This window comes from Chlorocebus sabaeus, chromosome 17, assembly GCF_047675955.1.
Source record: "Chlorocebus sabaeus isolate Y175 chromosome 17, mChlSab1.0.hap1, whole genome shotgun sequence".
NCBI classification, from domain to species: Eukaryota; Metazoa; Chordata; class Mammalia; order Primates; family Cercopithecidae; genus Chlorocebus; species Chlorocebus sabaeus.
In genome coordinates, this window is record NC_132920.1 from 12469235 (window position 1) to 13534934 (window position 1065700).

Sequence of the window (1065700 nt, forward strand, 5' to 3'; positions counted from 1 at the left end):
TCCTGACCTCGTGATTCACCTGCCTTGAACTCCCAAAGTGCTGGGATTACAGGCATGAGCCACCGCACCCGGCCAATGCAAAAGTTCTTTTATGGTGAAGGTTTTCAGCTTTTTAATCATAACAATGGATTATTGGCTTCCTTGTTTGCTGAGAGATTATTGATGTCATTCCTCGTTGACATGACTCAGAGAAAAGAATTTTTAATATTTGATTATGTCAACAATTGTGAAACATTACTGAGAGCATCCAAGTAGAAGAGGGTAAGATGAGTACCTTTGTTGAATGTCTTATTGCTACAACCAGTAAATAACTGTAAAGATGCAAGAATAACATATCTCCACACCCAGATTCAGTCACTGCTAACACTTTGCTATATTTTGTTATGTATTTTATTTTTGCTTGTTCTAGACCACATTTATCCACAATTTTGCATCTTGCTTTTATTACACTTAACTTTAATACCATCAGCAGGTTACCAGGTTATTAAAATCATATGTAAAGATCACTTTCATAAAGAGTGATCTTTATACAATTGACACATATAGGTCGTTGGCAGTTTTTGTTTTGTTTTGTTTTGTTTTGTTTTGTTTGAGACAGAGTTTTGCTCTTGTTGCCTAGGCTGGAGTGTAATGGCACGATCTTGGCTCACTGCAACCTCCGCCTCCCGGGTTCAAGCGATTCTCCTGCCTCAGCCTCCAGAGTAGCTGACATTACAGGTGCCTGCCACCACACCCAGCTAATTTTTGTATTTTTAGTAGAGACAGGGTTTCATCATGTTGGTCAGGCTGGTCTTGAACTCCTGACCTCAGATGATCCACCCGCCTCGGCCTCCCCAGTGTTTCTTATTATAAATAATTTTGTGTGAAACGTCTTTGCAAACAAACCTCTTTCCTTGTTACTTATGATTTCATTGAGATTCTTAGGAGTGAAATCATTAGGTCAAAGGTGTAACTTTTTGGAGCTATTCATACTTATTGCCAAATTGCTAAATAGAAAGGTTGTACCAGTTTATGTCCCAACAGAAGTTGATGAAGGTACAAAAAGAGAATATCCTTAGGTTTCATTAATTTAGTCATAGTCCTGTGAGAATTTATGCTTATGGTAAACAGAGCATTGGATAAAGATAAACAATCGAAATATTTGTGTTTAAGATAAAATGAAGGCAGAAGATATCCTTAAAATGCGAAGAAATGCTGAGAATTTAAAAAGATCTGCTAGGAGTGTGCCAGTCTTCCCGATGTCTCTGTCCCTCAGTGGAGGATGTTCCTCCTGCATAGATGCAGCTGGGAGGAACATCTCTCTCCAAGAGACTAGACATCGGGAAGACTGGCACACTCCTAGCAGATCTTCAGAGGGAAGGCATTGAGAACAGGTGGAGGGAAGACGCAGAAGCTGGGCTGGAGAGGGAGGAAGCTGAGAACCCTGCACAGAGCTGCACTGCACTGGGACTGTTCCTAGCCTCCAACAACTCCTGTGGAGGGGGTGAGTTAACTGGTAAGGTGCAACCAGCTTTCAACACGGGCCTCTTGAATCCCTACTGGAGGAGACCCCTCAACCACCACAGACTCTTGAGTTGGCAGGGAAAACTGCTTAGAAAAGTCATAGGGGCAGAACTCCAGCCAGGGTGGAGCCTACAGTATTTGGTAGTGGAGGACATCCAGAGATGCCCACCCCACTAGGCTTGACTTGATCCCGTAGGAGACTTTAGCCCTAGGAAAACTGTCTGGTCTGTGTGTTGCAGGGCGATCTTGCCCATAAGAAGGAGTCAGTCTGATCTGAGCACCCTTCAGTCTGCTGGTGTCTCCTGGAGCCCCAGCCTGGCCATGCCTGCTTGCAATGCAGCCCCCAGATACCTCCTGGGGTCGCACATCATAGTTCCTGCACTGGTGGACTGTGTCCCTGACCAGCAGAGTGCTCCAGTAGAGTGGCCCCTGTGGACAGGCACCAGCCCACCTGCGCCCTGCCCCCCTGCAGCCTCCTCCTTGCCACCTTGCCTACAGACACTCACCCAAGGTCACCCACTACATTGCTTTGCCAGCACATGTGTGTGAGTGGGCCTAGCTTTCCCTTCCGTGCCAGCCTGTGGGTGCATGTGCACCCTGCCAAGCCACTACTACGAGTATGAATGCACCCTGCTCTCCTTCCTGCCACCATACCACCATTGTCATGGGCGCATTGGCAGGCATGTAGCCCTCCAACCACACCCCTGCCAGCACTTCACTCCGTGCTGGAGCTGCTAGTGGGAAATCAGGCATGGAGAACAGTGGACCTGCCCCCAGCCCAGAATGGCCACTACCATCCATGTGCATAAGTACAAACGATGCACACAGTCCTACACCCACCAGCACCCTGTCCCTGTGCTAACACCACCACTGCACTGATGTGAATGTGTGCACAGTTGCTGGTGGGGTCCCCACTCCCCCTGAGCCCTACTGCCACCACTACTGTTGGGAAGGCCCACACGGAGGCCAGCACCCTGGCACTGCGTAGCCCCCTGCTGCAGCCAACAAGCATGCACCCTGTGACACTGCCACTGCCGCTGCTGCTGGCACATGTGAACAAGAATGGATCCTGACAAAGTGCTTTAGCTGGCACCACCCATCAGAATGTTGTCACCAGCAGTCCTAGAGCACCTTAGCCCCTCCAGCACAAGAAGTTCCTAGCCTTGAGGAGGCAGAGATCAAATCCAGGGCCTAATACCAGGCTCCCAGAGTTATAGTATGCAGTACGGGAGTCCTGAGCTGAGCCTTGGTCCCCTAATATCTTCCAGTAAGGAAGCCAGTCAACTGAATCCACCTTACACCATAGTTAAACTCCAAGGTCATCAAATAAGATTGTAAAAAAACACAGAAAACTCATCCAAAGTTCAGCAACTTCAAAGACTGAAGAAATATCAGCCCAGAAAGATGAGAAAGAACCAGTGCTAGAACTCTGATAACTTAAAATGTCACCATATCTTCTTTCCTCCAAACAACTGCACTAGTTCTTCAGTAAGTGTTCTTAACTTCATTCCTGTCCATAATCTGAGTTCTGTTTCTGTCATTTCAGCCATCAGAAACAGAACTCAGATTATGGACAGAAATGAAGATCATTGAGATTCAGGAGAATGTTGAAATTCAATCCAAGGAAGTTAAAAGTCACAATAAGGGTTGGGCGTGGTGGCTCACATCTATAATCTTTGGGAGGCTGAAGTGGGTGGATCACCTGAGGTCAGGAATTCGGGACCAGCCTGGCCAATGTGGCGAAACCCCATCTCTACTAAAAATACAAAAATTAGTTGGACTTGGTGGTGCACACCTGTAATCCCAGCTACTCAGGAGACTGAGGAAGGAGAATCACTTGAACCTAGGAGGTGGAAGTTGCAGTGAGCCAAGATCACGCCACTGCACTCCAGCCTGCATGATGAGAGCGAGACTCCACCTCAAAAAAAAAAAAAAAAAAAAAAAAAGAATCACAATAAAACCATACAGAAGCTAATAGACAAAATGACCAGTATAGAAAAATATGTAACTGACCTTAAAGAGCTGAAAAACACTCTACAAGAATTTCATAATGCAATTGCAAATATTAATAGCAGAATAGACCAAGCTGAGGAAAGAATCTCAGAGCTTGAAGACTGGCTTTCTGGAATAAGACAGTCAGACAAGAATTTTCAAGAAAAGAATAAAAAGGAATGAACAAAGCCTTAGAGAATCTCAAGAATTATGGAATTATGTAAAGAGACTGAATCTATGCCTACTGATAAGAGATGGGGAGAATGGAAGCAACTTGAAAACATATTTCAGGATGTCATCCATTAGAACTTCCCCAACTTAGCTACAGAGGCCAAAATTCAAATTCAGGAAATGCAGACAACCCAAGCAAAATGCTTCATGAGAAGTTTACCCCCAAGACACAAAATTATAAGATTCTCCAAGGTCTAAATGAAAGGAACAAATGTTAAAAGCAGCTAGAGAGAAAAGACAGGTCACCTACAAAGGGAAGCTCATTAGACTAACAGCAGACCTCTCAAAAGAAACCCTGCAGGCCAAAAGGGATTAGGGGCCTATATCCAACATTCTTTAAAAACAGAAACTCCAACCAAGAATTTTATATCCAGCCCAACTAAGCTTATAAGCAAAAAAGAAATAAGATCCTTTTCAGACTAGCAAATGCTGAGGGAATTTTTTTTACCACCAGACTTGCCTGAAAAGAGCTCTTGAAAGAAGCACAAAATATGGAAAGGAAAGATTATTACTAGCCACTGTAAAAACACACTTAAGTACACAGACCAGTGACACCATAAAGCAACCACACAAACAACTCAGCATAATAAACAGCTAAAATCACAATGACAGGATCAAATTCACAGATCAATACTAACCTTGAATGCAAATAGGCTAAATGCCCCAATTAAAAGACACAGTGTAGCAAGCTGGATAAAGAATAAAAACCCAATGGTATACTGTCTTCAAGAGACCCATCTCACATGCAGTGAGGCCTATAGGCTCAAAATAAAGGTGTGGAGAAAAATCTACCAAGCAAGTGGAAAACTGAAAAAAGCAGGGGTTGAAATCCTAATGTCAGACAAAACAGAGTTAAACCAACAAAGAACAAGAAAGACAAAGAAGGGCATTACATAATGGTAAATAGTTCATTTCAACAAGAAAACCTAATTATCCTAAATATATATGCACCCAACACAGGAGCACCCGGCTTCGTAAAGCAAGTCCCTAGAGACTTTCAAAGAGACTTAGACTCCCACACAATAACAGTGTGAACCTTCAACACTCCACTGACTGTATTAGATAGATTACTGAGGCAGAAAATTAACAAAGATATTCAAAACCTGAACTCAACACTAGACCAAATGGATCTGATATCTGGAGAGATCTATAGAACTCTCCACCCCCAAACAACAGAGTATATATTATATCATCCACACTCTTGGACCACAGCACAGTAAAAATAGAACTCAATATGAAGAAAATTGTTAAAAACAATTTACATGGAAATTAAATATTCTGCTCATGGATGACTTTTGGGTAAAGAACATGCCAGAATCTCTGGAACACAGCTGAGGCACCGTTAGGAGGAAAATTTATGGCACTAGATGCCCATATTAAAAAGTTAGAAGGTATCAAATTAATAATCAAACATCACAACTAAAAACTAGAGAAACAAGAGCAAACCAACCCCGAAGGTAGATGAATACAAGAAATAACCAAAATAAGAGCTGAAATGAAGGAGATTGAGACATAAAAAAACACTCAAAAGATCAATGAAGCCAGGAGCTGGCTTTTTGAAAAAAATTAATTAGAAAAATAGGCTGCTACCTAGACTAACATAGAAGAAAAGAGAGATTAAAAAAAAAATTAGAATTACCACTGACCTCACAGAAATACAAATAACCAACAGAGACTATTATGAACACCTATATGCACACAAACTACAAAATCTTGAAGAAATGGATAAATTCCTGGACATATACACCCCGTCCCAAGACTGAACAAATAAGAAATCGAATGCCTGAACAGAACAGTGATGAGCTCTGAAATTAAATTCATAATAAATAGCCTACCAACCAAAAGAAGACCTGGACCAGACAGATTCACAGCCAAATTCTACCAGATGAACAAAGAAGAGCTGTCACCATTCCTACTGAAACTATTCCAATAATAATAATAATAATAATAATAATAATAGTAATAAGGAGGAGGGACTCTTCCCCAACTCATTCTGTCAGGCCAGCATCATTCTGATATCAAAACCCGGCAGGGACATAACAACAAAGAAAACTTCAGGCCAATATCCTTGATTAATATAGATGCAAAAATCCTCAAAAAAAAAAAAAAAAATACTAGCAAACTGAATGCAGCAGCACATTAAAAACTAATCCACCACAATCAAGTAGACCTTACCCCTGGGACGCAAGGTTGGTTCAACAAACGCAAATCAATAAATGTGATTCCTCACATATACCAAATTAAGGACAAAAGCCACATGACCACCTCACTAGATGCAAAATAGGCTTTTGGTAAAACTTAACATCCTTTCGTGTTAAAAACCATCAACAAACTAGGCATTGAAGGAACGTGGCACAAAATAGTAAGAGACGTCTATGGCAAACCCACAGCCAACATCATATTGAATGGCAAAAGCTGGAAGAATTCCCCTTGAAAACTGGCACAAGACGAGGTTGCCCTCTCTCACCACTCTTACTCAACATAGTATTGGAAGTCCTGACCAGAGCAATCAGACAAGAGAAAAAATAAAGGGCATCCAAGTAGGATGAAAGGAAGTCAAACTATTCCTGTTTGCAGATGACATGGTTCTATATCGAGAAAATCCTATCATCTCTGCTCAAAAGATCCTACATCTAATAACTTCAACAAAGTTTCAGGATACAAAATTCATGTATTAAACTTACTAGCATTTCTATACATCAACAACAGCCAAGCTGAGAGTTAAATCAGGAAGGCAATCCCATTCACAATAGCCACAAAAAGTATAAAATACTTAGGAATACAGCTAACCAGGGAGGTGAAAGATCTCTACAATGAGAATTATAAGTCACTGCTCAAAGAAATCAGATATGACACAAACAAATTGAAAAACATTCTGTGTTCATGAATGGGAAGAATCAATATTATTGAAATAGCTGTACTGCTCAGAGCAATTTAAAGATTCAGTGCTATTACTATCAAACTACCAATGACATTCCTCACAGAATTAGAAAAAACTATTCTAAAATTGATATGGAACCAAAAAAGAGCCTAAATAGTCAAAGGAATTCTAAGCAAAAACAACAAAGCAGGAGGCATCACTTGACTTCAAACAATACTACAAGGCTATAGTAACCAAAACAGCATGGTACTGATACAAAAAGAGAAACATAGATCAGTGGAACAGAATTTCCCAGAAATAAGTCCATTGATAAAAAAGAAATGAGGAAAGGACTCTGTTCAATAAATGGTGTGGGGATAACTGTCTAGCCAAATGAAGAAGATTGAAACTGAACCCCTTCCCTACACCATACAGAAAAATCAACTCAAGATGGATTAAAGACTTAAATGTAAAACCCCAAACTATTAAAAACCCTGGAAGACAACTTAGGCAATACAATTTTGGACATAGGAACTGGCAAAGATTTCATGATGAAGACACCAAAAGCAATTGCAACAAAAGCAAAAATTGACAAGTGGGATCAAATTAAACTAAACAACTTTGGCAGAGCAAGAGAAACTATCAACAGAGTAAACAGACAACCTACAGAATGGTTGAAAATATTTGCAAACTATTCATCTGACTAAGGTCTAATATCAAGCATCTCTGAGGAACTTAAATTTACAAAAAATAAACAACCCCATTAAAAAGTGGGCAAAGAATATGAACAGACATTTTTTAAAAAGGACATACCTGTGGCCAACAAGCATATGAAGAAAAGCTCAATATCACTAATCATTAGAGAAATGCAAATCAAAACCACAATGGGATACCATCTCACACGAGTCAGAACGGCTATTATTAAAAAGTCAAAAATAACAGATGCTGGCAAGGTTGCAGAGAAAAGGGAATGCGAATACATTGTTGGCAGGAGTGTAAATCAGTTCAAACATTGTGAAAAGTAGTGTGGTGATTCCTCAGGGAGCTAAAAACAGAGCTACCATTCGACCCAGTAATCTCATTACTGGGTATATACCCAAAGGAATACACATCATTCTGTCATAGAAACACATGTACACCTGTGTTCATTGCAGCACTATTCACAATAGCAAACACACGGAATCACCCTAAATGCCTATCAGTGGTAGACTGGATAAAGAAAATGTGCTGCATATACATCTTGGAATACCATGCAGCCATAAAAAAGAACAAGATCATTGTCCTTTGCAGAAACATGGATGGAGCTAGAGGCCATTATCCTTAGCAAACTAACGCAGGAATAGAAAACCAAATATTGCATGTTCTCACTTATAAATGGGAGCTAAATGATGAGAAAACATGAACACAAAGAGGGAAACAAGAAACACTGAGGTCCACTACCAGTGTAGAGGTGGGGAGGAGGGAGAGGATCAGAAAGGTAACTATTGGGTACTAAGCGTAATGCCTGAGTGATGAAATAATCTGTACAACAAACCCCCATGACACAAACTTACCTGTATAACAAACCTGCATATGTACTCCTGAACCTAAAAGTTAAAAATAAATAAAAATAAAAATAAAAAATATATGGTAACACACACACAAATATATATATTCATAATTTGTAGCTGGGGAAACTTTGCAAGCAATTTTTAAAAGTTCATTTCTTTAATAATGAAAATAATCTCTTATATTTGCAGCCTGCTTAAGAGTTTTCCAAATACTATTATAAATTATCTTTTATTAATTACCATGAACTTTAGCAAATTCTCGTGAAATAACTCAGGACCTACCAGAAACCTTCAAATGCAAGATCATTTTCAAAAATATATTACAAAATTGTCTTGTGTTGTACATTTGTTTTCTTCATAGGTTTTAAAATTTATATTCCCCAGGCGGGGCGTGGTGGCTCATGCCTGTAATCCCAGCACTTTGGGAGGCCGAGGCAGACGGATCACAGGGTCAGGAGATCGAGGCCACGGTGAAACCCCGTCTCTACTAAAAATACAAAAAATTAACCAGACACAGTGGCAGGCGCCTGTAGTCCTAGCTACTCAAGAGGCTGAGCGGGGAGAATGGCGTGAACCCGGGAGGCAGAGCTTGCAGTGAGCTGAGATGGTGCCACTGCACTCCAGCCTGGGCGACAGAGTGAGAGACTCCGTCTCAAAAAAAAAAAAAAAAAAAAAAAAATTATATTCCCATGAAAGATCTCTCCTCTGGGTAAAGGATAAACTCTATGGTATGATTCTTTCTCTTTCAAGCAGCATGGGAAAGTAGGCCTTGGGGATGGGCTGAATAGTGTGTTTATTCCCATCTGTCTTTGCATCTTCTTGATATCAAAAGTAGGACAAATATTCATGGATTGAAAGAATCAATATCATTAAAATGGTTATACTTCCCAAAGCAATTTACAGATTCAATGCTATTCCTATCAAACTACCAACATCTTTCTTCATGGAATTAGAAAAAAAAAAAAAAAAAACTCTCCTAAAATTCACATGGAACCAAAAATGACCCTAAATTAGCCAAAGCAATCTTAAGCAAAAAGAACAAGGCCAGAAGTATCACACTACTCAACTTTAAACTACACTGTAAGTCTACAGTAACCAAAACAGCATGGTTCTGGAACAAAAACAGACACATAGACCAATGGAACAGAAAAAACAAAAAACAAACAAACAAAAAAAACATCTCAGAAGTAAAGCCACACGCCTACAACCATCCTCCACAAGACCGACAAAAACAAACAATGGGTAAAGGACTCCCTATTCAATAAATGGTGCTAGGATAGCTGGCTAGCCATATGCGGAAGAATAAAACTAGATCTCTACTTTTCACCATATACAAAACTTTACTCAACATAGATTAAAGATTTAAATGCAAGACTTTAAACTATAAAAATCCTAGAAGAAAACTTAGAAAATACCCTTTTCAACATTGATCTTGGCAAAGAATTTTGACCAATTCCCCACAAGCAATTGCAACAAAAACAAAAATTGACATGTAGAACCTAATTAAAATAAAGAGCTTCTGCACAGCAAAAGAAACTATCAACAGAGTAAACAGACAACCTACAGAATCAGAGAAAAGTGTCACAAGCTATGCATTGACAAAAGTCTAATAACCAGAATCTATGAGGAACTTCAATAATGGAACAAGTGAAAAACAATCCCATTAAAAATGGGCAAAGAACATGAACAAACACTTCTTAAAAGAACATACAAGCAGCTAAGAAGCATAGGAATAAATACTCAGTATCACTAATCATCAGAGAAATGCAAATTAAAACTATGATGACATACCATCTCACACCAGTCAGAATACCTATTATTAAAAAGCCCCCAAACAACAGATGCTGGTAAGGCTTTGGAGAAAAGAGAATGTTTATACACTGCTGTGGGAATGTAAATTAATTCAGCCACAGTGGAAAGTGGTTTGGATATTTCACAAGGAACTTAAAACTGATTTACCATTCGACCTAGAAATCCCATGACTGGGTATACACTCAAGGGAAAATAGATTATTATATCAAAAAGACAGATGCACCTGTATGCTCATTGCCATATTATTCACAATATCAAAGACATGGAATTGATCTAGGTGCCCATTAAAGGTGGATTGGATAAAGAAAATGTGGTACATATACACCATGGAAACCTACGCGGCCATAAAAGAGAATGAGATTGTGTCCTTTGCAGAAACATGGATGAAGCTGGAGGCCAGAATACTAAGCAAATTAACATAGGAACATAGGAACCAAATATATCGTGTGTTCTCACTTGTAAGTGGGAGCTTAACATTGGGTACTAAGGGATGTAAAGATGGGAACAATAAATACTAGGGATGAATAGACGGGGAGCGAGAGAGGAGGGCATGGGTTGAAAAACTACCTATTGGGTACTATGCTCACTACCTGGGTGCAATATATCCATGTAACAAATCTGCACGTGTACTTACTGCATGTAAACTAAAAGTTGAATTTTAGAAGAAAAAAAAGTAGGAAAAAAGAGCATGTTGCAGGTCCCTGAAGACACCAGGCATATCCCTACCTTGGGATTTTTCCACTTGCTGTTTCTTTAGCCTGGAACATTCTACCCAAATGCCATCTTGGATCCATCCCTTGCTCTCTTCCTTCAAGTCTTTGCTCAGAGGGCACCATCTCAGCCAGGCCTTCCGGCATAACCCTATTTAGAAGTGCAGCCACCCACGTCTCCCCGTCACCAAAGTCACTCTCTTTCCTTTTTCCTCCTTTATTTTTCCGCATTGCACTTCTTACCATGACTTCTGTTTGTTTGTTTGTTTTACTTAGTGACTTGTTTTCATCTGCTTTCTCACAGGAGAATACGCACTCCATGAGAGCAAAGGTTTTCGTCTGCTTTATTCACTGTTGTATTTCAGTTACCTAGAACAGTGACTGGTACACAGTAAGGTCTTACTTACTATGTCTTTGTTAAAGAGAAGAAAGCCTAAATGAATGTGGGGCCTGGAATTGTCTAGCAATGTATCTGGATAAGCTATAAAGCAAGGTAGTATTCTTAAGGGGAACCTTTGTCTTTGATGCCCGTCCTGCTAATAGCTTACATTAGAATGTAACAGGTGTCCCAGTGATAGCTAAGGAAGAGAAGAGACTGAGAACAGCCTTTATTTTTATTTATTTATTCGTTTATTTTTGAGATGGAGTCTCGCTCTGTCACCCAGGCTGGGGTACATTGGCGCGATCTCAAATCACTGCAGCCTCCGCCTCTCAGGTTAAAGCAATTCTCCTGCCTCAGCCTCACAAGTAGCTGGGATTACAGGCACACACCACCATGCCCAGCTAATTTTTGTATTCTTTAAGTAGTGTTGGGGTAACACTACATTGAACAGGCTGGTCTCCAACTCCTCACCTCAGGTGATCCACCCGCCTCGGCCTTCCAAAGTGCTGGGATTACGGGGGTGAACCATGCATCCGCCCGGGAACAGCATTTATTAAAGTGTATCAGACAGACTCTGGGGAGTCAAAAGTCCCAAGTTTGACACTGTCTTGCCGTATGACCCCGGGCAGTTAGTCAACAGCTCTAAGGCTCAGTTTTCTTACCTGTAAGATAAGAATGAGGGTACCTGCCTCATGAGATTGCCATGATTATGCAATGAGATGACATGTGGCACACAGGAAATGCTCAGTAAATGTTGGTCTGCATTATTACGCAGCAGATATTGAGATAAGCATTTAATGTATATAATTATGCTTAATTATCACAACAATGTTAGGAAGCCCATAAGCTCTTCCCAACATGTATTCTGCGAGTCTCCCAATAAGTCTGGACAATGCTATGTAATTCATACCTCCATTGGAGGTTTATCTTATGCAGTAATGTATCAGGAACGTCTGCAATGAAAAACCCCATTTAACTTTAATTGGACTTAATCAAGTATTACCCACAAGATGCTTTTCTCTTTTTACATAGCACTTGTTATCATTATGTGAAGACAGTGATTTCAGTAACTGTCCCTTAATAGAGACAGAATACACATTTTTGTTTCCATTTAACAGAGGAGAATGCTGAGGCTCAGAGAAGTTCAGTGCTTTACACAAGGTCACAGAGACAACAGTTTAAGCGCCGATAAGCTAACCCTGGTCAATCTGATTCAGAAGATTAAGCTTATCACCACCTCACTCCACACAGCCCCCTAGTGTCTAGCTTGGTTATGACTGTTGCATAGAATGATGACCTACAACGCAGCTGCGCTTCTAGACTTTTGGAAAATTCAAGATCAGCTGGAAAATGAATTTAAGATGAGATTGTTTTCAGTGAACCATAAAACTCCCATGTTACATGAACTCTCTGGCTTGGCCATGATTTAAAGCTAATGATGATTTTCTTCTTTCTGATATTTATGTTGTAGGCAGGCAAACAAAAGTAAGGTCATTATCTAAAACGTATGAAAACAGCAGAATTAACTTACAAAGATGAAAACAGAGAGAATCAAATTAAAATCAATTAATTAGAAACACATTAGTACAAATATGAAATCTGAAGCTATTTTCCTCTTGTCAAAGAGAACATTTGAAAATTTAATACACTGAGTGAAGAAAGTTGATCTTCAAAATTGTTATACGTCTCAATTGTTAGTTACCCAGGGATGCTCTTCTTAGACAGAAATTCCAGCTAAATAGGCAGCCTTGGTTACAAAGAAACATGACTTCATGTTTGGAGACCGTGCTTACTTGGTTTCTGAATCGAATCAGCCCTAAATTCAAATTTTATAACTATTTAGTCCATTTTTAAAGTCTGAGGCCATGGGATTCACAGATAAACAGAGAGAAACTCAGAATTTTGATTGGAAGCAAAGGAAAGAAAAAGTGCATAATAAATAGGGAAATCTGTTTGAAGATGAAGAACCCTTTATTCTCAACTTCCAATAGAATTTCCAAGTATTTCCAAGTAGGGGTGGACAAGAGTGATGAGACAACCCTGATGAGACGAGATGCCACAGCGACATCCCCATTGCAAATTGTATTTGGCGCCAGGACAAATCATCTCAATTTAGATAAGTGGGAAGCAGTTTATCTGCCTTTTATCTAGCATACTATAGGAGAGAAATAGGCCTAGAAAGGGTGTCTTAAAAATTGGACCATGTATCGATGTAGCTCAGTTTGTTTTGCAATACTAAGTCAGTGTCCCTTAATAACTACCAAAAGGAGGATTGGTAGAAATACTCAAACTGTCATTGCCTTTTGTCTGAACTATCAGAAGCATACCCAGGTTCTTACCTCAGCCCCAGACTGATCCACATGCACTTGTCTCAAGACCTTTCATGTTTACTTGATTATTTGTTCTGCTTAAGACAGCAGACATGTCAGATCTAAGCAAGGCTTGCTGGGCATGCCTTTGTGCAGTGGTACAACGGCAAAATTACTATTCAGGTGATTATCAGTGGCAACACGAACACTGATTACTAGAAAGAACATAACATTTTGCTCTGTACTATCGGGTCAAATCCAGGGATGGAGGGAACGGGACAGAAGTGCTTGCAGAGTGATTTGTAACTGTCAATAACAGCAAATTCTCCTAGACTTCCCAACACTCAGATGAGTAGCCCTGGAGTACTGTCAGGAGAAAGGCCTTCTTTATATTCTTATGGTATTTTTAAGAGATAATCGCATGCGCATTTTTAACATGTTTCTCTTTTTAAGATAATTAAAGACTTTGATTTTGCCAGAAATGCATTTGAGGCAGGCCTTATGATATCAATCTTAGAGGTTTGGAGGAGTCTCAGTATCTATGTTTAGTGCAATTTGTACACATTTTGGACAAGGCAGAACTATTTATTTTGAGATCTCAATGTTTCCAAGCAACGATGCACTACGAAATATTTTAGAAAAGCCTTTTGGCAATGGCTAATAAGAATTTTCCATATGTGTGAATATGCATAGCAACAATGGGCATAAAAACCCATTTCAACTTCTGCCACTTCTTGGACCTGATCTTACCTTAGAAAGAAATAACAGAGATTGAGCTGCATGCAAAGGCTTGTTGCAGACATTAAGAGAGCCAACTATTTTTTTTCTTTTTTGACATGTGAAGTGATTACACATGATATAAACTGCAAAAACAATGCTGCAGTTTATCTCAAGGAGGTACGTTTCTACGTTCATTTTTGTCAAGCAGTTAACCTTCTGGGGAAAGTGCCCTGTAGGCTAAACATTTTCTGCTCTTTCTCTAAATTCTTTAAACAAATGAAAATGCCTATTTGAGATTATCTATCATCATCATAGGGATAGGTGGGGAAAGAGGGCATGAAATCAATGATTATTATTTATTAGTATATTTACTTGGTACTTGCAGGTGGCATTTCTAGAACTTGCCTATCTGGCTGACAGAAAAAATGAGTTGGACGATATTGTTTCTCCACTATGGGAGTCATGAAACTTGATACTCCGATGTTGGTTGTTAAGGCAACTTCCTGTCAACTAGCAGGACCTACCTTTTGGGGTTAACTTCTAGTTTGTCAGTACCTCGTAGAATTGGTTATATTAGAATGTTTTCCCCTATCTGATCATGAACATTTTGAAAACTTTTATTTGCGCAGGAATCATCTTTAAGTGGGATTCATGTGTTGGCAACATTTTATGTGTTATACTAACCAGAAAACAATTGCTTAGTTATCTATAATTCAAGTTTTACGCCTCAGTAAGTCTTCTAGGGAGCCTGATAAATAAATACAGTATATCATTAAAGGCTGAAATCCTTGCAAATTCAGACACTCCCTATTGAGAGCTTGATGTATTTTAACACTCTGTTCCTCTAACTCCTTGTATTCTGAGTCTAAACAGATTCTGATTGTCATTTGTCTCCTCCAGTAGGTCTGACTATAGGGAAGAAATTCACTAATGATGCCAGCATGAGTATTTTGATTTTATGACAGTTCTATTTCTCATTGCAGCATAGTACTTTGGATACATATGAATGATGTGCTACATTTGTTAGTGTCAGTCTGCCTGGTGATCTCTTTGCATTAACAAGATCTGGTTTCAGAGTCCACAAAGTTGAAAGCCTGATTCTGTTCCATGGTAGGTAATTTCTCCATGGCCTTTGTGGGTGGCCAGATCACCGGTCTTCTCCCCAGGGGAAATTCTCAGGCATCACCATTTGGAGACTATTCTAAATTCCTACAATGTTATTTGTATTTTTGTTGTAAGGAAGTTTAGAAGCTGTGTGAGCAAAAGAATTGTGAAATTGGAGGTGGATGTTGGGGAAATTGAGGGGATAATGGTGTAGGGAGAACACTGGCTTTGAAGTGTGGGAGCACTAAGTCAGGCAAGGAGAGGGGCTGCGTCCCTCTATACAGAGTCTACAACATTGCTGGCATACCAGTGTGAGGGGAGAAGGAAGGCTTCCACAGAAGGGAATGTTTATCCAATGAGAGCCAAATTTTGGAGGATGAGGAAAATGACAGTTCCCTATCTATATTAACTTGAATTTGTCTCTATGTGGTATCATTAATCACTGCTCCAAACAGAGTTAATGGGAATGTTATGGCTCAATTTCTGTGAACTAGGGAAGCTTATCAAGGAGGCTGACACTTCCTAGCTACTCATGGAATTTATCTGGGTTAAATGAGTCCACTCGGGGATGTCACACACATTAAAATTTCTGCCCCACCAGAATAATACAACGTTAGAAAATATTCACACAGATTTAAAAGGGAAAAAGAGAAAGCTTCTCAAATCCAATTTCTTCCTTCCATTCTGCCCTGAACTTCTAGCACAGAAGATTTAAATGGACACAAATTACACACAGTAATAAATATCAACAGAGCTTAGTTATATTTTAGACTCCAGTAGTTCACAACATAGTTTTCGAAATACAGGTTGTGATTATGCGGGGATGTTTCTTTTTAAGAAAGAGTAGCATGAAAGGTCATAAATGATAAATTGGAAATATCATGAAAAGCTGCTTCCTTGGGGGAAAAGCTGCCTAAATGGCTTGTAGCCTAAGGAAAATAGTCACATATAGTCATATAGATGCACAAAGTCATTTTATTATGTTTTTTAAATAGTAAATGATTGCTGCCTATGAACACTTGAGTGCTGTAACCAAGGAATAAGGCCATGTCAAGAACGCTGTAACTGAGTTATAAAAGACTGTAAAATCCAGAAAACTGGTTATAGAACTAATTATTCCAGTTAAGGATCATCCACTTCATTCATTGGACTACACTGTATTTTAATTAAGTTATGTTTTGAGTAAGAGAGGTGATATGGTTAGGCTTTGTGTCCCCACCCAAATCTTACCTTCAGTTGTAATCCCCATAATACCCACATGTCAAGGGAGAGATTAGGTGGAAGTCATTGAACCATGGGGGCAGTTTCCTCCATACTGTTCTCATGATACTGAGTGAATTCTCACAAGATCGGATGGTTTTATAAGGGTCTCTTCCCACTTTGCTCAACACTTCTCCTTCCTGCTACCATGCCAAGAAGGACACGTTTGCTTCCCCTTAGTCTTCCACCACGATTGTTAGTTTCCTGAGGCCTCCTCAGCCATGCTGAACTGCGAGTCAATTAAACCTCCTTCCTTTATAAATTATCCAGTCTTGGGCAGTTCTTCACAGTGTGAAAACAGACTGATATAAGGAGTGAAAGTCAAATGGTTTACAAATAGTAGCAGCATTAGTTAAAGGAATATCCAAGAATCCTGATACTTTTCTTTGCTAAGCTCTGTACTATTTACATTAAGATTTTTGGCATTGAGAGCCTAGATAGTTTTAGTCATTTTCCATTTTAACTGTAGGGGTGGAGTGGAAGGATTAGGCAAGAGGACATCTCAATAAAGAACAACACACACAGTCTTCCTTTAAAGCCTATAGAAGAATTCTACACTTTAAATCATCACTACGTGACTTTCAGATTTAGTTTTTCAAATATGCTAAGATAAGGCTTTCCAGAGGGGATGTGTGATATAAAGTAACTAAATTAATGGAGGTAGCCAAATCTTACAAATTTTTTAGGGGCTACAAATAGTGATTTAATCAATGTTTCTGGACAGATCTTCTTCCTTCCTCCTCCTCACCCCAAGCCTTCATTTCTAGAGTTTTCACAAAAAGTACATGGGTGTGTGTGTATGTGTGTGTGTGTGTGTATTAAAATCGACTTGATCAGAATTAGAAGTTTCCTTAAGAAATGTTCTCCTGATAACTAAGATGCTAAAATATTGTTTGGTATAAGACATATTGCTAACAATTTTACTAGGATGCTAAAAAAGATGACTTTTGTGTCTCATTTTCTTTTTTTTTTAGGTTTTATTTGAGGTTCAGAGGTACATGTGTAGGTTTGTAATATAGGTAAACTCATGTCATGGAGGTTTGTTGTACAGATTATTTAATTGCCCGGATATTAAGCCTAGTACACAAAAGTTATTTTTCCTCATTCTCTCCCTCCCCTCACCCTCCATCCTCACAGTGGGCCCCAGAGTGTGTTGTTCCCCTCTTTGTGTCCATGTGTTCTCATCATTTAGCTCCTACTTTTAAGTGAGAACATGCAGTATTTGGTTTTCTGTTCCTGTGTTAGTCTGCTAAGAAGAAGGGCCTCTGGTTCTATCCTTGTTGCTGTAAAGGACATGATCTTGTTCTTTTTTATGGCTGCATAGTATTCCATGATGTATATTTACCACATTTTCGTTCTCTAGTCTACCACTGATAAGCATTTAGGTTGATTCCATGTCTTTGTTACTGTGAATAGTGCTGCAATGAACATATATGTGTATGTATCTTTATGATAGAAAGATTTATATTCCTTTGGGTTCATACGCAGTGATGGGATTGCGGGGTTGAATGGTAGTCTGCTTTTAGCTCTTTGAAGAATCAAAGGAGTGTAAATTAGTGGAACCATTGTTCTCATTTTTAAGTTCTACAGACTTGGGACTGAATAAAAGCTCTTCTACTCATAGCTAGGTTACCTTGAAGATGGTATTTCCATTCTCTGAATTTTAGTTTCTTCATGTATGCATATGAGGTTGATTCCTAACAACCAGGGTTGTCATGAGAATTTAATTGGATAAACTATACAAATTCTTTGGTGCCTGGATTATAATAGGTGCTCAGTATTAGTTTTCCCTAAAATCCATTCAACCTCAACTATATATCAGTCTTCCCTGCTACTGTGTTAACAAAATTTATTCATTATTGGTGGATTTAATCAACAAAGGATGGTATGCAAATTGTCTATGATAGTGTTACAACCATTATCAAAGGAAGTAGGTGAAATATACTTTAATATTATTTTTCCAGCCAGAGAGTACTTAATTAGCCCTTCATCAAATCCTAATATGCATAAAACAACATGTCACTGGTATAAAAATAGAAATATCAACCAATGGAATAGAGTAGAGAGCTCATAAATGAACCCACACAGTATGGTCAACTGATTGTTGACAAAGATGCCAAGAATACACAATGTAAAAAGCAGTCTCTTCAATAAATGGTGTTGGTAAACCTGGATATCCATATGCAGAAGAATACAATTGGACACATCTCACAGCATAAGCAAAAATCAACCCAAAACGGAATAAAAAATTTAAATGTAAAACTTGAAACTGTAAAACTGCTGGAAGAAAACATAGGGCAAAGACTACTCAGCATTGCTCTGTACAATAATTTTTTTGAATTTGACCACAAAACCACATGCAACAAAAGCAAAAATAGATAAATAGGATTACATCAAACTAAAAAGCTGCACAGCAAAAGGAACAAATAACAGAACAAAAAGACAACCTACATATTAAGGAAAAAATATTTATAAGCGATATATTCAATTAGGGACTGATATCCAAAATATAAAAGGAACTCAAGAATTCAATAGCAAGAAACCAAAATGGGGCAAGGTACCTAAATAAGTTAATTTAAAATGGGGCAAGGTACCTAAATAGAGACATCAGAAAAAAAGACATATAAATGACTAACAGATTTGTGGAAAAACACTCAACATCACTAGTCACTTAGGGAAATGCAAATTAAAACCACAATGAGATATCAATTCACAATAGACAAAATGGCTATTTTCAAAACAAAAAACTAAAGATAGCAAATATTGGCAAGATGTAGAGAAAAGGGAACTTCTGGACCCTGCTGATGGAAATGTCAAATAGTATAGCTATTACAGAAAATTATATGGAAGTTCCTCAAAAAACTAAAAATAGAATTACCACATAATACAGCAATTTCACTTCTGGGTATTTACCCAAAAGACTTGAAATCAGTTTGTGGAAGAGGTGCCTACACTCCCAAGTTCATTGCAACATTATTCACAATAGCCATGTAATGGAATTAACCTAAGGGTTCACCAGATAAATGGATAAAGAAAATGTGGTATGTATACACACTGGAACATTATTCAGCCTTTAAAAAGAAGAAAATTCTGTCATTTGTGACAACACAGATGAAATTGGACAACATTGTGCTAAGTGAAATAAACCAGGCACAGAAAGACAAATGCCTCTTGTTCTCACTTACATGTGGAATCTGAAACAATCATTCATAGAAGCAGAGAGTAGAATGGTGGTTACAGAGGCTGGAGGTGAAGGAAATGCGAAGATGATGGTCAGTGGGTACGAAGTCTCAGTTAGACAGGGGAATACCTGTTTGTTTTAGATTTATTGCACAGCATGGTCAATATAGTTGAAAATGGCATATTGTACATTTCAAAATATCTAGGGGAGGCCAGGTGCAGTGGCTCACGCCTGTAATCCTAGCATTCTGGGAGGCCGAGGCAGGTGGATCACGAGGTCAGGAGTTGGTGACCATCCTGGCCAACATGATGAAACCCCGTCTCTACTAAAAATGCAAAAATTAGCTGCGCATAGTGGTGCATGCCTATAATCCCAGCTACTCGGGAGGCTGAGACAGGAGAATCGCTTGAACCAGGGAGTCGGAGGTTGCAGTAAGCCAAGATCGCGCCAGTGCACTCCAGCCTGGTGACAGAGCGAGACTCTGTCTCAAAAAATATATATATATGTATGTACTTATATATATATGTATTTTTATATATGTATTCTTAGAGAGATATAAAATACATCTCTAAGAGAATATATGTATACACACATCTAAGAGAATAAAGATATATAGATATCTTAGAGATATATTTCTCTAAAAGAATGTATATATATATACACACACACACATCTAAGAGAATAAAGTTCAAATGCTCTCACCACAAATAGGCAAGTATTTGAGGTGACGGATACAGTAAGTAGCTTGATTTAATGGCTCCACGTGTGTTTATAAATCCTAACATCACTTGGTATCCCATAAATATATACAATTCTAGTTTGCCAATTTACAGTGACATAAAAAATTCTAATATGCACATTAATTCCACTGGCAGGAAGATTTTATAACAGGACATGACACGTCAGGAGAATAATATATCATACCCATAGCTCATAGGGCTTCTTTACCTCTCAATCAGTGTGATTTTATTTTTCACACTTTACATGAGATGCAGGCACTTTTTCTCAACTTACCTGTTTCATGGTGGTGGCATCAGGTTGTAGCTTCTTGGAGTTTGAGAATTTGGTATCATTCCCCTTATTCAAACTTAAGTTCCACTATTCTAGCTGTTTATCTATTTCTTTCTTCCTCTGTCTCACACACAGGCACATAAATTCCTCCACACACACCTCTTTACTCTTGCTTATATGCTTTTTCTTCCCCAGAATCTTGCCCAAATCCTACCAATGGCTCAAGACTCAGATAAGTACTATTTCCTCTGACTGTTCGTCCCCTGTGGTCTTATTTAGCAAATAAAGGGACCACTAGATGCAGGGCACCATGCTATGGAGGCAAAGAAGACAACATGTGAATCCTTCCACAAGTCTAAATTCAAGAGCCAGGAATACAAAAACGTAGATGTAGTCAAATATCACAGAATCTAGACTAAAGGGATTAGGAAACCATAGACTGGACCAAATGGTTAATTCAGCTTGGTCAAGGTGATACGGTGCAGAAAACACTTCATGGATATGGGGTCATGAATCTGACTCTGTGTACACGAGTATCCCTTACACTCAAGCAGATGTCCATCAAGTAGAATGGATATAAATGATAGTGGAGAGGGATATTCCTCAAAGAGGGATGTCACGTGTGAAAACACAAGAACTTGAAGCATCCTTTCTTGTTTGGACCTGCAAGAAGTTTCATGAGATAGACACAGAGGGGTGAGACAAGAGATCATTTAGGGAAAGGTAAGAGATGCTAAATCCTGATAATTTTCTGTTTATTCAACAGAAGTTAGGCAATGTCCTCAAGAAACTAGGGAGCCCCTGAAGGTTTTTAAACAATGAGGGCAAATGAGAAGATGTATGTTTTAGAAAAATCTTTGGAAGAAGCATGGAGGATATAGGAAGGTGAGGTTGGAGGCAAAGTACAGGTTGAAGATTGTATCAGCTCTTGGGGTAGAATATAGCTCACATTTTCTACTTGAAAGTTCCATTGTGCTGATAGTCAGAACTTTATTTTTCCACTTAGGTGTTCTATTGTTATTACATTCATCAGATTTTCCTCTCTACAACTATACCAAAAAGTATTCCTGCCCTGACACACCTTACAGTGTTTTTTGGTACCTCCTCTGTTGACCTTCCGCAACAGCCTCATACACATACACTCACACACACACACACATTTCCTAGGAAAAAGATACAAATAAAGAAGATGGGCAGAAAATGCTTTTAATTGACAGATTCCTCAAGAGGGATTAGTAGCACACAGCAGTATGAGTGAGGTCAGCAGCAGTGAATGTCACATACACATATAAGCTCTTAAAAGATATTTGAAGGCTAAAGAAACACACTAGAGAGTTGGAATGTGTCTGCCTTGTGATTTTTCAATCCTTTGGCTATTGATTCTACATAACCTAAATTAATTTGAACGTTTGCGTATAAAAATGCCTGGCCACCATCAACTAATACTCTGACTTCACTAAGTTCGTGAGATGACTTTTGCCCTGAATACGTTACCTTCCATTTTTTCCAAGGGAGTATTTTTGGAACATAATCAAACAGAGAATTTGCATTCAAAGGTATCATTTTCTAACTTGCAAAGCTGACTTTTTAATCAGACTTCTTATCTGCAAGCACAAATTGGCATTTGCTGAATACATCATCTTAACTGAGAAAAGACTGTATTATAGGTGTATAAAAAAATACATGCTGTTAAGGTATAATGGAATTTTGTGGATAAGCGGGAGGTTAAAGTAAGTGAAAACTCCCTGTAAAGTGTACCATTCTTGATTTTAAAATTCACGAGTCTGGTCACAGTGGCTCACACCTGTAATCCTAGCACTTTGGGAGGCCAAAGCAGGTGGATCACTTGAGCCCAGGAGTTCGAGATCAGCCTGCATAATATGGCAAAACCCTGTCTCTACAAAATACAAAAATTAGCTGGGCATGGTGGTGTATGTCTGTGGTCCGAGCACCTTGGTATGCTGAGGTATGAGGATCACTTGAGCCTGGGTGGTCAAGGGTACAGTGAGCCGTGAGACTAAGACACTGTCTCAAAAAGTAGAATAAAATAAAATTCACATAACTAAATAACTATGTAGACTAAGACAAGGCGATGGGCTTCTGCTTTGAAATCACTTTTTCCCTAAAGCCAACAACCTTTTTTTCCATTGGCCTTCAAGATACATTGCAAACAACTTAGAAAAATTCCTGCATTGTGGTAGTAATAAGTGGAGATCTAAACACTTAAGGTTTTAAATTTATATGAATACATGTGTCTAGATGCTAGAAGCTTTAGATGATTCTGTAATAAACCAGACATTCTATAAGGCTACCTGAATTCTCTTGAAAAGGTACATGTCTGTTGTCATGAATCTTTCGACAGTTTGCCAAACTATAGTTAGAAGAGTGTATGAGTCAGTGTGGAAGAGAAAGGGACAAGGTGGAACAGGTGAAGAAGAAGAAAAGAAAGGAATGGAAGAAATGAGTTTCTAAAGTGGAAGAGGTGGACAGTAGCCCCAGTGCAGCAGAAAGGGAAATATCAGAGGCAGAGGTAGCCACAGAAAATGAAAACTGGAGCCTGCCCAGGAATCCACAACATAGCTGACTCCCTTCATATCTGTCCCCGCCCTCTTCTGCTGTGTCCTCTTGTACTGCAAAGTTAGAAAATGAAACTACATTTCCCAAACTCCCTTGCAGCTGGGGTTTATAGACGTAGTCTAGGTTCTATTGATCAGCATCACTCCTAAAAGATGTGAATTTAGAACCAACCAAGTGGAGAGCCATGGAAAGGCAGGTCATACATGCATTTTTCAGATGAAAATATCATAGGGAATATCTGGCTCTGGAGCCAGTCAGTCTAATGATGTCTCCCTCATTCCCAGATCGCAGCTCAGGCCATGTGATCCTAGAGGCAAACATAGCAGTGACAATCTGAGCCCTGGACTGTAGGAAAGTTTAGGACAATGACTTCCTGATTCCCATGGCTTTTGATTGTGATAGAGATCGGGCTTGCTTCTCTAGGATCTCATTCTCTGTTTTGAATCTCTTACTGCTTCTGTTATCCCTTACTTACACCTGATTGATACATGCCATTGTTACTTAGTGGCCCTAAAGGAGCCACGGGGGAAAAAAACCTGGGCAGTAACTACCTTACAAAATAAAACTTTACCTTGTGATTATCAGTGTACAGTAGGCATGCAGATTACACATGATACATCAGTATTGGCAAATACAGTCAACTCCACTACTCAAAGGTCAAGCTCTGTTTATCATCAACTTTCCTGGCTATAGCTCCTAATATGGAATTAAGAAAAAACAAAACTTTTGAACCAAGCACCTGATAATGCTCATAGGTCTTCATCTGGTGAACACTCAGGGTATCACTGACTGCTGGTTAATATTAAATTTGAGCAAATTTAGTTTTATATTTTCTTATTATATTGATCAGAAGCTAGATGTATGCAATTATTAAGTATAATCTAAAAATAATACAGACACAGGAAATGATTACACACAAACACAAAATATAAATATTGATATTATTTTGGAGTTCAAAGGCTTACAATGCAATGGATAAAAACACCTTATTCCACAAATAATGTGAGATAAATGAAGTGTAGTAATTTCCTCAAAATAGGTAAAGGAAACCTGTAAGAAACACAAACAACTCTATAGAAAAAAAAATCTAATAATTCAATCAAAAAATGGGCAAAAGATTTATAGACATTTCTCAAAAGAAGACATACAAACAGCAAACAGGCATATGAAGAGGTGGTCAACATCATTGATTATCAGAGAAATGCCAGTCGAAACTACAATGAGATACTATCTCACCCCAGTTAAAATGGCTTTTTGCTAGCAAGAATGTGGAGAAAAGGGAACCCTCACACACTGTTGGTGGGAATGTAAATGAGTACAACTACTGTGGAGAGCAGTTTGGAGGTTCCTCAAAAAGCTAAAAATTGAGCTACCGTATGATCCAGCATTCCTACTGCAGAGTATATACCCAAAATAAAGGAAGTCAGTATATCACAGAGATACCTGCACTCCTATGTTTGTTGCAGCATCGTTCACAGTAGCTAAGATTTGGAAGCAACCTGTGTCCCTCAACAGATGAATGGATAAAAAAAAATGTGGTACATATATACAATGGAGTACTATTCAGCCATAAATATGAATGAGATCTAGTCATTTGCAACAACATGGATAGAACTGGAGATCATTATATTAAGTGAAATAAGCCAGCTACAGAAAGACAAACATCACATGTGCTCACCTATTTGTGGGATCTAAAAACCAAAACAATTGAGCTCATGGACATAGAGAGTGGAAAGATCATTACCAGAGGCTGGGAGGGGTAGTGAGGGCCTGGGGTGTGGGGGAGGTGGGAATGGTTAATGGGTACAAAACATAGTTAGAAGAAATGAATAAGATTTATTTGGTAGCACAACAGGGTGACCGCAGTCAATACTAACTTAATTGTACATTTTAAAGAGTGTAATTGGATTGTTTATAACTCAACGAATAAATGCTTGAGAGAATAGATACCCCATTCTCCATGATGTGCTTATTTTACATTGCATGCCTGTATCAATACATCTCATGTACCCCATAAATATATACATCTACTATGTACCCACAAAAAACAAAATTTAAAAAAAATTAAAAATTAAACAAATGAACACTTTCAGAGAGAATCAAACGTGTATTCTCCCACCATGTGTAATTCATCAAGAGAAGTTGGACTAACACTAAAAAACCTTGAGCAATAATTCCCTAATTGAGTAAATAGGGAATAATGAAAATGTTCTTGGAGTTAGCTTAGAAGACTGTGTGGCATAGGCACGTATTTGTTGAGTGTACTTCTTTTTTGGTCATGTGACAAGAAATTATAAGCCACATTAAAATGTTCCCACCACTGTTTCACATAGGCTACTCAATATGGTTACTAAATCAAATTTGTGAGGTTTAACCACCCTGCCTTTCCTGGCTTTAAGGCAGGGCCCAAGAACACAGTCCTTGCATGAATCCATGACATCAATTATTGAATTGGTTGTTCTTGTTTTATGCCCTATTCTCTGAATTCAAAGGGAAGCATAAGCCAGTCACGGTGGCTCACACGTGTAATCCAAGCACTTTGGGAATCGGAGGCAGGGGAATCGCTTAAACCCAGGAGTTCAAGACCAGCCTGGGCAAGATGGCAAGACCTCCGTCTCTATAAAAAAATTTAAAAATTAGTCAGGTGTGGTGAATTGAACCTGTAGTCCCAGCCATTCAGGAGTCTGAGGCAGGAGGATTCCTTGGGCCCAGGAGTTCAAGGCTGCAGTGAACTATGATCACATCACTGCACTCCAGCCTGGGTAACAAAGCAAAACCTGTCTCTGAAAGACAGAGAGACAGACAGGGAGAGGAGAAGCATAAATAGATAGACGTATAGATAGAAAGACAGATAGATAGAAGAAAAAAGAAACAAAGAAAGAAAGATTTCTCCAAGGCATCTTATTAAATGAAAAGTCAGTTTGCAAAAATAATTCATAGGGTATAATCCCATGTGTTAAAATGCATCAAAAGTAGAGTGAAAGATTACAAGGATGCATAATAAATGTTTAAGAGCAATGCTCCTGGGAGGCAAATTTGGGATGGAGAGTGTATGGAATGAAGCGACGAAGGAGCACAGAGAGGAAATGCCAGAAGGCTGGAATCATTTTTGTCTCCCTGTTCACCCAGATCTAAATCAATCACCAAGTCCTTTCCATATTGTCTTCTTCATAACTTTTGAATTTGTCTATTTTGAGAAGTGGTCATCCTCACCTAACCTTCCCTAGTCTGGGCAATAAATGAGTGTTGACCTGCGGATTTGATAAAAAAGATAGAAACCTCCTACTTTACACCACAAACAATATACACATCTGTGACTTCAGCTTTGAGGTACTCTTCTAAATGGTCTCACTGCTTCTACTTTTGTTCACCTGCGCCATCTCAGTGCAGCCCCAAATCCATGCTAATGCCTGAGCCGTAATTATTTTTTAATTTTTAAATTCTACAATTATGTATTATACAATTATATATTATGCATAACCTGATTTTCAGTGTAGAACATTCAGAAGATACTGAATTATTCAACCATTTCCTTTATGGACCTCCCAGGTCACGTCCCCACACATTCTCCGTCCTAAATTACATTCCCCTCCCCAGGAGCCCTGTAAGTGTTTTATCATTCATCTCTCATCTCTTTCCTGTGCTTCTTAACATACTCACAATTGAGTGTCAGTTTTTGAAAAAAAATTAATAAGTTATACCCCATGTATGGTACGACTATACTGTATGTATTATTCTGCAGCTTGATTTTCTCTTTACTAATCTGACTCATGGAAGTTTTCATGTAAGGTCTGCCTTAATCTGTTTCATTCCTGCAAACTATTTCATGAATAAATATATTGTGATTTACTTATTGATAGCTATTCAGGCTGATTCTAATTCATTGCTATTAAAAAATAAATTAGAGCTGCGTGTGGTGGCTCACACCAGTAATCCCAGCACTTTGGGAGGCCGAGGCTGGAGGATCACTTGAGTCCCACAATTCAAGACTAGCCTGGGCAACATAGCAGGACCCCGTCTTTTAAAATTAATTAATTCATTAATTTAAAATACCACATTTGTGTGACAAACTCATTTTTTGTAGAACACACTTCCTAAAAGTAGGATGCAGGAAGGAGTATGCATTCTTTCATTTTTGATAGACACTGCACAGAATTACATTCTGAAATTTCTTTACTTATTAGCACTTTCAATGAAAGTGCCTGTTTTTGCATGTACTCCTACACAATTGATTTTGTTTATCTTTTAAATGTTTTCAATTCTAGTGATAAAATATAATATTTAATTTTGCTTTAATTATTAATTCCAAAGATATTGATTATTCATTCTAGAGATACCAACCATCTTTTATGTTTTTGACTGATATGCCTATTCCTTTGTTTTTACAAATACCTGCATTTTTGTCTATTTTCATAGATTTATTAGTTGATCTGTATGAATTCTGTCCATCCATCAATCTTTTGTCTGACATACAAAGCTTTTTGATTTTTTCTTATGCTGTAGACTGTCCCGGCCATAGATTTAAAAATTTTTCTATATTATCTCTCCATAATCCATTGGAAGTGCATGTTGTTTAGGATGTAAAGTAAGAGGGTCCTATCTTTTTTATCATTCATTGGCAATGATCAAAGCTCTTACATTGCATGTTTTTCATTTCCCCAATTACGTGAAGTGCTGCTGAATAATAAACTACAACCTCATATATACATAATCTGCTACTGGTCTCCCAGCCTTTTGCCCTAACATATTCTTATATTTTGTGTCATTACCACAGTGTTTTCATTTCTACAGCTTAACGACATGTTCTTATATCTAGTAATGCAAATAATTTTAAATAATTCACTTGGTTACTTTTATAAACTTTGATGAAATTGTGAGTCAGCTTGTCAAGTACCAGGGAAAATCCCATTGAGATTTCAATTAGGGATATATTGATTGCATGGAATAATTTGGAGAAGAACAATTATTTTACAAAAATGAATCTTCTCATCCAAGACACAGGTAATTACTTAAGTCTTTTAAAATATCTGTCACTACATTTTTATGGTTTTATTTTATTGGTTTAGTATATATTTCTAGGGTTTATTAAGAGGACTTCTATTTTTATTTCTACTATGGAAAATAGATTATTTTTATTCAAAATATGTTATAATTAGTTATTTCTGCTAAGAGGGAATCTTTTTTTTTTTTTTTTGAGACAGAGGCTCACTCTGTTGCCCAGGCTGGAGTGACCTCGGCTCACTGCAAGCTCCACCTGCCGGGTTCACCCCATTCTCCTGCCTCAGTCTCCCGAGTAGCTGGGACTACAGGCGCCCACCACCACACCCAGCTAATTTTTTGTATTTTTGGTAGAGTCGGGGTTTCACTGTGTTAGCCGGGATGGTCTCGATCTCCTGACCTCATGATCCACCTACCTTGGCCTCCCAAAGTGCTAGGATTACCGGTGTGAGCCACTGCACCCAGCCAGGAAATTTTTAAGTTTACATTTTAATCTTATATGTTTATTTATTTTATTTTACTTTATTTTGTGAGAGATATTCCTTTTTTCTTCTAACTTTTATCTTAGGTTTCAGAGGTACACGTATGAGTTCTTTACATGGATAAATTTCATGTTGCCAGGGTTTGCCGTATACAGATTATTTTGTCACCCAGGTAGTAAACATAGTACCCAATGGGTAGTTTTTCAATCCTCACCCTCCTCTCACCCTCCACTTTCAAGTAGGCCCCAGTTTCTATTGCTCCCTTCTTTGTATCCACGTGCACTCAATGTTTAGCTCCCACTTATAAATAAGAAGATACAGTATTTAGTTTTCTGTTACTGCATTAATTCATTCAGGATAACGGCCTCCAGCTCCATCCATGTTGCTGTAAAGGACATAATCTTGTTCTTTTTTTTATGACTGCACAGTATTCCACAGTATATAGCACATTTTCTTTATCCAGTCTACTGTTGATGGGCATCTAAGTTAAGCATCTAAGTTAATTCCATGTCTTTGCTATTGTGAATAGTACTGCAATGAACATACATGTGCGTATGTGTTTATGGTAGTACGATTTATATTCCTTTGGGTATACAGCTAGTAATGGGATTGCTGGGTCAAATGGTAGCTCTGTTTTAAGTTTTTGAAAAATCTCCAAAGTACTTCCCGTAGTGGCTGAACTAGTTTACATTTCCATCGGCAGTGTATAGTCATTCTCTTTTCTCTGCAACCTCATCAGCATGTTATTTTTTGACTTTTTGGTAATAGTCATTCTGACTGGTGTGAGAGGTTGTCTCATTGTGGTTTTGATTTGCATTTCTCTAATGATTAGTGATGTTGAGCACTTTTTCATATGCTTGTTGGCCATGCATGTCTTTTTTTGAAAAGTGTCTGTGCATATCCTTTGCTCCTTTTTTAATAGATTGCTTATTTTTTGCTTGTTAGCTTTTTTTTTTTTTTTTTTTTTTTTTTTTTTTTTTTTTTTTAAATTTATTTATTATTATTAAACTTCAAGTTGTAGGGTACATGTGCACAACGTGCAGGTTTGCTACATATGTATACTTGTGCCATGTTGGTGTGCTGCACCCATCAACTCGTCATTTACATCAGGTATAACTCCCAATGCAATCCCTCCCCCCTCCCCCTTCCCCATGATAGGCCCCGGTGTGTGATGTTCCCCTTCCCGAGTCCAAGTGATCTCATTGTTCAGTTCCCACCTACGAGTGAGAACATGCGGTGTTTGGTTTTCTGTTCTTGTGATAGTTTGCTAAGAATGATGGTTTCCAGCTGCATCCATGTCCCTACAAAGGACACAAACTCATCCTTTTTTATGGCTGCATAGTATTCCATGGTGTATATGTGCCACATTTTCTTAATCCAATCTGTCACTGATGGACATTTGGGTTGATTCCAAGTCTTTGCTATTGTGAATAGTGCTGCAATAAACATACGTGTGCATGTGTCCTTATAGCAGCATAATTTATAATCCTTTGGGTATATACCCAGTAATGGGATGGCTGGGTCATATGGTACATCTAGTTCTAGATCCTTGAGGAATCGCCATACTGTTTTCCATAATGGTTGAACTAGTTTACAATCCCACCAACAGTGTAAAAGTGTTCCTATTTCTCCACATCCTCTCCAGCACCTGTTGTTTCCTGACTTTTGAATGATCGCCATTCTAACTGGTGTGAGATGGTATCTCATTGTGGTTTTGATTTGCATTTCTCTGATGGCCAGTGATGATGAGCATTTTTTCATGTGTCTGTTGGCTGTATGAATGTCTTCTTTTGAGAAATGTCTGTTCATATCCTTTGCCCACTTTTTGATGGGGTTGTTTGTTTTTTTCTTGTAAATTTGTTTGAGTTCTTTGTAGGTTCTGGATATTAGCCCTTTGTCAGATGAGTAGATTGCAAAAATTTTCTCCCATTCTGTAGGTTGCCTGCTCACTCTGATGGTAGTTTCTTTTGCTGTGCAGAAGCTCTTTAGTTTGATGAGATCCCATTTGTCAATTTTGGCTTTTGTTGCCGTTGCTTTTGGTGTTTTAGACATGAAGTCTTTGCCCATGCCTATGTCCTGAATGGTACTACCTAGGTTTTCCTCTAGGATTTTCATGGTATTAGGTCTAACATTTAAGTCTCTAATCCATCTTGAATTAATTTTCGTATAAGGAGTAAGGAAAGGATCCAGTTTCAGCTTTCTACTTATGGCTAGCCAGTTTTCCCAGCACCATTTATTAAATAGGGAATCCTTTCCCCATTTCTTGTTTCTCTCAGGTTTGTCAAAGATCAGATGGCTGTAGATGTGTGGTATTATTTCTGAGGACTCTGTTCTGTTCCATTGGTCTATATCTCTGTTTTGGTACCAGTACCATGCTGTTTTGGTTACTGTAGCCTTGTAGTATAGTTTGAAGTCAGGTAGCGTGATGCCTCCAGCTTTGTTCTTTTGACTTAGGATTGTCTTGGAGATGTGGGCTCTTTTTTGGTTCCATATGAACTTTAAAGCAGTTTTTTCCAATTCTGTGAAGAAGCTCATTGGTAGCTTGATGGGGATGGCATTGAATCTATAAATTACCTTGGGCAGTATGGCCATTTTCACGATATTGATTCTTCCTATCCATGAGCATGGTATGTTCTTCCATTTGTTTGTGTCCTCTTTGATTTCACTGAGCAGTGGTTTGTAGTTCTCCTTGAAGAGGTCCTTTACATCCCTTGTAAGTTGGATTCCTAGGTATTTTATTCTCTTTGAAGCAATTGTGAATGGAAGTTCATTCCTGATTTGGCTCTCTGTTTGACTGTCACTGGTGTATAAGAATGCTTGTGATTTTTGCACATTAATTTTGTATCCTGAGACTTTGCTGAAGTTGCTGATCAGCTTAAGGAGATTTTGGGCTGAGACAATGGGGTTTTCTAAATATACAATCATGTCATCTGCAAACAGGGACAATTTGACTTCTTCTTTTCCTAACTGAATCCCCTTGATTTCTTTCTCTTGCCTGATTGCCCTAGCCAGAACTTCCAACACTATGTTGAATAGGAGTGGTGAGAGAGGGCATCCCTGTCTTGTGCCAGTTTTCAAAGGGAATTTTTCCAGTTTTTGCCCATTCAGTATGATATTGGCTGTGGGTCTGTCATAAATAGCTCTTATTATTTTGAGGTACGTTCCATCAATACCGAATTTATTGAGCGTTTTTAGCATGAAGGGCTGTTGAATTTTGTCAAAAGCCTTTTCTGCATCTATTGAGATAATGATGTGGTTCTTGTCTTTGGTTCTGTTTATATGCTGGATTATGTTTATTGATTTGCGAATGTTGAACCAGCCTTGCATCCCAGGGATGAAGCCCACTTGATCATGGTGGATAAGCTTTTTGATGTGCTGCTGAATCCGGTTTGCCAGTATTTTATTGAGGATTTTTGCATCGATGTTCATCAGGGATATTGGTCTAAAATTCTCTTTTTTTGTTGTGTCTCTGCCAGGCTTTGGTATCAGGGTGATGTTGGCCTCATAAAATGAGTTAGGGAGGATTCCCTCTTTTTCTATTGATTGGAATAGTTTCAGAAGGAATGGTACCAGCTCCTCCTTGTACCTCTGGTAGAATTCAGCTGTGAATCCATCTGGTCCTGGACTTTTTTTGGTTGGTAGGCTATTAATTATTGCCTCAATTTCAGAGCCTACTATTGGTCTATTCAGGGATTCAACTTCTTCCTGGTTTAGTCTTGGAAGAGTGTAAGTGTCCAGGAAATTATCCATTTCTTCTAGATTTTCCAGTTTATTTGCGTAGAGGTGTTTATAGTATTCTCTGATGGTAGTTTGTATTTCTCTGGGGTCGGTGGTGATATCCCCTTTATCATTTTTAATTGCGTCGATTTGATTCTTCTCTCTTTTCTTCTTTATTAGTCTTGCTAGTGGTCTGTCAATTTTGTTGATCTTTTCAAAAAACCAACTCCTGGATTCATTGATTTTTTGGAGGGTTTTTTGTGTCTCTATCTCCTTCAGTTCTGCTCTGATCTTAGTTATTTCTTGCCTTCTGCTAGCTTTCGAATGTGTTTGCTCTTGCTTCTCTAGTTCTTTTAATTGCGATGTTAGAGTGTCAATTTTAGATCTTTCCTGCTTTCTCTTGTGGGCATTTAGTGCTATAAATTTCCCTCTACACACTGCTTTAAATGTGTCCCAGAGATTCTGGTATGTTGTATCTTTGTTCTCATTGGTTTCAAAGAACATCTTTATTTCTGCCTTCATTTCGTTATGTACCCAGTAGTCATTCAGGAGCAGGTTGTTCAGTTTCCATGTAGTTGAGCGGTTTTGATTGAGTTTCTTAGTCCTGAGTTCTAATTTGATTGCACTGTGGTCTGAGAGACAGTTTGTTATAATTTCTGTTCTTGTACATTTGCTGAGGAGTGCTTTACTTCCAATTACGTGGTCAATTTTGGAGTAAGTACGATGTGGTGCTGAGAAGAATGTATATTCTGTTGATTTGGGGTGGAGAGTTCTATAGATGTCTATTAGGTCTGCTTGCTGCAGAGATGAGTTCAATTCCTGGATATCCTTGTTAACTTTCTGTCTCGTTGATCTGTCTAATGTTGACAGTGGAGTGTTGAAGTCTCCCATTATTATTGTATGGGAGTCTAAGTCTCTTTGTAAGTCTCTAAGGACTTGCTTTATGAATCTGGGTGCTCCTGTATTGGGTGCATATATATTTAGGATATTTAGCTCTTCCTGTTGAATTGATCCCTTTACCATTATGTAATGGCCTTCTTTGTCTCTTTTGATCTTTGATGGTTTAAAGTCTGTTTTATCAGAGACTAGTATTGCAACCCCCGCTTTTTTTTGTTCTCCATTTGCTTGGTAAATCTTCCTCCATCCCTTTATTTTGAGCCTATGTATGTCTCTGCGTGTGAGATGGGTCTCCTGAATACAGCAGACTGATGGGTCTTGACTCTTTATCCAGTTTGCCAGTCTGTGTCTTTTAATTGGAGCATTTAGTCCATTTACATTTAAGGTTAAGATTGTTATGTGTGAACTTGATCCTGCCATTATGATATTAACTGGTTATTTTGCTCGTTAGTTGATGCAGTTTCTTCCTAGCCTTGATGGTCTTTACATTTTGGCATGTTTTTGCAGTGGCTGGTACCGGTTGTTCCTTTCCATGTTTAGTGCTTCCTTCAGGGTCTCTTGTAAGGCAGGCCTAGTGGTGACAAAATCTCTAAGCATTTGCTTATCTGTAAAGGATTTTATTTCTCCTTCACTTATGAAACTTAGTTTGGCTGGATATAAAATTCTGGGTTTAAAATTCTTTTCTTTAAGAATGTTGAATATTGGCCCCCACTCTCTTCTGGCTTGAAGAGTTTCTGCCGAGAGATCTGCTGTTAGTCTGATGGGCTTCCCTTTGTGGGTAACCCGACCTTTCTCTCTGGCTGCCCTTAAGATTTTTTCCTTCATTTCAACTTTGGTGAATCTGGCAATTATGTGTCTTGGAGTTGCTCTTCTCGAGGAGTATCTTTGTGGCGTTCTCTGTATTTCCTGGATTTGAATGTTGGCCTGCCCTACTAGGTTGGGGAAGTTCTCCTGGATGATATCCTGAAGAGTGTTTTCCAACTTGGTTCCATTTTCCCCCTCACTTTCAGGCACCCCAATCAGACGTAGATTTGGTCTTTTTACATAATCCCATACTTCTTGCAGGCTTTGTTCATTTCTTTTTCTTCTTTTTTCTTTTGGTTTCTCTTCTCGCTTCATTTCATTCATTTGATCCTCCATCGCTGACATTCTTTCTTCCAGTTGATCGAGACGGTTACTGAAGCTTGTGCATTTGTCACGTATTTCTCGTGCCATGGTTTTCGTCTCTTTCATTTCATTTGTGAGCTTCTCTGCATTAATTACTCTAGCCATCAATTCTTCCACTTTTTTTTCAAGATTTTTAGTTTCTTTGCGCTGGGTACGTAATTCCTCCTTTAGCTCTGAGAAATTTGATGGACTGAAGCCTTCTTCTCTCATCTTGTCGAAGTCATTCTCCGTCCAGCTTTGATCCGTCGCTGGCGATGAGCTGCGCTCCTTTGCCGGGGGAGATGCGCTCTTATTTTTTGAATTTCCAGCTTTTCTGCCCTGCTTTTTCCCCATCTTTGTGGTTTTATCTGCCTCTGGTCTTTGATGATGGTGATGTACTGATGGGGTTTTGGTGTAGGTGTCCTTCCTGTTTGATAGCTTTCCTTCTAACAGTCAGGATCCTCAGCTGTAGGTTGTAGCTGTAGGAGATTGCTTGAGGTCCACTCCAGACCCTGTTTGCCTGGGTATCAGCAGCAGAGGCTGCAGAAGATAGAATATTTCTGAACAGCGAGTGTACCTGTCTGATTCTTGCTTTGGAATCTTCCTCTCAGGGGTGTACTCCACCCTGTGAGGTGTGGGGTGTCAGACTGCCCCTAGTGGGGGATGTCTCCCAGTTAGGCTACTCAGGGGTCAGGGACCCACTTGAGCAGGGAGTCTGTCCCTTCTCAGATCTCAACCTCCGTGTTGGGAGATCCACTGCTCTCTTCAAAGCTGTCAGACAGAGTCGTTTGCGTCTGCAGAGCTGCTGCGTTTGTTATTATTTACTGTGCCCTGTCCCCAGAGGTGGAGTCTACAGAGACAGGCAGGTTTCCTTGAGCTGCTGTGAGCTCCACCCAGTTCGAGCTTCCCAGCAGCTTTGTTTACCTACTTAAGCCTCAGCAATGGCGGGCGCCCCTCCCCCAGCCTCGCTGCTGCCTTGCCGGTAGATCACAGACTGCTGTGCTAGCAATGAGGGAGGCTCCGTGGGTGTGGGACACTCCCGGCCAGGTGTGGGATATGATCTCCTGGTGTGCCTGTCTGCTTAAAGCGCAGTATTGGGGTGGGAGTTACCCGATTTTCCAGGTGTTGTGTGTCTCAGTTCCCCTGGCTAGGAAAAGGGATTCCCTTCCCCCTTGTGCTTTCCAGGTGAGGCAATGCCTCGCCCTGCTTCAGCTCTCGCTGGTCGGGCTGCAGCAGCTGACCAGCACCGATCGTCTGGCACTCCCCAGTGAGATGAACCCAGTACCTCAGTTGAAAATGCAGAAATCGCCGGTCTTCTGTGTCGCTCGCGCTGGGATTTGGAGACTGGAGCTGTTCCTATTCGGCCATCTTGCTCCGCCCCTGCTTGTTAGCTTTTTTAAGTTTCTTATAGGTTCTGGCTATTAGCTCTTTGTCAAATACATAGTTTGTTAATGTTTTCTCCCATTCTGTAGGTTGCCTATTTACTCTGTTGATAGTTTCTTTTGCTATGCAGAGGCTTTTTAGTTTATTAGGTCCAATTTGTCCATTTTTCTTTTTATTGCTATTCCTTCTGACATCTTCATGAAACTTTTGCCAGGACCTATGTCCTGAGTGGTATTTCCTAGGTCTTCTTCTAGGGTTTTTATAGCTTTAGGTTTCATGTTTAAGTCTTTAATCTACCTTGAGTTGATTTTTGTATATGGTCAAAGGCGTCCAGTTTCAATCTTCTGTACATGGCTTGCTAGTTATCCCAGTACCATTTATTGAATAGGAAGTCCTTTTCCCATTGCTTGTTTTTGTCAGCTTTGCCAAAGATCGTATGGTTGTAGGTGTGTGGCTTTATTTCTGGGCTCACTAGTCTATTCCATTGGTCTATATATCTGTTTTTATACCAGTATCATGCTATTTTGGTTGCTGTGGCCTTGTAGTATAGTTTAAAGTTGGGTAACGCAGTGCCTCCAGCTTTATTCTTTTTGCTTAGGATTGCTTTGGCTATTCGAATTCTTTTTTTGGTTCCATATGAATTTTAGAATAGCTTTTTCCAATTCTGTAAAAAATGTTATCGGTAGTTTGATAGGAATAACATGGAATCTGTAAATTTCTTTTGGCAGTATGGTCGTTTTAGCAACATTGTTTTTTCTGTCCATGAGCATGGAATGTTTTTCCATTTGATTGTGTTTTCTCTGATTTCTTTCAGCTGTGTTTTGTAATCCTTGTTGTAAAGTTCTTTCACTTCCCTGGTTAGCTGTATGCCTTGGTATTTTATTTTATTCTTTTTAGTGGCTATTGTAAATGGGATTGTGTTCTTGATTTGGATCTCAGCTTGGATGTTGTTGGTATGTAGAAATGCCACTGATTTTTGTATGTTGATTTTGTATCCCAAAACTTTGCTGAAGTTGTTTATCAGTTTAAGGAGCTTTTGGGCAGAGACTATGGGGTTTTCTAGGTACAGAATTATACCATCAGCAAACAGAGATAGTCTGACTTCTCTCTTCCTATTTGGATGCCTTTTATTTCTTTTTCTTGCCTGATTGCTCTCGTTAGAACTCTCAGTACTATGTTGAATAGGAGTGATGAGAGAGGGCATGCTTGTTTTGTGCCAGTTTTCAAGGGGAAAGCTTCCAAATTTGCCTGTTCAGTATAACATTGGCTGTGGGTTTGTCACAGATGGCTCTTATTATTTTGAGCTATGTTCCTTAAATGCCTAGTTTGTGAGGGTTTTAACATGAGTGTATTTTGAATTTTACCAAAAGCCTTTTCTGCATCTATTGAAGTGATCATGTGTTTTGTTGTTGTTGTTGTTGTTGTTAATTGTTGTTTTTAGTTATGTTTATGTGATGAATCACATATACTGATTAGCATATGTTGAACCAACCTTGCATCCCAGGAATAAAGCCTACTTAATTGTGGTGGATTCACTTTTTGATGTGCTGCTGGATTTGGTGTACTAGTATTTTGTTGAGAATTTTAGTATCAATGTCGAGGATATTGGCCTGAAGTTTTCTGTTTTCATTGTGTCGGCCAGATTTTGATATCAGGATGATGCTGGCCTCATAGAATGAGTTAAGGAGGAGTCCCTTTACCTCACTTTTTGGGAATAGTTCCTGTAGGAATTGTACCAGCTCTTCTTTATATGCCTGGTAGAATTTGGCTGTGAACCCATCTGGTCCAGAGCTTTTTCTAGTTGGTAGGTTTTTTATTACTGATTCAATTTTAGAACCCATTATTGGTCTATTCAAGGTTTTAATTTCTTCCTGGTTCCATCTTGGGAGGTTGTATGTCTCCAGGAATTTATCCATTTCTTGTGGGTTTTTTAGTTTGTGTTCCTAAAGGTGTTCGTAATAGTCTCTGAAGGGTTTTTTGTATTTCTGTGGGGTTGGTAGTAATGTCTCCTTTATCATTTCTGATTGTGTGTATTTGGGTCCTCTCTGGTGGTAAAGTCATAGCCATTGCAGGAATGGGAAAGTAGGGAAATCCAATGGCATCCAAGCAGATGATGGGAGGCAGGACCACTTCTGAGCTGAGACTAAAAGTCCCTGGTTCACAGTCATCGTACCTTCAGACTTCTCTTACAATACACAAATTCAATGATAAAATAATTAAGAATTTTAAGAAGATACCACAGAGCTTTGATTCTAAGGACAAGGTTCTTCTGAGTCTTGAGCCCAGTGAGGCTGCCCTTGCCACTAGCCCACAAAGCTAGCCCTGACTCTGTGACCTAAGAAAAGTTCCCCTAACTTATCTGAGCCTTAATGTCTTCACCTGTAAAATGGGCATGATGAAACCTACCATGTCAAGCTATAGTGAGCCTTAAGACGTAATGTACCCAAATCTCAGAGCAAAGCATGCTGTTGTTTTACAAGAAGTTAAATATCTACTGCTTAAAAGAAAAGACCCAATACAACATTTCAGTGGACATTTTGGTAATGCTTAAAAATGTTTTCAAAGTTTACTCAATAATTTAACCCTAAGCCTTATTATAATATGCTTTGTGTTGGGTTGTAAAGTGGAAAAAATGGCCATGGGATAATTTTAGATTTTTAGCCTACACCTGAACCACACCACATGGAAAGTGGTTCTCAGTCACTGTTCATGATGGGCCTGAAAGGCTTAGATGACACCACATCCTGCACTCCACCCTCAGAGTATCTGGAGATAAGATGCAGAAATTTATGTTTTTTGTAAATCTCTCAGGTGATTCACACATACAAATTTTTCTCTCAACACTTCTTATGCTCTCCTCCTAGATTCTACTTTTCCCATTTTGCTGCACAGTTTGCCTTCTGTATCTGCAGGTTCTGCATCATAGATTCAACAAATGGAGGATCAAGAACATTTGGGAAAAAAATACATCAATAAAAATAATACAAATTATAAAACAGTGTAAGAACTATTTACATAGCATCACATTGTACTAGGTATTATAAGTAATCTAGAGATGATTTAAAGTATAGGGCAGCATGTGCATAGGTTATTTGCAAACACTTTATATTTAAAGGACTTGAACATCCCTGGATTTTGGTATCCTGGGGGTCACGGTACCAATTCCCTGTGGATAACAAGGGTCAAATGGTACTTGCTTTATCACATATCCGTCCATCCAAACCTCAGTCCGTATGTCAATCGATTGACTTTTTTTTCCAATTCATCTTAAAATGGATTGCAGACATCCATGTACTTCATCCCTAAATACTTTAGGGTGTATATTATAGGAGTTTAACATTTGAGCTGGGCGAGGTGGTTCACACCTGTAATCTCAGCACTTTGAGAGGCCGAGGAGGGCAGATCACCCAAGGTTGGGAGTTTGAGACCACACTGACCAACATAGAAAAACTCCGTCTCTATTAAAAATACAAAATTAGTCAGGCATGGTGGCACATGCCTATAACCCCAGCTACTCAGGAGGCTGAGGCAGAAGAATCACTTGAACCCGGGAGGCAGAGGTTGCGGTGAGCTAAGGTTGTGCCATTGCACTCTAACCTGGGCAACAAGAGGGAAACTCCGTCTTGAAAAAAAAAAAAAAAATAAGAGTTTATCATTTGTTTATAGGTTTTTTTTTTTTTTTCTGAGGTAAAATTACATGCAATGAAATGGACAGATTTTAGGTGCACATTTACTGAGCTCGACAGATGTATACATCTGTGCCATCTGAACCTCTGTCAAGATCCAAAATATTACCATCAGCCCCAGAAAGTTTTCTGACCCTGATGCTCGTTGCCAGTACATAGACAGGTCCAGTCTCTCAGACAAAGCCACCATTCAGATCTTTTCCAACGTAGATTTGTTTGCCTGTTTTAGAACTTCATGTGAAGGAATCATGAAGTGTGTACACTTTCTTGCAAGATTCTTTTCATTCATCAGAATTTTTGAGATCCATCCATGTTGCTGCATGTATCAGCAATTTGTCCCGTCTTATCTCCAAACAGTATCTTGCCATATCAATATACTACCATTTGTTTATACATTGTCCTACTGATAGGCATCTGTGATGTTTCTAACTTAAGGCTATTGTACATAAAGCTATGAACACTTTTGTACAAGCCTTTGTAGATTTAGGTTTTCATCTCCCTGGTGTAAACACTTACAAATGGAATTGATGGATCATAGAACAAGTGTATATTTACTTTTATAAAATAGAAGCTCTTTTTCCAACGTGGTTGTATTAGTTAATACTCTCACTAACCATCCTGATGGTTGCTCCTCATCCTCATCATTTAGTGAGTCTTTTAAATTTGATTTTAATCATTCAGGTAGATGTTCAGTGATAACTCTTTGTGGTTTTAACTTGAATTTCTCTGAAGACTATTGCTTTTGAACACTTTTTGCATGTCCATTGGACATTCAAATATCTTTTCTGTGAGGTGTCCATTTAAATCTTGAGCCATTTTTAATTGAATTGTCTTTTTATTTTTAAGTTATAAGAGTTTTTTTAAAAAATAAATTCAGAATTCTAGATATCCTTCACCAGATGCATTTTGCAAACAGTTTTGCTCAATCTAAGCTTTTCTTTTTTATTTATTTATTTATTTTTGTTTTGAGACAGAGTCTCTCTCTGTCGCCCAGGCTGAAGTGCAGTGTCGTTCTCTCTGCTCACTGAAACCTCTGCCACCCGGGTTCAAGCGATTCTCCTGCCTCAGCCTCAGGAGTAGCTGGGATTACAGGCGAGTGCCACCACATCCGGTTAAGTTTTCTACTTTTAGTAGCAACGGGGTTTCACCATGTTGGTCAGGCTGGTCTCGAACTCCTGACCTCAAGTGATCCTTCCGCCTCGGTCTCCCAAAGTGCTGGGATTACAGGTATGAACCACCATGACCGACTAGCTCTTCCTTTCTTAATAGTGTCTTTTGAAGAGCAGACTAAAAATTTTGATTCAGTTCAATTTAGCACTTTCTTCATGTCTGATTAACGCTCTCATACTAATTTTTGAGGATGTTGCTCTATATTCTCTCTTCCTCCCGAAGTTCCTAGCTGAACCGTACTGTGAACCAGCAAACCTCTCCCATTTCCTTTCCTCCTCATTCTGTGACATCATTTTTCTCCAAGTCTCTGAAAGATAACTTCCAAAAAAGTGAACTCAATAGGCACTTTGAAATTAAAAAGTCCCTCGTGCACTATGCCAGCGTTTGGTAATTATCGTGTTTAGAGAACAGCACAGGCTGTCTTTGTTTCCTGTTGTTCATGTTCTTCAGAGTCACACACTTCTCTCTACCTTAAAAAAATTCCCAACAGTGTCGAGCTCAAGGCCATGATTTAATGTCTTCATAATTATGAAATTCCTGTGAAGAGGGAAGGGAAAGATTGGGATAATCCTAGCGAACTCTTCAGATTCTCTCTCCCTCTTTTACCCCAGTGGTCTGCATTTAGAAACAGTCACCTACAGATCTTACAACATTTGTCAGGGAGGGAGTAAGGCCATTATCTTCCATGAGAAAAAGCAGACACAGGACTAAGGCACCTTGCCTAAGGCCACTGAGGAGAGCTTGGAACAGATGCCAGTCCCCTATCAGGAGATCCCAGTTGCCTCTGAAATTCCACGATCAGAACAGGCAGAACACAAAAGAGAAACCCACTGAGGAGAGGAAATGTTTTCCCACAAAAGCAATTTCCTCCAATTTGTATTTCAGCAACAAATTTGTTTCCAGTTTCAGATGCCACTATTCAAAAATGACCTGTTGCCTTTTGACTATAATAGAACCTCTCTCATTCTTCAATGATTTGCTTGTAAATATTTATCAATATGGCTTGGCCCTTCGCCCCCTTTCTCTGGCTTTATTGTGGTGAGCCCCCAACACCGCCAACATTTCTCAAACCTTTGTGACTGTTATGTCTTTCACGTGGGTCTGTGTGTTTTCTCCTTTGCTCTATGAGGTGCTATAAACATTTACAACTGAACTGTCAACATGTATAAATAAAGAACTGTAAATTTTTACAGTTCAGTGCCCTTTATTATGTTTTTATGCTATTGCATGGATCCAGAAGATTTGCTTTATCTCCAGAAACTGAAGCAATAGATTAGATTACTTTACACGTGTTACTTAGTCCCAGTTGCACTCACGTCCTGAAATTGCCCCATTCCTATAGTTAGATGTGTTTTCTCTTTAGTTAGAATCTGGTTTATTACTGACAGAAACAAAGTGTCTTGATTAAAATTTCAGTCATGCTCTCATTGCCAACTATACTTGTCTAAGGCGGTAGTTCCAAAACTTTTAGCAGGTCTCGGAATTTCCTGGAGAACTTGTTAAACAAAGATGACGGAGCCCCACCTCCACAGTTGCTGATTTCCCAAGTCTGTTGTGGAGCTGGAAATTTGCATTTCTATCAACATCCCTGGGATGTTGACGTTGCTTGGTCCAGGAACCTAAAGCATTGGTTTGGTTCTTCCCCTTGAAGAAACTAAGGATATTTCTTTTTAGTTTGTATTTCAGCAAGTGATCACCTTATTCCTGAATGCTAAGCTTTGCAGAATCTTGAGGTTTTGTCTTCACGGAATGCAGAGTTTGCCTCAGGCAAAATTGGAGAATAAGTAACCCTCACACATGGACAAAGGCACACCTAGAGGCAGCAGGGGGCCCAGCAGGCAGCCTGCTCAATCTCAGTGGCTCAGTGTAGTTCTGGGCCTCTGCTCTTTTAGGGAGGCCTCAGGAGAACATTCTCATCTATTCTTTGCTTCCTCCACATCACCACATATTCTTAGCCAGCTACTTTTGCAACTTCCTCTGCAGGTATATGTTAATCAGGAGGACTGATTTCTCACTCTAGTTCACCTTCACTCTAGCTCACTCACTCACAGCCCCACCTGTTAAACAGACCTCCAGATTTACCCACACCACAAGACTCAGCTCACATCTTGCCCTCTCTTCCCACTTACACCCTAGAACTTTCAGCTGTTCTCTATGGTCTGAGCACATTCTGATGGCATATCTCACTTAGCACATTGTCCTGTACTTTTCTGGTTAAAGGTTCATCTCTTTAAAGTTCAGGGCTCTTCTAAGCAGACCAGTGCCCTATTTATGTCTATCACTCCAGGAGGTTACTGTCAATTAATTAAGGAAAAAGGGCAAGACAGAAAGGAGGAGAAAGTGGAAAGAAAGTTCTGTTTTCAGAAAATGCTATACATTCTTTGAGGAGGGGGATAATATGGTCACTGGGTGATTGGGGAAGGTGGTGTGGGGGCTGCTGAGTACTGTGACAAACTAAAAGGTTGACCCTCACAGCAACAGCAATGCAGCCCTGGGAGCAATGTTGCCTTAGATCAAGGACATGGATCCAGCCCAACTAGAGAGGAAGATTAATAGCGTAAGAAGACAGAGGTGTCCTTGTGCTCCTTAGGGCTCTCTCTGGCACAGATGTTAAGCCATGACAGTGGCAAGGGACTCTTTGGGGGGCTTTTATTGGAAGTTGAAGGACTTTGAGACTTAGGAAGGACATGGGATAAGATAAAAACTAAGACAGGAATAATAGTGGCAAATAGAGAGTCATTCATCATCGGCTCATGCTCTGCCAGGGACTGTTCCAGGAGCTAGGCATGCAATGGTGTTGGTTGGTTAAATTGAGGGTTATATAAAAAAAAAATATGCATTTGTCTCTTCTTCATGTTTGAATACTATTAGGCTTTTCCTCGATATAAGCACAAAAATTGTAGATTTTATCTAATTTATCTTTAATAGCATGCAATACATAAATGTTGAATTCAAAAAAATGCAATATATGTTTTTTACTGCTTCCAAAAATATTTTAAAATATTTTTCTCAAACAACTACTTTGAAGACAGTTTGGCAGTTATTCTAAAGCTAAACATAGTCTTTCCATACAACCCAACAATCATACTCCTAAGTATTTACCAAAATGAGTTGAAAATATGTGTCCACATAAAAACCTGCACACAAATGTTCATGTAAGTTTTATTCGCATTTGCTAAATTGGTAAATGAACAAACTGTGGGACATCCATACAATGGAATGTTATTCAGTACTTTTAAAAAAATGAGCTATCAATCCACAAAAAGACACAGACGAATATTAAATGAATATTGGTAAGTGAAAGAAGCCAGCTTGAAATGGCTGTGTACTGTAATGATTCTAGTTATGTGACATACTGGAAGAGTCAGAACTATTGAGACAGTAAAAAGATTAGTGGTTGCCAGGGGTGCAAGGGGAGAGAGGAATGAATAGGTGTGGTGTAGAAGATTTTTAGAGGAGTGGAACTGTTCTGTATGATAATGTAATAGTGGACACCTGCCATTATGAAATTGTCAAACCCAATGGAATGTAAACACAAAGAGTGAACCCTAATGTAAATTGCAGACTTTAGTTAATAATAGTGTATCAATAGTGACTCGTTAACTGTAACAAACATACCATAATAATGCAAATGTTAATAATAGAGGAGGTGTATAGGAACTTTCTGTACTTTGTGTTCAATTTTTCTTTAAAACTAAAACTGCTCTAAAAAATAAAATATAAAATATGTAACAAGACAAAAAAAAATCCGTCATTTTGTGCCATTACATTGTCAAAACATCTAGAGATCCATATTTTTTCCCAGTTACCAATGCCTTGTTTTTTTTCAAAACTGCCTTTTTATTGTGTAACTCTGTATTGGCAGAATATATTTCATTTCCTTCCCCCCAAGCGAAAGGAGATACTATTTAATGCTGCTTCCATGAAGACCTATGAAGAAGTCAGTTCTATGAAATAAAACTCCTTCTGAATGAATTTATTACAGACTGAGAGGAGAATGGGTTGGAAATTCACACGTACATAATGCCATTCTTAGAGAATTTGGTCCATATAAATTCAGTCTTGACTGGTAGCCATTAGGGGCTTTTGAAATAACGTATCTCGAGAAATGTTGCAACTTCTTTGATGGGATAAAGATGGAAAAAAAACATAATATAATGAATTTTTCTTTAACAAATGTTCATGTAAAAGGGTTTAGAAAGTCTGGTTTCAAGATAATTGTGAAAATATACTTTTAAGACTGCTACTTAGCTGTTTGTTTTATAGTAAGCTTAGGTTTTACAAAATGTCAAATTGACGGTCAGTTATAAGGAAGCCTCTATTTATAATAGTATAGCCCATTTTTATAGCACTTTTAACTTGCAAAGGTGCTTTTCATATATAACCTAATTTTATATTCACAATCATCTCAGGAAAATTGTCAATTTTTCAATTTTTTATTTTTTGAGACAGAGTCTTGCTGGATCGCCCAGACCAGAGCCCAGTGGCATTATCTCAGCTCACTGTAACCGCTGCCTCCCAGGTTCAAGTGATCCTCCCACCTCAGCCTCCTGAGTGGCTGGGATTACAGGCATGCACCACCAAACCAGGCTAATTTTTTGGATTTTTAGTAGAGATGTTACCCAGACTGGTCTCGAACTACTAGCCTCAAGTGATCCATCCACCTCGGCCTCCCAGAGTGCTAGGATTACAGGCATAAACCACCATATCTGGCCAAGATTTTTTTTTTTTTTTTTTTTTTTTTGGAGTCAGGGACTTGCTCTGATGCCCAGGCTGACGTGATCCTCCCACCTCAGCCTCCTGAGGAGCCAGGACCACAGGTGTGCACCACAATGCCCAGTTAATTTTTTTTTAATGTTTTTGTAGAGACAGGGTCTCCCTGTGTTGGGCAGGCTGGACTCAAACTCCTGACCTCAGGGGATCCTCCCACCTCAGCCTCCCAAAGCATTGAGATTACAAGTGTGTGGCCCTGCACCCAGCCTCTTCTAACTTCTTTCTCATAATCGTGATTTTGGTAGATGGATCTGCTGTCCTCCAAAACCAAATTGAGGTAGATGGTCATGTCTTTTCCTAAAGCCACTAAAAGTGAACCCTCTGGTAACTCTCAGTCCAAGATCATGCTGAAGATTTCTTACAATAAATACATCCTATTTTTTTCCTTATTTTCTGTCTTTGGCAAAAATCAAATCTGCATATCAAATGCTTGAATAAAAAAAGAAAAAACTTTGTTTCTCATAGATCATAACCAGAGATGAACATAATGTTCAATGAAAGTAAAAATAATCAGAAACATGAATCTCTCAAAACAAAGCGTAAACTCTTTTGTCAGACATTGTTTCTCCCGTTGTGCTGTTTTATGTTTGGAAAGTGGATATAAATGTGTGTCCTCCTGTGTGTTGCCATGTGTGCATGTTCTCCACTTTAGGCATGTCTCTCCTTGAGTCAGTGGCTCAGGAAAAGATCCAAATGCAACATTGATCAAACTGATAGGATGTTGAAGAGCCTGTACAATGAGCTCATTTCTGGAAACTTTATTAGACAATATATTTTCTGTACTGGCTGTGACATGGAGTTATCGTCAAATTCTATGGACACAATTGATGCCTTTTAGAGGCCGGGAAGTCAAACCAATGAGATTCATTTTAGAGTGACAGCAAATCCTCTTATCCTTTCCAATTTGGTCATTCTCCAGGGCGCGAATTTCAACCTGCAGTTCTCAGACCAGTGTGCTTTAGTCTTTCAGTGTGAAACTTTCTGAGATTACAATTGTTTCTGTTTGGGGTTAGGCCTTAGACTACCCAGAAATGGAGTAGAATCACTCTGATTTCAATCTTGCAGATCTGTCTGAGCTTCCTCTCTTTCTGGTCTGTGTTAGGGAGGGTGCTTGTTCTTATAGTTTCTACATAGGTGTACATACACATTAGAAGTCCACATATTTTTTAAAACAAAAATATTTGCAATTAAAGATGTCATGTTATATAAATATCAATTTTACTTCTTTTTTTCCGCTGACTTATTTCATATGGAGGGAAAACAAAATGTTGACTCATTCCTGCCTCTTTCTAGGCATGTCACATTCCATATAATCATTCATGAGTAAAAATATTAAAATACCACTAGCCCATGACAGCTTAATTTTTTTGATAATAAAGCAAAATTATCTGTGGTGTACTAAAATCATGAAAATACTTGGTGTTACCCTGATCAGTTGCTTATTACTTCAATAAGCATCTCTTTAAACCCTCGAGGATGTTCTGTCCCTCCTCCCTTCCAGAAAGGCTGGAGTCTGTCAGGGCCATTCTGGGCCTACAGGGCTGGGTGAGTACATTCTCTCATTACCCTGGAGGTTCCTGGAATCCACCACCACTTCTCCTGGAGAAAGCTGTTGGTCTTTGAAAGAAAACTCTTCTAAGTTAGCTACTGAGCCTACATGTGAGGGAGGTTGGGAAATTGCTGGGGGATACAATCAAGCAGTCAACAGAGTTTCACTCTAAAGATACTGACAGGCCAGTGGAGGAGAAACATGCACTCCCCACTAACTCCAATACAAGACGGGAACCACCACTTCTACCAAAAATGATGTCAACATACACAGAAGAGGAGATGATTATTTTTGACCCAGGTGGGATGGAGTGGAGGTGACATTTTTGTCTTGCAAAATTTGCATCTTCCCTTCTTGGCAGGTGGGATTGATGCTAGATATAAATTTCTGTGGTCAGAAGGAAGCAAGAACATGTATCTCCACTTATAATTCCCTAATGACTAATACTGAGAAATCTTTTCTTCGACAAGGAAAAAAAAACACTCTACAACATAAAGAAAGAAAATCTCATGCCACATGGTTTTATAGATTGCAATCATTCCTTGTTTGATTATTTCTGCAGCAGCATTTACATCGACTGGAAAACTCTTCTTTCTCGAAGACTTCCTGAAGGTGATGGAAGCCTTGCATCTGTGTCTTGGTGCCATGGGGAGCCTCTGTCTGGAGCCTGGGAATTTCTAGAGACCCTTCTGACAGCTCTCCCTGTATCCTTCTCACAGGCCGTACCCAGGATTGAGTTGCCACTGTGGGAAATCAAAAGCATAAATTCTTGCTACTGCTGTTGCTCTTACATTTAGTCCTAACTGATACCATTACTGATTATTCTCTTGCATCACCTTGGTGTTGAATTGCAGTTTAGGAGTCTACCACTCTCTGAGGTTGTTCAGCCCAATTTCTGAAAGGACTGAGTAGGTCTCATGCCAGGGTGATTCCCCCCAAACTGCAAGAAGCAGCATGTAGACCTTTGGGAGATAGGGTGGTGTTTGTCTCTTTACATTATTATAAAACAAACAGTAATTTAGCCTGTCCCCATTGTCCCAATCTGAGGGACAGAAGTGGCTCCAATAACACTAGCTGTCATTTCTAAAAATTGAGGCAAGTATATATTTATGCCAACATCTTCTAGAATTAGCCCTGTCTAGTCTTTATTAGAAACTGCTATAAAAAATTATGATATAAATGGTAGGGAGAGAGTAGGATTCACAATTTCTGGTCTTTAAATTAAAAATCTTCACTGAAAGAGAGAGCACTTATTCTGTGCAACTCTCCAGACAGCTGAACTTCAATGCAAGGAAACCCCTCTAAAAATTAAAGCTGCTAAAAGTGGGAGGAGATTCCCTACCACTGGGGGCATCACGCTGCAAATTACACGTCTATCCAGAATGATGGATGGTAGAGGGCATGCGTACTTTAGTTAGGTAAGAATATTGGAGAAGACAGTATCTAAAGTTGCTTCCAATTTTGGTATCCTGTGATGCAATAGAAAAGTAACCACAGCGATAATAGACTAAATAGAATAAATTAAAAGCAAGATAATAAATTCCTCTCTAACCCCAAGACTAGGGGTTAGAGAAGGCAAGCAGAGCGTATTGAACAAGTATGATTTTAAGTAGTGGTCCTTACCCAATGAGGAGTGGATTGAGTAGGAAGGATTAAAGAGTGGTGTTTTATTGACATTTATTCCTTCTCTATAAATTGTATTACGTAGGTGAAAGTAAGTAAGAAACTGAATGGCTGCAGAATCTTCTCTCCCATCAGTTTTCCAGAGAGTATGACCCACATGTGAATGCCTGTGTGCATACATACATAGAAAGTGACTAATGGCAGGAGCCGCACTAATGGATTGGCCCATTTAATGGTTAATTTGTTTTTGGAAACTTCCGTAAGAATCATCTAAAAGACACTCTAGAAATAGTGGAACAACAACACTTGGGATAAAGGCCTTTAAACTGTGTAATTATTTGTTCCATGTCTAGAAAATATTATAAATCTCTTTCTCCCCCTGTTAGAGGGAAGCTGCAGGAAGATTTTGCAAGCATACCCGGATAAAAGCCCCTCTACAGTCACTTATGTGCACTTCTCTATAACATTGGAGGGAATTCAGTTTTATGTCTGCAGAGCTGCTGTTGCCAGGGAAACAGGGGTCCTTGTCAGAATGCAACTGAATTAAGTCCCAGTGTGCCAGTTACTGGGTCTTTTCATTTGCCTACAACATACATGAATCTCTTTATGTCTAAGAAAGGTATTTTCTTCATATGCATCCATTGCACACACAGCTTTGTCAGCAAGGTCCAGACCAAAGACTGTACCTGGTTACCCGATTAGGACTGTGGGTGACAGGAGAGAAAACAAAGAGAGTAGACCATACCACCATTCGCCAAGAGCAGATGGTGTGAACTGGCCCTTTCCACTGAGTGCCTTCTGATAAGGAGTTCTCCAGAAACCAAGGAGCTTTACTATCGTTCCTCATAGGTATGCATTTCATCTTCCAAGAGGGCATCACTCTTTCCTATGACTCAGGTAAATTCAACCTGGGCCACTTTGCAACTAGAATTGACACAGGCTGTGGTCACTCATCTGAATTCTCTGGCTCTCAGCTTTTATTGGAAGGTCACCTAGAAATAACCTAAATTCTTAATGTAATTTCAGGTTTGTTCCAACTCAAACAAGTTACCTGAGTGATTTCTAGAGAGTATGTGAGCTGATGCAGACTAGATTTGAGCTGTTAAGTTCTATCAAAGTCCTAGTGAGATAAACACCCCATTTGTATAATCCTGAGTTCATCGGTATCACTAACCTAGTAGACCAATATTTGTGTGTAGATTAGTGCCTTTCAAGGAGCCATCTGTATCCAATTTTTGTTTTATTGGTGGTAAGTCTACCTGACATTTTTAGTCACAATATACAGGATGATGCAGAAAATATGCTGATGTGGTCACCCAAGAAAAACCGGAAACATGGTAATTTCCAAAGTGTTTTCTTTAGGAAGACAGAAAAGAATGTAGTCAGTGTGTATTTATGAAGGCTCAGTGTATGCAGTATTTAGTTTTTGAGTAAAGATCTTAAAGCTTAACTCTCCAGAAAGCTTCATGCCTTTCTCTACTCTGTTATTGTATCTCTACTCTGCATGATATTATTATTTCCAGATATTTAACTCTCTGCTTAGCATTTATCTAAGGTGTATTTTCTGCCTTATATAGTACTGGTAAACTAGTCCCTTGAGGGTTCTTCTTTTCACTCATTATTGCCATGACCTTTTCATTGCATTTGCAAAAGATATTCCAGGACACATGTTAGGCATTTCCTTGCTAATGTCTTGCTTGAAAATAGCGTATTCTCAAATGAAACCTGTTTTCCTTCATGAAGTGTAGAGGACTCATTTACCTACTCTGATAGGCTAATTCAGGTTTGGTTGTGTTTGGCTCATGTGATCAAGGATTTATAGATACTGATTTACTCTGAATGTTTATCCCTTATTCTTACAGCTGAGGCTGTTTGGCCAGGTCATTTAGCAACACCAAAATGATTGTTTAAAGCAAGACAATGTGCTTATGTGGTGGTGTGTGCAATGTAAAGCCCTAACCTAGAAGACTGACACTTAAGACTTGACAGAAACATTCCTTTTGCAGCAAAATAAACAGTTTTTTCTTCTCCTAGATAAGGTAGAGCACTTTTTTTTTATTAATCCATATGGTTTGTTCTCTTGCATAGGAAACCACTAAAGACAACAATTTTCCAGATCTCTTCCTCTAAGTTTTCACTATCAATAAATGCTTGTGATATCAGCTGAGGTTTTTAGCCCACACATCCGGCTTGTATCTTAATTGCAATAACTTCTTGTCACAAACAGCCAATGTAGTGATGTATGGAAAAAGTGGATTTTTTCCTTGTCCCTCGAGTCTCCCCCTACCCCCACCTTCAGCCCCCTCTGCCTTTCCCCCATTCCCAACCTCACGGAGGCCGGAAAGTCTTTCAACATTCCTGGAAAGTTACATAAGACACCAGAAGTAGATAACATTGTATGTTTCCAGTTTAAAATGCAGAATGTTTATGCCTGTAAGGAGAGAAGAATGAAAGAATGTCCCTTTCGGAAATCATATCTGAAACGACTGGGGGCTGACAAGTGCTTCCCTTACAGTAAAAATAATGTTTAAGGACTTGAAGTGTTTTTTACTACCTGGTAAATAGCAAGTTCTTTGTTCCTTAAGTACAAATCCTAAACACCTAAAAGCCCATATTACAGTCAACTAGACTGAGCTTCCAAGTTCTTATTTGAGGCAAGGGCAGTAGAAGTGAAATTTTATTTTTTATTTTATGAATGTATGTATGCATTTATTTTGAGATGGGGTCTCACTCTGTTGCCCAGGGTGGCGTACAGTGGTGAGATCATAGCTCACTCTAACCTTGAACTCCTGGCCTCAATTGATCCTCCCACCTCAGCCTCCTGAGTAGCTGGGACTACAGGCACATGCCAAAAGACCTGGGTAATTTTGTTTTGTTTTGTTTTGTTTTGTTTTGTTTTGTTTTGTTTTTGAGAAGGAGTCCCGCTCTGTCACCTAAGCTGGAGTGCAATGGTATGATCTCGGCTCACTGCAACTGCCGCCTCCCGGGTTCAAGCAATTCTCCTGCTTCAGCCTCCCGAGTATCTGGGATTACTGGCATGGGCCACCATACCCGGCTCATTTTTGTATTTTTAATTGAGATGGAGTTTCACCATGTTGTCCAGGATGGTCTGCAACTCTTGACCTCAGGTGTCCCCCCGCCTCAGCCCCCTGAAGTGCTGGGATTGCAGGCATAAACCATCGCACCCAGCTTTTTTTTTTTTTTTTTTTTTTCTGTAGAGACAGGGTCTTACTCTTGCCCAGGCTGGTCTCAAACTCCTGGCGTCAAGTGACTTTCCTACTTTGGCCTCACAAATCACTGGGATTACAGGTGTGAGCCACTGCCCCCATTCCCAGTCTTCTTTTAAGGGTGTAGAGGGCAAAGGGTTGAGGACAAGAGTCTTGACATGGCATGAAAGAAAGGCAAGCCAGGTTCCACTGTTAGCTTCTGACTACCCCTCAAATGCCCAAATCACTGCTATGGAGAGTTTGGTCTCCCAAACCTAGAGTCTCTATCACATGGACCTCTCCTGTTTGGTGTGGGACAAACCTTCTGAGAACAGAAGCGACTGTGCTACAATTTGGAAGAGGAGAACATTTAGTTAAAAAATGGAAGCACCAAAAACAGACTTTTGATGTATAAACATATTTGCCCAAATCAACATACCACGAATTGGCTCTTCCGTGGCCTCCTGACCTTGCCCTTCCCTTCAGTGAGGTCAGCACAGAGACACGCAGCCCCGTGGCTGGTTCCAACACACCGCAACGGTGTCCAAGGCAACACTGGCTGAAGGTCATTTCAGTGCTGCCTAATTTCCAGGAAGCGGCTGTTCTCTGTGGTCTGGCATCAGGTTGGAAAGTTTAACCTGAGCACAAGGGGAAGCTGGTTGGTTTCTGCAGACTCTGCATTCTTTTCTCTGGTGGGTCGGATTTGTGAGCAAGGATTGGCTCCCACCTAGAAAGTAAATATTTTTGAAAGGTTTGTGGAGAGTAGACATGACCTTTGCCCAATGGACTTACCACCCATCTAGATAAGTAGCAACCAAAGGAAGATGCCGAGCATCTCTGCTCCATTCCTTAGAAGGGAAGTGACTTGAGAAATGGAATGAATTAAGAAGGAATGAAAAATACAAAAGGGTTTAGGGCAGTGTCTTCCCCCTGTCCCTATTGGCCCCTATTCTTATCATTTCTTTGTGAGGTTGCTGATTCCAGTTTACTTTTTGAAACAGAATTATGCTACAGGAGGGGTCCGGGTCTGCCGATACTAAAATAAATGCAGGGTTGAGCAATGACTCTCCTCACAACAATGACTCCTCTTTGTTTTAAATATTGTCTCAGCCAGTTCTTTCTTGCACAAGTCCTTTTACTTAATATCATTGATGATACTTATTCTCATGGGCATTCATCAAAAGTTGATGGAACCCCTACTAAGCACAAGGTACTGTGCTAAGCCCTGATACTAGAAAACAGGCAATTACACTACAATGTGTAAGTGCTACGGAGGTCAAGAGGAAGTAAAGTGACCCCATCTGAGGGACAGCCCAGTGTGATGGCCTTGAAGGGATGATCTTGAGCACCACGTAACCTGGAAGGATCCTTAACCTGGTACAATGCTTCATCTCTCTCTAATATTTTCTATCCAGGCATTTCATGAATTGTCTCCTGGCTAAAAGTGACTGCATAAGTCACTTTTAAGTGTTTTATGTCTAGACAAACCCGAGGGTAAAGAGGGCAAAAGGTAGCATTGCTTTACAAACAAGACCCTATATCCCATGGTTTCCATGCCTCAACACAATGGCTCACATGAAGAAAGACTACCACATGAGGACTTCAACTGTAGTTGTTTACCATCCTAATGAACCAAATAACTGAAGCTGATTAAACTCTTCTTAAGAAATAATCACTTGCTGTAAGAAACTTCCACAGGAAACCTGAACTTTTTTATTATACCTGGAAGATCAAGGTAGAAGGAAGAGATCAGGGGAGTTGGAAGCCAGTAGTAATGTCTCTCGTCCTAGTGATTTACAACAATCACCACATATGTGGCATCCAAATGACAAAAGCTAGAAAGACTCTCAGGAGAATATTTCACATTGACAGTGAAGAGCCCCAAATCCAGGGAAACCAGCTGATCTAAGTAAAATCAGCTCTCAATAAACAATAGCTCATAGCCCTCACAACCACTTTATGGATAGGTGTTATCCCATTTTACAGATGAGGAAATTAAGGTTTAAAGAGATAAAGCTACTTGAACAAGATCATCCCAAGTCACCTTTCAACTGGTTTCAAAGCCTGACAACAGACACAGCAATACTGTCTCATGTCCGGAGTTTATTTATGTCAGACACACAGCTTCCAAAATGGAATGACACCTAAGACTATCCGAGGCTCTGAAGCCTTAACTATAATGTAATATTATATAAATTTAAGGGATTTCTTGAAATAAATTATCCTCTATGGAAGGGGTTGGCAAACTACTGCTCACAGTCCAAATCCTGTCCTCTGCCTGTGTTTTCAAATGAAATGTCATTGAACATGCTCATTCATTTGTGTTTTATCTGTGGTTACTTTCAAGCCACAATGGCAAGGATAAATCGATGCAACAGAAACCATAGGTCTTGCAAAGCTGAAATTATCCACTACCTGGCCCTGTACAGAATAGTTTAAAAGTGTTACTATAAAATGAGTTTATCTGTCTATATATTATACTCACTCAATACTTTACAATACTTCAAATATTAACCCTGAAGCTACTTGCAACTTCCAAATGTATCTTCTAAATAATGAAAGACTCAAGTCTACTTCTTGCAGTTTTGGCCGTAAGTATATTTTATCTCATTCATATCTACTTTAGGTGAACTTAGTACAATTCTCTTAGCTAAAACATTGTATTCTCCAAGCATCATCAAAAGGCGTAAGGAAGGGGTCCAGTTTCAGTTTTCTGCATATGACTCAGTATTCTACTGAAAATGCCATCCATCCATGTTTGAGAAAGTTACAGATTTGGGGAGGTCACTGATTTGAAATCATGGCCTGACATTTTTCTTCTTTACTTAACATTGGATAGAAGTTGTAAGAAGACCTGGAGAATATATCAGTGATGGAGTTGCTGATAAATATAGCTATATTTGTAAAGTCCTCTAAGAAGAGAGTCAAGGATTAGAATGACATGTTAACTACAGTGGAATTCCTTTTGGCCAGATAAGATGTGGCATCTTTGTCAGATAATCCTTCTGAACCACTTCCCACTCCATTAAACAGAGAATATACTCATTGCTGGTACCCAATAATACTTTGGAATTGAATTTAGTTGAGTTGAATTGAGAACCAACAAAGAAACAAAAGACCTGGTACATTTCAACTGAGTTGCGTTTGATTTAAGAAGCAATTTTACTTGGTATAGCTTTCCCAAATCAAAACACTATCCATAGCAAGGAGAAATTAAGAATCTAGACTCACAAGGTTATTCAGGACAATCCTGGAGAAAACTGAAAGTGATTGATCTTACTCAGCATCTGCACGTTTTATGAGAAGAAAGGCACGTACCACGAGAGGCCTGTAAACATTGTGTGAGAACGAAGCTGGGAGTGTGATGTGCAGCGCTTCCTCTGAGTGCATGACATGCCATCAAGACAAATGGCATCTGAGCCACTCACTTGGCTCAAGTCTAAGATTATTAATGAATTTCCGTCCTGTTCTTTCTTTATAGGCTTTAATGACCCAGCGAGATTTCACTGTTTAATATTTAAACAAATGTTTTTATCCTGAGACAATGAGTCTCTGTTGAGACTGGATAGAACTGTTAATATTTTCCAGTATGGCTGACTGCCATTCCTGCTGGAGTAAATGGCATAAGCTGACTTCTAGAAATGCTTGAAAATAAAAGCTTGCCTTTTGGTGACACGTGAATGGAAAGCTTTAGTGGCACACACAGCAGAAGAGGTGTGTGTGGTCTGCTCCGCAGGGTGAGTTCCACTATTGTTCTGACCCTTCTAGCAGAACACAATGATTTGGTTGGCATAGTTGGTGTTGGCTAACCAGACTGGCTTGATTTCATGTGCTGCTGCTGCTTGGCGTTGACTCTTACCAATTTATCAAAAGTGACTTTTAACAAACCCCTTCTTAATTATCCATCGTCAAAGGCAGTTGGGTAATGGACTTATCATTTGAGATCCAATGTCACTCATTGGTAAAATGGGCTTTGGTGAACTCTGGAGGTAAACTTATTTAGAGTGAGAGCATGATTTCACATGAAATAGGACATTTCTCAAAGTATACTTTGACCTAGTTAAGCAGTAGTTACACATTCATTTCCCTCCAACATGGGTGTTCTGTTTAGATTAGATACTAATCAAGGCTAACTTTATGGAATATTCACAATTTTCTATGTACCTGAAAAATTTGTGATGAACTCCTTTGAAAAAGATCTTTGACTCCACCTCTAAGGAAATATTATACTACATGATATTGTGTGTGGATTGGCCCCACTAGCCAGGTGGATTCTTAAGCTCCCAAACCTGAAAAATATGGAGGTATTAAATTCTTCTTGTCTCCAATACGTTTTGATTAGTTTCTTTCCTGAGAGATAGTGTCCAGCATAAAGGTCAGCAATTGGAAAGGACAAGGTAAAACATCAAAAGTTGGACGACAGCAACAACGAAAGGACCAATATGAATTTTAAGGAAAACACCTTATTGATTTTTATTGTTTCAATTTGCTTTTTTTTTCTTTTTTTTTTGATGGAGTCTCACTCTGTCACCCAGGCTGGAGTACAGTGTTGCAGTCTCGGCTCACTGCAACCTTCGTCTCCCTGATTCAAGCAATTCTTCTGTCTCAGCCTCCTGAGTAGCTGGGATTACATACTTATCTTCTTTAAGAATCATTTATATGCATATGGAATGCAAAAAATAAAATTCTTTGTAAGATTATCATATATAAATTTTAAAGCTTTCAGAACATAATGTCCAATAAATAAAAAGAGTGATTCCTCCAACCCCAAAACTGTAGGATATGCATTAAAGAACGTACTTTCTGGGAAAGGTGTGAACTGGTATGGATTCATTCACATTCTCTTACCCAGCTCTCTGAGATTTAAGATCTCATTATGGCTGCCTCATGCCAGGAATCCAAGCTTCCTGGCCATGGGAGGAAATGTTTCCTCTTAAATCTGTCAGATCAGAAGGATTACTGTGGGCATCGGTGAAAAACAACTTCCTAGCATTCTCGCCTACCTACCTTCACCAATGAGATTGACTCATTAGATACAAGTTGGAACCCAGAAATATGGATTACTAATAAAATGATCCTATCAAGAAACAGTGTGAAATACTTCTGTGGGATACACAACTCTAAAATCATGACCTCATCAACTGAAGACATGCCAGTTTTATGGCTTAATGTATTTACAAGAAATGAACAAGCAAAACTAGAGAAAAGCTAAGATGTTAAAAGCACCTATAAAGAATAATATGTTGTAGAAGAAAAGATAAAGACAGTTAAGTAGGACAATATAATGTCAGCAATGTGGTGACTGGAAACTTAACATACGTGAAGAGAGATAGAGAGGAGAGAACCAGAAACATTTGCTTGCATTCTTGTATCTGCTTTGAATGTGTTTTGAGCTTATGCCCAAAATCAAGGTCTCCCATTCTCATTACAGTGCCCTGCTCGATAGCCCCTGTCTCTTTTGTGTACGTAGTATTAGATCTCTAGAAGCTAATTAGCAGTACTTGGGGTTTCGTTTTTATGTATTTATTTAAAAGTGGAAAGCATTAAGAAAAAATAAGTAGTAGGAGGAAATGCGGTGATGTAATAGCTACCATTTATTGAGCGTTCAGCTATGCGCCTCTCATTGTCCACATATTATTTCTTTATTGATGTTCACAACAACTCTCTGTGATAGGTTTTTTTATTACAGTTTTATTGATAAGAAAACAGAAACTCAGAGAAGTAGCTTATCTAAGGTCCAATTGCCTGCAGGTGACAGCTGCAATTTAACCCCAGCTGTGTCTCTTTCTAGTACACACTATGTAAGTGAGATGGCAAGCCATGGATCATGAAGCAAGAAGCTTAATTCATTTCCTCGGTTGTCTGATGACTCATTGTGTGGCATTAGACCAGTGTTTAGATTCCTTCATGCCTTTGTTGTCATATCTTCCAGTTTGCAGACAACCTGCCTGTTAACTGGTTTTGACCAGCCCCCAATATAATATGAGTTGAGGTAAATACAGGACTTCTATTTGAGTTCTAAATCTGGTGTGAAAATGAGAGGAACATTTCAGAAATCTTTTAGTTGCTGTCAAAATGGCAGCAGTCATTCACAGGTTAGGGAACCCATTAGAATAGTCAACAGCACCATCTGCCTAACTGGGAACTGTTTGATAAGTTACTATCACTTTTTGACTCTGTCTCATGCTTGTCAACTTGCTAAATGCTGATAAAAGCGGCAGAGTGGACCTACCATCTAAAACAAAGCATTCTGTTTCAACTGGCAAAATGTCTCCTAGACACTTGCCTAGAAGTAACCGGCTCTTTAACGAGTTACTATTTTTATTAAATATTTTGTGGAGTTGATTCATCCTCTTGGATTTAAGAGACACAAACATAACACAGTGTGCTTCTCCTATACAGAAGCTATTTGTATTCTATGTAATAAGTCCCCAGTGAATCTCAGCAAATCAGTGATATTTGTATAGACTTGAAGAGGTTTCAGAAATCTTTGAAAGAATTAAAAATAAGCACATTCAGGCATGCTCTCTGGTGTCAAGGAGTGTTCTTTGCAAGAGGGAGCTGGGGAATATGAAAAGGAACATGAAATTAATGTTGAGAAAACAGATGTCCATAGCCAAAGGGACTAGCAATGCAATTCCTGAGCAAGAAAGCTATGTGCAAAGGAGTCCAGGAAAGAAATGTGATAACATTGGGAAATGATATCTGCTGGGTAGGTCCTAGGTCTGTAGGGGTTTCATTTTTTCAGTAACAAGTCAGTGATGGCACCAAGAACAAATATGAGTTCATTATGTTAATGGATGACCCCAGGTTGACCCAGAGAAAATTAAAATTCAGAATGATTTTATTCAATATGGGGAGAAACTTAGTGAAGATTTTAAGGATGTGTTCCAGGCAACACATACATAAAATAACATGGCTGGAGAAAATCCTTTGGGATTTACAGCAAACTTCACGCTCCCCTAGGTCACTGATGCTCAGCTATGGTACTGTTTCTAAAGATCGTACATGTGTGATGTACAATGTTTAACTGGAGAGGAAGCATATGGTGGGCTCCCTTTACTTTAGTCGGTAAAACGAATAGAAGAAGATAGAAGGGAATTACAGAACTAGAGACTGGAGTCAATCAAGAGGATGAGATTGATGATAGTAAGAATTATTGAACATCAAAAATGTGTGGTTAGGAATGTAATGATCATTCCTGAAAGTCTTTGAAAATTTGAAATGTTTTGTCTTGGTAGATTTGCTTGGATGCCATTGTGGCATCCAAGATTTAGATGATTCTTAAGGACACATGTAGCTTAATGTTTCTGTGGGCTCTGGGAGAGGAGACTCTATGCCCTGTTTGAAAGCTCCTGGGGCCCTCTTCTCTCCTCTTGGACACAGATGGCAATCAGGATGACACAGGTTCAGGTTGTGCTGGCTTTTCATCTCTCTATGATAACTGACTCTGAAGTTGGGGCAGACCACTGTTTCTTCCTTTTCTATCCCCCAAAATGGAACTGAATGAGTTTATTTTTCTCCTTCTCTGAACTAATTCTGATTTGGCAGACTGAGAGGAAGACAGAAAGAAGGAGAAAAATAGAAGCGAAAGTAGGGGCAGTGCCAAGGAGGTGGCTGGGGACTTGAGCCTCGTTTTCATCTCCACTGCCACATCTTCTTAAGTGGTCCTCAAACTCAACTAAGCACTATCTGGGCTGTGGAAATGTAGGTTTAGGACAAATTTCCGAGACCACAAACCCATTTCAATCAATTTGCTACCCTAAAACTCTAGAAACTCTGGACCTGTCAGTTCTTTCACATCATCAAAAAAGTACTCATTCCCTGTTTACAGAATCAAAGGCACCCTGAGCTGGAAGAGACCTCAGAGTTAGCACATTCAGTCTAACAACTTCATTTTACAAAAGGGCAACTGAGGCCAGGCGCAGTGGCTCACACCTATAATCCCAGCACTTTAGTAGGCTGAGGTGAGCACAGTCAACATGGCAAAACTCCACCTCTACTAAAAATACAAAAATTAGCCAAGCATGATGGTGTGCACCTGTAGTCCCAGCTACTCAGGAGGCTATGGCAGGAGAATCGCTTGAACCCAGGAGACAGAGGTTACAGTGAGCCAAGATTGCGCCACTGCACTCCAGTCTGGGTGACAAAGTGAGACTCCATCTCAAAACAAAAGGGCAACTGAGGCCCAGAGCAGATCAATGACTAGACCAAAATTAGTCTGCCCCAGTGCAACAGAGCCAGGTTTACCATCAAGAATACTGACTCCAGGTGGGCAAGACATGTGCCCATTTTTTTCCTGCTGCTTCTCCAGGATTTAGCACAATGCCAGGCACATAGTAGGCACTCAGTAAATATTTGTTGAATAAACAAATAATCCATGATTTCTAACATCCTTTCCACTGCTCTTGCTGCTCCAGTACATGTTTTAACTCTCCAGAAACAACAACAATAATCGGAGGACCAATTTAGCTCATTTCACCCAACCTCAAGCCCTGAAATGACCTAATATTTTATCTTGGAATGTTCCACTGTGTTTCCAAAAATTCCTAGTATGCAATGGTGTGGTTTGACTTAATTCTGTTTTCACAAAATGAGCTTGGCTGCGTGAGTCCTTCACAAAAGCCCTATTGTGATCCCGTGACTCAACTTTTGCCAATGAAGAAGCATCATCTTGTATTTCTAATTTTGAGAGTTTTTATTCCTGGGCTTTCCCTCTAATCTTTCTTAACAATTTCCTCCATCACAGTAAGGGAACTCTTTTACCTTGGTTGATAGTAAAAGTAGGCTGAGAATACTGTGGGCCATGTGTAGGTAAATCTCACTGTGTATAAATTCTTATACAAGGGAATATGATTTCAAAACATAAATTGCAAGTGAGGTCAATTCCTTGCAATACTGAAGGATTCATCATAAGATTTCTTTAAGTGTTGGTCTTGGATATACATGTGGTTCAGTTTACATCTTCTTAGAAATGTAACTATTGTGCAATTGGGGTAACACTTCTGAGACAACCATGAAGTAAGCAAAAATCCAACTGGTAAGGCATGTTTTAGGAGTGACTCAGGGGTCCGGAGTCTGACTTCCAAAGCCTTCTCAAGCATGTAGACTCTTTCAAACCCTGCAGGCCAGGAAAAACCTAAAATTACCCCTGCTTACAATTAATTTACTTCATGTTTCACAGCCAGTTAAATCCAGAGATGGGGATGGATTGGGGATTCAAGAAGGAAGAATGGGGGGAAAAAAAAAACATTTTATTTCATACTGGAATGTCAAATGCCCTCATCCTAGATAGACTTGACAGACACATAACAAAACAGTAACATTTCGATACTAAGATATTCACATTCATTATATTTTTAATTGAATAACATAAGGATACACATAAAAAAAAGATTGATACATTGAAAGTATATGAGAAAACATATAGTGATATAAAACCAAAGAGAGAAGCTAATAGAACAATGTATACCATAATATATGCTGTTATGGGAGACATTGAGGTGACCCCTAGCTTTCTGGCAGTCAATGAGAAAAAGGAAAAATTGACCCATTATGCAATTCACTGTCTTACTCAGGCTTTTTAATTTGTTTACTTTTTTAATGCTCAAGTAAGTGTACCAGAAAGAAATGTGTCTTGTAAGTGCTCATAAAGAGGGTACTGGGTAAGTAATAAGTAACAACCCTAAGGACATCCTTACCACAGACCAGTGATTTAGTTTGAGTATATGCCCCTGCCAAATCTCATGTTGAATTATAACACCCAGTGTTGGAGGTGGGGTCTTGGTAGGAGGTGATTGGATCATGGGAGCCGATTTCTCAAGAATGGTATAACACCATCCCCTTGGTGCTGTCTTTGTGATTGTTAGTGAGTTTTCATGAGATCTAGTTGCTTAAAAGTGTGTAGCACCTCCCCGCATTCTTCTCTCTTGCTCCTCCATTCACCATATGACGTGCTTTCTCCCTCTTCACCTTTCACCATGATTGTAAGCTTCCTGAGGACTCCTTAGAAGCTGAACATATACCTGCATCATTATTCCTGTAAAGCCTGCAGAACTGTGAGCCAATTAAATCTGTTTGTTTTTTTTTTAATAAATTACCCAGTCTCAAGTTTTTCTTTCCAGCCATGCAAGAATGGCTTAATACAACCAGTATTTCTCAAACTTTAGCATGCGTTGGAATCAACTGGAGTCTTACTAAAGCACAGATTGTCAATGCCACCCCCAAAGTTTCTGGTGCAGTAAGTCTGGGGTGGGACCATTGCATTTGTATTTTTAACATACTCCCAGGCAATGCTGTTGCTGCTGCTTCACTCCAGGGACCACACTTCAACAACCATAGCTGTAGACGCAAGTCCCACTTTCTCAGGTCCTCTTCTCAAAGCATCCTTTCACATTGACTGATGACAATGTAGTAATTACAACCAAGCAGTTCCATGGAATTAGGTCCAGCCCACAGTAGGGGGTACTCATGTGAAGAGGTAATGGTCCCACCATTTCTCATTCAGTATATTCACTATATCGTTCCTAAATGCAGTCCATCCCCATTGGCTTATTCATTGTGTTTCCCAACACACTTACAGATTGCTTCCTCATGCATCAAATTCCTCTGCAGCCCAGTCGAGAAGGAATTCTACCTATTAAAACCCAGCCATCCCTCATCAGCAATCACAAAAACAACCTTTTCTTATTGATGACTGCCTTTTAAATGCCAACAGAGTTCTGCACCTATATTACTTGTTACTTAAATGTTCTCCTTTTATTATTTGCCTATTATTTATCTCCTTAAAAGTAGGATATCTTGTATTTCCAACCACAGTTCAAAGTCTACGAGCCATGTATAATATATCCCCATATGTCTAAAGCACACAATATAGTGCTTTGAATAAAATGAACACTGAATTATTCGAGAGCTAAACAAACACTTAAGAAAAAAGCTGTAAAAAATTAATGAAATGGCAACTAATACCAACGAAATAGATTACCTTATCACCATCATAAAATATCTGCTTTCCCATAAAGATGGACTGTTTTAAAATAACTGCTTTGCCATAAAGCTGGGCTGTTTTAGGTTAACTACATGTTATTGAGAAAAAAGGTGTATACAAAAAAATATGGTTTTACTAGCTATCTAACCAAATGTATTATACAGTTATTGTCTTTGAATTCAACTTTTTCCCATATTTTAAAGCTGAATTCATTCCCTGATTCAATGAATGTTTACCGAGAATTTGCTATATGTAAAGTAATTGGAAAGCAAAGAGTACATCCTTAAGGAGCTCACACCACAATAGAGAGGACAGACACATAAACCCATAAATGCAACACATGCAAGACTAAAGATACGTGTAAGCCATGCTGGGAAAACAGAAAAGAGTAGTCAGGTTAGAGATGACAGGAGAGGGACTTAGAAGCTTATCTATTCAAGGTGGCACAACACATATTGGGGGTGGCATTGTTTGAAAAACAGGTCTCATACTGTTAGGAATTGGTATGTCTTGTACTGTAACAGGTGACAACAAGCAAACTAATCCATTAATCCTCAGTCTACTGTGAGCAAGGGAAGCATGAAGAATCAGAGGACTGAACTGACACACACAGTGATATGTTTTGAAAAGGGCCAGAAAGGATTTCTAGCTGAAGATCCCACCACCAATTGCCATGGTCCCTGACATTTCACCATTAATAAGTCATTCCTAGACATCTTAAAGACTCTCTGGTATTCGAAGGACCTCAGGTAAAATGCCATTTCTCCTAAAACAGAGTCTCTTAACCTTGGTGGCATGACTGACATTTTGGGTTGGATAATTTTTTGTCGTGGGACCTCTTTCATGTGTTACAGGATTTAGCAGCATCCCTAGCCTCTATCCACTATATGCCAGTAGCAGCCCGCCCCTAAGTCACGACAACTAAAAATGTCTCCAGATATTTTCAAATGTCCTCTGGGAGGCAAAATTGCCCCCCACTGACAACCATTTTCCTAGGAGATATTACATCTTAGACTGGTGTCAGCTGTGGTTCTGTTGTGTGATCAAAGAATAGCTCAACTCTCTCTAGAGAGACAGTCCCTCCCTCACTCCATGCAGCTAAAGGAAGAGTGATATGGCACTGAAGAATCAGGATGACAACTGCCCAGCCAATCTTATCTGCTATACTAGGTCTGGCTCTCAATGAAGTGACATGTGTCATGGATAGGTGACCATCGCATCCAACTGAAATTTAGGAATCAAACTATCTGAACACAGGAAAGATTTGGGAGGGGGAGTGGAGGTGAAGAAGAGCATTTCAAATAAAAACTACCCAATTGTACACAAACTTGAGGAAGAGTGGTTGAATTAAATCTTTTTACTTTAGGTATATCACACAGCGAAAAGGGACTTGATTCCTTATTTACTGATTGACTAATCATCTGTAAAGCACATAGTTACTTTGACATGTTATTAATAATTATAAAATAGTAATATCTTTTATACATATATCATGTTTTGTAACTCTTAAAATCCTTTTCACAGAGTGCCCTTTTAAAAAATTGGCAATATATTACCATATTTCAAAAATCAAAACAATCCCAAAAGGAAAATAGTGAACGGTCTCATTCCCACCCTTGCTACAACCTTCCCCTCCCCATTACAGATAAATATTTTAGTTTCTTCAGTATCCTTTCAGAATTTCTTTGTGAAAATATAAGAATATACAAATACACATTCATGTTTTCCTATTTCTTACACAAAAGGTATTATGTTATCCTTGCATTGTTTCCAGTAATTTACTACTGCAGGCAAGGCTGCAGTAATTAGCATTGGCCATGTGTCATGTCAAATGTGTAATCACTACCTATCTACCTATTTATTTATTTACTTATTTGTTTATTTTTAGAAACAGGGTCGCACTTTGTCACCCAGGGTGGAGTGCAGTAGCACAGTCATGGCTCACAGTAGCAGGATCATGGTTCACTGCTGCAGCCTCAAATTCCTGGGCTCAAAGGATCCTCTTCCCTTAGCCTCATGAATAACTGAGATTACCGGCATGTGCCACCATCCCCAGCCTCACTGTCTTTATCTAATCCTCACATCACATCAATCCTATTAGATAAGCAGGAAAAAGGATCATTCCTGCCTTTACATTAATAATTACATTCCTACAAATGTAATTATTTTATTTGTGTGTGTCAAAAAAAGACACCTACAAAATATACCATGTTAATCATTTTTACGTGTACAGTTCAGTAGTGTTAAGTATACTTTCACTGGAGTGCTATCAGGGAAAATGGCAGATAGGAGGCAGCACTAACTTGCATCTCTCTCTCTCAGATGGACAGAACAGTGTGTGGGTGAACTTTTGCTCCAAGAAGTACTGCAGGAACATACCAGGGAAACCAAAAGAATTAACAGACCGTTTGAAAGAAGCAGCTTGCTACTGCAAACTCTTGAGACAGCCAAAAAATTGTGAGTGCCCAAAGTGTGAGGGGGGAAAATTCACCTCTGAACACACATCCTCACTGGGGAACCTGAAAACCCACATCATGGGAGAAGGATTTAAACTTACCTAGTGTTGAAATGGATTTAGAAAGTCGAGCAAACTATAAAAGTAGAAGAAGCAGTGGGAAGAGCCCTGTAGGCACTCCCAGTCCCCAAGTAAGCCCAGGGAAGACATTTCTGACTGTATCTCACAGGAGTCCTTGGAGAGACCAGCCAGTGGAATTGGGGAAGAGCTACAGGGAGAAGGAGATTTCCAGCTAAACTTCATAATAATTTTGACTGAGTGTGACTTTCCTGGAATCCTGGAGTGGCAAATGGGAAGTGCAGATACAACCCCAGAAACCATGGCAGGCAAAGAGGGGTGAGGCCTGAAAGCCCTGCTTACTTTCTCAGCAGGGAAGCTTGTAGCCTGAGGCAAGATCTCAGCCCTGCCCACTGTAGACCTGGATATAAGTTCGGCTCTGTCAGCTGTTGGGGAAGCATGGTGGAAGTGAGACTGGCCTTACTGGCTGCATGGGAACTGGATGAGGCCTGTCACTCTCAGCTTTCCCCTATGTCTGTGGTGACCTGTACAAAGCAGCAGAGGCAGCCATAATCCCCCTAGGAACATAACTCCATTGGTCTGAAAACCATTCCCCCATTCCCCATATTAACTGCAACAAGCCCTGCCCAAGGTAAATCTCAGCTCAGACATGCCCAAACCTGACCCTACCTGATGGTCTTTCTCTACCTGTTGTGGTAGCCAAAAACAAAAGAGATAAACTCATGGGAACTCTATGGCCCCACCCATCACCTGAGAAACCTGAATACTTATCCAAGTGACCTTAGGGCAAGCTTGTATCCCCCCTATACTACTGCAGCTGATGCTGTCTTGAAAGCACCACCTCCTGACTGGAGGGCAACCAACTCAAATCATTAGAGCAACTCATAACAGAACAACCCTGCTCCAACGAGGAAGAAGACAATAGCTAATTCCATTACCTGTAATATCCTAACTAACGAGAAGTCCTGAACCAGTCCACATGACAACTTCACTGCTAGCATAACTACCATTCAAGAAAACCAGTACACTAAACAAAACTACAACCAAGGACTCTCACAGAATCCATTTCATTCCCCTGCTACCTCTACCAGAGCAGGTGCTGGTATCCAGGGCTGGAAGACCTGAAGATGAATCATATCACAAGACTCTTTGCAGACACTACCCAGTACCAGCCCAAAGCCCAGTAGCTCCACTGGGTAGCTAGACCCAGAAGAGCAATAACAGTCACTGCAGTCCAGCTCTCAGGAAGCCCCATCCCTATGGTAAGTGAAGGAGTATCACATCAGGGAATCGCCCGATGGGACAAAAGAATCTGAACAACAGCTCTTGAGCCTCAGATCTTCCCTGGGACATAATCTACCCAAATGAGAAGGAACCAAAAAAACAATTCTGGTAATATGACAAAACAAGGTTCTATAACACCTCAAAAGATCACACTGGCTCACCAGCAATGGATGCAAACCAAGAAGAAATCTCTGAACTGCCAGAAAAAGAATTCAGAAGGTCTTTTATTAAGCTACTCAGAGAGGATCCTGAGAAAGATGAAAACCAACTTAAAGAAATTAATAAAATAACACAGGATATAGACCAAAAAAAACTCAGAAAAACAGGTAGCATAAGTAAAAAACAATCACAACTTCTGGAAATGAAAGACATATTTAGTGAAATGCAAAATACATTGGCAAGTTACAACAATAGAATTGAACAAGTGGAAAAAAACTTCAGAACTCAAACACAAGGCTTTTGAATTAACCCAATCTGACAAAGACAAAGAAAAAAGAATTTAAATAAATGATTGAAGACTTTAAGAAGTTTGGGATTATGTTACATGACCAAACCTAAGAATAATTGGTGTTTCTGAGAAAGAAGAGAAATCTAAAAGTTTGGAAAACATATTTGAGGGAATAATTGAGGAAAACTTCCCTGGCCTTGCTAGAGATCTAGACATCTTATATAAGAAGCTCAAATAACACCCAAGAAATTTGTCACAAAAAGATCATCACCTAAGCACATAGTTATCAGGTTATCTAAAGTCAAGACGAAGGAAAGAATCTTAAGAGCTGTGAGGTAAAAGCATCAGATAACCTATAAAGGGCAAACTATCAGATTAACAGCAGATTTTGCAGCAGAAACCTTTCAAGCTAGAAGGGAATGGGGTCCTATCCTTAGCCTCCTCAAACAAAATAATTATCAGCCAAGAATTTTGAATCCAGCAAAACTAAGCTTCATAAATGAAGGAAAGATGAAGTGTTTTTCAGACAAACAAATGCTGAGAGTATTCACCACTACCAATCCAGCACTACAAAAACTGCTAAATGGAGTTATAAATCTTGAAATAAAACCTCAAAATACAATCTCCTTAAAGTATAAATCTCATAAAACAATAACTCAAAGGCTGGGCATGCTGGTTCATGCCTGTAACCCCAGCACTTTGGGAGGCTGAGGTGGGTGGATTACAAGGTCAGGAGTTTGAGACCAGCCTGACAAACCTGGTGAAACCCCACTTCTACTAAAAATACAAAAAATTAGCCACGCGTGGTGGTGGGCACCTGTAATCCCAGCTACTCAGGAGGCTGAGGCAGGAGAATCTCTTGAACCTGGGAGATGGAGGTTGCAGTGAGCCAAGATCACACCACTGTACTCCAGCCTGGGCAACAGAGTGAGACTCCATGAAAAAAAAAAAAAAAAAAAAAAAAGAAACCCACAGTGGGAAAAAAAGCAAGATATTATTCAGGCAACAACTAGCATGATGAATAGAATAGTACCTAACATCTCAATACTAACATTGAATATAAATGACCTAAATTCTTCACTTAAAAGATACAAAATGGCAGAATGGATAAGAATCCACCAACCAAGTATCTGCTATCTTCAACAAACTCATATAAGGACTCACATAAATTTAATATAAAGGGTTGGAAAAAAATATTCCATGCAAATGGCTGACAAAAGCAAGCAGAAATAGCTATTCTTATATCAGACAAAACAGACTTTAAAGCAACAACAGTAAAAAAAAGTCGAAGGGGACATTATATAATGATGAAAGGACTAGTCCAACTGGAAAATATCACAGTCCTAAATATATATGCACCTAACACTGGAGCTCTCAAGTTTATAAAACAATTACTACTAGACCTAAGAAATTAGACAGACAGAACACAATAATAGTGGTGAACTTCATTAGTCCACTGACAGCATAAGACAGGTCATCAAGACAGAAAGTCAACAAAGAAACAATAGACTTAAACTAGAAACAATAGACTTAAACTAAATACCCTAGAAAAAATGGACTTAACAGATAAATATCTACCCAACAGAATATTCTACCCAATAAGTGCAGAATATACATTCTATTCATCAGTACCTGAAACATTCTTCAAGACAGACCATATCGTAGGCCACAAAACAAGTCTCAATAAACTTAAGAAAACTGAAATTATGTCAAGTACTCTCTCAGACCACAAAGGAATAAAATTGGAGCTCAATTTCAAAAGGAATGTGCAAAACCATGCAAATACATGGAAATTAAATAATGTACTTTTGACTGGTCATTATGTCAACAATAAAATCAAGATTGAAATTTAAAAATTCTTTGAACTGAACTCTAGTAGTAACACAACCTATCAAAACTTCTGAGATAGCAAAAGTGGTGCTAAGAGGAAAGTTCATAGCATTAAATGCCTACATCAGAAAGTCTGAAAAAGTGCAAATCGATAATATAAGGTCACACCTCAAGGAACTAAAGAAACAAGAAAAAAAAAACAAACCCAACTCTAGCAGAAGAAAGGAAATAACAAAGATCAGAGCAGAACTAAACAAAATTGAAAGAAAAAAATACAAAAGATAAATGAAACAAAAAGCTCGTTTTTTGGAAAAGAAAAACAAAATTGATAGATCATTAATGAGATTAACCAGGAAAAGAGAAGAGCCAAATAAGCTCAATTAGAAATGAAATGGGAGATATTACAACCAATACCACAGACACACTAAAAAGTATTCAAGCCTACAATGAATACCTTTATGCCCACAAAATAGAAAACATATAGGAAATGAATAAATTTCCAGAAATATACAACCCTTCTAGATTAAACCAGGAAGAAACAGAAACTCTGAACAGATCGATAACAAACAGCAAGATTGAAATGGTGATAAACAAATTACCAACAACAAAAAAGTCCAGGACCAGATGAACTCACAGTAGAATTCTATCAGACACTCAAAGAAGTATTGATATTAATCCTACTGAAACAATTCCAAAAGATAGAAAAAGAGGGAATCCTCCCCAAATCATTCTACGAAACCAGTATCACCCTAATACCAAAACCAGGAAAGAACATAACAGAAAAAGAAAACTACAGATCAATATCCCTGATGAACACATATGCAAAATTCCTCAACAAAATACTAGCTGAGTCCAGTAGCATATCGAAAAGATAATCTGCCATGATTAAGAGGGTTTCATACGAGGGATGCAGGGATGGTTTAACATACACAAGTCAATAAATGTGATACACCACATAAGCAGAATTAAAAACAAAAATCATATGATCATCACAATAGATGCTGAAAAAGCATTTGACAAAATCCAGCATCCCTTTATGAATACAATCCTCAGCAAAATTGGCATAGAAGGGTCATAGCTTAAGGTAATAAAAGCCATCTGTGACAAATCCACAGACAACACTATACTAAATGGGGAAAATTTGAAAGCATTCCCGCTGAGAACTGGAACAAGACGAGGATGCACACTTTCACCAATTCTATTCAACATGGTATTGAAAGTCCTAGACAGAGCAGTCAGGTAAGAGAAAGAAATAAAGGGCATCCAAATCAGCAAAGAGGAAGTCAACCGTCTTTTTTGGCCAATGATACAATCTTATATCTAGAAAACCTTGAAGACTCATCTGAAAAGCTTCTAGATCTGATCAATGAATTCAGCAAAGTTTCAGGATACAAAATCAATGTACACAAATCAGTAGCACTGCTATACACCAACAGCGACGAAACTAGGAATCAAATAAAAAACTCAATTCCTTTTACAATAGCTACAAACAAAACAAAACAAAACAAAAAAACTTAGGAATATCCCTAACCAAGGAGGTGAAAGACCTCCACAATGAAAACTACAAAACACTGCTGAAAGAAATCATAGATGATACAAACAAATGGAAACACACCCCATGCTCATGGATGGGTAGAATCAATACGATAAAAATGACCATACTGCCCAAAGTAATCTACAAATTCAATGCAATTTCCATCAAAATACCATCATCATTCTTCACAGAACTGGAAAAAACATCCTGAAACTCATATGGAACCAAAAAAGAGCCTGCATAGCCAAAGCAAGACTAAGCAAAAAGGACAAATCTGAAGGCATTACATTACCTGACTTCAAATTATACTACAAGGCTGTAGTCACCAAAACAGTATGGAACTGGTGTAAAAATAGGCACATAGACCAATGGAACAGAATAGAGAACCCAGAAATAAAGCCAAATACTTACAGCCAACTGATCTTTGACAAAGCAAACAAAAACATAAAGCGGGGGATAGGACACCCTTTTCAACAAATGGTGCTGAAATAATTGGCAAGCCATATACAGAAGAATGAAACTGGATTCTCATCTCTCATCTTATACAAAATTAAGTCAAGATGGATCAAAGACTTAAATCCAAGACCTGAAACCATAAACATTCTAGAAGATGACACTAGAAAAACTCTTCTAGATGTTGACTTAGGCAAAGAGTTCATGACCAAGAACCCAAAAGCAAATGCAACAGAAACAAAGATAAATAGATGGGACTTAATTAAACTAAAAAGTTTCTGCCCAGCAGAAGAAATGATCAGCAGAGTAAACAGACAACACAGAGAGAGGAAGAAAATTTTCACAAATTATGCAACTGACAAAAGACTAACATCCAGAATCTACAAGGAACTCAAATCAGCAAGAAAAAAAAAAGAACAATCCCATCAAAACGTGGGCTGAGGACATGAATAGAAAATTCTCAAAAGAAGATATACAAATGGCCAACAAACATATAAAAAAATGCTCAACATCACTAACTATCAGGGAAATGCAAATCAAAACCACAATGCAATACCACCTTACTTCTGCAAGAATGGCCATAATTTAAAAATCAAAAAATTATAGATGTTGGCATGGATGTAGTGAAAAGGGAACACTTTTACACTGTTAGTAGGAATGAAAAACAGTACAGATTCCTTAAAGAACTAAAAACACATCTACCATTTGATCCAGCAATCCCAATACTGAGTGTCTTCCCAGAGGAAGTCATTATATGAAAAAAGATACTTGCACATGAATGTTTATAGCAGCACAATTTGCAATTGAAAAAATATGGAACCAGCCCAAATGCCCATTAATCAACAAGTGGATTTTTAAAATGTGAGATACACACACACACACACACACAGCCACACACACACCATGAAATACTACTCAGCCATGAAAAATAAAATAATGGCATTTGCAGCAACCTGGATGGAGTTGGAGACCATTATTCTGAGTGAAGTAACTCAGAAATGGAAAAGCAAACATTGTATGTTCTCACTTATAAGTAGGAGCTAAACTGTGAAGATGCAAAGGCATAAGAATGATACAATGGACTTTGGGGACTCAGAGGGAAGAATGGGATGGTAGTGAGATATAAAAGACTACAGATTGGGTACAGCATACACTGCTTGGGTGATGGGTGAACCAAATTCTCAGGAACTTATCAATGTAAACAAACACCACCTGTTCCACTAAAACTACTGAAATTATTTAAAAAGTATATTTCCATCATTGTGAAACAGATTTTTGGAACTTTTTCCTCTTGCAGAACTGCAATTTTACACCAGTTAAACAGCAAATTCCCCTTTCTCCTTTTAGCAACCTCTGGAAACCACCTTTCTATTTTCTATTTCTATGAATTTCACTACTTTACCTCTTGTAAGAAGGATCATAGTGTAATTGTCTTTTTGTGTCTGACTTATTTCACCTAGCATTATGCCCTCAAGATTCATCTATGTTTTAGCATGTGACAGGATTTTCTTCTTTTTAAGGCTGCATAGTATTCCACTCTACATATGTACCATATTTTGTTTATTCATTCATTTGTCCACGAACACTTGGCTTGCTTCTGCCTCTTCCTGGCTATTGTTAATAATGCTGCTATGAACATAGAGGTGTAAATGTGTCTTTGTTGCTCTGCTTTCAATTATTTTGGTTACAGTTCACTCAGAAGTGGAATTGCTGGATCATACAGTAATTCTATCTTTAATTTTTTGAGGACCTGCCATACTATTTTCCATAGCGGTTGCACCTTTTTACCTTTGCATCCACATTGCACAAAGGGTCAAACTTGATTTTTAAATACCACAAAGTTGGCAATATTATATGTGCAGAAACCAAGACATATGCTGCAGCCTTACAGATAATACAGGGTGGAATTGAAACATGCCCCAGGTCTTAACACAATTTAGTGCCTTGAATTATTCTATTTACTGCAGCAAAATGTTCAGTGGTGTAAATGATACAAATGTTATTTTCTGTCATGACTAAGTGTGATTATCTCTGTCAGAGTCTCTGTGAGAATTCCAGTGAATGGCTTTGTCTACATTTTGAGAGTTTAAATCCTTCCCCTTCTTTCCTCATTCTGCTACTGTTCACTTCCAGCACCACCAGCCTGTCTTACATTCCAAAAACGTAGAAGATAGGTACACCAGCTCATGGATTGTTATCCATGCCAAGTTACAGTCCCTCTCCACTATTCATAAATTAGCTGAAGTCTTGAACTTGGAAACAAAATGATGCCCCATTGGCCTAGTGCTGGAGTAGGAGTCCTGAGTGGCTAACACCGTAACCTGGGCTACATGTGTTTGCTAACCCTACAAGCTGTTATCTCTGGGCCAGGCACATGAAGCCAGAGGGAGAACTAACTCTTGGCTGTATTGCTGGATTTTTCCACCAAAGAATTATTGCAGGAAGACAGGTCACAAAGTCAAGGCATATATTACCAAGCAGGGAATACCATCTGAGGCAAAAAACAAATACCAGCAGGAAAAAAGGAAAGCCTGACCCACTCTCCCTCACACGTTTCACCTCAAAGATGTTAGTAGCTGGAAGCTGTTTCAATAATGATAGTCAAACTTGATAACAATGCTCTCGAAAACCGTCCATGCAATCCTGTTATTTTACATCTCCTTGGTCAGGCAGCCAATGAAGAAAAGGAAGGTCAATGCCATGGGGAAGGATGTGACTGAATGTTGTCCTGCAGACCTAATACTTTCCTCATCTACACGTGGCTCAGATCAGCTTTCTAAGGTTTTTGTGCTCTAAATTGTCAAGGGGCTTGCTGTTAAATATAAAATAATGATCTCTGACACTGGTGTGCACATATCAACATTTAAACAAAGGATGCTTTTTAAACATGAATGAAATAGCTAATAATCTGCTAAAAAGCACTGGAAACTGACATATCAAGATGAACTAGAATTACACTCGCCTACAGAGGAAGACATTGAGGAAATTTGCCTGTCTTGAATTTGGCATTGGATAAAACGGAGAAAACATCTCCCTGAAGAATTTATAATTGCATTCCGTCACGTATGTGGGTTTGGTACCTAATTTTGCACTTCCACTTTGGTACGAAGAAAACTGAATTCAATCCATGGCCTTGGGAAATAAGTCTTGACCCCTCTAAGTCCTTCTTCTCTTCAATGATCAAAACCTAAATCTTATAATAAATTATCTGATTATTCACCTTAACATTGCACTTTCTTATAGATTGTAAATACCTCTGGAAATCAGTAATACATGAAGATATTACTAGGCCAGTGTCTACTGTGACTCCATCTATAACTATTAATATAGCTAAAGCAATGAATTCTTCTGAGTCTCAGAATTTATCAATTCCCAAAGACTGAACCATGTTAAGGAATGGAAGGTAATTGGAACTGACATTTTGAATCAAGTGTCTATTAAAGTGATTTCTTATTTAATTTAATAAAATTCCTAATGTGCATGTTAGCATTATTATTACCATTGCCAACTGAAGCATAGTAATGAAGTAAAAGTAACTCACTTAAAGTCAGAATAAGTAAAGCCAAACTACGTTTCTAGTACGCTATATACATTACCTCACTAAGCTCATTTCTACACATTCAATTGTTATGGCAGAATTTAAAAATCAGAACTTGTTTGCTGCCCTATAGTTAATAATACGTCCTCTATTATATATTATAATACATATTGTAGTAACTACATTTTACTGTATTTAATCTCCTCCCCAGTAAAAGGAAGTTTGATGTAATAATTTATCCTCATTTATAGATTAATGTCTCAACGTGACTAAAGCATCTGAAAGAGGCCAGGCACGGTGGCGTATGCCTGTAATCCCAGCACTTTGGGAGGTCGAGGCAGGCAGATCACATGAGGTCAAGAGTTTGAGACCAGCCTGGCCAACATGGTGAAATCCCGTCTCTACTAAAACTACAGAAATTAGCTGGGTGTGGTGTGCCTGTAATCCCAGCTACTCAGGAGGCTGAGGCAGAAGAATAACTTGAACTCTGGAGACGGAGGTTGCAGTGAGCCATGATTGAGCCATTGCACTCCAGCATGGGTGACAAAAGCCAAACTCTGTCTGAAAAAAAAAACAAAAAGCATCTGAAAGTAATTGTGACTGGCTCTTGAAGGAAAAGAGAGCAATTGTTCATCATTCCTGTATACCTTAGAGGGTCTACTGGGTTCTGCGGCCTACGCATGTATCAGTGAGCAAGGCAGTTGAGAAAATTGCCCTCAAGAAGCTTACATTTTAATGGGGAAAGACATAAACTAAACAAATAAAAAGATTAATAATAGCATTTAAGAAAATGGTAATGGCTACAAAAAAAAATAGAATGTGAGTACTCAAAAGAATGATTCAACATCAAAAACATATCATTACATGAGACACTGAAACAAATCAATGCTGAGGAGATAGAGCCGAAATCTTTACATCAGAAAATTTTTAAAGCTAAAATGTAAATAGCAACCAAGTTAGGAAGTTAAAAAAGAACAGCAAAGAAAAAAGGAGAAGAATGAAATGATAAAGCTGAATTTGAAATTACTAAAATAGAAGGCAAAAATGAATTAGAGAAATTATCAGAACCATTATTACTCAGTATAAATGCTAATAAAATTGACAGCATCATGGCAGAACTGATCAAGACAAAAAGATACATTTTTTTTAAAAAAAGCTATGTTATCAAAATTGACTCCAGAAAACTTTTAATAGAAAACTAGCCTTTTATGACAGTAAATCATTAATTTAAAATTATAAAAAGAAAGAAAAAACACTAGGCACATCAGTGTAGCTAATGTAAATCAGCCTAATTTACAAAGAAAAGGATTTGGTGTAGGGTATTCATCTTTATAAAATCTCTGCTAGGATTGAAGAGCAGATTCAAGGCTAGGAGTTGGCAAATATTTTCTATAAAGGAAAAAATCGTAAATTTTTCAGGCTTTATGGGTCCTATACAATCTCTGTCACATATTATTCTTCTTTTGTTTGTTTTTATTTTTGTTTTTGACTTTTAACAACCCCTTAAACATATAAAAACCATTTTTAACTCAAGGGTTATGTAAAAACATGCCATGAATCAGTGCTGCAAGCTACAGTTTGCCAAGTCCTGCTCTAGGCTGAACATTCTGGAAGGATTCCCAGAAATTAATTAAAGGAGCTTTCAAAGGAGTAAGTGCACCAGGAAATAGGAAGATGTGGGATCCAGGTAACAAGCAATCTAACACATGAGAGAAATGAAAGAAATTCCCTAATGGAAAAGAAGAAATGCTTGCTCCAAGAGGATATCATGTAGCAGACCTGAAGGGCAATCAACTCATGTGAGAGTAGGAGGGAAAGGTTCTGGAATAATTGACTTCAGGAAAAAGATGAAACTGATAGGTTTAACTGACATATTTAACTACATGAAAGGGAGTTTTACTGATTATTGGTGAGTTTGAGGATGAATTTGTGTTAGCTGCATAGAAAACCAAACGAACTCAAAAGTAGAGCAATAATTGACTCCAGGAAAAATGATCAGCTATACAAAAAGAGAAACAAAATCATAGTATCCTTCATGATTCAATTATTAATAATTAGGGTGGGAACGAAGAAGCATGTAAGAATGTTAAACACTCATTTTCTGAGCAAAATGTCAATAAATAATTAACAACTTTAAAATCGAGAAATGCTAGGTGTGGAGGCTTATGCCTGTAATTCCAGCACTTTGGGAGGCTAAGGTGGGAGAATCATTTAAGACCAGGAGTTAGAGACTAGGCTGGGTAACATAGTGAGACCTATCTCTACAAAAAAATAAACAAAATTAGCCTAGGGTGGTGGCATGTGCCTGTAATCCCAGCTACTCGAGTGACTGAGGTGGGAGGATCACTTGAGCCCAGGAGATCAAGATTGCAGTGAGCTGAGATTATACCACTGCACTCCAGTCTGGGTAACAGAGGGAGATCCTTATAATAAAACAAAATATAAAAAATAAAGTAAAAATAAATTAAAAATAAATAAAATTCAAGAAATTGTCATATAAGCACATAATTATTTAAAACACAGTACTAAATGTCGGAAGATAGCCAATGTTCTGATTGAAAGTTCCTACCTTCCAGTTCCATATCATCTGCCTCTTAATAATGGCAAAAAGAATCTGGTTTTTCAAGGAGGCAATAATTAATTCTGGGATTCTCAAAGATCTATTATTAATTTTCTGCCCATGATGTATAAAACCAATTTACATTATTGGATACATGCATTTTTAGCTTTATGTAAATGCTATTACTCTCTTAGTATTATGATATGCTTAGTGCTAAACTATCATCTGCCATTCCTGATAATGGATTCCCTTTCAAAACTCAATAACCTGGCATATACATGAAACATAATAGCAATAATAGCAACCCACATATTTTTGTCTCCTGTTCACTCAGGACCCAGCCCTGTCAGTATCTTCTGAAATGTCTTTCAATTTCAAAATAATAATATTATTGAAATCTGAGAAGAATGGAAGAGTGGTTTGTTATACACATTTACATGGGTTATTGCTAACTCTTTGCTTTACTTCTTGTTCTTTAAAATTAGAGCACTTTAAAATTAGAGCACTTTAAAATTAGAGCACAATTGATATGTTCAGGAAAAGCTAATTAGGGAAATAAAATGCCCTCAAAATTCTTATTGGCTTTCTGTGTTACTGTGTTCAACATGAACTAAAGCTAAACAATTAGTTCCTATTTTCCTATAGTTCTAATAATTTTAATATCCTTCTTTCCCCACAGACGTGTGTTTATTTTGTGTATTAATAAACATATTTACAATAGACTATAAAATCTATGTCCACACATCTATGTAGACATATATATTTCAACCACTGTATATTATCATTATATATTTTTATCCAATTATAAAAATATAAAATATTATTGATTTATGTCACTCTATTTTCCCATAGCTGTCCATTTCATTTGAGCTTTCCATGACTGCTGTTTGCTGATAATTGCATGCGTTTACTGATTTGCTTATCACTTCCTTATTGTACTACCTACAGTGTCATTTGTAGTGTTAACTACAAATAAGTTTCGAAAAGAATGAGGTACAAATAAATCTAATAAATAAAATATGAATCAAAAAACAGTGTAGAAAAGATATTTACAGCATATAGTTTGGAGGCTTTACTGTGTTCAAGAGATGATACAGACAACTGAAACCACAATTGATATTATTTTATTAAAATTAGATGCTTGGATTATGATCAGTGAACCATATGCTTACATACATCAAATGGCTTTTAGTTTAATCACTTTTGTCTAGACCAATCATGTCTTAAATATGTGTTGATGCCATGGTAGTTCTAGGATATCTATAATTTCTAGCCCAATGAGAAACAATGCCATTTTATAATTTTGTACATTTTTATAAATGTTAAAAATGTGGATAAAGAGCTATCAAAATGCAGTTGCTAGTCAAAGTCTATAGTCTTTCAATGCTCCGTAGCCCAACTCTTTAGTACACATTCTTACTGGCCCATTTCCAAAGGGTTGCAAGTTTGTGTTGAAAGCCTAGGGCACATCCCTGTGACTACAATGCTATGGCACAGTGGATAAAGTCCACAGAATTCTCCCTAAGGTAGAAAACACATTAAATGGCTTTCTTTCCTTGTGTTCTTAGCTGGAGACAGAACAAAGCAACCTGTTCATTGCCCTCTACAGAAATTTGAATCTAATCAAGGGCTAAAAATTAATCATGTTTTTACAGGAAGAATGACACCAGGAAGCTTTTCTAGCTGGGAGAAAAAATGAGGATGGAAATAAAGCAATGCACTTCACAAATTTGAGAGTTCTGAAAATGACTCATCAAGCAATCATGTCAGGAATGCCTGGCTGTTAGCAGATGGCTGATTGAAGTGTTAGACCAGCTTCTTGGGATCCAGGTTGAGGGTTAGTGTCTTTCCTTCAGACCAGACCTTGGTGTAAGCTTGCAGAGATCCAATCCAATCTGGGGATGGAGACTGTGGTCTTCCAAGGGGAGTTGGAAGGTGCTGTGCTCTCAGCTGTTGGTTGAATTTGGAAGGAGCAGATTTGCCTCAACACTCTTGTCTGTAACCTGAAACAATAGAATCAGCCCTACCTGGTGTCTTGGTGGGGCTCCAAGTCGATGCAGCACATTTTTGGAAGTTCATATTTTTGGAGTGTGGGTAGCAATTCAATTCATACAAATATATGCACTTAGATGTGACAAGTACCACCTTGTCTATTACCTTTTAATCTCAGTTAATCATGTGTCACAATTAATTATGATGATTCTTATTTACTTTATAATACAATGTAGCTTTTATATCATTTAATTTTTCATGTAATTCTCTTATCTACCTAAGCCAACTGTTAAGCTCATTAAGAGCAGGGATCGTGCTTTTTACTCTTTTGTGATCCCCCACAGCATCTTATTATCATCTTTTCAACCAAAACATTGTTATTAAGAGTCTCTAATGTCCATGAACCATTTTTTCAGAACTGATAGTTGTTATAAAATAAAAAACAGACTGTCATAACATAACACCAAAACTGGGTATCACTGTGTCTTGTGAATACGGTTTGTAGTATACTTATTTGGAAATAAGCCTTAAGATCGAGTTATTTAAGTGGGGTACCTACTAATTTAACTATTCACAAGACGCAAGAATTGTGACAGTAATAATCAGGGAGGCATTATTGAGTTTAACAATACCTTAGAGCAGTGTTTCCCAAACTGCCCTCTTTGGTACGACAGTTACAGCATAAATCAGTAAATCAGTAAATGTTCTATGCACACAATGTTTAAATGACTGAGTTTGGGAAATGGTGCCTATTATATCACTCATATGAAAAATTCTCAATGTGTGTAATTATAGTAATGATTCTGTCAAGTCCTTCTGTTAAGAAATTTGCTTAACTTTGTTTAACTCCGTGTATTCTTGCAGACTACCCCCCTTTAATTTTTAATGACTTACAAATTTTTCAAAGCGCACTCGTGTTCCAAGGAGCACAATTTGGAAAAGGTTCCCTAAGAGTTTATTATTTAAATCAGTTTGTTTTGATGACAACAAAGGGACTTGTTGAGGAAAACCACAGCTGCTCTCTGTAATGAGAGCTACATGCAGTTTACTCTGCTTGTGTCATTGGTACACTGTCTCTCCTTCCTGAGAAGCAGACACCAACCTGTAACCAGCAGGGTAAGGGAGTAGTTTCTAGGCTGTCTAATTTTTATCTTTTCCCCTTCTCCCCCGGCTTACCAGTCTCGCCTGTCCTTTCTTGTAGTGGAGTGCTCATTTCCAGATTCTCATCCCATATTACTAAATGTCAAAAAATTATTAATATGTCCTTTAATAACCACAGGAATGACTTGTTGCTTATTGATGAATCTGTTAATCTTTTCAACTTGTCTGTGTTCTCTCTGCAAGATCAATATTCTGTGATATTTGAGAGAGAATGAAAGAGACATAATACCTGCTCTCTTGACAGTTATTTTCCCTTTATCCCCTAGAATATTTTGTGATGATTAATAACTCATGTCTTCAATTTCTTCCCGCAACTACTTTCATTGCCTTACCCCATAAACATGTTCAAGTCTCTTTTGTGCTAAATCAAACTCTCTTGACTCTGCTTGGTTATAGTATTGTTCTTCTCATTCTATTTTTGGCCAAATTTCTAGGCAAAGTTTATTTTTACTATTTCTACTTACACCTCCAATTCATGCTTCAGTCCCCTACAATCTAATTTATACCACGTGCTTCTCCAACTGACTCTACTGGTATTGTTCTACGAACACCAATAGCCATATCTCTGTCATCATCCTGCTTGATTTTCCTGCTGCTCTAGATCCATTAGCCAGAATCTTCATGAATTCTACACTCTCATGGTTTTAGTTATACCACAGTTTCTTGGTTATTCTCATTCTCAGTCACTTCATGAGATTCTCTGTGTCCATCCAACCCTAACTTTGGTGTTTCCTGGTGTCTGTTCTTGTTCATACTCCTCACTCTACTTGTTCTTTCTGGAGTACTTATTCCATTCTCAAATATTTAGCCTCCTTTTGTTTCCTAATGACTGGCAATTGCCAGTCTTTAGCATGGACATCTCCCCTGTATCTCAGACTCATGGAATCAAATGTCTCCCCAACACCTTTATCTGGATACATCACAGGAACTCACACTCAACATATTCAAAATAGAATTCTTTATTCCTTCCTCCTATCTCACAAAGATTGACTCTTCCAAAGGGTAATCCTCCCCACGGTTGATGGCAACATCATAGTCTTTGTCATCCCCTACAGAAACCTATGTTCCACTTCTACTCTGTCAGCTTATTCTCTTTTCTTTCTGTCACCTTCAACATGAATGGATCACTTAACCCTTTCAGTTCTATCCCCTCACCATACAGAATAGCCTCTGAACAGTGGTCTCACTCATTCTAATTCATTGACCTGTTAGAATAATCTACTGAAAATGTAAATCTTGCTAGAAACTGGTGTGAGATTCTAGTAGGCTACTGTCTACAGCAGCAGTACTCTTTCAGGTAGGCTACAAATTCTTCACTTTTTCAACTACTTATCTCTGTGAGACTGGATTTTTTCAGACATTTCAACAAAATCAACATAACATAGCAGATTGAATGCAGAAACAGATTTGAGAACCCAGCTGTCTTCTGTTAAGCCAGACATTAAAGAGACTTGCAAAAATATAAAGTGATGCCACCCTTCTCACTAAATTTGTTTCTTGTTTTGGAAAATATAGCTTTTTATAAAAATATGTTACTTAGGTTAACATATAATAGAATTGCTTATTGTTATTTTAAAATGAATGAGTAAATAAATATTTTTAAATGCCTCAGTTGTAACGTCTAACACAGTAAATAGAGATTGATGGAACTCATGTATACCAAGTTAACTGGAACAGACAAGACCGAAATTTTGTTTTTAAAGCTGATGTGGTTATTCTCTTTATGGCAAAACGCCTACCAGCTTATATAAGTCAACATCACTTTATTAATTATGAGTGAGCCCCTTTCCACATTTAGACTTGAAGCTAAAACTGAAATGCTTAGGTCATTAATCTTTGTACTGCAGTGTTCATGTAAGAACTCATGCCTGTGGAATTCTCTAACTGAATTAGCAATTTCAAGAATTTTGAAGAGTATTCTACTAAATGTCCCACAGGCTTAATACCTTTCCAATCAGTACGTGCAACACATAAATAAAAAGAAATCAGCATGATTTGCTAACAAGGATTTAGTCCTAATCTGCTTTTACTACTAAATGGGAATGGAAGGCATGCGTGCTCAGAAAAACGTGTCTGGTTACACAGTTTATAGTTGACAGAGTTATCAGTTTCCAGTTATGATGCATGAGGATCTGAAAGTAATGATATATGTATAATTATCTGAAAGTAGTGATATTCATCTATTTTGATAAGAAGAACAATATCATGATTCTGGTTAATGTGCATATATGTACAGAGCTATGCATGTGTACAGGTATGGGAATGTGTATTTGTATGTGTATATGTATGGGTATGAGTGTGTATGTGTGTACGTCTATGGCTATGCATCTGTGTACGTGTACATGGATGGTTATCTGTGTATATGTATGGGTATGGACATGCATGTATGTATGTGTATGGCTGTGTGCATGTTTATTGGCATGTTTACGGCTATATGTCTATGTATGTGCATGGTTACAGGTATATGTATATGTCTGGGTATGGGGGTGTGTGTGTCTGTGTGTATGTGTATAGCTTTAGTTATGTGTATATGTACAGGTATGGCTATGCGTCTGTGTATGTGTATACCTACAGGTATGCAGTAATACCTGGGTAAACAAATCTTAGAAGGCTGGCATGGAAATAGGTTTCATTCCTGACAACAAAATGTTCTGTTATTCCTTAATCTCCTTCTGCTTATTACCCTATGTTCCTCCTTTCTCTTTTCCCTCCCTCCTTCCTTTCTATCTTATTCTTCCTCCATGCCCAGCAGCTCCCAGTCTTAGCTTTCAGAGGTTGTCTGCCCCAGGGCATGTGTGGCTTCTGGGGAAAGGAGCCTACTGACACTCCTCAAAGTCAGCAGACCTGCATTCCAGGCACCGCTGCTCAGAATGACGCAGGACCCTCGCATCGAAGGATGGCCTGCGGCTCTCAGGGATACGCTAGAACACTCAGATGCAATCTGACAGGCAGCTTCAGTGATTTGAAGGAATTCAAAGAACATTTTGCCCCTCCTAGGTGAGTTGAGTTCTCTGAAACTGTCATTCTCCTTTCCCTTCACTCCTTGCCCAAGGGCAGGTTGCAGACCCTAACCCACAATCTTTAGACAAAAATAGGGCTGTTTATTTGCCTGAGACACAAGGGCTTGAAGTGTCTTAAAATTGTCCCTCATCATATGCCATTCAGTTAACCTTCTCCCAAGTCTCACACTCCATCCCCAGAAAAAGGAAAGAGGAGGAGAAAGAGGAACAGGAGAAGAAGCAGATAGCACTGTAATCTCCTTAAGGTCACAAAATATTATCTATTTCATAGTGAAAAGAGGCACTGAATGACATCAACTGTTGAGGCTTCTTGCATGATCAGGGCTGATTTTTATTGCTTCTGTGAAGGAAATTGATCAGAGAAAAAATGAAATCCTACTCCTCTCTATTTCAGGGTAAAATGTGCCCAGAATTTTAGGTTGATAAACAACTGAGATGTATTATTTTTTCAAGGCAAACATCTCTTAGGCTTCCTCCTGCAGAACCCTTGTAAAGTGAATCATTCTCTGAGTTTACTTGCTTCCTATGAGTGATTTAATCCTAAGTTGCAGAAGAGTATTAAATTGACTTTTTGGAAGTAAATTTTGTGTTTTATGTGTTTCGTGTTAAGGACTGGCTGCTAAAAAAAAAAAAATCATTGATATTTGACTCATTAAAATTTCCAAAATGTGCATGTGCAAGATTTTGAAGGTATACAACAGGTCATTCAAGTGTAACTTAAGTCATATACCACAAACTTCTAAGAATTCCGTTGAACAAAGATGACAACATTATTACAAATAAATAAATGAAGTTGAGAAAATTTACATTAATTATCTTAACTATACTTTGGATCTTGAGCCCCATACTTTATCCTTAGGGCAATTTTCTCTCTCTCTCTCTCTCTCTCTCTCTCTCTCTCTCTCTCTCCTTTTTCTCTCTCTCTAACAAAGAGCCAGAAAATCACTTGTCAGCTTGAGAAAACCCACCCAGAAATATTCACCAACTTGCATTTCTCAACAATAGGAGAATTGGCATTGTTAAAGAATGTCAAGACCCCTCCTATTTTTAGGTGCATGTCTAGGCATTTTGAGGTTTGCTCATCCCCTGGGCAACCCAGAGCATAATATTGTATTGTGTTAGGTCCTTTAATGGCTTTGGGTTTGCACTACACCAGCATAGCGCACCCTAGCACTGCTGATTTTCAATGACTCAACAGGTTCAGACTCATAGACAAGAATTTCAGAGCCATCGCCCAGGCCTGAATCAGCCAGGACTAAATCCAATTCATCACTTTGCAAAGAGATTTGTTTATTCTTGTTCCAAATGTGATTCAAAGAAAAACAAAACCCAGGGAATCTGGGTACAATTTGTCAGCTTGCAAATAGCAATGATTTCAATGACACTATATAGAATAGACTTGACTGGTCACCCTGCCATTACTAGAATTCTTTTGACTGCTTTTACTTGAAATGACCAAAAGAGTCAGAGACAAGTCATCAATATTATTTATTGTTCTTAAAGAAAAAAATGAATAATATACAAAGCCTTTCAGAAGAAAAAGATGGTACATCGGAATATTCATAATCCTTCCACTGTCCCCAGTTTTAGTTATTTAATTCCTATTCTGTTTATGGGTGCTTTTTGGAGCCCCATTTGTGTTTATTGACAGGAATTTTCTCAGGGAACATCTGTTTCATACAAATTTCCATGGAATTTTTTGGACCTTGGTTGAAATGGCACTAATCATATTATTGATAAATTACCATATATCATATCATTCAACTGCAACCCTATTCTGGGAGCAGTAAATCCTGAAACTCTGAAAGTGGTCCCATTGACAGATTGGGTTTTGGGGTCCCACCAGTAACTCTTTTCAATTTTTTTTTTCTTTTTGAGACAGGGTCTTGCTGTGTCACCCAGGACAGTTGTGTAATTGGAGTGCAGTTGTGTAATCACTGCTCACTGCAGTCTCAACCTCTCAGGCTCAAGCGATCTTCCCACCTTAGCTTCCTGAGTAGCTAGGATCACAGGCGCCACCATGCTCGGCTAACTTGTTAAATTTTTTTGTTAATATGGGGGTCTCTTTATGTTGCCCAGGCTAGTCTTAAACTCCTGGCCTCAAGCGATCCACTCACCTCGGCCTCCCAAAGTGCTTGGATTATAGGCATGAGCCACAGGGCCTGGCTACTCTTTCTAAATTCTGACATCTCTAGTGAATGTCATTTTTCTCATTGACTTTGAAGATGATCCTTCCCACCACCGATGGAGTAAAATCCCTAAGAAGGGCAGATGGGTGTGGGGGATGGGGGGTGGTGAGGAGATAGACTCTTCCCCAACCATAACCAAAACTCTTATTGCCCCTGACTATTTCACAGTACAACAAGGACACCATAAACATACAGTTTTCAAAGGGTCCTCTACCTTTGCTTTAAAGACAAATTTGAAAAGAATCTTTCCAACCTCTTGGAAAGAATTAATGTTAGGCAGAAAAGTCTGTTAGAAAGCACCACAGCTTGGAAATCGTGGAAAGTTTCTGTTTTTGTGTGATTTGAGCTGGTCAGTGTTGTGGAGTAACCTGATAATTCTTCTTCCCTGCCTGTATTAGGAGAAATATCCCTTAGCTTCCTTCAAGAGGGCGAGGCCTGCCTCCGAGCTTAAATCAACTACCTCAGGACACTGGATGATGCTCTCACTGTTTATAGAGACAGTTAGAAACAAGTCTTGCAAGTTTTGGATAGAACTGACTGTTGTGGGTCAAGGCCACAGCTATACAAATTGTTATTTAAAAACTATGACATCAATGTATTTCTGAGTGTTAGAGTGAGATATTTTTTACTATGACCTTTTGTGGGGCAATGTATTTGCTAGCCATGAAAACTCTCACACAGCTTGTCCAAACACATGTTGCCTGTGACATGCAATCCATCTTCCTTCAACTGAGATAAATCATTTCTCAGAAGTCTATAAGAAGCTCCAAATGAGGCCAGGCACAGTGGCTCACACCTGCAATGCCAGCACTTTGGGGGGCCGAAGCGGGTGGATCACTTAAGGTCAGGAGTTGGAGACCAGCCTGGCCAACACGGTGAAAACCCCATCCCTACTAAAAATACAAAAATGCTGGTGCACGCCTGTAATCCCAGCTACTCGGGAGGCTGAGGCAGAAGAATCGCCTGAACCAGGAAGGTGGAGGTTGCAGTGAGCAGAGATTGCGCCACTGCACTTCAGCTTGAGCGACAGAGCAAGACTCCTCAAAAAAAAAAAAAAAAGCTCCAAATGCCAATCATAAATAAAGAGATAAGTCATACCAAACTGAAGTTTGGTTGTTTCCATGAGCAGGTAGGTTACTAAAGTGAGCATCTTGGAGATCCCATACAACACATGGATCAACAGAGCCGCTGATGAACACTCTGGTACCTGAGCATACAATATTCTGCTCTGCTTGTGATGGCAGGAGTTAACATTCGAGTCTACTGAAATTCAAATAGGGTTTCCCTTAGCAATTTATCCGCGTCTGTCTTTGGGGATTTATCTATCTCAGTTTATGTCCCAGTCACATATGGGTCCCTGCTCTAACTCTAACCAGACAATCTCTAACATGGATATGACTGGTTAGAGACATTAATACCCATGTTGGCTGGATACAGGTCTGAATTCCTTTTCCTTACTCAGTATTACTCTAGTAAGCAACAGTGCATACTCTTGGTAAATAAATTGTTAATGAGTATAAGTAGATACTGTCTGAAGAATATTGACTCTCTTCTAAACAGAAAGGCATACATTTATACGGAGAGACATATGTTGATGACTACATCCTTAGGAGTGATACACTTTTTGTTCCTGTTCCTGGGTAAATGATATTTAATTTATTTTGGAGAAAAATTTCTATTACTGGTTTTCCAAACTTTCAAAATGCAGGACAGGCACAAAGAGTGAGACAGACTGGTTGATTTTTGGAAGCAGTTTGATGTTTCTCTAATATTGGCCTTAACTTCCAATTGATGTTTAAGCTAATTTTCTTTTAAAAGAGAAGTTAGTTACTGCCTCTCTTAAAAAAGAAAAATAAAACTCCTAAGAAACCTATCAAAATATCAAAATACTTTATATAATTAATTACAAGTTAATAATTATAGTTAATAATTAAAATTGTAAATCTTAGATGTATTCAGTGATCCTCTGAGAAATGTAGGCTTGACTTTCACTTCTTTATTGGATTGCTCTCTATTCTACCAGGCTTAGTCTAACTATCAAAAGAAAAGTAATATAAACTATACTTGATTAAACATTATGGACAGAACGAAAACCCAAAATAATTTCTTTTTACCATGTAGCTCCTATGGAAAAATGCCTTCAAAATGCTGCAAGCACAATTTATTTAAATCATCCGACTTCCAGGTCTACTGCGTCCAATAGATGGACAGGACTTTTTGCCCTGTCCAGACAGACACCAAGTTTAAAAACATTTTTAAGAAGCCCAAGCACCTTTTTGATCTAACTTTAAAAAGCATTGTCAATGTCAAGAACACAGTGGCTGTGGGTTGTTTATTATGCTAGGAGGAGTCTTCTATGTTGAATTGTTTGTGTGGTATGAAGCCACATTGTATGGCTGCTGTCCCTCTGGGACCCTCATGAAAAGGAGGTATTTGTGTTCCTGCCTGTGCCCGTAAACGAATTGCCCCCTAAAGTAAATATAATATATAAAGCCAAGTCTGGCTCCAAAGTCATGCTATGTGCCTCCCTCTGCCTTTAGAGGAAGTTACTCATGCTTATCAGAAGGCCAAATTTGGTGTGGCATTATTAGGTTGCAGGCAATATGGTAATGGGACCGAGAGAAGTGGTTTTAACCAACAGAGATTGTCTCTGAGCCACCTGGCTGCCAGGAAAAGTGTATATTACCTTACCCTTGAGCTCAGAGAACTTACATAAATGTAAAGAGAAGTCAGATCCTTCGAGAATTGGCATCATATCACTAGGTCGTGCAGGGGAAGTGGTTAAATACATCAATGTGAAAATACATTTTCACTTCTATGGCATGGAAGTTGAAAAAACTGGAATTTATTTTAGTTTATTTTATTGCTCTAAATCAATCAGGAATTACTAAAATCCCATGAGGAAACCAAATATGCAGGAAGTCAGTCACGTGACATGATTGTGACCACATTACAAGCTAGACAATGAGATAGGACAATAGAGAAGGAAAGTCAGGTTGAAATTATATGGCTTCATGGCTGAACAATGCCATTTATTTCCTTTCCCTGATGTACAGCTTCTGCCCATGAGCCATCAGTTCTATCCAATTTTTTTCTATTTCTCCAGGTTCTTCAGAATATTTGTGTCTGATGTCAGTTGTTAGTTCAATTGCATTGTTAGAGTTAAATAACATTGCTTTGAAGCCATGAACGTCTGGATTAAAATGCAGACTCTGCTGCTTGCTGGCTGTGTGGCTTTATGCAGCCTTTCTGAGCCCAGCTTTTTTAATGAAAACATCATACAATCTATATTAAAAAGTTCGATGGGCCAGTCACGGTGGCTCACGCCTATAATCCCAGCACTTTGGGAGGCCAAGGCCAGCAGATCATAAGGTCAAGAGATCGAGACCAGTCTGGCCAACATAGTGAAACCTCGTCTCTACTAAAAAGACAAAAATGAACAGCGCATGGTGGTGGGCACCTGTAGTCCCAGCTACTCAGGATGCTGAGGCAGGAGAATCGCTTGAACGTGGGAGGCAGAGGCTGCAGTAAGCCGAGATTGCCCCACTGCACTCCAGCCTGGCGACAGAGCGAGACTCTGTCAAAAAAAAAAAAAAAAGTTAGATGACACCTGAAACACAGAGTAGTTTCATGGAAAGTGAAGATTTGAAAGCAGATCATCATTCTAAGATATGTCATGAGAAAACAACTCATCAAACATACTTTTGCTAATTATTTTAAGAGAAAGGATTAAACCGAGGTATATTTTGTTAATTACTATCCGAAAACTTTTCATGTTTACCATGTGTTGGCATAATAGAAGACATAATTTTTCCCAAAGGCGTCAAACTTGTCCTTGATACTCAAGTGAAGATACTGGTTGGATGTTACTGATTTTGATTTTAAATTCAGAAATAGAAATATGCGAGGCACTGTGGCTAATGCCTACAATCTCAGCACTTTAGGAGTCAAGGCGGGAAGATCACTTGAGCCTGGAAGATTGAGGCTGAAGTGAGCCATGATTGCACCACTACACTCCAGCCAAAGCTAGAAAGGGACCCCATCTCTAAAAAGAGAGAGAGAGAGAAAAGAAATAATTTAAAGTTTCAGAAAGACTTCTGAATCTTAAAAAATTAAACATAAGTCTCTATGAAAACATAAGCAATAGTCTCATACTATTGTATGAGTAGTCTCTTCTTTTCTTTCTCTGCCAAGGATATCCTTCTCAGCCTAAAACACTTTTGTTGACAGTTAGCCCAATATCCACCACATTTTACATCTGCTAAGAATATTAACTTACATTTTCAGTTCAACCAACATTTCAATAACATACAAGGCGGAAGAATCAGGATTGATTCAGCCAATTGAAACTTTGTATACTGAGGCATTTGCAGTAAATCTAGTAAAAATCTTTGGATTTTCCAGAAACTTAAAGCAGTCTATTTGTGTGTGTCTCCCTGTTTTGTTTGTTTGTTTGTTTTGTTGTTGGTTTTTAGGTGGGGTCTCAATCTGTTGCCCAGGCTGGAGGGCAGTGGCGCAATCAGAGCTCACAGCAGCCTCTGCCTCCCAGGCTCAGGTGATCCTCTCACCTCAGCCTCCTGAGTAGCTGGGACTACATGTTTCATTCACTGTATCATCTCAAAGCTTAAATAAGAGCCTGTGGAGCCCCAGATGAAGTTGGAGTAGGAAGAGTAGTGTCAAACTTTTGAAGAGTAAGTTTTAAACCGAGCATTCCAAGAAATAACTGGTGTTTCCTCTTCCTCTTGCCGACTGGAGAAACTGAAGGACGGAGCACTTAAAATTTCCCAACCCCATTCAGTGGAAAAGGAAATATACTGTGGAAAGAATTGCTAGCAATTGTAGTCAGTGTCCATCTCTATGGATTTGGTGTGGAAATTTACATTACAACAAGTGAAAAACAACTTACAGTACCCTCAATACAATGGGCATCAATTATTCTGCTTCCTTTGGTGATTTAAAAACAAATCTGGATCTGGATCTGGATATATGTGCTTTAGAAACTGCCATTTGTCAACTTGGTTGTTGCTATATGGCGTTTGTACAGCTTGACTTGGGCTTGTCTTTTAAAAAAAAAAAGCTTCTTAAAACTGTATGCCTTTATCAGAAGTCGCCCCTCGGCTATTTACAAGTGCCATGGTTACAGACCTGCTAGACTGATGATATTCACATGCAGGAAACAATGCAAGGAAAACAGGATTTGCACGGCTCCGACTGCACTGGCCCAAGAATTCCAGGAAGTGATTGTACTTTATGAAACCGTCTGTGCTCCGCTAGATTGTCTATAGCTTTTAAGGTCAAGTCCTATCACGGCGAGTTTGCAATGCCCTTTGTAACAAGGCAGAGTGTTTATGAAGCTGAGTACATGCTGTATTGTTTATCAGCCCAGGCAGTTGAAAGGTGCGATATTCCAATCTCGTGGTTCAGGATGGCACTGGGAATCGATCACAGGCTTTTCTGACATAGGCTTGGGATTAGTTCAAAGAGTCCCTGGCAACAGTGACCACGCAACAGTCCAGCACATGGAGAAAGTCACGAAGCCCACAGTTCGTGACAAGAGAGATGGGTTCATGTGGGAGATCAATGTGGGGAGCACTGTGAGTTTATGTTTTAAGATCCCTGTGCTTCCTGCTGTGGCTGAGCGTCTCCTTGAAGAGGGAAAGGTGCTGCAGTACAGTAACTGCTGATTCCGAGAGTACGGAAAGGAGAGTGAGACAACAATGGAATTTATTTCTTCGTAAGAGAATTGGGAGGCAGCCAGGCATTCCAGGGCCTTGCTCTCGAATTCTTTGATTTCTCTACAGTGCATAATGTCTAGAGACTCCTGTTGCCTCTGGACTTGGGGATACTGGAGCCGGACAGTGGACGCCCAAACTGCTCACGTTACTCCACAGCCTTGCCTAATCTCTTTGTAGGCGCCAGGCTGGACGTGACTGACCAGACCCCTGCTTGCTCCCTCTCTGTGAATGATGTTGGTCCCTGAAGCTAGGTTAAACAAGCAATAGTCTATAGCTATTGTTAAGGACGCTGTCGTGATGGAATCAGCTGGGTACTGGGCATCCTTTCCACTAGGAGTGATGGCTGCTAGCCAGGCATCTGTGAACTTTCTGGAGACATTTAGGTGTTGTGTACCAAAGTCATGGCACCTTAGGGGCAAGCATGATATCCCGTGTTTTCAGTTGGATGGACTGAATGAAACTCAGTGAGTGACTGCTGATGTCCAATCAATCAATATCGATTTAATGAAGTCTGTTTGTTTGTAAGTCAAGTGACTTGCCATTAGAGACTGTTTCTTCAAGGGAGACAAAATAAATGACAACAATGAAATACTTTTTAACCAGTTGCCACATTCTGTGTCCCATACTGGCTTTTGAATGTCTGGTTTTGCAATGTAGGGTTGTATTTTACTGACTGAATTTTATTTTATTTCTAAATTCTTAGGCATCTTGAGGTTCATCACTTAATAGGTACTCTGTGGACTAACATCACATAGCTATCATCAAGCCTTTTAATAAAAGTGTTATTTTTTTCCAGTAGACTCATAGACGACCATTGTTGGATGTCTTATGGGCATAACTACCTCAAAAAGGGTTGCGAATTACTGGCCAAAACACTTAAGTAAATAAAAATTAAAAGTGCCACTTATCAGGTAAGAAGAGTCCTGAAACCTCTGTTTTGGTCTTGACTCTACCATTAACTCCTAGGAAATTTTACCACCCCCAATTACAGATATTGGGATAATCATTCCCTGCACCTTTGTTTTTCCTCGGCAAAAAGAGGTGCTTTAAATGTATAATTGATCTATAGGGGATTTCCCATCTATGAAGATTGAATCTCTAACACTTGGCCTCTAAATCAGAAGACTCAGGGGTGTTTGGACCAGAGCAACTCCATCTTGAATAGGAGCTGGGTAAAATACGGCTGAGACTTGCTGGGCTACATTCTCAGTGAGTTAGGCATTCTAAGTCATAGGATGAGATAGGAGCTTACACAAAATACAGGTCATAAAGACACTGCTGATAAAACAGGTTGCAGTAAAAAAGCCTGCCAAAACCCACACAATCAAGACAAGAGTGACTTCTGGTTGTCCTCACTGCTATGCTCCCACCAGCACCAGGATAGTTTGCAAATGCCATGGCAATGTCAGGAAGTTACCCTATATGGTCTAAAAAGAGAAGGCATGATTAATCCACCCCTTGCTTAGCATGTCATCAAGATATAACTATAAAAATGGACAACCAGTAGCTCTCAGAGCTGCTCTGCTTATGTACGCCATTCTTTTATTCCTTTACTTTTTAAATAAACTTGCTTTCACTTTGCTCTATGGACTCACCTCAAATTCTTTCTTGTGCAAGATCCAAGAACCTTCTCTTGTGGTCTGGATCAGGACCCCTTTCCAGTATTTAGAGAGGGAAAGTGAAAGCTTCCTAGGGGAAGTAGGAAAGTAGAAAAACAAATGAGAAAAAAAAAAAGATATGAAAATTTGAGGAGAAATACCACCATAGGGAGAACAATAATTAATAATTATTTACTTTGTAAATATGAAGTATTATTTTAAATAATTTTTTCACATTTATTAAATCCTTAGAAAAATTCTAGGAATTTGATATTATGATTTTTAATGAACAAAATAAGGAAACTGAAGTTTGTAAAGTCCTTAAATGACTTGCGAAAGATACATTTGATTAAGAGGTTGAGTCTACAACAAACCAAGCTCTTGGGCCCCAAAACTAGGGCCCCTAAAAGGATCCACCTGCGAGGGAGAAAGTGTCTAATTGGAAAGAGGATGAACTAAAAGCACATTCAGTCTTGGTTTTTCTAGCTATACATATAACGTTCAGTCTTCTCTATGTTTTAGGTAGCATAAATACAAAAGGTCATGGGCCCTGCATAAGAATGTTTTCTGATTTTAAACGTGCTAATTTTATTTTTTTACCCTGTTAAGGCATGTATACTTGAGAGGGAAAGGAAATTATGGAGTTATTTATTTGAGGTATATCTAAGATTTTTTTTTAAGTACATTAGAAATTATGAAAACTGTATTCTATGCCCTAATGCTCTCAACACATTATCAGATTATGTAAATAAATACCTGGACAAATTGCTTTATTTATTCAATGTTTATGCACCTAGAGTTAAGAAAAATGCTGTATTTAGGCTTGGCATGGTGGTGTATGCCTGTAGTCCCAGCTACTCAGGTGGCTGTGACAGGAGGATTGCTTGAGCCCAGAGGTTCATGTCCAGCTTGAGCAACACAGCAAGACCCCATCTCTCTCACTTAAAAAAAAAAAAAAAAAAAAAAAAAAAAGCTGTATTTAAAAATTATAGGAAGCAACAAAGACAGTTATCAGAGAAAAAAATACTGTTTATAATTCTTACATTAGAAAAGAGGAAAGTCTTAAAATTGAGTGAACTAAATACCCAACCTAAAAAAATTTGACAAAGAAGAGCACAATAAACCCAAAGAAAGGAACAAAAAAAGATAATAGAAATAAGTACAAAAACAAATGAAACAGAAAGTAAAATTTCAAAAAGCTAAAAGTTGTTCCTTAAAAAGATAAATGTTTGGTGATATTTACCCCCCAAAAAGGAAAGAATATGAAAAAAAATAGCATTAGGCATAAAAGAGAAGATTCTTATTCTTTCCATAGACATTAAAAAGGAACAAAAAAGAATATTATGAACAACCTCAGGCCAACAAGTTGTGAACAGATGAAATATATGTATTTGTAGAAAATATTACATAAAAATAACTTAAGAGAAACTAGAAATCCCTTGTATAGTAAAATCTAATTCAATCTGTAGTTTAAAATCTTGTCACACAGGAAATACCATGCCAGAAGAGTTTACTCATGCTACCAAACATTTCTTACATAAATTCTAGAACAGAAAAAAAGGAACACTTCCCAGCATATTTTATGAGAGTTGCATAACCTTGATATAAATGCTAGCCAAGGACAGAACAAAATAGGAAAACTACAGATCAAGATTATTGTAATTCACTATTTAACAAGTTAAAAGAGATTAAACCATATAATTACATCCATAGTTGCAAAAAAGATGTTCAGTAAAATCAATAAACATTAATGATAGTACTTTCATAAAAGTAGAAAGAGAATGAGTAAAAAGACTTAGGAAGGAAATGTCTTTAACTTCATAAAGAAGACCTACAAAACTCTAGGGCAAATATGATATATAAGAGTAAAAGTTTCAAGTATTCTTTTTAAGATCATGAACAGGACAAGGATGACCAGTCTTACAACTTCTTTTTCACACTACAGTTGAAGTCTCAACTATCAAGACAAAACAAGAAAAAGAGAAGTTCTAAGAATTACAAGGAAAGAAATCAACTTTTTCTTCTTCTTCTTCTTCTTCTTATTATTATTATTATTATTATTATTATTATTATTATTATTTGAGACAAGATCTCACTCTGTGGCCCAGGCTGGAGTGGAGTGGTGCCATCATAGCTTACTGCGGCCTTGCTCCTGAGTTCTAGTGATTCTCCCACCTCAGCTTCCCAAGTAGCTGGGACCACAGGCATATGCCACCACGCCTGGCTACTGTTTCTTTATTTTTGTAAGGACGGAGATCTCCATATATTACCCAGGATGGTCTCGAACTCCTGGACTCAAGCAATCCTTCCACCTCAGTCTCCCAGAGTGCTGGGATTACCAGCATGGGCCATCACATCCAGCTCAACCTCTCATTATTAACAGGTGACATTGTTTAAATAGATAAATATCAGCAAATAAATTATTTAAATTAAGAAAATTGACAAATTAACGAATAAACAAAAGCAACTTTATATATATCAAAAATCAGATAGAAAATGTAATTTAAAATATCTTTTACAAAAGTAACAAATTATATAAAATACATAAACACATAGGAATAAATCTAAGAAAAGGCATGTAAGACACCTATAGAGAAGGAGAGAGCTTTTTGAAGTTCAGTAAATTACTCAATTATGGAAAAATATACCATGTTCTTGGATAAAACGACTCATATCATAAAGTTGTCCATTCTTTTCTAACGGACATAAACGCAAGTGTAATTATGATAACAACTCCAACAGGTTTTTTCATGGAACATGGCAAGTTGATTTTGAAATTTCTGTAAAGGATAAAGGGTAATGGATGGCCAACATGCTCCTAAGGAAGAAAAACAAGGAATTTGTCCCATTACATATTGAAACATTGTAAAACTATAGTTGTTAACTTATTAACAATGTGATATTGCACATTAATAAAGAAATAGGCCAAAGCAACAGAATGGGGCATTTAGAGACAAATTCACAGATACATGAAAATTTGATTTATGGAGGGGGTAGTATTTAAGATCAATGAGAAAAAGATAAACTATTCAACAAATGCACCATACACAAACACCAAATTCAAAGAGGATTAAGGCATAAATGTAAAAGTCAAAACCATATAATCCCCAAAAAAGAATGTAGGATATATCTATAAACAAAATTTAAAATGCACAACTCTGTAGAAGAAATTTGAAGAATTCAATGACTTTAAAACTAAAAACTCTTCTTTGTCAAATGGGTGAAATGATTAACTATGGAACAGCAAATATAAACAAATCACATATATAAAAGTAAATAAAATTTAGTTAATATTTTTATCTATCACTATTCCTAATTTGATTATTTAAAGAGCTCCAAGCAATTATTAAGAAAAAGAAAATGACCCAATAGAAAAATGGACAAAAGACCCAAAAAAGGAATTCCAAAGAAAAGGAAACATATATGGCCCATAAACACACGGAAAGAAACTCAGCTTCATCATTAATCAGAGAAGCACAAATACAAATCACAGTGAAGTTTTATGATATTGCAATTCACACTCACCAGATTGGGAGTAAAACCAGACAGTAGCACATGTTAAGAGGATGTTGAGCAATGAGATTTCTCATCTACATCTGGTGGGAATTTAAATATTATGTATTACAACCGGCCGGGTGCAGTGGTTCATGCCTGTAATCCTAGCACTTTGGGAAGCCGAGGCCTGCAGCTCATTTGAGGCCAAGAGTTCCAGATCAGCCTGGTCAACAAGGCAAAAAACCCATATCTACAAAAAATACAAAAAGTAGCCAGGCGTGATGACATACACCTGTAATCCCAGCTACTGGGGAGGCTGAGGTGGGAGGATGGCTTGAGTCCAGGAAGTCAAGGCTGCAGTGCGCCGTGAGAGCAGCACCACAGCACTCCAGCCCAGTGACAAGTGAGACCCTGCCTCAGAGACAAAAAAGGAGAGTGAATACATTCATAGGAAGGATTATTGTGCAACAGTGAAAATTTAGTGAGCTATAGGCATCAACAGGACGACTTCCCAAGACATAATTTTGAGTAAGAGGAGCAAGTCCCAGGAAAATATAAATAAAAATTTCAATTCATATAAATTCCCACCAAAGAAAACACTAAACTGTATTTTGTTTTGGGTTATATACACGTGTGTTAAAACCATAAAGAAAAGCTTGGAATGATGAACGCAAAATTAGGGACAGTGGTTACCTCTGATGAGGGGCGGGAGAAGCAGCCTTTGAGGTTTACCCAGGAAGATTTAAGGTGTGGCATATATTCCATTTCTAAAGCCCAGTGGTGGGTATGTGGGTGTTCATTCTGTCACTATTCTTTTTTTTTAGACAGAGTCTCGCTCTGTTGCCCAGGCTGGAGTGCAGTGGTGCGATCTCGGCTCACTGAAAGCTCCGCCTCCCAGGTTCACACCATTCTCCTGCCTCAGCCTCCCGAGTAGCTGGGACTATAGGCGCCCACCACCTCGCCCGGCTAATTTTTTGTATTTTTAGTAGAGACGGGGTTTCACCGTATTAGCCAGGATGGTCTCGATTTCCTGATCTCGTGATCCGCCTGCCTCGGCCTCCCAAAGTGCTGGTATTACAGGAGTGAGTCACCGTGCCCGGCCTATCACTATTCCTTAGAGTACAGTTGTATTTTAGATTCTTCTGTGTATATGTGATATACTCCACAATAAAAGTAAATCTATACTTTTCATGGCCTTGTCATGTATAGAAACCCCTCAAAATACCCTTATCCTTTACCGCTGGACCATTTGGGTGGGAAATGTTTATATTTTCAGTATAAACAATACATACAAAGGCAACTACAAAACGTTTATGTGACATTTAAGGAATAACACTTAAGAACTAGAATATTGCCAGCATTTCAGAACCACCTTCCTCACCTGGTAAATCTCCATGATCACGTCCTCCTCCCTCCCTCGTTCCTTCATCGATGTGAAGGATTAGTTTTAAGGTTTGAATGGACAAAATGATAGAACACGAGAGAACGTACTGACTGTCCAGGTGAGCACAGAGGCTCAGAGGATAGGAATTTAGTAAGTGCCACTGTCAACATACTTCACATAGTTGGCAGTTTTGCCTAACATGGTCTCTGCCTGCAGAATTGCCACAAGTTGGAAATCCCACATCAGTCACCACTTCCCTGGGGACATTAGTTGTTCATGTAAAATTCCGAACAATGGAAGTTGGCTTTTAATCCATACGGAAATGGAACACAAAGACAGAGCCCTAGAAGTGGAGTGTGATGCTGAGGATTTTCCCTTAAGCCTCTTCCCTTCCACATGTGTTGATGTGTGATGTGTTGGTTAAGAATTTGGAAAGCACAGCAGGTTTTAGGAATTATTCTTTTCTCTAAAGAGAACAATTTGCTCTTAGAAGAATGACAGTTTTCTTCCCTTATTACGTGAAAGCACCCTCTGACCCCCTAAAAAGCAGAGATCTTTTGTAGGGATACACACAAGTATGAAAAACTGAAAAGCAGAGCCGGTAATAACAGATAGAAAATTAAAGAGAGCTGTCACCTCTGGCAAGGGGAGGGAGGAGGACATGATCACGGAGATTTACCAGGTGAGGAAGGTGGTTCTGAAATACTGGCAATATTTTATTCTTAAGTGTTATTCTTTAAATGGTACATAAACGTTTCATAGTCTCCTTTGTACATATTGTATATGTCACAATACATTTTTATTTATTTTGCCGAAGTGCTATCTAGTTGCCAAAAAAAAAAAAAAAAAAAAAAAAGGCAGAAGTAAAAAAAGGGTTTCCAAAGAACCAGGATCAGAATGAAGTAGAACAGCAGGAGAGAGGTTTGTCTTTTTTTTAATTTTTAATTTCTAATTTTTGTGGGTCTATAGTAGCTGTATATATTTCTAGGTTCCAAGAGACGTTTTGATACAGGCATGCAACGTGACCTAAGCACACCACAGAGAATGGGGTCTCCTCAAGCATTTATCCAGAGAGAGATTTTTCATGTACACCTGTACTCTTCAAGTTTCAGCCTTTTAAATACATAACTTTCACAAGAGATGTTTTGAATGTTTTCCCTTGACCTTGAGAAAGAAGAGCATTTGCTGAGATGCTGCCTATTGAGTGAAAGGGAGGGGAATCCTAGAGGAGGGGCCACTGAGTTTACCACCTAGTTGACGCACAAGAAGCGACTTGAGAAGGACTCCAAAAGCAGCAGGTCAAGGGGAAACCAGCATTGAATCAGCTGAATGGGTACCTGGAAGTGGGGTGAATGTAAGTGCCAGTTTGCCTGCAATCCCGCCATATATTCCTGTCCCAGAGTAATTATTAACAGCACTCCTGTTAGTGGCAGCAAATTTGTACGAGTCTGCAGCAACCTCAGCTCTTGCCTCCTCAGAAGAAAGCATTCGACTGAGGGGCCTATAGCAGAGTGAGAGACCGAGGCAAGTTTGAGAGCAGGAGTGAAGGTTTGTTAAACAACTTCGGAACAGGAACAAAAGGAAATAAAGCACAACAAGAGGGACAAGTGGGTAACGTGAGAGATCTAGTGCGCTGTTTGACTTTTTTGACTTGGGGTTTTATATGTTGGCACGTTTCTGAGGCATTGTGCCTCTTCTCCCCTGATCCTTTACTTAGGGCATGCTGTCTGCATGAGCAGGGACCTCCAGCTCTTGGGAGGAGCCACATGTGCAGTGTGTTTACTGGAGTTGTGCGCATGCTCACTTGAAGCAGTCTTCCCCTACCGGTCGAGTGTTCCCGTAAGGTCACATCCAGTTAAACTCTGCCATTTTACCTCTTAGTTTGCAGGTGTGACCCTACTCGCTCAGCTCCTGAGATCTTACTGGGAAGCTGCTGATCACCAGTTTCAGGTGTTTCTATTGAGAGACTGCCTTTCCCTGCCTGGGTTGCAGCCAGTTATTGTTTTCTAGAGACAATTAACAACTACCTGACTATCACTTGATGGTCGTCTGACTTTCCCACAGTAGGGAGTCGGGAAGCCTCTCTTGCCCTGCTCATCTCTGCCTGACTACCTACCGTAACACTTCTTTCACTTTCAAAAGTGTCCAAATTTGACCATAAATAATGTGGTCAACCTGTACATACAGGAAGAAATGTAATGTGCTGTGGTAGGAGAAGGGCTCATCCAGGAAGACGTCTTAAAAAGGGACTATCTAGGGCTTAGATGCTGTGGCTCTAATTGGCAAAGAAGTGTGGTAAAACTCTAAAAAAAAAAATTAGAGAGAGGAAACGAAGAAGGAGAGAAGGAGGAGGAGGAGAATTATTTTTGTGTTTATTTAGATCTATACAAAAAAAAAGAAAAACACAATGGAAGTAGTTATTATTTTTTTGACCAACTTTTCTTCTGCTTTGAGCTTCTGAAGAGCATGCCTGGGCTTTCTTTCACCTCAATTTTTGTTTTCATCTGAGATAAGTAAAAGATATATGGGAACTGGCATTATCTAAGTTGATTTAGAGATTAGGGTGAGTTCATTTCCAGCTCTTCATCTTGCCTTTGGAGGAAAGGCTGGAAGCTTCCTACTCCTTCACACCACAGAGCTTGTGACCTATAATTTTTGCTGTTTCTCAATCTGCATTCTTGTGGCTTTGTTCATTAATGGCATGCTGTAATTTATGAGCTTTCCTCTTTTGACCCTTTAAGAGAACTTTATCAGTATTCTCTAATTTTATTAACAAAAGAAAAGAAACTATTTTTAGGAACCCAGACCATCCCAAGCACATGCTGCGGTTCTACAAAGCGGTCCCGTGAGGTAGTTGCTCCCACACGTGGTCTCAGCTCAGAAGTCATTGTTTTTGCAAATGTTGTCCTTTAAGGAGGAACAAGTTGCAGAACTTTTGTTTCTCTTTTCCTTTCTTTTGGAATATCAATTTGCATATAACCATATGGTAAATAACAGTCTATGGGAAAAAGGGGAAGGGATGGAGAGTTAAATGGAGGAAGTAGTAAACAGAAAAAGTAACAGGTCACACAGAAACCAGGAAACTACAAATTATAGTGGTGGTGCTTCCGTTTTCTTCCTGCGTCTGTTCTTTAGAAACAGGGGCTAAATTGGGCTGGGTAAGATCTAATTGGGATTTCTCCCAGATGCAACATCTTTGTGAATTTGTGGATGGGACCAGATAAGAAACTCGTGGAGGAAGGAGATTCAAATGAGCAGATTTCAGTATCCTTCAGGCAAACCCAGCCTTGAGTATCTCTCAGCCTTCAGAGATCCCAGGAAAATCATAAATGACGGAGTCACTAGGAGATAAACAATGTAATTTGACTCAAGAGAATAGGTAGAAAATCAGACACACTAGGAAAAAAAACAACCTGCTATTTGTAAATTTATTCATGGTGGTTAAGATAAATAACAGCAATCAAACAGTTTAGTTACATGGAGGAAATTTTATTTACTGGTCCCAGGCATGCTAAGCTCTGAATACCAATTTCCTGGGTGCAAGAGGATCACCTAGAATTATTGTAAAAAGTTGCATCATATCCAAGAGATATTTGTCAGCAAAAAGACTCACACAACAGGTTTAAACTGATGAATGCCCACTCTGATGGCTCAGTAAATATTTTTAGTGATGCCTTAATTTTTCTTGGTTTTAAGGATGTCTTTCTTCTATATAAGCACTTCAATTCTCCCTTTTAGTTGCTTCCTATAAAAGTAATCTATTCATATGTTAGACTTTCACTGGACATTTCATGGCAAAAGGAATATCAACCCAGTATTGACATTAATAATACATATAAAGGAGAATGGCAAGAAAACCTACAAAAATCTCTCCCTATCAACACAGACTCCAGCAAAGGTCATAGTAGAGTGGAACATTTACAGAGAGGTGAAAGGTATTGACAGAGATTAGCATGGAGCAGGGAAGAGACATATACAATTTGTGTTTTAGAGTATGGCTGTCCCTCATATACATGCTTGTTCAATTTTTATTAAGGCAGTGTACCAAGTGTTTATTTTTTTCCCACTGCTCCAGATAGTGAGCAAGGTCATCTCTTTCCCAGAGTGGAAAAGGTGGTGATGGTGGCTTCCTCCTTGAGAAACTAGCTGAGCCTATTAGCAGGGAAGCCACTCAGAAGGAAGGGTTCCATGTGTCAGGACGGATTCTTTCTCTTTAATATTTGAGCTCATTTGCTTCTCTAGACAAAGAGTAGTCTCTCTCCTTTTTAAAACAAATACACTCGGAGGAGTCCTATTTTAAGTGTTGTTGACTTTTGGATTAACTGTTAAGGTGGTGTTTGGGACAAATTAGAATACAGCTGAGGGCAAAGATGACTCTTTCAGAAGGGGAAGGCTACTGATGGGTATGGGAAGTGGAGCTGAAGACAGATGGCAGAGACATCAGGAGACAGAAAACGATGGAAGAGAAGAGAAGTGGGAAGAAGATGAAGATTAATTTCACTGATTTAAAAATTTTGTCTAAATTAATTCTGGCCATTCTTCTGGGAATTTGCTCATGCTTTTCCATGCAATGTGTGGTTCCGGGGCAGACATTTATTGACCACCTGCAATGTTCCAGGCACTTGACTCAAACCTAGTGATTCAAAAGTGAGTAAGTTATAGGGATGGCTTCTATCACAGATAACCTGCTAGAGGAAATGGCATCTAACGTGAGCTTTGAAGAGTGAATAAGCATTCACAAAGGAGGCAGTAGCATGGAGCAGGATGGGGCCATTTGTGATTCCCAACTCAAACGAACATTCAAACATAGCTTGTAGTTTTTCAACTCTTCCTCAGAGTCACTAACTCTATACTTTGTATTGTTGAGCCTTCAACACTGCCTTATATCTATTTACTGTCAGGATATAAACTAATTTTCTGTTTCTCAAAAAAAGAGGGACCACCGTTCGTGAAAATCTTCCATTTCTTTTTGCCATCACCTATCCATCCATATCTCCCTCCACCCCATCACGTGGTCTCATAGGAAAATGTTTTCCCTCTTCCTCCTTGAAAAAAACCAAGCCTTTCTTCAAGTCACTGAGACCCAGACCTTTCATATCTCACCTGAAAGCTATGAAATCATTGTCTCCATTATCTTGGCATCTTTATCCTCTTCCTTAGGTTCAGCATGAACAAAAGCTCAGATCCTCTCCATTTCAAAAAGCAAACATGCGTGTGCACACATGCACACACACACAGAGAAACTCTTATTAAAATAATCCCAAACTGTTTTTCCCCTACCAGTACTTAGATTGTTTTATTAATCTCCTCATTGAAAAATCAATGAACTCATCTTAATTCCCGTTCTAATTGACCTTTCTGCACCATTGGATATTGCTGATCTTTTCTTCCTTCTTAGAATGCTCTCCTTTCTTCCTTTTTTTATTTGAGACGGAGTCTTGCTCTGTCACCCAGGCTGGAGTACAGTGGTGCAATCTCGGCTCTCTGCAAGCTCTGCCTCCCAGGTTCATGCCATTCTCCTGCCTCAGCCTCCCAAGTACCTAGGACTACAGGCACCTGCCACCACGCCCAACTAATTTTTTTTTTTTTTGTATTTTTAGTAGAGACAGGGTTTCACCATATTAGCCAGGATGGTCTGGATTTCCTAAGCTCGTGATCTGCCCGCCTCGGCCTCCCAAAGTGCTGGAATTACAGGCATGAGCCACCGCACCCAGCCAGAATGCTCTCCTTTCTAAGTAAGACACTTATGGCATACTCTCCTTTCTGAAATATTGACTCCTTACCAGTTCCCTTCCTTTCAGCTATCTCCTCGTAACTTATTGTTCCTTATCCCTTAAATGTTCATAGTCTCCAGGGTTAAGACCTTGACCCAATTCTCACTCCATTACCTTTCCCAGCAATTTTATTCAGTTGTAGGGCTTACTCTCTCTGACTTCTCACACTGAACCAACAGCAATTTATGTTAGATCTTCCTTCCTAACATGTGTTAATTCTAACCCCCTTTCTATATCCCATCTACTGTCATTACTCAGCTTTGGCCATCCTCATCTCCCACCTGGTTTAGAATAAAAGCCTCCTAATGCATCTCTCTGCCTCTTCTGGCTACGCTCCAATTCTTTAAAGCTGTGCAAGAGTGATGTTTCTAAGTGATAAATCTTATCTCTCTGCTATCCTTCTTAGAACACTTGAACAGTTCCTCATTGCTTTCAGAAGAAAGTCCATATCCTTATCAAAATTCTCATTGTGATGAAGCAAAGTATTTAAGACTTGACAATATACCTTTCTGATGTCTCCTCCCCTTCCTTACCCACCAAGCATATACTTGGGAAGATTTTTCATCATGATTTTTCAATCATGCCATGATTTTCAAACCTCATGCTTTTGCTTCTGCTTAAAGTTGAGCCTGGAGTACTTTAAATTTACTTACTTGAAAAAAACTGCATTTATTCTTCAAAATACAAATAAAATACTTTCTGTCTGAACCATTTCTTGATATTCCTCCTTACTCGTTCCACTGTGCAAATACACATATCCCAACCAAAGTTAGTTATTATTTCCTCTATACCCCTATCGTATTTATTTCCTTCCACTACTTATCACTCATACCAGATTGTTTTATGGCTCTATGATCGCTGTGTTCCTCCTGGGAAATTAAAGACTTAATCCAGCATGATGTGGACAGTTAATGTCACAACCAGAACAACAATGATCTAGAGTGCATAAGCCAGTTAACCGTCTCTTAGGCCATGCTGTGTGGTTGATATCATCCTGCCGGAAGGGAAAGACACAGATCTGATAACCTCTGTAAGTCTCCGTCTGCTACCGCCATGATTCTATGAATAATCTCTTTAAACGTTGCTTCACCACAGAATCTACATAGCTGATGCCTTTGTTTTCTAAAGGCTACCCTGGGAACAGCAGCAGGAAAAACAGCATCTCTCTCACCACATCATAGGCATCATTAATGAAGGTGATATCTTGGTAGTGTTCAGACTTGCCATCATTCCTAGATGCCTGGATAAACAGAATGACATTTTTAGGGCTTCCCCATAAACTGAATCATTTCGGAAAGTGCCCCAGTGACCCAAGTGGTTGGGTTTTCTGAGTGTTGATTTACTGTGGCTTATGGGGTAGTTGAATGAATTAATTGTGCCTAATTTAGCTGTTAGTTCAAAGATCTTTCTGAAGATCGGTCCAATATCAAAGTCCTTCTAAAGTCTAAAGAACTTTTTCTTTTCTAAAATGGGAATTAGGATGGAGACGTGGTTACAAATCTAGTGAACTTACTTATTTTAATCTAATTGCAGATACTAGAAACCCCAATTGTAAGTAAACTATAAAAAGACACACTTAACTGTGCAAATAGAACTGTTCGTAAAGAATTTAAGTTCCTTGGATAAATAATTATTTTAAGCAATAGTTTTATAATATGGAATGGAATTCTGGGTGTCATGTGCAAAAGATATGATCCACAAAACATGATAGCACTTCAGCTTTGAAAATTTACCGTGCTCTTTGGGGGATCTGGGGGAGTGAAGCATGTGAAAATTTTGGGTCCAAAAGCCTAGGCCTCTCATGAAGTTCCTCTTTAACTGCTTATATGACCTAAAGAAAGTCAACCACCTGGTATGTCATTTTCCCCTGGCAAAATGTGGGTTAAAAACACCTACCTTTCAAAGAGACTATGAATTAGGTATGATAAGGGAAATAGAAGTTTCCTGGGTTCTTAGGAGAAGTCAAACATTCTAAGGCTGAAGTGTCTGGGTCTCTATTGTATCATTTACTCATTGAGCACGTGTTATATGTCAAGCACTAGTCTAAGCTCTGGGGATGAACAGACAACTAAAGAGACAAAAATTCTGGGGACTCCTAGAGGGAAGAGAAGTGGAGGAAGGCAAAGGCTGAGAAACTACCTACTACCAGGGTGCTATTCTCACTACCTGGGTGACAAGATCATTTATACCTCAAACCTTAGCATCATGCAATGTACCCATGTAACAAACCTGCACATGTAACCCCTGAATCTAAAATAAAAGTGGCAATTATAATTTTAAAAGGAGTTACTTAATGGGGGAGGAGAAAAGCAAGCAACAAACAAAGAACTAAGTAAAGTAGGTGTTAGAAGATGGGAAGATGGGAGGTAGTATGGAGAACAATAAAACGGGGAAGGGGGCCGGGCAATCCTGCAGGTTGTGGTGGACTTCGATTTTCAGTATAAAGCTGAGAAAGGACCTCACAAAGAGAGTGACTTTTCAGAAGCACATGAGGAGGTGAGTGAGATAAGGTGAGAACATGAGGATATCTGGAGAAAGAGCAACCCAGGCAGAGAGAATAAAAGGCATGGGAGATTTGAGATGCAAATGTAACTGTGTTTTCAGGGAATAGTGCAAAGGCCGGCATGGCTGCATGGTGGAAAAGAGTGAGTTAGCACGGGGCGAGACATATACAGCCTTGGAGCCTATTGAAGGGATTCGCTTCTCTGAGGGAGATGAGAGCTATTGGAGCATTTGATGCAGAGGAGGAACATGGTCTAACTTGCATCTTGAAGTATCCCTCTAGTTACTGTTTTGAGAATATATTTGTGGGGAGATGCCCAGATGGAAGCGGTTAGGAGGCAGTGGCAATAGAGCAGTTAGTGCCTCGGACCAGGGAGGTGGCAATGGAAGCAATGCGAAGTAGTCGGACTCTGGATATATGTCATAAATAGAGACCACACAGGACTTCCTATTGGAATGAATTGGGAGCATTAGAGAAAGAAAGAAGTCAAGATTGGCAGCAAGGTGTTTGTTCTGGCAAATGAAAGAATGTACTGGCCATTACAACTTTACTGGTGACACTAGATCAATTTGGGGAAAACTTAAAGCAAATGATTTAACATGATCTCTTTATCTGCCTTTGTTATGTATCTTTCTAAATCATAAAATGGGAGTACTCAACTGAGAATTTTTTTAAGACCTTAATTGAAAGATGCTATCTAATAAAATTTTTTCTTGCGTCTATTACATTAAAAGGCTTGTTTGATTCTAATAAAATATTTATGATATAAAACATGCCTACAAGAAAGGTTAACAAGAAAGAAACGAGAGAATATTATTACTCAGGTTTTATAAGTGAAAAAACCGAGGTCCTGAGAAACTGACATGCGCTAAGATGCAGTTCTTCAGATTTCTTCTTCAGAGAACTTTCTAGCATAGCCATTACCTCTCTGACAACAGTAAGCCCCATCCATGGTACTTTTTATAATGATTTTTCTCCAGAAAGGCTCTTGGTTTTAATAGCTAATGAACCCGTCAACTAGAGAATATTGATTGTTATACAGGACACAATCTATTACCAGGTTTCCTCTTTCTTTTCCTTTAAATCCTGTTTTCCCACCTTTCAAGTTGAAAAGAGTCTTTAATCTATGACTTTTATTGTTCCTTATATATAAACTAAAATGTGAAGATTGACTTGAAATGCAAATGCTACTTTAACATCTTTCCAGCAAATACTACTTCTTGTACTAATGCTAGAGAGTGTGAGATAAATAAATTGGAGTTCAATTTTTCCTCCTTCTCAATTCTCTCTGTTTGCCATTTTAGAACATTGTGAAAGGCAGCAAGCTATGCTAGAAGATAAAGCTTATAACAATTTTTATTTCCTCTGCTGTGACCTCCCCACTGGTCCCCCCCCTCCAAAAAATCTTAACTGTTGGTTTTATAGTCTTCTTTGCTCTCAAGGGATTTGAGGTATGCAAAGCTTTGGCTGAGATTGGAAAGAAACAGCTCAGAGGTGGGGACTGCTGCTTAAAATGTTCCTTTGTTTCTTTTTTTTTTTTCCTGTTATTGTATATGAAACTTTGAAACTATCCTGACTTTCCATTCCAAAGGCAAAGGCCAGGACAGGTGCCAATCGCAGCGACCATTTGGTGGAGGGGCAAACATGATGATAGGTTTTTATGGGGGCTCAGAGTGAAAGCAGAGGGGATTCTCAGAAGGTTTCAATATGAGATTAAGATGTTGGCCTTGTTAGGGTAAACTGTAATCCTCCGTCACCTTTTGGTGAGAGGGATCCTGTGAGAACCTCTACAAGGAAGATCTTCAGGTTTAATACCAACAAGCACAATGCAGGGTCCTAGCAGTCCAAGAACTGAGTGGAAACTCCAGGGCTAGGGATGCTAAACTCCATCTGTGTTGATTTGCTTTGTAACCTGAGGCAAGTGTCTCTAAATTCCCTCAGCCTCCACTTCTCCATCTAAGTCAGGCTTGCCACAGGCACAGGTATTGTGTAAATACATGGATACTATCATTCCTTGGGGGGAAAAAAATGCTTTGTTGAGCCAGCAGAGCTCTCTACTGCTTGAAGCAGGGTGTGAATAAGAGCTACTGGGTCTTTCACCAAATTGTTGAAGATGTTCTGAGATGCTGTAGAAAAGATGCTTTCATGGCTTTAGAAACAGTACACAACCGCTGCTCAGATTGAGTAGTATCTCTTTAATGGCAGGGTTGGGAAGGTGTGTTTCTTTTGGATAAGTCACTTGGAAGTGATGGACTTATGGGCCTGCTGGCCTGGCCATTTGACTATGTCAAACAGCAATCCCACCTTTAACTTGTTAGATTCATTTTCCATACTCCCCTCTATTCTCTCTCACCTCCCAAATACACACACACACACACACACACACACACACACAGATCTCTGCATTTGCCTGTCCTGTAGAGTATGATTTGAGGGATGCCAAAGTGCTTCCTGTTGCCACATATATGCATTCCTAAACTTTTTGCCTGTTACAACATTTAAACCTGTTGTTTAAATGGAAAATAAGAGTCAAACATACCCCATTGTTGTTAATGGGATCCGATTTGTGTTTACCAGTGTGGGCTCTGGGTTTGAATCTCAGCCTTGTCACTCAGCTCTGTGAATTCTCTGAGCCTTGATTTTATCTTCTGTAATGGTACAGCCCTCATAGGGTTGCTGTACAAAGTAAAGATGATAATGATGTAAAATCCTTGGAATGTTGCCTGATGCATAATAAACACACAGTAGACACAGCTGCTGAGGTTATTATTGAAGTGGTACAGCAGAAAGAAATGGTACGGAGGAAGGTCAATCAGGATGGCGTAAGGGGACAGAGCAAACCATAGACTTGTACTGACCATTTATGAGCATTTAAGTTAACTTTTATTCTGCTTCTGCTGATGGCAAAATTTAGGCAGACTTGCAAGAGCTGCCTTGTCCTGTAAGACAAAGACTAGCCTAACCAGTTTCTTGCTAATAACTGGAGTGACCTCTAGTGGTTCTGATTTTTTTCATAGTGGAAAACACAAAACAAACCAGACTCACCCAAACTGTACACTATTTTGCTTGCACTCAAAATTCAGAAGCTGATTAAATGGACATTAGTCTAGTGTTTAATTAAATTGACTGATTTATTAATAGAAGCTTTATTTCTACCGGATAGTTTCAAGAATCCCTTCCCAGTATGACCACACCCTCACTTCCATTTGGCCTTCTGTCCATTATTACTGAGTTGGGGGAGTAATTCATTAGCATTCAATTAAAATGTATAGATGTATTTAAAATGTATAGGATGCTTCCCATGGGCAAGACACTGTGCTAGGCAGAAAAGAACATATCAAGATGAAATATGGACAGATCCCTTTGAAAATACTAAAAAAGTACCTACTTTTAAAACGTGCTAAAATAGATGTCGACACAAAGAATTACCACCATCTTATGCCTTATGGCTTTGTGGGCAACTTTGCTTTTCCTGCTATGGGAAGAAACAGATCCCCTCAGAATAAAGCAGAATAAAGCATGCATATCCATTGATACGCAAGAGAATTCTCACCCATGGGCTGGGAGGTTTGGCCAAGAGCAGAGCCAGGTAGCAAAGGAAAAATGTATCCTGCTATGGTTTAAAAAAAAAAAATTAAATAAAGCAAAATTCAAAATTCAAAAATTAATTAAAGAAGTCATTTTAAATGTGTTTATTCTGCAACCATACATCATTTATGTTCTAGGTAATTCTATCTTCAAATAAATGTACTCCTTTTTACAAAAGCATTGCCTTAAATATGCAAGTGAAAATGAAAACTTTTTATACATTTATATGATTTTTATTTAAATAAGTCCATAAGTTATTTATATTGCCAAATTCTGTTATACATTGTAGAATGTTAGCAATGTACATATGGCCAATGTATAAAAAGTAAGAATCTCAAAGAAAATACTAGTGTCCTGATATAAAGCCCATACTCTGATTTTTTTTTTTTTGCTTGACGGGTATTTGAAACTGAAAAATATTTTTAGCTATCCATGCAAAGTGCAATTGTTTCTTATTTTTCCACTTGTACTTCATGAAGACCTTTGGTGATGTCTAGTTGACAGGCTAATAGCCTTACCACAAAGAGCTATTTAGACTTGGCAGAAATTTAGAAATTCCTGAAGCCTAAATCAATCTAAAAACCTCAAAACAAATTCACAAAACTTCAAATTCTGCCCTGGCACAACTTTATTTGGTAATAATGTGTAGGGGGATTCATTGCAAACACAATGTCTTCTAACACTGGAATTTTCCTGAAGCACTGGGTTTCATCATTGGGCATTCTGTTCCATTTCTTTTTAGGGTTTCTATTTAGTGTCATTTATGTTCAGCTTATGCCCTGGGAGTACAGAAATAGCCAGTTGAGAGTATATAAAATGTTCTGTTTTTAAAACTTATTTTTAAATTTGTTTTTATTCTTTTAAAATTATTTATTTATTTGTTTTCTTATTCTTCTTTATCTTTATTATATTTATGATTTATCTTATTTATCTTTAGCTGGTCATCAGTTTAAATAAACCTTAAAATGTTTCACATCTTAAAGATGTTGACCTCTCCAAGGTGGGGCTGGGCCTGATTAGGAGTTAAAACTGAGTGGAAAAAAACAATTCACAAAGATACATTACAGGAAACATTTATAGGAAAAAAATGAAAATTAGAATGTCATCTACATCAATACAATATGATGGTCTTTGAATTCTCATTGTCAAATCTTATTTGGTTCTATATTTAGTATTTAAAACTATATTGACAATCTATTAGCCTTTCATAAGAAATTAATATTCTTAGCAAACATTGAGTGGTGCTTTGTACACAGTTGAACATCTTATACTTTTTTCAGCATTTTTACTCAAGCATTGGGCTGACAGTATTAACAAAATATTGCTATTAATTATTCGAATTTAATATTACCACTTAAAACAACTATAAACATATTTAAAACAAAAAAGAGACTGGTTGACAATACAGATTTAGAGTTAACCCTTCATGATAAATGAGAGAAGCTATGATATCTGGGTGTCTAACTCTGACTCCAGAGAAGTAACAAAACTGAATACGGTGTTAGGGTCATTGGGTGATAACTGCTCCAGGACGTTTTAAAGAAAGTAAAGTTAGCTTTAAGCAGCTTCACACGATTTTCGGAGATGCAATAGTGATTCATGCCTTTGAAATTTTTGCAATTGTGTGTGTTGTTTCATACCATTCAGTTTTATCCACCTGCCATTTTAACCTCCCTTTCGAGTATTGGGGAACAGGTTTGAGCCTCTTGGTCCCTTGGCTAATGGTTTAGCTCAGCAGTCTGCTGCCACCTAGTGTCTAGGATAGAGTGTCGTCTGTTAACTCACACTTGGTGACTGAAGGAAGAACTCCAACTGCTCACCAGAAAGTACATACTACAAAAGCAAGCACACATGGGTGCTATGATAATGGCTCCCAAACTGATCCAATGATGCCATCACATGATATTCAGTTCTCATAAACACATGTCTTACAATGGGAATGGCAGGACATGGGGTGGGTAGGAGGGGCTGGTGGCAACAGTTCCAGTTTCACATTAAATCAGCAAACCACCTTACACATTTTCAAGCATCTGAGTCTCAAACCCCATTAAGTTAATGATGAGAATCCTCATGACTCCAGCCTTACCTGATGAGTTTCACTAACACAATCACAAAAGCTCTGGTAGAATTTCAGAGGGATTTACATTGAATTAGGTCTTCCATTTTCAGAGATACTTTTGGCTACTTGGTCTTAGAATAAGGGAAATTTCTCTTTATCTTGTCAACAAAATTATAGACCTCTTTCACTTAAATCTTCCATTTATATCAAGCTACAGTGGGATCATGTGTTATGTATGAAAGTCTACTTGTTACTAGGATATGACAACCAGTATTTGACATCCACTCTTCTTCCTGAGCCTGTTCCACTTATAGCTGTTCTGAAGAATATATTTCACTTCGGGAACCAAACACAGTGCTGTTACATAAAGTCTGATTGATAGGAGTTAAGGTGGGCAGAAGTTATCGAAATCTGAAAACCAAGTGTTTCAAGAGGAAAGAATGCATTATCATTAGAGCAGTGGGAAGATAGAATTGCCTGTGCTAGCTGGATGATTGGTGGGGAGCATCAGCCTCCACTGCGGATCCCAAGCACTGAGCCAGCCTAGCTTCCTGAAAACTGCTGACCTCAGAATGCAGGAATGATGTTGCCAGACGAGGTTCCCTTCAGCAGTCGATGGGCTCACACTGAAGTCTTGTTTGCTCATCTCACTGTGTGTCTCACTAGACTAGAATACTAGAACTCATGAAGAAATGGCCTCAGCAACTTGGAGCCAAAATGAGCACAGGGAATAAAAAAGAGAAATTAAAAATACCAGCCTCACCATGACAGCCAATCTAACATCTCCCTCCCTGCTCATCTCTCCCTTCCCCTCCCTACTGGTTATCTCAACATTCTTATACTTCCCTATTCTTTGTCCCTGTCATACACAGACACATGCACTCACATATTTATCCCTCCTCTTTCTTTTCTGCAAGAAATATATGCCACAGAATCACTCTTCTGGTAGTGAAACAACCATTGAGTTCAGTTAAAACCCACAGCTATAACATTTACCCATCCCCATTCAATTTCCCAATTGATTGCCAATCTTCCTCATCATTTCCTACATGGATATGGGCTTTAAATGCTACAGCATCATACACAGGATCTGTAAACAGAGCAAACATAATATTTATCTTTTCTTCTACAGTCCTAAATATTTTCATTTAAACAATCTCATTTATTAAGTTTAACCTCTAGCAAAGGCAAGACTCTTTCTCTGTTCTGATCATTAAGTACTTGGTTACCAGAAGGAAAACTGGATTTTAGATGAAGAATTTATTCTGATCATGTTAGCTTTGTTGTATCCCTGAATGTTCAATGATATAGTTAATGAAGATGGGTCACTAAACCTATGTCACTCATGAGAAAAAATTCCTAGATGATAAACAGCAAGGCAACCCGCATGGAGGTATGAGTATATATGTGTGTATGCATATGTATAGACACACACACACACACAGAGGAAAAAATATATGAACATACTACAGAGATACTGAAGCCAGGAACAAGAATCTTGACTTAAATATTAGACAAAGAAAAGCTCCTTTTGTGAAAAAAATCACCTTAAAATACAAATTTTCAGTGCAGAACTTGAGTTACCAATGGATAGTGTTCATAGTAAGCCTGATGATAATAAAATGTCCATTTTTTGTTTTTTAGAGACAGGATCTCACTCTGTCACCCAGGCTGGAGTACAGTGGCACAATCATAGCTCACTGTAACCTCAGACTCCTGGGCTCAAGCCTTCTGCTTCAGCCTCCCGAGTAGCTTGGATCACAGGCATGTGAGACACGCCCAGCTAAGTTTTTACTTTTTACTTTTTTTTTTTTTTTTCATAGAGATGAGTCTCATTATGTTGCCCAGGCTGGTCTCAAACTCCTGGCCTCAAACCATCCTCCTGCCAAAACACTTGGATTACAGGCCTGAATCACCACACCTGGCCAATAAAATGTCTACGCTTGTTGGAAAAAAAAAAAAAAAAAAAAAAAACCTCTGTTTGTTGACACTTCCTGTATTATGTAAAGAAGGCCGAGAATCCTTTTGCACACTGTTTTATGAATATAACAGACAATACCCATCAATTGTGGCAGTGACTATATTGTTGTGCTCTTGGTAAGGTGCTAAGAACAATCCTTTCTGTAAAAGGATGAAGAACAAAACCCTTGAGCAGTAAAAGATGACACATTCGACAAATGCTAGCTAATTTCCTGCAACAGAGCGTAACGAAAGTGCATGTGGACAGGGTGTGCATTATCTGTAAAAAGAGAAGCAAAAAAAGAAACAAAAGCTTCATCATATCTTTTGGTATCCAGAAATAAAATCCACTCAGTTAAATGGTGATTATGAGCAACTTTGAAAAGATTGTCAATATCAAATGCTATTTTTAAACAACCAAAGTTTCTCTTCATACATCTAGCAGTCTTACATTTTAATGAAACAGGCTCAAAATAGCACAACACATATTTCTAGGTTTTGATCATTAAAATTCTTCATCTGTGGACTACTAGCCATAAATAATCAACTTGAGAAAATAAACCAAACTTGATGACTTTCTTGTTTCTTCTTACCATTTCTGGATCTTTGAACCTTCCCTTCCACACTCTCAACCAAAGATAGCCTAAACAAAGAAAGCCAGCTGTTTGCCCAATCTTTCCGATCGACCTGCATAAATCAAACTAGAAATGACCTTATTCCTTGTTTCAATGAAAAGGGACTTAGTGTCACAGCTAAACCTTTCACTGGAGAAGAGAAATGGGGTTGGCCAGAAAGACTAATGATAAACCTGCCAGTCAAGGTTTACTATAGAGAAACAACAGGAAATATCTATGAAGCTGTTCACAGCTTGTCAAGATGACCAATGGAAGACCACATATATGACTTACCTTGACAATAACTTAAACTCTGGAGGTCCTTCCACTGTAGTAAGTTTTACGATGCCCTTGAACCAAGGAAGCAGTGTGCTGTGCGGGGGGGAACACGGGATTTGCTGATAAACAAATCTCGGTTTGAATCCTCCAAAGTCTACTTACCAGGTGAATGGTTTCTACAATTTTTTAATGAATCTGAACTTCTTCATTGTAAAATGAGTATAAAATCTATACCTAATTGTATTGTGTGAGGAACTAGAGATAATATGCAAAAAAAGTACCTAGAGCACATCTATAAACATTATAAAGGGCATTATGGGGGTTGAGCTTTGTGAAGGCAGAGCTGTCCTTAATTGAAGTCACTCTACCATAGTCTGTTTCATCTCAGATATGTATTTGAAAGGCCCTTTCATAAGAGGTTCTGTAAAAAGTAGTGCTCATGGGGAAAGTGTTATTCTGAAATCATCCTGCTTAAAATCAACTTTCTGAACTGCCATGCAGTCTTGGCAAATATGAATTTCCATCACCTCTTTGCTACATGCCAGGTTGGAATATTGAGAATGCTGTCTATTACTCAATCTAAGTAACGTACATTACTTTTAATTGGAGGTTGTTTCACTACCTTTTTGAATGAGGAGACTAATCATTCATCAGAAATATACGATTAAGGACTTTTGTGTTAATTTGGCATTATTGCCATTGATCCAAAAGTGTTGTTATCTTTTAAGCAAGAGCTGAAGTGAGTTCCTCCCATATGTTTTGGCAGAATTGGTGCATCTGTAAGATTCAGCGCAAAGCCCTCCATGGCTTGGCATAGCAGCTGCACAGATCAGTGCTCTGGGGCGTATTCCAAGCACGTCACCACATAGATTTGCAACAATAAATCAGAAATTTCAAATCTACTGAACAAAGTTTGCTACTGGATCTGTAAGTTGATTTACTTTTGCAAACATCTATTAAGCATCTTTTCATGTAAGTCACTGTATAAATACTATTTAACTTTTCAGCTATCTTGCCCAGAGCCCAAAAAAGCTGCAGAAAATATTTAATTTTACCTCAAAAAGCATTTTATGCCAGATAAAGAGAACACATACAAAGTTTCAAAGCTTCAAAGAAAGAAGAAATATTTCAGAAACCTACCAATATTTACTATGGTTTTATTAGAAGTAAATCTTAGACAGGCAAAGATTTCTTCAACTGCACAGTAAAAGCACTCCCAAAAAGAAAAAAGTTTTGATAAATTAGACTTTATAAAAACTAAAAATGTCTGATTATCAAGAGACTCCATTCAGAAAGTAAATACACATACCACAGAATCAGAGAAAATGTTCATAATACATATGTGAAGATGAACATATATTCAGAACATATTTCAAAATTGCTATGTCACCAATTTTAAAAGTGTAATAAATATTAGCAAAAGTTTTGAATAGACACATTCCATAAGAAGATATACAAGTAGCCAATAACCACATGAAAGAGTTTTCAACATCATTAGTCATCCACAAAATGCAGTTTATTTATTTATTGAGACAGGGCCTTGCTCTGTCTCTTAGGCTGGAGTACAGTAGTGCAATCTCAACTCACCGAAGCCTTGACCTCCCTGGTTCAAGCAATCCTCCTACCTCAGTCTCCCGAGTAGCTGGAACTGCAGGTGCACACCACCATGCCCAGCTAATTTTTGTATTTTTTGCAGAGACCGGATTTTGCCATGTTACCCAGGCTGGTCTCGAACTCCTGGGTGGGCTCAAGCAATCCACCCACCTCAGCCTTCCAAAGTGCTGGGATTACAGGAGTAAGCCAGCGTGCCTGGCCAGTAAAATGCAATTTAAAATAAATAAAATACCATTTATACTCACTAGAAAGGCAAATATTGAAAGCAATGACAACACCAAGTGTCAGCAAGGACATGCAGCATTTGGAATTTGGAGCTCTCGGACCTTGCTGGTGGTGATGGCATACAGTAAACCACTTTGGAGAACTATTTGACTTCCAGCAATTCCTCTCCTACCTATTTACAAAAGAGGAGTGATAATCCATGTCCACAAAAAAAAAAAAAAATTGACTTGTACAAGCATATTCATAGCAGTTTTATTTATAATAACCCCAAACTAAAAATAGCTCCAGTGTCCCTTAACAGGAAAATAGAATACACATTGTGGTATTTTCCCATAATGGAGCACTCTTCAGTAATAAAAAGAAAAGCACTGCTGACGTACACTACCATCTGGATGCATCTCAAAAGCATCATGTTGAATGCGAGAAGATGGGTACAAAAGGCTGCAGAGGGTATGACTCCACTTCTGTGAAATCCAAATTCAGACAAAACGAACGTATGGTTCTAAAAATCGGCTAGTGGTGAGAGGAGAATGTGGCTGGAAAGAAGCACAGAAACATTTTTAGTGGGGATGGAGATGTTCTCATCTTGCTTTGGATGGAGGTTACAAGGGTGTGTACAAATGTTAGGTCTCAGTGACTGAAAGGGCTCCACTTCTGCTAATAGCCAACTAGCTCCTACCAGGTTATTCTACCCTCTAATAATAACTATAAACTCTGGGGAAAATGTCAACAACAACAAAAAAAAACTATCCGAAACTCCTAGAGAGTGAGGGAATCAGACATATACTGGAAGGCGAGTATTGTTTGGATAGACAGAATCCAAGTGAGACAATTTGGTATTTGTATGGCTTTACCCTGAGGGTGTACCACAGTCTATACCATACAGAGCAGCTAAAGCTTGGGCTTGTGTTGCCTTACTAGCTTGGAGAACAGAATATCAGAAGTTGGGTTGACTTCTACAGCTAGAAATGAGGAAATCATCCCCCAAAAAAGACAGACAGAGACAGGGAGCCTCAAATACTGTATATACACTCCGCTCAAACCATCTGTTAGCCCCCAGACCACACCTGCAGACTCCAGCCATCTAGCTGAGGCCAAAGAAACAGCTGAAATTTTAACTGCCTCCAACTGCAGGGCACACAGTTTGCAGTTTAAGTCTAGACATCTGCCTGCTAGCATGTCTCTACAACATATCATTTGCCCAGAATATAATCCAAAATTACTCAATAAAGAAAGAGGAAAGCATTACCCACACTCAAGAGAAAAGGCAATCAACGGAGACTGATGCTGAGGTGTTCCAAATATTGGAATTAGCAGGCAAGGAATTTCAAGCACCTATTACAACTATGCTATAGGATGTAAAGGACAGTGGTCAGAATGAAGAAAAATGTAACAAATGCAGCCAAGGAATCAACACTAGATAAAAAGAACGAAGTGGAAATTCTGTATCTGAAAAATCAAATACCTGAAATACAAATTCAATGGATGGGCTTAATAGCTGATTGGAAATTTTAAAAGAAAAGAGTTGCTGACTTTTAAAACAGAAAAACACTAATGATTTAATCTGAACATAAAACAGTGGAAAAAATTTTGTAAATAATGAATAAAATCTCAGAGACCTGCAGGGCAATATTAAAAGATGTAACATACACAGGATCTTTAGAGTTCAAGAAAGAGAGGAAAGAGAAAATGAGCATCCCACAACGAAAAATATTTGAAGAAATAATGGCTGAAATGTTTCCATATTTGATGAAACACAAAATTTGTAGACTCAAGAATCTCAGCCAACCCTAAATCTAGGCGATCGGATATGAATGTTCACCATACAAATCTTTCCATTTTTCTCTGTTTAAAATTTTTCATAATAAAAATGTTTACAAATAATATAAAAACTCATCAAAACAAACACCTAAGATGTGCATATTTTTGTATGTTAATTATATCTCAATTTCTTTAAGTAACTAATCTAATTATAGAATGTATTCGGTGGATATTCAAGCTTCAGGCATTAACTGGAAGGTACAATATTTCTCACCTTTTTGATTCCTGCTTAACGTAGGTAAATTGTAGCCCATGGAAGAAGGGGTGGGTGATTGGCATTGTCTGAGATGCATTTGCTCCCAAATCCTCTGCTCACTCATCAATTCTCATGTCATTCAGTAAAAGCTCTGAAATTTATCTCATGGATAAATATACACATCTAACCAAGAGGTTTTGAAAGACCAAGGAAAGCAAGATGAATGGCAACACAATGCCATGCACAGCTTCCTCCCACTGGGCTGTTGGTGGCCTGTGCATGCATAAAAACAATCAATCGGAAAGCCCACCCTTTCAACCCTGTATGTAGGCATATGATGACAAAGAATACAGTTCAGAAGGTTAGTGCCCTACCTTTGTCATTAACTAATGTGACTGTAAATAAACTCCCAGATTGACTGGGAACCCCATTTCTTCTCTACAACACATAAAGGCAAGGAAAGAATGTATGTAGGCATATGATGACAAAGAATATAGTTCAGAAGGTTAGTGCCCTACCTTTGTCATTAACTACTTACATGACTATAAGTAAACTCCTAGATTGACTGGAAGCCCCATTTTTTCCCTACAATACATAAGGCAAAAAAAAAAGAATTGCTCCCTTAAGCCCCTTTCATGTCTAATATTTGTGGTCATCACTGGGCTCTTCAGAAAAGGATAATAATAATTCTGCATTTCTGGGAAATCATCTGTGATGCAGGGTGAGCCAAGTTACCTCGAGACAATCTCTGGCCAAAGCCAAGAATACAGTTTCAGTTGACCCCACTTGAACCCAGCAGATTTGAACATTTTCAGATAAGCATCCCCAAACTATTAACAATTCTTCTTTCTTCAAAAAAGGGAATTGACATTAACAATCAAGTGGGTTTTAAGAGACACAAAAATCCCCAAAGAAAAAGTCATGTGCTAGGATTCAGTTCATACAGAACTGACATCATGTAGGGGGAAAGGAAAAAAAACCACCTACAATAAAATGTTATGCCTGTCCCTGTTTTCAACGTCCTCCCACGTATCTACTGCTTCTGTTGAAACTTGTTATTGCTAAAGTACTTTTTTATTATAAAAAGAACTACAGTTCCAAAAGAGACTACTGGCACCCAAATTCAGCTGTGGTATTAGAGGCAATTAAATTGGGTTTGGTAATTTCTTTCTTGGGCATTTCATATTGTTACTGTTGTCAATGTGCCCAGAAGAGGGCTGCTTTCTATTAATCCTAAATACAGAAATATTACAAGTATTATTACTAGAAATATTAGAAATATTACACTAATCTTTGACTATGTCTTTTTGAAGGCAAAGAGATAGATTATGTCAGGCAATATTGGAAAAAATAAAAACAGAGACCTAACTACTGATAAAAAGCGATACATGTTCAATTGCAAATCAAAACATACAAGGAACTCCAAAAGACTCATCCATTAATGGAGGGTGCTTTATATTCAGAAAATTATTTCCAGAGTAAATTTAAAACATAATCAAAATTTGTTTAAACAGTAAGCCCTTAACTCTGCAAGACCACAGCACTGTGAGACCATGAGACTACAGTACTAGGCACATCCACAGACCATGAGCCTGTGAGACTGAAGACCATGACAAAGTGGGACAAGGCGATGATGAGACGTTGAGACCACAAGACTGCAAGACAGCAAGTCTCAAGATTGCAAAATGTCCATGTTAGATTGTGAGACCTCTGAGTTTGTGATGGAATGCAGAGTTTCCATTTCTTTTCTGTGACATCTGACTTATTGTTCTGCTAAGCAGTTAAATGAGCAAAAAGAACTTAAAGGCTAGGCATGGTGGCTCACGCCTATAATTCCAGCACTTTGGGAGACCGAGGCGGATGGATCACTTGAGTTCAGGAGTTCGAGACCAGCCTGGCCAACATGGTGAAACCCCATCTCTACTAAAAATACAAAAATTAGCCTGGCATGGTGGCAGGCACCTGTAATCCCAGCTACTTGGGAGACTAAGGCAGGAGAATCACTAGAACCCAGGAGGTGGAGGCTGCAGTGAGCCGAGATCGCATCGTTCTCCAGCCTGGGCAACAGAGCAAGACCCTGTCTCAAATAAATTAATTAATTAAATAAAATAAAAAAGAACTTAAAGTATTCTGTTAATTTATTTGGAAATAACTCACCTTGGATCTCTTTGTCTTTTTAAAATAATTCTTTGGGTAGTTAATTTAGATTCATTGAAATTATAAGAGACTTCTGGCTTTAGGATGGTCAAGCAGAGACATTTCTTTATGTCTTTCCTCTTGACAACCACTTCATATTAACCAGAACAAGAAACACAAACTCCTGTTTTGATGAAATGTTCAATCCCCATGCACAAAGTAGGAAGAGAGAAAACAGTTGCTGGGAGAGTATAACTTAACAGGAGAGTGAACGGTCAAAGCTAAATTTTGAAGAAGGTGATGCCAGGGAGCAACAAGCCAATTTGCTTTACAGACCCAGGGAAAGCCTTAGGAATTGGAGGCACTGGATACTTTGAAAAGTGAAGGTCAGGAGGAGCGGCTAAAACACAGCAGTTTTACTGGAAATCTGTTTCAAAAGCAATTAGATACCAGTGTTTCATCCTTTCCAGACAAGCAGGCCACTTTTCTTCCACTTCTGCTACTGAATATAAGAGGTAATTTGTTTAGGAAAAGAAAATTAAAGAGGCTCGATATTCAGAAACACCAAGCACAGAGGAAGGTGGTAATAAATCACTACACTGTAATCAGAAGAAAAGTCTATATCCTACATACCTACCTCTGTCAATTCCCAACTGACAGAACGCCAGCAGTCAGGCTTATACATCCTTCCAGATGAGAGATGAGAGGATCCATTTCTGGAGAAAGTGAATCAAGCCAGAAAAGAAACCCAGACACTGACATTTTGGGGCCTCAGAGATAGTTAGCTGCCATAACAAATAGACTCAAAAAAAAAAAGCCTGGTGGTGCAAACACATTTATGTTTAATTCTTGCCGTGTAAGAGTCATGCCATCATGCAGGCACCTGAGCTGATAGAATCTCTACCATTTTCAACATATGATTTCTAAGGTCATTTTCTGAAGCTCTTTTTTATTCCAGCCATAAAGCAGTAGATGAGGGTATTTTAATAGGCCAGGTCTGGAAGTGGCAAAAGTCACTTCTGCTAATATTCCATTGTACAGAACTCAGTCATGAAGGCAATTTTTTTTTTTTTTTTTTTTTTTTGAGGTAAGATCTCACTCTGTCACCCAGGCTGGAGTGCAGTGGCATGATCTCGGCTCACTGCAACCTCTGCCTCCTGGGTTCAAGTGATTCTCCTGCCTCGGCCTCCTGAGTAGCTGGAATTACAAGCATGTGCCAGGCTCAGCTAAATTTTTTGTATTTTTAGTAGAGACAGGGTTTCACCATGCTGGCCAGGCTGGTCTCGAACTCCTGACCTCAGGTGATCCACCCGCCTCGTCCTCCCACAGTGCTGAGATTACAGGTGTGAGCCACCGTGCCAGGCCCGTAAAGGTATTCTTAACTACAAGGAGGCTAGGAATGGATTTTGGTGAGCAGCTGGACGTTTTTGCCACACTCAGCCAAATAGCTGGTTCCGTGACTAATGACTTGACACAGCCCTCCACTCAGTAAGCCCTGTCTCTGCAGAGAGGCTTTCAGTGCACAGGCCTGGTCAATATAAACAAGCATCCATGAAACAAGAGTAGGACACAATACAAATAGAATAACTAGAAAGGATTTTTGGCAATTAAAAGTATTAAAGCCAAAATAAAACATTCAATTAAAATGTTGAAAAATAAAACTAAAGAAATCTCACAGAAGTGGGAATAAACAGAGATGAGAAGAATAAAAAGAAAGGAAAGAAAAAATTTATATGAAGAGACGTAAGGACCATTTTAACATCAGCACTGGAAGTTAGAAGCAAGAGATCAATATCCTCAAAACTTTGAGTAAAGTTATCCTCCCAGCCAAATGATTAACCAAATGTGAGGACAAAATTAAGAAATGTCAGACATGCAAAGCTTCAAAACATTGATCTTCCATCGGTCCTTACTTAGGAAGCCAATAACAAAGAGAAGAAACAAAAACAAGCAAAAAAGAAAAGAAGGAGGTGAACACAGGATTCAAGAAATAGGGGACCCAAAACAGGAGGAAAGAGGTGCAGAAAAGTCTTAGAAGGATGGCAAAGAGATGTCTCAGTATAAGAGTTATGTAGCAGGCCCACAGACAAACAAATACATATTGAAAAATTGAACAGAAGTCAGCAGGAGGGGTTGTCTTGAGAAAAAAAGGAAAGTGGAGCTGATTAGCAAAACAGACTTTACCATATGAAAAATTTTTATTGAGAAGTGTTTAACGTAACTAGTGGGTAATATGGCAAAACTACAAGGTCAGAGAAAACTAAGCAGAGAGGTGAAAGATAAAAGACTACATATTGCCCTGTAATCCCAGCATTTTGGGAGGCCGAGGCACGTGGATCACAAGGTCAGGAGTTCAAGAGTAGCCTGGCTAACACAGTGAAACCCCATCTCTACTGAAATTACAAAAATTAGTCGGGTGTGGTGGCACATGCCTGTGCCAGCTACTCGGGAGGCTGAGGCAGGAGAATGGTGGGAACCCAGGAGGCAGAGCTTGCAGTGAGCCGAGATTGCACCACGGCACTCCAACCTGGGCAACAGAGTGAGACTCTATCTCAAAAATAAATAAATAAATAAATAAATAAATAAATAAATAAATAAAAGACTACATACTGGGTAAAGAGTATACTGCTCAGGTGATGGATGCACTAAAATCTCAGAATTCTCTACTAAAGAACTCATCCACGTAACTAAAAAGCACCTGTTCTCCAAAAATTATTGAAATTAAAAAAGGAAACTAAGCAAATGGAAAGATGAAATTATTAATTACAGAAAGAAAAGTTATAGAAGAAGAAATATAATCACAGTATACAATAAGATAGAGTAAACAATATTTACATAGACTTAGTTATCCTAATTTGGTCCCTAATGGAATTGGAGCATGATTTAACTGGATCTTAAGCTTCATAGTTTCTCACAGGCTGCAGTCAAGGTGTCAACTCAAATACTGTAGTGTAAGCTAAAGAATTGACTGGGGCAGGAAGCGCTTCGGCAGTCACTCAGTAGTTGTTGGCAGCATTTGGTTTCTCACAGGCTGTTAGAAAGAGCTCCAGTCCCTCACTGGATGTTGGCCAGAGGCCACCTTCAAATCCTAGCCATGTGGGCCTCTCCAATATGGCGGTGTGATTCACCAAAGCCAAGATAGCAACATAGCGAGTCTGCTAGACAGCTAGAAGGTACAATCTTATGTAATATAATCACAGATGTGGCATTCTTTCAAATGTTGCCCTCTTTTATTGATTAGAAGCCAGTTACTCCAAGAGATGAGATTACACAAGGCCATGAATACCAGGAGATGAACATAATTGGGGGCCATCTTAGAAGCTGCCTAACATACACAGTTGAAATCATTTTTCAATTTTTGTGGGTTGAATTCAATGCTACAGATTAAACTAAAAATTAGATAAGATTCTGTTGAGAGGATGGAGGGAGAGAAAAGGAAACAAGAAAGTTAAAAGTTTTCATCTACCATGTAGGAAATCCACAGACAATTTCTAACAGAGCTTAAACAAATGATAGCATAAAAATGGCATTTAGGAATATGAAGGTAAATGCCAAAAGAAATCTCAAAAAAATTGACAATGATTGCCTCTGGGGACAGTAGATGACTGGTTTTTTTGTTACTTTGCACTATTTTAGTTTATATTATCTAATACAATAAATAATAATAAATAAAAGAAACTAGTCAAGATGAAATTGTCATTCATTCTAGTAGTTAGGTTAAGAAAACAGTAATAAAATATGCAACTTACCTAGCTGGGCATGGTGGCAGGTGTCTGTAATCTCAGCCACTCTGGAAACTGAGGGAGGACAATCACTTGAACCTGGGAGGCGGAGGCTGCAGTGAGCCGAGATCACACCTCTGCACTCCAGCCAGGCTGGTAGAGTGAGACTTTGTCTCAAATACATATATATATGTGTGTGTGTGTGTGTGTGTGTGTGTGTGTGTGTGTGTGTGTGTGTGTATGACTTTCCTTTAGCAGCTGGCTAATAAAATCATGACGAAATATAAATTAATACCAAACCAGGAATCCAGGATAGGAGTTGTTTTTGTTTTGTTTTGTTTTTGTTTTATTTCTGAATAACATTAACTAGGGAGAGAGTTGACATTTCTCAAATAAATCTAAATGGACTGCATTTTGATTGCTGAAGGAAAACTTTTAAAGTTGATCACATTAATTGGATTTCAGAATTTTTAAAAGCCTTTTGTTACTCTATTCATTTTATGATTTTTATGTTATTTGCATAGATTTTTACCTCCTAACATAAAAAAATTGCCAGATATTCATTGTTATTTCTATTTTTTCTTCAGTATGTACAGCAGAGTTTACTTAAGTTCTGTGTGTGTTTGTGTGTGTGTGTGTGTTCACAAATACAAAAGATAAATTGCAAAGGACATTTTAAAAGTTTTAACATTTTCTCATGAAAGCATAAGAACTTTCTTGAACAGAGTTCCCTTTTCTAGATAGTACTACATCTCTAACTGTTTTCATAAAGTATTCCTTTTCTTCTTGGTAATTAGTAAAAGTTTTTCATTAGATTATAAAAACGTAGGTTTGCAAATCCAATTTCTCTTTGCATTTCTTAGAAAAAGTATAAAAGAATCTACCTAATAAACCTATGTTTTCTTTTTATGAATAGACACTGATGTTAGGATGACAAGAGTACACTTTTTCTTTCTTTCTGGTGCAACCTTTAATTATTCCTAAAGTCAACTGAGGGTTATTTGTATTTGTTATTATGATCTTCCGGTTTTTTTAAAACTGGATTTATGTCAGTTTCCTTGACCTAATTGACATATTGCTTTTGGATTTAGGCTTAAATTTTAACTAGAACCAACTATGAGTCACTATATTACATCAAATTCTTAGAATGCGTATGTTGCAGGCTGACCTTTGAGGGAGGGGTCCAATTCACTTACGTACAAGAATGCAGAGGTAAAGCCCCTTGCTCAAGGTCACACGTTCGGTTAATACCAGAATTGAGAGGATGCCCTGTCCCCTGGTCTTCCTACAGACTCCTGTTCAAAGCTGTTTCTACTACATTGAAAATTCTCCCACCATTTCTTCTGATAAGTAAATATATATGAGGTGTATATATATATTTTTTATTTAAAAATAGGCTCCTCTAGTTCTAGGTGAGAAAGTAAATATAAATCCACAAAAACCTCCACACAAATGTTTATAGCACCACTATTCATAAAAGCCAAAAAGTTGAAACAGCCCAATTGTTCATCCATTGATGGATGGATAAACAGCATGTGCTATATATACACAATGGAATATTATTCAGCAGGAAAAAGGAACGAAGTACTGATACATGCTACCACATGGATGAATGTTGAAAATGTTGTGCTAAGTGAAAGAAGCCAAGCACACAAGTCCATAGATTGTATGATTTCATTTATACGAGATGTCCAGAATAGGTAACTCTAAGAGGCAGAAAGTAGATTCATAGATGCCTATGGCTGGGGGAAACGGGCAGGGTGGAGGCAGGAGGTGCTGGGGAAGTGATGACTAAAGGTGTGTGACTTCCTTTTGGGCTGAGGAAAATGTTTTATAACTGATTGTGGCAATAGAGTCACATGCCATAAATATACTAAAAGCCATTGAATTGTACACTGTGAGTGAACTTTATGGAGTATTACCTATATCTCAATAAAACTGTTAAAATATGCCTTTGTTGGTGCTCATTGTAAAGAAAATTTAGAGTTACATCTTCAATTACTGTGATGAGATGAAATAACTATCAGTAGTCTAGATAAATGGCCAAAAAATTAGCAAGATGGCTCACAAGTAGAATAAATTGAATCTATTTTTTTTTTATTTCCTCCTCTTTACCTTATTTACTAGATCATCATTTTAGACTCTGCTAGAATGTCAGTTTAACACTGTGATAGGCTCGCTTCATCTGCAAACATTATGGACCACCTACTTGATGATGAAAATTGCACTGGCCACTAGAGATAGAATGATAAACCAAAATGTAAAACTCACTCAGGAAGTTGATGACAAAAATTTCCAGTTTTTTAGAAGGCAATTGTATTAGTCCGTTTTCACACTGCTATAAATAAATATCTGACACTGGGTAATTTATAAAGGAAAGAAGTTTAATTGACTCACAGTTCCAGATGGCTGAGGAAGCCTCAGTAAACTTACAATCATGGCACAAGTCAAAGGGGGAAGCAAGCAACTTCTTCACAAGGTGGCAGGAGAGAGAAGAGAAAAGGAGGAACTTCCAAACACTTGTAAAACCATCAGATCTTGTGAGAACTCACTCACTATCACGAGAAAAGCATGGGGGAAAACCCTCTGTGATCCAATCACCTCCCTCCCTCGACACATAGGGATTGCAGGTCCCTGCCTTGGCACATGGGGATTATAAGAGATGAGATTTGGCTGGGGACGCTGAGCCAAACAATATCAAAAATGAAGGTGATAATGCTTGTTGAACACATTTTATGTCCCAGACACTGTGCCAGGTATTGAGAATAGGTTTTAAGTTGTAACCATAGTCAATTGAAAAACTTTTTATCACACTGCAGTTAATATTAGTTGGCTACAAGAAAATTGAAATCATTAAATGGTTCAGTTAACTTTCATGCATTTCATATATAAAAACTCATTCACTTCTTTTTCATTACTGTAATTCAAGAACCTCCCCCACTAACAATGATCAAAATATACTAGACATGATAAACATTTGTTGAACTCTCAAAGGCAACTGATGATTTAGCAGTATGATTGCCTTGTGACTGTGTAGTTCGTTAAAATCCAAAGTGCCACCAAATAGTTGTCTTATTGACTCTTTTAATCTCCAGCTCAAGAAAGCAGAAAAAGAAAGCAATTCGCAAAGGCAGCATATAGAGAGTACTGAGCGTCGTTTGTAAGCCTGAGTAAGGCCAATGCAAGGTTCTGGGCTCTCATGGATATTGTGGTCTGATGGTTTTTCCACTGATTTGCAATACTAACCACTGCTTTCTGCTTTATTTCACATGGCTTCCAAGACTCCCTCAGGCACAGGAGTTGCTTTATTCTTTTGTACTCAAGCTTGAAAAGTGAGTTTCTCTTTATTACGTATGCTTTTGGTATATAGCATCTGAAGGCAGAAGCTTAGGTAGGGACAACATTTGCCCCTGGTGCAGGCAGGTGGATGATACCAACCCTTCTAAGTGTGACCTTTCTTCTGAGAACAAAGTGCTTTCCAAATAATATCTGAGTGAGCTCAGAACCCCAGCAGAGAGGCTTGGAGATAGAGACTAGTATTAAATTATTTCACACCTGGGAGAATCAAATAAAAAGAAACTTTCCAACAGAGATGTGAGAAAATTTTAACCTCTTAATGACTAGAGGCAAACTGTCTAAGAAATAATTTGAGGATGAATTTGCCTCCTACATATGGACAGTGGCTAACACAGCCCACAGTGCTTGGTTGTATTTTGCTTAAACGGTAGCGATCCAATCCACCCAGATTCAGGCACTGCAAATAGCCCTTTGCTCAAAGGAAATTGCCTGACAGTGCCTTAAACCTAGTGGGCTCTTGATAAATGAGTGTTAAATGGATTTTGGAAAATGTGATAGTGATTCTTGGCATAAAAATAGAATAACTGCTATGAATAACTGCTATAAGGAAGAAGATACATAAGACAGTGTCTACAATAATTGCCACTGTGACCTTAATAAGGAGATGTCACTTGCTATGAATTTAGATTGCATCCTCCCATAGCAGGACTTGAGAGGTATGTATATACAGCTGTTATAGACATCTATATATGTATTTTAACATACACATGTGTGCATGTGTGTGCACGTGTGTGTGTGAACTAGCACTTATATATACATAGTGTATGTGTATATATGCTGAAATAAATATATATAATGAATGAAAAGTACAAACAACCTATTAGAGTTTGAATTAAAACAATTCTTTATTAACTGATCTCTGTAACTGAACATTTTTACTAAGTTATTCATTGGAATGGGAAAAAATTAGTAAATAACCCATCCTTTAACTATGTGAACTTGGCCAAGTTATTGACTCTCCCTATGCCTCAGTTTCCTCATCTGCAAAATGAGGTTAACAATAGCATTTACCTCATTGGGTTATATAAGAATTAAATGAGTTAACAATGAAAAGCACATATTCCAGTGCCCAGTAGAGCATGTGCTTTATATGCTGGTTATGTCTGTTATTGTTGTTGTGGTTGTTGCTAGGTGTTCATCCTCAGAGGAATGGAAATGAAAATGTGGTGTGTGTATATACATATATAAAATACACACACACACACACACACACACACAATGGGATATTATTCAACCTTTAAAAAAGAAGGAAAGCCTGTCATTTGTGACAAATTGGATGAGGCTGGAGGACATTATGCTATGTGAAATAAGCCAGACACAGAAAGAAAATACTGCACGATCTCACTTATATGTGAAACTGAAAAAGATTGAACTCACAAAATCAGAGAGTAGAAAAGTGATGACCAGGGACTGGGGGTTGGGGGAAAAGGGGAGATGTTGGTCAAAGGCACAAGCTTTCAGCTATAAGATGAGTAAGTTGTGGAGACTTACTGTACAGCATGGTGACTATAGTAATAATAATGTATTGCATACTTGAAATTTGCTAAGAGAGTAGATTTTACATATTCCCACACAAAAACAGTAACAATGTGAGGTGATGGATATGTTAATTAGCTTGACTGATTAACATACAGAAATCATTTTGCAATGAATATGTATATCAAAACATCATGCTACATAGAAGCAGAGAGTAGAACAGTGGTTACCAAAGGCTAGGGTGTGTGGGGGCGGGAAGAGAAGACAGAGTTTGGTCAGAGGATACAAAATTAGAATTAGCCCAGAGGAGTAAGTTCTGGTGTTCTAATGCACAGTAGGATGACTACAGTTAATGGTAAAGTATTGTATATTACAAAATAGCTAAAAGAGAGACTTGAATATTCTCATCACAAATAAATGATAAATGGATAAAGTGATACATACCCTACCCTGATTTGATCATTATACAATATAGATATGTATAAAAACATCAAACCACACCCCATAAATATGTTCAATTATAATGTGTCAGTTAAAAATCATGTTGTACACCTTGAATATATACCATTCTTTTTTGTTTGTTTGTTTGTTTGAGATGAAGTCTCGCTCTGTCACCAGGCTGGAGTGCAGTGGTGCGACCTCAGCTCACTGCAACTTCCACTTCCTGGGTTCAAGTGATTCTCCTGCTTCAGCCTCCCGAGTAGCTGGGATAACAGGTGTGCGCCACCATACCCAGCTCATTTTTGTATTTTTAGTAGAGATGGGGTTTCACCATGTTGGCCAGGATGGTCTTGATCTCCTGACCTCATGATCCACCCGCCTCAGCCTCCCAAAGTACTGGGATTACAGGTGTGAGCCACCACGCCCAGCCATATATACCATTCTCACTTGTCAATTACACCTCAATAAAGCTTAAAAAAGAAGAAAAAATAATGTTGTGTTATTCTAATCCTGGAGTACCAACAAGTGAAGTAAAACCCCCAAATTCGTTGTAACAAAGTTTTCTGTAGCCTTCTAAGTGATACTGAGATTGTAATTTTTAAAACAACTTTACTGTTATTCAAAAGTCAAAAATAAGAGATGTTGTGGAGGTTGTGGAGAAAAGGGGACACTTATACGTTGTTTGTGGGAATGTAAATTAGTCCAGCTACTGTGGAAAGCAATCCAGAGAGTTCTCAAAGAACTTAACCACCATTCAACCCAGCCATCTCATTACTGGGTATACCCGAGGGAAAGTAAATTGTTCTACCAAAAAGACATGTGTACTCTTATGTTCCTTGCAGCTATATTCACAATAGAAAAGACATGGAATCAACGTAGATGCCCGTCAACAGTGGACGGAATAAAGAAAATGTGGTACACATACACTATGGAAACCATATACACAGCCATTAAAAAGAATGAAATCATGTCTTTGCAGTGACATGGATGCAGCTGGAGACCATTAGTCTAAGCAAACTAATTCAAGAACAGAAAACCAAATACCACGTGTTCTCACTTATAAGTATGAGCTAAACATTGAGTACCCATGGACATAAAGATGGGGATAACAGATGCTGCGGACCACTGGAAGAGTGAGAGAGGTAGAGAGGTGGACAGGGTTGAAAAACTTCAGGCTGAGTATTCTGCTTTTTACTTGGGCGACGGGATCATGCATGCCCCAAATCTCAGCATCACATTATGTAACCAACCTGCACAAGTATCCCCTGAATCTAAAAGTTGAAATTTCAACAATAAAAAATAAAGTAGCCTTTATATGGTAGAATTATAAATAGCCCGATCTTTTATTTGTTTGTTTTTGCTATGACGACTATTTCAAACAGGTAACCAATAACCAGTTCAAGTCAGGGGAATATTTACAGTATAAATAATGAAATCCTTACAAGTCTTGCCTCTCTTATTTGTTACTGCAGCACATTGTTTCTATATATCTTGAATTAGAATTTTTTTAATGCTTGAGGATATGATTTTAATTTTTCATTTCTAAAAACTTATTCATCCAACTATTTTTACCTTAATCAAGGTGTTTAAGTATATTTTTCTTGAGTCATGCTTACCAAGGACACAGACTCAGGGTTGGCTTTAGATAAAATTGTAAAAAGACAGCATTTGGTTTGATTCCCCCAGTTTACCCAATCTGTTTTCTTAACCTTCCTCAACTCCCACCTTCCACTTTCTTCCCTGTCCCCCAGAGCAAACTGTGTCTACACCACCCACCTGATTTAACCCATCAAAACTTCTTAGAGGAAGCAACTGAAATTAACGTTCCATCATGTCTTTTTAGTTTGATGATTTTCCCCACACTGAATTTTAATAAGAAGCAATGCTTGAGCTTATCATATCAGGTTATCTTTAATCCTATGGTACATTTGGCTGCCAGAGTATGCAAAGTCACAGGATAAACATGATACATCTTCTTGAAAGTAAAGATTAACTGTACCTCATTTTAAATATTTGTATGTTAAAATAAGCATAGCTATATTATAAGTGAGGATGGCAAAGTACCCCACAATTTTAAAGATACAACACAAAACTGTAAAAAGAAAGCTTATATTTGTGATAGGGTATTTGAGCCAAAGCCCTCAGAGTCACCCATTCCTCTACCATTGATGTCATGAACCTCTGCTACGAGACAGGCATCTGCAGAAACATTTTAGGAGCACTATCTCAGTTAAAGGGGTGACGTCCTAATATGTAATTGCTGTATCATCCAGCTAATAAGGTACCAGAAATTGGCAAGAGGATGATGACTTTTATATAGCAAAAAGAAGTTGAAGTTCCAATACTGACTGGCTGTGTGATCTTGGGCAAATCAGTTAACCTCTCTGAGTAAATTTGCAAATCTGTGAGTTGGGAATGAAGGCTTCACAAACACTGTTGAAGCTGAAGGAAAACAATTGTGAATACAATTTATACACTACAAAATTCTATACGAAAGTAACATACTCTGGTTTGTTTCTGTTGTTGCTCAATCACTAGTTTTGTGGAAATGTCTGAAGGCCTTCTCTGAACCCTGGAATCTCACAGTACAGTGGAGCCCCATCCTGCCTACTGACTTGACTGCTGGTCTCCTATTTTCTTGTGGGCATACTTCTGGACTTTTGAGCTCAAGTTGCAAATTGCCTAGGGAGGAATGTCAAAATTTCATCATAAATAATTATCCATTTTGCATAGTAAGATCTTACACAGAATACAAAAACGTGTACATTTTAGAGAATCTGTGTGCTCGGTTCTGGTTCACTTTCCTCTTCCACTTGGAGAATCTGCAGGAGCTTTCAAGAAATGCAGGATTAACTCTAGTGATGACTACTTGAGAACTGGAAGTAACTCAAGTAATTACATTCCTTTCATTTGGGACCAAGATTACCTCTATCTTTGGTTTATTTGCCATCTGTGCTGGTAAACCATTTGGGGAGAGACAAATATACAGGTCTAGATTTTAGATCCTTAATGGGCTATTTACAAAAATAGAAAATAATGCCTTCATCTGAACTTGAAACTCTTGTAGTAGGTTTGGATATAGAAATGCCACTTCCATTGTAGAATGGTAAGCCACGCACTGCATATAGATAAATCATGCAGACTTCTACCCCTAAAAAGTACCCGAAGTTGTCTTTTTTAGTTTTTTTTTTTTCCTTGCAACTGCTTGATACGGACAGTTTTCCTTTAAATTGCTACTGCATTCTCCTTGTCGTGTGGACAAGTGGGGAACTTGAGTCAACCTTGGGGCATAGGAATTGTCAAGTTGGAGACACAGAATGCATTACCACTTTAAGGCTCCAAGAATAGTACCTCTCAGGAAAGGATATGTTGGCAAACAGGCATTAAAAGTGTGTTTTCCTAGAGATTATTCTAGATAATGTGTTCTAATATATTCTGCCCAAGTTTGAGAGTTCACACATGTGGCCTCTGATTCCAGGCCTTCCACTGACTGTACAGCTGGTAGGCCAGCCTCTTGCCTTGCTGGCATTCAAGGAAACTTAGGTAGAGATGGAAAAGATGAATAAATATTCTAAGGAGATGAGAACAACCTCAGCTCCAATCTTTCCTTTAGCTTTGAGAGAGTTTGTTCACTCTCACAAACTCACTTGCAAATTTTAGGGCACATTCCTTTTCTTGTTTTCCTTCCTTCCTTCCTTCCTTCCTTCCTTCCTTCCTTCCTTCCTTCCTTCCTTCCTTGCTTCCTTCCACCCTTCCTTCCATGGGATCTCACTATGTTGGCCAGGCTGGAGTGCAGTGGCTATTCATGGGCATGATCATAGCACACGCTGGTTGCAAGAGATCCTCCTGCCTTAGCCTCCAAGTGGCAGAGACTACAGGTGTGTGCCATGACACGTCACTTCTTTTCTGTTAAGAGAGATGATTATTTTCATATTATCTCACAATTACACAGTAATACATGCTCATTTCCAGAGAACAAAGGTAGATACAAAGAGGATAATAAAAATAACCTTTGTGAACATTTTAAAAGTCACCTTTCATGACTTTTAGCTATGCATATTTGTGTATTTAAAAATGAGAATTCTAGCCGGTCATGGTGGCTCACGCCTGTAATTCCAGCACTTTGGGAGACAGAGGCAGGTAGATCACCTAAGGCCAGGAGTTTGAAAGCAGCCTGGCCAACATGGTGAAATCCCGTCTCTACTAAAAATACAAAAATTAACTGAGCGTGGTGGCAGGCACCTGTAATCCTAGCTACTCGGAAGGTTGAGGCAGGGGAATCACTTGAACCTGGGAGGCGGAAGTTGCAGTGAGCTGAGATCATGCCACTTGTACTCCAGCCTGGGTGACACAGCGAGACTCCATCTCAAAATAAATAAATAAATATAACATTTAAAAATCAAAATCCTAACACAGAGTCATTGGACATTGGCATGTCTTGTCTAAACTGTTCACGTCCTTTGACCAATTTTATTTTTTGACAGGGGGGCCATTTTAAATCTTTATTAAAAGGATACACAAAATACTGATTAATAACTTCCCATTTTGCAGAATTCATAAATTACCATGCTTCTAATTACAGAGACAAGACATCCTTCTTGTCAGAAACTTTTACCATAACCGCAAAACTTCATTCTTCTTTCTGATGAAGCAATTATTGAATGATTTACTTATAGTGACAGCATAATGTACTTGATTTTTAAAACTATTGGCTAAATATGTTCTAATTGATTCAAAAGAACTTGCAATGCAAATTTTATGTATCCGTTGTAGACCAATAGAGATATAACACTTACTGATGATAAATTCAGCACAAGTACATTTTCTGGAGTCTTCTAATTTTAGGTTGATATTGTAAGAATGTCTGCTATAGCCTGTGGTGGATGGACATACATCAATACCTTTCAGGAAAGCCAAAGGAGAGCCTTGAGATAACTTAAGGGAAAGCCAAGAGAAGACTTATTAGTACTTCAAAATCATTTTAAAAGCCTTTTAAACTGGACTTGATATTTTTATATCCATTATTTTTTATCTTAAAAATAACCTATACAAACTATTCTAATTTCCTATTTTGACAAATATATTGATGGCAATGTTCTGCTTCTAGCAAGGTTTGACAAAAGTACCAACAAATTATGTGCCCCTAAATTGTATTAATTAAAACACCAAAAAGGCCAGACTTAGTGGGCTTATGCCTGTAATTCTAGCACTTTGAGGCTGAAGCAGGCAGATTATGAGGTCAGGAGTTCGAGACCAGCCTGGCCAATATGGTGAAACCCCGTCTCTACTAAAAATACAAAAATTAACCGGGCATGGTGGCACGCTCCTGTAGTCCCAGCTACTCGGAAGGCTGAGACGAAAGAATCACTTGAACCCAGGAGGCAACGGTTGCAGTGAGCCGAGATTGTACCACTGCACTCTAGCCTGGGAGACAGAGCAAGACTCCATCTCAAAACAAAACAAAACAAACAAACAAAAAGAAATCAGGTCTTACAACCAAATATCCAAAAAAGATTTATAGATATTCTAGTTTTCTGAACTGTTAGAAGTAAATGACGAGTTGATGGGTGCTGACGAGTTGATGGGTGCAGCACACCAACATGGCACAAGTATACATATGTAACAAACCTGCACGTTATGCACATGTACCCTAGAACTTAAAGTATAATAAAAAAAAGAAAAAAAAAGAAAAGTTTTTGATTGTTATTTAGACACATTAACTTTTAAAACGATCTTTACTTTGAAAATATAATCTAAGAGAAAGTCAATCACATTCACAACTGGAATCTATGTGAATAACTAAATAGGTTAATAATCTAAATCCAATTGCTGGATGTCCACATGAATATCAAATGGATTGGTGCTTCGTTATTTACTTATTTAGATTTTATGTTAGGAACAATCCTTTGCCCAAATTTTAAAGCAGGAATTCATCTTTTTCTGATTGAATTGCAAACCCTAATTGTCTATTAAGGATAGTAACATCTTATCACAGATATAGTGACTTTGTGACTGGTTTGTTCTTGGTCTTTTAATTTATTAGGTTTTTTAAAAGTAAAAGTAACTATAATTTTTTTGAATGGCAAAAGCAAAAAGTATCACTGCAAAAAAGAAATAGCAAATATCAGTAAGCAAACAGAGCTTGTTGAAAAAGAAAAGTCCGCATTAACCTGCACCTAGAGATGACGACTACTAATACCTAGCAACTAGGAATTAGAAAATACATCTTTCCTGATGCTTTCACCTACATGTGCACATATTTCTCTTGACTATCCTTACCTGAGGATCGTTGTTCACTCTTTTTTATTTTGCACTTAGCTATGCCCTTTTACTTCAGGTCCATGAATTACAATCTCCACATAATTCAATTCTGGTTTTTTTTCCCTCCTATTTGAGAGACTTGACAGACAGTTAAATCCATGTACTCTTCTAACAAGTTTTCCCCCTTTCTATTTCTGTGTTTCAGTCGTTTGCCAAAATGACTGTTTGTTTCTCCCTCTCATCTTTCCCTCTCTTTCTCTGTATTTTATTTTGATATACAGCCTTTTTTGTTTTATTATTAATCACATTTTTTTCTCTATTTTCTTTTCTTTTTTTCCTTATCCTTTCCTTTCTTTTTTTTTCGTTCTTTCTTTCTTTTTCTTTTTCTTTTTTTTCTTTTTCTTTTTTTTTTGACAAAATCTCACTCTGTCTCCCAAGCTGGAGTGTGGCAGTACAATCACAGGTCACTGCAGCCTCAACCTCTTGGACTCAAGCCATCCTCCCACCTCAGCCTCCCAAGTAGCTGGGATTACAGGCCTGTGCCACTCTAGCTGGCTAATTTTCTATTTTTATTTTTTGTAGAGACACAGGTCTCACTATGTTGCTCAGACTGGTCTCAAACTCCTGAACTCAAGCAGTCCTCCTGCCTTGGCCTCTCAAAGTGCTGGGATTACAGGCATGAGCCACCACACCTGGCCCACATTTTCCTTAATACTTAATCTTTTTTCTCTGCTTTTTAATGTCAAAACTGAAAAGAATTATCTTTCAATTCCTCTTGTGTACGTTGAAAAAATGTAGCATTACCTCCTGTCCTTTCCTCAGCTTGATCTAACCTGAAATTTTAGAACTCAGTTATCATTATGTCATTAATATTTAATTACCTATTTGTGTTTTAATATTATAGAAAACTTCTCTGTCAAGGTCTGCTGATATTTTTATCATATTGTAACTGCACATTTATGTAAATTGGGTGTCTGTCTCATATTAAATTAGTTTCAATGCTCCTCCTTATTGCTGTTTCTTTTGTTGCCATAACCCACACTTTGTCCAGTTGTCTATTTTGATTTCTTGTTCAGTTACATGGACCAGCTAGTGGAGATCCAAGTTTATGTCCCATCACCCTGTGCATGGCATACGGGTATGTGGCATCACTCTCGTTTCCTCAGCACCTGGTGAGCCCTTTTCATCTAGAATCTGGTGTTTAGGAAAACTCTTCTTCCTTTCATCATTGCCTTGGGTCCATCAGTGACACTCTTCTTCTGGAAGTAATAAACGTAAGCTCCTCATTATGTTCTGTGTGGCTCAGCATTTCTTTTCTTCTTTCATTTTTATCTCTATATTTTCTGTCTTAATTTCAGGAACAGTTTTGAGTGGTTTTTTTCTACTTCGAAAATTTCATATTTTCAGTATCAAATCTACTACGCATTGCATACATCATGGTTTTTTATGTGAATACTTGTATCTTTAATCTCTTTATATACAACTCTGATTTTAGAACTTCATGGCTCCTTATTTTGGATTCATGTATGCAAATTCTTTTAAGGCATATTGATAACATAGTCAAAGCCATTACACTTTTTCCCTACTGCTGCTTGAGGTAAATCTGTTTCGGGGGAAGCTCTTGCTTTCATTCTTCAGAGCAGTTCTTACATTAGGTTGAAGCATACAAAGTTGCCAGTATTTCAACAAGTTTTTACTTACAAACGTGGCAATTTTACAAGATTTAATCTAAAATAGATGCTTTATCTTTTCTAAGATGTGTGCCTTATTCATCTTTTCAGAAGCAAGTCTCTGCTGCCCAGATTGGCTTATAGGCAAGTTGAAGTTAAGATGAGTTTATGGAATTTGTTTATGGTTTTGTTGCTAATTCTTCAAGTCCAGGTGCATAGGGAGAGGGAGTGTTTTCCTTTTTCTTTCTTTTTGTTTTAATTCCTTAAAAAAAAAATAACAAAACAAAAAACAGGATCCATGTGCAGAATGTGCAGGTTTGTTACATAGGTATATGTGTGCCACGGTGGTTTGCTGCACCTATTGACCCATCCTCTAAGTTCTCTCCGCTCACCTACCACCCCCCAACAGGCCCTAGTGTGTGTTATTCCCTTCTCTGTGTCCATGTGTTCTCATTGTTCAGCTCCTATTTGTCAGTGAGAACATACAGTATTTGGTTTTCTCTTCCTGTGCTGGTTTGCTGAGGATGATTACTTCCAGCTTCATCCATGTCTCTGCAAAGGACATAATCTCATTACTTTTTATGGCTGCATAGTATTCCACATTGTATATGTTCTACCTTTTGTTTATCCTGTCTACCATTCATGGTAATTTGTGTAGGTTCCAAGTCTTTGCTATTGTTAATAGTGCTGCAGTCAACATACATGTGCATGTGTCTTTATAGTAGAATGATTTATATTGCTTTGGGTATATACCCAAATAATGGGATTGCTGCGTTAAATGGTATTTCTGGTTCTAGATTCTTGAGGAATCACCATACTGTCTTCCACAGTGGTTGAACTAATTTATATTCCCACCAACAGTGTAAAAGCATTCCTATTTCTCCACAGCCTTGCCAGCGTCTATTGTTTCCCTACTTTTTAATAATTGCCATTCTGACTGGCATGAGATGGTATCTCATTGTGGTTTTGATTTGCATTTCTCTAATGACCAGTGGTGATGAGCTTTTTTTCATATGTTTGTTGGCCATATACATGTCTTCTTTTGAGAAGTGTCTGTTCATATGCTTTGCCCACTTTTTAGTGGGGTTGTTTTTTCTTGTAAATTTATTTGAGTTCCTTGTAAATTCTAGATATTACACCTTTGTCAAATGGGTAGATTGCAAAATTTTTCTCCCGTTCTGTAGGTTGCCTGTTCACTCTGATGATAGTTTCTTTTTGCTGTGCAGAAGCTCTTTAGTTTAATTAGATCCCACTTGTCAATTTTGGCTTTTTTTGCAATTCCTTTTGGCACTTTTGTCATGAACTCTTTGCCATGCTTATGTCCTGAATTGTATTGCCTAGGTTTTCATCTAGCATTTTTATTTTGGGCTTGACATCTAAGTCTTTAATCCATTTAGAGTTAATTTTTGTATAAGGTGTAAGGAAGGGGTCCAGTTTTAGTTTTCTACATATGGCTAGCCAGTTTTCCCAGCACCATTTACTGAATAGGAGATCCTTTCCCCATTGCTTGTTTTTGATAGGTTTGTTGAAGATCAGATGGTTGTAGACGTGTGGTGTTATTTCTGAGGTCTCTGTTCTGCTCCATTGGTGTGTATATCTGTTTTGGTACCAGTGCCATGCTGTTTTGGTTACTGTAGCCTTATAGTATAGTTTGAAGTCAAGTAACATGATGCCTCTGACTTTGATCTTTTTGCTTAGGATTGTCTTGGCTATGCAGGGTCTTCTTTGATTCCATGTGAAATTTAAAATAGATTTTTCTAATTCTGTGAGGAATGTCAATGGTACTTTGATGGGAATAGCATTGAATCTATAGATTGCTTTGTGCAGTATAGCCATTTTCACAATATCAATTCTTCCTATCCATGAGCGTGGAATGTTTTTCCATTTGTTTGCATCCTCTCTTATTTCCTCCAGCAGTGGTTTGTAGTTCTCCTTGATAAGGTCCTTCACTTTCCTTGTTAGCTGCATTCCTAGGTATTTTATTCTCTTTGTAACAATTGTGAATGGGAGTTCATTCATGATATGGCTCTCTGCTTGTCTATTGGTATAAAGGAATGCTTGTGATTTTTGCGCATTGATTTTGTATCCTGAGACTTTGCTGAAGTTGCTTATCAGCTTATGGAGTTTTGGGGCTAAGATGATGGGATTTTCTAAATATAAAATCTGTCATCTACAGACAACTTGACTTCCTCTATTCCTGTTTGAATACCCTTTGTTTCTTTCTCTGATTGCCCTGGGCAGAACTGCCAATACTATGTTGAATAGAGTGGTGAGAGAGGGCATCTTGCACAAGTTTTCGAAGGAAATGCTTCCAGCTTTTGCCCACTCAATATGATATTGGCTGTGGGTTTGTCATAAATAGCTCTTATTATTTTGTGATATGATCCATCAATACCTAGTTAATTGAGAGTTTTTAACATGAAGAGATGTTGAATTTTATTAAAGGCTTTTTATGTATTGAGATAATCATGTGGTTTTTGTCTTTGGTTCTGTTTATGTGATGGATTACATTTATTGATCTGTGTATGCTGAACAAGCTTTGCATCCCAGGGATAAAGCCAACTTGATCGTGGTGGATAAGTTTATTGGCATGCTGCTAGATTCGGTTTGCTAGTATTTTATTGAGGATTTTTGCATCGATATTCATCAGGGATATTGGCCTGAAGGTTTCTTCTTTTGTTGTGTCTCTTCCCAGTTTTGGTATCAGGATGATTCTGGTTTCATAAAATGAATTAGGGAGGGGTGAGGGAGTGTTTTTCTTGAGATAAATTTACATTGTTATTTGAGCACATCTGAATACTAGGCAGTGGGGAAGAAGGGGGAGCTATAAATATTCTCTGCGTTGAATATTGCACCTGTCATTTTCACATGCGATTGTGGATGCTGGACAGTAGAATTGACTCCAAGTCTCCTTGGGACTGTAGAGCCATTTCTTTTTTCGGTAATCATGGCAGACAAAACCAATAGTCAGCATGTTCTTCACTGTTACATGTGATTGCCAAATTTGATAAATAAAAATACAAGGTACTTAGTCAAATTTGAAGAAACAACAAACAGGTTTTTAATTTTAGCATGTCCTGTGTAATACTTGGGACATAACATATACTTAAACAAGTATGTGTTGTTTATTTGAAATTCAAATTTGTCTGGGCATTTTGTATTTTATCTGGCAACCCTACTGCTCAGCCCAGTCACAGCATTAAATTCTTCTCAACACGAGCAGCCAGTCAGTATAAATCAACTGCTGTTGACATGTGAGTTGATGTCTATTTGACATTTCACATTCCACAATGGAACTTAGCTGGTGGGGTCCAAATCTTACAAAACAGGCCTTGCTTATCTCCAGTTCTTGCTTGATTAGTTTTGGATGTTAGCCTGGGTCTGGCAGAATCTCCTCCCCTCTTCTCCAGGAGCATGGCTCTTGTACAGGAGGAGTGGTGTGAATCACTCTAGAACTTTCATCAAACTGGGTTCATCTCACCACCTCTCCAATAAATTCTCCAAAGGTAGTGCAAATTCGGTAGTGCCCTTCCTACTTTCCAATGGCCATGTGGGTTTTCTGTTGCTTATTTTGAAGGAATTTGGGGAAAAAGCGTATTAGATGACTGTGTTGTAGTCATCTTGTCATCTAATATGAAAAGTCAAGATAATTTTCTTGATCTGAAACAAAACAAATCCTTGCACGTGGTTAAATGTCCATGTTCCACTATGAACTTTAATACTCATATAAGCCCAACTGTGAAACTTATACATAGGTTAGTCAATACTTTTATGGCTGGATTGTTCTTCTGGTTTTAACAACACAAAGATTTTAGCAAAGGCAATCATGAAAGAAATTGCCCCCTGCTATCTATTTTGAGTATGAGGCAATGTGCAGACACTAAGATTTGCAAACAAGTATCATGAAGTAGAACCCTGTAGAGAAACACAAATGGAAATTTAGAAATGTCACATGAAGATAATTTCTTATTTCAACATACAGTGACATCAAAGTTCAAACGAGAATCCATTAAGAATAAAAGTCAGATAATTTAGGTAGCACTTCGGAAACGATCCTACATGGCCTCTTTCCTTCTCTTTATCTTTTCCTCTCCATGGATGATATATGACAAAAGAGGAACATTCTGTAGCATTAAATCAGATTTCATACTCATTATTATGATTATGTGCACATCAATAGTACATGTCCTACTTTTGCTTAAATCATGGAGATTATGAGAAAAGCATTCCTTTGGGGAATTTAGTTTGTTTACCAGTTTTTATAGATATTTCATTAGAGAAAAATTAGAACTCTATCTGGGTACTAAGGATTCATGCTTTCATCTGTAAATTACAGTGACTGCTAACATCACCCGGCCAAACCGATTATGAAGCTCTAAATATAATCTGAAATTTCAAATTCAATTCAATTTCAGTTCAAAACGTATGTTGTTAATGATGCCCTACTGTTCCTGCAGTAAGAAGGCTGCTTTTCTTTTTTCATATAGACAATAGCTTTAGTTATTTTAAGTTTTATATGTAATACATATTTAAAGTATAAACTAAAATATATAAAATGGTATAAAGAAAATATTTAAAAATTACCTTTAATTACAACACTATGAGATAAATAGCCCCATTATATTGATATATTCTTTACTTCACTTCCTGGATAGAAACACAAGTGGGAATATATGAGCACAAAAATACCATTAAAAGAATTGACTTTTTTTTAGGTGTAGTGAGCTTTAGCCCTTTATTTGAATTCCTTTTTCATATTTAAAGCCACCTTATAAAGTATGTACTATCATCATTTCCTATTTAGAGATTTAAAAATTGAGGACAGAAAAGGTCAGATTGGCCAAAGTCATGTGATAGCAAGTGGAGAAGCCAGAGTTTGAAACAAGGCCATTTGACTCCAGAGCTCGTGATACACTACACGCGGTTTAATGGACATGCATTTTATCACCTAACGATATACCATAGATACCTTGCCATATTGACACATATCAAAATACATACATCCTTTTTATGGCAACATATTATTCCATTAGGTGGTCATACCATAGTTTACATAAACAGTCTATTCATAATGGAATACATTTTTTCACCACTATAATATTACTTTGAAAACAAAAAGAACCCTTGCAATTATCTTTGCTAATTTTTTTACTACTGGTTTAGGATAAATTCCTAAAAGTAGGATTTCGGAGTTTAATTTAATTTTTCAGCACACATTGCCAAAATGCACTTCCTGAAGATTAAGCCAACCTACTCTCCTACAAACAGTACATTAGAATAACTTTTCCACACTCGCTCCCTTCAGAAAGATAATTCTTAAAGTCTCACATTCCAAGACACTTTGAAAGCAAAAAATCTCTTTCCATAGTGAGTCATCACTGTAATTTCCATATAGCCAAACTTCTTTAAAAACTGTGATACCCTGTCTAGGCACCAATGCTTGTCTGTAGACCAGCTTCCCAAGATCAATTTTCCCTATGGTGGCCAGCAGGCGGTGCTCACACACAGATTAGAAAGATCTCTGTGGTCACTTTGATTCTCCAAGGCAAAAGGCTTCGTTCACATCATCTCAAACCCTTGGATAACACTACGTGGCCTATGAAAACCACTTGATTGCTCGAACCTTATAGTATGATTTATAATACTCTCTGAAATTCAGGTTCTTATTCTTATACCAATATCTTAGGAAGAGTCATGTGAGCAATGTCCAAATATTCTTGACTATGAGTGAGATCCATGTATGCATACTACCAATAGCTCCCTAGGAACCAGGCAGGTAAGTTTTTAAGTATCCAATCTGAAACATATATCACAACCTTAACCACCAACTCTGTATCTATACTCCTTGCCTCTAACAAGTGGCATATGCCAAAAAACACCTCATGCTCTCTTTTCTGTATTTTACTTTCCTTCAGCTATTACATATTTCTTACTTGAAAAGTAGATAGCATATGTGATTTGTTGCAAGGCTGAGGCAGGTAAAAGTTTCTCCATATTTTCCTTCCTAGTAGAGTCCAGTCTATTTTTCTTTTATGGTTTTATATATGGAATAATCATACTGCCTTGTGCTTAACACAGAAAATTGTTAAATTCCTGTATAGTTTGGTTGCTAACATTTTGAAAAGCAGAGTTCAAATTAAAAATTGACTGCACAAAAATCGAAATTTTTGGTATTTTAATCGTTAAATTTGGTCTGAACAACCAAAATACCAGGAAAAAAAATCTGAGAAAAATATTTAAAACCAATACGACCCACAAAACGTGATGTCCTTAAGAGATAAGGGAGCGCATAGATCTATTCAAAATAAAATACTGGGTCAGGCATGGTGGCTCATGCCTGTAATCCCAGCACTTTGGGAGGCACAAATGGGAGGATCTCATGAACCTGGAAGGTCAAGGCTACAGTGAACGGTGATTGTGCCACTGCACTCCACCTTGGGTGACAGACCCAGACTCGGTCTCAAAATAAATAAAATAAAATTATAACAGAAAAAAACGGGCATGGTGCCTGAACAGAATTTACAGAAACATAAGTAACTATAAACACATTTTAAGAAAAAATGTGGAACATCACACACCGGGGCCTATCATGGGGAGGGGGGAGGGGGGAGGGATTGCACTGGGAGTTATACCTGATGTAAATGACGAGTTGATGGGTGCTGACGAGTTGATGGGTGCAGCACACCAACATGGCACAAGTATACATATGTCACAAACCTGCACGTTATGCACATGTACCCTAGAACTTAAAGTGTAATAATAATAATAAATTTTTTAAAAAAAGAAAAAATGTGATCTAATTACTTATAGAAAAAATGCAAATTAAAATGACCTTTGTTCAAATTGGCAAAGACTAATTCAGTAATTAGTAATTACACTTAGGATCTGGCAAAGATCAAAGTCACGCTTTACATATAGTTAGTAGAAATAGATCATTATTCTAGGAAAAATTTTACAAAGCATAGCAAGGAGACAGGGAGGGGAACATCACACACTAGGGCCTGTCAGGGGTGGGGGACAAGGGGAGGGATAGCATTAGAGAAATGCCTAATGTAGATGACAGGTTGATAGGTGCAGCAAACCACATGGCACGTGTATACCTATGTAAGAAACCTGCACGTACTGCACATGTACCCCAGAACTTAAAGTATAATAACAAAAAAATGTAATACCCTTTGACTGGTAATATGTCTCTGGAAATTATTGGAATCTTAGTCAAAGAATATATGTGAAAAGTTTATTCTGGTATTCTTTATTCTAATAATAAATTATATACCACCAAATATCCAATAATGCCACATAATCTTTAATGTACATATATATCAGAAGGAAAAGGAAATGAAAATATATCATATCTTCTGTATTTGTTTTCTCTGGGTATTGGGTCACAGTTTTTGTTTTTAGTTTTACATTTTATTTCTCACACTTTGTAAAAAAGATTGTATTACTTTTACGATCAGAAAAAAACAATTTCAAAAATCAACTTGAGTCACAGTTATCTTACAACAAAACACTCTAAGTGTAGAATTTGGTGACTTTTGACAAATGATATCCTAATGTAACAATCATGTAACACCCACCACAATCGAGATACAGAATATTTGCAGTCAAATTTCACCACTTCAAACCCCATCAACACATGGGCAATATTCTGTCACTATAGACCAGTTTAGATTTTACTAAAATTTAATGTAAATGAAATTATACAATATATAATCTTTTTGCTTGTCTTCTTTCCCTCAGCATAATGTTTTTGAGATTTAAACAGGATGATGCACAGGTTAATAGTTTGTTCCTTTTTATTGTTGAGAAGTGTTGATTTTAACATAAGTAACAATTTGTTTATCTAATCAACTGATGATGGACATTTGGGTTGCTTCCTATCTGGAGTAATTATAAATAAAGCTTCTAATTACATTTATGTAAAATTCTTCCTGTGAACTTATGCTTTATTTTGTCTTAGGTACATACAGTGGAGTAAAATTTCTGGCTAGCACTGTAAGACAATATTTAAATTTATAACGAAGCATCAAATTGTGTTTCAATGTAATTATAACAATTTACCTTTGCAACAGTAATGCATGAGAGTTTCAACTGTTCCACATTCTCACCAACACTTGGTATTGTCAGTCTTTTTAATTTTAGTTATCCTGGTGTTGAGGAATGGGATCTCTTAATTTTTATTTCCCTGGTGACTAATGATGTTGAGCATCTTTTCATGTGCTTATTGACCATCTGTATACACTTTTTTTGGTCAAGAGTCTGCTCAAATCTTTTCCCTATTTGTACCTGGTATGTTCAAAAACTTATTATTGAGTTGTAGGAGTACATCGTTAAGTTCTAAAGTCCTTTGTCAGGTATATGTATTGTGAATTTTTTCCTAGTATATGACTTGATTTCTCATTTTCTTAACAGTAGCTTTTGAAGAACATTTTTGAATTTTAATGTCATGTAATTTATCAATTTTTTCTTTTATAGTTTGTTTTTGGTATCATATTTAAGAAATATCTTCCTCCTACAAGGGAAGAAAATATGCTTCTATGCTTTCATTTTAAAGTATCATACTTTCAGCTTTTATGTTTATGTGAATGTCTATTTCTGTTCATTTTTATATACGTTGTGAGGTGATTTGAAGATTCATTTTTTTTTTATGTGGATATCTAACTATTCTGGCACCATTTGTTGAAAAGATGAGTTTTTCACCAGTTAATTATCCTGAAATGTTTGTTAAAAGTCAACCACCTGGTTGGGCACAGTGGCTCACGCCTGTAATCCCAGCATTATGGGAGGCCAACGTGGGTAGATCATGAGGTCAGGAGATCAAGACCATGCTGGCCAATGAGGTGAAACTCCGCCTCTACTAAAAAAAAAAAAAAATACAAAACTTAGCTAGGCGTGGTGGTGCATGCCTGTAATCCCAGCTACTTGGGAGGCTGAGGCAGGAGAATGGCATGAACTCAGGAGTCAGAGGTTGCAGTGAACCGAGACCGTACCACTGCACTCCAGCCTGGCAACACAGAGAGAATCCATAAAAAAAAAAAAAAAAACAAAAAACACAACCACCTGTAAATGTAATAGTTCACTTTTTTTTTTTTTTGTATTTTTACATTTTATTGAACAAGAGTTTTTCTTTTTTTTTAAATTATAATTTAAGTTCTGGGGCACATGTGCAGAACGTGCCAGTTTGTTACATAGGTATACATATGCCATAGTGGTTTGCTGCACCCATCAACCTATCATTTACATTAGATATTTCTCCTATTGCTATCCCTTCCCCCACCCCCAACCCCTCATCCCCTGACAAGCCCTGGTGTGTGATGTTCCCCTCCCTGTGTCCATGTGTTCTCATTGTTCAACTCCCACTTATGAGTGAGAACATGCCGTTTTTGGTTTTCTGTTCTTGTGTTAGTTTACTGTGAATGATGGTTTCCACCCTCACCCATGTCCCTTCAAAGGACATGGACTCAACCTTTTTATGGCTGCATAGTTTTCCATGGTGTTTATGTGCCACATTTTCTTTATCCAGTCTATCATTGATGGGCATTTGGGTTGCTTCCAAGTCTTTGCTGTTGTGAACAGTGCTGCAATAAACATACATATGCCTGTGTCTTTATAGTAGAATGATTTAAAATCCTTTGGATATATACCCAGTAATGGGATTGCTGGGTGAAATGGTATTTCTAGTTCTAGATCCTTGAATATTGTCAGTCTTTTTAATTTTAGCTATCCTGGTGGTGAGGAATGAGAATTGCCACACTGTCTTGAAGAACTGCCACACTATCTTCCACAAGTGAACTAATTTACACTCCCACCAACAGTGTAAAAGCATTCCTATTTCTCCACATACTCTCCAGCATCTGTTGTTTCCTGAACAGTCCACTTCTCGATTGGCTATTTTGTTGCATTGACCTATATATCTATCCTTACAGCAGGAATCATCAACTCTAATGAGCTTCAACTTTTGGATCTCTGTCACATTGGAAAAGTGAACAGATTACTTGCTCCAGATGATACTACTAGAATCAAGCAGAGAATATTATTGGGGAAAGAGAAAGATTATTATAATGCACATTCATCTGTTGACTGTATTTATGGAATAGTCCTCTCTTTACAACAGTAAGCTCCCATCACTGGAAGTGTTCAAGCCAATGTCAGATCATCATTTAGCAATAATGTTCTGTAAAAGAGTCCTTGTCTCTGTTTGCAGACGACATGTCTGTGTTTGCAGATGACGTAATTGTATATTTAGAAAACCCCATCATCTCAGCCCCAAATCTCCTTAAGCTGACAAGCAACTTCAGCAAAGTCTCAGGATACAAAATCAGTGTGCAAAAATCACAAGCCTTCCTATACACCAATAATAGACAAACAGAGAGTCAAATCATGAGTGAACTCCCATTCACAATTGCTACAGAGAGAATAAAATAAACTTTGGAATACAACTTACAAGGGATGTGAAGGACCTTTTCAAGGAGAACTACAAACCACTGCTCAATGAAATAAAAGAGGACACAAACAAATGGAAGAACATTCCATGCTCATGGATAGGAGGAATCAATATCGTGAAAATGACCACACTGCCCAAAGTAATTTATAGATTCAATGCTATCCCCATCAAGCTACTATTGACTCTCTTCACAGAATTACAAAAAAAAATTCTTTAAATTTCATATAGAACCGAAAAAGAGGCTGTATAGCCAAGACAATCCTAAGCAAAAAGAACAAAGCTGGAGGCATCACACTACCTGACTTCAAACTATACTACAAGCCTACAGTAACCAAAACAGTATGATACTGGTATCAAAACAGATATATAGACCAATAGAACAGAACAGAGGCCTCAGAAATAATGCCATGCATCTACAACAGTCTGATCTTCGAGAAACCTGACAAAAACAAGCAATGGGGAAAGGATTCCCTATTTAATAAATTGCATTGGGAAAACTGGCTAGCCATATGCAGAAAACTGAAACTGGACCCCTTCCTTATGCCTTATACAAAAATTAACTCGAGATAGATTAAAGACTTAAATGTCAAACCCCAAACCATAAAAATCCTGGAAGAAAACCTAGGCAATACCATTCAGGACATAGCCATCGTCAAAGACTTCATGACTAAAACACCAAAAACAATGGCATCAAAAGCCAAAATTGACAAATGGGATCTAATTAAACTAAAGAGCTTCTGCACAGTGAAAGAAACTATCACCAAAGTGAACAGGCAACCTACAGAATGGGAGGAAATTTTTGCAATCTATCCATCTGACAAAGGGCTAATATCCAGAATCTATAAGGAACTTAAATAAATCAACAAGTAAAAAACAACCCCATCAAAAAGTGGGCAATGGATATGAACAGACACTTCTCAAAAGAAGACATTTATGTGGCCAACAAATATATGAAAACATGCTCTTCATTACTGGTTGTTAGAAAAATGCAAATCAAAGCCACAATGAGATACCATCTCATGCCAGTTAGAATGGTTATCATTAAAAAGTCAGGAAACAACAGATGCTGGAGATGGTGTAGAGAAATAGGAATGCTTTTACACTGTTGGTGGGAGTGTAAATTCAACAATTGTGGAAGACAGTGGGGTGACTCCTCAAGGATCTAGCACCAGAAATACCATTTGACCCAGCAATCCTATTACTGGGTATATACCCAAAGGATTATAAATCATTCTACTATAAAGACACATGCACGGGTATGTTTACTGCAGCACTGTTCACAATAGCAAAGACTTGGAAGCAACCCAAATGCCCATCAGTGATAGACTGGATAAAGAAAATGTGGCACATAAACACCATGGAATACTATGCAGCCATAAAAAAGGATGAGTCCATGACCTTTGCAGGGACATGGATGAAGCTGGAAACCATCATTCTCAGCAAACTAACACAGGAACAGAAAACCAAACACTGCATATTCTTACTCATAAGTGGGAGTTGAACAGAGAGAACACATAGACACATGGAGGGAAACATCACACACTGGGGCCTGTCGGGGAGCAGGGGGCTAAAGGAGGGATAGCATTAGGAGAAACATCTAATGTAGATGACAAGTTGATGGGCACAGCAAACCACCATGGCACATGCATACCTATGTAACAAACCTGCATGTTCTGCACATGTATCCCAGAACTTAAAGTATAATAATAATAATAATAAAAGATTCCTGCAATGGCTAATTTGTTTAGAGGGGATGCAAAATCCCTTCTAGCTCTGCAAGTTCGTGATTCTGTGGAAAGCTTGCAAGAACTCAGTAGAACACTTGAAAACTTACATCACAAAAAAATTCACAGCTTCTCAAGCCAAAATAGCCTATGAATAGATCACGAATTTAAATACTGAAATAAAAGGAGAATCAAAGTTTACTTTTCTTTGTCATCTCTGTAAGTGAAAAAAACAATCTTCCAACTCCAGATGCACTAAGTGCCTTGCTCCAGAATAATACAAATAAAAAGATAAAATAGCTTGAAGAAAAGAGGTACATTTTTTTCCCCTGCAAACGGAATTAACTAGGTCCCACAGGTCCAAGGCTGGAGGGAAATTAGGCCATGATATAGGGAATCAGACTACAAATAGAAACTTTAAAATACAGAACAACTATAGCATCATTGTGTTTATTACTTTGTAGCCTGATGCGTATTAGTGAGCATCAAATGCATCCACTGCACACAAGCTCTTCACAGTGAAGTTCCTCTTTTATCATGTCTTCTCACCGTATTTTGAAACAATGTATCAATACAACACAAAATATTAAATAATTTATTATACCATGTTGTATGTATCAAGGACCTTTATAAGTGATAGTCAGAGCTTCTGATTGGCTTAAGAGTTTAAATTGATAGAATTCCTCCTAGCTCATATCTTAGTTCATAACTAAGAACAATGCAATTAATTGCACTATGACGCCAATTCTTTACCTCTCCTTGAACCCACACCCTTTGTCAAGTGACTTTGGAGCTCATCCTGTAAAGATGGAGTATTTCTCCATTCCGTGTGCCTTGCTTTTACCTCTGGAATAAGTGGACATGGCAGTGGACTGGTTCTACGCCTGGTACTGCAGGGGCTTTGCAAGTGTTTGCTTGCTATCTCTTGTGTCCCTGCCATCAACATAAGAACATGCCCAAGGATATGGTTTGGCTCTGTGTCCACACTCAAATTTCATGTTGAATTGTGATCCCTAGTGTTGGAGGTGGTGCCTGGTGGGAGGTGATCGGATCATGGGGATAGTTTCTGATGGTTTAGCAGCATCCCCCAGTGATGTCTCCTAATAGAGTTCTCAGGAGATCTGGTTTTATGAAAGTGTGTAGCACCTCTCCCTTAGCTTTCTCTCTTTCTCCTCCTGCCATGTAAGATGTCCTTGTTTCCCTTTTGCCTTCCACCATGATTGTAAGTTTCCCAAGGCCTCCCCAGCCATGGTACCAATGCAGCGTATGGAACCGCCAGTCAATTAAACCTATTGTCTTTATAAATTACCCAGCCTCAGGCAGTTCTTTATAGCAATACAACAATGGACTAATACACCCATGCTAGTCCTCTGGAAGATAAGAGACCTATCCACCACACCTGAGTTGCCCATTATCTCAGTCACAGCAAGCCTAGACCAGCCAACTCCCAATGCATGAGTGAGCTCAGACAAGATGAGCAAGACTCCTGGTTAACCTAAGGCTGACTCCATAAGGTAAACACATCTCTATGAAATAACAGAGCTAGATGGTTGTTTGTTGTGATGTGGCTGTTTGACAATAAGTAACTGGTACAATTTTCTTGTGAACTTTCCTGCAGATGATATAATATACCCATTACACTTTTAAACACATTGAAAATACTCCCTGAACTGCTTTTGTTTCCCTGCATATCATTAGAACCTTGGGCACACTAGCTTGCAAACAGACTTCCGTAAGTGTGATCACAATCATTGTTACAAATAGACTGCACGATCTGTCAGGTGTGAGTCTATAAAACACAAAGCAGACATGGCTGCATTCAAATGCTGTCAGGCTTATTTTTAGAGTCTCCAAAATCAATTTCTAAGTGAAATCCATTCATCCAATAAACCTGGATTCATTAATATGTGTGTAGGTATATGTATATATGTGTGTGTATATGCCCTTGAAATATTTTTAAAAGAATAATACACTAGTCTGCAAAGAAAATGAATCAATAAATTTTAAGAAATCAAATTATACTGGCTGTTTTCTCCTATCTGATACATTAACACCAGAAATGTATAAAAATATTAAATCAAAAGCATCAAATTACTTTAAAACTCCCTTTTAAAATATTTTTATTTCAAACAGAAAATAATTCTCAAAAACTCTTAGTGAACTAGGCCTAACAGTATATTTCATAAATGAAGAGCTTTTAGTTTGAAACCAGAAGCCACATCATACTTAATGAGGAAATACTTGTTCTGTCACACTTAGATCAGAAATAGAAAAGCAAAATGTATAATGATAGCACCATTATTTATCAATAGTCTAGAAGTGAGAAATCATATGATAAAACAAAAGAAGAAAGACATCAGAAAAAATACATTTATCACTATTTGAAAGTAATACAATTTTCAATGTAACATATTCAAGAATATCAGTAAAATTATTCAAAGTTTTAAAAAGTTATATAAGGTAGCTGATTGAAGCACAGATGAAAATCAGTTGACATCAGACATCCAGCACAACATTTCAATATATACAATTAAGAATTGGTTGAAATCATCTGGAAAAAATACACCTTTTCCCAACCAACACTTTGGTATTCAAAATACGAAGAAATGATATTTAGTAGATAAATTTGTAAGGACTTGAATATAAGGCAATGCCCTTTTTATTGGGTGATAATTTGGGAGAATTGCTATTTAATATTTGGACTATATATTATATATAAAATTATATATAATACATATATTAAAAACATATTTATTTTGTATATTTACATATACCAGCTTATAGATATTTATACAACTTCAAACAACCATATTCTTATACATGTAATAGGAAAAATAGTCTATCTGTTTATCAGAACAAATAATAAATGACTGTCAGATGGACAGATAGATGAATACAGATGTGAACATAGTTTTTTTAACAACTAGAATTAATTTTTATAATAAGGAAATGCTGTTGAGAGAATGTTGAAAATAGGTGTGGGGAAAACCTTGGAATAAATTAAGACTTGCTTGAAGGCTATTTTTTTTATTTGTATTTTTGTTTATTTTAGACAGGATCTCACTCTGTCTCCCATGCTGGAGTGCAGTGGTGCTATCACAGCTCACTGCAGTCTCAACCTTCCAGGCTCAAGTGATCCTCCCACCTTAGCCTCCCAAGTAGCTGCGACTACAGGCACACACCACCACACCTGGCTAGTTTTTGTTTTGTTTTGTGTTGTTTTTTTCAATAGAGATAATATCTCACTGTTTCCAAGGCTGGTCTCAAATTACTGAGCTCAAGCATTCCCCCTGCTTTAACCTCCCAAAATGCTGGGATTATAGACATGAGTCACTGTGCCCAGCCCGAGGGCTGGTCTTGTTGTTGGTTAGTGCTAAGAAGACTAGTAGAATTTAGTCAGGGCACAGAACAAGCACTACCAAGTAAAAAACTTGGGTTTTAAATTGCAACTTACTACTACGCATAACATATCATGCATATCATCAACTAATTGATAGAAAACAAAAAGAGCTGTAAATATGTAAGAGTTATCAACATTACAATTTATACCGATTGCACAGTAATTTGTCTCTGTGATTGTATAAATCTTATATAATTATTTCAAATAGTTACTGATACTAGAAAACACCACAATAAAACACTGAATTGGTTTTAAACATGCCTGTAGCTATGAAAAACACACTTGTGCACACTTTTTTTGTTTACTTTGCAGAAGAACGTTATTCTACTTCTGGTCTCTATTCTCTTCCCATGAGTTTTATTCTTGAGTTGCGTAAGAATGATTTCTCAGTGAAAAGCAATTCTACTTTACACCATGAATTCAACAATGCTCTAGCAATATATGCGAGGGAGGTAAGATTCGTGCGTCAAAACCACAGATGGATGGCTAGGAGTTCATCTTCTCTTCCTTCTTCAACCTACTGTCTGGTAGAGGTGTTAATGAACAGTGAAATGACCATATGCTTAGTGCAGTTCAGAAATACATAAAGAGAAAAGAAACAGAGATTGGGTATTCCTGAAAACTCAAGTGTTTGCTAGACCCTAAAGGCAAGCAGGTAGAAAATAAATAACAGATGTCAATCATTAAATCACAAACAAAATTAGCATAAGTGTATGAGAAGCAAATCAACCTCACCGGTGATGAGAAGTATCTGCCAAAACTTAAATGCAAAAGTCTAACAGAGTGTAATATTTCCTCTAGGAATTTAGGCCATAAAATACTTCTAGAAATACTGTGCAAGGATATTCCTGTCTGCATAAGTACTTATGGAAGTATTTCTGTGTGTGCATTTGTGTATCTTTGCACACTTCTCTGGAAATACATATATTCATACCAGCATTATTTTTAAAAATTTAGAAATAACTTTTAACTTAAATAACAATTGATACCTGCTGAACTGAACAGTGCCAACTATAGTAAACGTTAAATTAATATGTAGTGTTAGTTATTGGTGCAATTTATTTTGTTCTTTTGTTTATCTCCCTCAATAGAAGATTTGTTCAATTAATTGTGGACATTGATATATCGGAACACCCTGCAGCAATCAAAAAGAACAATCTAGGTTTACATTTGCTGACATTGAAAGATATATTGTTCCAAAAAGAAAGCGCAAGTTTCTTAATGGTGTATGTAGTATCATCTTATTTTTCTTTTAAACATCAAGGAAAAATAAAGCTGAGGAATATACTTGGTAAAGAGATTTTGCATTTCAATATGTCACCTTTTTTAAACAAGCAAGAATTACTTTTTTGTTTTTCTGGCCTGATTTTACATTTCCTCTTTGTTTTCCACAGCTTTAGTATGATAGGCCTAGGTATAATGTGTTTTGTATTTCGTCTGCTTAGAGATATGAGCACTTCTTGAATCTGTAGCTTGATGTCTTTCATCAATTTTGGAAAATTCTCAACCATTACCTCTTGAACTATCATCCCTGTCTCTTTCTCCTCTGTCACAGTGATTATGCATGTTTTAGACTTTTTCACCATATTCCATTTGTCTTACTCTTTTCTGTGTTGTCTATCCTTTTAGTTTTTTGTGCTTTGGTCTGGATATTATCTTCTGACTAATCCTCAAGTTTACTAATTCTATCTTTAGCTATTTCTAATCTTTAAACCGTCCGTTGAGTTTGTAGTTTCAGATATTGTATTTTCAGTCCTAGCACCTCCATTTGATTCTTTTTTTTACAGTTTCTTTTCAGGATTCTCATTTATTAATTTTAATGCCTTGAATATATATTCCATATTTTGAATCAAAAATAATGATTTTTGACTTTTCTCTTATTTTTTACATGCCTGATTATTTTTCATTGAGAGTTATATATTCCACAAGAAAACCTGCAGAGATATTTTGAGATTCTATATAATATTATCTTTCTCCAGAGAAGATTTAATTTTGTTTCTCAATTCACTTTTCCAATCAGGAATTAAGATGATCTGAAACTGGGCTTGATTCTCTATAAGGAATTTTCTATTTCCAATCCCTTTTTCTTTCACCTTTGAGGGTTCCAAGCAAGTATCTGGGATGTTTGTGAGGGCCTCTCCACATTGGTGGACCCTGAACACCAATTTTTCACCTTCACACCCATGACAGCCATGTGAGTCTGTTATTCAGCTTCTCAACCTTTCAACATTGCTTTGGAAATTTGCAAATGCTTTGAAGAATCAGCTTTCTGGGGTTGCCTTGTTTTTCTTGTCTTAGGTACATAAATCCTTACTCTTCAGCTTTTCTACTGTTTTCAGGTCAAGGATTCATGAAAAACAAGCTAATATGCCATCAACCAAGTATAAATAATAAGTAATAGGTTTTTTAATTTAAAAAAGAAAATATAAAATTTTATTAGAGTCAGTCACATTTTGAACTAATATCTGCCATTTACTTACACCAAAATGAGAAAGCGAAGAGAATTTTTATGGGAATTCTAGATTTAGAGATTATATTCAAGGGATTGGCAACTCCAGAAGATGTGAGGGGAACTGTGAAGTGCATAAGATGATAAAATTAGTAATCTGGTTGTCATCAGGCTAGTTTTTGTTTTAGGATTAATCCACTGGAGATTGAGATCTATTAAAAACTATCAAAATGACCAAGTAGTAGGAAAAATGAAATTTCTAGGTTAAAATGTCAACACGAAGCCAGATCACAATCTCTTTTCGTTAATACTGTTAATACATGCTGTTGAATAAATTGCATTATTTTTTCTTAGCAATATATCTTAACAAAATATCTATCAATTTTAGCAAATATAAGCTACCCTAAAACTTAAGGCAAAACAATTATCAACAGAAACCAAGCAAAGAAAAGGTAAATAAATTTTCCAAAAAACTGGCAACCAAGAATCTCAAAATTCGTTTGTGACTTCACATCTCCTGACCTCACATACTAGTGAATAAAATGTTACCAAATCCTGAAAATTCTCACTAATACTCACTTCCCAATTTAGGTAAGTCCAGACTGGCAGTAAGTAGACAACTCAAAAAAATTCAAGGAAAAACAACCATAAATGAAACAATCTAAGATAACAGGATCTCTACAAAGACAAGAAAAATCATCATCACTTATTTGTTGGCACTACATGCTTAATGAAGTATCTCAGAGAACCTATGAAGATAACTGAGTACATCCCCCACATAGAAGGAGTAAACTCTAAAACAGGACACTTGAGACAATCTTAGAAATGAGAAGACAGTCTTTGCCATTTAATAAAGTCTGCAGTAGAAGTCTCTCTATCACTTCCAATGTTTGTCCCCCATCTCCCAGTGTCCACAAACTCAGAAAAGCAAATCAAACCAAAATCTCCCTGCTTCAAAATGTGAGTCAAGGGAAAGACACATTCTTACATTGCTATTAGATAAATTAGAAGTATCATTAGTGAGTGTTAATTCATACTGCATTAGAAAAATTCAAGCCTAGATAGAGTGGCCCACCTTAACAAGAACAAAAGAAAAGAAAAGATACAACAATAAAAGAAAGCACAAACCAAGAACAGACAAAAATTCCTAGTGGGTGCCTCATGTCATGGAAAAGTTTTAGAAGAATACGAATTTAATATGTTAAGTACTCAGAGTTAAAATAATAGCACCATATAGTAAGAGGAAATGTGAGTGCTCTTTCCAGCCAATAAAACAAATTGAGAGCCAAAAATTCACCCTTACCTAGCAAATAAATAAATAAATTAAAAATGTTAAGGAATAGATTAAGTATGACTGCAAATTAAATTACTGACGAAGGGGAAAGCCTTTGAACGTAATGAATGCTAAGGAAACAGGCAAACAGATAAGGCAATTAGAAAAATGATAAGAGATATAAAAGAGAGACAAACACAATCCATCATCAAGATAGTTCCTACCCCTAGGTAGAAAACAACAAACAAAATACAACAAAAATATGTTTAAAGGTATTATAGGTCAGAATAGTGCTCTGAATACATGCAAATAATTTTTTTCATCCTAATGCCTCACTATAATAACAGAAAAATAACAACTACTATTATTACTATTCAGTAACAATAATGCTATGTCAGACAGAACAAAGATGAGAAAACTGAAAAATAATTTCAGTAGCTAAAAAGCAAATGGATCAATGATAACTAATTTGGCAAGTACCAGAAATACAGACCTCAAGGCTGCAGCTGGGAAAGTTGAGGTTCAACACCGTTTACTTCACAGAATTCCGACAAGGTGCATGAAGCGGCAGCCTCACATCCCTTTAGAACTGGAGGCAAAATGGAAGAGATGCCAAAATGAAGAGGATGACTGACAGAGTTGTTTGCAAAGAAGACATACAAATGGTCAACAATCACAAGAAAAGAGACTCAACATTAGCAGCCGTCAGGGAAATGCAAATCAAAACCACAATTAGATACCACTTCACACCACTTAGATGTATATAGTCAAAAAGACAGACAATACCAGGCGTCCAAGAGGATATGAAGAAATTGGAACCCTTATACATTGTTGATGGGAATGTAAAATAGTACAGCTGCTTTGGAAAACAGTCTGGCAGTTCATCAAAAGTTAAACATAGTTATTTTATGACCCAGCAATTCTACTCCTAGGTATATACCCAAGAAAATTGAAAGTATATGTCCACACAAAACTTGTACACAAATGATACATTATTCACAATACTCAAAATTTGGAAACCCAACGTCCATCAACTGATGAATGGATAAGCAAAATGTGGTAATGGCAATAAAAAGGAATAAAGTACTGGTACATGCTACAACATGGATAAATCTAGAAAGTGTCATGCTTGTAAAAGAAGCCAGTCACAAAAGGTTACATATTATATGATCCCATCTATATAAAATGACCAGAAGAGACAAATCCGTAGAAACAGAAAGTAGATTAGTGGGCTTTTAGGGCTGGAAGTGGGGGTAGGAGTGGGGGTTGGGAAAATAAGAACTTAGTGCTAATAGATATGGGTTTTCTTTTTGTGGTCATGAAAAAATTCCAAATTTAATAGTGGTGACAGTTTCACAACAGTTTGAATGTATTAAAATCATTTCATTGTACTTTAAGTGAATTGTATAGCATGTGAATCATATTTCATTTAAGTTGTTCTTTTTAAAAAAATGATTTGTTTGATAGGTGCAGCAAACCACTATGGCACGTGTATTCCCATGTAACAAACCTGTAGGTTCTGCACATCCCAGAACTTAAAGTGTAATTTAAAAAAAAAAAAATTTTTAACTATTAGAAGAAAAAAAAGATTTGTTGATTTTCCAGAATAATGGATGAAAACAGATGCAACCAACTTTCATTGTTGTCCCCATTTCAAAATACCAAAGACAAAGACAAGATTTTGTAGACTTCCAAAGGGAGATGAACAGGTTCAACATCTATTTTGAATCAGAAATCTGAATGGCATGAGATTTTCCAACAGCAACCGTAAGCATGAAGAAAATACAGTAATTCCATCAATAACCTGAATAAAAATATCCCTAAGCTAGAGTTCAATTATTAGCCAAACTGTAAATCCAGTATGAGAGAGTAAGACGAAAACATTTCAGGCATGTAAAGTCTTAAAACATTAACTTTGTGCACCCTTTGACAAGAAGCTGCAGGAGGATATGCTCCTTGAAATGAGTGCATAAACCAAGAAAGAGGAAGACATAGGGACATGGAAAATAGATCATCCAATGCAAGAGAGAGACAAAGAGAATTCCCAGGGAATTCTAAGGAAGAGGGAAAATCTCAGAATGATAGTCATGCTCTAGATTAGAAAGCAACAGTCCAGTCTGAAGTAGTATGTCCCAAACAACAAATACACAGAAATCCTTCTTCACCAAGATCCCTACGGCCTTCAACCCAGAACATCTGGGTAAGCCCACTCCAGATTCCACGCCTTGGGTTGTTTCCCCACATGTTGCATAAAATTCCTGCTCTCTCCTTCATGCTCAATGCTGGTTCATGTTTTGACACATCTAAAGACTCCTATTTCAAAACACAAAAGGGAGCTTAATTCACCTTTACCTGGGAGCTAAAAGTACGCCACGATGAGATGCTTTCGTCAAAGTATCCGTGGTTATGCTGTATAACAAATTAACTCCAAACCTCAGTGAACTTTCACTCTCACACTGCACATCCAAAGTCTCTGAGGCACCTAGGTTGATGAGCATGCTAATTCTTCTTCTTCTTTTTTGTTTTTTTTGAAACAGGTTCTTGCTCTGTCGCCCAGACTGGGGTGCATGTCTGGCTAATTTTTTGTATCTTTTTGTAGAGACAGAGTCTCGCCATGTTGCCCAGGCTGGTCTCAAATTACTGAGTTCAAGTGATCTGCCAGTCTCAGCCTCTCGAAGTGCTGGGAATACAGGAGTGAGCCACCACACCAGGCCAAGCTTATTGTTAATGTGCTGTTTCCACAGTTGCTGTGGCAGTTTTGAAGAGAGTTAGCCAGTGGACTGGGCACAGTGGCTCAGGCCTGTAATCCCAGCACTTTGGGAAGCTGAGGCAGGTGGATCGCTTGAGCTCAGGAGTTCGAGACCAGCCTGGGCAACATGGCAAAGCAACAAGGTGAAACACCATCTCTATTAAAAAATATATATATATATACACACACACACACACACACACACACACACAAAAATAGCTGGGCGTGATGGTGTACCTGTAGTCCCAGCTACTTGGGGGATTGAGGTGGGAGGAACGCTTGAGCCCAGGAGGTTGAGGCTGCAGTGAGCCATGATCACACCACTGCACTCCAACCTGGGAGACAGAGCAAGGTCTTTTTCCCCAGCAACAAAAAAAAAAGACAGAGAGAGAAAGAGTTAGCCTAGCACCAGCTTGTGATCTTTTACTCAGAAATGACAATACATCTCCTGCACTCCCAGCACACCAGCAAGAACCAGAAACATGGCCCCAACTAACTGCAAGGGCTCTAGGAAATGTGGCAGACCACATGAACAGATGGTGAGCAATCTATATCTCTGCTGCACAAGCTGAGAAGCAGAAAATACCGAGCAGCCCAATCCTAGGTATTTTTGTCAGATACCTAGAATGTGGCCCACAGTTCATCTCTGCCAGACGCCCTACCTTGGCAAGCCCTGAGTTTCCCAGGACTCAGTCATGATCTCGCCCACTTACTTCCTCAGAGGAGGCTGCTGTTAATTCCAAGTGAAGCTGAAGCCAGAATATGACCCAGAGAATGTTCAGCTATGGTTCCTTCATGCAGTGTGGGCCTTTCCTAACATAACTAGGCTTGTACTTGCTACTGAGATTTTTTAAACTAAGGGCAGATAGATAGGAGACACAGAAGAAAAAGGGAGAGAGAGGGACTGGAGATTCAAACATGGATTAAAAAACTGTTTTTAAAAGCAAAGAGGCCGGGCGCGGTGACTCAAGCCTGTAAACTCAGCACTTTGGGAGGCTGAGACAGGCGGATCACGAGGTCAGGAGATCAAGACTATCCTGGCTAACATGGTGAAACCCCGTCTCCACTAAAAAATACAAAAAACTAGCCGGGCGAGGTGGCGGGCGCTTATAGTCCCAGCTACTCGGGAGGCTGAGGCAGGAGAATCACTCGAACCCAGAGGCAGAGCTTGCAGTGAGCTGAGATCCGGCCACTGCACTCCAGCCTGGGCGACAGAGCGAGACTCCATCTCAAAATAAATAAATAAAAGCAAAGAAAGGCTAACACAAAAGTCAAAGCAGTGGTTGCCTCTGGTGGAGAGGGGAAACGATACAACTGGGAGAAGTTCTGGTGTTATAGTCTATTTCCTAACCTGGGTAGTAGGGAATGAATGGAGGTGCATTTGTTCTACTAATGTTCTGAAATCTATCTATCTGTCATCTACCTACCTATCTACCTACCTATCTATGTACCTACCTACCTATCTATCCACTCGCCTATCATCTATCTACATACCTCTCAATCGTTTATCTATCTACCTACCTATCTACCTACATACCTATCATCTATCTATCTACCTATGATCTATTTATCTATCTACCTACTTACCTATCATCTATCTACCTACCTATTATCTATCTATCTACCTATCTACCTATTATCTATCTATCTACCTATCTACGGATCTATCTAATCTACATGTGTTTTTTATGCAGTTTCCTGTTGTGCTTTACTAACCTTGCCCCTAAAAAGGCCTGGCCCTTGGGCATCTCCCGAGAAGTAGGTAACCTCTAATCCCTTAAAATGTCCTGCGTGGTAAGAGTATGTTTCTTTACCCAGGCCTGGGTCCAGACCAGACAGTCCATGCTAACAATGTGATTTATGGTGTTAGCCCAGGGCTGGAGATAGCAGCTTGACCTCTGGAGGAGCTGGAGCTGAAGGTCAGCCATGTGGGTGGTCGACCACACCTGTGTATGTGTCTGGACACAAGCGCATAAATCCTGAGCCTGGTTGAACTGCCTGTTTAGCAGTACCCATGCATGTTGACACACGTCATTGTTGGGACAGGTGAGCCCTGTCTGCACAGCTCCCATAGAGGAAGACAACTGGAAGCCCACCTCATGTCTGGAATGCTGCTTCACATGCCCCTTCCCTTTGCTAAATTTAGTCTGTATCCTTTTGCCATAATAAACTGTAATTGTGAGTATAACAGCTTTGTTGAGTTCTGTGAGTCCTTCCAGTGAATCACTGAACCCGAGGGTGGCCTTAGAGACCCCCAAACTGCAGCTGTATATATCTTTCACAATTAATTTTTGAAAAGATCTAACAGAAGAAAATTTACCTAAATATAGGTAGCACTAAATCTACAGAACACAAGGACATTTTGTGTTCTGTGGAAGATTTCTATTAATAGAAGATCTGCATGAAGACATGTCATAAAGAGGTTACTGAACATTAAGTGTAATGAGAGAAAAGAAAGCTTTACTTATCCAAGGGAAATGCAATTCACTTACAAAAAGGAAAAGTAACTGCCATTAAATTCCAGGAAGTAATACAAAAACATACATAAAATCTGCAGAAAAATATTACTGAAGAATATAATATTCAGTTAAAATTATTGCTCAGGTACTAAACTAACAGATATTCTTGGTCAGGCAATAATCAGAGGAGAGCATACCCACGAGGCTTTGATGAAAGCAGTGGCTCCAAAGTGAAATAAATCAAAAGATGAATCAAAATAAAGGTCTCAGAAAGGTGGACACTGAACTCAAACAATGAGTATTGAGTATTGCATTCATTTCAATGTGAAATCATGATGAAACAACTATCAGAATTATAGATAGAGGGCAGAATGCAGATGTTAATATTCTTAGTTAAATAAAAATAGTAAAATAGAAGTCAGGATGTGGTTGGGAAGGAAGTAGGAGGGAGGGAAAGACAGCATGATAAATTTCTCCACTCTTCATAGCAGAAAACCAAATAAAACTGTCTAAAATTTTTTCAAAAATGGACTCAACCCAGAAATATGATTCCCACCTCTGTTGTTTTGCATAATTCATTTTTTTAAAAATGAATCTATATAATTGAGCTAATATAAAAATAAATAGCATTCATGAATCATTATATTCCAGGGGCTATTCTCAATGTTCTACCTTATATCTTTTTACTCCTCACAATATCCTATGATTTCGATACTTTAAACCCCATTTTACAGATCAGAATTCCAAAGCACAGAAATGTTAAGTAATTTGCTCAAGTTCCCACCGAAAGTTTAAGTGATGGATCCTGGAGGTAGTACTTTTTCATGTACAGAAACAATTCTACAAAATTTGACTTTATTTCCCTCCCTATTATGTTCAATTATAATTAAGTTGGAAATATTTTACTTAAAATAATGTGTATGGCAAAAATTCATTTTTATAAAAATGATTTCTTTTCTATAGCTATTTTTCCAACTATACATATGCATAGGAAAATGTCAGGAATGCAGCTCAACTAACATTACAATGTACTTCTGGAGTTAAAATTGGGGGTGACGTTTTGCTCTCTACTCTGTAATTATCTATGCTGTTCTAACTTTTATAATTGTGTAATATATAAAATTAATAAAATATTAAATGCATGTCTTCAAATTTTTAGGAAAAAATGTTATGCTTTTGCACCTACGCCATGAAGTGTTAAGCAGTTTTTTAAAGTAATATTGCTGGTAAGACTTACTGATGGATAACCTTATTTTTGTAAAAACAGCCACTTTGTGATACAATATAAAAAGTGCATTTTAATTACGTAAACTTAAATATGTTTTATGCGTGTGTGTATTTAGAGACAGACATAGAAGCATGCTTTCTATAATTATTGGCAGTGGTTATATCTGAATGCTGGGACTTTAGATAATTTTTACTCTATTCTTTATTGCTTTTAGTGTTGATTCGATTATGAACCATAAGCACTTTATTAACTTAATTAGAATTTGTATATTCAGTTGGGGAATAGTAAAGGCAAAATATGCATTTTTACTTGTCCCTCAGAGAGGCACCTTGATTACTCCACTCGTGGTGTTAGGCAGATGTGTGAGTGTTTGGATTTTTTTCTACTATATTTTTTTCTTTGCTGATGATTGCCTAAAACCTGGCTTTGATTACTTACTTTGAGATTTAAGACAGCAGAAGCCTTTCAGCATTGAGTCATTTTGCCTGAGAGGGAAAAATAATGCTCTGGAGCAAGTTGAACGACAAGAAAGGAATTGATTATATTTTGACCTGTTGCAGCTCAATTAGATGAATTTGACCAGCTGTGGCAAGATTGTCCTCATGGGCTAGTCTGCTTAGGGAACACGTCATTCTTGATCCTTCTCTAAAGACCTTGCTACTAAAGTGGGTTTGGGGAACAGCAGCATAGGTCTCACCAGGAAGCTTATTAGAAATGCAGAAGCTTGAATCCCACATCAGCCTTACTTTTATCAACATCCTAGGGGTTCCTTCGGTGCATTAAAGCGTGAGAATCACTGACTTGAGAGCATCATGATCCTGTTTCTCTGTGCTCTGCTGGGGTTAGTTAAATGGGAACTGCATCAAGGTTAGAGAATCACGCACCTTCAATGGAAGAGACCCCACATGCCACAAAGGAGTGCCCCGGGCTGAGAAGTAAATAGACTCACAGGAAGAACTCACCCCACTCCTCACCACAAACCATACCCTGGACAAATAAATGCTTTGGAACCTACAAAGCCACAATGCAGAGATGGAAACTGACTTCTCTAAAGTCACATCTAAAGGCAGTATCATTTACACACCAAATTTGGAAACCAAAGACCATGTGATTTAAATGTTCTGCGTTGCCCCTTCAGGGTACTGATTTCCAACCTTATTTTCAAATTGACTTGTATCTGAAATATTTCATGTGCTTGAGACCTAGAGTAATTTAGCCAGAAATCTCTTTGGTTCACAATGATCAGCTGTCAACATTTTTTTTTTTTTTTTTTTTGTAGTGGTTTAGGCAAGAATTTAAAAATGATCTACCATTTGTACGTAGAGAAAAAACCTCAACGTTCTTTTATTTTATTCTTAAATGCTTATTTCATAAAGAACAAAGATGAAATAAATAAAATGTATTTGAATTATTAGGGTGGACAGAAAATAAACGTATTATTATTAAATACCACTATCGTAAAGGGTGTTTCTACACGCTTTGTTAGAGCAAGAATTTAAAAGTCCTTAATGAGAAAAGTGGAACTATAGCACACTGAGCCAGTTACATAATTCTACCAAATTTTCCAGGAAATAAAGCTCATAATGTTTATTTAGAAAAACATGTGATTGCCAAGGCTGCACCTGCAATGTGCCATTAATAATTCGATTTGCCTAACCACTACATCTAAGGAAAATATTTTACATTTTGGTAGAAGCTTTAACTCCTTCTTCTTTTTCTTACCTACCACGTCCCAGAGGTGAGTCTAAGGCTAGTATAGATATCCTCATTTTACAAATGAAGAACTGAGTCCCACAGATCAACTGTCACCCAAAGTGATGCTGTATTTGAGGACTGATGATTCTTCCTGAACTGTGGGTTCCAATTTGTTTGACCAGAAAGGACAATACCCATTAGATAGATGACTTTAAAAATTAAAAGGATTATGTAAATTTCCAACTATTTCAAAATGATATAAGCATTCAGGAAGCCATTAGTGGTATTTAAATTTGAGTTTTAAATCTAAGGTGGATTACAATCTAGAGTCTTTGCCTTTGGGAGGAAGGGGTGGAGACTGGTGGAGAAAGGCATGAGGGGGCTTCTGCAAGGATAGTCATTTCTACATGGTTAGCAGGGTGGATACTATGTGATAAAGTGAGTATAGCAAAATGTTAATGGTAGAATATTGGTGTGTATTCAGTGTTTGCTCTAAAATTCTTTCAGTTTTTCTGTATGTGTAAAATTTTCTGTATGTTGTAATATCACCTATACTATACTAAACAATAAAATATTGCAAAAAAAGATACATTCTTTTAAATAGAGTTTTTACCCTATATATTAGAAAACCCCTAAGTACGCACATAAGTCATGTGTGTCTGTTTGATAAACACGATGTGAATTAATGTGCATAAAAATTACACTCAGAAGCACTTAGAACCTCACTGTATTTTTCATAGAACAATTTTTTATTTATCCAAATGGTACTCTAATTTTACTAATATGAAAACTGAGAGTATTTGCTCTTTTCTGGCTATTTTAGAATCATGTTTATTTTCAGGGCAACTGATTGTTAATGAATTCCGTTATTATCCTTAATATCAGTAACTAAATAAACATTTCTAAATTATTTTATTTTCAAACAGTTATAGACTTTTTTTGCTCATTTTCTTTTCAAATGATCTCACTATTCTTAAGACAATCTTGAAATAAAGCAAAGAAAAGAAATAAAGCATTTCCCCCCCCCCTTTTTTTTTTTTTTGAGACAGTCTTACTCTGTCACCCAGGCTGGACTGCAGTGGTGGATCTCGGCTCACTGCAACCTCTGCCTCCCGGGCTCAAGTGATTCTCTTGCCTCAGCCTCCCGAGTAGCTGCGATTACAGGCACCCACCACCATGCCAGGCTAATTTTTTTGTATTTTTAGTAGAGACAGGGTTTCGTCATGTTGCCCAGGCTGGTCTGGAACTCCTGACCTCAGGCAATCTGCCCAACTTGGCCTCCCAAAGTGCTAGGATTACAGGCCTGAACCACCACGCCTGGGCAACATTTCCTTTTTTTAGTAACATAGCAGAACCTTGCCATCAAGCTTGCTTATATAACTTTTTTTTCCAGTGCAATGGAACACAAGTGCTTCCTCTTTCAAGAACTCCAGTGACTGACAGCTGTCAGTGTTGGCTGAGTTACCTTGCGTTGGTTTTCTCCATTCCACTTGTCATTTGATTTCACAGCTCAAGGAGAAGAAGGTAAAAACAAACAAACCAGCCTTAAATAAGCAAAGAGTAACTCTCAAAGAAAACTATTTGGGACAATCTTCTTAAAAGAATAGGTAACAGGCCGGGCATGGTAATGCCTGCACTTTGGGAGGCCAAGGAGGGCAGATCTCTTGAGGTCAGGAGTTTGAGACCAGCATGGCCAACACAGTGAAACCCTGTCTCTACTAAAAATACAAAAATTAGCCAGGCGTGGTGGCGTGCTCCTGCAATCCCAACTACTTGGGAGGCTGAGGCAGGAGAATCGCTTGGAGGTTGCAGTGAGCTGAGACCACGCTACTGCACTCCAGCCTGGGCAACACAGTGAGATTTGGTCTCAAAAAAAAAAAAAAAAAAAAAAAAAAAAAAAAAAAAAGAATAGGTAATAATCTTTTTCAAATGACCCTGCTAATGCAGCAGTTTCATTTTTCTAAAAGGGAATTGAGGAAAGATATATGTTTTCTCTCTTTGGCTTTGGCACGCACACACATACACAAGCTTCACTAAGGCATGTCAGTCACTGTACTTCATTCGTCCTTGAAACTCTGGGCTGCCAGAACATTCGCCTTTGCTGTGTTTTTCCTTCTACAGATGATGTGAGGCGGGCTTGCCTGTTTGTTGGAGATATTAAAGCTCACTAGCAATACTTGGTTAATGTTTAGTTTCCACTTGAGAATTTTTCTGATTTTTCAAATGCTTCACCAAGCTATCTGCCTTAACGTCACTTAGTGGTGGGTTCTAACCCCTGTTTTCATGACCCCTTTATATAGCGATTCTCTTCGGATGGTTTTATTGAAGCTTTAAGCAACCCAAGCTTATTTGTGAGATCCTCAACTATTGAATAGCAACTGTGGAAGATGCATGTATTGTGACAGAGTTGATTTTTCCTGGGTGGATGTCCAGGATACTGACATCTTTAAATCATACAAATATTAAAGGCAAGAGCTAATAGAGGCTGCTGACTCCTTCCCACGTGCCCAAAGAGGTAGATGCCGCAGGAGAGAAGAGGCTGATAGATCCTAGAACCTAACAAAGAACTAGAGGAAATCCCCGCGGAGAGAGAAGTTACTGAGTCTTTGTTTCGGTGCATGTAGCAGAAGCGGCAGTGAGGAGTCAGGACAGGAGGAAGAAAGGGAGCCAGGTGGGGAGCATGTGTTAGCGGTGGACCTTTCTCTCCTCCTATTTTTTCTTTTTTTTTCAGATGGACTCTGGCTCTGTCGCCCAGGCTGGAGTGCAGTGGCATGCTCTCGCTCACTGAAACCTCCGCCTCCTGGGTTCAAGCGATTCTCCTACCTCAGCCTGCCGAGTAGCTGTGATTATAGGCACCCGCCACCAGCCCGGCTACTTCTTGTATTTTTAGTGGAGACAGGGTTTCACCATGTTGGCCAGGCTAGTCTTGAACTCCTGGCCTTAGGTGATCCACCTGCCTCGGCCTCCGAAAGTGTTGGGAGTACAGGCTTGAGCCACCGCGCCCGGCCTCTCTTCCATTATTTTATCTGCTGTCACTATGGAGTGGAAAAACTACAGTTCCAGCCCATTGTCAGGGAGAGGAATGGTAACATCAGAGAATCTCTGAAACACGCTTTGGGAGGAAAGAGTATGAAAACAAGTGCGATAAACTGGCCAGTCCTCTATACATTCCCTCTGCCCCCCTCACCCCACTTCTGCCCTTGGCTAGATAATTGTAACTAACTGAGAATTTGAAGGCTTTTCAAAATAAGTGGTTTATGGAACAGAGGTGCTCAGGGAGGGGAATTCTTAAGAGGCAAAGTCGCTTCATGGTAGGGGATGGGCGTGGAGTAACTCGGATTGTGCCATCAGAGGCTCTCCAATCTGAGAATATGCTCCTTTTCCTAACCAACCAGGGGGTAGAAGCTAGGGCTGAGGCATTTGTCCCTCCCACTGTGTACACATCACCAACGAATATGGGTTAATAGATCCAAAAGGATATGAGCTCCCAGAGAAAATAAGGAGGTATCTGGCAAGCACAAGCAGCACACAATTTAGTTCACATACGGAAAAACTACGCTAAAGTCAGCAGAATTAACAAGCACAGAGAACAAGAATTTAAAATAAGCATAAGGACAATTTTCCATTGTATTTTCCATCAGGGAGAATATCGCAAACATAGAGCTGAGGTCAGCAATTATAATTGAGCAGCATTTGGTGAAAACAGACAAGAAAAACTTTATAGCTACGTGAAGTCTTTAAAAGGTGGTGAATTTGCAGAACGGGTAGAGTGAAAAACAATTACTAAATTGTAATATTAGGTATAGAAACTCTCCAAGAAGACATTAATAAGAGATAAAAAGTAGAAAAGTTAAGAGATACAGAGAAAAGGACGAAGTGAAAAAAGATTATTTAATACGAGTCCTAGAGAGGGAGGAAAAATTTAATGTATGCAAGAGGAAGTCGAAAAATGTAAACATTTGTATAATATAGAAGTCCCAGAGGGAGAAGAAAAAATATATATAATTTAATGGAGAGAAAGTAGAAATGGAGAATACTTTTAAAAAGAAAATACAGTAAATAAAAAAATGACAGAAAGAAGTAGTCACAATAAGTGTAAGTGATGTAAATGCAGATCAAAGAATAAAGCATCTCAGACTGGATTAAAAACAACACAAACAAAACAATATAAGCCAACAATATAGTCTATGAGACATATTTACAATAAAAGGATATCTAAGATTAAAAATATGGGAATATCAAATAAATACAAGTTAAAATAACATACTGTATTTTATCATTAGTCAAAATAAAATTTAAGACAAAAAAATAAGGATCAAAGAGATGCATCATTTACTATACGAAGGATAATTCCGCCAGGTGTGGTGGCTCATGCCTGTAATCCCAGCACTTTGGGAGGCTGAGCCAGGAGAATCACAAGGTCAGGAGTTCAAGGTCAGCCTGACCAACATGGTGAAATCCCGTCTCTACTAAAAATACAAAAATTAGCCGAGCGTAGTCGCAGGTGCCTGTAATCCCAGCTACTCAGGAGGCTGAGGCAGGAATATCGCTTGAACCCAGGAGGCGGAGGTTGCAGTGAGCCGAGATCAAGCGACTACACTCCAGCCTGGGTGACAGAGTGAGACTCCATCTCAAAAAAAATAAGAATAATTCAGTGAGGCTCCAAACTGATCTGGAATGTAATTGCATCCAACAATATAGCCTTAAATACATAAAGGAAAACCAGTATAGATTCATCTGCTTGGAGTTGAAGATTTTAATGGCACCTCCTCCGAAATAGATTAGACAGATGATGCACACACACAAGAAAGACTTAACAACACAACTTATAAATATAGATGGACAGATAGAGGTATAGATATAGATGTCGATATAGACAGGTACTTACATATCAGAAAATACACACTCCTTCAAACACATGTCAATAGTCTTAGTAATTGACGTGAGTTAGGCAAAAAAGAAAGTTTTAAAAATTCCTCAAAATCAGTATCAAACAGATTATATTTTCTGATTATAATGCCATATAACTAGAAAGCAAAATCTAAAGGAGGTCTGATCTGAAAGGTCAAAATGGTTATATCTAGTTTCCACAGGCTAATTAAATGCAACAGACATTTATTAGGCATCTACTAAGCTGCTGTCCTTGAATACCCTCGGAGTATTCAGTGACACCCATTGGAACACAAAAAATAGAATTTATTTATTTTTCTCTTGTACTTTAAAAACTTCTCTGCTTTTATGTGCTTTGTAATGTGTATATTAGTATAGTATCTCAAGTATATAATGTATACATAAAATTATACACATACACACATATATATGGTTAATATAACCACCTATATGTGTGGTTATATTAATTTCCATAGAGGTAGTTATATTAGTTTCCTAGGGCTGCCATAACAAATTACCATAAACTGGATGGCTTAAAACAGCAGAAATTATTCTCACAATTCAAGGGGCTACAAGTTCAAACCCAAAGGTGTCAGCTGGGCTACACGCCCTCAGAAGGCCCTAGGGAAGAGCACTTCCTCTCCTCTTCTTAGCTTCTAGTATTTACCAGCAACTCATGGTGGTCCTTGGCTTGCATTGCAGCTGCATCACTCCAATCCCAGCCTCCATCTTCACAAGGCCTCTTCCCCTACATGTCTCGGGGCCTCCAAATCTCCTCCTCATGATAAGGATAACAGTCATTGGGTTTATAACCTGCCCTAATCCAGCATGACTTCTTAACTTGAATGTATTTGCAAAACCCCTGTTTCCAACAAATGTCACTGTCACAATAATGGGGTTCAGGACTTCACCATATTCAACCCAAGACAGTGATATATGCTAAAACTTTTTTAAAAATATAGTGGAAGTATACAATCTAAAAACCATAGACCCTCAGTGTGAATCTCTAGGATTAGTACCATGGCAGACACAGGTGTACATCAGATGTGGTGTTAACATGCTAGCAGTCCATGGGAGATAGCACACATTCATTAGTTACCACAATATACTCTGAAGAGAAATGTCCCAAGAAGAATTCTCACAATGGTCTAAAACAGCTTATAGCAAAAAGTGTCATAACCAGGTATGGGGAGCATGAAAAGTTTTGCTAAGGGGGTGAAGTCTGTATTGAGCACTGAGTTATGTTATATCAGAAATGAATGTTCTATAAAGTGCATTCCCAGCACAGACACTGTGACCAGGGGAAGGGCAAGAACACTGAATACAGTTTGCTTTAGTAGAGTAGTGGACAGAAAAGTAAGATGAGATCATATTGCTTTGTCACTTTGGACACAGAAGGAAGTGTTTGTTTTGTTGATGTTTTTGTTTTCTTTTTCCTTCTTCTGCACTTGGTGGCAATTGAGAGGACCGAATAGGTTTCAGCAGAATATTATTCTGGCAGCAGTGTGCATACAATGGCTAGGAAGATAAATAGACAAGAGGTGCAGTAGAAGCCAGTTTTAATATGTGAACCAAGGAATAAAAAGGAGCAAAAGCAACACAATGCATGTGGGAATAGAGAGGAGAAACCCATGGATATTACAAAAGTAGAGTAAAATAACCTGGCACGAGACTGCATGGAGGGACAAGTTGGAAGAAGTCAGAGGGCAGTTAGGTCTTGAGCTTGGGTAATCAAGAGGCCAGTGAAATCAGCCAGGAAAATAGAGGTCTCAAGAGGAAAATAGAAACTATTTTGGTGGGAGTTTGAGGTTGGGATTTCAATATACTGAGATTTAAGAACACCAGGTGAGGATGTCAGACAAGTAGAGGAGAAGGTGTGTAGTGCAGCTGTGACTCCAGGGTCAGGAGTCATGGAGCCAGACAGAGGTGACAATGGAAGCTCTGGGGATTTATTTGCCTTTAAGGAAGAAAAGGAAAGAAAACAATGATGAGATGGGATGGTGCTGGGAGTCTTCATTTATTAATAACTAGTTCCTCTTTGAGCTCTCTTCCATACCCTCCAACAGACTTCATAAATTTAATCTCTGAAGAATGCTTTTGTAGCAAAACAGGCCCTTCCTCTCCCTCCCCATATACTTGTTTTTTATTCTTTGACTATTAGTTTAGCTCATTTCAAACTCACTGAAGTGGATGGCCACAGAGAATTCTGGGGTAGGTCTGAATTTGAATAAATCTTTTAAAGATACACACACACACACACATACACACACACACACACACACACACACACACGTATTCCAGGCATTATGTTAGAAGCTGAGATACATGGGGAACCTGAGCTTGAAGGATTCTCCAGTTTAGTGAATAAACTTTCAATTCTATAGGGGAGAAAGGGTAAAAGCAGGATTGGAGGTGTGCAAAGGTGGTGATGCCAAGTGGGGAAAGGTAGTAGCTTTCAGGTTTAGCAGGGGCAGACAAAAATCTATTGTTTTTAATGAGGGAGAGGATGCAGGCACGATTATTCAGAGAAAAGGTGCCCACAAGAAGGCAAGACAAGTCAGGTGAGAGAGAGGAGGATGGAAAAGAGCAGCCCAATAGCAGGCACATGTAATGGGGTGGGAGCACCAGTCCCTGGCTGGGCTTCACTCTTCTTCTTGGAGAGGAGAAGAAAACAGGGAATTAATTCGAGGATGGAGAAGTAAAGTTGAAAGCAGCAGACATTAGATAATGTATCAGTAAATATAACTGGACGTCAAAGATAAAGAATCATTGAACCTGCAAGTAAAAATATCAAGGGAAAAAGATCCAGACTGGTCTCATTCTCTGCGTAATGTTAGAACCAGTTGGAGTTCTGCCCCAAAGTCCTCAAGAAAGACAGCAGGACCTACAAATGACCCATCCGTTCAAGCTGTCTGTTATGTATAATGACAGAGACAAATGTTTTGGAAGATGCAAAAGACCCCGTGACTATAGCCCCAGTTATACTGCATAAAAAAGAATTAGCAATTGCAAAACAGGGGAGAGAGAAACTGTGTTTGAAAAGCAATTAACACATACGTAAACATCCCTTCCTTTTTCTCTTATACTTCAGATAACATTTGGAGTTAAATGGAAGTGTCATGGCCAAGAAAACAAACTACATATGAAATATTTCATTCCTTTGGACAACAAAACTAGTTTCAAACCAATGTTTAAGTAGAATTTGTGAAACAAATGTATTCAAAGGTTGAAAACTACCTTTACTGTAAAAAGCAAAAAGAGCTTGTCATATTACTGAGCTATCATGTGATTGATACTGTGTATTACTTCAATTTCCAACATGACTCTTAGTGAAGGAATGATTAATTACAACTTTAACAGCCTGACTTAAATGACCACATGTAGGAATTTGCTGCTTTTAAAATTTTTTATTTTATTTTTAGTTTCACTGTCTTGTGCCTTCTATGTTTGGAAAAATCTCCACTTGATGAGTTTTGCTGAGAGACAGTCATTTCCCAAATGCCTGTTTGCCAGGCTCCCTTGAAGACAGCTTGGGCACCTAACAGGTTTGGCCCATCAATTGTACCAAGTCAAGAATGACTTAGGAGTTCATGATGAAAAGAGGAAAGCTACAGGGAAGCTTTGGTGGTTGTGGGCAACCTCAATAGTAGCAGTTGCTTTGAGTTTCCAGGGACCACAGTGGCTAAAGTACAGAGGAGACCCCACAGCCAGTGCTGGGCAGTGGTGGCCCAACTCGTGGCATCAATTGTTTAGTGGTGACATTTGCGGTGTCTTCTCCTGACAATTGCAGTGTGATTGTAGCAGTGATTTTCATGCTGGCTCCCTGCCCAGCCACCCATTTATCTACCACTGTGGTCTCTGGAAATTCACAGACAAGTCTGCAGAATATATACATATATATGTATTCACATAGCGCAAAAGGAAAATTCTGGAACTCAAATATACCGTTTCACTTAATATAGCTTTTCAGTTGTAGCTTCCAATTTTACTACACTCTACAGGTTAGATAACTTGTACCCTACACTTTTCCGCTTTCAGGTTCCTGATATTCCTGCTCCTCTTGCCTGGGATAAGATCTCCTCTTCTCTCCAGTGACTTCCGCTTGTCGAAAACTTACCCTTCTTTGACAAATAAGCCAAAGGCGCTGGTTGCTTGAGTCCTTGGACCCTAAAAGGACTGTACAGGTGGGTCAGGAGAGAAATTAATTTGTGTTTTTGATGAGTGACAGTTTCCTGCTGATTCCTAGGTAGCAGAGCATTGACCATCTCCCCAGAGAGCAAGGCAGACTGGCTCATGGCTTAAACTGAGTAAACTTCCTCCATTCCTAGCAATCAAAGGGAAAGGTCATCTTGCCATCCAAGAGTGTGAATCTCCTCCTAGGTACTTCCCTACCACTTCTCTCCTTCTCCTCATGGAGATTCTCTCTCCCAAGTGCCACCCTAAACAAGAACCTTGTACTTCATCGGCTGATGCACTCACCCCCTGCTGGAATGGAAAAAGGAGTTAGCTTTTTTCCCCCAGTATATTTGTTACTGCTGTTTCTTTCACTACACATAAAAAAGGGCCCTAATTAGATGGTGCTCCAGAGCCCATTTTTACTAGCCAGACCTCTTGCTGTACTCCTCAACCTCCCATTTAAATGACAGACCCTCCTCAGTGTATTTTCTGACCCCTCTCCTGCTCATTTCTCATCCCCTACTGCATGCAATCTCCTCTTTTTTTTTTAATTCCACATCCATTAGTGTTTCTCTTAAAGTAATTGCATTTAAAATAACTGTAACAATTACAAATGATGTGCACTCCTTTTATAGTGATCCCATTCTTTACCCCTTCCTATACTTTAATTTACCAAAGGAAACTAAGAACCAGACCTGTTTACAGACTAAGTTAGTCATTCAACAATCACTAGTTGAGTGCCCACTTGGTCAAGAATTGTGCTTGGATTTGAACATACAATGATGAAGGGATCAGACTTTGACTTCAAGGAATTCAAAGCCTAGTGGGAGAGAGAGGCATTAACATTGCAACACGTTATTATAAGTTCAAGCAAGGAGAAATGTGCAAGTTATGGGATTACAGAAGATCCCATAATTCACCAGAGTGGGTTTGGGGAGTGGGGAGGACGGAACTGCAAAGACTTCCTAAGGAGGTAGAACTTGAAGTCCTTTTTAAAAGATGCATAGAAAAGGCTGGGCATGGTGGCTCAAGCCTGTAATCCCAGCACTTTGAGAGGCCAAGGGGAGTGGATCATGAGGTCAGGAGTTAAAGACCAGCCTGGTCAATATGGTGCCCCGTTGCTACTAAAAATACAAAAATTAGCCTGGTGTGGTGGCATGCACCTGTAGTTCTAGCTATTTGGGAGGCTGAGGCAGAAGAATTGCTTGCACTGGGGAGATGGAGGTTACACTGAGCTGAGATCGTGTCACTGTACTCCAGCCTGGGTGGCAGAGCAAGACTTCATCTCAAAAAAAAAAAAAGATGCATAGAAAAAAAAAATCAAAATGTATGGATGGTGGAAGAGACCTTCCCAGTAGAGGAATGGCATGAGCAAAGGCAGGGAAGTAAACAATGGTCTATGTTCAGTGTTTAGTGTTGCTAGAGTATAAAATACAAAAGATGAAATTTGAGGGAAGGCAGAGGCCAGGTCAGAGTCAGATACATGTACACCATGTCAAAGAGCTTGGGGTTTATTCTGCTGGTCCTGGAAAGGCAGTGAAAGATTTTAAGGCATTTTTCACAATTTGCTTTGTGAAAAATGAATGTGATAGGAAAAAGATCAAATGATGGTAAAATAATCAGGGGCTGATACAATATTCCCCACCAGAGGGTTTCTGTTCTAGGATAGCATAAGGTGAAACAGGCAGTGACGGCTTGAAGAAATAATTATAGAGATAATTATAAAGTAAAAATTGATTGCTTTGGGGGATATATTTTTGTGAGAGAGTTAGAAGGATGGCAGTAAACATTCGCAGATGCTTTCACGGTTTGTTGACTGGGATATAGAATCAACTTAGAATAAATACAGAGCCAAAGATGATGCCATCAGCATGGATCAGTTGAGTTTAGCTGAAGCGGAGCTAGTGCCTAGATGGAGATTGAGTCATCAGGTTTATCAGGAATTAGGTAAACAATCTAAATTTCAGGGGAGAATTCTGTGCTGGGCAGATGTGGGGCTCATCAGTATCTAGGATGTGGTTGAGCACATGAGAATGGGCATATGGGTACAGAGATATCTGATGAGAGAAAACCACTGGGCTGAAGCTAACATGCGGATACCAATGGCAGTGGGGCAAACAAAGGGGCCACACAGGACATGGAGCTAAAATGTTCAGTGATGTATAAAGAGAACCAAAAAAGCTGAGATGTCAGTGAGGAAGTGAACTGTCATGTCAGATCCGGTAAGAACTGAGGAGATTCTGCTAAATATGGTAACATGTCCATGAGGTGGTGGCTAAAGCCAAACCCTAGGGTGCTGAGTAGTCCATTTGAGGTGAGGAAGTGAGAAGCCATGTGAAGTCAATTCTTTCAAGAAGCTTAGCTGGTGAGGAATGGAGGGCAAATGGATGGTGAAAGATGATCGGGAGTTCGTACGAATCAGCTCTGCAAAGTTTAAACTGCCATGTGTGCAAATCACCCGTAGGAGAACCTGACCACAATGTTCGAGCCATCCATTAACCCTGGAACTCCGGCCATCACTCAGATAATTGGACACAGCCCATAGCAGGTGCTCTTAAGATGGATCAAACTGGTGAATAGATGTGGATGGTTAGGCAACTGTCTAGCAAAGATGATTAAAATAGACAGACAAACCATGTGTGCATTTGCAGTTTTCTCCAGTCAGCATTGCTGTCAAGCTGAATCATTAGGCCTTGGTTCTCTGCTCAGGCATTTCCCACAGACACACTTTGCCATGAAAACCAGGCAAATAGGCAATTAAAGAGAAGACCAGCCATATAAAAAGGCTTTTTGATTCATGTCCTAGCCTGTGCTATTTTTGCTGCCTTCTCATGTCCTCAGACTAACTTCGCCCCGTCCTGGCCTCACATTGCTGTCATTGTCTCCAAGGTCCTATTTTGAGACATATTTACAGGTGCTGTCACACCAAATGATGTCCAATAGTAAAAGTCATTTTCTCTGTTTTCTTCCAGCTTTTTCTGATAAGTATTTATAATGAGCATTGGGATCTCTTTCAATATTGAAAAAGACAGATCTAAATTTTAAGTGCTAGCCTGAAGAAACCAGTCCTAGGGGACTGATACTTTTTTTTCATTGCCAGATTTGAAACACTTTTGGGTCAGTAGGACTGCATTTCATCGACTTTGTGATATGGTTTGGCTGTGCCCCACACAAATCTCACCTTGAATTTTAACTCCCACAATTCCCACGTGCCATGGGAGAAACCTGGTAGGAGGTGATTGAATCATGGGGGCGGGTCTTTCCCCTGCTGTTCTCATGATAGTGAATAAGTCTCACGAGATCTGATGGTTTTAAAAATGGGAGTTTCAATGCACAAGTTCTCTTTTTTTGCCTGCTGCCATCCGCATAAGATGTGACTTGCTCCTCCTCGCCTTTCACCATGATTGTGAGGCTTCCCCAGCCATGTGGAAGTGTAAGTCCAATTAAACCTCTTTCTTTTGTAAATTGCCCAGTCTCAGGTATGTCTTCATCAGCAGCATGAAAACAGAAAAATACACTTCGAAATGCAGTATTTTAAAGCCCTGAGAAGAAGGCTGAGATTCTTTTTTTCTTTCCTCCTTTTCCTCCCTCCCTCCCTCCCTCCCTCCCTCCCTTCCTCCCTCCCTCCCTCCCTCCCTTCCTTCCTTCCTTCCTTCCTTCCTTCCTTCCTTCCTTCCTTCCTTCCTTCCTTCCTTTCTTCATTCCTTGCTTCCTTGATATAGGGTCTCACTCTGTCACCCAGGCTGGAGTGCAGTGGCATAATCATGGCTCACTGTAGCCTCAACCTCCTGGACTCAAGTGATCCTCCTTCCTCAACTTCCTGAGTAGCTAGGACTATAAGTGTGTACCACAACCCATGGCTATATTTTATTTTTTATTTTTTGTAGAGATAAGGCCTCACTATGTTGCCCAGAGTGGTCCTGGTCTTGAACTCCTAGCCTCAAGTGATCCTCCTTCCTCGATCTCACTCCTGCTGGGATTATAGGCATCAGTCTCTGTACTCAACCTAAGTTGAGAGCCTACATGAGGATCTAGGTGGGGTTAGAAGTCCACTCCGACTTAAGCAAGAACAGTTTCTTCTCTTTCACTACTCTGAATGCTGGGCCGCCTGGACGTGAATTCTGGCGACTCTATTGTACTGTCTGGCATAGACCCTGCCTGTTTGCTCCCTGGAGGCTGGAAATGAACCAATATGAGGCACAATGGGAGGGGGAAGGCTGTTCTCTACCGGAAGCCTGGACAGTTTCTCAGAGTCCTTTACTTACATCTCTAAAGTTACCTTCTCCATGCTCAGCACACCCTCCTATTTCAGGAGTGCAGTCTCCACACCTCCATTTGGTTTGTAGGCTCACCTTCTCACCTGTCAGGAATTGGCGGGGATTCATTGGCTTCTCAGTAGCCTACATCCCATCACTGCAGAGATCTCAGACTGGGCAAGTGGTAACTGTGGATGGCCATGATGTGTTACCTGATTAAGAAATACTGAAAATGTTGCCTATAAAACTAACAGACCTTGTGCACCAAGAGAAGACTCTATGAAATTTGTTGACGTCTTTTTTCCTTCACTTGGCTCAGGTCCTTGCGTGTTTAAAAAGAAATGTCAATCCCTCTGGTTTTCTTTGCTGGAGCAGCAAAAAGCAGCAAGGTGCCCAGCAGGAGTTCCTGGCATAACAAGCTCATGCTGTGCAGAGACTCCTCACCAGGCAATCAACACAGCCAATCCTGCCACCAACAGATGTGTTCAAGGCAGAGACTAAATTGTGATTGTTCTCCCCCAACACACAGACACCCATTACACCCCAAACCCCAGCTGTCTTCCAACAACCAGCAGCCCAGGTTGGATTGCTATGTGTACAGAGTTAGTTTCAACCCACGATACCAGCAGTAACAGATTCCTGGCCCCCAGAGTCCAGTTTACGAAAGGGGGACAGGTCTCCTGCTCAACAGTGAATTCTGATATAGCTCCAAGGGACCAGAACTGACTTAAGAGAGGCTAGAAACGCACTGTTGAGAAGAAAATCCAATAAGGAAAGTCTAATGGAATATAATTCTACACACATCTAAGAGGATTAATATAATTTTTTCTTCCTTTGCAAAATTGGAAATGCAGTCCTACTTTGAAGGTCATTTTCCTTACCTGGCACACAATCATGAGAAGGCAGAAGGAATATGCAAAAGAGTGAGAGTCTGGCATAACGAGGCCTTCGTATGAGTATCCATTGAGGAAGCAATGCAGCCACCATAGAAAATGCACCCAGAGAACAGGCGCCATGGCTCACACCTGTAATCCCAGCATTTTGGGAGGCCAAGGCGGGCAGATCACCTGAGGCCAGGAGTTTGAGACAGTCTGATCAACATGGTGAGACCCTGTCATTACCAAAAATGCAAAAATTAGCTGGGCCTGCTGGTGTGTCCTTGTAATCCCAGCTAATCAGGAAGCTGAGGCAGGAGAATTGCTTGAACCCGGGAGGCGGAGGTTGCAGTGAGCCAAGATCGGGCCACTGCACTCCAACCTGGGCGACAGAGCAAGACTCTGTCTCAAAAATAAATAAATAAATAAATAAATAAATAAATAAATAAATAAACAAATAGAAAAGAAAGAAAATGCACCCAGAAATGGAGTGGAAACATGAGAGTGAAAACTGACCAGACAGTGGTCAAGTGACAAATACAACTTCCACGGAAAAGCCAATCAGGATGACTTTAATGGAATACCAGGGAAGGAGAGAATGAAAACTGGGATTGGAAAGGGATTGGAGATGACAAGAAGAAAGGGACAGCCAGGTGGGATGAAAACAAGGACAGGAAGAGGGAGCAAAAGACAAGAAAGTTGTGCGTGGAAGGGCAGGCATGGAGAAAGTGCAAGAGTTGGAAGGCAATAGTCAGTTTCGGTTCTGCTTACCTGTAATCCCAGCTATTTGGGAGGCTGAGGCAGGGGATCGGATCACTTGAGCCCAGGAGTTTAAGAATAGCCTGGGCAACATTGTGAGACCCAGTCTCCATAAAAAGGAGTTGGAAGGAAACACATGAGACACATGATAGTCAAACCACTTAAACCTGGTTAATACGTTAGTGATGGATAATAGTTAACTCATTGTAATACCATCTTTTAAAAAAAATTCAAAAGCAGAGATTACTGCAGAAAACAATGTAAATTCCAATCACTGAAAGTGATCAGATAAAAGTTAGTAATGGTAAATATGCTACTATCTAATGTTGCTCCAAGCTCTTGTTCCCCAAATGTCAACCAGCTCCTCAAGTAAACTGCCATTGCTCTATTTCGATTAGTCATCAGTTTAAGACTTGAACAGATTTAATTCTATGTCATAAGAAGCAACTAAGCCATTATATAACAGAGCCGATATGTACTTTTTTCTCCTCCACAGCTTCTGAGCACAGAATGTTTTTCTTTTTTCTTTTCTTTCTTTCTTTCTTTTTTTTTTTTTTTTTTTTTTTTTGAGAGAGGGTCTCCTCTGTTACCCGAGCTAGAGTGCAGTGCCACATCACAGCTCACTGCAGCCTCAACTCCCCGGGCTCTGGCAATCTTCCTGCTTCAGACTCCCAAGTTGCTAGGACTACAGGTGCACACCATCATATCCAGCTAATTTATTTATTTATTCATTCATATATATTTATTTATTTATTTTGGTAGAGATGGTGTCTTGCTCTGTTGCCCAGGCTGGTCTCAACTTCTGGCTTCAAGTAATCCTTCCACCTCAGCCTCCCAAAATGCTGGGATGACAGGCATGAGGCACCGCATCCGGACTGAGATTTTTTGCGTTAGGCTGATTTGCCTAACTCAGCCTAGATGTGGCGTGCCGGTGACATCATCCCACAGGACCCCAGTTCTACCTGTTTATTGTGCTTCTTTCAACCCTGTCTTGTCCTGGGTTCCAGAGGGCAAGAGTAAGAGGGAGAAAGTGGGGAAACAGAAGGAAATGCTTCCATATTACCCATCACAACTCCAATGCATGTTGCTAGAGGCAGTTTCGGAACTCAGGATATCACCTGGGAAAATATTGTGGTATTCCAGGATGGAACAGAGACAAAGAAACAAACTTGGAAACTACTTAGAAGGTAACGATAAGAATTAATTGGGTTAGGATGAGAAAGAAAAAGCAAGCGATGTATGGCTTGAGTAAATGAATGCATATGGTGCTTGTTACTGACATAGGGGAAAAAAGAGAAGGAGATTTTGGTGTGAGATGATTAATTCAGTTCTGAATACATCGCGTTTGAGGGGCCTAAAAGAGGTACAAATAAGACAATTCCATAGGCAATTGCGATTGATATATATATCTCACACAGATATATATTGTGTGAGATATATATACACACATATATACACAGATACATATATACAATACATATATATGTATATATACGCACATGTATACAAATATATACACACAGATATATATATCTGTGTATACATCTGTGTGTATATGTGTATATATATGTGTGTGTATATATATGTCTGAGGCTCAGAAGGCAGAATGATCTGTATTTACAGGTTATCCCTGTAAACACAGGTTTTTTTGAGTTATCAGAATTTAAGTGGCAATGAAATCTGTGGAATTATATCCAAACTCCCAGAGAGACCACAGAGAAAATACAGAGTTAGAAAAACAAAAGGGCTACAGGGAACCCCAACATTTAGGGGACTGGTAGAAGGAAGAGCCTGGAAAGAAAACTGAAAAAGGGGGGTAAGAGAAGGAAGAAGAAAGACTAGAAGAAATTGCTGGAATAAAAATTAAGGTAATAGAATGTTTTAAGAATGCCTAGCAGATGGTGGCAGGGCACACAGTGGAATAGTATTTGGATCTTCTCAAATTTCCCACATAAAGGGAGAGAGAGAAATGAAATCGCAAAACAAAACATATGGAGAATGAGAATCAATCACAAGATACCCTGAAGACCCCCAAAACACAAGGCGGGTGACAACAAGCCATCAACAGTCACAGACACCACATGGTTTCAGCTTCTGTGTGGGCGAAGGCAGGTGGGAGCAACAAGGTCCCTGACACATCTGTGGACAGAACCCCAATTTAGCCCAAGGAATTCACCGGAAGGTACTGTGAGGCAGTTGGAGAAGAGCGGCTGAAACTGACAGGGGTTTCCTCACTCTGATGCTCTTCATTTCTAAAAGACAGAAATCCACAGTAGGAAGGTCTCAAGAGGCTGGAGTGGCTTAACCCATCTTAACTCCTGAAGCTGAAGCTTCAGAGCTCCTCACAGGAAAGGCCTCCACACTAGACAAGTGAAATCAAAATTGAGCATAGGAAAGAAAGGTCTAGCTCAAACTAGGAGAAGGGAATAGAGACAAGAAATATTTTAAATCATGCCCCCCAAAATGTTTAACCTTGTATGAGACTAACCGAAGGTGCTTCATAACATTAGAAAAGTTACCAGAACCATGCCTCTTTCTAAAAGTTCAGAAAAAGTAAATTTTTCACCAAAACGAGCAACAGAGAATTATCAAGTTCAAATTTCTTACAATGTTTCTATAAGACAAAAGAGAATAATAAGCAGAATAGTATGCTGTAGAGAGTAAAACCATGCCAAAAAATATGTTCCAAAAATAAATCAAAATGGAGCCAGGCGCAGTGGCTCATGCCTGCAATCCCACCACTGTGGGAGCCAAAGTGGGTGGATCACTTGAGGTCAGGAGTTCAAGACCAGCCTGGCCAACATGGTGAAACTCTGTCTCTATTGAAAATACAAAAATCAGCCTGGCGTGGTGACACACGCTTGTAATCCCAACTACTTAGGAGGCTGAGATGGGAGGATCACTTGAACCTGGGAGGCAGAGTCTACAGTGAGACAAGATCATGCCACTGCACTCTAGCCTGGGTGACAAAGTGAGCCTTCATCATAAAATGATTAAAAAATAAATAAATGAAAATGGTTACATATGTGCAATGAGCTAAAAGACATTAAAAAAATGACACAAGACATAAAAGATCAACATATATCAGAATTAGAAAAACTTACATAGGATGATAGAACTCAAGAAGAGTTAGAGGCTGGGCACAGTGGCTCACCCCTGTAATCCCAGCACTTTGGGAGGCCGAGGCAGGCAGATCACGAGGTCAGGAGATCGAGACCATCCTGGCTAACACGGTGAAACCCTATCTCTACTAAAAAATAGAAAAAATTAGCCGGGTGTGGTGGTGGGCGCCTGTAGTCCCAGCTACTCGGGAGGCTGAGGCAGGAGAATGGTGTGAACCTGGGATGCGGAGCTTGTAGTGAGCCGAGATCATGCCACTGCACTCCAGCCTGGGTGAAAAAAAAAGAAAAGAAAAGAGAAGAAAAGAAAAAGAAGAGTTAGAAACAAAAGAAAAAAGTCAATATAGAAACGAGGACCAAACTAGAAGGAACACAAGAGGAATAACACACCAAATAATGTCTTAAGAGAAGTAAAATTTAAAATATTTTTTTAAATTCAAAAGGAAACAAAGACATTCCAAAGGGACTCAGGAGAAAGTGACAAATATTGGAGATATGCAAAGATGATCCAACAAGCAGACAGTTCCGAAGAAGAGAAATAAAACCAAAAGCAAAAAAGTCAAAGAAATACTCAAAACTACAATTTCAGAGGTTGGCACTAAAAGTTTTTTAGAAAGATTTGAAGTTACATATTAAAAGAGCACAAATCCACCTGAGGATATTAACCCAAAACAACTGATGTTAAGATGCAATCTAGTAAAATTGTTGAACTTTAAAGGAATTTATAAAAGAAATTAAATTAGGTTATCATAACATTTGTTGGGAGCAGTGCATTTTACCAGATAAATAAGGAATAAAATAGTTTAGATTTTCAGATAAAATGATTGTGAACGAGAGATTTTATATCTAGCAAAACACACCATCAAGGGCAAATGGCACAGAAAAACTATGATCGCTAGCAAAAGACTAAGGAAATAGTGCTCTTATGATTTCTTCCAGAAGAATAGAAAAGAAGCTTTGAACAACAAAGATGACTATAGAGACATTGACATAAGGACAAGTGATGGGCATGAAATGTACAGCAACTTGTAGAACCAAAATGGAGTTAAAAGAGAGAGGGTGTATAGTATGTAATAGCAGTATAATTTGACAATGTAGACATGATACAGTCATTATGGGGTGGGGATGGGCAGATTGGCTTATGAAAACACATCTTAAACTGCTTTGGTGATAATTCTAAATTAGACATCCTGGTAATTATAATTATAAATTAGACATCCTGGTAAACATCACTAACTAATGGTTGTAGCATCAATATTATTACTCTGAGACTATTATATGTGTATACTATGGGAGAGTATATATATACACACACACACACACACACACCCCTATATATACTCATATATATACACACACACACCCATATATATACATATTTACACTCACCTATATACACACATCTATGTATATACTTAATAATATTTTATATATATATATATATATAGATAGATAGATATAATTCCCTTCATCAATATAGGCCTGATGCCTGTAATCCCAGCACTTTGGGAGGCTGAGGCAGGTGGGACACCTGCCTCAGAAAAGAAAAGAAAAGAAAAGAAAAGAAAGGACGGAGGGTAGGAAGGAAGGAGGGAAGGAGGGAAGGAAGGAAGGAGGGAAGGAAGGAAGGAAGGAAGGAAGGAAGGAAGGAAGGAAGGAAGGAAGGAAGGAAGGAAGGAGGAGGGAAGGAAAGAAGGAAGGAAGGAAGGAAAGAAGAAGGAGGAAGGAGGAAGGAGGAGGGAGGAAGGGAAGGAGAGATGGAGGAAGGAAGGAAGGAAGGAAGAAAGGAAGGAAGGAAGGAAAGAGGGAAAGAGGGAAGGAGGAAAAGAGGGAAAGAGGGAAAGAAGGAAAAGAAAGAAAGAAACCAGCCCAGGCACGGTGGCTCTTGCTTGTAATCCCAGCACGTTGGAAGGCTGAGATGGGAAAATGACTTGAGCTCAGGAGTTCAAGACCATTTTGGGCAGCATAGCAAGACCCCTATATCTACTAAATTTTTTTTTAAAAATTAGCCAGTCATGTTAGCACACACTTGTAGTACCAGTTACTTGGGAAGCTCAGGTGGGAGGATTAATTGGACCCAAGAAGTTGAAGCTGCAGTGAGCTGTGCTCACATAATTGCATTCCAGCCTGGGCAACAGAGGGAGACCATCCTTTTTTTACCTTTCTCTAAAAAAAGTAAGAAATAAAAATCCAGACATTGTAGGGAAAATGCTGGGCTTCAGGTATGGAACAGGAACTGTACAAGATGTTCCTGGAATATCTTGGTCTACCAGATAGCAAGAAAGAAATTAAAGACCACTAGCCATATTAAAAAGACTCAGGATCTAACCTGAGAAGGCTCAAACTAGTCAGAGGTGTAGCAACTTGATATTCAATAAATATAACACTTACAATATTATGAAACTAATTAAATATGTTTAAATTCATTAGTTCATAATAATATTTTTTAAAACAGTTGATTATCTTCAGAAGACAATAGGGAACCAAGTCATTATCTTAAAAACTTACAAAGAAATGAATCAAGAATTTATCCAGCTTTTCCTCTACTAACCAAATAGTAGATGGGTGAAAGTGTCTTAAAAACCTTTCAAACTAATAAATAAAAAAGAAATGACAAATTAGAATATAACCATTTTGCAGACCCCAGTAATCTAATGAATCTAGATGTTGAGAATCAATGGCTGTTAATAGTGCAAAAAGATAAATAACCAGACATACTATGCCTCTTGATGAAACAACGCACCACCACCTACGGTCTTGCCAAAGAAATCACATCCAAGTCTGACCAAGTGTTTTAGACCCAGCTGTCAATTTGCAGGAAATAAGGAGGACAGAGTAACATGCTAAACTGCACCAGGAATATGCAGTTAGCAAAATTCAGATTGTTAGAAAACTCTACAACAAAGGGGCCCCAGTTCTTCCACAGTGAAATTGTTAAGGACAGAAAGGTGTGGAAGAGAAGAAAGAGATGAATAATCTGCAGATGAAAAGAGACCTAAATGATACATTGATTTTTCTTTAGTGGGCAAGACTAAGCTATAGTATCTAGGGATACACACATGTGTGACAAAAACTTACAGAAGGATGGATGTAAGTTTTTGTGTCTCTTTCAGTATATTTTACAGAAGGTACTTGACACTGGTTTGCTCCAGTCCAATATTGGTAATATTCACTTGGTTAAAGTGATGTCTGCCATATAATTACTAATCTGTGAAGTTATTATTCTTCTCATTGTAATGAATAAGGTATTGGTTGGGGGATAATTTGAGACTATATTAATATTCTGTTCAGGATGGATGGATGAACAGATGGATGGATGCTTAGAAATATGTGGGACAAAAACAAAGAAATGTCAGGTTAGTGGGCACTTGTGGAAGAAAAGTCTTCTGGGATGGCAGGCATAGTTCTATTTCTTGGCCTGAGTGATGTTTACCAGGATGTCTAATTTGTAATAATCACTGTTATGCACTTATTCTCTGTGATTTTCTGTATCTGTTTTTATTTTATTTTATTTTTGTAGAGACAGGGTCTTGCTCTGTCACTCAGACCAGAATGCAGTGACATGACAATAGCTCACTGCAGCCTCTTAACTCCTGGGTTCAAGGGATCCTCCAGGCTCAGCCTCCCCAGTAGCTGGGACTACAGGTTTGTGTCAGTATGCCCAGCCTGTTTTTATTTGATAATGTAAAGATTAAAACAGAGAGAGGTGGGAGAAGTTGTTATCAAAAAGAATGTTTCTAAATCTACTCAATTAGTGACAGAGTGGTCCTTTTATTTTTCATGGTTTTATCAGTTTTGGTTTCGGTGATTTTGGTCAGTTTTGGTGGAGCAATATAGCTATAAAATAGACATAAGTAGGGTGAAGTGTGAATGGGAAAGGAGGAAGTGGAAAGCACAAGTATAGATAACTCTTTCAAGAAATAGAACTGTGAAGGAAACTGAGAGATATGGCAATACATAGAGAGTTACGTCTAGAAAGGAGAGAGAAGTGTTTAAATGCCGTGGGAAGCAGTCAGCAGAGAGAGGTAAAAGGATATAGGGGAGCGACTCAATGGCCAAAACTTAAGAAATTTGACAACTAAAATTAATTATCATAGAACTAGATAATCCATTTTTTAAAAAAGTAAAACCCGTGAGTCCATAGTAATGTTATTCATTCATTCACTCAACAGAGAAGGAGAAGGGAAAGCTCTTGCTTCCAATAAAATATCAACTAATAAATGCGGAAGGAATGGTAGTGTTGGAAGGTAGTGAGTGAAAGATCAATGAAGAACAGAATATTAATATAGTCTCAAATTATCCCCCAACCAATACCTTATTCATTACAATGAGAAGAATAATAACTTCACAGATTAGTAATTATATGACAGACATCACTTTAACCAAGTGAATATTACCAATATTGGACTGGAGCAAACCAGTGTCAAGTACCTTCTGTAAAATATACTGAAAGAGCCACAAAATCATACCTGTGATATCCCTGCCAAAAATGAAAACCTTAAATTCAGATCATGAAGAAGCCACAGACAAACCCAAATTAAAGGACATTTAAAAAATTAATTGATATTTACTTTATAAAATTGTTAAAGTCAAGAAAGACAAAAGAAAGGGTGAAGAACTATTGAGGAACTAGTTCAGATTAAGGAAACTAAAGCTATATGACAATTAAATGCAAAAGTCCTCCCAGACTGGATCCTACAGCAAGAAAAGGAAATAATGATAAAGGTGTGGTAATTCCTCAAAGAGCTAAAAACAGAACTACCTTTCAACCCAGCAATCCCATTACTGGGTATGTACCCAAAGGAATATAAATCATTTTATCATAAAGACACATGCATATGTATAAGTATTGCAGCACTATTCACAATAGCAAAGACATGGAATCAACTTAAATGCTCATAAATGTCAGATTTGATAAAGAAAATGTGGTACATATACACCATGGAATACTATGTAGCCATAAAAAAGAATGAGATTATGTCCTTTGCAGGGACATGAATGGAGCTGGAGGCCATCATCCTTAGCAAACTAACATACAAAGAGAAAAACAAATACCTAATATTCTCACTTATAAATGTGAACTAAATGATGACAACTCATGGACTCAAAGTGAGGAACAACAGGCACTCTAACCTACTTGAGGGCGGAGGGTAGGAGGAGAGAGAGGAGCAGAAAAAATAACTATTAGGTTTTCAACTTAGTGCCTGAGTGATAGAATAATCTGTATAATAAACACCCGTGACATGACTTTACCTGTATAACAAACTTTCACATGTATCCCTAAACCTAAAATAAATGTTTTCTTTAATAAAGAAAATAACTACAAAGGACATTAAGAGGAAAACTGATGGAATTTGAATTTGAACCCTGGATTAAATAATAGTATTATGTCAATGTTTAACTTTGTGATTTTGATCATTGCTCCATGATTATAGAGAGAATATCATTGTTCTTAGGAAAGAAACCTGAAGTATTTAGGAGTTAAGAGGTAAGCCGTCTCTCTCCAATGGATCTGAAATAATTCCTCATGGAGAGACAGGGAGTACTAAAGTAGGTGAGGCAAAATGAAAATAATTGGTGAATTTGGATAAATGGGATTTTCTTGTACTATGGCTGCACCAGTTTTATAAGTTTGAAATAACATCAAAATAGAAGGTTAAAGGAGAGAAGAGGGATGACTGATGGACTGAGGTCACTGAGGAGATGAAAGATAATGGGATTTAAAGTTCATGCAGAAGGAAAAACCTGAGATTGGAGGAGCATTTCTTTGACCATTGTAAAAAGAGGAAAGGGGGATAGATGGGTTCTGATGTCCATTTTCTGTATTGGTTGAGTTGGGGGAGGAAAGAGTTGGTTTTATCATTTTATCAGCAAGGAAATTAGTCTCTATATTGATCATTTCCACTTCTGAAAATCGATGAAAAAAGGAGTAAGCATGAGCTTGGAGCAGATGGAACACTGAGTCTTAGGATATGCAAAGGAAAGGTTTAAGTGGACTGTGTGAGTCCATAAGCCTCCTCCTTAGTATGTGGGGAGAAAGACTGGGAGGAGAAGGAGAGCATCAATCATGCAGGAGGGTCCCCCGACTCACTGTTGTTGGGGAGAGAGTGTTTCAGAACATAGTAAGGCATTTACCATCCATTAATGCCCAAGTGAGCATGCCCAGTTTTGGCACTGCTTCTGAGTTTCCCTTGTCAGTTTGCATAGAAGGAGCTTTTGGACTCTTTTGAAACTAAGGCATAAAATGTGTTTTACCTGTAAATTGTTTGTAAAACTTAGTCATTGCTCAAATTTAAAAACTGTTTGTGGAAAGATGAAATCTTACAACAAATGGTGAAATATTCAGGTTATAAACCTGGTCTCTGTAAGTACAGAATGGCATTACTTTCATGGTTTTCTACCACAATGCCCCAAAGAGACCAATAACCAAGACAGATGCAATGCTCTTTCATTGAAAAGTTGGCTTTTCTTCCTTCTGATCGCTCAACATTTTCACCATTACCTCTTTACAGCTTGTTACAGCAGTGATTCGATCAATTGCAAGATGTACTATAAAGACTTACAAATAAATAAAAGTATGACCACCAGAGACATCTTTATCCTTATAATGGTAAGACTGTTGAAATACAAAGTTTAAATATATTGTTCTCTACACATGAGAAAAGATAATGCCATTGTTTGTTTTTTTTTTAATAACTGAGAGTGTCTACCCATTTAAATGAAATAAAAACCTATTCTTTTAATGTTAGAAGCTTGAAAATTTATTAACTGGATATTTCTAGATTCTGTTCCTCTCAAAAAATTTTACTGAAACAGATGGGTAGATTCACCCTGGATTCTATAAGAGAAAGAGGTTTGTACAAGTTCTTCCCAGGCTAGGGTCTAGACTAACATTTTCAAAATCGCATATTTGGTGGGTTCTTGTGAGGGGAAACAAAATAATCACCCTATTGTTCAAAGAATTACTATGACATATGTCTTTGAAATAACCCTTTTGGGAGAAATAAATGTGAGGAGAAGAATTGCATTATTGTCCTCTCTCAGCCATGAACTGAACAATCAGAAAATATAGAGAAGCCATCAACTTGTGAAGCACAGTTTTGTAAGGTTACTCATGGAATTAGCAAGTAAAAACCTCACAGCAGCTTATGTTAATTTTCCAAACAAACAAAGAAAACATTTATTCACAAGTTACCTAAAATACTTTTTTTACTGTTTACTTGACATCTAAAGTAAAATACAGAATAAAATAAACTTCTCACCAATAGTTCATTAGTTTCCTCCTGATGTCTCTTAGTGCTCTTTAAAGATTTTTAATAACTTGATTTTATGGCTTAAAATATATTAAGATGTACTGGACCAGAATGGCTAACTCTTTCATTACCTTGCCCTTCAAGGAGAGCTGTTTTAAGCTCAGGATGAAGAGATGAACAGGAGAGGAGGCTTAGTGAGCCCCAGAAAGGGGCAGCTACATCCACCCCTCGGAAGTTCAAGTTCATTACGTGATGCCACACCTGTGAATGCTTTTCTTAACTTTCTATTAAAAGTTAAAAACAACCAGCTTAAAAAATATTGCTTTACAGTAAACTATATATAAATAATTTATAACTCTGTCATTGCAGCATGGCTGTTTTCCTTTATGTATATATTCTTCTTCATGAAAATATATTTTTCATATAGTTATAACATCACATGCATCATATTTTTCAATTTGTTTTCTGCTTGTATAAGTCATATTAGGACAGAGGAATCTGGGAATCCTGGCTTGGGAGGCAGTCCATGAGTCCCTCTTACTTTCAGTCCTCTGATGAGATTACTCAAAAAGTTGGACAAGTGACACTGACTGCTAGAAGGAGCGCTGGCCCCAAGTAGCTGGACCTTGGGCTCCCCAAAGACAGCGCAGGCACCAGGCTGAGGAGGGAAAGTTATGTATGCATTGTTATATACAATGCTGGTGGAGAGATGGGGAAGGAATCACAAAGCACAGGAAAATCTGCATCAAGATCTGGGACAAACGAATTTATAGCTGATATAGGGCTAAGGGCAAATAGGTTTATGCATGACTGTCAAAACTGTTAAGACATTGGAAAAAGAGAAAAAGAGGCATAGAGTAGAGATTTCCATTTGTTAAAGTCACTTCTATTAGCCACTTACATTTTTCATACAATTATAATTACATATGCATTGATACAAAAAAATTCATGTATTATAACTTCATATAGTTATAATAACATTATATGCACTGATGAAAAAATATTCAATTTTTTTTCTGCTTATATAAGTCATATTAGGACAGAGGAATCTAGAAATCCTGGCTCGGGTGGCAGTCCTTGAGTCACACTTCTGTTAGTCACTTAGTAGCCACTTGCTAATTGGCTACTAGTCATTTGTACTTGTGCTTGTTTCATGTCCTTTGCCAATTCTTCTACTGAGTTACAATTGTTCTTATACAGAAGGGGTGTTAATCTTTATTGTCCCACTCTAAGATGTTTCCTGTTTATAGAAATTTTTGGTTTTTATATAGCCCTAAATATTCTAGCATTGTCATTAGTTATTATTTCTGTTGTTTTGACGTATCATAAGTTTTCCCCACTTACAGATTTATTAAATTGTATCGTAAAACTTTCTGTTGTTTTTGGTGGCTTCATTATTCACACGCATTGTTTTTTTAATTTTTAATTTTCTTTTTTTATTATAATTTAAGTTCTGGCATATATGTGCAGAATGTGCAAGGTTGTTAAGTCCATGCAGAGTTTTTTGTTATGTATACATATATATATAATATAGAGAGAATATTATAATTATATTCAAATTATATGAAATTTATAATCAAATTATATGAAAATTATAATAAAAAACTAAAAAATATGATGCATGTGATGTTATTATAACTAGATGAAAAATATATTTGATTGAAGAAGAATATATACATAAAGGAAAACAGCCCTGCTGCAATGTATTATATGTATATATGTATATGTGTGTGTGTGTGTATATATATATATAAAAAAAGATGTAGAGACAGGGTGTATCAGTCTCTTATTATACACAATAAAACAATAAAAACCATTAGCATATTTTTGCCACTGCTGAAACATTCCTTCTGATAAATTCTTAGTATCACTAGTCAAAGGTATCTGTGGCCCTTGACCATATTTTCCAGAATAATTATATTAACTGAAATGTAACTAGTAATGCATGTTGTTGGCAGGTAGTTCTGTAAGGCTTTGTTTTGTATACCTTTTCAGTCCCTATTCTGAGATGTGCTATGAGAGATGGAAATGATTTTATGCATGAGAACCAAGACTGTTTTGATAGGGTCATGAGGTCATATGAAATACTTCTATATGCCAGGTTCCTAATGGGAGCCACCCAAAACTAACAGAAAGCATGAACTCATCTCTCTGGGAGCTCTACAAATGTTACATGTCTAAATTCTTTTATCAGAAGGATGGTAAATTAAATAAAAGGTTAACTAGTATAATAAATTTAATACTATGGAAAATACTAACAAAAACTAGAAAAGCAGAATGCTATGTTCACTGAACTATATACATAGATATACATATATAAAAGGTAGTAAGGCAATGAGGGATACCAGGTTGGACAACTGTAGATGTTGAATTCTATGTAAATGGTGAATTCACGCTGAATTCTATGTAAACGGTGCATCCTGGTGTTTTACAAAACTGTAGATCTGCAGGTAATATACACATCACTGAAATTCAAAACATTGCTTTTGGATGACAGAACTGTGTCTTCTTTTTTTTTTTTTTTAACTTTTTCGATACAATCTTCTGTATTTTAACTATATCTGAAAATAAAGTTCTGATGCTTTAAAAACATATTTGAAAGCCACCAACCTAATTATATGGCACCTTATCATCTCAGATAATGTGTGAACAGAGAGTATTTGAATTGGAAAATAAATCTAAGCTACCTATTGAGTTTGATAATTAAATCTGGAATTTAAACTAGTGAATAGATAACCAAATTTAGCCATTGGATTATGAATTGTTCAATTTAATTATTCACCTAACATTTATTGAATGCCTGTATATCAGGAACTGTACCGGGGGCAAAATGAAAAGCATTCACAAATAACTATTATATAACATCACGTAAGAAGATGTAATGTAACATGTAAATCAGAACACAATTGATTTTAGAATTGGTGCCCAATTCTAAAAGAAAGTGCCCAATAAATATGTATGAGTGAATCATGGATGATGGTATAAATTGATATTATACCAATTCAGATGTCAAAGCAAAAGTGACATTTGGAGTTCACATACAGTTCATTCTATCCACAGGGCATGGACTCGATGAAAGGTGGAGGAGAGGAGGTTTACACAAATCCTGAAATCGAGCACAAATTGCAAACGACAGATACAAATAATGTGTCAGACATGTGTTGTAGATTTATGACAATTATAACTGGACCATCTTAAAAGCCAGCCATACATTTAGACAGTTCTTAGTAGGAGCCATCCAACTAAATGTCAAATACCTAGCAAGTACTGTGATGCTTTACTCATTCATTCTATAGATAGCACTTACTATGAACTGCCTAAAAGTCAACCAGCAAATACTATGACGTTTTATTCATTCTATTTATAGACAGTATTATGGTCAAGGCCCTGTGTTAGAAACTGGGGATAAGGAAAAGAAGGTCATAGCCTAGAAGGAAATACTTTTTATCATCATCATGATTACAACACAGTGGATACAGACAGTGGAAGCATGGACCTGGCATTACACAAGTGTCAGGGAAAGAAACATAACAAGGCTATGAACTCAGTCTTTAGGAGCTGGTGTGAGAATATTGAAGGATAAAAGAGACTTATATATGGAAAGAAGAACATACTAGGCAGAAAGAAGAGCAGGCACAAGGATGAGGAGGTGACAGAAAGCAAAATGTCATTAGAGGCCAGCAAGTGTGGTCTGACTAGAAGGGGTGATGCTTGTGGAAATGGGATGATGGAGGGCAATTGCCGAATGGGAAAAATCTGGGGCACCTGAATGTCATGCTAGGGAATCTGAACTGCATCACAGAGAAATAAGAAATCACCAAAGACCACTGTTGCTAGGCAAAGCAAACATCTGCTTGTTTTGAACGTTTTAGAATGATTTTTAAATTTAGGATTGTTTGAGATAGAAGATTCTAAAAGGAAATACATTTTAAATGACCTAAGTTTTCACATTGACAAGCTGTGTGTAAAAGACAGTCAGCTTGACCCAAGGAAAATGACTTGCAGAATTTTAGTCTGCAAAATATTTATCTCAATCACTTACTGAAAAACTTCTTCTCTTCCTTGAAATTGTTGGCATACTTATCCCTTTCCAGATTGCTAAACAATTAATCTTTTTTTTCTGTTGATGTATTAACTGCCATTTTTCTCTAATAGTCCCATTTAGGATCAAATCCAAGTCATCCGTCCCTCTCCGGGTACCAGGGGTAAGTTTCCACGTTAGGTGGTGCACAGAGGCCCTTGTAGTTTGAAACAATGCCAAAAAGCAGTGTAAAAACTGACACCTCACCCCCTAAGACACCTAAGGCATAGAAAGAGACCGATCCATTTCAATTATGTATGAATCTCTCTCCTTCTCCATGGTGGTAGCACCAGCAATGTCTGAAGTTTGGTTTTGTCTTCGGTTTGTAATTCCAGATTACAGCTTCCTTAGCATCCAAAAGATTATACTAATTTCTACACAGAAAACTGTCAGTAATAACAGTTTCCACCCTAACAATTTTTGCAAAGCTTCTCTTCTGGGAATTCTGTGTATTCACTAATTGGCAATTCTTTAGCTCCCCCAAAAAATCATTCTATCCAATTTAATTTCATATACTTGACATTTTTTAAATGTGTCAAATAATCATTGTGTTTCCCAGTTTTTCGGATGAAAATGTTTCTTTACAGAGATGGGAAAACCATTCCATGTCTGAAAAAGAACATAAGCAATGACTCTCAAGAATGAGAGTGTACAGAAAATTCCCCCACCGTGGCCACAACGACTGGTACATGTGAGAGGTAAGCCTCCAGCAGGAGGTGGTCTCCTACACCACAGAAAGATGGGAGTGAGGGGCGCTTCCTGGAGGCGGATGAGTGTGAATGAGGGACTTCAGGGTAAGTCAATGACGTGCTCAATTTGAATTTTGAGGATTCATTCCTGTATTATTGAAGAGAATGGATTGAAGAGAGCATGCCTTGGATTCTGGAGACCACGAGAAACCTATTCAAATACCCAGAACAAAAAATGACGAGGCAGTGGGAATCGAAGGTATAGAAGATACCTATGAGGGCTGGGAGCGGTGGCTCACGCCTGTAATCCCAGCACTTTGGGAGGCCGAGGTGGGCAAATCACGAGGTCAGGAGATGGAGACCATCCTGGCTAACATGGTGAAACTCCATCTCTATTAAAAATACAAAAAACTAGCCGGGCGAGGTGGCGGGCACCTGTAGTCCCAGCTACTCGGGAGGCTGAGGCAGGAGAATGGCGTAAACCCGGGAGGCGGAGCTTGCAGTGAGCTGAGATCTGGCCACTCCAGCCCGGGCGACAGAGCGAGACTCCGTCTCAAAAAAAAAAAAAAAAAAAAAAAAAAGAGATACTTATGAGGAGGAAAAGTGACTAGACTTAATTATTGGCTGGATCTTGCAGAATGGAGAAAATTCAGGAATTCAAGATGACCCCAAGCTTCCTTCATTGTATTCTCTGGGTAAGAAAGCAGCTTCTACAAAAAAAGAATACAGGGGAAAGAACAGTTTTGAAAGCTATAGTGATAACAGCTAAAATTTATTGTGTGCTTCTTGATCATTCACTGTGTTAAATGCTTTGTATTATCTTATGTCCAAATCGATTTTGAATTGGAGCATGATGAGTTTGGGAGGTCCACAACTATCCAGGTCAGCATCCTCACCATCCGCACCTAGGACATATGAGCCTGCAGCTTAGAAGAGCTGGTTGGTTTGGAATCAAACTTTTGGAGTCCTGATGATAAGAATAGCTAACATGTATTGAATGCTTACCACATGCCTGGCACTGTTCTAAGCACTTATGTAATTTACCCGTTTAATTCTCAAAACACCCATAGGAGGTAGGAATGAATTCATTATGAATCATGAATTTTTTTTTTTTTTCATGAAATAGGAAAAAGAGGTTCAATATTGAATGCTAGCTGGCTTGCCAAGGTCACAGAGCTAGTATACAGCTGAGCCAGAATCTGAATCAGGGATCATATTCTTAATTTCTCAACCTTAAAGTTGAAGACTCAAAGAAAGTAGCCAAAGTAAGAGCCCTGGACCACACCGGGGCTCTAACAGCAAATTCACTCTATGGCATTTTCATTTGTGTACTGATATTCTACAACCCAGGCAGCAAATGTCATGTCCTGTAGGGAATTTAGTTTTAAAAACTGGGTTTGAAATTTTCCTTTGTATGATTTTAGACAAGTAAATTTATCTTTGTGAGCTTCCATTTTCCCCCTTCATTTGTCAAAGTTGCATAATATACCCAAAGAACTTTTCAAGAATGAAATAAAATGAATTTATTTGAAAGTGCAGCACATAGTGAGCACTCCCTAAAAGTCGATCATAAATTCAACTCTCCTAAGTCTCCAATAGCCTATTCACTTCTGAAAGTAACCACCATCACAAAATACAGAGAACAGTGGGAGAAAGATGGGATTGCAAACTGCTCTCCTTTTATGTCTTTTTTTTTTTTTTTTTTCAAAATTAACACATTCAGGTAAGAAAGTAAAGCAAGAATATTTTTATCCACCCTATTTCAAGAATTGGAGTGAGTAGGTGATTATGTCTCTGTCTTAGAGAATGGAGAATTATGAAGTGTTACAACTTCTCAGGCCAGTACTGACTCTGTATACTATAGCTACATAATATAGTCATTCCTCAGTATCCACCAGGATTGATTCCAGGACCCCTGCAGGTACCAAAATCCAGGATGCTCAAGCCCTTAATATAGAACGGTATAGTATTTGTATATAACCTACATACATCCTCCCTTATATTTTGAATCATCTTTAGATTACCTATAATACCTAATGCAATATGAATGCTGTGGAAGTAGCTGTTATGCTGTGTTGATATTTTATTTGTATCTTTTTATGGTTGTATTATTACTTTTTGGTTTTCTTTTAAAATATTTTTGATCTGCAGTGGGTTGAATCTACTGATTCAGAACCTCTGGATATGGAGAGCTACGTGTAATTTCATTAAGATGTTGTATATTAAAACATCTGCAGCTATTTTGCATTCTCATATCGTCAAGAGTATTATTGCTGTCATTTAATTTTTAAAACCTTGAGCTTTATGACTTCACAGTTTTTCTCAATTTAAGTGCAGTTTTATCGTATCTTGAAAACAGAACATTTTCCCTAAATACACGACTCTCTAATTGTTTTTCTCGAACAAAGGTTTAAGTGTCTCAAGTACAGAGAGAATGACTTGCAATTATTTAATGCCATCCTTAGGTACTCAGGACCGTTTGGAAAGCTTGACAAGTGGTTACTGAATACAAAAATACATGCTACACGCATGTCACAAAGAATCATCCTGCTAGAAGGTCACTTTTGGGATCACTGCTGTGCTTAAATTGTAGCATGATTTGGGCATTTGGGAAAACTTGCCAGTGAATAAGCTTTGAGAAATTTGGCAGAACTATTTTTAAATAGTTTAAATTTTTAAACTATTTTTAAATGTATAGCTTCAATCTTTCTCATTAGTGAAATTGGTTATAATCCACTTGATTAAACTATAATAAGTAGTATGTTGATTCTAGAACAACAGTTTAAACTGCCAGGGTCACTTTATGTATGGAGTTTCCTCTGCCTCTGTCACCCTTGAGACAGCAAGACCAATCCCTCCTTTTTCTCCTCCTCCTCAGCCACTCAATGTGAGGATGATGAGGATGAAGACCTTCATGATAATCCATTTCTACTTAATGAATAGTAAGTAGATTTTCTCTCCCTTAAGATTTTTAAAATAACATTTTCTTTCTCTAACTTACTTTATTATAAGAATAGAGTACATAATACATATAACATAGGAAATATGTACTAACTGACTGTTTATGTTATTGGTAAGGCTTCCAGTCAACAGGAGGCTATTAGTAATGACGTTTTGGGGGATTCAAAAGTTATACACAGATTTTCAACTTCGTAGGGGGTTGGCGCCCCTAACCCCCATGTTGCTCAATGGTCAACTGTACTTTAGAATCTGTCCATATTTCCTTCTTTCCAACTTTCCAAGTCAGAGGCATAAAATTCCCATTTCATACTCTATAATTTAGGTATTAATCTTTGACTCATCCTTGACATTCTACGTACACCTACACAGTCTTTCAGTCTTGCAAAATGCCACTGTTTCAGGGTTTAGCAAATGTAGGCCTACAGATCTTTCCCACTAGGAGAAAAGTACCTCTCCCTCTCCCAACTTCTTGCTCCCTCCTGCTCCCTCAAACTACTTCAACATAAGACAAGTTTTTATGCAGTGCTGTCTCTACCAACTTTTAAAAATTGTTGTTATAAGTGTTTTAAGTTAATTGAAACTCTCACAAGAGCTTACTAAAAACCTGAATGGTTCTTTTTTTTTTTTTTTTTTTTTGATACGGAGTCTTGCTCTGTCACCCAGGCCGGAGTGCAGTGGCACCATCTCGGCTCCCTGAAACCTCCACCTCCCAGGTTCAAGCGATTCTCCTGCCTCAGCTTCCTGAGTAGCTGGGATTACAGGTATGTGCCACTACGCCTGGCTAATTTTTTGTATTTTTAGTAGAGACAAGGTGTCACTGTGTTAGCCAGGAAGGTCTCGATCTCCTGACCTCGTAATCTGCATGCCTCGGCCTCCCAAAGTGCTGAGATTACAGGAGTGAGCCTCTGCGCCCAGCCTCGCATGTTTCTTAAAGAACATGCCATCATTCATGTAATCAGTAGGACCTTCAGAAATTGCCTTCACACCATCCTGCTGCACAGCAACTGAGGCTCCAATTATGAATACACTCCTGGCATTATGCTCTCATTATGTTTAAAAAATTCTGTTAAATTTAAATTGAATTTAGGTTTCTGCTTCCCTTTAGGACTTCTTAGTGCAATGAATTGTTTTCCCTAGCTATACAATAGAATCCATCTAGGCGAGGTTTTAAAATACTGATGCCTGTTCCTCACCCCTGAACAAATAAATCAGAATCTCTACGGGTAAAGTCTGAGCTTCAGTATATTGTCAAAGGTCTGAAGGTGCTTGCAAGGTGCAGCCAGGGTTTAAACTAGTGTTTTAGCAATTTAGAGGGTGCTTAAGTTGGGTCTAGCCAGGTCTGCCCAATTATCTTCAGGGCAGTACAAAGGAAAGACTTTGGTCAAGTATAACATATAATGCAGGATTTTAAACTTTGTTTAAATCTCAGACCAGCCAGGCAACATAGCCAGATCTCATCTTTACAAAAATGGTTTCTAAAAAATTAGTTGAGAATAGTAGTACGGGACTGTAGTCCCAGCTACTCAGGACAGTGAGGCAGGAGGGCCACTTGAGCCCGTGAGTTTGAGGCTCCAGTGAGCCATGATTGCACCACTGTACTCTAGCCTGGGCAACAGAGTGAGGCTCTCTCCCTAAAAAATTTTTTTAATAGAAAATAATTACAATTTTTTTTAATTTCATTAAAATGCAGATTTGGATTCAGTAGGTCTGGGTGGTGCCTGGGAGTCTGCATGTCTAATAAGCTGCAGGTGAATGATACAAATTATGCTGTGGGGATCACTTTGACTATCAAGGATATAATGCATTCGAATGTTCCACTTATTGGTTCTTAACTCCTGCTGTATTCTGAGATCCTAAAAAATAATGATGACTGGGCCTAACCCTTGTGCAAATTTAACTGAACTGATTAGTCAGAATCAGAATCTCTGGGGCAGGACATAGGCTCAAGAAGCTGCTCAGCTGAGTCCAAAGGACAATAAGTGACTGAAACCAGAATGTGGTAGCCTACCTTATGTAACCTATCTTGGGGAAATGAATTGCATTTGCTACTACAAAATACTCAATTACTAGAATTTGGTTGTTTAGACTATGGCATTGAGGCTAATTGGGTGAGTTCCCCTAAGGTTTCATTTCACATCAGAAGTTGGGAGAAATTCAGGAAGAAGACATTGAAGAATGCTTCACTGACTACTGGCATTAAAAAATAATCTCATCAAAGTTTTTTTTTTTTTTTTTTTTTAAAGACAGAGTCTCACACTGTCGCCCAGGCTGGAGTGCAGTGGCGGATCTCGGGTCACTGCAAGCTACGCCTCCCGGGATCACGTCATTCTCCTGCCTCAGCCTCCGGAGTAGCTGGGACTACAGGCACGCACCACCATATCTGGCTAATTTTTTGTATTTTTAGTAGAGACGGGGTGGCATAACCCTAGCTACTAATGTAGTCATACCCAAACCAGAACCCTGTCAAGAGATTCTGAATTTGGTAGGCAGAGACTGACCAAGTTGATTTGTCTCTGGCTCCTCTGATTATCTGTGAACCCTTAATTGCCCAATCCAATAAAGAATTCTTAGTAGATCTGTGACATCTTCCATTCTCCTCTAATTCTTCCTTGGTTTCCGGAGCAACCAACCTCTTTCTCCTTGTTCCTCTCAATTTATGTCAAAACCTCCTCTTTCCTCCTTCAGTGTTTGCTTCCTTCAAGGGTCCATCTGTAAACGATTACAGAAGAGATGACATTCATTCTCAGTGCTTCAACTTCCAAATATGCTGATTGAGAATCCATATCTTTAGGTGTGACCTCTCCCTTTACACCCAAATTTCCTACTGTCTTTAAAACATCTACTCTAGAATGTTTCTGAGGGACTTGAAATTAAAAGTGATTCAAATAGGATTTCACCGTCTTAAGTCAAATCCTCCTCATATTATGCCTGGACTCTGTCAGCTGCCTCTTGACAAGATTACCTGCCTCAGTCTTGACTCTAGAGAAGGAAGCCAAACTATATCCTTCACATCATGGTTCCTGCTTACCTTTTCATCCTCTTCTGCCAATATCTGAACCTCTCCTTAAAATAATCTGTCCAACTTCTTATGCTTCCTGAGATAAGCTGGACTCTCCCTAGCTTCCACAACTTTACTCAGGATGCCCCATCTGTCAAAGGTTCTCTTTTCCACTTTATCTTCCTGTTAAACTCAGTTCCTCAAAGTTTAAGTCAAATACTCTCTAAAGCCCAAGATGAGTGGGTTAAATTCCCTCCTCCACGCCTCTGTTAAAAAATAGCACTTTAAACTGAATTGCAATTATTTGTCTTACAAGTCTCTTCTTCCACAAAACTGAAACCCCCCTCTCCCTCTCCCCAGAAAAGGAACTCTATTATTTCTTTTTTGTTTTGATTGTTAGCTTCACTAAAGGAATTGCAGAATGAATGGCTTGCACTAAATGATTCTTCATGTTGCCACCTCTGACTCTCTATAAGAATTGAGCTTGCTCAATAAACATTTATTTGTTTAAGCTCAAATTGATTGCTTAGCTGCCCTAGAGAGCAACAGAATTAAGAGATGTCGATTTAGCAAATAGAAAAAACAAAGAGTCATGTATAAGGATGAATTCAAATGTATAAATGATAGTTTTTATTAGGCAATGTGGTAGCTGTTTCTGTATCCTTCATTCCACAGTTTAGCCCTAGGGAAAAAAAAAAAATAAAGCATCACGTTCACCATTACAAACCCAACTCAAAATTTGTCCAAAAAAGGTGAGGCAGTTTCAGGCGTATTTTTATTGTATCGTGTTTTACATGGCTTTGCAGCCATTGAAGTTTGAACAATGCCAAATTTCCAAGCTAAATGCTATAAGTGGAAATTGGAGGCTACAGTTAAGTGAACAGAAATAGAACTGACAACCTAAATGCGTCAACATCCATGGAAAGTGACATCAGAAGTTTTGGTGTGCTATTACTTTTTTTTTTTTTTTAAGTGAGTGGGTGTTTTAAAACTTTTAAATGTTTAGAAAGTGGCTCAGCTTGGGTTTTTTTTTTTTTAATATAATGTTTTTAACATGGAAGAAGTTCTCTATAAGGATTATAAGCCATGGGAGTGCCAATGAATTTAAAATGTGTTTATGGCTAAAAACAGGGATATCAAGAAAGATGGTAGCTATCTCCCAAAAGCTCTTATGATTTGGGGATTATGATAATAATCCCAAGTATACTGAAGAGGCCCCTGGAGTGTTGATCTATTCATGACTATCAACAAAACGAACTGCCAAGGAACTACACCACTGCTTGGTTCTGCATAAATCCTTTGATGACAGCCTCCTTGCTGATATCCAAAAAATTTCCAAATGGATTTGTTAAGAAGATGGAAGAACAGATCGATCTAAAATTTTTGAGCACAAAAGCTGAAAACATTCCCAGGCAATTATCCTCTATCATTCTGTATACAGTTGTTGATGTTATTACCTTCAGAATGAATTTGTGAGTCCAGAAAAGAACATGTAGATTATTCTATTAAAATACTTTACCACTACTGGTGAATAGCAGTTAGTTTCTGCTGAAGCAAAGTTAGTTTTTCCACTTTCCCTGCTTCTATGCACACACCTGTCTTATAGAACACTCATGCTTATCAGATTTTGAGTCTGTTTGCTTCAGTAGACTGAGTTCTTTGAATGCAGGAATTTTATTTTTGATCATATTTTAACGTTGAGCACCTCACCAGTGCCTGATGCTTTTGTAGGCCAAAAGTGGTTTAATACCAGCGATGTCATATTGTTTAATAACTGTTCAATATTTAATAAATAATGCTCAATCAATTATTTCATTCTATTTATCAGAATTGAACTGTTCAAGAAAAAGTCAGCATTTATTCCATGACTTTCGTGTTTTATGATGTTTATAAATCAATAACAAATGTCAATTAGCCAATTAATCAAATCAAGTCAGCTTGATACTATAGCGATTGGCCCAGTTTTTATGGCATAAACAACTCAGTTCTCATAGATATCAAATAAGAACTCTGTGCTTCATTTATTCTGATAAATAATTTAAATTTTTATATCTCTTTTGAATATGAAAATGTTTGTTCTAAGAACAGTTTTTCATTGTGTGCTCATGTTTGTATATTAGATATATATACATAGCTTTTGGCTTTTCTCAATATTTCTTAAAGATAAACAAGAAACTAAAATGGAAAAACACGTCATTCTATTGACCTCTAAAAGATATAAGATTTTCTCCTATGTTTAAGTGAGCTTTGGGGAAGATGCCTCCTTCTGAAGGCAACTTCAGAGAAGTTCATTCCAACCAGTAAGCTAAAGGATACTGGAGTCAAAATCAAATTGGATAGAGATATATTTTTTAATTGTGTTGCTCAAGTGATCATATGAGAAATTCTTACTACCATTCAACAACTTGTTTCAACAATAGCTCATTCAGTGACACAAAATAACCCTATAACCATTCCAAACACCCATTTTCCCTTTTTGATGTATGCTTCTATCTCATTTCAATAAAATTTGGCCTTGAAACCACTACATTTTAATTTAAAATCTCAAAAATGTACTTTCCTTGTTATATTTCCTCTCTCTGAGAATTACCTCATTTGGGTTTGCTTAGTGCTAAGCCACTCATGGATGTACTATTTGACTTCCACTACTACACTAAGGCCAGTTTACTTCTAGTATCAGTGGTCAAGATGGCTTGATGCTATGAAAAATAATAATCACAGCAAGAATTGTTTCATGTCTAATGCAGAAGCTTCACAATCATTTGTGCATGTTTAAAAGTAAGAAATACATGGTATAACTACTTTCGGAATGGAGAAAATGCTTGTAGGCTGAATTAAATCTTCAGAAATCACCTTTCCAATTTCTCATAACATTAACTAAAAGAAATAAAATAGAAAAATGGACATTAAGATCAATTATGGGTCAGTCCCAGTCAAGCAATCAGGCAAAAGAAAGAAATCAAAGGCATCCAAATAGGAAAAGAAGAAGTCTATTTTTCTTTTTAGACAATATTATTTTACATGTAGAGAACTCTAAAGATTCTGCCAAAAGGCTCCTGGAATTGATAAATGACTTCAGTGAAGTTTCAGGATACAGTATCAAAGTATCTATTTCTATATACTAATAATACTCAAGCGTAGAGTCAAATCAATAATGCAATCTCATTTACAATAACTGCAAAAAATAAAATAAAATAAATACTTGGGAATACATTTAACCAAGGCAGTAAAAGTTCTCTATAAGGAGAACAACAAAACACTGCTGAAAGAAATCATAGATGACACAAACAAATGGAAAAATATTTCCTGTACATATATTAAAAGAATCAATATCATTAAAACGGCCATACTGCCCAAAGTAATTTACAGTTTCAATACTATTCCTGTCAAACTACCAATGTCATTTTTCACAGAACTAGAAAAAGCTAATCTAAAATTCATAAGGAATCACACAGGAGCCCAAATAGCCAAAGCAATCATAAGCAAAAAGCACAAAGCTGGAGACATCACATTACCAGACTTAAAACTATTCTAAAAGGCTGTAATAACCAAAAGAGCATGGTACCAGTGCAAAGACACATAGACCAATGAAACAGAATAGAGAACCCAGAAATAAACCCACACATCTACAGCCATCTTATCTTAGACAAAGTTGACAAAAATAAGCAATTGGGAAAGTACTCCATATTCAATAAATGGTGCTGGAATAGATGGCTTGCCATATGCAAAAGAATGATACTGGACCCCCACCTTTCACCGTATACAAAAATTAACTCAAGATGGGTTAAAGATTTAAATGTACGACTTCAAACTATATGAATATTTGGGGAAAACCTAGGAAATGCCATTGTGAATATCAGCCTTGGGAAATAATTTATGACTAAGTCCTCAAAAGCAATTGCAACAAAAACAAAAATTGACAGATTGGAACTAATTAAACTAAAGAGCTTCCGCACAGCAGAAGAAACTATCCCCCATCTCTACAAAAGATAAAAAAAAAAAAAAATTAGCCGGGTATGGTGGTGCGTCTGTACTACCAGCTACTTGGGAAGCTGAGGCAGGAGGATCGCTTGATCCCAGGAGAGTCCAGGCTGCAGTAAGCCATGTTTGCACCACTGCATTCTAACTTGGGTGACACAGTGTGAGACCCTGTTGAAAGAAAGAAGGAAAAAGAAAGAAAGAGAGAAAGGAAGGAAGGAAAGAAGGAAGGAAGGAAGGAAGAAGGGAGGGAGGGAGGAAGAAAGGGAGGGAGGGAGGAAGAAAGGGAGGGAGGGAGGAAGGAAGGCAGAAAAGGAAGGAAGGGAGGGAGGGAGGGAGGAAGGAAGGAAGGAAGGGAGGGAGGGAGGGAGAGAGGAAGGAAGGAAGGAAGGAAGAAGGGAGGGAGGGAGGGAGGAAGGAAGGGAGGCAGAAAAGGAAGGAAGGAAGGAAGGAAGGAAGGAAGGAAGGAAGGAAGGAAGGAAGGAAGGAAGGGAGGGAGGGAGGGAGGGAGCGAGGGAGAGAGGAAGGAAGGAAAGAAGGAGAAAAGGTAGGGAAGGAGGAAGGGAAGAAGAAGGAAGGAAGGAGGGAAGGAGGGAGGGAGGGAGGGAGAGAGAAAGGAAGGAGTAAATACTCAACAGAAAAACAGAATAAACAGACAACCTATAGAATGGGAGAAAATATTTGAAAACTATGCATCCAACCAAGGTGTAATATCCAGAATCTATAAGAAACTTAAATAATTGAACAAACAAACAACAAATAACCCCATTAAAAAATGGGCAAAAGACATGAATAGACACTTCTCAAACGAAGACATACAAGCAGTCGACAAACATGAAAAAAATGTTCAGCATCACTAATCATCAGAGAAATGCAAATCAAAATCACAGTGAGATACCATCTCACACCAGTCAGAATAGCTACTATCAAAAGTCAAAAAGCAACAGATACTATTAAGGCCTCAAAGGATAGGGAATACTTATACACCATTGGTGGGAATGTAAATTAGTTTGGCCACTGTGGAATGCAGTTTGGAGATTTCTCAAAGAACTTAGAATTATTATTTGATCCAGCAATCCCATTACTGAGTATTTATCCAAAAGAAATGTTCTACCAATAAGATCCTTTCACTCGTATATTCACTGGAGCACTATTCACAATAGCAAAGACATGGAATCAACATAGGTGACCATCAATGATGGACTGGATAAAGAAAAAATGTGGTATATGTACACCATGGAATACTACACAGTCATAAACTGTGGCTGCATCGAACATGGATGCTGTTGGAGACCATTATCCTAAGCCAATTAACACAGGAACAAAACCAAATATGACATGTTCTTACTTATGAGTGAGAGCTAAACATTGAGAACACATAGACAAAAAGATGGCAACAATAGACGCTGGGGACAAATGGGTGAAGGAGGCTGAAAAACTAACTATTGGGTACTATGCTCAGTAGTGACATGGTCAATCATACCCCAAACCTCAAAATCATGCAGTACATCCTTGTAACAAACCTGCACATGTACCTCCTTAATCTAAAATAAAAGTTGAAATAACAAAAGAGAAAACATCCATTATGGTATGAAGTTTCCTTCAATTCTTAAAAATAGCTTTTCTGGAAAAATAACTAACATACAACAAATGCTGTATATTTAAAGTGTGTAATATGGTTAATTCACTCTTGAATTACATACACTGTTGAGACCATCACCACTATCAAGATCATGAACACAACCATTATCCCCCAAAATTTCCTTATGCCCTTTGTAATCTCATCTCCCCTGTTCCACCCAACTTCATTCTCAGGCAGCCACTAATCTTCTGTCAGTATGTATTAGTCTGCATTTTCTAAGATTTTATATAAATTGAATCATACAGCATGCACTCCTTTTTTTTTTTTTTGTCCGGCTTCTTTCAATCAGCAAAATGCTTCTGAGATTCATCCGTGTAGTTGCAGGTATCAGTGGTCCATTCCCTATTATTTCTAAGTAGTATCTCATTGTATGTATATACCACAATTATTTTATCCATTCACCTGTTGAGGGACATTTGGCTTATTTCCACTTTGTTAAAAATAAAGCTGCTATGAACAATCTTTTAACAGACATATGCCTTCATTTCTCTTGGGTACCCTCTAGGAGTTGAGTTACTGGATGATATAGTAGGTGAACATTTACTCAAGAAGTTGTCAAAATGTTTCCAACATAATTGTAATAATTTTACCTTGCCACAAACAATGTAAGAATTCCAGTTGCTCTACATCCTTGCCAGCACTGGTATGGTCATCCTTTTTTGCCTTAGACATTCTAATACATTTTAATTTGCACTTCCCTATTGAGTGATGATGTTGGACATCTTTTTATGCGCTTATTTGTCATCACGTGTCTCTTTTGGCAATGTGTCTGTTCAAATGTCTTGCCCATATTCTTATTGCATTTTTGTATTCTTATTTTTAAGATTTGAGAGTTTATCTTACCAGACACAATCCCTTTCTCAAATATATAATTTGCACATATTTTCTCCTAGTGTGTGGCTTGTCTTTTCACTATCTTAACAGTATGCTTGTGATCTTGACTCTATAACCAGCTCGAATCAAAGTGCTTTGGCCTTTGTGTCAGACACCCATTGGCCAGTGTGCAAGTGGGGCCATTCAAAGAGCAATGCTCCTCCAAAAATCACAAAGAACTTCATACTCATTTGGATTTTTTTTTTTTAAAAAAAGAGAAAATAATAAGTGTTGGCAAAGATGTAGAAAATCTGGAACACTTCTGCACTCTTGGTGGAAATGTAAAATGGTGCAGCCTCTGTGGAAAACAGTATGACAGTTTTTCAAAAAATTAAAAGCACAATTATCATATGGTTCAGCAATTCCACTTCTGGACTACTCAAAAGAATGGAGAGCAGAGTCTCAAAGAGATATTTGTACACTCGTGTGTAGTACTTAATACCATTGATCCATACAGTAAAAAATGGTTAAGATGGTAAGTTTTGTATTATGTGTGTTTTACCACAATAAAATTTTTGTAATTAAAAAAAAAAAGAAGAATCACCAAGAAGAATCACCAAGAAGGCATCACCGGTTGTCCCGGTCTTTAAAGTAAGCATGGGCACAGAGCAGCCAGCAGGATAAACACTCTGAATCAGACACAATGTGGAGATGGTGCTGTCACGATGGGCCTGACTCCAAAACATCTGGGCTTTAGCTTTGGCTCTGGCACTTCATAGCTCCAACTAGTCCATTAGGTTCTCTAGACTTTCTGTCCTCTTCTGCAGAATTGAGTAAAATGGAGAATCCTTCCGTTGATTTTCATGTGGCTGTCTTGAGAATCCAATTATCATCTTTAAAATGAAAAGTACAATGTTAAGTTGGCAGGGAGATGGGTAAGGCTAGATAAAGGGTTTTATACCAGGGGATGCTATTGTTAATAAACAAGGGAGGTTTATAGTGGACATTCTGAAGAAGACCTGGTTTCTTCTCCCTCTTAGCTAATTGGCCATACAAGGAAGTCCATCTTAAATCCATCTCAGCCCCAACGTCTAATAATCTATTGTGTGACTATAGGCAAGTTACCTAATCTGTACGAGTTTAAGTTTTCTCACCTGTTAGATGGGAAAAAATAATCATTAATAACATCACCAGGGATGGGGGAAAGTAAGTCAAGGTGCTTGAAACAGTTGATCCTGCTGCCAACAAATTTAGAGAAACACAGCCTCTGTAAGAACTCTGTTAGTGGTTTTCACATTTTAATGTGCCCACGAATTTCCTGAAGATCTTATTAAAATGCAGATTCTGAAACAGGAGGTCTGGACTAGGGCTCAAGTTTCTGCTGTTCTCAAGCTCCCAGGTCCCAGTGATGCTGCCCATGTAGGGACACATTTTGAGCATCAAGACCCCGCACCGTGGGTCTCACAGTAGAATCTGCTTGTACATAACCTAGTCCCGTTTTATAAAAAGAAAGAAATAGAAAGTTTTAATCAGGTCTCAATTCTATTAACTTCAGTTCTAAAAGTTCTAAACTTTTTTAGCAATAGATACCTTAGACTTGGACTTACTTTAAACTTAAAAAGTTTAACATCACTGTCGTACAAATGACGGGGGGAAAGCCCAGAGCTGGGAAGCACTGTGCCTAAAGTCACAGAGCAACAGACCTCTCAGTCCTTACACTTACACAAATGCAATGATTGAGGACAGTCTTCACCCAATTTCCTCTTAAACATACACCCTTACTGAGGAAGCCCAGGAACGCAAGGACAAGGATTGGAGTCCAAAGAGAAGCCAATGGCGGTATGATGCTTCTTTGTAATTCAGAATGTTCCTCTGAACCTCTCCAAAGAACCAGAAGCAAATGACTAGTCCATCCACATTGGAATCTATGCAAGACTTTATGTAAAGCATCCCTGGCCATCTCCACCCTGAAAATTATTTTCTTTCTTGGAAATTTCAAAAAAAACAGCCAGAATTCAGACTCTGCTTTTCCTTGATTTTGGGGCCTTTGAATCTCAGTCTTCAGCTTTGAACTGAAAAATGGAGCCCTCTAGGAGAGCATAAAGCCACTGGAGTCCTCCTCGAAGTGTAGGCAGTAGTGGTGGCAGCCAACCCCCACCACCCATGAGACAGTGGCTTCAGGGAGGGTATCTCTCTATAAGCATGAGTAACCACTCCAGCTTCCTGGGAATGTGTGATAAATGTTCCCATGGCTGTGCTGCAGCACAGTGGGTGCTGTTGGCTCTGTCTCACCACATATGTTATCTTCATGGTAGCTGCTCCCAAAAAGGGTTGTAACTCAAGGGAATCTCTTCACAGATTTGTGTCTGGCTTTAAAACAAGGAGCTCTCAAACATGTCAAATCAAGGAAGCAGACGGTGTCTCTATTTTGGGGTGCTTTTTCCCTTTGGGTTTGTAAAGGTTTCCTCTGGGAGGACTCTTCCCTTTTACATTCATGGGTCTGATGGCTTGCATGTTGCAAACCAATTCTGCATCTGGAAAAGAGCCTTTTTCCAGGTATACAGTTTAGTGAGGTTCAGGTTGATCCAGAGGGAGGGAGGCAGCAGAAGGTGGGGGAGGAACACAGCGCTTAATGGACACAGCATGTAACATTGGTTGACTACTTCGTTGGTTGCCATAGGAATGAGAAGACTTTTGATTTTAAATCATAGCTCCTCCAGAGCTATGTTAAAAATGTGATGGTAGATTCTTGCTATTTGCCGCTACCAGCTTTTTAAATCAAGGGCTCTTTTAAAAAAAAATGCAGCCCAAATGTTTATCCTGCTAGAGGAGGTTATACTAACCTGAAAAATGTTACTCCCAAGGCTCTAAGGGCTAAAGAACATGAACTTCTCCCAAGCACCTTGGGTCCCACAATTCCCAGGCTAGTGAAATGCAATGCAGTTCTGTTATTTTTCCTCCCAAGAGAGATCTGTGAAATACACAAAAGAGCCTGTGATGGATGGTAACTCACTCAAGGTAATTATCATCCTAGTACTGTGAAAGCACATTTAAAAATCAATTGGTTTAAAACCAACAGCTCTTGAAACCATTTTTAAAGATTATTCGTTTAAAACATGGTGGTACATGTTTTTGTTTTGTTTGTTTGGTTTTTGTGTGTGTGTTGTTTTTCATCAGTCAGCCCGGTAATCCTTTGTGTTGCTATTCAAAGTTCAGACATGAGAGTGCCACCCTACAAATTCAGCCTTAAACACAGTACCAAGTTTAAGTGTCTACTCCTTCCTCCCCTACCACCAACTACGTACCGTATTCCCATCTAATTTGAAAAGCTAAGGAGAAATTAAAAACTTTAAAGGTTGAACACTACACAAAGGTTCCCAACCAGCATACCAAAATACCTCTCTCTCGGTCGTTGGTGGCTGAGACCCTGGAGCTGACTGCTTCTAGACATCTCTGCTCATTTACAGATAGGATTTGTTCTCAGTGCATGCCTTCACATGAAAAAATGTTAAGAGAATCAAAGATCAGGCTAAACTGTAATCTCCTGAGGAAGGAATCAAACTAGCTTATTGTTGTATTCCCAGCAACTATTTACAGTGTCTGGCACATATTGAGTGATAAACTATCATCTGCTAATGAAACAATGATGAAGAAATGAATAATACCTGAACATTTATAGTGGGCAAGATCTGCGGACCAATCCCTGGAAGAATAGAAACTTCAGTTGTGTTGTTTGTTCGTTTTGAGATACGGTCTTGCTCTGTCGCCCAGGCTAGAGTGCAGTGGCGCAATCACAGCTCACTGCAGCCCCAACCTCCTGGGCTCAATCAGTCCTCTCTCCTGTCACCTCAGTCTCCCAAAGTGCTGGGATTACAGACATGAGCCACTGCACCCTGCTGGAACGTCAGTTGTTGAGCAATTACCCAGTGTATAAAGTGCCCACTCTGTGCCAAGCATCTACATATATCGAGTCATTTAATTTGGCTGAGGAAAGAGAAGATGAATTCATGAAAATTCTGCTCTCGTTTGTCATTCACTGTTGCAAACTTCTCTCAGGAAAGCAGGGTAGTAAAAAGAATAACAGATGTCCTTTTGGTGAAGATGTCTTGGCATGAGTCCTCAATGCTTTCCTACTTTATATGGCCCACCAGGAAAAAAAAAAAAAAAATGTGCCTTGAAGCACTGTCTGTGAAGAAAAATAATGATAATATCTAACACTCCTTGGGTGTGTACGATGAGCCAGGCACTACTCCAGCTGCTTCACACATATTAACTCATTTAATCTTCATGTATACATACATAGTTAACTACAACATACGTTAGAGATATAGACAAAATACTACTGAATTTCAGAGGACTAAGAGTTTATTTGCAATTGGAGTGATGGAGGCAATGTTTCAACATATTAGATGGATATAGTTAGGGTGGATGGGAAGGGGTGCTCTATTCCCTCAACTCCTTGCATACATGTAGGCTGTTCAAGAAATATTGTTAAATACTACCTAACCTATATATTTCCTGTGTTTAGGCTCTGCGTTGTCTCATTTGGCCCTGATTTTTATTCCTCTGCTAGAGATGGAAACTGAGACCCAAGGAGATTAGCGTGCACGGTTCTGCTGCAGAACTAGGATCCCCTAGAAGATATTCTTAACTACTTCACTGCATTATCTCCTAAATGATTAGCTAACATTTCTTTGGTGCTCATTATACAGCAATTAGTGTTTTGAGGCTAAATATGACAGATTATTTTTCTTTCATTTACTGATAATATTTATGATATATTAAAATGCAATGAATACCAACAAGGTTCTCTTTGTTTCAGAAAAGACAAATAAAGGCATTCCTCTTATGAGGGAGGAGTTTAGTCTTCTGTTATCTTTAATCCACAAGGAGCAGAGAATTATTACTTGGAAACTGAATCCCTGTGATATGATACTCTTCAATGCCTTCAGGTGACAGATCCTAAAAGCATTTACCTTTGAACAACAAATTAAACTGGGGACTATGTCATGAATAATAATAATTGTTTGCTCTACAAAGATACGCATTGAATGTTCTTGCACATATACATAAGAAAACCATTAAGTGTTAATATTTAAGCACACAGACTTTGCCGTAGAATGTATCCGTGTATTTTAAACCTAAAAGGAATGAGTCATCTATGTCCTTTATTATTTAGATACGACCCACACTCCCTCCCTCCCTCCCTCCCCGTGGGCTCTCACTGCTATGTTCAGTCCTATTTGCTCAATATGCTTTGGAGGCTCAAGGGCCATATCATCAACGTAGGGTCTATTAGATTTGTGGCTCTTAGAGATTATTGTTCTTTCTTTCTTGAATATGTGTTTGGATATTTTCAGGTTACTATTTGAATTTTTAGGGGGACTAGGAAAGGGCTAGCCCTCCCACTAGGGACCTTGTGACTAATTTGTCAGCCTTCTCCAGGAGAGTTGAAAATAAATCACACACACACAGAGAGGGGGAGAGAGAGAGAGAAACAGAAAGAGAGAGGGAGAGAGAGAGAGAGAGAGAGAGAATGAAAGAATTGAGGGCAATGTGATTTTCTTGCCAGAGGGAATAAGTCAAGTATCATTATTATATATCCTGAAATTCATGTAAAAAAATACTATTATCAATGTACTTCTCCATCATTGGGTGGTCATTTTAATGTTTTCATATTTAGATATTTGAGTTATAGTAAGTAAAGAGTTGCTAGAGAACTTCTTGTTTCCTTACTCAACATTTCCCCCTTCCCCTATTTCCAGATGAATGACCTGTGCACTGAGATGGGGACTGAATCTGACTATTTTTTCTTTGAACCAAAAAGGTTTTCATAAGTAAGATCAACTTACTAGAATCCAGTTGGCAGAAGGGTAAGATGACATGTGAACTCTTGTTCTTTCCTCTCTCAACTGACTTTTCTAAAAAGTATTAACAGAGGGGAAAAGATATTTTCAGAATACCTTCTGAAAATATCTTCAAAGTGGGCAGCGAGTGGAGCCAAAGGATGTCCTCTGCCTGGCCCTGGCCCCACCATATTGTCCAGTGTGCACCTCGTCCAGCGTGCGCCTTGTCCAGTATGGCTCTCTCTAGTGCAGTTTCAAGAGCAGAGGGCTTTGTGGTTTTGGTGTGAAGACTTTTCCTGCTAACTGAGGATGGCCCAAGGGGAAACTCCTTTGGCATAACGTTGTTGAATCGAATTCATGAATCCACCTCTGAATCTATAAGGCAGCTTCAGGCCGTGGTTCAAACGGAGATGCTAACAAATTTAATACCCTTTTCTGCCAACAGAATACCAGGTATCTTAAACTTAAGAAAGCCCTCAAAACATGGCCATAGGCTTGTATGGAATAGAATTAAGGTCCTCTTCCCTGAGACTTCGTTCTCCACACACTTTTCCAATCTTCCCAGCCTTCTTTAGCTTTCTAAGTATCATCAAAACTTATTCACAAGAAAGAACTGGAAGTTCCATTACTCTAAAGCAAAAAGAACTGATGATGGCTTAACATGTTTTCTCTGCCAGCAAGATTTCAATATGAATAAAGCCTTAGATAAAATATTTGCAGTACCCTATCAATTAATGATAAGCTTTACAAAGAAAGGAAAGGAGGCCACACCTGTGATCCTAGCACTTTGAAAGGCTGAGATAGGAGAATCAATTGAGGTCAGGGGTTCTAGACCAGCCTGGGCAATATAGCAAGACCCCATCACTATTAATTTTTTTAATGAAAGAAAAAGGAAAGAAATTTCTTTCGAGGGAGGGGTTGAGAGATAAAGTGACTTATCAAGCAGAGGGAACCACTGCTATTGAAACATTCTGGGGTCAGGTCTTTGCAAAAATGAATGAATATTGTTTTCTGTGGTTGTCTAGCAAGCTAGCACTTCACCAAAGATTATTAATCTAGATACCAAACCAACAGATCCAAAATATCATTGCACTTTAAGAAAGCCTCTAATATTTTAAAGTTAAAGCTAGTTGGGTTTATTAGCAGAAAAAAGAATCTTCTCCAGGATGTCATTTAGGTAGAAGGCCAAACCTCAATAGTCCAACACAAATATAAAACATGGTCTTCTAGAGAGCTCAGGAATATAAAGCAATTAAACAAGGAAAATTCACTGTAAAATTATAAATAAGAAGAACTGCTTTATCTCTTAGCAAAGAGGATAAACCCAGGCTGGTTCCAATGGAAGTCAACAGGATAATATAAAAAGAGCAAGTTATCTACTTACAAATTATGTGATCTCTCCCAGAATGTTTGGGTCTTTTGCCATTCAACACAATAAATAAGCACACCCCAAAACATATACAAGCCAATATCTTTACTTGCCTCTAGATTCCATCATGAAATACACCTCTATTTTGAATTAATTGAATACGTCTGCTTGTGTATGGAATACTCACATACGTATCCTCTTCCAATCGAACTGAAAAGAGAAAAGTATGTATCTCTCTGCCTTCTCACATATTTTTAATAATTCCAGATTATATGTTTCAACCTTACAGTTCTACACTTTCATATTTTAATGCCATCAATGTAAAAGATATGAATCTATTTTGGAATTTTTCAAAATAATCTTTCATTTCTAGGTCATAGAGATATGTTAACACTGAGTTAAGTTTTGCAGAGCTGAAATCTTGAGGATGTTTTGGGTTGAATTGTTCGGTGCTGAATACGTGTTAGTTTGAATACTTGATGTAACCTTGCCTTCCTCTACGATTTTACTGTTTTTCAGAACAATAGACCATTATAAGTATTGTTTTGGAGGAGTTTAAAGTTACAAAACAGAATTGAGCTAATCAGATTTTGACATTGGCTTTTGAACATTACTATGCTTCACCATCTTTAAAAATAATTTTCGAACACACACACACACACACACACACACACCCCTATATGAAATCTATAGCTATATTCCCCAGAGAGTGAGATCAATTTTGAAAACCTATTTCAGAAGTTGGTCATATGCTACAGAACACAGTGATTATTTCATAAAAGTAAGTCCCTGTTTGCCAATGAACAATCATCCCCTTCCCAAATACATCTCTTCCTTCCTTCCTTCTTTCCTTCTTTCCTTCCTTCCTTCTTTCCTTCCTTCCTTCCTTCCTTCCTTCCTTCCTTTCTTTCTTTCTTTTTCTTTCTTTCTTTCTTTTTTTTCTTTCTTTCTTTCTTTTTCTTTCTCTCTCTCTCTTTTTCTTTCTTTCTTTTCTTTCTTTCTTTCTTTCTTTCTTTCTTTCTTTCTTTCTTTCTTTCTTTCTTTCTTTCTTTCTTTCTTTCTTTCTTTATCTTTCTTTCGATTCTCTTTTTTTTTTAAAGATAGACTCTGTCTCCCAGGCTGGAGTGCAAAGGTGTGATCTCAGCTCACCACAACCTCCACCTCCCAGGCTCAAGCGATTCTCCTGCTCAGCCTCCTGAGTAGCTGGGATTACAGGTGCCCATCACCACGCCTAGCTAACTTTTTGCATTTTTAGTAGAGATGGGGGTTTCACCATGTTGGCCAGGCTGGTCTTGAACTCCTGACCTCAGGTGATCCACCTGCATTGACCTCCCATAGTGCTGGGATTACAGACATGAACCTCTGTGCCCGGCCCCAAATATATTTCTTTAAGTCGAAATTTTCCCTCCCGAGTTTTCTTAAATCATGACCCCTTCAAATTATTTGTTCACTTTGTAAAGTATTTTAAATTTCCCTTTCTTGGTCAACTCTCCAGAAATGACTGACTTCCAAATCCACCACCTACCCCCTGGGAATCAACTCTGTTTTTCACATTTCCAGTTTAGCTTCTCTTTCTTCAATCACACATTCATTTGCACTCACCTAAAGGTTTGGTCAGCAGCATAGACTTATACTCTCTCTCTCTCTCTCTTTCTCTCACCTATGAGTCATTACAATTTCAGTAGCATTACAATAACGAGTTCAGAACCTGTCGCCCACACCTCACAGTAAGTAAAAGGAACCAGAAGACAGCTTTCTCCTCTTATAAATGTCAAGTGTTCAGCATGTCTCCAGTGGGTGCTGAATAGAAAAGTAACCTGAAAGAAGTCAGTCCTTGGGTTGGAGCAAAGCTTTGAGAATTAGAGTCCATAGTTGACTTTCCTACAAGGGCATATGATTGGTAGTTTCAGCTTCCTTTTTCATGAGGCTTAACTATCTGCAGCACCAGTTTGGTGTCTGATTTGTTCTGATCGGGTGGGAGAGGGAGAGCCCACAAGACAAACAGCAGAGGATTTTTCAGGTTGGTTTCAAGGGCAGCCAACCAGGCTGTGTATAGGGAGTGGGAGGACAGGGGTGGTGTTGATGGTCTTCCTTCTGAGGCTTCTCAAATGTAAATGCTCTTTTCTTAACAAGCTGACCCACTGCACACCACGCCATACTAATGAGCAATTCTGCTTGGTCAACAAAGGGTGCAAGAGGTTGTGGAAAACCTACAGTAGGGCTTACATTTGGCTATCACTGTGACCTGCAAGTAGATCTCAAAGCATTGTGCCTAAAAGTCCTTACTGAGGTTTGGTAGGAAGGATATTAAACCAGAATAACTTGAGATACTAGCCAAAGTTTATTTTTGTGGTTGGGATTATTTTGCTACATTCGGACAGAGAGAAATGCATTTAGGCAGGCTGGCATGATTTGCCCTGGATATTTGACTAGGCAATCAGAAGCAAGGAAAGGAAGAGGGCCAGGCAAGGGGGAAGGAGTGACATCAAACGTGCCTTCTGTATTTCGTTACAGAAAACAGCTCACAATTATGACTACCTGCCTTGTTTTGCAGCTCAGAATAAAAGTGGTGTTGCACCAAACCCTACTGGAGCAGCCTTCGTGATTAGAAAGTACTCCACACATTGGAGAGCCGAGGAGACATGAGAATAATTTTAAATGCAAATTAAATTGAGGGGGTAGCAGAGAAGAACACATAAAAGACAGTAAAACAAAACCTTTCAATTTTCTTAAATTAGCAGTCTAATGTGTTCTAAAGAGCAGCTCCACTCAGATCGCTTCTTAAGGGTTGCATTTCATCACAGTATAAATGGGCAAATCCATCACTTCCCTCTGCTCAGTGCTCTTAAAGCGAGATTGAAGGGAAAATTAGAAGCTGTTCATTTGGGCTTGCGGGCTCAGAAGCGTCGCACTGCTTTGTTTTGTACTCTACCGTGTCCTGTTGAAAGGGGTCAACAAGTGCCGGTGAGTATCCGCTAACTTCTAGATTCTTCCTTTCAAATATCTTTTCGGCTAATTTTCCTTTGCCGGGGATGGGAGTTGGGGAGTATCTCCCACAAGATCTATGCTATAATGCATCTTTCAGAATCTGGGAAATTTCAGACAGCTTTTTAAGCTTCTTCCAGTGACTGATTCGCAGAAGGGAAGAGTTATTTTCAGCCTAGATGCCGGTGGCTGTTCTGTGTATTAATTATAACAGGAGAATGTCTAACATATGCTAAGCTAAAATGGCCTTTCCCTAAACTCCCCCATTCCCTGCCACTCTTAGGCCAGCATTAGGGTGAGAACTGGTGCCCCCACAAAAATTTCTAGACAACTTTTCTATATGTTAAATTTTTAATCATTTCATATTCTATTCTTTGGTAGCTACAAATCAAACTAAGATTTGGGATTATGAAAATAAACTATGAAGACATAAATTTTTTTTTTTAATGACTATGACACTTCTTTGCATAAGAGATAGGGGGCTGGGGAATAGCCCTGCATGATGTATACATGTGGATTTGATGATTTTCTGCCAAAGTTTTACACGGGAAACTGGTAATTTTCTTCCTTCGCAGGGGAGGGTGCAGAGGCTGAGGCTGGCGTCACCTTCCGTTGCTAAGGTAACGTGCTCTGGCCATTTTATCTGATAAAGGAAGTCCAGTGGACTGTATGCATTATTCATCACTGTTCTAATCAAACAATCAAAATCGTTTACTTTCACCGGGAATATTTAGCAAGATCAAAGACACTACTGGCTGGAACGACTCTTGTTTTACCGCTGACAGATAGCCCTTGATTTTTATTTTTTGCAGTAAGTATATTTGCTATTGGGGTACCTTTGGGTATTTTTAAAAGTTTTGTCTTACCGGACTTGGTTTCTTAAATTAAAATACATACTGTTAGAAAGAGAAACCAATTGGATTAGCCTTCCAAGCTTGGTTTTAATGAATTTGTCTTGTTAATTCTTTCCAAAAAAATATTCTGCAGAAATAGAAATAATTCATTTGTGCAAGTATCAGGGAAAGGTTACATAGGCTTGAATAAAGAACCCAACAAGCTGAATGTTTTCTGGGGAAGTATATTAGCTTTGTGACAGGCTAGTGTATGATAATATCATAGGGATCATTGTAATGTTGCAATCATTGTTGCTGCTCTACCAACCACAATTATTTCTCAAAACCAGCCCCTGCCAGGCAGGTGACGATCCTCTAGCACTCTATAAAATGTGCTGAAGGGAATCGCTGGAAAGGAAAGAATTCAAAGCATTTGTACAGCAAATATGTCAGCGAGTGTCATAAACGCAAGGCATCTATGAGTGGAGGCTCAAATTCCCAGGCGATTTTCCCTGCTCCAGGGGAATCCGAAAGTCGCAGGATCAGCTGAGGATCAGCACTCACAACAGCGGACACTTAATCATGCTATTTACCAAATAGACCTTTATAAAACGGATAGCATGTGAATTTAACAATACATGTTCCAGCGAATATAAAGCAAGGAAAGGCTGGTATGTTATCTCTCTTTAGATCAGATCATCTGTTTTTCCAGGGTAGCATATATTACTTTTAATGAATGTTGGCTAAATGCTGCATTTTCTCATATGGTAGGAAAGCTATGCTGAGGGGTGGCTTTAGAATTGGAAATGTCAATCAAGTAGTAGAATATTATAATGGGATATTCTTCTTCAATCATTTTAAAGTACATCTATATATACACTTTATACTTGACATCTAAAACGTTGCGGATTTTTTTCCCCTCTATAGGTGTTCCAGTAAACATTTTCTCTCAAAACTCTGTGTTTGGAACCTCAAGGATGGATTATCCCAAAATGGATTATTTTCTGGATGTGGAGTCTGCTCATAGACTCTTGGATGTTGAGTCAGCTCAAAGATTCTTCTACAGTCAAGGAGCTCAAGGTAATAAAATAAGAAAAAGAAACTCCTCTTATCTGCACATCGGTTTTATATGAACAGCCGTGTAGGCTGTAGCTGTTAAAGCTTTGCTCTGAAAGTTTAATAACCGGTATTACTAAATTGATAACCTCTACCAAACTGCTGCTGGAATTGAGGCAGGCATATCATAGAATAAATAAATCCACACTTCTTGGATGTGGTTAAAAAAAAACCCAACTTTTGGTGCAAGTGCCACTCAGAAACCTGTGTTAGAAATGATTTCCTACCGCCTTGTGTCCAACACTTATGTCCAAAAAGAATCAGGAATGCTCTTCCCCTTGGAGAATTTCCAGTTTGCAGCCACTGCACCTGAAATCTTAGGGCATCATGACCTAGTGGACTGGAATCCAGCAGGATTAGGGGCTCCTGAGAGAAGCGCTGAGCTTCTCTATAGCTGCCTTCTCTATTTTAGCTGAATTCAGTTACTGCTTCAGATAATTACTAGTGTATATTCAGGGAGCAAGTCTGTTGTGAAGTGTGGCTAATGTGTCTGTTTTTATTACATGTTTCAAGATGGTCAATTAGGTTCCAGTTTTCTTGCCCTTCTGTTGGGGAATTTAGAATATTTTTCCACCATATTAAAGAAAGAAGCTGGAGTGTTATATGGGATCTCGTGACAAGGAGATTTTTTTTTTACACATATTTTCTGTTTTGCATGAAGTGTTTAAGGTGTTCAGTCAAAGCAACCTGATGATGGGCATGTCCCAAATGATGCAGGTGATGCATTGAGAAGGAGGACAATGTCCCTATTTTAAAATAGAAAAGCAGTTGAATTCTTAGAAGTCACAAAGCAGAGCTGAGAAAAAAAAAATGCAGTCAGTTTTTATAATTCTGGCATCTTTCACTTTAGATGGTGATGGGAACTTCACACAAGCCACCGATAATATCCTGTCTGGGCTTTCCCAAGTGGTCCTCTGAATTGCTTTTACCTCCCTTTTAAGCCAATTTATCGTGATAACCTCAGGGGTCTTGCAAGCCATCTCCTTCTCTGCTTCCATTTCCCAGAGCATGACCCAGTCTTCTTAAAGTCAAGACGGGTTAGAAATGATCTGGTTGATTTGCTGAGGTCATCATCAGCAGACCTGAAATTAGCAAAAGTGATATAACAACAAACTCTCCTCAACCTTCTGGGTGTACGAAGTCAACATGGCTGTTCTCAGCCACTTAAAGAGACATAAAAATATGAGTGAAGAAGGAAAAGAGTGAGAGACTGGCCAGGATCTCCAACCTCTTCTGTTTCTGCAAGTAAAAATATGCTGGAAGTAGATGTAGAATGGAGGCTGGAAGAGGGTGAGAGATGAGGTTAGGCTCAATCCCTTCTCCAGTCTCAAGGTCACACATTGCTACATCATTGGTCCATTCGACTAGAATGAGACAATAATGCTCTGTGGCAGGGTCATCCCGCTGAACCGCATAGCTGTTGGCAAAACAGAAAGGGGGGCAGTGGTTAATTATAGAGAATAAAGATGCCCCCTTTGTCTTGCTATGGGGATGGTTTAAGACTTTAAGAAGACCGTGGGCTCCAAGCTCTTACGGAAGGAAAGCAGGCAGGATGTGGGAGGCTCGGAGGACTCAAGGCAGCCTTCTGGTTGTCAGCAGATGGAGCTGGGGGTGGAGTGGTCAGAATTGTCACCATCAGTGACTGTGGTTTAGACACCGGAGCTGGAAGGACTAGAAAATGCATGGGAGGTGGCAGCATAAGCTACTGTTGCTCCCTGGAGTCACGTTCATATTAGAGTAATCAGATGATGTTTCAATCAAGGATTCCTGGATTTGCAGGAAGGGCAAGGGTTCCCCCACACATTGTCTAGGTCAGTGTTTCAAAACCCCCAGTCTTCCTGAATCGGACATCCTGGTGTAAGGCCTGTAAATTTGCATTTTAAGCAAGAGCTCCAGGGATGACTACCCAGCCAGCTCATCAGTCTAGGGACAGCATTTACGAACCAGCACACCTAATCCCGTTTTCTCTTCTTCCACCTCAGAACAGGAACATTGTCCTCAACATTAGAGGCAGGATGATATAGTGGTTGCAGTCTCCTCTGTAAAATGGAAACAGTAATAGTTCCTAATTCATAGGTTGTTAAGAGAATTAATGAGGTAAGATTTTAAAGTGCTTAAAACAGTGTCTGCCACATAAGAAATGCTACACACGAGCAAATCAATAAAGTAAAAATCCCGGGCAAAAGGCCATCCTCTGCTATTTAAAACTTCATAATGGGCCAGGCACAGTGGCTCACACCTGTAATCCCAGCACTTTGGGAGGCCGAGGTGGGTGGATCACTGGAGGTCAGGAGTTCAAGACCAGCCTAACCAACATGGTGAAACCTCCATCTCTACTAAAAATACAAAAATTAGCCAGGCGCAGTGGCACGCCTGTAATCCCAGCTACTCGGGAGGCTGAGGTAGGAGAATCGCTTGAACCCAGGAGGCGGAGATTGTGGTGAGTGGGGGTTACACTATTGCACTCCAGCTGGGAGACAGAGTAAGACTCTGTCAAAAAAGCAAACAACAAACAGAACACTTCACAATGAAGCCACTGCCTTGCAAACAAGAAATGTGGTCTGATAAAAGTTAAACCTATTTCTAGCAATAAAAAAATAGAAATTTTAAATACATTTAAAAATGCAGTGATTCATTTCTTGTCTTGTCAAAACCCAACTCAGGGCAAAACTGAAAAATAGCTCATCCTGCTGCTTCCCATCTGTCTTGTCCTTCATTTCATTTTAAAATGAGAGTCCTTCTCCCTCCAACACCTTCCCTAGATCCCCAGCACACAGGACCTATTACCTTGGGAGGCTCCTTTCTCAAGTTCTGCTTTTGCCATTACTTGGGGCTTGTCACTGCCTTGCATGGGTTCCTCCACTGTAGCTTCCCTCCCCTTTGCACAGACTCCACAGTCTGTCCTGGACAACCAGCACCCCTTAGACCTTAGACCTAATAAAGGAACAGTGGATGGGTGAAGGCCTGAGTACCATGGCCTGCACCCTTCCCATCCAAACCAGATGCATACATTGGCCTTGTATCTAACCAATGGCAAGGCCCCGAGGACCAGTAAAGGAGGGCAAGTTGGTGGCCAGCTCTTGAGAAACACATTTGAGACAATTAGGGTCTCATGCTGTTGCTGAATCACTCCACATGGCAGTTCTCTATTCAGCCAGTGCAGAGGATATTAGTAAGGCCAAGTAGCCCTATTTTGATAACTTGTTCTAAAAAGAAGGCCCACTTGAAAGTACAGTATGGGATTAAGTATCTAAAACTTGGGTGACCTAAGGCTTGGTTGGCTAAACTGTTGTGTGATTATTGCGTTTTTGAGTGGTCTATTCTCACTGTCATGCAGATATTTCTGTTGACTGATCAAGTGTTTTTACAGATGTAAATGTTTTTAAAGGGGAAAGCAAGAAAATCTGAGTTCCTCTCTCTCATTTCCCACATGACAGCCTCATATCAATTTATTTAGAAATTCATAAAGTTCCAGGAAGATAACACCTTCCGTATTAGTCATGTGCAAAATATTTATCCAAAGCAACAATGCCAGAATTTTGCTTTTAATCCCCACAGGGTTGTTTTTTCAGATTTTTCTTGGAAAGTGGCAATAGCCTTTCCTTGAATAGAGGATGTTTTAGCTAGTTAAAGCAAGAGGAATCCAGGAGGGTGAGAAGAAAAAGAAGGAAAAAGGCAATTTATCATGAGACAAGTTCTTTTGGAAGTCCCTGAGGTTTTCAAAGGTGCCTGGTCTATTTTTTTGAATAAAGAACCTGTTATCTTCTCCCACCTCCATTTTCCCTTGGTTTGACCTCAAGATGGGGGAGATCTGCTGCCTCTTTCATGATTCTGCTTTAGAAGGTATGCTGTGTTGCAGAGAGCAGAAAATGTACAGGGTCATCCTGTTTGCCTCCTGTCAGTGAAGGAGGCTCTCTTGACTAACCAGTGAGTCGTTTGCCAATGGTAAATCCTAACACGAAGGGAGTTCTGCGGAAGTCCCCTTTAACTGAAAAGGAGAACTCGAGAGGTTAGAGATACACATGGCTTCAAATATCAACATGTCTTGGCATCACATAATTTGAGCTCATCCGTGTTTCGCGTTTCTGACAATGCTACTCCACACACTCAACTTCAGACTCTGTAATTTTGTAGTGAACAATTGAACTGGAAGAGAAGACATATTATAAAATCACAAAATTAACATCATGGGATTTTTAGGTTAAAATGGACCTTATAGGCTAGGAACTCTCTTAGCTCTCTTCCTAAACCAAGAGAAAAAGACCCTGGGAAGGCCAGCCCCAGGCTCTAGTGCTATATTTTCAACTAGCCCATGGGTTTTTATGTTGAATACTGGAGCTTGAGAACCACCGTTATGGATCATCAGTCCCTTGCTACCCAGAGTGTGGTCCCAGACTGACAGCACCAGCTTCATTCATCTGGGGCTTGTTAGGAACGTAGAATCTCAGGCCCCACCCCAGACCTAGAGAATCGGAATCTGCGTTTTAACAAAATCTCCAGGTAATTTATGTTAAAGTTGGAGAAGCAGCAATTGAATTCAGGGCACATTACAAACACCACCTGGAATCCTTGTTTTGGTCTTTTTTTTTTTTTTTTTTTTTTTTTGAGAGAGGGGTCTGGCTCTGTCATCTCAGGCTAAAGTACAGTGGCAGGATCATAGCTCACTGCAGCCTCAAACTCCTGGGCTCAAGCAATCCTCCAGCCTCGTTCTCCCAAGTACCTTTAGGCACATACTACCATGCCTGGCTAATTTCTTAAGTTTTTGTACAGACAGAATCTTGCGATGCTTCTCGGGCTGGTCTTAAACTCCTGGCCTCAAGCAGTCCTCTTACCTCAGCCTCCCAGAGTGCTGGGATTATAGGCCACATGTGGGAGCTTTCACAACCTAAATGCTAGAGTCTAGTATGGACCAATTAAATCTGAATCTCTGGGGATAAGCCCCACACATGGGAATCTTTTAAATTGCCCCCACGAGATTCAAATGTGGAGCCAGGGCTGAGAGCTACTGACCTTTGTTTCATGGTAAAAGGTTTTAGCATCATGCAGCTATTCTTACCTGAATAACTTTTTCTATCTAGGTCTTCCCTTTTAAATGAATTCCAACCACGGGGAAGATGCAAATGGACCTTTAAAAAGGACTATGGGCTGGCGCGGTGGCTCATGCCTGTAATCCCAGCACTTTGGGAGGCCAAGGCGGGCAGATCACCTGAGGTCAGGAGTTCGAGACCAGTCTGGCCAACATGGTGAAACCCATCCCTACTAAAAATACAAAAGTTAGCTGGGCGTGCTAGTGGGCACCTGTAATCCCAGCTACTCGGGAGACTGAGGCAGGAGAATCACTTGAGCCCAGGAGGCAGAGGTTGCAGTGAACCGAGATGGCGCTACTGCACTTCAGCCTGAGTGACAGAGTGAGATTCCATCTCAATAAATAAATAAATATAAAAATAAATATAAAAATAAAAAGGACTATGTATCAAGGGCTGCCCCTTGTATATTCATTGTATCTGTTAATCCTCAAAGGAACTTGGGGAAGCGGGAATCCTATGCTCATGTTGCAGACTAGAGAACTGAAGACTGATCAGGTGAAGTATCTTGAAAGGGCTGTACATTTAGACAGCAGCAGAGTCAGGATTTTCATTTAAACATATCCGACTCCAAAGCCCACGCTATTTTAAGTTATCTCATGCTGCTTGCCAGGCAGAGGCAGCCTCTCATCTAGTTAGCAGATCAGTGAAGGTAACTTCCCTGACCAAACCACACTTCCAGGGATGGTTGACCTGTAGTTCAGAGTCATTCTGCCAGGACCTCAAATCACACAGCTTAAAACAAGACACCAGAGAGAGAACCAGATCTCATTTTACCACATCCATGCCCTGTCCACTGCGTGAGGTTTCTTTTCTCAAAAACCATCAATATCCTTGGACATTTAAATTACCTTCTAAAGGAAAAATACGTTAAAAGGTAGCCAAGTGACAAAAGTCACTAGGCAATCCTAGTGACTCCTGCTAATGATTCCTCCTCTTTTATCATTTAAAATAACATTTGGCATTAGAACCAGGCACAGTCGTCACTGTTACTTGTCATAATGCACCTTTTCTGTCATCTACATTGTCTTGTTCAACAAAGGGAAATGCCAGTTTTGACAACTGATGAATGCCACAATGAGCAGCTAAGAGTCTCTTTAGGTTGTTTTTAAAAATAAAGAGGAATTCATCCAAATCCCCTCTCTCCCCTCACACCTCCACCTATCTCCACTCTTTGCCCACTCTGTGAAATCGGTCAGAACAGCTGACTTTTGAATCTTTAGTTTTGAGTTAAATATACTCTAAACCTGACTCTAAACCTCTGGGACTTCTAAACATTGCCTCAAGAGACAAAGACATTTGGTAGCACTCCATTAAGGTCAAAATCAGGAACAGTAGTAACAAACACAGAATGCGTTCTTACTATTTCCTTTGCTGTGCTTACAGGGAGACACAGGCCCATTGTCACCTCCCCTGTAAAGCTTTGCTTGACTTGCCCAGGCCTTCCTTCCATTGTCTATACTACAGCTGTTCACACCTACACTACAGCCACTGTCATCATCTATGATTCTGCCTCCACCACCTGCTAGATGCATGAGCTCATATAAATGTCTTTACTTCTTTAAACCTCAGATTCCTCATCAAAATAGATATAATGCTAGCTCCGAATCCATAGGAGACTTTGAGAATTAAGTGAAGTATGCCTATAAAGTGTTTAGTGCCTTGTTTATTGTTATTGATTAGTTATTGATACTCTTGTTTTATGATAACTTAAGTGTCTGTGACTTACCTCAATCACAGTGATCTCCTTAAATAGCATCTTCTCGGTGCTTAGTATCATCCTTCTTATACAGTAGAGGCATTAACATTTATTAAATGTCTCTATTGAACTGATGGGGTGAGAACACTTAAATCTGCACTATAAAAATAATTTTTAAAAAAATTATTATGTTTTTAACATTTTTATGAGTACATAGTATAAAGATACATTTTGGACTGCAGGAAAGGGTGTGATGATTCAAGATTTAGAAAATAGAATCTCCTAAGACTTTTAAAGAATTAAAATCTTTAGTTGAAAATGGAGCCTGCATAAGACTGAAGGGAAGGACATGCAAAAATAGTATTCAAATACATCGAGATATAGGCAATGGAAGCAAGTCATCAACTCTGCTGCATCTCGTATAAGACAGAACAAAATAAGAATATACAGCAGGGGAATTTAGGTCTATTTTTGAAAAAATCAATCCTTTAAAACAGATTTCCAGGGATCCCTGAGTAGTATTCTTCTGAAAAGGGCTTTTTGATGTAGAATAGTCTTGGATGATACAGTTTTCATTTTGCCTAAAAGCAGAGTTATGGAATAGGCAAACACCCAACTTTTACTGCGGTGAGCTTAATTGAGTTCAGTTCAAAAGCTGCTCTGAACATGTCCAGAAAGCCAGCTCTGAGCTGCACCTTGAGATCCCCTTTTCCCTTCCTTCTTAGATGTTTACTTCTTAGTCTAGTTTTTATACTTTTTGGCTGATTAATCCTCAAACTAGTTACTATCCCACTTAGCTTCTAACCAGACTCGAAGGAAGGTGGGTGTAGACACCCATCTAAACCGCACACTGGAAACACGCACCTTGAGAACCACTCACTGGAAGCCTGGCCATGGTGTTTTAGGAGCCTTGCATAGTGGAAGTCGGGTTGTCTTCTTCCTCCATGCCTGTCTCCTGAGCCCTTCACGTCATGACCTTACATACGGCTCATATCTGGACCTACAGGTCTGATTTGCTTCAGAAGGGCAGAGGCAGGATCAGTGCTTGTGAGCCAACCCAATCCCCATCTGGACATGATTAGTCAACTGGGTTATAACTTCTTCCATTCTCCCTTCTAATGTCTTCCCACCTGCCCCTCAGAGTCCTGCTAGGCAATATCCTATATTTTTGTTGGTTTGCTATCCAAATAGTTGATATGTAATCATACTGTTTTCCAGACCCTTGTCTCTGAGAAGTGCTTCAGATGAGAACTTATTTTTTATTGTTTCCAGTCGTGGTGCTTGAGCCATCACCCTCAACAAATACTTGTTGTTTTATTTTATTTTTTTATTTTATTGTTGTTGTTGTTGTTGTTTCTCCATCACTCTAGTCAGGAAGCAGTATATGGCACTTCACTCACAGCTGACAAACTAACTACCAAGCCTACCATCCTAACTGCCCACTCATTCCATTTCAGACCTCTAATTGCTGACACCCAGGCTTTCCAACCTATGTTTGATACAGGGAACATAATGTGTGAAAAAGACAGTGAAGGAAGATCAAGAGAAAAAATATCGTGGAGCTAGCCAGCCTGCCAACTCCATAGATACATAGATGACCATTGAATCCAACCCTCCTGCTCTGGAGTGTGTCCTGGGAACAGGATGATTCTCTGCACACGAAGTCCTATTCTTGGTGCCCACAATGTAACTGCACACAGCCTTTCGATGCTCTTAGTGCCTTTGCCCCCAGGAAGGATCTGCTTTGCCACGTATTGTGATCCAGGACTCATACATAAAGTAGGGCATGGGGATGAGAGGAAGAGGGAGAGAAAATGAGAGAATGAGAGCCAGAAAGGAAGAAAATGATGTGAAAACACAATGAACTAATTTCAATCAATTAATCATTCCTGCTTTCACATACCACCCATGACAGGCAGCCCACACTCACCCAGTGCCAGCCATGACCCAATTAGCATAAACAATTCACCAGGTGCTGGGGAAATCATTCTCACTCCTCATTTGCCCAAACAAATCTGTTTTTTCAAAAATGTTGGTACCACCCTTTGTGCCTGTGGCAGCAAGGATAGGGAGCCTATCACTTCAAAATCAGCCCATGCCAACATCATTTTAAATATTTTTAAGAATTTCTCAGTAAGCAGTTAGACACACACACTTATGCAAAACCATGGAATGAATATTTGTGTCAAATTGGACTTCTGAAATACTAAGACTGAACAGAATTATCTTCAAGATCTATATATCCTTGTTCAATCATAAAAGCAAAGCAAGGGGAGTGTTAATGCCTTTGACCAAAAGGGAAAAGAAAGGAGAGGGCCAGGTACAGTGGCTCACACCTGTAATTCCAGCACTTTAGGAGGCCGAGGCTGGTGGATGGCTTGAGGCCAAGAGTTAGAGATTACCCTGGGCAAAATAACAAGATGCCATCTCTACAAAATACATTTATTTTTTAAATACATTTATATTTTTAAATTTAGCCAGGCATAGTGGTACACACCTGTAGTCCCAGCTACTCAGGAGGCTGAGGCAGGTGGATCGCTTGAACCCTGGACTTCCAGGTTGTAGCGAGCTGTGATCATGCCACTGCATCAGCCTGGGCAATGGAGCGAGATTCTGTCTTTAAAAACACGAAGAAGAATAAAATCAACCCTACACAACTATTTAAATTTTTTGTATTTACTTTTAATTCTTTTTACATACCTTTGGAATTTTACAAAGTTATATTTATGGCACATACGAAACTGGGGGTACGAATAAAATAGTTTCCCATATCTGCTTAAGAATATCATAGTGTTTAGGACTTAAATTTTAGAATTGCACAGCTCTGAGTTCGAAGGATGATTTTTACTTCCTATCTTGTGACTTTAGGCAAGTTATTTAATCTCTCTCTTCTTCACCTTTCCCTCTTGAATGCAAATGGCAGTAATAAGAATTCTTAACCCAACAGGTTATTTTGAGGATTAAATGAACCACAGTTTCACAAACTATGGTATGATATATAATTTTCAGATAATACGTAAACTCTTTCATAATAATCATGTATTTATTTTATGGTGTTTTAGAAAACCATAAATAGAAAAACTAATTAAAATGTAAGAATATATAGCCAGCACTGCACACTTACAGACCACTGCTTAGAGTAAGCGGTACAAGAAAAAGAAAAAGTAGTCTGATTAAGTCCATTTAAGGAATAATATTAAGTAAATAATAGGCTAGATGGCACTTAGCTACAGCAAAATACACAAAACGTCATATAGGAATGACTGAAATTTAGAAACAGACAAATATAAAGCACCAAGCAAGACATCAAGCACCTGATACATGTTTAATACATGTCAGCCCTTATGTTAATTATGCTTTAATTTTGTCAAGCCTCAGAGGAAATAGGCAGGACTTCTGCTTCCCAAGACAGACCCCCACCCAGCCCATCACTTCTTTTCTCTGATGCCGTTTATTTCCGATTCAAATTTCTAAGCCCTTTGGAGACATGAAACAGCCTTAAAACTCAAGAACAAGAACAAGCAGCACAACTTTGATTTTAAAATAAAATTACTAACAAATTCCAAAAGTATGCTCTGTATCGTTCTGCCTCCGGGTAACATTAGCTAAACTGTATTGATTTCCTCTGACATCAGAGCAAACTCTATAGTTTATCACCGATGCAGCTTTGTTTCTAAGTTGGCTTCAAGGTGAGATGACAATTCACTTGCATTTGAGGGAGGATAAAAAAGAATACTCTGGACGGTGTGAAGTGGCCTGTGATAAGGCAAGAACAGGCATTGGGAAGAGGGTGATGGTGATCCATCAGGAGAACTGCACATGTTAGACTCTGCCTAGGCTGACAGGTTATATTGTAGAGATGGAGAATGGCAAAAGAGAAGACTCGAACAGCAGGCAGGGGTCATGGCACGTGAGGCTGTACCATGCCAGACCAAGGAATCCCAAAGCTGATACTGAATCCATTAAAGCAGCGAATACAGAGGAGATGTTATCAGGTCTGCTTTTATAGAGATCATTAATATAGAGGACAGACTGGGGAGGAAGACCAGAGGCAAGGAGAGGCATCAGGAGGCTATTGCAGTGATTCAAACAAGAAGAAAGCCTAAAGAGGGAACTGACTGGGAGAATTCAAAAGGGGAGAGGATTCTAGAAATATTAAGATTCTTTTCCTGATTATGTGGTGACAAGGTAGGCAGACAGAAAGTGAAAGAGAGGTTCTTTGAATGCTCCCACGTGTTATCTTTGGGCCTGCTTGGTGAATGAGACAGCCCTTCCCTGATGGGACAGTACAGGAAGATGACCAAGATGAAGGCAGGAAAAAGAAATTCTATTTAAAGCATATTGAGTTTGGAGATCCTATGGAATAGCCAATCCTTGATTACCAGTATGGAATAAGTTCCACGGATCTAAAGCTTGGTATGGAGATCTTGGAAAACCATCCAAAATATTCTATATTCCTCGGTAACGCCTAAAATAATTTCTCTAATATGTTTTACATTGGCCTCTGAATATGTGGTTCTACTGGGCCTTTAATTTTCCTTTCACATTATTTAGAAGATTGGGAGATTGTTTAAACAACATATTTTCTAAATGAAAAGTTTTTTCTATAAATACAAAATTTTCTTTCTAGCACCAGTACTTACAAGTAATACTCTTTGAAATATTGACATGAGTCAAATGTTTGAAGTCACTAAGATTATTGCAAATTCTGGTTTGTATTTTTATAATAAGCAAAATTCTCAGTTAACACTTATAAGGTCATTTTTTTAAAAAAAAAAGTGTTTTTTAAGAAAAAATTCAATGCAGCTCGATCACTGTATAGAACTATAGCTTGTTCCAAAATGCTGCAAAGGAAGAGGAAAAAGGGGATTTAGCTGGAACTGGTTAAAAATAGACCTTCCTTTTTAAAAACATTTAGTTGAAGTTCAGGGATACATGTGCAGGTTTGTTACATAGGTAAACTTGTATCATGAGGGTTTGTTGTACAGATTATTTCATTACCAAGGTATTAAGCCCACTACTCACTTGTTATTTTTTCTGACCCTCTCCCTCCTCCCACCCTCCAGCCTCCAATAGGCCCCAGTGAGTGTTGTTCCCCTTTATGTGTCCATGTGTTCTCATCATTTAGCTCCCACTTATAAGTGAGAACATGTGGTATTTGTCACTGCATTAGTTTGGTAAGGATAATGGCCTCTAGCTCCATCTGTGTCCCTGCAAGCCTGCAAGGGACATGATCTTGTTCTTTCTTATGGCTGTGGTACATATACACCATGGAATACTATGCAGAATATTACCTTTTATTTATTTATTTTTGAGATGGAGTTTTGCTGTGTTGCCCAGGCTGGTGTGCAGTGGCATGATATTGGCTCACTGCAACCTCTGCCTCCTGGGTTCAAGCAATTTTCCTGCCTTAGCCTCCCAAGTAGTTGGGATTACAGGTGCCTACCACCATGCCTGGCTAATTTTTGTATTTTTAGTAGAGATGGAGTTTCACCATGTTGGCCAGGCTGATCTTGAACTCCTGACCTCGTGATCCACCCTCCTTGGTCTGCCAAAGTGCTGGGATTACAGGTGTGAGCCACCATGCCAGGCCATATTACCTTTTTAAAACCCACACTGGCATCTGTTGTTTCATTTAGTTGATTATGCACTGTTTGACTAAATTTGATAGGTGACAGGCAGAGAAGAAACTACTTGGCTTAGCCCAATTGAATTCTTGTCTCTGAAAAGCAAGACCACATTCCAAACATCATACTGCAAGAGCTATTTTTACATTAGCCTCATATCTGATGCTAGCTTAATAGTCTGGATATGTACACTGAAATTGCAAAAGGAAAGGAGAGTAAGCAGACTCAGACTATGTGCCAAGGGCTTTGTATTTATTATCTCATTTTATCTATAAAAAGGAAAATTATTGGGCACATGATGTTGACCCCATTTTACAGATGAAGTAATCTATGTTTCTAATAATCAAGTGACTTCCCAAGGTCACAGCTGTTAGTAATGGAGCCAGAATTATAATCTTCAGCTTTTGGATTCTTCCCACTGCAACTGGTGGTCCTATGTTATATTGGAGACCATGGAAATACTAGCAAAGACATCCATGTACGGGCAGGTGGGGATGGACAGATGTTCATGTGTCACCACACACTCAAAGGTAGAATGTCTCAATGTTGTGTGATACAAATGTGGCAATGGAGCCATTTTATGTCATTCCCCATACTCAGGTTCAACTTCTTAAAGGAAAGTTTTACCTTTTTTGGGGGGGGGGGCGGGGGGGGGAAACTATCAAAATGGAATGGTGGGGCCTCTGACCTTTAAACTGAGTTGCAGAATATGTGATTTGCTTGCAATTCCTGGGAGGTGGGGGAGGAAGGCAACCTGCCCAAGTCTCCATGGGAGTTTCTTATGATACACATAACTTGTTTTTCCCTTTCACTACCAAAGCGACATATAGTTATTATAGAAAATTAAAAAAAAAAAATAGGCAAACAACAAAACAAAACTCAACTAGCCCCATCATCTAAAAATAGGTATTCTTTACAACCTGGTGAATATTCTTATATTCTTTTTATACACATGGAAGCACACAGATTTTTTTGGTGTTGTTTATTTTTATTATTTATTATTATTATTATTATCTATTTTTATTTCTTCTGAAAAATGGGATACATGTGTAGAACGTGCAGGTTTGTTACATAGGTAAATGTGTGTCATGGTGCTTTGCTGCACCTATTGACCCATTCTCTAAGTTCCCTCCCCTCATCCCTCACCCCAAAATAGGCCCTGGTATGTGTTGTTCCCCTCCCTGTGTCCATGTGTTCTCATTGTTCAGCTCCCACTTGTGAGTGAGAACATGTGGTGTTTGGGTTTCTGTTCCTGTGTTAGTTTGCTGAGGATGATGGCTTCCAGCTTCATCCATGTCCCAACAAAGGACATGATCTCATTCCTTTTTATGGTTGCATAGTATTCCATGGCACACACAGATTTTTTTTAACCTAAATAAAGCTCCTCAGATTTATTGCTTTTAATTTTTCTGTGTCTTAATTTAAACAATAAAATAATTCCTTTTACCTTGAAGTACTTCATTCTAACTGAATCATGAAATAATCAGACATAGTTTGGGCTATGATGGAAAGGGCAACCATGCTTTGTTTTTCCCCAAAGGGTGACTTTGCCAGCTGGGTTGATGTCCCTGGATCTGTTCTGCCATTATTTACTAGACAGAGTCTCTGACTAATACCCTGTGATCTAATCACTGTCATCAGCCCATCTGTAGACACAACAGAATGCAAATAAAATATCTGTGTAACCTATATTGGGTTGTTCTTCCCTCTTAGACTCATACATTTAGAAATTTTTATGTTTTTTCCCCTCCACAAGCACAATATGTCTTCTCCTCATCATAGATAGATGCATTTTATTATGCATCATGAGCAAATGCCAAATATTTGTAATGTTTCATTTAGTGGTATAATTACTACAGTAATAGAACATCAGATCTGGAAGGGACTTAATTTAATTAGCTCATTTTACAGGTGGTAAAACTGAGGCTTAGGGAAGACAGGAAAAGCAAACACTGTTTATTAAATACCTAGCATATAACAGAATCTATGCATCTTTGTTTCATTTGAAACTATAAACCTATGAGTTAGATATTATTGCCCCCAATTTATAAGAAATTAAACCTCAGAATGATCAAAAACTGACCGAATACCACACAACTATGAAGAGGTCAAGCCAGGATTCAAACATGAGTCTTTCTGGCTTCACAGCTTTCCCCTACAACATCCTGCCTTTCTGGAGAGAAATAGCTTAGCTAAACCAGATGGAGGTAGATGGTAGCAGAGCAGGAGCCAGAACCCAGTTTCTCAATGTTTCATCCATGCCTATATCTCTGCATCCTGTTGTCTTCTTGTATATGGGGCTCAAATGGGATTAAAGCCCCTGCAGCCTTTGCCTCTGAAGTTATTTTGCAAGTAACCAAGCCCAGAAGTTTGCCACGCAAAGATATATCCTATTATATATCACTGGTGTGTACACTGAATATGAATTAGAAATACTAGAACCTTTAGATTTCAAATGACGTCATTAATTACAGCAACTATATTGAAAATCAGTCACATGGAAGATATAAAATCAAAATACATGAGTCTTAATGTAACCTGTACTATCAAATAAGGTTGGAAAAGTGACTTATATATCTAAACAAGGAATGCTCAACATTTAAATAATAGAAATCTGCTTGAGTCTCTGCCCAACTCAGTTCAACATACAAAGCCTGAAGCACATTTTCTTTTTCTGCATCTAGCATGATTTAGCAGCCAGCCCCCAGCCCCTCTGCACAGTGTCTACTTTAAGAAACTGGGAGGAAAGGAAGCAACGAACATTTGTTTCCCGCCTACCATTTGTCAGGCTCTATGTTAGGTGTTTTGCATTTATTATATAATGTTTTATCCTCCCAAGGCCCAGTGAGAGAGTTTATTTTATTGTGAGTTTACATATAAGGAAACCAAAGCTTGGAGAGCTCACTAACTTTTTTACAAGGTCTAATAAGCTTGGGAATTATGCCAAGGTTTAATTTCTCAGCCACAGCCTTGCTTGGAGCTGGCTAGTAATAATAGTCTTAACAGAATAAATGTTTATCAGGAATTTCCTTTGCCAAAGATTATGTAAATTATATGTCTGAATCCTTGTAATGGCCCCAAGTTGTAGGTACTATGTTAGTCCCATCTTATAGATGTATAAGAGGTAAGCGACCTGCATGAAATCATGCAACTATTAAGTATGACATTTGGATACAAACTCAGGAGGGCTAACCTCAAAGATTGTGCTGTTAGCCATGACTTCCTATTGTCTGGAAGAAAAATAATATCCATATTATTTTGTTAATATATTCATACAAAGTGAAAATTATAATCTGCCACAAGGTGAGCAGAGACAAAGGAAGAGAGGTACTACACTCTCATGGTGGTACTGGAGACGGTAATAAAAACACTCCAGCCATAGAGGATGGGCGGAGTTCAGCTATGTTAAGATGGGGAGAAGGAAAAGAAAGGTTTTCCACTGGAAAGATTTGTACTGTCATTTAATTTTTGTTTTCTGTCTTAAAATTTGCTAATAGTTCAATCAAAATGGTTAAGATTTCAGTTTTCTGATAGACATAGATAGTATTTGGCATTAACAATTGATGCTCTGAGTCCATTGTGAACCCACAGTTATTACTTTTCTATTGCTGCGTATCAAATTACCCCAAAACTTAGTGACTTAAAACAACAAACACACTATCTGACAGTTTCTGTGGGTCAAGAATGAAGGAGAGTCTTAGCTGGGCTGTTTGGGTTTAGGGTCTGAGGTGACAGTCACGGTCTGGCTGGGGCTGTAGTTAGCTGAAAATTTAACTGAGGCTTTCAAGTTAAATAAGTCATGTAGCTTATGCCCATGACATCTAGCAGGAGGGTTTGATGCCTTGTTAAACGAGCCTCTCCATAAGCTGCTGGTGTATCTCATCATGTTGCAACTGACCTTCCCCAAAGCAAGATCCCAAAGAGGAAGCAAGGCAGAAGCCACAAGACATTTTATGTTTATGACCTAACCTCAGAAGTGATATACCATCACTTACAGTATATTCTTGTGGTCACAGAGACCAAGCCTAATTCAGTGTAGGAAGAGACTACACAAGGGCATGAGTGCCAAGAGTAGGGGTTCATCAAGGGCCATTTTGGGAGCTGGCAACCAAACCGCAATACACATGTTTTTACAGGGGCAGGACAATTTCAAAAGAGGGAACATAGCTCATAAATGTAAACAGTTTTTGTTAATATGTCTCACATCATCAAGTGGTTTCAAATTAGGCACAATATTGCATAATTATGTAGGCTCTCTGGGAAAGAAGTCACCATACCAGTGTTAGGGTAGCTATTGAATTGTCTTGCATTTATCTATATACAGGCAACAAGAAAAGCTAGGTATTCACACTTTAAAGAAGAGTTAGAGCAAAGTCAATATTAGACCCATATTGTTATAGGAAACAGGGCTGGCTTCCATCTCTTTGGGAGCTACGTCCTTCAAGGTATGGCTGCACAAGTTGTGGACTTGACTCTTTCTATAAAGTGAATGATGTATCCCTAAAGCTGTGCAACATTAAAGACCTAAGTTGGGGCCCAGGGGAACACAGTAGAGCTAGAATCCTGAGCTGCAATAGTAGAAACAAGGCAGCCACTTCCTCTCCCCGTGTAGCCCACAGAATCATCCACATATAAAAGGGAACAAATATCAGAACTTTGTGTAGTGGACAGCTCCTTTAATGACAAGTTTAAGCAGAGAGAACTGAGATGTACCAAAAACATTTCCTCAGATGTTTTGTTTTCTAGCAAAGTATGCATATGCATAGAAAAGAAAAATGTTCCAGGATCTATGTACTAAATTTAGTTGTAATAAAAAGTACAAAAAACTTTTTGGTGTATTTTTGTGAAACCTATTTAAGATTAGCAAGTTATTACTGAAAGTTGGGTTATTATAGTTAATGATATTCATCCCCATCATTTACATTTTGTAGCTTTTCATGAATGATTTTCAATATTGCCACTATAATTAGTGATATTGTACTGGGTTTAATTGTAAGGTGTAAAAGTTCTTATATTTCTAACTCATATTAGATGTGCAAAACGGTGAAATACACTTCATCTATACAGCCCAGATTCTAAATCTGCCTGACTAGAATATACCAGAATGAATACAAAAATTCAAAGACTGCCAGTAAGTCTAGGATATACTACCCTTAATATCAATAGTGTATTTGTCCACAGCCTGTGGGACTATCTAACAATGATAATATTTCAGAGAAACTTCAAAGTAAGGATGGGGCATCATCTCTAACCTTTGGAAACTCTCCTAAATAGAAAAGAATAAACATATTTTTTTTACAATCACTTTTTAACTTAAAAAAAAATTTAAAAATCAGAAATTTGCAAAAATGATACAGTACAAAGAATAGATATGTACTCTTTTCTCAGGTTCACCTATTACAAATTGCTTCTTGGTCTTTTGGCTAAGATCAAGTGTAGATTCACCTATTAATAAAGTCTTACTCCATTTGCTCTCGCTTGTCTCTATTGATCTATTTGTCTAGAGAGGAGTGTAAAAGCATGTGTGTGCGTGTATGTGTGTGTACATACACACACATATAATATATACACACATACACACACGTTTATACACTGTGTGTGTATATATGTATATATACATCTATATGTATTCTAGTATAAGCAAGAGCCAGGCTGGGCGTGGTGGCTCACTCCTGTAATCCCGGCACTTTGGGAGGCCGAGGCAGGCTGGTCACTTGAGGTCAGGAGTTGGAGACCAGCCTGGCCAACATGGTGAAACCCCGTCTCTACCAAAAATACAAAGATTAGCCAGATGTCATGGTGTGTGCTTGTAGTACCAGCTATTTAAGTGGGCTGAGGCAGGAGAATCCCCTTGAACCTGGGAAGCGAAAGTTGCAGTGAGTCGAGATCACGCCAATGCACTCCAGCCTGGGCAACAAGAGTGAAACTCTGTCTCAAAAACAAAAACAAAAACAAACAAACAAAACCAAGAGCCTTCCCCATCCTCAACTTATTATATTATTTATGTTTTTTGAAACCAGTTTTAATCTATCCATTTATTATCAAAACTAATGAGTACCCATATTTAATGGTTTATTATTCACTAGTGGACGTCATTATTTTTGTGTTCAAATTATTCCAGATTGGACCCATATAAGCCCCTTCAAGTTGACTGCTGCATTCTTGTGACACGTCCTCTGCATTTTGGGGAATCCTGTTTTAACAAGACATAGTAAAGCTTAACTGTCCACAGCAAGAAGCTCACTGTCAACATTCTTTTCTTATGCCTTACATATACTTCCAATTCAGTTATCTGCTGTTCTGTTATTTTTAATGCAGCGCAAAATGCTGGGAGCTGAATCTTTAAAAGATCATCGTTATCACAAATAGATATAATGATAGCCTAAAAATAAGGGTGAGACACACCTAAAAAAAATACAGAATTTTGAAATAGTGAAATACTGATATGTATAAAGATAGCCCAAGTCATCATTACATTATATTAATTGATTAATTAAATGTCATATTTATTAATAGTGTGTTTTTCTAAGTATTGGTACTTACCTTAATTCTTACCAGTAATTCTCAAACTGATTTCTGCATCTTTATAAGCTGGAAGATTTTTATAAATAAATAAATACATAAATAATTTATTATGTATAAATAAATAAATAATAAATAATTTATTTATGTATTTATTTATTTTTGAGACAGGGTCTCACTCTGTTGCCCACGCTAGAGTGCAGTGGCACAAAAATGGTTCACTGCATACTTAACCTCTTGGCGCAAGTGATCCTCCTGTCTCAGCCTCACCAGTAACTTGACGACAGGCACGTACCACCATGCCCAGCTAATGTTTAAATTTTGTAGAGATGGAGTGTTGTAATGTTGCCCAAGCTGGTCTCAAACTCCTGGGCTCAAGCAATCATCCTGCCATAGCCTTCCAAAGTAAATTCAAAGGGATTACAGGCATGGGTCACTTCACCGGGCCTTATTTTTCAATGATATATAACATGTGTAGAGCAACATGCACAAATATAAAAAGTGTGATTTGAACTTTTACAAAAGTTATCACCTTTTCTAAAAATTACAACCATGACTCAAATCCACATACAATTTCCTACATTTCAAAAGATTTCTTTGTGCCCCTTCCAAGACATGTCTCTCATCAACCTTTTATTATGATATTTGAGATTTGCTTATTCTTGAACTTCATGTAAATGGAATCATGTGATATGTAGTCTTTCGGGTCTGGCATCTTTTGCTTGACATCATATCTAAGAGATTCGTCCATGTTGCTGCCTGTAGCAGTAGTTGTTGTTGTTGGGTTTTTGTTTTGTTTTGTTTTGTTTTGTTTTCTTATGTCTGACACTGTATGAAGACATTACAATTATGTTTACACATTTTCTTGTTTATGGATTGTTCCCAGGTTGGGGTCATTATGAATAAATCTGCTGTGGACTTCCTGGTTCATGTCCTGGGTCTAGTATGTTTACCCATGTTTATGTAAACAAAGTCTTCCAAGGTGATCTTTACAAGTTATGTTCCCATCAGCATTGCATGGATGCTCCATTTCCCCCTTATTCTCGCCAATAATGGCATTAAGTGATTTTAAAATTTTAGCCAGATTATAGCTTCATTGAGGCTATAATTTGAATCTAGCTTTAAGTAATATTGCGGAGTATCTTCTCATACGCTTATTTGAACATTTGAAAATCATTTTTTGTATGAACTGTCTGTTCAAGTTTTTGGTCCATTTAAAAAAAATTGGATTGAGCTATCTTTTTGTTGCTGTTTAAGGAGATCTTTTACATATTCTGGTTATAATTCCTTTGTTACATATGTATTGAAAATATCTTCTCCCAGTCTGTGGCTTGCTTTTCCAATCTCCTAATGGTGTCTTTCTCATTTTTGTTTCTTTTTTTCTAAGTGGGCATGTAGTTTATTTTTACCAAGTTGTTGAATATATAAACAGAAAGATGCTTGTAATATTTTCTTATATCCTTTAATAGTTTTAGAATCCATAGTGATAACTCCTATTTAATTCCTGATATTGATGATTCATATCTTCCTTTTATCTTTACAAGTCTTGCTAGGGCTTAAGTAATCATTGTTTTTCTTGAAAAAATGATATTTTTGTGTCATTTATTTTTCAACTCCTAAAATTTTTAATTTCCTTGACCTGCTTTTATCTTTATTAACTCCTTCCTCCTGTTTGCGTTAGATTTATTTTTCCTTCTTCTTTTAAGTTTCTAAGATAGAAACTTACCTTATTGATTTGAAATATTTTCTCTTATCTAAATAAACATTTAGTGCAATAATGCCCAAACCAGCACTGTTTATCTCACATACTTTAATATGTTACATTTTTAATAGTGTCTTATGATGAACAGAAGTTCTTAATTTTAATGGCATCGGCATGTCTATCTAGTCTTTTGTGATTAGTGATTTTTATGCCCTGCTTAAAAATTTTTCGAAGGTCATGAAAATATTCTTTTATGAAAAATTTTTCTTTTAGAAATGTTATTATTAACCTTTCATATTTAAGTCCATGATCCATGTGGAATTTAGTTTTGTGTGAGGCAGGGATCAAGGTTTATTTTCTTCCACCATATATACACTTGTGTAACCACAAACTACTTCTTGAAAAGTCCATCCTTTCCCCATGATCTTGTAGTGGAACCCTCGTCATAGTCAAGCGACTGTTCATATCTAGGTCTGTTTGTAGATTCTGTATGCTCTTCTGTTGATCTATTTATCTTACTTTCTTTTTGTGTTCTATGTCTTTATAATAAGTCTTGATATCTCCTACTGTAATTCTCCAACTTTATTCTTATTTGTCAAGATTGTGCTGGTCTTCTCCCTCTGCATTTTCATATACATGTTAGAATCTGCTTGTTAAATTCCAAAAGAAAAAAAAAAAAAGAAACCCCATTGAGATTACGATTGGAATTACACTGAACCCATGGGTCAATTTGACAAGATTGATGCCTTGATAATCTTGTGTCTTTCAATCCATGAGCACGATTATTACATATTATCTCACTTTTCACTTACTCAGGTCTTCTTAATCTTTTCAGTAATGTTTTATAGTTTTTCATGCAGAGGACTTGCTCATCTTTTTAAAAATTTATTGATAGATATTTGATGGTTTTGATGCTATTGTAAATGGTACTTTAATTTTTTCATTTTCTAATTTTGTTAATATACAGAAAAAATGATTTTGGGGTGGATTTTTTGTCTGTTTTTATAAAGCGAAAGCAAGTTTGTTAAGAAAGCAAAGGAATAAAGGAATGGCTACTCTATCGGCAGAGGCATGAGCCACTCAGTTGCTTATACTTACTGTTACTTCCTGATTATATGCTAAACAATGGGTGGATTATTCACGTGTTTTTGGAGAAAGGGGGAGGGAGGTTCCCAGAGCTTAGGGCTCCTCCTCTCCTTTTTAGACCATATAAGGTGACTTCTGGATGTTGGTATGGCATGTGTAAACTGTCATGGCTCTGATGGGAGTGTCTTTTAGCATGCTAATTCATTATAATTAGTGTATAATGAGCAGTGAGGACGACCAGAGGTCAATCTGGTTGCCACCCTGGTTTCGGTGGGTTCTGGCTGACTTCTTTACCACAACCTGTTTTATCAGCAAGGTCTTTGTGACCTGTATCTTGTGCCAGCTTCATATCTCTTCCCGTGACTTAGAATGCCTAACTTTCTGGGAATGCAGCCTGGTATGTCTCAGCCTTATTTTACCCAGCCCTTATTCAAGAAGGATTCGCTCTGGTTCAAATGCCTCTGACATTCCCCCCTCCCTTTTTACAAGGGAACCCTTAATCCTAACAGTTGCAGAAGGACAAAGATCCAGCTTCCAGAACTTCTTCAGGTTGAATTGGGGTGGTGATATTCTTAATTATTAGGGTCTCTAGTACTCAGGGTAGAGAGGAGCACAGTTAGAAAGCATACACATCGCAAGGGCCATTCATAGCTCTCAGATCTGACAAAAGATGATATCTGGAAGAAGGATAAGTGTTCAGTTTAATACAATATTCAGTAAGCTTATCCTGCATTCCTACACAAAGAGTACAACAGCAAATATATTCCACAACAGTAAAGGAAAATTATTCCAAATAAACTAAATAAGAAGGCTTTCCATGAACTGGGCAATTGTTGGAACTAACCTGATATGGAGTCACTAGCTGATTCCAATATGTGCCCAGAATTAGAGTATTGATCCAGATTGTTACATTACCCATCCCTTTTGTTTCTTCTGAGCAGCACCCAGAGATCACTGGTTAGTTCACAAGAATAAGCAGGGTTAGTCTAAATTGCAGAGGGAAAAAAATGTAAAAACAACTGATGAGACTAGAATCTAATAACAGGTGAACCATAGTTCTTGAAACATAATTTTTCTCTCTCCAGTCTCCCACTTTTGCTAAAGACAAATCATGATAGAACCAATTTGTTTGCCAAAGTAAATCTTAGTCTTATACTTGCCCTGATTATTTGTATGAAGTGCAGCAAGAATAATTACTTTTCACAAAGGCTTTTAAATTGACTTTGATGGAACTTTATTCCATAAAGAAACTCAGATAAGAGTTTTCTAAAGTCGAGTCCAGCCATGGCTTTGTACCATTAAATATCTATATGATTCCTCTCTTCTTGAGGTCCCTAGAAAACCTGGGGCTGCTAGGCCTGTCAGAAAGTGTTATTCTTTACTTACCACAAGTCAGGAGCCCTGTACAGGTACTATGTAGACAAGGTATGAGGTCAGTTTTCCCAAGGGGCTTTTATTGGCTCTATAAGTTGAATTTGCTTCCTTAAAGGGAACCACGCCATTCCCATCAAAGCCTTGGTAAAATAACCAGTTTCTCCAATTGTGTCCTGTTGCAAAAGAAAGCAGATTCTTATTGCGCTTATGCAAACAACTATATTGCCATAAGTTAAGAATATTCACAAATAGTTTCTAAATTTTGGAGAAATCAGGAAGAGAGAAAGAAATGTACTCCAAATTTCGTTCACAGAAATATACTTTACTCAATCGTTAAAAGCTGTCAATAAAAAGAAAAGTTTCCTTGATTCCAAAATCAGCCAATCAGTGCTGCAATCTATTTCCTTTGGGTCTGGAGTCTGCTCAATATCATCCCTTCATGGTTCATAAGGAAGATGTTACCAGAAAGGGGTCCTGATCCAGACCCCAAGAGAGGGTTCTTGGATTTCACCCAAGAAAGAATTTGAGGCAAATCCATAAAGTAAAAACAAGTTTATTAAGAATCCAAAGGAATAAAAGAATGGCTACTCTGTAGGCAGAGCAGCAAAAATATGATGTTGTAAGCTGATATTATATCAATGACATTGTGAAAATTGCTTATTTCTAACAGTCTGTGGATTCTTATGAATTCTATAGGTATAAAATCATAACATAAATGACTAATAACAATTTTATTCTTGCCTTCCAATCATTATATCTCTAATTTTTTTTTTATTTGCCTTACTTCTCTGGCCAGGACCTCCAGTATAATGTTAAATAGAAGTGGTGAGAGTGGATAGAGTTGAGAGTCTTTTGAAAATCTAAGTACACAGGTCCCATCTCCTCAAATTCTGATACAGTAGGTTCAGATTGGGGGCCTGCAAAATGGACATTTTAACAAGTATTGCAAGTGATTCTGATGTAGGGGTGTCCTAGAAACACACTTTGAGTAATATTTTTAAAGGGTAAGCTTTACTCACTTGAAAATTTTTCTTAATGGGGATGGAATATCACATCCTTCTTTCTCCCTCCCCTTCTCACCTCCATCCTCTTCCACAGCAGAGGTGTATGAAGTGTAATTTTCCTGAGCACTCTATTGGGCTGCTGCTTTTTCTTTGGCTGTAGTTCTGGATTTAACATACATTTAAGAGTCTACAGTGTTAAAATGTTGACTGGTTTTAGGAAAAGAAAAAGAGAAAATGCCTTCTTCCCAAGTCAGGAGTCATATTTAGAAAGAAGCAATCATGGGTGGCGGTGCAGGGTTGGGGGGTGGTGCATAAAAACTACATTTGGAAGTCATTGAGGTTACAGTTGAATTCAATGCTTCTGTACAGACACCTAGATCCACATATGCACACATATAAACAATCATGTGGGTGTTGCCACATGATGGAAACAGCATGAGGGGGAAAAATAGATTCTAAAGGATGCAGAGTTACATAAAATAGACTTAAAAAATAGGAAATCACCTGGGTAGAAGTATGGATGCCATGTGGTTTTCTAAATATAATTCATTACAAAGGACTGATGTATTTTCTTAGATTAAGAGACAAAATACACCACAGATATTTATGGAAAACAAAGATACAAGAATAGCTACAAGTAATACTAGAGTATTGGAGTTAGGCAGTGCCTTTAAGATCATGATATCTGACTCTTGCATTTTTATAGTGGAGGTGAATGGGACCCATGCTGGTAGAGTGACTTGCCCAGTGTCACTTAGGTGGGGTAGTAGTACTACTGGCAGTGGCACCTACCATCTTGATGCCAGCCCCTAGGGCTCTTCCACTGATGTCATGCAGCCAGATGTCTTATGATAAGAGGTCATGAATATGAAAGGAGTGCCAGAGATTAAAGAATGTGGAAATATTGGGACAAGCCCATAAAAGTGAGTCCTTTGTATAGGCTAGCAGGGGATGCATAAAAAGGGACTGACTGACTCTGTGTGGAACTGTTATGAAGACTAAGGAAGGGTATGAGAAGAGAAAGGCAAAGTAAAAAGAGAATAGAAAAAATTAGATGAAAGACAAAGAAAAAGAAAGTAAATCACACAAGTCAAGAAATGGAAGATAACAATTAGAAATAAAAATGTGATAAAAAAAATTCAAGACTGGACACAATGGTTCAGGCCTATGATGCCAACATTTTGGGAGGCTGAGTTGGGTGGACTGCTGGAAACCAGGAGTTTGAGACCAGCTAGGTCAACATGGCGAAACTCTGTCTCTACAGAAATTACGAAAATTAGCCAGGCTAGATGGTGGCATGTAGCTGTGGTCCCAGCTACTTAGGAGGTTGAGGTGGAAGGATTGCTTGAGCCTGGGGAGGTGGAGGCTGCAGTGAGTTGAGATTGCATTACTGCACTCCAACTTGGGTGACAGAGCGAGGGCCTGTCTCAAAAAGAACACGGAGATAAATGTAGTATTTCTATGCCCATTTTTGTCAAAAGTTTAGCTATCTGGAATTATTTCAATATAAAATAGCCTATAATGAAATAATACAAAGGTGCATTTAAACTCCTTTGAAGAAGTATAAACCTAAAGTGGTAGCAATATTAAGTTGCTAATCCTCTAAAATGTTAAATGAATAAGAAACAGAAATTCAAAGATGTACTTCTCTGAAATGGTAGAGCTAAATGTAGATATTTCTCCAGATGACTTTGTCATTTTTCCAGAGACAAGGCTGATGAATGAGAGTACAAAAGAATGGGGAATTCCAAATTCTGAACAATCAAATAGATTGCATTAATTCACAGGAGGCATCATTTATACAGGATTTAGAATTGTTTATTTCCTTACATTTTATACTTCCTTAAGAACCTGAACCTGATTGTAACCAATAGATTGGTTTACAGCCTGTTAGTCCTTTAATAGTATTAATGTTCATAATTCATTTGATGAGCCATGGGACTCTGTTGCACCTCTTGGAAGAGGAGGGCTTCACTTAAAAACTATGTTTAACAGTGATAAATGGGACATAATAATGAGGTATATGTCATAAAAAAGTGAATCTGAAAGGTGGCTAATCAGTCAAATATATACATTTAGCAAATCCAAATACTAGTTAAGGGCACAGGATTTGAAATCAGGCATACATGGATTTGGCCCCCAGTTCAGCCACTCATTAGTTATGAGTATTCACAACCCTCCTTCGCTTCTTTTTCTTCTCCTTCTTCTCTCCCTCCCTCTCTTCCTTTACTTTATTCAAAAATAGCTGTTGGCCAGCTGTGGTGGTTCATGCTGTATTCCCACCACTTTGAGAGACCCAGGCAGGAGGAGACTTTGAGGCCAAGGATGTGAGATCAACCTGGACAACATATTGAGACCGCATCTTTACAAAAAAAAAAAAAAAAAAAAAAAATTGGTTGGGCATGGTGGTGCACGCCTATAATCCTAGCTACTCTGGAGGCTTGGGTGGGAGGACTGCTTGAGCCCAAGGAGGTCACGGCTGTAGTCAGTTAAGGTCACGCCACTGCACTCCAGCTTGGGAGACAGAGAGAGACCTTGTCTCAAAACAAACAAACAAACAAAACTGCTGCACATTTCATTACTACATGGTGGGTTCATGCCATAAACTAATGAGCTAGTCACTTCACATTTCTGAGAGAGAACAGGAAATGATTATAGGTAAGAAATTTGTGGTGTGTCACTTAAGCTAAGGGGCAGATGCAAAAATGAGCCAGCTTTGTTGGGGTGGCTCTAAGCAGAGTGGAGGTAAATAATGGGAGATGAGGATGGGAAAGACAGGTTGTAGAGGGCCCTGAATGCCAGAATAAGCAGTTTCAGATTAACACAGAGAACTGGCCAACAATTAGAAATCAGATTAGGGAGATAGCCTAGCAAAGGATGGGATTATTTCAAGAATGATGGATAACTAAGTATTTCAGAGAAGCCAAGAAATAATTAGTTTTGACTATTAGGACATTGATGGAAGGCTTTTAAAATAACTTTGGTTGCGTGGTGAGGAAAGAAACCAATGATGGGGATGAAAGGACGAGATTGGAGTGTAAACACAGAGACTGATGGCCAAGAGTTCCATGGGAAGGTTAAACAGAACGGGAAGGAAACAGTATGGTACAGACAGAGGAAGCAGCAAGGCCAAAGGCAGGTATATTTTTCCTAAAATGAGTAGTTACTGTGCCGGTGTGAAGGTAAAGGATCAATGAAGAGAGAAGAAGATTCTAGAATGAGTAAAGGCAAGTGGAGAATTAGAACTGACCGCTGAAGTAGAGAGGGAGGGCTTGCACACTCAGATCAGCACTTCCGCTGAGTCCACACTGAGATGCCCTTTGTAGCAGGGAGGGAATCAAGGTAAGATTTATCTGTGTACTTCAGGTGGGCACTTACTAGATAGAAGGGTGGCAAACTCCGGCCACAAAAAGACTAAGTACTTAACAGCTGCAGAAAGACAAACATGAAAGGGTTTAGCCCATCAATAGGTTCAGCAGGAGCATCAAACCATTCTTATTCACACCCTAGAAACCTTTCTAGGTTCTGCTGTGTTATAGGGAGGGTTGCAGGTGGTAGTGCAGGCATTCAAAGAAATGTCAAGTCCCCTTGATCACCTCTCCTGCAGAAACAATGGTGCCAGCTTGCAGAGGTTACAAGTCCAACCCAAACACTATTATTTGTGCTCTAAGTGACCAAATAAAGAGGAATTCGGTTAAAATGAATGGGTACTCATGTAGAGATAAACACATCCCAGAAGTTAGTGGTTAGAAAAGGCCACTCAATTCTGCATACATATGCCTACTCTACATTCAAAATACCAACTCCAGAAACATTACTGCCAAACTGCTCCCAAACTTGTAGACAATTTTCCTCCATTCCCCACCTCTAAGTTGTAAGGGGGCAGATAAGAAAACTTCTGAGGATTTCAGATGTAGTTCTATCTTTATTTGAGCTCCTGGCTGGGAGTAAGGGAGTAGAGAGGGCTGGCCTGGGCACAATGCCCTCCTCCATGACCAGCGGGACCAGGGCTTGCACCCCAGGAGTGGTAACTCCACGCAGGAAGCTGGGACTGCTGGCGCGGCCCGCTCACATAGAGCAGCCTGTGGGCGAAGGAGACCGTAGTGTGCACTTGGGCAGAGTAAGCGCGTTTGGCGGGAGAGGGCACAGTGCTGACTGGGCATCTCTACGTTGGAGTCGTCCCTTTCGCATGAGCCTATCTGTGCCAAGGGCTGGAAACTGGGGCTGCAGGCGGGAGGCGGGGTGTCAGCCTAGAGCACTGGCCCCTCGGCCCTGTGGCTGGGAGAGGAGTCTGGGGGAGCCCCGGGCGCCAGCCAGGGACAGCCTGATCTCTGCTCCAGTCCACAGATCCTTAACGGATTTTCTTTCTCTCCCTTCACCCTTTTCTCTCCTTTGCTCTCTTTCTTTCTCTCTCCCTCTTTTTTCCCCCTTTTCCCCTCTCTTTCCCACTCCCTCCCCACTCCTTCCCTTCCTCTCCCCTCCCCCTTCCCCTCCCCCTCCCCCGTGTGCGAGCCTCTTCCTCTCCCCTCCTCCCCCTTCCGCCTCTCTCCCTCTCCCTCCGTCTCCTTCTCCCTCTCAGCTCGCCGGGCGACCCTGCTCCTGCCTCCCACATTAATGGCGGCATCCTCGGAGGATGATATAGACCGGCGGCCCATCCGGAGAGTGCGCTCCAAGAGCGACACGCCGTACCTCGCGGAGGCCAGGATCTCCTTTAACCTGGGGGCAGGTAAGGAAGCCCCTGGCGCCGCGCCCCCGCCCCCGCCCCCGCCCTGCTCCCTCCCTCCCGGGCTGCTGCGCCCCCGCCCCTCCCAGGCGCCCTCCCCGCCGCCCCCCGCAGTCGGGCGCTCAGCACTCGCGCTCTTTGTGTCTCCGGTGCGCAGAGGGCGTGTGTGTGAGCTGCGAGGTGGGGGAGGGCGGCTCGTGCAGCCCCGCATCCGCCCGAGTCCCACGCGGGCTTCCCCGGCACTGGGAGGAGGAAGTGCTGTCAGTGACCACAGTGATCCCGGGAATAACCCGGAGCCCGGGCCGCGCGCCCGAGCGCAGGCTGTGGGCGCGGGGTCTGGCGAGGCTCCCCGGGCGAGGTTGGCTGGCGCGGCTACTACGGGGTGGAACTTGTTGGTGACATTCAGACTCTGTTGGCTTTGACGGGTTGACGCCGCCGTTGCGGTGTTGGAGTGGGGAGAGGGGGCGGGGCTGGCCGCCAGGAACGGAACCTTTTCCTTGCACCGGGCAGCTGGGAAGCTACCGTGCTGGTCATAATAGCATGGTCTGGAGAATGCACGTTAGGTGACTTGATGCTGTCCCTGGAACTGGTGCCCAAAGTGGCCCAGATCGAATTAAGTGAAAAGGGTAACTGAGGTGCATGAAGGAGAGACGAAATCAGAAAGGAAGGTAGGGAGGAAAGGAAGGAAACAAGGAGGAAAGGTAGTGGGGTGCCAGGGAAGAAAAGAAGGAAGGAAGGAAGGAAGGAAGGAAGGAAGGAAGGAAGGAAGGAAGGAAGGAAGGAAGGAAGGAAGGAAGGAAGGAAGGAAGGAAGGAAACAAGGAAGGAAGGAGGGAAGGAGGGAAGGAAAGCAACAAAAGGAGGACTGAGGGATTCAGAGTCAAAAAATGCCTCAGTTGAGTCCACTGAAGGTTACTCAATGAGAAAAGCCCAGAATCTACTGTTCCCTCTGCTGCTCCCGACTACCCTCTAGAGTGCCTTACTCCTGTGTGGTCACTATCACTGGGAAGAAGTTGCTCACCACTAACTTCATAGCTCTGCCTTTTCTGAATGAATCCTAAGCTTCCGTCCTAGTTTGTTTTCTCTTCCTCTCCAACCAAGGTCCCTTATTATTCTAGCAACTACGATAAAAGTGAGGGCATTTTCCTGAAGACTACATTTCAAAATAAGTTTAAAAAGCAGATGATACTTTTTGCTTTAGGAAACTGAACTCTTGGAAATGGGACTAAATCGAACAAAATGTGTGTGTGTGTGTGTGCATGGTGCATGTGTTGGAGCAAAGAGAACCTTCAGATGATGTGTATTTTATGCCCTGTTGAGAAGTTTCAACAAAAGAGAAAACTGCAGAGAAAAACAAGATGCACTGACTAAGCAACCATACCTATGGCTGGAAGAATGGTAACTGAATGTGCCAGAGTGACCAACTGCCTTGGAATATAATTTTCCTGTCTTGATGATTTGTTGTTTTAATCATGTATATCTTGTCACTTCTCAAATGTTTGCCTCTGGCTTTGGAGCTGAAGACAAGACAAGTTTACTTAGGAAGCTTTGGCATTTTCTATGGCATACTGTATTACTCCATGGTTCCCACTTTGGAACTGTTAATCCCCTACTTCTGTGTTCCAGATTCAGCATATGGTTGTGAGGGGTCTTACAAAGGATCGATACAAGTTTCTTTTAGGAGCAAGATTGTTTTCCCAACCCAGTGATATTGGAAATTAGTCTATTAATCCCTTTGCTTAGCCCAGGAGGAATAGAGCCAAAGCAGCATTTAGTAAAGGTTGTTTACCTTCTACTAGTACTTTTCTAACAAAACAATAAAATAAAGCGCTAAACAAGAGTTTCAAGTTTCAGCTACTACTCAATTACATTGAGCCACTTTGTCACCAGGTTAAACCTAGTGACTTACAATCTTTTATTCTGGTTAAATTGCCCTGGAGTCCAGTTTAAAGATTGGCTCAGACGGGACTTATCTCTATTTCATCTGGAAATAAATAAGCGAGACAAGCACTCAGTCCCTTCTATATGTCCCTTTAAATACTCCTAAAGTGGCAAGAAAGACACCAGTAAGAGAAATGCAGAGATGATATTGTTAAAGGAGGAAGGGCGTTAGCAGCCTGCTCTGTACTGCCGTCAGGGGAGCTGTCCTCCCTTGGTGGTGCTGAAGCGAGACAGAGCAGTGACTCTAAGGTGGACAGTGGAGGGATGGGTACTCTTTCCCTGCTGTGATGGAATTCCAAAGAAAATGCATAAGATCTGGCTACCAAAAACTTTTTCATCCCTCTCTACCTACATTTGCTGCCTGTTTGCTATGCATCACGCCTACTGCTTCGCTGCTCAAATCGGGCGTTTATGCTCTAATTTTGCACAAACTGCTCACTCTTGGGGCTTTGCTTATTTTCCAGCTGGTTTTTGGTTGCTTCCCTAACAAAGTAAGATCCACTCACAGAAGTGCCTTTCCCCCGCATTTAAGAGTAATTGTAACCCCTGGTTTTAAAAGCAAACAGCCTTGTTTATCTCCTTAAGCAGCAAGTTGTAATTAAACTATTAGCGTTGTTATCAGCATTGCTGAACAGAGAAGCATGCACACTCCCGGTAAATTACATAATCTGGGCATAGAGATAATTTTGTTTATGTCTTAACCACAATTTATGAACACTTAAGCAAGGAAGCAGTCCTGTGCCCTTTCTTTCCACTCCTCTCCTGCCCCCAACCAGTTACTTATTGTTTATTCTTTCCAGATTAATGTTTTATTGGCTTAAACTATTTATGTTTAATATTTGCTTTCCCACGCCACTAATTATACATAAACCCATGTTTGATATTTTAGAGGTTTAGCAATGCTTCAAGGAAATACATATACATACATTCATTTTACTTGGCTATCATGAAATCATTAAACTAATCTGTCCAGTTGCCAAATAAAGTGGACTGGGTATTTTGAATACTAATTAAGCACTTAAGCATTTTTCAGCTACACCCTATCTCCAACAGTACTTAATAATATCATTTCAGAAATAATACCACAGCTTGAGTGAAGGATATACTTCTTCACCTACAGTGGCAAGTCAGTCAAAGAATAGCACCAAAATGTGGGTCTTTCATCAATGTATGAAGACGTTAATTTCAAGTTTCAGCTAAAATTGAGAGCATAGAGAACAGAAACTTTCTGAACCATGACTTATTTTTCTAAGAGTCCCTTTTCTAGGTTTTTAACTTCTGTTCAGCATTTAGTAGACACAGACATGGATAGATGATTGTTTGAAGATGGTATGAATGCAAAAGAAATTAAGTCAATATATCTGTTGAAGGTTACCCAGACACATCAAAGATTAAAACATTCAAAAAGGGATTTTTTCCCCTAAGGAATTCAAATGTGTTAAAAGGACATCCTGGAACAGAAGAGTCTGTTCGCACTATTAGTAGCAAGTGTTTCTAATTGTATTCTCACTTAGAATGAACAACACTGACATTTATCTTGTAAAAGTGTAGCCTGCCTTATGAAGTCATTCATTCACTGCATTGCAGTCAGTGCAATGAAGAGTTGCAGCTCATCTGGCAAGTACTTTCCCATGAGGGTAGTGTATTCTATTTATCTTTATATTGACAGTATATGGAGGTTTAACTGATACATAGAAGTTGCTGAAACTGAAAAACTCTATAATTACACACTAAATGTGTAATTACTATATGAATGAAAGTGTTATAGTAAGTAGAAAAATTAAGCACTTCTTATATTTCTTAAATGGATGTCAACAGAAGGAAAGCAAGTCATCCTGATGATTTAGAATAGTTTAAAACACAAAACCAGTATTAGACACTATTGAGAAAAATGTGTCCTTTTCTAATCATAAGGAGGTTTAACTTCTGTTGATATATCAGAATTGCTTTGTATGGGGGAGATTTTAAATTAACAGTATGGTCAACACCAGCATAATTATTCTCTTTGGAAAACTGAGATCTGTTTTGGTTCTGGATGTCCACCAAGGATAGCTGTTTCTGGCCTTCACTGGTCTCTTTTACCCTTTCAGGCCCAGAGGATAATGGCAGTCAGAACTGGCTTGCTCTGGTTTCCTATAAGGATGAATGGGTCTACCAAAAGAAGTTATAAACTAGGTCCCAGGGTACCTCTCTTTCAGCCTTATCGCTTAGCTAAATAATGGAGGCCCATGATATTGAGAAGTGACAGCTCAGAATGTGCCATCATCACTTAGCAATGAGAACTGCTTCTAGGCAAATTGTAAATATTATTGCCATGCTGATCTGAGATTGCTTCACCAACCTAAAGGTTTTGATAGGCATCCTCTTTCACTCTTTTACTGAAGAATGCCAATGTGTTCCTCACTATATTTTTTGTTACTGATTGTAAATTGAAGGTGGACCATGTGGGTCTGGCTTTTATTTGGTGGCCCAAATTCTTCTTTTAATTATTGCTTCCTGTATTTGGTAGGAAGAATTCAAATGATGGATCTCACAGCTCACCAGGAGCCTCTAGTGTGGAAGTCTTCCCTCCTTCTGTGCTATATATAGTTAAAGCTAGCTAACCTGACAATCTTATTATGTCATGCATTAAGATGGTACCAGTGAAGATCACCCCAGATAGTGTAATGAATATTTAAAAGGTACAAGAAAGTAAGTACAGTTGGCCTTCGGCATTCATGGGTTCCACATCTGTGGATTCAACCAACCAGGGATGGGATATATTTTTTTAAATGAATAGCTGCATCTGTACTGAGCATGTAAAGAGTTATTTCATTATTTCCTAAATGATACAGTGTAACAGCTATTTATATAACATTTACACTGTATTAGGTTATTGTAAGTAATCTAGAGTTAATTTAAAGTATACAGGAGTATGTGCATAGGTTATATTCAAATACTACACCATTTTATGTAACGTATTTGAGTATCTATGGATTTTGTTATTCGCAGGGGATCTTGGAACCAATCTCACGGATACCAAGGGATGGTTGTAATTAACACTATGAATAAATGGGAGGCCCTTTCCCATAAATATTTAATTTATGAAACAAATCGAACACAGAATCTATGTTGGGTAATTACATTTTCTTAGAATCTTTGGTCAGAGTATTATTGTTGTTTTTAAACACGTAAGTATGGTATTTACAATTATCTTATGGCTACATGGTAAATTGCTTTTTTGGTTTGTCTATATATGCCTGTATAATTTAATTCTATAAAATCCCACAGAGGCATGTTTTGTAGGAAATATGTGAGGCAAGAGTCAGAAGAATTTGATTCTAATGCATCACTCTCCTAAGACCATGGGCAAGTCATTTAACCTTTTGGGGTTTGATTCACTCAGCTCTAAGATAAGGGTTTTAGATATAAAGTCTCTGAAGTCCCATTCAATCTAAAAATAAATGATACTTCTAACTCTAGCTGTATTACTGGATACATACTATACCTGATTTTATAAATAGTCTTATTTGTTGTATAAAACATATAAAATAGCCTCATTACCATAAGAATGAAAATATTTGATCACAGCAAAGTTATGGAAATTTTTGAGTTAAAAGAATAATGAATATTATATAGGCACATTTGTATACAAAATATTAGTTTAAATATTTTTAATTTGAATATTCAGGGATTAGAGCCTTAATACAGTTGATGACCTCTAGATATTTGTTGTGTAATAGAATAAGGTATTAAAGAAATTTTAGCAATAAATGGAGAGTGAGGAAACTAAATACTAATTCGGCTCCTAATTGGCATTTCAAGTCTTTTAACCTGTTCTCCTTTATAACTAAAACAGGTGTGTAAGATCTATACTTCTCCTTTACCCTTTTAGATTACCAGGGAAGGTAAGCATGTAGGCAGACCAGCTAAATGGCAGAATCCTACAAAGCAGCAAAGTATCTCTTTGGAATTCACAGAAAGAAGGATCCTAACCTTTAAGCACCGACCTAGCCATGAACTACAAAGAAACTTCCTTCCTTTTTTCTTCACGGACATATAAACTGACAGGTTCATCACCTACCAGTCATAATAAATGCAGCAGAGGCACATTAACATTTTCATACATAGATTCTAACACTAAAGCAAAAAAGAAATGGCAAGTTATTTATGGAGTCACTTTTTGACATATGCAACTTGAATTCATGATCGTTATTTAGAGTACAAGAATTAAAATTCAGGGGGGAACAGAACACAATTTGTAGAGCTTTTTTTCTCCTTGAGTTCATGGGGTGAAAAATGGGAGAACATTACAGCCAATGTGTTGTGTTATGTAAACAAAAGGGCCTGAAAGAACAGTTGAGATAACATTTTCTTCATTGTATGGTACAAGAGACACTCTAGTATTTCATGTTTTGTTCCTCACTTTCCTTACCAACTTTGGTAGGTGCTAAAGTGGATGTGATTTCAGGGTGGGGGAGTGGGCAATGTTGACATTTTAATTGCTTTAATTTACAAGTCTCCTATATAATTAAGGGTAGTTAAAATAAAAGACAAAATCAATTTTATGGCCTTGTTGAATGATAACAGATTAGCATGACTTTCTACACAGTTACTGAAGGACAACAGGAATAATATCACACTAGTAGTTGTTTAACATTTGTGAATGTAAGTGTGGTGTAAAAGCCTGTAGGCTTTCTATTGATCCTTTTTGCCACCTTTGTATACATTAAACTAGCAATTCAGCAGCAGAATCTTTGATAGCAAATACCTGGGCTATAGCTGTAGATGAGACTTTAATATCCATCTTGGTTTTGAGATAATTCTGAACTTTATCAATATGTTCATTTGCCCTTTATAGACATGGAAAGTCCACTATTGCCAGATCTCTATCAACCAAACCACTAGGTGGTCGAATATTAAATCATGGTTTAATCAAAGGTACAGAAAAACCTGTATTATTCATGAATTTCTCTCTTATTCCACCTGGGCCCTTTTTTAGACCCTTTTTTAGACACTTGGGATACATCAGTGATCAAAACAAATAGCATCTTATTTTCATGAATTTTTACTACCAAAAGTGGATTATGAGCAAGAAACATTAGAATATATCAGTAAATTGTATTGTATGTTATAAGTCAATGTGTTAAGACAAAAATGAATAAGGCAGGCTAAGAGGGTACAGCATACAGGAGCAGGAAGAGAAGATTTCAAGACAGGCCACATGAGCAGAAGGGATTTGAACACAGTTCTTCAGTGCAGGTAAAAGAATGAACAATACCAATACGGGGTGGGGAGCAGAGTGAGGAGAGAGCTGAGGACAAGCAAGTGGAAAGGACCTAAACCAGAATGTTCCTGGCATGGCAAGGAGACCAGTGTGGCTGGAGAGGAGTAAGGAAGAGAGGTGAAGAGGGGGATTAAGAAGGAATGGAGACCAAACAAAATTTGGTCGACCTTGCAAAGACTTTGACTTTACTCTCAGTGAAGTGTAGAGCACTGCAGGGATTTGCGCATAGGAGTAACACCGTCTGATAGGTTTTTTAAAGGATCACTGGGGCTGTTGAGTTCAGAACAGACTAGAGAGGGGCACCAAAGAAGCAGAGAAGCCAGTTTGGAGGCTACAATGGAAAGCCAGAGAAACGGTGGTGGCTCATCAGCATGGTACAGCAGAAGCAGTGAAAAGTGGTAAGGGTCCTTGTGTATTTGAAGATATAGCCAGTACACATTCATGATGGATTGAATGTAGGTTGTGAGAGAAGGAGAAGAGCAAGCAGTAATTAACAGTTTTCACCTGAGCGATAGGAAGGATGGAAGGATCATTTGAGGGAGCGGAGGATTGGTCAGGAGCTCAGAGACAGACGTGTCAAGTGTAAGACCTCTATCAGACATCCAAGTGGCTACATTTAAAAAGCAGTTATGGCCAGGTGTGGTGACTCACACCTCTAATTCTAGCACTTTGGTAGGCCGAGGCAGGCGAATCACCTGAGGTCAGGAGTTCGAGACCAGCGTAGCCAACATGGTGAAACCCTGTCTCTACTAAAATACAAAAAATCATTCAGATGTGGTGATGTATACCTGTAGTCCCAGCTCCTCTGGAGGCTGAGGCAGGATAATTGCTTGAACCTGAGAGGCGGAGGTTGCAGTGAGCTGAGGTTAAGCCACTGCACTCCAGCCTGGGAGACAGAGTGAAACTCTGTCTCAAAAAAAAAAAAAAAAAAAAAAAAGAAAAGAAAAAAAAATTTAAAAAATTTTAAAGGCAGTTACCCAAGTCTCAGGTTAAAAATGAGGTCTGGACTGGGGGCAGTGGCTCACACCTGTTATCTAAGCACTTTGGGAGGCTGAGGCAGGCAGATCACAAGGTCAGGAGTTTGAGACCAGCCTGACCAACATGGTGAAACTCGTTCTCTACTAAAAATCCAAAAGTTAGCTGGTGTGGTGGCACGCACCTGTAGTCACAACCACTCAAGAGGCTGAGGCAGAAGAATTGCTTGAACTCAGGAGGCAGAGGTTGCGGTGAACAGAGACCATGCCATTGCACTCCAGCCTGGGTGAAAGAATGAGACTGTCTAAAAAACAAAACAAAACAAAACAAAACCCAGAAATAAATATTTAAGTTGACATTATAAGCAATTTCTCATTTACTTCTCACAATGACCCCATGAGAATGGCATTATTATTATTATTATCCTAATTTTATCCATGTGGAAATAAATCAAAGAGAAGTTAGGTGACATAGTGAAAGTACTACAGCTAATAAGAGAAAGAACTGGAATTTGGATTCTGTTTCATATGACTTCAAAACCTGTATACTTAACAGTCATGATTTACCACAAGACAGCAAGCTTATATTACCAGCTTTTCTATGGGGTCACATTTAAAGCTTGACATTGCTAAAGGAAAGAAGAGTTGGAACTAGGACTGTATCCTACCCTAGTATTAAAAAAAAAAAAATACTGGATCCGGGCGCAGTGGCTCACACCTGTGATCCGTGCATTTTGGGAGGCCGAGGTGGGCGGATCACTTGAGGTCAGGAGTTCGAGACTAGCCTGGCTAACATGGTGAAACCCTGTCTTTACTAAAAATACAAAAAAATTATCCAGGTGTGGTAGCACGTGCTTGTAATCCCAGCTACTGGGGATGCTGAGGCAGGAGAATCTCTTGAACCTGGGAGGCAGAGGTTGCAGTGAGCCAAGATCGTGCCATTGCACTCCAGCCTGGGTGAAGAAGCAAGACTCCATCTCAAAAAAAAAAAAAAAGAAAGAAAAAATGGCTGGGACTGACTGTGAGAAATGCACTTTATGGTGCCCCACATAACACACATACATATTTATTATAATTGAAATAAAATATTCTCCAAGATACCCTTAAGGTGCAAATTACTCTGATGTTTCTATGTTATTCTATCCCATCCCTTGCCACTCCACTCCACTCCACTCTAATATATTTTTATTATAAAAATGCTAATTACGACCTACATAAATGACTTTACAACCTACAATTTGAAAAACATTTACTTAATTGGTGGATTTCTTGGGGCTACTTCTAAACTCAGAAAAAGCATTTGCAAAAAAAAAAAAAAATCCTACTTTGGTACTGAATGGCTGAGAGTGTGGTAAATTTATTCTCTTACCTGAACATGAGTCAAGGTGAAAAAGAAAAATCCCAAAGAGTAAGTACCGACCTAGCCCTTGGGCACAGTGGGCATGGGGTCACACTGATGATACTTTTAGGGGCCAAGAAAGACGTTTTAATTTCTTTTACAGTCAGAAGGAAAAAAATTAATATAATCTAACCCATGGATTATATTTGTCTTGTTACCCACACAGTCCACATAGAGTTTTTGATACTTCATGTAGTGAAAGGGGCCCACAAAGGCAAAAGGACCTAGGGCCATGGAAGTCATCATGGGCCCTGCAAAGAGCGAAAGAGGAGCAGTGACAAAGACCACTCTTTTCTGAGGTAGCACAGTGGTTATGAGGATAGAGCCAGACTTCCCTGGGTTCTGATCCTCAGTCTGCCACTTACTGGCTGTATGACCTTGAGCAACGCGTTTAACCTCTCCCTGCCTCAGTTCTCTCACTTGTAAAATAGGACTAATGATAGTAATCATCTTAGAGAGTTGTTCTAAAGAGCAAATAATTAAATAGGTGTAAAGCACTTAGAATAACGCCTGACACATAGTGAGTGTTTGTTAGCACAAAGTGGACAATGAGGTCCTCTGTTTCACTTTCTGCTTCATGCTTGTTCTCTTCCTCCAGGATTCTACCAAAAATTTAAAAAATGATTCTTTTCTGATGACCACATCTTACTCTTCAGGGCAGACCAAATGAGTTACAAATTCAGAAACACTCACAGAAGGAGAAAATTTTCCTGCTACCCCTACTCAATCCTTCTTACTTAGGCAACAGAATGAATATGAGTAGCCCCAAATGAGAAAGGAAGTCACGCCCAGACTCTGAAAGTTACGAAAATTTACATTAAGAATAGGTCATCCTCTGAGTAAAGTTGAATGAATCAACCTTGAAATATCTCTTGCAGATGGCCACGTGGAAATGAGAAACACCTACTGGAAATTCCAATAATCCTTTGAACTTAGAGGAAGTGTGGTGTGGAAAGGGAAATAAAAGAAGTCTAGAGAAAGAGATACAGGGAGAAGAAAAGAGGGAGGCAAAGAGAAAGGGAAGGAGAAATAGAACACAGCCTTTCAGTTTGGGAGGCCATACATATTGATCAGAAGATCACATCAAAAACAACAGAGGCCAGGCCTGGTGACTCATGCCTATAATCCCAGCACTGTGGGAGGTTGAGGTGGGTGGGTCACCTGAAGTCAGCAGTTAGAGACCAGCCTGGCAAACATGGTGAAACCCCGTCTTTACTAAAAGTACAAAAATTAGCTGGGCGTGGTGGTGCACATCTGTAATCCCAGCTACTCAGGAGGCTGAGGCAGGAGAATCGCTTGAAGCCGGGAGGCAGAAGTTGCAGTGAGCTGAGATTGTGCCATTGCACTCCAGCCTGGGCAACAAGAGTGAAACTCCATCTCAAAACAAACAAACAAAAAAACAAACAAATAAAAAACAGAATCTTAGCTTTCTAAAGTCCAGTGGAGCATCTTCTCTTGTCTGGATAATGGACACAAGTGTTCTGTGATGGGTTGGAGACCTGCTGGTTCCAAAACCCAAGTCTGCTACTTGTGAATTGAATCATTTCTCTGAACCTCTGAAACTTGTAACGTGTGGATAACACTTTCTGCCTAATTTTCATTGCTACTTTGAAAACCAAATGTAAAAATGCTTTGCCAACAGCCAAGTGCCTTACAAAGGCAAGAAACAGATGTGGTCTGGGTGAATGGGACAGCTTTAGATGCCTAGCTCTGGCAAAACTAAGGCACTAAAATAAAAATGTGAAACAGACTGATTTACCTTAAAGTGTTGCCTTTGCCATGGCCAAAAACTCAATACAACCTAAGAGACCAGAAACACTGACACCAGCATTTAACAATTTGTACATTTAAGCCATTTCCATGCTTCCACTGTCAACTCTCATCATTATATGAAATATGGTCTCAGGATATTATGTTCCATTAGTAAGAGACACAGTGCTTGAATTTTACAAGCGTTTTTGAGTCACAGACACTTTTAACTTCTTAGTGTGGTTCTGACCTCACTTCATCTTTTCACTTGATAACGGTCATCAAAAAGGCACTTGGCATGAAGCAACTGTAGAAGCAACTGTATTTCCTTCTAGAACCATGTGATTTGCCATGTAGGCTGCTAGTCCAACTTAGCCCAAGGCAGACACTCAGCCAAGTAGCCAGGGAGCATCCTTCTTTTACAATCACCTCTTCCCTTTTCTTCATCCTCTCCCTCTTTCCCCAACTGAATGCCCTAATTATTTGGTTTGACATTACAAAAACACAACCCAAGGTTTAAGGCAAACCCTTCCTTTCTGAGGTGGGGAGACTTAAAGATCCCCTGTGGATCTGCAGAAGTGTAGGGCTGTTCACTACCTACCACTCAAACCATAGAATGACACAGTTTGCACAGCTGTGAAGCCAGCTGCCCTGCATTTCTTCCAGACCTCACGCCACACTGCCTTCCAGCAACATCCTTGCTCTAGCTGCTCATGACCCTGGCTGTAATCAGCGAAGAAACAACTTTTTCTCCCCACAGTTTGGGCGTGGGACCTCTAAATGCCTTCCATGTGTAAGGAGAGTTGGTTCTAGAAACAGTTTCTCCAGGTTAAAGTTATTCAATTGGAATAGAACAGGCAGAAGCAAATTTATGACTGACTGGGTTTTTACTTATTTATTTGTTTATTTATTTGGTCTTTGACAGTTTAGAAGACCCTCCTAAACTATGAATTTTATTCATTTAAAAAAGCAAAATATTTCAGCCAATTGTCTGGGGCTGAAGCTGTGACAGATAAAGCAGACCACACCAAATTTTGGTTAGTCACTGCTTCTCTGTTATCCATGATTTGTGATTCCACATGATTCTCATGGGTGTATTTTACTGCATTGGACATAAATAACACTTGGTTAATAGACTTTGAGCAAACTAGATGCTTGATACATCGTTACAACTGGGGAAAATTTCACAATGACTAAATAGTTTTTCAAGCTATAAAATGCCTGAGGTAGTTGTCTTTTAACCTCTCAAGTAAGGAGTTCATTTTAAATATGCAGGAATAAATCATTAGTGTGGTTTCTGAAATCTTAGCCAGAGATGGTCCTTACACTCCAGATACCACTGTTTCCTCACCTCAGAACTTCTCCCTGTGCCATGAAACAACCAGACAGCCTTGCCAGCAATCACTGTAAATGACACTTGGTTTGCTGTCTAGTGGATTAGAAAATTCTTCTTTGTTTTTCAAAGTTGATATACATGTTTGCATCTATAGGTCAAGTCCTTTCAGGTATCTTAAGAACATTTAAATTTCTAGAAATAAAAGATTTGCCATTGTTTGTCTTGACAGCCTAAATCTGAGTCAAACCATGTCACCACTTGATTCATAGAACAGCAGCCAGGCCAGGCGTGATGGCTAATGCCTGTAATCCCAGCACTTTGAGAGGCTGAGATGGGTGGATCACCTGAGGTCAGGAGTTCGAGACCAGCCTGACCAACATGGAGAAACCCCGCCTCTACTAAAAATACAAAATTAGCTGGACGTTGTGGTGCGTGCCTGTAATCCTAGCCACTTGGGAGGCTGAGGCAGGAGAATCGCTTGAACCTGGGAGGCGGAGGTTGCGGTGAGCTGAGTTTGTGCCATTGCACTCCAGCCTAGGCAACAAGAGGAAACTCCATCTCAAAAAAATAAAATCAAATCAAAATGAAAAAAAAGAACAGCAGCCAAATAAATGGCAACATATGTTAAGTCTAAGACCAACTGAAACCATCCACAAAAAAAATACCAGGTCAACACAAAGTAAGCTCAAATCAACCTTAAACTCACTTCTTTGGCCTCTGGGTTATGGCTCATATAACATGATCTGTATGAACAATTTCTGTTGTAAAGCTACCTCATAAAGAAATATATCACCTATGGAGTCCTTTCATAAACCCAATTATAGGAACAATTCAGCAGAGTTATAGCTACTGGGATCTGGGTTCTACCTCCTCCATGGTTCTGCTTATTAAAGACAGTGAAGTGAAAATATTGAGGTGAGAAAGAAACAATGACTGAATTTAGCCAACACAGAAAAGACTGGCATAATTACTCAATCAGGCATAACTTTAGTTCTCTCCTCTATTGCTGTGTTTCCAGATTCATTTATTATAGATGTTTCATCCTAAGTAAAAGCTATAAGCAGCCCTTTTATATACAAATAAGAATGTCATGTCAGTATCTCACCAATTTATTTGGACAAAATTGTGCATGATTCATTAAAAGATCAACTGGCTATTTAATCATCATCACAGTTTAAATTTAATCATCACAGTACTTTGTTAACTAAGATCTTTGGTGGCAAGGGGCAGAAGGAAAATAAGAATAGTGATTAATTAAACATATTATTAATTAATAATTAATAAAAATATATTGTTTGGAAAGAAAAAGCCCAACTGATAAATATGTGATTTCTTTTAACCTTATACTAAAGCTCAAAGCAGAAGGTATTCATACCAAATTTGTTGTTCCACACAGAGTTGAAATGGTAACACTAATTTGGAAAAGAAATAACATGTTATAATAAAAAGGCACAGAAGGGGTCCAAGAAGAGAAGTAGATGTTAACACACAAATGAAAACTTTTCTGCTGCCAAGACTTATCATTCAAAAGTAGAGGGAAATGAGAATCTTGCTATGAATACTAGTGCATTGATTCAAGTTTTTACTGCATTTGCTGCACACAAAGTATTGTGGAGCAAATGTGCATTAAAACTAATATTACTGTGTATTAAGCCTAGTGCAATTTTCTTTCTAGTTGCTGATTGCCGCAGGTCTTTATTCTCTGTCAGTCTCTGAAAAGCTCACATAGAACCTAATAGTCATAATGAATCTTGGGCACAGTCTCGTATCTTTTCTATATTAGAACTAGTTTCATTTCTCTTGTGGTTTTTCTTGGTGACTTAAGAAAAAATAATGGTGTTATTTATGTGGGTTCATAAAAACATTATTATTTTTTCCCTGAAGTCCTTTGTTTCTGTAAACCTCTTGCTGAGGTTCAATTATTTTTCTCCCCTGAGTGGGAGAACATGGTTTCAAGGCTTGGGTTCTCATAACTTCTTTCATTACTTTCATGGCCCTGCTTAGGATATGGATAAAATTCCTTATGGTAGTGAAGGTTTAGAGGCTGTACAATCAGAAGCAGATGAAAACAGTGGTGTTGAAAGTAAAAGGTAGAGTTCTAGCCTTCCTTGGGAAGTGGGGCTCCCACCGATTTGCAATCTATCATTATGCATAGAAGGAGAAAATGTCTAGAGTTCATGGATACATATGGGAGGTGCTCTGGTCAGGTGAAGGTGAAATGATGGTCTGAGTTCTCTTGATGGTGCTGGGAAGCATTGCAGTATCATAAGATAAGTGTGGATTTGAGGCATAGAAGTGGGTTTGAATTCTGACACTATTGCGCAATTATAGAGCAAGTTTATTACCTTTCTGAATGTTAGCTTGCTTACTTATACAATGGAAATTCTCATAACTCAGAGTTATGAGGATTGAGTTAAAAGGGGATAGGAAGTGAAGTACCTGGCATAGTCAGTGCTTTATAAGCACCTTTCAAACAACTCAAGCAAGAAGGAGGCTCAGTTTTGTTTATCAACATAAAACCTTGATGTTGTATCAACGTGATAAGGAAAGATGACTTGCTATCTTTTATTTTGGCTTATTGCATGAAATATTAATCTAACAAACATTCATCAGAAGCTTGCTATGTATGCAATACAAGTTAACAGTTTCATCAACTACTAAATCTATCAGTAGAAATACCAACATCCATGAGAGAGATTTCCTTTCCAAGGCAAGGGACAACATCTGCCTAATTCACCTGTAAATCCTCAGTGACTAGCAGAGGTCTTGGCCTATAATAGATGCTCAAAGAGTATTCACTAAATGAAGGAATGCATGAGGGTACTGACCACTTCCCCATATGTCCATCTTTAGACCAAACTTATTGGATTTCTTCTTCATTATCTAGTAATATCTACAAACATCTTCATATATCTAGTCCTTGATTTATTATGGCAATTTCTGTATGCAGAAGCTCTAGAGCAAGAAGACAAACCTGTCCCCTCAGAGGGGCCTACAAGCCCGTCAGGCCTCTTAGCATTTTCGTTTCCACTTCTTCAGCCCCCGGAATAATCTAGAGAACTGATCTTCTCTAACAAGTTTGTATTTAGGTCATATGGAAAGAAAGGGTTATTTTGATTTTTACTCATGTTATATTATGGTTGCAATATCACTTGCAATGATACATACCATTAGCTTTTCCTCATCAATATTCGGCTCATGATCTCCTCCCAATGACTTCCTAGACATGAAAGATGATTTAACATGCAATTCTTGCAAAGAACACTAGATGTTACTTCCCCTATACTTCAAAAACAGGAATGCCTTTGATTTTGCCAATTTTGAAAATGAAGAAGTGGAAATAAGGCAGGTACAGCCTGACCATACTGTGTTTCTCCTCATTGACTCAGAAACTTTTTTCTTTTTGACCTGGACCCTAGAACTATCATCACTGTCACAAAAATCATGGGTGCCTCCCATTTGATATATTTCTGAAAATGATACCTGAACTTTTAAAAATAAACCTTACTGAAATGGAAATGATGTGCTCCACCTCAGAGGCTGTCCTTCATCTCCATGTCCTGAGAATATAAACTTGGATGAAACGGAATTTTTCTTTCATTCTGTTGTCATGCTCAGGTTGCCTTACAATTCGTAGAAGGAAAATTATTAAAATATTTAAAGAATTGAGCAGAAAGAAAACTGAGAGATTACCTATTCCAGTGAACATATCTTGCAGGTGAGGAAATTGTGTCCTACAGAACTCTGAGGTCCATAAGAAGAGACAAAGAAAGTGAAAAGGAAAAACCCCCAGAATCTAGAAATTTCACAGTAACTTAGTTCCAGGGGTATGTTGGGCTGACTCTCTAAGTTCATGACAGCAGACTGTCCACATCTCTTCCTAATTTCAAGATTAGTGACGTCATATTGGTAGCTTGAAATTGGTCATGGAGGGCAACACGTACACCATGGAAGTCAGCAAAAACAACTATAAATTGGAGAGTTGGTTGTTAAACATTTACCAGCACATCAGTGCTCAGTTTACAGAGTTGAGTATGATATTTAATAGTAATATTGTCTGCACTATCTAAGTACACACACGAATAGTTTAGGCATGTTTTATTTGCTGCTAAAAATATTGAAAGAAAAGTATCAGAATGGTTTTGCTCAACCAACTTAATGTGGCAACTTAATGTTCAAATGTTTATTTCAAAGGATCTAGAAGCATGTTGATAGATACCTTTATTATTGCTTTACTGCTATTTTAATATGGAGAAACCAATATGACTAAGGTGAAAGACTACAAGCATGCCTATTGAAAATAGGCTTCCATCTTTAGAATACATACAAATTTATATGACATAGGCATATTCAAACAATTTTTCATAGAAGATATTTGATCCCCTCACATTGTATTTTGGTCATGTATGAAGATGAAAATGGATTGCCTTTTGCAGTCCATTCAATAATAAGTTAGGTGGGTCAGCATCTCAACATATTATACAGCATTTCCACATTTGCCAGCTAATGCCACTGTTACACATTAACTCTATTTGCAATCCAGTTTCAATCAAATAAATGGTGAGTCATTTGCAGCGCCCCCACACAAGACTTGCCAGCTGGCAAGGTGCATCTGGAAGCAATAAGTCAACAACTGTTCAGAATTCCCCCAGCCTTGCTCTCCTCAGCACCGTTACTTGACTAGATCAGAACTTTATGAAAGCCATTATTATGTAGGCCTTCCAAAGGAAACCTCTAGAAATCATATTTCAGTTTCTGCAAGACACATGTGTTTGTTAAGCAATGGAGTGAAGGGTTTCCTTCGTTCATTTGCTTTCCAAATAGTTGCTAACTTAGAGTAAATGCAGCTGCAAATGAAATGGGGGTTCCGGGTGAGCACCTGACTTGCTGCAAGGAGACATGAGAAGTCTCCTTTACACTTTGTTTTTTAGAAAGTGTGACTCGATGATGACCTGTGCATACTCCAAGAAACCAGATTAGAATTTTACATTTATGCACAAAGATGGTGTAGGGTAATACATGAGACCATTTGTCCTCTTGGTGTGTTTTAAAGTTCTCCAGGGCATTTTCGAGCATTCTGACATGCAGAGGAAAATGATTCAGAGTGGAAGATCATTGATGAAGAAAATAGCCAAAGGATGGAGAATTCCAGGAAAAATGACAAGTCAAACTTAAAAGACATTGATAAATCTTGTTTAAATTACTGTAGCATATTCTACCTGAACAAGTGAATCAAGTAGAAATTTTTAGTGGTACTTGGTTTAAATATTACTGCATAATGGGCTTGGCATTTTTCTTTGATGTAGAAAGTGAGACCTGGCGCATTAGGACAATTAGGTTTGTCGACTGGGAACTAGAATTACCTGATTTTGACAAGTTTGATACGACTAGGTACAATAGCATCTCTCTCTATGGGGACAATCTCTTAGAACACTATCAAACACTTTTAAAGAAACAGATCCTGGAAGAAACAGTTATCACCATCAAACCCCTGTGGTGCAACAGATCCTGGGAAGAGAGACCTTTAGAATGCAGGTTGGATTTTACTTTATTTAGGGGTTTGGTTGGGTGAATTAGTATGAAGGGGCAACATTTTTTTTTCATCTGTAGCTGGGCATTTAGGTTGACTCCATATCTCAGCTATTGTGGCTACCACTGCAGTAAACATGGGGGTACAGATATTTTTTTAACATATTGATTTCATTTATTTGGTATATACCCAGAAGGAAAATGCTGGATCATATAGTAGTTGTATTTTTAATTTTTAAAGGAACATCCATACTGTTTTCCTTAATGACCCATCTACAGATGAATGGATAAAGAAAATGTGCTATCTATCTACACAGACACACGCACACACACCCACACCCACACACAATGGAATACTATTGAGCCATAAAACAGAATGAAATCCTGCCATTTGCAGCAAGATGGGCAAACTCAGAGGACATTATATTAAGTGAGGACATTATATTAAGTATCAACATGATCTCACTCATATGTAGAGTCTTTAAAAGTTGATTTCATGTTAGCAGAGAGTGGAATGGTGATTACCAGAGGCTGAGGAGCGTAGAGGAGATAAGGATTGTCATTGGGTAGGACTGGGAGAGGTTGGTCAATCGGTACATTTACAGTTAAACAGGAGGATATGCACAGTAGGGTGACTATAGCAAATAACAATGTATTGTGTATTTTAAGACAACTAAAAGAGAAGATTTTGAATGTTGTCACCACAAAAAAATAAGTGTTTAAAGTGGTGGATATGGTAGTTGCCCTGATTTGATCATTTATGCTATGTATACATGCATTGAAACAACACATCTCATAAATATGCACAATTATTATGTGTCAAGTATAAATTTAAAAGTTAAATTAAAACATTTTCACCTTCTTTCTCTTTTTGAGAAAGGAATGAATTCCAGTCTTGATTTGAGTTGGGGTCTGTGGGTTTTACAGAGTCCAGCCCACTGGGTTTGAATCCCACCTATAGCCTCACTATGTACGGGACCTTGAGTTAATTGATGAACACTCTGTGTCTTACTTCTTCTGGGATAAACTGGGGATAATATTATAATAGCATCTATTTCACAGTTGTGAGGATTATGATAAGGCAATATGAATAAAGGTCTTAGAACGGTCGTGGGTACATAGTGAACACTGAGGAAATGTTCATTGGCCCAGTCAGCCCAGGATGCTAATAAGCTTTAGAGACTCAGCACCTGCTGGGAGAAGAGCCACAGACAGACTCGGGCTAAGCAGAGCCAGCTGGCTCAGCTGTGAGATCCCTCTGTGAGGCGATGTTTTCGTATTGCTTCTCCTTCTGTACAGATCTGTGTAGAGGCTCAGAGGAAAATCTCTTTAACCCCCCAAGTCGAGCCTTGGCTGAAGCAACCTGTCCCACGTCATAGTTCAGGCTGTGACTGGGAAGACTCGAATCTCTTTTAGGTAACTCAACTTAGGGGGTAAATCATTTAACTCAGGAGGCAGATAAAAGATGTGATATACCAGTGTTTAGTCACTTACAATTCTAACTGTTTGGGATGCTGATGTGATTTGAAATGTCACAGGATGTGGGAAGCAGGGTATGAGTCAGTGAAGACTTCGGGTCCTCTTGCCCTTTCCTTTGGAAAGCCTCCTTGCTGTGCCCTCCCATTATGGGGACTCTTAAACTGATTTTACAATTATTCCAGAGTGGGGATAGCAGGACTAGCACTCCAGGTATTAATACATTTGTTTTTACAACAGTCATCTATTTAGCATCTTCTATGCCCAGACCCTGTGTGGACACTATGGGCACAAAGATAGGTAAGCATGCTCCTCGTTTATGGATGGTGACATAATTGAGATACAGACAAAGCATCACTGGATACAGGAAATGAAGAGGCTGTCCCTGTCTGGGAGAGTGAGGGATTTTTAGAGAGGAAGGCACTGAGGTTGGTCCTCAAAGGATGAGTAGGATATTTCCCAGGGATGAAGCCATGTGTGGAGGGACATGGAGGAAGAGCTTCAAGAGTTGAGGGGCATTCTAATCAGAGAAGACACTCTGCACGAAATTCATTTGGCATTTAAGTCCCCCTGGTTCACAAGATTGCATATGTATTCCTTCAAAAACGTTTATAGATGATCTACAGTGCACCGAACTGGCCATGGCAAGACAAAGACCTCTCTGCCGTTGAGGAGCACACGTGACAGGAAAGACAGGTGTGGAAGGTGAATGCAACGTAGCATAAGAGCTTGAGTATCCTCTGTACTAGGGGGTTAGAGGGAGCGACAGAAAATGGGGATCCTGTCCAGCAGAGCCTGGGGACCCAGTGTGGCTTCTTGGTGAAGGCTGTGCTTGAGCAGGGCTTCAGGAAAGAGCAGTTTCCCCCAGAAAGGCAGAGGAGAGAGTGTGTGTAAAGGCATGAGTGCAAATTGCATGCACACATTGCAAAGAACAAGAAAGCTGGTAGGACTGGAACCTGTCATGGGAGCAAGGACATGCAAAGGATGAGACTGGAGAGGGAGCTGGACAAGGCAGGGCCCCAGAGGCTTTTGCTCTAAAAAGCTCGTGATAGCAACATGAGGAAGATGGATCAGAGCAGCCTGAAACTAGAGGCAGGGAGGTACTGGGTTGATCTTAAACATTTGGCAAGACATGATAAAGGCTTGAGTTAGAGCAGGAGGATTAAGACATTTTTAAGAGGTGAGATACCCAGGACCTAGTAAACAATGACCATGAAGGGTTAGGGAGAGGGGCAGATGATCTCTAAGTTTCCACCTTAGGTAGACTAGTGGTTCTACTTACCAGTTCAGAAATCAGAGAAAGGGGCAGATGCTCACAGGACTGGTTAATGAGCTCACACTTACACAGGCAACATTGTGTAAGTTTTGGGGCAACCTTGTTTTGAAGGATTCAAGCAGGCAGTGAATACATGGATTGGGAACTCAGGAGAAATAGTCATCCTCACTAAAATCAGAAGTAGGTAAGATCTGGGTCAAAGATTCTTGCTCATTGGATTGAATTGTGCCAAAGTATGCATCCCTTCAAAGTATGGATCCGGGATGCTCCAGTCGGGCCAGCTCAAGTTCCCACACCAGGGTCCGCCATATACAATCAGGCTACCGCTTTACCCTACTGTACCTTAAAAATACCACCCTTTCCTATATTTGCCATGACATGGCAAAATATTAAGGAAGCTCTATGCTAGGGAAACCATGGGAAGAGATGGAAGGGAATTGGGATTAGATTCCCGCAGAACATCAATTTTAAAGCACTGCAGAAAAATAGGAGCCAGCACAACTGCTGGGAAGGGACAGAAGGTGGACAAGGGTAAGACTCGGGGAAGGGGTGTTCTGGGGAAATGGAAGAAACAGCAGGTTCAAATGCAGCAGAGAGCCCAGGGAGACCATGTTCCTGTCCCTTGGAAGAGAGAAAATGGCTAGTGACTCCATCAAATGTTCTTTCAGGCAAGCCGTAGATGCCCAGTTTCAGTGGGTAGAAGAGTCGAGAGAGGAGAGAAAGTAGAGGCACTGAAAGTTGATTTCCCATTCATTCCAGGACACTGGCTATGAGTGAAAGGTGAGAACAACTGCCCCAGTTAGAGGGAGACAGATGTCAAGAGAGGTTTGATTTTGTTTTTCAGTAATGCACAGAGGTGTGGCTAATCTGATTTCCCCAGTTAGGTTACATGCTCTCCAAAGATGAGATCCTGTTTTCTAAGGTTCTGGGCATATTCAGATGCTAATTCAGGACGTGTAGGTTCACACATTGATTTTTGTCACAGAATTATTCAAACAGCATTAATTATGTGTGCACCAATTCCAAATGTAATTTCTTGATAGGTTTATACATATGTTACATATACACATTTCATAAGGGGAGAGAACAGATTTGATGATTTTAGGTAGCAATAAGGAATCTATTAAAAATATTGGGATTCAATGGACAATTATCCTCTTTCTGTGGAGATTTTCTTTCACCTAGATTTATTTTAAAGATATTTTGTGCCTACTTTACTCTCCACAATGGCCTTTCTCCTGCATTCATCTGTTAAATAACATTTTCTCTCCCATAGTACTCAGACCATATGGTCCCCTTCTGCAGTGTTTTTGACTTTTTTGTGAGATAAATGGTACTTGGGGATGGGTCTCATCATTCTCAAATACTGAGCAAATATACTAATTGAGCTTAAGTGTAAGATCAGCTCTTCCGACAACTTATTGATCAAAAATACCACTCTTACCATTGCACTTAAATGGAAAGGTCTATGTTAATTTATATTGCATAAAGCATGCCAAACAAAACACGATAGTCCGTGTTTAAAGTTTCTGTTTGCACTAGGATGTGTCATTGAATCGCAGAAAAGCGTTAGAAGTGATTACAGATCATAACAAATGGACTCTATTTTCAACTCCCATTTTTAATTTAAACTTCTAGGAAATCCAGAAGGATTTCCAGACATTTACATGAAGATACAATACGGATGTGATAATAATGAGACCTTTGAATAAGAAAATATGCCCTTTAAAATAATGAAAGGAATAGAATAATTCTGGTGAATTGATTGAGCACACAGCAGAAGTCTCTCTTTTGTAGAAGTGGCAGCCAGTCATTGGTGTTCAGTGATTTCTGTGTGCATTTTTCTGAAATAAAATTTTGCAGAGCTTTTTTTTAAAAAAAAAAAAAAAAAGTTTATATCTCCAGATAAAAAGACTGGTAATTTCAGCTCCATTTTATTTGATGCCAGGATTTCTCAATGGACATGCAACAACTGAAGTTTCACATTTGGGAGTTGCCCCTTGTGTGAACCAAGCGATGTTCACACCCTGCATCAACTCAATATTTTAACAGTAACGTGACAAATGGTATATTTTCCCCAATTAACTTCCAGTTACTATAACTTATACCATGTACCCTCACCTGATTCACTAGTGTATTTGTCAGAGTTTAAACAATTTATCACTTTCCTGAAAGTATAAGAAATGCAATTTTACTTATTCCGTTACTTAGTTTTAAGTCAGATACTTGAAAAACACACACTTTGAACTATCCCCAATAATCATGTGTAATAGAACCAGAAGGCTGCTAGTTAATCTCATGGCCCAATTCTAGTATAAGACTTAAGATTTCAAAGATCTTATAATATCTGAGCCATGAATATTTGCTTCAGGCATCAACTTGGCATTTAAAAAAAAAATATTTAAAACCACATGGACGTTTCACTTTGCCAGAATATCTACTTCTCATATTATGCTTAAAAAATACCAAACTTTGACAAAAATACCTAATTTTTTTTCCCATTCTGCAAGTCAGAAATCACTTCCTGTTTGGTGGGCTCATCTTCTTTTTTCGTTTCTAGGCTAGAACACACTTGTCATTCACTTTGGATTAATTGATTAATGATTTGGTAATTAAAATTACTGCCCAGAAAGTATATTCTAAACTCCAACAACAGTTTCCTCTTAAGATTTGTGCTTAAGGCTTTCACTCTGGGAATCTAAAGAGTATATCTGGAAGGGAAAAGAACAAGAGAGAGTAAGATGGGTAAAAATAAAGGTGTTCAACTGGAAGGTCGAAGAGTTAATAAAATGTAAGATATTGGTAGTAGTGTTTTGTCCAGATGAGACAAATACATAGTTTGTATTGGAAATATTCTTTATTTTAGCCTTTCATATATTTTTGGTATTATTAGCTATCTTTGTATATAATATTCATGATTAATGTTTGCTTAACACTCTACAGTTTGTAAAATGCTCTCAGATCTTGTCTTCTCAACAGCAGAGTAAACTCCTTGAAACCTGGAGGCATGTATTTCATTTCGCCGATACTTAAAAGGAAATATGTTCAAACTAATTATTTGAACATATTTGGTTTTTTTGTTGTTCGTTTTTTTTTTTTGGATGACATTTCGCCCTTGTTGCCCAGGCTGGAGTGTAATGCCGCAATCTTGGCTCACTGTACCCACTGCCTCCAGGGTTCAAGCAATTCTTCTGCTTCAGCCTCCCAAGTAGCTGGGATTACAGGCGCCCACCACCACACCTGGCTAATTCTTTTGTATTTTTAGTAGAGACAGGGCTTCACCATGTTGGCCAGGCTGGTCTCGAAATCCTGACCTCCTGACCTCCTGATCCACCTGTCTCGTCCACCCAAAGCGCTGGGATTACAGGTGTGAGCCGCCATGCCTGACCAATACTTGAATATATTCAACATATTCGAATATATTCAAAGCAATACTTCACCAAGCCTTTAAGTATCTGTAGAATGTTTAAATGCAGTATCACATCCACAGACACAGACACGTTACTTCTGATAGTCAGTTTGCAGGAAAGGGTATAGAAGCAAGAGGTGCAGGCCTTGGTGTCAGATCCAGTTAAGTTTTTAAAAGGCAAAGCCATTTCCAAATAAAGTGAAGTAAGATGTTCCTATGAAGTTCCCGAGTCACTTCTAGAACATGGCTAGAACTGAGGGTCCCGAAACTTTCTATTGTCTTTCCAAGGAGATGTCCCACTTGTGAAGTGTCCAGGGAATGAGAGTGCCGGGCAGAAGCCTCTCAGGGCCTCGCTAGCTGGAGTGGCCTGTGAAGAGGGTGAGCAGGGAAAGTTTTCAGTGCCCTCACTGTGTCATCTTTCCAGGATGAACCTAGTCTTCCTTCATCTTTTTGACACATTAATTTAACACTGTACACACACTGTACCATATTTTATTCACTTTTTCAAGTAAAGAGGTCTTTAATACTTGTAACCCTATGATAAATCAATGTTCTACTCTCAAAAAATACCCCTAATGAAATAACACTTCTTATTTTTAAAAGTTAAAATAAATATCTTAATTGTTTTTAAAAAACATTTATTTAGGCAAAGTTGAATCTGGCCATCTGTTGCCACGTAGTTAACTAGTAATGTAGTAAATACAGTATGAAAACATACATCTGTTTCCACTCACTGAACTCATTGATCATTGGCCTAATATGACTGCACAGTGCCTCTCACATTTTAAATTTGTACCATGGTGGCAAAGGCTAATCTTGGGATATTTCATTTATTTTTGATTGCCAAGCAACAAATTAAAATAAAATTTTATATTGTGCTTTATTAAAAAACCCATTGTGGTGGAGAAAATATGCAGATTTATATGAGATACAAAATGGGATGAAATGCAATTGGTACATATGGGAATCTTGGAGCAGGTGGTCTTCTTTTGCTCTAACTCTAGTCTATTTTTTAGAGGCTTGGTATTTGAGGATCTCACATTCCAAGATTCTCTTCTGCCAATAGTTTTTCCTGGAACATAGTGTACAACCAAGCTCACCTACCTCCAGACAGAAAACAAATTATCAACCACTTTCATTGATTCTATGGATGAGAAACCATTCATTAATTATATACATAAATTAATAAAAATAATTACTTTTTAAAATAATGATTTATTAAATGCTTACTTTATACCAGGCATTCTGCCAGGAAATGTAAAGATAATGGTGAACTATGTAGTCACGCTCTTTGTTCTAAGAGATCTTCCAGTCTTAAGAGGCCCCCGAGTCTAAACGCTTAAGTGACTCTTGAAAATTTAAAGAAATAAACAAACTACTGTCTAAAGATGTTTTATCTTTAAAATGTATATGATATTTAAGCAAACATGAGTTTATTTCTATATCTTTTGGCTTTAAATGGGATATTTTTAAAAAATATACAAATCCACATCAGCCTAGAAAGTGCTGATTATGTAGCCAACACTGTCTTTATTTTCCTTGTCCTTGTCGATAGAAGAAAAACGTGAGATTTTTTTTCTGTTGTCTTAACACACTCCTCATTACCACTTACAAATTTAATTTGGTCCAAAATAAGAAAATAATCTTTCTACTTCCCCCGAAAAAGCTTACTTGGGAGTCGGAATCAGTACTTTCAGCAGCCTCTGGTAAACCAGAAACTTAATCACTCACAGCAGCTGACACTCCTGTCCCTGGTGATCTGAATGCCATCATCCTGCAAAGACTTGCACTTGGCTTTGCAGAGCATTCCACAGCCATTGTCACTGGGCAGATGTGAGCTCAGTTTCTAAGGGGAACTGAGAAATGCCTTGTGTTGTTTAGAATCAGTTATAGTACTCCATTTTAATATTTGGAATTTCACATATCCTAAGTAAAATCCCACTTAATGATTAAGCAGAATGGATGTATTATTTTAAAGTTTGTTTTTATCTTCACTAATCGTGTATACTTATCTTCCCTAACTTAAGAATATAAGAAACCTCAAGTACTAGTTATGTAAGCAAATGGATCCTTACTTTCTTCTTACTGCTCACTCATAGATTGAGGAAATAAGACATTCAATGATAGAATAACATGCAAGAGTCTTAAATTCTTTAGCAAATGTAGAAAACTAGTTAGGACTCTTTACAAGATATAGCCCGTTACAAAATATCACCTTTAATACAATCCTTTTTCCGTTGAGTCAAAATAATAGTGGTGTATAGAAGGTTCTAACAGCAGTAATTTTCATTCATTTTAAAATACACTCGTGTTCAAGATTAGAAAATTTTAATTGTCCCACAAAAATGTGTGTGGTGTGCTCATAGCATCTATGTTTAATATCCATTGATTGCTGGAAATGATGAAGAATTGGGAAATATACCAACATTTTGTTCTTTATTCAATACATCAGCACTTGCATACTTCTGAAGAATGATAGTGTAGACACATCTGAGGTTTATTCAGGCTACAGTTATATATATATACATATATATAATATATATTTTTAAATTTTTATTTTAGGTTCAGGGGTACATGTGCAGGTTTGTGATATAGGTACATTGTGTGTCACAGGGGTTTGGTGTACAGATTATTTCATCACCCAAGTAATAAGTATAGTATACTATAATAATAATTATAATATTATATATAGTATATATTATATATACAATATATAGTATAATAAAAAATATAAAAAACTACCCAATGGGTAGTTTTTCAATCCTCAGCCTCCTCTCAACCTCCACTCTTAAGTAGGCCCAGGTGTCCTTCTTTGTGTCCATGTGTGGTCAGTGTTTAGCTCTTACTTGTGAGTGAGAACATGTGATATTTGGTTTTCTGTTCTGGAGTTAGTTTGCTGAGGATGATGGCCTTCACCTTTATCCACGTTGCTTCAGAGGACATCACCTCATTCTTTTTTATGGCTGCATAGTGTTCCATGGTGTATACATATCACCTTTTCTTCTTCTTCTTCTTTTTTTTTTTTTTTTTGACAGAGTCTTGCTCTGTCGCCCAGGCCGGAGTACAGTGGTGTGATCTCGGCTCACTGCAAACTCTGCCTCGCAGGTTCAAGCGATTCTCCTGCCTCAGTCTCTCAAGTAAAGGTGCCTGCCACCATGGCTGGCTAATTTTTCTATTTTTGGTAGAGACGGGGTTTCGCCATGTTGGTCAGGCTGGTCTCAAACTCCTGACATCAGGTGATCTACTCGCCTTGGCCTCCCAAAGTGCTGGGATCACAGGCATAAGCCACCACGCTCAGCCCCACCTTTTCTTTATCTAGACTACACTTATTAACTGGTATGGGCATATGAATGGATGACTTCTCTCAGTGACTCTGTTGGCCTCACAGCAGCTCACAAGCTGTAGGTGTGGTGTGGGAGGTGCAAGGGGAATTCTCATAGTTGAGTCAGGTGTGGATCCTTTTAAAAGAAAAAGAAACAAATTATTGTATCTCTGGCATTGACTTAATTATTTTTGTTACACACATACGTGGCATAACAAACATGTTAAGCATGTACCTATACAAACCTGGTTATAAACTGATTCTGAGAGCCCTTGTGAAATCCTAAAATCCAAACAAATTAAAATCAAATACAGGCTACAAAATCACTTAAAACCAAGTTAACAAAACTAATTTAATGTGGCAGAAGATGTTGTTTGGCTGAAATTAAATTACTGCTTAAAATGTGAATATGGTACTGACTGTTGTGGCAACAGTGCTTTTGAGCTCAGTGTGCCTATGTATTTCAAGTTCGGTGAGATAGCTTTCTGGAAGAACACAGTAAAGTCTTCATTTATTCTTTAGATTTACTTGGTGCAAATAAATCATTTATTTATTAAGTCCACTTTTTCATTCTTGCCTATACTACTTGTTGCTATTACACACAAAAGGATTGTTTAATTTTTTATCATCAAAATAAAAGCATAAAGGTATTATAAATCGAATCCCTTAGAAAATGTGCAGAAACTTAAAAACATGTCCAAGCACTTCCTCTCTCCCATTTCTGATGACCATGGATACCAGTTTGAAAAGAGTACCTTGGAAGATAGTTAAACTCATTATGAAACTGTACTATATGAAAGAGTAGTCTCTACATAATAGCACAAACTTTTAAAATTCAATGCCATAAAACACTTAAATGCACAGTTTGATGTTTCTATATAGTACGTTAGAAGGTCACTACTAACCTACGTTATGCCTTTGTGCAAATTAGAAAAGGGTCCCCCTCCCTGCAGACACAGCCCCAAGCCAGGGCTCATGGCTTAAGCCACAGGGACCAGGCAGGATTTCAGCCCTACTTGCCCTTGGCTCAGTGCCCTCATGGTATGACATCCTGCATAACTGTACATGGCAGACCCTTTATATTAAAAAGTCAGAGAAGCGGCCCTGCACGGTGGCTCATGCCTGTAATTCCAGCACTGTGAGAGGCCGAGGCACACGGGTCACCTGAGGTCGGGAGTTCGAGACCAGCCTGACCAACATGGAGAAACCCCATCTCTACTTAAAATACTAAATTAGCTGGGTGTGGTAGCATATGCCTGTAATCCCAGCTACTCGGGAGGCTGAGGCAGGAGAATCGCTTGAATCTGGGAGGCAGAGGTTGCAGTGAGCCTAGATCGCGCCACTGCACTCCAGCCTGGGCAACAAGAGCAAAACTCCTTCTCAAAAATAAAAAAGTTGGAGAAGCAAGTTTCCTCTTTTTTTATTTAATTTTTCAAAAAAGAAATCCAGACTCTCAAATTGACTCATTAGCTAAGTCAAACTTCTTTGTAATGTCATATTTACTTCTGTTAATTAAGGCAAAAGCTTTGGGAGATACTTCCCTTGGGAAAATATTCCTGGCGATCTCTTCTTAAATAAAACAACAACAACAACAAAACAAAACAAAACAAAACCTTCTAACTCATTAGTTCCATTTCCACTTATTTCCCTAATTTCACGGCAGTCTTCCCATTTTAACCCATTTGGTGTAATTGACCAAGTAGTCAAACCCTAATTTCAAGTTTCCTGACCCCTTCTTGATCAGTTTCTGTTTATCGAAAAGGCTATTTTGTTGGTATGCCATAGGGTCTAGAAAGAAATATTTTTAGTGTCCTCTATGGCAGGGTTGCCCAGCAGCAATGCAGCTATATATACTCACATTCTCATTTGCTTACTCTATGTATATTATATGTAGCTTAATTTAAGCAAAGCCCTTTCCATATAGATAGAGCATCTCAAGTAGGAATACATGATGGTGAATTATGTAACGCTGTTTTCATGAATATTACTCACTGAGCTTTAAATGCTGTTTAGAGGTTATTTCTAAATATGCAAGTACTTGAGGTCCATGTGTGTGCCGACCCTGCTCTAGCCCAGAGAAAAGGAGAGGAGAGAAATGCATTAAGAACCCGTGGCAGGAAACGGGATGATGCTGGAAGTAGAAACCAGGAAGTTTAGAATAATGTAGGGTCTCAAGAACCTGACTGTATTTTAGTATTATTGTTTGTTGCTTAAAATTTAAAATCTTTGGCAAGTATGTGCTTAATAAAAGCCCACTATCTAGGAGATAGAGTGGTGGAAACATTCTGTGTGTGTGTGTGTGTGTGTGTGTGTGTGAGACACACAGAGAGAGAGAGGCCATTCCATTGTGTGTGCGTGTGCATGTACATACCTAAGTATTCTGCAGACGCAGCTTCATATGTAAGAATCAGGGCCTGACATACAGAAACAGGTAATTGCTGTTATACAATTATGAGCTTAAATTGTAAATCCACTCTCCTCTAAACTTCATACCCAGCAAAATTACACAGAGGCAATTTTACTTAGTGGATTAAAGCCATTTATCACAGAGTAAATCTTTGCCAGATCCTTGTGAAAGGAATAGAGCACTAGGAGCTGCCGTTTACCTAAAGAATCAAAGCCTAGTGCATATCCCTAGTACCTCTCTCAATTTGCATGCATAATGACCTCCTCTGAGCCTAAACAGCGACATGCTCAAAGCGGGTGCTTTTGTAAGCCGCCTGCCTTGTATTTGAGGGCACCCATTCAAGCTGCCCGATGGTCAGCTGAAAAAGGCATCCAGGTACTGTTTCGGAATGTGATCCCAAAACTCTAAAAACATACACAAAGCTTAAATGGACAATTTCTGAAATACTAGAGTGCAAACTGACCTCATTCATGCTTCACCTCTGTCAGCCCCTCTATGCTAGATGGCTTTGGAGGACAGATGAAGTGGGGGAAGGAATGGGGGGAGACACATTAGTGCTTCCCCCTCAGCTCTCCTTTCTCTCTGTTTCCCCTTCAGCTATCAGAAGAGGCCGCTGAAGGACCTTTTGCACAGTTGGGCAGTCATACTATTCTCAGGCAAATTACTAGTAGTCATTTTTGAAAAACTGAAATAATTCTTCTCAACTCAGGATGCAGAGCCTGCCCATTCCTTGTCACTCTCCACTCTGTCCTGTGGAACCTAAATAATGAAAAATCAAAAAATTCTTTGAGTGGTTTTGAGTCCCTACTGTGTTCTGTGCACAGACCTAGAGGCATCCCCTGCTGAGCTTCTCCTTTCGCCCACATGCTGTATCTGAGATGATTCTGGCTTCACTGTGAATCATCTGTGAGTCCCCTGTTCTGTGATAACTTTACAGTACAGAATCCAGACCACTTGTCCACCTGCTGTCAGTGATAAGGTCTGTGATTGCACCTTCATTACTAAATACTCGTTCCACCCAGGACGTGAATCTCTAGCACTGGAGCCATTTTCAAATCAATGCCTACGGTCATAAGGAAGTGTTTGCTGCCCTCAAATGCTTAGCAAACTATTTTCCAAACGGGCCGACATGGGCTCTAGGGTTTTGCACTTTGAAAGAATATTTTCATTAAGCATGTCCACTGTTAGATAGACTTTCCACTGGGAAGGAACAGAGGCTCAATGTTGTCATCCTAATCCACAGGGGCTTAATGAAAAGCCTAGCCGCAGGGAGGGAGATGTCACATGGCAGAGATCAGCCACTGTCTACACACCTTCAAGGGGCTCCAGGACCCATCACATCACCGTGTTAGCGGCAAGAGTGTTCCCGAATCTTTTCTTTGGTGTTCTGCTTCTGACTGTCTTGACCTCTTCTTGGAGGGAGGGAGGGTGGCAAATTTGTGCTATTCTCTCATTACCAACCAACTACTTATTTAAAAATTTTATTTTCAAAATCCCAAGTAAAAGAATGCATTTACCCACACTATGACACAGTGATGGAGAAGCTGGGAACCTGATGTGGCAAGGATCTCTGTCACTCAAACGATGGCCTCTCTGGCCAAGTCACCCATTTGCCACTCATTCCCTAATGCCCATGGCAGTGGAATTGTGCTGTCTCCTGCCTGGGCTCTGGCCTCTGCTCTGTCCTCCCTCTTGCTCTGTCTGCCATGTTTCTGAGGGACCTAGATACTTCTTAGTCTGGCTCAATGTTTTCAACAAAGAACATTTCCCAGTCCATTAGGGATAAACTTAAAAAAAAATTGAGGCTGAGCTTTTGTATCAAGGCGTCTCATAGGTTTCTGGTCAACCCAAGGATTGGCAGTCAGGTGCCACTTCTGGATCAAATTCATTAGATCTGGGGGGTTTAAAACATGACACAGAACATGACCCCTTACGTAGCATACTAGCTCTGGTTACTTTCTTCGGCAGGGCAAGCAAGTTGGGCCAGTGTCTAGAGAGGACACATGCGATGTGTCAGTTACCTTAACTGACCCTTCCGTTATAATGTGCGGCCATAAGGAGGCTGTATTCACAGGGACAAGCTGTAATCAGCTTGCGTTTCTCATGTTTGCATATAGATCTGCAATACTGGGGACATGATTAATGTTTTCCATAGAAATATTGACTGGAAAATGTAAATTTTCCCACCTAGGCCTTTAAATCTATTATTTTACATTTTATGAGCTTGGATTGTGGTGGCACATGGGATAATTATAGGAAAAGAACTAATAACAACTTACAAGAAATAAAACGAGATATGTTTAGGCTTTAGGGAATGTTAGATAAAGCTGGATAATGGCCAGCCATAGAATTAAAAAAGAGGATTACTATTAATTAGACAGGTAAAGTAACAGAGAAACAGAAAATATAGGTTCTGGATGGCACCCTGATTATGGGAAATGAGGGGCCATGTAGCTATCAAAAAGAATTATTCAAGTAGACACAGTAATTATCTTATTGCCTATTCTGTTATGAAATATATAGCCGCTGGAAACTCAGTTGGGAAATTTAGAGGGGTGAAAAAAAGATAAATATTTGTGTTCAACCTAGATCATTCCTGGACTCAAACATTTACCATGTTCAGTTATGAATATTCCTTGTGAACTATGGCCCCGTATGTTTAGTTTAATCATAATTTAAGCGTGACAAATGAAACACTTTCAGTTTACATGACTTAGGAGAACATCTGAGCTGTTGACAGAAAATGAAGGGCTGTCAACAACCTGTTGCTTTGCTCGTGTATGACTTGTTTAATGTCAGAACCCTGTTTTCAAGTCACAAGTCATCATGTTATATTGTCATCTCCCTGCATCCATTGCCCAAGTAGGTTGCACGAAAGGCACATACTCTTTTTGTTGTGCAAAGACACATACTGTTTTTGCTGTTCATCCTAACAGATATATAGGAATACACTGACCAGAATTTGTATGAGGGTCAAATGCCTTTCATTAAAAAAATTGGATTAGTGTTGGTTCAAAGTATAACAACAACATTTAATAACACTCATTTATTAATTTGCTTTTTTAAAGACACATTTCTGGCCGGGTGTGGTGGCTCACGCCTGTAATCCCAGCAATTTGGGAGGCCGAGACTGGCGGATCACGAGGTCAGGAGACGGAGACCATCCTGGCTAACACGGTGAAACCCCGTCGTTACTAAAAATCCAAAAAGTTAGCCGGGCGTGGTGGTGGGCGCCTGTAGTCCTTGCTACTCCGGAGGCTGAAGCTGGAGAATGGCGTGAACCCGGGAGGCGGAGCTTGCAGTGAGCGGAGATCTACCCCCTGCACTCCAGCCCAGGCGACAGTGAGACTCTGTCTCAAAAAATAAAAAATAAATAAATAAATAAATACACATTTCTTTGCTATTTTGTGCATAGCAATACATGGGGCTCAGTGACAACTGAGGTGCAATATTTAGGTGACACGGGCACAAGGAACACGAATGGGCTTCACCTATGTCCTTATGAGATAACTTTTTACCTCAACTTTAAACATACTTAGTTCCAGTTCAAACACTATGGATTTTTCAAGGCAAGTAAACACGTATTTCTAGAGTGCCATCAGGTGCTTGCTTCTCTGATGAGCAAATTCATGGTGTACTCCAAATTAGCACTTTTCAGCCTCAGAGAGCTTTTGATCAAATTGTGAAGAAAGACAATAATAAAACCACAGCAGCTTCTGTAACAGTTAACATTTATTGCATGGTAGATATTTCACATATATTTCTAAGCATTACACAAAAATCTTGGAAATTATTACCTCGTTTTCCTAAAGGAAGAAATTAAAGGTTAGCAGGCTTAAGTGCAAGTAACTAGACATAGCACTCAGATTTAGGTAACTGACTTCAAATCCACATTTTTCTACTATATCATATTAAATAAATAAAATAGTGAAATAATAAATATCAGCACTGCAGGTAATTGCTGTAGAAATTCAGATAAAGGGAAGATCAACACAAGAGACCACTTAGTTTTATGCTTGCTTGATAGACACACACACTCGCACATACACATGATGATATGTACATATACACACACATATGTCTATACACATACACACATATGCATGGCAATATGTACATATGCACATGCATATATCTATACACACATGCACATGATATATGCATACACATACACATATGTCTATACACATACATGATATGTACATATACACATATACATACATATCTATACACATATACTTGATGAATATACATATACACACAGTATACATATATACCTATACACACATATACATGATATATACACATATATATCTATACACACTCACAGATACATGATATATATATGCACACACAGATATATATCTATACACATATATACATGATGATATATACATATACACATATATATCCATACACACACACAGATACATGATATATACATATACACACATATCTAAACACATACACATATACATATACACACATATATACATATGTATCTAGATACACATATACGTGATATATACACATACACATATATCTATACACATATACGTGATGATATATACATACACACGGGTACACGTATATCTATACACATATGATAAACATGCATATATACATAATGATATATACATACATGTAAGGATATATACATACACATCCACACATATGTGTATATATATGTATTTACTCATATTTTATTTTTATCTTGTTTTAGTTTTTGAGACGGAGTTTTGCTCTTGTTGCCCAAGTGGGAGTGCAGTGGCACGATCTTGGCTCACTGCACCCTCCGCCTCCCAGATTCAAGTGATTCTCCTGCCTCAGCCTCCTGAGTAGCTGGGATTGCAGGCATGCGCCACCACGCCCGGCTAATTTTTTTAGTAGAGACGGGGTTTCTCCATGTTGGTCAGGCTGGTCTTGAACTCCCAACCTCAGGTGATCCACCCACCTCAGCCTCCCAAAGTGCTGGGATTACAGGCATGAGCCACTGCACTGGGCCATATTTTATATTATACATATATATTTATACATATATATCTATACACATACACACACATACATATATTATGCTTACATATTTATACACATACATACACACATATATTACAGCAAAAAAAAGAGAAAAGGAAGATTGAACTCCCCGTGGGGGTGTATAGTCTAAGAAGAAATGTAGAATATACCCAAGCGAAAAATGCAATTCATCAGAGCTGCCATATAGACAAATACTGAACCTCACCAACAATAACTGTCATTATAGTTTTTATTTTGTATTGTCATACAAATGCAGAAAAGGTGGCTGTATCTACCACCGGTCCGATTTCCACTCCATGGCAGAGCTGTAATGGAAAACAATAAATGGAGGTACAATTAGGTTGACACATATGGGTAGGCAGAGCTTTTCCCTGTTTTGCTCAGGAAGGAAACCTTAGACACAGTTAATGTCTTATGCCTGGATGTCTCGAAGCAACATACAGAAGTGGTACAAAGGTTGACTAATCACCACAAACCTGCCAGGCCAGTTGCTGAAGGGAGCAGAAAACCAGAAGGAAAATTCAGATTTATTCTCTTGTGTTGAAGAAAAGGAGTTTTGCAATGTACTAGGTCAAGGCTCTCTGGCATTCCAAAACTAGTTAGAGGTTTCTTAGAAACTGGACATTGTAGAAAATAGATCCTTAAAGCAGGCCTGATTTCCTGGATACAAGGTGCCATTTAACACATTTTGTTAGAATAAATTGTTTTTGCCTTGCTAATATGGCTTATTCATGTGTTTATATTATATATAATATGTATTACATTACCCACATTATATTCCTTATATTATTCACTCATCATAGCTTTATTTATTTATTTATTTAGTGGGGTGTGTCCACTGAATGTACTCACCCTATTGCTGAGATTTATTCTGACATTCCTGAAGGGAATTCTTTCTTGAAAAGCTGACCTGTCAAATGTCAAGGATTTTATTGTGCTAATAACATCATGGTCATTTTGAAATGTTAAACCCATTAGTCAAAGGGAAGATAAAAACTTCTTCCCCGTGTATTTTCTCCCTCTGCCCTTGGTACTCAAAAATATCAACATTGTGATTAGAAAGACTGCATATTCTTCCCCAGTGAATGGGACCTTTGTAGTAGTGGCCTGGCTAGATAGCTTTTTGTATCTTTAAACATAATACAATGTTCAATTATAAAGGAATGTAATTGGGTTTCTCGTGCTACTCATGAACTGATGGCAATCCCACACCAGGAGCTTCTCTTTTATCTCATGTTTCTTGCACATCCATGCATGTGTGTGTATACGTCCAGCATTAAAAATTCATAGCTCTCTAAATGACTCTTGACTAGGAAAATAATTCTTAATACAAATTCTGATCTTTTGTTAACAACCGATTTCAAAGCACCAAATATGCAGATGAATACAGTCCAGAGTGGAATGTCTACCTGAGATTCAGAAATCAGTACTCAAATAAGAGGAAACAAAAGGGGAAAAATTGAACTCTCTGAGTTTCTGGAAAGTGCAAATTGTTAATGGTTGTGCGTATGTGCTTCAGGTTGGCTTGTAATCAGACTTAACTGACAGGTTCTTCCCACACTCTTTGAAGAATTTAAGTATCACAGAAGGTAGAGACCTGGAAATTGTTGTTCTGAAGTTGAGTTCAAAATGACAGCTGGTTCAGGCGTACAAGAGCAAAGCTCTTCAAGGTCCATCATCATCAGCCTTGATAAAAGCAGTCATTTTGTTTGTTTCTTCTACTTTAAAACCACTTAACTGAACACTTGTGGCAGAACAAGGCATGCTTGAAACCATAGTCATGTATTAAAATATTCCATCTATAAAATTACATATTTCATAACTCCTGGTTAAATCACTGATAGTAGTGAATTTTGGGAAACAGAGAGCAGCAAGGACACTATGCCCTACCTTCTATTACTGAGGGAAAATGATAAGTTTTGTATAAATTCAGAGAGGCTAGGAAATACACTGTTAAAGCAGGAGCAAAAGACTGCCAAGGAAAATATTTCAATCACTGAAGCAATGGAAAGTTAGGAACCATTTTTCAACTGACTGAAAAAGAGATGATTGGAATGGAAAGTTCTTATAAAATATTAGAATGGAAGGGAGCTTAGAGAGCACCCCATCCTTAAACAGCTGGTGAAATTAGGACAATGTGTGAGGCTGAATCAGGGTTTGCTGCTAACCTTTGACGCCCGTTTCTTTCTACTAATAAGGTTGCCGTTTTAAAGTTAGAACTTATTACTGTTATTTCAGGTTAGAGCCAAGTAGGTATGAAATTAAAAGCAAGTGTAAAGCGTAGGCATTTTGAATATTTATTTCAGTGCTACACAGTTAAACTTTATCCATAGAGAAATACTTCCTTAGAAAAAGACAACAATATCTTCCCATGACTTGAGTGTGAAAGGCAGAAGGCTCTTTTGTGTGGCAAATCCTGTATCTTTGAGGCCAAGATTGGAAAAGTTCTGATGTGTCCTGAGCAAGTGGTTTCCCAGGATGCTGATCGAAAGAACAGTCAGAGATAGATTCTGGGAGTTTATTCCAACTTGCCTTTTGACAAAAGTTAGGGAGACTATGGGGGAAAGCTCAGCGTGGCTCTGATTTGCGGTTCAGCTCCTGCTCTTGGAGGGATTCTGGAAGGCCAAAGCTGGTGTGCTGATGGGTTCCCGGGACCTTTCTTAATTGTGCTACCTGTCCAGAGTGACCCTCCTAGATTCTTAACCAGCCTCTCAGGATCAGTACAGTGGCAAATTGTAGAGACCATGGCAGCAACTTCTGTCCCAACCCAAGCTCTGGGATTCAAGAGGGTGCTTGGGGCCATGTCCAACAGCCTTAGGCAAACTCAACAAAGGAGGCCAGGCACGGTGGCTCATGCCTATAATCCCAGCACTTTGGGAGGATGAGGTGGGCGGATCATCTGAGGTCAGGAGTCTCGAACTCCTGGCCAACTCCAGCCTGGCCAACATGGTGAAACCCTGTCTGTAGTGAAAAATAGAAAAATCAGCCAGGCGTTGGAGCACTCGCCTATAGTCCCAGCTACTCGGTAGGCTGAGGCAGGAGGATAGCGTGAGCCTGGGCAGTGGAGGTTGCAGTGAGCCAAGATCACCCCACTGCACTCCAGCCTGGGTGACAAAATGAGACTCCATCTCAAATAAAAAAAAAACAAAAAACAAAAAAACCTCAACAAAGGAAACAGCACCACAGATCCACGCTCCCCTCCCCAAGTTCCCTACCTCATCAGCTGATGTAACTAGTGGTGATTTTTCCAATTTGTACCACTTAGCGAGATGAGGGCTTTGCTTTGCAGAAATGAAAATCTAGAGTCATGGTCAGGAGAGAAATATTATCTTGTCAGAGTTATTTCTGAGGATTTTGAATGACTTAGTGATGATATACAAAATCACCTATTTTTAATGAGGACCTCATAGGTGATGGAGAGGAAGGAAATATAATAAATGAGAATAAATTCATCAGGACACTGAGAATATATTGGGCTATAAAATTTTATTTCACCTAGATTGACTGTTCTGATTTTTAGATGGAAAGAAGATTCCAACATTAATTTTGCAATAGTTGTTATTATCCTTACCTATCAAAATACTAATAAAGTGAGAAATTAGTTAATTTATTTAAGGATATCAATATATCTGACAGAGAAAAGTGGCCAAGGCCTTGTTTGGGTGCCCGTTGTGCCCATAATATTCTAGTGATCATTTCTAAGAACACAAAAGAAATCTAAATCACTGACTCTGCCTTCTAGGAGCTAATAATTCTGGAGGAAGATAAGACACATAAGAGAACAGTAGAGTAACAAGAGGAGGCAGACTTGATTGAATTCTGCATTGAAGACTTGAAGGCATAGGAAATAAATGCCAATGCAAACATTGCAAGATGAAAGAAATAATGTGAGTTAAACTTTGAAAGGAAGGTAGGAGCTGAAGTAGAGAGACTATTTGGAGAAGAAAGGAAGAAATCATTCAAGGAGAAATGAATGTATGGCATTTGCATCAGCTGAGGTCATTTGGATAATACAACCACCATTTCTTTGTTCTTCTTTTGTGTGTCAGTTTCACGCATAACGCCTCTGCTCCCATTTCCTCTTGAATCACCCAGGTTTAGATTTTTGTCTTCCCAATTCCCTGACACTGATTTTGCCGAGATCACTAATAACTTACTTCCATGCTATTAAATCTAAAGTGAAATTTTCACACCTCATCTTACTTGACTGGTCACCAACATTCGATATTCAGACCCTCCCTCTACCCCATTGGTAAACCTTCCTCCTGTGCCTGGCTTCCAGGACAGCCCCATCTGTTAGATTCTCTCAAGTCATTGATTACTTATTCCAAGTCCCCTCTCACAGTCCTCATCCTGTCCCTGGTTTTTTTAATATTGGAATATCTCAAGGCCAGGTCTGTGGTTCTCTCCTCTCCTCCATCCACACCAACTCCCTTGATGATCTCAATGCTATTATGATTTTTTAAATACTATATATGAAGAGATGACTCCAAAATTTATATTCAGAGCCCAGAACACTCTTCCAGACTCTATACTCACACATCTGACTCCTTTTTGACATCCTCACTCAAGTGGCCAACATTTGTCCTAACCTGGACTCTTCATTCCCACCAAAATTTGCCCCACCCTCAGGTTTCCCATCCCAGTCAATGGCTACTCCATCTTTCTGGGTACTTGGACTACAAACTTGGAATCTTTCCCTAGTATTCTTTTTCTTTCACTGCCTACATCTGGAAATTCTGTTGGCTATTTCTTAAGAATATTTCCAGTATCTGACCACATCTTACCACCTCCATTGCCAATAACCTGATTTACTCTGATAACCTCTGAATAAGTCGCTGTTTCTACTTTTTTCCTTTCCGTTTTTTTTCTCAACATCTATTCTCAAAACAGAAACCAACGCTATCCTTTTTAAATGAAAGGCAGGTCATATCACTCCTCTATGCAAAACCCCTTAGTCAATTCCTACTTTCATTTAGAGTAAAAGCCAAAATCCTGACATGACCTTAAGTCCCTTTATAATCTAGAAGCCTATTAACCTCTCTGATGGCATTCCCTAGAATTGCCCTGCTCACTCACCCTGATGGGCCACAATCACCTGTTTCCTTTTCTCCAGCACATCAGGGACACTGGTGCTTTAGATGCTTTTCACTTTTGTTCCCTCTGCCTGGAATGCCCTTTTCCAGGTATCATGTAGCACCCACCTTCTCCTCCCTCAAGTTCTTGCTGAAGTAAGGCCACCTCTGACCACCCTATTTAAAATTGCAAACTGACCCATCCCCAGCCCTCTTGCTTTTGCATTGTTCATTGTCTGTCTTCCTAATAAAATGTAGGCTCCTTTAGAACAGTGATCCTTGTCTGTTTTGTTCAGTAACCAAGATGACATAGTGTGTGCTCAGGAAATATTTGTTGGTGAATGGAGAGAGACTGATCATGGCCAATTTATGGAAAAGAGGATATTATTGGAAGTACATAGGATGGATCAGAGAATCTTAAGGAAAGTGAAGAACTAGGTTTGGGAAAGGATTAGAATCCATCTCTGTAGGTCCCTGCCATCAGGCTGGATCAGGAGGTTCATCCAGCTCAATGTTGAAATTCCAGGAAGAGAGCCTTGCTGGTCTAGCTTGGTCACCTGCCTGATCCTTGGTCATGGGTGGGTGGGGCAACTTGATTGACAGTTCTGTCAAGATTGGTTCAAATGGGGAAAGACTAATTCCCCCCTTTAAAATGAGTGTGCTGTTATTAAAAGAAGGCAGAATGAATAATGGGAAGGCAAACACAATAGACATCCTATTCAGCCATCATGCAATCCACATTCATTGAGCACTAATTATATATCATACATTGGGATACACAGAGGAGGTGACAGGGTAAGGACAGTTATATAAGCAATTTTGTATAATAGAAAAGACAAATGTCTCAGAGATTTATACAAAGTGCTATGGGAACACAGAAAAGCAAGTGACTGCTTCCATCTGCAGAGGGAGAAGGAAGCAGGTAGAAGTTTTTAGAGGACATGGAGATGTTTTTTGAATGAGGATCTTAGCAATCTTAACCTTCAGACTTCTCATGTATAGTTGCTAAGGAGCCCATCTGAGGTCCTTGCTCCTATTTCCTGCCCTGGGATGGAGGAATATACTGGAGGAACTAGATCAGCCCAGTCGTTCAGAGATGAATAATATCCCAGGAACTTGTCACTGATCCCACTCCACAATGAAGCAACTGGAGCAAAGCCTTACAGTGAAGTATGAGCATCGTGTCCTCAGAGTGAAGAAGCCAATCCTTCAGCAAAAGGAGATGCACACTCAGTAACCTTAGCAAAGGACAGAGAAATGAGGCAGAAATGATGTGTGGTGAAATGCACTGGCAGGCTCTCTTTGAAGCCTCATGCTTGAGAGAGTTTCTTCACTGCTCAACCACTCACCTCTAAAAAGGATATAGAAATGCATCAACTTCTATTCAGAAGATTACGTGAGACCATGAATGACTGTGTGTAGAATGAATAGCACAGTTCCACCACAAAATAAACAGCCGCTAAGTGTTTGTTCTTTCAGTGAGTGCTTGCTAACCACCTCTGTGTACAGATTCTGTTCTAGGTGTAGCAATGAATAAGACAGAAAAAAATCCCTCCTTGCCTGGGGGTTGCACCATAGTGGGGAAAGCAGACAGTAAATACATAATGTGTTTCATAATATGCAGGTGGTGTTAATAGTCATGGAGGAAAATAAAGCAAAGCAAGAGGGATATAAAGTAATGGGTGATATCTAATAAAGGGTGTCAAGGAAGGCAGCCCCGATAATGTGACATTTGAACAGGGTCCCAAGAAGGTGTTAATATACATGCATGTATATATGTGTGGATATGAAAGTAGACATAGGCATATATGTGTGTGTGTGTTTTCATATGTATATCATTATATATCAATGCAATTGCACCATAGTTTGTGGTTAGAAATAAGAAAATGGGCCAGGCGCAGTAGCTCACGCCTGTAATCCCAGCACTTTGGGAAGCCGAGGTGGGCAGATCACCTGAGGTCGGGAGTTTGAGACCAGCCTGACCAACATGGACAAACCCTGTCTCTACTAAAAATACAAAATTAGCCAGACGTGGTGGTGCATGCCTGTAATCCCAGCTATCTGGGAGGCTGAGACTGGAGAATCACTTGAACCCAGGAGGTGGAGGTTGCAGTGAGTGGAGATTGTGCCATTACACTCTGGCCTGGGCAACAAGAGCAAAACTCCATCTCAAAAAACAAAACAAAACAAAACACAAAAAAACTGAAGATTTCTGACATCATCCTGAAAAAATAAAAATATAGAGAGTGGTTTTATTACTAAGAAAACTCAAATGCAATGCTATAGACCTCACAATCATGCCCATGCATTTCAAGCTGTCCAGGGTTGTGAAAATTTCAGTGCTATTTGTGTCTTAGAAACTACTCCATTGTGATCATGATCTTCCAATTTTTGTTCAAAATTCTGAAAATTTAACTTGGCCTAGTATGTCTTGGACTCTGGGGCTTTTTAGATTTCATTAAAATGGAATTCAAGATTAAGTAATATTAAATAGAGCTGTAGATTCTTCAAGCTTGATGTTTCCCACTATGTTTGTGCTTTAAGGAGAAGCTTTTTTCTTTTTTTTTTTTTGGAATAATCATCAAAGGAATTCTGAAGCATTTCTATCTTGACTACACCTACAGAGTTGCTATTTTCAGCAAGCTCCCTCCTAGTCAGAGACATTGCTTAGATTTTACATTTTGCTTGCTCCCAGTCAAGTTCGTGAGATTTGCCATTTTAATTTTATCTTCAAAGCTGTATTTTCCCCCTAAAGACATGATCAACCCTCACTCCCTGTTAGAATTAAATAAAGGGACAATTATTAGTAGCATTCACATTAATGTTTTTATTTTTTGCTGCAGTATTTCTCAAGTGCTCTGAATGGGAAGTTATTAAGTCAGTATTTTATGAGTGTTTCAGAATTAAAGCTGAACAAATGTCGAGTGTTTCCCTTATGTGAAAGTTGGCAACCACTTCCGCTAGTAGCGATTCTTGAGTTTTATTGGGTTATAAAATCTTGTAACTGCAAAGCTTTGCATATTTTTTCTTTATTCAGATTTGTTATTTTTTTCCCAATTGGCATTTTTTGAAGAATGCTATTTGGCAAGGAACAAGTCTTAACTGAATGGGATAGTGCAAGATTTCTGTCCTAGTGGGGTTTTCTCCATCTTTTTGTATATTAAGTGAACAAAAGCAAAATTTAATAAATGATGTTGTTCTTTATGCTTCAAGATTTGAAAGGAAATTCAAAATCACAGGGAAAATAAAATTTTTGTGAAACTCTGAACTGGAAGATACGTAGTGCTGTAAGCTCTGATTGTATTGAGTAAGAAACCAAACTCAGAAAAGAAGAATGACTTTTGAAAGTTGGTGGTAGAATTCAGTGGTGAGATGCACATCAGAATCCAGGATTTATGATTCTCAAATGAGTGGTGTTTCAACCATAACACTGTTTTCCAAAGGCTATAGATAAATATACGGTCTGAATCAGCCTTTTGAAATAGACTCATGTTTCTGTTTTCTTTAATGAGTCATCACATTTCCAGTGTAATCAATATCACTTTCCCAAAGCATCCTCTCAAACTACCCAATGGCAACTAGTAATCTGAGTGCGAGTATAGTGTGAATTCATGTGAACCAGAAAGAAATTTAATCCAAAAAGCATTTATTATGCACCAACAAAATGCCAGGCACTCTGTTAAGTTCTGGAGCTATAAAGAGAAATAAAATGTAATGGGTGCAGAGTTTAAAGTCAGAGAGCTTTCAGTTGAAATCCTGGTTCAGTCACTTAGCAGCTGTGTGAACTTAGAAAAATAAATTAATCTTTCTGAGCCTCAACCCACTTGGCCTACCTATGAGAACAAAATGGAACATAATCCACTGTAAAATTCTTAGCACTTTGCACATGCAGTAGACCCTCAAATATGAGACCCCTTCTTCTTCCTTTAAGTCATAGATTAATTAATCTAGTAAGGGAAACCAGACTATGAACAGGTGACTATGATACCATTTTATAAAAATACAGTGGAGTTACTGCTGAAGTGTTAAGGGTATCCTTGCTTTCTCCTGGAGGGTGGTGCCAGGGAAAGCAGAGGAAGTACTTGGATGGGGAAGAAATTTGCCAGGCAGACAGGGTAAGGAGGGTAATTCCAAACCAAGGCAACTGCCCAAGCAGATCACAAGCCTGAATATGCTGGGCCTAGATCTGCATGTCTGAATTCATGCTAGCCCCATTTCAAGTGCTCAGCAGACACATGTGGTGTCTACTGTTTGTCTGGTGACTGCCATATTGCTCAGCACAGGTAGAGTAAGTGGTGTGAGTGTTAGCAGCATAGGGATTACAGAGAGTGGGGAATGTAGAGGAGAGGCAGGGACCAGATGACAGAGGGCATTGCAGGAAGAGTTATGGAAATGACTTTTAAGTAGGCAAATTATATGACCAGATCTGTTTTTGACAGAGATCACTCTAGGGGGCTGTGAAGAGGGAAGGGGGCCATCACTCAGGAGGTTGTCACAAATGACCTAGACAGACTCTTGCTTCTTCCTAAACTCTACTGTGCACATGACTCATCTGAGGATCTTGTTAAAATGCAGATTCTGGTTTTCTAGGCCTGGGGTGGAGCCAGAGGTTCTGTATTTCTAACAAGCTCCTGGGTGATGCTCATGCCACTGATCCATGGATCACACTTACAGTAGCAAGGATCTAGAATAAAAACTAAGAAATAATTTACAAGATGGTATTTCCTACAGAGAGAAGAGAAATTCTAGTTAATAATCCCACTGAAAACAAATGACATGGGTACTTTGCAGTCTAGAGGTAAACTACTCTTGGCACTGAGCCCTGCATTGAAGTTGCCCTTCTCGGGTAACTAGTTGTGTCAATTAAGGATGTGAATGACAACCATTAGCTTGCATTTTAATTTTTTTAACCTTTCCAGGAAACTCATTAATTTGTGTTAAAAGGATAAAGACATTTTGAGCACAAAGTGCCTGTGATTTAATGCTCCTGGGGAAGAACATTTTGATTCACAAATGAGTTGGGAACCACAGGACTGTAACAAAATTGGCCATCTGAAGGTTGGATGTATGATTAATAGGTGCTACTGTTTGAGTCAGGTAATATTCAACCAAGCAATGTGGGAAGAGGGGAGGGCGAGAAGGGTATGGAAATAGAATCAGTGAATTTTTCATTGTGCCCATACATATTAAACAATTTGAGAGAGGTCAGTTGATCTATATAAGGAACAACATCATGGTTTTTGAGGGTTTTTAAGTTTTAATTCTCCTGCCTTTTAAATACTTAGGTAACTTAGCCAAATGTATTAACCTTTTTTTAGAACAGAGTGAAAATTTTCTTTAGGAGAATTCTTATTGAATACTGTCTTCTCTTAGCCAGACCTTACATTTTTAAAAAAGAATCAATTCCTTTGCTTAAAATTTATTAAAGACTGCCAAATGGTATTTTTGGCCATTCAGTAACTTTAGGTAAATAAAGAATTAATATTCTAAGTTAGAAAATTTTCAACATATACATCTGTGTTCCTTTAGAACCCAAAGATTTTAACTCTGTAGCATACTGAAACTTTGCCAAAACCAACAAAGTTGATTTATTTTTTCTAGATTAAGTTGAAAAGACTTGGGAAAGAAGGAAAAAGAATAACATTTGGGGGTATACAGGGTAGGGAGATTTAATTGCTGTCATTTCTAAATATGCATTTGCCTTTACAATAGTTGAGCGCCCTTTGACTTACGTAAGCATGGGCATGCTGTTTGTTTTGTAGCAATTATGTATATGCCCAATTTGAATCAAAACAATTTGAGAAATAAAACATAATATTTCTCCCAGGGCATGCTACTTGGAAGACTGCTTGATGCCTCAGACTGTCTGCTCTGTTGCTATGTATTTCATGAGACCTTATTTCCAGCACAGACTCTGAACCAGCAGCAGTATTTATCCTGACTGTTAACTGAGTACATTTTACTAATAGTAATGCTATGCACAGCAAGATGGATCTTTAAGATGTCTCTGCAAAATGAACGCTTGAGTTTAGCTGTCTTGATTTTTTGACATGCAGTCTTTAATTGACAACCAATTTGATTTCTAATCTTAGATTTTAAGATCAGATTCCCCACATACCTGCTAGGCATTGGTGTGCAGAGTCTCTGCAGACACTTAAGGAGAGAAGTAAGGTGGGAGATGTGGTTTGCAGTAAATGAAGGTAGCATCATACAGAAAAGACCTTTTGTTGGACCACACGACCAATGAACAATGGAGAACCCCAAAGCAGAATCCATAGCAACGGATAAGCAGATACACAAAGTGGCAACTAACATCTATGTTTTCCCATTAATTTCCAGAGGCTGTGCTGGACACTTTTGTAAAATTCTCACATACTCTGTGTGCTGACAGTGAAGAGCAGTTATTATTGCCTCCATTTTACAGAAGAGAAAGTTGAGACTCAGAAATGTGCTAACAAACTTGCTCAAGGACACAAAGTTTGTCAGTGGAAGAGCCAGACATTAGGCACAGGGTGTCCAACTCTAAAGCCTAGGAGTATGTGTGTGTGTGTGTGTGTGTGTGTGTGTGTGTGTGTGACAGAGAGAGAGAGAGCAAGAGAGAGAGAGAGCAAGAGAGAGAGAGAGAGCAAGAGAGAGAGAGGTGTGAATAATGTAGGACTCCAGTTGGAGAAGAGAACTGATCCTGCAAATCCTGAGACCTTCCAGGAGTAATGGAGATGCCTCGTCTAGGTGTGCACAATGGATGAAGGAGGACATATTGATAACATGGAAAAACCCACTGCAAATTCTGTAGCAGTCCACTTGCAAGCAGCTAAAGGGCAACCAAGTGCTTCCAGTGGCTCCAGGGAAAAGATTCTATAACAAAGTTCAACAACCAAAAGACATACATTCATGAGCTGCATATTGTGCAGTGATTCAAAGGCAAGTACTTCCACTGAGTTTTCAATCTGGTCATCAGTACATTTGTCACTGACTGGCCCTGCAGAGTTTGATAACTGCAGTGGCTTTACCTATGGGACATACAAGTGGAAGGTAACTCATCCAGTACTTCTTTCCAGCAGTCATTCCTGTGCACCTTCTCCATAGTATTTTGGAGCCTACAGATTAGGAGGAAAAGGAAATAAATAATAATGCAGGAGGATAGCTGCTTTGATGGAGGAGGTAGCCAGTACAGTGGGATCATAGGGGAAAGCACGTGTAAGTCGCACCCTCCCATGGCCTGCGGAGACTCTGGGCCGCCTCACCCACCTGCCACACCAACCTATTCCTGGACCCCTTCTTCCTCACTTGTCACGCTCCAGCCACACTGTCCTTTTTGTCTGTCAACGCATCAAGCTTATTCTTCCTTAGTGGTTTTGTGCCACCCGTTCCCTCTACATAGAACACTTCTTCCTTTGATGGTCACAGGAGTTGGAGTTGCTTTTCTTTCTGTGATTTAGGTCACATCTCAAATGTCACTTCATCAAAGAGGCCATTTCAAACCACCATATTACAAGTAGCCTCCCTCTCTTCTCAGTTTGTGTTACATATTTGTGACACCTGCCACTATTTAACGTAATATTGTTTCTTTATATTTCCATGGTTGTTTTCTTGGACTGTCAATCCCTCACCATTTCCTAGACACACACACAGACACACACACACACACACACACACACACACACACACACACACACCCCTCCCTACGTAAGCTCTATAAGGAGAGGGACTTTGGCTGATTACTGTATCTTCAGTGTCTTTTACCACACTGTGGTTAGCACAGAATCACCCATCAATAAATATTCACTAAATGAATGAGGGAAGGAGAAAGGAAAGGAGAAAGAAAGGGAGGGAAGGAAGAAAGAAAAAGAAAGCAAGGTTTCGTTCCAGAAACCTGGAGGTTTGAATGGGTATTTGTTTAATTACATGAGTAGAGGGGGAGAGCTGTCCAATATAATGGATGGCAGTGATAGAATAATGCAGGTGAAATTGAACTTGAGGGGTGAAGATTACAACTGCTTGAGATGGTAGGAGAAACCTAGGGAAAAGATAGGAAGTGACTTAAGATTTCAAGGGATTAATGATTCAAAAAGGTAGTGAATATTGGAAAGGCATTCCAGACTCAAGGAACAGCCTAGATAGCATGACTTAAGTCTTAAGTAAATAAAGCATGATAGAACAACAGACTGAGTAATGCATGAGCAATTTAAAGTCAGTGCTTAGGTGATGCCACCAGCTGCTTACTTCTGAAGGTTTGTCATAAAGAGTGCACACCCTGCTTTCTAAGTGGGGGTGTGGTGACTTGTCCTGTATGCTTTGGATGGTCACTAAAGAGGTCAGAGTATCACAAAGGAAGCTGTTTTTCATGCTGGATTTTCTTTCAGAGCATAGATTTCAACTGGCTTTTGATTTTTGATGCATAATCAGGATGCATACCATGGCACAGTGTTTAGAATAAATTCATATGGTTTCAAAATGCAAACAGCATGGCCCTTGCCTGAATCTATATAGTGGAAGGGAACATTCTTTCTATTCTTTTATTATAGTTGATTGTTTTTCTCCAAGAACCAAATTCCACCAGTTGCACCCAAAGGTGTATTCAGATTCTTTCTTCTCTGAAGTTGTTCTCTTTTCTTTCCTTTGTGAAGATCTCTAGGTAGCAAGTGAAAGCATTTCACTGACTTAAGACTATGTCAAATAGTGAAAAGGCTAAGTGACAACTTCTAAATGTCATATTCTACCTTAGTCACTTTTGGGAAAAGGAATATCTATTTTTTAATTTGACCTTTCTGTGGAGCGTGTTTGGTACATGTGATTCAAATCAATTTTGCTCAAGTCATAAGATTTATAAAAAGATCTTTACCCGTCTAATAGTCATCGTGATCTACAGATAGGATGGATGCAAGGCGAGGTCATATATCAAGCTGGGTCACGATAGGTGGTTAGGAACCAGCTGGGCTCTGGTGTGTAATGCCACCAGAATCAAGATGAATATGTCAATGAGACATTGTTAGCATTCAAAGCTAGAGCCAGTTACTAGGTTTTCAAAATACTAGATTTTTTCAAATTACTTTTCTTCATGAAAAGTAACTATATTGTCTTCCTGCTAACATGAAAAAAAAAAAGGCATTTGCAATACCAGTCGCTCTGATACTTACCAACATTCAAAGTAATTTCACAGGAAATGAAAAAAAACTAATTACCTTTCTTTTGGGTTGGACAAGAGACCAGTGAGAAAGGCACCTGCCTCCCCTAACCCAAACACCATTGCTAGACACTGACATATTACACATTTCTGATGTGTCAATAACCTTGGTAGTCTGGCCAAGCTGTACAGCCATGTGGTTAGACGTTTTTATAATCTAATGTCCGTGATGTTTTAACCCAAATTTAGTATGACCTTGAATATAATGAAGTAAAGGTGGATTCTTATATAATTTTTGCTAGGCAAACTGTTACAGATACATTCACAACGATGAATAGACATAGAAAAAAGGTGGTGAAAAATGACGCTGGTACAACCTAGAACTCAGAACTAGTTTTGCACTAATGCTACAGTTACACTCTTCTGCAATTACAAAAAAATTTGACAGACATTATTTACTTTAATTTTTCCATCAACACGGTGTGATAGCTTTTCATTATTCTTATTATTTCCATTATATTGCTAAAAACATTGAAACCCAAATAAATAAATGACAGGCAAAGCAAACCAGGTCTTCTTATCTCAAACTCCATATGTATTTCATTACCCCATGGAGAAATGAAATAGAACAGTCATATAAGCAAGAAGAATGGCAAAGAAAAATCTCAAATCCAACCATTTTCTAGGCTAGATGTTTAGTCTTTGGTTAGAATGAGTTTCAAAGGATGTAAATCCCTGGAGTTCATCTTTAAAATATAAAGATCATCATTCCATATGTGCAAGAGGAAAATCTCAAAGTCTGGGCACTTCACCAAAAGGCTACAACCCAAGAAGATGAAAAGTGAGTGGGCAACACATGCAGGGAGATTAACTTTATTTTTTCGGTATTTTCTCCCTATTACAAACTTTTTCCTAGACTCCAGTTAAACGAATTGATTTTATGTCTCATTGTATGCCATTGTTTTTTCTCTTAAAGTTAGCAGAGTGACTCCTAATTTTAATATGTGTAGAGTTCATTAGCGAAGTCATAATGAAGAGCGTGAGTTGTTCAATCTAGAAAATATTGAGCTAAGAAATTGGAAGTTGAAGCCAGGTGCTGTGCCTCATACCTGGAATCCCAGTACTTTGGGAGGTCAAGGAGGATAGATTCGTTAAGGCCAGGAGTTCAAGACCAGCCTGGACAACATAGTGAAACCCCAGCTCTACAAAAGTAAAATAAAATTTAGCACAGCCTGGTAGCATGTGCCTGTAGTCCAAGCTCTTTGGGAGGCTGAGGTTGGAGGATCACCTGAGCCCTAGAGGTCCAAGGTTACAGTGAGCCCTGATTATGCCACTGTACTCCAGCCTGGGTATCAGAATGAGAACCCATCTCAAAAAAAAAAAAAAAAAAAAAAAAAAAAAAAAAAAAAGGTTAAAAGCCAATTTGATTAGTTCATTTTCTAAATGGTGAATTATGCCAATACATTTTTGAGTTTAATAATGTTTTAAATAACATGAAGTTATTGGGAAAACAGTACAGTATATGGTAATTATTTAGTGGGATTCTTTAGGGCCTTTGATTTTTGTTCTCAAGATACTAATGCTGAAAATAGATGTAATGATGTGCCTTAAATTAATCATTTGTATTGGTGAAGTAACTTAGTCAAAGATTTAGAGCAGGTTTGTTTTGATAATAATGTAGAAGGGGCAATGTATTATACAAAAGACTCAAAAGATTGGTACAAATGAGTCATAGAAGAACACAATCTAACTGGCTGATAAAGCCTCATTGTGCATGTTAAGTTAGTGAGATGGTCAGCAGTGGCCACGTGCCTCCTAGTCTGCCCAGCAGCATTGTTGCCACATACTCTCTTGAGAAAAATGTTGTCGATACTTCACTACCCAACTATGTATGGCTTGGCTAGCTGATTATCAAAAGAATGTAGGCAAACTAGAGAAAGTTCAGAAGGGGCCATGAAAGTGATCACAAGGGTTCACGCATAAGAATAAAAATAAAAAAAGAACAGAATATTCTCACTGCTTGGCTGATAGACTATGACGGGGTATGGATGGCAGAAGGAGGAGGAATTAATTGCAGAGAAGGAGCTAAGAAGTCTGTAGAAGTTTAGGAAGGAAGCATTTAGTAGAATCTTGGGATTTTAAAGCTGTAAGGCATCTTAGAGATCATCTGGAGATTTGGTTGGAATTAATGAGGCTAAATTAAGCTAAGAAAGCTTGACATAAAAAGCAAGAAAAACTGTCTGCAAATGAGAATTGTTTAATATAGCTTTATTGAGCAAAGAAGAAACTCTGCCTCAGTTCTTCTCCAATATATTAGATTCCTAGAATTTGAGGTCCTCTTGCAACATTTCAGCTAATGCCTTTACTTATAGGAATCAGGAATTAGATTTCTGAGGAGTGACTAAATAAACTGTCAGACACTGTCTTCTGATGACCTTGTTTACCATTACTTATATTGGTAGCCTAATCTGATTCAAATTTCGGAAATTGCATAGGTTTGGTGTGATAATTAAACCTTACAGAACCCTTTGAATTTATATTCCCTTTAAGTCGTAGGAAAATTGAGCTACGTATTATTTTATATAAAATAATTTTATTTTATATTATAAATGTATTTTATTATATAAAATAATATGTAGCTAAATTTTCCTATGACTTAAAGGGCATATAAACATAACTGGCATTAATAGCTGGGTAATGCCAAAGGTGATGAGTAGATCTGACTTTCACCTATGCTTTTCTTTTTCCAACAAAATAACTTATTGAATAAAACAATTATTTCTTAGTTCTTATAAGTTCATACTCCTCATTAGCAATTTACCATAATGTAAAAGAAAAAGGAACAGTCTTACGAACAAAAAGCTGCACACAAAATTAGTCATTTTTGTGTGTGGGCAAATGGGATATATAATTAGGCTAAAATAAAAGCAGAACAGGAACAAATTAAAACAAGAAAAATGATGTATATACAAGTATCAGAAGCGGAGCAATTAGAGATGACCTGCCAGATCAGAGTGATTCTAAGAAATGTGGAATGCATTTTCTTTATTGCACTAAATCTAAAATGCCATCAACTGTAGGATGTACCATTATTTTCTCTGCCCCAAAAAAGAGAAAACTAATTAAACTATGATGCAATGCTTTTTTATCCCATCAAGTACAAGATACATTCTGATTTCTTAAATGCTAAAATGCTTTACAACTGTGAATTTGGAATCTATAAAATATAAAATTTTAAGCTTAACTCCATAGGAATGGATTACCTCTCTAAGCTCAGTGTTTACAATCTTGATGGAAAGCCCCTTGGCACCCAAGATTCTCATCTCTATCATTTTATTCCGAGAGAAGGCGTTTTAAAAGTGACCACAAGTCTTGAGTTTGGTTTCCTATTTTAAAAGACAATCAATTCAATGTATTCCTTACCCTTGAATGACAAAAGTGGCAAGACAAAAACCCTCTGTGAAGATAGCTAATGTATGTGGCTTTGCAGAGGAGCCACCTTCCATGATATGATGAAGGTGAACACGTGTTAAAATTCTAGGCTGCCATAACTTTTCCCCTTTCAAAGATTGTGTGTTAAACTGTGATCTGCTGACAAGCCACACTGTCTTATCTGTGCACTGCATAAGCCCGCTTCTACTTGGTCCTATTATTGTGTCACTTCTCTACAGGTTCTCTTGTTTGAAAGTTCTATGTATCAACCCCGCTGCATTCAATAATTTACAGATCTCTGGCACCCTTGAGCCAAAAGCTGAGAGGAGGCTGTGGCAGGACTGAGATTGGTGGTCTCTCTTTTTCACTTCTTCCCCTCTCATCCTTGCACCTGCACCATTCCTCTGGCTGGGTTCATAGCCCCTCACAGAGAAGGAGGAGGAGACACATTAGGGAAGGTGAGGAAGACTAAAGAACACTCTACAGCAGGTCAAGCCTCCCGAAAGGAAGAAGAGGAAATTAAGGGTCACAAAAATGTGCCAAAACCATGGTACTCTCAAGCAGCCTCACCTTACACTATACTTCTTGCACTCTTAGAGTGTAAAATGTGTTTGAATAAATAGAACAAAGAAATATTCCTGTTTATTCGTACCAAACAAAGCCACACATATCAGGAATGCAACTATTTCTTTTTTCTAAATTCCTCTGAACTGTGCTGTGATCTAGAGTTTCTCAACTCTGGCACTATTGACATTTTGGACAGGATAATTATTTGGTGAAGGAGTGGAGCTGCCTCGCGCCTTGCAGGTTATTTAGCAGCATCTCCGGCCTCTACACACCAGATGCCAGTAGCAGGGCTTTCCCAGTTGTGACAAACACGAAGTTTCTTCAGACATTGACAAGTGTCCCTGGGAGACGAAATTGCCCCTCAGCCCCATCCCATTTGAGAACTTGTGCTCTAATCTCTTCAGAAAGAAAATCTCCAGGGAAAATAGCAAAATTCCAAATAGTAACAAATTATCAGTTGGTCCTCAGCAAAGGGCTAAATAGGATTCATTTTCTGGAATTCTCCAAGGCCAAGCATAGAGAGAAAAATTCGGCTTAAAGGTGTTTTATACCATTCATCTGACCTTAGCATGACTAAATTCACTCTATTTCAAAGAATATGAACACCACCTATAAAACATTATCTGGTACCATCTTGTGGCTATTAGACTTCTTCTGCCTTTTTAGTTTAAAACCAAATGCCCATGGAATTATCTGCTCCTTGAATCATCTAATCATCCTTATATTTGGATCAAAGACAACAACTCTGCCTCTTATTCAGTGACTTGTGGGAGGCTCTTTTCATTTTTGACTTATGTCAGATGGCTTTTGTCCCATAAAATTTTCTGATTTCTTCTCATGTTCTTTCTTACTTGGAATGGCCCAGTGGGTGATAACCTAAGAGATGTGATGAAACAGTGTTTGGGCTTAATGACCTGAAAGGGAACAATTCACTGAAAGAAGATGGCTGGTCCCATTACAGAATGATTATTTGAGATATAAAATATTTTCTTGTAGGAATTTTATTAAATATTATTTTATCGGGTTGGGCCCAGTGGCTCACGCCTATAATCCCAGCACTTTGAGAGGCGGACGGATCACTTCAGCCCAGGAGTTCAAGATGAGCCTGGGCAACATGGTGAAACCCCATTTCTACAAAAAGTACAAAAATTAGCCTGATGTGATGGTGTGTGCCTGTAGTCCCAGCTACTCGGGAGGCTGAGGTGGAAGGATTGCTGAGTCTGGGATGTTAAGGTTGCAGTGAGCTGAAATTGTGCCACTGCAATCCAGCCTGGGTGACAGAGTGGCACCCTGTTTCAAAATAAATAAATCAATATTTTATTAAATCATTTTGTCAAACTTTGAATAGGCCTCAATTGAGCATGTATGTGAAAATAAATACTCCAAAAATGGACAACAATTAATCTATAGACATACATTCAAAAAATTGTATCTTAATGATTACCACTACAAAATTGTACAAAACGGCAATCATTGCTTCACATGCTATTCAGAATTTTACCCCTCTTTTATCCTCAATATATGCAAAAGCCAAAAAAAGAATTTGCCTTTTGGGTTATACGTGGGTTGCTGGGATTTGGCTTTTTAACATTTTTTGGTGAAGTTTGGGGCTAAAACCTATCAAGTTATCTTGTTAGTTGAGTTAGAAATTCTTATCACAAAGGAAATGACTCGTCTGTGCTTCGAAAATATCACACTTGAAATTCATCAATTAACACATTGTATGGAATTTATTTAACAATACATTTTTAGGTGCCAAACTCTTTAACTTCTCCTTAAAATAAATGTCTTCTAAAATATTCTGGTTTACTTGAGGTCATAATTCTTCAAATAATTGTCAGTTCCCTATCTCACTTTTCTAGAAGTGCGACACATTTGTGTAGCTTTAAATTCTGTCTCACTTTTCCCAGTCTCAAACAATCCTCATCACCACTCAGCAGCCTCCACTTAGTCACCTCCTTTTCGTTCTACTTCCATCTCTGATGTCTGCCCCACAATACTCCTGGAATGGCTATTCTCTGAAAGATACCAATGACCTACTGATTGTCAACTTGAATCACTCCCTTCCTTCCTTCCTTCCTTCCTTCCTTCCTTCCTTCCTTCCTTCCTTCCTTCCTTCTTTCCTTCCTTTCTTTTTTTGGAGATGGGGTCTTGCTCTGTTTCCCAGGCTGGAGTGCAATGGCAGGATCTTGGCTAACTGCAACCTCCACCTCCTGGGCTCAAGCAATTCTCCTGCCTCAATTTCCTGAGTAGCTGGAATTATAGGCACCCACCACTACTCCTAGCTAATTTTTGAATTTTTGGTAGGGATGAGGTTTCACCACGTTGGCCAAGATAGTCTCGATCTCCTGACCTCAGGTGATCTGCTTGCTGCAGGTTCCCAAAGTGCTGGGACTGCAGGCGTGAGCCAGCACGCCTGGCCTATTTTCTTATCCTCAAATTTCTAGCAGCATTTGCCAATGTTGACTACAACTTCTATCATGAAGCTTTCATTCCTTGGTGTCATAATGCTGCCTTCTTGTTATTCTCCCACTTCCCAAATCCCAATTTTACACTCTCCTACCCCTTCTTCCCAAATATAGCTCAGTATTCTGTATTTGATTCAGTTCTCTCTCTACACTGTCTTTTGTAGAAATCCTCTCCAGTCTCAAGGCTTTAATACCTGCCTCCAAAATCCACACCTTCTGTGATCCTCATTTGCATTTCATAACCTAGATGGGACTCCATTTTCAACCACAATGTCTGCCAGTCTACCATCCTCTCACTTAAATATATTTATTTTCCCTCTATTCTGGTCCCATGACATCAGCACCATCTTTGTCATCACACAGACTTTCAATCTGGAAGAAAACGTTCATTTCTCTTTTTCTCTCCTACTGTACATTGTATCCGTTGCCAATCATGTATGAGGCACTTTTGTAAAGACTAATTTCACTTCCCTTCCTTTTCGGTCACATAATCCTAATTCAGGCCCTTGTTCCCTCTCTTATGGACTAAGAACCTCCCTAATTTTCTCTTTTATAATCTGTTAGAGAAGGGGGTCTTGTTATGTTGCCCAGGCTGACCTCAAAATCCTGGGATCAAGTGACCTCCTGCCTCAGTCTCCCTCCTAGCTGGGATTACAGGCTCAGCAACCTCGCCCAGCTATAATCAAATGTTTTAAAGCCTTTTTTAGAGAGTATAACTTCTGCCATTCCTAGCATGTTTTAATACGAGAAAATTATCTTTTATACACTATTATTTAGTGAAGCAATAATTTTTTTATAAAACAGATCTGCATTATACATTTTCACCAGTAACAGCTATAAATTTCAATCTTTAGGATGATTAAAATACTTTACATCAAAATCCCTGGGCAAAATGGCTGTCCTTAAAAAACATAGCCAGCAGGACATATATTTTCAGAATTGTGAATTTGTTTGCATGATAGCTGCAATTACAAATCTGGAGTTTTTAATCTAGCAATCAGATGACAAGTTGAGCAATTACCATTTCATGCATAACTATTTTTATGATGACATTTTTTTCAAAGCAGCTGTTGTGGTTAAAAACACAAAGATTCTTATTTTTTCCTTCCATGCTACAGTATTTTGGCAAACAAATCTCTGTTTCCCAAAACATAAAGAGCCTGATTCTGAAAGATGATGTTGTAACACATGTGTGCTTTCATAGATTTCTCAGTGCTTAATTATCTCATAGAGAGGGGCTTTTTAAAAAAAAATCTCACATAGTACTTAGTACAGAGTGGGTACCCAATGAGTAGTTCATAAATGGATGTGGGAAAGAATATTATTTGGATTATTTAATCATATCTTTCTAAAATGGATTTTTTGTGTATGTTGATAGCAACTAGAAGAGAAAAAATGAAGTATTTATTTACTCCATTTTCTTTTATTCCCCAATAGGCTGATGGCATTGAAGAGGTAGATAGTGCTACTTTGGAAAATTTTACACCAAGAGGGATGCTAGTGTACACTGAGGAGTTGATTCTCCATGTTAATTATTGTGCCAACCCCAGGAAATATAAGGACCTGAGAAAGACAGGACAGAGAGTAGATAGAAGGATCCTGTTCATCAGTGCTTATTTCAGGTATTTTAGTTTGTCAGCAGACTGTTTTGTTTAGAACAGAAGCATGTGAAATTCTTACAAAGAGCAGACAAGAACTCTGATCGAAACTCTCGTATCACCCAGTCTGCCCAATGAACCCATCTTAAATTGTCCTTCCTTTATAAACCTTTACTGAGCATCACAGGCATAGCTTGTTGCTTCCTCTTCTCCCTAGATCTTGAGCTTCCTTACATCTATTCTAGTATTTGTTAACGCTGAACACCCAGTAGCGTTGTGATAGCTTTAAAGGCTGAGATCACATTTCAGTATTCTTTGCATCACTGTGTCTCATATGTTGTCGTTGCCCAACAAAGTGTGTTGAATTTGCTTTGAGGAGAGTAAAGATTTAGATACTCACACCTCAGCCTTGGTTACTTTAGGCAGATTTACAGTCAACAAGTGTAATCTAGAGACTGAATTTTCCACTTAGTCTACTGGATCTAATGAGTCCACCTAATGAGTCAAGATACTCAAGACAAGCAGGTAACTTTTCCATTTTTATCTTCATGTTTAAAAAACTATTTTGTCACCTATATAGTTCTCAATATGATATTAATATGATTCATTGTAAGCACACGAACAGAAACCAGTTTTTGGAACACTGATTGCTGATCTATATAACAGGATGCTTTATCAGTCTCCTAAATCTTATTCAGTCTTTGGGCACTATTTTTCAGTCTTGGATAGATTTAAAAGTATATATTTTAACTTTAAAAAAATTAGTGGAGAATACATTTTTGAAACATTTCAGGAGGGCTATTTGTCAGTACATATGGAAAGTAATTTGCATTCACTTTGTTCCAACAAATCCACCCATAAAAATTTATACCAATTTAATAATGTTTCCAAAAGATTTGGCTACAGATGTTTTATGTAATTGGAGTAATTAAAAGAGTAAAAATTAGAACCCGTCATAATGTATGAGAATAGTGGTAAAACTACATAGAACTTGTATGAAGGAATACAAGGAAGATACTGTAAGTGACAGAAAGGTTTTCATGAGATAAGATGAAGATTTTTAAAAATCAGGTTACAAAACTACATGAGTATCCCACTTTTAGAAAATAGTAATTCAGTGAGAAAAGAGAATACCTATCACTGTTGTTGCCACATCTCTAGGTGATAAAATAGTAGTGATTTTTGTTTCGTCATCTCCTCCTCCTCCTCCTCCTCCTTCCTTCTCCTTCCCTCCTCCTCCTCCTCCCCCTCCTCATCCTCCTCCTCCTCCTTCTTCTTCTTCCTCTCCTCCTTTTTCTTCTTCTTCATCTTCTTTTCTTCTTTCCTTGGTGGGAGGTGATAGGGTTTCTCTCTCATTCTGTTGCCCAGGCAACAGTGGTGCAATCTTGGCTCACTGCAACCTTCACTTCTCGGGCTTAAGTGATCCTCCCACTTCAGCCTCCCGAGTAGCTGGAACTATAGGCATGTGCCACCACTCCTAGCTAAGGTTTGTTTTGTGTGTATTTTTTTGTAGAGATGGAATTACACTGTGTTGCCCAGGCTGGTCTCAAACTCCCGGGGTGAAGCGATCCTCCTGCCTCAGCATCCCAAAGTGATGTTACAGGAGTGAGCCACCATGCCCAGTCATCTACTGTCTTATTTTTAAGCTATCTGTGTTTTCTAACTTTCTACAGTGGAAGTTATTGCTTTGGTAATATGGAAAATAAAAGCTACTGTTGATATTACATAGGTGCTTTTATTATGACATTGAAAAAATCAATCACCCTAATGCAGGAATACAGATATTCCACACCCAGCCCCACTCCTGTGCCCACAACAGGTATCACTCATCAATCCTAGTACTCTGCCCTGAGAGGCCCCAATGAAACCTCAGTAATTCTTGGCAGCCACTATCCATTTATCCAGACTGGCATGAGAGATGAAACCTATTTATCAACCCTGCTCTATCAGATAAAACAAAACAAAACAAAACAAAACAAAACTCTGTTCCCAGGAATTTACATTTAAGGATCTTCTTTCATTCAGCTTTTCCTCTAACAAGCATTTCAGTTTCTCCATTTATAAAAACTTCTATTTACTTCTAGGGAATATTATGCCCACTAATAAAATGGTAGATGTGAGTGCAGGTGTCTTTCTTAGAGAGAAAAAAATGATGCTATAAGTAAGCTTTATAGTTCACAATTGTCTTTACAAGATCAGATACATACGGAAGGTCTATGGATTGGAACTTGCCCTCCATCCAAAATAATAAAAAATAAATTGCATCAAAAGTTGTCCCTTTTGGATAGCAAAATGTATGATTCTGTTGTTCTTCTAACTAATGGCTAAAACTATAAATACATTTTAAAATAATTCTTATCATCTTGATATTACAGTCTAAGGCCTCATACTCAAAAGGTGTTCAGGACCCTAATACTAGGAGATGAAACTGTGGAATAAATGAACCAAATTTTCTTAAAATCTGTGTGTAGATAGATCCATTGCCTGGATAGTTACATTTGCTTCCCAACAAGTCTTTTAGTTATTATTCACATTCTGTTTTGGTGGTTACAGAATGAAATTAATCAAATGAAATCTATGTAGGTTTAAAATGAAATGTCACCTTCATATTATTTTTCTCTTCATAAAATATACACATTTCAAAGTTAGTTATTCTTAAACCCATTTTTTTCTCACTGATAATAAGATACAAAGGGGTCAAAATTGCTCCTGGCTTCATGCCAAAGTATTCTTGTTCCTGCATTGTGGTGGGTTGTTTGTTTTTGCGTCAGATAATTTATACTGCTCTTCCATCCCTCCACATCCCCTGGCCTCTAGAAAAACACTGTCTTTGAATTTATATAAGGCAGAATTTGTGTGAAGCTCTTCGGGTTTCCAGATGCAGAGATGCACTGTGTTCTCTCAGTGGATGGGGTTTTTGGCACCCCATCCTGGGATGCCAACATGAGACCCCATCCTGAGGCTCCATACCTGGGAGGTCTCAGCAGCTGCAGGACCGGGAGGCTGCTCCATCTGCCAGAAAGTTTCAACAAAGGCTTTTGTTCCAGCATCCTCCCCATAGTGTCCAGGTAGTGACTGCCGCGGTGTACCCTGCTCATAACTGGGGTGGTTGACTCTGCTTTTCTCACCACTCATGCATCTTCTTCCTCCCCTCCCACCAACTACCTCCATGTATCTATCTCCTTTCTCCTTCGGCTCCTTTCTGCTCACTTCCTTTTCTCTCTGTGCTTCTTTGTCCCTGCACTACGCTATTGTATGCCTTCTCCCTATGCCTCTCACATTCCAGCTCCTCAAGAAAGAGCCTGCTTGGTCACCCTGTCACCATGAGTATCAGGCAGGGCACACTTGGGGAACAGTCCATTTCTTCATTGGCGGGCTTTGTGTCAGTTGCCTGTCCTCACTCCTCTTAGATGTTTCTTTGCCTCGTGTGTAGATTCAGCAGGTGCTCTGAGGACTTCTTCCATAGCCTATCCAATGTGAGATTGATTTCTTGGGTTATTTCATGGGCTTTAAAGTGACATGAGATTTAGCATGATAGAGTAAGATGCTCTGTTAACTCGTTTTATTGTCAGTCATAGATTACGTAAGGGAGTTTCAGAAATCATAGAAGAAAAGAAGTGTAATAATTTGAAGACAACATTGAAAAATGTAGTAGATTACAATTTTCCTGGTCACATAAACCTCCTAAATAAATGCAATTGAGATTGGGCAAGATGTAGCACTGGGTTTATTTAAAACCATTACATAAAATGAATCCTTGATTATATAAGGCTACACTGGAGAATATAGTTTCATTGCTGAAAATAACTTGTGGGTTTTAGTAATTTGACTTTTTGAAAGTATACATGTTTTCTTTTTTTTTTTTTTTGAGACGGAGCCTCACTCTGTCACCCAGGCTGGAGTGCAGTGGCGCGATCTCCGCTCACTGCAAGCTCCACCACCTCCCGGGTTCACGCCATTCTCCTGCCTCAGCCTCCCTAGAAGCTGGGACTACAGGCGCCCGCCATCACACCCAGCTAATTTTTTTGTATTTTCAGTAGAGATGGGGTTTCACCGTGTTTGCCAGGATGGTCTCGATCTCCTGGAAATGCTACATATCTTGACATGGTGGTGGTTAGTAGGGTATATAAAAATGTAAAACCATTGAATTGTGCACTTAAGATTAGTGTACTTGATGTATTTTATTTTATGTTTGCTATCTTTCAATTTAGAAAGATATGGCTTGATTTCTTTCTTACTTTCTATTCTTATCTTGACCAAATCTCCAGTTTGAGGCTGTTAGCCCAAATACATCCCATGCTGCGTTGTTTTTTGCCTTTTTATTCTACCCCACATGGATCGCCCTTTCTGAAGCAGCTCTGGTCTGGGCCTGTCTTCATCGGGTACTGTTGTTTAAATAACTCAGTGTTCTGCCTCTGATTGGCTACTTAGTAGTAGACTTTCTGAAGGCATCCTCCATACTCAGTTTCCCTTATGTCTCTGTGGCAGCCGACACAGGACTTGGTTCATGGTAAGATTTCATTAAGGATGTCAAAGAGATTCATGGTCCTTTGTTTTTTCAGAAAGAGGAAGTTGATCTACAGGGTGCCTGGGGAAGAGACAAGCAAGAGTTACTTTTTTTTTTTTTTTTTTTTTAATGAGGCAAATGCACATAACATAAAATTAACTATTTTAAACTGTGCAATTCAATAGCATTTTGTCCATTCACAATGTTGTGCAGACACCATCTCTATCTAGTCCCAAATGTTTTCATTATCCCAAAAGAAAACCTTGTATCCACTTAGCAGTCACTGCCTGTTGTCCCTCACCCTGGTTCTAGCAACGATCATTCCTCTTTCTGTCTCTGCAGATTACCCATTCTGGATATTTTATATAAATGGAATCATACAGTATGTGACTTTTGTGTCTGACTTCTCTCACTTAGCATAATGCTTCCTAGGTTCGTCCACACCGTAGCATGTTCTCAGTGCTTCATTTCTTTTTGTGGCTAAAGTGCTAACATTTTTAAATCACAAACAAAACACCAGGTTTGATATTTTAAGTGTGTAATCACATGGAGTCCTTGTAACAGCGCTAAGATAAAGGAATTATTCACCCTGTGTCACTGATCTGAAAACTAAGGTTAAAAGAAGCGAAGTGTCTAACCCAAGTATATAAAGCAAATAAACCACCCAGCAAGGTCTCGGATCCAAATTCCTGACCCCATGCCCAGTGTTCCTGCACTCCACTGAGTCGTCTCTCGGAACACTGGTGAATGCCCCTCGCTTATTCAGCCCTGCTGTCTGTAGGCTCCTTACTTCCCATGCTCATGCCTTTCTCCTTTCTCTGCTGAGATGTTAGTGATTTGAGCACAACATTTCCGAGTAGGCCAAACAGACCCTTGCTCGTGGTTTCCTGTGTTTGAAATCGCATGTTTGTTAGGACTCAAAAGAGAGACTTGTTACAGAAATTCCCGTTGCATTTCAGCGGTGTGTAATTGGACTTTCATCAAATTGAAGCCCATAAGCAATTTTCTTTCATGGCCTGGCAATCCTCAGAGAAGAAGGCCTCTTCAGCTGTGTTTAAACCATTGAGGAGAGGGAGTACCTTGAATATGCATGAGCATGACCGAGGCAGTAGCAGCAGAGGTGAATTTCAATAATTAATTCATTAAGCCAATTTATTTCTCTAATTGGTTGTGAAGCTTTGTCAACTAGGAGACAGTAAAAACAATTAAAAATTCAAATTATTTTTTTACAACTTGGTGGAGCTTAGGTATTAAGGACGCACAGAGAGAGCAAAAACAGACAGGAAGCCTCAATCATCTCTTCAATAAGTGTTTAAATATTTACAAATTGCACTTCACTGAAACTCATTTTTAGTTTTATAAATGTGTGTTGTCTAAATGTGTGCGAGGACATTGATTTCACACACAAGTTCTGAGAGTCCTTTTAGAGTTGAAGAGCCTTATACTTAACCTTAGCTTCATGAACCAGCTTCAGGGGGTCTATGAACGCCTTGAAACTATCTGGAAAAGGTTACAGATGTGTGCAGTTTTCTAGGCTGAGCGGTCAGAGATTTTGCCAGATTCTCATGGTGTAGGAACCACTACTCTACTGCAATCTTTCCAATTATCTGAGTCGTCAGCAGACGACAGCCTAACAGTTTAGAGACACCAAGTCCCTCTGCAATTAGACAAGGCTGCGTCCAGAGTGTGTGAGTGTGCTCCTGCCATCCCAAACTGCTAATGACCAACCATCCCCTTAGCAGAGGCTCAGAGCCCTGCCTGTGATAATAGCCTTGGAAAAGTCACTCTGTAGTTTCTGCCTGTCCCTCTCTTACTAGTAAACTAAGCTGTACAATCAGGCCAGAGACTGCAGCAAAAACTAAGAGCAGCTAGATGAAGGCCAACACTAGGCACAAGTCACCACTGGAACTAGCGCTCTAGAGGGGTTCAGAAGAAGAAAATTATCAGAGCCAGAGCCTTGCCACTCCGAGTGTGGCCCACAGTCCAGCAGCATCAGCATCTTTGGGGAGCTTGCTAGGGACACAGGATCCCAGGCCCTCACCCCAGACCTACTGAATCAGAATCTGTGTTTTGACAAGCTGCCCAGGGGATTCATAAACACCTTAGTTTAAGAAGCATCAGTTCAGTGGATGCCCAGTTCTGAGCACTGCTATTCATTCTCAGTCCAGCTCCTTCTGTTCCATCTCCGCTGTGAAGACACATCCCTCCTTTAACTTTACCCTGATTTTAGCTCCTCATGTCAGGTAGAATTTCTGTTCTCTCGTGTCCCCTTAGGAAGCAGCAATTTCTAGTGCATGTTCCCTGTTGCGGCCCCATGGTCTGAACTCCAGCCCATTTCTGGAGTACAAACTCCTCTTGCTGCACTATGTTGATGGTGTTGTGATGAAAGAGGAAGGAATCCAAAGATCAGGATTCTCCAGTCACCTTCCTCACGAGCCGCAGAGTCATGAGCAAGTTACTGCCTCCTGTGCCTCAATGTCCCGGTCTTCATTAGCTTGTGGCAAGAATTAAACAAAGATATTTATGAAAAGTGCTGTGTGCCTGGCACAGTACAGAGGCTCCAAGAATGTCTCTTTGCTGTTTGAGTCATTTGGCAAAGGCCACAGATACTCTCTGGAAAGGGCACTGAATTGGGAGTTAGCCAGTCTGCTCTTCTTGTACCTGATCAGGCTGTGCCTAGTTTCGTGTGAACTTGAGTAAGTTCCTTGCCCCTCAGTTTCCCAACCTGTAAAAGAAGGCTTTGACCACACAGGACTTGCTAAGATTCTGTATTATACCTCTACCATATTATATGTTGCCTCCTAGAGAAAGCCATCACCCACCAGATGTTCTACAAATGGTAAAAAAAAAAAAAAAAAAAAAAAAAAAAAAAAAAAAGCTATACTCGATACAGTTAGTCTAACACTTGAAGGGTATCCCTGGAGACAATATGCTTTAATTGTTCCACTTCCATGGACATTAATCCCCCGCCCTTAGTGATTCTGAGTTGCTGAGGCTGCTTTACGCAAACAAGAGCCCAAATCCTTGGTCCTTTGTGAGAGATCCTCCATTAAGTCTGTCTCAAAACACAACATGCTTCAAGTGGATTGAGCACAGTTGCAAATTCCTCTGTGACAAAATGAAGGTTAATTTTGAGCTTCAGTACTTTGTGTTTATCCATCATGGTGCCAACTGTCACAGTAATGATACAGTCTCCCATGCAGACAATTAAAAATCATGCTCAAAGAATCTGTTCAAATTGCTTTGCTTTGAGTTTCAGTTCAATGTAGAAACATCCCCCATGCCATAAGGAGGGCCACCACACTCTTTGCAGGTTTGGAAAAATTTTAACAACCTGTAGATACTGCTTTTTCACTCTAAAACATCTCAAGAGGCCTCTTAAAACTGAAGCAATGCAAATGATTGTTTTGTTTTGATAGTGCCTGTATTTCTTTTCCCTCTGTTTCTAGACCCTGGAACTGCCCCTCCCCAGCACCAAATATGCTTCCCAAGATTCCTATCTCTGTTGAGAACCTCATACTCTGGAATTTTCTCTACTTGCATCTCCCTACACCAAACTTACCTGTTTTGATCATTCCCTCTGAAACCAGATCGCTGCTACTAAATAGCAAAGGTGACAAATTAATCTGTTCCCATGTACTCAGTGGTTGCTAATGAACCTTGTTCTTACTTTGTCCTTTAGAAATGGGAAAGGAAGAAAATAATCACCCTCCCCTTTTACCTGAGTGTGGGTTGGCAGGCCGTGATGCTACTTAACTCCTTCACCTTCTCCCAAATTAAGTCACTCTTGTGAAACTACAGCTCACATCCAAAACGGGGAAAATACAGTTCTCTGGAAAAAGCGGTAAAGGGTGGGTCTGTTTCCTTGTCTTCAGTTATTTTCTTCTTCTCTCTATGAAAACTGTTTGTCCTTTTCCCCAGTCTAGCCTACTTGTATTACTTAACTGAACACCAAATATTAGATAGTGCCTTTCCACAAGAAACTAAAGGTTTTCATGAAAAAAGTCCTTTTTCTTCTCCTGGTGTATGTCCATCTTCTAGGGGAGCAAGGCAGGTTGCCATGGGCTTATGCTCCATTTTCAAGTGAAAGAATCAGTATTTCCTGGGCCTAGCTCAGCTTCCAAAGAGAAGAATCCCTCCAATATGGGTAAGGCAAGAGAACGTTAACTCAGCACACCTCTTCACCCGTGCAGGTGGATCATATTGGGGAAGTAAACAACAGTTACACAATATTACCAGATTCTGGAACTTTCCACCAATGCTGCCTTAAATGTCTAACTCTGAATTGGCACTGCATAAAAGGCTCTTAATTTAGAGATTCATGAACATTGGCATTAACGTAAAGAAGCTGTTAACGTATGTCCTTAATGTACTTGATGATACCTGATATATGCAAAAGAGATGTGAACCAATTACCCTCTTATGGGAAGCCCCATACTTTTTGACTTTCAAAGAATAATGTCATCTCTTGAACATTTTATCCCGTTCTTAATCTGAAGTTCTCTCTAAGGTAAATTCAGCTATTCCCCTTAGTCTATTAGTCTTATGTAATTAAACTCTGTGGGTGTGTATCCAGGGTTTCATGTCAGGGAGAGATAAAGCCTGATTAGGTTTGCTCCCCAGGGGGAAGAATCGTTACTCTGAGACATGTTACTCTTTGTTCTTGAGGGCCGTGCATTACACTGCATCATGGTTCGGATACATTTGTCAGTGTGTCACTGTCCAGTGAAATCACAGGTTTCTTCTATTCTCACAACTTTAGGGTACCATATAGTTTTTCAGAAGCAATAAATCTTGTTTTTGCCTATAAAAATAGCAGTAGACACAACCTAGAAGACAGGCTTTGACTTTTGTTTGCTTGGTTTTAAAAATCTTCCCTATCCCAGTAACAAGCTAGAGGGGGTCAGAAAGATGTGTTGACCAGTGTCAAAAGAATTTAGGAGTCCCATTTTGAGGAAGATGACCAAATTATCAGGACAATATTTAGATTACAGAAGGATGTGCAATAGAATTATGGCTTGTCTTTGCTGTGAGCATCCACACTGGGTCTAGCCACAAAGAAAGGAGAAAAAAAAAAACACTTTGCCAACTCAGAAGGACACTCATAATTTTTACTGCAGAAGGGAGAGGAAGAATACACAGGGTTCTGTGTGTGGGGGTACATGTATGTGCCTGCCTGTGTGTGAATCTATTAAATACATGTGCATGCATGTAACGACAGGAATTTTGTGGTGGTAATACGGCTTCTTTGATTGTCAGGAAGATAGGATTAGGATCATACTTGTGAAGTTGCCTAAAGATGATGATCATTTATAAACCTTGACTGCCTTTTCTCATTTTTAGTGAATTTTGAGATAGTGGACTTTTTTCCAAAGGGGACTTTAATCAAGGAGAGTGATAGAAGGTAAAATTACAAAGCAGGTGAAATTTATCATCACATCCTATGTATCCTTTTTCTGGTAACTTTTACTCCTCTCTGTACCTTTTCCAGACCTTTCTACCCACCAAAACCAAGGAAAGTTATAAACATATTCATAGCAATAATAAATGGCTTGGGAAACCACAAGTTAAAGCAGTTGAGATTCAGAAAGATCTGAGATTGAAACTGGGCTCTGCCATATACTGTGGGACCTTGGACAAGTTTATCTTTCTGATCCTCAGTTTTTTAACCTGGAAAATGGGAATAATGAAATCATCTTAGTGCTATTGCTACAGTTGAGTGAGTTAATGCATCTAAAACACTGAGCACAGTAGCTGGGATGGAATAACTGTTTATATAGATGATAGTGTTTATTACTGATACATCTTCCTGAAACGAGAGAAAAGAGCTCAAACCGTTGCACTTTTTCTAACAGTAAGGTGGAAGATGTGGGTTACATTTTTCAGGAAAGATGAGTACTGAAATCATTCTACCGTCTATTAGTAAGGTAAACTATATATTGTGGAAGATCACCACCAATTAAAGATGAGCAAATGTTTACTTTTAATTACTATTATTATTATTTTTTTTTGAGATGGAGTCTCGCTCTGTCGCCCAGGCTGGAGTGCAGTGGTGCGATCTCAGCTCACTGCAAGCTCCGCCTCCTGGGTTCACACCATTCTCCTGAATAGCTGGGACTACAGGCGCCCACCACCATGCCTGGCTAATTGTTTTTGTATTTTTAGTAGAGATGGGGTTTCACCGTGTTAGTCAGGATGGTCTTGATCTCCTGGCCTTGTGATCCGCCTGCCTCCTCGATCTCCTGGCCTTGTGATCCGCCTGCCTCAGCCTCCCAAAGTGCTGGGATTACAGGAATGAGCCACCGCGCCCGGCCTTAAATTGTATTTTTTTAGGGGAGTCAGGTGTGTATCAGTTAGTGTTTGCTATGTCACAAACCTACCCAGAAGTTAGCCTAAAACAATGCTTATTATTTCTCAGGAATCTGTGACCTGGCTGGGTGGTTCTTCCAGTGTAGGACAGTCCTTTTGGGGCTTGATGGTCAAGGGCGGCCTTACTCACATATCTGGGGACTCTGCTGGGTCAGCTGAGATGTCTGGGCTAGCTTGGGCCTGTATCCAGGTAGTATTTCATCTTCCAGGAGGCCAGCCCAGGCTTGTTCATCCAATGGCCAAAGAGTTCTAGCAGCTACAGAGGGCAAACTCCGGTAGGTAAGTACATTTCAAGCCTCGGTTTGCTAATCAGCCAAAGTCAGTCACATGACCAACCCAGACACAAGGAATGGGAAGTAGATTCCACGTGATGGGAGTTGATGCAAAGAATTTGTGGCCACTCAGATTCTACGATATGAGGAATTGACATTGGCCAGTCCTTCCCATGTTCATACACAGCTATGAAAAAAATTCTTTAGGATTTTGTCTAATGAGTTGACAGTTTTGCTCCAATAAAAAAACAAACCTTTAGGAAAAAGGGCATCACTTCTTAAAATACAGATTCATTATCTGCTTCTGATTCTTGACCTCTCACCCATGCCAACATAGGTATAAAATTTCCCAGGTGATTGTAGCCAAAGCGGATTGGTCCAGAACTCTCCACACAAGTCGGCTGCCTTTTTACTATTTGGAAATCTGTTGGAAAGTACAGCAGTTCTGTATTTCCATGTTTATTCAAGAAAATGCAGGCATAGGAAATGCCAGAAGTGTCTTTGCAGGAGATATGAGCTGGAAATAAAGCACAGAGTTTGGAAAACATTTGAAGCGAACGAAACAACATTACAACTGCACCTTTTGCAACTTCTCAGTCAAAGCATTGACTCATGGTGACTTGAAGACCATGAACACTGGGCATTCCACTGCCAAAACCTCAGCATCTTCCAGCTGATCAGTGTGTCTCATCTGCCACTCTATTTCCATACCATAGTGCTTTTCTTTTGTTGAATTTTAGGGATTTTTATAGGTCTTCTGGGGCTCCTGATTTAATATCCTAGAGTGACAGTCAGAGAATGGGCATTATGTAATTGTGAAAGGAAAATTCTCTGCAATTACAACGTATTGCTTTATTTTCTGCAAACAAAATATTTCATGGAGTTACTCAGTTTGCTCTTTTGTTCTACAGTAGCTCTTGTGGTGAACACTAGAGCAGCTCAAATGGCTGGTCTGAGTCTCTCATATATTTCAACCAGTCAGGGTGTTTATTTGATATAGGTGGTAACATCACACTTAATGCAGTAATGTAGGAGTTAGGAAAAGCTGTTGCTTCCTTCTCCTAATGCACCCTTTATTACTTGTGAATTTGGACAATAAAGACAACTTCACTGTCTCGATTTTTTCTTCCATAAAATGGAAATATGAATTATTGTCTATCCCAAGAAGTGTTGTTCTAATGATCAAATGAAATCACGTTTGGGAAAGTGATTCATAATTTTAAAAATCTGTATAGAGATGATATTATTATTTTTAGCTTTAAAAAGGCCGTGTCCATAATCATTCAAAGGAGTGAGAGATGCAGGTCTGTTTCACTGATTTGAGTTTAGGATGAGTAATTAACATCAGATGGGAGCAGGAAAGCCACTTCTACGGGTCAGGTATCCTCGATTCCAGTTCAGTAACCATCCTCATTCTAGCTTATTCTTGGGATTATCAAGATACCAGAATTTACAGTTATTTAGAGACTAATCACCCCAAGCATGGATTACTTCCTTTCTGCTGCTGCCTAATATGTAGCAACTGATTTCCTAGGAAACAACTCCACACCCTAGCAGCACTTGATTCAAACATGGGAGAGAAAGTAAAAACTGAGAACTTAACTATATGGAGGAATGGGATGGGGGTGATTATTGCATACAAGTGTAAATCATGTGTTACCTCCCTAACCTCTTTGGCATAAATATTGAGTATTCACTCATCAGTAAACAAGTTTTGTGTTTGTTTGCTTGTTTTTTTTTTTTGAGATGGAGTCTCGCTCTGTCACCCAGGCTGGAGTGCAGTGGCGGGATCTCGGTTCACTGCAACCTCCGCCTCCCAGGTCAAGTGAGTCTCCTGCCTCAGCCTCCCAAGGAGATAGAACTACAGGTGTGTGCCACCAATTCCGACTAATTTTTTGTATTTTTAGTAGAGACGGGGTTTCACTGCGTTAGCCAGGATGGTCTCAATATCCTGACCTCGTGTTCTGCCCGCCTCAGCCTCCCAAAGTGCTGGGATTACAGATGTGAGCCACTGCACCCGGCCAACTAGTATTTCTAATGGTCTAAGTACAATGAAAACTTGTTTCAGAGCAAAGAGATGCTTTATATAACTTCCCTCTTCTCCATTCCTTTCTCTGCTTTCTCCTCTCATCCTCTCTTATCTTGGAGTGCCTTGTATACTTTGAGTGTCTTTACCTAAGCGTTACTCAACCAGGAGATTTACAAATGCACAGGTTCTACTTTGGGAAGGGAAAACAGAAATTAATTAGAAATCAAAGCACGAGACATTTAATTTAAAACTTGAATTTGTTATTGTTTCAAACTTAACGTATTCAAGTGTACCTCTTCTGATTGAGAAAAGAAGCTGAGATGCTAAGATATGAGAATGTTTATATAAACTCTTTATTTTTAAAAAATCATCATTACCATCACCAAAAACGAGCTCCCCAAGAAAGGAAAAAATAGACAAAAAGAAACTTGCCCTAGGTGCTGTTGAGAAATGAGAACAATGCCTTTACTTTTGTTTATCACTTTCACCTTTTCAAACCACTTCCAAATATTTTCTCACTGAAAAACCTGGTATGGAGATCTAAGATTTTCAGGAAGGACCTTTAGTTTACTTGTTTTTGTGTAGGATAGTCACAAAATCTTTCTGAGGTCTACCAATGTGGTTATTCAATGTATTTGTGTCTTCCATACTCACATATAAAGGAGAAGTGCATGAGAAGTTGACCACGGGCCAGGCGCGATGGCTCATGCCTGTAATCCTAGCACTTTGTGAGGCCGAGGCAGTTGGATCACCTGAGGTCAGGAATTTGAGAGCATCCTGGCCAACATGGTGAAACCCCGTCTCTACTAAAAAATACAAAAATTAGCCTGGCATAGTAGCACACGTCTGTAATTCTAGCTATGCAGGAGACTGAGGCAGGAGAATTGCTTGAACCCGGGAGGTGGAGGTTGCAGTGAGCTGAGATCGTGCCGCTGCACTCCAGCCTGGGTGACAGACCGAGACTCTATATCGAAAAAAAAAAAAAAAAGAGAGAGAGAGAGAGAGAGAAGTTAAGCATCAATGAATGTGGCTCAGCTCCTAAACCACAGGTTGAAACCCCAGGAAGCTCCATGCCTCTATCATCCTACGCTCCAATGTGCAGTCAGTCATTTAGTCTTTCAGTGTCTCTGTATGAATGGAAGGGACTCACAGGATATTCTGTGGGGAAAAAATTAAGGTTTTTAAAAACGATAATATATGTTATCTGTTGACTTTCTACCCTGGGCCAGGATAGTGGGTTAAGGGTTTTAGAAATGTTTTTGTCAACTTCTAAAACATCTCTAGATATTTTTAGCACGTTGGATTTAGAAATAAGAAGGGAGGCTAAATAAGTTGTCAAAGGTCACACAAACTGTTCCAGATTCCAGCCCAGATCCGTGAGCAAATGACTTTGGGTCGCAGGCTTGACTGCGTCTTTGCCGTGAGCAAATGACTTTGGGTTGCAGGCTTGACTGCGTCTTTGTAAATATTGTTCAGTATTCTGAAAACTCCTTGAAAGGAAACTTTGGGGAAAATCATTTTAATTGTAAGTCCCATAAGGAGACCATAGTTCAAACACATCCCTTCAGCCTGGGGCCAAGTAAGAGGAACTTTAAGAAACCCCCAGGGGAGTTTATCATGTGGCCTGTAGTATTGGTAGAACACTCTGGGCTGCTGGAGGACACAGGTCTGGAAATACAAGGGACAAGAACCTGGCTGTGGCAGTACAACAGAGGTTTTGGAGTCACTGGACTCCTGTTGACTTAAGGTCAAAGGTGTATGTTTTGAGAGGAGGAGACATTGGCAGAAATAGAAACTGGCCTGGAGCTGTTCTACATCATCTTTGCTAGAGAGAGCCACCTGGAAGGACAGAGTCCCCAACAGAGAGAACCTGTGTAACGATGGACTTCTAAGAACCAGAGACCTAAGGGAAGGCCACAAGGAGCCAGCCAGACATTCTAGTCAGGGAGGCACAAGGGACCGATACCACACGAATAGGGTCTGGGGCCCAGCCAGATGCCAGGAGATGCCTGACAATCCACCATGCCCTCCATGAGTCAGAGCTGACTATAAGTGTCTGCTACGGTCAGGAGAAACCACAGCCAGCTCCTAAGAGTTCTAAGCAACTAATACGTTCCTTGTCCCAGGCCTCCTCTCCCTTCCCTTCTCTTCCAAGTGTTAGAGGAGTCGGGGCATCTAGCAAGGGTATGGCTGGAGGTTGAGGGCAAGGGCAGGATGGAGGGACAGAAGTCCATCAGGAAAGAACAGAACCAGACCTGCTTTCTTTTCCAGAATAGGCTTCTAGCCAGCAGCAGCCCAAAACCACAGCTTTAACATCATTTAACGTGCATGGAGACTGAGGTCAAAAGTGAGAGGATTTTCGTTTTGCTTTGTTACCTCTGAGAAGGTAGATGAGCCATAAGGCCACAGAGAAAGTTTGCAAGAGAGGTTAGGGCAGCAGGCAACGCCTTTTGATTTTACTCTTCAAGTCCTCCTTTAACAATAACATCTGGGTCAGGGATATGAGTGGGCTTAGCATTAACAACAAATAAACCCCATGGTGCCTCCTTCATAGATTTACTGAACAATATTGTGGTAATGGGCACCTTGGCTTCGATTAGAAAAGAATTATATATCGAGGCAAAATTGCAAAACCTACTTATCTGCAGACATCACCTAATTATGGGGCCTCTGTCACCTACCACCCATGTAACCAGGGGCAAGTTACTTACATTCTACATGCTTAGATTTCTCCATTTGCAAAATGGAGGATTAAGTCACTTAGTCATAAGATTTTGGGAAGGAAGTAAATAAGTCAACATATTTAAAGTGTTTAGAATAAGAAATAACACATAGTAAGTGCTTAATTTGATATTTTAAATGAGCTTTATTAAAATCAACACACAGTGAATTCAAGCAGTTAGTTTGAAAGCACCCATTCATTAAGTGAACAGTGAGTTTTAAAACAATAAAATATAAGAAATGTTCCAATAGTTCAAAAACAAATAAGACTCTTGAAATTTTTTGAGTGACGTGAAAAAAATTAAAGGTTAACTGTATTTTCTTGGTTATTACAAACATAGCAAGCCCATCTCTGGACTTGGACAGATCTGTCTTGTAGATTTTCATAGCAATTGGAGTTCCAGTGAATATCCTGGAACCAAATGACCCTCTTACAGTTTCAGAACACAGTTTTGTATTGAATTACGCTAACTGATTTTTATAAAATCCCTTTATCAGTTGGAGCTTCAGGTTCACTCTACATTTTGATTCTGTCATTTGGTCTGTTTTTGTAATGGGGCAGAAGTCATTTGCTGCCATTTTAGAAGCTTCTACTTAGTGTTAATTCATCATATTCATTTCCTTTATTCTGCAAACAAATATAAACTCAAGTTCATTAGCTACTGGGATCATTCACTGCTTCGTTGGGGTGTGACCACATATTGATTTCATACATTCCTGAATTACATTTTTTCCTTCCTTTGGGAGGAAAATTCTATTGCCTACCTCAGAGGTCCCCAACCCCCTGGCCAAGGACTGGTACTGGGCTGTGATGTGTTAGGAAGTGAGCTGCACAGCAGGAGGTGAGCGATGGGCAAGCAGGCAGAACTTCATCTGTGTTCACAGCCGCTCCCTATCACTTGCATTACTGCCTGAGTTCCGCCTCCTGTCAGATCAGTGGCAGCATTAGATTTTCACAGAAGCGAGAATCCTACCATGAATGGCACATGCAAGATATCTAGGTTGCGTGCTCCTAATGAGAATCTAATGCGTGATGAGCTGTCACTGTCTCCCATCACCCCTAGATGGGACCATCTAGTTGCAAGAAAGCAAGCTCAGCACCCTCACTGATTCTGCATATTGATGAGCTGTATTTAATTATATATTACAACATACTAATAATAGAAATAAAATGCACAATAAATGTAATGCACTTGAATCATCCCAAAACCATCCCCCTACCCTGGTCCATGGAAAAATTGTCTTCCATGAAACTGGTCCCTGGTGCCAAAAAGGTTAGGGACTGCTGGCCTACCTAATGTCCCTAATGACATTATAAATCTGCATACTGTTAACGAAAGAAAAGCCATATAAAGACTTTTTAGTTTACCTTTCTGAAAGGAGATGACTTAAGAATGAAATTCAGAAAGTTTAGAGCGAGTTATGAAGAAAGGCATGGAGGCTAGAAAGAAAGTAGATAATGTTGTTCTTTTCCTAGCTTTATTTTCACAGCACACTTCATTTCTTCTCAACCATGTCATAATGGGATCTATTGATATATTAATACTTGGGTCCTGATATTTCAGGAAATTAACTTTAGTATCTGTAGTTTGTCCATGTATGTTTCAGTCTAACACAGAGGGTAGTGGTGAAGAGCAAGGATTCTGCAACCAAAGTACTTGGGTCTGAAAGGGGCTCTATCCTGGCTCACTACTGCAGTAACCTTGGGCAGGTGACTTGTGCTGTCTGTGCTGGGGTTTCCACATCTGTAAAATCAATGGAAACGGTATTAAGTTCATATATTTAAAGTGCTTAGAAAAGGGCCAGGAGCAGTAGCTCACACCTGTAAGCCCAGCAATTTGAGGGGCCGAGGCAGGATAATAACTTGAGGTCAGAAGTTCAAGACCAGCCCGGGCAACATAGCAAGACCCCAATCTCCACACACGCGTGCACACACACACACATACATTTAATTTAATTTAAAAATTAGTTAAGTGTGGGGGTGCTCACCTATAGTCCTAGCTACTCAAGGGGCTGAATCAGGAGGATTGCTTGAGCCCCACAGTTCGAGGCTGCAGAGAGCTATGAGTGTGCCTCTGCACTCCAGCCTGGGCAACAGAACAAAACCCTGTCTCAAAAAAAAATGTTTAGAAGAGTAAGGGGCACATGGTGGCACTTAATAAATCTTAGGTCTTATTATTTCTTTTATTTTTCTGCTCATTTCTGAATGAAAGGATGGCTTCTTGTTTAGTGTTGTTTCTCCATGTTATTTGGAGACAGACCAGCATATTACAAATGAATAGAGTAAGTTAATTTAAAAACCTAAGTTTGTGTTAATACAGCCAATTTGTATTTTGAAGGTCAGGTGCTGGTTGTGATGACCAATCTCATCATTCTTGTTTTTGTGTTTGGATTGTGGAAGTTGTACCCAAAGAAGCAGTGAATCTCAAAGGCCTGTTTCCTGCCTTTTTCCTGTCCCAGTCATTTCCCTCTACCAGACTCTTCCTTTCAATTTCTTTCTAGAGTGTCCTCCTGTCTCCATTTTTGCTCTTTCCTTCACCATCAGTTCCTCTGCGTGTCTGGTTGTCTCATTCTCATCTGCTAGGGTACTGTCTTTCCTATCTACATCTCATGAAATTCAGGTTTCCCAAACTCACCTTTACTCTTGGTAAACTCTCCACTCACAAGGAGATAAGCATTACAAGTAGCACATGGAAAGAAAAGAAAAGAAACATTTAGAAGGAGACTTTTCACAACTCCATGTGTTTTTCCAAGATTACGATTTTGTTTGTATTTAAAGTAATCATTTTAAGGTGGCGGGTGCCTGTAGTCCCAGCTACTCGGGAGGCTGAGGCAGGAGAATGGCATAAACCCGGGAGGCGGAGCTTGCCGTGAGCTGAGGTCCGGCCACTGCACTCCAGCCTGGGTGACAGAGCGAGACTCCGTCTCAAAAAAAAAAAAAAAAACAAAGTAATCATTTTAATAGATTGGGAATGTTTCTCAGTATGATTCTGTGCGTGCACATAGATTACAAGATTTTGCAATGTAGAGACTGAAAGTAATTTTTCCCCATGGCTAACTCCAAAAATGCAGACATTTTGCTGAGTGACTTAGAACCAAGGAAGCCAATAGAGGGTATATTTAACGCAGTATTTCCATTCATGTACTTACCACTTTTTTTCTGGAAAGGAATTAAGAGCTTACAAAGATATATACTCCCCAATAAGATAATGTGAATTTAAAGTGTGTCTCCCCCCACACAAAAAAGTAAAAATAAAGTATTGGGCAAAGTAGAGCCAGGGAGACTAAACATTTATATCATGATGACCCACATGTCTTTTTTAGATGTGGTTACATAATTGGCTAGGAAAATTAAAAACTTGATCAAATTTAGCAACAATTCCCAATGTTTTCCCTACTTCAACTTATAGAACAGATGACTTTTACCTGTGAAATTATCGTCTCCATGGGGAAATAGCTGTAGCCAGTTTGCCTCTTGTTATTCTACTTTTCTGCCTTTCAGGAAGAAAGCACACAGGAATTCAAGTTACTGTGACATTGTTATAGGGTGTCCTTGAATCTTTTCTAATTTATATCTTGTGTATGTAATTTACAAACTTCATTACTTTAATCATAATAATAAAAATCCCTTGCAGTGCATCTTAAATATACCGTACTAAAGAACTCCTAGGTTTGCACAATTCACATTGTCCGTAAGTCAATATAAAGGAAATAATAACTCAGGTTAAGGACAATTAATCTTGAAATGAAGATCAAGCAGGGATTTCTCCTGGGACTCATTATGGACACACTTTGTTCAATGAATCACTTTCTCCACGACACCCTGACTGACTGTAGAAGGACCAACGAGTTCCATTGGACTAATTCTTAACAGTCTTAAGAACTAAATGCTAAGAACATCCTAATAACCACCTAAATAAAGGCAATTCTGTGGGATACCCACTTTCCCTCACTTGTCATCCTTCCTGATTGTTTCTGTGCATAAGGCTGATAGTCATTATGCTATTGATTATTTAAGAAAATGACCCATCTTGAAATAATGTTATTGGCTAACATTCCTGGAGTTTTCTTGAAAGGACTTTTTCTGTCTTTTACTTAATTACTTTAGAGGTAAGGACTTCCCAAATAGCTGCTATAACTTCACCACATAGATAAGAAAGCAAATTCGCTCGGTTGTATTTAATGTAGGGCAAGTATTCTTAGACATTTTGGGGTCACAAATCCATTGAGAAAATGTTGAAATCTATAGACTCCATCCCCAGAAAAATGCACTGATTCATAACATTACATTTTATGTACCATTTCAAGGATTTTATAGACCTCTTAGAGCTTACACAAAGGCCTTCTAACCCAAAGACGCCACTCATTTTAACTTAATACAGCTCTGCTTATTTTAAGATATATCCATGTAAATGAAAGCCTGTGTATGGAGAATCTACCTCTGGAAGATAATTTGAAATGACCACTACATCAGTGTCAATAGACAGAATCAAGAGAGGTATTTCATTCATGAAAAAGGCAACATAAATCCTCACACAGATGCAAATCCAGTTTACTGGGATTGGCAGAACCTGATGTTTATGACAGATATTCTTGGAGATGACAAAATCTAGTATTTTTGTGGAAGCACATACCAGCTTCAAATTGTCCATTTTTCCTGAAAAGACTGGCCCTTGGCAAGCATACTGATGATATAAAGAAAGCGGAAGTGAATTTTAATGTAATTTCCTTCAACCACGTTACATGATAATATGAAAATGACAAGAAGAGCTTTCTTTTATCTCTTATGTGAGGGTGAGGGAGGCTTGCAATACATAGAATATTTGGAGAAATTATGGCTTGTTAGTTGGGCTTTTTTGATACTCATTAGTCACTTTGGTTTTCAGCAATTGTTTAACATCCTTCTTTTGCAGTAAAAAACTTAATTTTGGAATGTGATTGTCAGGTTAATCAGAGCTAGAATTATCTATACAAAGAAATAGCTGTGGGCTTTGATTACCTACCTAACCTTAACCAATCCCAGTTGGCTGAGTGGGTAGGCAATAGAGTTGTCATTCTGTGATTTTGCTGCGTATGATGCCGATGCGTCAAAAGGATTTATTTATAGAAGATCATAAAATTCTCAGCTTAAAGTGGGACATTTTGCTTCTCTACTCTTCCCACTAATTAGGAATTGTCACTGACTTTTGCAGTTACCTACTTAAATAGCATTGATTCTTATACAGTACATTTCCTATAGCATGTTTATATGTATTCAATATAAAAACTACGCACGAAAACGCAAAGATTAAAGTAAACTTTGATGGTATAGAAGGATGTAAAATTATGTGGCTGTGTTCTTTTTATAAGAAAATAATCATCAAAAGTAGATATCAAGTATACTCTTTGGCAGAATTTCTATTCTTTTTGTTTTTTTAATTTGTAATATTGGGTGATTTAGTAGTATTTTAAAACCACATTAGAGACCTTTGTAGGGTATAATTTTCTTGCAAAAAGAGAAGGAGTTACGTGAGAATTTGACTGTAGCTGTCTTTGAAGGAGTAGGATTATGGATGATTTCTGTTTCCCTCTGTTTCTTTATCTTTGTTTTCTTTTTCTGGAATGAAAATGGATTGCTTTTGTAATAAACAAAAATCGACCAAAAAATTATTTTTGGGGAAAAACAATGCTTCGTGTAAAAAAAAAAAAAAAAACCACACGAGCTCTTTTAGAAAGCAATTTGTATGTTTTTTAGAGGCTAGGAAGTGGGGGTGGGGTGGATATGGAGAGACTGGTTAATGAATACAAAATTATAGCTGGATAGGAGGAACAAGTTCTGGGGTTGTATAGCGCTGTAGAGTGAATATAGCAAACAATAATTTATTGTATATGTTCAAAAATCTAGAACAGAGGATTTTGAGAGGAATCGTGAATGTCTGAGGTGATGGATATCCTAATCACCCTGATTTGTTCATTACACATTATACACGTATTGAAATATCACTCTGTACCCTGTAAATGTGTACCATTATTATGGGTCAACTAAAAATAAAAGGAAAATAATGAGACCAAACAAAACCAAAACAACAACAAAAAAAGCAATTTGGAATAGAAGCAAGGCATACATTGTAGCTCTTGGCCCAGGGGAGTTATTATCATAGCAAGGCAATGCCTGATCACAGTACACATGAGTGGGATCTCTCAAAAGGAAAAAGAGAGAAAACCAACAGCATAGAGGCTAGGGAAAAAGCTCTTTCCAGTAGCAGAAACAACTGTTTACATGAAGTTGTATCTCAGCCTAGCGCAGCCTTGAGGAACTCTTAGGTTTCATAGAGGAGCAGTTTAGGACCAAATTATTGCCTCAAGTACAAGACGAAGGAGTTTTTTGCTTGACTTAGGAGGTGATGAAAACTCGTTTGAAAGTATTTGAGTAGGTGAGTGATCAGATTACTACTAAGCTTTAGAAACATTGACTGGCAACCTGGATTAGTGGCTTGGAGTACGGAGTAACAGTAGAAAGAGTTTAGTAGTTGAAACTCTTTAAAATAGTCCAGATGAGATCTTAACTTAGGCTTCAATTTTATAAGTGGAATGGGTAAGATGAGAAAAAGATATTAAAAGAAAATGAGGCCAGGCGTGGTGGCTCATGCCCGTAATCTCAGCACCTTGTGAGGCCAAGATGGGAGGATCACCTGAGGCCTGGAGTTCAAGATCAAGCTGGCCAACCTGGTGAAACCCCATCTCTACTAAAAATTAAAAAAAAAAAAAAAAAATTAGCCAGGTGTGGTGACAGGCACCTGTAATCCCAGCTACTGGGGAGGCAGAGACAGGAGAATCTCTTGAACCCTGGAGGCGGAGGTTGCAGTGAGCCAAGATCGCACCACTGCACTCCAGCCTGGGCAACAGAGCAAGTCTCCATCTTAAAAAAAAAAAAAAGAAAAGAGAAAGACATCCTCACTTTACTTAAGACACTCCATGTATTTAATTATTTAATTCACAACTAACTGAAGGCTGAAAATTGAAAATGAACTAAAAACTCCAGTCAAATTTCATACGCAGTGGACCTGAGTTCCCAGACTCTTACTCTACTCCCTTAGTGGATTGCCCTTAAGATGAGATTCAAGGGCTCTAGGAAAAAAAAAAAAAGATCTGTGAAAAAGGTGTTGATGGTAAGGTACTTATTTCTTTCAATTTTTGCGTTATGGAATCCACATATTTAAACTCACCTTGATGAATTCTATGTTGAACTTGTTAATAGAAATGATAACTAGAGGGAGAGAGAGGAAGGGAAACCGAAGAGCCTACCTACCAGTCTATTTTCACATAGGGGCAGAATATGCTAACTGAAGACTCGTTTCTTCTAAGTAATATGTATTTTTAATTTTCAAAAAAAAATTTTTTTTGAGACAGAGTTTCACTCTTGTTGCCCAGGCTGGAGTGCAGTGGTGCGATCTCGGCTCACTGCAAACTCCACCTCCTGGGTTCAAGTGATTCTACTTCCTCAGCCTCCCGAGTAGCTGGGATTACAGGACCTGCCACCACACCCAGCTCATTTTTTGTATTATTATTTTTTTTAGTAGAGATGGGATTTCATCATGTTGGCCGGGCTGGTCTGGAACTCCCAACCTCAGGGGATCCACCCACCTTGGCCTCCCAAAGTGCTGGGATTATAGGCGTGAGCCATCATACCTGGCCTCAAAAAAAAATTTATTTTGAAAAAAATGTCTATGGATTTAGGGGGTACAAGTGTACTTTTGTTACATGGATATATTGCATAGTGGTGAAGTCTCGGGTTTTAGTGTAACTATCAACTGAACTGTGTGAATAACATTTTAAAAAGTTGAATTCACAAACCTAAAACATACAAAATTATCAAAGAACTATTGTATTTGAGCTTCTTCTAGAAAAAGAAAATAAAGATGGACCATTTCTCTATGTTTTCTTATTAAAAATCATTGTTCTGTGCATAGTAGTTGCTCGAGAAATCGAACATTGAAATTACAATGCATTTTTATAATCTATGTGAACACTGGGGTCTATAGTCTTTGCACTTTATAGACATTAGGCTTGTCAGAAAGTAGAAAGGATCATGGTACCCAAATGAGAAAAATCATCCAGACAAGAAACCGTCACTCAGGACCTCAGGTATATATTGGTTACAGTTTGCACTTCAGTGACCTAAGAGCAAGGAATGGGCTTAAAAATAGAAGAAAATGTCATCTATTATTTCATAACTCAGTAGTTGAAATAGGCCTACTTGGATAGAAAGACCTACAGCCTAGGTGAGAAGTCTGCTCCCTTGTTTAAATTCACATTGCACTATTGCACACTCCAAGTGTGACTTCCCTCAAAGTGTTTCTTACCTCATAGGAGGCCTTAACCAGTCTGAAATTGTTCCATGTTTCATCGGATTCCTTGACAGACACAAGAATGACAGCTGTGATGTGATTTGGAACCACCTATGTTAATGCTCATACAGTCATGACTTTTCTTCCTCTTGGCTATTTGGAGATATAAGGGAAGAGAAGATTAAATCTAAGAGTTGGAAAATACACTTCTCATTAATATGGTCTTGCTCTTTTCAGACACACACACAATGTTTAATGAGTTCTTAAAATAGTTAGTATATATTTTGACTTGGGAGAAGGAAGAAAGGAATCTTAGACTGTGTGATCTGAGCACCCTCCTTATTTTATGGAGGAGGAAACAAAAACACAACATTTTAGCCAGACTCGACGGCACATCCATCCATAGTCACAGCGATTCAAGAGGCCGAGGTGGAAGGATCACTTGACCCCAAGAGTTTAAGGCTGCAGGGAGCCATGATTGTGCCAATACACTCCAGCCTGGGAGACAGAGCAAGACCCGCGCTCATAAAAATTATGAAAAGTAGACATTGAAAAGGTTTAATGAGTGTGCCAACTAAGGTAGTGCTCATTTCTATCAGAATTATGGTGAAATCTAGGATTTCTCTCCCACATTCTCAAGAGAGCAGTCTGAAATTCCAGGGTACAGCACTTATTAGAAGGAGAACACTTGGAAAGAACATCTTATGTTATCTAAGAGTCTGAAATGGAATTCATTTCATATACCCTAAAACTGAGCTGAACGTTCTGATACATTTTGCTTTAGAATGCTGCTCTCCTTGCTAGGCCAGCATATTTGTCACACTGTAGCATGAAAATAAAAAGAAAAAAATAAGCCACTCCAGAACTATAAGCACTAAAAATAATTTATGGCTTAACATGTCTCAAATAATCAGCCAATTCATCTCTTGTCAACAGGAAGCACTTTGGGGTTTTTTTCAACCTGGCCTTGGTAACTGGGATGCAAATACTAAGCTCTTTAGGGAGTCAAGAACTCCTCATATGAAAGCCAATGAACTCTCAAAGCAAGCAAAATTGGAATGCTTTTATTAAATGGAGTGTAATACTCAAGATTTCACTTACCCCATTGCTTGTTTCAAAGCCCTCTGCCTCAATAAATAATTTAGTTTCAGACCTTTAAGCTGTTACTTGGAAGCGAACAGCCCCCACTCCCCATCTTTTGTTCCTCTTATGTTGTCAGGCACGTAGATATATCAGTAATAGACACAGGGGTGTGGAATCATATGCTAAATGCTAAAATGCCTTCTCTGAGCCAAGACATTTGACTTCTTTTCCATCACAAAGTCTTAGGACACGTGAGGTAAGCAACCTGCAGCTTTAGATTATCAACTGCAATGTGATCAAAAGAGCAACTTCCATATTAGCAATGGTGCCAAATATGGTGAGGTAGACAGAATATGAGGAGACAGTCTCAATTGTGGAGCCAATTGATTGTGTGTCCATGAGAAAGTCACTTCACCTATTAGGTTCACTGTCTTCCCACTCTGAGGTGCCTCCTACCTCTGGAATGCTATGATGTAAAGGAAGTATCCATGTGCTACTTGGGTTTTGGCTTCCTTTTTGTGTTAAAGCTGGGCACATCTAAGGAATCTTTGATATACTAGATAATCTCTGCTACACAAACCTGCGTACCTGCAGTCCTTCTTCTTCTTCTTTTTTTTTTTTTTTTTTTTTTTTTGAGATGGAGTTCCGCTCTGTCACCCAGGCTAGAGTACAGTGGCGTGATCTCAGCTTACTGCAACCTCGGCGTCCTGGGTACAAGTGATTCTCCTGCCTCATCCTCCTGAGTAGCTGGGATTACAGGTGCCCACCACCACACCTGGCTAATTTTTGTATTTTTAGTTGAGACGGGGTTTTGCCATGTTGGCCAGGCTGGTCTTGAACTCCTGACTTCAGTTGATCTGCTCACCTCAGCCTTCCAAAGTGCTGGGATTACAGGCGTGAGCCACCGTGCCGGGCCAAACCTCCAGTTCTTGAATGACATCTGAATATCTGCTTCTGTCCATGTTCATCACCATGTTCATTGTATTTGAAAACATCACCTTTCTCATCCCAGTTATTTACTGGTCTCCTGCTTCCACTCTTGCATATACACACATGCACACACATGCGGACACAGTTTATTCTTCATAGGGCAGCTGGGGTGCACACTTTTAAGTATAAATCCTCTAATGGCCTCTTACTACATTAGAATAAAATCCCATCCCCTAGCCTACCGTTGACAGTGCCTGGGCTGGCCCAGACTCCCTCTCCTTCTACTCCTGCCCATACTTACCATGCTTGGGCACTCTGATGTTTGCACCAATAACTCCCTCCAGCTGGAATGGTCTTCCTTGATTTTCCTGTAGCTGGGTTGTTTTTGTCACTCAAGGTCTCAGTTTGGGGCTGCCCCCCCTTAGAGAGACCTTCCTGAACCCCATCCCGACAGGAGGCTATGGTCACTCTTGGCTCTGATCAACCAGCTACAGTTCTGCAATAGCAGTTACTGTTCTCCGAAATCATAATTTTATACTTGTCCACTGCTTTTATTCCCACCCATTCCCCTAAAATATTTGACAAGACTTTGCTTATTCTTTCCATTGATGTGTGTCACTAGAACAATGTCTAGCACGTGGGTACTCAATAACAATTTTTCAAAAGATTCTGGAAGATAATAAAAATATATTCTCTTTGGCTGAAGTAATTGGATTTTGTCAACCCTGGGGCCTGATTGGCATAATACATCTATAGATATGAGTAGAAATGTCTCAACCTTCTTCCCTGGGGAGTCTGAGCTTGTGAAGTCTGACTCTCTAGGTTGACATTTCTGCAGATTGGGTAGAATTAAGTAGGTTTAAATTGATAAAGTAAAATGGCAGTGTTATCCAAGAAGTTAAAATAGAGAATGCAGGGCATAAGCACATAACTTACATTTTTAAATTACACAAAGGTATATGCAAAATGTGCACCCATGAATAAAATTTATATCAATGTAGCTATGGCCAGGTGCACACACAAGTCCAGATAACTATAGCAGTGGGTGGAAACAAAAACTTGAGTATTACAAGCAAAAGCTAACACCAAAAATAGTTTACCCTATTTTAGAGATGTAGTAGTCAGAGTCGTAAGGTAAGGAGATAAAAACAAAACTCAGAGTGTGTACATCCAAATAAATATTTCTCTCAATATGGTCTTCAGAACACCATACAATATATTCTGCTTAAATAGGCGTATGGATTGATTCAAGTGACTTGTTTTTGGTAGGTTGCTAGAACAACTTAGAACATTCTAGAACCTCCTAGAACAGAATGATTATTATCAGTGGTGGAAGCATCTGTACCTCTTCAAATACCCCCTTGGTAAAAATGTATGCTTGAAAGGCAAAATGATTTATTTGTGCCTCACAACGAATTAGCAATGAAGAGAATTCAGAAAAAGGGAGCAATGAGCTTAGGATGAAAAGCTAGAGAAGAGGTGAGAGTTGACCTGGATGGGATGCGAAGAGCTGGCAGGACAAAGGCAGGCACCCCAAATGGAGAGAACCTGAGGAGAGTGCAGACCTCTTGTGGAACGTAGAATTGAGTGTGGATAAGCCTGGAGTAAGAGGTGAGAAGTCAGGTGGGGAACCTTGGGTGGAGTCACATTACAAAGACATTTCTTCCTTTCCAGCAGTCAGAAAAATGTGGGCAGAGGAAAATGAGATATTTCTGGGGACACCTATGTCAGAGTGTGAGGCTTGGGGAGCAGGTGTGGATAGGATACAAGAGGGCTGGACTGCTCCCTGGCCTAACCCTTAATCAAGGAGACGACTGTTGCAGTGTGACAGGCCTGAAGGATTTGACCTTGAGAAGAAAGGCCAGTTGAGGAAATACTTCTAAACACTTATTTATTGGCTTTAATTTTCTTTACTTATTTTTAATAGACTGTACATTATCATTCAAAATTCAAGAGTTTTAAAAGGGTATTCAGGAAAAATAAATCTCCTTCCCACCAACTAATGTCATCCATTTTTTTATACCTATTTTAAGACATATTTTAGAGAAGAAAGTATAAATAGGGACAGACTAAATATTAATAATTTGCTATGTTTTATACAATAGTTTATTCTTCACCATAGTTTTATGTTACCAACACCCTTTAAGGTAGATAGGATGGATGTTTTATTTCTATTTTGCTGACAAGGAAAGAGGATCAGAAAAGTTAAGTAACATAAAAAGTTAGTAATTTTTTACTGGAAATACCTAAATTAAGATTCAGGTTTTTGGGACACACACAAAAGAAAATACTTAAAGATAACTGCAAATGAAATTTCACATATACTAATTTCATCCTCAGTTTTTGAATAGCTACAAAGCACAAAGTTTTAAATTCTTTTTGACATAAATTTAAAAAAATTAAATCCTCAGTGTGCCCACATTGTTTCCTTATAAAATCCTGTAAAACATAATGGCCTTTTATTTAAAACCACAAAAGCAACAATATTAATACTTGCAATGCTTTTGAATTAAGTAACGAGGCCTTTGTTTCAGCTTGAATTACTTTCTGAAACCTGTAAGGAAGCCATCAGCCTCACCTGACTTCTAAAGGCATCAGAAAGTGCACCCACAGAGCCTTAAAATATGGAGTATCAGCCTGGTTCTGAGTTTCAGCTGCTGTCTCCCTCTTCTCTCTCCTGCCAACTCTGTTTCTTTTTTCAGTTTCAATTTCAGGACAAATGATGGAACAAGATTTTCTTTTTCCTTTGGACAAGCAATTTACCTGAATTCTTTTGGTGGCATAGTTTGGTAAACCTAAAGAAATCAAAGTCAAAAACTTGGATTCTTTTGAGTATTCGTTATCAGGATGATTCCCTTGTTGTATCCTCTTATTGATGTCAATAGCACAAAGGATACTAGGCTGAATAGAAGAATGGAACATCTCCAGCAATATTTAGGGAGCTGGAAAGTGAAGAGGCATCTTCAGGTACTAATCAGGCTATCATTGAAACTACTCCTGTAAACTTTATTAAATTAATCAGGGAAGAAGAGAGAAAGAAAAAATAAAAATAATCCAAGCCTGCAGCACATTCAGCATTAATCGCTAGGTCAGCTGTTCTCTGACCTGCTTCCCTCACAGTTGTTTGGTGCCCGTTGTCCTAGAATCATGTAGGCCTAGTACAAAATTATAGTTTCCTTTAACTGCTCTGTAGATAACAACCTGAACATCACGAAATGTTAAGTTTTCCCTTTGAGATGTTCTTTCAGGTCCTATATGCTGGTAAAACTACTGACATCAGCTGGTGTAAAGGACCCCACCAGAAGCTAGCTCATCAAGAAATGCAATTTCCACGTTCTGATAATTGCATCCCTCTTACCCCAACCAATCAACAACCTCCATTTTCCAGCCCCTCCTCCTCTATGTTCCTCCTTAAAACACCAGCCCAGAACTCCTTGAGGAGACGGATTTGAGATCCTCCTCCCATCTCTTTGCTCAGTGTCCTGCAATCATTAAAGTCTTTTTCTGCTACAAACCCTGCTGTCTCAATGTCATTGGTCTGTTACAGTACAGCAGGCACACAAACCTGTTGGTCTTATAATAGGGTCTTTGCAGGTTTTCCAGAACCAATGCAGTAAATAATGATAATAAAAAAATTTACAAATACCAGAGTATGACTCGTTTAGCTTAAAGGTCCATTTCTAGAAATGATCATTGAAATACTATCTGTGTAATATTGCTAGAGATATACATTATATACTTTTAAAATTGCAGTCTTTTAGTTACAAAAAGGAAAGAATTGTTCTAAGAAAGCAAGCACCTCCTCAATAATTCACTTTATAATTTAACTCTTCAAAATTATTTCAAATAGTAACTGTATTAACAAACCTTTCTCCAGGGAGCCAGGAGTTTCTTAAAGGCATTGTCTCATCAGTCCTATTAGGTCCAGTGTAATGAAAAAATGAAGCAGATATTTAGCATCTTTTCCATTCTACTTCTGAAAAATAAAGATAAGGAAGAGACATCATTTGTCCAACTTAACACAGTTTACCTAAATGAGACAAACAAACCACAAAAATCTCTTTTTCTCTATGAATCACAGCCCTACCCCAAAGTAGCTATGTGGCCCTGGGCAAGTCTTAACAACCTAAGCAGCAACATTCTCTATAAAATGTGGATAAAACCTTCACAAAATTATTGGGAGTACTGCAGAGATATACATGTTAAAGTAACAAGCCAGTGACTGACAGTAATAAGTGTGTGTGTTAGTTTTCCAGTGCTGCATGGCAATGTGGCCTCAAACTTAGTGGCTTAAAACAACACATATTTATCACCTCACAGGCTTAGCTGGATCCTCTGCTTCAGTGTCTCACAAAGCTGCAAAGATGTTGGCCAGGGCTGCATTCTCATCTGAAGACCCAGCTGGGGAAGGAGCCATTTCCAAGCACATGTCATTGTCAGCAGAATTCAGTTCCTTGCAGTTGCAGGACTGAGGGACTTGGTTTCTCACCTGCTCTCAACTGGAGGATCCTCAGTTGCAATTCTTCACCAAGTAGGCCACCCCAACATGACTACTAACTGCATTAACCAGCAAGTGAAAGTGTCTTCCTACATTGTGTAATTACAGAAGTGACAGCCCATCCCCTTGGTTATATCATACTGAGTAAAAACAGTTCCTGCTCACACACAAGAGAAAAGGGTCACACGAGGGTGTGAAAATCTGAAGGCAGGGATCACAGCAGCTACCCCGGAGCCTGGTTGTGTCTGATGCCTGGTTCCTCCAGGCACTGTGTCTGTGTTTAATGCCACTGTATCCAATGCCTCTTTCCTCCTTTCCTAGCTCACCACCATTCCTTGTTTTGATTCCTAGATTGAAAAGTCATGCATAACCCCTGCTGTCGAGCAAAATCTTGTCTATTCAGTTAAAGGCAGTACTTTAGAATTTCGTAGAAATAAAATAGGAGAAGACAATTCATGCTGGAAAATATTAAAAGTGGTAGTTTATAACAAGTTAAGCTGTCTTTGGTGAAATAAACAAGTAAAATTTCATAAAATGGGAGGGCTGTCGTGTTCTCTTGTTTGTGCTTTTGATGCCATTTTGTTGGATGTGTTTGGAAAATGACTGCAACTCTAAATCAATGAGTACAAAAGCACTCATGAAATATGAGCACTACAAAATAATTTCATTCAGTAGCCTCAAAATGGTTGTGAATTTGTGTTCCCCTAAGGGTGGCTAAAAATAACCACAACCCCCACATGAAGCAGAATGGCATTAATGCCGGTGTGAATCATCCTGGGCAGTTTGGCCATGTTTGATAAGCCTTATCTGCATCTCAGGTCTGCATCTCAGGTCTCTGGTGTCTGGGGTCTTCAGAAAATGTTGGGGTCTTTAAATTATAAGGCTGCTGCTGCTGATGCTGCTGCTGCCAAAGATGATGGTACTAGCTAATATTTACTGTGTACTTACTGCATGTCATTTACGCTAAATGGTTCATATATGCAATTTAATACAACCCTGGAAGAAAGGAACTGTTATTATTTCTATTTCACAAATGTAGAAACAGCCTTAGAGAGAATTAGGTCACATGGCTAGTGAGTAGCAGGGCCTGGATTCTTATCATAGAGAAGTTCAACCTCAGAACCTCAGAATTTGCTTTGAGGAACAAGAAACTTGAAGATGCAAATAAGAAGGCTAACAGTGGGTCTAAATACTCTCTTCAAAATGTCAGAGGACTACATGTTGAAGATGCATACATTGTATCTGTGACCAAGGAATGGCGTCAGCCCTTGCTTCTGTACTTGCCCCATCCTTGCTGCTGCCCAGGCATCAAGCAAGCTATCATTCCTTCCCTTCAAGTCAATCAGCAGGGAGTAATTAGGATATTTTTCATCCCCCCTACTCAACCCCACAGCGAATCCTTTGTGGGGTTCAGTAAAGTCAGGTTATACCATGCCATAAAGCAGAGTAGCCAGGCTACTTCTGAGGTAGGCTGGCCCTTCTCAATATGTCATGGGCCCTGTGGGCTGGGTTCCTTCTCCCTGGTCCCATTGACCCCTCATAGGGGTACCAGGATTATCTTGGTCTCCTCAAGCCTCAGCCTCCCAACTTGATTCCAAAGTCTGATGAAGTTAACAGAAGCAGAATACTGGTCACCAATAGATCAAGATGTACACACGAGACAGTGACTTCACCCTTACGCATGACACACGGTTCATTAAATTATAATGAATGAAGTAAGATCAACTGTCTATGGCATGCTGATGCTGAGTAACATTTAACACCTTGATTAGATGTGGTGAAGATAGGCTGTGCAGAAGGAGAAAACAGTGCTGTGACTAGAAGACGAGAATGTAGAGGGAACACAGCCATAAAGCAAGAACAGAGGATCATTGACTTACAATTTTTTTATGTATTCAGAGAGTACTCCCAGCACCAGTGTAGGAGAATTAGATACTGATGAGAAATCACAAGCAGAGTTTTTATGTAGTTGTTATGTAGGAGACTTCAAGGGGATCTGATTACAGATCACTGACTTTAAAAATTATTTTAAAAATATAAACCATTTGTATTTTATACTTTTTTGATGCTAATTCATTCAAAAATGCGTGGTATGGATCTTCATAGAAATTTATCTAAAAATGCAAAACAACTGGCTTTAGTCAGCCACGATCTAGGCATATCTAGCTTGTTATCTTTAAATACTGCCCGTTTGTTCCGTTAACTTGCTCCATCATGCTCAAAACCTAAACATAACAGAAAAGAAGCTTGTGTCCATGAGAAAGGGGCTAGTGGAGTCTGTGTCCAGGGATTAACTTGTGGAAGAAGACTCCAGACAGGAGAAAGAGCCTGCCAGAAGCTCTTTTCTGTATTGCTGCCTGGACCCACTCTCTCATCCAGGAAGAGCAGCAGCAATGTATCACAGCAGTGGAACTTTCTGGGACTTTATGATGCAGCTCTCAGTAAAATCCTAGATAGAAATGGGTAATTTAGACATAGGTTTCCTATACCCACACATCAACACAATTCTCACTATCTCTATCAAAAGGAAAGTGCATAGGTCTACACCTCCACCCCCAAATTTATGTCTATTCGAAGATAGTGACCATTTTCTCTTGCTCTTTTTCTTCAAATTTCCAGGGATGTTACCACTGCTTTAAAGGAAAGTACTGTGCATGAAGGAAGCATTTAATCAATGCTTGTTGCATTGAGTTGATAAGGACATACTGCTGCAGACTTTGCAGTTGAACTGATTTTGTGGATGGCATGGTCACTCTCTCAGTCATGCTGAGACACAGCCTTAAATAGGAGTCTAAGTGGGAACATGGAACTCACAAAAGTGGCACTCCGCAGGACAGGGTCTCCTTGCTGCATTAAAGTGGTGAGACATATAAGAACTAACTTCGTTTTTTTACTGTCTGTTGCATAGTAGGCGCTGCATTAAGCTCTTTGGATAGAGTTACTTTACTGAATCCCCACAGCAATTCCTTATGGTATGAGATAAGAAAACTGAGATTTGGAGAAGTTAAATGACACATCCGACGTCACACATTTAATACGTTGTCAGATGGAGCCCTGACCCTAAGACCCTGTTCTTTGCATTAGACCAATGTGTTGCTTCCTCCTTTTTGTTGTTTGCTGTGCAGAATCACATCATTCTACCTAAAGAGTGTGCCCCTACCGTAGTTGCACCAGGACGATTTGAGAGGCCACCAGCTTGAACCTGTTAAATTCTAGGAAACTCTCATTAAAATGAGTGGGGCTTCACAATATCTCAGCTCCATGTACTTCTAATGGAGAGGACAAGAGCATTATACAAATGAATTGAGCATCAGATATCAAGATCTTCTTTTTTGTTACATCATTAGGAAGATAAGAATTATTTTTTAAATGCTAATGACTAAATGGAAAAATCAAATTTCCAGCATGCTCAGGAAGAAGTATTAGTCAAACAGAGTAATTCGGCTTTTCAATGTTTACTGTAGCTATCTAGCTATCAAAAAGGGAGACTAGATAGTTTTAAAAATCAGTGTTCTATTTAAAGAATTAAAAGAGGTGGCCAAGAACGAGTGCAGTCAACATTTCAAGTTTATGCCAAAAATCATTCTGATAATTATCCTGCTTTATCCGGCATATCTGTTGTGGGAACCTTAACCCCTGACAATGTTCTTTCCTATGATATTATCATTTAATTAAGCAGCTTATTTCAGTTGCCCAAGGGCTTCTTACACCTGTATTTTAAAAAAAAAATTAAAGAATGCCCTTTAGAATCTTTTGATCTCATCTTGAATCTATACAAGCTTCTGGCATCACTCAAAACAATCATGTTATTTTTATGCCACTAGTAATAAGGAGATTTATTCTAAGACAACTGTTTTTCTACCTTTTAATATAAGGCATATATGAATAAAATAAAAAAAATTAAAATGAATCTGTAAAATAACATTGGAAAAAATCTATATTTAATGAGAACAAATGATGCCTCTTTTACGTTCTACCCTTAAAAATTCTATTGAAAAATTTCTGAAAACATCCCAATGAGTAATTTGCTTTATTCAGATATAGTTGACTTGATTATTTAAAGCATAATTTCATGACTTACGAGTATTACTTCTCTCAGTGTGACACACTACATAGACAGTCTTTAACTTTGCCAGTGTTACTGGGGAAAACATATGATAGTAAGGGTGTCATATTTTCCTGTAAGGACAGTGTTGTAAGTAGGAGGCTGTGTAATTTTGCTCAAAGGGTCAATGTCATAAATTACTGGTGAACTGTTGAAAGGATGTAATGTATAATTTTGAGATTATTTCAAAGAGTAAAATACATTTTAATAAATGCGTTTAAAGAGTAAAGGTTTTTGTTTTTCTTTTTTATTTTGAGATAAAGTCTCACTCTCACCTAGGCTGGAGTGCAGTGGTGTGATCAAGGCTCACTGCAGCCTCCACCTTCTGGGCCTAGGTGATCCTCCCACCTCAGCCTCCTGAGTAGCTGGGACTGTAGGCGAATACCATCATGCCCAGCTGATTTTTTTTGTTGCCGTTGTTAGAGACAGGGTCTCACTCTGTTGCCAAGGCTGGTCTCAAACTCCTGGCCTGAAACAATCCCCACGCCTTGGCCTTCCAAAGTGCTGGGATTACAGGTGTGAGCTACCACACCTAGCCTAAAGGTGTTTTTTTCCTAAATCTTGCAAAATCAACATTAATGTAATGTCCCTATTGATTATTTAAAGAATGTCAATGTAACCATTACGTGGACATCTAGCACATAATTATAATTGTTTTAGAGGTCACAATTTGACTTATCTCCCCTTGATATGCTATCTAAATTAAACATTTTCTTAACAGTTTCTTTTTGTCATTGAAATGTAGGAAGACTTTGAGTTGATGTTTTGATGGTCCAAGTATCTTAATGTGGGAACTAGGACACTTTTCTCTTGTTAAAATTCCCTATAGCAAGGAGAATATTCAAAACTTTTCTATTACTACTTAAGAGCAATAATCACTTTGAGTTGATCTTTGAAGACATGAAAATAAAAGTTATTTCTGTAGCTCCAATAAGGACTTTAGCTCCAGAGGTTTGGACAGCAGGTGCCTGAACCGTCTAGTCTTTTGGTTCACTTTCTTTTCATTGCTTCCCATTTCAGTGACAATTTTATGACAGCCTAGAAGGAAAAAAGGAGACACAAATGAGGAGGCCTAGAATCCGGTGTAGAAGCTTGAAGGATGGGGATGGCAGGTGGGGAGAGCAGAGTCCAGAGAGTGGAAAAGAGCAGTTATGCACATGTGTGTGTATATAGACAGATAAATAGATAAACAGAAAGACTGATTTACCTAGAAATACCTATTTCTTTTGAAGCTGATGAGCAAACCAGTTGCTTGGAAACCATTGATTCCTCAAAAATAATGTGTTAAACCATGCATCATAAATTGACAACTTCTCAGCACCAGTGAGAATAAGATGAAGGATTTCAGGCCCACATGGGCAACTTAGCTTTGCAGATATTCAAAGATGGTTAACTTTGAATATTCAAAGATGGTAAACTGACATTAAATGAAGGAGATGGTATGAGTAACAGACTTCATAGTAGGTATGACATGTGGTAGACTATCAATCAATAAAGTTCCCTTTGCTCTTCACTGAAAACAGGTCAAGTCTGTATTAATATTTGTATAAAATGTTTTAGCTGGTCAAAAAAGTCGTTGGTTTCTTTGCATCGATGGAGTGCAGCAGAAACAAAATAAGTTTTAAAGTCAAACGGACGTAGGTATGAATTTCAGCTCTATCTTCACTTGCTACATGACCTTGAGCGATAATCACTTTGTGTCGATCTTTGAAGACATGAAAATAAAAGTTATTTCTTAGTTGATATCTCTGAACCCCAGGTTCCTCTTATGTGAAATGAGATTTAAAATTTAACAAGAATCAGGCCAAGCACAGTGGCTCACACCTGTAATCCCAGCACATTGAGAGGCTGGGGCAGGATAATCGCTTGAGGCCAAGAGTTTGAGATCAGCCTGGGCAACATAGTAGGATTCCATCTCTACAAAAAATTTTAAAACGTTTGTCAGGTGTAGTAGCACACACTTGTCATCCCAGTTACTTGGGAGGCTGAAGCAGGAGAACCTCCTGAGCCCAGGAGGTTGAGGTTGCAATGAACTGTGATCATACCACTGCACTCCAGCCTAAGTGACAGAGCAAGACCCTATCCCTAAAAAAAATAAAAACTAAAAAATAAATAACAAGAAGCAACTATCCCACTGTGAGGCTCAGAGAAAATGTAGGTAAGGCACCCAGGTCCTGATGCCTGTTAGAGTTTATTACTATCTGCAAACACTGCACTATAAAGCACGGAGAAATACTACATGGAACATCCGCCTTCTGGAGCCTGCAGTGTTTCAAGAAGCATTTGAGGTAAGAAGGAAAGAATTAAAGGTGGAAGAAAAAAAGAAAAGCAAGCAAATCAGCAGCAGAAGGTATCACTAAAGAAACGATGGGAAAGTGGCTTGGGGAGGAAATTGGGCTACTGTTAAAGCAGTCCGTGGGCCTGTAAGAAAAGCCAGTCCCCTCTGCTTAGCCCTCTAGTGGTGGGAACGAATAACAACATCAATACTTGAGCAGCACAAGCAACCACAAATTAACTGGTTAGAGAAAAGCCACCTATTATGTTTCCATTCTCCCCTGGTATAAGATTTTAAAGAAAAAAAATAAATAAACCCATAGTGGTATACATGTAACATGTGTGTGTTTGTGTGTATATTTATGCATATCTGCATCTGAGTGTTGGATCGACATTTTTCAAAATTATGAGTTTTTAAAAAATTTACAGCGTGATTATGTGTTTGGGCTGCTTATACATCAATGCATGATTTATAAGAGGGAAAGTGGAGAAGTGCCCTCAGTTATTTTGGTCTCTTCTTCTTCACCAGATCTCTTGATGCATAAGTGTTACCCATCACATAGACCACCAGATCTTTTGTAAATCCTTCCCCACTCTCCCCTTTGCATTTCAGTCTCCACTGCCAGGTGCTTGCGCATTCTTTTGCAGAGAGAAAGGAGAAGAGTGCCAAGATGTCATTGGGAAACCACCCCCCCCCCCGCCCCCCCGCTGTGCTGGGCAGTCTTTCTGCTGCTTTGCAGCATCAGATAGCAGCATTATCATCCATAGCACGGCAGGTATTTCCCCTCAGGGATTACTCTTTCTGTTCAGCACCGACACAGTCTAATGTGCTGAAATTATTATCATATATCGTGTACTATTTACCAAAAAAAAAAAAAAAACCTCCGAAAGGAAGACAGACTGAGGTTAATGCATCTCTTTAGTGTGCTCCCTGCACATCTGAGTACCAGAATTCTGTGTTTATTGAAGTTCCTTTTGTGGGCTCTGCTACGGCATTGTGCACGTGCATTCCTGAAATGTACGTTATCTTATTCCTTTTAAAAGGTGATTTGTCTCACCAGAAGGCAGTATTCTCTTAGGTTCTGCAAGAGTAACTTTGACTTCTTTGTTTAAAATAGCTCCCTTATTGTCCTTAACATTTCAGCTGACAAAGTATGCAATTTAATTGGGTGCAGATTTCATGCACCTGCTGAAACTATGCATCTCTTCCCTGCCAATTCCTAAACCAAGCCAGCAAGGTGAACAGTTTAAACGTAATTTGTTTGCAGTTTGCAAAACTGTGGAGAGGAGGGAGCTAATAAGGATACTGAAGCCATTTCTTTAAAAACAAATGAACAAGCAAACTGAGTTCCAAACACATAACATGAAAACTTCCACTCTCCACTTGGAAGGATGACTTTAGCCACATGTTGATATTTAATTGTTGGTCACTGTGCCCAGTGGACTGCTTGGCACATAATGAGAGCTTAGTAAACATGTGCATGTATCAATAGTTATCAATGAATGGGTCGACAAATGTTGATGGCTGATACAGAGAATATAATCTTAACTACTCTGTAAATGGAAAATTTTAAGTTGGTACCAACACGTGTCAGATATTTTTCTTAAGATAATACTGCAAATTTCCTTCAAAATAGTGACAGTTTTAAGGTCTCTGTGTTCTATTAAACCCAATTTCCTTTCAGCATCTTAAGGATCCTTACTGTTAGGTAATAAACTGTATGGGCAGATGTTTCCTAACAAAACTGGGTAGACCTTGAGTCTAAGATTCAGAGCTGCAAGGCATGCGCTGATGTTACTTACAAACCAAATCAGATTCCTTATGTGTAAGGTGTGGCAGGAACATTTGGCTCTTTATTGAGCTTTTTAGTCATAGATTTGCTTGTTAACTTTTGAAGTCGTATTAATCTTACAGGAATTTTGGAAATACAGGAATGTATAACATCATCACCTTAATAATTAATGCTTCCTTCATCCTGTACATTTTTATTTTTTTGTAGCCTTAGGAAATTTGTGATAATTGCCACTACAGTTTATATACCACTTAGCAACTTGCTTCTTTATTTTATTTTATTTTTTTTTTTGAGACAGGGTCTCACTCTGCCACCCAGGTTGGAGTGCAGTGGCCCAATCTCAGCTCACTGCAGCTTCCGCCTCCCAAGCTCAAGCAATCTTCCCACCTCAGCCTCCTGAGTAGCTAGGACCACAGCTAGGACACACGCCACCACACCCTGCTAAATTTTTTTCTTTGTGGGTTTTTTTTTTTTTTTTTTTTTTTGGTAGAGATGGGGTTTCACCATGTAGCCCAAGCTGGTCTCAAACTCCTGAGCTCAAGGGATCTGCCTGTGTTGGCCTCCTAAAGTGCTGGGATTATAAGCGTGAGCCACCCACCGTGCCCAGCAGCAACTTGCTTTTTTTTTTTTTCTTTTGTTAAAGATAATGTTCTCTTATCAGCATTTTATGTTGCTGCATGGTCTTCATAGTTGTAGGAATTCCACCGCACCTGGTATAATCATATTCATAGAAGTAATTTTTAACATCAGCATTATATACGTGTGTATAAATATACAGATATAGATAGGTAAGTAGGTAGAAGATATGGATAAATAATAGCCACTCACTATTTGTAAACTAGATTGAGCAATCTCATCTATGACAAAAGAGATGAGTCAAAAACCAAGAAACAAACCCCAAAGGTCTTTGAGTAGTCAAATTATATGACACAAAGCTCATTAATCTTAAACACAGTACTTCTCAATACTTACTGATAATCTGTGAGTGTTAATTTACGTGTAAATCCAACACATTTGGTTAGTAGTCTTGATTTTAGCGTTAGTATTAATATTTGCAGTGGCTAGAAACTATGAGCCCAAAGAAAACAGAAAAACTATGAAAACAATCAGACTACCTCAATGAGAACAGCAGCTTGCAGCCATCTAGTATAAGAGAAAAATTACTGAATACATCTCGAGGTGTTTCAGTGGCACAGTATCCTAATTAAGATTCATGGTAATAAACTATTTAAAAAGGTGCTACTTTATATTCAAGATGCTGTGTTTCTAAAGGCAGGAAAACAGCTAATATATCTTGAGATGTTTCCATCCAAAATTAATTTTTAAAAATTAAAGCTAAGTCTTAAAGGAACAAAACTCCTCAAAATTTGCCCCTTTGAAACAATTTCTATCTCACTGATACCAATTAACTGAGATTTTAAAAATATTCACTATTTCCTGTATACTATCCTTTATTTGAACTTTGATACATCTCACCATCTCGATGTGGTTAAAAGAACAGCCTTTCCTGAGACAACAGCTGATCATTGGGCAGTGCTAGAATTGAACACCATAAAGAAGAAAAGGATAATAAATGATCCATGATAATTAAATATTATCCTCAGTGCAATGCACCAAGATTTTCATTAATCCATCCATAACTAGGCTAGATCAATAGCACATATTGGTTATAAACAGAGTAACTAACCAACCCACACAAGAAATCAGACCTGTGTGCTAACATTTTTATCTTAACCGTCAGAAATGAGCACTTGCTAATGGAAGATCAAGATTTATCCATTTTCTCTGACATACTCTTACCAATATACATATATGTGCATATACATGTGTTAAAATACAAGATTTTCTATAAACACAAATATGCATAAGGGTACTTGCTCATTTTTCTTTTCTCCTACTATCATTTTTTTCCCAAGCTTCTTTAGGATCCATTAGACTGAATCAAGGCACCAAACTCATTTCTATTAAAAATCTAATGTAACTCGTAGAGACTTTTATCTGGAAATTTAATAGCATTTCATTTAGAAAGCGAGGGAGGGGCATTTGATAAAAGATTTCTCAAGACAATTGGTTTGCAACATGCCTGAAGATTATCTCACTTTAAATGACATTTAATAGGTTTTTCTTCTACATCCTGATAAACATTTCGGTGTTACTGATCACTTTGAAAATAAGACTTGGGAACTTGAGCAAAAATGAGGAAAATAGCTAGGTTTCTGGTTCTGACTGTTTCTTCAAATGGCTTTCTGCTGTCAGAGAACACTAAATGAACTCCCCTGAGAAAGAAGTCTACCTCAATTTAAAGGAAGCAAATCTTTTTCTTTTCTTTTTTTAAGAAAGCGTTGTAAATTCTTGGATTAATGGCTCACAATCAAAGGACATTCATTAGAACCACTAAAATGCCAAGGAAATGAGACTTTTTTTTTTTTTTCATTTCTCAAAGCACATTTAATCTTATTGCCTCTCAGTATCAATGATTGTTCTTTCTAGAATTTCAAAGACAGGCACTATTGTTCTTAAACAGAAGTCAAATGACTTTGCAGATGGTGCCTGATTCATCTCACAGTGAAAGTTCTCTAAAGGTGACACTGATGCCCCCTCTCCCCAGCAGAAAGTCTCCAGTGTGGCATGAGGAGACTGCTCTGAGTTAGACGCTGCAGTTTTCCCAACACAAGAGTAATGACAGAAGCTCCCTAGGAGCGTGTGAAAGAATGAGCCAATTAGGAAGGCCTTGCCACATCGCCAGTAGTTCTGGAAGACTTAACAACAGAGCCCTCACAATTAACAATAAAGCACTTGGGCTTCAGTGTGGTGAGGTCCCATGTCAGTGATTCGGTCAGCCAGACCTTCATTTCCTTGTGTGAACACATATACTTGCTAGGAAGAGAAGGTATCCTGGGTCGGGGAATGAGAGGATGCTGAGTGGCCTGCAACCGCCTGTGGAAAGGAGCTTCAGGCAGAACTCTTTGGAGACATGGATGATGGGTCTGACTGGAAGAGAAAAAACAGTCTAGATAGCACACAGTAATGGTACTGGACAGACTGTGAGCATGTAGGTCAGACAGCCTGGGGCTGGCACAGAGTCCATATGGGCAGGAAGTGCAAGAGCTAGGGAATTTTGAGATTTTGCTGATGTTATGATTTCATTGCTTTGCAGAACCGATGAGGCCTGGCATAGTTCAGGTCCCACGAATTATGATGTCATAAACCATCATCTGTGCAACATTTAGTAGTTTTCCCATCCCCCAGATAATGAAATAATAATCAGGGAAATGTCTTTCTTCTTTTTCCCCTGGAATTCCTAGGAATATTTGAAATATAAAACAAAAATACACAATTCATACTCCCAAGAATTATGTTAATGAAACTATTATTAATTATTAATTAAGCCTTACAGTAGGAGGTTTTAATTTCCAGAAAATAAATAAAGCCATATTTATTCAAAATTGGGTGAGTCATACATTGCTGGGTCACTGAGATTTCCTGGGTGACTTCATGCTACAAAAATTAATGCCTGCTTTTTTTTCCTGCTCTGGCTTTGAGATCTTATGGGATGTCTTGTCTTCTATGTCCTTTGTCCTGTCATGTCATGGTATTTGCATGGGCTGAAACTTGGTATAGTCATGAGTTCTTTTTTCCCCCTTGTCCCAGTCAAATTTTACCTCTTCATCTCCACTCCCTATTCTTATCCCCAAGCCTATGCCAGATATTGTATCTCCTTCGCCCTTCACAACTTCCAAGAAGACACCAGAATAACAATAGTTACTGCTGCCCTAGCCTACACTCTAACTCCTCCCTCATCTACATTCACCGCAGATACTGCTGATTGATGCCTGCACTCTTGCCCATCAGGCCCGCGTGCAGATGCAAAGTCCTCCTTCACTCTTGCTCCAGGGAGCCACTGCTAGTTAATCAACTTTGCACACCAGATGAAATTTTTTGCCATCCCTTCTGTATGGCATTGCCTGGGGAAGGGAAACTTTACTTATTCATCATTTGTTCTCACTTTAGCAGAAGATCACTCTTTCCCAATTGGGTCTCCAGTAGCCTTTGGCTTCATTCAGTTCTTGGTATTTGTTTCCCAGGACTGCTGTAACAAAGTACCAAAATCTGATCGGCTTAAAATCATAGAAATGTATTGTCTCAGTCTGAAACCAAGGGATCGGCAGGGCCATGCTCTATCTAATGGCTGTGGGGGAGGAGCCTCCCTTGCCTCTTCCAGCTCCTGATGTTTGGCAGTCCTTGGCATTTCTTGGCTTGTAAATGCATCATCCCAGTTACGTGGCTGCCTTCTCCCTGTGTGTCTTCACACCCTCTTCCTGCATGTGCCTCTGTGTCTCTTCTTCTCTCCTTATAAGAACACCAATTGTATTGGATTAGGTCCCACCTTCATGACCTCAGCTTAACTCCCTTAACTCTGCTAAGACCCTGTTTCCAAATAAGGTCACATTCCAAGGTACTGGAATTTAGGACTTCAGTATGTCTTCTTGGTGGAGGGTGGGGGGGAACGCAATTAAACCCACAACTATATTCCAATGTTTTCATACACCTATGTAGTATATCTTAATCTTCCCAATCTTAAGAGAGTTCATGTGTTCACACATCTGAAAAATTCTGCCTCACCCTGATTCCACAAACTGGACATAGTTATTGCAAATTCATACAAAGGCAATAGATTTAGTAAATCAGACATATCCTTGGCCAGACTGATTAACAAGAATTATACCAGGGAAGTGGGTGCTGAGCAAGGGATGCAACAAGTATAAAGTGAGGCTTTGAACTTTAAATAGCCTAGTTCAAGGGAGGCTTGGGAAACAATACATGGGCGAACATTTAGATAACAATCTACGACATTAATAAGGGGATGCAAGGAAATGCAGTGCTGTTGAGAATAGCAGTGGGTTTTGATGGCATTAGAAGATGTTGCCTCAAGGGAATCCAACAATACTCAGATTTTGCCTTTCAATCAGCCAACAGCCTACAAATTTCCTGAGAGAAACAGACATGAGTAAGAACAGTCTAATGCAATAAAAGGTCCCATTTTATCTTTAATTACACAAGCACCCAGTAACTCATCATGCACAGCAATAGGAAAGCTGGGTTGGAATACAGAGTCTGGCATATATGTCATTAACACACTTCACATGCCTCTACTTTGATTTCCCAAATCCTTAATAATCTATTAGATTCTTCTACATATTCTAAAGCAGTTGGAAATTTAAGCTGTGAATTTTCCTTTAAAAAATAAAAATCTTAAACAATCAAGCATTGCTCTGCCGAATGTTTTCTTTTGTCACGTATTCCATGATCTTTGGTACTACCACTGAAAAATAACATTTTAATTATTTTATTTTATTATTTTATTTTATTTATTATTATTATTTGATACAGAGTCTCACTCTGTTACCCAGACTGGAGTGCAGTGGTACGATTTTGGCTCACTGCAATCTCTGCCTCCTGGGTTCAAGCGATTCTCCCACCTCAGCCTCCCAAGTAGCTGAGATTACTGGTGTGCGCCAATACGCCCAGCTAACTTTTGTATTTTTAGTAGAGACAGGGTTTTGCCATGTTGGCCAGGCTGGTCTCAAACTCCTGACCTCAGGTGATTCGCCCACTCAGCCTCCCAGAGTGCTGGGATTACAGGCATGAGCCACCATGCCAGGCCAAAAATCATTTTTATTATGTTCTAATATGTGGTAAGAGGTATTGAGGCCCTAAGAGAAATAATTGTGAAGCCAATTTAAAGTACCAGTAAATTGACAAGGGCCAAGCAATGGCCCAGAGCTGGGGTGACCTATGCCTTTCTCCTTTTCTTCCTCCCTATCCTATAAAAACAAACACATCTAACAGCAGAAAGCAATAAAAATCTTACCAAAGAAAGTCATAATCTCAATCAGAAGAATCTAACTTAAGAAATAATAATACCAGACATAGAAATATGGAGGAAGGCAGAATGGGATGGTACAGAAGTCGGGAACCAGATTCCCAAAGTGGCAGAATTGAGCAAGACAGCTTGTTCCTTGAGACTCCGTTTCTTTCACCTGTCAAACAACAGAGTCAGACCAGACGATTTATGAAGTCCTGTTATTTTTATATTTACTGATATATTTCTAGGCAGCATACAAAAACCCTGAAAAGCCCCCTAGGTCTGTGGCCTAAAGCCTTCCAATATCCTGGAAAGCTTTATGTGATATATGCTTCTCAGTGGATCACAAAAGCATACAATCATTGCTGGTAGGAAATGAAAAAACTAAACGTTGCTCAGAAAGTATTCAAAGAGGGCACTGATGTTACAAAAAAAATCATTCCTCACTCTGATAGTTTATGACAGCAAAGCTTATAGAACTTGCTTTTAGGATACAAACTCCTCATCCAAACATGCTGAAATCATGGCAATCTCTGGAAATCATTGACTCTTGGATCTGGTGAGTACCCAAATTCATCACCTTTCTTTGTCAGCACTGGGCATAATTCATCCTACGTGAAGAAATTGTAACCTAGGTCCTAAAATCTCTAGGTGCCTTCACACCTATGAGAACCTTCGCTATCTTATTGCAACCTGAAGCATCAATAATCCAGCCTTACTTCTAACCTAAGTCTCCATCACTGCCTATTTCAATTCAATTTATTCAAAAGGCACATGTTAAGTGCCTACTGTCAAGAAGCAAACATTGTAAAATGTATAAAATTGAACAAAAAACCATCCTGGGCTCAAAAAGTGTAGTCTCTTGCAGAAATGGTAAACCTACGTCACGTGTGCTGCCACGGCCTCCTCCAGTGTCCCTTACAGACTTTTTTTTTCTTTCCTATTGATGGACGCAGCTTCAGAATCTCTGACAAAACACCTAGACAGGCAAAAGAAGCTGATCAGATTTGGCACAGGAGATAAGATCTATTCGTTAACTCTGGTTGGCATGTCATGTCATGAGTCAAGACAATTTTTTTTTAAATGCTAAGTAGGAATTCAAATAATGTGCTGAGAGAGTGAAAATGAAGGACAATTTATTCTGAATGAAAGGAGCAGCGAGGGTGTATTAGTCCATTCTCACACTGCTAATAAAGACATACCCGAGACTGGGTAATTTATAAAGGAAAGAGGTTTGAGTGACTCATGGTTTCTCATTGCTGGGGAAGCCTCAGGAAACTTACAATCATGGCGGAAGGCACCTCTTCACAGGCTGGCAGGAGGGAGAATGAGTGCCCAGTGAAGGGGGAAGCCACTTATAAAACCATCAGCTCTTGTGAGAACTAACCCGCTAGCATGAGAACAGGAAGGGGGAAACTGTCCCCATGCTTCAGTTATCTCTACCCGGTCCCTCCCATGACATGTGAGGATCATGGGAGCTGTATACGATTCAAGATGAGATGTGGGTGGGGACACAGCCAAACCATATCAGAGGGCTTCATGGATGAGAAGGTACTTACAAGAGACTTTACAAAATTAATATGATGTCAATAGGTAGATGTTTAGGGCATGAATATTCCTGACTGGCACAACAGCAGGAACAAAGACATATAGGAGTTGTCAATGCGTATAGGTGGAACTACGTGTATTGACAACCCCAGGTGACTGGGTTATGGGTGTATATAAGGCTATAGTGGGAAGCAAAACGTAACCTAGAGTTATGCCGTGAAAAACCTTCAATGTCTTAGGAAATTTAACTTCTAATTCTGAGATGATGGAAATCCTTTTGAGGGAAAGTAGCAATGTACTACTTTGATCAGTTCATTTAAAATTGAACAATATATGCCCAAAGTACCCATTTCTCCAAAGAGCTGCAAAGCACAATTTCTCCAAAATCTGCTTAAAGCTTTGTCATGGAAATATGTATGTTTCTTTTTTATTTCATTCCCTCAGATGGAGGGTACTAGGCCAGGATAATAGGATGTATTTTTGATTGAACAACTTGTCTCAGAGGATGTTTGTACCTTATTAGCATTTTCCTCATTTCTATCAAATCAGGATAGAATGCTTTGTTGTGTACCTAAGGAAATGCCACTGTGAGATGGATGAATTTTTGTCCAGGGACTTCCTGAATACCTACTTTTTAAAAATTTTGCTCAGTTTCTACACAGCAAAAGAAACTCAAGAGTAAACAGACAACTTACAGAATGGGAGAAAATATTTGCAAACTATGCATCCAACAAGGGTCTAATATCCAGAATCTATAAGGAAATTAAACTAATCAACGAGAAGAAAACAAACAAGCCCATTAAAAAGTGGGCAAAGGATGGGAACAAACACTTCTCAAAAGACATGCAAGAGGCCAAGAAGCATGTGAAAAAATGCTCAACATTTTGACTTGCTTCAGAGAGACGCAAGCCAAAACTACAATGGGATAGTATCTCACGCCAGTCAGAATGGCTGTTATTAAAAAGTCAAAGAATATCAGCTGTTGGCAAGGTTGTAGAGAAAAGGGAATATATATTGTTGGTGGGAATGCAAATTAGTTCAGCCCCTGTGGAAAGCAGTTTGCAGATTTCTCAAAGAACTAAAAATACATAGAACTACCGTTCCACCCAGCAATCCCATTACTGGTTATACATTCAAAGGAAATTAATCATTCTAACAAAAGGACACATGTACTCAAGTTTATCACAACATTATTCACAATAGTAAAGACATGTAATCAACCTAGGTGCCCATCAATGGTGGACTGAATAAAGAAAATGTGGTGTATATACACCATGGAATACTGCACAGCCATAAAAAACAAAATTGGCCGGGTGCCATGGGCCACGCCTGTAATCCCAGCATGCTGGGAGGCCTAGGCAGGAGGATGACTTGACTCCCAGAGTTTGAGACTAGCTGGGTGTGGTGGTGCATGTCTGTAGTTCCAGCTTTTCAGGAGGCTGAGGCCAGAGGATCTCTTCAGTCCAGAAGTTTGAGGCTGCAGTTAGTTATTATACCAATGCACCCTAGCCTGGGAGACAGGACAAGACCCTGTCTCTATAAAACAAAAAACAAACCCTAAAATTATGTCTTTTGCAGCAATATTGATGCAGCTGCAGGCCATTATCCTAAGCGAATTAACACAGAAACAGAAAATAGAGTATGGCATGTTCCCATTTATAAGTGGGAGCTAAATTTTGGGTTCACAGGGTCATAAAGATGGGAACAACAGACACTGGGAATTCCAGAAGGAGGGAGGGAGGAAGGGAGGTAGCAGCTGAAAAGATTCCTACTGGGTACTATGTTCACTGTCTGGGTGATAGGATTAATAGAAGCCCAAACCTCGGCATAGTGCAATGTACCCTTGTAACAAGCCTGGACAGGTACCCCCTGAATCTAAAATAAAATGGAAATTTTAAAAAATTAAAATTAAAAAATTGGCTCAGAATCTGAAAATGTCATAAGAACAGTATTACATGAGAATAAAAACATTAATTAAAGATTTCTTACTTTGGTTACTTCCTGGCAAAATGGCTTAGAGTGAATCCTGGTTCTTTTAATTCCAAAGCCTTACAGCCCAGGGCATGTAAACTTTAAAATTAACAGTCACAAACAAAAGCTGCTAAACTGGAAGAAGATTGTGACTAAAGTTAACATATATCCTTAATAATGATGGTTTTAAGAGAGGCAAGCAATGGAAAAACTCAGTGAATCTAAATTCAACTACAACCCTGTCTTCTTGGGACCTTAGGGGAATAGAATTGTTTGGTCCATTCAACTCATTAAGTCACTGTATACTTAAGCTTAAATCTAAAATTCACCTTTTTTTCTTCTTCTTCTTCTTCTTCTCCTCCTCCTTCTCCTCCTCCCCCTCCCCCTCCCCTCCTCCTCTCCCTCCCCAACCCCTCCTCATCCTCTTCCTCCTCCCTCTCCCTCTCCCCCTCCCCCTTCCCCCTCTCCCTTCTCACTCTGTTGCCCAGGCTGGAGTGCAGTGGCACCATCTCGGCTCACTTGCAAGCTCCGCCTCCCAGGTTCACACCATTCTCCTGCCTCAGCCTCCCAAGGAGCTGAGACTACAGGCGCCCGCCACCACGCCTGGCTAATTTTTTGTGTTTTTTAGTAGAGGTGGTGTTTCACTGTTAGCCAGGATGGTCTCGATCTCCTGACCTTGTGATCCGCCTGCCTCAGCCTCCCAAAGTGCTGGGATTACAGGTGTGAGCCACTGCGCCTGGCCCAAATTCAACTGTTCTTAAATTATCTGAAAAATAATTGCAGCACCAAATGCAAATCTATGATCAGCCAAATATACAGGAGTCCTGTGATTACAGCGAATCCCATTTCCTGCTGGGTTTTTGTTATAATCATCACCAGCACTAAGGCTTTCAAGATCCTATGTCCCCAGTTGACTGTTCACTTCAACCAGCTCTCAGAAGCTGTGGTGAAAGAACAGTGGTATGTCCTTGGCCAATGTAAACAAAATGCTGGTACTTATTTGAGAAATAAGCCAGAAGTACCCAGAGGATTGTCATCTTCGCTAATGATCAGAGATAGAGACCTTGTTTTCCTGAACAATGTGCCTGTAGTAAAGGACTCTGCAGCAGCAACGAAATCTCAGAATCCTTCTCAATCTATGAAAATGGAGACCTCGATTACTTCCATTCTCTTTTGAAATGGTGGGTTATTCTGTTCGAGGAATACTGTGTTTCAGATAGATTCAAACAACCAACTAAAAAAAGTGTGACTCCTGAATGCAGAACCTGGAAAAAACAATTTCCTTTTCTTAATAAGGACCTCTGTGTATGTAGTAGATCAAATACTCATTTTCTTCACAGGGTTGTTTGTCTTTATTTTTCCTATGAGCTATTTTCTGCCTGTGGGCCACAGTGCGATGAGAATTCATTCCTTAGATAAAAATTAGGTCAAATGTTATTCTACAAAAAGGATCTAAAATTTACACTTAAAGTGAGATTAATATACTTGCATGCTCATTAGAAAAAAATCAACATTCTCGCCAGGTGCGGTGGCTCACGCCTGTAATCCCAGCACTTTGGGAGGCCAAGGCCGGCAGATCACAAGGTCAAGAGATGGAGATCACGAGGTTAAGAGATGGAGACCATCCTGGCCAACATAGCCCCCTCTACTAAAAATACAAAAATTAACTGTGTGTGGTGGTGCGTGCCTGTAGTCCCAGCTACTCAGGAGGCTGAAGCAAGACAATTGCTTGAACCCCAGAGGCAGAGGTTGCAATGAGCTGAGATCATGCCCCTGCACTACAGCCTAGGGACAGAGTGAGACTCCGTCTCAAAAAAAAAAAAAAAAAAAAACCATTCTCCCAGGCAGAAATAGCAGTCATTGGTGATGAAGACGATCTTGCTGAATGAACTAACAATATGAATTTGGGTTCTTTTGTTGTTGCTGCTGCCGTTGTTGTTTTCTGTCACCAAAGCCTTGGACTGTACTTTTCAGCACTTCATCGGGATTAATGTCTCTCAGGATTAGTAATGATTCTTCCACCCTTAGGTAAAGAAATGAGACTCAATTGCCTTGCTTCAACCAAAGTCTACAGAAGCGAAACAAGGGATTTGTAGTCACAAGATCTGGGTTTAAAGTTGGGAATTTACCACTTATTGATAGTCATCTTAGTGAGGTCATTTCAGTCATTCAGCAGACATGTATTGAATGCTTCACCCATGCCATACTGTTCCAGGCATTTGGGAGGTAAAGATGAACAGATACAACCTGTTCTCAATAAGTTTACAGTAGAGCGGAGAAACAGATATGCAATCTCCCTGCCATATGAAAGTTAAAATAATGTAAATTACAGAAGTTGGAGTGCAAGGCACACAATGAGTTTAGCAGAAGGCTGGGAAGGCCTTTAAAAGGGACCTCACGAGGTGACATTTATATTGACAAAGTTTCCAGCAGTCTGCATCTGACCCTTATTGTTAGAGGCACAGAAATCCTTTCTGGTCAGGGTCCCAGTGCACATCAGGCTTGCGGAGGCTGACGCTTGCTGATTATACTCTCAGAAGGCTGTAATATACAAATCATAAAACCAATTTGTTAATTTAGAGGTAAATATATAACTGTCCAGTGCCCTAGTTATTTACAATTCCAGCTTTAAATTCTCATCTGTCAACATAGCAATAATGATACTAATGGCACATTTGCTATATACTTCATAAGAATGTGGCTAAGTGTGGTGATAAACTCTATCTATAGGCTGGGGTGCAGAGGCTCACACCTGTAATCCCAGCGCTTTGGAAGGCCTAGGTGGAAGGATTGCTTGAGGCTAGGAGTTCAAGATCAGCCTGGGTAACATAGTGAGACCCCCATCTTTACAAAAAAATTAAAACTTGCAGGACATGGTGGTGTGTGCCTATAGTCCCAGCTACTTGGTAGGCTGAGGTGGGAGGATCCCTTTTGCCCAAGAGTTTCAGTATGCAGTGAGTTATGATCATGCCACTGCATTTGACTGCTTTTATTTTTCTTTAAGAAAAGAGCCAACACATACATACATACACACACACACACACACACACACACACAAAGTGCAGCTATCAAAACATCAACTATTCATTGAGTGTTTCATTTGCATTTTGTCTATTGTTGAGATGTTCAGTGTTCTTCAATGTTAAGATGTAGATATTATGATGTCAGTTTCATAAGCGAGAAAACTAAAGCTTGGAGAATTTAAATAGCTTAATCAAGACCACACAATTATGATTCACATCTAAGATTTGAACCTGGCTGCCTTTGTGTGCTGTTGGACCCTGAATATACAATTTCTCATGAAATGATAAAAATAAATCTGAAAGAACTTTAGGAGCTACAAAGGCCTTTACAAACATGACTTAATAGGATGTGGCAAGAAACAAGGGTAAGCTAATGAAAATAATGGCTAGTTTTAAACACTACTATCACAAGTTGCTGGCCGTTCTTTTTTAATACCCTACACATACTTTTTTGCCGAATGAAATGTACAGCACTTGGGATATAACCGTAAAAGAGCTGGCCAACATGATCCACATCAGCAAATGATACTTACAGCTAATGTGTGTATTACAAATATAGTATATGGACACTATGTATATGTAGCAATTTATAGTTTTTCCTTCCTATACATATTGGTAATTTTCACCATGACTTGAATGTTTCAAATATATTTCATGAACTGGATATTGTACCAGTGATGCCATGCTAGGTGATATCTAAATTTGACACTTATGATGGGTTTTATGCAGGTAAAAGTCCAGAGGCAATGAGAAATGATAGTAGTCGAGGATTTGAAGGGGTTTTTAAGTAGCAGCAGCAAACATATCTCAAGAACCATGTGTGCAATGTTGAGTCTTTGAGAGCAGGGCTCTGAACTAGGCCATCACCAAGTAGCCTGCCTGTCCCTCACATGCTCACTGAGCTCCCTTCTTAGTTAGGGATGATACCTCATCTTTGTACCCTTGCCCAAAACCAGTGTGTTCAACGTTATTAACTAACATGGGTTCTAATACATGAGGACAACAGATGTTAATTCCTAATACACAAGAAATTCTCCAGAGAAAACCTGTAAAATGTTGCTGATATTCTGCAGAAAGTTTTTAGAGCTAGGCACCACCAGTCCCGCTAAGGTACCATTGCACTTCCTGTAAAAATTCTTAACTAATGGCTTAAGAAGGATGTATTTTTATTATATTATTATTATTATTATTAAGTTCTGGGATACATGTGCAGAAAGTTCAGGTTTGGTACATAGGTATACATGTGCCATGGTGGTTTGCCATACCCATCAACCCGTCATCTACATTAGGTATTTCTCCTATTGCTATCCCTCCCCTTATGCCCCAACTCCCTGACAGGCCCGGGTGTGTGATGTTCCCCTCTCTGTGCCCATATGTTCCCACTGTTCAACTCCCACTTATGAATGAGAACATGTGGTGTTTGGTTTTCTGTTCCTATGTTAGTTTGCTGAGAATGATGGTTTCCAGCTTCATCCGTGTCCCTGCAAACTCATTCTTGTTTGTGGCTGCATAGGATTCCACAGTGTATGTGCCACATTTTCTTTATCCATTCTATCATTGTTGAACATTTGGGTTGGTTACGAGTCTTTGCTATTGTGAATAGTGCTGCAATAAACATACGTGTGCATGTGTCTTTATAATAGAATGATTTATAATCCTTTGGGTATATACCCAGTAATGGAATTGCTGGATCAAATGGTATTTCTGGTGCTAGATCCTTCAGGAATTGCCACACTGTCTTCCACAATGGTTGAACTAATTTACACTCCCACCAGCAGTGTAAAAGCATTCCTGTTTCTCCACATCCTTTCCAGGATCTGTTGTTTCCTGACTTTTTAATGATCGCCATTCTAACTGGTGTGAGATGGTATCTCATTATGGTTTTGATTTGCATTTCTCTAATGACCAGTGATGATGAGCTTTTTCTCATATGTTCCTTGGCTACATAAATGTCTTCTTTTGAAAAGTGTCTGTTCGTATAAGAAGGATATCTGAAGTGTACTGTTCTTCCAAGGTAATGATATAAGGATTGCTTGACAATTACAAAATTCATTGCTGATGTATTATACAAGCTCTACTAATTTTTATGGGCAAGTAAGGCAACACTATAAATTGGTTTTATAATTTCAGACCATCCTCAAAATGTCATTGCCCTGGACATGTGGTCCACAGACAATGCCATCATAGTGGCCATGCCTTTCTTCCCAAAACACTCAACACACATCTTTTGATGTATTATTGACTAATCAGTATTTCCTAAATAAATTAGTAATGAACTACCAAAATGTAAATATTTTTGGTTGTGTTGACATTTAATAGAGAACACACTTTGTCTGTTCAGGGACTTTCTCTTGAGCTGCAGGGACTTGCCTGTTAGGCAATTGTGATGGTTCTAATTTCTTAAAAAGAAGGTTCCATAAAAAGGCTTAGCAAGTCACCCAACACTACTGTTCAGAAGACAAAATGGACTTTGCACTGTGGTTTGCCAATCTGGATATTCTTTAGACTGCACACAGGTCCTGTTAACCAACTGACAAAAACAATAATAATGCTAACCCTATAGTCTTCCTTAGACTAGGACGTCCCATGCATAAATCTCAAGTTGAAACAGGCATGTTAGCCATGTGTTGTAATGAAATATATACTGAATTGAAAAGAAGAAACAGAGAAGCTAAACTCCTTTACCAATGACTTCCCATCACTGTATTGCTCTTCTGCTGTTAGAAGAATAATAGCTCCTTGAAACAGGGGCTCTGTGCTGTAAGTAAAGGAGGAGCAGTGGTTTTCTTTGTTTTAAGTAAGTCAGTTATGAACATGTAATTTACAAAAGTTTGTCTTTTCATTTCTTCTCTTTAGACTGCAATTAACCATAGTCTCCAGTATATAAATAATATGTAGGACATCTAACAGTATCATTTCTGGCAAGAGATACACATTCTGACCAGAGCCAAAAACTTGGCTCTATAACAGAATAGCTCATTTCAATCAGTTTGATTTAAAAAAAAAATTAACATTGGGAATAAATACATACATGTACACAAAAACACACATATATGTAAATATATGTGGATGGATGTGGGCATATGTATCAGTATATGTAAAGTACCATGTATGTATTACAAAATGTGTGTGTGTGTGTATGTGTGTATGTGTATCATAAAACTATGATTACTATGTGTAAGATACTATGCCAATAATTTATATGTTAGTGAAACTAAAGGTGAGGGATCTACAGATAAATATTGTCTGTGCTTTTAAAGAAGCTTATATTCTAGGAAGAGAGACCAAACGTGAATTCTAATATAATATGGAAGTGTGAAAGTAGAGAGCAGGTGGAAGGAGAAAGACTTGTGTGTGGAGTGACTATAAAGCAGCCAACTTCAGTATTCCATATGAAAACACCAGCATTGGGGTATAGGCAGCGAGAGCACTTGTAAATTCAGCACAAGTTACATGGTTGGCCAATGTTGGTGAGTCCTGTGGAGATTTGGAGCCAGAATGGCCTGACCTTGAGCACAGGGGATCCTAGTGAGACATCAGGAAGAAATAATGCCCCTGGAGTCACAGTCTAGGTCAACTGGAAAGCGCTAGCTCTGGAGGACAATGAGAAAGGAGGAAACACATCTCTACTGTCCATCTCAGGGTCACTAGCATACACTGAGGGATGGCTCTTATCACAGAGATGCTTACTGTTTAGGGCCACGTCCCCCTCCCTTACAAGTCTGAGACAAGAGGAGAATGATCAGTGGTAAGTTATTACTGATGCAGCCATTAAAAAGTCCAACAGAGTTTCAGTGAACACTTCTGCTTTTTCACACACCACAGGGATCATGATGCAACATGCTTTTCATGGTCAGCAGGGTCTAGGACAAGAAAGAAAGGAAACTGAAAAAAAAATCACATCTTTTCTCATGTGTGTGCACAACTGAGAGACTTTTGGGACCAAAAATATATCTCCATGCACCTCCTACTACTAATTAATTAGAGCAACCTACAATATATAAATAACCTTGTACCAGATTCTATATGTAAGAGTCTAGAAGTGGCCAGGAAGACCCCGGTGCAATTGAAGCAACTGTGTTGCATGGACAGAACAGTGACCTCTGCCTTGGAAGACATGGGTTCCACCGCAGAGCTACCTACCCCTTCCCACCTGTGTCCTTGAGCAAGTCATTGAAACTCTCAGAACCATAGCTTTTCACCTTTAAATGGGGATTCTGACAAATACATCACAATAATCCATTAAAGGGCTTTATGAACTCTACAGCTGTATAATTGTCAGCAGCATTTGCTAACATATACAGTATGTAGAGAAGTTATGAAGTTGAAGTCTTTACTGTGTGGATTAGTTGGCTCAGGCTGCTGTAATGAAGTATCACAGACTGGGTGATTCAAAGAACAGATATTTATTTCTCACAGTTCTGACAGCTGGATGTCTAAGATCAAAGTGCCAGCTCCCTTGAGGGCCCTCTTCCTGGCTTGCAGACAGCTGCCTTCTCATTGTGTCTTCATGTAATAGACACTGAGTAAGCTCTGTTCTCTCTTTCTCTTTCTATAAGGCACCAATCCCTTCACGGGGATTCCACTATCATGACCTCCTATAAACCTGATTACTTCCCAAAGGCCCCACCTCTAAATACTGTCATATTTGGGTTAGGACTTTTGAGGGAGACATAAACATTTAGTCCATAATACTGTACTATCGAGATGACCATTGTTTTTATTAAGCCAGCGGAAAACAGATAAGGAGGTGAGATTATGAAATGCCCTGAATGAGCTTTTCCCATTCAAAGGCCAAGAGCCTCACACAGGATCTGATCACAGAAGTGCAGTCCTGGGAGGACATTCTTAGGAAATACATATGTTTTTTAAAGGTTAAGAAAATCAGGTTTGGGTAATCACAATTTCATGCTACAATATACGATGATAATTGATTTGATGCTTACCTTCTTCATAAAATGTATTTGTTACGTTTGCCCAGCTTTTCAAGTAATAAAACATCTTTGAAAATAAAATAAAAAGGCCCAGGTGATTTTTTTTTTTTTTGTAGAGCCACAGGAGCAATAATTGCTGAGTGTCAGTTCAGTGAAGGTAAATTCTGTATCAATTTATGATACATGAGATTAACTTATAGGCAGATGTAGGAAAGGTAAATGGGTAGCAGAGAGAATACCGTTGTTCGAGTTTCATGCACTAATACTAAGGTGTTGTGAATCTGGTACCATGTGAAATAGTTACCATTGCTGGTGGTATTCAATACCTTTAATTTCCTGATCTGACATAGAGTGGTAATAGGAAAGCTAGACTCAACACCCGATTTATTGGACTGTCTTACTAATCCACTGAGTGTCACTCACAAATAAGGAAGCGAGGATGTGGGTACACAAATTCAGTGGTTCTCAAACTTTTACTGCATGTGTGTGAATTGCCTGAAGGAGCTGTCCAAGCAGATTGCTGGGCCCCATCCCCACAGTGTCGGATTCAGTTGATTGATGTGGGGATCAACTGAATTTCCATTTTTAACATGCTCTCAGGTGATATTGATGCTGCTGATTCAAAAGGGTGTTGCTGTTTGCAAACTCCATGTAATTAAGAGGGAAATCAGGCCGGGTGCGGTGGCTCACGCCTGTGATCCCAGCACTTTGGGAGGCCGAGGCAGGCAGATCACGAGGTCAGGAGATCGAGACCATCCTGGCTAACACGGTGAAACCCTGTCTCTATTAAAAATACAAAAAAATTAGCCGGGCGTGGTGGCAGGCGCCTGTAGTCCCAGCTACTCGGGAGGCTGAGGCAGGAGAATGGCGTGAACCAGGGAGGAGGAGCTTGCAGTGAGCCACCACTGCACTCCAGCCTGGGCCACAAAGAGAGACTCTGTCAAAAAAAAAAGAAAAAAAAAAAAAAAGAAGGAAATCACACCCTACACTGTCTTAAATTCTAAGAAATAGTTCCTTCAGTTAATTTGTCCTTTTGAACGGATTCGATGAAAATTCATGAGATAAATATGGAGACCTCCATGGACTGGAGCATAGGACTTAGCTTCCAGTGTGGATTTCTTCAGTAGCTTAAAGGAATTCATGGTTGACTTATACAGCCCAGCATTTATAATCCACTTCATTCTCTTCTTGATTTTGTTTGTGGCCCTAATAGACTGTTCTTCATCTCTAGCTACACAACTAAGTGTGGTGTGTTAGTACCACTGTGTTAATGCTGGTTACTGCTAGCCAAGGGCAAGAAGTGGAGGGTAGGAAAGAAAAGGCAAGAGACAGGGTGACCAACCCTTCCCAGTTTTCCTGGGACTATCCCAGCTTTTAAAATGGGAAGTTCCTCATCCCAGGAAAGCCCCCAGTCCCCTGCAAATATGATGAATAGCCACCGTAGCAGAGGCACAGCTTGCCAGTGACCTGTGGGCACTGGGAGGACTAGGCGGAGGGAGGAAGGATAAAGTCTACTGATAATGTTATTTATACTGACATCCTGATATCACCGCTTCAGACAAGTGAAATATCTTGACAATGATGGTATCATGGGAGCAGAAAAAAATCCTTCAATACTGATGCACTAATTTGACAAATACCAGCAAGGTCATATCTGCTGTCTTCTATCTGGATTCCAATATGAGGCTATTGCTGAGATACCATGTAATTGTTTAATGGGTGTGTGTGTGTGTGTGTGTGTGTGTGTGTAGACAATCCTTCATCTCCAGGCTCTTTTAATCTTAGATTCTCTGGTCTTTTCACTCTCTTTAATGGGCATCTTTGTACACTATTCCTATAGGCAGTGGCGTGCTCAGTAGTTTGAAGCTGTAACAAAGCTTCATCATTGTGAAAGCTCTGTCATCCTCTGCTTATTGGAACTGTTCAAATATAACAGTTTGCAAAGCTGTAAAATGACAGGTTTGAACTTCTTGATGTTCCAGGACAGTCCCACTTCTAGACAGCCTGCTATGTTGTTCCCACAAATGTCCTTGATCTTGTTGGATTTGGGGGATTCATTTCTTGCATGAGGAGTTTGGTATGTTTTCTTCCAGCTATAAATCTAATGATTCTATTCCCCTAGGGAATGCAGATGGCTCAATGATGAAGTTCAGTAGGAGAGCACTGCTTTGGCCCTAGGTTCCATCCTTCGCTTTTTGTCTTTTCCCTCCTCCCTCCCCACCCTAAGAAAGGCACCATCTCCAACAGGAACAGCTGAGGGAGTCTCAGCGTTACCCCCTTTCTGCCTGAGAGAGTGATTCCGGAAGGAGATTTCAACTCTTTTAATTATGCTTTATATCGTCTGCGGATAGTCATGGTACTCAGCAAATTTCAGCCCAAGCAACAGTTTTGGGGAAGAACCATAATGATAATAATGCCAGAATTTATTCTTTCCCTGTGCCTAAGTGATTCAATCTGATATGATAACAGACTGAGAGCTTTTCACTTCCTCTCATCCAGAACAAATGGTGTATCAAGCAAGCAGATTGCATATATTATAGGACCTGAGGTTTTCCTGATAGAAAAAGAGAGAAAAATATTTGGGTTGCATTTTAAACTTAACCTATGGGCTATTATAACCTCTTCGTCTCTCCCCACCCTTCCACCCACATCCCTGGTAGAGGACTGGTTCCATACAACTCTGAAATTCTCTCTTCCATTTCTCTCTCCCAGAAAAAGAATGGGAAAGTTTCAAGAATTTTCCCCCTGCACCCCAGGACTGCTATTTTTTTTTTTTTTTATGTCAGAAAGAATTGGTACCTACAAGGCTCCGCCCACTCAATCTTCTTTCCTCCCACGCACATGCCATGTCTTTGTAGGCTGATTTGGGGTAATTGAGAAGTCATATTCACAACGTACCATTTATGTTCACAATGGTTAAGGAGGCTCTGCAGGATGCCCAACTTCCCTCTGCAAATAAAATGTTATGCAAGTTGCCTTGCTGAGAAGAGACTCTGTGCTTTGGTGACAGAAAAGAAATACCAACAATAGATGGGCGGTGTTTTCAGCAGGATGGTATGCTGGGAAACCAAGTGGCCCGTAGGTGCTAAACTAGCTTTCTGTTTCTCACTGCTGTTGAACTGAAACAAAGCTTTCAAAGGAAATACGTGGTACCTTATGGATTACAGGGCTATAATGCCATTTTGGAAAATGCTTTTTTATCCTCCTCTCTCCCTCCCCCCAATTGCCTCCTGTGTTTGCTAAGTTTTAAGCTTAGCTAATAGTTTGGGAGCTGTAGTGAAGAGAGAGAGAGAGAGAGAAGAAATAGAGACACAGAGAGAGCTGTGGAGAGATAGACAGAGATATAGATAAGAAGGGAGGGAGACATAGAGATACAGGGAGAGAGAAGAGAGAAAGAGAACTAGGGAAACAGAAAGAATAGACAGAGGGAAAGTGAGAGAGACAGGAGATAAAGATATAGAAAAATAGAAGTAGAGATGAGAGAGAGAGAGATAAGATAGAGAGATAGAGACATAGAGGCAGAGGTAGAGGTGGAGATAGGGAGGTGGGGGAGAACTGGACACAAGTTTCTTCTGTCCTGGGGAAGAAGGCTGACCTCTATGGGAGCAGTCCTCTAGGGAGAGTAGGCAGGAAGTCAACCAGGAAGCACTGAACCTAACTTATGTAAATATTAGACTAAAGAACCACAGAATTGGCTGGGTGCGGTGGCTCATGCCCTGTAATCCCAGCACTTTGGGAGGTCAAGGCGGGTGGATCACGAGGTCAGGAGATTGAGACCATCCTGGCTACCATGGTAAAACCCCATCTCTACTAAAAATACAAAAAATTAGCCAAGCGTGGTGGCACACACCTGTAGTTGCAGATACTTGGGAGGCTGAGGGAGGAGAATTGCTTGAACCCAGGAGGCGGAGATTGCAATAAGCCAAGATCGTGCCACTGCACTCCAGCCTGGGCAACAGAGTGAGACTCCATCTCAAAAGAAAAAAAAAAAACCACAGAATTTAAAGGTCAGTAATCCAGTTTAACACCGACTTTTAAAGCTGAAATGAAAAGAGATCTTGGAGAGATTTCATGGTTTGTCTGGGGTCACACAGCTGATTGAGAGAGGAGTTCACCAGGCTACAAGCTGCATCAGGCACTGGTGAAAGGAAAAAAATTCAGGCCTCCAGCAAAGGGGGGTTTTCAACATACTTAGGCAAAGGCTCAGTTTTGGACCTCTAGCCTGGGTATTTGTACTGGTCTCTTCAGTTCAGAGGTCAAGATCAAAACCCAGGTCACTTGATCCCCATCCTAGCCCTTTAGCCTTCACAGTAGGCACTTGTCTATCTTCTGCATCTTCTATGCTGGCTGCTTCTAGAAGGCAAAGGAGAGTTGAACCTCACTAGGCTCGTTGCAAACCGGAAATAACACCACCTAAATGATCAGGTTCATCCAGCAATTGAATTACATAACGTACAAGTTATTCCTATTTGTTATGCTCTTTTCTAAATTCTTAACATGCACCAAGTCCTTTATTAGTAACTATAATGAATTCCAGCTCAGTTATTATCCCCACTTCATTGAAAGGGAGAATGAGGTACAGAGACAGCAACTGACTTGCCCCAGAGGTTAATTAATTCAGTGTTTGACAAGGCACTAATGAATAGAGGAATTATAGTTTTAACACTAGCCCTCTCACTGGAGAAACCCAGTTCATTATCCCAGCCCTCTCTCAATGCCTAATACATAGCAGCACTTCACAAAATACAAATTCGCTGTCATTATCAGTAGTAAGAATTTTAAAGTCATGGTGACTACACTGCAAGATGGTAAAATATCAAAAGGTATTTGTTGGGTTTTTTCCACCTTTTGTTTCTTGCATGATTTAACTAGATTACCAGAGGAATGAAGCAAGGGGAAGGGAGGAACTAGCCTATTGTCTGTGTGTGGGTAGACATGTAAGACAGTCTGTATGCCTAGACCCCTCTATTTTTAGACTGACATTGCCACAGTTCCATAGATATATTTGCTGGGAATAAGAAGTTCAGGCGCTAAGGTTGGACGTGGTGGCTCATGCCTATAATCCCAGCACTTTGGGAGGCCAAGGCGGAAGGATCACGAGGTCAGGAGGTGGAGACCATCCTGGCCAACATGGTGAAATCCCGTCTCTACTAAAAATACAAAAATTAGCTGGGCATGGTGGCACGTGCCTGTAATCCCAGCTACTCGGGAGGCTGAAGCAGGAGAGTCGCTTGAACCAGGGAGTCGGAGGTTGCAGTGAACCAAGATCACGCCATTGCACTCCAGCCTGATGACAGAGCAAGACTCCGTCTCCAACAGAAAAAAAAAAAAAGAAGTTCGAGTGCTGACCAGTGCACATGTCAACCCTTCTAACCCTTCCATGTTTCTGAAGTTCCTTAAGGAATGATAACCATCTTTTTTTCTTGTTGCTCATGATGACAGTGTATGCATTTCTAAAGATGTATTTGGTATGAAAAGATGTATTCTGGAGATGTCAACTCCCGTAGAGAAAGGGGAGAGGACACGTGAAGCCAGGAATGGGTGGGAAATAGTCCACAGTTTATCAAGATGAGTGAATCAAGACCCTTTTATCGATTTCACCAAAATAGCACTTGGGGAAGAAGAAGGAGATACTGCAGAGAAACATATAATGGCAGACAGAAAGAAAGGAGCAGTGGGAAAGGGTGAGGGGAGGGGAAAGAGAAGAAAGTTGTCTAATTCTTTCTTACTGCTCTGAAAATAGCAAAAGACATATGTCCTGGCCTTTTCCGAGAGGATCACGGAGAAAGTGTAGCAACAGCTTATGAAAACTTAAGGACAGTTTAAAACATGGCCAGGACCTAGACCGCAGGCAGGCATTCTATTCGTTTAGAACAAAAATAAATTAATATCTTCTAATTGTCTTTTCACCAAAAGCCGGGAAAATATAGGAAGCTCAGTTCTGCTTGGAGTCTCCACTTTGGAGAACCCCTTTTAGATGAGAACATCCTAAAACTTGCCCATTAGTCAGTTCCAGGTCTTGGCTAGCAGATCCTTGTGAATTCTGCTTTACAATCAATAGCAAAGTTCAGCATACTCTTCCTTTCATCCAAGGCCCTTTCTACTGCCACCCACATCCTCCTCCTAATCTGCAGCCCCCTCAGAGCTGACTGTGCTTCAGGTAGAACCACCCTAGGCCATGAGAGACTCACAGGGCGTTGATATAGTCCCAGCCTGTGGCTGACAGTGGTTCCCCAAGGCATACAGAATGAGGGACAAATTTAGTAGAACATGTAGATTCCCCTGTCACCCACCTCCACCTCATAGCCTGATCCTGTTTCCCACCGCTAGCACCACCTGCCTACAAATCCAGTCCTGTCTCACATTCCATGTATCTCTACCTAAGAGTCCAGCCCTATCCCAATCCCTTGCACCTCCTCCTGATGATCCAGTCCTAGCCTCAACCACCTGTGCCTCTTCCTAATAGTCCCTCTTCTGCACCTCCACCTTCCCGTCCAGCCCTAGCCCCCACTTTGTACCAAAATACTGGTCCTCCTGCAGCTTTCCCTGATGGACCAACCCTATCTACCACCCCCTGCACTTTCCTCTGATGATCCAGCCCTATGCTTGACACTCCAACTAAACTGGGCTCTTTACTGCATTGCAAACCCATCCTCCTCCTTCCTGCTGACCATAGTGCTTTTGTTAATCACGTTCACTCTGCCTGAGTGTCCTTCACAGTCTCTATTCTTGAAATCTCCCCACCTACGTGAAATTCTTTTGGATCAGAATTTCTCTATCTTCTCTGTCTGTGGCTCTTTTTAGCCACCTCGCTTTGAGTACTTAGCACATTCTATTTTGTAGCTCTATACATTTGAGTGTATCTTTCACACATACGAGAGTGTAAAGTCAATGAACTTGAGTACAGTGCCACAGATCTTTTTAGCAACAGTTCCTGAGCTCTTCCTCTGTGTCAGGCATTGTCCCTGGTGCTAGGGTTATAGGGTGGCTAGAATGTGACCTTAGATGACCTTATGTGATAATCTGATTATTTATATTCCCCTGCAGCACCTGGCTAAGTGCCTGTAACAAGCCCTCACACATTTTATTGGATCGAATGAAAGAGGAGAAGCAAATTAGCTGGCTCAGTGATCACTGTGGCTGAATAAGGGCATGGAAAAAAAACTCCAATGCTTCCCCTGTATCAACAACATCTCTAATTGGCTCAAGGCAAACATGCACATTTTCTTCAATAAGGTGTCGGAGAATGCAGCAGTACATGTAGGTGTAATAACACAGTGCTCTGTCATTCAAAGACATTCTTTGACACTCTCATTTCAGGCAAAGAAATGTGTGTCTTGCTTAGAATGCTTCCCTTTTTCTTTCTTCTCTTTTTTAGACTATTGCTATGTAATCTAATTCAATTCTTTTAAATGGAAGATTCATTAATGTATGATTACATGTTTCATCAAGGAGATTTTGTCAACTCCCCATTTGGAGAGGGATTTGGTAGAATGATTTTTATTAGAAAATGTCAGCCTGTGAAACGTTTAAAATTACAATCATCTAGAAAACACGCTGGAGCCTGATTCCTTGGGAATTTTATTTGAAGGGTCTGTGTCTCTACATCAGGCACATCTATAATTACACATATACATATAATTGCACATCTGTAATTGCACATATACAGATACACAGGTCCACACAACCACGTGCATTTTTCTCTTTCTCCACCTCTGCATGCTGAAGTACATGAAGCCTCTCCTTCTGGGTACATCAAAACGTCCTAAGCCCATCCTCATACTTCCATTTCCAGCTGGGAGTCAGCAGCCACATACATTCAGTGACAGGATTGCCTTGGACTGGTGAGTTGGGAGGCTGACTTTCATCCGCTTCTAAAAGGTTTCGCCAAAGCAGCTTTGTTTTTGTTTTTTATAAACTAACTCTACAAAAACAAGAGCTAATATCAGTACATGGGGAAAGTAGTTAATCTTCATTCTCAGGAAATAAAATGACTGTCTTGGGACTAAGACTCGAGTAATCATCTGTAATCAATGAATTTAGGCTTGTGTAGAAGTAATTTAAGAGACTCTTAGCAAATGTGTGGCTGCAACTTTATGGAAAGACCCAAATCTAATCTATCTAGGAAGGGATGAAAAGTATATGATAGCAACTAAGAAAGTTGAAAACTCATGAAGAAGAAAGACTTCCTAACAGAAAATGTACTTCACAGATCCAAGGAAAGGGGACCAGATGAAAAGAATATGTTGGTATTTGCTCACCACTATGTGCTATTGGACTTTGGGACATAAGTATGGATTACACACCTGATTCACTAGACATTTACATGTCCCAGCCCCACCCTAAAAATGCCTCAAAACTACCACTGCACTCCAGCCTGGGCAACAGAGCGAGACTCCATCTCAAAATAAAAAAAAGAAAAAATGCCTCAAAAACCTTCCCTGTGTCCAAATGCCCTAATAGTCTTACAAATGGTTTTTTACAGTTGGTTTCTCATAATCATGATCCTAAAAGAGATTCTCACATTGCATTTGACTTATAAGCCTTTTAAGTGTCAATGTATAAGCGTTCCCCCTTTGATTATGTGGTCTATTATGGAAATAATTGGATCCTTTAATCTGTAGCATTTCTTGCGTTCTAGATTTAGCTTGTTTCATACCCATAGTGTCATTTACCATGTTTCTCTATACCCGATATTTCCTGAAACCTGGCCTGATAAGATTCAGGTTCAGTTCTTTGCCAAGAATACTTCATGGGTAGTCATCTAAGGTCTGATTGTCCCCTGTTTGGTGATGTGAAGGTTGATTCATGGGCTTAGTTAGGTAGTGTCAGCCCGATCCATCCGTTCTGAAGTTCCTCACCAATCTTTCACCTAAACATTTTCACAACTGTGGATGACTGTCATCTAGATTCACTATTTTATTAGCAGTTACTAATGGTTATTTTCTAATTCTCCCATTTCCTCTGCATTGATTAGCTGGTATTGTTCTACAAAGGAAAACATTCCCTCATCAAACATTTGGTTACCCTGAAATAGTTTGTATGTGAAAGAGAGGACATGTGATTGATTTTTTTTCGTTTTATCTACCAATTTTCAGAATGAGTTAGTGACCAATGAGTTTTTTACCATTACGAACATGAGTTTTATTTATTTGTTTAGTTATTTATTTTGAGACAGAATCTCACTCTGCTGCCCATAATCTAGATGCTAAGAGTTCTAATTGCTACTGGATTTCCATTGCCTCTAAGCTTTATCAGCTAGGTCCAAGCTAGAAATACATAGCTGTGTTATGGCTACATTAAAAGAAGGCTTTTTAAAAATCTGTTAGTGGTACACACTGCAATAACTGTTAGTGATATATGGAACAAGAGCTTGGATTTGTTTTTAAATACCCTAACTAAAAACTAGAAGTAGAAGAATGAAAAATAATAAACTCGGAAAATGTTAAAGATGGATGATGGATGCATGGAAGTTTATTATACTATTTACTCTTACTGAATGTTTGAAAATCTCCATGAGAAAAAGCTTAAGAAAGGGATAATGTCTCACAAACACACAGACACACGCACACATACATGCAAATATACACCTGCCTTTTCACTTCTCTGCTTTTTGATTTTATGTACATATGTGCATAACCACTTAGTTACTCAATTCTCCGTGTATGTTGATACAGGAAAGAATATAGAGGATATAGGATGTAACTATTTAAATTTCAAAAAGGAGAAATTCCTGTTATACGTTAATCAATTGTGAGCCTGGTTCCTTTCAGTCCTGTAGTCTGTAGTTCAACTTCTTTCCCTCATGACATCAAATGCCCCCCGAAGTTCCTCATCATTCGTGTTCATCACCACAGTCCTTTAGACACGCTGCATCCAGGTACGTCCTCCTCAAGGGGGCAGGGCCCAAATCTTTGTGCCATCGACCCCTGGCACTCCTGTGGTTGTACAGCTCTTCCAGGTCCATTTTTCTCTTTGATTCTAAATATATTTCTTGTTCCTTCCTTACATCAATTCTTTCTTTCCTTCCTTCCTTCCTTCCTTCCTTCCTTCCTTCCTGCCTGCCTGCCTTCCTGCCTGCCTTCCTTCCTTCTTTCCTTTCTTTCTCTTTCCCCTTCCTTCCCTCCCTCCCTCCCTCCCTCCTTCCTTCCTTCCTTCCTTCCTTCCTTCCTTCCTTCCTTCCTTCTTTCCTTCCTTTCTTCCTTCCCTCCCTCTCTCCCTCCCTCCTTCCTTCGGTTTTCTTTCTTTTTTTACTTTCAGAAGGATCTTGTTCTGTCGCCCAGACTGGAGTGCAGTGCGGCATGGTCATGTCTCACTGCAGCCTCAACTGTTGGTCTCAAGTGATCCTCTCACCTCAGCCTCCTGAGTAGCTGGGACTATAGGTGTACACCACCACACCCAGCTAACTTTTTAAAAAATTCTTTTGTAGAGACAGGATCTTGCCACATTGCCCAGGCTGTTCTCGAACTCCTGGGCTCAAGTGATCTTCCCACATTAGTCTCCCAAAGTGCTGGGATTACAGGCATAAACCAACTTACCTGGCCTAATATATTTCTTAAGATAAGACCAGTCTGGATCAGAGATGAAAAAAGCAATAAACATTTATTCAATATATGCTGTGTCACTGTGCTGGCCACTAGATATGCAAACATAAATAAAACTCAATGCCAGCTCTCAAAGACATTATGTTTTAGTGGGAGAGAAGGATATAAACACATAAGTGCATTACCGAGCCTTTAAGTTTTAAGCCTTAAGCCTTTAAGAAGTTAGTGGAAAAGAAAAAAAGTTTCAATACAGGTAATTACAAGTTTTACATCAGATGTTCATGGACAGGGATTTCAAGCCACAAAAAAAAGGATCAGTTAATTTTAGGGAAACCCAGACGAGGAAGCCTAGAGAGAAGAGGTAGCATGTGAATTCCCCAGACAATGAAGGGGCCTGGAGTCAAGGGAAGAGGGAGGAGATATTTAGGGACAGGAAAAAGTAGATGTACAAAGGCCAAAGAGTGTGAATGGGTGGAGAAGGATGTAAGGGAGAGGACTTGGTTTCCTGTTCTGTACAGTCACAACATAAGCCTGTAACTCTGGGCCCTGCAGTCTAAATGCAGCCTCTACTTGGTTTTTGTAAATAACACTTACTGGAACACTGCCATGCCTGTGGGTGTGCAGATTGTCCATGGCTGCTTTTGCACTACAAGGCAGAGTTGAGTAGTTGCAACAGAGACTTTTTGGTCTTACAAGGCTAATATATGTACTATCTAGCACTTTACAGAAAATGTTTGCCAACTCTCTGCCTCTAAAGCAATAGTTCTCAAACTTTATATAAATCACTTAGGAATCTTGTTTCAATGCAGATTGTGATTCAGTAGGACTGGGTGAGCCTAAAGATCTGAAGTTCAAAGAGTTCTGATATTCTAAGATTTCTCCTTCCTTCATCTTTTGTGATGATCCAGGTAATGTCAGTGTTGATAGATGGCTTGACACACTTTTAGTAGCAAGGATCTAGAGAAACTCTGGATCCTCAGGGCTTGTTCCTCCAGAATAGCAATCCAGTAAGGGGCATCTGAGAGTTGAGAATAAGGGGAGAGCTGAACTCATGGCTAGACACAACTTGGCTTACTAAAGTTTAGAGATGAAAAGCCTCATTTCAGTAATTGCAGTTTACTTTTTTAGAACAGCTGTATAAATGCCTGTGTATTCATCATATCTTTCTTCTTCCTCAAAACAAGGGTTATAGCATAGACACCCTAGGACTTGCATCTATTCTTTGTGTCTCCATTTCTATTCCTTTTAGCTAAAGATGTAATTGGTAGGCTACGTAAGGCTCCCACAAGTTCCTAATCCCCATCGAGCCACCACCATCTACATCCTCCTCCTATCTGCAATTAAATGTGATCAAACACATTTCCAAATGTGGTATCAAACTGAAAGAACCGCTTGCAAAACACAAAAAGAGCAAATTCAGTGGGTCTCTGCCTTGAGCCAACAATTATAATAATGCCAATTTCCACCTCCCCCTTCCCAAATCCTTATAACATTGCAGGAAGATAAGAAAACTCACTTGAATGACTTAAGGTATGCTTTCTTATGTCAGCTTGTCATTTTGAAGGTTGGAGTTGAGAATGCCCCCACCCCTCCTTTTATTTATTATTTAGAGGATTAGAACTGATTCATCTGGCAGACCTTGAGTTTGAGAGAATTTTGAATCATCTGGTATTCAAATGTGTTTATCCTTGGCAAAGAAGAATTTCCTGATTTTGCACCAAATAAATAAATGAACGAATAAATAAATGAGGTTTATGTAAAAAGAACCAAGCTTACAGGGCACATTGGACATCAAATAGCTCTCAAAAGAGTAACATTTACATGAATTAATGTGAAATGACTCAGAAACATAAGGATTGAATTCTCACAGAAACTTTACATATGGACATTGTAGTTAATATATTCAATGGCATACATGTTACAATTTATCTGGAAAAATCATTTATTACTCATCGTTACTCCACAGGGTTCTTAGTTCTCCATGAGCCCTGGGCCAGGAGTCAAGACTGAAAGTCCCTGCTCTGCTAACTCAGCAACATTTCTCAAGTCACTTAAACTCGTCACCTCAGTATTTGCGTTGTGCCCACTAAGGCCCATGCTAGCTCTGAAAAAGCAGAATCAGGTAGATTTGCCCCCAAGATCACCTAGAGCCAAGCAGAACCAAGAGTCAGCCTTGGTCTTTTGATCCCAAGTGAAAGGCTTTTTGCAATATTTTGAGCTGCCCTGTAAGTAAACACCATGTCTTTATTATCTTGTTCTTGAAAGACCAGTAAAAAAAGCTACCCAGTCCAATTTGACCTAAACCTATAACCCCAAACATTTTTCAGTTGCTATGCTGTTTTCTGCCATAACATTTGGAAATCACTGTTGTGGAGATTTGTGTGAGCTCCCAGGCAGCGCTGAAGAATTGTAGTTCCTTCAAGTTAATGGAGAATTTGTTAGATAAACCTGGCTTGTGTTGTCAATATTTCTCGAGCTTTTCTGAGAGGGACTGCAGAAACTAAATGTCACCATGTGACAGCACATGCCTTCTCTGTTGCTTATGAATCTCCACCATGCTGTTTACAAGTGTGTAAAGAGGAGGACCAGGGGCGCTGCTTGGAAAAACCAAGAAGGTCTGCTCCAGCGTTCTGGGCCCAATGTTATAATAAAGCTAGGGAGGTTAGGAACAAGAACGAGAAGATGCGGACACGATAATCAATCTATTGAAGCTTTTACAAATTATTTCTCAATTAACTCAAAATAAAGAGAACAAAAGGGTGTGAGCAGGTAAGGGCCGATTCATCTCCTCTAGAAGAATGGCTACTTAGCCCATTGAGCACCTTTGTACCACTTAGGAAAAGGTGCCTCTCTGCAGGACACAGGGCTTAGTGAAGAAAGCATAGTCTGGATTTCAGTCACACCTTCTTTAGAACCTCCTGATACAAGGAACAAATACCCTGCTTACGATATGCCTGAGACTGTTCTAAATATAAGCATATATATTAATTATGTAATCTTCATAATGATCCAATGACCTGATTATTACAGTAGTAACATTACTCAGGTTACAATTGTTAAAATAGTAACAATACTCAGGTTAATATCATTATCATTCCCAGTTTACAGGTAAAGAAGCTGAAACAAGAAGCAGTTAAGAGACTTACCCAAGTTCACACAGCTAGTAAACTGCAGTTAGAAATCTTCTCTAATGAGAAAATGATCTTCTAAACTTCAGCTTACTCCTGCCTTTGCAGCATTAAAAACACATCACTATCTTCTCAGGAGCATTAAAAACACACCAATGTCTTCTCAGGGAGGACTTCTCCTGCAAGGCCATGCGTGCAGATATTTAATCTGTATTGTCTGACTTAGAAGACTGAACACAGACTAAGAAGCATTGATTCCAAAATTCACATCAACAACAAAAAAAAATCCTAAACTTGCATCATCCTTAGGTAAGTATATTAGTCATGGTTCTCCAGAGAAACAGAACCAATAGGCTAGATATAGGTATAGATTAGCTATAGTTAGGTTTATTATGAAGAATTGGCCCATACGATATGGAGGCTGAGAAGTCCCATAATCTGCCATCTGTAAGCTGGAGACACAGGAAAGCTGGTGGTGTAATTCAGTCTGAGTCCAAAGGCCTGAGAACCAGGGGTGCTGATGGTATAAATCCCAGTACAAAGTCAAGAGAAGATGAGATGAGATGTTTCTAGCAGTTGCGCAGGGAATAAAGAAGGGGTGCAAATTTCTCCTTCCTTCACCTTTTGTTCTTCTCAGGCCCCAAACAGATTGGATGGTGCTCTTCCACACTGAGGAGAGAAATCTGCTTTACAGAATCTACTCAAATGCTAATCTCATCCCAATGCACCCTCACAGACACATGTAGAAACAGTGTTTAATCTGGGCGCCCTGTGGCCCAGTCAAGTTGGCACATAGAATTAACCATCATGATAAGGTTCACAACAAAGCAAAGGCTTCGGGGTGACCACTGAAAGGATTTCAGTAGAATGACTTGTATGTATGCTTTTTGTGTGATTGTCACACCTGTAATGTGGATGCTTCAGGGTATATGAAGCCATTGCCTTCTGAAGGTCAGTATATGATCAACAAGGCTTTGATGGCCATCTAGGGTGACGGTAGAGTAGTTTTTGAGATAATACATCTCCTGGAAGAAAATACTGGTAAATACTATGTCACTGAACTGGATGCACACCATCCAGCCCCAATCAACTGAGAATAGAGACTGCCCACTATATACCAGAGTATCCAGCATACAGAACTGCAATGTGCCCAATCACAGCTGTCTGTTTACTCCTGAGCCTGGTCCACCCCCATCATCCTGCCCTTGCCTACAGAACTCTGGAGGGTCCCTAGATGTGCCCTGGGGTTCCCCATTTGTGTGGCTTTGCATCTGCTCCCACCTCTTTTTGGAATGATCTTCTTGATTGTACATCTGGCAAACTACTCCTCCTTTATCAGAGGATTCATGTCCCCACCCTGTGATGCTTTCTCTAATTCCCCCAAGATCTTCCTTCCAACGTAAGTTCTCAACTGCACTGCATGCTTACCTTCATCACAGCAATTTAGACTCAGTGTCCACAATTCAGGCTTTGGAGTTTAATGGAATTTTCTCCCTCCTGGGCTCCTTGACTCTCTGGCATCAGCTGACTCCTCCTCAGATGAAGATGATCAGAGCCCCCCTCTCACAGTGGGGAAAGATCAAGTGATATACTCACTTAAAAGCTCAGAAAAGCTCCAATATGTGTTTCCCACTCATATCATGCTGGGTTGCAGTTGTTAGCTAAATGTTCTTTGCTCTTTGAAGCCAAAATTATACGCTGTCCACCTCAGATTCCAGCGCACTTAGCCAAGTACCTGGTGAGGAGAAGCCTTCAGTGAATACACATTAAACAAAGGAATGAATAAGCGTTAGAGCAGCCAAGGACCTTACAGGGGCTCTTAGCTGATGTTTTGCCATGAGTACAAGGATGCATTTCAAAAATCTAATTTGATGGTCCCCAGAAAATCATAGTTATTTTTAATATCTGCAGATTGAGAATAGAATAAGTTGCTATGGATTTGATGAACTTTTGAAAAAAAATCTCTGCTACCCACCATGGGCTTAAAATCCCCAGCTTGGGGCCACACATCTAATTCAACTCCTGTACTTTAAAGACAGAAAGACATCAACATTGATGTCTTTTCTTAGGTCATAGAACCAAGTGACAGTAGAGTCGGAATAAGAAAGTAAGTCGTCTCTCGAAGCCCTCGCCCTTCCTCTCAGGGAGATTATCATCTTACAGGGGAACCCCAGCTAGCTCACGTATCAGATACTTTGGAAGAAACATAAAGCTCTCTATTACCAGGAGCTGAGCGGTGAGCCAAAAATCGACAAATGAAGTTGGAGCTCAGGCTGGTGATATAGTGGTTGCTCTGGGGATTTTTTAGTGGGCTTCTGACAAATATCGAAGAGTGAATATTTCACTTTGGAAATATTTACAGCACCAGTGAGCTGCTCAGTGTCACTAAGTTGCCTCGTCTCCCTTTAAACTTCTTTGGGTCCTGAAAGTGTTTTATATTCTACTTTGAAACTGTTGTCTAAAACGGGAGGAGGTAGATAAAGAGGCGTGAGACAGATTTAGAGGCACTGTTTTCAGTGGACTCATTTGGAATTTATGGCTCCATGCAATCAATCTTTCACTCATTTAAAATTTCACCTCTGCCTCTGCTTTTATCAACAGCATTGAAATGGCACGTGGATCAGCAGGGGGTTGTTAATAGTCTGGAGATGTAGTGTGGTGGCTCACAGTTTCAATATTTTAATACAGTTCTTGCTTACAGTCATGTTTCTCAAGCAGGTTGGTTTTACTTGTGTGGAGTGTATTACAGAGGCTATTGCTGGAGGCGATGGAAAGTTTAGGAGGCTATGACAATCATCTGAGGAAGAGATTTGAACCTTGAGTGTAAACCAAGGGAGAGACAGTGGCGCAGACGGTGAAAGGATAGACCTGAGAGAAGATTAAGCTCTCTGAAGAAAGAACATGGGTCTGTCTTGCCCAGTTAATGTGGAAATTGAGAACGAGGGTGGAATAAAAAATAATGCCATTGCCCAAGACCACTCAATGCATTTAAATGTCACCCTAAGTAGGGAAGCCTTGTGGGACAGGCAACTGGGGGACCCTCGGAGACCCCTGAGCTCTTTTTCTGCATCTGCACTCACCTTCCCCAGGTACCCAGTATTTTCTAGGAGTCACCAGAAGTAGCAAGTCTTGTCTTCTTATTCTTTTTTTTTTCTGGCTTTCTTAGACCTGATTTGTGACCTTTTTCTCAGAAGCTTTTTTGTCCCTGTCAGAGACTTGATACAGAGCTAGGTCAACACTAACTCGTGATAATATCAATAGCCAACACATATGGAGTATTAAGCATTTTCCAATTATTTTCCTATTATTTGGTCCTTACAAGAACTCTCTGAAACAGATAATAATATTATTCCCATTTTTTTTCAGATGGTAAAACCAGCAACACAGAAATGAAGGGTCAAGATTTCAACCCAGGCAGTTTGACTTCCTAACCTTTACTTCTATACCTCACCTCTCCCACAAACAACAGGGGATGAATCAGATCCACAGTGGCCATTCTTCTACTCTCATATGGGCACTTTCCTCTATCCTTGTAGTAGCTAGGACACTGTTAAACACATAGCTAATAATCTGAATAGATCACTAGTAAAAGGATACTCATTAAGGCCACGTTATTCCCAGAATGTGAGGTGCGAAGAGCTAACATCTATTGAATGTTTATTATGCACCAGGATCGCCACATGCTTATGTGCATGCATTCACCGAAGCCTCACAGCAACCCTTTGAGGTAGGTACTATGATCACCAACTGTATTTCATAGATGAGGAAATGGAACTCCAGAGATCACATGCCAATTCAGGGATAGATTTGGAGATTCATACTCTCAGACTGTCTCTAGAACTCATACTTTTTTTTTTTTTTTTTTGACAGGATCTCACTCTGTCACTTAGGCTAGAGTGCAGAGATGTGATCTCAGCTTACTGCAGCCTTGACCTGCCTGGGTCAAATGATCCTCCCACTTCAGCCTCCTGAGTAGCTAGAACTATAGGACCTTTGTGTCCCTGTCAGAGACTTGATACAGGCACACACTACTGAACAGCACACACTACTGAACCTGCAGGGACAATGGTGATAGCTAGGAGGTGAATGGAGATAAGAAGAGCTCTTTAAAATGTCACGGTGTGTGGTCCTGAGTTTGGAGTTGTCTGTATAGATGTCATGTACCTCCTTGCTCCACTCCCTGGAATACGCTTCCCCCAGACACACCCATGACTGGCTCTTCTTTATCATTCAGGGCTTAGCTCTAATGTCACCTCTTAAGAGGGAACGACCTTCTTCCCTCTCCATTTCATCACCCCAATTTGTTTACTTCATAACGTCATCACTCTTCTCCCCCCAGGAGAGTGGGAGCCGCAAGCAGGCAGGAGCTTGGACCTGTTCCCCACTGAATCTCTAGGGCCCAGAAAAGTGTCTGGGACACAGTAGGACTCACGATGTCCTAAGTAAATGGTACTAAACACTATTAAACTCAGTAAATAGACATACACTTGAATACGTGAATAAATAAAGCTATGATGTCCCATGTAGGCAGAGAGTGAGAAAGAAGGGCAAAAGGTCAGGATCCAACCCCTTGGAAACCTCCATGATACAGGAGGCAGGAATGGGATAAAGGAAGAGTAAAAATGAAGTCAGAGAGGTGGGAAATGAACCAGGGTACAGAAGTGTCCTGAAGACCAAGGGCATAAGGTGTGTTAAAGACAAATTCAATATGATCAAATGCTGCAGGAGAATTAAAGAGAATGAAACATAAAAACACGGCATTTGACTGGGGACTGGGGCTTCGTTGACTGTGAGGACACACCTGAGGCTGAGAGGGACGGGAGGATGGAGAGAGCAGGTGCTGCTACCCACCTATTGCCCATAGTTAGGAGTCTTCAAGTGGGAAACAGGGTGAAAAATAGGATAGTAGCTTATGGAAGGAAGAATGAAGGTGAAAGTGGCTTCTCGACTGGAGAGAACTTGGCCTGAGAAGGGAGAAGTTGGAGATGATTAAGAAATAGGGACGATGATAATAAGAAGAGGACTTTGCCCCCAAGAAGAGGGAAGACAGATTGAGCAGATCCATGAAATTGACTCCTAGATCCACAGTGACTTTTTATGACTTGTGGCAATTTATCTCATTACCATACAGTCACAATCACAAACCTATGAAAAGAAATATAAAAATACAAAAAAAAAAAAAAAGAATGCTAACCAATGCCTTGGCAGTGTGGAAAGAAATGTTTTCATCTGTTTAAAATCAATTTAGGGGCAAAGTAAGAGCATCTGAGGCAGAATGTGAAAATAATCAGAGAGATGAAAGTGGTTAAAATTTTAAAAAGTAAAATAAAAACGAAAAAAGGAAAGCAATGTATGAGGACTGTCATCACCATAGAGACTAGCCCCCAGATTGGAGCAAACCCCATCGCCCTTCTGGAAAGGCGACTGTCTGCTCTGGAAAATTGGATGGTTTCCTGGCCTCTTACCCTCCTTGTGAGGTTTTTGTGTGGGTTCAACAGAAAAAAATAATGCTCTGTAAAGCACTTAGAAGTATGTTATAAATGAGTGTGAGCTGGTGTAGTAATGCTTGAAAGTGATTTTATTATCCCAAATATAACACGACAGCTTTTGTGCACCCATGGAGAAGTGATTAATGGAGCCCCAGCACCCTCCTGCAAAGGCCTTTAAAAGCACCTGTTTGGAGGAGGTATTAGGCCAGCAGGAAGTTTAATGATTCTAGTGATGCTGCTGCCCTGGGGAAAGTAATCAGACGCTGCCAGCAGCACGGTCCCCACAGGTAGGCTGAGATAAGTCAGAGTTACGGAGTTGGGAGCTTGACAAGAGGACCCCACACCCCACCCCAGCCCCTGCCTGAGGGAGAGCCAGCTGGATTGCAGCATTCTCAGGTATATCAAAACAAGAATGTCAGGCTTTTTTTTTTTCTTTTCTTTTCTTTTTTTTTTTTTTTTTGAGACAGAGTCTCGTTCTATCACCCAGACTGGAGTGCAGTGGCGTGGTCTTGGCTCACTGCAACCTCCACCTCCTGGATTCAAGCAATTCTCCCTGCCTCAGCCTCCCAAGTACCTGGGATTACAGGCACCCACCACTGCGCCCAGCTAATTTTTGTATTTGTAGCAGAGACAGGGTTTTGCCATATATGCCAGGCGGGTTTCGAACTCCTGAGCTCAGGTGATCTGTCTGCCTCGGCCTCCCAAAGTGCTAGGATTACAGGTGTGAGCCTCCGCGCCCAGCTAAGCTTTTTTTTTTTTTTTTTTTTCGAGACAGAGTCTCGCTCTGTCGCCCAGGCTGGAGTGCAGTGGCCGGATCTCAGCTCACTGCAAGCTCCGCCTCCCGGGTTCACGCCATTCTCCTGCCTCAGCCTCCCAAGTAGCTAGGACTACAGGCGCCCACCACCTCACCCGGCTAGTTTTTGTATTTTTTAGTAGAGACGGGGTTTCACTGTGTTAGCCAGGGTGGTCTCGATCTTCTGACCTCGTGATCCACCTGTCTCGGCCTTCAAAGTGCTGGGATTACAGGCTTGAGCCCCCGCGCCCGGCCTTTTTTTTTTTTTTTTTTTTTTTTTAAAGGTCTGAAAGTCTGAAAAACTAAAACCACACAGAAGAGAAAAAGAAATGTCCCAACTCTAGGCCGCAGGAGACCTGAGTCCTGAGTCCTGAGTCCTGAGTCCTGAGTCCTGAGTCCTGTGCTGTCTGGGAATGGCTAGGGTCCTGTTTTCTCCTTCTCCCTGCGGGTCTGAGAACTGGAACAAGTTGATAAGGTCCGACTCTGGGACTGAGGGATACTGGCATCTTGAGAGTGCTCACATCCCATTCTGTACCTTCTCCTACTCTTTTTCCTTTCCTCCTGCATACATATCATAATTCTCTTTTCACTGGTACCAGTCCTTTGGCCTTATTAGGTATTGTCTTATAAGATTCCAGCACATGTATTTCTTCATCTGCCCACTCACATGCACACACATATATATACACACAGTCACACACCCACATACACACACATACACAAATATACACACATAACCACACACATGTGCCCACATACACACATGCATACATATACCTATGCAAATACATATACATACATACATTTTCTCCAGTATATCATAAGCACTTAAGGGCAGGGACCTGACCCATACTTTTTTTTTTTTTTTTTTTTTTTTTTTTTTTTTTGAGACGGAGTCTCACTCTGTCGCCTGGGCTGGAGTGCAGTGGCCAGATCTCAGCTCACTGCAAGTTCCACCTCCCGAGTTTACACCATTCTCCTGCCTCAGCCTCCCGAGTAGCTGGGACTACAGGCACCCACCACCTCACCTGGCTGTTTTTTTTGTATTTTTAATAGAGACAGGGTTTCACTGTGTCTCCATCTCCTGACCTCCTGATCTGCCCACCTCAGCCTCCCAAAGTGCTGGGATTACAGGTGTGAGCCACCGCACCTGGCCTTTGGAATTTTGTATACGTCAAAATCATCACAGGCATCAATGCATCATTCATTCATTCATTCATTCACTCATTAAACACCACTGAATACCTGGTACTGTGTACACTCTACACACACACTCACAAACACAAACACATACACACACAAATCCTTGCTCTCTAGTAACTCAATTTTGAAAAATACTAATCATAAATAAATAATTACAAGATGGCTTACTTTAATAGGAGAGCTGGATAAAAGAACCACTGGGGTTGTCTTGATAATGTAACAATCTGCTAAATGATTGGAGTCGAGTCCTAGAGGATGAACAGGACCGTCTGCCTTGTGGAAAGCCTTCTTTGTGCCTAGTAATGCTAACACCATCCCTCTTCAACCCACTCAGAGACAGTGGAGAGCTGAGGGCACCACTGATGCTTGCTTCTGTCTACAGCCTAGAGTGAGGTTGCCACACATCCCTGGGGAATGCAGGAAAGGCCCCGTGGATCCGCCTTGTGTCAGACCCAGACAGCACCATGGTAAAGAAATGCTTTCATCCAGCTCCGGAGTGACCTTTCCATGTGCATCTGGTCCTGTTTGAGAAAACTTCTGGGGGAAGGCTGCCCTCAAGCATCTGTCCAAATCCCTTGCAGGCTGTCAGAATACTGACGAATTTATCAACGTGGGTGTTCCTGTAGGCAATTATCATTTGACCCATTTAAAGGGAAATGCCTGCATGCCTTTGATCAAAGAATTCCTATTATCTGGAAAATTGGTTTTCTAGTAAGCTGGGATAGAGGATGTGTGAGGCTTTGGCTATTTTTTCCCCCTTTGAAGTTGGAAATTGCAGCCTGGCTTTAGAAATAGCAAAGATGCATTTTCTTTCTGTCGCTCTGGTCCTCCCCTTATAGGGTTTGTTTAATGAACCATTTCACCAGAAGGATTACAGTTTGAAAGTTTCCCTCGCAATGACACGCCACTTGCATATAGCTTTATTCCTAGAAAAAAATACTGTTCTTTATTTACACCCGTACAAACGTGGAAATCAAGAGGGCAGTTCTCATTCGATGCTAGCGATGGCAGGCACAGGGAATAAGATCTGGGAACACAATTGGCCATTTAAAACCCTGTCCAAGAGGCCAGGGACAGTGGCCCACGCCTGTAATCCTGGCACTTTGGGAGACCAAGGCGAGCATAGCACCTCAGGTCAGGAGTTCAAGACCAACCTGGCCAACATGGTGAAACCCTGTCTCTACTACAAATACAAAAATTAGCCAGACCTGGTGGCTGGCACCTGTAATCCCAGCTACTCGGGAGGCTGAGGCAGGAGAATGGCTTGAAACTGGGAGGCGAAGGTTGCAGTGAGCTGAGATCACACCATTGCACTCCAGCATGGGTGACAGGGTGAGATTCCATCTCAACAAAACAAACAAACAATAAAGCAAAACAAAATAAAAAAAACCCTCTCCAAGGAAATTTCATAACTGATTCTACCTTTACCTCAATATATTGGCTCATTGTTGCCTTGTTATGAAGCAAACCACAAGTGCATGTAATCCTCATGTTGAAGTTTTTGTCTGATTGTTAAAAAAAAGCAACTTAAGAAAAAATATTCAAAGGTCACAGACTTACACTTTCCTGAAAATGAAGGACAACTTTTGAAAGTTAAAATGTCAGTCTCAATGAGAGCAATTCCCATATCAGAGAAAAGCATTTCAATCATACTTGTTATTATTAGACACATTCTTACTTGTTTCTACTAACCACTGTTAATATTTTTTCATATTAAATGTTCAAAACAACTCTTTGGGGTCGTATTTTATGCCCATTTTACAGAAGAGTTACTTGAGGCAAGTAGAGAGATTACATAAGTTCTCCAAAGACATGCACCCAAAGGATCAGCTGAACGTGAACTCTCAAATGTCACATCTGCTATTCCCACATTGGTGCATGGTTGGGGAAGCAAAGGAAACACCACAACCCAACAACACAGGACCCAGCAGAGAACCCTCCAAAGGAAACCCATTCACAGCTCATGGAGACACCTGATGCTGAAAGGAGAGAAGACTGGGGAGAAGCGCTCTTTCATTTTTTGTGTCTGGCACTTCCTTTCTGCAGGAACTCTCATGATTAGGAGGCAGGTGGAATCTTAAGGAATGCAGATCCAAAAAAAAAGAAAGAAAAATGCCTTAGCTGTCACTTCAAAAAACAGTAGCAGGAGGGATGGGAGGTGTGAATCATGAAGCAAAAAAGTTTGATTCCAACCATGGGATCCCAACAGAAGGTGGTGGTCGGTTTCAGAGCAGCAGCGTGCAGCTCCAATGTGATAAAATGGCTCCTTCTCCCCCTCTTCCTCCTCTTCCCCTTGTCCTCCGCCCCCTCCTCCTCCTTTTCTTTTTAATGAGCTGGAGACTTTCCCAGCCAGCCATGTGCTGTTCCACTCAGTTGGCCAGCACCAAGGGGCCTCCTTTTACTTTACTTCAGTCAGTCCCTCCCAAGTTTGGGAGAGTCAAGACCCCTTCCTGTGCTCCTCAGGTTCCACTCCAACTGTTCTTCTCCTCTCTACTCCTTTGAACATGCACCAAAAGGAAGAATGGAGGGACTTTCATGCTAAAATGCCAGGCGCCCAAAGACAGTAAAGGGAGGTTTAACCTTATAACAGGTTTAATAAGTTGCAGCTTTCTGCTGAGTCCTTATAGGCTTGGAATGTAGCTCACATGCCCCTATTCTTCATTTTCCGCAAACTTCTGGTGAACTGAAAATCTGCCGGCTAAGCTAAGCATTCATAACCTCCTTCCTCCATCCTATCACTGACCCTTGTCATCTAGCAGCGTCTATCCATGGAACATCACCTTCTCAGTCAGAAAAGTTGGAAACCCCCAACACAGAGCATGATATTCGCTCTTTGTTGTTTTCTTACTCATGCCCTCATTTGCCAAATGCTTTCAACAAACATTTATAGAGTCCACTATGTGCCAGGCATTACTCTAGGTGCTCAGGATACACAGATGGGTACAACACTATCTCTAATCTCAAGAAGCATATTGCTATGGTCCGAATGTCCCCAAAAGTTATGGGTTGAAACTTAATCTTTATCATGGTAGTATTAAGAGGTGGGATGTTGGCCAGGTGCGGTGGCTCACACCTGTAATCCCAACACTTTGGGAGACCAAGGCAGCTGGATTACCTGAGCTCAGGAATTCGAGACCAGCCTGGGCAACATGGTGAAACCCCGTCTCTACTAAAATACAAAAAAAAATTAGCCAGGCATGGTAGTGGGCACCTGTAGTCCCAGCTATTCCTGAGGCTAAAGCAGGTGACTTGTTTGAACCCAGGAGGCAGAAGTTGCAGTGAGCCAAGATTGAGCCACTGTACTCCAGCCTGGGCGAAAGAGTGAGACTCCATCTCAAAAAACCAAAACAAAAACAAAACAAAACAAAAGAGGTGGGTGGGGTCTTTGGGGAAGTGATTAAGTCATGAAGGCTCTGCTTCCATAAATGGATTAGTGCCTTAGAACGGGACTGGAGGGAACCAGCTGAGGCCATTTTTGCTCTTCTACTGTATGGGGATACAGCATTCATTCATCTCCTTTTGCCGTTTCGTTCCTTCTATGACATGATCATGCCTAGCTGGTACCATCTATTAGGAATGGACCCTCACCAGACGCCAAACCTGTGGGTGCCTTGATCTTGGACTTCCCAGCCTCCAGAACACTGAGAAATATATTTATATTCTTTATAAATTACCCAGTGTCAAGCATTTTGTTACAGCAGCACAAATAGACTAAGATATGTATCATTTAACAGAAAAGTTTTGAATGGAAATCCAAATTTTAATGAACTATGCCTGTGTTAGCATTTATAATTAATCATAATTTTTTAAAACCTCAAGTCATGAAAATTAGCTTTATTTAACTCTTTTAAGTGCCCATTAATGGAACAACTTTTGAATTTTCTAAATAAAATGTGTGTTTTTTAAGTGTTTTGCACTCTAAGAAAGAAGCCATTCAGCTATCTAGAGAATGCATCCATCCAAAATGACTTCATATTAGTCAGTTTTGCTGCAGTACAAACAACTCCAAAATCTCAGTAACTTGCAATATGTATTTCTCGCTCATGTTATATGTGGGTTTGGTGGTCACCTGTGGCTCAGTCCCACGAGTCTTCTGATTTCAGAACAGCTGCCAAAGGTATCTGAGAGGGAAAGAATAAGAAAACTGATGGAAATGTACAATGCTTCTTGAAGTTTCTTCTTTGATGAGATGTATGTCATATCCAATTATGTTTCATTGCCCAAAGCAAGTTACAAGATCAAGGTCAAAGTCAATGGGGTAAGGCCAGGCATGGTGGCTCACACCTGCAATCCCAGCACTTTGGGAGGCCAAGGTGGAAGGATAACTTGAATTCAGGAGTTCAAGATGTCTGGGCAACATAATGAGACCCTGTCTCTACAAAAAATCAAAATAATTAGCCAGGCATGGTGTCTTGAGCCTTGGGAGACTGAGTTGGGAGGCTGAGGCTGGAGGATGGTTTCAGCCAAGAGATCAAAGCCTCTATTAGCTGTGTTTATGCCACTGCACTCCAGCCGGAGCTACAGAGTGAAACCCAATCTCAAAAACAAACAAAATCAGTGGGGCGGAGTACACTCTTCCCACAGACAAGGGGTGAGAGAGGAAAGCAAATGTTTACTTCGGTAAGATGAATGAGCCTCTATCTCTGCCTGTCTCAAAGACATAGAATGATTCAACATGTACTAATCAATGCGTGCTGGGAGAATTACAAATGTAAAGAAAACATGGTGTTTGGGAATGTATACTCATTTGACACCAGGATTCTAACACTCTTCCATCTTGCACTTTGGAGGCTTGGAAAAGAATTAAAATGATTTTGTCAGCCTTCTCTCAAATTTCAGTGACATTTGGGAGTAGTTTGGCAGCAAGAAAGATCTACCAATGAGCTAACCAATCTTTCTTTAGCTAGTGTTTCAGTGTTTTGTTTTGTTTTGTTGCCATTTTGATGCATTTCAAGTTTTTATGTTCATAGATTCACTCATTTAACAAATGATGTAACTGAAAGATGGACTTGAAATTTGATTAGAGCAAAAATCTTCCAAGGTTCAATCTTCTTCTTCTTCCTCTTCCTCCTCCTCCTCCCCCTCCTCCTCCCCTCCTCCTCCTCCTCCTTCTTCTCCTCCTCCTCCTCCTTCTCCTCCTCCTCCTCCAAATTCTCCGAATCCTCTTCCTCCTTCCTCTTCCTCTTCCTCTCCTTCTTCTCCTTGTCCTTCTTCTGCTTCTCCTTCTTCTTCCTTTTTTTTTTTTTTTTTTTTTTTTTTTTAACTACTCTGAAACTGGCAGAGATAGATTGGAGTCAAGCTATTTGGGGGCTTGCAAACATGTAGTCCCACCTGGGAAACCACATCCTGCCAGTTTACCTTCACTGCTACTACCTGGTCCAGGGCACCCTCAAATCACTTGTGTTCTGCCATTGTCCCCTAACACAGGGGTCCCCAACCCCCAGGCCGTGGACCGGTACTGGGCCGTGGCCTGTTAGGAAGTGGGTGGCACAGCAGGAGGTGAGCGAGGGCCTCCTGTCACATCAGCAGCAGCATTAGATTCTCATAGGAGCACGAACCCTATTGTGAACTATGCATGTGAGGGATCTAGGTTGCATGCTCCTTATGAGAATTTGACTAATGCCTGATGACCTGAGGTGGAGCAGTTTCATACCGAAAACATCCCCACCCCCAAGTCCATGGAAAAATTGTGTCCCTGTTGCCAAAAAGGATGGGACCGGCTGTGCTAACAGGCCTCCTGCTATGCTTTCACTCCCTGCAGTCCCCAGTACTGCAGCCAGAGGGAGCCTTTTCAGTTGCAAGGCAGAGTATGAGCCTCCTCTCTTCAAAACCCTGAAATGGCTTCCATTTCACTCAGAGAAATGCCAAGCCGCCCCGATCATGTGCGGGTCATACCTGTTCTGGGCCCTGATTCCCCGTGTTTGTGTTCTTCATCCACCCCTGACTCGCTTGACCCAACCTCATGGGCCACCTTATTCCTGAACACAAACATATCAAACACATTCCCTTCTTAGGGCCTTTGCTCTAGGCGTTCCGTTTTCCTTTGCCTGGAGTGATCTTCCTGCAGATACCGGCTTGGTTAAATCCCTCACTTCATTTAAGTGTTTACTCAGATCTCCCCTTCTCAGGGATGTACATGTGGATCACCATTTTTGAAAATGAACACAGCCCCACCACACTTCTGGTCCTTCCAACTCTGTTTTACTTGTTCTTTATTCAGTAGCTCTATATTACCTTTTAACCTTCCTAATAATTTGCCTATTGTATTTACTGTGTAATATCTATTTTCCCCTCACTGATGTAAGTTTGATGAGACCAGATATCTTTGTCTATTTTGTTCACTGATGTATCCCAGTTGCTGACAATAATGCTTGGGACAAAGTAATGCTCAATAATCATTCCTTAAATGACCAGTTGAGCCCTGATTGTCATTCCTTGAAATACAAACTTGTAAAAAAAAATTTGTAGATCACTAGGCTACTTCCTTTATCATTTTACTTGCATTTCACATGAAAGTTATTATTATTATTTTTTTTTTTGCTCATTCATGTTTGAGGAGGTAGTAATTTGCAAAGTAGTATCAATTTTTCTTGGGGGGAAAATATCACCATTTTTAATATGATCATGTAACATTTGGGTGATCAGTGTGAAAAGCTATTCAGTACTCCTACCATTTTTTTTTTTTTTTTTACAAATTATGTTAACATGCTAAGGGGGTAACATGATGTTGTAGTTTAATCCATATCTTGTCCCTGACTGCCCCCTTTCCAGTGAGTTATTCAAATGTGAGTTGAAAGTCAAACATACAAAGGAGACCTCCCTAAATGCTCTGACTTTCTTAAAAATATGGTGCTGTCATTACTTAGATTGAGACATGTTTGCATTTTTATCATGAGGAAACAAAGAAATGAAGTTTGAAGATGCTACATGAATCAAAGCCTCAAGATGGATAAACCTTACCAATGGCTACTCTAGATTACTCCTGGTTTTCATGACCTCACTTATGCTCCTGTCAAAAACACTTTATGATCCCCCTCCTCTTCTGGCCAAGTTCCACAATGCTTGATGCTTTCTATTAGAGCATTTGTGCCCTGTGGCAGCATTTTTCAGAGTCTGCGTTTTATGAACATGTGACCTATCCTTGTTTATGCTATGAACAGCAAACCAGAAGAACTCAGTTTCACTAATAGCCTTGCAAGGTTTTGTACATAGTAATAACCGTTTACTCTGAGATAAAACCAGCTTTGAATTCAATTCACCTACATGCTGTGTAACTCTCAGCAAGTCATTTAAACTCCTAAGCTTTAGTCTCCTTATCTGTAAAACAGGGATAATATTAGGGCCACTGTAGAAGGTGCTCAGGATGATTGAATGAGATAATACTTATAAGGCTGCTATTAGCAATTCCATCAATCATTCCCAAGTAGAATGTAAAGGTTCTACAGTAAAGAGACATGCTTTCCCTGGGAAGCTATTAGCTTATGCTAAAAATCCATATTTAATGTATCAGTGATATTGTGCTCCTCATGAACCCTCAACCTTCCCAAATATGTTACTAACAACTTTGAACTCCTCTTGTCTTGAGAAACCCAGTGATACGAGACAGTAAGCAGTTTCACTCAGTTTGAATTTTCTTGTCGAACCTAGTAGTCCTTGCCAAAGGAGGACATTAAAGAAAATTATCCTCTTTGTAAAAACTGCAAGGCCTGGGACAGTGTCCAGCTCATTTATCATACAATGCATTTAGTGAGGAAGGGTTTCACTTTATGTAAGTAATAAGCTACACATGCATAACTTCTTTTGCTTGGATAGTGGCTCTTCAGACCTGGATTTAATTAATACAGAGCTGCATCTGGGTCTGTCAGAGGGAAGTGATGAAACATTCGCTCCCATATGGATTTATAACTAGTTAGAGCTTTTGCAGACTCAATTGCAAAATCTTCAAGTGAAGGACCGAGTTTGATTGTTGACATAATAATACGGTCTTATCTAAATATTTTGTTTTCTTTGACTATCACTTGAGTCAAGCAGAGGAAAAACAATGGCAGTTCCTGTTTCAGACACATTTATAGACATCTTTTTTTCCCCCCATGGAAAAAAGGAACAGGACAGTGTGAGAAACTGAAGTTCATTCTTCCATTTATTCAGAGATATGAAGACATGTAAGACTTTGTCTTAACTCATGCTGCAGGAACACACAATGTGGAGTAAAGGATGATGGCAGACATGGAAACTATCATCTCTGATTAAGCAGCATAAGTTCCACAAGAGATATCATGATTGATAAGGAGAATAGACTTCATCAGAATGCTCTTTGGCATTGGGGCAGTGGGACTCTGAGGAACACCTTTACCTGAACTAGACCTTGAAGTAATGGTGGGATTTCCAGGACAAAGGAAGATAGAGACCTCCAGAGAAGGAAGAGAGAGAGAGAGAAAGCACACAGTCTTGACAATATAGAGTGTCCAGGCAACACTTGAAAGTAAAGTGGTTGAAGGTGAGATTGGAAAGAAAGAAAAATCATTTTATTTGAACCCCTACTATGTGCTGGGCCATGTCAGGCACTTTACAGACATGATTCTCTGATTCTTTCGGTAAACCATATCTTACAGGCACGAAAAACAGGGCTCTGAGAGCTCAAAAGGGTCACAACAGACGTGTGCAAAGCTGAAGCCAAACACAGCTGTGTGGCTCCAAAGCCTATGCCCTTCACATCAGGCACACAAATGCTAGGTAGGCTGGGGCACAGAAATCCAAAAAAGAAAGTTAACAAGAGCAAGATTTTTGTATTTGTATCTTCTAATAAACCTTAATCCATCAACAATTTTTTTAAATGCTGCTTTAAGATTCCCTTGCTTTCATTCATAAACTGGAAAGGGAATCCCTGGAGAGGTTCTAGATATATGCAAGATGACCCTGTGATTCCTTCATTATTACATACTATATGATTCTTTTACAACTAGTATTTTGGGGGGCCCCTTCTTCCTCCTCCCTTGTGACCTGCTGTACACCCAGCCTCTGAAGCCTGCAGGCTGATCACACTATAATTATCTTTCAACCAGTCTGTCAGCCCCTCTTTTCCAGCCCTCAGATTGACCAAAGGCAAGAAAAAAATATACATATATATACAGTTTGGTTTCCTTTTCTCTTCTTCCACCATGACTGCAGATGTTACTTCTCCCTCAGGGACAAGCAGCTCTCCATGCAGGCAGTTCACTCAAGGCTAATTCCTTTTGCTAAGTCAAGTGTCACATGGGCTTCCATATTTAGCAAAGCAGCCCTGTTGTTGCAGGGAGAGAAGATTCTGGAACCCCTCTGTTTAACTGACATCAGCTCCACTCTCTGCTGAGCGGGGGCAAAGGAGACAAGACACCTTAGGCTGACGATTACATGTCTGTCAGTGAACTCACATTAATGGCAATTTGCAAGGGAACACATCACCCACTGGCTGACTGTGGGATTTTTATAGGTCTCTTTACTTTTTAAGCATTCTCGCCATCTCGTGGCTACTTTCAATATTGCATGTGAATGAGTGGACACAGGTTCAACCACCTTGCAAATCATTAACTCATCTATTCAGTACTTTTTGAGACTCTAATATCTCAAGTACTTACACAGAAAAGCAAGCGGATAAAAGCAAATAATAAGAAAAGCCTAGGATAATTAACGTAGTTATTTTTCACTACACTTTAAATCTCAGGAGCCAGGCTTGTCGCTGCCAGGTTTCCAAAGGCCATCAAAACTTTTCATTTGAGTGGGACACAGTGGCTCATGCCTATAATCCCAGCACTTTGGGAGGCCAAGGCAGGCAGATCACTTGAGGTCAGGAGTTCGAGACCAGCCCGGCCAACATGGCGGTACCCCATCTGTACTAAAAACACAAAAATTAGCCGGGTGTGGTGGCACACGCCTATAATCCCACCTACTTGGGAGGCTGAGGCATGAGAATCGTTTGAACTCGTGAGGCGGATGTTGCAGTGAGCCGAGGTCACACCACTGCACTTCAGTCTGGGCGACGGAGTGAGATTCCTTCTGAAAAAAGAAACAAAAAAACTTTTCATTGACTTTTCTGCCCAGCCATGCTGTCACCCCTAACCACATCCTAGAGTTAGACAGGTCCTGCTACATGATAAGTCACTTAACATGTTTCCATTAGAGCTATAAGACGTCTGAGAAATGGAATCGAATGTCTATTTTATAGACCTAGAATTACATGAGGAATAAATGCCCAGCATAGAAAAAATATCCAAAAAGGAAAAAATTAAAATCATTTTAATTTCATCACACAGAGATCTTGATTAATATTTTAATGTAGATCCTTCCATATTTTTATGCTTATATGTTATAAAATAATATGCATGCTGTTTTTAAACCTTCTCTTTAAAAACTGTGAGTGTCTCTTTTTTGTTCACTACTATATCCCTAGAGCCTGGAACACTGTTTGGCACACCAGGGTTTCTCTATAAATACTCGTTAAATGAATGAATGAATGTAAATAAACCAGTCTGCAGAATTGCTTTTAATATCTATATAATATTCTACTCTTAGGATATTCTATATATATTTAATCTACTCTTGTCTGATATTATGACTCTTTTTTTTTTTTTTCTTTTGAGACAAAGTTTCCCTCTTGTTGCCCAGGCTGGAGTGCAATGGCACGATCTTGGCTTACTGCAACCTCTGCCTCTCGGGTTCAAGCGATTCTCCTGCCTCAGCCTCCCGAGTAGCTGGGATTACAGGTGCCTGCCACCACATCTGGCTAATTTTTTTTGTATTTTTAGTAGAGATGGGTTTTTGCCATGTTGGCCAGGCTAGTCTCATACTCCTGACCTAAGGTGATCCACCTGTCTCGGCCTCCCAAAGTGCTGGAATTACAGGCATGAACCACCGTGCCTGGCCGATTCTTTCTATTTTTATTGTTAACAAAACTATAATAAGCAAAGGTAGTGGAGTTTGATGAGTTTTACTAGATAGTAGCATGGTAAAGGGGTCCCTCAGTCAACCTTGTGATTATGAGACCAGGTGCAGCAACGGTGGTAACTGCTTTCTAAAGAAAACGCAAGCTCTGCTATGGCGGATTGCATACTCCGTACCTTTTATCCATCAAAATGAAACCAAAGTGACATCATCTTCATCAGAACTCTAAATATGGATTCTCGAGCCTAGCTGCAAATTAGCATTGCCTACGGGAATTTCAGAACTAGGGATGCCTGGGTCCCAGGCCCCAGAGATTCTGACTTAATTGGTCTGGGTGGGTCTCACCCACAAGGATTTTCCAGAACTCCTGGGTAACTCTGATGTGCAGCTGGGACTGAGAAACTCTGCTTTAAATAGAGTGACCCACGGGGAGCATGTCAGGGAGACCTCATTAAAGTACTTGTTTCCTGGTGAAAAAGCTCTCTGAGTGCGTGCAGCTCAAAATAAACACACAATGCCGTGTGTATTGTAGATTCTCAGATCCAGTGCTGCGAGTTCTGCATGCTAATGCTGACTGGAACCCTTCAAACCTACTTTAGGGAATTAACAGAATTAATGCAAATGGAGCAAACGCCTAGTAGATAACATGTCAATACCACAATGACTTTAGGCCCTTGTGTACATAAAGACATAAACTACACATTGCTATTGTAATACAGTAAACCCTTTAGCAGGCATTACCCTTGTAACTCAACATGAGTATCAGAATAGGCTTCAATGGTAGGGTAGGAGAAATTAACTTGGGAACTGCATACGCGTGCTGTAATTGATTTAGCACCATTTGATAGATTTGTTATGGTGTTTCTTCTCACAGATTCTTCAGAAACATAGATCACATATTCCCTTGACAATTCCCTTCGTCTGCTTACTCTCAGCTCTCATTTTATGTTTATCAGACTTCTGAGCTATCCCCTCTGAACTGAGCATGCCCGGATCACGAAGCCCCAACCCAAAACTAAGGTACAATTAAGTGCTTCACAGGGGACTAAACTGCCAGACAGTCCCATGGGACAGAAAACACCATAGGGCATTAGATGGGATCCCTGTTCCCTGGGAGATTCTAGTTAATAATAAAAGTAAACAGCAGAGAAGCATTCTCCAGTGCTGAAAGCAGTTCTAAACATATTTCTTTAGGGAATAAAGTGTCTCCTTTAGAAAACTACAGTGAACTGACGGTTCATTATGTTTTTCTTCCCACACAATTGGTTTTGATCCGTGTGGTTCTTTCTTGCCTTTTAAGTGTCCTTCTTGTATTTTTTTTGGAGGGTTGGTGGGTCTCTCTAGAGAACTGGAAAGGTCAGTTATCTCCAATGTGCTAAGGGTAGAATTCAAAGTAATGTAGCTGGAAATTCTATTGATCCCTTCCTGATAGTGAAGTTTAAGCACCCAGGATGCCTTCTTGAGTAGTTCACTGTCACAAAGAGTTCCACCTACATCCATCACTTGGATCAATGGCAGACGTGGAAATGTTGGACCAAAATAAAAGTTCCCTAGTAAGGATGATCACACACATCCTTTTTAAAGGGGCCATTTCTGAAAACAACACATAATTCAACTGAATAATAATGAGAATCCTCGCCACCCTTGGCTTCTGTGTCCCTCTGTTGCATAGTGGACATGGAAAATATGTCGTAACCTTGTCTCTTACTTTCACTTCCTCTCCACGTGAGGAGGAGATTTAGTGGTATATATGTCCTTAAGTCAAATGATCCCATAGAAAATACTCATTCTTGCAGCGCAACGGGTTCATCCTGCCACTTTAAGCCAACCCCACCCCTCTGGCCACAGACTTCACCCATCCTGCTTCTTTTGGGGACCTTCTCTATCATCCCTCTGCTTTTAATAGTGTTTTCCATTGACATTAAACATGCCCAGTCTCTCCCATGCTACAAAAAGCCTCCACCAATCCTGCATCCTCTCATTATTGCCATAGGCTATCGTCCTAACTCCACCTACTCTGGCACACACAGACTTCGCCTAATTTATAGCGTCTACGTCCTCTATTTTATTTATGTCCTCAATTTGGCTGTAACCTCTCCCATTCCACTAAGCCCTCTCCAGCCAAAATGACTTATTGTGTCTTTGTTCTAACATGCAACAGACACTTTGCAATCTTTATTATTATTATACTTTAAGTTCTAGGGTACATGGGCAGAACGTGTAGTTTTATTACATAGGTATACACGTGCCATGGTGGTTTGCTGCACTCATCAACCCGTCACCTACATTAGGTATTTTTCCTAATGTGCTCCCTCCCCTAGTCCCCCACCCTCCAGCAGGCCCTGGTGTGATGTTCCCCTCCTTGTGTCCATGTGTTCTCATTGTTCAACTCCCACTTATAAGTGAGAATATGCAGTGTTTGGTTTCCTGTTCTTGTGTTAGTTTGCTGAGAATAATGGTTTCCAGCTTCATCCACGTCCCTGCAAAGGACTTGAACTGAAATCTTTATTCTACTGAACTTTCGGGGCAGCATTTATCACTGTGGACCACTCTCTCCCTTGAATCACTCCTTTTATTTGACCTCAGTCCGCCACATTCTCTTAGTTTCTCTTTTTCCTACCTCTCTGTCCATTTTTGCCACTTCTCCTTCCTTTTGTTCTCTTAAACCTTATGTTTACACACTGTCCTGCCCTCTACCATTTTCTCTTCTCTGGAAAGTTTCCCTGCCCGAGGGATCCATCCACTCCTTCATCTCCAAATACCAACTGGGAGCTGATGACCAAAAGCTCCACTTTATTCGCGATTGCCCTCCTGAGTCCTACAACCTTATGTTCAACAGATCCTACAACCCCAACATGTCCCCGACTCAGCCTCCACTCGCCCTCAGCCCACTTCTATCGTTCCTGTCTCCATCAGCAGCAACACCAAGGGCCTATTTGCCAAACCAGAAACCTGGCAATCCTTCTTCATGACCAAAAGGCCAACTCCTGTCAAGTCGACTTCCTAAATGCCTCAGACATATCTGCCTCCTTTTGTCTTGGCCGCTGCTACGTTTAATCCAGGCTACTGACTCGCACTGGGACCACCTTGGCCTGCTCCCGGCAGGACTCATTGCTTCCATTCTTTCGGATCCGGTCTCGCACTGCAGCCGGAACACACACTCTCTCTCTCTGGGCCACCATCTGTGCTTGTTGTCAGGACTTCCCCATCGATGTCAGAATGCAAATTCCTTAGCTTATGCTTTGTGAGGTTCTCTGTATTCTATCTGCTTGCCTTCCAGCCTACTATATGTGGATCAGCTCCCCTGCACCGCACTGCAACCCTGTTCCCAGTACTTGCAGTTCCTTCAAGTTGCCTCCCTGTATCTCACCCCATGCCCTTTGTACATGCTGTTCCCCTGGGCCTGCCTGAAATGTGCTTCCACCAGCAAAGCTACCCCACTCCACTTCTGGCTTACACCTCCTCATATGCAGCCTCCCTGGTAAAGCCTCCTTGGGTCCCCAGTATCTGTGACAGTGGCCTCCCCGCATTCTCCCAGAGCACCTGTGCGTGCTCCCCTCACATCGCTTCTTACCTTGGACTGAAATTGCTGCTTGTCTGTGGTTGCCCCACTTTAAAAGGGCTGTACCTTCCTTATAGTAGGGGCCAAATCTTATTCGTGATTTGCCCACACCTAGCACATGCCTGACATACAGTAAGGGATCAAGAAATATTCACTGCAGCAAGGTTTTACTTTCCTATTGCAGGGTTGTTATGGGGAATAGTGATGGAAATAATCATTTTAAAGGCATTAAAGTAATAAAAGCACCCCCAGAGAAAGATGATAGATCAACCTTTTACCTGTTAATATAATTTTTAGACATGTCTATATGCCATAAACAGTTAAAATAGCCCAGCATTTAATATGGTTCCTTTAATTTGTCTGAGGGAAAGAAGAAAACTATAATTAAAAAGATGTGCCTTGTAGTTACTTGCAAGTATTCATAAAAATCAGACACTAAAGGAATAAAGCAGCCAGCAACAAGAGAGGCAAGCTGCTATTTCCAGGTACTGGGGTCACTGTGTGTTTGCCTGCACCCTCTTCTGGGTTGACTGAGAATAGCTTAAGTGTTGAAAAGACTCCCAAAGGAGGTCTTTATGCTTAGGATAAACCCAGCAGTGTGGCTCCAGATTCAGATCAACTCTGTCTTTCTAAATGAGAATGAGTGGTTGAAAATCTGGGAAAGAAAGTGTATGACATTATGCTTGATCAGGAAACTGCTTTTTTCCAGCATGACATGAGCTCACTGCACAGGAGACTGCACACCCGGGTCTGTGCTGTGTGGTGCCTCCTGTGTCCATCCCACTGAGAGGGATGGACTCCATGGTAGTCACCCGGGGGCCATCATCACTAGGGACACAGCTTGTCCCCTTACACTACCAGTGGCCCCTGCCCTAGCAGCCAGAAAACCAAGCCAGGGGACCTCCTCTGTCTAGTAGACCCTCCCTGAAGCACATTGGCCAGATTCAGCAAACATTCAACAAATATTTTATCTGGCAACCCTATCTCTGACACACCTCACCCCACTGTATCACATTCTGGTCTCCTTGCTTCACTTCTTCAAGCCACTTGTTCTTCCTCTGAAAGATTAGCCTCTTAAATTGCTTGAACTTAAGATTTTTTTCTTTATTATTTTTAACTTGTCTGAATCCCTCCCTCCCCCTCATTCTTTGTTTTACTTTCTGTTGTTTTTAAACGACTTCCATTTAGCTCATCATTTTTTTTCTAAGTGGATACCTTTATCTTATGATTTATTATTACTTTCGTCTTACTTTAACTCCCACTCATCTTGTGCTGAGAGGCTTTCAAGCTTTACATTTTCTGATCTCTAAAACTGTTTGTTCTTTTGCATTGTCTTGGCTTATTTTAATATTTTATCATGGGAGGCTGAGGTGGGTGGATTGCTTAAGTCCAGGAGTTTGAGATCAGCCTGGGCAACATGGTGAAACCCCGTCTCTACAAAAAATACAAAAATTAGCCAGGCATAGTGATGCATGCCTGTAGTCCCAGCTACTTGGGAGGCTGAGGAGGGAGGATTACCTGAGCCCAGGAGGTAGAGGTTGCAGTGAGTAGAGTTTGTGCCATTGTACTCCAGCCTGGGCAACACAGTGAGACTCTGTCTCAAAATATATATATACATCAATTTTTATATTAAAGTCCATGTTCAGTTTCTGACTTGTATATGAATTACTCTTTGCCTCATTTTTACTTTATCTACTGTTTCACTAATCATTCCTAACTCTTGTGTGTGTGTTGTCATTTTAACCCGACGTTTCGCTTGTTTAAACCTCTTTTGCTTGTTTTTTCTTTCATTGCTCAGGTAAGTGTTACCTTCCACTTTTATGTTTAAATGTGATCTTTTTCTTGTTTTACGAAGGGCGGTTGAGGAGGCATGCTGATAAAGGGACCATCTGAAGGCAGTCCTGCTCTTGGGAGGATGTGTTTTCTCTTGCCGAGGGTACTTCCTAGGGGAGAGGGTAAGGGGGGCCAGAGCCCATTCTAGGCACGTTCCTTCACTTTGTTTCTTTGTAAGTAAAGAAATAAGGAGCACTGAGTCAGGAAGTGAGGCAAACCATGGGCTGATGGAAGCCCTGTTGGGCTACTGGAGAATGAAGATTCTATTTTCTGCTTATAACAGTGATTTTTGCAAAAGTATCTACATACCAGTACCAAAACCATTGCTACAGCCTATTTCTGCATAGACAGCTGCTTCTTGGCTTTCATTGTAAGTGAAGAAAGTAGAGGAGACCTAAGAACAAGAGGCTCCTCTTGTAATCCTCCCCAAAGATGGTAATGTGATCCAAAAAGCGAATGCAAAGGAAGAAAGCAAAGAGAAAGAAAGGAAGGAAGGTAAGGTTGGAGGAAAGGAGGAAAGAGGGAGGGAGAGAAGGCAGAGAAAATAAAATGGATTTCATGCAATTTTTTGTTTGTTTGTTTTGAGACAGAGTCCTGCTCTGTCGCCCAGGCTGGAGTGCAATGGTACGATCTCGGCTCACTACAACCTCCACCTCCTGGGTTCAAGCGATTCTCCTGCCTCAGCCTCCCAAGTAGCTGGGATTACTGGCGCCCACCACCATGCCTGGCTAATTTTTGTATTTTTTAGTAGAAACAGGGTTTCACCCTGTTGGTCAGGTTGGTCTTGAACTCTTGACCTCAGGTGATCCACCTGCCTCAGCCTCTCAAAGTGCTGAGATTACAGGCGTGAGCCATCACACCCGACCCAAGTGTTTTCATATCAGCTTTCTTATTCTACAGACTAAGACAGAAAAAAGAATCAACCACCTTAGCCTGGAATCCCTGAAAAATAAACTCCAGTGTCTATGCTTAACAGTGGCTTCTCAACAAGGGAAGTGGGGGGAATTTTGCTCTCCAAGGGACATTTGGCAATGTCTGGGACATTTTTGTCCCAGACTTGGGATATAACTTGGGAGAGGCTGGAGAATGCTACTGCCATCTAGTGGTGAAGCTAGGGAGTTGCTAAGCCCCCTACATGCACAGGACAGCCCCTTGCAGACAATGCAAATGATCTAGCCCTCAAGGTCAGTAGAGCTGAGGTTAAGAACCTGCTATAAGCCAGGCGCGGTAGCTCATGCCTATAATCCCAGCACCTGGGGGACGGAAGGGGGCGGATCACCTGAGGTCAGGAGTTCGAGGCCAGCCTGGCCAAAATGGCGAAACCCCATCTCTATTAAAAATACAAAAATTAGCTGGGTACTGTGGCACGTGCCTGTAATCCCAGCTACTCAGGAGGCTGAGACAGGAGAATCTTTTGAACTCAGGAGGCAGAAGTTGCAGTGACCTGAGAGCACACCACTGCACTCCAGCCTGGGCGACAGAGCAAGATCCTGTCTCCAAAATAAAGAACCTACTATAATGAGTTTTCCCGACAATCTTCCCCTTACCTTCCAATACTTCTAGGCTCTTCCACTGGATGAACATACAACATCTCCTCGGGTAAACATAGTGTCAGTTCCAGTATCCCAGTCATCTCTGTGGTATCACTTTTCTCCACATCTTTCCTAGGCTGAGGGGCATAGACCTGGATTTTCTTTTCCCAGCATTCATTTTCTTCCTCTTGAATGTTCGATTACTCAGTCAATCAACTGTCACGAAGAATGTATAACAGGCCTGGAGAATGTGCAGATTCGCTCACTACTCTTTCAAAGCAGGATGAACTATCCATGTTTTGATAGAGCTGAACAAACCCACACTGTCCATCTCAACAGGCCACTTAAGCCCCCAGCAGCCCAGTCCCCAGAAGACACTCAGCTTCCTTAGGGCAATGACACCATTTGTCCAGACCCAGCAGGCCCCTTGTGACTGCCTTCCTCCATGAGTTCCAAACGTCCCTGGTGGCTCTTTCAACTTACGAATTTGAGGTGAAAGAAGAAGAGAAACAAATGTCTTCATGGGAGGGGACAAAGTGTGGCAGTGAAGAGCGAGGGTCCTGCAGCCAGATGCCTGCATTCGGCTCCCAGCTCTGCCATGCATTACCTGGGAGACTTGGCCACCTTCTTTAACCACTATGTGCCTCAGTTTCCTTATTTATAAGGTGGGAATACCGTCAAGGTTCCCTAGAGGATCAAATGAATAAGGATAAGGAAAGCACTTAGAACAGTATAAGGCACAAAGCACCTGTGTGGTAAAGGGTGGACATTATTAAAGGGAGACAGGTCTTCAAGTAGGAGCCAAGAAGTGAATGTTCCCATCACTAATGCCAACCTAAAATAGCATTAGTCCAAATGTATCATGCACGTGGTCAGCATAGCCAAAGGTTGCCTCACTGCAAGGTTAAAGAAGAAGCTAAACAAATTTCACTTCCTTACAAGGGCAACAGGACTGGACTCCATCCTTCTTGACGTGGATTGTTTCCTCTTTCCTGTTTAAGAATGAGCACATTGGGTGCAATTCTCCAAGGCTCCCCACTGGTTTATTCTTCCTTCCTGGCCTTTGCCCTTAGAGAGGTTTATAGCCTTCTCCCTAATAACTCAGTACATAATCATTAAGAAGCACGAGTAAAATGGGATTTTAATGACTTCATTAAAGGTAATAAATATGTCTATGCCCTTAAGGTCATATAAAACAAAATAGTTTAAAAATCATTGGCCATAGTTATATTTTTCCACGAGCTGAGTTTTAAAATAGTATAAAGTCTGTGGTAAATTAAGAGAGATTTCAGCCCACTAACATTCCTAAACCGTTCTAAATGGGTCAGGAATTCAACTGGAATATCTATGGGTTTTTTTGTTTCTTCTTATTTCCTGATAATGCCATATGTTTTATAATTTAGCATCTTATTAAGGAGGTAAGAGCCTTAAAACTTTTAAAGTCAATTCTTGTTTTTAACTATAAAAATTATTTTTAGTGGAGAATTTGCTTATTATTATTTTGACAGAATGCCTACATTCATTTTAAGATTTACGGGATTATTGAGCTAGTCTTTTTCATATCTCCAGCATATCAAGCAGCATCTGGAACAGAGAAGACATTTTCATTTATGTTTATTAAATAACCAAAACATACATATGAATTAGCAAATAAACTATATATAAAGGCAATAGTTAGGGCTTCTTTTAGCATTTCCTTTTGTCTTTAAACTAGTTCCTTTTATAGAAACTACTCATTATGGCTGGGCACAGTGGCTCACATCTGTAATCCCAGCAATCTGGGAGACCCAGGCGAGCGGCTCACCTGAGGTCAAGAGTTCGAGACCAGCCTGCCCAACATAGTGAAACCTCGTTTCTACTAAAAATACAAAAAAATTAGCCAGGCCTGGTGGCAGGTGCCTGTAATCCCAGCAACTCCAGAGCCTGAGGCAGGAAAATTGCTCGAACCCGGGAGGCGGAGGTTGAGGTGAGCCGAGATTGTGCCACTGCACTCCAGCCTGGGCAACAAGTCTGAAATTCTGTCTCAAAAAAAAAAAAAGGAAAGAAAGAAAAGAAACTACTCATGACAATAGTTGACTTGCTGTAAGAATCACATTGAACATTAAACCTTTCCATCTTCATTTTCATAACATCTCTTTGAGTTGGGGAAGGACAAATGACTCTTTACCTGTAGGGTGAACTAGTTACATTCCCCGAGGCACTGACCAGGACTCAGTCTAGCATGATCAGAACCCCATCCAACCAACCTAATATGTCGTGTAAAGGGCACAGTCTGGCTTCTGAGAGAGATGGATCTCAATCTCATCGCTGCTGCTTCTTAACCCCTTTGAGCCTCAATTTCTTTTTGTATCCAAGGGGAACAATAGTGATTTTGTCGAGATGAGGTATGCAAAGTCCCTGGCATGCAGTGAGCACTCAGCTATAAGTGTTATTTATTGGGCCAATATTCCAACTACTTTCACAAAAATAGCAGGAAAGTCAAATGGAAAGCCGACTCGATGGTGGGGGAGGCTTCTACCCACCAACGAATTCCATGTTTCTCAACCCTGCACTGAATGTTAAAATCACCTGGGGAACTTTTGAAAAATTATGATGCCTGGTCCCAACCCCATGGAGCCTGGTTTAAATGGGGACAAGATAGCTATAGGTTTTTCAAGTTTCTCCAGGGGATTCTAATGACCACCCAGGGTGGAAAAGCCTGGAGCTAATGGGGGTGCAGGACCAGTGGCCTCATAGGAAGTCAAAGGTTTGGTGGTAAACAACCACTGAAGCACATTTTCAAGGTGAGACCCATTGGAATGTATATTCCTGTCCTTAAACTCAATCTAGTGTAAAATGATGGGTATCTTTTAGTAAGACCTTCAGCACGGGTTCTAGAGCCGCCTGTTCTCATACTATGTGTCTAATTAGCAGCCATATATTCATTTAAGCACAAAATGTATCGAACCCCTCCTATATGCCAGGAATTGTGCTATTCTTCTGGGGTCCGGAACTGTGGGTAACACGGTCTTTGCCGTCATTTCTGGTCTAGTGAAGGAGATAGAGGAGACTGACAGTTCTGTGTGACAGACAGTAGGAGACGGATCACTAAAACAGGCTCAGGAGGGAGAGGGCCTGACAGCACATCCAGAGAAGGTGATGACAAGGAATTAACCAGGCAGAGAAGAGAGATCCAAAGACAGGATTTTGGTGGCTCGAGTGAGGAGGAGTGTTTGCCAGTTTCATAAAACAACCATAAATTAATATTGCTTTATATTTAACTTACCAGTTTAAGTCAGTGGGCACTTTTTGTACATTTAAGATGAAAATTAGGATAATAGGGGCTTAGAATATTCCTACATGGCAACATCTCATTAATTGAATTTCCTGGGATGCATGTGTGACGATGTCCCAACATAGCATATTAAAGTGGTTGAGTGAATAACTTTTAGTATTGCTTCTAACTATTTTAAAGTTCTAGAACAGAAGTAGAATCGTTTTGCAAGTTGCCTTTCTCTCACTTTATTTCTGCTTTTCTATTTATATAACAGACTAATTAAGGCACATTTTGTGTGTCTGTCATTGTCTATATATGAGATAGTCAGATTCATGGAAATGTCACTTGCGGTCTGAGTGTAAAATTAAATCTCTGGTAGTTGGCCTATTGACAGCTCTGGTTTTAACCAGTTAGACAGAATGACTTAAAAATATATTACTTCTTATGCTCAGTGGCATTCGACTATAGAATTATTGCAATCTAGAGATTTGGGAGGGATATCAAAACATTTCAGAATTGATACTTGGCTTACAATACACACAAATTATGTGTTTCTATTTTCTCATTTCCTATGATCATAGCGCTAGAGTGCTCAAGGGGTCAGCCTTTTCCCCCTCCAAAAACCTCATGCTTAAAGATGCTTTCAGAGCTTTCAATAAAAAGCACTCTTGATAATAAACTAAAATATTTCCTTCTCTCAGATCATCTGTATGTTTTTAGCTTTGAGAACTAAAAAGCACTATTCAATGCAGGGTATGAAATCAGTCAGTATTCTCTCCTTTAAAATCCAAAATTAACTAAAAATAAACAAACACATAAAAGGAGAATTTTTTGGCTCTAGGGATAGTACTAGCTTAGGCAAGGATGAACACAGACCCTCAAATGTCTTCATGACCCTTTCTGTGTGCCTCTATCTCTTGGTTCTGTTGTCTTTGTTTTCTAGCAGGATCCTTCTACACAGAGGAAACTGAATACATTTCATGACCTTTTAATGGGAAACCCACTCTCAGTGAAGCTTTCCAGTCCCCCAAAAGAACTCCAGCTGGCTCTGGTTGGGTCACATGCCCACTCTGGACCAATCATTATGTTTAGAGAAATGAGGCTTTCTGATTGACACTTGGCTCGACCACTGTGGTTGGATGGCACACTTGAAGGATGTACCCATCAGAATCACATGAAGAGGCACAGAAAAGTTCCCTGAGAAAAGAATTGAGGCAGATAGACTAAGAGTTGGCCAATACTGGTAATCATGTTATTATAAGGTTTCTCTATTTCCTCCTTCAAAATTTGAATATTTCCACTAGATAAAAATGAAGATTTAATTTGAAATATTAACTAGATTCTATAGTTGGCATTTCCTCTTTTTAAAGTCCTTTCAGCTACTGACATATTTCCCTTCAATGAACAATTGGCTTTTTCTATTACATTACAAAATTCTCTTTGGTTAGTCAACTGTCTGAGGCAACTGTTAGAAGCTCATATTACTAGTGCATCAGAAAAATAATTATAGTTTAAAGTAGAAATAAGTTAACCAAACCTAATCAGCTTGAATTTTTTATTTCTCCAAAGAACCAGATAGGGGAAGAAGGAGAGAAGTTTGGAAATTATGAGCAATTTCACTTTTGTGCTCTCCACTATATAAGACTTCTATGAATAGTTGCTACTGTCTTTTATTTCTGTGTAGTTATTGCAATTTGAAAGCATTCATTTCCACTCGAGGAGCCTCCAACAATGTAGTACTACTTGTGGAGGTCATTTTGATCTAAGGTTGGTCCACCGTTTTGAAGATCTAGAAATTTGATTAATTTTTCCCCAGTACGTTCAAACATGATCACTATCTCCAGATCAGCCTGGTACCAAACTCATAGAAGGAACCTGAACATCTTTCTTGAAGACGAAGGAGTGGCTACTCATTCAGGATATTAGAAGAGTAGAACAATAGTCTAGGTTGGAGATTGCGAGGGCCTCTAGACACCAGAGGTAAAGGGGTTCAATAAGGGAGAATGAGAATGAAAAGTGGTAAGAAGATAGAATTGGGAGGGTTTGGTCACTATTAAAGTTTATGAGAGGGAGCTTTCAAGAAAGATGTCCACGTTCCTTCTATGAGTTTGGTTCTGCCTTGTTAGAGGCTCCTTGAGGCCTTTTCTTACGATGCAGAGAGATAGTATAATGGAACATCAATGTCGTGTTTTAATTATTATTTCACAATATAAAAAGACAACCTGTGTGTCCATCTATGTGATACTTGAATAATTCCCACAAAATCTCCAGCTTAGCCTACGTAGTTATGAGACATTCAACAACTAACTCAAGAGACAGCTGATTCTTTTTTGAATAGTTGACATTTAGGATGTTCTTCTTTATATTGATCTAATATCTATCACACTATGCCTTCCATCCATAGACCAAGAATTGCACCTGGGCCTGGTAGAACAAGCCCAAATCCTTTTTCGTAGGACAACCCTTCAAATTCTTCAAGATGGTTATCGAGTTCCCCTTCATCTTTGCTTCTCCAGACCAAACTTTTCCTGTTTTACTTTATGAGTTTATGTAAAGAAAATAAATCGAAATTAGAAATAGAATTGGACAATAATATGGAGGCTGCCTATTATAGATGAAGCAGTGAGCTCAGTTCCAGGGATAAATAGGACGGAAAGCTTAGTGGCTGTCTTTAACACATTCACAGTCTAGTGAAGAAGCCAATGCATAAGTGGAAAGAATAATAAAATGTGCTAAGTTCAGTTGCAGAGATTAAAAGAAAAAGGATGCTGTGCAAATATGATGGAGGAGACAATTCTGCCTGCAGCAGTCAAGGAATGTCTGGCAAAGGAGGTGAAATGTGAGCTGAATCTTGAAAGGCAGATAAGAATGGGGCAGGTGACTATGGCATAGAGCTGTGCAGGGAAGTGGGGGAACCTCTGTGTGGTCCACCACAAAGAGGGAGCACAGGCACATGCAAAGGTTAAGAACAGTGTTCTCACGGAACTGCAGGTCAGCCAGGTGCTGGATGCGCAAGTGGTAGGAGGAACAGGAGGAAGGAGATGACCCATGGCAGGCAGGAAGCCGCACATCTCCTTGTAAGTCATGGCAGGTTTGCTTGACAACATGAAAACAGCTATCTGCTAGCCATAAAGACCCACTGGATGATTTTAAGCCTGGAAATGACACTGTCAAATTTCAATTTAGTAAAATGCATCAGGTGGCTGCATAGAGAGAAGATGATGGCATGAGGGGACAAGGAGCAAAACAGAAATGATCAGGGCATAGCAGTACTTAGGCAATGGAGGTGGAGAGGCAAGGTGTAGACCCACATTGTCACACAGGTACAGTACATTCAGTACTTGAATGGATGTGAGTGAAACAAATGGTCAGAAAGATTTAAAAATAAATGTCCTTAAAGACTCCAACTTTTTCAGTCATCTCATGTCATACTCTTGCCCATCTCCTCACCATTTGGTTGCATATTGATGGAAACTAGTGAGCCTTCTCCCACAATTTCACTGCAACCTATCCTTCCTCATGGTGCAGTGATCTTGCAATAATAACGATGTCACTGTTTACACTGTGGTGCCATCTTAAACTGCAATTAATTCACAGTTCCAGGCTATTAGGGACTATTGTCATAACAGCTATGGCTTCCTTTATCTGCAAATGCTGAGTTGTGAGATATATAATTATATGCGACAGTAATTAGTTTTAAATTTATTTTTGTAATTATACTAATTGAACATGGATATGAATTTAAAAGTATGAAGGGCATGGCATCGAGCCTGATGCAATGTCTTCCTAAGAGGTAGATGAAACAAATGATTGTTATGAGTAGGTGAAAACAAATCTTGCTCATTTGTAAAAGTGCAGTGTAAATACAATGACCCATGTATCCCCTCCCGGTTGAATGCCAGCATAGTACGGTTGCCATGTGGAGTCTTCATGAGAGCTCATTTGAAACTGGGCCAATGCCCAAATCAAGGGGAGAGCATCCTGGCTGCTGCTGCGACTTAAGACCTGCAGCATTCCCTTGGACCTCCCCCATGAATATTTGAAATTTCCCTAGAAGACATGCCCAGTAGCGTCTAATCTCACCACTCTTGCATACCCAGGGCCTGTGATTCCCACTATTCTTCAACTTCTAGCAAACAACCATTTGTGATCTCTCCAAGCCCCACATCCTAAGATCCCAATTGTCTGCAGTACCTCTCCAGCCCTGCCCTGGCAAACCCCGCAGCCTTCTCCTGGTGGTGGCAGTGAGTTCTAGAGAACAGAGCTGCTTAATCTCCCTTGGCTCAGCTCCTTTATATGAGCCCATCTGCTCTTCAATTCTGTGTAGATCACAGCCAAGTCCAGCCTTTGTATAAAACACTTGGGGCCCCAGACCAGCCAAAAGGGAGGAGTAGGCAGGTTTTCCGCTGCACATCTTCCTAGATGAGCTCTACTGTATAAGCTGATAGACCAAGGTTTATATCAGGCCCTTTAGTATATCCATCAGCAGCAACGTGCCATAACCACTGAAACTCTAATAACGGCCCCCCAGGATGCATTTGTCTCCTACTGACCAGTTCATGTCTTATAAACCCTTAGGTGTCTAGTGATAGGTGCCTAAGCATAACCATAGGAGGATACCAGGCCAATGAGAATTGGCAGACTCATGCACTAACAAAATATAGTACTTGTTTTGAAAAATAGGAAAAGAAAATCTACTTGATCAAATTCTTTTTTTCTCTAGGAAAATGTATTGCTAAGCAAAACAAACAGGCTTTACCACGTGAAAATAAATACCTGCAACTTGTTCCTCTTTAAGTAAATTAGGAAGCAGTAACAAGGATCCAGTTTCAGCTTTGTTCATCAGCACCATGGACACGTACGTGTTAGTATTGACAGAAGTCCCCTTTTGTCAGTAATACCCGCCGTCTACTGGATGCCCAATATGAGTGGGCCCTTCTCTAATCTTCCACATAGTCATGAAGATGGGCATTTTCCCATTTTGCAGACGAGAAAACTAAGGTGCAAAGACAGGTTAAGTGGCGAAGCCTGGATCTGAATCAGATCTGGCTGCACTATGGCAGTTCAGCAAGTAAGTCTCTGGGAACCTTAGAGATGGGAAGACGGGACATGTACACGTAGAACTGTGGTGCATGGTGTCATGTGGCAGGCATCCCAAGGGTGGCAAAGTGGCACAGGAGCTCAGAGGGAAACACCATTTCTGACTGGCATGAAAGCTCAGTTTGGCTGGCAAAGGGGCTGCGTGGAGATGGTGAGGAACAGTCTCCAAGGTGTCTAATCACAACCTCACAAACAGTTTGCAAGCCAATCCCCCACAAAACTTAACAAAGCTGTGCAAAACTGGTGCTCAGGAAATCCCTATTGACTTAGAAACCTCACCACCTTTCATTTCCTAACTTCCCGTGTTGTGGATTCTGCCTAGCCATCGATCTTACGGCCATAAGTGATTTCCAAATTCTTTGTAGGTTTGTTTCAATTTTCTATGTTTCTTCTAGTCCCTGCAGAAATCAACACTGGGGGCTTTGTGTCTCAGAAATCAACATTGGGGCTTTATGTCTTCAAAAAAAAAAAAGAAAGAAAGAAAGAAAAAGAATTAGAATATATATCACACCGTATCTTACTTTGGAAAAAGACTCCCCAGAGGAAAATACACTTTTTGAAATATTGCATATCCTTACTCTTAGTTGCTGAGAAAATCTAGCCTTTCCGTGAACTTGCCAGAGAGCTGGTAAGTAGAAACAATTTGTGAATAAAATGCTTGCAATACTGAGGTGTCTGCTAGAGGGCAACATACGTTAAATAATAATGTGGCTGTTTTTCTGCAGGATAGCACAAAGTTTATCTAGTTCAAAAGCAAAGTCCAGAGCCTACGATACTCAAATGATTTTTTGTTTAAACAAAATCCAGGGTGACCACTGGCATCTCAACTGAAAACCAACAGCCCTTGTAGTTTTGCTACTTTTCAAGGGGTTTATAATGAACACCTTAATAAGTGCCTTTGTACCCTTTCCAAACAGCTTTACAAAATAATCTCATTGTTATTTAAAGTAGCTAAGCCTTCTCCACCACCAACTGTGAAATCCTCTCCAGAAAGCTCTATTAACTTTAGTACCTGAAAACAAACTGATCAAAGAGGAAGGTGAAAGGAAAATACCTCATCGAGGACAGAGAGACATGTGATGAGTGTTGTACTTCAAAACAGCATTTTATTTATTTATTTATTTATTTATTCATTTATTTATTTATGATGGAATCTCGCTCTGTCACCCAGGCTGGAGTGCAGTGGCGAGATCTTGGCTCACTGCAACCTCCGCCTCCTGGGTTCAAGCGATTCTCCAGCCTCAGCCTCTTCAGTAGTTGGAATTACAGGCATGCACCACCACGCTCAGCTATTTTTTTTTTTGTATTTTTAATAGAGACGGGATTTCGCCATGTTGGCCAGGCTGGTCTTGAATTCCTGACCTCAGGTGATCCACCCACCTTGGCCTCCCAAAGTGCTGGGATTATAGGCGTGAGCCACCATGCTTGACCCCAAACAGCATTTAATCTCAAGAGCAGACAAGGATAGGCTCCCAGGGTACCCCATTTGTAACACTAATCAGAGGGCCTGTGTTGGTGATTTTTTTCCATTATCTGTGGTGCATACATCATATTATGCAAAAAGAGACTCTGTTGTCCAGTTTTGAAAAGGTTTTCCTGGCTGGTAATTTTGGTGCCTATCTCTAAAGTGAGGCTATGCCTGGTGTAAAAGTGAACATGCAAGGGATGTAGATGTTACTCACATTGGGCCTGTCTCCCCCACGCCTTCCGCTCCCCCACCCTGATAGCATACCTTCGCTAAGGAATAGATTTGTTTCATCCTCATTTATCTAAGAAATGAAGGTTCTAAAACTTTGGCTTTTACGCAGGGTGCAATGGCTCACGCCTGTAATCCCATCACTTTGGGAGGCTGAAACGGGCAGATTGCTTGAGCCCAGGAGTTCAAAACTAGCCCGGGCAACATGGCAAAACCCCATCTCTACTAAAAATACAAAAAATTAGCCAGGCATGGTGGTGCATGCCTGTAGCCCCAGCTACTCAGGAGGCTGAGGTGGGAGGATCACCTGAGCCCAGGAGGTCAAGGCTGCAGTGAGCTGACATTATGCCACTGCACTACAGCCTGGGCAACTGGAATGAGACCCTATCTCAAAACAAACAAAAAACAACAAACAAAAACCTGGCTTTTAAAGCCATCGTAAATATGTTTTGTAGGAGGGATTTATCATGCCTGAAAAAGCTTCATACCTGTTCCCCTATCTCCCAGCATGCATACTTTAGCAATATCAGATTAAAAACCAAGTTTCCTACAGAAAAACCCTAGGTGGAACACACAACGAAAACATTTTAAATTGTTCCCATCTGATAAAAGCACAAAGGATGATGTCTCTTTGGAAAGAGATCATGCAGAATATGGAACAGCACTGGCTCCAGAGGTCATCAGGTGACTAGCCTGTGAGGCTAGGCTGTCAGGCAAATTGGCTGTGAGCTCTCACTGTGTCCCAAGAGCACTTAAAATGTCAAAACCTTCACTCGGATTTTAGCACACAAAGTCCCACGACCCCCTTGCTGCATATCCAAAGAGCCATATGGCGGTTAGGCACTGGGCAACCTTGAACTTGGTAGGACTGATTAAACACTAACAGCTTCCATCTGAGACCATGTCTCCCCAGGAAATGTCTGAATGGATAAAACTGTTCTCCAATCATTTCAGGGGCTCCCAGCTGTCTCCAGAGGCCCACCCTGCATGCCCTCAAGTACGAGAGAACTCCTTAGAGGTGGGATGATTTTTCTGGTATCCTTATCAAACTCCAGCTCTGGAGTAACATCATGCATCGCACATTTATCTCAGCCCCTCTCAAAATCAGAGAGGATCTCAGGGCCTCAAATCCTGGGGGGTCTGATGATCTTTGTGGCCCAGAATCACCAGCAGCTGAGCTGCAAACCTTTGCGCATGTTTCGTGATGAAGAAGAAGTGATATCCTGGGTATTCCTGAATAACACATCACTGCTCACAAACAGGAAGTGGTCACAGAGGTGACCTGTTTACACCCTACTCATTTTTGATACTTTTGAAGATGTTGTTTCTGGGAACATCCTGAAGCAGACTCTGAAGATACTCAATTGTACTGAGTGGTCTGAGACAACTTCTTTTCTTTTTCTTTCTTTCTTTTTTTTTTTTTTTTTTGATAAGGGGTCTTGCTGTGTCGCCAGGCTGGAGTGCAGTGGTGCAATTTCAGCTTACTGCAACCTCTGCCTCCTGGATTCAAGCAATTCTCCTGCCTCAGCCTCCCAGGTAGCTGGGATTACAGGCACGCACCACCATGCCCAGCTAATTTTTGTATTTGTAGTAGAGATGGGGTTTCACCATGTTGGCCAGGATGGTCTCAATCTCTTGACCTCATGATTTGCCTGCCTCGGCCTCCCAAAGTGCTGGGATTACAGGTGTGAGCTACCGCGCCTGACTGAGATAACTTATTCTTCCAGCTCTGCTAGGTCTCCTCCTACCTCTGAGACTGCTCCTTCTCATCTCTTTTGCTCACTCCTTCACTCTGCCTAGTCCTTAAACTTGGGGAATCCTAAGGATTCTGTTCTTGACCTTGCTTAGCTCTGAAACTCTATATGTCCTCTCCGGGGCAATCCACTTCAACTACTACAGATGTGCTCAAGACATCTGTATCACTAACCTGAGTTCTACATTCTTTCCCTAATCACTTATTTGATTTCTCCGCCTGGAGGTCCCACACAAACCTTAAAGGTAGCAATTGCAAATATGAATTCATTATCTTTACCACCAAAAGGTTTTCCTCCTTCTCTGTCTCAGTAAGGACCATCATCCACTCAGTTCCTCTCTCAGGGGGAGCAATTAGGAGACAGAAATCACACGGCCAATTGAAAAAAAATGAACAACATTTAAAAAATCATTAAACTATGACAGTGGAGTAACTATAAAGAGGACTCTCAAGGGCAGTCTAGAGCTAAGAAAAAGTCCGCAAGTAAGGACAAATTTGGAACTGGGTTCCCTCGTAAGGACTGAGGTTCAGGTTCACTGGAGAAAGTGTTTTGCAGTCCACTGGATGATGGAAAATTTGGCTGGGTTGTCCACACCGGAGCTGATCAGCAGTCACTCAGCAGCAGGAAGTGACCCTCTGTGATGCAGGTGAGCCCGGGTTGATGGGCAGTTCACAAGGGAGTTGGAGCTCAAGTCCCGGAGTATGTATTGTCTGCATAAAGACGGCTTCAGCAATGTGATGTCAGGCCAGGCCAGGGCAGCGGGGTGACCCAGGGACTGCATATTCTGGGTGTGCAGCTGGGGCAGGGAGCCTTTGGATGTCCACACACACACATCTGCACCACCAGAGCAAGAGCAAGAAAATGCAAAACTTAGCATCAAAACCAGAAGGAGCCAGGGGCAGTGGCTCACGCCTATAATCTCAACACTTTGGGAGGCCGAGGCAGGTGGATCACTTTGAGCTCTAGAATTCGAGATCAGCCTGGGCAACATGGCAAAACCCTGTCTCTACTAAAAATACAAAAATTAGTAGGGTGAGGTGATGCACACCTGTCATCTCAGATACTTGGGAGGTTGAGGCAGGAGAATTGCTTGAACCCAGGAGGCGGAAGTTGCAGTAAGCCGAGATCACGCCACTGCACTCCAGCCTGGGCGATAGAGTGAAACTCTGTCTCAAAAACAAACAAACAAACACAGGAGGAGAAGTGCCCTTCTTCCTGCAATGTCCCTCCAGTACCCTCCATGGACACAGTAGAAGAGAAATGCTCAGAGTCCAGTTTATTATCACAGAGCAGGTACTGAAAGGTGAATTTGGAGCTGAGCTATGATAAATCTGACCGGCACAGTTGCCCAAACTAAACTCCTTCCTATTCACTCCTCACAGTTAGTTGCCAAATCTTGATAACAACTTAGCAGATAAATGTCTCTAGAATTGAACCCGTCTTCTTCGTCACCCCTACCCCTCTGAGTTAGTTCATCCTCTTCTTTGCTGTCACACGGACTTTGGTCACAGCCTCATGACTGGTCGTCCTGCCACCAGTACGTTCTCACTCCAGCCCCATACCTGCATGACTACCAGGCAGCTTCCCAAAATAACACAATTATCTTTATTACGCCCTTGATTGAAAACCTCTGCTGCCTGATTGGCTAGCGTGAGATGTTAATACCAGGAAAACCTGTGCATGGAGAAAAGGGCAATCCGTGGGTGTCTCTGTAATGCGTGGGGAAAAGGGTAACGTATCGGTATCTCTGCCTGCTCAGTTTTCTGTAAGCCTAAAACTGCTCCAAAAACTACTTTATTAACTTAACAAAACAAAACAAAACCACCCTCCCTCTATGACTTCCCTTTTCCAAACTCCTCATCTTGGCAGGAGGTTCCTCACAATCTTCATGTCTGTACAGCCTCATCTTTCAGTTCCCGTCAGACTGAATTTCTCATACAAAACCCTGAATTTCCACGGCTCTACTTCAAACCAAGTCACCCACCTTGCTTTTCTCCAGTGGAAAACTTCTATTCATCCTTCAAGTTCCAGCTCAGATGTCAAATCTTATTAAAATCTTTCCAGCCAGCTAGTCATTTTTCTCTCCCTGCTCTCATTTTATTTCCCAACATGCAATATTTTAAATGACTTGTTTACGTGTCAGGCTTTGTCATGTGTTTATACACTAGAGGGCACAGACTGTTTATTTTTTGACAATTTATGCCCAGCACCTGGTACAGAGTAGGCACTCTGTATATGTTTGTTGAATGATGAATGGATGAATGATGAAACGAGCACCAGCAGCCCATATGACAAATTTATTGCCATACCTCTGCAGTTGGGAGAGCGATATAATTTAGATGGTCAGGATACCTATCTTGTAGGAGACAAAAATAGATCAAAATTAAAATGCTAGATCGTCCAATATATGCACCCTTGATATAAAGCATAATGTTGACACTCAGTAAATTTTCATTTGCTAACTCAAAATGATTAATAACTAATAAATCTCAGGAGAATTGGATATTCCTGGGCCTGGGTTCTTGAGTAGAATAAATTGTCAAAGTGATGAATGACTAATGTTTTTTACTTTCAACTTATCAGCATTCAAGGGTACTGTAGTGCTCCACTCATGCTCACCCAGAAATCCAAACGACTTCCAGTTGAAGGATACTATTACCTTTTTAAGGTTGGTTGTAGCAGAGGTGAGCTGTGATTAGAATTGTGGCTTCCAAAGCAACTGTTCCAGGCTCCAAGTTCAGTGCTACACTTGCATTCTTCACTTAATCTTCAAATAGGCTTAATCAATTATGTTTTCCATGGCTGGGGACAGTTTTTCAAGTTGTACACCAGTTTATGTTTTTCAGATCAGCCTCTCTGTTAGTGAAGGTGCTAATAAGCGTTGTTGAGTGAAGTTGTCATAAGACTTGTAGCATAGCCTGGATTTTTCTCCAGCCAGTCAGCATCTCAGGATGGCCTTGCTTGGGATGAGTTGGAGCCTAGCTCCAGACCTTCAGTTTAGGTTGACCCTCAGGAGAGATCATGCCTTCCCGACAGCATTCATGTTCATGTTGTGCTTGCTCCCTTTGGTCAACCTCAAGGAGAGTCATAAATGACAGGCAGACCAGGCGCACTGGCTCACACCTATAACCCCAGTGCTTTGGGAGTCTGAGGTGGGAGGATCACTTGAAGCCAGGAGTTTGAGATAAGCCTGGGCAACAAAGTGAGGCCCTGTATGTAAACAAATTAAGAGTAAAAATTAGCCAGGTGGCATCATGAGCCTACAGTCCCAGCTATTCAGGAGACAGAGGTGGGAGGTTCGCTTGAGCCCAGGAGTTTGAGATTACAGTGAATTGCAGTTGTGCCACTGCACTCCAGTCTGGGCAACAGCAAGACCCCATCCATAAACTAAATTAAAATGAATGAATGAACAAACAAAGGAAAAGCAGCACAAACCGAGAGGTGGATATCACCCCTCATGTCAATACTGAGTCTCACTGAGTTGTACTCAGGAACTCAGAACTCAGAAATTTAGGGTGACTGGCAGTTCAGGCACCAGTATTCTGTTGGTGCGCCAAACATAGAATGCAATTCGTGTTCAATGGTCACTAAAAAGAACCAAAAAAATGCTATCCTGCCTTCTATGGTGTGGAGCTTTGGCACCGTTCATAGTGACATGAAACAGATACAATGACAACAGGAACAGCATGTCACTCTTAGCTTTCATCCTGAGCTCTCCCATGCTGTGTTATTCCCAGCCAAACAAAAACATTGCACCATGGATCACCTTTATAAGTCATTCCAGGTAACCATCCCTATAAAGAGCCACAAGTATATTTCCACCAGACAGGACTTGCCTTAGGTTGAGGGCTGGCTATTTGGCCCATTTTCAAATCTCCCATTTCCTCCTTATCTAGGAATTATCAGAGAGTTCTGGGGAAACACTAGGCTGACATTTTAAAATTTCCATTACTCTTTTTGAACAGCCTAGAGTTAATTTTTATGCTGTAGCCATTGTAATCACGCACATATATCCGTACTTCACATTGCAAACACAATTTTGTTTTATACGTAATTGCATCTCTACCTAGTGAAAGGATTTGAGCACAAATTTTGACAGTGCATTTATAATCATGTTTGTTGACATTACTTCTGTTGTGGTACATAAAATTACCCATGTGTTGTGAGAGATGCCATCATTATCATTGTTTCATTAGCATACAGAGGTTGTCTGGTTGGAGTTTTAGACATTCATTAATTTGATGTGATGTCTTCTGAGCGTAAAACAATGCGTCACATGTCATAGGTGATTAAGCTTCCTAAATCGTGCCCCATCATATAAAATCACCAGCCAATGCCTAAAACCATTGCGAGACATTATAAATCTAAAGATAGAAGCAAAAAGCACAATCCCAGCCAGACCCCTAGAAGTGGACCAGGTGTGTTTTGGTGAAAGAAACCATTTGAATGTAATTTGCACTCAGGATGGAAGCAACCATTCGTTCAGATCACCTGAGCTTTAACTTTGACCTTTTAGTGGTAGTCCAGGAACAAGAAAAAGTTGTGAAATTTATTTGATTTTTAAAATGCCGTTGTTTTATAGGGCTCACCACTGGCTTTGTAAAGACTTTTTATTTTTAATTTTTTTGAAATAGAGACGGAGATGGGATTTCGCCATTTTGCCCAGGCTGGTCTAGAACTTCTGAGCTCAAGTGATCCACTTGCCTCAGCCTCCTAAAGTGCTGGGATTACAGGTGTGAGCCACTGCACACACCCAGCCTGTAAAGACTGTTTTTTTGTTTTTGTTTTGTTTTGTTTTTTTGTTTTTTTGTTTTGAGATTGAGTCTTACTCTTTTGCCCAGGCTGGAGTGCAATGGTGCAATCTTGGCTCACTGCAACCTCCGCCTCCCAGGTTCAAGTGATTCTCCTGCTTCAGCCTCCCGAGTAGCTGGGACTACAGACATGCACCACCATGTCCGGCTAATTTTTGTAGTTTTAGTAGAGATGGAGTTTCATCATGTTGGCCAGGCTAGTCTCAAATTCCTGATCTCGTGATCCGCCTGCCTCAGCCTCCCAAAGTGCTGGGATTACAGGCATGAGCCACCGTGCCTGGCCTGTAAAGACTTTCAAGGAAAAAAAGAAACACAATCACATCGGATATGCACACTGGTACTAAGATCCTGCAGGATCCCTACAATCTAGAAGTCGTGTTTCAGAATCAAGGAAATATGATCAATATTTTACCCAAGTGCCTTCCAAAACTTAGAATTAACTTCCTCATGCAAAAGGTTCTGGAGAGTTTTTCCACTGTGATGCTTCCCATGACTTTGGGCTCTGGTGCACTTGGCATTCCTCACTGCAATCTAATTCCAAAGTCAAGTTAAGTCATCGTTTTATGTGTAGAGAGTTAAATATGTATTATGCCTGTAGTCAGTGTTGGTATCCCTGCTGGACCCTGCTCTTAAGGAGAGAGCCCTACATCTTTTGCATCTTTTGTTTTTATTCCTGGAGTCCAGCACTGTGCCTGGGACTCTAGGAGCCCTGGAGTACAATGGAAAGAGCAATGGTTTTAGTGTCGTAAGGGCATAAATTCAATTCACACACATCACTGCCTGTGTAACATTGACAAAATCACTTTTTGACCTCAGTCTACATTAGTTTTTCCATCTTCAAAACATTGTAATAAGTAATATCTACCTTAAGGATAATTATCAAAAAGAGAGAAACTAACATGTAAATATTTAGCCTGAAACACATTATTTGCTCAAGAAACATTGGCATTATTATTATTGCTGTTGTTATTGTTAACAGATAAATATCTGCTCAAATTTGCTGAACGTTTCCAAATAAGCTTAATGGATGGTGAACAAAAGAGGAGAGATAAAGAAAATAACTAAATTTGTTTTTGTCCTGCCTCCAATTTACCTGACAATGAGTACAGTGAAGCATAAAGTGTTTTATACTCATAAACCTGTGAAAATTTCCAATAAATTGTAGAAGACTCAAAATCCACATGGAGGGAACATTTTGTACCGTTAGCATTGTTAAACTTAAGTTGCTTCTTTCTTCCCCAGTGTGAATCACTCATCAGTTTAACAGAGCAGATTAAGAACTTTTAAAAATCTGTCATCTGAAATAAACTGTCAAGGAGTCTGACTTTGCAGTGATGTTAATGAATGTTTTTCATTATCTCTTCATTAATGGTAATCTATTCATTATCACGTTTTTGCTTCTCTTCCTGTTCCTATTTTCCCTGCCAGGCACTATAAGGAGTGAGGCAGAATGCAATATTGAAATAAATTTTTATCTACATTATAATTAATAAATTGTGGAATTATAGTGAATGTATAAGTACTGTCATTATCAAAGTGCCCCTTTGAACAAGGCCAAGGTCAGGCCAAGGTAAAGTAGGAGCAAAATAAACAAAAGAAAGAAAGTAGCTGTAAGAAGGTGTGCATTATTACGTCAAGCAGCTTTTGGGGATGGGTGGGGATTATGCTGTAAAATTCAAGGGACTGGAAAATAGAACCCCTAATAATAACTGCTACCACTTTTGAGTGATTAATCCTGTTTCAAACACTGTACAAAACATCTCATTTAGCTGTAAGTCAGCAAACATCTCATTTAGCTATAAGTCAGCCTTTTGACTTATATGCCAGAATGAGTTTGGCATTTGAGTTTGGTCCTGCTACCCTTGCTTGATACATGAAGTTTAGAGAATGAAGAAACTTGTCCCCAGTTCAGACTCAGGACTAGGGTGAGACAAATGAGGCACATAGGGTGCAGACTTTCAGGAACTTCCCTTTCTCAGGTTGGCACAGTGCACTTGGGAATGGGCACCTCCTTAAAACAAGCACCCTAAGCTTGTCACTTGCTTCATTCTATCCCTGCCCTGCCATGATCACACAACTAGAAAGAAAATGGCCAAGTTATTTTTTAGATCAGGTCCAAAGTTCGTGTTCTTGACCACTTTGTTAGGAACCAGCACAGGCATTTACACTCAGCTTTCTGGAGAATAAATGTGATACCTAATGAGTATCTGCCAATGCTGGGCACAGGGCTGGGTGTGCAGGGCACACAGAAATGAAAAAGACTGACATCCTACCCATGCTGGAGGGAAGGAAGGAAGGAAGGAAGGAAGGAAGGAAGGAAGGAAGGAAGAAGGGAGGGAGGAAGGAGGAAGGGAGGGAGGAAGAAGGAAGGAAGGAAGGAAGAAGGGAGGGAGGAAGAAGTAATGGAGGAAGAAGAAAGGAAAGAAGGAAGGAAGAAGGGAAGGAGAGAGGGAGGGAGGGAAGGAGGGAGAAGGAAGGGAGGAAGAAAAGAAGGAAGGAAAGAGAGGGAGGGAGGAGGGAAAGGAGGAAGGAAGGAAGGAAGGAAGGAAGGAAGGAAGGAAGGAAGGAAGGAAGGAAGGGGAAGGAAAGGAAGGAAGGAAGAGGGAGGAAGGAATGGAGGAAGAAGGAAGAAAGGAAGGAAGAGGGAGGAAGAAGAAATGGAGGAGGAAGGAAGGAAGGGAGAGAGGGAGGAAGGAAGGGAGGGAGGAGGGAAAGGAGGAAGAAAGGAAAAAAGGAAAGAAGGAAGGAAGAAGGGGGAAGGAAGGAAGGAAGGAAGGAAAGGAAGACAGGGAGGGAGGGAAGTAGGCAGGCAAGCAGGCTGGTCCATGTATTGCTGTGTATTGCATCTCAGTGTTGTCTGGCTCTAGTGCCAGCAAACCTTGTGAAAAGGGCCCTTACCCTCTCTGAGATTCATTCTCCACATCTGCAAATAAGAATGATGGCACCTGCACTATCCAAATCACAAAGTCACAGTAAAAACAAGTATCAAAAGGAGATGATACACTTTTCTTTGTGGCACTATAAAGCAGAGAACTTCTGTGAGCTACTTTGATAAGGAATACCTCATGTCATTTGCAGAACATTGAATAGGGAGTTGGGATCCCTGGGTTCTAATTTCTGGGTTGACTTTTATAGGTAGTATGACCTCACAAAGGACTCTTCTCCTTGCAAGATCTTGCTTCCTCATTCATTAAATGGGAAAATTGAAATAAAAAATGACTCTAAGACTTCATAATTGTGACTGAAGTATTGAGGGTAATGTTTAGTAAAAGCATATAAAATTATTCATAGCTCTGTCTTATTTTACATAGATCAGTACACATTAATAATATTGGCTTTAGAGAACTGCATCAGTGTATGGTACTGGAGCCCAGGGAAAATAAAGCAAGGGCATGTGAGTTAGCTTGTGCAGAGCCATCAGCATCCATAAAGGAATAAAGCAAAGTTCTCATCCTAACCTAAAATGAGAATTTGAATATGCATGGAACAGCTAGATGGTGTTTAGAAGTCACATCCATAAACGTAGAGATGGAAACAAGAACATATATCTCCCAGCTGATTCTCCATGCATTGACTTCAACTTTCCATTTTTCATTCCTCCTACTATCCTTTACCCGTTCATTTTCAATAATGTGCACTCCTAGTCAGTGGGTGGTAAAAAGGAGTATGGAAGTAAATACCTTCTAAGTAGACCTGATGGACTTACTAGTTGCTTACTAATTCACTAATTCTATGAATAAATTATCTGCAGTTCTGATGAAGTATACATTATCCACTGAGACCATTGTCTATGAAGATTGGCATTGCCTTTGGAGTCAGGGTACAGGAATTAAAAGGAATAGCACCTCCTCCCACAACCCACCCTATTCCTAGAACTCTGCATCAGACCCTGGAGTAAATTGAAAGAACTATATTCCTTTAGTAAATACTTACTGAATGTTTTCTACAAGACACTATGTCAAGAGATATGTAATCTGCCATAATTCTGATTGCAAAAATCCCCCATGCAATTTTGATTACAAAAATAGAAACGGAGCCTTCCCCCACAAATCTATTGCCTCTGCAGCTAGGAATAGTTACAGAGACTTCCAGTAACTCAAAAGTTAATGCAAAGGAGACTAAGGATGTGTCCAAACTAGAGGAGATGAGAGGAGACAGGGGTCTAGATATGACAGACAAGTCCTTATCAAAGGTCATGGAAATGAATCTACTCCAAAGGACCTATGCTTTAATAATAAATAGTAAAAAAAAGTATGATTGAGAATTTGCTTTGGACAATGAATCTATGTAAGTTTATCTCATCCTCTATTGAATGAAATTTAGGATAAAATATTACTATGCTATAATTCATAGAACACAAAATAATATTCACTAAAAACAATTTTGCAACAAATATTATGATAGCACAGTGCAACATCCTTGACATCATGTATGATTTCTGCAGCATGATCCAAAAGAGAATCACATTTGCAAGATTTTATGAGAACCCCCTCCATTTTCTTAATACCAATACTTTGATATTAAAATTATTCCCCTGGAAGCCTCTATCTTATCATTATCCTTGCCAATTCTTTTTTTTTCCGTTTCAGTTACAAGTGAATCTCTCTCAGAAGCTCATGATTAACTAGTTTTACTGTTCTCCCCATCATTTTCACTAACTTCAAGAAACCGTGCATTCTTCACCAGATTTGCTCTTTCCGTTTGCAATTGATTTTCATTGTGTTGTCAAGTAACATTAGACATGAATGAGGAACTGATCTTCAAAGACTGGATAGGCCTGAAGAGGCAGTAGTGTAAGGAAGTGAGAGAGATGATGACTAATTGTATGAGCAGTAGGTTCATGTGTCACATGTTGATGTTACAATGATTGTTTGCCTCTCTAAACACCACCATAAAGGTGGAGGTTTGGATGATGAAGAGCTTCTGTTCATGGTAATAATTCCAAAGTAAACTGAACATCAAACACTTTAATTTACTAATTCAATCTTGAAAGACATGATCTCCAAATACAAACTGTGCTTTTTGTTGCTGTTGTATTGGGGTAAGTTTTGGAGGCAGTAGTTTAGATTATACAAAATATTTGCCTTTAAGGCTAAATTGACCTACTTTATAAACTGCTGAGACTATGTGTTTCTAGATAATACATGTGTATGTATGTAAATACATGTATACATAAATATATTTACATATAGGTACAGATAAACGTGTGTCCACACATGTGCCAACATGTGTTATATTGTAATTATATTTAGGTTATTTAAAGTATATGCAAACAACAATTCAAGCTTTATTATTGGTTTTTATGTGTTTCTACAAGCAACCATCCCAAACTGGTTAAATTTTCTATTGACACTGATTTGCCAATCTTTTGGCAATGCACTAATTTCTATGAACTCTTAATGAGATGTACAATGAGATTTAAAATTTTAAACTATAGTAAGTAATCATTTTTGGCAGTTGCTTACACTCATTTGGACCCATCTTTAAAATGAAGAAGTGTTTTTTCTTATGTATTTGTATTGCAAATTGATGATCATAATGAAAATAGACATATTTTCAAGTCATTTCATTAGCATTACCCCTCAGTACATACCATTTATGACAGAAATCATCTGTGAGAAGCTCATTATGCCAGCATGGATTGTTTTTCTGGTTTTGATTCACATTCAAATCCATCACCTAAGTTTCTTATTTATCCTGGCATATGCTTCCCTGGCAGTAGCTGCTAAAATGCACACACAGCAGATGTCATTTGTATTTTATGTACAATCAAATGTCTCATAGGAAATGTGCAAGGCAAACTTCAAGAAAAATGTCTCCCAACAACTTTATCACCTTTCGGTTGAGGGCTCAACTGACTTGTTGATTCAACATGGTTATGTTGTGATATTAGCTATAGGTTCAAAGTAAATATTTTTCTGCCAGCATTTTCCCCTAGGTTATAAATATATTGGTCATCTAGGTCAACGAGTCTTAATATTTTGGACCCTGTTCATCATTTCATTAAACATATGAACACTCTTTCATATGACATACACACAAAAAGTTGGATAAAATTTTGATAACTTAATGTCTTTCTAAGGTAAGAAACTGTTCTAAGAGAATACTTTCCATATCATATAGCAATTATGAAGATTATATTAAATGATGTACACAAAACTTCTAACCCATGGTGTGGGATTTAGCAGATTTTCAGTAAATATTGGTACATTTTCTCCACTCCTCTCGTTATGCAGAATTCATATTTTATTTCAAAGGTCCTGGATTTGGCTGGTGACTAAATGCAATTCCATTAGTAAAACTTAAAAATAGTTTCCCTTCTTGCAGTTTACACTGATATTACAGAAAGCCCAGAATTCAACTCCAAAGGTGAATAACATAAGTATCAGAGAACAAAATGGCCTGGGAGCTCCCATTTCTCTGCTCCCTAAAAAAGGGTCTCCCAATTCCCTGCAACCCAAAGCAGAAATAGAAAAAAAAAAAAAAAAAAAAAAAAGGCATTTTCAGGGGCCTCTCTCTCATGCTTTCTCTCATGTATCTTCAAACTCCGCCACTCCACTGTCCATCCTAACGTGAACCCTGCCTGGCCCTCAAGCCATTATCACCTATCTCTTTTCCTCTCTTCACTAATACCTTTGAAAATAGTCTATAATCCTTCTTCCGCATTCTTCCTATAAATTCACATGCATCCCCCTGCAGTGTGACTTTTGCCTTTACCTTGCTACTGAAGCTTCTTTGGTTGTGTCCCCTCTGAACTCCTAAATGCTGCCTCTCAGACTTCTTACTACTAGATGGAACTCTATGCAGCTAATGGCCCAATGCCCTGACTTCTTCCTCTTCTAGAATTATAGCTACCATTGATGCTTTCATTCTTTCCAGTCTCTCTCGGATCTTCTCCACCTTTTGGATTTCACATTTTTTTTCCCTTTGACTCTTGTCTTTTCTCTCAGCCCTTTGTTTACATTTCCTAAGATTTTGTCTTAGATCCTCTTCTCTTCTGGTTATATACCCTCTCTGGGGAATCTTGTCAATTCCCATGGCTTCAGTTCTACCCTGTTAACCAGTGACTTCCAAATCTATAATTTGATTCCTCACATGAATTCTAGATCCATATCTATGTTTGGATACCCTACAGGTACTTCGAATTCCTTATTCTCCCAACTTGTGTTATTGTCCACAGTCCAGGCTCCACCTGCTCCACACTGTCTCACAACATCAACATTCACCAAGCCTCCTGACTCATATCCTTGTCCCCATAGAATGCTGGCCATCAAGTCCTGCAGATTCTGCCTTTGTAGCATTTCTGGCTTTGGCAGCTTCTCCATCACAATCTGGTGTGGACCCTCATTCCTCCAATCGGGATTTATAGAGTGACTTTCTCTTCTGATTATCTGTTTACAAACTGTCTTACAAATATCTAGCAGATGCTGTGCTCAAGCAGAGCTAATCATGAGCTCACAGTACTTATAGACAAAAGACCAATCTCTTTTGTGCAGCGTTGAAGTCCCTACTTGCGCTGATCCTGCTTGGCCTTCTCGTCTTTGAAGTTACCAACTCTTTTCATGCCTCTGTGCCTTTGTTTAGCTCTCATTTTGGCCGGCTCCTGCAAGCCTTGTTAAATCTAGTCAATTGCTTAAGATCCAGCTCAGATGTCACCTTCTCTGTAAAGATTTATTTCACTTTTCCACAAGCAATACAGTAATCACAACTTTGCTAATGCTGCTGGCGTAGCACATATCACACTGGGTCATTATGCACAGTTATTCAGATTGTTTGCTGAACAAGGACACCTAGCCTAGAGGGCAAGGGTCTAAAATCCAGGCCAGTGGCAGAAGGGAGCATCTATTTTTCTAATTCACATAAAGGTGCAATATAGAGTATGGTGACCCAGTGCCAAAAGGGACTTCAGTTTAGTGCTTCATGAGGACATCTGCCTGTCTCGACTTTGGAGCTAGGTTTTCTTTGTCTTTGTATCTTCAATGTCTAGCACACTTTCTTGCATAGGCTTGCAAAGATGATCCATTTTGGAAGATTAACAACAACAACAATAATACTGTATAAGCATTAAAAAATCTCTTGTATTGTAGGAACAACTCTTAAGTGCTTTGCATGGATCATCTGAGTTGCCACATTAAGCCTATCAAGAAGGTACTATTAGTATTCCCATTTTGTGGATTATGAAACTGGAGCTCGAGGAAACTCAGTTATTTGCTTAAAGTCACACAACCAGGATTGGAATCCAAGCCTGTCTAATTCCAGAATCTGGGCCTTTAAACACTATAGCAACTTTAAACAGCGTAGGTACCATGCATGCATACACCAAAAAAGAATTCACATGCCCATGATGACAATGCCTGGGGCTCAGGACCATTTGAGAATCTGAAGTGTTTTTGTAGAATGCAGTCTGCTGAAGAACAAACCCAGAGGCATCCTGATGTCCACCTATAAAAAGATAGACATAACCTTTCTGCACAGGAACAGGACGAGCTCAGCCCCTGCTGTTTCATGAGAGTCTAAGAGGAATTATCCTCCCAGTAGGTTAGCACTGCACAGCGTTAACAGGGCTGCACCTCCGACTGCTGACCGTGGGTGTCTCTTGCTCTGCCACCAGCATTGTTTCTCTCTCACCTGTTTTGAACCACAGCCAGGTTGTCGGCTCACATTCAATTTCTGGCACAGCCACTCTGAATAAGCCATGGAGCCCCTCTGTCAGACTCAGAATAGGAGGGGCAGCACAGCTATCCATCATCCCAGTTTGATCATGCCAGTCGCTGCATGCCCCACAATTTCACCTAGGGCTCATTAACACATAGAACAAGAGATGCGGCAGACACCTCATGAGAGAAAGACCTGCTGAAGGATGAGCAATAATCTTCAAACAACCATGGGAGAAGGGCAAGATCTGTTTCCAAAGCTGTTTTCGCTGAGTGTGTTAGAAACCATAGTTGGTCCTTATGGCAGACTGCTGAATGAAACCCCTCAAAATGCCCGGTGCGGTCAACATTCATCCCACTACCTACGAACGGGACTGGCTTGAAATTAACCTCTAGGGTTCTAGGTAGTCCTAGAAACTAAGGCATGACAGGGATTTGTCTTTCTTTTATCTTCAGAATCCTGGTTTGATTTCTACCTTTTCCTCAAAGCCTGTTCCAGCCCTGAAGGATTGCTTCCTCTTCCGAGTTCACAGAGTATTTGCATCTGTGCAACTTACTTGAAAATTGCAATTCGTTCCATCCATCCATCCATCCACCCACCCACCCACCCATCCATCCATCCATCCATCCATTCATGTGATGAGCCCTGAAGTTGTCCTATGTGGCGGGCACCATGGTAGGGGGCAGGACAGAGAGAAAATTAAAGCTCTACTCATATTCTCAAAGGGAGAACCCAGCCCCCTGAGCAAGGTAGAGGCGTGGACAGGGAAATTCAATAGAGGATGTTCGATTCTATAACAGAGACAGGCAAAGGCGCCAAGGCAGGACTAAAGAAAGGTTACACTGAGGAAGGACACATGAGTCTTGAAGGAGAAGAGAGGAAAGTGAGGTGGTTCAGGCGAAAGCTCCTTAAATCAGAATGTCTGAGTGTAGGTGCAAGGCATTGGTGTTTTTACAAAGATCTCCAGGCAATTGCAATGTGCAGCAAAGTTTGAGAAGCACTACTTTAGACAACTATGCTAAGCAAAGCAGGATAAGCTTCATTTGGGACTTCATGTTCCACCCTTTACCTCCCATCCCCCTCACCCAAGATGGCTCACAGCCAACGCATGACCAACTGGCACACAGGAACAAAAGGAGGGACCCCTCGCCTAAAGCTGGGACCAACTCTGAGAAGCAATTGATGCTTCAGAGCTTCCCCACGTGGTTAGGCTGAAGCTAGAATCCAACTAAGATCTCATCCTTGGTGTAGCCCCTTCTCCTGCCCTAACCTAATCCTCCTACCTACTCCCTTGCTTTGAGAGCATTTATCCAGTAAGTCACATGCACCCAAGTCTCTGTCTGTCCTCTGCTTTGGAGCACCTGACTCCAGACACCCCAGTCCTTCAAACTATTCATTACAGAAATTTAATGTGGATTTATTGGCAGTGATGGTGATTAAATTTCCCAGGGAGAGGAACTATAAGCTCTCAAATGTTATCCTCAGATGATGCATTGGCCCTTTATTGGAAGAACTTGAAGGACCATGGTTTAATCCAAGGAAGATGCAACAACAAGGTGACTCTCAGGGTTGAAACAGACAAATGTGAAGAACAAATGACTCATTGTTCCTCAGTCACACCACTTCAATAGTTGCCAATCTCACCTCTTTTGAGTACTATTTATTCACAGCCAAAGCCTGGAACTTCTTCACTGTGTTATCTTAGTTTAGAAAAATACACTCAACACCCCCAGATAATATTCTGGAATAGTTTCTAACTGATCAGCCTCTACTGAGATTGCGCCTTCATTCAAGTTTGTCAGAAGTAATCATTTTAATTTTCTGTGAATGCCTTCATGGCACTTCTGCTTGCATAACCATTGTTTTAAGATGTTATTGCAAATGACAGTCTTTTGAGACAACAGCATGGCTATTGTCTACACAATTTTTTTGCACCACTTTTTTAAAAAATAAAATATCTTATCCCCCAAATACTGCAATATCTTAGTTAATCTCCAAACACTGCCTGTGAACAGAAAGAACTTTTTTTGTTTTGTTTTTTGAGACAGGTATCTTGTTCTGTCACCCAGGCTGGAGTGAACCTGGTGCAATCATGGCACACTGCAGCCTTGACCTCCTTGGCTCAAGCAATCCTCCCACCCAGGCCTTCTGAGTAACTAGGACTACAGTTGTGCGTCCCGACACCTGGCTAATTTGGGGAGATTATTGTGGAGACAGGGTCTTGCTCTATTACCCAGGCTGGTCTCGAACTCCTGGGCTCAAGCAGTTCTCCCACCTTGGCCTCCCGAAATGCTGAGATTAGAGACATGAGCCACTGCACTAGCCGAGAGAATTTTTTTGGGTATGTGGAGAACCTCTTTGGGAATATATGGAAAGAAAGAAGAGTTCAAAAGAGCTGAGGCTAGGTCTTCAAACAATTACACCAGTACGTGGATAATCATTGTCTTTGTGCTGTTATAACAGAATTGCGTACAGCACTGCCAGCCACACCTGCCCCACAGCATCAACTTGGTCCCCAGAAAGTTATCCCATCTTATCCTAGGTGGTGAATCACAGCAGAGGAGAGCACAGGAGCTAAGACTCTAACTGGTTGGAAGGGGTGGAAATAAACATCAATTCAAGGCTAGTTGGCAAGTAATTCAGTAGGAGAAAGGGAGTATGGTTACCATGAATCTAAAATGGTATATGAGTACCATGAATCTAGAAGTTTCAGCCGAATCTTGAGTCCAGAAAGGTGACAAATGGGCTGGGCATAGTGGCTCATAGCTGTAATCCCAACATTTTGGAAGGCCAAGGTGGGCAGATCACCTGAGGTCAGGAGTTCAAGACTGGCGTGATCAACATGGTAAAACCCTATCTCTACTAAAAATACAAAAAGTAGTTGGACATGGTGGCCCATGCCTGTAGTCCCAGCTACTCAGGGAAGCTGAGGCAGGAGAATCACTTGAACCTGTTGAACCTGGGGCAACAAGAGCACAACTCTAGAAGAAGAAGAAGAAGAAGAAGAAGAAGAAGAAGAAGAAGAAGAAGAAGAAGAAGAAGAAGAAGAAGAAGAAGAAGAAGAGGAGGAAGAGGAAGAGGAAGAGGAAGAGGAAGAGGAAGAGGAAGAGGAAGAAGGAGGAGGAGGAGGAGGAGGAGAAAGAAGAAGAAGAAGAAGAAGAAGAAGAAGAAGAAGAAGAAGAAGAAGAAGAAGAAGAAGAAGAAGAAGAAAGAAGAAGAAGAAGAAGACGACAAAAGAAGAAGAAGGTGACAAATGCACAGGACAGCCATGTAGGCAATTTTAGTGGTCAAGGTAAAGGCTAAGTTTCTATAACAAAGAGGCCTTAAATATAGTGGCTTAAGATAGAAATTTGTTTTTCTGTCGCATAATAACCTGGAAGAGAGTGGTCTAGTGTCATCTTTAACAAGTGGCTTTTGGTATTTCTCCAGCTATTGTCACTTTTCAGAGAGTGAGAAGGAGGTAAAGGAAGTTTGGGGAAGTATCTTTCTCCTTCAAGAAGATAACCCAAAAGTTACATACATTATTTTGGTTCATCTCCTTTTAGCCTAAGTTCAGTCTCATGGTCATACCTACCTACAGGGAAAGTTGGCAACTCTAGTTATAAGCATAATAGCTATGTGTCCAGCTAAATTCAGGGGGCTCTGTTACGCAAAGAAAGAGGTCAGCGGTCGCTATCGTGGCAAGTTAATATAAATGTCCAGAGACCCAAAATAAATCCAGGAGAAAACTGGAGGTGCAGTCGAAGTAAGCTCATACTGTGGGGCATTGCATATTTTACATATCAAATACATTTTTTAAGTCTGGATTGATGGGTGAATGAGTAGATGATAAATGGGAGGACTGCTCACGTCAGCATCCGAGGCCTTTAATTAAACAGCAGTGATAGTCACAAAGCAGAATCACACAAACATTCACATAAGTAAAAAAGGAGGGAAGTGTACGCCCTGAATTGTCCTCCTATTCTTTCTGTTAGTGCAGGCAAGCAGAGGATGGCAAATGTGCGCTGAGGAAAGGGCTTAACATGCGTTTCAATTGTGGTCGCAACATCTCACAGCTGGGAGGTTCAGCCAGCTGAGACCCAGGCCAATACCTTGGCATTCAGATTTCACTCAGGTAATAAGAGTCTTCCCCTCTCAGCATCTCTTCCTCCATAGACTGGTGGTTCCAAGAGTATGATCTCAGGCTGGCTGTATCAGCATCATCTAGTAATACATTAGAAAAGCAGATTCTCAGGCCCACCCAAAACCTACTGAATCAGAAACTCTGGAGGTAGGACCCGAAATCTGTGTTAAATAAGTCTTCCAAATTATTCTGATGCACATTTAGTTCTGAGGACCACAACTCTAGACAACGACTTTGCTTCAGTAACCTGTTTCTCCTGCCTGCTACTGAGGCCATTACCACTTTATATCTTTGGAGAGAAACAGTGAAGCCCATGAATGTAGCTTGGTTTCACCTGGATCTCACAAGAAGAGACTGACAGATCCGGTCCTAGAATCCTAGTCTAGGAAGGAATTTGGAAAAAATCCCTCATTCGTCAGCCTGTCTCTGTGCTAGTAAATATGTAAGCCCTCCAAGATAGCAAGTATGGCCAATGCTATTCCCAAATATCTCCAAGGATAAAAATCATTCAGCTACTCCGGAGGCTGAGTCACGAGAATGGTGTAAACCCAGGAGGCGGAGCTTGCAGTGAGCTGAGATCGCACCACTGCACTCCAGCCTGGGCAACAGAGCGAGACTCCGTCACACACACACACACACACAAAAAAAAAATCATTAAGTGTTCCTTGTTATCTACTTCCAATGTTTACTTAATATATAGGCTTTAAAAAAAAAAAAAAAAAACAAACTCCTTCTACTTATAAGTCTGCTTATTCTTGAATAATCTTGTCAAGAAATCTTCAATCTTAGATCATTCTAGTTATTGTTTGTATACACAAAGACACATTAAATCATTGTTTGTTCTTCTCTCTTAAGCTAAACAATTCTAACCCCTTAAACAATATCTTTCTTTTAATTCCAGATGATCTCAGTGGTTTCCTAAGCTTTTGTCTGCATTATCTCATTGATCCATAGAGTAATCCTAAGAAGTAGAAGCTGCTGCTTTACCCTATTTTATATATGAAGAAACTGAGGTTCAGTAAGTTAAACAATTGACCTTGGTTATGGAGCTTAGAAATGACTGGGCCAAAATTCACAAGCAGAGAGTCTCTACCTTTGCTATTATGTATCTAACTATATCACCAGCATTTAATTTATTCCAAATCTTTCTTTTTTTTTGAGATTGAGTCTAACTCTGTCATGTAAGCTGGAGTGCAGTGGCACCATCTTGGCTTACTGCGACGGCTGCCTCCTGAGGTCAAGTGATTCTACTGCCTCAGCCTCCCAAGTAGCTGGATTACAGACATGTGCCACCAAGCCCAGCTAATGTTTGTAATTTTAGTAGAGATGGGGTTTAGCCATGTTGGCCAGGCTGGTCTTGAACCCCCGACCTCAGGTTATCCCCCTGCCTCACCCTCCCAAAGTGCTGGGGTTACAGGCATGAGCCACTGCACCCGGACTTATTCCAAATCTTGGTGAAGTAATGGTTTCACATTTTTCTTAGTGTTGGAAATTCAATTGTAAGTTTTATGCTTTAAATATCCTACAAATAACTGCATACAGAATAATGATTATATAAATTAAAATGTTCATGGAAAATGACATATTTAATAAACTAGATGTTTAAAGGGATAATTTAAAAAACAATCTCCATATAATCATAACATGAGGATCCAAATGACACCAAAACGAGGAGAAACTAGAAGACAGACACAAAGGCAGCAAACAGATCAGATAGAACTGATGACTATTTAATATAATGGATCTCACCAGGGTGATTCTTCTTGTTATCTCTTTGTTATCTGACCTGGGCTCACACCTTAATGTCTTCATGTTCCCACAATGTCCAGACGTTTCCCTCTTTGGGGATATGGATGAAGCAAGAATGGGACCAGCAGTGTCAACTCTTGGGTGTCCTATTGGACTCCAGCTGTGTTCCCTAGAAAACCACAGCCTCCTGAAGACAGCCCCTACATACACTACCTCAGCCCACATCTGCTCAGGCCCCTGTACAGGTGGACAATTCTCTACTCAGGGTATGAGCCCTATTCAAGGAGCTAAGAGAAGGAGGGTGGTTTGCCTGCCTTTAGATGGGGAAGAGTTTGGCTGAGAGGACTTTTACTCTTTGGTCCATATGGGAAGGGAAAATGAAGGTGGTTGTGTGTATTCATTTCCTAGAGTTGCTGTAACAAAGTACCACAAACTACATGACATAAAACAACATCAATTTGTTCTCTGATAGTTCTGGAGTCTCGAAGTCCCAAATCAAGGTGTTGGTGGTGCCATGCTCCTTTGACAGGCTCTAGGGAAGAACCTTCCTTCTGTCTCCCAGCTTCCGGCAGCAGTTGGCAATCCTTGGTGTTAACTGGGCTCAAAAATGCATCATCTCTGACCCTGTCATCCTATGGCTGTCTCTCTCTATGTGTTCACGTTGTCTTTCGTTTGTCCAAGTCAGTCTCTGGGGCTCTTCTCTTCTTATAAAGTCACCAGTCAAATTAGATTAGGACCTAACCTAATGACTTGTTTTAAATTGACTATATCTGTAAAGACACTATTTCCAAATAAGGTCACATTCACAAGTACCGGGTGTTAGAATGTCAACATATCTTTTAGGAGAACACAATTCAACCCATGTCAGGGTGTAAGACTTACTCCGTGGCTCTGGAGTGATGGCTTGGAGGAGCTATCAGATCTGGGTCAACTCTCCCAGGACCGTAACAGAGCATGCATTTACTCACCAGATGTGTTAAAACTCCAATTAGTAGGGCTGGGTGTGGTGGCTCACGCCGGTATTCCCAGCACTTTGGGAAGCCAAAGTGGGCATATCATTTGAGGTTAGGAGTTTGAGACTAGCCTGGCCAACATGGTGAAACCCCATCTCTACTAAAAATACAAAAATTAATCTGGTATGGTAGCACGTGCCTGTAATCCCAGCTATTCAGGAGACTGAGGCAGGAGAATCGCCTGAGCCTGGGAGGCAGAGGTTGCGGTGAGTCAAGATCATGCTACTTCACTCCAGTCTGGGCAACAGAATGAGACCCTGTCTCTACTTTCAATCCCAGCTCTATCCCTCACCAGGTCATGTACCATCAACTCTCTGTGCCTCACTTTCTCTATCTTTAAAATGGGGATAGCTATGGCACTTTCCTCATATGGTTGCTGTGAGGATTAAATGAGATAATAGACACTGTGGGGGGCCATAGCAAAGCTCAATAAATATTACCAATTGCTATTACTATATTCTAAGAGCCTATAATTTAGTGTGTGAACCAAACACCTCCATGGTTTGAAGAACAAACAAGGGCCAAAAGTATGATTTAACTTACCCACTGATGTTATTTATTTTTATTTGTTTAAGACTGAGTCTCGCTCTGTTGCCCAGGCTGTAGTGCAGTGGTACAATCTCGGCTCACTGCAATCTCTCCCTGCTGGGTTCAAGTGATTTTCCTGCTTCAACCTCCCAAGCAGCTGGGATTACAGGCGCCCGCCACTACATCTAGCTAATTTCTGTATTTTTAGTAGAAACGGGCTTTCACCATGTTGACCAGGCTGGTCTCAAACTTTTGACTTCAAGTGATCTGCCTGCCTCAGCCTCCCAAAGTGCTGGGATTACAGGCATGAGCTACTGTGCCTGGCCTACACTGATGTTATAACAGAGAAGTTCAGATAAAGAAAATAGCGTATCAGACAATGACATACTATGTTATTTATGGTATGCATGTGTGTGTGTGTACGTGTGTCTGTAAATGTACGTTTTGGGGTTTCGGGGTAGTGTGGTAGGGGAGCAGTAACCTGGAGGAAGGGATTCTTTCCTGAGACTGATGAAGAACCTAGGGCCCTTTCTTTCTTGTTTTATTTCCATCTAACCACATGGTTTTTGCAAATCCCCAAGGACTAGCTCAGTTCTGTGTTTGGCCCTTCACTCATGGGAGCTGTGAGCCTGTGTGCATTGCATGCATAGACTCCTGAAAAATCTGTTAGTCCTGTGCATTGAGCCGGGAAGTCATCTCATGACTGGGAGGTATGTTTTCTCATTTTGTCTGAAACCTAATGTTCTCACAACCTACTAAAACTCCCTGCTCACCTACAGCCTTTGATCAAGGCTACTGCCTAATGATTTCAGCTTGAGTGTCATTAAAAAAAAAAAAAAATAGATAATCTTGTTGCCCTCTTGAAGATATGTACATATTTGCAACAAACAATGAATGTTGATATAGCACCAAAACAAACACAATCCATCCAAATCCCTTTTGTTACTTTAGGATTTTAGGAAGAGTCTCATTTTTTACTTCAAAGTAGTCTAAAGTAATTTTCCACAGCTAGAATTTCTTTATTCAGAATCCAACGTGGATCTGGAGTTGTGCTAGCCACCTATCCACTTGTATCTATATTGGTATAATAATAATTTTAGTATTAATTGATTGATCTAGCCTGAGGCACTGAAGTGTCTGCACACAAAATTAGAATGTAATTGCAACAATAAAGAAATCAAATGAGATAATTAAAACATAAAAGATGACAAATGCTAACTCACGAAGTCTTTTGTATGCACTGAAGCATTTGCCACTCATTTATACAGCGTTGTTTGCAGATTGCTAAGGAGAAGGTTCAAGGTAGAATAAGTTAAGTGACTGTTTATATCTGAGTGTATTACACTCACATGAGGATTGATGGCAGTACAATTTTAGGTCCAAGCACAAGTTCCAGAGAATATTGTTTTGATGCATTATTGCACTTTCACATTTTTTCTAAAGCAACAAACTTGAAGAAATAGCATCTATAGGAAACGTGGCAGTAGGAGGGCAAGGCAGGTGACTGGAAGCAGGTCAAGAATTAGCTCCTTTGAGATTTAGTCATGTAATTTGCATTCACAAAATTAAAAAGAAGGAAAAACGACAATTGTGGTAAGTCTTGAGTAACCCAAAACAGAACAAATTGACTGCAGTTTGGAGCCCCACTGGAGGCCTGGGATGACTTTTTGCCCTGGACTTAACTTCCTTTCAGTCTTTTTTCTTACTGACTATTTTTTTAAAGGGTCTGAGGATGAGTTACATCAGAGCCATCGTGTTTCCAAGTATCCAAGACTTAAGATTTCTGTTCTTTGTTTATCATTTAAGGAACAGTCTCAGGCCCTGATCTTATTTTCTCAAATATCTTATTCACCCTATGCAGTCTCTTACTCCCACAGAGCCAGGAATAAAATGAGATTAGGACTTCACTGATATAACTGATTTCAGGTCTTCTTTCTGCCCAGCCACCTTTCTGTGTTAGGCTAGCTGCATGGAATCATAGGGGTGCATAAACATGTGGACACCATCAGCAACAGTATCACACAAAGACAATAATAAAAATGGCCACCACCACACTGCCACTATCTCAAAGGAAGGCCCTTGAAGATAATGCAGTCATTCATTTATTCAACACCCAACACATACTAATTGAGTGGATTTTTTTTTTCTTTTGACGGAGTTTCACTCTTGTTGCCCAGGCTGGAGTGCAATGGTACAATCTCAGCTCACTGCAACCTCCACCTGCTAGGTTCAAGCGATTCTCCTGTCTCTAACTGAGTGAATTTTATATTTCAGTGAGCCAAACAGACAAAGTCCCTAGCCTCAGTGAGCTTATGTTCCAGTGGAGGGATACAGAGAGTAAACAAATAAACAAGCAAATATATAATATTTCAGGTGGTGGTAAGTGTTATGAAGAAAGATAAAACAGGGCAAGGTCTAAAGAGTGACTGGGAAAGGCCTACTATTTTAGAGAGTGTGGGCAGAACAAAAGCTCCCAGACAGGGTGCTGAGTAGCAATCTGGAAACCTGTATGAATTGCTTCACATTAATATTCTTTAAATAGACTGATGAACTTAAATTTTATGAAAACAAAATGCAATGCAAAAGGTAAAACAAAATCCTGGCTGGGCTCTGTGGCTCATGCCTATTATCCCAGCACTTTGGGAGGCCGAGGTATGCGGATCACTTGAGGTCAGGAGTTCAAGACCAGCATAGCCAACACGGTGAAATCCCATCACTACTAAAAATACAAAAAGTAGTCAGGTGAGGTAGTGCATGCCTGTAATGCCAGCTACTCGGGAGGCTGAGGCATGAGAATTGCTTGAACCTAGGAGGTGGAGGTTGCAGTGGGGCGAGGTCACACCACTGCATTCCAGCCTGGGCAACAGAGTGAGACTCAGTCAAATAAATAAATAAATAAATAAATAAATAAATAAATAAAACAGAGTCCTTTCTCAGTGTTCTGGGAAAATAATAATACAAGTTAATTTTTATTAAGCACCTAAGAATCATTAACTTATTTCATCCTCAAGGCAACTTGATGATGTAGGAATTGTTATTTCCCACCCTACTCTTTTTCAGATGATGTTTATAACTCACCAAAGGTTACACAGATAGTGGGTAGCAAAACCCACAGAGCCAAGAATAAAATGAGATTAGCCTTCCCTGATCTAACTCATTCCAGGTCTTTTTTCTGCCCAGCCACCTCTCTATGTCAGGCTAGCTGCATGGAATCATAAGGGAGCATAGACCCGTGCACACCGTCAGCAGCAGCACCACCCAATGACAATAATAACAACGACAATAACACGACATGGCCCCATATGGTTTTTCAACTCCAAGCCCTGTCTGGTGTTTATTTTTTGGAACAGCTAAAATAAGGTATAATTGATATAGAATAAACTGCACATATTTCAGGTATATAATTTGAAAGCTTTTAACATGTATATACACCCATGAAACCGTCACAATCAAGATAATGAACATATCCCTCACTCCCAAAAGCTTCCTCCTGCTTCTTTTTCATCCCTCCCCAGACTCCCATCTCCAAGCAACAAGGATCTGCATTCTGTTGCTATAGATTAGGCTACATTTTCTATAATTTTATGTAAATGGAATGCTAAAGGATGAACTTTTTATTTTTGTTTGGCTTCTTTCACTTGGCATGATTTTTTTTGATTTATTCATGTTGTTGCAGACCTCAACAGTTCATGCATTTTTAATCACTGAGTAGTGTTTCATTGTATGGATATACCACAATTTGTCCATTTACCTGTTAATGAATAGTGGGGAAGTTTCCAGTTTTTGACTATTACAAATTAAGCTGCTATGAACAGTCATATACAAATCTTGGTATCAAGCCCATACTCTTAATTATTACATAATCCAGCTTTTCTGAACAAAAATAAACCTAGGACATATAGGTGCTTCATTGTGTGGCAAAATCATGCTGAACCGGAACTAAGACTGCTGGATTCCAGATACTGTCCCCTAGTCTAAGAATAATGAGTAGCCATTGGAAAATACATCGGTAAAGCCTTTAATTCAATGTCACCTGGTGTCTCCATAATCTAAGGATTGCCTTAGATAATCTAGCATCAATTAATTCAGTACATTTGCTTGATATAAAACTTGAACAATCAACAAGAAGCAGTTTGGCATAGGAGGAAAAGTTCTGGACTGGATGTCAGAAAACCTGGATTTGAGCCCACCTAACATAGAAATCCCTGGTTTGTACTCTGTCTCCCACATTTACCAACAGTGTAACTATTAACCAGTCACTTCTCCTTTCTAGAACTCTTTCCTCATCAGTCAAAATCCCAGCCAAGTCTAAGGCTGACACATGGCTCGTAGTAATTGGAGAAAAGCAGTAGATTATACAAGTAGCTGTATATTCATGACATTCACACCATTCCACTCTTCTTTATTGATGTGGAATTCTACATCTCAGAGCTGCAAGCAACCTGAGAGAGCATAAAAGAGAACCGAGAATCCAGAAAGCTAGGGGGCGCCAGAGGTGCCCCGCTAGTCACTGGCAGAGATGGGCTCAAATCCAGGTTTTCTGACATCCAGTCCAGAACTTTACCTCCAATGCCAAACTGTTTCTTGTTGATTGTTCAAGTTTTATATCCAGCCAACGTACTGAATTAATTGAGTGCATTTTTTCCACTTTATAATGAATTTGGGTGGCAGTCACCTGTCTCAGAATGTTTACTATACAATTTGTGATCAAATCCCAGATGCTTCCATCCTCAGGACCCAGAGTAACACCTTGCTAGGTAGGTAAATGCAGCAAGAAAGGAAACACTTTTGGGGAGAGAAGCTGTAATAAGAGAGACAAATAAATGATTCATTTCCCCCCTGCTGTTAGTTTAAGTTATAATTACCCAAACTTTAAAAATAAAACCTGAACACCATCACAGCCCCTGCCGCACAATGGCAAAAGCATACTCTCTTGCATCAGCACCAATCACACATTTAGCAACTGCTGTTTTAGGTTCAAGCTAATTAGGGAATGATTTTTGGTACATGTATTCCTATTGCAATTAAATAACTCACAGTGTGGGATGGCATTGTGATGGCTTCTTAAAACTGCTTTTCAGCTTTTGGTGTTAAAAGATGAATTTTTTATATATATAACATGGTTGTAAGGGGTTTGTGTTTTAACTCATGGGAGCCTGCATATGTTGGTTTAGAGTTACTTTTCTTTAGGGCAACTTCAGCAACAAGGTAAGAGGCTGGAAGACTTTCTATTTAGAATGGTGAAATATTCAGTGGAGATAAAATTGCTTTATGATGTTTGCCCCAGAAGTCAGTTGAGAATTCATAATAGATGAAAAGCCTTGACTATAAGGAGGTGGAAGTCCTCACGGAGCTTTTTGCTAGGAAGTTGCTCCGAAGTGATGGAAATACACATTCTCGCCTCTGTGTGTCATGTCCTAAATACGTCTCATCCTGGCTTTGACATGGGTAAAGCAAGCAGGTTGGAGATTTTTATGTTGATCTTCACTTTTAATGACTCTCTGAGTGGTGTGCTGCTCATCTGTGCCATCAACGGTTCTCAGCCTCCCATTAGTGGGACTATTCTAACGTTTGAACACACTTGTCCCTTAATATGTATCATTTGGACACAGACGCTTACTATCTGCTCAGGACAGATGCTAAGACAGAGAAATTGGGATAGACAGAAATGATTCTTACTATTGTCACTCCATGTAGCAATGGTTTCAAGGTGTCTGTATAGATTGTCCTTAGTAATTACAATATTCTTGGAAGGAGAGCCTGGGGGCTTGGCCTTAAAGAGGTGATTGCATAGTAAGCATATGATTTTCACTTGGACGTTATGTTTCCTGGGCTCTTTATGGCACCAATCTCATATAACCAATACTTTTCTACCTACCAGTGAGGCTCAGGGTCAAGGGCACTCACCCTTGTATTTCACCTACAGAAAACCCTTGAGTCCCAATACGTTTAGGTAAACTTTCTTCAGCTGGTGAAAGGCTAAACCAGACCAACAGTAAAGTCCTCTTTAAGAAGTATCCTCAGAGTAGTAGCAAGTTACTGACAGGTACTTGATGTTTAACCTACATCACATATTCTGTGTCACATCTGGTGCTTGGCCCACCGCAGTTGTGGCGCTCTTTATAGCCGTTTGTTATGGCACAAATCACCTCTGTAAAATGATGAAGGGTCTTTCTTACAAGTCACAGCTGTGAAGAGAAGCAAGCAGAAAACCATAGTAGGGTCAGGCTGATTGTAAGAAAAGAAGAGGTGGAGGGGTCTCATCACACAGCACATTGCTCTAAGACCTTTTTTCAGCAGGGAGAGTTCGTGACCGGATGTCACTACCTCTCACTTGCCACTTCCTGCCTCTCCTCTTGAATCTGCTCCTACCTTCAGTGAGTAGGAGCCAAATGTCCTTGAAGTGTAGCATTGGGGTTCTGGGAAGCTGCAGAGTTGTGAATTATGGGTGTACGTCAGGACAGGCGAGCCTCGAAGCAGCATGAGTCAGGAATACAGCATAGTCAGAGCCCAGGGCAGATTTGCAGCCAGAAGCAAGCATACAAGCAAAGGTATATGCAATCTGATATTTGTAACGCTGAAGGCTTGCACTGGCATAGAAAAATATGTAAAGTGAACTCAAAGGTCAGTATATGGGGCTTGCAATCAAAACATCATGAGTGGACCTGAATTAAGGAAAACGCATTTTCTAACACAGAGAGTTCTTTGATGTTTCCTTTTGGAGAAGCTCCTCCCTAAGGTATGAAAAACTTTGAGCAGGAAATAAATGGCTCATGAATTCCCCCATTCTGCCAGCAACTGACCTCATCCAGAGTGGGATTAAAGGAAAGGTACCCATAAGAAAAGCTCTGCCTACATTCATTGACATTGACTTTCCAATGCCACATCCTATCTTTTGCTCACCCTTCAGGAAACAGAATATTCCAACAAACATGCAACAACAGAAAAGGAAGAAAAAAAGAGAAAAAACTGATAATCCTCAAAATGATCTGTCATTTTCCATTAAATATGTCATTATTTCCATACGATTAAGTGCCTTTTAGTGTGCCTAGCACTATGCTACTTAAACACCACAGGGATATCAAGTAGTAGAAACACAATTCAAGCTAATACTTTTTGAGTATTTATTGCCAACTGATATACTACACTTTTGAAATACCCTGCCCTGTTTAAAGTAACCACAACTTCATGTTGTAGTTAGAGCTAGTTCTTTCATTTACAAGTGATGAAACTAAGTCTTAAAGTCAAACAACTAGTTTAAGGTCACACAGTGGCCAGGTGTGGTGGCTCACACCTGTAGTCCTAGTCACTCAGGAGGCTGAGGCAGGAGAATTGCTTGAACTCAGGAGGCGGCGGGTGCAGTGAGCCAAGATCATACCACTGCGCTTCAGCCTGGGCGACAGAACTAGACTCTGTCTCAAATAAATAAATAAATAAACAAATGTAAATAAGGTCACACTGATACATGACAAGCCTGGGACTGGAATTCATACAGTCCAACTCCAATGCCCGAGTGTTTGGCAACACAGTTCCACTGAAGAAAGTAGCTTACGAGCTAGTGGAGAAATGAATCATCCAAGTCAATCTTCCTGACCCAGACTGATACAAGCACACATATCCCAAAGCTCCATAGCTCTTTCATCCAGGCATTTCAGCAGGTATAGATCTGCCCTACCGACCACATTCAATCTTTGCAGAATCCTGGTAATATTCAATAAAAAAGTATTATTCATTCCTCTATAGGTTAAACATAGAATTACCAGTAATTCCTCTCCTAGACAGATATCCTAAAGAATTAGAAACAGATGCTCAGACAAAAACTTGTACAGGAATGTTCATAGCAGCGTTACTCACAATAGCCAAAAGGTAGAAAACCCACAAATGTTCATCAATAAACAAAGTGTGGACAAAAAATATGTGTCATATCCATATAATGAAATATTATTCAGCCATAGAAAGAAAGAAAGTACTGACATATGTACTTTATGGATGAACCTTGAAAATACTATGCCAACAGAAAGAAGTCACATATGTTGGATTCCATTTATATGAAATGTCCAGAATAGACAAATTCACAGAGACCTGAAGGTAGGTTGGTTCTACCAGGGGCTAAGGAAAATTGGAGAATTAGGTATGATTGTTTCTTGGTTACAGGGTTTCCTTTTGGGTTGATGAAAATATTATAGCACTACGTAGTGTTGATGGCTGCACAACACTGTGAATGTACTAAATGGCACTGAATTATACACCTTAAAATGGTTACAATAATGAATTTTACATATGTGTATTCTGCCACAAGGGAAAGAAAAGGTTGTTATGGACCTGGGATAGTAGGTTCCATGTGGCATTTTTAGGGGCTCATAGATGTGTAAGACACATTCTCTATCCTCAAATAATTTAGAAATACACTGATGATGAAATTAAAATGCAAATGTCCTCCTTGCTTTTATCTGAATGGGAAGGTGCTGTTGCTTTGGTGACAAATGGTATATCCAAGTAAATAATTGCTTCACTGTGGTTGAATTGACACCTGTCAACATGTTATGATTTATAAAGGTTGTAAAACATTTAGAAATTCATACGATCTGAATGGCACAGGTAAATTTATTTTATATTTGAGATAATACTTAAGAATTTATGATATTCTAAATCTGTAGGCCTTGCATGTAGTCTTGGAGTTTTCTTGCTTTTGCTGGATCAATAGAAAAAATGACGGACGAAAGATGACTCTTCTGCATATTTAGGTCTCAGGTCATTTTATGGATTATTAACTTTGCCAAACTGCATGTGGGATTAATTGGAAACAATTGCAATGTTCTTACTACATTGCACCACTTCCTTTTGTTAATTAAGAGACATTACCCTCTGTTCTACTGGTAACAAAAAGGATGACTCTTTTATTACCAGACAGCAGCCATGGAAGGAAAGGCAGGAAGCACAGTGTGTCTGAGAATTAAGGCAATGATCGAGGGCATGCATCTCAGTATGGTGGCTACCGAGAGAGACGCTGAGTCCAAATCCTGGGCTCTTAAGTATGCTTAATTCTAAGCTTCTAGTTCAATCTGCCCAATTACAATTTGGCCTGTCTGCTCGCTGACAAAAGCAAGCTGCCTAAAAATGCAAAACTTACTAAGGAGAATAAAATAACAATGGGGTTAATTAAGAAAATCCCTCACCATCCACAATTACATACCTATGTTAATCCTTTCGTTTAAAAAATAAATTAGAAACAAAATTAATACAACATCTATAAGTGCCCTTTAATAGTAAACCCTTTAAAAAAATAAACTTCCTTATTCTGACTTTACTGAATAGTTTGGAAGTGGGTATGTGTGTAGCTCTGTGTTTCAAAAGATCATATCTGTCCCCCTAAAATAATTGTTTGATCAGATTACCGTAATGCCTAAGCATGTTCTGAACATCCACTTTGCAAGCTAGATAACGTAGAGAAGACAGAGGAAGTTCCCGTGAATGGGGATGAAAGGAGCGGTGAAGATGTCTTCACCTTTGAAATAAGATTTTCTTTTTTTTTTTTTTTTGAGACAGAGTCTTGCTGGGTTGCCCAGGCTAGAGTGCAGTGGTGCGATCTCGGCTCACTGCAAGCCCCGCCTCCCAGGTTCATGCCATTCTCCTGCCTCAGCCTCCCGAGTAGCTGAGACTACCAGCGCCCGCCACCACGCCCAGCTAACTTTTTGTATTTTCAGTAGAGACGGGGTTTCACCGTGTTAGCCAGAATGGTCTTGATCTCCTGACCTCATAATCTGCCCGCCTCGGCCTCCCAAAGTGCTGGGTTTACAGGCGTGAGAGTTGAGATTTCTTTTAGTCCCTCAGACATGCCATGCTCTCTCTGGTTTTAGCAGCTTCATACAAGTAGTTGCCCCTGAATACACTCTTCCCCTTTTGCCCCCCTTATTCCCATCTGACTAACTTCTACTTCTCTTTTAGGTCCCTGTATAAAACCACTTCCTCTAGGAAGCTCTCCCTAATCACTCCCCAAGATTCATTGTCTTTCTGCTATGCACTGCCACATTGTCTCTGTTTCCCCTATGATAGCTCTTACCACATTTTGTGGTCATTGCATGTTTACTTATCCACTGTTCAGTCAAAACTGTAAGTTTCATCAAAGCAGGAATTATGTTCATCTTGCTGTCAAGAGAATATTTTCTCAGTATATTCACCAGTGCCTGCCATGGTGCTAAATACATATTTTCCAAGTCAATGAATAAGGACAGATGAAATGAAATGTGAATGAATGAAGAAGATTTGAATAGATCAGGGATTCCCAAAGTACGGGCATTAAATGCTAATTCTTACGGGTTTCTAGAAAAAGAGGAATCTGGTGTTTGGGAAACACTGAGTAGCAAAGCTAACCTGATTTACTTGCTGCAGGACTTCTCAGAGCATTTTAAATGGCTCATCGAGTACAGTGGCTCATCACTGTAATCCCAGCATTTTGGGAGGCCGAGGCAGGCAGATCACCTGAGGTCACGAGTTTGAGACCAGCCGGGCCAATATGGCAAAACCCCGATTCTACCAAAAATACAAAAATTAGCCGGGTGTGGTGGTAGGTGCCTGGAGTCCCAGCTACTCAGGAGACTGAGGCATAAGAATTGCTTGAACTCAGGAGGTAGAGGTTGCAGTGGCCAAGATCGTAACACCGCACTCCAGCCTGGGTAACAGAGCAAGACGCTGTCTCAAAAATAAATAAATACATAAATAAATAAATGCTAAAGTTCATGAAACCTCCAAGGCGGGGGTGGAAGTGGATCTAGTAGACTGTATTACACCAGATTACCAGATTCCTTTTCTTTAGTAGACATCTCCCAAAACCAGTATTCTGAGGAGCATATATTGGGAAATGCCACAAAGATAAAGAATAAAGAAATGCATCGTCCAGTGAGAAGGTGGGTAGACAAAGATGAAACGTGTGTAGAACACTAAGTAGACTATAATAGCAGAAAATGTGGCATCAGGGAAGGATGCAATGAAAAATGAACAGGAACGTAGTGAAAGACGTTGGGTGCCATGCTAAACAACTTGAACACTACCCTGTAAGGGAGTGATGTTAACCTTTGAGAAAGGGTGTCATGTACTAACCTGGTTTTAGGAAGCCAATTCTGGTGGCAGTGTGAAAAACAAAGCTCCAAGATATGAGCAATTTGCAAATGGGAAACCAGTTAGATTATTGCAGTAGACCTGGTAAGAGAGGGTAAGGATGTGAATTAGGAAAATTGCAAGTGGTGTAAAAGAGAAGGCTCTAGAAAAATAGATTAAAAGATCAGAAGTGAGACCATCCAGGGAGGAGTAAGACCAAAAAATGGCTTGAGAGAGAGCTCAACATTTAAGAAGTAGATAAATGGAGAAAAAAACAAAGAAATAAGCAGTACAGTTCAAGCAAACAAATGAAAAAGTAGCTTAGATAGTAAGTGGTATTGCAGAAAGCAAGAAAAGAATTGCAGCGTGGTATCCAATATGGTAGAGGCCTCGGAGTCTAAAAAATCATTGCACATACAATGTAACGATGGTGCTGGAATTTTTTTTTTTTTTTTTTTTTTTTTTTTGAGACGGAGTCTTGCTCTGTGGTTCAGGCTGGAGTGCAGTGGCAAGATCTCGGCTCACTGGAACCCTCCACCTCCCTGGTTCAAGCAATTCTCCTGCCTCAGCCTCCTGAGTAGCTGGGATTAAAGGCACCCACCACCACCATGTCTGGCTAATTTTTGTGTTTCTAGTAGAGATGGTGTTTCACCATGTTGGTCAGGCTGGTCTCAAATTCCTGATGTCATGATCTGCCGCCTCAGCCTCCGAAAGTGCTGGGATTACAGGTGGGAGGTACCACGCTCGGCCGACGGTGCTGGATTTTTAGTGGAGCTCCCCTAGATCGTTAATATAATTTTGTAACAGTCCAACTTCTAGACTTAAAAAAGGAATACTGGCCGGGCGCGGTGGCTCAAGCCTGTAATCCCAGCACTTTGGGAGGCCGAGACCGGCGGATCACGAGGTCAGGAGATCGAGACCATCCTGGCTAACAAAGTGAAACCCCGTCTCTACTGAAAAAAAACACACACACACACAAAAAAAAACAAAAAACTAGCCGGGCGAGGTGGCAGGCACCTGTAGTTCCAGCTACTCAGGAGGCTGAGGCAGGACAATGGCATAAACCTGGGAGGCGGAGTTTGCAGTGAGCTGAGATCCAGCCACTGCACTCCAGCCTGGGCGACAGAGCAAGACTCTGTCTCAAAAAGAAAAAAAAGGAATACCCATAAATTACTGCTCGGCAAGCTAAGTTCTTTCTGCTAGGTGCTTACTATGCTTCTTTCTACTGCACTGTTGAGATAGGATGGTCCGCATACCCCAGCACTTTATCTGGCTTCCCAAGTATAACCTGAAGAAACGTAACTATTCTGCTTTTTTTTTTTTCTGTGATGACACCGGTTGCCTCGTGATTTTCACATCAGTTAATATAGAGGGAAGTGGTTTACTGCAGAGGGTTCAATGAGAAATAAAGAAGACATGGGGAAAATATGAAAAACAACGCTCTTATTTTTGAATGGATGATGAATTAATGACTTGGGAGGAAAAAACTAAATCAAAAGTAGTGAAACTTAAAAGAAATATTTAGAACATTTCTTTGAAAGCAGAAATGTGGGAGCCAGACGCTCCTGGGTTTGTATCCTGACTCTAGTGGCTATAAATTATATGACATTTGGGGAAAGAAATGGTAGATCTTGCCAGGGGCTGTGGTAAGCAGTAAACTTCTGTGAATTCATTTAATCCTCACAATCACCCTAAGGAAAAGTGAGGCTCAGAAAGGTCTAAGCAATTTAAATATGTAGTAAGTGACAGAGTCAGATTCAAACTCAGGGTCATTTGATGACAAAGCAGTTATTTTCCACCAGTCTGAAAACTGTGAGGCAGAAATCACTTCTGTTTTCTTCACGTTTGTATATCCTACAGATCCATAGCAGGCTGTTAATAACTATGTGTTGAGTGGATGAATTAATATATAAATGATTAAGTGAATGAACAACTAATCTGTAATGTTATTTCCAATAGACTTTATCTTTTTCAACCCCAATGTTCTCCTCTGTTGGCTCATTGTAGGTGCACCATGAACCTTTCCATATCCCTAAAGGAAAGGCCGAGCTGATTGGCAACAGACTTAGGAGCTGGACGGTTCTGCATGATTAGTCAAAACAGACTTCCTGTTCTAGGGTAGTCTGGCCAGTAGGTGACGCTGACTGAGACAGTTGAAAACACCTAGTGTCAAGTCATGGCTGGGTGTTGGTAAGCTGTACAGAGCAGCTGAGATTATTTGGATTGTTTGAAACAATTATGATCATGACATTAACATAAAAGCTGAGAAATATAGTTGGGTTGAAGGGAAAGTGTCTCAGTGGAAGGAAAGGTGATTAAAGAAAGGGGTATATCCCAGCCAGCTCTAAGGCCTTAAGAGCAAAACCCATCATGGTGACTAGGATAGGGTTGTTGGTGGTGGTGGTCGTGGTGGTGATGCTGCTGATGATAATAAACTGTAAGATGTATGCCTTCTCTGTGCCAGTTATGATGCTAAGTATTTAACACAAACCACCGCATTTATCTTAACAATAATTCTATGATCTAGGCTTTATTTTTATCCCCCTTCAAGACTTGTGAATTCATCAAAGGTCACACAGTTAAAGTAATAATGGTCAAGATTTAAATTCTGACCTTGCCCGATTCCAGTGCCTAAGCTTTGAACCCCATGTTATTTTCCTCTAGGAAGAGGTAATTGAGGCCATATTTATCTTTCAATTAGGTTTTTTTTAAAATGTGTTCAACATCTACATTTCATCCACATGCCCTTACTCAAAGCTGCTCTCACATTCTGAAATATTTGAATATTTGACAATTTAGTAATATATTAAATTTTACTTGCAGGCAATTTATAGCTGTTTTTCTTTGTTTGCGTGGAAAGTCATAAAAGCATTTCAAAATAAATTTTTATAACAGACATGCTTGAAGGTCAGATGCAAGGAATCCTTGTGACAATGGAGTACAAAGAAATAGAAAAATGGGGCTGGGCACGGTGGCTCACACCTGTAATCCCAGCACTTTGGGAGGCTGAGGCAGGCAGATCACCTGATGTCCGGAGTGCCAGGCCAGTCTGACCAACATGGAGAAACCCCATAGCTACTAAAAATACAAAATTAGCCCGGCATGGTGACGCCTACCTGTAATCCTAGCTACTCAGGAGACTGAGGCAGGAGAATCACTTGAACCCAGGAGGTGGAGATTGCAGTGACCTGGATCGTGCCATTGCACTCCAACCTGGGCAACAAAAGCGAAACTTCATCAAAAAAAAAAAAAAAAAAGAAAGAAAGAAAAGAAAAATGGTCCACACTCTCCAGGAATTTTCACCACAGTGGAGATACAACCTATGTCAATGAAACACCTAGGAAAGCCCAGTAAACAGTAACTCAAGGGCAACATCTTCCGGCACAGACACCACTCTCTTAGCATAAGTGCTCATTGGGAAGGAAGAATAAGTAAATGATCCAAGTCCATCGTGGTTGTTTGGGGAGCTTCCTGGAAGAGGTGAGTCTCTGGAGGCAAATGTGGTATAGACATACATTGGCCAAAAAGGCATGGGAGTCGGAGAGGATATTCTAACGAGGAAGGGGGTCTGAATATAGTGCTATGGTGGTTTTATTTAAAATAAATTTAAAGAATATATAAACTCTGATATAAAACACTTTGAAAAACTGTTTAGTATTAAAGTCCTTTTAAACCAAAAATAGTTTGGTAACTTTAAGATTTAGTATAAACGTAAACAGCTTCTGTGGTTTGAAAAAAAAAATCACGAATCAATCTGGATCAATGGTGGGATTTTCTCATACCACTACACACACAAGTACACAGTGCTCTGAAGAAGAGAAGAATTAGATTACTACTTGAAAATGGAGTTGCCCATCCCCACGGCTGATAGAATGTCTAAGAGGCCAAGCCTTATATACACTCCTGCTGTCTCACACCTAATGCTCCAATCCTGGGCTGCTTATGATTTTTATTAAATAGCTACTGGAGTGTCCCAAGTCTCTTTCACTGCATAACAAATCACCCCAACACTTAGCTGTTTAAAACAATCATCATTTTGATAATCTCTCATGTTTCTGTGAACCAGGATTTGGGAGGACTCACCTGAATAGTTTTTGTTTCAGTCTCTCATGAGGTTGCAGTTCAGGCAGCAACTGTTGAAGGGTGGGGCTGGAGCATCTGGGAACTCTCTGGTCTCTCCATGCAGGCTAAGTTGGGCTTCCTTATAGCATGGCGGCCTCAAAGCAGTTAACTGCTTACGTGTCATCTGAAGGCTTCAATAGCAAGGATCCCAACTAATTTGAGAGAAGCTACATTGCCTTTTATGATGGCATCTCTGCAGTCCCACAGAATTACTTCTACCATACCGTGTGTAAGCAAGTTCCAAGCCTACTCAGATTCAGAGAGAGGAATTAGATTCCACCATTTGATGGGGGAGTGGTAGGATTCTAGAAGAGAATGTGGGATAGGAGTTATGATTGTGTTCATCTTTGGAAAATACAGTCTGCAACTTGGAGGTTTTCCAGGAGAAGGGAGGAGGAGAGGCACACACATGTGGTACTCACCATTTGCTGGAGAGTTTATTTAATTTCCCAAAGAACTCTACAAAAGGGGCATTGTTGTCTTTCTCCCTTTTATACATGAGAAAAAGGAGACTAAGAAACCAGCCTGGCTGGGATCATTCAGCACCTGCTCTGCCCTAGGTACCTGACAGGTGCTTTACAAACATCACCTTAGAACTTCCCCCCAGTTTACGAAACAGAGGCTAACTCACCTGCCCCCCATGAGCAAGTGGCAGAACTAGAATTCCATCCCAGGCCTCTTCCTACTGCAGTTTCTACCTTATAACACCTCATTCATTTGCGCCATTACATGGGCCACTGAGTGCTTGTATCTTCCCTGGGTCTTCGTCCTATTTGGGCACAAGTCATGACAAAAATTCCACATGGTGCTTTGGAGAGAATTAGAGGGACCAACCAAAGGGCCTGATCCTGCAGGAGACTACCTTTTTCTGTTGCTCTCCCAAAGTAAAGCTGTCATGTAGGTTTTGTGCTGAGCTGGCCAAAAAGCAATTTGAAAAATGGCTTCCGAGATGGGCAGTGGCATTGACTTGGCAGGGAGGAAGGTAATAACTGCTCTGTTTAGATTATGCCGGAGGCCTCCCATCTCGTTCCTGTCAGGCCCTTCCTTCATTCTGGGAAGCTCTGTGTGAAACTGTCCCCTTTGCTCAGAATAAGAATCCTTTGACCTCATACCTTTCTTGTTTATGGTATTGCAGACCTTCCAAGGGAGAGCAGAAACAGGCTAGTCTAAGTTTAGCAACCTGGTGAGCTTAATATGGCCTTAGCAAAAAGATCTCCATACAAGACCCTTAGTTAGTTGGCCAGAAATAGCAAGGAGACAAAATAAACTCATTTTTAAGATAATAAAAGAAAAGGAGGCAGTTAAAGAAAAAGAGAGAGAGGTAAAGGGAAATAAAGAAGGGGGAGAAAGAGGTAGAATGAAGAAAGAGGGAAAGAAGGAAGACAGGTTGTGAAAGTCAATAAATTCGCCATCTTAATACGTGCCAACAGCAAGTGGGATAGAGAGAAGGTGGGGTGAGATAGGAGGAGTTCACACCCTAATTCCATCTCCAACACTTTGTTATGATCATGAAATATCTCCTAATATTTGATGTTGAGAATAAACAATTTCCATTCATTGACACTCATATTAACCACTCACTCTGCCAAGCCCTTTATTTATAGACATGATCTCGTGCAATGCCCAGAGTAATCTGCAATATCCTCATTCCCTTTTTATAGATGAGGAAACTGAGGCTCTCAGAGGGTAAAGGATTTTGCCCAGCAGAGACAGCTCTGCTCTGTGCACTGTGTTGTAAAGCCAGGCAGTGGTGGCCAAAGGCTGACCCTTAGAGCACATAGAGCAAAAAGCCTTTTCCTGGATCAAGTTCCTGAGGGAGTTAGGCTTTTACAGAACTCAGCTTCTCTTCTAGCCCTGAGCCTGGCCTCCTAGCACCATGACCTGTGCAAGTCTGAGGCTATCCCAGGCTCCAGAGCCTCCAGAAACCCCATTGGTAATAGTTTTCTGTTGACATCAAGGCTATGATACTGTTTAAGTAGGTGAAAATACGTATTTATTATGAGAAGCATCAAGTGTATTTTATCTTCATTTTATTTCAACAAGAGTTTGTTAAACCTTTAGTACCTGCACTGCCGTTTATGTAGTGGCATTGTGGAAACAAAGTGCAGAAAGCGATGAATACTCTTGAGTAACTGACAACCCAGTAAAAAACAACTGGTGCACTGCACTCGAGCCAGTGAGTGCAGCCCTGGGCACCCGTGAGCAAGAAGTTCTCTGGTCCCTTCATGTTTTAAAAAACAGGCTTTAGAGCAGTTTTAGATTCACAGCAAAGTTGAGAGGAAGGAACAGAGATATCTCATGTACCTCCTACCCTACAAGTGCACAGCCTCCCTATCGATAGTCCCCAGCAGAGTGGTTCCTTTGTGACAATCGATGAACCTGCGTCATCATCTCTGAGTCCACAGCCTGCATTAGGGTTCACTCTTGGTGCTCTTGGTGCTGAACATTCTGTGGGTTTGGATAGATGTTTAATGACATGTTCTAACCACTATAGTATCATCTGAGCAAAGTAATTTTCCTGCCCAAAATCTCCTCTGTGCTCCACTCATTCATCACTCCCTCCCCCAACCCCGATCTTTTCATTGTCTCTGAAGTGTTTACTTTTTCCAGAATATCATGTAGCCAGACTCAAACAGTGTGTGGCCTTTCCAGACTGGCTTCCTTCCATGGAGGCATTTAGATTTCCTCCATGTCTTTTCATGGCTTGAGAGCTCATTTGCTTTTAATGCTAAATAATACTCTATTGTCCGGATGTACCAGTTTATTTATCATACGCCTCCTGAAGGACATCTTGATTGCTTCCAACTTTTGGCAATTATGCATAAAGCTGCTATCCATGTGCAGACTTCTGTGTGGATATGAAGTTTTCAACTCCTTTGTGTAGATACCAAGGAACAGGATGTCTGGATCATATGATAAGAATATGTTTAGTTTTGTAAGAAATTTCCAAATTGTCTTCCAAAGTGTCTGTACCATTTTGAGTCCCCACCAGCAATAAATGAGAGTTCCTTCCTATCCTTGCCAGCATTGGATGGTTGATCTGTTCGTTTTTTAAAGCACCAATAAACCGAATTATGGTAGAAACTACTAGAGAGCCAAAAATAGTGCCAAAAATGACTCTGAGAAAAAGGCTGAATGTCAAGTCCTGTGACATCCACAGAGCAGCGCCCCTTGTGCCCTTACTCAAAGCTACAATATCCTTGCCAGGTGGGGTGGCTCATGCCTGTAATCCCAGCACTTTGGGAGGCTGAGGCACGTGGATCACCTGAGGTCAGGAGTCCAAGATTAGCCTGACCAATGTGGTGAAACCTCGTCTCTACTAAAAACATAAAAATTAGCAGGGCGTAGTGGCTGGCACCTGTAATCCCAGCTACTTGAGAGGCTGAGGCAGGAGAATCTCTTGAACCCAGGAGGTGAAGGTTGCAGTGAGCCGAGATCGTCGCATTGCACTCCAGCCTGGGCAACAGAGCAAGACGCCATCTCAAAAATAAATAAATACATAAATAAATATAAAAAGCTACAATATTCTCATTCTACACAAAATGCTAGTAAGCTAGTTTTCTATTTTCCCATCCCACTAAAATTTGGAGGCTTTAAAGATTCAGAGACACTAAAAATATAAAACAAAAACACATGCCTTAGCCTGTTTACAAATAAGTTAACAAATATGTAACCCTGTGCACTTTGGAGACATAACTACACATCAACTTGTCTAAACTGGTGTTGATAACAATAACCTCAAAACACTGGCTGAAAGAATGAAACTGTATTTGAGATGCCACAGCTATTAGAAATTGGGGATATTATAAGTCCCTGCCTTATAGATTTTTTGTTAGAATTAAATGAAATCTGTGTAAAATGCTTAGCACAATGTTTGATACCTAGTAAGTGCTGATAATATTGGCTGCTGTGTAATGACGAGAATGGTGATAACGATGATACACCAAGGGATTAGAGAATCAGAAGGAAGAGTAGAAGAGAATTGGAATTCCTCAGACATTCATTGAAATACTCTTATGTCCCATGGTGAGTTCACAGGTAAATGACACACAATTCGTCTTCTTGGAAAGGTCCTTGTATAGCATATTATATGATTATAGTTGAATGTGATAAATGTTATAACACATTGACTTGTAAAAGTGGCTTGATGGCGTAGGTGAAGAAGCTGTTAATTTTGACCACAAGATTAGGAAAAACTACAGGAGATACCTGAGCTAGGCTTGAAAGATTTTGCTATTTGGTAAGGGGTAGGCATTTCAAGGAAGAACATTCCAGGCAGACGAAACAGACTTTCAACAAAGGCAGGGAGACTGAGAAGTCATGCCACAGTTAAGCATGCAGACTAGGGTAAATTCAAAGAATGTGCCGCAAAGAGATGAGCTGGAAATGCTCCCAGGGCCAGTTTATGATTGTCTAGCATATCACTGCAAGGAGTGTGGATTTCATTTGAAAGGCGGTAGGTTGCCATTAAAAGTTTTAAGCTGAGTAGCTATAGGATTAAATGTCTGCTTAGACACATGATCACGCTGAAGGCAGGGTAGAAAATGAACTCAAGTGGTCAGAAAGTGAAGTCAGGAGGGCCAGGCAGGGGTGCTCGTGATAGTTTGGGTACTGGCTGAGGCCCTGCCACTTGAGAAAAGGTGACAGGTAGACTTGATAAGATTGAGAAGTCTGGCTGGGCGCAGTGGCTCACGCCTGTAATCCCGGCTCACACAGCGAAACCCTGTCTCTACTAAAAATACAAAAAATTAGCCGGGCGTGGTGGCGGGCGCCTGCAGTCCCAGCTACTCAGGAGGCTGAGGCAGGAGAATGGCATGAACCTGGGAGGTCGAGCTTGCAGTGAGCCGAGATCGCACCACTGCACTCCAGCCTGGGCGACAGAGCAAGACACTGTCTCAAAAAAAAAAAAAAAAAAAAAGATTGAGGGGTCTATTAGGAGGGCTAGGGGAAATGGGCAGAGAGAGAGGATGTGTAGAAAGTAGAGTCAAGTCAAGATAAGACTTTGGGGGCCTGAGCTTGGGCAACTGGGGCAACACAAGGAAAGAACTTTTTACAAACCCAAGATTGATGTTTTAATCTTCATGATCCTCTAGTGGCAAGAAAGAAGGTGAATCTTTAATACTATTTCAATTCCAGGCTTATTTGATGTTTTCTTGTTCCACCCAAGAGATTACCACTTGAATTATGCCATAGGGCTAGAACCAAATTAATGCAGTTTATTTTTCTAAAATACGCAAGTAGGGATAGACAAATTTGCTCCCCCAAAATAAATTCTAACCTCAAAATGGCCAAATATAATCCAGGGCTTGGCCATCTAATGTGATAACCACTAACCACATGTGGCTACTGGGTATTTGAAATGTGGCTAGACTTATTTGAGATGTGATGAGGGTATAAAACACTTACCAATATTCAGATATTCAGTACGAAAATAATACATAATATTTCATTAATTTTTATATTGATTACATGTTGAAATAATGTTTTGGGTATATGGGATTAAATAAGCTATATTACAAAATAATTTCCCTTAAAAAATTTTAATGTGACTACTAGAAAATTTAAAATTACAGCTATGGCTCACATTATATTTCCTTTTTTTTTTTTTTTTTTTTTGGAGAGAGAGAGATGGTGTCTTGCTCTGTTGCCCAGGCTGGAGTGCAGTAGTACAGTCGTGGCTCACTGTAGCTTTTTCCTCCTGGGCTCAAGGGATTCTCCCATCTCAACCTCCCCAGTAGCTGGAATTACAGGTGCACCCAACCAGCTAATTTTTTAATTAAAAATTTTTTTTTGTAGCAATGGGGTCTTGCTATGTTGCCCAGACTGGTCTCAAACTCCTGTTCTCACCTGGCCTCCCAAAGTGCTGGGATTACAGGATTGAGCCACCGTGTCTGGCCCCACATTATATTTCTATTGAACAGTGCTGGTCTAAGAAATTTGAGTTTTGCAGTGCCAGTATTTAATGGCCATGTACAGGCCAAGGGTATATTTTTTATTACTACATCCTCTTCCCATTACTGAGGAATGTCTCACCACCTGATGTTTTCTAACACCTTCCTATGTGTCTTTATTCTTATTAAGAAAGTAGTTACCATAGCAACTGCCACAATACCTTGTATTTACTACACCTGGAGGGAGAGACATAAACAGACATCAATCTGTCATTCAGGTTTTCAGGTTTACACATTTATATTTTTCTCATGTTTATCTGGGTTTTCCTCTGCAAAGCGAAACACCAAGAGTAGGAGACCCGTCTTCTAACTCCCATCTATGACACTGGCGTCTCTGGGTCTCCATAAGAACAGTCATTACCCCATGCTGACCTCAGGGGGCTATGTGGATAGATAGCTAAAAGAATTTTGAAAGTGGTTCTTAGGGCACAGTATCTAATGTCACATATTTTAACATGAAAATAGTATCTGACATTACTTACAATAATGGAGGAAGGCAGGAGGGAGAAAGTAGTTTCCTCTGGTGATTAGGGGTTAGGAAGATGCAGGGGAGAGAAAAGGAGTGAGACTAGAAAAACCCATAGTAGGGCCGGGCGCGGTGGCTCAAGCCTGTAATCCCAGCACTTTGGGAGGCCGAGACGGGCGGATCACGAGGTCAGGAGATCGAGACCATCCTGGCTAACACGGTGAAACCCCGTCTCTACTAAAAAAGGCAAAAAACTAGCCGGGCGAGGTCGCAGGCGCCTGTAGTCCCAGCTACTCGGGAGGCTGAGGCAGGAGAATGGCGTAAACCCGGGAGGCAGAGCTTGCAGTGAGCTGAGATCTGGCCACTGCACTCCAGCCTGGGCGAGAGAGCGAGACTCCGTCTCAAAAAAAAAAAAAAAAAGAAAAAAGAAAAACCCATAGAAGGCTGACCAACATTAGCATTTGTTCTCATCAACATAAATAGTTCTTTTCCTGTATTCAGCAACAAGGCTCCACTGGCTGGGAGAAGATTGGGAGCCCAGAGCTATGCAGATAGTTCATCTTGGCTTTGACATGGAAAAAGCAAATGGGTTGGAGTGTTTTTTACATCATATTGTATGATACTTTAGGTGTTACCCTCATCGATTGCCATTTAAGTTCTATTCATGGGACAATTATGTTTGAACTTGCTTGCTCCTTAGTGGGTAACATCTGGACGGAGATAACAGATGCTAAGACAGAGACTGGGGGGACATTGAGGAATTATTACTACTACCTTCACCTAGGACAGGCGTGGCTTCAAAATGTCTACATAGAGTGGCCTTAGGGGTTACAATATGGTTGAAAGTGGAGGCTGGGGGCTTGCCCTTTCAGAGGTGTTTGCCTAGCAAAGCAAGATGTTGTCCCTTAGGCATTATGCTTATTTGCGGTGGCTGGAGAGGGTTTATGAGGATCAAGGTCAGGGCAGGGATTTTGGCTCAAGACCCCTCAATCCAAGCCACCCCTTTGGCCTTTCATGGAAATGTGGCAAAAGTAATAAGAGATTCTTGGTTTTAGGTTTTATTTGCACATGTTTTGTAAATCTACCTGAAGCTGTTCAACTGACGATGCGTTTGATCGTTTGAAAATCCATTCAGCGACTTATCCCATCTATGGAGAACCATCCTAAAATTAAATCAAGAAAGATGCTACCGTCCCATCTTGAGAAATTCCCACTCACTCCTCGTGGGCATTTGGGAGGTCCTCTACTCAAGAACTGAACTGAAGGCAAATAAAGTGCATTGCAAAAATGCAGTCCTTCCAGGGAAGGTTCAAGGAAAGTTAATTGTCATTGGTTCACGTTTTGAGGTCTCCCTCCCTCTTCCCTTCCTAGGAGATGGGGTAGGGTAGATGATGCCAGGGGGTGGGGAAAAGGGGACGCAAGTGTGGTTTTCCGATCAGAGATCAAATAGCAGTTAGAATTATATAATGGAACTGCCCTGAGTCAGGTGACGGGATCACTGAGTAATTCCCTGCAGAAGGAGACAAACTGCATGTTAAAAAGCTCAACAAATACTCTTTAAAAAAAAAAAAAAAAAAAAAGCCCAGGCCGTGAGTTCCAGACTTCCAAGCTGCAGTTTCCTCTGAATCCTCTCCAGGCTGAAACAGTGTACAGGCTTGCTGAGTCAGAAGACTCCCAGAGATTGGGGATGGCCGAGGCAGGTCGGGGGTCTGGTGTGGATCACCGGGTTACTTTCTGTTTCATTTTGAAATGTTCCCTGTTTCTGAAACCGGTTGCCTCCGATGTCAAGTAAAACACAGGACTCCTTGGAGACGCCAGCTGGGCTTTTAAGGACTGGGGCTCTGTGAAGGTAAGAGGCAGTCTGTGCCCCACCGGCTGGAGGCTGCCACTTTAGAAAGGTCTGAGTACCCGCAGGTCACACCCAGGAGGGGTTGGTGTGCCTGCCAACTGTTCTGGGCTCTGAATGAGGCTGGAGAGACCATCGTGGAGGCGGTTTCAGGTTAGAAAAGGGATAAAATGGACCCTTCCTGCCAGATGGGTGGCCACCTAGTCCACGGTGAGTTGAATCCATCCCCCGACTTTGGTTGACACCCTCCCCTTCTCCATTCCATCCCACGTGGGAGCTGGTCAGCGGCCAGGGAACTGGCACAGCCGGGAAGGAAGGCGAAGGGGCTGCCTGGCACCGAGAGGCTGCATGGGCGTGTGTAGCATGTGTATTTTCAGAGCCCGACACTTGAGGAGACTGTTGCTCAATTTAAGAAAGCATAGCTATTGGAAAGCCAGGAAACAGACCCAGAGAGGCAGATGCATGTGGGGGCAAAGAGCTTTGGGCAGCGTTTAAGGTAGGCATTGGCATAGGAAATCATGGTATTGCCTTTTGTTTATTTGTTAGGTGGATTTTGTATTGGTTTTATGCTTCGTTCGGTTTAGAGAATTTTCCTTTGATGGAGCTGCCAATATGAATAGATTTGGTTTTGAAATCCTCAGACCGGGTTCCTAGGATATCCTGGAGCCCACGGTGTTAGTGTAGATGCCTCAAAGTCAGAGGAGATGGATACAAAACTGGTGATGGTTTTCAAAGGAGATTCACTTGCAAATCTCACTGCAATGGAGACTTGCTGGGAGTCCTGGTGCCTGCTGAGGCAGGCAGCTCTTAGGAACCTCAGGAAGTTTCTGACTTAAAGAGACAGGAAAGAAAAAAATCAAATCCGCAGCTGTTATTTTGGAGAAAGTGGGTTCAGGGAGAATTTGTGGCTGAAGAAAAAGGAAAGAGGACTTGGAAAACAAACGGAAACGTAAGGGATAGGCTTGGTGGGATTCCAGCTTGGGGCAGTGGCATTTTGAGGCTTGCTGCATGGAGATAAAAATCAATATGGGAACTGGTAACAGCTCACTCAGCATGAATAAGAAATGCTACATGGATTCTTTCAACACTGACTTCTAAAGAGGCTGAGAAATAGGCAAGGTGTTAGTTTGGAAGAGTTTATTTCTAATTGTTATTTATTTTTTATTGTTTGTCCACATGAGCTGCTCTAAACAAAATATGGTGATGTTAGAACCAAAAGGAAAGTGTCCTTAGAATAATGTCTATAAAGAGGAGGTATTCAAGTTTTCACTGCCTTTCTCCTTCTTTTTCTGCCTTTCTCTCAGTTTGGGCAAATTATATGATTTGAATGTATCCAATAGAAACAACTCTTTAAAGAGGAACTGGGCACGGTGGCTTACGCCTGTAATCCCAGCACTGTGGCAGGCCGAGGCGGATGGATTACTTGAGGTCAGGAGTTCGAGACCAGCCTGGCCAACATGGTGAAACCCTGTATCTGCTAAAAATACAAAACTTAGCTGGGCGTGGTGGTGCACGCCTGTAGCCCAGCTACTGGGGAGGCTGTGGCACGAGAGCAGCTTGAACCCAGGAGGTGGAGGTTGCAGTGAGCCCAGATCTCACCACTGCAACCTATGTGGGTGATGGAGTGAGACTCTATCTCGAAAAAAAAAAAAAAAAAAAAGAAAACGGAAACAACTCTTTAAAGTGGTACAATTTATCTTTTAAGAAGATATTTGAATATTGGAATTAAAAAATGATCTTAAATCTGTGGTTCTTAAATCTTCAAAATCATGGACCACATTTGGGAAGCAAAAAGACTGTGGATCATGAATTTCTAGTCTTTTCTCTACTGTGGCCCTATCACTCCCATCTCTTCTGATGCTCAACAAACAAAACTAAACAACAAAGCTAAAAAAGCATAACAAAGTTTTTCACTAAAGCGCATACTTGAAATGAAGATGCTATAATATTATAAATATTCGTAATGTAAAAGAACAGCTCATAGAGCCCCTTTTTAAGGCCATGGCAGTCTCTCGAGAAAACATTGCTTAAATAATTAATATCAGCAGAGTGAGTTCCTTTTATCTGGATTTCCATCTGTTGAAACTTGCTGGAAACCTACCTTTCTACACTTCAATAATATTATGAGGACTGAGATTCACGAGGATGACCTCCAGGTACTACAAAGCTCATTGGTGCCTCCCAAATCACAGAAGATAACATGATGCTCAAAAGAGTCCTGGTTTTGAGTGCATTGCCTTCCACTCTAATTATCTAAAATTTGCTCATCTGCATAGATCGTGGTGCCCACATTTTCTATGTCAAGGACCAGGACTTGTGACCTTACAGAGGACTTTTATATTGCTTTCAGCGTGAGAGATGGTCTGAGAAATGCAGTTTGGATGCCAGGTTTTGTTCATTTCTGGGATAGTCCAACAGGTTATGGGACAACTGGTGAAATAGGACAGATTTTGAAAATTCAGTCTTTATGGAAATCAAGGTGTTTTGCTTAAAAGCTTAATGTTTTTAGTTAGGTTGACTGAGGTTTCCATTCCAATTATGCTACCTTTTCAGTGAGTGACATTGAGCAAGTTTGTTGACCTTTCTAAGGCTCAGTTTCCTCATCCATAAAATTGGAGAGTAACAGTGCTTTACCTCATAGGCTGTATGGGAAGTAAATTATATAGAACATCCCATAGTGCTGTGCCTGGCACACTTAGTGCCTGAAAAAGTACCTGCTACTATTTTTGTTATCATTTATGGTATCTAGTGACCACAAAGTACTTGAAAAACCAGGTCACTTTTTCCCTTGAATGTGCCAGTGAGTAAAGAATACGTGTGAAACTTTAGCTCACATTTGAGCTCCTACAAATATTTTGGAATTAATTCAATAACACTTGTATTTCTCTATATGAGAAGGCATGATTCTCTGCGTGTTTTGGACAGAAGGGTCAATTGAACTGGTTTAAGCCACAGAGGAGGGCATCAGTGGCAGCACCAGATAAACAACATTCGTCGCCAGACTCCCTGCACTCTACCACTGGGTCACAGCGACCCCACACCAGGGAGGGTCCAACAAGGACAAAGTAGCCCTTGTCTCTGGACAGCCCCAAACACCTTCTAATGGATGTAGTAGGTTTGATTTTTCCTGCTTCACCCATGCTATAAGTTGTGATTCTGCCCTTTTCTCATCCTGAATCTGATGGGCTCAGGGCTCATGTAGGCTTGTTGTTGTTGTTGTTGTTATTGTTTTTTGAGACGGAGTCTCCCTTTGTCGCCCAGGCTGGAGAGCAGTGGCGCGATCTCGGCTCATTGCAAGCTCCGCCGCCCGGGTTCACGCCATTTTTCTACCTCAGCCTCCCAAGTAGCTGGGACTACAGGAGCTCACCACCACGCCCAGCTAATTTTTTGTATTTTTAGTAGAGACGGGGTTTCACCGTGTTAGCCGGGATGGTCTCGATCTCCTGACCTCGTGACCCACCTGCCTTAGCCTCCCAAAGTGCTGGGATTACAGGCGTGAGCCACCACGCCCGGTCTCCTGTAGGCTTTTACCCCACTTGGAAAATTACTGCAGATGGGCTACAGTGATCCATGACTGTACACTTCCAAGCCTCCACTAGGTACAACACAGAATCTACTACCCTTAAATGGCCCCTTAATGACTGTGTTTTTATTTTCTTTCTGCAGTCTCCTAACATGGGGATTTAATGCCTCCCATAAAGCAAGCTCCTGATCATATACTGTAAAGTCCAAAGACAGTAGCATAATTACTCTAAAGGGTAAAGATGCCAAAGGCCCTTAAGTTTGACATTCCATGAATATTTCAGCTTCCTACAAAGTTCAGGATCCACGGTTGCTGGGAAAGGGTTTCATAAAAGGTTCTCTAGGTGTAGCTCGAGCTTCTCTAGGAAACTAACTGGATAAAAAAACCTCTCCTGGAACTTGTCCTAAACAAGGAAGAGTGAAAAACAGTATAGGGTGTCTTCTTCTAAGAAATCCATCACAAAGATAACACCAATGTCTAAAATTAAGAGAAACAGAAAAAAATAATCCAACAGAATACAGAAAGATGAGACACAAGTTTCAGAAACAATTGGGATGGAAAAACACCCAAACTTGGGTGTGTTCTAATGTTAGGGAAAAAGAAGAAGGAGGGGAATGTTGGAGAAGCAGCGGAGACAGTGGTATTGAAAGACTTGGTTATAAATTCATATGCCCTGGGTAAGTCATGCCAGAGTCAGTTTCTTCACTTACAAAATAGTAAAAATAATTCCTACCCTACTGTCAGGGTATTGAAGAGGAACATATGATATCCTGTGTCCAAACTGAAATGAAGACAAGAACCTAAAGTACAAACTTGTGTTAATAACTATTTGGGATTTAAGAAACTGACCTCCCAAAAAAGGAATATGTGTGTTACTGAAAACCAGGATTTTCTTATAGATAGTAATGAAGAAAATCACCTTGGATAGTCCATACTTAATGTATTCATTGGCTAAGGCTGCCATAACAAAATACTACTGGGTCGCTGAAACAATAGTAATTTATTTTCTCACAGTTTTGGAGGCTGGAAGGTCCAAGACTGAGGTACTGGTAAGGTTGATTTTCCCTGAGGTCTTGCTCCTTGGCTTGTAGATGGCCTCATTCTCACCTTGTCCTCCCACATAGTTGCCCCTTGGTCTGAGGTTGTCTGTGCCCTAATCTTCTTCTCTTTTTTTTGTTGTTTTTGGTTTTGGTTTTGAGTCAGGATCTGTCTCTGTCACCTGGGCTTGGGTGCAGTGGTGTGATCTCAGCTCTCTGCAGCCTTGATCTCCTGGGCTCAAGTGAACCTCCTGCCTAAGCCTTCTGTGTAGCTGGGACCACAGGGGTGTGACACCACCCAAGCTAATTTCTTTATTTTTTAATTTTTTTGTAGGGACAGAGCCTTGCTATGTTGTCCAGGCTGGTCTCGAACTCCTGGGCTCAAGTGATCTCCCTCCTTGGCCTCCCAAAATGCTGGGATAAGCCACCGTGCCTGGCCCTAATCTCTTCTATAAAGACACCAGTCATTTTGGATTTTCCCCCACCCTTATGATCCCATTTAACATTAATCATCTCTTTCAAGGCCCTTTCTCCAAATATAGTCACATTCTCAGGTCACATACTAGGGGTCAGGGCCTCAACATATGAATTTGGGAGGGAGCACAATTTGACTCCAAACAGTTATCAAGTTCATTAAGAAAACTCATTAAAAGATGCATTCTTCTTGTTTTAGGAATTGATCAGATCCACTAGGGAACATGGTACCACCTTAGAAGAAAATGGTATTGCCAAACTGCTATGAGGAGACTCCAGGAAAGGCAGCCTGGTAGACCTGGGCCAAGCTTCCAGAGAAGCTTGACTCCCTAGAGTACATTAATCACAAGGGAAAGGAAGGACCTTGTTTTATTGACTTCCACCTGGGCATTCTGTCAAAGCACTGGTAGATTGTACCTAACAAGTTTTGCAGCTCTGTGGTGACAGCTGTTCTTGGAGAATGGATTTAACATAGTTTTGAATTAGATGTTCCTTTGAGGTCAAAAGGATTATGGCACGTCTCTGGATAATTTCCCACTTCTTTTCACTGTTTCATCACTTAAAAAAAGATTGATCCTATCATCCAGGTTCCTGCCATGTTCTGCAGAATCATTCATGGCCTTCTGTGTTTCTGGTCAGTCCCCAGCTCTCCCTGTCTGCATTCAACATGAAGAGTGATATTCAAGGACATGGTTACTTGAAATACACACACCTCAGCACATGCGTGCGCGCATGCGCGCGCGCGCGCGCGCACACACACACACACACACACACACTGATTTATATATTTTTGAAACAGAATTGGTCAGTACAGAGGAAGATGATTTGCAAGTGGTATTTACAAGTCACTTCCTTTCTAAATGTTGGATCTCAGAATTCAGAGAAAGAGACAGGAAGTCCAGCTCATAGCTGAAGTATTCTCACAAATATGGGAAGTGCAGGGGAACTGACGCCTCTTCCAAATTAACAGACATGAAAAGGCATGGACGAGAAAGTAATAACAAGAGTGGAGCAGGTGATTTGCAGGCGCCCACAGATGAGGGTGAGCCTGCTCACTGCTTCCTCTTCCCCTCCACAGCTGCACCATTACTGGGACCATTTGTACACTTTGGTAAGGCATAGACCAGTTCCCTGGTAACAGCCTGGATCCTCCATTCAAACAGGAAAATACAACATAAAGGGGGAAATCATTTAGGCAAGACATGTACTTTGATTTTCTTTAAAAAAAAAAAAAACTGATGATGGCGAAAAAATATATCAGGAGGAACAAAGGAGCACACATTTAGTAACTTGTAAAACACCCTGCTATGTCTTTCTTCATTAAAAATACGGTCTGCCTCCAGTGCCCAAGAAGGAAGTATTCGTTCCCTGGGCGTTATGATCCCACCTCCCGATTCTCACAAACAGGAACACACTCAGTCATGAGTAGACAGACTTACCCCATACCAGGCTCCAGTTCAGAGGCAGAGAAGCAACAGGTTAATGTACAAAATTAGTTTGCCCAAGCTTCAAGCTATTTAGATGCAGTGATCTCACCAAGTGTGAAGTGCTCTTGTTGTTATTAGAATGAGGCTGTTGAAAGACCCTGTGATGTAATTTGGAGTATGTTGGCACCTGTATTATTTAGCTCTGATTTCAAGGTTCATGACTTGCCCAAAAAAGGGCCTGGAGGCTGAAAATGTTTAGGACAAACGTTCAGGAACGAGTCACCAGACTTTAAGAAAACTAGTTAGTATTGGCTCCCTTTGGCTTTCATATAAATTAGGAACTCTCTTTTTAATTTAAAGTTGGTTTGTTCATATGTAGAATTTCTCAAGTAAAAAAAAAAAAGTGTTTTTATAAATATCATGTCTTTTTCAGTAAAGCAAAACCAACTACCTTGTGAGTATTTTTGTTATTGTATTTAATCAGTAAACATTTATTATCTACTGTACTAAAGACACGGTATTGTGCAAAGAGTTCCACAGTATGCGAGAAAAGGAATCAGATCTACTCATACCTATTCAGGGAAATAAAACATGTACATAAAAGTTTTAACAAAATATGGAAAATGACAGCTTCCATGAGAACAGGAAGAAAAAAAGATTATTGAGGATGATAAGAGGGAGATATTAATTCTGGCTAGAAAAGGTTTTAGAGATGTTTTTAACCTAAGAGTCTTGAGAGCTGAATAGGTATATTTTAATATAGGAGAATGGGGGAGGGAAGGAGGGAGCAGGAGACATTTTCCACAAAGGAGGGAGAGTAAGTGGAATGCCAATTCAGAGGGGAAGGCATGCCTAGAGTGTACATGAGGCATGGTGGCCAGGCCAGTTTTGTTAAACGAGAGGGTAGAGAGAAAGGGATCGATAGTAGATGCATTGAAAAGAATTTGACTACCAAGTCCAGAAGTGACATGGTCAGAGTTTCAGTCTATGTGTCATGTGGAGTGAATGGAAGGAGATGGAGGCACCACCAGTTACAAATGCAACTGCAGCAGTGAGGAACATAATGGTAATAAATAATAATGACAATAAATAATAGTAACAGCTCTCACTTGTTAATTGCCTAGTAGTTGCTTCTTAGATTATGTCCTTTCATCTGCACAGCAAGCCTGCATGACAAATACATCCAGTCCTCATTTTTCTAAGGTCTGTTTAGGTACGAACACAGTCTTCCCTCGATATCCACAGGGAACCACAGTGCAGGTTCCTGGACACCTCCACTCTCTCCCGCAGCCCCCCTACCCCCGCCATGCTCAAGTTCCTGATATAAAATAGCGTAGTATTTGCATATAATCTATGCACGTCCTCACACATAGTTTAAATCATCTCTAGCTTATGTATAATACCTAACAGAATGGAAACGCTATGTAAATAGTTGTTATACTGTATTGCTTATTAAATTTGTGTTATTTTTATTGCTGTATTGTTATTTTTTATTTTTTCCTCACATTTTTCATCCTCCCATGGATTGAACAGAGAGGGCTGACTGTACAGTCAATCCTCATTTTTCTTGGATTCTGCTTTTGAAAAATTTGCCTACTCACTAGAATGTATTTGTAACCCCAAAAATCAGTCCTTGTGGCGTTTTCACAGCCATTTACAGACATGTGCAGAGCAGCAAAAATTTGAGCTGAGATGGAACAAAGCGAGGCTCTGCCTCCTTGTTTGAGATTTCATCCTGTTGATGTGTCCTTTTTACCGTCTATTTTGTGCCATATATATATATATATATTTGCATTTTGGTGCTTTTTGTTGGTGGTTTTGCTGTTTAGAATGGCCCCAAGCGTCATGCTGAAGTGCCATGCAGTGCTTCTAAACTTCAGGGAAGCTGTGACGAGCTTTATAGAGAACATGCAATGAGAGTGGCTCAGGCTTGAGTGATAGTGCTGTTGGCCGTGTGGCTTCAATGTTGATGAATCAACAGTATGTGTTAAATCTAGTGTGGTTCAACAGAAGCAAACAGTAAACCTAAGGTATGTACAGGTGGGCTAAAGAAAACATGCTCACAGAGACTTCGCCTTGCATTTCCTCCAGTAGCAATGGTTCAGTATTCACCAATTCAGTGTTTACAGTGACTTTATGAGACAAAACTGCCATAAACAGTGAGAATCCATTAGTTATTTCCTTCCTGCAGAGAAATAAACTGAGGGTTGCAGAAATAAGAAATTTGTCAGAAGCTACACAGCTAGCATGAACTCAGACTGGAATGTCATAAATGGCACACGTTTCTAAAGACAATAAAGGACCTGGACATGGTGATGGCAAGGAACGGAAGAGAGGAGGCAAAGTGTAAACGATTGAGGGAGTAGAATCAATAGGCTTTGGCCACTGACTGCACATGGGGAAGGCTATGAGGAGGAAGGGGCGCAGGAGGATCCTGAAGTCAGGTGGAGGTGATGGAAGGTCGAGTCTGGAGGGCCTGAGAGTCAAAGTTGCAGGGAGAGTAAGGAGCAGTTCCAGCAGCAAGTAAGGACTCAGGCTGGGGGCAGACGGGCCAGCTATTACTTCCTGAGCACTCACTATGTTCAGATGCCGCTGAGAGATTCTTGCTAAATGATCTCATTGAATCCTCACGACCCTATGGGAGAGAAAGACGGACTATTATACCCATGTTACAGATAAGGATAGTGAGGCTCAAAGAAGTAAAGTAACTTGTCCCTGGATATCCTGCTGATAAAGCACAGAACAGGGAACGCAAACCCAGGCAAGGGGACCCTGGCTGGTTGTGATCACAGTGAGACGTGTTGGAGTTTCAGATCTTGGAGGAAGAGATGCACTAATGTTAATGATACCTGACCTCGTTCTCTAGTTTCTTGTTTTTATTTTTACTTTTTCCAACATTCTGCTTACACCACATATTTTTCTACCTTCATGTTTTTGTTCAAATTCTTTTCTTCCACAGGAAAGTTGTTCTTCTCTCCTAGCCTTTAGGTTTTCTTGTTTTGTTTTGTTGATATTGCAAAAGGGTGGTTAAAATTATTTGGTAGCTGAAAAAAGTGGACATTTTATTTGTATTATGTTATATCGTGCTGTTTAGTAAAAATATGTGAACATTTCAGTGTTTCCTAGAATATAATATATATTACTAAGAAGTCACTCTTGGCATTTCACATTAATGGAGCTACAGGTGACTTACAGCTGTGCTCATTAACAGAGGAGAAGCGCGGTTATGCTATTTTTCTACTAGATTTGGAGAATCTGGAATAAAATGATATAGTCCTCACTTTACATTTCGTCTCTGATGTGAATTATCTCTGAACCTTTTTAAAGACCTGAAGTCTGTCTTTAAGTTTCCCAAATTTGTATTGCTGAGAATTACTTGCCCATGTTCCTGAGATATTACAAAATTAAATGATCCTCAATACTTAGGTATTAAGGGCTATTCCCACAGCCCTCTTAGTACTGTTCTTATGGATAAAAGTGATTCCAAATACAGTAAATGTGTCATCTTCATATATTATAAAATGTGGACAATACAGAATAGGGAAAAACCCTTATCAGAATATTGGGCCCCTTCCTTGTTTCTCAAATGGCCCTCCAAGATGTCCAAGGAGGTGAGCATTCTTTCTGACCACATGGAAGGTGCTCTCTCCGAAGCTGTGGCACTCCATTAAAACACGCCTGCCCACAGAGTTCAAATGCTGAGGGTTGCAAGAAGAAAAGTAAGCTTGAATCTTTGTAGCTAAGTGGAAAAGAATTCTCCTACAAGGGAGTCTCTGTTCTTTGAAATAAGCAAGTCTGAAACCCTTCATTTATAAATTAAAGAAGAAACCTGCTGAACTATACTGAAACCAGGGAGAGAGAGAAAAGCAATGCTGCTGGCAACTGTGCTATATATTCATTCAACTGTAACTCTTAGGTGAGTAAATTCTGCATGTGTGTAGAGACCTGGTAGTGTAGAAACAAAGGCTATGACAAAGAAACCCAAGAAATCTTCGTCCTCTTCTTAAACTTCCATTCCCTAGAAATGGAACTGGGAAAAGCTAAGCCGCATTTGATTCCACAAACACTTGAAACCATCTTTCAAGTATCCTGGACGGAATCAAGTCCAAAGTGTACTTTGCCAAACCCAAGGGAAATTCGCTCCATATGTTTCTGATTCATTTACAGTTTAATCATCAAAATATTGTTTTGCAAGGACTAGTTTTGTCCAAGAAAGCTTTTATGAGCCATTTTAAAACACTATCTTGAAAACAGGAAGTTCCGTTTTGCCAAGAGCTAACAGAGGCCTGAGCAGTGGTTCTGGATTTGGTTGTGGGGGCAGAAGCCCTGGATACCGAGGTTTCCAACATGACCGAGCTGGCTTTAGAATTCCTTCAGGGAGTCTGTGTTGTGTGCTCTCTCCACTCACCAGAATTATAGAACTCTTTCAGGGTAAATAACCCAAGGGAAGGGTGATCACGGGCTTCCATGATTTCCACCCAAACTCATTGCCCTTCGTGGAATCTCATGCCCCCTTCCCCACATTCCATTTGCTAAATGATGGTCCAGAGATAACTTCTCTACTGAAATCATGTTAGCATTGTAGCCCTTAAGAGCCTAAGGTAAAATTTCACAAAGGAACTTGGAAAACAGCAGCTTCAAAGGAGCCATTGACTCCAGGAAAAGGAAAAGAAAAATTCTCTTTCTTCCTGAGTTTCTTTAATTTTGTTTTTTCATGGCAAAATACACATAACATGAAATTTAGCATCGTGACTATATTGAAGTCTTCAGGCTTGTAGCATAAAGTACATTCGCAGTATTGTGCAACCATCATCACCATCCATCCCTCTCCAGAACTCTTCATTTGCAAGAGTGGAACACTGTGCCCGTTAAACAAGAACTTTTCATTCTCCTTCCCCGCAGCCCCTTGCAAACATCATTCAACTTTGTTTCTGAACTAAGGAGTAACTAAATTCAGCTGGTGACATGAGCTTTTTTTGTCACTAAAATGTGAAAGGACTTTTGTTGTGTGGATTCTTGTACAAGGGATTTTGGATATATAGTAGGAAAATGTCTTTGATAAGAATTGTATAATTGACACAAATAGACTCCACTGATCCCCAGGCAAATCATGAAACTAGAGTTCAGTGAAGGCATTTCACCAGGGAGTTCTGCCGCTGTGCTGCTTTTTGATGATCTGATAGTAAAAATGTATAGAATCGTCTTAAAAAAAAAAAAAAAAAAAAAAAAAAGGTGGTCGTCAAACTTTCAAATGCATTAGAATCTCCTGGGAATCTTGTTAATCCACCGATTCTGATTCAGCAGGTCTGAAGTGGGGCTCAAGATGTTACATTTCTAACAACCTCCCAGGTGATGGTAATGCTGCTAATCCATGCACCACACTTGGAGAAACAAGGTTCTAGAAGAGTGGTTCGTGACCCTTGACAGCCTTTTTAAAATTCTAACTCAAATATTCTGGGTGGGACTTGGGCATAGGTATTTTTAAAGTACCTCAAGCAATCCTAATGTATAGCTAGCATTGAGAACCTCTGACCTGAGAAATTGAGTTAATATTTTTGTCTGCCTCTCTTAAAATCAGATATCTCATCTGAGTCGTTGAGTATTAGATTGCTGGGAATTCATACTCGACTTCTCTAGTAAGAGCCTTAAGTGGCTATTTCTGTGTTCCTGATAAAAGAAAGAGCTAAATGCTTTAGATTCCAGACACACTAACTACGGAGTTGATATTCAGCTATGAAAATCTAGCAACCTGTCTTGTATTTTCACCACTGCAGAGGGTATTCCTAGGCCGGATATGGTGACTCATGCTTGTAATCCTAGCACTTTGGGAGGCCGAGGTGGGAGGATCACTTGAGCCCAGGAGTTTGAGACCAGCCCAGGCAATGTGGTGAAACCCCATCTCTACCAAAAATACATGCTCAAATACTTAGACACATAATTGAGAACTCAGAATCTTGCACCAAAAAAAAAAAAAAAAAAAAAAAATCAAGAGAAAATGTTATCTTAAAAATGTTAAGAACAGGACAGGTGCAGTGGCTGATGCCTGTAATCCCAGCACTTGGGGAGGCCAATGCAGGCAGTTCACTTGAGGTCAGGAGTCGGAGACCAGCCTGGCCAACATGGTAAAAAACCGTCTCTACTAAAAATACAAAAAATTAGCTGGGTATGGTGGCATGCACCTGTATTCCCAGCTACTCAGGAGGCTGAGGCAGGAGAATTGCTTGAACCCGGGAGATGGAGGTTGCAGTGAGCCAAGATCATGCCACTGCACTCCAGCCTGGGCGATAGAGTAAGACTCCATCTCAAAAACAAAACAAAACAAACAAAAAATAAAACAAAAAACAAATGTTACAATCCACTTGTCTCTAGCATAAAATAAATATAATATTATTTCTGTGGAACATCTGATTCTACTTTTATCTGCATCCTGATGGATCTTCTTGGATGAGTCACCTGCAAAGTGCACCTCTAAGAAGTTGAATGTGCTGTCTGTGGTTGGGGTAATTAAATACTGTGGACTTAAACATTAGAGAATGCCTGCCAAAGACAATTATTTCAGTTTAGCTTAATTGAGACTAAACTCTTCCTCACAATAATTAGCCAACAGGAGCAGTTATTTTTAAGGCCATTCCTAATTTCTGATAGTAAAACTATGGCAACGTAGAAAAGAATATACCCCTGCTTATTCTGGCAGATGAATGCAGACCCAATGTAGCTAATAAGCACATCAACTTATTTAAATATTAAACCCAAAGGGAGAAGAATTCAGTGCACGGCAGTATTTTAGAATTTAAATTTAATCCACCAAAAAGCCATTCTTGGCCGGGCGTGGTGACTCACACATGTAATCCCAGTACTTTGTGAGGCCAAGGCGGAAGGATCACGAGGTCGGGAGATCGAAACCATCCTGGCCAACATAGTGAAATCCCATCTCTACTGAAAGTACAAAAATTAGTCGGGCATGGTGGTGGGCACCTATAGTTCCAGCTACTTGGGAGGCTGAGGCACGAGAATCGTTTGAACCCGGGTGGTGGAGGTTGCAGTGAGCAGAGATCTCGCCACTGCACTCCAGCCTGGGTGACAGAGCAAGATTCTGTCTCAAACAAACAAACAAACAAAAAGTCATTCTTATTTACCCCCATCTTTTTGCCAGTAGTATTATGATGGCAGACTTTAATCAAACATTACAATTAATTAAAAATTAGAATGAAAGATGTTGATGCTATATAAACATTTTCCATTTTATGCCGTGGGCAGCTCATGTGCATGAACCAAAGACTGACCAAAAACAGTCATCATTGCCAGCGTCTTCTCAACCATTTTCTCCAGAAACTGGAACCGTGTAGTAGTGATAAGTAGTAGAAAGATCATTAATAGAATAGATGTGGCCAGGATAGTCATGAAGAAGTGTTTCCTGTTATTCATTGCAATACCCCGTTTTGAGACCTGTGTGCTCTGACCTGGCCTTTTGAGTTAATGTAACCCACTCATGTCCCAGGGCTGAGCAGCACAAACCAGCTAGGGCTGGAAGAAACAAATCAGGGCCCCTCTTGCTTGTTTCTTCTCCAATTCCATCTTCACCCAACACTAGCCCTAGGGCCCGGACCATCTTTCTTGGCCTCTTTGCATATCATACTTAGCTGTGTTCTTTTTAGTACTTAGAATTCAGATTTTCTCATAGACTTAGGCTTTGCCACCCTTAAAAGGGGCTTAAAATGTCCCCTACTGCCCCCTCAGCTAGGAATTCCCACCCCCACCTCAGCCCCAAGAAACCCATTCCCAGTATAACAACAGTAGCAGACCAGTACAGCAGCAATTACAATAAACTATCAACAAACCTGGGGTAAATGAAACTAAATGAATCTGGCCTCCAGGTTACTGAAGACACCTATGTGTGGGCAAAAGGATGGGAAAGAAGAGAGGCCAGTGGGATAGGAGTGCCCTCGCATGCCTGAGGGAGCCGATGGACCCCCTTGAATTTGGGTCCATATATACCCTCCTGTAGAACACCTGGCCACTTCTCATTACTGGGACTAGAGTTTTGAAGTTGAGGTTTGGGAAGGCAGCATGAAGAGGGAGACCTTTAAATTTGTGTATTCTTTTAAAATCATGATTGGAAAATGTAGCCTTTAAATTTAAGTTCCCTGTAATACTAGAAGCTCTGATGAATATAATCCAGTTCCCTTGAGGGTTACTTTCAGGCGGACCCAGTTTTCATTTTTGAAGGGAAAAAAGGTGATGTGAAATTTTGAGGTGATGGCCAATAAACTCTTCAGTTTGCTTACATAGTGCAATTTTCTTCTTGAAGCATGTGTGAACCACATTTGGATCCCATCTAAAAAAACAATGCCTAAGATCGCATCCACGGCAGTTGCTGGGATAGACCTCCTAATTCTCAGAGCCAGAGATTGTGTTCAGTGTTTGATGACTGATCGGAGTTTTAAAGTGGATGCATTTTCACTAAGGGAGTGGGCTAAATAAGGGAGTAGAAAACTGCTATAAACAATAAAAACAAATACTGTAATAACAAAGGATAGGCAGGTTCACAGCCAGGCAGCAATAATACCAAGAATTAAGGCAAGAAAATAAGAAGCAGAAGGTCATCTCCAGAGCCTAAAGACTGAGTCCACTGAGGAGGTCAGGAGCCCAAAAAGAAACTCAAGGAGACGGGTATTCCAAAAGCCTAACAAATTACCTACGATAGACAGAAACAAGCCAAAATTGATTAAGAAAACCAGTAATAAGACAAAACAAAGGAACTGAGGCCAGTTCTTCAGTCATTCTCATTTGAATAGCCCGGGAGCACTTTCAAAACACTAATTACAGGCTTCATCCTAGCCAACTGAATCAAAATTTCTAGATATCAAACACGAGGATCGGATCGGAACTTTGTTTAAATGTCCCCCAGGAAAATCAAATGCCCATCAAGAGCTGAGAATCCAGAACTAGCCTAACCAGGAAACCTCTGTTGTACTCTCTGTTAGGACAATAGTTTTGGAGGTGGACATTCTATAGCTTGCCTCACTGTCCAGCTGTCACCCACTGGCCACTTGTGGCCAAAGAGCACTTGAAATGTGTGTTGTCCAAATGGCCATGTGCTGTATTAAATACACACTGGATCTTCAAGATATAGTATGAGGAAAAAAAAGTATAAAACATTTCAATAAATTTTATATTGGCTGTATGTCAAAATAGTATTTTGGATATACTGGGTTAAATAAAATATACTTCAAAAATTAATTTCACCTTTTTTTTTTTTTTTTTACTGTTTTAATGTGGCTACTAGAATACTTTAAATTACCTATGTAAGTCACACTATATTTCTATAGGACTGTGCTGTCCCAGAGCCCACAGGTAAGACCACAGAGCAAGAGGAGAACATAGGAAAATTTTTTGGTACTGATTTATTGTTTAGTTTTTGTATTCAAAGATATTGTTTAAGGCCAGGCATGGTGGCTCACACCTGTAATCTCAGCACTTTGGGAGGTCGAGGAGGGTAGATCACCTGAAGTCAGGAGTTTGACATCAGCCTGGCCAACATGGAGAAATTCCATCTACTAAAAATACAAAAATTAGCCAGGTGTGATGGCGGCACCTGTAATCCTTGCACTTTGGTAGGCCGAGGCAGGTAGATTACCTGAGTTGAGGAGTTCAAAACCAGTCTGGCCAACATGGTGAAACCCCATCTCTACTAAAAATACAAAAATTAGCCAGGCGTGTTAGTGAGCACCTGTAATCCCAGCTATTCGGGAGGCTGAGGCAGGAGAATCTCTTGAACCCAGGAGGTGGACATCGCAGTGAGCCGAGATCGTGCCACTACACTCCAGCCTGAGTGACAGAGCGAGACCCCGTCCCAAAAAAAGCAACAAATGAATCCAAAGATATTGTTTAAATTTAATTTATTTAAGCCCCAAATCTTGCATTTCCCTATCCTTCAGTAGATAACCTTCTGCACAAAGGTTGAAACGTCAGTCAACAGAGATTTAGGAATGAAAGATTCTCCCTAACCTGCCCCACCCGGAAATATTTCCTTAATTAAGTAGAACACTGCTGTGTGAATCATTTAGTCATGATTTGTCCAGAAATTAGACAAGGAAAATGAAATGCTGTATAATGCTATATATTCCTTGATAGTTAATATATTTTCTTGAACACACACAGACACACATACCCCAGTCAAATATCCATTAGTATGTATGGGTGACAAATGGAAGCAGGGAAACCTATGAAGTTTCAGCCTAAGTTTAGCTTCTTTGAATTCTGCATTTGAAACCTGGAACTTTTTCAAATTGGAGACATTCCTCATGCTTTCCATTAACAAATATCTGCGGTACAAATACTATGCAAGGTGCTAAGGATGCAACAATGAATAAGATGGACACAGGTCTTACTTTCTCAGAGCCTACAGGGAACACAAACAGGCAATTACAATGTAGCATCGTGACATAGTATAAGGAGCTAAGGAAGTGTGTCTCAAAGGCAGTCAGTGAAGACTTCCTGGGAAAAATGAGTCTTGTTTGATACCTGAGGGATGCAAAGGTTGTTCCAGGCAAAGCACATGCACATACGTAGGGCTGAAGGCAGAAGGGTGGGAACGGTGAACACTCAAACAACTAAAAGTAATTACAGTTTTGCTGTCCTATCACTGAGGGATGGGAAATTGGTAAGGTAAGCCTGGAAAGGTAAATATGACCCAGGACAAAAGTCTGCATATTGCATTATTCTATGTATATGAAATGTCCAAAAAGACAAATCCATAGGGAGAGAACATGGATGAGTAGTTACTGAGGGGTAGGGTGGGAATAAAGAATGGTGGTAAATCACCACCCGATTCCTTTTTAGGAAGATGGAACTGTTCTAAAATTAGACTGTAGTGGTGGCAATTCTGCACTATACATAATACAATTTTTGCAAATATACTAAAAAAAAACCCATGAAATTATTGTGAATCACATACAGGTGAATTTTATGATACGTAAATTATGTCTTAATAAGCTGTTAAACTATAAAGAGCATTTCACACACCCTGCTAAGGAGTTTTGTTGTTATCCCAGTTGAGGCAGGAAGGTATTAATGATACAGATACAAGCCTTTACATTTTAGAAAGCTCCCTGGGGTATTATACACAGCCCCTGCTATATAAGGTTGAGGTGAGAGGAAGAGAACTGACTTCTGTTGAGCACCTACTGTATAAGAAACACTGTGTAGAGACTCCTTACTCAAATTATCTCATTTAAACTTCACAACAACCTACTGATTCCTTTTACCATATCTGGATGGTTTGTTGCCGTTGCAGTAGGGGTGTGATTCTATTGGATGTGATATAGTATAAACAACTACTGCTTTACCTGTGAGGTAATTAGGACTCAGAGAGGTAAATAGCCCAGAGGCACGCAGACCAGACCGGAAGTGACAGAACCAGAACTGGAACTCAGGGGATGTCTCATCTAAAGCTTTGCTCTTTCTACTCCACTCTGCTGCCTTGACATTGGGTGAATTCACGTGCGTAGCATGAGGTTGAACAGTTTGGTAGATTTCCCAGCATTAACTCTTACACATACCCCTTCTTTTAGTTTTCTGTTGCTGTTATACTAAATTACCACAAACTTAGTGGCCTAAAGCAACACTAGATTTATTCACAGTTCTGGAGGTCAGAAGACCAAAGTCAATCTCACTGGAATTAAGTCAAGGTATAGGCATAGCTGGATCATCCAGGAGGCTCTAGAAGACAATCCATTTCTGTGTCTTTTTCAGTTTCTCTGGCCTGCCTGCGTTCTGTGACTCATGGCCTTTTCCTTGCACTGTATCACTCTAACTCTTTTATTTATTTATTTATTTATTTATTTATTTATTTATTTATTATTTTTTATTTTTGAGACAGAGTCTCGCTCTGTTACCCAGGCTGGAGTGCAGTGGTGCGATCTCTGCTCACTGCAACCTCCACCTCCCGGGTTCAAGCGAGTCTCCTGTCTCAGCCTCCCAAGTTGCTGAGACTACAGACGCCTGCCACCACACCCAGCTAATTTTTGTATTTTCAGTAGAGACGGGGTTTCACCATATTGATCAGGCTGGTCTCAAATTCCTGACCTCAAGTGACCCACCCGCCTCGGCCACCCAAAGTGTTGGCATTACAGGTGCGGTTTCACCACGCCCAGCCTATATCATTCTAACTTCTGCTTCCACCATCACAACTCCTTCTTCTCTGACTTTGGGCCTCTTGCCTTCCTCTTATAGACACCCTTGTGATTACATTGGGCCCATTTGGATGATCCAGGATAACCTTTTCTCAGGACCTTTAATTTAATTACAGCCGCAAAGTCCCTCTGCCATGGAAGGTACCATGTTCACAGGGTCAGGACTCGGCCACCACCCTGCTCTAGAAACCCTTTGTTTAAAAGGAGTCTGAAAATAAATGTAGTCTTCCACATCTTGACCTTGAACATAAGCTCAAAACTTTTTCTTTATTTATAACAACACAAGCAAGACTAGATTATATAATACCATTATTTATTTGTCTCCAATTTTAAATCTCCTCCACTTGAAATTTTAGAGGAATGAAATGAAGACTTGATCATGTGCCATTAAGAATATCATTTTCCTTGGAAAGTATTATTATTATTTAATAAATTACAGAATAACTTTCATATGTTCAGCCCTCAGAGAGGTCTCATGCCAAAGGAATGTGGAAATGTGGACAAATGAGAACAAACAGGCACGGAGAATAATGTTTACATTGCATCATAAACTGTTTTGAGGCATGCTTTCTCTTCTACCACTTCATTCGAGACAAATATAAACTTCATAAAGCTCTTTTTCAACAGGTCAGTGTGTTGTTTTTTAAGGGATCTGTGTTATCTGTTTTGCTCTAGGGTTGCTCGTTTACTGCCAGAGCTGTAAATTGTCAATGTCAAGGCACCATCAGAAGAGGAACAAAACCAGAGGCCATGAGACAGCCTTGACTGTTCTGACCAAAGGCACGCTGCAAAGAAAGGAGCTTATTGATTGTTATTCAAGGGTCCTGGGTTCTAAGGGGTTGTTTGTTCAAAGGTGGGAGAACTAACCATCTTTAAACAAACAAACAAATATATTGGGGGTTGAAGAGGCTGGGATTTTTTTTTTGAGGCGGAGTCTCACTGTCTCGCCCAGGCTAGAGTGCAATGGTGCGATCTCGACTCACTGCAACATCCACCTCCTGGGTTCAAGAGATTCTCCTGCCTCAGCCTCCCGAGTAGCTGGGACTACAGGCATGTGCCACCACGCCCAGCTAATTTTTGTATTTTTAGTAGAGACAGGGTTTCACCATATTGGCCAGGCTGGTCTCAAACTCCTGACCTCGTGATCTGTCCTCCTCGGTCTCCCAAAGTACTGGGATTACAGGTGTGAGCCATCGCACCCAGCCACAAGTGTGGGATTTTTTAAGCTCCTTTTCAGAGTTTCCCTATATATACTCATTTCTCCTTGACCAATGCAAGCAATGCCATTCTCTGTAACTCTGTCACCTTCACATACTATATCATCCTCTTAATCTTTTGTTCTCTTCTTACAGTCAGCATATCACCATGGACTTTTTCTATCCTTAGATTCAAATCTCATGACAGGCTTCTGCTAGAAGTAGTATTTTAGCTCACAAATGTCCTGGCCTGTTAACCAGATTTGTGTCACTCACAGAGTAAAATCCTGGGGGACTCAGGATATCTGCTCTCTGACATTAACTACTCATGTGACCTTGTTTGTTAAGATCTCAGTTTTTCCAAATAAAAATCGAAATTCACCAACATTGTCTAATTGGGTAAAAACTCAATTGGGTGACAACTTGATTGTGGTGCCTTTCAATTCCAATCTGATAAACTCAGAACATTTGGTGGATACAGGAAGTATGTGTTGGGTCTTGGGGTTTGGGGTTTCCAAAAGGCTGACCCAGAGATAAGATTTTGAGTGCAAGTGAGATTTTGGGAGGTGCATACAGAAAATACCAGCAGAGATTTGGGGAAGTACGACAGAAAAGAGAAGAAAGTCAGTAAAAAGTGTTATTTTCATGCCACTGACCACTGTGTGAAACATACCTCCAAGTTATTCCAATTTAAGTGTGTAAAAATTGGGGTATGTATTTACTTACTTCCTCTCCATCATTGGATGATCACTGCTTCATTGAGCATTGTCTCCCATACTCCTACGGCCAGGGGAAAAAGCCCTCTGTACAGTTGTAGATGTTCCCAGTAAGCTTCTAATTAGGGAAGTAAGTGCTACTGGGTTATGGACCGAGGGAGTGCTGACTCTATCTGTTACAATGAGTGTGAGAGGTGTGGGGGAAATATAGGAAATGAATAATACATTAGGAAATAGGAAAGCCCATGGCCTGTGTTTTGCATGCTTTTAAACTTGCTATGACATTTCTAGAGATTACAAGGCATTGTTCTGCTGTGTTTAGCAGCATAAACTTGCTACCTCCACGATGGACATGGACCAGAAAATTAATTTGCAGCTACATGTTAAAGAAGAGCTCAAAAAGATCCTGACCAGAGTGAAAAGGGTGGTATGTTAATAAATTATGGGTGCTCTGTATTATTTATATGAAAATACTCTTAAAACTTCACTCTGCAAAAATCTGCAATGAATTTTTTCTCTATATCCATTCTTCAGAAATGACATTAAAATGTTATAGTGCTAAGATATTTTAACTATTAAGCTCATTTTCAATTGCTTGGTATAGAAGGTTCAGTTTGGCCAAAAGCCTTTCTTTATGTATTTTGGGCCTTTCTTTTCTTTTTTGAGACAGGGTCTCACTCTGTCACTCAGGCTGGAGTGCAGTGGTGTGATCAACTGCTCACTGCAACCTCGACCTGCCAGGCTCAAGCAACCCTCTCACCCCAGCCTCCTGAGTAGGTGGGACTAGAGAAACACACCAAAATGCCTGGCTATTTGTAAATCTTTTTGTAGAGATGGAATCTCACTAAACACTGTTGCCCAGGTTGGTCTAATTTCTGGGCTCAAGTAATCCTCCTGCCTCAGCCTTCCGAAGTGCTGGGATTACAGGCATGAGCTATCTTGGCAGGTCGAATCTTTCTTTAAATGCACAGCCAGTGCTGTAGGTAAAATGGGCCGATTGGTCTTATGATCATCCATTGAAAAGATCTGGCATTTAGATGTGCTTTTAGAAGTATATGAGGTGGGAGGAATGGGAAAATTCAATTCCTTTTCCCCCTTCTGAACTTTATTTCTGAGAACTCAACTTGCCAACATCTATGAAAAATAGAAGAGGCTTAGCAATCAATCACTGGGGGAGGGGGTGATGGAAGGGGAAGGAGACAGCTGGCCAAGGAATTCTAGGCTTCAATCATTTTGTAGTTCAGAACAAGAGAGCAGGATTGCTGACTTTTAGATTTCCTTTGAGAGGTGATGCGTGAACGGCATGTGGAATATTCTAATAAAAGTCAGGTATAGGTTTAACTCCTTTAGGAAACAATCAAACAGGTAAAATGTGAAAGCCCTTGGGTGAATTTTAAGTAAGATTTGACTTATGTGTAACCTGGGATCTTAGAATAAAAAGGAACCTTGTAGAGCATCTGATTCAACCCTTTCATTTGACTCAAGAAGAAACCAGGACCTTGAAAGTTTCAGAGATTTGGTCAACAGGACTCCAGAACTTGTGGACTAAAGTGTTCTCATACTTGTTCAGTGCTCCTTCTGCCCCACCCCATTGCTACAGTCTTTCCCGCTTATCAGCAATTTTACTTTCTGTGGTTTTAGTTACTCATAGTCAACTGCAATCTGAAAATATTAAATGGTAACTTCCAGAAATGAACAATTCGTAAGTTTTAAATTTCACACCATTCTGAATATTGTGATGAAATCTTGCTCTGTCCACTCTGTCCTGCCTGGGTCATAGATCATTCCTTTATCTGGTGTCTCTCCCTGAAAATGCTTCCCACCTGTGAGCCACTTAGTAGCCATCTCAGTCATCAGATCAACTGTCCTAGCGTCACAGTGCTTGTGTTCACATAACTGATTTTACTTAATTGCTCTATTTTATTATAAGTAATTATTGCTAATCTCTTACTGAGTATAATTTATAAGTTAAATTTTATTATAGATACGTATGTATAGGAAAAAACATAGTATGTATAGGGTTCGCTATGATCTGCAGTGTTTGTTGGTTTGTTTGTTGGTTTGTTTGTTTGTTTTGAGAAGGAGTCTCGCTCTCTTGCCCAGTCTGCAGTGCAATGGTGCAATCTTGGCTCACTGCAATCTCTGCCTCCTGGGTTCAAGCTATTCTCCTGCCTCAGCCTCCTGAGTAGCTGGGATTAGAGGTGCTCGCCTAATTTTGCATTTTAGTAGAGATGGGGTTTCACCAAGTTGGCCAGGATGGTCTTGACCTCAGGTGATCCACCCACCTTGGCCTTCCAAAGTGCTAGGATTATAAGTATGAGCTGCTGTGCCTGGTCAAAAATGATCTATAGTTTTAGGACATCCATTGAGGGTCTTGGAATGTACCTCCCTGCAGGTAAGGGGGTACTGCTATATATTGCTGCTGTTCCTCTTCCTCCTCTTCCTTCTACTTCTCTCTCCCTCTCTCTCTCTCTCTCTCACACACACACACACACACACACAACTCATTTAAACAAGACATTCGACTTGAAAGGACAACTATCTAGGACCCGTTTCTTTTAGTTTATCCCTGTATGTAATAGCTTCACACACTCTCTCCCCCTAAAAGTTATAAAGTTATCCTTGGCTTTACAAGGATGGAAGTAAAACACTGGAATCCTCCAGTCAAACAAAGTCTGCAAGGATTTGTGTGAATCATTTGTTTAACATTGAGAGCCCAGTAATTAGTGTAATGTAAGGATCGAAGTTAAATGAGAATGCTGCTAATGGGAAAAGGTGATGTTTTCATGCAAAGTCTTTCTCTAGATCTTTTTCTAGATCTCCATCTTGAGAAACATAGTGGGTCATTTAGCTTTTAAAAGTGTGGCTGTGTCCTGTTTCTCTCAGCTTCTCTTCGCCTGATCTGTTCCATGTCTTTGTCATTTAACATCACTGAACCTCAGCCTCCCTCTGTCGAAATAACATTTCTTGGCTGGGGTAGATCTTGTTTTGGAGGAGGTGTTCCTAAGGAAAAATATAGAAATATCTGATTTTGAAAATTAGGAAAACCATATGTGCATGTGAACACGTGGCTAGGTCCTCTCCCAAGGCCTTTGGAAAGGGGCCCACGCCTAATTTCAGCTCCTGTATCTTCAAGGCCAATCTGTCTGTATGTTTCAGCATCCTGCATGATCTTTCCTTCCATCTCTAGAAATCCGACCACACTCTGTCTGGCCTGGTTCGCAGCAGCGCCCTTGGCTAGGCCCCTGAGTCCCATCCACTCCACTGCTCCATCTCCCACTGGCCTCCAGAGTCAGTGTTCAAAATCCGAATCTCATTATGTCACCGCCCCCCCCGCCCACCTTGTGAAAATCCTCTTTCCCTGATTTTCCATCATCTCAAGAATAATCACTAATTCCTTAGAAAGGCATCCAAGGCCTTCTAGGAGGGTCCAGTCCTTACCCTTCCGATACTGGCTCTTGCCAGGCTCTCAGGACCACGTCCACACCCCAGCCACTCATGCTGTCTACCGTTCCACGCAGTCAGGGCTCTCCTGCTTCCATGCCTGCTGGCCTGCTCTGCCTCCTCAGCACTCTTGACTGCCATATCTCTCTTTGAAGACTTTGCTCCCAAGACACCCAATAGTGATGTCTCTCTGGGCTCCCCCATAAAAATAAGCATTCTTTCCCTCCCTGCACCCTGTGTCTTAACATCTAGGATACATCGTTGCTCTGATGAGCTTCTCCCGCCTACAAAGCTTGACAATAGTCACGTATGTCTTCTTTGCATTTGCAGTGCCTGCTGGAATGGTGCTGGCTCATAGTTGATGACACGTGTTTGTGGCATGGGGTCGACTTCAGATTTAACTCCTTACTTACCACAGCAGTATCAAGTCTCAAGGGAAAGAAGTGTTTTCCAGCTTTTCAGGCTGAAATTAAGTACTAACAAGTTATGAAACTCAAAATGCCTCCATCTGTGTTGTTTGACCACCAGGATCATTGTAGATTTTAACTGGAATATTCCTAGTGATCACTGGGCTTGGTCTTCTGCTTTTGTAGACCTTTGCAGCAGGAATAATAAAGGACATCTGGTGAAAAGAGGAGGGAGAGGCTCCTAGCACTGTTTTGTCCTTAATATGCTGAAAATGATTGTTGATTTTAAGGCCCTTTCTTTAGAAGAAGCTGAAGAAGAGAGTGACCAGGAGACCACTCCCCTCCCACCTCCAACCCAGCCACTGAGTACATTGTCCCTGGTGGACCAGGGTCTGTGTTGGCCAGAGACTGTCATATTTCACCTTTCTTCAGGTGGAGGAGGTGGAAGAGTGAATTCTGCTTTCTTTTTGCTGCTTGAAAAGTTCACCTGGCCCCTTATTCTTCATTTTGGGCAGATTCCCTCTAATGGTTATCATAATCACTAAGCATGTCTCTGAATCCATTAGGTGCATCTCTAAACATGGCAGTGCTGCACCAAGCATTGACCAAAGGATGCAAGTCAGCCAGCAGATCCTACCTTCAGCAGTTCACAGTGCACATGTGGCTATGAGAGAACAGCTGGCGAGGTCCAGAGACGCCTCCTGAGCTCTGTTTTGCAGTTGCAGTACGTCTCTGGTGATCTGACGTTCTGAAGAGACCCTACTATCATCCACAGAATGGTAGCATACCCAATTAGAATGCACCTGCAGGTTTTCATTGCTTACATTGTGTTGTTCTGGTGTAACTTTGTAGCACTGTGAGCCTCACACACAGGCATTGTTGTTTAGAGAAACGTTCCCTTTCCATGTTTGTATGCGGAGGAGCTCCAATGCAGTGAGTTTTCCTTTAAAGAAAATGACCCCCCCTTCCAAAAAAAACCCCACACAACAAGTGTTACATTGTATTTGGAGAATTCTGTAAGCCACTGTGATTCTTTCTAGAACAAAATCAAATGCTAAAAGGTTGTCTCATCCTTTCGTTGTTGAATACCTGGTAAATAACACAGTTTATTTGGAATGACTGATTTAAGAAGACCTGCTTTTCTTCCAGAAAATGGCTCTCCAAAATGTTCTTTTTTGTTTGCATAAGGATGAAATCACTTTCACAATTAGCATGCTTTGTTAGCCACAAGTGGAGATAGTTCTCTTTATGGTATATAGAAATGTTCAATCTACTGATGGAAAAGCCGATGACGTCATTATGAGATCCTGGTCAAATTATTTTGTTTTGTGTCATAGCAAAAGGAGGGTGGCATAAGTCCTCAAGATAACAGTTTTTATCTAATAGTGGAAACTCGTTATTCTAAGTGCATACAGAAAAAGCATGGAGTGTGTGTGTGTATGTGTGTGTGTGTGCACATGCACGTGTGCACGTCTGTGACAAATGACAGATGCTAAAAGGTTTATTATTTAGTCTGTTCATTTCTATTTGCTCTTGCAAATCCAGCTTCCCACAGGCCTTAAAGTGACCAGGATGAGAAAAGGATTCATTATCTCCCCTCATCACGCTTCCAGACCTAGACTCAGGGCACCAGGATCTGGAGTGTCAAGCATGTCCCGTACAAGTGAGATTATATGCTCCCAGAGAGCCAAGTGTGTTTTGTCGAATAGTACGGTGACTTGCACTTACCCAATAGTGCCCAATAGACATTGGAATGAATCCATAGGAGAGTTAGTGCTTAAAAGTGTGGTTTTAGATTCACTATTTTTGAGTCACAAACAGAATGACTTCTATGCGTGATTGTGGCAAGGAGGATAGGGTGAAATGGGCAGTTTTATTAAAATATCTGTGAAAACTGTTTGAGACTCCCATGTCCTAAGTCTTAGATACGTTCTTTTTACTCCATTCTGGAGACACTGGTGCAGACCAAAGACAAAGACAGCCTGGAAGAGAGATATCCTTGCTGTTATTTATATATTTTTATGAAGTCTCTCCTTAGTCATATTTTTATTTTTCAGAAATCCCCAAGTAGGACTGAATCTGCCTACACGATTTCTTTAAAATTAAACTTGCGCATCAGTATTCATAGCTCCGCCTACTCTTCCTCCCATTTTTGAGGTGTGTGCAGACTATACAGATGCCTGGGGATACGCTTCCATTCTCCTTGACATAAACCTGCTCAGCTTCCCTCAGGATAACTGTGGGAATGCTCTGCAACAGTCTATGCGGCTATGCAGCCTGCAACGGTCGGCTTATTCCTGCAACATTGCATTTCATCTACCTTCTTGCGTGAGTGTTGCATTTAGGAAACTGGCCTTTTCAATAAGTGAATGTGACTAGAATCGCCAAGAACGTCATAATTTTTTAGAGCTGATTTCATAAATATAATAGTATAAAATACTAGTGAAAAAGTAATCCAAAAAAGGATGCTAAAAACAATAGCATAAAAACTCTTCCCCATCCCTGCCTCCCTTGCAAAGCAAGCTAATTGGAACTGTCCAGCCAAATGTCTTATTGCTGATATGATTGTGTGTCTTGGCGTTTTCTGATTACTACCATGAATAGAAAGAAAACCTTTAAATTAAATGAAATAGATGTTATTTCCCTTCTTTCTCCTATTAGAATGTGAACAGTCTGAGAAAATCTCACACTGGAAAGATGTTTATCATGCTTACGTAGGAAAAATTCCCCGAAGCATCGCCAAATGCAGGCACTTTTCTTTACCTATTATTTGAATTGCCAAATCTTTTTTCCAGGTTAAGAGGTTACGAGTTTTCCCATTCAGAATTTTACCATGGGATCACTGTCTTGACCCATATTCATTTCCCACCCTCAATTGGGCATGACATGACCAGCAAACTGGTTGAACCAGGAAGTCTCTGAACTACAAGGGAAGAAAACTTCTGGGTACGAACCATGTATAAGTAGGCAGTTTGTAGTAGGTAGCTTAAATGTATGCCTCAGTGCATCTTGGCATATGTATTTCTATATGTATTTTCAATATTTTCTGCTTTATTCCCAGGGCCTAGATCAGGTCCAAATGAGTTGGCAGTTACTTGAACCCCATCAAATTATTTGTATCTCCTCAATCCACCTGCGCTTGCTTTCTTTCTCTAAGCCCCTCTCTGCCACCAGTTTGATTTCTTGCTAGACTTTTGTACATCTTTTTTGCTTACTCTCTCCCTTCCCAAATCCCAGTGAGCCTCTTTTGCTAGTGATCTTTAAGAGGAGATTAGATGTTTGCATATTGAGTTGAAATTCCAGAACTGAAACAGGTAAATTGTAAAGTTGCTTTTCACCTAATCAACAGGTCTTAATATCCTCGTTCTCAGGCTTTCCTCATGTGACTTCCCCCAAGTTAGCCAGCCCCTCCTGGCAGCTCTCTGCAGCTCCTGACAACCCCTAATAGTCCTTTAGCTAGAAGTGCCCAGGTTCTAGTCCCTAAAGCAACTTTTCCGGCTACTGTTTAGTCCTTTCCTCTGAGACATGAATGACTTTTCTACTGCTTGGCAGTTGTTTACTCGTTGTTAAAATTAACCTATCAGCCGGGCACGGTGGCTCACACCTGTAATCCCAACACTTTGGGAGGCCGAGGTGGGTGGATCATGAGCTCAGGAGTTCAAGACCAGCCTGGCCAACATGGTGAAACCCCATCTCTATTAAAAATACAAAAATTAGCCAGGCATGGTGGTGGGCCCCTGTAATCCCAGCTACTCGGGAGACTGAGGCAGAGAACTGCTTGAACCCGGGAGGTGGAGGTTGCAGTGAGCCTAGATTGTGCCACTGAGCTCCAGCCTGGGTGACAAAGCAAGACTCCGTGTCAAAATAAATAAATACATAAACAAACAAACCTGTCTAAAGTTTCCTTTCCAGGCTTGCTCTCAAGAGTCAGTTTACTTTCCTAAGAATCACTGGACTTGAAATTGAACAACTGGGGTCCAAACTCCTTCCTGCTTCTATCACTTTTAGAGACTCTGTTTTCTCATCCATCCAGTGGATCATTTCCTGACTCTCAAAAAATGCTCTTCTTTTCTAGCTATAATTAATGAGATGTATATTCACAATAACTGTGCAATTAGAGATGTTACATCTGGTGTAAATGAGAGAATTTTTGAATTTCTTCTTTGATCATTAAGGCTAAGACCCCGAAACATATGAAGACCAATTTCTTGATTTTACATTTGAAGAAAGTGCTCCACCATACCCCCATCATTTAATTAGTAGAAAAGCTGAGAACAAAACCCATGCTTGAGATTTCCAGTCCCTTGATTTGTTTTTCCTGTATAGCATGTTGAATTTGCAAACTCAAGTAAATACAAATTAATTTAGTGCTTGCTGCAAGGAACTGTGGATAGCACTGAAAATACAAAAAGAAGCCTAGTTTCTATTCGCAAAAAGACTATGAACAAGTAGAGGATAAAAATAGGTCATTAACTAATTAATGCAGGGAAGAGTGAAGTAAATGCTAAATAAAACAAAATCTGGTTGTAATTTATCTAATTCAAAAGAGGAGGTGACATTTAACCTGCACCTTGACAGTTATGAAAGATTTGAATACATGGAGAAGTAGAGGGCTGAAAGGGCACTCCAGACAAAAATAATTACAAAAGTAAAACCAAAGAGTCTTGAAGGTACATAGTGGGGACCTGGAATACAGAAGAGGCTAATGTTAAGTAGAGGGTAGGAATTCTAAAGAGATGTATTTAGAATTTAGAATTTAGATTAAAACATAACTAGTCTGGGGCCACAAAGTCAAGAATGTGGCTTTTTTTTTTTTTGCAAATTGGTAGCCATCGAAGGTATTTAAGGAGGCAGGCGATGTGAGATTATTTAATCTTTCTATAAAGTAGCTCCTTCCAGAACTGATGTTTGGATAGATTGAAGAGCCAGAGGGCATAGACAGTGGGAACAGAAAGAAGGGCTAGTTCTGGAAACGTGCCATGTCAGGGCTAGATTTAAATCAACAATTCTAACCTTAGGAACTTATATCATTGTTCATTTCTAAGTTATCCCCTCTGGTGTTCCAAGAAAGAATCCCTTTCAATATGGTCACCACTTTTGATTTTGTCATTCCATGGGTACTAACCTAGTTACACCTTTCATTTATAGGATGTTAGCTACAACTAGTCTCTAAATAATTTTGGGATCATTAGTGGGGAGAGGATGGGTCATGTTGTCTGCACCTTCCCCAGCTGAGCAGTTTGTTTCATAAGGAAAAAGCAAACCTTCTAATGGTGAATCTATAATACTGGAGTATTCATTAATCACAGTTTCAGAACATGCTCTTAATAAACAGGAAGCCCATGAGATTTTTATAGCACATTCATGGAAATGTAAGAACAAAATTTGAGCAAGACCAAATGACTAAAATAGTTATTTTGAGTTTGAGACTTCTCACTTACAAGTTTTGGAACTGCTTCTATACTTGGCAAAAGCCGGGTTGTCCCTTACGTTAAAATCATCTAAACCACAATCTTCCACTATTATATATAGTTACAATTTCACCCAACTGAAACCAACTAAAATTTATTTTTTATTAATAGGATATGAGGTTCATAGGCATCATCATCATTCTAAGTTGATACTTTAAGAAGCACTTTGAAAAGTACTGTTTATAATTTCTCTATTTCACACCTCATCTCCATAAATTAGCTCAATAATCCAAATTTTCTATGGTTCAATTTTCTTGAACCATAGGAAAAATATAAGCCTAAGGTCTTACTCCAATTGAGAAATTAACTGTAGAGACTAGATTTTGCATGGGCTCAAATAGCAGGCATAGGTTTATAATTGATTGAAGGTAGATGCAGTGGGATGCCCTGTGTTCCAGTAAGTGCCTCCTGTAATTTTCTTCCCAATGAAAAACCAAGTTCTTTCGTACTTTAGTGCATTTGAGTGTGGCTACTGTTTATGTTGACCATACTACATCATCAGAAGTTTGTAAAGTATTACAAATTAAGTTTTTTATATATATATATATATATATATAGAGAGAGAGAGAGAGAGAGAGAGAGAGAGAGAGGTGGGGGGAGAGAGAGAGAGATGCACACACACACAAACACGAATATGAAAGTTAATAGTATTTTTTATAAAGGCTAAAACCTGGAAACAACTCAATGGCCATTAAGAGTAGAATGGATAAATTAATTATGGTATAATCATGCAATGGTACAGTTCACAGAAATAGAAGTAATAAAATCACAATTATATAGATGAATCTTATAAACACAATATTAAGGGAAAGAAGCTAGAACATATATTGTATAATTCAATTTATATTAAGTTCAAAAACATGCTAATTTTTTTCTTTTTTTTTTTTTTTTGAGACAGAGTTTCACTCTTGTCGCCTAGGCTGGAGTGCAAAGGCACCATCTCAGCTCACTGCAACCTCTGCCTCCTGTCTCAGCCTCCCGAGTAGCTGGGATTACAGGCACCTGCCACCATGCTGGCTAATTTTTGTATTTCTGGTAGAGAGGGGATTTCACCATGTTAGTCAGGCTGGTCTCAAACTCCTGATCTCAGGTGATCCACCTGCCTCGGCCTCCCAAAGTGCTGGGATTAGAGGCGTGAGCCACCATGCCCGGCCTAAAAACATGCTAAATTAAACTATAATGTTAGAAACAACTTGCCCTGAGCTTTCAGGAGCAGAGGTGGGTAGAGATTGTGATGAGGCATCAGTGGGGGCTTCAGAGACACTGGCAAAGTTTGTTTTCTTGATCTGGGTGATGTCTGCATGGGCATCCCAGGACCTTGCACTGGTGATGCACATAGTTGTGTATTGTGGAGCTAAAAAAGTATTGCCTAGAGTCTTTTCAGATCTTTCATTCCTAAATAGACAATAGTTCATGGAGTGCTAGGGGCCTACTACCGTATGGTTTCAGTCTTCAGCTCACTAGATGAGAAGCCATACTTACTGCTCTTGCGTTCATTATTCCCCCAGTGTTTGTTTGATGCCAGCTCTATGCTAGGTAGATGCTAAAGAAAGGGATGGATAAAACACATTTTGCCATCAGAGAGCTTCCAGTCTCGACTGGGGGACAGATATGTGTGCATGCCAGATAGATGTGCACATGCATGCCAGACCTCACCATGCCAGCAGAGAAGACACCTATGGAAGATTGGTGGGGAGGGGGATCCATCTTACTTGTGAGGACGGGTGTATGGAAAGCTTCGAAGGGGAGGCGGTATTTGAGCAGTTCTTGATCCACCAGTATGCTTATCAGAGAGGACTCAGAAGGGCAATATAATTCAGAGAAAACAAGGTAAGCAAAGGTTTAGAGAAGTGAAAGCCCATAGTTTGCTAAGAAACTCATCTGAAAGACACCTATCAAGATGCTAATAGGGGCTGCCTCAGAGTGGTTGATTTGTACATGATTTTTCCTACTTTATGTAAGACTGTCATTTATGTGTTTTTTACAATAGGAATGTACTGTATTCACAACTGTAATATATATATACACACACACATATATACACACACATATATATACACACACATGTAAGTGTATATGATTTTAAAAGAAATATATGAATATTATGATTATAGTCAATATTATGATTAGGTTTAGAAAGATCTAGAATATTAAGGATTTTTATTTTATTCTGCAGGTGAGTAGGAGATAAGAAAGGCCTTTTTACAGCAGAATGACATTATCCATTGAAAAACACTTAGAGAACAGCTCAAAAGAGTATTTGATTCAGCTCCAAAATATGTAACATCAACATATGCAGCAAGTCAGAAAAGAAAATAGCTTTGCGGACCAGAACGTTAATGAAAGGCTTTGTAGAAAGACATGAGATCAGAGCTCAACTTGGAACAATTTGTAATAGGTAGGTAGAGGGAGAAGGCATTTTAGCTGAAGCAAAGCATGAGCAAAAGCAAAGTGCTGAAGACAAATGTTTCTGTTTGGAAATAATGAGACCTGGGGATGCACAGGTGGAACCATGGGAGCTTAAGGCAGCTTCTAGTTCCAAAAGGATGGCTTTGGACTTGATTGTGTAAGCCAGTGGAGATCTTCAAGCAGAATGATGGGATAAAGATAGTTCTTGAGCAAATAAAGCTCATTCAGCAGCAGTGTTTAGGGAGATGCAGCAGGAGAAGCACTAGTCTGTATGTGGGGTGCTGGCAGTGGAAGCAGTAGGAATAGAACAGCAGTGGTAACCCATTTTAAAATTTGAAAATCAATAGAAGGGTGAAGATGTGCTAGAATAAGAGGGGAGGGTTAATGGTGTTTCTACTGTAGAGCAGAATTCTGAAGTCCTGATGATAACTATAAATTGCCAGAGAATCTCACTCACATGAAAATGGCAACACCAGTCCCCACTATGACTGCACGGATGTTGTGAATTTTCCAGCACTTTTGCTAGATGGGACTAGCCACTTACACTCTCCTGCTGGGGCCCCTTGGCAGCCACTGGTGCACATTTCTAAGAGGGTTGGCTAACCTGTGGCCATGGGAACAAGTCAACTTAGCTGATCGCAGGGGCGGGCCTCCAACTCTAATCTTAACTATATCAAGTGGCAGCCAACTAAGGTCATCAATGTGAATTAATATTGGAAATTGAATGCCTTAGGGTCCATTTGCAGTACTTATTGGCAGGCAAAAGACGTAGAGGAATAAGAATACCATTTCCTTCAGAGCTTCTTAAAAGATGGAAGAATTGTCATAAGCAATTACAAATTAAATAGTCTTCATCCAGACTGATTGCTGGAGCTGACCTAAAAATCATCTCAAAGTATTATGTGGCATGAAGCCACATCACACTGATCACCAGTTACCATGGGTAGGTAGCAGAAGGGTGTGAAAACTGTCTGGATGCCATGCTAAATATTCATAATGAAGTATTGAAGCAGAGGCTCCCCTTTGATCCTTGGCTACAAAGTTATGAGCGATGCTAATAGAGGTGATGCATTATGAATGAAGATATGTCCATCAGGCAATCATGGAAAACCACCAAGACACAAAAGTATAATGTTTGCGAAGTACCTAAGCATCCTTTAAATTCCTTGACCTTACCTCCCCAGTGTGTAGAGCATATTATTCCTCTTTTCAGGTAAGAAACCTGAAGCTGAGAGGTTAAGCAATTTGGCCAGCATCATGGTGGTGAATAGATAGTGGGAAAAACACTGGTTGGCCAAGACAGTCATGTTCGAATTTCAACACCGCTCTCATATGTGGAACCAGAGATACATCACTTAACCAGTCCGCCTTGCTGTCTCCTGCCATAAAATGATAATCACAGTAAGAGCCTACTCATCTCACAGGGCTTTTGAGAGGATCAAAGAGATAACATATGTGAAAGCAGGATTTAGGTGTAAGGTACCATCAGTGTGACTAGAAGGTAAAGCTCCTATACATTTTTGAACTTGACAGAGTCCTCCAAGGAATACAGATCTCCTAGAACAATGTGTGTCTCACTCCACCTGTTGCTGCAACAAAGGTTCAAGAAGGAAATTACTGTATTTAACCACTCAAGATGAATATTTACCCTGGCATCATAATGCCTATCTTATAACTTTGCATGCTAATTAGTAATCTAATTGCATTAGCATGGTAATTAGTAATCTGCCTATGAAATACTAATACAAAAAGGTGACTTCCAGGCGGACAAGCCGTCTATTCATTAATTTTCCAAACATCACTGCTATTCATGTGTCCAGGAACTAAAGGCACAAATATAAAGAAGATATAATTGGTTTCCGCAGAGACTCAAAGTCTACAGGGGGAGATAGAGATATAAACGCATATTCACAAAGCCAAGTGAGAGGTGAGGCATGAAGAAAATGCTTCCAGGTCACTGAGGGTAGAATGAATAACTTTGGGTAGTCAAGAAAGTTTCATCCAGGAACTGCTGTCTGAGTTGCAGGTTATACCAACATATAGTCTGGGAGGCCAGCAAGATAGATGTTGGGTTTGTTGGGTTTGTTGTTCATTCCAATGCAACTTCAGAGTTTCTGACCCAGGCCAGAAGCACCTCACCCCTGCAACTCCCACTTTGGAGAGTGTCTTCTGATGTTTTCTGTTGGAGACCAGTCTCAACACCACCCATAAGGGATCCGAAGTCCGGTGGCGACAAAGGATTGAGAAGAGACAAGTTAAGAGTTTATAAAGGTGGGAGCCAGGGGACCAGTTGCAAAATGGAGGCTGCAAAGGGACCAGAGTTCTGGTCTCCACACTATTTATTGAGTACAATCACTTAGATCTAAGAAGCAGATGTTCAGGACGAAACAGTGAAAGGGGGGCAATGTGTCATAGGCGTAATCTATAGCAACAGTGGTTTAAATGAATCTCCTTTGTGCTCAAACAGCATATCTTTAACTTCTCGGAGAGTAGCTGGTGGGAGTGGGCTTAATTAGGAGCCTGTACATCTGTCCACATTTCAGTGTTTTAAAGGAGTGTCTTTCTCCTTGAACACAGTGTTTACAGGTAAAAGAGCGGGTCTCGCTCTGAGCATGGGAACATGATGGCAGTTAGGAGGCTTTCCTCCTCAGAGGCCTCTTGTGGCTTTCCACAACTTATTATCCCATATTTTTATGGCCAGTTTATACAGGCACCCCGCAAGTCCTTTTCCCAGCAGTTTTCTAAGCCTTTATGAGATGGCTGGATGGCAAAGCAGTAGTTGTCTTAGCTAGGAGCCCTGGGCCGAGACCAGACCTGTGCCACCCTTAGACCTCTGTTTCTGCTTTTTGGGATACTCTTCAAACTTCCAACTCGATTGTATCTACCCCCAGCCTTGGGAGTTGATCAGATGTCCCAAGGAGCTCAGCACTCCCACCTGTGGTTGACTTTGGGCCCTGTTGAGACTGAAGAGTACCCTTGACTTGACCTTGTGGGCGGGAACTGGAGTGCACCAGCTCTTGGACAAACTGACCACTTCAGCACCAGCAGAAATGAATTTCACTCACTTGAACTTGTTAGGTTGAGACATTCACAGGAGAGAGCACACAGGAGTGTGGGTGCCAGGGCCGGGCTGAGTGCTTTTGGGTTCCAGCCCCATGGCAGCATTCTATGGGTGTGTTGCAATTTTAGCTACAATGTTAGCTTTGCTGTCTATGGATGGCTAAGTGTTGACAGCTCAGTGGTAGGTCAGGGTGACAGCCTTCTGCACCTGCCCCTTTGATACCCAAGTTCTTGTTTGGCATCCAGAAGAATCAGATCACATGAACTGTTTGAAAGGCGATGAATGTAGAGGATTTTATTAAGCAGTGGAAGTGGCTCTCAGAGAATCAGGAGCTGGAAAGGGGATGGTGTAGGATGAAGGTGATCTTTCCCAGAGATGACCAGGCTCCTCTCTGAAGTTGTGCCATCTGAAGTTAAGCCACATCTCTCTATAGTCTTCAATGCTCAGTTGCTTCTTCTCTGGATGTTCAGCCACTTGTCTCTTTGCCAGCTGGGGTCTGAGGTTTATATGGCACAGGATAGGGCAGTGAGGCAGGCCAAAAAGGCAACATTTGGGCAGGAAAGCAGGGATAACTATGTTCCTCATTTAGGGCCGTAGTTTTCAGGCTTGAGGATAGGGCTTTTGCCAGGGAACCACCCTCTTCTACACAGTATTTCCCTGCCTCCTGTCATATCACTATTACCTGTCCCTTGTTTACCCCTGCTGACCAGGATGCCATTCCTTCTATAAATCAGGTGAGATCAGTGCTAACACACTGACCCAGGGTGACACAAATTGCTGCTATAGATGAGGACCCTAGCACCCAAGGGGTGGCCCTGGTTTGCAGGGCAGTAGATGGGCATGTTTAGCTTGTATCGCCACAAGACTGCCCCATGCTGGAAAATTTTCCCCTTACAGAGCCAATGAATATGTCAGTGCTCAGTGATTACAACAGCTCATTCCATTACACCACAAATACCTGCCAACTAAATACTTTCTAAAGAGGCCAGCAATATAGAAAATGGTCTTATGCAGTTTCTCTGATGTCATTAAAAATATTCCCTTCTACTTTTTGGTTTATTCTTCTTTTACAAAGTCCTGTCCTACATCATTTTCTTCTTAAGAAAAAAATAACTGTAACTGAACTGAAACTTCCTCATCAGCATTTTGTCGCCATATGGAGAAATAAGTTGGATGATGAGGACCACTATTGAGAGAGGCCAGCACTCTTATGGTAGGCACTGAAGAAGAAATGGAAGTAGTTTAATTAGATAAAACTATAATGGTTTTGTGTTTGTGGAGGGGGAGATCACGTGCACGGTACTTTCTAAACACACTTCATTTAAAGTTTGCTCAAGACCTCAAATAATGAAAACGTCAAGTGTTCAATGTGATAAGCCTTGCAAATTTCCAAACAGAATACAAGGCTTACTCAATTATGGCACTGACATAAGTATGTTTCTGTGTCTTTTTTTTTTTTTTCCACCACTATGAAAGGTCTTTCAAAATCCTAATTAGTATCTGCTATTTTCTCACACCCTAAATCCACTGACAACACACACATTGTTGTTTTACCATGTCCCAAAGTTAAACCACTGACTTAAAGGAAGCTGCAAAGAAGGATGAACTCTAGGTTAATAGAAGACAAGGCCTTTCTTCCTTCTTTCTCCCTCCTCCAATCCCCTACCCAAATCCCCAGTGATAAATGTTGAAGGAGAAATCAGAGTTTCCTCCTCTTGCACTGTAAATAAATTGAAAATGAAGCCCCTTCCTGGGGCTTCATATTTTAAAAATTGAAAATCTAGAAAGATGTTAATTAAATTGTCAAAAAGCTTCTTGCCTCATTTCACTGCATGGCATAACCAGGTAGCCAGAAGCTAAATATAGCCTCTGAGTACTATTCTTGGGTCTTAGTATAGTGTTAATTATTTAATTTAAACAATATTTCAAATAGTGAGGAAGAAAACCAGTTGAAGAAGAGGTCAGAGCAATCAGGTTCCACAGACATCTCCCAATTATTGCTCTCCAGTTCTCTTTATTGTCTGACGTATCTCTCATCTGTGTCTTGGACACCATATTGCAAGTGACAAGTTGTACAGAACTTCTTAGTAGATGTCAAACTCATCTAAATTAAACCCATTCATTTACCAAATATTGAAGCGGTGCTGTTTTTCATTGCCTTACGCCAAGGAAACTGAGGACGCAGATGCACACAAAGAATGAGTTTAAGAGCAAAGGTTTAATAGGCGAAAGAAAGAGAAAAGCTCTTTCTCCTACAGGGAGAGGGGGGCTCCCGTGTGGGTCTTCCGGTTCTGTGGTGAAATGCACGGGGTTGGGGGGTGGGGAGGTCTATAGACAAGCTTGAGAAGGCAGAAGGCAGTGTCTGATTTACATAGAAGGCAGCGTCTGATTTACATAGGGGACAAAAGATTGGTCAGACCAGGTATGCCATTTACATAGTGCGTGAAGAAGCTGGCCTCCTCACCTTAATCTTTTATTATGCAAATGAATTCTCTACCTGGCCGACGCCATGTTGCCTGCTTCTATACTGCACACATGGTCGACAAAGAAAAAGGTAGAGCCTCCATGTTGAACATGCCTAACCCCCAGGTGGCCTCTTCTTATTGGCACAGCTGCCAGCATTCACCTGTGTAAGCTTCTAGCTTACTTATCTATGCTTGCAGCTTGATTTTTCAGGCTGTTTTTTGTTAGAAAAGAGATGATTTCGGGACTGCTTTTTATTAAAAGGAAACCTTACTGAGGACTCTCATCCTCGCTATCTGCCTAAATAATTTCTTTCTAGCTCTTCTATCAGTATGAACCATGCTTTTGTTTACTCTCTGCCAAGTTTTTTGCTAGGAGTTGGGATAGTAGAGCAGAGAGAAAAAATGGTTAGTAAGTTGATTCTTGCCTTTGAAATGCGCATTCACTAGTTGAGAGAAACAAACACGTAAAGAAATAATCAGAAGAACTTTCAGCAGCATAATAGACTGAACTGACTTTACTCTGGGGTGTCTGCCCTGGATACATGCCTGAGACACTGAGGGCTAGAGTTTCAATTCTCATTTAAGGGCAGAGCTAAGACTCTGATTAAGGGAAGACTCCTCGAAGTCCTACCCATAGATAAAACTGGATATTGGAAAAAAAAGACAAAACAATAACTTTCCCTGTAAGGAAAATAGCAAGGAGCTGTAAGCCCAGGGGATCTCTGTAGAGGCAGGAAAGTCCCTATGAGAAATTGAAACTGAAAGCCTATGTGATCCAAATTTTTAGTACCCAGAGGATTTGGGAATCCTGGAGCTAAAAGTGAACATATTTCCCACCCTCCAGGCCATTAGGGTCATTGGGATATTGATAGAAGCAAATAAAAAATTACTCTTTAAGGAATGGAAAAGAATCCTGTTAAGTATAAACTCACAATGAAAAAACTCCAAATCACATGAAGAAATAGACTAGAATAAAGTCAGCAGATTCAACAAATGAAGAACTAGAATTAAGATATAAAGGTTTCTATCAAATACATATGCTTACAATAAGAAAAGAAATAGAGAATAAATAGGAGCCATAGTGAAAAAGAAACCACTATGAAAAACAACAGCAAAAAAAGACAGACTAGAAAAGAAATAAATATAATATCTAGAAATGAAAAATATAGTCTTTGAAATTAAACACTGATTAAATAGCACAGTGGACACAGCCAAAGAAAGAATTAATAAACTGGAAGATCAAAGAAAATCAGAACGAAGCCCTGAGAAATGAGATGAAGAATACGATATATTAGGTGACACAAAAGATAGTAAAAGGGGGTGGTGTGAAGCAACTTCACTATCACTCCCTCAAGAGGTGGGATTTTCCCCCCCTTGGAGAAGTTAAATCCAAAAGCATCTGGATTTAGGCACATAATCATAGCTCCAAAAGGAGGCACCCTGTCTGAAATATTTGGCTGATTGGGGTGTTATACTGAGAAGCTGTTGAAGGGTGTGGAAGAAATTAGAGATCAGTTCAAAGAAGACTCAGGAAAAAAATTAAGAGATTATTAACTCCAGGAAAAATGAAAATTTGTTTAAAATGGAAATGTAATCGTAGAATTCCAAAGAACCAATTTTAACAAAATTAAAATATGTGAAAATTGAATATTTATCAAAATATGATATAAAAATGGAGGAGGAAAAGGGGAATGGAATGGCTTAAGAGAGCTCAGTCTGCTACTATAGTATACAGTTAGTAAATAGAATTATAAATTAATGAATTAAGAGACTATTATACTATTTAGAAAGTTAGAGCTAAATACCATACGGAATAGATCAGAAAGAAAAAACAGTGGAAATTGTTATGTCTGGGGAAGTGAGGAACAGGAGACTACTACTTTTAGCACTATTTAAATTTTTAACTACTTACATACATTTATTAGCTAATAATAATTAAAATATATAAAGATTCATGCTAGGGTCTGAGTTCGTTAATCATAGACCCTCACTAAATGAAGGAATCGCCTGTCATTCAGAAAAGAAAATTGAACCAAGAAGGAAGGAGTGAGATTGAAGAAGCAGATGTGAAGTTGATAAAGGTGTTTGTAAAAGTAAAACAACATAAAACAATGATGGAATTTTTTTCTAAAGGGATGGGATTACAGACAAGGTAGAACTAAAAGCAAACGTAAGTAACAGAGAGGGGTGATCAGATTTCAGCATTCTGGGCTTATTCCGGATATACTGGCCAGAAGCATAAGAATATGTTAAAGTTGTAATGACAACTGTTAAAAAAAAAAAAAAGAAACAAAATATGTAACTTCCAAATTAGAGGAAAGGAAAAGAAAGAATAAAGAAAACTCCATCAGTCAGAGATCAAGAGGTGAAAAGACAAATGGAAAACCAAAATAATATGGAACAAATGAGTCACAACAACTATAAATAGATTGAACTTCTATGCTAAAAGTAGGAAAAAACCACGATGCACCAATGATACAATAGGCAAATATTAACCAAAAGTAAATCAAGCTAGCATACCAACATTACTATTAAATAAAATAGATTTTAAAGCTAATGACAATATTAAAGATAAGGAAAATTGTTACTTAATGATACTCGTTAATACTTAATTATGTATCAGTACTTAATGGTAAGTGATTATAGATAAATAATTATGTATTAATACTTAATGATAAATGATTAATACGTAATAATTTCATTAATAATGACAAAAGGAATATCTCATAAGAAGATATAAAAATTTAACAAAATAGCCTCCAAATATAAAATGCATAAATGATTAAAATTACAAGGGAAAACTAATCCAAAATTATAAATGAATATTTTTTAAAACACACTTTTCACAGTAACTTATACATTAGTTAGCTTAGTAATTTTAGTGGAGATTTAAACAACTCAAGTAACATGTTTTCTGTAATGTACACATTAACAATTGAAGCCTACATATTTTTTGAAATAATGTATGGACCCGAAAGAAAACTAGTTACAAGCTAGATCATAAAAAAGTTAGTAAATTCCGAACTATTAATATGCAAAGTATTTTCTCTAAAAAATAGCAATAAAGTGATATATATGTCAAAGATATTGCTTAAAACATATGTTTGGAATTAAATAACTACCTAAGAAATTCATACATCAAAAGTAAATCATTTCTAAATATGAAATATTTAGAATTGAACGATAACTTAAAACTACTTACAAAATACATGAGATTTGCAAGTAGTACTTTGAGAGAAATCTGTAGCCTTGCATGCATATGTTAGGAAATCGGTAATATTTAAAGTGAATTAGTCACACAGTCAACTCAGTAAATAAGAGAAGATACAGCAGCACTATCCCAAAGACTGAAGAAAGAAATTATAGAAATAAGAGATGAAATTAATGGAAAGAAAATCCAAGATACAATCGACACTCAAAGATCAAAGAAAACAAAAAGTTTCTTGTTTTGAAAATGTTAATAAAACAGGCAGATCTCTGGCAAGAGCCATCAAAAACAAAACAAAAGAAGGCACAAACATAGAGTATTGGAGGGGCACAGTTAACAGATAATTTTAAAATATCTGAAGGAAATATTATGATCAACTTCTTGCAAGTAAATTGGAAAACTTAAATAAAATGGAAAATTTTCTAGATGAACTATAAACTACCAATATTGACTGAAGAAGCAATAGAAAATAAATCACAACAATCACTGAAGAAATCAGATCTACAGTAAAAATCAATTAGGCTGATGACTTTTAATAAACATTTAAGAAGGGTTACCCTTAACTTATATAAGCTATTCCAGAGACTAAATATGTGACCTCTATTTTACATAAACTTTTCAAGACAATAGAAAGAGAAGGAATGTTTAACAAATCTTTTTATTAGAGTAATACAACCCTTGATCTAAAAACTGGAGAAGGACCATGTAAGAGAGAAAACGTACAGATCAATCTAATTTATGAACATAAATTAAATTCAGAAATTCTAAATATAATATTTTAACCCAAGTCAGCAAACTATTTGGTAAATTTCTAAAATTTATAAATGTATCACCAGTTGCGATGGCTCACTCCTGTGATCCCAGCACTTTGGAAGGCCAAGGCAGGCGGATCACCTGAGGTCAGGAGTTTGAGACCAGCCTGACCAACATGGTGAAACCTCGTCTCTACTAAAAGCACAAAATTAGCCAGGCATGGTGGTACATGCCATTAATCCCAGCTACTCGGGAGGCTGAGGCAGGAGAATCGCCTGAACCTGGGAGGTGGAGGTTGCAGTGAGCTGAGATCACCCGCTCACTGCACTCCATTGCACTCCAGCCCGGGCAACAAGAGCGAAACGCTGTCTCAAAAAAACATAATAATAAATGTATTATAAACTTATAATACATTTATATATGATTTATATATATTATATTTATATATCATATATTTATATATTATAAATTTATAATACATAAGTTTCTAATACATTTATATATGATTTATTATATAATAAATATATATTACATATTATATATTTACATATAAGTAAATATATATTGTATGTTAGTATATAAGTAAATCTATATATAAGTAAATCTATATTATATATTTGTATATAAGTAAATCTATATTTTATATATAAGTAAATCTATATTATATATAAGTAAATATATATTTAAAGTAAATATGTATTGTATATATTTATATATAAATAAATATATGGGGGATGGGAAAAAGAGAGTTTTTATTCTTCTGCCTGCCATTTTTTCAAGTTTTATTCTATTTTTAACTGACACATAATAGTTCCATGTATTTATGGGGTACAAATGAGATGCTTCAATACACTTATACATTGTGTGATGACTAAGTCAGGATAATTAGCATATCCATCACCTCAAACATGTATCATTTTTTGTGGCTAGCATATTCAAAATCCTCTCTTCTAGCTATTTTGAAATATGCAACACATTATTATTAACTATAGTTACCCTAGTGTGCAAAGAACACCAGGACTTATACATAAAAATATATTTAAAATATTCAGTATAACTCGGCTCATTGATATATCACAAAAGTAGCTTTATAAATCAGTATAGAAAAAATAAACTTTGCAATAAGCAGTACTCGGGAAAAAAATTTTTTTCCATATTGTAAAAAATAAATTGGCTTTCTGGCTCACGTCTTATATAAAAACAAATTCCAGATGGATTAACAACCTAAATATGTAAAGCAAAGCATTGAAACTTTAAAAGGAGAATATAGGTGAAGATTGCATAACCTCGTCATAGAAAAGAATTTATTTAAAAGTCCAAAAATAGGCAAGGCACAGTGGCTCATGCCTGTAATCCCAGCACTTAGGGAGGCTGAGGCAGAGGAATTGCTTGAGCTCAGGAGTTAGAGACCTGCCTGGACAACATAGCGAGATCTCATCTCTACTTAAAGAAAAATTGGCCAGGTGTGGTGGTGCACACCTCTGGTCCCAACTTACTCGAGAGACTGAGGCAAGAGGATTGTCTGAACCCTGGAGTTCAGGGCTGCCATGAGCTATGATATTGCCACTGCACTCTGGCCTGGGCGACAGAGCAAGACCTGTTCAAAAAAAAAAAAAGAAAAGAAAAAGTCCCAAGACAGCACAAAAACATCAAATCAACAACTGGTAAGTTTAACTTTAAAAAAATCTTTATATGACAAAGGACTCAGAAACAAAATTATGACTGAAAGACTGGCACTACACATAAAGCCAACAACAATGGTTATACCAGAAGAAAAGAGTCTATATAAATCAATGAGGAAAAAAAAAAACTCAATATACAAGTGGACAAAATATGAGCAAGTAATTTGTAGACAGAGAAACCTGAATACTCCGCAGATAATCGAGATATAGGAATTAAATCATCCAGCATTCTGAAAACCCAAATGAAATAATGGTAATACCAAGTAATGATGAAGTGGAAAGAGAAACTTTCATACACTGTTGATGAGATGGTAATTGTTACGATCACTTTAAGAGCTGTCTGTCAATCTCTAGTTAAGCTAAAGTTGCGCATACCCCATGACACAGCTGTTTCAATTCTACTTATATTCTTTAGAGAAACCTTTGCACATGGGTACAAAAGAGAATTGATCAGGATGCTCACTGGAGGATTGTCATTGCCAAAAATTTACATACCAACTAAAAAACCCTCTGTGAGGGTTGAAGAATCTTGTGATATAATCATCTATTGGAATACTAATGCAGCGGGAAATATGAATGAACTAGATTTACATGAACCAACATGCAATAATCTTAAAACATGTTGAGACTGGGCGTGGTGGCTCATGCCTGTAATCCCAGCACTTTTGGGAAGCCAAGGTGGGTGGATCACGAGATCAGGAGTTCAAGACCAACCTGACCAAGATGGTGAAACCCTGTCTCTACTAACAAAATACAAAAATTAGTCGGGCATGGTGTCAGGCGCCTGTAATCCCAGCTACTCGGGAGGCTGAGGCAGAGAATTGCTTGAATCCCAGAGGTGGAGGTTGCAGAGATCTGAGATGGCGCCACTGCACTCCAGCCTGGGTGATAGAGCGAGACTCTGTCTCAAAAAACAAAAAACAAAAAAGCAAACATAATGTTGAATTAAATGTAGAATGTTACAAATGATTCTTAAAGTGTGATACCACGTATGGACATTGGAAGCCTATGAAGAAATATTTTATATTAATGCTTGCAAATGCATACCTATATGGTAAAAGTACAACAGGATACACAAACATTAACTTCAGGGTAGTACTTGCCTCCGGGAAAAGGTGTGGGAAAAGGGAGCATCCGTGATGTTCGGCTATATCTGTAATTTGTATTCCTTTACATTATTTTTGAAACACTAAAGCAGGTAGGACACAATGTTAACATTTCTAAACCTAAATAATGCCCAGGTGGAGAGTATTATATTCATCATTTTTTGTCTTGTATTTGAAATATTTCATAAAGAAAAACTTAAATACTTACAGAATGTTACAATAAGTGTTCAGTTAGCAGTAAGTTCCAAGGTGGCACAAAGGACTGGGCAGGGAACTCTGCTGGTCAGGGTGTGCTGCAGGTGTCTTCCAAAATGGCACTCTCACTGCTATGATCAGAGAAACAAGAAAGAGGCTCCAGAAAGAGATGAGGAAAGGGCATGTGGGAAGCCATGACAAGGCATGGTGTTTTGGGGAACTGTAAGTTATCTGGAGCAGCTAAGCTTGAAACGGTGGCAGGTAGCAACGGTGCTGGATGGCCCTGTGCTGTGGCTCACACCTGGAATCCCAGCACTTTGGGAGGCTGAGGCCAGAGGAGGATCCCTTGAGCCCAGGAGTTCAAGACTAGCCTGGGCAACATTGTGAGACACCATCTCTATAAAAAATGTAGAACTTATCTAGGTGTGGTGGTGCACATCTGTGGTCCCAGCTACAAAAGAGGCTGAGGTGAGAGGACCTCTCGAGCTCAGGAGGTTCAGGCTGCAGTGAGCCATGATTGCACCACTGCACTCCAGCCTCAGTGACAGAGTCTCCAAAAAAAAACGTGGGGGAGGGAGAGACAAAGAGAGACGGGGAGGGGAAGAAAGAGAAGAGAGGGAAGGAAGGAAGGAAGGAAGGAAGGAAGGAAGGAAGGAAGGAAGGAAGGAAGGAAGGAAGGAAGGAAGGAAGGAAGGAAGGAAGGAAGGAAGGAAAGAGCGAAGGAAGGAAGGAAAGGAGGCAGGGAGGCAGGGAGGGAGGGAAGGAAGGAAGGAAGGAAGGAAGGGAGGGAAGGAGGGAGGGAAGAGGGAGGAAGGAAGGAAGGGAGGGAGGAAGGAAGGAAGGAAGGAAGGAAGGAAGGAAGGAAGGAAGGAAGGAAGAGAGAAAAACAAAGGTGGTAGAAGATGCAGCTATAGAGGAAGATTAAGCCTGCCTTGGCTATAGGTCACGATTTGATGTCTTAGAAAGGTAAATGCTCACTGCAAGCTCTCACTTCAATCTAGAGTATCATTCTTCCTCTTCCAACAAGGTTATTTATGTTTTCTTTCTTCCCCAAGACAATCTTCCAGTTGCAATTTAGCATCTGTTAGAGTCAAAGAATTACGTTTTTGGAAAGGCCTTAGCAATCTTCTCCTAGTCCAGTGCCCTCATTTTACCAACCGAAGAATGTATTGATCACTTTGAGGATTAACCCCTCTGAGAGGTTTGGTCTTTGTAATCAAATCTAACTTAGTTGACTTTCTGGAATAATTGATTCCTAGGAAAAGTTTATGATGGAATCAGGGGATAGACTGTGTCAGAAGTGGTTCCACTGATAGAAAATTTCAAGCAAGTAATATTGTGATAAATAAAGACAGGTGTTTAATAAATTACAAATGATGTTGATGGATTTTTAGTTGTGAAAATCAATAATTAAAGAGGTTGTTACTTTAATTCATTTTCTAAAGAATGAAATGAGGATGCCATCTCATCCCACTCTCAGCTTCGGGGTATTTTTTCATCATAAATGAGATTAAAATTGGGAAGAAAAATTAACAAGGTTTGGCACTGTATTCAGAAGAAGAAGAGTGCAGAGGGTTCAAGTGCAGAGAAGAAAGGGTGACCTTGAAAGGAGGGTGGTTTGCACAAGAGGACAATGGGAATGGTTTGGAGCTGGACTTGAAATTCAGCATATGACTACAGATTCCAACTCCAGTTTATTCATTGCCCTCTCCCCACCGTGACCTACAATAGCCCAGAAGTCTTTCTCAAGGCTTCTCTGTGGTATTCTGAAATTCAGTTTCTCCCAGAAAAGGTCAGTCTCTTTTCTTGATTCAGTGCCACCTGTCAACAGAAACCTGGCAGCCTAGAAAGTGACATCCAATAAATAGTGTGTCCCCCACTTTGGGGAAGTACTGTCTTGTTTCTGGTCTTCTCTCCTCCTCACTTTGGTGTGAAACCTTTGTGATTCCTAATCCTCCTGATCATGCTTGAGCGATAGGTAGATTTTAATAGAATATCCATGAGGAATTTCCCTAATTTCTAAGACTGTCATCACTGGAAGTTTCAGTCTGGGTGACTGACAGGTGATTAATGCGGGTAGCAACATGGAGAGTAGTATCAACCTGGATTCAGATTGATTTGGATTTGAACTGTGAAGATTTTATTGACTCGTTCATTCCTCCACCCAATACTTAGTGGTCTAAACAGTTCTCAGCAGTCTCTTTATGTTACCAAGCATATGCTGGTATTTACAATGAACACTGAACTATGCATTTGCAGGGAACGAGCACTTTCCTTCCTGAGTCACCTCACTTTTCCCTCTTTTATACAGTTTGAGCTAAGATCATTTTGGAGAGCACAGTGGCACATTGTTCATTTCTTTCAGCAAGCAACATTGTGTCTCAGGTAAAGGGAAAAGTGCCTGCTCTATTAGCTCGGCTATCCTATTTCTTTCACGGCCTGATAAAATGTCAACATATACTATAAAGCATTATATACATGTCTACTTTTTTGGGGGGGGTTAGCAGTTACAAATATGTATTCACAGGAAAATGTCTCAGCTCTCTTTTTTCATTTCAGTACTCTACGTGGAAATACCTATCTCTCTTATTGTTTATTTGTTAACAAAACCTAGGAAAAATTTTAGGAGAAAGCATTTCCTGTGATTATCATGTGTCTTCTGTATTACCCTCAGGCTTAAAAGCAGCATAAGGAAAAAGCTAAACTCTTTCTCTGTTGGAAAATATAGATAAGATCGAAGCAGTGTGACCTATTGGTTGATCATGTGCACCTGTCAAAAACCAAACTTGTCTGTACCAATGCCTGCCTGGAGAGTCAACTCTAAATGCATATAATGATGGGTAATAGTTCCCAAACTGTGTATAAAAAGTTCTAAACAGTTCCCAGTTGTCTTAATATGCACCATTTAAGAAAAATTAGCTGATCTGAATATGCAAACGTGATAATATGCCCTCTGTGGGCTCATGAATGTATTAACAGAAAAGCTTGAGGAGTTATGCTGGTAAGTCATATGCATTAATGCCCTGAAGTATGTCTGAGAACTTAAACTTTTGAGCATCAGGTTTAGGTAATGGAGCAGTGCCTATACATTTACCTCGCGTACAAAACAAGTGTGTTTCATTTTTAAGGTAAATTTTAGATTAGGATTTAGTTAAGTGGAAATGATAGGGCTTCTTTGCCTTTAAGAAATGGACAGATTTGAAGCTTTATCTTCCTGAGATCAGAGGATTTTAACCTGAGACCTCAGGTATCCCTGACATATTGCCAATTTGGGAAAAGAAAGAGAAAGGGAACTAAAAAAAGAGAAACTGAAAGAAGGACTTCACATAGTTAAAATTTTTGCAAAATTCCTTTAAACTGTTTCTATGCATTAGATTTGGTAAAATATAAATATTTGTCGATTTATCATCTATTTTTTATCATAACTCAGACTTTCTCTGAGGATTGATTCTTTTTGTCAAAATTTAATAATTCTGTTTTTCAACCTGCTGACTGCCAAGAAAAATAGTATGTTTTAAAATGCTTTTAAAAATAAATTACAAGATTTGAGATAGAAAGAGTATTTGTTTCAGTACTTTAAAAATAATCTATAAACTGACAAGATAGATTTACTCCCAGTATAAATAAGTGGATGGATAGATGGACCCTTCATCTTTAGGAAGTCTTCCAGGAATTTTTTTTCTAGGGTGCCTTGGAAAGATATTTTTCATTCATTATTGCTTCTTTTTAAAAATTTTTAATAGATTTATGAAGTCCAAGTGTCATTTTTTATTACATGGATATATTATGGAGAAGTGAAGCCTGGACTTTGAGTGTAGCCATCACCCTAAGAGCACATTGTACCCACCAAATAACTTCTCATTTCTCACTCCCACATCCTCCCACCCTTCTGAGTCCTCAGTGTCTATTATTCCACTCTCTATGTCCATATCCATTGGTAACCACTGTTGAGCTCCGACTTATAAGTGACAACATGTGGTATTTGACTTTCTGTCTCTGAGTTATTTGACTTAAGATAATGGCCTGCAGTTCCATCCAGGTTGCTGCAAAAGACATAATTTTATTCTTTTGTTATGGCTCAGTAGTATTCCTTTGTGTGTGTGTGTGTGTGTATATATATATATGTATATATCACATTATCACATTTTCTTTATCCAGTCATCTGTTGATGAACATTTAGGTTGATTCCATATCTTTGCTATTGTGAATAGTGCTGTGATAAACATATGGGTGCAGGTATCTGTTTAATATAATGATTTATTTTCCTTTGTGTATATACCCAGTGGTAGGATTGCTGGATTGAATGGTAGATCTATTTTTAGTTCTTTACGACATCTCCATCTGTTTTCCACAGAGGTTGTATTAATTTACATTCCCATCAACAGTGTATAAGTACTCCCTTTTTTCTACATCCTCACCAACATCTGTTAATTTTTTTTATTTTTTAGTATTAATAATAGCCATTCTGACAGGTGTGAGATGGTATCTCATTGTGATTTTAGTAAGCATTTCTCTGATTAGTGATGTTGAACATTTTTCATATGTTTGTTGTCCCTTTGTATGTTTTCTTTTGCAAAATGTCTGTGTCATTTGCCCAATTTTTAATGGGTTTATTTGCTTTTTGTTGTTATTGTTGAGTTATTTGAGTTCCTTGTAGATTCTGAATATTAGTCCTTTGTCAATATAGCCTCTTTTTTTATTTTATTTTACGTGAAGGTTTGTTACACAGGTATACATATGCAATGGTGGTTTGCTGCACGTATCAACCTCTCATCTAGGTTTTAAGCCCCATATGCATTAGGTATTTGTCCTAATACTCTCCCTCCCCTTGCCTCTTTCTTATGTGCAAAGTTCTGGACAGCAGCATGATATAGTGGAGAGTGGATATGTCTGGTCTGCGTTCACTTCGGATCTGGGCTTTGCACATCTGTGCAATATAGCTTCGCACAACTTCCTCTCGCCAGCTTTTTCCTTATAAGGGAAATACCTCAAACCTTGTAACCTTTTGTGAATATTAAGTGATAAAATTTGCAGTTAAAAATATAAAATCTATGTAAAGTATTAAATACTATATACCATTTGCTTGTAATATATATTTAGTATGTTTCTTATTCTTTAAATATATTTTACAAATGAATATCTTTAAATTTTTTATCAATAAAAAGCCCAGTAGTTTCTCAGACACACCAGAAGCTCACTAAATCATACATCGTTTACATCCTTCCCCTTCTTCCCACTAGTGGTCTTTCTTTCCCTGCAAACTCATTGTTGTGAACCCGAATGGGTTTTTAAAATCTCTCTTTGTGTGTCTCTTTTTATTTTTATTTTTTTTAGACTGGGTCTCACTGTTGCCTAGGCTGATCTTGAACTTAGACTATATCTCTATGGAGTATGGAGTATATATATACATATACTGTCTCTATACATAAGAGTATATATCTCTCCATATATATCCACGTACATCTCTACAACATACATACAACATGCATGTATTGCTCTCCTACCCTTAAGTTCCCTTTATATGAGCTCTCTTTAGACTCCTCTTAGCTTTTGACTTACCCTTGATTCTTGCAGGCAACATTCCTCTTACATGTAAAATGGCTACAAACTGTTATATTAATTTGTGTGGATATAATATGTATCATGGAGGAAAAGCTCAATTGACATATAATGTATAAATATAAATATCTTTTCTCTTCAACATGGCTTCTGTACTGTAAAAAATTGTTTTGGAAGCTCAGGGATCACAGGACTCTGGAGTGTGGAATCAAGTTACAACCTGCCTTGTTCGAACTAGAGATGTACCTTTGATCATTCACTTCACAAGTCTTAGAGCATATTCCATTGTTTTCCTCGGTGAATTAGACATCATATGTTCCATGGAAGAAATACATTGCACATCCCACTTGAATACACCAGTGACATCCACTTAAAACCTTCCCAAAGCTGGCTACATACAACTCCCTGCCCCACCCCACCCCCCCGCCATTGTGTTGCTAAAGTTCTCACACTTGGAAAAAGGGCCACTCCACTCTCCATTTCTCGCCAATGTTACATTATCCTATTACCTTGTTCCAGCACCTGCTCAGTATAAACAATCGGGATTCTGTCCTAAAGGCCAATTATCATTAGCTGATGGTGAGCTTGTGTTAAACAGCCCTGAAGGATTCACCACAATGTAGATACAATCCCAGCCCTAAAAGGATCACATCAGCCAGTACACAACTGCAGTCTGTTTTAAAGATTAAAAGAGCAGGGATCTGCCAATACAGATGATAGGTAAGAACCTATGCATCCTATTTTTATCCCTGTTCTATTTACCACCAGCAGCGATGCTCGGCATGGCAGCCAAGGTTTCTATGTCCTGTGCCTGTAGTCTGATAACCTTTCTTGGTTGTGTTTTATGATGCCATATGCTCTGTCCTAAAATAGTGCTGAGGGTCTTCTGAAGAAAAACTACTTAGCCGCTTTCTCAATGTCAGTGGAATGTTTAGAGACAGAAAGGTGAGCTTTGCTGTAAACTCATTTTGACTCAGAGTTCTACTTGGTCAAATGCTAATTGTGTGACCTGGGAAATTCATTTAATCTCACTGAACTTCTGTTTTGTGAAGTGTAAAAAGTGGAAATACTACTTCCATCTTATGATATTGGTATGATGTTTAAATAAGGTGATACATACACACCTTATATTAAATAAGGTGATATATACACAACTTATATTAAATAAGGTGATATATGATACACACACACACACACACACACACTTCTCATTGTTTTATTAGTCTTGATAGGCTAGATTGCATTGCAGTGAAAACAACTCCCAAATTTCAGCAGTGTGACACAACACAACTTTGTGTCTCATACTACAGGACTGTTGTGGGTTGTTAGGTAGTCTGAGCTCATCACTGCCTCACTTCAGAACCCAAAGGGAAGCAGTAGTTGCTATCTTGAACTTCGGCTATCATTTAAAGGTCAGAATGGCCCCACTCACAAAGGGTTGGCTGTGCCAACTGCAGTCCTACCATGTGCCTGAAGACAGCAAGTCAGAAATATTTGGAGGGCACCAGTAATGTCTACAATATTTGTTTCACAAAATGAGATCATATTATAGTCAGTTTTGTGAACTTTAATTTTCTCATTTAACAACATATTGTGGAAATTCTTCCAGGTCCACTTATTTAGGTCTAACTCATTCTTTTTAGTGGCATCATGCTATAAATATACCACAATTTATGAAGTCATTCCGTTATTGCTGGACTTCCCAGCTGCTTTATTTTATTTTGTTGTAATATAAACACACTTAATACCACCTTTATATTCTGGTACTTTTATGGCTATAAGACAAATATCTGGAAGTGTCTAAATCTGCCAAAAAGAAGAACGATTTCAAAAAGAAAACATAAGGCTGTGTTTATCCATCTGTAAATCTCACTTAGAATGGGATTTATAGTTGGGAGTAAAATGTAAAGAAACTGAACACTTTGGAACAACTAGAAGTCTCACTAATCTCTGATCATTTTCAGCCTCTACCTAATCTCTCCCCTATTTATCCCCAGACATGAGCAGCAATACCTGGTCCTAAATTTATTAACTTAGAATAAGAGTCTTCCTTGGATATTGGTAATATAGGCTTTAAAGATGCTTGATGTTACAAGACTTTGCAGAAAAATTTCCACCATACCTGATCTTCTTTCTGTCATGGCCGCAACAATGATATTCACTCTGAGAACATGGCCTATTTTGGAGAAGATCTTTTTTTTTTTTTTTTTTTGAACTTAAGAGCTAGACTACCCCAGCCCTCTTCTCTTCAATGGTAATGCGGAAAGAGAAAGGAGTCTTCCAAAGTAATGCTTCAATCAAAGAACTACAGGAATCATATTCTGGATAGTTCTCCCTCAATCACCTCTTTCTCCACCTGTTTTATCTAAAATGATTCCAATCTTCCTTCTCATCATGTTGCTATCTGCTAAGTGTTCACAGGATAATTTTCACAGAGCAATCCACTTAGTAAGCATAATTATCACAAGCCTAGAAGTAAAACTACTTTCCATTCAAAGTTTTAGGGAAACAACTCTCATCTAAAATAAACAAATAAAAAATAAAAAACAAAACCCCACTTAACACAAAAAAACTGTTCACACATTTAGATATTTCAACTAGATTGTTTTACAGAATTGTTTCTGTAAACCCCTTGTCCACTAACCTCTCCCTGGGGCTTATACCAAAAGTCTGCCAGATTTGATCAAGAGATAATAAGGGAAAAGCTAAAGCCAAAGGATCTTTCGCTTGAGGCTTCAAATCACAGTTGGCAGAAAAACACTGTGGTGGAAAAGCCTTACTTGTGGGGCAATCAAAGCTTGTCAATCATATGCAGGAGTGACATTCAAAATATTTAACAACTAGACATATAAGAGTCAGAAAGAATATTCAGTCTATTAGAACAGATGCCAGCCATAAACCATTCATATAGCTGGACCAATGCTCAGGCACTGAATATGACCTCCACTTACATACCCCTAAATTTCCTAAAGAATTTTCACTAGCCATTCACAGCAAGCTCTGATCACATCTCCTTGCTCGAAATATAAATGTATTACATCAAATATGAGACAGCCTGGAAGCTATATTTCATCTTAATCACAGTCTTCTCTTCCATTCCTTTCCATACTTCCAGTCTAGCATCTGCAAAAAACTAACAAAAAACTCACACCAAAAAATACCCCCAAAACAACAACAACAACAACACACACACACACACACACACACACACAGCAGCAGTGCTGCACCATTCTGTGTCCATGAACCATTTGGAAGTACTTTTTAACCTTGTTCTTAATCTACACTTTGTAGATGAGCTTGCAGTTCTGGTTTTAACATACTGCACATTTAGAGCAAACCTGGAAAAATATAGATGCTATTCTTGTAATAAGAATATCACATATTGTTAATGTTTAGGGAGTGTATTTTTCCTAGGGATGATGTAACAAATTATCCCAAAGTTAGCAGCCTAAAACAACAGATATTTATTCTCTCACTCAGTCACTCAGTTCTGGAGACCAAAAGTTCAAGTTCAAGGTGGACCAAGATCCCTCCAGAGGCTCTTGGGGAGAGCCTGTTCCTCCCCTTCCTCCAGCTTCTGGTGACTGTTGACATTCCTGTGGCAGAGGTGTCACTCCCATCTCCGAGTCCATCTTCACGTTGTGTTCTCCTCCTCTGTCTGTGTGTCTCTCCTCTGTGTGCCTTTTATAAAAAGCACTTATCACTGGATTTAGGACCCATGCAGAGAATCTAGGATGATCTCCTCATCTCAAGATCCTTAACTTAATTAAACCCACAAAGACACTTTTCCCAAATAAGGTCACACCCATATATTCCAGGGATTTGACAGGGACATATCTCTGGGAGAGGCGGACACCATTCAACCTACTGCAGGGCTGATAGGAACAAGAAAGGAGACACAGAAGCAGGGCGGACATCGAATGAATAGCTTGAGTTCAAATCAAAGAAAAAATACTGAGAGAGGAAAAGAAGATTTTTTTTTTTTTTTTTTTTTTTTTTTTTTTTTTTGAGACAGAGTCTCGCTCTGTCGCCCAGGCTGGAGTGCAGTGGCCAGATCTCAGCTCACTGCAAGATCCGCCTCCCGGGTTCACGCCATTCTCCTGCCTCAGCCTCCCGAGTAGCTGGGACTACAGGCGCCCGCCACCTCGCTCGGCTAGTTTTTTGTATTTTTTAGTAGAGATGGGGTTTCACCGTGTTAGCCAGGATGGTCTGGATCTCCTGACCTCGTGATCTGCCCGTCTCGGCCTCCCAAAGTGCTGGGATTACAGGCTTGAGCCACCGCGCCCGGCCGAAAAGAAGATTTTTATAAAAATCTTTTCTTACATTAAATATGTGTAGTAATTTCTATTTGAGTACACTTCCATTGCTTTGCCCTGTGTTGACCTTAATATTTTGTATTTCTGCTGTGTCTTTTCCCATAAGAGTGAAAGCATTTTTGTGAGCATTTCAAATTTTCTACCCTTAATTTTGATTGTAGGTTTCTTTAAAGTCTCCTAGTAGCTGGGCATTAAAAATGGGGAGGAGCATAGGCAGGTAGAAAGCAGAACAAAGCCTCAGTTCACAGGAGATCACACACTGCTTCTCACATTCAGCCTTGGGGGATTTCAAGGTCTGCAGTTGCCCTCACATCAGCCTAATGGTGGGATCTTCTGGAAAAGTCAATTTGCTGGCTGTGATAGGTCCTGCCAGGCCAATGGCTGCCCATCCTTGACCTCCCCACCCCATGAACTCCTAGTCTGCGAGCTTGCAGTCTCCCTATGCTACCACCACCGCCACTACCACCATTTACCCCCTACTGCTTCAGATCACCTTTCCCAGGGGACTCCTCCTGCATATACGCCATCTCTTCCACAATAATCACTGCAGAAATCCCTTTACATATGGCCCACCCCATATCCCCGATGTTAAATTCATAGATCTCCGTAGCTACTCTTGGTTACAAATTTGCACGTGTTTTCAGCTTGGTGTCTCCTGTTATTCTTATATGCCCTCGTATTGAGTGCACCCTCTTTCCCATTAATTTTTTTTTTTTTTTTTTTTTTTTTTTGAGATGGAGTTTTGCTCTTGTTGCCCAGGCTGGAGTGCAGTGGCACGATTTTGGCTCACTGCAACCTCTGCCTCCCGGGTTCAAGCGATTCTCCTGCCTCAGCCTCCTGAGTAGCTGGGATTACAGGTGTGCGTCACCATGCCCCATGCTAATTTTTTGTATTTTTAGTACAGACAGGGTTTCACCATGTTGGCCAGGCTGGTCTCAAACTCCTGACCTCAGGTGGTCCACCCGCCTCAGTGTCCAGAAGTGCTGGGATTACAGGCGTGAGCCACCCACCCAGCCCTTCCCATTAAGTTTCAAGTTCCATGAGATCAAGAATCCTATCCACGACTTACTTTGGAATGAAAATATGTGTTGCTCTGGTAGGCTGATTTCTAGAGGGTGCATCTGAAACTTCAATATGCATCCAAATCACCCGGAGGTCTTGTTTAAATGCAGATTCTGGGCTAGAGCTTGAAGTGCTGCATTTCTAACAGGCTCGCAGATACCTGGGATCTGCTGGTCCTGGGGGTCATATTTTGGGTAGTGGGGTCTTAGGGCACTAAACAAGTCTCACAAGGGGATCTGCAAGTTAAGTGTATCCTAAATCAGGGATGGGAAGGAGACTGTCATACAGCTAAGTGACGCTGAGCGTGATCACAGGAGCTCATCCTCATTTAGATCATCTTGGTAAAAAAAAAAAAAAAAAAAAAGTAAATAAATAAATAAATGCTACAAGGAAATAATAATAATGGACACCAGTAGTGATTCTTCACTGAGGTGGCATTCAGGGTACAGAGCAGAGTCAAGAGGAAGTGCGGGACAGTGTGCACATCAGCCCTGCTGCCTGCTGAGGCAAGGAGGTGGTGCTGGAAGCGGTCGGATTCGGCCACCTTCCAAACTGCTGCCCACACTAAGCTATATTCCGTCCTGGGCCCTTCTTCACACACCTTCTGTTGTAACAATAAGAGATGGCACTTCTTAGCTTCTGAAACAAGCTAATCATTCTCGAATTCAATCTGAGACACTAAAAGGCACACATCTGCTAAGAACAGCATGGTCTCATACAACTTTCAATGGTGATGGAAGTGTTCTACAATCTGCCCTACCCAATGCAGTAGCCACTAGCCACGTGCGGCCATTGAGCATGTGGTTTGTGGTTAGTGCAGCTGAGGAACTGAATTTGAATTTTATTGCATTTTAATTCATTTAAATGTAAACAGTCACATGTTGCTAGTGGATACTATATTGGACAGCACTATCAGAGGCTGCAAACTCAGGGAGGACAGTTTAGAAAGATGGATCCTCAAACAAGAGAAATGGCTCTCCCAGGTAAACTTTGTGGCTTTTATGCACTTAACTTGAACAAAGGGCCCCTACAGCCCAGGGCACATCCCTTAATATTTGAGGCTTAGCTGGCGGCTCTGTCAGTTTTTGTGTGTGACACAATCACAATGCCTGATGGCCAATTAAGAAAGAAACATACAGAGCCCCTTAGTATTCTGCAAGGGAATAAAAGATTGCTTCACTCTTAGTTGCTTTAATAAGGTCAGATGGGGTTTCTGCAGGTCCACTGTTCTAACCTGTGGGGCAGAGAGTAAGGCGGAAAAGGCATGCAGTTTAAAATACACATTTAAGGAAACATGTACTTTGCTGGTAAATACACCACCTCCTCTTTTCAGAAGGGAGTTAAGGGATGATAGTTTGGGGGAGGGGCCCAAGGAATTACACAAGAGAATAACAAATGTTTGCTCAGAACACAATGCAGTAAATTCCCTGGTGCACTCAACCAGTATAACAAACAGGTCCTTTGTAACCTCTAAGATGAGGCTTATAATTAGCCAGGGACGAAGTGACATGAATCTGACATGCGCAGACATAGTGGATTCACCTGTGGTTGGCCTGGCTGGTAATCCAGTAAAAGGGGGCGGTTGCTGAAGCCCTCAATGGGCACCAAGAGGGATCGAGATCTAATTACAGAAACCAGCATTCTACGTCCATCCCCCTCTGGAGGAGGCGATGGCAGCTGGACACTGACTTTCCGAACTCCAGAATGAAAATGAAGCTCTTATCGTGCTGATTTGTGCACACTATTTTGCAGATGAGAAGTAGTAGAAATGATAGAGTGGTAGAATTGGAGTGATCAGAAGCTTATTGTAATACAGTAATTTAATATCCTCAGTGGATCGTTGACCCTGTTACCTGTGAGGCAACCATACGTGTAGAATTTGCCCAGTTGGAGGAGAGACTAGCAAAGACCTGCCTTTTGTGGAAGAGGCAGTGACAGGGAATTGTGAAATTAGCTTTGAGGAAGTTCCTAGAAACAACTGGTAGTGACAGTGCATTCTTTAACTGACATTATTCTGGTAGGTTGGAAAAGAGGACAAGGGTGTGACTCGGAGTGAATGCAGTAGGGCAGAAAGAACACAGGCTTGGGGGCAGACACATCTGGCTGTAAACACCTGTTTCTCCATTTATGCTTTGCATCAAAGTCACCTGGGGAGCTCGTTAAAGGTACAGATTCCTGGACCCTGCACTGACCTACTAAATCAGAATATCAGGATTTAGGGCTCTGTAATCTCTATTTTTAAAATAAGCACACAAGGTGATTGTGATCTAGGCCTTCTCTAAGCCTTAGTTCTCTAAAAGGTGATATAGGATTGGCGATATCTGAGTCGGGATTGTTGTGTGAATTAGTGGTTTATTAGAAATAGCATGATTTTAATAAGGCACATCCGTGGCTGAAGAATAATGTTTACAAGTTATTGCGCTTTGATTTGTTCTGCATGGTTCGTTAAAGGCACTGTTCTCCCCGCAATGCCAGCTACTCAGGAAACTGAGGCAGGAGGATCGCTTGAGCCCGGGAGTTCGAGGCTGCAGCGAACTGTCATTGTGCCACAGCACTCTAGCCTAGGCGACAGAGTGACAGCCGATCTCTAAAAACAATTTTTTGGTTGTTTGTTTTTTAAAGAAAAGACCCTGTTCTCCCTTTGGAAAGCCTGGTAGATGTCCCTTGCTTTGCTAAGCGTTAGTTACTGTGCTAAAGCAGCTGGAGAGTGATTTGACCAAATTAGCTGACAGTCCCAAAGTCGCAAACTGTTGGTTCTGAGTCTTGATAAAATCAGCATTTTATTTTCCTTTTTAATGACCCTGGCATTAAACAATCTCTTTCGGGTCGGAGAATTTCTATGGGAGGTGAAAACATCAATTATGTTGTAACAGGTTGTCTGCTCCAGTGAAAGTCAAGGGCTATGGGTTGGACCCGCTGGAGAGGGTAATTTGCTGTGGCCCTGGAGGGGGGCTTGCACCCAAGGGCTCCCAGCGCAGCGCTTTCCGTGTGAAACATTTTGCTTTCATTCGGCAGCTTTAGGCGTGAAGAAAAGGGGGAGGGGGTTGGCGTTCCGCCCTGGAGCTCTTGAGAGTGAAGGTAGCTGCAAACCCGGCAGGCTCGCAGTAGCTGGTGCTGAGATTTCCGGAGGGGTGGGGCCTCCAGAGGAGGATGTGCACGTGAGACCCCGAGAGAGGTGGGAGTGGAGCATCTCAGGTAGGACCGAGGAGCGCCCTGCGTGCCCCCTCCTCCGGCCTCGGGATCCGGATTGGCTCAGGCAGCGAGGTCGGCGAGGTCAAGACCCTTTCGGCGCCCTCCCCGACCCGCCCCGCCGCGGCGGTGCTTATGTAGAGCGACCGGCGCGGGCGGGGCGGGGGCATGCTGGCGAGGCCGAGGGGCGCGAGTGGCAGCGCGCGGGGGCCGGAGCAGCGCCCGGCCCCGGGCGCCCGGGGACCGGATGGCGGAGCCCACGCGCGCAGCGAAGCCGGGGAGGTTTGCGCTCCGCTCGCCGCGCTGCAGGGAGGGCGCGGTGCCAGGCGCGAGCGCCGAGAAACCAAAAAAGAAAGCTTTTTATTTGCTGAGGATGAAGCCCCTGAAGGAGCCCGCCCCCAACAACAACAACAACGTGTCCTTTGTGATCCACTGTCAACTAGGCAAGGAGATCAAACACATTTGCAGCAACTGCAGTCGGGGGGAGGACGCCCGGGACGGTGAGTGCCGGGGCCCGTCGGGGCGGCAGCGGCGAGCGCGGGAGGCGGGGAGGTGGTTCGGGCTGTCTCAGTTTGGGGGCACCGTCGGCGTCTGTCGCCTGGAGAACTGCGGGGACATCCGCACTCCACCCAGACATGACACCCGCCCACCGAGCACTTTGCAGAGTGACACCCACAGCCCAACCCGGGCTCGCAACCCTGTCCATCCCATTGACGTATATGGTCCCCAAAATGAGGGTTTTGAAACAGTTAAAAGAGCAAGTCTGGGATTTTCATTTGGAAGCCGAGGCTTAGGCGATTTGTCGTTGGTAAAAGAGCTGACTCCTGCTTTTTCCTTCCATGGGCTTCTTAACTGTTGCCCAGTCCTCGTATTATGCTGGGATACGGGGTTTGCTGGGCTGCGTTATGGACATGGGCTTTCTTCGGGTGGCATCAGTTTGGAGAGGCGGTTTGGCGGCGGCGCCCAGAGCCCTAGAGACTTGTGGAGTTGTTGAATGATGCCTGTTTAGAGTAAAACATGGCTGTGATTTTTGGAGTGCCGCTGCTGGTCCCTGCTGGAATGATGCCCAAAGGCCAACATGTGGAGAGGTGGGGGAGGGGGCGCGCCGCGGCATCTTCCAGGTGAGCCTGGGCGTGTGCGAGCCAGAGCTCCCGCAGTCTAATCTGAAACAGGGCAGTGAAGGGGTGCCGGGCTGCCGGCGACTCTGGGCAGGAGGAGCCCAGAGCGAGGGACAGCCGGCGCGGACGAGGCGGAAGCCTCTGCAGCTGTGGACGCCCCTGTGTGGCTGTGCGTTCGCGCGAGCCTCCAGGCCGTTCCTGAGCAGCTCACCGAACAGGCTCTGCAGGGCCGCTGGAGGTCATGGAAAAGTTTTAGGCAGCAGATTTTACATTGAAAGCCTTAGCTACTGGCCGGCCTGAAGCTCATCTCCATGCCTGACACGCACACCTGCTTGGGCAGGCAGATTTTTCCTATCACATAGGCAGGTTTTGCTGTTCCTTTTGGAAGAAGAAACATTACTTAGGATCCCTCCCGTTCTTAGTCGGCCTCTGAAGTGCAGAGTAATGAAATGACTCTGGCTTGGCTAATGTCTTTTCAAAATTAGAGTCCTGCTAGCGTCATTATCGTTTTCCTTGATTAAACTGCGAGAGAGGCTGTGCAGGACACCACCAGGCATCCAAGAGGAAAACTGGGACGGCAGTGGAGGAAGGCGCACACACAAAACACATGATCGCCCCTGCTGTTAGGTGTAGGGGGGATATGTGTTTCTGAGAGGCACACACTGACTGACATGTGTTGGTTACTATATCAGCTGATAACATCGAGACCTATGGAATACAAATGATTAATCAGATGACCCAAAGCCAGACCTTTCCCATGTAACGCAACAAAGCTTGATATGCAGGCTAAAATGGTTATTAAATGTCAGTTGCTATCTTGACTGAATTGCTGCCCAAATGGGCTGCTTCCACAACCCTGGGAGTTTACCTAAATTAGCGTCTGTAAATGCTGCTCCGGTAAGGAAAGGTATATGTCCATACTCAAGGATGTGTGCTTACAAATGTCATTATGAGTGCTGTCACTGGTAAATGCGGTATACCCTGTCAATGGATACACATACGTATTTTAACCTACAGCACATAGTTCTTCTTGAAATGTGCGTCATCTCCACAACCTCACACATTTCAGAATGTCCCAAGGAGCTATGTATGGATGGATGCTCACATATTACCTGATAGGATTATTTACCCTCAAAGGATTCTTAAGTGGGGAATTATGTTATGGTGCCTAATTTTTACCTAATTTCATACTGCTAATCCTGCCAATCTATTGTGTGGTGCACTCATTTAATCACCAAAATGGAATGAGGTCAGGAGCTTAACCCTTCTTCTTTTACTGCCAGAAACCAAAGCAGCACTGCCCACTGTGGAAGTTCCAATAAATTTCACTTTGGGCAAGGATTGCCCTCCCATGATAGTCTGCAGGGAGTGGATGTTCTTTTGGATAAATTCTCTAGAAGCAATTTGCAATTTGAGTCATATTTTCTACATGCCAGGAGCACCAGCTATTTTAAAACATTTGTATGCTCAAGATCATAGTGAGGCAAACAGATTTCCCCAACGTCCTGTTTGCTCAGGCTCTAGAGAGGAAGGTGCTTCTTAAGGAGAGGCACACCTGTATTATGTCCAGTACCGTAAGTGTGCTGGGTTCTTCGTTCAGCACTGAGTAGGCCACTTGGTGGCACCCACAGAAAATGCTGGTACAGCTTGAAAGCCCTTCTAGAAATTTTACACAGATGAAATTTTACAAAGGTACTGTTCACTGAGTTTCTTTCACACTTAATTTCTTTGCATGTGAAATCGTTATTTAAAGCATATTTTAATAACTTACAGTTTAAAGACAATCTATAACTAAAGAATAGACTTTAAAGGATAAAATATTTCTGGCTATTGAGAGGTATATAAAAGGTGAAATTACATTTCAGCAATTATCTTTTTACTCGAGTTTTTTTTTTTTTTTTTTTCCTGGTATCTACTAACTAGTATTAAAGATGTTTTGCTAAGCTTACTTTAAGTAATTCTCTATTGTTAAGAAACCATAGAACACAATTCACCATTAATGGCCAAAGACTGTGTTTCCTTCCATCTTTGCTGTTTTGATTCAATACTAAAGCTATTTTCAGGTGAGGAAACAAGCTTACATAGGAAAGCCACACAGTAAATACAGGGGAAACAAAGACTCACACCCTCATCTGTTTCACTTTAAAACCAAGATGCAGCTGGGCACGGTGGCTCACGCCTGTAATCCCAGCACTTCAGGAGGCCGAGGCCTGTGGATCACTTGAGGTCAGTAGTTTGAGACCAGCATGGCCAACAGGGTGAAACCCTGTCTCTACTAAAAATACAAAAATTAGCCAGGCATGATGGCACGTGCCTGTAATCCCAGCTACTGGGGAGGCTGAGGCAGGAGAATTGCTTGAACGCAGGAGGCAGAGGTTGCAGTGAGCCAAGATCGTGCCATAAGAAGCGAGACTCTATCTCAAAAAAAGCAACAACAACCAAGACGCTTTCCACTGTACCATCAAGTTGATTGGTTTTTAATGGCCATTTATCTCTGCCACCTACACTGAATGTGGAACATTATGTATTGTGGTGTCTGTTTATATCTGTATGCGTGTGTGATATATACATGTGCAGTCTCAACAAGCTAGGTTTATTATAGTAAAGAATTAGAAGGAATTGCAGAATTTTCTGATGCATTTTTTTTTTCCTGCCTTACCTACTTGATAGAGAGGCTGACTTTAGTGGGAATAGAGAGGAATTTACAACCAGGTAGATTAGAAGTTATGGACATCGTAAAGCCATAAGAAACATAGCTAAGTCATCACTGAACTTATATTAGAAGTTAATAGGAGAATATGATTTAATTTACAAATAGTTAAAAATGAAATTTAGAGAAAATTAATTCTAGAAAGTGAAGTATTTATGTATTTAATTTCAAACGCATTTCTATTTTCATTTGAATTCGTTTTGAGTCCATTAATAGTGAGGAATAAGTTTAGGAATTATAATATATGTAATAATTATGTATTAAGATGTAATTTCAATAGAAATAAAATATTTTAACAGTTTTTAAAAATATCTTGAAGCCTCTCAGTCTTATTTTATAATGACACTTAATAAAATGATGGATTTAGAAACAAGACATATTGATTGCAACTGCTACTCAGTGCCTTTTACATGTAATTAATCAGTAGATCATAGTTGTCTTCATTTTACTATATATGGTTCCTATTTTTTAAACATTTATATAGAAATTTACTAATCCGTGGACATGCTAGGTGTTTTCCCAAGTTTTGTTTTAGGGATTAGAAATATTTAGCATATTTTCTAATGGATTCCAATGTGAACTTTAGGAATAACAATTTGTCATACTATTTCTCTGTTGTACTGACTGTAGAGTTCATCCATCCAGACAGCCTTTTCGGAGAGAATGCCCTGGGAGTTTCTGTGGGTCACCTGCCTCATTTTGCAGGTGAGAAAATGAAGATGCATAAGGATTAAGTGAGCAGTCTACCAGGGTCAAACCACTATTTGGTGTCAGGGCTGCTAACAACCTGTCCTTGAAGAGGAAGCAGTTTTCAACTGGGGTTCACAGCTGGATCCTGGAAACTGCCTGTTTTCAGTGTTTTCAGTGTCTCCTCTGCTTGCTGGTTGGGTGGTTTGGGGATACTACTATTTTAGTTGTGAGGATTAAATGAGATATTTGGTACAAAGCATTTAGCATGGTGCCTTGCAAGAGAAAGTGCTTGAGAAACATTAGCTGCAATTGCTAGCGTTTGTACTGTTACCCACCAAGTCCAATTTTACCTTGGGCATTTCCCCCTGCTATACTGTGCTGCTTTGCCTCTTCTGTAATTAAACTTCCCTGGATTGAGTCCAAGATGAGAGCACCCAATTCTTCTCTATATTTAAACATATTTTTCTAACAAGACAAATAAGGTAAGGGTCAGATTGAGGACACAGTGGTAGGTTCCACCCTGGGCAGGAGAAGGAAAGTCAGAAAAAGCCTCTCACAGTTTCAGAAGCAGTTCAGATTGCATCCACTTCCAAAGGAATTCAGATTGCAAGTACCAAAGATGGCACAGGGTTTTTAAGCAGAGATGATGTGATCAACTCATCTGTTTGTTTGTTTGTTTGTTTGTTTATGTGAGATAGGGTCTCACTCTGTTGTCCAGGCTAGAGTGCGGAGGCAAAGTCATGGTTCAGGCTATCCTTCCACCTGGTAGCTGGGACTACAGGCATGCACTACCACATTGACTAATTTTTGTGTGTATGTGTGTATATATATATACATTTTCTTTTTGTAGAGACAGGATTTCCCCCACGTTGCCCAGTCTGATCTTGAACTCCTGGGCTCAAGCAGTCCACCCGCCTCAGCCTCCCAAAGTGCTGGGATTACAAGCATGAGCCACAGTGCCTGGCTCAAAATGCCCTTTTAAAAAAAGTTTATTATGAAAAATTGTACACATATGCGAATATAGGTGCAATAGGATAATTAATCCCTATAGGCATATCACTCAGATTTCCCCACTCTTGTATTACATTAAAGCAAATATAAGTGAGTTTTTACAATGGTGTTGCTGTTAGTGCCTAGGCAAGGACTAGACAAGACAAGGACCCAGCTCCATGCTGCTCATAGCTCAACAAAGGATGTTTCAAGACCTTGAGCAGCCAAAAGAGCAAGATTCTGCAATATCTGTTTCAGGCTCAGAATGTGTCCAATAATACACTTTCAATCACCAGAAATTCAAAATCAGCTTGTCTTATTTTTAGCATAACTTTGAGCTCATATATAATTTTACTAATAATTTCCCCTCTGTTCTAATATTGCTCTGACACTTTACAGACATCTGTAAATAGTCACTTAGTTTAGGAGATGACATATTTAAACAATTTGTGAAATCTATAGCTTAAAATATCCTTATTTGTCTAAAGGAGATAAAAACAATCATATTGAAAAGGGTAATAGATAAAATATATCCGTAAAACTTTAATGGGGGTAGGTGGAAAGGATCATTACTTGTTTCCTAGCCCTAAACTTCTATTTCTTTGGTTCACTAACTTACATATGAATGGTGAGAACTTTTTGGACTTGACTAGGCTTTGGGGCCTGCTAGAAGTGTCTAAAAGCCTGAAGGGTGGTGGTCCATTGAGCCAGTTAGGAGCCACCATTGATGATGTTCAATGAGGTACTGCTGGTGCACCGGCTGCCTGTGCCAGGGGGACAGCTGAGCTGAAAGCCAAGAGATAAAGGTGAGTTTGTTGAAGGCCAAGTAGCCAGAGAGAGGGGCAGAGGTGACCTTACTTCACCCCACAGGTTGCAAGGGAGAAAAGGTAAGTCCAAAGAGGCAAAAGTTGGAATAGAACCAGGAACTAAACAAGAATCCAGTTGTTGGTTTGGAAAAGAAGAAATGAATTATAGAGATTTTCAGCCCAGGAAAAAAAAATCAGCCAGAAGGTTAGCAGTAGACCATTCGAGAGAAATCATATGATGATTGTTTTTAGTATTGTATTGTTTTTATACCCAAGGCCAGAGGAAGGATAGAACATGGTCATTTGTTTATTCGTGTATCAAGCATTGATGCCTACGGTGAAGTTACATGTGAGTAGAGAGGTAGAAGATGAGTTCCTGCCCGGAGAGAAACAGTCCATTGAGGGACGTTGCTGTGACAGGTAGACTCAGGATGTCATGGACACACAGGTGGGGAACCCATCTCCTCCCTTGGGGAGGCCAGCAGGTCATGTAGGAGGAGATGGTACTTGGGCTGAATTGAGTGAGATGAATAGGGTTGGGCTGGCAGATACCTGAAGGAAAGAGTCACTGGAAGCGGGACAAAGAGCAAGGGTAGGAAAGGTCAAAGGCCAGAGGAGGGCATTGAATGCTGCTCTTCCAGCAAGGGTCTGTCCTATCTTCTCATGACTGCTATGTTTCTAGTGCTGAGAACAGTGCACAGGTATTATCCACTTAAGATATGTTCAATACATGAATGTACATGTTCTTTTATTATGGATCTAGTCAATGAATATGTGTCCCTTTATTACAGCGGCTGTAAGGACAGTGGTGTGATGTGGCTGGGGGATGGTGACAAGGGCGCCTGGGGAGATGGACAGAAACCACATACCAAGGGCCTGGGATACCATGCTAAGGAGCTGGGACTTGCTCCATGACGAGTTATAGTATTCCCTGGAGGATTTTTTAAAAAGCATTTTTATTGAGATATAATTCACACACCAGGCCGGGCGCGGTGGCTCAAGCCTGTAATCCCAGCACTTTGGGAGGCCGAGACGGGCGGATCACGAGGTCAGAAGATCGAGACCATCCTGGCTAACATGGTGAAACCCCGTCTCTACTAAAAAATACAAAAAACTAGCCGGGCGAGGTGGCGGGCGCCTGTAGTCCCAGCTACTCGGGAGGCTGAGGCAGGAGAATGGCGTAAACCCGGGAGGCAGAGCTTGCAGTGAGCTGAGATCCGGCCACTGCACTCCAACCCGGGCGACAGAGCGAGACTCTGTCTCAAAAAAAAAAAAAAAAAAAAAAAAAAAAAAATTCACACACCGGAGAGTTCACTAATTTAAGGTATGTCATTTAATAGCATTTAAGTCATAGAATTGTCATCCATCACCACAATCAATTTTCGAACGTTTTCATTACACCTAAAAAGCAACTCTGTTCCCCTTAACATATCCATTCATTATTCCATTCCCTACACCCTGTTCCCAAATCCCAGGCAGCCACTCATCTATAGGTTTCCCTATTCTGGACATTTCACATAAGTGGAACCATGCAATATATGGTACCTTATATTTGGTAGCCATGCAATATATGGCTTCTTTCACTTAGCACAGTGTTTTCAAAATGTATTCATGCTGTAGTATGTATCAGAATTTCATTGCTTTTTATGGCTGAATAGTATTTCATTGTGTGAATATCTATTCACTCATTCATCTGCTGATAGACATTTGGGTTGTTTCCACTCTTTGGCTCTGCTGAATATGCCACTATAAACATTCATGTGCAAGCTTTAGCACGGACACAGGTTTTCATCTCTCATATGTATGTACCTAGGAGTAGAATTGCTAGATCACATTGTAACTCCATGTTTAACCATTTGAGGGTCTGCCAGACCCTTTTCCAAACTGGCTGCACCATTTTACATCCCACCCAGCAATGAATAGTATATAAAAGTTCAGTTTCTCTACAATTTTCCCGACACTTGTTATTATCTGTTATGGGTGATAGTCACCCTGCAGGACTTTTAAGAAAGCAAGTTAGAGGGTTCTAACTGAGTTGGTGGTCAAGAAAAAGAGTTAATTCAGTCCATTTAAGAAAACTAGTGATTTTAGATACCTTACACAAATGTATTTACATTACACTTTATAGCTTGTGTCTTATTTCCTTGCGGTCATCAGAACAACGTTTTACAGTTGGAATTATTCTTGTGACCATTTATTTAAGAGAAGAGGGTCAGAGACTCAGAGTAGCTCTTGGCTTCCTAATGTCACCTGCCCATTCTGTTGCAGCTGAGCTGTCTCTCCAGCTCTGGTTCCCACCTTCGGGTCATCAAGCCACTTTCAGCTGCCTGGAGACTCACGCTTTACTGCACCTTTAAGGAGGGACTGTTTATTTTGGCCCATGAAGTTTAACTTCTTAAGGCAATTAATTAAATGTGATTATGATCATTCAGAGAAATTTGGGCAAAGATGAACACCCAAAGCAAACCGTCAATTCATTGAAAAGTTGAAGTGGAAATTATCTGATGAAGAGGGTGTTTGGTTAGGAGGCCGAGGGGACCTCCAATGCCTCTACCTGCCTTTGAGTTTCTTCCACCTGTAAAATGAGTTTACTTCCATTCCACAGGAGGTGCCTAAAACCTACCTGGATCAGGAGTTAGTAAACTATGGCCCATGGGCCCTCTGCCTGTGTTTGTAGATTGAGAATGTTGTTTGCGATTTTAAATGGCTGGAGAAAAATCAAAAGAAGAAAAATAATTCATGACACAAGATACTTATAGGAAATTCAGATTTTAGTGTCTGTAAATACAGTCTTATTGGGAAACAACCATGCACAATTGTTTGCACACTGTCTATGGCACCTTTCAAGTTACAACTGGACTTAAGTTGTTGCCACAGAGACTCGCAAAGCTTAAGATATTTATTCTCTGGCCTTAAAAAAAAAACAAATTTTGCCAACCCCTGGTGACATCAAAGTTGCTGTAATAGAAAGTATCTCTCCTGACTGGGTGCGGTGGCTCACACCTGTAATCCAGCACCTTGGGAGGCTGAGGTGGGTGGATCGCTTGAGCCCAGGAGTTTGAGACCAGCCTGGGCAACATAGCAAAACCCCGTCTCTACAAAAAATTCTAAAATTAGCCAGGCGTGGTGATGCATGCTTGTAATCCCAGCTACTTGGGTGACTGAGGTGGGAAGATCACCTGAGCCCAAGAGGCAAAAGTTGCAGTGAGCTGAGATCACACCACTGCACTCCAGGCTGGACCATAGAGGGAGATCCTGTCTCAAAATAATAATAATAATAATAATAATAATAATAATAATAAATAAAGTACCACTCCTGACCATTTTAGCATCATAGTCTGATTTTAGAATTGAAAAGGATCCTGTAGATTATCCAGTGTCCAATTACATATCTGTGTCGTTCACCTGAATTGCAGCTTTGGTCTTTTCAAAAGTTATTTAATATTGTGGTGTACTCAAAGGGACAGGTTTAAAATGAAAATCAGCCTACAAAGAAATAACTGATCTGAATTCAGTTTGCGGAGTATCTTTAGTGTTCCCACTCCCACCCTGACCTTTATGTGGGCTTCAGGCTGCACATGTTGCAAAGAGGGATGGCTTTTCTAATCCCCACCTAAGAGTTAACCATCTTGACTCTGTTATTGTTTCGATGTGAACTTTAGAACAATTGCCTCTGCTATTTTGGCACTGGAGATTTGCCTCCACAGTAATTATTTTGCAACCCACAAAAGTAATTATAAAATCAAATAATTATCTTCTAAACAAGCTGTAACCTCAGCAGAGGCTCCTGGGGGGGGGGGGGAAGTTCCCGTTCTTTCGTTCTCATGTTTTGGGCTGTAACATTCTGCTTCCCTTGTCCCCTTACCTCAGTTCTGAGGTTATTTCAAGTACAGTGGCAATCTGTAGTGAAGAACCATCTTCTTTTGACGCAATCTCCTCGACACAGTAGCATTGCTCCATGTCTATGAGTGGAAAGAGTGAGGAACAAATTACAGAAGAGGAAAACAAAAGTGAATGGAATTCTTCTGGCCATGGGAAGTAAAAGGAAAAATGAGGTCAGGCACGGTGGCTCATGCCTGTAATCCCAGCACTTTGGGAGGCCAAGACGGGCAGATTACTTGAGACCAAGAGTTCAAGACCAGCCTCGCCAAGTTAGCAAAACCCTGTCTCTACTAAAAATACAAAAGTTAGCTGGGCATGGTGGCACTTGCCTATAATTCCAGCTACTTGGGAGGCAGCAGCTGGAGAATCGCTTGAACTCTGGAGACAGAGTTTGGAGGGAGCTGAGATCGAGCCACTGCACTCCAGTCTGGGTGACAGAGCGAGACTCTGTCTCAAAGTAAAAAATGGGAATAACAGCCTACCAGACTCGATTGCATATTAGTTTGAATTATTGAGAGATGCATTGTAGGGAGATGTTGCTGATTCTGAAGGTGTTCTCAGTAAGAGTTGACACCAGTATGTCCTGGCACAACTTGAAGGCTGAAATCTGCTGCACAGTTAGGGACCATCCCTCTCTGACAGGCTGGGCATCTACTAGAATTAGGTTCTTTCTTGAAAGACTTGAGGTCTGTTTATGGGCAAGTGTTTGTCTGACATAGCCAGCGGAAACTATAGATTGTGTTTATTTATATGTTTGGAAATTGCCACCGGTCTGATGGACTGACCTAATCCACATGATGAGAGGATGTGTAGAGAAGCAGATCTTGGCCACAGGAACATTGCTGATCTGCTACATTTTCAAGAATCACCTCTGCAAATTTCAGTGACTCACTGATTTATACATCCCTTTACCATCCCCCTGAAAAGTCAAACAGGCCACCAGACAGGAGCTCATCATTCTCAAAATGAACATACTGTGAACTTTTTTGCCTGCCCAAAGCCTTAATGTGCTCATATCCAGAACAAATAGTATGTGGCTGTTTTCTACTAGTCATGATATGAATTATTCATGCACTATTAAGCAGCCTGTGGTCGGAACACCACTACCCAAAGTAAAACTGAATACAAAAGAAGAGGCTTTAATATCTGTAGCTGAAAATGCCCTTTGCCATGGCAGTAGAAACGATGGGCTACTGGACCCCTCCCATCCTTGTGCCAGGTCTTTGAGGTTGAATCTGTGAATATCGATGCAGATTCCTGTGGTAAGACACTGGAAATGGCTTGGAATACCTGAAAAGTGTAGTAGTCGTTGGGCTGCATACCTAGGTTAATTTTTTTCGTTTTTCTAGAAGGCAAAAGAAGGAGAACCTATACAAAAAGGAGCATCAGGCCAGGCCCAAGCTGGTAAATCGCTTGAGCCCAGGAGTTCAAGACCAGCCTGGGCAACATAGTGAAACCCCATTGCTACAAAAATACAAAAATTAGCCGGGCATGGTGGTGCGTGCCTACAGTCCCAGTACTTGGGAGGCTGAGGTAGGAGGATTGCTTGAGCTGGGGAGGTTGAGGCTGTAGTGAGCCAAGATTGTGCCACTACACTCTAGCCTGGGTGACAGAGCAACACTCCGTCTCAAAAACAAAACAAAAAGCAAAAAAGAGTATCTACAGAAAAATAAAAAGTAAAGAAACATATAATAGGAGAGTTGTTCTTTGGAAAGAAAGAACAACTTTCTTTCTTTGGTTCTTAGTTAAGAAAACTTAACAAGCATCTTGAAAGACCCCCATATATAAACCAGATAAAAGGCAGATTGCTCTGGTTTAGGCCAGATTGGCGGGCCTGCCCTCACATGGTGCCGTAGAGTCCTGGAATTTTTCAGAACTATAGTTTAAAAGTTGTTCCATGCTGTCCTCCATTTAGATGAGATATACTGTATTGTAGGGTGACACTTGTATCTCTAGAATATAAGCATCACCTCATAACAGTGGATATTATATCCAAAATTTAATTCTAGGAAGATGACATCTAATAGAATAACCTGTGATGTAAGTCACAGGTGTGTGTGTGTGTCTGTTTGTGTATGGGTGTGTGTGGTATGTATGGTATGTCCTAGGGCAGAGTTAGTTCTGGAAACATGTATGTATTGGCTAAAGAATTAATTACATCATATAGAAATCGGTAGGAATGTGACATTTTTAGGTTCAAATTATTTCCAAAGGAATGTTTAATCTCATGCCAACATGAATAATCACCTCTTTAAAAACAGCAACTGCTCGGAATGAAGTTGGAGCAGTTGTATAGTCCCTGTGCTCTCCTCTTAACATTGTTGATGGTTCCAAAATGCACCACTGGTTTCATAAACAAGAGTTGAGGACCAGACAGGAATGACATTTAGCTTTTAAGCCACAATTATGACAGATGGGTCAGTGTACATTGCTAACTCCAAATGCATAATTGGCCATAATAAAATGGTACAAATTTACTTTGAAAATATCGTAGCCTAAATCACAGTCAGATTTAACTGAGAGAATTTCCACCATGATTTTAGAAAGCAAGTATGGCTTATTTTTATTGCAGAAACCTAAGAGTGCAATTCCTGGCAGTGTTTACCAGAGAGAAGGAATTAGCAGCCTCCAGGGAGGGTTAGGAAAACAGAGCACCCCTGGGAATCAGGCTCTTAAGTTCCAGTTCCAGTAGCCTCCGAACCAACTGGGCTCAGGTCATTCAGTCTCCCTGAATTTTAAAATTCTGTGATATTTAAAAATTCTCTGTTTTCCTTCTTGCAAACGGGGCCCAGGTATAGGAGGGTCAAGCTTTTTTTCCAGAGGGTCTTGAAAGTACGTAGGAGGTATCTGGAGACTTTTCAAAAACAAAAAAACGCAGGGGGTCTGGTGCTTTTATATCCATGGTGCTGGCTTGTACAGAGGGAGGAAGGAGATGGATTTCTCTTTTCTTCTCCTCTCAGTTCATGGTGGTGGTGGGGAGGAGAATGGAGGGCCAAACAGGCACGTATGTGTGATTCACAGGGCGGGAGGATGATAGCCCTTTCATCTCAAGGTGAAAGCGCAGAGGGAGCCCCAGAGCTGGAGGAACAGATGGCAGCATTGTTGCTGCTACATTGCTTCTGGCTGTGCATGTCCTCATCCCGTGCCCAGCCAAGCCTCTTCAGACTGTGCAGGTCACAGAGTAATGGCCAACTCTAAAGATCAATGTCCTGAAGGCTGCTCTAGACACCAGAGTACCTTGCTGATGGCCAGTCCCCTGCCAAAAAAAAAAAAAAAAAGTCTGCACAGTCTTAAGCAAGAGTGGTTGGGTTGAGGTCTTCCAGGAAGTGCAGATCCTCTTCAGAATTCAGTCCTCTGCAATACAGCTAAATCCACAGATATCACAGAATTTAAAAAATGAACACCTGGGTCTGTGACTTAGGGATATAAGGGATTAGAGAGGATTAGGGACTGGTTGGGAAGTGGATGGGGAGAAACAGGGTACCGAGTACCTGCTCCCTTGGTCTCTTGCAAATGCTCTCTTACTTTGCTTGCTTACAGATATTCAGAGTCACTATTTGTCGGGGCTTTTTCTTTCTTTGTCCTGCAAAAGTTTGAATTAGCCTTATTCTTGTGGGAAAATAATAATTTTCTGCCTAGTGTTTAAATACATTGAGGTCAGTACTGTTGTGTCCAGTCCAAGGTGAGAAGGCAGAAAAGACAAGTTCCTTCATTTGTCTTTTATGCCGACGGGAAGTGTGGTCTGGCTAGTCCTCGGGTCCATGTTACTGCAACAGAAACCAGCAGAAGCAGTGCTCTTCCTACTAACACTTCTGAAGTTATGTTGTCCTTCTTTGCTATTTAGTGTCCCAGAGCAGCTCTGATTACACTGTGAGAAACTGTAATTCAAGTTCTATGGTTCAATGTTGAGGTTTTTGTCAACTTCAATGAGATATTTTCCAAAATGTGTTCCACCGAATACTTGCTGCCCAGGATGGTAACAATAGTATGTGGATTTTTTTTTTTTTTTTTTTTTTTTTTTTTGAGACAGAGTCTCACTCTGTCACCCAGGCTGGAGTGCAGTGGCACAATCTAGGCTGACTGCAACCTCCGCCTCCTGGGTTCAAACGATTCTCCTTCCTCAGTCTCCCAAGCAGCTGGGATTACAGGCGCCTGCCACCACGCCCAGCTAATTTTTTGTATTTTTAGTAGAGACGGGGTTTCACCATGTTGGCCAGGCTGGTCTTGAACTCCTGACTTCAGGTGATCCACCCGTCTCGGCCTCCCAAAGTGCTGGGATTACAGGTGTGAGCCAGTGCGCCCGGCCTGATATATGGAAAATTTCAAGATCACACTAGGGTGGAAAACTGAGCGGAACAAAGTTAAGCAAATGTTTTTATCTCAGAGCCCCTGGTGTGAAAATGTGTATTGTAAATCTCTAAGAACAGGGTATAGATGCTTCTTTACCCAAATGTATTTTATCACACATATGTTTTGTTTGTTTGTTTGTTTGTTTGCGGAGTAGCTCAGGTGACTAACGTCCTAGTGGAAAATTAATGTGCTGCATTAGAATCTTCCAATAGAAAGTACTGTATTGATTGACTATGTTCCCACTTGTGAGAGATAAAGAAACACACACAACACTGAGATTCCTTTGTGATTTGTTCTTTTCTACCAGAAGCTATTAGCTTGAAACTATAGCCTAGTAATTGAGAAGAAATGTTTCCACTGTGGCTGGACGTATGTGTTCAGTGATTTTTAGGTAACAGAGATATAAAAGCAAATTAAAATAGTGTATCAATCATACTTTTGCTTCAATCAATCCAGGAATCAGGAGCTTCCTCTTTTGCATGGCAGGCAGTATGACAGAATGATAGGACAGGGTTGATGCTTCTAGAGACCTTGTGATTGCAATGCGTGGAATATTTTGGATCAGGGTTTTTCAGGCCGAGGACTGTTGACATTTTATGCTGGATAATTCTTTACTATTGGGGAGTGTCAGGTGCATCGTATACATTGTAGGATGTTTAGCAGCATCCCTGGACTGTACCCACTAGAGGCTAGTAGCACCCACCTCCCATTTGTGGCAAGCATTAAGTATCTCTAGACATTGCCAAATGTCACCTTGGAGACAAGATTGCTCCTGAGTTGAGAGCCACTGATTAAGGGGCAAGGTGGGTACTGCTGACCACGAGTGAGTTCCCCAAAGCAAGAGATCAGTGTGGACTAGTGTCTAGGAGGAGGCTTTGTGTGAAGAGGCTGGTTTGGATTAGTAGAGTGAGGAAGGGAGAAATGCTAAGTGGGGAGAATAACATGAACACCGGCAGAGGGAAGGAAGGAAGAGTTACTGTACTGGCTTTTTGGATATTAGCAGTAATAACATTGCTTATTCACTTATTATGTGCCAATTATGAGAATTAATCTAATCTTCCCAAGATAGATACTATTTATCTCAATTTAGTGGAAAAGGAAAATGAGGCTCAGTGGAACTAGACAGTACGCCTGAGTCTCACTGGTAGTAAGTGTTGGCGTTAGAGTTTGAAACCAGGTATCTTTTAGTTACAAGATTGTATTAAAATGATATGAATTTGAAAGAACATCAGGTAAGATGAAAGAATGTTAAATTATAGACAGAAGTGTCTGGACTTCAGGGGATGCGATGCATAAAGTAATGGCAGAGTCATCAGCAGAGGAATGGTTTGGTGAAAAGGGCACATTGGATTCATCTCGCAGCATCAGCCGTGCAGAAGGGACGGGAGATTGATTGGAAGTGGGCTGAGATGATGTGGAGCTGAGCAAGCTGCAGTACAGTGTGGAGGAGTGGGGCTTGGCCATGACTAGTGACAGCAGAATTTAATGGGCTTCACTCATATAGTATCACCATCATTCAGCAGGCAAAATACAAAGAAAAGGTAATTACTAGCTCTCAAGATGACTACAAAAATAGATGGAGGAGCATACTGAAATGAAATGAAGCTACGTAGCTAGGAGTACAGTGTTGAGTTGACATTACGTATTATTGAAGAGTTTCAACAGGTGTTGGCAAACTTTTTCCGTAAAGGGTCAGATAGTAAATGTTTTAGGCTTTCACCCTATGGTCTCTGTTGGAACAGACTCTACTCTGCTATTCTAGTGCAAATGCAGTGAGTAGCAGTGCATATGTAAATAAGAATGGCTGTGTTCCAATAAAACTTTATTTATAAGGAGAGGCAGCAGGCCAGATTGGAACTGAGGGTCAGATTTGTGTACCCCTGGTGGACTCTCAAGTATGACAGACAGAACAAGGCACAGACCCCAGATGTGCCACTTGCTAGTTGTGTGACCTTCTCAGACTAAGCCTCAGTTTCTGCATCTGTAAAATGGTGAATCTGATAGCATCCACATTTAGAGTTGATGGTAGGATTAAGTGAGATAATGTGAAGTGCTTGGCACTGACCCTAGCATATAGTAAGTGCTGAATAAATGGTGGTGTTATTGTGGTTACAAGTATTATTTTTATACTCCTGACCTTTTTTCCTTCTTGTTTTTCATTGTATTAAATGAATTCACACTGAATTCATGCTTGTGAGTGCAACAGATGTTTTATTTGCACTTGTTATCTCTAGATTTCTTGAGTTTAAAGAATAATAAGGAAAATATCTGTAGTTCCTACCAGTGAGGATTGCTGTAAGTATAAAATTCATATGAAGAAACTTACACAGTTTCCTGTCACTTAGCACACAATATATTACAGCTAATGGGGAGAAGAGAATATGTTGAAAAATAAAGTATTAAAATGCAGAACATAAAAAAATTAATTACTTAGAAATCTTGTGGAATTTCAATTAAATAAGAAATCTGATGGGGGAGATTTTAGCATTCAGTGTACATAAACAGCTTAGTTTTTCACGTTTGGAATCAATTAATTGCTTGGCTTTGTTAATTAGGGATTCCCTGAAGTAGAATCCATTGCTCATAAACTAGGAATGTTAAAGCCAGTCAAGGCATTTGCTTTTCAAAATGATCTGTTTGTATTGTAGCTGAAACAAGATAAATCACACAAGAGAAACAGCTGTCTGTTGGTTGAAGAATAGTTTCTGTTCTACACCTTGAGAATACTCATTACAAACACTCATTCATGTGCTGAGACAATGATCGTTCAGTAATGTATAGAAGAGGTGAAAGCCAGAACTCACTCAACTAGGTCTAGTTTCTTTGGGATCATGTGTTCAGAGGATACAGAGAACAGGATTTATTCGCCTGAGCACTATTGACATTTTGGGCCAGATCATTCTTTGTTATGGAAGACTGTCTGGTGCATTGCAGGATGTTCAGCAGCATCCTGGCCTCCACCTACTAGATACCAGTAGCAGATGTCCCCCACCCCACCCCAGTGGCGACAATCAAAAATATTTCCAGATATTTGGCAAAATGTCTCATGGGAGACAAGATTACCCCTGGTCCAGAACCACTGATGTAGATTGCTGTTTAACAGTGCCTGGAGACATTATGCCCCAACATATCCAAGCAATAATAACTTATTCATATTGGAATATATGCCTGATTTCTCAGGATAGTCTTAATTTCAGGTATTCTGCCCCCACTGATCTAATGTAATTGGAACCCCATGTATTTTGATATTTTTTTCAATTTGAAAATAGAGTGACCATCCCTATGCAGTGTTTGTCTATTTTAGGACTTAGTTGGAATACTTAGTTGGAATATGTTTATTGTGCCACCATTCACTTTTAGACTTTGTGAATTTTGCTGAGACAAATAGTTGATGTACTTCATACTGGTTAGCAACATTGAATGTGTTTATATCCCAAGAGTGATATAAGTCTACCACTAGTTTAATTGAAACGAATTCTATTAAAACTTTAATATGCAGAGTGATACAATTTTTTGATCTGATTCTTCTCATATTAAAGCATGGTCATTGACTGTTTTTGGTAATATGCCACATTACATGTAGCTGGGAAGGGATGACTTTCTAGGTGCATGAGGAAGGTATTGTTCTACCTGTCTACCAGGACACCTTTTAGGTAAATTCTGGAACATTGGCTATATTCCCTGAAATAAGTTCATTTATTTTTAGGATGCATTTCTTTTGTAAAATAAGGTTGACATTACTCATGTCTTTAAAACAAGTATTAAAAATTGCCACTTTTCTTTTTGACTCACCTTTGCCCGAGGAATACAATGATAGTAAGAAAAATGAAATCAAAGTATGCATTTCTTACTAGATTGACACCAAGTGCTAAATGGAAATGTCTGCTTAACCTGTAATAAGATAGTCACTTATAGAGGATATGGAGAAAGATGTCAGTATTTAAATTATCTTGAAAATATTTACAATAAGAACATATGTAGTTTTCTGTATTACTATTCTGACCTTTATGGAATTTACTAGTGTAATGAAACACCCAAATTTCAGCATCAGGAAAAGCAATTCTAGAATATAATATTTACCTAGGTATAATATTTACCTTCATGGGTAGAATAATTACCCATGAAGATATATTTCATATATTATATAGCCTGTGACTAACTTTGCCAACTCGTTCCTTAGTCTATTCTATAGTTACCATTTATTAAAGAGACACAGTATATACTGAACATCAGTACCTTGAAAAATAATTGTGGCCCATAGTATTTTAAATGTTGGCTATCCTAAAACATTATTTTAAGTTCAGCTTATTTATTTTATTCAGAATCTGTTTATATGTAATAATTTGCTCTCATTCTCCTCTCCATTTCATTTTATAGCATTTTACTGTAACAGAGGACCTATATAAACAAATGACAAAGCATCTCTGTTAGCTTTGAGCCCTTAGTCCTTGTGAGGTCATGATTATGCCGTAGAATAAATCTTATTATTGCTGTGTTTACAGCAGTGTTTTATAGATTCTTTTTATTTGTGCATATAGGATATCCCTGTGCCTTATATATGTATGTGATGTTTACTTTGTCATAAAATTTTTATTGTTTGAGAATATGGAAGATGATATGAAAGATTTTTTTTTTTTTTTTTTTGACATGAGGTCTAGCTCTGTTGCCCAGACTGGAATGCAGTGGCACGAACATGGCTCACTGCAGCCTTGAACTCTGGGCTTAGGTGATCCTCCTGCCTCAGCCTCATGAGGACTATAGGCGTGCACCACCATGCCCTGCCTAATTTTTATTTTTTTGTAGAGACAGAGTCTCACCATGTTACCCAGGTTGATCTTGAACTCTTGGGCTCACGCAATCCACTCTCCATGGCCTCCCAAAGTGCTGGGATTACAGGTATGAGCTACTGTGCCCAGTGATATTAGACACATTTTGTTATTCTTTTATGTTGTTATTTTTAGTTTTGGTCAAAATTTCCTGTTAGAGGAAGTCTCAATTTTGTGAAATTAAAAAAAAAAAGTACTGCCTCTATTTCTGAAAGTCATAAAAATGAACCTGACTTCTCTTTTCCCACTCTTATGGTTTCATTGTTTTTCCAGAGTGCTAAGGCATTCATCCTAACTTGCAACTACATATATGTGAAGAATACCCCATCCAGACCCCACAAAATTAGGAATTATGCAAAATTGCCTTTAAACTCTCTTATTTAAACTTTAGATTTTTAATGTCAACAAAATTCTCCTCATTGCTTTTTGTCAGGGCCATGATTTGGAAGAATGAAATAAGACTATTTTCCCCTCTGTACCTGTTTCCAGCCCTAACCAAACCATAGACATGCAACTGTTTGAAGTGACTTTTCATTTTCAATGTGCAAGGACTGCATACACTTGACATATTCTAGCTACCAGGTTATCATCATACTATTATACATGAGAGTATTATGGCCTGTTTTATGAACAAGTTGTCTTATATGGCCATGCTCTGTTAACATGCACCATTATATCATTGATTCCTTCGATGAACAGCCATACTTAGCAGTTATTGGCAATTACATAAAGAAAAAATAATTTAAGGCAACTGTAAAATGCTGTTTATTTCTAGCCATTTATCCTAGGTGGTCAGCCTGAGAACCAGAAAGGAAAATGCTATATACAGGATTGATTCAATCTGTCAGAATTTTGAAACTTAATTAATGCAAACATGGCTACTGGCATAAAAGTTGTTTCAACTTTTTTCATATGAACTATTCTAGAAAAGAACTTTCTCAGTGTTATAAAGATAGAACTGACTTACTTTCTTCCTGTCCCATAGAGTGCCCTAAACAAAGAGCTAGTTTATGACTTTTAATAAAATTGTTCATACTTTACACCAATTATAATAAAGTAAAATGGTCTGAAGAAATAATTCTTTTAAAACCTCCCTACAAACTTATCTTCAAGAAAATCTGAAATTGTTGTCTTGTCTAAACCAATACATGAGTGTGCGTCCCACAATGTTGTGAGTACTTCCGAAGGACAGGACTTTTCTTTGTCTAATCCACAAAGCCGCACACAGAGCAGATGCTCAATAAATGGTTGTGGAATTAAATTCATAAAAGGCAGTTTGTTGGAGAAACCAACTTTTGTTAAAGCACTTAATATAAATTTTTCCCCTCCAAACCACTTCCTCTCATATTTTATCTTGGAGGTTCAGTAATTACTCTCTTGGTGAACTGAGAAAGAGCTCAAGATGAAAAGCTACTGTTTCTCCCCCAGTGGACGTGTGGCTGAGTTCTGCAGATAATGAAAAGAAAAATTCCTGTTATTGGTATTGGGGCTGGGGCTGGGTTGTTATCTGAGTGTTATAGAGAGGACTTGTTTGTCAGACTTAAATTTTCTGACTATGGCTTCTGTATTTGCAAATAAAGATTTCCTTAGCCTGGCTCGTCCTCCTGAATTGAATCTTTCTTGAACCAGCTCAATCCTGTAGGTGCAACTAATTTTTATAAGTATCAAAGGGAACAATTGTATTTGCATTTGAGGCAGTATAAATGGCACACAGAAAAAGTCCTTTTCTGGTAGTGAAAAGCCAGGAAATAGATAAATTACTTTCAATGTTTCTTGAAGGATAGTTCAACAAATATCAAATGCTGTTAGAAGACCTATGAAAATATTGACTTCAGGTTGTCTAATTTCTTTCTGCTTAGTGGCTCTACACCAGATCTCAGGCAATTTCTATTTAAATAAATGCCCTAAAGCCTTCAAAGTATTCATGGGGTGTTTGCTTTGTGCCTTGCATGATAACATTGTGAATGTATTTGAGTTACTCTTGGCTTTGTTAGTCAATTTAGCTATAGGATTAAAACCCAAATTATTTTATATTCCCAAGACAAAAATTAATCATAGATATGTCTTATTCCACCAGCAAATGTGCTCTGTTGTAGTTATTAATCTATAAATACTTCCATTTTCCATTAGAGTGCCATTTTCACATAAATTAAATCCTAACAGATAAAAATGAATTTGGCATCCAATTAAGCCTGAACTTATTTTATTATATACCCTTCTCTCAGAATCTCCTTATCCCCCCCCTCCCATTTTTAGGTAGCGGTTTATCTTTTCAAAATATAAATATTCCAGAAAATTTCTATGTGTTTTTTTTTTTTAAACCTAACAACCCATTTTACCGCATTGTTCTAGTTTCTGTTTAAATAATTCCTACAACCTTATTTTAAAATGTAAGCAATTCTCTAGGTAAAAATATAACTGGTGGAATGTCAAGGCAGAATTTATTATATTTAAAATATAATTTTATGATGAATTATAATACTAATATTTGCTGGGCACTTAACTATGGCCAGGAACTGTGTTCAGTATTTAAGTACATGATCTTTTGGAATACAAGAACCCTATGAAGAAACTATTATTATTCTCATTGTAAAGTGATGAAATTTGCCTTAGGTCATGGGACTCATGACTCTCCATGCTGAAGCCATGCTTTTACATGCTGCATTGCACATAGTTCAGTGATAGCCTCGGGGAGGAAAGGTCACATTCAAGGTCATCGGTCATTCCTTTATGCCCTGCACATTCAACCACAACTTCCACTAAATACCATCTGTAAATTTGTTAGGCTTAAATACAAACGTAATATTTATATTACAGTGATGATATATAATGTTCATATAGCTAATATTTATTAGTACTTACCACATGCTAAATCCATTACTAAATGTTTACATATATTCATTCCTCATAGCAATTTAAGAGATAGGTTCTCTTATTTTCTCTATTATACAAAGGTGGTTACTGAGGCATAGCATATGGCTAGTAGCTGACAGTGACGGGATTAAATCCACTCCCTCATTCCAACAAATAAAAAAGAAAAAAGAAGACTGAAGAAAAGAAAATTATAGAGAAGCTTAAAATTGTCTATAACTTTATCACCCAAATAGAACCACTATCAGCTGAGTTTCTTCTTCCAAATCCTATCCCTATGCATAAATGGATATGAAGATAGGCAAGTAAGCCATTCTTGTAGAAAAATAGAATTATACATAATATTTGGCAAAACTAAGCAACAAACTATGGCAATTTTTCATGTCAATAATGAGAGCTGTTTATAATTTTTAATGGCCATGTATTAAATGGTTGTTTCTTAATTTAATCGATCTGTCATGGTTGAACATTGGGGTCATTATCTTTTTACAATATTCAATACAAATAGAGCTTAATTTGTGATGTCACTCTTCAATAATATGTCAAACCTGACCAAAATTATCAAATCCTCTTGTGGTTTATGGGACAAACTCATGTGAAAAGCCAATGGTCACCTTGCAACAACAGCCTCAGTTCAAACTCGAGATAAACTTACAACCAGGAGAAATTTCTAAGGACTCATGGTAGCCTCTAATCTTATCCTGTCATGTGAGAAAATTCTCCACATGTCATTTCTTACCTGTGGTTTGGAGGTGGATGCTGTCTCTTATTCCATAGCCCCACCTCCAGCCATGGCTCTGCTTGGAAGTAAATAAAGGAGAAATCTTAACTGCAGTGGTTTGTCCTAACCATGAATATTCCAGGAGATGGGAAATATTATACATACTGAAACTAGAGCCTATCCTTTCTCTGGGAAACATTCATTCATTTATCCATTCAAAAAATAATCATTGATTACTTCCTATGTGGCATAAATGATCCTTGTCCCCCACAGCAAGCATGGAGGGTAGGGTCATGTCAATTAGGATGATTTTGGCTGCAGTCACAGAAGTTCTCCTGCATCTTGGCCCAAAAAGTAAGGTCACTTATTATCTTATATAGTAAATGTGTCAGTGAGGCAGGTTCTAGGCCTGATTACCCCATGATTCTCTGCTCTGCTCACCTTTGCTTCAGGACTGTATCCTCAGGCCCATTGCAAGGTGGCTACAATAGTTCGGGCCTCACATCCTGACACCGTAGTGATCAGAGGCAGAAGTAGGACTTAGAGATACAGAATAGGTGTCTCTCTCTAAGTGTGAGGAAGCCATTCTTAGAAGTTTCACTACCTACAGGTACCCCCACCACCCCTCATTAACCCACCCATTAACCAATTCCTAACCAGAGATCCACCCACTAGAGCTTGGGTGGGATCAACTTCTAGGAAGCTCATGGTCTGGTGAAGAAGCTAAATGTTGGAGCACAGTCTGGGTTATATTAAAAAGGGAGATGGACAGATAAGGGTGCAGCATTTTTTTTTTTTTTTTTTTTTTACAGAGGAAACTAGCATGCAGCAGTGACTGGTAAAAATTAATTAGCCAGGCAGACCGAATGGCCTTGAGGCAGAAATGATGGGTTTCTTGTATTTGAAGACTAGAATGAGGAGCAGAACTGGAGCCAGTGAATGATTGGAGATGGGAGAGATCATGTCCTTCTGCGCTGATGTGAAGCCTCCAGGGCCTTAAGAGCAAGGAGGACCCACTGGGGGATTCATAGAGGAACCATGGCATGCTTTGATTCATCTTTAGAAGCTACATTCCTGGCTGCCGTGTGGAAGACTTGAGGGCAAGTAACGGAAGTCAGAACACAGAAACTGATGATATGGATAACTGATCTACATGAGGAGAGAAGTGGGGAGAGTTGGCAAATAGTTAAGAATTACCTTTGACCAGTTTTGGTGATGAGTTAGAGCTGGTGGCCATAGGGAAAAAGGTGGTATCAAGGACAACTTGTGGGTTTCTCTCTGAGCAATTAGATCACTGTCATTGCCATTACTGAAGAATGATCCAGTTAAGGGTAAGAATAATTCACTTTAGATAAAGTGAAGATGAGGTGCCTATGAAATGTTATTTGGAGATGCAGAGTCATGATGAGGCTAGTATTAATTCAGATATTTTTCCAAATATTATTTTGTATGAAATAATATAATTCTCACAATAACCCATGAAGCAGAGGCTGTTATTATCCCCATATTCCAGATGTGGTAACTGAGACCTAGAGAAGTTAAAAACTTGGCCAGTGTTACACAGCTAGTAAGAACTGTGTCAATGAGAAGAGCTTTCTGGGCTGGAAATAGAAATTTAAAAATATTAAGATTATCAATGGTAATTAGAGCCATAGGTACAAATGAAATGGTCTAGGGAGAACTGAACCATGGGAAATTCCTTAATTTAACTCAAGGCCTGAGAGGTACAAAATACTCTAGAGACAGGGGAAAGGGAAAGGGAGGAAGCCTTCCTGGGGATCAGCTTCTTTTGCATGCGTGTTCAAGTGTTAAAATAAAAAAAAAAAAAAGGAAGGACTTGGCTTCTTTACAAACTAAAAAGCAGTTTATAAAAGGTTCTGAAATTCTGCCAGAGAGAGAGAGTGTGTGAAATATGGACATGTATGTCAGCACTTGATGTTCTGCCACTTAGAAACTATAGAGTTTGTATAAACTCAGGCAAGTTACTTCTTTGCATTAGGATTAGGTTCAGCTGCATAAAACCAACTCAAAATAGTAATAACTAACACAAGATAGGGATGAATTTTTCTCTCATATAAAAGAAGCACAGAGGTGGTCAGTTTAAGGCTGCTATGCATGATGGCTCCACAAAGTTCTTAAAGACCAAGATACCTCCTAGCTTACAACTGCGTTATTACTATGAAGTGGCCCTTGTCCTCACAGTGCCTTCCATGTTCCAGCCATCACTTCTCTGATCTAGAAAACTGGATGAAGGGAAAAGCAAACCAAAGAAATGGCACATCTCTTATCTTTAAGCAGATTTCCCAGAAGTTACTTGGAACCCTTTTGTTCATATCTCATTGGTAAAAGCTTTATAATAGGCCCCACCTACCCTCACAGGAGGCTGGGAAACATTCTTTTAGTGGGGCAAAAAATCAAAATGTATTCCCTAAATAGAAGAATGGATTTGGCAGGTGGCCAGTTGTCTCTGCCATTGTCAATTTGCTCTTGTGTAAAATAGGATTTAAAATATTCACTTCACCTTTCTCATTGGTTTGTTGTAGGGATCAAATGATAAAATAACTGGGCAAGTCCTTGATGAATGATAAAACACTATTCAAATAGTTGCTGTGAGGATGGCCATTTACTCCTCTTGCACACAGTAAGCACTTAAATATGTTTTCATTGAGAAAACCTTAAAAAATATTTTCTATTTGTAGGGTCTAAAGCAGGAAATGTGGACTGATAACAGAGATTTTTTTTTTTTCTACAAATCTTGCATTTCAGTGGCAAAGCCTTTCTTTGGCTTCAGAATCCATTTCAGGACAGCCAAGATTGATATTTGATTAGCTCTGCCGTAAAGTTCCCATCAATATTGCCTACTCTCTGATGAACTCAGGCACTCTCCTGAGTTTTTCTGGTACATAAAGTAGAAGAATTATTTGTGGGGACTGCAGCTCATGTCATTAACCCACCTGGTCCTCACAATTCTGACTTCCTGGCAACATAACAAGGATTCCAGACCAAGGTCCCTTGTGGTGACTGTTTTTAAGGGAATGGCTCTTTAATTCAGAAATCAGTTGAAATGATCATTAGGAAACAGACTGCAAAGATAGCAGGGCACTCTGGAAACTGTAGCTACTTACTGTGCTTAGAGATTCCCAGGCATGGATAAAAGTAAATGAAGTTTCTTTTCCTATTAAAATAAATCTGGGATAGTCAGGAATTATCTGTGAATACTGATAATCTTTTTAACTTTTGAGCTTGGCCCCAGAAACAGATGATGCTTTTGCATTAAATAATGAGACCTTTAAGATTATTCCACCACACAGGGCAGTTTCTATTATCTTTCATTATATACATGCTTTATATGTTAATTCCTCTAAAAATAAAATAATGTTTGCTCTTGTACGGTACTTTGCATTTTAGGATTTTAAAGAGTAGAAATTTCCTCTTTCTTCAAAATCCCTACCCTCATAATTTGAATTGTACAATAAATGCTTAACAAATTTTTGCCACATCAATGCATCATAACCTCCTGTACTCATGGGCTTCCCAAAAGTTCCCAAAAGTACTCCCCAAAAGTTCCTGAAGGGACAGGTCTGAGAGCAGGACCGTCGACATCAGCCTGTTTCTCTATTTCTTGTGACTGTCCTTTTTTCTTTCCTTGACCTGTTGCCTTATAATTTAATGCTTAAATTTTGGAAAGGGAAAAAGGAACAAGCACAAATAGAGCTGATTTAGTTAAGATGAGTTTCATTATGTGGCCTAAAGGAAAACAGAAAAGATGCTATATACATTAAAAAACTATATTGCAAGTCATGCAGGAAAACATGTTTGACAGATGATAAGCCCAAATTGTAGCCAACAATTCAACTTGGGGAAAATTCCCACTTAGATCTGGTGTGACTTGGTTAGTTTCATTGATGAGTCTTATTGGATAGTCATTAGCTGCTCTTTGTCATACCCTCCAGCTGAGACACAGGACCCTGCCCACCAGCCACCACCTTCCTGTGAGATTCAAGTAAAATCAAGAGTGTATACAGACTGAAATGGTTATAAGCAATCAACACTCTAAATTTGGAGTCAGGAAATATTTAATGAGCACCCACAAAATGCCACTTATTATACTAGAGTTTCCATGTATTAGTATGATGGTTATATATGCAATCAGAGAGGTAGATATTGCTATTCCCATTTTTGTAGTTAAGGAAATGTAGTTTTGAGAGGCTGATTAACTTGCCTGTGGTTACAGAGCAAGTGATGATTAAGTGCACTTATAAACCTGATGTTCAAAGTCCCAATTCTAGGCTCTGAGGTCAATACATCCAGATATTTGAGGAAAAGAAATCAAAAATAAGGAAAGTAATAATTTAAAAATAAACACTAAATCAAATGTGAATTCAGAACTTCCTTTGGGGCAAAATTAACAGGTGACTTTCTCTGTTGAGACCTCTTTAAAAATTTAACATCTTTCATGCAGAAGAATAATAAAAAATCCCCAAAGGAATCAACAGGACAAAAAGAATACAACATTTACCTCTGAAAAAAGACTAATGGAAGTCAATTTCTGTGTTCTGAGACAAGGACAATTAAGAATTCCTTGTGAAAGTCTTGACAAAGATATGAGCACGGTTCCTTACTTTCTGAGCAATAATCAAAACAGGTCCAAGTTAGAGCCACTGGTGGTAATTAAAATACACACACACACACACACAGAAGAGAAGAAGAAAAGAATGTTTTAGCAAGGATCAACACCCTTGCAAAAGTATTCACTTCAGAAGTACTATTTAGATTTCACTTCGTCACTACACAAATGACAAATGGCACTGAAAAACTCATCTGGGAGGTAATGGGAGCTACATAAGGAAACAGGGTAATGTCATCAGGGAGAGAAAATGAGAAATCTGAGCTTAAAAGGAAGTAGACTCAAGAAATGATTCTCAAATGGAATGTAAAGTTTCATCAGGTTCTTTATCATCCTACACTTAATAGGTAACAGAGTGGCTGTTATCATGAGATTTTGGAATGAGTTCAAGAGAAAAAAAATGTCCAGGAGTGTATTAACCTTGACAGTATTAATGGAGGGAAAGACTTTGCAAAGGTTGAATCAAAAAGCCTGCACCGCCTGGTCTTGAGCATCCTCAAACCATCCACAGGAAAAGACGTGTGAATGACAAGTCTCTAGACCCAGTCCTGGACCACGGTAACTTTGTGTGAGTTGCCACATTCTAGGCAAATCCCTTGACTCCTCTGTGTCTCAGTTCCTTTAACTATAGAATGGTACAAAAAGATACTCAACATTTGATAAATTGTGTTTCATGGAACACAAGTCTATGAGACCTTAATGGTGTCCCACAAAAAAACCACCAGCCAACCATATTTGTGATTAAATTAAATTTGGAAAATAAAGGGTTCAACAGAGTTTAAAAGGTTTACTGCAGACCTTCTGAGAGCCATTAAAAGGCTAAATTGTAATTCAATTCTTGGAGAAAATAGTACCATAGTCATATATAGAGAAACAAATGAAATGTTATGCCCTACCTACATAATGGGAGTGTTGTGAAGATCTAATGAGATAATAGATCTAAAAGCACTTAGAATAAAGCACTACATGAACATTAGGCATTTTAAAATAATTCCCAGTGATTTCAGGTTTTAGGGACTGGCAGACACCACTGAAGTATGACTGAATTTTCTATATTAAGGATCTTTCTTCTTAGCCAGCCACTTGAAGGCAATGGATATAGTTGGGAAGAAGGGAGTAGGATCCCAGGGTTCAGTAGGAGTGCTGCAGATCTCAAAGAGTGATTCTCAGAACATTGCTGTCAAAATTACCTGGGCTGCCTATTTATGCATTCATATTCCTGGTTCTGTAGGTGTGAAATGGGATTAAAATTCTTAACAGGTACTTCAGTTGATTCTTATATGCACTAAATTTTGAGATCCACTAGTCTGAAGAGACAGCACAGTTGAGAGCCTCCAAAACTTTTTAAATTCATGTAAGTCTATAAGGGATATTCTAGCGGTGAAGTGGTAATGAACTTCACCCCTAGTGGAACCCTTATTAGCCAGGTGGTCTGACTGATACCAGAGGAGACTTTTCACTTTCAGATAACTTTAGTGGAGCCCATGTTCTGTGCCCCAAAAGAGTGATTGTAGTACATGCCTATTAATCTTTATAAGTCTGTATTATCCCCATTTTACAGAGAGGAAGCTGATGGGACTTCCCTAAGGTCACACAGTGAATTTGTTAGAAGCCTTTTAGTTGCAAGTAAAAGAGAACCCCACTCAACCTAGTGTAAGTAAAAAAGAGAATTTATTGCTTTGTATAAGGTAAACATTCAGGGTTATAATGGTTTCAGGCAGGGCTGGATCCAGAAGACCAAGTGATGTAATGAGGTTTCAGTTTCATTGAGTCACCTCTGTTCTCTTTGTCTCTGTTGTGGCTCCATTCTCAGGCAGCCTCTGCCATTAAAGTGACTGAAAGGGCTGGGCATGGTGGCTCACGCCTGTAATCCCAGCACTTTGAGAGGCCGAGGTGGGAGGATCACTTGAGGTCAGGGGTTTGAGACCAGCCTGGCCAACATGGCAAAACCCTGTCTCTACTAAAAATACAAAAATTAGCTGGGTGTGGTGGCGTGCACCTGTAATCCAAGCTAGTTGGGAGGTGGAGACACAAGAACCGCTTGAACCCGGGAAGTGGAGGCTGCAGTGAGCTGAGATTGAGCCACTGCACTTCAGCCTGGGTGACAAAGTGAGATTATGTTTAAAAAAAAAAAAAAAGAAAAAGAAAAGGGTTGTGGGGGCTGAAAGATTACCCACAGCTCTATAGGACAAGGGTTGACAAGCTGTGGCCATGCAGGCCAGATGCTTGTTTTTATAAATAAAGTTTTATTGGAACACAGACATGCCCATTTGGGCATATTAGTCTACTGCTGCTTGTACAGTGCATCAGCAGAGTAGAGTACTTCAACAGAGATTATATGGTCCATAAAGCCTAAAGTACTTACTATTTGGCTTAACAGAAAGAGTTTGCTCACCCCTGCAGGGGAAACTAGGCTTTGTTGAGGTGGGATTTGAGTCTGTGAAAGGCACTATTTATTTAACTGCAAGAAGAATATCAGACCCTAGGGTCTATGAATTTAAGATGAAAAAAGGGTCTACGTTATTTAAAGATTGTTGCTTTGGTTTAACACAAGACTTGGGAGTTTATCTACATTTTAAATAAGTTCTGTTCCCAACACAGATGTATTCTATAGATTAAATGAACAACAGAATGTTTTATAAGTTTTTGTAGTCATTATATGTGTTAGTGGTTGAAAGATACATTCCTGGGAGATAAAACAAGAATTTTGTACTGAATATCTAAGGAAGAATGTTGATAATAACATCTATTAGCTCAATAACTCTAACAATATAGAACTTGTATAATTTTAAATTTAAATATTTTACATTTTATAATTTTAAATTTAAATATTTTACATTTTATAATTTTAAATGTGAATAGAAACTTTCCTCCCTACCTGTCTGGTCCATTCACAATATGCTCTCTTCGTTGCCCTGTGTTCATGGAATAGAAATATCTTCATCCTTCCAACACAGTTCTTAGGAAATATGAAGTATTTGACATAATAGGACTGTCTCTTCTCAAAGCTTATGAATCATCATTGTGACCTGGAGATTCTTTTAACATTAACCAAGGCTAAATGAAGGTGTTTTAGTTTGTGACCCCTACATTGACTAGACTTAGAGCCTATGTAATCTGCAATCCCAGTTGAAAGAGCGTGTTTATCAGTGGTTCCAACAAAATCCAGCATTGAGTCTCATTGTCTAGCCAAGCTCAATGGCTCATCCCTGAATGAATTACTGTGGGTGGAGGTTGGAGATGCAATGCTCTGAGTGGCCAGCACTGGGTCACATGCCTGCTTTTGGCGTCAGGACGGAAATGAACTTCCTGAACCACCCAGAGTGCAAGGAGAGGAGGAGTGACTGTCCAGAGGAGAATTAGGAAGCCCTTGCAACCTGGTGGGGGCCAGAAAGAACTCATCTCCACCAGTAGCTATTAGGTGGTAGATTCCGGATCTGGACCCTCATCCTCCTGGTTTCATAATATTTTTCCTCTATACACAATGGTTAGCATTTTCTAAGTGAAGCAGATCTGAGCCTGTTCCAGGCCTGACTGGCACCCGCTGAGTTCATGATTGTAGCTTGTGGCACAGGTCCTTAGTAGATAACGTCCTACCGGTTCTTCTTGTCCTAGTGATCTAGGGCGGGTATTCTCCAGGGCACCTACAGACAGGTGTACATCTATATTATGACATTTTAGGGTAAGACAGCACCTCTTTTCTCTTGCTAGAGTAGGATCAATTTATAACTGACATCTGTTTTGCAGCCTTTTTGAAAAAGCAGCTCATTTCCTCCCTCATCCCTGAAGCCCTCTTACTACTTTAGTGAGTAATACAAAGATTCAAAAAGCCAGACTCGCACACATTGAGGAGATATTCTTGCAAATAGGCATGTCTTAATTAAAAGCATGTGTTTCTCTTCTTTCGAGAATCACTTTTTCCTCTTCATTAGTGCCTTCTCAATTTCTCCAGCTCTAAAATGGGGATAATATATAGCCCTAGCTCACAAGTTTAATTTGAGGATCATATAAGGTAACACATTTTAAGTGCTTAGATCAGTGGAATAGATTTAGCGACTGAAAAATGCTAGCTGTTATGAATGCTGTTCTCCTCCTCCTCCTCATCATCATCAATTATGATCTTTACCATCATAGTAGTCATCAGCACTGATACCTAAGGAAGCACTATACCGTTTAGAATCCCCCCTCCTGTTAGGAGGAAACAGAGTCCCATAAACCACATTGGTCATGTGGCCTATTTCTGATACAGTGGCCTATGATTCCAAAACCAGTAGAGCTACCTTCTTGCTTTCTTTAAAATTGGTACATCTTAGGGCACCAGGATTTATGGATGTTCTTGTATTCTTCTTAGCTGTCAATTCATGTTTCAGGAGCAAATTAACAGAAACATGACTGGGGCCATCTTTGGACCTGTGGACCCCTGAGTTTCCCTTCCTTCCCATCTCCCCGCATTGTGTGTCAGCACAGTGTTTTCCCAGGGGACCACTAAAGGGCAGCTCTGCCTGTTCACAGTGCAGGAGGCGGCAGCACACCTTTGATGAAAGCATCCCTAGGGACTTGCCCCTGGCAGTGACTAGAGCTGCCTTTACCAGGCAGAACTCTGTAGAAGCCAGAGACAAAGGAGGAAGTTGGCCAAGTGCCTGGGCAAATCTGCTGAGAAGTTTGGGTCCAGGTAGATGCAGCTTCCCTCCCTTCTCCCACCACCTCCCAGCCCACAGGACTCTATCGTATAGGCATGCACACATGATTGCTTCATCCCGCATGAGGACTACCATTCTTGTAAGCAATAAGATTGAACTCTCTCAATGTAAACGCCGACCTCTCCCTCCAAAACACATAGTGGGGAAGACTGCCAAATGTCATGATGTGGCGTAATGGTTGCGTCTGGGGCGTGGGTGGCGTTTTGTGTGGAATGTAAATGGAATTTCCTCTGATGGTTCCCAGGTAGAAAACATAGCCACCTGTGTGTCCAAGCAGCTGAGGAGCACCAGAGCTCCCTCCTCCTCCCCATCCCCACCAGGACTTGCATTATTCAAGTCATCCAGTCTTTGGATTCAGACAGATAAACCCTTGGTTAAATGTTGCTGTCTCATTACCACGTGCTCAGCCAGTATCAGTGTCCACAGCTTGGTGCTAATACATAAATTGGATCCCTCTTTGACTGGATGCTAAGGGATGGGGAGGAGGAGGGTGGTGCACAGAGGTGCAAAAGAGCCTCAAAGGAGGAGGTAAGGGCAGTGAAGGTCAGTGATCCTCGTACTCACCAATGTTAACACGAGCACTCTCTCAGGCATCGTTTCTGTGTTTAATAGCTCTTGGACAACACGGCCTTGTTGATTTATCTCCTAGCTCCTTCGTGATGTATGTTTTTCCTTTAACCAGGCAACCTCTCTGTGCTAAAAGAGTCTCTGTTGTCCCCATCATTTTCCCTCTTTAATACCCAATCCTTGTCCCATCCACTCCCCACTTTCCTAATGAAACCAGATAGGCACTCTGGATTTTTAGAATAAACATGTTTTACTCTTTTTTAAATAAAAATCAAAAAACAAAAAAATCTTCTAGTTAATCAATTCTAGGTTGTCAGAAACTCTTCCAAGAGATCCAGCCTCTATAAGAATATGGTATGACTTATTCTAGAGTCAAAAAGGAAAAATAGTGTCCTTATATGATAATTCATATTAACCCTTCATTTGTTTATGATAAAGTAGCTCTGAAAGTGACAGTACATTTATAAAAGGGACCTTTCTGAATGTCTGGGCACCTGTGCGGCATCATTTTGCAGGACAGGAAAAGGCAGTGCAGGCCAGCCGTGGTGGCTCACACCTATAGTCCCAGCACTTTGGGAGGCCAAGGCAGGTGGATCACATGAGGCCAGGAGTTCAAGACAAGCCTGGACAACATAGTGAAACCTTGTCTCTGCTAAAAATACAAAAATTAGCCGAGCGTGGTGGTGCATTCCTGTAGTCCCGGCTACTCGGGAGGCTGAGGCATGAGAATGGCTTGAACCTGGGAGGTGGAGGTTGCAGTGAACTGAGATCGTGTCACTGGACTCCAGCCTCCAGCCTGGGTGACAGAGCAAAACCCTGTCTCAAAAAAAAAAAAAAAAAAAAAAAAAAAAAAAAAGGCAGTGCTGCTTCAGCATAGTGAGCTGACAGCCTAGCTTACCTCCACTCTGATCTTTGGTTCCCATTCCTAGGGTGGTGAAATAAGGGGGATATATAACCCCTTCTAATTACAAGCAAAAGTGAAGGTTATCAGATCCTGCAACAGAAATGTTCTGTTATTGAGTTCACTTAGGATTAAGAAACAAGAATCCAATCTATGAGAATCTTAGGTCCTCCAAAAACCCTAGCAGCACTTAGCACATGGAGAGATCTCCACTGGGGTCCCAAATGGGCTGCGCTCCTGCCTCTGGTGCTGACTCTGACTAGACATCAGATGGCACAGACACCGTGCTTCCTTCATTCCAGGTTGCTCCCTGGGACACTGTATGACTAGCACTTTCTAGGCCAGCAGGAAGCCAAGGTGGTGCCATCCTTGCACATGCCTTTTGAAAGCCAAACCACCATGAGAAATATGGTGTACCTGAGGAGTGCCCCTGGGCCAGCTCCTCCCACTTCAACAGAGACCATATGGTCCATAAAGCCTAAAGTACTTACTATTTGGCCCTAGGAGCCCACCAAGAGTCATCCCAGGCTGCCACAAGGGCTGGGGTTCAGAACACCCTCAGGCCTAGGTGCTTTGGTTCTTGTTCATTAAAATCATGCACGCATCAAATATTTTCTTTCTAGCCTTTCTAAGGAGAAAGAAAAATAATCTCCTAATCATTTCCACCCTATGGATAAAACAAAATCCAGTTTTGTCATAAATGGGAGCCCAAACTGTGTGGTCCTTTAAAGAGCGTTCTCTTGGGTGGTAGAGCAGGAAAGACCCCAGGAGTTTGCTTGCCCATGGCTCGCTCCTCACTTCACCCTTCTGAAGGAGCTCAACTGCCCAGCTTCCAACGTTTTGATTCAACATGCTCAGTCCTGGCAGTTGACATTCAAGCTGATTCATGTGTGGCTCAGCATTTTCTCCAGACAGCATAAGGTAGCCACCTTTGAGCAGGCCGAAGCGAAGCTGTCTTTACATGCTCCATTTCCAAGGAAGGCTGTTTGTGATTCCAAAACATGGCAGGCTGCACCTTGCTCTCCCACTTGCCTTCATCCCTTTCTTTCTCTGGTACCTGCAGTGGGAGAACACTTTATTCTGAACCCTTGTGTTTTGTTTTGTTTTGTTTTGTTTTTTTAACCCTTCCTTTTCTTTTCTCTCTCTCTCTCTCTTTTTTTATTTTTTTATTTTTATTTTTGTGTGTGTGTGATGGAGTTTCGCTTTTGTCACCCAGGCTGGAGTGCAATGGTGCAATCTCCGCTCACTGCAATCTCCACCTCTTGGATTCAAGCGATTCTCCTGCCTTAGCCTCAGTAGCTGGGATTACAGGCACCTGCCACCACACCCAGCTTATTTTTTGTATTTTTAGTAGAGACAGGGTTTCACCATGTCGGCCAGGCTGGTCTTGAACTCCTGATCTCAGGTGATCCACCTGCCTCGACCTCCCAAAGTGCTGTAATTATAGGCGTGAGCCACTGCACCAAGCCTTCCCTTCCTTTTCAAACTGTATTCACAAATTGGCTCATTCTTGAGCCATCCTCACACTTAAGCCTTCCAATATCATTATCTGATGGCAAAGCTAGCCCCCATCATCAAATGAATTGAAGAAAAATGTAATGGGGTGATTAAAATATAAATCAACTAAACCTAATGTGATCCAGTCTGCTCAATAATCTACTGAATTTAAGAGCTAAACATCATGAATTTCATAATAATACTTATTAAGGATTCATTTAACTACTGAGTTATAATTATACCTTTATAATACCCTCTGTTCCTTGCCACTCTTGGTTTTTCAAAGACACTTCTAATTTCATATCATTATTTTAATGGGGCAATTTCAGAATAATTTGTATCCATTTCTTAAAGATGTGATTGTGGAACAGCCTTTTGGTTCTCATGGCACTTTTTTTTAAAGACAAATAACGATACTTATTTTCATACCTCTGAAGATGTGAGGGAATGAATTGAATCAAATGCAGTTATCCAGTTATCTATTTAATAAGTCATTATTGAGTGCCAACCATGAGAAGCAAACTCAGTATCAACCCTGAATAATTCCTCTCTTGATTTTTTTAAAGGATTCTGTATATAATCTCTCTTTAACCTTTAGCAGATGTTTTATGTTGGCTGAACTCAGAGAATTCTCAAACTGAATATTTTTCCAACTTCACCTTTTGTGTCTTAGGCTCTTTTGAGAATCAAGGAATGATAGGAAATCTTCCAACCAAATGCAGATACCCATCCCCTTGAAGACCTCTGGCATCCAGAGATCCCGGGATGAGCTGCTTCTACAGGGAGCATTTCATTTTGACTACAACCTGTGTTTAGAGAAGTGCTAGAAGATCATTCTGAGCAGCTTACTCAGGTTGAGACTAATAAGTCAGGCTGTTTTAATACAAAAAATAGGTTATTTCATGGAGGAAAAAAGCTTGAATAAGTGATTATTGGCCTTGTCTGAAGGCTAATATAGGACATTAGAACTTCCTACTGTAGGCTGTGGGGAGCCACTTGTAGTTCCTACAAGGAACAGACTTCTGGTGAAAGTATCCAATACAGGTTTGAAGGCAGGAGAGTAAGTCTGGCAATGTAGGTTTGGAGACTTGTAAAATCTGGACAAAAGCAACAAAAAGACTATTCACCAAGGTAAGAAATGCGAGGGAAAGTGGTGAGTATGGAAGAGGTGACCTTGGGAGAATCAGACCTCTGGACTGTGGTGACTTTGCTTCCCTCCTGGACTTAATACCTCTTTGCTTTGGTTTCCCGCAATTATCACTACTTCTGTGGCTCTGCTGACGTTGTTGAAGAAGCACCAACTCGAGCAGCTGATGCCATTTAAAAAGCAGAATGCTCAAATTCAGTGTTACTTCTGAGGCCATTTACTTGCCTGATTTGATTTCTTTTTTATTCCTTGTCATAGCTGTGGTGTTGTTATTGTTACCACTCTCCTCAGCCATTCCACAACCGTACTTAAAACCTTCTGAATCTTTTATCTTCCTCCTTTAGCCTCCAATAATCTGTTATTTTACCACTGCTGCTAGATTATTCTCCCTGAGGCCCACGTCTGATCTATGCCATTTGTGATCAGACACCTCAGTTCAAACTTTCAATCACTCAGCATAAAATCTCCTGATCACTAATACTTTTGTGCACTTTTGATCCCACTTCTTCTCCTTCCTAAGAACCATGTTTTATACATTTCTCAGCCTTTTTTCTACATCTTCGGTCTCTCGCTTTCCCCTGGCTCTGGCAGCTCAGCCTACTGACCCCCAATCAAGTCTCTCCTTCCTACCTTGGCCAATTTCCTCTCAATAGTTCTTCATTACCTCAGGAAATAAAGTTCTAACCCCTAAAGAGCCTTTGCAAAAATACTGAATTATCTGGCTGCAAAGTTCTTGTCCCCATTGAGCTGCCATCCTATTCTGCTTCTTCCTTTATCATCAAATTCTTTAAAACATGTAAAATCATCACATTGACCTAGTCATGAAAACTAAAAATGTTAGCCATTCTCACTTCCTGGCACTTGCTCGTGTTTATCCAGAGAGTTACCAAATCTGCTGATTCTCCCACCTGGCTGAATCTCATCTTTTCTTCCTATCCTTCTGTCAGGCTCCTGCTTGAATCCTAGTCACTGTGATTGCAGTGTCCTCCTGATGGTTCTCGCTGTCAAGGATTTCTCCATATTCTGAGTCAGGTTACCTTTGCTGCTGCAATGATATTCCTAAGAAACAAATCTAGCTGCGTCCTGATCAGGCCGACTCCCCCATTCTCGAGTACCCGGCATGGAATGTGGGGGTTGGCCCTTCTCGATCAGGCCGACCACCCCATTCCACGCCAGGTACTCTTGATCTACTTTACCGGGTTCCACTCATTATTTTTTTCCCCAAAGCAAGTATCTTCTGGCATACTCTATAATTTATTTGGTTTCAGTGTTTGCTGTCTGCCTTTCACCCTACTTCCGCATGTGAACTCTATGAATTGGTATTTTTAATCTGTTTTGTTTACCTCATAGCCTAAGCATCTGGTACAGAGTGAGCATGCAATACATTTTGGTTGAATGTAATAATACCAGTTTCCCATTTTCAAATTCTCCTTGTCCCTCTGCTCAGAGGGTGAACCCCAAATGCCAATTCATTTCAAGAGCTTGCATGATCTGGTTGCAGACCCTCTAACCCCACTCTCTCTCCATTAGTGCTTCATCTCACCTAACGTCACTGAGGCTCACAGTTGACTGAGTTCCTTCAAGTCCCCAGACATTCTGTACTTTCAGCCCTCTCTGTTCCTGTTGGGTCTGTTTCTCCTTCCAGGGATCCACTTCTCCCTCTTCCCTTTGCAGGGAGAACAGTCCCTCCTCTTTCAAAACTTAAGCCCAAAGTGACCTCCCTCAAGGTCTTCTCCAATGCTGTGAAGCAGAATTAGTTGCTCTCTCCTCTTCACCTCCATTGAGTTTTACATTGTAGCTCTGTTGTGGTATGTTCTTATACACTGATCCCTCTGTCTCCTCCTTGGAACTCTGTGCTCAAGACTGGTTTTCTTATGTGTCTTCCCCAGAAATGGTCATAGTGTCTGGCAGAGATTTAAGTGGCCACTTAATTAAATGATTGAAAAAAGGAGCTCCCAGTGCGTTGAACCAGGTAGGAAAAGGTTTAAGTGCCCTCTTCATTGCAATATGTCCAAATCATGGCTGCCCTCACCCCTAAACCTGTGCCCTCCCCTGTCTTCCTTATCTCTATGAATGAAGGGTACTACTCTGCTGACCTGAATCTGGGAATTGCCAATGATCTGCCTCCAGTCCTTCAGGCCACTCAATCAGTCACTAAGTTCTTTTGACTTTGCTTCCGACGTGTCTCTCAATTCCATCTGCTTTCTTTCAGTCCTGCTGTGGTGAGCTCTTACTAGCTTATCACATCTGTCACCAATAAAACTGCCACAGCACACACTGAAAATTCCATATGTATTGAATGAATGGATCTCCTGAGTTAAAACTGTGTTCAGACCACAACAGGCAGACTATCATTTTTATGTGGTCATTGACAGGTTGAACTTGCAAGGAATGCATAGGTTGCAGAAGTCTGGATGATTTTTTTTGAGAGACTATGGTCAAGGCCAAACAAAGTGGTTTGGAATTTGCCACGGCTTCAGATACCATTTTGCTTTCTGGGAAGTTGAATCCACACCCTCAATTTTGCCAAAGAGCTTGTTTTCTCCGATTATTCCTTTCTTAAAAATTCAAGTTGGAGTATTGGACTCTGTAAATATGGAAAACAGTTAGTTTTATTTCATGTGGTAAAAAGAGGTTGGGATGATTGTGACCTTTAAGGAAGGGTCCACTAGGCATTATGAGATTAAAATCTGAATATGCTCAAGTGTTCCGTTATTGGGATTAGCGTAGATTTTCCCTAAAGATACCCCCAGCTCTCAATTTCTAAGAATTTTTTTTTTGAGCAAGACTCTAGGAAAAGAAAAACTAGTGGAATTAAGACAATTGTAAAATCTAATGGAAGTGTGAGTGATTCTAAAATAAGTCAGTAATCCTAAAGTACAATCACTTGCTTAACAGATTTCAGTGCTGCTGAAGGTCTAGGTAAAGCCAGTAGTAGGAAGTAGAGAGCAGTGGGTGTTGGAGACATTGGCTTTGGAATAGACAGTTGATAAATGTTTTCTGTCCTCTTTTTTCTCAGCAGACAGTGCTGTAGTGATTGCATTTGCCAAGTCTCATTTGAGAAATTGCTGGACCAGTAGTTGCACTGACTCTCATTTGAATCTTCTGGTGGCCTCTCCCTGTTTTGGGCGGGAGTCCTTGACTTGTCCAGAGAGCTCTCCTCCTCTTTCTCTTCCTCCTCCAGCCTAGGTAGAAGTTGAGCAAATTTGGCTGGGGTGTTCTGAATCTCTAGGGTTTGGCCAACTGTCCTCAGCCTTCAGAACACACTGGTATGACTTCCATTCCAAAAGGCAAAAAGAAACTCTGGTCACGTGGTTTCTGTTATCTGTAACCATGGAAAACGTTGGCCATCTGTGAGGCTCTCATTTTAACACTCTTTTTCTCTCTTTATTTTCATCTCTTTCTTGGAAATAACAAGCTGAGGAAGTGGAGAGGCTGGCGGCGATGCGTTCTGACTCCCTCGTCCCAGGCACCCACACCCCACCCATCCGCAGGAGAAGTAAGTTTGCCAACCTGGGAAGGATTTTCAAGCCTTGGAAATGGAGGAAGAAGAAAAGTGAAAAGTTCAAACACACGTCAGCAGGTAAGATGATTTGTTTTTTCATTTCTCATTGGGTGTTTGTTGCCTTCAACTCTATTATCTTAATTAATAGAATTTAATTGCAATAGGCTTTTTGAACCAAAGGGAAAAAAATATCAAGCCTTGGACTTGCCCTTGTCTTTAAAAATTCTTCAGTATGACCAAGAATGACTTTTATATCCTATGTGTTTTCTCATTTCTCATGTTTTTTTGTTTGTTTTTAAATTAAAGAACCACTCTTTTTATATGATCTATGAATAATCTGAATTTAGAACTCCACTTTTTCTATAATTGAATGCTTTTATTCTGGCATTGATGATCCATTTATTATATTCAATGTTATTTTCACTATTCCAGTAAAAGTGAACACATAGCAGAAAACAAGTTATATGGTTACTGGCAGATAAGAATAGGTTATTTCATGGAGGAAAAATCTTGAATAAGTGATTCTTGGGCATAGCAGGAAAACAAAGAATACAAATGAATCATTGTAGTGGCAAAGATAACTGTACAGTTTGTGGCTTAAGGAACACCAAAGAAATGTGGGGAAAGTCAGCACAGCTGAGGGGTTAAGAGCACAGATCCTGGAGCCAGACTTCCTGGGGTGGAATCCCAAATCTGATAGTTGCTGGTTATATGATCTTGCTCAGTTTCTTAATGCTGTGCTTTGGCTTCCTCATCTATAAAAATAGAAGTAAGAAAAATACCTTACATGAGTTAATGTTTGTGGAGAGTTTGTGTGGCATCTTAGGTGGATATTTTTTCAATAAGTAAGGGTGTGCAGAGGGAAATGTGCTACAGGGAAAGACACAGAGTTTTGACTTCACCCCATTGGGTCTGCAGTCAGATAGTGGAAGAGCTATATAGATTCTCTTTGGTTTTGGTCGGTTTGGGCTGCCATAACAAAACACCATAGACTGGGTGGCTTAAACAACAGAAATGTGTTTCTCACAGTTCTGGAGGCTGGAAGACCAAGATCAAGTTGCTGCAAGATAGGTTTCCTTCTGAGGCCTCTTCTCTTGGCTTGTGGATGGCAGCCATCTTGCTGTACACTCACATCACCTCTTCATTTTTGTGTGCACAGAGAGAGCATGTGCGTAAGTGAGTGTGAGCAGGCTGGCGAGAGTCTCTCCTTATAAAGACACTAAATCCATCATGAGTGCCCTACCTACATGACCTCATCTAATCCTAATCACCTCCCAAAGTCCCCTTTCTCCAAATACCAACACATGGGGAGTGAGGGTTTCAACATATGAATGTGGGAGGGTCACAACTAAGTCCATGGAACTTCATTTTGATTTTTCTAATCACGTGCCCAGTCATTGCCAAGGCTACCCTGGCTTGAAGGCTTTCATTTCCTTCTTCCCTCTACATCCTCAAAAACTCAACCTGCCTTCTTGCCTGCTCAGAATCATCACCTCTTCCATTTCTTGGGTTTCCTCCCGCTTTGCCTCACCCCCAAACTAACCTTGAAACAGGAGATGTGCTTCTTGTACCTGAATATCAGTCCACAGATCTGAGAATTTTAATGCTAATCACTTTTGGAAAATAAAGAGAATAACATAGAAAAGCGGCAGAGTCTTGAAATCTTAATTCTCATGGCAGCCATGTTTTCTGACTAGCTCATGTTTTCTGACTCTGTTTCTTAGATGTAAGCCCCACCATGCTGATGTTATATTTGTTAATTCCTGAGATAAGAATGAATCTCTGAATTTCATAAATTTCTAAATCATTTCTCATATAAGTCCCACCACTCTGGCTCTGCATTGTCTACTCTCTCAGTCATTGTACTGGTTCCTTAAGGTGTCGCAAAACCTGTAGGTCATTTGTGCATCCCTAAAAACAACTGAATGATTTACAAGTGAACAAAACTCCAAATGCGTATCTTCTGCTGAGTGAGACAGAAAAGGGCACTTAGGTCATTGTCTCAGAGAGAAGAACTCTGAATGAAATATATTATTTAGGCAAAGTAAAATGTAAGACACTGAAACAAGAAAGAAAATGGGAGTCTTTTATAAGCATTGAAATATATATATATATATATATACACACACACACATTTCGGTAATTGTCATTTGTCAGCATGAATCCCTGAATGATGGAGTGGTGGATGCATTTCCTCCTGGCAAGTCAAGGGCTTTGTTTAGTACATTTGACAAGGCCACAAAGCAAAGCCCTGAGGCTTCTCACATGACCCATTATGCCAACTTCTTCAAGACATTGGAAAACATATCACCTGATAGGTGCAAATACAATGGCATCAGATTACTCATGAATTATTAAACATCTTCAAAAATTTTGTTTTAAGCTCGTTTGGGAGAAAGAATAAAAACATGCGACAGAGTTGCTAACCTTAAATCATTCCTATCATTAATGATCATAGCAAGTTCTTGTGATCTCTATGGCCAGACTGATGAACGTGGCAGGTGAATGCGATATTTGTATGCAGTTTTGTTTTGTTTTCTTAGAGACACTCTGCTCCTGAATTAGAGAAAGTAGAGAATACACTAGAGAATACCTTTATATCATGATAGATGGACGGGCACGTGACATAACTAAAGATATGCTAGTTTTAAAAAAGTTGGCCAGACACAGTAGCTCTCGCTTGCAATCTTAACATTTTGGGCAGCCCAGGTAAGAGGATCCCTTGAGCCCAGGAGTTAAAGATCAGCTTGGGCGAGATAGTGAGACCTCATCTCTACAAAACATAAAATTAGCATGGGGACACATGTCTGTAGACCCAGGTACTCAGGAGACTGAGGTGAGAGGATTGCTTGAACCCAGGAGTTCAAGGCTGCAGTGAGCTGTGCTCATGCCACTATACTCTAGCTTGGGTGACCAGCGGAGACACTATCTCACACATACAAAAAGCAAACTTTTCCATGTGTGTATAAGAGTCATATCTAAATAAATATACATGAGAATTGGTTGATTGAGGGAATGTTCGTTGGTTAGCCAATTTTAGCTAGTATACATATCTTTGTCTTATATGTATATGTTGTTAAAGGAAAAGTTATTCATTGACGCTTGTTGAAGATAAGGCAGTCTTTATTCAAGACCACTGAGAGAAGCATAGGGATCACTGCAATTGGGTCTTGCAGTGGGAGAAATGGTCAGGACTCAACTCTGATACAGCATGGGCAAGTGGGAATTTACAACCAAGGAGCAGAGTGAGGGTCCCTGGGTGGAAAATTACTAAAAGGAAACATCAAGAGTAAGGGGGATTCTGGCTAAGCCAATGTAACAGGATTCTTGCTGAAGACAGGCCAGGGTGATCAGATATCACCTGGGAGATGGTGGGGACTGAGGAACCTGATGATTAAACAATGAAAATGATCTGATATTGAAGATGGGGAGATTCTGGTTAAACTGACTTACCAGGATCCTTGCTGAAATTGGGCAATGGAAAGAAGAATATGGAAGGCCAAAATCAGGTTCAGTGAAAAGGAGTTCAGGGTGGGGGAAGGGAGAGCGAAGAGAAGTTGGTTAGTGAGTACAAAACTACAGTTAGTTAGAAGGAATAAAGTATAATAGATTAGACTATAGTTAAGAATTTTTTATAAATTTCAAATAGCTGTAAGAGAAGAATTGGAATGTTCTAACAAAGAAAAGATAACTGTTTGAGATGATAGATATTCCCAATTATCCTGATTTGATCACTATACATTGTATACATGCATCCAAATATCACCCCCAAAATATATACAAAATGTATTTATATACAAATACATATCAAAATGTACCCCCAAAATATATACAACTATTGTGTATTAATTTAGAAAAAAGGGAAAAGGAGTTCAGGGGAGCCTGAGTAGACTTTGGTTAATGAGAAAATCTTACTTAGTCTATGTCATATCCTTTCATATGTACAATATTATTCACCTTTTTAAATACAAAGGGTAAGTCCATATAATTGTATTATTTATTTGTATTTAAAAGTATATCCTTCTTTGAACACACAAAAAGACATCAATACAGTGTTTACTTGGCTTGTTATTGTTTACAGACTGGGTTACATTGATAATTTTCCATGATTAGGTATACTGTGGTTTAACTGTAACTTGTTACAGGGGCTTATGTGTCTCTTTGTAATTAAATTTCTGAATGTACCTTTATACAAGGGATAAATTGCAATATTTGATAGTAGATAGTGTACCTTGTACAAGGGGACACTCAGAAATCTTATTTGCTCTTGTATAGCAATAAGAAAACTACATTGGAAAGTTATGATTTCAACGTTTCCCTCAATTTTGACATCAACGTTTACGTGAATGTTGTGAACTTAGACCTCCACTTCGAATGCTACTCTTACATCTTTCCTATTCTAAGCTGAAGGCTGCCATCCTTAAAAGGTCCTGAGCGTTAAGACCCAGAGGCTGAGCTCCAGATGGTGGTAAAAGCACTATTAAGACAAGGAGTAGCTCTCAGCAGCAGTCCTGCATCACAGGATGGCAGGAGGAAAACAGGAATGGATGAAACATACAGTAATGGGTCCACAGGCAGACGATCCCCACATGCCTTTCAGTCTGCCCTCCGAGGCCCTGCCCAGGGCTTGTGAACCTGTGAGCCTGATACATTCAGCTTCTTATGTGAATCTGCAGTGGTGTCCACAATGCTTCTCCACACCTGCCCCAGGAGTGAAGACAGATGATAACATCCCCTCTGAAATAGAACAGGCAGTGCCTCCCCAAAATAGTCAACTGCAGCGATCTTATCCAAAATCCTTGAAAATGAGGACTGTATTTATAGAAAAGTAGAACTGGCAGGCAGAAACTGTGAAGACACCACTGAGTTATGCTTTTATTTCCTCTTGACAGAAAATCATAAGCTGCAGGGGTTGGCCCTGGAAATCTACAATGTGTCAGAATTCCCTTTGTGCTTCTAAGATTTTCTGCACGCCTAGGGTCTTGGGTGTTGGTGGGGAGAGAAAAACATGGAAAACTTTTACTGAGTGTCTACCACATGCCGAATGTCACCTGGCTCTGGGTATATAGCTGTGAGCCAAACCAGACCTATTCAGTGACCTCCTGGCATGCACGATATAGTGGAGAGACAGCTGGTCAGAAATTACAAAAGTAAAGGTAAAGTCACACCTGTGATAAGGGCAATGAAGGAAAGGTACTTGGGAGAATGAGAGGGGGGACTTCACTTAGTCTTGAGGGGTCGGGGAAACTTTCCTAAGGAAGAAAGGTTTGGGCTAGAGTCTGAGGAAAGTGTAGAAATGTAGAAAATGAGCAGCAGAAAGAGCTTGTGCAAAGGCCTTGTAGTAGAAGAAGGAGAGGTGAGCAGTCTAGGAGAGCGAGAAAGACCAGTGGCTAGAGAATGGAGAGCTGAGTGTGGTGTGGGCTGAGGCTGGAGAGGTAACCAAACACCAGCTCCCCACTGATTCTGCCTTGTTTAGAGCAAATTCAGGAGTGTGAGTGGCTGCAGACAACCAGTGGGAGGCATTTTGCAGATGATAGTAGCCTGAACTAGTGTCTGGTAGTAGAAAGGGATGGATTTGAGAGATTTTATAAGGAACAAACGACTTAGTAATGGGGCAAACATGGAAAGGAGAGATAGAAGCAGTGTCACCTTTGGAAAGGAATGTTCCATTTTGACATGTGGGGGCAATATTATTTAATCTTTGAAGGAAATCCTACCATTTGTGACAAAATGGGTAAACCTGGAGGGCACCAGGCCAAGTGAAATATACTGGGTACAGATGGACAAATGTGGCGTGAGCCCACTTCCGTCAGGTATCTGAAAGAGTCAAGTAGAAGGGTGGTTGCCAGGGGAGGGGGAAATGGGGAGTTGTTTCTCAATGGCCATAAAAGCTCAGTTATGCAAGATGAATTAGTTCTAGAGGTCTACTGCATAACACGGTGTCTCTAATTAACAATCCAGTATTATGCACTTAAAAATTTAAGGTGGTAGATTTTATGTTAAATGTTCTTACCACACACACACACACACATACACGCACAAAAAACCCACAGAGGGACACAAGGAAACTTTTGAAGGTGATGGATGTGTTTATTACCTTGATTGTGGTGATATCTTGGTTGGATGCATATGTCCAAACTCATCTACTTGTATATGTAAACATGCAGTTTGTCTACAATTATACCTCAATAAAGTTGACAATTTTAAAAATAAAAAAATTGTTTTAAAGTGTAAAGTTTGACACCCTAATGTTGGTTTATAGTGGTGACTTTACCTGAGATGAGTACTTTAGAAGAGTGACAGGTTTGGGGGTATGATTCCAATTTTAGATGTGTAGGTATGTGCTTGAGTCAACTTTGTGATATCCAGAGTTGGCAGTTGAATATATGGAATGCAAAAGAGAGGTCTGGGCTGGTTATGTAAATTTCAGGTCATTTGCATATGTATAATAATTAGAGTGATGATTACATATAAGATTGGCTAGGAAACAAGAACAGAATGGAAAGAAAAGAGGGCCAAGGACGGTCTTATAGACAAGGGAAGATTATTGTCCCTAAGACTAGATAGAGGAGGAGGAGCCTGTAAAGGAGATAGAGAGGCGGTGGCCAGAGAGGTAGGAGGAAAACCATAAGCCTAAGATGAGGTGGACACCAAGAACAGAAGGCATCCAGGAGGCTACAGTTAACTGTGTTTAATACCATGAAGTCAAGTGGAAGAAGTACAGAAAAATGTCCATCGACACTAGTGGTTCCACTCAACTAGAGATTATTGGTGACTTAGCAAGTGCTGCCTGGGTGGATTGTTTGGGGCAGATGTCAGATTAGTGTAGAGTGAGAAGTTAGTGAGAACTGGGTGAAAATGGGGTTAAATTTTTGAGACGTTCAGCAGTTAAGTGGGTAAGAAGTAGGACAAGATGGATGATGGAGGAAATCTATTTGTGTCTGTAGGGGGTTGTATGTGTGCCTTCTGATTTGTCACCATTGTTTGACACCATGCAAGAGAAATCAAGAGGAAAAGCAAATGTGAAAGAGGCAGTAGAAGGAGTTAGAATATATGAGACAGAAGAGATAGGGTAAGGGTGCTGAGAAGTGAGGAGTAGATGGGTTACAAGACACAGAAAGAAGGACTAGTATCAGAAAAGGAATGAACTCCACTGCAATCAGAGGGAAGCTGCAGCAGTAGGTAGAATGATACATTTGGTGAGCTCATCCAGTGGTGACTGAGTTTGTCTAGGTAATAAGCGAGGTTATCTCCTAACAGGGAGAGGAGGAGAAGAACATACAGGGTGAAGTCCATTCCAGATTGATGATTATGACTCTACATGATATTGATGACTTTTTTTCACTGGCTTTTGGCTGTCCTGGTACAGCTAATAGTTGGGTCCATCTAGAACTGGAGCTTTGCCAGATAAGTAGAAAGAAAAGGAGGGCAAGGGAGATTGAGTTAGTTTCCTAAGCTGCTATAACAAATTACTATAAACTTGGTGGCTTAAAACAACAGAGCTTCTCCTGCAGTTCCAGAAATCTAAAGTCAAAGTGTTGGCAGGGTGGGTTCCTTCTGGAAACTCTAAGGGAGAATCTGTTCATGCCTCTCTCCTCCCTGCCAGTGGCCACTGGTAATCCTTGGTGTTCCTTAGCTGGCAGCTGCATAATTTGAATCTCTGCCACCACCTTCACATGGCATCTCTCTGTGTCTCAAGTCTCTCTTTTTCTCCTTTTCTCTTATAAGGATACCAGAAATTGGATTTAGGGACCACCTGTATATCCAGGATATTCTCATTCAGATATCCTTGAATTTGTTATATCTGCAAAGACCTAATTTCCAAATAAGATCACATTCATGGGCACCAAGGGTTGGGACTTGGATGTATCTTTTGGGGGACACAGTTTGGCAGGGGACCCACTGCAGTACTGAATTTTAGATAGGACAGGAAAGGTCCAGGGGAGTTCAGAGGAATTAGAAAAAATCAATAAATATTAATTTCCGAAGAGGTCAAAGAAGTTTAAACTGGTCAGTGGGGACAATTGCAGAAGCAATACAGATCACGAGCTGATGGGTAAACAGCTGCATTCTTGAATTAGTGGTTTTTAAGGTGGTACAGTTATAGAGACAAGATAAAAACTCAGACCATGGGAGTGGACAGTTGAGGTAGAGGAAAAAGTTAGGAAACTGGAAATTGCCTTATTGAAAACATGGTAAATGATCCTACTTACTAGTAGACTAACAACTATATGTCCTATTTGCTGAGTTTTGTGCTGACTTAATTTGCCATTTTCAATCGAGGAAAAGGAAATTTCCTCTTTGGTTTTTGCATTCAACTAATTTTGAATTGATATTTTCTTGGAAAAATTTTCTGTTTTTCTTTTTCCAAATTAAGATGTTTTGGTCCATCACATTTTTAAGCAATAAAGTACTGCAGTTCAATTGATTCATAGAAAATCAAAACCATAATTTGCTTTTGAATGTTTCACTCCAGCTATTAGCATACCCGCCTAATATAGGTAAAGTAGTACGATAATCAGGCAGCAGCTTTAGATACAAATAATTGATTGCTTGTTCATCTTCCATGCAGTTGGGAACCTGTGAAACGTAGCCTTAGTCTGCTTGTGTCAGCCTCACCTAAATGATGGCGATAATGAAGGGCTGGGCCAGAAATACGTTGGAAACTTTCGTGATACTCACGACAGTGTTGAGAAACAGTGTCCTTGCTTTTGCCCAGTATTTTATTTGCAACACAAGACTGATGTAACAGTATGTATGCACAGGAAAGTCTTTAGGTACTCAGGTGAGCATAGAGCTCCAGCCCTCTCCCTAAGCCCCCTCTGCCTAATTGTCATTTTGCCGTAGGTTCTGTTTATCCCGAAATCCCTCAATCAAACAAGAACCAGCCCTTAACCCTGGCCTGTTAGACAACCACTTCGCCTGGTTTCTTAGCTTCCCTTTTCCCACAGGGCTAGACTCTGCTTCCTTTATTTCTTCCATCAGTTCACCCAGAGTTGCTTATGACTTTAACAACCACTATGTCTCAGGAATCACTTCCATGGAAGCCCATGTATCTAGAATTATTCTTCTTTAAATAAAAATCCTTGGATAGCCAAGGCAGTCTGCATTGGATTCTGCCTTTGGACCTGATGGTGATAGGCTTCTGGGCTGTTCTGGAAGAGTCTGTCCCTGGTGTCCAGGATGGTTGCCCTCCATGCTAACCCCAGATTTCTCATTCCTCTGTCAGGAAACCCTAGCATTCCATGTCATTGACAGAGTACATCTGCAATTCTTGGAGTAGAAAAATAAACCCATAGTTACATCACATCTCGCCTTGACATCTTTGTAGTGTGGGATGGAAGATCATTGTTAGTAAAGGGAAACATGGCCTCTTATCCAGCATAAGACTAGCTACATCCACCATGAAGACTCCATGCCCTGGCATAACTGGCATAACTCTTGAGCTGGAAGCTTAAAGCAAAGTGACAAAATTGATAGGTTGAAAAAAATGAATGATTATGAATAGGTTCTGATGTGCTTGAAAGATGGAGGATTACAGGCCTTGCACTCTAACTTAAGTGCTCCCTTGGTGTTCGTGTTTCTCAGTCTAACAGAATAATATAGTCTACTTGTTCAGAGCCTAGGCTGTTGGACTTCTGTAAACTATAGGAAGTTCATAAACGATACTAGCTTACTGTATTGAATTTATTTATGTGGCAGATGCTGCCATTGTTCATACGAAATCCATACCATTGCAACAGTGAGGACAGACATGGCCCCTACCTCCCAAAGGTTATGGTCTTAAAGGGAAAACAGATAATAAAGCCAGCAATTACAATAAAGTAGAAGTGAAGTGATAAGAGATGTACAGGGGCTTTGAGAGCTTGAAGGAGACATACCCAATTGAGTGGCAAGTTACCGGGAAAGGTTTGCTAGAGAAAGGGATGTTTCACCAAGGGGTTAGCAATGCATGTGAAGAAATCTCTCCTGGTAGGCAGAACGGAATGTAGGAGAACCAGGGAAGAGAGGAGACATTAACAGTCTACAGCTTAAAAAGAAATTATGGCCGGGCACCTTGACTCATGCCTGTAATCCCAGCACTTTGGGAGGCCGAAGCGGGAGAATTACTTGAGCCCATGAGTTTGAGACCAGCCTTGACAACACAGCAAGACCCCATCATCACTGCAAAATGAAATGAAATGAAATGAAAAAATAAAAATTAGCTGAGTGTGGTGGCGTATGCCTGAAGTCCCAGCTACTGGGGAGGCTAAGGTGGGAGGATCACATGAGTCCAGGAGATCAAGGCTGCAGTGAGTCATGTTTGCACTACCACACTCCAGCCTGGGCAATGGAGCAAGACCCTATCTCAAAAAAGTAAAATAAATTATGACTTGAAAAGGATTGTTGGGGGAAGGACAGAGAGTAGTGAGAGATGAGGCTGAAGAGATGGACAAGAATCTGCTTGTAAAGGGTCTTATGAGGTATGTTAAGGAGTCTGGGTGTTATCCTAATGCAATAGGAAATTATGAGAGGACTTGCATTTTAGAACAATTATTCTCTATATTATGGGAAAAGCTTGGCGTGGCACCAAGTGGTGTTTACAAGTTTATAACATAACAACTTCTATAAATGTTGATGTTGTGTTGGTAATGAGAGAAAATTTACTTGTGATAGAATTAAGATGATACCTCATTCCTGTCACATCAAATGGAATATTGCGTCCTTATTGATTCTGGTAACAAGGAAACTGGTTAGCAGGTGGTTGATTATAATGTTGGGGAGAGGGAGAGATAGCCTAGACTAAAATAGTGACATTAGGAACTGAAGACTGTGAACAGATCCAAGAGATATTTAGGAGACAGAATGAGCAAGACTTGATTACAGATTGGATGTGGAAGTGGGGAGAAGAACAAAAAAAACCACTCTTTGGTTTCTCACTGAGCAATTAAATGGATGGAGGTATGTTCTGTGCGGGAGTTGCGCGAGGGGAGAAGAAAAGACACACCCACGATACCTTTAAGGGTAAACAAGCTTTATCCCACGTAAATGGCAATGCAGATATAATAAGCAAATTGTATAATATGCAAATGAATATAATAAATTGCAACAGGAAGGGGAGAAGGGAATATACATATATATATATGTATGTATATATACACACTCGCCAGACTATGGAGGATTCACCACCAGACCGGGAAGGAACAGCCTGGGCTCCAGAGTCAGCCACTCGTGCGTGCACAGATGAGGAGAGATCTCATGAAGCTTCAGCGCGATCTGGGACCCTAGGTCTTTTTGTAACGAGTTGTTTGGCATGAAGCCCAGTCAAGAAGGCCCTTCGCGACTGGGCTCAAGGAACACAAAAGTCAACTTGATTTTTGCGATTGTCTGTTGTTTTTCAATAACTAATGTATAGGAATAGATTGAAATAGAGATTTCTCCAAAACAGCGCAGGATGAACGCCCTAACTCACCTGTTCCGGGACTTGGTGACCATTGTTTGTGTCCATGTACAATTGAGTTCAAATTTAATATTTAACTTTCCCTCCACATTGTACCATTGACTAAGTCAGGGACACTGAAGAGGAGCAGATTTGTGAGGGAAAAAGATGAATTTATCTGGGGGCATGCCAGCTTTCTTGTGCTTCTGAGACATTCAGATGGAGGGGACCTTGCGTATAGAGAACGGGGGTCCAGAGAGGTCTAAGAAATGCAGACTGGAAGTCATCAGCACCTGGATGATCATGGAAGCCCTGGGATGAAAACTCCAAAGAGAGAAAGTAAAGTGTGAAGCAAAGTCAAGGGTACAGTAACACCTTGAGGGCCACCAGCCTGTGAGTTCTGAACAGAGGCAGCAGAGCCTTCAGAGAAGGCAGATGGCCCACTAGAGTTTGGAGGAAAACTAGGAGGGACTGGTGGTCTCGGTGAACCAGAGGAGGAGAGGGCTCCAGAAAGAAGAGTCTACTCTGGCAGATCTTGACAAGATGGTAAGGACTGAGACGTGTCCGGTGGGCATAGACAACTCATCATTGCTGTCCTTTGGGATTATGACTTTAGGGAAGCCATGTGGCTGGGATTTAGATAGCATATGGTTGAGGAGTAATTGAGAGGAGAGGAAGTAGTCATTTTCTTTTAAGATGTTGGGTTGAGAGGGGAAATGAGAAATATATAGTAAACATCAAAAGAGGATGTGAGCTTGAGGGAGATGTTTTTTAAGATTGGTTAGATAGTAAACATCAAAAGAGGATATGAGCTTGAGGGAGATTTTAAGATCCGTTAGATTGTGTCAAGCTGCAAAATTTGCCTTAACATGGCTGTGGCATTCCCAGGGAAATTGAAACATCAGCAAAGTGACTGTTAAGCCAAATAAATATATTTGCACACATTTTTCAGCAATGACAATTCTCGTGACTAGGAAAAACAAACATGCAAATAATCAGCACTAGTTAGCATCTGATTTTAATAAGAAACTATCAAACCAAGTTGAATAGCCTTCAGCATCTGGCCAGATCACATATTCCCTTTGGGTGAGTGATTGGAGCATTTCATTGGAGGGAGCATTTCATTTCTTCTTTAAAAAAAAAAAAAAAAAAAGATCCAGCATAGATAAGCAAGGAATATTCTTAGCTGCGTATTCATCATGACTCACAAAGGGAACATCTAGTGGTTAGAAAGCAAAGTAGACTTAATGGCCCTGTTTTATGTTTTTAAAAAAATCTCTAACAGGTACAGACTAAAGACTATGGCAATCCGTTACCTTCTAGGGCTGGATTGTAAAAGATGTAATTATTTCTTCTCAAAGCGAACTTGATCCAGCACTTTCTGCTTGTAAGTCCAGGCTATGAAATCCTTAATCGCATTGACTCTGCTGATATCCTTTTGTCTTCTAGTGTTGAGCGGAGCACCTGGTACAGAATAGGTACCAGATAAGTACATATTGAACTGAGAGTCAATAAGCCAGCCAGATATTATTATATTTTTAAGTTTCTCTGTTTACTAAGATCTGAAAGAGGAGAGGAGGTAGGGTACTTATGGATGCATACGATGGAAGGTCCCAATCTTTGAAGAATTTGTCATCATTCATGATTGTTTTTCAGTTTTTCATAGTCGTGCACAGGTTAAGCTAAATGACAGCGTGTGTTAAAAGCTCAGGTTGTTTGCACAGAATTATTGTCCAATTTGGACAATTTGGGTTATCTATTGCTGTGTTACAAAACCCCCTAAAACATAATGGCTTAAAAACAGCAACCTCTGTATTATCCCTTATGGCTTGGGGATTCACTGGGCTCAGTGAGATTGTTCTTCTGCTGGTCTCTCTTGGGGTCTCTCTTGCATTTTCAGGTAGATTGCATTGGAGTCATCTGGAGGCTCACTAAGGTGCGAGGAAAGCTGGGCCGCTTTCCCTGTTTATGTAGTCTCAGGGCTTTTCCATGTGGTTTCTTCCTATGGTCTCTCCAGCAGGGAGTTGAGGGCCCCTAAAAGCACAAAATAAGATGCTTCCATGCCTTTTAAAGGCTTAGGTACAACATTGGCTTAGTATTATAGTCACATTATTCTAATGGTTAAAGCAAGCCATGGGACCAACCCAGATTCGTTGTTGGGTGGACTAAACAAGGGTGCGGATGCCAGAACAAGGTTCAGTGGGGCCCGTCTTTGGAAGCCAGATACTACCATTTTTCAAGGTGTGGCAAGACAACAGCTGCTCCTGGTTTCCTTCTTCCCAGGTAGGATGTGCTTCAACAATGTTATATTGATGACAACAGCAGGAGCAATCTTCCGTTGTGCTCTGCTCATATTACTATGTAATATGAAGTATACTTGACCCTTTCCATGCCTTATGGACTTGAATCTTGTACCAGACCTATATAGTATTATTAACTTCACTTGACAGGCGAGGAAACTGAAGCTTAGGGAGATTAAATAATTGCCAGTTAGAAATAACAGAGCTAGAATTTGAACTTAGCCCATAGTCTTCTCAACTGTATCGCATTTCAGATCCATGAGGGTGGAAATCAATAATTCAGATGTTTTAAAACATAATTCTTCTGCACATAACAATGATATTACAAGATACTTTCATTTTTTAACATATGTCTATAAAGAAATGTGAAGGAAGAGAAAATCAAAAAACTGACACTGGAAGCCATGATACGAGTCTTTATTGAAAGCCTTTAAAGGGGAAAGTCAAGGTGTAGCATACTCATCTTTGTATGAACCCCACAGCATCTAGTTCAATGCCATGTACTTGGAGGATGCACTCTATTTGTTGAATGGCTAAGAAAGAGTAAATTGATACTGGCATGAAACAAACATTCAAAATCATTCCATTTATGTTTTCAATATAACTATCTCTTTCTGCTGTATGATATATAGGAACAAAATATGCATAGATTAGGTAATCAGACAGTAATCACAGAGGCCTCAGTGGTTGCTAGATTTGGGGCTAGGCACAGAAATATTTCTATAAAAAGATACAAACTTTTTATTGTATGATGTATGTGTGGCTACTTCTAAGATAAGGAGTTTTATGGAAGAGGTGATATAGACTAGTGGTTAGGGGTCAAATTCTGGAGCCTGACTGCTGAGTTACCTTGGCCAAGTTTTTTGTATCCTCTCTGCCTTAGTTCCTTCAACTTTAACAAAGGGATAAAACTGGCACCTTAGGCCAGGCGCAGTGCCCCAGCACCTTTGGGAGGCCAAGGCAGGCGGATCTCCTGAGGTCTGGAATTTGAGACCAGCCTGGCCAACACGGTGAAACCCCACCTCTACTAAAACTACAAAAATTAGCTGAGCATAGTGGCATGCGCCTATAGCCCCACCTACTCTGGAGGCTGAGGCATGAGAATTGCTTAAACCTGGGGGATGGAGGTTGCAGTGAGCCAAGATGGCACCACTGCACTCCAGCCTGGGTGACAGAGTGAGACTCTGCCTCAAAAACAAACAAACAACAACAACAACAAAAACTGGCATCCTATAAATTTGTTTTAAGGATTCAAAAAGAAGTTAATTGATGGAAATCTCTTAGAATAGTACCTTGCACGTAAGTTTTATCTACCATTATTTTTTCTTCTATACATGCATTTGAAAAACACAACAGTCATCCTAGAGTAAAGAAAGGTTTATTTCCTATTTTCAGTCTGTGGATGGTGTATGGATGACTTCATGATTCTGATAAGCTTCTCTTAGATCTAGGCAGTGTTCACTTCAGTGCTGAGTTTAGGAGCCTGCCTTTAGACACATTGTACAATTCCACAAAGCTGGAGTTTTGTTCCTTATTTTCCTTTAGCAAGTTTCTTCACTAAAGTATTTCCTTTTCTCTGTGAATTTACAATTAAGTGAACAAACACAATGGCCACTGAGGAAGTGCCTTATCCTGTTTCTCCTTTGCTATGTCACGGGCAGAAATATGCACAATAGAGGAAGAGATATTCTTGGGAGGGAAGGTGAGCACCATATCCTTTCAAAAAGCAGAAGTTGGTGGCAAGTCAGAAGGCTCGAAAACAGAAGGTATTTAAATGGAGCGACCTTGTACTTTACGTTCCAAACCTGGGCACTTCCGAGAGTGAAATGGGGTGCTATAACTCCTTAGGCTGAACAATAATCTGAATGAGGCCTGTGCTAAGGAAAGCAGGGAGAATATGGTCACCCTATACAAAACCACAGAGACAGAAGTGCAGGCCCTGAGGCCAGTGCTGTTTTACAAACAGAAAAGAAGTGCCAGTTAACTTTCAAAAGAAAACAGAAGGCATCACTGGACCCCAGACACAGAAGAACATTAACATGGCCCTCCACTGTCTACCATCTCAGTTAAATTAATTAATGGAGGTTGAGTATCTTTGCTTCTGTACAGAATTGAATTTCTTTGTTCCCAGTCCTCACACTGTTTCTGCCACCTCTCTTGTACCTCTTCTGCTGAATGTCTTGTCTGGAAATTCTGTCCCAGTGCAGTTTCTTTCACTAATACTTTATTCTCTATTCCTTTAACACTTCTTTTTCTCTCCAGAGTTCTGATGGCTCCTGTCGTCAGCTCCCATGCCACCAGGTCTAGTGCCTCTGCCCCACTTCCAGGCCCTTTAGATATGCGTGACACACACCTCTTACCACTGCCTCTCCTTGGACCAGGCCTGGGAGTCATGCCTGACTCTCCTTGAGTACTTCTCTTCGTGTTCAACATATTGTTCTTTCGTTATTCCTCTTCCTCTGCTCTAGTTTTCTTTCCATTCTTTCCCTCTCCTTTTCTTCTTGGAACACTCATTTATTCCACCTAAAGCTTAGATGTCTCCTAAGTTCATTTGGTTTCCTTTTTCCCAGGTAGAATGTGCTTCAACAATGTCATATCGATTGACTGTAGCAGGAGCAATCTTCTGTTGTGCTCTGCTCCTATTACTATGTATTAATAATATGAAATACACGTGACCCTTTCCGTGCCTTATGGACTTGAATCTTGCAACGGACCTATATAGTTTTATTAACTTCATGTGACAAGTGAGAAAACTGAAGCTTAGGGAAACTAAATAATTTCCAGTTAGAAATGACCAAGCTGGAATTTGAACTTAGCCTGTAGTCTAAGGCTACGGTGCTGGTTTCCGACTACATGGCCTCACTGGACTCAGATCTCTGTTGGCAGGTCCAACTTCTGCCCTGAGACCAGCCCTCTGCAGAACCTCAAATAAGTATGTGTGCACCAAATGCCTCATTTTCACCCTAGCAGACTTCCCCTCCGATAGCACCCTGACTCTATGAAATGATTATCATTGCCTTTGAGGACACTTCTCAATTAAGCCTCAGTTTCATTTCCGTATCTAGTCGAATTACAGATGTGCCCTTTCATTTCTTCACTGTCACTTTAATCTAGATATTCATTGGGGTCTTATGGGTTTCCCCAGAATTCTTTGACCTTTTGCCTTTGACTTTTATTCACTAAAAACTTAATAATTATGTTATTAATATACATTAGCACTACTAGTAACAATGGTAATAGCTAGTGCTTGAGTGCCCACCTGACAAGTGTGAACTAGCTGCAGTCTGGCTCTCAGCGCCCCAGCAGTCCTCTGAGGCGGTTACGTAGTTATTCCTAATACCTGTTTGATAGGTGAGGGTAATGAGGCTTAGGAGGGGCCAGTAACTTGCCCAGGGTCACAGGACTGGTTAATGATATAGCCCCAGAGGATTCGAATTGCAAGGCTGTCTCACCCCAAAGTCTTCTGGGCTTTACTTGGAAATATCACAGTTAACCATGACTTGAAAACATACAGAGTGAAAAGGTTAAGATGTATGCATATCTGGGTAGGTAAGTTTTAAACATACTGGAATTCAGAAATCTAATCTCATTGAGAAAACAGAAACTATTGGAAATAGGACTTGGCGATTTTGGTGACTAATTCTGGATTCCCAAGGCAGAAAAAGATACCTACGTGATGTATATGAACTTGCCTGGTTAAATAAACAAAACTAAACTAAAACAAGGATTTGTTGCTTGGTTGGTTTTGTTGGTGGTGGTTTCCTTAAGTTGAAGGAGATAGAGAAATAACATTAGGCAATGAATTAATGAGGATTTGGAACTTGTTTGACTAAAACAAATATAAAATAACCTTAATAATTAAAAAAAAAAAAAAGACTAAATCAAATAGTTCTGGAAGGTCAGGTTTAAAGGTCTTTCTTCTTTTTGTTACCCTGAAGGAGAGTTGGGTGGGGGCAATTTGTGAATATGAAACGTGTAGAATATTAATGACATCACATGAATGAAAAAGTTATGCTGGGCGCAGTGGCTCGTGCCTGTAATCCCTGCACTTTGGGAGGCCAAGGCAGGCAGATCACCTGAGATCAGGAGTTCGAGACCAGCCTGACCCATATGGTAAAACCCTGTCTCTACTAAAAATACAAGAAATTAGCCAGGCGTGGCAGTGTGCACCTGTAATCCCAGCTACATGGGAGGCTGAGGCAGGAGAATTGCTTGAACCTGGGAGGTGGAGGTTGCAGTGAGCTGAGATCACGACGCTACTGCGCTCCAGCTTGGGCGACAGAGTGAGACTCCATCTCAAAAAAAAAAAAAAAAAAGAAAGAAAGAAAGTTGTATACCAAGAACCCACATTGCATGGTATTCTGACCTGAGTTAGGAGGATGGGGTGATAACCTCAAATGCCTCTGAGGACTTTTCCTGTCGAATCAAATTAGCACAAAGCTGGGAGAGGTCTGTGTGGAGTAGAAGTCAGAGTGCTAATGATGTTCAGAGGCAGATGTAATTTGGCCGTAGAAGACTATTGTAATGTTCAGTCTATTTTGGTCCTCAAATTAACCAAATGGGAGTTTCTAAAATAAAAAATCTCTTCTATGGCATAGCAGCATTTTTAGGTCCTCTAAATAGTGGTTTTGTTCCATATTGATGGGGTTTACCTTCTCTGACGTCCTGAGGGACATGAAAACCTCTGTTAACATGTAGGAAGCTGCCTGCTACCACTGCATGTTGTTATGGTTAGAAAGGGCTACTAAATGCTTCCCAGCATACACAACGGGGTTGTTTAATTCTGTAGTTTGAGCATCATGTTAATTATATTTTCAGATGTTTCTATGAAGATTATATGAAGCAACTACGAACTGTAATTCAGCAGCATCATTTTATAATAATGTTTATGTGAAAAAAAGGTTATGCAATTTATCTGTTGTAGCACAAAATATTTCATCCATGGACAACTGAAAAGATTCACTAGAAAGTCTATTGTTATAACAAAGATGATCTTTGTTTTCCTGGTGAATGGCTGAAAGAAGTAGGTCAGATATTTACAGGGATACCCGACAACCATGTGCCTTTCCCCAGTGCCCATTATCACATCTGCTTCTGGTAGTTCTGGAAAGACTGGTGGGCCCTTGTCATGTTGAATCCTAATTGTGGATACATTAATTAAATGCCTTTAAATCAGTCATTTAACTTGTTTGTCACCAACAGTATGCCTATAGAAGGTCTTTATTGTCATAATTTGGTATGTAGATTCTGACTAGAAGAAAACTTGAGATTTTTAAAAATATATAAATAATAGATATTAGAGTTTGAAAGCAGAGACAAAAATGCACCCTTAATTCTGACAGTCTTATACATTATGATCGTTTATACATACTTGCTTTCCTTTTTTCATAATTCCACATAGTTAAAATCAAAATACAGATCTAATTTTACCTATCTCTTTTTTGTTTTTTAAAGTTGACCTTATGTCATAGCAGAAACTCTAGCTCGTTGCTGAGTAGTCACCCTCCTAATTCTAAAACATTCCCTTGATTGTGTGCCATTATAAGTAACCTTGCCACAAACATGTATGTGTTTCTTTTCTTTATTTGTTCTTTATGCATTTTTCCTTTATTTGTACTTTTTTTTCCTTGGGATAGAGATCTGCTTCTGGGGTGCGTTGGGTGTGAATAGTTTTATGGTTTTATGGGCCCTTGCTTTCCAAAAAGGTTGTAACAATTTACACCTCCTGTGATATGGAGAGTAATGACTTCACACTCAGCAGGGCTGGAAGACAGAGATGTATAATGGTGTGAAGTTAAGGTGGTTAGTGAGAAATCAAGTAGGGAAGCAGGATGTTCCAGCATTAGACAGTGTGTCCGGAGTGGTCTCAGGGAAGCCGTGATCATTGGCCTTTATTTGGACTGATTTCTTCTTTTGTAGTTTATTATACTCCTGCTGTGAATGTTGCAAAGGACCAATCCACCATAGTCTCACATTTCCCCTATCAGAGTAACTGAAGTTTGGTATGTGCGAACTTAAGTAAGAGCCAGCTGGAAAATCTCTGGATCATAAACAAGCAGAAACCAGAAAAGACATAGTATTTACAAATGGTCTCTGATAACAGGATTAACAAAAAAAAAGAAAGAAAGAAAGAAAGAAAGAAAATACTTGAGGAAAATAGTTTAATGTTTCTTAGGTAGTTCCTTAAGATGAATTATATGAAAATTGGAATTCCTTCAACCAGTCATTCCATGATTTTTTTTTTTTTTTTTTTTTTTGAGACATAGTCTCACTCTGTTGCCCAGGCTGGAGTGCAGTGGTACAATCTCGGCTCACTGCAACCTCCGCCTCTTGGCAGAGTGATTCTTCTGCCTCAACCTCCCGAGTAGCTGGGACTACAGGTGCATGTCACCACGCCCGGCTAATTTTTGTATTTTTAGTAGAGAAGCCATTTCACCATGTTATCCGGGCTGGTCTCGAACTCCTGACCTTGTCATCTGCCCGCCTCAGCCTCCCAAAGTTCTCGGATTACTGGCGTGAGCCACCGTGCCTGGCTCATTCTATGAATTTTTATTGACAAAGAGATCTGGGACCACAAGTGGCCAGGTGTTTCTGTGCCATCAAGCTTGAGACAAGAGGAATCAACCATTGAGAGAAGTGGCATAGATGGGACCAGATCACACAGAAGCCCCCCTTTTTTTTTTCATATTAGGGATTCCAGACTATCCCATAGGCAGTAGGTCACTGTGAAAGGCTTTAAGCAGGGAAGTAGTAGAGTTCATATTTTCTTTTTTCTTCCTTTTTTTTTTTTTTTCTGAGACGGAGTCTTGCTCTGTCACCCAGGCTGTGGAGCAGCACGATCTCGGCTCACTGCAACCTCAACCTCCTGGGTTCAAGCGATTCTCCTGCCTCAGCCTCCCGAGTAGCTGGGATTACAGTCATGCACCACCATGCCCAGCTAATTTTTGTATTTTTAGTAGAGACGGGGTTTCATCATGTTGGTCAGGCTGGTCTCGAACTCCTGATGTCATGATCCACCCACCTTGGCCTCCCAAAGTGCTGGGATTACAGGCATGAGCTACCGCACCTGGCCCATATTTTCAATTCAAGACAAATGGTCTGGGCAAAGGATATGAACCAGCAAATCAAAGAAAAATGCAAATGCCCCAAAAACATAAAAAAAGATCTTATCCTCACTCATAGTATAACTAAGGAAATAAAAATTGAAACTACTAAGATACCATTTGTCACTTATGACTTTGCCAAAGATAAGAAATCGATAACTATACTCTGTCAGCTAGTGTTAAAGTAGACTAGGAAACAGCTACTCATACAGCATTGGTGGAAAGAGGAGTCAGTGCAAGATTTTTGGAATATAATGTGGCAAAAATAATCAAAATTTTAGATGCACTTACCCTTGACCTTGTAATTCATCAACCCGCCAAAGGATAGTAAGATAGGAAGAACATCCCACACACAGGAAGAAGAGATGCTGCAAAGTTTCAGATTTGAGGAAGGCCTTGCCCAGAAGAAATAGTAAATTGCCAGGAATTTAACCTACATATATATACTTGCAGAAATATAATAAGAAGGATATACAAGGTTGTTTGTTACAGAATGTTTATAATCACACACAAAAAAACTGGAAACAAGGTAAATGCCATCAATGGGGGCTGGTTATACAAATCATGATCTTTCTACACAGTGGATTACCAATGAGTCATAGAAAAGTATGAAGAAGACGTATATCTTCAGATACGGAGAGGACTTTAAGATACACAGTTAATGGAAAAAAGCAAGATGAGGTGGAGAACAGTATGAATATTGTGATCCTATTTATTTGAAGGGATAGACTGTATATATCCACATATTGATTTCTGAATAATTTTTTTCTGTAAAAACATGAAAGAAACATTTAAGAGTGTGGTGGTCATTGGGAAATATAACTGGGTATTGAGATTAGAATTATTTCAATTATTGTCATAGGTATGCGTTGCTTCTATAAAAAGTAATTACAAAAGACATTTTCATTGACTATTAGCCACACATCACCTTTGCCTAATTTAATGTTGGTTTATCAACATATATATTACTTATGTGTCATTCACTCTTCCAAGTTCATCACATATATTAACTCCTATTATCACAAACCCATATGAGATAAGAACTATTCGTATAGTCTCATCTTGTGGAAAAACGAACTGAGACACAGAGAGGTTAGGCAACTTGCTCCAAGATCACGTGGCTCTTAAGGAACAAATCTAGGATTTGAACTCTAGTAGCCTGGCACCTCAGCCCACTACAGCTTCCCTCAATGATTTTGACTTGCCACCTTGCCATTGACTCACCTCAATGATTTTGACTTGCCTTGTCGAAACAGGAAGCTGATCCCTTGAGTAAGGTCTTCGTAATGACCCTTGTACTGTTACTTGTTACTGATTTGAGGTTCTTTTAGTTCAGTCAGTGAGTAGTTGTATTTAGTAAGGCGTTAAAGTTGGTTCTGGCACCTGCTCCAACAAGTGCCTCTTTTCTCCATGCAGAATTTGCTCAGCTTTCGTCTGAAGACAACGAGTCCAATATATAAAGGCCACAGGTGCCCCTTGCCGCCCTCCCACTTTCTCAATCCTAGTTTTGCTTTCTGAAAGGGAAATACACAGAGGATTTATCCCTTCCAGGCATGCTGAGAGCCCAGCAGTTGGCCAGGCTATGTTCGAGTCTTCTAGACTCCCAGCCTGGGCTCCCTGAATACCCCTTAGCAGAATGCTTTATAGCTCAAGGTCATATGCCAAGGGATCTTTCTGCCCTCCGACTCCCTACAGCAAGCTTGGAAAACAAAATACTGTAAGTCAAGCTAGATCCGAGGCCATGATAACTAGATTAATACAGCTAAGAATTTTTCTCTTTTCAGAGTTATGTCATGGAAATGACAATAGGATTTGATCAGAAATACCTTCCTAGCAATGAATTATTTGAAAAAAAAAAAATGCAAGGGAGCATCTCCCCCCCCACCCCGATTGGTTGATGTTACTTAATGGCTCATAGTGCCCCATTATTTGGCTCAGTTTTATGAGCAAATTCCTTTGTTCAACAAACACTTACCTAAGATCTCCTTAATGCCAGGTACAAAAAATAGAGAGCTAAATAAGACACAGTCCCCCACACTGAGCACACACTAATGAAAGAAATAGAACTGGCAGCCAATAATTATAAGGCTGCAAGATAAGTGATTATGAAGCGTATACAAAGTACTCTGGAACCACGAAGTAAGTAATGCTTTCATTGTCTTAATTTAGTCCCAATTGATAAGTATTTGCCAGGGAAATGGCCTCCGTCTCCTTTGGGAATATGAATGCCTCGGGTTATTTCAGCCTTTCACCTCTTCATGCATGCATGCAACAAACACAGAACACCTGGCAACACTGGCCCTGGTGGCTGCATAGAGAAAAATGTGATAGAGTTACGTTCATTAGGGAATTCACACCGACATTTGGTCTTCTGCATGTTTTGCAAGCATTCATTTTGTACATACTAAGTGCTAAACCCTGAATTAGGCCCTTGGTTACAAAGATGAAAAAATGCAATTCCTTCCTCTGAGAGACTTGAGTGTGACCCAGTTGGAGCTGGAGTGGAGATGGCAACAGAGCACTGAGAAGCAAAGAAGATGGAGTGAGGTTCTCTGGGGCCTTTGAAGCTGGTGTTCAAGGTTGGAAAGAGAGAAGGGACATTCCAGATGCAGGAAGAAGTGCTGCAAAGTCAGAGTTAAGGAGAAGCATGTCCAAAAGGAATGATAGAAGGAACTTAAGGGCCATAAGAGCAGATTAGTTGGAATGCTCTGAGAAGTCAGGGCAGAGGGTCATTGCTTTCAATAATAATATTTGAAAGTGATTGCATGCTTATGTGTCTAAGTGTGGTTTATGCATTCACTTGTTTAATTCTCACTGTAGCCCGATGAAGTATTATGTACTCCCATCTTGCATTAGTGGAAACTGAAACACAGGGAAGTCTGATAACTTGCCAAGCTCGTATCTCAGTGAGTTGATCTGGTTCATTGCACTCCAGGGCCTGCACACCTAACCATGGCACCACCACAGCTATAGTCCTTGCAGAATGGCCAGGATTTTGAACAGCAGAATTAGGGGAGAGGGTATTCAGACACAGCCAGTGGGATAAACAAAGGCACAGATCAGAAGTGTGTTTTAGAAGTTTGGCTCAGTTGGATCAGGGGTTATAACAGGTAACTGCTGGGAGATATAAGTTGGGTTTAGATCATGGAAAGCAGTAACAGCTACAGAATTGGGCTTTCATTCCACTGGAGGCTTTTGAGCAAGGAGGTCACATGATCACAGCTGGCCTTTGGGTGACTCACTAGCAGTTAGAGATACAATCAACAGGAAAGTGGGAGCCTGGCCAGGGAGACTAGTTAGGGGACTATGGTAACAGTCTAGGCAAGAGACAATGGAGCCAGCCTGAGGTGTTGGCAGCCAGAATGAAAGGAAGTCAAGAAATAGAGGCACAGAGGAGGAAGAAATGACAAGACTCGTGAGACAAAATGTGGGGGTGAGGGAGAAGGAGAAATCAAAGGTAGCCCAGAGGTTCTGACCCTGGGTGACTGATGATTGGTGGTGCTTTTTTAACAGCCATGGATAAGAGTTGAATTAAGATGAGAAGAGAAGGGGAATCTGCTTATGACAAGGAACCCTCAGGGCCAAAGAGGATCCAGGGGCCCCCCATCACACAATGAAGGAGAGGTCATCTACTGGGAGTGCAGGACGCCAAGGCTGGATTCCACCATGTCTCAGAAAGGACGGGAACACTCTTAACCCTATGGGGCAGCTGTATCAGTTTCCTAGAGCTGTTTTTATTTTATTTATTTATTTATTTATTTGTTTATTTATTTATTTATTTTTTAAGGGCCGTGAGGAAGAATCTGTTCCATGCATCTCCCCTAGCTTCTGGTGGTTTGCTGACCATCTTGGTCATTCCTTGGCTTGTAGAAGCATCACCCTGACCTCTGCCTTCGGCCTCACATGGCGTTCTCCCTATGTGCCTGTCTGTCTCCAAATTTCTCTTTTTTGTAAAGACACCAGTCATATTGGATTAGGGACTTATACTATTCCAACATAACCGTATCCTAATCCAACTGGTGATATTTTCAACAACCCTATTCCAAATAAGGTCGCATTCTAAACACTAGGGATTAAGACATCAATGTGAATTTTGGAGGAACGTAGTTCTAACCATAACAGCAGTGAGTGACATGAAGAACCATTGCTCTCAAAAGATAGCCAGGTTTCTATTTTCCGTAGGCATTTTCTGGAAGTTTGCGAGCAATTCATTATTATCTTAAAAATATTATCAAGAGTTCTGGTCTATTAGCAACTCATTACCAGACTGACAGATATGTTTAATCAGCAAAAGAATTGTTCCTATGATTAGCATCCTCTTGGTTTCCCAGCTCAAGAGTTCTTCTGAGTAATAGTAATCCTTCCCCCAGATATCGTATTCCAGAATAGCTGTATAGCCGGCAGCACATGCCCAGTGTCTAGAGAACTCTTCTTTGGGAGAGAAGCTGCTTAAGACAAAGAACAAGTAAAGGCGAAAACCTGAGCTGTGGGTAACCGGGGCATTCAGGTGCAAATAAAGTCCCATCACATTCAGTTCCTATTAGGAATAGATCTGTGTCCATTTTGCTGTTTGCGGGGGTCTAGCTTTGTCAATAAAATAGTTTACAGTCTTTAACCCAAACTCAATTTTTTTTTCTTCTTGGAAAATGAATTTTATCGCCATGTTGAAAAGAAACAAAAAGTTTTTCAAGAGCAAATTTTTAAAAGATATTTGATTTTTCCAGATTCACCTTCATCCCCATGAGGCATATAGGCTGTTGTGCCCAAGCAGGATCAGAGAAAAACACATCTGACTCATGATCACGGTCCTTCCTCATGAAGAGGCAATGCCAACTCATGGAGACACGGGCCTTACTGCTTACAGGCGATGGCTGGAGGTTTGGGCATCGCAGAGAGGGACAGATACCCATGAGTGAATCACAAGGAGCTCTGCCCTGGGTGTTTATAATTCAGATCCAGCCCTTCCCTGAATAGCTCTTAGGTGATATTCCATTTCCATGTGGGCATATTTACATGTACACTCCATTTATGTGATTTGTCAGAGCTTGAGGCTGATAGCTTAAAACCTTTCCCTTCCCTTCCAGTTTTCATTGCCCTCCCAATCTCTATAGCCTTGAAAATGAGCTTTTCTGAACTTCTCATTAATTTTTCACTCCTCTCCCTGCAGGAGACTCACAGATAGACGGCACTGGGATTGCCGGCCAAGGAATGCTTGGCAAGCCACTACTGCATCCAGCAATAAGTTTCAGAAACATACCTCAAGGGATTTTGATGAGTAAAATGCCCAGTACCTGCTTGCATTCTAATTATGGGGTTCCCATGAGACCCTGAGAAGGTTGCATTATGTACCAATCTCAGGGTGTGCAGTGATTTGCTCATTCTTTTTTAATTGGATGTTAAATTAAAAGTAGCAGTGTGATATACTAGCAGGATCACCACTCTGGCTATAACTAGTCATATGACCTTGAACAAATGAGTTCACCTCTTTGAACTGTCTCACTGCATCTTCAAAATATGTATCCTAGGCTAGACCACCTCCAAGATTTTATCACATCTAACCTTCCTCTCATTTTGACAGCCACCGTGCATTCTTTTCTACAAATACAGAGAAACGGCATGTAAGCAGTCTCCCTTCATGTCTTTTTCTCTAGCCATGAACAGGATTTGTGTGTTGGAAGGCTCAAAAATTCACCCACACCCAGTTTTGTCTAAGAAACATGCCACACAGGACATGTGTCTTCCACTTAGGGCAACCCTGTCATCCAATGTCGTGACATCGGATGCTGTCTCTGAACTTCACTGCCCCTCCTTTCCACCTGACCCCCCACCCCCACCCAACACAACTATCCTGATTTAGAAGATTTGAATGCATTTCTTAAGAGGCCTTTAAAAAAATCATTGCAAGCGCTGGAGTTTAGAATTCTGTAGGACGAGTGTATCTGGAGAGCTCTGTAATAAGCCTAGAGTCTTGGTGAGCATGAACTTATTCAGCTGGCAAAATAACCCTATTGAAGTTTTTACCCAGCTGGTTTAATTGGAACTGGGGTGTGTAAGGGTCAAAATGGATAAGACTTTTCATTGATTAGTTCATTAACCAACTAAACCAATGGTGCATGTGATTTGCTTCTGCAAAGTCTTCTAAAATGAGATAACCTTCTGAATATATAGATGGTCTTCCAAGAACTAATAATTCAAATAACCAGTGAACAAAATAGGACAAGAGCTGGGTTTTGTCACCTTCTGTGGCCTGTATTTGCTGTCTAGAGGTAATTATCTTGGGAATGAACTCATTTGATCAGCAGCCAGGAATGCTCTCTGTGACAAATAAATTCCCTTCATTGTCCTTGAGGATAATAATAAATGATGTCACAAGAAGGAAAATATAAAAAGAAAACCTGGCAGAAAAGACAATAAATATGTGTTAGGAATTAAGTACTACAGTAATGATAGAGCCTTCTCCACCTAAATTTTATGTCATCCTAGGAAAGAACTTTTTGTAAAAGAAAAAAAAGTTTTTAATGGCTTGCTTCCATGACTAATAGAAAACCAGAGAAATTTTCAGACTAAGCTAAAAAGGAGAATATTTTTGGAAAAATACAGCAAGCACTTGGAGTACAGACAATTTGTTACATCAACATTAAATCAGAACATGTTGAATAACCAATGGATTATTTTCTTCATAAGAATAGAGAGTAGTCCAGAGCGCAGTATTTAAAACACCGAGCATGAAAACTCTAAAAGTGTCAGTCTTTTCATGTACCCCAAAGGTTGAAAAATAAAACAGTGGGTTATAGTAGTAATTACTTTGAGCAGAGCTCTGCCAGTATTTGCAGTTCTTGGCATAACTCCATTGTACTTTCTGAACTGGGTTCTACTAGAAGATGAACTCCCCTAGAGCTGTTTCCTCATGCATGAAGTGATGGGTTTAGAATAGATGGTCTCTGAGGCTCCTGACAACCCTAATATTCTTGGATTTTAAAACAACAAATTTAAGAAAAATGCATCGAATTTTATGTGTTCAGTTGTATTAAAATATAGTAGCAGCAGAAATGATAGACACAACATGTATCTGTTCTGTTAGCAAAATATCTCTTTGCACAATGCCCTTCCCAATCACTGCTCCTGGTTACAGCTATTTGAAAGCACTGTACGATGTTATCTAAAAGCTTACTTAAAGAAGCCAGGCTGGGCTCATGCCTGTAATCCCAGATCTTTGGGAGGCCAAAGCAGGAGGATCGCTTTAGGCCAGAAGTTCGAGACTAGCCTGGGCAACATAGTGAAACCCCATCTCTAAAAAAAAAAAAAAAAAATTAACTAATTAGCCAGGTGTGCAGATGTGCACATGTAATCTGAGCCACTTGGTACGCTGAAGCAGGAGGACCACTTCAGCCCGGGAGATTGAGACTGCAGTAGGCTATGATTGTACCACTGTACTTTAGCCTAGGCGATGGAGTAAGACCCTGTCTCTAAAATAATAAAAATAAGAAGTCAAAGGGAAGCGTGGTTTGCCCTCTTTAAATGCTACAGCAATAGACTTCATTTACAGGAATTTAGGAATACTGGAACGAGTGATGTCTCTTTCATCATTGCTGTTTCTTTCCTAGTTTAACAATTCACAAAGAATTGCAGGTAAGATCAATCTTGCCATACTTTCTTTTGAGCAAGAATAGATATTAATACTTAAAGGAAAGAACAATTAGGGGCCTAGGTGAGATCATTAGGGCTAGGTGCAGACTTTGGGAATTTCACTGATGCCCCCCCACCCCATTCACTCCATGTTATTCTGCCTCCTACTTCTACTCATCGCGATGCCTTCATCCTTTTTTCTTCCACCCTTAGGAGTGTATGCTGGTCTCTGTATGTTTCCTTCTCCACTGAGTCACCAGTGGCTCCAATGGGTATCACTTTGCTCAAAGTCAACACACTGGAGATGGCTGGCCATGAATATTATTATATCTTCAGTGTGCTGAAGGAAAATGCCATTAGTCAACAGTTTTATGCCTAAGTAAACCAGCATTCAGGTAAAATAAAGATGTGTTAGCCATAGGAATCTGAAAGAGTTGACCGTGAAGAGATAGTTCCCAAAAGGAATGTGAAAGAAACAGTTCAGGAAGAAGAAAAATGAACCCATAATAAAGGACTTGAATGGAGGAAGCAATAGGAGCAAATAAATTGGCAGCATTCTTTTATCAATGTAAATAAGTGCTCCCTGTTTAAGAATATTAAAAATAATTATTATGAACAATTTTAAAAGGAAGAACCAGTATCCTACATAACAACGTATAAGAAGAGGTGGTGGCGTGAATAATGACATTCTAAGTTCACTGTATTATTCTGAAGGAAGGTGATGATAGGGATTCATTTTGAACTTTCTGAGTCAAGTAAGCATATTAAACATTTAAGGCTAACTACTAGAAGAATAGAAGTAGAGCATGCAACTTAAACCAGTAAAGAGGGAACAGGATAAAGAAAACTTTTTCATTCTAATAGAAAGTAATGAAAACTCTAAGAAAATTATGGCAATTAGCATAGAATAAAAGGGTAGAGATATTAATAAATCCAAATATATCAGCAATTACAATACATGTAAGTATTCAATATATACCAGTTAAAAGATGGATGTTAAAAAGTATACAACAAAATTCAAATATATCCTGTTTATAAAACATACTTTAAACATAAGGACATGGAAGAGTTTAGAAGGTCATAAAAGGGTATGCTAACTAAAATTTTTTAGAAGAATGCTATTCTAATATTCTAATATTTTTAGAAGAATTTATCTACATAAATATTAATCAAATATACTTTCAGGCAAAAAGCAGCTATAAAGTTGATAAAAGGAACAGTTTATTGGGAAGATGCAACAATTCAAAATATGTATGTATCTAACTTTATAGTCTTAAAATATATACAACATAAGTTGGCAGAATACGAGGAAAAATGAACAAATCTATTAACTTAAACCTCAAGAATTGGCAGATGAGACAGACAAAAAGAAGTGAGGATATAGAAAGCTAAAATGCATGATTAACAAGCTGTAAGACAGCCAAAATCTATCATAGGTTTGGAAATTTAAAAATGAACATTAAAATGTTTTATGGATTAAAGAATAAATTATACACTCAACATTAAAAAAATATTTAGAACTGACTGAAAATAAATATATTATGTGTCAAACACATGTGAGATATAGCATAAAACAGTATGTAGAAGTAAATTTATAACCTTAAATGTATACCTTAGAAAAGAAGAAAGATTGCAAGAGCTAAAATTAATGAATCAAAAACAATTAAAAAAATAAGATCCATAAAGCCTAAAAACAATTGTTTGAAAACACTTCCAAATTGGATAAAAATCTAGGCAAAGTAATTGCCTAAAAATAAAGAAGATACAAATTTCTAAAAAAAAAACTAGAAGGAAAACAACATAACTACAGATAGAACTCAGAGTTTTTAATCAAAAGGAAAAACAGAACAACTTTATGCCAAAATTTGAAAACCTAGGTTAATAAGAGTTTCTATAACATAATATAAATTGCCTAAATGCATACTAGTAAAAATAGAAAAGGCAACTAAACTCCAGCCAGTGTGCAATTACATTAGTAGTTTAAAAATCTTTATTTTCTTTTAAAACATTTTTTATTGAGATGTAATTTACACTCAGCAAAATTAACCCATTTTCACATACAGTTTCAGGAGTTTGGCAGATCTATACAGACATGTAACCCCCTCCATAATCAAGATACAGAACAGTTTTATTGCCCTAAAAGTTTCCTCATTCCCCTCTGTAGACAACTTTTGTTCACCCCTAGTCCCCAGTAAACAGTGCTCTTTTTTCTGCCACTATGATTTTGTGCTTTCCAGAGTGTGGTAAGAATGGAATTATATAGTACGCAACATTTTGAGAATGCATTTCAGATTCATCTGTGTTATGGTGTGTATCTGTTGTTTATTCCTTTTTCTTGCTGAGTAGTATTTCCTTACATGGGTATCCCATAGTTTACCCATTTGACCAGTTGAAAGACTTTTGGGTTGTTTCTAGGTTTAGGCTATTATTATGTACATACATGTTTTTATTTCACCTAGGTAAATAACTAGGAGTAAGATTTCTGGGTTATATGGTAAGGGTATGTTTAACTTTATAAGAAATTGTCACACTGTGTTTGTACCACTTTGCATTCCCATCAACAAGGTGATAGAGTTCCAGTGGCTCTGTATTCTTGTCAACACTTGGTATTATCCATTCATTTGTTTTATCCATTCTAATAGGTATGAGTCTCACTGTAACTCAAATTTGCATTTTCGTAATGACTAATGAGCATCTTTTCATGTTCTTATTTGCCATTTTTATATCTTTGTTCAAATATTTTGACCATTTTTAAAACTGGGTTGTTCATTTTCTTACTAAGTTTTCAGATTGTTATATATATATAAAATATATGAATATATTTAGGTATCTAATATATATATATTTTCTGGGTAAAAATTACATACAGTAGCTTAAAATCATCCTTTTACAAAAGTGAAGCCTTAGGTGGTGATGATTTAACCATTCTACCAAACCATCGAGGAAAAACTACAAATTATTCTGGAAAATGAAATAAAAGTCCTCAATCATTTTATTGTGTAACTATGATACCGAAGCACATAGTATGAGAAAGCAAAATTTGTAGAGCAATTTTACTTGCAACGTAGATGAAATACTATCAAACTAAATTCATGTTCAAGTGAATTTTTTGCATCCAATGATGGGTTAACATTAGACAGTTTATTAATATAACTTACTGCCTGACTATGTTAAGAAGAAGATCATATAATTATTTCAAAAGAAGAAAAAACACTGAGGATATCTAATATTCATGACTTAAAGAAAGAAACAATATTAGCAAATTACAAATAAAAGCAGATTTTTTTTTTTTTTTTGAAACAGGGTTTCACCCTGTTGCACAGGCTGGTGTGCAGTGGTGTGATCACAGCTCACTGCAGCTTTCGCCTCCTGGGCTCAGGTGATCCTCCCACCTGAGCCTCCCTAGTAGCTGGAACTACAGGTGCACGCCATCACACCTGGCTAATATTTTGTATTTTTTGCAGAGATGGGGTTTCACTATGCTGCCCAGGCTAATCTGGAAGTCCTGGGCTCAAGCAATCCTCCCACCTTGGCCTCCCAAGGTGCTAGGGTTACAAGCATGAGCCACTGCACCCAGCCAAAAGCAGACATCTTTCACCTGGTAATGTATCCCTACAAAAAGCACCATATTGAAGGGTGAAACACTAGAAACCTTCTCTTTGATGACAGGTAAAAGAGAAGAGTGTTCATCCTTACCACCTCTATTTAATATAGTTCTTGAGCTCCTACCCAGAAAAATGAGACACAATTTCTGCACAGAGAGTGCAAGATAATCTAAACAAACTTAGAACTAATATGCAGGGCTTGGCAAGTTTGCTGTGAATAAAATATAATAGATTTTAGAAACAGTCGAATTCATATATAACAGCTACAAGTAATAATAAAACATAATACTTTTTAAAAGATTCTATTCTTTACAGTTCTATTTCCCCACTCCCACCCCTCCAAAAAAAAAACCCTCAGTACTCAGAGCTATGCTTCTGGCTTCTGTAGCTGATTCTCCATTTCACCCTGGACGTGGTTCTTTATCTTGCCACCTGGGAAAAATTTGATTCTCCCTATACCTTCTAACTTCAAATATCTACCTAGGTGGTTCTGTACTCCGAGTGTTTATGGATCCATTTAATTATATTCCCAGACTTTTTTTGAGTAATGACTATATTTCAGCCTTTTTTTTTTTTTTTTTTTTTGACCAGCATCTATTTAGCAGGTTTTCTTCTTTAGATCTGGAAAATTTGCTCCCAGCAGCTGCTCGTCAGAGTCCCCTAAACACGGCTCATATAGGCTTTGTTTTGACCCTAGTTTCTGTATAAGATGTTCCTTTCTCCTTATTTTTGCTCACCATTGATTCTCAGCCTTTTGGATATCACAAAGCTGTCCCCATAGTCACCTTGAAGAGCCCTTCTAAGGTCAGCTTCAACATTTAAATGACCCTTGTCTGCAGGAAAACAGGGATACAATGCAATGCACATGGAAATATTTCCTCCTGGGCTCTCAAGAGTACGGACATTCTGCTGTTCAGCTTTGTATCCTCTGAGCCTAATAGACAGTCTTGCAAAAAGAGGGTGCCAGTTATATTTAGAAATGCATTATACAAAACTTCAAACATCCAGAAAACAGGCAATTTATTTTAGATTTGCCAAGAGGTGATAGGAAGGGACTGCTTCATCTACTCTGTCTCCTTTACCTTCTCTGTCACTGTGCAATCATACAGGGACCTCCTACAGGTCCTCCACTAACAAGAGGACAAACTGGACAAGATTACAAACACAGTTCCCTCCCCCTTAGCTCTTGGTTTGCCCCCTTCTCTTCCTGCCCTGGGCCCATCCCTCCACCACAAGAAACCCCTGGGGCACAGGTGGGGACACTTACCAGTACATCTGCTCAAGCTTCATGCCCTGGAAGCTCTTGGCTATCTGGGCAGAGAACCCAGGGGTCCCGAGTACACAGAGTGGGATATCTGAGAGGGTGCAGGCTCTAGGGGGTTGCACTCTATTGGCCCAGACAGCTCACTTTGTACAGAAGGGCAGATCTGGGGAGAGGTCTACTTGAGTGCCTGGCTCAGGGCAGGCTTTCTTGGGTGTCAGTGTGCAGCCAGGAGCACGTCAACTTGTTTCCTGAAAAATTCTGACTCAATATGCTATCATCATTTTTTAGGTAGAATTGTAGCATTTGAGAACTTGAAGAGACCTTAGAAATTGCCTCATCCAAAGTGTTCATTAAGTGGGGAAACCAAGGCCAAAAAGTAATGAATTCATTTACTAATGGTCATGTGACAGGGTCGCATTAGACAATTGATGGAACACCAGATTTCTGGAGTCCGGATGATGCTTCTGGTTCGTGTTCTGCTAGCTATATATTCATAACACCTATCGCGGGATTTCCTGATTGGGTCGACAAATTTATGTGCCAATTGTGTTGCTAGTGAATAAAACTGACAAACGGTAACCACAGTGGAACAAACTGGTGAGAGGAGGCCAGAGGAAAATGCAGCCACATGCCCCGCAGCATCGGCAGCACTTGGATTTGTCCTCCTTGTGACATAATTTTCCTGAAGTGCATAGGAAATGTCATTTAGAATCAGAAGTGGACAACAGCGGGCTATCAGGTAAGCTGAAATGCCAGAAGCTAAGTCATATAATAGAAGGGAACAACAGCACTGCATTGGTTATGTTTTTCTGAGATAGAGTTTCACTCTTGTTGCCCAGGCTGGAGTGCAGTGGCGCGATCTTGGCTCACTGCAACCTCCACCTCCTGGGTTCAAGCAATTCTTCTGCCTCAACCTCCTGAGTAACTGGGATTACAGGCGCCCGCCACCATGCCTGGCTAATTTTTTTGTATTTTTAGTAGAGACAGGGTTTCACCATGTTGGCCAGGCTGGTCTTGAACTCCTGACCTCGGGCGATCCGCCCACCTCAGCCTCCCAAAGTGTTGGGATTACAGGCATGAGCCACCACACCTGGCCAGCACTGCATTGTTGACTTCTACTAAAATTGTTCATTTTTATCCCTGCAAGGTTCCCTTCAGAGTAACGTCCCCAAGATGACTATATTGGACCAAACTTGGCTGCTTAGGTCAGCCAGCATTTGGCCTTGAATACTTCAGCTGTAATTCACTGCGTTTGTTCTTTAGTGACCTGAGACAAGAATGAGAACATAGCTTAGGGCAGCAGTCCCCAGCTTTTTTGGCACCAGGGACCAGTTGTGTGGAAGACAGTTTTTCTGCCGACTGGGGGTAGCAGATGGTTTTAGGATGATTTAAGCACATTACATCTGTTGTATATTTTATTTCTATTATTATTACATTGTAATATATAATGAAATAATTATACAACTCACCATAATGTAGAATCAGTGGGAGCCCTGAGCTTGTTTTTCTACAACTAGTCAGTCCCATCTGGCGGCAATCGGAGACAGTGACAGATCATCAGGAATTAGATTCTCATAAGAAGCAGGCAACCTAGACCCTTTGCATGCACAGTTCACAATAGGGGTCGCCCTTCTTTTTTTTTTTGAGACGGAGTCTCGCTCTGTGGCCCAGGCTGGAGTGCAATGGCTCTGTCTCGGTTCACTGCAACCTCTGCCTCCTGGGTTCAAGCGGTTCTCCTGCCTCAGCCTCCCGAGTACCTGGGACTACAGGCGCGAACGACCACACCTGGCTACTCTTTTTGTATCTTTAGTAGATACGGGGTTTCACTGTGTTACGCAGGATAGTCTCAATTTCCTGACCTCATGATCCTCCCGCCTCAGCCTCCCAAAGTGTTGGGATTGCAGGCATGAGCCACCGTGCCCCGCACTTCTTTGAGAATCTAATGCCGCTGATCTGACAGGAGGCGGAGCTCAGGCGGTAATGCATGTGATGGGCAGTGGCTATAAATACAGATGAAGCTGCGCTCAGCTGCCGCTCATCTCCCGCTATGCGGCACATAGTTCCTAACAGGCCATGGGCCAGTCCTGGTGCCTGGGGGTTGGGGACTCCCGGCTTAGGGCCTCCCAATTTTCATTCTTTTGCATACGATTTGTTCTTTTAACAAATATTTATTGAACAGTTGCCATTTATTAAGTCCTGTGCTGGGTACTAAGAATATAGAAGTGAATCAGGCAGATGTCATTCCTGCTAAGTAGCTTCCAGTCTAATGGTAAAGAATCATTTGAGATCGTCAAGATCTCAATGTCAGAAGCCAGACAATTTTTCTGTGGACTGGGGACAGCAGATGGCTTTTGGATGATTTAAGCACATTACATTTGTTGTATACTTTATTGCTATTATTATTGCATTGCAATATATAATGACATAATTATACAACTCATCATAATATGGAATCAGTGGGAGTCCTGAGCTTGTTTTTCTGCAACCAGTCAGTCCCATCTGGTGGTGATGGGAGACAGTGAAGGAATGGGAACGTGGAAAAGAGCTAAACCAAGAATGTAGGAAGCTCCTGATGGAGCCAAAAAGCAGAAGGGAACTCTACCCATTAGCACACTGTGGCGGAGATGCCAGAATACATGCTTTGCTATAGAACATGGATGAAGACTGATGCTTTTTGCCTTCACTGAGAACAAAGTAAACTCCAGCCTGAGGGATTCCCGCAGGAAAGCAGCATTTCCATATGTTTGAAAGTTTTTATAATAGAAAATAAGCATCTAGAGGAGATTATGGAATATTGTCTGATGTTCTTTACAGTAGACCCACAGGCCTAGGGTGGTCTAGCCATAATCTTGTTTGGGTCTGTGAGTGACAAACTGGGGAACTCTTCAGGGTCAGTCCAAGCGTGATTTGCATTCATATGGTTGATGGAATTCTTAGTGATCTTGGGCAATATGTATCTACTTTGTGATTTAGAAACAGGTATTACAATATTTGAAACTGATGTTAGGTTTTATGAACTGTAGGCAAGATACAACAAGTAAGTCAAATTTTCTTGAATTGAGTTTTTAATGCATTAATATGAATTACAAAGAGGCATCTTCTGAGCCAGCCATATAGTTTTATTTATTGCAACAACTTAAAAATATGTTAGCATTTAGCTGTATTTAGCCAGAAGAACCAAATGTATCCAAGTCCATAAATTGAGAGTTGAGCCAAATGTTCTGTAAGAAAGATCATTCTGATTATTAGAAACAATCAACCTCCCACCGCCATCATCATTCTCCTTATCACAGTTATTACTGTTCCATCCAGCATGCCACTCTAACACTGTGTCAGCAAAATCGCAGTTGTATTACACATTTCAGGCCAATTTAGTTAGTGGTTATACCCTCCACACTAACATAGACAACTTAGTATAAATAAGGCATTCAGGAGACTGGTAACTGGGCCTCCTTGCCTCAAGTGAATTCCTGGTAGGTTTTGAATCAAATGTGTTCCAGTCCTTATCCTCTATATTGGGTTTTAGTCCAGTTCTTTGTTAATATTATATTTATTCACTTCTGTTCAGCAAAGACAAAAAGTATCAAGAATGGACTAAACACTAGGAGTGAAAACTGAAGTAGTCCGGTAAGTAGATAGCCTTGAATGCTGGACAGAATCTGATTCTGAAGAGCCATTCTTTCACCAGGGTCAGATATTATGATTTTCTTTCTATTTTGAGACAGGGTTTTGCTCTGTCACCCAGGCTGGGGTGCAGTGGTGCAATCACAACTTAAACTCCCAGGTTCAAGCAATTCTCCCTCCTCAGCCTCCCGAGTAGCTGGGGCCTCAGATGCGTGCCACCACACCTGACTAATTTATTTTTGTTTTTATAGAGACAGGGTCTCACTATGTTGGCCAGGCTGATTTCAAACTCCTGGGCTCAAGGGCTCAAGCAGTCCTCTCGCCTCAGCCTCCCAAAGTGCTGGGATTACAAGTGTGAGCCACCACACATGGCCAGCTATTTTTCTATTTTAGGTTAAAATTAGCTAAACAGATTTTCTGTTTTAAAATCAAAACGTATTACCTTTATTATACTTTTTCCATGGTTCTATTATTTTTAAAAAATGATAAATTATCTTTTTTTTTGAGATAGAGTCTCACTCTGTCATCCAGGCTGGAGTGCAGTGGCATGATCTCGGCTCACTGCAACCTCCCCCTCCCGGGTTCAAGCGATTCTCCTGCCTTAGCCTCCCAAGTAGCTGGGATTATAGCTGCCTGCCACCATGCCTGGCTAATTTTTGTATTTTTAATAGAGACAGGGTTTCACCATGTTAGCCAGGCAGGTCTCAAACTCCTGACCTCAGGTGGTCCGCCCGCCTCGGCCTCCCAAAGTGCTGAGATTACAGGTGTGAGCCACTACACCTAGTGATAAAGTATCTTTCTAGTTTAGAGAAGGAAGCAGGAGACAGCTAAGGAGCCCAGGAATGAGGCTGAAGGCGACAGAGATGGCAGCATAAAGTTGATAGCTGTGTTTGACAGCACAATTATACTACAATCTTTTGATGCAAAAGAGAGCATTAGATTAAGTACATTTTATTATTACCTACATATATTACACTAATATAATACAAAGTTTGGAGAAAAAAATATCCAGCATTATTTCATCACTCACCCCTTCTTTCTCCCTTTTATGGACTGAATGTTTGTGTCTTCCCACAAATTCATACATGGAAGTCCTCACCACCAGTGTGGCTGTATTTGAACGTGGTACCTCTAAAGAAGTTATTAAGGCTAAATGAGGTCAAAGCAGGGCCCTGATGTGGAAGGATTAGATATGAAGAGACACCAGAGAGCTTGCTAGCCTAGTGTCTCTCTCTCTTAAAAAAGAGGTCATGTGAACACACAGCACTGTGGCTGCCACCTGCAAGCCAAGAGAAGACGCTTCAGAATGAAACTTACCTTGCCAGCAACTTGATCTTGGAATTCCCAGTCTCCAGAACCGTGAGAAATAAGTTTCTGTTGTTTAAGCTGCCTAATCTGCGGTGTTTTGTTACAGCAGCTTGAGCAGACTGATACGCTCTCTATTTCCAGTGTCACTCCTAAGAGAGGAAGCCCTGTGGAAGATGGTGCACTGTTAATGGCCTATTAATTTATAAAATAAGCAAATAGAGAACAGAGCATATTACTTTTCAGGGTGAGTGATTTAAATTTTGAATCAATGGCAGCCTGCATCACCATCCTCAGCACTCACTTTTGTTCACTTTTGAGTGATGTTCTGCTAGGTCTGCAGGATGCAAGTAAAATAGACGTGGTCTCTGCCTTGCAGAGTATTCTGTTGATTCATTCTAGGTTAGATAATTTCTGTTTTAACCAGAAAAAAAAATTGTGTATTGTGGGATCCTCCTACTATCCTAACTTTACTCTGGCAATCCTAAATCGGAATAGGCAGACTCAAAACATAAATCTGCCCACAGCTGGAAGGTCATACAAAGATCGAAGTGAATGGAGGATGAAAGCAAAGGGTGGAGGAAGGGACGTGACCTTGAACTCTAGAAATGTAAATTGATACTAAAGTGAATTATTTTGAAGGATTTTTGTTTTTTTGTTTTTTTTTTAATTAGACCAGGCTTGTAAAGCTTACTGGGTAACCTATCAAGAGGAAGAACTGGGTTTTGACCCATTGGCTTATCACATTTCACGTTTTATGTGTTAAGTCATGCAAGTACAAGAAAACAAGTGGATAGGAACAATTGCAGGTTTTGAAACCCAAAAGGTAGCAGGGTGGTCCCTTTTGATCTGTGTGCCGTTTCTTTTAACTGTATGCTTTCCAGTAGTTAGAGTCTGAAATAATCACAACTGGGAATGAGCTTCTTCTCCTTTGAGCTCCCTATTTTTTTTAACCACATCCCCACAAATGTTGTTAACTTTTGAGTTTTATGTCATTCTACATAGACAGCCTACAGAGGTTAAAATGAGAATCCAAACCACAGTCCCCCTCACCTCTCCTTTTTTAAACAACAGACTTTGCTGGATAGAAATCAAATTGATAACTAAAAGAAATAAATTTGATCATTTCTTTTCCAGCCCCTGGTGTTAGTTCTGGTATCCTAGGAGCCAAACAAGTGACTGGCTCATTCACAAGCCTCTCTAAAGGCACAAGAGAAATTCCTTCTCTGATTAGAGATTAAACCAATGCTTCAGATCTTTCAAATACATATGCTAATTAGAAACCGTTGGGCAGCCATAGCGGGCAAAGCTTCTTCTTGTGTCTTCTTTTCTACTCTTTAAACTTGGGGGAATCATACTTGGGAATCTTCTCAGGAAAGCAAATCAAGTGTTGGTGACACTGTGAGTGCAGATTAATATAATATTAGTAATTACACTTGGGAGGCTGTGGACACTTGAGAAAGATATCATTTTGTCCTCTAGGGAAAAGAACAAGTGCAAAGACTGAGGATGTGATGAGACTCAGGGAATTGAAACTCGTGAAGAAACTCCAATGGTCTTAGTTTTCTGTTTGTCTTTAAAGCATTCTGATTTGGATATGTCAGCATAGTGACAAATTTATTTATTAAGCATAGCTTTTGCAAGTGTTATTTTTAAGGAAAGTCTGTGTGTCTAGAGATGCCAGAAAAAATAACAAGGAGAGATTGGAACTATTCTATGAATAGTTTCAAGAGGCATGTAGCTTCCCCTCCTATCATGTGTGACTTCTGGAATACAGAAAGAACCTTTAATTGCATCTGTGTGCAATAAGAAAAAACAAAGGTGACATAGAAAGGCAGCATAATATAAGTTTTTAAATGTATCGTGAATAATTAATCTGATACTTAAAAAGAAGAGGACTTAAGCTCTCTGTTACTATAAACATTAATAAGGTAGAGGATAAATAATTGGAAACATAAATGCAAATGTTGACAAGTCAGCTTTACAGTCTTGTTCCAGAACAAAGTTAACTCCTTGTAACCCACACAGTTATAGACAGGGTCAGTTTGAATTCCCTTGAGGTGCTGGCATTCTAGCTAAGGAATACTATCTCTGGATCTTCAAATGGTCTACTGGTTTTATGTTTTATATGGAAAATGGAAAGCATTGTTCTTATTTAAGGCGGATACATTTCTTAAAAAACATTATTCTTGTTGATGCAAATCAATCCATGTCTTGGCCTCCTGCCCCCACCCCTCTTCACCTCCTGCCCCTGGTTCCACCAGAAATAGTATAAAGGAATGCTTGTGTTCTAAAATAATTCATTGTGGTAATTTATTGTTGTTGTTGCACTAATTGTGAGTGATTTGTAGTAGTATTCTGACATTTTCTTGATTGTAAGAGCAGAGGAAAAGTTATTTTACTTTTGAGCCTTACAAAGCCATTTAACTTCATGCAAGGAAACTAATTTAAAGCTGAAGAATGCCCCTCTTGCCCTGGCTAACCATCTAGCCTGGCACTGAGTAGTTAATAACCAGATTCCCATTCAACCATGGCACATTGCCCTGCTGCAAACTTGGCAGCCTCAATGAGGCCTCCATACCACTTTAGCCATCCTACTGTGTTTCTCTAGAACATTCACTTTCCCTTTGTCCCCAGAGACTTATTCCTCCTCTAGTATCCCCAGATCTCCTCCCTTTCCATTTTCAATTTCCTACTCCCATCCCCACTATGTGATTTTTGCCTTAGGAGCCTAATGTAGAAAACAGCAGCCCTCAGACAGGAATGCCCAAACTTCCCACCATCCAATCTACCTTTTCTCTGGGTTGCTCCTCCCATTGCAATAGAAGAAATGTCCCTCTACTTTTTAAAGATCAGCGTGTGTCCTATTCTCCTACCTACTCAGAATCCCACGTCCTCTCTTCTCTCTTATGGATCTCAGTTTTCATTTATCACTGGATCCTTCCTCTACTCAGTCAAAACATACTGAAGCACCTCCCATGTTAGAAAACACTCCTTTGACTTTATATTTTCCTCTGGCTACTAGTAGTTTCACCTCTCATCATGGAACTTCTCAAGTTGCTCACTGCTTTAATGAAACTGCCCTTGTAAGGTCCACACACACCCTGTTGCTACTTGAAAGATTTCCTCTTAGCATCCCAGAGATGTTTACCCAGTTGAACAGTCCTTCCTATTCAAGGCCCTCTTCTCTTGGCTTCCGTTTCACTGTGCCTTCCTGTTTTTCCCTCTCTCCCTAGCTACTCCTCCACCTCTCCCCAACCTCTTCCTGTTACATCCCTGTTGATTTCTTTGTAGGCCTTCTCTTTGGGACTCCCTCTTTTGAGGATTTTCATCACACACTTGGCTTCGAGTGTCATCTACCCGCTGATAGAACCCAAGTTTATATTTCCAACTGGATTTCCTTCTAAGCACCAAACCTCTGCTTGATATCCCTAGTCTGTGTTGTGAGGACCTTGGATTCAAGATGGCCAAAACTAAACTCATCATTCACTTCCCAGACCTGATCCACCTTCTGTGTCTCCTTCCTCCATAAATGGCCTGATATCCACTCTTTCACTCAGGATGAAAACAGTAATTCTGAACACCTCTCTGTCTAGCACCTCTCACATCCAGTCAGTCTCTAAATCCTGCTGATCATAGCTCTTCATTATTTCTGGGATGTGTTCACTTTTTTCTAATTCCAGTGACTCCTTCCTAGGCTATCCACTAAGGTCTCTTGCCTGGGCCATCACAACAGCCTCCTATCATCTTCCTACATCCACGTGGGCAACCTGCAATCAAGTCTCTGCCCTGTAGCCATGGTAATGCTATGAAAGCAAAAATATAGTCATGTCATTTCCTGTTTAATACACTTCAGTAACTTACAACACACAAAGTCCAGAGTCCTTGATGTGGCCTATGAGGCCCTGCCTGCTTCCCTGGCTTGGTCACTCCAGCCACACGGCCACCTCAATGCTCTGTGTTTCCAGCTCTGTGGCCTCTGCACGTGACCTCCCAGTCTTCACCTGGATAAAGTCTTAGTTATCCCTTCCATCTCTGTCTAAATGTAACTTGCTCAGACATCCTCTGAATTAAATCAGGCACCATTATCACAGTTGTTCATCATGCCTTTTAGTTTCCCTCGAACTTTTCTCCATTCACCATCATATGTCACCTCTTCTGATGATCTAACATTTGTCACCTCCAATAGACTGAAAGTGGTAGGCTGTCTGTCTATTCAGTCTTAGATATTCCTGGCACATGGTGGATGCCCACTGATGGTAGTCAAGTGAATCAGTGAGTAAGTGTTGAATAGGAACATCTTCTGGAATGGACTGAATTCTCTGGTCACTAAGACTGGATGTTTTAGAGCTACTGGTGATGGGACAGGCTCCCATTCCCATTATTCCCATGGGATGCATGGGAATGCATCCCATTCCCATGGGGTGCAGCTTGCTTGTGAGGTAGAGTGTTCCTGTTTCCCATCAAAAATCACTCCTAGTGGAGATACTCTGTGGTTGGGGGTGTGGATGTGGGTGTATACCCTTTAACCTCTAGAGAGTGTTTAATCTTGAAGAATTCTAAATGAACATGAAAGATAACTTAGGTAAAATCCAAACATAACTACATTGACCCAATAAAATGACATTAACTTGGAATGTTTCAACAAGAGATACTAATGCATAAACACACTTTTCAGCTTTCTCTTTACCAAGATTGTTTATAGTTTGTTTGCTTGTTTTTTAAATTGAGAAACAAACAAGACACACATTTAAAAATTAGCACCTGCCTCAGTCAAAGTCTTCTGTAATTTGTAAGCCTTATGGATGATATAAATCAGGAAGGGTTGTTAATTTAATGTCACAACAAGGGCTAGTTTTAGTCTGCTTGACTGCATAATAATCAACAATATTCAAACAAGCAAATATTGAGTGTGTTATGAAACCCTGGTGGTGGGGGAAAGAATAACAATAAAACTAGAAGAGGAAGCCAAATACTGTAGGAGAGGAAAATATCTAGTCCTCAACCATCACTAGGTTTCTGGCTGACGCCCCTATATCAATCAAAAGATAGATTCGCAAGCAAAAGAATATATATTTTTATTTAATGTTAAGTTTACTATAAGCTTTGGGGGATAAAGACCCTGAGAAACAGGTAAACTTGTGTATTTTTATACTTAGGTTTGATGAAGAAGTGGATACTCTATAGGGAAATATGATTGGAGGCAAAGGGGTCTGTAGTGATTTTTTCTAGTATTTGCAAAAGAGAACTATTTATACATGTTTATAAACCCCAACCCTTAAACTTCATAAATTGTCTGCCTGTAGTAGGTATGTCACCAAACTACAAAGACACACCATTCAGTAAAGGACTGGAGGAAAAAATTTCTTTTTTCAGCTCTCCACTCACTTACCTCTAAAATTCTCTGTCTCCATACCTGAGTACCACACTGTTGCACATGATATTTATTCAGTTATTCCTCTCTTACCTTGCAATGGAAGTATTTGTATTTCCATCTCTTGGCTTCTTAAATTCCCAAATTGTGAGCTGGCTAGATGGTTGTGTTTTAGCATGATTAACCTCACCAAATTGTGTGATTATTAACTTTAGGAAATCCTCTGTGGAATTGAGTTAATCAATCAACAAGCATTTCTTTAACTATGAATTAGAGGAAGGATTCTGCAGAATGTAAGATGATTGATGCTTGTGCCCTGTTTATACCTCCTCAGTTACTTAAGGAGGTTAAGATAATGCTGATAATAAGGAAAGGGTAAAAAGAAGAGGTGACCAGGTGTTCCAGATTGCAATTTCAATGACTAGCTTGTTTAAGCTAGTTCTCAGATAGTAGTATACAGTACATTAGAATTTCTTAAAGATTTTGTTAAAGCTGATGTTCCTGGGCTCAACTCCCCCAACCCTCCAGAGATCCTGATTTAGTAAATCTTGAATAGTCTCATAAACTTTCATTTTTATAAGTGTCTTAGTCTATTTTATGTTGTTATAACAGAATAACAGAATGCCACAGACCACAAGTAATTTATAATGAACAAAAATGTATTTGACTTATGGTTCTGAAGGCTGGGAATTTCAAGAGCATGGTGCTGGCATCTTTTGAGGGCCTTCATGCTGTATCAGCCCATGATGAAAGGCCAAAGGGCAAGTAAGGGCAAGAGCAAGAGAGGGCAGAACTCACTTCTGTAACAGTCCACTCTCACATTAACCACATCAGTCCATTCATGAGAGCAGAGTCCTCATGACCTGATCACTTCTTATTAACCCCACTTCCCAAGACCATTTCACTAGGAATTAAGTTTCCAACACATAAACTTTGGGACACACATTTAGACCATAGCAGTTTTCTTCCAGAAGATATGGATGTTGCTGGTCTGACCACACCCAGAGTAGACCTGATTTAGTCTAGCCAACAGCAGGAGCAGCTGAGTCACATGATTTCCCTCATCCACTTTTGCAATAAACCTGTGTTGTAATAATTGAAAGAATAGCTGAAAAAAATTTAGAAGAACCTCTAATTTTGTAACTCACAGAATGCTGTGGTCAGAACGTGGTGGATATGGTACTCAAAACAGTATATTGAGTAGTGGGCAGTATTTCGCCATTGTTACAAGCAGCACGTGGGCTGACCAGATGTAAAAAGTATGTTGCCAGAATCTGAATAAGTAGGAAAGGACAAGACATTTCTGAAAAGATAAAAAGAAGCTTAACTTTTGCAATAAGAATGCCAGTCACAAACTCAGTGGTACGTCTCAGTGATGCTGCTCATAATGAGCTGTTAACTCAGGGAAGACCCACCTATTCATGGAGGGAGCCTCCTTGGGTAAAGCCAGATGCATAGAATACTGGGTTTCCCTACAGCATGCTTGCTGCTCAAGGGTTAATATCACTAGGTTTCAAAGAGGTCTTGCTGAACATCCATTCTCTAAATACCCCAAAAATTATCTGAAAAGGCTTTCCTCACTAGCCAGAGGATGCTTGTCAAAATTCGGCTAACTTAAAAAACACTTGCATTGCTTACTGACCCAGAGTTTCACCTCTGTAATTAGAATAGCACTTTTCTTTGTTTTCCCAGAGGGCAAAGGAGTTGCCAAGTATTTAGCAACTAGCATCTAACAAGCCCCATGGAAGGAACTATTGATTGGGCTGGAGGAAAAACAAGTACAATCAAGTTTCAGACTAATCATCAGAATTCAACATTGACCAAGTTATCCTGGAGACTCATTAAAACCCCTCTCTTTGGCTCTGAGTAAAGGAGTTTCTGGGTTTTTGGAGAAGGTCATTGGCCTTATGAAAAACCACGGTTCTGAAATTTGGAATATTTTCTTACTCTCAAGGAACCAAAAACACAATGAATAAAAATTGTAAATCCCCACAGTAGGTTTTGTAATTATAAGTGAAAGGCAGGGAGAATTTTAGCATTTAACATCATAGCCCATCCATTCACAGCAATTCCACTATGAATTATGCATATTTTTGTGTCAATTTTGGTGTGGTTTCTTTTGGCTTGGTAACATCACAGAGCAACCAATGCTGTTGCCACATCTGTTTTAGGTACCTAGGTAGACTGTATGGGACCTCAAGAATGTACAAAATCGCCTTGGGAGAAAAAAAAGTGGTGCCATTGTTTCCAGTTTCTAAACGTCTACATTAGTAGTGAAAACTATTCTTATTTTGAAAAGCTCACAGAACATCCTGGTGTGATAGCAGTGTATATTATTTTGAAAATGTAGTTGATGTTGCATTATGTTATTCATATGCAAATCACACCTTGAAAAATAATCTCTAATGTGACAGACAGACCCCCATTGCTTCCTTTATGGCCAGCCAAACTTGGTCCAAGAAGCCAGCTTGTAAAAGGAGCTCACAACCTTTGCTTCGTTCTTTGTAGTGTGAGGCAGTCCAACCCACGCTATTTTCTTTCTTTCTGGAACTTAAGAGGCTTAGTTTTCCTCGGCTTGAATTGATTGGAATTCATTTTATGATACCATCAAAACAAAAGAGAGAAATTTTTCTACTTATTTCCACCTATTAACGTTTGTCGCAAATGTGGCTTGGAAACATGCAAAATAAATTATTTCATCCTGTTGGAAAAAAATGCCATGCTGTTAATTGTATTGCTTTTCTAGCAAGCATATTAGTGTTCAGCAGTAGATATAATTGGAGGCACATTATAAATTAGAGACGGGATGGCCACTCCTAAGCATGAGATCTTTACTAGCTTTGGATGTAGGATATAGGGTATCTGAATTCTTTTCCAAAGAAAAACAGGAAAGTTGCTGAAAAATGCTGACTCTGGTTTGTTATTGTTGTGAGAATTTGCAAATACTTTCTGTAGTGTTTGAATGGTGATTATGTTACTTTTATAGGAAGAAATTATTCTTGAAATAACAGGTGTTAAAATCTTTAGGACTACTATAATTTCATTCATTTCCCAGTACCTGTAGTAGTTTCTTGAGATGAGCTTTTCTTTTTCCAAAACTAAAAGTATATATAATTGTTAATATGGGGTAGAAGTGTTTCTTTGTTCTGAACTTTTAATTTTGAACTGATTTTAAACTAACAGAAAAGTTGTGAAGATAGCCTATAGGATCCTTATACCCCATACCTCGTGATACCCATTGTTGACATTTGACAAAACCATAGTAAAGTGATCAAGAGCAGGATCTTAATATTGGTGCCATATTATCAGCTACAGCATTCATTAAAATGTCACCTGTTTTGGCAGGGTGCAGTGGCTCATGCTTGTAATCCTAGCACTTTGGGAGGCCAAGGTGGGCAGATCACTTGAGGTCAGGAGGTCGAAACCAGCCTGGACAACATGGCGAAACCACATCTCTGCTAAAAATACAAAAGTTAGCTGGGCATGGTGACGCACACCTGTAGTCTCAGCTGCTTGGGAGGTTGAGGCAGGAAAATCGCTTGACCCCAGGAAATGAAAGTTACAGTGGGCTGAGATCACACTACTGCATTCCAGCCTGGGCGACAGAGTGAGACTCCGTCTCAAAAAAATAAAAAATAAAGAAATATTTTTGGAAAAGTATTTCATCTATTTTTTCCATTAAAGTTTATTTTCTTTCCTGGATCCTATCCAGGCCTTCAGATTGAATTTAGTTAATATTTCTCTTTCTCTTTAGTCTCCTGTAGTCTATAACAACTTACCAGTCTTTCCCTTTCATAAGAAATATTTCCTTCAGCACCATAGGAAACATAAAAAAGAAAAAAAAATTTCTTAAGGCAAATGTTTTATGTAATCTGGTGAAATATATATGCAAGATCATACCTGTGTGTGTGTTGAGGGGTACACATGGTGACTGAACAGGAAACATTTGAACTCCTTGTTTGCGAGAAACATGACAGGGACCTTGCCAATATGTTAATGATATGTGATGACTTAGCCTAATTCATCAAACTTTACTAATTCAGATTACTTGCAAAAAGCCACTAAATTTAGTTTTTTTTAAAGAGTCTGAATTTTACTTTAAATTATACTTTGCAAATAGATCAAGTTTTATTCCATTAACTTATAAAACTCTTAATTGATATAGCCTTTCATTCTCATTGTTGTCTAGGAGACCCCTTTGAATATATAAGGCCAATTTAGAATTAGCATAAGTATTAGTTGTGTGTGGTAGATTATGTCCACTTCAGAAAGTAATTTTGTTCCTTAAATATTCTCCCTAAGAAGAATCTTACCATTTTTATTCCACTATAAAAAGGTATTGGCTATGCAAAGATAAACCAAAGCCTGAATCTTACCTATATTCTATAAATTTCAAATTAATATCATTCAAATTAACAGGTTTTTATTGTATGAGAATCTTAAAGTTTTGTGCTGGAATATGATTTTGGAGAGCATTTGAACTATTTATAAACTAATCTACTCTTAGTACATTATCCTCTGTCCTTTTTCCATCACCACAGTCATGTGTATGCAAGAGGATCATGCGCATGGTCTGGTAGGTAAATGTGGCAGTAATTCTCAACACTTCACCTCTCCTTGAGAATGACTGTTGGGCCAGCATGCCGCTCACACCTGTAATTCAACCACTTTGAGAGGCCAAGGAGGGAAGATTGCTTGAGCCCAGGAGTTTGAGACTAGCCTTGGACAACATAGGGAGACCTTGTCTCTACAAAAAATTTTTAAAAATTAGCTGAGCGTGGTGGTGCACACCTGTAGTCCCAGCTACTCTGGTGGCTGAGATGGGGGGATCACTTGTGCCTAGAGGGTGGAGGCTACAGTGAGCCATGATTATGCCAATGCATTCCACCCTGGGTGACAGAGTGAGACACTGTCTCTGGTGTGTGTGGGGCGGGAGTGGGGGTGGGGGGAAGTATACTATTAAATGGAGATACACACGCCGCAGTTCCAAAAAGTTTTTTTCCCCCTTTAATTCTGTTTCAACACTTCTGGCATTGAGTATACAGCAGTTCAATTCTGACACTAACCATCCAGTTAGCGCAAACCCCACAAGTTGTAGGGCATGGTTGTGGTCCCTAACACGACTGCCCTTACTAAACATGCTGGCCACAAGTAGTACCCCCATCACCCGTGCTTCTGACTGACTGCCTACAAATCTAAGGTTTCTACCTTTGGCTCAGTAATTCTCCAGAAGGACTCACAGAACTCAGGGAAGCACTTATACCCAATTAAAGGAAAAAGCTGAGACAAAATTAATATAAGTAGAAAGTTTATTTGGACCAAGCTTGAGGATTGCAACCAGGAGCATAGATTCAAGTTGCTTTGAATATAGACTCCATTAGCAGCAGTTACAAGTAGATTTTCAAAGAATATAAGGGGGAATGGGGAATGGGCTGATATAAAGTTGTTTATCAGGAATTCTCATTGGTTTACAGAAATAACATTGATCAGTGATTGGCTATCTGTCGTTAAGCTACAGGGTGTGAGTTATAGTGTCTGGTGCAGCATTAGTAAGTTAATTTATAACTACTTGTGGCAATAGCAAACAGTTTTAAGGATGAGTATATAGTTAAAGGAGGAAGCAGGACATGATTGCTATCTCATTTTAACGTTTCTATGGGTCTGATAATTTAAAAGGTCTCACATTCCTCAGATAAAAGTTATTTTCCTTTCTCATTGATGTTGCTTTTAGGATATTCTATATAAACAATCATATTGCCTGCAAATAAATATTTATTTCTTCCTTTAAATCTGGATTCCTTTGATTTATTTATTTTTATCTTGCTTGATTGTGCTGGCTACCCAGGGTAGTTTTAAGAGCATTTTATGATACAGCACAGTGTTAAATAGAAGTAGTGAGTGAGGACATCCTTGCCCTGTTGCTGTTCTTGGAGGAGAGTTGTTCAGTCTTTCATCATTAAGTATGATGTTAGCTACAAGTTATTTGCAGGTGCCCTTTGTTTATTTTTTGCTTTTTTATTTCTTAAAAAACAAGGTATTGCTGTCACCTGGGTTGGAGTGCAGTGGTACAATCATAGCTCACGGCAGCCTTGACCTCCAGGCTCAAGCAATCCTCCCATCTCAGCCTCCTGAGTAGCTGGGACTACAAGCATGTGCCACCATGCCTGGCTAATTATTTTATTTTTTGTAGAGATGGGGTCTCACTTTGTTGCCCAGACTGCCGTTATTAAGTTAAGGAATTTTTTCATCTCTAGTTTTCTTTAAAAATCATGAATGGATGTTGAATATTGTCCAATTTTTTTTCATCTTTTGGGATGATCAGATGATTTTTCTCCTTTTATCTATCAAAAAGATGAATTGTAATTCAATGCCTTTTGAATGTTTCACCAACCTTGCATGACTGAGATAAACATCAGTTGTTTTAAATATTTTGGGTTATACTGTATTATACTTGCTTTATATGTTACTGGATTAAATTTGAGAATATTTTGTTAAAGATTTTCATGTTTATGTTCATGAGAGATAATGGCCTGTGGTTTTCTTGTAATGTTTTGTTAGGTTTTGTTATCAGAGGAAAGTTGACATTATAAAATGTGTTAGGAGATGTTTCCTTCTCTCTCTCTCTCTTTCTCTCTCTTTCTCTCTCTCACACTTTCTAGACAGACTCTTGCTCTGTTGCCCAGGCTGGAGTGCAGTGATACATTCACAGCTCACTGCAGCCTTGACCTCCGAGGCTTGAGAAATCCTCCTGCCTCAGTTTCCTGAGTAGCTGGGATTATAGGCACGTGCAACAATGCCTGGCTAATTTTTTAAGTTTTTGGTAGAGATAGGGTCACTATGTTGCTAGGGCTGGGCTCGAACTCTTGGGCTGAAGGGATCCTCCCACCTTGGTCTCCCAAAGTGCTGGGATTATAGGTGTGAGCCACCATGCTTGGTCTCTTTCTCTTTTTATCTAAATAAGTTTGTGTAAATTTGTTAATTTATTCTTTAATGCAGAATTCAGCAAAGAAGGCATCTGTACCTGGAGTATTCTTTGTGGGAAGAGATTCAATTTCAAAGTCACTATCTTTAATAGATAAAGAACTGTTTGCTTTCTTTCTTCTTGTGTTACTTTTGATAATTTATGTCTTTCAAACCATTTCATCATCTCATGTTAGCTGTTGAGTTTATTAACCAAAAGTTGTTCACAATATTCCATTATTATCCTTTTACTGTCTATAGTATCTGTAGTGATGTCCCTTAGGTCTTCTTCCATTCCTGATATTCATAATTTTTAAAGTTATCTTTTATTCATGACCAGTTTTCCTAGAGGTTATCACTTTTTCTCATCTTTTCAAAGACACAGCCTTTAGTTTCATTCATTTTTCTTTCTAGTGTTTGTTCATTTCCTTTCTCATTGATTTCCAGTCTTTATTATATCATTTTCCTCTATTGCCATTCAATTTGATTTTGCCTCTTCCATTTCTTTAAAATGGGATGTTGATATCATTGATTTTCTTGTATTACAAAAGGATTTAAGGTTTTCAGATTTTCTCTTAAAGCACTGCTTCAGCTGTATCTCATAAATTTGGTAGTTTACATTTTCATTATCATCCACTTTTGAATATTTTCTAGTTTCTTTTATGGCTTCTTCTTGGACTCATTGATTATGTAATGCTAGTGTTTAATTTTGTAATATATAGCTATTTTTCAAATATTTTTGGTTTTGATTTCTAATTTAATTTCATTGTAGTCATAGAACATATTCCATATGATTGGAGCCATTTTAAATTTAATGAGACTTTTTTATGACCCAGTGTATGAATAACTTGGTGAATATTTTATGTGTCCTTAAAAAGAATGTGTATGTTGCAGTTTGGGGTAAAGTATCTGATAAATGACAATTAGATCAAGCTGGTTTAAAGTGTTCTTCAAGTTTTCCATGTCATTACTGTGTTTTTGTCTACCTTTCTAGAAAATACTGAAAATTTCTCAGTATAATTATGGACTTTGGTTTTTTCCTCCTTTCATACTGTTAATTTTGATTAATGCATTTTCAAATTCTGTTGTTTACCATTATTATATACGTTGTCTTTAAAAATTGACTTATATTGTTATGTAATGATATTCTTTATATCTGGAACTATTTCTTGTCATGCAGGTTATTTTATCTGACATTAATATAGCATTCCAGGTGTCTCCTGTTAATGTCTAAATAGTATATCTTTATTCCAATCTTTCACTTTTAACAAATCTATGTCTTTACATTTAAATTATGTTTGGTTTCCAGTAGATGGCATATAGTGATCAGGATTTTATTTTTGTGCATTTATCAATATGGTTGGATTTAATCTACCATTCTTGCTACTTATTTTCTATTTGTCTCATCTGTTCTTTGTTCGTTTCCTCCATTTTGCCATCTTTTGAATTTAGTTTTATTTTTAGTTTTTTAAAGACATTTTATGTGCTCTATTTGCTTAGTAGCTCTATTATTTTGTTATTTTATTGATTGCTCTGGGGTTTACTATATTCATCTTAATTTTATTGTAGTCTACCTTCAGATAATATTATACTATTGTATGTGTAATATCTGTGCCTTAAAACTGTAAACCTCCATTTTCCTCCTCACTCCTTGTGCTATTGTGGAAATACACTTTATTTCAATATGTAAACCTCACAATGCATTATTACTTTTTTAAACAGCTAATTATCTTCTAAATAAATTTAAAACTGAGTAAAAGGTATTTTTTCCATCCTGCTTTTTATTTTTATGGAAATCTGAGTTTCATCTCATATTATTTTCTTCAGCCCTAAAAAACTTCCTCTAATATGTCTTACAGTGCAGACCTACTAATGATAAATTGTTATAAGTTCTGTTTATCTGAAAAGTTCTTGATTTTACCTTAATTTTGTGGGAATTTTCTCTGAGTATAGAATTATAGGTGATGTGTTTTTTTCTATAATATAAACTTATTCGTTCATTGCCTTCTGGATTACATTATTTCTAATAAGAAGTCAAAGATGATTCTTATCTTTTTTCACCTGTATCTAATATTGTTTCTCTCTGACTACTCTTAAAATTTTCTTCTTATCACTAATCTGGAATAGTTTGATTAAGGTATGCATTGGTGTCTTTTTTTATATTTATCCTGCTTTAGGTTTGTTATGCTTTTTGAATATGTAGATTTATACTTAATCATTTTTATCAAATTTTATAAATTTTAACTATTATTTTTACAAAAGTTTTCTGCTCCTCCCTGTGTCTCCTTTTCTTTTGGAACAAAAATTGTATGTATGTTATGACCACTCATATTGTTTCAGAGATCATTTAACCTCTGTTCAATTTTTTCTGTGTGTGTGTGTGTGTGTGTGTGTGTGTGTGTGTTTCAGTTTGGAAAGTTTCTATTCCTGTGTCTTCAAGTTCACTGATCCTTTCTCTCATGTTGTCTAATCTGTTAATCTCATCCAGGGAAACTTTTAATTTAGATATAGTATTTTTCAGTTCTATATATCTTTGTTGGTTTTTTAATATCTTAAGCTTCTCTCAGTTTCTTTTATGTTCATATTTTAAATAATTGGACATAAATAAAACAGCTGTTTTTAAGTCCTCATTTGCAGATTTCATTATCCCTGTTATTTCTGCATCTGTTTCTATGGACTGATTTTTTTTCCTGATTATGGTTCATGTTTTCCTGTTTTTCTGTGTATCTTGTAGTTTTTTATTAAGTACCAAGCATTTATTTTAGTTCTGTACAGAGTATTAAGTTTTGTTCTGGCTAGCAGTAATTTGCATGATCCCTCCAAAGCTTGCTTTTAAGTTTGTTTTGGATGGATATAAGGTAGCTTTTCCTCTATGCATAGTTTAACCCTTCTATTAAGGCATTCTGGGGTCTGTGCAGAATGCTGCAGGTATTCACTGAGTTTTCTTTACTTTTAAGGGTCAGAATTTGAATGACTTCAGCTTTCTGGTAGTTTTTCTTTCCCGAAAGGTTGTGATGTGCTCAACAGTTTTGAATTGCAGCTAAAAACTCAGGAGGATTTCTGTAGTTCTGCTCTGTGCAACTCTCTCCTCTCTAGTACTCTGAGTACTCTGGTTCTCATATTCCAGTTACCTTGGTCTCCTTGTGAACTACAACCTCCATCTCTTCAACTCTGTGGGACTCCTAAGCTCTTTGGTATTCCCATTCCTGTACCACAGACGGGAAAGTGTCTCCAGACAGAAAACTGGGGAGATCATAGGGCTCACTTCATTTGTTTTCTTTTCTTATGTCTCACAGAACTGCTCTGCATGTCTGAACTATCTAAAAATAGTTGGTTTTTAAGTTTTGTCCAGATTCCTACTTTTTTACAGTTGAAGGTCGGATCTGGCTACTATATCATGGCTGGAAACTGAAATTCTGCTTTTTCTGCAGAGTTTGTGTCCTGGGTTTTTTTTTTTTTTTTTTTTTTTTCCTTTTCTCTCTCTCTCTCTTTATATTTTAAGTCTTTTCTATAATATTCAGGAATTCTCATTTTAATGACTGGAGAATAGTCCTTTGAATGGATATACCACAATTTACATAAGAATCCCCACAATTCAGATAAGAACCTAGACCTTCAGTTACACTGTATTAGTATTAACGTACATTTTTGTTATATCCATAGGATAAAATGAAATTACTGTGTCAAAGGAAGTAGATATTTGACTATCTCTTTGTACGAATTACCATATTGCCATATAGATATATTATTTAAACTCAAAGTGTGCGTACCACAATGATCTCTTTAGTAGTGGATATTCAAATTTTTTTAAATTTCCAATTTAAGTAAAAATTTGTATCTTATTGTTGGAACTTTATTTGGAACTTCATTTATTTTATTATTGCTATGCTTGAATTTGCACAGTGTCTTCTGGTTATTTGCATCTGTTATTTTAAATTCTGTCAAGTTAAAATATGTATGTGTTTTATAATATCAAATAGTAGAGAAAATCTTACAATGAAAATAGCCTTTCCCTATTGCACACCTCATTATTTTAGTCCTATTGCTCAAAGGAAACCAATTTTAACTCTTTTTAGATTTCTAAATTAGATCTTATAATGTTACAACCTCAGTTATTAATTTGAGATGTTTACTTCCTACTCTTAGGTTAGACTCTTACTCCAACTCTCTGTGTTCCTTCCCCCATCCTCTCAATACAGGTATATAGTTAAATCAATAGTGAGTGTTCATATCACTGTGCCTGTGTAATGATGTTCTCTACAGAGCTAATCATTGTCTCATTTCAGGTGTATTCTTGCGTGGTTTTTTTCCTTCCAGAAGTGTTTAATAGTTTTTCCTTTCTTCCAGCAATATTTCCCTATGATTTTATTTTTTAGCTCTGGGATATTTACAAAGTGCCTTCATTTTTTTTTAACTGTTAAGTTCAGGGTATATGTACAGATTTGTTATATAGGTAAACTTGTGTCATAGGGGTTCTTTGTACAGATTATTTCATCACCCAGGTATTAAGCCTAGTACCTATTACTTTTCCTGATCCTCTCCCCGTTCCCATCCTTCACCCTCCAATAGGCCCTAGTGTGTGCTGCTCCCCTCTATGTGTCCATGTATTCTCATCATTTAGCTCCCACTTATAAGTGAAAACATGCAGTATTTGGTTTTCAGTTCCTGCATTAGTTTGCTAAGGATAACGGCCTCCACTCCCATCCATGTTCCTACAAAAGACATGATCTCTTTGTTTTTTGTGGCTGCATAGTATTCCATGGTATATATGTACCACATGTTTTTTATCCGGTCTATCATTGATGAGCTTTTAGGGTGATTCCATGTCTTTGCTATTGTGAATAGTGCTGCAGTGAACATACGTGTACATATGTCTTTATAATAAAATGATTTAAATTCCTTTGGGTGTATACCCACTAATAGGATTGAGTCAAATGGTAGTTCTGCTTTTAGGTCTTTGAGGAATTGCCACACTGTCTCCCACAATGGTTGAAGTATTAAATAATTTACATTCCCACCAGCAGTGTATAAGTGTTTCATTTTCTCCGCAACCGCACCAGCATCTGGTATTTTTTGACTTTGTAATGATAGTCGGTCTGACTGGTGTGAGATGGTATCTCATTGTGGTTGTGATTTGCATTTCTCTAATGATCAGTGATGTTGAACTTTTTTCATATAAAAAATAGTTGGCCACTTGTCATTTTTTGAAGTGTCTTTTCATGTCCTTTGTCCACTTTTTAATGGGTTTTTTTAATCTTGTAAATTGAAGTTTCTTTATAGATGCTATCTATTAGACGTTTGTCAGATGCATAGTTGCAAAAATTTTCTCCCATTCTGTAGGTTGTCTGTTCATTCTGTTGATAGTTTCTTTTGCTGTGCAGAAGCTCTTAAGTATAATTAGATCCCATTTGTCAGTTTTTACATGTGTTGCAATTGTTTTTGACATCTTCTTCATGAAATCTTTGCCCATTCCTGTATCGAGAATGGTATTACCTAGGTTGCCTTCCTGGGTTTTTATGGTCTTGGATTTTACATTTAAGTCTTTAATCCATCTTGATTTAACTTTTGTATATGGTGTAAGGAAGGGGGTCCAGTTTCAATCATCTGCATATGAAGTGCCCTGAAGTGTGAGGATCACTTGAGTCCAAGAGTTTCATGGTGCAGCGAGTTATGATCGTGCCACTGCACTCCAGCCTGAGTGGCAGAGCAAGATCCTGTCTCAAAACAAAACAAAAAAAAAATTTGGATGAAATAAATTTCTAGTAAAAGAGAACTGGTCAAAACTGATCCAAGAAGAAATAGGAATCCGAGTAATCTGTAACCATTAAATAAATTGAATCACTAGACAGAATTCTTTCAAGGGAGAATACATCAAAGATTTTAGAACAAGTTTTACCAGACTTCCAAGAAACAGATCGTTAAAATTTCAACCAATCTCTTCCAAAGAAAGGAAAAGCAAGGGACGCACCCTACCTCATTCCATTAGACTCGATTAATAATTCACATCAACAAAAGAGAACATAGATATGATCATTTCAGTAGACACAGAAAAAATTATATTACAGAATTTAGCACCTGCTCGTGATTAACAACCAACATGACAGAAGTAGAAAGGGAGATTCTTATCTTCACAAAGGGTCCTGATAACAATAAAAACAAAACAGATACCACACAAAATGGGAGCAAGCATCATTTTTAATGCTTTTCAGCATTTGCAAGACAAGGCTGCCAACTAATCATGCTTTTGTCTCACCGACGTACCTGTGGCCCTGGCCGGTGTAGTAAGTCAAGGAAACTACTTTACAGTTATGAGGACTGGAAAGGAAGGAACCAACTACTATTATTTGCAGACTCTATGATAGTTCTGAGACTAAAGTTGTAAGGCTTGTTGTTAGAAATATTGAAAGTATTGATCAAGGTAACCTGCAAGTATCAAAAACCAGGTTCCAACTGGAGAAAAAGCAATAAAACTATATTAATTTTAGAAACATAAAATGCTAAGAAAATCCAAAAAGAAAATATAAGGGTCTGCAAAAATATTTCACGAACAGCCATGCACAGGGCAGATTGCTTGTCCTAAAAGTAGCTGAATGCACACAGGTTGCTGGTGCTGCTTCATCCATGGCTTCCCTGCCCTGCAGTTCCCAGCCTCCCAGAAGCAGACTCGCTCTGATGGCTTTACTTTCCCTCCCTCTCCTCTGCCAAGACCTGCTCCTGCTCCAGCTGCTCTCACTAGTTGGTGCAAGATTAGAAAAGAATACAGTTTTTTTTTTTTTCGTTTCTAAAAACTCCATGTTTCCTGGTGACCTCTGAGTTTAAGTCTCTGGAGTGGAGAGAGAAGTCATCTGTTCTGAGTTCATCCCTAGAGCTCATATTCTTGGTACATTCTCAGGAATAACGGATAATCTCTCCAGGCTCAGGTGATCCTGTCTGACTTGACCTGCAGCATTGAGTCAAACCTCCTTTCCCCCAGGGAAGTATTCTTCTCTTAGAGGATTGAGAGCTTCAACATAGCATAAATGTAAAGTAACAAATATACACATATACCATATGATAAGTTAAATTTCAAAACAATCAGTAATCAACAGATTTAGAGTTAAAATGTAATTTCTCTAGCTCAGCAGTTCTCAATCCAGGGCATTTTTGCCACCTACTCCTCCGCCCCACCAGACATTTGCCAATATCTGGAGGTACCATTTGTTTTCACTACTTGTAGGGGATGTGCTACTGGCAAATAGTAGATAGAAGCCAGGGATATGGCTCAACAGCCTACACTACATGGGAGAGACCTGCCCCCCAACAACAAAGAAATATCTGGCCCAAAATGTCAATAGTTCTGAGATGGAAAAGCCCTGGCTTAAAAGTTAGAAATCGAAACCATCATCACAACAATAAAAATGCACATTTGTTGAGCACTTACTGTATCGCAGACATGGTGCTAAGTAAACTGCATACATATTCTCACAGAGCTAGTCTTATACCTATTTTACATATAAGAAACCAGCCTTAGGGAGGTTACAAAAATTATGTAAGGTCACTTAGTGACTGATGCATAAAGCTGGAATTCAAACTGGTCTGACTTCAGGGCCAGAAAATTTAACTAGGCTAAACTGCTTCCCAAGTTGGGACCAATGCCCTCATTTTATAGATAAGAGAACTGTGTGAGATCTTAACATAGGTTTGTTTCTCTTTCTGTCCTTAAAGTTAAATGCTATAATGACTTGGGACAGGCTCAGCCCAGAATTATTTTTACGCTGCCAGAGAACTGTTTGGTTGAAGACTTGTACATCTCTTATTTTACTGCAATCTGACTCAACATAAAATGACCAACCTACGGCTACACAGTATGTTCAGGAAGAACTGAGAAAAACCCCCTCTCTCAAACCTTCAACATACACACTCTCTCTCTCCCTTTCTCTCTCTCTCTCTCTCTCTCTCTCTCTCTCTCTAGCAGGTTATCAGTCTTCATTGCACTTGATTCTGCCTCCCAAAGAGGTTCCTTTTGAAACTACACCTTCTTCTCCCTGCTACCCCTGTCTTACTTAACATTGGCCTGAAAACAGAGCCTGAGATGAAGGTTTGTATGCAGTTAGTTTATTTGGGAGGTGGTCTCAGGAAACAGGAGTGAGGCAAAGTCAGGGAGGAAGAAAAGCCACCATCAAAATGTGTTTAGTTACTAAGGTTGCCACGGTCGGAGCTCCCATCCTCATGGCTTTAAACCCATGGGTTTCCAGGCTCCACTTAGGCTGTGTAAAGGGCTTGGGGCAGATAATGGAAAAATGCACGTGAGCACTGCATGCTTGAGAAGGGGTGCTTTCAGTGAGGTTGTGTCTGCGCTGACACAGAGCTGTCCACCGCAGCTCCAGATGAATTCGGAGTTAAGCCTAAGAGATGAGAACCCATTTCTTCTAAAAAGGTTCACCAAGCCCAGTGACGGAACAGCAGGTGCATAGGGGATTTCTCAACTAAGCTGTCAATTTTCTGCTTCAGATGACTAGAGAAAGATGTGCTGGTGTGACAAGGATCTGCCATGGTATGTGACCAAGTGGCCCTGGGATGCTTAGTGTGCTGCAGACTGACTCTTGACACACTAGTTCTCCACTTTTTTCTTCCACAATTGTACTAGAACTATCTGGTTTTTCTGTAAAAGTTCTAGATGAATTCAGTCAACAAGATGCAATCATTATGGCTCCAGTCCTCATGGACACTATTGAGGAGGCTAACAATAGGCAGTTAACTGAACTGAAATCGGAGGAACATGCATTCAATTAACAAAAGCCAGCATTACAAATCCAGCATGGTGTGAAGTCCCACAGCCATATGCAGAGTGATAAATGCAAACTGCTTATACCCTGAGACATATTTATTTTCTAGCCGAAAGTGAGAAGCATTGCATGTAAGTGCAATTATGAAGTGAGAGCAATGTCAAATGCGGAGGTGGTAAACTTCTTGAGTGTACCTTATATTATCTTTTTAAAAAAGTAGCCAACATTTGTTGAGCACTTACCATGCCCATGCATTAAATTATTTAAGGCTGCCTTGAAAAAATATTAAAGTATTTTAGAAGGCATAGCAGTGTTTACTTTTAGGGAGCATGGAGGAAATTGGTGGGGAGGGGCTGTGTGAGACTCTTCTGGGGAACTGGCAGGGTTCTATTTCTTATTTCCAGGTGATAGATACAGAGGTATGCCCTTTTAAATAAACATATATCCACTTGCTGTATACTTTTTTGTAAGTGTGTAATATTTTGCAATTTAAAGAATGTTAAATTATTAAGTTTAATGACTAAATGGAAAAATAACTGCTGGAGAGAGAATAATAATGGTGAGAAATTTTTGAGCCTTCTATATGAGTGATCTCATTTCATCTTCACAATACCCTGTGAAGTACATGACAGTATTATTATCCTCATCGTCAGATGAGGAAATGAGGCATATAGATTAAATTACTTCTCCCAGGTGACACTGCTAGTAGGTGGTAAGGCTTGATATGTAGACATGTTATTTTCACTTTTTAAAGTGTCAGAGCTTGCCTATTGAAGTGAGGTGCTCAATAGCTTCTCGGTTTCTTCAAAACCTGAGTGAGGTCTGAGCTGGCTTAGTCACTCAGACCGAGCCTTAGATTTGCAGAACGCTGAAGCTCAGAAATGCCAAGGACAAGGTGTCCCATGGGAAGAAGTCAGCCACCGTGTTGTTTCAGAACCGCTGACACTTTTCTTTGGAAACCTGCCTCTTTTCCCCAGTCTCTTGGATTCCCCTTTAAATTAAAGGTCACTGGTTATTTGTAGCAATAAAGACAAGAGACCACTTGGTTTACTTTCTGCAGACTTGACCTAGGCAAGATGCCTTGTTTAGTGAGTTTAGGGTTTGGTTTCAGTTGCTATCCTTTTCATTGTATGTCATATCTGGTCATTTTTTGAAACTTGGGCTCTTTTTCAGTATTGATGTCATGTGGATTTGTTTGGGAAATGGATATCTGTGAATAATCTCAGAGGACTATTAATAAAGGGCAGGAAATGTCAAATTAAAATACATCCTTGGCTTGTAAAGGGCAAAAATTTGAATTCCCGTCACCGTCTGTCCTGCTTAATTCAATCAAACAAGTTTTTATTTTGTACCTGTTGTGTAACCAGTTAGTACACACTGTAAGTTTCACAAAAAATGTGGTCTCTGGTCAAGGAGCTGGGATATATGTGAATGTGTGTATATTTTAAATCCCACTGAGACAGGCTTTTAAAATGGCATGTAACATAATTTGCAGTAATTCACCTTATAATTTTAGCCCACACAGATCACATCACTTTCTCTCTCCATTATGTTCATCAGTGATGGTAGCGCCATATCCATCCATCATCCTCCAGCAACTGTAATCTCCTTCCTTAGCCATCTCCTTTCCTACACTTATATCCCACCTAACACGGAGCTCTGCGTGTGCTAAGCGTGCAACAGATGTCTCAAATAAATTAATGCAACCATACCCTCTCCACTCAACTCTTGATTTTTATAAGCCGGAGGATAATTTTAAATATTCATATTGCACACAGAATCTCATATTACTCTACTCCTTAAACCAATATTTAGTGCTCAGTGCTGGTCCTAGAAGCTAGATGGAGTCAAATAAGAAATTCAACATTTGGTCTGTTTCTACTGATGAATTAAAGCTTCCTAGAAATATTTTAAACTTTTCTAAGATGGAAATGGAATGTAAGCTGAATGTGTGGACGGGTCTTCTGCTTCCTCCATCGTTCCTGCCAGAAGCACCTAGGCTTCATGGATGTATGTGAAGGTGGCACCTGTTCCCCAGTTATGCTTGGGCTCCCTTCACATCCTCAGAAAGGTCAGAACTGTACTAGCCTCAGGGAAGCAAGGAATCAAGAAGACGCTTGTCTGGGAGTTCTACCCAAGAGTCGCTGGCTTATCAGGTAACATCCTTGTGAAGCTCCTCTGTGATTTCATTGCTTTGAAGCTTGCCCAACCTGGGCCCTTTCTTTTTTCTTTCTTTCTTTTTTTTTTTTTTTTTGAGACGGAGTCTTGCTCTGTCACCCAGACTGGAGTGTAGTGGCACGATCTCTGCTCACTGCAACCTCCACCTCCAGGGTTCAAGCAATTCTCCTGCCTCAGCCTCCCAAGTAGCTGAGACTACAGGTGTGCACCACTACACCCGGCTACTTTTTGTATTTTTATTAGACACGGGGTTTCACCATGTTTGCCAAGCTGGTCTCAAACTCCTGATCTCGTGATCCGCCCGCCTCAGCCTCCCAAAGTGCTGGGATTACAGGTGTGAGCCACTGTGCCTGGCCCAGGGCCAGTATGGCACAGTGGAAAGAGCCCAGGCACTGCAGCTAGAAGTACCTGGGTTTGCAACTCTACTGAGCCACATACTAGACTCGCTTTTGGATGATTCTTGCAGTGCTCTGAGCCTCAATTGCCTCATCTGTAAAATGGGAATGGTACTACTTCTAATGCTAGGTACCATTGAGAGTTCCTATGAGTCAAAAAGCACCTAGCACATAATAGACCCTGAAAAAGGTTTCATCCCGCCTTATTAGAGGGTTTACGAAAAACCTCCTCTCTTTGTCTTCTCTTTTGAGCCTCTCTCTTTTTCTACCTCATTAAAAAAAAGAGCGAGTTTTTTTAAACTTCATTTCTGTTTCTTCCCAAGCATATTTCTCACATGGTGGAAGATAGCAAATTAGGCCTTGTGCCTGGGAAGAAAAGCTTCTCTTCCAGAGCAATACCCAAACAGACTAGCATCATGTAATACACTTTGGAAAACCCGTTGGGATTAATTTAAACTTATCTAACAGTAGTTGGAAAACAGCATTTGGCTTCAGAATTGACTTGAGATTTTTCATGTATAAAGTTTACCAATTTCATGATAATTTGGTCACTTTTCTCATAACATCAGAAAGCTACCATATAGTCCTATACATACTGACCTCATTAGTGGGAAAATGAATTTATTTTCTCCCCATTAGAGGAAGGTGAGGTTCTGTAATATATGGGGAGTGCTGAGGGTGTTCCCTAAGAAGGCCTCTCAGGGACCCACTAGCCCAGAACAGATGCTGGGGAAGAGGCCCCCCGAGCTCCCAGCCCCTGCAGCTACAACTCACATCCCAGGTTTGTTGCTTTTGCCTCTCTGCTTCCTACTGAGGAGAAGGTTCAGATCTCTGCCTGTGCTCCAGCAGGTCATCCCTGAAGGGCAGGGCCTAGGAGAGGCTGAGCGGATAAATGCGTTAGTGCCTGGAGTCTCAACAGCTCACCTTCAGCTCCGGGAACACTTCCAGCAGAACAGATGTTTCCATGAGAAGCCAACGGGTGTTCTTTTTCCCACTCACCCTTCCCTGTGTCATTTCCCAGCAATCTAAACTTGTAGAGACAAAGTCTGAGCGGTAAGAGCGTGTGCCACAGTTTTTTCCTTGTATGGAAACATCCAACTCAAAGCCACCTTTATTTATTAGGGAGTTGCTTCCTGGAGATGCACCTTGCCTGTCGCATCAGATTGACCTGCTGGATGAAATACGTGGTGAAGGGGACCCGTGGACACATGGTCCATTAGTTCTGGAAATGCCTCTCCTGGTGCCTCCTCTTCTCTGTGGAGAAAACACTTTCCCTTGCCAGTCTCTCAAGAGTTTACAAATATTTTATTCATTCTTGCCACATATGAAGGACTTCCCTCCTGGTCTACAATCTAGCTTTGCAAACTAACTTCCTTTCCTTTCCTCCTTCTTCATTTCTTCTCCCTCCCTGCTCCTCCCTCTCTCCTTCCCTTCCTCCCCTCCTTTTTTTTTCCCTGGAGAAAAGCATTCCATTTAAACAAAGTAGGAAAACAGAAGACCCAGTGAAATTGAATAACAAGGGGCCCCACTGTGACATCCTAAACCCAGACTGCTGAGATAGGACTTCTTGGCATGGAGAGTTAATAGGAAAATGATGATCTTAAATGAGTTAAAGACAGAGTTCAGGAAGGCTGACTGTTGAAGCACACTGCTGGCCGCTTCTGTCTTCACAGGGTGGGGAGGAGAAAGTGTGGGAGTGGTTTGGGATGGTGGCAATTTAGAGGAGGCCCAAGGTGGGGATGGCTGGTTTTCTCTTTTCTTCTCGCTAGCCATTGAGTGTGAGACCTCCTTGCTTCCTTGACAGACTGCTGGGCTCATCTCTTTTCTGTCATCCTGCAAGCCAGGATGACTGTGGCTGAAGAGGGCATGCTGCCCTTCCTCTCTTCTCTTCCCTGCCCCCGCTCGTAGGAAAAACTGGGGGCATGGGGAAAGGCCAGACATCATCTGCAAGGACTCCATGCAGTCCTCACTATTGTTGTCATTTTAAAGCATAGGTTTGCCTCTTGTAGAGAAAACTTTTACCCAGCATTGCAGTGTGTGATGCCTCTGTATTTCCTCACATTTGTATCATTAAACTCAGTGACAGGGTGGTTGGGAGCTCTGTGCCAACCCCCAGATGATAAAGAACAAGCCTGGCACCCTAGTCTAAAGAACGTGAGGTCTGCAGGGCATTCAGACAGGTGCAGCTGACAGCCAGCTACACAAGACAGAACAAGATAAGACTGTAAAGGAAGCGTGGGCACCCACCATGTGGAGGGAGTGATGTTAACTTAGGTCTTGGATGGTCTGCAGAAAGAATTTTCACTAGCTCGAGATGGATGCGTTTTCCAGGTAGGGGAGGTGATGCCAGCAAAGAAGTACAGTGTGCCTGGAGGGAATCATTAGAATGTGGATGGGTTGGGGATGGAGGCACTTAGAAGGGAGGTCTGGCAGGGGACAGAATCGTGAGAGGCACAGACTCCAGAGCCAGGCTGCCTGGGTCCAACTCCCGATCCTGTCACTTAATAGCTAGGTGACCTTGGGAAAGCTACCCAATCACTTTCGGCCTCAGTTTTCCCCTCTGTAAAATGGTAATATAGTACTTCCTTCAGCTAGGTCGTGTCTTCTCATATTATTGACCATATATACTAATTACATAATTATAACATATAAGTCTATAGTTAACTATTAAACACGAGTTAAATATTACACTATACTATGTAGGATATTATCGTAGCTATTATTATTTGAGACATTGTTTGCATGGGGTCTCACGTGCCAATTTGATGAATGTGTAGTTATTCTATAAGCAGCAGAGAGACATGAAAGGGACTCAAGGTACATTTTATATGATCTGACATTGTTTCCAGCAAATAGATCTGGCTGGAAATGGTAATATAGTACTGTATGAAGGCTAGGTGGGAATGGGTAAGACTGGCTGCAGGAAGACACGTCAGATGTCTCTTTCAGTCTAGACAGGGCCTCGCCCAGGGCTGCAGCAATCTTCATGGAAAGCAGGCTGTGCATGAAATGATGGTGATCATATGAGCAAGGCTTCACAGTGAATCAGCGTGGGAATCTTGGGAAGAGGGACTTACTGAGTTCAGAAAGTGAGTCATGCAATGTGAAGTTCAGGACTGCATGAGTTTTAAATATATACATGTGTATATGCATATGTAAGTATACATGTGTAAATATATACATAAAGTCTTGTAAGAAATATTATAGGCAGTATTACGACATGCCACACATTTATGGTGTGACTGCCTTTGCTTCTGTGTGATACTGAGGCAGTCCGTTCCTGAGCCCGACAGCCGCCACTCTTCAGTAAAGGCCCATCCTCCATGATAGAATATTTGCCCGTACTTTCCAAATGGTAGGCAATCCAATGAGGATTGAAACAAGTGTTTTTTAAAAAAACATTTTTAAGAGTTTCAGCATGTAAGGACTCTGTGTTTTACATCTAGGTATCTTGTATTTTCAAAGGTTATTTTTAATTGGTATTGCATAACCTGCTACTGATTAATTCCCTAAATTCAGATTCAGCTTATGTCTGTAATTAGGTGAAGTCGAACCCTCCCAAAGAAAGAGATGTGGTGAGCTTCCTCCACACCTGATCTCAGAAGAGCTTCGTAATTGCCAGAAGAAGTAAAGCTTTAAAAATATGCGTGCACATCAGCACGGTGCTTGTAGGTTAACATGTCCTGACAATATGAAGCTATTGATATATTGTCTTACCCAATACAGGACTTTCCACTAGAATGAGGGCAATTTGTTTGTCAAACTTGTAAGAATTTTAGTGACAGTTGTTGAAATGGGGGATGAGTAGATGGGGGTTCATTGTACTGATCTCTCTACTTTTAAATACCTAAAATCCTTTGTATGTGTACTTTTTATTTTTAAGGAGAATTCAACTTTTGGAAATTGGAAGATACTGTTAGGAGCCATTCCCTTAGAGAGTACATGGCATGATTTTAGAGCCATCGGAAGGACCACTTATCCATTCTAGCCTGATGCTCTCAGCATGAGATCAAGTCCGTTAGTTAAAGTCACTGTCTTTAGTCCTTTTAAAAACAAACAAGGGTTGCTACCTATGAGCTCGCACAGTGCCATACAAGTATTCGTTCAAGGCAGCACGTATTCTGTTTTTTGTTTCTTTCATTTTGTTAATTACCTGGCTTCTCGGAAACCGGGGAGGAAGTGTCTCAGGAAATGTTCACAGGGTGAATTTGCAAGTAACATACAGAAAAATCAAGAATGTAGCAAACTTCACAGAGTGTGGCTCTCAGAACTTGGGAGGAGAAAAGGGACCCCCGAAAAAAAGTGAAAGAATAAATAGCTTGGATAGGAAGAAAAACATTTCTTATTTAATTTCACCTAAAGCCAGCTCAGCCTGTATCCAGCTCCTGGGTGTAGGTAGTGACTTAGGAGAGGATCCCATTGCCTTTCTCCCCTCTGCGTGGGGAGATCCCAGCTGAGCTCCCCAGGGATCAGATTTAGTAGTGGGAACATTTAAGGTTTTGAGGGAATCTCCAAATCTGTGTATTCTTACAGTGAGGAGCAGAGTTAGCATTGAATGGGGCTGTCATAGAAATATAAATGAAGGACAAGAAGGAGAGCAAGAAGCTTAATGGCTTGGCCCTTTCTCTCACCCAGGTGCAAAGCATTAAACATTTAAAGGCTTATAATGGGTGTGTATCTTAAAATGGGGAACAGGAAGGCCACCTAAATTTAGATCCTACAGCCAGCTTTGATGAGGGAAAATGAAAGTCATTAGTATCCTCCATGAAATTAGCAGCTATCTTTCATTCTTGCCAATTTGAGGATGGAGGGGTATAGTTGGGGTGTTGTGTTGTACTTGTGAATCACTGAAATCTTGACAAGAGCGCCAATGTGCATAACCATTCTTCTGAAACAGAAAAAAGAACAGCAGGTTGAAATCAAAACCATGATGAATTGTGTTTGTATATGTTGCCACTCACACACACTAAAGGCTCCCATCACATCCCTTGTGTTACCTGTGCCCCCAGCCAGGTAGGATTTGCATGCTTTCAGGCTTCACAGTGGTGTGTTGTCTGAGGCAGAGGCTGGGGACACAGGCAGTCCTGAGGGGCAGTGTTTCAAATGGCAGGTTAGAAGATGAAGAACCCCGCACCTGAAGTCAGACAGCCCAAGTCTCAAAGGAGTCAGGGAGCTTGCCATCTTAGCTGGGCGGGGGATGCAGGTCCTCCCATGTGCAGATGATCCAAGGAGATAGAATGCCCCCACTATCCAAAAGGCTGAGCTAAGATCTTCATCAAAAGAATCCAAGGGACATGGGAGTATTGAACTGCAGAGAGCTGGGTTATGAGCACTGCTCTAAAATCTAAGCAGGTCTCCCTCCCCACAGCATTTTAACCAGAAGCTACTAGTGGGACCTCTTGTTGATGCTGGGAGAGGGATGCATCCCACCCAACTTGGAGGAGCCACAGAGCACAGCTTCCCATACCATGGAGGTCCCAATAAATTGCGCTCCTGGGGCTCATGTCACTGAAGGCTATAATAACATCTGTTTCCATTTATTTTCTGAAATGAGTCAATAAAATATGTATGTTCCCTATAACACAAAACCATCTGAGAGCATTTAGGTGTACACATGCAGTAGTTGGCGTCCAATGAACAGGCTCACATGACTCAGTCATTTGGTCATTTTATTGTTTATTGGTACCTGCCTCACCTGTGGACATTTTGGCCACTAAGACAGTTCAAAATTGCCTTTATCCTTAGTCAAACACTGTTTCCTTCATATCTCTAAAGGCCTTTAGATTACAGACACAAACCCATATTGGTTAGCTTGGTCTGCCATAACAAAATACCACAGTCTAGGTGGCTTAAACAACAGAAATTTATTTCTCACAGTTTTAGAGACTGGAAGTCTGAGATAAGGGTGCCCACATGGTGGGGTTCAGGTGAGGGCTCTCTCTTTGGCTTGCAAACGGACGCCTTCTCACTGTGTGCTCACGTGGTAGAGAAAGCCAGCAAGTTCTCTGATGTCTCTTCTTATAAGTATCTCTATGTCTCTTATGGTGTCTTCTCTTATAATCCCATCTCTCATTGGAGGTTAGATCTTAAGCATAGGAATTTGAGAGGACACAAATGGCCAGTCCTTAGCATGACACAAATCTAGAGATTCAAGCTAAAGATGTCTAGGTAGGGTACCGAACATGGAACTTTGTCTCCATCTACTCCTGAAGCACCAGTAAAATGATAAAGGGGCATAGAGGCATGAATCCACAGGACAAGGAGAACAGTGGAAGAGGCAAAAGGAAAGAGAAAAGTCTACAAACTTTCACGGCTGGGAAGCAGGTGAATTAACTGAGTAAACCAGAGAAAGTTGAAAACCAACTGCTGAGGAGTGGAGAAGCCAGGGACAGATCAAGAGTAACGAGAATCAATTGTAATAATTTCCTGCTATAGTGGCAGTCTTGGATGGTTTTAGAAGGGATTTTTCCTGAAAATTCTCAAATATCTGCCCCGCTTCTAATTTGTATTTGTATTCTGATTTGTAAACACTATGGTAGTCTTTCTATTGCCCTGGATTTATTTTTTGGGGTGTGTAACTTGATTTTATCTGTTTTTAAGACCAGCAGCTTTTTGAAGTTGTTCTCATTTACCTTTTAGTCATTTTTTTATGCTAGCTTCAATGGAAGAAACCTACTGAAAAGTAACTTATAATTTCCACTCCTATGACTTTATCTTCTATCTCCCTCCAGCAAAGGAAGAAATATGTCACTCTTAAAAATTCATAAAAATTTAAAGAATTTAAATTAAAAATCCCCAATATCTCGTGGTATATTTCTTGTGATTTAAAAAATATTATGTTCCTGGGCATGGCAGCTCATGCCTGTAATCCTAGCACTTTGGGAGGCCAATGCATGCAAATCACTTGAGCCCAGGAGTTTGAGACCAGTCTGGGCAACGTGGCAAGACCCCATCTTTACTAAAAATACAAAAAATTAGCCAGTCTTGGTGGTGCACACTTATAGTCCCAGCTACTTGGGAGGCTGAGGTGGGAGGATTGCCTGAGCCTGGGAAGTTGAGGCTGCAGTGAGCCATGATCGCGCCACTGTGCTCCATCCTGGGCAGCAGGAGTGAGACCCTGTCTCAAAAACAAATAGGTTAAACATAGTCCAAATTAAATAAATGCCTTTTGTATGAAGATATTTCCACATGGAAGATGTCCAGATTGTGCATCTGTGCTTGGTTAATATTTGATATTAAGAATTTAATAATATTTAAAAACGTTTATGTTATTCAAGTAAGATTTCCTTCTTGGGACTCAGACCAAATAATGATGCAAGAAGAAAGAAAAATGGTTCAAATCATACAGCTGAATTGGCTGTGTCTGAGTGTGTGTAAATTAGAATTTATGTTAGTCAGTTCACTAATTGGCAAAAGTACTGCATTTACATTTAAGTAACAATAAACATCAGTGTATCTGGAACCTAGTAAGTGCCAAATAAATGTCTGGACAGGCCGGGAGGAAGAGAAGGGGAGGAAAGGAAGGAAGAAAGAATTTCACTATTTACTTCTTAAAATGTGCAAGAAAGACAAACCCAGATGCCTATAAAATATTACTTGCTATTGAAAGTGTACTAAATCCTAGCTAAATCTCTGTAAGTTAGCAGAATGGAGAGCTGGTTTGCATCAAGAGACCAAACTCTTCCCACTAAAGAATGGCCTTGAACAAGCCTCTTAGCCCTAGAACCAAAAAGGTGGCCCACAATGGTATCCAAGCTAAATATCTACCACATATTGAGTGCATTTCTTGGCTCATTTAAAAAGGTCACCCACCATGGTATCCAAGCTAAATATCCACCATGTGTTAAGTGCATATCTGGGCTGATTTAAACATCACAACCACCTTGTGTAATAAATATTTTTCTACTCTACAAACAAGGAAACTAAAATGCAAAGAGGTTCAGTAACTTGCCCAGGATCACACAATTAGTAAATGGTATATATGGAATTTGTGCTCAGGTCTATTGGACTACAGAAATCTGTACTTCTAACTAGTTGTCAAAACTTTAGTATATACATCGTAGGAGAGGCAAATTTTTACCTCTATTCTTTTCAACTTTTTTGGCTGGGCCTGAGAGTTACATTGATATAAGACAGAATCAACAGGAGAAAAGCATACAAATTTATTTAATGCAAGTTCTACAATGGGAGCCTTCGTGAAGAAATGAAAATTAAGACACAGAAATGAACATTTATATGCTGAATTGGACAGAGCAGTAAATTATGAAAATATGACAAGGTAAAGCGGTTTGGGCTACGGTAGTTAATTGGGTGGAGAAGTGGCTAGGAAGATAAGGGTTCGCTTAACAAGGTTGGTTTAAATAGATTTCTGTGGGCCTCAATCTCCTGTGCTTGATGATAAGAATAATTTCCTTCTGGTGTAAGAAGGGCATCTTTTGCATGGAAATTATCACCTGCTTTTAAGAAACAGAAGGAAGAAGCTGGGAGTGGTAGCTCACGCCTGTAATCCCAACACTTTGGGAGGCAGAGGTGGGAGAACTGCTTGAGGCCAGGGGCTTGAGACCAGCCTGGGCAATGCAGTGAGACCCCATCTCTACCAAAAAAAAAAATTAGCTGGGTGTGGTGGCACATGCCTGTAGTCTCAGCTACTCAGGAGGCTGAGGCAGGAGGATTACCTGAGCCCAGGAGGTTGAGATTGCAGTGAGCTATGGTCATGCCACTGCACTCTGGGCTGTGTGACAGAGAGAGACCCTGTAAAAAAGAAAGACAGGAAAATAGAAGGAAGGTCACCAATGGTATTTGTGTACCTGCTGGTTTTTAAGTACCTTTAACTCAAAATAGTCAACATGTCAGAGTGCTATTTTGGGGGTGGTATGTTCTTAACCCCTTCAGCACCCACACATTTTTCTGGATGCCCATTTGATTCACAGTGCTTCAGTATTCTTGTTTGTCCTTTCTATCTGTAGTAGAAGCTGTAGTTAGCAGCCAGTGTTTCATACATATGCATTGTATTAGTCCGTTCTCACTCAGCTATAATGGACTGCCCGAGACTGGGTAATTTATAAAGGAAAGAAGTTTAATTGACTCAGTTCCGCATGGCTAGGGAGGCCTCAGCAAACTTACAGTTATGGCGGAAGGGGAAGCAAACACATCCTTCTTCACACGGCCGCCGGAAGGAGAAGTATAAGCAAAAGGAGGAAAAACCCCATATAAAACCATCAGATCTTGTGAAAAGTCACTCACTATCATGAGAACAGCAGCATGGAGGTAAACATCCCCATGATTCAAATACCTCCCACGGGGTCCATCCCACAACAGGTGGGGATTATGGGAATTATAATTCAAGATGAGATTTGGGTGGGGACACAGCCAAACCATATAATGAAAACAACTGACCCTATTTCTAATGAATCGTGTGGGAGTTGGCTGTAGAAGTAAAGCACCTGACTAGAGGTTTTTTTAGGTTTTGGCAATACTGACTATCTGGAGAATTTGTTTATTTATTTATTTATTTTTATTTTATTTTATTTTTTGAGACGGAGTCTCGCTCTGTCACCCAGGCTGGAGTGCAGTGGCGCCATCTCGGCTCACTGCAAGCTCCGCCTCCCGGGTTTACGCCCTTCTCCTGCCTCAGCCTCCCGAGTAGCTGGGACTACAGGCACCCGCCACAGCACCCGACTAATTTTGTTGTATTTTTAGTAGAGACGGGGTTTCACCGTGTTAGCCAGGATGTTCTGGATCTCCTGACCTCGTTATCTGCCTGCCTTGGCCTCCCAAAGTGCTGGGATTACAGGCGTGAGCCACGGCGCCCGGCCCTACCTGGAGAAATTTTTAACCATTGATTATGGGAAAGTTCCTTTTCCCGTTTCCATTTCTCCCACCTGACTCCGTGATGTAAGGTCCATATGAAATGTCTATCGGGTTATTTTGAGGGAATAAGATTCAAAGAATAAAAATGCAAAGTGAGAGAATTTTGTGTCCAACATGTTAATGTGCATCTGACATTAATAGGATTGATTCACGGTGTGGTTGCTGGAGTTTAGCTTTTTGTCTTAGTTGCACACTTTGCTAAGTGTTAACCTTAAGCATGTGCTTTATTTATTTTTTATTTATTTATTTATTTTTAAATTATACGTTAAGTTCTAGGGTACATGTGGATAACGTGCAGGTTTGTTACATATGTATACCTGTGCCATGTTGGCGTGCTGCACCCATCAACTCGTCATTTACATCAGGTATAACTCTCAATGCAATCCCTCCCCCCTCCCCCCCACCGTGATAGGCCCCTGTGTGTGATGTTCCCCTTCCCGAGTCCAAGTGATCTCATTGTTCAGTTCCCACCTATGAGTGAGAACATGCGGTGTTTGGTTTTCTGTCCTTGCGATAGTTTGCTGAGAATGATGGTTTCCAGCTGCATCCATGTCCCTACAAAGGACACAAACTCCTCCTTTTTTATGGCTGCATGATATTCCATGGTGTATATGTGCCACATTTTCTTAATCCAGTCTGTCACTGATGGATATTTGGGTTGATTCCAAGTCTTTGCTATTGTGAATAGTGCCGCAATAAACATACGTGTGCATGTGTCTTTATAGCAGCATGATTTATCATCCTTTGGGTATATACCCAGTAATGGGATGGCTGGGTCATATGGTACTTCCAGTTCTAGATCCTTGAGGAATCGCCATACTGTTTTCCATAATGGTTGAACTAGTTTACAATCCCACCAACAGTGTAAAAGTGTTCCTGTTTCTCCATATCCTCTTGAGCATCTGTTGCATGTGCTTTATTGAAACCTCTAGCAGCCTCTGTGGCTCAGAAGGTTGGAATAGAAAATCATTGACTTCTCACTTATTTGAAAAACATTTGATTTCATATCTCTTTGATATTTACCATATATTCATATAGTATGAAGATGTGCGCTCTATAATGTACAGAAAGAATTTAAAGTGACTTTTTTATACAAGAATATAAACATATGTATCTCTAATGCGGTGTTGTGGCTACATTATATAGTATGCTTGAAAGCCATGACATTTTCTTCTGTACTAGATTTTGCCCTGTCTTTGGGTTGGGTGGTTTATACAAATCTTGGCTTAATTGGAGCCATATTTACGTTCTCTCATGTTTGACCGAAGAAGATATGACTAAGAATTAAGAGACCACGTGGGACCCGCCAGAGTATCCTCTTCTTCTCTAAATAGTAGATTGCTCTAATGACAGCAGCCAGAAATTTTAGCCACTGGCCTTTAGGAATCTAGATTTAAATGAAGTAGGTTTGAAGGACATAATGTTATAAAATTAAGAGAACTGTGTTCTGGCCTCGTCACTTTCAAAAATTGATTATTCTGAATTTCAGAGAATATGTGTTAAAATTGTTGAAGTGCTTTGAAAATAGTAGCATAAATCTGCCTTTATTAAATTGTTAATTTCTTTGATGTCTTAATCAAGCACACAGTTTTATAGCTTTGTGGATAATCATGTCTCCAAATGATTTATGTCAGTTTACATCATTATGGAAATATAATGCTTCATTAAGCATTAGGAAATTAGATGTTCTGTTTTTACCAAAGGCCTATCTCTTTTAAATGCATTAAAGAATTTTTAAATTTCCAATCTTCAATAGACGTCTCTAAAATATGGACTTTCCCGTTTCTCCTTAGTGTAAAGTAAACCTAGTTTTACATTTTCCTAATGCTTCAGGGTCCTTATTAAAGTGTTTCTTACCATGCCATGCCCAGAATAATGATGCTCACAGGGGCTAATAAATGGTGTAGGAGGATTTTGTCTTTTTTGCTTTAAAAGCCCCTCATTCATCTTTGTATCTGCAAGCTGCTGCTGCTCCTTTCAGCCAGCCTCTTGCTTTCTAATTTATGTTTCTAAGTGGATATGGGCTGGGAAACCAGACTACAAAGCCTATTTAAATTGCAACTAAAATTAAGGTAAACTAGCTAAGAGTAGGAGCTAGGGGAATGCTCAAAATGCTTTAACTGGGTGAGTTTTAATGCATGATTTGTGCTGCCAGCTCCTTTGCTTCTTGGCTTCCTGCTAGCTAGAAACTTGACCATGTGGTTAGACAAGTGAATGCTATGGTGACTCAAAACTCCTGAAAGCATTTTCAAGTAATTCCTGGGTTCACATAGAGGAAGAAAATGTGTTAAATCCATTTCAAATGAATAATAACAGTGAAATTCCTCTAATTTAAAATACAACAATAAAAAAGAAAAAATATTAACTGAGTTTCAAAATCATTCTCAAAATTAATTGGATCACCTATTCCAGTGGTTTCTTTGAATTGGGAGAAAATGAACTCAGTAGGGAAGACTTTTTCTTCCATTCGCTTCAGCTCACATTCTGGAGGACTTTTTTTTCTTGCATATTTTTGTTAAGCAATTATGAGCTCAGTATACATTTTGTAACTCTATTGAGGCAAATTAAAATTTTAACTGAACTTTCTCATAAACTAACAATATGAGGCTTGAAAATAGTTTAATGACCTCATTTAAAAACTCATCAAACCTATAGTTTTGCACAGGTGCATTTTAAAATAACTTTTTAGGTACATTCTAAATTAACAAAGACTGATATGCCTTAAAATAAAGCCAGTTCTGTCAAATCCCCACCTCAAGTTTATAACCTGAGACTTAAAGTTTTTTAACCTCTTTTTCTTCTACAAATCTGTTTCTTGTCTTTGGAGTCTTTGTAGTAGAAGAAAATTGTGTTTTCCCTATATCGGAATAAGTTCATTGCAGGCAGTTTTCGTAAATGGAGTCTCCATACATGTTTTTGAATGTGAAAATTCCTTATTTGGAAAATTAAAATGCCTTTTCTTAACTACACAAATTAGGAAATAACAGTAACTTTAAAATGAACGTTTAAAAATCTAAAAATTATACTTTTACTGGTGATATGGTAAATCCCACTAAAGGTGTTCAAAATAGTTACACAACCTTTGTTAGTAGTATTCCTTACATATAACATTCTAACCTAAAATATGTTAAAGCAACAGATTTTTCCCCCTGTACCTTCTCCCGAATGTTTTTCGACAAGCCTCATCACTGTGGTTGCCTCTAAGACTCAGTCATTGCCCATTGGTGGTTTCTCATCTAATTTATTTCTCTAATTTCCTTCCCCTGATTTTATACTGAGCTCTGTTTGGTTGTCTCTTTTCTTCTGATTTCTTGCCATTTCTCCAAATATATTCAGTTGACCATAAAAAAATTTCATTTGAAAATCCCAATTCATACAAAAGATAATATGACCTCTTTCATCCCACCTCCAGCCCAAAGCAGACCTCTTTTCAACCTCCCCATCATGGTTGAGGTATATCACTCAATGTCAGTGCAGTATGGGTTTGAAATATAGAAAATTATGTGCTTACATGATTAGGGGAATGGAAAAATTATAGACAGTTGCCTGAATGCAAACAATTAGAGTATAATATAGGTGGGTGTGTAATCAGGGTTGGGGAGATACCCAGTAGAGACTCAGCCACAGGCCTTTAGCTTCAAGTACATGATTGCATTCTCAAGCAAAACCCTTAGGAAAAAAAAAAAATCCATGGCAAACATAGAAGAAATAGGAGGCTCTTAGTCCCTAAGAATAGGAGTTCAAGAATGAAACTAAGAAAAACACTGAGTTACTGAAACTGAGGTACCAGAATCAGAATACTTGAACAGAGCAATATTAGCCCTGGTTTGCTCTGCATTTTGAATACCAGAATAGGTGTCTTATTCACCACTATATCTCCAGAACTAGGTCTGTGTTAGGACATGGGATGTGCTAAAACCAAGATAAAAATTGTCGAAAGAATGAATGAAATTCAAAGGCAACTCATTCAAAATGTGCTCACTGACTTCAAGCAGAATGGAGAGTTGAGGTCTGGTTGCCCTTCCTGGGTGACGTGAAGTCCTGGAACCAGGGCAGGATCAACCTCCTGTTTGGGCTGAATCTTATGGAAGTAAAGCACAACTAGCGAGACCAGCCCGTGATATTCCTGTAAAATTAACTTAAGTAACAAGAGAAGAGACATGGGGACTGCATTTAATTTCTGTGACTCTCAGGAGGGGGAAGATGGCAGATAGGAAACAGGGCTAACGTGTAGCTCCGACATGAATAGACAAAACAGCATGTGGAGACTCACACATGATCTTTTGCTCAAGAACCATTGCAGGAATGTACCAGGAAAACCAAAATAACTCACAGATCCTTTGAAAGAAATGGCATGGCGCAGTGCCAGGGGGACACTGTAGGATCAAGACCAGCCTCACCAACTGCATGGGAGCTGAGTGAGGCTTCTTGGCTCCTCTTGCTACTGGCTATCCCCCATGCCCCTGGCAAACTATTTGACACAGCAGAGGTGGCCAAGATCCCCTCTGGAACGCAACCCCATTGGCCTGAGAACCACTCCCCTATCCCCCACAGTGGCCTTGGCAAGCCCCACCCAAGAAGAGTTTGAGCCCAGACTCACCTAACCCTGCCCCCACCTGATGGTATTTCCCTACTTGCCCTGGTAGCTGAACACAAAGCAAACAAACTCTTGGGAGCTTTATGGTCCGACCCATCACCTAAGAAACCAAAATACTTACCCTGGCCATCTTAGGGCAAGCTTAGAGCCCCCTACTACTACTGCAGTTGGTAGTCTTTCGAAAGTGCCACCTCCTGGCTAGAGGCCAACCAACTTAGGCCATTACAGCAACTCAGAACAAAATTACCCTGATTCCAGCAAGGAGAAGACAACATCTAACTCCACTGCCTGAAATATCCTGGCTAACTAGAGGTCCTGCGGGTATCCACTTGACAACTTCACCACTAGCATAACCAACATTCAAGAAAGCCAGCACACCAGACATATTTATAACCAAAGATTCTCATAGAGTCTACGTTACTTCCCTGCCACCTCTACAAGAGCAGGTGCTGGGAGACCTGAAGACAAATCACATCACAGGACTCTTTGCAGTCATCCCCCAGCACCAGCTCAGACAGAGCCTGTTGCCCTGCTGAGTGGCTTGACCCAGAAGAACAATAACAGTTACTGCCATCCAGGTCTCAGGAAGCCCCATCCCTATGGGAAGGGGGAGAGCGAAACATCAAAGGATCACCCCTTGGGACAAGAAAATCTGAATAGCAGCCCTTGAGTTTCAGACCTCTCCATGGAATTAGTCTACCCAAATGAGAAGAAGCCAGAAAAGAGGTTCTGGTAATATAATAAAGCAGGGTTCTATAATACCCCCTGATCACACCAGCTTCCCAGCAACAGATCCAAACCAAAATAAAAAATCTGAACTGTCAGATAAAGAATTTAGAAGTTTAATTATTAATATTAAGCTACTCAAGGAGATACCAGAGAAAGGTGAAAACCAACTTAAAGAAAATTTTTTAAGTGCAGGATATGGATTAAAAATGCCCCAGAGAAACAGATATCATAAAGAAAAAACAATCACAACTTCTGGAAGTGAAAGATACACTTAGATAAATACAAAATGCAGTTAAAAGTTTCAATAGTCTAGAAGAAGTAGAAGAAAGAACTTCAGAGCTTGAAGACAAGGCTTTTGAGTTAACCCAATCAGACAAAGACAATGAAAAAAACATTTTAAGTGAACAAAGCCTCCAAGAAAATTGGGATTATGTTAAATCACCAAACCTAATAATAATTGGCATTCCTGAGGAAGAAGAGAAATCTAAAAGTCTGGAAAAATTCCCTGGCCTTGCTAGAGATCTAGACATCCAAATACAAAAAGCTCAAAGAACACCTGGAAAATTCATTGCATAAAGATTATCACCTAGGCACATATTCATCAAGTTATCTAAAGTTAAGATGAAGGGAAGAATCTGAAGAGCTGTGAGACAAAAGTATCAGGTAGCCTGTAAAGGAAAACCCATCAGATTAACAGCAGATTTCTCAGCAGAAACCTTACAAGTCAGAAGGGATCAGGGCCCCATCTTCACCCTCCTGAAACAAAATAGTTGTCAGCCAAGGATTTTACATTCAGTGGAACTAAGCTTCATAAATGAAGGAGAGATAAAGCCTTTATTCAGACAAACAAATGCTGAGAGAATTTGCCACTACTAAGCCAGCACTACAAGAAATACTAAAAAGAGTTCCAAATCTTGAAACAAAACCTCAAAATACAGCAAAATAGAACCTCCTTAAAGCACAAATCTCATAGGGCCTATAAAACAATGACACAATGGAAAAAAAAAAAAAAACACACAAGATATTAAGGCACCAACTAACATGATGAATAGAACAGTACCTCACATCTTAATACTAACATTGAATGTAAGTGGCCTAAATGCTCCACTTAAAATATAATGGCAGAATGAATAAAAATCCACCAACCAAATATCTGCTGTCCTCAAGAGACCTATCTAACACGTGAGAACTTATGTAAACTTAAGATAAAGGAGTGGAAAAAGATATTCCATGCAAATGGACATCAAAAGTGATCAGGAGTAGCTATTCTTGTATCAGACAAAACAGACTTTAAAGCAACGACAGTTTAAAAAAAATAGGGACTTATATAATGATAAAAGGAATAGTCCAACAGGAAAATATCACAATCCTAAATATGTATGCACCTAACACTGGAGCTCCCACATTTATAAAACAATTACTACTAGACCTAAGAATTGAGTTAGACAGCAACACAATAATAGTGGGGGGGCTTCAATACTCCACTGACAACACTAGACAGGTCATCGCAACAGAAAGTCAACACAGACACAGTGGACTTAAATTATATACACTAAAACAAGTGGACTTAACAGATATTTACAGAACATTCTACCCAACAACTGTAGAATATACATTTTTTTAACACATGGAGCATTCTCCAAGATAGGCCATATGATAGGTCACAACACAAGTCTCAGTAAATTTAAGAAAATTGAAAGTACATCAGGTATCCTTTCAAACCACAATGGAATAAAGCTGGAAATTAACTCCAAATGGAACCCCTCAAACTATACGAATACATGGAAATTAAATAAACTGCTCTTAAATGCTCTTTGGATCAACAATGAAATCAAGATGGAAATTTAAAAATTCTTTGAGCTGAACGATAATAGTGACACAATTTACCAAAACTTCTAGGCTTCAGCAAAAGTGGTGCAAAGAGGAAAGTTCATAGCCTACGTCAAAAAGTCTGAAAGAGTGCAAATAGGCAATCTAATGTCACACCACAAGGAACTAGAAAAACAAGAACAAACCAAACCCAAACCCAGCAGAAAAAAATAAATAAGTAAATAAAGGTCAGAGCAGAACTAAATGAAATCGAAACAAAAAAAATTACAAAGGATAAATGAAAGAAAAAACTGGTTCTTTGAAAAGATAAACACAGTTGATAGGCCTCTAGTGAGATTAACCAAGAAAAGAAAAGATCCAAGATCCAAATAAGCTCAATTAGAAAGGAAACAGGAGATATTACAACCAATACCACAGAAATACAAAAGATTATTCAAGGCTGCTATGAACACCTTTACACACACAAGCTAGAAAATTTAGAGGAGATGGGTAAACTCCTGGAAATATACAACCCTCCCAGATTAAATCAGAAAGAAATAGAAACTCTGAACAGACCAATAACAAGCAGTGAGATTGAAAAAGTAATTTTAAAATTTCCAATTAAAAAAAAAGGTCCAGGACCAGATGGATTCACAGCTGAATTCTATCAGATATTCAAAGGAGAATTGGTACCAATCTTAATGAAAATATTCCAAAAGATAGAGAAAGAGGGACTCCTCCCTAAATCATTCTGTGAAGCCAGTATCACTCTAATTCCAAAACCAGAAAAAGAAATAACAAAAAAAGAAAACTACAGACCAATATCTCTGATGAATATAGATGCAAAAATCCTTAAGAAAATACTAGCTAACTGAATCCAGTTGCATATCAAAAAGATAATACACCATGATCAAGTGGGTTTCATACCAGGGATGTGGGGTTGGTTTAACAAGTCAATAAATGTGATATAGCACATCAACAGAATTAAAAACAAAAATCATATGATCATCTCAATAGATTCAGAAAAAGCATTTGACAAAATCCAGCATCCCTTTATGATTAAAACCACGATATATATATATGTGTTGTATGTATATATAGAGTTGTGTGTGTATATATATATGTGTGTGTATATAGTATGTTCTTATTTATAAGTAGGAGCTAAGCTTTGAGGATGCAAAGGCATAAGAATGATATAATGGGCTTTGGGTACTTGCGGGGAAGGGTTAGAGGGGGATGACGGGTGAAAAACTACACATTGAGTACAGCATACACTGCTTGGGTGAATGGGTGCACCAAAATCTCAATAATTATCACTGAAGAACTTATCCATGTAACCAAAAGCCACCTGTTCCCCCAAAACAATTGAAATAAAAAAATTTCTGTAACTCTCAATAAGTTAAGAGCAATGTTTATTTTTAAATTCCTTCAGTTCAAGATCCTGTTCAAATTTTTGAGAGATTTTATCTTCCTTTAATTTGATAACATGTGGCATTCTGCTTTGAAAATGGTTAAAATATTTTTAAAGCTTGCTCAGAATGGTTGGGTAGACCTATTAAATATTTTAGAGGATGCATTTCAATCATTTGACTGTACCTCAAACACAAACATAACCTCCCTTAATCCTTTCCTGTTATTTTATTAATGTAGAAAGGGAATTCACAAAGCTGGAAGTTTAGAAAAAGAAGCTGAACTCAGCTGTCTTTCAAAAGCTGACCTTCATATTTCCTAATCTCCTTTTTTCCAGCATGCTTTCCAAGAACCACTGTAAGTAAAACAGTGCACTAGACCCCTTTAAATTTGAAGAAATTCAAAGAGTCACGCACTCCATGACTGTAAACAATTGACTCTCATCTCAGGCATCAGGTTCATCTATTACAGTAGAGGTTTAAGTACTAACCCACTCAAAAGAAACTTTCAGATTAATAACTCAGAGGAGTTACAGTAACTCGGTGAGAGAACTGGTTGAGGTCTTTGTTCTAGTTCTCGTCAACTAGTGGAACTTCCTGGCTCAGGTCGTCATGGAGCTAAACTCTTTCCCTTCCAGTTCCAGCTCAAGTCTCACCTGCTGGCACCTCCATGTGGTGACTGCTCCCTCCTCTAAGCCCATAGCAGCCCCTAGTCTCTCTCCTCGTCACATGGCCCTCAGTTTATCAGCTATCTCTAGAGACCCGTGCCCTAGTTAGACTGCATGTTTGGCAGACACCCATGCTCTCCCACTGTCCTCCATGTCTTGCCCATAGCAGATGCTTAGCAAGTGTCTATTTACAATGTCATGGTTTGTGACATAGTGATGGTGATTACTATTTTTAGAGAGACCACTGAGACGTTGCAGGCCACTGAAATAAAGTGAATATTTCAGTAAAGCAAGTCACACGAATTTTGGTGTTTCCCAATGCATATAACAGTTATGTTTACACTATACTGTAGCTATTAAGCATTATGTCTAAAAAAAATGTACATACCTTAATTTAAAAATACCGTATTGCAAAAAAAAAAAAAAAAAGCTAATGATCATCTGAGCCTTCAGCAAGTCATAATCTTGCTAATGGAGGGTCTTGCTTCTATGTTGATGGCTACTGACTGATCATGGTTGCTAACGGTTGGGGTGGCTATGGCAATTTGTTGAAATAAGACAGCAATGGAGCTGGTAGCATTGATTGACGCTTCCTTTCATGAAAGATTTCTTGGCACTATGTGACGCTGTTTGATAGCATTTTACCCACAGTAGAACTTCTTTCAAAATTGGAGTCAATCCTCTCAAACCCTGCTGCTGCTTTCTCAACTATGTTAATATTCTCAATCCTTTTTTGTCATGTTAAGAATGTTCACAGCATCTTTATCAGAAGTAGACTCCCATCTTCAGAAACTGCTTTCTTTGCTCCCCCATAGGAAATCCTAGATGGCATCTTCCAGTAGAAGATTATTTCGTCTTCATTGAAAGTCTATTTGGTGTAGCCACCTCAATGCTCTTAGCTAGGTTTTCTGAATAACTTGCTGCAGCTTCTCCATCAGCAGTTGCTGCTTCACCTTGCACTTTTATGTTATGGAGACAACTTCTTTCCTTAAACTTCATGAACAAAACTCTGCTGGTTTTAGACTTTTCTTCTGCAGCTTCCTCATCTCCCTCAACCTTCATAGAATTGAAGAGAGTTAGGCTTTGCTCTAGATTAGTCTTTGGCTTAAGGGAATATTGTGGCTGGGTTTGATCTTCTATCCAAACTATTTAGACTTTCTCCATATCAGCAATAAGGCTGCTTCACTTTTTTATCATTCACGTATTCACTGAAGTAGCACTTTGGCCAGTTAGTGAATTGGCACAAGAAACCCTGGCTTTTGGCCTATCTCAGCTTTCAACATGCCTTCCTCACTAAGCTTAATCATTTCTAGCTTTTGATTTAATGTGAAAGATATGCGACTCCTCCTTTCACTTGAACATTTAGAGATCATTGTAGGGTTGTTAATTGGCCCAATTTCAACATGCTGTTGAACAAATAGTGCCAATAGACTTGCTCAATCCAGAGTTGTCACCAGCTTTCAATTTGTATAAAATGCTATGTCTTCTAAGCACTAAGACAAGGTATGCTTGTATTTTGTTATGGGGGAAAGCTGTGTTTGGAGAGCAATAGGGGCAAATTAGTCACTAAGGCAGCCGAGTTAATCAATGGACAGTCTTTTCTTCTCAGAATATGCAAGAATCTTTTCAAAGCCTAGAAACAGGAGGCCTTCAATTTTGGTTTGGTTGTTTCTGCTCTGTTTTTCTTTTTATAGCACATAAAAAATAGTTTTTCAAGATGTACCTAGGCATTGAGTTAATGGAATGTGCCTATTACCTAAAGCTATTCCAATGTCTTAACTATGAAGAAACTTGGTATGTGCTGATGGAATAAATGAATAACTGAACTGGTTTTGGAAATGTCAACTTAATTCAGGAATTCTACATTCAAAATGGAATTTTTCAAAGTTAAACTATTTGGATTAATTCATCTATGTACCATTTTCTACCCTCTGTTATCTAAAATAAAGATTAAATAACATTCAAGTTTCTATGTTTAGCAGTTCCTGTCGTTTGAATCCCATGTAACTGTTTTCATGCTAAGATGTGTTTATGCTCCACAGGTGACCCATGCATTTGTGTGCTGGGAATGGAAACGATTGAGGCCATTGCCGGCATCATTCACTAGGGAGAGAGTCTTGTTTCTCTAGAAATACAAAACTGAGAGGACAAACTCTTGGTAGAAGAGAAAAATATGTCGGTTGGGCTCACCTGTAAAACCTCATTCAGAAAGTCTGCTTGGACCTCCTGGAATAGGCATGGTACTATATCTCAAGACATGCTAAGGAAAATAAGGGGAAAGAATTCTCACTCTCCTGTGTCCTGAGCATTAAAGACAGAGCAGTTTCCCCTGAAGGCAGCATGGAGCAGCAACCATTGTCAAAGACAAAGAAAGCCAGACACTAATTAAAGGCAATGAGAGGGATTTTCTCCAGTACTACTGCAATAGGAGAGAGACCCCAGTGTATACTGAGCTCAACTCTATGGAAACTAAAATGTAGGAGTCTTCATAAGCACTGGGAGCTACTAAAGGAAGTGAACGGAAGGGCCTTAAGGGATGTGATGAGGCCATCTGTGTGTGCTAACTGGTGCTTATTGAAATTAGCGTCGTACCCTTCCCCAGAGACTGGAAGATGGGGGCTTTATACTTCTCGATGATTACATGTCAAAGAGATGGTTCCCAGGTCTCCGAGAAAGATGTTCCTGGGTTGTAGAAGATACACGTACATCTCAAAGGGACAGAGAAAGGATTTACAACTGTAAGCTTTCTAAAGTAAATGCTCCAAGAAATGGGAATTTAGGGGTCTATTTTCAAGTATTGATTAGAACAAACAGCAAATATTTTTGGTGGTGTTGAACCTTCTCAGGCAGGCATTTTAAAGTTACTGGGATTATCTTCCTAGGGACATGGCTTTGAGCTGCTAGAAACTGTGGTAGTAGTGTTTGTTCAAGTCTTTTAGTGTCAAAAAGTGGATGAACTCATTTGTACTGAAAGTTGTAGTTCTTACAGGCCAAGGTTGAAGCCTAGTTGGAAAGAGACCTCAGAGGAACTGACTCAAGTTTGGTAAAGGAGAAAGTCTTTGTCACCACCTTGGGATAAACTCAAAGGGGAAAATGAGATGGTTGTCAGAGGCATCTTGGCCCAGCCACCCACTAACTAGGTGCATTTCCTTCCAGTGGTGACCTTGGAGCCTTCGATCGTATGTTGATGAGGAAAATGTTGTTTCCTTATATACCAAAAAGCATTCGTTGAGTGACTTCTGTTTAAGGATGTACCTCCTGGCTGTCCCCTGACATTTTCTTGTTTGTCAAGTTAAATATGATCTTGTGAGGAAGAGTTAGGATTTAGGGTTTCACATACAAGCTTATGTTGATTTTCATCCATCTTGAACTTCTTTAGATCAAGGATCAGAAGCTTGAACATGACATGGAGCCATGAAATAACTTTTTTACATGAAAGCCACAGTTTTATACTTAGTTCTTAGAGAAATCATATCAAGAGGGTTAATTTTGCCATTTGCCCTTTTTTTTTTTTTTTTTTTTTTTTTTTTTTTGCCACGGAGTTTGAAAGCTTATTCTTCCTTCTACTTTTGAAAAGACTCCAATTTTCAAAGTTCTTTCCTTTGGGTCTTCCACAACAGGGGTTAACAAACTATAACCCATGGGCCAAATCCATCCCACCACCTGTTTTTGTAAATAAAGTTTTATTGGAACACAGCCACATACATCCATTTGCATACTGTCTGCAGCTACTGCAGATGAATTGAGTCATTTCCACAGAGACAAGTGTGACCTGCAAAGCCTTAAGTATCAGCTATTTGGTCCTCATCACAAAAAGTTTACCAACACCTGCTCTATTTATTCACAGACAAATTGTTTTTTCCATTATGTTTATATTTTCTATCTATTTGAATCTACTTGAACTAGAAGACTTACAGAACCCATATTGCTACCTTTGTGTTCCCAAAAAACTTTCATTTGAGGAACTGAACTTGGAAGAACAGCATTGTTTCAAGCCCCAGTGAAGCTTCAAAGACAGAGATCAAGTACATACCAAGCTAAACTAAGCAGGTTTCCTCATAAACTAGAATCTTTGATTGGCTCACATAATTAAAGACTTTCATCACACACAACAGAGGAAGATATAAATAATTTCAGCAAAGCTACTGTTCTTCATTAATTATAAGGAAATTTGTGGCTAAGTCTCTATTTTGAAAAAAATAAAACCACAATAATAAAAACCTTCATTTCCTTTTCTGGAAAATAAAAAATGTAACCCTTCCTCCTACCTTACTCATGCTTTTGACAAAATTCATCCCCACTTTCCCTCTGCAGAGAATTCAAAAGTCTTATACTCCAAAAGGGTCAAAGGAGGACTTTAGTTTTAATATTGTTGTTTCTGTGCTTTGAGGTGAAGAAAGGGCAACTTTTAAAAGTATTTAAGCTCACAGCCAAATATACGTAATGCTAGATTCTTATGATCTTCCTCTCTCTGAATTTTGACATATTAAAACTAAGTGATCACTTCATATCCCTAGGATTGTTAAAAACACAGATAATAACAAGTATTGATGAGGATGTGGAGAAATTTGAACCCTTGTACACTGTTGCTAATCAAATAAAATGTGGCAGCTGCTATGGAAAGCAGTGTGTGTGGCATTTCCTCAAAAAATTAAAAACGGAATTACCATATAACCCAGCAATTCCACTTCTAAGTATATATCCAAAACAATTGAAAACAGGATCTTGGAGAGAGAGTTGCATATCCATGTACATAGCAGCACTGTTCACAGAAGCCAAGAACTGGAAGCAACCCAAGTGTCTATTGACAGATGAATGGATTTTAAAAAGTGGTCTATACATACAATGGAGTAGTACTCATCATTAAAAAAGAAAGGAAATTCTGACACATTGTATAGCATGGATGAACCCTGAGGACATTATATTAAATGAAATAAGCCAGTCACAAAGAAGACAAATACTGTATGATTCCACTTAATGAGATACCTAGCATAGCCAAGCTCATGGAGACAGGAAGTAAAATGGTGGTTGCCAGGGACTGGGTTGTAGGGGAATGAGGAGTTACTGTTTGGTGAATAAAAGTTTTCGTTTTACAAGTTGAAAAAGTTCTGGAGATGGTTGCACAATGATGTGAATATATTTAACACTACTGAACTGTACATTTATAAATGGTTAAGATGATAAATTTTGTTATTTATAGTCTACCAAAATGTTTGTAAAAAATGAAGCTGTCAGTAACACGGAACTAATAGTTTTGATATAATGCATGACAGAGTCCAGACAAACTTTCTATTTAGCCTCTATCTTCATGGTTTCACAGAAATTAATCTACTTGGCTCTGTCAGGTGACAGGATGTTTTAATGAGGGGAGAAATCAAATCAAGTTGATTGATCTGTTTTCATCACTTGTTCCTGTAGTATTGTGTAGAATATAACCTTGGGCAAGAGTTTCTATTAACCCAATGACGAGGACCAGCAGAGTCCTTTTTATGAGTATGCCAAAAAGAAAAAAAAAAAATGGGTTTGATGGTTTGCATTTGCCTTTGAACACCATTGAGATCAGCTGGGTTCCCATCAGCCCCATGGCCAAATCCTTTATCCCCTCCCTAACTCCAGCCAAGATTGTACTAAGAAGCAGAATTTGAATTCTAAATCGCTGCCTTGGCTCAGACCTTTACTCAGATCAACCTGACTCAAATCAACTGGGGGTCAGTCTCTAGAACTAAGAAACTGCTGGACAATATTATGGAACAAAGCTCCATTCATGGTATCATAAAGAACCTGACTCAAGCAAATGAAAGAAAATGATGTCTGCTATTTTTATTTGTGAATTAAGGATTGCCTGTTCATCAGCTTCCACTATGCATGTGACATTTATTTCAAAATAAGTGTAAAAATACTCATCAAAAACAAAACTTAGAAGTTGCAGTCACAAAAAAATGAGCAGAGAAGTCTGGGCGCTCATTTAAGGGATCAGTGTGCTTCCTGCCCTGTCTCGCTGCCTTGTCATTACTATGAGGATGATGGCATTCTGTAAGATCAAGAACGCCTCAACGAGAGCTTTGAGTATCACTGTGCTTTTAGATCTTTCTTCTCTATTTTCTGTATTCCATACATTTTTAGATTTCCTCTTTCTTTTTTGTTGTTGTGCTTGTTTTTCAGTTTTTTTCAATTGCAGTTAGGGTAAACATTTGATTCTCAAACCTGCCACTTAAATATTCTGGGATTGTTATAGTATGCAGTTACTAAAGGTTGATTTTTCCCGAATACAGAAGAATAATTCATTGCCCCTATTTGAAGATAATGGATATCTTCCATACTATTTTTATCATTAAGTGACAAATGATTGGGTGCAGTCCAGCTAAACCCAAACCCTGCTTCTGGTTGAAACCTCTTGCCATGCAAGGGGAGAGGGCTGAGGCTGAACAAAACACAATACGCTTAGTGTGCAGAATGGGAAAGCACATTTCTAAATTACTTGGACATTAAGGTTGAAGGTTTCATTATTCAATTAAAATAAAAGCAGTTTAAAGAAATTTAAGAAGGAAAAAAGAAGAAATAGAAAACACAACTACTATACCTATTGAACAAATTGTATTGGTAATTAAAAATCTTGCCAAAAGAAAACTTTAGGCCCAGCTTGATTCACTGATGAAGTCTCCCGGATGGTTAATAAAGAAATAATATTAGTTTTACACAAACTGACTCTAGATAATATAAAAAGAGGAAAGTGCCAGGCACAGAAAGACACACTCCACATGTTCTCACTTATTTTGGAGAGCTAAAAATTTCAACAATTGAACTCATGGAGATAGATAATAGAATGATGGTTACCAGAGGCTGGGAAGGGTAGTTGGGGGTGGAAAGGAAGGGAAGTGGAGATGGTTAATGGGTCCAAAAAAATAGTTGAAAATGAATAAGAACTAACATTTGCTAGCACAACAGAGTGACTATAGTCAATAATAATTTAATAGTACATTTAAAAATAACTAAAAGTATAATTGGATGGTTTGTAACTCAAAGGATAAATGCTTGAGGTGATAGATACCCATTTACTCTGATGTGATCATTACACATTGCATGCCTATATGAAAACATCCCAAATACCCCATAAATATATACACCTACCATGTAGCCACAAAAATTTAAAATTTAAAAAGATGTATAAATCCTTTTCTTCTCAAACTATGTGTGCAGATATGTCCTGGGGATCTCATTGAAACACAGATATTGATTCAGTAGTTCTGGGCTGGGGCCTGAGATTCCACATTAAAAAACATGTTTTTACATTTTCAATTGTAGAAATTTGCATTTCAAAATAAACCATCAAGTGATATTGATACCACTGGTGCTCAAACGCTTGAGTGATAAAAATAAATATAAATTAAAAAATCAAATGAGGAAAGACTTCTCAACTTGTTTTAAAAGACCAGCATAAATTGGATTTCATAACATGATAACGATACCATAAGACAGAAAAATTATATGCCAATGTCTCTCATTATATAAACATAAAACATTTATATAAAATATTAGGAAATTGAATCTGATGATATATTTATAAGAATAATATGTCACAGTTAAAGTTGGATTGGTCCTGTGAATGCATAGCTTGTTTAATGTTCAAACTCAACCAATATTATTTATACTATTAGCAGGATAAAGGGGAGTATCTTATGATCAATTCGTAGGTGCAGATACAATTTAATAAAATTTTACATTCATCATTAAAACTTTAAGCAAGGTAGAAATAGAAGGGAACTTCTAAACTCTGATATGTTACTTACAAAAACTAAAGAGAAAACTCACAGTAGATAACAAACTTAATTGTGAGATAGTGAAGGATATTCTCCTGAAATTAGAATAAGAAAAGATGGACTGTTTTCACCTCTTCTGTTCAGCATGACACTAGAGGACCTAGTCAGAGCAATAAAGGACAAGAAGGTAATAAAGGTTAAAAGATTGAAAAGCAATAAATAAAACCATTATTTGTGAATGACATAATTATGTACCTACAAGATACAATAAAATCTACTCATAAACTGTTAGAACTAAATGAATTTAGCAAGATCTCTGGATACAAGGTCAATATATAAAAATAAATTGTATTGCTATATACCAGCAATACGTATTGAAAATAACTTTTAAGTCCTATTTTTAGCCACATAAAAATAAAATGAAGAGGTGGAGCATATTCATGGACTAGAAGACTCAATATTGTAAAGATGCTAAATTGATCTCCCTAAATTGATCTCAAGATTCAGTGTAATTCGAATAAAAACCCCAATAGGTCTTTTTATGGAAATTGACAAACTGATTCTAAAATATATGTGAATTAGCCAAATGTGGTGGCACATGCCTATAGTCCCAGCCGCCCGGGAGAATGAGGTGGGAAGATTGCCTGAGCCCGGGAAGTGCAGGCTGCAGTGAGCCATGATCATGCCACTGTACTCCAGCCTGGGCAACAGAGTGAGACCCTGTCTCCAAAAAAAAAAAAAAAAGTATGTGTGGAAATTCAAAGGACCAAGAATAGTAAGAGCAATTGAAGAACCAGGTTAAAGGATGTATACTACTAGATATTCAGGCTACAGTGATTAGAACAATGTAGTACAGTGCAGGATAGGCAAAGATACCAGTAGAAAATAAGAAAGTGCCTAGATTTCAATTCAAACATATATAACCATCTAATTCAAGGGAAAATTACTGTTGCAATGAAATAGGCTCTGTAAAATAAATGATGCTTAATCAATTGGTTATCTATTTTTAAAAAGCAGTTATTATGCATATCCTCCATGAGCATGTCTACTCTGCTTTGGTATAAAAGTCTTGTTATAGCTCAGTATTTCAAGGATAGGCATCAGAATCAACAAAATCTGCATATTTGTTGCCTGTGTAGTTCTCGCCACCTGAAATGACTCTTGAGAAATAGCTGAGCAAATATTTGCCTTCCTAAATATGGATATTACCTTATCATATACATATACAAGAAGAAAGTTAAATTATACATTTGTGACTTATTTCCTCTGAATAGTTTAATTTTTTCCTAAAGTAGGAGAGTGCTAATGATAACAGTCACAGCTGATTGAGTTTTATATTTAAGGCAATGTGCTTGGCCTTCATATGTGAAATCTCATTCAATGACAATTAACTGCTAAACTTAATAAAAATGATTTAAGAAGTAATCACAGTTTATAAATGTAATAGACTGAATGTTTGTGCCCGCCCCACCACCAAATTCATGTATTGGAGCCCTAACCCACACGTGGCTGTATTTGGTGTAAGGAAGTAACTAAAGTTAAATGAGGTTATAAATGTGGATCCCTGATCTGATAGAATTAATGTCTTTGCAAGAAGAGATACCAAAGAGCTCTCTTTCTCTGAGCACACGAACCGAGGAAAGGCCTCATGAGCACACAGCAAGAAGGCAGCTATCTGCAAGCCAGGAAGTGAGCCCTCATCAGAAGTCAAAAGGGTCAAGATCTGTATCTTGGACCTCTGGTCTTCAAAACTGTGAGGAAATAAATTTCTGTTGTTTAAGCCTGTCTATTTTGTCGTGGCAGCCCTAGCAGACTAATATATCAAGCCAAAATTCTGCCTAGGAGAGAGCAAGATATTGTATCTTTAGTTCTTCTGTATATACATGGAAGCCTATCTGTACAAGTTTGTTCATTTGCAGATCAGCTTGACAAACTGTGGGCCATATCCCTAGCTTGTAAGGCTTAAAAAGGCAGTGATAATGTCATCCCTAAGTGTTCTCACACTGGAATCCTATGGCTTGGGTTCAAGTGCAACTCTGCACCTTGGGCAGGTCATGAACATCTTCTTTATCTGTCATGTGTAGATAATAGTGCCAACCTCTCAGAGTTGTTGTAAGCCTTACATAAAGTACTACGTGGAAGGCACAGAGTGCATGGTTCCTAATACATAATAAGTGTTACCATGGTGATGATGGGGAGAAATCAAGTCTTCACACAAAATGTCCCCTTCAGGCAAAATATTTGTCTGGATAGACATCTGACACAGCTATGCATAGTTACGATTTTTAAAATTTTGGTTCAAAATTATTAGCTAACTTTGGTTCTAACCATAGATAATAAGAACAACCAAAAACCCTCAATCTAACACTGCTGTCTTTGTCTGATAAGAAGTCAAAGCAGTAAGAATGTAAAACCTGACTATCTTAACACTGTCTTCTGAAGACTTCATTGCAGCAGGGTTGATCCAACCATGAGTAGAAAAGCAAGCCGCCAAGCAGGCAAGCTTATTTCCATTAACTTGGCACCACAAAACACTTTGAACAAGGGCGCTATTATCTTTTAGGTAACAGGTGATAGCTGGGGTATTAAGCTGTTCTGGGCATGATTTCAGATTTCCATTCTTCAGTGCTTTGGGCAATACACTTCTATCATAAGGCGATCAATAATAATTAGGTGTCTGGAATGAAATACAGTACACCATTATACTTCCTACATCTGGAAGGAGAAACCCACTTAACTAGCTCTGAATCCATGAATTTTCTTTTTATTCCTGGGGGTAATGTTAAAGGCAGCAGAGAACAGGGTGGCAATGTGAATTGTGGATCTGAGCACAATCACAAAAAAATCAGATGTTATGATACACCCGCATACAAGTAATAGAAGCAAGCCCCAGAGCATCGAGCGTTTGTGTCTAACATCAACACTTTCATCACATGACATTCTCTTTTACTGCAGGGTAACCTGTTTCACATTTAATGAAAAAGTCTGTCCTAATAGGTGATATATAGGTGAAAGAACAAAGTGAAGGTTGTACGTGGTGCTTAACATAATTTATTTTTCAGATCTTAGTTTTATCAAGTCATGTTTTATCATGTTCCCATAACAGTGGACCAATAAATGGAGAAGGAATTATTTCTCTTGTGTCTCATCGTTCTCAGAAAAGACAACTGATATTTACTCTGTTCGAATTTGATTTGAAGTTCCCTGTGCAGGTTGGTGCAGAGAGATAGAAAATGGAATCTGTAAGTTGTAACATAAATTTTCCTCGGTGCACTCCCAAGAATGTGCAGCTTGGTCCTTGCAAAGCTGTCTTCTCTTAGTTGCTTCTGACTTGTCACGTTAAGGATGGTCTTCAAGGATAGTCAATCCTTTTTTCCAAATTCAGAATCCTTACTTCTGTAAAATTACTCACCTCTAAAACTTCCTGCTGGCTTTCTTCCCCCAATACTTCAAGTTTCCATCTTGCTCGCTGGAGACTTGGAGAGAGACGAAGCAAATGTTTGTTAAGAGCAACCCTTCTACACTTTTATCTGACCTGTTTGAAGAAATGACCAGGAAAAGACTTATTATGGCATTTATTGCCTTATAACCATCCTTTCTTTCATTAACAGGAGTTAGTTTACTGGCCAGCTGCATGATTTTATTATATGATGGCTGAGTGTTTTATTCCCCCTCAGAAACTATTGCAATAGTACAAAGAAGCAGAGTTAGTAAGAATGTCGTTTGTACATTTTTTTATTTGGGAAATAAAATATAAATTAAGAAAAAGGGGTTAAGCATCAATATACAGTTTAGCAATTGGTCATAAAGTGAATGCCGTGTAACCACTGCCCTAGTCAAAAAACTTAAATACTGCCAGCACCTGGAAACCCCTTAATGTACTTTTCTAATTGTAATTCCCCTCCCCACCAGAGGTAGCCACTGTCCTGATATTTTATTGTAATCATAGCCTTCCTTTTCTTTGTAGTTCTAAAGCTTAGAGATAAATTTCTCTAAACCATATATTGAGTTTTTCTGGTTTTTGAACTTTATGTAAATGGAACTATAGTATATGTGTTCTTTTCCCTTTTTTTTTTTTTTTTTTTTTTTCCACTCAACATGGCTTGTAAGATTCATTTGTGTGTTTACTGGTTTCTTTTGAAAATTTGCAAATGTAAGAGAAGTTGAGAGAATTGTATAATGATATAACTATATATTCTATAATTGCATTGCCATCACATAACTAAAATTTGCCTATATCTATTGCTTTTTCCTTCTGAAGTGTTTTAATGTAAATTACAGACATCTGTCATCATACGTCTCCCAAAAAAATAAGGGAAGTGTTCTGTATAATCCAAGACCATTATCATATGTAGCAAAACTAATTCCCTAATATGATCTAATACCCAGTTCATATTCATATTTACCTAGGTGACCCCAAAATGCTTCCACAGCTGGTTTGTTCAAACTAAGATCCAATCAAAATTCATGAAGAATGCATTTTTGACAGCATGCTGAAAATGAGGTTGTTTCCCGTCCTTTTTTTTTCACAGATACCTACTCAGTTAACAGAGCTCCCATGGGACTTGGCTTCAGGTACTTCTCCCATAGTCAAGAGGAAAATAAGTAGCCTCCTCTATGTTAATGACATGGTCTACCTCATACTCTATCACTCCAGAGGAAAGTATGCTATCTGAATTACTGTCGGAAGACAAGCCTAATAGAAATGAGATCAAAACCAAAGTTGTTATCTTGAGGAGATACTCTGTAGTACTAGGCTGCTTGAGGGTCTTCAGCAAGTCTATAGCTTTCTTTATTAGGGGAATGCACATGAGGGCCAGCCCAGCCTAGGGAACTCATTGAAATGCAGATCTCTACTGACTGAAGTTTCTACCAAGAACACAGGAGTGCAGGTAGATAGATGGTTGGTCGTTCACATCCGGGTCAGTCATGTCTTCCTAACTTGATATTGCTGGACTTAGGGTTTTCAGTTGTGTTTGTTTCAAATGTTTACCAGAAAGCTGTTGATGAAAGAGCACGGCCCCTGCTGAGCGAGCTGACCTCCCTGGTGCCTTTTTACAACACAACACCTCATTTGCTTTCTGCAATTTGGTATTTAGATCAGCATCTCCCAGAGGCTTTTTCTTACAGTACTAGCCCCGTGGTACTCCGTAAAAGGGTCATATTGTCCAATGAACTGGGGAGAAATGGTGAAACTGAGTTACACTGCTCTCTATTCCAGGTCTTCTCGGGGCCTTCAGTGTGCTAATGAACACGGTGATTCTCCAGCAGTACATGGCATTTCCCAAAATTATTTGTGCACAGAACCCTTTTCTCAGAGCATCTCTGTGGGTCACTATTCTGCAAAAACAGACTTTAGAAAGTGCTGATGTAGATGACTTGGATATAATTGCAAACCATAGTAAATAAAGTCTCATCTCCTACCTCAGGGGCCATGAAGAATTTATCCAAGTTCACTATATAGCTTTACACAAGTAGAGTGGTTGGGTGTCTGTGTTGGAAATGAGGAATTTTGTTCATATAGACTCCGCTAAAGTTCCTACTGTGATCATGGCGGAGGGATTAACATAGAGCAGAGATCGGGACCTGTGCTTGTTGTCTTTCAACAAGGACAGTGAGCCCTCAGATTTCAAGCTTGTCCGACCTGCAGCCCCTGGGCCACCTGCAGCCCCTGGGCCACATGCAGCCCAGGACAGCTTTGAATGCAGCCCAACACAAATTTGTGAACTTTCTTAAAACGTTATGAGATTTTTTTTTTTTTTTTTGCGATCTTTGATTTTTTTTTTAGCTCAATTTTATATGTGGCTCAAGACAATTCTTGTAATGTGGCCCAGGGAAGCCAAAAGATTGGACATCCCTGATTTAGAGATAGAAGTTCCATGTGGTTTGGATTTTTTGAGGGGAAAAATTTTCTAAACTGACCTGCCTCTCTCTGCTTTTGAGAAATACTTGGCTTTAGTTGCCAAATATAAAAAGAATTTTCTGCCTGGGCACAGTGGCTCACACCTGTAATCCCAACAGTTTGGAAGGCCGAGGCAGGCAGATCATTTGAGCCTAGGAGTTCGAGACCAGACTGGGCGAAACCCTACCTCTACAGAAAATACAAAAGTTAGCAGGGTGTGGTACCGCACGCCTGTCCCAACAACTTGGGAGGCTGAGGTGGGAGGATCACTTAAGCCTGGCAGGTGGAGTTTCCAGTGAGCCAAGATTGCACCCCTGCATTCCAGCCTTGGCAACAGAGTAAGACTCTGCTTCAGAAAATAATAATAATAATAATAATAATAATAATAATAACAAATTTTCTTTCATTTTGAATTAGTGATTTGATAAACTTTCCTTGGATTATCAAGTAATTGAAAACCTTCTTACCTAGTAATAACTGGGTTACTGGCAAAATGTTTAGATATTCATGGTACCTGAGGTAGTGAAAGACCCAATATGTGGGACTCATACAAATTGCCTCTAGATTAATGTGACTTTTTCTTGAACATGATATGTTTTTCTTGAACATGATATGTTTATCATATCATGTTGTCTAAAATTAGACATTCAGAGTTGTATTCTTTTTTCTTTTTTACATTCCTCTCCCTTTTCAACATATCATTAGATTGACAACCTTGTTTATTTTCTCATTAACTTCCTTATGAAGTAAAAGATCAACAGACGTTTACCACCTGGTCTTTTACAATGCAAGACCACCATGTTTTTCTCATTGCTCCCCTTTATCCTCTTTTATATATTGTTTATATAAACTTAATTTTGAAACATCTGTTTATCTTAAGAAAGCATTTTTCTCTAGAGATAGCATAAATGTGGACTGATTGTTTCATTTGGAATCCTTCTAGGCTATAGTTGTTGCATCATACTAATACATGGGTTGGTTATTTTGTTTTGAGTCTTTCTAGGCTGCAATTATTGCATCATATGAATAATTCTCATTACTCATGAAGCCAGATGGGAAGTAGAGGCATGTTCTAGGTTCTTGAGGCTCATTGCATTTGTCACTCATAGATTTCCAGCCTAAAAAGTTCCTTTCACTGGAGTTGTAAGATTTGCAAAGGATAAAAGCTATAGATTTTACTCGCAAGTAAACTACTCAGCAGTAAGCTACCACAAATTTCATCATTTCTCAATTGCTTTTCCCCCTTCAACTTTCTATTCCCTTCAGAATGTAATTTAAAGGCAATTGAGCAGAGAATTCAACAGAGATAGATTATCCTGGAGAGAAATCTAAATAAGTTTCTGCTCTGGTAATCTGAGCAGGACCAAATGACTTGTTCCAACATCAATATTGCTTTTTCTCCAACTTCGTCATCTTTTTTTTTTTTTAAATAAAGCAAGCAATACTTAAAAGTTATGGAACTTAAGAGTTGCTTTCTTCCATCAGTACTGGGAGCACATAGAAAATACCCAGTCCAGAAATTGTACATCTAGCTATATATTCTAGAAAAATCCTTATATATGTTTACATGAGTACCTGGACAAATATGAACACAGTAGCGATGTTTGTATGCCACAATGTGGGAACAACTTAACTTGCCTTCAGCTGCAGGCTGGTTAAATAAATCATAGTACATATATCCCATGAAATGGCATGCAGTACTTAAAAAGAATTAGTTGGGAAGAGCTATGGAACCATTTGATAAGTTAGAGGAAGAAAAAGACTTGTAGAACAACATGCATAGAATGATTTCATTTATGCTTTTTAAATGGTATTTGTATATGGTGTGGGAAGGTATGACTTGCAGGGGAGAGGCAGGGAAAAAGAGGGGGGCAGTAGTGGGTTTGATGAGTTAGGCTATGGAGGGAGAGAAAGTGAAAAGGACTGTTTTCTCTTTATTTCTTGAAGTTTTTTACAGTAAAATATTTTCATGTATTATTTTTATAAATAAGTATGTGCATGTGTGTGTACGTGCAAGAAATTTTTTAAAATATCCTATTTTTAACAAATTCATCTAACCTAGGTATTCCACCAAAGAGAATGAGCCCATCCAAGATGCTTATTTTAAATTCATCAATGTCAAACTGGGCGCAGTGGTCCATACCTGTAATCCCAGCACTCTGGGAGGTGGAGATGGGCAGATCACCTGAAGTCAGGAGTTCGAGATCAGCCTGGCCAACATGGTGAAACTATAGCTCTACTAAAGATACAAAAAATTAACCAGGCGTAGTGGTGGTCTCCTGTAGTTCCAGCTACTTGGGAGGCTGAGGCAGGAGAAACGCTTAAACCCTTAAGCCCGGGAGGCAGAGGTGGCAGTGTGTCAAGATTGAGCCATTGCACTCCAGCCTGGGCAACAGAGCAAGACTCTGTCTCAAAAAAAAAAAAAAAAAAAAAAAATCAATTTCAAAGAGGCATAGGATTCCCTGGTTCATCACAAATTCATGTGAAAAGGGAGGAGACTGGGAAAATACATTAAGGAGGTATCATGGGGAACTGACTTTCAGTAAATACAGCATAGACTGACATGGTGGCTCAGAAGAGGAGTTTAAAAAATTACTAAACTAGAACTACTGTCACTATTAGTAGAGGTGGTCTTTGGTCTTTTATCTCCAGACTCCTCATTTCTAAACTACTAGCTCACATGCAGACAGATTTCAGAACACCAAAGTGCAACAGAAAGCTGTGAGAATTTCCCTAGTTCTCCTGTTTTTTCCTTCTTTTACAAACCGGTGCAAAGATCGGTGTGTTTTAAACTGGAGATTTGATTATTTTTCAGGTATGGTGAGGCCAACAGATAAGAAGACACCTGCCATTGAAAAGACTGTTTTACTCCCAAATCCCAAGAGCAAGGGGCATGCCACCCAAGCAGGGCCACACAGGGGGAGGTATGGGAGGAAAATGTGGGCATGAGCCTTTTTTGTGGTTTCCATGGGAAGGAACAGGCGAGACAGAATAAGCAGGGTTAGGATTGGCCAGCAGGAATACTTTCAGTGGGCTCTGTCACATAGGAGCGGTCTCTAGTCATCTAGTACCTGGCCCTGGGGTGCTGAGGACAGGTGCACAGTGGCTGGGAATGTACTAGCTCATTAAAGGAGGTGGTCAGGACTGTGGGCTCTGAATTGATTCATTTGGATGTGAAAGGCACATTCAAAGAATTCTGTTCACTCTCTCTGGGAATCAGCCAGCCATAGGAAAGGTAGTCCATCCAGGGTCAGCAAGGCTCCGAGATGTCAGAGCATCAGTAATACAGAATAAAAGTCCATGGTGAATACACAGTGGTAAGGATGCAAGAATAGCCATGCCTTTTGAGGTTTCATGACTAGTTTTTATATTAAGGCAGAGTTTGAAGGCAAATTTAGAGAGCCTTCCTTGGACATGCCAACCTTTTAATACAGTTTCTTGGGGCTATTTTTGGCTATGTTTGACACCATAATTGAGAAATCATTCTCCCAGTCATATTTTAGGCAAGAGAGATATGTGAAACCTCTTTTTTTACATGTCTGGGTCTTCTCAGCTAACTTTGTTGATCTATAAAAGCAAAGCACAATTTGCTTTTTTCCTTTCTCTCTTCAGGCTCTCTCATATGTTGGCTTTGAATTGCAGACTAGATGTTTCTAGAAGGAGTCTTTGCACCTTTGCTGGTTTATGTAGTTTTGTTTTGGTGTTTCAGTTGCCAGCATCACGTTGTAAAGCCTCTGATGGTTTTCTGCATTGACTGCAGGCTGGAAATTTGGTTATTTTCTAAAGATCAGGGAGTTACATTGGCCACCTTCTAAGCTGCATATTCATCTTAGAGAGAACCAGATTCCTGATTTTTCTATTTTGGTTCTACTGACCAATTAGGTGTTAGAGGTTTAAAACACTGCTGAAAAGAAATTTACCTTTATATGCTGTATTTCTAATTTTTAATTTTTAATGTTGGCCTCCTAGCTTTCTGGGGCCTAAAGTTTATTAATTTCTTAATTGCTTAGATTTACTATTTTCATTTTTTTAACTAATGCTTTTGCTATTACAGGCATTTTTCTTTAACAACTTTATTGAGGTATAATTTACATACCATAAAATGAACCCATTGTAAGTAAACAACTCAATGATTTCAGTAAATTTAAAGGGTTGTGCAACCATCACCGCAATCCAGTTTTAAACCAAATGGTTTACACCAAAACACCCCCTTGTGTGGACACTTGAATTTTATACTGCCTTGCATTTTATTTTATTTTTTTTTTTATTTTATTTTATTTTGTTTGTTGAGATGGAGTCTCACTCTGTTGCCCAGGCTGGAGTGTAGTGGTGCAATCTCAGCTCACGGCAACCTCCACCTCCTGGGTTCAAGCCGTTTTCCTGCCTCACCCTCCTGAGTAAGCAGGCCACCATGCCTGGCTAATTTTTGTATTTTTAGTAGAAATGAGGTTTCACCATGTTGGCCAGGTTGGTCTTGAACTCCTGACCTCAAATGAGGCCCACCTCAACCTCCCAAAGTGCTGAGATTACAAGCATTAGCCATCATGCCTGGCCTGCCCTGTATTTTAATAACTGTATAATATCAGAGTGATTTTTGAATTTGAGAATAGATTTTCTTGTTTTAAAATAAATCCTTGTGACTTTATTTCTTTATGTAAAAATAATATCTGCTCTCATGCTTTTCCAGCACCTCTAGCAATACAGACTTTTGCTTAAAGGAATGGATTGCTTTGTTCTGTTCACTTTCATTTTCTACCTCCCAAAGACCAAACCCTCCCAGGCAGTCAGCTCACCCTCACACCTCGGTTCTCATTTACCTGATTTATCTTATCCCTGCCGTCCGTCAGGCTGGCGCACTACACATCACACCTTCTCTCTTTCCCAATGCCTCACTCCTCTTCTTCTAAATTCTTTAACTTTTCATAATTCCTTCTTTTTTCTTCCTTGTTCATGTTTGTTCTACCCAAAGCCAAAATTATCGAGGAAGGAGGGTCAGACCATACCTGGTTTGTGAAAAGGGAAACCATTGTATTTTCTTTTTTCCCCCATGTTAACCCCATTTTCCCCTGTGTTTTACGGGTCAGTCATAAACCAGGTCCAATGGTTGTCCCTTTGTACCAGACAGCCCACAGTATTTTACTTCCTGGAGCAATAGTGAGCTTGTCCTAGTGTAAAAATTAAAGCAACTTCATCTTGGATGCTAATCCACCATGTTGGCTTCTGATTAGCCCCAGGTCTTAGAAGGCCTCTGAGACTTCCACTTTATCTACTGTTCTCTGTGCAAGAGCATGTACTTACCATAAGTGGTGCCCTTAGGTCAAAACAACCTTTATGTTACCATGCTTCACTTTATTTTCAATCATGCAGACCCTTTCCATATGGTATAGAAGCCCTGGGTCTGGGAGAATAATGGCTTGGGGTCCACTATCTCATCTCACTGCTGCCCAAGACCCAGCCATGGCTTCTGTTTGTGAGTCCCTACTACAAATTCAGAAGATGAATTTGTTAGCCTTTCTTTGTCCTCTCGGCTTCCTCAGACGTGGGGGGTAGGTGTGCATACACCTGCCTGCTGCAGGACACTTTGACCCCACTTAAACTTAGCTCTGACTTTGGAAGAGCTGCTGAAAGTAAGATCAGAAGAGAGCCATCATGCATACCTTGTTAAGAGAGATGGTAAGAAGAAAAGAGTTCCTGGCTGGGCGCAGTGGCTGACACCTGTAATCCCAGCACTTTGGGAGGTCAAGGTGGGTGGATCACGAGGTCAGGAGTTCAAGACCAGCCTGGCCAACATGGTGAAACCCTGTCTCTACTAAAAATACAAAAATTAGCCAGGTGTGGCAGTGGGCACCTGTAATCCCAGCTACTGAAGAGGCTGAGGTAGAAGAATCGCTTGAACCCGGGAGGCAGAGGTTGGAGTGAGCCGAGACCACGCCATTGCACTCTAGCCTGGGCAACAGAGCAGGACTCCTTCTCAAAAAATGAAAACAAAAACAAACAAACAAAAAAACTGAAGAGTTCCTTACAAAGAAGAAGCTCCTGAGAGTAAAGTGGAATTATGTCACTTTACCGTGACTTTCAACCCCAAGTAAACTAACAATCAGATTGCCTTCTGTTTTTAGATCCTTGCAGTTTTCCCATACCTTATGATCATTCTCACAACAACGTTGCATCATGGAGAAAAAGGAAAGAGCATTAAAATCTCTTTCTGCCCTTCCACTTACTGCTGTGGGACTCTGAGCAAGTTCATTTTGCTGGGCCTTAGGTACCTCATTGTAAAATGGGAATGATTATACTTTACAGGATTGTGGTGAAGATTAAGTTAAGTAACATAATTTTTCACGCTTCTCAAGATGATCTGTGCATTCCCTGTGGGCTTAGGATTCTTTACCAGGAATGGACAAAGCCATAGAAGAAAAAAGCCATCTCCAGCATGTCACTTTAACTTGGAAATTGGTGGTGATGGAGCGAGAGTATTTTCTTATTTAAATTAAAACAGATATATTATGTGATTTCTACATTTACTTTCAAAGGAAACTTAGTACATTAAAGAAACATACTTTCTTTAATGCTTGGCATGGGCAACTTTGAGTCATACCCTTGGAGCCCCTAGTATTCTCCCTTTGTCATAAGGAATGTTTCCATGGAAGAGTTTGAGAAGCACTGGTGCGTGAAAGCATCTGGCATAGTCTGTGCCATGTAGCACATTTTCATTTAACCTCCCATGTCTGTTTTATAAAGTATCCAACTGCATTTCCCTGGCACATGCTTGATCACATCTCTTGGATGTGGCTAGCACTGAACTTGTCATGCATCCTCCAAGCCCGATTCTCACCCCGTACTCGTTGCCTTAGTCATGGATAGCACCATCCATCAAGTTATGCAGATCAGGAACGAAGGCATCCTCCTTGGCCTTTCTCTTTCCTGCATATCCGTGTCCAAGCGTTCACATCTAATTGTGTCCACATTGCCACCTTCACATGTCTTGGGTGCATCTTTTGTCACTGTCAACAGCATCTTCGTCTCAGCTACCATCATCCCCTGCCTAGATACCTATAGTCACCTAGTCATTGGCCTCTTTCCAATCCATTCTCTATACTAAAGTGAATGTTCATCTTTCATATCCTCAAAGCTGATCATTTCTTCCCATTGCTCTTGGAATAACATGATCCATGAGGCCTTTCATGGCCCAGCCTCCTACCCCATCTCAAACATTCTTCATCTGATGCTGGCAGCTGCAGCCACACCAGCTTTCTTTCTGTTCCTTCCTGGCACCATGATTTCTCCATCTAGAGCAGGCTGCTCTATCTGGAGCATTTCCCTCGGCCCCTACCCAGCCCCCCGCAGCTCAAAGATCTCTTCTTCAGAAAAGCCTTTTCCAACACCCCAATCAGGGACAATATTTACCATATGCTCTGATAGGAACTTGTCCCTTTTCTTCAGGAGGACTTATCTCAACTTGTGATCACACATTAAGGAATATCATCATTTGACAATGGTCTGAATGTCACACGAGTCTGTAAACTCTATCACAGCAACGGCTGGCTCTTTGGTTACCGTTATCTCCAGCCCCAACCAGTGCCTTTGACTGCGGACAGCGGATCCACAGTTGTCAGTGACAGCTGATGTCCAGATGGCTGAGTGCTTAGCCTGAGAACATCCACTTTTCTCCTAATAGCTCAGGATCTTGGACCTCCAACTCCAGGGTTCTGCTCACTTCATCACAGATCTTCCTTTAATGCTGTAGACCAGGTCTCTCTGCTTTAGTCTGTGGTTTAGAACACCTGGGAAACCTCATTTTGTCTAAGAGAAATCTGTTTTATTTATATGGTTAAGTACAGAAGGGGAAAGCATCTCTTTACATTCGGATGGCTTTATGTCACCCAAACATCTGTAACACACCCCATACTTACAGCCCCCCTGCTTTACCTTACCTGTCCGGTCTTTTCCTACTGTGCTGCTTAGCAGATCTTTTCTTTTTCCCTTTTTTTTTTTTTTTTGTTTGTTGTTGTTGTTGTTGTTTTGAGATAGAGTCTCCCTGTGCTGCCCAGGCTGGAGTGCAGTGGTGCAATCTCGCTCACCGCAACCTCTGCCTCATGATTTCAAGCAATTCTCCTGTTTCAGCCTCCCAAGTAGCTGGGACTACAGGCATGCGCCACCACTGCTGACTAATTTTTGTATTTTTAGTAGAGACAAGGTTTCACCATGCTGACCAGGCTGCTCTCAAACTCCTGACCTCAAATGATCCACCCACCTCGGCCTCCCAAAGTGCTGAGATTACAGGTGTGAACCACCATGCCCGACTCTGCTTAGCAGATCTTTTCACATCAGGCAGAACTTTCTAACCTAACTGCATGCAATCCCGTAATCCCTTCTCCAGCCCTTCCCCAAACTCTCTTCTGCGAAGAGAACGTCTTTCTGCCTTCCTGCCACCATATCATGTCATCTGGTTTGACAAATAAAACTCTTCAACCCCCAAACACTGTTTCCATGTTTCCTGCACCCAGCTTTCCCCCTTGTCCTCCCATACAGCCTTCCTGCCGCCACTTCCGTAGGTACAGATTTATGTCTCTATTTTAGGATTAATATGTTCTCCGTCAGCTCTATGTGAGTGCATCCTAACCTAACATTTATTTTTCTCCCTCATACCAGTTAATTCATTATCATTTAAGAGAGGGAACTAGAATGTAACATTTTTAAAATAGTAAGTTCCAAAATATATAATTAGTGATTCTCAGCCGAGTCATGCCTGAAAATAACCCAGAGAGCTTTTTTATCACAATGGAGATGTCCTGGTCCTACCCTGGGCCTATGAAATTGGAATGGTCGGGCTGAGGCATCCGTGTTTTCCCAGTGTGGCAAAGTGACTTGACTAAGGTCATTGACTCATGTCCCATAGCTTAGAGGGCGACAGAGTTAGAACCACAATCCTCGTTTGCTTGCTTTCTTCCTAGTTCTTCTTCATATTCTTTGGACTAAATTCCGTTGAGGGCAGTGTGTGTTTAATTAATCTGTATCTGAATTTGTCTGCATAAAGTAGTTTCCTTATTTTATAGCTGGTGATTTTCCCCTGAATATGTTTTCGAAGGCTGTGGAGGTTGAGTCAGTGTGTACCAGAGACTCCGCCATCTGCTGGAATAGCCTTCTTTCCTCCCCATGTTTGCCCGTGTCCCTCCTTCGAGCCACAGGCCTGCCTCTTGGGCAGCCCCTCACTTCCCCACTCCTGGGCTGTTTCTACTTGATGTGCCCCCCAGCGCACCCACTGTTCCCTCTTCCCTCCTCCAGCCCCGCTGCCACCTTCCCAAGCTCTCGACCTAGGTGCATGGCGGGGCCATGGCGGAGGTGCATTGGGTAACTGAATAGTTCCTTCTCTACTTGGCTGCTCCAGCTTGGAGCCTAAGAGAAAAAGGCAGTGGAGGGCTGTGTCATAGAAGCCACCCCTACCTTTAGACAGTATCACCTCCGGATCATGGGAGGCCACACCAGAGAGCTTCTCAGAAGGTATTTTCAAACCATTTTTTAAAATAGTTGGAAAGCCACGGAATCCTCAGTGAGGCCTGATCTCTATGAACTGGATCATTGAAACAGCAGTCCCTCCTGGGAGGAAGTGCCATGTTCAGGAAAGTTCAGTAAGACGTGAGGTTCGGCTGACATCCAAGGTGGTGTTTCTGGCATTGAATCCTAGTTCCTTTACTCAGTAGCAATGTGACTCTGACAAGTCGTTGAGCTTTTCTGTCCTACAGGTTCAACCATAAACTGGGGTTCAATTAAATAAGAATGCCTACCTTGGCTGGGCACAGTGGTTTACGCCTGTAATCCCAGCACTTTGGGAGGCCAAGACCAGTGGATTATGAGGTCAGGAAATTGAGACCTTCCTGGCTAAAACCATGAAACCCTCTCTCTACTAAAAATACAAAAATTAGCTGGGCACAGTGGCCTGTGCCTGTAGTCCCAGCTACTCAGAAGGCTAAGGCAGGAGAATCACTTGAACCTGGGAGGCAGGAGTTGCAGTGAGCTGAGATCACACTACTGTACTCCGGCCTGGGCAACAGAGTGAGACTCTGTCTCAAAAAAAAAAAAAAAGAATGCCTACCCTCTCATTCGTGATAATTTGAAGATTATTTGGTAACTTAAATGACATAATCTGATTAAAAGGCTTATTATGATAGTATCAAAACATATTAATTGGTATGTCTCATTAGCTCACATTAGCAAAGCACAATTTACAGAAGTTTTCTCATACATTACATTGCCATATGTGTTAACATAGGATTCTTTAGAAGACAGCTTGGTTTCCTACTCACATCTGCTTCCCTGTTTGTCTTTTATTTGTAGCCCTGGAAAGGAAAATATCTATGAGGCAAAGCAGAGAAGAGCTGATAAAGCGAGGAGTCCTGAAGGAAATCTATGATAAAGGTAAGGAGGTTTGGTCTGCTGTCCACAGGCCAAAGAGTCATGCGTAGAATCTGCGTGCATATTTCTTGGTTCCATTTCGTTTCCTGCATCACCATATATCAGAATTTGAACCTTTAAAACTCCAGACAGTTCTGGAGAGAAAAGAGAACATAACAGACAGTGCTGAAGCTGTCAGCACTATATGAGACGAGGGCAACAAAACTCCCTTTTCTGAGCGTTGGAATCAAGCCATAGGAGGCTAAGCAAAATGATGTGGCCCCAGGAATGATGCAGGCGCTGGTCGTGAGTCTGTCGTGTGCAAATACACATGACCGGGCTGCAGTCAGCTGTTTAGGCCCTTTCAGGCACTAGGGATTCCCAAGACAAATGTGAAAAATCCGTACTCATCTAGGATTTCCTTAACATGTGTCTTTTTTTTTTTTTTTTGGTGGTCTATATCCCACAACAGAATAAATTAAAGGAGATAAATTTGTGATGTGTAACTATGCATTTAAGATATTGTAAATGATAATATTACAGGCTTCAAATGCTCTGTGAATATGTCCACAGATACTTGCTGGTGAATACCACGTGTCCTTTGCTTATCGAATTATTGCCTTTAAATATGAATGTATGCAGTAATCTATATGGCATATCAAGTATCCTTCACTCCTCTTTTCTAAGAGCTTTGTGATATTTTATTTTATTTTACATATATATATATTTTTTTTTTTTGAGGCAGGGTCTTGCTCTATTGCCCAGGCTTGAGTGCAGTGGTGCAATCACGCTCACTGCAGCCTTGACCTCCCAGGCTCAAGGGATCTTCTCACCTCAGCCTCCTGAGTAGCTGAGACCACAGGTGTGCATCACCTCACCTGGTCAATTTTTGTATTTTTGTGCAGGCAGGGTCCCACTATGTTGCCCAGGCTGGTCTCAAACTCCTGGGCTCAAGCAATCTTCCCACCTCAGCCTCCCAAAGTGCTGGGATTATAGGCATGAGCCACCGCGCCCAGCCTTTGCAATTTTCAATTGAATTTGCATGCGTGCACCTTCTCTTCATCTTCCTCCCTCCTCTTCTTCCTCCTCCCTCCTCTTCTTCCTCCTCCCTCCTCTTCTTCCTCCTCCCTTGTCTCCCTCTTATCTCTCTCTCTCATTCTGAGGCCCGTACGCCCTCTGTTAGCGCTTTAAGTGAAATAACAGACTGTCACTTCCAATCTTGTTACAATCATCAACAGTGTCTATGTCAGGTCTTCTGATTGTTTCAGGCAGGTGTTATCTTGTGGGCCAGATTATTAAATCACATAATATTCTACTTTAACGATCCATCCTGATAGTCAAAGTGCTCCTGGAATCTGCCGACACAGTCCATTTACTGTGTTTTTGTAGGTCTTCTACGTGCCTCGTGTGTGTTCTACTACAGCAAGGCAGGTTGTATTTCTGGGTTCTGGCACATGTTTCAGACTCCACTGTTTCGTGGGTTGGCTCTTATTCCTCCGGTGCATCTGACCTCCCTCCTTCATTCCTGTCATGGGCCTTCCCCGTGGTACTTTTGAAGTATTTTCTCTTAGCACAAATTACTAGCCTGAAATGCAAGCAAAAAGTGGCCTAGCTCTTGCCCTGCCCTGGTGGCAAGGCATAGTGGAGGCAGGATGTGAAGTTGCACGATTCCAAACTATGTTCTGTCATTGTCAAAGCCTCCCAGGGTCAAGCAAGCCCTATGGTAAGCCAGCTTTATCCATCAACTTCTGTATACGGCCATACCAGAATACCACTTTTTTGATGAATTAAGCTCTCCAGGGGAAAAGAATCCATACTTTTGTTGCATTTCTTCAATGTCTTGCTGCGTGTATGATCCCCCAAACCTCCTTTGTGTTTTTTGTTGTTGTTGTTGTTGTTTTGAGACAGAGCCTCCCTCTATCTCCCAGGCTGGAGTGCAATGGCGCGATCTCAGCTCACTGCAACCTCCACCTCTTGGGTTCCGGTGATTCTCCTGCGTCAGTCTCCTGAGTAGCTGGGACCACAGGTGTACACCATCATGCCTGGCTACTTTCTTTTTTTTTTTATTTTTTATTTTTGTAGGCATGGGGTTTCACCATGTTGGCCAGGCTGGTCTCAAACTCTTGACCTCAGGTGATCCACCCACCTCAACCTCCCAAAGTGCTGGGATTACAGGCATGAGCCACCATACCCAGCCCTTCCCTTGTTCTGACTTTAAGTCTCCATGCTTCATCATAAGCTCCTTTCCCCATATTCACCCCCCAGGAGAGATGGAAAATAAACTTAACTAAAGGTATACTATTATATAATAAGCACCCAAGTGCTTAAATAAATATTATTGTTACAGCCAAAACTTGTTCAGATCCAGTTAAACAATTCCTCTTCTCCCTCAGGAATATTCTGAAGTAGGGAATACATCTACTGTAGCATTTATTATTTCCATTACATCTAATAACTGGGATAAGGTAAGAATTGCCTAAGCGGTTTCCTGACTTACAAAAAGAAGTCACAAACTGTTGGAGCAAAAGCCTCATTTGATAGGGAAAGGAAGAGAAGGTCCCTGAGACAGGAGGGTCCCTGAGGCTGCTCTCAAGGAACTCCTGACTGTTGGTGCCACAAGGCCTCACCAACAGTTCCCCAAGAGCAGGCGATGTGCCTCTGTCACACTTGCTTCTTTCTCCATCAGCACACATGGAGCTGACACAGGACCTGCACTCAGTCAGTGGCTGCAAGCCGGGTGCGATGGCTCACGCCTGTAATCCCAGCACTTTGGGAGGCCGAGGTGGTGGATCACATGAGGTCAGGAGTTTGAGACCAGCCTGGCCAACATGGTGAAACCTCGTCTCTACTAAAAATACAAAAATTTGTCGGGTGTGGTGGCATGCACCTGTAGCCCCAGATACTTGGGAGACTGAGGCAGGAGAACCACTTGAACCCAGGAGGTGGAGGTTGCCGTGAGTCAAGATTGTGCACTGTACTCTGGCCTGGGCAACAGAGCAAAACTCTGTCTCAAAAAAGGAAATAAATAAATAAATAAATAAGTAAATAAGTGATTGCAGAGGGAAGGACCAGTCTAGTCCCCACCTGTCACGTGCCACCACAACTTCCTGTTTTACTTTGATCCTTGTACTTATCACTGTTTGCTCTTTCTGTTGTTTGTTGACTGACTTTCCTCACTAGCACATAAACTGTAGGAGAGCAGGGGCCTCAGAGGCTGCGATTCCCCAAGCCCTGAATCATGTCTGATGTAGTTTAGATGCTCAAAAATGTTTACTGTTTGGATGATTGGAAGAGGAGAAGAAGAGACGGGCTAAAATGAAAACTTCATTACGCATAGTAGTGTATAGTTTTATGTTTTCTGTGGGATTTTCTGATAAAAGCATTCATTTTGTATCACCGTGGATATTAATCTCATTGCCTTATATTATAGTATGTCGACAGTTAGGAGCATGAGTCCTAGAATCAGATTCAATTCTAGTTCTACTGTTGACTAGCTGTGTGACTTTAGTCAAGTTGCTTAACTTCTCTGTGCTTCTCTTTCTTTATCTGAAAGTATGGGTGATGGTGTGATGAGGATTACAGGAGATCATGCATATGAAATAGAACAGTGACTTTTTTATAACAGTGACTTTATAGCAATCTATAAATTCTCAATAAGGGTTAACATGCTGTGATTATTAGTCTCATCATTGTCATCATCGTCCTTTATATTTTCTTCAAACCCTTTATGTGCCTCATCCTAGGTGACCCTGTCAACAGGTCCAAGAAGTCAGAAGGGTAGACATCACTGTCCCCTTTTGTCTGAGGATTAAAAAAGTACAAAGATCTATGACCTCCTCAGAATGGCCTTCGTGTCAGTGTCCACCGAGAACCCAGTCTTCTGTAGCTGAATTCGGTTCCACCTGGCTTTCCTCTTAGCCTCTAAGCAAGTCATTTTCCTGTCATTTGTTCTTCCCTTTCTATAATGTCATTCTTTTTCCTGTATCTGAGATTCTGGGGGGTAAAGCAAATAAAATTTTATTGCCACAGCATGATGAACAGCAAATGGCAAAGTGACTGTAATTGTTTTCTTAAGTTGTTCGTTTCAAGGATAAATCTCATAGCTTTGGAACAACCGTTCCATGTTGCCTGGCTGGTAATTCCTCATTTTGCACCACCTCCTTGTGTTAGCACACATGACTCTAACTAGTTACCAGCAGCAAAATTGTTTCCACCAGAGATGCATGGACCCTGACAGCTGCCGCATTGATTCGTAATGACTATGTCAGCCCATCCACCTGCATGCAGCCTCCAGGCCCCGCCTCTGTTTGTGCTGCAGTTATCCTGTTTGTGTGCACGATACTGCTAACGTGGTGGAAAATAATTTGTCTTTAGTGGGTAGGATTTTCCCTTCCAGTGCTTTTTACATTATTGATTTTGCTTGATAATGCCCCACTTGTTCATAGAAACCATGAAAATAAACTGTAGTGATTTGAGAGTCATAATTATTTGGATGGAGCACACACAGAATTAATGAGGTTTTATTACTCTGACAGTTCTCAAAATTCTTTCCATTTTTCTTGGTGGGTTAAAATCCCAAACTGGTCAATGAATTTAATTCAGGCAAAATGAGAGCTTGGGTCTAAGAAAAATAATCTCAAATGTCGACTGAACTAGCGCAGAGATTCCTCATTTAACAGAGTGTGTTAGACAAGCAGAGCGTAGTTATTCGACAGGTTTTTTATTATTATTATTACTGGCTTCCATATTGAATCACATAATTTTACAGTCTAGAGATTGAGATAAAAGTTTTAAAATCAGAGGAAATAGTTTGATCTCTAGATATATTGAGGCCAGGTAACAATGCAGCACACTTTGAAAACCACATAAAAGGACATTTTAAATTATGTTAGTTGTGATGGTAACACAGACGTAAAATTGTAGGTTCTTTTTTCCCCATTTTCCCAATTTTGTACAATATGATTGTCTTATAAAGAACACAACTTAAACATTAAGATGAACTGCCAACACTCAAAATAGTAAAAATATTAAACCAATTAATGGTGTAAAATAATCTGTAGTTTGACAGTTTATTTTTATTTATTCCTCAATCTTATGACCTATTTGCTTAAATTTGAACTTAATTTAAACAAACTAAACAAAGTTTAATTAAACAAAGTTGTCCTTGGCTCCCGGACTACTGCATGTATTTATTCATTCAACAAATTGGCACCAGGTGCTCCCTCCATGCCAAGGAGTTGTCTCAGTATGGAGCTACAGTGATAACCAAAATTGCAAAATCTTACCATTTCAGAGTTTACCTTCTACTCAGAAATAGGAAATAATACATATAGTATTTATTGCCAAGGAGTGGTGAGCACTCTGAAGAAGAACAAAGCAGCAGGGTAAGGAAATAAAGTCAAGAGAAGGGGGTTGTGATTTCAGGTCAATGCAATCATGGAGGACCTCTTGCAGGAGGTGATATTTTCACAGAGATCTAAATGAAGTGACTGAGTGACTCAAATAGGGACATGGGCACCCAGATTCTGAAACTTGGTCCTACTACAACTTTAAGGCAACTGGTAACTTCATTCATGAGCCCTTAAGTTCCTCAGATTGCCCCGGGATGTTTCTTTTCAGTGAAGGCCTCTCTGTGGCATTTGCTTCTCTCTCATTACCAGGTAAATCAGAGCATGTCACTGCCTGCTCAAAGCCTGCAGTGGCTCCACATTTCACTCAGAAATCCCAGGTCTCTACAACAGCCTAAAGCCCTGCATGATCTGCCCCGCAACCCCTCACTTTTATTTTCATTCTCTTCATCCCTCTACAAATTCCCTTTCCCTAGCGCCACTTCAGCCCTGCTTCCTAGCCCTTGAGGTTTGTGTTGGCTGCACCGTCTTCCAGAAGCCTCTTCCCCCACATATCCAGATGGCTGTTCCTCTTTCCAGGCGGAGGTGTCACCTTCTCAGTGTCACCTTCTCAGTGAAGCTTACTCTGTGACCACCAAGTTTAAAATTGCTGCCACCTTCTCTAAGTTCTTAGACCCCTTACCCTCATTCTTCCTTTTTTTCTTCTATCTCTTATCGCCTTCCACCTTCAAACGCCTCTAAATTATCTATTTATCATGTTAATTTTTTCTTGTCTATCTCTCCTCACTTCAAAAGCTCCACCAAGCAGGGCAGGGGTCTTCGTCTAATTTGTTCCCTGTTGTAGCCCAAGTGTCTATAGCAGTGCCTGGGACAAAATTGATGTTCAGCAAATGCTAATAGAAAGCAGTGAATGCAGGCATGAGGTAATTTCTGCATGTTCACATGACTTGGTTTATTCACTGCACTCATGAAATCCAGAATACTAACAACACCGATCCCCCTTGTTTATTCAGTTTTATGGTCCATAAAACTTTATTGCCAGTTATTTAAATAGGTGATATTATGCATATATTTGTATACATGGATGCCAAATGCCCTACTTTCAGATAGTGTCTTTAAGTGTTATGGGAAAAATATAGCAATGTCAGTCAATAGTATAGTCATCCCAAGGTATACGCAAGGGATTGGTTCCAGAACCACCTCCCGTACCAAATTTCGCACATACTCCAGGCCCATAGTCAGCCCTGTGAAACCCTGCAGAACATCAACCCCCCCAAACACAGGTCTTTCAATCTGTGGTTGAAAAAAATTCACAGACAAATGGACCTATGCAGCTCAAACCTGTGTCATTCAAGGATCAACTGTATATTGTTTGGCTATTAGTAAAATAGTGATAATATTTCTCAGACTTAACAAGAATCTCAAGAAGTCACCTGGCTAGCTACTGATTATTCCAATGTAGACAGGAAGCAGCTGAAGCCAAGAAAGGTTACTGATGCAACCTAAGTCACAGGCAGTGCTGTGAACTCTTAAAACCCCTGCTGAGATCATATGTTCTTCATTTGGGATTTACAGGGACACAGGAAAGCTATGCCCATTGGTTGTCAGAGAATCTTAATAAATATTGCTATTAGTGGCTGTTGCAAGTAATCTCTACAAATAAACCTGATGCTATGTTTGTAAAATGTTAGTAGTTGTGCTATTTCCATCACTGAATTTCTCTATGAAGCCTCAATTCTATCACAATGTCACTCGCTTTGTAGAGTATGGGTATGTTTAATTCACATGGATGTATCTTTTGTTGGGAGGATGGGGAGAGAAAAGAAGACCACTTCTCTACCATCCGATGAAATGGCATTGTCCCTGCGTGTTAGACAATTCCACACCCTAAATGTGGCAGCCTGCAGTGAGATCACTGAGGCTGCCACAGCTCACCTAGTAGTTTCCACTGCAGTCCTACCTAGGCCGGGGGGAAGAGGTAATCCCACAGGGAGGGGAAAAGAGATCAGGAGGGCATGTATCCTGCAAGGAAAGAATAAAACTGACAGCATGCCAGCGAGCAACTTTGCTTTCCACTGTGTGCTGGGAATTAGAGATAACATGCCACAGCAAGTAATAAAGTGCATTGAGGTATGTTGTTTTCCCTAATCAGGTTGGAGCAACATTTTGGAAGGTGTTATTTTTAATTATAAACACAAACAGAAGCTTCCTGAGATGGACAACTCTTTTACACAGGGGATCGCATTTTTCCTCTTCTGACATTCAAGATGAAAAAGCCCGATATTTAAATTAAAAGGTCATCATATTTTAAAAATAAAAATAAAACTTCTCCTCTGTATTAGATGAGACAAAGGTAGACTCGAGCCTTCTTAAATCCCATAGTTTATCTGGTATTCCAGGTGCATAGACTTAAATCTTGACGTTTATAGGAAATGCTTTTCACAACCTTTACCAGGCACTGTTGTTTGTCACATTTTTAGCTGTTTCTGATGTCTCACCTAGAAATGGCATTTTCTGAAAGCTGTGATTTGGAGTAACCATGTGAAAATGAAAAGAATGTTTACTTTCAGCATCAACAACCTATAATCATTTGCGTAGCACCTAAGCACTTAATACAATAGGTTTACTTGGACTTGCTTTTTAAACAAAATCCACCTTTAAAAATGTAAAGGTGTTACATTAAGACAGATGGAAAGTGGTTTAAACAATAAGAATAAAGAGCAATTGTGATAAAAATTCTCTTAAGCAACACTGTTCTCTCAGAAAACCACTATCCCAAGCCTAAAGAATGAATGAAGTAATAATCATTATTATTGTAATGAGTAAGCATTCCCCTTAAATGTACTCATTCATTATATAGTTGTGAGTACCTGTTGTGTTTCAGGCACCATTCTGGGCACCAGGAATACTAGGAAGGCCAAGCTAGGCAACTCTGGCTAATAGAACTTACAGTGCTGGTGATGGGTTTAGGCCACTTGGCAGTTACAATAGAGCAAGGATAGGATTTTCAGGTGCACGTGGAAGCATCACCCACCCAGGTCTGGGGACTTAGGGAAGGCATCTTGGAAGGAGCAGTATCTTAGAGGAACCCTGCGGGGTGAGTAAGAATTATGCTAGAGAAGATCAGAGGGGTAAGGGAATGTTACAAGCCGAAGGACCAGTACAGTTGGAGATACAGAGTCAGGAATAAATGAAGGGAAGGGGTAAGAGTGCCCAGCATGTCTGTAAGGAAAGGGAGAGTCAGGACAGATCATGCAGGCTGGAAAGTTATGTTCATTGTTTATTCTTCATCTTGAGAATGGTGAGGTGCTTTGGGAGGGTTTTCCACATAATCAGATTTGCAGCCTCATCACACTGCCTGCAGGGAGACTGACTTGCAAGGAGAGCGAGACATGAATCAGGGATACCAGCTAGCTGACTGTTGCTGGGATTCAGATGATGTGATGGTGGGTAGTGGGAAAAGGGTAGTAAGCGTGGGGGAAAAGAGAGGACAGACTGGAGAGTTCTAGGAGGTGAGGTCAAAAGGGCCCTGTGACCACTTAGATTTGGGGAAGTGAGGAAAGGGAGTAGGCAGGGCTGAGACTTAGGATTTGGCCTTGGACGACTGGGTAGACCATTCCCTGAGCTGGGATCCCAAGAGAAGTGAGTTTAGGACACAAAACATTGTGATGATTTGTCTCCATTGAGTCTCAGATATCCAAATAGCTAAGTAGACCATTAAATATACAGACATGAAACTCAAGGGAGATCTGGGCTGGGCTGGGCTGGAGATGATTTGGACTGGTCAGTGTATACATCCTGTAAAGTCATGTAAATTGATGGTATTTCTCAGAGAGAATGTAGAGTAGGAAAATAAGGTGGCCCTGATAGAAAACTCCATGGAACCCCAACATTTAATGTTTGGGGAGTAAAAAAATGATCTAGGAGTAAGAAGGACCCTCAAAAACTAAGAAGTGTTCATAAAATAAGAGGTCAACCAGAAATGTGTAGCATTATGGAAGCCAAGGCAAGAGACTGTTGCTCAGCTGGAGGCAAAATTGCTCGCATGGTCAAATGCAGACACATCAAATAAGACAAGGAATGAGAAAACGATCAGGAATAAGAAGTGCCCTTTTGATTACGTTTATGCTATTATGTAGATTCTTCAGTTACCTGTGAAGCCAATATGCAGTCAGCAGGGTGTAAGTTAAGATGCTCTGGATGCAGGTAGTAAAAAGATTACAGAGACTAAAACAATAAGCACATTCAGAAAGTCCACAGGCTAATAATTTTTGTATGTTTGTCCTCTGAGGTATCCCAAATGCCTTCAACAATCTTAGAGTTTGTTGGTGCTCATTTCATAATTATTGCGTGAAAGAATGAAACTCACATAATAAAGTCCAATGGTAGGGCAGCTCCAGGGCTGGTTCATTCATCAGCTGTATACCATGGCTAATGGATGCCATCCTCTGGCTGTAACTCCTCATGGTGACAAGATGGCTGCAGTAATTCCTGCATCACATGCATATACCACAGTGTACAGGGAACAAACGAAGGCTATATCTTCTTGGCATCTTGACAATAGCACGAAAATTTTGCACCAAAGGTTTTTCAGGATTGCCCTCATGTCTCATAGGTGAAAATTTGGGCAGATGAGCACCAGATATTTTCCCCCTAATTTTGACAAATGTTTCCATAAACTTAAAGTATTACAAGTACAGTCAATCCCCTGAGTGCTGCTGCATAATGTAAATTCACACTGGAATAGCCACCATGGAACCACCCTTTCTAACTGCTTACCTGGACCCCTCCTGTGAACTCATGGCAGGGCAGGGTACGTGGGGCATGGTGGGCATCACTGCCTCATCCACGTGTCCCCTGCCTTCCAATGCTTTATTACTCCCCAGTCACTGACATGCATTGACCTTTATAACTAGAAAGCCAGCCAAACTTTGAGAGTCTAGTAGTTGATGAAGGAAAAGCTGGAAATAGCTTAGAAAAAGGTTCCAGATTTCATGCTTTTGCCCCAGACTTGTGTAAAGTTAGACAAGTCAATGGGGCACGCCACCCCGTTAATAATGTCTAAAAGGACAGTACTCTTTGCAGGAGTCCTGAGCCAGGGGTTCCGGTTCTGGCTCCCTCGTGTTCTGTCTATGGAAGATACAGGGCATCTTTTCATCTCTCTGGACTCTGCTTTCTGATTGAATATAACCCCAGGACCCCAGCAACGCCATGCTTTCCTTTGATCCCCTCTCGCTATTCCCAGGCCCCAGCCTGCTTGATTGAAGGCAGTCTGTTACCAACCGGGTGATCCTCCTAAAGTCTCTGGGAATCATTCCATCCTCCCATGGAATGATGAACTCTTCAACTCCATTCTGGCCCTTGCCTGTCATCTCATAAAGGACATAATCGCATTTGGGCTTAAAGGACATGATCCAATATGGGAAGTTAAGTCACCACCTGCTTAAAGCAAATACTCCATCAAGGTTAGCTCTGGTCTCCACCAGCCACCTGCTCTGCCTGCTCTTCTGCTTTCCTTTGATACTTTTCTCAAGCCCTCTTCACAATCCCCACTCCACCCCACTTCTGCTCAGGTAGAACCGAGATCCACTGAAGGCTCAGGACTCCTCCAAGGGCCACATCTGCCTCTGTAGTTCTGTCTCACTGCTCTCAGGGCTCCCACTGTCCATGTGCGCCCTGGAGCTCATCCCCCATCCCAGCACTGCAGGTTTCCCGCAACTGCCATTTCTCTAATAGGACTACAGTACACTGAGCCAGACACTCGTTATGGTGGAGATCAGTGTAGCAGCATCATTTTAACCTCTGTGTTCCAGAAATGGATTGACTTTTGCATACATGTAAGTCCCATGGTTGTGATTTTCAAGTCTACCTTGAGCGGTGCTGTCCCGTAGAACTTTCAACGGTAACAGAAACGTTCTGTCCTCTGCGTCGACCAATGCAGTCGCCTCTAGCTATGTGTGGTGGTGGAGCACTTAAAACGTGGTTACTCTGATTGAGGAACTGCTTTGTGAATTTTATTCAATTTTAATGAGTTTGAATACCACTACATGTGTCTAGTGAATGCCCTATTTGAGAGCCCAGCTTACAGAAACAGAGCTGTGCAAATTTTGAAATGGCCATCCCCTATAATTTCCCTCCCCCAACTCTAGCCACTTTTTTTTTGTTGTTTTTTTAGATGGAGTTTCATTCTTGTTGCCCAGGCTGGAGTGCAATAGCACAATCTGGGCTCACTGCAACCACTACCTCCATGGTTCAATCAATTCTCCTGCCTCAGCTTCCCAAGTAGCTGGGATTACAGGCATGTACCAACACACTCAGCTAATTTTTGTATTTTTAGTAGAGATGGGGTTTCATCATGTTGGCAAGGCTGGTCTTGAACTCCTGACCTCAGATGATCCGCTCACCTCGGCCTCCCAAAGTGCTAGGATTACAGGTGTGAGCCACCGTGCCCAGCCAACTCTAGCCTTTTCTAAAATCTTGAATGCTAGGCTCAGTTGGGCTACCCTATTAATGATGAAAGAGGCCCCTTGCACAATGATTGATTCTGTGAGATTCAGACTATCATATTCCATAAGAGAGGAACTGTGACATTGTGTTCATTTTCTATTCAATCTGTGCCCCAGTTGCATTTTTTATATAAAAATGCCCAGAAATAGTAAGATGGTAACTCCACTTTCAGCTACAAACCTTGGAGTCAGAGTCAGTATTTGGAAATAGTGGTCAGAGCCCTGATAGTTCGTGAGGATACATCATCTGAGAACCAATGCACTTGGCGTGCAGACTGCTGAGGGGGCATAACCATACCTGGGAGACAGGCACCACACAATTCCATGTAATGAGGCGCTCAGGTTACCAGGAGGCTGAAGGCAGGGGAAGCAGCCCAGACTCCACATGAGCCGTGGTTTATTGACCATGAGATGCAGTCAGCGGCAGCAGATACTAATAAATTCAGCAGGAAACAGCTCCAGGGAAGTGCAGCTGAAACAAGCTACCCAGGGTCAATGTCTTTGCCACTCTCGTGATGGAAAGTCATTGCATCTCACCGATTTAATGTTTTAGGCAAAGGCTTCTCAGCAAGAGGAAAAGCCTATTAAAATCAAAATAGGATATTAAACTCAGAACAATAACCACAATAACAAAAAGCAAGAAGATTCTTTGAGTACAAAAACGGGTACCATTTCATTCCATGTGTGAAAATATCCACTCCAAGTAACAGAGAATCAATTAAATTCTGAGAATGAAAATAAATTTTGCACAGCTTTTCAAGGTAGTTGGATTCAGAAGGATTTTGTGAGATGCCTGCATGAGACAGAAAAGAACATCATGGCTCTTGCAAGACTGTTCTTGCATATATACTGGTCAGAATAATCCAAAGACTTGGCTGCAGGTAGGGGTAAAAAACTGAAAGATTCTCTGACTTGTGGATTCTGAAAATACAGGTTCCCTGGTCCCACAGACCCCTACAGCGTCTGCCTCAAATCCTGACAGTGCACCGAGACTTTTAAACACGTACACACACACACAAAATGACTTTTCCTCTCTTGGAAAAGTCCAGAAATGCCAAATAGCTAATGTATTCAGTTGGTGCAAATGTAATTGCAGCTTTAATTAAAAGTCATGACAAAAATTGCAATTACTTTTGCACCGACTTAGTTTTTTGTGTTTTGTTTTTTTTTCCAGGTAAGACTCTCAAGTCTTTTTAAACACCCAAGCATCAAATTATAGTAGCACTCATTAGTAAATAGGCAACATTTAATAAGAATATATTGCTTTCTATGCTCTACATTTAAAATTCTTTAAAATGACAACTATGGCACCAGGTAATCACACCAACTCCCTAAACTCAGGCAAACTGGAGAAAATATCTCCAACAGAGATCGACAAATGCCACAGAAACATTTCCAGCTTCTTAGGCTTAGAGCTTTTAATCTATCGAGGAAATCCTTAATCCTTAAATAAATTATTACTTAGTTAACTGTTACTCAACACGTCATTTTACATTGTTTTACTATCAGGGCAACTGGTAGCTTCGATTACAGTGATTTAAAAGGTCATTGGGATTAACAGAAGCTTTTTCAAAGCTCTACATCTTATTGCTAAAACGACACCTCTCTGAGATACAAAACAATGGCTATGCCCCTTAATGAGTGGATTTTTTTTTCTAGTCACATAGAAAACATGTATCAATGTCAAAAAAGTACATAAGACAAAGTCTCTATTTCAGCCTCACTAATGTTAAGACCACTAACACCAGAATGACACTTGTGTGGGAAGCACCTTAGACTTTACATTTGAGATGCACAAAGGGCATGTCTGGGAAGCTAAAATGGGAACACAGAATTTGCTGAACAGCAGCTCTTGTCTCAGAGAGAAAAGGCAATTAGCAAATGCTTGCATTAGGCTCCTCTTCTGTGTCTTCACAAGGATAATTATTTGCTTTAACATAAGGTGGCTCGACTTTTTTATTTCGCTAACTATAGCCATAGGTGATCATCAGTAAATTAAAATGTGTTTGAATTTTTGCAAGCATGCATGTGTAAATTCAACACATTTGCATTACCAAAAAAGATGCAGTGTAGCTAATTCTTATAATTTTTAGTCTAAAATTGTCGCATGGCACTTCACTTACATAACGTTTCTTTACAATGGAAGCATAAATGTAGTCATGGTTTCATGATGTTCATTATCCTCTGCTACAAGGACTAACAGTTAAGAGAGTTTGAGTTTTGTTAATGACAAGTACATGTCTTATTTATAAAGGATTCTATATTGTTCTTGCCATCCTTAAGGAATTAAAATTTCCAAATAAGTCATTTTAAGTTAAATCACATTCTCTCTCTCTCTCTTTCTCTCTCTCACCATATAGTACTAGTTCAGCATCTACTGAGCTAGAGACTTCACACAAGTTATTTAACTTTCTAATGTTCACTTTTCTCTAAACAATAAGAGTGATTTTGGTACTAACTTCATACGATGGATGGGTGGAAGGAAGGAAGGAAGGAAGGAAGGAAGGAAGGAAGGAAGGAAGGAAGGAAGGAAGGAGTAAACACAGCCTGGCACATAGTAAGTTCTCTGAAATATTGTTTCAGAGGTTGTTATTATTACTATCATATATAAAAAGTCCAACATAATGCTGGACACCGAATATGCTCCAGCAATGTTTCTTTCTCCTTTCATTTCTTCCTCCCTGTCTCTCTACTGTGTACAGAGGCTTTTTGTGCAGAGCACACATTTCTAGATCTATGTGAAAACTTTACTTACAAGTTTTTAAAAAGTAAAAATATAAAATTTTATTTAGCCAACAATAAAGCAGAAATTCATTCATTGACTTTCTAGTTCTTGCTGTAATAGGTCTAAACAGTATGTCAGACAAGAAAAAGAAAACCTGAATATAAAATGTTGTTCTATGTTAGCTCATCTGATATTTCAGGATGATTTGCAAGTTTGGGTGGGGGCGCTTTTTCTCGTCTCTTCCAGCCCTCATGCAGAGAATACTTTGATCTGCAAGGAAGTCAGGCATCATCCAACACAGTCCTTTTCTTTTCAAGGAGCAGACACTAAGGTTCCCAGAAGTTAAGTGGCTTGTTGCAACCTAGTGATGGCCAGGATGGTAACAGGGCTTTCCCTGTGCTCTGATAAAAGGGCTCCTTTCCACTGCAACTGCACTTCACCCCACCTGTCTCTCCTGAGAATAAATTAGAGGCGCTCACCAGCACACCTCTGTTAACTGAGGTTAGCAGGCCCCCCAGGAGAGCATGGTTTCTAACACCATCCTTTCTATCACCTGTCAATGCCTCCTTCGATTTCTTTTTACCTGAGGTGGAAAAAGCGTTCTCTTCCCTTGAGTCTCCAGACTGTTAAGGATTTGAGGGGCCCTCTATTAGCACTCTTCTTCTGTCTCTGAGTTTCTGAACCATGTGAGAAATAAGACAAATGGGAGATCAAAGTAGGGGATCTCCTTTATCACTGGCAAAAGCTGGGCTGGAGGAAGTCATTGATGGGTCTGATCATGCTCCTCCCCCAGCCTTGACCTCAAATCAACCCCCCAACTGGGAAAGTCTGAATCTGGAATCAACATGGGTCCAGGGCAGGAGGGAAAGGATGGATTGGCTCCCACAGTGGAGACACAGGGGCCAGTGCTTATACCCAGCAAGAGGCAGCAGTGGAGAGGGGCAAGAGGGTAAGCAAGCATCAGGAGCCGTGGGAAAAATGTCTCGGAGTAGAAACCAGAGGAATGAGGAATGGGTTTCCCCTCTAACCAAACTATTATTGTTTTAATGCAACACGGCAGCATGCAATTGTTTTTGTATTTTTAAAAATAAATGTAAGCATCTTGCAGGGGAAAAAAAGTGAATGATCATTAAGTTCTATATCATGCCAGATTCACTTCAGAGCTTTGCCAACTTACACACATATTTCATTTTCATGTCATTGTAATCCACATGTGCATACTGTCCTCCATTCCTGCTTTTGTACTTGACATTATTTCAAACACAATTTCATGCATCCACATCACTCACATGGTCATTTCATTTGCATTTCTCTAATTCCTAGCAAGGTTTTGCACTTTACACGTAGCACCTGGGACTTGATTTTTTGTTAACCAGAACAAATACTGTTCCTACTTGGAAGAGTTTGTTCTTTTATTAGTTCTGTGTAGCACATATGTTTCCACTGTGCTGCTTTTGTTCTTCTATCTGGTGTACAGCATTTCCTTTTGTAAATTAAAAATCAAAAAGTTTTATGAGGAAGTCAGAACTATCCATCTGGCTTCCCTCTTGAACAACCTGAATAAATAAATAAGTAAATATACATTTGTTTCTACTATTCTATTTTTCCTACTTTTTTATTCTGGTTTTAAAGTTTTATTTTTAGTTTTTGGATCTGTATGAAATGTATTGCCATATTGGTTCAATATATAGATATAAAGCAATTTTTCATAGTCACATTCAATGGTTATTTATTAAATAAGGATTTCTTAGCTCACTAGAGATACATTTTAAACATGGGTTTTCAAAAATATAAACCATAATTCATATCATAGAAAATCAGATTTAGTGGTGAGCTTACATTTATTAATGTACTTTTGTTTTTCAGAATTAGAGTTGACACTTTTAAAAATCCTGAACTCCAGAGGGTCCTGAACCCTGAGCCTTTTCAGAACAAAATGTCCTTCCTTCATACAATATTTTACCAGATACAGTGGCTCATGCCTGTAATTTCAGCACTTTGGGAGACCGAGGCAGGAGGATCACTTGAGCCCAGGAGTTCAAGACCAGCCTTGGCAATATAGCAAGAACCCATTTCTACAAAAAAAAAAAAAATTAGCCAGGCATGGTAGTGTGCACCTGTAGTCCCAGCTACTTGGGAGGCTGAAGTGGGAGGATCACTTGAACCTAGGAGGTAGAGTCTGCACTCCAGCCTGGGTGATGGAGCAAGACCCTGAGAGCAAGACACTGTCTGTTTGTCTATCTGTCTGTTTCTCTCTCTCTCTCTCTCTATATATATGTATATATATACACACACACACACACACACAGACATGCACACACATATATGTATGTATGTATGTGTGTGTATATGTGTGTGTGTGTGTATATATATACATATCAGATTTTTATATCTATTTTTAAATAGAAACTTTTGTTACATAGGTACCCATGAGAGCCTGAAAGAATTCCTGTCACCCATTCTCCATAGTGACAGTCATCTATAAAAAACAACTTCAGTTAACCATGAGCTTTGAGAAAATGTAATTGAGCAGAAGTTGATATTCATCACCCCAAAACCAGGGAGTGTCCCTAAAGCAAAACAAAGAACAATAACGTAGCAACAAATCATTCTTTTAAGCCACTTGGACAAGATCCATTTGAGGTGTTTGACTCATGCCTCACTTATGGGAGGAGAGGCAGGCTGGGGTGTGGGTAAGCTCCAGGGCCCTGGCAGTAGCCTACTGGGCAGTTGTTTCTATGAGTTTCTATGAGTATCATAATGAGCTAACAGCAAACCTCTGGCTTCTCCGTGAGGTCGTTGTTGGGGGTTGGAGGTTTCTGATACATGATGCATGTTGTCATCAACAGATGTTTGTCTATTGAAAGATTTTATTCACTCTCTCTGATTTGGTGTTAACTTTGACTCTCCTAACATCTTTGTTTCTTATGCTTCACCAGAAAAGGAGAGTAAGCCTGGCACAATCTTGGTGGCCAATTCTGTATCTTAGATCCATTGCTTTCTATGTCTCATGATTTAAAATTTATGACATTGACCTACACTGACGTCTGCATACTATTCTCTGCTGCTTCTGTAACCTGCTTCTACCTTGTTAGACACGTCTGCCTCTGAAACACATTTTTCTTTTCCACTTCTGCTCTCTCCAGCCCCATTGTCCTTTGTGCCAAATTCATATTCATGATCCACGGTTAGACAATGCAACCTCCTGCTTCCTCATACTCTCTGTCCCATGTTAGCCACACAGCCAGCATTTCCTGCCCTAAACCTCATCAGGATGAGGCACAATTACATTGCAGTTTCTCTTGGCTCCTTGACTCTTTATCCTTAATTCAGTGTTTTCTCAAAGTGTGGAACCCTGACCAACAAAAGGAGCACTAACATCACCCAAGGACTTGTTAGATGTGCACATTCTTGAGTCTCACCCAGAAACTACTAGGTCAGAAACTCTGGGGGTGGAGCCCAGCAATCTGTGTTTTAATAGCTTCCAGCGGGTTGCTATGCCAGCTACAGTTTGAGAACCACTGCCTTAACCCATGTCTTGTCCTGCCTTCTTTCTTCCTGCTGTGTGCATTTTACTAATTCTAGTAGGAAGCAGTTCGTGATTGGAGATTATTGCGTACCATTTTTCAAAGCCATTATCACAGATAACTTTAGAAAGTTATGTAAAACATCAGCATAATTTCCAGCACTCAGTGAACACTGTCTCATCCACACTAACAAGATGATGATGACCTAGCTAGATGGGGATACAAAAAATGCCTAAGCCTCACCTTAGTCGGGCAAGTTGCATTCTTCCTGGGGAGGTTTTTTTTAATAATATGAATTTTTAAATGCTGGTAAAGATGCTAATAAACATTATCGGTAGGCTGGACGCAGTGGCTTATACCTGTAATCCCAGCACTTTGGGAGGCCGAGGTAGGTGGATCGCTTGAGTCCAGGAGTTCCAGACCAGGCTGGGCAACATGGCGAAACCCTGTCTCTACAAAAAATATAAAAATTAGTGGGGCATGGTGGTGTGGGCCTGTGGTCCCAGCTATTCTGGGGGCTGAGGTGACAGTATCACTGGAGCCTGGGAGATGGAAGCTGCAGTAAACCATGTTCATGCCACTGCACTCCAGCCTGGGCAACAGAGTGAGCCCCTGTCTCAAACAAATAGCAACAACAATAACAACAACAAAAAACCCAGTACTGATAAATACTAGCAGGACGTGGAGAGACTAGTCTTCAAATTCATAACACTTGGAATTACCAAGCATTAGGAATTCCCAGATCATTCCTTAGCTTAATGATGGGTATATACGGTCCATTACATTAATGTTTCGTGTGTGTGTGTGTGTGTGTGTGTGTGTTTGAAAATGTCATAATAAAAAATTTAAAATATTACTTGAAAGTGGCAGTATCGGCCGGGCGCGGTGGCTCACGCCTGTAATCCCAGCACTTTGGGAGGCCGAGGCGGGCAGATCACAAGGTCAGGAGATCGAGACCATGGTGAAACCCCGTCTCTACTAAAAAATAGAAAAAAAATTAGCCGGGCTCAGTGGCGGGCGCCTGTAGTCCCAGCTACTCGGGAGGCTGAGGTAGGAGAATGGCGTGAACCCAGGAGGCGGAGCTTGCAGTGAGCCGAGATTGCGCCACTGCACTCCAGCCTGGGCGACAGAGCGAGACTCCGTCTCAAAAAAAAAAAAAAAAAAAAAAAAAAGAAAGTGGCAGTATTATTCCATCCTTAAATAAATCCAAGTCAAATAGTTTTTACTTTTGTTGCTACCCACCTTGGTCATAAATGATATTAATAATGAATTTGTACTTATTGAATGATTTTCATTTATTTCTACTAGCTACATATATGGATGGATGGGTGGTTGATAGATAGGTAGGTAGATAGGTAGAGATAGATAGATAGATAGATAGATAGATAGATAGATAGATAGATAGAGATAGATAGACAGAACATGGTTGTCAATATTAATGTTGAAGAAATTGCCAGAAGCTAAACAATGTGTATGGTCTGTACATTTCTTCTAATTGTGTAAATTGGAAAATCCTTTAATAAAACAATTTCACAAGATCCATGTATGTGTCACTCGACATTGGAATAGTAATACATGAAAATTTCATTTACTGGAATTTATCCTAATGGGGGAGAATTCTAATTGCAGAAAAATTGTATGTAGGATGATGGTCCTCATTGCATTTTTTTCATAATAGCATAAATCTATCCCTTTGTGACCAACCAAATGGGAGCTAGCCAAGTAAATATCGATACATAATCATCCAGTAGAATCATTAAGATGATCGTTCTGTTTATAATAGTATGGGGGAAGAAAGACACAAAATTTGGCTCACAGTAGGATTACAATCTTGAAATATATGTGCAAAAAGAGGAAACTGTTTCTGTTAGGTAGGGTGGTGATATGATCAGTGTCTTACACCTTCTTCTCCTGTTTTTACTTTTTCAAAGGAAATGTATATTTAGCAATTATAACAATGGAATTCCCAAGATTATTTCCTCTCCAAAGTGGTTTGGGCCTTTGTGATTTGGCAACATTACTTTTAATCTATAGAGAGCCCAATTTTTCAAGAGTTAATATGTCCCAAGAGGAGCAAGCAATATTGCTTCTCTGTTACCAGCAAAGCCCAGGATTCATGGAGAAAGTCTAGAGTCATCTGACTGCAGTTACATCTCTTTTTTCTAATGTTGCTTCTCTGGTACTTTTAACTATTAAAATGTATGGCAATCATTCGATTGCATCCTTCTCCCAAAGAAGCAGAACTTGGCAAGAGCCCTGAGACCTCTGTCCCCTCTGATTGTCTCATCCAGGACTTTTATTATACTCGGAACATCAAGAATCAAAGTGGTTTCCTAGAGGTGTGTTAGGCTGAATGGCAGCTGCATCATTATTCCACCAACTGGGAAATTGAAACAGAGCTACTTCCCACGGCATCTGTTTGAACATGCTACATAAAGGCATGTTAAGAAGACTGGGGAGCATCCATGGTGGGATAGCAACATACTGACGCTTAGCCCTTCCCATCCCAAAGACTTCCAGTTCATCTGTGTTTTCCATTGCATGGGCTTACAGTCTGCACTGCTTTTGCTTTCTTATTAATGAGTAATCATCATATTATTGATCCCAATTATAATAACTTTTACTACCATTTTGGGCATAGAAAAAAGCTGAATTTAAAAAAGAAAAAAAAGACACACACACTCTTCAAATGCTGGTGCTTTTACACTGTCAGCTTCAGATGATTTTTTTTTTTTGGCATTCATTATATTTTTTCTATGCTTATAGAAGATTCAGGTCAAACACCATATGCCCTTGAATCATATGCTATTTCCGGCCTTTTGATTTGTTGATTACTCTGTTAAACAGATATTCATTGGACCGACTCTAATGGGGGGTGGGCCATGGAGGGATTCTGTGCCACTGTAGATCACTGATATATAAAATTAAACTAGAGGTGGAACATAGCAAAAGGAAAGGATTATTTACCCAAGAATCACCTTGGAGTCACTTCACTGTTTCTTTTCTACGAGTCGTCATCTTGCTTCTGGTTTTAAGTCAGGTAATTGCTCTGCTGCTTTCTGTGTTTCAGACTCGGCAGAACTTAGTCTTTCATCTGGTGTTTATTCATCTCGATGGAACAGCTTTCAGTCCTCTTTAAAAATTAATTTGACTTTAATGTCTAGTTATCTAAGACTCCCCTGGGCTAGGATGAAATCACACGGGGGGAATTTTGATTTGACAAATGGCCATTGTGTGGGAGCCTTTGATCCTGCACCGTGGTCCTTGTTTTGCTGAGCTTTAAGCAACATCAAAGTCTGCGCTGCGCGGCATGATTGGTGGTCGATGCCGGGAGAATTCTGGCACTTCCCAGCATCCCTGGGTGGCCGCAGCCTGTTAGGTGCAGATGAGAGCTGTCCTAATCCTTTACCCTAGTAGAGAAATTGGACGAGGGTGGAGGCAAACAGAAGATGGGATGAGTTTTTCCTAGGACCTTGGTGCCTGTTGAGTGACGTGAAGCCCTTTGCTCCCTCAAGTAGGAATTCCCAATCCTGGTCTTCCAATCCCTGAGGCCTGCTGAGTTTTTTCCCAAGTTTTTAGAAATTATGAGAAAAAAAAAAATTGTTAATTTACTTTTTATTTTTAAAAATACATAGAAAATGGCCAGGCACGGTGGCTCACGCCTGTCATCCCAGCACTTTGGGAGGCCCAGGGGGGCGGATCACCTGAGGTGGGGAGTTTGAGATCAGCCTGACCAACATGGAGAAACCCCGTCTCTACTAAAGATACAAAATTAGCCGGGCGTGGTGGTGCACGCCTGTAATCCCAGCTACTCAGGAGGCTGAGGCAGGAGAATTGCTTGAACCTGGGAGGCAAAGGTTGCAGTGAGCCAAGATCGTGCCATTACACTCCAGCCTGGGCAAGAAGAGTGAAACTCTGTCTCAAAAAAAACAAAAACCAAAAAACAAAACAAAACAAAACAAAACAACAACAACAACAAAAACCGTAGATAATGTGATGGATTCAGGCTAGAAGGACAGAGAGAAAATAGGCAAAATGCTGAAGACCATTGGAAATTGTTGCCCTGATGATTAGACAACATATCTCTAACGATCAAATAAATGTCTTAAAAGCAAAAGAACAGATGTTGGTTTTAGAGGCTGACCTTGATAGAGATTGTTCAGCAGCATCTAGACTCAGCAGGCAGTAAGTATCACTCCTTCTTGAAAGGCAGACATTGTCTAACTCTGCAATCTCCTTTTCTCTCTGACAGATGGGGAACTTTCCATATCCAATGAAGAGGACTCCCTAGAAAATGGGCAGTCCCTGAGCTCCAGCCAGCTGTCTCTGCCTGCGCTGTCCGAAATGGAGCCAGTCCCAATGCCCCGGGAGCCCTGCTCATATGAGGTGCTCCAACCGTCAGACATCATGGATGGGCCAGGTAATGCCCCCTGGCAGGATTGTAGAGCGGGTCCCAGACACCACGTCCAGCCAGACACCAGGGATCTTTGGCCCGGCTGGACTTGGAATACTATTTTGGACTATCCTGAGCATAAGGATCTGGAAATTTAGTAAAACAGATTAGCTTTTAGTACATACTGCGTATTTTTTAAAATTGAATATATTTACACTTATTATTCTACAGTGTTTAAAAAACTATTACCTTCATCTCTTTAAAGAAGAGATGGCTTATTTTTGTAACATTAATGATTTAAAATATTTTTATTTTGTTTTTTAACACTCATCTCTGTTAAGATAAAGCTGAGGAATCCTACATTTCTATAAGATACATATCTAATTCTTCTGTTTGAAAGGTCCTTTAGTCTTCATCCCAGTATGCCAGATAATACTTGTATCAATTTACTGTATATAGTCAATTAATTTAATTGTCAATTAAATTGTATATAATTTACTGATTGAATTGTATCCTGCCGATAGCTGATTTTTGATGCCATCTGACTGTCATCTCCTTCTTTGGTCCAAAGGTGGCTGAGTGGCCAATACTCATTTTCTCAGAAGGTTTGCAGAGTGGTCCTAATTTGCCCCAAAATAGGTCCCTCCTGACAGCTAGGGAGCAGTGGTACTTGTCAGGAGATGAGTCTGGAAGGAGGAACCTCTTGCAGTATCCAGCATATAAGTAGAAGGCCTTTCTCCTCATCATGTGCAAAATCCACATCCACAAGCAGTGACGTGGGAGGGTGGGAGGGATGGGGTTTCACAGTGTTAATTCCCATGCTTTGCCGTGGGACCTGGTGAGTCACTGCTCCATCACTGTGTGCCGCATTGATAATAATAGTGTCCCTGAGACAGGAGAATATAGTGCTCATGAGGAATTTGTGCAGGGCTTTGGTGCCGCACAGAACACCTGATCCGGGAGGAGGAAGGAGGTTGGGGAGGGGAGGAGTTCCTTACAGGCTTTCTCACTGAGGCTGTGGCGGGAGGTGAGAGGAGATGCAGCGGAGTTACACCCTCCTACCCCAGGGAGGGTTTCCCAGTGAAAGCTGTGCATTTTAAAAAGTAATCCAGGCTTCCTTGTGACACTGAAGTCAGATGGATTTGATTGTTATAGTAAAAATCTGTCATTCCAGCAGAATCACAGGGTTTCACTCTGTCATCAGCCAAGCTACCTGCATGGTAGGAAGGTGTGTGCCACCACCCAATGACAGCTCTTCACAAAAGCCAGTCAGGGGTTCCCCCATGAAGGAAAGGAAGAGGCGGGTCCAATGCAGTGCAAAGAGAAATGGAGGAATTGACAAAAGAAAACTATAGTTGTGGTGAGCAAGAAGAGAGAGGAAAGTGGAAGATTAAAAGGTTGACTTAAAGCATGCTTTGCCTCGTCAAAGTTTACGGGAGCTGGCAGGGGCAGGATGCTGTTGCTAAAACTACAGAATTTGGGCTGAGAGGCTGCTGCTCAGCGCCGGGCACTCCAGAACCTGGAGGAACAGCCGTCCAGCGCCTGGGGGTGCAGCCTGTGTGGTGTCAGCATTCCAGGCTGTCATCTGTACCCAGTGTTGCAGATCTGAGAGCAGAGACAGAGCAGACCCAGTGGACAAAACCGAGCCCCTCCACTTGTTTGAACCCACTCCCTCTTGCCCCTCAGCAAAGGGCAAGCAGGCCCCAGCGAGGGTGCTGGCATTCAGTTCTGGTTTGGTTTAGAGGGGCTCTGCACCCTGGGCCTTCTGCACTGGCCACCCTGGTGATTCCTACTATGCTCCATGAGTCGCATCTTAGAGCATGCGTAGGATTTGTATGATCAGTGCTGAGTTTGAAATGGTGAAGTGTTTGATGGTTTGAGAAAACATCCTCCTCTTTCTTCCTGTTGCTCTTCCTGCCTCTACCCTCTCTTTTCCTCTGCCTCCTCTATCTGTCCCTCCTGCTTCACTGGATTTCTGGTGTCCTTGCTGTAGCTCTCTACACATGCGTGGCGGCCTGGAAGCATCAGTGCTCTGCTGTGTTGCCAACCCGAGTCCCTGTCCTGTGTTCTCCGCTGGCCCCACCTGCACTGCGTTTGTGTAATGTCTCCTGTGTATCATGTGGTTGTCCCCTCAGTGTCTGAAGAGAGTCCCTCTGCCAGTGAATCTGGAGTCCTCCTGTCCCAAGATCCTTCAGCCAAACCAGTCCTGCTACTGCCCCCCAAAAAACCTGCTGCTTTCCCTGGAGACCATGAAGAGACCCCAGTGAAGCAGCTGCCCCTTCTCAAGCAGCCCCCGGCCCTGCCTCCCAAACCCACTACCAGGATTGCCAACCACTTAACAGGTGAGTGCAGACGTCTTCTGGGGCAAGCAGTCCCTCCTTCCCTTCAAGGGATTTTCTTTTTCTCTTGTTCTTTTAACTGAGGCCTGAAGGCAGCTCTCTGGGGAGGTTGCCCTGTGGGATGTTTGGGTGTTTCTGTGTGTGTGTCTTGATATCTGCAGTCATGACCAGGGTTTGTGTTTTTGTGTCAAGCAGCATTTGATATCCACCTCCCAGCCATATGCCAAGGGCTTTCAGTCATGTGTATCTGTAAATGTGTACATTGTATTTAAGTGACTGATTCAAGATTGTTTGCTCATCTAGGTGAAGTCGATTCAATGTCAACATTTTTGCAAAGATGAAGAATAGTGCCTTCTTCATATGAGTTTGTCAAGGTTTTAAATTTTTTGTCTTTAAGTTATGGACCTGAAGCCCAGTGTATTTCTCCCATTAAAATTCATGTCAGTTCTGTTCTCCTAGGGGAAAAAAAAAGACAATCTGAAAATTATGTGGTAAATACTTTTAAAAGAAGAGTAAGCTTAGCAATGTTGTCCTAAAATGATTGCACGCATACTTTGCAGTGTTTTTGAAGTGTTACTTAATGAATGTATCCGCAGGTATTAAATTGAGCACTCAGTGAAACTATACTTCACTGCACTTTGGCACATGAATTAGATACCACTTTGTGATTTAAGGCTGTGCTATAATCAGAGATTAAAAGATTTCAGAGGGTCATTTCTCCAACTTTGATCGTAGTTTCACCTGATGCTGACTGACTGCCTTTTTAAAAAGTGTTCGGTATTTTGACAAATAATACCTAGGTCATCACTATACCATTTGGTAACATGTAATGGGGGCGGAATTAGGGAAAAATATTCACCTATCTTATAGGAAAAACACTGAGGTTCAAGAAAAATAAGTGACTTCCAGGGCTGACAGGAATTCTGTAATAGAGGCACAATCAATGCTGTTTCTCAACTCCAAGTTTGGCTAATGTTGTTTCCATAGCAGGCTGTCTTTCATGTGATACTAAGTTCTATAAGAGTCCATCTTAGACATGGGCTCATGTCAAACTAATCTATTAATTTATATGTCCATCCATGTCAGATGTGTATGGCTTGAAAGAGCAAATTTCCATCTAACGGAACCGTCTAACATATCAATAACACTTTAGTCCGGTGTCCAAAAATTGAAATTCACAGAAAACTACAAAGGAGAAAAGGTCCCATAGGTCTGCTTCTAGGGAATATCCACTGTCCATCTGTCTGTCTATTGAATAAAAATTGAATGTTGCTGTACGTATTGTTTTGTCACCTGCTTTTTGTACTTGATGATATGTTGTAAAGTGATTTTCATGTTAGTAAGTATTCCACGACATGATTTTATTAGCTGCTTGGATGGATCAGGGTTTACTTGACTGACCCCTTAAGGCTTTTCCATCTTCCTTATTGTTAAACCACAACAGCAAACAACTGCAACAGCCTGCATATATCTTCATAAGCTGTTCTGAGTTTTCTTTAATTTGTTTCTAAAATAAGAACTGTTGAGTCAAAGATTATGCACCCTTTAAGGCTTTGATGTCAAATTTCCCTTAAGAAAGATTAAACATTGTACAAAATAAGCCCCTACATTAATACATATTTATTCAGCATATCTACAATAGGCGGAATGCTGTAATAAGTATCAAAGTAGATAGGAATATATAACAGTTTAATGCAGCTGTCCCCAACCTTTTTGGCACCAAGGACCAGTTTTGTGGAAGACCATTTTTCTACCGACCGGAGGTGGAGTGGGAGAGATTAGTTCGGGATGATTCAAGTGCATTACATTTATTGTGCACTTTATTTCTATTATTATTACGTTGTAATATATAATTAAATCATTATACAGTTCACCATAATATAGAATCTGTGGGAGCCCTGAGCTTGTTTTCCTGCAACTAGACAGTCCCATGTAAGGGTGGTGGGAGACAGTGACAGATCGTCAGGCAGTAGATTTTCTTTTTTTTTTTTTTTTTTTTGAGACGGAGTCTCGCTGCAAGCTCCGCCTCCCGGGTTCACGCCATTCTCTGGCCTCAGCCTCCCAAGTAGCTGGGACTACAGGCGCCCGCCACCTTGCCCGGCTAGTTTTTTGTATTTCTTAGTAGAGACGGGGTTTCACCGTGTTAGCCAGGATGGTCTCGATCTCCTGACCTCGTGATCTGCCCGCCTCGGCCTCCCAAAGTGCTGGGATTACAGGCGTGAGCCACCGCGCCCGGCCTGTAGATTTTCATAAGGAACATGCAACCTGGATTCCTCGAATGTGCAGTTCACAATAGGGTTCGCGCTCATCTAATGCTGCTACTGATTTGACAGGGGGCGGAGCTCAGGAGGTAATGGTGAGCAATGGGAAGTGGCTGTAAATACAAATGAAGCTTCGATCACTCGCCTGCCCCTTACCTCCTGCTGTGCGGCCCGGTTCCTAATAGGCCACAGACCAGTACAGGTTCGTGGCCCAGGTGGTTGGGGACCCCTGGTTTAATGAATACATATATACACAGAGAGAGTACTAACATAACTACTGTTAGCAGTAACGCTTGCAGTTCAATGCAGTCTGATAAAGAGAAGTCTGAAGCTTGAACTGACTTTTCAAGCATGAATGACGTTTATAGAAAGTGAGGGAAGAGTATTCCAGGAAAGAAGACCCTAGACAAAGCCTCAGAGGTGGCAATATTTTGGGTTGTTGAAGAGTTGGCTGAACAGGGATGGAAGCTTCATTCTGAGGTATACTGAGAGACGGGACTCACTAGAAAAAGGCATAAAAAGATTTAGATTTTAATCCCTACGCAGTGAAAAGACTTTGGAGGTTTTTGAGCAGAGGAGTGATTTGATGAAAACTAATCTTTAAGAGATCTTCTTGGATCACCATGTAGGATGAGCAGAAAGGTTGAAGGCCTATCAGAGAAGCCACCACCGAGGCCAGCTCTGGGCCACATACTCCAAAGTCAGATCAGTTAAATGGACTGATCTGAGCCAGGGAGAATATTGAAATATTCCAATACTCCAATCATTGAAATATGAGCTAACAAGCATCTGACTGATTATCAGTGAGAAGAGAGAGAGCAGACCGGTAGATATGACATTGCAAAAAGAAGAGTCAGCAGAATTTCTTAACTAACAACACCTCTCATTTATCTAGTTATCTCATTAATGGAGGCAAACTTGAGTTTCATCTATGAGCCCAGGAGCTCAGGTAGCCTGGTATCTACACGGTTCTTTACATGTGAGAGACGGAAGATATCTCAATTGGCCCCATCTCTCTGGCTTCCCTGGTCCTTTCCTGAGAGAGTAGACTCTATTATCTATATACTTCACCTCTGTACAGCTTGGATCAAATGAATAAAAATACACAAAAAGCTAATATCCTTACTCTGTAGTACGTGGTAACCTCTTAAACATGATAAAGCAAGACAGGTAGAGAAATTCGTGGCCTGCAAATCTAGTGCTATCCTTTTGGGCTTAAACTCAATTAGACTTGCTTAATTTTTATAAGTGAGCAATCAGTCATAATGAATCTGCAGCACCATGAGGTAGCTACATTAACCCTGTTCCGTTACTAATTGCTCTGAAGACATCTGGGCCATGTCAGAGGGAATTAATAAACTAAGAATTCTAGAACTGTAAATTGAGACTCATGAGTTTTAGTCTGTTCTCAGTGTCTGCTGCTCTGTTGACATGTTTGAAAGGAAACACAGGACAATTGAAAGACACCAGGCGTGACTAATGGGGAGTGACAGTGGCTAATGGTCTGGTAGAATGCTGGAGGAAATGCGAGCCTGAACTGGAACTACTTCCAAGTTCACAGCCAGGGAAAGTCATGCAGAAATACCTCTACTGTGGCATTTGCTTCCACTTTATCAGGAAAACGTAATTAATTTGGAGAGTATTTGTCTTACAAATTTGTCCTGTTCATCAGCCAGGCGGAGAGTTCTCTCCCTCTCCCTGTCTGTCTTGCTTCGTTTCTTGTTAACATCTCCTTCCATCTCACCTCCTCCAACATCAGCCATGCAACAGCATGTGATACGGGGCCAGGAGTTGTTGGGCATCCATTTCCTTTGTTTCTAGAAGTACAGTGTCCGACAGAGCTTGTCGTGTAATGAATGTGATCTGAAGTGAAATGCATCCTTCTTGGAATCCTTGCAGTGATGGATGACCCCAAAAGGGTGATGAAGGCAAAAGCCACTGTCTCCTACCTCTTTAAGTCATCATCGATCACTTATCCGTGGCATCCTGGCTTCAGAAGTCAGATGTTCAATGCCGCACGAATAACCTATGCCTTCTGCATAAGGTACCTGTGGCAGGTGCCCCGGCATGCCAGTTGAAGAAGGATAAATCAATTTAGTTGGACTTCATAGTCAGATGTTCACATTTGGGTAATAATAATGGCAGTTAGCCTTTTTTGAGAACTTTACCACATACTCTTTGATACTGTTATCATTATTACCTCTTTTCACAGATGAACGTGAAATTTGGAGAAATTAAAGGACTTGATCATAGGTACTTAGCTAGTAAGTGACAGATAAGCATGAACCTATTTTGTTTGACTCCAGAATCCTAATTTATAACCATTTGTTTATACTGTCTCCACCAAGATTCCCTCCCCCCCACCTTTTTTTTTTCTTTTCTGTTTTTGAGACAGGGTCTCACTGTGTCTTCCAGTCTGGAGTGCAGTAGCACAATCACAGCTCACTGCAGCCTCCACCTCCCAGGCACAAGCGATCCTCCCACCCCAGCCTCCTAAGTAGCTAGAACTACAGGCACATGCCACCACGCCTGGCTAATTTTTGTATTTTTTGTAGAGAAGGAATTTCACCAAGTTGCCCAGGCTGGTCTGGAACTCCTGGGCTCAAGTGATCCGCCCACCTCTGTCTCCCAAAGTGCTGGGATTACAGGAATGAGCCACTTTACCCAGCCTATTCCCAAATCTTAAAAAACCATCAGCTTTCTTTGTGTTTTAGCTTTGTATGTTTTAATCTGCTTAAGAAGTTAGAAAATCTGCTCCTTTGTTTTTATAAGTTGTATTATTCTGCTTGGGCTGCCACAACAAAAGAATGTAGATTGGGTAGTTTACACAGCAGAAATGTATTTTTCTTAGTTCTGGAGGCTGGAAAGTCCAAGATCAAGGTCCATAGGGTTCGGTTTCTAGTGACATCTCTTTTGTTGTCTGTAGACAGCTGCCTTCTCGCTATGTTCTCACATAACAGGGAGAGAGAAAGAGATCTCTGATATCTCTTCTTCTTCTTCTTCTTTTTTTTTTTTTTTTTTTTTTTTTAACAGTTTCTGCTCGCCCAGGCTGGAGTGCAGTGGCATGATCTCGGCTGACTGCAACCTCCGTCTCCTGGGTTCAAGCGATTCTCCTGCCTCAGCCTCCCGAGTAGTTGGGATTACAGGCTTGTGCCACCACGCTCAGCTAATTTTCGTATCTTTTTTTAATAGAGGTGGGATTTCACCATGTTGGCCAGGCTGGTCTTGAACTCCTGGCCTGAAGTGTTCTGCCCGCCTCAGCCTCCCAAAATGCTGGGATTACAGGCTTGAGCCACCGAGCCCGGCCTGATGTCTCTTCTTATAAGGACATTAATCTTATCATATTAGGGTTCCATCTTCATGACCTCATTTGACCTTGATTACCTCCTTACTCCAAATACAGTCACATTGAGGGTGAGGGTTTCAACAGATGAATTTAGGGGTTGGGGGTACACAATAGCATGACTCAAGGACAAAAATTATCTAGTTCTTCAAAAATTAGTCATATACTCAAGGCACTTGGTTATAAAGAGGAGGATCTGAGTTCAGTTGGGTCGGGTTTCAAAGAACAGACCCAAAGGAGACAGTTTGTGTAAGAGTCAGGAGGCGGGGCAAATCATGTGGGAAGCATCTGACCACATTAGAGATGACTGACACTTCAGCAAAGAAAGGAAACTGAGGCTTATCCTTAAAAACAAGTGATAATACACACCTACCCAGGACTTATTTGCACAGTGGTTAGAATTCAAAACACAAGGAAACTTAATATATTCTCAGAGCTTAGTTGTCTGCTCGTTTCAATGTTACCAAAGTATTTGCTACCACAACTTAGACTGACAAACGGTGTCCATGCCCTGTGTTATTTTCAGCTCCAGCATGTGTACCTGTGTCATGGGGATCCTGTCTCCATGCTTGACCAATATTCCTGGTTATAGCTGTCTCTCTGGTTTTGTGGGCGTTTTCACTGTTCTACAGTCACATGCTGCTGCGTAATTTCACTATGTGTCTCTGTTTTTCTCTGATGCTCTCTCACCCCCATTGATCCCCACATTCCCCACCCTCCACGTCCTCCTCTCCAACCCTCCAGAACCACCTGGCTACTTCTGCCTCTGCCCCTGCCTGCCTTCCCAGTAATCCCAGCGCAGTAAAACCAAAGATTAGACCACTGTGAACTTGGACTTTATGCCTTTAAATGGAAAAAAATGAAGTTTGCATAGAAGTCTCAGAGGTTTAAAGTTTACACTCTCTTGGTAACTGATACGTTGAAGGTGTTCTGTGTTCTTTATGAGATGGTCAGTCAAGTGCAGCCATAAGGTTTATTATAATCACAGGCCCTAGAGACGGGAGAAACAGCTCACCACACAGGGTGCATGGGGAAGCCTCAGGGTGGTCAGGAGGCAGAAAGCAAGGAGAGGGGAAAGCTGAGGCCAGAGCCATTGTTGCGGGTTCTGCAGAAAGGCAAAGCAGGGCAGACTGAACACTTTAGGAATGGCTAGTTTGCATAATGTCAGCAGGCTCTAAGCTATACTAGTTGCCAGGTACCTGGCCATGGGATGATTAAGGCAGAGGAATAATGCATCCTGGGGTGGACAGGCCTGATAGAGGAAGTCTGGCTCTGGACTGGTGCATTTGCATATCAGAGGGCTGCTCCTGGCTTGGCCCTTGCTAACTCTGAGAATTGGCCAGCCCCAGGAGGGACAGTCTCCCCAGCCAGAAAGGTTTTTAAGATGTCAAAACTCATACGACAAATAAAAAATGGAAACAACACAGAAAGAATGGGGGAGTTAGCTGCATTTACTTTTTATACTCACTTTTCTACCCATTTCTCCATGTTTTTCCAGTCTTGTTTCTGTTCTCAAAATGCAGAAGTTTTTCTCTGTAGTGCATACAAGGACTATCTGTTGATTAAAACACTTTTTAAAGGATGCTTTCTGCTCTGATTTCTATAACCTGGGCAAAGATCATAGCAAAATACCTGTCTTTTTTTTTTAGCACTGCTAGGTTGGAGATTTAATTCACTCGGCACTTGTGTTTTCAGTGCCTGCTATGTGCAAGGTGCTCTGCCAGCTGTCATACAGTGTACAAAAATGGTTAAGGCCATCAGCGGGAGGAGCTGCAGGCTGTGATAAGCTACAGAAAGTGTTTAATAGGAGGAGATGTAAACATGGCTCTAAAGAAATTCAAGTATAAGAGGTCAAATCCTTTGGGAGGAATCAAGAAAAAGCATTACTGAGGAGGATTTATTTAAGACAAGCCTTAAAGATGAGTAGGATTTTGACAGGTAGGATTGGAGGAGGAGGTTGTTTTTAAACAAGACACAAAGGACACACAGGAACATGGGTACAGGCTCATTATGTTCAAGAAATAGCAAATAGTCCAGTCAGCAGGGATGTAGGATTCTTGTGGTGTAGTAAGGAAAATTGGGGCTGAAAAGTTGATAGTGGTGAAACTGTGGAGAGCCGTGAATGCCACGAGGAAGGATATAACTTTGTAGGAGGAAGTGAACATCTTTTTTGCACTTTTTAGCAACAATTGCTTGATTTCAGCCAAGCATGTCTCCTCAATGTTCCTGTGAATAAGATGGACAGTAATGCTGTTGGATGGATTTATAACTGGATGTATAAATTAACTGGGGCATATCCAACATCAACATGAAATTGCAAAGGGCACCAAGCTTCCTTCCTCTTGGATTTTTTCTAAACATCCCAGGGGTCAGTTTCATGAGGGCAGGGATTTAATCTGATGTGTTGCCTGCTGAGTCCTTAGCTAATGCAGGGAGAGAAGCCTTGCTGCTGAAGGAGGAGTTTGTTGGTCTTTTGCCTGTATCTTCATAGCAGAATACTTGCATTTTAGGGGAGTTAGCAAAATGTTCTCTAGTTCTAAGTTCTGCCATAAATGAAACCTATTCCCCTGTGTTCTGTAGTGTTTGAAGGAAAAGTGATAACCTAGATGTAAAAGCGACCCCTTCTAAGAGTAGCAGTTAGAACATGACAGTCACCCATATTGGTCAAACTCATGGTCCAGCCCTAGGTCTCAGGCCGTGCACTAAGAATTTTGAAAGGAAACAGGCATGCTCTTACACACACCAACTACAGACAGACCAGCCATTAACATCATTGTAAATGCAAAACATACGAGTGTGACCTCCAACAGTGAATAAATATCATCCTGCATCCAAGAGATGCAAGGTAAGAGATGAGCTGCAGCCATCCTTGTTTTCCCTTTAAAGTATTTATGGATCTAGCTTGAACTTACACCATCACCATGAATATTCTACCTCTTAATAGCTCTGTGTGTGTGTGTGTGTGTGTGTGTGTATATATATATATATATATGTATGGTTTGGGGGAGTGTATGTTGAGATGCAGTCTCACTATGTTGTCCAGCTTGGAGTGCAGTGGCACAATCATAGCTCACTGCATCCTCAAATTCCTGGCTCAAATGACCACCACACCTCAGCCTCCCGAGTAGCTGGGACTATAGGCATGCACCACTACTCCCGGCTAAGTTTTAAAAAATTTTTTAGAGACAAGGTCTCGCCATGTTGCCCAGGCTGATCTCCAACTCCTGGGCCCAAGCAATCTTCTTGCCTCAGTCTCCCAAGTAACTGGGACTACAGGTGAGATCGGCCACACCCAGCTCAGTATTTTCTTTTATATGATCTCAGTTTACTTTCAAACTTCATATGTGTATCTCCTGTTTTGAGAGCAGATGAATGTGTTGATGCTCACCCTGAGGACGTGGTGACTTTGATTCCATTCCCTGTCCTCTTGGATGAATGAATGTTCCTTTCATCTCCCCGTCTCTGCACGTCTCACCCTCCTTTATGCCTGTCCTGCAGAAGGCCCAGGTTCAACCGCACAGTGATCAATTGAAGGGCACTCTTCTCTTCCGGTCTCCCTAGGAGCAGCAGCACCAGTTCATGGCTACAGACGTAAACCATATCATGTGCTTTTATTTAGGTGATTTATTATTTTTTACAAAATATTTATGGATCCTCTCAACAGGTGTTTGTTCCATGATTAGGAGGACATCTATCATTTTCACTCTTTGAGAGCAGTTCCCTGGGCTGGGTGCAGTGGCTCACACCTGTAATCCAGCACTTTGGAAGGCCGAGGTGGGCGGATCACGAGGTCCAGAGATCGAGACCTTCCTGGCCAGCGTAGTGAAACCATCTCTACTAAAAATACAAAAATTAGCTGGGCATGGTGGCGCATGCCGGCAGTCCTAGCTACTCAGGAGGCTGAGGCGGGAGAAATGCTTGAACCCGGGAGGTGTAGGTTGCAGTGAGCCGAGATCATACCTCTGCACTCCAGCCTGGTGACAGAGCGAGACTCCGTCTCAAAAAAAAAGAAGAAAAAAGCAAAGAGAGCAGTTCCCTGGCAATTAATAATGTGTAATTTTATTGAAAAAAAAAAAAAAAAAACTAACTGAATTACATGCCCTGCAAGGGTGACATGCCTAAATGACTGTTAGCTGGAGAGTGACTGTCATCTCTAGTCCTTCCCTACTCATGACCATTTTCCCAGGGTACATTTAATAATGCATTGTATATTTCAAAATTGCTAAGACAGAAGATTTTAAATGTTTTCACTGCCAAAACGTGGTAAGTATGTAAGGTGATGGATTTGTTAATTAGCCTGATTTAATCGTCCCACATTACAAATATGTATCAAAATGTCATCCCATGAATAGCTACAATTATTATTTGTCTAGTAAAAATGTTTTTTAAAAAATTAATGTTTCTTTGTGGAAAGTGGCTCTGAAACTAAGTCAGCTGAGGGTGCCAGGGTTGTGTATGTTCTCATGGCCCTTGAGGTTATGATTCCAGATCTGAGGACGGTCCTCACAAAGACCAGGTGTCTGCTGTGGTTTTCACATGCTGACCTGGCTTGGAAGGGAAAGCTAGGTTTGGGACATTTCACAAAAATAACATTTTTTCATTACTCTTGTTTCCCTCGACATCATCCCTCTCACCACAAGGGGTCAGTCAGCACATTTTGCCTTTGACCAAGGCAAAACGCCAGGCAACGTGATCATCCCTAGGCAGGCCTGGTGTTCTGAACGAACTGATGGAGCCCCTGTTAAGCTCTTTTTTGCAGCCAAGGGGAATCTGATTTAGTAGATTAATGATGCTGGACTCTCATTTCTGTTCCAAATATACTGCCAATAGGCCCTTTATATCTTCAGGTGCAGTACCTATATCTAAGGTTAAGTAATTAAAGGAGATAAGTAATTCCCACTCACTGTAATCAGTTGGCAAATGACTGAGAAAATCTTGCATCACGTTTATTCATTAGGCACTAAGTGCTGTGCTCATTGACAAGTAACCGTCGATACAGCAGCAGTTACAAATGGGCCTCTACAGCAGGTGCTGATTAAAAAGTTCATTTGTGGCTGGGCGTGGTGGCTCACGCCTGCAATCCCAGCACTTCGGGAGGCTGAAATGAGTGGATCACCTGAGGTCAGGAGTTGGCGACCAGCCTTGTCACCATAGTGAAACCCCATCTCTACTGAAATACAAAAATTAGCTGGGTGTGGTGGCAAGCACCTGTAATCCCAGCTACTCAGGAGGCTGAAGCGTGAAAATTGCTTGAACCCAGAAGGCAGAGGTTGCAGTGAGCTGAGATCGCACCACTGCACTCCAGCCTGGACAACAGAGAGAGACACCGTCTCAATTAAAAAAAAAAAAAAAAAAAGTTCATTTGTGGTGGTGAGAAGAGAGGCTAGAGGTGTATTTATTTAGCCCACACTTATTCGCTGTGTAGGCTACAGCCATACAGCACGAGGACCGACTTTAGAAGTCATCTTTGCTTTTTCTTTCCTTGTCTAAAGTCATAAGCCAGGGCTGTGTCATGTTTGGAAATACAGCCCTCTTGGGTTTTATGGTTCTGTGACATTCACGGTTTGGGTTTATTTTCCTTGTTCTCTGCAACTGGTCGTTTTTGCTTCTTCCACTCCATCAACAGAGACAGTTTTATGAATACACTGCATCTCAATCAGTCTGGCTGCCGAAACAAGTCAGCAAGCAGAGAGCTCTGCGTGTGTCCTGGCAGGAGCAGCCACCATCATCATTAGAAAGGCAAGAGGTAGCGTGTGTACTCCAACAATTAATAAATATCGTGCATCTGAGAGATGCAAAACCATTTATTCGGTGAGGTGCTATCAAGGGAAAAGAGGCATTTTTATCCCAGGATATTTAGCGGTAAAGAGACTAAATCCCAGGAAGGTTAGATGTCTTCCGCAGGTAGTTAAAAGCAAAGCATGCAGGTTTCCAGACTCCTAGGTCATCCACTAGTTTTTATTTCTTTTTTTTTTTTTTTTTTTTTTTTTTTGAGACAGAGTCTACTCTGTTGCCCAGGGTGGAGTGCAGTGGTATAATCTCGGCTCACTGCAACGTCCGCTTCCCAGGTTCAAGCGATTCTCCTGCCTCAGCCTCCCAACTAGCTGGGACTACAGGCATGCGCCACTGCGCCCAGCTAATTTTTGTGCTTTTTTTAGAGACAGGGTTTCACCATGTTGGTCAGGCTGGTTTCGAACTCCTGACCTCGTGATCTGCCTGCCTCGGCCTCCCAAAGGACTGGGATTACAGGCTTGAGCCACTGCACCCGGCCCCATTCACTAGTTTTCAATACTGATGTAGTGCAGTGTGCATCAGAACAATGCACTGAAATCTAGAAACTTCTCCTGGAGCGTTTCGTGGTGGTGTTTTGTTGCAAGCCTGGAGAACCACCGTGGTAGTCCTTTGCAAGCCTCTCTGCTCTACTATCGATTCACTTTCCAATCACCTCTGCTTTTTTCCACTGCCTACTTATGATACTACCACCACATGTTAAACACTCTGTTGTTTTTTTGGCTTCTACCTTCCCACCCCAGGCTGGAAAGCATCAGGATAGGTGGATTCTCAGAAGTGTGGTGAAAGCCCCATTAGCAACACTGCAGCTATATAAGGTACTCTGCAATTTACAAAGCATGTTCACGTGATCCCGTCTGACCCTCCAAACAACCTATGGCAGAGGTGGGGAATGTCTTAGGATGTTTGTCTCAGAATCAAGACTACATTTGTTGAACTCCTGTGATGCATCAAGGAGTGTACTGGGGGTATTTTATTCTCAGGCCTTCAGCTAACCTATATGGAGACTGTAAAATTAGAACGAGTGCCCTGTAGCGGATGCCCCTTCCTCTAGAATGACTCAGCCCCGTGCCAGGGCAGGCCTCAAGCTAGATTTCAACTCTAAGTTCCCCTCAGCACCTTACATGGAGCGTGTAGTTATTAATCAATTTACTTCTCCTTACAGATCTATACTGTGGACAATACTCCCTTTCTACAGATGAGAAAACCGAGGCTCAGGAAAGCTAAATGTCTTAGGAAGAGTAACAAAGTTTCTTGGTCTTGGAGCTGTACTTAAACCCCAGCTCTTCTGAGTTCTAAGCCAGTGGTGGTTTCACCAGGACATTCTGCCCTCGGCCCACAGCAGAAGCCTCTGCACCTCCATCCCAGCCCTCCCAGAGCAGTGCTGGGATGAATCTCCTCCTCCAGAAGGCTCTAGGCATTTGTCATCTTGCCTACGGAGGGAGTAGCCTCTTCAGAAAGGAATGCCTCTTTCAGGGGTGCTTCTCAGACTTGACAGATCAGCGTCCCCTGGGGATCTTGTCAGAGAGTCTAGGCTGGGCCCTGAGCATCTGCATTTCTGATAAGGTTCCAGGCCATGTGGCTCCTGCTAGTCCATGGACCACCCTTTGACTAGCAGACCCTTAATATAGCAGAAACCCGTCACTAATTTCCACCTTTTCCCATTGCCCTGAAGACATAATGAAAAGATAAAGAAGTGTTTATTGGGCATCTACTATGCACTAGACTCAGTTCATTCTAGCAGGTAAAATGGGAGGAAATAGCCACACTCAGTGAAATTTAATAATTACTACATCACACATACCCCTTGCAAGGAAAAATCAGCAACAAGTTAAGAAAAATGAAAGGGAATGAATTGACTCAAGAGGCAATGCTGTGACACAGGGAAGCATGAGGCCTTGGGGGTCCTGTGGGCAGGCGCCTCAGCCAGCCTCGGGAGGATGGGCTTCCTGAAGGAGGCAATTAATAATGAGGATGGTGATAGCATCAAGAATTACGGTTACTCTCTGTGGAATAACTGTCTGGAGTGTCTGGAGTGTCAGACGCTATGCCACACAGTTTAGGTGCTTTATTTAATTTTACAATGGTCCTCCAGCACAGGGGTGTCCAACCTTTTGGCTTCCCTGGGCCACACTGGAAGAAGAAGAATTGTCTTGGGCTACACATAAAATACAAACATTAACGATACCTGATGAGCAAAAAGAAAGAAAGAAAAAAAGGAAAGAAAAGAAAAAAGATTCCTGCATAAATCTCATCATGTTTTAAGAAAGTTTACGAATTTGTGTTGGGCCACATTCAAGGCCGTCCTGGGTTGCATGCATGCCACCAATTGGACAACCTTGCCATAGCACACTATTTCGCAGATTGGAAAACTGAACATCAAAAAGATTAAGCAATTTGCTGAAGCCAACAGAACTGAATCGGTGCATGATTTTATAGTGTATCTTATACTTTTTAGCCCAACAAATTTTGGTAACGATTTTATGCCTCTGTGCCCAATAAGAACTTGCAGCACCAAGTGTCATTTCCATCCAGGTAGATCAGAGTGATCTGGGAGTTTGTTTACAAAGCAGATTCCTGGGCACCACTGTGGACCTACTGAATCTGAACTCTGAAGGTGAGGCCCAGGAATCTGCCTCTCCCAAGCTTCCCTAATAAGACTGATGAAATGCTACTGTAAGAAATTGGCTGCTGGGAGCAGTGGCTCATGCCTGTAATCCCAGCACTTTGGGAGGCCAAGGCAGGTAGATCATGAGGTCAGGAGTTCGAGACCAGCCAGGCCAACATGGTGAAACCCCATCTCTACTAAAAATACAAAAAATTAGCCAGGCATGGTGGTGTGTGTGTGTAATCCCAGCTACTCGGGAGGCTGAAGCAGAATTGCTTGAACCCGGGAGGTGGAGGTTGCAGTGAGCCAAGATGACACCACTGCACTCCAGCCTAGGTGATAAAGTGAGACTCGATCTCAAAAAAAAAAAAAAAAACCTGACGTCCTGAAATGTGGGTGCCATGCAGTAGAATCCTGATTTACCCAATTCCCTTTGTCATCCTCATTATAAAAATGTAATAGCCTCACTAAACAGAAATGGGTACTAGGGATATATTTCTTGATTTGTTTAGTAAATGTACAGAGTGCACATAGGGTAAATAAAACATCAGAACGAAGGCAGAAGAACCTAAATGCATTGAATCAATATGTAGGAAAAGCTAATCACTTGATGAAGTACTTATTGCTTGACACAAAATTTTGAAGAAAGGCTGTTTATGCAAATTTGTCTATAACATCCTTAAAGTTTAGACAAGATATAGATAGAAATAGAATAAAAGATTTTATTTCTATAGATAGAAATAAAATAGAAAAATTCACCCACAAGGATTTTAGACATCTTATCATTTACAAAAGGCTCAATGACAAATGATTTTTATAAAACTTGATTGGAAGTGCCATTAGACAAATTGGTTTAAGAAGTATCCTTTAATTGCACATTCTAAATGTGGACAAGATAATCATTAGGTGAATAGATTTTAGGCAAATTGGCTTTTAGTAAATTAGTTTAGGGAAAATTGGTCTTTTACTTTTTACATGTTGGGGGCATAGAAATAGAGTCTGGAAATTATCCCAGTGACCCCCCCAGGATGGACACTGGTCCAGACGCTGGATGGAACTGATGCATCCTGACCTAGAGTGCTGCAGTATCCCTGCCTCAGGCAGCACCATACACCAAGCAGTTTAGCACCCTGAGCCAATGATTCTCAGCTCCTTGTATGGGCTGAGTATTTGGGGAGCATCTTTCTGTTTTTTTTTTCTTTTCTTTTTTTTTTTTTTTTGAGACAGAGTCTCACTCTGTCACCCAGGCTGGAGTGCAGTGGCGCAATCTCAGCTCACTGCAACCTCCACCTCCCAAGTTCAAGCGATACTCCTGCCTCAGCCTCCCGAGTAGCTGGGATTACAGTCATGCGGCACCATGCCCAGCTAAATTTTGTATTTTTAGTAGAGACAGGGTCAAAGTGCTGGGATTACAGGCATGTGCCACTGCACCTGGCCAGGAAGCATCTTAAATCCAAATGTCTGGTCCAAAGATTCTGGTTCAGTAGGTCCAAAGTAAAGCCCAGGAACATGAAGTTGCATCAGGAAAATATTACAGGTGTTCCAAGGACTCTGCTCTAAGAAATAGCGCCCTTTTCTTCAGAGAAAAGGGCAAAAGTAAGAGGCCAAGAGTTATTTTTGACTGTGGCTTTTTAGAAATGCAATGCTGGGCCAGATGGCCAGGACAGGGTGGCCTTCCACTTTGGGAGGATCAGGTGGGTGGATCACCTGAGGTCAGAAGTTTGAGAGCAGCCTGGCCAACATGGTGAAGCCCCATCTCTACTAAAAATTTAAAAATAAAAATAAAAAATCGGCCAGGCGTGGTGGTGGGCACCTGTAGTCCCAGCTAATCAGAGCTGAGGCAGGATAATCACTTGAACAGCCCGGGACGGGGGGGTTGCAGTGGACCAAGCTTGCACCATTGCACTCTTGCCTGGGCAATAAGAGCGAAACTCTGTCTCAAAAGAAAAAAAGAAAAGAAAGAAAGAAATTCACCGCTGGACCCAATCTAGAATCCCTAAGAAGAAGAATGAGCATCCGTGTGATTCTGAGGCACCCCCCCAGCCCTGGGCCTGAGGACCTCAGGGCAGTGAGCACATTCTATCACCGCCCAGTCTCAGAGTCCTGCTGCAGCGCGTGTACGAGGAGCCATCCGGGAGCTAGTTGGGAAGACCAGGCTGACCCAAATGGAGCCAGCAGTAACCAGCACAAAACAGAGCCAAATTCCCTGGCATTGCCAACCACCTGGGTTGTAGGAGTTAAGGGAGTTGAGGCTGCCAGAGGAAAGTGGGTCTTCGTTTGCCGCTTGAAGGGCAAATGCAATTTTTATTATCAAGGAACAGGAAGACATTTCAGGAGGTGAGTACAGCGAAGGCCCTGAAGAGAGAAGGAGCATGGTTGTCGGGAAACCCAGAGGCCAGAGTGGACGAGAGAGATGTAAGTGGGAGACTTGAAGTAGAGCTCAGACAGAGTCACACTTGGACCTGCAACATGGACTAAGCGTGGAGCCATCACGGACCTCACGTATGCCCAGCAGGTACTGTAGGGAGATAGATATCTGGTACAGAGAGGGGACAGATCAGAGGGCTTTGTCCCCAGTGGGAATAAAGAGACCACATTATCCACACGATAAGAGAAGATGAGTGTCCTAGGCTGGTGTAGTGGTCAAGAAGCCGGAGAATACAGAAGTTTGAGTGGGAAAGGAAGATAAAAGCTTAGATGGAAGTTCAGAATGACATAATATGCAGCTGGTTCCAAATCGTGCCACTAGTTATGTTATGGGGAATGACTTGGTGTTAAGATGTTGTAAAAATATACAAATAGGCATTGCCGCTCTAACAAAGACATGAGCTGCCCAGCCTCTCCTCAGTTATCCACAATGTTGGGGAAAGATAGGGACTGCATGGCTAATTCACAGAAAGCAGGTAATTCCACCTGATTTTAGCCTTTTCCTCACTTTCGTTAATTTTATGAAATCCACTAAGCCAAAAATGATTTTAAATGATTCACTTTTATTCTCTGCCTTTCTTTAATTCATAGCCATGTGCATCAAAACAACCAGAAAGGAGATGTAGCAGGAAAGAAGGCGGGGGTTCCCCAAGGCCCCAACATGCCTTTCCTGGAACAATAAGAATAACCATCTCCACTAACCTGGTCTAGTTGGCCTTTTTTCCCTTGCCTGTTTTCATAGAATTGCTGGGGCTCACTTGGCCAATTTTCTAGTGATTAAACCAAGTAGGTTTTGCTATGGAAGTAGTCACAAGAAGTGGTGGAATGTTATAAGAAGCTATTGATTAACAAGATGGGCAGAACTCAATATAATCACTGCCCCTTCCTAGGCAGAGAATTCCACACTGCCCTCCTGGTTCTTTCTCCTGACCAAGCAAATGAGCACCTACCTGCCTTAGAGAACCAGAGTTTTCAAATGAAGGACTATGGGTTAAGGGTCCTGTAGCAAAATCCTTAACACTTCAGGACATATTGCATTTGCTAGGTTTGCACTGAAGCTTCTTTTTTTTTTTTTTTTTTTTTTTTGAGGCAGAGTTTCCCTAACCCAGGCTAGAGTGTAATGGTACAATCTTGGCTCACTGCAAAGTCCACCTCCCGGGTTTAAGTGATTCTCCTGACTCAGCCTCCCAAGTAGCTGGGATTACAGGCGCCTGCCACCACGCCTGGCTAATTTTGCATTTTTAGTAGAGATGGGGTTTCACCATGTTGGTCAGGCTGGTCTCGAACTCCTGACCTCAAGTAATCCACCCGCCCCGGCCTCCCGAAGTGCTGGGATTACAGGCGTGGGCCACCGTGTCCACCTGCACTGAAGCTTCTAAGAGCCGTGTAAGTGGACCCTTCAGTAAGAGGAACTGGACAATGGTATTGAGTTTTTCTGTGTCTCAGCACATTGGAACTAGCTAGCACTGCCTGTTAAGTTCCTGAATGTGGTGACTTTGCACCATGTGCATGAGGGGTCACAATGAACAGGATAAGCCCTTGGGAATGAATATGCGGAAGCCTTGTGGTTATGACTGGTTTGCATTCTGGTGTTGGGGAGCAATCACATCAGGCCCCCTGAAATGATTTTTCACATGAATTTTCTGTGTCTTAGCTGTAGGATTGGTCCATACGCCACAACTGCGTGATCCTAAAATTGTAATCCGTTTCAGGCTCATATGTCCCTCCTAGAGTATCTATTTCTGGGGAAGGTGTGAATTCATCCCACAGCAGAGGATCATAACTTTGGCTCATTCTGTAAACACGATTTGCATCTCTTGTGATGTGAGCTGGGCACTGAAAAAGATGCTGAGGTTTGAGATACAATAATAAATTACACACTGTCACTGTTCTCCAGGAGAGGAGACAGTTATGTAAACAGGAAGTGCAGCATAGTGTCTTCAGAGACCCTGTTTCATCATCTGCAAACATGAGATAATAATGGCATCTACTTCAGAATCGTTGTAAGGATTCAACTGGTTGGAATACAAAGAGCCCTTAGAACAGTATCTGGCACATTGTAAGCATGATAGAAGTCTTGATTATCATGACTCATCATTCCTGCTATCATCATTAACATAATTAACACAGACATAATGTGCATCCACGTTCCCACTCTCTTTCCACAGAGGGGGGAAGAGAGATGATCAAGGAAGACTTTTCAGGGGGGATTATTTGTGAGTTGGATCTTGAAGGGCAACTAGTAATTGACCAAGAAGACAAACAGAGGAGAATATTCCAAACTGAGGGAAAGTGACATGCAAAGGCCTAGGTTTATGGAAATATCAGGCAGTTTAGGAAACTCAGCAGTTCAGGAGTGAGGGTGGATGGTATGGGTAATGGTAAGAAAAGTGGGCTGGAACTAAAGAGGAGGTGGGGAAGCCGTGAGTGCTTTTCTTCAGTTCCTTAGTGACAGGGAGAGGCATCTGTGGAAGGTGAGGATCCTGGAGGAAGCTGGGGAAGACTGCAGCAGCTCTTGGGAGAATGGCCAAGGCCACCTGGTCAACTTTGTTGAGGGTGGAGACCCTGAATCCATGGGCCACCAAATAAGTAGAATCCATAGGAGAAGAGTGATCTGGGCCATAGGAGAGATTCTGCTCTGGCTTTTCAGGTGCCATGGGTAAGGTTATTTCCAACTGAGGGAACCAGTGAAAACTTCATAGAGGTATAATGTGGACATGAAGAGATGAACCAAGCAGCAGCCAGCCCGTGGAAGACCTTGAATGATGTATCAGGAAGGTTTAGTCCGTGGATTGGTTTTAAACTGAGGAGCAACGTGATCAGATTTGTGCTCTAGGAATGTCATTTTGGCGGGACTGTGAGTTAGACTGGAGGAAGTCCACGTTTAAGGCAGATAGATCGTTACATCCTCTGAGATGGAGAGTCAGAACTGTGTGGTGCTCCCCAGCAGGGGGTGCCAGTGCAGCACTGAGACTCCCCACTCCTCCCTGCTGTGCTTTTCCAGATCATGCTTCTCCCAGGCAAGCCTGCAATCCACAGGGTTCAACCAGGTTCCCCTCCAGTGCTAGGTGATTTCCAGAAATGTGGGGTACAGCGGCCGACTACATCTTCCCAAAAATACCCTGGGGTCTAGTCTGACCCTGAGCCCCTCAAATGTGGAGCATCTCTAGGAAGCTCAATGGCGTTGTCATGGAACCCAGCGGTTGGTCCTAGAGTCCAGCAGCCTAGAGTCCCCTGCGGGAGCCTCCTTACTGTTTCAGCAGCCCACACTTGCCTGGGCCCACCTATCCAGCAGTCACTCTCACTCCTGCCCCAGTCGTGCACCCAAGCCAGGATCTGCAAAAGCTAATCTTCACAAAGCATCCTCTCAAGGCAGGATGGTCGTCCCTAGGTGACAGAAGAGGGAATTAAGGTTGGCAGCAGTAAAGGCACTTGCAGAGTGACATGGTGTTAGTGGACTTGACCCTAGGGCTGGCTTTAAATCCCGTCCCTGTTGGGAAGTTCCAGCTTTGAAAGGATCTGTTCACATCATAATGGCAAAATTGTAGACATATCTTGTAGACTGGCATGTCTCGGTCTGTTTTGTGTTGCCGTAACAATACCTGAGGCTAGGTAATTTATGAAGAGAAGAGATTTCTTTAGTTCACAGTTCTGCAGACTGGGAATTATGAGAAACATTGTGCTTCTGGTGAGGGCCTCTGGCTGCTTCCACCTATGGAGGAAAGCGGAAGGGGAGCTGGTATGTGCAGAGAGCATATGGCAAGAGAGGAAGCAAAGGAGAGAAACTGAGGAACCCAGACTCTTTTTAACAACCCACCCTCCCTTGGGAACTAATCTGTTCCTGGGAGAGCTAGAACTCATTCACACCCACCACTAACCTATGCATGAGGGATCCACACCCAGGCGCCTCCCAGTAGGCCCCACCTGTTAAAGGTTCCACCTCCTGACATGCTTCCATTGACAATTAAATTTCACCATGAGTTTTTGCAGGGACAAACTGCATCCAAACCATAGTTTGGCATATCCTAGCAAAGGTTTCCTTGATGGTCCATGGGTGTCCATGAGCAGAAGAGCTCGTCACATGCCTCCTTCCTCCTGCCTCACTATCTGGGCTGCTCCCAAGTCTCTGTTTGACATACCGTGCATTAGACACCACTAATGTCTGGGTTCCTGAAGGCCCTTACGGCCAGTGCAAGTGCAGTTGGAGTAGGAAACAAGGGTCAACGGATGCTTGCTGAGTAGCACTCATCATGCTGGTATCTCCAGTTGACACGTTTTACCTAAGAGGCCCACCTCAGTGGCCACAGTTTCCAGGTGAGCACATCTGGTGTTCTGGGTTTCTTCTGATGCCCCCTAACTCACGTCTCCCTCTCACCCTCTTTCTGCCGTAGATCCTGGCGCCCCTGTGAAATTGCCTTGTCTGCCAGTGAAACTGTCGCCTCCGCTACCTCCAAAGAAAGTCATGATCTGTATGCCCGTGGGGGGGCCAGACCTCTCACTGGTGTCCTACACAGCCCAGAAGAGCGGCCAGCAGGGCGTGACCCAGCATCACCACACTGTCCTGCCCTCCCAGATCCAGCACCAGCTGCAGTATGGCAGCCATGGCCAGCATCTCCCCTCCACCACCGGCTCCCTCCCCATGCACCCCTCGGGCTGCAGGATGATAGACGAGCTCAACAAAACGCTGGCCATGACCATGCAGAGGCTGGAAAGGTAAAAGTGGGCACCAGGAGGGAAGACGGGAGGAGAGGGATTGGCTGGGGAAGGGGGCTTAGGGATTTGGACCATGACTTAGGAATGTGAGCACGAAGGGGTCATCCCCACTTGGGGGGGAAAATATTTGAAAGTAAAACGAGACAAAAAACTGAAAGTCAAAGCGTGGAAGAAAAAAAATGTTGCCAATTGAAGAGCTCTAGAATAATCACATTTATCAGAAAGAAAAACCAACATTCATATATATGTATATGCTTATATATACACACAGTCCTCAGTGTCATCAGTAGGTTCATGAAAATTGCAACTTCAATAAAATAAAATCTCACAAAACCAATTTAACCATAGACTAATTGATACAAACAAGACTTAAGTTTCCAGAGCGTATTTCTGGTCACAAAAATATCACCAAACTTATTAATAAAGACCAGAACACTTCTAATATTAAACATTGAAATACATGTGAGCTGTACATACGTTTAAGAAAGATTAATAAAAACAAGGAAGGTGGCCGGGCGCGGTGGCTCAAGCCTGTAATCCCAGCACTTTGGGAGGCCGAGATGGGCGGATCACGAGGTCAGGAGATCGAGACCATCCTGGCTAACACAGTGAAACCCCGTCTCTACTAAAAATACAAGAAAATTAGCCGGGCGTGGTGGCAGGCGCCTGTAGTCCCAGCTACTCGGGAGGCTGAGGCAGGAGAAAGGCGTAAACCCGGGAGGCGGAGCTTGCAGTGAGCCGAGATCGCGCCACTGCACTCCAGCCTGGGGCACAGAGCAAGACTCCGTCTCAAAAAAAAAAAAAAAAACAAGGAAGGTGATTACCCAATTATTCCTGTTCAGGGTGGTGGCTAGCCAGAGCGTGTCCCAGCAGCCCAGGGCACAAGGCGAGATCTGGCCCTGGTTAGACATCATCCCCTCACAGGGCACACTCATACCCACACCCACACCCACACTCACTCAGACGTAGGACAGTGTAGACACGCCATTTCACCTGACATGTACATCTTAGGGATGTGAGAGGAAACCTGAGTACATGGAGAAAACCCATGCAGTCGTGGGGAGAACGTGCAAGCTCCACACAGACGATGGCCCAAGCTGGGAATCAGTTTTTTTTTTTTTTTCCTCATCAATGTTATGGTAAAATGACATTGAACGAAATGACCTTTTTCAAGGACCTGCTGTATATCCATCTTTGCATACATGTGAGTGTATACACATATACACATGCGTACACACACACATGCATGCACATATTACGTCTCTATAAGCATTAACATTTTGTGAAAAAATGTATACATAGTCGTTAATAGCATTTATTCCTGGGGTGGAGAAATGGGGAGAAAATACTTTTATATTTCATGTCTTTCTATACTACTTTTTAATTCTGTGAATATGACTTTTATGATACTCAAAAGAATTCAAATGTAAAATAAGAAAAGATGAGGGTTGGCAGGTGTTGGAGGGAAACAGGAGGGCTGGGGAAGGTGGGAAGATACACCCTGTTTTTGCTGATGGAGGAAGCAGAGTCCCAGGCTCTGATTATATGCGTATGTGCCACTAATATTTGGCCATTATCAAGGCAGCTCCTTTCACCAGAATCTGCCTCCAATCGCTCTTCTGGGAGAGTTGCAAAGATGACCCCACAGGCAGACCTGCAGCCACGACCCTAACTCACCACCACCTAGGGAGATCTTTCAAACTGGTTCTCAATTACCCTTGATCGTGTGTGCACGCGTGATCGTGTGCGTGTGTTCAAACACCGCCACCTACCTCTCGTCCAAGAAGGGACTGGGATTTCCCACTGGGGCTCTGAGGCACAGTGCTTGACTGAGTGCCCTGGTGTGATAAAAAGGGAGTGTGTCTATGAGGTGCAAAGGATGTGTCTGACTGGGAGCTGAATGCTTGTCCTGGAGTAGTGGCTGCTGGCCACTGGGTCCTGTGGATGGAAAATGGCAGTCTGGAGATCCCAGCGAATCACCAGAGAGCCAAAAGTGAGATGCACAGGTGGGAGCTTCAGGTTGTGTTTTCCTGACTCTGGGTGGCTTTCTCTACTCCTGCCTGTCAGCTGAGTGTTCTGCATTTGGGAAAGGAGCAATTCATCTGGAGGTTGCTGTGTCTAGGAATTCTGACTTGATTACTTGTTGTTAACACCTGCCATTGCTGCAAAAGGAAAAACACAAAATTTAATTTGGCCCCTTGCTATCATTTGCAACTATTCGTTTTATTAATTAGAACAATAATAATTTAAAATGTGGGTGGCACCTTTTAATCTATTACACATACACATTATTGTCACTGTCATTGTTATCTTATTTAATTCTCACATCACCTACAGAAACTGAGCAGATGGAGAAACTAAGGGAGGTTCACTAAGTTCCCCAAAGCCACCTTCTCAAAGGGTGGCCCACAAATAGCTTATCTCATGTCTGCAACCATGTAAGTGCAGACATTGAGAACAAGCTTTTACATACTCTTATAGCAATATGACAGAATAATTTCATGTCTGTTGAATCTTGTCATTAAAAAGGGCTTCATTATTATTATTATTATTTTTTTTTTTTTTTTTGAGACGGAGTCTCGCTGTGTCACCCAGGCTGGAGTGCAGTGGCCGGATCTCAGCTCACTGCAAGCTCCGCCTCCCGGGTTCACGCCATTCTCCTGCCTCAGCCTCCCGAGTAGCTGGGACTACAGGCGCCGCCACCTCGCCCAGCTAGTTTTTTGTATTTTTTAGTAGAGATGGGGTTTCACCGTGTTAGCCAGGATGGTCTCGATCTCCTGACCTCGTGATCCGCCCGTCTCGGCCTCCCAAAGTGCTGGGATTACAGGCTTGAGCCACTGCGCCCGGGCTTCATTATTTTTATATTTGTGTTATGTTTTACAAAAGCATCAGTTTGTGATGGATTGAAAATTGAAAGAACTAAACAGTAAGAACTGTTTCTTCCCTGTAGACATTTGGAAAACTCTGCCCTAGATAGTAAGTTGAGAGGCCACACCTCCAGCCTGGGCCTCTCCAAGTCCAGAGCTCTTTGTACTAACACACAGCTGCTTCCTAAGGACAAGTAGCAGCCAACGTCATTGCTGCCGCCCCCAACCCCATGTCTACATGCACCCAGTAAGTTTTAATATCTCTCATGAGCTTCAGTCATCAGAAAAGATACTTAGATAGTATATTAATAAGATATTGCTAAATATGCTTCCACTTTAAAAAAACTACCATATTAAAAGGTTCAGTTAAAGATGCTAACTGACAAGTTTTATAATATCTGTGGGTATTTGTGGGATATTTCAGTTTAATTTAGACCAATGCGTAGGTCTAGTGGGATATGGGAATTTTGTGGGGGGCAGGGTATGCAGCATGATCTCAGCAGCAGAGCCAAGGCAGTCTCTGTGCTTTGTCCCAACCCAGATTCATTTCCTCCTTCCATCTCCTTCACTTCCCACTCAAGGTCAAAGCATACGGTTGTCCTAACAGATCAACCAGGATGCAGAGATTCATGCATGCATCAGTTTGACAAGATCGCCACCCCAGAGAAAGAGTGGCCCTCTTCCCAAACAAAGATTGGAGAGATTTTTCTGAGTGTCCCCAATCATCTCCAGGAAGAATCTGAGAGTAGGCCAAGGTCACAGGCCACACTTTTCAGTGTGGGGAGGGAATCACTAGCTGTCCTGAGTAATTTCCCCCTGATTTTTACTACCTAAAAATTCTCCCTGTTGCCTGTCAACATGATTTCATTCTTGTTCTAACCAAGTTTTATACAGAAAGAAAGAATCATTTCTCTATCCTCCTGGCAATTTCCAGTGACCCCAAAAAAACTGCAAGAAGGGAGAGGCATTACCAAACACTCAGGCATCCTGCCTTCGGAGTTCCTTGGACCGACCCCGTTTGTGCCATTGCTGCCCCCTGAAATCTCAAAGAATGTCACCATAGGTCATTGGTCCAGACAGACAGTCCAATCTTGATGAAAAAGTTATAGGTAATGTAAAAAGTTGAATGGTGAATTAAACAGCATCGATGCCTGACACTGGACCGTACATTTGCACAAGTCATCTTATCACTGAAAGGGGCCTTGAAGACCATCCAGGTCACTGCCCACAGCAGTGTTCCTGACCATTTATCCCCTGGTCTCTTCTCCAACAGGACCTTTCCCAGCTCCCAACATAGCCTGCTCCATTGTCAAGAAGGTCTGTTACAAAGTCCCCTCTCTATTAAAAGTTTTACTTATTGAAATTTGTATCTGCCACTTCCTGATCTTACTTCTAATCTTCCTTTCCTGTAAAAGACTTTTAAATCTTTGAAGATAGCTACCATTGCCTTCATCTAAGGACTTCTCTAGATCTTATGCCATCTTGTTTATGTTCCCCTGAGATTATACCAAATCTGCTCTGATTTATATGGAGAAGATATTGTTTTATTTATATTTTTTATTTTTGAGACAGTATCTCACTCTGGGACCCAGGCCGTAGTGCAGTGGCATGATCGTGGCTCTCTGCACTCTCAACCTTCCAGGCTCAAGCAATTCTCCCACCTCAGCCTCCTGAGTAACTGGGACCACAGGCGCATGCCACCACGCCCAGTTAATTATTTTTTATTATATTTTGTGTAGAGATGGAGTTTTGTCATGTTGCCCAGGCTGGCATCAAACTCATGGTCTAAAGTGATCCTCCTGCCTCAGCCTCCCAAAGTTCTGGCATTACAGGTGTAAGCCATGGCACACACCTGCAGAGAAGTTCTTAGACATTACCCTGCCTAAGCCTGCTTGATGGCACTAAACAATGGTGTGTTTATTTACAGCTTTGCCTCACAAAATTTGGTGGAAGGAGCTAGAGTTCACCTGAAGCAAATTTAAAGGGTCATATTTATTCAGAATCACAGGGCTGCCCTAGGCAGTGGGGGCCAAGCTGGTGGCATCACCCACCCCTACTTCAGGACCAAGTATGTGGGTTCCAGAATTAACTGCCAGAGTTTGAATCTTAGACACACCACGTATTAACTGTGTGACCCAAAGCGTGTAGCTCAACCTCTTTTTGATTTTCATGCCTTGTCTGTAAAATAAAGATAATCATAATGCCAGCAGCCTCATTAGGGTCATTTGTGAGGATCAGATTATTTAATGAATCCAATCAGTGAGGTTATTGCATGTCACACAGTAAGCAGCTAACAAATGGTGTTGAACATTAGCCAGCATGGAAAATTTGTCTTCAGTGACGCTAGAATGGTTTTGATCCAACCTTGTTGGAGATTTTTGTTTGTTTGGGTAAGTTTCCTCAAATTAGATTATCTTCATTCCCCTCACACTTTTTGTGGTGAACCACATCTTTTTGAAGGTGATGTTTTATCATTTCAAATTTTTTTTTTTTTTTTGCGTTTAGATTTCCCCTCAACTTTCCATTCTAATAAATAACACTGCATTTTTTCCCATTTTTATACTTAAATCTTTGCTAGCCTTTACTCTTGTTTTTAAGAAACAAGCTTTTCTTAAAGTCATTAAAGAGTTGAATGCATGGTTATTTAGTGACCCCATTGTGGAAAGACCTTTTATTTGTTTATTTTTATTTTTATTTCAATAGTTTTTGGGGAACAGGTGGTGTTTGGTTACATGGATAAGCTCTTTAGTGGTGATTTCTGAGGTTTGGGTGCACCCATCATCTGAGCAGGGTACACTGTACCCAATGTGTAGTCTTTTATCCCTCACCTGCCTCGCACCCTTCCCCGAGTCCCCAGCGTCCATTGTATCATTTTTATGCCTTTGTTATCATTTCAAAGATGATGCAGTGTTTTTATTTTTAAATATCTGCAGTAAGCTCCATGATCTAGTTGGCATTGATCCTAGAAGTCAGATGTAAAGTCCTAATCGGGACTCCTTTTCTTTCTGATCTTAATTTGGCTGCTCTGTTCTGTGTGTTCTAGTCTCCTATTAGTAAAATGAAGGTGGAATGTGGACCCATGTTGACCCTGAAAGAATTTTAGGAAGATTCTTAATGGACTGCACTTTAAAGAAGTCTTTCCCTTCTCAATTAGAGGCAACTTCATACTCTCAGTCGCTCATGCCAAAAACCTGGAGTCACCCTTGACCCTGTCCTTTCTCTGGTCCCCCACATCTGACCGTCCGCAAATCCTGTCTGGTCCACACTATACACACACAGAGATAAGATCAACACTTCCACGTGCTCCTGCTTCCCCGGCCTGAACCTCAGTCAGCCTTGCCTGGCTTGCTGCAGTTTCCCCCACCTGTTCTTCTGAGTCCACATCTGCTCTGCAGCCCGTCCCCACCACAGCAGCCCAGGAGACAGGGTTTGAGAAAGTCAGATAGTGACTGTCTTTGTCAGCTAGGACTGCCATTACCAAAAAACCACACATGGCCGGGCATGGTGGCTCACACCTGTAATCCCAGCACTTTGGGAGGCCGAGGTGGGCGGATCACGACGTCAGGAGATCAAGACCATCCTGGCTAACATGGTGAAACTCCATCTCTACTAAAAATATAAAAAATGAGCCAGGCATAGTGGCAGGCACCTGTAGTCCCAGCTACTTGGGAGGCTGAGGCAGGAGAATGGCATGAACCCGGGAGGCGGAGCTTGCAGTGAGTCCAGGCCACACCACTGCTCTCCAGCCTGGGTGACAGAGCAAGACTCCATCTCAAAAAACACACACACACACACACACACACACACAGAATGGGTGACTTAGATGACAGAAATTTATTGTCTTTCAGTTCTGGAGGCTCGAAGTCTGAGATCAAGGTGTCAGCAGGGTTTGTTTCTTCGGGGCCTCTCTCCTTGGCTTGTAGAGGTGATGTCTTCTCTCTGTATCCTCATGTGGTCTTCCCTCTGTGTGTGGCTCTTCCTCATCTCTGCTTATAAGGACACCAGTGATGGTGGATTAGGGCCCACACCAGTGACATCATTGTAACTCCCTCACCTCCTTAAAGACCCTACTTCCAAATACAGTCACATTCTGAGGCACTGGGACTTAGGACTTCAACGTACGAATTTATCTGGGGACACAGCTCAGCTCTTAACAATGGCTGTGCCCAAAATACTCCTGTTACCATCCAGCTTGCTAAGAGTAAAAAGTGAAATCCTCCCCATGGCCCAGAAGCCCACTCCCACTCCCAGTTCTTTTGCAAAGAAAAATCTACTTACTCTTCAAGACATTATTAAAATACCAGGTCCTCTGTGACCCCTTCTCAGATTCTAGTACAGAGCTCTGCCCTCCTGCACACACCCCTGTTGCACCCTTGCATTGGATTATGTGTTTCTCTCTATATTCGCTGTTTAATGTGGACAGGAACCGTCCTTGTCTCCTCACCTGCTATGGTTTGAGCATCTCTCCTCCAAAATTCAGGGGTTGAAACCTGAGTATTAACAGACTGCCCCTGTGGTCTCCCTCGCTTCATCGGCTCCCCTCTGTGTTGCTCCCTCCTCCCTCACAGAGCAACCTTCCCGCCATTCTCGCACATTCTTGGACATGCCGGATGCCTCCTGATGGGGCCTTGGCACCGTCTGTTCCCCTGGATGGATTGCCCTTCCCTCAGATATCCTCAGGGCTCCTACGCTCACCTGCCCCGGGTCTCTACTCAAATGTCACGTCCTCAACGAGGCCCTTCCTGTTCAAAATGGCAACCCTCCTCGCAACCCGGCCTGTTCCCCAGCTCCTTTTATTCTTATCAAAGCATTTTTCACCATCTAACATTTTATGTCATTTGCCTTTTGTTCAGTTTGTTGCTCTTCTCACCTAATAGAACATACAGTCCACAAGGGCAGGAACTGTTTTGTTCATGGCCGTATCCAGAGTGCCTACAACAGGGCCTGGCTTATAGGTTTGAGTGAGTGAGTGAGTGAGTGAGTGAAAAAATAACTGAATTAATGGAGAGCCTCTCGTAGCTGCAGTGATATTCTTTCGCTTATTAATCTGCTTCCTATCGATGGACTGAGTTCTCACAAGGCATATGTTATATAAATTTTAAGCAGTATTAGTGGTCTTTAACCTTTTATATTTTCTTTATTCTAACAATTTGAACTATTCCCTCTGTTTGGAATGCATTCTCTTCCATCCCGTCCTCTACTACCCACAGCAGCTTCTTTCGCAAAGAAAAATTCTTGTTCTTCAAGACATTATTAAAATACCAGGTCCTCTGTGACCCCTCTCAGATTCCTATACAGAGCTCTGCCCTCCTGCACACACCCCTTTTGCATGCTTGCGTCAGGTTATGTGTTTCTCTAGATATTCTCTCTTTAATGTGGACAAGAACCATCCTCGTCTGCCCATATGGTATGGTTTGAGTATCTCTCTTCCAAAGAGAAGGAGTTGAAACTTAATGGCCAATGTGATAGTATTAACAAGTGGGACCTTTAAGATATGATTAGGCCATGAGGGCTCCTCCTTCGTGAATGACATTAAGACCCTTGTGAAAGGGACTTCAAACAGCAGCATAAAGCTCTCTTGGCCTTCCACCATGGGAGGATGCTGCATTTCTCCCAGCTGGAGGATGCAGCCCTCACCAGACAGCCAAACCTGCCAGCGCCTTGATCTTGGACTTTCCAGCCCCCAGAACTGTGAGGAAACACATTTCTGTTCTTTTTAAATTACCCAGTCTCGGGTATTTTATTATAGCAGCACAAATGGACCACAATGGCTCTCGACCCTTAATCTACCATAGTACCTCTCATGTAGGAAGTATTCTGAAACTATTTATGGAGTGGGTTTCATTAAAAGTTACTCTAACCTTTGAAATAGAAAAATATCTTACTATTACGATCAATGTTTTGTTATAAACTGTCTCAATTATAGAAACAGGTTTTTGCATACTTATCTGGCAGTGGAGATACATGATCACAAAGGTCGTTTTCCCAGGCAGGCTTATTCATTGCACTCCGTATGTGCTGACCCCTGTGACTTTCCCAAATCTGGGAAACTTGACTGCATAATTTGTGGTAGTGGGGGACTGTGTTCGTGCTTTCCCCTGAAAAAAAACAAAGGAAGAAAAGAAACAGGCTTTTGTGTGGATCCACTCCTGCTTCCCCAGTTGGGCCATTCCTGTTGTGTTGTGTTTAATGTTAGAAGCAACGTACAAAGTTCCTCCCTTCAAGTTAAACCTAGGTCTTTGCTTGTCATGTCTGGTAATATCAAACTAGATCTCCAGATACTATAATTCTGATTATGAACCTAAGCTGTCATTGAAGTACATTTTTCCTTCTTATTAATTCTCTTGGAGCAAATCTTTAATGAATGATAAAATGGGAGAGAGGTTATCATCCTCAGCTAAGGTAGGGATGCTAAGATTGCTAAGGTGTAGGGAATCGTATTTGATAGTCCAGCTCTATCCAGTGTCCTCAAACTAAACCTGAAAGTTAACTTCCAGCATTTTATGCTGAGACCTCAAAAATAGGAGCAATCATGTAAGGAGGAGAAAGGCAATGCAGGTACATCCTAGATGGATTAGAGGAAGGAGTGTGTTGGTAGACCAGGTGAGTTCACATGGGAAGAATAATTGAAATCTCTGAGTTAGATCTAAAAAGGCAAAATATGAATGAGTTTTTGTTACTAGTATCATTCATGCATGCTATCAACTGATGCAAAATATCAGTAGATATTTTTAATGATGCCTTATTTACACCCAGTGAGTTTTAGTTTAGGAAAATTTTAAGTACCATACATTCAGTTCTGATGGAAATTGCCACCTATGGGCCTTATAAATGAAAAAGTAAATACGTTTCTAATAAATTCATTCTTTATCTACCTCTTCCTGTCCAAAGTCCCTGAGCAGCTAGATGAAGAAAGCTCTGATATTTGCCAGGAAAACATTTCAGGCAATTACTGACTTGTAAATCTTGAATGAAAACAGGCCCTGTGAAAAGAAAGGATGGTACCTGTGTTTGCTTAGCAAACAGAAGATCCACCAATTCTTTGCTCAGTGCATTTTCTAGACCAGGCTCCGTGCTTGGCACCGGGGATGTAACAGTGAATAAAATACAGAAGATACCCTCAGTGCAGCTTAGAACCTGCTGGGAGAATAGACTGGGCAGATCAGTACCCATGAGAGTACAGGGAAGGAGAAGAATGGGCAACAGGAATGTCAACTGGTCTATGAAATTCGGAGTTGTCTTCTCTGAAGAACTGCATTTAAACTAAAAGCTAAAAGAAGGAATAACCAGATGGAAAGGAGAAAGGGAATGAGAGAACATTTAGGCAGATTAGAGGAAAGGGTGATATACTATCTCCAGATAGCGAATGAGGTTTTTAATAAGAAAAGGAAGTTGGCATTTATTCTCCAGGGTTTTAGAAGACATAGCATAGAGAATGAGATTGATGACATAACATTGTAATCAGATATAAGGAAGAACCAACAGAGAGGACACCGAAGACTTTTAATAAAAATCAGGCCAACAGGAGTCCCAAATGGTTTACTCATGTATTTATGTAGAGAAAAAACATACAAGTGGGATCAGCTGCTAAGGACATGTTCAACTCTGTAACTGCAGATTAGATATATTGAAGTAGGTTAACTCTCATGTGAAATTTTGGAGAAATAGAATGGCTTTACCTCTGCTGGCATATTTGATGTACATCTTTGTTAGCTTGGATAAGCCAGTCCAATCTGGATGGTCAACTAGATGCAGGAAAGTTCCAGAATCATCTTGAACTCTTAGCAACACCCATTGATCACTGCATGCCAAGCATTGTAATAGGCACAGAATGACAAAGCAATCTTTCCTTTAAAATAATGACATTGATAAGTTCATACAAATAGTTTATTATTTCTTATAATGTCCCCTTTTTGCATTTACATATTAGCTGGAGATTAATTTGTCAAGAATATTGAAAAAGAATAGTTTTTACATTGGACAGAAGAAATTGAAATCAGTAGACTCTGAAATCCCTCCAAGCTCTAGAATTCTATTATCCCATGATTATTTTTAGGCCTTTCAAAGAGTGTAATACAATTTATAATCCTTGGATAAATACATTTCATGGTGACAATTACTTTTCTTCATGTTGCCTCAAAGGTCACAGGAAATTCTAAAGAATAATTCTGGCTGCTAAACTAGATGATCCCTAGGGTTTCTTTTAGCCTTAACAGTCTAACATAATTATTGTATTGGCTTATGTGTGTAATGTTTCACCTGCTAATTAGGGTGTTCCCTGATAATACACAGATGTGCATCAGTGCCTCAGCAAGAATGAAACTCTGAATACCTAGGTGTTATTTGCTTGTGAAGTGGTGTTGCTGTGAAGTTCCGTGTTTCTTCATGACATAACAAATGGCCTACACTGTTAATGAAATATGTTTCCAGGGAAAGATTCTCTTCTTATGGTGATGATCATCTCTTCAACATCTCACACAATTCCAGTTAGACATTTGTCCTTGCCCCTTGGAAGCCAGCACTGTCAATCTCTTACTTTAGGTCAGTTATTTGCTTTTAAAACCTATACTTATCATCTTTAATTGGCTACACGTACATGTTGTTTTTCAGATTTAACTGCTATTCCAAGGTACAGGATGTGGTTTTAGTGCAAAATAATGTCATTATGAGCAAGACCCGTCCTCCCCTATAAGGTTGGCAAGGAAATTGTTTAACCAATTTCCTAAGTTAATTGTTTAACTTTAAGGAAAGTTAAAATGAGACTGTACAAACCATTAACACCTTTTTCAGGCTAAGAAGATGAAAAAAAAAAGGAAGTATATTTTCAAAAGAAAGTGAATCTGCTTTTGATTTTTTTTTTGTTTCCTTCAATAGAAATCCTGCCCTTTTCCAGTGCACAAATATTGATTATTTGATCTTAGAAACTGTTGTCCAGAAAGTTTTGTGAATCAAAACTATTAAAATACTAAAGGAAATTTTTTAATAAATTAGCGGGTAGTATCTATAATGACTAATTTATGATAAATTGTTGGTGTTGACATGCACTCCTAGTTAAAACAGCAGCTCTCAGCGTTGATGTCCAGGAAGCACACTGCACCAGCATTGCCTTCTAATTTCGCAACTGCCTGTGAGGTGGGCACCTAGGTCTCTCCATTTAACTGAAGAGGAGCCAAAGACCAAGAGACTGGGTTAGCGAATGGTCCAGATGGGACTTACACAGTCCTGCTGACTCTGTGTCCTGCCTTTTTAGTACCCATGCTCAACCAAGCATGCTAGAACACCCATCAGCGTCTAGGGACAAAGTCAAATAGAAAAGCCACCACTGGTTTCTCCATCAGAAATAGAGAGTGCTGGGAGGGATGGGCTGTTGGTCAAACTCTGTGTGTCTTACGGTTTTGTTCATCACATCCCAATCCCAGACAGTATTTCAGAAATGTGGGTCATTGGTCCCTGAAAGGACAGAGACTATGAACAAATTAATTTAAATCCATTACCACTGCTGGAAAAAAAAAAAACCTCAAAATACGTTTTCTATTCAGGAAGGCTCAGTACCCTCGTCTATATATAGAACAGCATAGTTTCCTGCTGACTAAAGTTCAACAAAAAACAAAAGCTTTAATGTTACGTGTCTTATCTTAGAAGGCCAATCCTAGGCCATGATACACCACACAATGTATGCCTGCTTTCCTAAAAAGAAGCTGATTAACTATTTTCTTGGGCTACAGTGGTTATTTCTGCTATTTTTCAGCCTCAGGCACTGCAATCTGCAGCACAATTTCTCACACATTTTTGGTCTCCAGGAGGAAAGTGGCTGATTGTTCTCTCTCCCCTCTGAAAACTCTCTTCCTAACCCGTGCAGACTAAATTACAAAAGCTGTTCCTGTTGAAGTTTAATTTGGTTTTCAGTGTCATATTTGTAGATTATAAATTTTCTCTGTCCTTTGAGGAGAATGATGTCTTTTTTTTTTTTAAACAATGGATGCATTTAAAATCAGATACCAGAAAGCAATATTCCCTTTATTACATGTTTTTCTTTAGAAATGATAGTGAAATGGATCCCAGCTATTTTAGAGAAAGATTAAGGATTTAAAAGAGACAGTGATTTTCAATTTTATGACCTGCACTTGATTCCCTACAAGAGTTTCAAAGGTGTTTGCCAGCCAGTTATTCCCCTCCCGTGGATGGGTCACAGTGATTTCCTACTCATCAGCCTGTACTATGGAATGGAGATAAAGTGACTATTACAAAGCTCCCTTGAAAAGGGACTGACTCTTACAATGACCTGGACTCACGGTAGATGTCTTGGCATTCATTCCTGTATGAATGACTGAAAGTAAGGTCTGGGCCTTACCCTTATCCAGTAATGAACATGAAAGGTGAGTCAGTCTCTTCACTTTTGAAGTCTAGAGATCCCTTAAAAACATTCAGCCATTGAAAATGGTAGGTAAAGTCCAGGCACGGTGGCTCACTCCTGTAATCCTAACAACTTCGGGAGCCCAGGAGTTTGAGACCAGTCTGGGCGACATAGCGAGACCCCATCTCTACAAAAAAAAATCAAAAAATTAGCCAGGTGCAGTGACATGCACCTGTTAGTCCCAGCTACTCAAGAGACTGAGGCAGGAGGATTGCTTGAGCCCAAAGGTCCAAGGCTGCAATGAGCTATTAAAAAAGAAAAGAAAAGAAATGGTAGAAAAAGGGAAGGGAGACAGAAATGGTTATCTGCCCAGGCTCTCAACCTATGCATCTCCTAGAGTCAAAGGGAAGAGTTGAGTTTTCCAAGAAGAAGGCTTGGTAAAGGTCATTCTTGGTGTGAACAAGACCAGGGGAAGAGAGTACAGCTTTTCACCTCTCTAAGGTGTCCTGTAGATGTGATGAGAGGAAGGCAGTTTTAAATGTGTGCCTTTTATCGATTTGGGACTGCCATTTTCCTCTTAGCTTTCCAAATACATCTCTTTTCAGTGTTGTGTAAATAGCAAGCTTTCTGTTTTAGGGATACTTCTGTTCATTCTTTTCTGTTCATTTAAGCTGTTCCATCCTCTAGGGGAAAATAAGGACGAAACAACATCCTCATCCTTGTGAGCTTACTCATTGGTGGGAGCAACAGGTAATAAGCCTATGAATATGTAATATGATGTCAGGTGGGGACAGGGCACTGAAGAACCATCATGCAGGGTCATGGGAGGAGTGTGGTGGTGATGCCTCTCTATCCTCCAGGAGATGTGTCATTAAAGTGGCCACAATAGACACGAAACCCACCGCATGCCCCTTTTTATCAGCAGCGCTCCATTGTGCAAGGCTGGATTATCCAGCCTGGTAATTATTCTGCCCTCCCTCTTGTCGCCTATTCTTTCTGCACACCTACTCACCCTCAGCCATGTGCTACTTACACAAAACTTGTATCCCCAAGTCTAGAATTCAAACCCCCTCCCTACGTGTTCCACAATAGCCCTCATCATGGGACTCTTCACAGCAAAATTCATAGCGAGAGAGTAGCTGGATTGTGTGAACATCTGTTATCCTTGCTTTTTGTTATAAAAATATTATATTCCATGGTTTTTAAAATTTGCAGTATAAATTGCATTTCATAGTCAGCATATACATCTATGGAAAAAATGATGGGCTTTGCTGATTCTCCAGGAGAAGGCAACATGGTTCATGGAAAGAACACAGGGCCTGGGTGGGAAGACCTGATTTCACATCCTGCTGTGATCACCACCGAGAGATCACTTGTGTTCTCAGAGACTTCATGTGCCCATTCATGCAAATCAAGATAATAACAATACCCTTCTTAACTCTGCAAGTTTTTGTGGCGATTAAATGAGGTGATGAACATTTACAACACACTTTCATGGGACACTAAAGGACCATCTGTGGTAGCCGTGTGGTTGTTTTGAAAGATGCTCCTGCTCCTTCATCCTGAGCTGTGGAACCCACTGGTATCTTTAAGACATTTTGTGGAAATATTCTGAAATGGTGCATCTGTCCAACATCCTGTGAACATCATGGAATGCTCTTTAGTTTCTGCATGTTTATCCCTCTTATGTTTGTCAAGAAAATGACGTTATTGAGTGCTACCTAGATGACAGGGAGCAGAAATTCATCTGTTTTTCCCCTGGAAAATAATTTAAGGCCTTTGGTCTTTGTTTAAATTCATTATAGGATGTTAGTATAAGAGGAAACCGTATAGATCTCATCAAGCTCAATGACGTCACCTTACAAAGCAGCCTAACTTTGGACAGTCTGAATTGAAGTGGGCTAAGGGCCTGTGAGTATAGAATTGGAAACTGGAATACCATAAGCTCTCTCTGTTACCTCTTCTGTGCACACACAGTCCTGGAATGAAGGCCACACCATACCAACGTGCTCTTGCTTGCATAGATCTCTGTGCCTTTGCTCCTTGAGTTGTCTTCTTAGGAAAAAGAACTCTAGAGCACTATTTCCAAAATCCTAATGCTCCTTTCACAAAGAGAATTTCCCTACAACAGCAAGACTCTATCTAAGGGTCAGGGATCCTAATTTTAGCAAATTAAGTAATTGGAAATGTAATGTGATGTACTCTGATTGCGTGTGACTTCAATTCAAATATTTGATCAACTTATCCATCAGTTCCAAACACACGTGCCATGATGAGGTTGAGGCAGGAAGATCATCAGCCTCTGTCTTGGAGAGGCTCACAGTTAATGGGGGTGGGGGTAAATGCTTAACCTGTAATTATAACCTAATGTGGCAGATGCTGTAACCAAGCTGGGAACAGAGGCTATGGATGTGCAGAGAAGGGACTGATTTCCATTTTTAAAAATCAGAAAAGGATGCTCAAATGACATGAGATTTGAGCCATCCCTGAAGGATAGGCAGGATACTCTTTCTAGGCCAAAACCTGAAGGGTGAGTTCTGGGGTGGAGCAACTGCAGGAGCAGAGGGAGGAGGCAAGAAAGTCCACAGTGTACTTGGGCAGTGGCACGTGGTCTGATGTGGCTGGAACACTGGGGAGACAGTAAAGAATTATAACAAATGAGATTGAAAGGAGTTGGGGGGTCAGATCGTGAGGCACCTCTTAGTCCATGCTATAGAGGGTGGCATTGACCCAGTTTACAGTGAGGCCTTTCCTGACTCTTTTGATTAGGAGAATTACATGATCAGACCGGTTTGAAAGCAGAATGGAGGGTGGACTGGGTGGATGCGGAGGGGGAGGTTCTGGAAGGAGAGTAAGGTTTGGAGCCACTGGGGGACCACTGCCTCTACATAGGCAGTAGTATAGTGACATCAGTAGATCAGGTCCTATAGTCTGACAGCCTGAATTCAATGTCTGCATCCCTCTGGTTGTGTGACCTTGGCCACGTGCCTTTGTGTTTTCCCGTCTAAAATGGGAAGATCACAATAGTACCTATCTTTTAGGATCCTTGTGAAGCTCAAGTAAATCAACACATGGGACAGTGTGAGCATTTAGAAATGTTAACTTCTGGCATCATCTGTAATAATCCAGTTAGAATGAACAAAGGTGGCCAGGCACAGTGGCTCATACCTGTAATTCCAGCACTTTGGGAGGCCAAGGCAGGTGGATCACGAGGTCGGGAATTCAAGACCAGCCTGGCCAAGATGGTGAAACCCTGCCTCTACTAAAAATACAATAATTAGCTGGGCTTGATGGTGGGCACCTGTAATCCGAGCTACTTGGGAGGCTGAGGCAGAGAATTGCTTGAACTCAGGAGGCAGAGGTTGCAGTAAGCCGAGATCGCGCCACTGCACTCCAGCCTGGGCGACAGAGTGAGGCTCTGTCTCAAAAAAAAAAAAAAAAAAAAAAAAAAAAAAAAAAAAAAAAAAGAATGAACAAAGGCTCCATCTCGGAGGTTAGGATGAGATTCTTCACGTTTACCTGTGGTTTTAGAAGCTAGTTAGCCCTTAGGAAGAGGGAGGGTGAAAACAACCCATGTGCAATGAAGTCCATTTGAATCTGAAGCCAACTAAATGCTTAATGCCAAAGAATTTTGATGTGAATGGTCTAGAATAGATCTTATTACACGAGTCAGCAATTCCTCAGGGAGGTTGACAGGTACTCTGGAAGATGTGACTCTCAGGCCACTGAGTGTCATTCAGTAAATCACTGATCTGGGCAACAGAATGAGAAAACCTGTTTCACTCAAGCATCAGCTTGGAGCTCTTGCATTCATGAGGTAACAGCTCAGGAACTGAAAGCAGGCGTGCAAGTAGCTGAGTAAGTAGAACCCCAAGAGCATCAGCGTCTTGGTACAGCCCCCAGAATGCCAGCCTCAGACCTGACAAGTCAGGAACTCACGTGAGAGGATCTGGACAGTTCTTCATCATTCAGCGAATGCTGCAGATTCCTGATAATTAATACCTACGTGGCTTTTGAGGAACTCACATGGTATAGTGCTGAGAATGTAGCAAGCAGCAAAGCCACTGTGGATACTCTAGGCCAGTGCCTCCTAATCTGAGATGATTTTCGTCCCCCAGAGGACATTTGGCAATGTCTGAAGATTGTTTTTGCTGTCACAGTTGGAGGAAGTGCTGCTGGTATCCGGTGGGTGGAGGCCAGGGGTACTGCTAAGTATACTACAATGCACAGGACAACTCTCAAAGCAATGAATTTTCTGGCCCAAAATGTCAGTCATGCCTGTGTTGAAAAAGCCTGGGCTAGACCAACATTTAACCAAAACGTGATATCTGCATCATTGGTGGTACAGAAAATGAGTTTAGGACAACCTTTTATTAGTTTTAATATTTTATTGAATATTATATGCACTTATGCATATATCAATATTGAAAATATATGTATTACAAATATAAAAATATATCTTAACATGTTATAAACCTATATGATTTACATATAAAACCTGTTACTACAAAGATATCATTTGCTTAGGATGAGGTTACAATAGTGTTTAAGTTTTTTTAAAAGTACCACACTGACTTAAAAAATTACAAAGTAAATAGTAGTGTAAATAGACTTCAAAGATGCCATACACAAAAAATTAAGGAGGTAGGAGTATAATCAAGGTTAAGAAAACATTGGTTCAGATCAGGGCTCAGAAAACATTTTCTGTAAAGAACCAGATAGATAGTAAATATTTTCAGCTCTGTTGCAACTACTCCACTCTGCTATTTTGGTGCAAAAGCAGCCAAGGTGATCAGTGAATGGATAAGTCTCCTGAATGCCCTGAGTATTAAACTTAGTGCCCCAGGAGTGGCCTGGTCATGGCAGGGTAGAACACTAGTTAGTAGGACTTAAAATAGTTATAAAGTAATAATGCCCATTTTTCACACACGTTGACAAGGCATGATATTTCCTCCATCTTGCATGGGTACATTTAGTGGGGTTTGTGTTTTATCAAAAAACACATCTCATAAGTATCACAGTTCAACTTTTGCATGCAGAATTTGTAATAGAGTGGGTTCAAATTTCAAGCCCTTCCTTTACCAACTGTGTCCTTGTGGGCCTATTCAATTACCCTTTCAGAGCTTCAATTTCCTGCTTCGTAAAATGGGGAGAACAGCACCTGTCCTGTACAGTTGTTGGAAAGGTGAAATGCAACACATAATGAAAATTACACATTTAGCAAATGTTCTGTCTATTCACTCTCCCTTCTTTCCTTCTCTCCTTCAATTCTTCCACTTATTCATTGAGGATGCCCTTTTTATCATTGCCATTGATAAAGATGCTAACCAAGTCTAGAGCACCACATCCCTGCAGCACACCACTAGATGCCTCTCTGAAAATTAAAAAAACAATCCCTTAGTTAATACCTTTTGAACATGTTTTGCCAACTGCTTACAAATGTACCTAAACATCAGTCATTCCAGCCTGTATTTCTTTCCTTCGGCTAAAGCAATAGACAATTACTGAGCATCTATTTTGTGTCAGGCACGATACTAGGCACTAAGCATGGTAATAGGAACCAGATACAAACAGAAGACGTGGCTTCTGCCCCAGATACAAACAGAAGACATGGCTTCTGCCCCAAGGAGCCTACAGCCTTGGGTGGTGAAGAGAAGATAGTAAGCAAACAGATGATCATGGTTTTCACACCTGAGGACTCTCCTGTAAACACAGGCAAGGCATTGACTGACACAAGTATTGAGAAATAGGAATAAATGAGGTGAAGATGGTTTGGGAACACATTCCAGGGCAAGAGCATTGAATGCATAGTTGCAGGTGATCAAGGGGTTAGTTGTTTGGAGACAGAAGTAAAGAAGTGGGAATGAGTTTGTGTTAATAATTTGGGCCAAATCATGTAGGGTGTGGCAGGTACATGACACTATGTTTAAACTACTGTTTGCAGGCTAATGGTTTTCACCTTCCTTTTGGAATTAGAGCCTGTATTTAGAGCAGATCTAGGGGATAACTATATTATATAAAACTCGTGCTACAGAGACTGATGTTCTGCTGGGTGTCCGTCACCAGCGGGGCAGAGGCCACGTGTCATAAGATGCTGCATTTGAGTTGATTTGGTTCTTTGCCTCAAATAGTACAGTTCATGATGCGTTAACTGAATTTTCATTTGCATCACTCCTAGAGCAGTAGTTTTGTAGACTTGAGAGGCTTTCAAAGTTCTCTTGGGTGAGGCTCTTAGATCCGAGTTTTAGAAAGTCGCTCCAACAGCTCTGGAGACTGGACTGAAACTGAGCGTGCTGTGAAACCACTTGAAAGGCCATGTCTGTCAATAACCAGTGAGGGTCTCATTTGAGGCCGTGTCAACAGGCGACTTCACATGTACCAGCCCTACAAAAAAGGCATGATTTACCCCGTTTTGCAGTTGAGGAAGCCAAGATTCAGAGGTTAAACAATGTGGCCAGTGTCAAGAAGACAGTAAGTGGCAAAACATGGACCCAGATCTGTCTTGACTCCCCAAACTGAGGCCACATGTTAACCTTCCCAGCCTCCTTCTCAGCTAACTCCTGTACTCTGCTTTCTTTTCTTGCTCTCCTGTGGTTCTCCATAGTTACAAAAGGGGTGGGTTTATCGGGGCATTTGTCTTCTTCTCAGGACTCTTCCTGATGTATAGTTGGCATTCAGTGGATATTTATTAATAGAATGTTTTACAATTCTTTTGGTGGATTCACCTAGCTTCCTGGAAAACTACCTCCTTCATTCTTAAGGAAAATTAGGCATTCAAGAACATGCTAGGGTTCACACATCAAGAAGATGACCTGATTGGTCCCAGAGGTCTTTAGCTGTTTCTCTAGTGCCCCAACAGGCAGTCATTGGCCACTTGACCAATCCCTATTTGACAAACTCAGTAGCATGGTACCTGGTACCTTTCAAAGTAGCCAGCTGTCCTCCATTTAATCCCATCCTATTTAAGAAGGTCTCACGCTGCCCATGTATCTTTGAAAGAGAAGAAACCACAGCCTCTTGTTGATCACACACTACCTATGAGGTGGAGTTTCTTATCTTCCTTTGCATTTTTCTCTCTTCTTTATCTTCTTGAATCAACTTGGAGCCTTCTACCTTAAGGAAACTCATGCTTTCTGGTTTCCAACTTTTTTCCTTAAAAGATTCTTCCCACCAAACAAGAATATCTATTGACTGCTTTCATCCCCAGCTCCTGGCTTCCGTTATCCCTAGCTCTGTGCCTTTATAGGAACCATTGCTAATTAAACTAGAAAGTGGAGAGAGGAAAGACAGGATTTGGGCAAAATATGAGCCGTGGAATTACATTTTTTTTGCCTCTTCCATCGTTACTTCCTGTAATACCCAATGTGGAAATCCAAGCACAGTTGGAATGGAGTGGCTGTGACCGATAAAAGGGCTGCTTTTGCAGGGTGAGCACCAAGTCCCTAGCCCCACTCCCATCACCCTTTGCCACTCTGGGGACTTCACCCTCCTGCTCCCATTGTCATTTGTATTAAATTAGGTGGGAAATGGACCGACGTAAACCACTAATGTGGTAAACCACTAATGTGGTAAACCACTAATAAGATGCTGTATTTTTATAAATATATGATTTAATACTATTCAGTAGGTGGCTTTTTTTAAGTTGATTTAGTTCGTTGCATTGAACATCATAGCTCATAATGTGTTAACTAGATTTTTCCATTTGTGTCACTGAAGAGTTATGTGAAAACTACAAAGAGAAAAACAGCTCTTTGGAAACAATGGAAGGAAGGAAGTTAATTGAATTTACATTAGGCATAGCAATAATTTAAAGCATAATTGAAAGTTTCAGAGGAGAGGCATGTATTCATATGTCCTAAGTCAGATTTCTTTTGGATAAAATATTCAAATGTAGAACTTACTGATATATAATATAACCTCATGCTCCATTTCCTTATGCATGTCGAACACTTTTGGATGGTAAAATGCATTGAGTTTCCTGTGTTTAGAAATTCCTTAAATGAAAGATATAAATTCCACTTCCAGTTAATCTGAAAAAGAATTACAAAATTTAACTGTGGTTTCTGGCTTCATATTCTTATGATACTTGCTAGATTTCATGCAAAGCCCATCATAAAAAGGGTTCTAAGTTACTACATAATCCTCAGCTAGAGGATTCAGAAAATAATTATTTTCTTTATTTTTGATGACATGCATTTACTAACTTTTGAATGACAAACTTGTATAGATTTTTTTTTTCTTTTTGAGATGGAGTCTCGCTCTGTTGCCAGGCTGGAGTGCAGTGACATGATATCAGCTCACTGCAACCTCTGCCTCCCAGGCTCAAGTGATTCTCCTGCCTCAGCCTCCCAAGTAGCTGAGACTACAGGTGTGTGCCACCACGCCCAGCTAATTTTTGTATTTTTAGTAGAGATGGGGTTTCACCATGTTGGCCAGGATGGTCTCGATCTCTTGACCCCATGATCCGCCTGCCTTGGCCTCCCAAAGTGCTGCGATTACAGGCATGAGCCACCACACCCAGCAGTATAGCTTGTTTAGTTAATAAAGATATTTGATCCAAGTTGGTTCAACTTCAGAAGTAGAACCAAAAACATCATCCTCGATGCCTCTTAGAAAGCTGACCTGCAAAATATCCAGACTGGCATTACCTGTGGCTCCCTGTGGGAGATCACTTTCTGTAGGTCATCGCTGATGATGTCGTGCATGGGTCTCCGGCCTTCTGTCCATCCCCCTCTTCCCTTTCTCAGCATCTCCAGCCACAGCATTTCAGTCTTTCACACACTCAGTCCCTATCAGTCACCCTGTGTAGCTTTAGAAAACTAGAACCTCAATTATTATCTTTCTCTCCTGAAACTGAAGCTTCACTATCAGATTAATGCTTTACCTTTGCTTTTAATTTTTTTAATTATGGTAAATACAGATAACATAAAATTTGCCATCTTAACCATTCTAAAGCATACAGTTCAATGACATTAACTACGTTCACATCATTGTGCAACCATCATACCACTCACGAGGAGCTGCATTTGTTATTTCCTATTCCCATCAGGAAATGGTGCCGTCTTAAAATGATTCCCTGTAAGATGAGCAGTGGAACTTTACTTGCCCAGTAGACCCTTTGTCTCTTAGGACTAAACAACTGAGTTTTAAAATAGTTTTGATGCATTTATATAGCACGTTAGCCAAATTGAATTTCCTCTTTCCTCCTTGTCTTTAAACAGCTCTGAGCAGCGGGTCCCCTGTTCCACTTCTTACCACAGCTCTGGGTTGCACTCGGGTGACGGGGTCACCAAAGCAGGACCTATGGGCCTTCCAGAAATAAGACAAGTGCCAACTGTTGTGATTGAATGTGATGACAATAAAGAAAATGTGCCTCACGAGTCAGACTACGAAGACTCTTCTTGCCTGTACACAAGAGAAGAGGAGGAAGAGGAGGAGGACGAAGACGATGACAGCTCATTATACACCAGTGCGTTCATCTTAACTCTTCACCAGGGGTGGGGAAGCATGCTATTGTGGAAAGAGAGCAGAGAGCAGACCCAGCAGCCCAGCATTCTGGGTTCTAATCCCCACTCTGGTGTTGACTGGTCCTGGGTCGTAGGGCAGCTTAGTCTACCTCTTGGGGCCTCAGTTCCTACATCAGTAAGAAGAGAGGGTAAATGCCCTCCTAGCTCTAAAAATTACCACCACCTCCTACCTCTTTAAATGGCTTATTCTTTGTTGCTTCCCTTAGGATGCAACTTCTCCAGCAACCCAAAAAAAAAAAAAAAAAAAAAAAAAAAGTTTAAAACTCTGTCTAGCAAACACTCAAATACTACCCACTGTATATGCAACAAATTCAGTTTTTAAGCATACCTCAGCAACTTTGAAGGCCTCAATTTAAATTTCTTATTTATGACCTTTAAATGTGCTAAGAGACAAGAGAAGAAATGAAGAAAGCAAAGTTCAAAACCTATCACTCTAGCCATGAACAGTAAATAAATTTTAGTTACATGAGTACAGCCTGATATTTGGCCAACTTTTTAATAAATGAACTTATGAGACTAGCAACCATGCATTGAACATGTACTGTGTGCCTGACAATGGGCTATGGTTTTAATCTCTCACCTACATCTCACAACCCTGAGGCACGGACGCTATTGCCTCATTTTACAGATAAGGGCAGAAAATGGAGAAGCAAGGCACAGGCCCAGGGCTTCACATCTGCTAAGGGGCAATGCTGGGGTTTGATGCAGGCTCTGTCACATTCTAAAGCCCATGTTCTAAAACCAGCGGAGGAAGAAAGAAGAAAAGCACTACACAATAAAGCCCAAAGGCATCCTCAGACTTGTTGCCTGCTGGCGTTTTCTCTTGCTCTCTACTTACCAGGCTTCAAATAGCTGGCTCCGGGTGAGGCCTGGCAAGCTATGAAAGGATCCAAATGATGTCAAGGACAGAACCACACAGGGCAGCCAAAGACCTCAATGATCCATGAATGGAGGGAGCAACTGCTCAGCCCCTGTTTTGCTGTTCAGTATCCAGAGAACTGAATGTTTTATAACGGGGTTTCTCAACCTCAGCACTCCCAGCATGTGGGACCAGATAATTCTTTGGTGTGGGCCATACTGTGCACTGTGGGGTGTTTACAGGCATCCCTGGCCTCTGTCCACTAGATACCAGTAGCACCCTCTGCCTGCCACCTTAGTTTTGACAACCAAAAATGCCTTGAGATATTGCCAGGTGTCCCCTGGGGAGCAAAATCACCACTGGTTGAGAACCACTGATTTATACCAGATGTAGGGAAGCCCTGCCTCAGCTGCTCAGAAACCCCGGGGTTAAAAAGAAAAAACCCACCCCAGGATATTGCCTGTGTCAAAGCCCTCACCTCCACTCCCACCCCCAACCAGCCCCACTTTGTCCACCTACCTTTTTTCTCCTTCACATCCCCCCAGCTCCAGTGTAGTTGATCTTTTCTGTCTCTTGAAATTTCCTGGTATAGCCTTCACCACTGAACTTTTGCAGACACAGATCCCCGCCCACCTGCTGCCTGTTAGACTCTCATCTCTGCTTCAGGTGTCAGCCCCTCCTCCTCGTGAAACTTCCCCTAATTGCTAAAGGCCTCTGTCCTGTCTCCCCCTTTGCAGTCCACTGCACCCCACAGCCAGTCCTGCCCTCCTTTGTGATGTCGCCTGCATGCTAGGTGTTCCTGGAGAGCAGAGACCCAATCACAGGCTCCCCGTGTGCTGTCCATGTGCCCCACACAGTGCTAGGGGGGTAGAGTGTGTGGCAATGGCAGGAACTCTAGGAACTGAGGCCTTAACCACTTTCAGGTGTTAAAGCGTTGATGACTTCCTTCCTGCCTTGTATCTTATGGCCCAGGGTTGGCCCTGTGGGAGCCCAGGCAGATACCTCAGCCTTAGTTGACTCATTTCTCTCTCCTACAGGCTCCCTGGCCATGAAGGTCTGCAGGAAGGACTCCTTAGCCATCAAACTCAGCAACAGGCCCTCCAAGCGAGAGCTGGAAGAAAAGAACATCCTTCCCAGGCAGACGGATGAGGAGCGGCTGGAGCTGAGGCAACAGATTGGCACCAAGCTCACCAGGTAGGACAGCGGCACCTTCTGCCTCCCTGGTAGTGGGCCTTTAGCTCTCCAAATTGTAGCAAAAGAATTCACTCTCAGCCAGGCGCAGTAGCCTATGCCTGTAATCCCAGCACTTTGGGAGGCCAAGGCAGGCAGATCACATGAGGTCAGGAGTTCAAGACCAGCCTGACCAACATGGTGAAACCCCATCTCTACTAAAAATGCAAAAATTAGCCAGGCATGGTGGCTTCTAATCCCAGCTACTCGGGAGGCTGAGGCAGGAGGATCACTTGAATCCGGGAGGTGTAGGTTCCAGTGAGCTGAGATCGCGCCATTGCACTCTAGCCTGTGTGACAGAGCAAGACTCTGTCTCAAAAAAAAAAAAAAAAAAAAAAAGATGCAAGAAAACATCCCATTTTGTCTCCAAGGTTGTTTCTATAGTGCTCTCTCTTTCATTTATCCAAATCTTGGAAAATTCACTTGATTCAAGGTTCAGGGAGAAATTGAGAGGCAGGTTTCCAGGGAGAATAATCATCTGTAGAAAAGCCTCCATCATCTGGCCAGGCACGGTGGCTCATGCCTCCTAACATATTGGGTGGCCAAGGCGGGCAGATTGTTTCAGCCCAGGAGTTCGAGGCCAGCCTGAGCAACAAAGTAAAACCCCATCTCTACATAAAATAAAAAATTAGCCAGATGTGGTGGCACATGCCTATGGTCCCAGCTACATGGGAGGCTGAGGCAGGAGGATGGCTTCAGCATAGGAGGTCAAGGCTGCAGTGAGCCATTATTATGCCACTGCACTCCTAGCCCAGGTGACAGTGAGAAAGAAAAAAGAAAAAGAAAAGAGAAAAGAAAAGAGAAAAGAGAAGAGAAGGGAGAAGGAGAAGGGGAAGGGGAAGGGGAAGGGGAAGGGGAAGGGAGGGGAAGGAAGGAAAGGAAGGCCTCCATCATGTAATAGAACTGACCTATGGAGAGATAAGGTGTGGTTTGATTAAGCACAAAGAAGTCAGATAAACAAACTCTCTGCTATACGGTTAAGTGGTTGGTAGTGATGCCTCATTACTCCACTGGGACTCTTTTTGAGTGATTGCCCTTTATGTATGGATATTACAGACATAGGCATAGCTTTATATTATATTAAGATATTAATCACTTATGTATGTATTTGTAATCAACGGCATGTTTATGTGACATTAGGTAACCTTTGTTGAGTACTTATTATTTGCCACCATTCTCTAAACATTTTATATGTATTAAATCATTTGTCTTTGGGCCTCTCTATAAGATACACATTCGTACACCCATTTTACAGATGAGAACACCAGGCATAGAGAACTATGGTTGCTTTGCATAATGTCACACAGCACAGCTCTGGAATTCTCTCTCGAGCCCTCACTTTGTACCAGACACTGTTGTGAGTGCCTGGATGTAATGTGTGGAAGTCTACCAGGGCTTAATTTCTGATTCTCCCTCTTACTAGCTGTATGGCCTTAAGTAAGTCACTTAGTCCCTTTCTCTGTGTTGCTGCATAAGTAAAAGAGTGAGTTGTGAAAATTAAGCAAATTAATAGAAGTATTTAAAACAGTGTCTGGCCCATAGCAAGCAATCAGTTACCTGTTGTTACCATCACCTTTGCAATGTACAAGTGAGGAAGGTGGTGCATAGAGATTATGTAGACATAGGCGTCATCCAACTGTATGCCAGTATTCTTCCCTCCCACCTGATTTACTTTGTTACCTAAGGGCAGCTTCTTTTCCAAAATTAACTTGGTTTCCTCTTGGAGGATGTTGTAATGGTACAGGGCTTTGTAAAATGGTCAACACTGATGGATGATTGGACATAGTATTATGCAGTCTTTAGAGTCATAGAATGAAAACATCTAACCACTTGCCACACACACATACATACTTTCTCTCATTGATTGGAGTAACACGGCCTTCTCTTTTAATACCTCAGTGATAGTTGCAGCTCTCTAGAGAGCCTGTCCCATTGTTGGAGAGCCTTATTGTTAGGCATTTTTCCAATATTGAACTGAAATCTGTCCCTGCCACTCCCATCCATTGGTCTTATTCTGTGTTTTCTGCACCTTCATCCCCTGTAACACGGCATGCTTTAGCATACTTGAAGATAATGATCCTGGCCTCCCTGATCTCTCTCACGTTACATAGAACCATATGTCAGTTCTGAGATTGGTTGGGGTGGGTGGGTAGGGTTCTGGGCTACTCCTGACCCAGCTTGTTCAAGTTTACACATTATCCTCTAGGGGATTAGAAAAAAGAGAAGGAGCAGATCTTTTATCATAGCTCCTTCCCCTCACTTCCCATTCCTCCAGCTCTGCTACAGTACAAGCAGAGCCCCAGGTATGTGAGGGGCAAATGAAAATTTATCTGCAGGTGGGAGTGAGATGCCAGAGCATCTGGCTGCCTGGGTGACCTCTTCTTTGGCAAGTGTGAGAGAGAGATGGGAAGCATAGGAAGTCGGCCTGCGAGCCTGGCCACCTGCTTTTTCACTGTGGGGTCCTTGCACCTGGTTTAGACTAGCACAGTAAAAAAAGGCACCGTTGTCTGAGAGCATACTCCTAAAAAGAGAGACAACCCCAGCCTGTCCTGCCTGAATACATATCCACAAGCCACCACCATGACTGGCTAGCAAAGGCAGCTGCAAAACCCAGAGGTGGGAAGAGACATAAACCATCCATGTCCTGAAAGAGGTTCTCTGTATCTGAAATCTTATTCTGGTAAATCAGCCCTTTCCCAACTCTTCCCCTAATAAGGATGCTTAAATACTGCTTGGAATTTGTGACATCCACTGAAGGTTTACCATAGTATACTTCATTCCCAGCCCTCTTTCATTATGGCCGATAGCAGGTGTATTATTCAGTTCACTGCTATGAAGAAATACCTGAGACTGGGTAATTTATAAAGAAAAGAGGTTTAATTGACTCACAGCTCTGCATGGCTGGGGAGGTCTCAGGAAACTTACAATCATGGCAGAAGGCACCTCTTCACAGGGCGGCAGGAGAGAGAATGAGTGCAAGCAGGGGAAATGCCAGACAGTTATAAAACCATCAGATCTCATGAGACCCACTCATTATCACAAGAACAGCATGAGGGAAACTGCCCCCAAGATTCAGTTACCTCCACCTGGTCCTGCCCTTGACATGTGGGGATTATGGGGATTAAATTCAAGGTGAGATTTGGGTGGGGACACAGAACCAAACCTTATCAGCAGGAGAAGACATGTCAACTAGGGACAGAAAGACAAAGTAGAGAAGGCAGCATATTCAAGCAATTGAGATGACCTGCGTCCTTCCTCTGAACCCACTTTGTCCTTCACTCTTTCAACTAGGGAGTTTCTTTCTTGTGGTAAGACCCTTGGAAGCTCTAGCCAGATTGCAGGGACTGTGCCTAAAGGACAGACTGTCAGGAATGTCTAGCAAATTGGCAAAGTTGTACAGAGCTTAGCACATGTCTGCATATGGAAGATAGGTCATATCTATACCTCAAGGCCATTTTTGAGGTAGCACAGCCATTAATGCAGACCCAAAGAGTTTTAGGGACTATTCCCTTTAGAATTGAGAGCTCAGCTCTGTGCTTCCAGCCACCCATTCATCCTGAAGCCAGGGAAGAATGAATGGGAAATCTGAGAACCAAAAGTGACTGTGGTAGAGAGCGAGCTACTCTGGAGTCAGGAGTTTGGGTTCTAGCTCTGATTCTTTCATTTCCTAGTCATTTGCCCTGAGGGCATTAGACTAGGTCATCTGATTACTGTGTGTAAAACATGTGCTTTATGATCACAAAAAGCAACTAAAGGAATGCAGACGTGTGCTGTAGAGTTGACATTTCTGAAGCTACAAGGCCGCAGCATTCTCTGGCTATTAATGTACTGGAAATGTTAGGCTCTTTGAAAAGCATGTGGCCAAGTCTGTGGTCCTCATGGAGTCAGCAAGATAGAAAACATAATGTTAGCCTGAAAGTTCCAGTAACATAAGAAAAAAAAAAAGACCACAATGTGCAGCATTCTAAGAATAATCCCTCTGCTTTCAAAAACGTTTACTTGTTGAGGCTATTGGGCAGATTCTCCTAAGTCTCAGTCAGCAAGTCATCTGGATTTTTAAAGAAATAACTATTTCAATTAACTGCCATTGGAAACCTATGGACTACCCTAGGGACATGAAGGTTGGTCAGCAGGGTTCATGTGGCTCCTCCTCCGTATGTATACAGACTTTGAACTTTGGGATGGCACAGAGGACCAAGGAGTGGTGAATGATGCCATCCACTGGGGTGTCAGGTGAAAATAGTAGAGCTTCTGTTTACATTCATTTCATGTCATCCTTTTTAACATGGTTATTTGTGCCCGGATTGTACTGTGCATGGTGTACCATTGCAGTAGTACCTGTGTCTTATACATAAAGAAATGGTACATATGAGGACATGTGATTAGATTCGTATTGATGAAGTTCTCTTAGAGTCCCCTGGTTTGAGAGTCACTTCTCAGTGCTATGTGAGTAACACTTTTCACCTGCAGTGGACACACAGAGACCTCAGAGCAATCCCTCGCCCCGCCTATCCTGCCCCATGAGAAACCATTCTGCGTTCTCTCTAGATCTCCTCTTGGGATTCCACATCCTGAACCCTAGGAGGTGCCCTGACTATGGGATCTTAGCCATCACATCTACTTCTAGTTCTGTTCATTTGTCAAGCTTTTTATTCCCACAAGAGTAATGTTCCCTCATGACCCCATTTTGTTTATTTGAAATATAATTGAACATACTACCCCAAAATATCAGTATTAAAAAAATTAGACATGGAGCCATGCTTCTCAAAGTTCATAGTTAGGGTGCCCTGTCAGGGTGACCTCATGATCAGCCAGAACCAGCATGCTCTGGCACTTCCTCACATTCCAGCCTGTGGCACTGACTGATTGGTGAAGTGAAACCCCCAGAGGTTGGAGCTTCGGATCACTAGTTATGGGGTGTTCTGGAACTAAAGAGAAACCTGATGCCTAACAAGCTGTGCTTTTGATTCTGAAACATCCTATAAAAAGTGAGTCATTCAGTAAGTTGATAGGGCTACTCATGTTTAAAGGAAGGAGATTAAGACTCCAAAACATGATCTATTTGTGGTCAGTCAACAGCCAGTCTACTTGGGACCTCACCTAGGGAACAGCTAGCTCTTCAGACCCAACAGAGGATTGACTGACCCAGTCCTCTCCAACCGAGGTCCTCTGTCCCCACTCATACCCTCTTGGTTGTTTGGACCAGATGAAAAAGCCTGCAAAAGAAAAATAAAATGGAAAGTGCCTCACCATATACACAGGAGTTTATCATCTAAAGTGAGCTCAGGAGTAAATGAGGATTGGGGCCATCTACCTCCTGACATACTCCTTCCTCTAAAATATCCCTTTACCCTTAAAATATCACCCTCCTACTCAGGAATGAACTATGGGCTTTTTTTTTTTTTGGCAGTCAGAGTTGACCAGAATTTTTTCATCAACTGAGCTGGAGCAGGCAGACCCCCCGCTTCTAGTTGGATGCATCTCTATGTAGAAGCTCTTGGAAGCCTGGCCACTTGGTTTGGGAAAGAACATTTCTCCTTGTGATGTCCTTTTCCTAAGCTAGACATAGCCAGTAATGCAGACCACTCACCTATGATTATTCCCAATGATCAAAGGAAGATACTGACTTCATTTAAGCTACTTGGTGTATTCATTTGCTGGGGCTGCCATAACAGAGTCCCACAAATCAAGTGGCATACACACGGAAATGCATTGTCTCGGAGTTCTAGAGGCTGGAAGTCTGAGATCCAGGTGTCAACAGAGTTGGTTCCTTCTGAGGGCTGTGAGGAAGGCTCTGTTCCGGGCGTCTCTGCCGGCCTCTTGTGTTTGCTGGGAATCTTTGACCTTCCTTGGCTTGTAGATGCATCACCTCAATCTCTGCCTTCGTCTCTGCATGATGCTCTCCCTGTGTGTGTATCTCTGTGTTCAGATTTCCCGTTTCTATAAGGATACCAGTTATGCTGGATTAGGGTCCACCACCCCACCCTGAAGGACTCATTTTAACACGATTATCCCTGTAAAGACCTTGTGAGGTACTGGGATTAGGATTTCAACCTAGAAGTTTTAGGAAGACAGAATTCAATCCATAACACTTGGAGAAGTGTCAAGTGGGTTTACCTAGAGAAGGGACCATGACCCCAAATGCATGTGGAGACAGAGAGATATTGCACAGAAGTGAAGCAGACAGTGAGGAGATGAAGAGGGAGTGTTGGGAACAGGGGCAAGATGAAAAGTCCACCCTTGCTTCAAGAGGCCATCACTGTTCAGCTTCAACCCCATGTTGTTTTGCAAAAATGAAGGACTAGTTTATTAGCTCTTCTGAGAAAAGAATCTGGATTTTTTAAAATGACAATTTCAATTTTTTTAGACTTTATAGGACTGGCACAGTGACTCACACCTATAATCCCAGCACTTTGGGAGGCCAAAGTGGAAGGATCACTTGAGCCCAGGAGTCTGAGACCAGCATAGACCCCATGATAACAAAACAAATTCTTAAAAATTAACTGGGCATGGTGGCATCCACCTGTAGTCCCAGCTACTTGGGAGGCTAAGGTAGGAGGATCCCTTGAGCCCAGGAGGTCGAGGCTACAGTGAGCTATAATTGTGCCACTGCACTCCAACCTGAGCATCAGAATGAGACCCCTCTTTAAATGAGATAGGCAAAAATATATATTTGTAGACTGAATTCGGCGCAATGACTCCATCTCAGTCCTGGGCCACCTATTTTAAATCTTGGACCTGGATGGTGTAGTTTATTCTGTTTATAGTATATTCATGAAGTCTTTGTTCGTGCACTGCACATGCCGAGGAGACAATGAGACAGGAATAGTAGGTGTGTTGTAAATGTAAATGTGAACACGTGTATGTGTCTATCAGTAGCAATTTAAAATTAGCATCTGTAGAATTCAAATTAGTTTGAATGTAACTATACTTGCTTAATGATGGGATTACATTCTGAGAAATGTGTCAGGCAATTTTGCCATTGTGTGGCCATCATGAAGTGTATTCACACAAACCTAGATGGTAGAGTGTACTACACTCCTAGGCTAGATGGTAGAGACTATTGCTCCTTGACTACAAACCTGTATGCTACGTTACAGTACTGAATACCGTAGCAATTGTAACACATGGTATTCGTGCATCTAAACATAGAAAAGGTAAAATAAAAGTACAGTATTATATTATTTTGGGACCACAGTCCCATATGCAGTCCATTAACCAAAAGGTTGTTATGAGGTGCGTGACTTTGCTCATTTGTGTGGATTGATCTTTAATCAATATGCCATATTCCTAAAAATGAACACTTGTTCCAGGTCTTTGTTTTAAGAATTCAGTTAGGTTGCTGCAGAATGTCTGTAAGTGACTCCTAAAGAACACATCAAGTTGGATGAAGCTGGTGAAGTAGCTTCCCCGCTTTCTTTTCCTTAACACCCACAGCCTGGGAATCAGAAGGGTTTAACGTTAAAGCACCTAGTGACGCTGATAGCTTGAATCTACACTGAAGGCATGGAAACTGGCACTAAGCCCCACGTGGTAGATCAGATGTAGTTTTCTCCTTCGTAAAGGACCAAAATTCTTCCTCTTTTCTCTCCTCCTCACTACTTTATCATTGCCATGACTTAAAAAGCTGGCAAGTGGGGCATACTGAATGAGATAGTGAGGTAATAGTCTGATCATCTCCATGAAACCTAGTATGTGACTCTGCCTTATTTAGAATTGTATAATATGCTAGATAGAAAAAGTCTCCTAAATCTGTATTTTATACTCCTAAGTAGTCTACACCATTGTTGCTACAAGCAGAATATGAAATAATATGTACCAAGGATTATGCGCTGCTTTAAATCATGATACAGTGTTCAAGAGAGAAAATTGAAATCCATTTTTTATGCTTGTAGCACAGCCAATAAAATACAGGAATCGCGACTTCTAAATGTAGTTTGAGTCGTGTTCATGGTTGGGGAAAATTGGTGTGGTGAGTCTGACACACCGACACCTAGCTCCAAAGTGCCAAATAGTGTCTCCCCAGGAATCTAAGGACTAATGCTCAGTGTGAGCTGGCATCTCCCCAGGCTAGGTAATTTCTTCTGCTGCAGAAACACTTTCTAAAAATAGGAATAACAAGAAAAGGCTCTATGAATTCAATTCAACTTGGACTTACTCAGTGTCCCTGGATACATGTCACTGTGAATTACCACTGCAAAGAAAAAAGGAAGGAAAATAGACTGGAGTGAAGTTTTGGAGGCCATGCTTGTAGGCCTAGCCCTTGCGGTTGTGTGCCATTATCATCGTCATCCTCCTCCTCCTCCTCCTCCTCATCATCATCCTCATCTCAGCTGTGGAGGAGCAGGGAGTGGGGCACAGCTTAGAGAGCAGAGGAGAGAAATGGAAACAGGGCCCTGGTATTCGCTCATCTTCAGATCACAAAGCCTGGGTGGGAGTGGCTCAGGCCAGGGAGACTTCCCATAAACTGGGAGGATTCTGAGACCTCCCATAAAACCGAAGGAAGACGCCAGTCACCAAACTGAAACTGTGTGTTGGGAACAAGTCAGGTCAGGGTGAGCATGACTTGAATGTATTTATTGAGTCCTACAACATTTGTACCACAAATGCATGGACTCTTAGAGGAGCTAAGCTGCTTTCAGATAATTTGGCATCTTTTATGAACTCACTGCACACAGTAGAAAATCCTTTTTGAGAGTCCTTCGGGAATGCTGACATCTTCTGAAAGGTGCTCAGATGAACCTAGGCTACAGCACTACCTGTTTGATAGAAAGTTAAAGAAACCACATGTTCACTGGGGCTTATTTAAAAAAAAAAAATCAATGGAAGGTGAGAAAGCTGTCTGGATAACAAGATTTGAGCAAGATGCATTGGAAGGAGGTAGAAGAAAACTTTAAAACCACACATGTAGAGGTTCTGGCATTGAGCCATGGGTCACAGCCATCACAGGGCCCTACAGCCATTGAACATGTCTCAGAGCCCTTGCAGGGACGTGCACGGCCTCTTTCTCCCTCCAGCCTCTAGCTGTTAACAGCTGCAGCAAAGACTGAACTCTTGACATCCTGTTGCTAGGACAGAGTTTCTAAGCCTTGACTCTGTGTGTGTATGTGCTTGCCTGTGTGTCAGGAGCAGAGGAGGCCCAGTCTGCAAGCCCAGGTCTGCATGTTGAGGAGCAGAGCCACATCTTGGGGAGCACCGCTAGTTCTCTGCATCTGTGACTTGTGGCTGCCCCGGCAGCCTATACATTTTTCAGTGATATAGTAAGTGTGGTGGACAAAGAGCTGCCTTTTACCCAGTGGGAACACAATCGATCTTAGTGTTTAAACTTGCAAAGGTTCTTTTTTTTTTTTTTTTTTTTTTTAAAGTGGCCATTCTTGGAGGTTGTGAGTCTTACTTTGTTTTATATTTCAGAGCTGTTTTAAACGACTGATTATTCCAGCAGCATTTCAAATTTTGGGTGCAGGGGGTGGGGAGAGCACAGCTATACTCAACTGCAGACTAAGCAGGGAATGGAGGAATCTTCTGGGCTGCATGGTCACATTTTAAGAGGCTCCTCTTAGGGTAGATGAAGAGGAAGCTTCAAAGACTAAGCTGTTTGTTACTCACAGCCCCTTTTTGTTCTCAGGTGATTTTCCCCTAATCTGTAATGATTGTTCTTGTTTGTTGTTAATCTAAGCAGATGGCAGAAAGAAAGGCTGTGTTTCTAGGATATTTGCTGTGGTTTGTTATTGTTGTTGTCGTTTTTTGATTTTTTTGTTTGTTTTGTTTTGAGATGGAGTCCCACTTTGTTGCCCAGGCTGGAGTGCAGTGGCACAATCTTGGCTCACTGCAACCTCCACCTCCCCGGGTTCAAGTGATTGTCATGCCTCAGCCTTCCGAGTAGCTGGGACTACAGGCATGTGCCACCACACCTGGCTAATTTTTGTGTTTTTAGTAGAGATGGGGTTTCGACCTGTTGGTCAGGCTGGCCTCAAACTCCTAGACTCAAGTGATCCGCCTGCCTCAGCCTCCTAAAGAGCTGGGATTACAGGCATGAGCCACTGTAACCAGCCAGGATATTTGGCGAAGTGAAAGAAGAATCAACCTATCTACATTTAAAGACCTCTTAGGGCGAAGGTCCCTGACACATGCCATATATAACTTTAAAGCCTGTTGCTGTAGATCAAGTGTTTCCCCATCAGCACCTCATCTAATAATCCCCATGCAACCCTGCAAGGCGGCTGCTACTGGGAATCCCATTCTGTAGATGAGGAAACAGAACCAATTATCTTAGAGATGATAAAGGGCAAAGAGAAGCACACCTTCTAAATCCAGGGTTTTCCTATTTCTGGCAAACCCACTGGAAAAAAATGTTTACTTTGGTTTAGTTTTCATGTTGAACAGAGCTTCCCTCCCAAGGACCTGTGGTTTGGTAGGTATCCTGGTGGACTGTAAAGTTCTAGACCAGTGGGTCAAGCTTGTACATGCAAATGTCCTCAAGGGAGAGATAAGGCATGGAATGAAGAAGAGGAAAGGAGATATTCTTCTATCTCGGGCTTAACTGGGCTTTTTATTGCATTTCAGTAATACCTGCGCCTGTTGCAATGTGGGGAACAGAGGTTCGATGCAGTGGTTCTCCTGGTGTGGCCCATGGGCTAATGGCATCATCTTCCCCTGGGAATTTGTTGAGGCCCCACGTATTGTCAGGCCCCACCCCAGACTCAGACTCAGAAATTCTTGGACTGGGGATGGGGGAGGTGTGCAGGAATCTGCATTTTAACCAGCATGATTCCAATGCACACTAAAGTTTGAGAAGCAGTGGGCTAGTAAGAAGAGCAATCAAAGACTTTGGAGCTGGACCTGAACTTGAAAGCTCTTCACCATTTACTAACTGGGCCCCTGTCAAGCCTTAGTTTCCACGTCTGTAAGATGAACCTCCCACACAAGGTCATCCAGAGCACCAAATGAGTAAGACTTTCAATTGTAGTAGATAATGAATACTAGTTCCTTCCTTCTCCTGGTGAGTTTGAATACTGTATTATGCTAGACTCTTATTAGAATAAGTAATGCTGGGTGGGTGCAGTGACTCACACCTGTAATCCCTGCATTTTGGGAGGCCGAGGCAGGTGGATCACTTGAGATCAGGAGTTCAAGACCAGCCTGTTGAGCAAGGTAAAACCCCATCTCTACTAAAAATGCAACAACAAAAAAAAACTAGCCAGGTGTGGTGGCACAGGCCTGTAGTTCCAGCTACTTGGTAGCCTGAGGCAGGAGAATCGCTTGAACCCAGGAGATGGAGGTTGCAGTGAGCTGAGTTTGCACCACTGCACTCCTCCAGTCTGGGCCAAAAAAAAAAAAAAAAAAGAATAAGGAATGCTAGTTACCCTAACAGGAAAATCCTAAATCCCAGTCACCTAAGGCAGCAAAAGTTTATTTCTCACTAGAGTTAAGCCTAATGTGGATCTGGTAGCCTTGATCCTTCAGGTAGCCATTACATACTTCTAGAACACATAGCTCCAATCTCAGTTTCAAGGGAAGAGCAAGTAGAGGAGGCACACACATCACTTCTGCTCACAGTCCATTCATCAGAACCCAATCTCACTTCAAGGGAGTGTGGAAAACATAGAGAAGCACACGCAGTGTTGGAAGGGCATAAAGGACCTTTTCCACAATTCTACTGAGTCTACAGTTGCCACGTAGGTCTTTAGGTCATGGTTCTTGCAGTTGTGTAAAAGGGACTGTCACAGCTCTAAGAGACTTGATTAAGACTTTTCACACTTAGCAGTTGGAATTCAGGGGCACCAGGTACATCTGAATGGAGCATATCATGTGGATTGCCAGAGGGATCTGTCTTGGGGCCAGTATATAGTGGTCACTAATACCCATGGTCTATATCAATGAATTTGCGCCTGAGGTTAAGTTTAGTAAACCAACTTAAGGAAATCAAAATTATCTCAATTAGAGAAAACAGACTTAAAAAAATCAACATTGCTTTTGCTTAAAGGAAAAACTAGCTTAACTACAACTGAGAAATCACAAAAAGGAACAGTAGACTTTGAACCTGAGTGAGTTTGTTTTATATGAGTTTAAGGTTAAATTTCCAGGGAAACAAGTTACTAAGGGAGACCATGGGAACCTCAGCTTCAGCCAATTGATTCAACTGGAAACTGTTGATGAAGCACCAACCGTGTTCACAGCTCTGTAGTGGGTGTTATTTAAAAGGTAGCTAGATAATTATGCTTCTCAGAAGGTTTAGATGAGTGAGTAATGGTATGCTTACTGTTCTCTGGTTTCATCCAGAAAAGATGCAGCAAGTTCCATGAAGAAGGTGCAGATCTCTCTGTAGCAAATTCTTTCATGGGTGCAAATTTATTTTAGATTATTTCTCTTGCCATTTTTTTCCCCTTTAAAATGTCCCCAAAAGAATGGAAATGAGTCAGGGCTCTGATCATGTAAACACTGAATAATCTAAACATCTGTTTCTGAGGTTTCTTTTCTCTTAAACTTGTGCATTAATGTGAACAACTTCAACTTGAGTTGTCAGACCACTTTTTTTTTTTTTTTTGGCAAGATGTTCTTGTCTTTTCTACAACCTTTTAACCACTTATAAGCTTATAACAGCCACAAAGATGTGTCATTTCTCTCATAAATTTACCATGAAAGGATTTCTTAGTCACTTGTGAACTTACCAGGAGGCAGTGGATAAACTCTGATTTAAATCATTTTATGAAGCATTCAAATAATGGCCTAAACCTTGGTTAAAAGGCAATTTTACTGCATGGAATATTCAAATATCTCTTCTAGGCCTTTCAGATTGGCACTGAGATTTTTGTCACTGTGTGGACTTTGGGCCTATGACTTGTTGGAAACTCTTTGATGAGTTTCTTTTAAAAGAAAAAAAACTTAGGTTCAAGGGTATATGTGCAGGTTTATTAGAGAGGTAAATTGCATATAGCGGGAGTTTGGTGTGCAGATTATTTTGTCGCCCAGGTAATAAGCATAGTACCTGATAGGTAGTTTGGTAGTTTTTTGATCCTCAACCTGCTCCTACCCTCCACCCTCAAGTAGACCCCAGTGCCTGTTGTTTCCTTTTTTGTGTCTGTGTACTCAGTGTTTAACATGTGGTATTTGGTTTTCTGTTCCTGTGTTAGTTTGCTTAGGATTATGGCCTCCAGCTCCATCCATGTTACTGCAAAGAACATGATCTCATTCTTTTTTATGGCTGCATAGTATTCCATGGTGTATATGTGTATATGTACTGCATTTTCTTTATCCAGTCAGCCATTGATGGGTATTTAGGTTGATTCCATGTCTTCACTGTGGGCAGTGAATAGTGCTGTGATGAACACACATGTGCATGTGTCTTTATGGTAGACTGATTTCTATTCCTTTGGGTATATACCCAGTAACGGGATTGCAAAGTCGACGGGTAATTCTGTTTTAAGGTGTTTGAGAAATAGCAACTGCTCTCCACAATGGCTGTTTACAGTCCCACCAGCAGCATATAAATGTTCTCTTTTCTCCACAACCTCGCCAGCATCTATTATTTTTTCACTTTTTAATAATAGCCATTCCAATTGGTGTGAGGTGATACTTGGTTTTGATTTGCATTTCTCTAATGATTAACGATGTTGAGCATTTTTTCATGTTTGTTGGCCACGTGTATGTCTGTTTTTGAAAAGTGTCTGTTCATGTCCTTTTTAATGGGGTTGTTTGGTTTTTGCTTGTAAATTTAAGTTTCTTATAGAGCTGGATATTAGAACTTCGTTGGACATATAGTTTGCAAATATTTTCTCCCATTCAGTAGGTTGTCTGTTTACTCTGTTGACAGTTTCTTCTGCTGTACAGAAGCTCTTTGGTTTAATTAGGTGCCATTTGTCAATTTTTGTTTTCATTGCAATTGCCTTTGGCATCTTTATGAAATCTTTGCCAGGTCTTGTGTTCAGAATGGTATTTCCTAGGTTATCTTCCAGGGTTTCTATAGTTTTAGGTTTTAAATCTTTTAATCTATCTCGAGTTGATTTTTGTATATGGTATAAGGAGGAGGTCTAGTTTCAATTTCCTGCATATAGCTAGCCAGTTATTCCAGCTCTTTCGTGCATTTCTTCACCCACTTCACAACTGTATCATTAGGATCTGAGACTGTAATAGAACATTTTAGAACTTAAATGGACATTTACTATCACTGTGTCTAGCCTTAATTTTACAGGTAAACAGCTGATAGATGCTATGCTACTAGTCAAGTTCACATAGTAATTTCTGACAAACTAGGATTTAAAATAAAGTCCTCTGACCCAGCCAGTACTTAAAATTAATATCTCTCAAAAAAGGGAGAAATATATCACATTTTACTAGAAGAAACAGGCCAGTTGTTTGTTAGCAACCATAACAAATCATATACCTTAGTTGATTTTCTCAAAAGAAAAATAAATAAATAATGTAGAGGTGAAATTTTTTTTGAGTGAAATCTTTAAAAAGAAATTCAGTAAAAGGAATCCTTGAATTCTCCCATAGATATGTTCTTTCATAGCCAGCATTATCTTCCTTGATCCCACTTAGCCAAAAGACCACTGAAATTAAATGTGTCAATGAAAGATGTTTCCCTATATGGATGGCTGATGGTTCATTACAGCCGAGCAAAGTCTCGTTAATCATTTTGAAAACTAGGCAGGTACTCTAGAAAATTCTTTGGCCGGTACCTTAATTTAGAGTTGGCCTATTCTTGTGATTCTGTCTTTCAAATGATAAGTGAAACTCTAATCATCTATACTGATTAAGAATTATCTGTTCTTTGTTTCAGTGGTGAAGTTGGCATTTCCAGTCTATAATTTCCATTGCATACAGTGCTTCTTCTCCCTCACCCACCAAATGTGGCTTCAGGCTTGATGGGATATGATTTTTCTGTAGCCCCTATACAGAGCTTGCACACGGACCTGAATATTGAAAGAGCAGAACGGGATTACAACTGAGAAATTTGCAGTACAGTTGTTCTTCACGTGTCCCCATGTATCTTTGCTTACTGGCAAAACACCTCGAATCTCATGCAAACTGCTAATAGGAGTGATTCATTTTATTTATCTTCATTATGTTCATTTCACTCCTCCTGGGGTGCCAAGATTTTTATAATGGCCTCAAAAATTGCATACATGCCTAACTAAATAGTAATTTTGAAGCAGAATGTAAACAGGGAAAAGCATCCAAAGATGCAACCCTGGAAAATCGCTTTTCCTCTCATTCTAAAAGCAATTCCTTTGAAATATAAGTGAATACACTTCTATTTTAGGAAGTGTGATCATGAAAATTTGATCTTCTGTGCCCTTCGACTCATTAAAACAGTAGTTATTCAAAATGGGCAGCCTCTTTAGATCCTCTGAAAAGAAATAGGTAGACAGATAAGCAGTGGGTGCAGACAGGTCATCGGTGTATTGAAAAGAGGTTCGCCTCTCCTGTAAATCCAACCCTCCTTTTGACTGTTAGGATTTTCCTTGTTTTGCTCATCTTCACATTGTAACTTATTGTTTCCTCTTTTGCATGTGTGCGTGTGTGTGTGTGTGTGTGTGTGTGTGTGTGTGTTTGTGTGTGTGTATGTGATGGAGTTTCATTTTTGTCCCCCAGGCTGCAGTGCAATGGCTCCATCTCAGCTGACTGCAACCTCCGCCTCCTGGGTTAAAACGATTCTCCTGCCTCAGCCTCCCGAGTAGCTGATATTACAGGTGCCTGCCACCATGCCTGGCTAATTTTTGTATTTTTAATAGACACAGGGTTTTACCACATTGGCCAGGCTGGGGGAACTCCTGACCTCTCAGGTGATCCGCCTGCCTTAGCCTCCCAAAGTGCTTGGATTATAGGTGTGAGCCACCGTGCCCAGCCCAAGTTCCCTCTTAAAAGATGCCAAGACAGGTAATTGCATCTTCCTGTGCATTAACATGACATTGTGGAAGCTAGGCATGCACCTATAGCCCCAGCTGCTCGGGAGGCTGAGGCTAGAGAATCACGTGAGGTCAGGACTTCAAGGTTGTAGTCTGTGATGATCATACCTGTGAATAGCCACTGCACTCCAGCCTGGGCAACATAGTGAGACCCTGCCTCTTGACAGATACTCTAAAAATGAGTACCTGTCATTTTTAAATGACATTATAAAGGAGCTGCCGTCTACAAATTTGGTTCAACCAATGAATCTACCACCTGCCCATTCTACCCAAAGAAGCCTGGTTAATGTGGCATTTCAGGTGAAGCCCCCAGCACATCCTCCTTCAGTTACTCAGCACTGCCTTTATATTCATGGAACTGTGAGCGAGCAGCTTCTCCCTGAAGCCTGCCATATCAGTCCAGCACATCCTTGAAGCATTTCTGCAGAGCAGCCTTGGCCCTCGCTCTGTGGTGGTTCTCTGTCAAATTTCCCAATCTCTTCACAGTTCTTAATGAACAGAGCCATCTGCGGCCACAGCCTGTGAAATCTGATTCTCTTCACACAGTCAGCAAACAGAGCCACTGGGATATGCTCAGGCAGCTCCCAGGAGGAAACCATAAATGCATATAGCTTTGTCTAGGCAAAAATAAAATGAGCTCATTCATTCAAAACAAAACAATGAAAAACATTGTATCATGTCAGCTGCAGGCTACCTAAGAAATTAGTTAAAATGTATCATAAATGTAGATCACATATTAAGTGATCTCTATGCACTAATTTGTTTATAATATAGCATCGAGGTATTTGTAAAATTCTATGGCACATGTTTTGAACGTGAAAACTTGTCATTTCTATACAATCTTTCAAACTGCCTGTTTGGCAAATAAACTTGATTTCGGGGGAAATTCTGGTCTCTTGTGTGTGATCACGGTTATCCTCATGTTGAGGTGATCGCAAAGCCCCAAACTGAGGGACCCCTGTTAGAGGAGATCAATCATCATTGTAAGGCCAATTAGTAGACAGGGCAATAACTCATATTGGGAGAAGCATGCCTTTAGCTGCCATAAATGGAGGAACTCACAGTTGCAGCCACATCCCAGCAGCTCTGATCAGACTGCAGAGCTACCAAAAATCGAATCCGCATGTGTGGGGTAAAGCACAAGCAAGGGACAGAAGACTGGAAGCCACAGCGGAGAGGAAGTTGGCATAAAAAGCACTCTGCAAACATCAAAATCATGTGCCAGCTAAGCAAAGCCAATGCATAAGCTAGAATGTCTTCTAGATATTTTATTCACGATGATGAGGGTGATGAAGAACAAGAGGAGGAGAAGTTAGGCCTTCCATCCTCCCTGGCCAGCCACAGTTCCAAATTGTACCATTCTTAAAGGTTTGATTAACCGTTCGTGGCTTATCAGCATTATTCTTTGTAGCCTTTTGGCCGTGCTCGTGCAGGGGTCCCCAACCCCCAGGCGGTGGACTGGTATCAGTCTGTGACCTGTTAGGAAACAGGGCCCGCAGCAGGAAATGAGTGGCGGGAGCGAGCGTTACTGCCTGAGCCCCGCCTTCTGTCAGATCAGTGGTGGCATTAGATTCTCATAGGAGCGCAAACCCTGTTGTGAACTGCGCATGCGAGGGATCTAGGTTGCACGTTCCTTATGAGACTCTAACTAACGCCTGATGATCTGAGGTGGAATCACCCTTCCCCTGAAACCACCTTCCCCCCACACCCCCATCCATGGAAAAACTGTCTCCCATGAAGGCAGTCCCTGGTGCCATAAAGGTTGGGGACAGCTGGTCTAGTGTGTTAAAGGCCCCAGCGGATTACATCTTTCTGCTCAGGGTTATGAACTACACTAAAATGTATGGTGACTAGGCCGGGTGCGGTGGCTCACACCTGTAATCCTAGCACTTTGGGAGGCCAAGGCGGGTGGATCACCTAAGGTCAGGAGTTCAAGACCATCCTGGCTAACATGGTGAAACCCCGTCCCTACTAAAATTACAAAAATTAGCCCGGTGTGTTGGCAGGTGCCTGTAATCCCAGCTACTCAGGGGGCTGAGGCAGGAGAATCGCTTGAACCTGGGAGGCGGAGGTTGCAGTGGGCCAAGATTTCACCACTGCACTCCAGCCTAGGCAACAGAGCAAAACTCCATCTAAAAAAAAAAAAAAAAAAAAAAGTATGGTGACTAAAGAATCACTCATTTCATTTTTCACTAGGGAACCAAAATAATTTCCATCTTGTAAGTTACAACCGTTTGTGTGATTCTGCTCCATGGATGCTTCAAGAAAGTAGTTTTCAGACATTGGTGACACTCCATGGTAGGGGCCCACCAGCTGTGGCCCACAGACTAAACCCACTCCACTGCCTATGTTTGTCAATAAAGCTTTATTGGAACATATTCACACTCATTATTTACCTACTCTCTGTGGTTGCTTACATGCTATAATGGCAGCGTTGAGTAGCTGCAACAGAAACTGTATGGCCCACAAAGCCCAAAGTATTTACTATCTGTCCCTTTGAAGAAGAAAGAAATGAGACATTTAAGGACCTAGAGTGAGGACATTAGAGAATGTGGCCTTGCTCTCACAGTGTTGATCCTAGATATATTTAGAAAATGCATGCGCCTGAAATATCTCCATTAGAGAAACTGAATTCATCCTCACACACATAAGGATTTTCTTTGTGCTCATTACTCTAATCAAAATGATCCCATTTACCTTTACTTCTTAGTCTAGATTCGCCTGTATGTAGCATACAGATTATGCTGGGAATATGGTCCAGTTTTTCAAACTTGATTTATTACCTGAGCAGTTAGAAAAGCTACTTCAAGGACAACCAGGTATCATTGAAAGCAGCTCAGCTCAGCTGTCGGCCAGCTAAGAAGCGGCTGGCTGTGCAGACAGACTGAGAGAAGGAATCTGTGTAAGCAGAAAATGTGTGTTGTCCTCAAGAAAGGAAGGCCACAGCCACGCCAGGCAGGCTTAGCTTGAAAATAAATATCAGCAGGCGTGAGAAGTATGTTCCTGTTTTTGCAGCTGAAGCTAGATTCCAAGTCCTGCAGGAAAAGGTGGGGGCTGGAAGGAGGGTCGCCAACGAGTAAGAGCCAGATACTAGAACATGACTCCTTGGGCGCAAGACAGGCCTAGCCTCAAGACAGGTGGTACACAAATGGAGTGTCACACAGATAGGAAGAGATGTGGCAAGAGCTCTGGCAAATTGCAAAACCGCAGAATATGCTTGGAATGTGTGTAACACGGTGGTGAAGAGAGGCTGACAAATCCTCTACACGACACTTATTGCATGAAGAAAACATATCCATTTTACACACACACACACACAAAATCGATCTTCTGATCAGTGAAAGGAGCTACTGACAATGGCCCCTGTGTGTGGTCCATGTGCCTCTCCCATGAGTGGCAGCCACCTGAGAAGGGTGGCTTTCAGGACCCCGAATGGCCATGTGTCCCTGTCTGCTGTGTGTAGGATTCTGCCTGCCAGGCACACCCAGCCTCCCAGTGAACTCTTGTTAGAGACACATCAGGTGGGATGCTGGCCATCGGCGGGCACTCTCCTGGAAGGAGGCGATGGCTCCTCTGACTGAGGGGAATGTTATACAATGGGTCATCCCCTCGGGATGGAGCTGGGTGTTTATTTTCACTACAGGAGTTGGTTTGGCTGGTGCTCCCTGAAAGGGACATTACAATCACGGGTGCAGGGCTGCAAGTAGGCTCTGTCCAGGTTCTCCCTGGCCTCCAGCTGCGGCATTTCAGCATCAAGAAACTGCCTGCCCATGTGCTGGGGGTACTGGGGTCTCTGATGTCTGTCTGGCCTTGTATAGGGGAGGGTGGGATGTATACACAGTGCGTGTGTGTGTTGAATGTATTTGATGTGACCAGAATGTGAGAAAATAAAACAAAAACCCATAAGGAAGGGAAAAGAACATGGGCTAATGTGGACTAGGCTGAGATCTAATGGCAGATACGAGCTCTAAATTCAGCCTCTCTTTAAGTCTCCTATTTGAAAGCAGCTATCTCCACTCTGAAGGGCTCTCTCAAGCCATGGAGTAGATTAGCTGAAGAATTAGTGGACCATCGTTTAAATTTATGTATATTATAAGGGGATTGGGAGGCTGAAGCAGGAGGATTGCTTGAGGCCAGGAGTTCAAGACCAGCCTGAACAACATAGCAGGACCCCTCATCTCTACAAAAATTAAAACATTAGCTGGGCAGGGTGGCACACACCTATAGTCCCAGCTACTGGGGAGGCTGAAGTGAGAGGCTCACTTGAGCTCAGCAGTTTGAGGCTGCAGTGAGCTGTGATTGAACCACTGTACTCCAGCCTGAACAACACAGCAAGACCCTGCCTCTTAAAAAAAAAAAAAAAAAAAAAAAAAGGCCGGGTGAGGTGACTTATGTCCATAATCCCAGCACTTTGGGAGGCTGAGGTGGGCAGATTACCTGAGCCCAGGAGTTTTAGACCAGCCTGAGCAACATGGCAAAACCCTGCCTTTACAAAAAACTAGAAAAAAAATTAGCCAGGCACCTGGGAGACAGAGGTTGCAGTGAACCAAGATCGCACCACTGCACTCCAGCCCGAGCAACAGAGCAAGATCCTGTCTAAAAAAAAAAAAAAAGAAAAAGAAAAAAAAGAAGAAGAAGAAAAGAAAAAGAAAAAAAGTCTAAAAAAGAAAAAGAAAAGGATAAAGTCTATCTGAAACTTCCATTTTACTCTCCATTTTCCATTCTTTTCCTTCTTTCCCTTTCCTGTATAAATAGATTCTCTCCTGGAAAAATAACTCATTCCATTATTTCCATCATTAAAATTCCATCTATCCTGATCTCATTATAATTAACCAATTTTCAAAGAACGGAAAAATACAAATCTAGACTGGTTAGACGTTCCTAAAATCTGCCATGCTGCTGTTAAAAAAAAAAAAAAAAAAAGTTTCGGGGGAGAGAAGAGGGGTCTCTTCGTTGTTGCGTCACATCTGCAGAAAAATGTATTTTGTGAAAGAGTATTGGGCCGCAGGAAAACACTTAGAGATTAATGAGAGTATCTATATTCATACCATTCCTTTGGGCTACGAAGCTATTGGCTTACAAATGAAGCTTTATGTTTAAATTTATGGACCATGGGTCAGGAAAGAGTAGGGAAAATGAGACTTTTATTGAAGGAGAATTATAGAAAACTTAGCAGAATAATGCAGCCAAAACCCCCCTCCACTTGAGCATCTGAGACTTCTTGGGATTTTCGTGTTTTCATTTCCAGGTTTCTAAATAGCATGAGATCTCATCTGAACTTGAGATGTGGTTGTTTCCAGAAATAGAAGTTCAGAAGAGACTCTGGGAAACAGTTGGAAGGAAAACAGCTGTGGCCCCATTGAATGAGGAAGGAAAGGATCGGGATTCCTGCCACCCGTCTCCTGGCTTCTTCCCCACCCTCTATCCTCAGCCCTCTCCTTGGGAAGTGTGATGACCCCAGGATGAGAGACTGGCCCTTTGTGGGTGACATTTAAAAAACATGAGCTGCACATGTTCTGTAGCTCCTAGGAGGAATCCACGTGTTGCAGTCAGAGAAAGACATGGAAGGAGGCACCTTGTTGCCTATTTTTAACGTTTCATCCCTTGCCTATCTTTGAAAAATGATTGGTGGGCGCATGTGTTGTTTATTGAGGCCCAACTAAGCACAGGCATTGGAGAAATCTAGAACCATGGTACTTTGTGAATAAATGAATGAATGATGACATGTTCCTGTTGTCTGGGCTGTGCATATCAACCTAACCGCAATATTGCCCATGACAGTCCCTCTCAATAGCAAACCCCAGAACTTCCTCTCTTTATCTGATCACTCTTTGTCCTTGCCCCAGAGTGCTGTAATCATCAGAAGCAACTGCTTAGAGAAGTAAGGACAATAAGTACAGTGATACCTAGGGTAAGCCTTCAGTTAACGAAAGGAAATCTGGATGCCCACCACCCTCTGAATCTCAGCAGAAGACCTGCTGTAGACTCAGCAGAGCCTAAACATGCCCACAGTGGTGGGCATGTTCAGTGGGTGTATCCTGGGTCCACCAGCAGTCTCCTTTCCTGCAGGAGGTCAGCTGCATGGACGTGGACATCTGTGCCTCCACACTGGGCAGTGGCAGTAATTAGGCATTGTCAGGAGACCTCACTGAAGGGCTAAGACAGTAAAGGAGGAAAATGCCCAATGCCATTTGATAATGGCAGGACTTGATTTGGGGCACACATTAAAAACCAACTGGGGTGGCTGGGTGCAGTGGCTCACGCCTGTAATCCCAGCACTTTGGGAGGCCAAGGCAGGCAGATGGCCTGAGGTCAGAAGTTCAAGACCAGCCGGGCTAACATGGTGAAACCCTGTCTCTAGTAAAAATACAAAAATTAGCCAGGCATGGTGGCAGGTGACTGTAGTCCCGGATACTCGGGAGGCTGAGGCAGGAGAATCACTTGAACCTGGGAGGTGGAGGTTGCAGTGAGCTAAGATTGCAACACTGCATTCCAGCCTGGGCAATAGAGCAAGACTCCATTACAAAAATAAAATAAATAAAATAAAATAATTTTTTTTAAAAAAACAACTGGGATATCCCAGAATTAATTGAGATACTTTGCAAACATTACAGGTTATGTATTTTTGCGACATGGAAAATTGTTATTTGTAAGTCATCTGAATATTTTTTGGCTTAGTCCTCTTAGTTGGAATATTGGGCCCAGTGTAACTTTCTACCCTTAAAGAGAAATGGTGCAAAGATCATCTAATCTGATTGCCATTATCTGTCACTGTTGATTGCCAGGATTGATGTGGTTATATGACTTATCAAAGCAAATGTCTCCTTCCTCTTTGGATATCCTTTGTGTCTCATATCTGAATACCTTCATCAAAAAGGAAGACGTTCTCTATCATGATCTTCCCATCAGTCAAGGTTCCAGCAGGAAACAGATGGTTCCTAATTATGATAACCTGAGGAGGGCTTATTTACAACAGAACTAATTACAAAGGTGTGGGCAGGCTCCAGAATCCTTCTCAACACAGAGCTCCAGGCTGCCTTAACCAACCAACCAGAGTTGACAAATGAACTGTACCTGTTTTTGAATGTGACTCATGTAGATTACTGTTAGTTGCATCTTCCATAAGAGCCAAGAAAGCAATAGACTACTTATCTATTTTTATATAAAGACATTATAGATAGGCAGGAAATTCTCATATGCAACAAGTTAAGAGAGGACATAAATTCTGAACTGAGAAAGACCCACCTCTTAGCTGCCCAAGGCAGGAAACCAACACATCTCTGTATTAGTCCATTCTTCCACTGCTATAAAGACATGCCTGAGACTGGGTAATTTATAAAGAAAAGAGGTTTAATTGGCTTCTGATTCTGCAGGCTGTACAGGAAGCATAGCAGCTTCTGCTTCTGGGGAGGCCTCAGGAAGTTTCCAATCATGGCAGAAAACAAAGTGGGTGCAAGGTGTCATACATGCCAGGAACAGGAGCAACAGGCAGTGAGGGGGAGATGCCACACACTTTTAAACAACCAGATCTCATGAGAACTCATTCACTATCAGGAGAACAGCACCAAGGGGATGGTGCTAACCCATTCATAAGAAACTGCCCCCATCATTCAGTCACCTCCCACCAGGTCCCACCTCCAACACTGGGTATTGCAATTGAACATGAGATTTGGGTAGGGACACAGATCCAAATAATATCATTCTGCCCCTGGTATCTCCCAAATCTCATGTCCTCCTTACATTGCAAAATAAAATCATTCCTTCCCACCAATCTCCAGTCTTCACTCACTCCAACATTAACTCAAAAGTCTCATCTGAGACAAGGCGGGTCCCTTCTGCCTATGAACCTGTAAAATCAAAAACAAGTTAGTTACTTCCTAGATACAATGGGGGTATAGGCATTGGGTAAATACTTCCATTCCAAAGGGGAGACATCAGCCAAAAGAAAGGGGCTACAGGCCCCATGTAAGTCCTAAACCCAGCAGGGCGGTCATTAAATCTTAATGCTCCAAAATCTCTTTTGACTCCGTGTCCCACATCCCAACCATACTGGTGTGGATGGTGGGCTCCCAAAGCCTTGACCAATGCTGCCTCTGTGGCTTTTCAGGGTTTAGCCTCCACAGCTGCCCTCATGGACTGATGTTGAGTGCCTGCAGCTTTTCTAGGCACAGGGTGCAAGCTGCCAATGGATCTTCTGGGGCCTAGAGGACAGTGACCCTCTTCTCACAGCTCCACTAAGCAGTGCCCGAGTGGGGATTCCGTGTGGGGGCTCCAACCCCACATTTTCCCTCTGCGCTCTCTAGTAGAGATTCTCCATGAGGGCTCTGCCCCTGCAGCAGGCTTTTGCCAGGACACCCAGGCTTTTCCATACATCCTCTAAAGTCTAGGCCTCAACTCTTCTACTCTGCACACCCACAGGCTTACCACCACATGGAAGCCACCAAAGCATACAGTTTGCACCCTCTGAAGCAGCAGCCTGAGCTGTACCTGGGCCCCTTTGAGCCATGGCTAGAGCTAGAGTGACTGAGATGCGGGGAGCAATGTCCCAAGGCTGCACAGGGCAGCGGGGCCCTAGGCCTGGACCATGAAACCATTCTTCCTTCCTAGGCCTCTGAGCCTGTGATGGGAGGAGCTACTGTGAAGGTCTCTGAAATGTTTTCTAGGTCTTTTCCCCATTGTCTTGGCTATTAGCACTTGGCTCCTTTTTACTTATGCAAATTTCTGCAGCCTGCTTGAATTCCTCCCCTGAAAATGGGCTTTTCTTTTCTACCACATGACCAGGCTGCAAAGTTTCCACTTTTACCCTGTTTCCCCTTTAAATATAAGTTCCAGTTTTAGGTCATTTTTTTGCTCATGCAGGTGAGCATATATTGTTAGAAACAGCCAGGCTACAGTTTGAATTTGGCTGCTTAGAAATTTCTTCTGCCAGATACTCTAAATCATCACTCTCAAGTTCAAATTTCCACAGATCCCTAGGGCAGGGGCACATTGCAGCCAAGTTTTTACTAAAGCATAACCAAAGTGACCTTTGCCCCAGTTCCCAATAAGTTCCTCATTTCCATTTGAGATTTCATCATCCTGGCCTTCACTGTCCATATCACTATGAGCATTTTGGTCACAGTCATGCAACCAGTCTCTAGGAAGTTCCAAATATTCCCTCATCTTCCTCTCTTCTTCTGAGTCCTACATACTCTTCTAATCTCTGTCCATTACCCAGTTCCAGAGTCACTTCCACATATCCAGGTATCTTTATAGCAATACCCCACTCCTCAGTTTCAAATTTCTGCATTAGTCAGTTCTTGAACTGCTACAGAGAAATACCTGAGACTGGGTAGTTTTTAAAGAAAAGAGATTGAATTGGCTCCTGGTTCTGAAGGCTGCACAGGAAGCATAGCAGCTTCTGCTTCTGGGGAGTCCTCAGGAAGCTGCCAATCATGGCAGAAAACAAAGGGGGAGTGAGGCATCTTACATGGCAGGAGCAGGAGCAAGAGAGAGAGGAGTCGGCGCCACACACTTTTCAACAACCAGATCTCGTGAGAACCCATTCACTATCAGGAAAACAGCACCAAGGGAATGGTCCTAAACCATTCATAAGAAACCACCCCCATGATCCAGTCACCTCCCACTAGGCTGCACTTCCAACACTGGGTATTACAACTGAACATGAGATTTGCGTGGGGACACAGATCCAAACCATATCAATCCCTAACTTCATAGAGCTTTATTACACATCAGAATCATCTTTCTAATTCCCACCCATCTAGCACCTTATCCGGAAAACGTTTAACAGATATATCTTAAATCATATTGAATTGAGTAAAATTGAAATAAAATGAATACTAAATAAATGTTAAACCCATTGGTCTAAATTATAGCTCTTGACTCCTGTGGGATCTTCTTATTTCCACAGGAGAGAAGACAAATCTCACTTTTTCCCCTGTAGATGGAGGCTGACACTTTGCACATGCTGTTTCTTTCCATATTGCTCAGTGACCTCCGTCTTCTCAGTAGAGTGATATGCAGGCTGTCTCCAAATCTTCACCTCTCTCTAACCTTACACCTGCTTGCATGTCCACCCACCTATTGAAGCTGCCTCCTTCAACATTTTATGATACCATCTAGAGCTGTTGTTCTCAAACTTTAGCATGCACATGCATCTGCTGGAGAGAGCTTGTAAAAACAGCACAGATGGCTGTGCCCCACTCTCAGACCTTCTGAATCAAGCCAGTGGTTTGCAGGTTAAAGAGCACCCAGGTGATGCTGATGCTGGGGTCCACGCTGTGAGAAGCACTGACTTGGGATTGTTCACAATCCTCACTGCAGGTGTGAATTACCTGGGAAGTTTAAAAAAAAAAAAAGAAATACAACAGGCTGGGCACAGTGGTTCATGCCTGTGATCCTAGCACTTTGGGAGGCCAAGGCGGATGGATCACCTGAGGTCAGGAGTTCGAGACCAGCCTGGCCAACACAGTGAAACCCTGTCTCTACTAAAAATACAAAAATTAGCTAGGCATGGTGGCGCATGCCTGTAATTCCAGCTTCTAGGGGGGCTAGGCAGGAGGACTGCTTAAACCTGGGAGGCGGAGGTTGTAGTGAGCCGAGATCGTGCCACTGCACTCCAGCATGGGCGACAGAGAGACACCATCCAAAAAAAAAAAAGTTTTTTTCAAGTTACCAAAAATAGTATTTCATGCTTTGTACTTATTTTTAAAAGGGACTTTCACATCTAATTCTCCTTTGATCTTCCTGACAGTCCCACACAGCAGGCGGGTTAGATGTCATTATGACCATTTGTCATTAGTGAAAAGAGAAAACAGTGTCATTTTGACCATTTGTCAAAAGAGAAAACTGCTTAAGCTCTACTGTCATACATTCTGATTTAATTGATTAAGAATGTGGCCCAGGTTTAAGGTAACACAGGTTATTCTAAGGTGCTATGGGATTGAGAACCACTGACACAGAGACCATGGGAAACAGCAGAGATGAGGAAAAGAGACTAAAGGCCATAGGAAGACGACCAGCGATGGGCTCCAAGTTACAAGTTCAGTGTGGTTTTTGTTCCCGCTAGTCTAGTGAAGTGTGATGATTAGCAGTGGTGTCCCTGCACCAGTTTTTGCCTCAATCTCAGTCTCTTCCCTGGATCAGATCATGTTAAGCTTGTCGAAGACTCTGACAGAGGGTTATTTAAAAAATACTTTGTGCTCCTAGAAAGGTTAATTTTTTGCCAAAGGTACCTAGTAGAGCTCTTTATTGGAAAGGAGCAGGGAAAAGCAGAGGCTAAATTTTAGTTTTTAAGGGTGAGGAGAAGCTAATAGCAAAAGATAAAACATGGTATGTATTTGATGGCAGAGCTTTTTAAACCATCTGCGCATGGCCATTCTTGCTGATGTTGTTTTTATATATAGCTCTCACTGAAGGTCTAGCCCAATTTCTGGCATCTAATACATGCAAGGATGGTTGGATGAGTTAAGCTAAAGGTGACCAAATCTCCTCAGTCGCTTCAAAGTGGTGGAGCATTGGACATTTGTCTTTTATTCTGTATTTCTTAGCTTTCTGGCATCACATTGTTTTGGCACTCATTTTGATTGACTCTTCTTGTAAAAATAGCCTTGTTGAAACGACTGTCTTAATTTCTGTTATAATTAACTATCTTAATTTGTGTTACAACAACTCAGATACTCTTTCAAAGTGGAATCATCCTGACATGGGGTTTATGTCCAATAATTCTAATAATACTGAAAGTGTTCACTGTGCAGGCTCTCAACTGTCTTACTGTCTTGTTTTTTAATGGATTTGATGCCTAGCAATACACACAGTCACATCATTACTCCAAAAGTGATTTTCACTCAACATGACCAGCAATATTACAATGCTTTTTTGGGTTATTATCTCACAGTGTCATATCTTAGCCATAGGCCATTGCACTGGGGCCATAGCCTCCAGAGAATAAAGCCAAAAATATTCTTTCAAGCGTAACCTGTTTACCTATTTCAGGTAAGGGATTTTTTTCAAGTTACCAAAAATAGTATTTGATGCTTTGTGCTTATTTTTAAAAGGGACTTTCACATCTAATTCTCCTTTGATCTTCCTGACTGTCCTACACAGCAGGCGGGTTAGATGTCATTGCGACCATTTGTCATTAGTGAAATTGTGTGTGGAGGGGTAAGGGGCTGACCTGCTGTTGAGTGGTGCAGGCAGGCCAGGATGCGGGCCTCAGGGCCCCAGTCCATCTTCCTCTCTCTGTGCTCTCTCCTTTAGCCAGGCTCACTGTTCCTAGCTTGAGGGCAATGACAGAGAGAAATTTGAAAATCATTGATGGAAATGCCTGGGAAGAGCTGGGCGTGCGGATCAATAGTATTAAGAGTTGTTCTGCTCAGTTTGCAGAGAGAAAAGGGCATAGGACTGAGGAATAAAAGCAAAACTGCTGTTCAGCCCTCCCAGCAGCCCCTCTTCTGTAGCAGGAATGCCTTCCCATAAGCCCAACATTCTCATTCATCCCATGGGCACGACTCCAGGCGTGAGAGATTATTAATTTGTTTAACATAAAAAATCAAATGAGCCCCTATTATGTGCCAGCCGCTGTACTAAGTACCAAGAACACAGAGATAAATAAGATGTAATTTATGGTTTTGGAGCATTCATAGTCCAACTGAGAAGATCTTCATGTACGCAGGTATCATCAAGGCCATCGTCAAGATGGGGAACTCCATAGACAGAACTACTACCTCTGCCTGATAGAATCAGAGGAGGCATCTCAGCTTCCTTAAACAGTGAATGTGCTGCTGGGCTGTCCTACTGTGCATAAGGGAGTGAAGGTAAATGAGGCATTGTGGCCAGGGTGTGGTGTGGAGTGAATTCAAGCATTATTCGTAGTGCAATGTCAGGCGGTGGAAGGCTGTTAGCAGAGGAATAAAACAACCAATCTATGTCCTCCCCGCCTCCCAACTTCTCCTCTGCCCCTTCTTAGCACTAAAATACTAGGAAGTTTGACCAGGACTGGCGGTTAAAGCATTCTCTTTATTCCATCACACAAAGATGAAAAAGCTGAGGCTTAGAGAGGAATGCCATCTCAGTCAAGATCTCACACTTGTTAAACAGCAGGCTGACCCAAGCTGGTGACGGGCATGCATCATACTGCCCAAAGCCACTCTGAAAGACAGGGCACCCCTGGGCTTTTTATCACACCTGAGATCTGCTAAGTAGCAGGAACTAGGAAATACTAAGAGGAAAATAGAAGACTATTAGTCAAAGGTATCATATAATAGAGAAAGGTTTAGTAAAATAAGGGCTCTAAAAGGCCACTGGATTAGACAATTAAATCATCGATGACCCTATCAAGAACTGATTCAGTAGAGCAGGGCTTCTCAACCTAAGCACTGTGGATGCTTTGGACTTAATGATCTTTGCGGTGGGGGCTGTCCCATGCATTGGAGGATGTTTAGCAGCACCCTGGCCTCTATCTACTGGATGCCAATAGCACCCTCTTAATCGCAACAACCAAAAATAACTTCAGACATTATCAAATGGATCCTTGGAGGTAAAATCGCCCCTGCTGAGGACCAGCACAGTAGAGCTGTGTGAACAGAAGCCAGACTGGAGGGTTACTGAGGCCTCAAACCTGGACCACCCTTTTGAGAGGTCTGGCAGCCAAGAGCAGACAGGTGAGAAGGGTGAGCTGGAGGAGGAGGCTGGCGTAAGAGGACAGCTTTGTTCATTTGCTCTTGTTTTAATGAGTTTTATTTCTAATGGAGAATACATTTGTTTGCCCTAAGGAAAGAAGCAAGAAAGAGGTAAAGGTTAAAGGTAAGGGAAAGTCACAGAGTAGCATCCATTTAATTATTTCACAAACATTAAGCATCTCCAGTTAACAGACTCTGTGCCAGGCTCTGCAGATGTCATGGTGAACAAGTGAGAGGTTCCTTGTTCAAAAAATCAAAAATATTGAAAAGTTTGAAATGGCAACGGAGCATTAAACCCCAAGCACGAAGCCCTTCTGTGCAGGGGTGGAGTGGGAGGGTGTTCTGTGCACCTGCTCAGATCCTATGCACAGGAAACCATCCCTGGTTGTGAGTGAGGCAGAGGTGGCCCTGGCCTCACGGAGCATAAGCCTCATTGGTGAACAGGATAGACAATAAATGGAAGTATAACAAGCACTGGGGTATGGAACATGCAAGAATATTGTTGCACACTGTAGCACACCTAAACCAGGAGATTAGCAGACAGAGGAAGTGATACTGAAGCTTTAAGCTGTAACGTTCGGGATTATTGTCGGTTAGCCAGACAGAGAGGAAGGAAAAGAATGGTAAGGCTATGAGGAAGGGCATGCAAATCTGGAAGGAACCAAGAAGAGATGGTTCTGGGTGAAGGACAGGATGGGCAGATTCTTGACAGGTAGTCAGATCATGAGGAATCTTTCAGAACATTGAGTGTTTTGACTCTGTCCTGTGAAGGCATACTTACTTTTAAAGCACAGAGTGGTATGATCAGATCAGTCCCTTAGAAAGATCATTCTGTATGGGCTGGAGGAGGACCAGAGTGGGATAGGCTGGCAGCAACTGGGAGAGATGCTGATGGGCTGCTTTCCCAAGGTGGTGGTGGATGGAATCAGAGATGGTGTGGATACAGGACTCTTGGTAGTTGATTGACCATTAAGAGTGAAGTTCAGAGAGGATGATTCCCAGTTTCATGGCCTGGACATCTCATTGGGACTCCATGCAAGACTACTTGGAGAGGAAGACGTATGGGGGAAGAAGATGAATTAATTCATTTGGGACCCTTGAAGTCTGATGGCCCATAGGAGTACAAGACAGCAGTTAGAAAGGTGGCCAGGAACTCAGAAACATGACTGGAGGTTTAGATTTTGGAATCATGAGCATATTGATGCTTTGGAAGTCATGAGTGTTGATGAGATCATCCAAGGAGCATGTGTGGCATCTGAACTGGTGGGATCTGGGTTAAATAGCTACTAAATGAGCATCTATTATGCTCTCTATGCTCTCTTAGGAACTGGGGATGTAGTAATAACCAAGGCTGGACAGAAATGCCCCAATCCTCATGGAACTCACAGGTTCTGAGGAGGAAGTTTCCAAAGGATATAGAGGGAATAGAATTCAGCGCTTCTCCCTTTCCCCTGATCCCACCAAGTCCATCTACGCTTGTTCAGTCTTCCATCTAGGATACCTGTTAGGAAACCCCATCTCCTCCTACTTTTAGAGAGAGGACCTTATTTTCTGTCATTCTCCATGAGGACTTTTGCATTTCCTCTTTCCATCTGTCTGAAAATGCAGTTACCTTCCTCTGGTGCTGAGTTGCAGAAAACCCAAGTTAATTCTGTTTTTCCTTTGTCCTGAAATGCAGATACAGTTTCAGAGATCCAGACTTTAAAATCAAGGCCCTCAAAACAATAAGCAGTTGTAAATGCTAATGAAAGCTGTGACCTTGGTGTTCTGGAACTGGCAGAAATCCCATTAGCTCTGTGCAGCAGAACTAATCTCTGTCGGCCTCAACAAGCCAGACCAACAAAACCTACAAGGGTTTTGTCACTTCTCTAGGGAGATGCTGTAATATGCAAAGACAATGCTACCTGCTCTGCATACATTTAAAGCATTTTGCCACTACATTCTCTACCAGTCTTCTTTTTCCAAGGTCAAAACTGAAGTGTCCTTTATTTTGGGCTTTTATTGTTTTGTTTTGTTTTTTTTTTTTTTCAGTCTTTCTATGCAGAAAAGAAAACTTCAATTTATTTGATTATTTCTTATGCTCAGCAGTAGACAGCAGTGTTCAGACTGAAAAAAAAGCCAAGATCCATTCTTAAATTTTTAAAGAAAATAGAAGGCTCACATATGGCAATTGATGGCACGTGGCATTTAAACAGGAACCCAGAGATTTTTCAGTTCACTGTAAATGGAGAATCATTTAGCCATAGTCCATGGTAAAGAAAAAAACCATTTGAGGCATGGAAACCATTTTGCCGCCCAGACATATTTTATAAACCAGGGTCACATATATAGTAGTAGCAAAGCTACTTAAGATCACTTGAAAGTACATTAAACATTTAATTTTGGATGATTCATTTTATATAAAAATTTATCTCCAAAAATCATTGCCTTTGACACCTAGCAAAGTGATCATGTTTAGATATACAGTCAGGAATTGTTTTTAATTTAATGTTAGTTTTAATCAGATACAACTAGTGAAATCTACTGGCAAGATAGGAACAAAGGAGATACAGTAAATTCAGAAGGTGTCTTGACTTTGATTCTTGGAGTTAATCAGCTCCTTGGGATGATTGATACAGGTGACCACATCATTGTGCTCTGCTGCTCAGTTTTCTGTGTTAACCAATACTTAATAGATGCACCAGGTACATCGATCATCAAATGAGCCAAGCAGATGGCTGCTTTGCTTGGTGAAGATGGCAAGATGCCCTGGGTGTCCCTTGAAAACTTTGATGACTAGAATTCCAAAGCTGGAGCTTTATGCCTTGGGTTTGTAAATTGGTCTCTGTTCAAAGACAAATCTCCCCATGAAAGGTAAAATTTTAAACTAAAATAAGTCATCTTCAGTGTAGCTCAACTTGAATGAATAAGCAAAAGCTATCAACTGGGAACTCCTCTATAATTCCAATACTGAACATTGCAAATCTACATGCAACCCACTCTGTCCTACTTCCCCACTGTCCCAGTAAAGAGCTGTTCCTCTTCTACTCAAAAATAACACCACCCCATCCCTTGGATCCCAAGCCCTCCTACCTTCTCAGGACTCATGCACTATCAGTTGGGCCTCTTCCTTTTTATATACGCAGCTTCTCCCTCCACCCCCCGCCATCTAATCTGGATTCTTTCCATTAAACATGCCCCATTTTCTTCCATTAAAAAATAAAATTTGGGCCAAGTGCAGTGGCTCATGCCTGTAATCCCAGCACTTTGGGAGGCTGAGGTTGGGTGGATCACCTGAGGTCAGGAGTTCGAGACCAGCCTGGCCAACATGGCAAAACCCCCATCTCTACTAAATATACAAAAATTAGCTGGTGTGGTGGCACGTCCCTGTAATCCCAGCTACTCGGGAGGCTGAGGCAGGAGAATCACTTGAACCTGGGAGGTGGAGGTTATAGTGAGCCGAGATGGTGCCACTGCACTCCAGCCTGGGACACAGAGTGAACCCTCGTCTGAGATAAAAATACAATACAATTTGGCCAGGTGTAGTGCTTATAGCAGTAATCCCAGCACTTTTGCAGGAGGACAGCTTGAACCCAGGAGTTTGAGACTGGCCTGGGCAACACAGAAAGACCTCATCTCTACCAAAAATTAAAAATTAGCTAGGCACGGTGATGCATGCCTATAGTCCCAGCTGCTCAGGAGGCTGAGGTGAGAGGATCACTTGAGCCCGGGAGATTGAGGCTGCAGTGAACCAAGGTGGTGCCACTGCACTCCAGCTTGGGTGACCATGTGAGGCCCCATCTCTGAAAAAAAAAAACAATAAAATAAATAAAATAAAATTCCACCACAGCCTCCTTCACTTCTACTTCTCTCACCCCTTTCAAAGCCAGGCTTCGTGGCCGAGTCCTTCACCTTTGGTGCATCCATTTTCCCACCCCTGTCCTCAGTCCTCTCCAATCTTGTTTCTCTTCCTGCCACCCCACTGAAGGGGCTCTAGTAACAGCCTCCATGGTGCTAAACCCAGTGGGCATTTTTTTTCAGGCCTCATCTAACCTTACAGCAGCTCTCAGCACTCTTTGTGGGCCATACCTATTGTCTTACTGTTAACGAAAAGATTGACACACAGGTCAAAGCAAATAGCACTTATTTGGGAGACAAAGAATGGCAATTGGGGTCCACCGGATCAGGGCAGCCCTGAAGAGTGCCCCATAAAGCTGGCTGCAGGAGAGAATTTTTAAAATAGAGGATTGTCACAAAAAGTTATCTTCAGAAGTAGTTCATTGGCCAGGCAGAAATCCTAAATCACAAAGCCGTTGTGATTGGTTAGTTAATGAGGGTACTCTCAGCTGAGGTGCTGAAGGCCAGCAGATGCTGACTTCAGTTATTTCACCGAGTCTACTGGAACATCCCCTGGTTTGACCTTCAGCAGGTGTGAGTGTGATCCTCTTCGACTCCACTTCAGAAAGCCTTAGCATTAGTTACTGTATTTTCTTTCCCATTACGTTGCTTCCATGATATGACATTTTGGTCCTTATGCTATCTCCAAGAACTGCCCCTCCCCAGAATCCGTGGCAGGTTCATCCTCCTTAGTCCATGCATTAAATACTGGAATTCTGCAAGGTTCCATCCCAAGCCCTCTCCTCTTCCCATTCTCCACTCTGTCCATACTCATGGCTTCAAATATTGTCTATATTGCAGACTAGTCTCAGATTTCTATCACTGGCCTAGTCCTCTCCTCTCCACTGAGCTAAACGTATCCTGCTGCCTACATGACCACTTCATTCACATGTCTCAGGAGCATTCTGATATAACAGATCCAAACTCAAATTCATTATTTTCTTCTACTCTTCCTTCACAAACGCCCTGGTTCTCTTGCAGTGCCCCTGCCTCAGTGAACAGCATTCCCATCCATCTAGTTGCAATAGTTAGAAAACCTAAGGAGATATCCTGTACACCTGCTTCTTCCTGTTCATTCATGTATCCTGTGGCTACATGACTTCCTAAGAACTTGCACATCACCGCCACGGCCTCGCCCAAGCCTCCACCATCTCTTACCAGGTGTGCCAAGCCTCCCAAAGCCTCTCCTCAGGTTGCCTCTTGCTTCCTCCAATCCCTTCTCTGTATAACAACCAGCGTGATCTTTTTCCACTGTAAGTCTGATCATTTCATTCACTCCTCCCCTCCCACACCCTAAAACTTAAACTTTTCAGCGGTTTCATATTGCTCCTAGAAAAAGAAGATCAAAGTCCTAGAAGCAGCTGTATTAGGCCGTTCCCACATTGCTGTGAAGAAAATACCTGAGACTGGGTAGTTTATAAATAAAAGAGGTTTAATTGGCTCACAGTTCTGCAGGCTGTACAGGAAGCATGATGCTGGCATCTGCTTCTAGTGAGGCCTCAGGAAGCTTCCAATCATGGTGGAAAACAAAGGGAATGCAAGGTGTCTTACATTGGAGGAGCAGAAGCAAGGGGGAAGAGTCTACACACCTTTAAACAACCAGATCTCATGAGAATGCACTCACTCTCACCAGAACAGCACCAAGGGGTTGGTGCTAAACAATTCATGAAAAACTGCCCCCCATGATCCAATCACCTCCCACTAGGCTCCACCTCCAACACTGGGGATTACAATTCAACATGTGATTTGGGCGGGGACACAGATCCAAATCACACCCACAGCATCTGGCCCCTGCCCTCCTTCCCACTAACCTTCTCTCCTTCCTCTCTGCCCAGAGAGAGCGTCCTTCTTCCATCCCTGAGCTCTGGGCACAGTGTCGCTTCCTCCTGGAAGCCTTTCCTGACCTCCTGATTTGGTCAGATCCAGAGATCCCTGCACCAAGTACCTCACCATGGAAACCCTTACTCCAGCTACATTTTATACTCATTTCTGTGACTGTTTGATTAATGGCTACCCCCCATCCTCTTCCAATCTTCTCTGTTCCAGAAGGGCAGGGACTGGTTTTGCTCATCACTGTACCCTGGTACCTAATATAGAACCTGACACAGCACTGGCACTAATAAGTAACTTGCTAAATGAATGAATGGGTTTACATTTGAATGTAGCTGAGTCTCTGGCACCCATTTCTAAAACAAGTCTTGACAGGAATGAGATAGAGCAAGAGTGATGACATAATTCTAGGAACTCGAGAGGGGAGGACTCCAGGGAGTAGAGTCAAGGCAGAACCACAGACACTTTATCTCCTTCACAGTTTTGCCTTGTGCCCAGCCAGCCCCAATTCCGTGTGGCTGCTGAATGGTTTTTGTCTGACTCAGCTCTTGATGGCCAACTGAGATGCTGCAAGAATGAACAGTGCCTTCCACATGGGCAGTGAAAGTCTAAGTCATGCCCAACTTGCTTATTGTTTTGAGGATATTTTATTACACGCCAGTCCTTGGAAACTGCTGATCCAATTTTACCTTGCACATTGGAATCACCGATGTGCACCTCTGGGCTGTGAGCACCTTAAGAACGTGCCTGGCCTCCAGGTGCCCCCTGGTTCATGTTGGGTAGATTGGCAGATGAAAGACTTAGGAAAACAAAAATTGGAATTCTTATCATTTGATTATCTCATCCAGCGTCTCAAACTCAGAGGCCCTCGGGGGTCCAGGAATGATCTGGGGAAAAAAAAAAAAAAAAAAGCCAGACAGATGAGAGCATGCTCACCTGTACTATCTAAGTGAGGCCTGAGGAGTGGGCTAATTAGATCACACACACTCTGTCTAAAGGCATTCAGGCTCAAAAAAAGTGACACCAGCTGGGCTCAGTGGCTTATGCCTGTAATCCCAGCACTTTGGGAGGCCGAGGTGGGTGATCACTTGAGGACAGGAGTTTGAGACCAGCCTGGCCAACATGGTGAAACCCCATGTCTACTAAAAATACAAAAATTAGCTGGGCATGGTGGCGCATGCCTGTAATCCCAGCTGCTCGGGAAGCTGAGGCAGGAGAATCGCTTGAACCCAAGAGGTGGAGGTTGCAGTGAGCTGAGATTGCACCACTGCACTCCAGCGTGGGCAACAGGGCAAGACTCTGCCTCAAAAAAAGAGAAAAAAGTATAACCTCTGAGCATGCCAAAGAGAACTGATAGAGTCAAATCCAGTGCACCAGACATCAGTTTGCAACCTCTGACTTAAAGTACCATGGTTATGGCAGACAAAATATTGACTGCCCTTCCACAAGATGTCCACATCCTCATCCCCAAATCTATGACTATGTAACCTTCCAGGGCAAAGGAGACTTTGCAACTGGAATTCAGTAAAAAACCTTGAGATAAAGATTAAATGAATTAACATATGTACAGTGCTTGGAAGCACACCTTTACATTATAGTCATTAAATCAGCCTTAGCTTATTAAATTAGTATTTATTATTTGCAGAGAAAAGAACATAGGCCTAGCGGGATCTGATACCTTGTCCGAGGTAAATAGGTTCAGAGCAGAGCCAGGACTAGAACCCAAACCTTCTAGCTCCTGAGCTACTTAGTGCTTTGTCATTACAATGCCACCATATCATTTTCTTCCCAAATCTCATTTTCAAGGTCAAAATAACTAACTATAGCACAGGCCCTTCTGGCGCGCTCAGCTGCATTTTATAGCGATGATTAGTCTTGATGTTCTCAGTCGCTTTCCAGAGAAATAAAACATAAACAGAGGACCTCATTTGAAATTATGGGTGTTTGACTATAAAGCAGCCTAGTTAATAACAGAATTTTCTCGGATCAGAGTCTAGTCACTCAGTTTCACCCCCTCCAAATATGACCACCCATTTAAAAAAAAAAAAAAGGGCCACTACAGAGCCAGTTGTCATGTTCAGTGATGAGATCAATGGGATGGCACCGTCAAAGCTGATGAGGAAACAATGTAGTCTGCAGACACTTTGCATAAGACTGAAACACTGGCCTGACCTCCAAGATGTAGGCGCCACCCGCATTTACAAGGCTTTCTCAAAACATACTGCCCCCAAACCTTAGCTCGACTTAAAGCCTGGGTATTACCAAACCATTCCATAAAAGTGGCTGCCCATCCCTTATAAAAGCAGCAAGTATTTTTAGGGAAAATAAACTGGCAGGTGAGAAAGAGCTGTTAAGATCTTTCAACGTGGAGTCGGTAAGCTGCATTCCAGACCTCTGACACCGGCTCACTCAGTTGTATAATCACCATTTTCCTCCTGCAGCGTGAGAATGCTATTTTAGAAAGGACTCAAAAGATACTGCATCCAAATTTAGACCCTCTAATATTGTGAATTTCCAAATACACAGCTGGCCCTTGTCAATGGGGATGAAAAATGTCTTAATGGGATTGCAAAGAAAAAAAACAAACTTTGGGTGCAGTGGCTCACGCCTGTAATCCCAACACTTTGGAAGGCTGAAGCAGGTGGATCACCTGAGGTCAGGAGTTCAAGACCAGCCTGGCCAACATGGTGAAACCCTGTCTGTACTAAAAATACAAAAAATTAGTGTGGGGTATGGTGGTGCGCACCTGTAATCCCAGCTACTCAGGAGGCTGAGGCAGGAGAATCGCTTGAACCTGGGAGGCAGAGGTTGCAGTGAGCTGAGATCACACCACTGCACTCCAGCCTGGGTAACAAAAGCTAAACTCCGTCTCAAAAAAAGGAAAAAAACAACTTTTTTCACTCTACTCTCACACTTAGCACACTTGTGTGACCCCACACACTTCTGTGTGACGCAGTTCCCCATACACCAAGCAATTCTCCAGCAGACACGAACTGGGCGTCCTGTAATTCCATTTGATTCTGTCCCTTTCTACTGGGATAGCGTCAGATCACACAGGTTAAGGACTTAGTCCCACAGAACTGCCCCCCACTTCAGATGCCAATACCAAGTCGCAGGTTGTCACCGATACTTACGACCCACTAGCTGTAAATTGGGATTCTCGCAACTCCCTCTTTGTGTTTAAATAATTTACTAAGACTACTCACAGAACTCAGGGAAACACTTACTTTACCAGTTCCTTACAGAGGTTACAGATGAACAGCCAGATGAAGAGATGGATGGGGCAAGGTATTGGGGGACAGAGGCAGAGCTTCTGTGCACTGTCCAGGTGCCACCCTCCCAGCAGTGGCCCCCAGCCCTGTGGTCAGCCACCAGGAAGCTCATCTAATCTTGTGGTTCAAGAATTTCCACAGAACTTCACCTCCAGCCCCCTACCCTCCCGCTTCCCAGCTGAAAGCTCCACACCTCTAACCATGCGGTCTTTGTGGTAGCCAGCCCCATCCTAAGTCACCTAATTGGCACAAACTCTGGTGTGATCCAAAGGGACTCATTCCAAGTAACAAAATACACTCCTGACACTCCAGAAATTCTAAGCATTTTAGGTGCTCTGTGATAGGAACTGGGTCAAAAACAAATGTTTTATATTATGCCATGGGGATATTTTGAAAAGGAATAAGAAATATGAAAATGTTCTTATACTCTTAAAAACACTTTGGAATGCAATTTCCAACAGTTTCAGGGTACTGTAGGTTTTACAGGCAGGTATATGACCAAAAATCCTTTCTCTGACATTGTATTAGGCCATTCTTGCATTACTATAAAGGAATATTCAGACTGGGTAATTTATAAAGAAAACAGGTTTAATTGGCTCATGGTTCTGCAGGCTATCCAGGCAGCATGGCCCTGGCATTTGCTTGACTTCTAGGGAAACCTCAGGAAGCTTCCAATCATGGAGGAAGGTGAAGGAGAGGAAGGCACATCACATGGCAAAAGCAGGAGCAAGAGAGAGAGTGGGCAGGGAGTTGCCACACGCTTTTTGTTGTTGTTGTTGTTGTTGTTGTTGAGACAGAGTCTCACTTTGTCGCCCAGGCTGGAGTGCAGTGGCACGATGTCGACTCACTGCAACCTCCACCTCCCAGGTTCCAGCACTTCTCCTGCCTCAGCCTCCCAAGTAGCTGGGATTACAGGCATGTGCCACCATGCCCGGCTAATTTTTGTGTTTTTAATAGAGACAGGGTTTCGCCACAAAGTTTTAAATGACCAGATATTGCAAGAACTCCCTGTCAAGAAGACAGAACCAAATCATGAGGGCTCCCCATCCAAGCGCCTTACACCAGGCCTCACCCCAAGCAATGGGGATTACCATTCAACATGAGACAAATATCCAAACTATATGAGACACTGAAGCCCATTCCCTATATAGGATGTGTGGTGGTGACACGGGAATGTCACAGAAGCAATTGATTCTGGCCTAATGCAATAAAGAAAAACGCAAATGACAACAAGCTTTGAATTAAAAATATAGTCCTTATTGGGAGATTGAGTCCAGGACTCCCTTGGATACCAAAATCCAAAGATGCTCAAGCCCCTTGTATGAAATGGCTTAGTATTTGCAAAAAAACTACGCATACCCTCCCATATCCTTTAAATCATCTCTAAATTACTTATATCCAATACAAGATAAATGCTATATCAGTAATTATTAGACTGTTGTTTTTGTTTGTATTTTTTAAATATTTTCCATCTGCAGTTGGTAGAACTGAAGAATGTGGAATTCATGGATACAGAGAACCAACTGTAGTTATATTTGGAGACTTCATTGACTTATATTTTCACTCTAGGATCTCTCTTCAGATTTTAAGATGTGAACATCTTGCCAACTATGGACACCAGTTTCTAATACCCAGGGAGGAACTGCAACTTCCGTAACTAGGAGAGCATCCTCTCTATCCCTTAGATCCCAGTAGAGGAGTCTGAGAAGCCTAAAATTTCCTCTACAATGATTCAGTCTCTCACACACCTCATCCCAGTGGGTGAAGTGGAATACTGGATAATTGCAGCGTTGTTAAATAATTACCAAAACTTCAAAGGTACAGATGTCTCTGTTCCTGCTCAGGCTCCTGAGTCCGTGTCAGTCATTCCTGGGACCTAATGCAGGCATTCCCCCCTCGGATGCCATGCCCGTTCCCTGGCTACTTCTGTCACTACGTGCCATCCACTGCCTGTCCCTGCCTCCACGCATTGCATCATTGCAGGCTCATGCCCTGGCTATGATGCTTCACTTACGGTGGCTAAATTTCATGCCTGGCCACTGGAGTGTCATTTCTGTGCCTTTGCCACTCATGTCTTCTAAGGCTCCGGAATAAGAGGAGCAGGACCAAAAGAAGAGCAGCCGTTGTTCTCTGCAGACAGACACACTCTCTGACATGTTCCCGGGGCCACAGGCCTCTTTATGTTCTAACTGGGTCTGCACAGAAGACGCACAAGACAGGCTTTAGCCTCAAGGGAGGGAGAGGCAAGAGGCCACAGTCCCCAAGTTAGGAGGCCACAAGGAAAGAAAAGGACTTCTGTGAAGACAAGAGTCCCGTCTAAGTTGCAGTCCACTTGCCTGGGGCCACTGGAGGAGACGGGGCTGGGGAGGGGCCGCTGCAGGGAGGAGGGCGGGGGTCAGCGGCTGTGACATGACGCACGTGCCTCTCCTGGGCTTGAAATTGAGGAACTGAGGAGGCGGTGGTGGCGAGAGTCAGTCTTTCAGAGCACAGGATGGAACAAGAACTCCAGCCACTGACTCTGTCTCATGTATCTGCAAGGGCCGAGGAGATTAATGACCCAAGGAGGCTATGATATGGTCCAAAAACTTTTCCTGGATTTTTTCCGTAGGCGGCTGAGCCAGAGGCCAACTGCGGAAGAACTGGAACAGAGGAACATTTTGAAACGTAAGTGACTAAGCCCATGGCAATCCCTGATGTTTTGTGGCGGCTTTTGTTATTATTTAATGGTAGGCCACGAGGTTTCTACCTTACGCCTGTGCGGAAAGCACTGAAAACCTTTCTACCGGTTGAGGCTTCCTCCGTGTGTGTTAGAACACCAAAGACGACCTCCCCAAAGAGAAGGCAAATTTTATTCCACTTCAGAAGCTCACAGGCGGCAGGCAGAGCCTTCCTTTTAGTGAGTTGTAAAGTCAGAGAGAAGTTGAAAAATTAGAGTGAGACCACTTATTATTTAATGATTTTTGAGAGTAGGGTCACCTTTAAACCAAAATTGGCTTGAAAATGGAGACTGTGATATGGGCGGCTAATGGCCATTTGAACTGAGACTAGAAAGCATGACTTCGCATTGCAGCTGGCTGCTGTTGATAAAAATCCCTCACCCCTTTGAACGTTAAATTTGAAGACTAAGAAAGCATTTCCAAGCGAAGTGCTTCATGTCTGTCTCTCAGGATTCCCACAGCTGGTCCCGGGCATGCCTGTCTGATGGTCTCATTCGAGGAAAACTGCCTTTCACCATTGCTGCAGACAGAAAAAGCTAAATGAGCCCCTTGTTTAAGACACAGAGACATTTGAATATGTGCAGAGGATCCACTTGGTGCTTTAAAAAAAAAAAAAAGGATACAAAATACTAAAACAGATCAAGCATTTGATGGACACCAGTATGCGTCAGTTTAGTGGTGGATATTAAATAACTTAAAAATCAAACCATTCCATTCAGTCATTGCTACCATTCTCACCAACATTGCCTCAAGATAGTGAACAAATATTTCTGGCTTAATTCATGACCCTGTTCCCCCTACCGCACGACACGCTTCTAATTTCTCTCCAGAAAAGAAAGATATATACTATGCAGAGCTTTCTAGAAATGCTATGTTATACAGACAGACTCCTCGCCTCCCCCCGCTCCCCCGCCCCCCGTGCCCAGTAAATCACATGCAAGCGCAGTGTGAGTTTGCCGGGAATTTCCACTGTAACCACACTAAAATATTCTTGACTTTACCTTTCTACCGTGCTCACTGTGGCCTTGTGACTTGCTCGGTATTTCGTAGGCTGCTGATGGTTGGTGCTGAGTTCCGCTCTGATGGGGAGGCCTGTTGCCCACAGCACCCACCCCCACCTGACGCCCCCGCATGTCCGTTTATGTCAACCCTGCCTTTATCAACATCTTGCCTCCCGTCCCCACGCCAGCCACCACTTCCTCAACTCTCAGTGGAAGTTAGTTTCAGGATTGGGCCTTCCTCGGTCCTCGGGGAACCCTAAGCATTGCCTAGGTCTCTGGGAATGTGCGTTTATTTTTTTTCTGCCCAAGGGGTACCCTTCAAAGTTTCCAAGCTTAATATTCTATAGAATGAATTTAGAGCTTTTTTCAAAGGATTTCCAAGGTCAGGGAAGCATTTGGCCTGTATGATGTCTTCCTTTCTGCCCCAATCTGGTACCTGAGCCATTATAAACTTTCCGTTGTTGGAGAGAAAGATAAACAGCCAAGTGAGCCTGTACAACTTACTCACAGCCCCCTGCTGTACTTGTGGCCTCTGACCTGAGGCCTAAACTCAAAGAAGCTAAAAGCCTCCGGGGATTATTTAGGTTTCAGAAAATAGTGCTTATCACACCGGGAATACGGTTTCTGCAAAGAGATCTAAAATCCCCTAGCTCAGCTCTGGGTTCTCTCAAAGACATCAGATCTCCTCTGTGGTTTGTCCAGATCCCTGGGAGACCACAGGTCCTTTGAGCAGGGAACTTAGATTCAGGGAACCAAAAAGGAGTTGTGAAAGATTGTTCCCATGGTTCTCTTTTATTCTCTTCCCTAATCCCTCTTGTCCCGGCCACCTAGTTGCAAGTTAAAGAACTGCTTGACCAATTCAAACAGATGGATCATTTCATAGTTTTGAAACTTTTCAGAAATCAACTGTTTTCCCATAGGTTCTTATTTTTCCCTGTATTCTGGAACTAAGTTCTCCTAAATATTTTTTTAAATTTAATCTATCGCGATTGTTAAACAAACAAACAGAAATGTCTAGTCATATAAGAAAACATCCTCCAACAGTTTGTTTTAAAACTGATTTTCTGAGCTTTCAGCCATTTGAGGAACTGCTCGGTGTTGGGTGGTGGGGAGCAGGGCACAGAGACGCCATGGCTCAGCCCTGGAGCTTTGAGAGCCTTGGACTGGTTTCCAGCCTCACCCTGCCTGGCCCTGGGAGCAGCCGCTGTTCTGTCCAGCAGCCAGTGAGGCCCTGTGCACCTCTGAGCACATAATGAACCCTCTGATGGTGGCAGCTCTGATGATGACATCGTAGGCCTTTCCTGGCCTGTCTTCCCAGTTGCCTAATGGGGTTGTCTTGGTACCTTCTGCCTGAAAATTCATGAACCTGAGTTGGTCAATGGCTTTGAACTAAAGGTATCGATTCCGTAGGTGGTAGCTTGTGGCCCCACCCCCAAGAGTGACCTAAGAAATGCACATAGCAGATGAAGGGCTCCATGCTCTGTCAGCTGCGTCACAGGATGCCTGCTTTCACAGCTCCGAAGGGGCCTGTAGGATCAGAAGTCTGAGGCTAGTAATGAGGAGTAGAGCCGGCCCCAAGCAAAGCATGACCACAGGAAACAGCCTCTCTGTGTAACCACTGAGCCAGGTAGGGTGTGACTAGCCACTTAACACCCCTGGGCCTTCAGATCCTCAGTTATAAACCAGTGGTGGTAGATGAGGTGGTCACTAGGCCCCTCATGGCCCTAGTATTCTGTGCCTCTGTAAATTTTCACCGTGTGCCCTCTAGCTGTCCCCAGTGACCCAACATCCAGACCAATTTCCTTCCATCCGTTCTCCCACCTGAGACATCTCCAAATGGGAGTTCCCTCCTTCTGGTTCTTGCTGTCTGCCTCCCCAGTTGTCTCTGCTAGATTAAGTCATACTAAGATATTAATGGCTGACCGGTTTAATAGGTTTTATCCCACTGAAATTTGCATTTGTACAAATGACACTGTCTGGGGGCTCCCTGCTTCCTGGTTTTGCTGTCTGCCCCCCAGTTTATCTCTGCTAGATTAATTCATACTGAGCTATTAATGGCTGACTAGTTTAATGGGCTTTTATTCAAGAGAAATTTGCATTTAAAAAAAAAAAACCTCTGGGAGGGAGATAGGATCTCTAATCCATAGAAAAGCACACTCATGGTGATGGTTTCAGGCACTGTAGGGTAGGCTGGAGCAGGGACCTCTGGTGACCTCAGCCCACAGCAAGATGTGGCTGTTTCTTGTGCTGCCTTTCTACAAAGCCTTATGCCCACAGGCAGTCAGGGGACCAAATCAGGCCCGTGGGGGTGGCCCTCAAGGGCCTGAGTTCTGCTCTGACCTCACACCACTTGTGCTAGTGGGAGGTATAGTCACCTTCAGTGTAAAGGTGACACAGTTATCAGATGGTCCTCACCCCTTTCTAGGCACAGGGGGTTTCCTTCCTTTAAAGACCTCTCCCATACGAAGACAAAAAGCAACCATACCTGAATTGCATGTGTGCACCAATACAACAAACTAATGAAGTTACCAAAATATAATTCAACAACTGTGTCCCAGGCAGTCCTGATGCACCCTATGCCAAAAATCAACGTGTTTCCTTTTACTAACACCATTTGAAATGTAACAGCTGAGAATCACAGGCCTTCTTTGATACAAGCTGACTTCCATCGTTTTTTCAAGTCCAACAATGCTATGCTGATGTCTGTGCTTCCACAGATATCAAGGAATTCTTCCAAGATTCAGAAGGGAAATGCTCTACCCTAGGTCATCCAGTTAGCTTAAAAGGAGAAATAAGCTCAGATTCTCTGCCCTTCAAATATTTGCTCCCTTCCCCAGACTCCCTTATATACAGCTCTTTAAAAATCTGATGAGTAAATCATCCATGTATTAAGCCAAGAGCTTTTAGGCTCTGCAGTCTACTCTTCTGAGCCACTCCTAAGAAGTCTACACGCAGGCAATCGTATCCCACACTCTGGCCTCACCCATGCTCTGTGGACTTCTTGGAAGATTCAAAGAATCGATGGAATCAGGGCTGGTGAAAGGTGAGCGTTTTGAAATTCCTCCTGCCTTGTGTTGTTCCTGCAGCAGGTTGAGGTCGGTCTTCTGCTCTCTCTACCCCCACAGGGCACCAGACACAAGGACTACATCACAATGAGCCTCCTTCAGTGTTTGGGAGGCTCAATAGAGAATGAGTGAGCCTCAGTCTTATCCAAAGAAAGGATCCTCACATCTCCCCAAATGCCTGTGTCCCTGCGTCAACATTCCCACCCACTTCCTTGTGCTGTGTGGTGGTTCGCACCTGTAATCCCAGCACTTTGAGAGGCCAAGGCAGGAGGATCGCTTGATGCCAGGAGTTCAAGACTGGCCTGAACAACATAATGAGACCCCCATCTCAATAAAAAATTTTTTAAATTAGTCAGGTGTGGTGGCGTGCATGTGAAGTCCTAACTACTCGGGAGGCTGAGGTAGGAGAATCACTTGAGCCCAGGAGTTCCAGGCTACAGTAAGCTATGATTGTGCCACTGCACTTTAGGCTGGGAGATAGAACGAGACCCTGTCAAAAAAAAAAAAAAACCTACCTTCCTTGTAGCCATGTTTCTCAACCCCAGCATCTCTGCCTGGAGACCTGAAACCCTATGTGATGTAAAGAAGGCAAAATGATAAGGTCGACCTGCTCAGTAGCAATTTGAAATAACGCAGGTAGTTTGGAAAGCAATCCCCATAAGGAGAAGGGCAGCTGGGGGAGGGGACAGGAGCTCTCTCTTCCCTTTTTCAAACTGAAATGCTTGGCCTAGAGCCTGCCAAGGTCCAAAGGATGCACCTGTACACAACACTGTTTACTGAAATAAAAAAATCTTAAATATTTCTTTCAGCTCGGAATGAACAAGAGGAACAGGAGGAGAAGAGAGAGATCAAGAGGAGGCTAACCCGAAAGGTAGGTGGTTCTCCATGCCAAGAGCTGGGACAGGCAAGGGTGGGCTGCCCGCCACACCTTTGCTGGCCTCAGTGGCCTCACCGCTGCCTGATTCCTCTCCTCCTGTGTCAGAGAGCGCCACTCTCTTACTCTATAAGACCTCTCCACTCAGTTTCATGACCCTCAGTCCTTTGAGCTGGTGACATTCAATGTTGTTTGATTTTGTGACACCCACCTACTCCCAAATAACTTGATGGCTGTTGTGTTATATTTTTGATTACACTAAATGTTTTGTTTTTAAAAATTCACTACAATCCCATTAAGCAATGGGAAATTCATAATCAAAATCAGTAGTCCAGAGGCCAGGTTCAGTGGTTCATGCCTATAAACCCAGCACTTTGGGTGGCCAAGGTGAGTGGATAGCTTGAAGCCAGGAGTTCGAGACCAGCCTGGGCAACATGGTAAAATGCTGTCTTTGCCAAAATAAATATACAAAAACTAATTGGGCGTGATGTGCACCTGTAGTCCCAAATACATGGGAGTCTGAGATTGGATCATTGCTTGAGCCCAGGAAGGCAGAGGTTGCAGTTAGCCGAGATCACACTGCTGCACTCCAGCCTGGGCAACAAAGCAAGACTGTCTCAAAATAAAAGAAAAATTACTAGTTCAAATATTACACACAATTATTTGCTATGACCCTGGGAAAGTACAGACTTTTTTTTTTTTTTTTTTTTTTTTTCCTTCCCTGACACTATTCTTTCCCTAGGAATTAAGAACTATGCAACTTTATTAGGCTAAATTATGAAAGTGCTGACAAATTTAAAGCAGATGTTTGAGAAGCACATAGATAAAAGTCATAAAACTGGAATTTTAATATATTCTTAACCCCAAAAATAGATGGTTTGGCAATGCACTGTAGCCTCGCATGCATCTCATTCCACACGAGTGTCCTCTTTAACAACAAATGCATTGTTAAGACTATTCTTGGATGATGCTGAAAAGTTTAATTAATCGATGACATGCAAGATATAATACTACCTTCTGTCTGACGAAGTCAAAGTGTTTTTAATCAGCCTCCTACAGTGACCATCTTGAGAGAAAGATACTCATATCTTAGCGACAGTTAAGAGGTCCATTAACATTCATTGTAAAAAGGTTTATTACTGCATTTTTCTCTCCAGAAATATCACACAAAGGAAGAAATTCAGAGATCCTGAAATATCATAGCAATTATTAAGGAGATGGTTTGTATTTCTCAACACTTTCTCTCCCTGCGAGCATCCCAGATACCTGGTGACAAGCCAAATGCCAACCCAATTAGCAAGAGCAGGATAAACAAGTGCCCGAATGGTCAGACGACTGGCTGGCGTCACCCTGGCGGAGACTAGAGCAAGAGCTAAGTGATTTCACCAGCCAGTCGCTGTCCTACCCGTCAAGGTTGGACCCTTTACATCCTTACGCCCACCCACTCTCTGGATGAAGGGTGCAGTTTTTCCTGAGCTTGAGTAGTGAGAAGAGCAGGGGAGATGCATTAGCTTCTTCTCATCGTGTCCTTGAAATGACAGGGGCTTGCAAAAGACACTGTGATAAACCTTCATTTCTGATATGGAAAGGTCTAGAAACTTAAGGAAAAAAAAATTGTTTAAATCAGATTTTCATCAGATTTTTCGGAATTGGTTGCTGGATCCCCAAAATTCCCCCAATTTTAAAGGTTGCTTGCTAAAAGATGGTCATAGAGAAATACTTAGACATTTACTTAATTCCTGTCTCTTAACAAAGTTGGTATGATTTTGTGGAGAACTTGACTAATGGCATGATTTGGCAATGAGTAAAGGGTCTTCCTTTCCACACCCATCTCCCTAGGGTGGGTAACACTAGGGATGGGGACCCCAAATAGTTCATAGGTTTTGCAAGTCTCCACAATCAAATAATTACCTCTTTGTTCCTGCTCACCTCTCCTTTCTCCTCCCCGGGAAATGGCCTTGGAATTGTAGCATTTACCCTCCCCTGGGACTGGCTGGGGGGATTAGAAATAATGAGCTTGAGGGGGATAACTGCTTCTGAGAGAGAGACTGGAAGAACAGAGGGGCAACTTCCACATCTGCTTTTGTGGGCAGAGATGTGGTGCCTTCCGGCAGGTAGGGAACCTGCATCATCACTTGCTGGCCCTGTGTAGGTTCTTCTCTTGAGCATTTATCACACCAAGACCAGATGCCAGCGATGGTGGCTGCTTTACAGTGACTTGCCCTCAGCCCAAGAACTTCTTCAATAAAGTTCTATTTCATTGTAATGCACTAGTAAGAAAACTAAAAAATAAAACGTAGTAACTGAGGCTGATAGCAACAGATCAGTCATTTTCTTTGACCAAATTGAGACTAATATAAAAATTACATGCTTTGCCTTTTAAAAAACATGCCTGCAGCCAGGCACAGTGGCTCATGCCTGTAATCCCAGCACTTTGGGAGGCCAAGGCAGGCCTGACTTTGGCTGCAAAGATTATTTTTGCAGCATTCAAGGAAGCACTTCAGGTTCCAGATGCCCCAAGGGCTACAGCCAGCACCAGGCCAAAGGTGCATCTTCTGAGCCCTTCGTGCTCAGGGGCATAACCCCATGCACACGGAGGAGTGTCCTGGTGGCCGTTTGTTAGTGCTGGGGTCCTTGCACCAACTGTGGCTCTCAGAGGCAGCAGCCAGCTGCATCCTCACTCATTCCCTCTGAGCACTTGGGCGCAGTGCCATCTTGATTTGGAAAGGCGGTGTCCAAGGCCCCACGATTTTCAGGCACAAGAAACAGCCCCTGACCGGCAGAGTTTATGCTTAGTCTTCAGTTCACTCCAGACCCTGCCATAGATAGCATATTAGTAAAATCCAGGTCATAATTTCCAGGAAGAGAAATTTGAAAGTCAGAGCTTAACAATTTTTCTCACATCATGGCACACTTAGAAAATACCACTTTGGGCCAGGCTCGGTGGCTCACACCTGTAATCCCCGCACTTTGGGAGGCTGAGAACGGCAGATCATTTGAGATCAGGAGTTCGAGACCAGCTTGGGCAATATGGTGAACCCTATCTCTATTAAAAATACAAAAATTAGCTGGGCAATGTGGTGCATACCTGTAATCCCAGCTACTCGGAGGCTGAGGCAGAAGAATTACTTGAACCCAAGAGGTGGAGGTTGCAGTGAGCCGAGCTCATTGCACCACTGAACTCCAGCCTGGGCAACAGAGTGAGCCTCCATCTAAAAAACGAAAAATGAAGAAAAGAAAATAACACTTTGTCCAGCCCCTTGGGGGTAAACCCAGCAAGTCCTGAGGAACACGGACAGGATTCTGAGTAGGAGTCTGTTTAGCTGGAGGAAATATGACAAATATTGCATGTCTTTATGTATTTTAATTATAGCACAAACTCTCCCTGCACCCACATCGTGGAGATCACGTTTTGGAGCCAGGATGACCGCTGTTTTTGTTTACGGTGACCACAGCCATAACAGCCTGGGAAGCCTGTGGGTTCTCGCGACAGGCCCACACTGGTGCCAGAATGTTGTCCTGCCCAAGAAAGCCAAGGGAGGGCTACGTGCAGTCTAGGCAGGGGGGACGGCACTAGAGGCGGCTGAGCCCCTGATCCCCAGAGATTCCTGCCTTTGGCTGAGAGGGAGCTGCAGGCCTGCCTTGGCCCTGTCCGGGATGTGTCACCACTCTATTTGATACCTGCCAGCCATCCTCTAATTGTGCTCTGCCAGCATGGGAGCAAGTTGGAACATTCTCGCACCAGCCAAGGGTGTCTGGAAGCTGCCTGTTGCAGAGTTGAAACTGCCGGGGTGGTTTGGACTCCACTGTGTTTGTTTTATGGGCCTGAGTTGCAAGATTCTATGAGACAGTGTCTTCTAATGATAGAATTACACAGAGTTTAGGGCTCGGAGGGAAAATTGCTTTTAAATAGCACTGGTTGAACATCAGTTGACAGCATCTTAAAGACAGCAATTGTGTTGCTGCAGGAGAAATAAACCTAGTGACAGGAAGAGATAACAGAAATGTCAGCCTTGTGTTGCTAAAGTAGAGGAAGGGGTCCTCGTGGCTAATATCGGGAGATGGCAAAATACATATGAATCTTCCTTTTACTTGCCTCATCTCTCATTCCTGCAGTCCTTCATCAGGGACCATCCAAAGGGCTGGTCCTGAGTCGCCTTTGGCATAAATGTGGCCTTTTTCTATACTCAGCTCCGCATTTGTTGACTGACCTTCCCCTTGAACTTCTTGCAGAGGGCTGTCACCAACGTTTGGGCTGACCTCTTCAGCCAGCAGGTTCCCATCCCACATACCCCGAGTTTGCATACCATTTTCACATATGCTTTTTTGCATCTAAAATACACACAAAATGTATTGCAAACCCATCTTGCAGAAGGCATTCAATGTGACACACAGATGTGGACTCGCAAATCCAAAATAAGACAGAATCATTGTAGAATATCCCTGTCACCTGGCGGGAGTAGGACAGATAAGAAGAAATCCACAACAGGAGCCCACAGCCAAACAGAAAGACAAGCTTCTAGTAACGACTGGGACTCAGCAATGTCATGAAGATAGAGACTGTTTACTATCGATTTGTATAGGTGTAAACACAGTATTGTGAATATGCTTTAGTCCTGATCTTTTTATATTCTATACTGAAATATACACAGGTAAAATGATATGATGCCTGCAATTTGTTTCAAAGAAATCCACATGTGAATGTAGTCAAGAGTCGATCATTGTTGAAGTTGGTGATAGTACACCAAATTTATGATATTAGTCTCCTTCCTTCTTTTGAAAATGTACATAATAAAAGTTTTTTTTTAAGTTGAAAAAAAAAAAAAAGATAGAGCTTGGCCTAGAGGGTATGTAAGGGATAACAAAGCTCTCTCTTAGGACTGAGAAAGGGCCCAGTCCCAAGAGTCAGGAGACTTGGGTCCCGCTACCCTGGCCCTCCCCCTGCCCCTGCCCCTCACTCACTATGCAACGCGTCCATTGCCTCACTGAACCTTATTTTCCACACCTGCAAGTTCACAGACCGGACCGAGTGCCATGGTCAACCCATCTGGCTGACTGGGTCTGTCTCTCTCTCTCCCTGCAGCTCAGTCAAAGGCCCACCGTGGAAGAGCTTCGGGAAAGGAAGATCCTCATCCGCTTCAGTGACTACGTAGAGGTGGCTGACGCTCAGGACTATGACCGCAGGGCAGATAAGCCGTGGACCCGCCTCACCGCTGCAGACAAAGTAAGCAGAGGGGAGTGCTGGAGAGTGGGAGGCAGGGTCATCTGCTGGGTGTCTCGCTGGGCTCACCGCTGGGGAGCGTGTAGGGAGACCCACAGCCAGGCCTCAGCTGCAGTCCCCGTAATGGAGTGTTGGGACCCCAACACCTTTCCCCAAGGGCCACAGATAATCTGCAGAAAGGCTGCCGAATCGAAGAAAACACAAGGCACATAATACTGTGCCCATTTTACAGGAGGAGGAGCAGCAGCCTAGGAGGCTGTGCCCAGAGAACGAGAATAGCACTGGATAGGCATAGACAGGTGAAGGCACGAGGCTCTGGGCTCATCACAGTCCTTCCGTGTAAGGGACACTGCTGCCGGCATCCAACGGGGGATTCACCAAACCAAAAGAAAAGACAAAGTGGACATGTAACCTCAGGAGAGAAATAGGCACAAATCAAAGAGACGTCGCAAAACATATCTCACTGCACTAGACCCTCGCCAATTCAGAAAACAAAAAGAATAATCTGAAGTTCAGTTTGTTTTTTAGGAAAAGCAGTGATGCCAATGAGAAATCATTTTCTCTGTCCACTAGACGAGGCATCAGAATGAACCTCTGTTTGGTAATCCTCTCTGATTCTAGTCTGGTCACCATGAGGAGCTGGAGGGTTAAGGGCCTTTTGTAAAATGTAGTCTGTGCACCGGGCACAGTGGCTCACGCCTGTAATCCCAGCACTTTGGGAGGCCGAGGCGGGTAAATCACTTGAGGTCAGGAGTTCAAGACCAGCCTGACCAACATGATGAAACCCCATCTCTGTTAAAAATACAAAATTAGCTGGGCGTGATGGCACGCACCTGTAATCCCAGCTGCTCGGGAGGCTGAGGCAGAATTGCTTGAACCCAGGAGGCGGAGGTTGCAGTGAGCCAAGATCGCACCACTGCACTCCAGCCTGGATGACAAGAGTGAAACTCCATCTCAAAAACAAACAAATATATTTATTATACATATTTATAAATAAATATATATTTATTATATATAATATATAGAGAGAGAGTCTGGAATAATGATTCTGCCCAATGTGTAGGTGACGATAGAAGTCAACAGTCTCAACAGTCCTGCCTTCAGTCTGTCCGTTTCAGGGACCTGGGGTTTTCTTATATGATTCAGCAGGAAGTCATCTACGGCCCAGGCTGGCTACATTATCACCAACCCTGGATCCAGGAGTTGCAGGAAACATGGATGCAGGCACATTGCCGCACTCGGGTGGGACTGAAGCAGCCAGAGGCAGATAGACTTCCAGAGACGACCTCGCCTGTGGCGGGTCAACCCACAGACACAATGTGTGGAAGACTATGCCCTCCTCTGTAAACACAGCATTCACATCTTCCCTGCAAGGGAATTTGTGAGAGCAACCCAGGAACTGGCACTGCCATGCCCCAGACAGACAAACCCAGCTCCCCAGGAGTGTGTCATCTAAATATGAAGAGGAAGGAGCTTTCGCTCTTGTCCTCTCCTGTCCACACTCTCACTGTGGTATGCTTGCAAGGATAAGGATATTCGCAAGTGTGCAAGGAAACCACAGATGTCTCTACTTGCACCTTCATAGAGTTCTGAGTAGTTCTTAGGCCGAAAACATATCCAGTTTCTCAATGGCTGTTGGGGACAAAAAACCGGAAGTACAGGGTGACCCCTGCCCCCACCCCACAGCTGCTACCCAGGCACTTAAACCTAAGCCAGCCTTCTTTTCCTGGGGAGGGCCATTCTAATCCTACATGAAGACTTTTCTATTCTCAAACTCCTGGGGCCTTGATATTCCCATCAAAGCGGGTATCGGCCATAGACAGAGCTGTGCAAGAAGGCACGCGTTTGCGATTTCCACCCTTGAGGAAGGAGTGAGGTTGTCTCTGGCCCCAGCTGCCTTCTCTACCAGCCCCTCCTCCTCCCCTGCTCTCTCATGGCCTCTCTTTGCTGTCTGATTCCAGGCCCTGCCTCATCAGTGGCAGTATTGTAAAGATGGGGTGATTTGGGATCATCTCAGAACATGTGAGGTTATTCAAAACATATCTTACATGGTGAAATACATCACTGAAGAGTCAGGCAAGTTGTAAAAGAGCAAAAGCAAAGGGTTGGTAGGGAGCTGGCCATCACCTTTCCCCCTAATTTGGTTGGAGAATTTGATCCATGCCTTCTGGAAGTCTCCACCTCGAGGCATCAGTGTGCCTGTGCTGAGCTCTGTTTATTTACGGAAGATGAGAGGTTGACATTGAATGTGTTCTTGGGCCCCCAGGAGTGTGGGGTAGGCGTACACCACCATTGATGCCTCAATGCCACAGCTCTGTGAAAAGAAGAAAAACACACTTCGGGCAATAGCCTGTCATCATTTGCAACTTAGATTTAGGGAAGGAGGGGAATCTTTGTTTTAAAGGACATCTCAGGTGGTTTTTCTTCCTCCCAATCAAAGAATTCATCTTAAACCTGTTTGTCTTTGTTGAAGAAGAAAAATGTTGTTAGGAATGAACTGAAAGGGGAGTTTTTTTCTGACTCTCTCCCATTGCACATTGATGGGCTTCTGTTGATTCCAGGCTGCCATCCGAAAGGAGCTCAATGAATTCAAAAGCACTGAGATGGAAGTTCATGAATTGAGTAGACACTTAACAAGGTTAGTATTGAGGGTTTTTTTTTTCCTTCAAGTTGCAATATTTATCTCCAAATGAAGCTCTCCCACTTGTGGGTTACGAGTGGGTTGGTGGATGCCATGGGAGGGAAGATAATAGGAAGGTAGGCATGCAGTTCCACTTTAGGTTCCTGAAATGAGGAAGCAGAACACAGATGGCCTGGGCTAAAAGCAACTTTCTGCAGAGTCTGAGCTTCACTCATTTAAACTAAAGGTCTGATAAGCACCAGACTACCAACAACCCCAAGGTGAGTTTTCGTGAAAACTCAAGTCAAGGAGAAAAGATTGTTGCCAATTTGCAACCAGTCAGCAGAGGCCAAACCTGAACAAAATACCAAGTCCATGTGGGACTTCCAAAGTGGACCACTTCTGTTATTCCCTGACATTCTCCCTGACAGTCCAGCATGATGATGATATTTGGGGAAACTGAGGCACAGAGTGATTAAGAGACTTAAATAAGGTTGCATTGCTAGTTAGCAACAGTGCTATTGATTTAATTCTTACTTTCTTTGCGGGGGAACATTTAGAGAAATATGACATAGCAAGTATTTAGTCTAGAGACTCAGAGACACAGATTGGGTTCTGCACCTTGCTGCTGGATCCAGGCTGATGGCAGAAGGTGGAAGCCACCAGGGCTGCCCCTGATGAAACTATTTCAAAACCAGGTGTGTGTTCAGTGGCGCTCCTGTGGGGATGATGGTGGGAAGCTCACCCCTCCCTCTCACGGTCAAGAAACTCCCTGAGGATGGGAGATTGGACTGTTGAATCCTGCACCTTTGGCAGCCCCTTGGTCTTGATGTAATTATTTGTTTCCTTAGGTTTCACCGACCTTAACAGTCGAATTCCTCTTGAGTGCTATGCTGTCTTCAAAACATAAATTTATAAGAACCATAAGTGCTGGTATTTATTCACTTCCCCATTATGATGTAAATCTTCTGAACTGCCTTTTTTTTTAAAAGAAGAAAAATCAAGGAAACACAATCAGGATTTTATGTGTGAAAACGCAAAAGTGATGGCTCGGCGGTCCGAGCTGCTGGTCCCACTTCTGACACCAAAATGCATCCCAAACCCCAGCAGTGCCAAGGGCACCAGCAGGGCCCTGACTGAAGACTTTCCAGCAGGTGGAATGGTCCTTGTTCTCTCCAGCCAGGCCCAGCAGGCACTGCCTTCATGAAGTCTCCAGCAAACCTCTTCCTCACAAGTGTCTGTCACCTGAGTCCAAAGAAAGCTGAAGGGGTGGGTTTGTTTTGGGGGGTACTGTGCAAAGCTAATGATCTGGTTGGACTCCTACACTTGGCCAAATGTGCTGGCTCCAGACATTACATCTGGTTTGGGGGCCCTTTAAAGTTGATGCCAAGAAGGAGGGAGCACTTCTCAGTTGTCCCTGGCTTTTCAGTCCGTTCAGCCACCACCCACACAGTGAACAAAAGGGAAGGGCCCATTTCTGGGGGAGTCTGGCTGCCTCTTGGCTACGAAGGTTGGCACTGAGCACCCATCCTGCCCCCTCTGCCTGAGCTGAGCTGCCTTTCGGGAAGCTCTGGTTTAGAAGGGGAAAGTTGTCATCTGCTCAGTTCAAATAATCAACCCATCTGTGTTCAGAGAGTCCAATGTCATGAGTGACCCACACACACACACAGCCATTGCTAAGGTACTCCTGTGCTGTTTATAAGTCTGAGTGGGAGGACCCTATTGAACCCTGTGGGGTCAGAAATTGCTTGGCTGACATTTATTTTCTCTGTGTGTCTTGGAGCCGGTGATTACATGGCTTGGGAGTTCCTAGCTTCTGTGTATAGGACCAGTGCATACAGGCCAGAAACCTTTCCTATAGGACTGGCTTTCCAGCCACTGAGGGACTGGTACTCCAGAACCACTCCATGGCCTTCTCTTTTTTGTTTTTGCACTGAAGAGTTTCTGTGAAGGAGCCCCAGAGTTGGGCATGTGCCAGAATCAGGCCAACACCAGCCACACCTGCCCACAGTGCCCCTTCCTGCTCCAGTTGATCCAGAGAGCTTTTCCCTCTCCCTCATGATGCCGGGAAGCGTGATTGTGGGTATGTCTCTGACTGGGATACCCAGGGTAGGGTGTGCAATGAGGCCAGGACCCTCCTAAACCCTAACAAGCATCCTAATGAGGCCCATTGCAGCTTTCGTTTTCCTTCCTAACAGAGCTCGCAGGCCCTCAGTCGCAGAGTTCTCTCACTTTCTGGAGTGACTCCATCGTTACCCCAGTCTTTCTAGGTGGTGGCACACTCTCCACCACACATGCCATTTAGAAAGATGCCAGCTTGGCCTTTCCAAAAAGTTAACCAGTCTCCCACCACGAACCCTGTGGGAGCAGGTTACTCTTAGGATGCACACCTGTCAACGAGGCCATTGCATTTTTTTGCAGGCATGAACGGCTCTCATGTAGGAGCTAACCCAGGAGCCGGAAAACTGCTGGGGAGAGTTCAGGGCAGCTCTTTGGGCAGTGCCTCCAGCTGCAGCTTTGCCTTGCCACCTGGAGCCAGCACGCCTCTGCCCAACCCAAGGAGGGTGCCATCACTAGATCCTTTTTTTTTTTTTTTTTTTTAAACTCTTGAATCTGAATAGTTCCTGCCGTGGGGAGAGGTATTGTTCAGGGAAAATGTGATCGGGATTTTAGTGTGGCTGTAAACACAGTCTTCCCGAAAGGCTTACTGACGTTTGAATGTGCAAATGGTATGACGAAAGATGTAGGGCTCTTTCGTTGAACTTCTCTACGGCGGGCGGGCGGGCATGTGTTCCAGGTGGAGGTGCCTGCCGGCCAGGCTTTGAGTCTGAACTTCCTCTAACTGCAGCTGGGTTCCTGGCACACGTGGTGCCCTGGCATGATGGTCCTCCCTGGCCAGGAGCGAGTCCTAAGGAAATTCATTCCATTGACCGGACTCCCTCCCATGATAGGCCCATGGCTTCTCTGCTGGCCTTGGTTCTTGGCCCTTCAGATTCCCTGAGGATATAAGGCCCAAGTGGATCTCCCTGCAGCCAGCCAGCAAACAGCCCAGGGTTTCCGCCCAAAGTGCCCTCGTGTTGCAGTCCACTTTGTGCATGGAAGATATTGAACACAATTTCCACTGCTCTTCCTGCAGGACCTCTTTTCCAGAAGTCACTTGCTCAGACTGAAGGGTGCACCTCCCCTGCCATTGACAGGTCCTGCGCCTTCAGGACAGGCTATTTCAAGCCTGTTTTAAGTGGCTCTTACACAGGCTCAGCAACCTCTGTGGCCTGCAGGATGGGCCTTCTGCTATCTCTTTCCTTTCTTAAAACCTTAAGGTCTTTCTAGAGACCTATTCAATTTTCTTTTTTTTTTTTTTTCGGCTACAACATCACGATGACTGTAGCAATTTGTTACTTTCCAAGATGACAATTTGACATTAATTAAGGGAAAAAATAAAAGGGTGAGCTAGATGACTTAAAATGCATCTCTTTTTTGAAAAAGCTGCAGCTGGCAAGTCAAAGTTTATTGTATGTGTATAAATTCCCAGTTGAGCATTTTTGCATTTGGATTAGTGTGAGAGGAAAAATGTGAAATGTCTCAAATCAAATGCTCCCTTCTAAAGATTAGACATCGCCCGATCCTGCCCCCTGCCCCGTCAATGACAGAAGAGATCGCCATCAGCCTGCTAGCTTTTTTTAAATGGCTGATATATTCATCTCCAAAGGCCCTCAAAGCCCTGTAAAACTTTTAAAACTTTAGCCTTTATGTCAGATTAGAGAAACCAAACAACGTGACGGTAAATGTGATGAAAAGCTCTGATTTTATTTTTCTCCCGCTTATGAACATGTATTTTTATTTGCCGAATGAAAATCGTGGTGTGTTGCTTCGATGAATGGAATTTCAGGTTCTCCCTGTGCACAGCCGGTGGGCAAAGGTCACCTTCAATGACTTTTTCTCCCTATCTGTCTGTTAATCCCCAGACCGGTTGCATTTTCCAGTTGCTTCCTGGGTGTCTGTACATAGTTTGTCTTTGTATAGGAGTGAGTGTGGTGACCGTCAATCCCCTGATCTCCCGGGTTCTAATTTAACAGATGATGGCTGTATGAGGAAAATGATGTAAATAGAGAATACGAATTAAACTGGATCTCTGTGGCCTAGGTTTTGTACATACAGAAACTGCATGGCATTTAAATTATTGTTTGTCTCTGATGATGTATGCAGTTTCTTTAAAAACAAACCAAAAAAAAAAAAAAAGTCAAAAAAAAAAAAAAAAAAAACCTCTTGACTCTTGTGTGTTTTATCAACCAGCAGCAGAAACCACCCAAAATGCTTTGACTGGGAAAGGGAGGTTTCAGGAATGGGAGAGGTCAGCTCATCTGCAACATACATAGTGAGAGTGAGTGGACATACGGGACAACCGCATGTCTCTGGTATTATTGGGGGAAGGAAGTATTGTAGCACATACATTAACTTTCTAGAAGACTTTTGTGTACTAGGAGTTTTTTCCTCAACTGTTGTTTTTTTTTGTTTTGTTTTTGTTTTTGTTTTTGTTTTTTTGAGACGGAGTCTTGCTCCATCACCAGGCTAGAGTGCAGTGGCGCGATCTCAGCTCACTGCAACCTCTGCCTCCCGGGTTCAAGACATTCTTCTGCCTCAGCCTCCCAAGTAGCTGGTACTACAGGCACATGCCGCCATACCTGGCTAATTTTTGTATTTTTAGTAGAGACGGGGTTTCACCATGTTTGCCAGGATGTTCTCGATCTCGACCTCGTTATCCACCCACCTCAGCCTCCCAAAGTGCTGGGATTACAGGCGTGAGCCACCGCATTCAGCCTTCCTCAACATTTTTATAAGAATATCTAAAATGTCAACTCTCCTTTTAATGATCTGGGAATAATGAACATAAATTTAACTTTTTGTGAAATCACTCAGGGTCATCTCTGTAGTGTCAGGTATCAAACAGTCTTAGAATAGCAATGCCTTGGGGGCCTTTAGACTGTCACTGCCCCTAAACAAAAGCCCCAGACTACTTTGTTTTTTGAGTCCTTCTTGTCCTAATCTCTATGTCTGTTTTTTTGGGTTTTTTTGGGTTTTTTTGAGACGGAATCTCACTTTGTCTCCCAGGCTGGAGATCTTGGCTCACTGCAACCTCCGCCTCCCTGGTTCAAGTGATTCTCCTGCCTCAGCCTCCTGAATAGCTGGGACTAGAGGCGTGCACCACCAAACCTGGCTATTTTGTTGTTGTTGTATTTTTATTTTTAGTAGAAACAGGTTTCACCATGTTGGCTGGGCTGGTCTCAAACTCCTGGCCTCAGTCAATCCACCCTCCTCGGCCTCCCAAAGTGCTGAGATTACAGGTGTGAGCCACCGTGCCTGGCCTCTATCTCCGTTCTTGAGAAGCCTGAGTATTTGATCTATAAAGCAAAGAACTTCATTGCATAACCTTCTGGTTACTAATTCGTCACTCTGAAGGCTTTTGAGGGAAGCAGAGGGGCTGCATTTTAGGTGGGTGACGTTGCTGGGTAGCATATCCTTGGTCCAGCGTGTAGAAAGGCTGTTTTGGGAAAGGGCAACCTCGCACCGTGCTGCTCAAACCACCGTGCCTAGGAATCACCTGGGGGTCTTGTTAACATGCAGGTGCTGAGTCAGTAGGTCTGGATGGGGCCTGGGAGTCTGCATTTCTAACAAGCTCTCAGGGCCTGCTGATACTGCTGGTCCAGGAATCCCACTTCTGAGTCTCAAAGGCTGGGAGAAGAACCCCTTCCTTCCAGAGCTCTCTCTTTTTTTTTTGTTTTTTTGAGACAGAGTCTCACTCTGTCACCCAGGCTGGAATGCAGTGGTGCGATCTCAGCTCACTGCAACCTCCGCCTCCTGGGTTAAAGCGACTCTCCTGTCTCAGCCTCTTGAGTAGCTGGGATTACAGGCCTGCACCACCGCGCCTGGCTAATTTTTGTGTTTTAGTAGAGACAGGGTTTCACATTGGTCAGGGCAGTCTCGAACTCTTGACCTCATGATCCACCCGCGTCGGCCTCCCAAAGTGCTGGGATTACAGGCATGAGCCACCTCGCCCGCCGCTCTCTAACTTGTGATAAATTAATCTGAGAACTTGATTGCAAGTTTTAGGGCAGTGAAAGGACTAGAAAGAAAAAGCTTCAATAAAGCTCCTAACAGACTGGCAAGAGGGGAGGAAACTGGCCATAATCCTGCTAAGGAGGGAGCCCTTTCCTAAGGAAACGAAGGTTGTGGCTACACATTCTCCGCAGGAAGGGGCAGCCTGGTGTGTCTATCGCATCTGCTTATCTGGGCCTCAATTTCCTCATCTGGAAAACAGAGACATTGAAATAGATGTTCTAATGTTCTTTGGAGCATCAGCTTGCCCATGATTTGGGAATATCGGAATTTTTTTTTTTTTTTTTTTTTTTTTTTTTGAGATGCAGTCTCACTCTGTCACCGAGGCTGGAGTGCAGTGGCACGATCTCCACTCACTGCAAGCTCTGCCTCCCGGGTTCACGCCATTCTCCTGCCTCAGCCTGTCAGGTATCTGAAACTACAGGCACCCAACACCACGCCCGGCTAATTTTTTGTATCTTTTAGTAGAGACGGGGTTTCACCGTGTTAGCCAGGATGGTCTCGATCTCCTGACCTCGTGATTTGCCCACCTCGGCCTCCCAAAGTGCTGGGATTACAGGCATGAGCCACCGTGTCTGGCCAAAATTTTTAAAACATTCAACTTAGTCGTTAAGAAAGAGTTAGCTTTAAAGCAAGTCCTGCTGAGTCTGTCTCTTGAATAGTTTAGATTCCTCTCCTTCAGGTCACCACAAATCTGCCATCTCTCCCTGCGGTCCCTCCCTGCCACGCACCGCCCTCCTGGAGAGCTGGGTGGCCCTGGGACCTACCCTCCCAAGTGCCTTTGTGGGGCCTCATCCCGAAGCCGCCATCAATCAGGTTATCTGACATCCTTCTGCCTCCCCCTGCCCTTGGGCAAAACACCCTGGGGTGATGTTGGGGGTGATGTCCACAACACAGTGCATTGTCCCCTACGCATCGCAGGTTTCAGGGTACTCCATGGATGTGGCTACTTAACCTGTTAATCCGAAGGACAAGTTTGACTCGGGAAGCGCTCCCTGGCTCACTCTCCACAGGTGCTAAGTGATCTCCTCCACAAGCGTGGCTTCAGATGACCCCCTGTCTATGGCTATAGCTCAGATCTGTCCCAAGCCCCTGGCGCAGGTTTTCTAAAAAGCAGCAGGGTATCATAGAACATTCCACAACTTGGAGCTGGAGGCCATTATGCTAAGTGAAGCAACACAGGAGTGAAAAACCAAGTATCATATGTTCTCACTCATAAGTGGGAGCTAAGCTATAAGGACACAAAGGCCTAAAAATGATATAATGGACTTTGGGGAGTCAGAAGGGGGAGAGTGCGAGGCGGGTAGGGATAAAAAGTACACATTAGGTACAATGTACACTACTCGGGTGATGGGAGCACAAATCTCAGAATAAACTATAATTTATCCATGTAACAAAAAGTCACTTGTGGGGCCGGGCACAGTGGCTCATGCCTGTAATCCCAACACTTTGGGAGGCCGAGGCAGGTGGATCACCTGAGGTCAGGAGTTCGAGACCAGCCTAGCCAACATGGTGAAACCCCATCTCTACTAAAAGTACAAAAAATTAGCCAGGTGTGGTGGTGGTCGCCTGTAATCCTAGCCACTTGGGAGGCTGAGGCAGGAGAATCACTTGAACCCGGGAGGCAGAGGTGGCAGTGAGCTGAGATCACATCATTGCACTCCAGCCTGGGCAACAAGAGCGAAACTCTTAGCTCCAAAAAAAAAAAAAAAAAAAAAAAGCCACCTGTACCCCAAAAGTTATTGAAACATAAATAAATAATAAAATACAGATATACTAATTTTTGAAAAAGGTTCTCCCACCTGGATGACGGCAGCCATGGTCTTTCTGCCTGCGGCCTCAGCATCTGGTCCTGCCGCCAGAGTCATGTCTCCAAACTCAGACGGGCTCACCCCACCCTCCTGCTTGGTGCCTGCAGCAGCCCCCACTATCTTACCCGTCACGCTCCACTCTGCAGTGTGGCATCCGCAGTGACAGTGTGGTCCTTGCTCACTTCCGCCAGCCTCACCTCCCGTCCCCTGCTCCATCACTCTGCTCAGGCTTCCCGGGCAGACCCTTCTGGTGTGTGTGGTCTGGGAGTCCTGTGAGGGACGCTGTTGATGTGGCCATGTTGTGGTGACCACCTCAGGGACAACCAGGGTTTTTAACAAGGGCCTTCGGGCACTGAGCAATGAAGCTTCCCTGAAAGGAGTACAAGAGAGGTCTCATGTAGGCAACCTTGGAACTCAATGAGGAGCATACAAAACAAAAAAAGGATGAACAAATAGCTGTCTCCTCTGCCTCCTGGCAGGTGGCAGCCCTGAGGTCTAACTCTGGCTGGCTGGTCACTTGATTCCTACCAGTAGCACCACTAACGGCTCCCACACAGTAAACACTTAGCATACCCCAGGCACGGTGTTAGGCCATCGTCATGCACCATCTTCCTTAACCCTTACAACACCTTGGTCACCGATGAGGAAACTCAGGTCCCCAAACAACAACGTGGGCAAAGTCACACAGATGGTAAGTGGTGGAGGGGCTTCCACACCCAGGTCTGCCTGACTCTAAGGCAATGCCCTTAACCTCCCTGCTACGCCGATGTGTTGTGGCTTTCTCTCTACCTTCTTGAGCTCACGCTTCCGCAGCATCCATCCAGTTATCCCATTTGCCTGTCCTAAGGGATTACATAGTCTTCCGACACCGAGGATCACAGACTGGGAAAGATCACCGACTGCCTCCAAGCCCTAGCTCCCAGCTCCTCCTCCTCGCCTCCCATGCACACCTTTGTCTGTGGTTAAGCTGAGTCTCCCCCTTCCCCACACCATGGGGACCTCCCACAAGCATTTGACAGTCAGCCAACATTTATGACTTCCTGCAAGGGAAGCAGAAGTCACACACAAGGCACTTGTACCGTGTGGTCCTACCTCGAGCTGTTGCAAAGGCAGGAAGAGAAGGGCATGCTGCCTAATGAGAAGGAAGACACCAGACACTCACTTCTTCATCGTGTGTGAGTGTCCGGTCCCTCACCTAGAAGCTATTTTCTGGGGGAAAAAGGGTTCTGGTCCTAATCAAATGATGCTCTCCACATTTCATAATAGGGAGCCATGATCATCCACTATTTCCATGGGCAACACTGCAGAGGAAGGCAAAAGGCTCTCATTAATTAAACTAATGAATTCATCTGCAGGAGACAGGAAGAGTAAACCACGGAAACAGAATTGACTAATTCTTCTTCCATTAAGATGCATCTACTCTGAGCCAGAATTCCAGACCTGGTTCCCTTCCTCATCCATGATGAAGACGTTGCGTCTCATGTGGTCACAAAAGCGTGGTGTTTCCGGTGTGGAGATACCATTTCTGTTCTGCCTTTGATAAAAAATTTAAAAACACCAACAATAAAAAAAAAAAAAAAAACAGAGACAGAAACGGTAGAGGGAGGGAGGAAAATGCTGTCAGTTCCTTAATCAACAATCACCAACCTGGAGTGGCCACTGACACCTTGTCCCAGTGTGGCGGTGGTGGGGCAGGGGGGTCCCTGGGGTCCATGGTCCTGGGGTCCATTCAAAGCCTCCACCCGGAAGAGGACAAGCCAGTCTCCAGCTACACAGGAAAAAAAATAAAAAATACTTCACACAAGAATTGAACTTCTTATCTCAGTCCTGACCAGGGACGGAATCAGAATAAAGGCTTTGGTCTCACGCAGCAACCCTGTGGCCGGTCACCGCAGTCCGGCAGGCCTGCCACTGTGCTGACCGAGGCCGTCATGCATGAAGCACGTCCGGGGCTTTATGGCTCAACATCTGAGCCTCCTGGAAGGCCTTGGCCACCTCACCGAAGCCCCAGCGTACTGGCTGTGCAAGGCCCTGGGGTTAAAATAGCAAAAATGCCATCTGGCAAGAGGCTGGCTTTGTTCAGACTGTGTGCTGCCTTGTTGCTGGGGCGGTGGGGACATTTTCCAAGCCACCATAACAATGTGAGCTGCCACCTGGGCCAACCCCACCCCTCCATGCCCCCAGCCCACTCGTCAGCATCCACGCAATCATGGCAGGAGCCCCTGTGGCAGCTGAGCCACCTTGGGTTTTCCTCAGTTCCATCTCACTGACTTGGTGACGACAGCCCCAAAGCAGGCAGGACAAAGCCCTTCTTTCTTCCTAGAAAAGTACCTGAAATAACACGCACATTTTTAGACTCCCAGGAGTTGGTGCTAAGGAAGGGTCCTTGGGGCTGGGACATGGAGAACAGCCACCGGTCACTGCAGACCCTTTTATCCTGGCTGCCTTTCCCCTCTATTGGCACATGTTCCTTTTCCATCAAAAAATTTAGTTACAATTTTTTTTTTTTTTTTAAATAAGAAGACCAGAAAGAACACACAGGGCTGGCTGCCTTTTATAGGACAAAACACGAACAGGGAAACTTAACTTGTGTGTAACATGTGCACCCAGACAGACCTTATTTCAATCATGTCCAATTTTAAAATCCAGGAACCGGCCACAGTAAGGAAAGGCAGGCATGTTTCAGGCTGTCCAGCAGCTGGGCAGAAAAACGGAGACCCGCTGGGCCAAACAGTGAGAGGCTCCAATTGAGCCATCCTAGTTCAGGTCTCCCTGGTGACCCCCCTCTGTGTGGGGAGGTAAGTGCATCTCTTGATATTTTTAGTTCACTGTAAAGACATGGTTTTTGCCCTCCAGGAATCAGCTAGCTATGCATGAGCGGAAACCCTGCAGGTGCCGATCGTAACTGATTGGAGTCGGGAGGAGGGAAAGGACAAAGAGTGATGGCTTCAGGTTTGGAGAGTAGTTGAGTCACATTAGAAGCAAAAAGCATCTCTGATTTGGCCAGCAGAGGTGTGCACAGTTCTGCTGTGGTTTCAATCTTACTACAGGCTACAGTCAATAGGACAGCACAAAAGCTCTTTGTTGACCAGACATTCGGCCGGTTCAGAGCAAGCAGCTGGGATAGAGTCACTTAGATTTCAGCAGCAAAGCTGTGCGGGGAGGCAAGACGTTGCCTGGGCTGCCTCCCAGGCCTCAGTATCACACCTAGGAGCTGGTGGAGGAAGACGCCAAGGCAGGTTTCTTGAGCCCAGTGGAAAGCTTCTTGTTCTGCCCCCAGCTCCCTCCCAACAAAACCAAAGATGATTCATGCTAAAAGGGTCACCTGGTCCAACCCCTCTGGCCACAACAGAGGAAGGTGCTCTGCCGCCCTCAGTACACAAAGGGGGACACTCCTAAAGAAAGCACTAGAAGGTGGGGTGCAGTGGCTCACACCTGTAATCTCAGCATTTTGGGAGGCTGAGATGGGTGAATCTCTTCAGCCCAGGAGTTTGAGACCAGCCTGGGCAACATGACGAAACCCCATCTCTACAAAAAAAAAAAAATGCAAAAAACTAGCTGGCCATGTGTCTGTAGTCCCAGCTACCAGCTACCAGGGAAGTTGAGGTGGGAGGATCACCTGAGCCCAGGATCTTGAGGCTGCAGTGAGCTGTGATTACACCATTGCACTCCAGCCTGGGTGACACAGTGAGACCCTATCTCAAAAAAAATTTTTTTAAAGCAAGGACTAGAAGCTGCATTGCTGCCAGCACTCAAGCTTCACCCCACGAGGCCCCTCCCTGCTGCATTAGCACTGGCCCCCGCATCACATCCCCACACCATCATCCTGAGACACCCCGCCCCCAGCACCAGTGGAATGAGTTTTGCACCCCAGCACTGTGCTGGTCACTTTCGTCTCTCATCCCGTTTTACAGATGAAGGGGCTGAGGCCAAGAAAAAACACAATCACACAGCTAGGAAATAGCAGAGCTGAGCAAAGAACTCTCAATCCAGTTCCCTTGACCCTACACCACTAGTGAATCCCAGAAAGGGCAGTCAGAAAGATGATAGTTTTAGACATAGATTTAAACCCATATCTGCCTTGCTAAACTGCATGTGCGTTGATGGTGTCTGTTAGCATTAGGTCCAACAGTCTTCACATAACCAAAAACAAGTGGCTGAAACAAACTGGGATTTTTTTAAATGTAAAGGCAGTCTCGAATTAAGCAGAAAAGAGCTTGTGTGGTAGTGACACCATCAATGTGTAGCTCTATTTGTTGGCCCCACCATCCTTATCATGTGGCTTCCATTCTTGATGTTGCCTCACATTCCGAGATAGCTGCTGAAGCTCCCACCATTATGTATGTGCTCCAGGCAGAAAGTAACAGGAAATACCAGGAAGAGAAAATTTACCTGCCAGCTTTTAAATTCTCTTTAAAAACCTTTTCTGCAAGTCCTACCTAATGACTTTAACCTTCCATCTTACTGGCCCTGCCTTTAGCAAGAGGGCCAGGGGAATAAGGTTATGTGAACACACTCCTGCCTCAAATAAAATTGGGGTCTCATTAGTAAGGAAGAGGAGAGGATGAAGAATGAATAGGCAGCTATGAGGTAGTCGGTGGTTGGTGAGCTGCCACAGAACTGTCCTTGGTAATGAGCTGACTGGTAATAAAGTTAGAGTGACACCACTTCCTAGCATGGAAAGGGAACAATTTGTGGAAAACATTCATATTTCAGTACCGAGATTTTATTCCAGGTGTGATGAAGTGTTTTATAAACTTTAGGAATAGCCTAGAAACGAGGTCAGACTAGTTTAAAAATGAAAAACAGGCACAGGCAAGTGGCATATTTCTTTCTTTTGCAATCAGCGTTAAACCCTTTCATCATTAGGTGAAATCTACATTCCCCGGGCCCTTGCTACTCAAACTGTGGTTCCCCTGGACCAGCAGCATCAGCATTGTCACGGAACTTGTTAGAAATGCAGAAAGTCATGCCCATCCCTGACCCACAGACAGAATCTGCAGTTCACCAAGACCCCAGGGGCTCCCAGTGCACATTCAAGTTTGAGAAGCCCTGTTCCAGTGCAATGCCCTAAAGAGTCTGCAATGGGACTCCGCTTTCCTAAAAACCTTTTCTCAGGAAGCAGTGTGCTCTAGGAATCTTAGTCTTTGGTGAGACTCTGCATCACAGTGCCACTCTCTGAGGAGAATATACATTAAAACACTTGTAGAACTGTAATACCTAGTATTTACCAACTTCTGTGCCAGACACTGGTCTAAGGATTTCATATCTGTTTCTGTAGCTCATCCTTCTACCCACTCTGTGAAGTGGGAGCTCTTACTCTCATCCCCTCCCCTGGGGTGCAGGTAAGGACATGGTGCTGAGTTACCCAGCCAGCCAGCCAGCAATGGGTCCAAGCAGATTCTGCCTCTCTGGAATGTTCTGCCCAGATGGAGAGATTTTAAGGTTCAGAGAAAGATGGGTCAGTGTTTCCGAATGAGGGAGTAGCTTGGTGAAATACACTCTGGACAGGTAGCTGGGATGCCTGGGTTCCAGAGCTTGCTCAGCTACTGTGACCTTGTAGAAATAACTCACTAGACCACCTGGAACCTCACTTCTCTTATCTGTATATGGGGTGATATGCAAGCTCCCCTCCAGCTCTGACATTCCTCGGGTCCGGACATGCCTTCTGTAGGATCTGAAAATCAGTCAGCCTTAGCAGCTGTCTCCCCTAACTAGCTGTATTCAGGTTCACTCAACTGCCACCCAGTCTGGCCACAGCCCAACTTGGTCTAGGCACCCAGATGTTGGACACCCTGCGGGGAAACTATATACCCTCCTGAGCAATCAGAGACAAACACAGCTGCTGCCAGCGAAGGCCCCCAGTTGACCCAGGTGGAGGGCAAGGAGCTGGGCAAAGTCGACTTCCTGTAGACTTTCGGACTGAATTAGACTTGGTATGAAAGTTCACAAAGGGAGCACCTGGCCACATGAATGAGTTCACCAAGGCTGCTGGTGTGATATTACCCCTCTGCCTGCCCCCATTGGAAAGGGCTGGCTGTCCACCTACAGACTGGCTGGCAGAAACCAGAAAGAAGTGGTGCAGGAAAAGTCACTGAGACTTAGTGGAGGCAGAAGGCTTCTTGTTGCCCTCTGGCACTTCTGAGGGCACTTATCTGGTCAACAGATCTAAGTGGAGCAGATAGTCTTTGAGAGTCTCTTCCCAGTTCACAGTGGACCCGTCCACCATGCCCCTTGCTCACCACTCCCTGCACTGCAGTAGACACAAGGGAGGCTCCTGGTGGCCCTGCATCTGCTGTGGGATGCCTCCACCCACTCAGCTCTACGTGAATGGCCCATAGACAGCCCGAACCCCAGGCCAGACCACAGCCTCTTTCCCATGGATTTAGGAATTGGGTCACGAGACTCTGTCTCCAGAGGCTGGACCTGTAACATATACATTTAGTGTCTTAGGGTGGGACATCTTCTACCAGATCGATCCAGACTGCAGAGACACAGACTCCAGACAGAGCCCACACACAATGTGGATCATAGATAAGAGGACGAGAGGGTCCAGGGTCTCTTTAGTCCCATCCCAGATTCCAAGCCCTCCTTCTTTAGGTTCTCAGCCTCACCCCTGCATCCTATAATAAAGTCTCCTATAAGCAAGCCTGCTTCAGAACAACTCTATTACTTGTCAATGGAGGCGTCTTAATGCTGAACCAGGCCTTCCCATATTCAACAAATATTCGTGAAGAGCCCACATGGGCTAGGAGATGTGCTTGACACTGGGGGAATGAAAAAAAAAAGTATGTCATTATTACTAATCTCAAGGAGGTCACATAAATCTGGGATGTAAACAGATCATTCTAAACCAATGTATTAGTCTCAATGTTTGTCTTCCCCTAAAATGTGTGTGCTGAAATCCTAGCCCCCAGGGTGATGGTATTTGGAGGTGGGGCCTTTGGAAGGGGTGAGGTCATGGGGTGGTTCCTCACGCATGGGATTAGGATGCTTAGAAGGGGCTGAAAGACCAGACTTCATTCCTTCCACCAGGACACAGCAGGAAGGCACCATCTATGAACCACACAGAGGGCCCTCCCCAGACGCTGAATCTGCCAGTGCCTCGGGTGTGCTAAAGGCAGCCCCTGGCTTCAAGAATCTTGCATCTTAGAGGGAAACCACATGGAACACTTAATAAAAGTTCAAGACAACCGAACAAGAGACTTCCAAACAATTATTGCTAAATGAGTGGTCCCTGAAATGTCACAGAAGCTCAGAGTTAGGAAAATGAACTTTGAGCTTGGCAGTTAACAAATTTTCAGAGCAGGTAGAGCTGAGTTAGGCCTCCAAGCATAGAGTAGATTGAAATAGAGACAGTGCCCAGCCACACTCTTGCAAGTGATGCTCTTGAAAATATTAAATATCCACAGAGTTCCATGCTTCTAAAAGTGCTTTCACAGCCAACTCATGTGATGCTCACAAGCATGCTGAGGAGGAAGGGATGTAACAGAATCGCTGTTTGATGATGGGAAACCAAGACACAGACTAAGTGATTGGCTTGGTTCACGAAACTAGTGAGTGGGGTAGATGCTCATGCCCCCTCCCTGATCCAAGGCTCTTCCTGTCACCTCTTCCATTAATAAAGGGAAGGGGACACAGAATCACACATCTCAGAGCAGTTCTATCCTTCCTCTGGAGCTTCTGGACAGACTCAGTCTACCTTCTCCCTGGTGTGGCAGCACAGGAGTTGAGAGTTTCTCCTAAAGACGTCTGGAACAAATCATATATCTGTTAAATATGTCCTCCCTGCATGCTTGTACACTCCGAGAGGGCAGATACCGTGTCTTGTTCCACAATTAAGCTCAGCACCTGGCCCAGAATTAAGAGTGTATTGACATATATTTCGTGATTGAATGAAAACAAAGGACAAGTGAACCAAACAGATTGGTCAGAAGAGGGAGAAACGGGAGGTGGGATCTCAGGGCCACCGTGGTGTAGCGTGCAAGCCACCTGATGTTTAGTAGTGAATCTTCCAAAGCTTCTCCTCTTTGCTGCCCCCCTCTCAAATCTTCTTAGTATTATGTCCAGAGGGCAGGCAGCAGCAGGGAAAAGAGATGCTAAAATTTCCAGCAAGTACCAGCTTGCTACTTATTAAGACTCTAGGAAAGGATGATAGAGAAGACTAGGAAGTGACTCTGTGATAAAGCCAGTGCTTAGCGTGAGCTCTGGCAGTCCCCAGTGCCTGCTGTGTAAGTTCTGGTAAACTGCAAAGGAAAACATCAGTATTAGGTATGAGCTGGAGGTGTGAACCTTAAGCGCTTGCTATGATATTCAATTTGGAGTTGTGCTTAGTCAGGATGAACTTCTAGGATTCTCATGTGTCCTCTGATAACGTTCGCTGACTCCCTTTGTCATTGTCCTGGAGTAAAATCAGTCCCTGGGTGGGGGCTCCCCTTATGGGGAGTTATCACCTCATCTAGCAACTGTCTACTCACTTTTTAACGTCCCCAAGGCAAGGCTGACAGAGGGACCAAAGTGGAAAAGGCGACTGGTCAGGAAAGCCGTGAAAGGTCAGCACCCCCACCATGGTCCCCCAGAAATCACTACCGCCCTCTGTTCTCCGTTCCGCCATCCCTCACCCCTCCCTCCTACTCAAACTGGCGCCAGCTCTGGAGGAACACCAGCTGATCTAGGAGCCACAGCTTGTGCCAAGAGCCACAGGCAGTTTCATTTGGCACACAGTCTCAAGGAGAAATGGCTCTTTGTTTCCACCAACAGAGGGAATGCCATCAACTCCCGCTCCCCAAATTCCCACACTCCTTTCCCTCTCTGTCAAGGGCAGAGAAAAGCATCTTCTGGCCCTTCTAGACCCAAAACACCCAGCTAAAGACAAAAGCTGCTGACCCTATGTGACCTGGGCAGATTCACTGTCCACACTCCACACCCCTCACCAGGCTCCCCAAAGGCTGCCTTGGCTGGAGAACTTGGTATGTCACTCTGCTGCTTATGTCACAGAAAAGGAGCAGGTGCTGTCACTTGGGCCACGTGAGCCAGCGACTCATTTTAGTATCTGGTCCCGGACATCTAAGCTCTTTGCTTACCCTCCGCATCCCCACTGGCTTCCCTCCAGGTTCTTCATTTTCAGAGGGAAAACATCATAACCTTGAGTCACCATGGGGAGGTGATGACCACATGACAGGGAACTTATGCAATTCAAGAGAGGGCAAGTGCCTGTCATACCCAGAGCTACAGTGAAAGAAGGTCCTCGGAGCTCCTTCAATGCATCATATGATTTCAGTGTTGCCCCATAATTTTGAGGCGAACTTTCCATTAACAAAGAAAGTGCTTCATTCTCATGAACCCTGACCTTATTTCCTGAAACAGCCTTGACACACAAGCCTGTGTACACACAATCCTCTACACAATTGTACCTCTAAGCAATCCATCCATTCGATTTGTCAGCAGACCAAAGCCACAGCCCCAACACAAACACACTCTCCAACCTTCCTTGGCCTTCCTTTCTCCTGGCCAAGAGGACTGAGATGTTTTCTCATTCGTGTTTAAGACAAATCTCTAGAAGGGAAAGAGCAGAAACTACATGTGATCATGTTAAATTCCAGCTTTCCAAGGGCAAGGAAGAATCCCACATTTTAGCCACAATAGTTTGTGACAGGAACCGTGGGTTGAAGGAAAAATTCTGCAGTATCCTGACAAAACGTTTTGAAGAAAAGGCATATGAATGTATTTTTACCAGGAACTGCGCTCCTTACCCAAGACAGCAGGCACAAACATTTTCAAAACACTTAGCTCTCAGCGAAGTGAAATTCTGCTACGAAAGCGAAACTGGATGCTCATCCTCTCCACCACTTTCTTATGGTGGGCCTTAAAAACATCATTCCGCCAACCAGTGTTTTAATAAGGAAAAACTCTCAGATTGACTAACTTCCAGAAAAAATCGTCGCCCCACACCCTAGAGCCAGAAAGGTTTTACCAAACTGGGTTTGACAGAATATACTTGCAGAATATTTATTTTTAGATCCCTTAGCAGTACAGTAAGAGTCTTCCATTTCAGATCAGCTGGCCTCCAGCCAAAACAGCAAAGTAAGAGGAACTTCAGCCCCTAAGCCTTCCTGCTCCCTAAGAGTACCAGCGCTCCTGCCTGGCTCCGGCATAAATGGTTGGCAATCAGTCATTTTTTATTAAATTTTTAACTCTAGGCAGCAATTTTGCTTTAAAAGGTTTTTCTTTGGAGTGCATTTTATTTTAAAAAATTAAATACTCTTGGGTATGTCAGTATTCAGAAGCAGCAGATTTCAACAACTCACACTTTCCCTGAACTTTTTTCCAACAGATATTTCACACACTAGGGAGGGCCTGAATTCTCAGAATTGTACCTCTATAACTTCATAGCTGCCCTCCTCTTTTAGGGGGTGGGTGGAAAATCCAACTTACCACTCAGGCTCTTGCAGGTCTGAAGGCTGAAGCGGTGTGAAACAAAGGGTCCCCTTTCACTCACTACTCCCAAAGCCGGGAACTAGCCAGTGAAGAGTGGCCACGCCATTTACGCGGCACAAGCTGGCCTGGGGTGATGAGCTGTTCACCTTCACTGGCCATTTCTCTCACGTCTTTAGTGTGTGGGACAGTGCTCCCTAACATCCCACATTTAACGCCCCATCAAGTAAAACAGGAGTGCAGCAAAATATCCAACAAGTACTTGCTCCTAGGAGCAATTCAAACACGTTTTGTTCAATAATGGTTTCATTCCAACTGGCCCAAAGAGAAAAAAGAATAAGGAATTTTTTAAAGCCTGCTTAGCAAGATGAAGCCTCAGAAGGCAGTTGGCTTATATTTAAACACGCACTGCATCAACAAAAGCCAAATCTGAGGTGTCAACAAAAGGAAGTCACTCTTATTCTACAAATAGACCTTAAAAGTAACTAGTTTGGTGCCAATTAGAGGCAGGGCAGGCTTACTTACGCATTGCTGCTTAACACACTCACTCGCCCTGACTAAACCGCTTTAAAATCGAGAAGCTATTTTCTAACAACCCTTTTGAAATGCTATTCAGAGATGAACTTTACATTTCTATGTCACTGCAAGATGCTGCTCCCCAACGCAGCAACACCAGGCATTTCAATTAAATAATTTTATTGGGGAAAAAAAAAAAAACCACTTTGAGCACCAGAGCAAGAAAAGTGTATTGTTCAATCAGTTTCCCAGATCACATGCCAAGAACACAACACTCAGGGTGGGCCTGGCAGACGGTCCACAGCCAGCAGGTGCGTTCAGCTTGAGTGGACCGGGGTTCCACAGTGTTTGTGCCACAAGTCAATGGCCTTGCTCACGATCGCGTCTGAGCTGTCCTGGGGAATCTGTGGACAAGCAAACCAGTCTTTGTGAAATTTTAGTGTTGACATCTTCAGTGTCTTCCCTCATTCGCTGTAGCATAAAATTCACTACCATGGGAGTTTTCGCTGTTTTTCAGAAAGTGACAGCATAAAAGGCTTGTATCATATGCTACCCGAGGACAGGAAAGGGCTCCAGTGTCAGCCTGCCTGGGTTCAAATCCTGCACTGCTCACTAACTGTGCACCCCCGGGCGGGTTACCTAAGCTACCTGGGTTTCAAATCCCCATCTCTAAAATGGGGGAAATGATAGCCCGACTTCGCAGAGCTGTTCATAGTATGACATGAGATAACCCATGGAAAATACTTAGCACAGGCCTGGCACTGTTAGCCACCTCTGGTTATAATGATGATTATTCATTTATTCAACACACATTGACTCAGTACTTTATTATAATTTACCAGGCCATTATTCAAATGTTCATACTATTTTTTTTTTTTTTTTTTTTTTTTTGAGACGGAGTCTCGCTCTGTCGCCCAGGCTGGAGTGCGGTGGCGCAATCTCCACTCACTGCAAGCTCCGCCTCCCGGGTTCACGCCATTCTCTTGCCTCAGCCTCCCGTGTGGCTGGGACTACAGACGCCCGCCACCGCGCCCGGCTAATTTTTTGTATTTTTAGTAGAGACGGGGTTTCACCGTGTTAGTCAGGATGGTCTCGATCTCCTGACCTCGTGATCCGCCCATCTCGGCCTCCCAAAGTGCTGGGATTACAGGCGTGAGCCACCGCGCCCGGCCTAAACGAGAGCCATACTATTTTAAAAATGAATAGATTTGGGATTCTGTGAAAATCATTCAGGCATAAGTCTCTTTAATCCTATTTCTTGCCTGGTAAAGGGTATTCCAAGATACATAGGGAGGGAAAAGTTAATTTCGTTACCATTGCCTTTTTCAGCAATATGCCAGGTTAATACTGTATATTAATAAACCCAACTGGGATTACACCAGAGACAGTAACAGAAATGAAATGGCTTACAAAATCCTCCAAAATACAGAATCCCTTTTGAACTGACAAAAATTACTCATTGTAAAATGACAGATCTCACCTTTTCCTTTTCCTGACATAACTGATGATAGTCACATGGAGGATGAGACTCTGGTTCTAAGTGCACACATTCACAAGATGGTCTCAGACCATCATCTCCCAAAGACAGGATGCAAACTAATCCTCAGGCCAACTTTAGGCCAAACTTTTTCAGGGAAAAATGTTTCTTATAATTTAAAAATATACTGTATGATTTCTCTGGAATAATCTAATGTAACAGGAAAATCTGACTTGCTAAGGTGACTTCATTTCTAGATTCAAAATCAAGTCAAATTATTATTTCTCTTAAATAATTTCTCTAAAATAATCATTATAATAATTATTCTCTGAAACATTCTATGGTATTATTTCTCTGAAATAATCTAATTATTACTTCTCTGAAATAATCTAATGTAATAGGAAAATCTGACTTGCTAAGGTAACTTCATTTCCAGATTCAAAATCAAATCAAAGCACACTTACATTTTCCAGAAACTTTGTTATCTTCTCTGCACTGTTCAGTGCCATAACTTTTATTTTAAAGGTTAATAAAATTTCGACAGCTACAAAAACTAGGATCTTACAGGATCCACTCACAACTTTATCCCAAACCCTACAAAAATAAGGAGATATAATCAAATTACATGAGTTTGAGCGTTATGCTTAGCCTAGACATCTCAAATTACAAAATAAAATTTGCTCCAATTTTATGTAAAAGCTTCAAAGACAACTTTTATGAAATCATCATCAAAACAACAACAAAATACAGAAGCCAATTGAAATCTATTCTAGATACAATCAGCACTAGAAGGAAAAAGGAAAGTTCACTAAAAATTACTGCTCCACTAGGCATCTACCAAAATCATATTCCCTCATGTTGTGAACCTGACATTTTTGAGGAAGAAAAAGAAAATCCTAAACTAATGGTATATATTCTGCTAATATTCCGTAATGCTATAATTATAGCCTACTAAGAGACAACAAAAGATGTACATGAAATGAGATAAATTCAGTTTCACTGCCAGTGATTTTGGGGACAGACTCCTTAAACTTCTCTAAGGGCTTAAGGAGCCCGTTAATGATCTATAAACACTCTAAAATAATAATTCTGATCATTCCCATAACTCCTAAAAGTTGGTATTCTACTTGATACACTTAGTTACATATTATCTTATAATATTCTCTGTGTACTGCACTGTTCAGTGCCATAACTTATTTTAAGAGTTACTATTCTACTACATCACAAAGTCTTAATGGGTGGCACCTGGACTCCGAAATACCCAGACATGTCTGAAACTGACTGGAAGACCTTGGTTTGAGTCTCAAATCTTTGACTGCCTTCAGCTTCCTTAAAGATACCATGATGAAACTAATACTCAGATTTCTGCTAGAGGAGGATTTGTCACATGTCTGGAAAAGAGGAGCTGACGCTTATATAAACTGGTGGAGACCATTTGAGGTGTGACTATTTCACAGCATCTAATGCACTGAGGGCCCTCAATTTTTCTAACTATATATTCAAGAATAAGCATAATCATGTGCTGTTATGGTAGCTGCTGGAGGACTGAGCTTCAAATTACTGTATTGTTCTAAAGCAAATTTATACTCTGAGGGATGACCGCATGAAAGGCCAGAACTCTGCTCTAATGCCAAGCCTTCAATATGTCTTCGAAAGACATACTTGCCTCTGTAAACTGGATTCAGGCAAACATCCCGCAAAGCACCTCTTGAACCAGAGATCATAAGGAAGTTTGGGCGCCGCGGAACACATCTTCAGATGAGTCAGCAGTCTGCCATCTTCCAGATTCAAGTATTGTTCAAACGCTTTTGGCTAAAGATTAAGCAAGAACAGAGATGATTCATTTCCTGTGTCATAGCATCATCTGATATTATAGTCTCTGATGGAAAAAAAATTACATGCTGAATTCAAGGAAGTATTAGAAAACAAAACTTCAGAATTATCCAAGTCACTTGTGACACAGCAGTTTCCTAGGTCAGCCCTAACTAAAGTAATAAACCATGCAAGACTGAGGAGTTTCCCAGGACACAGGGCTCTTTCAGTGCTAAAACGGGAGCGGTCCCAGGCAAAATGGAATGAGTGGTCACCCTAATACTAACTTCACTAGCCAGATTCAACAACCTAAGGCAAAAGTCAAAGCAAAATTCAATTGTTCTGAGGAGTTAAGGAAGGCCCATTATATTACTGGCTGGTCTAACGAGCAGTAGATTATATACTAAGGAAAAAAGGGGGAAAGAGGAAGGGTGAAACCAAAGAAATAGAGTGGGATTAGAGTGGGGAGAGGGCATTAGGAAGAATAAGACAAAAAGTGATGCTGATGAGAAGGGGCTGACCAGTCACCGACCATCCATACACTGCCCTGGATTGAGCACCACTGCGCAACAGTGCCAAGCAGGCTCCCACAACAGGGATGTCCAGAGGGTGAACTCTATTCAACACAAATGTGCACTAAGATTTCTTAGAATTCAAGGGATAACTCAGAGGGAACGAAGCACCTGGATTCCACTTGGTAGCCCCTGTCTCATGAGGCCAGGTGGCAGCCAACACTAGAAGACTGGAGAGCTAATAAAGCCAGCTCCCCAAACCTGACCAAATCTATCTTGCATTGGCAGCTATATTTAGGTTGGCTGCTATATTTAGGGTCCACTGGCTGAGAATGGGCTCTAAGAGTCAAACCCTAAAGTCCACACTCACTATCTGTAGGAGTACAACCAGAGCCCGTATCACTTAAGCAAATGTAAATGTTTATTTTACTCAATATCTATAACTCTCTGCTTCTGTCAAAGAGGAAATTCATCACCTTTACAAGGTCCACTATAGTCAGAGACTGTACTTCATACAATGAATAAAGTGAAAGGTAAGAGAAAATCCCTGCCTTCAAGGAGCTTACAGCTTGAAACAAACAAGTAAAGAGGTAACTACAATACACTGTAATACTGTGATGCTATGATGGGAACAAGCACAAGATGTTGGGTACATCCAGGAGAAAATCCTAACCTGGGCTGTAGGAAGCAGAAGCAGTTTCTCAGGAGAGGTGACATTTGAGCTGACCTCTGAAGAATAGACAGGAATTAGCCAGGGAAAGAGAGGCCCATATCATAATATCTGGTCCAGCTTTCCCCTTTCTTTTTCAGGATATCTCTTTTTCCTGTTTATCCAACCTCCCTATACTACTCAGTGGTTCCTAGAGTTTCTCGGTAACACTGCAGACAACCTCCCAAACAAGGAATTGTGGTTGGTTTTGCAAAGTGACTTGGTTGAAAACACACACACAGAGTTATATATTATGTCTCAGAAGAAAGAAAATTTCATACAAAAGTCGGTACAAATAATAGACAAGATGGAGATGTGTGAACATTTTAAAACTATGTATTGCCTTTTTCCTTTATCAGACAATAAGCTCACGGGGGGAAGGTACTGTATCTGTTTTGTTCACTGCTGGTTCTTCAGTATCTAGCACATCACTTGGCATGGTAAGCACTCAATACATAACTGTTGAGTGAGCAAATCAATACTGTGAATTAATATAAAGTTGTGAATACATCAATCTACATCTTAACAATCGCTCAATGTACATCTTTTTGCCAATATCTAATTAATTTTTTAAACTTTTTCCTGGCTTATAGCCCATTATAAGAAATCTTGAAACTATATGAAAGAATAAAGAGCATATAGACATCAAGTATAATCACATTCCCAATGATAACTACTGGTAATACTTAGGTTATAGAGCATCTATCCTGCATACATACAGACACACTTCTCTTTCTTTTATTAGTTGAACTCATACTGAATACATGATTTAGTATTTTTCTGTTTGCACTCAACAAATTGTGGACACTTTCCCAGGTTAATGAATAATCTTAAAGGGTTAATATCCCTACCAAAAGAGAGCTTTTTAAAGTGGAGAAGGAAAAAAGTCAAGAACTCTATAGAGTTCTTCAGTGAAATTTTATATTGCGTTTATTTTGTTGTAAGTAGGTTGAGCATGTTTTATACGTTAATGATTAACACAATCAAGTTTGAGATGGTTTAATAGAAACCTTCCATGCCACACAATTGAAGTCGGCCTCTATTCTCCTTGACAAAGAGAGACCTTGTCAAAAAAGCAGAATTCAGTATGAAAAGTTTGTAAGAAGGGAGGCTATGATGCAATCCTCGGAATCAGAATAGTATAGCAGAATAAACACATCATCACTCAGGGGTAGCCTTATCTTCTTCTGAGCCTATCATTGTCCACCATACACACATTTCCATAGAACTAAGCAGCAACCCAAACTGTGTGTTATAAGATAGACTAAAGACGGTTTCACTAGAGAGAAAAGTTTAAGCAAATCACTTGATGCCTAAATCAAACAGCAAGCGACACAAAGGAAATTTAAGTTTTTTATACATTCTGGATGACTTTTTTTAAAACTTCATAACTACTTAAAACTACGTGCTAGGCCGGGCGCGGTGGCTCAAGCCTGTAATCCCAGCACTTTGGGAGGCCGAGACGGGCGGATCACGAGGTCAGGAGATCGAGACCATCCTGGCTAACACAGTGAAACCCCGTCTCTACTAAAAATACAAGAAAATTAGCCGGGCGTGGTGGCAGGCGCCTGTAGTCTCAGCTACTCGGGAGGCTGAGGCAGGAGAATGGCGTAAACCCGGGAGGCGGAGCTTGCAGTGAGCCGAGATCGCGCCACTGCACTCCAGCCTGGGGCACAGAGCAAGACTCCGTCTCAAAAAAAAAAAAAAAAAAAAAAAAAAACTACGTGCTAGACACAGTAATGCATACACTAAAAAAAGCCCCATTTTTAAAGATGAGGAAACTAAGGTTTAAGGGACATGAAGTATCTTGCTGATTCTAAAATTCATTTCTGAAAAGAAAAAGGCAAGTTCAAGAATAGCCAAGACATTTTTTAAAAAGAGCAACAATAAGAGACTTTCTTTATCAGCTATCAGAATACGACAGAAAGTTGTACTAAATAAATCATGTGATATTGGCCCAGGAATAGACAAATAACTCAATGGAATAAAAAGGAGTCCAGAAAGAGATATAAATATGTATATATGTGTGTGTTTGTATATATGTATGTACATATATATACACACACATATATATACACACACATATATATGGAAATCCAGTATATGATAAAGGTGGCATTTCAAATCTGTGGAAAAAGGATGAACTGACAAATTCACAGTGTAAGTGCTGTTCTACTGCTTACTAACTGAGACCTTGGTCTTACTCAACTTCTCTGTGCTTCAGTTTCCTCATCTGTAAAAACAAAGATAATATGCTTGAACGAAGCAGCTCACTAACAATATAAATTCAGCACTGCCTGACATGAAGTACATTCTCAGTAACACACAAACCAGAGCGGGGAAGAAGAGGAGGAGGAGTGATGTGTTGGTAGAAGTAGTGGTGTTGCAGGTGAGTGTAAGAGTGAAATCCAATACGTGTCTGATGCCGATCAGAAAGATAAATCCCTGACAAAGAGCTAAATTTAAAATGTTTAAGCATTTTTAAAAGTTAGGAAAAAACTGGCAGGGTGCAGTGGCTCACGCCTGTAATCGCAGCACTTTGGGAGGCCGATGGGGGTGGATCACCTGAGGTCAGGAGTTTGAGATCAGCCTGGCCAAGATAGGGAAATCCTGTCTTACTAAAAATACAAAAATTAGCCAGGCATGGTGCCACACATGTGCCTATAGTCCCAGCTACTCAGGAGGCTGAGGCAGGAGAATCCCTTGAACCCAAGAGGCGGAGGATGCAGTGAGCCGAGATCACACCACTGCACTCCAGCCTGGGTGACAGAGCAAGACTCCATCTCAGAAAAAAAAAAAAAGAAGGAGGAAAAAAAAAAAAAATATATATATATATATACACACACACACACACACACATATATTTTAATCTTGGGGTTGGAAAGGGTTAATTAACCAGTAAGACACAAAAAAGCAAAAAAAAAAAAAAAAAAAATGCTGACCAATCTCATTGTATCAAAACCTAAAATTTTGTACAACAAACAGAAAGTATTTTCAACAAACAGAAGGGATAAGGATAAATATCCAGGGTACAGTCGACCCTCGTATCCATGGACTTCAACCAACCATGGGCCAAAAATATTTGGGAAATAAAAAATGGATAGTTGTGTCTGTACCGAACAGACAAAGATTTTTTTGTCATTATTCTCTAAATAATACAGTATAACAATTTACATAACATTTACATTGCATTACATATTATAAGTAATATAGATTTAAAGTATACAAGAAGAAATGTGTAGGTTATATGCAAATACTATGCCATTTTATGTAAGGGACTTGAACACCCATGAATTTTACTATCTCAAGGAGTCCTAGAACTAATCCCCTACAGACCCAAGAGCGACTATATACCAATAACTCTTACAAAGAAAAATGTCAACAAAACAATAGCAATATGCAAACATAACTTCACTAGAAACTGAGGACAGGTAAATTAAAATGAGATACCATTTCACCATCAGATGGAGAAAAATGTAAGACATTGACACTATCACATATTGGCAATGGGGTGGAAAATGGGAAATCTCATCATCTGTTTGGTGGGAGCATAAATTGATATGGCCTTTGGATGAGCAGTCAGGCAGTTTAAATTTTAAATATGACAAAAATAAATGAATAGATTTTACATATGTCTCCCCTCTGCTTGAGCATCTGCTTCTGCTCGTAGGTACCAAGCCTAAAGAGATACGCGTACACACAGGGAGCCTGTACAAGGGCATGCTTACTCTCAGCATGGATCTCTTATGTTTAAATACGGGAAATTCGTAACAGGAAATGCTAGGAGTAAATATTTTTTAATTGCTGGTTTTAAACCAGTGCCTCCTTTCAATCTTTAGCTACACTTCAGAATTGCCTGGAGCTTTTAAGAATTTAGAATTCCAGGGCCCTACCTTCAGAGATTCAGGTTTCACTTGTCTAGGTGGAGGAAAGGTGATGGTAATTTTTAAAAGCTCCCAGATGGTACTAATAGGAAGTCAGGACTGAAAACTAGTGATTCGTCTATACTGCCTTGGAAAGTTCTCCAAGGCAATAAGTTAAAAACAAAAATAGAACCATAGGGCCATATGTACAGTATAGTACTACTTAATGTGAATAATCCCAGCACTTTGGGAGGCCGAGGCGGGTGGATCACGAGGTCAGGAGATCGAGACCATCCTGGCTAACATGGTGAAACCCCATCTCTATTAAAAATACAAAAAATTAGCCAGGCGTGGTGGCGGGAGCCTGTAGTCCCAGCTACTCGGGAGGCTGAGGCAAGAGAATGGCGTGAACCCGTGAGCCGAGATCACACCACTGCACTCTTGCCTTGGTGACAGAGCTAGACTCCAACTCAAAAAAAAAAAAAAAGAAAAAGAAAAATCATATATACATGCACATAAGAGAATCTTGAATAATACACACCAAGCTAATGACAAATGTTTACCTCTTAGAAGGGGAAGTGGGCAATTGCAGGGATCGGGTGGTTAGTCTAGGTCTAGGGAAATATGGATTCATCTGAATTGCTTAATTTCTTTTGAGAATGCATTCACTGCTTATGTTACAAAAAATAAAGGATGAATTTTTAAAGAATAGCATAAACTATCAAAATGCTACTGACTTACTCAAATATTAAATAAGAAAAGCTAATTAGATCATGGTATGATAAAACTGAGACCTCCTCACTTAATTAGGCAACTGACATATTTACATAAGCTCCATTTCCATGCTTAAATTATTTTTACTGAAATCAACAGAGTGGATCAAATTTCAAAATCTTAAAAATCAAATTTTGCTTAGTTGAAATATATAAAAACTGCTCTTGTAAGTGTTCTCAGAAGCTGAAGGGTCTTGCACATTGCCTTATTAACAACGAACTGCAGTGATCCTCACTGCCCATTCAACCATCATCACTGCCCGGCATCTGGTCTTGCACCCTATACCACAGTTACCACTTTCAGTAGAATTTTAAAAAGACATAACCCAATGATTTAAGACAAACAGATTTATTTTTATAAATGAGATAAATAAGAGAAAAAAAACTAGAAAAAAAAAAGAAAATGGCAAAGGAAGACTCGCTTGTGCGATGCAGCAAGCACCATTCAGTTCTCTGCCTTCCCAAGCAAGGCTATGACAGAAGCAGCTCGCTGCCTGCCACACTGCCATGTGCCCCTCCGATGTCACTCACAGAGCCCATTTTAGTGGGAGATCACAAGGCTTTTCTTAAAAAAGAGCACCTTTCCCAGCCTCTACTGTAGACAGGGCAGCCAAGTGACACAGTCCTGGTCACTAACATATAGTTGACCCTTGAGCAACATGGGTTTGAATTGCAAAGGTCCCCTTAAACATGGATTTTTTTCCACTTTTGCCAACCCCTGAGACAGCAAGACCATCCTTCCCTCCCTCCTCCCACTCAGCCTACTCTACGTGAAGACGAAGAGAATGAAGACTTTGTGATGACCCACTTCCACTTCATAAATAGAAAATATATTTCATTTTCCTTATGATTTTCTTAACATTTTCTTTTCTCTAGCTTACTTCATTACAGGAATATAGTGAATACACATATAACAAAACATGTGGCTGGGTGTGGTGGCTCATGCCTGTAAATCCCAGCACTTTGGGAGGCCAAGGTGGGCAGATCACTTGAGGTCAGGAGTTCGAGACCAGCCTGACCAACATGATGAAACCCTGTCTCTACAAAAAAAGATTAAAAAATTAGCCAGGCATGGTGGCAGGCACCTGTAATCCCACTTACTTGGCAGGCTAAGGCAGGAGAATCATTTGAACCTAGGAGGCAGAGGTTGCAGTGAGCCGAGATCACGCCACTGCACTCCAGCCTGGGTGACAGCATGAGACTCCATCTTAAAAAAACACAAACGGAAACAAAATATGTGTACAAAATATGTGTTAAATGACCATCTATGTTATCAGTAAGGCTTCCAGTCAACAGCAAGTTATTAGTAGTTAGGTTTTGGGGGAGTCAAAAGTTATATGCAGAGTATCAACTATGCTGGGGTTGGGTCAGTTCTCTTAACCTTCCACTACTCAAAGATCAGCTGTTCATGCAGAGAGAAAGCCTAATGGGCCACAGGCTTGGCTGGCCTGTCCCTCTTATTCCTTTGTGTTTACCTTTGCTTTCCCTTTCCTTCTGCCCAGAACACAGATGTCATGGCCACTGGTCCAAGAGCCACCTTGTGAGCATGAGGGGAAAGATCAAGCCTACAAATACTGGAGCAGAATGGCAGGAGTCTGCAACCCTCTCCATACTGTGGTATGGAGAGTTCTGCACTGCCTGGATTCTTAGCTTCTGGTATTTGGGCTTCCCATTATATGCAGCCAAATGAAAACCTTAACTTATACAGATGGATTACTCTAGACCAGCAGATTCTAGACCAGAATAAGGAATACTATAGAGCAGGACTGGCCACCTATGGCCTGCAGCAGGGCAAATCCAGCCAGGAACATTATTTTATGCGTTGTCTAAGGTTGCTCTTGTGCAACAACAGCAGAGTTGAGTGGTTACAACAGAGACCATCTGGCCCACCAAGCTGGAAATATTTAGATTCTATGGCCTTTTACAGAAAACACTTGCTGAGTCCTACTATAAAGGGTTATTCATAATTGTAGCAGCCTCAGGAGGTAAGAGCACTCCCTGAAGACCCCCAATACCACTGTTCACTCTCCAATAGCCTAAAAAAAAAAAAGTCCTCACCAACTGGGGTAAAGAATCCCGGTACTTGGTATTTAATTGGTTCACAAAGCGTCGGGTGATCCAGTAACAGTCGATGCTGTCTTCCACCATTTCCTCCATGGCTTTAGCTATAGCAAGAAATACTTCATCTTCTGGCTCCTGAAAGATTAATAATAAATCTCAAGAGGAAGGCAGTGAAAGAGAGGAATACATATTTCTTTAATAAAAAATGAAACCTTGCTCCCTAAATTTTGAAAAGGCTACATTAATAAATCAAAGCGGGATCAAAAAGCACAGAGTCCATCCCTGAAGAGGGGCGCAAGGGGGAGAAAAGGATGAGTAACTACAGGGTCAGTGTTGCTTATGAATGACCAGGTTTCAGGCTGAGTGTACAGAGATGCTCCAGCTTCTAACATTAAGCCCCTCACAGCGTCAACATAAATGATAAGCAAGTCACTGACTCTCTCCACCCAAAAATATCCTCGGTACTAGGTGAGAATGTCTTTGAAAAGGGTGTAACAAACGGCACCATCAGTAACTGGAAACATCTTTCAGCACAGTAATTTGCAAATATTGAAGAGCTCCAAAAAAAGACTAATAAAGCATTTGCTTTATTTCAAAGCATTCACGCATACCTTCAGAATTTTGTTCCACCTTAAGCAGTAAAAAAGTTAAAATGTTCCTAGAATCAGAATTTTGGGAATCAAAAGAATGGCATTTCTCAAACCTTGTGTCAATACTCAGAATGCGAAAGTAAACTCTCAGGGAAATTTCAACAGAGAGATCTTAGAAAAACTGGGACCTTATTTGAAAACCTCTTCTGTTTTCAAACACCATATCGTATACAAAAAGCTTTACATTTTCATCTAGGATTTAATAGCTGAAGGATTTTAATGTTAAAAAGAAACTAAGAAGTATCACAGTTTCCCCTAAAAAGTACCAACTTAAATCAAAATTATCATTTTAATGTATTATTTCATTCTAAGCCCTTCTTTCAACTTGTTAACATTCTATAAAATGTCAAGAAAAACAGAATTTAAATCATAGGGAATAAATTTTCTCTAAGCATTTTATTAATGTGTCAGAGGAGAATGGAAAATAAGTAGGAAGAAAAGGGAAAGGAAAAATCTCCTTTCCTGGACTCCCGTGCAGTTCTGTGCACTGTGCTTGGCACCCACAAAGGTGGCATATCACTGACTGCTCCTGACCACTGACAGGTCAAGAGAAGAGGACCCAGGTCATCCTTCCTGGCCCTGTGCCGAGCGCTGCTGCACCCTCTTATTAATGAATTAAAATATGAGGCAGAGCGGGCGCTAAGTAGCTGCTATGGTTCAAACATCTGTCCCCTCCAAAATTTACGTTGAAATTTAATCCCCAATGTGGCAGTATTGAGAAGTGGGGCCTTTAAGAGGTGACTGGATCATGAGGGCTCCGCCCTCATTAGTGGGTCAATTCATAGATTAACGGGTTATCACAGGAATGGGACTGGTGGCTTCCTAAGAAGAAGAGAGTCCTGGGTGTGCATGTTGGCACGTTCAGCCCCCTCGCCATGCGATAGCCTGTGCCACCTCAGGACCCTGCAGAGAGTCCTCATCAGCAAGAAGGCCCTCACCAGATGTAGCTCCTGAATCCTGGACTTCCCAGCTTCTAGAATTGTAAGAAATAAATTTCTTTTTTAAATAAATTATCCAATTTCAGGTATTCTGTTATAAGCAACCCAAAACAGACTAACACAATGAGGACCATGACTGGGGAGACGTGCGGTGGCAGAGTCCAAAACACTCACTCAGAAGCGTGTCTGCCTGAGGCTGCAGTAAAGGTGTCTCAGCTTGGAACACAGACAAGCTGAGTAGTGGTGAGGGGGAACCTATACCCTGTCATCTCAATTCCTTGAACTAACAGATTATCTAATTTAATTTGATATGTAATTTAAGAACTTGTGTAGTACTATCAACTTCCATTTGCCAATAAGTGAAATTTAAAGATGATTGCTTAAATTATTCCAATTATTTTTTAGGGACCTTCTCTCTCTTGATAAACATAATAAATACAAATGATCTTTATTAGCTCTAAGGTTTGTCCATGGATACCCCATCATTAACTTCAAAAAATATAAGCTATGCAATAAAAATAAATTTTGTAAAATAGGAGTGTTCCAGCAAATCCATTTGAACAATTCACTGTTTTAGCCAAACAAATAACACTTTAATTTCATACTGATAGAAATAAAGAAGGAGAAGGGAAAACTCTTCCTTAGAGAAGAATGCCAACTAATACATGCAGAAAGAATGAGGGAGTTAGATCACCATTTGGCAACCAGCATGGTAAAAATTGGTTCAGGCAAGAATAAGAACCATTAGTGGATGGCTATTTACAAGTCTCAAAGTACTTCCCCACAGTTACTTATTAATTACAAAGAGGAAAATAGTAACCTTATAGTGGAGAAACTCCACAGACACCATCTTACCCAAGTGATCACAGTTAGCAGCAACAGTAATGAGTCTCATACTTCTGTAGTATTCCTGCCAATAATGCATGACCAGAGTTTAATCATGGAGAAACATGAGACAAACCCAAATTGAGAAATGCTCTACAGGCCAGGACTCTGCAAAAGTGTCAAGGTCATGAAAGACAAAGACTGAAGAACTGTTCCAGCCCAGGCACAGTGGCTCACGCCTGTAATCCCAGTACTTTGGGAGGCCAAGGTGGGTGAATCACCTGAGGTCGGGAGTTCAAAACGAGTCTGACCAACATGGAGAAATCCCGTCTCTACTAAAAATACAAAAATTAACCAGGTGTGGTGGTGTGCGCCTGTAATCCCAGCTACTCCGGAGGCTGAGGCACAAGAATCGCTTGCAACCGGGAGGCAGAGGTTGTGGTGAGCCGAGATCGCACCATTGCACTCCAGCCTGACAAAAAGAGCAAAACTCCGTCTCAAAAAAAAAAAAAAAAAAGAACTGTTCCAGATTAAAGACTAAGACGTGGCAGCTAAATGTAATGTGTGATCTGGAACTGGATCTTGGATCAGAAGAAGAGCATCAGTGGGACACCAGCAAAATCCCAATGAGGCCTACAGAGTAGCCCCCAGTATTGTGACTGTCTGGTTTTGATCATTACATTATGGTTGTATGAGATGTAACATTTGAGGACACTGGGAGAAAGTATTTGAGAACACTTTACTATTTTTGCAACTTTTTTCTACATCCAACATTATTTTAAAAGTTAAAAAATAAAACTTTTTTAGAAATAGTCAAATGAGAATACTCACGAGCAAAAGTTCAATAAGGAATAGGATACTTACATAGCAGTTTTCAAGTGTCTCCCCACAAAGAGAAACAGTAATTAAAAAGGGAAAAATAAACAATTTCCAGTGGAAAACTCCAGCAGGCACCATCCTCGCCAAGTGATCCAAGTTAACACTACCTCTTATGGGGCAAATCCACACTATGTGCCTCCTGATAAGAGTCACAGAAAAGGAGACAGCATCACCCACCTGGTATCCCCACCAAAAATGAATAGCCTGAATCTAATCAGGAGGGAGCACCAGACAAACCTAAATTGAGGGGCTTTCTTCAAAGCATCTGATTATGCCCTTGAAAAACGTCCAAGCCATGAAAGATTAAAACAAGACAGAACTGTCCCAAGTCAAAGGAGACTAAAGCAACATGATTACCCAGTGCAAAGCCTAAACCAGGATCCAATCCTCACCCAGAACTTTGACTGTTTGCTTATTTGTGAAGGCATTATTGGTCAAATTCAAATGGAGTTGGTAGATGAGATGTTACTATTGTATCAATGTTAACGTCTTAGTTTTGAGGACTGTACTATGGCTATCTACAGGGGTGTCCTGTCTTTGGGAAGTGTACACTGAAGGAATCTGAGGTAGTAGGGAACCCTGTCTGCATCTTATTCTCAAATGATTTAGGAAAAAAAAAAAAAATGTGTTTAAAAAATACGTCTTAAAATGACAAAGCAAAACAGATGCACATAATGTTAACAACTGGAGAATCTGAGTAAAGGGTATATGCAAATTCTTGGTAGTATTCTTGCAACTTTTCTAGAAGTTTGAAATTACTTCAAAATAAAACGTATTTTAAAAAAACAAAAAAAAGAAGGTTGGGTCAGAATGTGCATGGCCATGAATGCCAAGTAAAGATGTGTCACGTTTACAATAATAACAATAGGGAGCCACCAAAAGGTTTTAAGGCAAAGCATGATGTAATCAAAGGCTGGCAAGATGGAACAGTCTAGACTTGAGTTTAGTGTCAGACAAAAGCGACCACTAACCAGTGGAAAAGAGGGACTTCGAGGTAACTTCCCAGACTCCAGCTGATACATGCGGAGATAGACTTCAGCCTGAGGTGTGGCATCACTAACAAAGCGAACGACTTTCAGGGCATGAAGGACATCCGAGTACTGCTCCTTACGATACATCATCACCTTGGCATGGGACTCATGGTGTGGAGGCAGTATTCCTAGAGAGAATAGGAAAAACGAAAAAAGGAAAAAATACTGAGCCATCACTCCAAATCCCTCATCTATGAAAAAGGATGCTGTGAGAAGCGCCCCAACACAGTTAGACTAGAATTCACACAGATATTTAAGTACCATATAGAATCTCTTTTAGAAATTCTCACTATAAAACAATCTTAAATGTGAAATATTATCAATGTTTGAATGCTGAGGCATCATTGATATAAGAACACTGGCAATAAGTGTGCCGCATACATTCAAGATTAACAACCACATCAATTATAACAATGGTTTAATTTAATTTATGGCAGCCTCAGGCTGCCTTTAGCTCCCAGAGGGTCTCACCCTCGTCTTTGTACTTGACCCCTACATCTCAGAACCACCAACAGCCCATTGAATTCTTCTATTCCCCAACAGTTAAAACTTGCTCACTAAGTATCCTATCCTCCAGGTCACAAAAGACCTTAATCTTCATTGGTGAGGCCACCTTACATGACATTTCTGTGACACATTAAGCTCATTAACCCATTTAAACATGGTGTCATATCTTTTTTACAAACAAATGGCTCTGAGAAAACATAGTGGAAAGACCACTAGACAGGCCAGCCATCCGGGTTCTAGCCTCAGATTGGATAATACTAAGACTCTCAAATGTGTCTGTCTTTCTGGGCATTTGTTTCCCCATCTGTCAGAAGCAGGCAACAGGATAAGCATTTCAGCAAATGCTTCTCCACAGAATGCTAACCCCAAGAGAAAACAAAATGCCATTGTCAAACAGATTTGGGAAATGGTGACAATGAATTTTCATGGCTCTAAGTTTTGCCATAAAGAAAAACATTTTAGGCCAGGTATGGTGGCTCATGCCTATAATCCCAGCACTTTGAGAGGCCAAGGCGGCAGATCACTTGAGCCCAGGAGTTTGAGACCAGCCTGGGCAACTGAGTGAAGGTATCTGAGAAACGCTGTCTCTACAGAAAAATTAGCCAGGTCTGGTGGCACATGCCTGTAGTCCCAGCTACCCGGGAGGCTGACGTGGGAGGATCACTTGAGCCTGGGAAGTCGAGGCCATAGTGAGCTGTGATTGTACCACTGCACTCCAGCCTGGGAAACAGAGTAAGACCCTGTCTCAAAGAAAACAAAACAAAACAAAACAAAACAAAAAAACATTTTATTTACTTGAGCCTCATTAAACTTAATGAGGCTCCACAGAAGCACAGACTCTGGAGCAAAGTTGCTGGGTTTAAATTCCAGCTCTACAATTAACTGGCTGGGTGGTGAGCTCTAGCAATCACTTTATCTCCCTATGTCTTAGCTTCCCCATCTGAGAAACGGCAATAACAATACCTAATATCATACAGTTGTTGAGATGAATAAACAGATCAATATACACAAAGCATTCAGGAGAGTACTCGGCAAACATTAAGCTAGTGTAAGTGTTAGCTAGTACATTTGACTATGAATCCCTCTTTGGTGCAAAATGCCACAGGTTTAGTATTCTAAAGAATACCCCAGAAAACAAAAACAATAGTAGCTAATATGATACCATGTTAATGTTAGAAAAAAGACTTGCTTAAATGTTCTTTTCCCTGAAATAAATCTTTAACTCATCATTGCTATGAGCCTGCGAGCCAGGCTTCCAGAAAAGCCAAGGAACATGCTAAAGAGTCTCCTACATCTCGATTAATACAGATTAAACAGCTGTGACCGAACCCTCATCACACTTGTAGAGGCAGCACGTTAACCCTTAAACCTGTATTCTAAGAGCTGGTCCTAAAAAACCTCTTTCTGATATTTAACTAAAATAGTACCAAGAAGTAGGCATTTGAAGTAAAGATCCCTAAATAATCAAAACTCTGGGCTAGGAAGAGTCAGGCTGTGTCCTACACAGCGCGGCAGGCTCTAAACTTCCAGTGCCTTTTCCTCAAAAAATAACTATGACATGATAAAGGAAGGTGGGCTGGGTGCGGTGGCTCACGCCTGTAATCCCAGCACTTTGGGAGGCCGAGGCGGGTGGACTGCCTGAGCTCAGGAGTTCGTGACCAGCCTGGGCAACATGGTGAAACCCCATCTCTACCAAAATACAAAAAATTAGCCGGGCATGGTAGCACGCACCTGTAGTCCCAGCTACTCGGGAGGCTGAGGCAGGAGAATCACAATCTATCTTACCCTCAAATGAGTTTCACAAACGTAAGCTCAAATCCTAGCTCTGCCATTTACAGGCTATAATGCCTTAGGCAAGTTATTTAGCCTCAGAGAGTCTTCTTCCCCACCTGCAAAATTAGGATACCAATACCTGCCTCACAGGGGATTCTAGGATTACTCTGTACAATCTGTGTAAATGACTTAGCCTACTGATAGGCACACAGGGATGCCCAATAAGGATCAATCATAGTTTATATTCTTCAAGGAATTTAGTCGTCACCACTATCTTACAGTTAACAAACTGTAAGTTTTTTGTTTTTTTTTTTTTTTGGAGACGGAGACTTGCTCTGTTCCCAGGCTGGAGTGCAGCGGTGCCATCTTGTCTCACTGCAACCTCCGCCTCCTGGCTTCAAGAGATTCTTCTGCCTCAGCCTCCTGAGTAGCTGGTACTACAGGCGCACGCCACCACGCCCAGCTAATTTTTTGTATTTTTAGTAGAAAGGGGGTTTCACCATATTGGCCAGGATGGTCTCAATCTCCCGACCTCGTGATCTGCCCTACTTGGCCTTCCATAGTGCTGGGATTACAGGTGTGAGCCACCGCACCCAGCCAAAAATACTTTTTTTATGAAAGAAAAGGAGGATGGTAATGGATAGGAATTATATGCTCCAGCAGGCTCAGCAATGGTAGGGGAAAGAAAATCTTGGGCTCAGAAGGGATGCTGCCAGTTACTCATGGCACTTAATTCATGTTTTCCTCCATAGAAACTAAGTAAGATCAGTTTTCCGTCTTATCCAGCCACTCACACTGCTAGAATTCAGTCATTCACACTTCTAGGGAGTATTAAGTCTCCAATTCCTCTTTGACTCATTAGGAAGTTATACCTTTATAGCTGAGAATCACAAAATATTACAAACTTAGAGCTAAAAACTAGGAGTAATTTAGCTCAAAAGCCTCAGTTTATAGATGCAAAAAATGCGTCCAAGAGGGCTCGCCTTCCTCCAGGTCACCCAGCTGATAGCAAAGCCTAAACCAATTCTCATTCCTCCTAGTCCAGTGCTCTTCCCAGATCTTGTCTCAGGAACATACACTATTTTCTCTTCTATAGTATCATTAATAGAACAGAAAATAATGAGTGGTAATTGAACCTCCTGGGGAAGATCCAATATTCAATAAAAGGCCTAAACAAATTTTCCTTTTTCTGACTGATAAGATAGCAAATGATCCCATTATTCAATATTTTTGAAGATAAATCTTCCAACTCCTGGGTCTCATACCTAGAAGCACCTTCCATACCAATGCACGGTACATGGATGGGAGAGGGAACCTCTGACTAAAAGTACAAAGTTTCTCTGTATCTAGAGGAAGAAGAAAACAATTGTTAGAAGCTTTTCATGCTGATCACAGTATGTCAAAGTACATTTCATTTTTTAAAACTGAAAGAATAGTTAAGACATTTCTTCAGGGGATGTCTACCATATGGTCAGTAAGTTTAGAAGAAGTAATACTAGTCTGATTTCTAGCCCAAGACTTCTGCCAACTAAGTTATTTGAAAACAATTTGTGGCCAGGCGCAGTGGCTCACACCTGTAATCTCAGCACTTTGGGAGGCTGAGGCGGGCAAATCACTAGAGGTCAGGAGTTTGGGACCAGCCTGGCCAACATGGCGAAACACCATCTCTACTAAAAATACGAAAATTGGCCAGGTATGGTGGCACACACCTGTAGTCCCAGCTAGTCAGCAGGCTGAGACAGAAGAACCACCTGAACCCAGGAGGCAGGAGTTGTAGTGAGCCAAGATCATGCCACTGCACTCCAGCCTGGGCAACAGAGTGAGACGCTGTCTTAAAAAAATAATAATAAAAATAAAAACAATTTGCATTTTACAGCATTGGAGATGCATTTTGCATACATTACTACATTCCCTATAACAGTGGTAGTTATTAATTACAGGGTTATTTCATTCAATTCACATTGCAAGCCTGTTAGGTAGTTCTTGTTCTAAAAATGCAGAAACTGAAGTTCAAAGCAGTTAAATGATTTGATAAAACTAACACAGCTAGTAAGTGGTGCAGTCCACCTTCAAAACCCTACATTTTCCAGTAAATTACAGTTAGTTCCCTGACCCTCAATTCTTCTACTTATCAAAGGAGAATACCAGACATACTAAAGCAAAGACTGTACAGCTGAAGATCAAAGATAAGGTGAGAAACGTTTCAGAAACTTTAAAAGTACTCTATGCAAATAAAGTATTATCTTTAAATATGGTTCAGTTGATTTTACTTTAGTCAACAACAGACCTTATTCAGACTGGCTTAAAATAAACTAAAATGTCAATATACAGTGCACTCTTAGTATTTCCATAGAAGAAAATCATGGGCTGAGCACAGTAACTAATGCCTGTAATCCCAGCACTTTGGGAGGTCGAGGTGGGTGGATCACTTGAGGTCAGGAGTTTGAGACCAGCCTGGCCAACATGGTGACTGTCTCTACTAAAAACATAAAAAATAGCTAGGAATGGTGGCGCATGTCTGTAATCCCAACTACTTAGGAGGCTGAGGCAGGAGAATCGCTTGAACCCAGGAAGCGTAGGTTGCAGTGAGCCCAGATCGCACCACTCCACTACAGCCTGGGCAACAGAGTCAGACTCGGTCTCAAAAAAAAGAAGAAAAAAATCATGACCAGAGTTATTGCAAATTTACCTAGATAATACATGAAAACATACAGGTTCAATAAAAGAAAAAATATTAACGACTTTCTTAAGAAACCTTTCAAAAACTTCTGACCCTCAGTGAAATATAAATTTGAAAAATCTATAACTTTTCTCAAAATACACCATTCTGCTTCAACACATCACTAAAAAATACAACAAGCAACCAATGCTTCTGGATGTCTTTTAAGAAAATACTTACTTCAGAACATGTGGAATGACTGAGAACCAATGAGATTAATTTTAAAAAGTACTCACCCAGACGGTCATCTTTCAGGAGAATTTCTAATGATTTCTTTTCTTCAACTCCACGAAACCCCACTTTCTCATAATATACTGAACGAAAGTTTCTCTGAGAGTCGTCAGTCATATTTCATTCTTGGAGGAGACACAGAAAGAGAGAGAGACGAAGGGGAAAAGTGAGTGTAGAAACAATGAGTCAAGAATTAGAATAATTTTCAGTGATGTTCTCTACCTTTTCAATAAATCTGATGTACCCTTGCATAGGACCCAATATTAAAGATTTCCTTTTACTCAGTTCTACAACCATCCACCTATGCATCTCGGCCATAAACCAAGATATAAAAGTTCTCTGAGCTGCTAAAATAGATGGCACAAGGTTTATGCACTAGGTTTCCCACTATACCTAAGAGTGCCTAGCACAATAGAACATTCTGTAGTTAGCATAAATGTGCAAAGGAAAAAAAAATAAGTGAAAAGGAAGCTAGGCAAGATATGTCAAAAAAAATTATACTCGAACAGTATACACTATGATTTCATTGTTTTTTACAAATTTCATGTATTTTAAAAATTAACACTCTATTCCAAAATGTTAGCAATGGTTATCTTTAGGTAGTAGGATTCTAGATTATTTTTATTTCCTTTCCTTAGCTTAGCTATGTTTTTTTAAATGGGCATTTTGCAAAATGAAAAATTAAGTTATATAAAAGTAAAAAGCCACGAGTTTCTCACTTTTCTCTTAAACACAATTCTATTAAGTGTAACTATCAAAATTCAAAACGTACAACAGATAAATTGCATTAAATGATAACGAGAAGAGGGTAAAGAATGTAGCCGATTGACAGTGATCCCAAAGTCAGAGTTGAAGCCAGAAAAACGATTTAAAATCTATCGCAAGAACTCAAAAAGCTCAGTGGTCTCAGGTTCCTTCACAGTAACCTTCATAATACTGGACGTAACTCATCCAAAAAAAGACCAAGTTAGATTTGGCGTTTCAAGAACAGAAAAGATGTGATGCATTTCCCAAAAAAGCACGGCACTGCCTCACCCAAATGCTTCCAGGCTCTGTGCACAAGAGTAAATCTTTAGGTTTAAAAATCCTGAGACGTCCCCAGTGAGCAAGGGAGGGCTTCCTTCCTTATTGAAAAGATATCCTCTGAACCGATCCAGTCACAGGAAAGATTAGGATTCGTTTTGAAAATGAAATGCTAAAGGGACTCTGAGCTTTCGGGAGCAGATGTCTTAAAAATAAAAAAGTCAGCAGCATAAAACGCGTAATGAGTGTGGGGATTTATTTTTTTTAAGGTATCCAAAAAGTTGCATGACGATTCGGTCGGTCCCCGTTGTCTAAGGACACCCATTCTTAGATTGCACTACAATGACAAAGGCATCCTCTAGGAGGAAACATTGCAAATAAAATCTCCTGCCCATGCGCGTCCACCTGATGGGAAAAGTAAAAACACCGTGGTCCAAGACCCCAGGTCCCATTCTCTCTATGATGGATGCTTCACCTCTAGAAGTGGAAACACACCCGGGTTGAGACTAAGTGGTCCGGAGAAGCAGAGGAAGCCGTGCCCTTTGCGCTGACCGACCGCCGGGCAGGCGGGCACCGTTGGGGCCCAGGGCCAGGAGGGGCGAGTCCTGCGGGAAGGAGGGAGACGGCGGGACACCTGGGACACCCGGGACACCCGCGCGCGCCCCGACGGCCTGGGAGACAAAACTCAGGACCGCTGCCGCCGCCGCCGGAAGTGACATCAACTCTAGGTCGAGGGGCGGGCACTGGGCGGGCGCATGCGCAGAGGGCGCGCGCAGGACGCTCCATCCTCACTCCGGAAAGCTCCGGCTTCCTTCGTGAAACCCGGCGAGATGAAGGGCTAGGCTCGCCTCCAGGCTTGTGTAGTTTCTCCCACCGTGGGCACCCGGGCCCTTGCTACCCCGCAAAATCTCGCGACCATTTACTCCGGCCGTCCGTCTCCGGCCTTCGAGGTTCCTGCCTAGGGGAGACCCGAGCCCTAGGGCCGTACTTAAGCTGCCTGCGCGCAGGACCCGAGTTTTGCTTTTGCTAATTTCCTCCCCACCCCGCGTATGTGGGAATAAATGAAGACCATCTGAACGAGAAGAGCAAAGGCGTCAGCCACTGTCCTTTGCCTTTGGGGAGGGACGCAAAGGCAGACAGAGGAGTGGGGACGCTTTAGGGTGGACAAAAGGGAAGGCTTCAGGTGTGCGCAGACCGGAGTCTGGAGGCGGCTCCCTAGAAGTGGAATATCCCAGGGATTGGTTAGGGGGCATAGTTGCCTTTCTCTGGTCGGTCCTAACTTGGAAGCAAGGACAAAAATTAACAAAGCTATCAGTTATTAAGTCCTGGCCACTTGAGCCCAGTTGTTACAGAAGTTATTGTTCAGCTTCCTAGACTGTTGTTAGAGACAGCAATCTGGCTTCCTGCAAGTCTGATTGAGAGCAGGAAGGCTCCCTGGGTTGCTTATTGTAGATAACGGACTGGTTTTCTGGGCAGGTTGCTGCAGGTTGTGGATTAGAGGTCTGTTTTTATATTAGGTTTGGCCATTGGCTTAGTATATTCAGCCTCTCAGGTAAAATACTATAAAATGGGAGAAAAATGAAGGTTAAAAAAAAAAGATGTGCTAAATACAAGCTCCGATTTGTTATTAGTAGGTCTAACAGAACAAAGTTACTCTTTAAAGTAGCTACTAACGCTTACAAATGCTTGCTTTCTATTTCTGTGCTTGCCTCACTGGTCCACCGTCTGAAAAGCAGTGCCCAAGTAGATTTTTAAACCGCCAGGGTTTGAGAGAAATCCCCAGTGATGGGTATCGTCCCTTTGAAAGTCCAAATCTCTACCAAATAAACCACACAGATGCCAAGCTTTAGAGGAAACTTAGGACTATCAACAGTGCAGAAGTCCAGTTATAGTGCAGACAAATGTGTGGTATAATGGCTAGACAGAACTTAAAAATGAAGAAACGTGTGGTGGTTGAACTCAAACACTGATGCCCCTCCCCACCCCCTTACCACCACCATCTTTAGTTCCTCAGTACTGGGGTACTAAACCTTACTTGGGTAGTGTTCACATGAGTAAACAGAGTTCTTCAAGTTACCTTACACAGGTTCCATTTACTTGATCTAAACGTTGGGCCGGTCACTAACTTTTACAATTTCCTTTTCTTGTCTTTAAAATCATCACCAGGACTGGGCATGGTGGCTCACGCCTATAATCCCAGCACTTTGGGAGGCTGAGGTGGGCGGATCACCTGAAGTCAGGAGCTCGAGACCAGCCTGGCCAACATGGTGAAACCCCATCTGTACTAAAAATACAAAATTAGCCGGGCATGATGGTGCACACCTGTAATCCCAGCTACTCCGGAGGCTGAGTCAGGAGGATCACTTGAACCCAGGAGGCGGAGGTTGCAGTGAGCCGAGATGGCACCACTGCACTCCAGCCTGGGCAACAACAGCAAAATTCCGTCTCAAAAAATAATAGTAGAATAAAATCATCACCAATAGTGGTGATTATATAGAAGGTGGGAAGGGTTAAATGAGAAAGTATGTAATGTACTTGGCATGGTGCCTGGCATGTGGCACAGTAGGGATATATGTGAATTGGCTGTGTCAAGATCAATTAAAAATACAAAGATGAGTCTCTAAATCATTTTATTTGGGAAAACAGAATTGCAGTTCAGGGCATACACACAGACTTGGGTAGTCTTCAGAAGAACAAAGAAATGGTTGGAGGTTTCATTAGAGGAATGTTATGTATTGCCTTGAAAGATAGCTCATTGACCCTAAGCCAAGTGTTTAGGAGCAGGCAAGCTCTAATTTGTGAGAGAAAGTGGTAAGTAAAACTAGTCTTAGAGTTTCAGCAGCTACTAGGTAAAACTGGTCTTCAGGTTATATAGCAGGTCACCTTGGCAGCTGGCTTTCAATATAATTCCTGGGCAAGCACTTTGTGCCCCAAATGCTTTCTCTTCTCCCTCATTTCTGGACTCTAATTTATTTGGGTATGACAAGATAACTCCAATTCATATAATCAGTTTTCAAGGCTGCTATTCACTGAATGGTGACAGCAATATGGGTGCCTTCAACTGCCCTTCATTCTGTTTTTTGATGAGCTGATAACAGAATACGTGGAAGCTTCCCTAAGAGATAACACCCTGAGACTTTGGTCAACTCTGCAGCCAGAATGAATCTAAAAATATCCCTCCTCTGCACAAAATCCTTCAGTGGCTCCCCATTTCTCTCACGGGAAAAACTGAAGTACTCACAACAGCCTAACAACATTCTCATGGTCTACCTTCTCTTACCTCAATCTCAGCTACTACGAATGACTGCCTTGCCTTAGGACCTTCTCACATTCCCTCTGCCTGCAACACGTTATCCTCTGCTTGCTGCATGGGCCACTTGCTCACCTCAGCCGTGATCAAATGTCCCCTCCCTGAGGCTACTCTCCTCACCCCACCTAAAATTGCAACACTTTACTTGAATCCCAATCCCCTGTATGCAGTTCTGCCGTTTCCTTCTTCCACAGCACTGATCCTTTTTTTTTTTTTTTTTTTTTTTTTTTTTTTTTTTTTTTTGAGACAGTTTTGCTCTTGTTGCCCAAGCTGGAGTGCAAAATGGTACAACCTCAGCTCACTGCAGCCTTCGCCTCCTAGGTTCAAGCGATTCTCCTGCCTCAGCCTCTGGAGTAGCTGGGATTACAGGCACCCACCACCACACCCAGCTAATTTTTCGTATTTTTAGTAGAGATGGGGTATCACCATGTTAGCCAGGCTGGTCTCGAACTCCTGACCTCAGGTGATCCACCCGCCTCAGCCTCCCAAAGTGCTGGCATTACAGGCGTGAGCCACAGTGCCCGGCTAGCACTGATCACTTTTTAACACACTACATTATTGACTTATTTATTTTAGGGTTTTTTGTTTTTGTTTTGTTTTGTTTTGTTTTGTTTTGTTTTGCACGGAGTCTTGCTCTATCGCCCAGCCTGGAGTGCAGTGGCACAATATCGGCTTATGCAAACTCCACCTCCCAGGTTCACGCCATTCTCCTGCCTCAGCCTCCTGAGTGGCTGGGACTATAGGCGCCCACCACCGCGCCCAGCTAATTTTTTGTATTTTTAGTAGAGACGGGGTTGCACCATGTTAGCCAGGATGGTCTTGATCTCCTGACCTCGTGATCCGCCAGCCTCAGCCTCCCAAAGTGTTGGGATTACAGGCGTGAGCCACCGTGCCTGGCTTATTTTAGTTTTTATTGGATCTGTCCTCCCACCAGAATGTCAGTTTCACAAGATTAGGGATCTTTGCTTTGGTAGCGGATGTATCCTGAGTCCATGGAACAGCACCTGGCACACAGTAAGTGCTTAATATAGACTTCTAAACAAATGAAATGGGTTACCACGTGGCCATTTGTTCTTACAGTTGCATATTTGAGTTGTGAACTGTTAGCATTATTAGTCACTGGACTCTTAGCATGACACAGATTATAGAATGGAGTTGGCAGGCAATAAAATTTTTGTGGGATTTAATTGAAATAAGAATTGTAAAAGTCACAAGTGTACTTCACTGTAGCAGCCATCACTCCTTTCTGACTTGTAATATTTCTGCCCTCTAGTGGTTAGCCTTTTTTGCTAAATAATTTTTTTTAAAAAAAATTACACTGTACTGTTAGTTACAGAATCAAATCTCAAGGTTGAAAGGGACTTAAAGGTCAGCCAGTCTCATTAAATGTGGCGCAGAGAGCTAAGCTTCAGGGCATAAAAACAGCCGCATAGCTTTAGAAGTGGCGTCCTATCTTTCAGCTTCTAAATTTACTTTGGCAGAATAGTAATTGTCACATACCACTGGCCTCGATCCTTGCACCTCGTTTTCTAGAGATAAGGAAATGGAGATGGAGTGAGGTTATGGCTGTAGGGCAACTGTCTTCCCGTTGAGGAGCCATTAAAGTGAACGTAGTAAAAATCCCATCACAGCATAATTGGTGAACATGAGAACTGTAAGAACATTCAGATAGTTCATGGGTTAAACCACATCTCCAAAACAACTGAAGGGAGACAAATCTGGATGGTCCTGGACACTCATTTCTTCCTTCATTTTGGTAATTTGGCGGAAAACTGGCTCGGCAGGTCCACGTTAGTCAAATAGGCAGAACCACCTCATCGCTATAGATATTTACAGTATTAAGGGCATGGAGATCAGTGTTTATTGGAATGTTGGTCACAGTGCATGTAAACCTCCATGCCTGGCCTCAGCTGAGGGATAATTCGATTCCAGGGATGGCATGCACTCTACTACTTTCTGCTTATATGTTTTTCCTCTAATAAACCCAAACTTATACCTGTATCACTTAACACAGTGGTGTGTTTTCATGGCCCTTTCTGAGCATGCATAACTGTACCCCAGAAATGTCCTGTTACAGAGAGGAAACATTGGTTCGCCTGTCAAAATGGATGGCATGTGTCTTGTGTAGATGTGATTATAGACTTCCAATACTGTCCTGGTATATAGAAACCTCTGGTTACAGCCCTAGGTTCCTAGTGCGTATGGGGTCATTTAACAAATAATGATTCCATTAACCACTGATAATTGTCTGACCTCGGCCCTGTCTTCTCCTTTGCATGAATCTTTGATACTTCTAATGTCAAAACAGCAGGTACAGTCAGCAGGGTAGAAAAGCAAACACTACTTTCAGCGAAACTAGAAAACAATATATTGAGTAGGTGAAGAAGTTTCCGAAAACAGTGGAAACCAAGCAGGGCACGTGTAGGAAAAGGCAGAGAGAGAGGTCCAAAGCTGCACATCTCAGAAATAGCCAGCAAAACACACACTTCTCAAAGGTGAGGGGTTTACCTTGAGAAGCAATATATATTTCTTTTGTGTGCAGTCTTGGGAATAGAACAACCAGGCTGGTGACGAGGGCATCTCACAACCAAGTTAGATTCTGTGATGCAAAAAACAGGCCACTCTCCTGAAGATAACAGTGATAAAATCTGGACGACATATAAAAAGCAAATACTTGCAGGTGTTTTAGTGTAACCGAGAGCAGCTGGATTCTTGTGGGATGTTGAGCTTTGGGAGAATGGAACAGCAACAGGTAAGTTTCCCATTTTCAAAGCCACTGGAGGGCTCTCCCTTTGGCCCTGGGGGTGTGGCGGTTGTTTGCAGGGCCTGTGCCTGAAGCTTGGACCTGCAGTCTGGGGTGTCTGTACACATGCATGGGAACTCCCAGTCATGGAGCTGGAGGCAAGAGGAGAAGGAGGGCGATGGAACTGGTAGAAAGTGAACAGGTTCCAAGTGTTCCCTCCTCTTCTGTATTGTGGAGTAGTATGTGTAGAATTGGTATTGTCTCTTCCTTGAATGTTTGGTAGAATACACCAATGAAACTCTCTGGGTCTAGAGTTTTCTTTGTGAGAAGGTGTTAAACTACGCATGCAATTTCTTCAATAGATAGAGGTCAGGAGATCTGTTTCTTCTTTATTAAGATTTGGTTGTTTAGGGCTGGGCATGGTGGCTCACGCCTGTAATCCCAGCACTTTGGGAAGCCGAGGCAGTTGGATCACTTGAGATCAGGAGTTCGAGACCAGCCTGGCTAACATGGTGAAACCCCATCTATACTAAAAATTTAAAAAAAAAAAAAAAAAAAAAAAAAAAAAAAAAAATTGGCCGGGCGTGGTGGCTCACGCCTGTAATCCCAACACTTTGGGAGGCCAAGGTAGGTGGATCACGAGGTCAGGAGATCGAGACCATCCTGGCTAACACAGTGAAACCCTGTCTCTACTAAAAATACAAAAAATTAGCTGGGCATGGTGGCGGGCACCTGTAGTCCTAGCTACTCGGAAGGCGGAGGTAGGAGAATGGCGTGAATCCGGGAGGCAGAGCTTGCAGTGAGCCGAGATCGTGCCACTGCACTCCAGCCTGGGCGACAGAGCAAGACTTCGTCTCAAAAAAAAATAAATAAATAAAAATTTAAAAAAATTAGCCAGCACGGTGTCAGTTGCCTGTAATCCCAGCTACTCGGGAGACTGAGGTGGGAGAATCGCTTGAACCTGGGAGACGGAGGTTGCAGTGAGCTGAGATTGCACCATTGCACTCTAGCCTGGGTGACAACAGCAAAACTCCATCTCAAAAAAAAAAAAAAAGCCGGGCGCGGTGGCTCATGCCTGTAATCCCAGCACTTTGAGAGGCCGAGACAGGCAGATCACAAGGTCAGGAGATCGAGACCATCCTGGCTAACGTGGTGAAACCCCGTCTCTACCAGAAATACAAAAAAATAGCCAGGCGTGGTGGTGGGCGCCTGCAGTCCTAGCTACTCGGGAGGCTGAGGCAGGAGAATGGTGTGAACCCAGGACGCGGAGCTTGCAGTGAGCCGAGATCGCACCCCTGCACTCCAGCCTGGGCGACAGAGCGAGACTCCGTCTCAAAAAAAAAAAAAAAAAAAAAATTTGGTAGTTTAGGTCTCTGAAGAAATTTTTCTGTTTCACTTAAGTTTTTAAATTTTTGCGTTAAATTCAGGAACACAATACATTGTTATTAACTTTAGTCACCATTATGGACAATAGAATTCCTAAACTTATTCCTGCTGTGTAAAAATTTTTACTCTTTGACCACCATCTCTCCCACCCCAGCCCCTGATACCCTCCATTCTGCTCACTGCTTCTATTAGTTCAATGTTTTAAGATTCCACATGTAAGTGAGATCATGCAGGATTTCTCCGTCTGCGCCTGGCTTATTTCACTCAACATAGTAAGTCCTCCAGGTTTATCCACGTTACTGCAAATGGCAGGATTTCCTTCTTTATAAAGGCTGTACATACATGGACCACATTTTCTTTACCCATGATTGGGATATTTCTCACACCGTGAGCTTAGGAAAACTTCATTCCTAAACAGTGGTTGGGATTCTGCCTCCACCCACTGACAGTAGGTGTTTATCCGTTAATCTGTTGCTGGACACTTGAGTTGTTTCATACATTGGCTATTGTAATGAATGCTGCAATGGAGATAGGAGTGCAAACAGCTCTTCAGCATACTGGTTTCAATTTCTGTGGATATATATATGGTATTCTGTGGATACCCAGTAGTGGATTGCTGGGTCATATGATAGTAGAAAAAATTTTAAGGAGTAATGTGCCCAAGTAACAATGCATTTAATAAGGACAACCCAGGTAAGACATAAGAAATGTCATAGAAGTTAAGGTACTCCCTGGAGTGCTTAAAGAAGGCGCTATATAGGAAATAGCATTTGAGCTGAGCAGTGAATAATTTTTGTAGAAAAGTGTGCCTTTTCAACACAAGAAAGAGCAATCACTAAACTACAGAGGCAGGAAATGACAGTGTGTATGTGGATGATGGGAGCCGGCCTGGCAGCTGTGTTGGGGTCGTGAGAGATCAGGCTTGGAGCTGGCAGGGTAGGTTGCGGGAGGCCCAAGGAGCGTGGGCCAAGCACGGGCTGTGGAGAGATGACTCAGAGCAGAGAGAGCTTTTGAACGATGGATCTCCATGACCTGTAAAAGGAAGAGGCTTGGAGGCAGGAGGGCCTCTCTCGAGGTGCTAAAAGCTCTTGCAGAGGGAGGGAGGGATTGGTTTGAGCCACTGAGAGGACGTGAAAAAAAGAGAGGTCACAGCTACCGGGGGACGTAAGTCTCTGGGATACAGGGGTACAGAAAACCAAAATGAGAAAGTCAGAGAAGAGTAGCTTTGAGAATTGGCCACGTTCAGAAGCCTGTTTGAGGTAACATAGAGCAACATTTGATGTCCGGGCACAGTGGCGCATCCCAGCATGCTTTGGGAGGCCAAGGCAGGAGGATCACTTGAAGCCAGGAGTTTGAGATCAGCCTGAACAACAGAGTGAGACTCTGTCTCTACAAAAAATAAAAAAATTAGCTGGGTGTGGTAGTTGCATGACTGTAGTCCCAGCTACTTGGGAGGCTAAGGCAGGAGGATTGCTTGAGCCCAGGAGTTCCAGGTTACAGTGAGTTATGATTGTGCCACTACACTTCAGCCTGGGTGACAAAGCAAGACTGTCTCTAAAATAATAATAGAATATTTTAAAACTTGAAAATAGAAAATATTCCATGAAAATGTCCAGAAACAGTTATAGATTATAAAAATGCAGTGCTAGTATGTTAAAGTCACTGTGAAAAATGAATTTGCGGATATTCAATGAAATCCTAAACAAAGTGCATACAGGTTGAGCACCCCAATCTGAAAATTGGAAATCTGAAATGCTAGAAAATCCAAAACTTTTTGAGCACTGACATGATGTCACCAGTGGAAAATATTACACCTGACCTCATGCAATGGGTTGCAGTCAAAACATAGCCAAAACTTTGTTTAATGCAAATATTTATTTAAAATATTGCATAAAATTACCTTCAAGCTATGTGGACAAGATATATATGAAACATAAATGAATTTCATGTTTAGACTTGGGTCCCATCCCCAAGATACCTCAATGTGTATATGCAAGTATTCCAAAATCTTTAAAAATCCAAAATCCAAGACACATCTTGTCGCAAGCATTTTAGATACAGGATACCCAACCTGTATTGCCACCTCCCTCCATATGTGGTTACATTTTGCTGGTCTCATGGCAGAAACTTGGCTTAGTGTAATTCTTAGTGGTAGCAGCAGAGGGCAGCAGCAGTAGACGGTTGGGATATTCCTCACACCGAGTTAAGGGAAACTTCATTCCTCAGTGAGCATTGGGATTCTACCTCCACCCACTGACGGTAGATGTTTCCAGATGCTGGGGAAGAGATGACTGGCCCTGGCTTGCCAAGTAAACCGCAGATTCATCTACACCTTCCAGATGGAAACTCTAAGCAAAGCAACAGGGATCTCTTTATTCCAGCAACAGGGATCTCTTTATTCCACCAAGCAAAAAGAACAATAATAGGCTTGGCACGGTGGCTCACGCCTATAATCCTAGTGCTTTGGGAGGCCAAGGCGGGCGGATTGCCTGAGCTCAGGAGTTCGAGACCAACCTGGGCAACACGGTGAAACCCCCTCTCTACTAAAAATGCAAAAAATTAACCGGGTGTGAGGGGTGTGCCTGTAATCCCAGCTGCTCGGGAGGCTGAGGCAGGAGAATTGCTTGAATCCGGGAGGCGAAGGTTGCAGTGAGCTGAGATTGTGCCACTGCACTCCAGTCTAGGTGACAGATTGAGACTTGTCTCCAAAAAAAAAAAAAAGAATAGTTCAAGGTATTGAGTGCCTATTCTTCTAAGAGCTGCACACATGCTATGCCATTTAATTGTCTTAACAACACTAAGAAGCTGGCGTTATTATTACATCCACATTTTATTGTAAATAAGTTTAAGTGGAAGCAACTTATAGATGGTGGATATCTTGCTCCTGAGTCCATTGGTTTAATTAACCCTTCCACTGTATTACCTGTCTACAAAGTGTTGTTATTCGAGTGTGTGTACGTGCACACATGCTGTCTGGTGCACACAGAGTTTTTGTTAGCTTATTTAGATTTTGCGGAAAGGTGAAGAACTTATGTGTGTTTTCATCTCTTCTTTTTTTTTTTTTTTTTTCTGAGACGGAGTCTTGCTCTGTCGCCCAGGCTGGAGTGCAATGGCGCAATCTTGGCTCACTGCAACCTCCGCCTCCCGGGTTCAAGTGATTCTCCTGCCTCAGTCTCCTGAGTAGCTGGGATTACAGGCACCCGCCACCATGCCCAGCTAATTTTTGTATTTTTAGTAGAGACAGAGTTTCACCATGTTGGCCAGGCTGGTCGTGAACTCCTGACCTCAGGTGATCCACCCACCTCACCTCCCAAAGTGCTGGGATTACAGGCATGAGCCTCTGTGCCCAGTCTTCATCTCTTCTTTTAAACCAAAACACCATAAGGCATTAACAACATACTTTGCTGGAGCAGTGCTGTTTCAAGTGTGTTCCCCTGTCTGGTGCTGTCCATGAGCTGTTGGTCAGGGACCTGTGAGGTAAGCACAGAAATTGAGAACATTTAGATACTTTGATAGCAATTTGACAGATTCATTTTATGTCTATTGAATCTCATAATAAAAATTGTGGGCTTGTATTTTACATGTCTTTTTCATTTGGTTTTTCTAGTAATTTGAGGCTAGTTCCTTGCCCACAGGATTGCTTGAGAAGCACTGCAGTCGAGTTTATAACACACATGTAAAAGTCTAGGATTTTAGCTAGTTCCTTTCACAAGGGAAATGAAACCCAGCACAATTATTAAGACAGGCAGGAGTTGCTCCTCTAAATCCTCCAACAGCTTCACTGATTGTCAAGATTAAAATACAATAAAGAGGGAGAAAGTGGCAGAGAGAGAGGAATGGGAGAAGAGGAACTTGAGGGAGAGCCTTGACAACTCTCGCAGGAGGACTTGGGCCACATCACTGTGATGAGTACAGGAAAAGCACAAAATGAAAAAGAAGCAAATGGAATAAGGAATACTTTTTCTAAAAAGAAAACCAAAACAAAACCCTGCTCTTAGATATGACTGCTGCACCTTTTGCATATACATTTGATACAGGAAATTATCCTGAAGTCCATGTACTAGGCTAGGCTTCCACATTCATTGAATCCATTCACTTATACCAATCAGTACTTGATTTTCAACAAGCTGCAAGTCAGAAGTCACCATTAAGGGTGGGGTGAGGTGGCTCACACATGTAATCCCAGCATTTTGGGAAGCCAAGGCAGGCAGATTACTTGAGAGCTTGGGAGTTCAAGACAAGCCTGGGCACATAGCGAAACCCAGTCTCTACAAAAAATACAAAAAAATTGGCTGGGCATGGTGGCACACACCTGTGGTCCCAGCTACTCAGGAGGCTGAGATGGGAGGATTGCTTGAGCCCAGGAGGCCAAGGCTGCAATGAGCTATGATTGTGCCACTGCACTCCAACTTGGGCAACAGAGTGAGACTCTGTCTCAAAAAAAAAAAAAAAAAAAAAAAAAATCGCCATTTAGGAATAAGAAAGAAAAAAAGTTCTTTTAGGAGAAGTAGCACGTCTTAGGGAAAAACAAAAATCAAAACAGTAAAGGAACTTGTTACGGCAAATGTAAAATTTTAAAATGGGAGGGAGAGTTTGTTAGAGTAAAGGAATCAGGGGAAGCAGCATTGTTTTTTCACTTGCAGGCACTTTCTTTCTCTGAAGATGTAAACTGAAAAATGACTGGCTCGGTTTAGACTCAAGAGTACTTGCTTAGCAGTGCACAAAGATAAAGGAGATGTCCAACTATATAATATGATTTGCTAGGCAGTCTTCCCAAGTTGCCCCCAAATCTTTCTTCCCTGCCCCTCCTCTGTATTTAATACCATTTTCTTGGCTTAAGGCTCTCTTCACTATTAAAAAGCCAAAGAATCCTGGAAGGATTAATACATTCAACCAAATGGATCATTTGGTATGAGTTTACCAGATCCTCTCCAGAGAGCTTGATTTGATAAGAGGGATAGAGGGGACTGGAGGGGGCTCCAGGCATTGCTTCTTCAGCAAACATTTGAGTCCCTACATGCCAGGCACTGGGAACTCACGCCCCTACCCTCAAGGAGCTTGTAATCTACTGAAAGAGACGTGAGTGAATCCAGAAAACCAGGCAGAGATCCAACGCTTTAATGTACACAGTAGGTGGTTACATAAGGGTTAGAGAAGAATGCATTCAGATGTGAGAGGTAGTAGAAAATGAGAAAGAATTAACTTGCTAATGCATACATGGAGGATTTCAGAGCAATGGGAAGCAATTGCTCAGATAATGCCAGGAGGTGGCACAACTGGCATAAAAATAGGAACGTGAGACCCTGCACACCAGCCAGTCTTGGGGGTATGGACACAAAGCCCGGGATGATGTCAGGCTGTTCTGATTTGGCTCCCACTGGAGCCTATTAAGACTGATTAAGGACTGTTTACTTTGGAAAATCACATTTTGACTTCCATCCCTTCAAATTTCAGCTCAAAACCAATGTTTAATTCAAGTTCAAGTCAGATTTAGCTCCCTCCAAATTAGTCATTGTCATTTTCATGACATAAAACTGCATTTTGGCAACAGGGCACAGACACATTCCAGCTCCTGAATGTGCTAGGTAAGCAAAATACTCAACTTCTCAATGCCTCATTTGTCTCTTCTGTAGAATGGGCATATCGGCACTATTTGCCTCACGAGGTTATCATGAGGATTAAAATAAATAAACCCATAAAGCACCTATGATTATTTTGATTGCTAATCCACGCCCGATGGTTTGATGACCTGAGGGGCTGTTGCAGGTGGGAAGGCCTCTTCTGTCACTGTGCATAAGAGGGCCTGGGATGAGAAGGTTGAAAGGAAGAAGTAGCTAGCATGTGAACACCTGAATGGGTCTGCAGAGAGAGCTTGGAGCCACTGACAGAGGGATGGAACAAAGGTGCTCCCAGATCAGAAGCAGGTACTTGAGAAGAGGCTTCGGTAGAAACACAAGCTTTTAATAGGAAGAGAAAGTAACTTTCTTCAGGCACGTAGGAAGCTGGCAGGAGGTGTGGCCACGGGACACCATCCTCTGTTGAGGATGCACAGCTAGATCTTCGATATTCACTTAATGTTTCTTGAGCTCCCACTATGTTCCAGGGGCTTTTCTAAGTGCTTGGGTATGTCCAAATGCATACATAAAAAACATCCCTGCCCTATGGAGGATAGGGATATATAGTCTAGTGGGGCAAACAGGCAACGAACAATGGATATAATAAATAAGGACATTTATTTTTCAGAAAGAAAAGAGTTGATCAGGGAAATGCTGATTCGGTGTTTGGGGGTGAGGTCACATATCTATTTATTTCAGGAATGACAAGGGGACCAGTATTGAACTGGAGCCACAGAAGGAGAGAGTAGATGTGTAGTGGCAGAAAGGTGACAGGGTGAGAGACAGAAGTTAGATCACTTTGGTCACTGTGAGCACTTTGGCCTTTTCTTTAAGTGAAATGTGGAGTTTTGAGCAGAGAATTGATATAATATGACTCATATTTTCAAAGAACTGCATTTGTTGCTATGTTGAAAATAGATGCCAGGGCATATGGAAAGAAACAGAGACAGAGAGCTATTCCTGCAATTCAAGCAAGGGATGATGACGATGACCAGGACCGGGGGACAGCAGTGGGTGGAGTGACAAGTTGTGGGATTATAGATATATGTTTAAGGTAGAGCCAATAGCCGTTCCCCACAAGTTACAGGTGGGATGTGAGAGAAGTTGGGAGTCAACTGTGACCTCTTTTATCGAACCTAAGCAGCCGGAAGAATGGCGAAAGTTGTACATAGAACAGGCTTGGACTTGGTGCTTCTGAGTTATACGATATCCAGTAGAAGGGTCAAGTAGATGGCTGGTCCCAACTCTGGAGTATACCAGTTATCAATTAACTACCTCTCAGCTCCAGATCCACCTTTCATTATCTGCTCTATGAAAATGGAGCTGGGCCGTGTAATAACTTGACTTTGTCCTCTGGCATGATGTGAAAGTTTCTCAGCAGAGTGCACTGGAGGGATGCTGCCGGAGGAAAGGATTATCTTCCCAATCCTGGGGAATGCTTCATGGCAGGCCCCTGCAGTGTGCATAGTCTGTGCAGCCCCCAAGTCCTGCAGTGAGCTGCAGCTGGTACCTGGCAGCTGGCAGCATAAGACACCTCTTATGGATGGCTTCCTTCCATACCTTTGCAGCAAGTTCCAAAGCACAGCACCAATCAGCAGACTTTACAGCAAGTTCCAAGATGCAGCACCAGCCAGCAGGCAGCTCCCCCAGCAACAGAGAGGGCCGATTCTCAGTACCATCAGTGTAGCAGCTCAGCAAACCTTTCCACCTTCCCATGAGCCACAGCTGCACCCCTTCCAGTAAGGTCTGGATTTCAGTCCTAGAGTATGAGTGGAGGTCCTCCTCTTCCAGATTTGTTCTCTTCTTGAACACTCTATCTCAGCCTTATGGATGGAAGAAGCTCCCTTTATCTGCTATTTAGGTATCCTTTGGCATTTTCTTTACCAATTGCTAGCCCATCATCCATTACTCCAGTCCCTGATTATATTAAACTGTTCCTGTGCAAACTACTCTGTGGCTTTTGCCTCCTGAGTAGACCCTGGCTGATATCTGGGGTTCAGCAGAGAGCTTCAGGCAGAATGTGTATCCTTGGGAACTGTCAGCAAATAAAGGCACATGGAGCCATGAGATCACTAATGGAGTGGACAGATGGAGGAGGAGAAAAAATAGACCCCAACATTAAAAGATCAGGGAGAAAAAGAGGAATTTGCATACATGACAGGGAAGGAGCAACAGTAAGGCAGGAGGAAAATCAAGAGATTTTTCTGGCAACCAAGTTTAAAAAGTGTATCAGGGAGGGAGTGATCCACCATGTCAAAGTCTGCTGATACATCAAGTAAAAGTTCTGAGAGATGACCATGGGACATCATTGTGATCTTGACAAGGTCAGTGAGGAAGAAGACTGATGGAGGTGTTTTTAAGGGAGAATGGAAGGGGAAGAATTGAGACAGAGACCTTCAGAAATTCTTTTGAGAAGCTTTATTGCAAAGTAAAGCAAATAAATGGTGGTAGCCGGGTGTGGGGGCATAAGGAGGTGGTGCCAAGAGGAAGAAGCTGCACATTTCTGAGATTATGAAAACGGTCTGGTAGTGAAGGAATAATTGCTGATATGGCAAGAAGGGGGAGAAATGCTGGAGCCTCATTTTTGAGTAGAGGATGGTTGGCCTAGAATCAGGACTGCAAGTGAAGGGATAATACACAGGGCCTTCGAGGTCTGCCCAAGGGCCAGATTGAAACAACCAAAGAAAAAGTTGGGCTTATCCAAAGGTGGAGACAGCCTAGACAAAGGGAAGTGTGACTTGGGAATGGAGCAGAATTGCCAGGAAGCCATGCCCTCCAAGCCAACTACAGCTACTAACAAGGCAGCTTAGCCAAGGAAATCATGCCCCGTGAGTGCCCGTCTTCATGCTTTGGTGAACAGAGAGAGAGTGAGACCTAGAGAATGGAGACCTGAAGAATGAGTACAGACTCCAGAGCAGATCACTGGGATTGAATCACAACCCTGCTTTCACATGCTCTATGACAAAGGATAAAAACAAAACAAAACAAAACAAAAACTTGATTTCTTTCTATTTCACTTATAAAGAACGATCTTGATAATTATTACATATGCACCACAGGCTATTGTGAGGATTAAATGAGTTAAGTATCTAAAACACGTAGAACAGTAGCTGACACTATATAAATAATGAGCACTAGATCATACCAGTTAGTATTTTTAATGTTGCTTTTCCCTTAGTTTTAGTTTCCTTTTTCTTTGTTTTTTGTATGTTTTCTGTTTTTTGTTTTTGAGATGGAGTCTTGCCTTATCGCTCAGGCTGGAGTGCAGTGGCGCAATGTTGGCTCACTGCAACCTCTGCTTCCCGGGTTCAAGCAATTCTCCTGTCTCAGCCTCCTGAGTAGCTGGGATTACAGGTGTGCCCCACAATACCCGGTTAATTTTTGTATTTTTAGTGGAGGTGGGGTTTCACCATGTTGGCCAGGCTGGTCTCGAACTCCTGACCTCAAGTGACCCACCCGCCTCGGCCTCCCAAAGTGCTGGGATTACAGGCATGAGCCACTGCACCTGGCCTAGTTTCCTTTTTCAAAAATGTCTTTTTTGAATTAAGAAAAAAATTTTTAAGGGGGATATGTCCATTTCTATACTAGGATAGCTGAAGTTGGGTCTTTAGGGAGCGATCTAAATGGAAAGTCAAGTATGGTAGCAACTGAGAACGTGGAAGTTTAGGTCAAAGTGGCCCAGAGTAGGGAAACCTCTTGTGGGTATAATAGGGTGACATGGTTTGGATCTGTGTCCCCACCCAAATCTCATATCGAATTGTAACCCCCAGTGTTGGAGGTGGGGCCTGGTGGGAGGTGACTGGATCATGGAGGCAGTTTCTCATGAATGGGTTACACCATCCCCTCGATGCTGTTCTCATGATAGTGAGTGAGTGAGTTATCGTGAGATCTGGCTGTTTAAAAGCGTGTAGCACCTCCCCCCTCCCTCTCTTCCTCCTACCCCGGGCTTGTGAAGTGCCTTACTCCCCCTTTGCCTTCCTCCATGGGTAAAGGCTTCCTGAGGTCTCCCTAGAAGCAGATGCCTCTGTGCCTCCTGTACAGCCTGCAGAACTGTGAGCCAAGTCAACCTCTTTTCTCAGCCTCCCGTGCAGGTTTCTGTGACCATGAGACTAAGTCTTGGTCAAAGGATGGGAAAGGAATGTTTTACGTGAAACTTTGGGGTCATACTCTTCAAGGGAAGGGACCCTCCCTTCCCCTTTTTCCTGACGGCTGGAATACAATCACAGGGGTGAGCCATTCAGAACCATCCAGACAAAGACAACTCCATGGGAAAAATGGAACAACTAGATAGATAAGTCCAGCCCCGGGCAGCTCGTCAGAACAGCCGCCATTCGAGCTTCCCCTGCTGCATGAGGGAGAGGGAGACCTGTATCTTGATTAAGCTTCTATTACTTTGAGACTCTGTTTTATGCAACCAAACTTATATCCAAAAAAAATATCGATTTCCATAAAAATATGCCTGCAGGACCACTTCTTTGAATGCCATGAAACCCCTAGAACAGAGATGTGAGCAGATGTAAAGATACCAATCTTACATTGGTAGGAAAGTGCAGCTGCAGAGGACAGAGAGCCCAGCTCTTTGCCAATTAAGAAAAACAGACTTCATGAGAGGCCCTGCTCCCACAATCCTGGGCACCTTTGGCCTTCCGGTCCTGTTACGTTCATTCTGGATCTCATCCTCGTCTCCCTTCTTCATTGAGAAACATATGCTTTCTTCATTGTTCTACTCATGCCGAAGTTATCTTGCCGCCATTCCACCTTCAAAATGCCTGCAACACAATCTAATTCCTCGGTTCTTTGTTTGTTTGTTTGTTTGAGACGGAGTCTCACTCTGTCCACCGGCTGGAGTGCAGTGGCACGATTTCAGCTCACTGCAACCTCCACCTCCAGGGTTCAAGCGATTCTCCTGCCTCAGCCTCCCTAGTAGCTGGGACCACAGGCATGTGTCACCACGCCCAGCTAATTTTTTGTATTTTCAGTAGAGACTGGGTTTCACCGTGTTGGCCAGAATGGTCTCGATCTCTTGACCTCGTGATCCACCCGCCTCGGCCTCCCAAAGTGCTGGGATTACAGATGTGAGCCACTGCGCCCAGCCATTCCTCGGTTCTTATAATTGACTCAATTATCCTGAGTTTAAATCAGAGGAAACAACTCTGGTCTCCTGAAAAACTTTCAACTCATTTCCTCCTCTGCATCTTCTCATTATTCTGGATTGGATTCTTTTGGTGTGTAGTTCCCAGAAGGGCCCCAAAATTATTTCTGAAACCAACAGACATTTTTTTCCTAATACACGTTCAGCCTGTCTTCCTCTCCCCACAAACATGTATTAGGCTCTTATTTATTCTCTTCCAGGGATCGTACCAGGTGCTAACCTATGCAGACACCTGCCCCTGCAAGTGCAAAGCATGAATGATCATGGGAAAAACTCTTCATAGGATGGAATCAGAATTTCAACACAATATAAAGAATTAAAGTCTAATTTCAAACAGGTAGTTGGCAGGTATCCATCAAGGAAAACTAATTTAGGACTTAGAATATTTCTGGAAATCTACATGCTAGGGTACCAGCATGTACTCTTCATCCTCAAACATTCATTTATTTCCTTTCATTAGCACCGTTACAGACCTCAAGTAAGTTCAATAGGAAGCCACACTGACCTGATTAATTATTTTAAACAAACAATACAAAACTGCAGTTTGCATGTTGGAGATCCCACAGAGGCTTCTTTTCTTTGGATCACTGAGTAATTTTTCCTTGGTTGTAGTTGCTCAGGTCCTGCATGGAGCTCCGTGTTTCTTGGCCCTTTGCCTCATCACCAGGACAGTGGGAAACTCTCGACATTGATTAGATAAGTGGTGTTATAAGAAAAAGGTAGGATTGTGTCAGAATTCACTGGCATTTCATGGTGGAATCTGGCTTCCTGTTGAGATGTGGATTTAGACACCTCCTCTATCATTTGCCATCTGTGCTACTCTTAGTAAGTTAGTTAACCTTTCTGAGCTTTGAATTTGAAAAAAAAAACAAAAAACAAAAGAGGGGGCTGGGGGGGCATTAAACAGTAGCTGCTATGGTGGTGAGGATTACATGAGGGCATGGTCACACTTCCCTGGCCGAATAGGGCCCTATCTCAGGCCGTCTCTGCATGAACTATGGTCTTGCGCGCTTTTCCCCACTTTGTAAACCAGCTCTCAAGTGGATGCCACATTGAAGAGTCTGATAAAGTATCACTCAGGCAACATTAATAAGCTGCTTTCTCCTGGGATATTTATACTTTAGGCTGGATATGTCATTAATCAGTAGGGTGGAGTTTCAGGTATGAATAGCAGAATGGAAGAGAGGAATATTGTGCTTGGGAAGTGCCAGAACCATTGAATCATACCAGCTGGACCAGTTTATTTCACTGTGATGCAGGTTCTACTCATTGTAGAATTGCATAGTGAGGTTGACACCTGAGCAACTTTGAAAAGGGTGCCTTAGAATGCACATATGATAAAACCAAAAGGAAGGAGAAGTTGTCTTGAAGGTACTGTGTCTGCTCAGGGTGTAACAATGGCTACAATTTAAAATTCCCCCTCAATTAGAAAAAAAAGTGAAACAAAGACCCAACCAAAAAAGTAAACACTATACAAAAATCTCCTTCATCATAATGGCTGTAGAAACTCTGAGAATTAGTGTGTGGCATCTGCACATCTGAACGTTTCTCTATAGTCCTGGGAAACTTCCACGTGGCGTGAGGGGACGACAGACCTGGGATCCAGAATATGCATAAATCTTGCCAGTAGCAAGGGAAGGATCTGGAAAAGAGAATAAAAGCCTCTCTTCTTGATCAGAACACACCTAATCCCCTGTGGATAAAAAGCATGACTGTCATTCTTGGCCAACTACACTTGAGTCTCCCAAATTCAGGCTGGGAAAAGGACTAGAACTTGTAGAGCCCAGTGCCTGTCGAAGCCCTTTCCTGCACCTGTACTCCAGAGAAGGGATGGGTGTTCCCTGATTACAGAAATGGAGTCCAGAGTGGGCAGAAGAATTGAAGTTGGGACACCAGCATGTGGAACCCATCCCTGCCTCTCCATGGTGACCTGGACCATGGGAAGACTTGGCTGTGTCCTTTAGCCAAATTCCTGGGGTCCTTGTGTAGTTTTTTTTCTGTCTGTGAAGAGATTCCCAAAAATTACAGTTTTACTTGACTTTTAACATAGTATTAAGGACACTCTATCAGTTTGAAACCACTTACCATCTTCTCTCAGCCTTCTAATCCCATTACTTCCTCATGTGGGGATATAGGAGGGAGGGGAATACCAAACTATTTTGTTTTCAGGGAAGAAAGTGAATATGCAAATTTTTTGTTGTTGTTGTTTCATTTAAGCAACTGACTCAGGAAACACTTGACCTATTCACCTTCTCGTTCCTGGAACACTGGACTTGTTTTTCATAGGAGTCTTCGTGTTAGTAGGGTTGGATGGATGAGCTCCGTGAAGATAATCACAGGCTGATTATTGTAGTCTTTGCAGGGCCAAAAAGAAAAGCAAAGAGGAACTGGGCGCACTGGCTCATGCGTGTAATCCCAGCACTTTGGGAGGCCGAGGTGGGCAGATCACTTGAGGTCAGAAGTTTGAGACCAACCTGGCCAACATGGTGAAACCCCATCTCTACTAAAAACACAAAATTAGCCTGGCGTGATGGCGGGCACCTGTAATCCCAGCTACTCATGAGGCTGAGGCAGGAGAATCACTTGAACCTGGGAGGCAGAGGTTGCAGTGAGTTGAGATCGCACCATTGCACTCCTGCCTGGGCAGCAGAGTCAGACTCTACCTCAAAAAAAAAAAAAGGAAAATGAAGAGGAGTCAGGAGGAAGGGTAGTTAGCTAAGTGGCAGTGAAAGGATGAGGATGTCTGTGAACATGGTGGGTGGCAGTGGGGGGCCACACTAAGCATGGAAGTCTCTCTCCTCAGCAGCAGCTGAGTGCCCACTGGAACATTCTAGGGCACGGAGCAGGAGTACAAACATACCACTGTCATGGCTTCCTTCTTGGCATCTGGGTGCTGAGTGCCAGTCTCTTTCAGACTTGGCCCATATTTCCCAGTAAATACTGGGAAAAAAAAAAAAACCACAAAATGGACTGGCTCACAATATTTTCTGCTTATCCTGAAGGATGAAAACTCAATATTAGCAATTCTATGCTGAAGACAAGTTCAGATCTTTCAGAAGCTCTTAGAACCAAAGATTTATTTTTTTCCTGGAAAAGACCTTAAGAGACTATCCAATAAATGTTAATATAATTCCTATTTTATAGAGGAAGCCACTGAGGCCTAGACAGATTAGATGATTTAATTTTCCCAAAGGCTTGCAGCCAGTGAGGGGTTGGGCTAGAAATCCAGGTCTCTCCTTGAACCTGGCAATGCTCTGTCCTACATTTTGTTGCCTCTCTGGCTGACGAGTGATCATGATGAATTGCAAAAAATAAATTACTTCCATGCTGGGAGGAGGTGGTGAGGAACAAATGGGTGGTTACTTGCAAGGCTGCCAAACTCTGCATGGAGAATCTTGTGGATTTTTTTTTTTTTTTTTTTTTTGAGATGGAGTTTCACTCTTGTAGCCCAGTCTAGAGTGCAATGGTGTGATCTCAGCTCACTGCAACCTCTGCCTCCCAGGTTCAAGCAATTCCTCTGCCTCAGCCTCCAGAATAGCTTGGACTACAGGCGTGCACCACCACGCCCAGCTAATTTTTGCATTTTTAGTAGAGGCAGGGTTTCACCATGTTGGCCCGGCTGGTCTCCAACTCCTGACCTCAGGTGATCCACCTGCCTCGGCCTCTCAAAGTACTGGGATTACAGGCGTGAGCTACCGTGCCTGACCGTGAGTGGTTCTTAAAACCCTATCTGAACATTAGAATCACCTGAAGAGCTATGACCAAGCAGATAAATTCAATCAGAACCTCTGGGTGTGAGTTCAGGGTATCTATACTTTATAAAAGCTCCCCAGGTGATCCTAAGATGCAGCCAGGGCTGACAGTCTCTGTTCTAAAACTGTGACTTTTTTTTTTTTAATTAGAGATGGGGTCTCGATATGTTTACCAGGCTCGTCTCTAACTCCTGGCCTCAAGTGATCCTCCCATCTCAGCCTCCCAAAGCGCCAGGATTACAGGCTTCGCCACCTCACCCAGCCTAAAACTGTGATTCTTATAAGGCAGCAGTTTGCAACGTTGTTGGCATCAGGAATGGTTTTGTGGAAGACAATTTTTCCATGCACCAGGGGTCAGGGGGCGTGGTTTCCGGATGATTCAAGTGCATTACACTTATTGTGCACTTTATTTCTATTATTATTACATTGTAATATATAATGAAATAATAATACAACTCACCGTAATGTGGAATCAGTAGAAGCCTGAGCTTGTTTTCCTGCAACTAGATGGTCCCATCTGGGGGCGATGGGAGACAGTGACAGATCATCAGGCATTAGATTCTCATAAAAAGCATGCACCCTAGATCCTTCACATGCACAGTTCACAATAGGGTTTGCATTCCTGTGAGAATATAATGCCAGTACCCATCCGTGGCCTGGAGGTTGCAGACCCCTGTGATAAGGGACAGGTGGAGGGCAAACAAAGCCTCACCGAGAGATGTGGCCCCAGTGAGCATGCATTAGACTCAGCTGGGGGGCTTGCTGGATCCAGCCTCAGATTCGACACATCTGGGGTGGGTCTGAGGATTTGCATTTATAACAAGTTCCCTGTGTGATGCTGATGCTGCTGAGTGGGGGCCATACTTTAAGAACTGCTGACCTAGAGGTAACGTGCCACACCACACCTGTCCAGTTCCCAGCCTTAAAGATTGCTGTATCACGCAGGTGGACTTGGGGTGCACAGGTGGGGAAGATGGTAGCTCTGATTGAGAATCCGAGTGAAACCGATTACAGAACATACAACTCTGATGGTGGAGGGTGTGACATCTCTCAGGAGTCTCAGGGCAGGTAAAAGTTACCAGCTAGCAGCCCAGAGCATGAAAACCAGAATGAGAAGCTGGTATTTGTTTCCTGTGCTGAAAGCAGAGTTTCTTGAAATGCACACTAGAACTGGTTCATTTTTGGAAAACAGCCGTGCCATAAGGAGGCTGTCAAGCGGCTATTTGGCACCACGGCAAGCCAGCAACCAGGAGCAAGACCTTTATCTTGGGAAACCCAGTTGCCAGGAGCTCGAGAACCTGTTCTGACCACAGGTCCACAGGGCTTGTTCCCAACTCCCACACCTCATAGGGCAATTGCCAGGATTTCAACCATAGGATGGAGTCTGAGAACATCTGATCTCAGAGGGAAGGCAGCAGGAAAAGGAAAACACATTGAGAGTGGTGGCCCCCAGTTCTTCAAATAGAACAGCCAGGTCTCACCACTTCCTGGGTTCCACTTCTTAAAGATGAACCAGGCCTGACAGGCAAGGCCACCATAGCTGAAAGGAACGATGTCTTTGAGCAAGTAAAAACCCAACCAAAGGGACAGTTCCTGAGTGCGTGGACAGTGTTGGCAGTGCAGTGGGTGGCAGTGGTGCATAGTGAGAGGCTCCAGTGAAGCACCTTACTATAGTGGCTGCTGTGTAGGAAGGAGAAAATGGAGAAGAATCTCGAATGAACCTATGAGATGAGGTCAGAGCGGCGCTTCACCACACCTAAGAAAACGTCCATGAAATGATGGAATGTTGGTATGTACAATGACCTGGGAGTAAACAGCCGGGGAGAGGAAAATCCTGGGTCTCCAATGGAGTCATCTCCCTGCCAGGACCCAACCGATGAGCCTCGGACAGACCTTCGAGCCACACTGCATGAATGTGGAAAATATCAAGAGAGATCCTCACAGACATTCAAGTGATTCCTTAACAGGCAGATGCAAGAATTTTGTGTACCACAGTAACCTGTCCAGGTCACAAAATCCTCTTTGTGAAGTATCTGCCTGTAGCCAAGGCAGTACTTGTATGGACTTCCGTGATACAGAGTGCCCGAGGTGCTGGGAGAGCCTTCCTGTGGATTGAAGATTTGACAATGATGTCCTCGGACCAGCTTTTGTTCCCTCAGATCTGAACTGCTCCCAAGTCTGTGGATCAATGGAATGACACTAAACGGCACAGATACACCACATCACACAGAATTTCAGGGGATTTAACTTATCTGAACCTATCACGTATGAAAAGACTTTTTCCGAGACCTGTAGCTGAGTCAAGGATGTGGAAATGCGAGGAAAGAAAGTACAAGGAGGCTTTAGCAGGGACAGGGAGGGTAAGGTTTCCATGCAGACTTCTGCCACAGCAGACTCTTTGGGCTGTTTGGGCCTGGGCTTGAATCGCTTCACAAGCTCTGGCCTAATTTCTACAGAGCTTTTCAACACGGAGGATGAAAGGCATTCCGGAGCTGAAAGGGATTCTGTCCTCCCGCAGTACTGGGGTTGTCGGTGGCACCAACAGCTTAGCAGCCGTCTGCCGACTCCTGACAGGCTTAGGAAGGAGCCTTTCATGCCACTACAGCTCCATGTTAGCAGCCGCCCGTGGAAGGAGGGAATTGTTTCCATGAAGAAATACAACTCGTCTTTTTGCTTTTAATTTCTCCAGAATGAGTGGACTCAGAATGGTGGCAAAAGAGGCAAAATGAGAGTAGACGTCTCCAAAATGTCAGGCTGGTGACTGGACCAGGGGCAAGAGGAGCAATGCAGCTCAATTACCTGGGGAGCTTCAAAAAGATTTTTTGTTTTCGTTTTTGTTTTTTTAATTGTTGTAAAATGTATGTAACATAAAATTTACCATTTAACTATTTTATTTATTTGTATATTTTTGGAGATAGGGTCTCTCTCTGTTGCCCAGGCTGGAGGACAGGGGTGCAATCTCAGCTCATCAACCTCCGCTTCCCAGGCTCAAGCGATCTTCCCACCTCAGCCTCCCAAGCAGCTGGGACTACAGGTGCACACCACCATGCCTGGCTAATTTTCATATTTTTGGTAGAGATGGGGTTTTACCATGTTTCCTGGACTGGTCTCGAACTCCTGGGCTCAAGTGATCCACCCACCTCAGCCTCCCAAAGTGCAGGGATTACAGATGTGAGCCACTGCAGGTAGCCCATTTTAACCATTTTTAAGTGTACATTTCAGTAGTAGTTGGTACATTCGCATGACTGTGCAACCATGACCACTGTCGATCACTAGAACCTCAGTTTTTGTTTTTTTGTTTTTTTGTGTGTGTGTGTTTTTTTTTTGTTTTTTTTTTTTTTTTTGAGATAGGTCTTGTTCTGTTGCCCAGGCTGGAGTGCAGTGGCATGATCTTGGCTCTCTGCAACCTCTATCTCTTGGGTTCAAGCGATTCTCATGCCTCAACCACCCAAATAGCTGGGATTATAGGTGTGTGCCACCATACTCGGCTAATTTTTAATTTTTGTAATTTTAATAGAGATGGGGTTTCACCACGTTGGCCAGGCTGCTCTTGAACTCCTGGCCTCATGTGATTGTGCACCTTGGCATCCCAAAGTGCTGGGATTACAAGGGCGAGCCACCACACCTTGCCCAGTCCTTCAAATATTTTAAATTATAATTTTTTAATGCAGATTTCATTCAGTAAAGCCATTGAAAAAGAATGAGATTGTTCTTCTGTGCTGATGTGGAGAGATGCTAAAAATCCTTAATAGAGATTTAGAGAAAAACAGCAAGCCACAAAACTGTGTGTATAGTACATGTAATGGGTGTGTATGCACTCAGATGACTTCAGGAGGAGAACACAAATTGTTAATGGTGATTACCTCTAGAAATGGGAGTGAAGCTCTGGAATGGAAGGAATTTTAACTTTCATTGTATACTTTTTTTTTTTTTTTTTGTACAGTTTAAGCGTTTTAATAGATGCCTGTGGTGTTTGCATTTAAAAGTTTTCCAGCCACCTATTCTGCCTGAAATCGATGCAGATAGTATGGAGCAGTGCCTCAGGACATGCTCATATTGGGATGCCTTTTTGATTCTGACACACTGCTATTTTTAGAAACACCACTTTGTAACAAGATCTTCCAGACAAAGGTTTGGATGCCCAGAGGGGTCTTTGGTGTCAGAATATCTATTTTAAATGAATTGTGTCATTATTCAAATTGTATTCAATAAACATGGGAAAAATTTTATAGTTGGGAATAAGGATCAAGACAAGGCAACTTCTACTGTACGCAGGGGTTCTTAACTTTTTGTGTGCCGTATTTACTGCTATGATTTGAATGTGTCCTCCAAATTTTATGTGTTAAAAACTTAATCCCCAAATTCATATTTTGATTGGAGTTGGGGTCTTTGGACAGTAACTGGGATTGGAGAAGTTCATCAGGGTGGGCTCCTTCTGTGAGGACTGGTGGCTTTATAAGACAAAGAGGAGAGCCCTGAGCTGGTACAAACGCTCTTGCCCTTTGTGATGGTGAATTCTGTCAACTTGATTGGATTGAAGGATCCTGGGTGTGTCTGTAAGGGTGTTGCCAAAAAAGGTTAACATTTCAGTCAGTGGGCTGGGAAAGGCAGACCCACCCTTAATCTGGGTAGGCACAATCTAACCAGAAGGCAGAAAAATGTGAAAAGAGAAACTGGCTTAACCTCCCAGCCTACATCTTTCTCCTGTGCTGGATGCTTCCTGCCTTCGAACATTACACTCCAAGTTCTTCAGTTTTGGAACGGAGACTGGCTCTCCTTGCTCCTCAGCCTGCAGACAGACTATCGTGGGACCTTATGATTGTGTGAGTTAATACTTAATGAACTCCCCTTTATATATATATATAAGCACACATAGTTCTGTGGCTTGCTGTTGTTCTCTAAATCTCTAATAAGGATTTTTAACATCTGTCCACATCAGCACAGAAGAACAATCTAATTCTTTTTTCAATGACTTCACTGAATGAAATCTGCATGTGTGTGTGTTTATGTATATACACATAGATACACTTATAAAATCTTAATACTTAATAAACTCCCCTTTATATATATGTATATATATACACACACACATACACACACACACACACACATATTCCATTATTCTGTCCCTCTAAAGAACCCTGACTAATACACCCTCTCACAGTGTAATGACCTTTGCCAGGTTATGCCACAGCAAGAAGACTCTCACCAGATGCCAGTGCTGTGCTGTTGGACTTCCCAGCCTCCAGAACTGTAAGAAATAAATCTCTGTTCTTTATAAATTACCCAGCCTCAGGTATTCAGTTACAGTAACACAAAGCAGACTAAGAAAGTTGGACTTCCCAGCCTCCAGAACTGTAAGAAATAAATCTCTGTTCTTTATAAATTACCCAGCCTCAGGTATTCAGTTACAGTAACACAAAGCAGACTAAGAAATGTTATCTTTGGCAATCTGGTGAAGCTAATGACCAATTTTGGGAATAATGGTCCCCCTCCCTGCCCAATAAGGTTCTTTTTCTTAAAGAAATTATTTTTATTACCATTATTTTTGAGACAGGGTCTTGCTCTTTCACCCAGGCTGGAGTGCAGTGGCATGATCATAGTTTTCACTAACCTCAAACTCCTGGACTCAAGCAATCCTCCCACCTCCATCTTCTGAGTAGCTGGGACTATAGGCACACACCACCATGTTTGGCTAATTAAAAAAATTTTTTTTGTAGAGATGGGATCTGGTTATGTTGTCCAGGCTAATCTCAATCTCTTGGCCTCAAGGGATCCTCCTGTCTTGGCCTCCAATAAGGTTTTTAAGTCTGCAAAATAATATGTATATAAGTACAAAATAATAAATTATATTGATGTATAGTTCTCCAAATTAAAAAAAAATTATCAATAAAACAATATACAAGCCCTTCATTGAAGTATTAAATAACAAAAGCTGTTTGTGGTCTACTGATTTCCATAATCTCAGAGGAGTAATGAGTGTAAATGCCACTTTAAGATATCGCAAAACCAGTGATGAGATCTGAAAATAGATGTGAAGCCTAAGCAAGATGGTAAGACCTCGTCTCTACAAAACATTTTTTAAAAACATTACCTAGGCATGGGTCCACATGAGTAGTCCCAGCTACTCAAGAGGAGAAGCAGGAGAACTGCCTGAGCCCAGGAGTTTGAGGCTGCAGTGAGCTGTGTTCGCACCACTGCACTCCTACAGAGCAAGACCCTCATCTCTAAAAAAATTTAAAAAAAGATGAAAATAGATGTGATTTCTATTGATGATAAAGTCACAGATATTGCTTACATAATTGTGATTTGCTGTCATAATCAAAGAAAATGCTAAATTTCCCTTAGAGTTAGTGAAAATCAAGACGCATTTTTTTTTCCCATCTAAGTTCAGAGACTTAGATGGCCCCAAATTCATACTCCAGGCTGGGAGCCACTGGCATAACTGACAGATGAAAGGAAGAGAAGAATGGACACAGAGAGATTGAAGGTGGAGAACGAGAGTGGGCTTGGAAGGAATGAGATTCAGCATTAGAAGGGAAAGATGTATCTTTCCCTCTGACTTGGTTTCCCCATGCAAGGAAGAGGAAGTAGTTGGGTACAGCATATATTAGGTCATCAGGAAAACAGGTAAGGAAGCTTTCCTCAGATGGCCTCAGAGTGAATGAATGCATGAATGAAAGCAAGAGGTTGTTGTAAGCAAGTAAGGGAGAAACCCAGATGCTACAGGAAACCTAAGGAGAGAAGATCCGGAATTAATCTGAGGACTGAGCCAGGGAGTCCAGGAGAGCAGAGGCCAGGGGCTAGATGGAGTGGGTGAGCATCCGTTTCTGCTGGCCAGGCTGGCTCACCTGGGGACTTTCTTCAGAAATTCTGTGCTGCAGGAGGAGACAGCAGATTGAAGTGACAGCCTAGTGGGTGGATTCTTTGAAAGATGAAGAGGAGTAAGAAACCTTGTGTGTGCATCAAAAAAACAAAGAATAAATAAATAAAGGCTAAATGATAGATTTCTGAGTGGAGAGTGTGTTTGAAGGGGCCGAGGGAGGGGACTAACACATGGGGAAATGGCAGATGCTGAATCCTTGAAGACTTCAAGTTTGGGGGATTTGCAAATCGCAAAAGTAACAAGAAAGGAGGAGGGGATCCAAAGTGCAATTGGGGTCTTAGGGATGTTGCTCATTTAACACAGTTGTTGGCATTAAAGAATTTCCAGGAAATGTCAATAGTTTGCCAGATGGTTCCTGTAAGAATTCCTCCCTCATGCCTCCTTGTCTGCCATCCTCCTCCTCATACAAGCTGTTTCCAGAGTGCAGATTAAGGCTTGTCAGCCAAAGAGGAACCATACTTCAGATATCTCAGGCAACATTTACTTATCTTCACAACCTTCCTTATTTTAAGCGCAGAGCCCTCTAACCTTTCGTCTGTTTGTTCCCCTTCATCTAATTTACCCTACATGAACTACCACTTTTCCTGCTCCCCTCTCCTTCCCTTGCTGGTCCATTAATGCCAGCTCCTTCCTCTCTTTTTTTTTCTCCCCGTCCTTTTCTCTCTCCTGTTTCCTCAGGGAGATGTAGAGTTTTAGCACTTAGCCAGAGTGATGCAGAGCTGCTCTTTCGAGGCTAGCTCTGTCTTTTGCCTCATGGCAGAAACTTGACTGTCAAGTCCAGATTCCTTGGCCTAGAACTCTGAAGAGTCAGCCTCATCTGTTTTCTCCAAGACAGGCAGGTTTGGGAAGCTGAGAAAGCGCAAGAGGTCTTGCTCCTCTCCCTGGAGTTTCACTAGCTCTCAGGCCTGCTTGGCCTTTGCTTCTGAGGAGTCTGGAGTGATTTGCCATTCCCACGGGAGCCTCAAACGGCCTATGTCTGACTTAAACCTGAGTCAGACCCTTTCGTTCTTTCTACAAGGGAGTTAGTGACATGGGAAAGTTCAATGCTGAGCCTGAACCTGTGGGGTCTGTGCACATGGTCTGCACATCAGCTGCAACCCCTCAGGCCTTCCTAGGGTCCCTCCTTCCCAGGGCATTGATGGCCAATGATGAGTAGGTCAGAGACAAAGGGACATACATACACATGTATTCCAGACTGCTGTTCTAGGATTGAGTCCCTTCAATGAGTAAGAAATGAATTAATCTAATTGCCCAAGAAGGCTTCTAAAAGTTACTTAATCTTTCACTTTCATTCATGGCTGACGAGAAGGAGTTAAGGTGATTAGAATCTGAATAAAATTAGGAGAGAAAGGTGTTTCTGTAATTAGAATGACATTTTAGAGGAAGTCCAACAACCAGCTTAGGTATGCTGGAGTTTATCTGACAGAGTTGTGGTTGGACCACAGCAATGCTACGAAAGCTGTCCCAGCTCAAGTCATCGTTCAGGAATTTACCCAGCAGATGTAGACTCAGAGATAGGATTCAAAAGGAAGCCTCAACTTGAATGCACAAGGCAAAGGATTTTGTGTAGTTTCCATTTGCATCAGCTTTTTGTAGCAGTCTTGGCTCAAGTAAACTGTAACACTGAGCTTCTGGCGGTGACTTGGCACAAACTCGTGAAGTGATGTGCCTTCTTCATCTCTATCATCTAGACTTCTTGGACAACATTTTCTCCAGGGGCCATTGCTACTGCAAAATGCATAAGGGCTGGGGTAGAGGGGCAGGGGGTGCCAAGCCTAGGGGATATCTAGGTAGAGGGATCTTTCCTGCTCAAGCAAAAGTTAGGTAAATAAGGGTCAATAACATGGGAGCCTATGACTTAGAGTGAGGTGAAGTTATTTTTGTTTTCATTTCCATACAGAGTTCTGCATACATCATGTATCTGTAACTCATTCTTACAGTAATTGTAGCAGTCATTTCATTTTTTAGATCGAGTCACCCAGGCTTGTCACAACAGGTGCTAAAAATGCACAAGATAAAAGAAGCAGGAAGTGAAACCGGAAAATGGTTCTGTGAATCTGGGAGGTGGGGTGTGTAGACCGACATTGGAGGACACGAGGTTTCTCTTCATTTCGCCAGTAAAGAGCAACCTGAACGACTTACCATGCAATTATATCTGTTCTTTTTAAGCAACAGTTCAGAGACTATGAAAGCGGTGTTGATCATATCCTATGATTTACTAGGAGGCATATAATCCCAGGTTTACAAAGCAAGAAATGGGACTAAATTGAGACAAACAACATCACAAAGAGAATCCAAAACCCATGAAGGAAGAACTAGCTCCTAGATTAAAAATTTATATAACTGCTTAGGAGATTTGAGTTTTCATTGAGGGTTGGTTCTCAGGTCACTTTGCTGGAAGAAACTTAGGGGAATGGATCCCATCATGATGACACTTGACATTTGGGTGGATGGTGCTTTTAGTTTTGACCAAGCACTCTCCTTTTTGGCCTTATTTAGAACTGCTGTTAGATTTACTGCAGAATCATATGGTATGAGAATGTCATATGTTCAAGATAATAATCTATGTGGATACAGGGGGTTGCTACAATTTTATCATAATAGACGGACTGAATTCTGGATGTATTTATATCAGAACCTGTTCATGAAGGAGTGAATGAGATTTCAGATTTTGTAGTATTAAATCTTATTTTTAAGTGAAGGGGAAACCATAGACCAGAAGGAACATTCATGAGCATTCTCTGACTCCGCAAAAGATAGAAAGGAAAGGCCAGTCCCTCCATAAAACACTCTATGTCATGCAAATTTGAAATTAGGCTGAGCTCAATCTTAGATGGTTGCCCTTAACACTGCTAAGACGGAAGTAAGTAAAGATGCTCTTTTAAACGGTCAGTGTTGGGCATAGTGGCTCATGCCTGTAATCCCAGCACTTTGGGAGGCTGAGGCAGGCAGATCGCTTGAGTCCAGGATTTTGAGATCAGCCTGGGCAACAAGATGAAACCCTATCTCTACAAAATACAGAAAAAAAAAATAAAAAATATCGGGGCGTGGTGGCATGTGCCTGCAGTCCCAGCAACCCAAGAGCCTGAAATGGTAGGATTGCTTGAGCCACAGGAGGTAGAGGGTGCAGTGAGCCATGATCGTGCCACTGCACTCCAGCCTGGGTGACAGAGTAAGATCCTGTTTCAAAAAAAAAAAAAAAAAAGAAAAAGTGTCTTCCAGTGCTTGGTGTGAAGTATTAGGTTACAGTGTTAAAATACTAGAGAATTCTAAAATTTGCTTCCCCAATCTAAGAGCTATGTTCTCATCCTCTTGTTGTCTACACTAGCTTTTGTTGTCCACACTAGCTTTGGACACACATACACATAAATACATACCAAGAGGCCATCGGTAGGTTACTTCCCTTTCATTTTCACATTTCCAAAATGAGGGTTTGAACCAGATGGCTTTGAAATGTCTCCAGTTCTCACATGCGCTGATTTTCAATCAAAATTGTAGGTCTGTTGATTTCCATTGTTCAGCTTCACGGATGCTGACTCACGAACAGCCTCCCCCACCACACGCACAAACACCACAGGCACACACACCCCTCTACCTTGGATGCACCCATTCATGCTTCACATCCCACAAACTGATCAGGCGCCTATATTGAGAGTGGCACGGTGTAAAAAAAAAAAACAGGCAAAGAGCTGGAATTGTATTTTCTTTTAAATCTTTATTTATCCTTTTCATTCCTTTATCCCACCAATGCAAATTGCGGAGAACAGCTGGAAGCCACGTCAGAGCGGCACAGGCCAGCTGGCTGAGTGATGCTGACTGCTGGCCCCAAGCATCCAGCATCGCAGAGGTCACGACGGGCATCAGCTCCGGAGCTCGGAGCGGTAGACACAGGGCCACTGGAGGCCCGCAGGGAGGGCGCCTCCCAGCTCCCACAGTAGTTTGGCCTTAAAAACACTAAGAACAGTTGCATTCATTGTCTTTTTTTTTTCTTCTTTTTTTCCTTTATAATAAAAAAGAAAACCAAAACCTCCTATAATTTATAAGCTATGTTTGACTATCTACATTATATAGAAAATATAGACTCTGTTTACTTTATAACACACATCTTTTTCCCGTGATAAATAACTCTTTAAAATATCTAGTATACATGCCTTGACTTCTTATATATATGTTTGGTTATATACATATGCATACATATATACTCATGTTTGTAAGACACAATAAATATATACTTGACAATGACAGCCAAACAAATGCCGTTTTGGTTAAAAAACACAACAACAACAACAACAACAATAAAAAGCAGATGAAGTACTATAAAAGCACCAGGCAGCAGACAGAAAGCCATAATTGCTAGAAACTTCTCCCTCCCCTGGGCAAGGCACAGGGCAGAATAGTAAACCGTCCAGGTGCCTGAAAGAGAAGGAAGGCGGCAAAGGAATAGGTCAGGTCACAAGCTTTTGTTTTGTTTCTTAGCCTGGGATTAGACTAAGAATCACAAATAAGTCATTGCATTTATAAGGAAAAACCAAGGGGCTCATTGATCAGCTTAGCCCTTGTGGTGGCTGCCGGGGACAGTAGAGACCTGGAAGGGGAAGGACAGAGACAGCGACCTGGTGACGACTCCATGACTATTTTCTAGCCCCTGCCTACATCTGCCCAGGCAAGCTTTTGATTGCCACACTAAGCATCAAGCCATTGCATATAACATGTTCTTTTCATTACTCTATTCACTGCTGGTGTAAACAGAAAGGAGGATTCAGTAGTGCAACACTTTAGGAGGCTGAATGAGAGCCACATGTTTTGGTGGCCCCCTCAAGGGCTCCAGCAAATGGGGACTGTGACGTTGGGGAGAAAAAGGCCAGTGGGCCATTGTCTTCCACTCCTGAGACAGTACCAGCTTCACCTCCAGACACCAATGGGAACACTGAGCCCATCGCCTTTTAAAGAAGTGCAGGAGGTCTTGACTCCTCCTATGAGAAGTCCCAGAAGCCCCAGTCAGTCTGGGTGGGGGTCCCCTGAAACTCAGAGCATAGTCCAGCTGCTGGCTCCTGTGCCTGGCGGGGAGAAGGTGGAGGGGCCGGCATGCCTGCCGCTGAGAAAGACTGATATAACACTCCAGCTGCACACCCCTTTTCTCCCATAGCCCTTCTCTCTCTCCCTAAAAGGAAATTAAAATGTTGGGCTCTGATCATTGATTTTTAAACAAGCTCCCCAATGTCATGGCCTCTGCTCTGTAAACTCCAAGGCTCTGATGGCCAAAGAAAGTAGTGGAGCAGTAGGCAATGGTCAGGGCTAGATTTGTATTAATATCTAGGAGTGGGGTGGGGATATGGGTGGAGGGTGATCCAAGTAGAGCAAGTCTCAGGAAATCCCAGAGGTGAAGATTTGATGCACATCCCCCATCCTTGCCAAATAAAATACAAGTTAGAGATCATTGTTCACATTACAATCACAATGGGACATTTTAAACAGCTCATTTTCTGAGTACATTCAAGACATAATTGAGTTTATTTTAAAAATGAATTTCCTGGCTGGGTACGGTTGGTCATGCCTGTCATCCCAGCACTTTGGGAGGTCAAGGCGGGTGGATCACAATGTCAGGAGTTCAAGCCCAGCCTGACCAATATGGTGAAACCTTGCCTCTACTAAAAATACAATAATTAGCTGGGCGCAGTGGCACGTGTCTGTAATCCCAGCTACTCAGGAGGCTGAGGCAGGAGAATCGCTTGAACCCGGGAGGCGGAGGTTGCAGTGAGCTGAGATCACGCCACTGCACTCCAGCCTGGGTGACAGAGTGAGACTCGGTCTCAAAAGAAAAAAAAAGAATTTCCGGATTTCCCTGCAACTGCTCAGGGAATCCAGGTCAAATGCAGGTCTAATTCCAACTTCTCTACCCACTAGCCACAGGACTTCAGACAAGTCATTTCATCTCTCTGAGCCTCCTTTCCCTAGAGCTCTGGAGGTGCTGTGTGAGGCAGCATGAGACTTAATATGCAGAAAACCTGACTTTTCATCCTGGCTCTACCACTAAAGATGTGGGTGGCCTTGACCATTGCTCTGTTATGTAAAACAAAGGGACGGCATATATTGGACTGTGAAGCCCCTTCAGATGCAGCTGAATTTACTTTCTGCCCAGAAAATCATTAACAAAGCTGATTCTGCCCCCAGTACCCACCAGAATGCAAGAGATCAGATCAGAAACCCAACTTACGATCACAGGTCAAATTCAATAGCTGTGGCTAAGAGACAAGACAAAGAGTAAGAGTGCCAAGGTGCAGTGCGCAGCTAAAATTTGAATCACAAACAAACGAACTTTAAAGCCCCACTCCCTGAGAAAGGACATTTTCCTATGTTATATTCAGACCCCCAAGAGCAAATTCCAAGGCCATCTATAATAGTCGACCAACAAGATTTTGAAAATTCCCAGCCCTGAGGCTTGCTGCATCACCTACAATCAAAATCAACTTAGGAAATTAATTTGAAAAGAGACTGAGTGATATTTCCATTTTGGAAGAGGAAGCAACACTGGCTACTTCTATGTGCAGCTCTATAGCCCGCTGGCAGAACATCAGATGTCGCATCCTGCTGAACAGGAGGGTGCTGACAGCAGGCTGAGTGGAGCTGCAGGCCAGTCCATGCTTGTCACAGTCCTTCTGGGGTGTGAGAGCAGACCCCTGTAGACGTTGACAAGGAGCGATTTCCTGCCTGGCAAGAGCAGGAGGTGCCCACATCTCTTCTTGGGAGGCAGTGTGGTCTGGAGGAGAAGATTATGGATTTGAATGACCTCATTTCTGCCTAACAGTTGTGTGACTTTGAACAAGTTCCTCTTCCTCTTACTGCCTCCATTTTCTCATGTGTATACAAGAAATAGCAATACCCAACACTATAGGGTTGTTTTTATGGATTGCATGAGATAACATACTTAAAATACTCTGCCCACAGTGGACAAGTCTTGGAATTGGCCAGTCTTGGAGTTGGCCAAGACTACCCTAGAGTCCACATACACCTGGCACAGTGGTATTTGCTGCCATGTAGGCTAAGGTGGGTCTGGGGTGCCCTGCAATGCAACTGGCTGTTGAGAGAAGTCTTGGAGGAGCTGAGAGCGGTCACAGATTAAAATTTTTCAAATAGGCCCAGGGAACTCCCAAACACTTTTAGATACCAGGTAAGAACCCTAACCCACACCCTCCCTCAGAACTTAGAATCTAGGCCATTCACACATTGATGGGAACAAAACAGGCAAGCGGGAACTAAATGGGAAGACTCTTAAAGCACTGCCTCCTTACATCAAGGCCCTTGAAACACATTAAACAAAGCAGAAAGGAGCCATTGCTGGGTTTTAGTCCTAGGTCAAAGTCAGCTGTGGGTACCCAAACCCCTAAGGGCTGGGCTGATGAAGGGGGCTGGGCTGAAACGAAGTCCTTCTGCAGAATGCTGTTGAAGGCTAGAGATTTCAGCTTCATACAGCTATACCCCAAATGCATGTGGTGGGATAAGGGCAAATGGAGCACTAAAGGAGTATTTCAAACCCATCTGCTACATTTTATATTGAAAGAAAATGAACTATCTAGCTCTTTTCTTTCTCTTGTTCCTTCATCTACCTACTACATGCATTTCAGTAGATAAAATTTGAGTACACTTACTATTTTTTCCTGCCTCTTTTAAAAAGTATATGTTCTTTCTATATACCACAGCTTCAAATGAGAATTTTTGTTTTAGACATTAAATATTTATTACAGAGCTTAGAGACCTTTGTGGGAACCTCTCTCCAAAACCCCAAGTATTGGGAAAAGATTTCCCAAGTATTAAGGTTTAGTACAGAAACATACAATTGAAACCCCAGGAATATCCCTATTTAGGTTATGAATGACTTAGAAAAATGAAACCCATGGAGTAATTTTGTTTGCTTTCCCTTCATCGTTCATCAGAGCCCTTCAGGCTAGCTAGAAAATAATAATAATAATAATTCCAATGTTTCCACAAAAACTACTTTCCCAGAGAGCAATTTAGAAGAACGAGAACCGGCTAGGTGCGGTGGCTCACGCCTGCAAAATCCCACTTTGAGAGGCCGAGGCGAGTGGATCACCAGGCCAGGAGATTGAGACCATGCTGGCTAATACGGTGAAACCCCATCTCTACTAAAAATACAGAAGATTGGCCGGGTGTGGTGGCGCGTGCCTGCAGTCCCAGCTACCTGGGAGGCAGAGACAGGAGAATCACTTGAACCTGGAGGCGGAGGTTGCAGTGAGACAAGACGGTGCCACCACTGCACTCCAGCCTGGGTGATAGAGTGAGACTCTGTCTCAAAAAAAAAAAAAAAAAAAAAAAAAAAAGAATGAGAAGCAAAGGAGTTCGTGACATGGGCCTCTGTTCAAACTATTATTGGGAGACTTCATTCCAGCAAATCTCTGGTTTGGAACTGATAGTTGCCAAGAGCTGGAATGCTGACCATGAAGTCTGTCAGCAACAGGTCAGGGACCACAATGAACCAGGCATGGAGTTTCAGCTGAGCCAACCTGCAGTACTGCAGCAAAGCCTCAGGAAGGAGGGTGACTCTTTCCAGGAAGGCAGTACTTACTTCTCTGTTCTAGAAAACGCCCAGCATTCCCCTCGCATTTGGACCACCACACTTGCACCTATGAGTAGCCTGGGCTTCAAAGAATATTGACCCTAGGGGGGACAATGAAGGATGCAATTGATTGGGCTGTTCACTCTCAGATTTTGCCTACCCAGGCTGGGGGTGGACTCCAGGCCTCTTAGATTCCCTTCTAGTTCTAATGGCAGCTACCTGAAAAGAACTCTAAACCTCAGTTGCATGTAAAGACACCTGTTGGACTCCAGTGAGCCTGTGAACAAAAGCTACATAGACTTATGAGGAATGGCTTCCACGTCCACCCTTGACAAACATCTTACATGAGGTGAAGAATTAAGCAAAGATAACAAAGATAATTACATGGGGTGAAGAATTAAGCAAAGATAACAAAGGATAATTCCCTGTTCTCTGAATGTACTTGATTTGATACTTCTTTCAAGACCAGATCTGAATTTTTAAAGAATGATTTCAAGCGACATTTGATGGCAGCAAGCATCAAAAATCTGTGTATGTGTGTATGTGCATGTATGTGTGTCTGTTCCCTTTTGGCATTGCCTGCTCCCAGCCTGCAGTTCAGCATCTCTAACAAAAGCTCTGTAAGCCGAGTGTGCAAGGACAAGACAGGAGACCAATGAGAAGAATATGTTTTTTCCAACGTTAGCCTTCTCAAGCCTAAGAATGGCCCCATGGGGGGTTCTAAACCCCCATTTTAGAAACACTAGGAATAATGTTCCTTGTTGTCCTTTTGTTTTGCTTAATACCTACCCCCAAATTCTCAGCTGTCAGAATCCTGAAAGCAAATGCTGGAGCTAAGGAAAATACTTACTGATTGATTGATTGATTTTTAAGGAAAGGGGATTCTAATTGGAACTGAAGGCTTCCTTTTTAAATCCACAAAGCTGGATGGATTTCCTAAAAGCTCTTGCCCCGCTTGGTAGGAGAGATGGGTGATGGAGCCCCAGACACCTCCCTGGCTAGGCTCACTTTACCCTGTTTAGGAATTCACACTGTAACACTGAGGCACACAGCCGTTCCCAGTCTTTGGGGGCAGCATATGAGCTTATGGTCAAACCCATACTTTGTGCTATCTCCTCGGCCCTGCCTGGAGAGCCATGTGGCAGGGCTACCTTAACACCTCAATAATCCCTCAGACACTCAATTCCACCTTTATTGGAAATAGTGTTATAAGGTGACTCCTTTCAGTTTTTTAATTGTTGACAAGTTCAAAGAGATATTTTATTCTCTGCTGCCCCTGCTTTGGTGCAGCCTGTGCTCCTTCCTTGTGGTTTCTGGGAGTCCTGCTTTTTGCTTACTATTTCTGACCTCTCTTTCTCCACCAGGTGAAGGGCAATGAACCAAGTGCAAAGACACACCCTCAGTTCTTCCTATAAGGAAGCCCAATCAATCAAAAGGTGGCCACTTCGCTTCTAAGTACTTTTGCCTTTAGATACCTTACATCCAATAAAAGTAGCTTCCTGGAATTTGAACTTTCTCACCAGCCCATCCCTCCCCCAACCCCAGCCTAACAGGCTTATGCGGACTGTGAAAATGGGCCTTCTCCTGCCAGCAGTGGGTGTCCTGGGCACTGAGCTTGCCATGTGATACTAGTGTCTTGACCCCGCAGAACCATTTGGCTTGCAGAAGGCCAAGGTGTGTCGGGTGGATGAGGTAGGGAGGGAAGCAACCCCTCCTTGCTTGTCACAGTAAAGGGCAGCAGAGGCAGCTACACCAAACCACTCCCATGCAAATACCCAGCAAGGATCATCCCAGGAATGGCAGGCTCTCCTAAATGCTTCCAGGCTAGAAGCTCAGCCCACAAACAGTCTGGTTTGGGATCAGTCACCAGGAATGAAGTTTACCTTCCTACATGCCATTTATTCCCACTGTCCTTTCACCTCCCTGATCCCCACATTCCCCATGGCCACCCTCTCCCCTCGGCCTTTCCCTCTCTGTGGACATCCCCTGCAGAAGGCTCAAGTCCCCAAGGTTCTCAGTCTGTGCTAACAGTAGAGGGACATCCTGCTGCGGCGCATGGCCTCGCTGATCAGGTAGGCAGGGCTCAGCTCCGGCTCCTCGGTCATGATGGCAATGTTCTGCCACTCCCCCGTCTGGCTGGACCTCTTGATGGTGTCCACCACGCACAAGGCATACAGGCAGTCGTCGAAGGTGGCGGCCATGGTGAGGGGCCGCCCGTCCCACGTGCGCCGGTCGTCCTGGTCCTGGAAGGCCTGACGCACCGCCTGCATCATCTTGATGGTGCCGCGCAGGTAGGGCGAGGGGATGTCGCTGAAGGCCTTCTCCGGAAGCAGGGAGTTGCTCACCGGCGTAGCGTCCTGCACCAGCAGCTCCTGCTCCGGGGCACTGTTGCGCTGCCCGTACAGGTCGGTGCCCACGGCCAGCAGGCGCCCGGCCGAGCCCACCACAGTGACATCCTGCTTGAACTCACCGGGCACGTTGAAGTTGAGGGTGACGGTGCAGCACACCCCGCCCTCCAGCACCATCTGGAAGGTGCAGAAGTCGTCGCTGGTGATCTGGCGGATGCCCTTGATGTGGTCAGTCTGCTTCACAAAGGTCTTGAGCAGCCCGTGGACCTTGACGGCCTTCTGGCCGGTGAGGAAGGTGAGCAGGTCGATGATGTAGGTGCCCACGGAGTGCAGGCCACCGCCGCCCATCAGGTCGTCGCAGCTCCAGTTGTACTTCTTGCCCAGCAGGCTGCCGCCATGCACCTGCACCTCGCACACCAGCGGCTCGCCCACGTAGCCCTCCTCGATCAGCTGCTTCATGCGCACGAAAGCCGGCAGGAAGCGCAGCACGTTGCCCATGATGCTCATGAGCTTGGGATAGTAGTGGGCGGCCGAGGTCATGCGGAAGGCGTCCAGCGGCGTGGCCGTGCGGTCGCATATGACGTTCTTGCCGATGCCTGCGGGTGGGAGGAAGACAGCGGTCAGCGGGGCGGGACCATGTCTGAACGCGCATCCCTGGGCCAGATCTTAAAATATTTCACATTAATAGAAAAAGAAGGCCAGTTGTGGTGGCTCATGCCTGTTGTCCCAGCACTTTGGGAGGCCAAGGCCTGAGGAGACCTTGAGCCCAGGAGTTGGAGGCCAGCTTGGGTAACACGGAGAGATCCTGTCTCAATAATAATAATGATGATGATGATGATGATGATGATGATGATAATAATAAGCCGGGCTGGTGGTGCATGCCTGTGGTCCCAGAGACTCAGGAGGCTGAGGTGGGAGGATCACTAGAGCCCAGGAGGTCGAGGCTGCAGTGAGCTATGTTCTGACCACTGCACTCCAGCCTGGGGACAGCAAGACTCTGTCTCAAAAACTAAAAAATAATGAAAATAAAAAGAAGATATTCTATATATTTCAATATTACTTTAAATATTTATGTTGCATTACTTAATTTGTTTTTTGTTTGTTTTTGAGACAGAATCTCACTCTTCCCCAGGCTGCATTGCAGTAGTGCAATCATAGCTAACTGCAGTCTCAAACCTCTGGGCTCAAGCAATCCTCCTATCTCAGCCTCCTGAGTAGCTAAGACAGTAGGTGCTACCATACCCAGCTAAACTTTTTTTTTGAGATGGAGTGTCACCGTATCACCCAGGCTGGAGTGCAATGGCACCATCTTGGCTCACTGCAACCTTCGCCTCCTGGGTTCAAACGATTCTCCTGCCTCAGCCTCCTGAGTAGCTGGGATTACAGGCGCCTGACACCATGCCCAGTTAATTTTTGTATTTTTAGTAGAGGCGGGTTTCACCATGTTGGCCAGGCTAGTCTCAAACTTCTGACCTCATGATCCGCCCACCTCAGCCTCCCAAAGTTCTGGGATTACAGGCATGAGCCACTATGCCCAGCTTTTTTTTTTTTTTTTTAAAGAGATGGGGTCTCCAATTTTTATTTATTTATTTATTTATTTTTAAAGAGACAGGGGTCTCCTTATATTGCTCAGGTTGGTCTCAAATTCCTGGTCTTAAGTGGTCCCCTACCCCCTAAATCCCCAAAGTGCTGGGATTACAGGTGTCCTGGTCCCAAAAGGCCATGAATTACTTAATTTTAATGTTAAACGTCTGGTATTGATTTAAATAGTAAGATTTATTTTAAGATATTTAAGTAATCTATATTTTAGAAATGTTTAACAATATTTGCTAAGGTAGTATAAAATGCTTCATTTTATAGTTTATGTATATAAATCTATAACATTTTAAACAGAAATAGATTTTGCTTTTATATTATTTAAATACAAAATATAAAATAGTACTATTAAAGTATATGATATAATCTTTTTACATATAAAATATATCATTACAGTTATCTTATATATAAAATGTTTTATATGTTGTATTTTATATTTAAAATATCATTTTTAGTAAAAATATATTATTATTAAAAATCACATAGTGAAAGGAGAAGAGTATCTGTATTTGGAAGAATCAGAATATATAAGCTTAAATCCTAGCCAAGGTGAGTCTAATTAAGTGTGAAGAATTTCTTAATGATACCCTTTGAAGGTCTAAGCTTTTGGCTGATGTCTTCCCCTCTCTGCCCCCGACGATTCCCCAGGATTGTATTTTGAGCATTATCGTGCTTGTTTATTTTGCATTCCGGATTAGGGCTGGCAGTGGTCACAGATGTGTTTGTTTAAAGTTTTTCTTTTCCTATAAAGAGCGGATATTACCTAAATCTGAGGAGTTGGCAGTGCCTGTTTCCTCCCCGACCCCCATCTGCTTCAGGGTGGGGTGTGTTGCTTTTGACCAGTGGAGGTCAGGCCAAATAAGAATTACTCTTACGTGATGACTGTAATGTGTGTATAAATTACAGGGAGACCAAACTGCCTCTCTGAACCCTTTAGGAGACTAAGTGGCTCTGGGTCTGGGGAAAACAAAGGATCAAAGGAAAGGAGAGTGACAGGGGAATGAGAAAGAGATTTATTCCATGGAAGCCGAGAGTCAAGGAAGAAGAAAAACAACTCGGCTAGACCTGGAGAAACGGCCAACTTGAGGGCAAAAAAAAAAAAAAAAAAAAAAAAAAAAAAAAAAAAAAAAAAATTGACACAGATTTCTTAGCAAGTCAGATAAAATAGACGCTAGGCGAAAAGACTTGGGAGTCAAAGCACCTGTCCTGGGGCAGGTCTCTGTGGTCTAGGCACGCTCACCCATAGACCCTCTAAAGGAGACCTGGGCACTCCAGTCACAGATGTGGGAGAGACTTCAAGAGAAATGGGGTGATGAGACACACCCCACCCTATCCCACTTGTCCTGACTACAGCCACTCGGTTGCCAAAATCCACGAACCCTTACAACATGCTGAGCTAAGATGGGGTTTTGTAGAAGTTGTGCGATTGCAGATGTCTGTCCAGGGCCACGGCCTGGCACATGGCTTTCTCATTTTCTCACTGGAAGAGCTAGCCACATCCTAGAAATGGTCAGTGCAGATTGGAGAAAGGAAATACAAATGATGGCTGTCAGTTTCCATGTGCACATCCAGTTCTGGCCCTGAGCGAAAAGCCCGGAGCCTACAGAATGACCACACCTCCTTGCCTTTTCTTCTATGTTGGCAGAGCCGGGCTGGTCCCCCTGATGGGCATGAAATAGCGGTGAGAAGCTCTTTCAATGCTTAGCAACCGGGTGAGGACTGAGGCTCCGGCAGAGAGATGAGATAACATTGGTTTGTATCACCAAAAATCTCACACACCTGTGTAACACTATGTTCTGACAACATGATCCTGTAGGCATGAAGCTCATCTAAAACCGGCTCATGCTACCAGGAACAGATTTATATGTAAATGGAGTGGTAGGTCACTGCAGGGACAGGTGACAAATACTGCCGAAATCTGCCTCACACCCATTGGTATAGGCTCTGGCCTCTGCTACACTCTACCTCAAGGTCCCCAAAAGCAGGACCCTGACTGCCATCTCCTCAGTATACGCTATTGGTCATATTAATGGTACTTAAGAAAAGTTTTTTTATTTTTTTATATTATAAAAACTATAAAATAAAATAATAAAAGAAGAAAAGAATAATTAGAGATAAATGATCCACACCTCTTCCCTACACACCCAAAATAATGATTGCATGGAATTCTTTGCAGCTCCATAGATAAAAAGATTCTGATGAAAGCTTCAGAAAATGTAACATGAACATGACGTGATACACAAAAATGTAACTCCATCCCTAGACTCCCGTGTGGATTCCCCAGGGATCTGAGATACAGACGTCTCTTTAGGCTATTTATTAGGTTGGTGCAAAAGTAATTGTGGTTTTGCCATTAAAAGTAATTGTGGTGCCCTCTTTTTAACGGTAAAACCGCAATTACTTTTGCACCAACCTAATATATATGATATAGCTCCACATTATACAGTAAGGTCCTCGAGGATAAGGGCTGGGTCTCTTAATGCTTAAGTCTCCATTAATACCCACAGCACCTTGTGGTGCATCCAATGTGCGACAGGAACCCAGCAAACCTTGTTGCCTGCCCCACCTCTTTGCCCACAGTCGTCTGCAACATTCACGCTTTACAGATGAGTCTCAGCAACATCTTAACACACAGCATCTTCAAAAGTCAAACAAGACTTCTAGGAATTTATCATAAAGAAATAATCCAATATGCAAGCATGGCATCTTGCCCAAAGATAGTTTTGACTGCATTATTTATTATAGCAAAAAACTGGGAACAAAGGCTGGAGGCAGTGGCTTCACGTCCATAATTCCAGAGTTTTGGGAAGATCACTTGAGGCCAGGAGTTTGAGACCAGTCTGGGCAACAGAGTAAGATCCCATTTCTTAAAAAAGGCCAAGTGTGGTGATGCATGCCTGTAGTCCCAGCCACTCAGGAGGCTCAGGTGGGAGGATCACTTAAGCCCAGGAGTTAAAGGCTACAGTGAGCTATGATTGTGTCACTGCACTCTAGCTTAGGTGACAGTGAGACCCTGTCTCAAAACAAAAAACAAAACAACTGTGAACAACACAAATACCCAACAGAAAAAGGGGTAAGTCAACTGTCACGCAGCCATATAATAGAATATTGTGCAAACATAGAAAATGATGCTTATGAAGACTTTTCAATGGCAAGTAAGATGATTATGATGTAATGTTAAATGAAAAGGGCTTATTCATAGACATATATGATCTCAACCCTCTCTAAAATGACAAAAGAAAAAGAAAAACCCTAGGAGGTTAACTGATTAGTAGGAGTGGTTGGATTAGTAGGATTATGATTGATTTTCTTTTCTTCACTATATTTTTCCACATTTTCTAAATTTGTCATTTTATGGTCAGAAAAAAAAATGCTAATTTAAAAAATCCACAAAGAGACAGAAAGACCTTTGAAGGACAGCACTCACAATAATGGGAAAAAGGTTCTCCCAAAGTCTAGGGGAGTTGGCAGGTCCCAGCTCTCATGGACCCATCCCAGTTCCTGAGCCCCAAAGAGCTGGTAGAAGGCTCTGCTGACCCTGAACCTTGAAAGCTTCAGAGGTCTGGGCTCTGTTGCCAGGTCTTGTTGCTTCATTTGCTCAAGACCTCTTTATGATTCTTAGTGAAAGCTGTGGACTCTCTCTCTGAAATATGCAACTCAGACAGATGCACAAAACTCTGCCACAACCTGAAGCCCATGCACGGATCCCCTCCGGTTCTGAGACCCAGGCATCATCGTACATTGTACAGTAACTTCTTAAAGCCTTTGGGACATATTGTTAAAAATAAGATAATCCTTCCAGTTCCAAAAGGAACCCAAAATGCAGAGCCCAGGCCTCTGAAGTTTTCAAGGTTCAGGGTCAGCAGAGCCTTCTACCAGCTCTTTGGAGCTCAGGAACTGGGATGGGTCCATGACAGCTGGGACCTGCCAGCTCCCCTAGACTTTGGAGAACCCTTTTCCCATTATTGTGAGTGCTGTCCTTCAAAGATCTTCTGTCTCTTTGTGGATTTTTTAAATTAGCATTTTTTTTTCTGACCATAAAATGACAAATTTAGAAAATGTGAAAAAATATAGTGAAGAAAAGAAAATCAATCATAATCCTACTAATCCAACCACTCCTACTAATCAGATTGCTAAGCGAAGTTTGTTTTCTCTGCATTCTGGACAGTCTTCCCTTACCCTACCTCTCTCAGGGGGCTTCTGAAAAGCCCACTCTGGGATCCTCAAGATCCTCAGATTCTTTCTTTTTCCCAGCTTTTCCCCACCCAAATATCCCCTATCAAAAGTTTCTTGCTAAAGGAGCATAATTCTAAGTATAGACTTCTAGTCAGACACTGTATGTCTGTGTGTGTATGTGCACGTGTGTGTGTGCACGTGTGTGTGTGTGTAGGTGGATTAGTGTGGCACAGAGCATTCCTCTCATCCCTGAAACCACTTGCAATGTAAAGGGAACTTGCATTGTCTGAGTGTGTGGTGGACATACCCCACAATCCTGGGTGTGTCAGATGCCATTCACCGTATGCTGGGATTTCTCCTGAAAAAAGCACACAGATACCTGTTCTGCAAACTGCCTGTCTGTCAGCCTGGGCTTTGGGTTCGGCCTCCAGCAAATACCACAGGTCTTTGATGTCCTCATGACGCTCATCTCTCTTAGCATGGTGCCTCTCTCTCCACCCCAGAGAAAGCACCAAAATGGCTCTTTAGAGAAAAGCACTCTCTCTCCATTTAATGTAGGAAATAAGTAGAGGCAGTCTTGCACTCTTCCCTGAGCACGTGGCTATGACATTTCTTTGACTTGATGGTAAATAGATTCTACCAGGGAGACGGAAAATGAGGGGTTCAGGCAGAGGCCGAGGCCCTTTTTTATAAGCCCCTTACCAGCCATGGCTAATTTCCTAATGGGGAAACCTACAAAGGCTTTCCTCCTTTTGCCATGAGAAAAGAATACTGCCCTAGGTCACTCCGCACAGCCTAAGGAGGCCATCTGCACTTTCTCACTCCTGGGTGAACAACTTCCCTGAAAGGATGAGGGAGCCACTTGTCCCATGCTGCATCCACACGCCTCTGGGAGCACCAGGCCAACACACGTTCTTTAGGTCTCAGGTTTACATCCTTTCGTGGCAAAATGTGGTGCCCTCTTTCTAAGGCAAAAGATCAAAAACTTTGGGACTTCAAACAATTTCAGAGATAAAAATCATGCTGCAGAGAATGAGGCAAAGGGACTTGGAACATATGGACTCTATTTCACTCCAGATTAACAGGCAGCGAAAAATGAAAAATATGAAAACAAGAAGTGCCTGAGAAAGTATGTGTTGTGTTTTGCCAAGCCCCAAACATTTCCCGCGTGGTAGGAGAGGTCTGGCAAAGTCCCCTGGTGCTCACAATGATGGCAGAGGAACGGGAGGAGCTTTCTGCGCACATGCGGGTATGATGGATGAGGGTCACTCTGCTGCGTCCATCCAGGACTGTGAGCCATCATGCCATGGCTCCATGCTCAGCTCGCCCCACTGAGGGCCCTGTCCCTGCATCCAGAAATGGCTGTCTTGGAGGGTTGCCCCATTTGTCAATGTGATGCAGTGTGGCCACGGGTGAGTGGCAGAGAGCACACGGGAACTGGCCTGGGTCTTCTTGGGAGGACTTTACAACTCACCCCACAAAGACCAGGCAACCCTTTGTGTGAGAACAAAGAGCTAAACCTAGGTCTTTTGGAGGCTTTGGGGCTTGAACCAACTTAAATTGTTAAGACAATATCCTCTCAGCAGCAAATAAAGCAAAGCTATCTGTCCTTAAAATGGTGGAGCTGAGAGACACCTTCCGACCTATATCGCCGTGCTGCAGTTAGGAACAAAATGAGATCCGTGGGAAACTTCTGGCGGGTGAGAGTGCTATGTGCAAGGCAGTGTGCCTGCTCTTCATCAGAAGCTTTTAAGTTAAATAATTTCAGAAGGAGCTTTACTGCCCTCCGGAGATCCTTCATAGGGAAATGGAAAATCGGCTCCCTCCGAAGCCTGCTGAATGTGCTCTCTGTAACTGAGCCAAAATATTCATGGCTCTCCTGAGAAATCTGTGCTATAGGGAAGAGTTTCCAGCCCAGAGACCCTAAAGCCCTTCAGGCAGCTGCTCCCCTTACATGCTCCAAGCTCAGGGTCTCCAAGCTGTGGCTGAATCTCTGCTCCTATCTGAGGACAGATCAGAGCTCTGGTGGGGCTGACACTTGATCCCACGAGTCTGGGCAAGGGGCTTCCCATTCACACCTCCAGGGAAAGACGGAGCTCTGTGGTCCCACAGAGCAGGCACCTGTTGCTGCCCTTCATCAGGGAAGTTATCCCTGGGTACCTGGAGGATGGCTGACACCTGGCCACCCAGGGACCAGGGCTGTTCCCTAACATAATCAGCCTGGAACCTCAAGCATCCCTCCCCGTGAGCACGTTTCCAATCACGCACTCCCTGATCTAATCATGGTGGAAATCTTGGAGGCAATGCTACTTTTCCACCGGTTCCTCCTCATCATTCCACTTGTGTTGACAGCCCCTTATCTTCTCGAAGCCAAAATGGATGCTAGTTCTGCAGGCTGGCTTGCGGCTGTCCCAGCAGATTGGCAGAGCCCCTGAAAGAAGTCCCATCAGATACGGCTTCCTATTTTTTCCTTGCATTTGCAGAAGGTAGAGACAGCTTGCTTTGCATTTCAAGTAGGGAACTCATTATCTTCATTTATACTCTGTTCCTTCAACATTTCTGTGCTAGGCACTGGAACCAAAAAATGAGTAAGATGAGTACGAGCTCACAGTCTAGTAGAGGAGACCAATCAGGAAAGGTGCGATTATGGGATGCAGATCTCAGAAAGTGATAAACAATGAAACCATGAAGGAAGGGCTGCCCAACCAATTTGGGCATGGAAGAAAGTTTTGCTGGACAGAGAACATTTGAGCTGGGTTCTGAAGCATGCATAGGAGCTTGCCTATTCATCATTTAGAAGTTTGAGTCAGGTATAAAAAATGGTCTAAAATAAGATTAATGGTGTTTAATGTGGAATCTGGGAAACTGCTAATATTGGACTGTTTATAAAAACTGCTGTGCGTATGACTGGGTGCGGTGGCTCACGCCTGTAATCCCAGCACTCTGGGAGGCTGAGGTGGGCGGATCACGAGGTCAGGAGATGGAGACCATCCTGGCTAACACAGTGAAACCCCGTCTCTACTATACAAAAAATGAGCCGGGCATGGTGGCGGGGGCCTGTAGTCCCGGCTACTCAGGAGGCTGAGGCAGGAGAATGGTGTGAACCTGGGAGGTGGAGCTTGCAGTGAGCCGAGATCGTGCCACTGCACTCCAGCCTGGGCGACAGAGCGAGACTCCATCTCAACAAAAACAAAAACAAAAACAAAAACTGTTGTGTGTATATGCTCATGCACAATTTTCTGAGAGAGGTTCATTAGAATCTTAAAATAATCTGTGATTCAAGAAAGATTAAGCAGAATTGGAGTTTAGAGCAAAGAAAAAGAAAAAAGGCAGGTCAAAGACAAATCTCTGGTTTCAACAGAACTAAGCATATGAACGTACAGGGCTATTTATAATCCCTCCATCCCTGCACCCTGAGACATGGGACATTTAGTTACTTTCACTCTCTCACTCACTTACTGCAACACTCCAGTTAGCCCAGCTCTTTTTCCTCTTTTATTTTTCTTCCTGCTAATCTCCTTCCTGCTCCCCCAACACACACACATACACACACACACACACACTCTACACTTTTTTTTTTGAACTTACAAACTGCAAGAGAAGTAGAAGTATCATCAGGGTTGACTTGTCTAAATCCCACTCTTCCCTCTGTCCTTTCCTCCATATACATTAAAAGAGGCCATTTGGAGAGATTAAATCCCCGATTTTCAATCCCCATGAATGTTCTTAACATAAATACAACTTCCCAACTCAAAAGACTAGTCTGATCTGCTCATAGTACAAATGGCACAATTTCAAATAGCAAGAACAGTCATTTATTGAGTACTTACTTTGTGCCAGAGGAAGCTGAGTTTTTTTGCATGCATTTTCATGTTTTGGTCTACACAACCAGGTACTTGTCCTGTTCCCATCTTACAGATGTGGAAACTGAGCCTCTGAGGGGTAAGCAACTTGCTTCTGATTCCACAACTCAATAGCAGTGGAGTCAAATCTGGAATTTGAACCCAGATTGTCTAGCTACAAAGCCAGCCTAGTCTTTTTAAAAATATGTGTTTTTTTTTCTTTTGAGATGGAGTTTTGCTCTATCGCCTAGGCTGGAGTGCAGTGGTGCAATCTTGACTCACTGCAACCTCTGCCTCCTAGGTTCAAGTCATTCTCCTGCCTCAGTCTCCTTAGTAGCTGGGATTACAGGCATGCACCTGTAATGTACCTGGCTAATTTTTGTAATTTTAGTAAAGACAGAGTTTCACCAAGTTGGCCAGGCTGGTCTTGAACTCCTGACCTCAAGAGATCTGCCCATCTCGGCCTCCCAAAGTGCTGGGATTAAAGATGTGAGCCACCACGCCCAGCCAAAAATAAGTTTTTTTAATTGACACATAATAATTACACATATTTCTGGGGTATATAGTGATGTTTCAATACATATAATGTACAGTGATCAGATCAAGGTAATTAGCATATTCATCATTTCAAATCTTTTTTTTTTTTTTTTTTTTTGAGATGGAGTTTCACTCTTGTCTCTTGTTGCCCAGGTTGGAGTGCAATAGTACAATCTTGGCTCACTGCCACCTCTGCCTCCCAGACTCAAGGAATTCTTCTGCCTCAGCCTCCCAAGTAGCTGGGATTACAGGCATGTGCCACTAAGCCCAGCTAATTTTGTATTTTTTTAGCAGAGACGGGGTTTCTGCATGTTGGTCAGACTGGTCTCGAACTGCCAACCTCAGGTGATCTGCCCACCTCAACCTCCAAAAGTGCTAGGATTACAGGTGTGAGCCACTGCGCCCATGCCAAAGAAATCAAATCTTTATGATTTCTTTGTGTTGGGAACATTCAGTATCCTCCTTATAGCTATTTGAAAATATACAATAAATTGTTGCTAATTACAGTCACCCTACAGTGCCACAGAACGCTAGGACTTATTCCTCCTATCAAGCTGTACTTTGGGTCTGATCTTAACTTTCGCACTCTTACTGCCTTCTGACCACCCTTCTCTTAAGGCTGGCGAGGTTATTCTTTGCACCCATATCACCCAGAGATACACGCTCCCATTCTTGCTGGCTACACGTGCCTGTGCACGTATGTGCAATGTCTGCAGCACACAGCACAAAAGGACGGCTCTGAACACAATCATGCAACTGACTGCAGTGAGCTTCAGAAACCAGGGCAGTGGGGGTGGGAGGCCCGATGTTCAGCTGGGCGACATCTGAAGTCTCAGGGCAATTTGATTAAGTTTCCATCCTAATTTCACACTTGAAACGGAAGTGGGTCAGAGTGACCCATATTCAGCTCCTGTGTTGAAGCTCCTGGGGCTATTAGTGGGCTCTGAAAGAGGGTCACAGCCAATGAAAGGAAGTCAGGATGGCTGATGGTGATGGGACTTGGTGTTGAACTGAATTAATTGTTCAAGTGCTTTCTACATTCAACCCACCCATAAGGCCAAGCTCCTATCCCACCAACCCTTTTGTGGACCTTCCCCCATGACTCTAGCCTGTTACCTGGGCCCTTTTATTGCCCAGGAACCCCCATCAGCATGGGGATTTTCTCAGATTTCTTTGTGTGCATTTGGTCATCTAATGATGGAAACTATCACATGTGTAATGAGCATTTACTCCTGAAACACTTTCCAATTTCTGTTACCTTATTGGTAAATCCCAAACATCTCCATCTCTACAGCTTATATTTGAGGCTACAGTTGAGAATGCAGATATGATACTGGGGAGTCACTAGCCAGCTCCTTCCAGCAGGGCCATTCCCCAGGAGAGAAAAGAAAAGCTTGCTACTTCCAGCCCAAGGGAGATCAAGGGTAGTGGTCTAGAAACAACAGGTAGGAATGTAGCACCAACAGATCTTCCAAGTTAGTGGCCAGCTTCCCATGCAGGGAGGCCTGGGGCAGCCCTCCCCTTCGTGTCGGTGGCACATACAGACCAGAGTGTGAGGGGGCAGGAAGGTGGGAAGAGGGCAAGAGGGCCCATGGGAGAACAGAGGCTTGGAGTTGGATACAGTGGGCACAGTGGTCAGGGACTTGGGGACAGAGGAAAATGGCCAGGACTGTGAACTCCAGCAGTTGAGTCCTACTATATTGGTCCAAAATAGCCAAATGACATCCACTATACCTCAGTGGTCACTATTCTAGAGAGTGGCCTAGAACAGCCATTCTTGAGCTTACACCACCATTCCACGCTTCGACAAGTCAGGATTCAGGGTGTACCCCCCGGATCCAAGGGGCATAGCCAGAGTCTCATAAGCCACACTATCCCCATAGAAAGAGCCAATTTCTGGAGTGGAAGAGGAAAAAGCACAATGACAAACATTGGGTCACCAGAGTCAAGTCACGTAAAAGAGGCTGAGATACTTACAAGAAAACACAAATGATTGGGTTGGGTGATATTGCTGGGTTAAACTACAATGCCATTTCCTACCCACCCACCTAACAGGATGGAGGACTAGAATGGTGGTCAGCCTGGCTGTTGAGAAATAAAGGAATCTAGGCTTTCTCTTCCCAAGTATGGTGTGAAACCTCATCACACATCCAAAAGGCTGGGAACCTCTTGTCATCTCCCGAAACCCCCACGCAGACCCCAACAAACCTCAGAATCTCCTTGTTGATTGCAAGTCAATACTTCAAAAGAAACACTATCCTCACTGTGTGTATAGTGGGAAGGCAAGAGACTTTAAACTAGGCAACATCTCAAAATAAATGTAGGAAATTCTCCATTCAAGGCACGTTGTGCTTTAGTGACAAGATCACAAGTGCATTTACCCAGCAGATATGTTTTTTGTCTTTTTTTTAAAGTCAAGATATTTCACACAGTCTGAAGTTTTGGTCTCAAAAAATGCAAAAATTCAGAAACACTGGGTTCTTCCGCAGAACCTCCTGCATGACAACACTCAGTTGTAGCTGTCTAGTGGCTTCCACAGTTAGATGGCATGTACATCTGCAGTATACCACAGTCCTCACCAGTCCCCAGTGCACTGCTGTCCTGTATTAGTTTTGTATTGCTGCTATAACAAACCAGCACAAACCGAACAGCTTAAAATAACATCCATTTACTATTTTTCAGTTCTCTAGATCAGAAGTTCAGGTGGGCTCAGCTGGGTCCCTGATTAGGGTTTCACAAAATCGTTCTAGAGAAGAATCTGCTTTCAAGCTCATTCAGGCTGTTGGCTGAACTTGGTTCCTTGTGGCTGTAGGACTGAGGTCCCCATCTCCTTGCTGGCTGTCAGCTTCTACAGAGCCCACTTTCCCGCCATCTTCAAGCCAGCAATAGCATGTGGAAGTTGGATCCTTCTCATACTTGGAAGCTCCTGGACTTCCTCTTTTGCCACCAGCAAGAAACAATTTGCTGCCTTTCAAGAGCTCCTGTGATTAGATTAGGCCCACCCAGATGATCCCCTTTTTGCCATACAGCTAATCACAGAAGTAACACCAAGTGGCGAAGGTCCTCTTAGAATTCTACCTCTCACAGTTCCTCCAGCCCCGTGCACTCATTGTGTTACCTGCCTGCAAGCTCTAGAAAACCCCACAGAGGAAGAGTCTCAAGTATTCTCAGACATGTCTACATTCCTTCCAAACCTCTCTTTGTTTCTAAGTTCCTTCAGTAGTTTTTACTCCATCAAAAAGAAAGACTCGGTGAGGTACTCTAGGGTTTTTAAGATCTTTTTTTAGTCTCCTTGTTATCAATGAGATTGTGTCCTCCAGCTCTGGGCTCCCTGGAGGCAGTAGCAACAGAAAGAGGCACAGGGCAGAGCCAGAGCCTCAGTCTTGGGGCAGAAAAGAGCACAGGGAAGAGAAGAGGAGCTAAAATTTTATATATCCACGTGGCATCAGGGGCTTCCCTTTGGCTCACTTAAGCACCACTCCAGCACCATCATTTGTAAAAAATGGGGAACTAAGGCTTAGAGATTATTATTGCCCAAGGTCAGAGATATGTGCAGATCCAGGGTGCAAATTCAGTTCTGTGGTCCCAAAGCCCCGCCTTTTCCATTTTTCACATCAGTAGAATGGGGGATAGGATGAAACGACTGAGCCTCAGAACTACCAGGTGGGTTAATAAAGGAAGCACCAACCCCTCAGGCCCCGCCCCACTAGGTCCCAGCATTGTATTGAGAAGATTTGGGAAAGCAATGAAAGGAGGGCAGAGTCGAGAGCTTGAAGACAAAAGAGCTGGAAAGCAAGAAGGGCTGGAGGCTTGACATGGGAGAACACAGTGTTTCTTCTCTTTGAAGGCGAATAGCTGGTTTCTCCACATCCATGGCAGTGAACCTGCCAGGACAACTGAAAGATTATTATTGAGAAAGAGAGAGGCTGGGGAAACCAGCCATTATAGTGCTGGGGTTCCTACGGGATTCCCACAGCTGAATAAAGGAAGCCCTCCCAGGGCCCCAGCCTTCTGCAAGTGGGCACCTCTCATCTCAGCCAAAGGAACCAGGCAGTGACGGGCATGCCACATACTCCACTTCTGTGAACCTAGGTGCCAGAAGGAAAGCCACTGCAGGACCATGCTAACCCCGCCTCCTGCAGCCTAGTAACGCACGTCCTTGGAGGGATAAAAACACCGAGAGTGGCCAAAGCCTGCCCAAGAAAGGAAAGCAGCCCAATGCTCCACGCATCCTCCCCAAGAAACAAGAGATCCTCCTGCTTCAGCCAGAAGCACAGGGAAACAATCAGCTTATGTGAACCCCATCTGCTGCTGGTGTGGCCTAACAGAGGCAATAAACCCCTCCTGCAGCCAGGAGGCAAACCAGCTCCAGGGCTCCACCCCCAGCAGGTGGTGAACATGATTAACATGCTACTTCCCAGAGCACTTTCACCTGCACCAGCTCCATACGGTAGACGCAGTCTGTGCCAAGGCCCAGGGAGTGGTGGGAAGATAGTAATGGTAGCAACTGACAAGTAACCTACAGTGCAATAATTGAGTGTGTGTGTGTGTTTGCAGGAGGAAAGGTAGTAGAGATGTGTGATTCTGGGGAGCTGCCCAGACCCTGAGTCTCCTTGCTGTGATTGGGAAATTCCCCACCTGAGAGTCTTGGTGGGAGGTACAGCCTCCCCCTGTAGAAGCCACGCCGGCTGTTTGCTTTCCCAGCAGCCTTTGCAGCAAAGCCATGGGCACCCACCCGGGTTTGACCAACCAGGGACACCACCTGGGCCTGGAACATGAGAATGGAGGAAGGTGGAGATCTGTGCTGGCAGCAGGGGTAGTAGCATCTAGTTTCTAGGGCCGTGATGCCCACGATGCAATGACGGCTTCTATCACCCAGCGCCAGCACCACTGCCAGCAACCGAGTCTGTCTACACCAGATGGGTTCTCTGGTGTGATCCGGACAGTGGTTCCCGCTGCCAAGCCTTTCTTTGTTCCTTGTGTTTTTCAAGCCGACTTCCCCAGCCTCTCGTACATTTCGCCTCTCGTACATTTCTGTGAGGAACTAAGGTCCTTTCAAATAATTCCCTTCTGCTAAAATCAGCCAGGTAGTTTCTGTTGCTGGCAATTTAAATGCCTCTTGAGTACAACAGGTTTCCAAGCTTTCTGGACCCCTTTCTGAAAAGATTGATTTGGACACGGAGGAAGCTCTGAGTGCCTGTTAATAAAGCAGCCCAAGATCTAGTGTGATTTGTCAGACAGGAGGTGAAATGAGGGTCAGGGGATGTGGACTGAAATCCTCACCTGGCATTTGCAAGCCATGGGACCAAAAGAAGCTTAGTGCACTTGCCTATAAAATTGGAATAATAACGCCTTCTTCAAAAGGCTACTTTGAGGATGAAAGGACAGATGGGCACTGTCCTGACCCATGGAAAGTGCTCATAATATATGTCTGCTCAAGTCAATAACAGACCCAAATAAAACCTGCACAGGTCAGCTCTTACAGCTGCAAGAATTCAAAACAAGTTGGTGGCAGGGAGGTAAGTGCGTGGCAGCACAGGGGGTGGGAAAGATACAGACTCGAAAGCTACGTGGGTTCTAGATCTGGCTTTGCCACTCATTCCATGTGCAAAAACTGTCTGTGAAAGAGAGCTGATATCTGGTCCTGCCAGCTTTGTTAAGACTGCTGACAGTATGAAATGAATAGTGCATGGAAAACTTTGCTGGAAGGAATAGGCCTATCGCAAGAAGAAAGTTACTACTGAGATGTAGTTACAAATAAAACCAAAGAATACACTTACTGTAGCGCTCTCTGCCAGGGAGCCCTGGGCAGATGCTCTTATGAATGAAAACAAAATGCAAAACTGCAGCCCCCAGATCTGCCCACGTGAATATCATGATGGGGTGCTGGCGGGAACAGCTTAGCAAATGTCAAGTTCAATTTATGCTATACACACACCCCTGGCGGAGACCTGTGTTGGCATTGCTGGCTGGCTGGGGTGGCTAAAGGGAGTCAAGGCTGGAAAAATGGAGGGTAGAAGTTGCGTGAGCACTTAGCTGCACACATTATTAACTGCTCCCAGTAAATAGGGAAGGCTTAGCTAGCTATATGGAAGGCTGCACATTAAAACTCCTCTTTCCAAATCACAAAACCTCACTCTTGGTTGCAAGCTGATATTTTCATAGGTCTATGCTACCATCCTCACTAGGCTGAGGATCGCTGGGAAATTAGTCTTATCAACAGAGCTCAGAAACTTCAGAAATGGGCAAGGCGAGACACAGAAGTGGGGAGTGTAAGGGAATGTTTACAAAGCATCTGACCCCAAAGAGCCAAGCTTTCCTCCTGCAGCCCAGAGCCAGCAGATTTCTTTCCTCCTACAACCTCTTATCTCCAAGGGACAGTGCTTAATGTTTCACCTAGGGACCCCATGACTACCACTGAGCTGAATGGCATGGGGGTGTCAACAAGCCCGGCCATCCAAGGCTGAAAGGCTGAAACACTGCTCACTCCTGGGGGTGGAGAGCAGTCATGCTGCCCCGGGTGCTGGCTGGGCTGAGTCCTGGTGCTTTGTTTTCTTTTGCAACAATATGCAAAAATAATGCAGACTGTTTTTGAAGACAGAAACCTAGTTGGAAGAACTCCCAGAAAACTGGGCGTGCCTGAATCTGTGTCGGCCCCAGCAACATTTGTTCAAAATCTGAAAATCTGGAAGCCCACAGCCTGCTTGGTGGTGCCAGGTGGCAGAAGCCCCATTTTATAGACAAGGAAATGGGCTAGGAGTTAAGTTTTCATACTTTCTCTTCCACATAATAACGTGAGGCCCTAGAAGGGGCCAGGATACAGGCAAGAAAGGCTCCAGCCCCTGAGAAAAGGGTCCCAGCAGAGCTGAAAAGGTTCCCTTGTACATCCTGGGGATGCTTCCATATGGAAAGGACTGATTCCCAGGAAAGGGTTCTGCATGGACACAGTGCTGGAACAAGTCTGGCCTGGGGCTCCTGGACAATCAGCCACTCATCACACTTGCACAGGACTTGGGTGGAGCATGTGGGAGATGTCTAGATGTCTCAGACACAGTAATGCCCTAAAGGTGTGTCAGATGCAGAGAACAAGGACAGAAGTCCAGGTGTGGCTTGCTTTGTGCTCCAGTGGGAAGGGGCATGGACAGGTGATTTATCCCCTCCCCTCCTCCTCTCCGTCAGCCCTCAACCACCCTCCTCTCATGAACACCTCCTCCTGAGACAGGTCACCATGTTCAATCACACTGAAGTCTAAAGGTGCCCCCTGGAGTAAGAGAAATACACAACACACACACACTTATTGATGGAAGCAGTTACTACCACCAAGTACCTGCGAAGTGCTTTGTAGGAATCATCTCACTGAATCCTCCCAAAACCTGAAGAGGTTATTGTCATTCCCATTTCACAAACAAAGCCAAACCCTCAAGAGTCAAGGCCCAAGTTCACATCCTAGTTAGTGGTTGAGCCAGGATCCAAACCCCCACAATCTGGCTCTATCTGTGCTCATGTTGATTATATTACACTATTGAATGCAATCTGGCAGCCAGTCAAATATGATGGCAAAGAAATCAAGTTGTGATATGGTCTGGCTGTGTCCCCACCCAAATCTCATCTTGAACTGTAGCTCCCATAATTCCCAGGTATCGTGGAAGGGACCTGGTGCGAGGTCATTGAATCATGGGGGTGGTTCCTTTCTGTGTTGTTCTCGTGATAGTGAATAAATCTCATGAGATCTGATGGTTTTATAAAGAGGAGTTCCCCTGCACTCACTCTCTTGCCTGCCACCATGTAAGATGTGACTTTGCTTCTCCTTCACCTTCCACTATGATTGTGAGGTCTCCCCAGCCATGTGATACTGTGAGTCAATAAACCTCTTTCCTTTATAAATTACCCAGTCTCAGGTATGTCTTTATTAGCAGTGTGAGAACAGACTAATACAAGTTGGAAATGTGGATTTTCATGTAACCATTCAATCCTACAGACTTTTAAAAAAAATTTTAATATTAAGTTCCAGGGTACATGTGCAGGATGTGCAGTTGTTACACAGGTAAATGTGTGCCATGGTGGTTTCTGAACCTATCAATCCATCATCTAGGTATTAAGCCCAGCATGCATTAGCTATTTTTCCTAATGCTCTCCCTGCCCGAACCCTACTCCCCAACAGGCCCCAGCGTGTGTTGTTCCTCTTCCTGTGTCCATGTGTTCTCATTGTTTGGATCCCACTTGTAAGTGAAAACATGCGGTGTTTGGTTTTCTGTTCCTGTGTTAGTTTGCTGAGAATAATGGCTTTCAGCTCCAACCATGTCCCTGCAAAGGACATGATCTCATTCCTTTTCATGGCTGCAGAGTATTCCATGGTGTACATGTAGCACATTTTCTTCATCTAGTTTATCTTTGATGGGTATTTGGGTTGATTCCATGTCTTTGCTATTGTGAACAGTGCTGCAGTGAACATATGTGTGCATGTATCTTTGTAACAGAATGATTTATATTCCTTTGTAATCCCACAAACATTTATTAAGAGCCTACTGGAGAAGAGATAGGGGGTCACCCAGGTTGCTGTCAAATCTTGTATGTTCCACAACTAGTTTCCGTGCTTTAGAACCATGGTTCCCAACCTAAGGCATCCAGGGGTCCCATTGGTGAACTCAGGGTAACTGCAGTGTGTTTTAAAATTTAGAGGGAAACATTCTGTTACTTGACATCTATTGGATACGGCAGGAACTGCTAACTGGAGAAAGTTCACAGTTTCAACACTGGGTTACACGGGATTCCTTTCAGTGACAGCCTCTCTCTGTGAAGCTCAGTTTTTGGCAGCTGCTGTGATTAGAACAAACACACACCAGGAAAAAATCAAGATGTGGGATGGAACTGTGGGTGGCAGAGTTCTATCTGATTCCAAGTTTGAGAAGTTGTGCAGTGCCCCACAGGCATACGTATCTCATTGTCAAAATAATTAATGCAAAGGCCATTAGGCTGAGATGGCTCTCATGCCTTGGGTTCCTACATAAGCAAATCAAAACTCAACCCTATGTAAACCGTAAAATGAAACTTAAGCTTAACCAATTAGAAATGCCAACTAACATCTAATAGGGACTTTCCACTTTTACCAATCAAATGTTTTCTTTGACTTGCTTCTTCACACCCCTGGGTGGAACACTGAACCACTTTTGGTCCGGTACTGCTGGATTCACAAATTGCTGAATGTTCAAGTGCTTTAAAATGTTAATGGGCCTACATTTATCTTTTAACACCATTAACACTGTGATTAAGAATAAATTAAAAATATTGGTAGGGTGCAGTGGCTCACATCTGTAAATCCTAACACTTTGAGAGGCCAAGGCAGGCGGATTACCTGAGGTTGGGAGTTCAAAAGCAGTCTGGCCAACATGGTGAAACCACGTCTCTACTAAAAATGCAAAAATTAGCCAGGTGTGGTGGCAGGCGCCTATAATCCCAGCTACTCAGGAGCCTGAGGCAGGAGAGTCATTTGAACACGGGGGGTGGAGGTTGCAGTGAGTCGAGATTGCACCACTTCACTTTAGCCTGGGTGACAGAGTGGGGCTCTATCTCAAAAACTAAACTAAACTAAACTAAAATAAAAAATCTGTACTCTTTCGATTTATGAGTTATTTTTTAAAGCACCTGCTAAGTTATTAGGATTAATACTTATTATTTGGACTTAGTCACTTACTCTATGAACTTGTGAAGTCTTTCTTTTGGCCTAGGAGCACCATGAAAAAAATTACTGAGATGTTAAAGGCGCTGTGCATGGAGAATGTTTGGGCACGTCTATTCCAGAATGTCCGCGTCCACCTACTCCCAACCATAATTATAAGTTCCTGAAAGGCAGGAGCCTTCTCATACTGGTCAGTACTTTGGTTTTTCCTCAGCATACTTCACTTGCTGTAGAGACGTTTTAGTACTTGTTGATGATTGACAGTAGAATGTGGCCATGAGAGGCCCTCAGTGATCCACAGCGGCACGGTGAGGTGTGAGTGACTACAGGGAGACCACTGACACACTAACTCACCGGTTCCACAGGCTGGGAAGCAGAGATGCACACAGTGCCTTTCTGACCTCGAGAATAAATCCATTTTTCTGAGCTCTCTGATGCACTGTAAAATAATCAATGGCCTCTTAATGGGCTTTTGCATACCAATGAAGATAGAAAATTTAGTTATAAATCAGTTTAAACGCCTCTGGATTTAGGAGACTTCCTTGCCCATGAGGTTGAGGCTCCGTTTTATTGAAGCTTGAATCTATTATCATTTCATCTATTTAGATGGTTATTTCCAGTCTCAAAAGGCAGACTTACAGATCCAGAAGGCAGAGGCCCTTAGGTCACAGGGGAAGATTAGCTGGTGGCAGCAGAGTTCAAGTTCCAGCCCCCTGGGGTATCTCACAGCTGGACCCTGCCTATGAGAGTTGCAGGCCTGTCTTCTGTATCTGCTCACTGACCAGGAGAGTGCAGATAACCCGGTTGCTTGGCAACCACTGCCATCCAATACTGGGGCCAGCAGAGGAGGTGTGTGTCCGGTGTGAGGTTGACAGTCTAATCTTGGGCATGTGCCAGCCTTCTGTGTAGGTATCTCAAGACAGGACAGGCAGGAGAGATTCCACCCAGGTACTTGCTCCCATGGAGCTCTGGTCCTACTAAACTGCAAGATGACATCCGTAACGTAAAAGTGCCATTGGGAACCATGTGACACAGTTAATGGAACTGTTGTTCAACATTGGCCAATAGTTATGGTGGGAGCCTCTCTTAAAGACCAACCAATCTGCAACAAGCGGCTGTGCTGGGGACAGAAGATAGGAATGTGGGTCCAAAGAGAACTCTTGTCCTGTATTTTTGCTAGACAAGGGAAGAAAACCACAGAATCATTTTTCTGCTTTCTCAGTGCAGCAAGACGAGCCACTCATCAAGGGTTTTATGAGTAGAACTTGCCAAATTATTCTGTTAGCTCATCGAGCAACTTTTGTATTTGAAGAATAAAAAGAAATGTAAGTATTTATTTAAATAGAGTATAAGTGAGGTATAGGTAAAACACAGTGACTAAAACAAAGCTACCTGCCTTCTTCAAGGGCTTAAAGTCCACAGAATGTACTCTGTGGAAGTCAAAGCACTTATAGAGTACATTAAATCCCAACTTCTAAGGATAAAGCCACTGAATTATTCCCTTTCAGTTCCCTCTCTGCTCTACAGAAAAAGTACTCAGCACAGAAAAAGTACTCAGCACAGAAAAAGTACTCAGGTCTATGCAATTCTCTTCTCCTTTAGATTCCCTTACTCTTTCCCTCAATCACCAGCTTATAAGACTCCATGCCCTTATCCTATCTGTTGCTCCAGGCCAGGGAATTTGGGTAATTCCTTTTTTTTTTTTTTTTTTTTTTTTTTTTTTTTTGAGATGGAGTTTTGCTCTTGTCATCCAGGCTGGAGTGCAATGGCACGATCTAGGTTCACCACAACCTCTGCCTCCCAGGTTCAAGCGATTCTCCTGCTTCAGTTTCCCGAATTACTTTATTTTTTAGAACAACAGCCTCAGTGTTCAGAATCCTTGGTTCCCCTTGTATTTCTAGATCCTAAAGGAACATGATGTCGAGGTGTTCTAAGGAGCCTCCTATCCATCAGGTCCAAATTCCCTTTCTCATATATAAGCAAGCAAACTGATACACCTGCGTACATGCCGCATGGCTGAAAGCTGACTCCAGGTAGCACCTGGCCTGACTGCGGAGGAATCTTGCGCACCTCGGGGGACAAGCGACTGCCCCTGCCAGCAGCCAGAGTCAGCAGAAGTGCCACTTGCCTGGGCAGGCAGGTGGGCTAGAGTTTGGGGCAGACTCTCTTTTTCCCAGCCATCATTGGCTCCCATGCCAGTGAGCACTAGCTGCCCACAGAGCTCAGCTGCCCACAAAGCTCTGCTCCCCAACAGAATGGCACAAAGCTCTGCCATTCTTCCTGGGGACTTTCAATGGGTGGTGCTCACCTCCACACACACTTTCACTTTCAGAGGCTGAATAATCAGCATATATGGGCATGTGGCAGGTGTAGACTTCATGTGCACCCCTGGTCCCATTTCCCAGGCCTGACTCGGCCACCCTCTGTGTGGTCTCGGGCTCCATTTCTCATTGACAAAGCAAGGGGATGGGGTTACAACAGCTGTTCCGAAGCGTTTCTGAGGAACACCGGCCATACAGGGGATTCAAGATGGTGCCATGCATTAAAAAACAGAAGCTAGGGTCAAGAAATTTGGGAAATGCTGGTGAAAAATGTTAAAAAGCATCAATTCTGCATTCCATCCCATTACCAGCCTCCATCTCATTTCTCACAGTCCCAGCATAGATGATTAGACCAACAATAGCCTCTCCTCATAGTGTGCTTCTGTGTGCCTCTGTTTTGGTAGTTTCTGAAGCAATTTTAAACACTCAGCTACATAGGCATGCACACAAGAAACTGAATTGCAAGCAGCTTTCCCACATGGAAGAGGTTTCTCTAATGCACCACAGTATTAATACTTCTCAGAGCCATTCATGTTTACATGAGCATCCAAGCAGCAACACAGAGCAATGCCCAGATGATCTAACCATTCCTTTTCATAGTCAAGGGAATGTTGGAGAGAATGCTCGTGAGAAAAAGGCAGATAGTGATTGGCCTGGATGTTCTTTAGGGTCCTTCCAAGTATAACATCCCATGATATCTATTCTCTATATAATGCCACCTTGTTAACTAAATGGTCAATCTGCATTTGTTTCAGGGGCATGAGAGCAGAGAAGGGCCAGGAGGGCCAGCAAGGTTTTGATGCTAAGTTAGGGCTATCCGTGGTCCGACCAGCTGGGCCTGCACATGGCCTCAAGGGAGAATAGCACTCTATATCTAGAACTCCTAGCAATTCTAGAAACTACAGTTCAAGGAAGGTGGGGATGTGAAAGCACCTTAAGAACATATTGGGGAGTGGGTGCCACCCACCCCCACACCCCATTGCACACACACTGTAAAGCTGAATGAGTAGAAGTGAGATGTATCGTAAGCCGCTCAGGAAAAATCTTAGCACCCAGGCATGCAAATAGCCCATACCCAAATTCAAACAGAGGCCGAGGCAGACGGATCACCTGAGGCTGGGAGTTCGAGACCAGCCTGACTAACATAGAGAAACTTGGTTTGTACTAAAAATACAAAATTAGCCAGCCAAGGTGGTGCATGCCTGTAATCCCAGCTACTCCGGAATCTGAGGCAAGAGAATTGCTTGAACCCTGGAGGTGGAGATTGCAGTAAGCAGAGACTGCACCATTGCACTCCAGCCTGGGCAACAAGAGCAAAAAGTCCTCTCAAAAGAGAAAAAAAAAAAACCCTAGAAGAAATAGATAAATTCTTGGACATATACACCCTCCCAAGACTAAATCAGGAAGAAGTGGAATCTCTGAATAGATCAATAATAGGTTCTGAAATTGAGGCAATAATTAATAGACTACCAACCAAAAAAAGTCCAGGACCAGACAGATTCACAGCTGAATTCTACTAGAGGTACAAAGAGGAGCTGGTACCATTCCTTCTGAAACTATAGAAAAAGAGGGAATTTTATTAATAGAAACAGAAATCAATAAAAAAAGAGGGAATCCTCCCTAACTCATTTTATGAGGCCAGCATCATCCTGATACCAAAGCCTGGGAGAGACACAACAAAAAAAGAGAATTTTATGCCAATATCCCTGATGAACATCGATGCAAAAATCCTCAATAAAATACTGGCAAACCGAATCCAGCAGCACATCAAAAAGCTTATCCACCATGATCAAGTCAGTTTCAACCCTGGGATGCAAGGCTGGTTCAACATATGCAAATCAATAAATGTAATCCATCACATAAACAGAACCAACAACAAAAACCACAGGATTATCTCAATAGATGCAGAAAAGGCCTTCAACAAAATTCAACAGCCCTTCGTGCTAAAAACTCTCAATAAACTATGTATTGATGGGATGTATCTCAAAATAATAAGAGCTATTTATGACAAACCCACAGCCAATATCATACTGAATGGGCAGAAACTGGAAGCATTCCCTTTGAAAACTGGCAAAAGACAAGGATGTCCTCTCTCACCACTCCTATTCAACACAGTGTTGAAAGTTCTGGCCAAAGCAATCAGGCAAGAAAAAGAAATAAAGGATATTCAATTAGGAAAAGAGGAAGTCAAATTGTCTCTGTTTGCAGATGACATGATTGTATATTTAGAAAATCCCATCATCTCAGCCCCAAATCCCCTTAAACCGATAAGCAACTTCAGCAAAGTCTCAGGATACAAAATCAATGTGCAAAAATCACAAGCATTCCTATACACCAATAACAGACAAACAGAGAGCTAAATCATGGGTAAACTCCCATTCACAATTACTACAAAGGGAATAAAATACCTAGGAGTCCAACTTACAAGGGATGTGAAGAACCTCTTCAAGGAGAACTACAAACCACTGCTCAATGAAATAAAAGAGGACACAAACAAATGGAAGACCATTCCAAGCTCTTGGATAGGAAAAATCAATATCGTGGAAATGGCTATACTGCCCAAGGGAATTCATAGATTCAATGCTATCTCCATCAAGTTACCAATGACTTTCTTCACAGAATTGGAAAAAACTACTTTAAAGTTCATATGGAACCAAAAAAGAGCCCGCATTGCCAAGACAATCCTAAGCAAAAAGAACAAAGCTGGAGGCATCACGCTACCTGACTTCAAATATACGACAAGGCTACAGTAACCAAAACAGCATGGTACTGGTACCAAAACAGATATATAGACCAATGGACAGAACAGAGGTCTCAGAAATAACACCACACATCTACAACCATCTGATCTTTGACAAATCTGACAAAAACAAGCAATGGGGAAAGAATTCCCTATTTAATAAATGGTGCTGGGAAAACTGGCTGGCCATATGTAGAAAGCTAAAACTGGATCTCTTCCTTACACCTTATGCAAAAATTAACTCAAGATGGATTAAAGACTTAAATGTAAGACCTAAAACCATAAAAACCCTAGAAGAAAACCTAGGCAATACCATTCAGGACATAGGCATGGGCAAAGACTTCATGACTAAAACACCAAAAGCAATGGCAACAAAAGCCAAAAAGACAAATGGGATCCAATTAAATAAAGAGCTTCTGCACAGCAAAATAAACTATCATCAGAGTGAACAGGCAACCTACAGAATGGGAGAAAATTTTTGCAATTTACCCATTTGACAAAGGGCTAATAGCCAGAATCTACAAATAACTTAAAACAAATTTACAAGGAAAAAACAAACCACCCCATCAAAAAGTGGGCAAAAGACATGAACAGACACTTCTCAAAAGAAGACATTTATGCAGGCAACAGACATATGAAAAAATACTCATCATCACTGGTCATCAGATAAATGCAAATCAAAACCACAATGAGATACCATCTCACGCCAGTTAGAATGGCGATCATTTAAAAGTCAGGAAACAACAAATGCTGGAGAGAATGTGGAGAAACAGGAATGCTTTTACACTGTTAGTGGGGGTGTAAATTAGTTCAACCATTGTGGAAGACAGTGTGGCAATTCCTCAAGGATCTAGAACTAGAAAAACCATCTGATCCAGTGAACCCATTACAGGGTATATACCCAAAGGATTATAAATCATGCTACTATAAAGACACATGCACACGTATGTTTACTGAGGCACTATTCACAATAGCAAGGTCTTGGAACCAACCCAAATGTCCATCAATGATAGACTGGATTAAGAAAATGTGACACATATATACCATGGAATACTATGCAGCCATAAAAAAGGATGAGTTCATGTCCTTTGCAGGGACATGGATGAAGCTGGAAACCATCATTCTGAGCAAACTATCACAAGGACAGAAAACCAAACACCACATGATCTCACTCATAGGTGGGAGCTGAACAATGAGAACACATGGACACAGGGCAGGGAACATTACACACTGGGGCCTGTTGGGGGGTGGGGGGCTGGAAGAGGGATAGCATTAGGAGAAATACCTAATGTAAATGATGAGTTGATGGGTGCAGCAAACCAACATGACACACGTATACCTATGTAACAAACCTGCACATTCTGCACGTGTACCTTAGAACTTAACGTATAATAATAAAAAAAACTAACACCCCTTTCCAAACTACCATATTATTAATCTTTTCCAAATACTGACACACACACACGCACACACATGCACACCCCTCCTGTTTAGAACTTAATCTTTGCCATTGCCCAAGATATGCAGTTTTTACTTTCCCGTGTCAACCATGGTTTACCTCTCCAAAAGGACCCCCTGCATTTCTTCCACTCAGTCATCAAGTTCAAACAGGTTCAGCCCCCCATGCATATTCCCACCTTCCCTCCTTTGCTCCCTGCCTCTCCAGTCCCCATTGTGCTACTTTTCTCCAAGGTCCAACTTAAGTCCCACCTCCTCTGGGACATCCCCCCAGAGGACCCCAAGCCTTGGGTTATCTCTCCTTCTCTAATACTTGCTGCCTGAGCCAGTTATGACTTTCCGAGCCTTAATCATATGACATCTGGAATTCTTAGGCATATTTTCCTGTGGAATACTGAGGTCCCCAACCACTTGTGAACTCTATTAGAGTGCGGTAGTTCCTCCAAACCTTCCGGGCTTCCATTTTGTTGTTGTTGTTGCTTATATAAAATAGGGGCTAGGCATGGTGGCTCAGGCCTGTAATCCCAGCACTTTGGGAGGCCGAGGCAGGAAGATCACTTGAATCCAGGAGTTTGAGACCCACCTGGGCAACACAGTGAGACCCTGTCTCTGCAAAAATACAAAACATAGCCAGGTGCTGTGGCATGCACCTGTAGTCCTAGCAGCTCTGGAAGCTGAGGTGGGAGGATTCCTTGAGCCCAGGAGTTTGAGACCAACCTGGGCAACACAGCGAAATCTCATCTCTACCAAAAAATTAAAAAATTAGCCAGATGTGGTGGTGTATGCCTGTAGTCCTGTGACTAGGGAGGCTGAGGCAAGTGGATTGCTTCAGCCTAGGAGTTTGAGGCTGCAGTGTGTAGTGAGCCGTGCTAGCACCACTATACTCCAGCCTGGTGACACAGTGAGACCCTGTCAAAAAAAAAAAAAAAAACGAAGGGAGGGAGGGAGGGAGGGAGGGAGGGAGGAAGGAAGGAAGGAAGGAAGGAAGGAAGGAAGGAAGGAAGGAAAATAAGAGTATCTATCTCAAAAGGTTGTTGGGAGGATTACATGAGGCAATGCACACAGGCTACTTAGCACAGTGACTGGCACAGGAAGTGCCGAATAAACGCTAGCTCAGCTCTTTTTAACCAGCTGCTGAAACCCTTGAGCACAACCAGGAATCATACCTATTTCTTGGTGTCCCCCACTGGCCCAGCACAATGACCATCTTCAATAAACCTTTGTTGCTTGAAGTTAGCATAACAGGGAAAGGAAGAAAGAAGCCCAGAGAAGGAAAGTTTCATAGGACACTTATTTTCAAGGATATGATTGGTTATTTCACAGCGGATGGTGAACATTAGATTTTTTTGTTTGGGTGAAAGCAGAAGGTAAGAAATGGACTTCAATTCCAGTAATCCTGGCTGGAACTATCTGATGGTGCTAGCTAGCTAGCAAAATAACTATACATTATTTAAGAAATTGGCCATTCAAAACTAGCCTTGCCAACATGGCAAAACCCCATCTCTACTAAAAATACAAAAATTAGCTAGGCGCGGTGGTGGGCGCCCATAATCCCAGTTACTCGGGAGGCTGAGGCAGGAGAATCGCTTGAACCCGGGAGGTGGAGGTTGCAGTGAGCCGAGATTGTGGCACTGCACTTCAGCCTGGGCGACAGAGTGAGATTCCATCTCAAAAAAAAAAGAAATTGGCCAAGGAAAACAGTGTACTGTTTTGTAGAGTCCATATCAATTGAATAGGTAATAACTCCCTTGTTTCTTTTCAAAAAGAAAAAAGAAAGCTTCAGTAGAGAATACTGGGAAAGGATGCCAGCAGGGGAGCCAGACCAAGGGCTGAGTCTGACCTCAAAGCTCTACCACATATTTGGACAAGTAACTTAATTTCCCTAATCCTCAATTTCCTCATCTGTTAAATGGGGATAATAAGGGTACCAACTTCATTGGAGTGGTGAGAACCATCCTGAGAGCTTAGCACAGAGTCTGGGACATAGTCCATGTTCAATCAATTCTACCGATGGTCATAATGTTGTTGTTACCAATGGCTGTTGTGGGTTATTTCTTTAAAACAGTTGATAAACAGTTACTTGTAGCAGACAGTTGGTGAACAGGCCTGCCCATGGCATAACAGGGAACTACTCAAGGTTCTGAAATTTGTAGACCAGGGCACTACTCCGGTGGACACGACGAGACAGCCCGACTCCTCTTGCTGCACTAAGAGCTGCTTCCTAGGCTGGGTGCGGTTGGCTCATGCCTGTAATTCCAGCTCGGGAGGCTGAGGTGGATGGATCCCTTGGCCCAGCAGTTCAAGACCAGCCTGGGTGACATAACAAGATGGCACCTCTACTAAAAGAATACAAAAATTAACCAGGTGTGATGGTGTGCACCTGTGGCCCCAGCTACTTGGGAGGCTGAGACGGGAGAATCACTTGAGTGCGGGAGGCTGAGGTTGCACTGCACTCCAGCCTGGATGAAAGAGCCAGACCCTGTCTCAAAAACAAAAAACAAAAAACAAAAAAACCCCAGGAAACCTGTTTCCTCTGGTCAGTGTGTTTTGAATAGGTAACAACTCCCCCACCAAAAAATAAAAAGCTGTTTTTAATTATCTTTTTTTTAATTTAAAAACTCAAGCACTGGTTGGCAGTATTGAAAAGAGTTTTGGTATTTCAAATATTTCAGCAAGTTTTTGTATCACCACACAGGAGAAATGAGAGAGGAGGAGACTGTCTTCAGCAGACCCTGTTGCTGTACCCTGATGGAGAGAGAGCCTGCCGGAGCTGGCCTGTAACTGCTGCTGCTGATCCTCTCAGATAACTGACTCTTGTCATTTCATATTGGGAGAGAGGGGATAAGCAGATGAGCTAGGCAGATAGAAACAAAGAAGTCAGGAAGATTTCTAGAGAAGAAGAAAAGTAAGAAGGGCTAGGTGCAATGGCTCGCACCTATAATCCCAGCATTTTGAGAGGACGAGATAAGAGGATCGCTTGAGGCCAGGAGTTTGAGTCCAGGCTGGGCAACATAGCAAGATGCTGTCCCTACAAAAAATAAAATAAAATAAAATAAAAATTAGCCAGGCATTGTGGCATGTGCCTGTAACCCCAGCCACTTGGGAGGCCGAGGCAGGAGGATTGCTTAAGCCCAGGACTTCAAGGTTGCAGTGAGCTATGACTGTGCCATTGCCTTCCACCCTGGGCAACAGAGCGAGATCTTATCTAAAAAAGAAAAAGGGCTGGGTGTGGTGACTCATGCCTGTAATCCCAGCACTCTGGGAGGCCGAGGTGGGTGGATTACTTGAGGTCAGGATTTCAAGACCAGCCTGGGCAACACGGTGAAACTCTGTTTCTACTAAAAATATAAAAATTAGCTGGGCGTGCTAGTGCATGCCTGTAATCCCAGCTACTCAGGAGGCTGAGGGAGGAGAATCACCTGAACTTGGGAGATGGAGGTTGCATCGCCCACTGCACTCTAGCTTGAGTAACAGAGCGAGACCCCATCTCAAAAACAACAACAACAAAAAAAAGAAAGAAAGAAAGAGAGAGAGAGAGAGGGAGGGAGGGAGGGAGGGAGGGAGGGAGGGAAGGAGGGAAAGGAAAGGAAAGGAAAGGAAAAGAAAAGAAGTGAGAAGATGTGACAGAAGGTTTTGTAGTCATGCCCCTTCCCCTGCTTGCCATCCCTGTAGAAAGGACCATGGGCCAGTCCAGAGAGACCCTGTAGTCACAGCGACAGGGCAGCTCCTGCAGACCTCTCCATCAGGGTATATAACAGGGGTTCCTGAAAACAGAGTCTCCTCCTCTCATTTCTCAAGTCTGGTGATAACAAAACTTGCTGAAACATTTCTTTTCAATAGTGCCAACCAGTGCTTGAGTTTTTAATTTTTTCAAAAAATCACTGATTACAAACAACTTTTTTTTTTTTGGAGAGGAAGTTGTTGACTATTCAATTGGTATGGACTCTACAAAATAGTACATTATTTTCCTTGGCCAATGTCTTTTTTTTTTTTTTTTTTTTCGAGACAGAGTCTCGCTCTGCCGCCCAGGCTGGAGTGCAGTGGCGCCATCTCCACTCACTGCAAGCTCCGCCTCCCGGGTTTACACCATTCTCCTGCCTCAGCCTCTTGGCCAATTTCTTAAATAATGTATAGTTATTGTGCTAGTTAGCTAACTGATAAGCAGACTCATTTAAAAACATGTACCTTGTTCTTAGTTACACATTATCTTTTTCATAATTTTAGATAAAATTTGTGCTTCTCATGAAAAAATGAGAAAGTTCTTCATGTATTATATAACAAGTTAGACAAAAACGGGCAAGATGCAGAAGAATGTGCATGGTATACTATCATCTGTACAGAAAAAAAGAATAAATATACATTTGCTTGAATTTATGTAAAATATCTCTCGGAAGGAACACTGATAACTTTGGTTGTCTCTGGGCAGGAGAATGGGTGTCTTGGGGAGGAGGATGGAAGGAGCTTTTCAGCATATCTGCTTTTGTACTCTTAGAATTTTTTTTTTTTTTTGAGATGGGGTCTTGCTCTTTTGCCCAGGCTGGAGTGCAGTGAGGGGATCATAGCTCACTGCAGCCTCAAACTCCTGGGCCCAAGCAATCCTTCTGCCTCAGACTCCCAAGTAACTGGGACTACAGGTGCATGCTACCATACCTGGCAATTTTTTTTTCTTTTTTTTTTGGAGACGGTCTCACTCTGTTACTCAGGCTGGAGTGCAGTGGTGAGATCTCAACTCACTGCAACCTCCACTTCCTGGGTTCAAGTGATTCTTCTGCCTCAGCTTCCCAAGTAGCTGGGATTATAGGTGCATGCCACCATGCCTGGCTAATTTTTGTATTTTTAGTAGAGATGGGGTTTCACCATATTGGCCAGGCTGGTCTTGAACTCCTGGGCTCAAGTGATCTACCCGCCTGGGCCTCCCAAAGTGCTGGGATTACAGGCGTGAGCCACCGTGCCCGGCCTTTCATACCTGGCTAATTTTTAAAAATTTTTGTAGAGATAGGGTCTCACTGTGTTTCCCTGACTGGTCTTGAACTCTTGGCCTCAAGGAATCCCCCCACTTTAGCCTCTCAAAGTGTTGGGATTACAGGTGTGAGCCACTGTGCCTGGCTGTGTTTCTTTCTTTTTTCTCGTAGAGACCGTGGCTTTGCTATGTTGCCCAGGCTTAATTTTGAACAAGGTGACCACGTTGCCAGTTCAAAAATACATAGATAAAATTAAAATTTGTATTTAAAAATGAAAAAAATGCCCTTACAATGTCCCTTAGATGGGAAATGGGGGCTAAAGTTTCAGGAGAGAAGGGCAGGCTGGATTAAACAAGGAATGGCACATCCATCAGCATGACAGCCATGGCCTTGGCATGGCCGTCTCCCAAGAGGCACTGGATCCATGATAAAGAGCCTATAAACCACCCGATAAAACTCATATATCATTGCCTTGCCTCTGATAAGGGAATCTTGTTTTTCCTTTCTTGCAGTACAATAGAGATTTGTAAATCAGCCAGAAATTCAGATACTGCTGTGTCATAGGCTGGTTGGACAGATGCCAGCCCCTTCCTAGCTGTGTGAGTTTAGATAAGAGAGTTAAGCTCTTGGTGCTCCAGCTTCCTCATCAGTAAAATGTAGACAGCAATATCCTGATGGATCAAATCAAGATAACTTATGTAAAGTAACTGGCTGCGAGTACTCAGTCAGAAATGTTAGCCCCTTTCCACTTGAGATAAAGAGCCCAGAGGCTTTATGAGTTCCCTGGTCTTTGTTCCCACTGAAGAAACTTCCTTGGCATCAACGCTACAGCCACTCCACCGTGCACCAGTTAGTTCCCAGCCATGAGCACAGAAGCTGAGGACCTGCCTCTGAGCAGGGCACTGGCGCAATTCTAGTCTAGCTGTGCTTTGTCCACTCCATGAGGGATCTGAGCCTGGGACCAGCAGAAGGCAGGCAGACAGGGATGTAGGAATGTCATCCTTGCAGGTCACTGTCATCTGCCCTTTCCAAACTTGTAGCTCTGGGTTTTAGAATTTGGAGGCCTGGGGAACAGCATTTACATGTTTCATTTGTTTGTTTTTAGAAAACATGTAATTACCCATGCAAACTAAGTTGAGAAAGAGTGTCACTTCTGCTTCTATGTAGCTCACTAGAAATCCTCCAAACAACTATAGCCATCATTTGCTGAGCACCTACTGTTTGCCAGCAACAGTAGTAGATGCTTTATTTTCAATCTTCCCTGCAGATCTCTACCTCCATCTTATGGATCAGAAAATGGAGGCTCCGAGATAGCATATTTAATGTGTGCCAGGTCAACAGAGCTAACAATTGGGTCAGGATTTGAACTTGGGTCTGAGGGGCCATGTGCTTTCCAGTGCACCTATTGAAGTGAGTGCCACACTGAGTCACAGAGAGCTGTGCCCATAACATCATCACCTACAGGGCAGGTGGCCTTTTCCTAGGAGCTGGTGCCAAGGATTCTGAGTACCCCTGTGTGGCAGACCGAATGTCAACATCCCGATCCCCAGAGCCTGCGAATGTTTTCTTATAGAATGGCAGAAGAGACTTTGTAGGTGGGATGAAGTTAAGGATTATGAGCTAGAGGATTATCCTGGATTAGCCAGGCGGGTGGGATGTGAGCATACCGCCCTTACAAGGAGGCAGGAGATCAGAATGGGTCATAGGAGATGTGCCCTGGAAGCAAGAGGTTGGAGGGACTTGAGAAAGGGGTAATGAGCCAAGGCAGCTTCTAGAAGCTGGAAAAGACAAGGGTATGGATTCTTTCCAGAAGCTTCCAGCAAGAACACAGCCCTGCCAGCACACTGAGTTTAGACTTTCTACCTCTACAACTGTGAAGAGAATAATCTGTATTGTTTTAAGCCACTAAATCTGTGACAATTTGTTACAACAGCAAAGGAAACTCATATACCTGGGGATGTTTCAAGTCAGAGGAAGGGGTATTTACCTCCCAGGAGGAAGGTAGGGCTTCCTGAGTGGTGGCAATCACAGGTGTGCAGTGATTGGCACCTTCAGAGCCACAGAGAGGCCAGATGTTGGAGACAGCGCTCAGAGAAGGCACAAGAGCACCCAGAGCAGAAGCAGACCCACTGTGGGCGCCCACAGTGGTCTCGAACTCCTGGACCGATTGGCCTGCCTTGGCCTCCCAAAGTGCTGGGATTACAGGTGCAAACCATGGTGCCCAGCAAGACAGATTTTTAATAAAGTAAAACAAAGTCTTACTCTAAAGCCCAGCAATTCCACTCCTAGAAATTTACCAAAGAGAAATGAAACTTATGTCTACACAAAAGATCCAAATGTGAAGCCACCCTCAAAATGAAAAGCAGTGTCCAGCTCAGGCCCCTTGTCTCTCCATTTGAGGACTGGGGCCTGCCGTGAGAAAATGATCTGCATCTTCACTTTTCACTTCCTCTTTCACCTCTAGGCCCTCTATCATCTCTGGGGCAGCCTCTGCCATAACCTGGAAGGGTGGAGGCCCAGCCTTGCATCGTAAAATCTAGGGGCTGGCCCACTGGGGAGAACAGAAGGCCCTGCTACCACCTGGGAGGGCAGACATTTGCCTCCACCTGCTTCCACATTAGAAGCCGATGCAAAACAGGAGAGCAGGGCGGGGAACGGGACAAATATCTGGCCAAATACTAAGTCAGTCTTAGGAATGAGCAGAAGATGGTGGTGTCTTGCAGTGGGCATACCAGGAATAACACATAGCCCACGTGGCATTATCCTGGCACATTCTATTACTAACAATTTGAATGGGGGCAGGGGCAAACCTTTGTAAGTGAAACACATTTTATATGAAAATAAACACTGGCACATTTGGAACTGAAAACAAATTTTGCATTAATTTTTAAAAGAAGACATTTCCGACTACAGGCCACATCCCCAGATACTCCCTCTATCTTCCAAAGTATGCATCTTGTTTCCCCTGTCCTTAACTGCCATTGCAGAAGGAAGTCTGAGAGGCTGCATAGAGGGGAAAGGGCAAGCCTGGAGCCTCTGCTGCTGGGTTTGACTCCGGGGGCTGCCAGCACGAGCTGTTTCATGTCAGTTACTGCACTATGCCACAGATTATGTTATGTACTACGTCAGTGACTGCTCTGGGCCTCGGCTTCCTCATCTTCAAAATGGCAATAAGAACTATTACCTCCCAGGGCTGTGCTGAGGATAAAATGAGATCAGGTATGTACATGCCTTGCACATATTAGTCAGTTGTTACTGTTAACAGCATTGACAGACACCTAACTTGGATCTGTTATGAGGCTCACTTCCTTAGCAGGGATCAGGAAAATGCTTATACAAGACCAGGTAGGACCTCCGTTTCAAATTTATCCTTTTGAAATGTTCCAAATCTTGATTGGTGGTGATTTGAGTGTATGTATTTAGCAAAGCTCATTAAAGTATACACTTACTATCTGCTTATTTCACAGTATGTGAATTTACCTGAATAAAACATTGTTTCTAAAAAAAATTGCTCCTCTGTCCTTAAACACCTATTTTGTATATTTAACCCAGAATGTGCACCCCAGTGCTCAAATGCAGCATCCAAGGAGCTCACATCGGGTGTTTAGTTTTGATTAATGGGCTTTCCTGGACTCAGAAAGGAGGTAATTTAGGATCCTAGCTGCCTGAAGGCAGAGAGGGGCTCTGTTGAGCCATCAGCACCTCATTGCCGCCTGCTCAGCCTCCAGGTCTTCTCAACAAACGGCAACTCCACTTTCCTGCAGGTCAGGGCTCAGGCCAGCCAGTGGCCACCACGAGGCAGCATCCCAGAGCAGGAGGTGGGGGAGACATCCAGGGACTCAGTTGCTTTTGAAAGCTCTCTATTGACAAGGGTGCCACAGACACCAGTTGATTTGACTCATTATTGTTATTTCTTCTAGCACAAATCATAAGCCAGTTACAGTAACACTGGGCACTTAAAAGGCAGGTGCTAGACAAGCACTTTACCACTTTGGAAAACAGGTTTTTTTGTTTTGTCCTGAGACAGGGTCTCACTATGTCACCCAGGCTGGAGTGCAGTGGCGTGATCAAAGCTCACTTCAGCCTTGACCTCCTGGACTCAGGTGATTCTCTCACCTCAGCTTCCAGAAGCATACCACCATGCCTGGATTAATGTGGGGATGGCGGGGGTGGGGGGTTGTAGAGACAGAATTTTTCCATGTTCCCCAGGTTGGTCTCGAACTCCTGGACTCAAGTGATTGGCCTCCCAAAGTGCTGGGATTATAGGTGCAAGCCATGGCGCCCAGCAAGACAGATTCTTAATAAAGCAAAACAAAGGCTTACTCTAAAGCTCAGCAATTCCACTCCTAGAAATTTACCAGACAGAAATGAAAACATATATCTGCACAAAAGAACCAAATGTGAATGTTCCTTGAAGTTGTATTTACAATTGCCAGAAATTGGCAACGACTCAACATCCAACAGCAGCTGAATAGATAAATAAATCGTGATACCTTCATAAAATAGAATACTACTCAGCAGTAAAGATAAATGAACTACTGAGACATGCAAACAATATGGAGAAATCTCAGAAATGGTATGCGGAGTGAAAAGAAGCCAGAGGCAAAAGGACACAGGCACTCTATTTATCTGCAATTGTGAAATAGGCAAAGCGAGCTATCATGGCAGAAAGCACAGCAGTGGTTACCAGGACTGGGACAGAGGCTGAGGCTGGGAGGGTAGAGAATGCACCAAAAAGTCAACTCAGGCAACTATCTGGAATGATGAAAACTTCCATATCTTGAAATTGCAGTGGCATTGCACAGGTATATACATTTACCAAAACTCACAAAGCTATACAACATTTAAAATAGGTACATTTTATTGCATGTAAATTACCTCAACAAAAGTAGCAGGGAGAAAGAGAAGGGTGACCTGATGTCTCTGAGGGGTGCTCCCTTTTGGGGAGGCCAATACATCATCTCTTTCTCCTAAGATCCTCCACATGGTCACACAGTCACTGAGAAGCTGTTTTAATCTATAAAACTGTGGGGATACTGATTTTATTTTATTTTTAAAGAGGCCTCTGGCTTCCTGATATATTGAAGAGAAAGTAAAGACTTCCTGGATGGCAAAAGCTCTAAAACAGACATAGTGCAGGCCAACACATTAAGACATGCAGGACTGGGCAGGGATTCAGCCAGCACACAATGGCAGTCACATTGGAAGTGGGATAAATGTTAAGATATCTATTTATCAGTTGGTAAGTAGCCACTGCCCTGAGATGCCTGAATATGTCTCCATTATCCAGGAACCCTTCCCATCTCTCCAAAGTCCAGCAACTTGAAGAGTTGGTGGCTACCACAGCGGGAGCCACCAAGATCCCACTCCAGCTCCAAGGCACCTCTGTGTTGATGGGTTGGTGACTGGTCATACTCAATAAAAAGATATTTCGGATGTCGTACTCCTCCTGAGAACAATTTAATTTAGGAGTAATTCGAAAGCAGACAGTGATCAAAAGAGCACACATTTCATCAGAATGAAGTGCTGCCAATAGAAAAATACATAAAAGTGGGAGAATCTTTCCACTTTTAAGCTCTGCTTTGACCCTAGTCACAGACTTATGTCTCACATGCAGATGAACATTTTAAAGCAAGAGGGAAGAGTCTTGGGAGACCAGAGGGAACACCATATCGGGTAACTAGAGAGTAAAGATGGCGAGGGAACACAGGAGGCCCTGAATGACAAACTGTTCTGTGGGGCAGGAGAGACTGGTTCTCCACCCTATTAAAGAAAGAGGCACAAGAGTCCTCTCCACCATTCTTTATAGCTATTAGTCTCTGACTCTCAAGTATAGGGGGTGGGGACAGGAAACAATGATGTTCTGTCAGTATCCTCAGCAAGGATTACTTCCCCTCAACAGGTGCCTGGAGAGCCAACAACAGCATCACACCCTTATAAAGACCATAAGTCTATGTTTCAAATTCCTTTCTATGAAGTGAGGTGCGAGAGAGCTGAGATCCATTTAAGGAGGATGTCTGACTACAGATGTTAGCCTATGTAAGGTGACAGACTCATTGCACTTGAATAATATGAATTTAAACCCTTAAAGCACAAAAAGGAAAAAGAGGGGCTCTTAGAAAATGGAGGAGACTTGAAAGGTCTAATTGCCAGGTATAAGGTGTGGGCCTGTTTGGATCCCTATTCCAGAAGACCAACCACGAGAAGACATTTTATAGATAATCCAGGATATCTGAATCTGAGCCACATAGTAGATGAGAGCAGGGAATTCTTGTTAATTGTCATGGGTCCAGTAGTGGAAAGGAAAGGGAAGGGAAGAGAAAAAGGGAAAAAGGGAAGGAATCAGTCCTTATTAATCAGAGATTCTAGCTATGGTATTTACAGATGGAATGTCATATAAGTATTTATGGATAATGGGGCACTATTTACTTTAAAATTTTGCAGAAAAATGAACAATCTGAATATGAATTCAGAAAACAAGTCCATTTACAACAGTATCAAACAGAATACTTAGAAATACATTTAAGAAGTGTAAAATGTGTACTATGAACATTAAAATATATATTTGAAAAAAATTAAAGAAGATCTTAATAACTGGAATGACATCCTGTGTCCATGGATCAGAAAACCCAATATTGACAAGACAGTGATATTATCCAAATTGACCTACAGAGTCAAAATAACTGCTACCAAAATTCCAGCTGCTTTTTATGTAGAAATTCACAAGCTGGTCCTACAATTCACATGAAAATGCTAGGATCCCAGAATAGCAAACATCATCTTGAAAGAGTATCCTCTTTAAAAGCAGCAGGAAGACTACTTTTACACTTCATGATTTCAAAACTTACCTCCAAGCTACAGTAATCACAATGGTGTACTACTGGCATAAGGATGAACAAATAGATCAATGAGAAGAGTTAATTAAGAGTTCAGAAATAAATTTTATCTTATGATCAACAGATTTTCGACAAAAGTGCCAAAAAAATTCAATGGGAAAAGAATAGTCTTTTTAACAAGTGGTGCTAGAATAACTGACTATCCACATGCAAAAAAATGAAGTTGGAGGCCTACCTCATATCATAAGCAAAAATTAACTCCATATGGATCAAGGCCTAACTGTAAATGCTAAAACTATGAAACTCTTCAAAGGAAACACAGGAGTAAAACTTTGACATCTCGGGTTTAGGCAAAGCCTTCTCTAGATATAATACCAAAAGACAAGTGACTATATATAATATACATAACTTGAACTTCATCAAAACAAAACACTGTACTTTAGAGGACATCATCAAGATATAAAACCACCGACTGAATGGTAAAATATATTTGCAAATCACAGATGTGAGAAGAAAAACGGTATCTATAACATGTAAATAACTTAACAATTCAGTAAGAAGACAACTCAAATAAAAAATGAGACAGGATCTGAATGGATATTTCTCCAAAGAGGGCATATAAATGGCCAATAAGCATATGAAAAGATGCTCAACGTCATTAGTCTTTAGGGAAATGCAAATCTAAACCACAATAAGATGCTACTTTATACCCATTAGGATCACTACAATAAAAAAGACAGAAAATAACAAGTGTTGGCATGGTTGTAGAGTAATTGGAACCCTCAAACACTGCTCATAAGAATGTACAATGGTGTAGCCACTTTGAAAAACATCCTGGCAGCTCCTCAAAAAGTTAATCATAGAGTGACCATATGACCCAGCAATGCCAATCCTAGGTATACAGCCAAAAGAAAGGAAGAAAGGTACTCAAACAAATACTTGTACATAAATATTCATAGTAGCACTGTTCACTATAGCCAAAAGGTGGAAACCACCGAAACGTCCATCAACTGATGAACAAATAAACAAAAGGTGGTACAGTCACGCATCATTTTCTCACGGGACTATGTTCTGAGAAATGCGTCATTAGGCGATTTTGCTGTGCAAACATGATAGAGTGTACTTACGCAAACCTAAATGGTAGGGGTTTTTTGCTTTGTTTTGTTTTTTTGTACTTTTTCTGCGTGTGTATGTTTTTGTTTTTTTGAGATGGAGTCTCGCTCTGTCGCCCAGGTTGGAGCGCAGTGGCGCGATCTCAGCTCACTGCAACCTCTACCTTCTGGGTTCAAACGATTCTCCCACCTCAGCCTCCTGAGTAGCTGGGATTACAGGCAAGCACCACCACACCCGGCTAATTTTTGTATTTTTGGTAGAGACGGGGTTTCGCCATGTTGGCCAGGCTGGTCTCAAACTCCTGACCTCAGGTGATCTGCCTGCCTCGGCCTCCCAAAGTGCTAGGATCACAGGCGTGAGCCACCGTGCCCAGCCTGATGGTAGGTTTTTATGTGCTTACCATATACCTAGGCTATATGGTACAGCCTATCGCTACTAGGCTACAAAGCTGTATAGCACATTGTTGTACTAAATACTGTAGGCAATTATAACACAGGGGTAAGTACTTGTGTATCTGTAAAAATGTATACTAAAAATTATATTATAATACTATGAGACCACCATTATATATATGGTCCATCATTAACTGAAACATTGTTATTTGTTACAGGACTATATAGCCATAGGATGAAATATATTCAGTTATAAAAGGAATGAAGTACTGATACATGCTGCAACGTGGATGAACCTTGAAAATATTATGACATGTGAAAGAAGTCTCACAAAAGACCACTTATTTTATGGTTTCATTTATATAAAATCTCTAGCACAGGCAAGTGTATACAAACAGAAAAATTAGTGGTTGCCTAAGGTTGCAGTGGAAGGATGTTGGAAGAGTGATTACTAACAGATATATGGTTTATTTCTGGGGTGATGAAATGTTCTAAAATTGATTATGAAGATGGTTGTACAACTCTGTGAATACATGGCATTTTTGGCAGGAAAAAAGTGGGAAGTTATAGATGAAATATTAATATCAAAATGGTTGAATGTTTATATATTTTTAAAAGTTAAAAAGTAAACAACAATAGTTTGAAATCAGCCTAATTTTAAATGAAACTTGTAATACACTTCTGTGATGCCTAAAATATTGACTATCATTTTAATGCACATAGAAAATTACCGGAAAAGACTTTGCAAAATATTCTGAGATGGGGAACAATTTAAGGGGTCCCAAGGGTCCAAGTCTGATCCAGGCTTGGCCTTTTCTTGCACTAGGAAGTCATAAAGCCGTGGACTCATCAAGAAGTCATCTAGTCCAGCCCCTTCTTAGAATTGAGGGAACTGCAGCCAGCCAGGAAGACTGAGGAACTTGCCTAAGGTTCCTGCCTTTCATAAAATTCTTCTAAGGATCAAGTGAGACAATGTGTATGATGAAGTTTTGTAAATCCTTTGGATTACAACTGTAGTATGTGGAATACGTGAGCTTGAACCTCAGTTCTGCCACTTTCTTGCTACGGCCAAGTGTGTGGCTTCATTTCCTTGAGCCTCAGTAAAAATGAAGATACCACCAGCCTCAAAAGGGTGTTACAAGAACTAAATGAGGCAACACTATCCCAGCATCTCCCAGAACAGAAACTCGGTGTGGGTTAAAGGTTAGCCATGCTCTTAGCAAAAGAACATGTGAACTACACAGTGCAGCCTGCATGCAGACTTGGGTGCAAAATTTAAGGTAATGTCATTTCAAGATGTAAAGAGGAAATTCTCATTTACAAAACCTGGTTTGAGTTGTCTGCATGAGTAATTTTCATGGGATCTGCCATGTAAAATAGTTTGCTTTTAAAGGTTCCAAGAATAACATGCTAGAGTCCTCTGTGCCAAATTCCACCTTTGGGTCAAATTCCACCATTGCTTTATGGGGCACCCAGTGTTTAAAAATTTTTGAATTTAAACATCTCTATATAGGGTACCTCTCTCCCCAGTGCACCACAAGCCCCACCATTCTCTGTTGTCTATCCTCAACCCCATCTCACCTTACATCATTACCTGGACCCTGAAGGTGATTAAGTTTCTAGACTCTATCTCAAATGCTAGGAAATCTCTTTGTTGGCTATCCAACTTTCCTCTTATAAAGGTTTGCAGAGCCTCTTCTTTTCTTTTGAAGTCTTTTCAAGCTTTAGAAAGTTTTTTAAAGGTCATTTAAATATTTTCCATAACTTAAAAAAGCACTAAAATATTTTAAAAGATAACATAGACCAGTATTTTCCCAGTAGGAGAAAAATACAAGCTGCAAATACAAGCCACCTGCATAGTTCTAAATTTTCTAACAGCTATGTTAATTAAGGGGGAAAAAAACAGGTGGAATTAATTTTAATAATATATTTTCCTTAACCCAATATATCCAAAATTGTATTAACATGTAATCAGTATAAACGTTTCTCTTTCAAATGAAGTATTTGAAATTCAGTGTATGTTTTATATTTACAGCACATCTTAATTTGGACTGGCTCAAGTGCTGATAGCCAACAAGTGGCTAGTGGCTCTGAATGGGACAGCACAGATTGAGATGACCAGTGATAAATTATCCAGTATGAGGCCTTGAAAGATGTGAGGTTACACAGGAAGAGAACCTCTACATTAGAAAACACGTAAGTGGCAGATTCCAGAGCTTTGGTGGTCATGCTGGTGACCATGGCTATAGTAAAGCTTGAGATAGAATGAAACTTAGATCATATTAGTCCAGCATAGAGGAGGAGGGGAGGACATTCACGGCTTCTATTTTTGCTGCTGTTTCTCCTTCGTCTTTCCCACTCTATGTGTATCGTGGGTGGGATGGGGCCAGAGTTGAAGACAAAGTGAACAAAGAAGCATAAAAGACGGGATTGAGAGACTGCCACTCCTGAGAGATACTTTCAAGCCCCGGGCTCAACTCATCAGTGGCTTGAAGGGTTCCAGGGCCAGAAGGAATCTGGAGACACTGGCAAGGATTTTCTTTTCATTCTTGGCCTCCCCACCTCAACTTCTGAGGCAGCATCCTCTATCTCTAAAGAACAGGCCTCCTGCCTCTGCTATTCAGGGAATATTATGTTCTCCAAACTGTGATATTTTGGGTCCTTTTGGCAGGAGGTGGAGATGGGCAGGGGTGGAAAGAACCCACGAATGTTCTCGGAACAAGGAACCAGTAAAGTACAGACATCTGGCCCCAGGATTTTGCTGGCTCCAGGGACGTCACTGTAAACCCACTAACACTAATTGCTTTCACGTCTGCTCCCATTTCTAGTGGAAATAAAATGCCTCTCTGGCTAATGGAAAATGAAACGCCCGTTTGCTGTTTGTTTACCACATTACATAAGAGCTCTCTGAACCACCCCTCCTCCCCTGGCCCCTGCCCTGAAACCCTCTGAAGGACAGCTTGTGCAAAGCCTGCAAGCGCTCCACAAGTACAAGGTAACACGGCTTCAGAAAGGGCACCTGTATTCATGTTAGGACCGTACAACTCCTTAATCCTAAACAGACAGGAGGGGAGGGCAGAAAGAAGAGAGCAAGAGCACAATCGAGGAATTCTATTTGCTTTAAATTCATGCTTCCAGGAATATTTTCCATATCCTTACTTGATGCTAAGTGCAAAGATCTAGAGTAGCTCATCAAGCCTCAACTTCCAAATTCAGTTACCCTGACAAAGAAGGGGAAATACAGGTCCAGCTGAAACTGGGGTTTAAGAAAGTGGACTGTCATCCACTGGGCCTTTAAAATGTCTGACAGTAGGTGATTGGGAAGCCTTCTTTGACAGTCCTGTTCTGGTTAGCTGCCTGTGTTTATCCCCATGTTGGCATTTTGTACACAGTGTGAGAGCAAGTATAAAGACCTCTGGCTGTCCTTCCTCTCCCCTTGTCAGTTCTCTCCTTCTTCTCCAGCAGCAGAACCACTCATTTCAGCTGGACCCATGGTTGCCAAGAATAAAAAACTCCATTTCCCAGTTTCCCTTGCCATTAAGTGTGGCCATGTGACTAAGTTCTGCCCAATGGGATGTGAATGGAAGAGCTGTGTAAACTTCCCATGGTGCACCCTCCATTTCCCTTTTCCTGTGTGACAAGCGTGAGGCCATATTGGGCCATGTAGGCAAAAACAATACTCTAGGGATGGTGGCACAAGACAGAGAATCCTGGATCCCAGACACTGTAGAGCTGCCAGACTGCTTACAGAGGGACTGCTATGGGAGGTAGAACTTTTTATTTTGGATCTGGGTTACTGCAGCTGAAATTGTATGCTTGGGATCTATTTGCTGAAGAGAAGAAAGGAGGATACCCTTAAAATAGATGACCCCACCATTTGGCTTTCACATTGAAAAGCCAGCCTCAGCTCTTCCTACCTTTCTTATTGATGAAGAATCTTACATCCCTACCAGCTCCTGGACCTTGGAGACTACATCTTCCTCCTCGCCTTTCTTTGTCCCCACTTCCTTCTGTATGCTACCTACTCCCAGGCTGGCACAGAGCAGCACTCCTTGACCGAATGGCCCAGACAGTTGGAATAAAGGATGACATTAAAATAGAGCCCTTTGTTATGTCTCTAGGGAGTGTCTTCAAAACACCCTGTTACAATGGCCGAGAAAATTGCCTAAGATGGCCAAGTTCAAAGGGCTTATCTTTGAATCAAAAGCAGGAATGGGGTTTTGTGCAAACGTCATCTTCTGCCCAGTTTTGAGGTTCTATGTAGCAAACTTGGAGTAAAATTAAGATCAAATGGGGCTCAGAGGATCAACTGTTACAACAGGCCTCAGTCAGATGGCTTTTCTTGAGCCACTGGATTTCATCAGAAGAGAATTGCAAACACAAACCCTTTGTTTAATGTAGACGGTGATGAAATAAATAGGGTGACTCCATCTCAACCACCCTTCTCCTGGTACTCACCCAACGGACTCTCGGTGATTTCCCAACCAAAGAGCAGAAGTTCATAGAATATCTCTTCTTGGGTCAGCACCCAAAGGTGGGAGCACTTGGCTTTGCTCCCAGAAAATTATACTCTGGTGAAGGTATGTGAGAAGTGCCCTTCCCTACTGCACACTGCAGAAGAACGTGGCTGAGAGCTTGGCCACGGTAGCATCTGTCCTCCACAAAGAGAGTCTTTATGAACTGACATCTTCTCTCTCCGGCTCAGGCAATAGCTGCTGCCTGATCAGAACACAATTGAATGTGACCTTGCGCCAGGCTATGGCAGGCAAAGGTTAATTTCCTTTCCTTCTTAGGGCAGGACCTAGTTCCAATTGTCTCGCTTTGCCTAACTCAATTTTCCGCACAATATAGCAAGCTCCTTATCTTGGGCATCGAGGGAAAAGCTTCCCCTTGTTCCTCCTTGTGGCTCCCAGTGGAACTTTGAGGAGGGGCACATTTTGCTTAAAAAACATTAATTGTGAAGTGAGAATAGCTTTTCTACTGATGGCTGCTATTCTAGTAAAAATGTCTGCCTGCAAGGACCTCCCCATGTGACCTGGCAGGGAGAAAAGATAATGAGGAGCTCAGGTGAACAACTCAGCACCTGAGGAAAGTAGGCCAGTGGGTCGAAATAAAATCCAGCCACGAGCAAACAAAAGAGTTAATGAACAGGAGATCACCTGCTGCCTGGGGCCCTCTACCTTCAGCGATTTCATGTCCGAAGGCACTCTATGCTCACCCAGGTAACACAGCTTTGTTAAGGGAAGAGTTGGGCTGATAGATTTGTTCACTTCTATAGTCACTTATCTTGAATGACTGCATTGTTTTTAGAAAAATGACAATTCATTTTTTAAAAATTAACACAGGCCAGCGTGGTGGCTCACGCCTGTAATCCCAGCACTTTGGGAGGCTGAGGTGGGCAGATCACAAGGTCAGGAGATCAAGACCATCCTGGTTAACACGGTGAAACCCCGTCTCTAGTGAAAATACAAAAAATTAGCCAGGCAAAAGTGGCGGGCACCAGCTACTTGGTCCCAGCTACTTGGGAGGCTGAGGCAGGAGAACGGCGTGAACCTGAGAGGCAGAGGTTGCAGTGAGCCGAGATCGCGCCACTGCACTCCAGCCTGGGTGACAGAGCGAGACTCCATCTGAAAAAGAAAGAAAGAAAGAAAGAAAGAAGAAAGAAAGAAAGAAAGAAAGAAGAAGAAAGAATGAAAGAAAGAAAGAAAGAAAGAAAGAAGAAAGAAAAGAAAGAAAGAAAGAAAGAAAGAAAGAAAGAAAGAAAGAAAGAAAGAAAGAAAGAAAGAAAGAAAGAAAGGAGGGAGGGAGGGAGGGAGGGAGGGAGGGAGGGAGGGAGGGAGGGAGGGAGGGAAGGAAGGAAGGAAGGAAGGAAGGGAGAGAGAGAGAGAGAGGAAGGAAGGAAGGAAGGAAGGAAGGAAGGAAGGAAGGAAGGAAGGAAGGAAGGAAGGAAGGAAGGAAGGAAGGAAGAAAGAAGAAAGAAAGAAAGAAAGAAAGAAAGAAAGAAAGAAAGAAAGAAGAAAGAAAGAAAGAAAGAAAGAAAGAAAGAAAGAAAGAAAGGAAGGAGGGAGGGAGGGAGGGAAGGAAAAGAAAAGAAAGGAGGTAGGGAGGGAGGAAGGTGAATTGAAATAGGATCTGCTACTGAATTTCTAAAATGATACAGAGTTTTAGTTTTTTGTTTTTTTTTTTTTTAAGATTGGCAGGGTAGCCCTCTAAGGCCAACTGAGGTAAACGACATCAGAAAAGCAGGTACCAGAAGGAAATAAGGCCCCAGATGATGAAAAAATGTTTTCTTTGGCACTCTGGGAAGATTCCTTAACTTCAGATAAATATAGCGAGCTACTCTGGAATCTGTGTTCTGGGAGCCCTGGCTCTGGCAACGCAGCTAGCTTGCTCCTGTGTTTGAATGGGTTATCTCATCTTTATAGGAAGGAGACTCTACCTAATGCTTTGTAACAATGAAATGAAAGTTGGAACAATGAAACAATGAAAGTTGGAAAGAAGGTTTAGGGGGCCAAAGTGAGTGGATCACCTGAGGTCAGGTGTTCGAGACTAGCCTAACCAACATAACGAAACCCCATCTCTACTAAAAATACAAAATTAGCTGGGAGTGATGGTACATGCCTATAATCCCAGCTACTCAGGAGGTTGAGGCAGGAGAATCACCTGAACCCAGGAGGTAGAGGTTACAGTGAGCTTAGATAGTGTCATTGCACTCCAACCTGGGCAAGAAGAGCAAAACTCCGTCTGAAAGAAAATAAAAGAAAGAAAGAAAAGAGAGAGAGGGAGAGAAAGAAAATTAGTTGGAAAGAAGAGCATTAATTACCCAATATGCTGGCAGAAAAGAAGTAGAGAACAATTTGTAAGCTCAGAATCACTGTCATGGGATCCCAGGACAGACCAATATAGGTCTGACCAATTTGGATGGAAGGAGAAAAAGTGAGGAGAAAAAGGAAGAAGGAGGGCAGAGGAGAGACACCTGACTCCCTACACTAATGCTGAGAATCAACACCTTACCTGCCCCTACACCTCACCCTTCACCCTCTGCCTCAGCAAGAAAGGGCCACATAATTACTCACACAGCAAAATAGAGTTTAATTTCTTGGAGGCAGGGGGAAAGCTTTCAAAGTAACAAGGAAGCTTCACATAATTGTATGGTAAACTTGAGCTTTCACCAGGAAGAGCCCAGTTCCTGCAAACAGCCAGCACGTATGCAGACCTTTGAGTATGCTGTCATTGCATTATAGGACAAACGAGACTGTCAGCAAGAAGGGTAAAAAACAGAAGGAAGGCTCCAGGCAAAGGGACACCTTGAAACACAGAGGAGAACAGAGAAGCCAGCTGTGTAGACTCCAACCTCTGGCTCCAGGGCCTGCCTCCTTCGTTACCAAGTAAGATCCACAAAGACATCAGTTGTCCATTTTCTTTTCTTTTCTTTAGAGTCTCACTCTGTCGCCCAGGCTGGAGTGCAGTGGTGTGATACTAGCTCACAGCAACCTCTGTCTCCTGGGTTCAAGTGATTCTCCTGTCTCAGCCTCCCAAGTAGCTGGGATGACAGGTGCATGCAGACACAACAGAAGGAAGACCCTATGAGGACACAGAGAAAACACCACCTACAAGTCAATGAGGGAGGCCTCAGGAGAAACCAACCCTGCTGACACCTTGATCTTGAACTTCTAGCCTCCAAAACTATGAGAAGATAAATTTCCATTGTTTAGTCCACCCAGCGTAAACAGCCTTAGCAAACGAATACAAAGGCTGACTGGTATTTTTAGCAGAACTGATATTCAACCAGTGTGGAAGCAAAGCCAATGTCACTTCTAGTTGGCGGTATCAGTTATGAAATATTTCAAATGCCTTTAACGTCCACTCCCTTCCCCCAGTCGTTAGTGTTATTCCAGGGGTGTCAACCCTGGGATGGGAGAACCAGCATGAGCTGCAGAAATCAGTGGCAACAGGCCTGCCTTCTGCTCCCTCCTCTTGCCTTCCCTTCTGGGCTAACACAACGCAGCATGTCCTGTGCTCTGAGTGCTTCCCCCACCCTACTTTGAAGCACAAAGGTTGTAATGACCAAGTGTAGTGATGGGGTGGAGGGGGCTCCTCTGAGCAAAGCTATTATCAAATGCTCATCTGAGAAGGCCTTGGTGATCCTGTCTGCCTCAGAGTATGTGTGTTGCTATGACGATAAGCATGATCCTGTTTGCCCAGCATCATTCAGTCTTTCAAGTGGTCTCAGTGGCAGGTACTGTATACATGAGAGGCCCAGGGAAATCTGAACTGGGAATGAAGTTTTGCCCAGGACAGATGGCCCACTCTCTTGGCTCTGCCATTGAGTCAGCCTTTGCCTACATGTTCCCCTGGAGTGCCTGTACCCTAGGCTTAGGGGCCACTTGTACCTGATGTTTTACCCTCTTTCTTCAGTTACCAGCCACACAATTTGTCACTGAATCTGCCCACAGGGCCTTGACCCTTCCACACTCTCCTGGGTAGCAGGAAGAAAGAACGGAGGTGACCTGCCAGTCTTAAAAATCTACCTGGGGACTGGCACTATGGGGAGTAGGCCACCCATTTGTGAGGGGTTGTTCAGCCTGTCATTGGCCTCCAGTTTTCTCTCCTGCCACCAAGGCACGTCAGCACAGCCAGAGTCAGCATGCACAATGACAAGTAATGAGCACACATGCCTCGTCCAAAGGATAATGAAAAGAAGAGGTCCGATCCAAGAAAAACCGACATGATCCTCTCTAATGAATGGTCCCCACAGTGGCATTCAGCTCTAGAAGGGCAGGGAACTTCCAGCTGGCTGTGGTTTGGCTCTGTACTCTCCTTACCTAAGGTAAGCCAAGGGTGAGGCAGCCCTGAAAAGAATGTATGAGCGTTTCCCTGGCTAGATGGGAAAAAAAGCACCACTCTGAAGCAAGCATTCACTCTGTCCTCCAAGGCTGCACCAGCTACCATCCCCTGGACCATGGGACAGCCTGTGCTGCCTTGTCCAAACAAGCATGTGTGCAAAGCAACCCACAGCAAAGCCAAACAAACAACTTGGCACATAAGACCCCCAAGGCTCTAGCAAGCAAACCAGGTTCAATCTCAAAGCTTAGTTTGCTTCTGTCCCTTGCACAGGTTAATGGGAGCACCAGTCACCTTATGAATTATGCGGCACAGAGATGCCTGATTCTAGAGGCCAATATAGAATGCGTAACAGGGCCAAGCCCCTAAGGCTCTCCCAGAAATCAGTTTCTAGATTCTACAGATGATGCTTTCCATCTGCTTTACAGTTGCCAAAGCAAACCACGTTTATTCTAAAAACAGATAAGGCTTGCTCATACCAGTCAAAGGCAGGTTTTCATCTACTATTAGTAGACTGCCTCTTCAGCACAGACTATTGTGTTCCCCAGTCAGGCTAACTGGCATTAAACCACTTCTAAGTACCCACTAACAAGCTAGGTAGCCTGGGGAAACTGGACACAAACAAAGCATGGGCCCTGTTCCTTAGCATCTTGCAATGCGGGTGGTGAGAAAAGATGTGCATATTTGGAGACGACTTGAGATGGCAGTGCAGTCACACTGGCTGGAGTGCCAGGCTTGTGATGCAGGTCTGTGAGTGCTGGAAGCACTGCGCAGAGTCAGCCAGACCCCTGCAAATCCAACCAACAGAACAAAACTAGCCAGCAGAGGCTTAGGCCGAGAAGCTGAGCTGTTTGTCTTAGGTCGGGAGTGTGATGCATTTGGTAGCCCAGGGTGAATACAGCTAACTCTGGCCAGGCACGTAGCACAGCACAGAGTTGATGAGATCAAGTCCAAGAGCTACTCTGCTTGGGTTCAATTCCTGGCATGGCCACCTAGGTCCCTCATGTGATCTCTCTGTGCCTCCATAGGCCCATCTGTAAAATGGAGACCAATAAACAGCATGCGTATCATGGGCTTGTTGGGAAAAATGACAGCACGGTGCCTGGCATGTCGGAAATGCTTGATAAATGTTGGCTATTATCCTGGGCCTGAACTTCTAAAGGGGTTCCCTTTTGTTTATGGCAGGAATCAGAATATCCACTCTGAGTCAAAACGAGACCAGATTATGTAGCTCAAAGTAATTTTCATGTTAAATTAGATTTTCTTGGGTGGTAGTGGAGGAGGCCTTAGAAGCCTATGAACATGGCATAAGTCAAAAGACACTGTGACTCAAGGTAAAGGCCATTGTAATCCCAACAAATGCAAGGGCTAGAAACAGAATGAGGCCTGCTTTTCCCGCCAGGGAACAGCAGCTGTAGTATCCGAGCAGGGAAGGGAATTAGGCACCAATGAGAAAGCACATCAGCCATGATATCCCAGAACAGCTAGCAACAGGGCACAAGCCCAGCTACCTGCTGGCAGGACCCCCTCTTCATCCTTCACTGCTATATCCAGGTTCCTCCCCAGCCCTCATGCCCTGTGTGGTGAGGACACTTTAAATATTCCTCACAGACTAGGCACCAACACCCAACTTTTCTCAGGTCCTCCTAAAGCCAATCCCCTCCCCTCTTCCACTCTTTCCAGAACTTGACCACACAGGGCTCCTCATGGGACAGTTCTAGAACATGCTTGACTGTGGAAAGCACAGTCTTTCCTTGCCTTCCAGTTGGCCTGCCCTTCTGCCCCGTTCCTTTCAACATCAACTTCCCCACTGAGGGAGGGCATTGTCGTTATGGGAGTGAAGGAGGAGTCGTTGAGTCATCCCCACCTCCTCCACCCACCTTGCCTTGGCCACTCCAGATCAGAATACAACAGAGCTCTCAAAAAGTGGATGCTACTGGGCAGAGTCCAGTCCTGGGAGTGGCTGCAGATTTCAGAAGCCTTCCTACCCCTCATTTTTCCTTAAGGGGTGGCATCTGCCCATGTCCTGGGTCAGGGGGATGTTTGGGTTAAGTTCCACAGAGCATCCAGTGACAGCAGACCTTCTGTGTGTCCGGATTCACTAGCTGGGCAAGCTGACCTCTTCGATGGTCCACTTACTCATCAGATGGATATGTGGAAATGGTTAAACGTGATCATGAATGCAAAGCACATAGAGTTTGAGCCATGATGGCCATCCGCCTAACTGACCACCATTATTATCTATATGGCTATGGAAATTGGCGTCTAGTTTTCTGTTCACTCATTCAACGAACATTGACATATTTTTCTAGCATCAACCATGTTTCTGGCACACAGTGGTAACAGACAAACGTGGTCCCATCCCTCAAGGAATTTAGGGTCTAGTTGGGGAGTGATATGGTTTGGCTCTGTGTCCCCACCCAAATCTCATCTCAAACTGTAATCTCCATGTGTCAAGGAAGGGACCTGATGGGAAGTGACTGGATAAAGGGGGTGGTTTCCCCCATGCCACTCTCATGATAGTGAGTGAATTCTCATGAGATCTGATGGTTTAAAAGTGTTTGGCTGTTCCCCCTTCATGCTGTCTCTCTCCTCCTGCCTTGTGAAGAAGGTCCTTGCTTCCTCTTTGCCTTCTACCATGATTGTAAGTTTCCTGAGGTCTCCTTGGCCATGCAGAACTGTGAGCCAATTATAAACGGAGTCTTTCCCTTATAAATTGCCCAGTCCCAAGTAGTTCTTTATAGCAGTGTGAAAATGGACTAATACAGGGAGACAGCCAGAAAACAATTAAAGAAAGAAAGAAACATCATTTCAGGTTGTGAAAATGCTATGAAAGAAACCAATGTAGTTTGTGACAGAGGATAACAAGAAGGAACTTATTTTAGATAGGGCAGTCAGGGAAGGCCTCTCTGAGGTGACATTTAAGCTAAAAAGGAACAATAAGAAGAAGCTAGCCATGTGGAGAGGAGTGGCTTGATGGGTTCAAGAAATGAAAAAGTCAATATGGCTGCTGTGTCGTCACAAAAGGGATAGTGTCATTTGGTGAGGGAAAGAGCTAAGCAGGGGTAGGTCTGTAGGCCTTGGTAAGAAGCTTAAATTTTATCCTAAGGGTAACAGGAAGTCTCTGAAAGGTTTTAAACAGGAGAGGGTATCTCATATAGATGTACCAGACTTTCTTTAATTATTCACAATAAAAATTCCTGTTGACTCCTATTGAGCACTTACTGTGTGCTAGGCTCTAGGCTAAAAATTGTGCATGCATTATTCAGGCAGGGCATGGTAGCAATGGGGACTAGAGTGATGGAGATGGGGATGGAGAAAAGTGCAGAGATTTGAGAAGTGAATAAAGGAAAACAAAGTGGTCAGGCTTTGCTGACAGAGTGAAGAGGACCCAGGGTAGAGCCCGGCTCAGACACTGCCACTGGCTTCTCAAGCTATCCCATCATCATCATTCTTATCATCTCCCTATCAGAACTATCATTTAACCAAAGAACAAGACAAGATTAAATCAATTAGTCAACTTCTTTAAAACCACTATGAACACTGCACAATGTGCTCAGTAAGAAGCACATGCAAAGTTATTCTGTACTCTAGAGAACTCTAGTACTCCATGCTTGGGGACTTTTTATTAACCTATTTCCAATGGCTGAGTCTAGAAATATTTTCCAAAAGAGCCTGACAATTGCTCAATGAGCCAATGGACTTAAATCAGCTCTAAGGACAAAATCAGAGAATTAAACTAGAGAACCAAAGTCCTAGTGCTATTTACCAACTACAACAGTGCTGCTAGTACGGTCGGTGTAACCAAGCACAAAGGGCTTCTTACGGCGTCACACAGCCTGTCAGGCAGAGACGCAGAACAACATCAGGCTCAAAACAGTCACAGAGCCTTGAGCCCAGGAATGGCTTCTCATAAGTAGAGCAGGAAAATAATTCCCGGAACATGGATTCTTTCAACCATAGCATGAATAACAATATCAGTTGCCACATTTTGGTGGAAACAATAAAGCATGTCTGGGTTCAGACCTGCTGGGAAAAGATTAAGCTGAAAGGGTCTAACCCACCCCTCACCATGGAGAACACGTATACTCTGGCAGGCATTCTGGAAAACCTTGGCCATTGTCATCCATGCATGGGTGAATTTCACAACAATATTCAGCAGTCCAAGTGAGAAAACAAAAACAAAGTGAGAGGAGAAAAGCACTTTCTAAAGCTGAATGCCTTGGGTCTGTCATCCTCCTGTACCTGGAAAGAATGTGTTAACTTGCAGGTAAGAAGAGAGACAGGTATCACGCTTATCTGACCTGGTCTCAGTCCCAGACCTGGACAAAGGTTGTCATTTTTGGAAGCTAGCCATTCCCCTACTTAGTAAAAATCTTACACCGGAGCCACTGCAGGGGACAGGCAGGATTATAAATCATAACAAGATGGAGAAGGGACAAAAGAAAACTGAAGGCTGGAACTGGAGGAAACAGCCACCTCTTGGATGGGGAATTGTCCCATTCTCATTAATTACCCTCTGGAGCTGCAAAAATCCAATCTGGGCACACGGTCTGATTGACACATGACTGATCAAACTAGGTCCATTTGCAGAATATGCAGCCATCAGGGATGATTCTCCTTGCATGAAGAAGTCTTATTTTCTTATCTCAGCCTTCTGTTTGCTCATGTCTCCTTTAACGGAATGAATCAAGTTATGCAGCCTGTGAAAATCATGAATGCAGAGGCCTAAAAGGTGACACATGGGAGTTTGCTCTGAACTTGAACCTGAGACACCACTTTAAGGAATCACCAGAAGCCCAGAGTATTGGTGTCATCTGTCACCTCTGCTCCTCATTTCTTATTCATACTCTTAGCTTAGAACTGTGAGATGTTAAAGCTGACACACATCTTAGAAATCAAGCTGTCTGGGACTCATGTTGAAAATAAAGAAGCAGTCCCAGCAAGGATGGGTGCCTGTCACCACACACCTGGCCAACGGCAGAATTGGAATAAAAAAAAAGGTCCCTCGAGCACTGGTCCAGCGAGAGCCTTCCTGCCACACTGGGAAATGTTTGTCAGTCCTTTTCATTAATATAATCAATAATGCAAAGCCCTAGCAGGAAGTCAAACAGGTGCTGGAGCTAACAGATTTCAAATGTATCCTGCCAATTGTCCGGTTGGCGTTTCCTGGTTAGACCATGGAGTTTGGGAGCCCCAGCAGGTGGTTCCTGGCTTTGTGTTTTTCTCAAGTTCCCATTAAGCAGAAGGCTTGGCATGAGAAGCAGCAGATGGTTCTTGCTGAAGTCCAGGTTGCATATTGGACTTCCACTGCATTTCCTGTTGATGAAAGAACGTGGAAGATTCATGCCCATTTGAGAGGTGAGCGTCTTTCCAAAAGGAGATGGAGGCAAGGATTATTAAAAACTATGACTGAGATCTGGAGATCAAGATTCCAAAGAGGGAACAGACTATTTTTAAAGTTTCTACTCTTCCCTGGGGGAAGGAAGGATGCCAGAGGCCTCTAAAGGGCACAGATTTCCTCCCAAGGGATGAGTGAAAGCAAATGACATTGATTGTCCTACAATATGTGCTCTTAAATGGGCCACTTCTCACTCCCCACAGAGACCGCCATCCTCTCTCTCCTGGACTGTGGCAGTAGCTGCTGGTCTCCTTGCTTCTATCCCTGCTGATGGCTAAACCAGAGCCACAGCCAACCTCAAAACAGGGCATTGGATCCTGTGACTGCCCTGCTACCTGCCTTCCAATGGCTTTGAACACATCTGATGTAGAACCCTGAGTCACCCCTGTGGCTTGCAGGGCCCTCCACGATCTGCTTCCTCCTCCGCAGCGCCCATGCCGCCGCTCCTCTGACTTCTCCCCATCACTGGTTTCTTTCCAGCTCACCACCTCCTCACCGTTGCGGGACACACAAACTCATTCCCACCCCTTTTGCACTCACTGTTGCTTCCACCTGAAACCTGCTGTCCATAAATGTTCATGTCTCCCTCCCTTGCTTCCTTCAAATCTCTACTTAAACGTCCCCTCTTCAGACAGCCCTTCTCTGTCCAACCCATGGAGGTTGGCACTTTGCTCACCCCTCACCCCTATCAGCCCTGTGCCCACCAGCTGAGCTCTGGGGCAGTGTGCTTGTCACCTGCTGAGGGGATGCAGTCATCTCTCTCCCCTCCCAGAAGGTGTGTGAGCTCCACGCAGGCAGGCCGTGGTCTGCCTGGTCACTGCCCTGTCTCCCTCCGGTGTCTGGGACAATGGCCAACACAGAGAAGGGGCTCAGTCCATACCTTCTGGCTCACATGGGATCCGTGCCTTTGAATGAGGTCTGGATGGAGAAAACACAGTTTGTAGTGGAAAATCCAAGGCCAGTGGGCCCTCTAGTTTCTTTGTATACACAGGTTCATTTCCAAATAGATATCCTCCCATCTATCCATGCAGCCCTGTTTTAAAGAGTGACAACCAAGCCTCAGGACACATCACATGGAGGCCTGGCGGGGGTCCGGGGGCGAGGGAAGAACAGTCGGCTTCCAGCAGGAAGAGGGCATCCTACTCTCAGATCCCAAGCGTAGTCCAATTCTTGGGCATCTTTCCAAGGAAGAGCTCATCCCACCCACTTCCTAGATACAGATAGCTTGAGAGTGGAACACTAAGGGAATTAGGAATGGAATAGAAAAGCAGGGGAAAGAGAAAAACTGTCACTAATCAAGATGGATCCCAGAGCCCTCCTGAAAACTCCTGACCTCCCTGAGACAAAAGGCACGTTTTCTCTTTCCTGTGCAGTACCTCGAAATGCATCCAGTGAAAATCCAGTCAAGAGCTGCCGTCTTTTTTCCTAAGTCTCTAGAATAAACTGCCAGGTATTTATCTTAAATTCACAAGACTTCTAGTTATCCAGCGGGCCAATGGCTCTACTTCAACAAAGGACTGATTTTTTTTCAGGTCTTTGAGAGGATATAAGCCTAGGCACATTATTCCTTTGTGTGGGAGTATAACATGGCACTAAAGCAGGTTGTGATGTGTTTCAAGTATATTTTTTAAAATTCCATGCCCAGTAGTTGTACATAGAGGAATTCACTCTAAATAGGATGTCATACATCAGACAAAATGTTATCTGCAAAGATATTCATCTAAGCACTATTTATAGTGACGAGGGAGAGCCACAAACCACCTAAATGTCTAAAAATAATAATGCATGTAAAATTATTGGCCAGTGCCTGGCACACAATGAGTATTCAATAAGGGGTAGATATAACATTGTTATTTTGCATAATTAAAGAGAGTATGGTACATTTATATGATGGATATTTTTGAAGCTTTTGCTTTTCTGTTGGTGTTATCACATGCATATAAAAATGTGAGTAAAACATAAACTGCCCAGGCATGTTGGCTCATGCTTATAATTCCAGCACTTTGGGAGGTGGAGGCAGCATGACCGCTTGAGCCCAGGAGTTTGAGACCAGCCTGGGCAACACAGCAAGACCCCGTCCCTATAAAAAGTTAAAAACAAATATTAGCCAGGCATGGTAGCATGCTCCTGGTAGTCCCAGGCACTCGGGAGGCTGAGGTTGGAAGACCACTTGAGCCCAGGAGATCGAAGTTGCGGTGAGCCGTGATCACACCACTGCACTCCAGCCTGGGTGACAAAGTGAGACCCTGTCTCCAAAAAACAAGAAAAGAAAAGCTTAAAAAATTACACGTTCTACAGGATATCCATCCATATTTAAAAAAAAACCATCAGTATTTCTATGCTATCCCAACCTCTATATTTGACAACTGCACAAAAGGCATATGCCGCCCACCAGATACTCTCTCCACTCTACCACTGCAATCTTTATTAGCCTTCCCTCCCAGAAGCAAGTGAAAAAAAAATCTTCTGTAATTCAATCAGCATGTTTAGGATCTATTATGTTTTAAGGCCTGACTAGGATGAACATCACAGGAGGGACTGTTGAGAAGATCAGGCCGGAAGCTCATCCCACCCACAGAGGATCTCTAGTGAGGGAGCAGAGGATTTGCCAGGCATGCAAGGCCTTTCCCGGGGGCTATAAATCAAACAGGCACAACAATCTGTGATGAATAAAGCAACGGCTGGATTTTTTATCTGGAAAGCACCAGTGAGTCAAAATCTGAAATCATGAGCTATATAATTCCTTTGGGGGAGAAATATATCCACAGGGAAGGAGGAAAATACATCAACAGGCTTTCAGAAAACTAGGGATTGGTTGGGTCCCCTCCCCTTTTACACCCTCATTCACACACACACTCACAAACACGCACGCACACACAGGACAAGAACACATGCTCTCACACACACACACTCTCCCTTTCTTCTAATCGTGCCCTTTTCCAATTAAGGTTGCCATTCAATCCTTAGGTTCTGGTGACAACAAAATGAACAAGAAGCTCATTTGTAGGTTTTGTTGTGTTGCAAAAACCCCAAGTGGAGTCGAAGAACCCTAAAACACGTGCTGCCCAAACGGATTCTCAGGAGAGAAAATCTGACTCTGCAAATGCAGAAAATGGCATAGCCGGAGAGGGCTTGAGACCCCATCCACCCTATGGAGGAAACTGGGATCCACCAAGTGACACTTAGCATCCCCAAGATGCTACACAGAGAGTGTCCATTTTCTCCCCAGCTTCAATCTCATTCAACAAATCCTTCACCCTCCACTTTCCTGCTTACTCAATTTATTTAAAATGATGCCTTGACAAGACAGAAGCAGAAAGTCACTTCCCCAAAAGTCAAGATGTCTTTTACGTGTCTCTACTCCAATCCTTTGCAAGTAAGTCACTAGCATTCAGTGGATGAGAGGTAAAAAAGGAAAGGAAAACCCATGTCCCCCTCCATTCAGATCACTTCCATCTAAGTAGGAAGCCTGTGTTCACCCAGATACCAGTAGGCTGGTTCTTTTGTTTAAACAAAAGCTTTCCTGAAAGCTCCAGGGAACCAGAAGGCAGGAATTCTTAGCAAGAATTTTTTCTTAGTGAAACAGGAAGTGCCCTGGTGGGAATGTCTTGGCCTGGTTTGACAATTCTGGAAATTCAGTGTGGCGAGGTAGGCTTTGTGTGAATGGGTGTGACTAGCAGGTTCACCCAAGGAGCTATTTTAAACCCAGCTTGCTTTAATTGGCTATTTCTCCTACATCTACCTCATTTTACACACACATCCTCCAGGTAGAAGAGCAAGCCCAGGAATGAACAGGGCACTTACAAAGTGCTGCATGTCCAAGGGTGGCAGAGACACCCCCTTGCAGCTGGGTTACTGAACACATTCTTGAACACTAACCAAGTGAATGCCTTTGAAAGTCTGTCTCATTTCCAAAAGACAATAAGGGAATGAAACCCCAGACAGCGTTAGATTTCAAGATAAATATAGACGGTCCACTACTTAAGAACAGTTTGATTTACAATGTTTTGACGTTAAGATGGGTTTATTGGGGATATTAAATGTATTTTCAACTTAACAATATTTTAACTGACAATGAGTTCATTAGCATGTTGACCCCATCTTAGGTCAAGGAGCATTTATCTGTATAATGCGCCTGACACAGTACCTGGCACACAGAAAGCAATGTATAAATACCCAAACTCCTCACTTGAGCATTGAGGCCAGATTTCCAATGACAGATGAAACTCATGCACAATGACACTCACATAGACACTCCGAAATATATGATAGTTCTGTTCACTGAGCACCTGCCATGCGCAAAGCTCGAGGCAAGCCGCTCTCCATGACTGTCACAGGTCGCCCTGAGAATGTGGTCAGGTCCACTTTACCATACAGAGGAGGAGGGTGCTCAGGATGCAGGTTACTGAGCCAAGCGCATTCAGTGAGTCAGCAGCAGAATGGGGGCTGGGCTCACTTTGATATGGAAGGCATCCTCTTCCCACTACATGACCCTACATGAAGTTCCTTCACTTGAAGTATTTCAGAGATGAGTCCTTCCTTAGAGATCCTCTTTGATCCACCTCCCACCCACAGCAGGAGCATTCTCAGCAGATCGTTATTCACCCTTCCTTTCTCTTTTTTTCTTTTTTTTGAGACAGCTTCGTACTTCTTGCCCAGGCTAGTGTGCAACGGCGTGATCTTGGCTTACCACAACCTCTGCCTCCTGGGTTCAAGTGATTCTCTTGCCTCAGCCTCCTGAGTAGCTGGGATTACAGGCATGTGCCAAAACGCCCAGCTAATTTTGTATTTTTAGCAGAGACGGGATTTCTCCATGTTAGTCAGGCTGGTCTCGAACTCCGGACCTCAGGAGATCCGCCTACCTCGGCCTCCCAAAGTGCTGGGATTACAGGCGTGAGCCACTGTGCCTGGCCAGGTCATTCACCCTTTCTTTAAATAATTACAATGGGCTCAGAGAGTCACCACTCCATCACTGAGCTGAGGTCTAGTGGCCAAAAATTTTGCCTCTACATTGGGCTGGAGGCTGCCCTCACATAGCCCTGATGCATTGGTTCTGGGTGTGCTCATTTCTTTAACAGATTTGCCAAACGTTAGAAGACGATGATGATGACGATGATGGTGACCATGGTGATGACATCAATGCTTATCTTAAATCCTCTTTAAACAGAGAAGCCATATGTCAAGGGGTTCCCTCTCAAACTTAACACCCCATCGAGTACATATTGGACATGTGGAGGTGAACAAAAGAGAATACTTTAATACTTATCCTAAACAATGGAACATCATAAAACTATTAAAATCAGGTTTCAAAGAAGACTCTATGCCATGTGAAGATACCCACATGCTCTTAAGGAGAAAATTGGAAAAACAGTATGATAATTATTTTGTTTTAAGAACTACGTGCATATAAAAATGTATAGAATATACAAAGAAATGCAAAAATATTAATAGTGGTTATTCTTCATTGATACAAGGGCTTTTTTTCTTTTAAAAAGTCTTCCTTTTATATTTTTGCATCATTTTGAAATTTTGCAAAGGTTTTAAAAACAAATTTGGAATTATCCATTCAATCTAGAGAACATGTCATGACAGTACAAATCATATAAACATTATAATAGTAATAACAATAACTGTAGCAGCTCCAAAATGTATATTGCACCTAGCATATGCCAAGCAGTATTCTGAGGGCTTTATTTATAAACACATTTAGTTTTTTTTGTTTTTTTTTTTTGAGATAGGGTCTCATTCTGTAGCCCAGGCTGGAGTGCAGTGGTGCAATCTAGGCTCATTGCAGCCTTGACCTCCTGGGCTCAAGCTATTCTCCCACCTCAGCTTCCCAAACAGTTGAGACTAGAGGCACATGCCACAATATTGGGCTAATTTTTTTTGTTTATTTTTTGTCAAGATGGGGTCTCACTCTGTTGCCCAGGCTGGTCTCAAACTCCTGAGCTCAAGCAATTCTCCCACCTCAGCTTTCCAAAGTGCTAGGATTACAAGTATGAGCCACTGAGCCTGGCCTAACACATTTAATTCTTACCACAACCTGTTGAGTTAGTTACCATTGTTGCCACCATTTTAAAGATGAGAAAACTGAGATCGGAAAGATTAAGTCACTTGTTCCAGGTCCCAGAACTAGTAAGAGGAAGAGCCCAGGCTTAAATCCAGGCAGTCTGGCCCCAGGTGTCCTGTGTTCTTGGCCACTACCCTGGGGCTGATGTTCCCCAGGCCAGAGCTAAAATAGACGGGATTAGGAAGATTGGGAAATGGCTCAAAAACCTATCTGAAAATTGTGAGCTTGTTAAAGTCCTTCATGGAGTTGCTCAGAGAGATAAACCAGAACTGGCAGTCCTCATTCACATCTGAAAGCTTCAAGATCTTCATCCCATGCAGCTTCCTCACCAGTATAGACAGTCTGACATCTCCCACCCTGGCCTCTGTCAAATCTCACCCAGAAAGCCAACTAAAAATAGTCTCCACGCAGCCCTGATAGAAATTATGATGATAGCGAGGTTCAGGAAAAGGGTCTAGGCCAGGGGTGTCCACTCTTTTGGCTTCCCTGGGCCACACTGGAAGAAGAAAAAAGTGTCTGGGCCACACATAAAATATACTGATAATAGCTGATGAGCTAGGAAAAAAGAAAGAAAGAGAGAGAGAGAGAGAGAGAGAGAGAGAGAGAGAGAGAGAGAGAGAGAGAAAGAAAGAAAGAGAGAAAGAACTCACAAAAAGAAAAAAAGTCATGTTCTAAGAAAGTTTACGAGTTTGTGTTGGGCCATATTCAAAGCCGTGCTGGGCTGCAGGTTGGACAAGTTTGGTCTTCTGCCATGCTGCTCACACAGAAGCAGGCTCAGGCCAGGGAGTGCCAGTTAGGTTTCTGCCCACTATGAAGTAGCTCTACCTCTAAGTCTCCAGGGCACACGATGCGAGACGCAAACATCACAGAGCTTTCTAGGCAGCCAGCAGACATGGGAAGCAGGTTAGTCAGGCTACGGTTCAGTCTCCAGTTCCCTCCCTTCTCCCCTGGCTTGGCTGTGCCTCCTAAGGGGGAGTTCTGGGCCAAGAAGGCCACACACGCCCCTAGGCAGGCCACAGGCCCAGACTGCCTGGTCCTACAATACAGAAGACATGAGGGCCAGGAAGCCACAGAAACAGCCATCAATGGGGCTTGGTGTCCCACACACAACCCCAGATTCATCAGACTTCAGCTCTTACTGTGTCATCTGGGTCACAAGGGAAATGGGAGCAGTGAAGTGCAGCTGGACCAGGAACCAGACACAAACCTACCCTGTTCCCAGGAAAGTAACTATGACCTCTCCTTCACTGTCCTTAGGTCTCTCAAGGATCTCACTTCCATTGCCTGTCCCTTAAAACCCTGGGAAGTGGCCTCTGCCCCCTGAGAAGATGAGTGAATCCCCTGCTGGTGTTCTGAAGGCACCCGGGAGCGCCTGGGACAAGCAGAAGGAACAATCTCCCTGAGGGTGCGGAAGCAGAGCGACCAGGCCCATCGCAAGGCAATCCTGAGCAAGGGATAGCGCAGACCTTACGAGCGGAAGAGGGGCTAAGAACCAGCAAGGCCAGAGGACAGGGAGCCCTTTGCCAAAGGTCTCAACTCCTGCCCAGCTTTCTCTTGTTCTGGCCACGGCTGTCAGTGTCTATTGGTGGAAGGGCATGCCCCCGGTGCCAGAAGGCTGGCATTTGAATCTCATCTCTTTCTCATATCTGTGTCCTGGGAGAGGTTACTTAACTTCTCTGGGCCTCAATTTTCTCCTCTGTACAGCAGAAAGAGAATCATATCTCACAGTTATTGTGAGGAGCGTGGCAAAGCATTTTTTGTAAACTACAAGGAAGCTGGCAGTGGCTCCAGTGTTTTATGTGATTGGACCTCACAGGACAAAACTGAGGTAACAGAGGATCACAATGCACCTTTTTCAGTTTGATATAATCATCTTGAAATTACATTTATCAGGATCATACACAGTCTTCCCAAAACTGAAGACCATGCATAATTCGTCCACCTCAAGCCTTTGAACACAGAACATGCATGTAGAGACTTCCAGAAAAATCCAATAACTGTGATCCAAATGGACAGAAATCCAAGTGGGCTCAAGTGAAATAACAGACATAGAAAACTGTGAAGAGTTAAACACATGATGATGAAAAAGGACTTTGTCGACCAGGCACGGTGGCTCGTGTCTGTAATCCCAGCACTTTGAGAAGCTAAGGCAGGCAAATCCTTTGAGCCTAGGAGTTTGAAACCACCTTGGGCAATATGGTGAAACCTCATCGCTACAAAAAATTAACCCGGCATGGCGTTGTGCACCTCTAGTCCCAGCTACTCAGCAGACTGAGGCAGGAGGATCGCGTGAGCCCAGGAGTTCAACACTACAGTGAGCTGTGATTGTACCACTGCACTCCAGCCTGGGTGACAGAGTAAAAGCCTGTCTCAAAAAAAAAAAAAAAAGGTTTTGTAATAAACTTTTCTGATGTTTTTCAGAATTCCGTTTGTATAAATTTGAGACATCTACATTTCACAAATGTGATTATTGCATGCGATAATAAAGGAAGGTTTATCCCACTATTTCCTATGCCTGGAGCTTCCTTCGACTTGTACATAATTCCTGGTGCCCCTGACAGGCACCTTTCGAGCGTCTACGGAATCTTTAGCAGACCCACGACACCAGGCTGAGCCTCGTGACATTGTGGCCACCAAGTGTGGGAAGGAATTACTAAACTTCACAGCTGACTCAACCAGAAGAGAAAAACGGCAAGTCCCCGATGGAAAGGTGTTGATGGCTCTCTTTTCAAACACCTCCAAGCCTGGCTGGGCACAAAGGCCTGATAGTGTCCCGAGCTACATCAACACAAGCTGGGTTCAAAGACGCACAGGTCTAAGCATCCTGGGCACCACAGAGATAGGAGAGTCCATATGGAAACAGATTGCCTTTTCTATGAACCACGTGTGAATTCCGAACTCCTTTTCTTCTCAGTGTTAGAAAAGGAAAACCAACCCACTTTGCGGTCTCTCTGCGGTGTCTTTAGAAGGCCGGTTCCTTTCTGTGCCTCTCAAGCCCATGCTGAACTTCTCTGTTCTCGTCCTAGCACCCCTTTTGACAAGCCGTGAGCCTCACTCAGCCCAGAGTGACACTCGTCACTGGGCCTGGGCCGTGAGAAAACGGGGGGGGGCTGGGGAGGAAGTGAGAAGGATGCGAAAGCCGAGGCGGGAGGAGGGGTGCCGCCTGAGGCCCTTGCGGCCAGCAGTGGAAACACAAACTTGACATTTCCATTTTCCATCGCCTTCTGATCTCAGGCCCCCAGTGCGATGCGCTGGCTTTTCATTTCCACTCCCTTTCACACCCAGCACATTAAAGGCCTCTGCAAGACCAACAGTGGAAAAAGGCTATGGGCTTTAAATTATGAAGCCTGGGGAAATTCAACAGTTGCTGTCTCCAGCTTCTCTACCCAAAGCACCAAAAAAGCCTTCCCTGAGGGAGTCCAGGCCCCCTCCCAGGGCAGGGGGCAAGAGTACTGCTTTTGATCACCTGTACTTCTACGGCCACTTTCCCACTTCCCTCCCCAAACACCACAGCCCGGCTGTGAGCTGAAAGAGCTCCCTTTGGCCCTCCATCAGAAGCAGACTTTCTGATCATTCAGTAATTCCAGTAAGAAGGTCCACTAAGTATTATAAAATGTATAGCTTCCCGCCTGCTTTTTCTCTGACCTAGTTAAAAGCACTGTGTTGGACATACATCTTCTCGACCGCATGAAAAGTGGGAATAAATACTTTAATTGGTACCAAGTCCCTGAGCACGTGAGCCAGCTTGCTAGATGCTCAGAAAGAACTCTACAAACATGAGCCCAGGTCATATATTTACAAAGATGTGCTCCCAGGTGGCTCCCAAATGGCACAAAGAGGAAAGACCCCAGCAGAAATCAAGATGGGTGGGGATCTGTTCTTTTCATGAGAGTGAAAACACTGGACTATCTCATTGCGGGCTGAGAAGCCCTGGCTGGCCACAGCACAGCTGCCTGTAAAGGGAAACAGCCCCACAGGCTGCCTGGAGGAGCTGGTCCCCTATGCAGCAGACACTGGCTGTCAAAGGGTTGTGTGGCCCCAACATGAAATGATGGCTGTACTTATGAATCGGTTTGTTTATATACCATCAACCAGGATGGTCTGTCAGCTTGCTGCTTTAATGACCAACTGTTGAATGCACTTGAATGCAAAGACCTCAGAGGATTTCAGAGACAGGGAGAGGGTGAGTTCCATGGTCCTCTCAGGCAGAAAAGTTTGGGTTTACTGCTAGCCAAAAACTAGGAGTGCGACAGGAACTGCTGACGTCATAAAGCTTGGCCAGAAACATAGTCAGGTAGTGCGCTGAGCACAGCCCAGACACTGGCGCTCTAAGAAACAGCCCTTTGCCCAAGGCTATCTGGAAGAAACAGAACAGGGCGCAACACAATAGTGTGGTGGAAAATCAACTGAGTGGGTTGACAAAGAGCATCTTTCTTAAAAGAATAGAAGAGGACACAGAGGGTACCCTATGTAATAAGGGAAGTATTATTTTGTAAAACACTTAAGTTTTATACATTCCATTATTTTGTAAAACATTTAAGTTTTATATATTCTTATGTATGAATATTACATACAGATAGATGTATGTAATATATGCATTATTATACAAATATATGACCATAAATATATATACACACACATGCATGTATAGAGTGGTATGCCAGGTTGTAGTTTTCAAAAGTGATCACACTACTTCTCATCTTATATGTTCTTCCAGAACCTTGCTACTTCCTGATGAAGAGGTGAAATATATGTCCTTCCCCTTGAATTTGGATGGGTCTTTGGCACCAGCTTAATGAAAAAATATGCAGTGGAAATGGCACCATGTGACTTCCAAGGGTCAACAGTAAAAGGTGATCACAGCTTCTGGATAGCTGCACTCTGTAGGAATGCTTGCTTTTAAAATCCAGCCAGGCCGGGCACGGTGGCTTATGCCTGTAACTAACCCCAGCACTTCGGGAAGCAGAGGCAGGTGGAGGACTTGAGGTCAGGTGTTCGAGACCAGCCTGGCCAATGTGGTGAAACTCCCTCTCTACTAAAAATACAAAAATTAGCCGGGTGTGGTGGCACACATCTATAATCCCAGTTACTCGGGAAGCTAAGGCAGGAGAATCACTTGAAACTGGGAGGCAGAGGTTGCAGTGACCCGAAATGCCTCTACACTCCAGCCTGGGTGACAGAATGAGACTCCATCTCAAAAAAATAAATAAATAAAAATTAAAAAATAAAATCCAGCCATTGCGCTGCGAAGAAACCCAAGCCACATATGGTATGGGATGCTGTCCATCAAGTATAAACGGAAGGAAGGGATTGGCCACAGTGTTATCTATATTCCCAACACTCCTATTATGGGGTTCCCATAGAGACAGGCAACTTGTGTACAATGGGGAAGACTTAATGAAAGGAAATGCAAGAAGCTCTTGGAGTCCACCTATGGCAGGAGTAGTGGGACAGCGGGTGGGGAAGAGTATCCTTGTGGCCTCCAGCACAGCCTCCAGACAGTGGAAACCAGGGCTATCTGTGGGTCTTGGGTGGCCTGCCCCACTCCCTCCTCCTACTGTCAGGCTCGCTACCAGACTCTACTCCTCACCTTCTCTGTCTCCAGGACTCCCTCCCATCAGGATACCTACCTGAGGACTCTCCATCTCCAACTTTTCAAGTAACCTTCCCCTGCCCTCTCTACAGTCCAGCCATCATACGAATGCCTTATATGTGCTTCATCTCTTTTGATATTCACAGCCATATTTATACATCGGGAAACCGAGACATGAAGAAAGCAGTGAAGGCATTCATCTCAGGTCAAACAGCTAATAAGTTTGGGTTTGGGACTGAATGAAGGCCATTTAATTTTGCCTTGCTTATTTTGAATCACTATGCTATATTCTGCAAAGAAGAATGAGCTGGAGAAGGGAAACTGAAATCTGTGGGCCTGAGGGTAGTAGTGGTGGGGACGATGATGGTAGCATCTGCTCTGCCACAGTCTGTACTATGTACCACACAGTCATGGTGTCCAGTCTTCACCACTCTAGGCAAGTAAGATTATTATTATTGCCCATTTTGCAGATGAAGAAACTGAGGCTCGGATATGTTAAGCAATTGTTCAAGGTCATTTAGTCAGAGTCAAGATTCCATCCTAGACCTCCCATTCTTTCTACGCTACCACTCATACTCTCTCCTCATCCAAAAGGAACATGATGGTCCCACCTTGTCTTGACTAGCCACGCTTTCACACAGGTTCTTTTGGACATTCATTTTCTCTGTGATCTTTCTTTAAAGTCATATGCTGAAAGAGCCTTCCCTCCAGATAATTCCACACTCACCAATAGGGCCAAATGCCCTTTTAGCTACAGAGCTTGGTGGCACTTTTCTAACTAAAAAACTGCACCCGCTCTCTTCTCTGAACCGCCCTACTCTAATTAGCATTATGCAAATTTTATTTTAAGAATGAAGCTTTTCATCTGTGATGAGAAAGAACCCAAAGCAATAAAGGACCTAGCACCTCAATACAAACTTAAACGACCGCTTACATTTAGTTCCCAGGTTGCCACCAAGTGTGAAATGTCACCAACTAAAAATCTGTAATTAAACTCATTTTCCCAAAGTCCCTCCTTCCTTTTGCCTGCCTTCAAAATCCAAAGCTCGGCAGAAACAGTTGATTGTTCAGAGCCTGTGCCTCTAATGGCAGATTTCATGAAAAAAGCAATTCTCTCCACCCTCGGTATTGAAAATCACTAAGGGGCCATTTCCTCAGCAGCATTCTGCCTCTACTCTGTTAACACAGCTCAGGGAGGAGAGGGTTCTCATTACCCAGTGACTCAGCCCAAGCAGGGCCCAAGTCACACACCACATAGCCTCTGAACCCACTCTGAGCAGGCAAACATCAGAACAACAAACCAATAGGTGTAACGGCACAGGTCCATTCAGAAACAGAAGACAGCCATTTTCCATACAACTAATCACCAGATTTCTTCCTGGTTAAGTAATATTCTTTTCTTTTTTCTTTTTTTTCTCTTTTTTTTGATATGGGGACTCAGGCTGGAACGCAGTCATGCAGTCACGCCTCACTGCAGCCTCAACCTCCTGGGCTCAAGTGATCCTCCCACCTTAACCTCCCAAGTAGCTGGGACCACAGGTGTGTACCACCATGCCTGGCTAGTTTTTATTATTATTATTATTTGTAGAGATGGCACCTCACTAGGTTGCCCAGGCTGGTGTCAAACTCCTTGGCTCATGCAATCTTCCCACCTTGGCCTCCCAAAGTGCTAGGATTATGGTGTGAGCTACCATGCCTAGCTTAATGATATTCTAAACAGACAAGAACCTTAGGAAGAACACAGAAGAGAAAGACAGGGTAAAATTCCTATTTCCATGTCAGCCAAAGGTGACACTTCTGCTAGAAGGAAACTTCAGGAAAGGGCATCAAAAAAGAAAGTAATCCCATCCAGTCCCTTACTTTCCTCTTATCACAACACCCAGCTACCTGGTTTCCCTTGAGGTTCCAGCCTGTGGCCTGTGCACATCCTGCCATATCACTATGGTTGTTCCCAGAGTGGGCAGCACAGAGGCTATTGCAGCTTCTCCTCACATGTTGCTCTGTCTCCTGTGCATCTATCTCCCCTTCCTACACCCTGACTGCATATCCCACCAAACCTTCATTCATGCAGTGAGAGAAGACAGAGTGTCAATAAACAAAGCAGCAACTTGCCCCAAACCAACTTCCTCTGCTATATCTCTGGTCATGTAACACTGCCCATAGAACATCACTGGTCACATGTACAAGTTAATTAGAAACATCCAACATTTACTCATGCAGCCCTAGTCTATGATCAACATTCGGCTAAGCTGCAGTCTGCCTAATTTCGGGTTTCTCAACGGCAGCATGATTGACATTTTGTGCTGGGTCACTGTTTTGTTTTGTTTTTTTTCTTTGAGATGGAGTTTCGCTCGTCGCCCAGGCTGGAGTGCAATGGCGCAATCTCAGCTCACTGCAACCTCCGCCTCCAGGGTTCAAGCAATTCTCCTGCCTCAACCTCTCAAGTAGCTGGGATTACAGGCACGGCACCCACCACCACGCCTGGCTAAGTGTTTCTATTTAGTAGAGATGGGGTTTCACCATGTTGGTCAGGCTGCTCTCAAACTCCTGACCTCAGGTGATCTGCCCGCCTCAGCCTCCCAAAGTGCTGGGATTACAGGTGTGAGCCACCGTGCCTGGCCTTTGGGTCACTTTTTGTTGTAGGGAGCTGACTGTCCTGTGCATCACAGGATATTTAGCAGCATCCCTGGCCTCTACTCCTAGATGCTGATAGCTCTTCAATTGGGACAACCAAAAATGTCTCCAGACATTGCCAAATATTCCCGGGAGGGCAAAATATTCCCCAGTTGAACATCACTGGGTTAAGCTAAAGGAGGACTTCCATGGAAGAAAGCCTTGAGGGGAGTTTTCATGTGGGGTTGGGGGGTGGGGAGTTTTCTTTGTCCTCCACCACACCACATTGCATTCCCTCTCTCTTGAGTGCACTGCCAACACCTTCCCCAGAATGCCTACAACTTCCTCTTTCCTCTGCCCAAACCATGAGAGTCAGCCAGAGAGCCGACTCTTCCATCAAGCCTCCCTCAGCCCGCACAGATCACCTGCTCCAGTTCCCAAAGGCACTTATCTGCAGACTATTGTCTCAACAAACATTTTCAGAGTCTTCTTGTAAGGCCTGCACCAGGCCCCTGAATACTAAGAGGAAGTAAGCACAGTCCTGAGGAGCACCACAACCTATGAGAGCATCAGAGTCACAGCCAGTGTTACAGCCTCTGTGGGGCAAGTGGAGGGCACAATGGGAACAGGGAAGTCAAGTACAGGGCATTATGGGAACACAGAAGTCAGGTGCAAGGCAATAGGGGAATATAGAGGTCAAGTGCAGGGCATTATGGAAACACAGGAATCAAGTGCAGGGCATTATGGGAACACAAGTCAAGTGCAGGGCATTATGGAAACACAAGTCAAGTGCAGGGCATTATGGGAACACAGAAGTCAAGTGCAGGGCATTATGGGAACACAGAAGTCAAGTGCAGGGCATTATGGGAACACAGAAGTCAAGTATAGGACATTATGGGAACACAGAAGTCAAGTGCAGGGCATTATGGGAACACAGAAGTCAAGTGTAGGGCATTATGGGAACACAAAAGTCAAGTGCAGGGCATTATGGGAACACAGAAGTCAAGTGCAGGGCTTTATGGGAACACAGAAGTCAAGTGCGGGGCATTATGGGAACACAAAAGTTAAGTACAGGGTACACGGGAGCACAGAAGTCAAGCACCTAACTCTTGAACTGGAAGGAGAATTAGACATCCAGAAAAGCAAAACATAAAAGATCAGTAAAAATCAGCCTGACATGAAACAGGGAAGGTACTCCTTCAAGACAGAGTAAATAGAAGCATAGTAGGTTTTCAGAACAGCAAGCTACAGGCCAGAGCACAGCAGAAGAACCAAAAACAGCAAGGCAAAATGTGGCTGGAAAATAAGAGGCCTAGAGAATTTGCTACATGTTCAACCAGCATCTGACTCGCTTCAACAGGCCACCTGCAGCAGCAAGGTCACCGCACAAACTTGTACATCTTGAAGGGAACATGTCTCAAACCAAACACCTCCAGGGCAACCGTAGACCTGCCTCTTTCTAGAGCTTTCTCTTTCTGAGCACCTCCAAGCACATGCTGTGCTACACTCACGAACATCCCAGCCTTCGTGTCCTTACAGAAGGGGTGTTGGGAACTGCAGCCTTGAGCTACAACTGCCGGCTCTATTTACCTACCTGGGAATAGAGTGCTAATAGAGAAACAACAAGCAATGGAACTCAAACACAGAGCAGCAGAGAACCCTTGAAGAATGTGTCTTTGACTTGTGAAATACTGGTTGTGGTAGAGCTGCTAATTCCCTACTTGCATCATGAACAAGTTACCTTTGTACATGCTGTTCCCTTTGCCTGGAATACACTTTTCTTCCCTCTCTGAGTTAATTTCCTACTCATACTCTCCTCTCAAATAAGACTTCCTTTACTTATGAACTACTTCAGATCCCTGGCATATGCTCTTGTTTCTCCTTCATCTCTCTTAATTGTAATTAAATAATCAATAGTGTGTTTTCCTGTACTAGACTGTTAGCTCCAAAGAAACAAGGCTACACCAGTCATGGGCACCATCCCTCCAGGTGGGTTTGCCCCAGTAAGACCCCTAGTACATCCAAGCAGCTTGTTGCATTGTTGAGAAACTTCTGTGCTGGTTGGTAAACAGCTACTGCTCCAAGCCTACTGCATGCCTTCCCCGGAAGCTAGACTCGATCCAAACCATGTGATGACTCTTTAGAATATGGTTTCATAGCATTTCCTGTGCACAAAGTGTTGGCCGTAAGTAACAGGCTAGCCGGGAACTCTGAACTTTTGCCTGCTGTTCTTGACTAATAAACTTGGAAAAGTTGGGTTTCTTCTCCAGCTAGCTATGTTTTTAAAACCCTAATATTATAAATATAGGAATGGAGGAGAGGAGTTAGGAGTGATGGTCAAAGGAGATTTTAGCACACATTCATGTTTACACATATAATTAGAAACTAGCTTAAAGGAATTTTATCTTACATGAGTAGAATGTCTGGAAGGATTTACAAGATACCAGAATCATAGAATGAAAGCCAGTTTGCATTCTTGACTTCTAGAAACTTTCATCGCTGAATTCAGGGAGTGACAGTGTTTTCTCCAAGAAGGGGAGTTGGGTGACCAGAGGATGGAGAAACAGGAAGATTACCATTTCATTCTTTACTCTTTTGTACCTTTGAATTTTGAATGCATGTGTGTATTACCTGGGCTAAAAGTATACAAACATGTTTTTAAAAATTAAACTTTGAAAGTACGTAAATAAAATTTAATTTTAAAATGAAGGTAAAACAAGAATATGTTCCTTGTTAAAAAAAAAAAAAAAGTCTAACACTACAGTAGGAAATAAAATGAAATTAAGTGTTTCCCTTGCCAACTTCTGTTCATTCCCCAAATAAAATGGTTGTAAAAGTTTCTTGTATATTCTCCTGGATATCTATCTTTTAAATATAATTAACACAAATGGATCATGCTCTGCATTCAATTTCATATATTAATTTTTCACTTACTGTATCTTAGAGATCTTTCCATATCAGCACATGCAAATCTAAATTATGGTTTTATAGGCTGCATAACAGTGTGTTGTATTAATATGACACAATTCACTTAACCAATTCCTCTATTAACATAGACACATACGGTGTTTCCAGTTATTCAATATTATAACCAATGCTGCAATAAATAGTTCTGCTAATATAGCTAAATGAATTCCCACAACTAGATTTGCAAAGGTGAAGGGTGATTTTCACCTTGACCGCTATTGCTGAATTGCTGGGCACACAATCATTCTGTGGCTTTATTTTTTCCATTTCGTATATCAGAAAAGTATTGACGAGCTATCGGATTACTCCTACAAAAGGCTTGGCTAGCCTGAGAAATATGAAGCGAGATCATTTTATGTGACATTCGGTCAAAGGCATTGTGTTCATTCAGAACTCCAATTCAGAGCTTTGTGCAGAGCCAGCTCATATGGACAGCCCCAGGCCAAGCTGCTGGTCCAACAGCATCAGCCTCAGAGGCCCTGGAAAAGCAGGGCCTGGACATCCCATGGCCAAGTTGTGTTTACCTCCTAAAATCACTTTCAGAGGGAAAGTGTGAGTAAGGTATGAGAAAAAGGGAAAGGCTGACCCAAATGAGGTAGGTCTTGGTGAAGGCAATGATGAAAAGCCAGGAAGTTCCACCTTCAAAGCTCCGAACTGGTAGTGGGTTTCTGCCTCTCCCTGCTCCATCGTCAAGTTCCCTTGATGACATACCAAGACTCTGAAGATTTTATCTTTGAAATCATCCTTTCTCTAACCACAGCAAATTCAGGAGACAGGCCTGAGTAGGACCCTCTCTACTCTAAAAGTCACTCTGAAATCCCTTCACACTCCCTCACGTGCAGCCAAGAGAACTTTCTGCAAGGCTAGAATTGCTCTTTATCTGTGCTGTTCAATATGGAAGCCACTGGCCACACGTGACCACTGAGCACTTGAAATGTGGTTAATGCAACTGAGGGACTGAATTTTTCATCTCATTTTCCTTTAATTAATTTAAATGTAAATAATTGCTTCTGACTAGTGGCTACTGTGTTAGGCAGAGCAGCTATCATTGTTTTTAAAGTATAGGTGCCTTCTTAGTTCAAACCTCTTACAATCAGCTCATTCAAAAAGACAAATCAACCCTCTAGCAATCATGTAACAGATGGATGTGTATAGATATACAGCAATGCATACACAATGGGCCAAAATACTGATCATGACCTTTGGCAGTCACTGGTATGTCTGGTCAGCACACTGCCGTATACCAGACAGAAATCATTACTGGTGCACTTGAGTTTGCAAGAGTAAAGATACTTTACTCATTCTTTGTTCAGCAAACATCTATTTCAGCTATGCTGTGCTGGGCCCTGGGGTTACAGAGAAATAAAATGCTGAGGGAGAAAATGGGTAAAGGAGGAAGGAAGAAAAATAAAATAAATAAAATATGGACAGAGAGAGAAAGAGAAAAAAATACAACTATGTGGTTAGCATTCAGTGCGCACTTTTTAACATGTTATTTCATTTATTTAATTTAGTGGATGAGACATATAAATGCCAAATGGCCGTGTTATGTGATTAAGGATTTACTAGGCTACACACAAAGAACTCTGGGAGCATCGAAGAGCATACACTGATTTGAGCCTCCTCTTCCATTCCAAAGTGAGATTTTGAAGATTTAGTATTGACAAGCCCAGCCCTGAATAACCCCAGTGCATAGCTGTGATCATTCTGTTAAAACTTAGAATACAAAAGCTGTGTGCATTGTGTTTACATAAGAATGAACAAAAAGGGAAGTTTATTTCAACATGGAAGGCAAGAAGGCAACAAAAATGTTGAGGAACTGAGGATGCAATTACCCTCTTTACAAAGAAAGCCGATTGTAATCACACACAGAGTTTTACTATAGCCTGTAACCACTCAAGAGTAGTTCCTAAGCCTCACAGAAAATTCAGTACCATCTCTGAATGCAAAATTATACCTTCTCAAAAATGAATGAAAAAAAATTAAATTTGAAAACATCAATGACTAGTCTCTCAATTAGTAACATAGTAATATATATTAATCTACACTGCTGAGTGCTTATAATGGACCTGACATATGTATAATTTATAACATCTCTAATCTTCATCACCCATCATCCTGTAAAATGAGCACCCACTGTTAACATTTTATAGATAAAGAAACCAAGGTTCGGTGACCAAGTACTGATCTACGATTCAACCCAGACCTTCTGAGGTCTGAAGTCCATACCCCAGCCCATTGTGAACATCCTAACACTAATAAATGCCAGTAAAAACCCCTGAATACGTGAATCTGTATTGGAGCTGGTACTAAGGTAAAGGTGTTAGCTGGTAATGTTCTGAGAGCAGAATTGTTAATCCAGACACAATGGATTTTATAATTAATGCTTATGAAACACTGACAGAAATTGATATCCTACAAGTAGACATGATTTTATACCAGCGAATGAGAATAGAATCATAGAAATGAAAGCCAATTTGCATTATTGACTTCTAGAAACATTCATTTCTGCAATCAGGGTACTCAGGAATTAACTGGTCTAGATGTGCTAGATAGAAGATTAGAGATACATTCCCCAAACCTTCCTCACATTTAATTTTCTCAAGACTGCCCCTTGTCTAACACTACAATAAAGTCACATTTTAAAAGCTTATCACAATAATAAGAAGCAGAATCTGGGAACAAACAATTGAAAATTGAAAGAAGATCACGTGTTTCTGTAATTTCAAGTGGATTTGGGTGCACCTGCAGGTCTAAGAAAGTGGCACAGTTGTCAGAAGAGGCTCTGACGCTCAGCCATTTCCCTCAATGCTTCTCTGCAACAACACCATAGGCTTAGAGTATCTGACTGTCTCTGTCAAATAAATGCAAGAATTGCACTCCTGTGCCTCCCTTCTAGCATATGTGGGAACCACCACATTTGCATTTCAGAAGTTTTCTTTACAGGTAGAGAAACTGAGTTCGCTGGACACAGTAGCTCATCTTGTAACCCAGCTACTCAGAAGACTTAGGCAGGAGGACTGCTTGAGGCCAGGAGTTCAAGAAGCTGAGCTAGGGATGTTGGTTGTCATTTATTGAGCATTTACTATGTCCTGGCAGTGGACTAATCACCATGCATGTATTATCTCTTTTAATCTTCATGGGAAACATGTATGTTAGATAATACTATGCCCAGTTTCTAGACAATGAAACCCCACTATTGAGCTATGAAACTCTTCAAGTCTTACTAAACAGTAGCTCTCAACATGTTTACCCAGGGTGAGAAGAAGGGAGAATACTTTCAAAGATACCAATGTCTATGATTCACCCCTAGAGATTGTCACACCCTTGCTCTAGGATACAGCCTGGGCATCCAGAGTTTTAAGAAATTCACGGGCGATTCTAATGTGCAGCAAAGACTAAGAACCACGGCACAAAAGCAAGTCAGTAGAGGAGACAGGATTTGAACCCAGACCTCTCTAATTCCAGAACCTGAGACCTTGACTGCTTGCCCTATACTGCCCTAAAGCTGAAGTTGAGAACACTAGATGTTGGCAATCAATGATAATTGTTATAGGAAATCTAAGCTTGACCAATCCTAGCATTCCAGGCTGCCCAGTTCTTCCATCGAGTGCCAGGTCTTTCCATTTAAGGGGTAACATTAGTTCTTTTTTTTTTTTTTTTTTTTTTTTTTGAGATGGAGTTTCGCTTTTGTTACCCAGGCTGGAGTACAATGGCACGATCTCAGTTGGCTGCAACCTCCACCACCTGGGTTCAAGCAATTCTTCTGCCTCAGCCTCCCAAGTAGCTGGGATTATAGGCACCCGCCACCACACTTAGCTAAATTTTGTATATTTTTAGTAGAGACAGGGTTTCACCATGTTGGCCAGGCTGGTCTCGAACTCCCGACCTCAGGAGATCCGCCGGTCTTGGCCTTCCAAAGTGCTGGGATTACAGGCATGAGCCACCGCGTGTGACCAACATGAATTCTTTATTTGTGAACCATGTACACCTCCTGGACTGTAATCAGTCCATCTACAATGACTGCTCTCAGAGCTCTATCCTTGGGCAGCACTCCTCATCTCTAGAAAACCAAGAGTTCAGACTTCCTCCCATTTCAGGACTGGCTGGGTCTCCTGGCAGCAACCTTGCTAACAAATGTGTACAGAAATCAAAACCAGATATGTTTCCTATTAAATCAGAGAACAGCTTTCAATGTAAACAGTACTTGGGTAATTACCCTAACATGCCTAGTTCACTTCAAGAAATGCAGAGCTCTTTAAATACTTTAAAATAGTGCTTATTTTGTTATTTTTAAAGCCTCAGCTTTGCCAGAATTTCCCTGGTGTGTGTCTGTCCTGCTCTGGATACATTCTCCACTGCTCTTCTCCTACTGTTCCTCCCCACAGACAGAAGGAACTGCTGCAATTTGCTGCATATTCAGACGGATGGGAATAAAAAGAATAGGGTTTGGCCTGTTACACTGATTACTTCATCTGCTAACCTAAAAGTCCATCAGATTATCGTGAAGAAGTCATCACACAGTCCACATCTAAGGCTGATAGAATTTGGTACAATAAGCATTTAATGGTAAGATCTCCTTCCCCAGCCCTTCCCACAAAAGCTAGGGTAGTGCTGTGCCCACACTGGGCCCAAGTTTATTTCTGGACTTTGAGACCTCCCTCCAGCTCTGAAGGTGCATAAGGTCCACCACGGATGTCTGCCCTTCTTCATCCTCCCACATCCACGCTGCCACCACACACCTATGGGTTCTGACTTTTCTTCTTTCTAAATGAGTGGGATTTGGGGTGAAAAGCTCCCTGTAAAATGACAAATCTGAGATCACTGCAAGTGATAAATTTCTTTCAAATGAAATGTGGCACACGTAGCTTACACATCACATAAACACTTACCCAACACAAGGAGAAAATAACTGAATCTAGAGTTCTCTCTGATTTCATACTTTGTGTTAAAAAAATGTATCTTTTCTTGAAAATTGGTAAGATAGTAGATTTTTAACTGTTCTCACTGCAAAAATAAATGGTACATATAGTAAGTTCTCCCTTCATCAATACGTTCTTGGCAACTGCAACTTTGCACTTGAAGTATATTGAGTATATTGTATTGGTATAACAATATACCAACATGAAACCAATTCGACATAGACTAATTGATATAAACAAGAGTTACGTTCCTACAGCATATTTCTGGTCACAAAAATATCACCAAACTTCTAAATAAACACCCAAAACACTTATAATGTTAAATATTGAAGTAAATGTCATAGATAGATACATATTTAAGAAAGATTAATAAAAACAAGTCAGACAGTTATTTACCCAATTATTCCAGTTTAGGGGCATGTGTGGCTGCAGCCTGTCCTGGCTGCTCAGGACACAAGGAGAGAACCAGTCCTGGACAGGATATCATCCCATGGCCAGACACACCCACACACACACACCCCACACTCACTCAGATGGGGACCGTGTAGACACGCCAATTCTCCTAATAGGCACAGCTTTGGGATGTAGGAGGCAACTACAGCACCTGGGGAAAACCCAAGCAAACACGGGGAGAGCATGCAAACTCCACACAGACAGTGGCCATGGCCGGGAATCAATTTTTTTACTACTTGTTATAATGAAAGGATGCTGAACATTGTATGTGAAGTACTGCTTATGTAAATTAGCTTGACTTAGCCATTCCACGGTATATACAGGCATACCTCACTTTATTGTGCTTTGCTTTATTGTACTTTTCAGCTATTGCATTTTTTTTTTTTAATAAATTGAAGGTTTATGCAACCCTTCATCAAACAAGTCTATCAGCACCATTTTTCCAATAGCATGTGATCCTTTTATGTCTCTCTATCACATTTTGGTAATTCTCACAATATTTCAGACTTTTTCATTACTGGTGTTATAGTGGTCTAAGCAACAGATTTTCAATGTAGATGAAACAGCCTTCTCTTGGAAAAAGATGTCATCTAGGATTTTCATAGCTAGAGAGAAGTCAATGCCTGGCTTCAAAGCTTCAAAGGACAGGCTGATTTTCTTGTTAGGGGCCAATGCAGCTGGTGACTTTAAGTTGAAGCCAAAATTTATTTACCATTCCAAAAGTCTTAGAGTCCTTAATAATTATGCTAAATCTACTCTGCCTGTGCTCTATACATGGAACAACCAAGCTTGGATGACAGTACAATATTTTAAGCCAACTGTTGAGAGCTACTACTCAGAAAAAACGATTCCTCTCAAACTATTACTGCTTATTGACAATCCACCTGGTCACCCAAGAGCTTTCATGGAGATATCCAAGGAAATGAATGTTGTTTTCATGCCTGTAGCTCATGGATCAAAGAGCAATTTTGACTTTCAAATCTTACTATTTAAGAAATGTACTTTGTAAAATGATACCTGCCACAGATAGTGATTCCTCTGAAGGATCTGTGCAAAGTACACTGAAAACCTTCTGGAAAGAATTCCCTATTCTAGATGCCATTAAGAACATTAGTGATTCAAGGGAGGAGGTCAAAATGTCAACACTGACAGGAGTTCAGAAGAAATTGATTCAAATCCCCATGAATGACTTTGAGGGATCCAAGACTGGTGGGGAAAATCACTGCAGATGTGATGGAAATAGCAAGAGAACTAGAATTAGAAGTGGAGCCTCAAGATGTGACTGAATTGCTGCAATCTCATGATAAAGCTTGAATGAATGAGAAGTTGCTTCTTATGGATGAGCAAAGAAAGTGGTTTCTTGAGATAGAACCTACTCCTGTTGAAGATACTCTGAACATTGTTGCAATGACAAGAAAAGATTTAGAATATTACATAAACTTAGTCGATAAAGCTGCAGCAGGGTTTGAAAGGAGTGACTCCAATTTTGAAAGAAGTTCTACCATGGGTAGAACTATCAAACAGTATCACATGATATTGAGAAATCTTTCTTGAAAGGAAATCAATGCGGCAAACTTCATTGCTGTCTTATTTTGAGAAATTTCTGGCCAGGAGTGGTGGCTCATGCCTGTAATCGCAGCACTTTGGGAGGCCGGGGTGGGTGGATCATCTGATGTCAGGAGTTTAAGACCAGCCTGGCCAACATGGTAAAACCTGTCTGGACTAAAAATACAAAAATTAGCTGGGCGTGGTGGCAGGCATCTGTAATTCCAGCTACTCGGGAGGCTGAGGCAGGAGAATCACTTGAACCCAGGAGGTGGAGGTTGCAGTGAGCTGAGATTGCGCCATTGTACTCACGCCTGGGCGACAAGAGCAAGACTCTGTCTTAAAAAAAAAAAAAAAAAAAAAAATTTTGTCACAGTTACCCCAACCTTCAGCAACTAGCACCCTAACCAGTCAGCAGCCATCAACATCAAGGTAAGACCCTCTACTAGCAAAAGAATTACAACTTGCTCAAAGCTCAGATGATCATTAGCATTTTGTAGCAAATTAAAATATTTGGGACCCAGCAATCCCATTACTGGGTATACCCAGAGGAATATAAATCATTCCACCATAAAGATACATGCACACAAATGTTCACTGCAGCACTATTCACAACAGCAACGACATGAAATCAATCTAAATGCCCATCAATGACATGGGTAAAGAAAATGTGGTACAATAGGTAAAGAAATGTGGTACATAAACACCATGGAATGCTATGCAGCCATAAAAAAAGGATTAAGATCATGTATTTTGTGGGAACATGGATGGAGCTGGAGGCTATTATCCTTAGCAAACTAACACAGGAACAGAAAACCAAATACCACACGTTCTTACTTATAAGTGAAAGCTAAATGATGAGAATTCATGGACACAAAGAAGGTAACAACAGACACCTGGGCCTCCTTGAGGGTGGAGGGTGGGAGGAGGGAGAGAAGCAAAAAAAAAATAACTATTGGGTACTAAGCTTAGTATCTGGGTGACAAAATAATCTGTATGACAAACCCTTGTGACATGAGTTTACCTATCTAACAAATACACATGTGCTCTCTTGTTAAAAAAAAAAAAAAAAAAAAAGAACATTTCCCTAGAGTTTAAACAAAATCTGGAAAATTCTTTACCCTAATGAAAATATATGTTCACATCTAAGAGTGCTTTATACTTACGTTCGATATTTTTATTGGAATTGAATTTCAATTATTTAACATAGAACATTTGATGTCTAAGTAACTGGAAACTTAAAAATAAAAAAAAAAATTTATTGAAAGTATGTACCTTGTTTTTTAGACATCATACTACTGCACACTTCACAGATTACAGTGTAGTGTAAACATAACTTTTATATGCACTGGGAAATATAAAAATGTGTCTGACTTGCTTTATTGTGATATTTGCTTTATTGCAGTGGCCTGGAACCGCACCCACAATTCTCCAGAGTAAGCCTATACATATTGCAAAACACCACATTGTACATGATCGATACATACAATTTTTATTTGTGAATTAAAAACATAAAAATTAAATATGTATCTTTTCACCTCCCAAGCTCCACCATAAAAGTCAACCCCCTCTAAGTATTAAATGAATCCCCTTCTAAAGGAAATTGATTGAGAATACAAATACCAGTCTGGCAATAACACCACATTAATGATCAGTCACACACCAACTTCTGCATACACTGGCGGGGACTAAACACGGCAAAGGAAGAGGGCTCAGCAGCCAGCCACAGGCGCCGAGGCTGAACAGGGAGGAGGGAGGAGTTAGCATTCCGGTGAAGGTGTCGGCCGGCAGCCTTCCAAGCTTGCGGATGTTCACCAACTCCTGTCTTCATCAGAAGCCAGATTTCCTGGTGCTCGTTGAGTACCACTTCTCATATTCATATCTGAATACTAAAGAAATAATATGCATCTAAATGAGTTCCAGAGACTGCCCATGGCTATAATCTCCTACTGATCACAGTAAAAATGTTCTGTACTTGTACTGGGCCCTCAGTCTGTAGAGACCAAGATCCAATCCCACCGTGTCCCTATCAGAATAGCCATAGAATTAAAACTATTCAGGGAAACAAGCTCTTGTTTCACATTTTCCAGAGCCAAGGACAAACAGATCTCGTCATTTGGCAATGCCTGGCTCCTTTCCCTCCGAGCATGGTTCTGAAGTGGGAAGAAGATTCTTACAGCCAAAGAACCAGGAGAAAAAGACAGCTGGGTCTGGCATCTCTGTTCTTCCTAACAGGCTTGCTTTCAAAAGAAAGGCAACATTTTCCCCTCATTTCTGCAGAATCAAAAGGTTTGCTCTAAAACAAGAAAGCTTAATGCTGCCACTGAGAAGACACACAAACCAAGTAAAACTCAGGACTAATCTTTAAGAGATCAATAGCTTCCAGCCATGTGTGACACAGGCTTGTCCTGCTGGGTTGCACAGTCCAGACGTCCAACCTCGGCTGTCCTATGCCTCTCGGGTGGATGCCACAATGCAGGTCTGATCTTTTCAGAGAGCATCACACCCCAGAGTGGGCTAAGTGCATCAACCTGGATTAGAAGGAGTGCGCTGGGTGGCAGGAGGAAGGTTAGAGAATGTCTGTTTGTTCAACTTCAAAAGGAAAAAAGTGATGCTGGCAGGGTCAAAAATAGACTAGCAGAGGGAGAAGGGATCTCAAAACCACCATGCTGGAGTCTGGACCAATCGTTCTGTCTACTTTGCTAATAACCACAGCCCATTCCTAGCCCAATAACAAACTGTAAGTTAACAAAGCTGCAGCTCTGGGGATTCTAACGCGACAGGGACAGGCTTTTGAAACAGCCACATCATGAAATGGAATTTGTTTCAAATCACCTTTAAAACCTCCAAACACAGGCCTGTTCACTTGCAACTCCCAGAACTGAATACTAAGAACTAGCATGCCCAGGCTGCCCCAGGAGAATGAGGGGGAAAGCAGCAAGACAGAGAACTGCACGTGTTAGAGCCCTGGGGACCACTGGGGTCATTAATTATATCGACTGGTGGCTGTGATCTCTAAGTTGGAGGTTGCCACCACGTGGGGAGGATCCACATCCTGTAAAGCCTGGAAAGAGCCTGAGATTCAGACACAGGACATGGTGAAGCTGGGAGAGTCTGAGCAACGGCCAAGGGTTACACCAGGCCCACTCTGGCCACCTGCTAATCCTAAAGTGGCTTATCAAGCAGTGCCAGCAAACACACCCCTGACACTGGCAGCGAATCACATGTGTAGGCCACATCCACTGCCCCAAGCACATGTATGCACGTGGCCGCCAGCTACAGTAAGGTGAGCCTTGCACGGAAAGAGGGGTCCCAAGAAAAGGGTAAGGCCAATGTGATCCCACTCATCTGTCCTGCTGATGGTGGAAAGGGATTTTAGAGATCAGAAGCACATATTTGAGCCTTTTCTCCTTTTACCAACTGGCAGCAACACATCCTTCATCCCCACCAGACATTTCTCTGCCCATCTTCTAGGTGTCCAAAACAGAGATGGCTTCCCCAACTCTAAGTCCATCCAGCTCTAAGTAACAAAGAGTATTGGCAAAAATGGGCTCATCTGTAAGGGATGCTTTTGGAACCTGTCTGATCTCCTAGATGTTAAAATAAACAATCCACTGATTTCACCACCATCCCAAAAGATCAGAGAAGATCAGTGTTGCAAGGCTTATTAGCATCCTAGGACTGCTGTAACAAAGGACCACAAAGCAAGTGGCTCAAAAAACAGAGGTACTGTCTTAGCTCTAGAGGCTGAAATCTGAGCTCAAAGTGTGGGCAGGGGTGGATGCTTCTTAAGGTTGGAAAGGAAAATCTGCTCCAGGCCTCTCTCCTATCTCCTGGTAGTTTGCTGGCAATCACTGGCAATCCTTGGCTGGTAGATGCCTCAGCCTACAAGCCAAGTGCCGGTGCTCTCTCTGTGTGTCTGTGTCCAAATTTCCCCCCTTTTTATAAGAACAGCAGATGTGGTGGATCAGGGCCCTAGTGAACTCATTTTACCTTTAAGATATTAAAATATTAACTTAAGATATTCTGAGGCCGGGTGCAGTGGCTCATGCCTGTAATCCCAGCACTTTGGGAGGCCGAGGCAGGCAGATCACTTGAGGTTAGGGAGTTTGAGACCAGCCTGGCCAACATGGTGAAACTCCGTCTCTACTAAAAACAACAAGAAAAACGAGCCAGGCATGGTGGTGGGCACCTGTAATCCCAGCTACTTGGGAGGCTGAGGCAGGAGAACCACTTGAACCTGGGAGGCAGAAGTTGTAGTGAGCTGACATAGTGCCACGGCACTCCAGCATGGGCAACAATGAGTGAGACTCTGTCTGAAAGGAAGGAAGAAAGAAAGAAGGAAGGAAGGAGGGAGGGAGGGAGGGAAGGAAGGAAGGAAGGAAGGAAGGAAGGAAGGAAGGAAGGAAGGAAGGAAGGAAGGAAGGAAGGAAGGAAGGAAGGGAGTTTTCCAGTCAAAGTCATTAGGGAAAAGGTACTCCAATCAAGAAAGTAAAGAGAACAGAGGTATAAAGCCTCAAACATTTGAGGGTAGGAGGTGAGGATGAAAGAGGCACAGAGGGCTGAGGAGAGCTGGAACTGTATCCTAAGGGTGAAATGGAGCCACCGGAAGCATTGGGCATTACTGGCCACAATGGAGAGAATGGAGGGGGTAGAATTTGGGGTGGATTTGGAGGGAGGAGGGAGGTGGACATCTAGCATGGCTTCCAAGTATCTGGTGTGTGCCTGGGTGGAGGGATGGAGGGGGCACTCGTGGTGCCCTGAACAGAGGCAGGGAAGAAAGGAGCGGAGCAAGCTGACGCAGCAGGGAACAAGATGATGCTTGTTATAAAGGTCTGGCTTCAGCAGTTCCTTCAAAAACCTCATTCTTAGCAACTTCTCTAATTGGCCACACCTGACTCTGGGGACCATCATCGTATACATGGAATGCTAATGTACGCATTCATTTTCCTGTTGTTTTGTAAGTGCCCATCAGCCATTTCTTGCAAATGATGGTGAGGGCTTCAGTGTCGCCCTCCCACGCAGCCCATGGGATGCTCTGGAAGGGAGCCCCTCCTCCCAATTGTTTATCCTCCACCCCCATAAGGCACAGAGCACAGTGAGTCCTCTGCACAAAGGAAGTGCTTGACAAAAGTGGCTGGCTAATGGTTTCCTTTTCTTGTTTCAGCCTCAAGGAAAGGGTAAGTCTCAGGTCCCCTTCACTGTTTGTGCTCTTATTAGTCTTCCACCTGATAAGGATCTGGTGAACAATTTTGAAAAGATAATGCAAGTTTCCAAATGCCATTGCAACACTCAGTCTTCCTCATAAGTGTCAACAGAGGCACAATATCTGCCTACTCCCTGCATGTTGTTTGCAGCAGCTCCTGGGCATACAACTAAAGTCAGTGTCTCGCACCATTAAACCACCAAAGAACTTATAGACATTTCCAAAACAGCCTCTGAGGGTCATGCTTCTGGTAACCTGGCGGACAGAGATCTGGCTGTACTTCCTGAGATGCTCTCTTCTTAAAGCTGCTGACTTCTAGCCCTAGCTCTGGAGACAGAACCAAAGTCTCTCTAAAGCAGTGGCTACTTTTAATGCTGGAATACAGAGAGGTGGAGTAACTCCCTCTGCCCTTGGAGAGCCACCTGGGCAACCCAGGGCAACTGCAAGAAGAAAGTGCTACTCAAAAAAACAAAAACTGATTCAGTGCCTGTAATCCCAGCACTTTGGGAGGCTGAGGCAGGAGGATCGCTTGAAACCAGGAGTTTGAAACCAGCCTGGGCAACGTAGTGAGACACCGTCTCTACAAAAAAAAGTTTTTTAATGAGCCAGGCATGGTGGCACATGCCTACAGTCCCAGCTACTTGGGAGGCTGAGGTAGGAGGATTGTTTGAGCCCAGGAGGTTGGGGCTACAGTGAGCTATGACTGTGCCAGTGTACTCTAGCCTGGGTGACAGAGGGAGACCTTATCTCAAAGAAAACCAAACAACAGCTTTTGTTGCATTCTCATGGTCCATAAACAATGTGACGGCCAAGCATGACAGTGCATACTCTCCTCTCCTTAGTTACAGACCCACAGTTCTTGCTAGGAAGGGCGCAAAAACTCTACCTTCACAGAACAGAACTCTATGAGTACCTAAAACATTCAGAAAAAGTTATGTGTTTTCTATTTCTATTTCTATAGAAACAGTCTAAATATGCTAAGGGATATGGTTTGGCTGTGTCCCCATCCAAATCTCACCTTGAATTGTAGCTCCCATAATTCCCATGTGTTGTGGGGGGGACCCAGTGGGAGATAATTGAATCATGGGGGCGGTTTCTCTCATATTGTTCTCGTGGTCGTGAATAAGTCTCATGAGATCGATAGTTTTATAACAGGTTTCTCCTTTTGCTTGGCTGTCATTCTCTTTTGCCTGCTACCATGTAAGATGTGCCTTTTGCCTTCCATCATGATTGTGAGGCCTCCCCGGCCACGTGGAACTGTGAGTCCATTAAACCTCTTTTTCTTTATAAATTACCCAGTCTCAGATATGTCTTTATCAACAACATGAAAACACACTAATACACTAAGGTTAAGACCTTGTACTTCCTCTCAAATAATATTTCCCCAAGCAGTAATTTTTCCCAACTTTCTATAAGACTAACTAGCTTTCCTGACTTAGTTCTGGAGAACTGTCACCACTGTTCAATTAAGGAATGATGCTGCTGCTCTTCCCGAAGCACGCTGCCAGAGCTGCCCAGGTGAGAGGCACACCAGCCAAGTTCTGTTCCTGAGAATTTCCTCCACATTCCAGAATGTCAAACCAGGCCAAGGTTTCTGTGAATTTTTTACTCCTGGACCATGAATGACCTGGCCTCTCAATGGACAGCACAACATTTGGATTCCAGGTGGGGCTGAGGGGGACATAAGTAATCATGATGCCACAGTTGCAGATTTCAACTAAGCTAAAGCTCCTCTTAGCACAGGCAGAGGGGCCCGATCCTCTGTAGCATGAATTAGTACCAACTGCTCTTAGTCACTTTGAAAATCTATGAGTGTGTTTGCGGTCTCCAAGATCACCCCCAGGTTGGGTAAGAGGAGAATTGGTAGCAGGACTCAGCATACAGCTGTGCCTGTGGCTAAGATTTATGACAGTGAAAGAGCAAACCAGCACAACCAGCAAAGAAAAGGTGCATGGGATGAAGACTGGAGCACACCAGGCACAAGCTCCTAAGAGTCCTCTTCCAATGGATCACACTGAGTATGCTTGACTCCCCCAGCAAATAGCGGTGGCTACAGATGTGAAGTGTTGTCAACCAGGGAAGCTCGGTAGAAACTCATCAACCAGGGACCTTATTGTGGGGCTACTGATGTAGGCAGCCTCTGCCTACCATGTCCCAAAATTCCAGACTCCCAGATGGAAAGCAAGTGTTCAGTATAAATCATACTGTCTGCAAAAACTGCTTCGGCACAGCAAGCCCATCTTATGATTTAAGGACAATTGTATATTGGTGAAGGAAACTGTTTATTAGTTAAGCTGCCAGACACCAGCCAAGGGTCAACTTTGCAGGCAGGCCCTTATAAGGACAGCAGTCTAGGGCCTGCACAATGAACAAACCAAGACTCTGGTGAGGTATGTAAATCCCAGGTCTCAGCTGCTTTGTGACTGGTTGTCCTTGTTAAAGTTTCCTACCACGCCTTAAGAGTAGCCCTCACCTCTGGGCTGGCTCACGTGATGCAACGGTGCTTATTCTTTGCACACTCTGGGCAACTCCTGCTGGAGTTTTTAGTGACATCACAGAATTTCTTATAGCCACAAGGCCATGAAAGAACATTTGGTTCATTCCCCTCGGGATACAGATGTGGCGAGGTTTAGTGACCTGCCCAGACTAAACCTGGCTTTGAAAACCTTCCTCTTTCACCAGACTCTGCTGGCCCCAAATATGGGAAGGGCTTTGACATTGATGAGGCCTTCATCCACGGCCCTCATCCATGACCCACAGGCCTGAGAGGAGGGAAACAGACCAGCAACACAGAGGCTCAAGCCTAGGGAGTGCTCTGGCTGTGCAACCAGGCCTGGTGAGGTCAGGGAGACCTCACCAGCAGTTCAATCATGATGCATGAGAGCTCACAGAGAACACAGGCTCAGGGTCAGTCCACTCTGATCAACACAGGGTCACCTTGAGGTGTCTTGACACTTCATCAGTAAAGCCCTCCAAGCAGCTGTCAAGCAGGTGGTGGCGTGGGTGCTCTAGGGGTCCATCAATTTGAAACCAGTAGCTTGGGGGAGAGGGGAGGCCAAAGGCCTCAGGCAAACAGGATGCACCAGGGGAGAAGGCGGGCAAGTCAGCAATTGCAGAAGGTGGCAGCCTGAGTAGTAAGAACCAGGGTTGGGAATGCTCACCCCAAAGACACGCTGGACTCCAGGTTAAGGTCGGCAAATGAATGATCCTGGGTCAAATGCACCACGGGAGTGAGGGTTTCCGCTGCATTCATGTGTGTGGTCCATGTCCTGTTTTCTTTGACTAGGGCCCCACTCACCACCACAATTTCCATCCTCATGCAAAAGGGAAGCAGACACATGGGGATTTGGATTGGATTTAAAAGACTCCAGTTCAGCTCAGCACGGTCTTAACTTGAGAGATAAAAACTCAGGTTTGGCGGGTAGCAGCTGTTTTCTATCACGTGCACTGGGAAGCAGAAAAAGTGAATGGTCAAAGATTGATGCTCAGGTGGGAAGCAAAGGAAGAAAACTCCCAGGTTCCCTGTGTCCCTGATTCTGATCCTTCCTGAGGCTAAGTCATGGCTGTTTCTGGGGTTCCATGAGATCTAACCAAATGCAATACCTGACTCGAGACTGGATCCTATTGAGAGGGGGAGGAGGCTGTAGTGGGTCAACTGGAGGCACTGGCATATGGATGTTGAATTGGATAAAAGCATTGCATCAATATTAAAAATCACTAAAGTTGATCATTCTCCTGTGGTTATGTAAGAAAACATCCCAGTTCTTGAGGAACCACACACTTCAAGTATTTCGGACTAAACGGACGGACTAGTGACATCCATCCTGGCTGTTATAACAAAATGCCATAAACTGGGTGGTTTATGAACAACAGGCAGTTGTAGCTCACAGTTCTGGAGTTGGGAAGTCTAAGATCAAGGCGCCCACAGATTCGGTGTCTGGTGAGGGCTCGCTCTCTTCCTGTTTACAGGGGGTGCCTTCTCACTGCGTCCTCACAGCAACATATAAATTTTGTGAAGAAACAAACTTTCCAACCAGAGCACCCCATATCCTAATCATACCTTACCCACCCTGCCCCCTTTCTGTCTACTCCTCAAGCAGGCTTCTGTTACTTGAAAGCAAAGCAGGCCTAACATTTACCATTAGGATCGCCTGAGCCAAGCAGGCAGACTTAGCTTCGTCACTCTTTATGACAAATAAAGCTTGTGGAAGTGTTCCAGATGAAAGGAGACTAAAGAGACGATCACACTGCTCCCAAGCTTTGGGACTGGAGCACACTGTCTAACTCTTCTGAAGCTCAGTATTCTTTGGCTGTAAAATATTTAGTTAGACAGGCCCGCCATCCCTTTTCCAGGATTCTGGGCCAGATGTGAAAGGGAATCTGGTGATGCATTTACTGGATGTTGCGTATCATCCCTGGTGTTTTTCAGCAAACTTGGTAAACATTCACATGCTAGGAAAGAAGATAAAACTATTGCCTCGCATCAGTTCAGCTCAGGTTTTGTAAGTAATTGAGTTTGCACCAAACCTATCAAAGAAAGAATTCAATTTTCAAAGGTTCATTTTGTTTTGTTTTTTAAATTCGGAATTGAAGATAAGGAACTGTGTTTATCTCATTGGGTTCTTTTGAAAATCCCATCCTGCTTCCAGGTCGATCCAGGGGCAGCATTTTGAAGAATGCCTGTTACCTTCCATTATTGCATCGCTCTATGTCTCTGGCTCTCACTGGGCTGCAAGCTCTTTAAAACCCAGAGATATCATCACAGTCATTTTTGTATGCACCTCACTACCTAGCAAAGTGCTTCATGTATTGCGAGGCTTGAATAAATGTTTATCAAATGAATAAATGTGGTTTCAAAGACAATTTCTTTTCAGTATTCAAAACACAATGAACAGTTGCAGATTTCCTAGAGAGAGCAATTATTGAGTCATTTGAAGATATATAAATCTAAAAATTCAGGTGGCAATGTCCTTATTCCTTTCAATTCACCCTTTTTAAATTATCCCCAATAAAACTACATTCCCATAATTTTAAACAAGCAAGTGAAATAGAGGTAGCAGCAAAAGTGACAGAAGCAACTTAGATTTAGTGAAAACTACAATATGCCAAGTATTCTTTAAAGAACTTTATGTGTATTAAATTATAACCTGTCAACCATATTTTAAAATTTGTTCATTTTACTGATATGGAAACAAGACAGGCAAGTTGCCTAAAGACACACAGCTAGTAGATGGCAGCTGTCAATCCCAGGCCATCAGCCTCCTTAACCTATGATCACATAGCCTCTCACATAAAAGGAACACAAAACCCCCTTTTGCCTTCATTATGGGTTTGTGTCTCCCCAAAAGATGTCACAGTCCTCACGTCCAGTACCTGTGAATGTGACCTTATTTGGAAACAGAGTTGTTGCAGATGTAATTAGTCAGGATGAAGTCATGACGGTTGGCCCTAATCCAATATGACTGGTGTTCCTACCTATATAAAGGAAAAATTCAGACACTGGCACGCACACAGGCAGAACCCCACTGAACATGAAAGCAGAGATGAGGTGATGTATCCTCAGGCCAAGGAGCATCAGAGACTGCCCGCAGGCCAGCAGAAGCCAAGACAGGGCTGGTACAGACTCCCTCACAGCCCTCAGAAGGAACCAGCCCTGCCCACACCTTGATACCTCCAGCTTCCAGCCTCCAGAACCGAAAAAAAATTAATTTCTGTTGTTTAAGCCACCCAGCAGATGATACTTTGTTACAGCAACTCCTAGAAACTAATATGAGCCCGTCAAACTGCTAAAATACATTAGCTAGAATCAGCAATGCCAATACATAATCCTGCAGAAGGCACGTGCATAACATAATAATCGTACCCTTGTTGGACTGAAGAGCAAAGATACAGGACATTAATGGGGCTTCTAACTCACTGGCATGCCCCCAAGTCCTACTTCCTGGCCTTTCAGTAGCTATGTCTTAGAAAAAAGAAAAAAGGAAACCAGAAACCCAAAAAACCAAGTGAAGACACATTTCCATGCTACCCACCAGCGCCTCAGAATGAGCAACGCCACCAATCCTGTCCAGGAGCACACACGTTCCCACACTCACACATCAGCCAGAAAGCAGACACTTCCCACTCTCTGCCCTGCAACCCACTGACGATATTCTCCACCCTCCCACAGACAGCGCGTGAGTCAGAGACGGCAGGTGGCAGCTGGGGACCGCTGTCAATGCTTCCCAGTCCTCCTGTGGGCTGCAAGAGGGAGAGGGAGGTGGCCCCACAAATGGACACCAGAGCAAGAGTTTTGTAGAGGGAGGGGAGGAATGTTCAGACCCCAGGATATTAGCGTCACCCTCTGGCTGTCACTCACAGCGAATCTCTGGTTGCCTTGATATCAAAAACCTCAAATAGACTGTAAAGGCATTTGGATGAGATGTTCCACCATCTGATGCAGTTGCTTCCACTAGAGTTTAGGGTTTCGTCATCTGATGTCTCCTGATCGAAATCTCTCTGCACGTGTGCCTGACACACCAGGGCTCTACACACAAACACACACACACACTGGCTCCTGTCCCTGCAAGAACATAGCCTCCTGAAAGATCCCCAAAGCCTGGCAGTGAGTGATACACCCAGAGAGGTGCACGGTGGGTCAGGTTTCTCACAGAAACCATGGGGAATGGTCCCCGGCAGGATGGCTACCATGAATGGGAAAGCCACCTTGTCATTGGTTTGAACTGAGTTACAGAAACACCTGGGACATGAACACAGGTTATTCTGAAGAGAAAATCCTGATATTCACCAAGAGTTGACAGTTTGACAGAGGGACGCCTAAAACTGCAGGCAAAGGAGTCACATTAAGCCAAAACAGTAACCCGCCAGACGCCCTGCTACTGCCTGTCAGCAGCACCCCACATGGGCCAACTTTCTGTGTGAAACAAGGAAGCCCATTCAGAAGAGAAATAAACGTTTCAGCCAAATTAAGCACAGACACCCACACAAAGAGCTCTATTAGATCATGACAGGCACAGAAGGTCAGCTTGCCCCATGACCTGCCTGCACTTAGGCGCTGGAACACCCACCTACTGGAACTCTGCTAACAGGGAGGGGGACTCATTACCCGAAGCATCCTCAACTCCCGGTCGGTCACAGTTTAACACCAGCCTTGTCAGCCCTCTTGGGACGGCACTGTCCAATAGACAGGATGGGAGTTTACTAGATGCACACCTCTGTCTTGACTGCTGCTTATTCAGACAAGATTGCGGGGCATGATGTTGCTATAGCAGGCCCTACAGGCTGGGGGCTGTCTCCTCATCTGGCTAAGCTCCATCATTCCAAGAAGGACGTGGGTCTCAGAGGTCGGTTTTAAAGTGGAACAGCCCTATCTTGAAGCAAGATCTCAGAGGGTTGAAAGGAAATGAGGCTTTTAAGAGACTCCTTCTTTTTAATGTTTTATTATTATTACTATTATTATTTTCTTTATTTTTTGAGACAGGGTCTGGCTCTGTCACTCTCTCTCATGCCAGGTTGGAGTGCAGTGGCATGATCTTGGCTCACCGCAGTGTCCACCTCCTGGGCTCAAGCGATCTTCCCACCTCAGTCTCCCAAGTAGCTGGGACTACAGGCATCCACTACCACGCCTGGCTAATTTTTGTATTTTTTGCAGAGATGGGGTTTTGCCATGTTGCCCAGGCTGGTCTCACACTCCTGGGCTCAAGTGATCCACCCGCCTTGACCTCCCAAAGTGCTGGGATTACAGGTGTGAGCCACCACACTCGGCCTCCTTTAGCTTTTTAAACTTTCTCATGAATATTGTCATGACTACAGATGCAGGCTTATTCCACTTTCTTTTCCCCATTAAATACAGGTTAATTTTTGAACTACCCATCATGGTCACCTCTAATCCTTTCTAGACCAAAGCAAGAATCTAAATAAATATATAGACAGATTGAACTACTCTCTTACTGCAAGTGGTTAAGCCTGAACACATGACAGGTCCTGACATACAGTCTCCTAGCGCTGCACCGTATAGAGTGGGCGGCCTGCATGTTGCTCGTCTTGGCCCTGCACAGATCTGTCTTGGGAGCCAGGAGGTCTGAGTCTCCTGGGAATGAAAACCTTCCTATTCAGATAATCACAGGGACATTATTGAGTAGAATAGAAAGTTCACATGAACTTTTCAAATAAGAACAAGAGACCTCATAGAGACTGTGGTGCCCTGCGAGAGGCTTTGAGCTAAGCCACTCCCCAACTCGGGGGCACCTGAGCAAAGAAGTCAGGGACAGTTTCAGAGCATTCAGGTGATTTCAGCGGCCCACCTGGGAAAATCAAAGATGGGGCTTTTCTCTCACAAACAGGAAGCAAATGGGCAATGCTGCCCACAGCCCACAGCTAGCAGAGCAGCTCCACATCTGCCCAACATGGAAAGTGAAAACAAACTGCAAAGGGAACTTAACCTTCCCAGACACAATCCTTCCTGCGGATCCTGAGTCAGACCTTGCCAGAAGCAAATGGGCACCTGCCAGGGATCTGAGAGGTGACCTGGACTTTCCGAAATTTTCCAGAGTCTAAAATGGAGGAAAGGTATCTAGAAAGTTCCACAATATCCCAAACTGTGCCCTATAGATAACAGGCACTCAATACACATTTGGGGATGATAAGAAATCAGCCTGCCATAAGCAGAGAGCCAACCAAGAAACTTGGCTCCACAGCACCAGGAGCACCCAATATTCCGGGGTAGGACCCAGAGTCTCCCTGTTACCCCCAACCCAGGGTCCTCCTGAAGTGGTCCTCAGATACACTTTGAGAGACACTCATCCTGTGATGTCACACACCCAGGGATGATGGAGTTGGGACTAGAACATGGTCGGATAATGCCCCACTCAGTGCTGCGTCTCCTGTGCCAAAGCACGACTCACTATTGACAGAGACCAGGTATTTCTCTCTAAGTGCTAACAACCATCTGTAACAAAGTTCTGCAGTTGGATGTGATTCAGAGGAAGCGAGTCATCCTTCACGCAGCTCTGAACTGGACACTATGGCAAATGTTCTTTGAAAGTGGCTGTCGCCCTGTTCTTGCAAGAAAAATGAACTTGGGGGCTTCCACTGGCTTGGCTGAGAGTGCTCTTCATCATTCACTTGGCCAGTTCCAGCGGCATCCTGCAGCTGAAATCAAGAAGCGTTTTCTATCCAGTCAACGGCACAGGTCCCACTGCGATGCCTGGGGTTCTGACTGGAGTCAGTGGCTCAAAAGGATTATTTCATTCCTTCTCATCAACCCAGAAGTCTCACCTCATCCAAAAACTCATATTTGAACTAATGACAATTAAAATGCAAAAGTATTTTTTCCTAGTCCCTTAGCCCTGTTTTCCTCATCTATAATTTTAAACCCTCTTTGTATTATACAGTGATTTGTTGTTGTTGTTGTTGTTCTTGTTCTTGTTATTTGAGACGGCGTCTTGCTCTGTTGTCCAGGCTGGAGTGCAGTGGTGCGATCTCAGCTCACTGCAACCTCTGCCTCCCGGGTTCAAGTGATTCTCCTGCCTCCGCCTCCCAAGTAGCTGGGATTACAGGCGCCTAAATTTTTGTATTTTTAGTAGAGACAGGGTTTCACCATGTTGGCCAGGCTTGTCTTGAACCCCTGACCTCGTGATCCACCCATCTTGGCCTCCCAAAGTGCTGAGATTACAAGCATGAGCCCCCACACCCGGCCTGTATTATATAATGTTTTACAAACTATTTCCAAACCCCTTTGAAATGAAGAGGTAATCAATAATGCTCTCCGCTGAACTCATCAGGTGATCTCGCATGGTGGAGGAGTCACACTGACCTTGACTTCAGTCCCAGAGCCCTTCCTGTACTATCTGTGTGACCTCAACATGTGACCTAAACTCTCTAAGCCCCATTTTCCTCTTCTACAAAATGGTACTAATACCTGCATTAGAGGGTTGTTGGGACAAAAATAAGATGATATGAAAGGGCTTTGTGCAGGTGGTATTGTCACTAAGGCAGCCAGCAAAAAGACTCCATTTCCCCTTGAGCAAAAAAGTAATAATAATAAGTGAGAGGGGGATGAAGAGAATTTGGGGCATGATTTCTTGTAAGAAGTGATGATGGAATAGTGAGAAGAGAAGCCTGAAGAACAGCCAGGATGGTAACTGATAGATAATGCCTGGGTTTGTTCATCAAAGGCAGGTGGACAGCAAGAAGAAAGGCACATGCAGAAAGGATCCAGAGATTTTGTCCTGTCTTGCTGTGGTTTGAATGTTCGTGTCCCCTTCAAAACACACATTTCGGAAATTTAATCCACAACACAACAGTGTTGGGAGGTGAGGTCTAATGGCAGGTGCCAGGGCCACAAGGGCTCTGCTCTGATGAATCGATTAATGCCGCTATCAAAAGGGCTTGCAGTGGTACTGATACCAAAACAGACACATAGACCAATGGAACAGAATAGAGATCTTGGAAATAAGACCACACATTTCCAACCATCTAATCTTCAACAAACCTGACCAAAAAAAGCAATAGGGAAAGGATTCCCTATTGTATAAAGGGTGCTGGGGAAACTGGCTAGCCATATGCAGAAAACTGAAACTGGACCCTTCCTTATACCTTATACAAAAATTAACTCAAGACGGATTAAAGACTTAAATATAAAACCCAAAACCATAAAAACCCTAGAAGAAAATCTAAGCAATACCATTCAGGACATAGGCATGGGCAAAGATTTGATGATGAAACTGACAAAAGCAATTGCAACGAAAGCAAAAATTGACAAATAGGATCTAATTAAACTAACGAGCTTCTACACAGCAAAAGAAACTATCATCGGAGCAAAGAGACAACCTACAGAATGGGAAAAAATTTTTGCAATCTACCCATCTGACAAAAGGTTTAATATCCAGAACCTATAAGGAACTTAAATTTACAAGAAAAAAACAACCCCATCAAAAAGTAGGCAAAGGACATAAACAGACACTTCTCAAAAGACATTTATGCAGCCAACAAACATGAAAAAAAGCTCAACATCACTGATCATTAGAGAAATGCAAATTGAAACCACAATGAGATACCATCTCCTGACAGTCAGAATGGTGATTATTAAAAAGCCAAGAGGCTCATTACAGGCACAGAGGCTCACGCCTGTAATCCCAGCACTTTGGGAGGCTGAGGTTGGCAGACCACCTGAAGTCAGGGGTTCAAGATCAGCTTGGACAACATGGTAAGACCCCATCTCTACTAAAAATATAAAAATTAACTGGGCATGGTGGTGTGTGCCTGTAATCCCAGCTACTCGGGAGGCTGAGGCAGGAGAATCACTTGAACTCAGGAGACGGAGGTTACAGTGAGCCGAGATTGCACCACTGCACTCCAGCTTGGGAGACAATGTGAGACTTCATCTCAAAAAATAAAAATAAAAATAGAAAGTCAAGAAACAATAGATGCTGGCAAGGCTGTGGAGACATAGGAACACTTTTACACTGTTGATGGGAATGTAAATTAGTTCAACCATTGTAGAAGACACTGTGGCAATTCCTCAAGAATCTAGAGCCACAAATACCATTTGGCCCAGCAATCCCATTACTAGGTATATACCCAAAGGAATATAAATCACTGTTATAAAGACACACGCATGCATATGTTTACTGCCACATTATTCACAATAGCAAAGACATGGAATCAACCCAAATGCCCATCAATGATAGACTGGATAAAGAAAATGTGGTACATATACACCATGGAATATTATGCAGCCATAAAAAGGATCAAGATCATGTCCTTTGCAGAAACATGGAGGGAGCTGGAAGCCATCATCCTCAGCAAACTTCTATTCCTGTGAACAGAAAATCAAACACCGCATGTTCTCAGTTGTAAGTGGGAGCTGAATAATGAGAACACATGGACACAGGGAGGGGAACAACACATACTGGGGCCTGTCGGGGGTGCCAGGGGAGGAGGAGCATCAGAATAAACATCTAATGCATGCAGGATAAATATCTAATGCATATTAATACCTAGGTGATGGGTTGATAGGTACAGCAAACCACTGTGGCACACATTTACCTACGTAACAAATCTGCACGTCCTGCACACGTATTCCAGAACTTAAAATAACATTTTTTAAAAGGGTTTGCAGGAATGGGTCCACTCTCTTCTGCCCTTCTACCGTATGAGAACACAGAGTTGGCCAATTTTTGCTCTGTTCTGCCATGTGAGGACACCTCAAGAAGGCCCTCAGCATACACTAGATGCTGGCACTTGGTTCTGGCCTCCAGTCCTCCAGAACTGTGAAAAATACATTTCTGTTTGTTATCAATTATCTGGCCTGTGCTATTCTGTTACAGCAGCACAAGACTGTCTAAGATGTATCTTTGTCCATTGGCATGGGTTATGAGTGTGTGTGCTGTCTACTTTTAACCTTCCACACTGACTCCCTAGAAGCCCAGAGTCCACCTCACCGTGTTTGCAGTCTCCTTCACAGCCCTTGGTGGGGTATCTTGTACATGGTGGGTCCTCAGTAAGTGCGCTGCTCTCTTGATCAGGAGCAACCCTCGGCCCTCTTTGTAGTGTCATTGAGCCAGGGCTGCTAGGGAGAAGGGGGGACGCTGGCTTCGAAGGGGAAGGGAGGCATCCAGCCTTTACAGGCCCAGCCCCACACATTGGCCTCGCTCCGATGCCATCTGAAATGTGCTGAGGCTTCCAAGTCAGCTACCACAGCTGGAATTCCTCCAGTGCAGCCTTGTCACCATCACCGTGGCCTCAGTCAGCTGAGCCCAAGCCGCCAGCCCCCACTTGTTTTTACATCCACGGTCAGCTCATACCTTCCACCCTCCGCAGCAGGGCAGCACCACTCTGCCCCCACATTGCCCGGTTGCCTCCGTGGCTGTCTGCTGCCAGCTGCATCTGGAAGTGGTGTGCTGGTATTTTTCCCTTAAGCTGGTGTGTACCAGGGTTCACTCGCCTTCACATGATCTCCTTTCCTCTGACTTCAGAGAGAAAGGAGGCTCCTTCTCCATCATCCCACCTCACCCCAGGCTCAGCTCTTTCTTGGTACACAGCATGTGTATCAAGCATGGTGCAATGAGTCACCAATACCCTGGGACACAGCAGGCCACCTCCAGCTGGTCAGGCCTCAACTGGAGAGGCGGCACAGCAGTACAACAGCACAAATGCTGGGAGTCAAGCTCTGACACCACCAGCTCCTCGCTGTGTAACGCTGGGCAAGGTCCTTAACCTCTCGGTTTCTCCATCTGCAAGTGAAGAGTCACTCCCTCAGACTGTAGTGGTAAGAATTAAGTGAGATGCTTGGCACATGGCAAATATCATGGGATTGCATTTATGTCGGGGGTGGGGAAGGATCTGACATAGCGTGTCTTCAATGCTATTGCACTGTTTTTTAAAATGCCCCTCATTATCTCTATACAGAGATAATAAGAAGCAAACAAGGTCCCTGCAACCTTGGACCGCTTCATTCTAATCAGGGGATGGATACTTTTGTTCCCAATCTGTGAGTGTCATAAATTAGGGTTCTTCCTAGGATTTCTGCCCCTATTTGTACCCCACCCACCAGAGCCACAAGGAATTGTCAGAACGTCTCAGATCACTTCTGGGCTCAGCACGAATCAGTGGGCTGTGAGCCCCACACCCAATTCATCGTCAGTCGGGTCAACTGTGAGCACCTGGGAGAAGGAACCGCTTTCTGAGAAGTCAAATAAGCCAAGGGATACACTCTGCCAAACCCACCTCCTCCGTCAAGGTTGACTATCATTACTTTTCTTCTTGCTGACAGTGAGGAAGAGATCACCCCTCCCCCATCCTTTCCTGGGCTCCTTAATTTTCCCAGCAGGGTCCTGAGGTCAGTGAAATCATAGGTCCTTTCTAGTTCCAGCTGCTGGAATTTAAACAAGTCCTATCCACCAAACCTCCAATAGAATTACTGACTTTACAAACAACAAACAACAAAAACAAACCAAACTCAACCCGATGGTTAACCTATACACCCAACTCCCACTGTCATCTTCGTTCGGAACATTCCGCCTCTCTGCTGAGAGCTTTCTTTTCCTTGAGAAGAAAGCAACAGAGAGATAAAAGTGAAGCATCTCCTGTTCAGGTTGCAAATGCCATCCCAGAGCTCAGCAAGTCAGCGAAGAGACGGGCTAAGATTTCACTAGGCAGAGAGCGGCTCTCTTTGCAAACTGTCAAGGCATACAGGTGAGCAATTAAGCAACTGAAAGGGAAGAAGGACACAGCTTCTTAAAGAGCATTTAAAAATGCAAAGCACATTATCTGTGACACCGCCCAGGGTACTTAATTAACTCCATGCCCAGTGTAAGCCCAAAGCCTGGCCTTCCAGACCACCGGAATGCAGAAGCGTGGGGCTGTCAGCCCCTGGGGAGGTGACTGAGTCTGGCCTCCCAGTTTACAGATGCTGCACTTGGAATAAAGGGTCTCACTGCCAATTAGCGAGTTAGGCGCAGGCGCAGGGCAGCATCCCAGATCTGTGCTGTCCGACACAGGAGCCACAAATTAATTAAAATGACAGACAATTTAAAATCCAGCTCCTCATTCACACTGACCTCAGTTCACATGCTCAGTAGCCATACAGGGCCAGTGGCTACCGTGTTGGACAGCGCAAAACAGAATATATTTTCATTGTCTTGGAAACTTCTATTGACAGGACTGCTCCAGATCACGAGCTCTTTCCACGTCACTAGGGTGTGGGTCTTTTTTTTACCCACAGTTATCCATCCATTAAGCATCGTGAAATCAGTTCAGTGGGTCACAGCCAGCTTTTCCTTTTCTTGTTAATGAAATGAAAGAAAGAAAATACGATAGCATTTCACATGCCAATGCAACAAGGGTAAGCATCAGGTGATAAACCTTATGTTCATTTTTATTTATATTCATACATACATATGTAGGTTATCTGTAAATATTTTTAACACTGATACAGTATATATATGCTATATATGTACACTATATATAATATTAATTATGATTCAGTATGTAAATACAAAGATAAATATATATCTATCCAGCAGGGTCCTGAGGTCAGTGAAATCATGGGTCTTTTCTAGTTCCATCTGCTGGAATTTAAACAAATCCTATCTGCCAAACCTCAAACTTAATCACTGGCTTTAGGAACAACATACAACAAAAAACAAACCATCTATACATATATATTGGATCTTAGCATAAAATTTGTTCTCCCTGTAAGTCAGGGTCAGAAAAAGTTACTCTGCTGGCCTGCAGATGTTTGGGTGATTTCACCCCCAGTCATTCTCCCCTTTCCCAAATGACTCAGATCACGAGAGAGTAAAGCAAAGTGCCTGCTCCACAGTGCCACACATGGCTTTTCCTGCAGACCTGATTTTCCATGCACTCTTCCCTGTAAATCCATTTCCTCTGGGCACACAGCCAGGCAACTGGAAGGCTGCAGACGCTCATCTAGGTTCCAGTGCCCCCAGCACGAGTAAGGGCATAAGGCCGTGGGCAGGGAGACCACAGCTGAGCTGGCATCCATGCTAGGGCTTGTGAAGTCCTGCTCTTCTATCCTTACCAGAGAACAAAGACTTGTTGGAATGTCAACAGTGTCCAGAAATCATTCTTGCTCCCTGGGACCACAAGCTCCTCCCTGTCCAGCTACAGTTCTACAGTTCTCAGAGGGCAGAAGAAACTGGAGTACTCTTTCCTTCACTGCGATGGATAATTTCAATATGTCAACTTGGCTATGCCACAATAGCCAGATATTGGGTCACACACTTTTCCAGATGCTTCTGTGAAAGTATTTTTTAGATGAGATTAACATTTATAGCAGTAGATGCCAAGCAAAGCAGACACCCTGTATAATGTGCTGGGCCTCATCCAATCAGTTGAAGGCTTTACGAGAAACAGATCAATTTCTTCTGAAGAGGAGGAATTCCACCAGCAGATTGCTTTGGACTTGAACTGCAACATTAACTCTTCTCTAGGTCTCTAGCCCACTGGCCAGGAATACCCTGCTGGGCTTCCCTGTACCCTCTCTTCCTCTTTCCGTGTGTGTGGGTGTGTGTGTGTGTGTGTGTGTGTGTGTATCCTTTTGGTTCTGTTTCTCTGAAGAAACAAGCTTCCTTGACTACTACCTTCCTTGTCATTCAAGACTCTCTCAAATGCTACCTCCTCTGTGCAGCCACACCTGATTTCTTCTGCCAGATATAATTGCTCCTTCTTCTGTGCTCATTCTTATAGTATATTTCTTGTGCCACATTTTTGCAAACAATTACTATGCTTTATACTATCATTAGTTGATCATCTAAAGCAGGGGTATCCAATCTTTTGGCTTCCCTGGGCCATATTGGAAGAAGAATTGTCTTGGGCCACACATAAAATACACTAAGACTCACGACAGCTGATGAGCTGGAAAAAAAATGCAAAAAATGTTCATAATGTTTTTTTTTTTTTTTTTTTTTTTTTTTTTTTGAGACAGAGTCTGGCTCTGTTGCCCAGGCTGGAGTGCAGTGGCCGGATCTCAGCTCCCTGCAAGCCCCGCCTCCCGAGTTCACGCCATTCTCCTGCCTCAGCCTCCCGAGTAGCTGGGAGTACAGGCGCCCGCCACCTCGCCCGGCTAATTTTTTTTGTATTTTAGTAGAGACGGGGTTTCACCGTGTTAGCCAGGATGGTCTCGATCTCCTGACCTCGTGATCCGCCCGTCTCGGCCTCCCAAAGTGCTGGGATTACAGGCTTGAGCCACCGTGCCCGGCCCATAATGTTTTAAGAAAGTTTATTGTGTGTTGGGCTGCATTCAAAGCTGTCCGGGGCCACATGCATCCCACGGGCAGGGGTTGGACGAGCTTGATCTGAAGCTTGGATTCTAAATCTTGTGGCTCAAATCTTGGTCTGTGAACCAGCAGCATCAGTATGCCCTGGAAGCTTGCTAGACATGCAGAATCTCGGGCTCCACCCTAGACCTACAGAATCAGAATCTGCATTGTAACAGATGCCTAGGTGATTCGCATGCACATTAAAACGTAAGCAGCACTGCTGTAAACAAGTGCTTCTTAACACTGAGTGGCTTTAAAAAATACATATGCCTAGTTCCTACCCTCAGAGACTCTGATGTAACTGGTCTGGGGTGCGGCCTGGGCTTCAGGATGTTCGCCACTTTCCCAGGTATTCCTAACTCACAGCCAAGCTTGGGAACCACTGTCACAAACAATTCTCCCCTTGTCTTAGAAGGAGAACTGAGCCCAGTGAAGCTGAGGGACCCCTGTAAGTGTAAAGTGAGTTAGTATCAGGAATGAGAATCCTACCAAGGTTTCCTGTCTCCCTAAAAATGTTTTAAGGAAAGAGGACAAAGATCCATGGGCACTATCAGCAAATGTATAATGAAACCTGGGTCATCCAACACCCAGCTGACACAGGAAACTGTCGTCATACCAAATATCTCCTCTGCAGGGAGGAACCAGCAGGATTCTCTCGAAATAAAAGAAATGACTCAGCCTAGGCTGGATCTTAGGAACACTTCTCATTTAAAATGACTGTCAAAGACCAAATTTGACAAATTTACACCAAGGGTAAAGTTACTGCTAGGGCGGATGGGTGCCACCTCTGATCTAGGGTGACCCAAAAATGTCCCATGTGGATACAGGCAAGTCTCCACTGGCTCCTTCATTCTCTGCTGAGCCTGGGATGCTTTGGTTACGTAACTTCTTTGGAAGGTACAAGATAATGATATAGTGGCTTCTTTTTATTACCATATGGCATGGAGTTTTGATCTGAGTTAGAAGATAATAGAGAGAAAAGATGAAAGAAGTAAAGTAAACAGATTTCTTTTCCTTTCAAGACCCTCTCTGGGTGTTACATTTATACTGGCCTGGTGAGGTCCACTAATTCTTCCATCAGGGTTATAACCAGTAACAACAGGCTTTCCACCCACAGAGATTATTAATGTCACATCCTCTACCTTTGAAGAAGGGTGACTACATGCTGAGGGAGCCTGTCAGTGGCAGGCACCCACATAAAAAGTGGTTGTACCCGCCAATGACTCAAGTGTGACAGGGTGACATTCTCAATCACCTCCCTCCCTGTGGCCTCCTGTGAACTGTCCACGATACAATTTCTTACCTGCAGTTGCTTGGGATAGATATCCCCTTGATCTGCTATTGACGATGCAATACTTCTTCTTTGGCAAAACTACATCTTTCCTTGGTGCAGTGGACCATAACCTGCTTCATGAGGCATCTGCAGAAGCAGCTAACCCCAAACGCCCACTGTGCTGATAAATTTGTGCTAGAAAATTATACCCAACCCCACGGAATTGCAAGCTTGACAGTTGGTATTAGCAGTTATTCATGCAGATGTGTTCTCAGCAGTGCCATTAAAGAGGGGAAAAAAACAAGGCACGACACACTGGGCAGGTGTGCACACACACCCATGGGCACACATGTACACATATGTACACATACACACACATACACATACACACACACTACTGGCAAGCAGCAGTCCCACTAACCCACAATGAGCCATGCTAGTTTGCCCTGGAATACATCTCCTTTGCAGATAAAAGGAAGAATGCTTCCTGGTATAAAGGAGAGCTATGTATATTTGTGTAACTGATTTCAAAAAAAAAAAAAAGAAGCAATAGCAGAAGCCAAGTGAACCAACCATATGACAGCAGTTGTAATAAAACAGCACATAAAAATATTTACCATAATTTGGCTAAGTCAATACCAAGCTTTTAAAGTGAGTTATTAGAATAAACATAAAAGGCGGGCGCTAAAAGGAACTCTTAAAAATGGACTCTGGTGCCTGCATTATATAGGTAAGGAAATGAAAGTCTAGCAGGGTGAAGTCACTTGCCCAAGGTCACACAGCTAATTAGTATGGTGTCAGGACAAGAACCGCCTGTCCAGGCTCTCTGGCCAACACCCTTTTGGCTGCACACCACCACACATGCAGCCCATAAAGAGATTCAAGCAGATGGTGATGAATTTTCTCAGGCCCAGGGTTCTAAAACTGCTAACCATTTAAACCAACGCAGGTCTGACTGAAAAGAAACCTGCCTGCAAAGAAAAGGGGAAATAAAAAAATGGAAACGTTGCAATTGTACATTTTCTTTGGAAGGCTGAATGAAGCCAACAAGAGCTTCACTTCCCACCGTGGGGCAAATTCAGGAGGCAGAGAAAAATGATAGGAGCATTCCAGCTATTTCTGCCATGTTTGGGTTTTGGGCACACAAGGTTAGAAATACAAATAAATTACCCTGCAGCCAAGAGTCTGTGGTTTCTCCCCCAATTCAGAGTCATGTCCAATTATTCTCCTAAACAACAGGAGAGTCTCTAGACCTTTATTCAATCACTTCCACTTCCTAGAAGACTGCCTTTTTCCTTTGGCCAAGGCTAAACTCATTTTTGCCCTATGAAAAACATGTACCTCCAGCTGGGAACAGTCAGTCCAGAGCCAAAGGATCACAGAATATAAGAACTGGAGAGTCACCCCAACCAAACCATTTTTTCCCATCTTATTGTCTCTTTCTTTTGAAAAATACATTTTTTCATTATGACATTTTTTTAAAACAAGAAATTTAGAGAAGAAAAAAATTAATAATCCCATTATTTGATAACAAACATCCTTAGGATTTGGGCTTCTTACCAGACTTTAATTTTCTAGGCGTGTGTGTGTGTATGTGTGTGTGTACTTTAAACAAGGCTATCATCATAATATACAAATGCTTCTGTGTCCTTTTTCTTTACCTATATCATAAGAAAATTTCCTATATTGCTACAGTCTTCCTACACATAATTCTAACAGCTATTTAGTATTTTATCAATTATATTTATCATATTTACCTAACTGTTCTCCTACTGTGAAACATTTATGGTTGTTTCTAGTGTTTCGGTAATCATAAATAAGGCTTCACTGAACACTATTGTGCATGTAGGTGTTTTCATTGTTGTTATTTTAGGTCATTTCCTTCAGAGACTTTTTCTTCATTGCTGGAAAAACACAGTTCCCCAGTGATTAAACAACCTGATAAGGTAATAGGTACACTCTCCAGAGACCTGGGTTTGGTCCTGACTTAGCTGTCAGTGATCATCTGTGACAACCCGGATAAGCCACTCACTTCCTCTGAGACCTGGTTTCCCCTGGGTGTTAGGAGAGGGGAGCTCCAGGCCTGTCCTGGGTGTTCTGATTACCAGTGGTGTTCTCTTTCCACTGTTCCCCACAGCTGCCCATCTGAGATACCAAGGCCCCTAACCAATCTCCCTTCCACTTCTCTGCTTTTCACATCAGCTGCTCGGGAAAATGACTTAGTCAAAGCCCATTATGGAACCAAATGGGTTAAAGCATGTGGGAGCCAAGCAGATCAAATCTGTGGTGTGCGAAAGCCAGCAGCAGGATTGCCTATTTACCCCTCTATGGAGCCCTTGCCACTGCTTTCTGAATCCAGGTCATCCATGGAATTCAACAGACCTTGCTTCTTCTCTGCAAGTGCTGGCCACAGGGCACTGTGACAATAATAAACACACATGCGCCTGCTCTTGGCGACTTCTCCCAGAACTCAGTTATGTAGGAGAGGGAGTCGGCCTGTGTCTCCTATCAAGGCCCTCCAGGACAGTAAAGAGGCCACTGGTCACATCCCCTAAATAATCCCTGTTGGTAACAGCACCACACTTAGCCTGGAGCACGCCAGAACAGATGGAGGAATACATCACACTCGCCTTTCATATCTTATCCATATGACAGTTTGCCATTTATTTTGGCCTCTTCAAATCTAAGTTATAGGCCAAGTGCAGTGGCTCACGCCTGTAATCCCAGCACTCTGGGAGGCTGAGGCAGGTGGATGACCTGATGTCAGCAGTTCAAGACCAGCCTGGCCAACATGGTGAAACCTCATCTCTACTAAAAATACAAAAATTAGCTGGGCATGGTGGCACATGCCTGTAATCCCAGCTACTCAGGAGGCTGAGGCAGGAGAATCGCTTGAGCCCAGGAGGTGGCGGTTGCAGCGAGCTGAGATTGTGCCATTGCATAGGCAACAAGAGTGAAACTCCATTTCAAAAAAAAAAAAAAAAAGCTATTGGATGTCACTCTAATGCCTTGTTGTGACTATCCTGTTTCCCAAAAATAAGTTATAATCAACAGAGAAGTAAAGATTATGAAATAACATTTTCTCAATTTTTTAAATATCCTGTAGGATACATGCAGTCCCCAGGCTATTGTCTCCTCAGTTATGGAATTAGATGATGCAAGTTCCAGTTCAGTCACCATTTCCCCCTTTTTATACTGTGTCAATAAAAATGATATGGCCTTTGTTCATACAGACCATTGATACTCCACCACGTTATACTGGAAAACACACAAGCTTTGGAGTCAGGCCAACTTAAGTTGAATTCTGATTCCACTTGCTCTTAGCTGTGTACACTTGCCAAAATACCATATTTCACAGAATCTAAGACACCACTGCAAAGACCTACAGCTATCTTACTACCAAGAAAGAAAAGCCCTTTTAGACATATCTATATTTCAGGTGTTCAAATGTGAAAATAATACATGTCACAGAATCAATGACATGTGATATTTAATCTCTCTACAGTGAAATTTCTCACTTGTAAGATGGAGATGCTAAATGTCCACATTGGAGGTTGGCCATGAGATGTAAATGAGTAACACTTGTACTATGCCTCACTCCAGATCTGGCACATAGTAAGTACTCCACAGAATGCTAGTTTCTCTTCTCTTTCCAAATGTGATGAGTAGGTTCCGGATAGATTATGAGTTATCTCAGAGTACATGCCATATCTTATATGCATTTGACCTTTTCTAACTCCCCATGACCGAGAATATTGCCTTACACATTGTAGCCATTCAGTAAATGGGTGAGGAATACAGATGATGAATTTGTTCGAAAAACCGATAAACACTGAAGTTGGAAAATCCCATTGGTGGATGTAGCCAGTGATGTCCCACTGGCTTCCCCAGCACCTGCATGTGATGAGCACATCTATCTATAATCTTGGCTGGGTCTGGGGACTGGAAAGAAGAGCAAATGCCGGCTCATGAAGCACATCCCTCCTGGAATCCCCTATGCCGGCAGGCTGTGGCTGGAGGCCCGCTGCATTCAGGCAAGAACCTGCAGCTAAATCTCAGTTCCACAGACAAATGCAGCATTGTGGTCCCTGTGGGCCTTCGGGGAAAGCCAGGCTGCCTCTGTGCCCTGGATGTGAACGGCTGTGCATATTAAGTTAGACAGGCTGCATCCCCAAGGACTTAAACCTGTCCCCTGGGACTCTCCAAGAGCAGCATCGTGGGGGTAAACAAATGTCCCATGTGGGGGTGCTGGAGGGAGCAGAAGCTCAGCTGAACAGAACCACGTGGCATTGTTTTTTCCCCAATATTGTTCTGCCTGCTGATTTTCTTCCTCTGATGTCCCGGTTCTGTTGGAGAGGGAGAAGAGACAGAGAAGAGGAACACATCTCATTTTCCACCACCCACTTTTGATTATTCATATTCATGTGGGAGATGAGAAGAGTCTGCCAGGGACACATTTAAATAACAAGGACTCTAAAATCATTACTTTGCCCTTGACTACAGTCAAGAGACATTCTGTGGGCAGCACACTGTCGTGTGTGTGCACTCACACCCTCACAAATGCACACTCACCTCTCCCTCCAAGCCCCACAAGCTGGAACCTAGTAGTCCCAGTTCCCTAAAGATTGCTCACACAGATGGATGTGGCTTTCACAACATTAATGGGACTAGAAGGAAAAAAAAAAAAGCAATAATAATTAGCAAAACAGTAAGTATGTATCAGTTGAGGTTTCATGCTTTAGTATTTATGTAGCCTCTCCCCTCTGCTGAAGGAAAGGACAAGGGAGCGGAGAGAGGAGGAATAAAGTCGGAAAGCCCATTGCCCATGGAAGTGCACAGCATGTTGGCAGTAGGGCAGAAAGCACCTTACTCTGAAGTCAAAATTCCTCGCCCTGGCCCAGGTCCTCAGGAGCTAGCTGTCAGGTGTTCTCGAAGGTTCCTGCAGGACAAAGAGGCCTGGCATCTACTTCCTTCCCCTCACCACTTTCCTGGGTCATCTACTAAGACCCTTTGCTTCTTGGTGCTTTGAGGAGGGAAAATGTCTTTCTCACCTCCCCCAGAGGATGGCTGAGAGGGTTAAGGAAGACGCTACCTGTGAGCAAAGGCAGAATTCCTGCCCTGGAATCACCCCACGGACCCCAGGTCCATGCCATCTGCTACCTAAAGTCCTGTAATAAACCTGAGGGAAGGCGGGTGGAGCAGGGAGGGGCACTGTCATTTATCTCATTGCTCAGTCCTTGTGTCTAATAAAGAATTTAGGAAACTTCCCACAGCACATCTTCTTCTCATTAATAATACAGTCCTTACTAATAAATCCAGAAAGCAGCACCCAGACCTTGTTAAACCTCTACTAATTAGTTTTGAAACGTCCATAGCCCAATGTGGAGGCTATCAACACATTCCCAGGAGAAAATGAAACACACGCACAAGTTGGGGTTGCTCAAAAATCCATGTTTGGATCTCACATAAGTGACTGATTTGCCCATTGCTATATCCATTAATGCTGTCCAGTAGAACTTTCTGCAATGATAGAAATGTTCTATGTTGCACGGTCCAATATGGTAGCTACCAGTCAGCCACACGTGGCCTTTGAGTCTTGAAATGTGGCTAGGACAACTGAGGAAACTGTATTAGTCTGTTTTCAAGCTGCTGATAAAGACACACCTGAGACTGGGAAGAAAAAGAGGTTTACTTGGACTTACAGTTCCACACGGCTGGGGAGGCCTCAGAATCATGGCGGGAGGTGAAAAGCACTTCTTACATGGTGGCGGCATGAGAAAATGATGAAGACACAAAAGTGGAAACCCCTGATAAACCCATTAGATCTTGTGAGACTTATTCACCATCACCAGAATAGTACAGGAAAGACCAGCCCCCATGATTCAAGTACCTCCCCCAGGTCCCTTCCACAACACATGGGAATTCTGGGAGATACAATTCAAGTTGAGATTTTAGCGGGGACACAGCCAAACCACATCAAAACTGCATTTTTCATTTTATTTAGTTTTATGTAAATTTAAGCAGCCACATGTGGCTAATGGCTACCGTACTGCATAGCACAGACCCAGAGAGCATCTCTGGTATGTAGCTGGCACTCAATAAATCTTTGTTCAAGGAAAAACATAAATGGACAGTCGTTCACCATAATAAGTTCTGATCAAACAAGATTCTCATATTTATTGAGTCCTCTTTTTAAACAAAGCCCTGTTTAGGTCAACAACCTTCTGAGATGGGTACTTCTGTTATCCCAATTATACAGATAAAGAAACTGGGGCTTCAAAGAGTTAAGTGAGGAGCCCACAGCCACATAGCACATGGCCAGCCAAGGATTGTGCCCATACACCCATTTCTGCATGCCTCCAGCTTTCTGTAGTCTGATGGGACAGCCTCTTCAAACTACCTTTTCCATTGACCAAAAAAATCCCTAAGGAGCATCACTTTACTTTCACCACAATGACATCAAATTAGTCAAGGAACTTTTCCTTTTGAAATAGAAAAAAATGAAGATAGACAATTGTTGTCATATCTAGGGATCTTTTAAAAGTCTAGCCAGAGCAGTAACTTCACAAGGCTCTGTTGTCTGACTTCTGGGTCCCAAGTCAAGAGTTAACTATTCATTCCACCACTGTGGTGTCCCCCTGAAATCATCTCCCAAGATGGCAGACTACTCTGAGAGAGTAGTCTCACAATCATCATGTCCATGAGCTCTCACCTCTGAACGCTGAGAGGTGAGAAAGGGAGGAGAAAGGGAAGTGAGAAAGGGATTTGAAACACCAGTGACCCAAATCCAGAGTTTGTAGCCCCTCCTACCATGAAAGATGGGAGAGGCATGTCCACATGTCATATGCAAATGTCCTTCTCCAAGGAGATTATTGCATCCTTGCTCATCTAGTAAATTATAGCTGCAGCCAGCCCTGACTCTTGCACCATCAGAGCTCAGTTATATAACAAGAGAACATGTGCTCCCACCACCATCAGATGTAAGCACCAAACCAGGGGCTGGGCACCCTTCAAGGCATCCTCTCCTCAGCTGACTCTGTTTACCATAGCATGCCCCTGACTCCATCACACACACAGCTGTCTTGACAGCATTACTAGCTGAATCAACTTTTGCAGTTCTTCCCAAGCCCTCTAAGGCCGCCATTTGGGCTCCTCTCAACAGGGTCCTTTCCAACACTCCAGCAAGCTGTTTGCCTTGACTGACCCCAGAGCTCTGTCATTTGTGGCTGTCACCACTTGAGATATGAAGGGAAAGATGCAACTGACACTTATTGCTGATGAAGAAAAGTATTTGTAGAATTTCAGACATTCTTAAACCATTCTAACTTTGCCCTAGGAGGTTAACTCAAGCCACACAGTTTATCTCACAGAACCAGTGGTTCCTTGAGGAGGACTTTACATCACAGAGCCTCCCATGTCTTCCTTTTCAATTATTTAAATCCTACCCCCTCTTCTGGGCCCAGTTGAAGACCAACCCACTTTTTCCAAGAGGTCTTCCGGGACCCTTCCAGCTCTCAGAACCCCCCTTTCCTCAGCTTTCAGGCAGCATCCACTCTCTGTAGTGCCACCTTCTCAGTAACCCACCAAAGAGGGGAAGGGCGCCCGGGACGAGTGGGGCCCCTCTCACTGGCCCCACTCATTTTATCTCTGACGTCAAGTTCATGTTCCCCACTCAACAAAACAAATGTGCAACAGTAAACTGGAAGCAATAATTCACCAGCTCTTAGAGGAAGCCCCTTCCAGGCCCCTTGTGCCGCAAGTGTCTCATTCAAACACACAACACTTTTTATGAGGGGGATCTTGTTAAAACATTTTTTGCAGGCAGGCGCGGTGACTCACACCTGTGATCCCAGCACTCTGGGAGGCCGAAGTGGGTGGATCACTGAGGTCAGGAGTTCAAGACCAGCCTAACCAACATGGAGAAATCCTGTCTCTACTAAAAATACAAAATTAGCTGGGTGTAGTGGTACATGCCTATAATTCCAGCTACTTGGGAGGCGGAGGCAGGAGAATCGCTTGAACCTGGGAGGCGGAGGTTGTGGTGAGCCAAGATTGCACCACTGCACTCCGGCCTGGGTGACAAGAACAAAACTCCATCTTGGGAAAAAATAATAAAATAAAATTAAATTAAAATTAAAATGCCATTTTTTTCCCTTTGTCTTAGTGCCTTTTGTAGACTGGCACTGGGAAGCCTACCCAGGTGACTGACCCTTAATCCAATAATGATTTTTGAGGGATTACTCAACTGCCTCCAGCAAACTCTTCCTGGCATTGCAGTATATCCATTCACTCTGCACTAAGTCATGTATCTCATTGCACTGCTCTATGTTTGCCTGTGCACTCTTCTTTCAAGGACAAAGACTATGTCTTACTTTATAGGGCATTTCTCACCACAGCTAACATACTGCTACAGAGATTCAAAAGGCATTTACTGACTAAAAATAAATGAAAAAAAAAAAAAAAAAAAAAACTACTCTCCAGACACTGGGCAGAATAGGTGGCTAGAAAACCCTACTGGAAGACAAACTTCAAGTTGGAAACGCCCCTGGCAGAGGGTTCAGTGCATTCTCACAGCCCAGGGCAACGCCAGAGTCCCAGGCATGAGCACCCCCTCACCTGGTAGTCTTGCTCTTCTACTCCATGAACCATTTCAATGAATACTTGGCAAAACGAATTTTACTTGGGTTGGAGAAGTAGTTCCACTGTACTAGTTCCAAAATCAAAAATAAGAGGAAGTATATGAAAACCAAAAAAAAAAAAAAACTCTACCCCTTCCCCAAGTGAAGTCTGCTACCTCAAAAAAATCAGAAAATCACAAAACCAATGCTTACAAATCAATAAATGACAAACAACCCTATTTAAAAATGGGTATTAGATTTGAACAGTCATTTTATCAAAGAAAAATGTGACTATCTAATAAACACATGAAAAGCTGTTCAACATCATTAATTGTTATTAACAAAATGCAAATCAAAGTCCTAACAAGATACTTCTACGTACCAACTATAATGGCTACGATAAAAAAGACTGACAAGGCTGGGCATGGTGGCTCACACTTGTAATCCCAGCAGTTTGGGAGGCTGAGGTGGGTAGATCACTTGAGGTCAGGAGTTCGAGACCAGCCTGGCCGACATGGCGAAACCCCATCTCTACTAAAAATACAAAAATTAGGCCTGGCGCAGTGGCTCACGCCTGTAATCCCAGCAATTTGGGAGGCCAAGGCAGGCAGATCACGAGGTCAGGAGTTCGAGACCAGCCTGAACAACATGGTGAAACCCCATCTCTACTAAAAATACAAAAAAAAAAAAAAATCAGCTGGGTTTGGTGGCAGGCACCTGTAATCTCAGCTACTCGGGAGGCTGAGGCAGGAGAATTGCTTGAACCCTGGAGGTGAAAGCTGCAGTGAGCCAAGATCGTGCAATTGCACTCCAGCCTGGGTGACGGTGGAAGACTCTGTCTCAAAAATAATAATAATAATAATAATACAAAAATTTGCTGGGCATGGTGGCACACACCTGTCATCCCAGCTACTTGGGAGGCTGAGGCAAGAGAATCACTTGAACCCAGGAGACAGAGGTTGTAGGGAGCCGAGATCATGCCCCTGTACTCCAACCTGGGCAATGGAGTGAAACTGTCTCAAAAAAAAAGACTGACCATACCAAGTGTTGCTGATGATATCAGAAAATTAGAACTCTCCTACGTTGCTGGTAGGAATGTAATACGGTGCCACTGCTCTGGAAAACAGTTTGGTAGTTTCTTAAAAAGTTAAATATATACACACCATACAACTGAGCAATTTCAATCCCAGGTATTTAACCAAGAGAAATGAAAACGTGGCTCCACAAAAGACTTATATGTAAATGCTCACAGCAGCATTATTAGCAATCACTAAATACTGGAAACAATACAAACATCCATCAGATGGTGAATGGATAATCAAAATGTGGTATATCCACACAATGGAATATTACCCAGTAATAAAGATAAATGAACTTCTGATCCGTGCAACAACATGGCTGAACATCAAAAACATTATGCTAAGTGAAAGAACTCACGCACAAATGACTCCATACTTCATGATTCCATTTAATTGGAAGTTCTAGGAAAGGGAAACTACAGAGACAGAAAGTAGATTAGCAGTTACCTGGAGCCAGAAGTGGGAGTGAGGATTGATTACAAATTGGCATGAGGAAACATTTTAGTGTGTTGAAAATGTTCTAAATATATAAATGTACTAAAAGTAATGGAATCACTTACAATGGGTGAATCTTGTGAAATAAAAATAATGGAGAATTTTATGGTATATATAGTTCAATAAAGCTATTTTTTAAAAAGCTATTTTTAAAACTACAAACCAACTTAATTGGAGCTTTAAAAATTTTGGAGAAATTTATAGTTTCAGTTTAAGGACATTAATCAAAGAAGCATCTTAATACTCTGAGGGCTATTAAAATTAGAGACTGGAAAATTTCTTTAAATCATAACATTTTAATGTAAAGTTATTTTCCTGCACTTTTTAATTCTCCACAGTAGGATATTAACAATTCTCAAGGAAGGTCTAAACCCCAAGGCATCCCAGACTCACCCAAACCCTAGAAGTCAAAGACCTGTAGACGGGTATAGAATTGCTCAGGGTGAAGTGTCACTGTGGCTCTCAGTGGTGTGACAGCCTCTTTCCCAACATTCTCCTTAGCTCAAGTGTGGACCCAAAAGAACGAACGCTGGCTTTCCAGGTCTCCTGCTTTGAGGACAAGTGCTCAGAGGCCTGCTGCTCTCCTAGGGCCCCACACCCACCAGCTGAACTAACCAGAGCAGTTTCTCCACTGACGCGTCTTCCAGGTGTCTCCTCTCTCAGCTTGCCTAGCCAGATGGCCTTGATCCAGGCAAAATCTGTATTAGTCAGGGGTTCTCCAGAGAAATAGAACCAATAGGGTGTGTGTGTATGTGTGTGTGTGTGTGTGTGTGTGCATATATACATATAGAGATTTGTTTTAAGGAATTGGCTCACACAATTGTGGGGCTGGCAAGTCTAAAAGGTGCAGGACAGGCAGGCAGACAGGCAGGCTGGAGACCCAGGGAAGAGTTGATGTTGCAGTTTCCAGTAAAAAGGCAGTCTGAAGGCAGAAATCCATCTCCCTCAATCTTTTCCTGACTCCTGGCTCCTTCAAGCCCTTAAGACAGTACTTGAGCAGAAAGCGACTATGTCTCATGGCACTCTTGCGACCTGCTGCACATGCTATCCAAGAGGCTCTTGGTAAAGGTCTGCAAACCTACCAAGACCATAGAACTCCATGCAGTTGGTCATGTTTATCTACTTTCCTATCACACTCTTCAAAATATATATGTCTTAAATTTAATAATTTAAAAATAATAACAATGTTGGTATTAATAGATCATCACATCTATTATTTCTTTTTTGCTATGGTTATTATCAAAGCAGTGAAATTCCAAGTGTGTAATTCACAAAGCAGATAAAAAACCTACACGATCAGGCCAGGTGTGGTGGCTCACTCCTATAATTCCAACACTTTGGGAGGCCGAGGTGGGTGATCACTTGAGGCCAGGAGTTCGAGACCAGCCTGGCCAACATGGTGACCCCATCTCTATCAAAAATACAAAAATTAGCCAGGCGTGGTGGCACATGCCTGTAGTCCCAGCTACTAGGGAGACTGAGGCACAGGAATCGCTTGAACCTGGGAGGTGGAGGTTGTAGTGAGCTGAGATGGCGCCACTGCCCTCCAGTCTGGGCAACAGAGTGAGAATCTATCTAAAAAACAAACAGAAAAAAAAACAAAAACAAAAAAAACAAAAAAAAACCCACCTACCTACACAATCAAGAAATGTCTATATTTGGTTTTTTGTTTGTTGTTTTGTTTTGAGAAGGAGTTTTTTTCATTCTTGTTGCCCAGGCTAGAGTGCAATGGTGCAATCTCGGCTCACTGCAGCCTCCACCTCCGGGTTCAAGTGATTCTCCTGTCTCAGCCCCCCGAGTAGCTAGGATTACAGGTGCACGCCACCACCCCCTGCTAATTTTTGTATTTTTAGTAGAGATGGGGTTTCACCATGTTGGCCAGGCTGGTCTCGAACTCCTGACCTCAGATGATCCACTCACCTCAGCCTCCCAAAGTGCTGGGATTACAGGTGTGAGCCACCAGGCCCGGCCAAAAAGTCTACATTTGTAATAACTTCCACTGTCTATATTCTTAGAATCAGCACTTTTTTTGGAGAGTGCAGCCCAGATCAGAATGACTGCTCTTAACAATCCCTCCACCCCTCCAGCAGGGTGGTCTCAGCAGCATTTGGTGATGTATCCCCCACACTGTGGGTAACCACAGGAAAGACTGAGCCGGGAGAAAGCATCTGGTACGAGCAGGGAGAGCTGGGTGCGGGGGCAGGGCTGCACCTTTCAGGTGGTTGAACCTGTCATGTTCATATTTGGGAGTGCATGTGGACAATTTTTCACCCACCACATGAGCCTGTGAAGCAGAGCAGGCTGGTGTAGAGAGGGGTGGATGAGGAAGCAGACACACGGAGAGAAGCAGAATAAAATTCAGAGGATTTCTGTTTTCCAGGTGTCTGCTAAAGCCCCTGCTGCAGCCCTGTGCCTGCGTCATGTGGCACCCCCCTAAGCACCCTCACTGCAAGGGATAGTAAATCTTCACAGCAGCATGGTGAGCTCTAACCCCATCAGTACCTTTGAGTGATCACGTAGCTGTGAAGCAAGTATTGGATTCACAGCAAATATGACACCTGAAGCTTGGCTTAGGTACCGTCCCTTTACAAAAAAAATAAATACATTCTCTGAGTCTTGCAGGAAGGAATCATCTCTTCAAAAAATATTTTAAAAAAATCTTCAAAAGCACCATTTGGAAGAGGCTAAAGAACTACTCACTTAAAAATTTAATTTTTTTAAAAAAAGAACTCATTGCATCAGGGCAAAGTAAAAACTACTGTTTATTGAGCTTGATGCAGATAACTGAGGGCAGCCACAGGGTAGGTCCTTATATTTTCCCTCTCATTTTAGTTGTCACACCAACCCTATATGACAGTATTAGCTGTGTGTTATTGGTAAGAAAACTGAGGCTCAGGAAGGACGGGTATGACTTCCAAAGTCACACAGTAGTAACCTGTCAACCTTTCCTTTCATCGATGAGTGTTATGAAGCACAACATCTTATATAATGATGCTCTTTACTGGGCTATGATTGCCCTGAATCAAATATATAATTAAGTGCCTGTATATTTCATTCTTGGTGAAACCCTTAAAACATGCTATTGACTTCCACTTTTTGTTGTTCTTCTTCTTCCCCAGTTTAAGGTATCCAAATGAAGATATCCAAATGGCTTCTTCATTTAGCTTCTTCTCACTCCAATGGAAACCTCTGCAGAATTGCACACTATCAAAGCCAGATATCATCAACAAAATAATCGTTCAACTGCACCTAATTTCAGTTAGATGAAATGAGATTGGTGAGGCTTGACTTCTCCTAACAATAAATAGAGTAATTTCTTTCATTTACGTAATGCCCAAGGGCTCCCTCGGCTCTACAACAAATTGATAGACCAAAAATCATTTCACTCAGTGCTCAGGGGCAGGAACCCAAAGAGAAATAGGCAATCACCTTTTTCACACAGTGTGGAGACAGGAATAGATCCAGAAGAGATCTCAAGCAAGAACTGGAAATGCAGGGTTCGCTAGGATGTCAGAATGGCTGCTGTCAAGTACATTGTGAGCATTATCTCTAGCCTTATTTCTGCTGGTGTGGCAATGCTGGCTTGCAAAGTCCTCTCTTAACCCCATTTCTGCTTCGCTCCCTCACCTCTGTTCCTAGCAGCCCTCCTCAACATGAAGCAACTGCTGACACCACAGAGGAGGACAGAAAAGGGCCAATTGCTCCAGGTCCTCAGCTGATGATGCCAAACAAGTTGTGACAAGATCAGTGTGCAGCAAGATCAAAGCTCAAGGAAAACCTATGGCCTTACTCACCATCCCAAAGGAGCCTTGCACTCCCATGGAGAAGTTTCACCAAGAGAGTCTGCACTGCTGTCTCCAAATACAGGGATCGTGAAAACAGATGTCATCACATTCCACACAAGGCAACAGGCATTTCAGCACAGTTCCCCTGACAGGTTAATTACTCACAGCAGGGGATGTCTTCTGTTCCCAAAGGCAGAGAGCTATCTCATCTCTAGTGTCTGACTATTCCAGCATCCACACTGCCTGAGGGCTGGATAGAAATTCTGAATCTCAGGTCCCACCCAGGAATCTGTTTTTTATTTTATTTTGAGACAGGGTCTCACTCTGTCACCCAGACTGGAGTGTAGCGGTATGATCTCGGCTCACTGCAGCCTTGACCTCCAGGCCTCAGGTGACCTCCCACTTCAGTCTCCCAAGTAGCTGGGACTATAGGCATGCACCATCATGCCTGGCTACAGACAGGATCTCACTATGTAGCCCAGGTTGATCTCGAGAGCTCAAGCAATCCTCCTGCCTTGGTCTCCCAAAGTGCTGGGATTATAGGCGTAAGCCACTGTGCCTGACCTGGAATCTGGTTTTTGATAAGATCCTCAGGTGATGCAACCACATCTGAAAGTTTGAGAGGCATTCAGTTACTGCGTACAGGAGGATAAGAATACTATGTGTTAATTGACACATTCTGTTTAGAACCTTTTGCCTTCTGCCAGGCATACACGCATTCAATGAAAATGCATTCATTTGTCATTCAGTAAATATTTATAGTGTGTCTTCTAGGTGACTAAGTGTCTGGCACTGTCTAAGGGAGATAAGGGTACCCTGATGAACCAAGCAGACAAGGGTCCTACCTTCCAATAACGCACATTCTAGCTGGGGAAACAAATAGCAAGCAAGAAAACAACCAAGCAAATGAAAGAGATCATCACGCACCGTGAAGAGTGTTACCAGGAAGAGAAAGAGGATGACAGAGGCAGGACTGAGGTTGGAGGAGAACCTTTTAATTGGGAGGGGAGGATCCAGAAAGGCCTCTTGCCCAAAGTAACATGTAAGCTGAGACCTGAAAGTGAAAATGAGCTAGCCATTCCAAAAAGTGAGGCGAGAACTTTCTGGGCAAAGGGATGAGCTGGTGCAAAGGCCAAGAGTCAGGAAAGAGATTGGCATCTGAGGAACAGAAAAGAGGCCAGGTGGCCGGAATATAGAGAGTCCAGGAATGTGTGAAGCCATCCAAGAAGTGGAAGAGATGGACAAGACAGGGCCATTTCAGGCCAAGAAAGTCATGGCAAGGAGCTTGGATGTTATTTCAGGTGTTATGGGAGCCACTGAAAGTGGAGAGTGACACCTTACACACACACACACACACGTGCACATGTGCTCACTTTCCCCATTGTACAGAGTAGACTGCATAAGAAACAAGACTGGACCCAGGCAGGCTGGCTTGGGCCTGTGCTGGCCTGGAGCCCCGCGCTGCTGGGGACACAAAGGTGAGTGAGGCTTCTTTGCCTTGTCTGTATCCTGACCTTCAGGACACTTGCTGGGAGACGCAACAAGGAAATTGACAAAAAATACAGTGTCATTTTAGGTGCCAGTTAATGAGGCAATATCTTTGTTAAATGTAATCAGCACGTATTCTCTGACCAGCAGTTTACACATCTATCCCACAAACAGGCTGGCATGTGTGCAAAATGACATATGCTCAAGATTATTCATTACACGGTTGTATAAGCAAAAATTGGAAACAACCTAAATGTTGAGTAACAGGGAACTGCTTAAATAAACTTTGATGTATCCATACAATGAAATACTAGGTAGCCAAAAATAGGAACAATAATACTTTCACATTCAGAGTTTCATGTATTTATGTATATGTAAAATATATGTATATATTATACATTACATAGACATATATATATGGCCTTGAATGGGAGACATAAACAACTGGTAATAACGATTGCCTCCTGTCCGAAGACAGGGACTGGGGGACATAAGGTCTTCCATGTGTACTTTCATAGCATTTGAAATTTGTACCGCATGAATATATAGCCAATTCAAAATAACTAAATAAAATTTAAATGTTAAATGAATGCCTTAAAATAGGTGCTAGGCAAGATGGCGGCACACAGTGTAGAGACGACAGAAGGGTTTGTAGGGTGGGGGGTTTCAGGGAGAGGAAGCGGTAACACTTGGGCTGAGTATTGAAGGGCGAACATGGAAGAAGACCTCAAGGGACAAGGGCGTTCCTGACAGAGACCTGGATATGTGCGCTAACAGGGCCCCTTCAAGGAAACCCCAGCAGTGTGGGGGCTCGCTGAAGCCCTTGGGTTCGGGAATGGCCACCAGGACGTGAGGCTGGGCATGTCATGCCAATCAGCTGGGGCTTTTCCTGAAACAGGAAACAATGATACGACCAGGTCTCTAGCACTCCAGCATACCTGGCAGCAGTGTGGATAGTGGCTAGAGGCAGAGTTGGGTGGGGTGGACTGGAACCTAATTCAGAAACTACGTAAGGACCTGACTTCTATGGGGAGCAGACACAGAGAGTTTCAGATGGCATCAACCAGGTTTGGGAACCGATTCCAGGACTGGGATGAAAAAGGAACAAAGGACAACTCCAACAGTCTCACCTGGGCTGCCATGATCTATGGCAGAGGAACAGGTACAGCTGATGGAAGAGGAAGAAATGACTCAGGGGGAGGTAGAGTGCTGGGTTCAAATCTCTAGCCAGGAGCAATGTGACTCCGGTCTCTGAATCTCAGTTGCTTTGTTTGTGAAATGAAGTTAATATCTATCTTAGAGGATTATTTTAGTCATGAAATGAAATGCTTTATACGCAGCACTTATCATGCTGCCTGGCACACAGTATGTACTTAATAAGAGGCAGCCTTGGACAATGTAGAAAGTACACTTGGTAGAAATGTCTCTATAACAGAGGAATGCCTCATTCACTAAGGTAGGGATTTCGAGGAAATTTTTAAAAATTAAAGGAGGATGATCAAGTGGGCTTCATCCCGGGGATGCAAGGCTGGTTCAACATACGCAAATCAATAAACGTAATAGCATATAAGAGAACCAAAGACAAAAACCACATGATTATCTCAATAGATGCAGAAAAAGCCTTTGACGAAATTCAACAGCCTTTCATGCTAAAAACTCTCAATAAATTCAGTATTGATGGAACATATCTCAAAATAATAAGAGCTATTTATGACAAACCCACAGCCAATATCATACTGAATGCGCAAAAACTGGAAGCATTCCCTTTGAAAAGTGGAACAAGACAGGGATGCCCTCTCTCACCACTCCTACTCAACATAGTGTTGGAAGTTCTGGTTAGGGCAACCAGGCAAGAGAAAGAAATAAAGGGTATTCAGTTAGGAAAAGAAGAAGTCAAATTGTCCCTGTTTGCAGATGACATGATTGTATATTTAGAACACCCCATCGTCTCAGCCCCAAATCTCCTTAAGCTGATAAGCAACTTCAGCAAAGTCTCAGGATATAAAATTAATGTGCAAAAATTCTTATACAGCAATAACAGACAAACAGAGCGAAATCATGAATGAACTTCCATTCGCAATTGCTTCAAAGAGAATAAAATACTTAGGAATCCAACTTACAAGGGATGTAAAGGACCTCTTCAAGGAAAACTACAAACCACTGCTCAGTGAAATAAAAGAGGACACAAACAAATGGAAGAACATACCATGCTCATGGATAGGAAGAATCAATATTGTGAAAATGGCCATACTGCCCAAGGTAATTTATAGATTCAATGCCATCCCCATCAAGCTACCAATGACTTTCTTCACAGAATTGGAAAAAACTGCTTTAAAGTTCATATGGAACCAAAAAAGAGCCCACATTGCCAAGACAATCCTAAGTCAAAAGAACAAAGCTGGAGGCATCACGCTACCTGACTTCAAACTATACTACAAGGCTACAGTAACCAAAACAGCATGGTACTGGTACCAAAACAGAGATATAGACCAATGGAACAGAACAGAGCACTCAGAAATAACACCACACATCTACAGCCATCTGATCTTTGACAAACCTGAGAAAAACAAGAAATGGGGAAAGGATTCCCTATTTAATAAATGGTGCTGGGAAAATTGGCTAGCCATAAGTAGAAAGCTGAAACTGGATCCTTTCCCTACTCCTTATACGAAAATTAATTCAAGATGGATTAGAAACTTAAATGTTAGACCTAATACCACAAAAACCCTAGAAGAAAACCTAGGTAATAACATTCAGGACATAGGCATGGGCAAGGACTTCATGTCTAAAACACCAAAAGCAACGGCAACAAAAGCCAAAATTGACAAATGGGATCTAATTAAACTAAAGAGCTTCTGCACAGCAAAATAAACTACCATCAGAGTGAACAAGCAACCTACAGAATGGGAGAAAATTTTTGCAATCTACTCATCTGACAAAGGGCTAATATCCAGAACCTACAAAGAACTCAAACAAATTCACAAGAAAAAAAACAAACAACCCCATCAAAAAGTGGACAAAGGATATGAACAGACATTTCTCAAAAGAAGACATTCATACAGCCAACAGACACATGAAAAAATGCTTGTCATCACTGGCCATCAGAGAAATGCAAATCAAAACAACAATGAGATACCATCTCACACCAGTTAGAATGGCAATCATTAAAAAGTCAGGAAACAACAGGAGCTGGAGAGGATGTGGAGAAATAGGAACACTTTTACACTGTTGGTGGGATTGTAAACTAGTTCAACCATTGTGGAAAACAGTATGGCGATTCCTCAAGGACCTAGAACTAGAAATACTATATGACCCAGCCATCCCATTACTGGGTATATACCCAAAGGATTATAAATCATGCTGCTATAAAGACACATGCACACGTATGTTTATTGCAGCACTATTCACAATAGCAAAGACTTGGAATCAACCCAAATGTCCATCAGTGACAGACTGGATTAAGAAAAGGTGGCACACATACACCATGGAATACTATGCAGCCATAAAAAAGGATGAGTTTGTGTCCTTTGTAGGGACATGGATGCAGCTGGAAACCATCATTCTCAGCAAACTATCGCAAGAGCAGAAAACCAAACACCGCATGTTCTCACTCATAGGTGGGAACTGAACAATGAGATCACTTGGACTCGGGAAGGGGAACATCACACACCGGGGCCTATTATGGGGAGGGGGGAGGGGAGAGGGATGCCATTGGGAGTTATACCTGATGTAAATGACGAGTTGATGGGTGCTGACGAGTTGATGGGTGCAGCACGCCAACATGGCACAAGTATACATATGTTATAAACCTGCACATTGTGCACATGTACCCTAGAACTTAAAGTATTATAATAATAATAATAATAAACTAAAGGAGGACGTGTGTGATTCAATTGATCTTAAGTTTCTTTTCACTGTGGTCCCTAGACCAGCCCCTTACTTTGACAGGCCTGTGACCAGTTATCAGTGTGGATCAAGGGTCACAGACCTGTCACCATCACTGGGCAAGCAAGTCAAAGTCCAGGACTTTGCTAAAAGGACAATTTACCAGGACAAGTCAGAGTAGCTAGTTTCAATTCCAGGCAAACACTCGTATCTATACACTCCCAACAGCCAGACCAACCTGATAACTGTTTGGGGTTTTTCACTTCCTGTGTTGTATGTGTTGAACCTTCAATAGTGACTGTAAAGCAAACCAAGACGACCACCCCACTGTGCACTCGCAGGGGCAGCCTGCAAAAGAAGGAGTTAAAAAAAGAAAGAAGAAAGAAGCTCAAAACCTACCCTAAAAACATGAACAAAACCCTATTCTGTCATCACCATTATTAAACTAGGTCTATTATGCCTCTTATTGTTGCCTTTGAAGAGATAACAGACATGTCTTGTTAATTAAAGAAAAGTCACAGGGATATTTGAAAAATAAGAACAGAAGAAGTATCCAGAAATGTCTAATTTGTGTCACATCTCTTGAAACCAGAGCCCCCAGATACTTTCATGGCCAACTTCCCAGAGACAGCCAGAAAACAAGGTCATCCTTGTTCCCCAAATCGCCACCCTCCTGCTCTAGGTTTGCTCTGTGGGTCTGTACCCAGGACAGGAACCACCATCTCTGTGGTGGAGAAACGAAGTTACAACATGGTCTTTCAGATATGACCAGTCCTAAGCTCTCCTGTATACCCAGGGCTCATGAGGGACCAGTTTTGTACAAACTGCACTAATAGAATTATACCACAAGATGGTTATAAAATATTTAATATGCAAAGAGCCAATGTAAACAAGGGAGTTATCCACTCAATACACATGTTCCATCAAACAGAAAATAAATATTGGCCAGACTCAATGGCATTCAGTTCAAGGCCAAAGAAACAGGCCACAAAGGGCAGACACTTAATAAAATTAACTGACAATTAAAACTGACAATGTGAGCAGCCTCCTTAGGAATTCCATCAGATGTCGCATCTGAGTCAATAGCCAAATGGCCTGATAAAAACGCCTTTCTATGGAGAAAGAGTTTCTACATTCTGTTCAGAGCTCTTCGAAGGCAGAATTAAAACACATATATATTTCACCCACCCTGAATCCACACCTATTTTTAAAAAATAAAACAGTCTTTCCAAGACTACATGACTTCCGGTTGGTTTCTGGATGGTCTCTGTTCCTTGGCAGTTCCTCCCTTCTAATCTGTTCTACTATTCGCTTCATCTGGTTATAAGCTTTGTTCTTGTTATAAGCTTTGTGTTTTCCTCACCAATAGAAACTTCAGCTTTCAAAGGTGAGCTGCTAATTTTCTTGGAATTGTAAGATCAAGCCAGTTTCCTGGGATTGTTTTAGGTTATATGTAAGAACTGATGATGAACAAAACACATGCCCTTCTCTTTCCCCTGAGCATCATGGGCTGAGAGGTTGCTACTCTGTGCTCAGAGATTGTTCAGACTGCCTGGGAGTTGAGGGGAGCAGGGACCAGATGGTGAGGCACCCTGAACTCATCTCCGGCACCCGCGGGTCAACACTGTGCCTTCAGAAACTATTCCTGAAGGCGATTAGGGAGGGCCTTTTCTGATGCAAAGCGTCCATGCCTCTGGAGCTACTGCGCCCATCCCCGTAAAAATTTAAAATCCATTACTCCAAACTGTGGCAGAAGACATTTCCTGGAAGGCTGCAGTCAAAAGTTAAAAACCCTGGTTTTACTAAATCAGTCTTTACTAACCTATGACGCCTCTGAAAACATTCTAAATCATCACCCCCATCCAACCACTCCCATCATCCTTGCCTCCAGCGCAGACGAAATAATTCCAGCCGATGGTCACACCTCCAATCTCACGCTAAACTAACTCACAGCAGAAAGAAACAAACGACCCCAACAGGGCGCCACAGCTGCTGAAGGGCAGGTCCTCTGTCGCACCCAAGAAAACCCGAGACACGTGTGCGGCCCTTTATTCAGGCGTTTCTGGGCGCGCACTCGCGTCTCCCAGGCGCGCGCGCACGCGCACACACACACACGTACACGACACACACAGCTGAGGACTAACTTTCCTCTTCTTGCGGAGCACCCCATCCCCTGATATCAGCATCTGATCTTCCTAGTTCGGATCCCCGGAACACACTCCTCCTCCAGCCTGCCAGCCACACACGTGGGGAAGCGCGTCCAAGTGGTGCCAGGAGGCAGGAGGGAAGTGCAAAGGTGGGGAAGGCCCGGGACGAGGAAGGAGGGAGCTCTGAGTTGGATCTGGGATCTCAGATCCCTGGGGCAGCATAGATGCAGGGTAAGCTTCTGGGACGCGGAGAGGGAAAGGCAGCGGGGAAGGAACCCAGAGAAGGTTAAAGGGCGGGGGTGGGACGGAGGATGCAGGGTAGGGGTCGCTCACCTAGGGTTTTGACAGCGATCTGTCTGGTGAGAGGCGGCGGCAGGTTAATGCACACCAAGTCCACGTCCTGATGCAGCAGCACCTCATCAATGCGGCTAGTGTAGAAGGGGACACTCATCTCCTTGGCCAGCTCCTCCGCTTCTTCCTGCGTGCGGCCCCACAGCGCCTTCACCGCGAAGCCCTCGTCTTTTAGCAGCGGGATGATGACACGGGCCGTGAGGCTGGTGCCGAACACGCCCACCCCGGGAAGCATGGCTGCTCAGAGCCGCCTGGTTCTGCTTCTACTCGGATCTCCAGTCCAACACGCGCACACACCCACCTCCAGCTAGTCCTGCACCCGGCTCCTGCAGCCAATCTAGCCGCTGTGCGCCAGCCGCCGTGCACCGGGCAAGGCGCCCGGGTGCCCAGCGCGCACCGAGCTGCAGGCAGAGCAAGCTCGGGGCGCCTCAGTATGGTGACTGCGGCAGTGTCCGCCACGCGGGGCTTGCGTCCTTCCCGGAGTCGGCGACAGGGACCCCCCCAGGGCGCCGGAGGCTTCGAAGCCCCCTGGAGCCCCGGCTCAGGCGGCGCTCCCGCGGCAGCGCCAGTCCGCTGCGTGCGCCCAGCCAAGGCCGCTCCATGGCCGGCTCATCCCCGCGGCCGCGCCGCCGCAGCCCGGGACCGTCTCTCTCCCGCGTCGTTTGCGCAGCCGGCGAATCGCACACACAAACGTCTACACCCTGCCCCAGAGTCTGGGCACGGACTCGCTCCGCTGGGGAGTCTCCTTTATCCCTCGCCCTCCGCTCGGAATGAAATAATCCCGCGACCGCCAGGAGGCCGGCTAAGGATGCGGCCCGGAGCGCGCCGGACGGGGATCTCAAGCTGCAGCGCTGCAGCGGTGGCCACGACCCGGCGCCAGCCTCCTCATTTTGCTGCCATATTCGCTCGCCTCGCGGCTCGGGCGGCCTCGGCCCCAGGCCGGCTCAGGCTCCGGGATCCCGCGGGGACGAGGGCGGAGTTGGCGAGTTTGGCTGTCAGCGGCCGGTGTTCCTGCACCGCCCTCGCCGCAGCGCCGCGCGCCATTGGCCGCCGCGCGCCGCCCCCGCCCCCGCCGCCGCCAGCTCCGGGTGCGCGCTGCGCCCGGGCCCTGAGAGCCCAGCCCGGCTCCTCCCCGGCCCCGCCTCGCTCGCCTCCTGCCCCTCCGCTTCTTCCCTTTCTTTGCCCTCACCATCTTCTTCTCCTCCCTGCTTCACTCCAAACCCCGCCCCAAGCAAGCAAATAAATCTATCTAGGCAGGGCGCGCCCCAATAGGTTAGTCGCCTGTCCCTTGGAAGAGAGCAGTGGGCGCCTTGGCCTAGGGGAAGTGAGGGGACCCGGCGAGGTGCGAACAGCCGGTATTAACAACCTCGGTCCCCGGAGCGTTTCCTGCGTGCTGAGCATCATACTGAAGCCTTTCCAGGCATTGTCCCTTTTAGTCCTCGCAGCAACCTAAGGTTATTGGAAACCCATTTTACCAGTGATGTAAATGAGTCCCAATGAAGGCTAAGGGACTTGCGCAAGGTGACATATGTAAGCAACAGGCCTATGATTGGAATCCAGGCCCCAGAGTCTGGGCAGGCAACCGCAGACTTCTACGGTCTCCTTCCAAGCTAGCCTGCTCCAATCGCGCGCCCCCGCTCCGGCCGCGCACGCACGGTTCAGCCGCCTTCTTCCCAGACAGTCCAGTCTTGGCGGGCTCCCATCTGCCTCCCACCTCCCCTGCCGCTAGGCCCGTGCCCGCCCCCGCGTAGACGCTGTGGTCTGGACTGCCGCAGCGGGGCAGGGGTCTCCGAGGCCGCTGCGGCGCGTGCGTCTCGTGTCTAGGTTTCGAGACGGATATGTCGCCCTGGCCAGATGCCACGCCCGCTTCTTGCTTCGGCTCCTGTTGCCATCGCCACTTCCAGCAGCCTTTACTTCTCCCAGCTTGCCCCCACCTCTACCCCCCTGCACCCTTGTCAGGCCCTCGAGGGGGGACTGGCCAAGGCTGGCCCCGCACCTCTGGAGCCGTGGGGACTCTGCGTCTGTCTGGTTTTCCACGATATCCTTGGCACCTGGCACACTGCCTGCCTGTATGTAGTAGGCTCTCAATAAACATTTGCTAAATAAATGAATGCATATTCGTCGAATGCCCGCTTCGCACCCATTTGATGCCGGGAGCGGGGACTAAACATTGAAAGGCACGTCTTCTAGCTGAAGGCCTTTGGAGAGGTCATGGGTCAGGTCATGTTCATCTCCTGTCTTCAGCACTGGGCTCAATGTAGCACATGGTCTGCCGCAACACAAGTGGAAAACGTGATACTTGCAAGCGTTTAAAACAACTTGTAACAACTGGCAGTGAGGCGGGGCGCGGGTGGAGAGAGCAGGATATCCAAAAAGCTGTGTGTGGCAATGCGGAGTGGAGGCTGACCTAGGGCATTAGAAGAAACGCACAAAGGACACAGTGCTGGGTGGCTGGCAGCAGCCTGGGGAGGACTGAGAGACAAAGCAGGGTGTTGCCCTCAACACTAACAGGCTTCTTTTGAGCAGGGGTTTTGTAAGAACCAAGGCAGGAACGCCTATCTGGGCACAGGAGCAGGCAGTGGTGTCGGACCCAAGGGACTGGATACATCACAGACTTGTCACATGTCAGAGATGGCCAGGCTCTCAGGGAGCCGAGGATGTGCAGTACTGGTCAGAGCACAGCCAGAGCCACTGGCGTTGACTTCTGGCTCTGCCATTTATTAGCTGTAGGACCTTGAGCAAATCACTTCTCTGCGGCATAGTTTCATCTGTAAAATGGGTGGGTAATAATGCTACATACCACAAGGGGTTTTAGAGGATTGGATTCATTAACATTTGCAAAGTCCTGGGAATAAGGCATGGTGCATAGTAAGTTCTATATAAATGTTAAATAAATAAATATAGAGAATGGGTCTGCTACCGATGTCATTTCTTGATGAGAGAGACCCTTGTACAGTGCAGCAATATCTAGCTAATAAGATGGAGTTTTGTTTGTGTTCTTTTAAAGGGAACTCTACCCCTAGCTTGAATGTGAATAAAATGGACCTTCTAAGCCTGCTGTGGTGGCTCACATCTATAATCCCACTGACTGGGGAAGCCTAATCAGGGGTATCACTTAAGCCAGAAGTTCTAGACCAGCTTGGGCAACATAACAAGACCGCATTTCCTAAAAATTAAAAAATTCGTTGGGCGTGGTGGTGTGTTATGTGTCCGTAGTCCCAGCTACTCGGGAGACTGAGGTGGGATTGAGCCCAGGAGTTTAAGGCTGCAGTGGGCCTAGCCTTGATCATGCCACTGCACTCCAGCCTCGGTGACAGAGGGAGACCTTGTCTCTAAAAAAGAAAGAAAAAAAAAAGAGAACTTCCATCTATATAACATCATAGAAAATGATCACATTTTATTCTCATTAAAATTTGTAAATAAACATTATTATCTCCATTTCATAGAAGGCAAAACTGTGTCCTGCTAGCAAGTCCAACTTAAAGGTTTAAAACAGAACACTTCGTTTCCAACCTTATTCTCAAGCCATTCCTCCCTCAACAAATAAAATCATCAGTTTCCAGTTGGTCAAAAGCTTTGGAATCATCTGGTCTTCATATCCTTTATAGTCAACCATCAGCAAATCCTGTCTGCTCCATTTGCAGAATGCATGCAGAGTCTGCCCACCTCTCCCTGCCATGGTTGGGGAGTCCAAGTCACCATCATCACTAACAGGACCACTGTCCTTACTGGTCTCCCTGCTTCCAGTCATGCCCGTCATAGTCCATAGATCCCATAAAAGATAAGCTGAATCATCTCCCATCATGCTTGGCACCTGCCAGTGAATTCCCATCTCACTTTGAATCAACTCCAAAGTAGTACATGCCTGAAAGACTCTATCTGGCCTAACCCACAGCGCCTTGCATCTCACAGCCTATTGCATAGCGTCCCGTACCCTGCATTCCAGCGCCTCTTTGCTATGCCCTTTACAGGCTGAGTTTGTTCTTGCCCCAGGGCCTTTGCACTTGCTGTTTCATCTGCCTGACACCTCATTCCCCCCCCAACACACACACACACATACACACACAAATCCACGGGGCTCTCTGCTCACTTTGCTCAAGCCTCTGCTCAGACTGCCTGGCCTGACCATCTCCTCTAAAATGACACTTCTGTCATATTTCATCCCTTTGTCCAGCTTTATTTTTCTTTATACCTCCTGTCACTGCCTCACATTATATTATATGCCTGCCTATCTGTTTATCATTCATTTGCCTTGACAGGTTCCAAACTCACTGAGGTAAGAAGTTTGGGTGTCTCATTTGCTTCGGAGTCCCAAACACCTAAAATTGTGCCTGGCACCTGCTAGATATTCAGTACCCATTTGTTGAATAAATGTTTGCACATTCTTCTAACAATCGTGTGCTGTTATGAGTTGATATTTATAAAGTCAGTCATCAGAACCATGCCAAGTGCCATGTGCAAGAATGGCGCATGCAATGGAGATGCACAGCGGAGAAGGACAGAGTCCCTGCACCCACGTTGCTTATGCCTGGTAGCCTGTTGATTGATGACATGAATTGGCCATGGCAACACAGCATAACACACCCAGAAGACTGGTCTGCATGGGTTCATTTGAGAACAGAGGAGGGTTCTGAAATCTGAATAGGAAGATTGTGATGACATGCACTGAGAGAAGTGGATTGGGCCCAGGTTTTGAAAGATTTACTGGAGTTAGCCAGAAGAAAGAGAGGAGAATAGTCTAGACAGAGGAAAGCTATGAACAGGCTAACTCAAGGTGGAAAGGTATATGTGGAGGCCAGAACATGGTGAGGAGAATGAATAATGAGATTGGTGTTTTAGAGCCATTATTCAACCTCCAGTACGGAGGGTGTCTTGTGAGGAGCCACTAGACCCAGCCCTGCAGGGAGCCCACTACAGTGACCCCAAAGTGAGGGAAAGAGGACTAAGAAAGGTGGCAGCTATGGGAATGAAGATACCTGCACAGAGATATCATGAGATAACAAGGAGATGAAGTCTCCTGGGCCTGGCAGCTAATTGGACATGGGAGGAGAGTAAAACAACGTTGGCGTGACTTCTCAGCTTGAGGCTAGTGGAGAAGCTGGGTGTGCGCTTGTGTCCTCACTAGTTAGACAGGTCTTGCTTCATCCGTCCTGGGCACGGGAGGATTACTCTGAGCATGCATCTATTCTAAGGTTCTGAGGACACAGAACTTTGCACATACAGTGCCTGTGCACATGGTCCCCACAGACAGTCTTGTTCTTCAAGTTCTTCATGTGAAACCCTCTTAAACCGTGGATCCTGAATCCCAACCTGTAACACAACCTGAGGTTTTGACATTTTAAAACAGTTCTGAAAATAAGCCTAAAATTGTCTTTCCCCTCCATCCATGATTTAGCTGCCAGCCTCTACTATTTGCATTTATGTGAAGATTTTAGGCCCATTTGAATGTCATGAAAAATAAATGTCCAGCCTGGACAATTTAAAAACATCCTGTCTTTACAAAAACTTTTTTGAAATTAGCTAGGAATGGCCTGTGTGCTGGTAGTCCCAGCTACTTGAGAGTTTCACTCATGAAACTGACTTGAGAGCCAGAGGGAGGAGGATTGCATAATCCCAGGAGTTGAAAGTTGCAGGAGCTATGATTGACTGCACTCCAGCTTGGGAGACAGAGCAAGATCCTGTCTCAAATATTAATAATAATAATAATAATAAAATGAAATAAAATAAATGAAATAATTTTATTCCTATCTCTAAGATGATGATAAAATGGAATTTCTTCTCATATTAATTTAGTTTAATAACAATTTATAGTATTTTTCACTGTAAGAGTCATTTGTACATATTACAGACATTTTAGAAAATAAGATGAAGTCAGCCTTAATCATTCTATCCTTACATAGCCACTGCAAATAGTTTGGTTTACTTGTTTCCACAATATTGGAAATATGTTACTATTTCAATGAAATAGAAAAGTTTTGCTCTTTAGTTAGATTTGTTTATTGTTCTTTATGACACAAAGTAGAGGCTTTCTTTTAGTTGACTGTCCATAAATGCCCAGTGTTCTTATAAATCTTAATATCTGTGGAGTGAAATACTTTTGCTCTTTGTGGAATTATAGCTTTGCCAGGTTGAGAAACTTGAATAGTTATGACTGCTGAAGATCTTTAAGCAGGTCTATAAACAGGTCTAATATTCATAGCACTGAGATATGTTCCAGAACTAGTTTTCATTAGGAGAGTTTTAAAAGCACCCATTCATCATTATACATTCAACTCTTTGTTCTTTTTGTTGTTAATAATAGGTGCCACTTACTAAGTGTTCATTATACATGATGCGCTAAGCTAAGCACTTTTCTTTTTTCTGAAAGACGGGATCTCACTATGTTGCCCAGGCTGGTCTTGAACTCCTGGGCTCAAGTGATCCTCCCGCTGCAGCCTCGCAAAGTGCTGGGATTACAAGTGTGAGCCAACACACCAGGCCCAATTTGTATTTAAGCTAAGCACTTTGCATATATTTACATTTAGCTCTTTCAGGAAGATACAATTATCCCCATTATTACAAAAGAAACTGATAGTTTTTTTTTTTTTAAGTTCAGTAATTTTCCTGAGATCATAAAGGCAAGCATTTGGACTAAATCACCTGACTTCAGAATCAGAGTATGTGACCACTGAGCATGCTGCCCTTGAACTTACATTGTGGTACAATAGCGTACCACAGCCCCTATTTTCCCCTGCAAGCACTTGGTCCCTGTAGGGAAGGGAAGCATACTTAATTCCCCTTCTAACACAGGTCAATAGGCTCCCTAAGCAGGGGGTTACTAGAGCTGCCGTCCAGGTCAGGAAAAGCAACACCGTGCTTGTGGTGCTGCTCCTCGGGGACAGAGGCATGGGACAGTATCGGCCACCATCATCTCTGCCTTGGACTACCACAGTAGCCTTCTATCAGGACTCACTGTCACTCTCTTGCCTTCTGCAGTTCATAGGTAATCAGAGAGCTTTCAAAAGCATCACTCATGACACTGACTTGTTTACAGCCCTCCCCTGCTCGCTGCGCTGCACTGACAATGCCATCTAAACCCCTCAGCATAACCCAGGTGGCTCTGTCGTCTGCACTTCTAGTGCCACCCACTCTTGGGCTGATGCCCCTTCTGCCTCAGTCACACTCCCCTCCCCTTGGTTCCTCGGTCTTGCCTGGATCTTTCCTGTCTCAGGACACTTAGACTTTCTGTTTTCTCTTCTGGGAAGTGCTCTTCCCCCTTCATTATCCTGGATGGACAGGCCATTTGGGCCCCATTCACATGTTGCATCCTTCCCAGCCTACTGAGGTCATTCTTCCCAAACCCCTGATGTTGCTCTCCAACACCACCCCGTTTAATTCCATTCACAGCACTTACCACAGTCTGCTTTGAGTTCACTTCCTTGACCCCTGGCTGGAATGTAAGCCTATTGCGGCAAGGGATCTTATTGGTTTATTTATTGCTATATCCCAGGGCCTAAAACAGTACTCGGTACCTCACTAATAAATAATAAATACTTGTTAGATGAACAAATTAGCCACACAGGCATGAAAACTTTTTTTTTTTTTGAGATGGAGTCTGGCTCTGTTGGCCAGGCTGGAGTGCAGTGAGTGGTGCAATCTCAGCTCACTGCAACCTCTGCCTCCCAGGCTCAAGCAATTCTCCTGCCTCAGCCTCCTAAGTAGCTGGGATTACTAATTTTTGTACTTTTAGTAAAGACAAGGTTTCACCATGTTGGCCAGGCTGGTCTCGAACTCCTGACCTTCAAGTGGTCTGCCCACCTCAGCCTCCCACAGTGCTGGGATTACAGGCGTGAGCCACCACACCCGGCCATGAGAACATTTTCTAATGTCATGTAATAGCATGACAAAATGCTTATAGCATGATGTTGGGGTTACAAGGCCAGTCAGTATTGTATATATAATATGATCACGACTACATATTTTTGTCTTTGTGTTATGATAACATATATATAAGACAAAAGCTACCATCTTAATTATTTTAACTGTACAGTGACATTAAGTAATTCACATTCTTGTGCATACAACTATAAATTTTTAAGAATAAATAGCCTAAAATGAAAAGTAATACACCTTTGTCTACATTTCTGGTTTTTCCTTTTTTTTTTCTTACAGTCACAATAAGGAAAAGAAATCATGGCCGGGCGCGGTGGCTCAAGCCTGTAATCCCAGCACTTTGGGAGGCCGAGATGGGCGGATCATGAGGTCAGGAGATCGAGACCATCCTGGCTAACACAGTGAAACCCCGTCTCTACTAAAAAAAAAATACAAAAAACTAGCCGGGTGAGGTGGCGGGCGCCTGTAGTCCCAGCTACTCGGGAGGCTGAGGCAGGAGAATGGCGCAAACCCGGGAGGCGGAGCTTGCAGTGAGCCGAGATCCGGCCACTGCACTCCAGCCTGGGCGACAGCGAGAGACTCCGTCTCAAAAAAAAAAAAAAAAAAAAAAGGAAAAGAAATCATTTAAATGTGTAAGTGAACTAACAGTTCTGGTCAGATGCTGAAGTATCTCTTTCCTCTCCCATTCTGAGTACATGAACTTGTCAAGACCTAAAAGAGTCTAGCTAGTCACTAGTCCTCTGAAATGGCAAAAATAATAGTTGACTCAACTAGGTTGTACTGCAACACGTTCCTTATCTGTGTCACCCACCAGGCCAAGAGAAGCCTAGACACTCTTTGACTTACCACCAGCCAATCCATGGCTCTTGGAGAGTGGGAATGCGCTTACGTCAATGCATAGGAGTTTAGGCATTCCAGAAGCTACTGTGCAAAATACAGAACTTTTCTTTTTGGTGTGTGAAGGTCTCAGGTGCTTGGCCTCTTCATGCACACAACTTCTCTGGGGTAATGCTGTTCAGTGGATGTTTCTGCTGCCGCCTATTAAGGTGTGTAGGGCAGATGATATAATTGCGCTATAAATAAGCAGACAGTAAGTATGGTGCCCTTTCCAGGCAGATCGATAAGCACACAGGAAAACTATTTAGCATCCCAAGTCATTAACACGCTGCTTATACACACAGATTTAGCATACCAGAAAAATAACCTTTGTAACAGTCTGGCAGAAAGTAAATACTGGCCGGGTGCGGTGGCTCAAGCCTGCAATCCCAGCACTTTGGGAGGCCGAGACGGGTGGATCACGAGGTCAGGAGATCGAGACCATCCATCCTGGCTAACACGGTGAAACCCCCTCTCTACTAAAAAATACAAAAAACTAGCCGGGCGAGGTGGCGGGCGCCTGTAGTCCCAGCTACTCGGGAGGCTGAGGCAGGAGAATGGCGTAAACCCAGGAGGCGGAGCTTGCAGTGAGCTGAGATCCGGCCACTGCACTCCAGCCTGGGCGACAAAGTAAATACTATTCAAATTTTTAATTTCCAATTGAGAGAGGAGAATGACATAACATCTGCAATTCAAATTAAAAGCAATATTTTATGCCCTTAGTTTCTGGTTTAAAGAGTAGATACATAAAACAATACATGCTCCATTTCAAACATCTCACTTATTTATTTATTTATTTATTTAAGACGGAGTCTCACACTGTCGTCCAGACTGAAGTGCTGTGGTGCCATCTCAGCTCACTGCAACCTCCACCTCCCTGGTTCAAGCAATTCTCTGCCTCAGCCTCCCGAGTGGCTGGGACTATAGGCGCCCGCCACCACGCCTGGCTAATTTTTTGTATTTTTTAGTAGAGACGGGGTTTCAGCGTGTTAGCCAGGATAGTCTCGATCTCCTGACCTCGTGATCCGCCCACCTCGGCCTCCCAAAGTGCTGGGATTACAGGCATGAGCCACCGCGCCCAGCGTCATCTCACCTATTTATTAATAGATGCAACATGCAGAATCCAAGATAGATCACTTGACCTTGAAGTATCTAGGCAGTAACACCAGACATAGGCTGTGGCCTTATAATTATGAGGTCCAAAGGAAAGCCACTCAAAAGGCTGAAAGACACTGGGTCTGTTTTTGTTTAGAAGTAACCAGGGCCAAAGTGCAGCCTGGGAGACGGATGGCAGAGAGAACACATCACACAACTCAGCAAGAAAGGAGTAGAAGGAAACCAAGACTATTCATTTCTTCCACCACAGCTTATAGAAAAAATATTTAACAACTGATATGCCAAGGGCACCGAACAATCAGAACAAATATCTATATTTCTGGAGCAGAGTCCTGGAGGTTCCTTGCTAGACCAAGCCTCAACACTTTCGTTCACTAGATCACAGTAAGACTTGGGGGATCTTTGGAAGAGGTCAAGGCAGTAGGTGGCAAAGTGGTACTCAAAGCTCAGGGCGGCAGCTGAATATTTCACCAAGCAGCACGATCATATCTGGTATGCGTATACCAGCTGACCAGCAGCCTTACCTTCTTTCCACTTCTGTTCATTAACTGCCTACTGTGTCTGAGTCCTGGAGATACTCACTGAGAATACAGAGCTAAAAGCTCCATCCTTAAGCTGTCCCTTAAGGAGCTCATGGCTTTGTGCATCAAACAATTAAACAGATAACTGCAATATAGTGTGTGAGAAGTGCAATCACAGAGGTAAGCTACAGTTCTATGGGAGCCTCCTCTCTGTTTCTCTTCCACACACGTGCGTGCACACACACACACACACACACACACACTGCAAACCATTAGCTCCCTTGGTTTCCCAGGATATTATTCAAGTTCTGCTTCTGCAATCCTTCTTTCCTTTCTGATAAGACCAGATTCCTGAGATGTAGACTCTTTCTCTTCCTCTTTTCCAAACAATAAATTTACATTATATTTAGAAACAATAATCGATATTTAGAAAAAAAAAACTTTACCCAATAAAGAATACACATTTTTTATAAACTTACCCAGAACATTTACACACTTGACAATTTATTGGGCCACAAAGGAAATTACAACAAATTCCAAAGGAATGAGGTAATTAGGTCATGTTCTTTCACCACAGGGCACTGAAAATAGAAACCAACAGTAGGAACATATTCCCTCACTCCATAAATTTGACAATTAAAAATATTATTCTAAGTAAGTTCTGGATTAGAAAATAAACCGTGATGAAAATGGAAAATATTTAGAAATGAAACACAATAAAAGCACCCATATAAAAACATATTAGGTGCAGCTAAAACTGTACCCGAGTGGAAATTTGGAGCTTAAATTCATTTTTTTAGATAACAAAAGAGGTTTGAAATTTAAGCATTCTACTTAATGATCTAGAAAGAAATAATAATAAAGAATCTAGAAAGAAAAAACTAGAAGAAAAGAGAAATAAATGTAAAACCATAAAAAGAATCTAAAGCCAAGAATATAAATATTATTTATAAACCAAAAGGTTGTTAATAAAAAAGACTAATAAAATAGATAAATTTCTGGAAAGGTCGATTAGAAAAAAGAGAAAAGGCTAAAAACAATATTTGGGATAAAAATACTATAAACAAATCTTTGCCTATAATTGTGAAAACTTTCCTGAAATGGTCAGCTTTACAGAAATTATAAAATGGACACAAAAGGAAATAGAAAACCTTAATATGCTAGTAACTATTAAAATAATTGAATGGCTAGTCAAATACCTCTCCTCAAGAAAGGCAGTATGTTCTGACAACTTTACAGGCAGGTTTAACCAAACTTTCAAAGAACAGACAATTTTATTTTAGGCAAGCAGTTCCAGATAATAGAATAAAAGGGAAAAGCTATTTAACTCATTTTTTGAGGTTACTATAGACATAAAAGTATGTATTTTTAAATAAAAACAACAGAAAATTATAAGCCAATATCATTTATGAATATAAAGAATTCTAAATAAAAATCTTACAAATTTAATTTAGCAGTATATAAAAGTAATCATAACAGTGGAGTTTATCCTGTAAAAATATCCATGACTCAACATTAGAAGACTATATTAAGTTACTTTAAAATATGAAGATATTAAAGGGAGGAGAGCCATAAATTGTTGGCAATAAAATTGAACACCCATTTATTTAAAAAATAGTAAAACTTTTAGCAAACTTGGAATACATGGAGATTTTAATTTGATCAAGATTTTTTTTGAAACTGTAATAATGTTACAATAACTGATGAAACTTCAAACACATTTCTACTTAAACCAGTGTATTCATTATCATTCCTACTACCTGGTATCACACTGCAGGTTCTTCCCAATGAAAAGGGACAAGAAAAGAAAAGGCAGAAGAATCTTGGAGGAAAAGATAATATGGCCATTTTTTTTTTGAGACAGAGTTTCACTCCTGTTGCCCAGGCTGGAGTGCAATGACCTGATCTCGGCTCACCGCAACCTCCGCCTCCCGAGTAGCTGGGATTACAGGCATGTGCCACCACATCCGGCTAATCTTGTATCTTAAGTAGACATGGGGTTTCTCCATGTTTGCCAGTCTGGTCTCAACTCCTGACCTCAGGTGGTCCACCTGCCTCAGCCTCCCAAAGTGCTGGGATTACAGGCGTGAGCCACCGCGCCCGATTGATATGGCTATTATTTTCAGATTGTCTACTTGAAACCCAAGAGAATCTTCAGGCAAACTGTTAGAGGATTCAGCAAAGTGTCTGGATACAAGATCAACATATATAAATCAATAGCATTCCTTGATACCAATTAGAAAACACAGTGAAGAAAATATTATCATTCACAATAGCAACAGAAATGATATTGATCCCGAGAATAAGTTAAGCAAATTACGTTCAGGGCTTTATAGGGAAAATATCAAAAGTTGCTGAAAAAGGAAAAAGAAAAGCTGAATACATGAATAAAAAGAAAGGCTTAATACTCTTTCCCCAGATGAGTCAATAGCTCAATAAAGGTAATTTGGAAAAAGAAGTACAAGGATGGGAAAAGAGCTGTTTCAATTATCTATTGGTGTATAACAAACCTCCTGCAACGTAATGGCTTGAAGCAACCATCGTGATTCTGCAGTCTGGAATGGGCTCAGCTATGCAGTGCTAGTGTGCTTGCAGGCAGTCACTTAGGTGGCCACATTTAGCTGGGGACCACTCGTCTGGGTTGCTAAGATGGCTGGGTTCCTCTCTTTGCCTAGCAAGTCTCAGGGCCTGTGGTCTCTTCCTGTGGGTCTCTCCAGCAGGGTAGTCAGACTACTCACATGGTGGCTCAGGACTCCAAGAGTGCAAGGCCTACCTAGGGTTTATTTTTTATTTTTATTTATTTATTTTTATTAATTTTTTTTTTTTTTGGAGACAGAGTCTTGCTCTGTCTCCCAGCCTAGAGTATAGTGGCACGATTTTGGCTTACTGCAACCTCTGCCTCCTGGGTTCAAGTGATTCTCAGGCCTCAGCCTCCCTAGTAGTTGGGATTACAGGTGCCTGCTAGTATGCCCGGCTAATTTTTTTGTTGTTGTTGTTTCAGTAGAGACGGAGTTTTGCCATGTTGGCCAGGCTGGTCTCGAACTCCTGACTTCAGGTGATCTACCCTCCTCGGACTCCCAAAGTGCTGGGATTACAGGCGTGAGTCACCAGGCCCGGCCCCTTGCCTAAGGTTTAGCTCAGGAACTGACACAGTATTACTTCTAGTTCATCCTAAGATTAAAACAAGTCACAAGGCCAACCTAGATTTGAGGGGAGGGGACCACACAAGGGTTTGTATACAGGAGGTGTGCTCCTCATTGAATCTGCCACCAGGGGCCTATCACCCATCAAGATTTGTAAAGTTACAGTATAGTGCAGTGTTTGTAAAGTTACATTGTAGTGTTGGTGCAAGACTAAATAAATCAGTCAATGGATCAGCACAGAGAACCCCGAAACATGTCTGCATATGTGGAAACTTGATGAAAGAAGTGTCATGATACATAGTAAGAAAAGGGTAGATTTTTAAAAGTCGGGGTGGGACAAATGATACTTTGTACCTATGATGAATTTCAACTGCTATAATTCTTTGATGCTCCTCCCTCTAAGATATGGAGTGTAATTCCCCTCCCGTGGAGTGTGGGCTAGTCTTGGTGACTCACTTCTAATGAATAGGATAAAGTGGAAGGGACAGTGAGTGACTCTAGAAACTGTCATAAAAGGCAGTGCAACTTCCTACTTCCTCACACCTTCCCTCTGTCTTGCCTCACTCAGTCTGGGGGAAGCCAGCTGCCATGTCATGAGGATTTTAGGCAACCTTGTGGAGGAACTGAGGCCTTCCCCCAACAGCCATCTGAATGTGCCATCTTGGAAGCAGATCTTCCAGCATGGCCTTAAGATGTGTCTTAGTCTGCTCAGGTTGTTATTTAAAAAAATATATATATATATATACACACACACACAGGCCGGGCGCAGTGGCTCATGCCTGTAATCCCAGCACTTTGTGAGGCCAAGGCGGGGGGATCACCTGAGGTCAGGAGTTCAAGACCAGCCTGGCCAACATGGTGAAATCCCATCTCTACTAAAAATACAAAAAATTAGCCGAGTGTGGTGGCGGGCACCTGTAATCCCAGCTACTCAGGAGGCTGAGGCAGGAGAATCGCTTGAACCTGGGAGGCAGAGGTTGCAGTGAGCCAAGATCATATCATTGCACTCCAGCCTGGGCAACAAGAGTGAAACTCTTTCTCAAACAAACAAACAAACAAACAAACAAAAAAACCAGCAACAACAACCACAAGCTGGATGCCTTAAGCAATAGACGTTTGTTTCTCACAGTTCTGGAGACTGGGAAGTCCAAGATCAAGATGCCAGCAGATCTCTTTTCATAAGTGCACTAATCTCATCACGAGGGCTCCATTCTCATGACCTCATCTAAACCTAATCACTGCCCAAAGACACCACCTCCAAACACCATCACACTGGGGATTAAGGCTTCAACACATGAACTTGGGGGGACACAAACATTTAGTCCACAGCAAGATGACTGCAGCTCTGTCCCACAGCTTAACTGCTGAGTCAGAGCTACCCACTGAGTTGTTCCCAGGTTCCTGACACTCAGACACTATGAGATAATAAATGTTTATGCTGCTAGGTTGGGGATTGTTTGCTATGCAGCAGTAGATAACTAATATAATGCCTTATCCCTAAAACGAAGTAAAATTGGATCACACCTTACACAAAAAACTTTAAAACTTTTTAGAAAATAAAATAAGAGGCTGGGCGCGGTGGCTCATGCCTGCAATCCCAATCCCGTCTCTACTAAAAATACAAGACATTAGCCGGGTGTGGTGGCGAGTGCCTGTAGTCCCAGCTACTTGGGAGGCTGAGACAGGAGAATGGCATGAACCCAGGAGGCAGAGCTTGCAGTGAGAATATCTGTGGTTGTAGAAAATATTTCTTAAACCAGACACATATCCACATACAATAGACACATGCAATAAAGAAAAAGACACGACGACCAAGGTTAAAAGATTAATGACAAACAAGGCAAAGATATTTGCATCCTACAGTATCCAGAATATAAGAAGAATCAATTATTAAGTAAAAGACAAGCAGCCCAATAGAAAAACAAGTAAAATAAACACCAGATAATCCACAGAAGAGGAAATCTAAATGACCATTAAGCCATCTTTAGTAACAAGAGCAATGCCAATTAAACCAGGGTGAGATTCTCTTTCCCATGCATCAGAATGACAAAAGTTAACAAATATAAAAATATCAAGGGTTGATCAGGATGTGGAAAATGGGAATTCTCAGACATTGCTGGTGAGAATACATATTGTTACAGCCATTATGGAAGCAATTTGGCAGTATGTAGTTAAACCGAATATGTACATACTCTGTGAGCTGACAAGTCCACTTTTAGCAGTTCCAGAGATTCCATCGAGCATTTCTGGCACAATAGCACAAGAAGGCCCATACAAGGTAGTTATTGCTGAATTGATTGCAGTAGAGAAATATTGGAAACAACCTAAATGTCCATTTATAAAATGAATAAATAAAATACAGTATATTTAAGGCCAAGCACGGTGGCTCACCCCTGTCATCCCAGCACTTTGGGAGGCTGAGACAGGCAGATGACCTGAAGTCAGGAGTTCAAGACCAGCCTGGCCAACATGATGAAACCCTGTCTTTACTAAAAATACAAAAAAATAGCTGGGTATGGTGGCGCATTCCTGTAATCCCAGCTACTTGGGAGGCTGAGGCAGGATAATCGCTTGAACCCAGGAGGCAGAAGTTGCAGTGAGCTGAGACTGCACCACTGCTCTCCAGCCTGGGTGACAGAGCAAGACTCTGTCTCAAAAAAAGAACAACTTAAAAAAAAAAAACAACAGTATATTTAAACCAATACTATACCAGACTAAAAGAATATACTACAGTTATAGATTTCAATATGCATTGGTCTCAGAAACATAACATTGGTTAAAATAAACATGTGATTACTTTTATATTGATGTTAAAACCACATGCAAACAATTCTACATTTTAATGAATGTACATGTGTGTGTGCATGTGTGTGTGTGTCTGTCTGTTTAAAATAAATTGGAAGAACTCATAGGACTGTGTGCTAAAACCGTATGTAAATTAAACTTCAATACATGGCTTAAAAAATAGACTGGGAAGACAGCAGTGGTTAATTTTATATGTCAAATGTAAAAATGACTGGGCCAGAAAGTGTCCAGATATTTGGTCAAACATTATTGTGGATGTTTGAATAATAGAACACCATTTAATGAGATGAACATTTGAATCCGTAGACTGAATTTAGCAGATTGCCTTCACTCTGGTAGAGGTGGAGCTTGGTCTCATCCAATCTCTTGAAGGCCTGATTAGAACAAAAAGGCCAGCTCTCCCCTGAGTAAAAGAGATTTTCTCCTGCCTGACTGCCTTCAAACTGGGACATTGGCTTTTTTCCTGCCTGTGGACTCAAACTGAAACATCACCAGTTTCCGGGTGCAGAACCTGCCACCTTCAGATTGGAACTATACCATCAGTTCTCCTGGGTCTCCAGCTTGCCAGCTCACCCTGCAGGTCCTGGGACTTTCTCACCTGCATAATCATGTGATATCAGATATAAAATATACATATAACATTAGTAAATTAGTATATATAATATATGTATATTCATTACAATGCAACATACATACACTATATATACATTAGTATATTGTATTTTTGCATCATACAATATCCAGAAAATAAAAAGAATCCATTATTAAGTAAAAGATAAGCAGCCCAATAGAAAAACAAGTAAAACAAATAAATAGATAATCCATGGAAGAAGAAACCTAAATGACCATTAAGCCATCTTTAGTAACAAGAGCAATGCCAATTAAACCAGGGTAACATTCTATTTCCCATCCACCAGACTGACAAAAATTAACAAATGTAAAATGTATATATACATTATATATACTAATGTGCAACATATATACATTAGTATATATAATACCAGAGTAAAAGTATATGCTATACGAGAGTATATTAGTACATTAGTATATATAATATCAGACTAAAATAATATACTGCAGTTATAGATGTATATGTTAGTAGTATATATGTAGTATATATTAGGAGTATTATACGTATTATATACATAGTATATATAGTATATATGCAGTATACATTAGTATATATAATGTATATATGTTGCACATTAGTATAGACAATTACATGTACAATATACATTAGTATATATAATGTATATATGTTACATTACTTCTAGTTTTTTCCCTCTGTGAAACGCTGACCAATCTCAGTGTATGTCCTCTGTACATACACTAAATAGCCGGTAGCAACTGGTTCTTCAGATACGGAAAGGGGAATGGGAACGGCTACTAAAACTTCAATATTTCATTTCTATTATTTAAAAAGACTGAAACAAATGTAACAAAGTTCTAATGATAATCATTTCTGGGTTGTGGATTGACAGCTGTTGTTATATCATTCCTTATACTTTTCTCTATTTTTGAAATTTCTCCAAAAAGAAATAAACTGTTCTCTATACAAAATTCAGAAAGTAAAGTATAATGTAGAAAGTAAAAATTACTCATGATTCCTAAATTGTTGACATTTTGGCATATATATTTCTAGACCTTTTCTTTACATATACATAGGGCACACCTGCACATATATATATATACATACACACATACACACTCCCTCCACCTTATAAAAATAGCTGTTTTACAGCCTGCTTTTATCAATCAAGAGTCTTAGCAAGGCCAGGCACGGTGGCTCATGCCTGCAATCCCAACACTTTGGGAGGCCGAGACAGGAGGATTGCTTGAGCCCAGGAGTTCAAGACCAGCCTGGACAACGTGGAGAAACCCCGTCTCTAAAAAATAATAATAATTTTAAAATAATAATTTTTAAACAGTCTTAACAGACATCTTTCCACATCAATATTTTGAAACACTGAACAATGTCTTTCAGAGAATAGTTGAAGTGTAATTTATTTAACCGATCTCTTATTTATAGCTATTTTAGTTGTTTCTAGATTTGTTTTATGGGTTTTTCTTTAACAAATATTATTGCAACGAAAATCCTCAAATAGACACATTTTTATCTTTTTATTTCCTTAAGTATAGATTCCTAAAGTGAAATTGCTTAATCAAAGAATAGTTATATTTTAACCACTTTTGAAACACACTGGCAAGCTACCCTCCCTTCCAGAAAGGTTGTCCCAGTTGACACTTTCCCACACCCTTGCCAACACCAAAAGCTAGACCTTTCAACGCTATCTGGACCGACATCTCTGTGGCTTTTGTATTACCTCCAGGAAGCATCTAACTTCCTGGAATTCTTAATAAAATCTCAAATCTTTAATCAATAACATAGTTTTTGTTTGTACCAACACCAACCTGAAAAATCTTTAAAATATTAATTTATATTTATAATATACATATGTTTCAAGAATGGATGGATGTGTATTGAGTAAATGTGTATTGAGTTAATTATGTGTTCTCAATGGTCCTAAGGTCCCATTTCTCCTTAGCCTAATGGAATTTCCTCTTGTTTAGGAGCCACATATTTTCATTTCCATCACTCTTGGAAGGCACACAGAATTGCTAACCAAATTCTGGCTCCTTTTGAAATGAGGTCTGCATTTGTGGAGGTCACGGGACATACAGGTGTTCACATCGGCCTCTGTGTAAGTTACCTGGCCTGGCTCCTGCCAGGGCTATGCACCAGTGACCACTGAGCCCCCAGACTAAAGGCAAGAGCTTGCCCCAGCAGTGGCGTTCCATGCTATTTATTCAAGGGACTCCGGAATTAGAAGCACCAGTTTTATTTGTAATTAGTTGGCCCTTCGACTGCTCAGAATCTCTTCCTTCTCTGGATAAGTTTTGTTTTCAATTTTCAACTTGTGAAGGATTCTGTTCAGACTGAGTGTCAAGCAGGTGACCTATCTCTTCTTGCCCAGGTTGCAGAAACACAACGAGGTCACAGTTTTATTGTATAAGGGTCAGTAGGCTAGTTAAGAGTAGCAGGGAAAAAACGCTCACTAGAATGAAGCTGGGTACAAAGTCTAATGGCAATCACAGCATCTATTTAGAACGCTCAGTAGAGATAAGGGTGTAGGACTTTTACTGGCAACATCTGAGACAGTGACTTGAAAGCCAAGCTTTGGAAATAGACGCACAGACTAGAGCCCTGGGATGGAAGTGTGAGACCACAGGGACAGGCTCCTTATAAAAAAGAACGAGATGGTGTCCTCTGCCGGGACATGGATGGAGCTGGAGACCATTATCCTTAGCAAACTAGTGCAGGAACAGAAAACTGAATACTGCATGTTCTAACATATAAGCAGGAGCTAAATGATGAGAACACATGGATACACAGAAGGGAACAACACACACTGGGGCCCTTCACAGGGTTAAGAGTGGGAGGAGGGAGAGGAAAGAAAAACAACTAGTGGGTAGTTGGCTTAATACCTGGGTGATGAAATAATCTATACAACAAACCCCCATGTCACAAGCTTACCTGTGTAACAAACCTGCACTTGTGCCCTGAACTTAAAATAAAAATTAGAAAAAAAAGAAGCTTCTAAAGGCAGTGATACCATGTATGAGTGGGTGGCAGACAATGAGGGCTGAGAAACCCTGTGCTGTGACCTTAACCAGTTAGAACAAATTTTTTTGTGTGTATATATATATATGTACGAGACCTGGTCTTACTCTGTCGCCCAGGCTGGAGTGAGTGCCATGGCACAATCATAGCTCAGTGCACCCTCAAACTCCTGAACTCTAGTGACCCTCTCACCTCAGCCTCCCAAGTAGCAGGGACTACAGGCCCACACCACCACATCTGGCTAAGTTTTTTGTTGTTGTTGTAGTTTGGAGATTTTTTTTTTTTCCCCCGTTGATTTCTCTGAACTTTTTGTAGAGACAGGGTCTTGCTATGTTGCCCAGGCTGGTCTCAAACTCCTGGCCTCAAGAATCTTTCCACCTTTGCCTCCCAAAGCCCTGGGATTACAGGTATGAGCCCCCAAGCCTGCCAAGAATGTGCTTCTTAAGCCCCCACAAATTCATTACTCAAGTGTTTATTGAGAACCTAGTATGGGCTGGACACTGTGCCCAGTGCTAGGGAGAAAAGTCCTGGTTCTTTGATCGGCTCCCGACCTAAAGTTCTGCCAAATAGGGTAACAGACATATGCCCAACTCTACCAGGCAGGGGCTCAGCAAGAGAACTAGACAAGAAGCAGGGAAACCCGCAGCCCCTCTGTACCTCTATGTCCAGTTACCCTCAAGGCTGTTCTGGCCGCAGTTTCCTTATCTGAAAATGCTAGTGGGTGCCCACGGTCCCTGCCAGTCCCAGTATCCCCTGCCTTGTATCCATTCATTCCATGAAGAGTAAATACCTGCCAGGTACTACGCTGGACTATTTTGGAAATTCAAGCTTGTGCCATAGGGGCAAAGAGAAACTGTAAAAGTCACTGACTCAATCAATTTTTAAAAAATGTACACAGAAATAAGGCTGGGCGTGGTGGCTCATGCTTGTAATCCCTGCACTTTGGGAGGCTGAGGCGGGCAGATCGTCTGAGGTCAGGAGTTCAAGACCAGCCTGGCCAACATGGTGAAACTCCGTCTCTACTAAAAATACAAAAATTAGCTGGCCGTGGTGGCGGATGCCTATAATCCCAGCTACTCAGGAGGCTGAGGCAGGAGAATCACTTGAACCCGGGAGGCAGAGGTTGCAGTGAACCACGATCACGCCACTGCACTCCAGCCTGGGCAACAAGATCGAAACTCTGTCTCGAAGAAAAAAAAAAAAAGTACACAGAAATAAGTGGTCTGTAGTGGAAGTTCAGATCAGTCCAGATGTTGATCTGGAAGGCAGAAGCCTGCCTTTGCTTTTCTTCCCTCTCACTCCCTCTAACCATCGCATATTCTTTATAAAACCTGTGTGCGCCCAGGCTTTGTGGTTAAGCAGAACACTCCCTGAAAGTTGGCTCCAAAATACAATAGCCACTTTTTTTTTTTTTCTCTGAGAACAATGGAAGTACTTATCACTGTATCCACTGCATGGAGACCTAACTACCTAAATATACCTATGCTGGACACTATGCCAACCTCATTAATATTCATAATCTGACCAAAGACCCAGGAGCTTTGAAGGAAAATCTGGGTGGTTGGTTTTAATCCTTCAAAATTCAATTCACAGTTAGTCTTAGCAGGAGCATGTAACTCATCAGGAAGCAAATGAAATGCACAGAATATATTTTATCATCTGGAGACGTGGAAAGTTTCTACACATGTATTTCTATACATATAATCCCATGTCAAAATTGTGTTACGATTCAAAAAACCATACTGCTCTAGAAATGAGATGAGCTGTCTATAGTGGAATTCTTTTTAGTTTTTATTTTTTAACTAATAGAGAAGTATTTTCAATGAATTATAAGAAAACCATGGTTTATTTGTAAAGAGAGCTGTAAGGATCTTTGATCTGCTCCAATCAGGAGACCAACTGATGAGCTATTTCTGTCATAACTACACTGTTATACTGATGGTTCATTTGGGTATTGCAAATGATTAAGGCACACGACTATGTACTTTATAATGGACGCTACCTTCTGATTAGATGAAGTAAAGAAGATGAGATGTGGGGGGGGGAATACATATATTTTCTCAGAGTTTGGTGTTCAAAAATACTAAAATTCAAGAGGTTTAGCATGCATTTATTCTGTTTTACTTTTAAAAACTTGTTTATTAAAAAGTACACTAACCATAAGTGATGTTCGTCAATTATCACTAGGTGCTCACATCTGTGTAACCACCTTCCAGGTCAAGAAATGGAACATTATCAGCACCCAAGAAGTTCCCTTCCAGCCCCTCTATCATTATGTGTTCTCCTCTCCCCAAAGACAACCACTATTCTCACCTCTAATGACAAAGGTTTTTTTTTTTTTTTTTTTTAACATCATATAATGGAATGATATAATATGTACTCTGTTTCATACGACTTCCTTTATTCAACATGATGTTTTGGAAATTCAGCCAGTGTGCTATGCACAGCTGCAGTTCATTTATTTGATTGCTGTGTAATATTCCGTCATATGACTAAACCACAATTTCTTCATTGATTCTACTATTCAGAGATATTCGGCTTTGGTTACAATTGGAGGTTGTTACAAATTGTGCTGGGATGAATGTTCTGGCACATGTCTTTTGGTGCGTATCTCTGCATGGATTTCTCTTGGGTGGATACCCAGGAATGAAATTGCTGGGTCATAGGTTGTACGAATGTTCAATTTTGAGAAATAATGCCAAATAGTTTTACAAAGTGGTTGTACAGCTTTATTTATTCTTGGCAGTCACTCTTTCTATTTCTGGCAAGGGAAAGTCGAGTGAGTAGGATTTTTAGTGTCTTACAGGTTTCTTGGAACAAGTATCTTTTTACAAACACCATTTGAATGAGTAAGTTTAAAATACTATAATTAGGGGTTTCGAGATTAAATTACTTTCTAAACCACAGACTTTAAAAAAAAGAAGTGCAAAAGTGCTTGGGGCAAAATACACTGGGGATTTCCTTGTTGCCAAAATAGCTGAAAAGGAATTCCAGATGTTAAGCTCAAATAATTCACAGCTAGGCTGGACAACCTCTGACTTTTTCGTATCGTGGGGATTTCAATAAAACAAACAAAATACTGAGAGAAGCTAGACTCACCACTATCAAGCAATGTCATTCACTGGAGCTTAAGTAAATAAGCAAACATTTTAAATATAACCATAGTTCCCATAGTTCCACCAAGAAGTAGGACAGGTTTGAAGATTAAAAAAACAAAAAATAAACCACCACAGTATCTAAGGTTGGAAGCTTCCTTCTTCCTGATATGAAACAAGCAATTGTAGTTGGAAATACAGTGGGTAAGGTTTCCAAAAGATACTAAAATACCCACTGCTGCTGTTTCCCCCACCGAAACTTGATTTTCCGTGTACAGCTGTATTTATTACCCCTGTAAAGCTCTGAAGTTATTCTCTGGCAGGATCATGAGAGAATGGGCTCACCAGCACCCCTTGGGTTACTTAACCTATTTCATGCCAAGTTTAGCAAGGTCCCATGATTAAGACATTAACTTTTTTGTACGTACAAGTTTAAATACAAGGTTAAATAGCCGGTTAAGAAGATTATCCTGATACCTCACATTAAACATGTTTTTTAAGAGTTGTGATTAAAAGGGATAAACGAACAAGTATATTCACTCAGTGGGATACTACGTAGCAATGAGAACGAATGAACTACAACTACTAGAAACGATACAGACAAACCTCACATACATAGTGAAAGAAGCCAAACACGAAAGAGTGCATACTGTGTGATTTCATCTATAGGAAACTAATTTATGGCGGCACAGGTCAGAATTGTGTACTAAAAGAAGGGTCGATTGGGAGGGGTTTTGAGCTTTTCTTCTGGGGTGCTGGTCGTGTTCTGTTACTTCATCTGCATATTGGTCACAGGAGTGTATTTATTTTGTAATAGTTTGTGATGTTTGTGCGATGTATGTGATGACTGGCGCACTTTTCTGTTATGAGATAGACATATACATATATTTTAGACGGAATCTCCCGCTGTCGTCCAGGCTGGAGTACAGTGGTGCAATCTCGGCTCACTGCAAACTCCACCTCCCATATTCAAGCCATTCTCCTGCCTCTGCCTCCTGGGTAGCTAATTTTTGTATTTTTAGAAGAAACGGAGTTTCGCCATCTTAGCCAGGCTGGTCTTGAGCTCCTGCCCTCAGGTGATTTGCCTGCCTCAGTCTCTCAAGGCGCTGGGATTACAGGTGTGAGTCACCGTCCCCGGACAGATTTTAGTGTTCTAAAAAAAAAATAAGATTGCTGTTGAGAGGAGTGTGGGCTGACTATAAGAATGAATTTTTTTTCCAACCGTCCAGTAGCTTAGGCTACTAAATAGCTCATTACTTGCTCAGAAGCACAATGCCTCCGCAAATCTTTAGCAGAAACGGTTACCGTTTTACGGCATAACAACTGTGTATTGGCCTTTGTGTTAAGTCCAATACATAGATTAACTCCAGTCCTTACAACAGACGCTCAAAATAGCTAACACTGTCCCCAGCTCTGAGATTAAAGAAAAAAAAAATAGAGATGTTTAACCTTTGCCCAGAGCTAGGCAGCTAGCCAGCATCTGCTCCCAAGCCCAGGCTCCCTCCTGAAGTCCAAGTGGGGCAAAATGCCACTGTGTGTGCCCAGCGCTATTTCCCACTGCGAGGAACCTCCTGCACAAGCTCAACATCCAGGGCCATCTTGAAGAGGGCTGGACTCTGAAAGCCAACACGCGACGGCAATGTGTCATCTGATGACCGGTGGGGGCAAGGCTGCCTGCCTCACTGGTGCTGCAGAAACCTTAGTTCCTTTTTTTTTTTTTTTTTTAAGATGGAGTCTCTGTCTCCCAGGCTGCAGTATAGTGGCGTGATCTTGACAGAGAACGACGTGCTAGCAACCCTTGCTCTCTCGCGGCGCCTCCTCGGTCTCGGTGTCCACTCTGGTCGCACTCGGGGAGCCCTTCAGCCCACCGCTGCATTGTGGGGGCCCCTCTCTAGGGCTGGCCGAGGCCGGAGCCGGCTCCTTCTGCTCCCAGGAAGATGCGGAGAGAGAGGCGCGGGAGGGGTGCCGGCGGCACCTACTGGGCTTGATCAGAATCTAAGACCCGTGCGTGGACCGCCATTCCCTCTTCGCGGGGTCGCTGGCCACGACAGTGGGTCTCTCTCTCTTTCTCGCTTCTCCTTTTTTCCTCTTGGTTATCTGGGTGAGCTCCCTCTGCATTGCCAAAAGTCCCCGGACTACGTGCCACAAAATCCACAGGTGGAACCTGACTGAGTTTCTGGGATGGGTGGGGACTTGGAGAATTTTTGTGTCTAGCTAAAGGATTGTAAACGCACCAATCAGCACCCTGTGTCTAGCTAAAGGTTTGTAAATGCACCAATCAGCACTCTGTCAAAACGGACCAATCAGCTCTCTGTAAAACGGACCATCAGCGCTCTGTAAAAGGGACCAATCAGCTCTCTGTAAAAGGGACCAATCAGCTCTCTGTAAAAGGGACCAATCAGCTCTCTGTGAAATGGACCAATCAGCAGGATGTGGGTGGAGCCAGATAAGGGAATAAAAGCCGGCCACCTGCACTGGCAGCTGCAAGTCTTTCCGGTTTTACTTTTAGGCGGTGGAAGCGTCAGTTCTTTATGTTGTGGGTTGGTATTGTTTTCGTGAGTTGTAACGCTTGTCGGGAAGGTCTGTGGGTTTATTTCTTGAGGCATTGAGACTACCAGGAGAGATGAAAAACTTCAGACGTTCTCTGTTTGTACGATGTGATACCACTAAGGTTTGCAGCTTTATTTTGAGGCAAGCAAGATCCCAAATTTGCTGGAAAAAAAAATTTTGGACACATCTGAGTATCTGAAGTAACAAACTTTAGGTGTGGTGTTTTTAAGAAGTGAATATCTAAAGTAACAAGATGTAATGTTTTTAGGAAGTGTGACACCACGAGAGTTAGCAGCTTGGTTCTTTAAGTCAGTGAGATAAGAACCTATCAACTCTGGACCCAATGTGGGCTCGCTGCTATCTCTGCTGGGTTTAAGCGATTTTCTTGCCTTAGCTTCCCGAGTGGCTGGGATTATAGGAATGCGCTACCGCAACTGGCTGACTTTGTCGTATTTTTGGTAGAGATGGGGTTTTGCCATGTTGGCCAGGCTGGTTGAACTCCTGACCTTAAGTGGTCCACCTAACTTGTCTTCTCAGAGTGTTGGTATTACAGGCAGGAGCCACAGGGGCAGGCGCTTTTTTTTCACGTTCAACAATTTATTACCACCTTCATCATTACATCAGCCAGGTGAAAATGCTTTCCAGCTTACCGCAGCTGCTGGGCGAAGGAGGGCGATGCGTTATGAAGAGTGCCCAGCTGTGGGCCAGTGAGGAGGCCACCTTAAACCGTGTCAGTTCATAGAGGCAGTTTCAACTCAAGACTAGTGATTGAATTGTTATGAACCACAACGCTCTAGACCGAGGTGCTGTCCTCATAGAGCAACCGCTTCTCTCCAAATCCAACACGCGCGTCTCGTATTTCAGGAAGCCTTCCCAGCTACGCAATGCCACAGGGCTCTCACTGGCATTTTAGGGAGTGCCACATAAAAAATTCAGTTCAATCTTCACCAGGTGCCAGTAAGTGCTAGGCCCTTTCTTCAGATGAGCAAACCAAAATTTGGAGAGGTTAAGTGGTTCACAAAAGGCCAAAACATTAGTAAGTGGCAGAGGTGAGATTCAAAGCCGGGTTTTGTGTTGTACCCTTCCCGTAGCCCTATGACCTAACTCTCCGTGCTCTGCTATCTCGCAGCTCCGTGTGTGACAGTTTTGGAATTGTCACAAGATCCTGTAATCATTGATTTATTTGCATGACTCCCTGACTAGATGGTGAAAATTGGAAGCGTCTCAGTTGATTCCATATCCCAATCCTTAGTAAAGTCCTGGATAAATAGCATATGCTCAAAAAGGTTCCTGAAAGAATGAAAGGAAGAGTCCTGCCAGTAATCCTGCATCTCTCTCAGCTGAACGTTAGAGACCACGCACTCTCTCCTGCCCTTGGTTTTCGTATTTGTAAAAAGGGTATAAAAATGCTTCCCATTTCATGAGGCTGTTGTCTTAGTCCATGTTGCTATGAAAAAACCATAGACTGGGTGCTTTAAAAAAGATTTATTTCTCACAGTTCTAGAGACTGAAAGTCCGAGATGAAGGTGCTGGCAGATTTGATAACTGGTGAGGGCTCTCTTCCTGGTCTGAGGATGGCCACCTTTTTGCCAACTCCTCACATAGAGGAGAGAGAGTTCTAGTGTCTCTTCGTCGTCTTAATCCTATAATGGGGACTCCACTCTCACGACGTAATGTAAACATGATGACCTACCAAAGACCCCATTTCCAAATACTATCATACTGGGAGTAGGGCTTCAACATAGGAATTTGGAGGGGAACACAAACAGTTGTTATAAAAATTAAATGGATTAAAATTCGTTAAGCAGTAGAGCAATACCTGGTACAGGGTGAAATTAGCCAAGTCACCTCAGGAGCTTATAGGCAAAGCTCCTGTGGGAATACAAAGAAAAGAATTCTCCCCTTTCTTGGATGCACACTGGACGTCGGATGCTATGACTTACATGTGCTCGCCACTCGAACACTCTGTGGTATTACCACTGTGGTACTACCAGTGCTGTTACCTCTGTTTTATGGATGAGAAAGAGGCTCTAAGAGGTGGGACTCACCCAAAGCCACCCAGTCAGTCGGTTGTGCAGCTGGGATGTGAGCCCAGCTGTGTCTGCCTTCAAGCCCCGTGCTGTTAAACAATGGGCCTTAGGAGGGTTGACTAGGGGGCATTGGGGGTGGCTTCAAGGGTGAGAGAATATTTGAGACAAATTTTGAAAATGAGTAAACATTTTTAAGAGTGGAAATGTCTGCAGCCCTGATTTTGGCCTTTGATGTTCGGTATTGTGGTTTTGGCTCATTGCTTTGGCTGTGTCAGGGTTTCTAATCCTCAACACTTCACATTTGTCATGGGGGACTGTCCTGTGCATCGCAGGATGTTTAACAGCATCCTTGGTCTCTACCCCCTAGGTACCAGTGGCATGCCACCCTTGCTATGACAACTAAAAATGTCCCCAGATTTTCGTCCTATGTGGTGCAGAAACCCCCGTGGCTGAGAACCACAGGGCTGTGTATATGTGGTCTCTAGAGCTCAGTTGTCAGCAGCAGGAAGCCCAGGAGTATAATGTGCCTTTTTGTTTTCTCTAAATTGACTAATAACCCAATTCCAGAAACAGAAATTGCTCCATTAAATACTTGCTGAAAAGGATTAAGTTGTCATCATAGCCACCTCACACCTTTTAAAGTACCTCCTGTTTGTCTTTCAGCTCTCACCTCCAAGGTGACCTCTTTAGAAATGCTTTCCCCAAATCTAGACTGGCCAGGCACTCTTTTGTTACCTTCAGTGAAGAAGTGCTGCTGTCTTTATTATCTAGTTAGTTCCTTAAGCACCAGGGCATGGTAGTAGAATGGCACATGATAAGCCCTATACGGTATTCTAATTAAGGAAACGAGGGCTCAAGAGCCAGTGCAGTATGTTCAAGATCACACAACAAATAAGGGACAGACTAAAACTGAAGTCCCATGATGGTGGAGGAATCCCCTGGAGGAACAGGAGAGAGGATGCTGAGCAGAGCATCTAGTGCATTGACGTTTGGGGCAGGGTGCCTGTCACGGAAGAACACTGGATTTAAGGAAGGAACTATCAGAAAACAGCAGAGGTAAGAGTAGTGAGCATAGTACTCCAAGAACACACTCGATCCCAGCCTCAGCACAGGACTAACTAGGATGAAGGATTACGCCCCGGGGATAAGTCAGCTGGTGGGTCTGAGGATGCTAATGAACTTCTGGCCCAGGCTTAAGGGGTGCTGAGCTACAGGAGAGGAAAAGAGTATGGGTGAGGCTGAATTTGCCCCTCATGTGGGCCCCCATGAGCTGGTTTCCCAGTGTGCCACATTCACTGGCCTCTCTCGGGCAGACGTCATTCATTCATTCAGGTACTGACATGGGTAATTGGCACTTACTGTCATCCCGGGTTCTATGATAGGCACGGAAGATAAAAGGTTCATACAACAGAGGGAGTCCCTATCTCTCAATCCTAATTATCGTGCATGAATGTTTAATTATGAATTGTCACAGGTGGTGGGAAGGAAAGTGCAGCATGCCATGAGAACGTAGAACATCACCTAGTCTGAGGGTTGGGGAAGTTTTCCCCAAGAAGGGATAATTGAGTTGAGACCTGGAGAGTGACCAGGAGGTGGCTGTGTTACAGTGTGTGTTGTAGGTGGCCTTGGCTCCAGGCCAAATAAAGCAGTGCAAAGACTGAGGCAGAACCATGGAGGAATGAGGCAGAAGAATGCAGGGCCACAGCACACAGAGTTACGGTCAGCATGATTGGAAACAAAGCTAATGCTCCATCTATTGTTGTAAATGGTGACCGCACCCTCTCCTAAAAGGACAAAAATAATGTACTACCTTAAAAACAGAGGCAGGTTGGCTTCATACGCAGGACTTATCCAGGATGGTGGAATCTTGATGGGGTTGTCAGTCCAGAGTTTGATTTGAGAATGTCGGAAAATCCAGTTTTTCCAGTTCATCTGGTCAATTAGATTCAGAGTATTGACTCACACTGACCAAAGTCAGAAAACAGATGTATAAATCAAAATGCCTATGTATAGTTTTGACACAGGAAATACCACTGCCTAGCAGATTGAAATATTCAAGTCTGTTGGTCAATGCATTCCTTTCCCTATGAAGCAATCTGTAGGGGAATGCAAATAATGATCAAAAGGTTAATGTGTGAGTAAAGCATTGGAATAAGGGCTACCAGTCAAATATTCCAGCTATAGTCATTTGACGCACCATTCTCCACTAGAGGTAAGCATATGTCTGAACCCCAAATCAGAACACAGGGCTTGACAAAGAATGTTAGCCTGATTTATGAGTGTCATTCATGCATTTAACTGTCATTATTGGGCCTTTACTAACAAGTATAAATACTTAAATAATATTTTTCTATGTATTGAAGAAACCATCATTATTAGAAAGAGTAAAATAACATGAAAAGAAACACAAGGCTGAGCGCAGTGGCTCAAGCCTGTAATCCCAGCACTTTGGGAGGCCGAGACAGGCGGATCACGAGGTCAGGAGATCGAGACCATCCTGGCTAACACGGTGAAACCCTGTCTCTACTAAAAAAAAAAAAAAAATACAAAAACTAGCCGGGCGAGGTGGTGGACGCCTGTAGTCCCAGCTACTCGGGAGGCTGAGGCAGGAGAATGGCGTAAACCCGGCAGGCGGAGCTTGCAGTGAGCTGAGATCTGGCCACTGCACTCCAGCCTGGGCGACAGAGTGAGACTTCTCAAAAAAAAAAAAAAAAAAAAAAAAGAAACACAATATTCATTAACATATATTTTAATTTAGTTTTTGTGCCATCATTTGTATCCAACGTTTATCTGTGCAAGGTGATACTTTGACTATCTTTTAGTACTTATTTTTCTACCAGTGCTCAGTTTTCTCAATTATTATTTCTTCTCTTTTTTTTTTTTTTTTTTTTTTTGAGATGGAGTTTCACTCTTGTTGCCCAGGTTGGAGCACAATGGCGCGATCTCGGCTCAGTGCAACCTCTGCCTCCCAGGTTCAAGTGATTCTCTTGCCCCAGTCTCCTGAGTAGCTGGGATTACAGGCATGCACCCAGCTAATTTTGTATTTTTAGTAGAAATGGGGTTTTCCATGTTGGTCAGGCTAGTCTCGAACTCCTGACCTCAGATGATCCGCCTGCCTTGGCCTCCCAAAGTTCTGGGATTGCAGGCGTGAGCCACCATGCCTGGCCCTCTTCTCTTAGTAAAATGAAAAATCTCTTAAGAAGTCTTTGATTGGACACTATGGCTCACGCCTGTAATCCTAGCAGTTTGGGAGGCAGAGGCAGGAGGATAATTTGAGTCCAGGAGTTCGAGGCCAGCCTGGGCAACACATCGAGAGCCTGTCTCTACAAAAAATAAAAAATTAGCCAAGCATGATGGCACACTCCTGTATCCCAGCTACCTCAGGAGGCTGAGGCAGGAGGATCACTTAAGCTCCAGAGTTAAAGGCTGTAGTGTGCCACGATCACACCACTGCACTCAGCCTGAGCAACAGAGTAAGACCCTGAATCAAAACAAAAAAGTCTTTGAGCAATTTACTAAGTTTCAAAGAGCTATTTACATTTTCATTGTTGATAGAAGACATTTGCAATCCTCAGCACTGTCCATCAGACCTAGAAGCAATGACAATTCAGCAGCAGTGAGCAAGCCTAGCACCAGATATGACTTCTAAATACTACCTCTTACTAAAAAGACACCAGGGATCCTTGCAAAAACAACTGAGTCATGATCTGGGACAGGAGTTTTTCGATATAAGGCTAGAACATCTTATTATGCCCCAAAGCAAAGGCACTGTGAAAGAATCTTGGGATGATAGCCAAAGAATGCAAAGGCCAACTTGAAGGGGTTCTGTCTGGCCATAATTGGGTCAGTTTCATGGAAAAAGATAACAGAGTGGAACACATCAAATATACAAAAATCCAATAGTTCACCTGATGATAATTTAAAAACAAATCCATGGTCACCTATGGAGATTGGAAGAGCACCAACTCCTGACAGGCTGATAAATAAAAGGAAAAGATCTTATTCTGCTTTTTTCTGTATAAACTGTATTTCAGTATAACTGAGTAGTTGATATGAGAAATTTCTTCTTTATGTAAGGATCACAGATAAGAAAAAGAACTAGAAAATTATCAGTTCCAAGTCACTATTGAATTAATGGATTCTGGCAATGAACTGCAATGGCTGCAAAAACCATTAGATGATAGGTTGATGAGGATCTTTATTATGGATGGATCAGGTTGAGAACATCTAGCACTAATCCATCAGCTTAAACCTGTAAAGATAGAAAAATCAGACATCATATTATTCCTGATATGATACAATCAGAATGCATACCAAACCACCTTTATGTCTTACCAGAATGAACCTAAATCAAACCAAAGTCTGTCTACCTGTTCACAAGAAATACAGGGATAGAGAAACAAGTTAAATGACTTGTTTACAACCAGTGAAATCTGGAATGTGGAATTTCTGTAGGACAAATGATCCAGTTTCTCTGATGAATGAATGGCATAAAAAGGGCATGATAGTGGGGGAATGTAAGAGACTCAAGAAGCGTATTGTATTGGTTTGGCTGCCATAGTAAAATACAACAGACTGGGTGGCTTAAATAACAAAAATGTATTTCTCACAGTTCTGGAGACTAGAAGTCTGAACTCAAGGTGACAGCAGGGTTGGGTTCAGGTGAGGGCTCTCTTTCTGGCTTATAGACGGCTGCCTTCTCATGTGTGCTCACATGACCTTTCCTCAGTGCATGCTTGTGGAGACAGCACGATCTCTCTGTCTCTCTTCCTCTTATAAGGCCATCGATCCTATGGGATTAAGACCTTTATGACCTCAAAAGCCCTATCTCCAAATATAGTCATGTTAGAGGTTAGAACTTCAACATATGAATTTAGCAGGGACACAGTTCAGTCCATAGCATGTATCAGTCATATGCCATGTATGGACCTTGTTTGAATCCTGCTTGCAGGAAACTAACTGTAAAAAGACATTTATGGGACAATCAGGGAAATTGTCTTTGTTGTTGTGGTGGTGGTGGTGGTGGTGGTGGTGGTTGTTTGAGATAGGATCTCATCTGTCACCCAGGCTGAAGGGCAGTGGTGTAATCATGGCTCACAGCAGTCTCAAACTCCTGGGCTCAAGTGATCCTCCTACCTCAGCTTCCCAAGTTGCTGGAATTATAGGTACACACCATCAGGTCTGGCTAATTTCTTTCTTTTTTTTTCTTTGTAGAGAGGGGGTCTCCCTGTGTTGCCAAGGCTAGTCTAAAACTGTTGGGCTCAAGTGATTCTCCTGCCTTGGCCTCCCAAAGTGCTGGCATTACAGGTGTGAGCCACTACACCTAGCCTCATCAGGGAAATGGTAACGTCCCACCTATTGGATACTAGATGATACTAAGGAATCATTAATTTTTTGTAGATGTAACAAAAATGTTGTGATTGCTTTCTTAAAATTCTTTATCTTTTAGAGATACATACAAAAGTATTTACCTTTGAAATTATATAAACCCTGGGATTTGCTTTAAAATAACATATTAGGGGTAGGAGTAGAGGTTGGAAAGGAGATATAGATGAAACCAGATCATCCATATATCAATAAGTAGTGAAGGCCAGGCACTGTGTCTTACGTCTGTAATCCTAGCACTTTGGGAGGCAGAGGTGGGAGGATCACTTGAGACCAGGAATTCAAGACCAGCCTGGTCAACAAAGTGATATCCAATCTCTAAAAAAGATATAAAAACTTAGCTGGGTATGGTGGCTCAGACCTGTAGTCCCAGCTACTTAGGAGGCTAAGCTGGAAGGATTGCTTGAGCCCTGGGAAGTCAAGGCTGCAGTGAGCTGTGATTGCACCACTGCACTCTAGCCTGGGCAACAGAATGAGAACCTGTCTCAAAAAAAAAAAAAAAAAAAGAATTTCTACACACACCGGAAGACCGAGGTCATCTTTCCTTGCCTAATGCAGCCATGGCTCATGGTCCCCAGAAGCATCTGAAGTGGGTAGCAGCTCCAAAGCATTGGATACTGGATAAATTGACCGATGTGTTTGCTCCTCGTCCATCCACCAGACCCGACAAATTGAGAAAGTGTCTCCCCCTCGTCACTTTCCTAAGGAATAGACTTAAGTATCCCCTGACAGGAGGTGAAGAAGATTTGCATGCAGCAGTTCATTAAGATCGCGGGCAAGGTCCGAACTGATATAACCTACCCTGCTGGATTCATGGATGTCATCAGCATCGACAAGACGGGAGAGAATTTTTGTCTGACGTATGACACCAAGGGTTGCTTTGCTGAACATTGTATTACACCTGAGGAAGCCAAGTACAAGTTGTGCGAAGTGAGAAAAATGTTTGTGGGCACAAAAGGAATCCCTCATCTGGTGACTCATGATACTCGCATCATCTGCTACCCTGATCCCTTCATCAAGGTGAATGATACCATTCAGATTGATTTGGAGACCTGGCAAGATGACTTGATTTCATCAAGTTACACTGGTAACCTGTGTATGGTGACTGAAGGTGCTAACCTGGGAAGAATTGGTGTGATCACCAAGAGGGAGAGGCACCCTGGATCTTTTGACGTGGTTCACGTGAAAGATGCCAATGGCCACAGCTTTGCCACTCGACTTTCCAACATTTTTGTTATTGACAAGGGCAAAAAACTATGGATTTCTCTTCCCTGAGGAAAGGGTATCCACCTCACCATTGCTGAAGAGAGAGACAAAAGACTGGTGGCCAAACAGAGCAGTGGGTGAAATAGTCCCTGGGTGACATGTTAGATCTTTGTACATAATTAAAAATAATGTGGCATGATTAACAGAAAAAACAATTGAAACTGGGTTATGGGCACTTGGGGCTCTACTTCTCTATTCTCTCTACATTTGTGTATGTTTGAAATTTTTCATTATAATAAAAAATATTTTTAATGCAAGAAGGAGTGGAAGGGAGAAATACTCAAGAAGTATTTCAACCATACACAATGTGTAGATCTGTGTAGATCTTGTTAAACGCTGACTCAAACACACCAACTGATAATAAGACTTTTTGAACAAATGTAACAAATTTACCATAATCTGTGTTAGATGATATTATAAGTTACTGTTAATTTTGTTAGGTATAATTGCACATGGGTCTTTTTGTTGTTGTTGTTGTTGTTTTTTGAGGCCCCTGTCAGAGATACATATCAAAGTATTTAAAAGCATTCATATATGCTGGGATTTGCTTTAAAATACTGGGAAAAACACACATACACCAAAACAAGGAGGGTAGATGAAACGTGATTGGCAGAATGTTGATAATTGTTAAAATTGGTCAACAGATTGGTGGAGTTTCATCACATTATCATCTGAAATTTTCTATCATAAACCACTTAAATATTCACAAGACCATCGTGTTCCAACCCATCAATGACAGGAAGAATTCATACATCCTCTTCCAAGTATCCTTGGAAGATTAATGTTTTCATGATAAAAATTTTAAAGTATTTTTGTACAGCTCTGATTCGCAGCTTCCTTTTTCCTAGTCAGCAAGCAATTTCTCATTAGGATATGACTCAAGGACATACGGTTCATTGCAGTGATCATCAAATCACATAGTGGGAAGAACACTGTAAAAAAAAAAAAAATTCCTTTCCTATGGCAGAGTGTGTCATTCACAGGTTTCTGCAACTGAAACCCTGTTTTGAGATTTGCCTTCCAAAGACCTTGATAGTGTACCACATTATCATATGCATCCTGTAACAAAAAAGAAAAATATATCAGGCCGGGCACGGTGGCTCATGTCTGCAATCCCAATACTTTGGGAGGCCGAGGAGGGTGGATCACCTGAGGTAGGAGGTCAGGAGTTCGAGACCAGCCTGAAAAACATGGTGAAATCCCGTCACTACTAAAAATACAAAAAAAATTAGCCAGGCATGGTGGCCCATGCCTGTAATCCCAGCTACTTGGGAGGCTGAGGCAGGAGAATCGCTTGAACCTGGGAGGCAGAGGTTGCAGCGAGCTGAGATTGTGCCATTGCACTCCAGCCTGGGCACCAAGAATGAAACTCCATCTCAAAACAAAACAAAATATATATATGTGTGTGTGTGTATATATATATATATCTCAACCAAAACCAAAGTTGTTATTTTGGATCTTTGATTTTTTTTTCCTTGAGAATAATGGGAGCCTTTTTGTCTAATAATAACTGCACTCTTGAAGGTTGAAGCATTTTAATTATTTTTAATTCTCCATTTTCATTATTTTAAGCATAGGCATTTTCAGGAATCTCATAGTCTATACTGAAATATGCAAATGAAAACATCATTTAAAAATTTCACCCCAGCCAGGGCTGGGTCACATGTTGAAGTGGACAGAAAGAAAGTCGCTCATCTGCCTGGTGCCCCTAATAGTTCATAGGTGGTGCCCAGCGGGCTTGAAAGACGGGACTAAGTAGAATTGTTTCTAAGTGAAATTGGGAATCAGGGTGTGTGAATTTTTTGGTAGAGAACCTCGGGGCTCCCTGATTTAACATTTCGGTCTGCTGTTCCACTCTTCCAACCGCCTTCTGTTCTGAGAGGTGTGGGCTGAGCCCAGCGAGAGCCCAGGTCCCATGTCAACTCATCTGGGCTGCGAGAAAAGGCTGCCCGTGCTCTGGGTCCTCCAGACTTGACAGCTGTGACCCCGAGCCGGTGTTTGACAGACCAGGCAGATGCCACACAGTGCCCTGCAGTGTCTCTGCCAAGTGACACAAAAACAAACCATTCTGGGAAGGAGGAGCAGGTCAGTCAGCTTCTAAAAATACCCAAATAGGAGCATAGAAACATCCCATCACCCCATGTCAATCAAGAGAAAGTCACAGAATAATATGTTTGCCAGGGGAAAAAAAAGGCAGCAGGAGCAGGCAGGAGGGCCCCGAGATGAAGAAAACTTGTATGAGAGTCACTTAAATGCTGGCAGGATGGCCTTTAGGAGACAGCTGCTTGGAGAGCCTCATAAATGGCCTTTGAGTCACTGCCAGTGGTAGCATTTGTGTCCAGCCACCAAGGTCCCGCGGCTAGCTGGCCAGGCTCAAGGAGGGCTGCGGGCTCTGAGCGTGCTGTGGGCCTCAGGCCATGCTGTGAAAAGTCAGCAAGATCACAGAGCAACTGAACTGGCAGGATTTTCCAGAAATTACCTAGGGCAAGAAGACCAGAGCAAATTATATGTGGGTGGTTGGATCCCAGAGCAGGAAACTGTAATAGCAACCTTTTTTCTGCACCTCTGTACCAAAAACAGCTGGAGACGTGGACAAGGACCACTTTTGGGAGTGGGGAGCACGATGTATCTAAGCAGCATCCCATATACCAGCTCCTGTAGAGAGAGGCCCACTTAAGAGGAAATGCAAACACAAACATCCCGGGACAGCCTTCGGCACCCATGCAGTCTAGTGTCCACTCCCAGGCTGGGCCCTCCAGATAAGCGGCAGGGGTCTCTGTAGCCCCTCAGAGGGGACTCAGAATGAACTCTCCGTCCATTCCACCCCAGCTGACTGTCTCTTTTCTCATGGCTGAATGTTCCAGTTTAGCCTGAGTCGCCTCCTTACATAGTTTACATTCAGCTTAAAGATGTCTCCATACACAGTGAACTGTAACCCAACTAGAGGTATAAACAGACTGTAAATTAGGAAGAAGTAGTGCAGTCTCAGCCAACCACAACAAGCAGCCAGCTGTTCACACCGTGTGCAAATAAGGCAGAAGCCAGGCGATAACCAATCTGGCTGTTTCGGTAGTCACTGTCCTTCTCATTTTTCTGTCCCTAAATCCTCTCTGAACATGCGGAATTGCCAGAGTTTCTCCAAACCTTTTCTGATTTCGGAGGCTGCCAGATTTGCAAATCATTCTTTGCTTCATTAAACTCCAATAAATTCACCCTGTCTAAAGTTTTTCTTTTTTTTTTTTTTGAGACAGAGTCTTGCACTGTTGCCCAGGCTGGAGTGCAGTGGCGTGATCTCTGCTCACTGCAGCCTCCACCTCCCAGGCTTAAGCGATTCTCCTGCCTCAGCCTCCTGAGTGCTGGAATTACAGGTGCCCACCACCATGCCCGGCTAACGTGGTGGCTCACATCTCTAACCCCAACACTTTGGGAGGCTGAGGTGGGTGGATCATTTGAGGTCAGGAGTTCGAAACCAGCCTTGCCAACATGGCACAAGTTTTCCTTTTAACACAGGTCTTCTCCTGCCTTATCCTTCCTTGTCACCCAGGTTTCTAGGCATGCCTGCCAACTAGCCAGGGAGTGCTGGCCTCAGGCTTCTGAAGAGCATCACGCTTCCAGAAAGCTGAAAAAAAATTATACTTCCCTGACACAAGCTCACTCCTCCTCCATCCCCATGACAAATTCCTCCGAAATCACCACACTGCTTTTCTCTCTCTTCCCTGGATAAAACTACATTGCCCATAATGATTAGATGAGAGAGAAACACCCATTTTTCCGTTAGAAAACCCTCCAAACTTATGAACCAGAGCAAAGACCCATGCGGGACAAAAAGGAATCTTCTACAATGTGTAGGTCAGATTATCTTCAATTTATACTTCGTATTTGTGCTTTAGAATTTACAAAGACCAGCTGGGCACGGTGGCTCACCCCTGTAATTCCAGTACTTTGGGAAGCTGAGGCAGGCAGATTACTTGAGGACAGGGGTTCAACACCAGCCTGTCCAACATAGTGAAACGCTGTCTCTACTAAAAGTACAAAAATTAGCCAGGCGTGGGGGTGGATGCCTGTAATCCTAGCTACTCGGGAGGCTGAGGCAGGAGACTCACTTGAATGAACCCAGTAAGCTCAGATTGTGCTACTGTACTCCAGCCTGGGCATTGGAGTGAGACCCTGTCTCAAAACAAAACAGAACAAAAATTTACAAAGACCTTTCCCACACATGATCAAATTTTGGTCTGACAACCACTAAGTGAGACAAGTATTACTAATCCCATGTAGATGTTTAGACTCGAAGAGTTTAAGAGTTTAAGTTAAGAGTTTAAGCAATAGTTCCAAGGTCACCCATCAACTCAATGGCAGAGCTGGGATTCTAACCTTATCATATAATTCTGAGTAAAATCCTTCCTCCAATAAAATAATAAGAGCTACCTGTTTTGAGCATTTACTATGTGTCATGCCCTATGCTATGTACTTTACACACTTAAATTTAGTTAACCCTCAGGAAAAGCCTATAAGGTAAGGTTGAGATATTATTATGCCCATCTTAGAGATGAGGAAAATTGAGGCACGAGGAAGTTAAGCAATTGCTGAGGTTACCCAACCATACCACTCTATCCTATAACTTCCTATATTTTTGCTATTCCTATTTCACTGCAAACCACAAACTCAGGCTAGGAAACAAAATAATAAGCATCCCCAAAAAACTTTGGAAAGTACAGAGTCAACAGTTAAGACCCCGGCAAGAGGGGCTCATTTGCAAGCTCAGACCTAAAACAGCAAACTGCAGGTGTTGGCTACTAAATCCATGTAAACAGGCGTCACCAACCTATTTTAAGCCTCAGTGAAAAGGTTAGTCACAGTATCAGCCAGAGCCGGGCAGGAAACAGATGGCACACTCCAAATTGCTCAACTAAAAAAAAAAAAAAAATGTAATGAGGGGACTATTTACAGAAGTGCAGGCAGGATGAAAGGAGTCTACCAAGGGTGGTGTGGCACCAGAGACAACAAACGCTGGGAGTGGTTACCCCCTCTAGCACTGCAGGGGCAAAGGGATGGAAGGCAGTACCGCAGCCCAATACTACCACTAGAACTAGGAGAGGGACTGCTTCCCAGCAGCTGTGGGACAAAGCCACTGCCAGGGCGGCCTTGCTCCCGTCCATCCCCACCAGGTGCCCCCATTAGTCAGGAACACCCAGAAGCTATCAGGCAAAGAGCTTTGATGAAGCTGTCCCTAGAGCTGCATCTCCTGGGCCACAGTCAGGGTAGAGAGAGGTGGAGAATGAATGGGGATGGCCCCTCTCATCCTGACCCTGCCCACACAAGGGCTTTAGCCAAAACCACACAGTGTTTGAGCACTAGTTGTTTCATTATCAACATACTCTGGCTCATGTTTTCTCTAAAAATGCAACTGTGGGCCGGGCACAGTGGCTCACACCTCGAATCCCAGCACTTTGGGAGGCTGAGGTGGGCAGATCACTTGAGGTCAAGGAGTAGGAGACCAGCCTGATCAACATGGTGAAACCCCGTCTCTACTAAAAGTACAAAATTAGCCAGGCATGGTGGCACATGCCTGTAATCCCAGCTACTCAGGAGGCTGATGCAGGAGAATTGCTTGAACCTGGGAGGCGGAGGGTGCGGTGAGCCGAGATCACGCCATTGCACTCCAGCCTGCGCAACAAGAGCGAAACTCCGTCTCAAAAAAAAAAGAAAAAAGCAACTGTGTTAAGCACACCAAACATTAAAAGAAGCACCAATATCTTTTCCTAGGGGCTGTGCCGTCTTCCCTTTCTTGTAGCATTCAATCAGTGACTGCAGGGCCTTACTGCCTGGCCTCATACATTAAACAGGACTTCCTTCTTGGTTCCTCCACCTTGATCAAGAATGGGTTGGTTCCTCAAAAAATAATCATAGGACTGCCATATGATCCAGCATTCCTACTTCTAGGTATATATCCACAAAAAGTGAAATCAGGGTGTGGAAGAGATATCTGCACCTTTGTGTTCATTGCAGCATTAGTCACACAGTAGCCAAAATATAGAAACAATCTAAGTGCCTATTAACAGAGGGATGGTTAAACAAAATGAGACACACACATTTTTATATATATATATATTTAAATTTATATTAAAAATTTATATATAAAAGTGCTATATATATGTGTGTGTGTGTATATATATATTTCAGTCATAAAATGGAGGAAATCCTGTTATTTGTAACATAGATGAGAACATCATGCTAAATGAAATAAGCCAGACACAGAAAGACAAATATTGCATGACCTCACTTATATGTGGAATCTAAAAATGTCAAACTCAGAGTAGAATGGGGTTTTGGGAAGCTGGGAAGTGAGGGGAGATGGGGATTTGGTCAAAGGATACAAACGTGCAGTTGTAAGAGGAATCGGTTCTGAGGCTCTAACGCACAGCCTGGTAGCTATATTTAATAATCCTATATTATATACTTGAAATTTGCTAAGAGAGCAAGTAGAGTGTTTTCATCACACAAGAAATGAAATAGTAACTATATAAGGTGACATTTGTGTTGATTAACTTGATGCTAGTAGTCATTTCAGAATATATATTTATATCAAATTACCATGTTGTATGCCTTTAATTCATATGTTTTATTTGTCAATTATATTTCAATAAAGCGAAGCGAAAAAAAATCCCTTCTCCCAAAAGAAAGATGAGTCAAAGCAAGATCTGAGAGCTGTGTTTCTCTTCTGCGTCTGTCTTTTTACTTTTAGCTTCTCTCACTTTTCTTTAAAAAAAAAAAAAAAAAAAAAATGTAATTCAAGAAGAAGGCAGTAACAAAGAGCAAATCAATTTCCAGACCGGCTGTGCTTACACAGTCCTCGAGCAGACAGCGTCTAGTTGTCAACGTAGGCAGAGGTGACAACTTCTGCACCAACACCTCTGATAGGGAGTTGTGTCTGCCTGCCAAGCATTTAGAGTGGGAAAGGAGGAAAGGAGAGGGCGGGAAATGCATGCACAGCTCAGGCTGTCACCATGGAAAGAGGAGAGGAAGGACTTTCTCCCCTCCTGATAATCAGGAAAACAGAGAGTAGGGGTAAGTAAGCTTGAAAACAAAAAGCAACCTCCAGGGCCCCAAAACAATACAGGCAATGGAGGACCTGCTTATGGCCAAACCGTGAGGCCCACAGCAACCTGGGGCGGCCCTCCCAGCCTGCTAGGCCATTTAGGAGACCCGGACTCTCAAAACCCAAGTGACAACTGCTTTGTAACATTTGGGCAGGCAAGGGAGGGGGGCAGACTGGAAGAGGAATTTATATGTATAGTTAGCAATAAAAATGGGTTTTATTTAACTGGAATGGGGTGGGGAGGCTTTCCTGCTTCCTGTATCACCTGTCAGTCAGCTTCATCTCCCAAGGCACCTTTAACATCAAAATCCTGATACTGTTTGACAAGAAGAACTGCTCTCAAGTGAAGAACAATTTCACAAAATGCCAAATCAGGATGAGGCCCATATTTAAAGACTAGTGTGTCCCCAAAACACTGGAGTATGGGAAAAGGTGGGATGAGGAATTGTAAATGGCCAAATCCCTGTTTCTTAGCCTTGTCTTTGGGGTCCCACATGTTTTTCCTTACTCACTGTTTTCACAGAGCATCCGTGGTAACAACCAGGGACTCAGTAGAGAGAGAAGTCAAAAGGATCACCATAAAAATGCCCAGTGGGGTCATAGGTCTGGGCCGTTCCACCTCTAGTTTCACTCTGCCAATGGCACGCTCTTCAACTTGGTTGCTCACTCATGCCCCAAACCACGAAGTCATCTTGGAGTCTTCCCTTTCCTCACCATTCCGTATCCAACAGTCATCAGATTTGTCTTAAAAGTCAAATAAAAAATATTTACAACCGGGCACGGTGGCTCATGCCTGTAATCCCAGAACTTTGGGAGGCCGAGACGGGTGGATCATGAGGTCAAGAGATCGAGACCATCCTGGCCAACATGGTGAAACCCCGTCTCTACTAAAAATACAAAAATTAACTGGGCGTGGTGGTGCACGCCTGCAGTCCCAGCTACTCAGGAGGCTGAGGCAGGAGAATTGCTTGAACTCAAGGCTCCATCTCAAAAAAAAAAAAAAAAATTTACTGTGAAGGGACAATGTGCCAAGCAAAATCAAGATACTCGGGGGTTGCAGGCATGAGGGTCTCACAGTCAAAGAGTTTCCAATCTTGTCAGGGGAGACAATAATAAGCACATAAATAAATAAAATTGCTTCAGGTTGTACATAAATAAGCCTGCTCTTTTCTGTTAGGTAAAAGAAACTGGCTTAATTCTAGCTATGGAAATAACTTACAAGGGGTTATGCTTAGTGGTTCAAAAATGTCATCAAGGACTGGAGTTCTTTCCACCTCTCTTGTTTTGCTTTAACCTAAGATTAGAAGCAAGATGGCTGCAGGAGCTCCAGGCATCCATTCAGGTATAACCAGGACCAGAGGGAGAAGAGGCCTTTTCTTCCTACGGCTCCCCAAGGAGAGAGGGACTGTTCGCTAAAAGATCTCACAGACTTCATTTCATGTCTCCTTAACTAGAATTGGGTCACCTGCGCATCCCAGAACCAAAAACTGGCAGAGGGAATCTAATTAACTTTTGATCAAACAGGATGGAGTCTCTGCCCCAAGGAGGTATGTAGGAAGGTGAAATCTGACCAGAATTAGGGTTCCTTTAAGGAAGAAGAAGAGGGAAACAAATTCTGGGTTGGCAGCCAACGGTATTGACAACACTAAAAAGGCATTTAAAAACCCAATAGGGTAATGAGACGGAGGGCTCGGTAAAGCCTGCCCTAGATCTTGTCCCCATTGCCGCTGCCTGGGGCTACGGCAGGAGCCCCCTGACTGGTCTTCCAGTTACTAGCAGCTCTCTCCTGCTCTCTCTCACCCTCTGCACCCATTTTCCACACCCTCCCATTGGATCTGCCTAAAATGCAAATCTCCTCACGTTATTTTCTTGCTTAAAATGCTCCTGTAGCATTACTTCCTGTGGAATAAAAAGGCAAACTTTTTAGCAAGAGATGATAATTTAGTACTTCCCACATGCAGGGCACTATTCTAAGCACCATCTACTATGTTATTCAACTTACCTCTCAGAACAGCACTCCCATGGAAATGCTATTCTAGCCCCATTATACGAGAGGCAATGGGGCGCTGGAATGTTCATCTTGTCCATATGTGAGTTTCCTATTGCTGCTGTGACACATTACCACAAACCTAGTGATTTATTTATGTGTTGTTATTATTATTTTTGTTTGTTTGTTTTTGAGACAGAGTCTCACTCTGTAGCCCAGGCTGGAGTTCAGTGGCACGATCCCGGCTTGCTGCAACCTCTGCCTCCTGGGTTCAAGCTATTCTCCTGCCTCAGCCTCTGGAGTAGCTGGGATTATAAGTGTGCACCGCCAAGCCCAGCTAATTTTTGTTCTAATAGAAATGGGGTTTTGCCATGTTGGCCAAGCTGGTCTTGAACTCCTGGCCTCAAGTGATCTGTCGCCTCGGCCTCCCAAAGTACTGGGATTATAGGTGTGAGCCACCGCACGTGGCCCAAACCTAGTGCTTTAAAATAACACAGATTTGTTATCTTACTGTTCTGAAGTCAGAAGTCCACAGTCAGTTTTCCCGAGCTAAAATGAAGGTGCCTGCAGGGCTGCGTTCTTTCTGGAGGCTTTAGGGGCAAATCCATTGTCTTACCGCTCCCACCTTCTAGGGCAGCCTGTATTCTTGCCACGAGGCTACAATCACTCGACCTATGATTCCATCATCCATTTCCTCCTCTCCTTTCTGGCCTTCTGCTTCCTTTTTTTAAGGGCCATTGTGATTACATTAGGCTCACTCAGATAATCCAGGATAATCTCCCCTTCTCAAGATCCTTAACTTAATCACATCTGCAAAATCCCTTTGCTAGGTAAGGTAACATAGTCACAGGATATAGAGATGAGGATGGCAGCATCTTTGGAGAGCCATTATTCTGTCTTATACTTCTCAGCTCATTTGGCAAGAAAGGAGTGGAACTAAGCTTTGAACTCAGCCTCTGCAGGCTCTGCAGCTCCCAGAAGGAGCCGTGGGAGTTGGCCTGCAGCAACCTCTCCCAACCTGGTTGTTTGGTCTTCCACCTGGAAAGCCTTTCTTGCATATCCCAGCCCCTCCCAGGACTAATTCCCACTTGCCCTTAGGACTCAGCTCAAAGTGACCTCTTTTAGAAAGCCTGCCATGGCTCTCCCTTTACCCTTCAGCTGGACTATCTGTCTCTCCTCCAGGCTCCCAGGTCACCAGAGCTTCCTACTAACTTATAACTTATATCACTTCTACCTAACTTCAAATGGGAATGGGCTTCTCACAGAGTGCCTGGAACTCAGGAAATACTGGTTAGTTGGTGGGTTGTTGGGTGTGTTGGTTGATTGGTTGGTTGGTTGGTTGGTTGGTTGGTTGAATGAATGATTGAGCTGAGGGTAAGACATTTGAAAGGAAAGACATATGATAACAGCTAATAGACATTAGGGAAGGATTTTTTGGCAATAGTCTTTTGAAAACTGTTCTACGGTGGAAGTACATTTCAGGATATAGAATGACTTGTATTTTCAGGAACCAAAAGGGATCTAGTTGGGACCCCCAGTAAGGAACCAGTAAGTGGACATCTCAGGCTGCCCTAGTTTTTCAACTCAATCACCAGGTGAGAAAGAAAGTGAGTTTTAGGGCAGGAGCTAGGTTTCAAAATAAAGAGTGAGTACTTGGTGGTGGTGTGTCTCTTGGGACAGGTGAGTGATGGACCAGGCACGATTTCAGAACCCAGAAAGACAAGCCTTTAGCCACTCCCCACCTTGGGAACTTTCAATTTGTTAGAGCTTAGAGCTTGAGACCTACATTACATACACATACATGCACGCACACACACACGCACGCACACACATTGAAGCAAAAAGAAATTAAGTTCACTGCCACAATCATAGAGCTAGTCAGTGGCAGAACCAGGCTGTGAACCCAAACTGGCTGAATTCAGCTCTGTGTGCTTACCATTGCCTGTCACTGCCTGTCACTGCCTGTCAAATACCAGTTGTGTTCTGACCACACTGCCTGTCAAATACCAATTGTGTTTTATTTTTTTTATTTCAGATTCAGGGGGTACATGTGCTTGTTCATTACATGGGTATTACATGCATAATGGTGGGAGTTGGGCTTCTAGTGTATTCATCACCCACATATTGGACATTTTACCCAGTAGGTAATTTTTCAACCCAGCCTCCCAGCCTGTTGGAGTCCCCAGAGTCTATTTTCTCCATCTTTATATTCATGTGTACCACCAATTGTGTTTTATTTTTAAAATAAAGCAATATCTGGGGATTTTGGAGCCTGACCTAGTGAGCATAAAGCCCACAGAGAGGAATAAAGTCAAGGAGGAGACAGAGGAAAGAGTGAGTACTCACTGCAAAGAACATGTCTCAAAACCGGAAATCAGAAGGCCCAGGGTATTAGGCCAGTCCTTCATCCTCTAAGTGGATTTCCTTCTCAAACTCCACAATGACCATTCAGTCAGTGTTAGAGTTTTGACTGGATGGAAAGGATTCTTATATGTAAAAAACATTGGCCAGGTGCGGTGGCCCTCACACCTGCAATCCCAGCATTTTGGGAGGCTGAGGTGGGCAGATCACCTGAGGTCAGGAGTTGAGACCAGCCTGGCCAACATGGAGAAACCCCATCTCTACTAAAAATATAAAAACTCAGCCAGGCATGGTGGCAGGTGCCTGTAATCCCAGCGACTTGGGAGGCTGAGGCAGGAGAATTGCTTGAACCCAGGAGGTGGAGGTTACAGTGAGCCGAAATCATGCCATTGCACTCCAGCCTGGGCAACAGGAGCAAGACTCCATCTTAAAAATAAAAATAAGAAATTACATTATCATTCTATCTCACTAGGTCCTGTAAAGAAGAGGCAGGATGAGTTCTCACCCAAAAGAGCATATTTGTGTCAACTCTGGAGTTCACCAATGCCTTGAATAAATCGAAGCATCCTAAAAGGCTCACCTAATATTCTGAATTATGTTTTTATCAAAATAAATAGAAAACAGTCTTGTGCTAGGAAAATTAAAGTGCCGACATATATTGATACAAACCAGGGCTCTCTTAAGCAAAACGAGCACACTTCTGTTGGATCATATAGGGACTAGGGCTTTAATTATTATTTTCCCCAAAGAGGTATTTATATGCACCACAGATAGAGAGTGGCAAAGGTTCAGGGGCCAGGAGAGGCCTGGAGGAGCAGGGGGCAGCCCGACGTGGCTGGCATGGTTGGGGCTGGCAGGAGAAGAGGCTGATGATGCAACGAGGCCATGCATGCCCAGATAAGGAGCTCGGACATCTCTCACAGGAAATCCGGAGCCCTTGAAAGTCAAGGCAACGCAAGGACCCTTGGCCCTTCCAGCTGCCAACAGTAGATGCAAAGCAAAGTCGTTGAATGATGAGCAAGTGCAGAGAAAGTGAGCTCAGTCTTCACTGCTCGGTCACTGCTCAGCTCTGAGAGGCAGGGTTTGTCACCTCACTTCCAGCAGTCTCAGGTACCTGGTGAAGTACCATAAAGGCAAGGATGTCAATAATATTTAGCGCCAGTGAAAAATAAGACATTCTCAAATATGAAATATATAGTAATATGTAAAGGTACATCATGTATGTGATACACGCTAACCTTGCAAACTTACTTAAAGCAATCATGAATCATGTTCTGTATTCCCCAGTTCTTTCCATTCCTTCATCTGATAATAGTGATTCTTGGTAATGAGAAAAGTACCCAGGCAGGTAATCAATTCAATGACTGTCAGTTGTATTTCCAATTTTCACTAGAATATGTCCAACCTATTTAAAGCACTTCAAAAATTAAATCTTTTCCCGAAAAGGTGAATTTTTAGTAAGGAACCAAATAAACTCTCAAATTGTATTCTCTGAACATTGTTGTTACGGTAGCTGGAATTCTTGATAAAAATTCCAAGAAACCTAGTTGTGAAGCGAAATGGATACTGCACCTTGGGAGATAACCTGGATCACTGAGAATCACTCTGGACTTTAAAAAAAAATCCTGATGATCCGTCACACTCCAGGCCATTTATATTCAAGCCAGTTGGCTCAGCATCTCTGGGGGATATTTATTTCCTAAAACTCCCAGGTGTCTTCAGTGAGCAGGTAGCAACCAAGCTGAATATAGAATCACCTGGAGATTTTTTACACTACTGGCATCTGCCTGCACGCCCCCAGCGCACCCCCTACCCCCACCACCCCTGAACACACCATGCCAGAGCTTCTGATCCAGTTGATCTGAACAGGGACCTGGCCTTATTATTATTATTTTTTTTTTAGACAGGGTCTCACTGTGTTGCCCCAGCTGGAGTGCAGTGGTGCAATCACAGCTCACTGAAGCCTTGACTTCCCTGGGTTCAGGCGATCCTCCCACCTCAGTCTCCTGAGTAGCTGGGACCACAGGCACGCACCACCACATCTGGCTAATTTTTGTATTTTTGTATTTTTGTATTTGTTGTAGAGATAGAGTTTCTATCTTTTGTAGAGACAGAGTTTCATATTGCCCAGGTTGACCCTGAACTCCTGGGCTCAAGCGATCTGCTCGCCTTGGATGGGCATTGTTTAAGGTGCTGGCTGAGGAGTCTACTGTGCAATCAGGGTTGAGGTTCTCTGGCCTGAAGTGACCTCTCTAATAAATCAGTCCAGGCCAATGAACCACCTCTGGATCTTGCCTTTCCCCCATTCTCCAATCTTTTGGCAGCCAGCAATGGTAGGGTGAGGTGAAACTCTACCTTTTCCCTTTCTAACTTGCAAGTGAATTAAATCCATCACCACCTTGAGCTGTTAACTGCTTTTACCTTGGTGCAAATTAACTGTGGGGCAGCAGCCCGTTGGGAATTTATCCCAACTGATTGTTAGCTGGTATCAGAAATGTATAAACCCAATTCCTTCCTCTGAATCATTCCCTCCATTCTTGGAATCCACAGAACTTTCTCATTGGCTCATACGCCGTTCACCTGTGGTATAGTTAGCTAAGGGTGCAGTGGGAGAGTGGCCTTGAACAAGCCAGGCATGTGGCAATCCCCAAAAGTGGTTGGTTGTAAGGATGAATGAAGGGAAAGATACCTTTGTAAGTGAAGGTACAAGAATTTGAAGAAGTTTGCACCCTGTGCTGTAACAGGAATTGTGTAGCAATCACTTGAGCCTTTAAAGAAGTTAAGTCGCTTGCCCAAGGCCACAAGGTAGATGACCACATCTGGATTCAAATCCGGGTATCTATGAATCCAACGTTCGTTCATTTTTCTCTGAGTTGCATTGGCATCTTATAGAAATAGGCCCTAAATCACGTATTTGAAACCTCTGGGGCTAGAGCGGCTTGGAATTTAGAACATTTTGGATTTTAGAAGGGTAAATACATTTATATCTGTACTGCAAAACATATAAATATTTATCACAAATGGAATTTAAAAAAAAGAAAAAGCCTCACATCAGCCTCCTGTCAATTCAGAACAGATCGTACCATCAAGTTTGGGGTTTATAGAACTTTTTTGGGATTTGGGAAATGCAGATAAGGGATTGTGAACATGAGCATCAAAGAAAACAATTGCACACAGTGGCGAACATCTACTGGATGGTGAATGTTTGCCAGGCTTTCTGCAAAGCTCTGTACATGTGCGGCCCTTGCAACCAGCTTGCAAGGTAAGTGCTACTGATCACTATCCCCATTCTAAAAATCAGGAAACTGAGGCATGGATGGGCTAAGTAACTTGTTCGAAGTCATATGACTAATAAATACACTCATTGTTCCATCTCCATTGAAGTTGGAAGCTTATAGTTGAACATTTTTGTAGAATCATTCACTCTAGAGAAAACCTTTTTTTCTTACTGAATGATTAAAATATTTCCAGAATGACTGACTGGCACTGCACTCTGATTTCAAAGTCTTTGCTTTACAGCTTTAAATTTGCCTTCTCTTTTTATTGCCTGTCTTGTTTTAACAGCAGCCAATTCACACAAAACAGCTGTAGGTTCTCTCCTTTGCACACTGATAAAAGTCTCAGGAGGTTTCAGGGTAAACCTTGTGCAAAGTACTGGCTCCACCAAAATGAGATCCATTTCCAATAAAGCAGGATACAATGTGGATTTCTATTAAAACAGTATTGTAAAATTAAAGTTGGATGATTGTGGAAGGCTTTTGCTTAGTAATGAGACTCTGTGTGGGGATGCAGAAGTTGGCCATAAACAGTGTGTTTTGTCTTCTGCATAACTCAGTTTCCTCTGTTCTGATAACCTGTACCTTCCCAAAGCAATCTAATGAAATTTACAGGAGTGGTTTCCTACTACTGTGCCAAACATTGTTTAGAATGCACTTTAAATACTCTCAAAGATTTAAAAGAAAAGCATCGATGTTCTAATAATTATTAAATCACATCCTCAGAATCCATATAACGATTCAAAAATCAAGAACAATGTCCTTTGTTTAGTTAACCTTTTACCTTTTTTGACTCATTAGAACTTAAAACTATTAGGCAAAACATATATAACTCCAGTGCCATGCATTTATTTTGTGATTAACTGAATTTTTTATTATTTCAGAATATTAGAATATTGTTTTTTTCGCAAATATGTTCTTTAAAGGTTTGTTGTTGTCTTAAGAGTGATTTTATTAAGCCTAGGTAAAGAGAATGTCCAGATAATGAAATCCAGTAGGAAGAAGGGTTGGTCTATAGGAATTCAGTGTATAAGCAGCTTCGAGCCAATTTATTCTTAAATAAAGAAGTAAGTGTCCTTATGCTGGGTTGGCTTGCCCTACCACATTGGCTGCTTTCTTCTTCACAAAGCTCCCCCTGCTGTTTAATAAAGTCTAACTTTCCCCAATTCTTTCTGAACATGAAGTGCTTCTAATGATCCTACAAAGTTATCTATTGATGCTTCACATTTTATTACCAAAGCTAGAGCATTTGGCCAAATTTTGCAAAATGTTGAGAACACAGTAATTCTTTAACAAATGCTTGTTGAATGAATTAGGATATTTCTGTCAACTTCACACCATAAGCCCGGCAAGAAAGAGGTGACTTAGCTCTCAGCTTTCACCTACTGTCCATGTGACCTTGGGCAAGTCACGTCACTTCATTTATTTATTTATTCAACATTTATTGATTGTTAATCCATACCAGGCACCATGCCAGGTGCTAGGGACACAATGGTGGGCAGATAGGTGTGCTTCCTACCCTCACAGACCTTCTGAATCAAGGGGCTTTCAAACCTCAATGTGTGTCAGATTCACTCACAGGCCTTGATAAGATACACATGGCTGGGCCCCACCTCCAGATTATCTGATTCAGTGGGCTGGGGCGGGGTCTGAGAATTTGCACTTCTAACAAGTTCCCAAGTGAAGGTGATACTGCTGGTCTGCGGGCCACACTTTGAGAATTGCTGGCTTTAAGAGAAACAGTCACAATAGTATGATAAATGCTGTGATGAGTCCTGGGTGAAATAGGGGCACAGAGCAGAAAATTAATCTAGTCTATGGGGATAGAGAAAGTTTTCCCAGACACATGCATTTAATCAATCCTAAGACCTTACCATCTCAGGCGTTGGGATACAATAAACACTAATCCTCCCTTTTTACCCTTTAACATCTGCAAGATCACAATGCGTCCGATGAAATACTGTAACAACATTTAAGCAGAAAGGGTAATTAAGACGATGTGGTGCTGGCACATGGAGACATGTATAAATCAATAGAACAGAATAGAGAGTCCAGAAATGAATCCATATACCCATGGTTAATTGATTTTTGACAAGGGTGCTGAGATCATTCAGTGGGGAAAGGGCAGTCTTTTCAACAAATGGTGTGGAGATAACAGGATAGCTACATGCAAAAGAATGGAGTTGGATCCTCTACCCAAACCATATCCAAAAAATTAACTCAAAATGGGTCGAAGATCTAAAGCAAGAGCTATAAAACCCTTAGAAGAAAATAGAGGTATATCTTCATGACTTTAAATTTGGCAAAAGATTCTTAGATATGACAACAAAATCATGAAAAACAAAAGAAAAAATAGATAGATTAAATTTCATCACAATTTAAAGCTTTTATGTTTCAAAGCACACCACCAGTAAAGTGAAAAGACAACCCACTGAATGGGAGAAAATATTTGCAAATCATACATCTGATAAGGGATTTGTATGTAGGATATTTAAAGAACTCTTACGAAGACAATCCAATTAGAAATGGGTAAAATGTCTGAATACACTCTTCCTCAAAGAAGATATACAAGTGGCCAAAAAGCACATGACAAAATGTTCAGCATCACCAGACACCAAGGAAATGCAAATCAAAACCACGATAAGATAATACTTCACACACACTAGGATGATTATGATTTTTTAAATGGCAGATAATAATAAGTGTTAGCAAGATGTAGAGAAATCAGATATTCGCACACTGCTGGTAGGAATGTAAAATGGTGCAACTGCTTTAGAAAACAGATGGCAGTTCCTCAACCGATTAACACAGAGTTACCATATGACCCAGCAATTCCACTTCTAGATATATAAGAGAAATAAAACCATCTGTCCACACAGAAACTTGTACAAGAATGTTTACAGGGCCAGGTGCAGTGGCTCATGCCTGTAATCCCAGCACTTTGGGAGGCCGAGGGAGTTTGATCACCTGAGGTCAAGAGTTCAAGACCAGTGTGGCCAACATGCTGAAACCCCATCTCTACTAAAAATACAAAAATTAGCCGGGCATGGTGGCATGCACCTGTAATCCCGGCTACTCAGGAGGCTGAGGCAGGAGGATCGCCTGAACCTGGGAGGTGGAGGTTGCAGTGAGCTGAGATCGTGCCACTGCACTCCAGCCTGGACTACAAGAGTAAAATTCCATCTCAAAATAAGAATGTTTACAGCAGCATTATTTGTAATAGCCAAAAGATGAAAACAACCCAAATGTCCATGGTTACACATGGACAAATGGAGAACCAAACTATGGCATGGAATATCATTCCACTATAAAAAGGAATAAAGTTATTGATACATGCTTCAACAAGGATGAACCTTAAAAATATTATACAAAGTGAAAGAAGCCCGTCACAAAAGACCACATACTATAAGATTCCGTCTGTATGAAACATCCTAACCAGGCAAAGTTATAGAGACAGAAACTAGATTAGTGGTTACTTAGGGTTGGGAGTAGAAAAGGGAGAGGCAGAGAGGTGATAGCTTAAGATTAAGGGATTTATTTTCAGAGCAGTGAAAATCATCTAAAATTGACGATCGTGATAGCTGCACATATCTGCGACTCTACGAAAACCACTGAACTGTGTACTTCAAATGGGTGAATTGTATGGTATGTGAATTCTATCTCAATGCATTTGCTTTTTAAAAATAGATGCACAAACATACACCCAAATAGATACCTGCAAGATGAATGATAATTAACCAGGCAGAACATGGGGGTAGAGAGGAGATTGGAGGAATAGAGAAAGAAGAGTGTTCCTGGCAGACAGAACTTACTAGATGAAGGCCTGGGGAACATGAAAAAAAAAATGGATATGTTGGCAAATATTCTATTTGAGGGAGAGAAGGGCAAGAATTAAGACAGTAAGACCAGGCCACAAAGAGCTGCACTCTCCCTGCTTACATGTAAGGACAATGGTTCTCAAAGTCTGGTCCCAGAATGTGAATTGGGCACTACACAAAATGGTTTGGAGGTTCCTCAAAAGATGAGAACTAGAACTACCACATGATGCAGCAATCCCACTCCTGGATGGATATCCAGAGGAATTGAGATCAGTGCACTGAAGAGCTCTCTGCACTCCCATTTTCATTGCAGCACTATTCACAGTAGCCAAGAGATGGAATCAACCTAAGTGTCCATCGTTGGGTAAACGAATAAAGAAATTGTGGTATGTACATTGATGTCATATTATTTGGTCTTTAAAGAGAAGGTAATCCTGCCATTTGCGAAAACAATGGATGACCCTAAAAGATATTATACTAACTGAAACAAGCCGGGCACAAAAAGACAGATACTGCGTGATCTCACTTTACATATGGAATCTAAAAAAGTCGAATACATAGAAACAAAGAGTAGAATGGTGGTTGCCAGGGGCCAGGAATTAGGCAGGTGGGGTGGTGGTAATGGGGAGATGTTTGTCAAATGGGACAAAGTTTCAAGCTCACGCCTTTAATCCTAGCACTTCGGAAGTCCAAAGTGGGCAGATCACTTGAGGTCAGGAGTTCAAGGACAGCCTGACCAACATGGTGAAACCCCATCTCTACTAAAAATACAAAAATTTGCTGGGTGTCATGGGAGGCACCTGTAATCCCAGCTGCTCAGGAGGTTGAGGCATGAGAATCACCTGAACCTGGGAGGCGGCGGTTGCAGTGAGCCCAGATCACACCACTGCACTCCAGCCTGGGTGACAGAGCAAGACCCTATCTCAAAAAAGAAAACAAACAAACAGTTTCAGTTAGACAGGAGGAATAAGTTTTGAGATCTATTGCACACAGGGGACAACAGTTAATAATAATGTGTTGCATATTGGAAATTTGCTAACAGAGTAGATTTTAGGTGTTCTAACCACATGTACACACAAAAGAACATGTGAGATAATGGATATGTTAACCTGCTTGACTGTACATTTTGCCATGTATGTGTACACCAAAACATGTGATATGCCTTAAGTATATACAATAAAAAAGGAAATAAATAACAATTTAAAATAAAAACCCTGTGGTTCCAGGACCAGAAGCAACTGTATCACCCGAGAGCTTGTTAGAAATGCACATTTCCAGGCCTCACCCCGGACCTACCGAGTCAGAAACTCTAGGGGTGGGACCTAGAAATCTGGGTCCTAACAAGCCCTCCAGCTGATGGCACTAAAGTCTGAGAACCACTTCTCTTGGTTTCTTATAAATCTGATGTCCCTACAGAAGCCACGGTTTTTTAAATAGGGTCAATCTAGTCATGGCACTCCTGGCTTGAACCTTCCAGCATCCTGCACTTATTAGGCAGAGGGCTGACACGATCCATTTACGTTTTGAAGGTCCCCTCAGGCTGCTCTGCAGAGAATCAGTTAGAAAGGGCAAGAATGAACACAGAAGACAGATGAGGAGGCCACTGCAATAATCTAGGTACAGGCCATGGGAGCTGGACTCACTAGGCCAGTAGCAGTGAGAACAGAAAAGAGCACAGCTATTTGAGAGAGATGTAAGTCGAGTTAATAGGATTGGACTTTTTTCCCCCAGCGGCCTCCCAAATTTTCTCTCTGTTTTTTTTTTTTTTGGTAGTAAAATATACATAACACAAAATTTACCGTCTTCACCATATTTAAGAGTACAGTTCAGCGGCATTAAGGACATTGACACCATTGGCTCACTGCCACTCACCCACAGAAATTTTTCATCTGTCCAAACAGAAACTCTGTGCCCATATTCAACAACAACCCCTATTCCTCCCTCCCCCAGCCCCTGGTTGACCTCTATTCTACTCTCTGTCTTTATGAATATACTTATTCTAGGTTCCTCATACAAGTGGAATCATGCAATCTTTCTGTGTCTGGCTTCTTAGCATAATGTCTTCAAAGTTCATCCATGTGGCATATGTCACTGTTAGAGTAGGTTGTTAGGTAGACATGAGCAGGGCAGCAGAGGGCTCCCCCACCCCCATCAGGAATGTCAGGGAACCAGCAGGCAATGGCCAGGCAGTTGCCATACTGTTTCTATAAAATAATAATGCGTCACAACCGGTGCCAGGGAACGGCAGTCTCCCAATAGATAGAAACACCTGAAACTGTGATCAGCAGCTTCTCAATAAGATCTCAGGAGTTAGGCAAATGGGGCTCCAGCATTTGCACTAAGAGGCAAAATAGCAGAGTTTAACCGGTATATGACCTTCCTCTAGGAACATTCAACTGGTAAGGGAAAAATGCCTCAAGTGAGCATGCATACAACTCCAGTAAACACACTGTGCACGCAGCCCCTCCCAAGTGCTGGCAGGCCACTGCACATGTGGAATGCCAACATATAAAACCCCAAGTCAAAGGTCAAACCACGCACTTGAATCTGTCAAGTCACCTGTTTGGCCCTCTTCCAAGTATACTTTACTTCCTTTCATTCCAGCTCTAAAACTTTTTAATAAACTTTCACTCCTGCACTAAAATGTGCCTCAGTCTCTCCCTCTGCTTTATGCCCCTCGGTTGAATTCTTTCTTCTGAGGAGGCAAGAATCGAGGTTGCTGTAGACTCGTATGAATTTACCTCTGCTAACATTACACTCCATTCCTTTTTATGGCTGAATAATATTTTGTTGTGTGTGTATATATATACACATATATGTCTAATTATATACATAATACATATTACAATACACATATATACACATATACCACATGATGTTATATTACATACACATATACATACACCACATGATGATTATTCAATCATCTGTTGTTGGACATGCATTGCTTTCACCTTTTGGCTGTTGTAACTAGTGCTGCTATGAACATGAATGTACAAGTATCTGTTCCATCCCCTGCTTTCAATTGCTTTGTGTATACACCTAGGAGTAGAACCGCTAGATCATATGTTAATTCTGTTAAATTTTTGAACTGCCAAATTATTTTCCATAGCACTTCACATTTTCCATTACTGCCAGCAATGCAGGAAGGTTTCTGCTTTTCCACATCCATGCCAACATTTGTTATTTTCTGGTGTTTTTTGTTTGTTTTGTTTTGTTTTGTTTTGTTTTGTTGAGATGGAGTCTCACTCTGTCGCCCAGACTGGAGTGCAGTGGCACGATCTTGGCTTACTGAAAGCTCCACCTCCCAAGTTCAAGCCATTCTCCTGCCTCAGCCTCCCGAGTAGCTGGGACTACAGGCACCCGCCACCACGCCTGGCTAATTTTTTGTATATTTTTAGTAGAGGTGGGGTTTCACCGTGTTAGCCAGGATGATCTCCATCTCCTGACCTCGTGATCCACCCGACTCGGCCTCCCAAAGTGCTGAGATTACAGGTGCAAGCCACCATGTCTGGCCTTTTTTTTTTCATAATAGCCTTCCTAATGGGCATGATGTGGCATTTCACTGTGGTTTTGATTTGTGTTTCGCTGATGACTAGTGATGTTAAGCATCTTTTCATGAGCTTATTGACCATTTGTGTGTCTTCTTTGGGGGCATGCCTATTCAAGTCCATTGCCTATTTTATAAATTTAGGTCTTTTGTTTTTTTGTAGGAGTTCTTTATATATCCTGGGTATAAATCCCTTATCAGATATGTGATTTGCAAATATTTTCTTTCATTCTATGTGTTGCTTTTTCACTCTCTTGACAGTATCCTCTGATGCATAACAGGATTAGATTCTGGATATATTCACTGACCCATTCAACTTGTATTAATTGAGTGCCAACTTTGTCGCAGGAGCTCTGGAGGCACTAGGGATTTAGCAGGGAAAAAGACATGCTTGATCTCAGGGTGAGGGAAAAGGAAGGTGGATAAAGGCATTTAGAAAATCCCTTCTTAACACTATAGCCTACCTCCCCTGGCTGAAATCTTGCTGCATAATCTTGTTTTCCATGTCAGAAGCAGAGAATTATGTTTCTCTTTGCCTTATTTCTGTAACAAATTTCACTTCTCCCCAGGCAGAAAGACAGCTTGAGCCAACTGAGGCTCAGATCTTTGGTGATGTTGCAGAAGGCAATAAAGACCTAGCTTTTTTCTGTATGGAATACAGTGAGCCTCTGAAAAGGCCTGCACAATGGAGGAGCTCTAGAACTTAAATTTCATTTGCTTTAAAGTAAATGTACTTCTGGGCTTCTGAGCCACTTTGAGAACTTTTCTGAGGACAAAAATCAATGCTGCCTGCCAATATAGCCAAGATCAGCTGCAAAACAGCAGGGCCTGGTTTTGAAGGAAAGTAGGAGCAGGACTTCCCTGATCCACTGTGGTCTTCTCCTCCAAGGGGACCAATAGCATTCTTTTGACTGTAGACTTAATGGTTATGCCCAAAAAGTTATTGGAGCAAAATGCTGGAGAAGGTAAGGTAAAACAAAAATAAAATTCTAAGCCCTCCAACCATTTGAATGAACCCTTGTTCTCAGCCAAGGGCATTCTAAAGTTAAGCTGAAAAACTAGTTCAGGCCATGATAGGAAGCGGAAGTTGGGCATGCCTCATTATTCCCTCCTCCCTTTTGTAATTCAAACACATCTGATCAACAGTAACATTAAAACACATCTTAAGGGTGATAGAAGAGATAGAAGTCTGATAAGAAATGGTTACAATCTATTCTCTCTGAAGTGTCCTACCTGGAGACTTCATCTGCATGATAAAACCTTGGTCTCCATCACCCCTTATCTTTACCCAGACATTCCTATTGATTACAGGTCTTTAGATAATAACTAAACCAATTTCCAGTGAAAAAATCTTTGAATCTGCCTATGACTGGAAGCCCCCACTTCCAGTTGTCCAGCCTTTCTGGACCAAACCAATGTACATCTTATATGTATTGATTAATGTCTTATGTCTCCCTAAAATGTATAAAACCAAGTTGTAGGCTGACTCCCTTGGGCTCATGTTCTCAAGATCTCCTGACAGCTATGTCACAGGCTATTGATCACTTATATTTGGCTCATAATTAATCTCATCAAACATTTTACAGAGTTTAATTTTTTTCATCGACAGTAGGAGAGAGAATCCTCTAACTCCATTTTTCTGGTTCTGTGAAGAGGGATTTTTTTTTCTCAAACAGTCTTGCCACGCCTTCCTCATTGATTCTCAGGAAAGAGAAGTCATTCAGCAAAGTGGTGAATTTGATACAGTTAATCCCTTTGTGCCTTTTTCTTTGGGAAATGAGTTATACAGAAGTCATCGTCTCTTTTATATTTGGTTTAAGATCAAGCTCAAGATCTCCAAGTAAAGTTTTGTTGCTAATGAAAAACGTTATGCAATTGAGGAAAATTTTATTTAACCGTGCTAGAAGACTGAATTATCTTTCTATTCTTTCTACACAAAATGATATTATAAAACCATTGTTTTGTGAAGGGGTAATCAAAGAGAATGCAGCCGAAATAATGTAGAGAGGATGTGAGGGCTATCTGGCTGCAACATGTCACCCCATTGATTGCCAGGGTTGATTCGGCCGATCTGGCTGGGTAGGCCGGTGTCCCCTTCCTCCTTTACTGCTCTGTGTGTGTCCCTCCCAAAGCAGCGTGCTTGGCCGAAGAGGATGACCATCCCCGATAGAGGAGGACCGATCTTCAGTCAAGGGTATACGAGTAGCTGCGCTCCCCTGCTACCATCTCCAAACAAGCTTTCAAAATAATGTAGAAGAGTGACAATATTTATTAATATGTATTTAATAAAGATATGTTTTGATTAAAAATAATATGTTAATTTCTAGATGTACAGTATTTGTGGTCTTTGTCAGTTTTATAAAACCATAATTTGTTGTGATTTCTCTTTTCAATCTAAACAAATATTCACCTTCATATCTAATTTGATATTCATAATTTTGTTCTTAAAAGTTTCCCTCATATTGTATACACACAGGCCTCACAAAACCTAGGTCTATCCCCACCCCCATTAATCAAATTAACTCTAAGGTACTAAAAAGTTATACATCTACTTCCTCTTCTATTTTCTTTCTTTTTTTTTTTTTTTTGAGACGGAGTCTTGCTCTGTAGCCCGGGCTGGAGTGCAGTGGCTGGATCTCAGCTCACTGCAAGCTCCGCCTCCCGGGTTCACGCCATTCTCCTGCCTCAGCCTCCCGAGTAGCTGGGACTACAGGCGCCCGCCACCTCGCCCGGCAATTTTTTTTTTGTATTTTTAGTAGAGACGGGGTTTCACCGTGTTAGCCAGGATGGTCTCGATCTCCTGACCTCGTGATCCGCCCGTCTCGGCCTCCCAAAGTGCTGGGATTACAGGCTTGAGCCACCGCGCCCGGCCTTCCTCTTCTATTTTCCATCTCAAATTAAATTCACCATGTTGTTCAGTACAGCCTACCAAAGGTTCTGCAGTGAGCTCAAATGACACCATAATGACAATAAAATGCCAACAACACATGCCTCTTGTCATGAAGTCACCATGGATTCAAAGATTAAAATCTCAAAGAAGTTAAAGTCCAGGAATTTTATGTTACAGGTCAAAGGAAGTAATCCAATATGTTTACCCTTGTGAATTAAAGTGTAAAGTCCAAATTCCTTAGATTAACTAAAAATGAAAATAAAGGTGGCACACACATGCTCTCCCAACTATTTGGGAGACCGAGAGGGGAGCAACACTTGAGCCCAGGAGTTTGAGACCAGCCTAAGCAATAGAGTGAGATTCTATCTCTAAAAAAATAAAAGAAAGAAAGAGATATGATTTGGATTCGTGTTCCCGTCCAAATTTCACGTGGTGGTTGGATCATAAGGGTGGACTGACCCCTTGCTACTCTCGTGATAATGAGTGAGTTCTCACGAGATCTGGTTGTTTAAAAATATGTAACAGCACCTCCTCCTTCACTCTTTTCCTCCTGCTCCAGCCATATCAGGTGTGCCTGCTTCCCCTTTGCCTTCTACTACAATTGTAAGTTTCCTGAAGTTTCCCCAGCCTGCTTTCTCTACAGCCTGCAGAACTGTGAGCCAATTAAACCTCTTTTCTTTATAAATTACCTAGTCTCAGGTATTTCTTTATAGCAGTGCAAGAACAAACTAACATGGAAAGAAAAGAAATTAAAATCTTCCCCAATTTCTTCTACTCATTTCCCACCAGAGGGCTGGTGGTGCCTGGGCAGATGGAGGTGCTCCTCTAGAAGCCTGGCCTAGGATGGTCATGTTCCTTCAGGATGCCCAAAAACATCATTCATCCTATCACTTTTCAGAACATCTGAAGTGTTCACAAGAGGCACTGGTCCTGTATCTATTAATTGGCAAAACAAAAAACCAAGTCAGGCCCTGGCCCTTAGTTATCCAGGCAAAAATTGTGCTCTAGAAACCAATACCTTGGTGTTGCCAAAGACACTGATAGCTGAGTGGAGCAGGAGAAGGCAGAAAAAGCCTTGGTGTCGGCCACACCAGGCAAAAACTAGTTAATCCTAGTTTTACAGGATCTGTGACTTGTGCACTTTAGCTTAATTGGGAGAATCTTCCTGCCAAGAAATTAATGACAGCACTCTATTTACCAATGGAGAGGGGTTACTTATGTGCATTCTTTTAGAGAATATTAAAGAGTAGAATTCAAGACATCCCTACTTTCTTACAAAGGTTAGAAATTTACAAACTGCCCCCCAAACATTGCATCTTATTCTTATCTTTGTTTGTTTGTTTGTTTTTTTTTTCCAGACAGAGTCTCACACTGTCACCTGGGTTGGAGTGCAGTGGCACCATCTTGGCTCACTGCAACCTCTGCCTCCCAGATTCAAGGGATTCTCCTTGCCTCAGCCTCCCAAGTAGCTGGGATTACAGGTGCCCACCACCACACCCAGCTAATTTTGTTATATTTTTAGTAGAGATGGGGTTTCACTATGTTGATCAGGCTGGTCTCGAACTTCTGACCTCATGATCCCCCACCTTGGCCTCCCAAAGTATTGATATTACAGGCGTGAGCCACTGCGTCCAGCCTTCTTACCTTTTTTTATTTTTTCTCTGATATATTGAAAAACTCTAAAAACATATTGTATTTCCCCTGTGAGTATTAACCATTTAAAACTAGCAGTTAATACATAAACACTCTGTAACATACATGGAATTCACCTATGGTTTAAAGTTCTGACCTACAGATCTGGCTGAAAAACACAATAAAAGCAGCAAATGGTTGTTCCATCCATAATGACTAAAAGTCTGTATATAGAAAGATACTTTTCTTCATAATTTGGTGTTTCTCACCTTTGAGGCTCAATAGAATTACCCGGGAAACTTTGAAGAAACACTTATACCTGGGCTCCACTCCAGAGAAATTAAATCAGAATTTGGAGATGGGGAGGGATATAGTCATATGTTTAATAAGTTTCCCCAGTCAGTTTTAATGTACAGCCAGATCTAAGAACCATAAGGCCTTCTGAGGCCTGCTGCAGCCACTGACTTCCTTATCTTTCACTATTCCTTGGTTTATTTCCTCATTTTGATAGAGCACATCCTTCAGTAACCCTCTCAGAAAGGTGTGTGCATCAGATATAAATTTTTCTGAGTCCTTAAATGTCTTTATTTGGTTCTTACTCTTGACTAGTAGTTTGCCTCTGCATAGAAGTTTATGTGGAAAATAATTATTCTTCAGAATTTTAAGGCATTGCTCAAGAATCCTGTGTTGTTCTTAGAGATTCTTCAAGAACCCTTCAAGAACCCTTCAAGAACCCTGTGCAGCTGTTGGGAAGCCTAATGCCGTTGTAATTTTCATTAAATTGATTGTGACCTATTATTTTTTCTGGAAGATTTTATAATCTTTACCTCTGGTATTTTCAAATTATTCCTGGGGAGAGGGTGGGAATAAGTAGGGAGACAGAATATGTGTTTACATATTGTGGGAATATGTTGGGAATATACTGGGCTGTTTTAGTCAGGAAACTCATGTTAAACATTTATAAAGTTATTTCCTTAATAATTTCCTTTCCTTCATTTTCTCTATGTTCACTTTCTGGAATGCCTACCAGTTGATCATTTGACCTCCTGAATTGAGTTTTCAGATATTTTTTCTCTCTCTGAAATTTTCTTTGTGTCCATTTTTTTCTGAAAGATTTGATTATTTTCAAACTTCATCATTAATTTTCTTATTTCAGCTAACATTCTTAATTTGTTTTTAATGCTATTTCAGTAAACATAACCATTTTCTTCTGGAAATATTGAAGTTGATTTTGACATTCATATGGGAAAATAAATAAGCAAGAAAAAACAGAGAAATTCTAAGAGGAAACATATTGAGAGAGGACAAGTCCTATCAGATATTAAAACACACAAAGCCTTAATAATAAAAGTGGTATGATATTATGCTTGAAAGACAGACAGATACATGGAGTAGAATGGAAGGCCCAGAAATAGATTCAACTTTACAGAGAAATTGGATATATGGCAAAGGTGTCATCTCCAATCCATGGAATAAAGACCAACTTTTTAGCAAAAGGTACTGGGGTAACTGGTCAGCCATTTTAAATAAGATAGAGCTAGATCCACGTTTCACACCATATGGCCATGTAGACTCAAAATGGATCAGATATTTAAATGTAAATAATTAAACTGCAAAATATATGAATATCTAATAAAAGAGAATAGGGTAAACTCCTCTTTAAGGGACAGAGAAGGCATTTTTAATTATGATTCAGAATTCAGAAGTCATCAAAGAAAAGACTGATAACCACATAAAATAGCAAAGACTTTTACATGGCAAAAACATCAAAAGTGCAATCAAAAGACAGAGTAGGAAAACATTGTAAATTGTATCACAAAGGGCTAATCTCCCTTTATAGTGTTCCTAGAAATCGAGACAAAAATAAAAAGCAGAAGCAATGGAGAGTTCATGGAAGAAAGAACTACAAATGATCCTTAAACATATAAAAATATGAACAATTTCACTTATAATAAGAAAAATATACATATAAACTATACCAAGCTGCCATTTTTTCCCTAATATGGTGGGGGGGGGGAAGAATCCTGAATATTTGACATCACGTTTTGTTGGGAAGGCTGAAGAGAAATAGGCAGTCTTGTATTTTCTTTTTCTATCTTTCTTTTTTTTTTTTTTAATGAGACCGAGTCTCCCTCTGTCACCCAGGCTGGAGTTCAGTGGCATGATCTCGGCGGCTCACTGCAATCTCTGCCTCCCGGGTTCAAGCGATTCTCTTGCCTCAGCCTCCTGAGTAGCTGGTGCCCACCACCATGCCCAGCTACTTCTTGTATTTTTAGTAGAGATGGCATTTCACCATGTTGGCCAGGCTGGTCTTGTATTTTCTTATTGCAAAATCATACAACTCCTTATGGAGGGGAATCTGGCACTAGCTACCAAAAATACAGACATATTTTCCGCTCTGAGAATATATCCTAAACAATTTTGTACATAAGTATGAAAGAACTATGTATGAGTCTGTTCATCGTGGCATAATATGCAAAATGTAAAGATTATAAACAACCCAGGCATCGAGTAGTCAAATACTTGCTGAACAAACTAGGGTACACCAATTTGATGGAGCTGTAAAAAGAAATATGGTAGATCTCATGCTGATGCAGAGATCACAGACTGTATTGTTAAGAGATGAAAGCAAAATTCAGAACACTGTACAGAATATTATTTGATTGAATGTATATAGTACGCTACCTTTAGTGTAAAAAGGAGGGAATAAGAGTATATATTGTATTTGGGCTGGATGTGGTGGCTCATGTCTGTATGCCCAGTACTTTAGGAGACCGAGGTGGGTGGATCACTTTTGGTCAGGAATTTAAGACAGCCTGGCCAACATGTCCAAACTCCATCTCTACTAAAAATACAAAAAAAATTAGCCAAGCATGGTGGTGCATGCCTGTGGTCCCAGACACTTGGGTGGCTGAGGCAGGAGAACCGCTGAGCCCAAGACTGCAGTGAGCTGAGATTGTGCCACTGCACCCCAGCCTGAGTGACAGAGCAAGACTCTGTCTCAAAAAAAAAAAAAAAAAAAAAAGGAATATATATTGTACTTAAAGAAATACTAGAAATGAGAAACTCATAAAAATACTCATTTTGGAGGAATAATTAAACAATATTTGATTTCTCTAAGGATGTTACATAGATTTGAGTAAGTTGTGCATTTTTTTGTTTTTCTGTGTCCTGAATTATTCACTTTGGTCTTTGTATCAGTTAAGGAGTTTGTTTTTCTCTTATCACAAGAAATTCAGTAATAGGTAGATGTTGGCATTGGTTAATGCCAAGCAGATATTGGCTGGTAGCACTAGAGTACTTTTGGCTTTTTCCTCATGACCATAATATTGTCGCCATAGCTCCAAGCATCGTATCTGCATTCATAGCAAGAAAAAATAATGGAAAAGGGAGTGCCAGCCATTTCTGGTGTGACCCAATGATGATTCATCATCTAGAACTGGGCACATTACTACCTTGAATATATTTAGGGCTTTGTTAAAACAAAGAAACGAGACCAGCAGGATAGGCTACAGTCTATGTCCGTCATATTGGGAGATTTCCCTCCTAAATCACTGGTTGTCCATTTTTATCCAGGAGTGAGGCATCAAAAATTGCTAGCAGGAAGCAATCTTTCATTGGGTGAGGCTTCCTGCAGGGCAGGCCTCTTGCTAGGTTGATCAACCAGAGGGTCTGCCCTCTTTTTTTGCAGAATCCCAAATATCAATTCCCAAAGTACTGGGAATACAGACGTGAGCCACCACACCCAGCCCAAATACAATATACATTCTAATATTTGAGGTGGTTTCTGTGTCCCCAATCAGTTTCTACAGAGAGAAATTCTTCCCTGCAAATCTGCCTTGGGGCAGGGGAGGCTGGGGAACATGCAAGATGGAGGGGCTCAGGGGTCAGACTATTCCGATGCCCGGCTTTCAGAATCATTAGATTGAGCAGATGATCAATCCCCCGATGAGAAACCCAAGCCCCAAGACTGTCGCCCAGTTCCTGGTATCTTTAAGGCAGTGGTTTTCAACTGGGAATGATTTTGTTCCCCAGGTAAGGTTGCCAGATTTAGCACATAAAAATACACGGTGCTCAGTTAAATTTAAATTTCAGAAAACAACAGAAAATGTGTTTGCATAAGTACGTTCCAAATATCACATTATTTATCTGAAATACAAATTTAATTGGGCACCTTGTATTTTATCTGCCTCCCCGGAGACATCTGGCAATGTCTGGGGAAGTTTTTGGTTGTTACAGCTTGGTGTGGGGGTTGCTACTGGCATCTGGTGGGTAGAGGCCAAGGATGCTGCTAAATATCTCACAACACACAGAACAGCCTCTTAAAACAAATAATTATCTGGCCCTAAATGCCAGTTGTGCCAAGGTTGAGAAACCCCACTGTAAGGCAAAGCTCTTGGGTCTGGGTTGGGGCACATTCATCTATTTTTTAAATCTCAGCATGATCTTTTTTCCATGGCCACAGCAAATACTGAAATAGCCTTTCTTGTTAGTTTTCCTCCCTATCTAACAGGCATTCCAAGGAAGAGCTGGTCAAGAGGAGACAGCATTTATCTCAAGTTCAGGGGCATGAAGGCCAACCCGCCTATGCTCCTTGAGCCTTTTCCTGGTAAATCCCAGGCTCAGAGCCTGCCTCACCAAGCAGCTGGGAAAGAGCTGGGCTGGGGATGGGGTTGGCGCCAGGCTTGCCCAGCTCCTCCAGGCGGGAGTCCTACCTTCCCAGCCCATGGGAGGGAGGGAAACCACACACAGCTGCCTTTCCATGAAGAGCCGCTTTCTTTGCAGGCGCCGGGGTGGAGGGGAGCAGGCAGCGCTAGGTGGGGACAGTATGACATGGCTGTGAATCAAACAACTTTAAAAAAGACTGGAGAGGAAGGAAGCAATGGGTGGAGAAAGTTCTGAATGTTTTCTGGTTATGAGATGTGTATAAATTCATGGGAGGTTACTTGAGGATATTTATCCCAAGTCTTATTCACGGTTGTCCTTGAAGTGAATACCAGAACATTAGAATTCAGAGATGATCGTGACTTTTCTACAATGACTTACCCCCATTTTCTTCCCTCCCCACAGATCCCTGTATTCCGCATCACACCTGTGAGGATTGTGCAAACAGAGTGAGCATGCACCCTTATCCCCCCAATTTGTAGACGATGGCCCTGGGAAAAGAATGACTAGCAGAGTTTTTCCCTGTATTTTATTTTTCAATAAAGAATATGACAACCGAAAAACAAAAACAAAAATATCACTTACCTCTAACTCAAGGATAAAGAAGGGAGTTTTTTTTTTTTTTTTTTTTTTGAGGATATAAAAATAAAAATCCATTTGGGCGTTCATTAAGTAAAGCAAGATGAATCAGGCTTTTGGTTATATAAAAGCTCGGCTTTTTATGGAAAATCTGTCTTTGCAGTTCTCTGCTTGCGGGAGAAAAGAATGCAAGAAGCAGAAGACAGGCCGTGGAGGCAGCTTTATAAACACTAGAAAAGCCCTTTTTAGGCTCAGTTGTGTCCTGGCATGGCCTAGATAGCAGAGCAGGGGGAGAGGAGCTGTGGGCCTGAGGGTGGCAACCCCTCCCTTCTCCATGACCAGTGAAGTCACTGAGTTTACTGCCAAATAATGTTTGTAATGTCTACCTGAACTTTAGTGGCTATTTCTGTCACTCATCCTTGGAAACTATTGTTAAAAACTTAACTAAATTTTTTTAAAAAGAAAGAAAAGAAGCTGGCTTTTTTCATCCATTATACAAGTAGTGGAGATACAGAAGGGGGAAAAAATGTTTGAAAGTTCAAAAAAAGTAAAAAGTAGATAATATAATAGTTGAACCATATTTGAACCTATAGTTAGGTTCACTTACAGACACCACCCCTGACTTTGACCTGTTTCTTTCTAAGGTTTCCTGTAGGCTTAGTTTTTGAATTTAAATACTTGTGATGACTCCTTAAATGCAAGGTTATATCTCTAAAAAAAAAAAAAAAAAAGGCTGGCCGGGGACAGTGGCTCACGCCTGTTATCCCAGCACTCGAGGAGGCCGAGGTGGGTGGATCACGAGGTCAAGAGATCGAGACCATCCTGGCCAACATGGTGAAGCCCCATCTTTACTAAAAATACAAAAATTAGTTGGGCGTGGTGGCGTTTGCCTGCAGTCCCAGCTACCTGGGAGGCTGAAGCAGGAGAATCACTTGAACCCAGGAGGCGGAGGTTGCAGTGAGCTGAGATGGTGCTACTGCACTCCAGCTTGGCAACAGAGGGAGACTCCGTCTCAGAAGGAAAAAAAGCTATAATGTATTGAGCACTGGGTATTTTCCAGACATTTTGCTAAGCACTTTGTGTACATAATTATATATCTATATAGGTATGTATTTTAGAGACAGTATCTCACTCTGTCCCAGGCTTCAGTACAGTGGCATAGTCATAGCCCCCTGCAGCCTCAAACTGCTGGGCTCAAGTGATCCTCCCAACTCAGCCTCCTGTGTAGCTGGGACTACAGGCGTGCACCACCAATTTGACTAATTTTTTTGTATTTTGGTTTGTTTTTTGTAGAGGGTCTTGCTATGTTCCCCAGGCTGATTTCTAAATCCCAGCTTCAAACAACCCTCCTGCCTCAGCCCCCCAAAATGCTGGGATAATTTTACCTAATGATCAAAACAAACTGATGGAAAGACACTTTTGTTACTTCCTATTTTACAGATGAGAAATGGAGTCTCTTACTAGCCACAGAGCTAGAAAGTGGCACAACCAGGCATATCATGCATTTTTCACTTAATATTGAACATGACCCTTACCATGTTATAATATCTCTACTTACACATAATTGTAGCTGTTGTCCAATGTTTTGAGTTGCTTTATCACAATTTATGAGATCATTCACCTATTAATGGACATTTGGGTTACTTCTCATTTTTCCTGGTTGTAGATAATATTGAACTTTTCTTGTGATTGTGGATAAAGCAATGAACATCTTTGAGCAAAACTATATTTAGATTTAAATTTTCTTTTGGATAGACGGATTTCCAAAAATGAAAATGGAATTGCTATAAATGTTTTCAAGTAGCTTTACATATAAAGAGTCATACTAATGTCCATCTAGACCCCTTTCTCTCTCTCCTCATTAGCAATAAAAACTATTACTTAAAAATATAGTTGATTTTTAAAATCAAGAATTAGTGAGTTGTTTGGACTTAATTGTATTTTATAAGTAATCAGGTCCAATTTTTTTTCCATTCATTTGTTGGCCAGACTAAGTCTCCTTCTATGGATTGTTTTTGTTTTAATCCAGTTATCTATTGGGGAGTTAATGTTTTTCTAATCAATTTGAATGAAGAATTAGATAGATAGCAAATATTTGTCATTTGTTATAGTCTTAGTATTGTCCTCAGGTTGCTATTTTCCTTTAACATTTTTTTTTTTTTTACATATTTGAAAATGTTTACTGAAACCTCTTGCTGTTTTTATTGTGAGATCTCACCTAGAGTTCAGATATACATTTCTCTTTTCTCTGAGTAACCTGTTTTTAACACTTCTCAGAGATTACTCAGTAGTATTTGTAAAAATTATAGTTCAAAATAATACAGAGAGACAAACAACACAACCCCAGCTTTACTTAAACAATTGTTTGCTGTGAGCTGTGGGTCTCAACCCGTCCGGAACTGATTAGCAAAGCCAGCCCCAGGCCCCCTCCTGGCTGCTCCATTCCCTTGGCAAGCCATTCAGCATTTAATAGCTCTCATTATGTGATGTAGAAAATTCTTCATTACAGCTAATTTGAAACTCTTATTCTGCTATGCAAATCCATTTGCTTTTGTTCCATCCTCAGCAGACAGAGTGGCTAGGCATTGTTTTCCAGGTGACGATTCTTCATCTATAACACCCGCCCAGGACATGGTGGGCTCTTAATAAATATTTATTAAAGTTGATATTTAAAATATCTAATTAGAACTACTCTCGGGCTACTTTTCTCCAAGTGAGCTAACAACCATTTATTTATTTATTTATTTATTTATTTATTTATTTATTTATTTATTTTTGAGAGGGAGTCTCACTCTGTCGCCCAGGCTGGAGTACAGAGGCACAATCTCCACTCACTGCAACCTCTGCCTCCCGGGTTCAAGCCATTCTCCTGCCTCAGCTTCCTGAGTAGCTGCCACCACGCCCAACTAATTTTTGTATTTTTAGTAGAGACCATGTTGGCCAGGCTGGTCTCAAACTCCTGACCTCAAGTGACCCGCCTGCCTCGGCCTCCCAAAGTGCTGGGATTACAGGTGTGAGCCACCACGGTTGACCCAACCATTTGTTTTTTTCCTTTTCATCATCTTTTTTTAACCCCTTGGATCATCCTTGTATTTCTCTGATTTCCTTCCAGGCACTGCCAGGTGCTCAAGGTCCTCTTGAAGTACAGTCTCCAAGCTGAGACAGACAAGAGTCTGTCCTCCTATCACCCCTGCCCCAGAACTCTCCCAGAGATGGGCTGGTAGCACCGTTGGCAACAGTTTGGCCCACACAAAAGCAGTGGGAGAAGTGGTGTGGCTGACTGTTAGGCATTGCTTTCCTCTGGCAGAGATCCAGGCTGAGATGCAGACAGCAGGCTGCAGGAAACAGGGGTGGGACACAGCTGGACTGTCAGGCACAGGAGTGCCAGGCACAGGGAAGAATTAATTTGGCTCACAACCTGACACTGGATTGAAGATTAACCGATTTCAACAATAACATATTGTTATTAATGAAACTGATGATCACAAGACAATATATTTTTTAAAATCAACAGACAATCCTATATGTAAACTCTCCACATGATTAAGGTATTCCCCTTTTTCTTTAAGAACAGCATACATTCCCCAGTCCTTAAAACACTCCCAAGAAAAATCAGACTAATAAAAAGAACAGTGGTGTAAGCCTGGCTTCTGGGTCACCTTATATCTGAGTAATCTGATGACAGAGGTCATAGCTATTCCTTTGGAATAAAAGAGCTACAGTTTGGAAAAGGGAAAAGTCTTGACTGATGTCTATTGTTTTGCTTCAAAACTGAACATACATGGTTTGAATTATAAATCATCCTAAGTGTCTCCTTCCGCGTCTGACAACCTTACTTGTTACTCAAACTGAATTGAGAATGAGTGAAATGAGGGCTTAGAGGCTGTGCCAAAAACCTCACTCACAGGTGAAAATCGTTACCAACACAAGCCAGAGACCAGAGCTTTGCCCTGGGGTCAGGGTCACTCATCGACAGAATAGGAAGATGACATTAAAAAAAAAAAGGTTTAAAAGTGGAATAGGGCAAAAGATAGGTAGTACTTCCACCAGAAAGATGGCCACCAGAAAATAGTAGGAAGCATATAATCAGAATTAATCAAACTTCTAAACTTTATTTTCACTTATGTAGGGTCTTATAACACTAAAACATCAATTAGTTATACATGTCTAAATTTACTAGTAATTCTTGCCAAAATAGACTGATATCTTTAGATAGTTATGGTTTTGAAGCAAGGCCAAAAATAATGAGTTGTAATATTAAAATTACTTGTTAGTATAACTTTATTATAACCACAAGCTTACTACGTGTTGAACAACATAGCAAATGCTTTAGATGTCATTTAATTCTGTGAAACAGATATTGTAATATTAGACTACTCTGGTTCAATTTTTATGTAACAATGCTGTAAACTGTTTTTCAGCAACCACAGACTCCCAGGTTGAAGGTGACATAATCGAGAAGTGACAGCGTGCTGGCAGCCCTCGCTCGCTCTCGGCGCCCTCTCTGGCCGCGCTCTAGGAGCCTTTCAGCCCACCTCCGCACTCTGGCGAGCCCTTTTCTGGGCTGGCCAAGGCGGGAGCCGGCTCCCTCCGTTTGCTGGGAGGCGTGAAGTTAGAGCCTCGGGCGGGAACCAGGGCTGCGCGCGGCGCTCACGGGCCAGCCTAAGTTCCGGGTGCGCGTGGGCTCGGAGGGCCCCCGCACTCGGAGCAGCTGGCTAGTGCCACCGGCCCCGGGCAGTGAGAAGCTTAGCACCCACGCCAACAGCTGAGGAGGGTGCGCCGGGTCCCCCAATAGTGCCGACCCGCCGGCGCTGCGCTCGAACTCTCGCTGGGCTTCAGCTGCCTCCCCGCGGAGCAGAGTTTGGGACCTGCAAGCCGCCATGCCCGGCCATGCCCGACCCCCCCGCCCTCCGCCACCGCCGTGGGCTCCCGCGGCCCGAGCCTCCCCGACGGACGCCGCCCCCGACTCCGTGGCTGCCGGTCGGTCCCATCGACCACCCAAGGGCGCGGGCCTGGCGGGCAGCTCCGCCTGTGGCCCTAGAGTGCGAACTACTAGATGAACCAGCTAAGCTTGAGTCTCGTGGGGACTTGGAGAACCTTTATGTCTAGGTAAGGGATTGTAAATACACCAATCAGCACCCTGTGTCTAGCTCAAGGTTTGTAAATGCACCAATCAGTGCTCTGTATCTAGCTAATCTAGTGGGGACTTGGGGAACTTTTCTGTCTAGCACTGTGTCTAGCTAAAGGATTGTAAACGCACCAATCAGCACTCTGTGTCTAGCTCAGGGATTGTAAGTGCCCCAATCAACACTCTGTCAAGATGGACCAATCAGTTCTCTGCAAAATGGCCCAATCAGTTCTCTGTAAAATAAACCAATCAGCTCTCTGTAAAATGGACCAATCAGCAGGATGTGGGTGGGGTCAGATAAGAGAATAAAAGCAGGCTGCCCAGGAAGCACAGCAGAGAAATTCGTGAGGTCTATCCTTTGCAGGTGTTTGTGAGGGTGTTTGTTTTGCTGGTTATAATGTATGTTGTTGGTGGTTTTTTTTTTGTTTTTTTTGGGGGGGTTTTGTGTTTATGGTCTGTAGTATTCAATGCAGGGTGTGAAAGTTAGTGGGAAGTGTTTTTAAACGCCTCGCGTTTGGAGTTACGGCTGTGACACTCATTCAAAAGCTTTGTAGGTTAATTTTTGTCAGTGTAGATAGCAAACCCTATGAGAAAGAAGGAAGCTCCAAACACATCTGAAAAAACCATACTCCTAAAGGCACGTTAAGATTTGTAAGAGTCACTGAGATAGTTGGCAGCTTCATCGTTAGTGAAACCAAGCACCTGCCAATTGTAGACACGATTTGAGCATGCCCTGTGGAACCAGGTGTTTAACTGCTAGGGGAGTCTTATGATGGGATGGTGGAACGTGGATTTCAAGGCACTGCCTGGCGGGATCAAGGATTCAATTTGATCAACCTTTGGTGTGCACCGCATGGCAGGATCTAGTCAGATTGTTGCCTTACTGCATGGTCCAGAGAGATCACATCTTATTTCATGCCTATAAAACCTCAGGCAGCACCATGTTGAGGATGCAGATTTGAAATTCAGTTTGTCCGCTTGCCAATAAAAAACTTTTCTCAAAACGCAGTGCCATGGTATTGGATGCTACGTGCATTAGAAGAGCAGCCTGTTGATTATTAACAGTATTATTGTTCCCATTTTAGAGAGAAACTAAGGCTCAGAGAAACTGTTGAGAACAACTAAGACCACATAGCCGATAAGCAATGGGACTAAGATTTAAAGTCAAACTTGTCTGATCCCAAAGCTTAGGCTCAATCTTTATTTAAGGTTGTGTAAAGCCTAGTGAACCACCAGCTATGTGGCCTTAACCACATTACTTAAAAATTCTGAGGCTTTATCTCATTTATAAAATAGACTTGCAGTGACATCTGTTGTGTTGGGTTGCCCAGAATCTCTCTCTTCCTTGACTTTTAATAGCATCTTAATTTTCTCTGGTGATCACACTCTTCAATTCTTAGTACACGCAGTGCGAATGAAACTGACTTCTCCATGCTGCATGGAAGAGTATGTGACCCAAATCTGACCAATCAGGATAGTCCAGCCTCCTACCTTAGTGGTTTCAGGTAGGTCACGTGATCTAAGCGAAGTCAGTGAGATTCAGGCCCTGTTTGGAGCCCCAATGGGAAAGAGGAATTCTCTTCCTGAAGAGGGAATGTACACCTAGAACTGCAGGTAACCGTTTTTACCATCACATAGGAAGAGCCTGCCTGGGATTAAAAAGAGTAAAAGAGCTTAAGTTCCTGCATTTCAGCATTTCTAAAGTTTCTTATACTTCTGGGCTTTTCAAGTGTATGCGATACGTTTTCTCTTTTCCGTAAGCCAGTGTGGAGTAGGTTTCTGCCTCTTGGAACATGAGCTCTGATTAAAGCAATGTGTAAAATGCTTAGCACAGTGGTTGACACGTATTAAGTCTTCCATAAATGTTTGTTATTATTAAGATATGCTGTCGGTCGGGCGCGGTAATTCACGCCTGTAATCCCAGCATTTTAGGAGAGCGAGGCGAGCAGATCACCTGAGGTTAGGAGTTTGAAACGAGCTTGGCCAACATGGCGAAACCCCGTTTCTACTAAAAACACAGAAATTAGCTGGGCGTGGTGGCACACGCCTCTAATCCTATACTTGGGAGGCTGAGGCAGGAGAATCACTTGAACCCAGGAAGCAGAGGTTGCAGTGAGCCGAGATCACACCGTTGCACTCCAGCCTGGGCAACAAAAGGGAAACTCGGTCTCAAAAAAAAAAAAAAAAAAAAAGATATGTTCTCAAAAGTGTATACAAAATTTTAAAAAATAGGAACTGTTTTTGTTTTGCTTATTTGGCCTAAAGAAAAACACTATTTCTAACCACCACCCAGGTTAATATTTTGTCAGAGGCAAAGCGCTTTTATGGCCTAATAAATGAAGCTGTGTCAGCTTCATTGCATGCTAAACGTAGACCCTAAAAGAAGGAATCTTCAGCTTGTATTGCTATTATTGCATGGCTTCTGTTTTGTAATCATTTCTGTTTACATACATCATTAAATCTGGAACATCTTGCCTATCAGATTTGTGTGAAGGGTTCATTTGAAGAAAATATTCTGCATCTTAAAAAAAAAGCTTGAAAATGGTATACCCAATTTCCCCCAATTTAACCAACCAGGAAATGTGCCAGTGACCTTGGTTCGCTGTGCTCGGCTTGGACTTCCAGCTAAGTGTTATTTCCAACATTCGCCTCTGCTGACCTTTTGTGACCTGAACATGTGGGAGGCCCAAAAGTCACTCGTTTTCTTTTTGAGCTGGCAGCACGGTTACTCAATGGTGGATTTGGAAATGACATTTCATAGTTTAGCTGGTGGGTTTTGTTACTCCACACTCAACAGGCTCCATTCCTACCTGCTCCGGGTCAAATAACTAAATATTTGCCTTCTCTACAATATTGCATTATGCTGCCTTAGAAATAAATATCTGACAGTGAAGAGCTCAGAAAATTAGTTGATGCTGAGATGATAGAATGCAAGAGTGAACAAAAAAGTCCATTTAGGCAGAAGCATTTTCTACTAGGCTGAAAAATGTTCTACTCTCTTGGATTCTCTCATTAGATTACTATTGCTTAATTGTAGGGTTTTCTAGAATGCAGGGAGAACTGAATTTGAATTGCCTTCTAGAGCTTTCCTTCAGCCTTTTTGAGGAAGGTAAAATAAAAAATTGAAAGATAAGCAGTATTCTGGTGCTAAAGCCCAGAGGTAGCAACTATTGATTTTGCATGGCAGTGCCCTAGGATTCACTTCAGTGCTTTTAACCTTTCCTTGACAGAGTCTTAAAAAAAAGTGTAGTACTGGCCGGGCGCAGTGGCTCACGCCTGTAATCCCAGGACTTTAGGAGGCTGAGGCAGGCAGATCATGAGGTCAAGAGATCAAGACCATCCTGGCCAACATGGTGAAACCCCGTCTCCACTAAAAATACAAAAATTAGCTGGGCATGATGGCACGTGCCTGTAGTCCCAGCTACTTGGAAGGCTGAAGCAGGAGAATCGCTTGAACCCAGGAGGTGGAGGTTGCAGTGAGCCAAGATCACACCACAACACTCCAGCTCCATCCTGGCAACAGAGCAAGACTATCTAGAAAAAAAAAAAAAAGTAGTATTTTTGTAAAATGTATTTTTAAACTGACTATGAAGAAAAGAATAATAAAATATTAGCTAGCAACTGTGAATAACTGATAATTTAGCTAACAGCCAAGAAATGACTGCTTTATCTAGGTAAATATTTTCTTTATATCAATTTTAGTGCCTTTGGGTTTAAACCACCTCTTCCGTTAACCCCGAAGAAGGTCATGTTGGAACATGAATGTGAACATGCAAAAACCCAGGGAGAGGTATCTCTAGTGACAGTTTTAGGGTCTGTGGTTAAGGCGCTGAGCTGCATTGGTTTAGAAGTCTTATAGCAGCAAGTTTTAAGACCCTTCTCAAGCCATCACTTCCCTGAGTCAAGCTTCCAAAAGAATCAGCTCAGCACTTAGTTAGTTCTTCTCTTGCTTTTGACTTTTAAAGTGGCCTGGATTTAGTGCAGCCTTCTACCAATGAATGATTCAATGTTGAGATCTCACAATCCCAGGTTTGACAGTGCCTCTCTCCCTAACCTTAGCCCTATCATGTAACCTCTATGTCCACATAGTTGCACTTAAAGCAAAAGATGTTAACATTGACCTGAAGATTCAGGGAAGAATATCTTACTAATGATGTGAAAGCACCTAGGACCTATAGTGTGCTATAAAAATCTCTCCTTCAATAATTTATGGATAGCCTAAGTGAAGCGTGGTAGCCAGCTACCATGGTGGAAATGAGCTGCATAGGTACCATTTTGGCATTCAGTGAAATTTAAGATGATGAAGGATATCCTTCCACCACCACGGAACTTTCGACAAGGGACAAAGACATCAAAGTAAAGGACACTTGCAAACTTACCTTTTACTCACTTCCTTCTGGGTGTACTGTAAGGACGTGTTGTGTGATTCAAGGCTGTCTTTATAAAGTGTCAAAAAGCCTGAGCTCTCCTCATTGCCTTTGGCCTTTATTGGCCAAGGAGGCAGAAAGAAAAGCTTGTGTTATGAAGCATGCTGGAGCAGAAAATGCGAACAAGGTTGGAGTGTGTAAGGGTCTGTCTAGAAACTGTAGTAGAGTATGTGAAAGAAGAGACGCACAGGCAAGTGGACACCTGGTCACTCATCCTCATGTTCTGGAAAACATGCAAGTCTGCTGCTGTAATATGAAGCATTTCCAGACCCAAAGAGGCCAATATAAGGCAACACTTGAAAGAAAGTTGTACTTGCTCTTGCAGTGGGCATTGTCCTTCTTTTTGACTGCTCAGTACCTGTACCTCTTTCCCATGTTTGGGGAATTCTCCCACCTTATGAGCTCTGGTGGGAAGCAGAGTCAGTCTTCCACTCCAGAAGGTGAAAATGCAAGATGCCTGCTTTCCCAGGTAACAGCCACAGGACTGAGGTTCTGCAGAGGCACCCACCCTGACTCAGAAAAATGATGAAAAGAAGGGACCAAAAATAACTCACTGACAATGGCAGAGGATTCAGAAATTCAACTTCCCGGGCAGCAGAGAGAGTGTGCCTGGGGTAACCTCCATATCCATAATGTGCAGCATCCATGGTTCAAGCTCAGATCTGGTCCTGGTACTTGCTACTGAGGTGTTCTTTCTGCAGCAGTTCTGCAGTGGAATTTTGAGCATTGCTCCTGGCAGGT

General features: G+C 41.3%; 3 protein-coding genes, 2 long non-coding RNA genes, 1 other non-coding gene and 1 pseudogene across 30 annotated transcripts; 3 read left to right on the forward strand and 4 right to left on the reverse strand.

The window, feature by feature from the left end:
- Positions 1–88194: 88194 nt before the first annotated feature.
- LOC140708921 (uncharacterized) lies at positions 88195–90888 on the reverse strand. Its single transcript, XR_012089235.1, has 2 exons — positions 90507–90888; positions 88195–88936 (listed from the first exon to the last, which is right to left on the reverse strand). It is a non-coding gene; the product is annotated as an uncharacterized lncRNA (long non-coding RNA).
- A 126239-nt stretch (positions 90889–217127) lies between these two features.
- Positions 217128–787635, forward strand: PHACTR1 (phosphatase and actin regulator 1). 21 transcript variants are annotated; one of them, XM_007973665.3, is made up of 16 exons: positions 217129–217361; positions 217958–218002; positions 219143–219295; positions 248009–248155; positions 555667–555831; positions 660745–660825; positions 683160–683327; positions 685436–685642; positions 706460–706781; positions 729224–729471; positions 731426–731582; positions 772792–772847; positions 777776–777837; positions 782924–783064; positions 785623–785699; positions 786533–787635. In XM_007973665.3, exons 3-16 carry the CDS (start codon positions 219193–219195, stop codon positions 786546–786548), a joined length of 1950 nt encoding a protein of 649 aa, XP_007971856.1. In that variant the 5' UTR covers positions 217129–217361; positions 217958–218002; positions 219143–219192; the 3' UTR covers positions 786549–787635. The 21 variants fall into 21 exon arrangements, with proteins under 21 accessions (XP_007971858.1, XP_007971859.1, XP_037861495.1 ...); XM_007973667.3 differs by lacking the exon at positions 685436–685642 and having other exon boundaries at positions 217128–217361; positions 217958–218193; XM_007973668.3 differs by lacking the exon at positions 685436–685642 and having other exon boundaries at positions 217128–217361.
- On the forward strand, positions 715589–715749 carry LOC119626879 (U1 spliceosomal RNA). Its single transcript, XR_005243070.1, has one exon. It is a non-coding gene; the product is annotated as a U1 spliceosomal RNA (small nuclear RNA).
- On the reverse strand, positions 725644–729215 carry LOC103222148 (uncharacterized). The gene is made up of 3 exons (XR_005242853.2): positions 728651–729215; positions 727904–728032; positions 725644–726386 (listed from the first exon to the last, which is right to left on the reverse strand). It is a non-coding gene; the product is annotated as an uncharacterized lncRNA (long non-coding RNA).
- Positions 787636–804761: 17126 nt separating the features above from the next.
- Positions 804762–827064, reverse strand: TBC1D7 (TBC1 domain family member 7). 5 transcript variants are annotated; one of them, XM_007973672.3, is made up of 8 exons: positions 826835–827063; positions 825322–825441; positions 823632–823712; positions 820027–820214; positions 815761–815898; positions 807700–807845; positions 806498–806627; positions 804762–804960 (listed from the first exon to the last, which is right to left on the reverse strand). In XM_007973672.3, the coding sequence occupies exons 2-8, from the start codon at positions 825431–825433 to the stop codon at positions 804874–804876; spliced, it is 882 nt and encodes a 293-aa protein (XP_007971863.1). In that variant the 5' UTR covers positions 825434–825441; positions 826835–827063; the 3' UTR covers positions 804762–804873. The 5 variants fall into 5 exon arrangements, with proteins under 5 accessions (XP_007971863.1, XP_007971862.1, XP_007971864.1 ...); XM_007973671.3 differs by having other exon boundaries at positions 826815–827063; XM_007973673.3 differs by lacking the exon at positions 826835–827063 and adding an exon at positions 826352–826756.
- Positions 827065–860661: 33597 nt separating this feature from the next.
- GFOD1 (Gfo/Idh/MocA-like oxidoreductase domain containing 1) lies at positions 860662–990268 on the reverse strand. Its single transcript, XM_007973660.3, has 2 exons — positions 989253–990268; positions 860662–866699 (listed from the first exon to the last, which is right to left on the reverse strand). Exons 1-2 carry the CDS (start codon positions 989503–989505, stop codon positions 865780–865782), a joined length of 1173 nt encoding a protein of 390 aa, XP_007971851.2. The 5' UTR covers positions 989506–990268; the 3' UTR covers positions 860662–865779.
- A 32560-nt stretch (positions 990269–1022828) lies between these two features.
- On the forward strand, positions 1022829–1023632 carry LOC103222144 (small ribosomal subunit protein eS4, X isoform-like; annotated as a pseudogene).
- The last annotated feature ends 42068 nt before the right edge of the window (positions 1023633–1065700 follow it).

What these genes read in the sequence shown, in the direction of transcription:
- PHACTR1 (XM_038005563.2), top strand. Translation starts at nt 516,093, where the DNA reads ATGGCGGAGCCCACGCGCGCAGCGAAGCCGGGGAGGTTTGCGCTCCGC. An exon ending in GGGGGAGGACGCCCGGGACG is followed by an intron (nt 516,346 to 555,666) that starts GTGAGTGCCGGG and finishes GGAAATAACAAG; the next exon opens with CTGAGGAAGTGGAGAGGCTG. An exon ending in AGAGGAGGCTAACCCGAAAG is followed by an intron (nt 777,838 to 782,923) that starts GTAGGTGGTTCT and finishes CTCTCCCTGCAG; the next exon opens with CTCAGTCAAAGGCCCACCGT.
- TBC1D7 (XM_007973672.3), bottom strand. Translation starts at nt 825,433, where the DNA reads ATGACTGACGACTCTCAGAGAAACTTTCGTTCAGTATATTATGAGAAA. An exon ending in CCTGAAAGATGACCGTCTGG is followed by an intron (nt 823,713 to 825,321) that starts GTGAGTACTTTT and finishes TTCTTCCTCTAG; the next exon opens with ATACAGAGAAACTTTGTACT. An exon ending in GGGATTCTTTACCCCAGTTG is followed by an intron (nt 807,846 to 815,760) that starts GTGAGGACTTTT and finishes CTTAATCTTTAG; the next exon opens with CCAAAAGCGTTTGAACAATA.
- GFOD1 (XM_007973660.3), bottom strand. Translation starts at nt 989,505, where the DNA reads ATGCTTCCCGGGGTGGGCGTGTTCGGCACCAGCCTCACGGCCCGTGTC. An exon ending in GATCGCTGTCAAAACCCTAG is followed by an intron (nt 866,700 to 989,252) that starts GTGAGCGACCCC and finishes TCCCACCCGCAG; the next exon opens with GCATCGGCAAGAACGTCATA.